Source organism: Dermochelys coriacea, chromosome 11, assembly GCF_009764565.3.
Source record: "Dermochelys coriacea isolate rDerCor1 chromosome 11, rDerCor1.pri.v4, whole genome shotgun sequence".
NCBI lineage: Eukaryota > Metazoa > Chordata > Testudines > Dermochelyidae > Dermochelys > Dermochelys coriacea.
In genome coordinates, this window is record NC_050078.2 from 10906812 (window position 1) to 12029532 (window position 1122721).

The 1122721-nt window shown below is 42.4% G+C and overlaps 8 protein-coding genes and 3 long non-coding RNA genes across 26 annotated transcripts; 3 read left to right on the forward strand and 8 right to left on the reverse strand.

Moving 5' to 3' along the window:
- The first annotated feature begins 54680 nt into the window (after nucleotides 1–54680).
- PDIA5 (protein disulfide isomerase family A member 5) lies at nucleotides 54681–181576 on the forward strand. Its single transcript, XM_038422140.2, has 17 exons — nucleotides 54681–54830; nucleotides 69653–69779; nucleotides 74792–74879; nucleotides 91406–91489; nucleotides 92291–92336; nucleotides 96508–96600; nucleotides 97968–98028; nucleotides 102832–102899; nucleotides 110091–110182; nucleotides 110290–110361; nucleotides 116124–116260; nucleotides 141217–141287; nucleotides 143317–143480; nucleotides 145572–145702; nucleotides 167434–167504; nucleotides 175733–175867; nucleotides 180612–181576. The coding sequence occupies exons 1-17, from the start codon at nucleotides 54711–54713 to the stop codon at nucleotides 180690–180692; spliced, it is 1641 nt and encodes a 546-aa protein (XP_038278068.1). The 5' UTR covers nucleotides 54681–54710; the 3' UTR covers nucleotides 180693–181576.
- Nucleotides 181577–186081: 4505 nt separating this feature from the next.
- On the reverse strand, nucleotides 186082–197332 carry LOC122458055. The gene is made up of 2 exons (XR_006277875.1): nucleotides 197105–197332; nucleotides 186082–192049 (listed from the first exon to the last, which is right to left on the reverse strand). It is a non-coding gene; the product is annotated as an uncharacterized LOC122458055 (long non-coding RNA).
- Nucleotides 197333–197359: 27 nt separating this feature from the next.
- SEC22A (SEC22 homolog A, vesicle trafficking protein) lies at nucleotides 197360–239691 on the forward strand. 5 transcript variants are annotated; one of them, XR_005295539.2, is made up of 8 exons: nucleotides 197856–197989; nucleotides 200548–200751; nucleotides 214416–214579; nucleotides 215912–216106; nucleotides 221563–221681; nucleotides 228530–228595; nucleotides 237666–237802; nucleotides 238768–238903. XR_005295539.2 is itself a non-coding variant. In XM_043504944.1 (7 exons), exons 1-7 carry the CDS (start codon nucleotides 197552–197554, stop codon nucleotides 238966–238968), a joined length of 1035 nt encoding a protein of 344 aa, XP_043360879.1. In that variant the 5' UTR covers nucleotides 197360–197551; the 3' UTR covers nucleotides 238969–239691. The 5 variants fall into 5 exon arrangements, 4 of the variants coding, with proteins under 4 accessions (XP_043360879.1, XP_038277206.1, XP_043360877.1 ...); XM_043504944.1 differs by lacking the exons at nucleotides 197856–197989; nucleotides 237666–237802 and adding an exon at nucleotides 197360–197637 and having other exon boundaries at nucleotides 238768–239691; XM_038421278.2 differs by lacking the exons at nucleotides 197856–197989; nucleotides 237666–237802 and adding an exon at nucleotides 197360–197523 and having other exon boundaries at nucleotides 238768–239691.
- ADCY5 (adenylate cyclase 5) lies at nucleotides 239063–597969 on the reverse strand. The gene is made up of 22 exons (XM_043504850.1): nucleotides 595331–597969; nucleotides 389130–389279; nucleotides 380092–380213; nucleotides 332728–332839; nucleotides 332441–332568; nucleotides 328420–328578; nucleotides 327245–327386; nucleotides 317176–317316; nucleotides 295675–295697; nucleotides 287828–287972; nucleotides 285647–285744; nucleotides 281857–281944; nucleotides 273132–273248; nucleotides 271446–271610; nucleotides 270393–270468; nucleotides 265503–265677; nucleotides 256836–256862; nucleotides 255860–255992; nucleotides 252486–252749; nucleotides 251891–252095; nucleotides 250991–251115; nucleotides 239063–248165 (listed from the first exon to the last, which is right to left on the reverse strand). The coding sequence occupies exons 1-22, from the start codon at nucleotides 596309–596311 to the stop codon at nucleotides 248037–248039; spliced, it is 3705 nt and encodes a 1234-aa protein (XP_043360785.1). The 5' UTR covers nucleotides 596312–597969; the 3' UTR covers nucleotides 239063–248036.
- On the reverse strand, nucleotides 391975–399146 carry LOC122458054. The gene is made up of 2 exons (XR_006277874.1): nucleotides 398972–399146; nucleotides 391975–392035 (listed from the first exon to the last, which is right to left on the reverse strand). It is a non-coding gene; the product is annotated as an uncharacterized LOC122458054 (long non-coding RNA).
- A 25463-nt stretch (nucleotides 597970–623432) lies between the features above and the next one.
- On the reverse strand, nucleotides 623433–665957 carry HACD2 (3-hydroxyacyl-CoA dehydratase 2). The gene is made up of 7 exons (XM_038422037.2): nucleotides 665793–665957; nucleotides 657454–657571; nucleotides 656965–656983; nucleotides 638368–638456; nucleotides 631655–631776; nucleotides 629447–629625; nucleotides 623433–626677 (listed from the first exon to the last, which is right to left on the reverse strand). The coding sequence occupies exons 1-7, from the start codon at nucleotides 665924–665926 to the stop codon at nucleotides 626595–626597; spliced, it is 744 nt and encodes a 247-aa protein (XP_038277965.1). The 5' UTR covers nucleotides 665927–665957; the 3' UTR covers nucleotides 623433–626594.
- Nucleotides 665958–670522: 4565 nt separating this feature from the next.
- Nucleotides 670523–1004865, reverse strand: MYLK (myosin light chain kinase). 7 transcript variants are annotated; one of them, XM_038421966.2, is made up of 32 exons: nucleotides 1004171–1004865; nucleotides 905919–906091; nucleotides 865659–865866; nucleotides 858979–859027; nucleotides 850278–850443; nucleotides 845343–845508; nucleotides 835253–835289; nucleotides 831966–832543; nucleotides 829635–829838; nucleotides 828266–828400; nucleotides 811836–811988; nucleotides 784229–784366; nucleotides 778656–778853; nucleotides 776925–777171; nucleotides 763939–764019; nucleotides 762720–763579; nucleotides 750982–751098; nucleotides 750141–750227; nucleotides 737568–737618; nucleotides 736349–736476; nucleotides 732204–732357; nucleotides 714701–715003; nucleotides 710374–710406; nucleotides 710182–710275; nucleotides 708586–708789; nucleotides 702420–702637; nucleotides 696507–696630; nucleotides 677503–677655; nucleotides 676164–676287; nucleotides 674761–674890; nucleotides 673629–673760; nucleotides 670523–671918 (listed from the first exon to the last, which is right to left on the reverse strand). In XM_038421966.2, exons 2-32 carry the CDS (start codon nucleotides 906081–906083, stop codon nucleotides 671671–671673), a joined length of 5685 nt encoding a protein of 1894 aa, XP_038277894.1. In that variant the 5' UTR covers nucleotides 906084–906091; nucleotides 1004171–1004865; the 3' UTR covers nucleotides 670523–671670. The 7 variants fall into 7 exon arrangements, with proteins under 7 accessions (XP_038277894.1, XP_038277897.1, XP_043360881.1 ...); XM_038421969.2 differs by lacking the exon at nucleotides 1004171–1004865 and adding an exon at nucleotides 917203–917278; XM_043504946.1 differs by lacking the exon at nucleotides 778656–778853 and having other exon boundaries at nucleotides 1004171–1004718.
- An 8303-nt stretch (nucleotides 1004866–1013168) lies between these two features.
- On the reverse strand, nucleotides 1013169–1035815 carry LOC122458056. Its single transcript, XR_006277876.1, has 3 exons — nucleotides 1035678–1035815; nucleotides 1014008–1014017; nucleotides 1013169–1013179 (listed from the first exon to the last, which is right to left on the reverse strand). It is a non-coding gene; the product is annotated as an uncharacterized LOC122458056 (long non-coding RNA).
- LOC119863617 (tetraspanin-7-like) lies at nucleotides 1027293–1043189 on the forward strand. Of its 3 annotated transcripts, XM_043504951.1 has the most exons (8): nucleotides 1027293–1027429; nucleotides 1029784–1029972; nucleotides 1036112–1036177; nucleotides 1036955–1037029; nucleotides 1039244–1039339; nucleotides 1040369–1040515; nucleotides 1042312–1042395; nucleotides 1042989–1043189. In XM_043504951.1, the coding sequence occupies exons 1-8, from the start codon at nucleotides 1027355–1027357 to the stop codon at nucleotides 1043052–1043054; spliced, it is 798 nt and encodes a 265-aa protein (XP_043360886.1). In that variant the 5' UTR covers nucleotides 1027293–1027354; the 3' UTR covers nucleotides 1043055–1043189. The 3 variants fall into 3 exon arrangements, with proteins under 3 accessions (XP_043360886.1, XP_043360887.1, XP_038278244.1); XM_043504952.1 differs by lacking the exon at nucleotides 1040369–1040515; XM_038422316.2 differs by lacking the exon at nucleotides 1036112–1036177.
- Nucleotides 1043190–1053519: 10330 nt separating this feature from the next.
- Nucleotides 1053520–1072950, reverse strand: CCDC14 (coiled-coil domain containing 14). Of its 4 annotated transcripts, XM_043504955.1 has the most exons (14): nucleotides 1072712–1072845; nucleotides 1068022–1068077; nucleotides 1067427–1067502; nucleotides 1067045–1067117; nucleotides 1066813–1066953; nucleotides 1066254–1066499; nucleotides 1066035–1066129; nucleotides 1064049–1064631; nucleotides 1061396–1061537; nucleotides 1058212–1058291; nucleotides 1056765–1056983; nucleotides 1056546–1056678; nucleotides 1054687–1054819; nucleotides 1053520–1054281 (listed from the first exon to the last, which is right to left on the reverse strand). In XM_043504955.1, exons 1-14 carry the CDS (start codon nucleotides 1072742–1072744, stop codon nucleotides 1053835–1053837), a joined length of 2457 nt encoding a protein of 818 aa, XP_043360890.1. In that variant the 5' UTR covers nucleotides 1072745–1072845; the 3' UTR covers nucleotides 1053520–1053834. The 4 variants fall into 4 exon arrangements, with proteins under 4 accessions (XP_043360890.1, XP_043360888.1, XP_038278509.1 ...); XM_043504953.1 differs by having other exon boundaries at nucleotides 1053520–1054819; nucleotides 1064049–1064535; nucleotides 1072712–1072950; XM_038422581.1 differs by having other exon boundaries at nucleotides 1053520–1054819; nucleotides 1072712–1072917.
- Nucleotides 1072951–1082068: 9118 nt separating this feature from the next.
- LOC119863646 (ropporin-1) lies at nucleotides 1082069–1097766 on the reverse strand. The gene is made up of 5 exons (XM_038422362.2): nucleotides 1097651–1097766; nucleotides 1095255–1095372; nucleotides 1093935–1094096; nucleotides 1083273–1083448; nucleotides 1082069–1082244 (listed from the first exon to the last, which is right to left on the reverse strand). The coding sequence occupies exons 1-5, from the start codon at nucleotides 1097764–1097766 to the stop codon at nucleotides 1082178–1082180; spliced, it is 639 nt and encodes a 212-aa protein (XP_038278290.1). The 3' UTR covers nucleotides 1082069–1082177.
- Nucleotides 1097767–1122721: the final 24955 nt, after the last annotated feature.

Here is a 1122721-nt window from a genome sequence, read left to right on the forward strand (position 1 = left end):
AAGTCCTCCTTTTCTCTCTTCTGAGTGTCGTTTCCACGACCGGAGCTAGCGAACGAGTTCAGTTTGGAGGGAAACCTGAACCCCCACCCCCTCCCGGGCAGTAAGGGACTAATCTGTCAGGTCATCTTTGGACCAACGTTTTGGGCTCTAGAGCCGTACATCAGCTTTTAAAGTTCCTACAAAATCTAAGACCAATGGAAACGTCTCCCGGGAACGTCCCATTGAAATTGCTTAACAAACATATTTCCTTGCACTGATTGCAACCCCCACACTGCAGCTTGGTGAAGCATTAGGAGGTTATTTGCTTTTTGGCAACGCCCACCGCACCATGGATTTATTTGCTTTGTAAAGCAACAAGAAGGTAGGATTTCTACCCCAGACAGCTTGCAGAGTAGCAGACAGAGGGGAAGGGAAAGTGGTTATGGTGGTGTTTCCAGGGCGAACCCCATGCTCCAGATGTCTCTAAACATCCAACTCTCAGAAGTTGGGATTGGACATGGGATGGATCACTTGATAATTGCCCTGTTCTGTTCATTCCCTCTGAAGTATCTGTGAATACACCAACTTCATCAGATGCATCGTGAGCTGTAGCTCACGAAAGCTTATGCTCAAATAAATTTGTTAGTCTCTAAGGTGCCACAAGTACTTCTTTTCTTTTTGCGAATACAGACTAACACGGCTGCTACTCTGAAATGAGGTGAATGTGAACCAGAGGGATTTATCTCCAAGTACCTCCAATCTAGCCATAGTCAGCCAGTTGGTTTCCTTGTAAGGTGCCATGGTCCAAGAGAATCTTTAGCATGGTTTTGAATGCAAAGAGGATAGTGGCCAGAAAGTGAAATGAAATTGACTGGCTTGTTTTCTAGAAACAAGATGGGGTAGGTAATATATTTTATTGAACCAACCTCTGTTGGTGAGAGAGACAAGCTTACATACATCTCTTTTTCAGGTTCGCTTTGTTTTCATTATTCTAAATTGATAGAAATACAAAGTTAAAAAACCACTGGTGAAAGGCAAATTAGATTTTTACAGTTCTTTCACTTTTAATTCTCTGAGGTGTTGTTAGTAATACAGATGAGGACATCTGTTTTATTTTTTAAATATATGATTTAATCTGATGGTATTCATTTAATAGCTACTGCATCTTACATAGATTTAATAGTGATCTCTCAAGTACTGTTTTAGGGCAACATTGGGCTATCTAGAAGCAGCTGGTAGTGGCAGGGTGTGCACATCATCAGTGGAGATACAAAACACAGTACCACCAAAATTCTGTGGGCAGCAGGCATGGTAAGCATCCTGCAAGGCTAGCCAGTGCAGCGGAGTGGTTAGGGCTGTGTTCCCCTCCATTCCCTCTCACTGAGGCCAATTATTGGGATTGTGTCAAAGCCCTGCACACAGCTGCAAGGGGGTGAGGGTTGGGACAGGCTCCTTGAACCCTGCTCCTCCCCCCTGCAGGGCACAGATAATCTAGCCCTTAATAAGGGTAGACTCCAGCTTCCATTGAAGGCATTGGAAAATTACCCAGGCTGCAGTGCAACCCAACCCTTACTGAACAGAAGCTGATCTGAAAGTGCTATTGCTTGTGATCACACTCTAAACAATATCATGGTGCACATTTTCCCAGCATGCTCAGTGTTAGAGTTTACCTTAAGACAATACAGCGGTGGTTTTCCCCTCAGTCCTTATCTGCAGAGTTTACAATAAGCTTACACTGCAATTACATTCACTGGGGAAGTAAGGGGAAGGGGATTTACCATTCCTCATTTCAGTGTAATTTAGGTGTTAGCACAGACAGGCATTATTAATACAGCATGGCACATTTTGTTAGAGCAGAGGTTTGTCCTTGTCCAAAATTCCATGCCCTTATGGTTACCTATCTAGTTAACACCCTCCATCCTAGAAGTGGTTGCACCTCCTTAGTGCTATATGTATATTGTCACTCCAGGATCCGTTGCCCTGAAAATCGGTACCTATGGCCCTAAATAAAAATGTAAAATTATTAACAGATTGATATTTACATTAGTAATATCTATTTCTTAAGATGTTTAGCTGAAGCTGTATAAAGACAGTACGATAAATAAGTAACTATAGTAAAAAGAAATACATCAAGAGGTTTTAGTGACATTACAAATTACAAGATGAGAGCCTCAGTTACTTATTTCCAGAATCCCAAAATGGAATTTTCTTTAGTGGCAGTATTTCAATATATATATGAAACTGTTTCTATGCAATAGACTAATCAGTCATACTGATATTGTCAGTATGTTATAGCTATATAAACAGTGTGATTGTAGGATGTCTCGTCAGTGCTAATCTGACTATACAGCATGTTGGTGGTGGGTGTTTTCAAAAATCATATCTCAGGAAAACAGCAGTACAGATCCACTGATGTAGTCATCATACAGTAAATAATAATCTGCCTATTCTTTGCCTGCGCTAATTTCTCTGTCCTTCTGTAATCCTGTTATTATTTAACTGTCATTGCATTCTTTGACTCTGAAAAGCATTTTTCAGTACAGTTTATATACAAAAAAATCTTTATATAAAGCTATAGGTATAGTATTTTCAATCTGACTTCCTTTCAAAAACTGAGATTGGTTTCTGAGGAGACTGGTACTTTTAAAACCATTTGGATTGTTTTCTGATTGCAAATCTATTGCAATGCCACAATGGGCTCCACACAAAGTTATACAAAGGGACTAGTCTTGATCTAGTCCTAGTGTAGAATATATTGTTCCAACTGCCCCATAAACCTCTCCTTCCTTCCCTGTTCATCCAGCCTGGTCCACTTTTAGGATCTGATTTGAAGCCAATGGCAGAATTCCAATTGACTTCAGTGGGCCTTGGATCAGGCCTTGGAACAGCAATGCCATGTATGTGAAACTGCTGCAATGGAATCAGTAGTTCTCTCTCTTGGTCGGTGTAGGCATGTGATCAAGCAGAGTCAGGAATTTGGAAGTGAGCAGTCCTCTCCATTTTTCCTGTCCTGCATTTGTTTTTCCCCTCAACTTCTCTTTACAAGTGTAGATTTATTTGGCATCATTGCATAGTTTTTAGCATGTTCCCTTGGTTGTCAGGTGACTTGTAATTGTCTTGTGTTTCTCCATGTCCTTAATATCTCACTGCATGTACTTTTGTTCCATTTCATTATATTACGTTTTAAATAACTGATGTGCACCAACTTGGGCACAGAGAGATTATATCTCCAGCTCTGTAGGCATCTGATAGTACATTAGCGGTTTTCCTTTTAAAATTTAATTTGGAAGGGATGGGTTAGCTGTCTAACCCTCAGGGCTCAAATGCTGACACTCCTTGCAACTGAAAATCTAAATCCCAGAAGAGTCAACTAAAACTTTCTTTCCTGTGAGGTATGAAATTTAAGTACTGAGCAGTCTCCTGTGTGTGGATGTTTATCATAAACCCTTGTAAACCAGGGTCCTCTCTGGTCTCTTTGAACATTAAAGATCCCATGGCACATTTTTAAGGGTGGAGTTCTCCCCTGATGTCCTTGAGCAAAATTTATGCTCTGCTACTGTTGTGCTACCTTTCACCCAAAAGGTGGTGGCAATTCAGTGGAACTGTGCATATATAAGTTATAGTGAGCTTTGGGACTAAAAGTATTATATAAAATAAAGCATTGTAATATTTCCATGGCTACCTAGAATTTCATGGTTGTCACTTTGCTGCAGATTGTGGACTCTTGAAAGATCATGGTGATGGCAGCAGGGATGAAACATAAAGCTTCCATCCCTAATGCAGAGGACCCTATCTCTTGAGTTAAGAGAATCTCCATTAGCTGTTAGCATTATAGGGCCAATGACACATGGTTGTTCAATTCAGAGCAACGTAAGTGAATAGTCAGGCTATTACAATATTATTTTTCACTTGACATGATGTACAATCAGTTTTCTGACCTCAGAATCCTAGCTCCTATTCCAGACATTATACAGACTGTATCCGGGCTTCTTTTCTGTGATTTTACAAGAAAGAGCTCTCACTGGCCAGACTTTGAACTGTTACTATTTATACTGACCATGGGCCTCTTCTCCCAAAGAATCTCCCTGCAGGACTCATTTGTTATGGGGACTGGTGTCTGGGATGAAGACCTTTCTTCTGTGTTTTCTCTTCATCTTCCAGCACCACATTCCTTTTCTCCTTATTCCTCCCTTCTCTGGATTTCTTCTTCTGGACTTCACCATACATTGTACACTATCTGAAATGTTCTGTACTGCGTGCAGATGTTTGACAGCTAAACTAAGGACAGATATTGCAAAAAGGATTCTATCTGGCAGTTGCATATTCCTGCCTTGCATCTCCCCCCAGAAAAGCATTCAATGTGATTTTCACCACTAGGTGGTGCTGATGCATCCTGATGCTCTCTTGAGTATGGTACAGAGGAGGAACAGATTGCCCTGGAGAATTCAGGCTCCTGGGGATGAGTCCATCACACAAGCAAGGTGAGGCTAGAGGAACATATGTTTAGTCACAGTGTGTAGTACATAAAATCTGAGCCCTGTATATAGTAGTTGAGTTGCATATTCTGTCTGAGGGCCCGCACTGCAAGCCAGCAGCCGGGCCTCAGATATCTCTATAATTTATGTCCCTTTGAGGGTGGTCAATGGTTGGGATAGAGATGCAAGCCAGGCAGACTAGGGCAAAAAATCTTATTGCTTAGGACGAGAGAAAGTGCTGCCTGACACACAGGGCTGGGGAGGCAGGTTCATCGCCATCAGCTATAGCCTAGCTGAACTGTCTGTCAGTGGGGACAGTGCCACGAAGTGACCAAAGGGAACTGAGCTTCCTCAGGCAAGAGAAGGAGGGCGAGCTAGCAGATATCAGGCACACAAACAGAGTCTTGGGAGAAAACGGGAGTGGAATCAGAAATGCAGTGCAGAGCCAGCCTGAGCCTCCTTAGAGCATGTGGCCTGTTAGTGCTCTGATCAGAGATCTACGCTGAGTGGGTAGGGAAGAAGTTGCATTTAGGTTTTTCAGTGACTGTCAGGTAGTTCAAAGGCAGGAACCATTGCAAGAAATGCAGCTACAATGTCACTTTCCAGCCAAGCCAGAGTAGGCTGTGTAATGTCTGTTGGAACAAAGAGAATTGGTCTGTTTGTAAGTGAACTGGCTGGCCAGAGCTGCTCCAACACTTCAGTGCATTCAGCTTAGTCACGCTAACTGGGACTTCAGAGGCAAAGGCAAATCCACAGAAAAGTCTTGCCATTGGCCTTAGCATCTGGATACCAGATTCGCATGCGGGTGGCTGCTCTTGGTGGTTTCAAAGCTTTGACTACGTGTATTAGCCTAGTGATTTTTAAAAAAAAAAATTGTCACTCTGCCATAATGGGCTGGACCACTTCATACATATTGAGAGAAGAGGAAAAGGAGCGTGGTTGCATTTAAAATTACTCTTAATACCATCAAATCCACATCAGTGCATGCACATGTTTCACCGGCAGGCCACCTGCCTTTCAGGATCAACTTCTCTTACCCTTCTCATGGTCCTCTAGTGCTGCAATGGAAGAATGCGGGTTTGCCACAGTGAATGTAATCAAAACAAACCCACACCTGTGTAGCAAAGCAGTAAGACTGAATGGCCCAACTGGCCTGCTGTCTACATCTCTGCTCTTTTAAAAGGTGAACTGGGACCAAAATGTATTTCTGAATGCATTTGCAGTGAGTACTCAGCAGCACGCCATGCTAGTGGAGGATGAGCGCTTGCCTGAATGATCAGGTCTCGATTTCATGTCACATAGCCATTATCTATAATATTTAGGTATAGGGATTTTTGATTAAATTTGAAATAAGTTATCATATACTCTGTTGCGGCTTACAATCTCAGACTGGTGGCAATGTAACTTATACTAAACAGAAGACAAAGCTAAAGATATGATCCCAACTGAGAGTCAGGCAGGTACATTGAAAGTAAGAGAATAAAAATTAAAAGCCCTGGGGACAGTAGTACAAACTGAGCCAGCAGAATGCAGAGAGGCCTTTAGACAATTACAACAGCAACTGTATTTCATTTACTGGGAAGATGAAGTGAAAGCTTGAAAACTGGAAAAACTGTTTTCTTGTCATACAACCAAATTAAGTTTAGATGCCCATGAACAAGTAATCTGCAATTTTTCCATCCTGAAGCCAGGTACTGTTAATTATCAATGTTCATGTGTCTATTGGTGTGACAAGGCAAAAATTTGGGATTGGTCCTGCTTTGAGCAGGGGGTTGGACTAGATGATCTCCTGAGGTCCCTTCCAACCCTGATATTCTATGATTCTAAGGCAGGCAGGTGTCAACATTGCTAATACAAGCAAGACCTTGGGACTTCTGAGTGTCTCTGGCTGAGAGATGGGGGGAAAGGATCATGGGTCTGTCTCCATAAACAGAGAAGCCTAAAGGATTTGTGGACTAGAAATTGATTTGACCATGTATCATGTGTGACCTGAGACATATGCCATTGTGTGGCAAGTATCTGCTTTACTGCAGCTCTCAACACACAGTAGACAATCATTTGCTGCCAGGTAAAAAGGAACAGTGAAAAATTAAGTTATAGCAACACCACAGTAAACTAAATGGTTCAATCCCACATTAGGAACCTGTTTTTCAGCTCTAGCTCTGAGCCCAAGAGATCAGATAAATTGGAAACAGTTTCTGCTTTGAGACTGAAAAAATAAAACCAGACTCTGAACTCATTTATTGTACCAAGGATAACTTTATCACAGGGACTGAAAAATTCATTGTGGGACCCTCTCCAGGGTTAGTCTGGGGGCCCTGTGTCTCATTTGCTACCGAATTTAAGCTTTCAATGAAAGGCACTGTAGTTGGGTGGATAAGATCATAGCAATAAACTCAATACAAAAAAGTCAGAATAGAACAGAGCAGTGGTTCTCAACCAGGGGTCTGGGACATCCCTGGAAGGGCCGTGAGTAGGTTTCAGGGGGTCTGTCAAGCATGACTGGCATTAGACTTGCTAGGGCCCAGGGCAAAAATAATAGAATAACAGGGTTGGAAGGGACCTCAGGAGGTCATCTAGTCCAACCCCCTGCTCACAGCAGGACCAATCCCCAATTTTTGCCCCAGATCCTTAAATGGCCCCCTCAACGATTGAACTCACAACCCCGGGTTTAGCAGGCCAATGCTCAAACTGCTGAGCTATCCCTCCCTACCTGCCCAGAAAGCCAAAGCCCTGTTACATGAGACTGCAGCCCCGGGCACCTAAGCCCCACCTCTGAGGTTGAAGTTGAAGCCTGAGCAATGTAGCTATGTGGTACTCTCCAGGGCAGTGTTTCTCAAACTTTTTTTTTCCACAGACCACTTGATAATTGCTCAGGGTCTTGGCAGACCCTTTAATGATCTTTCCAAATATTGTTTGTACTATTAGCTAACTATTGTAAAGCGCTTTGGATAAAAGCGCTATGTTAAAAAAAACCCTTAATAATTAACTTTTTTTGTTCTACAAATAGAAGCACACAACTCATATTAAATATCAGTAGTCTTACCTTTCTAATGCAGTGGATGTGCCCTCTCTCCCCCACTGCAGCAGCCCTTGAGCTGGGGCTGGGAAGAAGGGGGATCTCTCCCCCTTTCCCCTGTTGCAGCAGCCCCCAAACTGGGGGTCCCTCCCTCTCTTCCCTGTCATGGCAGCTCCCAAGCTGGGGCTGGGAAGGAGAGGGGGAATTTTCCTCTCTCCTCTGTTGCAGCAGTCCCCAAGCTGGGGCTGAGAAGTGGGGGGGTCTCTCCCCAGCAGCCACAGTCCTGGAGCTGGGGAAAGTCACCTCTTTCTCTGGCCGCTGCAGCCCTGCACATCCCAAATTCCCCCACCCCCTCTTCTCACCCCACTACCCCCTATTCCCCCCCAAGGCCACCACCTCACCTTACACGTGTGATTTCTCCAGGGTCCAGGCACCTAATTAGTGAAGCCACCACCTGCAGGGCTCCACTAATTAGGTGAATGGCCCTTCATTCTCTTGGGTACAGCTGCTCAGGCACACACCTTGGAGGGAACTATCAGTTTGAGACCCTATGGCATATGGCTGTAGGCAACTGCTCTCCTTGCTAGTCCCTAGCACTGACCCTGACTTTTATATGCAGAAAAGCAGTTGTTGGGGCACAGCTGTGCCACGGAGTTTTTATAGCATATTGGAGGGGGACTCAGAGGTAAAAGATTGAGAACCCCTGGACTAGAGGGTTCTACCTCACCAGAGCTCAAGGGTCTGCTCCCTGCTCAGCCACTCATTTAACTGACTTTGGATACATCAACTAGGACCAGATTTTTTCAAAGAGCGCAGCATGCAGTAGGTCCCCTGGTGACACTTGTAGCAAGCAGGATCAAGGTAGTAGCTCTTTAAAACAGCTGGCTCACAAACTATTTAAAGGTTTCAGAGTAGCAGCCGTGTTAGTCTGTATTCGCAAAAAGAAAAGGAGTACCCGTGGCACCTTAGAGACTAACAAATTTATTAGAGCATAAGCTTTCGTGAGCTACAGCTCACTTCATCGGATGCATTCGATGTAATGCATTTGATTGTAATGCATCCGATGAAGTGAGCTGTAGCTCACGAAAGCTTATGCTCTAATAAATTTGTTAGTCTCTAAGGTGCCATGGAAACTATTTAAAGGGATACTACCCTATTCCTACACACTGCAACACTTGCAGCACCCAGTGAGCTGTGCTCTTCAGAAAATCTGCCCCCAAATGTGGATGCGGTGCTCTTTGAAAGGCTGACTGTAGCGGGGTGGTCAGGGCCCTGAAGGGGTTAAAGCAGCCCTAGAGAGGGCTGCAGCTGGGGAAAAGGGGTTAAAAGCAGCCAAGCTAGGCTGATTGGGGAAGTGGCCACAGGTGTGGCCAGCTTAATTAGGGCCCAGCTGGCCCTTATAAGAGGGTTGGGGGCCAGGAGCTGGAGGAGTCTCATTCTAGCCCTGGAGGGGGAAGGGCTAGCTGCCTGAGAATGGGCAAGGCAAGGCAAGGCAAGGCAAACCAAACCCAACCCAACCCAACCCAACCCCCAAGCTGCAGGCCTTGGTAAAGGCCCAGAAAGGTACTAGGGCTGCAGAGGGATAGCCTGGGAATAGACAGAGGCAGCTGGTCCTACCTTTTTACCTGTGATGAGTAGCCATTATAGACTACAGTCTGCCCCAGTGAGTGGGGGGGCTAGATGATGACTGGCAGTAGCCCCTGAGGCAAGGTGGGGATAGAGGGGAGGGGGGACCCAGAAACTGTGGGGGTACTACAGAGGGCAGAAACATGAGGTATGGGGCACCAGGGTCCAGGAGGGACATGGGGGCCAGCAGCAGGCGAGACACCAGCTTACAGAGGGTACTATGGGCTAGAAGAGCTAATTCTCAGGATGACTAGCAGGAGCTGCCGTACTGGTGAGTCATCGCCTCGCTACACTGACTCTTAGCCGTTCACCTCTGCCTCCTTTACACTATCTGTAATATACTGACACAGAGTAGCCTGGTTAATGAAATGCAAAGAACAACCAAAGTCCTTCCAGGGAAGAAGTGGAAATAGAAAGTAGGACTTCCTGGCTTCTAGCTCCGTGCACGTTCCCTTGGGATATTCTGGTGGTGAATGTGGTGGAAGGAAGAGGCTCTTCTTACCAGATTCTAGTTCTTCCACAATATTTGAAAATCATGGCCTGTTTGCAGCTATTTTGAGGACTAAAGAGTCAAGAGCACTTGGCTAACACAGCCATATAGAGGGTGTTCTTCCATAGCTGCACACTCTTTTCATGAGCTTGAGAAAAATACCTTCTGGGCTTGCTCAGTATGTGATATTCAAATACTTACAAGTCAGTCAAATCAAAGGCAATTAACTTTCAAATTTCACCCAGTTTGGCTGCAGCGTTGTTCAAATTAAAAGGTCATGAGAATTTTTTTTTAAGGGGAAAAATTGTTGTTTTCTGCCCCGCTCTCTTCTTGCTTAAAAAAAAAAACAACTATTTATTCAAAGTTTGGGGGGGGGGGAAGTCACATCTGGGCTGAGATCACACACAGAAAATTTATTCCACCAAATTTATACATTTCAGAAAGTTACGAGTGATTGAAAACGGGTTTAGAATAAATCTAGACTACAGTGGCTGTGACCAAATGCCCACGATCCTGAGAAATGGAGCTGAGGCAGGGATTGAAATCCAAACTTATCCCTGACCTTTGGGAAAGTTCAGACCCAAACTCGTGTCCAAATCAGAACTTAACAGCTCAGACCTGTCACAATGATAGGCTTGAAATGGAATCCTGAACCCCATAACCCTACTCTCCTACCCTGACTGTGGGAAAGTTAGAATCCAGACCCAAACTTTGTGGCTCAGTCCCTTCTCAAAGGGTAAGATACTCTATTCTGCAACATATCAATATACCTGAAGGACCCCAGCCATGCTGGGCTAGAACCTTTGTTGCAGTGGGTTGGCAGGGAGATACCTATGGGGCTCTCCACGGGCACCCTTCTGCACTCTCCTTTTTGTTTTTGTTTTTTTGGGGGGGGGCACACTTTTTAGTGGTCTGTGCCCTGCCCCTCCACACTCCTATTCCCCAGAAAGCTATGTTGTCCTGGGGGCAGGGCCTAAAGGGAACAGTTCCACCAAGAGTTTTCAGAGAAGGAAAAAAAATGAAGAGAGGCCAGGAGTGTAGGGATCCATGGGAGTCTTGCCATTGACTTTAAGCCTGGGAGCTGGATCAAGCCCTTAGGTCTCCAACAGAGGAAGGGGGAAAGCTGCTCTTGGACTTACAATCCTGTGGCAATTGGCCATCTTCAGGATTGTATCATACTTTATTCATCTATTAAGCAATGAGCTAGTAAGAGGTCCACTTAAGAGTTTACTGGTGGGTACAGTACAAACTTGAGATTGTTCCCATTTTTCCATTTGTATGATGCTGTGTGATAAGTTGGCTTGGCAGCAATATCACTCATTCACAATTCCTGCCTTTCCCTCTAACTAGGTAAGAGGGAATTAGTGCTACTGTGGAGAAGAATGGTAAGCAATAAGGCCTATGTGATGCAGCTTTGTTTTAATCCAGGTCTCTCAGCCCACTCTGAAATCAGTGCCCTGAACGCATGGATGGGAGCATGGAGAGAGACCTGTAATGAGCAATGGTCACCTGAAACACTGTTAGAAGATGTTGATCCTGCTGAGAGTGGGTTTCCTGGGTTCTATTGACTCATGGAGATAGGTGGCTCATACACCCACATGGGGGTTAAAGGGAGGTGGGAGTAGCTTAACACAAGAACCAGGGATCACCCAATGATGTTAATAGGCAGAGGTCTCAAGTGAAACAAAAGGAAATACTTCACCTAACACACAGTCAACCTGTGGAACTTGCCCCAAGGGAAATGTTGAAGGCCAAAAATATGACCGGGTTCAAAAAAGAATTAGGTAAGTTCAAGGAGGATAGGTCCATCAATGGCTCTTAGCCAAGATAGTCAAGGATACTATCCCATGCTCCAGGTGCCCCTAAACCTTCAACTGCCAGAAGCTGGAACTCGACAATGGGATGGATTACTCAAAATTGCCCTGTTCTGTTCCTTCCCTCTGAAGCATTTGGCACTGGTCTTTCTCAGAAGACAGGATACTGAGCTAGATGGATCATTGGTCTGATCCAGTATGGCCATGCTATGTGCTCTGAGGAGAGAGGATCTAGAGTGTGGGGTGAGTTGTCCTAAGAGGCGCAAAGACTGAGCTGAACTTTTTGTTTCTTTTTTGTTGTTAAAACTATACCCCAGAAAGAGGAGGAGTTTGGACTCCCTACACTCTGTGTACTGTGTTTGTAGAGCAAGTTGGAAGAGGTGGCTGCTCACAATACGTCAGCAAAAGTTTTGACACCACAGACCATGATATTGCCTTAAAGCTGAGAACACATGTATAGAAACGCACTGTTCAGCATCCTAATGGAGTGTGTCTGCTTCCCTTCACAGGCACAGCCAGAGATGCCAAGGAAGAAAGATGATTGCAGCAAAGAGTGTGTTGGTGCAGAAGGAGAGAGGTGTCAAACTTGCAAACCTCTTCTGCCTAGCATCACGTCCTTTTTGTCCATTGCTGCATGTTGTGATGTGCAGGCTGAATGGCCACTAAAGTTCCACCCATGAAGCACAGCATCAAAGAGAACCAACAGTTTTCTAGTGGTTTTTGAAGGTATAGTATAGCACAGTGTTGCTGCGTAAGATGAAAGACTGTTCTGTTCATACACTGCCTCGGAATGTCTAAAATCAAATCCTGTGCTTGCATTTCAGGAGTCATGAACAGGGAACATTTTGAACCAAGTATAATCAAGATTGCTGTGGCATTAAATGCATACACAGATTGGGCATTGTTTCATCACAGGTTAGGTATTATTGAACAGTAGTATTAGACTCTTGTAAGCTGCCTACTCAGATTTTACTCAGTGGAGTCTAAATATACTGAATATTTAATTTAAATCTCGTAGCCCAAAGCATTCAGCATCCATTCAGGCAACAATCCAATATACCCGGTTTATCTCTTGGGAATTTAAGCTCCAGCTGAGTAAGCAAATATCTCATCCCAGTACTCTGACATTAACCATCCAATCCAAGTAGGGCCCAGTCCTGTAATATACTGAACACTCTCAAAAAGAAAAGGAGTGCTTGTGGCACCTTAGAGACTAACAAGCTGAACACTCTCGGCCTTCCATAGAAGTGGGTCAAAGGTGCTTAACGCTTCACGGGAGCTCTTGCTGCATTACAGAATCAGACTGTTCGTTACAGCAGCGATTTCAGCTCTGTTTGTATGTTGCAAGTCACTAGGTATCCAGCCTGACCAATTATTTGATTTCTCATGAGTGCCTCCACGGTTGAATCCTTCTTCCTATTTTTCTCATACAAAAGTTGTCTATAAAAAATACTTTTAGTAGGCTAGTTTTCCATTTATATTCATGTTGTGATGGGAGAGTGAAATGTACAATGTTTGGGGTTTTTTTTCTGTCAATCCTGTTCACATTTGGTGGAAAATGGAGTCTGATTCAAACAGGAACAGAACAGAAGAAAGTTGAAGGCAAATAGTGTTTTTCATCAAATAGTGAATTTAACTACTGAATGTTATGCAAATATCACCTATTTATGTTTCAATCATTTCTTTGTACTGCAGTCAGTAGGACAAATCTTATTCCCCTATCAACATGAACAGGGCAACTGATAAGCAGGAGCTACTCAGGTGAGTAAGGTTTTTCAAGTATGCTAACTAATTTGTATTAAAATGCTTATTCTTATAAAGCAAGTATTAAATAGGTTTTATTGTACAAGCTTAGTTTCTTTTTCTAGAGATATTCACATATAGCATAGATGCAACAATGTAGGTTTTCTGAAAGTAGAAGTGATTAACTATGAACACACCTCCTAGAACTAGAGTTGAAAGACATGTTGGCGGGGGTGGGGGTGGACAAACACAATTGCCTTGAGGTATTAACCATGTAGATTATATAGTGGCAAAAGGGTAGGATTATTTTTGTATGTGTGCTCAATTTTTTTGAATGTACGGGGGCAGGGGGAGAAAGTGTAGGAACTTAAACCCTGATTCAGGACAGCTCTCAAGCACGTGAGCAGTCAGAGCTCTGTTCTTCAAAGTATACAAGTACATGCTCGAACTTTGAGCACAGACTTGAAGTTCGAGTGAAGCCAATGGAACTTAACTTTAAGCAGGTTTGTTTAAGTGCTGGGCCTTATTTACAGTAAAAGATCCCCATTCTACAATCTAGGAGCTGTCATCAGGTTTATTAATACTTTATGCATTGCTCAAGTTTTGCTGCTTCTCACTCCATCTCCATCAGGAATCATGAGCAAAACAATTTTTTGGGTTTCATCCACTGAAGGAAGTAAGAATTTCCTTAAATAGGCCCAACCTGAGAGCCTCTTAAGACCTCCTGAGTTTAGCCACTGTCTTCAGGGAGAGCAGGATTGGTCCCCAAGCACATTTTATCTATCTCGGGTAAGCAAACCTCAGAAACTGAGCTGTAACAGCAGCAAACACTTCAGTGTCATTTACCCTGACACAGGCTGTACCCCTTTCTTCTTGTTAAATACAGATGGTTTTTCACTGTGCTAACAAACACACACACAGGTCTGCCTTGGTTTCAGGAGCGGGTGTCCCATTGCTATAAACCAACAGCAGGGTGTGGCTGTGATCAACACGGTAGCACACTTTTTGACCTCTTTGCAGCATTGCCATGCGCACACCTAGGGCCATGCCTTTTTAAAAAATAAATAAATGACCCGAGCCACAATGTTCAGACTGGCATCCATTTCCCCAAAGTTTGAGGGTGTTTGGACTCAGACCTGAACTCCACAGCTCACCTTTACCTTCTGGCATGCTTGGATCCAGGTGTTTGCTTTGAGTCTACCTCTAATCCTTAGTGCTACAGCAGTATACAGCCAGACAAGAGCTACGTCTTGCACGGGCATGCAGGTGGTTAGCACAAATATCCCAGGTGGACAACTTTGCTGAATCAGCTACCACAGTGGGTCTCAAGCTGTAATCTGCTAAGCTGCTTCTGTCACAACAATGAAGCATCTGTCAGTCTTCAAACTGTGACTCTTGCTGCTAGTTGGAGCTCAGTTAAAGATTCTCTTCAGGTTTCCAGATGCTGTTTTGGTTTGCTTGACCAGCTAAACTCAAGCCATCCCTGCTTCATAGCCTGTGCAGCTGTTTTTCTGTGTGGGGTGTCTTTGATGTAAATTCAGCTGTTGATCAAACTTTCAGACAGTGACAGGATAGCAAATACACAGGAAGACAGAACCAAAATGCAGAGTGCCCTGGAGAGATTAGGGGAAATCTGAAGATGACCAAATGAGATTCAATCCTAATGAAAACTTGAAGCCCCATTTCTTCTTTTTAAACAGTATCGATGCAAAAGAGTGGGATGTAACCAATGAGGTGCACACATTGTATTAAAGTGAGTTTAATTTCATATCCCTACTTAGCACTAGCCTAATTTTCTCCTTTTTTTTTCCTGGTAACTACAGTTGCCATTGGAAAAATAGGAGCTCAGGGTTGGGAGGACAAATAGGGTACACGAAAGGAGAGCTTAAGATGAACTGTCAGTAGGAGAATGTTTGCAATGTTTCAATCCATTGTTAGCTATGCTTGCTGTGGAAGCAATGCTGTTCTAATTATGTAAATTCCCCCTGTAGTTTCAGCTGGAGGTAGTGTTCGTCACATCCTGGCCCCAACTATTCTGTAGTGCGCATCATTAAGCAGCGGCTGCATTTCAGTGGTAGGCTAAAAGATCCCAATATGTAAAAATATTTAGGAGTTAAATAAGTAAGTCATTTTTATTTCATTAAAATGTATGCAATTGCTGCCTGTATGGCAAAGGCACATTACATTCAGTGCATGAACTTGTCTCCCCTGAATCATCCTGAATAATGGAAACCCCCCATAGTCCAGTAGTAGGTCATTAGCTGATGTTTGGATACCTTTGATACACTAAAGGTTTTGCATTTGCAAACTTTATCAATGATGTAAGGCCAACTTGAGTTGTTTACCTTCCAAGTTCATGCAGTACTGTTCTTGTGTGGAGTCTACCTTAATCATCTGAGTTGACATGGGGCTTCTGCTAGCTTTGCTGATATACCAGTACACTCCAGAGGTGATATTTCACATGTACAAATAGAAAATGGAGAATAACTGGCTCAGCAGCAATACTGCAGAAAAGAATCTGGGGGTTACAGTGGATCACAAATTGATTACAAGTCAGTGTGATGCTGTTGTGAAAAAGGCAAATATCATTTTGGGATCCGTTTTGGGTGCCACACTTTATGAAAGATGTGAACAAACTAGAGAGAGGCCATAGAAGAACAACAAAAAACAGATTTAGTAAACATGACCCATGATGAAAGGTTGAAAGAACTGGGCATGTTTAGGTTAGAAAAAGAAGGCTGAGGTGGGACTTGATAACAGTCTTCAAATATATAAAAGGTTGTCATGAAGAGGATGATCAATTGTTATCCATGTCCACCAATGGAAGGACAAATAGTAAGGTTAGTTTACAGCCAGGAAATAGAGGTTAGAAAGCTTTTTCCTAGTATCTAACTATAAGAATAGTTAAGAATTGGAATAGGTTATCAGAGGTTTTAAGAACTGTTTTAGACAAACACCTTCCAGGTATGTTCTAGGTATCCTTGGTTCTGGCTCAGCAGAAGGGAATGGACTAGATGATCTTGTTGAGGGTCTTTCCAGCCCAATGATTCTATGCCATTGGAACTGTTGTCAGACTCCCCAAGGACTGGCTCCTAAGTGCACGTTACAGCCTAAACAATGTCATTTCCATCCATCGTGTTGTGTAGTGCATGCACAAGAAGTCCGAAAGGGTAAGAACCAGATGAGAGAGAGAGAGAAACCTGCATGGAAACAATAACATTTTTGCCAGTCATCCCTATTTCCATGTAGCCTCAGTAACTGGAAATCATTAAGGTTAGATTTGCTTTCATTGGTCACTAATTAAGCTTGCTTAGCTCTTTAAACAGGTTTAAGTCACCTGACATTAGTATGTAGCCTTCCTTTGCATGGCAGGGTTCAGCCTACGACATAGGAAAGGTCAGATCTGATCAAGTCAGCAGTCAATCTACTCCAGTATTCCATCTCCAGCCGTGGTCAACACTGAATGCTTCAGTGAGCTTATGCTCAAATAAATTTGTTAGTCTCTAAGGTGCCGCAAGTACTTTTTCTTTTTGCGAATACAGACTAACACAGCTGCTACTTTGAAACCTATCAGAGAAAAGTGTAACAACTTGCAGAGCAGAGGTGGACTAGTCTGCGTGCCACCTCCCCACCCCCTCCCCTTAGATGGGTTTAAACCCTGAAGCACAAGGATAATATCCCTTCCACAATTTTTACCACTAATTATGTATAGCATTTTATCAATTTTAAACTAACCCTCACACCACCCCAGCAAGGTAGGTCACAATTCTCAATTTACAGGTGGGGAAACTGAGGCAACTTCCCAAAGGTCACACATTAAGTCTGTGGCAGAGCTAAGTTTAAAACTCAGGACCTTCTGGTCCCCAGATGTGTGCTCATTCCTGCTTTGAGCCCTTTGTTCATCCAGCAATGGCCAGAGCTCTTTCTCTCTCTTCCAGGTGTCATCTGCTGGTAGTAGCAAAGGCTAGGCTCAGATGTCTAGGGGTTCCTATTAAATGTCTAACAAATACCACAGGCTGCAGCCTCCACCCAGATGAACTCAACACCTTCCTGGGTGCCCTTCATAGGCAATCCTTCTCCACTCGCAAGCACTGCCTGTGTATGAAACAAGGAGACCTCACTAAGGTAAAAGGGGACACAGAACTGACTTGGGGAAAACACAATAATAAACCTATATATGAACCTCCCCTCATGTTGTCCTTGTCAGAAGTCCTTTAGCTCAGTTTCCCACCCAACAGTGTGAACATCCTATAAGGCAATGTCTCTAATAGTCACTTTCTTCTCTGCTATATGTTACCTACAGTTGGTTGTGGGTGGTTAGCTAAATCCCAGAGTTCAGGTTGGTCTGTCTTGAGTCCAGCCTCTAAGGGAAGAGCTGCATGACCCAGAGCTGAGGGGCCACCTACCTAACCCAGCTGTGGTGATTTCAGCTTTACTGTTGCAGGATAGGGGGCCCTCGTTCAGCTCTGTTGCTGGCTCTGCAGCAAAAGCCATCTGGAACTGCATTTATTTCCTCTTGTCCATTAAACCTCAGCAGACCTCATTTTCCCACCTATGCCTCAATTTCTTTTTCCCTTGGGTATCATTAATTCCATAACTCGCTTATTGACATTGTCTGCTGGCTTGTACAAAAGACACTAATATAAGAATCCCATCTTTGCACTATCACTGGGGCTAGCAGTCCTTCAGTAAGGCTACTTATATAAGTGAGGATTTGCAGAATCAGTTCCTAAATCTCTATTGTTTTGGGGAAAAAAACCTGTGCTAATAGAGGGACCAGGTATTTGTTACTGCAGAAGTTACCAGGTGGTGCTGACATACACAGGCCTACAAGTTATTTTTCTTAGCACGCAAATGGTGTACAGGGTCCAGAGAAATATTGTATCACTGTTAGGTTTGCGATATAGCTTCTCTTGGGGAGAGCTGCTGCAAAAAGCAACTGACTTTGCTTTCAGCCTTAATATCTGTAGCTAGAGATCATTCTTCAGGCAAAGTCACTTCCTGGAAACCGGGCACCTGTACTTGGGCTGAGAATTCTGAAAGAGGGGATTTGCCTCTATGCCATTTGGCCACCTTTACTTACTCTATCTACACCAGTCCTTGAACAAAACAAATTACACACTGAGAAAATACCCAGACTCCATGTCACTGATTTCTCCCCTAATGGGAAACTGAGCCACACAGTTCAAACACCTACCACCACTTGGCAGGGGGTAACACAATCATTATTTGTATTACAGTAGGGCCTGCAGACCTTAACTGAAGGTCTGTTGTTCTGGGTACTGGGTGGGTAACCCACGTTAACCCTGATCTACCCTCTAGTGGCTGATCATATATGAGCTTACTACTTTCTCTAAAGCAGTAACTGTGTCTTAGCTCAAGCAGTGGAGGCTTACACTTTTAGATCCAAACAGCCCAGGTTCAGTCCCAAATGCTGATGCAATGCCTACCCTAAAGAGTTACAATCTAAGCAGACAAGTGGGGGAGAAATAAAGTGTCACTTTACTCGGGGGGAACTGAGGCAGAGAGAGGGGGGGAGTGATTTGCACAAGGAAGTCTTCAGCAGAACCAGAAATTGAGCCCAGATTTTCTGCATCCCCCTCTAGCATTTTAACTAGAAGATTACCCTCTCCCTGGGATGCCTAGAATCCACTAAGATGTGGCTTCTCCCATCTTATCTCTTGTATTTCCTCATTTTATTGTAACTATTTTTGAATCCGATAGTACTGTTAAGATATTAAAAAAGTGAGCCAAATGCAGCCCAGTGTAATGGGTTTACATTAGGCATGAATTTGGGCCAATATGTTTGGATATATTCATTCAGTTTAGTGTTGTCCTAGGTGTGTGTTTTAAAAAAAAATATTTGTTTCTTGCTCTTTTCCACTTGCTCATGGGAAATTTTTTGTTTTGGTTGTGTTTTTTTTTTTCCCCTCATGAAAATTACTGAAGAATTAGTTGACAAATGAGGTGCTTGGTATTATACTAAGCTCTGGCTCTCTCCAGTTCTTTGTGCCTCAGAGAAAGTAGTAAAACAAAAAAAATACTAATGGGGAAAGAATATAATAAACTACCTTGGAATGAAGAGCATTTCAAAATTATGCAGCCTCTCTCCCTTTCATTATGCCCTTGGTTTGCTTTAATTCATATAGTATTGTTATTAGGTTTGTTGGGGTTATTCTGAGAAGAATGACAAAACAAAGTAGTGAAATGTGGCTGTATTCATCAGCCAGAATTAAATTCAGAAAATTTAGTAACAGAGTGTAACAGAGCAATGAGTAACAGATTGTTACAATCTCAGGAGCCAGCTACTAGAGGGAGATATACTCAAATAGTCAGTATACTACAATTATGCTGTATATCAGAATCTTTCGGTAATGTGTAGAATAGATGTATGTAGATCATCCAAAAAAAATCAAGAAACAGCTCAAGAATCTCTTATGATGGAAAATAAACCCAGTGGAAGCTGGAGACATCTCAAAGCAGAGAGGCCGGGTCCCTTTTCTCAGGTTGCTTTCCTTTGTGTAACTGTGGATTGTGTAGACTGCCAAAATTCAAAATATTTCTGAAATGCTGCTGCAGTGGTGTCTAAATGCAATTGTAGTTCAGGTGTCCCATGCTCCTATTTTCCTTGATAGGCCGGGATCTGTGGTTGGATTACATTACCTACAATACACCATGGTTTCCCCTTCAGTGAGCAGAGAGGATGCATCATGGGAAATGTCTAGCTAGCCCTACCCATCCAGAAGAAAGGGGGATATAAGGCCCTTGAACTATACCTCCCTTGAGGCATTACAGCAACATTTCAGAACATTTCAGTTTTCAGGCAAAAAAATCAAAATCTTTCCAGGCATTCAGGTTTTGAACAAAAAAATTAAAGTTTTCTGCAGAAAGACACACTTTCATGGAAGAGTTTGTTTAGTTGAAAACTTTCTATTCCAAAACAACTTTTACAAGTGATAAATAGAGCAGGCACGATCTGGCATTCATGCTTCCTCTAATTCTAACACCTGGATTGCTACCTTGAGATGTACCTGCAAATGTAATGGAGGATGATACAGTCTGGCAGGCAAAGCTCCTTTAAGAAAAGGAGTACTTGTGGCACCTTAGAGACTAACAAATTTATTAGAGCATAAGCTTTCGTGAGCTACAGCTCACTTCATCAGATGCATTTGGTGGAAAAAACAGAGGAGAGATACAGTCTGGCAGGCAAAGCTCCTTTAAGAAAAGGAGTACTTGTGGCACCTTAGAGACTAACAAATTTATTAGAGCATAAGCTTTCGTGAGCTACAGCTCACTTCATCAGATGCATTTGGTGGAAAAAACAGAGGAGAGATTTTCCTCTGTTTTTTCCACCAAATGCATCTGATGAAGTGAGCTGTAGCTCACGAAAGCTTATGCTCTAATAAATTTGTTAGTCTCTAAGGTGCCACAAGTACTCCTTTTCTTTTTGCGAATACAGACTAACACGGCTGCTACTCTGAAAGCTCCTTTAGTGATTCATTGGAAAAGTCTCCTTCATAGAAAGAGAAAGTGAAACATACTTTCTTCAGGCAAGTCCTGAGAAGAAGAAGAAAAAATCCATTCTGGAAGCCCAGACAAGTATCATGTGGTATGGAAAATAGCCTTGCGCATCTGACTGTTACGTCCATACAAGTCTCTGTTCAAGCAGGCACTCTGTCAAAACCTGAATAAAGGTGGACTTTTTGAGGGGCTGTTGATTTTGCTGAATGCTAAGGAACAACAGTATCTTATCTGCCAAACGGAAAACTCAAACATGGAGAATAAAGTAATTATGATGAATCAAGTGTGACACATTGCATTCCATATTCCTCATGAAAATATGCTTATATGAATGACATAACAAATATCATTGGAAAGGTTATAATTTACTGAATGCAATTATCCAATTTGTATGCCTGTATCATTTCTGTATCTGAAGGTAGGAATATTGACTATGTATATGTATTTCAACTATGCTACTCTGGATGATGCCCACTGCTAACACTTCAAATACAACAATGGAAAAACCAGACAGGGCAGATGGCCCATCAGCAAGAACAATAGACTGTGGAAAGCTTGGCCTTCCTGTGGATGCTTTATATTGCCCCTGACTCATGGACGCTGTGATCCTACAGAGTCAGGTGGTCTTGTCACCTGATACTAAAACATTACCTGGGACTTCTTGTATCTTTCCATGGGAAGGGAAGAGGGGGAGGGGTCAAGTTTGGGAAACAAAGGATTCCCGCCTTATGTAAACCCTATTTAAGGGTGGGGAGGAGGGCAAACAGGACTCCTCCTCTCCATGGCTTGTCTGCCCAAGAAGACAGACTGCAAAAGGGAAGGCAAGGGGGAAGTCCAGATGGAGATAGGGGTCTAGTCTGAAAAGGAATATAACTGGAACTCTGAACCACAGAAGCTTTCCAAACTGCCTGCAACAATACCTAGGGTGAGAAATACTGTTTGTAACCAGTTTCTTTAGTGAAATTAGCTTAGTTTGCGTGTTTGAGCTCATTTGTTTAGTAATCTGCTTTGTTCTGTTTGTTATCCCTTATGTCACTTAAAATCTGTCTTTTATAGTTGTTAAAATTTGTTTTGTTTATTATCAAACCCAGTTTCTAATGGGGCAGGAGGGCGGGTAAGAAGTAGGCACACCTCTCTCCACATTGAGGAAGGGGGGGCAAATTTCCTAATATATCTTTGGGTCTGCACTCCAAGGGAGGTAGACATCTGAGTGCTGGAACAAGTCCCTTAAGCTGGCTCTTCACAGAGCTAATCTGCAGCTGGATGTGACCCTGCCTGTATGTGTTAGAGGAGATTTTAAGAGCTTAGTTCAGCAAGACAGGTTAAAGGGGTGCATGCTGGCAGAATAGGTAAACTCAGTGGTATCTCAGCACATCAGGTGGCTTCCCCCAGGGTCCAACCTGTCACAAAGTGTTTGGAAATAGAAATGTAGGACTGACAAGAGTGGTGGTGGGCCTGTTGTTAGGGTATTAGCCTTGGACTTGGGAGATTGACTAGATTCAAGTTCCTGCTCTGCCATAGACTTCCTGTGAGATCTTACCTGTGGGCACATCACTTAGCCTCTCTGTGCCTCAGTTCCCTATCTGTAATATGGGGATAATAGCCCTGCCCACCATATAACCGATTGTGAGGTACTTAGTTTAGTAATGGGGGCCATATATGTACAATAGATTATGCAATGCCATTGACTTCAATGGGATCAGAGTTAGGCAAATATGGAGTGCTTTTGAAAATTCCACTCCAAATGTGGATCTAGTGATGCACATTAGAAACATGAATGTCTAGTTAAACAGTGGGGGAAATTCATAAATGTGAAATTTGGCACTTAAAATCAGACGACAAATATTATTGACTGCATCTTCTTTATGCAGATCTAGAGCTAGGCAAATACTTCTCTTGCTGACATTTTCATTTTTTGGTCAAATGCTTACAACCATCTCTTGTACAAACTTCCAGTTTTGCTGGGCATAATCACATCTAGTTCTTCTTTAGCACACACTTTCTTCAAAATATTACACAAATATGAAGGAGACACTAACATTCCTCCCTCTCGGGGTCAGGGAGCCCCTTTCCAGCAGCACTGGGAAGCTGGCATACCTCCCAGAAGTTTGTTGGGTGGTCTGACCTGTGACCGTGCGAGTCAGCCAAATAGCAGTTCGGGTCTCCAATGGGAGGGCTCAGCACATCCCCAGTCTGCTTTAGGCCCAGCCTCCTAGCCAGGGTGGACAACACTAGTCTATGGCCCCAGCCCTCTGGGTGTTGGCTAAACACTTCAACAGTCTATGGCCCTCAGCCTCCTTGCTGGAGTGAATAATGCTGTTCTAGGGCTCCAGCCCTCTGGCCTAAAGGTTAGTGCACACCCAGCCCTGGGAGTGATGGGTAATCCCACCACAGGGTCAGCAGAGAAATGTGAGATTGCTGCCATGCATCTCAGGGGCACAACTGGACCAAAGTCTTGTTTCCCCAGGCTACTTTCTGCCAGTTCCTGCTGGCACTGCTCTATTGCCAGTAGAACCTGGCTCTGTCTCTCAATCAAGGGGCAGAGGATCCCAGGATGCAGTCAGGGGACAGGGAGCAGGGGGGTTAGATAGGCGTGGGAGTCCCGGGGGGCCTGTCAGGGGGCGGGCGTGTGGATAGGGGTCTGGGCAATCGGGGCGGAGGGGTTGGGCAGCAGGTCCCAGGAGGGGGCAGTCAGGGACAAGGAGCAGGGGAGTTGGATCAGTCGAGGGTTTGGGAGGGGCAGTCAGGGGGCGGGAAGTGGGCGGGGACAGATAGGAGGCAGGCTGTTTGGGGAGGCACAGCCTTCTTTACCCAGTCCTCGATACAGTTTCACAACCCCGATGTGGCCTCATGCCAAAAAGTTTGTCCACCCCTTCCTAGGCCCTCCTTGTTCCTCCCCTGGTACAGCAACCCACACGGCTGTCTCCCTGGGTATCACCCCTTTTCCAGGCTCCTCACAGAGATATCCACTCCTTCCACTGACTGCCTTCTCTTCCCTGGCTCTGTAGTTCTGCCTGACCCTTCCACAGCTGGAGTCACTAATTGAAAGTGTGTTCAGATCAGGATCAGCTAGCTGGAGGTTAACTGCGAGGTTACAGACAAAGCAGAGCCTGACTCTCCTTAAAGGGCCAGCCAACTAGTGATAGTGTAAAAACAAGCTTTTTATAAAATCTAAAACCAATAGAAATGTTTCTAGACTGTAAGCTCTTAAAGACAGAGACCATTTCTTTGTTCTGTGTTTGTACAGCACCTAGCACAATGGGAGTCTGGTCCAGCTGTGACTCCTAGGTGCTACTGCAGTACAACTAATTAACAGTATTCATCTCCATTAAGTTGCATCCCACAGCCATTCAAAAATTCAGTCCAGTGGAGACAGCAGTCTCATCCTTCGCTTCAAAAAGAACAGGTCCAAATGATTTGAGCTACAGGAGAATCTGTGTTAGCAAAAAGCATTACAGAGCATATGACACACAGTTGCACATTTTTGATTCTGTCCAGTAGAGGGCAGTGGTGCATATATACATGAATCAGTTCAATACACAATGAAGTGGAAATACCAAATATTATTTCATTGTATCATGTTAGCACCTAGGAGTCATAGTTATGGAGCAGGACCCCATTATGCTAGGTGCTGTACAAGCAGAGAACAAAAAGATGGTCCCTCCCCCAAAGAGCTTACAATATAAGTAAGAGCTTACAATCTTTCTGTTACTGAGAAGAAATGGTTTCTCTCTGGACATTTACTAGTGTAACCTAAATGAATATTTGGTATTTCTATATTTGAACTAATTAAATTAATCTAGGGTTGTGAACATTCCCCATCACAGAATCTCATATTTTTTGCATGAGGTTGTTTTCCCTTTCAGCGGCCTGGACATAGTACCATGGTATAGCTCGTGAGCAGTGTTGTGCTTCACATCCACAGCATTTTTCACTGTCAGCTTCTATTTCGTAGGTCACATTGGCTGCACGTGCTTGCATTTTTAGCACAACCATTTGCTGCCTTTCATACCCAAGTGCCTTCAGCAGATGCTCAGTTTTCCTGTTTTTCTACCTGACAGAATGAAGGAAAAAAATAATAACAAAAAACCCTATAGTTGTTTGGTTCAGCTGTGTTTCTTCTCTGCTGCATGTGGGGAAATGAACTCATTGAAATGATCCTGTCAGCAACAGCTAAAACTCGTTCTATTGCTCTTTACTAGTTCAGCTGGCCTATACCTTATAAGTGTTTCAGTGTTGTTCCCATCTTATATTTCATAGACTGCACTGTCTGCACATAGCTAGTTTCAGGGGATGTTTTATCAGACTATCCCTCTTCCTATATATATAGCCTTGGTTCTGTATTGCTGCCAAGAAGCATGTAGTTTAAAACATTAAGCAAACCTAGATCCAGATTTATGTCACCAGGATAACTTCAACTCTATGGTTGTCTCCTTAATAACATCAACTTATGAGATGAAATCATCTAATAAAATGAAACTGGCTTTGTGGGAAATGATGTCTCATGAGTAGGGCCCTAACAAATTCATGGTCCATTTTGGTCAATTTCACAGACATAGAATTTTAAAAATAATAAATTTCATGATTTCAGCTATTTAAATCTGAAATTTCACGGTGTTGTAATTGTAGGGGTCCTGACCCAAAAAGGAGTTGCAGTAGAGTCATAAGGTTATTGGGGGGAGGGGGTTGCGGTACTGCTACCCTTATTTCTATGCTGATACTGGTGGCAGCGCTGCCTTCAGAGCTGGGCAACTGGAGAGCAGCAGTAGCCGCTGGCTGGGAGCCCAGCTCTGAAGGCAGCGCCACCACCAGTGGCAGCGTGGAAGTAAGGATGGCCTGATATGGTATGGTATTGCCCCCCTTACTTCTGCGCTGCTGCCTGCAGAGCTGGGCCCTCAGTTCACAGCCGTCAATCTCTGGCACCCCAGCTCTGCAGGCAGCAGAGCAGAAGTAAAGGTGGCAAGATCGTGACCCCCCCTAAAATAATCTTGTGACTCTTCCCCCACCCCACCCCCCGCAACTCCCTTTTGGGTCAGGACTCCCAATTTAAGAAATGCTGGTCTCCCCTGTGAAATCTGTATAGTATAGGGTAAAAGCACACAAAGTCCAGATTTCACGGTCCGTGATGCATTTTTCACAGCCATGAATTTGGTAGGGCCCATGAGTCCTGATCCAAAGCCCATTGAAATCAACAGGGGACTTTCCACTGACTTGAGATCAGTCCCATAGTAACTGTAACTTTTTCTGAGCTATTCTGGAGTCACTATGTAAGATTTTGGGATAATAATACCTAGCTATTACATAGTGCTTTTCATCAGTAGATCTCAACGCTCTTTATAAAGGAGGCCAGTATCATTATCCCCATCCTAATGGGGAAACTGAGGCACAGAGACTTGCTCAAAGTCACTCAGCAGGCCAGTGGTGGAGAACCCAGGTCTCCTGAATCCTAGTCCAATGCTCTATTCTCTACACCACACATTCATTAAAGCCACTGTTATGTGGTTTGTAGATGTAACGAAAAGTCACTGCTAGGCCCTTGCACCCATAGCTTTCTGAGATCACAGCTACTCAGGGATAGCACAATCCTGGAGTCCCTCTATAGGCAAGACTTTTGTTGGCACTCAAGGAGGGCAGGATTGGGCCAAAAATGTCTGGAGAAGGAAACTTCATGTGTCGTCTATAGATGTAGAGCTGGTGGAACATGTGTGAATTTTTTTTATTAAAAAATGTGTTCCTATTTTTCAGCTAGCTTTCCATCGTTGTTTATTATTTCTGAATAGACAAGCTAGTCTATGGCCAATAAAGATTAATTCATCATCTGGAATTTTCTAGTCCTTAAATGAAGGAAATTTTTACATAAGTCTTGCCCCGATGCATCAGATCACCTCACATTCTAGTTCTGTATCTGCCTATTTCCAACACTATTGTACAGATGTCTTATGTATACACATATGACACACAAATGCTACATTAAAACAATAGAGTTAAGGTTGCCCCCTTGTGCACAAGCATTAGGATTCAATCTTTAATTACATAATCACATACTATTTTCCTGCCTCATTCAACACACAGGATGAATGGTGCTCATTTAATATTTTGTTTTGTCCTTGTTATTCAATGCGTGGCCCCCCAGGCCATTTTTACTGCACACTATTCAAATCCTGCTCTGAATACAGAATTATTCATTTCCTCAAAGGCTTTTCAGTGGTGCTCATCACTGTAGTATCTGAGTGAGTCACAAACATTCATTAATTTATCGTCACTACAGCCCTGTTTGGTGAGTGGATGATATTATCCCTGTTTTGCAGATGGAGAGCTGAGACCCAGCGAGATTAAGTTAAAACATTTCCACTAATTTGGGTGCCTAATTTGAGCTAGCACATGGGGCTGCCCACTCTGTGTGTCCCCTCTTGTATGCTCCAGGAGTGGAGGGCAGCCTTGTCTCCTGCTTCTCTTGTATTCCTTTGAGAAGGTCCTGCAGGAGCATGCACCCACCCCTCAACCCTGGCTCCGCAAAACTAGTCATCAGGCCCCTGCCCCGCAAGCCTCTCCGTCTGCTCCCAAAATGCCATCTGAAATGGCTGCACAACATCCACCTTCAAACCGTGCCCAGAAAACATCTGTATGTGCTTGTGCTTCAAATCATCCACTTCCTCATTCTCATGTGATGCCTTGACACCAAGTGGCAGAACCTGCTGCCACCTGAGGAGGACCAGGAACCCCAGTGGGCCAGCCTGTTCTCCCCTCTGATTCAACAGCCCACTGGAGATATTAGTTGTCTGGTCCTCCATAGAGCTGTGAGCACAAGTGTGCACCTGGAACAGTTCATGAACTCCCCTGATACCTAGGCCTTTTGTGGCAAGAAGGAGACCCTGGCTCACATCTACTTAGGGTGCATCAGGTTGTAGCCCCTCTTCCAGCTCCTCCAGAACATCCTGCTGAGTTTCTGGCTGCACTGTCCCCTACATCTCCTAATTTATGCACTCCCCATCTGTAGCTCCACAAAGTCACAGGACCTCCTCATCAACCTCCTCCGGGCACTGGCCAAGATGGGCAGCCACCAATTTCCAATCCCTTGTTCAGTCATGTCTCCAGACAGAGTTCCGCTGAGAAGTGTCTACTGACTCCTTGAACGCCTTTGAGGTGCAGTGGGCTCTGTCTGGGATTTTCTGTTTGGTGTCCCCTTTCGGTTACTTGATTTTCAACCTTTGACCTCACTTCCGTTCCTGTTTTCTCCTTTGTTGTTCCCCATAATCAACTGGAGTCTGGACTTGGTGGTTCCTCCCCTTACTTGAGTGGGAGGGCCTTTATTTTGGGCAGGCCTAGACCCACCTGTCCAGTATTTCAAATAGTACAATCCTCCAACTTCTGCAATAAAATTGGCAGGGATCCTACAGACAGCAATCTTTTTCACTATGCAACTTTGATGAATTCCCAAGAGCAGGTCGAATTTGTGTGCTGAATGAGGTAGGGGTCCCGTGGAAAAAATAGCATGTGATCATGTAATTAAAAACTTTATTCTCATGCATACACATGAAGTGGCCAAATTAAGGTTGCAAAGGCAAAGATCTCCCCTTCTCTAGCAACTTCCATCTACATATATCCAATGAGCTCATCCCCATACTATGTAGAAGACAAATACAAAGGGAATGAGAAACTTCATTGCTGAGTGAATAAAGAATCATGTCCTTTGACCCGCTCTAAGCTATACCGTGATTCTAAGAGATTAATCTTGGTGGTTGATTTCCAGGGGGAAAGACCCATGTTGCAACCTCTGCAAACATCTGTTAGAGCTTTTGGAAAGGGCCGCGGGTAGAATTCCCACAGTGATGAAGGGGGTGGAAAGGAGTTCCTGCTGAAATGATTGTCTTAACCCCTGGCTGGGATTTCATTGTGTTATTAATGATGTGTTAGGGCAACTAAAGCCTGGGATTGGCATTTTTTCAATTATTTAAATTCAAATAAATAAAAGTATTAAAGGAAGGTCTGCAAAACTAGCCCGTCTTGCACCGACCTCCAATGGTGGCAAGATTCAAACACTCCAATGGCAGCGGGGTCCACAATGGAAGGCTCTCTTGAGATCTCAGAGTGCTTTGTAAAAACTAGCTAATGAAGCCTCAATAAGATGAGGAAGTTATCTCATATTACAGAAGGGGAAACCGAGGCAAGATCAGCTAAGTGACTTGTCAAAGGTCATGGTGAATCTGTGGCAGAACTTTGATCTCCTGACTCCTCATTCCATTCCTGAACCTTTAAGCTCATCCCGTGTTTATGAAAACCCCAAAGCCACAATGACTCACATATCTATCATTGTTCAGCTAGGGCTCAAATCTGCAAGATGCCAAGCACTCCTGTGATTGCTGAGTTCCCTCAGCACCCATAGACTTCAGCAGGAGCTCTGGGTTTTCCGTAACATGCAGAAGTGAGCTCTTAGGTTTTGTGTACACTTCACTAAAAAAAAACCCGGCACTGAGACTCAGAGCCAGGTCAGCTGACACAGGCTTGTGGGGCTCTAAAATTGTAGTGTAGATGTTTGGCCTTGGGCTGGAGCCGGGGCTGTGATACTCTTCCCGCTCCTAGAGTCTCAGAGCCCGGACTTGAGCCCAAGCCTGAACATCTGCATTGCAATTTTAGAGCCCTGCAACCCAAGCCCTGCAAACCCAAGTCAGCTGACCTGGGCCAGCCACCACTGTGCTGCAATTCTTTTATCGAAGTGTAGATGTACCCATCGAGGCCAGTTGGAGCCAGAGGAACCACCAGCTTTGAAACAGTAAGAAATAAGCTTCTCCTGAGTCAGCTTGTGCCCAATCCCCAATGCAGCCTGCCTGCACAGGCTCTAGCTGGATTGCTCACTCCCTTGTGTTCTTTTTCTTCATAAATGCATCAAGTGCTTCCACATCCACTCCCTCCTGCCTCCCTTCCACTTATTGCTATGTCCCGTCCCACTCCGATTTCTTCTTTCTTTCTCCTGCATGGATTCCCTGTTGGCTTCCCATTCCTCTCCCTTCTTCTTCTACCCTCTACTGACTTCTCTCCCACACATTTAGGGCCTGATCCAAAGCTCACTGAAATCAATGGGAGTCTTTAGACTTCAGTGAGCTTTGGAGCTTGCCCTTATTCCCTTGCTCTTTTTGCAGTCTCCTGTCCCTATACATGCTCCTTCACAGCAGTCCCAGCAGTGGTAAAAGATGTTTTTTTGCAATGTGTGTGTGAATTCTCAGGACCCTGTAAATTCCTTACTGAGATACTAAATTACTATGCTGGCAGTGGAACTGCAGAAAGCCAGCAGACCTGATCATAATTTTTTTAAGGCAGCTCTGCCATGCTTTTTATATGGCTGTGAGTAATGATCCCTGCAAGAAAAGGTCCTTTAAAAGGAAAATCCCTCTTCCATTAAAGTATTCTTATTGCATTCTATAACCAATGATTGCAGTCATGTGTTTAATTGTGGCTTCTGATAGTAAGTCTGGAAAGTCTGTATTTTAATCATACAAATGAATGTAAAGAAAACTGAAAAATAGGGAAAAAATTAATCATACAAGAATAATTCTTGACTGAGTCCTAGGGAAAAACAAATGATCTAATATATATTGTATAGTTATGTAGAGAGATACATTCTATCTATGCACAAATGCAGAGAAAGAGAGGGAGAAGTACTGTGTATGCATCTATAATATGTATTGCTTGGCGTAGATATACATGAAAAAATTATCTGAGTGGAACTATATTGAGCTCAATATGCCAAAAGATTAAATTAGTTTGCATTTTTAGAGGCTCAGATAACATTTCCATTTGTGATCATTTTGTACACAGGGGAACCGATCCTCAGCCAGTTTAAATCCCACAGCTCCACTGAGGACTGAAGTCAGTAGAAAGATGTCAATTTACACCAGCTCTGTGTTTTATACACTACAGGTGTGAATAACTTTACTCACATGAATAGCCTCATTGACTCTAATGCCACCATTCATGTGCATAAAGCTAACTTATGTGGGTGTAATGGGGTACACTCACTATTGGAGGCACCTCCTTGTGGCTAGGCCTAGAGAGCTTTCATTGGGTCTGGTGCCCCTTTCTGTCAGTTGCTTGCACCATGCCCCCGCCCCTCTCTCTGGGACTCAGGGTGCTCCCTCTTCTTGACTCAGCCCTCTGGCCAGGTCACTATTCAGTCCTCCCCTTCCATTGTGCCAAAGTCGCTCTGGAGAATCTATCCATCTATAGTACCAAGCAGTCTTCCAGTCCAAGTCCAGGTCTAGTACCACTTTCCCAGTGGCTGGTAGGGAACCTGGGCCTGTCCACTACTTTGGGTTCCAGCCCAGGAACTCTATGCCTAGCAACCATGATCTATTGAATCCCAAGCCTGGTTGCTGTTTCCCCGATTTCCTTCCTACTTCACTTCTCTTTCTCCTGGCCCACCTCTGGATTTACCAGCCCAAGCTTCCTCTGCTTTCAGTGGCTACTGCCCCCCTCTCAACTTCTTGCCAGACTCGGTAGACCGGGACAGGATCTCAAGGTTTACTCTCCTCTGTAGAACTCCTCCTTGTCCTTTGCTAACTCCCTTCCTCTCAGGCGAGTGACTGCACCCACCTCCTGCTCTCAACTTCCTGCCTTTATACAAGCCCAACCTGCTCCTGCCTAGCTGGGCTTCATCTTCAGTTAGGCTTTATCCAGCCCTGCTTCTCCTCCCAGTGCAGCCTGAAATAACAGGCTCTGACTTATATTTCCTGGTGGGTGCCCCACCCCTGCTCTGCCTCAAAGCCCCACCCCAACTTTGCCTCTTCCCGCCTCTGTGCCTCCCCCAGGGCCCCCCTGCCTACCCACCACTCTCCCGGCTCCCTGAGTGCCTCCCCGGTAGCCACCAAACAGCTGGTTGGTGGAGGAGCTGAACAGCTGTCCCTGATGGGTGCAGAGCACCCCTTTTTTTTTCTGTGGGTGCTTGAGCCCTAGAGCACCCACGGAGTCAGTGCCTATGCCTGCAAGGTTCATTGGCCCTTGCTTAGGCCTTGTCTCTGGTGGACACCTCGTCGTAATGCCTCATTTCAGGATTGGTCTTTATGCATGGACCCGTGTTTAAACAAAACGCTCTGCCAGCAAATAGAGGGCAGTGTTATTTTAACTATCTATGGATATATCTACACTACATCTATGAGTGAGCCTCCCAGCCCAGGTCCACAGACTCATGCTAGCACTCTAAAAATAGCTGTGTGTAGACTGTGCTTCAACATTGTGGCTTGGGCTGGGGTTCTCAAGCTCACCACCCCACTCGATTCAGAGCTCGAGCTCCATCCTGAGCTGCAATGTCGACACAGCCATTTTTAGAGCGCTAGTGCAAGCCCTGCTAGCACAAGGCTGTGGACCCAGCCTGGGAAGGTTGCACCCAACTGCAATATAGACATGTCCTATATAGCCCCCATCACCATTATAACTGAGTTCCTTCACAGTCAGGATTTTAAAGGATTTTATCTTCCCTCCCACCCTGTGAAGAAGCAAACTGCTGTCCCCATTTTACAGATGGGGAACTGAGGCACTACATAGATTAAGTCTTGCCTAAGGTCATTGTTGCAGGAGCTCTGTGGCTGAGACAGAAATTGAATGCAGGGCTCCTGAATCCCATTTCAGTGCCTACCCGTTAGATCAACAGACAAAGGGGAAATGAGATAATATCTTTTATTGGACCAACTTCTGTTGGTGAAAGAGACAAGCTTTCAGGCTTACACAGAGCTCTTAAATCAGCTCTCCACCCATCCTTGGTGATGCATTAAAAGTAAAACTACCTTAAAACATTTTTAATGTTTCTGCAAATCACTAGAAAACAGACTTGACTGTTAATAAATATAAATGCTTATGAAACATCCAATAGTAAGTGCCTCAGTCTCTGCACTTACTTCAGTGGGTGTTTTAATCTTGTTTAAGCAATTTTCTCAACAGGTGACTGAAAGACATAAATTATCTACAACTTGACAGCATACTTGACGTCCCATACTAGCTCAAACTATAGATGGTGTTTATATTACATATGAACATATTATACCTGCCTTTGGAGACTTAAGGAAAGAGACTATAATATTACTAACAGTAGGGCCACTTTAATGTTAAGGGGAGCTCAGACCCGAGACTTAAAAGAAAACAATAAAAACTAATGGAAAATTTTTGAGAATAAATATTTGGAAAAAATCTGTACTAAACGTTTAAACTGACCCCTGAGATTCCTACTGTTATACCCCCACACACACATACAAAGACTGTTCTACCTATAGTCTAAAATTACTTTGATTTTAGACTGAGGGAAACAGTAACAACAAAGTACTGAAGTAAAGTTTTTGTGGAAAAAAAACACTGTGTGGTTCTCCCTTGTGCTGCACAAAAGGTCTGCTGTCCTTAAAGTCCTTAGAAATTTAAAGGTGTAGTACACAGGAAAAAAAAGCATTAGAGGTGTATAGGTGCACATAGCAAGCCTACAGATAGATCAAGTTCTCCCTTGCTTTGCCTTTGTTCCACTCCCATTGACTTCAGTGAGTAAATCAGGTGTATCAGGCCTATGACCTGATCTATTTTCCAGGTTTAAAAATAGTTTTAAAAAATGTGGAAACTGATAAAATAGGAATGTTTGCTCTCAAATGCAATTCTTTAGATCCTGCCTGCACCTTCAAACAACTTCTATTAGTGTGATTACAATCTCCTGCAGAATTTGTTAGCAGGATGCTCATAATAATAAATCTGTCTGCAGCTCCCAATGTTGGGTGCTGGGGACCTAGCAGGAGCAAAAAACTGACTTCAGTCACTCCCTTCAAACAGATCTCGGAGACTAGCTCTGTATAGCTGTTCCTCTTCCTCCAAAGGTGCTTGCACATAGAGTCCTGCAGGGGTCATTCCTGTCTCCTCTTCTTTTCCATCATGTACAGGATACCTCTTGGAAAGGTCAGGAGGAGCAAAGGGCTACACAATACAGTCAATATGTGGACAAAAACCAGCTCTTCTATATATCTCCTTCCAGCAGATGCAATCAGTGCTGCCACACAGATGCCACAGTGCCTGTGAAACAGAAGCCCATGGACAAAAAACAGCTCGTCAAGCTGAATCCAAGTAAGAAAGAAAGGTGATGTTGGTAGTAAGATGGAAAATTTTGAGAATTTAGGTAAGACAGTGATCTAACCCTTCAGTAAGGACATCTGCCCTCATTTTATCCAGGCAATGCAAAGCCTTGGGGTACAAGCACCGTCATCACTGCTCCTGGATTCACTGATAAGTGGCAAAAAAACCACTTTCTTCCACCCTTGGCTTGCTAACAGGTGGCATCTATTCCTAGCCACGTTGATGTCATCTCTAGACTACTAGAGGGGGACTCCTTTTACCTGGGCTGAAAGTGAAGGCCACAATAAACTTGTGCAGGTTAAAAAGACAAAAACTAAAGTGCTCAAGTAAAGTGGTTAAACCTAGGAATGGTGGAGTGGACAGTCCTTTACACTCATATGCAATGTCATGCTAATTGTATATTTAGCACTTGTATTTGTGGTGATAGGTCCATTACAAATGCTTGAGATAGATAGATAGATAGATAGATAGATAGATAGATAGATGGTGGCGAGTGATATGAGCAGAGACCTTGGAGACAAGATCTAATTCCCACTCTGATCCTCTCACTTTATGGCCTAGGGCAAATCATTTAACCTTTTTGCCTCCTTATTCTGACCTGTGATCTGGAAACAATAATTCTTTCTTCCTCAGAGAAGTGAATTAGTTAATGTATATAAAGTGTTTTGAAAAGCCTTTTACAAGTGCTATGTCTTGATATTCTGGACAGGCAAACAGCATGATGCTACATAGCAATTTGCCACCAAATCAGAAATGGCCAATAATGCCAAACAGACATAGCATGGAGCCTGTAATACTAGATAGGAGTGCACCAAGATCCAACAGTGATGAGCTCATTAGAAACCCATAGCTAGACTGATTATATAGATACCGCTATGAAATTCTGTCCTGGAGAGAGACGATGTGTGATTTTGACTTCAGACAGATACCCAGTGTAATTGTCCTGTAAGTAATGACAATGTCAGTAGTCAAGGCCTGCAGCTAGCCAATCTGGGAGTAGGGCCTGCAGCAGACCCAGTCTCCAGGCCACCTAAGAAGCACAGCTGACCTGTAGTAGGCTGCCCAAACGGCTACATTGCCTGATTGATTGGAAGAGTCAGCAGACCAGCTCGTAAGCCCAGCAGCAGCAGTTCAGTGGCTGCTCACAGTCTTTGCCCTTGGCTGCAGTAGCTCTTGTGCATGTTTTTTCCCAGCCTTTCTCCTGCTTTGTTCCAGCATTGGACCCTGCCCTCCCCCTGCCTTGCCTGACTCCAGGTAACCCAGTTCTGAGCCTGGGCCCCAACTCCTGATTCTGGCTGTGACCCTTGGCTCTGGCCTCTGACTCCGGTTCTGACCCTGGGCTCTGACTCCTGGCTACCTATGCATGTTCCAGCCTAATGCCTGCTGCAACCACTAGGTACAACCACCCACGTCCTGGTCACCGACAGCTTGAGCAGCCCAGAACACAAACAATAAGGACATTAGAGCTGACACAGCAAGCATGAATCCTACAAAACCCAGTCTCTCTCTGATGGAGATAGTGGGCACCCTATAGACCTTACAGGCCCAGGTTTCCCCCTTCAGGCACAGAATGCAGCCCTGCAAACTCCAACTGCACCATCTTCATCTCCAACCCCCAGTCCCCACAAGCCAAAGCTTCCACTGCCTGACAAATGCGATGGGTTCCTAAATCAGTTTTGGCTCCTATTTCTGCTATGCCTACAGTCGTACCCCACTGACCAAGCTTGAGTAGGACTGATTATCAGCCTGCTTCCCGGGGAGGCCCCCTGGCTTGGGTGTCTCTGCTCTGGGGAAAATCAAACCCACTTCTGGGACAATTTGAAGACTTAATTTGAGCTATGGCAGTGATCTTCAATGACCCAAGTCGTGAGCATATGGCCAAAGCCACACTTCAGGTGTTGTGGCAGGGACGCTAACCTGTTGCTGAATATGCAGGGAAGTTCTGATCCTTGGTAGTAGACACTGAGTGGAACAAGGCCACCCAGTATTAACAATTCCAGTTTGGCCTAAACGATGATATTAAAGATGAACTGGCAAGGGTGAAATCCCCATATGGCCTGGATGCCATAGTTGACCTGTGCATCAAGATTGATGACTGCCTGACTGAACACCTCCTGGAAAATGCCTTCTGCTACCACAGGTTACCGACAGGCATTGTATTGGACCGGGGTCCCTAGTTCATCTCCTGATTCTGATGGGAATTTCTCAGACTCCTTGGCATCGAGTCCCTCACCTGATTGCCTGTCACCCATATACTTATGAGCACACAGAGAGGGTCAATCAAATCTGGGAGCAGTATCTTCATGGTTTTTTGAGCTACCACCAGGATGACCAGCTTGCCGTGCTGTGCTATGCCGAACTTGCATTTAGTAATTCAATCCATGTCTTGACCCAACAGAGCCCATTCTTTGCAAACTATGGCTTTCACCCCCACTTCCATCCAGACTTGCCCATGAGCTCCTCAGGACCAGCCAGCATGGATTTAGACTCCTACCCACACCAGATGCACTCTTGTGGTCCACCCAAAAAATGTATAAAGCACCATGCAGACCAAGACCATCAGGCTGCCCCCAATCTGGCTGTAGGGGACAAGGTGTTTCTTTCTGCCCAGAACCTTAGATCAAGCCACCCATCCATGAAACTATACTATCTGTCATGGTTTGGGTCGAGGGCAGCCAGATCTAGTGGTCACATCCAGAGTCCACATTCATGAGACAGGAATAGAGTGTCATCTGGGTCAGGATAACAGGGAATCAGAAGCAGGAGACAAACTTGAGATCTGAACCATGAGTTGGGAACCAGAGTCATGCTGGGTCAGGATACCAGGTATATAGCTGCCTTCCTTCCTGTCAGGGAGAAAATCTGTTTCTCTCCCTTTGGTGGGTCACAGACTTTAAAGTACAATATTAGTGAGTATCCATAATTCCTTAGTGTTAATACATACATTTCCCAAAGATATTAATCCCCAGTATGTCACCAATTTGCATATGATACCCATTTTAGATGCAGATTATGACAGTAAATTGGAGTATACTGGGCTGGTCAAGTCAGTTGAAACTCACCACTACATACCAGGGAGTCCCTTGCCATCTGGCACTGGGGTGCTCTTAGGGTTACATCTTCGCTCTGGATATCTGATTCTGGTGCTAACCCTGGGCTCTGACTCCTGGCTACAGATGCCTGCTCCAACCAAAAAACCTGACTGCCCATGTCCCAGTCATTGACAGACCATTCTTCTCATGCAGGTTAAAAAGAAAAACACAGTACAGATTATCCAACTGAGAAAGAAAAGCTGCAGGAACCACATGAATGTTCTCTGTGATATTTCACTGTGCGTGTATGAGAATTACAGTCATCAAGAAATTGCCAAACTGGATTTTTTGTATAATCTTTCTGAATTGCTGTTTGGAATAACACATCTTGTACAAAGCTTTTCTTTTTCGTTCTTTTTTTCCCCACTATCCCTGTGAGTCTTTCTTCTTTTCTTTTCACTGTGATTTTTTTTTAAAAGTACCACGATCACAAAAGCAATGGCACACACAATGGCTACCCCCTTCTGCACCAATGGCAGCATATCCTGCACGGTGCTGACCCACCTCAGCAAACTGTCATATTAAGTTTACTTTTGCATTGCCTAAAATATTATTGGTGACAATGATATAAAGCATTAGGAGATGTTACGATTTTCGACATAAAAGAGTCAAAGGAGAAAGTTGCACTGTCATAAAGAGCTTGGGAACCCAAGTGAGAATGGAAGACTGGATGGGTCAGGTCAATTGTGTACCTACCTCTTTCAGCTCTCGGTTATCAGTCTGAAAGTGAACTAGCTTGTCAGTGAGTGGAAGCTGCTACTAGCTGATGGCTGTTCAGTGACTTACTTGGTTGGGGGCGGGGGCAGGCTGACTCCCTTTCCTAAAGTGCAGTTGCCAGTTCACCGTATACACCACCACTGGAACCATTGCCTTCCTCCTTGCTGGCAGTCTCAGAAGAGTGGCCAAGAATTGCATGGGCAAGGATGCAAGTGGACATGGAAATGAAAAGCATCTGCCATGAGTGTGATTGGGGTACAGGAATGTTTGTACCAGCCCCTTTCACTCTGAAGTGAAAACTTGTCTTCCTTCTCTTTGACTTTTGTAGGTCTCTTCCCAGCCATGTTTTCGTCCCCAACCCAACCTTTTCTGCCTGAAAAAATTGTCTACTGGCCAACTAGCTTCCTCCCACAGCTCTTGTTCTAGGGATGGGTTCCCAGAATTCAGGGAATTTCCAGCCAGGTTGCTTGTTCATGCAATGGAAATCCTCTTGGCAATCCCATCACATATGGCTCTTTCAAAGGTTGCCTATCTACCTTGTGCCGAAAGTCACTTCTGGTGATCCCTGGATTCCCCAAATAAGGAGTTGTGGGGACATTAGTGGAACAGCATGGGGTAGTTCTCACTGCTGTTACATTGTCCTGTGTGTCAGCAGGGTCTGAATGAACTCTCCCCTGACAGCTAGTTGGGGATTGGGAAAGACTTCAGGAGCAAACTGTATTTACATGAACACACCTATTTTGCGTAGGTATCTAGCAGACAGGAGCTGTGAGCTCCAAGTAATCAGCTTTGGTTGGTGTTGGCTTACAAATCACTTTTGAATGCAGGGATAGTGAAATGTTGTTATCAATGTTGTTATTTTAATTGTATGAATAAAGGGGGGCAGAACTGTGCTTAACCTGTCCCTCAGCTGAAAGGACCTCATTAGGCCAGGGGCTTGAATGCCAGACCCCTGTTAAAGTAAGAGGGGTGGGGATAGATGTCTCAGCCAAGAGGTGGGGACGCTCCCTGAGGGTCCCTGTCTGGTTTAACCTATTCTTGCTCAAAGTTCAAAGATAGAGCTCAATAGGCTTCATTAGGAGCCTTTTTGTTATTTTAAATGCTCAATCAGACCTGAAATCACTTGTGGTGGGATCATGTTTCTGCCCAGCCTGCTAAGAGCTAAAAATCACTAAGAGGTGACAAACACTGAGAAACTGATCTGGAGAGATCACAGCGGAGAGGCAGGTGGCAGCAGAAGGTGACAGCAGAAGGACGGCCGGCGGGAGTCACAAGCAGCTGGCGAGGCGGCCAGCCAGCACAAGTGCTCAGATGGCGGAGCAAGCTAGCTGCCTTCTTTCCTGGGTTGGAGGTGAATTCACACAGATGCATCTCTGAATCCTGGGTCCTCAGTGACCAAGGACAACCACTGTGAGTGGGGTATGGTGAGGGAGCAGAGAGGGGCACAAAAAAAGAAGTTCTGGTTCACTCTGGGGTGGGTGTCCTGCTCACAGTTTTATGATTATGAATTCTGCTTCTGGCATTTTTCCCTAATTAATGTTGGGTGACTTCCCTCCTTTCATTAGAAGTTTCTTTTCTACACTCAGACTCTGTGCTTGCGAGTGGGGAAGTATTGCCTCTCAGAGGCTCTCAGGGTGATGTGTAATTTTCCCAGGTTATTGTGTGGGGGCTCAAGCCAGTTCTGTGTTGTATTGTTGAAAAGGAACCCCTAGATATTGAACCCGGTCCTGGGTGCTGCTGGCTCCACCTGGCAGAAGGGTTACATGTGGATAAATACAAGGCTTCAGTCTCCATTTGCAACCACGTAGCACAGCAATGAGAGTTATGGACCTACTAAACTAAATACCATAACTCCTTACTTAAAGCCGTCCTGGTTAATGTTGTTTCATTGTTACATTGCTGATCAATTAGAGAACATGCTCGTTTAACGTTGCGCAATGCTCCCTTATAACATTGTTTGGCAGCCGCCTGCTTTGTCCACTGCTTGCAGAAAAAGCAGCCCATTGGAGCTAGCTGGTCGGGGCTTGGAACCAGGGTGGACCGGTGGCAGCCCCCCATCGGCTCCCCTAAGTTCCCTGTGTGGCAACCACCCAGCAGGTTATCAATTGCCGGCAGTTCAGCTGTCCCTCCTCACACTGCCATGTGCTGCTCCTGCCCTCTGCCTTGGAACTGCTCCTGGGAGCCTCCTGCTTGCTGTGCGCAGAGGGGGAGGGGTCTAATGTCAGGGTGTCCCCCTCACCCCCTGCTCTTGCCCCCGCTCCTTTACCCCATCTCCACAGAGCAGGGGTGGGGACATGACTGGGCTCAGGATGGGAGGGAGCTTTCTTGCAGCAGCTGCTGTCTTAACTTAACTTAAAAAGGCAGTGTACTTACAGTGGGGTCAGCGTACTTAAAGGGGCAATGCACGTCTCTCTCTCACACACACGGTATGTGTTTCTGTCTCTCTCTGACATGCAGTCTCCCCTCCCTCCATTCATGCTGCCTTGTAGAGTGTGAGGCTACATTAACAACAATGTGTTAACCCTTGAGGGCTCAGCCAGTGCTAGTTCATCATTTAGCAGTTAAGGCATTCCCTGGGAAATATCCCACCCTCTTCCACGTTCTGACTCCACTACCTCAACCAAGCTTCACATTCGTCATTGCAGTGTACAGTATTAAACTGTTTGTTTAAAACTTATACTGTGTGTGTGTGTGTGTGTGTGTGTATCTATCTAGTCTTTTGTTTGGCAAAAAAAATTTCCCTGGAACCTACCTCCCCATTGCGGGGACAGCAGAGCAGCTCACAGCAGGAGTTTGCCTGGGACTGGTAAGTATCCGAGTGTGTGTGTTTGCTTGCTGAGGAAGTATCCGAGCGTGTGTTTGCTGGGAGGGAGCCTGAGTGAGTGTCTGATTGGCTGCTAGCCTGCAGGGGGCGGGCATTAGGGTGTCTGTGTGTTTGCGTCAGGGAAGCCTGGCTGTTTAAAAATAGCCGGAGCCTCGCGAACCAGCGGAGCGGCAGCGAACCAGCGGAGCAGCGGGGATAGCAGAGCCGCTCACAGCAGGAGTTTGCCTGGGAGTTCGCCTGGAGCGAGCCCAGTGAGGCTTACATCTTGCCAACGTCTCTGAGGAAGCTCCGTAGTAGGTAGGTGATATGGAAGGGGGGAATTCAGCTGTTGTGACCTGCACTGGATGTGCCATGTTTGTCTTTCTTCCACAGGACAGAAGCGACTTTGTCTGTACAAAGTGCAAGCTGGTCTCCATATTGGAAGAGAAGATTGAAGGTCTGGAGCAACAGGTAACGACCCTGCGTTGTATACGAGAGACTGAGGATTTTCTGGACCAAACTCAGGATAGCCTTCTAGGGGCACAAAGCTCTAAAGATGTAGAGCAGGTTGCACAGAGGAAACAAGAGGCCAGTGAAGAAGCTTGGCAACATGTGACCTCCAGAAGAGGTAAGCGGAATGTCCGGGTTCCAGTAACACAGACACAGGTAACTAACCGCTTTCATGTTCTCTCCACAGGTACCAATGCGGAGAGTGGACCAGATGATATGTCTGGGGGGAGAAAGCGGAAGGAGACTCCGCTGGTTGGGAGGCATGAGATGCGATGTCCTGAGGTTGGGGGTTCCACGACCACCACTCCCAAGAGGAGAAGGCGGGTGGTGGTGGTCGGGGACTCTCTCCTCCGGGGGACTGAGTCATCTATCTGCCGCCCTGACCGGGAAAACCGAGAAGTCTGCTGCTTGCCAGGGGCTAAGATTCGTGATGTGACGGAGAGACTGCCGAGACTCATCAAGCCCTCGGATCGCTACCCCTTCCTGCTTCTCCACGTGGGCACCAATGATACTGCCAAGAATGACCTTGAGCGGATCACTGCGGACTATGTGGCTCTGGGAAGAAGGATAAAGGAGTTGGAGGCGCAAGTGGTGTTCTCGTCCATCCTCCCCGTGGAAGGAAAAGGCCTGGGTAGGGACCGTCGAATCGTGGAGGTCAACGAATGGCTACGCAGGTGGTGTCGGAGAGAAGGCTTTGGATTCTTTGACCATGGGATGGTGTTCCATGAAGGAGGAGTGCTGGGCAGAGACGGGCTCCATCTTACGAAGAGAGGGAAGAACATCTTTGCCAGCAGGCTGGCTAACCTAGTGAGGAGGGCTTTAAACTAGGTTCACCGGGGGAAGGAGACCAAAGCCCTGAGGTAAGTGGGAAAGCGGGATACCGGGAGGAAGCACAGGCAGGAAGGTCTGTGAGGGGAGGGCTCCTGCCTCATACTGGGAATGAGGGGCGATCAACAGGTTATCTCAAGTGCTTATATACAAATGCACAAAGCCTTGGAAACAAGCAGGGAGAACTGGAGGTCCTGGTGATGTCAAGGAATTATGACGTGATTGGAATAACAGAGACTTGGTGGGATAACTCACATGACTGGAGTACAGTCATGGATGGTTATAAACTGTTCAGGAAGGACAGGCAGGGCAGAAAAGGTGGGGGAGTAGCACTGTATGTAAGGGAGCAGTATGACTGCTCAGAGCTCCGGTACGAAACTGTGGAAAAACCTGAGTGTCTCTGGATTAAGTTTAGAAGTGTGTGCAACAAGAGTGATGTCATGGTGGGAGTCTGCTATAGACCACCGGACCAGGGGGATGAGGTGGATGAGGCTTTCTTCCGGCAACTCACGGAAGCTACTAGATCGCATGCCCTGATTCTCATGGGTGACTTTAATTTTCCTGATATCTGCTGGGAGAGCAATACAGCGGTGCATAGACAATCCAGGAAGTTTTTGGAAAGCGTAGGGGACAATTTCCTGGTGCAAGTGCTAGGGGAGCCAACTAGGGGGAGCGCTTTTCTTGACCTGCTGCTCACAAACCGGGTAGAATTAGTGGGGGAAGCAAAAGTGGATGGGAATCTGGGAGGCAGTGACCATGAGTTGGTTGAGTTCAGGATCCTGACGCAGGGAAGAAAGGTAAGCAGCAGGATACGGACCCTGGACTTCAGGAAAGCAGACTTTGACTCCCTCAGGGAACAGATGGCCAGGATCCCCTGGGGGACTAACATGAAAGGGAAGGGAGTCCAGGAGAGCTGGCTGTATTTCAAGGAATCCCTGTTGAGGTTACAGGGACAAACCATCCCGATGAGTCGAAAGAATAGTAAATATGGCAGGCGACCAGCTTGGCTTAATGGTGAAATCCTAGCGGATCTTAAACATAAAAAAGAAGCTTACAAGAAGTGGAAGCTTGGACATATGACCAGGGAAGAGTATAAAAATATTGCTCGGGCATGTAGGAAAGATATCAGGAGGGCCAAATCGCACCTGGAGCTGCAGCTAGCAAGAGATGTCAAGAGTAACAAGAAGGGTTTCTTCAGGTATGTTGGCAACAAGAAGAAAGCCAAGGAAAGTGTGGGCCCCTTACTGAATGAGGGAGGCAAGCTAGTGACAGAGGATGTGGAAAAAGCTAATGTACTCAATGCTTTTTTTGCCTCTGTTTTCACTAACAAGGTCAGCTCCCAGACTGCTGTGCTGGGCAACACAAAATGGGGAAGAGATGGCCAGCCCTCTGTAGAGATAGAGGTGGTTAGGGACTATTTAGAAAAGCTGGACGTGCACAAGTCCATGGGGCCGGACGAATTGCATCCGAGAGTGCTGAAGGAATTGGCGGCTGTGATTGCAGAGCCCTTAGCCATTATCTTTGAAAACTCGTGGCGAACGGGGGAAGTCCCGGATGACTGGAAAAAGGCTAATGTAGTGCCCATCTTTAAAAAAGGGAAGAAGGAGGATCCTGGGAACTACAGGCCGGTCAGCCTCACCTCAGTCCCTGGAAAAATCATGGAGCAGGTCCTCAAAGAATCAATCCTGAAGCACTTAGAGGAGAGGAAAGTGATCAGGAACAGTCAGCATGGATTCACCAAGGGAAGGTCATGCCTGACTAATCTAATCGCCTTTTATGATGAGATTACTGGTTCTGTGGATGAAGGGAAAGCAGTGGATGTATTGTTTCTTGACTTTAGCAAAGCTTTTGACACGGTCTCCCACAGCATTCTTGTCAGCAAGTTAAGGAAGTATGGGCTGGATGAATGCACTATAAGGTGGGTAGAAAGCTGGCTAGATTGTCGGGCTCAACGGGTAGTGATCAATGGCTCCATGTCTAGTTGGCAGCCGGTGTCAAGTGGAGTGCCCCAGGGGTCGGTCCTGGGGCCCGTTTTGTTCAATATCTTCATAAATGATCTGGAGGATGGTGTGGATTGCACTCTCAGCAAATTTGCGGATGATACTAAACTGGGAGGAGTGGTAGATACGCTGGAGGGGAGGGATAGGATACAGAAGGACCTAGACAAACTGGAGGATTGGGCCAAAAGAAATCTAATGAGGTCAATAAGGATAAATGCAGGGTCCTGCACTTAGGATGGAAGAATCCAATGCACCGCTACAGACTAGGGACCGAATGGCTCGGCAGCAGTTCTGCGGAAAAGGACCTAGGGGTGACAGTGGACGAGAAGCTGGATATGAGTCAGCAGTGTGCCCTTGTTGCCAAGAAGGCCAATGGCATTTTGGGTTGTATAAGTAGGGGCATAGCGAGCAGATCGAGGGACGTGATCGTTCCCCTCTATTCGACACTGGTGAGGCCTCATCTGGAGTACTGTGTCCAGTTTTGGGCCCCACACTACAGGAAGGATGTGGATAAATTGGAAAGAGTACAACGAAGGGCAACGAAAATGATTAGGGGTCTAGAGCACATGACTTATGAGGAGAGGCTGAGGGAGCTGGGATTGTTTAGTCTGGAGAAGAGAAGAATGAGGGGGGATTTGATAGCTGCTTTCAACTACCTGAAAGGGGGTTTCAAAGAGGATGGCTCTAGACTGTTCTCAATGGTAGCAGATGACAGAACGAGGAGTAATGGTCTCAAGTTGCAATGGGGGAGGTTTAGATTGGATATTAGGAAAAACTTTTTCACTAAGAGGGTGGTGAAACACTGGAATGCGTTACCTAGGGAGGTGGTAGAATCTCCTTCCTTAGAGGTTTTTAAGGTCAGGCTTGACAAAGCCCTAGCTGGGATGATTTAACTGGGACTTGGTCCTGCTTTGAGCAGGGGGTTGGACTAGATGACCTTCTGGGGTCCCTTCCAACCCTGATATTCTATGATTCTATGATTCTATGATTACATTAACTCTTAGGGGAAAATTGGCTTCACTTAGCATCGTTTTGCTTAAAGTATCATTTTTTAGGAACATAACTACAACGTTAAGTGAGGAGTTACTGTACCTAGATAAGCAGAAAGATGGTGGGCAGAAAGACAGATGTGGGCTGCACCAATCACCAGCCGAAAGGAATCCAAAAGGGACCAATGGTTAGGGAAAGTGGTGCCAGTTCAGTTGACTCAGGTACAAAGAAATCATTAGAATTTCTTTGTAACCTTTGATTTAGCTGTAATGGGTCTGTTAAACTGATGTACTGTGCAATAGGCTTCCTGAATCAAACAACTTTTTGAATGATGTGCAAAACAGGTCCTGAGCATTTATAACATAAAAGATTCCAAGCACTTCTCATAAGAGTTGGTGCCAAATTTCCTTTGCTATTTCAACCAGATAATACATTTCTTCCCTTTCTCCTAACACCAGTGTTCCATTTCTAATAATGCAACAGGGGAATACTGGAACCCTGCATGTCAGTGACCCAGCTGCTTTATTTACACACATACACCAGTCTTGGAACAGAGACCGTCACTGACAGAATGCATGCAATCTCCTATTCCACAAGTTTCAATCCACACACCAACGTCCAGTTCCCTAGGAAGCTATCCTGTCCTAAGAACTTCTCCAAATATAAAAAATAAGATTGAGAGCAAACTGCTATCTGCCACACTTCTCACGTAAGACCACTACAGCTTTTCTTCAAAGACTTAAAGTTTGTTTGCATGCTAAGAAAAAGAATTTGTAAGACTATATATAACTGTGCTGCCTATTGGCTCCTCCCATAACAATATTCTTCTTCGCTTTCTGCCTCATGCGCGTGGGAATATTGCTGTGCACTGCTAAATGTCTTCCACATTCTGTTATGGAAGGTGGCAGCATTTCAGTGGTGGGTCAATGAACTACAGATAATCACGTGCGGAAGAAGTTATTAGCTAAGAAAAACCCATGGATAACAGATGAAAGTGTGGATGAAAGAAGAAAAATAAAAGCACAAAGATCAACAACAGAAAAAGAGGAATACCGAAGGCTAAATAAAATGATAAGGAATAAATGCAGATTTACAAAGTTTGAATGCGACATGCAAAAAAGTTAAACAGTTGGATAAAGAGAACAAAGTGAGATGTGTCACAAGATATGAGACTTTAATTACAGAAGAAAGTTGATCAATATGACCCTTAAGAACAAAAATGGACAATATTTGACAGATCCTAAAAACAAGAATGAGAGATTTTGAGATTATACCCAGGAACTATATGGTGATGATAAGCCTGAAAAATCTAAAGTAGAGATGAGTCAGGTAACTCCACTGTCACAAACTCATGTGCTGTGCCTCAGTTTCTCCTTCTAGCTATATAAATAACTCCCATATCTGGTTTTGCCTCCAAGGTTCTCTTACCAAAGACAGACTTTATTTATTAGTAACCAATAAGCTAACATGAAGAGATAGTCCAAAGCTTCAGTTTCAGGTACTCAAGTCGTCATCTACTTGCTTCTTGTCTTCAGTAAGATGCCAGAAGCCATTCTTGTCTCAAACTCACCCAGGGTCTCAGATTCACAGGAACCAGGGAACCAGGCTCAAACTGTAGGCCTCTCCCCTCTAGGGACAGACACCAGCCTTCTTCCTGGACTTACTGACAGGAGTCTCCCAATGTCTTCCTCAGGCAGGGGCTTGAGAGGTTTCTTGGGGATCTTACTGTTGACCCTACCCCTCCTTCAGCGCTTGTTCCTCCTCCTGCAGCATCTGCCAGCCTTACCTGAAGAGAGCTCCCTTTCCCTAGGGCAACTTTTACTATTTTACTATTCTTTTACTATTCTAGCAGCCTCCTAACTCAGGGGTTCCAATTCTAATTAGCTAAAGGACCACCACCTGGATCATCTGATTGCTCCCAGGTACAGCCCCCCCAGGCCATCACGGGCCAGGTAGGTCTTATTTCTCCTGCAGGATCATTGGGACTATCGCACCCACCAATAATGGATGAGGAAATCATGGCCGTAATAGAATCATAGAATCATAGAATATCAGGGTTGGAAGGGACCCCAGAAGGTCATCTAGTCCAACCCCCTGCTCAAAGCAGGACCAAGTCCCAGTTAAATCATCCCAGCCAGGGCTTTGTCAAGCCTGACCTTAAAAACCTCTAAGGAAGGAGATTCTACCACCTCCCTAGGTAACGCATTCCAGTGTTTCACCACCCTCTTAGTGAAAAAGTTTTTCCTAATATCCAATCTAAACCTCCCCCATTGCAACTTGAGACCATTACTCCTCGTTCTGTCATCTGCTACCATTGAGAACAGTCTAGAGCCATCCTCTTTGAAACCCCCTTTCAGGTAGTTGAAAGCAGCTATCAAATCCCCCCTCATTCTTCTCTTCTGCAGACTAAACAATCCCAGCTCCCTCAGCCTCTCCTCATAAATCATGTGCTCTAGACCCCTAATCATTTTCGTTGCCCTTCGTTGTACTCTTTCCAATTTATCCACATCCTTCCTGTAGTGTGGGGCCCAAAACTGGACACAGTACTCCAGATGAGGCCTCACCAGTGTCGAATAGAGGGGAACGATCACGTCCCTCGATCTGCTCGCTATGCCCCTACTTATACATCCCAAAATGCCATTGGCCTTCTTGGCAACAAGGGCACACTGCTGACTCATATCCAGCTTCTCGTCCACTGTCACCCCTAGGTCCTTTTCCGCAGAACTGCTGCCGAGCCATTCGGTCCCTAGTCTGTAGCGGTGCATTGGATTCTTCCATCCTAAGTGCAGGACCCTGCACTTATCCTTATTGAACCTCATTAGATTTCTTTTGGCCCAATCCTCCAATTTGTCTAGGTCCTTCTGTATCCTATCCCTCCCCTCCAGCGTATCTACCACTCCTCCCAGTTTAGTATCATCCGCAAATTTGCTGAGAGTGCAATCCACACCATCCTCCAGATCATTTATGAAGATATTGAACAAAACGGGCCCCAGGACCGACCCCTGGGGCACTCCACTTGACACCGGCTGCCAACTAGACATGGAGCCATTGATCACTACCCGTTGAGCCCGACAATCTAGCCAGCTTTCTACCCACCTTATAGTGCATTCATCCAGCCCATACTTCCTTAACTTGCTGACAAGAATGCTGTGGGAGACCGTGTCAAAAGCTTTGCTAAAGTCAAGAAACAATACATCCACTGCTTTCCCTTCATCCACAGAACCAGTAATCTCATCATAAAAGGCGATTAGATTAGTCAGGCATGACCTTCCCTTGGTGAATCCATGCTGACTGTTCCTGATCACTTTCCTCTCCTCTAAGTGCTTCAGGATTGATTCTTTGAGGACCTGCTCCATGATTTTTCCAGGGACTGAGGTGAGGCTGACCGGCCTGTAGTTCCCAGGATCCTCCTTCTTCCCTTTTTTAAAGATGGGCACTACATTAGCCTTTTTCCAGTCATCCGGGACTTCCCCCGTTCGCCACGAGTTTTCAAAGATAATGGCCAAGGGCTCTGCAATCACAGACGCCAATTCCTTCAGCACTCTCGGATGCAATTCGTCCGGCCCCATGGACTTGTGCACGTCCAGCTTTTCTAAATAGTCCCTAACCACCTCTATCTCTACAGAGGGCTGGCCATCTCTTCCCCATTTTGTGTTGCCCAGCACAGCAGTCTGGGAGCTGACCTTGTTAGTGAAAACAGAGGCAAAAAAAGCATTGAGTACATTAGCTTTTTCCACATCCTCTGTCACTAGCTTGCCTCCCTCATTCAGTAAGGGGCCCACACTTTCCTTGGCTTTCTTCTTGTTGCCAACATACCTGAAGAAACCCTTCTTGTTACTCTTGACATCTCTTGCTAGCTGCAGCTCCAGGTGCGATTTGGCCCTCCTGATATCTTTCCTACATGCCCGAGCAATATTTTTATACTCTTCCCTGGTCATATGTCCAACCTTCCACTTCTTGTAAGCTTCTTGTAATAAGAAGACTTTTGAATGGAAAAGCACTAGGTTGTGATGGAATACCGGCTGAATTGTTAAAAAGCATATGAGATGAAGACCTGAAAGCCCTGTCAGAGATAATGAAGAATATGTTTGAGACAGAATTACCAGAAGATTTTACAACCTCACTGTGTATTCAAATCCCCTGAAAGAACAATGTGATGGACTGTAAATACTACGGAACAACCAGCGTAGAATTGCATGCCTTTAAAATATTTTTGTGAGTTGTTCAAGACCGATAAGGAAATAAGTGAACAACTTTACAGCTTCACTTGTGGAAAGGGCATGATAAATGCCATTATGAAATTGAAGCTCATATTAGAAAGATCCATTGAAATGGGGAAAACAGTATATTTGCATTTCATTGGTTTTCAAAAAGCATTTGACAGATCTACTACTACAGATTGCTCAATATATTAAGAGCTGTAGGGACTGATGGATATGAACTCTGAGTATTAAAACAATTATACTGGAATCAGAGGATGACTATAATGGGAGATGAAAATGACAAGCTAGTAAAAATCAAGAGAAGAGTGATATGAGGTTGCATAATGTCACCAACTTTATTCAACATTTATAGTGAATGTTTGATCAGTTGAAGAAACAGAGAAAAGGTATTAAAATGTATGAAAAATGGGTGAATAATGTTCACTATACAGGTGACACAGTGCTGTTGGCTGATTCAGAAGAAGGTCTGATGAAGTTAGTGGAGATTCTAGATGAACAGGCAAAGAATATGGGCTAGAGTTGAATGTGGACGAGACAAAAACTATGGTGGTTGGCAGGGAGCCTGGGTAAAGGTGCAAGATTTCAGTGAATGACTCAGCCATACAGCAAGTAACAAATTATTGCTGCTTAGGAAGCATTACAGAGGATGGAAGTTCAGATCCTGAAGTCGGCCCTAGAATAGCAAAAGTGAAAGAGATGTTCTGGAAGAATAAACATCTGATGGGAAGGGACATACATCTGAAAACTAAATTCTAATTCTTAAAAACTTACATTTTGTCTGTGTTAAATTATGGCTGTGAAACATGAACATTCAAACAATAAATAATAAAGAAACTACAATTCTTCATATGATGCTGTTAAAGAAGAATTCTGAAAATATCATGGATGGACCGTGTAACCAATGAAAAATATTGCAGATTATTGAAACTCAGCAAACACTTGTTAGAAATCTTAGAAAAAGAGAGATTCGATTTGCAGAGCACATTAGGTTCAACGGGTGATGCATATTTATGGGCACTGGAAGGGAACATAGATGGAAAAAGAACACAAGACAGAAAAAGATCTTGGATGGACTATGTGATATCCTGGGTGGATCAAAAGGACTATTCAACCACAAAGAGATTATCAGAGGACCGTAAAGAAAGGGCTACCATAGTTGCAAACCTCTAGTAACAGAGGCGCCACATAAAAGAAGTAAATGAACTCTTTATATAGTTTGCATGTATCAACTTATTACACCTTTGCAAGCTTTTATGATAAAGCCATAACATAAATGTAAATCCTAACTATGCTAATATCTTAACCTCTTTTGCAAGAAGTGGAATTTGCTAGCTTTGCAAAAGGAGAACACTAGATTGTAAATTCATTATTATTAAAATAATAATAATAAATATAATAATAATTAATAATTAATAATGCTCTTAAAGCACTGTACAAAGGAAAGTGTCATTATCCCCCCTTTTACAGATGGAGAAACAGCACAGAAAAGTGAAGTGACTTGCCTAAGGTCACCCAGCAGGGACTGGGTGGTTAGGGCAAGGACGGTCTTTGAGCTATGTCTGTGTACATGTGACTGTATCTGAATGTTACAGCAATATAAATAATTATCGTAATAATAGCTTTCTCTACATATGTTTCTACTTTACATTATTAGCTCCCTAGCAGTGGGAAGAGTTGATTTCAGTGGCTTTGATCACCACTTGAAGTGATCAGTCAGCTGTATGGATCTACAAATTACTTCCCAGAATTTGTCTCCAATTAGTGATGATGGGTTTTCCTCTCACATCGGTTGTAAGCATCAGACTGTGAGTGATGTCTTTGATTTCCTTTGATACTTCCAAGGGAAGTAAAAATGTCACGCCTTCCCACTTGGCTGTAGGTAAAGAACTGTGCTGTTTGTGGAGGCTAATGAGAGTCAATTATAACCTGTGTGACCTCTTTGGACATTAAGATTCCTAGCAGGGCTCACTGTCCTTGTTTGCTAGATAGAGAGCTGGCTCTCTGTTTATGCCTGAGCTGGAAAATGCTCAGGAGATTTTTCTAATCTGGATGAAGTGGTCATTCAGCCTTAAAGATCAAAATGAAGGTTTCACAAACTGATACTAGCATTTATTTATTAGCAGTTTTAGATTGTCACCAACACATGAGGACATTCAGAGATGGCTGTAGGATTTTGGGGGCACCTAGTGAGATTATTCTTTGGGGTTGAGGGTCCCATTTTCTAACTCACTACCTCCTCAATCTTCAACCCACCTTTTCTATCTCCTCTTGCCTTTACTTATTCTCCCCTGCTCTTTGTTGTAAAACTAGGCAGCGCTAGCAAAGACTTCCCACGGTGAAGAATAGAGTAGGGGTGAGAGCTGAGAACCAGGGTAGAGCCACCAAGAATATGGTGGTGGTGCGAGTGAGGCAGATTGCATGGATTAAGATAAACATTGTGGGGAATGGATTGAGGTACAAGAGGCAACGTTCCAGATAACATCTGAGAGCTGTAAATAGGGACATTTGAAAAGAAAAACAAAGATACACTATTTGACACCATTGAAATACACTGGACAAGAGTAGCCCTTTATTATTATTATAAATGAGACAGACTGAGCATGGGAGAAAGTATTATTATTCCCATTTTACAGATGGGGAACTGAGGCACAGAGAAGTTAAATATTTTGCCTAAACTCACACATGACTCTGGGTAGAGCCAGAAACTGAACCCAGATGTGCTAAGTCACAGGCTTCTAAGTCACAGGTGTAGAGATTTAATAACAAAACATCCTTCTTTTTGTATAGGTGCCAAATGGAAAAAGGATCAACATAGTTACTGAAAACTGGGGCTTGTCCCTCCTAAAAGAGGGCCAGTTAGCATGGGAAGGGGTCACATAAGAGTTCTGGATATGCATTGCTGAGTGGATCCCCCTCACACTGCACTGTCCACGGGAAGGAATTGACATGTGGCACAGCTCCAAATGTCTGCAGCTCCCCAGTACCCTCCTACCTGAGAGAAGGCTGGGGAGGCGCAGACATTTGGAGATGTGCATGTCTCAACTCCTTTCCCTGGGCAGTGTAGTCTGAGGAGGCTCCACACAGTCTTTGGTGGGCAGTAATACCAGCCTCAAGATCAAAAATCATGCCTTGGACCCCCGGCCCCTGGAAGAGATCAGAAATAATTACATTGGCCCCAAAAGGATGAGATTTTTATAAAAAGATTATCTTGTGTTTTTTTGGCTGTCTTTTGAACTTCTTCTACCCATCTCCAATGTGAGTAGCAATTAGAGAGCTCACTCTCCCAAAGGTATTGGGTAAGGTGATTTTGGTCTCTCATCCCTGCATCTGCCCGTTCTCTGACCAGCAATTAATCCTGTCCCCCACTCCTCTCATCAGTTCTGTCCCTAGTCATTCCTCCCATTAGTTCAGCCCCCCATCAGCCCAGCCCCTTCAGTTCAGACCCCACCGCCACACCCTCCAAATCAGTTCAGCATCACCTCTGCTCCTCCTAGGTTAGAATTAGATAAGTTCATGGAGGATAAGTCCATCAGTGGTGGCTATTAGCCAAGATGATCAGGGATGCAACCCCATGCTGTGGGTGTCCCTAGCCTGTGATTGCCAGAAGCTGGGAATGGATGGATCACTCAATGATTGCCTTTTCTGTTAACTCCCTCTGAAACATCTTGCATTGGCCACTATCGGAAGACAGGATACTGGGCTAGATGGACAATTGGTTTGACCCAGTATGGCCGTTCTTATGTTCATATCCTTCGTTCCAGGCCTAGGATGGCTGCAGCGGGGTCCCCTCTCCAGGCTGGGGGGTGCAGCTTGAGGGGCTTTTTGGCTTTCTCTGCCCCTTCCAGGTTGGGTGCTGGGGAGAAGCAGAAGCACCATCCTGTCTGTGTTTCTCACAGGAGGAGAGAGAGTGAAGCTGCACCGGGTTGCTGGGTTCTTTGATCCCTAAAACGGTGAGCGGAAGGGAGAGACTCTGCCAGCTTCCAGCAGGGCTGAACTTTGTGAGGGGGCTGGAGCCTCTTGTATCATCGCCGGACGAGCTCCAAAACCGTCCAAAGTTCCACCACTGTGAACAGGTCGCGCACATTGGCAGCACCTCCCCTATTCTCCCCCTTATCCCATGTCTAACCCTGTTCCCTGATCTCCCTACCAAGGCAGGGGGACAACTGCACAGAGCCGAGGTGGGGTAGGATAACTCCACTGTAACGCAACATCCTGGGATGGGCAGGCAGTTGCAGGGATTGAACCCAGGACTTCTAGATCTAAAACCATGAGCGTCTACTGTGTTTGCTAAGAGATCTTGTCCTGCAGGCTAAGGCTGTAGCAGATTCATCATCCTTTGTATGTGGCACTGCTGAGGGGGACAAAGCACTACATGGTGTGGGAGCGGGCTACGTCATCACCCGTGGCCAAACAGGAAGGGGAACCCCCTGTGCACCAGCCTAGGGGAGTCGGGGGGGATGATCTGGCCGATTCCAACGCTGCCAGTCCTCACGATTTCGTAGAACTGCAGGTCAAGGCCAGAGCCAGTCTGGTGATGTCCAAGCAGCTTCAGCTGTTCTGCTCTGCCTGGGGCAAAACTCTCTGATAACTGCTTTCCTCACCGCCCCATCTCCTGGGGAAGAGCTGCCCATCAGAGCGGCTACAGGAAGCAGGTAGAGCTCTGCCACCCCCACCACCCTTCCCTTGCCCTGTCAGGAATGAACACCATTGTCACAGGAGAGGAGGAGGGAGCAGAAAGAGCCCCCCATGCTGAGCTGCTCCCCCATCCCCTGCTATGAGCAATGGGTCAGTCTGCTGCCTGCTCCCCTCTCACCACCTGGCTTGGGAAGGGGGGCGGTGAAGAACTTGTGGAGCTGCAGGATGGGGGGAGGGGAGGCTGGGGCACAAGCAGATGTAGGGGCTGGGGGGGCAGAATTGATTTGTGGCAGAATCACTCGCTGGGCAAGCGTGGAGCTGGTTGGGGGGGGCAACATGAAATTAATTAATCAGCATGTTGGGGAGAAGCTGGAAGCCCTGTGCCATCAGGCAGCCAGCCCCCGAGAGCTCCTGCAATGGAGGCGTAAATCACTGTCCTCCGTCCAGCACTGCATCCGATGAAGTGAGCTGTAGCTCACGAAAGCTTATGCTCTAATAAATTTGTTAGTCTCTAAGGTGCCACCAGTACTCCTTTTCTTTTTGTCTCCCTCTTTGTCTCACACACATGTGGGCAGGGGCGGATTCAAAAATCAAACCAGACCAGAAACCACAATATGATCTACCGTCTGGGCTAACCTCTTGCAGCAGGCCAGGCGGGGCCGGGGGTGTCTGATTCATGATTTTTGATCATTTGGGGTTTGGCCCTACAACTGCATGGTCCCACCTCTGAGCAGAGCCCCTCAGCTGATGGGCTCAGACCCGCCCGGGGATATCCCAGGACTTGCAACGTGCCTGATCTCCCACATGAGCAGCCTGTGTGCTTGGCTGGGTGGGGTGTGAGGGTCCTGAACTGACCCGTCCGGGGGGAGGGCGGGCACCCCTGCTGCCGTGGGTCTGGGGGAACAGGACAGCCCAGCACCCCTCTGGCTGTGCACGGGCTTTCTGAAGACCGAGCACCCAGGCACGAAGGGTCAAGTAATTGCAGGGGGGGCGGGGGAGGGGGAACGGGGGGGAGGGGTGTTTGCCGCTGCTGCCGCCCCTCCTCTCTCCCCTTTCGCCTTCCCACGCGCCGCGCAGCCCGGGCCAGGGCAAGACTACAACCCCCAGCATGCCTCTCGCCCCTCTTCCCCGCGCCTCCACTCCCCGATCCCCCATGCAGTGCGCATGCTTAGCCAGACGTGGCAGGCGGCGCCGCCGGCAGGCGCGCGGGGGGCGCTGGCTGGGCACCGCGCGCTCGGCAGGGACAATGCTGCTGCTGCTGCTCGGGCTCCTGGTGAGTACCGGGGGGCGGGCGGGCAGCGGTGGGCACGTGCCGGGGGGGAGCCGGCCTGGGGCGGGGGTGCAGTGCGGGGCCCGGGCGTGTGCCGCGCTCGCTGTCAAGTTGCCTGGGCAGTTCTGGCAGCCGCTGCTGAAGTTGAACTTCTCCGGGAGCCTGCAGGCGAGTCCCGAGCTGCTCCTTCCTGGGGCTGGGCTTGCAGCCACCCGCTGCCAAGGTGCGGGCGCTGGCGTTCCGAGCCGACTGCAAAAAAACACACACCTGCCTGGAGCCTTTCCCCCGCCCCCGATGGACCCTTTTAGATGAACCCTACGTGCATGTTGTGTGTAGACGCGTCTGTGTGAGGGTTATATAACACGCCAGGGTGGCACTCTGACATGCATCCTGTGTGGTGTTGCAATATGTGAGGGCGTCCAGCTGCAAGTGCAGAAAGTGTTGCTGGGGGCGGGGGTATTTCAGACCTGCTGCAAAAGGGGCAGAGCTGGGTTAAGCTTTGAGCGACATGTGCATGTGTATATCTTGCTGCAGGTTTGACATACCCCAGCGTTTTCCCCATCAGCAACACTTTCTGCACTTGCGGAGGATATGCTAAAATATTGCAGCATCACATTGGATGCATCTGAGGCTGGCACCGTGGAATAGTATATAATCATTATAGAACAGACTATACAAATATATTTATATTTAATGATCCTTTCAGGTTTCCGATGCAAGTGAGCTGTAGCTCACGAAAGCTTATGCTCTAATAAATTAGTTAGTCTCTAAGGTGCCACAAGTACTCCTTTTCTTTTTGCGAATACAGACTAACACGGCTGCTACTCTGAAACCTTCAGGTTTTAAAGGTGTGTAGTCTTAAGTCTCGAAATGTTTTATAAAATAAGGCCATAATGCTGCAGCGACATCCAACACTCAGGGAAAACGTGCTATTAGATGGAGGAGGCATTGGCATTTCAAACCTGCTGCAAAATGGGTTTACTTTGTGCTAAGTAAATGCATTTTTAAAGAAATATCCTTTAGATTCTGTAGGTGTGTTTGTATATGTCATATAAATATAAAATAACTAGAGAATGTGTAAATATTGCAACACTGTAAGGCATTCCATATAGAAAAAATTCCCCTTGAGGAGACTGCTGACCCTGAGGCAAATAGCTTTGACATTTTGTGTCACACATGGCTTTACTCTGGGGTACTTGGCCCCTTTTGACTTTGCCAGTTGCTGATATGAACTTTTAATTGTTTCTCTGTTCTTCCTTTTGGGGCTTTATTTTCAAAACAGGATGATTTTCTTTCTTTGTTTTGTTTCCTTTCACCTAATGTTTTTAGAAGGTGGGGCGAGTACATTTCCATTCTGCCAATGAAATAATTGATACATATTTCTTTAGTAATAGCAGCTCTCATTTTATAATGGTGAAGGGAATATTTCTGTGATCAATATTACATATTAGATTCCTTTCTTTTTTTCAGTTGATCAGTTCACATAGTAACTAATTAGAAACAAAAGTTCCTGCATGATGAAGTGTGTATTCTGTTGAAATTCCTTTTAAGGAGATCTGATTTGGTGGCATAGAAATTTTATGATTTAAAAGAGGTAATCAAAAATGAACATTACCACTGAAAATGGATTTATTAAAGATGTGTCTATATAGTTACTTTCTATAGCTTTTTCCATGATGTTTGTATGAGTGTGCTCAGATTACAGATATCCGAAACAATGTGGAAATCTTAAATTTTAACTGGGCACTGGGAGAAAAATTGTATGACAGCACATCCAGGAATATCTAGGCACATTACATTTAAATTATACGAAAGAGAATAGCAAAATAATGCTGTTTCATACCTTAGACTCGTAGGCCTGCAAAAAGATGCTTTTAAAACTGATTCTTTGAAAGTTTAGTATTAATATGTAAAAAGATTGGTTAACATGAATACTTTCATTCACTACTTTGTTAACTGTTTTGGTGGAAATATATTTCTTTCCCTTCTCTTTACAAAAGAGTTAATAATTAATGATAAACTGTGTTTGTTTTCTCATTCACACGCAATCCAAAATACACGGCAGAAATACAACTATATGAAGCAAGTGGCAGAATTGCTAGAATTTTTATGACATGGGGATTGCCCCCATTGCATTGGAAATTAAAACGTAAGGTTGGGGTTGCCGTTCTAGGACAGAACTATTGGCCCATCTAGACTAATCTCTTGCCTCTGACAGTGGCCTAGAAAGCCGTTGGTTCAAAGGATGATGGAAAAGAACTACACATTCTGCACAGCTGGTTGCATGTACCTGAAGCACAGAGGTCACTAGTATTTGTAGCTGTGTAAGCGTCTAATTGAAGTGAAGCTGAACTGTGGAGCCAAAATCTTCCTAAAATTTGAAGATGTCTTGATTCAAAGTTTTGTACCAGGCTTCTCTTTAGTGTGTGAAGTTTGTCTCAATAAGAACAGTGGCAGTGAAAGTCCCAGGTTGATTATACAATTTTGACTGAGATTATGCCAGTGGAGTTACACCAGTGATGAGTTTGATCCTAGGTCTTTAAAAAATAGATACAAGAATTTTTATTTATTTCCCCTTTTTTCTCATCTTATCAGACTGGAGATCATTATACCATTCCCTTTCTATATGTAGATCTCTGCCATAATTCCTCTTCTCTTTTCCAGACAAAATAATCTTATATCTTTTAAATCTCTCTTTGTATAGAACTTTCTGACTCTCAAATTCTTGTTGCCTTTCTCTGCATCTTTTTTTATTACAGTCATGTCCTTTTTGAGATCAGATGAGCAAAAGTGAATGTGGTATTCTAAGTGAAATTACATGGTGCCATTATAATTCTTCCACATTATTCTCACTCTCCTTCTTAATTTACCCCCAACACTTTGAGTAGATGTCTTAATTGAGCTGTTGATTGTACTGATGCTTTACCCATCAGTGGGTACAATTTAAATTTTCTTCTAATTTTCGTTACCTTGAATTTGAAGGTGTTCTCTTGAAATTTTACTTCAAAATTAAAAAAATAAATAAATAAATAGGCTAAGTCTGTGATTAACTTTATGCACTCACTGATATACCATAAAGTTAAACATATGCATGAGACTTTGTAGGGTCAGGGTCTTAGTCTTGATTTTATTGAAGGTAGTGTTAACTAGTAGTTAGAGCAGAAGATAAGGAATCAGGAGATCATTTCCAGCCCTGACTTGCTCTGTTACCTTGAACTGTAATGAAGGTCCTGATTTTCGTAAGTAACCTCAATTTTTAGGTGTGGACTACTGAGATTTTTCCAGAATTGCTGAACATCTGCAGCTCTCTTTGATGTCAGCTGGCATTGTGGGGTGCTCGGCATTTCTAAAATTCTGTGTTGGATGCCCCAAATTAGAGGCTACTTTTGAAAATCTAGATTTTAACCTCTTTCTGGCTCAGGTTCCCCATCTGTAAAATGGAGATGGTTTACGTACCTTTGTAAAGCACTTTATGGTCCTCTAAAGAAAAGCACTAAAAAGCAAATGATTATTCTTAATACAATGAATTCTATCAGGAAAGTTACTGTAATAATCTGTGTTATTTTTAAAGTCTTCCTTACGGATATCCAAGTAATATGATGATCAAGTTGTGTGCAACCGCATAGTGCTGTGGTATATATACCTTTATAAGATGCTTCCCTTTTCAGTATATCAAGTGGTTGATTAAACCTTGTACTTCAGGGCAAAAACTGATGATTGTAGGAGTCGGGAAGGCATCTTCCTTCAATGCACAATATTGCACAACTGATAAGGTGGAAAGTGCACCTTCTTGTGGTGCATAAGGTATACCATTGCCAGAGGCAGGATAATTACTACGTCTATAGCATTCCACATCTCTGGAGTGCTTTGCAAACATTGGCTAACCCTCATAACATCCTTTGGAGGTAGGTGACTGAATACTGTTGACACCATTTTACTGTTAGGGAAACTGAGCTCAGACAGGTTTCAGAGTAGCAGCCGTGTTAGTCTGTATTCGCAAAAAGAAAAGGAGTACCCGTGGCACCTTAGAGACTAACAAATTTATTAGAGCATAAGCTTTCGTGAGCTACAGCTCAATGCATCCGATGAAGTGAGCTGTAGCTCACGAAAGCTTATGCTCTAATAAATTTGTTAGTCTCTAAGGTGCCACGGGTACTCCTTTTCTTTTTGAGCTCAGACAGTTTCACTTTCCTGAAGACATTCTACACATAGGTGACAGGGTCAGGATTAGAATTCAGGAGCTCCTGGTTTCCAGACCATTTCTGAGTCTATTAGAGTAGACTACAGTTTCTGAGTTGGTGTGGCAAGTACTTGTGTGTGTCAGAGGGGCATTGCAGACTGCCAAGTGCTCCACTTCAGACCCCCTCATAAATACAGATATATGTATGTGCCCATTTTGTCCTTGCCTCACCTCAGAATGTTAATTTAAAAAAGCTACCCCTGGGTAAAATCTCAGATACCCCTCCAGAACCTCGACTCCTGAATTGTTTTGGTTCACAGGCGTACGCTTGATGATACTGATATAGAGTGAGATCCTGTTTCCATTGAAGTCAATGGGAAAACTCCCACAGACTTCAGTGAGGCCCAGTTTTCACCTGTAGCGTCAAAAGTGAGTGCTCAGCTTTACAAAGTCCTGTCCAGAGGAGCTTATGGTTTATATATATGACCTATAGATGATGGATGGGAAGAAGTAAAAGCAAGTGATTTGAGTTGGGGTAATTAGCAAATGTCTTGTGATTGGAGGATTAGACTGGGACTTGAGAGACCCTTTCTGTTCCTGGCACGGCTGCTGGCCAGTTGTCACCTTGAGCAACTTCTTTTACTTCTCTGTGACTCAGTTTCTCCATCTGTAAAATGGGGCGTAATGATATTGAGTTCCTTTTATCGAGTGGTTTGAGGGCTATGGATGAAAAACTCAGTATATGAGTTATTCTCAGTTGCAAGATTTTTTGTTTCTTTTTTGCTTATGCTTTTTGGGGATAGGGCTAGGCTTGTAAGGACACTGGCAGTCAGCTACAGTATTATGACACAACAGGCCACTGAAACTAGTATGGAGCTGTAACTTTCAATGTCTTGGTAGCTAATGGGAACAGAACTGGTAGTGTGAATGGAGGGACAGTGTGATATGTGCACCTGCAGAACAAAAATGACAGAGCTAATCTCAATTTTGGCAGCTTTAATGCAGTGTGCTATCTTTGATCGCGTTGATATGACTTTAATACGTGCTCTGGATAGGTAAGAGATTTCTTTTATTTAAAGATGCAACATAGTGTAATTATGCCCCCATGATCTATGTATTTCTGAGTTCTCATCATGTCTCTGACACTGCCTCCCTCTGGCCATAGTCAAATCACTTAACCTCTATGTGAATGTTACTCCCGCTGTTAAATTAAGATAAACACTCCTGCCATGTTGATAAGGAGTATATGAGGATTGAGCAGGTAATGTTTTGTCTAATGCTTTGACAATGTAAAGCATTATGTAAGTGCTAAGTATTATTAGAGTTCATCCCCCGAAGTGGAGTGCGATTTCTTTCTTTGGTGATCTCACATATTGGATAAATGATACTGTATCTCTTTACACTTCCTCAAAACTGCTGTCTAGCAAGGGATAATATGTCACACAGTCTTTTTCTCAAGTCCTTAATTTTAAAAATTCATTCATAAATTGATATCTGAGACAAATATTAAACAAAAATGTCAATAAAATGTTGCACCAATGCTGGACTTGATGAGAAATTGAACTTTACACTCATAACAAGGAGAAAATTCTTTGTCAGCCTCAGTAATTGTCCGTATTACAGTCATTTGTTAATTAGTAAATAGTTGTGCAGGTTTTTCTGCACTAAGCATTTTAAAATCAGTGATATGCAGTATAATTAATGGGTATAACACAGAGCTTGAAACAACTGTTAGGACAAACTATATATTATGCCTGTAGTTTAAGTACTGTGCAGAACAATAGGCTCTAGTCAAATTTTCACATCACCATGGTATTTTTCACTATCCTCTTGACTTAGAATGGTGAATTCTGCAAATCCCATGTTACCTTTAATGTAGTTTGTAGTGTTCCCTATTTTAAGGGTATGTCTACACTGCAGTTTGAGGTGTGACTGCAGCATAGGTAGGCATACCTAATCTAGCAGTGAAAATACAGCGGCCTGGGCTAGCAGCGCAATAGGTACTGGGCTAGCACTGCAATAGGTACTCGGGTTCCCTGACAGCCTTGTACGGTCTACCCTAAAACCTGTGCTGCTGTATCTTCAGTGCTATTTTTAGCTGAGGTAGCATGGGAATGGTAACCCGTGCTGCAGTCACACCTCTGATTGCAGTGTAGACATACCCTAACTTTAGAGTAAAACATAAATACCATAAATACATAAATAATAAACGATGTTATCCCTGTGTTACCTCTTCTGTTCAATGAAGGAAGAAGTGACGTTTGTCCTTTCTGTTACTATGCATCATAACTGAAAATGCATCAGTGCTTTTTGGCTGTGCGTTGTTCCTTAAAAGGTTAGAGGTAAGGATTAATTATTCTCTTTATAATTTGGATCAGTAATGTGCCATGGCTTGTACTTTTCAAGAAAAATGAACATAAACAAGCAGAAAAGTCAGATGGGATTTGCAATCCTAACTCCACATTAGTTGAGACTTCTTTCTTATTTTATATAAATTGTCAGTACCACAGTGATTAAGAAAAGGCCATGTTACTGGCCCGACGGGTACCATAGATGCTGTTTATATTTTTATTTTGTACATTAATAAACTGGATATTTACTTATGACCACTAAAATCTGAGGCCAAAATGTTTTCCTTTCTTTGTTGCAAATATGAAGAACTCAGCAGTTTTCTTGAAGCATTCAGAATACAGAGTTCTAAATACCTTCGTGTAACAGAGGGGAACCCCATTCTTTATGATCTGATTTGATTAAAATGTTTCTTCAGCTATTTTAGATATTAATCATAAACAAAAATGGGGGACTGCCCGACTTATCACTTTCTGTCTTGCAAGATGTTTGTTACAAATGGCTCAGTGATCAAGGTAGCACCATCCTGAATGTAGATAGTAGTAACGAAAAAGTGTGTGTGTGTGTGGGTGGAAAGAAAGCAATTATTGCACAAGGTCAAAAGCAGTTTACATGATGAGCTAGGAAGATAAAAAGCCTATTAACAATTGTTTTTTCTCTTAAACAAAGGGGTCTACATTTTCCAGTGTGACTACTTAATATGGGTGACGCAAGTTTTGACGTGCCCAACATGAGACAATCTAAAGGGACCTAATGTTTGGATAGTGCTGCCTGTCTGCTATCTGAAAATCAGCTCTCTTTGAGGTGTTTCTCATTGGACACCTAAAATCACTAGTTTCAGAGTAGCAACCGTGTTAGTCTGTATTGTTAGTCTCTAAGGTGCCACAAGTACTCCTTTTCTTTTTGCTAAAATCACTGGTCACTTTTGAAAATGTAGGTCTACATAAGTTGTTGGGACATCAAACAGATTTAAAAGAAAAAGACCAGGAAAATTTAATGTTAGATGTTTTTGTGAATTCTTAATATATAGCTTTTGGTGATTATTATAAAAAAATGTATAATAGTATAGTATACGTTACAGTAGCTTACTCCATGCTGTGGTTTCTGTTAAATCCTGTTGTAAAAGATGTCTGTGATTCATGATTATACTGCCTTCATACATGTACCTGGCACAGCTTATTCTGAGTCTGCCAGCAATTGCATTTAAGAAAAATAAAATTAAAAACGTGTATGAGAGGGAAACAGTAGTTATGAGCGAATATTTCAATTTGTCTAGACAGAGGGGGGAAATCCTTTTCAGTGTTGGCAGTATGAGACTATTTAAAAGTTGTGGAACATCCAAGAGAGCTAACTTTTAAAGAAAGTTGCAAATACAGCATGAAGCACTGCCTTGGGATTTGCTATAGGCGTTGGTATGAAAAGGATGGACAAAGCCAGTCTGGCTATAAGGATTACCTCGTCTTTCCCATGTCACCTTGGCAAGTGAAAGACCTCTTCTGGGTTGTCCTGCCTGGGATTTGTGTTGCTCCTCTTGTAAAGAAATCAGATAACTTATTTAAAGTCTATAATCTCCATAGCTGTGGTGGAATTTCAAGGCAGACTTGATATCCTTCTAAACGCTGATTAGGAGAATTGTGTAAAATGGATTTCTAGTCAGGCAAAGCCTATTTCATACACACAGGATGACTTAATATTCTTATTTACAGTGACTGACTGCTGCTGTGCCAAAATGAGGACACTTGAGAGGGTGACTGTGCTAAGATGGGGAGTCCCTTTCAAAGATGAGTTGCAGGAGAATTGGTGTTGTCACCAGTTGAGTTAGGGGAGTCTGGAGAAGTCATTACATACAGGAAAAAGAAAAGGAGTACTTCTGGCACCTTAGAGACTAACAAATTTATTTGAGCATAAGCTTTCGTGAGCTACAGCATCCAATGAAGTGACCTGTAGCTCACGAAAGCTTATTCTCAAATAAATTTGTTAGTCTCTAAGGTGCCAGAAGTACTCCTTTTCTTTTTGTGAATATAGACTAAATGGCTGCTACTCTGAAATCTACATACAGGAAGACCATGATTTCATGGCAGGACGCTAGGGCCTCCTAGTACTTGTATTTGAACCAAAATTGCTTTCATGGTCTCAAAAAATACATATTGCCATGGGTGAGACTTTCAAAGGAAGGTATATGCAATAGCACACATCTGTTTTATGCATGCAAATACCCATTGTGCACGTAAAAATCAGATATTTGTACACACAGTTGGCCAGTTAGGTGCCGTTTTGGCTATGTGCCTGTGCAAATATCTAAGTCACACAGATATGTTTGGTTATGAATAAGGCTGCGAGTTTGTCACAGAGGTCACGGAAGTCACGGATTTCATGACTTTCCGGGACCTCTGTGATATCTGCACAGGCTGGCTCAGGGACTGCGTGAGGGCCAGCTGCACCGGCCTCTGCTGGGACAGTCTCGGGCCACTGCGCGCACCCCCCCCTCCCAGCAGCATCAAGAGTTTGGGTGGCGGAGGGGGGCTCAGGGCTGGAGGTTGGGGCACGGGAGGAGGTGAGGGCTCTGGGCAGCGCTTACCTTGGGGCAGCTCCCTAGAAGCAGTCACATCCCTCAGCTCGTAGGCAGAGGTATGGCCAGGCAGCTCTGCATGCTGCGGTTCCTGGCCAATGGGAGCTGCAGAGCTGGTGTTTGGGGTGGAGGCAGTGGGCAGAGCTGCCTGGCCACGCCTCCGCCTAGGAGCTGCGGGTGGGTGATGTCACCACTTCCCTGGAGGTGCAGAGCCAGGTAGGGAGTCTGCCAGCCCCACCAACTGCCCCCCCACTCTAGCACTGGCAGGAGTCCCAGGCTGCCCGCCGCTCCCCGTACCCCCCCAGCACAAGCGTGGGTCCCAGGCAGTGTGCGCCCTTCCCTCCCTCCCTCCCAAGATTTAGTCAGGAATATATAGAATAAGTCATGGACTGTCGTGGGCTGTGAGTTTTTGTTTATTGCCCATGACCTGTTCATGACTTTTACTAAAAGTACCTGTGACTAAAACCAAGTCTTAGTTATAAATACATAAGTTAAATGCGTGCAAATGCATGCCTAGACTTTCACACGCCTAATACTGGAAGTCAGAGCCTACGTTATTACAAATTTAGGAGAGTTTTCTCCTAACAATGGTAACTCTTTGACAGTGTTCATTTAACTTTGATGCATCATATGAAGCAAGGCTGAGTTCCACTGTTGGGTAGTAAATGTGCCTCATTCATTTGCATTGTTCGGCACAAAAGTTGACTTCCAAGTTTGAAGATCACTTTGTGTTCAGTGTAATTGTGTGAAATGCCCTGATGCTGTTGTGGGGTTAGTTGTATAAGTTAAACCACATACTCAGTCATAGTGGTACATTTTTTTCAGTCATACTCAATATGGATAACTGGGTTTAAATATGAAAAAAGCATTCTGAGAATTGTTTAAATAGTATTATCTTTTGTTGTTGCAAAACCAGCTTAGTAGCCTTGTACGAGCTTGAATACACTCTTACCTCTCTTTAAATTGCTGATGACTTTGGAGATAACATGATTTAAGGAATAACAATGTTCTTCAAAAGTTCATTTGTCCTAAAGGTGACTTACAGACAATTTCTTACATATCTGCCCCTGGGGCCAGTGACAGTGGATTTTTAGGAGTTCCTGAAAACCCAATTGTCACTTGAGCAACAACTCTTATTATAGTGGGGCACTAGGTTGAGACAAACTTACTGTTTAACAGCTGATTCTTCTAAAGCCCTGTAAGCCAAGTGGAAAGACTTAAATATATATCTTGATGTGGTGGTCAGGTAGAGAGTAAAACACTGCAGCTGAATCTCATAATCTTGTAACTTCCTGTATTCAAATACGAACATGTATCTTAACACTCTCAACTTGTTCAGAGTACTGTAAGCAATTACAGGACTTTTTACACGATCTAGCTCAGATACTATTATGATGAGGGCAGTGTAAGAATCTAGGTAGAATGCCAGTATTTATAGAAATAAAATCCAGATCCTGGAGACAGGGCGTGGGTTAAACAGAGTGGAAATAATATCTGCCACCTCAGGGCGCTTCCCCACTTAGAATCCTAAAGGCAGGTGATCCTGAGACATCTTCATGTCGTAGTGCCTTTCCTTGAAGGCCTCCACCAAATTTTCCTGCTGCTGATGTGCACAATGCCACAGCTGTTGTCTGCATTATCATAGAACCTAAGAGCCCAACTCTTTTTTGCTAAGCCCTGTACAGCACAGAACAAAAAGATAATCCCTGGCCAGAGAGCTTGTGATCTTAGAAATTTGATGGCTTGACCCCACTTTTTCCTGATATCTTTAGAGAGAAGGCGCTTTTTAAACAGTGAGCATGTCACTTTAATATTCCCTGTACTCTCAAGGATTCAAGAAGTCCATTCCCACATGAAGCTGCCAGTCTTGCTGAGCTTTTCATGAATAGTTTTGAATTTTTAGGTTTCTTTGATCAAATGGAAGGTTGGCTTCATTTGATTTCTTATTTATAGCTGTCCATGCACATGCATAGTGCTTCCTGAGACAAATAAAGTCAGACTTCCTGCTTGTGGGAGTCTGTCACCTTTCCTGGCCCCTTCTTTTTAGTATGAGCTCATCCCCTTCTGTGCCCTGGATTTGAACAATGACTAAGGCATTTAATACAGTGCTGGCTGGCTTTTAACCCCTTCTACAAAGACTTGGACAAAAAGTCTGATGTAAGTCTATCCGTGAATCCCATCTCGCATCCAGATAAGGTAGCAGTGGATTTGCAAGTCAGCCTTCTCTGCACTCGACTTCTTCGCTGTGGATTTTCAAATGAACTTCAGGGAGATAGGTGACCAGTTCTTCTTGCACCAGTTTCAGTGGGAGATGGGCACTTAACTCCCTAAAGCTCTCTTGACAGTCACCACAGTTTCTTAATTGCCTGCTGGTGCATCTCCAGACCAGCTGCTAGTGTTTTAACTCTTGTGTTGACTGAACCATGCCTAGAGCAGAGCTAGTTGAGCTGATGGTTGAAACCCAGGCCAGTGCCAGCGGCACCGTGTCTGCATTAGTACTACTATTGTTGCCGCTCGGTTGATGGTAAGGTGAAGGATCTTAAGGGCCTTGTCTACACTAGACATTTTTCTTATGTCTGAGGATGGTCTTAATTCATTAATTTAAACTGGAGAGATTCAGAGAACACAAACCTGATGAATTCTTATCAATTTGCAAATGCCATGTCCCTAAAACTCTTACCACAAGGTGATGAGCTTGTAGACACCAGCTGTAACCTACCAATATTGATGCACAGCCTTAGATGTGCAATTGCTATTTTCATGTATAACTCAGTACTTTCAGCCTGAACCTTGGTTTCTTGTGGCCGCAACAGGCTGCAACATTTATCTTAATTCTGAGAAGATGACAGTGATTTATTTGGTGGGGGCGATCAGTGTACTTGGCATGCTGCAGTACCTGGCACCTGCCCCAGTGGATTTATAATCTCAAATGGACAGGCACTTGGGTATCACAATGATTGTTGTGGTAGAATGACGAATGAATAACACATATTGATAGTGCAGAGCAAATTGTGCTAAGTAGCAATGGATATGTGCAATGCAAGGGGCTTCCCCTTTAAGGAGACTGCAATTACATCAGCACAACAAATTCTGTGTTGGTGACAACACGTACACGGCTGTCGTTAAAGTCATTGTTTCCTGAATCAGTTTTTTCAACGGGTGTATAACTCTGCCATAAAAATTCACTGAAATTGGTTGCACGGCTTCTCCATCTGGAAAAGACATAAGTTTGCCTCCAAACTATCAGTAAATCTATACAAGTGCTTTTAAATAAAGTTTACCAGTTTAAGATGCAGCCTGGTGTTTGTGACATTTTGGAAATGACTGAGTTTTAAACTCAGATTTTCTCAGGCAATGATTCCATCGTGTAGTCTTATTGATTTTTGGTTTTCTAGAGAAAAAGTGCATAGTTTCAGCCTCTTTCTTGCATGCTAGACACATTTGGCAATCCCTAACTTAAGCAGATTTTTGAAAAACCTCTTACTAGTTCTGGTATAAAGTTGTGAGAACTTCAATCATCCCTCCCCCCCCCCCCTTTTTTTAAAGAAAAATAATTATATGGATTGTGTAAACAGACCCTTTTCAGTCCATGTGTTAAATTCATCCCATTCATTGACTTTCGTGGAATTGCATGAAGCTGAATTTCAGTATGTGTAACCCCATTAACACCGGGCTGCTCTGTACCCCTCTAGTAGCTAAACATGTATTTGTTTAGCTCAAGCAGTATACTTGTATCAACACCATTGACTGCAGGGATTGAACTGTGGACCGCTAGATCTAAAAGCAAGAGCCTCTACTGCTTGAGCTAAAGGAGCAAGCCTGTTTTATTTTGGAAGTGGTAGTGGACTTTTAAATTTCTATATGTCATCTAACCACTAGATTGAGATGAAAAATTACACTGTGTTTGGAGGTTACGTGTGGAGTGGGGTAATTTGTTCTTTTATAGGTATACATGCCCTTTTACAACTATAGAGTAAGTGTCAGTATAGCTTTCTGTAACTTTAGGGTCCCAAACAATGTATTACAGGATTTCATTCCCAGGACTACAGCAATTTCTATCTAACCTGTCAATTGCAAAGGTTCCTGAAAATATTCTGTGCACTCAGGAATTTTAAATATCTTTTCTTTGGAAATGTCTGTTGCCACATAACATTGCTTTTATGGATTTTGGATTTTGTTTTTCGGCCATGATGACAAGCTGCTTGCTTGTAAATAATTTTGCATCTTGTTGCAAATTTAGTGCCTGGAGCAGAGAGCTCTGACTTTGGTTGGCTTAGTGCCTTGTTTTTGAACACAGGTCTTTAGCAGACAGGATGCAAAAAGAACTGGCTCTTCCTTTTTCATATGCTCTCTGGCCGCAGGTTTTACAGCTCTCTTGGAACGAGACACTTAACTATTAGTACTGTGATTGGGAAAATGCTGAACCTCTCATTTTTTTCTTAGGAAATAAACAAAAGCTTTTAGCTAAGCAATTGAGTATTAAGGTTTTCCTGTAAGGTGAAAGTAAACTAGAGAATTTTTCTAGCGAGGCTTCCTGTAATCTTTTGATTAGTATGAATTCATTAGAGTGCAAAAGTGAGGCAAAATGGTCCAATAGATCGGATGATTTATTACTGGAGGCTACAGTAATGCAAACTAGTAGTGGAAACCCCAACTGAGGCTATGGCCCTGTTGTGCTAGCCTCTTTACGTACATAGGCTAAGAGGCTAATAAGACAAACGGTGTGACAAAAATATTATCCCCATTGTATTGATGGGGGAACTGAGGATATGTCTACACTGCAATTAAAAACCTGCGGCTGGCTCATGCCAACTGACTCAGGCTTGAAGGGCTTGAGCTAAGGGTCTGCTTAATTGTAATGTAGACTTTCAGGGTCTGGCTGCAGCCCAAGCTCTGGGACCCTCCCACCTCGCAGGTTCCATCCTCAGCCTGAGCAGCTATGCCATTATTGAGCAGCCCCTTAGCCCAAGCCCCATGAGCCCGAGTCATGGGCCAGCCATGGGTTTTTAATTGCACTGTAGACATACCTGGAGAGGCAGTGAGTTGAAGTGGCTGGCCCAGGGTCACAGAGGCTGTGTGTGAGCAAATCTCCAGAGTCTCAGTTCAAGAGGCTCTCTAAGATACGGGCCTGGGAGTTGGGAGATGTGGGGTGAAATCTTGGCCCCCATGAAGTCAGTGAGACTTTTGCCATTGATTATTTTAGGGGCATGATTTCACTCTTAGATTCTACTCTTGGCTCTATCACTGACTCTGTCACCTTGGGCAAGTCCCTTAACCTCACTTCCCAATATTTGTCCCCTTTGCAAAGCATTTTGGGATCTACCTGCAAGAATGCTTTATAAGTGCTCTATTATTTATTATTACATTGGGTAAATAAAATAAAAATGAGCTTACTTGAGGAACAGATTTTAATGGGCATGCTTTCATACCTCCTAAATAACTGTCTTGGTGGTGGTGGGAAATATTTATCCAATACTTGCCAGTTAGGAATTTCTATGTGGAAATGCTTAACATTGCATCGTTCCAGTTTTGATTGAATGGGTTGGTTTTTTTTTGTTTTGTTTATCAAATTGTTGTGCAACTTTGCTTAAAGCACTAAGTTATCTGAGGTTGGAACAGTTTGAAATGCCAAAAAAGTGGTTGGTTTTTGGAAGTGCCCTTTTGCATTTGTTTTTTCATGAAAGCAGGGAAGTTGTCACTTATATTTCTAAATTCCTACATCCATAGGCAGTCCTGCCAGCCTGTCTATTTTCGGTGAAGGTGTCTCCACTCATAGAAAAAATTAGTGACCACAAGGATTTCAAGAAGCTCCTCAGGACACGGAATAACGTATTAGTGCTCTATTCCAAATCTGGTGAGTTCTCCTTTTGCTTTTGACTGTTCTTTGTACCTGATGAACTAATTTGTGAGCCCCATGGCACTTATTTAGGTGCCTAAATACAGACTCCCATGTTTAGCCCCCATTTTTTAAAATGTTGGCCAGTGTCGTGGTCTTTTCCTGTACAGTGATGAGCAAGCTCTTGGTGCTCAATATGTAATAGCAGTAATGCACAGTTGTAAGTTAGTAGTTAGAGCAAAGGCCTGGGAATTGGGAATCAGGACTCCTAGGTTCTGTTCCCAGCTCTGTTGCTTACTCCCTCTGTGACCGTGGATAAGACACTTCATTTCTCTATGGCTTTGTTTACCAATTGGCAAAAATGGTCACTATAATATCTATCAGTAAGGCTATGTTTTAGTCACGGGTATTTTTAGTAAAAGTCATGGAAGGGTCATGGGCAGTAAACAAAAATTCATGGCCTGTGACCTGTCCATGACTTGTACTACACACCCGACTGAAACTTGGGTGCTCTGGGGCAGGGGGCGGCCCAGGGGCAGCACAGGTGCTCTGGGGGTGGGTGGCGGCGTGCGGCCTGGGACCCCCGCTGCTGCTGGGGGAAGGGGCGGGGAGACTGACAGGCTGGCAGGCTCCCTACCCAGCTCCGCACAGCTCCTGGAAGTGGCTGGCATGTTCCTGCGGCCCCCTACCTAGGCAGACTCGGAGGCGCAGCCAGGGGGACTCCGCAAGCTGCTCCCACCGTGAGCACCTGCTCCGCAGCACCCATTGGCCGGGAACTGCAGCCAGTAGGAGCAGTGAAGGAGGTGCCTGCAAGTGGAGGCAGTGCAGAGAACCATCTGGCCACGCCTAGGAGTCGGGGAAGGTAAGCGCCTCCCAGAGGCCTCACCCTCTCCTGCACCCCACACCCAACCCCCTGCCTCAGCCCTGAGCCCACTTCCGCTCCCAAACTCCTGCTGGTGTGGGAGGGGTTCGGTGTCCCGAGACTGGCCCAGCAGTGGTTGGTGTGGCTGGTCTGGGGGCTGCCTGAGCTGCTCAGGTGGCCCCTAGGCTGCTGCAGAAGTCACAGAGGTTCCAGAAAGTTACAGAATCCGTGGCTCTTGTGACAGACTCACAGCCTTATCTATCAGACACAGGTATTTCTAATGTGCCTGTCGCCATAATATGTAAGTACCAACCTCAGGGTGATGCACTGTAAGGCAGAATGAAGGAATGAATGTTTAGTATACCAAAATCCAGCCATTTGTACCACTAACACCTTTGGATTTTCTATGGTTGCCTCTTGTCTTAATTACCATAATAGTGGGCCTCTTGTGTTGCTCCCCCATCTCCTTCATCTCATACTATGTCACTTGTCCCTATAAGATCTTTTCATTGTCTTCTACCAATCTTATTCAGACTCTCCATCCTCCCCTTTTAAGGCTGTTCAATCTTATGTACCTCTTTAATCTTATTTCCTCTTGCTCCTTACCCTTCTGCTTTACTTCCTTTTCCTGTTTGTGCCTTTGCATCTTCTTTTGTGCTGCTCCCCAACCTTGGAACAGTCTTCCACTTCTTGGTATGTACCTGCTCGGTCTCTCCCATGCCTCTTAGTTAAAACCAGCGTCTTCCATGAATTCACCTCTGCTGATCTTCTCACCAGAGATGTCGCCTCTGAATCCATAACTGAAATCTTGTCCTGTGTCTTTCTGCATCAGACATTGATTGCAAGTTCTTTCGGACAGCAGTACTGTCTGGCTCTGTGTATCATAAAGTACTGGGTATATTTATGGTGCCAGGTAAAAGAGACAGTGCTTTGAGATCCTTGGGGAAATGCAAAATGCTCTTATTGTCATGGATTTGATATTCATTTAGCCAGCACATATGAGAACTGCTGATTAACTGTGAAGTGAGATTAAAACAGTCTCTTTAATGCTGCTGCTTCTCCCCCTTCAGTCCCTGCAAGTACAGTAAGGAAAAGGAAGCAGCCAGGAAATGTTATTTTTTAATATTAATATCTTTTGAATGGTGCTTAGTGAGATGGACCCAAATTCTGTTCTCTGTTACACTGGTGTAAATCATCTAACCCCATTGACTTCAGTGGAGTTACTCCAAATTTACACTCCTGCAACTGAAAGCAGAATTTGGACCCTTAATATGGTGTTCCGATGTTCTTCCCCAAAAGAACTATTGTTGATAGAATTCTCCAGTTGGCTAAAGTCCAGATGCTTGGGGGAATTAACTTTATTTCTGAGGGGTGGTGGGGTGGGGGGTTATGCTGAAATTGGCACATGCGCAACATGTGACTTAAATGCTGTTAAAATATTTATATGTTTGGTATAATGGGAAAGTGCTCAGATTTGGCCAAAAATTTCTTAGGAACAGATTCAAAGTGAAAATCATAAATTGGGTTTCTAACCTTTTTCCATTTGAAAAGAAATTTGTTAAAAAGTGAGCCAACTGTATTGTTCAGCTTTTTAAAAGGCTTCCCCCCACTCCCCACCCAAGGCTTAACATTGTTAGTGGTGGTAGCTTTCATTTTTAGTAGTACAATCGCAGCACTTCAGCACAGACACTTGTCAAATAAATGTTGCCCTATGGGCACACTTCAAAAGTCATGTTCTCGCTCTCTTTTTTTTAAATTTAATTGGCTAGATTTAACAATGTAAAGCATTGCACTGAGAGTTGTCTGGGGGATTAACATTTCCTAGAGTGGTGATCCTTATACGCAATTAAAAAATCTCTCGCTTAGCTGCTGTCCTGTAAAAAGTCATTGGGCATGATTCTAATTCCAGATATGCACCACGTATCTGTGTTGAGGTTCTGGCCAACTGCCGGTCACGTTCCTGGTGAGAAGGGTTAAAATATCATGTGGTGTTCAAGCAAGTGCTACCTAATATTCCTGGTACGTGCAGAAAATTAATTGATCATGAGGGATGCACCCACCTGCGGTATATGCTTATTCCATGCTAACAGATGACTTCCCCAACCATTGTTGCAGTCGGTGCATGGAACCTCCTCCATGTTCTCTTCCAGTATTTCCCAGTTTGAAATGCTTTCTGGGCACTGGATTTGGTGATTAAGTATATTTAGGCTTGAAAGGATTAGGTTTTTATCGGTAAATGTCTTGTTAAGATTGATTTCACCGTATAAACAAATAAAAAAATATTTCCATCAATAATCATTGAAATTTACAGGTAGGCAGTGGAAGAAAAATGCTGCTTGAGAACTTATTAAAATTTGATTAAAAGATATTTTCTTTTGACACGTAATGTTGACCCCTCTCCCATAATTTCATGGTCTGTCTTTTGCTGTGCTTCCCTCACCCCCTTCACAGGGGAATGCAGCATGAAAGCTCTCCTCTCCTTCCTCCTGGTAGGGTGACCAGATAGCAAGTAAAGCCATAAAAAGTTGAAAAAATGCTTTAAAATAAACATTGGTATTATCCCTTGAAATTATATTAAAAAAAAATCTAATTTGGCCAAGCCTAGGCATATTGTGTTCTGTACTGTTTGGAGCAAATGCCAGTCGCCTGGGGGTCAGTGTTTGGGGACTAGGATAGTTTCCTTAGTACTAATTCCAGTGGGAGGAGTCCCTGACAGCATAGCTTCATTGAGCCCATGCTGCAGAGACATGGAGCAATGCTGGGGACCATGGAGCTGGTATACAGAGAAGGTGATCCCTGTTACTTAGATTCCCAGATAACAGGTACTTCGTAAATGTCCTACATAGAACAAGAATGCTTTTTAAAAATTCAGCTGATAAGCAGAAGAGGAATGTTCTTTGCAGCCCATGCCTCCTTGTTAACCCAGCCAGCATCCCCATATGTACACTGAAGAAGAGAGAAAGAACCCTCTTATGAAAACCCTTGGGGCAGAAGTGCTGCTGTTTAAAACTACCCTCTGGGAACTCTCAGGCCTTGGTTTCTCTAGGAAACATGTTGGCTTGTTTTTTTAGATCAAAGTAGCTAACCCCCTTTGAAATGACCTTCAACTCTTAGTTTAGGCAAAGTTCAAGGCCTTAGTAATTGAGTTAGCTGGTAACAGATGGCCCTAGTGAAGAGTCAAAGGTGGAACCTTACCACTATCGGCAGAGCTTCCAGTCTTGCTAGTTGATTGGTGTAGGCGAGTGAGTCTGTTCATGGGGATTAGCTTGTGGGGTCAGGCCCTAAACTGGTGGGATGTGGTAGGCTTGTTGGTAGCTGAGGAGCCAGTAATGGGAGCTCATGTGGTTTTGATGGTTCCATTAAAATTATGTTTTACAGTGGAGCAGCTGATTTCTTTTAATACCAAAGAAGTTTTTGGAGTCTAGAACAGTTTTTCTTGTAGTGAGTTTAAGAAGTCAGATATTGGGTTGAAAATAAAAATGCTTCTTAGGCTTCCCCTCAAATTTTTTTCTGATTATAGTTAATAACATTTTGCACTTATAATAGTGCTTTGGGGGTATTTTGGAATGAAAGTGCTTTATAAAATCTAAACATATTTTTTGCAATGCTGTGCCATATCTATCTTTGGAACTTCAAATGCAGCCACTTCTAGGGTTAAAATAATAAGGCCCCTTTTACCATAGTATTTGAGCATCTCTTTAATGTATTAACCCTCCCAACATCCCTGTGAGTTAGCAAAGTGCTATTATTCCCATTTTACAGATGGGGAGTGGAGCGGCTAAGTGACTTGCCAAAGGTCACATAGGAAGTGTCTAGTGGAGCAAGGAATCGAACCTCTGTCTCCAAGATCTTTTGCTAACGCTCTAACCACTAGATTATCTTTCCAAGGCAAACCACTGAGTGCACAACTGTAGGGAGAAGGAGGTGGAAGGAAGAAAGAAAGTGGGCCAAGATACTGAAGTCTGTGGTAGAATGCATGACATACCCCCAGAAATGTAGGCAGGGATGCATGCTGTAGGTATAAATGTTCCTTTCAAATTACACAAGCTTTACTGATTCCTCTTACAAATGAGACTCTAGGAAAAATGTTCTCTCTGTGCTTTGAGCAAAAGATTGCAATTGCTGTATCTACTGATTGGATTAACACTGTTGTTACTGTTATTTTCAGCTGCCACTGCTGAAAGTCCACTCAGGTTACTCTCCGACGTGGCCCAAGCGGTGAAAGGACGAGGTACTATAGCCTGGATAGATTGTGGGTATGTGATGCACTGTTTTCTTTTCCCCCTTCCTCTCCAGCCTTATTTTGGTACTGCTGATTTACCTTTTCAGTGGCTGTAAATCGATCACCTCCTATAATGGAAAGCACTTTGTCATGAAGGGTAACCCTGTAATTGGAGTGGGCATACCTTTTACACACCTCCCTGGTCTTCCTTTGGGATGTCTTGTGATAGTTTCTTCCCCACAGGTCTTGTCACTTCCTCTCTGCCAGCATGTTCTTTTGTCATGAGCTGGGGACCCTGGAGCATGGTCTCTTACTGTGTCTCCCCCACCCCCTTCGGAGGGGAATGCAGCATGAAAGCTCTCCTCTCCTCCCTCCTTGGTAGGGTGACCAGATAGCAAGTATGAAAAATTGGGACTGGGTTTGGGAGTAATAGGTGCCTACATAAGAAAAAGCCCCAAATATCAGGCCTGTCCCTATAAAATCAGGACGTCTGGTCACCCTACTCCTTGGCTCCTCATGGAAGAGATTGCAACACAGAAGACTCTGTGAGATGGAAGAGAGATTGGAGTGTACTCTTAGACAGCGCACCCTCATCCACTGTGCTCCAGGGCTGGGAACCTGAAGCTTAGGCTGTTCTCTGCTGGAGGAGAGCAGCGGGCTCGGGGGATGTTAAATGTGCAGCAGTGAACAGGGGGACCTGCCTATGGTTGAAACAGAACTTCACAGTGGGTGCAGCACACCCCTGTGCAGAGGGACAGCCCCAAACCTATGCAACATTTGTATTGTATATTGAGGGTAACATAGCTGTGGTAGAACATGCAAACCTTGCATGATTTGTATAACTGCTTGGTTTGGAAGGGACCTGCTGTTACAGCATTTCACAAGAAGACTTATTTTAGAAACTTGCTCTCTCGTTTGTCATTTCATGGCAGTTCTCAATGCAACATTGGGGAAACTTGTTTTTTTGTAAGTAGTCACTTATTTGAGGGGGAAGGAACAGGTGTTCAATTTGCTTTGCTTCTAAGATCTGAAAACCTCTACTGTGGTTCTGGTCATGATGCTGACAATAGCACAGTACAGGTGGTTTTAGTTTTCTTATCCTGGTGTGTCTCTCTGTCTCTGCATCTTGAAAGCTATGCTTTTCTGCCTGCTGTTGACAGTGTCCACTTCCTGTACTTATAAGGGAACAGATTGCTAGCTCCCTTTCTAGAGGCTGATATGCAATTATATAAGTAGATGCACCAGTTTTAGCTCATCTATACACTCAAAGGGATTTTTCTGAAATTTTTCTAAAATTGCATTTTTGAGTCCGGGCCCTTCCTCTTTGGTTAACCAATAACTTTCATTGTGGGTCATTGTTTTCTCACAAAAGTTAATTCATCATTATTTTGCTATTCTGCCACCTCTAAACAAATCTTAACTAACAAGGGTCATGTTATGCCTTTCTTCTACTTTCTCGTTCTGTTGGGCTGGTTCAAGTGAATGTTGTGTCCTCCTTCCTGGAGATGGAGACGGTGGTTGAGATCGTTAGCTGGCATAAATTGGGGTAGCTCCATTGACATCAGTGGAACTGTATCAGTTTCCAACCTCTGACGCTCTAACTCAGCAAATGGATTGTGAAGAAGAAAATGTAGTGGGGAAATGTGGCATGTCTCTGAAGTCCCCTCTTCTGCCAAAAAGTGTTGATGACAACTAAAACTTCACAGGAACTGCGGTCTAGTGAATAGGACACTGGACTAGAAGTCAGGCCTGGGTTCTTTTCTCAGATCTGCTGCTGACCTGCTGTGAGACTTCGGGCAAGTGTCTTCACCTCTCTGTGACTTTGTTTCCCTTCTCACCCTTTCTCTTCCTTTTCTGATTTAGATTGTCACTGTGGGTCAGGAACTGTTGCTTACTGTGTATGTGGATACAGCTCCTAGCCCAATGTGCTCCCATTTTGGTTGGAGTCTCTAGGTGCTATTGTAATACACATAATAATCATAAGCTTCTATGTAAATTTTAGCATGACATCAGGGAGAAATATTCAGACCAATCCTGGTCCCATTTGACGTTAATGGGAGTATTGCTATTGAGTTCAGTGGGATCAGAATCTGGCCCTTAATTTCCCTGTGTTGGGATGGAGGAACTCAACGTTTTGATCTTTGTATTACAACAGATTCTATTAACCTTAATTCCAATATCTTCCTCCCTCTGCTTTCCTTCTAAAAGGGTGTCACTTAAAACAAGCTTTCTTTATGAGTTACTCACAAGGAATATACTTTAAAGTCTCTTCCACTTAATACTTTAATTTACTTTATAATGTGTGTACATTACAGTGCCTTTCATCTGGTCAGAGCACAGTTCTGTACAAATATAATGAGTTAATCCACATCACCAATGTGAGGGGGGCAAGTATTGTCCCCAGATAAGTGAAATGATTTGCTGAAAGTTGTACCATAAATCACTGGCAGAGCTGGGAATAGATCTCCTGGCTTCAAGATTGCTCCTTTAAACCCAGATAATGCTGTTAGAACAGTAATTGAGTTCACTAACAATGGAGACCATGTTGCAAACATGGCGCTGATTGTAATCCGTCAGAGGGTCAAGCAACATTAGTGTTCAGAGATTTCGGTTTGGGAAGAGACCTAAAAACTTGGATGCATTCCCCATACATAATCAGAATTTTCAGAGGTCTCTTTCCCTGCCCCCTTACTCACAATGAGATATCTTAACAGAGATAGATGAACCAGCTGAGTGATGGATACAGAGAGAGGGAAAGCCAGAATGGTAGCCAGAGAATTCTGTTCCAGAGCCAAATTGGTTTGGTTTTGAGTCAAGTTTTGCTTGGTGGCTGATTGTTTTAAAGCCATGGAGAGCCCTGAAATCAATATATTTGTAGAGGATGGGGTATTATTTTTTTTGCTCTCGAAAGATTTTTCCAACCCATTGTCTCTTCCTTTCTGCAAGAGGCTGCAAACTACCGCTGGCTCCCCTCATTCCAGCCAGAAAGTGTGAAAGGTGTCTGTAGTACATTCTGTCGCTGATCACAAAGGCCTGTTTTCAGGAGTGCCGAACAGCTGAGCTCTACCAGAGCTGCTCAAGATACTCTCCCATTGCAAATTTTCTGTAATGCTTATTTGTGGTCTCGGCACTGAAACAACAAATGCACAGATGTAGGGATATTTACAGTGCAGGCTCAATTTGTTTTACAAATATTGATGAGAAATGGTTTCTTTGGCAGCAGTATTCTCCGCTCCCTTAAGCAGAGAATTTTGGCTTTAGTCTCCATGCCCTGCTGTAGTGAGCTCCCTTTGCTTTCAGATATGTGCGTTGGCAAGGCTGGCATTCATGCAGAGTTGTAGTTGCTGCCTTCGGCTCAGCTCCCCTGTGGCGACGAAAGCGCTACCTCTTCTATTGGCCCTGTTCACTGCTATCTCAAGGCACAGTGGTTTTGCTCCTTTTTGCGGGAGAAAGCAAGAGTATATTGCGTCTCCAATAAAGCTTGTTGTTGTTGATCTGTTGTTGTGTACTAGCTGAGTTCTCTCTGCCGTGTGAAATACGGAGGAAGATGCAGGCCTTGCCACCGGAAATTTTCTGTCTAAAGAGCCTACTTACATGTAAACCAGCTTCCCCACTCGTCGTTTTCCATGGGTCAAGCAAGAGGTTAGGTTTGCGCTCTCCGATGCTGATGGAAATAGAGCAGTCTCTGGAAGGCCAGGAAGACTTGGTTGTGCATAGACTCTAGGGGAAGAGTTGGTCGCTTGCCCAGTTAGTTAGCATGGAGAAAAGCTATTACAAGGATAACCGAGCGCCTTCAGAATAGATGTGACTGGCTTCCCTGTGATGCTTTGGACACAGTTCTGCAACGTGCTGAGCACCTTCCTCTCCCAGGCCTCTGGGATTATTCATGTGCATCAGTCCCTTGCTAGAGCAGGGCCCTATTGTAGATGGGCTCTGGGGCCTCTTAGCACTTCGCAGCATAAGGCCTTTACTCAAGAGCTAGATTTGAAGTGATTCATATTGGCTTAAGCCCTGGCAGAAAGGGGCTGACCCCTACTAAGGGGGTGCTGGTGGAATTTGTCAAAATGTCAAAGTGAGGACTCTTGGTTCCTATCTGAGGTACTGTAGGTGGCTCTGTACATAATGAAACATGAAGCAGTTCAATTATGAATAAAACACCTGCAAACGATGTGACAAAAATACTTACATTTTATTTCAGCCTTTCCGTGTTTTAATTAGGAAGCCCTCACTGAGGTGTTTGATGTGGAATGAATTGCAGCATGTGAGATGTCAGAAAGTTGAATTAATAATGTCTGGTGAGATGCTGTCTTACACGTGACATCTACTTTTTGCTGCTGTCTCTTTAAACAGAAAGCGCCCGTTATGTTTCAAGATCTAGTGCATCAGTTCTGGATTAGGAACTAAAAGCTAACTATATGAGGGTTCAGTAAACCGTCATATAGTATGTGGACGGGGACAGCTGCTGGCAAGATAAGGTTTCTTATGAACTACTCTGGTTTGGGCTGTAGCGCTCAAAGTGAGGCACTCTAAATACAAACTAAGACTCAGGAAGTGTAGTCTAATAGCTAGAGCAAGAAACTAGGAGTCAGGACTTCTGAGTTCTATTCCCAGCTCTGCCACTGCCTCTGTTTATAATTTTGGGCAATTAACTTAAGTCTCCAAGTCTCGGTTTACCAGACAAATGGATAGGTTAACACCTAACTCCCATGGATGTCGTAAGGCTTAAATAGTTATCAAGTGTTTGGAGATTTTTGAATGGAAAAAGTACAAAGTTAAAATAAGTATTACTTCTTACTGTACATTTAATGTGTCCAGATGCTAATGTGGTGGGCATACAAATCATCAAAAAGGGCTTGATATTTCGGTAAGAGTCTAGTTCAGCTTTCACAAAAGCAGGCATGGATCTGGCTGCAAGTTTGCAGGGGAACTGAAATGGGGAATAGAAAGCTTAACTTGTTTGAAAAGAGAGAATTATTTTTGATTCTTATTGTGACCGTAAAATAGGATATGTGGTTAAAATAGGGTGATTTAAGAGCTGTTTGTGGTGCAGCATGAGGTTCCCCGCTGTGCATCTGATTGGCTTACTCTACCTAGTGGCCCTGGCACTGCAGATCTTCCATGTGCACAGCTCCCATTGTGCTTCCTGGAGCTCCATGTACTGAGAGGATGCAGGATTGGGGCCACGAAGTGGTGATATGTATAAAGGGTAAATCAAAAGAGCTGTGTCAAGTGTAATAGGATAGTTCTTTGGGCCCTTTGTAGCAAATGTTAGCATGGCTTTGCAGTGACTAGTATAAACTGTGAAATGATGTAAACTTATTTCTGTGTTGGAGTGTGATGGTAGAATCCCAGTGTTGTTATACTGCTTGGATTGAAGTTCCATCACTTGTTACTCAGATAGCTTTGGCCTAAACAAAGGAAAACCCAACCCCAGCTTGCAAAGCACTGAGATCTGGGTTTGGATGTTACCAATAATTCTCAGATTAGTTTGCAATAGATGGGGCAGAACTACAGTGCATCTGTGTGGAGAGGGAAGGGATGGGTGGAATGTGGCAAATGGGTGGTAGAGCAAATCAGTTAGAATTGAGTGGGGGCGGGGGATTAAGGAAGGGAAATAGGTTATTTGGAAGATGTGGTCAGGAAGGCGTGGCAAAGGGTCTCTAGAGAACCTTTACACTCTAAAATGATATTCACAACACAGATGCCTCTTTCTGCCCCAAATTCCTACCCACAAGAAAAGAGGGAACAAATAAAATCTTTAAAAAAGGAAAAATGAAAGAGCCAAGCTCCCTAACCCAACCAGTGCTGTGACTTTGAAAACGGACATGTGCCAAGAACTCTATAAAGTCCACCATGAACTTTGCTATCCCTGTTGATTGTACATGAAAGCTGCTCTGATGCTACCATGTTGGGTGGCAATATGAGACTCTAAGATAGATGGAGAGATAGAAGTGGGAATTGTGTAAGAATGTTTGCAGGTCCCCTTTTAGTACGCTAGTACAGTGGCTAAATGCTGGCATTCTGCCGAACAGTCCTTGGAGGACACTTAAGAGTAGCCTGGGGTATTTTGGACTTGTGGCTCTCCTTCCCTAATTGTATAACTGGGAATTTGAATTTGGTATCCCCATCTGATTTAGCTTCTTCTGGAATCCCAAGAATTTGTCTGCTGCTCTGTGATAACATTTTTGGTTTAGTATCATTTTCCCAATTATGGAAATTGGTTTTAAAAACCCAAACAAGTGCATATTGCTTTGGCTCTGAGTAATTCATCCTTCATCAAACACACACGGTGCTTTTTAACGTAGGTCCCAAACAGAAACAAAGCTGTTTGTGTGGGTCCCATCTGCTGTCACAGCACATGTACCCAGATTTATCACATCCAGACTGTTCGTTCGTTAGGGAAATGCCATCTGGCCTAAGAAGCTTTGCTCTTGGGTTGGTCTTAATCCCACCTTCCTGCTTCCATGTCATATACCTCAGTCCTGCCTACCTCCTGCAGAAATGGGTGTTGGTGGCTGATGAATGCCTTTGTAAGATGTTGCTCTCCTTCCCTTCCGATATCTTATTGTATTTGTTAGCTGTTGGGTGAAATAGTTCTCTCTGACTTTCCCATTTCCTAATGTTTTGAATACAGAACGTTTTTATAGGGTCTGTAGTAAATTAATTAGTTTAATTACTGCGGATGGAAGAGAGGGACTTCTAAGAGTCTAAAATCCATCTCAGTTTTTGTGACTGAAGATGGAAATAAGAGCTGGTCAAAAATGGGATGCAAATTTATTTTATCTATTTATTGCATTTTGTCCCCCCCCCCATTTATTTATTTTGGGGGTGGGGACTGAAATTTTGATAAACTTTGGTGAAATTGTGAATTTCAGAACTTTTCCTAGAGCTGGTGAAGAGAGAGAAGAGGAAAGAAAGGAATGCAGTGCTGTTGGATTTATACAGTGTCTGCTTAAGTGTAGCCACGTCTGGGGTGAAAGATAGTAACTGTGCAGTAGAAGATAGCAAGTAAACATTACAGGACAGGTAGGAGAGGAAGTGAAGAATACAAATATCTGTTTGAAGTTCTTGAGGGGATTTAGGGCAGGTCTACACTTGAAAAACACAGTTTTGCCAGCATAACCGTGTGTACATTAGAGGGTTTTGCCAGAATAGCTGTCAGCCAGGGAGCTTACCTCATTGCATCACTGCCTGTAGAGCTATGTTTGTGATGTAGACCTGGCCTGATGTGATGTAATCACACATGTTAGAATTTGGCCAGGCACTGATGAGACACGTCTGACCATTGTGCTAAGTGCCATAGGATTCTACTAGCTCCAAGGAGTCAGGGCTTCAGTTTTAAATACTGACCGGGAGATGGTCTCTCTGACATCACACTGCCTCCTCAATTAGGTCAGCGACTCAGGGAGAAGAGTGGCACCTGCTTGGGTTAGCAACTTGCGTTAAAGTATGTAGGGGAGCTGCTAACCAAGTTAAAAATCAAGTTGGCTTGATTTCCCTGATATTTTAACTTGAGTTAGCTAACAAGATTTAAGAACACTGGTTTTATTCACAGAGTAGACACCCTGTATTGCCTCTGCTCCTTAAATCTTTTAGTCTTTAAGGTGCCACCGGACTTATCGCTGTTTTTCTTCTCCCTACAGCACCCATTGTAGACATTTCTCATTCATGGGAAATAGCTCCACTGTAAGAATATAAGCTATTTTATAATTATACTATTCCTTTAGATTGGGCAAAGGAGCAAACTTGTCATCAGTGGATTTCAGCCTGGTGAGTAGGCTCAGCCTTTGGGCTACTAGATGTAAAACTCTTCAAGCCCTGGTGTATTACGTTAGTTCAGAAGAATTATGGCAGCATCTAACTAAAGACTACTGGAATGCATGCACATAAGAGGCAGCGCTCAGATCGTGCATTCAACCTTCCCATTTGTTTTCTGATTATCTGAATTGCCGATTAACTGCGGAATGTTAACGTTAATGTTAATGTTAGCTAAAATTGAATAAACACTGCCTCCGTTTTCTTGCATTTAGTGCTTAATAATCCACTTTAAACATTCTCTAGGTAACTCTCCCAGTTCATCAAATACATATGCAAAGACGCAACCAAAGAATAATGCATTATATAACCGCTTCTGTGTATATGTGGATGATATTTCCTAGAGGTATTTTAATACATATTTAATTCTAATGTGAATTCAAACATATACTTATCACCTTCTGTTGATTACACATTGTTACCATAATTTGGAATCTCCTAGACCAAGATCCAACAGTTTAGATGGAGTCTAGTAGAATTTACAATGAGAGGGGTGCTTTTTTAAAAAAAAAAGAAGTGACGCTTGCTTGCTTTCTGCAGAGCCTTTGATTGCTTTTTTTAATCTCTCCATTTTATTTTGATGTTGTGTTTGTGTGTTGCTGCCCCACCTTATTCATTCGGAACTCCAAGGAAAATACCATTCATTATAACATTGTGGCTTTCTACAGAGCTGGAAGATCATGGTGTATAATGGTTCTTTACCCGCTCTTGATTGTTGGTGTCTGAAGACACCTGCATTAGCTTTATCTTGGGGTGCTTGTTTTTTTGGTTAAAGATATTTTGCTGTTATAATCTCCCGAGCTTCAGTTTTGGAAAACGTTCTCTCCCCCTCCCCCCCATTTTGTTTGTATAGGTTCTTTGGCTTTCTAATTGACTAGAGGGTAGACAGAATCATTTTATTGGAACACTGGTGGTGCTGGTTTTCTACAGCATATAAATTGCTGCCTCACTCATTCGCATCATGTTTCAGGGGAATGTTCAGAATAGAGAACTATGATGCATTGTGGGTCTCTGATGGAGGAGTTTTGCTGTCTTTTGGGCAAGCCCCAAAATCCACAGGAGACCCTGGATTCTTGTTGATCTGCTAATCCCATTTCTGATTTTTACTTTCTGTGAAGCAGTTTTTCCTTTGTGGTTCAAACCTCCCCATCCCCAAAATCAAATCAAACCCTTTAACCATTGTACAGCCCCTTGCTTGATTTCTGTCTGTTACAAGCAAACCTGTTGTTCTCACTTCTCTTGTAAATTAATTTCCATGAAAAATGCAACATCATACTATGGCAAATGTTATTTATAATAAAGGAACGAGTCCTTTTATTTTAAGCTTCCTGTGTTTAAAATTTTATCTTTGTCCTGCTGTCTGGGTCTTTGCTTGTTCTGTTCCACATAGGTTCTTATACTGCTCTTGTTGTCACAGTGTCTGAGTGCCTGTCTGAGTTGAGAGCGATGCATGTGCTTTGTGTCTAAGTGGCTGTAAGCCATTATCATCCAGTGGCTGCTTAGCACAGCTGTTTGGAGAAGAAGAGCTCTTGCAACCAGGTTGACAGCTTCTGAGAAGTGATTTTACTCCCAACCCCCGCCCCATATCAGATCTGTCTCAGGAGAGTGATATAGAAGGGCTTGGGATCATTACAGAATATGAGGATCCATATAAATGTCAGGTTTCAGAGTAGCAGCCGTGTTAGTCTGTATTCGCAAAAAGAAAAGGAGTACTTGTGGCACCTTAGAGACTAACAAATTTATTAGAGCATAAGCTTTCGTGAGCTACAGCTCACTTCATCAGATGCATTTGGTGGAAAAAACAGAGGAGAGATTTATATACACACACACAGAGAACATGAAACAATGGGTTTATCATACACACTGTAAGGAGAGTGATCACTTAAGATAAGCCACCACCAGCAGCAGGGGGGGGAAAGGAGGAAAACCTTTCATGGTGACAAGCAAGGTAGGCTAATTCCAGCAGTTAACAAGAATATCAGAGGAACAGTGGGGGGTGGGGTGGGAGGGAGAAATACCATGGGGAAATAGTTTTACTTTGTGTAATGACTCATCCATTCCCAGTCTCTATTCAAGCCTAAGTTAATTGTATCCAGTTTGCAAATTAATTCCAATTCAGCAGTCTCTCGTTGGAGTCTGTTTTTGAAGCTTTTTTGTTGAAGTATAGCCACTCTTAGGTCTGTGATCGAGTGACCAGAGAGATTGAAGTGTTCTCCAACTGGTTTTTGAATGTTATAATTCTTGACGTCTGATTTGTGTCCATTCATTCTTTTACGTAGAGACTGTCCAGTATAAATGTGATACACTGTAAGCAGCACTAGTCATGGCAGCTGCTACCTCAGACTAAGAAGTATTAATAATGATACACACACAGACCCCTCCCTACATCTGGGGTGAGATTGGAGGGAGGGGGTTGGTATGTCTTTTCTTTGATTGGCACAGTACACATGCTGCTGTATTATAAATGCATTGTGTGGTTCTTGCTCTAGTGTAGGGAAGGTGATTGTAAGGCGTATGGTCAGAAATCACATGCTGCCTAAAACACATGGCTTATCAGTTGCATTTAAAGTTTCTAAATGTCATAGTCACAAATATGACGTTGACTGGCAATGGCTTTTCATTTCAGAGGATGCATCTAAGAGTTGCTATTGCAAGTATGTATGTTTTTGTTGAAATGGATTGTGAACGTCTCTGGCAATGCTTTCAATTGCTACTTTGTTGGATCACAAGTGCGAGTAGATGTCTGGCTGGAGGTGCTAGCAGGATCTGAACTCCATGCATCTCTGGATGTGCGTTGGCTTGTTGCCATAAAAGAAGAAAAGAGCATGTATCTCTGAGAGCTTTGCGAAGGCTGTGCACTGAGGTTGGGAACCCAGAGAAGCGACACCAGCAGGCTTTGGGAGATTACCCAGAGCACAGCTTGGGCACCCCAACTTCAGAGAATGCTGGCTGCCAGCGAAGCTATTGGGCAGGACAAATCCAAGGGATGTTCCAAAACTCCACTTAACCTGGAGTTATAACTGGATTTGAAGCATGCATGTTTTTCCTGGCACGTCGTGGGGAAGTAGAAGCACTTAAAGAGCAGAGGCAAAAAGTGATCAGAAACACTGATGGCAGAAAGACAGTCCCGAATGATGATTTTCTTTCAGCATCTGAAGTGTATCTGAGAGGCATTGTGATCCAGTGAATTAGATGCTGGACTGGGTGTTAGAGACACTGGTTCTGTGTCCAGCTCTGGCATTGACCTGCTGTGTAAGCTTGGACAAGACACTCCACCACTGTGTGTCTCTGATTCTCCCTGCCACTCAGTCTCTGTCTTGTCTGTTGAGATTGTAAACTCTTCAGGGGCGGGGTTGTCGATCACTCTCTCTCTGTGTGCGTGCGTGCGTACGTACGTACGTACGTATGTACGTACGTAAGTATACACACGTACAAGGCCTAAGTCTTGGCTGGGGCCTGTAGGTGCTGCTATCGTATCAATAACCAGAACTGGCAAACAAAATGTAACAGGAAGGAGTCACTGAGCCAGATGTCAGATTGTGAGATATGGGTGCATGGTTCAGCTGGGCATACATGGATATGCATATCTGGGAGCAAGCCAATGTTAATATAGGCGGAGTTATTGACCTTATTATTTAAAACAGTGCTTCCCAGATGTCTTTGTTAGCCACTTCTCTTATGCCTGGGACCACGTCGGCTGCAGCTACAGACTTATCTTGACCACAGAGCCCAGTGTTGACCCCAGAGCAAGCTACAACCAGGCGCTGATGCTATGTGAAGATGATATGGCTCAGCCTGGCCACACAGTAGCATTGTTTTATTGTGGGCTATAGAAATGAACTTGTTCTTCACATAGAGTTTTGTCATATTCTAAAAGAGGGTTTGAAAAACTTCCCAGGCCCTTGCTAGCCAGAAAGTGTCACTTTCTGGCCAGAAGCTGATGCAGGCATAGGGCTCCTTTGACTTTCTTGGTGAGAAGTCAAGGGTCAGCATTGTCTGAGGAGGGAAATCTCTAGAGGATTCTGGAAGTTGCTGTTCCTGAATTGAGCGAGAGGGGACATTGGCCAGCACATCAAGTCTTGTCCTGCGGATTTCAGAATTTGCCAGAGGGATCTTTGACTTGCACCTGATGGGATGGTGATCAATAGCGCCACCACCAGGCACTATATTCAAGTCAGTATCCAACTCAGCCTTGATTTCATAGGTGTCTAAAAACCCTGCATGGGCTCGCTGCAGCCAAACTCCTGGACCTTGTCTTTCTGCTCCCTATTATCTAGCAGTGGCCTCTCCTCTTTTCTTCCATGCAGCCTGGCCAAAGTTGATGCAAGAGCCTTTTCCTTGCAACTCCTGGCATTGGGAACACCCTTCTGTATTTCCTCTACCTCATTGACTTGCCATCCCTCTGAAAGTTGAGTTGAAAACATATCTCTTTCCTGCTCTTAGCCCACGGATCTTCACACCACCTCACCCAGGCAAAATGCCCTCACGCTGCCCCTAGAATCCCACAGCAGCACATCTCCCTCAGGGGTTTCCACGGATTCCTCATCTGCACCTGGGCCAACTCCATCGCCTTCGTCGGGGTGGGGTGGGCAATACAAAGCAGGTTTCCATGCAAGCTAATGTTGGCAGGGGCAGCATTGTCAAATGCCAGGAAGCTCGGTGGATATTCCCAAGGTGGCTTTCCATGAGCCCTGTCCCTCCCGCAAATTATAGATCACTTAATGGCTTCTGTGGAGCCAGAGTGGTGGGAGGTGGTGAGATGGTACCACTTTGGTTCAGCTTCCCTTTCTCTGTTGATATTTTCAGCAAGTTTCCTGTTGTGCCCACTCCTTTGGGAGGGGGATATTCTGGCCGCTGGTTTGGGCTAAACGCAGGGGAGAAAGCTGGATCATTTGTGGAACACACTGTAAATAAAGCTGTGGCCTCTTCCTTGTCAGCGGTGGCGTGGCACTGAGCTACTGGGGTTAACATTTGTGCAGAAGTGGGTGGCATGAGGAAGTAGAGCAGTATTCATGTGGGCAGAGTTCATGACCTCATTACTTAAGCTGACATTTCTGAGGTGTCTCTAGTAACCACTTTTCCTGAGCCTGGATCCTTATCTCTTACGTCTTATAAGTTCGGCAGTCAGTTTGGGAGTTTGTGTGTGTGTGTGTGTGTGTGTGATTTCTTTTTTTTTTTTTTCTTTTTTTTTTTTTTAAACAAGCCCTGTACCGAACTTCCTTTCCACTTCAAACAGTATAATTAAATCGCAAGAGCTGGAGACCTAATTATTCTTTCCCATGTGAGAGGTGAAGCGCTTGTCATTAGAGAGAGGCTGTTGGCTGAAATCCAAAGGAGGTAAATCTCCTCAGAGCAGAGGCTGAAGCTCTGTTGGTATTTACTGTTAAGAATAATGGCCTGAATGTATCTGAGAAGGTTACTATCAACAGACGACTTGCGGATTATTTTGTTTTATGGCTTGCGTGGAGATAAGCAGAAGGAGCAAAGATAAAAATAACTAGATTCAGCATTCCCTTCTCAGTGACTTGTTTGGTTTTTTTTGCCCCTTCCAAAGAAACATTAATGAAGCCTCTGCGTGGTGCATTAGACATGCTGAAATCTTGGCCTGGGAACCTGTGAAGCTATGACTATGCAGTGATGCATGAAAAAATTACGGATGGAGATCTAAGCCTCATCTGTGCTGGGGATTTGCTGTGATCCAGCCATGGGTGTAGCTTGTTCAATGCAAACCCTAGTGTAGATAGGTGAAACTTTTGTGGCCTGGTGTACTTGTGCTGGAAACCAGGGTAAGAAGCACCAGTGCAAATCATAGCTTTCCTTGTCTATACTAGTGTGTTTGCACCTGTGCATCTATACAGGTGGCTGGAATTGGGGCAAATCCCCAATGTGGGCAAGGCTTTAGAGGCTGGTTTTTGACCAGGTACCATCTGTTGTTTGTATTCCCATTGTTTAATAGATGCCTAAGTTAGTGGGGAGTTAGTTGGAATTGCATTGGGTTATGTTCATTACAAGTATTCGTAGGGCACCCATTTTAATACCTAGCCATCCCGTCCATCGGAGAACAATATTGTGTAGCACTTCTTCTCTGTAAATCTAAAGAACTTTTCAAAGGTAAGTCTTGCTATCCCTATTTTACAAATAGCTCTCAAAGCCTCATTTTTCCTAAGTGACTTCCCCACAGTGAATCAGTGGCAGAGGTGGAAATGGAATCTATCTCATGACTCCCATTCCAGTGTCCTGTTCAACAGACCAAGATAAACATTCCCAGCAACAGAAAGCAAATATACAGCAACACTATCTGCAGATCCAAAGGTCTGTCTAGACGACAGCTTGTGGCCCTACTGTAACTTGTGCTATATAGAGTTGCCAGCACCTTTGTACATGCTAAACTAGACACTCCACAAAATTTGTTCTAAGATGAAGCGGAGATGTAGGGTAAACCACAGTTGTATGTGTCCTGGAACTAACGTTTGCGGAGTGTCGAGAGTAGCATGTACAAAGGCATTAGCTAGCTTGTGTTAACTGGCAACCAGTTACTCCAGTTACAACAGCAGCACAAGCTCTAGTCCAGATGGACCCTCTATGTCTCAGCTATAATGTTCTGGTGAGAGTGAGTTTTGGATGCTAGGGCTCTGAGAATGCCTTGTCATTGGCTCTCCTGAGCCTGGCCTATGGGTCAGTTCACTGGAGCATCTTGGATGAGTGGAGGTGGCATGATAGGCCTGAGAGGGTGGGGAGATCTCAGGTAGCTCGGCTTATGGCTATTTAAGGCTTTGTGGATGGTAAACAATATGTTGAATTTCATTCAGTTGATGTGCAGAGAGTGGAGCACAGGGTCCGATGCTGTCACTAGCTCACTTTGCTCATGAGATAGGCAGCCCTGTTTGGTACTGGCTGCAGCCTTAGAGTGCTGTCCTATTGTAGTTCTACGGAGAGTGGATCACAATAGTCCAGCCTGGAGGTAACAAAGATGTTGCTGACCATAGTGAGAGCTGTATTGGAGAAGCAAGCATGTGATCTCTTGGTACCTGAAGGTGAAGAATAGGGAAATCTGTTACTGGCCGTGATCTGTGAATCCAGGAACGGATGTGAGTTTAGTAAGCCCCCAAGACTACAAGCTATTTTGATACTGAAAAATTGAGGGAATAGTTACAGGCATTGCTGTTTCTTCCGAATGCTAATTTGGATCCACAGAATAACACTCTGATGTAGTTTTTCTACGTGTCAGTACTGTTTTCTTTAACGTGATCTGTAAAGCGTGTTCAGAAAACCTCTGCACACAGAGTTTGCTCTTATCTGCAACACAGCGTTAATTTATTGTTCGTTATTGCAGACAGACCGTTATCCTGACAGTCTCAGTCACAAACACCAGCAGAAGCACTGCGTTTATTGGGGCTCCTGACAGCCATTGGGGGGTGTGTATGCTGGAACAAAACACCCACACCTGGCCCTTGTCAGCTGACTTGGGCTTGCAGGACTTGGGCTGCAGGGCTATAAAATTGCAGCGGAGATGAGCCCGAGCCCAGGCTCTGACCCTTCCACTTGCAGGGTCCCAGAGCCTGGGTTTCAGTTCAAGCCCAGACATCAACATTGCGGAGCCCCCTGAGTCTGAGTCAGCTGACATGGGCAAGCAACGGGTGTTCTATTGCAGTATAGACATACCCAATGTGTCTAGGCTTTCATAAGTGGCTCTAATTAGTGTAACTTTCAGCAACATTGATGGGTGCTCAGCGTTTTCATTTTCTAAATTGATTTATCAGTGCAAAAAGTACCTGCTGCCGGCTGCTGAGGAACAGGTTTTAAAGCCTTTTAATCTCGGTCTTTGTCTATGCAAAGAATAGCATTGCTGACGCGAATCCTCCTTTTCCCATGCCACTCTGACCATTTTTGGCCTCTCTGCAAAGTTCCTTCACTGGCTTCCTCTTGCCTTTCACATTCACGTCAACCTTTAAGGTTCCATGCAACTCCACTCTGACCTTTGTGCGGAATTCAGGACAGCACTTAAGTATGTGCTTCAACGGGACTTGAGCACATGCTGAACTACTGTCCTGAACAGGGATGCTTTCCTGAATTACAGGTTTCAGAGAAGCAGCCGTGTTACTCTGTATTCGCAAAAAGCAAAGGAGTACTTGTGACCTGGTTAGTCTCTAAGGTGCCACAAGTACTCCTTTTCTTTTTCCTGAATTAGCATATACATCTGTATAATTTCTTCCCCTCTTGCCCCTTTGCCTCAGCCTCTATCCTTTTCCCACTCTTGTCTTCGCTGCCTGCCCCTTTTACCTGGAATTCCCTTCTACCCAGATACAAAAAGTTGATTTTAATTCAAATCCCTTCCTGCAACACTGTTTGCTCACCAATCCTGTCAACAAAGCTGTGGACACATTCTTTGTGGACTCTCTCTCTTAGTCACCTGCACTGAACCCCTGCCTACACACTAAAACATGTAGCAGCTAAACTCAGTTCTAAGAGAGAGGAATCTGGGCAGAAACTGCGATTACTGGTCCCCATTTTATCACCCATGTACAAACTGTCAGAATCAGGATTGGCTGCAGCAAGGTTCCCGTATGCTTGTAAACTTTGATAGAAACCACTGTTGTTCGAGATTTAAGTGAGTGAGGTTCCTAAACTACCAGTAATCACAACAAAGCTGACGAGAAACCAGAGCTATGCATTGTATTTTAAATGTTGGATGCATTTTGATTTTGTGTTTTAACCATACATTTTCCTGTCTCTGTATTTTTGCAGTGATGCAGAAAGCCGAAAAGTATGCAAGAAGATGAAAGCCGATCCTAATTCAAAGGAGAAAGGGGTGGAATTATTGCATTATAAGTGAGTATGGGGTTGAGATGAGATTTGCTGTTACTAATTGTTCAGGCTACTGTGTAACATCCACATGATGTAACCTGTGATTATTAGTTCTGTAGCCTGTAATACTGCACGTTAGTACAGGGGCTTATTAGCTTGCCACTGTGCACTTGGACATTTAAAGCAGCCCAGGCCCCTACTCAACTAAGCATCTCAGCATGTGCCTACATCCCATTAAAGGTGAATTTACTAAGGTATTGAATTTAATGGAATGTAATCACATGCTTACATGCTTTGCTGAATCAGGCCCTATATGAATAGAGGTATGAATCTGAGGGAGGCTGTGTGGCCTAGTAAATAGAGCACTGGACTGGGACCTGGAAGACCTATTTCTGGCTCTGCCACTGGCCTGCTGGGTGGCCTTGGGCAAGACACTTCCCGCCTCAGTTGCCCCATCTCAAATAATGCATACATCCTTTGCTAAGCACTTTGAGATCTTTTGATGAAAAATGCTGCGTATTATTACGCATAATAAGAGTGGCAATATTGCAAATGTAAGAAGTGCTGAGCATCTGCGTCTCCGAAGATCATACCTCTAGTAAATGTTCTCATTAAGGCTTCGCAGAAGAAATTATTCACTAAAGAGCTGTTTGCTTTAAGCTTCCCCCCTTCCTTTTTTTAATTGCTTTGCTGTACATTTCACACAGTTCTGTGATTTGAGTAGAATAATTTTATTCTGGATAATGAGATGCCAGGATAAACAGCTGTATGATTTCTAGCAACATTCCTGAAAGTTAACACTGTTCCCCACTCCTCATTCAACAGGGATGGTGCATTTCACATTGAATATAACCGAGCTGTCACACTGAAGGTAAATTTAAATATTTGATTTTTTTTTTTTGGCACTGGAAAGTGGGGGGGATGGGGAGACATATGTGGATTAAAAACAAATGTTGGCTTTTGCAGTATTGTGTAGAAGGTGGCAGGGAGAGGGTAAATTTCACAAACAGCTGTTACCAAAAAAAAAAAAAAAACAAAAAAAAAACCCTTTAGATTATTCTGTCTCTATGCGTCTGTCAGCTACATATCCACAAAAGTTGGATATGATTACCAAGATAGAACCAATGTTAAATTGTAATGTAGTTTACCTGCAGGCTGGTAACAAATATGTTGTTTTGCCTTGAGATCCTGTCGATGGCAGTGTGTAACTAATAGTGTTAGCTGGACAGCATTTTGGGAAATACTTTCTCTGTTGTTCTAACCGCCGAGATATGAGCTTTAAAGGGAGATGAAATGGCCTTTTCTCTGATCTGATTATGGCAGCCTATATTCATATGGATCTGCCCTGAGCACAGTAGGAACAAAATGACCTCCTTTCTCCTCCTGGAGATTTCACACAGACCAACAGGAAGCAAAATTCTAGGGAGACAATGAAAGAAGGAAAAAAGACTGTCAAAAATTCAAATAAATGTGTGAATTTTGATGCAGTAGATTAAAAGCTCTGTAGGTCAGGCAGACATTGCAAAGCTTGCCCCAAAGAAGCCCTGGCAGGGAACCTGCATTGTAACTGGCAACGTGTCTTCTGATCCTAGTGCTGGGCCCTCCACAGCCCTGCCACTGCACCAGATCCAGCCCTGCAGTAACACCACCTGTGCAGCTTTGCTGCAGCTCCTCCATCCAGCCCTGCAGCACCTCCTGCTTTCCCAGCAGGTTTAGCCTTCTGAACGGGGATTCTCCTGAGCACTTCGTAGACGAATGCCCAGACTAACACCATGGCATTCGCTTTTCCCTTTTGCCTCAGGCCAGGTTTTGAACTGGAGATGAACAAACCTGCAGAGCTCGATGCATGTGGGTTACATGAACTTTCACTGTGGGATCTGTGCATGCTGGCTGACTTTCAACCCACTCCTGCATGTTCCCCGTAAAGCCAGTATTTCCAAGGGGACTTACGTTTTCTATCTTTGAGATGGGCAGAGGGTTGAATCTATGGTTTTCCGGGAGCACTCGGTGTCTATTATCCTGTCTTCAGTCCTTGTTGGGTAAGGGCACTTGTCTTCCCACCCTGTTCAATAAGGGTCTTGGTGGAGGCCAGGAAGCATCCCATATCCCCTACAAATGGTGCCGCAGCAAGGGAGAAATGCTCCTGCAGTGCTGGCTGATGTGCAATGGTAAAGCGCAAGGCATGCACATACCCCCAAAGGGATTAGTGTGCTGTTACTAGGGAGCGGAGCAGGTACATTCTTAAACATTATGGTCTGTTACTTATTCGCTCAGCTTCTGCTGGGAGCTTTCCCCATTCCCGCTGCCCTATTAGGCATATCTTTCTTGGGCCTCCCCTGACCTTATTGACTGGATTACATGGCCCTACCATCCACCCTATCCACTGCCTACTGAAGATGAGTAAGCAACTCCTTGATGACCCAAGGAACGGGGTATCTGGCCCTAGTGCAGATGAAAAGGGGTTATCCAGGTACCATCCTGCCTCCATGTTCAAAGACCATACTCCTTATTATCAGTTTAGTGTCTTTAAAGTTAGCTTGCCAAATGCATCAGTTCAGCATCAGTCAATTATTCAACATGACTTTCATAAACTTTCTCACTAGCTTTGCTACTCAGAGCAAGGGCTTTTCTCCCTTAAAGCTCATCTTCTCTTCCTATTTCATCTTGCATAGGCTGTGATAGATCTCCCTCAATTGCATTTCGGCCATGCATCTCCAAGTACTTTACAAACACTAACCACTAAGTGGTGCAATACCCCAGCTAGATAGGTTATTGTATCCATTTTACAGATGGGCACACTAAAACACAAAGAGGTTAAGGGATTTATTCCACATCACACGGCAACTCAGTGGCAACAGAAACCAGGTTTTATTTTTTTTTTATTCCAAGTCATCTACTTTAATTGATCGACCATGCTGTCTAACTTGTAGTCTTCGATAGTGTAAGGCCAGGATGCCATAAATGCAGGATTGGAATTTAAACCTCCACTGCAAGATCTAACTGAAAGGGAATTTTCTCCTGTTCTGTAAAGGATAAAACTTGTTAAAACATAAATCTCTTCAATAATAGCAAAGAGAATACACAGAAGTGCTAGTCCAGTAAATTAGTCCCGGTATTATCTCTGAATCAAGTTTGCTCTTGCAAGTCCGTGTTTAAAACTGATTTATGTGTCAAATCTAAAGGATAATAAGCTTCTTATTAGAATCCTGATGCATTATAGTTTACTTTCCATAATATGGCCATTTAACAACCAGCTCATATGGGGCTCACCGCTGTGCTGGGGAGCCTGGTTCCATCGTGTTGGAACATGGTTTGATCTTGCAATATAGAGTGGACAAAACTAGGTTCCTGAACTGTGCTACATCTGTGTTAAGTTCAAAACTTTGGTGTGGTTTGAGAAAACAGTTAAAGCACAACTTGGTCCTGTCCGTGCTACGAGATCAAAATATGTTTTTAATCACAGTGTTTTGCTACGGACTCCCTGACACAGTGGGTGGACCTTGTCCAGATCTCCAACCCTAACCTGGGAGTGCAGGAACCCTTGTAGTTGCTTTTTACGTTCTTGGGATTAAAAGGGTTTTTTTTAAAATGCGCAGGAAATACGGAAGCTCCACCAAGCAGAGGAATGAGTGGAAGGCAATATGCTGCGTACCCCTGCCAGAAAATATGACACAGCATCTTTTTTTGGCTGCGAGAGAGAGGCTGGATGAATTAAATCCCTTTAATCCTTCATCCTCTAATGGAATCTGTTTCTACATAGCTGAACTTGGCACATGGGAATTCCTGAAATCAAGTTTGATAGCAGTTAAAAGGTTGAACTCCCTACCTCTTCCCCAATTTATAATTGAGATCTAGACACAGCTCTGGCAACTCCGAGAGAACAGAATCTAATGCATCATTCTTAACTGCAGAAGATCTCTCTCTGCCTTCCTCCCTCTCTTTCACGAGCCCTACCTCCCCCTGCATGCTATAGAGCCCTCTTCCAGCATTGGTCAGGGAGGTTATTGCCCGTAGCTTCAGTTACAATGACATTATAAGATGGTTTGGCCTGTCTAGATGGGACCCATCTCTGCTACCACTGTGGTAATGTGTGTTGCTTCCCCCAAAAGTGCCTGAGTAAGTAAAGTCTCCTAACTCAGCTCCCTAGGTGTATTAGAAGGTCTGTTTGCTGACTTGAGTAACTAAAAGACACAGATACTGCTTTTCCCTCCTCTGAGCCTTTCAGAGCTAACTGGGATGTAGTTGGAATCTTTCTTCTTGCCTATCACAAATAGATAGTTGTGCTGAGTTCCAGTCGGTTACACTGTTGCAGCCCCACTGAAGGCAAAGGGGTTGTAAGAATGTCACTAAGGCCTTATCTAGACCGGAATAAAAGGTGGGGTGTTGGCATATGTCGGCTAACATGTCTGAAAAGTCTAAAGTAGACAAATCTTCAGCACCACCTAAGCTGGTTGAGCTCAAATCTAGACTTTAATTTGACCAGCTGAGTATATGCTAACTATGTGTGTCTGTGAGTACACTAGACTTCTCAAGTGTGAGCTGCTTGAATGGAATAAGAATCTGTCTCAAAGGCAGGGAGGAATCTTAGCCCACCAAGCCACGGACCAGCTGAGGAGCTGCTTTACAGAATCTAGTTCCACTGAAGTAGTCTACTGCGGTCTGGAGGATCCTTGCAGCAATGTGTCCTCTAACCTGATCATGCCCATCTCTTGACCTGTTTTTGCCCTGGCACCATCAGCCATATGGAGAGAACAAGCCCTGCTGACCTGGGATATTCATGTCATGCAGGGAGTCCATGCCTTTGAACTGCCCCTCAACTCCAGCACCTTTCACGCTTGTTCAGATAAACAGCATCAGTTCCACTACTCAGGGTCCCTCCGCTGCATTAAAGAGTATGGCTTTAGGGCAGAATGGCAAAAACTGTTGCTGAAAGGGAAGACGAAAAGTCAGCTGAGTGGAAAGGTGGCATTTGGGACGGTATCCCTTCTGTTCTGCTAGCAATTATGTTTAAAAGCCCCTTGTTGTCTTTCCATTCATCGCAGTCAGTGGTGGCCTTTCTAAAGGATCCAGAAGGAGCTCCATTGTGGGAAGAGGATCCCGAAGCCAAAGATGTTGTGCATGTTGACAGTGAAAAGGTACTTCAACCAGATACATGAAGTGTGTCTGTATTTTTAACGTAATGTCAGTAAGAAGTGTGTGTGTGAGAGAGAGAGAACAGTTTACAAAAGTGAGCAAGCACCATTATCCCCCTTTTCAGAAGAAGAAACTGCGGAACAGATTAAGTGACTCTTTCAAGTTCACATCTCACATTAACTACAGAGCTCAATCTCCTGACTCCTTTTTCTGCTGCAGCATGCTGCCTTACTTTTAGTGAATTGTAAAACCATTGGGGGTATTGCAATAATACAACTGAGACTGGGGCCTCATTGTGGTAGGAGCAGTACACCCAGTAAGTGACCATTCCCTGCCATGAGGAGTTTACGTCTAAATAAAGATGAGAGACACAGGCTGGGAGAAAGTAATGCTATTTTCATTTTATAGGCTGACAATAAAGCACAATGAGATTCAGTGATTTTCCCGAGATCTTGCAGGGAGTCTATGGCAGGAAGCAGGAAATGAAACCACATCTCCACAGTGCTTGCCCAGTGCTGTAACCACAAGACCAGCCTTCCTCTCAGTTCAAGTGGGAAGGCTGTGAATATGTAAAATTTTATTTCTCGTTTTGAAAAGCCAGGGACGTTGCAGTGGTAACTGTGCTGTCTCCAGTAATGATCAGTTTGGTGTTTTGGTATGCTTTTCCAGTCTATTGATTTTAAAATTTTAATTGATTAAGCTTTAGATGGTGTTTCATAAAGAGCCTTTTCCATTTCTAGCTTTCATTTTTGATATAAGGAACAGTTATTTTGACATTCAGTTTTTGTAAGAAGATTAATTTTTAATGTTCAATTTTTGTTCTCCATTACAAACTCTCCCAGGGGTCACATTCAATTTAGAAACTTCATCTGGTTTTCCCACCATACCGGCACTAAAAAATCTATTCTCATGGCCTCTCATGGCCCTGCCTAGGCTTTCATGGTGTGGAAGCTAAAGTAATTTTTTTTTTATCGAGTCCAGCTCCTTAATGAGAAATCAGAGTAGTTTTTCTTTGAGAGGATCTGGCTGGAAAACGGGTCTATTATTCTATAGCTTCCAAAAGCCTCTAGTGAGAGTCGGCAGATAGGGTGTAGAAATTACACTATCACTGAAAATTTCTTGTAAGGTATTTAGTGAATGAGTCCCGTTGTAATTTGTATTAACTCTTTCTAAGCCCGAATTGAGTGCAAGATTGAGATTCAAGTTTTGGCTTTTTACAAGATTTTTTCCCCCTTAAATAACAAAGCAAACCAGGAGAAGTCTTTAATACATTATTTGCCTTTTAAAGTTGAACACAAATAAAAGTGACTGTGGCCTGATACATGCGTCTATTTCATTGATAACTGTTTTTGTTTGGTTTATACTTTAGGAATTCAGAAGGCTTCTAAAGAAAGAAGAAAGACCTCTTCTGATGATGTTCTATGCCCCATGTACGTGATCTGGTATTTCCTGTCAACCTTTCACTGCTGTGGCTGATCAGCCATCATCCCTAGCCAGAAGTGTTCTCCTCTGTGTGGTGGTTTTCCCACCACTTTCTTCATTTATTCCACTTTAGTGGCTAATATTCATCTTGCACTGTACATCCCTTAGTATTTGTCTTCTGGTTTCTTTCTGGTCTCTTTCCCCCTGGCATCCACTCTATCACTCTCCTGGCCAATCAGTCTTTTTTTTAATTTGTTTCCCTTTTCTTTCCACAAGTCATGCCTCTTTCCACTGCCTGCTGGTATTGGTCTCAGTCACTACACTTTCACATCACTTTCTTACTATTTGTCCTGTCTGGTTTTCTCGTGCTCTATTCCTGTTTGGCATGCTGAGTGTGTATGACTTAATAATGCACATACTTTTGTGTGTGCCTAGCACTCTGCCCTGTACAGTACTGTGGATGCATGTGAATACTGTTCATGTTTTTATTTACTTTCTGCAGTGTTCTTCTCCGTAGCCCATGAAAAGCTGGTCTCATGAGAACAGTGAATCCCCAAAGGAGACTGGGGCTCTGGCTGCAGCTTCATATGTCCTTCCTTGTGTCAGGCAGAGGGGACCGAATACTGCTCAGGAGAGCTGCATACATGATATATAACATGGGCTGCTGAGTAATTGAACCCAAGTTGCCAGGGTCCCTCAAAGTGTTTGGGGAAGAGTGTATCAGGTGGAGTTGTAACAAGTCACAAATGACAGCGGTGCGATACCTTGACATTGTGTTGCAGTGAGGTTATGTTTGCGTTGTATCAACGCTCAGTGACTGAGTCATGCTGCGAACATCACTGTGTGTGAATGTTGCACTGCTACTAATTGGTGGCTCCTTGCAATTCCATTCAGCAACCTAGAGGCTTTCAGCTCTTTAACACTCAGCATTTAGAGCAATTACCCACTTGCAAGGCAGGCGAGCTATGAAAGGGAGCGATCACGTGATCCAAGATAGAAAAGCACTGCTGCATTAGCCTTGGTAGTGGAACTGGTGATGAGTTAGGTGTCACTTGCAATTGGGTGGTCATTGCTTTGTTGTGTAAAACTGAGCATCCCAAGGCAGCATTGTCTGTGTTTTCCTAATGAGTGGCCCAAAGTGGTTTCCTCATCCCGGGCATGTAATTCTACGTTTAGCCCCATCTGAGCTTTGCTAGGGACTGCCTAGGATTTGGTCTGATAGCTCAGTCAGAGTGAATTTCCCTTACCACTGCAGCTTACCCTCGGCCCTTTCATTTAAACTTTACATGCGTGGAGAGATCCTCCGGTTCATCTCTGCATGGCCTTGCCGTGTTCTGAGTTGCAGCATATACTGTAACTCCCAGCAACTGCCTCTTGTCTTGCGTCCGCGTGAGATGATATGCCTTCCCTAAGTCTGTAACTCATTCCTTTAGAAAGATTCCTGAGTCCCAGAACACTTTCACAGTTTACCTCCTTCATTAATAATTGTTTTCCACAACCAAGTCCCTTTCTTGAAATGTGCATTATCTGACCCTTAATTCTCCTTGAACTGTTTCCCGAGACACTGCTGATTCCAGTCTTGCTTCTTTGGAACACCTGCTAGTTTTTGCTATTGTAATGCTTTTGCTGCTCTCTAAACTTCTACAAAGAAGCTTACTTTTTTTTTTTACCCGCCTTTGATTTCATAATCTTTTATTCCCTCGTCTTTTATTTAACATTAACCTTCTTAGTTGGTTCTCTTCCCACTCTTCTACCTCCCTTCCACTGTGCCACCTACTCAAGAAAGACCAAACTCATCCAGCAGTCACATTAAAATACTGGTTATCAGAACGTACAGATACTGATTGCTGCCATGTGGTGTGGATGGAACCTTTTGTAGCTAAGTCTTGTTACTGGAAAAGGGGAATCTGGATCAGTCTCTTACACGCATCTCAGTGTTTCACAGTGTTATTACCCAATGCTGGAAGAAAACTTCACCTTTGATAAGAATGGGGTCCCAAATCCGTCCATCTGGGATGGTACCTGACTGAGATCTGCAGTGCTTCTAAACTTTCTTGGAAGCAAGTTGTACTGCAGAGATATCAAAGACTGTGAAATCATCCATTTTTGCTACATTGTGGCAGACTCTCAGGCAATAGACAGCTTCAGTATGTGCTAGTGAGTGGGAAAATGAAGGTATCTGCAAACTGCTAAATAAAGTAATTTAAAAATCTAAGAATACAGTGATGCACACTAAAAGCTATTTAAGGAGGGTGGGGGTGTGAGGAAAGGCTCATTTTCCTTAAAAGAAATCAGCTACCACATGAGAGCATTGATGGTTGTTTCAGGCCTGTGCAACTAAGCCAAATCTAAACAACTAGCAGGTGGACTAATTGGAGACCAAATTATTTGTGGTATAACTCCAGTTCACTGCAAGATTATTGCAGGAAGTGGACCTGACTTTTGCAACAAATGAAGGATATTTATAGTACTGGGCTTCCAAAATAGAAGGGTTAGTGAGCACTGCAAAAATTGAAGTGCATCTGATTAAAAATTCATTCAAAGGCATAAAGACAAAATGCAGGAATAAGCAAATGACAGAGACCAAATTTGGTCAGGGGAGGAACAACACAACTGAGATGTCCGCATACTAGAGGTGCGGGATCATGTGCGCTGCAAAAGCGTGGTGTTCTCAACACAAGTTGCAAAAGAAGTACAGAAGCAAAAACATGACTATACAGCTAGAGGATATATCTCATGATGACGACGACAAAAATAATTTCTTGATTGGGTCTCTTGACTGAACATGATTGCATCACTTTGTAAATTTAGTGTTTGTTAGAAAAAGATCAGTGACTGTTCAATGTTAAAATAAACCCTATCCTGTTTCAAATACCTGACACAATATGAGCCCTTGTGACAAAGCTACACTGAGAAGTCTGTATAAGGACAGATACTAGTTGATGGAGTTTGAAATAGGGTAACGGAGTCCACTGCTGAAAGATGATAGATGCAATACAGCATGGAGTTGAAGGTGAGGATCTCAAAGCAGCAGTCATAGATGGTGTGTTTTGTGAAGTTTGGAGCTGAAGGGAGTTAGGCAGGTGGGATTTTTGAAGGTGGTAGGAGACCAGTGCATGGTTGGATTTTAGGAAAGAATCTAGAAGAGAGTGAAAGGTTAAGATGGGGATGATGGAGGTTACTAGCCAGGACAGTCTGAGGCCCAGAGGGCTGCTGGAAGGAGTTGGAAGCATAGAGCAAGAGACGTCAGCGTTGGTGATAGGACAATGAAAACAGCTTGTGGGAGGAAGTGACTGACAGAGGATGCTATTTGCTGGCTGTTCAGCAGACTGCATGACAGTGGTTGATGCCATTTCAAACCTCAGTGAAATGGATGGTGTGCCATGCGCATTATAAAATATTGGCACTGATTAGCCCCCTTGTACCAATCTCGGCCAAGGTCAGTTTCACGCCATGGGTGGAAGAGCCATGGAAACTTAAATCCTTTTTCCTTCTCTCCTAGAGGATGTTCCCCCTGGTTGGGGTTGAGGCACACTGATGTGGGGAAGTCTGAATTGCTGTTGCCAAAATCTCCCCAGAAACATTAGCAGATTTTTTTTGGGGTGATCTCATACAGTGTACAGGGCAACTGCCTATTCCTTTTCTCTTTTTCGCTGCTGGTTGGAAGACAAATGCTGACTACTGTCGCATTGCAGTCTCAGGAGTCATTCAGATAAAAGTCCCTTTCCTCTGACTCAGAAGAACTTAGTCACGTCTTCTCCCCCATCTCAGTTTACTTGGCAATGGAAAAACCTGCTGGTTACAAGGTGATTTATTGCTAATCTATTTAAACCTCCTAAAGCATCATCTACACACAGCTTTTTAGCACATGCCAGTCCCACGTCTTCTCTCTCCCTTTTTTGCTAGCTAATCTGCCTTGTCTGGCATCTGGAGGATCTTCTTTGAACTATTACCTTTCCTAAGTAATCAAATGAGCACTAGTGGTTTTTTAATGTCCACTTAGTATGTTAAGGAAGGGTGCGTCCATTAAATTTTTAAGACTTGTTACACTGGATTGAATCAGCGGTACCCTCATTTTTCCATATTAAGGGCCAGATTCTGATTGCTCTTGCACTGGAGTGCAAGTCTGGGAAGACATACATGACCTTGAACTTGGATCTAGACAAGTGACTTTTAAAATGTAGGGTGAGGTCCAGATACATATTGGACCCAGCTCAGTGGGAATATTGAGTGTCTAGGGAATACAGGATCAGGTCTTCTAATTGTAAACCTGTGTGTATGTGGTTTCAGTTAAAGGGGCACTGAGAACTTGGTTTAGGTCCAGAATTTAGAATTAATTTTTTCTTTAAGTGAGGAGAAGAGGGAAGAAAAAAGGTTTTAATAAATGAAGAGAGATGTTTTGGTGAAATTTTGGGGAGAGATATCAATGATAACTGTTTTCCAATTTTAAAAATTTTTATGAATTATCATGACCCCAAACACAACACCACTGTGCTACTGCTCCTGGAATCAGAATGTGAAACTGAGTATGAAATTGACTGATCTGGATGAGTGAAATACAAAGCCAAACCCAAATGGCAAAAAAGTAATTTTCTTAGAGATGTTAAATAATCTCAGGGGTTTAGTAAAGTAGGTAAGGAATAAAAAGTTATTTTATTTTTTATCTCTGTTCTTTAGAATGTTTTGAGATCTGAAGCTGTTTTTCAGAAAACATTTCATCTTTCACTGTTTTGATGTGCTAGATTTAATGTATGAAATAGTGTCATTACTGATATATGATTTGCCTTGTCTCCCCCCCCCCCCTTCACCAGGGTGTGGTGTTTGTAAGAGAATGATGCCATCTTACCAGCAGGCAGCCACAGAACTGAAGGGCACATATGTAAGTGAGAGGATGACAAGATGTATAAATGTCAAAAACAAAAAAACCTTAAGTTTATCATCTGAGTATTTGACTATATACATATTAACTGAAGCAGGAAATTTTAACTGATTTCAAGTTGGAGGAGAAATATTTTAAGCAACTCTTAAAAAAACCAAAAAAAAAACCCAAAAAAAACCCCAAACAAACCCAAACCCAACTCCAAATCCTTTCACAATGTTTGGCCTTGATTCTTGTACTGTGGAACACGAGATTTGACTCATTTACCTCCTATACAAACGTGACTCTTGCCAGAACAGGTTTCGGTGTAGCAGCCATGTTAGTCTGTATCCGCAAAAAGAAAAGGAGTACTTGTGCACCTTAGAGACTAACAAATTTATTTGAGCATAAGTGAGCTATAGCTCACAAAAGCTTATCCTCAAATAAATTTTTTAGTCTCTGAGGTGCCACAAGTACTCCTTTTCTTCTTGCCAGAACAGGCTATTGTGTTGATCCCACATACACTTACTTAAAGCTAAGTGTGTGGGTATGTGTGTAATCCTGTTGATTTCAATGGGGCTGCTCATGTAAGTAAAGTTTAAGGAAGAGTTTGCGGGATTAGGGTCTAATAGTCTTTATAGTCTAGTGTCCTGTCTATGAGGGTACATCTGCATTGGAATGGGAGGTGGAATTGCACCACGTGTGGACGTACCTGAGCAAGCTTTGATCGAGCTAGCTCATTAAAGTAGCAGTGAAGCCATGGCAACGTGGGTGGTGACCAAGTATGTACCCAAGGTCATGGGTGGAATTGCATTTGGGCAGCTAGTCGGTGCTATTTTTAGTGAGGTAGCTAGATTAAAGCTAGTGTGGGTATGTCCATCTGAGCTGCAGTCACATCTCTTGTTGCAGTGTGGACATATTCTGAGAAATACCAAAGCTGGATGCTTCAGAGAGACATTTAAATTCTTATAATACACCTAGTTTTATAGCAGGGAATCATACTCTGGTGGGAGGGCGAATTCCTCCTGACTGCAGCTGGTGATGAATCTCTGTGTCATGAAGGATGAGGATTGATTGATCTTGTAATTTTATCTTAACTTTTATAACTGCAGATAATGTTCGTATTCATAGCAATGTCAATCATATTTAGAACTTCATTAAAGTACTGGCATTGGTAATATCCTGCAACAGTGAGTTCCATAGGTGAGTTATATGTTACATCAATAAAATTTAGCATTGATCATAAAATCATAGAAATGTAGGGCCGGAACGGATGTTGAGAGGTTAAGTCCAGCCCCGTGCACCTGAGGGAGGACCAAATAAACGCAGAACTTTTCTGACACGTGTTTGTCCAACCTGTTCTTAAAAACTTCCAATGATGGGAATTCAACAACCTCCCTTGGAAGCCAATTCCAGAACTTAACTACTTTTATACTTAGAAAGCTTTAATCTAACCTAAATCTCCCTTGCTGCAAATTAAGCCCATTATGTCTTGTCCTTCCTTCAGTGAATATGGAGAACAATGGATTTTCATCCTGTCTATAACAACTTTAACGCATTTGAAGACTGTTATCAGTCCCTCTTTTCTCAAGACAAAACATGCCCAGTTTTTTTTAACTTTTACTCATAGGTTAGGTTTTCTAAACCTTTTATTATTTTTTGTTGCTGTCTTCTGGACTTTCTTCAATTTATCCACATCTTTCCTAAAGTGTGGTGCCCAGAACTGGACAGAGTTCTCTAGCTGAGGCCTTACCGGTGCTGAGAGGAGCAGGACAATTCCTCCATGTCTTACATATGACACTCCTGTTAATATCATTTTGGGGTGTATTAGCCTTTTTCACAACTGCATCAGATTCAATTTGTGATTCACTCTAACCCCCAGATCTTTTTCAGCAGTACTACCACCTATCCCGTTATTCTCCATTTTGTAATTGTGCATTTGATTTTTGCCTTCCTGAGTGTAGTACTTTGTGCTTGTCTATATTGAATTTCATCTTGTTGATTTCAGACCAAGTCTCTAATTTGTCACAGTCATTTTGAATTATGATTTTGTCTCCAAGTGCTTGCAACCCCTCTCAGCTTGGTGTCATCTACAGATTATATAAGCATACTCACCTCTCCATTATTCAAGTCATTAATAAAAATATAAAATAGTATTGAACTGAGTACTGGCCCCCACAGAACCCTGATAGATACACCCTCCCAGTCTGATAACAAACCATTGATAAGTATTCCCTGAGTACAGTCTTTCAACCAGTTGTGCACCTATCTTGTAGTAATTTTGTTTAGACCACATTTCTCTAGTTTGTTTGAGAATGTCATGTGGGACTGTGTCAAAAGCCTCACTAAAATCAATATATATCACACCGACTGCTTTCCCCCTACTTGATATCCTCAAATAATGGGGAATGCTTGGGTCAAGATTTTATATACATATAGCAAAGAAATTCAGAGAGGGTCTGGGTTCGTGGGAGGCAAAGGAAAATGACTGATGGAAATTTGTGTTAGAGCAGAGTTTAAGCAGAGTTTGGGTTCCTCCTAAGAGTGTTTCATCATTCAGGTTATGCATCCGGTGAAGTGAGCTGTAGCTCACGAAAGCTTATGCTCTAATAAATTTGTTAGTCTTTAAGGTGCCACAAGTACTCCTTTTCTTTTTGCGAATACAGACTAACACGGCTGCTACTCTGAAACCTATCATTCAGGTTGTCACAGATGGCAGGCTATGTCACAGATGGCAGGCTATGCCCCAGAGAGGCTGCATGTGGTAGAGCAGAGAGGTTGAAGCCTTGAGTTTCATTGGTAGGGCCGTTCCAGTCAGTATATCTTGTGAGCATTAAAAATCCTCACACTTGCATGCTCCCCAACTTAGTTGTTCTGAAACTCTGTAGACGCATGTGTTAAATGCTTGTTTGCTTAGGGCTACCTTCACTGAGGTTTGCTTGCATTTCTTAAGGGCAGAGTACTACCCTTGAAGATATTTTTATAAGAATTCTGGTATGGCTGAACAATATTAAAATTCCACCTGTCCTACTGTGTGAGTTCCATTGAATTAACAGTAGGTTCCTCTGGCAAGACAGGTGAATTGTATATCTGAAGTCCTGAAGCAATACAGGAATGAGTTACATAAGGATCCACATGTGTAATCAGTGCTGGAGGGCTCCTTGACTTATGATCATTTCCTTCTACTCTTTAGAACAATCTTTCAGGAGTACCATCTGAATAACCCAGTGAGACTGAATGCTAGGGTCCCAGCACTACAATGAGCTCCATGCAAGCAGACACCTGGGCTGGGTGGAAAGGTGCTGATGTCAGTGGGACTTCATGTTGGCACAGGGGGCCTCTCTGCACAGTCAGCTAAGAATTAAGTCTTGATCTGGCAACTCACTGTAGATCGGTGGTCACCAACCGGTCGATCACGATCGACTGGTTGATCCTAGAGGATCTCCCAGTCGACTGTGATCTCTGGTGGTGTAGTATGGTTGCTGCTAAGGCAGACTCCCTGCCTACCATGGCCCCATGCCACTCCTGGAAGTGGCCAGCGCAGTGACAGGGTTCTCTCTCCACGCTCTGCTCCTGCCTGCAGGCTCTGCCCCTGCAGTTCCCATTGGCTGGGAGAGCTGCGGGGATGGCTCTTACAGAGAGGGGCAGCATGCGGAGCCACGTGGCGCCTGCCCTGCCCCCGGGCCGGGGTAGGCAGGGATCCTGCCTTAGCCTTGCTGTGCACGCTGCCTACCGGGACTTGCCGGAGGTAAGTGCTGCCTAGTGGGAGGCCACACCCCCAACTCTCATCCCTGAGCCACCTCCCAGAGCCAGCACCCCCTAGCCCCTCCTGCACTCCGAACCCGCTCCTGCACCCCAAGCTCCACCCTGATCCCCCCTCCCAGAGCCATCACCCTGTACCCCTCCTGTACCCCAACACTCTGCCCCAGCCCATAGCCCCCTCTTGCACCTTAACTCCCTCCCAGAGCCTGCACCCCAGCCCCCTGCCCCAGGCTCAGCCCTGAGCCCCCTCCCACACTGCGAACCCCTCGACACCGGCCCAGAGCCTGCACCCCCTCCCACACCCCAGCCCCCTGTCCCAGCCTGGGGAAAGTGAGTGAGAGAGTGGGGGAGAGCGAGCGACAGAGAGAGGGCGGGATGGAGTGAATGGGGCAGGGCCTCGGGGAAGGGGCGGGGTAGATCCTGGGTTGCTGTTAGATTCAAAAAGTGATCTTGGGTTTAAAGAGGTTGGAGACCACTGCTGTAGAAGATGCTGTTTCCACACAGAAGCTCAGTCCTTTGGTCTAAATTCAAACCCAGTTTTCCATGGATTAACGTTCCTCTATTATCTAACTTTTTCCATATATATTTCGCCATTTCTAAAATTAAGTGGACTTTTAATTATACTGCACATGTCCCAGTTTTTCCATTGTGTACTTTAAAGCAATAATGGCCTCTGGGTGAGGCGTTTCCTGGCAGTTTGTGACTGGCTTGGATAAGGTGAGTGTTTGGCCTTTTAACCCAACCAGGCATTAACTGCCAGGAAATGCCAGGCTTTGAGGCCATTATTGCTAGGAGAAAGCATGAAAATATAAAATAAAATAACTGCCTATTTAATAAGTTGTAAAAATGAAAAGGTGAACTGTACATGACATTGGTTACTGTATTCTGCTTTTGAATCTGGTCTTTTTGCTGTCAGTGTTATGGCCAAGAGGAAAACTAGATGACATTTTCACTGTTAAAGTAGGTTCATAATTCACATTAAATTGCACAACGGTGCAAAAGGAAAAAGACCAGCTCACAATTTGAATGGGGTATCTTTGTCCTGCAATCAGAGTGAATTCCAGTTAATAACTGTGAATTCCTGTAACTGTCACCCTCTGGCCCCAATTCGGCAAAGCATCCCTGGTCAGCAAAGCACTTAAGCACATGTTTAAGTTCCCATTAATATCAGGTACTTGCTTAAGAAGGCACCTAATAAATTTGTCAGTCGCTAAGGTGCCACAAGTACTCCTTTTCATTTTGCGGATACGGACTAACACGGCTGCTACTCTGAAACCTTTCTTGGAGGTTATTGTGTTTAGTGCATGTTGTGTTTTACTGTATTGCATGGGATCAGCAAAATCCAGGAATGTTTTAAAATACCAAGGATTACACATTGCATGGAAGTTTTGATCTCATCTTTCTCTTGGAATTCTTAAAGCATATATCATGGCAAATGTGGGGTCACTTCATACTTCCATTAATGTCCATGAGACATAAACTGTTTGCTTAGAGCAATCATGTGTTCGTGAAAACCAAGGGCCAGATCCTCAGCTTGTGTAAATTATTGTATCTTAATTGAAGTCAGTGGAACAACAACAGTTAACACTAGCTGGCCCCAGGAACGTCTTTGTGGAGTCTTGGAGTTTTCTGAGCTCATGTAGCTTACTGTTTAAGTGAGAGCTTTGGCAGCTTGACCCTCAGAAGAAATGTAATTAATCGGCCTGATTCTCCACTCCTTTGGCCTGTATAGTCATTTATACCATGCAAAGTTACCATTGTGATTTGGTAGCTTGTTGCACTTACTCTGCATGTGTGTAAATGACAACATGAGATACAAGGCATGGAGAATCAGGTCCAGTACCTGTAGGGATCAAGTAAAAGCAGTCATTGGTGGTTCAAAGAAAATGTATAAAAGTAAAATGAACAGAAGGCTGATGTAAGGCCTGCTCCTTTAATCTGCCTCTTCGAGTTTGCTGGAGTAGGTTTGGAGGAAAAGAGACAAAAATGTCTCCTTTTGTAACTCTCCAGTACGTTCTGAGTAAAGGCTGACTGATCTTCATGTGAGGATTTTGTACTGAAGATTTATTTCCAGCTGGCTCTGAACACATTTAGTCCATGCAGTTTGCTGCAGTCAGGAAACTGGTATTACATTCTGATGTGGTATTTCAGCTGGAAAGAGAAAATCCTGTTTTCAGAGGGGTTTGGATTAAGCCCCTGGTGCTAAAATGATTTAAATCATCAATGCCATTAAAATGGAGTTAATCTTGGAATTGTATCTCCAAGTTGTGAGGTGACCTCTGTGTAAATCCCATACCCACGGAATAGCTAGTCCCATCCACTACTCTCCTGTGTTTTGAAAGTACTTGAGGGGTAGTATGTCCTGTTGATTAGGGCACAGAATTGTGAGCCAGGAACTCCTGAGTCCTAGTGTCCATTTTTTGTCACTGACTCACTGGTGTCTCTGTGCCTCAGTTTCCCCATCTGTAGAATGGGTATCATGCTCACCTGCCTCACGGGGCATTGTGAGGCTGACTTAACATTTATGAAGCATGTAAGCACTGTGTGTTTCTAGATGTCATGGATACTTGGTATCAAAAGGCAGGCTACCCCCTTGCCAGGCATTGGTTATAATGGATGTATATTTACTCCAGCCTCAGCACAGGGGGCTGGACTAGATGACCTCTTGTGGTCCCTCCCAGCCCTACGTTTCTGTGATTCAAAGTGAGGATGGATGAGGGTGACTTTGTTTGTTTAAAAAGATTCATGCAGCTCAGAGTCCCACCTATTTCTGGAAGCCTTTGAGGAAGAACTCCTTTCCTGTTGCATAAAATGAAAGCGAGCTTTATTTTTAAATTGCAGCAGTGTTGATTTATACGGCCCCCCCTCCCCCCCCGTGCCTTTTTAAACGGCAAAGCCACTGCTCGGGCAATTGGGTTTTCTGGCCTTTTAGGTGAGACTTTAAACTGGCTGCCCAAGTGGAAGCCAAAGACGTGGGGCTAGAACTGCTTGTATCCTGGCTAATGTCTGCCTGCTTCCTGAGCTGTAGTACGTGAGAAACAGAATAAACCTGTTCATCCTGCCCCTTGAAATGTAAATATACGGAAATGGCATCAGTAATTCTATAGAACAAGTCACCTTTGGGTACTTCTATTAGATGGTGCATATAAATATGAGTAATTGTAGCAGAAAACAAGGAAAAGCAATAAGCTAACTGGAATGTTTCTTTACAAGCTGTATGTAGTAGGCCAGGCTCTGATCTCTCTTCCATCAAAGCAAAACCAGAGTAATTCCACTGACTTCAGTGATGTCTCTGTGGCTTTGCAGTAAAATGAGCGCAATCAAAATCTATCCAGGACTGTTAGTCTGGGCAGTTTGTTTCTTGTTTTGAATTTGCAGTACTGTCCTGTATTATTGAGAGTAGCAGGAGGGCAAAGAAACAAATGGTTCTGTTCTGATCTGATCTTGCAGGTACTTGCAGGAATGAACGTCCACTCCACTGAATTTGAAAAGATAAAGGAAGAATACAATGTCCGAGGATACCCTACCATCTGCTACTTTGAGTCAGTCCTTTTTACTACTACTTTAGAAATCATATGTTAAACCATAATTTCATGTTCCTCCTTATCTTCCAGCACAGGGACTAAATCACATTTTGTTGCATTAATAGGAAAGGAAAGTTCCTGTTCCATTATGAGAACTATGGGGCTACTGCAAAGGATATAGCAGAGTGGCTGCAAAAGTAAGGCATTGAACTTTATGTACTGTACAAAACAATCCAGTCCCCTTCCTCCCTCTCACGCTTCCTCCTCTCCAAAGACCGAATAAAACCACACCACTGATGTTGACTGAACTATTACAGGTTAACTCTGATTCATGTTTGTTTTCAGCATGAATGCCTTGTATTTTACAGTTGCAGTGTGTTGCTAGTATAAGGCTGTCTGTGACCTGTCTGCTGCAGACAAAAAGGTGTGCTGATCTTTGGGTTTCAATTCCACTTGAAAATGTGAACCTAAATTTTCAAGTATTTTGGATGTTTCCATTTTTAGTGACCAACTTGAGATACCTTTTTAAGGGCTTTTCAGAAGCTGGGTGCCTCAGCACTTTTGAAAATGACGGGCCCCTTTAAAGTGTCTCCTGTTGGTCATCAAAAGTCAAGGCACCCCAAATCACTAGTCACTTTTGAAAAATGAGGCCATGATCCCTATGATGGATATTGGGTTTTCTGCCTTGCTAATGGCAGTGCTTATATTATGCTAAAGATTTTTTGGCTTGTTGGAGCTTTGTGGGAAGCATAGTTGAGTCACTATAAATTTTTTAAACACACGTTTTGGCTAGATCTTCAGCTAGTGTATATTGGCGTAGCTTCAGTGATGTCCGTGGAGCTCCTGGACATGGCACAGATACTGTGGTGATGAGGAAGACACAAGAACCTACATAGAATAGACCAGAACACCAGTTTACAGTAACTGAGGACGTAGCCCATGGATTTTATCAAAATTTGAGACAGTCAGCACTTTTCCCTTTGCCTTCCCTCATCCAGTATGTTCTCCAGCACCGTATTCTCCAAATCTTGGTCGATTCCTAAGTAGAAAATCTGCGCCTCCCTCTTTGTTCGCTCCCCTTCATCTCTTTACTACATTTGAGGTGTGGGGGCCTTGGAGCATTCACAGCAGTAGACCATTTGGCCTGGACTTGCTGATACTTCACCATGCCGGTACCCCAGAACGGAGCCTTGGCAGCATGCCCATTCACATCAATGGGAAATCTGCATTCGGAGCGTAGGATGCTGAGGTTGGCTTGATCCCTACCATGTGAATCAAAGAGAAATTTGGCTTTGGTCTCTAAGCCTCTTTCAGTCCAAGAAGTCAGCAACATTGAATGAGTAAGACAGTAGCTCCCTTAGAGCAAGGATATGTGACTTCATCACCTGTATCTTTTATGCCTTTCCGGCCTGGAAGGAGGTGGGTTATTACCTGGCTACCACATGTGAAACCTTAGATGTTTGGTCCTTTTTCAGTCTGCCCACATTACATCCAGATAATCCCTGTAATGTGCAGTGCTTTTATATCAGTGCCGTGACAGCTCGTGAACACTGCTACTGGAAGCAAAGCAGAACAGCTGCAAGCTCTTTCCAGTGATGATCTCCATTAACAAGCCACTGTGGGCTTTGGCTAAAGACAGCTGTTTGTCTTCACTTAATTTTCACTACATGCTTAATAGTTTCTCAAAAGACAATGTGTGCAGAAGCTTTCTTGCCCCTCTTTTGTAATCAATATAATTTTTAAGAAATCACATGTAGAGATTAAGAACACTTGGATTTTGCCAGTAATTGATATTGCAATTAAAATTGTATGTAGTGTGAGCCTATCACATGCTCAACATGTTATTACACAGAGCGATCTGCAGTACAAGTCGCCAAATGCTGTGGCCAGGACCTAAAAGTTTAATTAAACAGCTTCAAGACATACGTATTTTAAATATACAGCACATATGTAATTGAAAACTCTCAGCAAATAACTCACCTCAGGTTGATCATGCTCTTTGCAATATCTGTTTCTTAGGCTATGTCTGTAAGTGGAGAGAGAGAGAGGAAGGTGGCTTCCTTTATGAAACAGAAATGGGGTGAAGCAATCGGTGAACATGCGTACCCTATACATGTGCCAACACCAGCTCTTGGTTCTAATATCCTAGCTCCAGATGTTGGGAATGCTCAGACCTGAGTCCAAATTTCCCTGCTTTGGTTGCCTCGAGCATGAGTGAGGGTATGTGTGTGGGTGTGGGTATGTGTATAACTTCTGAAATAAGTTGGTTTGAGGTTAAAGAAAGCCACTGCAACAGAATCTCTCACTTTAGGGAGCTACTTTGGTACAGACCATTCTGTATTCTGACAATGCAGAACAGCCGGGATGTGTCCTTACCAGAATGTCAATTGTGGCTGGTGGTTGGTCAAGCATCAAGTATGCCAAGAATCCGGTGAAGACTTGTGAGCCATAGAAAATGTCAATAAAATTGTGAAATATAAATATATCCTCCAAGGGGTTGTCTTCCCCCTGCCCCATTTGTCAAAAAGCTTGCTTTCAGTATTTGGCCATTCAGTCAGCCTGTCCTAAATGTTGGGTGGGAAACAGTAATTTGATTTTTTGGGGGAGCGGGGGGGGGGAGGAGGAGAAGTATTGAGTCAGCCAGGGTAGTTGTTTTCCCTCAGGATAGGATTTAATAGTTTGGAGGATTCCAGCATCTTTCCTACTGCTTACTCCAGACTTCAGTTTCTTACTCTGGAGGCTTCTACCTCATCAATTTGCAGATATTTGACCTCTCTTATCTTTCTAATAGACACCCAGAGAGAGTGGACTGCTATCTCATTGAGCCTTAAGACATTTTTATGAGGATGTAGAGGAACAACAGTCATATAGCCTCCCCCTGCATGCTGCGTGGTTAATACATTGGATGCTATCCTGTACATCTAGTGCTGTAGCACTTCTCCCGCAGCCTTTCCTATCCTGATGATACAGTGCATCTGTCTTATCATTTATATAATGCCATTAATCTTCAGTGATGTCGCCCACTCATGCTCCCCTCCCTAGAAACTACCACCAGGCCCAACTTCTCGCAACTGATTACTGAATCCATCTCTTTCTCTTTCTTTCTTTCTCTCTCTCTCTAACCTTCGGTTCCTAAGCTCCCCTTTTTTCAGCTGCATCGGTCCAGATGCAAACTATCTTAGTAGGTTCTTAGCTCCTCTCATTGGCTTCTTTTTATCTCCTGTTGGGCCCCACTTAGACACTCCATTGCCGAGTTACAGTACTCCCCTCGTCCCTAGTTCTTCATTTAAATAGTCCTTGATAACTCTTCCAAACTTCTGTCATCCACTGTTTTTAGCCACTAGGTTTGCCTTGTCCCTTAACATGCCCCAGGTGCTTAGATGGGATTTCAGCCAAGCACTGAGGTGTTTTCTGTGCTGCTATCTAGCCTTACTAACTTGCACACAGGATTTTAAGTGAGCCAGCTATGTGGAACTCCTTCTCCCTAAATTACTAATTAGGTCCTAAAATAGATTATATGGGCCTCCAACACTGCTTTCCTTACGTTCATTATTTGCTTAGGTTGCTGTTACTAATGATTTTTATTATTGCAGCATCTAAAACCCCCAATCATGGACTTGGACCCCATTGTGCTAGGCACTGTACAAACACAGAACACCAAGACGGTCTTTGTCCCAGAGAGCTGACAATCTAAGCTAGTGCCTTCATTAATTAAACTGCCAGATCCTCTCGCAGACCAGGTAAAATTCTGCCCGCTAATGGGGAACAAAAACTCCCTATCAAAATTCTAAAACTACCATGTGATTCTCTTTATAAAAAAAATAAAATAAAAAAAAAATAAAATAATATCCCTCTTTAAACCCTACTTCTGCCAGGACCCTACAAATCTCTCCCATTTAGCACTGTTTAGGCAAGTGGTTTTTTTTTTGATAAACCCTTTGTTTTACAGTTACCTGAAGCTCCTCACCCACCGCCCCTCCTTTTGTCTGTTTTGTCCTCCTGTTGGGCTCTCTCTACAAATTACATTGTGAACTCTCTGGGCAGGCATTGTCATCTTCATTTGTCTGTACAGTGCCACGCGCAATTGGGCCCTGATTCTTGATTTGAGGTTCTTAGATGCTATTAGGATCTAAAAAAAGGACATGGTGCATCCCAATTTACTATGTAATATTTGGTATTCTTGGGTCATACCTCTCCGCATATATAGTCAAAATCCACTACCTCTGTCTGTATCTCCTTTTTACTGTTACTAAACCATCTTTTTGTCTAGAAATGACAGCAAGACAAGATAAATGAGTTATATCCTCCACTTCCCATTGCATGTGCCAGGCAGCTGAAACAGTAATGCATTTTAATCAAAAATAGCAATCTGCTTCCATCAGAGATGAGCCAGATCTGAACTTTGCTAAAGTTTTTAAGGATGTTTTTGGTTCCATGTTTTTAATTCAGCTGGTTATAACATCAATAAAGTCTGGATCCAAATGTTCCTGTGTTTGTCTACCATATTATCAGCAGCGTTTTAATAAATGTCAAATTAGTACCGCTCTTTGCATCTTCCAACTTCTGTCACTTTTCCTTCTTCCTGTTACTCCATCATCTGCTGTCTCTTTACTGCCCATGCTTCTGCAGCATTGTGGAGTGCACCACTGTTCTATGCAGCTGGGCTTTCAGTCTCAGTGGCATACGCAAGTCAGACATAACACCTGAGATGTTATTTCACGCTCTTGAAGCATTCCCCAGGCTGGACTGCATCTCGCGTTCAAACTCTGTCTTCCGTAATCCAGCCACCAAAGCACACGACCTGATGAGTCTGGTTAAGTTGTACTCCTTTAATCTCTTTATCTAGTTTTCCAGTGGCGTACTTACTGACACACATACCCTCCGTCTTAATGATGCTGGTTTTCATCTCATGACTGCTTAGCTGGTCACACTGCTGGTTTACTATTTCCTCCAGGTCTTCTTTTGAGTATGCCCATATTGCTGTCTCATTTGCATATAGCAGCTTCTAACCTTTTTCCATTGGGATCTTCCTGCTGACGTAGTCACCAGTATGATAAACTGCCATCTGCCACCTTCTATCTCATTTGTCTACGTTTATGGAGGGGAAGAAGGATAATCTCCAGGGTGAAGCATTGGACTGGAACTCATGAAATGTGGGTTCAGTTCCCAGTTCTGTCATAGGCTTTGTGTGTGTCCCTGAGCAGTCACATAACCTCTTTGACTCCGGTTCAGCAGAGTTCGTAGGCATGTGCCTAATTCTAAGCAAATGAGCATCCCAGTGAAGTCTGTGGGACTTGTCATGTCACGTATTTGAGGTTAATATATGTTGGAGTCCCTTGCTGAATCAGAGCATAAATGCCCAGTTGTAAGATGCGCAAGTATTATCTCACAGAGGTGTTGAGTATAAATCCAAAGTATTTGAGAGCTACTCAGATGGGGGCCATAGATCACTAGAGACAGAGTCTTGGCACAAAGTCCTGAGACCGCCCCCATCACGTTACCTCTGCATAGGAGTGCTAAATCCAGCAACGTGCATTCTGAGGCTATTTGTTAGACTGGCTGTTTTGCATTTGCTGCTTTCCTTTCATCTGCAATGGGGCTAATGCTGGGAGAACAGGTAGCATTCTGGTGAGCTGGCTAAAAAAGTAGTTTAAAAAAGTGCATTTTATATTCTAATGAAATAACAAGGCATTTCTGTTTATCTCCCTGCTCTACCCCTTCTATTTCTACCGTCTTTACGAGCTTCTGCTCATGATGGATTTTTCTCCCCCCCCCCATCTAGTTTTCAGTGCTTATCAGTTCAGAGTGGAACCAATTACAGAACTCCATTTGGTGGGATTAGTATGTCATGCGTTGGTGTTTGCACAATCAGATTAGTTTCCTGCAATCTGGTTGGCTGAAATGATTGCTATTTAACACAGCAGAGCTTCCTCTCAGCTGTGTATGCTTTGTTTTATAGTCCCCAGCCGCCTCAGCCACAGGCCCTGGAGAGTCCCTGGGCAGATGAGGAGAATGCTGTTTATCATCTGACAGATGAAGACTTTGACAAGTTTATAAAGGAGCATTCGTCTGTACTAGTGATGTTCCACGCACCATGTGAGTTTGCACTTTCCATTCTGTAGTCTGATTCAAATTCCTCTTTATAAATAAGAAGAGGGTTATTTCCATCTCAGTCTCTCTCTCACACACAATCTGAATGTCAAGATGCAGATTTTTTTTTAAATGATCCTCCTAAAAGAAAATTTGGCTTGAAATGTTCATGAGTTCAGAACACAGGTGAGGAGCTGGAGATGGCTTTTATTTTATTTTTTTTACTGCAGTTGAAAAACTTAATGTGTTGAATGTTATGGACACTCATTATTTTACAAAGTGATCGCCTCATATTCAGCTCATTCCATGCCTTGTCCCACTTCCACTGCAGGGGATCTAGTGGATTGAGCATGTAACTGAGAGCCAGGTATTCCTGAGTCCTAATCCCATTGCCTCTAACTTTTCACTCTGCAGCCTTGAGCAAGTCACTGGCGCCTATCTGCTTCAGTTCCCCCAGTCTACCAGAATAAAGACAACAGAAGTTGTGTACTTCCCAGGGGTGTGGTGACAGCTGGTTAGTTTGTGTTGATAAAGGGCTTTGAAAACCTAAAGTGCTGTAGCATTGTTGGTATTTTAATGTTAATTATTTTTCTTAAAATAAATTGAGGTGGGTTGGATTACTTGAATTTTCATCTTGAGCAGGGCAAATGCAGGATCTTGCCTCAGATTGTTGCCTTTGTGCTCCTTTTATGGACTCGTCCAAGCAGAATGCTCTAAAGTGACCATGAGAGAGTATTTGGAGCACATTTTAAGTTGACTGCTGAGATTGGTGGTGCTTGATTGGCACATCTCAGGTTGTCTCGGAGGCTGTGAGCATGATGTTCCAAGCTGTGTGTTATCTGCACGTTGAACTACTGAGAGGCACTCTATTTTAGTAGATCACTTGGTGCACATTTGAAGACCAACCAGATACTTCTGCTAGTGGAGAATGTGGTAGCCTGCTTACTTAGTGGCATTCTGCGTCCATTGCATTTAACACTACTGTTATGCAGATTGCCCTGGCTGCCAATTTGTTTATGGGTGCAATTCAGGATCATTATTTTAATCCATATAGCCCAGTATGGCATAGCTGCTGTCTCTTCGTATGCACCTTCCTGGCAATTGCAGTCAGCTGGGATGTTCACTCTAATGTACCTAGATTTGAATACCACGGGGGCTCTGCAGGCAGCATGTTCTCAATTAGCAGTCTTTGGCTGTAAAGTCAAAATCTTAGCCCCCTTGGGGGGTTCTTGGCTCCAGGGTTGAAATCCTGGTACTAGCACTTAAATCCTGGCTCTGTTCAAATCAATGGGAGTTTTGCTGTTGACTTCAGTGGAGCCGGGATTTCACCCTAGAACGTTCTTTTCCAGCCAAATCCAAGTGGCAAGGCCTGTCTCTTTAAGGAGGCCATGTGGGTAACATTGTCAAAAGAACCTGGGCCCAATTGTGCAATCACTCTACTCCCTTTAGTCCCTACCAGTATTTGTCCCACCTGGCCTAATGTGGAGTAAAAAGCATGTTTACTCTTAGAATAAGTCCTTTTAAACAGAGCTTTTTTTATTTGGGGCATAGAAGACGTGGTGTGACTTGTTTACATCCAGAAAATTCCTACCAAAGATAGGTGTGTATACATGCAGAATTCAGCCTACAAAGATATAAAAGATTCTCACTCTCAAAAATCCTCTCCAGGCATCAGCAGCAGAGGGTGGGCATGCAAACTAATTAACAACAGACAGCTATCCTAAACATTATCTCCATGATTAAAAGGTCTTCTCCAGGCACTTCTTAAATTTGCTAATGGAGTCACCTTACGAATATTAGAAGATAAATTACTCTAGCAGAACATGCAGTAAAGGCAAAGGACATCTCATCATTATTTGTTTTAACCTTGGGAAATTTAGAAGAAGTGAATGTGTCTTCATTTAAAATATATGCACATTGGTCTCAGAAGAGAGAAGATAAAAAATCGAAAGGACAGGAATTCTGGATATACTCTGTGCAAGTTCTTTTGATAGAGGCAGAATTATGGACGTGATGCTTTAACTATAGTTTCATAGATGGCCAAAGTACTAATAGACTTAGTATTAAAAGACCACAGGAAAACAGAAGTATTTTTTTTAACGTTCTATTGAGCCAAACTCCATCATGGTATAATTCTGTAGTTCCATGGCATTTTGCCAGGGATATATTTGGCCAATTGTATCTCCTTAGCTACTAATGATAGAATCTGGTCCCCAGGGACTAATATCTTTAATCATGATGATTTGCACCTTATTTCACAAGTAACCCCATTGAAGTAATTTGGACCATGGTGGAGTAAAGCACTACTCAGCCAGAGTAAAGGTATCAGAACAGAGCCTTCTGTGGCAAGTGCATCCCCATATTACTAGTGCAGTCCAGTGAGAGCAGGTGCATATATTGACCACCACTTGCAATGTAGCTCACACTCCCAGTTAATCAACCTGTGTCTAGTCTGGGGATAAAAACTTAGATTTGCTTTGAAACTTGATGCATAAGTGGGCAGGGAGGTGCACTGCTTCAAGTCACTAAGGGCTTGTCTTCACTTGCAGCTGCACCGCTGTAGCACTTAGTGAAGCTGCTATGCCTTGGCATAGGTACTCCACCTCCCTGAGAGCTGTGTTGGCGGGAGAAGCCCTCCTTTTGACATAACGCTGTCTGCAGCGAGGGTTAGGTCGGTAACTACGTCACTCAGGGATGTGGATTTTCTGCACCCCCGAGCAATGTAATTATACCAACATAAGTTTGTTGTGTAAGCCAGGACTAAGGTTAGGTTTTCATTTTTCGAGTTAGTTTAGGCACAGTGGAGGGTTTTTAACCTAAAACAAATTGCATTGTAAAGCTCTCAAGAGGATGTTCAGCTAATCTGAAAATTTGGATGAGGGGAACCGTAAATAATAAAGTGCACTTTTATGGTGTGTGAATCTGAAGGCCACCTCTTAACCATCCAGGCAGGGCGTGTATCATTGCATTCAAATGTTTTGATTCATTTCTGTAACTATTAACTAACATGCCTTCAGCTTTGCCATGATCCTGGATTACTGTGATATACTTTTACCTTAATCTCTATATAAATCTTTGTATTGGTGTGACGGGGTCCTGGGGTGCAACCTGGACTGTGGGATCACTGAGCCCTCTGTCCAGCCAGGCTGGGGTATCCTTCTCTCACTGTGATGCTGTTGCCAAGCTACAAACCTCTGACAGGTGCTGCACTTACACAGATATTCACAAGGAGGGGGACATGAATGATCTTTCCACCATTCATGAACCAACAAAAGAGAGGCTCCAGCTAATTCCCCCCAGCTCCCAGCCTTGCACCCCAGTACTTGTGCCGTCTTGCACTGGTCAGGAGCCTGACGATTGTAAGTTCATTACCCAGTCCGCCCCTGCCTCGATGTGGAGAGGACACACACTCGCCTTTGTAAACTGAGCTGAGATTTCCCAAGCACCCCAACCAAAATACACTGCTTTAAGTAAAATATAAAACAGATTTATTAACTACTGAAAGATAGATTTTAAATGACTGTAAGTAGGAAGCGCAAAGATCAAAGTTGGTTACTTTAAGAAATAAAAAATAAATTCACAGTCTGAATTCTACAAACTAAACAGGATTTGAATAAAGGAGTGTCTCACCTTGATAGATGATACAAACAGGTCACATATCTTCAATACACAGGCTGAGACTCTTTTCCAGCCTGGGACCACCCTCCCCCAGTTCAGTCTTTTGTCCTCCAGATGTGTTTCCAGGTGTTGAGTTATGGGGGGAGAGAGACTGAGTGATTATGTCACTTCCCTTCTTTTATAGTTTCTTCCAGCTTGCTTGAACCATCTTTTGCTGTGACGTGAGGGTCTGCCCCCATTGTTCAAGCAGTCTCCATTGTCTATGTGCTCTCCTTGAAAAGCCTTCTAGGTTTGCTGTTGGGAGAGAAGATTCCCTTTAATGGGCCATCAGCACGTCTGGCTACTCCATTGTTTTACCTGAAAGGTTGGTTGTGGGTGTTCCCAACCTCACAACATATTTCAGTAACATGTACAGCAATGCTTTATAGCCTCACATACAACGATAGCACATACAATCCAACAGAATATTAATGTTCAACAGAGTCAGACTTTTAAAATGATACCTCATAAGTCGTATTTAGTACCAAACATCTCATAATTATATGACGGTGGGGAATATGCAGGTTCTAGGGTGCTGCTTTGAGGTATAGAGTGGCACAGTTGGAATCTATTATCTCGAAAGAAATAGATATTTGTTTGTGAGTGGAGAGTTCCTTGTGGACTAAATCTGGCTGCACTTTGATTCTTCCATCTCAACGTTGCACTGAAAGAGTGAAAACCTGCTTCATTTTAACAGACTTGCATCTTTTCTTGTATTATTTCTCTTTGTTGTTCTGGCGGTTCCATGTTCCAGTGCTGAACATACAGAAATATGCTATCTCAGAAGCCTTCCTCCTCACAGAAGGGGGTGTTTCACTCATGGTTCGTTAGCATGGGCCCGTACAGCTTTGCTTTGGAGCTGAATGGTTTCAGCCAGAGCTATTACTTTCACCTCCACACCATAATGTAGAGGCAACTGTGCAATTTATAATAGAGGTGGTCTGAAAAGCCCCAGAGTCAAGAATTTCAAGAATAGGAGCCTAAATTTAGGCTCCTGAATCCATATTTAGGAACCTACGAAAGGGGGCGGCCTTTCTGAAGCATCCAGCTGTTCCTGTTGACTGCAGAGCTGTGTGCTGAGTGCTTCTGAAAAATCTGTCCGGTTCATTTTGGTTCCTAACATGAAAATCTAGCCCATTAGGTCTAGACTGCTGGTAATATGTTACACTCCTAAATCCTTGGGCACTTAAGTCAAGGCCCAGTGTGCTCCTGAATCCTTTAGGCACTTTTGATCATTTTGCCCTGCATCTCTCTTGTGGCAAATAATTTGGTGAGGCATATGTGAAACAATCCCTTTAAAAAAAAAAAAAAAAAAAAAAAAAAAAAGAGTGGGGTGGGGCAGAAATAATCACCAAACTAATAGAACTGGGGATCTCTTGGACAATATTTCTCAAAGGATAATATAAGCTCCACACATTTTTTCCTACACTTAATTATTCCCCCCACTGTATTTCTCTCCAAAGCAGGAGCTCTATTAAGTCTCATACAATATAAGTCTGAGTCTCTGATAAGTCAATGGAAATGCTGCTAAAGGGCATTTAATGTCTCGGATTGAAATTAAAATCCGTTCAGGAATGGATTTTAAAAGCGCCTGTATCTCATGCATAGGAGATACTGTTCATTACGTTTTCTTAACCCAGATGACATTTAAAATAATGCCACCATTCCCTTTACATCATGTAGAAATGACCTCTTGACCACTCGTCTCCTGGGGTGTATTAAGTGGTACAGATTCAGCAGCAAGTCCCAGTTGCTAGGGCAGTGAAAGTTGTTACTCTCTGATGGTGATTTGGTGGCCTGGGCAGGGACTAGGCAGGGATTCCCTTCCCACACCATGTCAGCTCTGATGAAGTCAGAACTGGTGGAAGTGAGAGGAGAATTGGACCAACTGTTTTTAGGATTAAACAATGAAAAAAATATTATTACAACCACCTCCTCTAAGTCTCAAAGCCTAAACTCACGTTAAGCCCACTTCCAAGCAGATCACTCCTCTCTCCAGGGCTGACTCAGGCATACGATTAACCTGTTGCAGAGGACCTGGTGATTGCAAAATTACTGTTGCTGCTGTTTCTCTACCTTAGGAGCCATATTCTTCTTCCCATTCTGGTGAGCAGGACAGATATGGAGTACTCTTCATATCTCCTGGATGTCAATATCTGCAAAGATGCAGCTGGTGATGCACATCATCTCAGCTGAATCATAAACAGAAGGTCTGGTGAGAACGAATGTAGAGCTGGTAGAAATGTTTCCAGTTTTGGAACTTCATTGAGATTTTATTGAAATTCCCTTTCCCCCTCTTTAGAAACACTTTTCTGGTGTGCTATTCCCTTTATTCCTCCCCCAATCAGCTCTATAAATCACATGATTGAAATTTTTTCAAGTAGGTGATTTAGGCACACAGTTCTCTTCACTTGTCATGGGAGCTGTGTGGCAAAATCCCCCAGTTGGCTCTGAAAAATCTCAGCCCATATTTTTCTTTTTAATCAGTGAAGCCCAAAATGTTTTGAGACAGGCTGTGAACATGCACTCCGAATGCTGAGCAATTAATCCAATGTGAGCAAAGGGCTCAGAATTCTAAACACAGAGGAGTCTAGTGCTCTCCTGCTGACTTCAGTGGAGTTGCTTCTGATTCTTACTGCGAGTGAAGAACTGGGACAATAGATTTCACTTCTTACTTTCAAAAACAAAAACTCAACTCCCCAAACAGAGTTTAGAACTGTAAATGAAATAATAAATTTTCCTTCCGGTTCCCAGGGGTACATGCTCTGGAGACTCCTTACAAAAGAGCTGCCATGGTAGTTAGCTCTAATTGGTACCTCTCTGGCAGTTCCCACAGAGGAGCCAAGGGTTGAAGAGGCTGGAGACTGGATTTACCGTGTAGCCTTAAAAGCAGTCCTTACAGGACAGGTTGAAGCTCATCAGCAGTGCAGTGTGGGCAGGCCTTTGAAAGTACAAACTCATCCCATTAATTTTTTTTTTATGGTTCTCTGTGATTTGATCCGGACGAGCAGCAGGCCAGCGGTTTTGTTCTAAATTAGTGCAGTTTGGTGCACAGGTGAGGGAGCAAACAGATTTTTGTTTTAGATATTTTGTTAATTTCTGTATGAAGAGCAGGTAAAAAGGACCCTTCTTGAGGGATGACATGTCTGTGCACTTGAGAATTTACTTTGAAAATCCTTCAAGGAGCATTCCCATGTTGGTCTCATGCGGTGGCTAAGTACAGAACTTCCATGTGGCAGTTGTCACCAGCATTAAATTCACTAATAAGGGCAAAACAGAGAGCAGTGGGAGACCTTTCCAAACTGTATACATAACCCGTGGTGGGAGAGTGTGATCTTTTGTCCCCCTCTAGTGGCTGGCCTGCATAAGCAGTTGGAGTCCATTGCTACTTCCAGCTAGGAGGACTAGTCCATTAGCTCCGATAGTAAAGATTCATTCTTTTTAGTTGTGAAGGTCATGAGTTCAAGTGTCCCTGTTGGTCCAAATAGGATCAGTTAAATAAAGTGATGCCTGATGTGGCGTTCAAACACAGAGACTTCAGATACTTTGGCCATCAGGGAGGTCAGTTACAGAGGCATATTTTCTGCAGTGTAGGATGGGGAGGTTTTTTTTACCTGGAGTTTATTTGTATTACCTGTTTTCAGTCATTCATAGCTTTCAGAAAATTTAAACTCTGAGGCTGATGTTTTCCAGGCTTGGTTTCTGCCTGAAGATGAGTGTATGGGTTGGGGATAGATAAGCTCATTAAGTGAGCTAAGAAGGGGCAAAGGTTCATTTTCTCCATTATATAAATAATATTTCCATCGCTTGATATGGCAGGAACTTGAAGCTGAAATTTGGCAGGGAAATCTCCCTCATTCAGGGAAAGTCCCTTTTGAGTTTCCTGGTGAAATTCAGTCTTTGAACATTGGATTTTACACACGATTAATACATTTTACCAAATATAATGTTGTTTAACTTCAATCACATAAGAGAGAGAAACGAAGATGTATTGTCCCTGGTACTTTAGCCACAGAGTAAAATAAATTACTGGAGTAAAATAATTGTTTGTAGTGAATGAGGCAGGCATTCACAAGAGCCTTGCCTTGTTGTCTGCATATCTTGTAAGAGGGCATCACCCCATGTCCACTAGATAAGGGTACATCTGAGCCCACTGACTGAAAAGGTGTGTGGAATGATGCACACTTTAGAAAGTATTCACTGAGGGATTGAGCCACCTCCCATTGAAGTCAATGGAAAGGCTCCCATTGCCTTCATTGAGAATTGGATGAAGCCTTGAACAAGGTAAGGTTTCTCTGGACCATCACCTTATTTACTGTGCATCTCCTGCCTTGTACTATGTGAATCCTGGGGGCAACGGGGGGTGGGGGTAGAAACGGGGCAGATCTCACAAGGCTTTGGAAACGGGATGGGACTTTCTATGTATTTCAAAAGGGAAAAAAGGAAGAAGAAAAAGAGAACTTCCATCCATAAAACTTGTTTAAATAACATCATAAGAACAGTCATAGTGGGTAAGACCGATGGTCCACCTAGCCCAGGTTTCAGTCTTTCATGAGTGGCTGATGCCAGATGCTTCAGAGGGAATGAATAGAACAGGGCAATTTATCTAGTGATCCATCCCCTGTCATCCAGTCCCAGCTTCTAGCAGTTTAGAGGTTTAGGATGCCCAGACCATGGGATTGCGTTTCTAAGCATCTTGGCTAATAGCCATTGAGGGATCTTTTCTCCCTGAGCTTATTTAATTATTTTTTTAACTCAGTTATACTTTTTGCCTTCACAACACCCTCTGGCAACAAGTTCCACAGGTTGACTGTGTTGTGTGAAGAAGTACCTCCTTCTGTTTGTTTTAAACCTGCAGCCTATTAATCTCATTGGGTCACCCCTGGTTCTTGTGTCATCTGAAAGGGTAAATAACACTTCCCTATTCACTTTCTCCACACCAGTCATGATTTTATAGACCTCTATTATATCCCCCCTTAGTCGTCTCTTTTCCAAGATGAACAGTTCCATCTTTTTAATCTCTCCTCATATGGCAGCTGTTCCATCCCCCTCATCATTTGTGTTGCCCTTCTCTGTACTTTTTCCAGTTCTAATTTATCTTTTTTTTTTTTTTGAGCTGGGGCGACTGGAACTGCATGTAATACTCAAGGTGTGGGCATACTATGGATTTATATAGTGACATTATGATATTTTCTGTCTTATCTATCCCTTGTCTAATGGTTCCTAACACTGTTCGCTTTTTTGATGGCTGCTGCACGTTGAGCAGATGTTGTCAGAGAACTATCCACAGTGACTCGAAGCTCTCTTCCTTGAGTGATAACAACTAAGTTAGACCCCATCATTTTATATGTATAGTTGGGATTATATTTTCCAGTGTGCATTACTTTGCATTTATCAACATAGAATTTCATCTGCTGTTTTCTTGCCCAGTTACCCAGTTTTGTGAGAGCTTTTTATAACTCTTCAGCTTTGGACTTAACTATCTTGAGTAATTCTGAATCATCTGCAAACTTTGTGACCTCACTGTTTACTCTGTTTTCCAGCTCATTTATGAATATGTTGAACAGCATTTGGGAGACCCTTCTCTTTATCTCTGTCCATGTGAAAACTGACCATTTATTCCTATTCTTTGTTTCCTATCTTTTAATCATTTGCTGATCCCTGAGAGGACCTTCCCTTTTATTCCACGATTGCCTTGCTTGCTTAAGAACCTTTGGTGTGGAACCTTGACAAAGGCTCTCTGAAAGTCCCAGTCAATATATAGTGCATTTGATCACCCTTATCCACATGTCTGTTAACCCCCTCAAAGAACTCCAATAGATTAGTGAGGCATAATTTTCCCTTTACAAAAGTCATGTTGACTCCTCTAAATTGCAAAGTGAAACACTCCTCAGTCTGGAAATGACAAAATTACTTAGTTTGAATCATAATGCAAATGCACAAGGACATTAAGAAACTACGGTGGGGAGTGCTGGTATAAGAAACTGATTGGTAGATGAAAGGGAAGCGAACATCTTAATTTTGCCATTTCTTGACTTTTGAGTGCCTAACTACATAATAACCTTAATGTCCTTTTCAAGCATTGCTTTTTATGGAATATATATTAAAACGTTCCCTCTGGCAAATAATTCAGTATGTCAGCTTTCATCTCCATTTTTTTCATGTGAATTCTAAACCCCTGAGAAAGGTGCTACTGTACAGCAGAAGTTCATAGACTCTCTTCAACTACAGCGTAAATGGTTCAGCTACAGTCTTGGGCCCTTATCCTACTCTCAGTGAAGCCAATTGAGGTTTTGCCACTGATTTCAGTAGGATCAGGATAGGCCCCCTTAGAAAATACAAACAGTACACGAACAAAATGTTTCAAAGGGTGTTTAATTAGAAATATGAAGTGCTTGATATTGCAGAGTTTTTAAAACTAACAACAAAAGAAATCCAAGGGAGCAGAATACACAGTCGACAATTCACTATCATATCTATCAAACTAATTACAGCACCAACTTTTAGGACAGCAGTTATTCACATGCATTAGAACAGGCGTCCCTGAAAATGCAGTAATACCATTAACCTGTAAAATGAAAATCCTGCTATTGATTTTTTTGAGCTCTTGAAAAATGTAGGTGGGATTGTGGTGATAAAAAAATCAATGTGAGTTTATAGCGATAGATCATGTAAATAAGAGTCAGAACGTTGTAAAAAGAAAAGGAGTACTTGTGGCACCTTAGAGACTAACAAATTTATTAGAGCATAAGCTTTCGTGAGCTACAGCTCACCTCATCAGATGCATTTGGTGGAAAAAACAGAGGAGAGATTTATATATACACACACACACAGAGAACATGAAACAATGGGTTTATCATACACACTGGAAGGAGAGTGATCACTTAAGATAAGCCATCACCAGCAGCAGGGGGGGGAAAGGAGGAAAACCTTTCATGGTGACAAGCAAGGTAGGCTAATTCCAGCAGTTAACAAGAATATCAGAGGAACAGTGGGGGGTGGGGTGGGAGGGAGAAATACCATGGGGAAATAGTTTTACTTTGTGTAATGACTCATCCATTCCCAGTCTCTATTCAAGCCTAAATTAATTGTATCCAGTTTGCAAATTAATTCCAATTCAGCAGTCTCTCGTTGGAGTCTGTTTTTGAAGCTTTTTTGTTGAAGTATAGCCACTCTTAGGTCTGTGATCGAGTGACCAGAGAGATTGAAGTGTTCTCCAACTGGTTTTTGAATGTTATAATTCTTGACGTCTGATTTGTGTCCATTCATTCTTTTACGTAGAGACTGTCCAGTTTGGCCAATGTACATGGCAGAGGGGCATTGCTGGCACATGATGGCATATATCACATTGGTAGATGCGCAGGTGAAGGAGCCTCTGATAGTGTGGCTGATGTGATTAGGCCCTATGATGGTGTCCCCTGAATAGATATGTGGACAGAGTTGGCAACGGGCTTTGTTGCAAGGATAGGTTCCTGGGTTAGTGGTTCTGTTGTGTGGTGTGTGGTTGCTGGTGAGTATTGGCTTCAGATTGGGGGGATGTCTGTAAGCAAGGACTGGTCTGTCTCCCAAGATCTGTGAGAGTGACGGGTCGTCCTTCAGGATAGGTTGTAGATCCTTGATGATGCGTTGGAGAGGTTTTAGTTGGGGGCTGAAGGTGATGGCTAGTGGCGTTCTGTTGTTTTCTTTGTTGGGCCTGTCCTGTAGTAGGTAACTTCTGGGTACTCTTCTGGCTCTGTCAATCTGTTTCTTCACTTCAGCAGGTGGGTATTGTAGTTGTAGGAATGCATGATAGAGATCTTGTAGGTGTTTGTCTCTGTCTGAGGGGTTGGAGCAAATGCGGTTATATCGTAGCGCTTGGCTGTAGACAATGGATCGAGTGGTATGATCTGGATGAAAGCTAGAGGCATGTAGGTAGGAATAGCGGTCAGTAGGTTTCCGATATAGGGTGGTGTTTATGTGACCATCGCTTATTAGCACCGTAGTGTCCAGGAAGTGGATCTCTTGCGTGGACTGGTCCAGGCTGAGGTTGATGGTGGGATGGAAATTGTTGAAATCATGGTGGAATTCCTCAAGAGCTTCTTTTCCATGGGTCCAGATGATGAAGATGTCATCAATGTAGCGCAAGTAGAGTAGGGGCATTAGGGGACGAGAGCTGAGGAAGTGTTGTTCTAAGTCAGCCATAAAAATGTTGGCATACTGTGGGGCCATGCGGGTACCCATCGCAGTGCCGCTGATTTGAAGGTATACATTGTCCCCAAATGTGAAATAGTTATGCGTGAGGACAAAGTCACAAAGTTCAGCCACCAGGTTAGCCGTGACAATATCGGGGATACTGTTCCTGACGGCTTGTAGTCCATCTTTGTGTGGAATGTTGGTGTAGAGGGCTTCTACATCCATAGTGGCTAGGATGGTGTTTTTAGGAAGATCACCAATGAACTGTAGTTTCCTCAGGAAGTCAGTGGTGTCTCGAAGATAGCTGGGAGTGCTGGTAACGAAGGGCCTGAGGAGGGAGTCTACATAGCCAGACAATCCTGCTGTCAGGGTGCCAATGCCTGAGATGATGGGGCGTCCAGGATTTCCAGGTTTATGGATCTTGGGTAGCAGATAGAATACCCCAGGTCGGGACTCCAGGGGTGTGTCTGTGCGGATTTGTTCTTGTGCTTTTTCAGGGAGTTTCTTGAGGAAATGCTGTAGTTTCTTTTGGTAACTCTCAGTGGGATCAGAGGGTAATGGCTTGTAGAAAGTGATGTTGGAGAGCTGCCTAGTAGCCTCTTGTTCATACTCCGACCTATTCATGATGACGACAGCACCTCCTTTGTCAGCCTTTTTGATTATGATGTCAGAGTTGTTTCTGAGGCTCTGGATGGCACTGTGTTCTGCATGGCTGAGGTTATGGGGTAAGCGATGCTGCTTTTCCACAATTTCAGCTCGTGCACGTCGGCGGAAGCAGTCTATGTAGAAATCCAGGCTGCTGTTTCGACCTTCAGGAGGAGTCCACCCAGAATCCTTCTTTTTGTAGTGTTGGCAGGAAGGTCTCTGTGGGTTAATATGTTGGTCAGAGGTGTGTTGGAAATATTCCTTGAGTCTGAGACGTCGAAAATAGGATTCTAGGTCACCACAGAACTGTATCATGTTCGTGGGGGTGGAGGGGCAAAAGGAGAGGCCCCGAGATAGGACAGATTCTTCTGCTGGGCTAAGAGTATAGTTAGATAGATTAACAATATTGCTGGGTGGGTTACGGGAACCATTGTTGTGGCCCCTTGTGACATATAGTAGTTTAGATAGCTTAGTGTCCTTTTTCTTTTGTAGAGAAGCAAAGTGTGTTTTGTAAATGGCTTGTCTAGTTTTTGTAAAGTCCAGCCACGAGGAAGTTTGTGCACCAAGTTGTGCAGTAAAACTTGGGTGGCTAATTAAAAGGACCAGGGCATCAAAGACAGTCCATGGTCTCTCTTCTGTACATAACCTTTATCAGTTGTATAACAGTAAGGGATTTATCTGTTGAGTGCTCCCAGGGCACACTGATGTGACTAGAGGAAGGTTTGTCCACTGTTAGGGATAGTCTGGGACTTAGACCCAGGTTTAATTTTCTAGCTCTGCCACAATCTTTCTCTATGTCCTTGGACAAGTCCCTCAACCTATCTGTGCCTTGTTTTCTCTTCTCTAAAATGAGGATAAGAGTACTTTCCTTACCTCCCGGGGATCACAAGGATAAATACAGTCCAAAAGATTGCAAGGTGCTTAGATACTACAAAGGCACCAGAAAATCACCCCAGCTCCCAGCCTTGCACCCGAGAAATATACTATCTTATAGGTCGAGATCCCCTTGGACAGTACAAGCTCATTAATAAGTTCGCCACTTCTACAAAGAAAAGTGGACATAAATGAGCTTTCGTAATCTGAGCTGAGATTCCCCAACCACTTCAACCAAAAACACGCTGTTTTAGGTAAAATTATAAAACAGATTTGTTAACTACAGAGAGAGATTTTAAGTGATTATAAGTAGCAGACATGGAGATCAAAATTGGTTACCTAAGAAATAAAAATAGAAACGCAGTCTAAATTCTGACTTTAACAAACTAAGTAAGATTTGAATTAAGGAGTCTGTCACCCTAACAGACATTACAGGCAGCTCACAGTTCATCTGGAAGGTCCCTTCCAGCCTGGGACCAATCTCCCTAGTTCAAAGTCTGTCTTCCAGGTGTTGAGATTGTGGGAGAGGAGGAGAGGACAGGTCAAGTGATGATGTCATTGTCTCTCTTTTCTATACTCTTCCAGCTGCTAGAAAGCTTGCTGTGATGTGGATTGCATACATGCTTTCTCTGAGGAGAAGCCTCTGTGATCGTGGATTCTTCTTGATGGGCTATTAACACCTGTCTGGCTAGTGATAACTGCTCCTTTGTTTCAGAGTAGCAGTCGTGTTAGTCTGTATTCGCAAAAAGAAAAGGAGTACTTGTGGCACCTTAGAGACTAACAAATTTATTTGAGCATAAGCTTTCGTGAGCTACAGCTCACTTCATCCGATAGCTCACGAAAGCTTATGCTCAAATAAATTTGTTAGTCTTTAAGGTGCCACCAGTACTCCTTTTCTTTTTGCTCCTTTGTTGCTACTGAAAGGCCAGCTGGGGGTGTCTCCCAGTCTCCCAACATATTTCAGTAATACATATAGCAGTACCTCATAACTTCACATACAATTATAGTACATACATTCCAACAGGATATTAAGGTTGAACAGATCAAGACTTTTAAAACGATACCTCACAAGGCATGTGTTTTACAAAACCTATCATAATCATTGGTGAATAAGGGGGTTCCAGAGTGCTAATTTGAGGTACAGAGTGTCACAACCACCTTAAAGGGTTCAGAACTATTTCATTTTTCTTGGCCTTGCTGCTGGGATAGACAATGAGGGTGCGTTTATGATGATGGGTTTGGTGGTGGTGGTTGTAGTGTTGTTTTTTGGTGATGTTGAAACTTCTCTCTAACAGCCTTTGGTCATTGCAGGCCTGGGAGACTTCTTCTGGGAAAGAATCGTGGTCTGTAGCCTTATTTTGCTTGCTTCTAATGACTAATTAACCTATTAAATCATTTCTTACCGTTAAAGCAGCCATTTGTTTATTTCATTTTGAACGAATTCCCTCCCTTGCCCAGAATATAGAACCAATTAGCTTGATATAAGGTGCATAATTTCTAGTCCATAAGCTCCCCTATAGTATCTGTGCCACATGATAGCTAAGAATCTCTCATTGCTTGATGCTAGAGCCACTCTCTGTTTTTTCTGGGCCTTGCATCATTTCCTCTAGACTGAATTTAAGAACAATCTCTGGTTAGATTAGACAAACCTTCTAATCAGTGGGGGGGGGAGGGCGGGGAGGTTGACTTTTTTTGTTTGTTTGTTTGTTTAAGTTCATTTTCCTAAATACTGTGTGGTTTTGCTCAATTTTCTGTTGTCCTCTGCAAATAGGGAACTTGGCCTGCCAACCTTGTAAAGTAATCAGGGAACTGACCATCAAAATGGTACCTTCTTCCTCCATATATCTGCTCCCTGGGTGTTTGAGACATGTATTTACTAGTTTTGCTGACAAAAACCCTGTTAGCACCGAGAGGATCTACAGCTGTAGAGGAATGATCTGGATTCTCTTTGACCTGCCATCCTGCCTACCATCTTTCTGCTGTAATCCTCCCAGAGATTCTGATCAAAGGGGGATGGACCAGGTCAGTAGTTGGATGGGGCCACCTCCAAGGGATGACTTGGTGATGGTGTTACTCTTTCTTCTGACTTAGTAATGAACCAGTACCTCAATATGATGTTGGGGAGAGTGTGTGGGTAAGGTGATGGTTTCTGGAAGAGATATCTGACTGTTCACTTTTGGTTAGTAAGTATCCCACAGCACTTTTTCTAATAGTGTGTGTGTGTGTGTGTGTGTACACAGGTGGAGTTCCCACCCTGCTCTGAATTTAAACAGAAAATACACAGTCCGCATAAAGTTCAAACTTGCCCCCTTCCTGGAGTTTGCCTTTGTTGGTAACAACACAAATCCAACATCAACATCACTCTAATTTCTCTCCAAGCTTGGCTTCTCTTAGAGTTTTCCCTTTAGGACCTCTGTGTCGCACACCCTAGTTCCCTCAGCCTCTGAGAGAGGATCCAGTCCCACTTACAGGGGTCAAACTGCTGACATCAGGATAATTCTGAGGAATGCCACATTTTTATACAAGGTCCAGAACCTGTTGTCCTGCTACAGGATGTTAACCCTGATGTCCTGAGCAAACTGCATCTTGGATTATGATGTTCTGCTCCCTTAAACTCCCCTTAAAATTTCAGCGAGTTACATTACTTTTTGCTATCTGGCCTGAACTCTGTTTCGGTAGTGTTATGTTGTAGCTAAATCCTAAATGAAGAATCTGTCCTGGTGCTGGTGGTATAACAGTCAGGAAGAATACAACTTAACCTCCCCCCCGAGACAAGTTTTGTGTTTGCAGGGCTGGCAGTTGGGGGGAAAATCATTTTATGACTTATGAACAAAGTGCATCTCGGAGAGAGGGAAGTTTGTGGTACCAACCTCTATCAACACTTCTCACAGATTGGGAATCTGTTTAATTTCCCTGGGGCACACCATGTGACCTCAAAAAATTGAGACTAGGGATGTAAAGGATCTGGCATAGCAAGATCAATGTCTGGAAGCTACAGTAAGATGCATTCAGAATAGAAATAAGACACAATTTTTTTAAACAATGAGGGTAATTGACCATTGGAACAACTTGCTGAGGGATGTGGTAGATTTCCATTGCTTGAAGTCTTTTTAAATCAAGATTAGTTTGATAAGATAGGCTGTAGGTAAACCAGAAGCTTTGAGTTTGTTGCAGGAGTCACTTGGTGAAAGTACATGACCTGAGTTCTGTGGGAGGTAAGGCTAGATGATGATCATGCGCCGTTCTGGCTTAAATTCTATGAATGTGATCTGCAGAAGGAGCTCTGACTAAGCCTTCTGTTCCCCAGTACCACCTCTGTGTTGAGCTGTCCTGACCAATGGGGTGGAATTTGTTACCTCCTTCTGCACCTGCCCCTCCCACTTGGGAGTTTTCCTTTGCAAGGATCTACCCTGGGTGAATTTAGCTCTGATGCTGTAACTGTGAAAATGGGTGAATACACAAAGGATTTCTGACAGAAGCATTGAATAAAACTCTCTAGTTTTATCTGATTTCTTCCACAGAAGACAGTGATCACCTGAGCCCATTTTTTTAAATGTAAGTCAATTTAGCAAAACTTTTGGATTAACTTTCTAAAAACAATCATGAATCTTTCTGCTATCTGCAAGATTTTTGTGCCTTTAGGCACACCATAATGCTCGTAAGAGGAAAGGAAATCCAATTCTTGACCTTCAGTTCAACTATATTTCCCCTCCTTCTGCGGCGATGATAATGATATATCAAGTTTAGGGTATTAAAGCCAAAGCAGCAGTGGTTGCCACAGTCAGAGTCGCATACCAGTTCAATCCCATGTTTTCAGTTGCTGAGAACTTAATAGAGCGCTATGCCTTGATCGACCCTCTAGATCTGATGCGGCAAATGGCAATGCAATTCTTTCCTCTCTTTTGGACTTGATTCTGCAGCTCCTTCCTCCTTATGTGGATACTGCTCAGGAGTCACTTGAAGTGGAGCATTCACAGGAACACTACTTGAAGAAGGAGGGGTTACTCACCCTGTGCAGTAACTGTAGTTCTCAGAGCTGTGTCGCGATGGGTGCTCCACTATTCACCCTCCTTCCCCTCTGCTTCAGAGTATTCTTCTGAGACTTGGTGATGGAGAAGGAACTGGGGATGGTTTGGCCACATGGCCTGATAAAGCCTGGATCTGATAGACAGGATATGGGGCATATGTGCACATGAAGTGGAGCACCCATAGGGACACACATCTCTAGAACTACACTCATTGCACAGGGCGAGTAACCTCTCTTTTCCCATTAGGCTAACAGAAATATTTGTAGTATGCAGCCATAGGGGAATGCAGAAATGGCACGTTCTAATGAATATTGATAAATGCTAATGTTGTCTGAATAGCTTGTCAATAGAAGGAATTTTATAATGATTCTTTAGAATCTTTATTCACAATTTAATTGGTGTCTAGGGTTCTGCAAATTGGCAATTGCTTGTTCTCAATCAACTGGAGGTTGGTGGTGATCTTTATCTCTTGCTTGTCGTGTACCTGCCTTCTCTTGACAACCTCAGACAATGCTGTGTGGAAATGAGAGGCTGTGATCAAAATAGTGATATTTATATAGCCTTAACTTGAGAGAAACTAACCATAACTAAATGCCATGGAGAAGCAATGATATTTGTATTCTGGGGGCAGCAGTAAGACTGCCTATGCAGTAGCTTGGTTGTTGGATAATTGGTTTGCTGCATGTCTTCTATAGGCAGAACTGTGAGTTTTCAGGGGTAGAAATGTATATGTTTTTAGCAGTGGTTTTGAAAACAATTTGCTGCAATAGACTGTCTGTAGTTTTGTGTCTTTTTAATGGTACCAGGTGTCACGTATAATAAATAATAGTGCAGTTTATTTGGGGGAGGGAAGGAATTCTTTTTAGTTAAAGATCTACACTGCCATGTAAAAGGTCTATTCAGTTTCCATTCCTGATCTCTTGCGCTCTAGACCACAGGGTTGGGTTTACTGTGTAGGAGGGCATGTATGTATGGAAGAGGGAGGAGAGTGCAGTACTGGGCATTGGTGAATTTGAGTTAAGACCTGCAGCATTGGAACAGACTAATTATCCATCTGATTCAGTATCCTGTAAAGCTTAGCATGTTCCCTGCTGGGCTTTTGGTCTTTTATTTTAATCTATTATTAGCTGAAGGCTAAAATTCAGGTACCTCCGATCTTTACATGTAGAAAGCATTTTACTCCACTTGGAGATGTGTTTGATAATTGCAGCAGTTGTTGTAGAATATGAACGTTGCCATCTCTGTAGTGCATCCATGATTAATTTTTATTTTAAAGGCGAGATTGTTCTATCAGATAACGCACAGCTAATAACGGTGACTTAGATTTTTCATTACAGGTCAGTTCAGCCAGGTAGCAGAATAGATAGTTTCATTGCATAGAATTGTATCCATGCCTCGGTCCATGCTGCATGACTCCAGTTTTACGGTGGTGAGCTACATTGGTATGAAGATGCAGTAACACAGTGGTGAATCAGAGCCAGTCTGTCCCTTAGCCTCATGGGGCCAAATCCTCAGGTGGCGTGAATTGGCTATTCCTGGGGGAATTCTGCACCAAAAAATTACAAATTCTGTGTACAATATTTTAAAACTCTGCAAAATTCTGCTTATTTTTATTTGTCAAAATAACACAATGTAGTCACACCAGTTTCAATTTTTTGGTAATTTATGGCAAAATATTTGTCAGCAAGTATTTCTGTAACAATACAGACAACAAAAAAAATACAGGAAATGTTTTTTGACAAATAGATTCCTTACTAGGCAAATTAATACAGAACTTGGAGTAATAATTCATTTAAACTACAGTACAGAAACGTATTTCCTGCACCCCTCAGAAGCACTGCAAAGGGGGAGTCCAGGGTAATGGAAGAGATGAGAGTGAGAAGTAATTGCTGGGAAGGAGCCTGGGGGCTCAGTCTGGAGGGTTGGTGTGTGTGTGTGTGTGTGTGTGTGTGTGTGTGTGTAAGTAAATATGGAACCTTTTTTGGGGGGGGCTGGAGGGAGAATTGCGGAGCCTCCCCCATGCAAACCCTGGCTGATCCCTAGTCTCTCCCACTCAATAAGGGACATCTGCCCCGTCCCCATGTGTCCCTGCACCCCCACTGAGGCACCCCCTGTCCCCATGTATTTCTTTATCCCCATTCAGCTGCGCCATGTGTCCCTGTACCCTCCCCGTCCCCCTAGTGTCCCTACACTCCCACTCAGCCACCCCAACCCCCCATCCCCATGTGTTCCAGCAGCTCAACGCAGCCTCCCCTTGTTCCCATGTGTCTTTGTCCTCCTCTTCCCCCATTGTCTCTAGATCCCCATTCATCCACCCATTCTCCCTCATCCCCATGCATCTCTGCACCCCCACTCAGCCACCCCTGCCTCCTTGTAGCTCTGCACCCCTGCTCCATTCTGTACCCCTCAATAGCCCTTCTGAACCCTAGTCTGTGTGACCCTGCCAGGCAGCCCTTTTAACCCTCTCTGTCTCCCCCTCCATATCCCAGGCCTCTTCACCTGGCCCCGCAGGCTAGGCACTGTGATAAACTCAGCCTCTGCTCTCCCTATCAGTTGCTGAGTGCTATGAGTGGTGAGCCAGCTGCCTCTGGTCTGGCACCACAGCAGCCCCTGGTGGGAAAAAGGCGTAACTGCAGAGCCTTTCTGTCAGAATGTATTTTCTGCGGGGAAAAAAAAATCTGCAGGACACATGAATTCTGCACTTGTGCAATGGCATAAAATTCCCCCAAGAGTAATTGGCATGGCTGGTTTGGTTTCATTAGAGGCACATGGATTTACACAGGAGGAAGATCTGGCCCCTGAGGCTTTAAGGCAGGGGTTCTCAAATTTCATTGCACAGTGACCCTCCCTTCTGACAATAAAGTTTCTATATAACCCCTGGGGTGGGGGGTTTCGGATCCTGAGCCCTGTCCCCCTGGGTGGGGTGAAAGGGATTCGCAGCACAAACCCTGCTGCCCTGGGTGGTGGTGGAACTCGGGATTCAGTTTCAGCCCTGGGTCCCAGCAAGTCTAATGATTAAAATGGGGTCGCAACCCACATTGGGGTCCTGACCCACCATTTGAGAACCGCTGCTCTAAGGTGCTTTTATTCTATTTTGAAGAGAGCTCACAGAGCACCGTCCTCTGTTGCTATCACAAGAAGACTGAAACGTTGATAACAGCGTCTTCAAAGGTGGACCTCACAGCTGCCGCCAATTTAGGCATATGTCTGCAAAATTCTTCAGTGTGCTGTCTGTGATAAAAGCTCCGTCCTATACCTACAAGCCTGCTTGTTTGTTCTGTTTGCAACTGTGGTTTCCTGGACTGGAGCAGAACCTAGGTAGTATGGAAATGTTCAGTTGCTCACTGATGATGTAAGTTTCTTAGTAATCCATCCCTTTGTCGATATACTTCTACCTCTTCCAAATTAGTATCATCCCACCGTTTTGTATCTGAAAGTGCTTTCAACTGCGAGCAATTGGAATGTGCCAAGTTACAGTCTTATCTGCCCGACAGTGGGGTTTTGGGTTCCTGATTGTTGCAGTTTTTATGCCCAATCCCTATGCTTTCTCTGCCCTGGAATGATACAGAGGACATTGAACAACATGATTCTGGCTGTTGTCATTGAGCCTTCTGATTCCTGATTAACAGGAACTGCATTGGAGGAAGAAGTTGTTTATTCCCTTGGTTACTTAGGTCGGTTGAGAACATAAATTATAAATAAGGAAACTGGAACTCTGTTCATGCAGGTTGTCAAGGTTCCTTCCCCACTCTGAACTCTAGGGTACAGATGTGGGGACCTGCATGAAAACCTCCTAAGCTTACTTTTACCAGCTTAGGTTAAAACTTCCCCAAGGTACAAACTATTTTACCCTTTTCCCTTGGACTTCCACTGTCACCATCAAACGTTCGACTGGGTTTACTGGGAAAACGTTGTTTGGGAACGTATTCCCCCCAAAATCCTCACCAAAACCTTGCACCCCCCTGCCTGGGAAAGGCTTGATAAAAATCCTCACCAATTTGCATAGGTGACCACAGATCCAAACCCTTGGATCTTAAGAACAATGAAAAAAGCATTCAATTTCTTACAAGAAGAATTTTAATATAAGAAAAGGTAAAAAGAATCACCTTTGTAAAATCAGGATGGAAAATACCTTACAGGGTAATTAGATTCAAAACATAGAGAATCCCTCTAGGCAAAACCTTAAGTTACAAGAAAGACACAAAGACAAGAATATTCATTCTATTCAGCACAGTCTAATTTCTCAGCCATTTAAAGAAATCATAATCTAACGCATATCTAGCTAGATTACTTACTAAGTTCTAAGACTCCGTTCCTGTTCTGTCCCCGGCAAAAGCATCACACAGACAGACCCAGACCCTTTGTTTTTCCCTCCCTCCAGCTTTGAAAGTATCTTGTCTTCTCATTGGTCATTGTGGTCAGGTGCCAGCGAGGTTATCCTAGCTTCTTAACCCTTTACAGGTGAAAGGATTTTTCCTCTGGCCAGGAGGGATTTTAAAGGTGTTTACCCTTCCCTTTATATTTATGATGCAGGTATTTTAAAACCATTTGCAAGGACTTGTTTTAAACAGTATGTATAGTACTTGATTTTTTTGTAGCTTGTTTTTAAAGTTTAGATCCCTCTCTCTTTTCAGTATGGAATATTAATAATTTACACTTGTTTAATGTATCACATTTCACTGCAGTGGCTCAAAGCATTTCACCTCTCTTAAGCCCTGCAGACTAGGTAAGATGTCCATGTAATAGGTGGAGGAAGCTCTGAGGCGCAGAAATGTCAAGTCATTTGCCGAAGATGATTCTGCAAATCTACAGAGCCCAGGTCTGGTTTTCCTGCTGTGGGGTGAGCATCACTAATTTTCACTTCCTCAGGAGTTCCTCTTTTCCTGTGATGAGTCTAAGGGTACGTCTACACTGCAAAAAATAAATCCTGTGGCAGCGTGTCTCAGTGCCTGGGTCAACTGACTCAGGCTCACAGGGCTCGTGCGATGGGGCTATAAAACAGCAGTGTAGACATTCCTGCTCAGGCTGGAGACAGGGTTCCGAGCACCTACCGCCGTTGCTGAGTGTGAGAGCCAGGGTCCAGCCCAAGCAGGAATGTTGACGGCTATTTTTAGTGCCATAGTGCGAGCCTGAGTCAATTGACACAGGCACTGAGACTGTCTGCCATGGTGTGTGTGTGTGTGTGTGTGTGTGTGTGTGTGTGTGTGTTTTGCAGTGTAGACATACCCTAAGGCTCCCAGTTATCCTTATTCTCACTTATCTACAGTCCTACTCTCTCCCGTGTCTCAAATATTCCCAATAGCCTCAGCCAGGGGAGATGCCGACGGAGTTTTTGCACCAGGTATCAAGACATCCTTACACTTGATTGTGACCCCTCTTCCTCTTCTGGGACTGGATAGGTCACTTTCCTTGTGTTGTCTTTTGCTTTTAATGACACCTCATGTCAATATACACTTAATACAAAAGTGCATCTCAGCTGTGATTCAAAGTGCTCTTTATTTACACAGGGGAATAACACAAAATGAATGAAGTTCCCTACTCAGAAAAGGTTAAATGAATCAATTCAAATCTATGTCAGTGGGAACTGTCAGTCCCTCCCAGAAAGCTGGGTGACTGCAGAATTTCTGCAGTGGCAAATAAATCATCGCACAAGCTTTTTGCATACTCTTAAAAACGGGATGAGCGGTGACTGCGGTGCTAAGACAGTAACTCTTTAGGCTATTCCAGCTTCTTTCTGAATAGAATTTCACCTCTTAGTGGATCACATCTGGTTCCAAGCTCAAGGCTTCTGCTCTTCTGACTGCAAAAGCTTTTGTAGCTCCCAAGGCAAGGAGTTTCAGTAGCAAGACCAATCTGATTCTGCCATTTTAATGGCTTTAAAACTTTGTTTTACTCACATTGAAAGTGTCTCCTGGTATCAACTATAGCAGTTGGGGCTGTACCTAATTGTTTCATAGATGTTACGCCATAATGTTGTGATTTAGGTCCTGTCTGTGATGGGCTTTGAACCTAATGTAACCACAGTTCCATCTGTAATGGGTGCAAACACGGGTATCTGGCCAGGTTTTAACAACATGTTCAAGCTTAGGTCCATGACTGCTCTGGTTTTGACTCTTTCCTCCAGAATCCCTCCACTGGGCTTCAGCTGGCCCTGCTTCGTCTCAGTGCACTCTTTGACAATGGTTTAAAAATAGCCCCGGTGCTGCCTACACAGCCTAGAAAACCACTTTTGCTGGAGCCGTAATGAAATGGACATCAAGCCCTGTTCTCAAATATGGTATTCAAAGCCCAGTAAAGACAGGGCCTTTGAGTGCCTATTACAGCAACAAGCAAAGGAGGAGAACAAATGACTGACAGCAACCTAGGGGGGAAATAAAGCACCTGTAGGGATTTGATCCCCACCAGGTATCTAAATGCAATACATCCCTTTTGCAGCACAGTACATTAACCGCCTTCAGGGTTTCTGCCAGTTTAAAGCTGTAAACCAGTTCTAGTGCTTTCAAGCTCTCGCCCCTTGACAAATGGTGGGCCAACCCTATTCTGCTTTTCCCCCGGCCAGAGGGAACCTACTCTGTGTTTGCCTGTTCTGGGGGGAATGGAAAGAGTTATGGGAGTGCAATGAAGTGGGCCATTCTGAAGGGTTGTATATAGGACTCCAACTACAGATGCCCAGGGCTGAGCTTTCTTGTCCTGGCTGGGCGCTCAACCTGCATGGAGGCTGTGGAAGGGCTTGTACTGTTAAAAAGCAGCTTTAAACAAATTGCTTAGGTGAAAATGAGTTTGTCTGAACACCCGAACATAACGCGCCTTTGTCCTATGTTATGATAACGATTCTTCAGGTGAGACTTTTCATCTATCGATCTGGATGGCTCTGAGTTCTGTGTTTATACAGCACGTAGCAGAACGGGGTCCTGGGTCCATGAGTAGGGCTCCTAGGAGCTACAGTAATAAAATAATAAATAATAACTTCACACAGGAAGTACCTTTTATCTCCATTTTACAGGCCTTGCCTTCATTAAGAATATATGTGTTGGTGTAATTACATGGAAGTGATTATACTGGGGAAGCCAGCCTACATTAGGAGTTTGCACCAGCTTAAAGTGGGACTTGTATCACTGCAGTGTAATCCAGATTAAATTGCTAATTTAAAATGCACCAGCATAAGACCGATTTTACCGATGAAGTTACCCTGGTACATCATTTCTCTAAGTAAGAATTTGAAAATTGAGGCAAGAGAGGTTGAGTGACTTGACCAAGGCTACACTGCATGTCAGTGGCTTGACAGATACTGTGTGTTCTGTACTTCTGATTCATTTCCAGAATCCTGCAGAATGTATCCATTGCATTTGTTTAAACAATCTAAATTCTAGTGACCATTTTGGAAATGATCCTAAATATTGCTGAAGCTTTACAAATGAAACACGTTCTGAATTTGAGTAAGTCTCCACTACATGGTTCTGGACATTGATAGTGGCTGGATGGGGCAATGACTAACCGTGGAGTGATTCTTTGTTTTTAGTGAAACTCTAAATCCAACTGTTAACATCATTGCGTAATGTAGAGTTTAATTTGGGTTTTCTCTGGCAGGGTGCGGGCACTGTAAGAAAATGAAGCCAGAGTATGAGACAGCCGCAGAGATGCTGCACGGAGCCAGTGATGTAAACTAATTTCCTTTATTTTCCCCTTTTCAAATAATCCATGATAAATACCAGAAGTAATATAAATGACTTTTCCATCCCTCTCTGCCACAATTTTAGCTGTTCTCATCCTCCCACAGGGCCCTCCATGATGTGCTTCCAAAGTACAGTCTCATCGGTAATGCATGAGCCTTGCCAAAGCGTTAGCAAGAACATTCTGTCTTGAGTGAAAACAAAATTGCCAAGTGATTATATATTCTGCGGTAGGGCCTTATTTATACACAATATGATCAAACCCAAATATAATGTGGAAATGTTTATTTTCCAATTAATTAAAGGCCTCATGCTAAATGCAAATTAAGAAGACGTGAGGTTTCGTTTATGGTGTAGATGTAAAAATTTAACAGGCTTGTTTCTCCTCTTGCATACATTGATTTTACACTGGTGTCATTCCACTGTACATCAGTGTAAATAAGAGGAGAATCTCGGACCCAGTGATGATGATGATCACGGTTGTTGATTCAGCACAGTCATGGCATAGGCCGTACAGGAATGAAAGAGATGGTCATTGCAGTTCAGCCACTCAATGCCTCGGAGACAACAGTCTTGTCTCAAAGCACAGTTGGTCCTTCTTCAGTAATCTCCCTTCCATGAAGCCCATCAAGCCCTTCCAAATAAAGGAGAGTCAGTTAAGGGGGAATCTGAATGAAGAGTGGTTATTTGGCACAAGAATGTATTGGAGTTGCAGTGGAAGACCTGAGGGGAGAAGGCATGAAGATTAGAATGGGAGGAGGATGTGAAAGGGGCATTTAGGAGGTTTTATGCAGAGGGGGGAGGAGGTAGGAGGCAGTGGGGGAATAGATGTAGGATAGGATGATGCAGACACTTAAAAGTGAGATGGGGGCTTGAAGTTGATGCAGAATGTGAAAAGAAGCCAGAGGAGGGCTTCAGAGAGTGTAGTGACATGGTTAGAGTGGTTAATTTACCAGCAGCATTCGGTATCGATTGGAAGGGTGCAGGAGGAAGTATGGGAGGCCATATAGAAGAGGCAGGATTGCAGAACTGGAAGCAAGCACTGACCAAGGAATGGACAGCGAGTTAGTGGGAGGACTGGAGACAACAGGGTAGGTTTGTAGCGATGTCGTAAGGGAAAAAACAACTGCCTGCGGGTTAGGAGGAAAAGGGAGGGGAGCATCTTGGCACCATAATGACAGGTTGGGGAGGGGAGTAGGAAATTGGAATTTTCAGCAACAGCGGACAGGAGATTTCGGTGGGAGGGGTTTGGATCAGGAACTCAGTTTGCTCCATGCTGCTTCTCAGTTGGTGGGAGGGCATCCAAGATGAGATGTGGGACTGGGCAAAAGGCAGGTGGGGTGGAGAGAGGGTTCTGAGGGTGGGTAATTGAAGGGTAGAGAGTATATCAAGGTCACCCATATTTAATAATTTTATGTGGTAAAGGGAAAATCCTGCTCCCCCATGTGGCCATGCTTAGCAATAGAACCAAGACAGTCCCACTGTGCTGGATGTGGGGATGAGTTGTGCAAGTGGGCTGCGCTGGCACAGGGCAGAGCCAGGTTGCACAGGCTGGGATGAGGCAGGACCAGAGGATCTGCTGATGCATGTGTCCTCTGGTCGTCGTCCTCAGCTCTCCTGTGGCCAGGGCATATGAGGGCTGTGGATGGCCTCTAAAGCAATTGGACTGAAGTAGCTTTGTCTGAATGGCTTCACAGCCACTCAGCCTGGAAGGGAGAATTCCTCCCATTTGTCCCCCCACCGCTGACCACAATACATCTGGTAAGTGTTCAGCTAGGCACCTGAAGCTGGGTGTGTGCATTAGGCTGAACTGCAAGGTCTTATGTTACTTTGACTGTATGACCTGGTAAAATATATCCATCTCTTCACAGTGATATGTAGAGCCAGCTGTGTTTTTCAGTATACATGTAGTTTGCATTTGGAGTCTAAACCCATATGGGTGCCTCTGAATCTGTACCATCTCCTGGCTAAGAGTGAGTGTGATGCCATGGTTTGCAGTTAGCTTTCTCTGTTTCAGAGTCCTGGTGTCCTTGCAGCTGTTGATGCTACTGTCAACAAAGCTGTGGCGGAAAGATTTCACATCTCAGGGTTCCCTACACTGAAGTACTTTCAGGATGGAGAGGAGAAGTACACTCTGCCGCAACTCAGAACTAAGAAGAAGATCATTGACTGGCTGCAAAAGTAAGTTGTATGAGTTGGAGATTTCATCCAGATTTCTGGCTATTAGCCGCTGAAGATTGCTTTTGTGAAAAAGTAAATCTTAAACTGAGATTAATCTCCTACTTAAATCCCTTTCAAATAAAAAACAAATTGAAAGTACTGAAAGCCACACAAAGAGGTGTTCATTATATTTTTTTAATATACAAAATCCTTTGTTTGCTATGGGTTTTTTTTAATACGTGTCTCAGTAATTCTTTCCCAAAATTAAATATATTTAAAATATCTCCTAAGCCTCTCTCGGGGGGGAAGGGGGGGCTAACAGTGGCTCAAACAAATAAGATCAAATTTGCTGAACCCTCTTTCTGTTAGCCAGTAGTTTTCCTTGTTTAGCAGCCAAATTGTTGTATCTGTACTTTTTTCTTTCTGAAGTAATTTCTGACCATCAAAAATGGCATCTTTCTTACGAGTTGCAGTAAAACATACAGATGTAGGTTGAATGCATGTTGAGAAGAATGTAGCTCCAAGAGGGAAGAATTGTTGATGTAATTGTCTCTAATCATTGTTTTGGAAGAAAAATATAAAGAATATATTTTTTGACATACAGAGTTTCTTTTCTCAGAAACTTTGTGTTTACTCTGTTGGCTATATTGTGCCACAGAAAGAGATTTCATCTGTATTTTGTGATTATTTGCTGAAGTTGTGCTTTCACCATCTAATTGTGAAATGAGGCATCCAATCTTGACTTTTGAACGGAAGAGTTTGGTTAATAATACTTGGCATTTTTATTGTGTTGGGCATGCAAATCTCTCTAAATGTCTTGCATCAAATGATTAATTTGGTTTCACAAGACTGTTATGTGGAAAGTAAGTTTTACACTGGGATGCACTGGGGGGTAGCAAGATTGTGATTTGACCAAGTTCACATACACAGTCTGTGACCGTGAGGGAATACAGACTCCCTCTTCCTGCTGTAATCACTGGACGCTCTCCAAACCACTGCCAGATACAGTATCCAGTGGCCAGAGGTTGAGCTGGGATATATTGTCATAGCTCCTTTGAAGTCTGTAGAACTATGACAGTTTACATCAGCTGAGGATCTGGCCCTCAGGTATCCTGATTTCTTTGTTAGCATGCTACTGGGCGACTCAGTAGTGATGGAAATATGGTTGGTGTCTAGCGAATGACCTTGAATGGAATTAAAATGTAGAGTTTTCATTTGTTTTATACATCTGACTGTATTTAAAACAGTGCCATTCAAAATGACAGGAAAGTGTGGAAACTGTAATTTAATACTGCGGTGACAAATGAAGGTCTTGATAATATGCCTTCACGCTGATGATTTTATATAAGTAATCACTTATTTAAGATACAGCAGGAATGAGTCTTGAGACATTTCCATGAGGTGGTAAATAGCAAGAGCTTTCTAGGGGTACTCTCCAGGTACAGGATTGCCGTTAGCTGGACACTATATGCAGTCACAGTTGATGTATGAAATTCTCTTTATTCAAATATTGCAGTTCATTTACTCCCTACCCTCCGAAATGGGTTTGTGTTGATTATTGTATCCTGATTTCATTTTTAGAATTTTGTATTTCCCAGTCGTCTTGAAAGACTTGACAACAAGTTTACATTATGGTGATATACAGTACATTGTTTGCTTTAGCGGGTGTGGTTGATGTATGTCAATTGCCTTTTGATTCCACCTGCTGTATCCTAATGTTCTATATGCACGCCTATAAACACAGCCGTACTGGTGTGACTAGAGCAAATCAGGAAACCTTTATTTCAGCCTGACCTTTGTTTCAGAACTATAAATTCCCACAGTCATTTTGAATGGTTCTGGAGCAAAAGTCCACTCTGTGACATCTTTGCTGAAATAAAGGTTTTCCTATATTGAACCAGTCATGTTCAGAATCACATTTTTACTGATTTCTGAAAATTAACTCTTGTTTTTCCTGGCAATGGAAATGCTAAGTGCATTTTTCTACAGCACAAATAGCCATAAGGATCCTCTACCACCATTTCCTCAAAGCAATAGATGACTGAGCCATAAGGCCTCTTTGCATGCTTCTAAAAAGATCTAAGAGATCCATTGTTTTTTCTTCTCCTCTAGCCCACAAGCACCACCTCCACCTGAACCAGCTTGGGAAGAAAAGCTAACGAGTGTTATCCACCTAGATGGAGAAGACTTCAGGGAGTCTTTAAAGAAGAAGAAGCATGCCCTTGTCATGTTCTATGCCCCATGTGAGTATTTGTGTCTCTGTTTATCATATAGCTTTTGTGTCCCTTGTAGCTTCTGAAATCCTGTGCTTTGTATATACTTTTGTAAACAGTTGTTAATTTAGATATAGACCTGAAACAAACCTCCAGGTCTGAACATCCTAAGTTTGTAGTTCATATCTCATTCTGACTTAGTTGCTTGAGACCCTCCCTAATATATGCTATGAATCTGTAGGGGGGGCAGGATGGGAGAAACAGCCTACAGCTTTAATCCAGAGACTGACTGACTACTACAAGGGATCGCAAAGGAGGCAGATGAACAAACAAAGTGCATTTATTTTCCTCTGCTTCATTTTATGGCCTGCATAACAAAATGTGATTCCTTATATTATAGTGATGGATACGTTAGTATGCTCCTTAGTATGTTACTCCAGTTTATTTGCCATGGTACCTCCAGGGAAATCAATGGAGTAATGCAGGGGTGAATCAATCCCTTGGTAGTCCAAATCTAAATTCTGATGGAACCAATTCAGGAGTAATCTAAGCCCTCATTTTAATCCCTGCCTGGAACGAGAGTCCAACTTTAACAACTTCATCACCAGATTATCTCATTTACATATAAATGAGCTCCAATCAGCTCCCTTTAGAAGTCAAAGGGAGTCTTTCCATTGAGATTTGCATCAGGCCCTTTGTAAATCAGATGTGCAGGGTAGGGAGAGAAGCCAGTTTTTCTCACTATTTGAAATGACTCTTTTTCAAATATGTTCAGTGCTAGAAATGTTTCCAGCCAGCACTGGTGCTTGGCCTTCTTTCTGATTTGCATTGTGTTACTTAAATCAACAGTCATCCCTTCCATTGTCAGTATTAGTCCAGAGGTGGCTGGACGCCATTCAGCTTTTAGTCTTGGGCAGGTGTTTTGGTTTGTGTTGGGGGGAGTCCGTTATTTAATATCTATGGCCTGATTTGTTTTAAAAGGGCCCTGACCATGCTCCCACCAAATTTTGTATGCAAAATTCTGTACCATAAGATGACTGTCTCTGCAATTAATTGATAGCATTTATATATGTAATTATCTCAATCAGATTTGTTCCCACACAACTGGAGGCTGTTTTTGAGAAATCAGGCAGGAAAAAAGCTCCTTATTTTGCTTTGCTGTAAGAAAATTAAACATAAATGCATTCTGGGCTCCCATGAAGCCCTGCTGGATGTGGGACGCAGAGAGAAGGGAATTCCTGGGAGGTTGTAAAAGAAAGGAGAAAGAGATTGAATCCTTTTTCAACTCTAATTCCCACTGCCCATTGACTAAAAATTGCCCTTGTGCCAAGAATTACTGATACATGGATCCCTATTGATTAAGAATGAAATTTTATTTTAAAAGCAAATACATGTAATAGTAAAAGTAAGGGATATGCCATTGTTCTCTCCAGCTAGTTCATTTTACCCTAGCTTCCCAGTGTGAACAACATCCATGGAGGGAAGAGATCTTTTTCTTCCCCCAGGCCACACTCTGTGTGTGAGATTTGCTTATCTTTAGGTCATTTTAACAAAATTTAAATAAAAACTATTTAAAAGCATGCATTTAAAATATTTTATTCTTCATAAGTCACTAAGGGGTTGGTTTAGAGACTCATTAATATGCAACTCCAGTGGTCAAAAGCATGTGGTATTTACTGATCCTCTTACTCGTGTTGGATAGTACCTTACACCATATGTAGTCCCACTGAAGTCAACAGGGCTAAGTATGAAATAAGGTACTAATCTCATTGTGAGTAAGGGTATCGCAATCCGGCCCTACGTGCATTAATGGGTTGGCTAAACTCAGTGCTGTTTGGTGCGGCTGGATTACTCTTTAGATGTAGTTTTACAACACACCTTTGGGTGTCTATCTGTATGTGAGTCTATCTGCGTAGAGGATAGATTGGTGTTTGTTAAATATCCTCACGGGGCTTTTTATGACTTACAGTCAAGAGGGACTGAATTTCCATTACAGTTTCCCATGTTCAGGGTGTACAGTATTTCAGCAGATTTGTTTTTGCTTAATGTGTGTCTGTGTGCATGTGGTGGGGGGAGGGTACACACACACATGCAGCAAGTCTGCTTTTAGTCAGGCCTGGTAGGAAAGAACTGATGAATATTTTAAATCTGTGGTTGCAGCAAGATAATTATTAAGGAAACAGAACAGTACAAATCATCTTATACGGAGTTCGCTGCTTTTCTGCACTGACAATGTGCCTTCTGCTAAATTTGATAGATTATCTTTTGTTTACCATTTCCTCAGTCATGGGACTTCTCTGTGCTTATGCTTGCTAATTAATGTTAACGTGCTTATTTTAGTGCAGAAAGAGCACTGCTAAAATTGCCAGGCCTCGTTAGAGCAAATAATTTTCTTTCTCCATTCAGCACCGCATCCTAGGTCAGTGCAGTTCTGCAGTGTGTTACTGTATTCAGTGAGTGCCCTATGAAGGAGCTTGTCTTTTTTTAAAATTTTTTTTTGTAAGAATTGTGAACCTCTTACATGATTTAGGTTTTAGATCTAAAACAGTAGGTTGAATGTTCTGACCTTTCTAAAGCCTTCAGTACGACAAATAAACCTTTAGGCAAAGGCCACAGTCATTTCCTACCTTTTATCCTTTTCAAAATAATTGCTTGCATTTATATAGCATCTTATAACCCAAAGCACTTAATGTATCTAAGAATCCCTTCACCCCACAGAAATACAGCCACTTGTGGGGTTGGAATGTGGCTGTGTTTGAACAGCACAGTGCAGCCCTTCACAGTAGTTTAAAACAGGAGCTAAGGCATACTGAACCAAACCCAATCTACAGTGGGAATTTAGGTGGGCAGCACATAACTTTCCCCATCAAGAATTTGGCCAGGACATAGAGGCTAACACCTTTGTGCTTGCAAAAAGTACCATAGGATCTTCAGTGACTTTGAATATGTACCAAAGCCCCTTGAAGTCAAGAGAGAGACTCCCATTGACCTCAGTGGACTTTGAATCACGCTGCCTTGAGTGGTAAAGGCCTTGGTTTTACGTTTCATCCAAAAGATGGCACGTCTAGCAGTGTAATGAGTCCTAATTTATATTGGGCTATTAGTCAGTGCTGACTCCGTGGAAGAGCAGCACCCACTATATAAACAATGCTACTTGTTGAAGCTAGGTTTTCACTGGTCTTCATCTTGGTACTAAGCAGATCCAACCCAGAGCAGTATGGTTCTGTATGCTGACAAATGGGATTATGGCTGCAGACCTTTTCAGCAGCCAGTTGGCTGTACCAAAATTTGTTAGAATTAACATACCCCTACTGTTGCACAGTAAACTCTGCACAATAAAAATCAGCTGTTGATTAGCTGTCAGAGCCACAAAGGGCAAACAAATTGCAATAGAGTATCATCTCAGTTTGGAATGTTTCACTGGGTAACTCCCAGCGAATCAGACAAGAATGCATTATAAGGTTTATTACTGATGGTAGTGTTCTGGTATTTTCTTCTAGTTAGGATTTCTATTAAGGGTTTTCTTCAAGTACGAAAGAGTTTCCAAAAGGAAAGATAAACCCAACCCACATTTATTTTCTTTCCAACTGAAATATTGTTGTTTAAGAAACAAAAAGTAGCATGGAAACACATTTCTTTGTGGATTATCATGGAGGTCAAAATCTACCTCCAAAAAGACTTTTATACGAAGGAATCAACCAGATTGGGAATGGGGTTGGATTGTGATGGAATTGACTTAGTTCTTTGGGATTTTTCTTTATTGGTCAGTTTTAGTGCAAGGGTTTGGTTTTTCCCAGGCCAATTTGATTTCTCTTCTTAAAAAGAACCAGGACAAACACTTTAACAAATATGTCCTATCAGCTGAAACAAGAAGTAATAATAAGAAAAAAGGTTCACTGTTTTCTTTAGTGGCTTGTAAGGATGGTCGTTGCCAACACTATTAACTTTACAAGTGGCTTCAATTTGTAGGGCTCAACAGGGTTCACAGAATGGACATTTTTAATAGATATTTCACTGCTGAGAGCTGATTTTCAGTTTGCTTTACTAATCAGCGGAGAAACTTCAATTTAACTTGAAATGATTGTCTGCTGGTGAGGTTGATTCCTTAGTATTATTGCAGTGTAACCCACAGAGGTTATGCAAAGATGACCCAGAATAAAAACATTGTTAGGGACCACACACTTCTATGAAAGGGATTTATATAGAACTAATCGGAACTCGGCAGCCTCTATACGTATAGTTAGGACGTTAATCTCTTCTTTGGCTTTTGCTCATCTCCTAAAGTTTCCCCAAACTTGCATTGTTCTTTTTTGTGGTACGGGTGAGTTAGAATGTGAAATCTATCTCTGAAGAATTTTTTGGGTGGGGTTTGAATCTTGGTTAAAACAAAATGGGTCTTAATATTGTTGTAGGTTGGGGTTGGGAGGCATGGCATTAGGTCCTTCTCCTGGCGGAGGTAGAAACACTCTTTTCAGGCCGCAGGGTCCTTATTAAGATATACCCTGACTGAGAGGCATTGTCACTAGCTAGGCCAGGAACACCTCAGTCTGCTTATGCATAGTGGTAAGAAATCAGATGGGAACACGGCTTTGTATAGATTAGATCAGTTATTTCCTGTATTTCTGTATCCATCTCATTGATATTGTGTGGGACACTGAAGTCTGCAACAGGCACACGTTAATTTTCCCCCACAGACTTTGCTGGAAACAAAGATCAGCCTCCTGCCTTATTACCTGCACCAATTATACCCCTTCTCCCCCTCCCCCCCCAAGTCCCCAACCCCCCAAATGGAAATGTCCCAGTTTCGTCTCATCTGTACAGTCATGAATACACAGAATGACACAAGCGAGCAGGAAGTTGGTGCACAGAAGTGGAACACATTTGGGCTTCTCCAGAGGCACAAACAGGCCAGAAAGTTGCCGTAATAAGATAACTGAGGATCTCCCTTCCCCAGTTTCATTGCAGAGTAATCCTTAGCTGAATGGAGCTGGCTACACCAGATCTCTGCTATCCCTTCTTTGTCCCTCTCATGTAGGGGTGTAGTCGAGTCTGCCATGCTCTGGCGATCCCTGTCTGGTGTAACAGTCAACCAGCATAGCTTAGAGCAAGGACCAATGGAGAACTAGCCCCAGAATCGGGGTGTCATAGAATTGTTTCTTTTGTGGCATCCCCACCTCAGCTAGCTCATCACTGTAGATGTGGAGAGAGTTGATCCCCATGTGAGGGAACCACAGTGAAAAATTGTCTGAAATATTCAACTGTTGGGTGAGCTAGAACCAAACATGCATAACAAGGCAACAGTTGTGTGATAAGTTCTGTATCCCATAAGCACGTAGGAAATGCTGTTCTGGATCAGATTATCTACTCCAGTATCCTTTCTCTGACAGTGGCCAGCACCAACTTTCAGAGTAGGCATTTATGACGTCATAAATCTCTGTGGGAGACATTTCCTAACTTCCCAATAGTTAGAGGTTGGTTTATGCTGTAACTGAGACTGCTTATCTTTTGTGCAAAGGACTGGTATTTAGTTCCTCACAGACTATCCCTGCAGAGTAACTACATAAGTGGGTATATATACATAAGCCAAAATCCTTCAGAAGTCTTCATGACATAGGTATCAATTTTACACGCGCGCGCGCACACACACACACACACACACATATATATATATATATATATATATATATATATATATATATATACACACATACACAGACATTACTGGCTGCACACAGCAAAGAATCCCTTTAATGGCAAAAGCATCTCCAGTATGGTTTTACTGGCTGTTGACTGAAAGGAGAGGAGAATATCCAGGACTTAGATGTGAGCCCTCAGATAATGATGCATTAAATCTAGTAGGTTTATGCCTTCCAGAGTTGATGATTTATGTGATCTCTGCCTGTACCCAATTTCTCTCTGTATATTAGTGGGGAACTTGCTATTTACTCTCATGTCAGTCAAGTATCTGCTTATTGGTGTAAATAGTGTGGATGACAGTGCTGTCCAGAGAATCCATTAACGGTCTGTTTTTGTTAATGGGTGAATCTGTACAGTCTTCCGTGATCAAGCTGGCACAGACACTGTTACGTTCTTGGTGTCCGAGGATGATAATTAGTGCGGCGAAAACTGCTCTTAAAATCGTTTATCCATTACTCTTATTTCAGAAGTTATGAGTTAGTTTAATGGACTGAACACAGCCGAGGAAGGAATGTAAGGAAGAAGCTGGGAATACAGCTATGGCGCTAAACCTGAAGATAAATTAGTCAGGTTCACACTCATAAAGCCCTCTTGTTCTCTGAAACAGAATTCCTGCTTTAAATCTTTAATAACCTTAAAATGTTAATGTGATTTATTTATTGGTGATTTATTTATTTATTATATAATAGCTATGCTAGACGATTTAGCAGTCGTACCACGTCTGCCAGTTGCTGCAGAATATTCCTTCTCCCACCCCCAAAAGTACTACCATTACCCTGCGATATAAAGATGTGAATAGGGAAGGTTTCAGATTGCTAATGTACTACCATCCTTCTAAAGTCTCTTGACTTTGTGGGGTCAAGCTCATACTAGGTACTGCTGTAATTTCTGTTTTCGGATGATACCATAATATTACAATGGGCCTGATTTTGAGCCAGACGGTAATTTAGGAGGTATAACTTTGATGCTGCAGTTAACTGTCCCTCTATCTTTTCATCTGCAACTAGCTGCAGGCATAGGTTTAGGACTTTACCTTTTGACTGCCCAACTGTGCCTACAAGTCAAGTGATTGCATGGCAAGATCCTGTTTGCTCATGCAGTTAAATGCAGCCACAGAAGTGTGTTTGGAGTTAATTGTGCCTCCCAAATCAGAGGCCAGGTTGAGGCCCGTGTTTAAAGTACAGCTTCATGAAGCTGTGGACCCCAAAGGCTTTGTCAGATGCCAGTGGGAACTGACAAAAAATGCAGGGAAAATCCAGGTGTTCTGTGAGTTAAGCACTAGCTTTGGTCGGAGTGTCTTTTATTTCAACTCTTTTCTGTTCTAAACTAGTTCAGACATGCTCACTGTACATCTTTCCATTTTGCAGGATTACATGTGCCAAGGGTCAGAACTACTCTGGTGGTGGTGATAGTCCGCTCTTAATAAAATCACATCCTTGTCCCCTGCTGTAGGGGGAGATCCAACCGAGAAGTCCTCCGCTGCTAACCTCTTCCTCTTTCCTTGCCTCCCCCGATGCCCAAATTCCAGGGAACCTACATCTGGCTTGTGATATTTTTTTCAAAGCTCCACACGTTTCTGTTAAAGGCAGCAATTTCAAAGGATTTGGTTTTATACAGCACCTTTGCACTCTAGGTATCTCAAGCATTTGACAAAGTAACGAGATAAATACAGTACGTAGACAGTAAATGCGTAGGCAGAGCTGTAGCCATAGTTACCTAGGTGCCCTTTCAACACGCGATACGCATGCTTTTTGAACAAGTGCACTTCAAGGGTTAATGATATTCCATAGCCAGAGGTAGATTCTTTGCCAGTTTCATACCTGACAGAATTCTAACTAGCTAGGACTTCAGAAACCGACAGGTGAGGATTCCGAGAGTGCGCAATGACCATTGCAGTGCATGTTGTTCTGCCAAATGACAGCAAGCTAGGAGCTGCACTTCTACGATGAAGACTGATAATCTAGGGTGGGGAATCCAAAGGTACCTCTGGAAGTTAGGTACACAGCTGCCATTGACTGTCAGTAGTAATTGGATGCCTTAGATGTTCTTGAAAATGCCCCCCATTCGACTGGTGAAAGAGGGCTCTCTTGAAGTACTAGTAAGAATAAGAATTAATGCTTAACACTCACATAGCTCTTCCTAGACTATGCAAGAGACTAATTAATCCTACTTGCATCCCCAGAGAGTAGGGTGTAAGTTTCTCCATTGTACAGATTGGGTAGTTGAGGCAGAGAAGTAGACTTGTCTGAAGGCACACAATGAGTTGATGGCAGAGCTGGGATTATAGCACAGGAATCTCAGTTTTAGCCCACTGCCTATTCATAGATATTGTTAGGGGGCTTATTCCTTCACCCACTTACTTCCTTAGTCCTTTTCGTATGAACAGAGAGCAACAATACCTGAAGTCCATAGGTGCAAACAATTTCATAGAATCATAGAATATCAGGGTTGGAAGGGACCCCAGAAGGTCATCTAGTCCAACCCCCTGCTCAAAGCAGGACCAAGTCCCAGTTAAATCATCCTAGCCAGGGCTTTGTCAAGCCTGACCATAAAAACCTCTAAGGAAGGAGATTCTACCACCTCCCTAGGTAACGCATTCCAGTGTTTCACCACCCTCTTAGTGAAAAAGTTTTTCCTAATATCCAATCTAAACCTCCCCCATTGCAACTTGAGACCATTACTCCTCGTTCTGTCATCTGCTACCATTGAGAACAGTCTAGAGCCATCCTCTTTGAAACCCCCTTTCAGGTAGTTGAAAGCAGCTATCAAATCCCCCCTCATTCTTCTCTTCTGCAGACTAAACAATCCCAGCTCCCTCAGCCTCTCCTCATAAGTCATGTGCTCTAGACCCCTAATCATTTTGTTGCCCTTCGCTGTACTCTTTCCAATTTATCCACATCCTTCTTGTAGTGTGGGGCCCAAAACTGGACACAGTACTCCAGATGAGGCCTCACCAGTGTCGAATAGAGGGGAACGATCACGTCCCTCGATCTGCTCGCTATGCCCCTACTTATACATCCCAAAATGCCATTGGCCTTCTTGGCAACAAGGGCACACTGCTGACTCATATCCAGCTTCTCGTCCACTGTCACCCCTAGGTCCTTTTCCGCAGAACTGCTGCCGAGCCATTCGGTCCCTAGTCTGTAGCGGTGCATTGGATTCTTCCATCCTAAGTGCAGGACCCTGCACTTATCCTTATTGAACCTCATTAGATTTCTTTTGGCCCAATCTTCCAATTTGTCTAGGTCCTTCTGTATCCTATCCCTCCCCTCCAGCGTATCTACCACTCCTCCCAGTTTAGTATCATCCGCAAATTTGCTGAGAGTGCAATCCACACCATCCTCCAGATCATTTATGAAGATATTGAACAAAACGGGCCCCAGGACCGACCCCTGGGGCACTCCACTTGACACCGGCTGCCAACTAGACATGGAGCCATTGATCACTACCCGTTGAGCCCGACAATCTAGCCAGCTTTCTACCCACCTTATAGTGCATTCATCCAGCCCATACTTCCTTAACTTGCTGACAAGAATGCTGTGGGAGACCGTGTCAAAAGCTTTGCTAAAGTCAAGAAACAATACATCCACTGCTTTCCCTTCATCCACAGAACCAGTAATCTCATCATAAAAGGCGATTAGATTAGTCAGGCATGACCTTCCCTTGGTGAATCCATGCTGACTGTTCCTGATCACTTTCCTCTCCTCTAAGTGCTTCAGGATTGATTCTTTGAGGACCTGCTCCATGATTTTTCCAGGGACTGAGGTGAGGCTGACCGGCCTGTAGTTCCCAGGATCCTCCTTCTTCCCTTTTTTAAAGATGGGCACTACATTAGCCTTTTTCCAGTCATCCGGGACTTCCCCCGTTCGCCACGAGTTTTCAAAGATAATGGCCAAGGGCTCTGCAATCACAGCCGCCAATTCCCTCAGCACTCTCGGATGCAATTCGTCCGGCCCCATGGACTTGTGCACGTCCAGCTTTTCTAAATAGTCCCTAACCACCTCTATCTCTACAGAGGGCTGGCCATCTCTTCCCCATTTTGTGATGCCCAGCACAGCAGTCTGGGAGCTGACCTTGTTAGTGAAAACAGAGGCAAAAAAAGCATTGAGTACATTAGCTTTTTCCACATCCTCTGTCACTAGCTTGCCTCCCTCATTCAGTAAGGGGCCCACACTTTCTTGGCTTTCTTCTTGTTGCCAACATACCTGAAGAAACCCTTCTTGCTACTCTTGACATCTCTTGCTAGCTGCAGCTCCAGGTGCGATTTGGCCCTCCTGATATCTTTCCTACATGCCCGAGCAATATTTTTATACTCTTCCCTGGTCATATGTCCAACCTTCCACTTCTTGTAAGCTTCTTTTTTGATGTTTATTGGGGTGAACTTCCAGCAAGCATGATTCCAGTTTCCTTCCTTAGTGTCCCCCTTCCCAGCTCTGACACCACAGAGCCTTACCTGTGTCCCTGTTCCCATTCCTGCCCTTAGCTAAACGTGATTCCAATTTCCACGCCCCCATTTCCTGCTTTAGCAAAACGTGATTCCAATTTCCCCCCCCCCCATACACACACTTCCTGATTAACTGCGGACTATATAGTAAAACTTGAGTTCTGCTTCGCGATACCTTAACCAATCATTTTACTGAAATTTAACTAACCAATTCTAACATATTGTAACATGATTATTTAACTAATTATATCCCCACCACCTTAATTAGTTTACACCCAGCAAAATTAATTATACAGCAAACAGAAACAATCACAGAACCAGACAGAGATTATACAGACAAACAATAGAGAAATGGGGACTACAGTGATAGAACAACAAAGAAATTAGGATTTCACATCCCAGCTATTGATAAGTGAGATCTTGCCAGACAGGATGTTATCAAACTAAGTTTCCTTTTACATCTTCTAGGCACTTCCCTTTCTCTGGAGGCGACAGGCATTATCAGGAAGGACTGTATCCTAACAGTCCAATAGCACCTTATTTCAATATGGCTAGTTTGGAACGTGAAGATCTGACCATTTGCTTCCCAGCTTATGGCTGCCTCTGCTGCTTAGCCAAAAGCCTTAGCCTAAGAACAGGGCCTCAGACTGTCACAATGAGAGAAGGACCTTACACCGGCAGACAGTGATTTTGATTCTTTCTTTTATACCTCTAGAACTACCCAAGTGATAAGAATACACCTAAATTCTTAAGTATAGGGCTTTACAGACAGGCCTGAATATCTATATCCTAACAGATATTAAGGTCAGAAGGGACCATTATGATCATCTAGTCTGACCTCCTGCACAATGCAGGCCACAGAATCTCACCCACCCAGTCCTGCGATAAACCTCTCACCTATGTCTGAGCTATCGAAGTCCTAAAATCATGGTTTAAAGACTTCAAGGTGCAAAGAATCCTCTAGCAAGTGACCTGTGCCCCATGCTACAGAGGAAGGCGAAAAACCCCCAGGGCCTCTGCCAATCTGCCCTGAAGGAAAATTCCTTCCCGACCCCAAATATGGCGATCAGCTGAACCCTGAGCATGTGGGCAAGATTCACCAGCCAGATACCCAGGAAAGAATTCTCTTTAGTAACTCAGATCCCATCCCATCTAACATCCCAGCACAGGCCATTGAGCCTATTTACCACGAATATTTAAAGATCAATTAATTGCCAGAATCATGTTATCCCATCATACCATCTCCTCCGTAAACTTATCGAGTTTAATCTTGAAGCCAGATAGGTCTTTTGCCCCCACTGCTTCCCTTGGAAGGCTATTCCAGAACTTCACTCCTCTGATGGTTAGAAACCTTCATCTAATTTCAAGTCTAAACTTCCCGATGGCCAGTTTATATCCATTTGTTCTTGTGTCCACATTGGTACTGAGCTTAAATAATTCCTCTCCCTCTCTGGTATTTATCCCTCTGATACGTTTATAGAGAGCAATCATATCTCCCCATAACCTTCTTTTTGTAAGGCTAAACAAGCCAAGCTCCTTGGCCTATTCTTACAGACAATACTGTGGAATAGTGTCTAACCCACACTCCCACATGCTTCATGCACAATTACAGATGACTTTCTTTCACCTGTTCCTTTAAATCACCTACTAAAATGGAAGGAAAATTTCTTTTTTGCTCTTTTTAAAGTTTTGATAAAATAAGACTTCAAATATCTTAGCAAACACCAGCACATTGTGAAATTATTAATAGGTTGCTTGTCAGTGTTGAGAGCCATGAGGCAAGGCCTAATTGACCTGACACTTAAATGAAACCCCACAAACTTCTCAAATCAAAGGACAAATCCCTTCCTTTCAGATATTAATGATCATTCCTTCAAGCCACAAGTTATGCTGTGTCAGGTCGTATTATGAAAAAAGATTTGGTCCCAGATATGGTATTAAAAGGCTCTCCAGTTCTTTACCGGTGGAACAAAAACAAATTAACCTTTCAATAATATCTCCAAATGGCTTTCTTGAATTTGTCTGTGGTTTCAATAACTTGTGTGGCTGCATGAATTATATTAGTATAAGCACTAGCTGTTTTTTCAGCTCTTATGTCTGCAATTATAGTACGTGGTCTAACTTTCTTTGATTGGCCAAGGAATAGCCTTCTTTTAATTCTAGTGAATTGCTTCAGTTCTCAAAATGGAAACAGCCTTTTTTATCTTCTGCATTCTGCCAGCTCCACTGTCGGCTTTGATGGATTCTAATATGTGTCTTTCACTTGCTTGGAAGTGTGATTGTTTTAAAACCAATAATGGAAGGCAATGTCTCTTTGTCTTATTTAGAGGATGGTTATTTAGACCAGCAGACAGGGAGTCAGGACTTCTGGGTTTCAATCTCATCTGTGCAACTAGGCTTGATTCTGCAAAGTGCTGGGTGCTCTCAGCTCACACTGACTTCAGTCAGAGTTGAGTGCACTCAGCACCTCAGATGTGCTCCGTACCTAATAGAACCAACAGAACCACGAGGAAGTTATGTAACCTCTTTTTGACATAGTTTAATGTTTAATCATATGAAAGGGATAGTAATGCCTATCTCTCTGTGGCAATTTGAAGCTTAATTAAGTGAATGTTGGTTACAGCTGTTGAGATCCTGGGATGCAAGCTGCTAAAGGATTGAAGTTTTTTTTTCTATTGTGCAGAGACAAAAGCTCAGGCAGTGTAAATGCCATTATGTCCTAAGCCAGGTGTGACAGTGCTGGTTTAAGTTTACGTAATAAATTTTATCCTGAAGTGGGTTACAACCTTAAACGTTAATTTTGTGTGTGTAATCGGTCTGGTAAAATAGTGGATGTATAACAAATACATATCATAAATATATTACTTGATTACCCACCATACTCCTTACTCGTGTGTGAATATATGCGTGTATCTATATATAAATTTATGTATAATGATCCAGACAGAGATCTGTAATGGTATAATAAGGTAAAATTGTCAGAAGTGCTAACCACCTGGTCTAGACACTGATTTTGTACTGATATAACTATTTTGATTTGGGATGTGACCAAAATAATTGTACTGGTGCAATTCCTACTGTGGGTGCAGTATAGCTCATTCCCCTTCTCATATGGGAACTCTGATATGGGTGAAAGTGTGTCCGCACTAGGGGAGTTATGTTGTCTAACTATATCAGTAGAGTTAAAACCGCACAGCTTTTGTATGTAGGCAAGGCCTAAAGTGACTTAGTAGCATTTTCGAAAGAGACTTAGGTATTTGGAAGTCGTAAGTCTTTTTTGAAAATGGGACTTAGGAGCCTGTCAATGGGATTTTGGCTCTTAAGTGCCTAAATCCCTTCTGAAAATGAGATTTAGGCTCTTTAATCAGTGAATTACCATTTTCCTTGTAATTTTAAAATCTGTCTTTTAATGAGGGCATAGCCTGCTTTTATACCAAACCCAGTTTTTCAGCGATCACTGTCCCCCCAACCTATATAAAGAGCTGTGTATTGCACAGACCTAAATCCGTTCGTTACATCACCCCTTAGAGATGCCAAGACAAGATACTCTAAAATGTAGTCATTTATACTGTGGATAAATTCAGTCTGCATTAACGAAACCAGGCCAGAAAAGCAAAATTTCCTCACCTCTGCTCCCACAAAACCCCAGTCTCTACAGTGCCTAAGTGCCTTAAACACTTTTGAAAATTAGAGTTCGGCTACTGAATCAGTGAGACATTGCAAGGCTGAGCACAGCAGTATCTTAATACTTGTTAAAATTTGAGCCTCAGGCATTTTTGAAAATGTAACGCATATATAGTATAAGCTCAGTATTGTGAATGCTCTTTGTCGGTCACTGTCTATTGCACACACTGTTCTTTAGACACATGGATAATAACTATCTGGTCCTGATAATTTTCTACATTCGAATTTCTAGACTTTCTCCTTCAAGGCTTTGATGTCTGTTAAGGAGACAGACAATGTTCTTGTTTAAAAAAAAAAAAATCCTTAAAATGAGACTATCCCTATCATAAAGTAAAGATGGAGGCAAGAAATTCATTTCACTTCTTCACTGCTTGAACATCCTATCCCATCTCCCTTTGGTAGTGTGGAAGGCCTACAGTTGCACATGCTGTCTTCTGTTTGTGATGTAGCAGAATGATTACTTACAATCATTTGGTTGATTTTTTTTTTATCCATTTGTTCTTAATATGTGCTTTGTATTTTTCTCCAAGTCACAGTTTACCTGGCACCGCTTTTTATTTTGCTTTTATTTTCTTCAATCTGTTCACTGTTACGGCAAAATTTTCACTTGCAAAAGGGCATTTGTCAGCCTTAGTAAACTCACATACATCCAGGGTGCAGTCCAGACCAGTGAGGGGTTTTGTCACCCCTGCCCTGTAACTTTGGGTGCCTCACAATGCTTTGTTGCTGTAGCTCCGACCTGAGCCTCTCACAAACAGCATGCAGGTTGTATCCTGGGTGTCTCTGTATAGCCACAGCCTTGATCCAGCAACTCTGACCCCAGCAGCCTGTCAGCAACATCAGCCACTCTGTCTTTCACCAGCCTTGGTTACCACTTGCAGGGTGACACATGCCCAGTCCTGGATTTTCCCCAAAAATGTGTGTTCCAGCCCTCTCCTGGACAGTCCAGAAATATTAGGTCTGTTTGTTTTTGCCCCCCTTCCTTGCCAAAGAATGACTACTTGAAAGATGATGGCCTATCAGCTTTCATGACACCTGGCTAGAGGCATCAGCTTGTCCTTTGCCTCTGAAAAACTGATTTTCACACTCCCCAGACTTGTCTGGCAAACACACCTCAGCCATGATTTCAGCTTATGATCATAACTTTACTTATAATGTTGGTACATAAACCTCACCATAATATTACTGACCTGCAAGTCATTAGTTTTCAAATGATACCTCACCAGACATATTTTGTACAGAGATTATTACAACAGTGTGTAGGGTGGAAATACAGGGGTGCATTCGGTCACGCATCCCCACGTAACATTTAGCTTCGCCTATTTTTTATTTTTTTTTTGCTCTTAGGTATATAAACCATCTGTGCCTTTAACATGATGCTCTTAAACAGCCCCAGCCCAGCTCAGTAGTTCCTAAGTTTGTCCTTCAGCCTGCTGTTAACCATTTTCCTTGTAATTTTAAAATCTGTCTTTTAATGAGGGCATAGCCTGCTTTTATACCAAACCCAGTTTTTCAGCGATCACTGTCCCCCCAACCTATATAAAGAGCTGTGTATTGCACAGACCTAAATCCGTTCATTACATCACCCCTTAGAGATGCCAAGACAAGATACTCTAACATATAGTCATTTATACTGTGGATAAATTCAGTCTGCATTAAAGAAACCAGGCCAGAAAAGCAAAATTTCCTCACCTCTGCTCCCACAAAACCCCAGTCTCTCCCCAAATGCCTGTCCAAATAGATGAGCTTTGCCATGTGCCCCAAAAGTCAACAAATTCAAGCTATTTCAGCATGCAGGTGGTGGAGTCAATTCCAAAGTTGATGGACCCTCCTCAAGAACCTCCTCTGGATAGTTGCAGTTCACTATGTTACTTGTTATATTGGCAGATCTGGCAACTTCTTGTGTCCTGTGGCTGTGCCCACTCTGGAATGCTCTGTGGCAGTAGTTGTCAGTCTGTGGACCTCTAGTAACTAGTGGGGCCCTTCCAGGTGGTTTACAGATCTGCTTCCATCAGAGAGTTAAAAAACATATGATTCAAACGGGCAATGCTGCTATGCTAGGAGGTTTCAATGGTTCTAACATGGCAGCCCACAGCCACCATTTTGGCGAGCACACCAGGGATTAAACCGGGGATCTTCAGAACTAAAAGCATGAGCTGCTGTAGCTTGAGCTAAAGAGCGCAAGCTTCCTGGCTGGGGCTGTAACACACTTGAATCCTCTGCAGATCAGATGTAGATGGGGATGTATATCATATGTCATTGTACTTTAAACAGGGCTCTCTTTTGTTCCTGCCAGAGAGTTCAAAGCTTTTTTGGGGTTTCTGCATAGGGAATGAATTTTGGTCAAGGTTTTTAAAAGCAATTCAAGGATTTTGTTTGCCTCCATTTTAGGATGCCAACTTTGGGAACCCTTTACAAAGGGCTTGATTTCCACAGGTCAGGATGCTTGGCATGTTCTGAAAACTGGGTCCCTTTAAGGTATATCAAGCTGGGCACCCAAAATTACAAATCTCTTCTGAAAATCTTGTCTGAACTGTGTTTAAAGCTGTCCTTCGATAAACTCAACCACCATGTAAATTCAGCCAGGATCAAATTTGCCAGCAACACTAAAAGTGGAGAGAGAACCTTTGGGAAACCAAAATCAAACGGCAGTAATCTTGAAAGATTAGAACAGTAGTAGGAAACTAGGGGAGATTCAGTAAAATTTCCTGGTGGGGGAAATTAATGCAATTGTATTAATAAATACATCTGTGCTCTTTAAGTGAGTTTATTTTCATGTTGTGACCCTCATACATTCCAAGGGTGTAACCAAAACTTTGCTGCCGTGAGGATGTAGGATTGGGATTAAGCAGCTGGGAGAGATGAGCCGTGACAGAATCTATTTTGAGAAATGTTACATGCTAGGAACAGAATCAACAAGAGCCTCTATTTCATTCTTTTATGTGTAATGTTACCCAAGTACTTTTGGTGACTTATTCTATCTGTGCCAACGAACTGGTAATACCCCTTTCATTTTTCTTAAATGATTCATTTATATCTTTAACTTAAATTATCTAAACCTCCTCTTCATAGAATGTGAGGTCTTTTCTATCTCTTACTACTTTGTTAGGTTATCTAGTCCATCATCATCCCAGGACACCTATCCCATCTAGCCAGGAATCCTATTGAACAATAAGTGTAGAGTGGTCACAACTCCCGACATCTGTTTGTGATGCTCCTGGGGGTCACCACCCCCAGTTGAGAATCATTGATCTAGTTTATCCCCTGGTGACCTCTGCAGTTAATTCCCTGCAATACATTTTGGAGTGATTTGTCCATTCAGATTTTAAATGCCGTAAGCTGTAAGTCATCTAAGGGAATCATTCCAGCTTGCCCATTTCTGGGTTTTAGCCTTATTGTTGGTATTTACTTCTGCCAGTGTGGGGTATTCCTATTTCAAAATGAAACACTGCTGTTTTGACCATGTTGAGCTTGCCATGGGAAACTGAACTCTTCTTAACAAATGCCTTCGTCTTAGCACTTCATTGCAACCAAAGCTGCCTACAGAGGTTGTCGTGCAGCCTTAAAGGGCACCTCAGCCTCTGCTGATTTTCCCCAAACTCTTTAGTGTAAATAACCCTCCTCTGTCATTTTAAAGCCTGTTATTTTCAAGCAAACTGAATAAGGTGGAACCCATCTCCCCTGGTATAGGTCTTCCGTTTCAAAAATGTTCCTGCCATGCCGCCATCCCCATCCAGCTTGATACTACAACTGAGATTTTCAAAGATACTGTAGGTGTTTTGAATCCCATTTCCCATTGCAATTAAAATCTATCTTTTCAAGATTGCTGCCCTATAAATACTTAAGAAAGATGTATAGAACCTTTCCACTCTTGACATCTCATCGACACCTTAAGTTGCCTCAAGTTTAATCTCTTTCCATTCCAGCCCATCTGGAAGATCTCTTCTGAGCAGCCTGTGTACTTTCATATCTTAATCCACAGTAATTGTACATTTGTTCTTTTTACATTCAAGTAAATGTTCACGACAGCGTGAACGCTTAAAATAAAAGTGTGATGGGAAGTGTGAAAAAGGAGTGGTGGGAATGAGTTTTCCTTCTGTCAAAAGAAAGATGTCATCCTCTGCTTTTTTGTGGGTGCGCGCCTTAAATAGAATGACTGAATTGGGTGATTTCCAGTTTTCTGCAGTTGGCAATCCTTTTAAGTTGTAACAGATGAAGCTCTGCTGTTCCGTCTGAGGCGCTCCTTCCCACATCTTTTTCAATGACTTCTTGAAACTCCCTTGAGCATTCAGAACAGAATTTGGCATGGAATTCACATCTGTTCCATGGGTAGATGGCCAAAGTTAACAGAATGCCCATTGAACAGTGATGCCAAAAGCCATATGTTGGTGTTTTTAGGGTTGTGACCAGAATAAGTTAAATAAAACACACTGGGTCAAATTCAGAAGTGAAATGCAAGATACGCACCAGTAAGCCATGGTGGGGGAGGGGTTGTGTTTAGACATAGGAAGGGAGGAGTGTTGAAGTGAAAGCAACTACCAAGAGTGTGTAAGATTTGGTAGGATAAAACTGGGAGGCTTACACTCCTTTACCATTTGTGGGGGAGTGATAGCTCAGTGGTTTGAGCATTGGCTTGCTAAACCCAGGGTTGTGAGTTCAATCCTTGAGGGGGCCATTTAGGGATTTGGGCCAAAAATTGGGGATTGGTCCTGCTTTGAGCAGGGGGTTGGACTAGATGATCTCCTGAGGTCCCTTCCAACCCTGATATTCTATGATTCTACGATTTTGGATTATGTGTGGTTTAGCTATCTCCTCTATGTTGCCTATAAACTCCAAATACATTAGTCATAGCATTTGGAAAATACAGGCAATGATCCAAATGATCTAATGGTCCCTTGTGCCATTAAAATATATGAATCTTTGCTCACAGCTGTCTTGATGCCCTCTGTTGGATATTACTTTGCAGTATATGTCATGATGACGTGCTAGGACGGTAAGGCCATTGAGCAACTGTTGACATGCCTGACAGTTTTATTAATCCCCTGTTATCAGTTAAACTGCTCTTTGGTATTCCGAGCTGCCATCTGTTGACCACTGTAAAATATCAGGTTGCATTTTTAATGTGAAGTGGACTTTTCTGTGTCTAAAGGGACAATCATGGTTTATTGGCTTTCAATTGGATTTACTTGAAAAGAATGACTTGTTCTAAATGCTAACTATCAAAGCTATGTGTCAGCACGTAAGTGGGGGCTTGTAGCGGGGAGCTTTAAAAATTCCCTCATCGGGCAGAGAGAGGGTACAACCTACCTGAGGGATGCTGTCTGGAACACATTTGCTTGTTGGGGGGGGGAAACTTTAAATCAAGTTGCGTTTTTGGTTTTGGGGTGTCTTATTTTCAATCTGAAAGGTCACTTAATAAAAACCGTGTTGAAGAATCAAACTCAAGTCCTTCAAAACAACCCCAGAACCTTCCAAAGCACTTCTTAGGGTAAGTTATTGGGGGACCCTTGTCTTCTAGAGTGACTGAGTGGAGCAATGCTGTCAAAGTGTAAACTACTATTTAAATAATTTTCGGGGAGGGGGTTCTTTCATTGTGAGTGTGATTTCTTGTCTTTTTACTTCTGAAATGTCTTTAAGCGTTTCCCCACCACTGATTGTCTTATGTGTATTGCACTAGCACTACAACTAGTGCTAGGTGCATTAGCAACATAGTGAAAGGTGCTGTACAAAAACATACTGGGAGACCGTCCCTGCCCTGAAGAGCTTACAACCTCGATAAACAGGACAGACAAATGGTGGGAGTGGAAACAAGGGCACAGAGAGGTGATGTGACTTATCCAAGGTCACCCATCAGATGGGTTACAGACCTAGGAACAGAACCGAGCAGTCTGGAGTCCCAGTCTGTTTGGCCCGAGGGGACAGGGCACTAGCCGGTTCAGCCTGACCAACACCAAAGCACTTAACAAAATAATCTTCAGACTATACTGTGCATGCACAGGGATCTCCTTACTGAGCGCCGAAGTGCAGCTGTCTTTGGGATGAAATGTAGCAACACTACAAAGTAGTTGAGGACAGTAAGGGCGGGATTTTCAGAAATGCCTGGGTGAGTTATGAGTACGAGTCCCATTGACTTTCTTTGGAACTTTTTTCTACCACTTCACTGGCTTTCAGTGGGACTTGTGCTCCTGAGTCACTTTGTGCTCTTGAAAATTCTTCCCTGCAGGAAGAAGACTGTGTACAATTCAAACTGAAGTTGGCAGGATGGCCAACAGTGTAATCAATTTGCCAAGATGTCAGGGTTAACCATCTTCACTTGTGAAAAAGACCATGAAATCTTTGATACCAGAACCTTGGTTTTACATCTCATCTAAAAGACGGCAGTCCCAGTAACAAAGTATCTTTTAACATCATGCTAGGGCATCTGTTCAATACTGACTAAGAAGGGAATAGTGCCACCTATTTACAAATATTTTACAGTGATAAATTACAGTAAGAATAATGTGAGCTGTACTGTGAACATGCAATTGCCTGCATGCTGCTCTTTATCATTTGAAGGCAACGGCAGGAATACTTTGATTATCCGTTGATAGCTTTTTACTTCTATATTAGATCAGTGCACGGCTCATGGAAGTTAACCAGTTTCCTTTGTGTCTAATCAAAGAGAAGGGCTCTGACAACTTCCTTGTGCGCAATCTCCATAAGTTAGGAAGAATAGTTCACTGCAGATATTTATTTAATGCATCCGATGAAGTGAGCTGTAGCTCACGAAAGCTTATGCTCTAATAAATTTGTTAGTCTCTAAGGTGCCACAAGTACTCCTTTTCTTTTTGCAGATATTTAGTTACTTTTGGTCACATAGATTTATCTAATTTAGGCCAAGTATTTGAGAGTACCTCAGGTTCGTCACAGACTATATATGGAGCTGCTGAATTGAGACTGTTAAAATCTGAAGCTGCTGTCTAATGAAAAGGGCAGATCTTCCTTCCCCGGTTTGCTTTTTTGTAAAATATGAATGAAATTTTTGTCCATGTAAGTGAGGAACTAACTAGCCTCTAGTTTGACACTGCTATAATACCGGCATTAATAGGCCAATCTTCCCCACAAAGTTTTGCCAGTACACTGCATAGCCTTTCTGTGTGTAGGTTTTTTTCCTTCAGTCCTATCCCACTCTTGAGCAGAGGCTGCCCATCCTTTCAAATTGCCTGGTGTTTGCTGTGTGAGCAAATGGGAGGAAACTATGGAAAAACAAGAATTTGTAACCTTAACACAAATTGGAGGTCTGTCCTTCAGATGTGAAGAGCTGGTGTACTGACGTACTTCGCCACCCCCAGGGTGTGGCTCTAGAACTTTCAAAGTGTGGGCTTGATGTTTAATACTTAGATTGTCTAATTGACACCTCCCTTCCAATTTTCAAGCATACAGACCACCTTTCCTCCTATTCACAACTGCCTCCACCTCTAGTCCTCCCATTCTCAGTCACATAACATCCCTGTGGCAACTATGCTAATTACATCTGTGAAAACAGAATAATATGAAAATCTTTAATTTGTTTATAGATGTCTTTTAATGCTATTTAAAGCAACTGGAAATAAGGAGGAGACCCTTGCCCTATGGTTCCAATTCAGGAAGGCGCTTAAGCTTCAGTCCATCCCTGAACAACATTTAAGCACATGCTTATTGGGACTTAAGCAGATATTTAAGTTCTCTCCTAAACTTGGATACTTTTCTGAACTAGATGCCATGTGCCCAGCAATCACTCCCCATACCACCAAGTTCCTGGGCTCAGAGTTTGAGAACCTCTCGTCTATAATGGTTTTTTTTTTTCTTTTAAATGCTGATTCTTAATTTACCTACAGGCTTGTCTTTCAGTTGCCTTAATGTCCTGTTCTGCCATGAATTTGACATATTTTTTTCCTTTTCTTCCCATGCTGCACAGGGTGTCCACACTGTAAAAATTCCATCCCGCATTTCACAACGGCTGCAGAACTCTTTAAAGAAGATCGAAAGGTAACCCATATTTTAATAGTTTCTGAGGTGTTTAAAGTGTCTCAGCCACCTTTTCACTTAACAAGCTTGATCCAGTTCATTTAATGCTAAGGCTTGTGCAGAAGAATGCTGTTGAACAAGTTAGTTATAAAATATGTGTGCATCTTAGAGGTCTTTTGCCAAACTGAGTTGAACTTTTAACCTTCTTTCTGATTTTTCTTTATTTTTTCCCTTTTAACTCTTCTTCGGTGAAATCTTCCCTATTAAGTCATGTTGTAACTCTCTGAATTTTTACAGATGAGAAATAAAGATTATTTTAAACATTTTCTTGTCCACCCTTCCTTACAGTCTTGTTATAATTAGTGGGGTGGACATAGGAAGAAGTGTATGTGTCTGAGGTCTGGGCTAGCCTAAATATTAGTTTGACCCGACTACATAGTTCAGAGCAGTGAAAAATTTTGCTCCCTGTTTGACAGGTCAATCTAACCCCTGGTGTAGACGCAGTTGGGTCAACAGAAGAATTCTTCCATCAACCCAAATGCCACCAAAGAGGTGGATTAATTATACCGACAGAAACACTCTTTCCTTCAGTGTCAGGAGCATCTATGCTGTGGCTCTTCAGCGGCATAGGTGCAGCGCTGGAGCTGTGCACTGTAGCGGCTGTAGTGTAGACATATCCTGACTCTGGGCAGAAACGCGGAGGGGATTATCAAAAGAGCCGAAGTGATTTACAAGAAAACCCAATTGATGTCTCTTGGGAGCACAAGTCCCAGGCTGTTGAAAACTTCATCCTTAATCCATAAACTGGGAAATTGCAATTTGTGTCAGATCTATCAAACCTTTAGCAACATGGGTAGTCCTTGCTCACACAAATACAGTGGCCTCATTGGCTCATATAAGCAAAGGCTTTTACTGTTGGTCCCTATCATTTCTCCTTTGTTAGTACAACTTCAGTCTTCTCTCTTGTCTCTATGATCTGTAATGTGTTTCAGGATATGGTTTATATGAAAGATGCTATTTAAAAAACCCCTTTTTTGGTTTGTTTTTAGTTCCCTTTACTTCTTCCCAGTCTTTGCAACCCAGCACCTTCTTCCCATTAATGTGGAAATGGCTTGGGGGATTTACCAGGAAATTAAGGGATAGCTTTGAAACCTCTTGCCATTTAGACTTTACAGATATTGGAGAGATCTCAATCAACTGTGAAAAGAAAAGGAGTACTTGTGGCACCTTAGAGACTAACAAATTTATTAGAGCATAAGCTTTTTGCGAATACAGACTAACACGGCTGCTACTCTGAAACCAATCAACTGTGTGTGCACATGCTGGGAAAGTGGAGGAGTTTCTATGGAGGGCATTTAGTCAATCTATGAACAACGTGATGAACTTTTAGGGAGGCAAATCGCTCTCTTGTCTTGCTTATGGATGGAATTAGAATGGTGGTGTTATGCCCTTGGGTTCAGGTGGCATGTAGCAGCATTTAGTGGCACACCGCTCTCAATTCTCTTGCTGCTGGAACTTTTTGCAACGTGATGCCTTGTGGTTACTGGTTTGTTTCCAAGAATTCTAAAAATGTGTCATTTTTCTCACCACCTTCTGCTAGCTCTGAGACAGGCCTTTCTTTCCTAAGCTCCCGGCAATTTTATTCTATCTAGGAATTAAGTGAATGTACAAAACAATGTGAGAGTTACTTATCCGGATGTATTAATAAACATCTGATCACAATTTAGCATGTATCATGGTTGTGCTGAATGCAAACATCTGAAGGTTTTGATTCACAACTGCAGGTGGCTGTGAAAGGACTCAAAGCCCTGGAGACAATGATTGATGGCTGCAACTCTTTATTTCAGCTGAGGGCATTTAAGGCTGAAGTGCAGAGGTATAAAATGTAATGAGGTGGAACAAAAGATCCAGTAGAGAATATTGAGGTTTGTACAGTTTCCAAAAGGTAGGCACGCAGCAAAAACAGCTTCATTCCTCTTGTTGATTCATGAAAGTGCTAAGGATTGATCATCTTGGGGAACCCTCTTCAGTCATGCACAACCCATAGGCTACCAAGATGTTTCTTGCTGCCTGTTGGTGCCCTTATAGAAAAGACATAGGGCCTTGATCCGGCAAAGGACTTAAGCGTGTGTCTGTCCCCACTAACTTCAATGAGACAGCTCCTGTGTTTAAAGTTACACACATCCTCAAATGCTTTGTTGAACTGTGACCCTATGGAATTAAATAGGGATTAAGCCAAAAGTGTTCAGTAGACATTACTCCAAAAATAAGGAGCAAAGGTATTAATCTTAAAAATGTACAGAATGTAATAGAAAATAATTAAGCTGTCTCTATTTTTTAAACTGTTGTCCTATAGGATTCTGTAGCAGGAAGAGGTTCAATGCTAACAGATAGTTCAAATGTTATCATTTTCTATTAAATTCTCATGGACTTTTCAATAAGGGTGGCCCCTTGGCTTCTGGAAAATTTTAACTTTTTAAATTAAAGGAATGAAAGATTCCAGGCCTTATGGTCGCAAAAAATATCCAAAAAGGTCAACTGACAGAGCTCTCCCAAGTTTGTAGAGAGACAGAAAACAGACTGCTCGGAGGTATGACTGGTATCTCTGTTATCAAAATAGGCCATTAATTTTGAAGACCCATAACAGGCCAGATTTTTTCCAAAGAGAACTCAATCTGTTGGTGTGCACTTTTCAATCACATAATACTTGTGCACTAATGACAGAATTTGCACATGCAGTCACATGCACAGAAATGAAGGTCACTATTTCAAAATTTGGCCCCAAATATCAACTTTTCATTGGTTGTCTCATTGCAGATTACTTCAGCAGAAATATCCAGCTGATGTGCTGGTCCAGTGTGTCTATGCATTACAGAGGATACATCTGGAAATATCTGGCTCTGGCATACCACCCACGGCCCCTGCACCTCCACTTTCTTTAGTATCTCTGGAGTACTGGTAAGAGCAGGCCACTGAGGAGAGAAGTCTAGAAATGCTGAGCACATCTTGACTACAGAATTCAGGGTAACTTCTAGAAGGGTTCTTATGCAACCAACTGTGCTAGGCCCAATGAGACATCCCCCATTGCAAGGCCTTCACTCCTTCATTCTCTGCCAGTTGCAAGTCACTTTTTGCTTTTTAACAGCTGACAAAATATTACTTTCAGGTACTTTAAAAATATTAAACCTGGGTCCTGGGACCTTCTTTTCAGCTGCCTGGGGAGCTATGGCCTTGACTTGCCAGGAGAGAACCCTAGGCCTTAACTTGTATCTGCAGCTCTCTTCATGGATGCTTTCAGCAGAGACCGTTCATACCTTCTGGCTCACCCATAGATTTATAGATACTAAGGTCAGAAGGGACCATTCTGATCATCTAGTCCGACCTCCTGCACAGCGCAGGCCACAGAATGTCACCCACCCACTCCTACGAAAAACCTCACCTATGTTTGAGCTATTGAAGTCCTCAAATTGTGGTTTAAAGACTTCAAGGAGCAGAGAAGCCTCCCTCAAGTGACCCGTGCCCCATGCTACAGAGGAAGGCGAAAAACCTCCAGAGCCTCTCCAATCTGCCCTGGAGGAAAATTCCTTCCTGACCCCAAATATGGCGATCAGCTAAACCCCGAGCATATGGGCAAGATTCACCAGCCAGATACTACAGAAAATTCTTTCCTGGGTAACTCAGATCCTATCCATCTAATATCCCATCTCAGGGGATTAGGCCTATTTACCCTGAATATTTAAAGATCAATTAATTACCAAAATCACATTATCCCATCATACCATCTCCTCCATAAACTTATCGAGTAGAATCTTAAAGCCAGATAGATCTTTTGCCTCCACTGCTTCCCTTGGAAGGCTATTCCAAAACTTCACTCCTCTGATGGTTAGAAACCTTCGTCTAATTTCAAGTCTAAACTTCCTGGTGGCCAGTTTATACCCATTTCTTCTTGTGTCCACATTGGTGCTGAGCTTAAATAATTCCTCTCCCTCTCCTGTATTTATCCCTCTGATATATTTATAGAGAGCAATCATATCTCCCCTCAAACTTCTTTTAGTTAGGCTAAACAAGCCAAGCTCCTTAAGTCTCCTTTCATAAGACAAGTTTTCCATTCCTCGGATCATCCTAGTAGCCCTTCTCTGTACCTGCTCCAGCTTGAATTCATCCTTTTTAAACATGGGAGACCAGAACTGCACACAGTATTCTAGGTGAGGTCTCACCAGTGCCTTGTATAAGTGCAGTGCCTTCCCCTGATGCTGAAGAGCTGCAAGTGTGACAGTTGTCCCTTTGCTGAACAGATGGAGGAGCATGAAGATTTGTTCAATCAGTACTCTAGAGACTCCTAGGGACTCCAGTGCAACCTTTAGAAGTCCACAGGCTCATTTTCACCTGAGCCCCAAAAAGCTGAGTCCAAAGTTCAGCTAGAATGAATTGAGTTATGGTGCTCTGATCTGAACTTTGTGGAGGAAATCTGTTGATTTTTTTTCCATGCCCCCAAAGTACGAAATATCCAGAATTCTGCAAAAGGTGCTGTTATTTGGGCAAGCCTCTTTGGAATTATTTGTATTTTTGAACATACTTGTACTCTTATGCATCTATATAAAGCAGAACACAAGTCATGTAACAGTGGGTTTGTATGGTTGTCATTGCGGGCAAAATCTGAAGAAATTGGGATTGCACAGCTGTCACTGAAGGAAGATCTGTGGTCTGCAGAACCTCTAGAAATCAGTGAGACTTAATGAATCACAATATGGAATTCCACCATGCTATTTTTGGCAGTTACTTTTTTTAGGTTGAACGACACTTTCAGATCCTAATCCAAGAAAATTCTGTGTGATGAAATTGGGACACAAATGCACTAAGGAAACAAACTAATACTTTGGAGGTTCAAGCATGTCTTGAATTTAAAAAAAAAAAAGAAAAAAAAAGACTCATGGTAATGTTGGTGCTGTACATCATGGTAACTAAAGATTTTTCTTCTCTTGCAAACTGATTCTCGTGGAGAATAGTGAGTGAAATTGTGGCTAACCTCAATGGGGTGTATTGTATTTTGGAGTTACATAAATAAAACCTTGTACAGTAAACATAGGGAAGAATGGGTCCATGACTAATTCAGACGTGCTATCAAAACCTTGGTCACTTGGCAACAACAGTTTTTTTTTTTTTTATAATCAGATTTGTCATCTGTCGTTGACTACTCTGTAAAGCAGATGCTTAGTACCATTCTTCACACTGAAATTTTATCCCTAATTTATTTTTTTAAATAAGTCTGTCCCATATCATTCCTTCCTCAAATCAATATTCAGTTATTCACTTCCATTTTCATAACAAAAGTCGATATTAGCTCCTGCAGAGATTTATTTCCTTGAATCAATAAACCTGTGCGTGGCGTTACATATTTTAACAGGAGAGCAACTGCTACCAAAGGAAGATATTTTACATCATCCTACAATGACTGTTGAAATGCAAAAGGTTGAAAAACAGAAGGGGAACAATTTCCTGAAAGGAAAGGAGATTCCGTTGTCTCTTTCCCACACACCCATTTAACACATGCACGTTTTTTTAAAATTGTAACATCAATCTAGAATAGAAAATTGTTTCGCAGTTCTGTTGGGAAATGGTTCCCCTGAAGAAAACAATGACACTAAGTATAGTAATATACTAGGGCTTGTCTATGCAGTGAAGTAATGCGCTCTATCAGGTTGTGATTTCTAAAGTGCACTAACATGTTGCACAGCAGATGTCCCTGTGCCTGAGTCCCCGCCCCCGCCTCCCCCCCAGCCACATCTGGGGACATCACAAGGAGTAATAGCTCCCATCTCTCCATAAAGGGGGGGGGAAGAGATGGAGCACCACCACCACCCTTTGATGCAGCATATGGCCTCACCAGCACATTTCCCTCCACTGCACCCCCTTGCCTCTGAATCACAGCTTTCTCCTGCTGCCAGCTAATATAGCAAGTAGAGGCAGTCTGTGCTGCAATGCTGAGGGTTTAGGATTCAAACTCAGTTTGATGCACAATAGAGAGATTGTTACAGTTGCACCTAATAGAACTTGTTTTTGCCTTTTTTTCTTTAAAAAAAAAATCCAAAACAATTAGGAAATTACATATGAAACTTAATTAAAAGAACATTAAGGCTGCAAACTCAAGAACTCCAGAGATAAGAAATACCAGGTCTACGCTTGCCCATGCAACTTTAATTCTGCCCTCTTGCATGTACATTATGATATAGTCTTTAATTACATGGTCAGAGACAACATTTTTCCACAGGACTCCTGCCTCATTTTATTGCACAGAATGGTTGCACAAAGAGGCAGTAATAAGCTTGCACAACTGTAAATCTGGCTTTTCTTTTCAACTACTTGATATGCAACCTAAATAATGCTCTTTTAATATGTATGCCTTTTAATGTATAAATACCTGACAGAAAATAAATGAAGAGTTCTTGCTGCAGATTATTCTTAACATTTGTCTTTAGCAGCCCTGATTCATTGCGAGTTCTGTCTGTTGTTCAAAAACTACCAAAATTTATTTGTGATTTTTATTATTTTATTTAAATAGTCTTCAGGAATCCTTGATCTTTAAGGCCACTTAAATGGTTTTCTTGTTTTAACACATGAATAAAGAAGTGATATTCTGCATTGAGGTAGCAATTTTCATCTGAGAATACAATAGAGTTTGATCTTTCTAAGCCATTGTTTTATGAGGATCTCAAATCCAGAACAACAATAAAACCCAAGATAGATTTTCCAGTTTCTTTAATTGCTGCCCAGATGTTGAGATCAGTTGATGTAGTTTTGTCTGCCTCACCATACAAATAAAAGACATAGTGCATAGTAAGTGATCTTTAATTATGGGAGTACAGGGCATCAGAAGCACTGACATCATGTAAATAAAAGGTATTTTGCTCAGATTGCTTGGAGTAAGCCAGTGGAATGGAAAGTTAAAGTTAAAAGGCACCTGGTATTAAATTAGCTTTGAAATACTGTAGCCAGTAGTCACAATAATCTCTTCTCTAATTGGTTGGCTTTTATGTAGCATAGATTTAACACTGTGTAACCCTCCCAGTCTCCAGCAAATGTATAATGGAATTGTGAAGGTAAGCGTGTGTAAATTGCAATAGAACTTCAGAATAACTTCTGCAGGTGGCGCTATGTATATGTAATAACAGTGGCCAGTGTAAGTAAAGTCCATTTTCCAAAAGAGCTGCAGCTGAACATTTTAAAAAAAGGCCTGATCCTGAGATGCATCCACAATTCCCACTGCAGCCAGTGGGAAGTGCTGGTTCTCAGTACCTCTCAGAATCAGGTTCCCAGTGATGCACGCAGGGTGGTAAAGTAGCCGTGAGCCCTGTTTAGTCTGGGACTACATACTCTGGCTCCTAAGTTGCCTGCTCACAGAGAGAGCTCGTAAAGAGGGACGAAGCCAGTCTATGGTAGATCAGCAGAGAGTTGCCATTCTGGGCTCTCTTTATGGCTATTACTGTTATTTGTAATGTTTAGGGACCTTACTCGAGATCAGAACTCCATGGTGCTAGGCACTGTATGTATTCATAACACTCCTTGCCCCAAACAGCTTGCAGTCCAAGCTACAGGACAGACAAAGGGTGGCAGAGGAGTAAAGCAACTTACCTGAAGGCACACAGAAGATGAGTAATGGAGCCAGGATTAAATCCTAGGTCATCTGACTCTGGTGTCCTACACACTACACCCACATCTCACTTAACCTGGGAACTGGGTGAGGGTTGTTACAGGTGCTTTGCGCATACATGATTAATGCCCTTTACATTTGTATGAATTAATTAATAAACATTGCACCATCTTTCTATATAAACTTTTCTCTGACTAATCTAAAGAGGGAAGAAGACGTTGCAGCCAGCCAGATACACTAGTATATTTAGGGATAACAAAGATGGTTTTCTTACCCTATTAGCACTTGCAGCCTAGTAGCCCTAATTAAGGAAGTTTAAGAGCTACAGTTCTAGCCAGCACAATGAATTGCTGCACCCCTAGAGAACAGAGTTCACGTCTTACTAAGGGTTGTGCAAGCCAACTTTCTCCCCATCGCTGGAGATTATAAAAGCATTGCATATTTTGGTACAAGTGGTGGTTCCTATTCCAGACATTCACAGGCTGCGGCAGCAGAGGGTGTGCACCTCTTCAATTTCTCATCCACTAAAAGGTGCCGCTCTTGGAAGCAGCAGACGGTTACGGTTTTTCATCTCTTATGTGCTATTCCTTTTGTATTTCAGATAGCATATGCTGCAGTGCACTGTGCCAAAGAACAGAACCATGATCTGTGTAAACAGGAAGGTGTGGATGGTTACCCCACCTTTAACTATTACAACTATGGGAAGTTTGTAGAAAAATATAACGGAGAGAGAGGGGTAAGTATAAGAACAGGTTGCAATTTCAAAAAAATAACCGCAATGGGGAGAGGAATGACTTGTCTCTTTCCATTTTTGTTGTCAATGAGCAGGATGGAGTAAACTTTCAGGGTATTGCAAAAGGCTTTAACTTTTCTGCTCCCCTCAGTAATTCACTTGGCTGAATCACTGTGTACCACACCCATACGCATTTGTGAACTGGAACTTGTTTGGTCTATTTGGGGAAATTTGGAGTGAATTTGATGATGTCTTTCTGTTTAATAAAAAGTCTGTGGGTGGATGTAGTTCTAATGAAAATGGGGAATGAATTGTATTAAGTAGAATCAGTCCTAGAGTTGGCAGGTGATGTGAAAATTGCTCCACTCAGCTCTACTAGTGCATCTGAATCCGGACTTGCCAACCCCCAAATGTTTTAAGTCTACGAGTCTGCCAAATCATGACTGATCGTTGGTTTTGTGATGTGGACAAAACTGTCCTTAGAGTAGAAGGGGACCAAATCACTTGTTTTCATTAAATCGAATTCTAACCTGAGCTTCAGGAGTGAATGGTTGGTTCCTAGCTCATGGCTGCTTCCACTTTCCCATGGAGTTACATACAGTTGATCATACAGCCTGACAGCTAGGTGCAGATATGGTACAACACTTTTCTGGGGTTATAAAATGAGTAGAAGTGACAGAGCAATCTAGTGGCTGTTTGGTTTGTATCTTTTAAGTCATAATAACCTATGGAGAGATCATTTCTTGGAAATGACTGCATAGAGAAAATAAAGGACTAAGGAGAAAACGTAGGTGTCCTCAACCCAGCCAATGATTATTGGCAGGGAAGTGCCTGGCCCTGGAAGTGTTGCTGTTATAAACCTTGAAAATATAGAGAAATAGAGCCTCTGTACTCTTGAGGAGGATGAATGTCTCAGGGAAGGAGAACGTCAAACTGGAGCAGAGGGAAACGATCCCATAGTTGGGACCTTTCTTCCAGATGTCATGGTATCCTCTCGCACGAAGGATACCTATCCGGCAGAGGGAACTCCAGTTATTAGGAAGAGACAGGTAATAGTAATGGAGGACGATCATTAGAAACACAAATAACCAGGAGAACCATATGGTGACTTGCCTGCTGGGTGCGAAGGTTGCAGATCTCTCGAGAAATCTATACAGACTTATGTGTAGTGCTAGGGACGAGCTGGTGGTTATGGTACATGTAGGTACCAAGACCATAGGGAAAGATAGGTGAGAGATCCTGGAGGCCAAATTTAGGCTGCTAGGTAAGGGATTGAAGTCCAGGATCTCCATGGCAGCATTTAATTTCCGAAAAGGGAACGACACAAAAATGAGGAATTTAGTTAAACAGAAATTAAAAGGTACAGTGCCAAAAGTGAACTCCCTGCAAGTTGCATGGAAATTTTTTTAAAGAAACCATAATAGAGACTCAATTTTAATGTATACCCCAAATTAAAAAAATATAGTAAGAGAACCAAAAAAGTGCCACCATGGCTAAACAACAAAGTAAAAGAAGCTGTTTGATGCAAAAAGACATCCTTTAAAAATTGGAACTTAAATTGTATTGAGGAAAATAGAAAGGAGCATAAACTCTGGCAAGTGAAGTGTAAAAATATAATTAGAAAGGCCAAATTTTTTTTTTGAAAAACAGCTAGCCAAAGACTCAAAAAGTAACAGCAATTTTTTAAAAAGTAAAAAAAAAATTTTCTGTCCCTGCTGTCATCAGAAGCAGGAAGCTTGCTAAACAACCACTGGGGCCACTTGACGCTCAAGATACTAAAGGAGCATTCAAGGAAGATAAGGCCATTGTGGAGAAATCAAATGAATTCTTTGCATCGGTCTTCACGGCTGAGAATGTGAGGGAGATTCCCAAACATGAGCCATTGTTTTTAGGTGACAAATCTGAAGAACAGTCCCAGACTGAGGTGTCATTAGAGGTGGATTTGGAACAAATTGATAAACAGTAATAAGTCACTAGGACCAAATGGTATTCCCCCAAGAGTTCTGAAGGAACTCAAATGTAAAACTGCAGAACTACTAATGGTGGTATGTAACCTATCATTTAAATCAGCTTTGGTACCAGATGACTGAAGGATAGCTAATGTGATGTCAGTTTTTAAAAAAGGCTCCAGAGGCGATCTGGCAATTACAGGCCAGTAAGCCTAACTTCAGTATCAGCCAAATTGGTTGAAACTGTAGTAAAAAACAGTATTATTAGACACGTAGATGAACATGATTTGTTGGGGGAAGAGTCAACATGGTTTTTGTAAGGAGAAATCATGCCTCATCAATCTAGTAGAATTCTTTAAGGGGGTCAAGAAGGATGTGGACAAGAGTGGTCCAGTGAATATAGTGTACTTAGAGTTTCAGAAAGCCTTTGACAGGGTCCCTCAACAAAGGCTCTTAAGCAAAATAAACTGTCATGGGATAAGAGAGACGGTCATCTTCTGGATCAGTAATTGATTAAAAGATAGGAAACAAAGGGTAGGAATAAATGGTCTGTTTTCAGAATGGAGAGAAGTAAATAGTGGTGGTCCCCAGGGGTCTGTACTAGGCCCAGTCTTATTCAACATATTCATAAATGATCTGGAAAAAGGGGTAAACAGTGAGGTGGCAAAATTTGCAGATGATACAAAACTACTCAAGATAAGTCCCAAACAAACTGCGAAGAGATAGAAAAGGATCTCACAAAACTGGAGGACTGGGCAACAAAATGGCAGATAGGACTTTTCAGCTTGGAAAATAGATAACTAAGGAGAGATATGATAGAGGTCTATAAAATCATGACTGGTGTGGAGAAAGTAAATAAGCAAGTGGTATTTACTCCTTCTCATAACACAAGAACTAGGGAGTCACCAAATGAAATTAACAGATTTAAAACAAACAAAAGGAAGTATTTCTTCCCACAATGCACAGTCAACCTATGGAACTCTTTGCCAGAGGATGTTGTGAAAGCCAAGACTATAACAGGGCTCAAAAAACAACTAAATAAATTCAAGGGGGATAGGTCCATCAATGGCTATTAGCCAGGATGGGCAGGGATGCAAAAACATGCTCTGAAGTGTCCCTAGCCTCTGTTTGTCAGAAGCTGGGAATGGACGACGGGATGGATCACTTGACAATTACCTGTTCTGTTAATTTCCTCTGAAGCACCTGGCATTGGCCACTGTCGGAAGACAGGATACTAGGCTGGATGGACCATTGCTCTGACCCTGTGTGGCTGTTCTTATGAGATTTATGAAGGAAAGGATTCCAGCTCTAGAATCACCTGACTTAAGGGAGACATTGTCCAATTATTGGAAAATGTTCTAGCTAGCGTGTTTGTGTACAACTGACTATTGAATAGAATTAGAATTACTCTATAGTGTCTCTCTACTTTGAACAAGTACTGGAGATTCTCCTTTAGTTTGATGGCATGGCCATCTGCTTTTGGAGCTGGAGAATGTGATTTCTGTCCCTGCTGTCATTATGAAGTCCTGAATGGACATAGCATGCAGCAAAATGACAACCATGAAGTGCATAGAGTTACAGGTTTGTTGCAATATGATAGCAAAGGATGTTGTTACTAAAGCAGTAAAACACTTCAAAAATTACCATGATCCTGGATTTCTTTTCTGTGTCAAAGGTTGAAGAATCTTGGCCGATAGCCTCTTATCTTGCAAAGGAGTTCTAGCATTTAGAGGAAGGCACTGGGAGTCAGGAAGCTGTATTCTGTTCCTGACTCTGCCAAAGAAACCTTTTACTTGTAAATTAATTCCCTGGGTTGCACAAAGAACCACCTTTTGTTAATCAAGGCCCCAGTCTTGTAACTGATTCTGCGCGAGCAGGTCCCTTACATTCACGTGGCACTTCATGTCCATGTGTAGTCAGTTGTTATCTAAGGTCTAAGAGAGAGCCCTTGAGACAACCAAGGCTGAGCAATATCATGGAATAAATAATTGTGACAAATCTCTGTGCTCCTGGGTGGCAATCACATTTCTACTAGCTGGTTTTGAAGTGGTGCATACAGCATATTAACATGGCACTAATGTACGTTTCAGAGTTTATTAATGTAAAAGCATTGACAAAATTTGTGAGAATTCCCTGCCCTGTCTCCTCCGTTACATTGTTGCCTTCCGTATTCTTTCTCCCCTCCCCACTGCCAGTTTTTCATGAGAGACTTGATGAGTCTAAAGTAGGGGTGGCTAACCTGAGCCTGAGAAGGAGCCAGAATTTACCAATGGACATTGCCTAAGAGCCACAGTAATACATCAGCAGCCCCCCATCAGCTCCCACTGCTCCCGGTGCCTCCCACCCACCGGCAGCCCCACTGATCAGCGCCTCCCCCGCCCGATCAGCTGTTTCATGGCATGCAGGAGGCTTTGGGGGGAGGAATGAGGGCATGTGGCAGAGCCAGGGGTTGAGCAGTGAGCACCCCCGGGCATATTGGAAAGTTGGCGCCTGTAGTTCCAGCCCCGGAGTTGGTGCCTGTACAAGGAGCCGCATGTTAACTTCTGAAGAGCCGCATGTGACTCAGGAGCCACAGGTTGGCCACCCCTGGAAAGCCTCTGTGGATATTTCCTTTTCCACTTCATTGGTGGAGTCCTGCACCAGCACATTGTTGTGATCAGACAGTACAGAAGCAATGACTCTGTTCTCTAGTCTACATTCCACGTACATACCCATTCCTTGGTGTTGGGAGTCTTGAAACATTGTTTTGGTGTCTTATTTTAAAAATTTGACCAATATTTTTCTTTCTTTAAATACAGGAGTCTGGATTTGTCAGTTTCATGCGAACCCTTAGAGAAAGAGACCATGAAAGGGTAGGGAAGAAGAAGGATGAACTGTAATTTCTGCCTCAAAAGATGTTTTCCACTGCACTGTGAATGGTCCCAGGTCCATTGTTACTGCACCTGAGATTTCACATATTCTGAAGAAAGAGACTTAAAAAAAATAAAAAATAACAGCCATGGCCATTTTGTACAATTTTGAAATAAAATGAAACTACTTGATTTTTAAAGGAAAACAGATTGTTGCCATATTCTGTTTAAAAACTAGCATTTTCTCATGATGTGAGAATATGCCCATCAACACTCCTATGCAATATTTTTGTAATCTGTAGTGTGTCTTCAGGTGAAGATGTTTGATACGGTGATTCTGCATTTTTTTTGAAGGGTATTACAATTCATGTAATAACTTTTTTTTTTTTTTTTAAATCGGTGGAGGAAAATGGGACTTTTGAGAAACATAAAAATCAGTTCAAATGCAGTTTTGCATGTTCTTCAGAGATGTTTGGGGGAACAATTTTAAGGTGCTCAGGGATAAATAGGGAAATTGAGTTAATGAAGACACTTAGCATTGACCATTCCAGATCTAACTGATTGATTTGATTTTTAATCCGCTGTACCGGAATTGTTTACATATCTTTATAGAATGTACTGAGTCATTTTAAACAAAGTTGTCAAAAATCAGCACAGCATAGATTAAGTTCAGAATCGGTCTCATTTTTCAGCATTTATGTCATCAAATGCCCCTGTAAATATGGGAGCAAAATGTAGGCTGTTTGTCTTTTTATGTTTAGGCCATATGAAATGCATATTGAAAAGCAGTATATTTGATTGTATGTCTGACAGATGTGTAATATTTTTGATATGCAGAAATTACATACAACATGATTTGTGTACATTCCAAATGCTTGTCCAGTATGTTTATTAAATAAAAATTTAAAAATGGAGTTACAGCATTAAAACTATTTCTTTAGCAGTCATGTTAAAGACTGTAAATCACTGTAAACACAGCATTACTACAGCGAGCACTTTAAAAATGTGTGATTGTGGTGTTCATGCTACAAAGTTAGATTCATGTGGAGGTGCTTGTTATGTCTTCATAGAATTGGTTTTTTAAAATTCATTTTGACCTAAAAATAAATCAATAAAAAAATCAAATTTTTTTTAATCATGGATCAGCCTTGTTTTGCAGCTCTTTCAGGCAATGTGCTATGTAACTAGCACCCGTAAGAGCTGGTGACAAGAAAGCAAAAGCCACTGCAGGTTTCATGAACAAGGGTTATTTCCTGTCTGATGAGTAAGGGGCAAGCCCATCGTTTAGCTCTTATAGATTCTCTGTTTTTTTAGTGTATCCTCTGTGGCACTAAGTCTCACATTTCACACTCTCTGGTGACATTGAGCTGCAGGTTGACATAGCATCCTAATTAAATGGAGAACCATCACTTGGACCTGAACCACTTTCTCTATTGCTATTAGAAGTTTGCAGATATATTAATATATATCTTATAAATATATACACAAAATTTATCTCTTTTGCCTGTCTCACCCCACCAGTGATGTATAGGGGGCAACTTCTCACTACACTGGTGGAGAGGTTAAGGGATTTCTCACACTCTTGTCTGTTTTGGGTGCATGTCTCCTCCTCTTCCTCCTCTCTCTTGCCAAATTAATGGGACTGCGTTTGCCACTCATTAAGCTGCTGAAGCTATTACTGAGTAATCAGTAATAAGAGGTGGTAGGCTGATTTGTCTTGTGTAGTGGCCAGCTTGTTAGCCATGCCATAAATCTAAGCAATGATGAAGCCATGCCAACTATTTCCTCTTATTAGGCACCTCCTGAATCTTCCCACCACGAACAAAATTAGCTGTCAAGCAAGTACATGGATATTCTGCATGACCTAATAATTTATTACAACCTTCTATTTACTCTCCCACTAGTCGTTTTTTTTTTTTTTTGGCATAGCCATTGTTTTGCATTATATCCCATGCTCATTGGTAGCAATGGATCAGATCCTTTAAGGGCCTATTCAGCTTTAAGTGTGAGGGGGAAAAAAAAAACATACGTTCTTTAGATTCCAAGAAGGAAGATCTTTGCTTCTGGCTGAGTATGAAGCAACTAATACAATCAGTCCAAAACTGTAGACATGTTACTATAATTTTCCTGATCTCTAAGTGGTTGGCACTGAGAAAAGGAAATACAACATCCATGAAATCCTAAGCTGTGGGATATGTCTATATTTGCATTAATAGCAGAGAATTGTAGACTTTTTTAAAAATAAGATCACACCGGGCCAATGGTGGCATCACTTCTTGGGACTGCTGTGATTTATAGGCTTTAGTAAATGTTTAGAATAGGACAATTACACACTGTGCTTTAGACCAGTAATTCTTTACAGCTGGTTACACCATAATAAAATTAAGGCGCTTAGTTTTTCTTTTGGTGTTTTGTCACGTTGCTTCTTGGACTTGGAGGGGCTTTTTTTCCTTAGTTAATTGTGTGTTAATGTACAAATACAAAATACTTGAAAATAATTTACGTACTGTTAGAAGGTCATTACTCAGCTGGTTTATAGTCAGGATGTCTTTGAAAGAGATGATTTTGAACAAGATGAACAATTAAATCTAATTGTTAACAAAAGCATTGGCTACTATGAACCAGAGTATATCAAGCTTGCTTCCTAGCCTATTTAATTAGGTAACATTTGGGCCTGATTCTATCTCCATTATATTGGTGTAAATACAGAATAAATTTATTGAAGTCAATGAAGTTAATCTGAATTTACACTAGGGCAAATAAAATCATATTCTGACCTGTTGAAGCTACACTGACTATTCAACTTCCTTTTTCTAAAATCACACTTAAAATTATCTCATCTTTTTTGTTTGTTTAACAAACGCTTACTTTACAGACAAAAGATTTGAGTCACTTTCTTTAAATGGAAGTCCAGTTTCACATATTTATCATACCCAGCCATTTGCAGAAGGTATGGATAGTCAAGTATGAATTTGTACTGTTAAAGATGAGTAACAATCTCTTGTCAAATCAACAATAAATTAATTACTTGTCATTAATGGTTTGCAGAGAGTCAGAGAGACTGCTGTTCTTGTGAACCATGATCCTGATCCTGCAGCCCTTGTCGGTATGATCCAAAGGCCCTTCAAGTCATCCATGGGAGTAGTTCCTTTGAGATTAGCGATGTGAGTAAAGAATTCATAGATTCCAAGGCCACAAGGAACCATTGTGATCATCTAGTCTTACCTGTATAACAGAGGCCAGAGAACTTCCCCAGACTAATTTCTAGAACGTGCCATTCCATTTTTTTGGTTCACAAGTTTCGCTCTGCATTTTATCTTTGCATTTTCTCATTAATTCTTCCATTTCAGTCTCTCATTTTAGAGCTACTAGCTGAAGTTCTTCCTGTGTTCTGATAGCTCAGGAGGGCTGGGGGAGAGCCCAGCTGATCTATTTTCCTTGATTAGAAAAGGCTACTGGACATGTAGTGCACCTGGCCAGACTACCAAGCTTCCTAGTGACGCCTTCAGCCACGATGCTGTTATGAAGCAGAGTCCTTTAAGACTTTTCTTTTCCTTGAATATAGGTGAAGGGCTTGTCTATATTACCTGCTGCATCAGCGGGCAGCAATCCATCCAGCGGGGGTCGATTTATTGCATCTAGTCTAAATGTGATAAATTGACCGAGTGCTCTCCTTTCGACTCTGGTACTCCACCGGAGCGAGAGGCACAGGCAGAGTTGACGGTGGAGCGTCACACATAGACTCACCACAGTGAAGATACCGCGGTGAGTAGATTTAAGTACGTCGACTTCAGCTACATTATTCACATAGCTGAAGTTGTGTAATTTAGATTGATTTTCCCCCTCCAGTGTAGACCAGGCCAAAGTCTCTTTAGGAAAAAATCAAACTTTGTGCATAGAGAAGCCAAGCCCAGTGTGTTAGAGGTAATATAGTTCAATATGAGCAACCAGTTAGTGGAGGTAGCTGTATCTATTCAGGCATATCTTTTCAGGCATATCTTTTCATTTTGTGAGGTATGTGGAACCCAAGAGGACAATCAAGAGAAAAGGTGTATGTGTTTGGTAAACTATACACAAAATTCATGTGCCATTGTGCAAAGGGCCAGCCAAAGACTATGTACCACTTGATTCCTCAAAATAGGCCTTGTACTGGCCCTACAGAGCCTTAGATTTCTTTGCTACAGGATAAAGCCCTATGTAACCGTATAGGTAGGGCCTTTCATTTTTGGTTTTGATTTTTTTAATTTTTCCCAGGAATTTATTGGTGTTTATTACTACCACAACAACAACGGGTGAAAATCAGTGGAGAAAACTATTAATACTTTTTATGGGTAAATATCTGGGTTTATTTTGGTGGATGGAAGGATGGGGAAAACGTATTCAGTAGATTAATTCTTTGATGAATGGACTTCAGTGTGGCTTGCTGCAGAACTACAAACACAATGCCACCTCTGAATTTAAGAAAAAAACATCTCCAATCCCTAAATCAAATGATTCATTTGAATAAACAGTTTACTGTTGTAGACTTAGAACTATTAGCCTATAAGTATTTACATTTAATAGTTGGGCCACACCATTTGCAACGCATACACTCAACTTCATCCTTTTCTCCTGTTTTTGTTTTTTCCCCATTTTAGTGTGTCACATCTTTAAACCATTATCTGCTAACATTTTGAAACAGGTACATGGTGGGTGTGAGATTAATCAGTACATTCAGACATGCACGCACTTCACAGTTTGAATGCGTGCCTGTTTGTTTATTGTGTATATCTTCTAGACTAATACATAGCCTACTTGCATATACACACAGACTAATGTATTATCATAATACATATTTTATGCAATATATTGTATTTTCCTAATAAAACAAGTCATTTTTTACATATTTGAATGATTCAACAGTAGAGTGAAAATTGGAAAAAAACTAATACTTATTGTAAAACCCTAGGATTTTTTTAGTAAAAATTGGTTTAAACTGAAAACAAGGGGACTTATGTACAGGTTAGTAAGGGAGGCTCATTTACTGGCCCAAGAACCTGTATTGGGAAACTGGGCTGCTTTTTTCAAAGGAATTTAAGGGATTCTTGTCCCCAGATTCCACTGAATTTGGTGAATTTCAGTGGAATTTAGGATAATTCCTGTATGTTGCTTTAAAAATCCAAGCCTTAATCTCTGTCTAGGGGCTAACTGCTCTATCATTAAGAATAAAAAGTGACTGGGGGAGAGAGGAAGTTTGTGTGTTTAAATATTTAATCCAAGAATTATAGAGACATATCTCTGAATAGGCAAGTCCTGCATGGATGGTAAAATTTAAGATAAAACCGAAGTACATTTCTGAGATATTCTATGAAATCATTTCATGGATGATTTAATGAGTTTCGAGGTTTATAGCTTTTCGAAAGAAACAGCACTCAGCAACTCAGGAATTTACAAAATTGATTTTATTTTATTTTTTAAACAGACTATCTGCATCGATCTTAGTATTCTTGGTAGCAGTGAATCAATAGAAAAGCAATGTAAAAGATAAAACACCATGTGTACAGATTTACTAGAGTAATTCAAGATCCCTGCCAACATGCATTTTACAGCTGAGAAACATTTGACAGAGTAATCTTGCATTCAAAATAATCCAAGAAGCAGGGATTACTTATTTATGCGTACACTCCATTTAATTTAATGGTGAGTAGTCCCATAAATCTGTAATTAAGGACTACACCCCTGAGGAAGGGTTTCAGGATGAAATCCTGAAAGCAGCAGGAAAGAAATTTAGTCTTTACCACCAGGTGATCTTTTAGTCAAATATCTGTTTTCTTTGCCATTTGATTCCCTACATTAATGTTACCTTCCCTTAGTTTTTCCAGCAGTAGAGCTGCAAACCAGTGGGTCCAAAATAAATTTTCCCTTTTATCTGTGAGCTTTAAAATTTCTGGATGTATAGGTAGGAGTACTAAGGCTAAATTAAAGGGACGGGGGAGTTTGCAGCAAAGATCTTGTGGGTGGTGCGAAGGGGATTTATATTGAAAACATGGTTGAGGTCACTACTCTTTGGACTTCAGGGGAAACTTTACTCAACCCCTTCCTTTAGTAGGAGTGTATCAGTTAGTTAATGGTACTAATTTTTCTGCTTACCTTTCACAGCTAGGCTTAAAGTTGAGAGGGAAAAACAAGAGCTGATCCTTTTCTATTTGTTGCCCTTGACTTCTTGCATACAAAACTGCCCAGTGTCCAAGGACTTAGGACATATTAAGCCTCAGAGCCATGATAAAGAGGCACACAGGGGTAAGGCTCCACCAGTACTGGACTCCACACCAGCAATGCCACTACCTGTGATACCATCCATGTCGAGGAACCGAGAATCACTGGTACCATCAAAGAGCACTCGATGGGAGTTTCATTCACTGGCAGTCCTGCCATGACCTGTAAGGATCTGCCAATTAAGCCTTCCCACGCTGCTTGTCCCACCAGAGTTAGGCAAGCAGAAAGGTACACCACTCTAGAGAACATCTGTGTTCTCCCAGATCCACAGAGCCCCAGTCCAGATCCCCTCAATCCTCACCAGGGTTTTTGGTGGTTTTTTGAGTGTCAGGAGACAATGGGCTATGAGAAGAGAAGTCCATCCTGCATACTGTCTACTAGCTGTTCCTTCAACAGGAACGACTGCACTGCCTATTGAGCCCAATCTGACTTTTTTGTCATTGGGAAAATCAGATGTGCTGGAAGAACCATCATTGCTTTCACCAAGGGCGATGAGTTGAGACAAGAGATCAAGAGCTTTCTGAAACCAGCCACATCCAACTGGGATTACCCCTTTGGCTCCAGCAGTACCAATGCCTTGGGGACCTCCACAACTCTCTTCAACCCCTCAAGCTAGCCTTTGGGGCTTATGAGACCTGTACATGTGACACTCAGTCTGTGGTGTCTAATACTGAGTCATATCACCCCTCACAAAGCAACTAGAACTTTCTCCTGAGCTCAGAGAAGAGGAAGAATAAGAGCTAGTTCTGCTGCTTACTGATGAAGGTAACTTCCTCATCTCCTGACCCAGCTTCACTGTCTTCTCTGGACAACCACAGCAATTCCAGGAGCTGCTATGGAGGGTGGAAGAAGAGCTCCAAATCTCTTTAGAGGAGATCCAGGACACAATATAGAAACTCCTGGACATCCTGAAACACACAGGATCCAGCCAGCCAGCCCTCCAGTTAACAAAGCCATACAGGAAACAGCAAGGACAGTATCGTATACACCAGCAACATACATTACTATCCCTCTGTAGAATTCCATAGCACCTATCACTGTAGTAGTGAAACACTTCAGACAGTTGTTACTCCCTTTAAGAAACATCATGGTTCTTTGAAAAGTTTAGAAGTTTTTATTATTCTTACTAGTCTGGAACCACTACTAACATGTTCTCCATACTGGCCTTGCAAATACTGTAGTTAGTCAGATTTTACAGATATTACTTTACCTCCTAGTTCACAGTACTTAATCTGATCAAGTACTCGTCAAAGGAAAACAGTTCCCTTATGAACAAAATCTTTAGAAAGTGGCCTTTTGCCCCACTTAAATGACTACATATATACTGGGCATTCAATAGAGAGAGCCTGCTTCATAAACATGTGCAATTCTCTGTGATCTGATTAGTTCTTTCAGCTTATTTGGCAGCAAATGTATAAAGCCACCACAATCCACATGCTAAATAAGTTAACACAGTTAACAGAGAGAAGCAAGAAATGGTGCAAAACATTTACAGGCTTTGCTTGTAAAGAGAAGCAGGGGTTTTATCTAGGGCACTAGATTTAGCTACTGTAGCAGACTGGATTTACCCAGTGCACTAGTCTCACTCAACTATTTAAATACCTCTCAACTATTTAAATACATAATTCTTCTCAAGCTGATGTCCCTGCCCAGCGTATTTAATTTTTGTGTCTCGGGACGAAAATGGATTCCAAAGTGTAGTTCCAGTGGCCATAAACCAGTGACAGGCATAACAGAATGCAGTCTCCATTTGCACAGCACATAAAACTAAATTAAAGTTATGAAAGTGTATTAACAATACACTCACCCCCATTTTTATTGCTGTTAAACTGACAGTATCTAAACTACCCTTGGAATAGGAAGTACTGTGTGGAGGGTGCTGGGTCTGGGGATCAGCTTTCCTCCAGTCTAGCTCCCGCTTCTGTTGCTCACTTATCCCATGGTCCCTCTTGCTCTCCAGGGCTCACGGTGCTCTCTCTTTGTGATTCAGCCCTTTGGCCATGTCAATATATAGTTTTCCCCTTCCAGGGTATCATCTTGCTGGACTGGTACACCATCCCAGGCCATCCTCCTTGACAATTCCCAGTCTGTACCACTTCCCCAATGGCTGGTAGGGGAACCCAGGCCTGCCCGCTACTTCAGGTTCCAGCCCAGGGACCCTATCATCTAGCCAAGGTCTTCAGAGTCTCCTCCTTGCTGCTCTTTCCCTGGGCTCTTCCTACTCTGCTTTCCACAAGCTTTCTTCCCCACAACTCCTCTGGTAAACCCTTCTGTCAGGGACAGGATCCCAGGGCTTTCCCTCCCTGGGTTTCCTCCTAGCCACCTCTCTGTGCTCAGAGTGGCTGCCCACTATCTCCCTCCAACCCTAGCTAACTCCCCTTCTCTCTTGAGAGTGACTGCAGAGCTCCTACCTGCAGCCCCCAACTGTTGTCACCTTGTTGGTTTTATACGAGCTCCTGCCTGCTCCTGCCCAGGTAGGCTTCATCTTCAATTAGGACGTGTCTTCATGTACTGCACTGCTGCAGCATTTTAGTGAAAACACAACTACACGAAAGGGGGAGAGTCTCCTAACGGTATAGTTAATTCACCTCTCTGAGAGCTATGTCAACAGAAGCCCTCCTGTCAACATAGCACTGTTTACAGGGTGGATTAGGTCAATATAACTACATCATTTGGGGTGTGGATTTTTCACACCTTCAAGCAATGTTAGTTATACTGATATAGGTCTGTAGTGTAGACCTGGCCTAGGCTGTAGCAGGTCCTGACTCTCCTACAGGTGCACCCTATAAGGTTAATTGTCCATTAACCATGTGGGGTGGACTCCCCATCAAAGAGGGTTTTTGATTTTTTTTTTCCCACCTACTGAGGAGCTCTAAGGTGACTATCTACTTCAACAAGAGAAGCATTATAGTGTGAAATCATTAATTAGGCTGCGATTCTGTCATGGAGTTCATGGAATGTCTGCAGCTGCAGCGGCTGATGCAGCTGGCCCCAAGGAGCACCCCAGTGACGGCGGTCCCGGGGCAGCTGCAGCAATGGACCTGGGGAGCATCCGAGCATCGGTCCTGGGGACCCATGACTAAATCCTAGCCTTAATCATTAACGTGCAATGATGGACAGGAAAAAGTATGTAAAAATGGCATTTTCTTACTCAGCAGACCAGTTCCCTGGCTTTATTCAGTCACATCTTCTGACATCATAAGTAACTGCTCCAGTCAGTTACACTGATGCAGAATTTGGCCCTGAGTCTGCAGTTGTTTTAGCCATGTTCTACTACTTTTGACACCTGGTAGCCCTGAACAGCCAACAAGAGTCCAAGGTCCTAATTCAGCAAAGCACTTAAATACATGCTGCAATCCCACTGACTTCAGTGACACTTCAGTCTGTGCTTAAGTGCTTTCCTAAATAGGGATGGAATTCATCACATTCTTAAGTAGCTTGCTAAATCAAGACCTGAAAGCCAGATTTGGATCCCATTTTGGTTTTTGAGAACTGTTAACCATGTTCCAATATAGGGTCAACTCTGCCCTCGGTAGAGCTGGCTGAACATTTGTTGGTGGAACAGGCTGGTGGGTTGCCTAGGAATCCTGGATCCTCAGAGGCCAGGCTGCCTGCCTGGCGGGTGGGTGGGCTGACTGATCTACCTGGGAAGTTGGGCAGCTGGCTCCCCACCCGGCTGGCTCCCTGAGCTACCCAGGGGATGGGGGACTGGGCAAGTGGTTCCATTGTACCAGTAACCTTTAAAAACTTTAAGCATGCATTTCTCTCAGGTGTAAAGTATGGCATTCTTAAATATAGCAAGGTATCCAATGTGCATATTGCTGCTACAGTCTGTTCAGCATTACCTGCTAATCAAAAGTAGATTTGATGTAAAATAAGTAATCAATAATAAATAAAATATGAATGTTATTCAAAAGACACAGTATTCTTACTCTGTCTTGGTGAGTTACTGTTATACAGAGCTACATTTCCATCCCATTCAATTATAATCTTATTTGATCTTACAGAAACTAGTAATGCTTTCCAGCCCCACTCAGGCTACTTTCCATCTTTCTGAATTAAATTACGGATATAACATCATAACTCTACTTATGCAAAGTTTGTTGTGGGTATTATATTCAAAGGCAAATTTCTTTAGGGACCCAGAGTTCTCTGAATATAAATGAAGTGTTTATAGTACAATCTTATTAATAAATAATGCTTTTATTTATTGTAATGGTTTAAATGGTGTCTACTGAAATTTTTGGCCTTGTGATGTGATCAGCTTGGAATGATTTTCCCTCTCTGAAAATATTTGAATACAAACAAAGTCTGGTGATGTGTTCACTTACAGTAATATAGGGAACTAAAGGGATTATGCCTACTAGGAGTACATTAATGTGGCTTTTCGGTTCATTTTTTCCCCACTGAACAGGGAATAAACTAGGTAGACTAAAAGCCCTGAATTGAGACCTTTATTATTGGAATGGCTTGTTACATGATCATCAAAAATAGATGATCTTGTTTTATTTGTACAAATCCAGGATTGATGACGCTGAAAATAAAAATACACTTATAACTTGTCAATCTCATTGGCGCATGTTACTTTGCAGACTGACTGAGATGCACTATGAAGATTACTTTTTAGAGACACTAAATATTTTGTGTGAAAGAGAGCATGCAGATGTAAGTGTTGCCATAAATTGTTGTAGCAATAGCATTTATTACTGGTGAGGTTGTTTATGTGATATTACTGGGTTTCTTCATATTTGTAAAATCCCAGAGAATGAAACACTGTTGCTCTAAGGAACAACCCCTTCTTCCTCCAGAATGGACTCTTGAGAAAATTTCACCAGAGAAACAAAGGAAAAAATTTGAGCAAAGAAATAAATTATGTTTCACGGATGTTCTTTATCACCCTGACCACACTCCCACCTCAACAGTGCTAGCAACAACAGCATTTAAACCAGGGAAGCAGTGACTGTATTGCTAACTCTCACAATTTTGTTAGTCACAATATTTGGTGTTTTTCTTAAAAGTCCCAGATGCTAGGCTCACCTTCTTACCTGAGAATGTCAGCTTTCATTTAAAATAGTAAGGTTCTTGATCTCATGGTTGTGGACAAAAGCTTGAAAGTGTGACCGCTCCATGCTCTAACAAAAACACAAACACCTAATTAGTGTTGTGATTTTTAAGCCACTGTCATGATTTTGGGGGATCTGATTCATGTTTTGTAAATATTTGGGGTGAAATGATGGCCCTAACTTCCATAATAGAATGGAATAATGGCCAAAATGCCCATTGACTTCAACAAAGCCAGGATTTTACCCTTGGGGTGCAACACTGCCCCAGTCCTGGCCCCCACTTCACACTTTCTCCCAAGGCCCCACCCCACTTCTTCCCACATCCACCCCTTACCTCCCCTGCGTATACCCTGCCCTTGCTCCTTCCCCACTCCTCCCAGGGCCTCCAGCATGCCATGGAACAGGTAATCGTGGCAGGTGAGAGGCACTGGGAGGGAGGGGTAGGTGCTGATTGGTGGGGCTGCTGACAGGTGGGAGGCGCTGGGGAGAGGGAGAGGAACTGCTTAGCACCCAGCATTTTTTCCCCCCGTGGGTACTCTAGCCCTGGAGCACCCAGAGAGTTAGCACCTATGATATGGCACAGTCATGTGTGTGTTTACAGGACTAGTTCCTATTGCTGCTTGCATGCTTTCTCTAGCCCAGTGGCTTTTCTGAGATCTCTGTTATAAAACAGTACTATAGATGACTTGGTGGTATTGCATATTTCTCAGAGGAGGGGGAAAATGTGTCCACATTGTATAGGCAAACCTTGTTCAAAGTTTGTGCTTGCTTCGTTTCAACCACACAGTAGACACAACCCTAGTATTCTTTCAGTAGCTTCTCGCACAAGTCAACTGGTGACCCCCTGCAATTATTACTCCTGAGGGCATTCTGCACCAAAAAATTAAAAATTCTGCAAATTTTATTTGTCAAATAAATGTGGACATTCCAACACAGCACAGGCCACTGGCTGCCCAGAGGTGGGAGATCACTCTCCCCCTGGGACACAGACTCAGCTGTGAAGCTGCACCCAACCCTGACACAGAGCAAGGACCAGGCCTGCCCCAGAAACACCCCAAGGCCCTGCCGCTCAGTTTGGGCAGGCAGGCAGACTCAGCAAGGCAGGATCCAAGTGTAGAGGGGCTTAGTGTGCAGGATCCAGGTGTGGGTTGAGGGGGGGTGAGGCTCAGCCCAAGGGTCTGGATGCATGGGGGTTGAGCAGCTAGGGGAGCAGCTCCCTGTATAGGAATCCCTCCCCCAGCAGCTGAGGAGCAATTAGTGCAGGAAGCGGGGGCAGGGGGAGTTTGCAGGGCTTCCTGCAGCTAGGGGAGAAATCTGGAGGTGGGTGTGACCTGGCACTGGATGCCATGCAGGGGAAGAGGAAGTCCTGTCCTCCCCAGCTCAGCTGTGACTAGTGGCTGAGCCTGACCCAGGGTAGGAGCCACCAGCTGGGTCTTCCCCAGTTCTGCCTCCTGCCCCACAGTGATTTACCTCTCTGCTAGCTGCTTGGGCACCCTAAACATACTGTTTGGGAGGGTTGCATGACCGCTCTTGGGGCTTCCCCATCAGAATGTCATTTTTCTGCAAAGAAATCTACAGGAGACACAAATTCTGCGCATGCACAGTGGCACAAAATTCACCCAGGAGTAAATTATGCAGGATTTTTCAGAACAGTGCCACACTTTATTATTTAAGGGTTTTAAATGACATCCTAAAATCAACCAATTCCATTTAATCTATGTTCAGTACCCCTGCTTACAATTCAACTCACCCATCTAAGTTTCAAAGTTATCCAGAAAACTTTAGGTTCCCCTTAACTCTTTCTTTTCCAGAGAATCTACTCCTCCTTTATACATGCAGTTTATGCTTTACATTTCTCCTCTTGATCTGCTGAGCCCTAAGGCCCAGAACCTCAAAAGTATCTAGGTGCCTAACTCCCCTAGGATTTATGCACCTAAATATCTTTAAGGATCTGGGCCTAAATTCTTGCCTCCCTGTTGCAGCTCCTACTGATTTATTCAGTAAACAGTGTCCATTTTACAGGGTTGTAGCCTGGTTTGCCTGAGGGGAGTAGACAGGATCAGGAAGACTATTTTGTAAAGGAAGAAAAAGACATTTTAAATGTCATTGGTTTGTCAGCCTTTAAAGTTCCTGACAGAAGAGTGTGCCAGAAGCTCTGGGGCTGTAATCTCATTCTAACACTGACTCTTTCTGTGGCCCTGTGCAATTAACTTCTCTTGGAGCCAGTTTCACCATTTGTAAATGTTTCCCTAGAACACTGTAAGGATTAGCTAATCTATGTGTCTAGAGAATCTTAAGGATACAGCTCAAGCTCCCAAAATCAGGGAATGGCAAAATTAAGGTTGCACATGCACCCTAAACTCTACTTATTGTACAGTCTTTAATTACATAATCACTATCAGTTCTCAATAATACAATATAGCCTATTATAGTTGTGTTTTTTGTGTAGTGTCTTGCGGTATGACCACTACTCTGTGTATGGACAAAGGGACCATAAATTTATATCAATATTAACATTATAGTGAATATTAGTCCTACCCAAAGTCCACAGTCAGGATTGAAGCTCCACTGTGCTAAGTAGTACAAGTACATATGTAGACATGGTTTCTTTTCCAATGGGCTTACAAGTCTAATTTGGAAGAGTACACAGTAAAGAGTAATTGTGACAATTTAGAGATCTTATGGAGCTTACTTCAATTTGTGATCATTTTTCTGCTCCCCATGCACAGTATGACTACAAGGCTCAAGTGTTGTGCAAGGCCTTGTGCAGTTCCTCCACACTTAAATAGATTTCACCGTGAGCATTGAGAATATTGTTTAGAGAAGTGGTTCTTAACCAGGAATACACATACTCCTGGGGGTACAAAGAGGTCATCTACATCAACTCACCTAGATACTTACCTAATTTTATAACAGGCTCCATAAAAAGCACCAGTGAAGTCAGTACAAACTAAAATTTCATATGTCTTGTTCATATTGCTCTAGATACTATATACAGTGAAATTAAGTACAATGTTTATATTCCAATTGATTTATTTTATTATAGGGTAAATATGAGAAAGTAAGCAATTTTTCAGTAATAGTGTGCTGTGACACTTTTGTATTTTTATATTGGATTTTGTAAGCAAGTAGTTTTAAAGTGAGGTGAAACTTGGGTACACAAGACAAATCAGACTCCTGACAAGGGTACAGTAGTCTGGAAAGGTTGAGAGCCATTGGTTTAGAGGACATCCTTTCCTATAGTTTCCAAAGTCTTGCCTTTTGTTCACCTCTTCATACACTCCGATAAGCAAGACCACGTCATTAAACAGTGCACGAGACTTTGCCTGGTTCTACTCCCTTCACTAGTCCCTCTGTTCATTTAGTATTGGTTTCCTCTTCACCAATCTCACCATTGCTTGAACTAAACCTGACTCTGCTGGCATTTGTGCCAGCTGATCGGTCTTCTCTCCATTTCTCTGCCTCATCTACTTTCCAACCCACCTCATGCCGACTCTGTGCATTCTCTAGGGCCGGAGCGCCCATGGAAAAAAATCAGCGGGTACTTAGCACCCACCAGCAGCCAAGCTCCTCTCCCACCCCCTCACTCATGCAGCATGCAGGAGGCACTGAGAGGGAGGGGTAGGAGCAGGGATGGGGTGTGCTTGGGGGAGGGGTGGGAAGAGGCAGGGCAAGGTGGAGCAGGAGGCAGGCTAAAGGGTGGGTCTTGGGGAAGGGGTAGAGTGGAGGTGGGAATTGGGCCTGAGCACCCCCAGGGAAAATTAGAAGCCGGCGCCTGTGTCCAGATGTCCTGATTTTATAAGGACAGTCCCGATAGTCAGGGTTTTTTCTTATACAGGAAACTATTATTCCCCCTCCCCTGTCCTGATTTTTCACACTTGCTATCTGGTCACCCTATCTGAAAACAAATTTTTCTCCCTTACCAGCACCTTTTAACTAATAACAGGTAGAAGGAGAAATTAACTGTATTTAAAGAAATGGAACCAGCCTCCAGTATAAATTAACCATTTACACCTGCTGACCATAGATTCAAGCGGTCACTTTGTCACTGGAGCTCTCCAGTCACCTGCCCACAGTGAGGCATGTGTGTGTGAGACAGAGAGAGACACTGAGGTGTTCAGTTGTTGCACTGGCTCTATGGCATCTGGAGAATTCCCAGGTACTCATTTAAAATGTATTCCCAGCTGTTATGTGCTGCTGGAGTAGGGCTAGAGTCACAGGAATACAAAGAAGAGGAGGACTTGTGGCACCTTAGAGACTAACAAATTTATTTGAGCATAAGCTTTCGTGAGCTACAGCTCGCTTCATTGGATGCATTCAGTGGAAAATCATCCGATGAAGCGAGCTGTAGCTCACGAAAGCTAATGCTCAAATAAATTTGTTAGTCTCTAAGGTGCCACAAGTCCTCCTTTTCTTTTTGCGAATACAGACTAACACGGCTGCTACTCTGAAACTAGGAATACAAAGGTGGCTTGAAGACACTTCCCCTGCCTTGTTCCTACATTGAGTGCAACTCAGCTGGACCAGAAAATCTGGCACATGGTGTATTTCATATCATTTGAATCCTACAATTCGTTGCAAGGTTAAATACAATTATATAGCTAAATAGTAACAGAGATGGAGGGAGAAATTAAAAAGTGGCAGCAAGGGAGAACAGAAATGAGATGAGAATACATGAAATAAACTAGTACCGCATGGAAGGAAACACGGACAAGTGGAAGAGTATTATAAGGAGAAAATCCTCTTGTCACATTACAGAAAAGTTAAACAAACATGACTCTTGTCAGGGACTAGTAATGGGACGTGGAGGCTTTTCACATCAAGCCCGGTTGCTTTCGCTGAGTTACCAGACGACTGTTTGGTGGGCTGTGTGAATAGTGTTGGACCCGCTCTCAGTCCAGTCCCTGGTGCCAGCTGCCGCTGGGGCTGAGTTGGTGTTTCTGCCAAGTCCACCAGCACTCCCAAGGATTATTACTTATTAGTTATATCACATGAAAACTTCACCAGGCACTTTATACACAGTGAAGGGGGGGGGGGCTGTCCACAAGCACCTCAGGGAGCGTTAGGGACCCAAGTCCCATTGAAAGCCAACAACTACTTGGGGTCCCTACTTCAGGGCCTCACCGTTTACAGGCCTTTGTGGCAACGTTTCCAATACCCGTAACTTCCTTAGCATCCCAAATCGCTGACGACGTGGACCACCTCCCCACCAGAGCAATGGCGGCCCAGAAGCCACGTCCCCACCGCCGCAGAGCAATGGTGGGCCCAACCCCTTCTGAGCAACCGCCGCTCGACCCCGCCGCCGAGCACCGGCCAGCGGAGCTCGCAGAGTCGCGTGACGTCCCCTCGCCCTGCCAGTCATTGCTGCGGGGGCACGTAGATGGTCCCCACAATGCTTTGCGGCAGGCGGACGTGGGCCCGCTGCCGATGCCGCGGCTCCGGTGAGGCAGGGAGTTCGAAACGGTCTCCTACGCCTCGCGGAGCAGTTGCCTAGCAACCGACCCAGGCCCGGCTGACCCCCCGGCCGTGCGGAGGCCGCTCAGGTGGGAACTGGGGCCGGGATGGGATGGGATGGGGCGGGGCGCCCCTCCCCCCGTGGGCCTCGGGTGCAGGTGCGGGGCAGGAATAGGGGCAGCGATGGGCTTCCCCGGCTGCAGGTAGGGGGGCAGCATAGGGATGCGTCTCCTCCTCCCCGGGGACCTGGGCACAAGTTGGGGGCACGGATAGGGATAGCGATGGGGGTGTGTGTGTGTGTGTGTGTGTGTGTGTGTGGGAGGGGGGGGGCTATTGCAATGGAGGAATTATTCCACCTGCCACTTCCCTTTCAGAGATGGGGAGGCATAAACGTGCCTACGACCTCTTCCCCGTAGCGTAAGGTGGCGATAGGTGCCTTGGCCCCTCCAGGCCCTGGGCGCGAGTACGAATGCTGCTCTGCAAAACAGCTGTGACCTCTGTTTCCTCCCACTCCTCCTTCCATGGACCAAGTGCCATGTTATGGGTGCAACACAGGTGTGTGTGTTGGATAGTTGCTGTAGCCAAAAGTTTTTTTTTTTTAATGTGCAGCTAGTGAGAAGGAGGCAGTCGTCCCCCCCCCCCCCGTGATGTGAGGTATCCATCACACCTCAAGATCAGGTTATTGTACTGCACTCTACATGGAGTTACACAGTGCTATTACTTGGAAATGGAAACTAGTGCTGAACTTGGTAGCCTGCTTAATAAGCGTAATTTTATAACTGAAGCTCATTACAGCAGAGTTCCAGGAACTTCATTGGCTGTTAATAGACTTCTGCGTGGATACCCAGGTTTTGGTGCTAACCTTCAAAGCATAAGTGGTCTGAGCCCTTGTAACCTAGGAGATTGTTCTGTCCCCATTTTTTAGGGTGACCAGATGTCCCGATTTTATAGGGATAGTCTTGGTTTTTGGGTATTTTTCTTATATAGGCTCCTATTGCCCCCACTCTCTTGGTCTGCCAGAAGCTAGATAATTGTTAACCACCTGGGAATGCTGCAAAGCCCATATCTTTTTATCTGGTGTATAAGGAGAGGCATATGGGCCGAGGGTTAGAGTGTAAGTTTACTTTATTTTCCTGATTGTATTTGATGGAATGAGCAGCCCTTTATTTGTTGTATCGTTGTGTAGTGTATTTTAATTTATAAAATAGGCATCCAATGTAAAGCTTTTATACAGTTAAGAAAATAAACTAATACATAGAAAATTGTGAAATAGTTAAGGCTGATACATGACATGACACAAACCTAGAAAAAGCAAGAAAATGAGATGTTAAACCACCTTACAGTACATAACAACAGGCATACACCTTACTATTCCCACAAGTACTGTACACCTTAACTCTGCCCTCTCAATCAGCCCTTCAGCAGGCAGCATTCTACCAAATTATCCTCTTACAAGTACTGTAGTGCAGTCTCTTTATCATGAAAGTGCAACTTACAAATGTAGGGGTTTTTTTTTACGTAACTGCACTCAAAAACAAAACAATGTAAAACTTTAGTGCCTACAAGTCCACTCGGTCCTACTTCTTGTGCAGCCAATCACTAAGAGAAACAAGTTTGTTTATATTTACAGGAGATAATGCTGCCCCCTTCTTAATTACAGTGTCACCTAAAAGTGAGAACAGGCGTTCGCATGGCACTGTTGTAGCTGACGTCACAAGATATTTACATGCCAGATGCACTAAAGATTCATGTGCCTCTTCATGCTTCGGTCATCATTCCAGAGGACATGCTTCCATGCTGATGATGCTCATTTAAAAAAAAAATGTGTTACTTAAATTTGTGACTGAACTCCTTGAGGGAGAATTGTATGTCTCCTGCTCTGTTTAACCCATATTCTGCCCTATATTTCATGTTATAGCAGTCTCGGATGATGACCCAGCACATGTTATTTGTTTTAAGAATACTTTCACTGCAAATTTGATAAAAAGCAAAGAAGACACCCATGTGAAATTTCTAAAGAGAGCTACAGCACTCAACCCAAGGTTTAAGAATCTGAAGTGCCTTCAAAAATCCTAGAGGGACGAGGTGTGGAGCATGCTTTCAGAAGTCGAAAAAGAGCAACACTCTGATGCAGAAACCACATACCATGAACCTGAAAAAAGAAAATCAACCTTCTGCTGGTGGCATCTGACTTAGATAATGAAATTAAACATGCGTCGGTCCGCACTGCTTTGGATTGTTATGGAGCAAAACCTGTCATCATCATGTCTCCTGGAATGGTAGTTGAAGCATGAAGGGACATATGAATCATTAGCGCATCTGGCATATAAATATCTTCTCAAGCAACAGTGCCATGAGAATGTCTGTTCTCGCTTTCAGGTGACACTGTAAACAAGAAGTGGGAAGCATGTTTCCTATGTTACTTTGGTTATGTTATGTCGGTCTCCATTCAGCAAGATACTTAAACGTGTGCCTAACTTAAAGCATATGCATAGTCCCACTGAATTCAATAGAACTATTCACATGTTTATAATTAGGCACTTCTTTAAATTTTTCCTTGGTCATGGCCTTATTCTCTCTGCATCTCAGTTTCCCATCTGTAAAATGGGAATAATAAAACTCCTTTGTCTGTCTTGCCTATGTAGACTTTAATCTCTTCGGGCAAGATCTTTTCTTGATTAGTGAGACAAAGATTGTGATATGTATAGCGCCTAGCAGTATGATCTTGATCTCAGTTGGTGCTTCTAGGCACTACTGTAAAACAAATAATAAATAAAAAAAAATAGCAGGGCCTCAATCTGAGTGCTGTGGTAATACGAATAATACATATTAATAAGAGAAGTAAAAAATCTGATTCTGTGACCCGTTTGTGAGTTGGAGAGACTGGTAGGGACTACTCAACAGGACTTCTTGTGTGAGCTTAGGTTCAAGACTAAGCCCTTTGTGACTTCCCATGTATTAAGGCTGAACCAGGAATACAACCCATCAGCCTTGATTGAGAGTTACCTCATCTAGTCACCAGATAGTAATGGTTCTGGCTGCATATTCAATTTTTGTTTATTTGTTTTAATTTTGTCTGATCTGCATTTCTGAATGTATTTGTTTTGTTTTAGGTTTTCATTAACTCTGTTGGCAATGTCTATGATCTTATCTGCCTCAGTGGTCCGTGTTAGAGATGGGCTCCCACTATCTGCCTCTACAGATTATGAGCAAAGCATGGGAATGCAGCAGTGTAGAAAATATTTTAAAACACTCTCAAAGAAGCTTGCTCAGCTTCCTGATAGATGTATGCTGAAAGCTGGCCAGTATAATATAAGGTAAGAGTTTCTTTTTTTCCCTTGTAATATTCCTGAGGTAATGAATTAAATTAAGAATAACTATCAACAGTTATTTTTGTATTTGAAAATTGAAAGTTAAGACACATTGGACTTTAAAGACATTTATATTCTGGCGGAAATCCTAGTTTGAAGTAACCTGGATTGTAATAAATATTTAAATTATTGACCTACTAGAGTCTTGCAAGATTAAGCATTTTTAAGATTTATTCCATTATCCTATTGGTTTTAAGGTAGTTTGTAGATTAAAAGCCCCAGGAGCTCAAGAGACTTGTGAGTAGTCCTTGGATATTCTTTGTTATGGTAGTTCAAGGAAATTGTTTTTTTGTTTTTTGTTTTGTCTGATCTGAATTATCAAAATATAAAATGAATGTAAAATTACTACCTTTTCAAATCATAAGTCTGTATATAAAAGTGTGTTATAGAATTGGGGCCAGATTTTCACAGGTATGTACATGGCTAACTCATTGAAATCAGTAAGAGTCAGTTGTCTAGATACTTCTAAAAATCTGGGCCGTAGAGCCTAACCTGCATGCCTTGTTCACCTAACATTACTATTGACTTCAGTGGGAGCATTGCATATGTAAGGAATGCAGGATTTCCACCCTTACCTTAATTTGTAACACCAATAGCAAATGTTACTTTTGGTAGGACTCATGTTTTCCTACATCTGTAAAGCATCTGGCTCGGTAGAGCCTCTGTCCTGATTGGAGTATGCTAGCTGTCTCCATAATATAAACAATAATAATAATATGCAATATATAAACGGGGGAAATATTCCATGATTAAATGTGCACTATCAAGATAAACATCTTATCATTAACAGCCTAGTTTATTAATTAACAGTTATTTAATAAACACCAAAATCTAATTTAGTTTTAATCTTTTATGTACTTTACTCAGCTTGGACAGTGAAACTAAAGTTTCCCTTATGGGTCTCCGGAATTAATACATTGCTATTACATTTCTTTCCAGTACTTTGGGTATCTCTTTACATCACCTGAAACCTCTATCTTTTCCATCCCTCTCCATTTTTTTTAGGTTGTACTCATATTTTAAAGTCTTGAAAATATTTTTACAAAGTTTTATAAAAGCATTTTCCTATGTATATCTGTGCTTTGCTATAATGCCCATCAGTGTAATTTTGGAGCTTCTCATGAACATTAATGAACATATGCAGGATGTATCAATGAGATAGAGGAAGTAAATTGTCCCAATTTATGGAGATGGGGAATTGCAGCACAGTAAGGGAAAGTGACTGAAGTCTGTGGCAGAGCTTTGAGTAGAATCCAGGTGTCCTGAAGCCCATTCAGCATTTTCACAATGGTGCCATTCATTCTCTTAAAACTTTTTTGGTTTGATTTTTACCAGGCTTAAAATTTGGATCTAAAGTATTTGACAGTGTCCGCATTTTGGTGCTATGTAGTTAATATAACTATGCAGAATGTGTTCTTTTCCTCCATTGTAGTTTTGAAACAGGAAACTTCTTGGATTATCCTGAAATAGTTATCGGACTATAATGTTCACTTTTCAAATAATACTAGAAATGCATTTTGTTTCTGGGTTTTTTTTGTTTTGTTTTGTTTTGTTTTTTTAGGTATCACTCACCAGAAAGGTGTTTCTGTGGGAATAGAGTTAGGGCAGGTCTACAATACACAGTTCATTATGTCAATGTGTACACTACAGCCTTCCTCCTACCAATGTAAAGTGCCCTACTGTACTGATATAATAACTCCACCTCCACAAGACGTGTGAGGCTTATATCAGTGTAGTTAGAATGACACTGCGTCCCTTACATTGGCTGTCTTATCAGTTTCATGGCATGAGCTGTGAAATTAACAAGAAAGCCCCCCACTTCCCTGGAGAGCTGGGTGGGTGGACCCTGCTCCTGGCCAGGAGCCAAGCCAGAGTCCGGGGCGGCTTTGGACCCTCTTCCTTGCTGGGAGCTTCACAGTCTAGTCAGTTTCACAGCTCCCTGTGAATGGAGAATGGGTAGGGCAGAAGCCCAGGGGCTGGGGGTGGGCCAGCCCGCCGGGAGCTTGTGGGGCAGCCAGGCTTCTGGCAGGGAGCTGCCAGCAGAGTTGAGAGCCCCACACTGCCCCTCTTAAGTCAGTGTTAGTGCTTATATTTATAATGGTGAGAGTAATTAACCACTGGAACAATTTACCAGGGGTCATGGGAGATTGTCCATTATTGGAAGTTTTAAAATCAAGATTGGATGTTTTTCTGAAAGGTCTGCTCTGGAAATTATTTTTGGGAGTTCTATGGCCTGTGTTGGTGCTTACAGTGGACGCACACCACTGACCCAAGCAGGGTAGTGTGGACACCCACCACAGCAGCAATTGCTGTGGTGGCTGCAAGTTGACCTGCACCTCTCAGGATCAGGCCATAGACTGCCTGAACTTTTCCAGTTTCAATTTCTCTGATTCTTTGATTCAGCGTGGTTGGCAGGCTCAGCTCAAGAAAGGCTCTTACAAAAGCAGGTCAGAAATGCAGTGGCAGCTCTGCATGAAGAATCTTGTGCAACGCTTACCTTTGCTAATTCTGGCTCTAGCCAGTGTTGCCTGTGTCTCACTTTCTTGAGCATGAAATAAACCAAAATTAAAAGGTCATGGATTCAATGTGTCTTTCCCCCCCAACCATTCAGCATACTGGATTAAAAAAAAAAAACCATTAGTGTTAGGAATGTTTTAGGTGGCTGCTTAATGATAGCTATTGTATTCTAATAACTTCTGTGGCTCACTGATGTAACAATTTAACGTTATAACTATCACAACATATGAATAAAGGCTGCAGGGTTAGCATCTCGGTTTATTTTAAAAACAAGCCTCCTAATTATCCTCTTCCCTCCTCCCCCAAATTTGTGCTTTTAACCTTTTATGTTTTGCCACTCATAGCTATGCTTCAGACAACACAGAATAGTTTTCACAAAATAAATATGCACAGTGGCTGACATTTTTATCTCTGTGAATTAAGATAAATGCAAGCAATGAATCCTAAGCTATAGTTGTTAAGGTAGAGCAAATATCAATTCTGTGTGCGTAAATGCAAATGAAAAGGCAGTATTTCCTCTCAGAAGTTAATGATCGTTGCTTTAACTAATTATGCACTGTGGCTTTGACTTTATTAATAAATCTTGATACATCTATAATTTCTTTGACAACTGATAAACTAAAAAAACTTTAAAGAACTGGACATCAAGTATAGTCAAAGATTTTATATTTTTACCAATATAGACTCTATGTGGTTTTAAAAAAAAAATCTTGATATATAATGATTAGGTTGATTATTTTAAGCTGTATATGACAGATACTTCAACTAATTTTGAAACTTCTGTTTCATGAACCAATAATCGAATAAAACAATTTAACGTCTAAATGAAACAGGTGTAGGTATATACCAAATGTTTAATTGGAAGGGGGGAGATTTTCCAGTCTCTGGTCATCTTCATCTCCATCTCTGGATACTGATGAAACATCCTTTCTATGAAGAGTTTAATACCCTTGCTTATAAAAAAAATAATTCTGATGAGCAGTTTCTTGCCTTTGGAATGCAACAGATGGCATGTTCTGCATTTATTCTAAATGTGCCATTCCCAGGGGAGGATACCCATGTGTTTTCCCCCTCCCAAGGATTTTATCCTAATCTCCCTCTCTTCCATACATTAGTCAGTTGCAACACACTATACACTTTTATATGTAGAACATAGCTTCTCATTCATTAATACAATGCTGTTTAAAAGAAAAATAATATCTAAAAAGATATGTCTACACTCTGAAATTAGGTCGATATTATAGAAGTCGATTTTTAGAAATCTATTTTATACAGTCAATTGCGTATGTCCACACTAAGCGCATTAAGTTGACGGAGTGCATCCTCACTACTGTGGCTAGCATCGACTTACGGAGCGGTGCACTATGGGTAGCTTTCCTGCAGTCTCTGCTGCCCATTGGAATTCTGTGTTAAGCGCCCAATGCCTGATGGGGCAAAAACATTATTGTGGGTGGTTTTGGGTACATGTTGTTGTCAGTCGCCCCTCCCTCTGTGAAAGGAACGGCAGGCAATCGTTTCACGCCTTTTTTCCGTGCGGATGCCATACTGCTTTCAGCAGACGGTGCAGTAGGACTGCTAACCATCGTCATCCACTGCTTCCGCTGCAACTCCACTCTGCCGCTATTGTCTAAATAGCGAGTTTCTCCATGTTCTCTGTCATGGGCTCCTGGGTATGGGTGTTCTTCCTCGGGAAATGTGTGCAGTGCTAACCGTCATCCTCCACCGCTTGCGCTGCAACTCTGCTCTCCTATTCTCATGAATCCACCTCGCAGGTCCTCTTGTCGTTCTCTATAAATATCTGTTATCGTGGCATCCTTTGTCAGCCACTGCTTCCACTGCAACTCTGCTCTCCTGCAGACACCATACCACAACAAGCATGGAGCCCACTGAGATCACCACGGCAGTTATGAGCATTGTAAACACCTCGCACGTTATCCTGCAGTATGTGCAGAACCAGAACCCACACAAGCAGGCGAGGAGGCGATGGCAGCGCAGTGACGAGTGACATGGACACAGGCTTCTCTTAAAGGATGGGTCCCGGCAATTTGGACATTCTGGTGGCAATGGGGCAGGCTCATGCCGTGGAACGCCTTTTCTGGGCCCGTGAAACAAGCACAGACTGGTGGGACTGCATGGTGTTGCAGATCTGGGATGATTCCCAGTGGCTGCAAAACTTTCGCATGTGTAAGGGCACTTTCATGGAATTTTGTGACTTGCTTTCCCCAGCCCTGAAGCGCAAGAATACCAAGATGAGAGCAACCCTCACAGTTCACAAGCGAGTGGTGATAACCCTCTGGAAGCTTGCAATGGCAGACAGCTACCGGTCAGTTGGGAATCAATTTGGAGTGGGCAAATCTACTGTGAGGGATGCTGTGATCCATGTAGCCAACACAATCACGGAGCTGCTGCTATCCAGGGTAGTGACTCTGGGGATTGTGCAGGTCATAGTGGATGGCTTTTCTGCAATGGGATTCCCTAACTGTGGTGGGGTGACAAATGGAACGCATATCCCTATCTTGGGACTGGACCACCTTGGCAGCCAGTATGTAAACCGTAAGGGGTGCTTTTCACTGGTGCTGCAAGCACTGGTGGATCACAAGAGATATTTCACCGACATCAACATGGTATGGCAGGGAAAGGCACATGGCGCTCACATCTTCAGGAACTCTGGTCTGTTTGAACAGCTGCAGGAAGGTATTTACTTCCCAGACCAGAAAATACCTGTTCGGGATGTTGAAATGCCTATAGTTATCCTTGGGGATCCAGCCTACCCCTTAAAGCCATGGCTCATGAAGCCATACACAGGCAGCCTGGAGAGTAGTCAGGAGCTGTTCAGCTACAGGCTGAGCAAGGGCAGAATGGTGGTAGAATGTGCATTTGGACATTTAAAAGCACGCTGGCGCAGTTTACTGACTCTGTTAGACCTCAGCGAAAACAATATTCCCATTGTTATTGCTGCTTGCTGTGTGCTCCACAATCTCTGTGAAAGTAAGGCGGAGACGTTTATGGCGGGGTGGGAGGTTGAGGCAAATCGCCTGGCTGCTGATTATGCGCAGCCAGACACCAGGGTGATTAGAAGAGCACAGCAGGGCGTACTGCGTATCGGAGAAGCTTTGAAAACCAGTTTTATGACTGGCCAGGCTACGGTGTGACAGTTCTGTATGTTTCTCCTCAATGAAAACCAGCCCCCTTGGTTCACTCTACTTCCCTGTAAGCCAACTGCCCTCCCCCCTTCGATCACTGCTTGCAGAGGCAATAAAGTCAATGTTTCAAAATCATGCATTCTTTATTAATTTATCACACAAATAGCGGGATAACTGCCAAGGTAGCCCGGGATGGGTGGGGGAGGAGGGAAGCACTGGGTGGGGTAGTGGATGAGTGGAGGAGAGAAGGACAAGGCTCCACTGCACTTCAAAACTTATTGAATGCCAGTCTTCTGTTGCTTGGGCAGTCCTCTGGGGTGGAGTGGTTGGGTACCCGGCGGGGGTTCCCCCCCCCCCCCCCCCGGCATTCTTGGGCGTCTGGGTGAGGAGGCTAGTGGAACTTGGGTGGGCGGTTACATGCGTTGCAGCAGCAGTCTGTGCTCCTGTTGCCTTTCCTGCAGCTCCACCAGACACCAGAGCATATCAGTTTGATCCCCCAGTAGCTTCAGCATTGCATCCTGCCTCTTGCTCCTGTAACCTCTCATCTTGCTCGTCCCTCCTGTCCTCGCGTTCATTTTCTGTTTTCCTGGACTCTGTCATTGTTTGCCTCCACACATTCTGCTGAGCTCTTTCAGTGCGGGAGGACTGCATGAGCTCAGAGAACATTTCATCGCAAGCGTGTTTTTTTGCCGCCTTATCTGCACTAGCTTCTGGGACGGAGATGATGGGGGAGCGTTGAAACATTCGCAGCTGCAGGAAGAAAAAAGGGAGAGGAGTAGTTTAAAAAGACACATTTTAGAGAACAATGGGTAGACTCTTTCACAATGAACCAAGCTGTTAACATTGCATAGCACATGTGCTTTCGATACAAGGTCGCATTTTGCCTCTTATATTGAGGGCCTGCTGGTTTGGTGTGAGAGATCATACGTAGGGCCGGGCAACAGAATTCAGCTTGCAGACAGCCATGGTAAGCCATAGTCTTTTGGCTGCTTCTTCATAACATGTGGGGATGGTTTCAAGCAGCAGCGCCCTCCTTTCCCATACTAAGCACCTGTTGGGTTGGCCATTTAAAAGGAGCAGCTGTGGTTTTCGGGTTAATATCAGCACAAACCCAACTAACTCCCCCCACCCCCCCAATTCTCTGGGATGATTGCTTCACCCCTCCTCCCACCGCGTGACTAGTATCAGTGAAGATCACTGCCAGCCAAACGTGAACAGCTCAGTGTGAACGGCCCCCCCCGCCACCGCATGGCTAAAAGCAGGGATGATTTATTTTCAGCCACAGGCAAATAGCCCAGCAGGAATGGCCACCTCTGAATGTCTCCTTAATAATGTCCGTGGAGGATTTCTGCTCCATCCCCAGACACATTAACAGACTCTTTCAGTAGCTGTACTGGCTGCGAATGCATCCCAAGTCTTCAGGGCAAATTAATCATTAAACACGCTTGCTTTTAAAGTATGTATTATATTTACAAAGGTACACTCACCAGAGGTGCCTTGTCTGGCTTCATGGTCTGGGAGCCTGCCTTGGGAGGGTATTGGCTCCAGGGTGATAAAAAGTTCCTGGTTGTCAGGGAGAATGGTTTCTCCGCTTGCCTGTTGTGTGCTGCTCTCCTCCTCCTCATCATCATCTTCCTCATCCCTATTGCGTGAGACCTCCCCCCCTCCCCCCCCCCGCAGGTGTCCATGGACAGGGTGGGGTAGTGGTAGGGGCACCTCCTAGAACTGCATGCAACTCATCATAGAAGCATAGAATCATAGAATCATAGAATCATAGAATATCAGGGTTGGAAGGGACCCCAGAAGGTCATCTAGTCCAACCCCCTGCTCAAAGCAGGACCAAGTCCCAGTTAAATCATCCCAGCTAGGGCTTTGTCAAGCCTGACCTTAAAAACCTCTAAGGAAGGAGATTCTACCACCTCCCTAGGTAACGCATTCCAGTGTTTCACCACCCTCTTAGTGAAAAAGTTTTTCCTAATATCCAATCTAAACCTCCCCCATTGCAACTTGAGACCATTACTCCTCGTTCTGTCATCTGCTACCATTGAGAACAGTCTAGAGCCATCCTCTTTGAAACCCCCTTTCAGGTAGTTGAAAGCAGCTATCAAATCCCCCCTCATTCTTCTCTTCTGCAGACTAAACAATCCCAGCTCCCTCAGCCTCTCCTCATAAGTCATGTGCTCTAGACCCCTAATCATTTTTGTTGCCCTTCTTTGTACTCTTTCCAATTTATCCACATCCTTCCTGTAGTGTGGGGCCCAAAACTGGACACAGTACTCCAGATGAGGCCTCACCAGTGTCGAATAGAGGGGAACGATCACGTCCCTCGATCTGCTCGCTATGCCCCTACTTATACAACCCAAAATGCCATTGGCCTTCTTGGCAACAAGGGCACACTGCTGACTCATATCCAGCTTCTCGTCCACTGTCACCCCTAGGTCCTTTTCCGCAGAACTGCTGCCGAGCCATTCGGTCCCTAGTCTGTAGCGGTGCATTGGATTCTTCCATCCTAAGTGCAGGACCCTGCATTTATCCTTATTGAACCTCATTAGATTTCTTTTGGCCCAATCCTCCAATTTGTCTAGGTCCTTCTGTATCCTATCCCTCCCCTCCAGCGTATCTACCACTCCTCCCAGTTTAGTATCATCCGCAAATTTGCTGAGAGTGCAATCCACACCATCCTCCAGGTCATTTATGAAGATATTGAACAAAACGGGCCCCAGGACCGACCCCTGGGGCACTCCACTTGACACCGGCTGCCAACTAGACATGGAGCCATTGATCACTACCCGTTGAGCCCGACAATCTAGCCAGCTTTCTACCCACCTTATAGTGCATTCATCCAGCCCATACTTCCTTAACTTGCTGACAAGAATGCTGTGGGAGACCGTGTCAAAAGCTTTGCTAAAGTCAAGAAACAATACATCCACTGCTTTCCCTTCATCCACAGAACCAGTAATCTCATCATAAAAGGCGATTAGATTAGTCAGGCATGACCTTCCCTTGGTGAATCCATGCTGACTGTTCCTGATCACTTTCCTCTCCTCTAAGTGCTTCAGGATTGATTCTTTGAGGACCTGCTCCATGATTTTTCCAGGGACTGAGGTGAGGCTGACCGGCCTGTAGTTCCCAGGATCCTCCTTCTTCCCTTTTTTAAAGATGGGCACTACATTAGCCTTTTTCCAGTCATCCGGGACTTCCCCCGTTCGCCACGAGTTTTCAAAGATAATGGCCAAGGGCTCTGCAATCACAGCCGCCAATTCCTTCAGCACTCTCGGATGCAATTCGTCCGGCCCCATGGACTTGTGCACGTCCAGCTTTTCTAAATAGTCCCTAACCACCTCTATCTCTACAGAGGGCTGGCCATCTCTTCCCCATTTTGTGTTGCCCAGCACAGCAGTCTGGGAGCTGACCTTGTTAGTGAAAACAGAGGCAAAAAAAGCATTGAGTACATTAGCTTTTTCCACATCCTCTGTCACTAGCTTGCCTCCCTCATTCAGTAAGGGGCCCACACCTTCCTTGGCTTTCTTCTTGTTGCCAACATACCTGAAGAAACCCTTCTTGTTACTCTTGACATCTCTTGCTAGCTGCAGCTCCAGGTGCGATTTGGCCCTCCTGATATCTTTCCTACATGCCCGAGCAATATTTTTATACTCTTCCCTGGTCATATGTCCAACCTTCCACTTCTTGTAAGCTTCTTTTTTATGTTTAAGATCCGCTAAGATTTCACCATTAAGCCAAGCTGGTCGCCTGCCATATTTACTATTCTTTCGACTCATCGGGATGGTTTGTCCCTGTAACCTCAACAGGGATTCCTTGAAATACAGCCAGCTCTCCTGGACTCCCTTCCCTTTCATGTTAGTCCCCCAGGGGATCCTGGCCATCTGTTCCCTGAGGGAGTCAAAGTCTGCTTTCCTGAAGTCCAGGGTCCGTATCCTGCTGCTTACCTTTCTTCCCTGCGTCAGGATCCTGAACTCAACCAACTCATGGTCACTGCCTCCCAGATTCCCATCCACTTTTGCTTCCCCCACTAATTCTACCCGGTTTGTGAGCAGCAGGTCAAGAAAGCGCTCCCCCTAGTTGGCTCCCCTAGCACTTGCACCAGGAAATTGTCCCCTACGCTTTCCAAAAACTTCCTGGATTGTCTATGCACCGCTGTATTGCTCTCCCAGCAGATATCAGGAAAATTAAAGTCACCCATGAGAATCAGGGCATGCGATCTAGTAGCTTCCGTGAGTTGCCGGAAGAAAGCCTCATCCACCTCATCCCCCTGGTCCGGTGGTCTATAGCAGACTCCCACCATGACATCACTCTTGTTGCACACACTTCTAAACTTAATCCAGAGACACTCAGGTTTTTCCACAGTTTCGTACCGGAGCTCTGAGCAGTCATACTGCTCCCTTACATACAGTGCTACTCCCCCACCTTTTCTGCCCTGCCTGTCCTTCCTGAACAGTTTATAACCATCCATGACTGTACTCCAGTCATGTGAGTTATCCCACCAAGTCTCCGTTATTCCAATCACGTCATAATTCCTTGACATCACCAGGACCTCCAGTTCTCCCTGCTTGTTTCCAAGGCTTTGTGCATTTGTATATAAGCACTTGAGATAACCTGTTGATCGCCCCTCATTCCCAGTATGAGGCAGGAGCCCTCCCCTCACAGACATTCTGCCTGTGCTTCCTCCCGGTATCCGCTTTCCCACTTACCTCAGGGCTTTGGTCTCCTTCCCCCGGTGAACCTAGTTTAAAGCCCTCCTCACTAGGTTAGCCAGCCTGCTGGCAAAGATGTTCTTCCCTCTCTTCGTAAGATGGAGCCCGTCTCTGCCCAGCACTCCTCCTTCATGGAACACCATCCCATGGTCAAAGAATCCAAAGCCTTCTCTCCGACACCACCTGCGTAGCCATTCGTTGACCTCCACGATTCGACGGTCCCTACCCAGGCCTTTTCCTTCCACGGGGAGGATGGACGAGAACACCACTTGCGCCTCCAACTCCTTTATCCTTCTTCCCAGAGCCACATAGTCCGCAGTGATCCGCTCAAGGTCATTCTTGGCAGTATCATTGGTGCCCACGTGGAGAAGCAGGAAGGGGTAGCGATCCGAGGGCTTGATGAGTCTCGGCAGTCTCTCCGTCACATCACGAATCTTAGCCCCTGGCAAGCAGCAGACTTCTCGGTTTTCCCGGTCAGGGCGGCAGATAGATGACTCAGTCCCCCGGAGGAGAGAGTCCCCGACCACCACCACCCGCCTTCTCCTCTTGGGAGTGGTGGTCGTGGAACCTCCAACCTCAGGACATCGCATCTCATGCCTCCCAACCAGCGGAGTCTCCTTCTGCTTTCTCCCCCCAGACATATCATCTGGTCCACTCTCCGCATTGGTACCTGTGGAGAGAACATGAAAGCGGTTAGTTACCTGTGTCTGTGTTCCTGGAACCCGGACATTCCGCTTACCTCTTCTGGAGGTCACATGTTGCCAAGCTTCTTCACTGGCCTCTTGGCTCCTCTGTGCAACCTGCTCTATATCTTTAGAGATTTGTGCCCCTAGAAGGCTATCCTGAGTTTGGTCCAGAAAATCCTCAGTCTCTCGTATACAACGCAGGGTCGTTACCTGTTGCTCCAGAACTTCAATCTTCTCTTCCAATATGGAGACCAGCTTGCACTTTGTACAGACAAAGTCGCTTCTGTCCTGTGGAAGAAAGACAAACATGGCACATCCAGTGCAGGTCACAACAGCTGAATTCCCCCCTTCCATATCACCTACCTACTACGGAGCTTCCTCAGAGACGTTGGCAAGATGTAAGCCTCACTGGGCTCGCTCCAGGCGAACTCCCAGGCAAACTCCTGCTGTGAGCTGCTCTGCTGTCCCCGCTGCTCAGCTGGTTCGCGAGGCTCCGGCTATTTTTAAACAGCCAGGCTTCCCTGACGCAAACACACAGACACCCTAATGCCCGCCCCCTGCAGGCTAGCAGCCAATCAGACACTCACTCAGGCTCCCTCCAGCAAACACACGCTCGGATACTTCCTCAGCAAGCAAACACACACACTCGGATACTTACCAGTCCCAGGCAAACTCCTGCTGTGAGCTGCTCTGCTGTCCCCGCTGCTCCGCTGGTTCGCTGCCGCTCAGCTGGTTCGCGAGGCTCCGGCTATTTTTAAACAGCCAGGCTTCCCTGACGCAAACACACAGACACCCTAATGCCCGCCCCCTGCAGGCTAGCAGCCAATCAGACACTCACTCAGGCTCCCTCCCAGCAAACACACGCTCGGATACTTCCTCAGCAAGCAAACACACACACTCGGATACTTACCAGTCCCAGGCAAACTCCTGCTGTGAGCTGCTCTGCTGTCCCCGCTGCTCCGCTGGTTCGCTGCCGCTCAGCTGGTTCGCGAGGCTCCGGCTATTTTTAAACAGCCAGGCTTCCCTGACGCAAACACACAGACACCCTAATGCCCGCCCCTGCAGGCTAGCAGCCAATCAGACACTCACTCAGGCTCCCTCCCAGCAAACACACGCTCGGATACTTCCTCAGCAAGCAAACACACACACTCGGATACTTACCAGTCCCAGGCAAACTCCTGCTGTGAGCTGCTCTGCTGTCCCCGCTGCTCCGCTGGTTCGCTGCCGCTCAGCTGGTTCGCGAGGCTCCGGCTATTTTTAAACAGCCAGGCTTCCCTGACGCAAACACACAGACACCCTAATGCCCGCCCCCTGCAGGCTAGCAGCCAATCAGACACTCACTCAGGGCTCCCTCCCAGCAAACACACGCTCGGATACTTCCTCAGCAAGCAAACACACACACTCGGATACTTACCAGTCCCAGGCAAACTCCTGCTGTGAGCTGCTCTGCTGTCCCCGCTGCTCCGCTGGTTCGCTGCCGCTCAGCTGGTTCGCGAGGCTAGGCTAGTTTTAAACAGCCAGGCTTCCCTGACGCACACACACAGACACCTAATGCCCGCCCCCTGCAGGCTAGCAGCCAATCAGCCACTCACTCAGGCTCCCTCCCAGCAAACACACGCTCGGATACTTCCTCAGCAAGCAAACACACACACTCGGATACTTACCAGTCCCAGGCAAACTCCTGCTGTGAGCTGCTCTGCTGTCCCCGCTGCTCCGCTGGTTCGCTGCCGCTCAGCATGTCTGCGGCTCTGACCGGAGTGGCCATTTGCCTTTTTGGTTTTTTGGTAGGCTTGCCTGAGCTCCTTAATTTTCACGTGGCACTGCTGTGGGTCCCTGTTATATTATCGCCTCTGTCCATCGCGCCCTTGGAGATTTTTTCAAATATATTGGCATTTCGTCTTTTGCAACAGAGTTCTGATAGCACAGATTCGTCTCCCCAAACAGCGATCAGATCCCGTACCTCCCGTTTGGTCCATGCTAGAGCTCTTTTGCGAATCTGGGACTGCCTGGTCACCTGTGCTGATGAGCTCTGCATGGTCACCTCTACTGATGAGCTCGCCACGCTGGCCAAACAGGGAATGAAATTCAAAAGTTACCAGTGCTTTTCCTGTGTACCTGGCTAGTGCATCTGAGTTGAAAGTGCTGTCCAGAGCAGTCACAATGGAGCACTCTGGGATAGCTCCCGGAGACCAATACCGTTGAATTGCGTCCACACGACCCCAAATTCAACCCGGCGATGTTGATTTCAGTGCTAATCCCCTCATCGGGGAGAAGTACAGAAATCGATTTTAAGAGCCCTTTAAGTTGACAAAAAATGGCTTCATCGTGTGGACAGGTGCAGGGTTAAATCGATCTAACACTGCTAAATTCGACCTAAACTCGTAGTGCAATTTTCCCTAAAACAATCTCTTGCTTTTTCAATATATATTAATGTCTTCATTACCTCATAGAAGTTTTTTGCTTCTCTGTTTATTGCATATGGAACCAGTTTTGCAAAGATGTAAGTTAATAGACTTAATTTTGAAATTTTAAAACCATTTTTTAAATTATAGTTTTATTAGCTCTCTGGGAGTGAGCTACATGATGCTGTGCACTGAAAATTACCCCAGTGTTCTGGCTTTCTGTTTCCTGGATGAGCTTCAGAAAGAGTTCATCACCACATACAATATGATGAGGACAAATACTGCCATCCGGCCATACTGTTTCATAGAGTTTGGTAAGGATCTGACTGTTTATTACAATAACTCTTTCAAACCTAACTCAAATCCAACTAACTATTTTAAAGAACATACAACTTAAAACATACAAATCACAAATATTCAGCCAAGATTATGTTTAGTTAGCTTTAGGGTGATTTAGGGCCTAATCCAGTTCCCATTAAAGTCAATAGAAAGATTTCCATTGTCTTCGGTGGACGTTGAATCAGTCTTTTAGAGCCTGATCCAAAGTCCATTGGGAATCTTTCCATTAACTTCAATAAGTTTTAGATCAGGTTCTGGGTGAACAAATGTGGATGAGTTTAACTTCTGCCAGTTAGTAATTTGTTGAGATGTTTGACATTATTCCCGTATCAAAATACTGAACCTTTGAAGACATTGAACTTTGTAAGCCATTTCCAAACAAAAAAATCCCAGTTGTATGTTTGATCTTCACTGCGTAATAATTATTTGTTCTATGCAAAGAAAGAAAGTGAAGATTTTGATTTGCTTTGATACAGCTATGCATTGAATTTTCTGTGATTCGAGCTTCAAATACCTACTACATGTGGCGTTACTTGTAGCATCTCTTGTGATTTCTGCTGGTATCTTCAGTGGCTTAAAAATTATACCTTCATCTGGAGGTAAAAGAAACTAGTTTTATGTATTCTAACAAAATACATTTTAGACAGAGTAAAAGGAATACCAGGTGTAGAAAAATGTGGTACCTACTAAATTCATTCAGTTTTCTAGTGCAGCTGGTCAAGTCTGTTTTTTAAAGGTGTCCTTTAGAATAACCACTGTTTGCTTTCTTCCCTTTCTCCAGCCTTCCATGTTTTTTCCTAGCTGTTAGTTTAGAGAGTAATTTTGTTATATTGGTGTGTTTACTGCTGGGGTGAGAAGATATAATGAAAGTATTCAGCCCTAATATTTTGCAATTTAAGTCACATTTTAGAATTAAAGTCCATTTATATCTGAAAAAATAAATTACTTTATTTTTATAAGAATATTTACTGAATTGAGAGAGAAGCTAAAACTAGTGAAATAAGTCCATTATATTAGCAGTGCTTTCAAGTATCATGCCGTGACAAGTCATTAGTTTATTTACAGTTGTTAGGTAATTAGATTTCTAGAGCTTAATTTTTTATACTGCAGAATTAATTAGTCCGTGATATATTAGTCATAAAACAGAAATAGTATTAGAATGTTCCAAGATAAATGTAAGAATTTCAAATAATAAATTTAAATTTGTGTATTTGAGAAATATATGGCCCATAAAGTTTCACAGTCTGGAATGATTTAATTAACAATGTCTATAGAGATATATATATATATTTTTTAATTTTACACAGATAATTTTATTCAAAGGACCAAGCAGAGATATAATAACCCACGGTCTCTGTCGACAAAGATAAATCTTGCTGACATGCAGACAGAAATCAAGCTGAGACCACCTTATCAAATTCCATGTCCTGAACTTGGTTCAACTAATGGATTTGCACACTTAACTGCTGGAGAGTTTAAGGGTACTGATAAGATATCTACTGGTGAGTTTGATACCTTAATTACTGTCATCCTTATGTGAACCAGATACAGAGCCATATGTTTACTTTGCTTTTTTTTTTTTTTTTTTAAACAAAATGAAATATGGAAAATAATGGCAAACATGGTACTTTGTTAGTTGCTAGTCCTATATAAAGAACATTGCCATGACATAGGATGTGTGTCATTGTTTAGCAGCTGTGCTTCAGTTAATTACTCTTTCCCTGCAGCTTTCATAGAGGGCAATTACTGATAGACTGGTTTCTAAATGAAAATATACAAGTGAAGGTAGACATTTAAATATACTTTTTTTTTTTTATAAGACTCATAAATCAGTTAGTGATTTCTTTATAATGGGATCTGAAGGCATCATGAAAGCATTGTATTGCTGTGGGCATGTCATGACTACTGGACTCAGCGGGGAAGAACATCACATAGGGCGGTCCTTAACATTCACATTCAAAGTAATTATCCTACTACAATTCAGTACTCTTTAAAAAATGTTTGTAGCTAGTACATCGCATCAGTAATAACATATCTTCATTTATTTTTGTCACAGGTTCAGAGTAGCAGCCGTGTTAGTCTGTATTCGCAAAAAGAAAGGAGCACCGGTGGCACCTTAGAGACTAACAAATTATTAGAGCATAAGCTTTCGTGAGCTACAGCTCACTTCATCGGATGCATTTGGTGGAAAAAACAGAGGAGAGATTTATATATACACACACAGAGAACATGAAACAATGGGTTATCATACACACTGTAAGGAGAGTGATCACTTAAGATAAGCCATCACCAGCAGCAGGGGGGGGGAAAGGAGGGAAAACCTTTCATGGTGACAAGCAAGGTAGGCTAATTCCAGCAGTTAACAAGAATATCAGAGGAACAGTGGGGGGTGGGGTGGGAGGGAGAAATACCATGGGGAAATAGTTTTACTTTGTGTAAGGACTCATCCATTCCCAGTCTCTATTCAAGCCTAAGTTAATTGTATCCAGTTTGCAAATTAATTCCAATTCAGCAGTCTCTCGTTGGAGTCTGTTTTTGAAGCTTTTTTGTTGAAGTATGGCCAATCTTAGGTCTGTGATCGATGTGACCAGAGAGATTGAAGTGTTCTCCAACTGGTTTTTTAATGTTATAATTCTGACGTCTGATTTATGTCCATTCATTCTTTTACGTAGAGACTGTCCAGTTTGGCCAATGTACATGGCAGAGGGGCATTGCTGGCACATGATGGCATATATCACATTGGTAGATGCGCAGGTGAAGGAGCCTCTGCTAGTGTGGCTGATGTGATTAGGCCCTATGATGGTATCCCCTGAATAGATATGTGGACAGAGTTGGCAACGGGCTTTGTTGCAAGGATAGGTTCCTGGGTTAGTGGTTCTGTTGTGTGGTGTGTGGTTTGCTGGTGAGTATTGCTTCAGATTGGGGGGCTGTCTGTAAGCAAGGACTGGTCTGTCTCCCAAGATCTGTGAGAGTGATGGCTCGTCCTTCAGGATAGGTTGTAGATCCTTGATGATGCGTTGGAGAGGTTTTAGTTGGGGGCTGAAGGTGATGGCTAGTGGCGTTTCTGTTGTTTTCTTTGTTGGGCCTGTCCTGTAGGAGGTGACTTCTGGGTACTCTCTGGCTCTGTCAATCTGTTTCTTCACTTCAGCAGGGGGTATTGTAGTTGTAGGAATGCATGATAGAGATCTTGTAGGTGTTTGTCTCTGTCTGAGGGGTTGGAGCAAATGCGGTTATATCGTAGCGCTTGGCTGTAGACAATGGATCGAGTGGTATGATCTGGATGAAAGCTAGAGGCATGTAGGTAGGAATAGCGGTCAGTAGGTTTCCGATATAGGGTGGTGTTTATGTGACCATCGCTTATTAGCACCGTAGTGTCCAGGAAGTGGATCTCTTGTGTGGACTGGTCCAGGCTGAGGTTGATGGTGGGATGGAAATTGTTGAAATCATGGTGGAATTCCTCAAGAGCTTCTTTTCCATGGGTCCAGATGATAATAGCTTAAATTCAAATGCAGTAAGGCACCTTTCGTTTTCTTTTCCATTCTTCCTTTCTTTTTTCTTTATCATGTTATCACAAGTTAAGGATTTTTTTAAACTTTAAATCAGAAGTCAGAGTTCCCTTGCTGGTTTTTGCTTGACCTGATTGTTTTAGAAGTATTGCTTCCTGTCATTTCTCAATTTTCTTGTGAGAATTCCATGAAATTAATTTTCATTTAATTAGTTTGTCTTTACTCTCTATTTTACAAAACTTTCTCTTCTCTTCTTCCTTTCTGGAATCTGCCTGGCTGTAGACTCTCTTCCTCTCGAGGCCCATACATCCAAGAAGATCTCACACTGTTTTTTTTTTCTCCCAATATTTAAGTTTTAGCTGCCTTTTACTCCTGACCATTGGATACTACAGTGTTTGGAGTGTAATTATTCCTTTAATACAAGTCTTTTACCTTAGAGCAGTTATAGAATTTCCCAGGACATCTGCTTGCTCAAGTATAAGCCTTCAACAGCTCCCAGAATGGGACTTTCTCAAAAAATCTTTGCTGTCTGTCTGATATCTATACAGCAGGCCAGACTTCCCTGTTTCTCTTCTGTTCCAAGGATAACTTTTCCAAATGTGAAAACAGCAAAGATCCAGACTAACACAGCTACCCCTCTGATACTTTTCCAAATGTGATCTTTCTTGCTCAATGTCCCATAATTCTATTGCTTTCCCATTCAGATATGAGTTTTGCAGTGTGTGAGTTACATGTCTTAAACACTTCAGTTAGTATGTGGTGCTACGTAGACACACAGGCCACTTTCTGTTTTGTTACACGAGTGTAACTTGAGAGCAGAATTTGACCCATTAACTTTAGCTGTAATGGTAAAGCATGTGGCATTATTAGCACAGATACAGCTGTTGGGCATTTTGGTGATGTCGAACAATATTTAGAGTCTAGGCCTAGTAAAATGTGGTGTCAATGATTTGAAAATTGGGAATCCTTTCTTTAGAGAACGAGTATTCTGTGTCATGAATAAATTAAAGCTATTTTTTAATGTTGGGGGTATGCATCATGCAAATTCCTGATAGTATTTTGCTTAAAAGTTAATCTCAGATTTGATCATGCTTTAGAAATGTGGCGATAACGTACTGTTTTATGCATTTGTCTGGTTAGGGCAGATTTTAAATACTTTTTAAAGCTTTTTTTTTTTTTTTTTTTTTAAATTTAAGTTCCTAAAGTTAAGGTGTCTTCTATGTCATTAGCTTTCCTACTTTTAAAATAAGGAATTCCAGTAGAACTGGTACAGTCTCTCAAATCAGTGGAACTAAAAGAGGTACTTGCTGTATAAATTAATAAAAATACTACATTGAGGTTTACATATAGTAAGGTAAACAGCAATAAAAAATACTACACATCTAGCAGAAGGCCGGGCTACAGTTCTCGGAGCTACCTTAAGCCACTAAAAAGTTGAGTGCTTGATATTTCAATTACAGTATTATATTCATTTTTTTTAAATGGCAGGTAGGGAGGGAGGGAGGGCAGAAGAAATGTGAATAAATTTTAAAGCCATTCCTTACAGGGAATGTACAAGTTCTGACATCAGAATTTGTACATTTTTTTGATCTGGGGGGGGAGGGGGGCTATACTAAAAACTTATTAGTTTAGTGATTATGTGCTGTCTCTTCTTAAGAGTTTGTAAACTCCACAGGCTGAGGGACCTACTGACTCTAGTACAGCTTGTCTTTTACTCTGCTGTTTTTAACTGACCTTCTAAATTCTGTTGTTATGCGTTTATTTGCTCTCTGGTGCTTAGCTCTTTTGACAATAGAATGTGTAATCCCATGAGCCTTGAGGAGCTTAATAGCTTTAGCAATGGTGTAGAGTGTCCTTAGAGTGCCTGAATATTGTTTTAAAGAGAAAATATAGAAATGTTCTAACACTCATGCACCAAATTGCTGATTTTTGCTGATAAAACTTGACTTTTTTAGAATAAGATGTCTCTCATTTTGGTGTTATCCAAATGTAAAATTCCTGATTGGAATATATGGGGAAAATGTGGGTGTGGCTTTCCCCCCTCTACTCATAAAACTCAACAACAGCTGAACTAATTTTACCCAACAGTTTAAATAAATGCAACTTTGGCTGAGACTAAAATTTCAGCCAAAAAAAAAAAAGTTTGAAAAAAGTTAAGTAACTGAAGAAGGTAGAATGGAAATTGGCATCCAACCTTTACTTTAGTAGTTGCCACATCTAAATGTGTCTTGTGGTTAGAATAAAAATAAGTTATCAAAGTTGAGCATCAAGGTATTTTTTTGTTTAAAACAAAAACGTATCTTAAGTCTTATACAAATTAGTTATAACAAAACATATATGTTGAGCATAATAAAGTTAGGACACAATGACAATCAAACAGTCTTATGTGCATATCAGGAGAAATAGCTTTTGTCATATTTTTTGTGGTTTCTGTAACTTTTTGAACTGTTTGGAGAGCTTTTATCTGAAGCTGTTAAGTGCAAACAAGCAGGATTGACACCCCTCTCTATATTAATGTTACAGTTCATTAACTTCATTGTTTGCACCTTTACACTTCACTGATTTAAACAAAATGATTTAAATATGTGAACCTCTTGTGTCCCTCTCCCCTCCCCCATGTTGCCTAGACTGTTACGGATTTTATGTTGGGTTTCTCTCCCCCTCCCCCCCGTATTTGGCTTCCTGTTATTGTTGTGGAAAGCAGCCAATAATGATTAATACACATCTACTGTGTATTTGCAGTCATTTGTGTAACTGTGTCCCTGATAATCACAAATGTGTGTGTGTAGAAAAATGTATATTTTCAAATCCCTTTCTGTATTTGTTTTTAATATAATCAGTAAGAGACTTTCTGAATCACGACTGGAAAGTATGTATCGTATTGTAGTACAAATACTAGCTGTAGTTCCAGAATTTTTCTTTATTTGTATCTCTGGTAGCATTTACAGCTGGGTGTACTTTGCTGTAGTGCAGGGTAACAGGCTTTGCCTCACAGCATTCGTTCAGCAAACAAGTTAATTAGTCCTGATAGCCCTTACTAATGTGTTAGTGTCAAAGAAGAGTTAAGGTTGTGAAAGGAGCTCTCAAGTATGCGACTTATTAGCTGGTTGCTAATTTTGGACAAATTTTACCAGCAAGTACATTATTGGGTATTGATTTACTGGCATGTTTGAGCAGTCTTCAGCCGTGCTGAATAAACTGGATATCTCAAGTTAAATTTCTGCTTTAACAGAGACATTAAGGAACATCAATTCTATATTTTAGGTGAAGTAAATATATTTATCAAATCTTTTACTCTTTTTAGAATTTTACGTATACGCATTAAGGTTTATCAACTTTAATTATGTGTTTTTGAGCAGGAAGAAATCACTGAAAAATAAGATTTATATTTTTCTAAACTTTAAGGAAAATGCTATGATTTATTTTATACCATTTTTTCCTGTGCCTTGCAGCTCCTCATCAACGACTGGAAGCCGTTACTCTGCCAGGGATTGTTTCATTTATACTGAGCCTGTTATGTGGGGCCTTGAATTTAATTAGAGGGTTTCATGCCATAGAAAGTCTTCTGCAGGTACTGTACCATGTTTACAACTCTATAGTGGGGAAGAACTGAAATCAAAGTGCTGCGTTTGTGCAAAATATCAATCAAAATTAGCTCATATAAATTGTTTACAGTATGAAGCAAGTCCTTCTACCTTAATTCACATGAACGTTCCTATTGATTTCAAACCCAATATGTATGTTATTACTCCTGAAGGAAGTACATACACAGAATTCATGTCTGGTGCAGAATTTTTTTTTATTTCCTGCAGAAAATATATTCTGCCCAAGAAGATCTGCAGTTCTGCCTTTTGTCCACCAGAGGCCACTGTGGCACCAGAACAGCCGGCTGACTAGTAGTAACAGCTAGCAGCCAGCCGCGTTCATTACAGGAGCCTGCCTGTGGAGCCAGGTTAGATGAGAGAGGGGGGCACACAGGGCTGCTGGGGGAGTTGGAGATTAGGGTTCAAAAGGGCTAGTGGGGGGACAGCCTGGGGCATGGGCTGAGGAGCTAGTGGGGTGACAGCATTGAGCCAAGGGCTGAATGGGAGGGGGCTCCAGGGCCACATGGGGATGGGGCAGGGTTTCCAGGGTCACATGGAGACAGGGAAGATGTGTCTGACTGAATGGGAGAGGCTTGAGGTCAGCCAGGGTCCTCATGAGAGAGGCTCCCCAACTCCCTAACAATCTTCCACCTCACCCACAAGAAAGAAAGAAAAGAAACTGTTCCATACTTCTCCCTCCCCCACCTAACAACCCTCCAGGTTCACTCCCAGGCTCCTTCCCGCTCCCTCAGCTCCTCTGTTATCCCTGACTTCCCCCCCCCCCCCCGCACTGCTTCTGAGGGGTCCGGAAAATACATTTCTGTATTGTAGTTTAAATGAATTACTCAACATTCTGTATTAACATATCTCGTAAGGAATGTATTTGTCAAAAAACACTTCCTGAATCTTTTTTTTTGTCTGTATTGTTAGACATACTTGCTGATAGGTATTTTGAAATAAATTTACCAAAATAATTGAAACTGGAATGATTATATTGTGTTGTTTTAACACACAAAATATGCAGAATTTTGCAGAATTTGGTTTTTGGCGCAAAATTCCCCCAGGACTAATATTCTATATCCATTATTGTGTGTACAGGAAGAGATATTCAAAGGCGCCTGCTGAAGTTTGAAAATCAATGGAAGATGGGCAGCTAACTCCCTTAGATACTTTTGCAAATCCCACCAGTACAGGGCATAGACTTCTATTTTCTAAACCCGTGCCATAAAGATAAACTTTGAAAAGCCACTTTTTCACAGGAGTCTGTTATGCATAATGCTTGAGCAAAATGATATGCCTTCAAAATTTGGACAGTCTATAGCCTATTGTCAGCAAAGAACCATGGAGCATGGGTCTTTGAAGGATTTTTGTAACCAGGACCTTTGTTCCTTTGAGAATAAAATGAAAAATTATATACTTGGTTATAGGAGGTTCTGTCCCTTGATTGACTTCCTTTAAAATATATTTGCATTCAATATTGTGACCCAGGACCTTGCAATGAATAAGAGGTTTTTCTTTGTACACCATTGGTACATTATAAGATACATTGATATTATATACTGAATTAAGGATACTGTGCTGTTAGAAAGGCACATTTTCTGATGGTGTAAATTGTCATAACTCCATTGAAGTCAGTGAAGCGCTGACAATAGACAGCTGCTGAGTATCTGCCCCAGTTAAAAACATTAAACTGAGGGCCTCTCCACAGTGTCCTAGTGGAAGATGAAGATCCTGTGGTGACTTTCAAAAGGAGTAGGGGGAATCTTACTATTTTGGTTAATATTTATTGTCTCAGTAAAGTAAATTCAGGTGTATAAGATTATGTGCACTATTTCTTCATAATCACAGCATTATCAGTGTTGGTTTAATCACTTTTTAAGGGCACTGGTTACCTAAAATGTGAAAGATGCTATATGCATTCTAATAGTGTTCTGTATACATACTTGTATATTAATTTAAACATTAACAATTGAGGCCCAGGGCATTTCCTGAAGATTAATGAATGGCTGGGAGGAGTTGATGAAAATGCCCCATGCCAAGGTCGTTGTTGCTATTACAAACTGAAAATGAGAATAAAGCCAAGGTATATGTATTTTTTTTTAATGCATTATGCAGTTTCATGTGGGATTTCTAGAGAATTAATGTCCTGTTCCTTCACAAATCATATTTCTTATATATTATGTACATATAAATAATATTTCCTGAATGCTTTAGCACCATGCCATTAGGTTTATAAATATAAATTACAGTACAGAGTTGCACAGATAGCAGACAAAATTTCACCTCTTTAATTGTATAATATCTGTATTACTTTGTTTCTAAAAAGAAAAGGAGTACTTGTGGCACCATAGAGACTAACAAATTTATTAGAGCATAAGCTTTCGTGAGCTACAGCTCACTTCATCGGATGCATTTGGTGGAAAAAACAGAGGAGAGATTTACATACACACACACACTCACACACACACACACACACAGAGAACATGAAACAATGGGTTTATCATACACACTGTAAGGAGAGTGATCACTTAAGATAAGCCATCACCAGCAGCAGGGGGGGAAAGGAGGAAAACCTTTCATGGTGACAAGCAAAGTAGGCTAATTCCAGCAGTTAACAAGAATATCAGAGGAACAGTGGGGGGTGGGGTGGGAGGGAGAAATACCATGGGGAAATAAGAAAAGGAGTACTTGTGGCACCTTAGAGACTAACAAATTTATTAGAGCATAAGCTTTCGTGAGCTACAGCTCACTTCATCGGATGCATGAAGTGAGCTGTAGCTCACGAAAGCTTATGCTCTAATAAATTTGTTAGTCTCTAAGGTGCCACAAGTACTCCTTTTCTTTTTGCGAATACAGACTAACACGGCTGCTACTCTGAAACATGGGGAAATAGTTTTACTTTGTGTAATGACTCATCCATTCCCAGTCTCTATTCAAGCCTAAGTTAATTGTATCCAGTTTGCAAATTAATTCCAATTCAGCAGTCTCTCGTTGTAGTCTGTTTTTGAAGCTTTTTTGTTGAAGGATAGCCACTCTTAGGTCTGTGATCGAGTGACCAGAGAGATTGAAGTGTTCTCCAACTGGTTTTTTAATGTTATAATTCTTGACGTCTGATTTGTGTCCGTTCATTCTTTTATGTAGACTGTCCAGTTTGGCCAATGTACATGGCAGAGGGGCATTGCTGGCACATGATGGCATATATCACATTGGTAGATGCGCAGGTGAAGGAGCCTCTGATAGTGTGGCTGATGTGATTAGGCCCTATAATGGTATCCCCTGAATAGATATGTGGACAGAGTTGGCAACGGGCTTTGTTGCAAGGATAGGTTCCTGGGTTAGTGGTTCTGTTGTGTGGTGTGTGGTTGCTGGTGAGTATTTGCTTCAGATTGGGGGGCTGTCTGTAAGCAAGGACTGGTCTGTCTCCCAAGATCTGTGAGAGTGATGGCTTGTCCTTCAGGATAGGTTGTAGATCCTTGATGATGCGTTGGAGAGGTTTTAGTTGGGGGCTGAAGGTGATGGCTAGTGACGTTCTGTTGTTTTCTTTGTTGGGCCTGTCCTGTAGGAGGTGACTTCTGGGATCTCTTCTGGCTCTGTCAATCTGTTTCTTCACTTCAGCAGGTGGGTATTGTAGTTGTAGGAATGCATGATAGAGATCTTGTAGGTGTTTGTCTCTGTCTGAGGGGTTGGAGCAAATGCGGTTATATTGTAGCGCTTGGCTGTAGACAATGGATCGAGTGGTATGATCTGGATGAAAGCTAGAGGCATGTAGGTAGGAATAGCGGTCAGTAGGTTTCCAATATAGGGTGGTGTTTATGTGACAATCGCTTATTAGCACCGTAGTGTCCAGGAAGTGGATCTCTTGTGTGGACTGGTCCAGGCTGAGGTTGATGGTGGGATGGAAATTGTTGAAATCATGGTGGAATTCCTCAAGAGCTTCTTTTCCATGGGTCCAGATGATGAAGATGTCATCAATGTAGCGCAAGTAGAGTAGAGGCATTCGGGGACGAGAGCTGAGGAAGCATTGTTCTAAGTCAGCCATAAAAATGTTGGCATACTGTGGGGCCATGCGGGTACCCATCGCAGTGCCGCTGATTTGAAGGTATACATTGTCACCAAATGTGAAATAGTTATGGGTCAGGACAAAGTCAAAAAGTTCAGCCACCAGGTTAGCCGTGACAGTATCGGGGATACTGTTCCTGACGGCTTGTAGTCCATCTTTGTGTGGAATGTTGGTGCATCACCTTCAGCCCCCAACTAAAACCTCTCCAACGCATCATCAAGGATCTACAACCTATCCTGCAGGACGACCCATCACTCTCACAGATCTTGGGAGACAGACCAGTCCTTGCTTACAGACAGCCCCCCAATCTGAAGCAAATACTCACCAGCAACTACACACCACACAACAGAACCACTAACCCAGGAACCTATCCTTGCAACGAAGCCCGTTGCCAACTCTGTCCACATATCTATTCAGGGGATACCATCATAGGGCCTAATCACATCAGCCACACTATCAGAGGCTCCTTCACTTGCGCATCTACCAATGTGATATATGCCATTATGTGCCAGCAATGCCCCTCTGCCATGTACATTGGCCAAACTGGACAGTCTACATAAAAGAATGAATGGACACAAATCAGACGTCAAGAATTATAACATTAAAAAACCAGTTGGAGAACACTTCAATCTCTCTGGTCACTCGATCACAGACCTAAGAGTGGCTATCCTTCAACAAAAAAGCTTCAAAAACAGACTCCAACGAGAGACTGCTGAATTGGAATTAATTTGCAAACTGGATACAATTAATTTAGGCTTGAATAGAGACTGGGAATGGATGAGTCATTACACAAAGTAAAACTATTTCCCCATGGTATTTCTCCCTCCCACCCTACCCCCCACTGTTCCTCTGGTATTCTTAGGTTTCAGAGTAGCAGCCGTGTTAGTCTGTATTCGCAAAAAGAAAAGGAGTACTTGTGGCACCTTAGAGACTAACAAATTTATTAGAGCATAAGCTTTCGTGAGCTACAGCTCACATCCTTTTCTTTCTGATATTCTTGTTAACTGCTGGAATTAGCCTACCTTGCTTGTCACCATGAAAGGTTTTCCTCCTTTCCCCCCCCTGCTGCTGGTGATGGCTTATCTTAAGTGATCACTCTCCTTCCAGTGTGTATGATAAACCCATTGTTTCATGTTCTCTATGTGTGTGTGTGTGTGTGTGTGTGTGTGTGTGTGTATATAAATCTCTCCTCTGTTTTTTTCCACCAAATGCATCCGATGCAGTGAGCTGTAGCTCACGAAAGCTTATGCTCTAATAAATTTGTTAGTCTCTAAGGTGCCACAAGTACTCCTTTTCTTTTTGCGAATACAGACTAACACGGCTGCTACTCTGAAATCTGTTTCTAAAGGAACACAGCTGCAGAAGGGTATTCCAGTGTAGAATTAACCTATATAACCAATAATGTGGTGGCCAATTCACTTTCTTTAGATGGTGCATAGTGACTTACAGATGGAATATAGTGTTTAGTATTTAATTTCTGGCATTTTGGATCCACCCAAAATAAGTGAAATGAAGAGGAATTTAAAATTAACATGGAATAAATCCATAAAGGTCAAGGCAGAAGCCATCCGAACACAATGTTAAGTGGAAGTTTAACTCCAGAAAAAAAATCTTTCATTACAAAGGTTCCTTCTGAATTTAGAATACTTTCCTTTTTAATCAATAATTCTTTGAGAGGTTACAAAATTACTTTGTAACCTGTAGTTATACTGTACTGAATTCTGTTGTGACTGTGTGGTGAAAGTTTTTGAAGTTCTGTTCCTGGACATAAATTTTGTGTGCAGAAGTACAGATTTTTTTTTATAGCCGAAGCTACAGATGAGAACTTCAGGCTAAACATGTTCGCGAAGCTACAGATGAGAACTTCAGGCTAAACATGTTCGCAAGAGAGAGGGGCTGTAGTTCCAAATGGACCAGCTTCCTTTAGAAATGGAATTCCACTTGATGGAAAAAGAGATTGCATGAGTGCCCTTGTTCGTATGGGAAAGTTTCTGATTGTGGCAGATGTTTGTTTGAAAAGCATGAAAATGCAGTCTAGAGTAATCACTGACAGTGTAAATTTATTCTGCTCAGCTTTATGGAAAATATTAAAACCTGTTTGAATATATTAGAAGAAATAAGTCTGTTTAAGGAAAAGCAGCTTTAAGTGAGAAGATCTTTAATTTTAAGTTCATTTATTTTATTGTTCTACTTAAAGGAAATTCAATTTACTATCCATATAACTGTTTATGAATAATCTTTGTCTATTAAATAGTCATGCTTTTGTTTGTTTTCTCTTCCATTAATGTATGTTTGCCTGCATTGTTTTCTACATAGAATTTTAGCACACCCTAGTGGACAGTTTGTATTTTTCAGTTTACACAGTTTCCATTTTGTGGTGATGTTATATTAAGATAGTTGTACAAATTGTTACTTCTTCTAGTTCCCAACATTTAGACTGGGATTTTCAAACTAGTCTAGGGAACTAGGTGCCCAAAGCTGCGGATGAGCCTCCCTTAGGCTCTTTTGACAATCCCAGCATTAGGTGTCTGCTGTGCTGAATAGAAATAGTAATCAAGAATAATTTTAGGGTATTTTGGACCCTTCTAACTTCATTCTGTGGATTTGACCTTCCCAAAGAGAGAGAAATAAGTGATGCCTTCTAATTTCTCCAGTTTAATTTTGGTACAGGAGGTCATTCTAAATGTGTATGTTGGATTATTTTTAATTAGGGCTAGAAGTTATTTGTGTACACCATGCATATCTTGTGTATTTACTTTTGCTTTCTTTTCACAGAACGAGGGTGAAGATTTCAGTTATGTCATTGCATTTTTCCTTGGAACAGCAGCGTGCTTGTATCAGGTAAATTCTTCCTGCTGCATATTGCAGTAGTCTTTAGAAACATTATTTAATCATGTACAAATGTTATCAAGTTTTGTTAAATATTGTGTATATTTGAATGGATAGACTTTAACAGTAACCGTTACTCTTACTTTGGTGGTGATGAGAGATCACAGCATAGACTCATGCCTATATCCTTGATTCTGGGCTATTGTTTTCTGGGATTGTCTTTTCCCAGTCAGTTTATCAAGAGATAGGGATGTGTTTGTCTCCTTCCGGAGGCTGATATTAGGATTGCTATAGGATTCAGCATCATAGAATCATAAAAGTTAAAGATGAAACTGACATTTTAGGTTCCTTTTTTCCATCTTCCTGGACAAATACAGTTTTTGTTCCTACAGTGTTGTTCCCAGGTTAGCTTGTAAATGTCACAAGGGATAGGGAATCCTTCACTTCTCCAAAATGACTACTATACAGCCTAATACATCTCACCATCTGGAAGTTTTCTCTTTTACGCGGCCTTCCTTTTCCTCTCCTGAGTGTTATCTCACTATTCCTAGTTATACAGTCTTTCTGTCCCACTAAGTAATTCTTCTCCTTTTTTTGGTATTTGTGCTTTTAATATATTGTTACATTTTTAGCAAATTTCTCTTCTCTCTCAGTTGTTGCTTAGCTAAACTATACATAATTAGCTCTCTGTCTTTCCATATAAGTCAATTGTCACAGTCTCTTCATAATCATTATGGCTGTTTGCTGAATTCCCACTAATTTTTGCTTATCTTTCTGGTATGATGAGCCCAAAACTAAGTGCACTATTTCAAGTGTGGTCATTTTTGGGATTATCACCTCCATGCTTCATAACATAATGTGTGTTCAGTCAGAAATCTCACTCCCTCTTTTGCTGCTATATCACATTGCATACTTGTACGTAATTGCTGTCAACTACAGTCCCTTCCATAGGTGTCTTTCAGCAGTACTGAAGTCCATTGTCTTGCATTTTTCCAGTTTACATCTTTTGTATCTTCTAATAATATTTCTAACCCCACTAGGTCCAATTGCATTGTTGTCTGTTCTCAGTGACTGTATTTCCTCCCAGATTAGCAACCAGTCTGAAGTTCATAACATATTGACCTCCTCCTCTCCAAGATTATTAGTAAAAATGTTAAATAAGATCACGGCTAATGCTACACAGAAGAACTCCCTAACTTGATACATTATCATGTATCTTTACCCTTTCTTTGCAGTCCTCCAGCCACTTTGCACTTGTATAATAATGCTCTTGTTCTACTATGTGATGATCTTCACTCAGAAATTTAATCTCACTAGATTCTTGGGATTTTTTCCCTACAGTGTGATTCCCCAGTCCATACAACGTATCTGTCTTTCATGTATTGCTGTTTATTAATTTACAAGAAAATGGTTACAGTCAAGTTGTACAGGCCAAAAATTGGACCTAAATGGAATAGGAATTTAGTGCTAAACGTTGAACTAATAGTGAGGTATTTACAGTACCCCACTGATATTTGTCTTCCACTACATTTCAGGAATATCCATTATGTCAAGGTCCTTTTCCATTGCCTGATATTCTAATTTACCTAATTTGGCTCTTTAAGAGTCATGTATCGATATAATACCTTGACATTTATAGTTTCTATTTTTGGCCATGTACCTATTATTCTTGCTCTGGCACCAGTCTAACTGGCCCAGCACTTACCTCTGTGATCTCAAACTGTCCCTTGTCTAGTTCAGCTGTAGTTTCTGTCCTTTCTTTTACAGGACACAATTAACCTTTGTACAGTAACTCCTTGCTTAACATTATAGTTATGTTCCTGAAAAATGCTACTTTAAGCAAATCCAATTTCCCATAAGAATTAATGTAAAGGGGTGGGGGTTAGGTTCCAGGGAAATTTTTTTCGCTAGACAAAGATATATATACACACACACACACACACACACACACACTCAGAATGCGTCCGATGAAGTGAGCTGTAGCTCACGAAAGCTTATGCTCTAATAAATTTGTTAGTCTCTAAGGTGCCACAAGTACTCCTTTTCTTTTTGCGAATACAGACTAACACTGCTGCTACTCTGAAACACTCATAGAGTATATGTTTTAAACAAACAATTTAATACTGTACACAGCAGTGATGATTGTGCAACTTGGTGGAGGTGGTGAAGTCAGAGGATCGAAGACGGTGCGATATTTCCCAGGGAATGCCTTACTGCTAAATGATGAACTAGCACTTGTCTGAGCCTCTCAAGGGTTAACGCGTTGTTGTTAATGTAGCCTCACACTCTACAATGTGTGCACAAATAGAGGGAGGGGAGACGGCATGGCAGAGAGAGACACATTGTGTGTGAGAGACGAACATTGCCCCTTTAAGTGTGCTGACCCCACTCTAAGTACACTGCCTTTTTAAATAGATAAGCAAATTGAGACAGCAGCTGCTGCCAGCAAGCTCCCTCTGTCCTGAGCCCTGTTGTGCCCCCCCACCCAGCTCTGTGGAGATGGGGTAAAGGAGTGAGGGTGGGAGGGGGACACCCTGACATTAACATCCCTCTTATCCCCCTCTCAGTCCCCTGCACAGCAAACAGGAGACTCACGGGAGCAGCTCCAAGGCAGAGGGCAGGAGCAGCACACGGCAGTGGGGGGAGGAACAGCTGAACTGCCTGGCAATTGATAGCCTGCTGGGTGGCTGCTGCACAGGGAACTTAGGGGAGCTGATAAGGGGCTGCCGGCCCACCCTGGTTCCAAGCCCCCACCAGCTAGCTCCAATGGGCTGCTCTTCCTGCGAGCAGTGGACAAAGCAGGCAGCTGCCTAACAACGTTATAAAGGAGCATTGCACAACTTTAAACAAGCATGTTCTCTAATTGATCAGCAACGTAACAACAAAACGTTAACTGGGACGACGTTAAGTGAGGAGTTACTGTATTAGGCCTGGTCTACGCTGGGGGGCGGTGGGCGAGCTAAGTCGGTCTAAGTTACACAACTTCAGCTATGAAAATAGCATAGCTGAAGTTAACATACTTAGAGCTTCTTACCGTGGTGTCTTCACTGCTGTAGGGTTGACCGCTGATACTCCCCTGTTGACTCCGCCTATGCCTCTCGCTCCGGTGGAGTACCGGAGTCGATGGGAGAGCGCTCAGTGGTCGATTTATCACATCTTCACTAGATGTGATAAATCTACCCCCGCTGGATCGATTGCTCCGGAGGTAAGTGTAGACATGCCCTTAGTGACATCTCTCTAGCAGATGTCTTTTTACAACTTGAGTGCTCTTCAGCACTTGATGATTTTTCATAAATGCCTACCTTAAATAATCTCCCCACAAACCTTGTTATTTTTCTGTGCCAGCAGTCGGTTCCATTTTAAATAAGGTGGAGCCGATCCCTTTTGTATACAGTGCCCTTCCCACACACAAATTTCCCAATACCTTACAAATTGAACCCCCTCTTCTTTACACCATCTTTTCATCTATGTATTGCAACAGTGGAGTCCTGCCCCCAGCAAACTTGCTGACCTTCTGCATGATGGAACTGGAAATGTTACAGAGAATGTGACCCCAGAAGCTCTGGATGTATAAACCTTTTCCTAGTATTCTAAATTTGATTTCCAAGACTTCTCTCCTATATCTGTCTGTGTCATTATTACCAAAGTGCAGTTAGCCCTCTCTGCTCCCCAAATCAAGTGTCAAACGTTTAAGATTTCTAAGTCTAGATCTTGCATGAAAGTGCATTGCGTTGCTGTTCAGCCACAGGACTGGCCTAATGTTTTATATTTTGTTCAGTTAATACTTAGAAAAAAATGCAGTTTATTAATTTATAGGAAAATGGTTACAGTCAAGTTGTACAGGACAAAAATTGGACCTAAAGGGAATAGAAATTTAGTCCAACATGTTAAACTAATCACTGTGCTGCCAGAAAGCTTATACTTTATTAACTATTGCTTAGCAAAGAATAAACGCAGTGTGGCTCTGTGTCTGTGTCCAATCTCTGGGTTTGAAATGCAGCTGCTCCCGCTAGATCTAGAATTCTAGTTATGTAATCCTAACTACCAAGAGTCCAAGCAGAATTCAGCCATGCAAAACAAAGTTCTTCAGAGCCTTATAATAGATGTCAGCAATATATCGGTATCATTGACTGGCAAACCAATACTCAAAATAATAAAATACAGGATGTATCCAACTTAAAAACAAAATGTAGTAGCTATGAGTAGTTTTTAGGTAGATGAAGGAAAAAAACAAGGCCCTAAAACAACTTCAGAATCAGCTATTACAGCCTTAGTATGAAGGGTCCCTCCCTGGCAATCCTTACCATACGTTCTCTAAAATCTCCTACTCCTCAAGCAGGTGTGATCAACATTTCTGTTTGTTCTTTAAATGCAAATCTAATAATGTAAAACTCACGTAGATAGTGTGGTCAAGAAGTATCCCTGACCTATTTGCAGTTGCTGTTTTGGATTTGTTCCATTTTGCTATATTAATTCTGATTTTTAGGCACATTTGACATTGTATATGTCTATCCTCAGATATGCATTTCTAAGAAAAAACTTCTATTTTTCATTTTCCTGAATCCAGTTTGCTCATGAATCCAAGATTCAGCTCTGATTTCCCAGCTCCAGCCAGACTAAAAATCTTTAGTTTGTCTCTCAGTGCTGCAACTTTGAAAGAGTAGCACTGTAATATTCAGAAAGAAAAGTAACTGAGGGGTTAGGGAATCAATAATACAGCCAAGAAAACCAAAAGCTTCTATCCCAATAACGGAAAATTAAATCTAGTGTCTGAAATCTTATCTGGTCTGCTTTGCATTATTCTGGCTCGCTCCACAATCTTGTAGCCTTCTTTGAAGTCTCAGTTTTCCCTAACTACAAGTCTCAAGAACTGACCTCAAGCCATTTCTTAATAGGTCTGGTTTCAGAATAGCAGCCGTGTTAGTCTGTATTCGCAAAAAGAAAAGGAGTACTTGTGGCACCTTAGAGACTAACTAACAAATTTTTTCTTTGAGAGTGTGTGGCACAAGCTGTCAGCATAGTCTCTCTCTAAGGTGCCACAAGTACTCCTTTTCTTTTTGCTTAATAGGTATAAATGCTTTTTCTCTGAAGTAACATAGGGAAGCCGCCAACACAAAAGCATATTCTGTAATTGCCATGCAAAACAGTTCCCTTAAAACAAACCAACACAAGATTTTCATTACATTGCTTGTTACAGTGACATGTTAAAATAACAGTGCCTTGGCCTTTTGACTGCTGTTGTTTTGTAAGTGGCAAATTTCTCCCCATCTCAAAGTAGGAAAGGGATTGCTGAAAAATTCAGCTCTGCACATACAGTATGGTAACGAAACTTGAGTAAAAGCCTCCAAGTTTTTGGAGCCTTGATCAAAAAGCCCACTTACATTATTAAATACAGTTACTACATTTGTCATCCTATTTTTAAATCCTTTGTTTTCATTGATCATTTGAGAGAAGCACATCCTGATGGCTTATTCTGTTCTTTGAAGCTGTCACACTCAGCTCTTCAGATTTTATCACAATGACGAGGTGATTTTATGAAATGAGCTAGATTCTAATCACTGATTTACTGGTATATGTTAATTGCCCTTTAAATATAACTTTTAGAACCCTCCCCAAAAATAGTCGTTAGGTGCTGTATTCGAAGATACTCCACATGTTCAGAGGAAGCCAAGCTGTTCTCTTGACCCTACTTTTACTCTGGAGTATTTTTGTTCTGTTTCATAGGGAGGATACACAGATGTCTTAATAAAGGGGCCCAGACACTATGGTGATGGGCAATAAAAAGTATCTAAGATAGAGCAACAAGTTAGTAAAATGTCCAACAGAATAAAAAATAACCCAGTAAATTGTATTATCCAGAAGCAGTCACACAATTCCTGACTTTCCTTGGAGAAACTTAAAAAATAAACACTACCACTATCTGTCGGTATCGTAATGCTAATAACAATTAAAACAGTGAATAGTGCTAAGTTATTGTGATGGTGAGTACTGTAGAAATCCCAAAGGTAGGGGACATCGCAAATGGAAATGGAGAAAAGAGAAGTTTGTGCAGAAGCTGAGTGTATTACAGAGAATAGAGTGAATGAAAATAGTACCTATAGGAATGTACCTTTTTAAGAAAGAACTAAACTCGGTAAAATTAGCCAAAAGGTAGGTATTGTACAAATAGGCTTTTTACAAAACATCCTCTTGCACGTGTTTGCAACCAAATTTCTCTTAGTACAGGAGAACTGAAAGTGAAAACAATAGAAGACAGTTGACAGTTTTTCAGAGAGACATTATTAAGGGCACAAGAGGAAACTATCCCACTGCATAGGAAAAATAGGAAGTATGGTAAGAGACCACCCTGGCTTAACCAGGAGATTTTCAATGATCTAACAATCAAAAAAGAGTCCTACAAAAAGTGGAAACTAGGTCAAATTACAAAGGATGAATATAAACAAATACTGCAAGTATGTAGGGACAAAATTAGAAAGACCCAGGCTCAAAACAAGATCAAACTAGCCAGAGACATAAAGGATAACAAGAAAACATTCTACAAATACATTAGAAGCAAAAGGAAGACCAAGGACAGGGTAGGCCCGTTACTCAATGAGGGGGAAAAAATAATAGAAAATGTGGAAATGGCAGAGGTGCTTAATGACTTCTTTGTTTCGGTTTTCACCAAGAAGGTTGGTGGTGATTGGACGTCTAACATCGTGAATGCCAGTGAAAATGAGGTAGGATCAGAAGAGGCTAAAATAGGGAAAGAACAAGTTAAAAATTACTTGGATAAATTAGATGTCTTCAAGTCACCCGGTCCTGATGAAATGCTTCCTAGAATACTCAAGGAGCTGACTAAGGAGATATCTGAGCCATAAGCGATTATCTTTGAGAAGTCATGGAAGACTGGAGAGATTCCAGAAGACTGGAAAAGGGCAAATATAGTGCCAAACTATAAAAAGGGAAATAAGGACAACCCAGGAAATTACAGACCAGTCAGCTTAACTTCTGTACCCGGAAAGATAATGGAATAAATAATTAAGCAATCAATTTGCAAACATCTAGAAGATAATAAGGTGATAAGTAATAGCATGGATTTGTCAAAAACAAATAGTCTCAAACCAACCTGATAGCTTTCTTTGACAGGGTAACAAGCCTTATGGGTGGGGGGAAGCAGTAGCTATGGTATATCTTGATTTTAGTAAAGCTTTTGATATTGTCTCACATGACCTTCTCATAAACAAACTAGGAAAATGCAAGAAAAATGATTAAGTCTAGAAAACATGACCTATGAGGGAAGATTGAAAAAAATTAGGTTTAGTCTGAAAAAGAGAAGACTGTGAGGGGACATAAGTTTTCAAGTATGTAAAAGATTGTTACAAGGAGGAGGAAGAAAAATTGTTTTTTTTTTTTTAACCTCTGAGGATAGGACAAGAAGCAATGGGCTTAAATTGTAGCAAGGGAGATTTAGGTTGGACATTAGGAAAAACTTCCTGTCAGGGTGGTTAAGCACTGGAATAAATTGCCTAGGGAGGTTGTGGAATCTCCATCTTTGGAGACTTTTAAGGTTGGACAAACACTTGTCAGGAATGGTCTAGATAATTAGTCCTGCTATGAGTGTAGGTGACTGGACTAGATGACCTCTCGAGGTCCCTTCCGGTTCTGTGATTCTAGGAAAATGAGTAGAAATAAAAGTATGCGGTACAGTTGTAGTCATGTCGGTCCCAGGATATTAGAGAGACAAGCCGGGTGAGGTAATATCTTTTATTGGACCAACTTCTATTGGTGAGAGAGACAAGACCAGAGGAGGGGGTTCAGGAAATATTTATTTCAGGATGAGGGTCCCCATAGAGTATGAGTTGTAGTTGTTTGATACCTCCGTGTGGGTTCCAGTGTTGGATGGTGACAACTATGGGTGTGTAGTTGGAGGAGGTTTATTTCTATTCTTCTAACAACCCCCTAACCTCTCCAAGCTCATTATCAAAAACAAGCTCCCCACAGACCAGGACACCATCTCAAAGCAGCACCAGGCTCTTCCAGAACATCACATGCAAAATCTGCAGACATATCTCCACTGCTACAATGATCATCACCCCCACAACACACCTTTCAAGATCAAGGGGTTCTACGCATGCCTATCACAACATGTGGTGTACCTCATCCAGTGCACTTAAATGCCCCCATAACAATTGTGTGAGTGAAATCAATCACTACACTCTCGAATAAACTCATAGAAGAAGATGATAAAAGACAAAAACACCATATCACCTGTGGGTGAACACTTTTCACAAAGTGATCATTCTGCATCTGACTTACTAGGTGTCATCCTCAAAGAAAACCTGCGCAACACTTTCAAAAGTGGGAGCTTAAATTCATAACTTTGCTAGACACTAAAATCATGATCGTAATAAAGACACTGGATTTATGGCTTATTTCAACAATCTGTAACCCACTAACTCCCCTTTTTGTCCTGTGACTACAGGGGTGTTCATGGGCCAATTCACCTTGAATGGTTAGAATATGTGCTAACTACTTATGCTAAACTATCTATTCGATCTTGTATTTAGCTGTGACACTCTGAGTTCCCTTCCCAGAGCTGAGGAAGAGCTCTGTATAGCTCGAAAGCTTGACTCTCTCACAAACTGAAGTTGGTCCAATAAAATATATTACCTCACCCACCTTATCGATCTAGAAATAAAGGTGCATCTGACAAGTCTTTATTGTACCACATGAGAGAAATGCAAAAAGTAAAGTAGCATAAAGATTTTTTTAAAACAATTCTTTTTAAAGAAAAGCCACTTAGATCAGCATCAACCCTGACCACTGAATGCATGGCTTGATATTGATCTAGAGTCCTCAATCAAATGAGTTTGGTGGTATGAACTCAATGCATTTTTATAATAGCCTGAATCTTAATAACTTCTTGATTTTCACCAGAGCTGTCCCTTTTTGGGGAGAAGTCTCTCTTGTGCTGTTCCTTTAGCAGGATCCTTTGGTATTTTCTGCTTTTGCTTGCTTGCTTTCTTTCACTCTTCAAAACTCTTTCCCCCCCCCCCCCCAACATGATTCCCTACTTTGAAGTGACTTTGTTTTATTTTAGCACAGCTGCATGCTGTCTGTGTTCTGTGGATCCTTGATGTGCCATGGCATCTCTGCCCTGCTGCTTTAAATAGCAGCCATGCAGAAGATTCAAGGGAGCATCAAAGATCAGAAGGCATTGGCCAACATGCAGCTGAGGTGAGAACAAAGCAGTCTCTTTGGAGGAGGAATGGACACAGATGGAGAAAAAGAAGAGGAGTAGATGTGGGAGCTAAAGTCAGGCAATGGAGCAGTGAGTTGTGGAAGTGGGAGAGGAGGAAGGCATTTGTGAAAAATGATGTAATTTTAGCAGACCTGAGATTCCCAGATGTAATGGAATAAAGGATTTGGACTTTGAAGAATGTTTTGTGAAGAAGAGAAACTTTGGATGAATTGAGGTTGTCCTCTGAAGACTCCTCTCTGTGGCATGTTCTCCCTCTACTCTTTTTCCCTCCTCCTACTGACTTACATTTGGGAATCCAGAATGTAAATATGCATTGAATCCCCACAGTAATCCTACCACCGCTTAAGGACTGGGGTGTGTACAAAGGGAAACTGCATGTGCTGGGTAAAGTAGCGCATGGGGGCTATGTACAGCTCCGTGATTTTCCTGCTCTCATCCCATTGCAAGTTAAGCAGCCTGAGATCTGTTCTAACTTGTGCCACCCGGGGATAGCTGGGGTGTCCCCCACTCCCTATGCTGGTGACTACAAGGAGTGAGACCAAGGAGCCAGTATAACAGCTTTACACCTATATTGACTCCCCAATGCTGATGGATTCCATCCAGCCAGGGACTTAAGGAGGCTTCGGTTTCTTGTGCATTGCCTAAGTGGCATAGACAAGCCAAAACATTTGTTTCCATTGCCCCTTTTGTTATTGATGAGCAAATATGAGGAAGAAATCTTCCTTGAAAAGAGAATAATGGAAGCAAAATTTAACTTCTTCTGATGCTGAGCACTGTTCACTCCTGAATGCCCACTTAATTTAGTACCACATTTACCTACTCAATTAAAAAAAACAGTTCTACATGGTTCATTTCTGTATCTACTTGGTAGTTCAGTGTGATTTGTTAGCAGAAGTAATTTTCAATGCACTAATCAGACTTTGTGTTTTCTTCTTTGCAGTGTTATTTATTTTTATATTGCACAAGCTGGCGGAATGTCAAATCTTTCCTGACTTTTGGTTTAATTTGCCTGTGTAACATGTATCTGTATGAACTGCGCAATCTCTGGCAGCTCTTCTTCCACGTGACAGTGGGAGCATTTTCAGCATTACAAATACGACTAAGACAACCACAAGGGAAGTCCCCTGATTACAATGTCTGACCCAAGTCTGGGATGTCCCAAGGCAGTCTTGGTCCACCCATGGTTCCCTCTCAGGAATGAAAAGCTTTTCTCCAAAAGAAGAAGTTGTGTGGTGTGTTTTTTTTTTTTTTTTTTTTTTAAGATCAACACAAGATGCCTGTGGATGTTTGTGACTTGAGAATTTAGACTTATCCTCATTGAAGACTGAAGACACAAAGAATACAGGATTAGTAGAGGAAAGTGGGTCCTTTTCCATGCAGAGAATTGTCCCTTGAGGACAAATAAAAGTTTGGAGAACTTGACTGATAGCAGGAAAAAGCCTTCTTCAGAAGTATGATATTGGCAAAGTTGTATGTGTGTGTATATAGGGCATATTCCGCATATCAAGTGAGCGTTCCAATTCCAAAATCAGTTTTGCCTTTGTGAGGCAGTAGTATAGGCTGAATACAAAGATGCTATTGCATATTAGCAGACTAGATTGGAATGAGTGAGTTACTAAATGTGAGAATATTGGATTGCACATTAAATTTAATGGGATGTGTGTATGTGTTTTCTTAATTAAAGCCTAACCTGGAAACCATCTGTTTATGGGGATTAGCTCCTTGGTCCCAGTGGCCTTCCATCTAGTCCTGAGTTAACTATAAATCTTGGTAAATATTTTTCTCTGTATAATTTGCTTTTAATGATCTTTTGAAAGTGGCCTTTATGGACAAGTTTTATTTAAGTAAATAACCTAAAATTCTGTCTCTTGGCCCATGATTCTTGCTCTCCTCCTCTATTTGAACACTAGAATTTTGAAAAGAAGTTGACAGGTGGGTAAACAGACATTGATTTGCAATCTGTTTGAGCTATTGCTTTTCTCTCTCCATCCATTTTATGAGATGAATTAATAGCTGAAACTTAATTTAGCATATAGGCAACTGGTGGTGAGTTTATTTCCAACAAATATATACTGAGTTCAGTTTAAAAAAAATCCTTTTTGGATCCAGGGATTTTGTTGGTTCTGGCAGCTTTACATTTTACTGAATTGGAGTCGAACCTCATTAATTTGTATTAGTGGCTGGGACATCTTTGTAGAGTCCCAGAGTTTGTGAATTAATTAGCAGATGAACAATCAAGGCCATTACATTGCATTCTATTTATTTTCACAATCATATTTTGTGTTAATTATGTCCAGTGCTTTATAGTACACTAGAAAATATATTTTAATATAGTTTGCTCAAGTTTTAATAGCAGGAAGGCTTCCACATTGTTTGTGAGCATTACTAGGCTTGGGGATTAGTGAGGTTCTGCTTACTATGAAATGTTACTCCATCAGATTTCTGTAGGCAGTCCCCACCTAAAATGTTCTCTTCAGTAATTTATTGGCAATCAAGCTGATAGCAGAGAAGAAATATCTAGACTGGGAACAACTATTATTTTTTTTAAAGGAAGTGACCTTACTCAAGGGGAACCAGGTGCCCAAGACCAAGATTATTTACAGAGAATGGAATCAGTCCTAAATGAACAGCAGTGGTATGTATTTTTTGATGCACTCTTTATTATAATGTCTCTTTCCAAGACCTATGTAATTAAGAGGCTGAAAATATCTTGGTGCATGTGGGATCTAAGATAATTGTTGCAGGGGAGTGCTTTGCCTTTGAACCTTTTTATTTTTTTTCATTCATCCAGCAAATAGAATGGGGATGCATTTGTCTGGTCTTGTATGTTCCCATTGTGACAATTTTGTTGATATTTTGGGGCAGTGTGGGAAAGAAAGGAAGGAGGATTTGAAATTTTAAACACAGTAAAAGGCATATGTGCAGGAATACAAGGATTTCAATAATGTTAGTTAAACCCGTAGTTTTAAACAGCTGAGACTACCCACTGCCAAACACATGTTCCATTAGATTGCAGTGCAACCTTTTGAAATCAGGACACCTGAGACACACAAATAAATCTTTCACTATTTTAAACTTGGGGTTTGAAATATGGATATTGTGTGTTTAGTACAAACTAAAGCTTTCATCTTTTCAACACACTCTCTTGAGCCAAAAATTCTGGGGGTTTTTTTGGTTTTGGGGGTTTTTTGTTTAAAAAAAAATGTGCAAAAATCACTCAGGAACTTTAATTTGTTATGCTGATATACTGAGGACCCAATCCGACTTCTAGAGAAGTCAGTAGAAAACCTCCCATTGACTTGATTGAGTGCAAGTCCCCCTTAAGCCTAGTTCTGATGAATTTAATGGTGCTTAGGTCTTGAGTGAATTTCACCCAGAGGAAATTGGAGTTGCTTCTTGTTGGGGAAAAAAGAGGCCATGAAGAAGTAATTGTACAGGTTACTTATGGAAGCAGCCCGCTGCAAGTGAATGGGAATACTAGCATGTGTATTGAATACTTACATGAACACAGGTTGCAGGATTGGGCTTGGTATTTGTAACTTCTGCAGTTAATGAATAAACTGTTTGCAAGATAGTGCTTTTAGCTCATCAGGAAACTAAACAATTAGCATTATAAATCTGCTCTGTTGGAAGGTCTAAAATAGTTCTTCTACCACTATTCAGTTCACCTCAGTTGTAGTACTAAAAATGCTATTAGGAAGTACCTCTTTGTTCCAGTCTTGTGTCCTTATGCAGATGTAGGCTTTTTCTGCCCTGTCAGTGGCTGCTGATGTATCAGTCTGAGAAATCTTGCAAGTGTCTGTTTTTCCTTTTAATCTTCTTCCCTTACCCCTACTTTTCAAAGGATGCGCTCCCTTGCTGTAACATCTAGAGCCATTACTACATTACTATTACTAGTGGCAGAAACAAACTGCTGATTTAACAGATATAATGAGCAAATAGAACTGTCAGACAGATTTAACTATGCTTATTGAAAAATCAGAATTTACAGTGAAGAGATAATATCTACTCTCCAGCTGTGACAGTTCCTCACAGATTCATTACTAAACATGTAAGCTAGTAATACATATTCGAAGATGTCCAGAACTGGTTTTGTGCACAAACTTCATGTGAGTAGTTAGACTATTTGAACTTTTTCTGTGCACAGGTTTGGAAAATGCACCCTGTTATGGGGTAAAATCCTGAGCCACTGAAGTCAATGGCAAAATTTCCCTTGACTTAGTGGGGCCAGGTGCCCATAGGACCTCATCCAATACTCACTGAAGTCAACAAGAGACATTCCATTGACATCACTAGATGTTGGATCAGGTTCATGAGGACAGATTCTGTACTGGTTACAGTCCAAGTCTGATTCGAATTGGAGTTGTGCAAGGAAAAGGGCCTAATTCTGATAGGTTGTGGGTGCATTCAGTGGGATATCAGTGGAAGCTGAGGCCACTCAGTGTCCTATTAGAGGTTAAGCTCTGAAGCAGACTGGATCCAGCATATGTAAAAAGAATGAAAATAAACAAAACCTGAGTCCATTCAAATTTGATTAATTAGGAATGTTCAAATGCCTCACTAGAGCTTTTTAAAACACATGCAGTGTTTTTTTTATTGTTTCCCTGTGTGTTTTCTGACTTAAAAGTTCTGACCCCTTTCATGGTACTGTGTGGTCTTTTTCCGTTGATTTTTTTTTTAAATACCTGATAGAAATGTGAAACTTTTAAGAATCTCTCCTATAGACGGTTAGATTTTTTTGTTTTTGTTCTTTTCTTTTTCTCTCCAGCAACCAGCCTTTTCTCAGGCACTGAACAATAACCAGCCCTCTCTGTTTTGTGCTTTTTCTAGCAATCTTTAGTGGGTTAACTACCCAAATGTGCATAAAATGTAGAATAATATCAAGTCTCTAGGAAAATACAGTTTTTGGTTTTTTGTTTTGGTTTTTTTTTGTGGAAGTTTGAGTATGTAGTTGGTAATGTATCAGGTTCAATCCAATCACTTTTTTGTCCTAAAGAACTCATTTTCTCTGCATCAAATGCCTGAGTAGAGAGAGACTTTAAAACAAGTGTTCTGTCAGTTTTTTTTTTTTAAATGGTGAGGTTATTCATCACCCATTGCCGTATCTTTAATAATCAGTAGTTTCGTTAGCAAAGAAGAAATGACATCTGTTTAGGCTTCTCACCTCTCCCCCCTTTGCCCCCCGAATTGCTTTTTTGAATCCCTGATTATCTATTAAGTAGATATGAATTAACATTTACAAACACTAAACATATGCTCTTTTGGCTTGGCACTTGGCAAGACTGTAACAGCAGGAAAGCTACATGTTTGTGTATCAGCCACCCATTGTAAAAATGCATGTGTGAATGCTAGTAGTATTAGTGGTTTTGCATAATTGAATGCATTGCAGAGACATTATCCCCCTTTTTTTTTTTTAAGTGATAGTGGAAGAAAGCCCCAGTAGTACTCTGATCCTGCAATTAGATCCATAAGGGCACATGAATCTGCTTCTAGAATCCCCAGTAATTTCAATATGGGTTTGCTTGTGTGGATCCATCTGCATAACTAGGACAAAAAAAATCTGTAAACTTTGCCATCTTTAAGTGATTTTACAGGGGTTTTACATATGAAATTGTATTCATCACGTACGCAGCTCCGTTGACCCCATTGTTAAGTGTAAGAGAGATTGGATAATATGTTGAGAGGATATAATTATTCATGATGGGACAAAATTAAGACAAGGAAAATGTAGGCTCAAGATCCTGAAAATCTTCCTGACAATGAGATGGATTAGGCTAGAGAATAACCTTCCAGGAGAAGTGATGGAAGCTGTTTCTTGGCATACAAACATTAGGCTGGACAAAAAACACTGGTACATAGACAAAAGGGAAGAGTCATGCATGGGCAGGAAGATTATCTTGGAATTTGGGATCTAATTGGACTTTTTTTCTGAGAATTAATGTTCAGAAAGCACTTTCAAGATGAAACCTGCTAACTTAGCAGGGAATGAAGTCATCACAACCGAGCTATAAGTTGTTCACATTACAAAAAAAACTCACTCTTGTCTAACGAGTTAGCTAGAAAAAAGTGACATGGGTTTTTTTTGGTTTCCTTCAGCTGCTTTTGGTCACTTTAGGTGAGAGAAATTCTAGTATCAGGTAAGTATTGGATACATCATGCCCTGTCCTTAGGAAATTGTACTATCTCTGATTTTTATGATGCTATGTTTGGTTTTGGTTGTTTAAAGAAAAGTGTTAAGATAGTGGCTTGCCTGAAGTGTAAAATAGTTTGTTTCCAGCAGATGGCAATATTTGTATACCTCTGAGATTAAAAAAGGGAAATTCAGATTCTGGGGAGATGTAGCGAGTACAGTACTGATTGTAGGTTTCTAGTCTAACATATTTCCCCCTCCCCCTGGGGCTACAAATAGTACAAGATTCAAGATATCTTTACTCTGGCAGGGAAATAGGAGGAATCCTATAACCAAAAGGAAATAGAGGTTATTTTTATTAATTTTTTTAAATTGTCCTTGTTTTCACTTGTAAAGAGAAAACTCAGTTAAAAAAAATATCATTATCAATGATAGGTTAATCAATCTAAATCCATGCTCCTTTTTCAATACCAGGGCCTGACCGTTTAGTGCTTGAAAAATTATACCTCTAAATCAGCTTATTTAATATTTTGAGATATATTATGAATTCCAGGGTTGCTGTACCTAAGTCCTAGAGGCCCTGACACCAAGCTGAAATCACCAGGTTCCTCCATACCATGCACAGGGAGAGAGAGGGCATGACTATACTAGAGCATTTGCAGCAGAGCAGCTGTGCCACTGTAAGTGCTCTTAACTGCTGGGAGAGAGCTCTCCAGTCAGCTTAACTACTGCCATTGGGGCTGGAGCCACTTTCCTAGTGACATAGCGCTGTCCACACTGGCTCAGGGGGGTGAGTTACACCAACACCAGTGGTGGTTTAGATGTTGCCTCAAGTTCAAGGCCTTGCTCCAATAAATACTTAAAGTGAAAAAGCTCATTAGCTGTGGGGCAGCATCAGCACTTGTGTTGCTCGGCCCATGCCTACTAGCAGCAATATAGATGTGGACAGTGTTAGGACAGCAGTAGTTTTGTGGATGGCAGTGGTGCCTAAATGTTGGATATAAACACCTACGTGCTTAAATCTCTTTGCAAATCTAGCTATTAGGTGTTATTTTGAAGAGAACTAGTTCCCCTTCCAGTTGTCCTGGGGAGTTAGTGTGGTAACAGAATGTGGCACTTCAACCTTGCTCTCAGAGCTAGGAGGTATAGCTTGACCCCCTATACAGAAGTGCCTCATCCTTCTAATGCCTAGGCATGTTAACAGATCTGTTCCTTAAAATTGTGTTGTACATCACACAAGCTAACTTTGAAAGTAGAAGCAAATAAATCATGTGCAGTAAAGCTATAGCATTGTAGGTAGGGTTGCTATTTCGAAGTAAGATGATTTACTAGCATCTATTTAAATCTGCCAGCTATAATTAGGCTTTCTGATATTGGCTCCAATTTACCTTAGGCAGTTCCTCAATACATAGTACACATGTAGTGGGGTGTTCATAGTACAAATAAGAAGATCTGTGCTTAAATAGTCTCACAGTAGATAACCTGGATTGGGCAAATTGGTCACAAAACTTCATTCAAATAGCGTTCTAGGTTTTCTATACAGAACACACCAGTTACATTACATTTAAATATGGAACATCTAAAATTTGTGCATAATTATCATCTGATGCACAAATACGTCTTTTCACGAGCCAGCTACATCTTAAATAAAATGTAGAACAAAGCCATGTTACCAGTGAAACAGTGTTTAATATAGTTAAATTACTTAAATAGATTTCAATTTCCATGGGAAATCATAATGGTATCAATTTTATAGGAGCTAAAATAGTGTGTGTACCCCTTGAAATGATCATGACACACTGTCAACAATCACAGTCAGAGATACTGGGGGACTCAAAATATCATTGACAACACAGCTGCGCAAGGTGGAGCAGCAGACTGATCAAAAGTTAAGAATACAGACTTTAGTAAAGTAGAAAGCAAACCTAAATATGAATGTACATCATGAAGATAATGAAACTCACTGAGTGGTAGAAAGGGATAGAAGGAGGAAGGGAAGGGAGTGGTCATTGTGCCATGTAACAAAAGCATTTTGCAAATCAGAAAATGCAAAGCAGCAAAAGTATAGTACAAGGCAGACTTGGCAGTTTTACAGAAGTCAATATACTATACTTTTCAAGGATGTGGCCTATTAAAGGGGAAGAGGAAGGATAACAGGGATGTCATTTAAGCTCAAGTTTAAATGGCTGGATGCTAAGCAACATAGTAAATTAATTAGGACAGGCCCATGCATTTTAACTTACTCTTGTTGTAAAAAATAAAGTGAAACACTTATTTTATAAATCACCACTATAGTGCAATCATTAAGTTGTTAATACAGTAATTTTTGCCCTGAGAAGAGTCGAAAAGAACTTTACTGAATGTCAAAATATGAGTCATTTTAGTGATAGCCAAATTCAGTATCAAAACTCTCCCCTCATAGAATATAAAAAATAGGGCTTTAAAATGCTTTTTAAAAAATAAAATAGCAAGGGTTTATTTTTTACAAGTTAAAAAAGGTACATAAATCATAGCGAATTATTCATATACCGCCCCTATTCCCCCCCCGTAGTAAGAGGATATGTTCAACATGATATCTGTGTCACTCTAAAGATCTCCTGAATCCACATACAAATTATCCATCTGTCTTTTTTTTAAAAAGATAGAATCATCTAACTCTTAAAATAGCTGTGAATCATTAATTTAATTAAATGTTTGCAACAAGATAGTCAACCTGGCAATGCAGTACATAGTTCTTTGTAAAGGCAAATGGCACTTTTGGACACTTTTTTGTATTATCAGGATTCTATTAATAGCTGCTGTGAAAAAAATAATTTTAAAGGAATTGTTAAACTGATCTTATTTTTGTTCCAGTGTAACAGAATTTTTGCTACCTTCAGATGAAGATTTGCTTAGTGCTCTTCCCTGTTATGCTTGTCTGATATTTTCAACAGCTCAGTTATTTATCATGCATTCTAATTCCATTCACTGCGCTCTGTCACCCCCAACTGCATCTTGAATCCTGAAATGAACAGTTGTTTGTAATGATTTCTGGAGGGTTTTCTGAATTTTCACTTAAAAATGCATCTGACTCAGCCTGCAACCTCATCAAGAGTTGTTTGATTGTTTACCCTTAATCTGAAAACTGCCAAGTCTGTATCCAGAGAATAATACACAGAATGTCACATAGTTCTGCAGGTTATATATACACAACCCACCACACGCTGGTGTGGACAGACTTTTTTTCTAATATATATAATTTACAAAATATAGAATTTGGTATATCTGTTAGATCTCCATGTTTTCAATATTACAAAATAAAAAATACAAAAACAAGAAAGTTGAGGGGGGTTCCCCCTAAAGTGTCTCTTGTTTTCATCTAGTCTTTCACATGTAAACTGATATATATACCAAAGAAGAGCACAGAAGACTTTCATTTAATAAATATGTTTGCAGAGCCATGTTTCCTCATCTTGATCTTAGATGTACCAGTCCTATTCAGAAGAGTAGTCTGTTAGCCATGTAAGGGAAAGGGGACAGTTTTATATGGCAAGGTGTCTTGTTCAACCTTAAAAACATTACCGATGCTGTTCTGAAAGGCCTTTTGTGTAGAATAGTGGGTGTCACTTTTAATTTTGAAAGTCTATCCAAACAGCTAATAAAAGAATAGGGGTACACTTGAAAGAGCTGACCGTATGGAACAGAAACAGTATAGGAGTGCAAATCCTTTCCAAAATAATGCTTTGTAGTGAATCGTACATTCCTTCAACCAAGTAAAATGTTGTGTAGCTTCAATAAATATTTAAATATCTTATGTCCTATGCAGCAGCATCATTTTCAAAGCTCCAATTCATTTCTTTTATCTGGGAATTCCATAGAGGTGCATCTTTGGTCGATTTAGCACTCCACTAGTAATTAATCCACAGTGTTTTCTTTCTTCTGCAGTGCATGGCACGTGACTAAAGTTTGTTTGCTTGTCAGAACCATGCTCTAAAGTCGTTGCATGAAAAAATGCAACTGCGCTGTATTTTTGGGTCCATAGCTAAACAGCAATTCTTCTCCATGCAAATACCATTTTTAAAGTTGTGCCATGGTTGCTGCTAACTGAGCGGTGGCCCTTCGTTTAGGAAGTAGGTGGTCATTTCTCCTTTACCCTTTACCTTAACAACCCCTCGACATTCCAGCTGATAGCTGTTGGCTGCTAAAACCTGGTACATGTCTGTGGTCACCTGCAGAGAAAGAATAGATTAGAAGTGATAGCAGAACCGATAAACTTTCTCTACACCATCTCTCTTCAGCCACGTAATCCGCACATGCAATTAATTTTGGGTGTAATATGTTGTTTTGTTAAAATTCTCTTATTTGTATCAACCAGTTTATAGGAAGGTGGCCAGCACAAGTTATGTAGCTACTACAAGCTGCAAACAATGAGTTTCAAGGTAATATTGGACACATGAGCTGCTCTCCAGCTGAGGGTCATGATTCTAGAAGCTGGGAAGGAAATATTGTTAGCAGTTCCATTTCATGGATCCACTATTCTGCTGAAGTTGATTTGCTAGAGGGGGATGCCAGGCTACAAGGGATCACAATATGAAAAAGGTAAGTCAGAGTTATAAGCTTGCCTCTAGAACCCAGGTAAAGTGCTAGGTCATGATCCCAGAGGGAGGAAAGGAAATATCCCATTTCATGTCTCCAGTATCTGCTTACATTAAGGAGGTGGGGTACAGATCACAATAGGAAAAAGGTTAGTCATAGTTAAGGTTAAGATTCTGTCACAGGTATTTTTAGTAAAAGTTATGGACAGCTTGCAGGCAATAAACAAAAATGTTTAGGCTTGCAGCTGCTCCACCCCCTCAGCCCAATAAACAAAAATGTTTAGGCTTGCAGCTGCTCCAGCCCCCCCCCGCTGCTCCTGTAGGAGGTGCTGACCATTGCTGCTCCAGCCCCTGGGGGATGGACCCAACCCCAACTGTTGCTCTGACAGGCCAGTGTTTGGTGGCACCAGGGCTGACTGCTGGTTAGCTGTTCTGGCAGCCTCCATCCTGGCTGCTGCTCCAGTGGACCCAGACCAACTGCTGCCAGTTGTTTTGGGGGCCACTGCTTCAGGGCTGGCTACTGCTCTGGCAACCCTGGGGCTGGCCGCTGGCCACCTGTTCTGGCAGCTGCTGCTGCTCCAGCAGCCCTGTCCCAGAAGAAGTAACGGAATCCGTGACCTCTGTGACAGATTCGTATCCTTAGTCATAGTACTAAGCTACGCATCTAGAACCCAGATGCAATGCTTGGCAATGTTCCTGTGAAAGTAGGGTGCTGTTAGGGAAGTAGGTTGGAAGTTCATTTAAATTGTGGCCCCTATGAGGTAAACCCTTAAATAGGTTAAATGGATAATACACGACTCCTGTCATTTCTCAGGAAGCTGCAAACAATCTAACTGGAAACACACTATGTGATCAAATTGGGTGAAAGACCACAAGGATTGTTCAGGCACTATCCCATTTCATTCTTCAGCTTAAGGCAGCTGCCATTCAAATATAACCATTTATTACACAGAAGAACATTTTCAAGGGGGTAGGGGCCAAATTTTCAAATATGTTTAGTTGCCTAAAGAAGCAGTTTAGGCATCAAACTCATTGGGAGTTAGACCTCTAGCCTGCTTAGGCTCTTTGTTGAAAACCCACCTAGACACCTAACTACTTCTGAAAAGCTAGCCCCAAATCCTTTCAGTTTAGGGCCTAGCACCTGACATTTGTACACAGAAAAGCTGATCCAGTTATCCTCTTGCAACATTCCATTGATTTTCCATTGCCTGATAGATCCTGAAATCTAACTGCCCTCATTGTGTTAACTATCAGTGTGGGCAAAGTGACTGATGATTTCCTGACCTCTCCTTTGAGTATTGTGTTTGTATATATGTCATACCCATCTATTTATCAGCTCACAATGCAGCTCATTAAAATATGGTCACTGCAGATTGACCTACTGCAGACTCTGTTCAGTGCAGAATTGTTCCTTACAACATTTTCTCATGCTCTGTTCTCTGGGTTTAAATATTTCCACGTCTACCTTCATAGGGCTGAAAAGTCACTAGTCTAATCTGTTTTACTAGAGAGAAAACTGCTCACAGATATTCTTAGGTAGAAAAGTTTTAATAAATAGTGATTCAGTTAACTCTCAGTTTAGCTGAAAAAAAGCACAAAATCCTCACTTGGGTTTGGCATCATTTACTCTTATTGATGATTTTTATACCTCTGCAGTATGGTACTGAGGAATGATGATACACAACAGTGTTTAAGAGAAAACAGGACTGTATGTGTTGTATGAATTGCTGGAAAGGTCACTCTTTGAACACTGAACAACGAGCTTGATTAGAATAAGAAATATTACATTAAAACTACTACTCTCTAGCTCTGATTCTCTAGGGAAATGTCCCCACCCTCATGCCTATCTTAAATCCTTCTACAGTTTTGAAGAAAAAGTGTGTGTGTGTGTGTACACACACTCTCACAGAATACAGGGCATCATTGTGACAGAGAAAATTAAAGACATAGTTTGTGGAAAATGCTGCTTACAACAGATAACAGTAGCCATAGAAACAAATTTGTGGGGCAAGTAAACCAAAATAGCTGTAAGATTCTCCTTGCTTTTTTTTAGCAGTGAGGTTGTGTGGCAACAGAACCATAGCCATATACTACTCCAACGGACGTTTTATGTGTTATCTAGTTGCACAGGGCTCAACAATAAATTCAATGGGGTGTAAGTCAGGGCAGAATTTGCCCTCTAGTATTACTTTGCCCTGTGCTTTAATAATAATCTTCACAACATTCCCTACAACATACTAACCCCCAACTGAAAGATAGGGAAATGAATGAATTGTCCCAAGACCACATGAGTCAGGATCAGAACTCAGGATTCCAGGCTCCCAATACTGTGCTCAGGCCCCTAGTTCACATCTCTCAACCTACTTTCTAAAAGTTTGGCATAAAGTGATGAAATGAGATGGTTAGATTGAAAATCCCATAAAAGATAAATTTTGTGTTTTATGTTAAATAAAACTTACCTGAATTCTGTCAGGAACACCTGTACTGTCCATTCGACTGGCTACATTGACTGTGTTTCCCCAGATGTCATATTGAGGTTTGCGTGCTCCTATTACCCCGGCTACCACAGGACCAGTATTTAACCCTAGAAACAGAAAAGAAACCCCAGTGCTTCAGGTCCATTGTCTATACGCCATCACCCAGGAGTCATGTGAGCAGGCTGTTCATCAGGCACATATATGAATGGCCCAAGGCTAGGCATTTCCCTTTCTAAATCCAGAAATAATCCATAAAACCTTTCAGCTGTGCAATATGTTGTTTTTTAAAGCTGTGGGCAGATTGGGAGAAGTATATGCCCCAGGGAAGAACGGGGTCTTCTATGTGATAATACAGAGTCCTGATGATTTCCCTATCCTAAATATCACCTTAGGGGGTTGTCACATTCCTTTCCTTCTCATGTCTTCTGCTGTTTTTAAAAGGAAATTTAATGTGCAGGTCAGGTGATAGAATGACAGGCCTTGAGATTGAAGTCTATGTCCACATAGCAGGTGTACTGGGGCAGTAACAATGAAAGATTCCCAGTCCTGCCCAGATGCCAGCATGCCTCAACCTTTACACAGTACAAGCCTCTGTGACTGTTCAATCTTTGGCCTTGCTGCTGCCAACATCACTTCCCTACTAGTGCCAATCCTAGTGGTGGTTTTCATAATGTGAACACTTGTCCTCAAAGAACTGGACAGACACACCAAAGAAAAGCACCATAACTTGTTCTCTGTCCCAACAGGTCGGATTCACTGGAACCAGCGAACTTGTAGCTTTTAAATATAAATTAAACTGCACTTTTAACTCTAGATGAAGTGGCCAGGTTGGAATGAACATCAATAAAAATTAATTCTGTAACCTCAATCCAAATACGTTACCTATTTTCATCTGGAAGTTGTTGAACGAATGCTCATTAATGTACTTCATTTGGTCCATTAACCTCATGGCAAAGTCAGCCAGAGCTTTGATGTGTGTTTTTCCCACCTTGTCATAAGTAGAGTCATTGAGGCCTGAAGCAGCCATGTACGTACTGCCAATGGTTTTGATTTTCTCCAGCTGCCGGAATTGGTCCTCGCTTATTATCTGTTTCAAAGAAAGAGAGCAAAGTTACTGAATAAGACTTGATGCACACTAATACATGCTGTTCAACTCATCCTTACAGCAACACAGTATGGCATAGCATACCCACTATGAAAAATCGTATCAAGCGTGTCTGTGACTCTGTGGTCAGAGTCCATGGATCTCCAGCCAGGTAACAATACGTAATACACAAAGGAAGGGTAATTATTTGGTGCTGCAGAAGAGGGTAAGGAAAAGAAAGTGACCTAAAACAGGTTAAAGAGTGAGAATGTGTGTGATGAGGACTAGACTGGTCCCATTGCTGGTTGATTTCCTTCTCAGGAGGGAAGCGTTGAACTGATTCTGTTTGCTCTGGCAGTAGAACTCTAGCAAGATTAAAGATCTCTCACTCACTTCATCAAAGTCTGCAATAATTTCGTTGAGGAGCCTCAGACATTCCACCCCTTCGTTGTTTGCCTCTAACTCCACGTAGAACTCTGAGAAGTTGCTGATGGAGGCAAACATGACAGCCACGCACTCACAGGACTGGTAATACAGCTCATCGTTTCGCCGCTCTTGTGCCAGGAAATGGGCTGCCACGTCCTTTGGCAAGATGTTGTGGAGGAGGCGTCTATTGTATGCCTGTAGCTCCTCCATTTCCTCTTTCTCTTCAGTGGCCTAGTTGAGAAAAGAGAAAGAGAATCTATGGCCATTCTAGTTACTACCTGGGAGGAGAGAGAACTGAAAGTGAGCTCACAGAACCAGAGAGCAGAATATTAATGCACGTCAGAAACATGGTTATACTTGGTGTAAACATTTGCCCTGTTTTTGAGCCTGCTTAGCTCCCACGAGGAGATCATTTCAATAGGGCTGGGGTAGAATCAGCACCTCACAGGATTGTAGCCTTTGTCCCAGGAAACTCAGTTTGCATGACGTTTGCCAATACATATGGATGCTCATGAAATGTAATTACAATTGAGCTTACACAAAATCAAGCTAGTCTTTAGCTCTCTCAGCGAACCTGTTCAGCGTTACTATATTACGAGAGAGATCTTCACCATAGGAGTGCAATCCCCAGCCCACTCTGCGCTGGCCTGCCAGGGTCTGGAATAGATGACCTTCAGGTCAGTCTGCAAAGTCTATCTCCTTTCCCAGGTATTTTCAGAAGGGGAGGAGGAGGAGTATGTTTGAGTGTATGGGAGGTTGGGTTGGAAGGGGTTGAGGAGGGGTGTTAGTTTCTGAACATTGGCCCAGCGTGCATGGATTTTAGGAATATTATTTAGATGAAATGGAAGCTATTGGATAGATGTACTTTCATAGGACGAGGAGGACACAATAAAATAAGAGTATAAGCCAGGGGGTCTCAAACTCAAATGACCATGGAGGCCACATGAGGACTAGTACATTAGCCCGAGGGCCGCACCGACCACTACACCCCGCTGTCCTGGCCCCGCTCCCACTCCACCCCTTCTGTGAGGCCCTGCCCCTCCCAGGGGGTGCAGGAGGAGTGCAGGGTGTGGCAGGACTCAGGGCAGGGGGTTGGGGTGCAGAAGGGGTGTGGGGTGCGGCAGGAGGCTCAGGGCAGGGGGTTAGGGGGCTTAGGGCAGGCGGTCGGGGTGCCGGAGGGGTGTGGGATACGGGGGCTCAGGGTGCAGGAGGTGTGCGAGGTACGGCAGGAGGCTCAGGGCAGGCAGCTGTGGTGCAGGAGGGGTCCGGGGTGCGGCAGGAGGCTCAGATGCAGGAGGGGTCCAGCAGAGGGTTCGGGGGCGGGGGAGGGCTGGCTCTCTGCTTGCCTGCCCTGCCCCTGTGCTGCTCCAGGAAGCAGCCAGGACCTGGGAGGAGGGGGGGTGGGGCAGGAGTCTGTGTGTTGCCCCGGCCGCTCCTCCAGGTACCTCCCCTGAAGCTCCCATTGGCCGGAAATGGGGAACCACAGCCAATGGGAGCTTCGGGGGAGGTACCTGGAGGAGAGGCCAGGGCAACACACAACAGACCCCTGCCCCCCCCCCCAGGTCCTGGTCGCTTCCTGGAGCGGCGCAGGGGCAGGGCGGGAGGGAGCCTGCCCTGCCCCGGTGCGCCCAGGGATGGAGCCACTCTAGGTAAATGCTAGGGGGGCGGGGGTGCTGCGGGGAGCTGGCGGGCCGCAGAAAATAGCCCTGCAGGCCGCATGTGGCCCGCGGGCCACGTGTTTGAGACCCCTGGTATAAGCTCACTATATGACTCAGACTTCACGGATAATCCTTCTGAGTGCTCCTTGTAAAGCTAATTAGTACCAGCTTTGCAGTCAGTGAACTCCACTGATTTCACTTGAGATGCTCCTGTGAGAATGGTATCAGACCGGCATATATTGTGCCTCTTCCATCACTACCATCCGGTAATCGCTTTCTTCCTTCCCCACCCCCCTGAAAAACCACAAAACAAAAAGAAGGAAGGAAATCTGTACAGGCAGTAAGTGTGAACCGTGTGGCTAATACACAATAACCACTGAACTGCCCTCCTCACAGCAACACCAAACAGCTGTCCCAGGTCGTGTGTGCTTTCACTCCTCTGGAAACCAGGACTTCAATGATGGCTTCCTGACACTGTGAACCTGATTTATACGAATAAGGCCACTTCTGGAATGTGATATTTCCAGGTCTGACACGAAAAACAGGAACATGGAATCTACAAGGGCCAATCAGGTCTGCTTTCCTGCATGGAAAATGCTTAGATCCATCTGGAGAAGCAACACTATCGAAGGACTGAGCACACGATGAGAACTCTGAATACTAAACTTGGCTCTGTTCTGAATCGTGGAGCAGCCATGGGCACGTCCCCTCATCTCTCTTTTGTTTCCTCATTTGTAAACTTGAGGTAACAATATTTACCTACATGCCAAGGGAGCACTAATTAGTTAATGCTTGTACAGAAGTTTGAAGCTGTATGTGGCATTATGTAAATATTCTATTATTATTAGTGTGATATCTTGCTATGTGAATATTAATCTGTTTAGTCTGGTAGCAGGAGTCCACTAGCAGCCAGAATTTGACCGAAAAAGGGAAAAAACTATAAAACATCTAGCCAGCTCCAGTGCTTTATGTGAGAGCGAAGTTGAAAACTCCACTGTGAGTCCTTCAAACATTCATTCATCTTGTGCCCTGATGGATTTACCTTGGTTATTATCCTGACTGGCTCAGCTGTGTTATTAGGGACTGTAAAATTGTCCAGCCTTTTTAAAAAATTAAGCCACAAAACATTCATAGGATCTAAATATGTTAATATACCCAAACTCCAACAACCATATCTCTGAAAGCTGCAAACTAATGCCTATCCAACTTGGTTTCTGCTTAGATTTCAGAGGTGGTTTCTATGTTTGTTTACATAGAGATCAAGGGCCAAAAGAAGCAGAGATAACTTTTGAAAGCTGTACAGACTTTTTCTGCTGCCTGCCTCTAATTTCAGAATTCAGCAGCATGGTTAAAGAAAACAAATGGTGCCTTGCTATGTGACCTTTGGCAAGTGGTCTAACCTGCCTACGCCTCAGTTTAGTCAGCTGTAAAATGGAGATAACGCTTACCCCAATAAATTAAGCATCATAGCATCCCTGTAGATAAGGCACATCAAGTGCTTTAAGACCCTTGAATGAAAGATGCTACAGAAGTGAAGAGCATTATTGGTCTGTTGGATTGTAGGCAATGTCCAGCTCTAATTCATGGGCATTTGAGCACACTGTCCATTACTGTAGGGGAATAGTTTTGCATTATGAAACACAACTTCAGTGCATTATGCAAACACATATAGCACCCACCCACCTGCAGTTTCCAAAGGAAGTCGAGCCTTGCTGTGGATTCCACCTGCTGGGCATGCAGATATAATGCCAGGACAAAAACAGTTATGATGATAGGGGTCACGATCTTCAGTGCCACTCTCGACACTTTCTGGGAGCTAGAGTCAAGGAGAAGACAGAAGCCTGTGAATATTCTCAGTCCTCTGCTCCTGACCAGGAAGAACATAGCTATAACTGTAAGCTCCATCTCTCTCTTGAAGGCACGACTGTGCAACCAAATGTTTGTTTTGCAAGAGCAGTGGAGGGAATTTTCCTGACTCGCCATTTGAACAATACTTGTGATCGCTTGCAACCTTTGCAGTTGATAATTGGTTTCAAATATGACATCTGAAACTGGGGATTAGATTAAATTTCTTAAAGGGACATTGTCAATATAAAAGCCATTTCTAAAAAGCCACTAACATAACACTATACTTGGTAAAACTGAAATAACTTTAAAAATCTTGTTTACTTAGCACCATTTATGCTTTTTTTCCTTCCCCATTAAGCTTGGACAGTGAAACTAGACTGCTCAGTTCCAAGGTGTGTGTGGTTAATAGCTAGTCAATCTCTCTCTTTCATTTACAATTATTCAAAAGTTACACTTTATGGAAATTTTAAAATATCTCCCCTCCCCCCCCAAAATCCCCTTTTGAATTTAAAATTATGAAAACATTTATTAAAGTAAAACCTTCAATCTTTTTTAAAAAACAAAATCTACAATCTGGACCTGTAGCTAGCTGGCATCATCCCTTTCAGAATACACTCCAAGAACAAGCATACATGCCTGGTCAATATTCAGCTCCTTTGAAGTATCTATACTTTATTGTGCTAGCTCATAGAAGCAATGACAAGAACTAGCAGAAGCCTTGCTATCTGTGACTCAAACATGCTGCTACTATATTTTTGTGAACATTTTAAAAGGCAATTTTGGGCATGAAATGTGAAAAAAAGAAACTTACCATGTTGATGTTGCATTAGAGAACTCACTGGAAAAAAATCAGACATATTTAAGGTGAATATTTTGGTTTGATCTCTTCAGGAGTAACATAAAAGTCTTTTTGACATCACTGAGGACTTTACAGTCCTGCAGTTTAACACTGGGTGGCGCTACAATCCTTTTAAACAGTCTTTCATTACTGGCCAGTAGTTACATTGAAAGGTGCAGAATGATACTATTATATTCATTTCTCTTGAAGTGAGAGTGTGAATTAAACATACATTACGTGTAAAGATTAGTGGGAAAATTAATTTTCAGAAGACCAACCAGGATTTAAAATCCAATGGAAGGCACTTGGCAAAAGCCTGTGCATGTTTCAGAACATTTCTGAACTACCGGATCCATCTTCCCAATTCATGAATTCTTTAATATTAAAAAGGAGCTTATGATAATAATAATGGTAATTAACTTAATGATTGTCATTATTGCAAATTTCAGTGTATTGTAACAGGAATCACCAATTTGCGCTGTAGCGACAATGTGGTGGCATGATCTAGTTGGGCTTGGTCTTGCACTCACTGAAGTTGGAGGCAACCTTCTGTTGACATCACTGGTTCAGGAATAAGCACACTGTTGTTAACTGCATAATTGTATAGTTGTTACCCTCGTTCCCTCCCTCAGTCCTCCTTCTATTTGTCATACACATTCATTGCATTTTCAAATAGATTCTGAATACTTCAGGCAGGAATGCCTGTGATTGCTATACATGACATGCGGTATGGTATGATATCTCTAGATCCCCTAAAAGCTCATTAGCACTGCCCACCCCATCCTGCAAGGCATTCAGTTACCAACGATGAACCGTGTTATAACATTAGTGAAAGCACCCTCGCAGCACCATACAGATGAATATTAGCAGGAGAAGGGACTTCTATTAAGTAAGCCAGTGGTTCTCAACCTGTGGCCCGCAGGCCGCTTGCGGCCCAATCAGCAGACAGCTGTGGCCCATGTGACATCCTCGGGCCCACATACAGGTAGTACATATACTGTGTGGATGTAGCCCACATAACAGAGAGAGAGCTGCATATGCGTCCCACATTGGTTGAGAAACACCTGAAGTAAACTTTAAGGGTCACTTTAGATACCAGTTTGCATTACTAGTACTGTGCTGGGTATGCTGCAAGAGACATTCATTTAACAGAGTTGTTGGAGAGGGCGGGGGGTATGCTCCTCTTACAAAGAAGGGGTGGCAAGGCACTTTTTTGTGAGTAGTTGCCTCGCAAGTTCCTGTCTGAGTGTTTGTTTCACGTTGCTGGGGCTAGGCTGTAGTATGAATTGAGTGTTCAGTGTCTAGCACCCTATATAAGTGTCTTTTCTTTTTTAACTATTTACACAGAAATAAATCAATGATTATTATTATGGTGCCACTGGTGTGCATTGTGCTTTACAGGCAAATTAGAGGACATAACCTTACCTTGAGACCTTACAATATCCCTGAATACTTTGTACTAAACTATTCTGCAATTTTTGTTATACTGAGACTAAAGCTATGTCTACACTTAAACCACTACAGCAGCGCTTCAGTGTAGACACTTGCTACAACAACAGATGTTCTCCCATCACTGTAGTTAATCCACCTCCCTGAGAGGCAGTAGCTATATTGGCAGAAGAAATCTTCCCACCAGGGATTAGATCGGCAAATATATCGCTCAGGGGCTGTGGATTTTTCACACCCTCAAGTGACATCGCTGGTTCTACCTAACTTTTAAGTGTAGATGTGAACTAAGACGACTATTTGACTTATCGCTGTAGAATTAGAGATAGAATCCACCAAAACCCAAGAAGGATAGTGAAAAAACATTTGGTTCCTTAATCTTATTTCTTACAGAAGATTTTCTGCTGTATTGAGACCAGGGTTCCCTCTCATTTTGATTTATAAATACATCTTTATCTTGCACATTATTCATATCAGACTTCTTAGCCACTTACTCTGCTACACCAGCAATACACAGGGTCCAGGCTGTATGTCTCAGCATACACAATTCAGGAGCTTTGGAGATTGCTATGCCTGATCTAAACTGTAGGCACTAACCTTGGCTGTAAATCATTGGGATAGGGGAAACGGTGATTTATAATAAAGCCCTGGTGAACAAAAAAGCCTGCTGCCACAAATGATTTCTTTCTATTAATAGGTTGAGGGAGACTCATGTTTTGTGGCAGGAATATTTTACAGCGTTTGCACCGGTTGGAACAGCAGAAAAATGTACTATTCAACCAGGTTAGTGTATTTCCCATCTGAGGGCAGTGGATATATATGGGGGTAACTTCTCCCCTGTGGCGAGGATCTACCTGACACAGGATAGTCGTGGTGAGAGACGGAAGAGGCCATCAGGATGCTCGTTGTGTGACTCCCAGATCCTGCAATACCTGCCCCGGGTATAAGTGAAAGTAGCTCTTCAGCTGCTCTAATTCACATCACAGGCATAAGGTGACTGAGAACCTCATACTAATAGAGGATTGACATAGCAAAGTAGGACGAGTTAAGTGGGGTGTGTGGGGGAGATGACCACATGGGGAGACTTCCTTACCTGAGCTTAGTGAGCTGTAGCTCACGAAAGCTTATGCTCTAATAAATTTGTTAGTCTCTAAGGTGCCACAAGTACTCCTTTTCTTTTTACCTGAGCTTGAGACTTCAGGAATGTCCTTAGATAAAAGATTCAGCAAGGAGGCATGTATTATATGGGTGCAATATATACACATTAGTGCTTGGTCTGCCTGATGGCTGGGGTTCTCAGGAACACTGGCATTCAATAAGTATTGAAAGATTCGGCCAAGCTCGCTCAGTCATTCCTGTTAGTTTGTAACAATGTGGAACAGAGGCCCATTGGTGCCTGCTGGCCCAGGGCTCACTGATCTGTGTCAGCAACTCCTAATAGGCCTGACAAACTCACTATACCTAACACACTGCTTTTGCAGTAAATTATTCCCACGTAGTGTCTTGTTAGGTATCAAATGAAAGGTGGTGTCAATGTGATATGTATGTACTGATGATATTTAAAAAGTTATGTATAGAAAATTTATCCTGAGCGACTGTATCAAAGGTATGAGTCACCAGCAGGGACAGGTTCTCTCTCAGCACAGGGGTGTTTGTACAGCTAGCTAATTTACATGTAAATAAAGCCTTGTATTGTTTCACAACAGGCTTCTCTTCACTGATTAGAACTGAATGCTAATAATGAACAGAGACATGTGAAGTCAGCATGAAGGCAACAGGCACCAGAGAAAAAACAGGCTTTGTCTCCACTTAAACCACTCCACTAGCACATCAGTGTAGAGAGGCTTCTCCCATCGCTATAGTTAATCAATCTCCCCAAGAGGCAAGTAGCTAGGTTGACAGAAGAATCTGTCTGTCAACATGATGCTGTCTACACTGGAGGTTTGGTTGGCATCATAGCTTTATCTCTCAGGGGTGTCTCAGCCCTGAGAGATATAGCTATGCCTATATAAGTTTTCAGTGTAGACCTGCCCCAAGAGGGTTTTACTGATAGTGGGGGCAAAATCACTAACTCTGGGGGAAAATAAGAGGAAGGGATAAGGATACGTCTTGGTCCATCATGGAGGGCACACAAAGGACAGGGCTTTTGGACCCATGAACAGTGGATCCAACCATGTGGGTTGATGATGCTGGGAGAAAGGTTTAGGTGATTTTAAACAAGGATTTTAGCCTGTTAAAGTTAAGTTTAGACACCAAGAAGTGTTACTTTTATTTCATATGTAACCATTCCTGTTTCCATTAACCTTACCCAGTATCTCTTAAATCTTAATCTCTGATGATAAATTATGATTGTTTCACTATATCTCCATGCTGTGGTGTTATAAAGGACCTGATCCTAAGCTGGGGACCTGGTCAGTGAAGCTGTGTATATACTGTTCCCTTGGGAATAGTTACTGTGAGTGTCCAGTGACATGGGCTGGACACCACCAGGAGACACTTCAGAAGAGCAGCTCAGGGACTGAAGTACACCAAGTGTTAACCTGCAAGCAAAGGTAAGCTGGCAGAGCCCTGAGGAGACTCTTCAAGTGGCTAAGAGAGTGTGTGTGTGTCAGGGAGCTGACACCCAGTTTAGCATCAGCAAGTCTCTCTCTGGCTGAGGAAGGGGGATAATCAGGTGACTCACAATCCTAGACACAAAAAGAAACCATCACAAACAAGTCTGGGAAAACTGGGGGAGTTCCAGAGGAATGGAAAAAAGCGAATGTTGTGCCATTATTTAAAACAAGTAAATGGGACGACCTGGGCAACTAGACTGGTTAGTCTGACATCAGTCTCAAGCAAAATCATGGAAAGGCTAATATGGGATGCAACTGGTAAAGAATTAAAAAATGGTAGTTTAATTAAAGGCAGTCAACATGGTTTGATGGAACATAGGCCATGTCAAACAAACTTGATGCTGTTTTTTGATGCGATTACAAAGTTTGGGTTGTAAAGGTGATTTTTGACATAACATTCTGAGAAAAGAGTAAGCACTATACCAAATCAATGTAGTCCATATTAGATGGATTAAAAACTGGTTAACTGACTGATCACAAAAAGTAACTGTAAATGGGAAATCATTATCCACAGGAATATGTCATAGGACTGGAAGAGACCTTCTCGGTCACTGAGTCCAGTCCCCTGCTTGTGCAGAAAACACCATCAAGTAATCCTGTTAATTAACTTATCAAGCTCCATCTTAAAATTAGTTCGGTTGTTTGCCTCCACTACTCCTACTGGAAGAAGCAGGGGGTGTTTCTAGTGGACTTTCAGAGGGACTGTTTTTGGCCTCATGCTATTCAATATTTTTAACAATGATCTGCAGAAAACATTAAGTCATTGCACGTGAAGTATGCAGATAACACAAAAATTGTTGGAGTGGTAATTAATCATGGGAACAAGTAGGTAATACAGACCAAGCAGGATCGTTTGATAGATGCGCTTCTTTGGGCAACATGTGTAGGAGCAGCCCTAGGCATTTTGCTAACCAAACAATTTCAGCCCCCTGCCCCCCAAAAAGCGGCAGAGAAAACAAAAAAATGGCCAGCCAACCAGTGGAGGAGAGGGAAAAAAAAGTCATAGCCCCGAAAGTTGGTGCCCAGGACAACCGCCCTCCTCAGCCAGCCCTAGAACCAGCTCTGAACATGCATTTTAAACACAGCAAAATGTGAGATTGTACATCTAAAAACAAAGAACATCGTTCACACTTACAAGATGGGGGACTGAATCCTGGTATGCAGTGACTCTGAGAAGGACTGAGGGGTTACGCCATATAATCAGCTGAACATGAGCTTCCAGTGCAATGCTGTAGCTAGTCAGCAAATGCAATCCTTGCATGAATAAACAGAGGAATATCAAGTGGGAGTACGGAAGTGGTTTTACCTTCGCGTACAGCATTAGTGAGACCATTACTGGAATACTGCATCCAATTCTGGTGTCCATACTTCAAAAAATATGTTGATAAATGGAAAGGGTCTGCAAAGAGCTACAAGTACAGTTCAAAATCTTATAATGAAAGGCTGAAGAAGCTTAATCTAGTTTATCCAAGAGGAGGTTAAAAGATAACTTGATCATGTCTACAAGTACCTACATGGGGAAGAGATTTCTGATAGTAGATGGATCTTTAGTCTAGCACAGAGGTGGGCAAACTACGGCGTGCAGGCCACATCCGGTCCATGGGACTGTCCTGCCTGGCAGGGCTGGCTCCGGCCAGGCAGCATGGTAAGGGGGTGGGGAGTGGGGGGGTTGGATGGGGTGGAGGTTTTGGGGGGCAGTTGGATAGACGTGGGAGTCCCGGGGGGCTGTCAGGGGGTGGGGGTGTAGATAGGGATTGGGACAGTCAGGGGACAGGGAGCAGGGGGTGGGGTCCCAGGGGTGGTTAGGGGGCAGGGGGAGGTTGGATGTGGCAGAGGTTCTGGGGGTGTGTGTCAGGAGATGGGAAACGGGGTGGTTGGATGGGGGTGGGGACCCAGGGGAAGGTTAGGGGCAGGGGTCCCAGGAGGGGCAGTCAGGGGACAAGAAGCAGGGGGGGTTGGATGGGTCAGGGTTCTGAGGGGGGCATTCAGGGCTGGAAGTGGCGGATGCCAGGCTGTTTGGGGAGGCACAGCCTTCCCTACCTGGCCCTCCATATAGTTTGGAAACCCCGATGTGGCCCTCAAGCCAAAAAGTTTGCCCACCCCTGGTTTAGTAGAAAAAGGCATAGCAAGATCCAATGGGTGGAAGCTGAAGCTAGCCAATCCAGAATAAACCTAAAATGAAAATTTCAAAATTGAGGCTAATCAATAAATCAGTAAATCAATCTTGGTGCAACTTACCTAGGAACATGATGTACACTCCATCTCAAGACTGGATGTTCTTCTAAAAGATATGCTTATAGCTCAAGCAGAAGCTATGGGCTTGATGCAGAAATTACTGGGTGAAGTTTTCTGTCCTATGTTATGCAGGAGGTCAGACTGGATTATCGTAATGATGCCTTTTGGCCTTAAAAGCTATGAGTCTATGAAGTTAATTTTATCTCCTGCATGGCAGATGAGTCTTACGTAACACTAGCTTTGCTCTTCTAGTTATACTTCAAGTGTCACGATATTGGTGTGTCATTGTAGTCACGTCTAGTGATTCCCAGTGCATTGCTATCAGTCTTCAGTTGCTTGCATGGTGGGATGGTTTGTACCCAGAAGTACAAAGTGACATCTGTATAGCTCCTAATGAGTGAATGTATTCGAAAGCCCGCAGAATAGACAGTAATTATATAACTATACCAGGAGTCCAATTAAAGTATCATGAGACTGTGTTTTTTATGTCAGCTGGACATGGTGGTACATCTCTAGATTGTGTGTTGTACACTGAATACCCATCTCTCATAAGACACAAATGGATTGCTATGCTTTGGGGTGTTAGCTGCTAATGGAGCTTTTAATGGAAACAAAAATCATTTAATGAGAATACAGCAGCACAGAAATTTCTTTCTGGGAAAAACTGCTGATTTCCTCCACTTTATTACTGACATTTTGATTGCGGAGTGATGTAAATTACGCTTTTAAGTGCTGTAATCTTGCAGAACACTAGGTTTACCAAGAACGTGATGCCTTTTGGGGGTATAAAATGCTTTTTTTCTCCGAATTATGTTTCTATGTTATTTCTTCAAACAGGCAAAGCTATTTAGGGATAAATTTTCTCCTAAAAGAAGGAAATAAAACCCCCAAAAGAGATTAATTGCATCAAAACTACTGACAATGAACATGGCAAAGAAGCGATACTAGTGCCACTTGGCTTCCTACACAATTTTGTTTGCTTATGCTAACAAACTATTTGCAATGATTCCATTGTAAATTAAAGGAGAACCTATAAAATCATAAATTATTATTGGACACATAATAATACTAATAAAAGTGGTTTTGAGTGTTATGAAAATTGAGCATGCCCAGCTCGAAAGAACCAATGGACACCAGAAAGGACATGAAACCATCCATGTGGAGTAGTTGTCTCCATCTCAAATGAGGTGAAATTAGGACAGATGAATATGTAAGAAAACAACGGAATATGTGGTGGGCAACTCAGGAGGAGAGAAGAGAGAGAGAGTGTGTGTGTGTGTGTGTGTGTGCGCGCGCGCGCGCATGCGCACCCCCCAACATCTTGAGGAAGATTCCATGATCAGTGGAAGGAGGTTTGTTCAGCAGCATTAGTGCAAGCTTCCCTCACACTGTGCTTCAAAACCCTGACCTGAAGGGACCAATGCACCTCTATAGATAAAAGGATAGCTTTCATTCCCACTTAGTCCTTGACCTATTTGCAGAGATTGAGAATTAATGTCACTGTTGGCTTTTGAGATGTGGACATTAGGAACAGGGCGGAGATCACCAGGCAGACATCAGATAGCAATTTTGAGTCACTACTAACCTGGGCTGGATTTGAAGCAACAACCCAGAAGTGAAACCCAGCACCCCAGTATTTCATTACCAAGGGCTTGCCTAGAGGAATAGTTAGTGCATGGTAGGCTGGATTGTAAATCTACCTTGTATTAGCCTGCCAAGCACTAATGGTTCACGTGTACCCTTCTGCCCCACACTAGAAGTTCCGTAGTGACCTACTCTCATTTCAAAGCTGGGTATCTCTAAGACCACTGAAACTCCTAGTGTGCAGTACCAAAGTTCATATGGACAGTTAGTACACAGCACAGTAATGCGAGGTAGCTTTACAGCCCAGCCTGCAGTGCGCTAACTGTTCATCTGATGAGCCCCAACGCTCTGAGCCATTCAGACTCTGTTGGTATTTTTATTTTGAAGAAGCCATTTCTGTCTTGACAGTGTTGAAGAGTCTTAGCTAGCAATCAGAACAGCTAACAACCTCCATGTCTAAGAAAAAAAAAATCCCCACTCATTCCAATACGTTTTGCCCGTAATATTGGGGATCGTTACAGAAAACCTGACAACCAGGCTTAATCTTCAGGAGAAGATTTCTAAGGTGTACGAGGCTGTGAGATGGCATGGAGAATAGGAACAATGATGGAGCCTTAATTTGTGTGACTTACACCTCCAGTACTGCAGTTCCACAGTTTATGCACTGTAGACGCAGAACCCGGTCTTCCTAGTGCTATGGAGGAATCATGGGAGTCAATATGATGGAGGAAGAAAGTTTTTTGAAAGTGAAATCACTTACACAGTGTTGGCTGCAGCTAGAAGATCTGCATTGTCAAAGAGGTTCACCCCTGGCACCTCCACAATGAGAACGTATATGAATTCGATGATCAACATAGGATCAGTTTTCCCGATGCAGCTGATCTGAAGGAACACAGAGCAGGCCAGGAGACTCAGTAAGACACTGTAGGTAAATACTGTGTAAAGAGAAAAAGAAAACAGGAGAGCAGAGAGAAAAAAACTCAGTAGGACAAAGCAAACCAAATCTAAGAGATACAACAGACCATATAGAGGGAGTAGTAACCCTACCCTGAGCTAAATGAACACTTAGATGAAAGTCACGGTGTGTGTGTCCGTCCAGGAGGTAGCAGGAAAGCACCATCACATTAATATTACAGTAAAATGCCTAATGTCTAAGGTCAGATTCTGCCTTCGTTATACCCTGTGCAACATCATGGAACCTTAGTGGAGTTGGAGCAATAGCACATCCATCCATCCTTTTCCAAGCTCAAACATGCCAAGCAGAGTGGAGGGGATGGAATCAGCATGGCTCAGCTTCAGGGCTGCAGTAGCTTCCTCGGCCGCAAAGTGGATCCACCAGCCCTGCTCCCACTCCACCCCATCCACGACTTCCAGATAGATGCGGAGTATCCTCAGTTCCATTATATCTAATTCTGCTCCCCGTTCTCTACACAGACCTCACTTTAGCTATGTCTGCGAGTTGTAGAGTACCCAAACAATTGCATACCTCGCTAACATGTAGTGTAGAGGTGAGGCACGGCTTAGGGGAACAGGGTAGAGGGCCCTATATGATGCTGGCAGAACCAGGTGCCAGCTCTTGCAAAGGCTTAGGCCTCAGCCAAGCACTGACAAATCATTGCTGGGAACCAGTACTGTTTCACCTATGGCAGTATATTTAAGATGGGTATTGGACTTATAACAATGTGTTTAGTCTTTATGAATGTTTGTAAGTTGCTGCAGCATTAATTTCACTTATAATTTCTTTATCACCTGTTATAAGGATTATTTAAGTTTTTGCTTTTGTAACTGTAAAAAAATGTTTGCTCTAACTGTGAACTCAGTCAGAAGGGATGTCTGCTGCCCATCGAAAAGGCCTATCAAAACTAAACAGGCCATTGTGGGACATCACAATAAAGACGTTGTTAAATTGCCCCTGGACACCTATGAAGAAACTACTTGCAAAAGGGCTCATCCCATCAGCTTGAATTCTGGAAAAGAAATAAAATATCTAACCGAAAATTTTCATCTTTTTTGCTGTTTGGACTCTCACAGGGTTGATCCATAGGCGCCGACTCCGTGGGTGCTCTGGGGCGGAGCACCCACAGGGAAAATTGGTGGGTGCTCTGCACCCACTGGGAGCAAGCTCCCCTCTCTGGCCCCCTGACTCACTTCACCTCATCTCTGCCTCCTCCCCGCTTCTCCCCTTAGCTCCCAGCGCTTGCTGCCGTGAAACAGCTGTTTCGTGGCGTAACAAGCCCCGGGAGGGAGTGGGGGAGGAACGTGGCATGCTCAGGGGAGGAGGTGGGGAAGAGGTGGGGCTGGGGGGGATTAGGAAGGAGGACCAATAGGGGCAAGAGGGGGGCAGAGGTGGGGCGGGGACTTTGGGGAGGGGATTGGAATGGGGACGGGATAGGAGGGGACAGGGCAGGGATGGAAGTCAGGGTGGGCCCAGGGGCAGAGGGGGGTTGAGCAGCCACTGATGCTAGCAGAAGTTGGTGTCTATGACTGGAGCTCTGACATAGAAGCAGAGATCCAAGGATGAAACTGGATTAGCCCTAAAAGACATTACATTCTTACAGATTTCTACAACTCTGTCACCTTTTGGAACCATAGACTGTAATCAGTTTGTATTTATGTGCTTGCTTTAACCTTGTAATAAGTCTAATTTTTCTTAGTAATAATTCTACATAGTTTACTATAGGACTGGCTACAAATGTGTTTTTGGTGTGAGATCTAAGGTGCAGACTTATCTGGGGTAAGGACTGGTCCTTTGGGACTGAGAGTAATCTCAATATTGTTGTGATCTTGGCCAAAGTCACAAGTATCACTAAAATCAGCTTTCCTGGGTGGCAAAAGAAACTGGAATGCCCAAGGGGACTGTCTGTGACTCCCTGGTAGTGTGTGAGGAGTTTACACTTGCTACTAGGTTGGTGAAATCTAATTATAGAACATACAATCAGCTTGGAGTCTCTCCCCTGCTTCTTGACAGTCTGTTCTGAGGTCAGCACTCATGGTTGGGAGCCACTCCAGACAGCATGACCCCCAAACACATCTCAGTGCTATGCATGGGGGCGGGTAGAGCTCCCCTTTGGGGAGGCTAGACCCCTGGCCTTCACCCCCTTCCACCACACTGCCTGCTCCTGGGCCAGAGCCATGAGATTCCTGCCCCCACCCATGGCCAAAGCAACAAGCCCCCCGACCCAGAGGAGCCCCGAGCACCCCACCCCGTCGCCGGAGGAGCCCCAGGTGGCCGAAGCCCTGAGCCCCCCTCCACCTGCCTGGAGGAGCCTAACCCTGCCACACCCCCATTAGGCTGGAGGAGCCCAGGCCAGCCACAGCTATACCTCCTCTTCCCTCCCCAGACCCCAACCCCACCCATGAAAAGCCACAGCATCTCTTCCCAAAGAAGAACCTGAGTTTTTGATATACCCCGCGCAGGTTCCCGGGCAGCTGAGGACACGGTATCTGCTATTCAGCTTCCTGGGTTCATCAGTAATCTCTCTGGAGTCCAGGGAGATTACTGATGAACCCAGGAAAGCTGAATCGCACATACTGCCCCCTCAGCCACCCTAGTACCTGTATGGGGCATAATAAGGCAAAAAGATCCCCTGCCAAACTGGCAAGCTGGTGGCCAGCAGCGTCAGTGCCAGGAGAAACAGAACCTCCCCTGGTCTATTATACGCACCGCCCATGACGCTACGGTATTTACCCTGCACAGCCCTCTACATGCTCAAGCAATGCCTTCAACATCTGCATTGCTATTTTTAGCAGCACAGTGTCCCATTTTTCAGAGTAGCAGTCGTGTTAATCTGTATTCGCAAAAAGAAAAGGAGTACTTGTGGCACGTTAGAGACTAACAAATATATCTGAGCATAAGCTTTTGTGAGCTACAGCCCACTGCCTCTCTGCTGCTGGAGCCTTTCACCAATTCAGCAAAAGGCTCCACCAGCAGGGAAAGATTCCTCCGGTGCCAGTAGGGAGCTGCCAGAGCCTTCCCCCCACAGCTCCCTTTCCACTGCAGCCTTTCACTGCCATGTGTAGCTACATACTGCAGTTACAAGTATGGACATAGCCTGCTTTCACTCTGGCTCGTAGTGCCGGTACTCTCCATGCCACCATAAATTTAGACAAGGCATAACGAAGATTATAAAATGTTGCAAATTACAGTAATGAGTGTGGTATAACCCCTCTTCCCATAGTTTAGACCAGGGGTTGGCAACCTTTCAGAAGTGGTGTGCCAAGTCTTCATTTATTCACTTTAATTTAAGGTTTTGCGTGCCAGTAATACATTTTAACGTTTTTTAGAAGATCTCTCTCTATAAGTCTATATATTATATAACTATACTATTGTCGTATGTAAAGTAAACAAGGTTTTCAAAATGTTTAAGAAGCTTCATTTAAAATTAAATTAAAATGCTGATCTTACACTGCCGGCCAGCTCAGCCCGCTGCCAGCCTGGGGTTCCGTTCACCTAGGCCAGCAGCAGGCTGAGTGGGGCCGGTGGCCAGGACCCCAGACTGGCAGTGGGCTGAGCAGCTCAGCCCGGTGCCACTCAGCCCACTGCCAGTCTGGGATCCCAACCCTGCCCACACAGAGTGGGTACCTACCTTCTCCCTGGTTCTAGCCCATTCTCTTCCTCTCTCTCTGCACTGAGCTGAGGGTGGGAGTGAACTGAGGACAGGGCTGGGGGTGAAGGAGCAGGCTGGGGGTTGGGGTGTAGGGTCTGGCCAGGAGCTAGAATGAGGGAGGAGGCTCAGGGTTGGGGCAGGAGGTTTGGGTGTGGAGTGCTTACCTGGGCAGCTCCCATTTGGTGCGAGAGGTACAGGTAGGAATGGGGGTGGTGGTGGTGCAGAAGCTCCTGTTTGGTGCTAAGGGTGGGGGTGAGAATGTGGGAGGTGCAAGAGTCAGGGCATGGAATGTGGGGGGGCTGGGTATGTGTGAGGGGTGCAGGAGTCAGGGCAGGGCGCTGGGTGTGTGTGAGGAGGGTGCAGGAGTCAGGGCAGAGGGCTGGGGCATGTGAGGAGGGTGCAGGAGTCAGGGCATGAGGGGCTGGGTATGTGTGTGGGGTGCTGGAGTTATGGGGGGTTATGGGGTTATGGAGTCATGGGGGGGTGCAGGGGTCAGGGCAGGGGGCTGGGTGTGTGTGTGGGGGTGCAGAAGTCAGGGCAGAGGGCTGGGAGCGTGTATGAGGGGGTGCAGGGGTCAGGGCAGAGGGCTGGGGGTGTGGTTCAAGATCGTAGGGGTGGTCTCAGGACCCTTCCCAGAGCGGCTCATGGCAGGGGGCTGGAGGGGATATGCCCTGATTCCACCCCTCTTCCCCAAGGCCCCGTCCCCACCTCTTCTCCACCTCCTCCCTGGAGTAGCGAGCGCGTTGCGGCTCCGCTTCTCCCCCTCCCTCACAAGGGCCATCAGCTGATTGGGGGGAGGGAGGGAGAGGAGGAGGGGCAGGAACCCAGCACACTGGGGGAAGAGGTGGGGGGAGGGGGTCCTTGCCTGCCCTGCAGCAGCAGCGGGCAGGACCAAGCTTCTTCACCCTGCCCCCGTGGGGGGGGGGGGAGGTGGAGAAGAGCGGGCCGGTGCGGGCAGGGTTTTTAATGGCACACTGCTGCCTGCTGACCCCTGGATTAGACAATGGCAAAATTCCCATTGACTTTAATGACATCAGAATTACTCTCCAACTGCTCCAATAGGAGGTAAGGGCACTCAGCACATCTGGGGCACCCTGTAACACCTTGAACAACTGGGCCCTAAAGGATCAGCCAGAAACCTGAAAAGGTTCCCATAAAGCCCCAAGATCCAGACATCACAGCCGCCTGCACCACAGGCTTTTCCTCTTCAGTTCCTACTGGATTTTTTTTTTAATGGCTGTGACCTAAATGCTCATAGAAGTATCTTGAACAACTGCCCAAAAGGAAGAAATTTAGGGCACAGTAAAGTACAATGTCATGAAAAAGATTTATATCTTTTGCTGTAACAAAATAAAAATCAATAGTTCAAAGCTGCTTGTTTCAGTGCTACAAATCCTGACTACTGGACCATTATAACTTTCTGCTTCCAGTCACAGCCCATACTGGATGCTCCAGAGAAACGCAGAATGTACCCAGGCCAAAGTTTTCAAACTAGGTGGCTTCAGGTAGGCTCTTAAATGCATATTTAGGCACCTACATTAATTTTCAGAGGCGATGAGTACCCAAAAGTTCTACTGAAGTCACTGGCAGCCACTGAAGCAAGTCAATAAACTATGTCATGAATGCATGTGATCATGTCTCTCTCTCGTGGCTGAATCCAGTGACTACAAAAGCCTACTACTACTTACTCAAAGCTAAAGGAGTTTTCCTGCAACTTGAGCAGTGAAGGTCTCCGGTTCATCTCTTCCAACAACAACGTGCGTATGTAATAGCTGTGGTTTGGTACACCAAGCACCTGCAGGTCCCATTGACTTCAACAAGTGCTGCGAGCGCACAACACCTCTGAAAATCAGACCACCTATTTAGATGCCTTAAAATGGATTTAGGTGCCAAACTTGAAACACCCACGTTTGAGAATGTTGACCCTTATCAAGTCTGTAATGAAGGCTGCAAAGGGAAATTTGTGTCATGGCTCCTGTAGTGAACAGTTTTCACCCTGTATCATGAGATTTAATTACTTTTATGCAAGCATGAGTAAATACAGAACTGAGCCCCTTTTGAAATCCAGCTCTGCAATCAATTCTTTCAAGCAATACCTCTGGGAAGTTGCAATTGGGCAGGGAACTGCCACAGAATCCCTGCCAGGTGCCCAGGCTGTATTTGAAAGATGAGTTGCTGATAAGGCATATGTCCACCTGGTCGGGAGTGATGTTATACTCTGTAGCCACACAGCTGACAAGATCCACAGTGCTGCACATGAACTGGAGAAAATAAAGATTGTGACAAAAACAAAAGGCACGGGTAAGAAGAAACACCAACAACCAATCCACTTTAAAAATTCTCTTGAAAACGACAGAATTAAACATCGGGTGACACAAGTTATATATTCAGTGCCCCAGTTTCCACAATAAGTTCGCTTATCTATGCAAATCACTGGTATATTTATACTTGGTAGCAACTAATGTATTGACAAAGGGGATATGCTGATAATTTCTCATAGCTAGCAATCTATCACTAAGACTACTGCAGCAGGGGGCCTTCTGCAGCAAAGGCTATTGGACCAAGAAAAAACACACTGTTGCAGACTTGCTACAAAATGCTGAGAAACCAGCAGAATACTGGTACTACAGAGTGCTGAGTACTACTTCATGACCAGTATGATTAAGCAACGAGTTTGCATCAGCCTTGGTTAATGTTGTTATGAAATGGTTAGCAATGACAATGGCCAGACACTCCAGGCTGTTGAGTAGAATGTCCATGAATAAGGGTCCAATTCTGAAAGGTGCTGAGCACCTTTAATCCACACCTGCTTCTTTATTAGGGCCCAATCCTACGAGGTGCTTAGCGTCTTGTAACACTGTAACCATAATAATACTTTGCACTTCCCTAGTGCCTTCTACCCAAGAACTAAAAGTGCTCTACAAACAATGTTTATCTCCATCTTACAGATGGGGAAACAGAGGCAGAGAGCGACTACCAGCCTGATTTAAGAGGTGCTGAGGACCTGCTATTTTCATTGAAATCAATGAGATCTGTGGTAGACCAGCACTTTTAAAAGTTAAGCCATAATTGACATACAGGAAGACTATAGCAGTGCCAGCAGTAGAGGCCAAATCCAACACGCTGCCAACTGCTTTAATCACAGGATCATCCTTTTTCTCTTAAAAATCCCCCAGATTTATGTAGCATACAGAATATTTAGTTTCATGTTTAATATAAATTTAGCTAACAAGTTAAAAATTAAAAATAGTAGGCTATCAAGAACATTCAATCTTTCTCTTTGTATCTGAAATTAGCAGCAGTGTCTGGATGCAAAGAAATCCAAATGTTTCACTTAAAATGCAGCCTTTCCAATCTCTGTGAAGTGATTACACCCAGTGTGAAATTCAACGTTGTGCAGAGGCCAGCACAAAGCCTGGGCAGCACGTAAGTCCCACTCAAAATAGAGCTCTTTTGGGATCTGAGTGACACATAGGTCTTGGCCTGGCCCTTTGTATAGTGGTAAACTTCGCTCCTGGTTTATATAGCCACCAAGAGAAAATAGAACAGTCAAAAAATGGATGTTCAACAAAAGCAAAACCAGAGTCAGCAATGCAGACTGTTAGGAAGGCATTTAGATGACTCCCATTTCACTTTTGGGGTGGAAAGGCTGCCCTCAGAAATAGCAACAGCAACATTTGATATTAATTCACATGATTGCAATGAGTATGCATGTGGTATGCATGCCTGAAAAGATCAATAATAAAACTACACAGTAAAGAAATGGATTAAAAACCATGTACCATGTTGACAAATGCTGACAGAAAAACCAGTATAATGGCGAAGACCCCAACTAAGGTACTATTGGTCCTGGATTGAACAATCTTCCTTGCGAGAGTCTGAAGTGGAGCTGGGAAAAGCTGGACATGAAATAAAGAGTAAATAAAATACATAAGACGTGGATATTTATAAACGCAATGTTAAGAGCAACCTACATCTCTACATATAAACGGCAGTGCTTGTGCTGGATGGGGTCAAAGAAGAGTGACAAGAACTTGTCTTCTTGCATGTGTGTTTTGGGAGGTGGAGGCAGACAATAAAGAGACGGTAGTGCAGTCTGACAGACTTGTCAAATCTAGCTGTTTCTTCCCAATGAAAACGATGTCTTCTGCGCCAAGATGACATGGTATGCAAAACTGTATATCCCGTCATGGTGGATGGAAAGTTAACCACAAATCATCTTTCACTGGCAGGATCTAGAGATCATGGATTTAAAAAAAAGACGGCTACAAAATCTCTTGTGTATTCATCAGTGCCATTGGAGGCATACCTCTCTTTCATTCAGGGAAATTAAGCTGCATCATTTTAAGGATACATTGCTAATAGTTTGCAACCGCATTATATTATCTAGTCTATCCTCCCTGACAGGCACTTGGTTATCAAACTCTCTTGTCGTGATTACGCTACTGGGCATTCTCTTCCATCTAGATTAACCTTCTCCATAAGCACTCTCCGACTAACAGGGCATCTTTAGAACACTTGGCTCCCAGATGTCTCACTTTATTCAGGGTGGAAATACAGTGAATGGTGGGTTTCAGAGTAGCAGCCATGTTAGTCTGTATTCGCAAAAAGAAAAGGAGTACTTGTGGCACCTTAGAGACTAACACATTTATTTGAGCATGAGCTTTCGTGAGCTACATCCGATGAAGTGAGCTGTAGCTCATGAAAGCTCATGCTCAAATAAATGTGTTACTCTCTAAGGTGCCACAAGTACTCCTTTTCTTTTAGTGAATGGTGATAATCCCTAGGAATCCAAGCATATGCTACCCCAGTCACCCATCTTATTGAAAAGCAAAATTGCAACAGGTCTTCTTTCCAGCATGAAGCATTATCTCAGCTATGGCAAGTTCCACTGCAGATAGGATGATTGGGTGGGTTTTTTTTAAACTTTCCCTTCTTTTATATCTCCCCTTTGCTGATCCCATTCCCACCTCCATTTCTCTGCTCTATCACGGCACAGAGCATATAGCTCCAGAGGAGCGAAGAGGCTCCTCTAGAACTAGACATTAGCCAATGTCTGAGAGCTATTCACATTCCCCACAGCCTGTGAGCATGACCTCTATGATGCTCCCCAGCATCGTCACTCAAGGGAAAGAAGGGCTAACACAAGACCGCTGCTGCTGCTCCAGAATCCAGATCTCCTCTCTCTGTTACTGCACTGTTGTACCAGCAAAGCCACTAGACTAGAGGGTATTTTTAGAGACACTAGAAGCAAGCAGCACAATGACACCGCACTGCAATTTATCTATGACTAATGCTTCTATTAAAAGTCCTGCTTTTCCCTTTTACCCTTCATTCTTACATTTTCAGAGGTACAACATTTTGCCAGTGTACTGCTTCCCACACAGCAATCCTACAACATAATTATTAGCTGGTGACTATTACAAAGGGAGAGAGAATCTGCAATGCTGCTAACCATTTTAAAATGCTGACTTCACCAGCTTCTGTCACAAAACTGTTTCTCTGTCTCCTGGGGGGGACAGGGTATGTGTCTGTGAGAGGAGGGGACTTGGACTGGGAGGGCTTGGCATTCCAACACATTCACACCGAATGACTAAATTCCAGAAAAGGTTACAAATTATTCAGATTCTTGCAATGTTCTCAGAGTTAATTTTTGTAAAGTATTCTTTTTGGAAATAAAAACTGTTAATATAGCAATTCTTGGCACCTAGAGATGAGCCAGCATCAAAAGATGTCCTGTCCGCACCATCCAGCTCCTCCTACAAGAAACTCAGGGCTTGTCTACACTTGAAACATTACAGTGACACAATAGCAGTCCTGCAGCTGCACTGCTGTAGCACTTCAGTGTAGACGCTACCTATGCCAATGGGAGAGGTTCTCCCATTGGATTAGGTAATCCACCCTCCCCAAGAGGCAGTAGCTAGGTCAAGAAAATAATTATTCCGTGACCTAGTGCTGTCTAGACAGGAGATTAAGTCCAAACAGCTCCGTGTCTCAGGGATGTGGGACTTTTCATACTCCTAAGAGATGCAGCTATGCCCAGGTAAATTCCCAGTGTAGACCAGCCCTTAGGCAAGCAGGAAGGTGAGCCCACATGCCTAAGTCTAAAGAGGTATTGCAACAGAGGTCTGTATTTTCAACAGTCAATGGAATTTTGGCTCCTAAATGCCTTTTGAAAATGAGATTTAGGCTCCTAAATCAGTTAGGTGTTGCAATACCTAAACATCTTTAAAAATCTGGGCTTTTGTATTCAGCTCTAGACATCTCTGGTTCAATCGCTGGTGTGCTGGCATGTAATTTTGGAGTTGATTTCTTTAAAAAAAAAATAAATCGAGACCCCCAAGAGTTGACTTTTGATTCTTAATTGTATGTATAGCTTTTATTTTGAACTGGATGGGAACATCACCACTTTAATAGGTATCTTAATAATTAGCAGCCAGAAGACTTATAAGTAAGCAACAGTCCAATGTTTCAAGTCTTTAGCTTGAAAGCTTTGCTACCACCACAATTAGGACCTCTGTTCTGAAATTTCAGTTCATTTGTAAGATTTGACAATTTTGTTAAATTAACTTTAAATTAAAACATTCAGATCTTGAACCAACAGTCAGTCAATCATCCATTACAAGCTCTCTGAAATGGCTTCTTGCCCCACATGGTTTTCAGAAGTGTGGTTCCTGGATAATGTGGCATGCAAAACCTCATTGCAGAGGACTATATCATTTTTTGATCTGATGATGCAATACCAACTGATATCAATGGGAGCTGTATATGCAGATCAAGCACACAAAATGGCCCTTAAACTCTGGTGGTCATGATAACACTGAGAAAATTGTCACTAAATGTAATTTATGGCATCACTTTACTCTCACACTCTCTTTAGAAACACCTCTAATGCACATCTAAGACCCACAGACCTGACTCTCCTCTCACACCACTTATACACTGGGGTAATTCCACTGACTTCAGAGAAGCTATTCCTGATTTACACCACTATTCAGTAAAAGAAGAAGCAGACACCATGAATTCTACTTTAGCAGCTAGACTTCTAATGAGGGTGCTTTTTTTTTTGATTAAACAGAGTTTCAATATTCAGCTACAATCAGCAGATTTGAGTTTCTAAAAAGTTAAATTGGAAAAAAGCAGCCACATCTGCAAAATACATTTCTGTGAAAAGAGAAGGAAAATCATGAAGGAAGAAACAAGGGAATTAAGAGCGGCAGAGTGGATTTCCCATTTTCTCTATTGCAGGAGCTGCTATGCAATAGTGCCATAGCAACTAATTTTTTTAACAAGTAGAACAAAATAATAATTAGCACTTCAAAGTGCTGTACAAATGCTAAATAAATAATCCTTACAACACCTCTTTAAAGGACTCCAGATAAGCATTATTCTCACTTGAAAGACAGGGAAACTGAGATAATGCGAGGAGTTATCCCAAGAATGAATATGGCTTGCAAAGGTGAAGGGCAGGGCCATCCCTATAGACTGTGGTGCCCTACGCAGCCCCCCTGTGGAGCAGCATGCAGCTGCATAGGGCACCAAGAAATTTGGGGCAATTAGGTGCCCCAAATTTCCTGGTGCCCTACGCAGCTGCGTAGTTTGGGTATGGGTAGGGACAGTGCTGGTGAAGGGACTAGCTCAGATCCGTTCAGGAAACAGTGGCAGAGCCTGGATTAGAACTCAATAGTTCTTCCTAATCTCCAGTCTTGTTCTCAGGGCACAAGACTATAATGCCTACAGTCCACCCTATATCAGACTGACCTCTAACCAATCCTGAGAAAATGAGCAAGATATTTTGGTAACAACAGTCAAACAAACTTAACTCCGTTAACAAACATGCTTCCTGGTACAAATATTGGTTCTCATTACTCTGTAAATTGGGGAACAGATTGTGTCAACAAACAAGTTCATCCTAGAAAAAATGGAACAGAAAAACAATGAGAGAAACCACCCAATGGATACATGATATTGTAATGCCATAGCAATCTAGCACCTCTGCGGCAATTATGCTTTACAAACAATAATGAATTTAGTTCCTAACACACTCCATAAAATAGGTAATTACTATCCCCATTTTACAGATGAAGAAACTGAGGCACAGAGAGGTTGCAACGTGGTTGAGATCTGTGACAGAACTGGGAATACAACCTAGATCTCCTAACATCTCATCCTGTGCTCTAGCCACTGGAAAATGTTTCCTTTGCAAAGCCTCTATAGAGCAGCAGTCTAGTAACAGTCACTCATGTGCTATTAAAAGTAGCAAAACAAACACGTAAGCATAGTTCAGGGCTGTAAATCCATTTGTTTGGTTGATTATTTAGTGTTTTATCAGTCTATAAAACCAATGTACAGTTTTCAATTCACTAAGTGTTTCCAAAAGGAAAGATCACAAAATTGAAAATATGCTTTTAAATTTTCTGGCCATTTTGGGAGGGGGAAGCCAAGAAATTGTTATGTGAAAGTTAGTATATAAGTTGTGATTTCCAGATCTAATTAACTCAGGAAGATGTAGTTTGCACTCTGTCTCACATTCATGTCCGGCAATGTCCAAGAAGTTGAACTCCACAGAGCGGTGAGTGCAGTACAATATATGGGTTTTCAGAAGAAATGTTAACTTGTTAAACCAGTAGCAAAACAGATGTCAGTCAGCAGTGTATTTAAGAAGAGATAGTGTTTCCCATGACCTTGCAGAAACTAGATTTTAATGGGAAGGCACCATCGGACTTTAGTTGCCAAGCCTTTTCAGAATATCAAAGCCAGGAGCCAGAAGAGTTCTCTGTTTATTGCAGCTGAAGGAATTTGGAAACCTACGTTGGCTAGACTGGCAATTCCAGGATCAACTCCCATGGAGAATTTTATAGTGGGAGATAATGATGACAGCAAAAAATAAAACAAAATCAAGTTGTCCTGAAAGTGCCTGCTAGCAATCGTCAATGCCAGATATAGAGAGACCAAAAAAAGGGAAAGGAAATCTCAAATGGAAACTGTAAGAAGATAAACAGGGGAAAAAGGGGACCATTTACCATCTAATAGTAGCACAAATAGACATAAATTATGCTTGGGTTCCATCAGTTTGATATTCCAAGCAGGAATGCCACAAATGCTGGTTTTCCCACACTTCCTGTACGGAACTGATGGCACATAACACACATGCCCTCCCATTCTGAGTCCAGGCACAGAAAAAAACATTAGTCCTGCTATCAAAATGAACCTGACCCAGCAGAGAAGCCCTAAAGTGAGCTAGGAAGCTTTATATCTTAACACAAAACCCCCAGACTACATCTATCTGTCCAATTAGCTATATAGCCCTCAACACAACAGCAGCTGACTGCCTTTTCCTCACATACTTTAACAACAAGCTGGTATTATAGCAAAAACCAAACAAATATTTAGGGGTGAAAAAAGAGAAGATGGTTAATTCGTTGGTGTCTGTACAATGCTTTGAAAATGCAAAGTGCCATATATGTGCTAAGCAGCAGTATTTTTATTAAAGAACAGGACAGACATGAAAGATAGTTTCTTAACTGCATTGTGGCTTGCTAACGAATCCCTCCACCAATCCGCTCTCAGCACTAATGTCCTCTATAATAATCTGCAGTGATGCACTGGGGTTCGACCACCTGGTGTTCGATTGTTTTACTCGTCTTTCTTAGGGACAGAGTAATTCATTAGTATGGATAATCTTGCTGTAAAACAGATACAGTGCTCCCGTAATCACCACTACACTGACTGGATTCTTGAGTCACTATCAGATTGTATGTACTGTACCCTTCTCAAGAACCAGAGACTTGGAGTGGAGGATGGAGGTTGCTCTGGTTGGTATTTACGTGGCACTGTCACAGGCAAGTCCTTGACAACACCACAGCAACTCCCGCTTCTCTTCAATATTCCCACCATTGGTTTCACCACCACTTCTCTCAGGATAACAAAAGCTCCAGCACATTTCTCCAGCTAGTGGTCAGAGGATACCCAGTAGAATCCTCTTTTGGGATGGACAAACTAGTCAAGTAATAAAAACTGACCTGAACATTCACCCCTTAATCTTTCAGTAACTGACCGCTAGAAGCTGCTGACATCAAAAGTCCACCTCTGCTATGTGACGTCTTTTCATTGCAGACATTGATAAGACCATATTTACAACAGGGGTGTAGGCTGCCAGCAGCCAGCCCAGGACCCATTAGTTATGTTTATAATCTGGTGTACTAATTGGGGAGGCTTTTGTGCATCTGAGCACTAAATGGTGACAAAATAAAAAATTCACTGGTGCTGAGAAGCCATATGCTTGGGTTTCTCTTTAATAAAGCCAGCCACCAGGAACTGTTCAGTAGATCGTTCACAGGGCAACCTATCATGTCATATCCTCTAGTGGCCCCCTCAGAATCCAGAAAAGGAAGGAAGAAGTGGGAAAAACAGCATCCAGACCCACTCATTCTCTGTGAGTTCTGTGGGGTAGGATACACCTCACTCTGTTTTGCAGAGTACGGTGCACATCTGTAATGTTATAAACAACCACTTCTTAGAAATATCAGGCAGTTCACAGTAACTTCCTCATTTCTGCCCTCATTGGCATGTCTTTTTGTGTTTGGCCACCTGCATTCCCAGGGGGCGTGGGAGGTTTTGTAGCTCAGGCTCATCTGAGGGAGGGACATCTTAAAAACAGCAGCTGCAGCCATCATTAGACAGATTTCCTAAATGGGAACTTGGGAGGTCAAGGCACGGAAAACAAAACAGAACAGCCTTCCAGGGTCATGGAGACACAGAGAAATCCTTTGTGTATTATAAACTCATTCTTCATTCAGGTCACTCATAAAAAAAAATCTTTGACATCCAAAAAGCTAATGCAGTTGTCAGTATATGAAAATAATATAAGCCCATACAGGCCAACAGGAGGAAAATATCCATGTCTGTCCAAGTCTGCCTTGTTTAGTGTCATCCAGACTCAAATGCCACAAGCCTGGGCTCAGCAGAGCTGATGCTGCAACAACATTTGTCTTATGACACGAGTCCAGAAAGAGCTGTGCACTGCAGCACCCAACCCCTCCAGCACAGACTCTAGCTGGCTCGTGTTGTGATTGAGCGTTGCTGCCTGGTGCCGTTATATCACAGTGTCGATCTACATTGGGTTCACTGTGGCTGTAACAAGACGCTTTCTGGATTGGCCCACACTATATCATTAATAACAAAAGCATTGCATACCTAGTAATGACAGTCAGAGATAGGCAGTGCAGGCTATGGGATTAAAATGGAGACATATAAAGTTTAACAAGGCATCTGGACACCATCTCCTGGGTCAGAGGGATCTGTGTGCCTGTTAAGATTGTTCTCTTGAGCTTGTAAATGGCATCACCCACTGAGAAAGGATGACTGGCCCCAAATAGCATAAACCAGGTTGGTCAAAGAGAACAGCCCTTTTCTGAGGAAGTTTCCCTCCAAAGGGAACCTTTGGGAACTTGTCAGAGAGCTACCCTAAGTTATGAGTTTTAACATAGCTTAGGGCTTTTGGAGTTTCACTGGGAATATTTCATAGCCCATATTAAAGGACAAGCCTAAGTCTAACTTTTAACAATAAAATCTGCCACGAGTGCCTTCCTTAGACCGGTACCACCAATAGCATCCAGAAGTAAAAAGCTGCAGATATCAGGTAGTGGACTGTGTCAGGCAGATTGTTTCTTTTCTAGAAAAAAAAGTGCTATTGAGCTATTTCATTTTAGCCTGTTAGGAGCAGAGTTGGGTCTGAGCCATGATATGTGGTTCCCTGAAGTCTGGATCTGAACTTTCAGAGGCTTTCAAAATGGGAGAATCCACAAAACATCAGACACAACAGACCGTCAGACCAAATACTCTAGCACCAACACACTGCCTTCCCAAAAGCACAGAAGAGAGTTTTACTATGGAAGGCTAAGCATACTTAACACTTGTTTTACTACCATCCTTCTTTGCTTATCAACCACCAGGTACAAAAAAGAGATCACTGGCTGATTACTGCTCATGCTCATCTGAGACAGGCTGAGAAAACTCTAAATGTTCATGCTTTTATTTCCCTTCAAGGCATATTTCCTTAATGTTACCCTTCTTCTGATTATCTGCCTACCAAACCAAGCATGTGCCACAGGTGACAATATACAGCCGGCTCTGCAGGAAGTTTAAGGAGAGGAAGCACAGGGTCAATGTTCTTGTTTCCACATTGGGAACTCTGTTCTTTTAAAGTCAAAATGAGAGTGCCTGCAGGGGACTTCATAGATATGCAGATCCACAAGGGAAGCGGCTGATTACTTCTGACTGTGGAAAACTATGCCAATCCTAGCACAACATGATCTCAGCTCATTCTCTTATCTAAGTTTTCTTCTATAACCCTTATCATGGTAGTATGTAAGTGCATCTACCTATGGGGAATGGTGGGGGAAGGACAGCTAATGAAATACAAGGATGTTATATATTAGCTTAAGAAACAGACTGGCTATGCTAACAGGTCAGCAAAGGACAGTATAGAGAAGTCTCATTACTCACCTTTACGCAGGAGTAAATGACCGAAACAAACACCACTGTGGTCAGGATCAAGAAACTGGTCAGGTAAAAACCCAACATAAATGTAGAGCTGAAACCAGAAAGGGATTTTTAAAGATTTACACCATACAGAACAGTTACCACTCTGCTTTTAGCCTTAGTACATCTGTACAAACTATGACATGTGGTGTGGGCTTTCTCTCCGACTAGGATGGCAGTAGGAGGTAGGCAGTGCTTTGAATAATGAGATTCCCTGTTCCCTTTAAATTGCTCGGGTGACAGCAGAGAAACTGAGAAATGTTTCATGTGCTAGAAGAGATGAGAAAATAATTTGTTACAGTGGGCCACCCCCAGCTGGCAATGGATACCAGATGCCCTGGAAGAGAAACTTGCTGCGCTTTAGAATTGAGGCCTCTGCAGCCAAGTGCACATGAAATATATTGGGGAGACATATTTCATGTCACACTTATGAGTCCATCCCCATCCTTTCATTTGCATCCTCTGTGAAGGACTCAGGAACCTTGTATTGGCTAAGAATGAAAATACAGAGAAATAGCCCACATCCAACAAGGTCATGAAGATGCCCAAACCTAGACTGGTTTCTCATGTAGAGAATCTCTGCCCTACCACTTTTGCGGTCTTCTAAGCTCAGGAACAAAGATGGCTAAGAGGGCACCAGAGCACTCATGAATAAAGCAGCAGTGCTGGGAGTCTGCTTTGTGCCCCATCTCCTTACACTCTTCCTTTCAGTGAAAACAGGATTTCCAAGCCAGCTTTGTGGTATACATTTTTGTTTTGATCGTGCAATTATTCAATAACATTTTGAAAGTTTCTGGTCTCAGTACAAAAGAGACAGGTCCCCTCCCATTCCAACACTTTAAATAATCAATGAGATTATCTTGCACAGCGACATTAAGACCAAACACATCAAAGCCAGCTGGTTTCCATGTTCTGCCATGACAGAGGTAACTGTCTTTGCTAATTCATTCAAAAGGCATTCATTAAGGCAATTCCGCTTTATTATCACAAATGATCATATCTATTTTGTCTAAAGTTTCAGATTCTGCTGATATTTCATGAAAGCATTTGACTGCGACACACATACACATGGCTGCATCTGCTTGTTAATTGCTGTCATCATAAAGACAACAATCATGCAATTAAGAATATTAGAAAAACGAATAAAAATGTGATGGAAATATACATCTGGTCCAAAGATGAATCATGAAACTGTGTTTACTCTAGAAACCAAATTGGCCTATAGACATGCCGAGTTATCCACAGGATGGTGGAGAATGTAACAATTCCCATGCAATAGGGGCATTAGCCTATTCTTATCACTACTTGCCTGCAAAATATATATATATATATATATATATGCGCAACTAGTAAGAGTTTGTGTTTTGGGTTCTAATTTTGGGATGAATTTAATGGTTGTGAAAGCAAGGTGATTGATGGTGCTGGCAAATGAGTCCTCTTCTACATAGCTCAGCCAATGCACTTGACCACTGACCTCCAACTCCTCTGCTATTCTAGGCCTTTCCTAAGAAGATATTATCCATTTATACTATATTTCTACTATGTGGACAAATGACCATTACAAAGTGGTACAGCACCTTAGAACCACCAAATTCAGGTTCACTTGTAACCCAACTCAGATACGAGTTTGGGTCTCAGGAGATGGTATGTTATTATGGTAACCCACACCACTTCCAGTCAGTCTTGCCAGTTAGCTAGGATTAATATATATGGAAAAATAATGCTTATGTATTGATCTATGGCAGTTATATGTTCTCCATTACTGTAGTATCTGAGCACCTTACAATCGGTAATATATTTGTTCTTACAACACTCCTGTGAGATGGGGAAGTGGTGTTATACTCATTTTGCAGACAGGAAACTGAAGCACAGAGTAAAATTTTCAAAAGCACCCTAATCCCATTTTAAAAGACTTGGGCATCTAGCATCCTAAATCTCATTGACTTTCCTACACGTGGGTTTTCGTATTAGAAAAAGCGTGCATGCAAATTTGGGCATGCACGTAAATGCATTTTGGGATCTGAAATGTCAAGGCCAGTAGGTTTTGCCGTACAGCTTAGACTAATTTCCTATAAGGTCCAGTATCCTGCCTGTGGATTCTTCTGAGGAAAGCTAAAAGTGCTCAAGATTATGTGAGTCTCTAAAACACCTGGAAATAAAATTTCAAAACATCAAATATTTCTGCCCATAAGAGAAGACTGGCAGGCAAACAGCATATGCCACATCATAATGAAGCTGCTCCGATTTCCTTAAATAATACAGAACAAAGAGAGCCAGCCAACAGGACGGCCAAGGACCCAGACATTTTTTGTCAACCCTTTTTTAAAGTGTTAAATTAGCTCTAATTAAATAGTCCGGTAGCTGCTTAGTGACCTTGACGGGCAAACCAAACCCTTTTAAAAGGGCTTCTCTCACAAAGGTATGAATTCAAGGCAGCAGTGTCAAGTCAGCTGATCTAAAGTGTTAACTTTTGCAGAACCTGGGCAAACATGAAAATAACAGCTTTAGTGATTATTAAGCATGTATAAAGTGCAGGGATTGACCTAAATTCAGCTTTCAGCCTCTGATTTCCTTATATGGATCTGTCTCTTTATACACTGTATTTTTGCTGCTGCTATTCTGCTTTGTTGATTCTATCATTCCTCGAGCAGTGGCAATCATCCTTTTGCCTGGGGGGAGGAGAAAGAGTGACCTCAAACATCATATTGTTTCTGTGGCCCACCGATATATGAACAACCCCTGGTCTCTCTTCTGTAAAGGATGGTGAAGTGAGTGAAAGGGAAAGCAGTTGTAAGGACATTTATCTTGTGTCTTTTTAAAATGAATTTTTGCTGTCTTAGATTGGAAGAATATAAATTGGAGCATTTCTGACTCTTCAATTATATTATTCTTGAGATTAAAAGTGACCGATTCTATAATTATTTTAGGAGCACTTCCTATTTTTAGGTGCACAATTCATGAGAAAGCATTGCTACTGAGCCGGTTATGGTCTCCGAAAAACACGAACACACTTAGTTCCTCATTTTTCAATAACAGACATGAAAATTCTGAAGCATTGTCTTTTTTGAGAAGATCGTCTGGGCTAGTACCATCAGGCACTAATCAGAGCACAGGGCCATCCATACACTGTACCAGTCCAGAAGGCATTGTATCTCTGACACACCTAAGAAGCACAATTCCTACCTCTCTTGTCTGGCTTGGAGTGGGTGAATAAATGACTGCAGCCCTTGAAACGATGCAGGTTAATTCCCCCTTTGTGCCTTGACAGCTCTGCTCATTTTCTGCCGTCCCCACTCATTTGTTCATAGAGCAGGGCTGAGCTTTGCAATAGTATTCAGACCCAAGATCCACATAGACTGAACAAGAGGATTGTGGTGGATTGCTTATTCCCCTGTCCTCCTCTGCTCAGCTGCATTCAACATAGGCACACTCTATCCCTGTATTACAAAGACTTTACTGCCTCAGTAGACAACCCTTTCTATTCTAGTGATCTTATTTTGTGGGGGATTATAAATATACTAAATCAAACTTCTCAAATGAGAGGTAAATATTAAAAAAACATCATGCTGGCAAAATGAAAATCCTTGCATGCCAAGCATAATATACCATAGCTAGAAATGAATGCACACAATAAGCATTGTACACTACTTAGGCATGCATTATTTCAAGACTTTTGCTTCCTTTTGATGCACTGAAGCCTCAAGGACAGGGAAAAAATGCCAGAAAGCAGAAAAAGTGATAGAGAGCTACTCACTGGGGCACGATTGTGATTTGGACAAAGCAGATGAAGAGGAAGACGAGGGAGGCACAAGCCACATAGGCTCCAAATCTGTCGTCCACTTGCTTGGAGTACTGAGAGGAGGTAAACAGGCTTTTATAAGCATAGGTAATACCACCCTCTACGCCCAACCAAACCCCTCATTTAGCAGCCAGCACCCTCTTGGTTCCCCAAGAAGCACCACTTGCAGAACTACCACTTAGAGAAGTGTGAAAATTGCCCCTTACTTTAGGCTATATTTTGGAGCCCCCTCCCCCCAAAAAGACCTCAGAGCTGTGGAAAGGTCCTGTGCAACTGGGAAGAAGAATTATATTTTGTCTCTTTCATATCTGTCAAAAAATATAAATAAGGACCAGAGGGCACAGCTGTGCGATGTTGACTCATTCCATCCAGGGCTCCCTCCAGTGGGGATAAATAGTTAAACATGGACAAGGCTTTTTAAGGCTCCTAAACTAAGTTTATTTGCTATTATATCCAGACTGCTCTCTGCTAAATACACATCTTCTTTGGGACCACTCACAAGGAGAATCTCTTGTTTAAACTAAAATCTCCAGGGCATTACTTTGAGTGTAACCTCTTTGGAATACACTTTTTGCTATGTGCCTGTACAAGGTCTAGTACAATGGACACCTGATCCCTGTTTGGGGTCTCTAAGCACTGCTGCAATACAAATAATAATAGTGACAGCTGCGAACTGTAGTACAATTGGAGCAGGCCAATGGATGTTGCAGAACAATTCGCCTGCCCTCCAGTGATCTGGGGACCTATCAAAGGCCAAGGTAGAATTGATGAGTGCAACAATATGATAGGAAGGGCTCTTCCCCCTTCACATTTTCTATGGAACAGAATCCAGTGCAATTTTTTGTTCATGAATTAAAAGGTAACGTCATCAACAAGTCACTGCTTTTCGCCAGAAATAAAAGATTATTGTGAAAACACCAATTTCTTGTTTCCCTCTTTCAAGCCTAGTGAGAAAACACGGTATCTGCCAGTGTTAAAAAATATTTGCACATTTTTAGTTGGTTCTAATGAAAATGTGAGGTTGCCACAGGTTCTCATGAATTCACAACATTCGCATTAGTGATCAGCGTCAGTCACAGGTGAGCTGTGTGCAATTCCTAAACGTGTCATCTGTACTACTGGAACTGCAATTCTTAGTCCAAACAAACTCAATCCCTAAACTGTGAAAGAAGGAGGCCCTTGAGATATCTGAACCATTCAGTTTTCTTAAAATTATAAAATTAAATGGGGAAAATAACATGCTTACACTTCTGATCAACCCTAATGTGATCCATTCAGAATTGAAAAAATACTGCAATTACTGCAAAGTCCTCTTACTCTTTAACTAGATTAATCACTGTATTCTCTTTTTGCAGAACAAACATAATTACTAAACATAGTGACAGAATAGCAGACTCAAACTTAACCTTTTATTAAAATTTTATTAAAATACTTAACATTTATAGATGTGGCTTTTCCTGTTAAAAATATAGCTCACCTTTTATTGTTATTATTAAGGGTTATCCTAAAATGTGTGTGTGTGTGTGTGTAAAATAACTTATTTACTTATATGGTACACACCATTGTAGTATGTGAGTGCCTCCAAACTTATTATGAATTTATTCTCATATCCCTGTGAAGCAGTATTCTCTCCATTTTACAGGCAGTTGAGGGGTAGAGAGATTAAATGGTTTGCCCCAGATCACACAGGATATCTGGCAGATCCAGATTTCCTAAATCCAGTTCCTTAGCCTCAAGATCACCCTTCCTCTCCTAAATTGGTAGAAGAGAGCAGTGCAGTTTAGAAAGAGTATAATTTTGAGTGCCACCCACGACACATCCTCCAAGGATCAGTAATGGGCACAAGAACATCTTGATTTCACTCTGAAGTTCACCATTGCGATCAGTGAGAGAGAAATGGCTCAGCATGCATTCCTACCCAATGCTGCATTTCTATCTAATGTTTCCTTCTACACATACCTGCTTTTAGAGGACACAGTGTAAGTTAAGGTCTCCCTAAAGGAGCTGAAGTGATAAATGGAGGGGGGGGGGGAAGTAACTCCAAACTGTAGGAAGAAGATCTTAAGCTTAAATTGGACAAACAAAACTAACAATAGACTTTCTTCACTTGAGAGAGTGGTTATTGGGGAATCTTACCTTCTTCTCTAAGTCAGGCTCCCTGAATGTTAAAAGAAACTTGCGAACGTGCTCAGAGCGTAACCGATCAATACTTCTGGCATCGATTGCACGGCCCAGAAACTCATCCACCTCATCCTCCGGGTTCATGCTTTCTTGGGTGTTCCTGAGGATGTCACAGAAATGGAAGAGAATGGGAACTTTACAGTGCACTCAGCTTGAACTTTTTTCGGCAAAGAGGCCCAAAGGAGTTCATCGGTTCACCGTAGAGCCATCTGGATGTTAATCACCTCTCATTTATTACAAACTTTAGCTGGATAATCTCCAGGTGAAATGTTATCAGCTATCCAATACATTGCCAGTCCTCATCCATCTGTCCTCACCCAATTAAGGTATTTAATATAGCTGTCTTTCCCTATCATCAAGCTGTTTGCTTCTCTTGAATGTGTCCTTTTATCCTACATCAACCTCTAAAATCACATGGATTTCCCCTCCATTATTATTGTGCTGTTTTTTCCCTACATTTCATTCCTGCTATGTATGTTATTGCCGGAGTTGGTCAAAAAACATGGGGGGGGGAAAAATCACAAAAATTGTCAAAATCTCCCACGCGCTGCCCCAGCTTGAAATTTCAGAACTTGAAAAATTCTCCAGCTTTGATTATCTACAGTGTTGTCAGGACCAGTTAAAGGTGTTGGGCATGACTCTCCACCGTGTCATTCCTGTGTAGTTATTTACAGCTGGGCAAACTATAAATTGATACCAAATCAGAACTTTCCATTTGTGACACTTCTTGGGGCAGCCAAGGCTGTGAGTCGCCTCGTCACCACCTGCCTCCAACATGACAGTTTTTCTTGTGCCAGGTGGGTGTTAGGTCCCCAACATAACCAGCCTGTCAGCCACTCAAGCATGCTTCTTTGGGCTATCAGCTGACTCTTTGCTTTGCAAGTTGACTATAGATGCACCCTAAGTCATTTCAAAGTGTTCCCCTATGGTATCCGGCTGCAGTCACTGGATACCCACAGAAATCCCAGATCCTCTGTTCCCAAAAGAACAGTGTACCACAGTTTATCTGTTTCACCTTAGACAACTGCACCTGTATTACGCCCAGCACTTGAGTACAATTATAAAACAAAAGAAAAAAGTACTTAAGAAAGAATAGAAATTCCAATAAAAAACAGAGTGAGAGATGGGAACAAATGGTTACCTATAAAATAACATCATAACATGTATTCTAAAGTCTAAACTTAACTAACTATACCATTGCAAACAAGATATCCTCCTGTCTTAAGGAGTTCATCTGACCCAAAGTTCTCTCCAGCATTTTCAACCAAGCCTGGTTGAGATCCCTTTTTCATGAAGCAAACTGGCTCTTGGTTTGCTTCCTAGGTGAAGGACACTAGAGGGTCTCTTTGCACCTCCAAATATACCAGAACAGACTTTTGATGGTCACCTCAAGATAGGGTCCCTCCCCAGCTGTTTACCCTTTCTGTTAACTTTCTTCTCAAGTCTCTGCCAGCTCTTCGCTATCATTTGCCTTAGAATGCTAACAGACTCCTATTGTAGGATATACAATACACAATAGACTCCCTGGAGATAAGTGTCTCCCATCCCATCTGGAGAAGTCTATCTCAAGACATGCTATCGCTGAATGACCTGCTTGTAACTACCGAAATGACAATTTATATACACATAATTCCTCACATATTCTCCGTACATGCATCTCACAATGGTCATGATGACCAGTGTGACACAGGCTTTTATTAGAGACCTTACATGACATTCTTTTGGGGAACCCAGGGGGATCTCTGTACCCCTATAAACTTCAGGGACCTCTCCCAGCCCTAGCAGCTCTGGCATCCCGAGGTTCTTGGGTCAAAGCATTTTCTTATTCAGATGATATTATTGTATACCTTTGAGATAAGAGAAAAGATGGCACAAGGTGGCAAAGCAATGTGGAGTCAGATCCTACTTTCCAAACATACAGACCAAAGTTTTCAAATGATGAGTGATGTTCAGTCCCACAGGTGTTTTCATACCACAGGGTTTCTGATGCCCACATAGAGCCACTTTATAGGAATGTAATTTTCAAATAGTGATGAAAACCAATAATCTGAAAAGCAGGCTCCTTTAAGATGTCTCAAGTTGAGCACCCAAAAAGTAAGGCACTAATCATTTTTGAAAAACCTCAGTCAGAATTTTTATAGCTTGCCATTGTCTCTTTAATGGTCTGGCTTAAACTGACAAGAGGCAGAAATTAAAAGCTAAAGCTGAAATGTTATTCTGCTCAGTTTCCACGATGCCCAAGTAAATATAACTTGTATTAGGACAGACCCTAATGTAATGCCTGATTCCAATTGCAATTCTAATTAATTCCAGGGCAACATACAGCCCATGTTAGGCGAAATCAGCCATTGTTCAGGCACTCCTAAAAATGAAACCTAAAGCACAACAGGGCAGGATGAAAGATGGTATTTATTGCCAGCTGAGTTTTCTGGGTTTTGTCAGTGCTATATAACACTGGCTAATGCAGGTGTATAGCATGAATTGTAACAAACCCGTGGCCAAAAGATCTTTGTAGGTGAGAGTAAGATGCTCACAAAAGCCACTCAGAACTTCATGGCAGCTGCCAAAACATAATCAGGACTTCTGTTTCAAAAGCCAATGCCCCTCAACACTGGAATTAAAGGAGACGTTTCACTAGCTTTAGCATGATTGGACCTGATTTTCAGAAGAGCTCAATACCCACAACTTCAATTTAAGTCAACAGGATCTGTACATATCTGACAAATAATAATAATAATCAGGCTCCACTGTCTTATGACACACCATTGATCATTGAAATTCCTACCAAAAGAAGACAGTGATACAGATATACAGAAGATAAGTCATTACAATACATCCTCAGCATTCATATGGGAGGCAGTCTGACAAATGCAAATGGTCTTTGTCTCAGTTCCTTAATGTTGTTATAGCAAGGGTTTGCATTTCAACAAGGGTTAGGGAAAGGAGAAGGACTGTTTTTATTTTTGGACACCACAGTTATTTAATCCATCAGCTAGTATATATTCCACTTCTGAAATGCAATTTAATTTCCCCTTGGAAAAAAGGAAATTCAATTTACTTCTAGATGTTTGTTTTAAAGAAACCACATCTGCTTAAGTACATGAAGAGCCATTTTTTATTTTTGCTCAGTTGTCATAATCCTGTTCTCTAGCCCCATAAAAATAGCAAGGAAATTACTAGTCCTATTTACAGAACGCATTCAAAATTCCTGCTAGTTATTTCTAGATTTGGACAATTTAAATTTAGCCATTTTTATATCACATGAGAATTGCAATCATTTTCTCCAAGAATCCAAGGTTAAAACTCATTGCCATCTCAGTGAGCCTCAGCTATATTCAAAGTTCCAGTCTAACAGCACAGCCTGGGAGGAAACAGGAAGGAGAAGAAACTTTGGGTAGTTTTTGACTGTGGCTGGCTGGCTCAGGCTTAGTAATGGTCTATGGGTCATTTCACCTCTAAGTCGCTGGTTTGAATCTGGCCAAAGACTCAAAGTGTTATCCCATCGCAGTTTGGTAGCCTTGAGTTGATTGCCTAAGAGCAGTTCCTTTTTGGACATTAGGTCACATCACCTTTATCAGCACACTTCTTGCCACAGATGCCAAGGAATGAGAAGACTCACCCCTGGAGGTAGTCCCTATAAGCAGAGTAGAGTTACACTGCTCAAGCAATGAAGGGTGTAGAAATGTAGAAATTTTTACTGATACTGTTGTATGGCTATGGGGAAGGAGAGCACGTTAGGATCCCTTGCTGTTAGACACACTTCAGAATTATTCTTCTGGCTTTCGGAAGCATTTAAGCTGCATCAAAATGCTTAAAATTGAGGAGGCACACCCAGCTGGTACTCTGAAAGACCTGCTAGGGCAGTTGTGGGCAACCTGCGGGCGCCCATCAGGGTATTCCACTGGTGGGCCTCGAGACAGTTTGTTTACATTGGCATGGCTGCCCACAGCTCTCAGTGGCCATGGTTCACTGTTCCCAGCCAATGGGAGCTGCGGAAAGCAGCGGCCAGCACATCCTTGCAGCCTGCGCCGCTTCCTGGAGCTCCCATTGGCCAGGAATGGCAAACCGCGGCCACTGGGAGCTGTGAGCAGCTGTGCCTGTGGTCAGTCAGTGTAAACAAACTGTCTCACAGTCCACCAGCGGATTACACTGATGGGCCGCAGGTTGTCCACAACTGTGCTAGGGTTTTAAACCCCCTCTCCCCCGCAACTTTTATTCCTATTGAGCAACACCTCCTCCTAGAAACTCCACTGGGGGCAGGGTCATTACTCCAAAGGACATGAAACAACCTATTTACGCTCTGTCACAGGAAAGATCAGCAGAAATTCTGACTCTCATGAAGCTTCCTGAGCCACTTGTCATTTTACCATGTCACTTCCAGGGGAGGTGCCAATTTGACCCTAAAACCAGATATTTTACAAACAGCAGTGGCAACCGATTCAATTCAGCTCCCACATAGCTTGATTCATTCATTCAAAGACGTACAGCCCAATAAAAATTCCTTTGTTCTTTTAATCGCACCTCTACAATAAAAGTTATTTCATAAATAAAAATATCTTGGTAATAAAGATGCTGTATTAGTAAACACAACCGGCAATGAATCCATGGTTGTTTCCCCCCACCCTCCTTCTCAGTGCTGGCCTCTTCCTCTACTTCCATTGCAAACACATTTAGTGAGCAACAGGTTAATGCCAGTAGTGAGATCAAACAATGCAATTATTAGGATTTAATTATTAATAGCATTTTTGTTGTTCAAAATTTAGAGGTAAAACCTCAGAGTTAATATGATATTGAAGAATCTTTTTTTAAAAAACAGCAAATTTTAAGACAGACGACTAACTGGAATAAATGACAAGAAAAAATTCTGTTGAGAGCCAACTTCATCGTCAAAAAAAGAGGCAAGCAATTAAAGATTTAAGGCATAAACTGGTATATGATCCTGAGTGAACTGGAAAATTTAGAGCAAGTATCATTCATTTTAATGAGCTGCCAGAGATTAATTTAACCAAAGAAGATCATCTTTCTTGGAAATTTATTATCAACATCTTGTTACCATATCCTTCTCGTAATGGCTCAGCATCGTTAGAGAAAACATCCTTTATATGTAAATTTTCTTCTGGGTATGTTTCGAAAACAAACAAACAAAAAGATAAGGAATGTTGAGGGGAAGGAGCAAAGTAAGCATTTTAGTCACAGAGGTTTGTTAGAAACACAGGGACTAAATAACTTGACAGAATTTGGCTTTTATTCACAGGCCAACATTTTCAGAAGCTGCCAGTGATTTTGGTTGTCTCAATTTGAGAGATCTTAAAGAGGCCCAATTTTCAGAGGCACTAAGCACCCACAACTCCCATTGGCTTTACTGAAAAACTGCGGGTGTTCAGCATCTCTGAAAATCAAGCAAGATGTTTCTAAGTTCGACTACCAAAAACTGAGGCACTTAATATCATTGGCCAGTTCTGAAGATTTTGGTCACAACCCTTTGTACTGGAGGGAGTGGCCCAAAACTCTGGAATGCTGTTCCCTTCAACATATGCCAAAATTCATTGATGACATCCTTCTCTGCAGGCTTAAGGCCTCCCTGTTTCAATATGAATTTTCATGGAGTGGGCTTGACTTTATGTATTCATTGAAAAGCATGAGCCAGTGGGTTTAGCACAGAACTGGGAGCCAAGAACTTCAGAGTTCAAATGGCTCTGACAACATCTCCCGGTGGCAAGTTGCAACCTCTCTGCCCCAACTTCTCCTCCTGTAAAATGGGGATAACTATTCTTACTTACCCTGTTACGTGATAGGGCTGCTATGAGGGTTGGATAATGTTTGTAAAGTGACTTATAACTATAAGGTAGGGACCTGCCTGTTGTGGATAACAGAATAATCCATTTGTTTGGTGTCACATTAGGATAGCTTTCATTATCCATAAATCTGATAGATGGTGCAACTGACTTCTCAGTATATGAACCTTCATTTACAAGTATCTCAATATAGCTCCTGTTCTGTTATTTCTCTCTCATTTGCTTCGTTTAGGAAATGAGCCCAGTGTAAGTGTACACAATTTAACTCTTATTTCCTGGCCCAGCTGTTCTTCTACATTACTACCCACTACAGGTAATTTCATTGGCACTAGCAGTAGAATGAATCTAAATGCATTTTACATCTCTCTTACCTGGCTGGGTTTCTTCTATCTGAGCTTCCACTTCCCCTAAATGAATGATCTGCCAACTAAAGGTCTGAGCATTGATATTGTCTTTGCTGGATGGACAAGCTGACATGGGAGCTTCTGTAAGTGCAGCAATTGTGTAACACTAAGACAGTGAGAGTTCCCCCTCAACTCTCTTGTCTCAGGGGTTCCTCTGTGTTAGGGGGCTTATTCCTTCACCCGCTTACTTCCCTGGTTCTTCTCAAATGAACAGAGAGCAACAATACCCGAAGTCCAAAGGTGCAAACAACTAGATGTTTATTGGGGTGAACTTCCAGCAAGCAATTATTCCAATTTCCTTCCTTAGTGTCCCCTTTCCCAGCTCTGACACCACAGAACCTGGCCTGTGTCCCTGTTCCCATTCCCCCCACTCTTTACTTCCTGATTGACTGCAGACTATATAGTAAAACTTGAGTTCTGCTTCGCTATACCTTAACCAATTATTTTACTGAAATTTAACTAACCAGTCCTAACATATTGTAACATGATTATCTAACCAATTATATTCCACCACCTTAATTGGTTTACACGCAACAAAATTAATTATACAGCAGACAGAAACAATCACAGAACCAGACAGAAATTATACAGACAAACAATAGGGAAATGGGGACTACAGTGATAGAATAACAAAGAAATGAGGATTTCACATCCCAGCTATTGATAAGTGAGTTCTTGCCAGACAGGATGCTATCAAACTAAGTTTCCTTTTACATCTTCTAGGCACTTCCCTTTCTCTGGAGGTGACAGGCATTATCAGGAAGGATTGTATCCTAACGGCCCAATAGAACCTTATTTCAATGAGACTGGGTTGGAATGTTAGGATCTGACCATTCGCTTCCCAGTTTATGGCTGCCTCTGCTGCTTAGCCAAACCCTTAGCCTAAGAACAGAGCCTCAGACTGTCACAGTGAGAAAAGGCCCTATAAACAGGCAGTGATTTTGATTCTTTCTTTTATACCTCTATACCTAGCTAAATGATACAAATACACCTAAATTCTTAAAGTATAGGCCTTTGAAGACAGACCTGAATATCTATATCCTAACACTCTATTTCACTACTGGAGCTAGGAGGATCTCTTACTGTCCTCTCCCACTTTATAATCCCCACTCCCACCTGTCCTGAGCTGATAGACTGAACCCATTCCCATTGAAGCTCATCCTTACTGTTCCTTAATTGGTAAAGCAAAATAAATAAATAATAATAGCAGCAGTGGCTACTGCTCAAGTTCTTTTGCACAAGAAGCGCCCTGGGTAAGAGGATGCCATGTGTGCCAGCATTGTTTATAATTTTCTAGGACAGGTTCTGCAACTGGCACTTAGACTCCTTCTCATCATTCTCCACAGATTTGCTTAAAACAGAAGGTAACTGGAAATGGACTAGCCCTCACACCCGTGGAGGTGGTGCCTTTAGATTAGCTGCCCCTACAGGAAATGTCACTGCCACTCTCCAGGCTGTGACCTCATCCGTGAATAAAAAATATGGGGACGCCCATCTCCATGGTTAGAAATTGGGCCTCTGTCTCAAAAGCTAATTTCAAATTAGGGGAAAAAACCCAACAAGAATGCAGAAACACAAAACATTTATGACAAAATTTGCTTACTTGTCCTTGGGATCCTCAAAACCCTGAAAGAAAGAAAATGAAAACATAACAGTTAGGAAACAGAATTACCTTGGATACAATAAAGAATTCTGATGGATGGCATTTCATACAGGAGCTTTCACAGGGCTCATTTGTTATATGTTGATGGAGATACTTGCCAAGCCAATACAATATTCTCTGTCTCTATGTCATTCATCAGATAGATTGGGCAGAACACAATTTTATATAAATACATGTCTTAAAATAAACATATGAAAGTTAAAGGTAAGGGAATGACTTCTGCTCCTTCTGTTGACCTTTGTCATGCATTTGCTGTACCTATAAGAAAAGGTTACTGATACAAGTGATAGGTTTCAGAGTAGCAGCCATGTTAGTCTGTATTCGCAAAAAGAAAAGGAGTACTTGTGGCACCTTAGAGACTAACAAATTTATTTGAGCATAAGCTTTCATGAGCTGAAGTGAGCTGTAGCTCATGAAAGCTTATGCTCAAATAAATTTGTTAGTCTCTAAGGTGCCACAAGTACTCCTTTTCTTGATACAAGTGATGCAATATACACTTGAGTCAAAATTCAGACTGACAGGTGGGTGCAATTCCATTGTAGTTAATGCACTGCTAGCCTGCACGATGTATTAATTTGGCTGATGTGATCTGCCTCCAATCACAGGAAGGGCTTATATAGTTAGACATCCATTTCTTCTTCAATGCTTATTATCATGAGTCTTTGCTCTCCCATGTCTACTTTTGAAGTCTATTCATTTTCTTAAAGTCATTTCTCTTATTAGGGTGGGATTTTCAAAAGTGCTCAGAGCTGGTCTAACACAGTGGAACTTAAATGGGAGTAGAATTTGGCCACCGTTTTTGAAATTCCCATTCTTGGAACTTTATCATGCCAAGTATTTTGCATAAACATAGACTTTTTAGCCATCAAAAACAGTGGATAAGACATTAATGGACTATTTATTGGGGATCCATTTAGTTAAGCATTACTAACAAAATCTGTTCTTTTTTCAAGCCCTTGCATGCTCCCCCTTAACACTAAAATGCATCTCTATGAATGGGAAGGGGGAAATTTCTTGTATTTTGACAAGTGATTTAAAATACACTTCAGAGTCATTCAGGTTTATTGAATAAGCTATCTACACGTTTAAAGGTCCGATAAGTCCTGAGAGTTGTTTGAAGGGTCTCAAGAAAAAAATATGCATTTATCTGCAATCTGAAATTTTTATTAACATACCTGATAGAGCAGAATAGCTTCATAAAATAGGTTTCATATGGACTGGACTAAAATCTGCCTTCAGATACCCAGGTACAAGTCTCACTGAAATCAACAGAAGTTGTGCCTATGTACATGAGGGCAGAATTTGTACACTGTGTTAAAACTCTAGCAAATGTAGTGATGACAGATGTAGGATTCCATGGGGTTTTTGTGCATCTCAGTGACTCCAGCTCAAATGTGTTTAGTTTACAAGTGAAATGATGGTATGCTATACTCCTGGGAGAATTCTGCTCTACTGCACGCGTGCATAATTAATGAGCCCCCCATATTTTTATATTTTTGCACAGAAAAAGCTTCTGCTGAAATGCTGCTGCAGCTCTGACTTTTGCCCACCAAGTGGTGCTGTGGTGCAAGAACAGTAGCAGCTCTCTGCCAGTGAGGGAAGAGAGAGGGCAGCCTTCTTCGCAGCGGGCCAGATCAGGAGACATGGCTTATGGGGAGACAGACAATGTGGGGTACTGGGGGGGTCAGATAGGGGCTCATAAGGGCTAGTGGGGGAGGACAGACTGAGGCAGGGGCTGAATGGGAGTGGAGGCACAGGGCCACAGGGGGGAAGGAGTTGCAGGGCCACATGATGATGGGGGAGGGGGTGCAGAGTTACATGAGGACAGGGAAGTGGGGCACAAGGACACATGGGAACAGGAGAGTGATTGGGTGGGGAGCACAGAGACTCATAGGGACAGGGGGAGGGGGTGCAGGGACATATAGGGATAGGGGAGTGGCTGGGTGGGGCACAGAGATACATGGGGACAGAGGGAGAGGGTGCAGGGACACATGGGGACAGGAGAGTGGCTGGGTGGAGGCACAGGGATGGGGGAAGGGGTGCAGGGACACATAGGGACAGGGGGAGGGGTTGCAGGGACACAGGGACAGGAGAGTGTCTGGATGAGAGTACAGAGACACATAGGGACAGGAGAGGGGGATGCAGGGCCACATGGGATGGGGAGAGTGGGTGTCTGAGTGGGGATAGAGGGACACATGTGGACAGGGGGTGCAAGGACACATAGGGGTGCAAGAACATGGGGACAGGACCAGATGTGCCTGACTGAATGGGAGAGGCTGGGGTCAGCCAGGGTCTGGATGGGGGAAGCTCCCTAATAATCCCTCCCTGTCTCCCCCTAAAAAATCTGTTCTTCCATACTTTTCCCATCCATACCCAACAACCCTCCAAGTTCACACCCAGGCTCCTTCCCAGCAATTTACTTCCCTCTCCCTCAGCTCCTCCATTATCCCTGACTCCCCCAAGCCTTTGCACTGCTTCTGAGGGGGTGCGGGAAATACAGTTCTGTATTATAGTTTAAATGAATTATTACTCAGAGTTCTGTATTAATATGCCTAGTAAGAAATCTCGCTGTCAAAAAACATTTCCTGAATCTTTTTTGTCATCTATATTGTTACAGATATACTTGCTGACAGGCATTTTGAAATAAATGACCAAAAGTAATTGAAACTGGCGTGATGATATTGTGTTATTTTGACAAATAAAATACGCAGAATTTTGCAGAATTTTAAAATATTGTGAGCAGAATTTTTAATTTTTTGTTGCAGAATTCTCCCAGGAGTAATGCTAGCATTGCAATCTTAGCCTGGGTTCTGAGATTTAATGTGGATCCTTTCCATACACAGCCTGCTGGCCAAATCCTGTCCACAACTGCCCTTATTCAATGACACTGGAGACAATGGCATTGAAGAGTTGTAAGTGAGGGCAAAATCTGGTCCTGCAACTGGAAATAAGTTATCAATCTGGTGATGATGTGAGAGGCAGAACAGAATCCTGCACATTTTCCCTAAGCTGTGTAGGCTTTGCAGGACAAACAAGAGAAAACATATTTTTGTCACTGAAATCAACAGATCTGTTTGTCTGAATACACAGAGCAGGTACATTGAACAAAAAAGTGCCATTTTTAAAGTCGCTTTTCAGACTAAACCCACACTTTAAAATTGAAACTGCAACTCAAACACTGCCATTCAGGCATGCAGAAAGAGGAACTCTCCTGTCATAAATATAAAGGGAAGGGTAAACACCTTTAAAATCCCTCCTGGTCAGAGGAAAAGCCTTTTCACCCGTAAAGGGTTAAGAAGCTAGGTTAACCTCGCTGGCACCTGACCAAAATGACCAATGAGGAGACAAGATACTTTCAAAGCTGGAAAGGGGGAGAAACAAAGGGTTTGGGTCTGTCTGTGTGATGCTTTTGACGGGGACAGAACAGGAATGGAGTCTTAGAACTTAGTAAGTAATTTAGCTAGATATGTGTTAGATTATGATTTCTTTAAATGGCTGAGAAAATAAGCTGTGCTGAATGGAATGGATATTCCTGTCTTTGTGTCTTTTTGTAACTTAAGGTTTTGCCTAGAGGGATTCTCTATGTTTTGAATCTAATTATCCTGTAAGGTATTTACTATCCTGATTTTACAGAGGTGATTCTTTTTCCTTTTTCTTCTATTAAAATTTTTCTTCTAAGAAACTGAATGCTTTTTTCATTGTTCTTAAGATCCAAGGGTTTGGCTCTGTAGTCACCTATGCAAATTGGTGAGGATTTTTATCAAATCTTCCCCATGAAGGGGGGTGCAAGGTTTTGGTGAGGATTTTGGGGGCAAAGACATTTCCAAATGACTCTTTCCCAATAATAATCCCGGGTTAGACGTTTGGTGGTGACAGCGAAAGTCCAAGGGCAAAAGGTAAAATAGTTTGTACCTTGGGGAAGTTTTAACCTAAGCTTAGGAGGTTTTCATGCAGGTCCCCACATCTGTACCCTAGAGTTCAGAGTGGGGAAGGAACCTTGACACTTTCTGTCCCAGTCTCTTCATTACTAACTACTAGCAGACTAATGCGGAATGGGAAGGAAGCATGTTTTAGCACGCCCAACAAACTTACTTAGCATGTCCAAGAACATTTTGCATGTCCAGGTAACTAAGCCAACGAATACTACAAGTGCTTTTGGTTTAAGGTTAAAGAGGGACTGAAATATCACTCAGACATTTGTTTCACTTAAATTGCTTTACAGCTGTCAAAAGAGTTGATTTTTTTTCACCTGTATACAATTTTACAAGATGGTGCCAGAAATAAAAGCCCACTGATTAACCATGTTGACAAAGTGCTCATATTTGTCTGGTAACACAGCTAGTTGCACTGACAAAAGAAATCATCTGAACTTGAATAGCTATCACCCAACAAATGGGGCAGGGGTGAACCTTAATGTAAAAAAACACAGACAGTGCTGGCTTGTTAAACATAAAGTCCACATTTTCAGACATGGATTCCTGGGAGTTAGGGAACTAAACCCATACACAGGAGCCCAAATTAGTGGCCTGATTTTCAATGGCAGCGGAATATCCACTGTTCCTACTGACTCTACATGTTGACACTACATACTGATACTGAACACCTAAATTTCAGGCACCCAAGTTTGAAAATGTAGACCAACTGGGTCAATTTTCAAAAGGACACAGCAGTGATTCTCATAAAAACAGGTGAACACTTTATAATGGGCAAACTTTCACAGGTCAACAGAAATCTGACAATCATGCCTAACTGCCGATTTGAGTGTGCAATTACCTGGTTTGCACAAGCGAACTTTGATTTTTTTTCTGGCAAGCCCATTTAAAACATTAAAAAATAATATTGGGTTAATTTAGATTCTTGTTTAAACACTAAAACTTGCTTGAAACACTGGAAATGATTATACGAGACTTCTATGCTAGTAGTTCAACTTACGCTAGATTCTCAAAATGAAAGACTCAAAAATGTATACATCAGGTATAGCAAAAATATATTACTCAGTTTTTCTTTTGTGACTTTTCTCATCTAATGAGGTTAAATATTTAAGAGTGACTTGAATTTTAATTGAAAGGAAGCAGCTTAAAATTATATTTAGTGAGAACCTCTTTAGCTAAGTAAATTAAATTATTCACTTCAAATACTCCCATTTTGAATGAATGATGGCTTCTTCATACAGCAAAGCTTATACAATGGAATTATTATGCAAGAGAACCTGCAAGCTGATTTTTTTTCAATGCAACTTCTAAAAGGCTAAGATATTATTAAAGGAAATACTCCTTATTTGCACAGAAGCACTTCACTGGGATACTGAAAACATTGCTCAAGGATTCAATTGAGACAATCTTAGGGTACTTCCCCATAACATTTCCTCAAGTAGACCCTCTCTAAGCAATTGGCAGAAGAGCATAATCAGTGTTTGGAATTTTCCACATATTTTAGGGCTCTATTCTGCTCTTAATGAGCATGTGCATTTTCTGCATGATGCCTGTTAGTGGAAATGACATGTCTTTTGGTGCTATTATATATAGAGGCAGAATATATGTTTATTAAAAGATACATGGCCAGGTCCTCGATTAGTGTAAGCGAGGGTAGCTCCATTGACTTGGATGACAGTGAATGGAGCAATGCTAACTTGCACCAGCTCAGGAAGTGGTCCTTATTTTGCATCTAAGACCTTTGGTAATTCGACATCTAATTATCATTAAAAACACAAGTCACTCGTGAAAATTCTAAGTACAGGGAAGTACAACCAATCCTCACTGTGTATCTAATTCAGCAAAGTGCTGGGAAACTATCTGAAGGCTGCTGATCTCCCTCAACTTGACTTTAATACAACTGCTGCCCGGCACTTTGCAATATTGGGTTTTATAAGCCCAAAATCCAGACCTTGGTGCTAACCAATAAATGCAATAGACTAATTGATTGAAGGCTCCTCAGAGTGGGAATTGTCATATATTTAAACATTGATCACACCATTGGCATTCAGTAGGTAATATTTATTCATAAGCTTTTCCGCATGGTTACTGGCATAGTGTCAGGTCATCTCAGGAATATATGTAATAATATTCGTAATCCTTTACACCGCAGTATTGCTCAAAGGCGTTGTTCAGGAACCGGGTCCACTGTGCTAGGAGCCATAGGAAACACAAGTAGACACAGTCCCTGCTCTGGAGGGCTTATGATGCACTGAACATGACCAATAACAAGGATACCATATATTAAATCACCTGGGTGTGGAGCCCAGTTATTGCACAACTTGATGGTTCCAAATTATCTGAAAGTTAAAAATAATAATTGGTTTTCCCCAACTGCCACGTGAACTAACTGTCATTGTTTAGCTGATTTTCATAGGCATCACTGCGGAACACCATGGTCTTAATAAATAATAATAATAAAGTTCAGGGAGAAAAAAAAAGTCTTGTGCTTTTTTCTGAAAATCATCAAACTCAAACTCTGACAGACAGACCACCGGAAGTAACAAGTTCCTTAAACCACTGGTTTTCAAATTTTTTTTCTGGTGACCCAGTTGAAGAAAATTGTTGATGCCCATGACCCAACATAGCTGGGGATAGGGTGCTCAGGCTGGACAGAGGGGTGGGGTGCAGGGGTGAGGGCTGAAGGGTGGGGCCAGGAATGAGGGGTTAAGGGTTTGGGGGGGCTCAGGGCTGGGGCAGGAGATTGGGGCGCGGGCTTACCTCCAGCAGCTTCCAGTCAGTGGCGCAGTCGGAGTGCAGAGGCAGGCTTCCTGCCTGTCCTGGCACTGCCGACAGTGCTGTGCCCCTGAAGCAGCCAGCAGCAGGTCCAGCTTCTAGGCAGAGGCATGCAAGCAGCTCAGCGTCGCTCTTGCCCACAGGCAATGATGCCCCCAGCTCCCATTGGCTGGGAACTGGCCAATTGGAGTGCAGAGCCAGTGCTCGGGGCAGGGGCAGCATGCAGAGCCCTGTGGTCCCCCTGCCTATGACCTGGACCTGCTGCTGGCCACTTCCGGGGTGCCGCATTGTGTCAGAACAGGTAGGGACTACTAGTTTTACTGGCTGGCTGCCAGGGTCCCTGGCTGCTGAGCAAGGTGACCCAGTGCCTTTCATTCCATGACCCAGTACTCGGTGGCGACCCAAACTTTGAAAACCACTGCCTTAAACGACAGTGCTCAGTTGAGAAGCTTAATATATAGGACTTCCGAGTGCTCAATACCCTGTGAAAAATCCGGCCTTGTCTTATCTACATACATTGTTTTAGGTCCTCTCCTCAAGTGTCCTTCAGCTTGGTAACTCAATTTGCTCTCTGCTTGGTGAGGTTTAAGGATCCTCTATGTAGATGTGTACACCTTTTCATTCCAGGTGCAATTCGGTGAGTGGCCTTGTAATATTTAAAGTTCTACATGATCAGGACCCCAAATATTGGAGACAATCTCTCCCCTTAATCCTCACATGGCACTGGAGGCCTCTTGAGGCACTCTTGCTGCTGGAACCTGGAAACCAGCTTTGTAGGTTTGCCAGAGGGTCTCCCAGTTCAGCAGCCACAATTCACACCCAGAAGGAAATTGTGGGTGCTCAGCACCTCTAAAAATCAAGCCGTCAGACAAAAACAGCATGTCAGTGGTATGACAAAGTAGTAAAATTGAATTGATGATGTGGTTTCAAATGGATCATTGCCTCCCTTGTCAGCATTGCTCAAGCTGCCATGGAAGGATCCGGCTACGCAAGTCATCTCAGGCCTGCTGTTCTGTGGTTTACTGAATAGTTATGTCAGTGATGCCCCTGGTCTTCATCAGAGCAGCACCACTCGGCTTATAAAGTACTAGCCACACTACAAAATGGAATTGATGGTAGCCTATCCATGATGCCACCCAGACCAATCTGGTGGCTGCTGGAAGGGTGACACAGTAATGGTCACTACAAAAATCAGCAAGATAGAGTTCAAAGGAGGTGAAGGACAGATCTAAAATAAAGACAATGAAATGGATCTGGTTTAGGGTATAAATCCTCTAGCCCTGTCTAAAAATGAATCGGAAACACACTAAGGCTTTTATTACAATGTATTCACTAAAGAAGGAATGGTTTCAGAGTAGCAGCCGTGTTAGTCTGTATTCGCAAAAAGAAAAGGAGTACTTGTGGCACCTTAGAGACTAACAAATTTATTAGAGCATAAGCTTTCGTGAGCTACAGCTCACTGCATCCGATGAAGTGAGCTGTAGCTCACAAAAGCTTATGCTCTAATAAATTTGTTAGTCTCTAAGGTGCCACAAGTACTCCTTTTCTTTTTTTAAAGAAGGAATGTTTCAGTGTCTTATCTAATCTTCTGTTAAGTCTCATTTTAAATGTCCCCAGTGCTGGAGCTTCCATCAGTTTCCATAGGGGACTACACTATTCCATGATCCAATTGCAATAATAAAGTAATGAAATCTGATAACTGCAGTATGACTAAAATAATCCAACATATACAAATTCAGGAATATTAATCCACACCTCGCAGCACAAAGCCAAAACAATAGTTATTAACAAGGAATGGACGAGATGATTTAACAGGTCTTCTATCTGTTTGATCCAATACATTTTAAAACCTACTTTTATGTTGAATGAGTCACAAGTAATTATTTTTTATTACAGTGCTTGGGGGGAATGGGAGAGAAAAAGACTGACCGTTGTATTGCTGTCTCTGTTCCAAAATTTTATTATCTGGATTTATATGAGTGCCTATTGCTCTAACAGTTCAAGTCATTCTAATCTCCTTGCTTGCTTTCTGAACTGACTGAGTTTATTTGAACTTGCCAATTGATACAGATTATTTAAAGAAAGTGATAAAACATTTGTCAAATATATGACAAGCAGATCACTATTTCTGTTTCAAGTCAAGAGCCTTTTGAAATAATAACACCAACTTTGAGAACACTTGTTACAATAACTAAACTATTGTAAATGTAAGAAGGAAGGTGAATAATCTTACATCTGCCTTTTATCTTTTCATTCAGCTCCAAAGATGTGACAGCCTCTGGGCACAGTCTACCTCCTACTGTCCATATGGTTGGAAAGCACCACCATAACAATTGGCAGCTTCACTGGCAGCCCCAGTAAAGATTTTAAGGAATGAGTCAGTATGAAGAACAAACTATTTTCTCATGCCCAAAAGTGTGCACACTCAGAGCAAGGTTGAGGCATATTTGCAAGGTAGTGTAGGAAGCTTCCACTGCTCCTGCCCTGTGCTGTACCCATTTCATGACTAGAGGGGTTTAGTTCCAATGGCACCAACTGGCACTTTTTACAGGCAGTAAAAAGTGACAAGTTGTTCCTTAAACATCATTTAGTACCAGGTGTCTAGCTTCTGGCTTGTGACTTAGATCTGGCCAACATGGTGGATATATCTGTCCCAGCAACAGGTTCATATTCTGCAGAATGAAAGTTTTCGCTGAATCTCCTGCCCCCAGAACATTTCTTGCCATTATGGTTATTAAGATAACCTTCCAAATGTAGCACTGTCTAAGCCAGAAGCAACACCTATGAGGAGTGTGAGCCTCACACACTTACCAGTTTTCATGAATTTTTAATCTTGATGATGACAATTCAGGGGCCATATTTTCACATGGAACAGATCAGAATGATGGGCCTACACTGTGCACACAACTACTACAACTGGGCTTGCAAATTTGGTAAATGAACTTCCAAATGGCCAAGAAACAAAGACGGAAATATCAGTAAACCTAGGAAGTGCTCTATATCATTTCTTCCCATTCTTAATCCCCTCCCGGCACGTGATGATGACTGAAACAACAACTTTATTTTCTATTTTCAAAATGGAGTTAAAATTAAAGTGCCCAATCTTAGATATGTTGAGCCTGAAATCAAAGCAACTGAGCAACAATCAACATCTCTCATTGACTTCAACTGCAGCATCCCTGAAATGATTTTGTTGAAGGTTCAGCATCCAAGAACTGTGACATTCAAAAAGAGCCCCCTTTGGAAAGTTTTGGCATTCATTGTTAACTAAGTGCCACAATTCTACCCCAATCTTTGTGCAAAGCTCCCAGTGATATCGGAGGGAGTTCTGCTGTGCATTAATGGTAGGTAATGTATGGCCTTATTTTTGAATGCTTGGACCATAAACAATAATTAAACCTTTCATTCAGTCCACATTCTAGACTGCATTTGACACCTTTGATTTAATGTCTGAAGTGACTTTTTGATTTATAGAATAGGTTAAGCTTTTGATACATTATTTACATTAATTAGGTAAAGCATTTGGGGAAATAGTTTGTTCCAAAGATGCCGTTCAAAACAAAATGGTCTAGAATGTTTCTATATTGTTAGAGTGATTCCAAGGTTTTCAAGTAAAAATAAGAATGTAATAAATGTAAAGTCCCTCTGACTCAAACTTATTACCATACAGATACACACACTCCAGATATCAGTTGTAGAGCTTCGGGTTCTATATGCTAATTATATGTAAAACAGTAAGTGCAGACTTTTAACTTTATTTTAAAGAACTTAATACAGGATGATTGCCAGTCTTGAGCCACCAGAATAAAGTTTGACTTTCATTGTATTTAGCCTATATGAGATATTAAACATTTTTATGGTGGTTCCATGAAGTTCTATGCACTCTCCAGACACTGAAGAAGAAGAATATGGATCATAGATATTAAGCAAAGTTCTCTACACAGGTACAGCAACCCCACTGAAATCAAGGGAGTTGTTCTGGAGTCACTGGGAAGAGTTTTCTTACTGAATTTGAGCTACCTACAGATCTGGCTGTAAGAACAAAACAAACTAGATGTGAGATTTCCTGTGAGCTCATACACCATAGTGCTGAGCATGGTATAAAAACCTATAAAGATGAGAATAGAATAGAATTTTCTCACTTCTGCAGTCAAACAAATTACAAACCAATTCTGAGCATCTAAAAATGATGGGAAAAAATAGTGGGTATGTCTACTCTCAGCTGCCCCATTCCACACTGTAGCCAATGATTATCAAATGATTGCTTGAAAAGAGGATAATGATGAACTTGTTCAGGTCTAATAAGAACTGATGGGAGTCAGCCCCCATTTGTCTCACTCACAGGAGTAAATCCTCTTGCCTTCAGTGAGATTGCACGGGGGTAAATGAGAGGAATATTTGCCCCATTATGTTTTTTTCATCAAATCATAGTTAATAGAACAGAAATACTTGTGGGAGTAAAGTTAGGAGAGTTTGCTCCGTTGAGACTTTTTCCAACCTTGATTTCCTGAATAATGGGAGTCATTGTGAGGCAGTGTGGAGGCAAGGGATGGTGTAAATAGGCTGCCTTAGTTGCACAATATGGAGACAGTTCTTTGAGTTAACGCAGTGCATGGTACTAAGCGTCTTCTTTTTTTTTTACAGCTGAATGAGCAGGCAGTTATGCGAGTGCTCTTTTATTGGGATGTAAAATCCAATAAAATATTTGGTACTACATTCCGCTCTTGGGTGTCCATAGAGCTCCAAATGAAACCACATGGAGTCTCAAATGTGTTTATCTAGGCCTTTAATTGTTACATCAATAGTACCCAAAATATTTTTTTCAAATTTGCTCTTATAACTTTTACACATTTATTGTCAGGTTATTTTTTAAACTGTATTTGACTGTGTTTCAATTTTATGTTGTAATTAGCTCAGCAATTGTATCGTGGAGGCTTTGGGGAAACATCACCAGGTGATCCTGGCAGAAAGCGTAAAAGTCAGATATCTAAGGGTATGTCTACACTGCAGCCCTAAGGTCGATCTACATTAGCAGCCACCACTATGTCCAAACCACCCTCCTTCTGTCGGCACTGCGTGTCCTTCCCTAGAAACACTTCTACTGATTCAAGAAGGCCATGGCCCTCAGCTCCATGCAGCTACACGCTGTGAGCCCAGCTGCTCCCTATGCTCTCGGCTCCCTGCTGCGCACGGGGCTCAGCCACCCGTGCTTCTTGCCTCCCCACTAGTCTACCCGAACCATCCATGCCTATCAATTCCTCTTGTAACAATGTTATCCTTCCACTTGCATCCAGATGTAACACTGCGTGCTGGGGCATGTGATCTCTGTGGGCTGCACTTTCTTATTAAAGATATGGCTGGCTGAAATTGGCTGCATTTTATAGCAATTTGAACTTGGCTCCCAGGAACTCATCAAGGAGCCAGTGTGAAGCTCAGACGGGCAGTCCTGAAAGAGAGCATAAGATTCCTTTTCTCGAAGATGTACCACACTTAGCTCTGCTACAGATTGTGTTTGTGACCTTGGCCAGGAGATTTAGTTTTTACATTCCCATTTTACAGATGGGGGAACTGAGACACAAAGATATTCCCTGACCTCCTGGGAGTGTGAGAGACTACAATCCATTCATACACCTAACACACTCCAAGATCCTAGTCTGGAAGGTGTTACAGAAAAGCAAAGTATTGTTACTATTGAGCAAGTGAAAACATCCTCAAGACACCTATGTTATAAATCCCCTTAAATTAAAAATAAAACCTGAGTGTGTAACAGTGAGGAGCAGGAACTCTGTTCCTTTGTGTATATCACACACCATGCAAACAAAATTGTGTTTCCATGGGGGAATAAATACTTGTTTATCCTGGGTCCACTACCCTTGCTTTAGAAAGAAAAAAATATCCTAAGAGTAATAAAAATAGAAACCAGCTGACAGCAGATTCTTTCACAGAGTTACTCTGGATCTTTTCCAGTTCTGTGCAGTCACAATGCCGATCTTGTCCAGGTCTCTTCCACTCAGTTTGCTTTGGCTAATTAACATGAGTGAAATGACTCTAATTGCTCTACACTGTTTATGCTGGAACAGGCATCACAAGCAACAAACACAGGCCTATCAAGGGAACAGTGCCCCAGTAAGGTTTACAGTAGAGTCTGCCAACTGACAGCAGTTTCTCACACAGGGCAGATTATTTTCTCCATTACTTTTTTTGGAGCAGGCAGGTATTTCTCATGGTGTCTATTTCCCATCCTCCTCGGCCTTTAAATGCCAGAGGGATATATTGCCGAGGCTGGCAAAGAGCAAAAAAAGACGGTATCGTGGAAATTCTGTGAGGAGCTGAGGCAATTTGCATTGAGAGGGGAATGAAGCAGAGTCCTGGGGATCTGGCCCCCACAGGGAGGGGTCACATGTATGACAGTGAGCCAGAAACAAAGGGGCCTTGGAAGTGGTGCAGTGTGCCCTGATTGGTGCTAGCTGGCCACCTCCTGGATGGGCTCTGTTGCTCTACTTGGCAGGAAGATCAAGAATGGAGGAGTGGAAGGAAGAAGATCATAGAATCATAGAATATCAGGGTTGGTAATCTAGTCCAACCCCCTGCTCAAAGCAGGACCAACCCCAACTAAATCATCCCAGCCAGGGCTTTGTCAAGCTGGGCCTTAAAACCCTCTAAGGATGGAGATTCCACCACTTCCCTAGGTAACCCATTCCAGTGCTTCACCACCCTCCTAGTGAAATAGTTTTCCTAATATCCAACCTAAACCTCCACCACTGCAACTTGAGACCATTGCTCCTTGTTCTATCATCTGCCACCACTGAGAACAGCTGAGCTCCATCCTCTTTGGAACCCCCCTTCAGGTAACTGATGGCTGCTATCAAATTCCCCCTCATTCTTCTGCAGACTAAATAAGCCCAGTTCCCTCAGCCTCTCCTTGTAAACCATGTTCCCCAGCCCCTGAATCATTTTTATTGCCCTCAGCTGGATTCTCTCCAATTTGTTCAGATCCTTTCTGTAGCGGGGGGTCCAAAGCTGAATGCAATATTCAGGATGTGACCTCACCAGTGCCAAATAGAGGGGAATAATCACTTCCCTCGATCTGCCGGCAATGCTCCTACTAATGCAGCCAAATATGCCATTAGACTTCTTGGCAACAAGCACACACTGTTGACTCATATCCAGCTTCTTGTCCACTGTAATCCCCAGGTCCTTTTCTGCAGAATTGCTGCTTAGCCAGTCGCTCCCCAGCCTGTAGCGGTGCATGGGATTCTTCTATCCTAAGTGCAGGACTCTGCACTTGTCTTTGCTGAACCTCATCAGATTTCTTTTAGCCCAATGCTCCAATTAGTTTAGAACACTCTGGACCCTATCCCTACCCTCCAGCATATCTACCTCTTTCCCCAGTTTAGTGTAATCTGCGAATGTGCTGAGTGTGCAATCCAGCCCATCATTCAGATCATTAAACTGGATGAACAAAACTGGCCCCAGGATAGACCCCTTGGGCACTCTGCTTGATCCCGGCTGCCAACTAGACATTGAGCCGGGGATCACTACCCGTTGAGCCCGACGATCTAGCCAGCTTTCTATCCACCTTATAGTCCATTCATCCAATCCATACTTTTTTAACTTGCTGGCAAGAATACTGTGGGAGACGGTATCAATAGCTTTGCTAAAGTCAAGATAAATCATGTTCACTGCTTTCCCCATATCCACAGAGTCAGTTATCTCATCCTAGAAGGCAATCAGCTTGGTCAGGGATGACTTGCCCTTGGTGAATCCATGTTGACTGTTCCTGATCACCTTCCTCTCCTCCAAGTGCTTCAAAATGGTTTCCTTGAGGACCTGCTCCATGATTTTTCCAGGGACTGAGGTGAGGCTGACTGGTCGATAGTTCCCCGCATCCTCCTTCTTCCCTTTTTTAAAGATGGGCATCTTTGCCTTTTTCCAATTGCCCTCCCCCGATCACCACCAGTTGTCAAAGATAATGGTCAATGGCTCTACAATCATATCAGCCAAGTCCCTCATCACCCTTGGATTCATTAGATCCGGCCCTATGGACTTGTGCATGTCCAGCTTTTCTAAATAGTCCTTAACCTGTTCTTTCACCACTGAGGGCTGCTCACCTCCTCCCCATACTGTGCTGCCAGTGCAGCAGTCTGGGAGCAGATCCTGTCTGTAAAGACTGAGGCAAAAAAAAGCATCGAGTACTTCAGCTTTTTCCACATCATCAGTCACTAGGTTGCCTCCCCCATTCAGTAAGGGTCCACACTTTTCCTGACCTTCTTGTTGCTAACATACCTGTAGAAACCCTTCGTGTTACCCTTCACATCCCTTGCTAGCTGCAACTCCAATTGTGCTCTGGCCTTCCTGCTTACACCCCTGCATGCTCGAGCAATATTTTTACACTCCTTCCTAATCATCTGTCCAAGTTTCCACTTCTTGTAAACTTCCTTTTTTGTGTTTAATCTCACTGAAGATTTCTCTGTTAAGCCAAGCTGGTCACCTGCCATATTTGTTATTCTTTCTGCACATTGGGATGGTTGGTTTCTGCGCTCTCAATAAAGGTTCTTTAAAATACAGCCAGCTCTCCTGGACTCCTTTCCCTCTCATATTAGCCTCCCAGGGCATCCTGCCCATCAGTTCTCTGAGGGAGTCAAAGACTGCTTTTCTAAAGTCCAGGGTCCATATTCTGCTGCTCTCCTTTCTTCCTTTTTTCAGGATCCTGAACTCGACAATCTCATAGTCACTGTTGCCCAGGTTGCCATCCAAGATAATCAATCTTCCTAACACTCCAGGAAAGGCTACGAAGAAGAGCTTCAGAGGCTGTCAGAGAAGGCTGAGTGAGCCAGCAAGGGTGTAATTTCACTGCATTCAGACCCCATTTAACTTTACTCCACCCTGAATCTTCACTAGAAGATTGGGACCAGGCAGGTGGTTCAGGAAAAAAAAAAGATATCCTGGCCCATGTGAACACTCCTTGTTTGAAAATAATGAACCTAACCCAAATGTGTCAACTTGATGTTCTGCGTTGTTGGTATCACAGTGTGATTCTAGCCCAACTTAGTTCACCCTCTGGAAACCCATCCCCAGCACAAAGAGAAGGTGAGGACTGGCTACTTCCCAGAGCACCCAGTGCTCTCCCCCTACCAATGCTCCATTGCTGATAAGAAGTGCTCTACTGGGCTGGTGTCTCACTGCAAGGATGGCTGCATTGCATCATGACACAAGCGTCATGTTACAATGAAGTGACAAGATAAAGCTTACAAAGTTATAGAAAAAAGGGTATGGGCACTGTGACCACTAATCCATCTCACCCAGTACCACTAATATATTTCAAACCTCAGAACCCCCACATACAGGATTTAAAAAAATAATCAGATTGCCATTAGAACATTTCTCTCTGTCCTCCTGAATGTGGAAGTTTGTTTCCAAAATGTCTTTGATGAGGAAATGCAATTCAGAAGTGTGTAGTTTCTCTTGTGTGTGACAATGGGAAGGCCAAAAGAAATGCTTTAAAGACATCCTTAAGACAAACGTTAAGAGATGTGGAATTGATACCGCGCACTAGGACACAGTAGCCCAGGACAGGGCTAACTGGACAAGACTTGTCAGAGTAAGGACGACCGCTTTTGAGAAAAATCGCCTTGCCCTGGTCACATAAAAATACCAGAAAAGAAAGGACTGACAAGTGTCATGTAGCAATCATGGCCCAACACTGCCTTCCAACATTACCTGCAATGTTTGCCAACGAGTTTGCAGCTCAAGGATTGGACTCCTCAGTCACCAAAGGACCCATCAAAATAAAAACCTGTGGAAGAGATCATCCCTGACCTGAGGGATCGCTAATGAAAACCTTTATACCACACCATCATATAGCTCTTCCACCTAGAGAAAAATATTTGTATTTCTCTCTCTCTCTCACTCGCACACACACGGACACACCCCACCACAATGTACTTCAATTGCAATGTCAATGTATTTAAAAATGCTATCCATCCGTTTATTTTGGTAACTGCATTTGTATATTTACAAAACACATTGCATTCTTAGAGCTGTGCATCCTGAAGAGAAAGTAGGTGTGGCTACTACTTTAGTCTCACTTCCTGTCTCCAGTGTTTTTCTTTGTTTTTCTTTCTAATCCAGATTTATGGGCCCATATATCTGAACGTGAATATTACATACAATCTTAGAGGGCTGGGAATGGGAAAAAATGCACAGTGAGTGGTATGGAGGGAAGGGTACATTTTCAGGAGTTTGGGATGACATTGTTACTTATGAAGCTCAAAGCCATGACCATCTTCCCACATAGGTGCTGATAAAACCTTTGTCCACCTACACATATTTTTGTGCATTCATATTTTATGTCTATAGACATATAGTTTACAGACATAGTGTGTATGTATGCACACAACACAGAGTATGTATCTAATACAATAGCTGCAACATGTATTTTATACCACACATATCCACTGCACTGCCCATGTGGCAGGGTAGAAATCAAAAGCTAACTATTACAAAGCTGCATAAGGAGAATTTATCTTAAGGGAGAAAAAATCCCACCTACGATTGAAACGGCAAACCACCGGCCTAGTGGACATTAAAATGATCTTTTCCATGGAGAATGCAGGTATTATTTTTGGCTACAGCATCACAAACAAAAGGAAATTGTTGCATAAAAGTGATAGTGGGGTCTCAAAACCTGAAAATAAGTAAAAAAACAAAACTGAGCCAGTTTCAAATTGGTTTTCAGGAGTGAATCTGACACAAAGAGTTGTAGACAATGTCAGCCTCTCAAATTAAAGTCTCCCATCAGTGTAACCAAGAAGTATTAACTGCTACTAAAAGGAATGGAGGTTGATCTACCAGGAAAGAATTTCTGAGCTGAAGACTCTTTCTAAAGGTAAAAGTCATTGCAAGTTAAGGTACAAGATATGTAAAGGAATGAGAAAGTGACACTGTCTTCTCTTGTTCCAGAACTCTCTCCCACTCCCAAGCAATTGGTAGCAATTTTTTAAATCTTATCTTGATATGTCAATAAATAATTATGTTTTTCCAACTGAACAATGAGCTAGACATGGCAAGCTGTAATGAACAGCATGAAGCATAATACCATTTGGCATGCTCACTCCTCATTTCTGAATAGGATGATGCAACAACCCTTTTCAAGCCAATTCAAAAGAAACTTCTACTTATAATTACATGCTATCTTGATTAGGATTTCCTAATAACATCATGCCTATTGAGTCCAAACTACTGAAAAGATAACATAGATTCATCCACTAACAAAATGTACTGCCAGACAGATATTATGTTATGGCTATTTCATGGAACTACATTTAAAGCGCTTGGGAAGGGAAAAAAAGCCTGCATTTATTAAACAAGATCACATGACTGTGGAGATACAAGTGGATTAGGCTTAATTATTGTGGAGGTAAAAGATATTATAGGCAGGCTGGTAGCACCACCTATTATTAAGGTTATCTGACACTTCCCATTATATTACCCTGTTTTCAGTTGCTTATAATTTCACCAAACTAATTGTTTGGGCTGAAATTTTACATGCAGGGGTCTGCATTTGGCTGAATTTTTAGGAAAATTTTGTTATGCCTTTGTTAAAAATTTCTGGTAACAACTTCAAGTCCTAGCGTCTGCATGCTTTGGAACAGGGACTTGAAATTTGGTTGGTGAGTGGCCTTTGTGTCCTCTTATGGACTTTCCCTGTAACGGCTGTTCCCAGCTGCTATAAGCCAGGCCACCTGCATGATGGAATTTCCTAATTTCTGAGCGCTTAATGTTGCAACTTTAATAATGTTCTTTTAACATATCATTGATATTACACACCAAAAAGCTAAGTAAGGCTGCAAATCATTCACGGAGTTCATGGAAGTCATGGCTTCCGAGACTTTCTGTGGCCTCCGTGAATTTTGCAGCGCTGGTATGGCTGACTCCAGGACCAGCCCAGCCGCTGGGAAAGCCCAGGGGCCAGCCACACTGGCTGCTGCTCTGGCAGCCCCAGGCAGTTGGTCCCCTGGTGCCGCCCTGGAGCAGCGGTCTGGGACCAGCAGCAGTGGCGGCGGGGCCCTGGGCCGTCCCTGGGCCGGACTAGGGGCGGTGGCAGTGGGGCCACAGGCTGCCCCTCAACCAAAGCAGCAGTGGTGATGGAGCCACAGGCTGCCTCCTGCCCAGAGCAGCAGCAGGGCCACGGGCTGTCCCCAGCCCGGACCAGTGTCGTCATGGGCTGCCCCCCCACCCAGAGTGGCGGGGGGCACGGGCCGCCCCCTTCCAGTGGCAGGGCGCTGTGGACTTTTCCCCCGCCCAAGGGCAGGTTGTCCGGGGCCACCTCCAGCTGCAGCAGGGCCCACGGCTGCCCCCACCCCAGCAGAAGCGTCAGCCCGCACTGCTCCCTCCCCAGCAGCAGTCTTCAGGAGCGCCCCGCTCTCAGCAGGTAAGATTTAGTCACAGGTATTTTTAGTAAAAGTCATGGACAGAGCACAGGGGCTATGATTTTTTGTTTATTGCCCGTGACCTGTCCATGATTTTTACTAAAAATACCCGTGACTAAAACATAGCCTTAATGATAAACCGTTTGCAGAAAAATGCAGAGACTCTCAATCCTACCTAATTATGCTTAGCAGAAACAAAAAAATAATTCTCCTATTACCCAGTAAGCACTGCAATTTCAAAAATATATGGGGGCATATGTGACATGCCACATAATTATGTGTGCAAAATAATGAACTGTATCTAGTTTGTAATTTCCAAGTGGCTGTGGTATCGAGAGCACACTTATAAAGTTTGCAGACGATACCAAGCTGGGAGAGGTTGCAAGTGTTTTAGAGGATAGGATTAAAATTCAAAATGATTTGGACAAACTGGAGAAATGGTCTGAAGTAAATAGGATGAAATTCAATAAGAACAAATGCAAAGTACTCCCAGAAGGAATGATCAGTTGCACAGATACAAAATGGTAAATGACTGCCTAGAAAGGAGTATTGCAGAAAGGAATCTGGGGGTTATAGTGGATCACAAGCTAAATATGTGTCAACAATGCAACACTCTTGGAAAAAATAAAAAGGTGAACATCAGTCTGGGTTGTATCAGCAGGAATGTTGTAAGCAAGACACAAGAAGTAATCTTCCACTCTATTCTGTGGTGATAAGGCCTCACCTGGAATACGGTGTCCTGTTCTGGGCACAACATTTCAGAAAATATGTGGACAAATTGGAGAAAGTCCAGAAGAGAGCAACAAAAATGATTAAAGGTCAAGAAAACATGACCTATGAGGAAAGACTGAAAAACATTGGGTTTGTTTAGTCGGGAGAAGAGAAGACTGAGAGGGGACATGATAGCAGTTTTCTATCTGGTTGCGACAGATGGAGGGTGAAAAATTGTTCTCCTTAACTTCTGAGGATAGGACAAGAAGCAATGGGCTTAAATTGCAGTAAGGGAGGTTTAGGTTGGACATTAGGAAAAACTTCCTAAATGTCAGAGTGGTTAAGCACTGGAACAAATTGCCTAGGGAGGTTGTGGAATCTCAGTCATTGGAGATTTTTAAGAACAGGCTAGACAAACACCTGTCAGGAATGGTTTAGTTATTACTTAGTCCTGCCTTGAGTGCAGGGGACTGGACTAGATGACCTCTCAAGGTTCCTTCCAGTCCTACACTTATGGATTCTACAATCTCATTGACATATCCATTTGTAACTGGAGACACATTTTTAATTTTGCCCTGAATTAACTTGATATGTAGATTAAAGGAAATTCATTTATTTTAAAAGTTTTGATTAATCAATCATTAATAAGTTAATGTTTGTAAAAAAATCGACTATGCAAATTACTACAAAGTGCTAAGTGTTATTATTATGAATTGCCTATTAAAATAAAGTGTTTTCTTTTCCTTCATCTTTCTTGCAGGGAATACAGGGAAATAAAGACTCACCATCTCCAACGTTGCCTAAAATGAACCAGAGAGCAGCACTGCCCTGTCAAGAAGTTGTATTGGCAACTGGCTGGATATCAAATTCAATTTTCCCAAAGGAAGGCTAGGAACTAGAGACTATTGCCATAGGTAAACTATTCCATATGCTTTACAGTGTATTCTTGAGTGCTTTGTGTAGTGCAATCTTAAATAATTCAAGTGATGGAGCTGCCACTTTTCCTTTAGAGAGATGCAAGTCATGAAAGAGATTTCTTTTAGTAGGGAGCCTGAAGACCAATGAGTATAAATGATGACATTACTTACAGTAGGTGTACATAAAAAACCCAAAGCAATGAAAATAACCTTTAGCAGATACTAGAGTGTGCAATGGATTTGTAGGGCTGGGAGAAATCAATCTCGTTTACATATGGAAAACGTGGTGTCTACACATATTTAGTAGAAAACTTGCTCTTCTCACTCAATGTTGGGTGAGTGTTCACAACATGGTGAAGAGTTAAATAAAAGCAGTCTTTTTTTGCCATTCAACCTCCCATCTCAGCATTAGACACCTTCAAATAACGTAGGGCCCAATCCCACAAAACACTTGTGTCCGGGAGTACCTGTTACTGCTGTGAATTGTCCTTCTGAAGTCAAGGTAATAGTCACTGTGTCCAATAGTAAGTGTGTGCAGGATTGGCCCCTTAGACTGTAAATTCCTTGAGGCAGGGACTGTGCCCTATTTTTCTGCAATGTGCCATACACAGCCCATGGTGTTCTATAAATAATAAACAATAATAATAAATATTCCATAAAGCAAAACATCTTTACCATTCTCTTCATCTCCTTGGAGACCTGGTGAGCACCCAGATGGTTGTAAAAGGGGCGATCCACACCCCAGTGTGGAGGGTTATGGCCGATGGAATTGGTGCGCTGTCTGTTCATCTTGGCTATTGTCGCTTTCTCATCTTTCTAAAATAAAAACATGAGAGAATTGCAAGACGTATTTTGAAACATTTTACATGGCAATCACTCCCCAGATGCCTTTGCTTCTGATCATTTATCCCCCTGCATTAACCTATTAATCATGCACTTCAACAGAAGTGAGGAGCATTCATCTGATTTTTTCTTTATTGCTTTATTTCCTGTCCTTCCAAGAGTCACAGACAAGTAGAATGGGATAGTTTTTCAAAGTACTCAAAATTTGGTGCCCACCATTCTACTGGCAAACGATAACCCCTTCCTCTCTGACCACAAACAGCTCCGATGAGTGCAAACGGGGTGGCTTTTTTTGCCTTGAGACTGAACAATTAAATTCAGAAACAAAACTGTAGTTCCGAGGGGAGAGACTGTGTTAAGATTCCTTGGAAAACACGAATCAACGTGCCTGCAATTTACAGGACAAAGGCAGAGGGCTGATCCGTGTAAAGGACTAGTAGCCAAGTTTCAATTCTGGCACTGACCCTGGCCTCCTATACAATGGGGATGCCTCCCAAAGGAGGGGTGAACCGGTGAAGAATACTTAACGTTTGCTGGGTAGCGTATTTGGTAAGTGCTAAGAAGAAAATAATGGTACTGCACAAGGTGCAAAAGTTGTTTTCTCTTCTTCAACTCTAACTACACATTTTGTCTTTGACTGAAATGCTCCCAAGGTTCAGGGGTGTTTGGTGGTAAGAGATAGCTATGAAATTTGGACCTGACTCAAGACTGCTAGATCTGGCTGAGCACAAGTACCAGAACAGACGCACGTTGCATATCTTGGATTTCAAAGCGAGAAATTGCTGAGGCAGCAAAACAATTTTAGAAAAGAAAAAGCCACAGTTTTTTCAAAATGATTGAGCCTGGTTCAGCTCAAGTCTTGGATGAAGATACAGGTTAGTCCATATATTCCCCATATGGATTCTCTTGTCCCAAGCCATAAATGTGGTTTCTAAGGCATTCACCACATATCTGGCACATTCTCACAGAATTACTGGTGCTATTTCCATGGTAACCAGAGAGTTAACTATCACATTTTATATTGTCATGCTTTTTTGAATTAAAAAAAATCTTTGTAAATTTAGTGCTGGGGGAAGGTGATAGATTGACAACCATGGAGACGGTAGTCTTCATCACTCCCAGGAAAGGTGCAGTCACTCTGACAGTGCCCTCCAATAGACTGCAGGCTTTTCATGCCGAGACCAGTTGCAGTAGTGTTTGAGTGAATAGTTCAGTCTTTATACCCCTTTGACTTTGCTGGGAGTGCCAACAAAGGTACTGACTGGGGCACAGGGTTCATAATTGATATCTTAATAGCCACTGGATAGTAACAACCTGGGGTTGCTACTGCCCCAAGGCTGCATTTGAATTGCTGCAAGGGTTCTATCTATCTCATTACCGACTCCCAGGTCTCTGAGAGCACTGCTAGTGTATTGCCACAGTGGGGTGGGGGCAACCACAAGGAACTTTCAGCTCCATGGCAAAACTTATTAGAAGAAGCCACACGTTATCACAAACTGCTGAAGCCACAGAAAGACGGGTGTGGGGAAACAAACCTCATGACTGTCACTTTTGTCTCTCACCTGCATCAAACCTGCATCATTTAATCTATAAGAGCTGGAACTGTGAACATTTTGTGCCAGATGAACTTCACATTAGCAACCATTATGGAAACTCTAGCTAATCTCCAAGAGAGCTGTGTTTTAAATGTTTCTAAAAATACACAAGTATGAAATGACTCTATTATCTTTTAAAAAGCCACAGAACTTTTACTTTTCTAACCTGTACGGTCATTTGTGGTTCTCTAGCTGCAACCCCTTGTATAGTTATAGGTCTGTATATATCTTCTGATGTCAGAAAAACACTGGCAGAAAGAACAGATTAGGTATCTACAACCAAATATTTACTGCTCTGAATAATAAAAATGACACTGTCTGTATTTTATTACAGTTTAGCGAGAGGCTTTCAACCAGTAGCAATCAAAAAAAAAGCTAGCCAGTAAATCTGGTCTGGAGACCTATAAAAGCAAACCTATCTGGTTACATTATAAATGCCTTTATGTCAACAGATGATAAAAGATACATGCGACAAGTTTTCCCCAATGGTGAAGCACAGTCCAGTATGATGTTAGTCTTAGTAAATGCAGATATAATCTTAAGCAAAGACTTAATTCCAGAAATCCAAGCAGATAAACTGAAAGGTCTCAGCCAATTAGTAAACTGTATTTGCTTTTGACTAGGGCCAATTGACTGTCATATACTAAATTTACATTATGTCAATTGTGTGATTAATTTGAAGGGAATAAAAGACCTCAGTAGGTACATGTGTATTGACAGTTTTGGGTTGGGGCAAGGCCAGGACAAACTGTGGTAAACACGCACACTATTGAGGTCATTTACAACCATGAGATCACAGGCCATATAAATTATCCAAAGCTGTGTGAAGAACTCTTGCATTTTTCCCCCCCTCAAAATAGGTGAGATTTTGAACCATGTATTCTGTAACTTTTGCCATAGATAAAACCCAGAGTAGGGTAGTGTTTTTCAGTCAAAGCCTCTGGTAGCAAAATTTTGCTTGCACAAATAAAACACAATACTAAAACTTCTTACTCAAATGGACTTCCTCTTACTTGCAACACTTATTTAATGGAACCTTCTTAACTTGATTTTTTTTAAATTTATTTTTTTTAAAAAAATCAGATTTCTGATTGAACACTCTTTAAAAGTATGTTGTGATTTAAATTTTAAAATAAAAGATGAAGTCCCAGATTGTTAAAGGTATTTAGACATAGCTGCATTCAGTGTCACAGTGCCTAACAGATTTAGAGACCTAAATCTAATTTTTAAAAAGAATTTAGGCACTTAGGAGTCTAAATCCCATCAACTGGCTATGGAATTTAGACTCCCAAGTGCCTCAATCCCTTTTGAAAAATGATATTTTATGCTCCTAAATTAGTTAGGCATCATGATGCTGAATGCAACAACCCAAAATAGCTTTAAAAATCTCGGCCTAAGCGATTTTCTACTGGTGGGGGGGGGGGGGGTGAGGGAAGGCATCCTGACCTGAAAAATTTTGGCCAGCCCTGTTGCTGGAAACAAGTGCTAAGGATCTTACCTTGAACCAGTCTAGTTTGTTAAGTTTTAGCTACTAGAAAGCATTTTATCTTGCCTCTCTTGTAGCCATTTCTGACTTTAATATCTGATACTTGTACTCGCTCTTTGTTGTTAAATAAACTTGTTTTATTTTTTAATCCAGTATTGTGTTTAAACTGAGCTGCTTGGTAACTGAAATAACAGGCTGTTGGTTATTGGCTATTGACCCCGTACAGGGGCAACAAACCTATATCTGAACTGTCCAGGAGAGGGCTGGGCAGCACAGAACACATGTTTGGGGGGAAATTCAAGACTGAGGTTGTGTTGAGATCAGCCTGCAAGTAGTAACCAAGGCTGCTGGAAGCCAGAGTGTGGCTGGTGTGTTGCTGACAGGCTGCTTGGGTCAGAGCTGCTGGATCAGGACTGCAGCTATGCAGACACTCAGGGTGTGACCTATATGCTGTTTGGCTGTTTGTGAGCAGCCCAGGTTGGGAACTACAGTAGCAAAGCATTTTGAGGGACTATAAGGTGCAGGGCAGGTGGTGACACAACCCCACACTGGTCTGGACTGCACCCCAGAATGACACCGACTATACACAAAGTGTCATCAAATGCATGAGAAAACTGGGAAAAGATTGAGAAAAATCTTTTTTCTCAAAAAAAAAACCCTGTTGATAATGAAAAAAAAACCTGTTGATAATGTCTTTCAATTCTGTTAATCTTTATGTGCTATCTGTTACAATGGGAGCTGCAATATTCTCAGACAGCAATGAGCTTTTCAATTTTAACATGGATAAATTCCAGAAGCTGCTGTGGGAACTTTCAAATATGAGCTTGCAGAGACCGTAAATCTTATCCCCAGAGGTTTTATTGAATTCTCATCACCATTTCCCACACACTGAGCTACAGTAACACATGTCAAAACCACAGAAATAGTTGAGATTTTCTTAGACCAATCAATTGCATCAAACACCTTTACTCTATGGCTGCATCTACAGTAGGATTTTTTGAGATCTGTGGTTATCAGTGGGGCAGCTCCAGCAGTCAAAGCTGTAGCATAGATATTCCTAACTTAGCTATAGGATAGCACCTTATATTATCTTGCTGTTATACTGACATGTGAACTGTATTTCTGACAATAATACATGACCAATTCCATCACAGCAGTGAACCTACGTAAATGGAAGCCTGCTCAGTTACAATGAAACTCATTAAATCTAAGATGTTGTAGTAGAGTCACATCCACAACATATAAATGATAATTTTGTTTGTTCAGCTGGATGGAGCTCTAGGTCATTATTTAGAGAAGAATGAAAGCTGTTTTCCTAGGAACCATGGCCAGAACTCACTGAGCCATTTCAGGCTTACGGAGCCACTATCACCATTTCTTTCTGAAAATGGTGCACCTACTAGTATTACAGGGAACATCCACATTTCTGAATAACTGAAAGAGAAGTGAGAAAAATATGTGTGTCCCTTTTTTGTTTAGGGTTTGTTGACTTTGTACATTCGGCAGCACTTTGTGGACGCTCAGCATTCTCACTCTCTAGTTGATGGTCATGTTCAGTTCCTGCCTTACTTTCTTAGCATAGTGTTTCCCAACCTTCTGAAAGCTAATGCCCCGCCATTCAGGAAAATGAAACTACCTGAAACCCCACCATGTGGTGTTAGAGCCCTACTCAATGTAATGTATACATCTTCAACTTTCTCCCAGGTAGTCCTTTGCACCTCCCATCCGACTTTGAGAAATGCTTGCATAGATCTTTGTTATAGCAGAGCAGCAACTCTGCTATAGTTAAGGTTGAAATACTATATATCCTTGCCTTTCTTACATGCTTTGATGAGCTATGAAATAGTTAGCAACTTGCTGTTTAAAGCATCACCATTGGCATCTGAGTTCACACCCCATTAAAATAAATGGGAAAGGTCACACTTAGAATCTACTGTTTCAGGTTGTCTGCAAACTCAGGCAGACATCTGCGCTTTTGTTACATTCGCTTTATGTTTTGAATGGTTTCTTCACAACCCTAGGAGCTAGGGGTTTTTGTGTTGGTTGGTTTGTTGGTTGACTTGTTTTGTTTCCAAATGAAAGTGGAGACTCTGGAGAACAATATAGAAGTCTTTTTGTGTCCCCTTAGCTATTTCTTCACTTCCCCCGGGTTGAGGAAAATAGCAATAGCATAACACCATCACTCCTGTTCTTAACTGAGGCATGGGAGGGCAGGCTTTCCCACAAGTTCTGCAAGGAAGCGGTTACCAGTAACAGCATCAGCAAAGCTGCTAGTGAAACTGAAGAGGCACTAGGCAGGTATATGCAGGGAGAGGAAAGAGATGGGGTTGGGTCTGAACCAGTTTGGTTTTGAAACTCTTGGGTGTGCCTGTTCCCTTCGCTAGTAAAATATTTTTATAAGCATCAAGGGGAAAGCAGAAAAATCCCAAAGTATATTTTCAATTCTGTGGATGTTATTTAAAGACTGCTCTATCAGAAACTAGAATTTTTTTTAACAAGTCAATGTCAAAAAATTCAAGTTGGTAGCATCCTTTTAATAAACTATTTTCAAAGGAGGACTTAGTCTAATATATACACAAGTCACTGGAACACAAAAATATTACATTCCTCTGATTTAATCAATGCAACAGAAAACTATGTAGATGCAAATAATTCATTTAATGGCTGAGAATGCAAACAGACAAAACAGCAGGAAATTCAAAGCTATGATTCATCATAGCAACAGTAAGTGGAATTTGGTATCACAGTGTATGCTGTTAATTTTATGCCTTAACTATACTCCTGATAATTCTGAGTTACAGCGTCAGTGGGAGTTATGGGCCAGGTATTCAGACAATTGAGGTGTGCCCACATAAACTGGGAAATTGCTCATCCAAATGACTAATTGCATGGATTTGAAAATGCAGTCATGTTCACTCTATGTAAATTAGGTGCACAAATGTGCACCTTAATTATCAGAAATTCTGGCCTCACTACTGTGAATTCCCTTACTTTATTTTGCATCAACAATAAAGTTGTATTTACCCAGGTTTTTTTGGCATAATAATTGCATATGTGATTGACTGCATATGCAAACAAACATGCTAGGCCAAATTAATCACTGGGGTAAGGAGTGCCTCTCCACTGAAGCCAGGCAAACCTGTTCTCCCCCGACTGATTTTATTGGAACATGCAAAAGTGAGTTCTGTTTAAATTCAAGATTTTCAAAAAACTGAGACTAAGCATGCAAAATATCAGCTCCAAAGGTCATAGTTTCAAAAAGTTAGAAGCTGCTTAAAATGAAAATAGCTATCTCAGTGATAACTGCAACTAAAATAGCTTTCTAGAAAAATAAATAAGACTTGCAAAGCCTGATGTAGATGTAACTGATCTTGCTTGGGCTGATATCAGAGTTGGAACATGGGACCTTCAATGCTAAAAGCATGAGCTTCTACCACTTAAGCTAAAGGACTGATGTCATTAGATGGAAACAGCAGCAGACTCAAAAAAGAAAAGGAGTACTTGTGGCACCTTAGAGACTAACAAATTTATTTGAGCATAAGCTTTCGTGAGCTACAGCTCACTTCATCGATGAAGCTTATGCTCAAATAAATTTGTTAGTCTCTAAGGTGCCACAAGTACTCCTTTTCTTTTTTGCGAATACAGACTAACACGGCTGCTACTCTGAAACCTGTTAGTAGCAGACTCAGTAACCTCTTATGTCAACCAGCTACTAGAGATGGACAAAGATCCAACACTATCCTGGTGTGGGTTACATGGACAGTGCAATCAACAGAGATCCTGGGCTGTAAGGCGCTGAATGCCACCAGCTCCACTTGAACTGGGTTTTGAAGGGGTTCACCACCTTGCAGAAATCAGGCCCCAAGTGACCGAACTGTCCAATGAAGTGTTGTTCACCAAAAACAACCCTTCTTGGCAGAAAGGCCCAGGATTTAAACAGACCTACTCTCTCACCCCTGGAAGGAGCCTAAAGATCAGAGATGAGGTACATTGTGTGGAGCAGTAGAGGGTGAGGGAAGTTTGCCCTGCCACTACTTCTGCTGTTCCTGGTTTAGGTGGAAAAACAGGATTTACATCTTTAGCCAATATGAAATACATTGCTATCCTGGGCCACAATGCGATACATACTCAGCTTTGTTAAGAGAACTCCATATACAGTGTGTGACTAACAGGAACCCAGACACGACGCACAGGAACCCATTACTAAGTTAGATGAACATTTTATGGAGGTTATTGGAACGGACTCCAATAAAAACCTCACTAAATAAATCATACACAAGAAAGTAGCTAAAAATAGAGGGAATGGAAGCAAAGGTAAAACACTGGTACCTTGTCCATCTTTACTTCTGCAAAATATTAAGAAGGGTGGGGTGGGAAAAGGGAAAATGCTTTTCACTTCTGATAGCTTTTTATTCTATTAAAATAAGTATTTAAATTTGGGCAGAGAGCTGTAAAAGATTCCAGCTCAGGGCTTCAATTACAAACAAGTGAACTGAAAGAGTGAGGAAGCTGGAATTGTGAGGCCTAGAACTCAGGACACCCCTCTTCTCTTGGACTCTGACACTAGTCTTTGTGACCTTTGGGTAAGTCACTTCTTCATGCCCAGTTTAAGTATAGTAACTTCCTAAGCCACATGGATATTGCAAGTCTTAATATTAAGTGCTCTGGGACCCTGAGATGCAGAGTACTATTAGCAGTGGCATTACTTTAGAGCCAAGAAGTCTCAACTAAGACCAGGGCCCCACTGTGCAATGTTCTATACCAACACATAGTAAGAGTGCTTAGGGTCCAATAGACAAGACAGGAAAAGGGTGGAAGAAATGAAGTATCAAACCCACGGGAGACTGAGGCAGAGAGTCACACAGGAAGTCACCTGGAGAACCGGTAACTGAATCCAGAACTCAAGTCCCACTCCACCACAAGACAGTCTTTGCCGAATAACAAGACAAACGCGGAGAGTGCTTTGGATTACATCTTTTGACAATTCTATTGCAGTCTCCGCTGCAGCCACCGTGAGGCAGCAGAGCGTTGTAACATACTTTGAAGTACCAACATTCCACTTGTCCCAACAAAGATCTACAGATCTTCAGAGGAACATACCAGATACTTAGTGTGTTCTCCTGATGTAACAAATCAATACACCTTTCCTCCCCTGGACATGGGCCCTCACCAAAAGTGTGTTTTGCGGCAGTGAAGAGGGTAAAGTGTAAATATCTCAAGTGGCTTGAGCTGCCCACTGACAGGCCATGGTGTGTGGGACATAATGATCTTGCCCTGCAAACTCTAATAATCTTCTGAAGATTGACCACAATTAATGAAGTTTCTCTCTTGGGTAGATAGATACCAAAACATTAGCTTATCTCCTCAGAAGATGAGAATCGATTTTCTTCCTGTTTTTGCATTAAGAAGATTTGAGGCTTGCTTCCCTTCCTAAGAGAATGTAACTGCAAGTGATGATCTCAAGCTAATTTTGTATAGGCATAGTGGTAATTGATCATGTTATTGAAGCATGTCGCCAGCAATGCATTTAACCTCATAATGCCCATGTTTATCAACATTCCCATTTTACAGAAGGAGAAACTGAAACTTCAAGCACAAATAGGTCAAGTGATTTCTTCAAGGTAAGACAGCAAGACTAAGGCAGATCTGGGAACAGAACTCCGATGTCCTGACTAATAGTCTGTGCTTTAACACAAGACAGTCTCTCCTCTGTGAGCTAGAATAGATGTTCCAAAGTTTGAGGTTGTTCTGAAATAGCAGTTTGCTGGGTTCCATTATGGACCTGGAGACAGCTGCAAAATAAACATTCAGATCCAGTTCATAATTTTTCAGATGCTCAGGGGGTTTCAAATCTACAGTAGAGTTTTGATTAGTCTCAGATTCAGGGTAACTAAAAAACTGGATTTTGATCCAGGCCCATCGCTACAAGCTGGTAAGAACTTTGGATAGCATACATAGCGTCCACTGGTGCTTGGAGCTTGACGAATGAAATACTGGGTGAAATATCATGGTCTATGTTATGCAGCAGGTGAAATTAGACGATCAAGGTAGTCCTTTCTGGCCTAAAAATCGGTCATAATCTGGACACACGCTAGTTATAGAGACTAGTTGCAACACAGCCCACTTTTTGTTGGAAGAGAGACACAGCAGAACCAGTGACTGTAGCCTACGGCATTGGTCCAGCTCAAGTCAATAGTGACTGAACGCTGTTACCTTGTGCTGCTTGTTCAAGTGATCTATGGGAAATGAATTGGTACTCTCAGTCCCATTCCACAAGGACAGGCATCCACCATCCAAGCAGGCCCTAACTGATTACCTGGCTGGCAGAACCATACTGAGGAATGATGTACCATGGAGTAGCACTGTCACTAATTCAAGGTGCCCCGCTAGCTCATGTCTGAGGCATGCCAGTGGGCAGGCGGGGAAAGCTTCCACGGCTGCAGCCAAAGCCGTACCTGGCCTGGGGTATGATGGAGAACTTTGCTTTTCTAAGGCTAATAATTTGCCAGCTTCCACCAACATAAAACTCAGTTACAAAATAATCTTCCATGTGATAAAAAAAAGGTTAGATTCTGTTGTACAGATGAACTGTGCTTGGGGCAGGAACGGGGTGAGAAGAAGTGCAAAGGTGGCCATATTGTAACCAATTGGCCATATCCTGCCTTCCCCCAGACACACACCTGTGTTGAGGGCCAGGAGGGAAGGCATGGAGGGAATCCTCTACTAGCCAGGAAAGCCTGGCTTTCAGGCTGCTGTGAGGTGTTAGGAGTGGCCACCAGCCAAAAACACCTAAAACATACATTAGTCTGTTTGCTCTTACCCGTTTTTGACTGCAGCGTACAATCAGGAAGGTCTCTATACTGTGCTCCTTGAGGTAAGCATTGCGTTCTCCTCCAAAACCCAGTTCCACCTCGTAGTCTCCATTCAGATAATTCAAGGTTGCTTTGGTAATGTGGATTCGCCTTAAATGAGACAAAAGGCAAATCGTGGAGTTCATTAGGCAGCTCTAATAATCACGTATCTAGTAAGCCAATTCCTGCCAGTGACAGATTCTGTGCACTAGAACAAATAGTTCATTTCAGGGTCCAATGCTGCTGCCGCTGACATCCCCTGGGACTTTTGTCTTGCCTTTCAAAGGGAGTAAATCAGGCCCATTGATATTTTTCCATAGAATTAGGTTAAAACACATTATCCAAGTTTTACATGCATTAATAAGCGTCCCGGTGGATGTAAGGCAGCCATTCATTCATTCAATTTGCTTGCTCTAACACACAGTAGACATGCTTGCTCAGTAACCAAAACACATTACGCACACATGACCAAGACATGGGTCTACAAAGTCATATGCCATGTATACTCAGCTGCATCTGGCTTGCTATACCACATTAATCACTGTAGCACCCAGGTGCCTTATAGAGGTATACAATCAAGTAGATGATCTATGTTTTCTACTCTTCCCTCCTAGTGGAGAGGATATGTAGAAATATATGCAGAATAATAATCTCATGGGGAAGCTATGTCAGGGAGTTGGTCTTCCATTGGTCCTTAAGGTAGTGAAATGTACGTTTATTTGGATCTCTTATGGAAGGGTGTTCCAAAGCAGGAACAACATTTCCTTCTGATGACCAGGTGATATCTTCAGCAAACATTTATTAGCATATGGTTACACCTCTCTCTAACCACGACCCACTGTGATAGGGATCACACAGAGAATTAATCCCAGGTGTCACTTCATCAATTTCACTGGAATGATTAAGAGGATGAATTCCATTCTTTGCATATCAGGCATGTCCACCCTGGGTCACTGCAGACCTATTGTGGACAGAAGTGTAGGGCTGAGAGGAAATAAACTATCCAGTGAGTGGCCAAATTAAAAATTCTGTACCACACTCATGCTATGACAGACAAACAAACTAAACAAAACCCTCCTGCAAGTCAAAAGCAAAACTGTCACATGGATTGACTCATAACAGCTTTGGTGAAGCAACAACTTACCCTGCTTTACCTCCAGCTTCCATGTGATTGGCTAGCGTGACATCATTTGACCACACATCAAACTGCCACTTCCTGAGGCCCAAGACTCCGCAGTGAACTCTCCCACTGTGGATCCCAACCCTCATGTTCACGTTGACTCCTGTCACCTCCCGGACCAATCTGAAAAGAGATGCAGAAAGAGAAGGATGTCTCTGGGAAGTATGAGCCTGTATCCAGTGACATAACTTGGTTCCCAGAGCGCAAAATACACAATTCCCTAGAAATTATTCAAATACACACACAAAGGGCTGCTCATTCATAGTACTTTAGCTACAGAAATCAGACAGGCTGTACTGCACTTTGATAAGCCAGGCAAAGTACTAATTAGATAGGGGTGTCCTTGGAATAAGTCCTTGTCCTCTCAACTTGGTCGCAAGTTCAGAGCTCATGGAAAAATTCTCTGGGAGGGTGAAAGCACTAAGTCTTGGTCTTTGATTTCCATACCAAAACTGGACATAACCTCCCAGCTCTCTGAACCTCATTAAAAGTAATAGCATGTTGCAAAGAGAAAAAGGAAATGATTTTGAGCTTGTAATTTGTCTGTATGGCACCAGGCATCAAGTGGATGAAACCTGACCTGTGTGTGAAATACCCACTGCAGTTGGAAACCTTGAACTGAGCTTTAAGCTGCAGCCACCGCAAACCACAGAACCACTTCTTCTGCACTCACTCCAAGTGGGCAGCTACAAACACTCAGATTCTGATTTTAATGACCTCTTGGATCCTCTGTTTGCTCCCAAAATGATCACTGTCATACTTGGTGCATTTTTCCTTTTTAGGGCAAAAGTTTACTTGAAGAGCTCTTCACATGGAAATTTTATTTGGGAGTTCAGGGGGAGGGGGGACCTACGAAGGGTCTGATGGCCTCATCAAGGCCAAATGTGGCTTATAGTTGCTGATGGATCACATCATTACCAGAATGCCCATGTTTCACAGAGAAACTCACCTGACAGTTCCCTTAATTGTCTATGGGGTTCAGAGGGGGGCAGGGCACAGAGAACAATCTTAGAAGTTGATTCTATGGGCCAGATCCTGTATTTTCAGTAAACGCAGGGTCTTGTTGTACACAAGGCAAATCCTACTCACTGCGATCGTCCTGACCATTGCTCTGTTCTGTTCCTGCAAAGACAACCTAATCTCGGGGAGGAGCCAGCATTGAAAGGGAGATGTTAATTCTCCAAGAAGCTAGTGCATTCTGCCCTAATCACCTGATACAGGGCTTCACAGCCTCAGATCTGGCAACATAAGAGTAGCAGTTGTATACACTAGTCAATAAAATAAATTGCCCCAAATTCAGTTTCATTTGTTTATTCTTTTCTTTTCTTTAAGAAGGTTTCCAACTGCAGTTCATAAAAGTAGTATTTTCAACTCAAAAGCCTGATCAGGATTGAGACCTCATTGTTCTAAGAGCTATACAAACATAGAGGTAGATATGGTCCCTTTCCCAAAGACTTCACTATCTAACACTTGACATGTTTCTAATGGCAAAAGCCTGATACTTTGACTTACCAAGGTGTTATCATTGAACCTTGTCTCATTGCTCCCAAATGAACTGATAAAACAGGCTGTTTATTTTTTCTTCGTTTTCTTAAAGATATATACATAAATAGAAACCCATCTTTCCACTTACTCATCGCGGTACTTACATGTCCTCTGTGCACCGCACTATCTAGTTTTGAGAATATTTATTTGTAACCAATTATGCCTATGTTAATTGATCTGCTCAGAGCTGGAACTACTCAATATAGGTCCAATTCTGTGATGTGGTGAGTGTCCACAATTCCCTCTGAGTCCATTGGGAGCCAACATGTGTTCAGTCCTTTGCAGGATCAGCTCCTATAGCATTAAAAGATCTAAAACAGAAATGTAAAGGCTCTGCAGTTCTCATCTCCTTCAGTTCAGTAAATTGGATTGAATTTCCACTTTATCTTGATCAAGTCTCAAGGTACGTATTTACTGTGCTGGGTACAGTACATCCCTATTATTGGGATTTTTTCAAGGACATAAACAAACACCCACACATTTGTCTTATTTTTTAGATCACAAGTATGTGGTTTGAGAAGCAGCATTTCCATGTAAGAGACTTCTTTCTAAGACTAGTATGCAACAATTATTCCTCATCTCATAAACAATGCATACCTGGACTATTATATATATAACTGTACTTCACTTATTTTTACATGCTGCTTCCTTGCACTTTTCACCTTTGAGATATGTATAAAAGGAGTTGTGAATAACCTGCTTTCAATGGCTATAGTAAAGAATCCCATGGAATTGATGTGGAGTACAAAGAAGTGGCAGGTTAGGCAGCATCTTATTAAATGCTAAAAGGAATAATTTCCAACAACTTGTACTACCAAGAAAACACTAGGTCTATTTCATTTAACAGCAAAGGTCTTGCTTTCTACCGTGAGTGGCTTGAAAGAATCTATAGCCCTTGACAGATTGCTTTGTAAACCCACCGCTCAGCTGAGTAACACTTAGGGTATATCTACACTGCAGTTAAACACCTGCAGCTGGCCCACGTCAGCTGGGCTGTGGGACTACAAAACTGCAGTGTAGATGGCTGGGGCTGGAGCCTGGATTCTGGGACCCAGAGGCGGATGTCCATAGTGAAGGTTTATAACCCTGTCTGAGCCCCATGAGCCTGAGTCAGCTGACACGGGCCAACTACAGGTGTTTAGTTGTAGGGTAGACATACCCTATGAAGCCTGAAGAGTCTAGGCTTCTTTATTGAACTGCAACCCATCTTGCCTTGAAAAAAATACCCTGGGCTGCTAGTACCCTAGGGTTTACAAATAACTCCTCCTCTACCTTTAAAGCTTGCCTCCCACTTTGTATGGGATAAAAGGCATTTAACAATCTTATTCTTTGCTAAATCGGGAATAAGTGATTTTCTGTTCTCACTCCCCCTGCCTCCCCCAACCTCCACCTACTCTAAGGAACACAGGGAAAATGTTTCAGATTTATTAACAGTTACAAAGATCTCTTGAACATTGTAAAACAGACTTTATCATTGCTGGGCCTTGCCCCATGTGTAGTTACTTTTGCCTGTGCACAGGGACGGCAAAGCAGGTGTTGAACGCTACTGTTCTGACTCGTTGGCTTTATACACTCGCTCGGTGCAGTGTAAACAACTGAAAAGAGACAAGGCAATGAAGCATCAGGCTGCTTATCTGTGAATAAACAGCCAAACCCAACTGTTTGCTGCTAAGTAATTAGTCTGAAAGAAGCTGTCCACCCACCAATAAACAAATCCGCTGGTCTTGTGCCTGTCTTCTGGAAGCTGGCTTGGCACAGGGTGGATGAAAGGGTGATCTGTGGCAGTTGTGAGGAGGATACGATCCTCTTTCCCCATCCCAAGTACACACTCTGCAGCTGCTACAGCACCCTCAGGCTGGCAGTGGAGTCCATGGTTGTGGCACCAGCAGCATCCTTCAGTGCCCTGATCCTAACCGCCCTCTAAGTTGGTGTGGTTGGAGCCCGTCTGGTGCACAGGCCTATATCATATCGTCCTCATGTAGCATCACCAGCACCCTGCCCTAGCCTTTCCTCCCCCTGCATGTTACATCTGTAGCCTTTTGGGCCGTTTTCAAATCAGGTCCGTAGGCACCATTTTCCCCTTTAAGGAGCAAAGGGGCAAGCTACTGCAGGATGACCAGGGGTCTACAAAGGTTACAGACAGATTTCCATTAGAAACCCTCTTTTCACATGCCTCTACCTTGCTGAAAAATACTCTTTTGGGACTGACACCTTTCATGCCTAGGATGACCTACACTAGTTGCAGGGAGGGGAAGCATTTTAGATGCCCCAGATTGTTCTAGTGGAATCAGGCTTCCGTCTTTCTACTGTCAGGCCCATTTGTGTGCCAGTGCTGGTCCCAAATGTACCCTCTCTCTGCTGGCCTCTCACTCAAGGAGCTAGTTACCTCATGCATTAAGAGATGGAATAAATTTCTCTCCCTGGGGAATCTGGTACTTACGAGATAGCCTCTATCATGTCCATTCCCATTTCAACACAGCAGTGTGCATGGTCAGCTCTTGCTTCTGGTAATCCAGACACGCAGTAATAGCAATCACCCAAGATCTTTATACGTAAACAGTGATTTTCCTACAAAGAAAAAAGAAAGAGAGGGAGAAGTATGAAACTTCATTTCATGTTTGTAATAACTTGCCTTTTAGGGCAGTGAATGTTAGAAATCTAGTGAACCGGTACAGTATGTCAATCGTGTAACAGGAACCAAAATCAGAATTATAATAGAAAACTTACAGCTGCAAGCTTATCAAATCTGGCAAAGAGCTCATTCAGCGTCATGACCAGCTCCTGAGCTGTACACTGGGAGGCCAGGCTGGTGAACCCCTCTATGTCTGCAAAGAGGATGCTATGGAAAAAAAAAAGAAAGAAAGAAAGATACAGACACAAGTGCCATTAAATTATTGTATTGTTGCCTAAATTCTAATCAGTCAGTTAAACTTCTCAAGAACACACAGGCTGGGAGTCATGCAAGTATCTTCATTAATGGCTGATATTGATCCTTTTCCTCAACTGTCCAACAGAGCGCACTCTTGGTAATTTCCCTCCTTGTCCCATTTCTGCAGGCTCCACTGCAGAAAAGCCACACTCTGCTTTTCTGCAGGAAAGCCATACTCCTTTGTCCACTTTCTTACTCCCCATAAGAAATTGAGGTTTTTCCTGTAATGTCTAAATCTAATCTCCTTGTCCCACCTCTCACACAGCTGTAATGGTATGGTTTTCTTGTGTACAGCCCAGATCCATTATTACTGCAATAATAATAACAGTACTCTGCTCATACATTGTAGCCAGGGACCTTACAGTGTTTAACAGATGCTAAGTGCCACAACACTCCCTGTGAGGCAGGAGATATACTAATTGTATAGACGGGTAAAGCAAGGCACAACAAGGTTGAGTAAAATGCTTAAAGTTGCACAGTGAAGAACAGGACCCAAAAGTCCTGATTACCAGTCCCCTGTTCTAACCCACTAGAACACACTGCTCCAGAACCATGGAATGCTTCTCTGTTCTTTATGCACCAGCGAGGGAAGTCTGCAGTTTTCTTATAGCCCAGCCTTCTTAGCTTACTTTTTTCACTTCTAGCTTTTTGGTCTGATTTCTGAAAAAACTTACATAAATAATATTTCACTTTTACATAGCATCTTCCATTCTGAATGGTCCCAAAAACACTATACAAAACTTTTCACATACAGTACCCCGATACACTGTCACCACTGAGGATGGAGGATAGCAACCTGATAGTGCAGAGTGCTGCTGCAAAACAAGAAGGGAGGGGAGGACATTCTTGCCAAAAACACTGGGGCAAACCACTTCTGTTACAAGAAGTGTCACAGGATCTTTAGCATCCGTATAGAGCAAATAAGACTAAGCCTGTTAAGATTTCATCCGAAAGACCCTAAATTGCACCACACGAACAGATACGAAACTAAATTATTCTGCCTTGGAAAAAAAATGAGTTATCCCTCCAGGATTAGATCCAGTTGCGTCTCAATATTACAGACATGCTGTTTAGGCCGTTGAGGTGCCTCACAAAGCAGAGTGAGATGCCACATTACAACCATCTCATTATTTCCTACAGGAGATCTCTCATTTGTTACTCCCCAAAAGCTGCTGCTCTAGCCAAACTGCAGCGGGCGTATTTTCAGGGATATCTTCCCATAACATTCTAGGACATGAAGTAGTGCAAAAGTGGCAAAAAAAATGTCATAAGTATTTTGAAAATGCTGAAGCACATTTTGGTTGAGGCACATCTTCACCCTGTTTTCTCATTTCCCTTCCATATTTCAACTCTAATATCTGACCACACTGCATGAAATAATTTTGATCAGGCAGATGCTGAAGTTCAAACACAATAGGGAAGAGAGAAAACAGGGTGCCAAACATGCCTGAATCAAAATGTGGTTTGGGATTTTAAAAAAGTGATAAGGAAACATTTAATAAATCAAGCTTTCATATCATTTGCAAACAAGTTAAAACAAAGGAATACAATTAAAATAAACCAAAAATTAAAAATCTATTGAGATGCATGTATAGTTTCCTAAGCAACCACAGATCTCCCTTGAAGACCTTGTACATTTTAATCTTGCGTTTATTTTTGGACCATGGGCATTTATTATTAGAACTGGCTCATTATAAAAATTGGAAAATGTCTGATTCTTATGCTGGCAAAAAAACTAATCTTTCTGTGGGCTGAAGAGCTACATGAAAACTACTTTCATATTGTTATTTACTTTTTTCAAGACAGGAATACTCTGTTAGGCACCAATACAAGACACAAAAGCATTTAAATGGCCCTGTGTTCAATATAATTCTCAAGCCTATTTTCCCTTGACTGGGATAGGAGGAAAACTGGTAAAATTTCACTAGGGAGCAAATGATGAAGTCCTTATCTTGCTCAGATCCCATTGTGTGGGCCTATGCACGTTACATAAATAACATTACACCTACAACACAGCTAGTGCTACTGCTCACTGTTCTCTTCTAGGTTTCATAGTAGCAACCGTGTTAGTCTGTATTTGCAAAAAGAAAAGGAGTACTTGTGGCACCTTAGAGACTAACAAATTTATTAGAGCATAAGCTTTCGTGAGCTACAGCTCACTTCATCGGATGAAGTGAGCTGTAGCTCACAAAAGCTTATGCTCTAATAAATTTGTTAGTCTCTAAGGTGCCACAAGTACTCCTTTTCTTTTTGTTCTCTTCTAGGCATTCCTGGAGATACTATGCATAACGCCTCACATAGCATCACCACTTGGGCAGTATAGTGGCTGTCTCTCAGAGAGATTACTCTAATGATTCTGAAATTAGGGTCAGCGCTAATGCTAATATGCACACAATAATAACTAATGGTCCCCCTGGCCATCATGTCAGGTAGGTAATGGACACTCCACAAGAGCTAATCCTGGTAATCTTTTCACTGAAAATGGAGTAATTTTCAGAGGGCTTCATAGCTGATTTGCACACAAATTTATCTTTTCCAATTGAAACTAAATGCCTACAAGATCAACATTGCCTTCAACACGCAACCTTTGCTAGATGAGCAAAAATTGCTTTTTGTTTGAACTCTGATGAATTAAAGATGCCATTTTGTGAGCTTGGTCCTCATCCTGAAGTTACAGGGAGAGAGCAGCTATGGCCCCTATTTTAGGATTCTACGTCTGGCCCTCTGGCTGAATTCTGGACAGCTGTGCTATAGTGTAACACTAGATTAAACCCTTCAAGGGACATAACGCTAGAACCTCACAGTTACAAACACCAGAGTTATGAAGTGACCAGTCAACCAAACACCTCATTTGGAACCAGAAGTAGGCAAACAGACAGCAGCAGAGACCCCAGTACAGTTCTGTGTTAAATGTAAACTACGAAGAAAAGGGAAAGTTTAAAAAAAAATTGACAAGGTAAGGAAACTGTTTTTCTTCTTGTTTCATTTAAATTAAGATAGGTAAAAGCAGCATTTTTCTTCTGCATGTTCTGGTTGGTAAAGTCAAGCACTCAAAAGTTAGGAAATACTAGCCTTAAGATTGCCTGTGCAACATCAGTTTGGCCCTGTTGTGCATATGCATTATGATACTGTGTTTAATTAGATGTTCACATACTATTTTTTCCATAGGACCCCAGCTCACTCAATGAATGAGTAGTTATTCAATATTTCTTTTTATCCTCCGACATGTGGCCCAGGACTTACTGATTGCACATCATTCAAACTGTGCACTGAATACAAAATTATGAATTTCTTCCTTGTGCTGTCGCAGTAGTGTACAATGGGTTAACGAACATTCATTAATTTAACTTCACAACACTTTGAGATTAGATGTTATTATCCCCCTTTGTACAGAGGGGGAACTGCGGCACAGAGAGATTAAAGACAAAACTGCTAAAAGTGTTTACTAATTGAGGGGTCCCAACTTGAGACACCTAGGCTCTGATTTTCCAAGTATTTAGCATTTCTATAGCACATTATATGTTGAAAGCACAGATCCAATCAAATTCAACTGTACTCATGAGCGCTCAGCACCTCTTCTGGGTTGGGCAGAGGTGTCTCAAGATGGACACACAGAAAACAAGGAACACGCAGTTAATGACCACCTGTGTAAAGCTGGGTTTATGTGACTTGCCCAGCATCACATAGGAACTCTGTGGCAGAGGCAGGAATAGAATCCAGCTCTCCAGGGCAGCATTCAACTTAACCATGAAATCATCCTTTCCATTCCTCCCACCCCCTGCCTCATTCACTGGACACCTTCCAACTTCTGCATCAAATAAAGCAGCTTTCTACTGCCAACAACCTCCTCCATTCTAAACCAGTCGTGCTTACACCTTTTCAGTCGTGCCCCCTCTTACCAGTAACGGAATCTGTCTGCGCCTTCTCCCTCCATTACTGTGCAGTCAAGGCTTCCTCAGCAGTGTAGCTTGGGCTGAAGGCAGAGCTGGGGGTGGAACTAGGGATGGGGGAGGCGCTCCAGCTCAGAGGGAATGAGGGCAGAGCCCATCTGGGAGCGGAATGGAGATATTGCTGGGGATGGAGCTGGTCTGGGGGCAGAGAGGGAGTGACGGCAGGGCTAGGCCTGGACTTGGGGCTGAACAGGGTTGGGGGAGGAGCAAAGCTGGGGCATAGTTGGTCTGGGAGCCGAGCTGGAAGTACAGCACTCACCTCCCCCCACCCCAAACATCCCTCTGCATCCCCTTACTGGGACGCGCCCCACAATTTGGGGACCTTTGCTCTAGACCCCTGATTTATCCCCAGACCACCACCTTTCCAGTGCACTGAATGAAGCACGATCCTGTGAAAAAATAGTAAGTGATCACATAATTAAAGACTGCATGATAATGCAAACACACAAGGGGGATGAACTGAAGCTGAATGGGCAGCCTTCGTTCTGGCATTAAAGTTTTGTGTGCTTGACTTTGAAACTGCAACATTCTTTGAACCGTTTTTTGGGGTGTAATAGATTTATAGGTCACAATTTAGGACTATTATTATTATCTAGTCTGCCCTCCCACTCCTACACAACACAGACCACACATCATCATCCCACAGGCAGAGTCAGAATGAAATCTACCAGAAATTCCCCCCAAATGGTTGATCAGATTTGTGGGACATAGAATTGAAAGAGGAATTACTGTAATTATGCCAAGTTATTGTGAGGGAAAAAAGGAGCCTTCGTATCTTAATTCCACTCCACTCGCCCACTTCCCACCCTTTCTTTGTCTGGTGCCATTTACTTAGTGCTGCTTTATTTCAGGCTGCCCTTAGAAAATAAAGGTGTTTTGTTCAAGGAGGATGGCAGGGGCATCTCTATTAGAAAGCAAAAGTCAAGCCAATTATTTTGCAGGATTCATCCAATGAGGCATATTCGTACAGGTGAAAGTGGACTATGCTTACACATCAATGAGTGCAAGACACTGCAGTCATGCCCCTTCACAGATCAAGAGTGAACCAGCATTGAAATTTTGGGACGAATAGAGATGTTGACAATAAAGGCTAAACAAAATGAGGGTTTTAGCTATAAATCTCAAGGGATGAAGAGTTTATTGGTTTAAAAATGCCATTGATGCCATTAGTGAAGGCTGAGTAGTGGAAGGAGAATGGTAGTAATTGACCACAATTAATTTATGGCCTGAATTTCATAGATGATCAGCTGCCACAGATCCTGCTGACTTCACTGGGAGCGGAGACTGTTAGCATATATGGAAGGCAATTGCTGTACAAAAATATAATCTAAACAGGTAATTAAAATGCAGAAATGGCTTTAATGTTCTGAAGGTAGTTTCTGCATCATCACGGATCTCATGCTAATCTCATAGTGGGGTCTACATTGACCAGGCTTGAGTTTTCCCCTTACTATTACGTAACTATAAGAGATGGTAAATTGCTTATTTCTGGGGGAATACAGGGGAGAAGAGAAGTTATTGCATTTTTATATGGCTAAAGCCCTTTGTTCTTAAGTTGGTCTTAACTTGATGATCCACAAGGTGCACTACCCAGTGTTTTATTACTTAAAATTCATTGCCTTTTTTCCAGAGTATATTTTCATTTATCCTATAACATAACACAATACAACTTCAGCTCCTACTCCCATTGAAATCAGTGCTAAAACTCCCAGTAATGTCATGGGCTGCAAGATCTGGCTGGTAATTTATATCTTATATACTGACGCCATCCTGAGATGCTTTCAGGGTTAAATCACAGAGCAACAGCAGGAGTACAACTAAACAGAGAGAGAGAATGATTAAGAGACACAGGCAAGAGAGAAGACACATTTTGAGCTCAGATTTCAACACAAAGAGCGAGTCAATGAGTCAGAAGACATAGGACAGCTCTTCCAGATGGCAGGCATCATAGAGGAGAAGGCTCTTGAACCAAGAGCCTGAGACATGAGGCAGAGAATCCATCTGGAAACCAAAGCAATGAAGAGAGGAATAGAAAGAGGTGAGGTCAATGGGGGACGGGCAGGAGCAACTCTATTCAAGTTTTTTTTTAAAAACCCAAACAAACACCTACCTGTCCTCCCACAGCAAGTTTTTAAATTGGAGCCTTATACGAATGAGAAGCTAGCGGAGTTATCGGAGGATGGGTTTAATGTGGCCACGCTTCTTTTTACATGCAAGAATATTTGAAATGCTAAAGTAAATCACCAGTATTACTAACACAAGGAAAAATGATCATGTTCTATTTCAAAACATTTGTATCCCAGCCATAACACAGATCTTGCAAGGGAAGAAACACAAACCCTATCACCATCAGAGTGGCAACATAAGCCATGAATATAAACAGCATGTGTTACTGGAAACTGAGCATCAACGTGCACTGTACAGCAAACTCAACAAAACCCTAGACACATTGAGATTTAATGAGTTATAAAACACAGTAAAGCGCATCCAACTGCATGAAAATTAAAACCATGGTATTTGATTGTAACAAATGATTAAGTAATGAGAAAAGGGAAAGCTAATTTGGCATAATAAAATTATCATTGTTCACAATAAACAATAATTTAATTAATTTGGGCAAATGATTAGAGGTAAATAAGTGAGAGTAAGTAGTAGTCTGTAGCAAACAATATGCCCAACATCAATGTTTTTACTAGGCTAATTGGTAAGGATAGTCACTCGGAGCATTCCTGTTAGTTTTATGACACTGCCAGTGTGCTGTTTGTTTATTATTTATTAAAGTCAGCTTATCTTTTTAAACAGGTTAGGTCATTTTGTATTAGTTACTTTTACTACTGGAAATCATCTAGCATTTTAAATTTGGCTCCATCAACTACTCTGACACATTAACTGGCACTGCTACGATTTGGGATACATATTTCAGGGCAACTACACTACATGTAATGATCGTGCTATCTATTCTAGGATCATAAGAACATAAGAATGGCCATCCTGGGTCAGACCAATGGTTCATCTAGCCCAGTATCCTGTCTTCCAACAGTGGCCAATGCCAGGTGCTTCAGAGGGAATGAACAGAACAGGTAATCATCAAGTGATCCGTCCCCTGTTGCCCATTCCCAGCTTCTGGCAAACAGAGGCTAGGGACACTTCACAGAATGGTTTCAGAGTAGCAGCCATGTTAGTCTGTATTCGCAAAAAGAAAGGAAGTACTTGTGGCACCTTAGAGACTAACAAATTTATTAGAGCATAAGCTTTCGTGAGCTACAGCTCACTTCATCGGATGCATTTCCGATGAAGTGAGCTGTAGCTCACGAAAGCTTATGCTCTAATAAATTTGTTAGTCTCTAAGGTGCCACAAGTACTCCCTTTCTTTTCACAGAATGGGTTAGCATCCCTGCTCATCTTAGATAATAGCCATTGATGGATCTATCTTTCATGAACTTATCTAGTTCTTTTTTGAACCCCGTTATAGTCTTGGCCTTCACAACATCCTCTGGCAAAGAGTTCCATAGGTTGACTGTGCATTGTGTGAAGAATTACTTTCTTTTGTTTGTTTTAAACCTGCTGCCTATTAATTTCATTTGGTGACCCCTAGTTCTTGTGTTTGAGAAGGAGTAAATACCACTTTCTTATTTACTTTCTCCACACCAGTCATGATTTTATAGACCTCAATCATATCTCCCCTTAGTCGTCTCTTTTCAAGCTGAAAAGTCCCAGTCTTATTAATCTCGCCTCATATGGAAGCTGTTCCATACCCCTCATCATTTTTGTTGATCAGTCTTTCTTCCCTTCAGCCATTTGGAGGATGAGCATGCCCATGAAAGGGTGTGTCTGAAAACTAGTGCATGAAGAAACTAGAGAAATGTGGTCTAGATGAAATTACCATAAGATGAATGCACAACCGAGTTGAAAGACTGTACTTAAAGAGTCGTTATCAATGGTCTGCTGTCAAACTGGGAGGCCACATCTAGTGGGGTCTTACAGGGGTCTATCTTACGTCTGGTAGGACCATACTAGTCAACATTTTCATTAATGACTTGAATAATGGAGTAGAGAGTATGCTTATAAAATTTGCGGATGATACCAGGCTGGGAGGGGTTGCAAGCACTTTAGAGGACAGTATTCAAAATGACCGTGATAAACAAGAGACTCAGTCTGAAATCAATAAGATGAAATTCAATACAGACAATGCAAAGTATTACAATGAAGAAGGAAAAATCGAATGCACATCTACAAAATGGGGAATAACTGGCTAGACAGTAGTACTGCAGCAAAGGATCTGGGAGTTATAGTGGATCACAAATTGAACATGATCCAACAATGTGATGCTGTAATGAAAAAGACAAATATAAATCTGGGATGTATTAACAGGAGCATTGTAAGAAAAATATAAGAAGTAATTGCTCCACTCGGCACTGGTGAGTTCTCCAGTATCATGCCGGATTTAACTAAATTGATTCTTCACTGGAAACAGGTGATAATAAATAACCTCCCCGGAAGGAAGGCTATTTTAGGAAGGCAAAACAAATAAAATGAGATATGCAGTGGCTATAAGCCAGACCACAAAAGGAGTTTGTTGTATCTGTCTTTGTGACATGCAAAGGAAATTCAGTGGTTTATGCACAATATAAGTACCACTTTATTAATCCATCACCACAAAACAAATCAGATGTCTCTGCCTGATGATCATAAATATGAATCTCAATGACTGTTTCTAAATGAGGTTTCAATGTATTAAAGAGAAGAAGCTTTTGAACCATGTTGTGTGTCTCATAAGGGGTCGGTTCTTCAGGACTGCTGGGAACATGGAAACATTCACAACTGTTCAGGACAGAAAGTGAAAGATGTCTCCATTCATACTGAAAGGGAATTTAGGAAGGCAGAGTTTAATTACCCAAATTGGAATATGACCCAGCATTAAATCCCTGCTCTTGCAATACATGTCATGGGATCCATAAGGCCCACAAATGGGCAGATCCTGAGACTTATCTCATTCAAAATAGGTCACCATCAGAACAGTACGTCTGCCAAAATGTGGGAATGCTGGTTCTCTACAGATTTCAAAGGGAAAGTACCATCTACTGGATCTGCAGTTGCTGATCATTTTAACATCAGTAAGATATCTCTGGGAAGTAAGAGGAAAAGGATCTTGAACCAACGACTGATCCAAATTCATCCCTCAAGTCAGGGGAAGCTCGATACTTTACACTGAAACTTTCATTGTTGTATGCAGTATTGTTGTAGCCATGTTTCTTTAGTGTGTCTCACTTTAAATATGTTTTCTTCAATTATGGGGTTCTAAAGAGTGAATATGTTTTTGGGGTTAAGAGAGAGACAGAGGGATTCTTTTGTCATCTAAAAATGTTAGTGGTACCAGAAGCCAGTAGGGAAAAGAATAAGATAACTCACAATCAGAATGGTTTCTTGACTCTAGTGTTACTACAAGAGGGGTCCTTGTGGGGAAGTGAGGAAAGCAATAAGAGCCATGAGAATGTAAAAGGGAAATTAACCAAAGCTTTAAACTAGGGCTGTCAAGCGATTACAAAAAATTAATAGCAATTAATCACACTGTTAAACAATAATAGAATACCATTTATTTAAATACTTGGGGATGTTTTCTACATTTTCAAATGTATTGATTTCAATTACAACACAGAATACGAAGTGTACAGTGCTCACTTTCTATATATTTTTACTACAAATATTTGCACTGTAAAAAAGAAATAGTATTTTTCAATTTATCTAATCCAAGTACTGTAGTGCAATCTCTTTATCATGAAAGATGAACTTACAAATGTAGAATTATGTACAAAAAATAACTGCATTCGAAAATAAAACAATGTGAAATCTACAAGTCCACAAGTCCTAATTTGCAGGAGATAATGCTGCCCACTTCTTGTTTACAATGTCACCTGAAAGTGAGAACAAGTGTTTGCATGGCACTGTTATAGCCAACGTTGCAAGGTATTTACATGCCAGATATTCTAAACATTCGTATGCCCCTTCATGCTTCAACCACCATTCCAGAGGACATGTGTCCATGCTGATGATGGGTTCTGCTCAATAACAATCCAAAGCAGAGTGGACCGACACATGTTCTTTTCATTATCTGAGTCAGATGCCACCAGCAGAACGTTGATTTTCTTTTTTGGTGGTTCGGTTTCTGTAGTTTCCGCATCAGAGTGTTGCTCTTTTAAGTTTTCTAAAAGCATGCTTCACACCTCGTCCTTCTCAGATTTTGGACGGCACTTTAGATTCTTAAACCTTAGGTCAAATGCTGTAGATATTTTTAGAAATCTCGCATTGGTACCTTCTTTGCGTTTTGTCAAATCTGCAGTGAAAGTGTTCTTAAAACAAACAGGTGTTAAGTCATCGTCCGAGACGGCTATAACATGAAATATATGGCAGAATGCGGGTAAAACAGAACAGGAGACATAGAATTCTCCCCCAAGGCGTTCAGTCACAAATGTAATCAACACATTATTTTTTAACAAGCATCATCAGCATGGAAGCATGTCCTCTGGAATGGTGGCCGAAGCATGAAGGGGCATACGAATGTTTAGAATATCTGGCACGTAAATACGTTGCAATGTTGGCTACAGAAGTGCCACGCGAACGCCTGTTCTCACTTTCAGGTTACATTGTAAATAAGAAGCAGGCAGCAGTATCTCCTGTAAATATAAACAAACTTGTTAGCGATTGGCTGAACGAGAAGTAGGACTGAGTGGACTTGTAGGCTCTAAACAGAGGTGAAAGTAAGCCGATACGGTCTGGTATGGGATACTTGCAAGAGCCGGTATGCCGTGCCAGACCGGACCAGCTTCCCCAGGCTGGCGATTTAAAGGGCCCGGGGCTCCCTGCAGCAGTTGGAGCCCCAGACCCTTTCAATTGCCTCCAGAGCCCCACTCAGGACTCCAGCGTACTGGTAAGTCCTTTAAGTTACTTTCACTCCTGGCTCCAAAGTTTTACATTGTTTTGTTTCTGAGTGCAGTTATGTAACAAAAAATATCTACATTTGTAAGTTACACTTTCATGATAAAGAGACTGCACCTGTATGAGGTGAATTGAAAAATACTATTTCTTTTGTTTATCATTTTTAAAGTGCAAATATTTGTAATAAAAATAATAACATAAAGTGAGCGCTGTACACTTTGTATTCTGTGTTGTAATGAAAATCAACATCTTTGAAAATGTAGAAAAACATCCAAAATATTTAATAAATTTCAATTGGTATTCTATTGTTTAACCCTGGGGTTAATCGTGATCAATTTTTCTGAGTTAATTGCGTGAGTTAACTGTGATTAATCGACAGCCCTACTTTAAACATAATATGGAATATTTATCTTTCAGACACACTCTGCATTCACTGTGACTGTTAAGCAAGAATCACAGAGCAGGCAACGAAGGAAGAATAAACTTCAGTCGACTAGTGTACAGAAAGCAAACTGTTCATGTTTGTGCCTTGAATCACTGGTATCAGAAGTTAGAGAGGAAGAGATCCATTCAGTCTCATCTAGTCCAGTGCAGGAGGCTCCTTACAGTATATTTTTCAGAGCTTTGTCTAGCACAGCTTTAAATCCATAAGCTCTCGACATTTGCTGTTTGAATCACATTTGGCAAGTTTATCCTAGCATCAAAGATATTTAGCCAAGCAAGGCTGCTTTTCCATTCTCTATCCAAGAGCAGCAATATGTACAGAATGATCACTTTCAACCTAACAACCTTATTTGGGGTATTGCTTCCTTGCTTCCTCTTCTCCACTCCCCTTTCATCTTCTACAGTTTTCTTGGAAATTAATTAATTTGCAAGCTGTTTGGACCAGGAATTATGTCCCTGCTCACTATGGAAAGCATTGGGATTGTCTATAGCATTACATTACAGTGTTATACAGCACTAATTCCTTGCAAAAACAGGGAAGGCATAGGGAAGGTGACTAGCGCTGCAAAGTGGACGAGCTTGTGCAAAGACATGAAGAGAACCTCACAGAGAATTGAAAGTATGGATCAGAGGGACAAGTGAAGTTTCACATGGGTAATTTTCAGACCAGTTTAGGAACATATTAAATTGATGACACAAAGAAGAAATATGAGGTAAAACATCAATTTTTTGCTGGGGGGATTGAATTAGCATGGAAAAGACATTCTAATTAGAAGAGGAAAGCAACCAACTATAGATCGAGTTGCACAAAGATGGGACAGATAATAGGGCCTATGGAATTTAATCATTGAATCATAGAACCGTAGGGATAGCAGGGACCACAAGGGCCATCTAATCTAACTCTCTGCCAAGATGCAGGATTTGTTGTGTCTAAACCATCCAAGACAGATGGCTATCCAGCCTGTTTTTGAAAACCTCCCATGAAGAAGCTTCCATGGCTTCCCTAGGCAATCTGTTCCATTGTCCTACTGGTCTTACAGTCAGGAAGCTTTTCCTGAGATTTAATCTAAAACTGCTATGCTGTAGTTTGAACCCATTACTTATTGTCCTGCCCTCTGCAGCATGAGAGAACAATTTTTCTCCATCTTTTTTTATGGCAGCCTTTCAAGCATTTGAAGACTGCTATCATGTCCACCTGTAATCTTCTCTTTTCCAAACTAAACATACCAGTTCCTTCAGCCTTTGCTTATATGGCTTGCATTCCACCCCTTTGATCATCTCTGTTGCACACTTTTGGATTCTTTCCAGTTTCTCTACATCGTTTCTATACAGCAGTGACCAAAATTGGACACAGTACTCCAGCTGAGGTCTAACCAGCACTGAGTAGAGTGGCACTATCACCTACCACAACTTGTATGCTATGCCTCTGTTAATGCACCCAAAATTACATTTGCCCTTTTTTTTTGCATCACATTATTGATGCATGTTGAAGTTGTGATCCCCACAACTCCCAGATCCTTCCCAGAAGTGCTTCTGCCAAGCTAATTATCCCACATTCTATATTTGTTCATTTGTGTTTTCTTCCGTAAGTGTAACACATTAAATTTGCTTTGTTGAATTTCATTTTGTTGTCTATGCCCCAGTTCTCCAATTTATCAAGATGCCTTTGAACTTTACCTCTATCCTCCAAAGTGTTTGCAAGCCCCCATAGCTTTGTGTCATCTGCAAATTTGATCATTATGCTCTCTACTCCTACATTCACATCATTAATAACAATGTTAAATAACACCAGACCCAGAACAGATCCCTGTGGAACTAAACTTAAGAACTGTGGAACTAAACTTGATACCTCCTTCCATCACTCCATTAACAGTTACTCTTTGTTTGTGGTTGTTTAACCAATTATGTATCCACTTAATGTACCAACATTTAAAGGCAACAAGTCTTGGGACAACATTATGAGAAAGAAACAGATCTGGTCATTGGCAACGAGGCTTTATTGACAAATTCCATCAACTATGGTGTTTAACACTCTTAACACAACAGTAGACAGCTGGACGCCAGTATAAGCAGACTATAAGCATTAGAATAGAAATTGGGTTTATATAGTGCCTTTCATACTCCAGTTTCTCATGGTACTTTCTAAAGCAAAGGTACTTACTACTAATAGAGCAACTACAGAAGTACACAAAACATCTATCACACTTTCTAGTGTAGCGTACATAGTCTGGGCATTAGGACTTATTTTATTGAGCAGAGGTGGGAAACTGTCCAGATCAATGGGATTGTATGGGAGTTTCTGCGCATGTGTGTACAGCCACAGTCACAGAAAACACTACTGAGATTTTAACCTCTCATGGAACAGCTTCTAGAGATGGGCAGACTTCATTTAACATTTGCCATCAATGACAGATTATAGAATTATTTCATTACAAGACAGAATCAAACTGCCTAATTTTCATTCCAATGTCAAACTGGTTTCCTTTTCCACACCTGCAGTTTGATAGGCACAAATTTTATGCACAGTCGGTGCTACTTAAAAACCTTACCCCTTGACTGCATCGGTGTACTAAGAAGTTCAAATTCTAAAGCAAGTTTGAGGTACTTTCTAATTGCAGATGTAAAATTTCACCTTTTAAGGCAGGTTTTAACAATGCAGCCCATTAAATGTAGGGATGAGAAAGACCTATTAGGTCACCTTGTTCCCTAAAAAACGTTTGCCAGTGTTTTGTCCATTCTAGTTGTAAATATCACAAGGACTGGGGTTTCCACCGTTGGCCTCAAGAGACTATTCCACAGCCTAACATATCTCAAGGTCAGGAAGATTTTACAGATAAGCATCCTCTTTTACCATAGTTTTAACTTTTTTCTCATGTTAAATAATTCCTCTCCTAGCTATTTACACCCTGAAAATATTTGCTGATTTATCTACTGTCTGCTATCAAATTCTGCTCTATTATACTGATGTTGATCTGGTGTAGTTCCATCACCATTCCAGTTATTCCAGGTTTACATCATCACTGTATGTGCTTCCATTACACATACACTACCCAAGTGACTATTATTCCTGCTTCTAAATAATTACATGCCTGTTGAATCAAGCCCACTATATAAACAGAGCAGTAACGGGAGCAGGGATTTATACTGTGAATGCTCATATTTGAGGCACTAAAACTAAGCAACACAATTTCAACCCAACAGAGGATTCAGTACTGGAGTTGAGTGAATAGGTTAAGATAAAACAACTTCCCTATTTGATTCTTTGCCGAAAACTTGATCCCAGATTTTCAGTTTTAAAGATTTTTTAGAAAGTTTAGTTAACTTTCTTTGTTATACACTTTTACATTTATTTCTGCATTCCAATATGGACTAGAATGGAAAGTTCTGAGATATGGAAAGAAATGTGTTCTCATGGCATTTCCAGCTCAACCAGAAGAAGAAGAATCAAATCCCACAAATAAGGCTGTTTTTCCACCAGATTTCCGGTTAAAGAACAGGTAGCTTAGATAAGCATGGCAGCTGCAACACTGAGAAGTAAAAGTGTCTAGCTCAGGGGTGGGAAAACTTTTTGGCCAGAGGACCACATCAGGATGCAAAACTGTATGGAGGCCTAGGTAGGGAAGGCTGTGCCTCCCCAAACAGCCTGGCCCCCCGCCCCCTCCCACTTCTCACCCCCTGACTGCTCCCCTCAGAACCCCCGACCCATCCAACTCCCACCTCCTGCATCTTGTCCCCTGACCGTCCCCGCCCCGCAGGATCCCACCCCCTATCCTTCACACCCTGCTCCCTGTCCGCCCCCCAGGCCCTTATCCACACCCCCCACCCCCCTGACAGGCCCCCCAGGACCCCACCCCCTATCCAACCCCCCCCCCCCGTTCCCTATCCCCTGACTGCCTCCCAGGACCTCCTGCCCCTTATCCAACCCCCCTGCTCCCCACCCCCTTACCATGCAGCTCAGAGCAGCAGGAGCTCGCAGCCCTGCCACCCAGCCGGAGCCAGCCAGGTTGCCGGTGTGGCTGCAGGGGGAGGATCTGGCCCCTGTTTAGCTTTTGAAATATCACTGGATCATCAATTTGGCTTTAGAGCAGTAGAATTAAAGAGGACAGCTCCAAAACCATGCAGAGCTTGAAATAAAATTTTAGATTACATTATGACTCTCATATAGTAGGTATGGGACATATAAAAAGATAAAGATGAATTTTCCTTGGTTTGCTCAGAACATATATGTACATCTTGGAGGAGGCGGCATAGAAAAAGGCAACAAATAAACACCATGTTAACATTGGGAAAACGCATGATTGTGTCAAATAAATAATAGGTGAACTTCACCCTTGTGCCAACACAAGGCTTATGTGCCATGGAAGACCCTCTGAAAGGAGGTCCTTAAGGGGATCTTAAGTGAGCAAAGGCTTTGTGCTGGCCCTTAGCGCTAGGGTGAAATTCACTCCATGTGAATATTTTGAATTTTTCCTGAGTCAATGAAACCTTGTGTTAAGCATCCTGTAAAATTGTGGTCCTGAGTTGCTGAAAGCTTTAAGTTTTGTTTTTGCACCTGCCCATTTTCTCCAAAGTCTCCATTTCCATCAAGCCTCCTCAAGATGTTTTGGATGCAGATCTTGGAGTATGACCAAAAATCCTAGGTGGCCGAACTACCCAAAACTTAAAGGATGGAGCTTCCATTCTGCAATTGTTCTGAATAAGCTACACTAAAAATGTATCTTCAGTTGTACATTAATCTAGTAAACCCAGAACCTGTTGCACATTCTCTCTCCACCTAATGGTTTGTTTAGGGAAAAGATGCCTATTTGTCAGGGAGTGATTTAAGCAATTTCATATTGGAGAACTATCCATTTTCTACCTCTATGGGTATGGGTTTTTGAAAATGTAAGAGGTAGTAATTATAATGATTATATTTCATTGCATCCAAAACAGCAAGATTAAATATCAAGGCTTCAACAGAGTAATTGACAGCCATGAATATATACTGAGATTTGACTCTAGATGTGATATTAATGGTAGCAATTTATAATAAAGTGTAAACAGACAAAAATATTACAGGGAAACATGAGTAATGCGAATGCAATTGGGGACATCATAGCAATTTGGATAAACAGGGATTCAGATAAGACATGGAGTTTTAATGTAAATGAAGCCTATTTGTCAACATGATCTCATTTTGAGGAAGAAGACTGTTAGAATAATAATAAAGCAACAATATTAGATGCTTAGATATTGCAGTGAAGGGAGCAGTGTAAATGTTAAGAAATGTTAGCTAGGATAGGTAACGAAGATGTCACTAGACTCAGATAGCCTCCATTTTTGAAGACATAGCATTAAACTAACCTCTGTCAAAACAGAAAAGAAGGAATTTTGTAGGCAGCCTTACACCTGTTCCACTTACAGGACTGCATAATCTACAATCTTCTAGGAGTTCTGCATGGCCCAGCTATCATGTCCTCACTGATTTGACATTCGTGTCCTCATCCAACTTCCAAGCTGATCAACCTCAACAGAGATTGATATCCCTAACAGTCCTTGAGGTTTGGAAAGTTGTACTTCAGATCCACTTCTTGGCTTCCTAGAGCAGGAAACAGACCACTGGTAATACAAATAATTAATAGTAATAAATAAAGTGGAAAAGACATTTGACCACAGCCTGAGGGCAGGAATCTCGGGTGGGTTGGGTGAGTCAGATGGGGAAATAGAAAAGGAGTACTTGTGGCACCTTAGAGACTAACAAATTTATTAGAGCATAAGCTTTCGAGAGCTACAGCTCACTTCATCAGATGTGTCCATCATGGATCTGATCATAGGTTGTGAGGGACTGTAATGATCCCTGTGCATGCTACACATACTGGGCTTCACACAACTGACAGTGGATCATACTGTAGGCAATGGGGAATAGTGCACTGTAGGTAGTCACAAAATCAAAATGGCCTGGGCACTGAAATGGTGCTGACTAACCGTAAGCCTATAGATCATCACAACTCAAGCATGAAGAAATCAGAAACTGCAACTCAATGTAAAAGTGACCACAGATGTAGAGCTGCAGCGAAAGCACTGTCATTTCACATCTATAGCGTGAATATGCAAACATCAGTCTAACAAATGAATCTTCTACCTACCATGTTTGCTAAGAACCACTCTTCTGGGAAACAATGTGTGCTGCATTAAGGGAGTAAAGCTGGAAGCTAAAGTGGCTTCTTTCATTAATGATTCTAAAAGAAAAAGAGGCTATCTTGAAAAGGGTATAGCTCACTGTGACAGGTTTCAATTGGTCCAATGAGCTGCTGGGGGACAGTGGGGAACTATTGTCTCACTGGCAGGCCTCGGTCACACCTTTCTGTCCCTAGGGAATCAGCGGAGGGAGGTGCACCGGCCAGAGTCAGTGGCGCGTCCTTCAGGCTGGGGAGGGCCGGCAAGGGTCTGTAGCGCACCCCTCAGGCAGGGGAGGCACCGACAAGAGTCTGTAGCGTGCCCCTCAGGCAGGGGGGGCGCCGACAAGAGTCAGTGGCGTTGTCAGGATTCTGCTACCCGAGACAGGTTGGCCAGGGTAGGGGAACGCAGGCCCCCCCAACTCCACTGTGTTCTAGCCCAGGGCCCTGACAGTGGCGGGAGGAGAAGGTCCCACCACTCGGTCAACGGGGAGCCATAAGCAAATAGACCAAATAGACCCACCGCACTGTGCAGTTCTGCCCTTGGGCTACTTCCTACCCGGTCTCTCGAGCAGGTCCCTCTGGCCCCTCCAGCTCGTCAGGGTATTCAGCTGCTGGCAGCTCCAGCTCTCCCGCTGTGTCAGGCTCACGCTGGCCTGAGTTACTGCCTGGCTCCTCCAATTTCTCCGGGTACTCGGCAGCTGGCAGTCCTGGTAGCCCCAGTCCTTCCTCCAGGTCAGGTTTCTCCTGGTTCAGGCCCTTCCCTGGCTCGGCAGCAGGGTCTGAAGGGAACAGCCAGCAGCCTGTGTCTGTGTCCTTCCCTGATGCTGCCCTGAGTGGGCTAAAAGCCCCCCCTTTGTTCTTCCTGTTCCACCCCTCCCCTTCCAAGGGTTGGAGTAAGCTTGGTCTGGCCCTGCCCACTCAGGCGGAGAGAGTGGCTCTTTACGCTCTGGTTTGGAGGGAAGCCACCCTGGCTCCCTACACTCATCCATTAAGGCACCATCCTGCTTCCAATGAAGTCAATAGTAAGATTTGTGTGGATTTCAATGGGAGAAGAATTGGGCTTAAAGACTTTAGAAGGAGAAAAAAAGAGGAGGATCCACTGTGGGAGTAAAACAGAATCCTTTGGATGATGCAATCTTCACTGGTATCCTTCAGTGGTTTGCAAGAATCTGGGGTGAAATCTTGTCTCTACTAAAGTCAAAGGCAAATTCCCACTGACCTTATTGGTGCCAGTATTTCACCGCCCACTGTTACTAAAAAGTTACAAACCCGGCATCTAGTATCATACCTTGTTTAATCAATATAATATTTAAAACTAATATATATCCATACTTCCCTTTGTAATTCTGTAACTGTTAAAGACTTCTGAATTACCAAACTAAACATAAAAAAATTCTGGATGCTCACTGGCAAGCATAAAAATAGCTCCCCTTCATCTGAAGGCAGATTTGGATAAGTCACTGGATGAATAATACTTCTGGGTAAAATCCATCTTGCAATAATAAACATATTCCACACATCATTCCTCCCTCCCTAACTATCTGACACTTGGAATTCAAGGAGTGAATGCTTTACATAAATTAAGTTAGTTACTTATGGAAGTACTAAAGTGATGTTAAATGCTCTTACACTGTGTATTCTATCTTGCGCTGTTCAGATAGTACAGAGAGGTACCAGAAAATGTCTTCACACATCTTCCATTTCTACTAGGTAGGGCAGGGGCAACGGTAGCCAGCAAATCTGGGTTCTATTCCCATCTGCCTCACTGTTTGACCACAGGCCTATTGCCAAAACTGTCTGTGCCTCAGTTTCCTCACCTGTAAAAAAATGGGCTAATAATGCTTACCTAGCTTCTTTCCAAGTGTGCCGAGATCCTCAGATAAAAGGCACTATGTAATAACTAAGATTACTAGACATTATAACGTGCAATAATTTGGCACTGAATGAGTGAAAAAACATACAGCATATACCAAGCAGGTGTGCAGCTGGAAAAACAACAAACAGGACAAGTGTACAGTATGATGGGGAGGAGGCCTGCTTTAATTGTACCTCTTCCTGCTAGCTGCTTTTCCTGCTATCTAAGGCACTTATTTCCCGCCCCCGCCCCGCCCAACACAGACCTAAATTACCACAGTATCTGAACACCACACAATCTTTAACATCATCCTTTTGAGGTAGGTAAGTATTATTTTGCCCTATTTTATACCCGGAGCACTGAGGCACAGAGAGACTAAGGGTAGGGCTACACTGCAATCAGAGGTGTGACTGCAGCACGTGTAGACACCCCTGAGCTAGCACTGACCGAAGTAGCTCAGACAACAATAGCAGTGAAGCTGCGGCAGCTTGGGCTCACTGGCCGAGTACCTATCCTGGGTCCCGTGCGAGCGTGTACAGCCTGTGGTGCTGTGGCTTCACTGCTATCGCTATTGGAGCTAGCTAGATCAAAGCCAGCTCGGGTGCGCTACAGACGCTGCAGGTATACCTCTGACTGCAGAGTAGACATACCCAAAGTCACGTGGCCAACGGTGAAAATGTGGGGAATCTGTCTGTACGATTTTTGAGTTCTGTGTGAGATTACAAACTCCCTGTGTGTGTATTTTTACCAAGCTGCATACCCCATTTCGAATGTGGGGCTAGTTGTCATTTCTGTGGTGCTGTTGCTTCTGTGAACTGAAATGCCAAGGCAGAGCAGCAGAGGCCTTACAACAGAGTCTCCTTAAACTTTTACAATCATCCATCTAAATGACAAAGTTGGCTGCTGTCCAGGGCAAATTGGCTTTTCAGGTCTGAACTCAGGGGGGATGTCGCCTTGGGAATGAAGTCACCTGACAGGGAACTGTGAACCTTCTCAGCCTCCTTGAGTGATATCAGTTGACAAAGGGTGAGAGGTTATTTAAAAGGGCAGGAGCTGAGCTGCTCAGCAGTCCATTTTTCTCCAGCTCAAGAGGAGAGAGAACAACATGTAGGAGGAGCCTGGTGAGGTAGGGGAGTCTGCACCTACCTGGACACAGGTGGTTCCCCCAAGGACTCCCCAGGGAAGAGTGAGTTAGTAGAGGGCATTGCTTTTAGGATGTTTATTGTTTTCTAAATGATGTGCACTCTCTTATGCTTCATCTGGAAAGGAAAAGAGCCAATTCTTTAGAATCCTGGGCAAAGGGTTGGTATGTGCTATATATTTCACAACTATCACATGCATCCTGAGAGAGCTGAACTGTAACCCAGAAGGTTCACACCTTAGGTGGTACTTTGTGGGAGAGAGTCTTTAAGATGCAGAGGAGTCAGAAGGGCCAGCATTTAGGCCAGAGTTCTAGACAGCTGGACAGCATATTTCAACTCTCAGGAGGAGGGGCTCGACAAATGGGCTGTGTCTCAAGGGGATACCTAGGGACCCCAAGTCTGGGGCAGTGGCTGGACTCTGTTGAGGCTCCAGAGGCTTAAAACATGCAGGGACACAGCAGTCTAGTGAGTGGGGGGAGCCAACTGGGACCTGACACAAAGGAAGTCTCTGATGGTGCAGGGAAATGAACGTGGGTGTCCTGACGTTAGGGCGAGTATCCTAACCTCTGGATTATCCCTCCTCACCATGCTACATCCTCCTGTCTCCTCAATTTGCCAGTTATTCTTATTTTGCATATCTACACTACATTATTTTACTACTTACCATGCATTTTCCTACCTGTGTAACTTACACCACCATAAAACTTCAGCTGAGTTTTTCCAAGAGAACGGAGATAGCATCCAAACTTTTCATGGGGAAAATGTAAATCTAGTGAGAGAAAAGATTTGATTCTGCCAACTGATGAGGAAATAGCTGCTTTAGTTCTGCCAGCTCCAGAACGTAACTTCATCTGCAAATGATTCAGGTAATCGAATAGACAGCAGAGGTCAAGATGGAAAAAGCCCGAGGAAGCTTCTGCAACACTGGCCAGGCAGATAGGATTTGGGGAGTGGAGTAGAGCACAGGGGGATGACAGGAAAGCAGTGACACTCCTGTAGCACAGCAAGGTAGTTGTGGACCAGCAAGGAGTGCACTGGGGGAAACGTTGAGAAGAGGAACACCTGTAACACTTCTGAACTGTGGAGAAGCGCAAAGGGCTAAGGCTAGGGAGCAGAGATGAGAATTGCAGGGTAGGTCTGACCATCACGCATGCAAACACTTACCTATTTTATTCTCACAATTTTCACATCAGTTGTTTCTAATTCTATCGAAACGTACATAGGATTTCTAATTTAATTTTAGGAGAAGCAATGCAACTCTGCTACTGCTGGACAAATAGATCTGCAAATAAACAATGGAGCCGCAGCGGCCAGAACTTTGCTCTTGCTATAGCATCGTCCACCAAGGAATTTCAAGCAGTGCATTCTATGAATTCATGCAATAAAACATAAAGAACAGGCTTACTCTGGAGAGTCTTGAGAGACTTTAATATACCAAACATCGGATTTTTTATATAGCTATTAGTTTGCAATTTGATAATGCGTTCTCTAAAGAGTCACTGGATCTTTCCCAGAGCAGAGAAAGCTACCTGAAACAAGACAGTGCTTGGAAAATCTTTCCTAGAGCAGAGAAAGCTACCTGAAACAAAACAGTGCTTGGAAAAACTATACGATGTCTCAGACCATAGATACAAGAGGACAGAGTTATTGGTTCAGGACTATCTGCATATAAAGCACCAATTACTGGAGTACTTTTTTTAATCAATATAGTTATACTGGTACAATCCCTAGGATGGATGCAGTTATACCAGTATAAAAGTGGTATATAGTGGTGTGGCTTACTCCACGTCCTGAACGGGAATCACTATGCTGGTATAGAGCAGTAAATCTAATATAACTGCATCCACTCTAGGGGGCGTATCTCTCTAAGCTCCCTTTAAGCTTTGTGGCCGTGCAGCAGGCTATCAAGGGCCGCGAAGGCACGCAGCCACAGGGAACTGGAGAGGAGAGAGATTGGGGGTTGGCAGGGAGCAAGTTGGGGCATGCAGGGCGGTGGCGGGGAGAGGCACCTAACCACAGCCCGAGCCCCTGAGCTGCCATTGCTGGGGAGAGTCGCATCTCCCCCAGACCCAGCCCTGGAGCTGCCACAGCCAGGGAGAGGTGCTCTCCCACAGCCCCAGGCTGCTGCGGCGAGAGAGGGCTGGGGTGCGTCCTCTCGCCCTGCTGAAGCCCCAGGGGAGCCTATACCCCCTAATCCCCGGCCCCACCCCAGAGCCTACACCCCCAGAGAGAGCCCTCACACCCCCGCACTCCAAACCCAACCCTCTGCCCTAGCCCGAGCCCCCTCCCACACTCCGAACCCTTGGGCCCCACCCCTATCATACATCACCTCCATATTGATGCACATATCAAAATTCATTCTGCACATGGATGTAAAAAATTAGAGGGACCACTGGTATCACTGTAACTATACCAGTATAGGTTTCAGAGTAGCAGCCCTGTTAGTCTGTATTCGCAAAAAGAAGAGGAGTACTTGTGGCACCTTAGAGACTAACAAATTTATTAGAGCATAAGCTTTCGTGAGCTACAGCTCACTTCATCGGATGCATTCATGAATGCATCCGATGAAGTGAGCTGTAGCTCACGAAAGCTTATGCTCTAATAAATTTGTTAGTCTCTAAGGTGCCACATGAATGCATCCGATGAAGTGAGCTGTAGCTCACGAAAGCTTATGCTCTAATAAATTTGTTAGTCTCTAAGGTGCCACAAGTACTCCTTTTAATTATACCAGTATAGTTAAAGTGGTACAACTTTTTAGTGTAAACGAGACCCAAGGCTGTCAATCCAGCACCTTTTAAAAATTTGTTTTTAAGAGCCCCAATAAACATCTATTGGGAAGAATGAAGGAAAAAAGGCAAGACAGTGTAACACTATTCTGAAATATACTGGTATCCTCTCTAAACAAAATGAAACTTGAAAAACACATGCTAAGCCAAACAGCAGCTGTGGTATTTGATGTTTGCACTGCAGTTTTCTCTATCAAGAAGTGATTCTCTGTTCTGAAGCACCATAACACTCTAGAAGCCCAGGAATGTTTAGCACAGCTAGTCCGTTTCTTCTCCGGCACAATGAATTAACTTTCAGAGCAGCTAATTTCTTAAAGCGAGTGGAAAAATAAAAACCAACACAGGCTCACTTGTGGGTGGGCTCAGTGCTAAACAGCAGATGATTCCTACTGAATAACTGCCCTAGTTTTTACAAACAATGCAGTGAACAAAATAGAAACCCATTTACAAGGATGCTAATAACCTTATTTATAGCATCACAGCTACAACACAACAAACTGCAACTGCAGCCTAACTTGAAAGCCATTCACTGTAGAAGAGTTTTCCCAGTCCATACACCACAGAAAAAAATACTGCTTAAGGCAGCCAACAAGACCTTTAAAATGGAACATATGGTACCAGCCAAAAGGAACAGTGTTCAAGATATTCCTGAGGCACATATACCCCTCTCAGAGCCCTTCCCTGGTAGTTACATGAACTGTAGTTACTCAAGTGAGGCTCAGTAATGTTACCACATCCCATTTATCAAGTCACACTGTATTTTCTGGACCTCATGATAACATCCCATAAACATATTTGACTGATGATTCATTTCTAGAGAAGGAGACAGGGATCACTCTAACCCAAGCCAGAAGGTGTCATAAGAAGAGATACATTTGATATTATAGATAAGGAATGTCTTTAACACATTGGTGCTGCCTGGTGCAGGACTCTTGCCAAATTATAACTGGCAGGCACGTAGAGCTGCCAGCTAAGACAGTTTGGGCCTTGTATACCCTTAGGGAAGACACCCAGACACACACACTTTTATGTTCTGTGTTTTTATGGGCTTCTTTGCTTCTTTGCAACTTAACCTCAGTTTCAGCCATCAGTGTAGCTGTGCTGGTAACAAGTTTCTACTATAGGCAGACTAGAAAAACTGCAGTTTGCCCTAATGCAGCTTACCTCAGTTTCAAGCGAAGGTAACTTCCAATGATTCAAATCAGGGCTTTCCTTGTCTGCAATATATGTAGCCACACCAGCGGCTGAAATTGAAGTTCATTCCCAATACAGACAAGGATGATAATTGTAAAAAAGAGCTAATCCTCAATTCAAAGTGTGAGAACATCTCTCCCTTGTTACTAAACATAATTACTTTGCAATGTACTTATCAGAGGCAGCAAGGTCTAGTGGTTAGAACACGTGAGGGGGAGCAGGAACTTCTGAGTTCTAATCCGTCTCTCCTGAGTTCTAATCTTCTTCTCCTACTGAGTCACAAATTAACATTAGACAAATCACCATCACATCCTCTGTCTCTCCCTTTCCCCATCCACAAAATGGAGATAATTCTTACTACCTTTCAGGGGGTTAATATTAGCATAGTGGTTTTGAAAGTGTAAAATGCTAAAACACATGCAAAGAAATATTTTTCTGTTCTCTAAATGAAAGTATCCTAACAAAATGACATAGGATTTTTATTCAATTATCTGTAATAATATAAATTCAGTATTTGACACAGGTTAATTGAAAAACTAAAAAGCTATGAGATATGATCCATGAACAACCAATGTCAAATGCCCTTTAGGTTTTTACTAGGAGCTCTCTCAGGGCTTACTATTAGTAGAAATAGTTTTCCTAGGTCTTTCGGGAGAATAATCCAAAAGCACGTGAAGGAAGAATTAAATAAACCACATAATAGCTTTAATTTTATTTATATATTTAAGCAAAGCACAGTGATCTAATAAACACTAATGAAAGTGCTAGTCAGTCATAAGCACTGAATCTTATCTTTTCCAACTGATCATATGGAGACCAAAGACTAAAAGTAAGACTATAGTCACATGAATCCCAGAGTTTTTAATTACAATAGAATCTAGATCTAAGCATTTTTCCTGACTCATCACAGCATCCAGGTTATCATCTAAAGGTGGCATTTTGACTACATTACTCAGGAAGAAGATCTTTTTGTACTTCCACAGCTTTTGTTATTCCAGTTTTCAAGCACTAACTGAATAACATTTTGAAGACTAACCAAATGAAAGAGAGATTCCAATGGTTCTAATTTGATGTGACTACAGCATAAGAAAGATGCCAAGCATAACAAATAAAGCACGTGAGGCCTTTATTTAATGAGAAATATTTTGCGATGAAAATTAGTAGCAAATGCGCATTACACTAACTCTGTAGGCTACTATTAGGATAGCATCAATGCAATATCTGAGCACTTGGCAACAATTATATTCACATGAGTAGCTTAACACACCAGACCAGAGGTAAGCAGGATTAGTGACTACAAATTTCACTTTTTAAATAGTGTAGTCAAGGGTTGGGGAGGGATGAGGCATGTGTGCACTGGAATGGAACATGAATGTGAGCAAATGCATGGGAATGCTATGTCTAAGGGATGATTCTTATATTTTGTCCTGAAGATGGTCAGATTCATAACCATCCTCACTTCTGAAAGCAAGTTCCACAGTCATGGGCCAGTGCTGAAAAAAATCAGTCTCCTGCTATCACTTCTACTCCCCTTACACTATCTGTTGAGTTTTTCATCATCTTTGAGGACTGCAGCCACCTCGGGAAGCTATGTTGCTCAAAGAGGGGAAGATGATGTGATATTCAATGAGTAGGCAGCTCAGTCATCTGAGCACTGGAGTGATGTGCTCCAATTTATATTTGTCAGCAGGCAGACATTTTCGTTCTGCTCCAGCTGCAGTTTCTTTAGTGACTGCGGACTCCCTCCTGAGTAATATGAGCAGAGATAGCTGAGCTGGAGCTGATGAACGTATGGATTGCAATGATCACTCCAGGTTTGTGGAGTATGGCAGGTTGGAAAGTCTTCTAGCCATCTGAAGGTGGGTTCTTGTTGCTATTATTTAGATATCTATTTTCAGAGAGAAATCCAGAATTATTCCTAAAATGTACTCCATTTTGACAATGAGTGGGCAAATACTCTTTTTCTGAGGATGATGGTCTAATCCTTAAAAGTGCTAACCACTAGCACCACTGTGTTTCCTAGGTCCCTCTTTGTCTCCACTTAGTTGTCAGTTACTCTAGTGTAATGACTGTTGCTTATTATTTCTTTAATCTTTTAGAGCATATTATTCAGGGTTTGCCTATGCAGTCAGCATACAGCAAGCTAGGATGGAAATCTACAGTGCTCTAGTCCACGGCACAATAACTGGCCATGTAGACCCTGCTACCATGCACTAAAAGTTCCATCGTGTGCTTTGTGTATTGCAGCAGTATGCAAAAGTGCAATTCAGAACTTTTAGCGTGTGGTGGCAAAGTCCATGTGGCAACATAGTGCACAGCAGGCTACAGAGCTGTAGATTTACACTCTAGCTTGCTATGCATTACGAGTCCGTGTGGACAAGCTGTTAGCTCTCATTCTACTGTACCTCAAAAAACATCCTTCCAAAGAACACAAACTGACAAATAACATTTTTGGAGATCACACAACTGCAGTTCCAGACCTTGCATGCCTGCAAGAAATTCATAAATATTTTTCATTGATTTAGTTGCAGTTACAATATGACATACAGTACTGTAGCTTAAAAAAAATAGACCACCCACCCAGCATTTCCATTCCATAAAACAAACACCAGTTCATGGCATTTCATCTGTAAACCAAGATTCCTCATGCTGAGGCAGTATTTGCCAGTTACTATTTTATATAAGTAAGGGTTCTCCTCAAGAAAAAGAAAAAACTGTATACTCAAAAGGCCTCTATGCTTCTCCACCAAAAAAAAAAAAAAGTCTCCAAACCTAAAAGATTGGGATTTACTGTAGCTCTGAACAGAATCCCAAATCAAAGCAGCAGAATAGTTATATTTTTATGGATGGCTATGTGGTTTCTGCTGAGTTCAATTTGATCTACAGCTACAAGTTATCAAATTGCTTACTGCAGAAGCCAAAGCTCCATTTTCTTCACTTCAAAAATTGATCCCAATTAATGCACTCTTGGGAATCATCAGTCACTGCAGAAATGAGAATATATATGTGGAAACTGCTAATCAGTCCTGCTTTGCCACCTAATAATTGACTCTTAAAAGATCCTGACATGGTTCACCTTCTCTCTGTTCCCCAACCCCAACCCAGGCTGATGATCAATGTATCTGCTCCTCACTTTCCATGTAGTGTTTTGCAGTTTTCCCTCTCTTCCTTACCCCCATCCCATTACAACACTCCCCCTTCAGCTCTTTGAAAACACCATCTCTCGTCTTCTTCACGCTCCTAAAGATATTTTACAAAGGGTCTCCCCAATGTACCTCTGCACTCAGAACTCATGGGTCTGGCAGGCTTTGGAGATAACAAATTAAGTTATTGTCAGAATATCACTGGGGTTGTCCTAGTAGTAACATCTAATTAGCAACACGTTCCATATAATGAAAATTACATAGTGCCAACATATTACCAAGCTTGACACAGAACTCTGCTGTCAAAGTTAAAAAAAACAAAACAAGTGAGTTGTCAGAGTGGATCAACAGATGATTGCTACTGAATCAAAGGAGCCAAATGGGCATCAGGAATGGGTGTGGGAATGAAATAAAGCCTTGGTCATCCAACTCTCTTTTAGGTTGGAGCGCTCATCAACAAGCAGAGGCTAAGACAGAATTTTTATGGACAAAGTGATACTGATTACGTTTATGTGACCGAGCATGCTGCATAACCAGTTAGCGCACAAGCCTTTTACCTCCAATGGCATAACCCTGAGAGGTGCCGAAAAACTGCAACTGACCTTAATGGAATCAGGCCTTAAGAAACCAGGGTTCAAGTCCTAACTTAGGCCAAGTGTACACTACCCGCTGGATGGCAGGTCGTGATCGATCTATCGGGGATCGATTTATCACGTCTAGTGTAGACACGATAAATCGATCCCCGATCGCTCTGCGGTCGACTCCAGAACTCCACCAGGGCGAGAAGCAGAAGCGGAGTCGACGGGGGAGCAGCGGCCGTCGATCCCACTCCACGAGGACGCGAAGTGATTCTAAGTTGATCTAAGATAAGTTGACTTCAGATACGCTATTCTCGTAGCTGAAGTTGCGTATCTTAGATTGATCCTCCCCCCCCCCCGCCCCAGTGTAGACCAGGCCTTAGTGTGGGGCTTGGTTCAGACCCTTAGTTCAAAAGTGTAAAGGAGTTCATTTGTGAACATTACTGATAGAAAAGCAGTACTTGTGGCACCTAGAGACTAACAAATTTATTAGAGCATAAGCTTTCGTGAGCTACAGAAGTGAGCTGTAGCTCACGAAAGCTTATGCTCTAATAAATTTGTTAGTCTCTAAGGTGCCACAAGTACTGCTTTTCTTTTTGCGAATACAGACTAACACGGCTGCTACTCTGAAACCTGTCATTACTGATAAAGTTATATAGTGCTTTCTGAAAGCCTTAGAGAGTTTTTCTGAATTGACAATTACATACATTATGTATCAGCCAAGGCTAAGAATTGGTACAACCCTGAAGGATCAAAAGGGATCTTAAGAAACAAGAAACATGCCATCCCTCTTTTTCCAGAACACAAGCAGACCGATGAGGGCTAACACAGTCCCTCTTCCAAGGGTTCTTAAAGCAAAATATAGGCACCTGTCCCATTGGGTTCTCAGAACAAGATTTATTTTATGAAGTCTTATTCCTGTCATTTAAATCTATGCATTTTTCCAGTGCTGATTTAATTAAATGCAAATACACAAATAGAAAATGATATGCTATGTAACAGTTGTAGAAGAACAACTTCACAAGACAGAATCACAGGCAGATACCCTAGAAATGATACATCTCTTTCTTCCCCTCTGTGCCACTCTGAAACCTGTCTTTATTCACAGTCTCTCTGTTAAAGTGCTTTTTCCCCATTGCTCAACCTCATCTCCCTAATCCATCCTATTTTTTTTGCCCACTCTTTGCCTCCGCTCAGTCACTTTCTTGCAGTCTCTTTTAAGATGAACATACAGCCAGGAACAAACTTTCACAACAATAATTAATGAAGGGTTAAAAATTAAGGCACCGGCAATTTATTTATTGTGTTTTGTTTTTTCAACAAAATGATTTTGTGAAGTTCAATGTACTGTTGGATGAAAAACTTCCATGTCAAATATTTATTCATTGTAATGTAAGGAGAGGTGAAAAAAGGGGTACAAAGAATATTTAATAAAAATAATAAAAATACATCCAAGGCATGATATAAACTTCTTCCTCTTAAAATCATCTGCTCTGCATTTTGCTCAACTAGATAGTACTGTCTTTGATTAACTTTCAATGGATCTTTTGAGGTATAACTTTAGCTACTGGAGAGCTCAGTTTTAGTCCCTAGCAGTAGAGTTTAAACATATTAGGACACATTTTACGTGCCTCATTCAATCCTTATTCTGGCATTATGCCATGGAGAATAATGGGAAGCAGAAAGGGAATCTCCCTAGTTGGTTAATTAGCACCCTTTGAGATTTACCTGGATCTATTTTTAGGGTGATCAGAAAATGAGACCTGCATGATTTTGCAAATTAATTTATTCACAAGTCTGAAGAAGAAATTGACTCTAAATAACCTTGGTGAGCTAAAATACTCCTCTGTAAACTTCTATGAGAATCTTTTCATTATTCTCTCTAATTCTCTATCCACAGTATTTCATCATTAAAACATCTAGCACTCTCTTATCCATCACCCTGGGAACTTCACAGATGCCTGTGTAAATCTGGAATAGCAGGGTGTGAATTATACATCACAAGTGCATCCTATTTGTGAATGGACTGCAGGGGGGCTGCAGATCTGCAGTTGCCTGGTATTCTGTACTTTTTGGTTGTTGTCTTCATTACCACACAAATGTTTAAGTAGTGCACTCCAAGAGGGTGCGTTACAGCTGATTATTTTGCTACTTTGTTCTTTAGAGTATAGACTAGTCTTTTGTCCCCTTTGAAGACCTTAGAAGTTGCCAGCAGTAGTCAAGATCACAGCAAAAGATACAGTTCTAATACACACACACACACACACACACACACATCTCTGTAGCCTCTCAGATGAAAACTGTAAGCAAGTTATGATGTGTTTGGTCTTTTATTATTATATTAAGGTGAGTAGCTATGTTTGTATATATGTGTCAGCTGCTCTTGGTGCAGTCTCTCTAGGGGTCCCAGCTTTCTCCTAACAGGTCCCCTTCAATTCGTCTACAATTATACCAGTCTATAACCTCTTAACTTCAATCGAGTCTATGAACCCTTAAGTTCCCAGGCTTGCCATCTCCTTTTGTTCCCCTGTCAGTTTCTCAGACCTAATCTGGAGTGGGGCTGTTGGCCCTCTGCTGTTCCAGGGCTTCCTGACTTCCTTTCCCTTGCTGTTCTCCCGGGCCTCCCTGTATAGCTGGGATTGTTTCTTATTGGTTACGGCTGTAGGGACATGTGTCCATGACAGGCAGTTCTGGCCGCTGCATGGGGTGTGATCAGTCTGACTGGCAGTAAGCAGGGAAGATGCTCCTCACCCATCTGTCTGTGCTCAGTGTGGGGTTTGTAAACCCCATTACAGCAGGTATGTAGAGAAGAATTTGATGAACTGCTATAAAATTGCAGACTAAATACTATTTTGAAGTGTCGTCTTTGATCCTATGTTTCCCATCTTACTGCATAACTTTTAAGCCAATTTTAGATCAGCTACTATGAGTTCTGTAAATACACAGGCAGATTTTAGATTTAATATCTTTTCCCAGAAGACTCTTGTTTGCTCCATCACATGCCTCAGAGAAATCATGAGTGGACAGGATGACTCAGTGTTACTCTGAAATCAGACAGTTAGGAGAAAGCTAGAGTTTTTCAATAATTGGTGCAAATCGAACTTGTGTTGGTAGTTGCTAAAGAGTTACTGCTATCTGAAAGATTCTCAGGGTTTATGGAAAATTATTTAAGACGAAATTCACCTCACTCGGATAAAGGCAGAGTATTCAGGCTTGAATTCCCTGCAGATGAAGTGCAGAACAGTTCAGAAAGTGAAACCCACACTCCTCACTCCAGGATGATTGTGTGGGGCTGCTATGCATCTCTCTCACCGCTGCTGTTTCAAGTCTACGGACTGCAACAGCAGGCACAGCCCCTCTACAACAGGTGTGTACTGTCACTGGATCCACATAGACCTGAATATGCAGCCTCTCCCTGGCCTATTCACAAGGTAGCCTTCCAGTTCAGCATAGCCCCCCCCCCTCGCCCCACAGGCGTGCACAACTACCACAAAGAACCCAAGAGGTCTACCTTGAAGAACCAGATGTATTGGCACTAGTTTTGAGGAGGCAAAATGATCTCTCGCAACAAGAACATAGCAATCCCATGCTTCTCCCTCTGGGGAGATGCAAACAACATGATAAATATGTAATCCTGTTGCTTAATGCCCTATTGGAAGGCGCTCAGATACTACAATGATGAGCACGGTATAAAAACCTACATTGACTAGATGAGAATCCCCTAAAAGAAAGGCTGCAGAATACTAATACCGTTTTTATCCTTTCAGCACTCCGCCATCTCATCTGGTATGGAGAAAACCAGAAAGGAAACCAAAGTTGTGCACTGGTCTGTGACTGATATGGAGAGTATCGCACGGAATCCAGACATGTTTAACACCTGCTGCTGGGCCTGCTCCTGACTGACGTAAGACTCCCAAATTTTCAACTATAAACCATCATCTTTACACAAGCTGACAGAGTTGGGAGACTGAAGGAATAGGAGGGTCTGTGCAGCAGAAATTCAAACACTTACTGGCACAGCCTCACCCCAGTGATGATGCTTTCCATGGAAATAGTAGCTACATTAATATTGGCTGAGATGATGGGTTATTTTTGGAATCACCGAAAATATCCAGGGAGTGACTATTACACATTCACTCTATGGTATTTTTATTTATTGAAGATGGTAAAATTAAACCCACTTCTACTTAGCTTCAACTGCCTTAAGAAGAAAATACGGAAATAAAAATCCAGATGACCTGTTTACTAACAACAGCCAGATGACAAACCTATCTATAGATAGAATGCCCCAGTTTGAACCGGACATAATAGAATATGCCCCATTATAAACTCATTCAGTTTCAAAAGAAGGGTGTTGTAATTTAGCAACCCAGAAAATCAAGAGCTAAACCTACATATGCCACCAAGAAAACACCCTTAATTAGCAAGCCGAGTTGACAGACTATTGCATTAACATCAATGTAACCGTTTAAAGTTATACTATGGGAACCTATCCACTAGCTGCAATTAGAACCAACCTGTGTGACATAGTGTTTGGACTGATATCGCCTTTAAAAGAAGAAGCATTTAGGCTTGAGGGGAAAAAACAGATACCTAGAAAATTTTAATTGTACTTTGAGACTAGAAGAATATCTGAGATCTGTAGCAATTTTAGTTGAAGATTATTATCCAAAAGTAATAATTTGCAATTATGTAGTGCCTTACATTTTAGGATCTCAAAGAACTGTACAAACAATTAGTTAAGGACCACACTTTACCTGTGAAGTGAGTGATTATTATATCCATTTTACAGAGGAGTCATACAAAGGGTAAATCAGCGGCAAAACTGCTATTAGAAGCCATGAACCCTGATTCTCAGTCGAACTATACTGATTTTCTCTAATTGAAAACATGTTTAATGATAATTAAAGTGTTTTTTTAAGTTTTGATGCTAGAACATAATTGAATTGGAAAGGTAGTTAAACATGTTTCTGATTTACAGTGCCTACAGAGAGCGCAATCCATTGTTTTATTTCTACAAACAGTATACTCCAAGTTGTCAAGCTATTTTAAACAATTTACAACATCAGGTTAATCTTGTTCAGTATACAATTCACAAGAATTACATAAAGAGGAAATTGTCACTTTCACCATGCCTGGATACCATCTCTAAAATAAATTTTGTTAAACAGTTCATCAGAAGAATTTAAGTGACACTGCCAACCTTTATTCTTTTACAGAGTACATCTGAACTCTGTTCTCTAGTACTGAGATTACTATATTTGGCTAAACCTAGATATCATTAAGCCATTATCATGACAATGGGTTACTATAAATAGCAAAGGCAACACTGCATGTTTAAATTTCCACCTGGAAAATATCAGCTTAGCATCATAATCCATGCATATTTTAGTGCTTTTAGGTCAGCTATAATCTCATTCAAGATAAAACAAACTGATTTAATTGCCCAATTCACCTTGTTGTTTACGCCCCCCAAAAAAGTGACTGGTATGGTCTTGGGAACTCCTTTCCTGATTATATTTGACAATGGCTTTATATTTAACACACAGACGTGGGAAAGGTCAAGTCATTCTATAAGGTTTTGTATTTGTCAAAGATAATTCTCGTACAATAACTCAGGGAGGAAGAATGTTAGTCTCGCTATAAAAGCTCATAAAACCTGCTCATTTACATTGCAGTAGAATATATTAACCCAAAATATCTTTTCATCTTGACTACCACCATCACTCCAAATATACTTTAACAGAGGAGAGTCTGGAAAAGTAACTTGCTGCCAAAATTGACAGGAAATCATATTTTCATTGTGGATAAATTAATCTCTGAACTTTACTTTCCATAACAATGAACAGAAGACTATGAACTCATTCCCAGGAAGTCCTGAATAAGGTTCTGAACAGACTTTCTTTTATCCACTTAGGTTAGAGGAACCACTTTACTTCTTCCTATATATTGCACACATATGTATGCCCTAAGAAATATATTTTATTTATATATTGTATCAAACAGGATAATGTGAGTACCACTACACTGTAATGCATTGAATCTACATTGCTCAGCTGTGTTTCTAGGCAACAGCTAAAGAAGATTTATCTTGTACATACTTTTAACACAATGCATGTGTAATCCACACACCTTCTGGGTGTGGTGTTCTGTCTCATCTAGTGGCACAGAAACCATTTAGAGAAAGAGATAGCTAAAATGAGTCTGCTCTACAGCCTTAGCTAACAGCCAGCTGGTTTTTAGCTCATGCCATAGAGGCTCATGCACGAAACTCCAAAGGTCCCAGGTTCGATCCCCGCGCCCACGACCGGGGTCTGTTGGCGTTACAAGTTGGGGCTCATCTGGGATTTCAACTGGGAAGTCTATGAAGCTCGGGACATGCTTCCTCACCTAGGGGAAATATGTAACTCACACACCTTCTGGGTGTGGTGTTCTGTCCCATCTAATGGCACTGAGACCACTTAAAGAGAAACATAAAATGAGTCTGCTAACCGCCACTTGGCTTTTAGCTCGTGCTGTAATGGCTCATGCACTAAGCTCCAGAGGTCCCCAGTTCCATCCTGCCCGATGACCGGGGCCTGTCGGTGTTACACATGCATAGGGAAATTATCTAAAATACTTGGAAAAAATCATGGGAAAATTAGTCTCATCTCTTCATTTCTAGGAAAATTATTCTCAGACACTTGGAAGGACAATAATGGTCCACTTGTGAAAGTTGTATTCCTTACAGGGTCATGGTACTATTATATGACAGGTTAGTTTCTGGAAAGGTGGACAAACTGAATATTTTTGTGAAAAAGCCACACCCATCTGGAGTGGAGGAGATATTAAGATTAGCAGAAGAAACATGACTACAAATAACTAAAAACATCAACAGTCAATAACACTTAGAAAGGGATGTGATAGGTTTCCATGTTGAGCATCATTGCAAAATAGATAGAGTAACTTCCCACAACAGTTTACAAGACAGTGTTTTCCATTAGAAGACAATTTTTCTACTAAGTAAAATTAAAGATGGGTCCTCAACAAAATCCCAGATCCAGTCATCTTTAGAGAATTTGAAGACTACCTGGATCTGAATTCAGCAAACGGCTCCTCTCTCTCTCTGTAACAGGACGAAACAAAAGCTTGGCTTCCAAATATCCTCAAACTTTAGGTGATCATAAGCCAAATTTTGCATCCTGAGCCCATCCTTCATGAAAATTCATAAACAACTTGTATATATATTTTATATTTCTGAAACCTAAAGTTGCTTGCAGGATTTCTAGGTATGGTAACACACTATTGCACTTGCAGTTCCCTTTTAATTCTGTTCACTCTACCTTGTAAATATCAATTAAAAAATTATATGCTTCAAGCACATACCAAAAATGCGTGAGGCAGCAGCCAGGCAGACAACTGACACAGAATGCGCTGCAAAACTGTGAAGGATTAGGAGAATTTCTGGGTAAGGATACCAGGTAAAAGTCTTCTTTTCTACAGGTTCTTCACAAGGTGCATATGGAGCAGACAGGACCTGGAAGCTCATAAGAGCTTCATCCAAGAGACCTAAACACACAGACTTCAGGGAGCTCAATGTACCTGCTTCAGAAGGTCAAAAGGCTGAGCTAAATCTGCTCAGATCAAACCTGTGGTTGCAGTCAGCTGCATTATTTCCACAATGATTATCAGATCACTTTGCCTTCCCTATCTATGAAGCATTAGTAGAATGACTGTTCTCAGAGGCTGGATATTACAGGAATAATCCTGAAATCATCTTTGAATCAATAAATGCAAATGTAAACCAAAACACAGTAGACAACAAGATCAGCCTCTTTTAGCTAATGTGAGAGATCACTAGAAGAGTTTTGTTATGAGAATGATTTACAAAATTCAAGTGAAAACAATAAATAAATAAATAAATAAACAGATTTTTGCCACTTCTATTAACTAGGAAGGAAATGTTTCTGTTCATTAATCATCAACAGGAAGTCACATTCAATGGGCAGGCACAGACCCCTGCTCTGATTTAACATGTTTCTGAATTGCCTTGACACAATGACCTTTCTCTAATATAGAACTTAGATCTTTTTACTTTTTATAATACTGAAAAACAAACAAGACTGGTTGGATTTTTCCAACCTCAAACAAAAAGCTTTTCTTGACTGTTGCACAGATTAAAGGGAAAAGCATGCCTGCTAATTTTCAGTTACATTCCTTTATTTATTTGATTTGCATACTGCACCCATCAACAAGGTTCTAGGTACACATATAGGCTTTAAAAAGGTCCCACAGTAAAGAATAATTCCCAGCAGAGAAGGTTTTACTGAGCCCACTCAAAGCAATGGACTTCATGCCTGACTCCTAGAGTAAAAGGAGTCATTTGTTCCAAATCACATCTCCTTTTCCCGTACTCTTACTTATTTATTCATTTCTCTGAAGTAGAGGTAGAGGAGACGTACTAATTCTAAAGTCATTTGCCCTTTGCCTTCAATAAGGCCATGTCTAGGCTAGGAAAATAGACTGAGTTTGAAAAGGAATTACATAGCACATTTTAGGCCCCAATTCAGCAAAATACTTGAGTACATACTTAACTTCAAATGTATACTGAAGTCTCATTGACTTCAACTGGCACTGTTTACGCTAGTGTTCAAAACAGGGGTCTCAAACTCAATTTACCTTAGGGCCAGTGCCAGTCCTCAAATCCTCCCAGCGGGCCAATAATGTCACTGAAGATGGTGTTTAGAAAAGAAAACATTTATATTGTATTTTTTATTTCGAATTTCTTAGAAATAATAAAACTGTCATACAACTTTATACAATTATTTGCCTGCCAGAGAGTTTTTAGTGTTTGCCAGACACCTGGCAACGCTTCAGTTCTGTCAGTTTGTTGATGTTTGGCCTCAGTGACTGAGCGGTTGAAACCTTCGGGATTGCATCAAGGTGGGCATCAGATAGTTGTGTTCGGTATTTTGACTTGTTTATATTCATTGTGGAAAAAAGTGATGCCGCCTCCCTGGCTGACTCTGCTCGGCAACTAATGATGCTGCCTCCCTGGCTGACCCTGCCCAGGAACTAATGATGGTATGTCTGTCCGTCTCCTCCAGCCAATGGGAGCTGCAGGGGGTGGCGCCTGCAGCAGACATTGCCGGCAGTGTGTCTGCATGAGTCTCTTCTCCGCAGGCCGCAATGCGGAGGTTCTTGGGCTACAGATGGCCCGCGGGCTGGGACCTTGAGACTCCTGGTTTAAAACATATTAATTAAGGCATCAATTCAGCAAAGCACTTAAGCATGTGCTTTTAACACTCAATCTCTCTTTTTTTCTTTTAAAGTGTTAGCTAGTTGAGGAAATATCTAGGCCCCCTTCTTGCTTCGACCACAACCAGCTAACATGTTTTTAAGAGGAATGAAGCCCAATATAATCTAGTGTCTGAAGAGGTGTTAGTTAAAACATGCTAGCTAGCATGCTTAAAACAAAACCTATTTTTCCTGCCTAGACATGGCCTAACATATAGACTCCTTCACCTTTATTCATATTGATTAACAAAAGTAAATGTGGCAGAATGTACTCCAAAATTCTTAAGGGATTTGATTTGGGCACTTGATACTTATTTTGTACCTTTACATTTTCTAGTTACTATCTTTTAAGCGCTGATCGTGCTTAGGCTGGAGTCAAAGCCCACTGAAGTGACTGATGGTCTTTCCATTGATTTGGATAAGGTCCTTAATATTCTACTGAACATGGAGGAGGCAAGGTCCATGACCAGAAGAGTTTACCATTTAAGATGTTTGATCCTACAAGGTGCCGAGTGCCTTCAACTCAGTACCTTTCAGGAATTTACTCTGTGGACTCAACGAGAGGGGCAAAGTGAAGGATATCTTTGGAATGTGCCTGTTATATTTTTACATATGTATATCTATTTAAAGGATCAAGCTGTTAGGATATTTGACTATTTATCAACTTGTCTATATTTGTCCATTTCTATACTTCAATATGCTTCCTAGAGTCTAAGGCCAGGAAGACCACTGTGATTATCATCTAGCCTTAACTCCTGCACAACACAGACCACAGAACTTCCCGGAAATAATTCCTGTTTGAACTAGAGCAGCTGTTTTAGGGTATGTCTACACTACGAAATTAGGTTGAATTTATAGAAGTCAGTTTTGTAGAAAGCATTTTTACACAGTCGAGTGTGTGTGTCCCCACACAAATGCTCTAAGTGCATGTAGTCAGCGGACTGTGTCCACAGTACCGAGGCAACAGTCGACTTCCGGAGCTTTGCACTGTGGGTAGCTATCCCACAGTTCCTGCAGTCTCCACCGCCCATTTGAATTCTGGGTAGAAATCCCAGTGCCTGATGGGGCTAAAACATTGTCGCGGGTGGTTCTGGGTACATATCATCAGGCCCCCGTTCCCTCCCTCTCTCCCTCCTTGAAAGCAAGGGCAGACAATCGTTTTGCGCCTTTTTTTCTTGAGTTACCTGTGCAGACGCCATACCACGGCAAGCATGGAGCCCGCTCAGCTAACCGTCACCGTATGTCTCCTGGGTGCTGGCGGACGTGGTACTGCATTGCTACACAGCAGCAGTTTATTGCCTTTTGGCAGCAGACAGTGCAGTATGACTGGTACCCGTCGTCGACGTAGTTCTGGGTGCTCTTTTAACCGGGCACCTGGGCAAACATGGGAGTGACTCAGCCCGGTCATTTCCATTGTTTCGTCTCATGGCGATTGAGTCCTACTGGCAGTGCACTGTCTTTTAATCTGCAGCCAGCAGGAGATGATGGCCAGCAGTCATACTGCACCGTCTTCTGCCGAGCACCCCGGAGGTGACAATGGCTAGCGGTTGTACTGCACAGTCTGCTGCCAGCAAGATGTATAAAGATAGATGAAGTGGCTCAAAACAAGAAATAGACCAGTTTTGTTTTGTATTCATTTTCTCCTCCCTCCCTCCCTCTGTGAAATCAATGGCCTGCTAAACCCAGTTTTGAGTTCTATCCTTGAGGTTTTGAGTTCTATCCTTGAGGCGGCCATTCAGTTTCTCGCAAAGCCACTCCCTTTGTTGATTTTAATTCCCTGTAAGCCAACTCTGTAAGCCATGTTGTCAGTCGCCCCTCCCTCCATCAGGGCGACAGCAGACAGTCGTTTCGCGCCTTTTTTCTGTGCAGACGCCACACCATGGCAAGCATGGAGCCCGCTCAGATCACTTTGGCAATTAGGAGCACATTAAACACCACACGCATTATCCAGCAGTATATGCAGCACCAGAACCTGGCAATGCGAAACCAGGCGAGTAGGCGACATCAGCGCGGTGACGAGAGAGATGAGGACATGGACACAGACTTCTCTCAAAGCACGTGCCCTGGCAATGTGGGCATCATGGTGCTAATGGGGCAGGTTCATGCGGTGGAACGCCGATTCTGGGCTCGGGAAACAAGCACAGACTGGTGGGACTGCATAGTGTTGCAGGTCTGGGACGATTCCCAGTGGCTGCAAAACTTTCGCATGCGTAAGGGCACTTTCATGGAACTTTGTGACTTGCTTTCCCCTGCCCCGAGGCTCAAGAATACCAAGATGAGAGCAGCCCTCACAGTTGAGAAGCGAGTGGCAATAGCCCTGTGGAAGCTTGCAATGCCAGACAGCTACCGGTCAGTCGGTAATCAATTTGGAGTGGGCAAATCTACTGAGGGGGCTGCTGTGATGCAAGTAGCCAACACAATCAAAGATCTGCTGATATCAAGGGTAGTGACCCTGGGAAATGTGCAGGTCATAGTAGATGTCCTTGCTGCAATGGGATTCCCTAACTGTGGTGGGGCAATAGACGGAACCCATATCCCTATCTTGGCACTGGAGCACCAAGCCAGCGAGTACATAAACCACAAGAGGTACTTTTCAATAGTGCTACAAGCACTGGTGGATCACAAGGGACGTTTCACCAACATCAACGTGGGATGGCCAGGAAAGGTACATGACGCCCGTATCTTCAGGAACTCTGGTCTGTTTCAAAAGCTGCAGGAAGGGACTTTCTTCCCAGACCAGAAAATAATCGTTGGGGATGTAGAAATGCCTATAGTTATCCTTGGGGACCCAGCCTACCCCTTAATGCCATGGCTCATGAAGCCATACATAGGCAGCCTGGAGAATAGTCAGGAGCTGTTCAACTACAGGCTGAGCAAGTGCAGAATGGTGGTAGAATGTGCATTTGGATGTTTAAAAGCAAGCTGGCGCAGTTTACTGACTCAGTTAGACCTCAGCGAAACCAATATTCCCACTGTTATTACTGCTTGCTGTGCGCTCCATAATATCTGTGAGTAAGGGGGAGACGTTTATGGTGGGGTGGGAGGTTGAGGCAAATCGCCTGGCTGCTGGTTACGCACAGTCAGACACCAAGGCAGTTAGAAGAGCACAGGAAGGTTCAGTGCACATTAGAGAAGCTTTGAAAACCAGTTTGAAAACTGTAAGCTAACCACCATCCCCACCTCCCTTCGATCACCGCTTGCAGAGGCAATAAAGTCATTGTTGCTTCAAATTCATGCATTCTTTATTAATTCATCACACAAACAGGGGGATAATTACCAAGGTAGCCCAGGAGGGGTGGTGGAGCAGAGAAGGACAAGGCCACACAGCACTGTAAAAGTTTAAAACTTATTGAATGCCAGCCTTCTGTTACTTGGGCAATCCTCTGGGGTGGAGTGGCTGAGTGGCCAGAGGCCCCCCCACTGCATTCTTGGGCATCTGGGTGAGGAGGCTATGGAACTAGGGGAGGAGGGCGGTTGGTTACACAGGGGCTGTAGCGGCGGTCTGTGCTCCTGCTGCCTTTCCTGCAGCTCAACCATACGCTGGAGCATATTAGTTTGATCCTCCAGCAGCCTCAGCATTGAATCCTGCCTCCTCTCATCACGCTGCCGCCACCTTTCTGCTTCAGCCCTCTCTTCAGCCCGCCACTTACTCTCTTTAGCCCGCCACCTCTCCTCCCGGTCATTTTGTGCTTTCCTGCACTCTGACATTGTCTGCCTCCATGCATTCATCTGTGCTCTGTCAGTGTGGGAGGACAGCATGAGCTCAGAGAACATTTCATAGCGAGTGCATTTTTTTCACCTTCTAATCTTCGCTAGCCTCTGGGAAGGAGAAGATCCTGTGATCCTTGAAACACATGCAGCTGGTGGAGAAAAAAAAAAGGGACAGTGGTATTTGAAAAGACATATTTTATAGAACAATAGGTACACTCTTTCACGGTAAATCTTGCTGTTAACATTACATACATAGCACATGTGCTTTTGTTACAAGGTTGTATTTTGCCTCCCCCCACCGCGTGGCTAACAGCGGGGAACATTTCTGTTCAGCCATAGGCAAACAGCCCAGCAGGAACGGGCACCTCTGAATGTCCCCTTAAGAAAAGCACCCTATTTCAACCAGGTGACCATGAATGATATCACTCTCCTGAGGATAACACAGAGAGATAAAGAATGGATGTGGTTTGAACGCCAGCAAACATACACTGCAATGCTTTGTTCTACAATGATTCCCGAGTATGTGCTACTGGCCTGGAGTGGTAAAGTGTTCTACCATGGTGGATGGAATAAGGCTGCCCTCCCCAGAAACCTTTTGCAAAGGCTTTGGGAGTATATCCAGGAGAGCCACGAATGCCACGGCAAATTAATCATTAAACATGATGGCTTTTAAACCTTGTATAGTGTTTTAAAAGGTACACTCACCAGAGGTCCCTTCTCCTCCTGGTGGGTCTGGGAGGCAGCATTGGGTGGGTTTCGGGGGTACTGGCTCCAGGTCCAGGGTGAGAAACAGTTCCTGGCTGTCGGGAAAACCGGTTTCTCCGCTTGTTTGCTGTGAACTATCTACAGCCTCCTCATCATCGTCTTCCTCGTCCCCAAAACCTGCTTCCGTGTTGCCTCCATCTCCATTGAAGGAGTCAAACAACACGGCTCGGGTACTGGTGGCTGAACCCCTTAAAATGGCATGCAGCTCATCATAGAAGCAGCATGTTTGGGGCTCTGACCCGGAGCAGCCGTTGGCCTCTCTGATTTTCTGGTAGGCTTGCCTCAGCTCCTCAAGTTTCACGCGGCACTGCTTCGGGTCCCTGTTATCGCCTCTGTCCTTCATGCCCTGGGAGATTTTCACAAATGTTTTGGCATTTCGAAAACTGGAACGTAGTTCTGATAGCACGGATTCTTCTCCCCATACAGCGATCAGATCCCATACCTCCCGTTCGGTCCATGCTGGAGCTCTTTTGCAATTTTGGACTCCATCATGGTCACCTCTGCTGATGAGCTCTGCATGGTCACCTGCAGCTTACCACACTGGCCAAACAGGAAATTGAAATTCAAAAGTTCACGGGCCTTTTCCTGTCTACCTGGTCAGTGCATCTGAGTTGAGAGTGCTGTCCAGAGCGGTCACAATGGAGCACTCTGGGATAGCTCCCGGAGGCCAATACCCTCTAATTGCATCCACAGTATCCCAAATTCGACCCAGCAAAACCGATTTCAGCACTAATCCCCTTGTCAGGGGTGGAGTAAGGAAATCGATTTTAAGAGCCCTTTAAGTCGAAAAAAAGGGCTTCGTCATGTGGACGGGTGCAGGGTTACATCGATTTAACGCTGCTAAATTCGACCTCAACGCCTAGTGTAGACCACCGCTTAGAAAAAAACATCCCATCTTGATGCTAAACTTGCCAGTACTGGAGAATCCACTACAACTCTTGATAAATTGTTCCAGGGGTTAATTCCCCTCACTGTTAAACATTTGCAACCTTATTTCCAGTCTGAATTTGTGTAGCTTCAACTTCCAGCCATTGAATCTTGTTTTACCTTTATCTTCTGTCAAAGTGAAGAGCCCATTATCAAACAAGGTTCCCCATGGAGATACTTATAGACTTACCCCTTAACCATCTCTTCATCACTTAAATAAATTGAGCTCCTTAAGTCTATCACTACAAACTATGTTTTACAGGCCTTTAATCTTTCTCCTGGTTCTTCTCTGAATTCTCTCCAATTTGTCAACATCTTTCTTGGACACGGTATTTCAGCAGCAGTTGCACCAGTGCCAGCTAGAGAGGTAAAATAAACTCTCCACTCCTCAAGATTCTTTTGTTTATGCATCCAAGGATCGCCACAATGTCGCACAGAGAGCTCATCATGTTCAGCTGATTATCCACCAGGGCCCCCATATCTTTTTCAGACTCACTGTTTCCCAGGATAGAGTCTCCAATTCTGTAAATATGGCCTATACTCTTCATTCTAAGATGTTTACATTTGTATTTGGCCTTGTTAAAATACATATTGTTTGCTTGTGTCCAGCTTACCAAGAAATCCAGACGACTGTGTCAGTGACCTGTCCTCTTCATTATTCACTACTCCCCCAATCTTTGTGTTCTCTGCAGACTTTATCTGTGATGATTTTGTGTTTTCATATGCCTTGGACTGTGGGTTTTTTTAGGATTGTAATGTTCTTTGGTATGCATGTTTCACCTTTAATGTTACTCAGCAACCTTGGTTAAAAACATAATAAAAGGTTTTGTCTGTTTATACCAATGGTTTCTTCACTGGATTTTGTCATCTCTGTTACTATTTCTCTCCCGCTATTGGTCATCAACTTGAGGTCACATTTGACTATCAATTGTTCTCTTTCAGCTCAAACTCCCCCTTTAAAATTGTTGATTCATGTATATAACCTGGCATCTTAAACAACTTTTAGATTCTCGTTTATTGGTTTGTGACTCTGATCTTGCAAGTCTTACTTTAAATTCTTTATCTGTCAATGCTGCATCAAAACCCAATGTGTATCAGCTACAAATTATTCAGATTATCCTACAGTGCCTCCATGGATTTCTGTAATATTCCATTTAGTCTAACCCTTATCTTGCGGGCATTCGAGACAGGAGGACAGAACATTGAAGCAGCATGACATTCAGCATGATCAAATAAGTGTCTCTGAGCCTTGGGAACTAAACATGTCCCGCTGTCTCAAATGCCCGCAAGATAAGGGTTAAATGGAATATTACAGAAATCCATGGAGGCACTGTAGGATAATCTGAATAATTTGTAGCTGATACACATTGGGTTTTGATGCGGCATTGACAGAGAATTTAAAGTAAGACTTGCAAGATCAAATACCACAATACCCTATCTGAACTGAGGGGGGCTCATTTTGCATGGGGGAAGAATTGCCTTGAGACCCTTCTTCATAATACATAGACCAAAGAGGGAAGAAAACAATCAGGAAAAAAATGGAACAATCTTCTAAACCCCTCTAATAGCAGCTGCAATAACTTCTGTAATTACTTCTTGTACAAGTTTCAAATCACTAAGAGCAAACTGTATATTAAGTCAGCTATTTTCTGTTTCTAGCTTTGTTAACTTGTTGCTTGAGTGACCCTCAAGAAACTCTAATAAGGTTCCTGCATTTCATATCAAAGACATTGATACATGGATTGAGGGTGACCTCTGCTTTGGATCCAATTCCTGGTTGGATGTTAAGGTGGTGCATATCTCTTATAGCACCTCTTACTCAAGGATTAGCAAATATCTCCTTTGAATCTGTTATTGTCTCATCTCATTTGAAATAAGCTATTACACCTCCTCAGCTGAAGAAGTCATCATATTAAGTATGACTTATCTGAAAAATTCTAATCAGATTTTAGAGTTGAAGAGAGAACTATTATTATTAAAGATGATTTTATTTGCATGTCCTCTATTCCAAATCCAGGAATTGCAACATCACATAAAGCTGGTTCAATACTACCCAATATGATGATATGTGGTTGTCCTGTATTGCTTCCTCTAGTACAGGAGTTCTCAAACTGGGGGTTGGGACCCCTTAGAGGGTCGCAAGGTTATTACAGGGAGGGTCGTGAGTTGTCAGCTTCCACCCAAACCCTGCTTTGCCTCCAGCATTTATAATGGTATTAAATATATAAAAAAAGTGTTTTTAATTTATAAGGGGGAGTCGCACTCAGAGGCTTGCTATGTGAAAGGGGTCAACAGTACAAAAGTTTGAGAACCACTGCTCTAGTACAACTAGTCACATGCTATTCAAATATCAAGCCAACTTTTAGGTACGGAGAAGAAATCATTTTTCTTCAAGAGAAATTGTGACCACCATCCGATCACGCTGAAGTTACAAACTTTTCCCAAACAAATTGAATAGGAAAAAATGAAACCTGTCATAAAGAATGCAGTAGCTCATGATGTTACAAGTACTGTTTTGATGTAATATACTGCCTCTGATTTAAAATCACTAAACCAGTTACCATAAAAATCTGCATTAATTTCAAAGCTGTATAATTTACTTTTACATCATTAAAGGTTATAGCTGATTAAATTTTTGTCTTACATCCTACCCATGCACGGATATCAGAGTTACCAGACCATTTGATATGTCCAGGTTACAATCAAAAACAGAGGCCTGATCTAAGCCCATTACATTCAATGGAAAGTCTCCCACTGATTTCATTGGGCTTTCCACATGAATATTCCATAACACTGCCATTTGTTGCCATTTTCTAGTCACCTGTTATGCTTTTTTACAGCTACAGACACATCAGATTGCCGTTGCTTTCAACTGCTTTGACAAGTCTGAATAGATTAAATGTGTTTTACTGCCTCGAATCAAAGAATGGGACTACAAGTTCTTTGGGGCAGGGACTGCCTCTGTGTTCTGTATTTGTACCGAACCTAGCACAACGACTAGGGGCTGCCAGGTGCCATGTTAACACAAATAATAATAAATTACTAATCACAGAAGGATAGTACATAAAGTAGAGACACAGTAAACCTATTTAATTGTATTTGTTGGTTACCAAATATCAGGTTATAAATTGTGTTGGATACCAAACACAAATCAGGGTAGTAAAGCACGTCACACAAGTTGTTGAGAAAAACTGTCTCATTTGAGTAACAGATATAATCTACCCTGTGGGGCACTGATGAGAGGGAAGGAAAAGCTTTCTTCCCTAAAGAAAAGGAGTACTTGTGGCACCCACGGCTGCTACTCTGAAACCTTTCTTCCCTAGTTTATCTAGTGCCATGGCTGGAGGAGAGCTACCAAACCACTTCAGAGTCTGGCTCAATGAAGGCCAAAATAACCCCACAAAGGTTTACTACTGCAGCAGAGATAAGTCACATCAAAATTACATTATTCATCAACATCCTGTGGGCATCAGATTTTGCTCCTTTAATGTCAAGATAAATTAATATTTCTTCTCGTCCCCTCTCTGTTCTCCCAAACACATGAATTGATGCCAACCAGTCCTCTCTCGCTAGCCCAGCTGCCCCTGTATCTCCCAATGCTCACAAAAAGCCCAAACACATGATGTGATGAAGAACCCCTTGAAATCAATGGGAGTGACGGTGCTTAGAAACTTGCAAGACTGGGCTCAGCAATACAAACATTGTATTTGATTGTGCACTGCTTGCCATAGATTCAGTGTCTGTTTCTTGTGGGATTTTCTGTAAAGGGCCAGACCAGAGAGCTGTGGAACACTGGTGCACTGTCTGTTACCGGAGTAGCTGCTAGGAGTTGGTTCTCACTGATTACAAAGCTCATTGTTTAGTGATAAATATTCAAGTCATTTTAAGAGCAGTTTGATTCTGCAGTTCTTTTTTCACCCAGGTGTTGCAAGTAAGAAAGGAGTGCAAGTTGAGGTAACTAGGATGGTTTACTCGATAATTAAACAAGCAACCAAACAACATGGGACTCCCCAGCACCTTTCTAAAAAGTGGGATCCCAGGAAAAGTTCTTGGAAGAGGGATATCGTAGAAACTACTTCCTGAAAGGAAGATGTTGCAGATACAGAGGATACTGCCATCTCATCCCACACACAAACTCACTGTTTGTTGGCGCTGCTTTTTAATTCAATTTTCTAGCTGTTGTTTATTTTGGATTGTGTGTCCCTGCCACCTGCTACTTTAATTCTCTGTAACTAAAATGTGGGGCTCAGTAAGCCCCCCCACTTTCCTTGCCAGCTGGGATTCAGTCAGCAGTTCTTACCTGACATTGTCGTGCTTCTGGATGTAGATCTTATGAAACATCATATCCTCCTGTTTGGCATTAATGTCGGCTTTCATCTCCATGGCAACGTGACGAGGAAGTACAGAGAGCAGGAGCCGCTCCTGTTGAGTCAGACAGATGAACCAATTAAAACACCTGCTTCCCAGTTAACAAACACACGTTGTTTCTTATCTGAGAGAAACGAAGCCATCAGTTCAGTGACTGATGAGCAAAAGCAAGAGGAATGGTCTCCATAAATGCAGCAACCGGTTCTGCCATCAAGGCACCGGGGGTCCTGTCCCATTCAGAAAAATAAGAACACAATATCAAAGGAAAATAAATTAGCCTTTATGACAGATCTACTGTATCTGCTATCCACAGCTGCAGATTCTTCCAGATGAAGGAGCCATATGGAGGCAGCTGCCTCAGTGCCTGAGTCTGTATCGTACACAAGTTTGCATTCCAGTAGGGGGCTCCAAAGCAGCAGGACTTCATTATATAGACCAGCAGTCACTGCAAAGTACTGAGGGGCTCTTTAAAGACCAGTATTACTAGCTGAACGCATTCACAGGTAGCAAGAGTGACAAAGCCTGATGTAAAATGTAGACTTGGAAGTCTCGTTATATAAGCCATGCATCATTACAGGGTTCTCCCTTGGGCATAAGGCTACAGGACTGATTTCCCAATTTCCCTGAAATCCATTTAAGAGTCCCATTTTACTTCACTAACCTGTACAGGCAGAGCATAATCTAACTCTCAAAGGCAGCGTTCCTCACTACAAGCAATATGGGGTCTCCGTGGCAGGGAAGGGTTGCACCAATACAACTGGCAGGAGAATTTGGCCTAACTGTACAATACACACTCCTGAGGGCATTCTGCTCCAAAAAATTAAAAATTCTGCCCCCCCCATTAAAAATTCTGTAAAATTGTATTTGTCACATAAATGTGGAGGCTCTAGCAGGGCACTGGGGAGCACAGGCCACTGGCTGCACAAAAGGTGGGAGATCACTGTGCAGCTCCCCCGCTCTGGGACGTAGACTCAGCAGTGAGGCTGCACCCAACCCTGATGCAGCTCAAGGACTGGGCTGCCCCAGAAGCACCCCAGTGCCTTGTCCCTCCGTGCCAGGTGCACCAGGTGTGGGCAGGCAGGATCCAAGTGTGTAGGCGCTTAGTGTGGGGGGATCCAGATGTGGGTTGAGAGGGTTCTGTGTGGGGCAATCTGGGTGCGGGTGGTTCAGTGGGGGATCCAGGTATGTGGGGGGGGGATCTGGATGCTCAGGGGCTTGTTGGAGCTTCTGGGTGCAATGGTAATGGGACTCTTCAGTGGGGTCCAGGTGAAGGTGGTTGGGGCTCAGTGTGGGGGGGGGGATAGAGCTCAGCAGGGGTTCTGGGTGAGGGGGGCTCAGTGGGGGGTCCAGATGGTGGGGGCTCAGTGGGGTGAAGATCCAGGTGCAGGTGACTCGTCAGGGTAGTTTTACAGTAGCACCTAAAAACCACAATTAGGATCAGGGCCCAATTGCATAAGGCACAGTAAACATGCTTACATACAGTGACATTACCTCCATTACCTACCTTCCATCACCTACAATCCACATCTCTCTACCCTCATCCTGAGCAACTAAGGTGCATCCTTGTTTATTGGTAATATTTGTGTGTTTTAAAGATTAACTTGGGCTCAGTGTAGCTTTCATAAAATTACTTTGTATGGTGTTCACTATCTAGTTTTGTACCTTAAGAAAGTGAGTTATTGTGTCACATTACAACTAATGGGAATGGGACAACTTTTCCTAAATATCAGAGAAAAGCCTCTGTGACTTGGCCATCTATGTAGCTTGTAATCGGCCTAAATCTGGTAGTAATTTTTATGCAGAAGTTGCAGAATGTCATGTGTATGCATGGCAGTGTTTTGTGTGTGTTGTTGGAGTTAGACCAGATACAATACAGTTTTGCCTAAATCCTTTATTTGCCTTTTCTTTTCTCATTTCCCCTCAAAATTCTTTTAGTTTAAGTATTTTTTCTACGAGAAAAAGGCAGATTAAAATATGGACATCTATTTTATTGGTCCAACTCAAATGTATTCTAATCAGTAGGCAAGAGGCAACATGTTCTGGCAACAGTGTAGAATCACAAAGATTTATACACTGTACCCATCCTTACCATCTCTTTTTCCTGCATGACAATTGCGGCTACATAGCATGGAGGAAAGCAACTCTCCCCTTCACCAACCACACAATCATAATCTAGTCTAAATGAAGGTCCATAACCTTATTCAACAGCTCATTAATCTCTAACAACACAGAACTCCACGGATCAATCTGCAATCATGACTCAGAGGGGTCAATGCTCTTGTACTAATTGCTCACATCACCATTAAAAACCCCTCTTTTCAATAGTTCATTCCATTATACAATTCTGGTTTTTAATTCATATTTATGTCCTACTGTTGCCTATTTACTTGTGTCCAAGTACAGCATAACAAACTCTGCGAGAACTGTAAGAGAGCAAACTTGTTGATAATATATGCAATGCACTCACTAGAGAAATATTTACAATCCATAGTGTTGCACTGTATTTACTTGTCCTTTAATGTACATTGTCAGGGCTTGATTCCCATTTCCAATCCCTTCATGTGTACTAACAATATGGAACAAAATGCATGAGGGATCACTATCAGGCACAGCTCAAAACAGGCACAGCTGAGACAAGGTACTGTGGTCCTTGAAAATACATGATAAAAGAGGTCTGCATCATCTGTGCCCGGGTGCTTGAATATCAAAATAAGGAACTTTCGTTATTTGCACATCAGTTATACTTGCGCTTCTGACACTAATGTATGTCATGAGCACAAAAGCACAATATATTTCATATATTTCATGGAATTGCCGAGGCATATTGTTGAACACACTGTTGCCTCTCAGATAATAATTGTAATGGACACCCTCAGATGTGCAGAAGCTGCTAAATCCTACATGGAATATTACACATCTGTCAGATAACTCAGAGAACCAAATAAAAACTCCTTAATAGAGCTGGGCAAACTTTTTTGGCAAAAACTTTTTTTTTTGGCTAAAAAATGCAGTTTCTAGTTGATCGATACATTTTGTGAATTGGTGTTGAATTCGCCCAATTCTTTCACTTAACAAAAATTGGAAAAAATTGAAGTTTTTTGTTCCAATATTTTCAAAACTTTTTTGATTTGAAACTACTTTTCATTTGTAAATTTTCTTCAATTTTATTTAAAAATGTAACTCCCACCCCCAAATCCCTGAGTAACAAAATTAAATCAATTCACTCAACCCCATCCAAAAATTTTCAACTTTTTGGTTCATCAGAAAGTTGCATTTTTTCTTATTATTTCCACATCAGTCAGCAAATTAAAAAAAACAGGTATTTGTAAAGCTCTAGTCCTTAACCCAGGGACATCTTATGGGCTTGTGACGCTCTCCGTAGGTCCATAAGGGCAGAAGGATGATCATGAGGGGGGATTTGATAGCTGCTTTCAACTACCTGAAAGGGGGTTTCAAAGAGGATGGCTCTAGACTGTTCTCAATGGTAGCAGATGACAGAACGAGGAGTAATGGTCTCAAGTTGCAATGGGGGAGGTTTAGATTGGATATTAGGAAAAACTTTTTCACTAAGAGGGTGGTGAAACACTGGAATGCGTTACCTAGGGAGGTGGTAGAATCTCCTTCCTTAGAGGTTTTTAAGGTCAGGCTTGACAAAGCCCTGGCTAGGATGATTTAACTGGGACTTGGTCCTGCTTTGAGCAGGGGGTTGGACTAGATGACCTTCTGGGGTCCCTTCCAACCCTGATATTCTATGATTCTATGATTCTATGTGCTTATAGCACCACTATGGTGATCAGAAGCCCAATGCTAGGTTACTGGCACTGCCACAGACTTCCTAGACAACTTTCAGAATGTTCCATAATCTGTCTACTTTCCCCATCTGTGAAAGGAGAATAACAATATTTTCCTACATCACAAGGATTTTGTCAGGCTCAATCGATTGATGCTTTTGAAGTATTTTGAGATCCTCAGATGGAAAGCGCAAAGCATCATCATCAACCAATGAACAGGTTACACGTACCCAGATATAGTTTGCCATCTCATACAAATACATGGAGTAGAAATAGCCTTCATTTAATAACTAATCTGAGCACAGTTCAATACAATTTACTGATACCAGTTAGACATCTTCATTTTATGTAACTGGTTAAGAACATACACAATAAAACATCACACAGCTAGTATCTAGCTTTAAATTTCACGGAGATCTCTAATGAAACACTGCACCCTAACTGTAATATCATTCAGCATGTATTGGCCAGGTGAATAGTATTGCCTTGCTATAATTATGTTGGCAGTAGTCAAACAGGAGGAGAGCAATAAGTACAAATTATATACATTTCCTTGATTTTTATACGAAGATATACTAGATAAAGATACAGAACTACAGATAGATCTCTCTCGCTCTCCAGCTAGCCATGTATAACTAGCTAACATATTAACATAACACATAGCTATATTACTAGCTAGTACTGTTAATTAGTAGTATGTTGCACTTCCCCATGATGACCTCAACGCACTTACAAACAGTAATTAATTAAACCTGTGAACCTGCTTATGAAATAGGTATTCATAAAATAATTATACCTGTTTGACAGATAGGGCGAGTGACTTGTTCATGGTCAAAAAATTAGTAATACTGGGAGTTGAAGCCTGTAAGCCTGACTTCAAGTCCTTTCCTCTAATCCTTAGAAAATACACACTTGTTGGAGGTTGTTTAGCGTGTGCAATTTCAGCTAAGAATTCTTTATTCCATTCCAGTAATGCTAATCAAACATACTACTCCTCGTTAGGTTGTAGTGGATAATGAAATCACTAGAAGGTGGGTGAGGTAATCACTTTTATTGGACCAACTTCAGCTATTGAGAGAGACAAGTATTCCCTTTACACATAGCTCTCTCCCATATAGCATTTGGTAGTACTGTCAGATTCCCCAGATACGGTTAGATAATCTTACAGCAGCAGTTGGCCTGGATGGATATTTTTTACCTATGCCTAGTCTGGAGACTGATTGATGTCTTGTCACCTGAAGACAAGATTATCGCAATGCATTTTACACGGGATACACCTTAAACAAATCGGGAAATCAGTAACAGTTCAGGATGAAGTAGCAAACTTATTGAACAAGAGATCTTGCTGTGAGACCATAACACCAGCATTCTAGGACCTGCACTGGCTGCTGGGGGCTTTCTGGGTGGAGCTTAAGCTGTTGTTTTTGACCTATAAACCTCTAAACTCATGAAATGGGGTTTCTGTTTTTGATCTATAAACTGGACTCCCTCTCCCCCATGCATCATAACTACAGTCTGGGGAGACATTCCCCTCGGTTTAAAAGGGAGGGATCTGCTAGCAGGGTGGTCTCCATGAGGGCCTCTTGACTTTGCAAAGCCTCATCTGAAGTAGCCCAAACTTCAGGACATGCTGCAAAGCCCATCTGTTTGCCAGGGTTTTGTGGAAGGGAGAGACTTATTGACATCTGGCATTTGAAGGTAAAACATTTTCCTAGTTTGGGGATTTGGGGGAAGGAAGGTTGCTGGTTTTATCTTACTGTATTTTTGTGACTGTATTTTTAGTTTGCGTAAAAGTCACTTAGTTCTGGTTGCCAACCTTCTACTTGCACAAAACCGAACACCCTTGCCCCTCCCCCTGCCCCGCCCCTTCTCTGAGACCCCTCCCCTGCTCACTCCATCCCCCCTCCCTCTGTCGCTCGTTCTCTCCACCCTCACTCACTCATTTCCACCAGGCTGGGGCAGGGGGTTGGGGTGCGGGGGGCTGAGGGCTCCAGCTGGGCGTGCAGGCTCTGGGGTGGGGCCAGAAATGAGGAGTTCAGGGTGCAGGAGGGTGCTCCGGACTGAGGAAGCGGGTTGGGATGCAGGACGGGGTGGGGGCTCCAGCTGGGGGTGTGGACTCTGGGGTGGGGCGAGGGATGAGAGATTTGGGGTGTAGGAGGGGGCTCCGGGCTGGGGGGTGGAGCCAAGAGGTTCGAAGTATGGGAAAGTGCTCCGGGCTTAGGCAGGGGATTGGGGTATGGGAGGGGGTATGGGCTCTGGGCTGGAGATGTGGGTTCCAGGTGGGGCCAGAAATGAGGGGGTCAGGGTGCAGGAGGTGACTCCGGTTTGAGGCAGTGGTTTGGGGTGTGGGGGGTGAGGGCTCTGGCTGGGGGTGCAAACTCTGGAGTGGGGCTGGGGATGAGAGTTTGGAGTGTAGGAGGGTGCTCCAGGCGAACGAGGGGTTCGGAGGGCGGGAGGGGGATCAGGGCTGCGGCAGGGGGTTGGAGTGAGGATTCCGGCTGGGGGTGCAGGCTCGGGAGTGGGGCTGGGAATGAGGGGCTTGGGGTGCAGGACAGGGCTCCAGCCTGGAGCGGGGGTTGGGATATGGGGGGTGAGGGCTCCCACTGGGGGTACAGGCTCTGGGGTAGGGTTGGGGATGAAGCATTTGAGGTGCAGGAGGGTGCTCCGGGCTGGGGCCGACAGGTTTGAAGGGTGGGAGGGGGATCAGGGCTGGGGCTGTGGTCCAGGAGGGGGTCAGGGGTGCAGGCTCCAGGCAGCGCTTACCTCAGGCAGCTCCTGGAAGCAGCAGCATGTCCCCCCTCCAGCTCCTACATAGAGGTACGGCCAGGCAGCTCTGCGCACTGCCATCCTAGGCACCACCCCTGCAGCTCACATTGGCCATGATTCCTGGCCAATGGGAGCTGCAGAGCCAGCACTTGGGGTGGGGACAGCATGTGGAGCCCCCTGGCTGCCTCTACGCATAAGAACTGAAAGGGAGACATGCCGCTGCTTCCAGGAGCTGCACAGAGCCATGGCAGGCAGGGACCTATCTTAGCCCTGCTGCGCCACCTACCAGATTTTTAGTGACCTGGTCAGCAGTGCTGACCGGAGTTGACTGGAGCTGCCAGGGTCCCTTTTCAACTGGGCATTCTGGTCGAAAACCAGACAACTTGCAACCCTACACTTAAAGAGCATCTATTTCATGCACTATGTACCAGATATCCAAATAAATAAAATAAGCTTAGGTATACATACATTCTTCATTTCATGGTGCCCATGTTGGCCCAAAGTAGCCCAGAATAACACTGTCCATGGCCAGATCTACAGATGCAGGTGTGTGAAAGCAGAGTAGTATAGTGAAAGTTGTGTTGCCTTTATGATTCACAGAAATGCACAGCCATTTCAACTGATCATCCCCCTCCTATCCGAACTCGCAATCAAAACTGTAAGGTACTTCTCAAGCGAAGCCACAGGAACCCCATTTCATGAATTATTTAAAACTGGACGGGAAAATTTACTGCAGGACATGGTCCCACATTATCAAGGGAATGGACAAGCTGACCTAAAAAGTCTTTTCATCTCTAATTATTATGATGTAAGAGACTCATTGCAGCAATACCAAAGAATGAATTAGCAAATAGATATGCCCACAGCCCTTGAGAACAAGACTGTGTGCTGATAGCAATTAGGCCTTTTTCTAACAAACAAAAGTACACAGGACACTAACTGAGGACATTAAATATGGTTAAAAACTAAAATGGAAGTCAGCGGAAGCCTGTAGTGTTGTGTTCAAAGCCACACACACACACAATGTGAAGTGAGGGCGCTTTAGAGACAGATAGAAGAATGCCTTTGGAGGCACTGGGGCAGCACCCTCTATAGGGAACTACTTAATTTCTGCCACAATTGGCCTCCCGCTACTAATGTGTGCAGAAGAGCAGAACAACAGCCCTACAACTACCAAATGCTATTTGCTGTGCTGACAAATCATCGTGCTGTACATTTATGATGGGGTGAAGTATACGCCCTGTACAGAGGGCCAGCACAAGGCCCATATGCCACTCATGCTCAAGATAGGCTTAGATGGGACTGAAATGATGCATAAAAACCGTACAAACCCTCTGCTTAGGGTGAATTTCATCCAGGGTGCAGGTGAACGAGTCCCTGATGGCATGGCTGATGTGATTAGGTCCTATGATGGTGTCACTTGAATAGATACATGGACAGAGTTGGCATTGGGTTTTGTTGCAAGGATAGGTTCCTGGGTTAGTGTTTTTGTTGTGCGGTTGCTGGTGAGTAATTGCTTCAGGTAGGGGGGCTGTCTGTGAGGACTGGTCTGTCTCCTAAGATCTGTGAGCGTGAGGGAGCATCTTTCAGGATAGGTTGTAGATCTTTGATGATGCGCTGGAGAGGTTTTACATCAGCCACACCATCAGGGGCTCGTTCACCCGCACATCTACCAATGTAATATATGCCATCTTGTGCCAGCAATGCCCCTCTGCCATATACATTGGCCAAACTGGACATTCTCTATGCAAAAGAATAAATGGACACAAATCTGACATCAGGAATCATAACATTCAAAAACCAGTAGGAGAACACTTCAACCTCTCTGGTCAATCAGTAACAGACTAAAAGGTGGCAATTTTGCAACAGAAAAGCTTCAAAAACAGACTCCAATGAGAAACTGCTGAACTGGAATTAATTTGCAAACTAGTTACCATTAACTTGGGCTTGAATAGAGACTGAGAGTGGCTGGGTCATTAGACAAATTGAATCTATTCCCCATGTTAAGTATCCTCACGCCTTCTTGTCAACTGTCTGAAATGGGCCATCTTGATTATCACTACAAAAGTTTTTTTTTCTCCTGCTGATAATAGTTCATCCTAATTAACTAGCCTCTTAGAGTTGGTATGGCAACTTCCACCTTTTCATGTTCTCTGTATGTATATATATCTTCTTACTATATGTTCCATTCTGATGAAGTGGGCTGTAGCCCACGAAAGCTTATGCTCAAATAAAATTGTTAGTCTCTAAAGTGCCACAAGTACTCCTGTTCTTTTTGTGGATACAGACTAACACGGCTGCTACTCTGAAACTTTTCACACAGGGTCATTCAGTACCTGGCCCTAAATTAACAGTTTTCAGACTAATTCCAAATCAGCCATTACATTCTCAAATTTCTTGTCACTCTCCTTACCTGTTGCTGGTTCTCCCTCTGAGAATGTAGCCTGGCCTGAATGCACTCCCTGGTCTCTTGGAATGCTTGTCTTTGAGACACCTCAGCTGGGTAATGGGTACACACTCCTACAATGTTTGTGCAGGAGAAGATGAGAACATTGGAGACCAGCTGCAACAAAAAAGAGAAACATGATTACAATTTGGAAACGTACCATCAACAACAGACAGAATACTTAAAAGCTCAGCATGTTATATGAATCATTCCACAATCCAACACCATTGAGCCTAGTATTCTTCATTTCAGTGCATTTTACTTTGCCGTTCTTTGAAGTATAAACTTTTACACATGCCCTCAGAAGCATATTTCTTCACATTAATGTAAATGCTTTTCTCTAATTCTGTTAGCAATCAAGTGTCTTAAAATTACTGTGTCAGAGACTTATAAAGAGGTTTTAATGTGACTATGTTTGGCTAGCTCAGAATTATGTAGAAGAATCTGAAGGAAGATTTTAATTATTACTGTTTTAAAACACCTGAAAATACTTTGAAAATTAATATTTGAAAGGCATGAAAATACTTTGAAAGATACTTTAGCTTTCATATTCTAGATAGTGTTTACTTATTACAAGGAAATAACTAGATTTCAATCGACTTCAAAAACTGGGAATTTTTTTTTTATCACCCAGTCTCAGCTCTTTACAATGAGTTGAATTATAATGATTTTCAGATCACATCTTTATGTGGTCAATAATATGTTATATACATATGTGAATGTGCAAATAGGTAGGAAGAGCTATATTGCTCTGTTGCTTCCACAGTGACTATATTTCCCAATAAAATAATTACATCTCTCTCACTGGTAATTAGAACTGACTAGAAAACAAAATAACTAAACATTTAAAAAAATTGGAGTTGAATTTTTTTTTAAGAGAAATTTTCAAATCAGTTCTACCAGTAACATCCAAACAAGCATTCTTCCCGTTCTTGTTGTACCATCAGCCAGTACCATCAGCCACTTGTGAGCTAGCCAGGATATACTGTATCTTCCTATAGAGACAGACTTGTGCGAATACAGCTCCTATTTCTAGGGGAACAGAATATCAGACTTGTAACAGTCTCATAGATATAAATCTTGGAAGTACTTTTTTCTGAATGGCTTTCTGTAATGCAACAACAATTCAAATGTAATCCCCCCACCCCATCCCCTGTAGATACAGAGCCAGATTCTCACAGGCAACATGCACAGGTGTAAATCAAACCCAGAAGGCAGCAGTGGGAGCTCAGAACTCAGGCTGACTACTCAAGTAGTGGCAAAAGATGCTGCTATCGTGCTAGAGTAGACAGTATTACGGGATTGCATGTGAATGCACACACAAATCCGTGTCTCAGGAACAGTCTCTACTCACAACTTCCATCAGGATTATTCTGACACTAGGGATAAATCCATGCGCTGGAGACAGCAGACAATTGCTGTATAATGACTCTGCCCCCATTATGAGGAACTGGGAACAGAATCCTGGTCCTTCAGCTCCAAAAACCTATCACAGCTTCGGCTAAGGGGGAACTCTTTGGAGTGGTAGGTACTTTATCCTCCTTGCGGACCAGTCATTACATGAGAACATCATCCACTTACACACACAAAGCGAGTATATTCCATACCTAGTGCATGGGCTGCTTGCAGTCAGAATTAGGGCACATATTAATGCTAGTTTTGCAGTGCATGAGCACATTTTTAGGGAGTGGTTACACCACTTTCCTTGCATTCAGGATTTGTTTCACAGCAAAGAACAAAAATCTAAAGATCTTTAATTTCCCCCCAGCTATTGCTAAAACAGTTCTGTAACTAATGAGGACAAGAATGATATTACATCAACATAGTAAAAAAATACAAATCACTAAGACTTAGTTCTTCCAGGTCTTTGGAGGGCCAGTAAAAAATAGTTGTGTGTCTTTAATATCTTATAACATTGGAAAATCTAGCATGTAAGCAAATCAAGAAGATCTAATTTGAGCAAAAGTAAAGGTAACAAAATTTTGTGGAAAAATGTGTTTTATTAGAGTCCTAATTCTAGAAGGATATTTGAAAGAAATACTTGTTTATAGACACTGAGGAAAACATTGGCTTTTTTAGAATTATTTCGCCCCCAGAAAACATAAGAACATTGATGCTCATCATCATAGAAAAGGAAATTCAATAAGGAAATGGAAGTAAGGCCTTCTCTAGGAATTACAGAGAGTTCTGCATGTTGCTTCATAAATGGGTTGATTGTGATGGACAGCCTGTGAATCCAGTATGGTTATTACAAACAAACTCAATGAATTAACACTACATAGCATTGTTTGCATCATCTGATTAAACTGACTCCAGAATTCTCTGTATTGAAACTACTTAGTTATACATTAAGCAGAACATTTATCAGTATGCATAAAATATAGTCCAAAGCACACATACACACCATATTTTACATAAATATATAATACATGACTGGTCCACTTTACAATATTGCATTGTAATTTTAAAATACAAATAAGTTCGGACTTAATTATGTTTGTAGTTGCCACAGCGCAAATGTAAAATAAATCTTCTGAGGACAATGGACTTGCTCTCAATTTAAACATGTGTAAGTGAGAATAGACTCAGAACTTGTCTATACAGAGGCACTGTTAGGTTAATCAACCTAGTTAGCATATGTGACTCCATTTTGGGTTTCCTCTCGGCCATTAACTAGAAGCGAGCACAACACGTACCAAGGAAGGATCCTTCAAGGTGGACAGTAGGACAGTTTCAAGATAAGGGAAACAAGGAGACAGGAACCAGCCGACATGCCTGAAATAGTTGCCACTTCAGTTTTTTTGCATGGGGAAGGTGGCTGCAGGGGATTGGTAATAGATAAGGAGAAGGCCTGTTTATTGGTTTAGGCCCCCCTCCCCCCCAAGGCACATAGGCAGGATGTTTTGCCAACAGTAATAATTTTTGTGTAACCTGTAATCGGGGTCCCGTTCTGATTAACAGAGCTGGTACCATGCTCGAGCGTAATAAACCTACAAACTCTGAGATACTCTGCAGTTTGTCTTTATTTGGTTGGCCTCAGCCTAGAAACGAACTGTACGTGTCCTAACTGGAATAATTGTAACAGTTTTGGCGACCCACGAAGGGACTCTAGGCTCGCCCTTGTAAGCGAAGCTGCACTCCTTCCCTCGGACAACTCCAGCCGGCACTGGGCGAGTTCACCTTCGAGAACTCTGAGGAACGGGAGTGTGGGCCGTCGCTTAGGCGATAAAGTGGCACATTAGGGTTTCTTTTGGTTAGCCTAGAATGGGATCTGGGAAGACTGTGAGCAGGGGAACCCCTTGGCTGAGGATTCTCGAGAATTGGAAAAATATTTCTGGCACCCATGGGTTAGATAAAAGGAGAGCTGTAATTTTGTGTAAAGTTGAGTGGCCAGCACTGACTATTCAGACGCCCTTTGGATGGCCACCTGACGGAACTTTTGGACAGGATGAATTAACCTGCCTTAGACAACAGCTGGAGGACAAGCATCCAGCTCAAATGGATTATTGGTATGTATGGGATAATTGGCATACGCCCGAGATAAGGGGCACCTCTCGACTTTGGGCTCTGGTACCAGATCTAAGGTTTGCATGCCGCTTGCAGGTTCCGCTCCACCCTATGCTGCTTCCCTCCTCCGTCTCTTCCCCCCTACTCCTCCTCCTGTTGCCCCTCTATACCCATCTCTAACCCTACCCTCTGTTGCGCTTCAAGCACCCCGATACAACAGCCCATTGCAACGGGCACTGACCATGTCCTATGGTCACGGTCCACCGCCCTTTTGGCCCTGGGGACCTTGGTAACCTGGCAGTCACAGATGCCGAGGTTGCTGCGACGATCAGGAAAGAGTCCTACAGACTATCCATTCAGTCTTTACGGCATTCAAGCCTAACTGGGCAGACGCCCAGGCTATTTTGCAAACCCTATTTACCCCTGACAAGCGGTATTTCTATTCTAGACGCTAATCGGCGTTGGGTGGGGGATGCTGAGAATCGCACCCCTTGGCCCAAAGCCGATCCAGGTTGGAATCCTAATGACCTCAATGGCCGGGCCCGCCTCTCAGCTGCCCAGGAAAGGCTCCTGGAGAGCATCCATAGGGCAGGTAGTAAGACGGCAAATGGTCAAAATTACAGTGTACCAGCAAGACCTAAACGAGCATCCATCTGCATTTTTTTTGGCCCGCTTGTTTAAGCAGGTTAGAATGTATGTGGGAGGGGTGGAGCCAGAAGCCGAAGTTAGCCGCACGATGATGGTCTCTTATTTTGTCGATCAAGTGGCGCCGGACATAAAGAAGTATTTAACTAAACATGTTCCCGATTGGCCAGGGAAACCCCTAAGCGAAGTAGTTCGCCTGGCCACTTTTGTGTTTAATGGTAGCGACTAGGAGAAAGCTAAGGAAAAATGTAAGCAAAAGAAGGAGGAAGTAAGTATGTTGGCAGCCGCATTACAGGTTCCCTTGGGGAATCAGCGCTGGCAGAGACACGGGAATACAAGGGGACGCAGACGCGGGACAGGATGGGGAGGATGCTGGGATGGGATAAGGAACGGGAACTGTAACTATTGTAAGCAACCAGGGCACTGGAAGAGGGAATGCCCCCTGCTTCCATGAGGGGCTCCTTGGCAGGATCAGTTGGAGACCGGTTCTTCCTTTCCCCCTAACGCTCCCCAGGACTTCGCTAATCCCCAGCGACTAGAGGCGGAGATTTTGGGAGCCATGGGAGAGTTGGAATGGGATCTTGGATTGCAGTCGGAAATTTACTTGAAAATGGGGGAACGGTTTTGTGCCCTTTTGGTGGATACCGGAGCCTTTCCACTTTAACTTTTGTTCTGGGCTCTCTTTCTAATACCAGGTCTGGGTGCAGGGTATTGAGGGCAACTCGTGCCTGGCTCCCTATCCTGCCCCGTCCCTGTGGAGCTGGGTTCTTTAAAGTTGTCACATAGATTTGTTTCATGCCAGAAGGCCCCGCTAACCTTCTGGGTGGGACGTGTTTAGCAAGCTGGGAGCCCACATATATTGTGCCCCTGAGGGGCTCTTTGCATGTCCGTCCTGGACTCGGCGGTTGCTTCTTTTATGGCCTCGGTTACCCGATTCCCGATCTCCCCACAGAATTGTCCAGCGTTCCACCCAATTTGTGGAGCGTGAGTTCCACCGAGTGGGCCTCCTAAATCAGCCACTCCAGTCAGTCTGCAGGTGAGGAATGGGCCGCCTTCCTCCGTAAAACAATATCCCTTGCCGAAGGAGGCGGAAGAAGGTATTTCCCTTCTTATCTCTAGCTACTTAACTCAGGAGGTCTTGGTTCCGTGCAGCTCTCCTTGTAATACTCTATCATTCCTGTGAAAAAGCCAAAGCTGGGCTCCGGATGGGTGCCCAGTTTATCGGTTCGTTCAAGATCTGCGGTGCAATAATAGTTATATTATAACTCCTCACCCAGAGGTCCCTGATCCAAGTACTATTCTGACACTGATTCCCCAGTCGGCTACTTGTTTCACGGTTGTAGACTTGTGTGCTGCATTTTTCAGTATTCCTTTGCACGCTGACTCCAATATCTGTTTGCGTTCACTTGGGGGGGGGTCAGCAGCTAACCTGGACGCGCCTCCCCCAAGGGTTCTCAGGCTCCCCCACTATTTTTCCTGAATTCTAGCCAATGATTTGAAATACATTGTTTTTGCCTAGCTCCTCTGTTCTAGTCCAATATGTGGATGATTTGTTGATTGCTAGCTCTGATTTTAATGCATGTTTAGCTGATTCTGTTACTCTGCTTACTACATTAGCTAATTAAGGGCCACTGTGCATCTCCATCCAAGCTGCAGCTGTGCCGAACCAGGTGATCTATTTAGGTTTTGTGATTCGGCCTGGAGAGCGCTTACTCTTTCCTGATAGGATGCAGGCAATCCAGGATTACCCACGCCCGATTACAAAAAAGCAGTTGTGGGCTTTCCTGGGGGCTGCGGGGTTCTGCCGACCCTGGAGAGTGGCCTTCGGGGAATTGGTGAAACTGTCAGTCCAGGCCACCACAACTTCTAAACCCGATCCTGTTCTCTGGACCCCGGAGATGGAAGCCGCTTTCGCGTCCACAAAGAAAGCCCTGATCTCTGCACCCGCCTTGGGACTCCTGGATTACGGTAAACCATTTTTTCTCTTCAGTCATGAGCAACGGGGAGTGGCCAGCGGTGTCCCATTGCAGTACCTAGGGGATCGCCCACGCCCCATAGTTTACTATTCCGTACAATTAGACCCTGTCATTCGGGGATCAGTCTCCTGTGTGCGGTCCATTGCCACTGCAGCCCTTATGGTGGAACAGTCACGCCTATGTTCTGGGGCATCCTTTGACTGTTTTGGGTCCCCCACGAGGTTGAGGTTCTCTTAAAACAGCATACAACGCAGGTGCTGTCTCCGCAGCCGGCACATAAATACGAGCTGATTCTGCTGGCCGCTGACAACATCACCCTTCACCGCTGCCAATGTCCTCAACCCGCTACACTGACACTCCTTCCGGAGAATGGCACACCTCACCATGTATGCATGGAGGTCGTCGCTGAGAGCGGTAAGCCTCGACCAGATTTACGAACCACTCCCTCTGAAAAACCTGGACCTGTCCCTTTTTACCGATGGCCTCCTCCTTCTATTGGAGGGCATCCGGCTATTCCATCACTACTCAGACAACCGTTGTAGAAGCAGCCCCCCTTCCACCTTTCTTTAGTGCTCAGGCGCGGAATTGCACACTCTTAGTAGGGCTTGCTTATTGTCTGTTGGGAAATTTGTTACCGTTTATACAGACTCTAGATATGCCTTCGGGGTTTGCATGCTACAGGCCAGCTCTGGAAACAGCGAGGGTTTCTAACCTCCTCAGGCACTAAGATTGCAAAACGGCCCTTTAATCTTTGCACTTTGGGTGCCATTCAAGGTCCAATGGAACTGGCTGTTGTCCACAGTTATGCTCACCAGCAGTCTGAGAATCCTGTCTCTCAAGTTAATGCCGTGGCTGATGCGGCTGCAAGACTGCTGCCCTTCAGCCCGTTCCCGGCGTCAGCAACTATTCTTCTGGATATGTCCTTCCCGCGACGGACTGGACACACTTGTATGCTGATGTGCCACCTGACGAGCTCCAGGACTGGAAACGCGGGGAAGGCTCTGAAGGCCGTTGATAAGGGAACAAAGCGAATCGGGAACAAACCTATTCTCCCCCGTCGCTATCTGCTCTCAGCTGCCCACTATTTCATTCTTTGGGTCATGCTGGCATTCAGGCCACTGCAGCTGCTATTCTTAAATGTTGGGCGGTGCCTCATGTCTATCTGGCCCTGAAGTGAGCTCTTGGCTCCTGCTCTACTTGCCTGGCCTTCTCTGCTCGGTCTTGGCTCGATGCCAACACTGGAGGGGGGGGAGACCTTGGGCTAACTTCCCATTTCAGTGATTACAGATGGACTATGCAGAAATGCCTAAAAGCTCGGGGTTTCGCCACCTCCTTATAATAGTGGATCAACTTTCTGGATGGCCCGAAGCAGTACCAACCAGAAAAACAGATGCCAGATCTGTGGTAAAATTTCTACTGAAAAACATTGTGCCCAGATTTGGAGTCCCTGAAGTCATCGACTCAGACCAAGGATCACACTTCACTGCAAAGATTTTAGAGGAGCTGTACCGGTGCCTGGGGATTGCGCGACAACTCCACACCCCTTACCACCCCAGTCGGCAGGGCAGGTGGAGCGCATGAATTGAACCCTGAAGACGATGGTAGCAAAGTTTTGCAAAGAGACTGGACTGAAGTGGCCAGAGGTTTTGCCCATAGTCCTGTGGCATGTAAGGCGGGCCCCACACATGCCCCTGGGCTTGTCCCCATTCGAGGTATTGTTTGGGAGGCCGGCTTTGGTTCCAGGAACCTATGTTCCCGCTCACACTAGCCTTTTGGATGGAGATGAGACCTTGGCCAGATATGTAGCCAGATTACAGACAGAGCTCAGTCTGAGGCTCAGTTGTTTCAAACCGCGCCATTAGGTTTACAGGTTCATCCCTTCAAACCAGGGGATTGGGTGGTGGTAAAAAATTCCCCCGTACAGACCCCTTGGAACCCCGATGGGAGGGGCCATACCAGGTTCTGTTATGTACTTATTCTGCTTTAGAAGTTGCAGGTAGAAATTCCTGGATCCATCACAGCTACGCTAAGTTGGTGCAGGAACCCCCGCCTGGGCCCGACGAGCTGTCCGACGAGCCACCCCGCGAATGAACACAACTGGCAGTCCCTGGCTGAACTCCCCAACTATTGGGATCTCGAGATTACATCAGGACTTCTTGTTTTCTTGTTACTTGGACTTATTTTTGTTGTCCTGTTTTTTGTGTGGTTCACAGGAGGATGCAAATACTGGTATGGGTGGCCTGTGGAATCCCCTCTCTATTCTCGAGTTCGGTACACGGATGGGAAGGCAACAGCTTCCTGGATTTAACCCATGCTATATCACAGGGGGTTAATCGAACTCAGTGTTGGGTCTGTATTCATACCCCCACATACATAAGTCAGGGAATCCCGTTGGAAGGGGTGCCTATCCCTCTCAACTGAACCCTCCAGGCTGGATTACGGACAGACACTCCATTTAACTGGAATGTTACAATCCAAACTTTGTCTGTTGATATGGTGGCCCAGGGTAGTTATGCTTTATGTGTGTCACGACATAAGAATTTCAAAAATACAGTTTTTGTGGGTAACTTTGTAGGGTGCAATGATACCACCCACATTAGCTCTGGTGCGGCAAGTCCCCCCAAGTATTCCAGGGCGCCGTGGCCTGTCCCTGAGGGATCAGGCTGGTTCTGGTTGTGCAACCACATGGCTTATAAATCCTCCCAGCAGGTTGGTGTGGTACATGCACCTTAGGAGCCATAAGACCCGCTGCTGCAGTACACCAGACCCTGGCCCAGGGGGGAATTCGGAATCTGGTATGGAGGAACCGACAAAATGTCCCATTAAACCCTCTCTCTGAATGGCCTACAGGCTTTCACTCCTTTGTTCGTTGGTTTTTGCCCTGGGTGGGGGTGAGTGAATTGGAAAAGGATATAGTTAATATTTCTGCAGCCTTAGAATTAATGGCAAATGCCACTGCAGACGCCTTGTCTACCCTTCAAATTGAGGTGACTCTGTTATCTCAGACCACACTGCAGAACGGCTTAGCCTTGGACTATCTCCTTGCAAACAAGGGGGGACTTGTGTTCTTGTTAACTCAAGCTGTTGTGTCTTTGTGAATCAACACCACAGGGTGGAAACCGATATCCACACCCTTATGCAGCAGGCCACCTCGCTTCACCATGTCACCCTTGATGACACCAGTACTGGATTCCATGAGGCCTAGAGCTGGCTCACCTCCTCGCTGCCAGACTTGGGGGCTTGGGGAAGGCGTATTTTGTACCTCATTCTTATGTCTGTTTCTGTTTTTGTATTATTCTTTGTATGCCTACAATGGTGTAGTATGTGCTACCGGCAAATTTCAATCTTGCATCGAGGTTATTCTGCCCCATATAGTTTACTGATGTACATAAGAAAAGGAGGGACTGTTAGGGGAAATCAACCTAGTTAGCATATGTGACTCCATTTTGGGTTTCCTCTCGGCCATTAACTAGAAGCGAGCACATCATGTACCAAGGAAGGATCCTTCAAGGTGGACAGCGGGACAGTTTCAAGATAAGGGAAACAAAGGAGACAGGAACCAGCCAGACATGCCTGAAATAGTTGCCACTTCAGCTTTTTTTGCATGGGGAAGGTGGCTGCAGGGGATAGGTAATAGATAAGGAGAAGGCCTGTTTATGGTTTAGCCCCCCCCCCCCCCACCGAGGCACACAGGCAGGATGTTTTGCCAACAGTATATAATCTTTGTGTAACCTGTAATCGGGGTCCTGTTCTGCTTAACAGAGCGGTACCACGCTTGAGCATAATAAACCTACAAACTCTGAGATACTCTGCAGTTTGTCTTTATTTGGTTGCCTCAGCCTAGAAACGAACTGTACATGTCCTAACTGGAACAATTTGTAACAGGCACCCAGGAAAGTTAAGACAAATCAACTAAAGCTGTAAAGTTAACGCACTGTTAAAGGACATTAAATCTCTGTGTGGATGCTCTCATTCAAAAGTGAGGTGACCTTAGTTTGCTGTAGCTTAATCCTTCAAAGGGATAAATAGATGCATTTTAACAATCCTGAGAGTCCTCATGTAGACAAGCCTCCTCTAGGCAGGTTAGACATTGCGCAGTGAATACATTGGGGTCCACTCATTGGACAGTGGGAAGACCTCACTCCTGCAATGAGTTCTACTGCAGGCACATCTCTGTGCCAACACAAAGCCCCACTGAAGTCAGAGGGGGTCCACAGATGCAGATATCATTGTAGCACTGGTGCCTCATTCATGGCACACCATCCAGGTGTGCATGGAGACAGATGATATCCAATAGGTTCAACAAACATTATCAGATCAACATTATCAAAGTATATATGGTACTGAAAGTAGTAATATGATTTTCAGAGATCCCATAAACTTCATTTCAGACAAACCCACAGGACTATTTATGAAAGAGGCTCAGAAAAATTACACTCCACAAGACTAAGATAAGTTACACTGCAATGAACATTCACCAGCAATGGATGTAAGCCGGTATTTACTCTCCCAAATGAAAACTGTTTTAAACTGTAATATTACATGGCTTGAACAAAAAGAGAAATCTACAATATAATGTTGAGACTATCAAGCCTCTGCAAAGATTTAAAGCTCAGCTCTTGCTACTCAAAGCAACATTCAGCATTTTGCTTTGGAAATATTTCTCTTGGGCCTCACAGTTCATCTGATGTTCCTAAAATAATGTTGGGGATGGTTTGTGGGAGGACAAGGGGATGGTGTGTGGGGAAGAATACTTTATTTGGTATTTGATTAAACTCACTTTGTTCACAGGTGTTTTAAAAATAAATTAAGGCAAAATTAAAGATTTTCTGTCTCAATAATTTTTCCATAGCCCTCTGTCTACTTAATGCAAACAAATTTATATCCTGTTTACCAAATGGTACTACTGTACTTGCTTATCAGGTTCCTTGCGGTTTTGCTATGGTAACGAGCTACAGTCCCAGGAGGAAGGAGATGATGTAGATATTAAAACTGGTTCCCTCAGCTCCATGGCCCGAAAACAGAAAACATAATATTGGCAGCTATTTCAGGCAATTTATACTTGTAAAAATGTTCTTAAGAGGCAATGGGAAAATGTAGGTTTCTATTTTGAGGTTGGATTCTCTCTCCCCTGCCCACTAAAACATTCAACCATGAGGTCTACCCATAGCCCTCTGATTTTGGTGAAGGCTGTTGCACTTATTTATTAGTTGTATCTATCAAAGATACCTATTTGGCCCGCATTACCAGAGTGCTTGGATGCCTGATAATTAATGTATTTATTCTCACATTACCACTGTAAGGTAGAGAAGTGCTACCATTTCCATTTTACTCAGGTACGGAGAGATCCAGGGTCAGATTTTAAAAGTATTTCAACACTTAAAAGATACAGACAGGCACCTAGAAGGATTTTCAACAGTGTCTAGGCACCTACCTCCCATCAAAATTGATTCATTTTTCACTGCTTGGAAAATAAAAATACACTATGCAGTTTCTAGTCACTTTCACTTAGATTCTCATACACTAGCAAAATGCTGTAGTGTTTGTATTGAAAATAATGCAGAAAATTTTGCTTGAAATATTGTTTCCTTGGAGATTTAAGAAAAATCTTTCTGTTTTGTTTATTTTAGATGTTCTGAAACCTTGTTAACACAAAATAAAAATTGGGAGAGAAATTTAAAACAATGCCATCTCTTTAAAAATCAGAGAAATGTAGGGCTGGAAGAGATTGCAGGAGGTCATCTAGTCCAACCTCTGGCACTGAGGCAGAACCAAGTATACCTACCTACACCATCCCTGACAGGTGTTTGTCCAACCTATTCTTAAAAATCTCCATGGGGATGGGGATTCCACAACCTCCTTTCTTGGAAGCCTATTCCAGTACTTAATTATCCTTATATCTATCTAACCTAAATCTCCCAATCTTGCAGATTAAGCCAATTATTTCCTGTCCTATCTTCATTGGACACAGAAAACAATTGACTGCCAGCCTCAGGTCCCCCTTGAGTCTTCTTTTCTCAGGACTAAACATGCCCAGTTTTTTTAACCTTTCCTCATAGGTCAGGTTTTCTACAATCTCTTATCATTTTTGTTGCTCTCCTCTGAACTCTCTCCAATTTGTGTACATCTTTCTTAAAATGTGGTGCCTAAAGCTGGACATACTACTCCATCTGAAGTCTCCCCAGTGCCAAGGAGAGTGGGACAATTACAAGCTGTGACATATGACATTCCTATTAATATACCCCACAATAATATTCACCTTTTTCACAACTGCTTCACATTGTTGGCTCATGTTGAATGTGTAATCCACTACAACCTCTGATCTTTTTCTGCAGGACTACAGTCTAGTCAGTTATTCCCCATTTTACATTTGTGCATTTGATTTTTCTTTCCTACGTGCAGTATTTTGCACTTTATTGAATTTCATTTAACAGATTTCAGTTCAATTCTCCAATTTATCAAGGTCATTTTGAATTCTAATCTGTTCTCTGAAGTGTTTGCAACCCCTTCCAGGTTGGTTTCATCCGCAGATTTTATAAGCATAAGCATATAAGCACTCCAAGCCATTAATTAAAATATTGACTAGTACCAGACACAGGACAGGCCCCTGCAGGACCCCATTAGATACGCCATTCCAGTTTGACAGTAAAGTATAGATAAAATGTCACAAAATGGATGGCTCAGGTGCGACATGTAAGATCAAGTAGTAATCTGTTGTTTCAGTGATTCAGGGAAAAGCCTAGTGAAACCATCACAAACAAAATAAAATATCAGTGTGAATAAATATGCTGTTTTTAACCTTCTGCATTTGTATCTTATTATTCAAACACCAGGATGCTAGTTAATATATGATAAAGAGATGGCACTATGTTTAAGAGTCACTGTCAGGATAATTTATGTTAATTCCTCACCTGTCTTACTGCTAACAATGAAGGTTGTTAAAGTGAAAAGATTAATTTTTTAAAAAGCTTTTATTTACTTTCGACCCACTGTCAAAGGCTCACCTGAGCCCAGCACCCCCCATAGTGGGTTCACAAGTTTACAAAAAACAAATTAATGGTGAACTCAAAATAGCTAACTGGGTGTTAAAGTCCATAATATAAACAACAGTCTTTCACAGAGGTCCAAGGCATATACTGTCAAGGTCAGGCCCTGACCGGAACAGGTTATTTGGATTAGGGCAAATCCTTCCTTCCCTGTCCTGGCTTCACCCAGAACTGGCCCTTAGTAGAAGCACCCAGTCTTTTTTAATCTGGCCTGTTGGGCCCTGATTGGTCTCTGCGTGCTCCCGGCACTTCTAGGTGCTGGAGGACCAACTCTTGCTGGTTCTGCCTGCAGCCAGTTGTGGGAGGCTAATTCTAGAGAATACCTAGAAATCTGAACTCACTGTGCTCCCCCTTCCAGCAGGGCATCTTTTCAGGGCAGGGTGCGCCAAGGCACGAGAGCCGCTGGCAGGGGGCAGCAAATCCCTGGTATACTCCATCATACCCATTCTTTACTTTTTCTTGTCATTCTGCTTCAAAAGTACAATTAGATTGGTCAATTACCTTCTTACCTTTTAAAAAAAAATTTCATTGAAATCAAAACAAAAGTCATTAAAATATGTATTATTCAGATGATATTTGATTTTGTAAAACCCTATTTAAAAATTCTAAATTTTGGGCTTATGCTGACTAGGAGTTATTCATCACTGGCACAATTTGAAACCAGAAGAAAGCAAGCACATCACGTAGGCAAATCTAAAAAGCCATGCAAAGCACAATGTACTGCCAATAGAGAATTACACATCCTTTCCTTTTTGGAGTTCAGCACAGCTCTAGCTATGCTTCCCAGCTCTCATAATACTCTTATTCACTGGGAATCCATTGTCAAATGAATTATCATTATAACAGCATGGCTAAAAGGAGACACAAGTGAGTTTCTAGAATGCATCTTATGGGGCCTATATGGTGAGTCAACAAGATCTAATTATTTTACTAAATGTGCACACATTATGAGTAGCCGGGGCCAGATTTAGGGGCAGGTAACCCAGGTGACCCACTAGGGGGCTGGACTTGGGGTGCTGTTTTTGTTGTTAGCAACAAAAGGGAAAATAGAATGTTTGAAGTAAAATGTTTCAGGTATTCCATGGAGATGTGGTTCCCAGCCAATGGGAACTGCGGAACTGACACTCAAGGAAGGGGCAGCATGCGGAGCCCCCATGACTGTCCCTGTGCTAGGAGCCAGAAGGACATGCTGGCCGCTTCCTGGGAGCTGCACAGAGCAGGGTAAAGAACCTGCCAGCCCCGACTTTTAACAGCCCAGTCAATGGTGCTGACCAGAGCTGCCAGGGTCCCTTTTTGACCGGGTGAAAAGAGAAACAATTTTTTTTATTTGCTTGTATATGACATGAATAAAGACAGATTTACAGATCCTAGCGTGTAAATTTATCGTCTTATATGACAGGGATAAATCATGCATGCAATTCATGCATCAAAGTCGTGAAATGGGCCACAAATGCAATAAAAAATAAGGTATTCAAAAGTTTAAAAATGAGGGGGAGGGAGAGCACCAAAGACATCCTCGCTAGGGGCGCCATTTGGTCTAGGGGCATAGCTTTACTCATGAAAGTTCCCCTCTTTTTCTAATATTTTTAAAAGAAAAACTATATAAACTTCTTAATGTCTATCTAGAATACAATCAAGGCACAATGTATGACCAGCAACAGATGCCCTGTTTATCCAGCTATTTCTATAATTTGGCTATATCTAAGTACTGATAGTTAGATATACTCCAAATGCTTGGCTGTGAAGAATCAAAAGTACAAATATTATGTGAAGCAACTTTTTTAAAAGGTCTTCATTAGAAATTAAATTGAAGACTGGCTATAGCTTTTAAAACATTCTATTAAGCAGCAATTAACTCTGGGCTGCCTCTTTATAGACTACCTAATAAAGAGCTGGAACAGTTACATAACCAGAGGTGCCACCATGATTAAAAAAAAAAGAAACCATTAGCAACTAGCTGCAAGATCAATTTCTGTATTTTTTCTGCACATGAAATGTTGTTTTTAGTCCCAGAGAGCAACTATCCAGTACAGCCATAGTTTAGCACAGTGTCAATATGGTCAAAACCTGTAGATTGGATTAGGATGGCAATGATACAGTTATAGTCATGTTTCAGAGTAGCAGCCGTATAGTCATATGATCCTCTTTTGGCCATTTGGATGGTGTTTGGGCAGTGAAAGACATAATAAAAATAAATATTACTGCAAAACAGAATGCACTGAAGAAAATAATGAGGGTTTTGTTTTTGTTTTAAAAAGGCAACCTCTACTTTTATTTTTAAATGAGCCAGTTGCATCGTTGTGTATTGAAAGCCTGAAATAGCAAAAAAGGAGAATCCAGCACAAAAGAGTTTCTGAACCAATTTTTTGAACACGCTTCTGGAGTAGCAGTCAGCTGGGTCCCTTTCTGCTCTGCTGCCTTGGTGCACCACACTGGGACAACTCAGCTTTCACAGAACCCCACCAGAGCACAGAAACAGACTACAACCATGCTCTTGCAAGACTTATCATAGAATATCAGGGTTGGAAGGGACCTCAGGAGGTCATCTAGTCCAACCCCCTGCTCAAAGTAGGACCAATCCCCAACTAAATCATCCCAGCCAGGGCTTTGTCAAGCCAGGCCTTAAAAATCTCTAAGGAAGGAGATTCCATCACCTCCCTAGGTAACCCATTCCAGTGCTTCACCACCTTCCTAATGAAAATTTTTTTCCTAATATCCAACCTAAACCTCCCCCACTGCAACTTGAGACCATTACTCCTTCTTCTGTCATCTGCTACCACTGAGAACAGTCTAGATCCATCTTCTCTGGAACCCCCCTTCAGGTAGTTGAAAGCAGCTATCAAATCCTCCCTCATTCTTCTCTTCTGCAGACTAAATAATCCCAGTTCCCTCAGCCCTCCTCATACATCATGTGCTCCAACCCCCTAATCATTTTTGTTGCCCTCTGCTGGACTCTTTCCAATTTTTCCTTTCCAATCCTTCTGGTAGTGTGGGGCCCAAAACTGGACACAGTACTCCAGATGAGGCCTCACCAATGCCAAATAGAGGGGAATGATCACGTCCCTTGATCTGCTGGCAATGCTGCTACTTATACAGCCTAAAATGCTGTTAGCCTTCTTGGCAACAAGGACACACTGTTGACTCATATCCAGCTTCTCGTCCACTGTAACCTCTAGGTCCTTTTCTGCAGAAAGTTACTTAGACTTATGCATATGTCTAACTTAATAAACATGAATAGTCCCATTGAACTGATATGTGTAAAGTTAACCCACCTTTCCAGGATCAAGGTAAAGTACCAGGTTTTACCTGATGATGCTGTTATACAATTTACCAAAACAAAACAAAAAAAAACAAAAAAATCATGGCATGAAAACAAAATGTTTTCTTATGAGAAATACTGTTATGTTGTGTTGTTCATTCTATGATGCACTTTCTCTTCAGGGAAGCTGTTGCAAACAGCAAGTTGTTCGCGCTCTGCTTTAATCTCTCTCACTAGTCTCTATTCTTAGGGCAGGTTTCAGAGTAGCAGCCGCGTTAGTCTGTATTCGCAAAAAGAAAAGGAGTACTTGTGGCACCTTAGAGACTAACAAATTTATTTGAGCATAAGCTTTTGTGAGCTACAGCTCACTTCATTGAATGCATTTGGCATCCGATGAAGTGAGCTGTAGCTCATGAAAGCTTATGCTCAAATAAATTTGTTAGTCTCTAAGGTGCCACAAGTACTCCTTTTCTTTATTCTTATGGCAGTTTCTTCCTGAGAACCAGGTGGTGGTTTTTGAGGTCAGAGTTCCAAAAGAGGTGCTTTCCTGCATGCTGTTTGTGATAACCTCTGTTCAAGACCTGGCATATACAGTGTAAATAAAACACGTTAATATTAAGAAAATACCAACACTCCCTGTCACTGATTTCTCCTCTGATGGGAAACTGAGCAGCAAGGCCCTGATATAGATTTCTATTTCAGGAGAAGGATGACAATATATTCTATCCCCCCAGTGATGATAATTTAGCAAAAATGCACCACGAAATGCATCCTTCTTTACATATGATAATACAAGCAATTCTGCAGTTAAAAATAGTTGCTGCTGAAGTAAGAGATAGACATACTATGAAATAATTACAAATTTGTCTCAAAGCAATAATTTACTCTGGAGACTGGGATGTTTACAAATAATTGCTTCAGATGATATCACCAAAATCTTTGCACAAACAGCTTTCTAATATTTAGTATTCCACACAAACCTCATGTTCCGTAGATTTTCATTGGTTTACTGCTTATTGCAATTATGAACCCTGTGTATACTCTTTTTCTCTCCAAGAGACAGATGTTCTTCTCCCACTGATATTTTCACTGACTCATACACAGTAGAGAAACATGAAATATCTGAGTCATGATCCGCTTCCCTAAGAAATAAATGGTGGGCATCTTTTTGAAAAGAATAAGAGATTACATACACAGATGCAGCTTCAGTAAACTTTTAGCTTAAAAGCAATTTTTCCTACATTTTATTGGTCACAAGTTTTCCTTTCCCAGTTATCTTTTTATTAAGTTTTCTTCTGGGATTTGAATTGGACCATATTTTCTCTAGCCACAGAGTAATTAAGGGGCAGTGAGGGAGAGGGGGAGTACTGTCCTGACAAAATGTTTGTTAATTACCAAGCAGAAAAGGTATTTCTATAGCTACATTTTCCTGCTTTTTTATGTTTTCAGCTCAGGCAATTCTGTACAGCAAAAGAATCTATTAGGGAAGGGGATGCTACTTTTGGAAAGAGTAAAAAAACTGGCAAGTGAGGATTACTGGGTCCCATCATCTGCTCTACCACTGAACCTCTACAGAAGCCACGTTTTGTGCAGCTTCATGCACAATATCTCTCAGCTGCCACCGAGTCAATGCAGGGTCCAACACTGATCAGTCAGACAAGCGGAGGAAACCAAGAGGCAGCTAGAGGTGAGCCATGTGGCAACCATACAGGAAAGGGATAGCTGTGAGGAAAGAAAGCCTGAGGTAGAGGCTATTGGGGCGATCCTGGTGTGGCTGTGGCATTTGGGAGTGAGACCTGGGAGCAATTTGGAGAAGGGCTTGCGGGGAGGAGGCTCATTCAAGGTGGAGTGGGAGAGCTTCCCCCATTCTGTCCCTGTCTCCCCAGTTCAACCCCAGCCCCACGGTTCAAACTGTTTCCTCCATCAGCCCTTGCTTCCAACTTGTCTCACACATGCCTCACTGGACTCCCACCTCCTGTGCCAGCCAGACACCGAGCCAGCCAGCACCTTTGCCTGGCTCCAAGGCAGTGGGGAGAGCAGAGCATAGTTGGAGTCTAAACCTGTCTGCCTTCAAGTGCAGTACCAGGCAGGGAAGAGTCAGCACAGGGGAAAGCATGTGTGGAGTGAGCAGAGAGACACAGGCATAGGAGACATGCCCATTTCATGGCATTTAGCAGGTTTGACTGTGTGAGACCTTGGGCAGATCAGTGACTCTGGGCCTAGCGGGAGCTGAGCTACCTCCATTCTCACTGAAACGTGCTGATCTCCTGTTATACAGAGGAGCAGATGAGTCCAAGAGTGGAGTTACCAAACCATGTTCTTTCTACCTTACAAAACTTTTCGGGTAAGTCTCTAAATATCAGGCTGGCCTTATCTTCGTAGGGGAAAGGGCTGATGGTGGGGAGAGATGACATTCCTGTTTCTCTGTATCCGAAACAGCAATAGGGTAAAATGACACAGCTGCCGTGCATGTGTAAGCATTCCTAAATACATCATATTCAATTCAAGCTCCGTGTTTCAGACAAAACTCACCCTGCTGGACAGTTACCCATACTCAAACCCAGCAGAAGATGCAGGGAGTAAAACCATTTGAATGATAATTTAATCAAAGCTGGGCTAAGGCAGCTTTACATCTCCCAAAGTTCTCCCAGCTCTACGGTCAGACGCTTGTCAACTATATCAAACTATTTGGGGAGCGCGGGGGGGAGGGGATTGCCCAAAAACTAGTTTGAAGTTGGGAATCTTCCCCCTGTTCCCCACCACTTCTAAGTTGTGCTGGGGTTGGGGCAGCAAAGGAGGGTGCATGCTTGGATTTCCCCTCAGCTCCTAGTATAATTCTGCCACCAAAAGGAGGGTTGGGGCAGTTTTCCCGACTCTGATGTCATCCCCTCCATCTTTGAATACTGCTGACTGTTGTAAAACTAGGCAAATACCTAGATGAGTTGATGTACCCCTTTGAAGACCTCTGTGTATCCGTGGTTGAGAACCACTGGGGTGGTGGATATTTTCAAATAACGTCTTGGTGAGGAGACCTTCCCAGACTGCACTATAAGCAATTGACTCCTCCCCACCCTCACATCAATCTACTGAAGTTGAAACATGTACTATATTGGAAACATACTCTATACCTTTCAGAACAGAGCACCTAAACATTTCCAGCAAATCGCTTAATAGAAGTTTGTTTGCCGAGTTGTGTGACTTCTCTCACTGGTTATGAGAAAGCACTTTTGTTTTAAAAGAAAAAATAAATTTTAATTTTGTTCCACGGTCCTTCACTATTCCTGTCTGCCAACAAACATAGTCATGGCCCATACGGTTTATCACATGCTACAGGGAATATTTATGGGAGCCCTAGTTAAAATATTGGCAGCGCATCACTGCTTATTTCCCTTTCACTTAAACCCAGGCTTCACCACCAGGTAATTGTTAAAATTGTTATAGGAAAGTATTATTTATTTGGAAGGGAAGAAAATTCTTCAAAAGCTCAAAAGGCACAAGTGAATGCCCCAAATATGGTTTTGAGTTTTGCAACACACTTCTTCCCCTCTCCCACAAGTATTAAAACATGGGTGGGAATTATAAAGCTGGGGAACGGTTTGGCAGAAAGGGAGATTCAGGATTTTTAAGTTAAGACCACTGTTCCTTTGTCTTTTGTTGCCTTTTTAGTTAAGGCAAGGGCACCTAGAGCATACAGATAGATTTATAGAAATGCTAAAAAGGATGCCTAATAAGTACAATCATACAAAGACCTACATTAAAAGAAAATTATTTAGGTTGAAAAAGTCAAGCACTTAAAAAGTGAGGAAAAGCCAGATTTATGATTGTTCAGAGAACCTTAATTCTGTTCCCCTTTCCATCCTCTCTGAGCATTCAATGAGAGAAGTTCCTATGGGAAAAAAATTATGTGATTAATTAAATACTGTATTGTAATGCATATGTGCAAGGAAGCCAAATTAAGACTGCACAGACAACTGTAAATGTGGCATTTCCTAACTTTTCAGTGTTTGTCTCTGCAAACTAAATAATATTCTTTTAATGCAGTTTTTGTATGTAATTTCCCACAATTCTTTAATTTTTAAAGAAAAAAGTAAAAAAAAATTCTATTATGTGCAACTAACAGCCTGGACCATTATGCATGATCTTCAGCACTTCAAGAGAAAAAATAAGAACGGTCATACTGGGTCAGACCAGAAGGTCCATCTAGCCCAGTATCGTGTCTTCCAACAGTGGCCAATGCCAGGTGCCCTAGAGGGAATGAACAGAACAGCTAATGATCAAGTGATCCATCCCCTGTTGCCCATTCCCAGCTTCTGGCAAACAGAGGCTAGGGACACTATCCCTGCCCATCGTGGCTAATAGCCCTTGATGGATCCTCCATGAGGCGACTGTTACTGCTTGAGGTACAGGACTATCTACTATAGGTGACAGCAGAAGGATGCAACTCAAATGGGGGATAAGCTGCTGGTGCCATGTGCTGCATTCAGAGGGGGCTGATCGAGGAGGAGTTCCGCTCAACTCTCCCCACCCTGCATCAGGAGTTGAGGAAGCTCCAGCCCCAGGAGTTACCCCTACCTACCCAGCTCTCATCCACCTCCCTCAACCGTTACAGCTACTCTCACACCTCTCAGGTGCCCCAGGGCAGTGTTCTGTTTTGGCTTCAGTAGTAGCCTATGCCAAACTCTTTAGACCACCCAGCATCAGTGAGTTTGGCAGAATGCCAAAATTCTGTTATGGAAGGGAAATAGTGACTGGAAGGGAAATAGTGACCGAGCTGTCCCCCGAGCTGCCTGGAGGAGCACCAAGTCATCCCCCAACCTGCCCGGAGGAGTCCCAAGCCAGCTGCAGCCACTCCGCGCCTCCCCTCCCCAGACCCCAAGCCATCCGTGGAAAAGCGTCTTTCAAACACTAGTCTCCTCCTCTGGAAGAAGCTTTTGATATGCCCCATGCAGGTTCCAGGGTGGCTGAGGAGGTGGTATTTGCTACTCAGCTTCCTGGGTTCATCAGTCATCTCTCTGGAATCCATTTATTGATATGATAAACCAGTTTTGACAGGAGGTTCAAGGAAAATATTTTCTTCATTTCAGTTTATTCAACTAATTCAGTTCAATGAATAGTTAAATCAGAGTTAAGAAACTAATTGGAAGTTGAAAAAGCAGGAAAGGTTGTTTTACTCTTCCAATCTATGAATAAAAACTAGATATTAGAAAGGATGATATCTACAAGTTCTAAAATCTTGAAGCACATGGTGACCAGAAAAATACAGTTCAGTTCACTAACTACAGATAATACTACCTTTGTTTAATAAATCAGTTAGTTTTAAACACCAAACATGTTTGGATGAGGAAAAAAAGTAGTTTATTTAATTAAAAACCATTCAAATGCTGTTTTTGTGCATGTTGAACTGAATTTGAATTTCCATCTAAATAGACCTTGACAAATGGACAAATAGACAAATCACCATTAAAAAACTAATCGTCCAGTAAATAAGAAATTCATCATTCGCCATTTTCTAACATACTAAAAATGTAAAAATATAGAATCTGAATAAATGTAAGTTAAGCTATATAATTGCTTAAGGAGATGTGTAGAGATATAGCATATCCTCCTGGATAGCAAAAAGAAGCACCAAATTTAGTGTACAAGTTATATTTAGTTGAAAATCAACATGTTTTAATGGTTATCAGCTTACGAGAATCAAACTTTCTTTAGGAAAATAAATAAAAAGTACAAACTCAAAACATGATTAAAACTGATTATTTAAATCAAGTTTTCCTTTTTGCTGATTTAAATCATAGTTGAAATCAGTGATTTGGTATTGCTTTGATTTAAATCAATCCACTCTAGCTCTAAACAATCTTTAGGTCCCACTCTTTAAGACCTGGGGCTACGAATTTCTTCAGGCAGCATAAACTGACAATTAAATTGAATGAGCAAAAATGAGAAACAACGTGGTCATAGAAGTAATATTGTCAAGATCTGCATTTAGGCCTATTTTGTTTACTATCAAATTCCCATGTTGAAGATATTTGAGGAATTGCCAAGAGAAAATAAAACAAACAAAAATATTTTTACTGAAGATTTAAATTTCAACAGCCTTTGCCACCCCAAAACTCTATGAAACGAAGAAAGACAAGAAACTCAGGATCTGCTGAGAACTGGGTGGGCTCTGGGAGACTAACTGATTCCACATTTTTGTAATCCATGGAAAATTTGGAGTCCAGAGATGAAAGCGTGTTTTTCCCTTGTCCAAAAGGATATTGATCAGGGATTATGCAGCAGACACAGGGTTTTCTGAGGTGAATTTAACATTGTCATAATATCATACTGCACTATCCTGAAGTCACCATAGCACTGGACTTTAAAACACTGAACTACAAATGTTTAAGTAACAAAACACTGAACTACAAATGTTTAGTAACAACCTAAATTCACCAAAGGAAAACCACAAGCTGAAAGAGAAAAAATAGGGCATGTTTACTTGAAAGACTATAATCAATCCATTGAAATTGGAACCCACACCATTTTGAAGACTATGATTCATGCCACTTCAAAACTAAACAAGTTTATTCAAAATACTTCACAAAAATTAATGAGGTAAACAATTACTTAATAAAAAGGAGCAAATGGCTGTTAGAAGTGTTGCTGTGTTACAGCATAAAATCTGTTTATTAAAAATCTATGTAGGAGGATAGTCTACATAGCTTGGAAATAAAGAAGAACCATATGAAGGAAACAGGAGAAAGCTAATAAGCTAATAAGGGAGACCATATCATTCATGGTATAAAATCATACAATGCATGATCCTTTGCAGGATTAGGTCTTGAAAACACAGGGACTTGTTTTCTTCTTTGCTACACTAGTGTAAATCAATAATATGTACATTGATCTAAAGCCAATAAGGAGCTATAAAGAAGCATTTGATAGGATGAAAACACTGGGTCATATTATCCACACACTTTGGTTTAACACTATATGTTTATGGAGTTAAAACTTGTGTGAGTGGAGATTTAGTCTCAGAGATTTCATCTCTTCAAATGCTTCTTCATAGCTCTTTAAGGGATACGGGTCTTTGGGACATAGGCATCAAATAAGGCATAATCTTAAATTACAGGATGGGTGGCCACCTTAACCAGGCTATAATGGTGATAACTATCACACTGCTGTATATAAGGCCCAAAGTGCTTCATAAGAGATCTCTAAATTAGGCCCAATGTCGCAGACAAATATGCACATACACCTTCCAAAGACTTCAGTCAGATTTGCACAGGTGTATTTAAGGGCAGAATGAGGTCTAATGAGTGTGTTCTATTGCATATAATTTAAATTAACGTAAGCAATTAATGCAAAACAAATTAACTAGTTAAAAAAATAGTTGTGATTAATCACAGTTTTAATCGCACTGTTAGACAATAATAGAATACTGTACCAAATTACATTTATTATAAATATGTTAGTTGTTTTCTACATTTTCAAATATATTGATTTCAATTACCATACAGAATACAAAGTGTACCGTTCTCACTTTATACTACTTTTTATTACAAATACTTGCACTGTAAAAAAGATAAACAAAATAAAGAGTATTTTTTTCAATTCACCTTATACAAGTACTGTAGTGCAATCTCTTGACTGTGAAAGTGTAATTTATAAACGTAGAATTATTTTTTCCACATAATTGCACTCAAAACCAAAACAATGTAAAACTTTATAGCCAAAAATCCACCCTGTCCTATTTCTTGTTCAGCCAATCACTAAAACAAAGAAGTCTATTTACATTTATGGGAGATAATGCTGTCAGCTTCTTATTTACAATGTCACCTAAAAGTGAGAACAAGTATTTGCATGGCACTGTTGTAGCCGGTGTTGCAAGCTATTTACGTGCCAGACATACTAAACATTGTATGTCCCTTCGTACTCTGACTTGTAGATTTTTTCATCTTTTTACAGTGTAAATATTTGTAATAAAAAATATAAAGTGAGCACTGTACACTTTGTATTCTGTGTTATAACTGAAATACATTTGAAAATGTAGAAAAAGTAAAAAAATATTTATAATAAGCGTAAATTGGTATTCTTTTATTGTTTAACAGTGCAGTTGTAGTGAATCACAACTTTTTTTTAATCTTTCAATTAATAGTAATTTTTAAAATTGTTTGACAGCCCTAAAAAGATAGATCTTCTGATATATATTAGATTGGGTGGTGAAAGCTTCACCACTTTGGAAATCTAAAGCTAGATTTTAAAAAATGCTAGGGAAAATGTGTGATATAGAACAAGCCTGTAAGAGCAGGGGCTGGATTGATTATCTAATGCAGAAGTGGGCAAACTACAGCCCGCGGGACTGTCCTGCCTGGCCCTTGATCTCCCAGCCGGGGAGGCTCGCCATCAGCCCCTCTCCTGCTGTTCCCCCTCCCCCACAGCAATGCCGCCGCACGGGTGGAACAGCTGGCTCCGGCCAGGCTGTGTGGCTTCCAGTCCTGCCGCTCTAAGCAGCATGATAAGGGGGTGGGAAGTAGGGGGGGTTGGATAAGGGGCAGGAGTCCCAGGGGGCAGTCAGGGGACAGGGAGCAGGGGACGGTTGGATGGGGCGGAAGTTTGGGGGGGGTTGGTCAGGGGATGGGGAATGGGTGGGGGGGGGGTTGGATAGGCGTGGGAGTTCTGGGGGGCCTGTCAGGGTACAGGGGTGTGGATAGGGGTCAGGGCAGTCAGGGGACAGGGAGCAGGGAGGGTTGGATAGGGGGTAAGGTCCCCGGAGGGTGGTTAGGGACCAGGGTTCCTGGGACAGGGCAGACAGGAGACAAGGAGCAGGAGGGGTTGGATAGAGGGTGGGGTCCCGGGGGAGTGGTTAGGGGTGGGCGGTCTTGGAACGGGCGGTCAGGGGACAAGGAGTAGAGGGGATTGGACGGTTCGGGGGTTCTCAGGGGGGCAATCAGGGGTCAGGAAGTGAGAGGGGGTGAATAGGGGGCAGGGGACCAGGCTGTTTGGGGAGGCACAGCCTTCCCTACCTGGCCCTCCATATAGTTTAGCAACCCCGATGTGGTCCTCAGGCCAAAAAGTTTGCTCACCCCTGATCTAATGGATCCTTTCCATCTCTAACTTCTATGATCTAATGAAAATCCCCAGGGTTCTGTCTTTATTCTTTAAAGAGCAGCCACAGAACCATAAAATTGTAGGACTGGAAGGGACCTCAAGAGGCCATCTAATCCAGTCCCCTGCACTCAAGGCAGGACGAGGAGGTTACTCACCCTGTGCAGTAACTGATGTTTTTCGAGATGAATGGCCCTGTGAGTGCTCCACTTCAGGTCAAGGTGCGTTCCAGCGCCTTCTATCGGAGATTTCTACAGCAGTACCCCTACGGGCTGTGCACAAGCTTTGCCAGCCTCTCAAGCTGTCGGTGTTCTAATAGCACGTGCACAGCCCAGGCTCCTCAGTTCCTTCTCTACAATGGAGTGTGTTACAAATTCCGAAGTAGAGGGGAGGAGGGCGGGTAGTGGAGCACCCACAGAGACACTCAACTCGAAGAACGTCAGTTACTGCACAGGGTAAGTAACCTCCTCGCTCCACTTCAGATGACAGAAAAGCAGTATCCCTTAGGATGGTTGGGACTTCGGATGAGGCAAGAAGGCTGTTGACAAGATAGCTCAACCCAATCTGGTGTCAGACGCTGAAGTGTGGATGAGAGCATAGTAATGAGAGAAGATAAGGTTCGATGCCCAGGTAGCTGCCTTGCATATGTCAGACAGTGGGACATTATGGAGAAAGGCCGTGGAGGTGGAGACAGCTCTGGCAGAGTGTGTTCTAATTGACATAGGAGGGTGTATTTGCCTGAGTTGGTAACAAAGGCATATGCGGTCAGGAATCCATTTGAAAAGTCTCTTTATAGAGATAGCATTTCCTTTTGAGCGCTGAGTAGTAGAGACAAAAAGTCTGGTGATTTTCCTAAACAGTTTTGTTCTATCCAGGTAAAAGGATAATGCTCTGCAAATATGAAGAGTGTACATTGTCGATTCAAAGGGGTTAGTGTGAGGTTTTGGGAAAATGTTGGAAAATGTATAGGTTCATTGAGGTGAAAGGAAGAGTGCATCTTAGGTAAGAACCGTGGATGTGTGCAGAGTGTGACCTTATCGTGGAAGAACGTGGTATATGGAGGGTCTGCCATAAGCGCCCCCGTTTCTCCTACTAGTCTGGCATACGTGATTGCTATGAGGAAGGCAGTCTTCATGAATAGGTGGAGAAGGGAGCAGGTAGCCATCGGTTCAAAGGGTGTATCCATCAGGGTTTTGAGGACTAGGTGTAAATCCCAAGATGCAGCAGGCGGTTTCACATCTGGGTATAACGTCTGGATGCCCTTCAGAAATCTTTTGGTGACTGGATGGGCAAAGACCATTACATTGTCAACCTTATGGTGGAAGGTGGTGATTGTCGCGAGATGGATCTTGAGTGAGCTCGTAGAGAGGCCAGATGTTTTAAGGTGTAACAGGTAATCTAGCATCAGTGGGAGTGAAGCAGAAACTGGAGAGGTCTGTTTGCCAGCACACCAAGATGTGAACAGTTTCCATTTATGCAGGTAGTTAGTGCGCGTGTTGTGTGTTTTGCTGTGTAGCAAGACAGTGTGTACTTGGTCCAAACATGTTAACTCTGCATTAGAGAACCATGGGTCAGCCAGGCCCTCAGGTGGAGACGTTGTACGTTGGGGTGAAATAGTTGTCCTCTGCATTGTGATAGGAGGTTGCTGAGTAGTGGAAGGGGAATGGGTGGCTTGCTTGACATGCACAGGAGAAAGGGGTACCATAGTTGTCTGGGCCAAGCTAAGGCTATGAGAATGATGTTGGCTCTGTCTGTTCATATCTTCTGAATTAAATCTGCAATAGAGGCGTTGGTGGGAACGTGTACATGAGTGTCTTGGTCCAAGGGAGCATAAAGGCATCCCCCTGTGAGTGCTTCCCCAGGCCAGCTCAGGAGCAGAACGTCGGGCATTTTTTGTTTGTTGCTGTGGCGAATAGATCCAGTTGGGGATAATCCCAGGTCTGGAAAATGTTGGAAAGAATGGTGTTGTTGAGTTCCCACTTGTGCTGTAAGGGGAATGATCGGCTGAGGTCAGACTGCGGTGGTATTCTGAGAACCTGGCAGGTATGAGGCAGAGATATGGATGTTGTGTTGTAGGCACCAGTTCCAAAGTTTTACTGCCTCTGTGCAAAGGGAGTGTGATTGGGCTCCCCCCGTCTGTTGACATGAAACATGCATGCGATGTTGTCGGTCATGATTTGAATTCAGCGGTTTTGGATGATGGGAAGGAAATGGAGGCAGGCATTGCGTACGGCCCAGAGCCCTAGCAAATTTATGTGAAGTCTGGTTTCTGAAGTGGCCCAGAGACCCTGAGCAGTGAGGTGGCCAATGTGTGCTCCCCATGCTGTGAGGGATGCATCTGTGGTGATGGTAATTGAAGGGGGATCTTGTCAGAAGGGAATCCTGGTGCAGAGGTTGATGGGAGAGGTCCACCAGAGGAGTGAGTCCTTGACTTTCTGGAGCATAGTTAGTAAACCAGATAAGCACAGGCTAAACAGGTTGTATACTGTGGCTAGCCAACCCTGAAGGCATCGCGTGTACAGGCGAGCATTTGCGACCCCAAATTGCAAGTGACCATATGTCCTAAGAACTGTAGGGAGTCTTGGACTGTAGTCTGTGGGCTGGCACGTATCTGGGTAATAAGGATGCCCATTGTGTGGAATCTGTCCTGGAGGAGAGATGCAAGACCGGTGGTGGAATCAAGATGGGCGCCAGTGAAGTCGATTTGTTGGGTAGGTTGTAAGGTAGATTTGTTTTTGTTTATTTGCAGGCCCCAGGTGCGGAAGCAGTGAAGGGTTGCAAGAGTTGCGTGGTTCGCTTCTAACTGAGTGGGAGACTTGAGGAGACAATCGTCCAGGTAAGGAAATATGAGGATTCCCTTTTTCCTGAGATGGGCTATTACAACTGCTAGCACCTTGGAGAAGACATGTGGTGCGGTGGAAAGGCCAAAAGGGAGGACCCTGTACTGGTAGCGTTGCGCTCCCACAGCCCACCTGAGGAAACGTCGATGGGCAGGGTGGATAGAGACATGGAAATATGCGTCTTGGAGGTTGAGGGTTGAAAACCAATCTCCTTCCTCCAGCATTGGAATTATCATTGGGAGAGTAACCATCCAGAATTTCTGTTTCTTGATGAACTTGTTCAAACGTCGAAGATTGAGGATAGGGCGCCAACCACCACTTTTCTTTTCCATCAAGAAGTAGTGGAAGTAAAACCCTTTCCCTCTGTGTTGAGGGGGTACCTCCTCTATTGCTCCAAGATGTACGAGATGTTGTACCTCCTGACAGAGCAATTGTTCGTGAGAGGGTTCCCTGAAGAGGGATGGGGTGGGAGAGGGGGTGGGAGGTAAGGAGAGGAAGGGGATGGCATAACTCAGTCTGATAATTTCCAGGACACATCTGTCCATAGTGATGGTTTACCAGTTGGCCAGGAATGGACACAAATGGTGTCCAAAAAAATGGTTGGCTGGAGTTGGCACTGGAAAGGGTGCAAGGTTTTCTATACCCTCGACCAAGACTTCAAATTTGTGTATTTGGGTTAGGAGGGTGGGTCGCCATTGTTTGCAGAGGGTGACATCATTGGTTCCTGGGCCTATGTCATTGTTGTTGTGTATCATATTGTCTGAAAGGTGGATGTTGCGCAAAGGTATGGTATTGCGGTTGTTGGTATGGCTGATATCTATATTGTCTCTTCTTTAAGGCAGGTATTTGGATGCCTAAGGATCAGAGAGTGGCACGGGAATCCTTCATGGAGTGAAGAACCTCATTGGTTGTAGTGGTGAAGAACTTGTGTCCATCGAAAGGGAGATCTTCGACCATATTCTGTATCTTCTTCGGAAAGGAGGAAGAAGCAAGCCATGAGGACCGCCGCATGATAATGGCTGTGGATCTGGCCGCTGAGTCCGCAGCATCGAAGGCAGCTTGAAGAGCTGTGTGGGAGATCAACTGGCCCTTGGACACCATTGCTTTAAATTGTTGTCGTTTATCCTCCGACACATCATCAATAAATTGCATTACCTTAGCATAATTTTTGTGGTCAGATTTTGCTAAGAGCGCCGCATAGTTCGCTACTCTAAATTGCAAAGTGGAAGAAGAATACACTTTGCGGCCAAAGGAGTCCAGTCTCTTGTTATCTTTGTCTGATGGAGTGGAGCAGAAGTGTTGGTATTTGTTTTTCTGATTGGCCGCGTCAACCACTAGCAAATTAGGTGAGGGGTGCGTAAATAGAAACTCAGAACCCTTAGATGGAACAAAATATTTTCGGTCCAATCTTTTGCTAGTGGGTGTTATTGTAGCTGGGGTCTGCCAAATAGTTTTAGCAGGTTCCATAATGGCCCCATTAATTGGTAGGGCTGTTTTGGAGGAGGTCGTAGCTTGCAGGATATCGGTAAGCTCATGGTGTGTTTCAGGTACCTCCTCCAGGGTAATCTTGAGCTCTTCTGCTACTCTGTGAAACAACTCTTGAAAGTGAGTGAGTTCATCAGTAGTGGGAGGTGGTGGGGGTACCATGGTGTCTTGTGGTGTTATGGCTATAGAAGAGGTGTGTGGGGCAGTGTCCTCTGTAGGGGTGGTGGCCACCTCAGGTCTTATCTGGGTTTCAGTATAAGCAGGCAGTGGGGAGGGTCTGACAGCTTTCCTCCAGGCAGCCCGCGGAAGACCTGAGTGTGGTGCGGTGTAGATTCATGGACCCCAGTGTGGCCACTGCCCCGAGGGGGGGGGACATAGGTGGTCCCATCCAGGGATTGACATATCAGTGTGGATTGCCTTGAGGATATGGAGATCATGCTGAAATGCATCTCCCAGTTGTAGGTAACTAACTCTGGGGAGAGTATTGAGAGGAAAACATCTGGTCATCAGATTCCTCTTCCTCCCACACTTCACTGGAGGGGCTTGAAGTGGTAGGGGAGTACTAAGGTAGGGTGCTAACGGACCCAGTGATAGGCTGGTGCTGAGAAGAGGAGCGTCAGGAGCATGGGACACTCTTAAATCCTCTGGCTGTAAAAGCTGCGGTGGAGTTGAGTGACCAGGAATCAGTGCCAGTGTAGCTGGTGGAGGAAGAGTCTGCTTGTGCACTGAAGAGTGAGGGGGCGCTAGCTGGCTCCGTGGAGTAGGAGCCCCTGAGGTAGGCACTGCAAGGGAGGCAGAAGACTTCAGGAGGCTCGGTACTGAAAGTGGCGGCTGTAAAAGTGGCACCACAAGATCAAAGGACGGTGCCGCAGCCATAGCAGTGTCATAGCACTGTGCCATAGCAGCTCTCGGCACCATACTAGCAAAGGTGGCCATAGCAGATCTGAAAGAGGTGGGCAACTGGAAGCCCTGAGCCTCGGCACCATGTAGTGGGGCAGCTGACTCATGGTTGGTGCCCGAGGTGCCTGCCTTGTGGAAGGTGCTGAGCCGCGGAGCCAGAGTCAGCGGAGACCGGAGAGCTAGTTTTAACTTTTTCCCAGAGGAATGACTCCTTAGGGGAGAGGAAGGTGGCCATTTTTTTGCTTTTCCTTTGCCTCTGGAGGGCGTCACAGAGGTTTGCTGGCCAGGGTCAGAGGCAGGTCTGAGGGAGTTTTCCAGGAGCAGCATTTTAAGCCTGAGCTCCCTGTCCTTGAGGGTACGCACTTTCAATTTGTTACAGTGGACGCATTTTTGGGGTACATGAGACTCCCCCAAACAGTGTATGCACTGTGAATGCCCATCCGAGATGGGGATGGCATCCTTACAGGAGGCGCATCTCTTGAAGCATGGGAGCAAGGCATGTCCAAAACCACGGAAATAAAAGTAACAGCTAATGTAGCTTATCTAAGTAGTAATTCTAATGACTGAAACTATCTAACTAAACTGAGAAACAAACTAACTAGTCTCAAAGAGCACTGCTGAACTCCGTCTCTAGCCGGGGATGGTAGAGAAGGAACTGAGGAGCCCGGGCTGTACACGCGCTATTAGAATACTGACGGTTCGAGAGGCAGGCACAGTATGTGCACAGCCCATAGGAGTACTGATGTAGAAATCTCTGATTGAAGGTGTTGGGATGCACCTTGACCTGAAGTGGAGCACCCACAGGGACATCTCTCAAAGAAGAATAAGTATTATCTAGACCATCCCTGAAAGGTGTTTGTCTAACCTGCTCTTAAAAATCTCCAGTGATGAACCTCCCTAGGCAATTTTTCCTAATGTCTAACCTAAAGAGCTGTTCCTGCAATTTAAGTCCATTGTTACTTGTCCTATCCTCAGAGGTTAAAGAGAACAATATTTCTCCCTCCTCATTGTAACAATCTTTGAAGTACTTGAAAACTGTTTTCTCAGTCTTCTCTTCTCCAGACTAAACAAACCCAATTTTTTCAATATTTCCTCATAGGTCACGTTTTCCACACCTTTAATCATTTTTGTTGCTCTTCTCTGGACTTTCTCCAGTTTGTCCACATCTTTTTTGAAATGAGGCATCCAGATCTGGACACAGTACTCCAGTTGAGGCCTAATCAGCGCAGAGCAGAGTGGAAGAATTGCTTCTCGCGTCTTGCTTACAACACTCCTGCTAATACATCCCAGAATGATGTTCATTTTTTTTGCAACAGTGTTTACCGGTTGACTCATATTTAGCTTGTGATCCACTATGACGCCCAGATCCCTTTTTACAGTGCTCCTTCCTAGGCAGTCATTTCCCATTTTGCATGTGTGCAACCGATTGCTCCTTGCTAAGTGGAGTACTTTGCATTTGTCCTTATTGAATTTCATCCTATCTACTTCAGGCCATTTCTGCACTTTGTCCAGATGATTTTGAATTTTAATCCGATCCTCCAAAGCACATGCAAACTCTTGGTATCATCCGCAAACTTTATATGTGTATTCTCTATGTCATTATCTAAATCACTGGTGAAGATATTGATCAGAACCAGACCCAGAACTGATCTCTGTGGAACCCCACTTGATATTCCCTGTCACTTTGACTGTGAACCACTTGATAACTATTCTCTGGGAACAGATTTCCAACCAATTTTGTACTCACCTTATAGTAGCTCCATCTAGGTTGTATTTCCCTAGTTTGTTTATGAAACAGTCATGCAAGAATATCAAAAACCTTACTAAAGTCAAGATATACCACATCTACCACTTCCCCCCCCTATTGACAAGGCCTGATACCCTGTCATATAAAAAGCTATTAGATTGGTCTGACATGATTTGTTCCTGACAAATGCATGCTGGCTGTTACTTTTCACCTTATTATCTTGTAGGTGTTTGCAAACTGATTGCTTGACTATTTGCTCCATTATTTTTCTGGATACTGCAGCTAAGCTGACTGGTCTGTAATTCCCTTGGTTGTCTTTATTTCCCTTTTTATAGATGAGCACTATATTTTTCCTTTCCCAGTCTTGTGGAGTCTCTCCCATCTTCCATGACTTTACAAAGATAATCGTTAATGGCTCAGATACTTCCTCAGTCAGCTCCTTGACTATTCTAGGATGTACTTCATCAGACCATGCCAACTTGAAGACATCTAACCTAAGTAATTTTTAACTTGTTCTTTCCCTATTTTAGCCTCTGATCTCATCTTATTTTCATTGGCATTTGCTATGTTAGATGTTCAATTACTCCTAACATTTTTTGGAGAAAACAGAAACAAAAAAGTCATTCACTTCTGCCATTTCCACATTTTCTGTTATTGTTTTTCTTCTCTCATTGAGTAATGGGCTTACTCTGTCCTTGATCTTCCTCTTGGTTCTAATGTACTTGTAGGATGTTTTCTTGTTACCATTTATGTCTCTCATTTTGTACCTTGACCGTTCTGATTTTGCCCCTACATACTTGTGTTATGTTTATATTCACTTGTTTATATTCATCCTTTGTAATTTGACCTAGTTTCCACTTTTTGTAGGACTCCTTTTTTGAATTTCAGATTATTGAAGACCTCCTGGTTAAGCCAGGTTGGTCTCTTGCCTTACTTCCTGGTTTTTTTGTTTGTTTGTTTTTTTTTTTATACAGTGGGATAGTTTGCTCTTGTGCCCTTAACACTGTCTGTTTGAAAAACTGCCAACTTTCTTGAACGGGTTTTTCCCCTTAAACCTCCTTCCCATGAGATTTTACCTTCTAACTCCCTGATTTTGCTAGTCTGCCTTCTTGAAATCCATTATCTTTATCGTGCTATTTTCCCTCCTACCATTCCTCAAGATCATGAACTCACCATTTTGTGATCACTTTCACCAAGTTGCCTTCCACTTTCAAATTCTCAACCAGTTCCTCCCTATTTGTCAAAATCAAATCTAGAACAGCCTCTCCCCTACTACCTTGCTCCACCTTCTGAAATAAAAAATGGTCTCCAATACATTCCAAGAACTTGTTGGATAATCTGTGCCCTGCCATGTTATTTTCCCAACAGACCTCTGGGTAGCTGAAGTCCCCTATCACCACCAAGTCCTGTGCTTTGGATGATTTTTTTAAATTGTTTATTAAAAGCCTCATCCACCTCTTCTCCCTGGTTAGGTGGTTTGTAGTAAATCCCTACCATGGCACCACCATTGTTTTTTATCCCTTTTAGCCTTACCCAGAGGCTTTCAACAAACCTGTCTCCTCTTTCCATCTCAACCTCAGTCCAAGTGTATTTTACTTTTAATTTTATCCTCCCATCTTCATTTTAACATCAAAACACCATAACTATGCAAACAGCCACCTAGTCAGAATGGCTGTCCTGGAAGCCATGGAAATATCACAGAGTTCTTAAGAGGTTTAAACAAAACATAAAATATCAAGTGTCTTGTCTGCCTGTGACTAAAAAAAAATCCCTTTTAAGGAATCTTACTTCAGAAAACCCTCTCTCAGTGAAGCTGACAAATCTTGCCATTTCATAATGTTGATGCCAAAACACTGTACAATATGTTGTACTGTATTACTATAGATGGCCCAGGTAGTGTTGCCTATAGTTAAGTTTGCCAAACACTTTCCATTGTAAGACTCTTATTGTTGCTTATTGTTTTGCTAACTAACTGTTTAGCCAAGAAGTTCTAGCATCTATGGGCTTTAGAGTAGGGATTTGAAATTGGCAGCAGGGTTCCCCTGGTATCAAGGATGTGCCTTTTGATGTCCCCATGAAATCCATCCAAATTTGACCAAGATAGAAGCCTCTGGAAAAAATCTCAGTTTGAACTTGCTCAGTAGAAACTTGTTAGAATTTGGCAGCTAAATTCTCCAACGATTCCATCAGCACTGGTCATGGTCCACCCCTTTAGAGCTTATGTGTGTGACTGGACTGTGCATGTGCCATTTTCACAAAACAACTGAGCATGATACATCCTGGGAGTACAAGGGATGATCAGGACTTTCTCCCCACAGTTGCTCCTCCTAGCTGCCAGGGGTACCGGAACTGAGAGCTGGGATACTGTCTTTCCTGTTCTCTCAATGCTCCCGCTGCTGATGCCCAGGCAGTGTGGAGGAGAAAGGAGGAAGCAACCTGATTCAAATGCAGAGGGGCAAGAATTGGGGCAGCAGCTTATGTCGAGGAGAGGAACAAGAGGGGAGAGGAGCAGAGAGAAATGGGGAATGGAGGCTGGAACTGGGATAGACAAGAGTAGGAGCTTGGGATATAGAAATAGGAACAGCTGGGGACAGGGGCAGAGGGGTCTTTAATCACTAGGACACACTTCCCCTATAGAACCTGGAATTAAACCCATTATTCCTGAGTCTCAACATTCCTTTGCTGTCTAGCAAATAGATGTGAAACTCATTACGAGTATGTCTCCATCCCTCTCTAGTGGCAGGTCTGCATAGAAAATAACAGTTTTATATGCTCCCAGTTTCTCCACCAGTGCAAGTAGAAGAACTTAATATGTGATCTGTAATTAAAGATTATCAAAATGCATAGGCTTAGGAGGGCTAAATGAAGGTTGCACAGGCTACCTTAATTCTGAACAACTTTTTGCCAGCTCCCCGCACATTTTTATTAGAGCAGATAATACATACTAGGCAAGGTCAGCCATTTCCTAACTTGAGTTTATTGCTTTGCAACCTCGATGTTCTTTTAACAGAGTTTGTATCTCAGGACTGTGGGGGTTGCTATGGGGTTGGCCAGGCAGGGGCTCCTAATTGTCATGTTGTCAACATCACCCCTTGTCCAACCAGCTGGACAGCAAGCAGTGGTGGCAGCTTGAGCTGGAGCTAAATCCATAGTGAGCCAGGCCCCAATCCCTGCCCTGCGCCAGGTATTGATAAGACCCCTCCCCCAAACTCTCCTACTCCCTGGGATAGGACTGGCCTACCACCTCCCTAACCCCCTCTGCAATCAGACCGGCTTGCTACCTTGCCCCACAAGGAGCCACAGCCTCAGTGGGAAGGTAGAAGAGGAGAATTCTGATACAACTTTCCACCACCCCCACATTAATTTTTCTGAAATGACACACCCTGCTTATGACACTATATAAATGAATGAGAAGACCCTCAGACCCAGCTGTTTCCATCTCTATTTTTGAACACTCTCTCAGATCCTCTTAACCAGTAACTAGGCTGATACTCAGCACCAAATTTTAATGACCAAATTTCAGTCATTAAGAGATCAAATGACCGTCTTCACAAGATCCCCACTGTCCTGGCCAAAATCTGAAGGAGGGGGGCCTAGAAGAGCAGGATAATACCATGATGGTCACCTGGCTGAGTTTGTTTAAAATATCCCCTCAGAAAGGTGGTGTCAAGCAGCATTAACTCTTGCTAGGATATCCACTGGGCTATCCACAGGCTGAGCAAGGGGTGGAGAGCAGCTGGTTCCCTGCACCACCACAAAAACCCCACACTTCCAGGATGTGAAGGAGGTCAGCATGAAAGCAGCACTCCCATCTTCCACCAACAGTGGAGGTGCTCCAGCTTTGTATTTCAGTACGATCCGTGGTTATTATCCACTTGGTTTCTGTAACCTGCTTTCCAGAAAGCAACGAATTGTAATGAAAAAGAGCCAAATTCAGAATCAAGAGGCTTCGAATGGTTAGTTACATTTCCAAATTATTACCCATTTGTGGATTACTCAAGCTATTTAGAGTTGCTGATTAACTTTACTACTTGTTTATTTCCTCAAAACGTGCCTCTCCATGGCTCTTGAAGCTGGTTTTAAAATGTAGAAACCAAAGAACAAGACTCCAGAAGATGCTCGCTCATCCTCCTAAGTCAACTTTAGCTCACACAATAGGAAAGATGTACCCTATCATAAAATAAGAGCTGGTCTGTGTAGGCCACTCTATATTCATCAAGTGGCCCCTCTCCAAAATACCACAAATTAACCCAGTCAGTTTAACTTCAGCACCTGGAAAGATAATGGAGCAAATAATTAAGCAATAAATTTGCAAACACCTAGAAGATAATAAGATGATAAGAAACAATCAGCATGGATTTGTCAAGAGCAAATCGAGTCAAACCAACCTAATAGCTTTTTGGGATGGTCTAGATAATACTTAGTCCTGCCTCTTGAGGTCCTTTCCAGTTCTATGATTCTAATAAAGTCTATCTTTGTAACATGTCCTAAAAGTCAACACATTGCAGGCTCTGATGAACCAAAGGGTAAAGGGAAGTGAGTGCAAGATTGGAAGAGCATGTCAGAAAAAGCCCTGCTTCTCTGGGTGACTTTTCCATCTATTAATCCAAAGGTCTGTTAGTTCAAGTGTCCTTATGGCCATATCACATTAAGAGAGACAGCTTCTCAGAAAACCACACCCTAAACAATTTAGGGCTTTACAGATCCAAAACAAACACCACCAATTCTACCTCAAAGCTACCACAACTGGAAGCCAGTGTAGCTCATGGGGCAATAATGTAACTCACTTGATATATGAAGCAGCACTTTATAACCTGGCAGCTGCATCCTGCACCAAACTTTCACTGGGAGCACATTACAGCAATTCCAAACTCAAGGGAACAAAGGTGTGCATAGTTTAAATGAATTCTGCACCACAAAGAAAAAGCCACACTCTTCTTGTTGAACACAGGTGGGAAAAAAGAGCTCATGCACAGCTACTACTTGAGCGTCCAGAAACCCCCAAACCGGAAATCTTATTTATAAACAGCAGGTGCATTCCCTTTATCAAAGGGGATGGTTAAATCTCTTCCATTTCTTCTGCATGTTAGCAGTATTATGTCTTAGCAGTATTAGATCAGTCTTATCAGGGTTGAGTCTCAGCCAGTTAGCCCTCATTCAAGCCTCAATCTCAAATCAGACACTATGTATAAGAGTAGCAAATAATCAGACCTACAGACAGGTGTTATCAGCATACTAAAGGCGCCAGAACCCACATCTCCTTACTAATCTTTTGATAGCCTAATATTTATTAGTTGTATAGGAATGCTCAAAAAGGCACCAAGCCATGCTCTCTAGTGCCCCTGGAAGCAGCTTGAAAATACATCCTAAGTGTGATAGTGCAATTTAAAAGCCAGTAAGCCAGGTAACTTGAACTCAGATTCCCCCTCAAACAATTCCTCACATTCAAATGTTGGCACAAATTGAAGAGGGAGAAATAAAGAGTTGAAAAGGACAGAAACCTATCCCCATTATGAGAAAGTCTTGATGAAGTGAGCTGTAGCTCATGGAAGCTTATGCTCTAATAAATTGGTTAGTCTCTAAGGTGCCACAAGTACTCCTTTTCTTTTTGCGAATACAGACTAAAACGGCTGCTACTCTGAAACCTTAGGTGCAGAAGAACAATTACCCAATTCTACCTGTCAGACTTAAAGAATCAACATGCACAGTTGATGTTCCTCCAACACCAAGAGGAGATTCTTTGAGCAACACAACTAATACAGCCTCTGGACCATATGAATAGAGCCCTGCATGGGTACAAAAATTTGGATCCGCGTCCATAGTAATTAACTTGTATCTGATCTGCGATCTGTACTCCATCTTTATATGTACCGCATCCACACCTGCACCAGCACCCTATCTCACTGTGCCTCTTAGGAGGAGCATCTGTGTGCATGCGTACTCTATAAGAAAGCTATATGGCTTCATAAATATGCACATTATTGTTATTATTTTAAACTTCCATCTTATTATAAACAGGCATCAGAACAAATAGCCTTTTACATAAGAAATAATAAAATAAACATGTCAAGTAATAATGCTTAAAATCACAAACTGAACTATAAAATAAAGTAAGCTGCCTATTTAGCTTGTGATTTATACCAGCCCTGAATTGCAGGACTTTGTTTTAGATATCTTCCTCGGGAGAGCTGATTTTCTTTGAAATATTACTGTGCAAAAACATTAAATCATCCACAGTTTCTGACTTCAGTGAAGAACGATGCTCATTAATCGTGTCACCAGAGACCGAGAAGGCTCTCTTGGAGGGTGCACTGGATGCAGGGATGGAATGAACAAACCATGCAACTCAACTGAGAAGGGGAAAGTTGTGCTTGTCTTGTCTCCACCACTCCAGCAGTTGCACATCTTCATTCTTTGTCAGCTTCAGGGTGATATTCTTTGACACTTCATCATCATCATTTCCACAATCACTATCAGAATCCTCAAACTCTGCATGTGACCATTTTGTCTCCTTTGGTGGTGGTGTCTGTGTAGCTGACGAAAGAAGCATAAGATTCATTGCAGGAATATTTCTCTACTGCAATGAGACAAGCTTTTTGATCTCTTGATAAACTTCCTGTCTCTCCTCTTCAGTGAAAACTTTTATCCCCTTCATTCACGAGTGCAAGAAAACTGCTACTCTGTGCATTGGCTTGATTTTAAACTTTTTGATGAGACCTTGCAAGGCTTTAGATTTGAGTTGACTTAGACTTAATCAGTGGTAAGATGGAGATTCTTTTTCAGCCTTTCATACCAAATGGGTGCCAAGTGGAGACTGGGTTATGATGACTGCTTTTGTGCATTGGACGCTTCCTTGAAGGGCTGCAGGAACTCTATGAAGATGCTCAAGGTGTTGTGGTCAATGCTATCAATAGCTGAGTATCCCCCTTTTCTGTCAAAATTTTATATATTCTGTCCCACTGCTCCTCAATTGTCTGAAACATGAGTAGTTTGCTGTTCCATCATGTTTCTACATCTCCTTTCAGACACTTTTGCAATCTGCTTTGAAGACCAGATCTTCTGAAGTAAGTAATGAAATTTCGGCTTACGTGGATCAGTTTGGTTACTGCTTCCACTTTCTGTTTTCCCGGTTTGGTAGTGTGCTCAGGAATGGTATTTATAATGTGTGCTGAGCAGTTTATTTGCCTATAGGACTTGAGGGCTGCAACCTCATTCACCCCCCGTCCATGATGAAAACCATCTGGTTGGTAATGCTGTGTATATCAAAGCTTCTGAATGCTTGAAAAACAGCCGAGCGAATATTCTCTGCAGTTTTTGGTTTCCCACTGTCAAACTGAGTCACACAAAGCAGCCGCCGTACCATTTCAAAATGTTGTGACTTTGTAATGAACAGTTACTTCCAAAAAAGGCAACCTTTCTGTAATCATCTGTCCACAGATCGAGGGTAACCCCTCCACCCATTGTACCAAGAACTTTCTCAATTTTGTGGAGATTTGTTTTCTTTTTTCTTTTGCCACAAGCGCAGCACACTGGGTTAAAGTTGTGGAATGTAGTATTAGTGCATGTGTAGCCATCTGACCATATTTGGCATCCATCTGACCATATCTGGCACATGGATGCAGGTATCCGTGGATTTGCAGGGCTCTCCTGAAATCAGACTGGGTTGGAAAAACCTGAGGACTCCAGATATTGCCAGAGCTCCCCTGTTACAACCTTCTTTTGCAAAACAGGGAGATTCAGATTGCTCACATCAAAACACACATTTCTTTGAAGTAGAATCCTTGTAATTGTTTGCTGAAAGAGAATGCGCTCCTCCCTCCCAAAGGGATGCAGGGACAAGTTTCCACTGACAGCAAACCAGAACTTCCCTGCCAGTCTTCACCACCCAAGAACTGCATGTTTTCAGCTTACAAGTTACATCCCAAATTTTCTCCAACTGTTGAAGAGAGAGGGCCAAATTTTGCTGTTGGCTATATCCATGCAACCCCAATGAACCCAACAGGATTGGCAAGAATGTAACTAAGTAGAATTTGGTTCCCATTATTACTATATTTATTTGTAGTGTGGTAAATGCCCTGAGGTCCTAGTCGGTTTCAGAGTCCCATTGTGCTAGGCACTGTAGAAACATGAAGTAGGAGTGTCCTTGACTTGAAGCGCTCATAGCTGTTACATCACTACAGCCAGCTCTCACAAGATTCACCACAAAAATCGTGCTCTTGTACTCTCTCTCTCACACACACACACACACACTTTAATCTCATCAAGTAAAGCAGAGTTATCAGAGGATTTTGTGGTCAATCTTATGAGACTTCCCACAATCTTTCAAGTACGGTTTGCACACAGAATGGAGTTTGGCTAAATCAGTGGAGCCATCTCTACTAACTCCTGTGAAAACTATCATGGGTTCTTTAATGGCCATCAGGTTATGACTCTGGGATTCTCTCTCATCTTGCTTCTCCTCTGTATATGCAGCAAACAGGCAAAACTACAACAAGAAACTCAAGATAGAAACTGTAAATCTAATGGAGTTTTCATATTTCCAAAACCTTCCAATCCCTCTCTAATCTGAGCTGTTAAACAATCATCATTTATTGGAATCAGTATTACTTAAAATGTTTATTAAATTGGGGGCTTGGGAGGGAAGGGAGCAAGTTTTGAAAACTCAGAATTGCGGGCAGAGGGGCTGTTAGGCAACTATTAAGCAATCATTTCACTCCCACTTTTCCCTGGAATCTGTGCAGTTCTGTATGCTTGAATATAGTGCTTCAGGCCACTTGCCAAATCATGATGTTCTAGAATAGGTGTGAGATATGAAAAGAATGGAGCTGCAGGCGAAACACTCTACATACCATTCATCCATGCTTCTGGTTCTCCAGGGAGAGCTGCCACTTTCCAGAACCTCCCCATCCCAGACCCTCTGGCTCAAGTCTTGACTGAGATAATTCAGAGGCACACAAGTGCAATCAGAGGATGGGAAACATACTTTATGCACACCCTCAAATAAGAAAATATTTTTATGATTACTGGGAAAAAAACTGAGCCAAGATTTTAAAAACTAGGAGCCTAAAGCCTTATTTAAGCACCTAGATAAGAGGACTGTTTTTCAAATTGCTGCATACCCAGCAGCTCTCACTGAAGAAGTTATTGGACTTAGGTGCCTACAATTAGGCACCCATTTTTCAAAGTCTCAGCCCTGCTCCATTTGGGTCCTCTGACCTAGTAATTATATACAATGATAATTTCTATTCAGAAGTACATGAACTGTTAATTTTATTTCCCACTGAAACCTACCAAAAATAAATGAACTACAGGATTCCAAGAAACAGCTTGTTCACAAGGGAAATACTGATATTTAAAAACAACCCCTACCCCCACTCTTCTAGCGATTGAAAATAGGTTTCAGAATCTTTTTCATCTTCAAGTCACTAGTTCAAATCCAGAAACTGCTTCAGCACTGGCCAAAAACTGTTGCCATCTGATGGCTATTTGGTGGTTATGTGAAGTGAATCAGAGGCTTTGATCTAATTCCTAGTAGTTACTTATCTATGCTTATGTGGCCTCCATCATCATGCTATTCTAGGACCAGTCCACATAAAAAAAAAATCACCATTAAAATTGACACTCTATGGTAGTTTCAGTTGAGTGGCCAATGACTGAATAAGTAGCCGTCAGTACCTGTGTAATTAAGTATTTGTATTGTTGTCATAGAGGCTGTAGTCATAAACCTACTGTGTTAGGCGCTATACAAACACAGAACAAACAGAAGGTCCCAATAGGTCTGTGGCAGAAACATGCAGCAGACTGGGATCCATCTATTCCAGTATCTGGTCTCCAACAGCAACCAGTACCAGATGCTTCAGAGGAAGGTACAAGAAACCTGCAATAGGCATTTGTGTGATAAGCTACCCACACAGAAAGTTCCTTCATTAGTCAGAGGTTGGCTTTAGACCTGAAACATGAAGTTTTATATCTCTTCGATTGCCTGATATGTATCTTTAGTGTGGATAAAGACAAGGCATCAGTCTTCAGTGTTGTCAATCTGACACCTTCCACCAATGCTAATGTGTCTTAAAAGATTAAAAAAAATCTTTATACTATAAATTTACTTACGATTTTACCTTATAGAAAGGATAAAGTTAATTTTATATCATCAAAAGCAGCACTAACAAGCGTCATGTGATTTCCTACTTGATCATTAACCTGTCAAATTCAACATAATAAATCTTTCACCAGTTTAAGGAAACACAAAAGACTTGTCACTGAGAGAATTTTAAGAACATGACAATCATGGTAAATTGTATAAATTAAAAAAGAGAGAGAAAGAGAGAGAGAGAGAGAGAGAGAGAGAGAAAAGAAAAACTGTTTTCCACAACAGTAATTGGCTATTTGCTCCCTCTTCTTGTACTAAAGGCAGTTGCTTCTGCCAGAAACTTTTTTTTAATTGATTTGCTGCAACTTTCTTTAGCTTAGATTCCTGCAACTGATCTATTCATACCCAAAGTGGTCCTGTGAGCACAGAGACCACACTAAACCCTTTCAGGAACCAGGAAGTGAATCAGGTATACAACAAGCTTATGGTATGCCTTACGCTCCTTCCTTGGCTACAGCATGACCATGACTGGAGAGGCATTCAACTGGGTACACACAAATGTTAAGGAGGTGGGTTTCCAATCTTCTTAAGCCAATTATGGAAGAAAACAAGACCTTAAAGACAAGTAAGGCAGAAGCATCAAATTCTAGGATCTTGGGGCATTATTATCTGGTGGTTTCTCAATGAAGGCACCAATGCATGCCAGGTCATGAAGTAGATTTCACAAGGGCTGGGAGGATGGAAAGGCTGTTCATACCCTTGGTACAAGAACTTAGATCACTGACTATAAAAAAGTCTAGGTTATTTAATTAAGGCCCTTAGAAGGTAATACAGTTGTAATGAATTTTTATCCCATGGGGCTCTTCAGGTCTCTGAGATGTCCCAAAGTGAGTGACACAGTCTGAGATCCTTGGTCTTAATAGCCAAGACATTGCCCTCCCTGAAGGAAATTTCTGTTTTAAATTTTTTTCTCAACTAGTTCTTAATGCTACCAGCAGGCAATGGGTAATTAGAACAGAGAAGCACACCTAATTGGCTACTGGCTCCAGCAGCAATTGGTTCTTCAAAACAAGCTGGAGTGGAAGATCAGTGATCAGATGGAAGATTTCATTGCAGCCTATTGGAATATCCATCAGGGATGCCACAATGGTCTGGGCATTGTCTAATGGGATTGATGGGGCTTTCCTGCCAGCTAGCTGCATCCACGGTCCAACACTCTCTGCTGCCATTGGCCTCAGCATGCTAACCCTTCCATCCAACATGTCCCCAAGTTTGGGGTCCTATAATGATAGCAGGATTTAAAGTATTTAGCCACTTTAAAGCTGCCTGAGAAAATGGGGGTCACACCAGTCCATCTTCCACAAGAGGAAGATCTTCCCTTGAACTCGTTTTTTAAGGGGGACCCAAAGGGCTTGCTCACATGACCAAACTGGGCTTCTTTCCCTCATCTTCAAAATGGTTATCCAGGGAAGGGAGGGCTCCCAGCTCTGAACTGTGTATGCTTCATTCTCTGAAGCCACATCTTTGTACAGCAAACACTTTAGCTAGTAAAATGAGCAGACAAGACTCCTGGTGGCCTTGTTTGATACCAGTGGATGAGTCTGCCCTTTTCCAAGCGCTCGGTTTACTCCTCTTAGCTCATAGCGCTTGCTCGGTTTATTTGTAGCAATGCGCTAATGTTATCTGACAACTACTATTAAACTGTCACAAGCATGTATATGCAATAAGACAGCTGCTGCAGGGATTCCACTGCAGGCCACTATCTTCCCAGCCACAGAAAAAGGTCGGGGGGGAGATGGTGAAAGTTTTACAAATGGAAACATTCTGCTGCTGCCAACAAGAGTTCTCCCTCTCCAGAGGTTGAAGTTTGTCAGCGAGAGAAAAAGATTAAAGAGGCGACACACGCAAAGGGAATCTCCAGCATTCACACAGAATGAGTTTTGCAGGTTTCTTCTCATATGCCCAAGCGATCAAAAATTAAAGTCAGTGAAAGCCAAGACAGGAATCTCATCCTGCTCTAAGGTTCACGGGGTGAGGAGCCATGTCAGCTGATGAAGATGCTTTACTGTGTAGGTGGGTGGAACAGGCTGACAAAACAAGCAAACAACAGGAGAGAGCTCTTTTGTAGGCTCATCTCCTGAAAATGACACACATGCATGTTGAGGTAGCTCACACACCCAAATGATGAGGCATTAGTCTCTCATTTTATGCTTATGAAAGGTAGAATCTTTTCAAAACTGAAAGCAGAATTTTACAATGCATCCACTTGGGTAAAGTGGCATTTGTCTTGGAGGCAGCAACAGCTGCTACACTTGGAATACAGTGGTCAGTTCCGGGTAGCATCTCTGGGCTAAACAGGGCTACACTATAAATATTTGAAAGTTGTAAACAGTAAAATGCCGAAGAAAGCCCAGATAAAGATGTGGTAGAGTTTAAGGGGGTAAAAGGGTGCAAGTCTAGGTTTGTGTACCATACATTTTGAGGAATGTGGAAGAAGGGATAAGTTGCAACAACACTGGCTCCATGTAGACTCATCTCTGAATTTGGCTTGAATATTTTAGTGGTATACATGGTGGGATGAAATTAAAAATCAGGAAATTGGAGTTGAATATCAGAATATTTGTCCCAACAACAAGCTGTTCCAGCCTGTGGAACAATCTCCCAAGTGAAGTGTTGGGAGCTCCACCATTTGGGGCTTTTAAAAAACTAGACTGGATAATAACTAGCAAGTTTACTGTAGGGAATAATCCTGTATTGGCCGGGAGATAGACTGGATGAGCTAACAGGCCTTTGCTATCTCTGGAATCTATGATCATATGAGCAAATGACACTGTAGGGGGGAAAACAGTGGAACACGCGAACATTTTATGTGGTAAGCTCAAAGGTGTGGGGGTTATCAGAGAAGCCATATCAATGGAATTTGAAATCTTGAGGACTATTAACTGGTAAAGATTTGAATAATGGTTCAAAAATGTGATATGCTAAATCCATTTTTTTCTTTAAACTAAGAAGTCAGTTTTGACAATCTACCATACCACCCAGTATTTTCAATACAAAGCATTCTCAGAACACCACTCTAAATCTCATTCCCTGAAGCTGCAGCAATCTAGGTAATTCTGTGGAACCAAACACTGTAGTATTCTTCCCCATGTCTCCCCTGATCATTTATGGATTTATCCTCACAATACACTTGTGAGAGAGTGTGTGGGGGGGTGGTTTTAGAATGGGCGGGCTGGAGAATTCACAGTAGAGACAGGTCTGGAAAAGGAGTCTCAGACTGCTTTCTGCTTTACTCTGATTAGGTTAAAAGAAAGAAAGAAACCAAAGACAAAAGGCCAACAGTAACTTACATCCTCTGCACTATGGAATTCATCTTTGGGAGGGGTTCCAAAAGCCAGCAACAGCAGGGGTTAGAAATCAACTATCTCAATGTCCTTGGAAATCTCAGCTACTTAAGACATCATGTCGTAATTTGAGGAGTGACAGTTTTCATCAATAAAAAGTAACTTTTTGGTCATTAGGATTTATTTTAATTACTTCTAGTATGAGAATGAATCTTTCATGGTCAACGCAATGTAGGAAGTTCATGAATCCTATAAAGCCATCTTTCAAGGCGAATCTGTATAACAGTAAAGCAAGCTTGTTTTCAATGGCCTAATGAATATGGCTTAGAATGCTTACTTCTATAGTCACATATGTTTAATGCATCAATTAAAATTTATCATATAGTTCTATGGATTTTTCAAGGGACACCAACAGTATAATCATGAAAGACAGAATTAGTTAGCTTGGAGGTTCTTTAGGTAGGTTACTGCACCAGAGTAATGCTCTGGAGATATTTGTCACAATAATAAAATTGTCTTTTTTCCTTTAGTTATTTCAAAAATCCTTTCACCACAAAGACTTTAAAAACTGCTTTGCACTGACAACCTTTCTATTTGACTTTAAACACTAGGGTATAAAGAATTAACATATCTCCAAGCTGCTAGATTCAGCTCAACAAACTGAATATCCTGAGTTATGGTTAGATATCGATTTAGTTTCCTAGTTATAAAAATATAATATTGTTAGCTAATTATCAAGGAGCCCGCATAATAGGAAGTGGTGTATAGAGTTGGGAATCTCTGACTCCTGAATTTTATTTCTGGCTCTGCCACTAGCTCTCTCTGAGACCTGGGCTCAAGCCACTTAAGCTTGTTCCTAAGAGGGCCATATTCTATCTTTAATTATGATCCATATGACAGAATATAATTAAGAATGACAATATCTAGCTCTTACATACTGCTTTTTATCAGCATTTTACAAAGGAGATATCTTATCCCCATTTTACAGATGGGAAAACTGAGGCACAGAGAGGCAACGTGACTTACCCAAGGTCACCCAGTGGTAGAGCCAACAATAGAACCCAAATCTCCTGAGCACCAGTCCAATGCTCAATCCACGACACCCTGCTTCCCAAATCGCGCCCCCCCCCCTCGGGAAAGGTCTCAAACATTTGTCCATACCAGGAGGTTCAGATACTACACTTGCAGATCTCCCATGATACATACCTCCCATTAAATCCAAGAGTGAGGTCAGAGTAGGTCCTTTAGACACAAAGGACCTGATTCCACCACATTTACTCCCACTGAATAATATCTGAGCTAGCAATTAGTCCCACTGGAGTGGCCGTGAAATAAGATACTAAACCCACAGGAGTAAGGGTGGCAAAATTGGGCACTAAACTTTTAGGTATTACAATTGCTATTCATTATGTGCCTTATTGTTGCATTCAGCACCACTCAGATGCTGCTAGGGAAAAGGTAACTGGGCTGGAATTCGGTAGCTATTGTACTTCTGTCTTTTGCCCTTCCAGGATAAATATGCCAAAAAACAAACAAACAAAAATAGTATGGGCAAAAGTGAGCTAGGTGCCTAATTCTTACTGACTTTCAATGGGAGTTAAATACCTAAACTGTTCAGGCATTTTTGAAAATCTTAGTAAGCACCTATCTGCATCTTTGGGCACCTACATTCTTTGTAAATCTGGGCCTATATCTTTATCTGATTCACGGTACTTTATCTGGAATGAATTAACAAGGGAGTTCTCTATGATCAGCAGGCCAGTGTTAACATGTTTCACTCCAAACCATAGAGTCAGCTGTAAGCTAGTGTTCCTGTCTGAGTTTAAAGAGATGTTAATCAGGTAAACTGGGGGGTGGGGGGGGAAGGGAGAGAGAATAAGCACAGAATATGGTAGGAAGGTTCATGTCATGAGCAAGAGAGTCAAGTGCTGAACTTTGCAGAGAAACAAAGAGCGAGTTGATGATGTGTGTGGCAGTCTGTTACTTTTCAAGCCTTTGAAGTATCCATGTGTTGGCTTGCAACCCCCCTAAAGAGAGAAAATTGCATTTAAAACAAAAGTCAAACACAACATGCTTTAATTTATAGCCATAAAAAAACTCAGCTGCGCTGAAGCATATTTCTTCAAAAAGAAACAACACGACATTCTCTCCTTTAGAGCTGCTCCAGCCCCAGTTAGTTCAAAGGCTTCACAAAAGTCACCATTGCAGTGGCTGGAGGAAAAGCTGATACAAAGCACTGGCTTCAGCACACATGGAGTCTTCAAGAGTCTTGATTTGTTTTTTTAAATTAACTTTAAAAGCAAATTAATTTTTTTAATACAAGAAAAAACCCACGTCATCCAGTTTTCAAGATGGCTACCTGATAGGGTGACCAGATGTCCCAATTTTACAGGGACCGTCCCGATTTTTGGGTCTTTTTCTTATATAGGCTCCTATTAGCCCCCACCCAATGTCCCAATTTTTCACATTTGCTGTCTGGTCACCCAACTGCCTAAACACTTTCATAAACCCCACACAGGCCTGGCAAACAGTGAGCCCAGAAAGTCCACTTTTGCATTTGGCAAAGCAGGATTTTACATACATAATGTAGAATTAGTTTCAGATAATGGGACCCAGCATGTTTCAAATTGCCTTTTGTTTTAACCTAGCCTCAGGAATGACAAATATTCAGCCTTAAGAATCTGGCATCAGTTATGCATCCAGTTATGACTATCACAAACCGTCCATGCACTCTGGTTACATAGGATTCTACCCACCCACCATCATTTTACATAGGTCTAAAATCAATCCCAGCAGGGTTTGAACACTTAGCTTCGGTACTATGGCACAGACCTATGCAAACTGAATAACTCCATTAGCTGGCAGCAGCAGCAGACTGTTATCCTCTAGCAGATTAACTACTAAAGGGGGATGAGATACATTAGTGCTGCCTATTCTTTACCTGTTCTGGCTGATAAACACAGGGCTTCAGACTCTGGGTTTGTCAATCCTGCACCTTTCCTAAGTATTACATTTGTATAACCACACTTAAAAATTATATTTAAAAAAGTTACAAAAAGTGATCTCTATGTACCATTAAGTTACATAAGAAAATCAATGAAGGCTCCTTGCTTATGCTGATTATGTTCTGGCATGGAATCCACATAGAACAAAGCATTCCTGAACTTTTAGCTTATTGTGGGGCTCCCAAGAAGCACAAATATAAGTGCAGCATTTCAGGCCTTCCCCTATATGCTTAGAAACAGTGCAGCCACGCTGAGTCTCATTTAGCCAGTACTGAGCCAGTGGTGAGCAGGAACAGTACACGGCAGGATTCCTTGATATAAGGAAAGGGATGAGGGAGAGGGAAGTAGAGAAAAAGAAAATCAAAATGGTTGAATTAAACCATTCCCAAGTAGTCCCTTTGTGGGATTTACACCCTGAACTACTATTTATTAATTTTAAATGAGATTCGTAAAAAGAAATTGTGAGAGAATTTAACTGTGTATGTAAAAGTGCCATGTAAAAAAAAAAAACAGAGAAATGCTTGCAAAAGTACAGGCAGGTGCCATCTGTCACAGTTCAGAGTAACTGCACCTGTATTTCGCCTCCATCATTCAGCAAGGGCACCAACTCTAGGCTCCTGGCTCCTCAGCTGTCACCTCTCTTGGGCAGAGACACATGACTCAATAATATAGCTCATCCTTAAAAGAAACACTATCTGGGTACTTACACAAGCCCCCATTACTGTAGTATCTGATAACCTCATAGTCTTCGATGTATTTATACTCACAACATCCCTGTGAGGTAGGGAAGTGCTATTATCCCCATTTCACAGATGGGGAATTGAGGCATAAAAAGGATAGAAGTTAACACAAACTGTTCACACTTAGTTCGCACAGGTTGAGTGAAAGCAGCCGCACTGCAAAAATAACACTTTGAGCTGCACACAGCAGTTCTGCAAGCACCTGATGAGCTGTGCTAACTCAGGCTGTAGCCTATCGCCCTTTAACTATACCCAGCCAGGTATAGTTAAAAGTACTACCACACCTGATTCAGGGTTTTGTATCTGGGAGGATGGATGGGTCTAATTGGCACAACACTCAAGTTAACTCCATAGTGAAAACAAGCCACAAGTAACTTGCCAAAAGTCATACAAGAAGTCTGTGGCGGAGCAGGGAACTGAATCTTGGCCTCTTGAGACCCAAGCCAATGGACCAGTTTCATTTTAGGTTAAATGCTAAGAGTGCTTGGTTAAATCATGTATTTCTGAAAAGCAAATTTAATTAGCCTTATTAGTTATACCTTCAATTATTAAGAATTTTTAAAATCTGAATTTACTTTTCACCAGCTATCCATGTGCGTTGCTCTGTGGTGTTCTGAATTTTATACTCCTGGAGGAATTCTGCACCACTGTGCATGGGCAGAATTCATGTCCCCCACAGATTTTTTTTCTCCACAGAAAATACATTCTGCTGGAGAGGCAGTGCAGTTGTGCCTTTCACCCAGCAGGGGCTGCTGTGGCACCAGAACAGAGGGCAACTGGCTCAGCCAGCCCTAGCAGTCAGAAGCCGATAGGAAGGAGGAGAGGCTGCATTCTTCACAGGGCTCTGCCCATGGGGCCAGGTGAGGAGGCACAGGATATGGAGGAGACAAACAGAGAGGGGCACACAGGGCTGCTGGGAGGGGGCACATAGACTGGGAGTCAGATGGGCTAGTGGGGGGTTGGAACAGACTGGTGCAGGGCCTGAATGAGAGTGGGAGTGCAGGGCCTTAGGGGACAGGGGCAGGGGCATGGCTAAGTCGGGTTGCAGGGCCACATGGGTATGGGGAAAGGAGTGCAGGGCAACATGGGGAGAAAGGTTGCTGAGTGGGGGTGCACATGGGGACAGGGGTAGATGTGCCTCACTGAATGGGAGAGGCTAGGAATCAGCCAGGGTCTGCATGGGGGAAGCTCCCCAACTCTGTAACTATCCCTTTGCCAAAAAAACCCGCAAACTGTTCCATACTTCTCCCACCCACACCCAGCAACCCTCCAGGTTCACTCTTGGGCTCCTTCCCAGCAATTACTTCCCCCTCCCTCAGCTCCTCCATTACCCCCGATGGTCCCAGGCCTTTGCATTGCTTCTGATGGGTGCAGGAAATAGGTTCTGTACTGTAGTTTAAATGAATTATTACTCAAAGTTCCATATTAATATGCCTAGTCAGGAATCCATTTGTCAAAAAACATTTCCTGAATCTTTTTTCTTGTCCATATTGTTACAGACATACTTGCTGACAAGTATTTTGAAATAAATGAATTATATTGTGTTATTTTGACAAATAAAATATGCAGATTTTTGCAGAATTTTAAAATATTGTGCACAGACTTTTAAATTTTTTGGTGCAGAATTCCCCCAGGAGTAATTTTACTCCGCTTGGACAATGAACACACACTAATCACTTTCACTTCTGTTTGTAGGCAGCTTCATTTTCTGTTCTCCGGCACTAGAACAACATTGCAATGTTTGGGTTGCAAGCACGGCAGGGAAAGTTTACATCCAAGCCAGTAAAAGTGGTTCTCATTTACTCTAACTAAAAACAAAAAAGAAATAATTATGGAAACACTTCTAATCCTGAGATTAATAGTTTATGCAAACCCTGAATTTGGGTCTTAAATCAACCTGACAACATCCCTTGTAACATGCAGGTCCCTCTGCACGGTCCTTTAACTTCCAGTCCCCCACTCCTGCTACTCCTGTTCATCAGCTGGTTTTTCATATATCATAAGTGAGCACAGCCCGTTTCGGGGTGGCCCTTCTAAGGAGTTGCCTTGACTGAATGTTCCAGAGTGGATACAGTTTTCTCCCTGACTATCTCATAAGATATCCGATAGGTGTTTCTGGGCCTGCCAGACCTGTGGTGACACATTCAGCTAAAAATCTGGACACAATTCAGGAAATAAACTCACTTAGAAACCTTCAAAGAGCATACACCTTCTCAGTCACTATCCCCTAACTCAGTGTTTTTCAAACCGTGGGTCACTACCCAGTACTGGGTCACAGCATGTAAAAGCACTGGGTGGCCTTGCTCTGGTCAACACTGCCACCTGGGACGTTAAAAGTCCCGTTGGCAGTGCTGCCCAGCTAAGGCAGGCTAGTGCCTACCTGTTCTGACACTGCGCTGCGCCCTGGAAGTGGCCAACGTAGGTCTGGCTTCTAGGCAGGGGGGCCACGCAACTCCGCATGCTGCCCCCACTCCAAGCATCAGCGCTGCAATTCCATTGGCTGGGAACTGGAGAGGGGAGGTGCCTGCGGGTGTGAGTCGCACAAAGCCGCTTGCACACCTCTACCTAGGAGCCAGACCTGCTGCTAGCCACTTCTGGGGTGCCGTGCGGTCTGCGGTGCCAGGACAGGCGGGAGGCCTGCCTCTGCACCCCGGCTGTGCCACGGACCAGGAGACACCCGAGATAAAGCCACATCCCAACCCTGTGCCCCAATCCCCTGCGCTGAGCCCTGCCCCCAAACCTGGAACCCCTTCCTGCACCCTAACCTCCTCATTCACGGCCCTACCCCAGAGTCTGCACCCCCAGCCCAGACCCCCTCCAACACCCCTGCCTCAGCCCTAAGCCCCCCTCAAACCTAGAGCCCCTCATCCCCAGCCCAGAGACTGAACTCCCAGCCCAGGCTAGACCAATTTTCCCCCAAAGCTCCTTTTTAAGGTTGTATCTAATGCCATATTTTCCCTCTCTTTTTTAAGGTCACTTTTAAAAAACCCTCAAAAAACAGCTGAGACATTTTCCCTCAAATTTTCCAAAATAAGGAATGAAGCTCTGCTCTGATTTGAGACCATGCATAAGGGTTTCCTGGCCACAAAGATCTTTAAAAAGAAGTCAAGAACAGAGGAACCAAACTTGCTGGTAGTGAGTAGATTACTTATGTACATCTATGGCTCTCATCACTGTGGCATCTGAGCACTTCCCAAGGATTAATGGTTTGGATTTATTCTCACCACCTCCATGAAATAAAGATGTACCATCCAGAGTCAGAGAGGTTAAGTGGCTTGCCCACGATCACATAGGTAGTCTGTAGCAGAGCTGGAAACTGAATTCAGATTCCCATGTCCCCATCCAGTGCCTTAACCACAAGACCATCCTTGACGATTTGTGTCATGATAGCTCAGCCACAATTAACCAGAGCAACTGACTCTCCTCAGAGCTGTACTTAGGTGCTGGAACTAGGAGTGCTGGGGGTTCTACTCCCCACCCGGCTAGAAGTGGTTTCCACCATATACAGGGTTTACTGTTTGGTTCAATGGCTCTCAGCACCCCCACTATACAAATTGTTCCAGCACCCTTAGAGCTGTACCCCGCATCCTAGTCCAGACTCTCCTTGTGTTCACTATGTCACTGCTTCTCTCATACCATCACTGGAGGCCTCTCCCTCTTTTTGTGACTAGGCTTCTCAACAGGTAGTTAAGAATCAGGTCCAGAGTCTGCACACCCCTGAATTTTGTGGGAAAAATGGATCTGAATCTCAACTTTGAAACCCTTTTCCCTTAAACATTTTTGAGGACAATCTCACATTGATAAGCAGTCCCAGATTGTGAATAAATAGCAGACTTGAGAATTCCCACTGATCAAAGGAGTTAGTTTGGTTTTACTTGTACTAGAGAAACCTGCATCTGAAGGACTGGGGGCAGGAGGGGATGGAAGAAAGACTTTATAACTATTTACAGCATTAATTCCTTGTAGATAGTACTTTTCAACACTAGTCAATACACAACCTACAGTGCAATTCTCCTCCGAATGACTGAAAATGGAATAGTGGGATTCCATGCTTATTGTGTCCACTAAAGTGTGGGCTTGAAAACAGACTGCTGCAGATTGTATGACAATGCTGCACGCTAGCCCTGAACTGAGGTAGAAAGAGAAGTTTTAATATTTTGAAATGTTGTTGCAGCTGTGTCAGTCCCAGGATATTAAATAGGCAAGGTGGGTGAGGTAATATCTTTTATTGGTCCAACTTCTATTGGTGAAAGACAGAGGCTCTGAAGCTTACATTGACTTGAAGAAGAGCTCTGAGTAGCTCCAAAGAGTTGTCCCTTTCACCAACAGACGTTGGTCTAATAAAAAGTATCATCTCTCCCACCCTGTTTCTCTAAATTTTACTGTGTCAATTTATCAGTCAGAATGAAGATGACTATTGGCAGCTGCTCACTTTTTCCAGCTAAACCTGGTACACTAGTATTTCTGTAAAGTGTGTGGTCGCTTTTAAAGGCTCTAGTGAGCAAGAACTCCAGCCCTTCTGCCAGTTAGGCACTCAGATACTGTGGGGACGGGCACAGCGAAAGATAGATAACTATGTGCAGGCCGGCTATCGGCCAAAGCAAGAAGGGTGCATATGCTACAGTTTGGTGCTGCGTGTGGGTACATAAAAGATACAAAACAATAGAGACAAGTATGAGTTTGTAAGACATTGAAGCCATGTCCACAGTAACCTATCACAGAGCTAAATAAAGAGGAAGCTATGGATTTCAGTCACTCCCCCCAGAAGGTATTAGTCACAGCTACTGTGTCCCTATAATGGATCAAGCACACTTGAATTCCATGCAGTAGTGAACAAGGTGATCATCTCCCATTAGCAGAATCCTGCAAGAAATAAAACTGGCTGACAAATACTACACCAGCCCTACAACATTCCTACAAAAACCTATTAGTCTGATGAAGTGATTTACCTTGCTGTTACTAGAAGCCAGACCTATCGGTTTACAAGAGTTCTCTGCCCACTCCAACTCACATTAAAAGGGGTTCACCATCTCAGTCCCTTTGGGTCTTCTGAAAATCCCACCCTATGTGCAAAAAACCTGTCTTGCCCCCCATCCATGTCACTGAACAGTCTTTCCTTCACCACTTTGAAGCTGTCCTCATAGCTCCTCCTCTGATCCTTTCCCTGACTCAGGAAGACAGCCCCATATCTGTATAACTGTATATCTGTATATCTGTTCGCCCTTGGAAAGTTACCTTCACGGCAAGAAGGGATAGGAACTTGTGGCTTGTTGTGGAAACGAAAGGGCGGATTGTGCAGAAGTTGATAGCACATATTTGAAAAAGTTTCCTACTCACCCTGGATGACTTGATTTTGCCCTCTCCTGTTGAGATTCTGCTTTGCATTATCTGATTTATGTCTATTTACTACATGCCTTTTTGCCTTATCTAAGACCCTTTTCTCTTCCTGCTTTGTCCTTTACTGAGATAAGGTAATCAGAACTGAAGTCAGCACTTCTGGGGAGAAAGAAAAGGAGTACTTGTGGCACCTTAGAGACTAACAAGTTTATTTGAGCATAAGCTTTCGTGAGCTACAGCTCACTTCATCGGATATATTTGGTGGAAAAGTACAGTGGGGAGATTTATATACACACACAAAGAGAACATGGAACAATGGGTTTTATCATACACACTGTAAGGAGAGTGATCACTTAAGATGAGCTATTACCAGCAGGAAGGGGGCGGGAAGGAGGAAAACCTTTTATGGTGATAATCAAGGTGGGCCATTTCCAGCAGTTAACAAGAACGTCTGAGGAATAGTGGGGGGTGGGGTGGGGGGAGAAATAACATGGGGAAATAGTTTTACTTTGTGTAATGACCCATCCACTCCCAGTCTCTATTCAAGCCTAAGTTAATTGTATCCAGTTTGCAAATTAATTCCAATTCAGCAGTCTCTCGTTGGAGTCTGTTTTTGAAGTTTTTTTGTTGAAGAATAGCCACTCTCAGGTCTGTAATCGAGTGACCGGAGAGATTGAAGTGTTCTCCAACTGGTTTTTGAATGTTATAATTCTTGACGTCTGATTTGTGTCCATTTATTCTTTTACGTAGAGACTGTCCAGTTTGACCAATGTACATGGCAGAGGGGCATTGCTGGCACATGATGGCACATATCACATTGGTAGATGCGCAGGTGAACGAGTCTCTGATAGTGTGGCTGATGTGATTAGGCTCTATGATGGTGTCCCCTGAATAGATATGTGGACAGAATTGGCAACGGGCTTTGTTGCAAGGATAGGTTCCTGGGTTAGTGGTTCTGTTGTGTGGTGTGTGGTTGCTGGTGAGTATTTGCTTCAGATTGGGGGGCTGTCTGTAAGCAAGGACTGGCCTGTCTCCCAAGATCTGTGAGAGTGATGGGTTGTCCTTCAGGATAGGTTGTAGATCCTTGATGATGGAGGGGATCCTTCTGGGAGGGGCACACTTCACTGACTAAAGGCATTATAATATTTTCAGTGTTATTCACCAGTTTATTCTCTGTATGCCCTAATGGTTTCTTTTTCCTGTATCCTGCTGGCCCATGTAGTGTAGTTCTCATGCTGTGTGAGCCAGAACCTCACTGATAATGGGAGGAGGAAGTAGCAGCCTTCTGGGAAGCCTATAGAATGGCACTGATAGTTCCTGGGTCCTGGGGATTCATAACTAAAGAGAAGATGTTGTTTCATTCATACAGGTATAGACAATGCTTCCTACAGTGATGCCATGGGCCAAGCAGAGGAAATGTGTGAGCCACTATCCTGCTGCACCCCACTGCACCAAACCTGGGCTTGAAACGCTGCAGTCAGCACTGGTTAGCCCACCTCTAGTGCTCCATATAGTCAGCAACCTAAGTAGAGATGCCTCTTCTATAAATGGATTTGCTGGAGCCACAGGATTCTTGTGCCCATTCCTCCTAGTGGGTCTTCAAGGAAGACCATAACTGAGTTCACAATGAAGGATTTCCTCTACAAGTAGCATGGTAGAAATGCCTAGATGGATAAAAGTCATTAGTACTGTGTTTGTATCACATGCAGGCAGATTGCATTGAATCTGGATGCTGCAATTTCACACAATCTTTTTTATAATGGCAGTGAATCTGTATAGTGCAATTTTTTGTTTTGTTCATTCCCTACTAAGAAATAGCAAAAATGGGTTCACATTAACAAAACCCCTGATCAAATCACAAGATAAGGAATTCTTTGTCAGCATCCTCAGAATTAAATATTTATTGAATACATTTGTAAACCTTCCAGGGACCTAGCCAAAATAAGAGCATGTTGGGTAAACTTTCCATAAGCTCTAATTAAGCATAAAATCTCATGCCTGAAACCACCCGTCCCCTGCTGAAAGATCACAGAAACCTGGCCCCAGAGAGCACTCATCTGAAAAACACTGGACTGGTGGGCTCAACAGGCAGCCATCACAGCATCCTCTTCTCCTGGCAAGAATTGTTCCTCTCACTACAAACTAAGAACTCAAACAAATGTTGTTTACATTAGTGCTTGATTAAGGCAGGGGAGTCAACTACATAGTAAAATTTTACTCTAAACCTGATGCAGCTCATGATTGCCAGCATACCGAAGTGAGCTGCTCACTTTCATTATGATCTTCCAGCTTCCCTTTCTCATAGCAACTCCTTGCAATCAAACACCATTAACTGACCCTGGAAATGGATTAAACTGCTGTTACTTTTGCATACAATATTCTATAGTGACTCACTTTCACCCTATGGACCTCTGGGCAAAATAAAACAGATTATTTTAATCAAATTTATACAAAGAATATATTGTACCAACACTTCAAAATATCGTCAACACCTAGTCCGCATAAATCCATCACTAAAAACCACAAATGGATAACCAATGAAGCATTCGAATTTAAGTGGGTGAGGGAAAGAGGCAAATATTTAATCAGCGGAGACACAATCTCATCAACAGAAAGAGATAGGGGATAACAAGAGGAGGGTAAGGATGAGATAGGCCTGAGTTGTGTCAAATTAAAATGCAATAACTTCAAAGCAAGTGGCAATGCACAAGGAATGAATACTCCAAATCTGGTCCTCCCATGATGGAAGATATCAAAAGCTAAAAGCAGAGTCATAACTAGGCATTTTGATGCCTAGAGAGAGCAAGCATATTTACGACCCCTACCAGAGGCAATGTGTGTGTGTGTGTGTGGGAAGCACATAGGGTCACGTGACCCCCAGATTTGTTGATTGCACCCTACCCAACCCAAACAGGCTGGGTGGCCTGCTGAGGTGAATCAAAGGGTGGAGGTGGCGCACCTTCCCTGAGCCCCGCCATGCGGGGCTGGTCCCAGCGAGCTTCACCATGCAGGGCTGGCCCCATAGGCAGTTTGACCTCTGTATTTGGGGGACATAGGACTTAATAAAAGTGTTTGTGGATAGAGAATTGGAAGTTAGATGTACAAGTATGTGTATCTGGTGAAGTGGCTGCATGTTCACCCAATCACAGAACAGAGACAATAAGTTATGATTTGTCTGACCATTCATTATTAAAATAACATCTTGATTTTTGAATATTGGACAATCCAGAATGCAAACAGTGTAATGAGGTATTTGTTGAATACATTTGAGGAAATTATGATTTGCCTGTCTATATCCCATAAACAGAAAAACATGGCTCTACTTGCTCAATAAGTTATTCACTCAACTCTATTTAAAATCAGAAGTTAGAAGTGGACTAGACACAGTTACCATATTTATCTTCTACCAAACCAGGAGGCATGACGTTGGTCCAGTGCATTCTTGTGCACTTTATCTAGTCCCATTTCATGAGGGGTGGGGCTCTTATCATTGCCTTTTGGACACTATTCAGCAGTATAATAGGCCTCTCCATTCACCCCAAATTTTCCTTTGCTCAGTTTCATCCCATAACTCTTACTTGTAGTCCACTAGCATTACCCTCAACCAGCCAATTTCAAATTTGATCCACTGACCTTTTCCTGGTAGCCCTCAGAACGAAGCATTTGAGGAAGCACATATTGGGTGGGAGTAGGGGGGTGAGATTGAGAATTTAGGAGAGAAGGGGATCTATCTTGTATGAAGTTGTCCACCCAACGAAAGAGCTGGAAAACTACTGCTGTAAATAACAACTTGGGAGGGACAAACCTCAGGTAGTTCAAAAGTTCAGCTCAGCTATTAATTCAAACCTCTTTGTTCTGTAGAATCATACCAGAAATTTCATAACAAAATTTGTGGTGCTTCCTGCCTGGTCAGAAATACAGCAAGAACAGTCTGTCTCCAACTATTATTTTGTCATTTCTGGTTCTGCTTCCAGCTACAGCCCTGGAACTCAGAGGAAAACAAAAACAGAAAATAAATAGAGAGAAATAAACAGAAACATTTTCTAACATCAAAAAAGTTCTATAGCGGTAGAGCTGGGCAAATAATTTTTTGTTTGGTGCCCAAAACTAAAACATTTCATTTCAGGTCCAATGAAAGGAAACATTTTATTTCAGTTTTAGGTGTTTTTTACCTTTTGTTTTGTTAAACCTAGTTAAATTTCTAAACAGAACATCATTTTAGAAACAAAAGACAGGGAGCCCTTAGAGGATGAGGGAGGCGATTTTGTGGGCCACCAGCAGGAACCAGAGCAAGGTCTGTTCTCCCAGCACCTGATTTTGCCCATGTAGTCCCCCAAGGTGTATGGCCACAGATTATTGGCCAGGGGCTTCCCCTCCAGCTTCTGAGCGATGGTCTCCCTACTCAGGGCAGCTGCATTGCTCCCAGGGTTGGCATTTGCCCCTGGGCATACTGGGACAGGGCTTTCCCTCTTGCTCCTGGTTTGGGCTGCAGCAGCTGCTCCCCAGTGAGCCCCCCATGTCCTGCACAAAAGTTCCCAGGGAGGCTCCGGCTGCCCAGCCCTTGTAGGGAAGTTTCACCTGCCTTTGGACACCGCCTCCTCTGTCCCCCAGAAGTTTGCCGAGCTGCACTCCAAGCAGCGCTTGGGGATGCAGGGGAGCAGGAGTGCCCAGCTGGGGGAGAGAACCCCCTGAAACCGAGCTGCCCTCCCCTTCCGCCATGCACTGAGGGGACTCGGCTGTGGTGGACACATCCTGTGCACCTCTCTGCTGAGAGAGGAGCGACTCTGGAAGGCTCTGGAGCACCGGGGCCGGCCTACAGTTTTGCAGGGAGGGGCAATATCCCCTGTCCCCACCGAGCCCCACCGTGAAGGGCTGACCTGACAGACCCCCCCTGCACCCCATTTTTCTGCCTCTGTGGTTTTGTGCCCTGGGGGCCTTTGCACCCTGGGCTGCTGCCTCGCTCGCCCAGCCCTGGCTACGAGGGAAAAAGCACAGAGGCAGAAGAAGAAAGCACAGTGCCACAATGCCCTTGAGCTGGGCAACAGAAGAGGCAAAGGCTACCTAATTGACTGGGAAAAAAGCTAAGATCATAAGCTTCTACCATGGAATCTGCTGCCATGCATGAATGGAAATTTAAAACGGATGGCCAAGCATTAATACAACACGACCTATGCTCCAACATGAATGGGAACCTTGAATTGTCATTTTAAACCATGGCGTTCTTGATTAAATGTGCATGCTAGAGTATCGACAGCAGGAAAGAATCTTTAACTGCTTTACAAACAGATAAGTCAATCAACGACTTCACCTGTGGCCTTGTCCACACTGGCAGTGGTGTGTAGGTACAGGCACCACATGTGTAGCAGCAAGCCACCATGAAAAGCAGATTGTGTCCTCACTGCAGCTTGCAGCTACACGTGGGGGTGAAAGGCTCTGGTAGGGAAGAGGCAGCTGGGAAAGGTTCCAGAACCTCCCCATCAGAGCCTTTCCCCACTGATGGAGCCTTTTCTGTGGTGGGGAAAGGCTCCATCAGTGGGGAGGCAGTGGGGAGAGGCACAGTTTTGGCGTTTAGAGAGCCATGTAGGGTACATGCTCTAGGATTCTGGTGTGTTTTTACTCACCCTAAGTAGCGCCTCACCATCTACATTGCTATTTATACCCATGTTGGGGTGTGGGCAGGGTACGTACTATACACGCTGCTGTAAGGAACATACGGTGTTTACATACCCTGAGTTTCCTGTTCCCTGGAGAATCAGCTTTTCCAAACATGGCTGGTGAAAAGTGATATGCTGGGTTCAATTTTAGCTAATATTCTCTTCAAAGGCCAAATCCTGAGGCCCTTATGCAAATTCTATCCATTCCATCTTAATGCAAACTCAGCCAGACTTCAATGAGAGAGTCCGCCTGAATAAAAACTGAGTAACATCTGCATAAGGATCTGAGGATTCAGCTCCAGCAGAGATCAAATATTCGACACAATGCCCATTTCAGTTTTACCTAACGCCATGCTTCCGTAATTAAACAGACTTCATTTCCATCAGCAGGACCAGTTTCATCTGGGGTCAATGGGAGTTGCAGACAGTCTACATCTCTTAAAAATCATACCCTAGGCATCTCAATATGGGCACTCAAAGACTGGAAGAACCACAATTTTGAAAATGTAAGCGTAACTGGGCAGCTACCTCCTATGTGCTGCCTCATGGTCAGAGGTCATTTCGTGGCTTTCTGCTTCTGTTTCCCTTTGAGAACCGCACACTGGTTTCCCTCTGGGTTACCTGCCTGCGGCTGGTTTAATAACAGAACAGCTCAAAACAGTCCTCAGGGTCCCATAGTAAAATCCACTGCCACAAGAAGAAGTTCATACTAGCTCTGGTGTCTTCCATCACCACCAGAACCCCTCTGCTGTATCAGTCTGTTTTTGCAGCCAGTCATCTCAGCTCATCCTCCTGTATATGTAGTTCAACCTCTGACTCTGGCCCAAATTGAGTCAGCATTTCCCTCAGAAGACTCTTTCTTCACTGGAGCCTGGCATCCAAACTCCCCTGATGTCAGGGTCTTTCCTGCAGGAGTCTTTCTCCCTGCAGTTTTCTGAGCCTTCCCCCTCCAACTTCCTGGTGCTCTTTACAGGGAAATCACCTGATCTCTCTTACGTGTGGCTCCTTCAATAATCAGGGTTTGCGATTCCCAGGCCCTCCAGTGGCAAGCCACTCTGTTATAATAAGCTTTTATCTCTGTCTGTGGTTCAGTTTATCCAGCTGTACAATGGGAATGATGCAACCTGTTTGTAAAGCTCTTTGAGGCCTATGAAAGAAAGATGCTGTAGTCTGAATTTTGGCGTATACATCTTTTATATTTTAATTCACCCAATTATCAGTTCCAGACAATTTCCTTAACAAAACATCCTTATCACAGAAGATCCAGGATATCTCAGAGACCTGGTTAGGATGACAAGATTAAACACAGCTAGCTACCTGTACTTTGTTTACCTGTGCTCTCTTCATCTTTAGTGTAAGTTCGGGGGGGGGGGGAAGGCACCATCTTTTTGGGATGTGTGCATACAGCACTGAGCACAATAGGTTCCTGGTTGATGATTAGAGCTCAAGGCGCTACTGCAATGCAAGTACTAAAAAAAATTAAATAAATAGGAAGAAGGGAACGAACTAGTAATTATCTCAATTTTCCCCACCACCATCACCACCCTACTTAGCTTGTGGCTGCTAATATTGCTTCACAGCCTCCGGCACTTCTGTCCATTCTTTGCTGTTATTTATTTACCTAGATAGATCCTCTAAAGAGCTCTGCCTTTTCATTACCAAATTATTTTAATTGGTTTCTGATCTTGTTCCCAGTTTCTTTCTTTTCTGAAATTGTTAGGGGCTTCAGCACTCACACTGATGTAAACACAGATTCTGTGGACAAAAGAATTTACAGCTACTCTGGAATCACTGAAAACCTGACAAGTTGTCACTCCTGCTTGCTTTAAAGATTACATGTAGGATTTGGGTTACTTCTTTGGATCTTTTATTCTATTCTGTATAGGTTCACATGCCACACTCATCATCATAGTGTTCACACACCTTCCAGTAATGAATTAAGCAATGTCCGTCACATATTTTTCTTATCCTCCCACCAGGGGAAGAAGCATGTGCAGTGGAGTGCCTTGGTTTGATTGGGTTTTTTTAATTATACAAGTCACTACATATTTATATTAGAGAAGGCAGGTTAAATAGACACACCTTGCCCTTTGCATGGAAAATGGAGAGATTTGTGATGGTCCTTAGTTCCTGAGGGAGTTAATTCCTGAGTCTGTGACAGGCCCCTGAGAAAGTTCAAACAACGAGGAGTACTTGTGGCACCTTATAGACAAACACATTTATTTGGGCATAAGCTTTTGTGGGCTAAAACCCACTTCATCAGATGCCTGGAGTGGAAAATACAGTAGTAAGATATGTATAGCGGTACATAAATTCAGTCTCCTTCACAGATGAGCTTATCGTAGACAGTTCTACTGTGACAGAGGAGCATAATTGTCAGCCATGGTCTTCATCTCAGAGCTTCAGTCAGTTTTTTAGGTATGCTGGGCCCAGGCCACAGAATGCTTTGAAGATAAGGACTGAGACCTTCTTGAACTTGATTTGAAATTCTATGGAAAGCCAGTGTAGAGAACAGAGGATAGGTCTGGTGTTCTCATAGCACCCTGAGGACATGCTGCAGCACATTGCATTTCCCTGTTTCTGATGTTTCCTTCCTTTATTTGTACCTTTTTTTGCTTGCTCTTGAATTTAAATTTCAAATCAAATAACTGTCATGGTCAGTTGTTGCTGCTCAGCTATTACTGTCTACTAAGATCTCTTTTCTTTTCTCAGGTCCCTGCATCTCACTTGTTTCCTGCTTTACTCCCCCACCTACCCTCTTAACAGCTCAGAATACAAGGACTCTCCTCTCTGGTCAAGGAGGGGTGGATTGGATTCTCTGCATTGCCCATCAAGGCAGTTTCTGGGTCACCTCCCTAACACAACAGCTTGAACAGCAAGACATGAGAGCTCAATCCTGCATCCAGTGAAGTCAATGGGAATTTCATTAATAACTTCAATAGATGTAAAAAGAAAAGAAGTACTTGTGGCACCTTAGAGACTAACAAATTTATTAGAGCATAAGCTTTCGTGAGCTACAGCTCACTTCATCAGATGCATTTGGTGGAAAAAACAGAGGAGAGATTTATATACACACACACAGAACATGAAACAATGGGTTTATCATACACACTGTAAGGAGAGTGATCACTTAAGATAAGCCATCACCAACAGCAGGGGGGGGAAGGAGGAAAACCTTTCATGGTGACAAGCAGGTAGGCTAATTCCAGCAGTTAACAAGAATATCAGAGGAACAGTGGGGGGTGGGGTGGGAGGGAGAAATACCATGGGGAAATAGTTTTACTTTGTGTAATGACTCATCCATTCCCAGTCTCTATTCAAGCCTAAGTTAATTGTATCCAGTTTGCAAATTAATTCCAATTCAGCAGTCTCTCGTTGGAGTCTGTTTTTGAAGCTTTTTTGTTGAAGGATAGCCACTCTTAGGTCTGTGATCGAGTGACCAGAGAGATTGAAGTGTTCTCCAACTGGTTTTTGAATGTTATAATTCTTGACGTCTGATTTGTGTCCATTCATTCTTTTACGTAGAGACTGTCCAGTTTGGCCAATGTACATGGCAGAGGGGCATTGCTGGCACATGATGGCATATATCACATTGGTAGATGCGCAGGTGAACGAGCCTCTGATAGTGTGGCTGATGTGATTAGGCCCTATGATGGTATCCCCTGAATAGATATGTGGACAGAGTTGGCAACGGGCTTTGTTGCAAGGATAGGTTCCTGGGTTAGTGGTTCTGTTGTGTGGTGTGTGGTTGCTGGTGAGTATTTGCTTCAGATTGGGGGGCTGTCTGTAAGCAAGGACTGGTCTGTCTCCCAAGATCTGAGAGAGCGATGGCTCGTCCTTCAGGATAGGTTGTAGATCCTTGATGATGTGTTGGAGGGGTTTTAGTTGGGGGCTGAAGGTGATGGCTAGTGGCGTTCTGTTGTTTTCTTTGTTGGGCCTGTCCTGTAGTAGATGACTTCTGGGTACTCTTCTGGCTCTGTCAATCTGTTTCTTCACTTCAGCAGGTGGGTACTGTAGTTGTAGGAATGCATGATAGAGATCTTGTAGGTGTTTGTCTCTGTCTGAGGGGTTGGAGCAAATGCGGTTATATCGTAGCGCTTGGCTGTAGACAATGGATCGAGTGGTATGATCTGGATGAAAGCTAGAGGCATGTAGGTAGGAATAGCGGTCAGTAGGTTTCCGATATAGGGTGGTGTTTATGTGACCATCGCTTATTAGCACCGTAGTGTCCAGGAAGTGGATCTCTTGTGTGGACTGGTCCAGGCTGAGGTTGATGGTGGGATGGAAATTGTTGAAATCATGGTGGAATTCCTCAAGAGCTTCTTTTCCATGGGTCCAGATGATGAAGATGTCATCAATGTAGCGCAAGTAGAGTAGGGGCATTAGGGAACGAGAGCTGAGGAAGCGTTGTTCTAAGTCAGCCATAAAAATGTTGGCATACTGTGGGGCCATGCGGGTACCCATCGCAGTGCCGCTGATTTGAAGGTATACATTGTCACCAAATGTGAAATAGTTATGGGTCAGGACAAAGTCACAAAGTTCTGCCACCAGGTTAGCCGTGACAGTATCGGGGATACTGTTCCTGACGGCTTGTAGTCCATCTTTGTGTGGAATGTTGGTGTAGAGGGCTTCTACATCCATAGTGGCTAGGATGGTGTTTTTAGGAAGATCACCAATGGACTGTAGTTTCCTCAGGAAATCGGTGGTGTCTCGAAGATAGCTGGGAGTGCTGGTAACGAAGGGCCTGAGGAGGGAGTCTACATAGCCAGACAATCCTGCTGTCAGGGTGCCAATGCCTGAGATGATGGGGCGTCCAGGATTTCCAGGTTTATGGATCTTGGGTAGCAGATAGAATACCCCAGGTCCTGGCTCCAGGGGTGTGTCTGTGCGGATTGACAGAGCCAGAAGAGTACCCAGAAGTCACCTACTACAGGACAGGCCCAACAAAGAAAACAACAGAACGCCACTAGCCATCACCTTCAGCCCCCAACTAAAACCCCTCCAACGCATCATCAAGGATCTACAACCTATCCTGAAAGACGAGCCATCGCTCTCTCAGATCTTGGGAGACAGACCAGTCCTTGCTTACAGACAGCCCCCCAATCTGAAGCAAATACTCACCAGCAACCACACACCACACAACAGAACCACTAACCCAGGAACCTATCCTTGCAACAAAGCCCGTTGCCAACTCTGTCCACATATCTATTCAGGGGATACCATCATAGGGCCTAATCACATCAGCCACACTATCAGAGGCTCGTTCACCTGCGCATCTACCAATGTGATATATGCCATCATGTGCCAGCAATGCCCCTCTGCCATGTACATTGGCCAAAATGGACAGTCTCTACGTAAAAGAATAAATGGACACAAATCAGACGTCAAGAATTATAACATTCAAAAACCAGTTGGAGAACACTTCAATCTCTCTGGTCACTCGATCACAGACTGATCGAGTATAAGAGTGGCTATACTTCAACAAAAAAGCTTCAAAACCAGACTCCAATGAGAGACTGCTGAATTGGAATTAATTTGCAAACTGGATACAATTAACTTAGGCTTGAATAGAGACTGGGAATGGATGAGTCATTACACAAAGTAAAACTATTTCCCCATGGTATTTCTCCCTCCCACCCCACCCCCCACTGTTCCTCTGATATTCTTGTTAACTGCTGGAATTAGCCTACCTGCTTGTCACCATGAAAGAAAAGGAGTACTTGTGGCACCTTAGAGACTAACAAATTTATTAGAGCATAAGCTTTCGTGAGCTACAGCTCACTTCATCGGATGCATTTGGTGGAAAAAACAGAGGAGAGATTTATATACACACACACAGAGAACATGAAACAATGGGTTTATCATACACACTGTAAGGAGAGTGATCACTTAAGATAAGCCATCACCCACAGCAGGGGGGGGAAAGGAGGAAAACCTTCCATGGTGACAAGCAGGTAGGCTAATTCCAGCAGTTAACAAGAATATCAGAGGAACAGTGGGGGGTGGGGTGGAGGGGAGAAATACCATGGGGAAATAGTTTTACTTTGTGTAATGACTCATCCATTCCCAGTCTCTATTCAAGCCTAAGTTAAATGTATCCAGTTTGCAAATTAATTCCAATTCAGCAGTCTCTCGTTGGAGTCTGTTTTTGAAACTTTTTTGTTGAAGTATAGCCACTCTTAGGTCTGTGATCGAGTGACCAGAGAGATTGAAGTGTTCTCCAACTGGTTTTTGAATGTTATAATTCTTGACGTCTGATTTGTGTCCATTCATTCTTTTACGTAGAGACTGTCCAGTTTGGCCAATGTACATGGCAGAGGGGCATTGCTGGCACATGATGGCATATATCACATTGGTAGATGCGCAGGTGAACGAGCCTCTGATAGTGTGGCTGATGTGATTAGGCCCTATGATGGTATCCCCTGAATAGATATGTGGACAGAGTTGGCAACGGGCTTTGTTGCAAGGATAGGTTCCTGGGTTAGTGGTTCTGTTGTGTGGTGTGTGGTTGCTGGTGAGTATTTGCTTCAGATTGGGGGGCTGTCTGTAAGCAAGGACTGGTCTATCTCCCAAGATCTGAGAGAGCGATGGCTCGTCCTTCAGGATAGGTTGTAGATCCTTGATGATGCGTTGGAGAGGTTTTAGTTGGGGGCTGAAGGTGATGGCTAGTGGCGTTCTGTTGTTTTCTTTGTTGGGCCTGTCCTGTAGTAGGTGACTTCTGGGTACTCTTCTGGCTCTGTCAATCTGTTTCTTCACTTTAGCAGGTGGGTATTGTAGTTGTAGGAATGCATGATAGAGATCTTGTAGGTGTTTGTCTCTGTCTGAGGGGTTGGAGCAAATGCGGTTATATCGTAGCGCTTGGCTGTAGACAATGGATCGAGTGGTATGATCTGGATGAAAGCTAGAGGCATGTAGGTAGGAATAGCGGTCAGTAGGTTTCCGATATAGGGTGGTGTTTATGTGACCATCGCTTATTAGCACCGTAGTGTCCAGGAAGTGGATCTCTTGTGTGGACTGGTCCAGGCTGAGGTTGATGGTGGGATGGAAATTGTTGAAATCATGGTGGAATTCCTCAAGGGCTTCTTTTCCATGGGTCCAGATGATGAAGATGTCATCAATGTAGCGCAAGTAGAGTAGGGGCATTAGGGAACGAGAGCTGAGGAAGCGTTGTTCTAAGTCAGCCATAAAAATGTTGGCATACTGTGGGGCCATGCGGGTACCCATCGCAGTGCCGCTGATTTGAAGGTATACATTGTCACCAAATGTGAAATAGTTATGGGTCAGGACAAAGTCACAAAGTTCTGCCACCAGGTTAGCCGTGACAGTATCGGGGATACTGTTCCTGACGGCTTGTAGTCCATCTTTGTGTGGAATGTTGGTGTAGAGGGCTTCTACATCCATAGTGGCTAGGATGGTGTTTTTAGGAAGATCACCAATGGACTGTAGTTTCCTCAGGAAATCGGTGGTGTCTCGAAGATAGCTGGGAGTGCTGGTAACGAAGGGCCTGAGGAGGGAGTCTACATAGCCAGACAATCCTGCTGTCAGGGTGCCAATGCCTGAGATGATGGGGCGTCCAGGATTTCCAGGTTTATGGATCTTGGGTAGCAGATAGAATACCCCAGGTCGGGGCTCCAGGGGTGTGTCTGTGCGGATTTGTTCTTGTGCTTTTTCAGGGAGTTTCTTGAGCAAATGCTGTAGTTTCTTTTGGTAACTCTCAGTGGGATCAGAGGGTAATGGCTTGTAGAAAGTGGTGTTGGAGAGCTGCCTAGTAGCCTCTTGTTCATACTCCGACCTATTCATGATGACGACAGCACCTCCTTTGTCAGCCTTTTTGATTATGATGTCAGAGTTGTTTCTGAGGCTGTGGATGGCACTGTGTTCTGCATGGCTGAGGTTATGGGGTAAGCGATGCTGCTTTTCCACAATTTCAGCTCGTGCACGTCGGCGGAAGCAGTCTATGTAGAAATCCAGGCTGCTGTTTCGACCTTCAGGAGGAGTCCACCCAGAATCCTTCTTTTTGTAGTGTTGGCAGGAAGGTCTCTGTGGGTTAATATGTTGGTCAGAGGTGTGTTGGAAATATTCCTTGAGTCTGAGACGTCGAAAATAGGATTCTAGGTCACCACAGAACTGTATCATGTTCGTGGGGGTGGAGGGGCAAAAGGAGAGGCCCCGAGATAGGACAGATTCTTCCGCTGGGCTAAGAGTATAGTTGGATAGATTAACAATATTGCTGGGTGGGTTACGGGAACCATTGTTGTGGCCCCTTGTGGCATATAGTAGTTTAGATAGCTTAGTGTCCTTTTTCTTTTGTAGAGAATCAAAGTGTGTTTTGTAAATGGCTTGTCTAGTTTTTGTAAAGTCCAGCCACGAGGAAGTTTGTGTGGAAGGTTGGTTCTTTATGAGAGTATCCAGTTTTGAGAGCTCATTCTTAATCTTTCCCTGTTTGCTGTAGAGGATGTTAATCAGGTGGTTCCGCAGTTTCCTTGAGAGTGTGTGGCACAAGCTGTCAGCATAGTCTGTGTGGTATGTAGATTGTAATGGATTTTTTACCTTCAGTCCTTTCGGTATGATGTCCATCTGTTTGCATTTGGAGAGGAAGATGATGTCTGTCTGTATCTGTGCGAGTTTTTTCATGAAGTTGACAGATTTCCACTCTATACGGCTAAATTCAGTGCCTTGCATAATGACAGGTTTCAGAGTAGCAGCCGTGTTAGTCTGTATTCGCAAAAAGAAAAGGAGTACTTGTGGCACCTTAGAGACTAACAAATTTATTAGAGCATAAGCTTTCGTGAGCTACAGCTCACTTCATCGGATGCATTTGGTGGAAAAAACAGAGGAGAGATTTATATACACACACACAGAGAACATGAAACAATGGGTTTATCATACACACTGTAAGGAGAGTGATCACTTAAGATAAGCCATCACCCACAGCAGGGGGGGGAAAAGGAGGAAAACCTTCCATGGTGACAAGCAGGTAGACTAATTCCAGCAGTTAACAAGAATATCAGAGGAACAGTGGGGGGTGGGGTGGAGGGGAGAAATACCATGGGGAAATAGTTTTACTTTGTGTAATGACTCATCCATTCCCAGTCTCTATTCAAGCCTAAGTTAATTGTATCCAGTTTGCAAATTAATTCCAATTCAGCAGTCTCTCGTTGGAGTCTGTTTTTGAAGCTTTTTTGTTGAAGTATAGCCACTCTTAGGTCTGTGATCTAGTGACCAGAGAGATTGAAGTGTTCTCCAACTGGTTTTTGAATGTTATAATTCTTGACGTCTGATTTGTGTCCATTCATTCTTTTACGTAGAGACTGTCCAGTTTGGCCAATGTACATGGCAGAGGGGCATTGCTGGCACATGATGGCATATATCACATTGGTAGATGCGCAGGTGAACGAGCCTCTGATAGTGTGGCTGATGTGATTAGGCCCTATGATGGTATCCCCTGAATAGATATGTGGACAGAGTTGGCAACGGGCTTTGTTGCAAGGATAGGTTCCTGGGTTAGTGGTTCTGTTGTGTGGTGTGTGGTTGCTGGTGAGTATTTGCTTCAGATTGGGGGGCTGTCTGTAAGCAAGGACTGGTCTATCTCCCAAGATCTGAGAGAGCGATGGCTCGTCCTTCAGGATAGGTTGTAGATCCTTGATGATGATCCCTGCTGAAGTGAAGAAACAGATTGACAGAGCCAGAAGAGTACCCAGAAGTCACCTACTACAGGACAGGCCCAACAAAGAAAACAACAGAACGCCACTAGCCATCACCTTCAGCCCCCAACTAAAACCTCTCCAACGCATCATCAAGGATCTACAAACTATCCTGAAGGACGAGCCATCGCTCTCTCAGATCTTGGGAGATAGACCAGTCCTTGCTTACAGACAGCCCCCCAATCTGAAGCAAATACTCACCAGCAACCACACACCACACAACAGAACCACTAACCCAGGAACCTATCCTTGCAACAAAGCCCGTTGCCAACTCTGTCCACATATCTATTCAGGGGATACCATCATAGGGCCTAATCACATCAGCCACACTATCAGAGGCTCGTTCACCTGCGCATCTACCAATGTGATATATGCCATCATGTGCCAGCAATGCCCCTCTGCCATGTACATTGGCCAAACTGGACAGTCTCTACGTAAAAGAATGAATGGACACAAATCAGACGTCAAGAATTATAACATTCAAAAACCAGTTGGAGAACACTTCAATCTCTCTGGTCACTCGATCACAGACCTAAGAGTGGCTATCCTTCAACAAAAAAGCTTCAAAAACAGACTCCAACGAGAGACTGCTGAATTGGAATTAATTTGCAAACTGGATACAATTAACTTAGGCTTGAATAGAGACTGGGAATGGATGAGTCATTACACAAAGTAAAACTATTTCCCCATGGTATTTCTCCCCTCCACCCCACCCCCCACTGTTCCTCTGATATTCTTGTAACTGCTGGAATTAGCCTACCTGCTTGTCACCATGGAAGGTTTTCCTCCTTTCCCCCCCCTGCTGTGGGTGATGGCTTATCTTAAGTGATCACTCTCCTTACAGTATGTATGATAAACCCATTGTTTCATGTTCTCTGTGTGTGTGTATATAAATCTCTCCTCTGTTTTTTCCACCAAATGCATCCGATGAAGTGAGCTGTAGCTCACGAAAGCTTATGCTCTAATAAATTTGTTAGTCTCTAAGGTGCCACAAGTACTCCTTTTCTTTTTGCGAATACAGACTAACACGGCTGCTACTCTGAAACCTGTCACCATGAAAGGTTTTCCTCCTTCCCCCCCCTGCTGTTGGTGATGGCTTATCTTAAGTGATCACTCTCCTTACAGTGTGTATGATAAACCCATTGTTTCATGTTCTCTGTGTGTGTGTATATAAATCTCTCCTCTGTTTTTTCCACCAAATGCATCCGATGAAGTGAGCTGTAGCTCACGAAAGCTTATGCTCTAATAAATTTGTTAGTCTCTAAGGTGCCACAAGTACTTCTTTTCTTTTTGCGAATACAGACTAACACGGCTGCTACTCTGAAACCTTCAATAGATGTAGAATCCCTTTCAAATGCAGGCATCTATTTCATAGCTTCCATGTTGCAGTTACCATTAACCACAGGACCACTTAGCCAACTCCATTTCTAATTTAACAGGTGCTCTAGTAATGTTGTTCCTAAAGTCCAAAATTTGACTCCAACATTCTCCTGCAGCCTTTATTGGATTCCCAAGTCTCTATGACTGTGGTCCAACTGAAATGCAGAGTTGGTAGCTTAAACATCAATGGAAATCAACTGGATTTCATGCTATGTTCCGATTTAAAGTTCCCACGGTGCTAAAATTAAAAAGCCTTTTAGTACACATTAGCTTATGAATTGTTACACTGACTCAGATCAACAGTCCAGTTTTCAGACTGAAGTACTAAGGTTCATCTAACCTGTGGCTATTCTAATCATTAATGTAAGCTCCAACCCTTTATCATTTTCATTGATCCCCTTCTTTTATTGGTATATCTTTTTGGAGAGAAGGTAAGCAGAACTGAACAGAGTATTCCAGAGTTAGGGGGTACATTCAATTTATCACAATATTTTTCAGTATTATTTGCTATCCTATTCTTTGTAACTGTGATATTTTAAATGCTTTTTTGGTCCATCACTGCACACGGAGCAGGGATTTTAACTGAGCTGCTGACAAGGATGCCCAGGTGGTTCTCTCACCCTTGCCTTCCCCCTTCCCAACTCCATAGTAGTTTTAATGAATTTAAAACCTGGCAATAAGTATGAAGAGTTCTCATTACTCCGTCCTATGCCTACTATCTTGCATATGTCAAAAATAAATTTAATCTGCCATTGTGCTGCCCGTTCACCTAGCTTAGTAATGTCCCTCGGAAGTTCCTCAGTCTTCTCTAGTCTCAGTTAACCTACAAAATCTCCTGTCATTTCTGACTATTAGCATATTAAACATTGGCCATAATTAGGGCTGTCAAGCAATTAAAAAAATTTATCACGATTAATCACGCTGTTAAACAATAATAGAATACTATTTATATAAATATTTTGGATGTTTTCCACATTTTCAAATGTATTGATTTCACTGACAACACAGAATACAAAGTGTATAGAGTTCACTTTATATTTATTTTTATTATAAATATTTGCACTGTAAAAATAGTTTTTCAATTAAATTAATACAAATACTGTAGCACAATCTCTTTATCATGAAAGTTGAACTTACAAATGTAGAATTATATATACAAATAACCGCATTCAAAAATAAAACAATGCAAGAACTTTAGAGCCTACAAGTCCACTCAGTCCTACTTCTTGTTCAGCCAATCACTCAAACAAGTTTGTTTACATTTGCAGGAGATAATGCTGCCTGCTTCTTGTTTACAATGTCATCTGAAAGTGAGAATAGGTGTTCACATGGCACTATTGTAGCCGGCATTGCAAGATATTTACGTGCCGATGTGCTAAAGATTCATATGTCCCTTCATGCTTCAAACACCATTCAGGAGGACATGTGTCCATGCTGTTGATGAGTTCTGCTTGATAACCATCCAAAGCAGTGCAGACCATGCATGTTCATTTTCATCATCTGAGTCAAATGCCACCAGCAGATTTTCTTTTTTGGTGGCTCAGGTTCTGTAGCTTCCGCATCGGAGTGTTGCTCTTTTAAGACTTCTGAAAGCATGCTCCACACCCCATCCCAATCAGATTTTGGAAGGCACTTCAGATTCTTAAATCTTGGGTCGAGTGCTGTAGCTATCTTTAGAAATCTCACATTGGTACCTTCTTTGCGTTTTGTCAAATCTGCAGTGAAAGTGTTCTTAAAATGAACAACATGTGCTGGGTCATCATCCAAGACTGCTATAACATGAAATATATGGTAGAATGTGGGTAAAACACAGAGCAGGAGACATATAATTTTCCCCCAAGGAGTTCAGTCACAAATTTAATTAATGCATTTTTTTAATGAGCGTAATCAGCATGAAAGCATGTCCTCTGGAATGGTGGCTAAAGCATGAAGGGGCATACAAATGTTTAGCATATCTGGCACATAAATACCTTGCAATGTCAGCTATAAAAGTGTCATGCAAATGTCTGTTCTCACTTTCAGGTGACATTGTAAATAAGAAACAGGCAGCATTATCTCCTGTAAATGTAAACAAACTTGTTTCTCTTAATGATTGACTGAACAAGAAGTAGGACTGAATGGACTTGTAGGCTCTAAAGTTTTACATTGTTTTTTTTTGAGTGCAGTTATGTAACAAAAAAAATCTACATTTGTAAGTTGTGCTTTCGTGATAAAGAGATTGCACTACAGTATTTGTATGAAGTGAATTAAAAATACTTTCTCTTTTATCTTTTTTATAGAGCAATAAAATAAAAATTAATACAAATATATAAAGTACTGTACACTTTGTAGTCTGTGTTGTAATTGAAATCAATATATTTGAAAATGTAGAAAAACATCCAACATGTTAATACATTTCAATTGGTATTCTATTGTTTAACAGTGCGATTAAAACTGCAATTAATCACAATTAATTTTTTTTAGTTAACTGCATGAGTTAACTACGATTAATCGACAGCCCTAGCCATAATATGACATTTTTGAGCACCCACCTCTTAACCTTTTTGCAATATAAAAAAGTAACAATTTATTCCTAAATCTTGGGGGAGGGGGAATTGTCTCTTGGCAGCAAGGCCATCAGATCAATCATCTATTACTAATTATAATAAGAACAGGGCAGAGAGCCAGACCTCAGACTCTCAGTGATTTTCTGAACCCTAAAACATCAGTTTAACATTCTCACAGAATGGTTCTTTGCATATAATTATTCAACGAACAGATTAACATTATAGGCAGATGCATAGCATTTTTATGCAAGGATCTCCAAATGCTTTACAAACATTGGCTCCAGCAAGGCAGAGGAGCATGATGTGCAAGTCACATATTGAAGTCACCTTTATGCCCCATCAATATCGGGAGCTGTTCGGATGCCAGCAACTTCAAATGGCTGTTCCAGCAGCTGCATATTGCCGGACAGAATGGCCCCATACCATGCCAAAGCCCCTTGCACCAGCTGTTGGGAGGTAGATGTTACAGCAGCTGCTATGGTGGCTCTATGTTCAGTGGCTGTCTAGGCCAGGTTTTGGCAAGTGGCTAAAGTACAGGGTAGGATTTCTCATGTCACAAAAGACATCCCTATTGTGTTAATACTGTATTAATTTTTACAGATCCTAAACTGATGTGCTGTGGGCAGTTAAGGGACATACTTAAAGGCACACACAACAGTTGCGTAGTTGGAAATAGAAAAGGAGTACTTGTGGCACCTTAGAGACTAACAAATTGATTAGAGCATAAGCTTTCGTGAGCTACAGCTCACTTCATCGGATGCATCTGATGAAGTGAGCTGTAGCTCACCAAAGCTTATGCTCCAATAAATTTGTTAGTCTCTAAGGTGCCACAAGTACTCCTTTTCTTTTTGCAAATACAGACTAACACGGCTGCTACTCTGAAACCTGTAGTTGGAAATATAATTCAGCAGTACTGACTCTGTTCTCCACTGTGAACAACTGGACTGATTCATTCCAAATGTAGGTTTCAGAGTAGCAGCCGTGTTAGTCTGTATTCGCAAAAAGAAAAGGAGTACTTGTGGCACCTTAGAGACTAACAAATTTATTAGAGCATAAGCTTTCGTGAGCTACAGCTCACTTCATCGGATGCATTTGGTGGAAAAAACAGAGGAGAGATTTATATACACACACACAGAGAACATGAAACAATGGGTTTATCATACACACTGTAAGGAGAGTGATCACTTAAGATAAGCCATCACCAACAGCAGGGGGGGAAAGGAGGAAAACCTTTCATGGTGACAAGCAGGTAGGCTAATTCCAGCAGTTAACAAGAATATCAGAGGAACAGTGGGGGGTGGGGTGGGAGGGAGAAATACCATGGGGAAATAGTTTTACTTTGTGTAATGACTCATCCATTCCCAGTCTCTATTCAAGCCTAAGTTAATTGTATCCAGTTTGCAAATTAATTCCAATTCAGCAGTCTCTCGTTGGAGTCTGTTTTTGAAGCTTTTTTGTTGAAGTATAGCCACTCTTAGGTCTGTGATCGAGTGACCAGAGAGATTGAAGTGTTCTCCAACTGGTTTTTGAATGTTATAATTCTTGACGTCTGATTTATGTCCATTCATTCTTTTACATAGAGACTGTCCAATTTGGCCAATGTACATGGCAGAGGGGCATTGCTGGCACATGATGGCATATATCACATTGGTAGATGCGCAGGTGAACGAGCCTCTGATAGTGTGGCTGATGTGATTAGGCCCTATGATGGTATCCCCTGAATAGATATGTGGACAGAGTTGGCAACGGGCTTTGTTGCAAGGATAGGTTCCTGGGTTAGTGGTTCTGTTGTGTGGTGTGTGGTTGCTGGTGAGTATTTGCTTCAGATTGGGGGGCTGTCTGTAAGCAAGGACTGGTCTGTCTCCCAAGATCTGAGAGAGCGATGGCTCATCCTTCAGGATAGGTTGTAGATCCTTGATGATGCGTTGGAGGGGTTTTAGTTGGGGGCTGAAGGTGATGGCTAGTGGCGTTCTGTTGTTTTCTTTGTTGGGCCTGTCCTGTAGTAGGTGACTTCTGGGTACTCTTCTGGCTCTGTCAATCTGTTTCTTCACTTCAGCAGGTGGGTACTGTAGTTGTAGGAATGCATGATAGAGATCTTGTAGGTGTTTGTCTCTGTCTGAGGGGTTGGAGCAAATGCGGTTATATCGTAGCGCTTGGCTGTAGACAATGGATCGAGTGGTATGATCTGGAAGAAAGCTAGAGGCATGTAGGTAGGAATAGCGGTCAGTAGGTTTCCGATATAGGGTGGTGTTTATGTGACCATCGCTTATTAGCACCGTTGTGTCCAGGAAGTGGATCTCTTGTGTGGACTGGTCCAGGCTGAGGTTGATGGTGGGATGGAAATTGTTGAAATCATGGTGGAATTCCTCAAGAGCTTCTTTTCCATGGGTCCAGATGATGAAGATGTCATCAATGTAGCGCAAGTAGAGTAGGGGCATTAGGGAACGAGAGCTGAGGAAGCGTTGTTCTAAGTCAGCCATAAAAATGTTGGCATACTGTGGGGCCATGCGGGTACCCATCGCAGTGCCGCTGATTTGAAGGTATACATTGTCACCAAATGTGAAATAGTTATGGGTCAGGACAAAGTCACAAAGTTCTGCCACCAGGTTAGCCGTGACAGTATCGGGGATACTGTTCCTGACGGCTTGTAGTCCATCTTTGTGTGGAATGTTGGTGTAGAGGGCTTCTACATCCATAGTGGCTAGGATGGTGTTTTTAGGAAGATCACCAATGGACTGTAGTTTCCTCAGGAAATCGGTGGTGTCTCGAAGATAGCTGGGAGTGCTGGTAACGAAGGGCCTGAGGAGGGAGTCTACCTAGCCAGACAATCCTGCTGTCAGGGTGCCAATGCCTGAGATGATGGGGCGTCCAGGATTTCCAGGTTTATGGATCTTGGGTAGCAGATAGAATACCCCAGGTCCTGGCTCCAGGGGTGTGTCTGTGCGGATTTGTTCTTGTGCTTTTTCAGGGAGTTTCTTGAGCAAATGCTGTAGTTTCTTTTGGTAACTCTCAGTGGGATCAGAGGGTAATGGCTTGTAGAAAGTGGTGTTGGAGAGCTGCCTAGTAGCCTCTTGTTCATACTCTGACCTATTCATGATGACGACAGCACCTCCTTTGTCAGCCTTTTTGATTATGATGTCAGAGTTGTTTCTGAGGCTGTGGATGGCACTGTGTTCTGCATGGCTGAGGTTATGGGGTAAGCGATAACCACTAACCCAGGAACCTATCCTTGCAACAAAGCCCGTTGCCAACTCTGTCCACATATCTATTCAGGGGATACCATCATAGGGCCTAATCACATCAGCCACACTATCAGAGGCTCGTTCACCTGCGCATCTACCAATGTGATATATGCCATCATGTGCCAGCAATGCCCCTCTGCCATGTACATTGGCCAAACTGGACAGTCTCTACGTAAAAGAATGAATGGACACAAATCAGACGTCAAGAATTATAACATTCAAAAACCAGTTGGAGAACACTTCAATCTCTCTGGTCACTCGATCACAGACCTAAGAGTGGCTATACTTCAACAAAAAAGCTTCAAAAACAGACTCCAACGAGAGACTGCTGAATTGGAATTAATTTGCAAACTGGATACAATTAACTTAGGCTTGAATAGAGACTGGGAATGGATGAGTCATTACACAAAGTAAAACTATTTCCCCATGGTATTTCTCCCTCCCACCCCACCCCCCACTGTTCCTCTGATATTCTTGTTAACTGCTGGAATTAGCCTACCTGCTTGTCACCATGAAAGGTTTTCCTCCTTTCCCCCCCCCGCTGTTGGTGATGGCTTATCTTAAGTGATCACTCTCCTTACAGTGTGTATGATAAACCCATTGTTTCATGTTCTCTGTGTGTGTGTATATAAATCTCTCCTCTGTTTTTTCCACCAAATGCATCTGATGAAGTGAGCTGTAGCTCACGAAAGCTTATGCTCTAATAAATTTGTTAGTCTCTAAGGTGCCACAAGTACTCCTTTTCTTATTCCAAATGTAATGAATGGATCCTACATTTTATTATTGTCTCAAGAGGGAGGATATTGGAAGTTTAGGCTTTTTTCTTTCCACTTTCCTTATTCCCCATTGTGAACTGGTTATTACTTTCAACGCATCAGGAAAGAATGGTGGCTACTCAGTTACCTTCTGTTCAGTTCTGTGGCCCACACAACCTCCTTGGATGGTAATGGCAAGCAATGTGAATGACTCCCTAACACTTGGCCACAGACCTACGGCAATTAAAGCAGTGTTTGTTACTCCTTTGAGTAAAAGATTTGTTTTACCACTAAGCTAAATTTCTTGTCCTCTTTAAAATTTATACATTTCAGTTGGCTTTTGTCAATGAATCTCCAGTTTAACTCAAAACCTTATTCATTTGAGAGCTTTGCTCAACAATGTGGACTGCAGGGTTTTTGACTGCTTTGACTTTCCTTCTCAAATGGTAGTGGCAAAGCATTATTGCTATGCTGATGACACTCAGACTCTGCCATTCTTTGCCCCAGTCTTTGTCAAAATAATGCCCACATTGTTACCATGACAGATGTTCAGAAATAGACTGGATTGACTGGTTTTAAAAGTCGTTTCCTTACAGAATTACGGTGGGATAGGTTACCTCTGCAGTAACCAACCAGAACTTCTTGATCAACCCTTTCTTCTGAACACGTATAGCTTGTTACTACAGCATTATGTCATTTAAAAGACTATAAATCATAAATCCTGCATCTTCTTAGTTTGAGGTGGAGATGGCAATAAAATAATCTTTCAGCTGTGACCAAAATATTTAACGCCTTTTTTCCTTAACTACCTGGATAGTATTCCGCACAGATTATAATTTGTGCAGAATATTGCAATTGAGCAGTTTTAAAAAGCTTGGATTAGTTCTTAGTTCAGTTTCAAATTCCTCTGTCAATATACAATACAATCTGCCCTATTTCAGCAGTATCCATGTACCCTGCATTTCAAGTCACATCCTGAGGACAAGTGAAGCAAGTCTTTTTTTGGTGGCTTCTAGTTTACAATATAAGAGCTATCTGCTTACTGATTTGAACTTTAAATAAATCTTTAGTTAGGAAAATAATAGTGTAGGGATGCGATTATATGATAATTTCTTACAAAGATGCACAGTCTGATTTCTTACACAGAGGCAGCATAAAGAAACACCTTGTGGAAAATCTGAAATATGTTCTATTTAGAGAAAAAAATCTTGGATCACATTTTCTATTATGTCTCCTTTGGTGGTTGGTGAGTATGGGCAGGCGCCAGGTGGCGGATGGTTATGTGTTGCCTCTGGTGCCCACCATCAGCCCTTTTGCTTCCCCTCTTGCTGTTCTCTCTGTGCTTCTTTGCCCCCACGCCTCAACCCTGCAGCTCGTCCATATTCTCCCCTGGTGGGGCACATCCCACTCCCAACGCTGTGCGGAGAACCAGCCCCTGGACAAAGCACTAAGCTCACCAGTAGCCAGGCCAGCAGGCTCCTTCCTTCTCCCACTGCCTCTGGCTGGGCCAGCGCCCCAGGACAGCCCAAGACCCTCCAGCCCAGGGCACTGGCCAGTAGGAGCCGAGCCCTGCATGTGCCAAAGCCCCACACAGCGCTGGCACAGGGAAGCTTCTCCGCCCCTCAGCTAAGCTCCTGAGTGGTGGTGGGGGGAGGGAGGATTTCCATCTGTTCATGCCCCGAACCTGTAGGCTCCACAAGAGCCCCCGGGGCAGGGGCTTAGCACCCTCTTCACCCACCACCCCAGCCCTGGGTCCTGCCCCCAAGGAGAGCAGGGCTGCTTCGTCCCCTAGGCACCCTCCTCTCCTGAGCCACCACTCTGGTCGGTTCACTGAAGCCCCTGCAGTCAGGTTCCCTTGGCCCTGGTGCACAATGCATCCTTAGGGCTTAAACCCTTCTGCCCACGCTGTAGCCGGGGGACAGGAGGCAGCTGGTTTATGTCCGCAGCCAGGAGCAGCCTGGAGATATTAGCTGCCTTTTGACAGTGTGTGGGCAAGAAGGGACAAGCTTCTTCCAGCCACACAGGAGCGGAGGGGTGTGGATGAGATGAGCTCTGTAAAGAATCAGGCCAAATCATCCCTCCCCACCCCCTCCTCTCCTGTGGCTGGAAGCAGCTTCTGTCCCTTACTTCCCGCACATTGTCGAAATGCTGCTGCTGGCCACATTCTGGTGTGAACCCTGGCAGAAATCTCGGGAGGGGGTCATGTGACCCTTTGTGACACCCCCCCCCCACAACTCATTGCCTCAAGAAGACGAGGTGCCAGGTACCAGGAGAGGCAGGTATGTCCCGGGGGGGCAGCCAGGCATGGAGGGTGGAGAGTGCCAGTCAGAGAGGTTTGGGTTGGTCGGCCACCCCACCTCTGTGAGAGGGGTGTGTGTGTGTGTGTGTATAGATGGGATAGGGGTGTGTGTGTCACCTCTCCGCGTGTGAACCCTAAAGCCTTAAAGATAAGAAGGTAAATAAAAATAATCCAACTATGCAGTATTTCTTTTTGACGGGGCCTCAGTCAACTATATGTTATTTTGAACATGTGTATGATCGATTGTTGTTGAACTCACTTGAATACAAGTAATTTTACCAGGTGTCCGGTATTCAGCATAGAGAAATATGGTCACCCTAATTAGAAGTTATTAACTTCTCTAAAACAATCCACAGAGTTATCGTCAACGTCTTGGGCTCCAAAACCAGAATAAAAAAAAAAGAGGACTATAGCTGACATTTTTGTTTCCTTGGTCTGTTATAAAAATAATTTACTTAAGGCATTTGAGTTGTTCTGAACACATGGCTGAAGAAATTTAATTAACTATGCTTTTCTGAAGGCTGGATCCTATGAGCATCGGATGAACTGGATTATATAACTTCTAAGATTAGATGAAGGGGATGAAATGATTGCCCACATAAAAGTTATTCCAGCTAATGATGCCCTGCTGCTCAATAAAAGCAAGTGGTTAATCATATTTGTATGCAATAACCCCCCTCTTCCCGTCTCCTTCGATGATGGAATGTTTTATGACAGATCTTCCAACAACTTGTACATTTAAAAAAAATGATGATTGCTTAATTAGGAGGACCTCTCTGGGCATGAGTGTGTCAAGTGTCCAAAGATGATCACAGGGAACGAGAACCAAGTTACCTTTGAAGAACAGCTTCAAAAGAATGGAGTCCCTTGATCTTTGCAAGTGTAGCAGCCGTGGGATGTTTTTTCAGAGGACCACTCTTCAGAACATGGTCATGAAGTCAAGCTTCAATGACCTTCACCTTTCCTGAGTGAAGAGGAGGTTACTCACCCTATGCAGTAACTGACGTTCTTCGAGATGAGTGTCCCTGTGGGTGCTCCACTCCAGGTGTTGGTGCATCCCTGTGCCTTCGCTCGGAGATTTTTACAGCAGTACTCGTACCAGTCACGCATGCGCAAAGCCTGCCCCCCCGCTCTGAATGTACCTTAATAGTATGCATGCGCGACCGGTCTCCTCGGTTCCTTCTCTACAATGGAGGCTACCCCAACTCCAAAGTAGAGGGGAGGAGGGTGGGTAGTGGAGCACCCACAGGGACACTCATCTCAAAGAAGTCAGTTACTGCACAGGGTGAGTAACCTCCTCTTCTTCAAGGGAGATGTCCCTGTGGGTGCTCCACTCCAGGTGACTTAAAAGCAGTATATCTCAAGGAGGTAGGGACTTTGGATTTGGTAGGAATGCAGTAGATAATACAGCTCTGCCTAATCGTGTATCAGAGAGAGGGCCTTGAGTACGGGCATAATGCTTAACAAATGTGAGTTCAGAAGTCCAAGTGGCCGCTTTACAGATGTCAGCCAGAGAAACTTTGTGCAGAAATGCCACGGAGGTAGTCACAGATCTAGTGGAGTGAGTTCTGATGCCAGCTGGAGGCGTAACTTTCTTTCTTTGATAGCATAGTCAGATACAGTCAGAAATCCAGTTTGAAAGTCTCTGGGTAGAAATCGGTGTCCCAATTTCTTTCTTGGAGAGCTCCGCAATGGAGACAAAGGGTCTAAAAGAGTTTCTAAAGGGCTTGGTTCTATCCAAATAGAAGGACAAAGTCCTGCATACATCTAACGTATGCATTGTGGATTCAGAAGAGTTTGCATGTGGTTTAGGAAAGAAGGTTGGTAGGTGTATTGCCTCATTGATGTGGAATGATGAATGCACCTTTGGAAGAAATATGGGGTGTAGTTGGAGGGTAACCTTGTCCTTAAAAAATAGTGTGTACGGTGGGTCCACCATGAGAGCTGCTATTTCTCCTGCACGTCTGGCAGAGGTGATTGCCACTAAGAATGCTGTTTTCATAGAGAGGTGTAAGAGGGAGCAAGTGGCTAGGGGCTCGAATGGTTGTTGAGTTAAGCAGGATAATACTAAGTGAAGGTTCCACGGAGGAGTAGGAGGTTTAACGTTCAGGTATAGGGATTGGAGCCCTTTGAGAAAACGTTTGGTGATTGGATGAGCAAAAACAGAGGTATCATCGATCTTGTCATGAAAAGTTGTAATAGCAGCTAAATGGACCTTGATGGAGCTGAAAGAAAGGCAAGACTGCTTAAGGTCTAATAGGTAGTCAAGTATGGGTGGAAGAGGTGCAGAAGTAGGAGGCAGTTGTTTAGTTGAGCACCATTGTGTGAATAGCTTCCACTTTCTGAGATAGGTGATGCAAGTAGATTGTTTTCTGCTATGTAGGAGCACTCTTTGAACCTGCTCAGTGCATGCTAGTTCATTTTGGGAGAATCATGTAGGAACCAAGCTTTGAGATGAAGCATGGACAGGTTGGGGTGAAGAAATCGGCCATGTTGCTGCGATAGGAGGTTCAGAGTGAGGGGCAACGAAATCGGTGGGCGAATTGACATTCTGGTGAGGAACGGAAACCACAGTTTTCTGGGCCACAAAGGGGCAATCAGAATGCCACTGGCATGATCTGTTCGTATCTTTCTCAGAACTCTGTGGAGAACTGGTATTCGGGAAAAGCACACAGTAAGTGTTGAGCCCATAAGACCATGAATGCATCTCCTAGGGAATGTTTGCCCAATCCCACGTTGGAGCAAAATTTGGGACATTTCTTGTTCTTCGCAGTTGCGAAGAGGTCCAGGTTTGGATAGCCCCAAACGCGGAATATATTGTGTATGATCGTGTTGTTTATCTCCCATTCGTGATCCCAGGGAAAACATCTACTTAGTTCATCCACGGTGGTATTCAGGGCCCCGGGAACATAGGCAGCTGATATCTGGATGTTGTTTGTGAGGCACCAATTCCACAGCTTCATAGCTTCTGTGCAAAGCGAGTGAGATCAACCCCCTCCCTGCCTGTTGACATAGAACATGCATGCAATGTTGTCTGTCATTATCCAAATATGTTGGTTTTGAATAAATGGGAGGAAGTGACGGCAAGCATTGTGTATGGCTCACAGTTCTAGGACATTTATGTGTAGGGAGGCTTTGGTGGAAGACCATAGCCCCTGGGCTGTGTGGTGGGACATGTGCACTCCCCATTCCATGAAGGATGCATCGGTAGTCATTATGATTGATGGGAAGTCCTGGAGAAAAGGGACTTCTGAGCAGAGGTTTAAGGGAACTGTCCACCATTGGAGGGAGTCTTTGACTCTGAAGGGTATGGACAGAGGCTTGTTTAGAGCGTGTACGTTTGGTCTGTAAACTGTGGCCAACCAAGCTTGGAAGCACCTCATGTATAGGCATGCATTTTTGACCACAAAAGTATACGAGGCCATGTGGCCTAGTAGTTCCAGGCAGTCTCGTGCAGTGACCTGGGGACTGTTGCAAAGTTTTGTAACCAGGAGTTTTATGGTGTTGAAACGATCGAGCGGGAGAGACACTATTACCATTCGGGACTCGAGGTGCACTCCTATGAACTCCAGTTTTTGGGTAGGAGATAACGTGCATTTGTTTTTGTTTATTTGTAGGCCAAGGGAAAGGAAGCAAGCGATGGTAAGCTGCGTGGATCGAAGAGCTTCATCGAGTGTTGAGACTTTGAGAAGACAATCATCGAGGTAAGGAAATATTGTAACTCCCTGTTTCCTGAGGTGGGCAGTAACCACGGCTAGGAGTTTGAAGAAAACTCGGGGGGCAGTAGATAGGCCGAATGGCAACATTCTGTATTGAAAATGTGTCGAACCGAGGGTAAAATGAAGAAAACATCTGTGGGCTGGGTGAATAGTCACATGAAAATAAGCGTCCTATAAGTCGAGGGCTGAAAACCCTGCTCCAGCGCTGGGATTATGGTGGTGAGGGTAACCATTTTGAACTTTTGCTTTTTGATAAATTTGTTTAGCTGCCTGAGGTTGAGGATCGGTTGTCATCCCCCAGTTTTCTTTTATGTTAAGAAGTAATGGGAGTAGAAACCTTTCCCTCTGTGTTGTTCAGGCACGATTTCCACTGTCCCCAACTGAAGGAGATGATGTACTTCTTGGAGGAGCAGTTGCTCATGAGAGGAGTCCCTGTAGAGGGATGGGGAGGGTGGGTGGGTAGGAGGCGGGGAGAGGAAAGGGATAGAATAGCCAACTGTGACGACCTCTAAAGCCCACTTGTCGGTGGTAATATTGTGCCATTGATGGGAGAAGGGCGTAGGCGATGACCAAAAATAGGGGCAGGCGGGTAAGCGCTGAAGTGGTAATATTGTTTTTTATACCCTCTACCAAGGCTTCAGATTTGCTTGTTGGTTGGAAGGGGTTGAGATGCTGCTGTGGAGTTGAGACGGTGGCGCTAGTATCTGGATCTCTGGCGTTGCTATTGTTGCTGTTGCTCATGAGATCTATGGAATTGCTGGATGTACGTGGGGTAGAGTGGTCGCTGGTAAGGCTGGTATCTATATTTTCGTCTTCTGGTCAAAGGGGTTTGAATTCCTAGAGACTGGAGAGTTGCCCTGGAGTCCTTCATGGAGTGGAGTACGTAATTTGTGGTGGAGGCGAATAGTTTGTCACCATCGAAGGGGAGATCCTCAATGGTACTTTGGAACTCCCGGGGAAATGAAGATGACGAGAGCCAGGATCCTCGGCGCATCACGATTGCTGTGGCAGTGGACCGTGCCGCAGTACTGGCCACATCAAGGGCAGCTTGAAGAGCAGTGCGGGAGATGATTTGTCCCTCGGAAACTATGGCTGTAATTTGTTGTTTCTTATCTTCTGGAATGTGATCAATAAAGTCCATGAATTTGTGGTCATACTTTGCTAGAACGGCTGAATAATTAGCAATGCGAAACTGCAACGTGGAAGAAGCGTACCTTACGTCCGAGCAGATCTAATCGCCTACTGTCCTTGTTGGAAGGGTGGAGCGGGGAAATTGGTGTTTGTTCTTTTGGTTAACCGCGTCTACTACCAGCGAGTTTGGCGCTGGGTGAGTAAAAAGGAATTCTGAGCCCTTGAAAGGAATAAAGTACTTTTGGTCCGCTTTCTTACAGGTAGGCAGATTTGCAGCTGGGGTTTGCCAAATGGCCTTGGCAGGTTCTAAAAGGGCTGCATTAATAGGTAATGCAATTGTAGAAGAAGAAGAGGGCTGCAGGCTGTCAGTTAGCTTATGCTGCTGTTCAGGAGTTTCCTCCAGATTAATTCGTAGCTCATTGGCAACTCTTTTAAACAGGTCTTGACATTTTGAGAAGTCATCCGAAGATGTCGCAGGAGGAGGAAGCAATGCTTCGTCAGGCGGAACAACTGGTTCTACCAGGTAGAGGCAGGCCATGATTGCTCTTGTGGTTGTGACAGGATTGCCTGTTGTCTGGAGTCAGTGGCAGGGTCATCAGCTGGTGGTACCAACCAGGTCTCATGCCTGGCTGCATTGGTATAACAAGTGTGGTCCTGAGTAAAAGGAGCCCATGGAGCCCAATATTGCCACTGCGGTGGGAAGGGCATGGGTGGTGCCATCCAGGGGTTCATGCACCATTGGGCAGGACCCTTGAAGTAGGATGAGGAAGCTTTCCTATAACTTCTCTTGACTGGGGTCTGTGGACAGGAGATCTGATAAGATGAAAATTCTCCCTGCAGCCCAGATTCCTCATCACTGAAGGAAAGCTGTGCCGACCTTACCTGAGGGTCCGGAGAGAAGTAGGTGTTAAGTAGGGGTGACTGCAAGATAGGTGACACTAGGAGGTCCCTTGAGTGTGTGAATTGTGGTGCCCCAGTGCCTCTGTGAGGGGAGGGCTGAGCGAGAGGAATTTGTTGCGAAGAGGGATTCCTCTGCACCGGTGTCCCGAGCAGTCTGTCACTGCCAGCTAGCTCAAAGGCTGACAGTGCCGGAAGAGTGAAAGGAGCCTGTGGAGGGGTCAGGAAGGCTAGCATGCAACAGCACCGCTTCCATTGCAGTGCCGAACGGTGCCATGTGAGAGGCAGGCAACTGAAAGCCTGAAGCCTCGGCATCGGAGGTTAGTGTGATCGCTGCAGCACAGGAGGGTTTCACGTGGTGCTGGCGGAGCCCAGCGCATCAAAGGAACTCAGCGGGGGGAGCGCGGGTTGGGAAGCAGTCCCCAGAGAAGGCTTGTCCCTGCGAATACCCTTTGCAGGTGAGAGAGACTGATTTTTTTTTTGGCACCTTAGAGACTAACAAATTTATTTGAGCACAAGCTTTTGGGGGCTACAGCCCACTTCATCAGATGCTGTAGCCCACAAAAGCTTGTGCTCAAATAAATTTGTTAGTCTCTAAGGTACCACAAATACTCCTGTTGTTTTTGCAGGTACAGACTAACACGGCTGCTACTCTGAAACCTGATATTTTTTTGAAATTTTCTTTAGTCTCTTTGAAGCAGGGGGGCTGGGGTGTACAGCAGAGTCAGAGACCAGGTCTGAGGCTGGTCCAAGAGATTTTTGCAGCAGGAGCAGTTTTAGCCACAGCTCCCTGTCTTTGCATGTCCTGAATTTCAACTTGCTTCAGTGGACACATTTTTGGGGAATGTAGGACTCCCCCAAACATTTAATACATTTAGAATGGCCATCTGAAAGAGGGATGGCAACATTACAGTTACAGCAGCGCTTAAAACCTGGAGAGCCAGGCATGTCGGAAGCGGCTGCGCTGACAGGAACAAAACAGTTTTTTTGGTTTTGGGGGGTTTTTTTTGTTGTTTTCTTTTTAAAAGAGAAGAGAAAGGAAAAAGGGTATCTAACTATTACTGGTAAGCTAAACTAAGTGGGAAAACAAGTTGAACAAGGGACAGAAGAAATTCTCTAACAAGTCAGCTGAGCTCTGTCTCAGGCCGGGGACAGTAGAGAAGGAACTGAGGAGACTGGTCGCGCATGCGCACTATTAAGGTACACTCAGAGAGGGGTGGGGGGTGGCAGGCTCTGCACGTGCGTGACTGGTACGAGTACTGCTGTAAAAATGTCCAAGTGAAGGCGCAGGGACACACCAACACCTGGAATGGAGCACCCACAGGGACATCTCTTGAAGAAGAAGAAGAAGAATATCTTTGAAACTACTCCCCTTAAAATTAGTTTTCTTCTTAACTGATCCTGCCTTAGCAAAATCCTTTCTTGAAGGGGACATGGGAGTGGAAAACTTGGGAGCTGAGGAGGGGAAGGAACTGCTCTACTGCAAAAAAACTTGTTTAGAATAGCAAGCATTTGTTTAAACTTAATACTTGCTGAACCTCACTCTAAAAAAACCCTCCCTTTTTTCAGCAATTCTGCTTCAGTAGGATGCACTTTTGCCAGGACAAATTTTAAAGAGAGAGAAGAAAATCAATGGATAAACATAATTTATTATCCCTGCAGGGCTGGCCTTACCATGAGGCGAACTGAGGCGACCGTCTCAGGTGCCAGACTGTGGGGTGGGGCGCACCACTAAGAACCAGAGTTTCAAACTTTTGGCCTAAGCAAGGGGGTATGGGGGTGTCATTTGAGCTCCCCACCTCAGGTGCCAAAATGTTATGGGCCGGCCCTGTATCCCTGGTTGAACAGCAGTGAGATCAATTGATTAGGAGCTGGACTGTGACTCAAGCCAATGGGATTCTTGTTCCAGCTCCATCAGAGACTTACCTTGGGCAAGTCATTTAAACCAAAATTTTTGAAAATGGCTGTTAGCATTTGGCATCACAACTTGAGACACATCAGACCTGAGCTTCAGAGGTGCTGGGCACCTACACCTCCAGCTGAAATCACTAGGGGAACTGGGTGCATAACATGCCAGAAAATCAGAATCCAGGTTTTCAGGATGGGCACTGAAAACTAGGGGCCATTTTTTAAAGAGTGGCCATCAACTTCTGTGTTTTTCAGGTTCCCCATCATTAAAAAGGAACTACTTATCTCACAAGAGTGTGATTATTAATACTTATAAAGAACTCAGATCTAGTAAAATACAATACAAATGCTAAATATCATCACCAGTATATTTACTTGCTTGCGTGTGTTCAAACTCTCTGTTTCATCGTTTCCACTCTATTTGTTCCATCATCAGCATTTTATTCATGTGCTGAAGACTATTCAGTCTGGTGTAAGCTTAATATTCAAACGGACAGAGACTCTTCATGAGAGACAAAGGGACAAATCTGTGACTTGCAAAGGTAGGTGCAACATTAAATTTAGTGAACTTATTTCAATGGCTACAGGCAGGTATGACAACTAAAATAAAATCAGTAATTAACAGTTTCTTAAAAGAGTTACAGAAAAAAGAGCGTAATGTTAGAAATAGTATTTAATTATATACAATTTAAAAGATGTTTATCTCAGCATATGAAAGATGAGGCTTTAACTGTAACCATGCTAACACTAACAGTATATTTTAAAAGGTACTGAAGCACTGGTCACTCAGTTTCTCATATACAAGCTGCTACAAAATAGCATATTTTTGGCTTATTTGCTTTACTTGAGCTATGCCACCATCATGCAACAGAATTTAGATTGCCAAATTAATTATTTTTAGAGATTTTTATTTTCAATTAAAAAAGGGATATATAAATCAGTTTGTGTAACCATGACACACACCCATGTATGCAATGTGGGCAAAACTCCTATTGTATTCAATGAAAGCAACATTTGGACCTTGAGTATTTATAAAACATGCTTTTTAAAAAAAATCCTGGCAGAGTGATCACATGTGCGGGGGGGGGGGGGGGGGGGGGGGGGGAAGCCATCCTGATGTGATTCTTCAGGAGATGCTGGCAGAGACGGTGTGTTCTTGTTATTCTCTTAATTACACTATACAAGAGGAATTTCATTCTCTCTGTTTTATTAGTGACTATTTGCTTTTACTATCTGGTGTTACTACAGAAGTCAATTACACAAATATAACAGATGCCAAACAATAATATATAAAAAAATAAAATTACTACATCGGGTTAAGTGTTTGGGTTGCTCTTTATGCTCTGCTTTCACACTCTATCCTGAAGAGTGCTCTCCTTTCTCCACCCATGTAGGGCTGCCAACTATCTAATCGCACAAAACCAAACACCCTTGCCCTGCCCCTTATCCAAGGCCCTGCCCCCACTCACTCCAATCCCCCCTCCCTCTGTTGCTTGCTCTCCCCCACCCTCACTTGTTTATTTTCACCGGGCTGTGGCAGGGGCTTGGGGTGCAGGAGGGGGTGAGGGCTCTGGCTGGGGTTGCAGGCTCCAGGATGGGGCCAGAAATGAGGGGTTCAGGAGGAGGCTCTGGACTGGAGCAGGGAGTTGGGGTGTGGGCTCTGGTGTGGGGCCAGGGATGAGGAGTTTGGGGTATATGAGGGGGCTGGGGCCAAGGGGTTTGGAGTGCAGAAGGGGGCTCAGGGCTGGGGCAGAGGACTTGGGCATGGGAAGCAGTTTGGGGTGAGGGCTCTGGGGTGGGGCCAGGGATGAGGGGTTTGGGTTGCAGGATGGGGCTCTGGGCTGGGGCTGAGGGGTTTGGAGTGCAGGAAGGACCTCAGAGTTGGGACAGAGGATTGAGGTGCATGAGGGGGTGCAGGGTGCTGGCTCCAGGAGGGAGCTTGAGTGCAGGAGGGGGCTCAGGGCTGGATCAGGGGGTTGGGGTGTGGGAAGTGGCAACATGTCCCTTGGCTCCTGGGCACAGACAGCAGCTCTGCATGCTGCCTCTGCCCACAGGCACTGCCCCTGCAGCTCCCATTGGCCAGTGTGAGCACGGGGAGCCCCCCGGCAGCCCCTGTGCCAAGAAGCTGAGGGACATGTCGCCGATTCCAGGGAGCCATGCAGAGCCAGATATGGAGCCTGCCAGCCCTGCGCCAACTGGACTTTTAACGGCCCGGTCAGCAGTCACTGGAATTAGGGCAAGGAATCAGGAACCAGGCACGAGGAAGCATGATCTTGGTTTCTGAGTTCTGGTCAGCAGCAGGCCTAGCGACCAGTTGGTCAGACAAGTGGTGGGACAGGAACAGTCCATCACCAAATTTTTCTGCTTCGCTGCAAAATAATTAATAGCCATCATAACATTCTTTAGCCTATTTAAAAGTCATGATGCATTGCACCAAACTGTTAGAATGGCAGATGTTTTACATTCAAGAGCTATAGAACATCACCTGCTAAGAGCAGAAGAAATGTATTTTTCTTTCTTCTCCATTCAACAACTCAGTCCTCAATTAAATCAAGAAAACTGAACATATAAATGAACCTGAGTTTAAAATCAGTGGCAGAGTTAAAGCAATCGAGTGGTGATTCTTCAAAAATGACCTGAGTTCTAATCTCTAAAGAGAGACTAATTAAAGAAAACACATCAAACTCAATTGTGCTGTAAAGGAAGCAGTAGGTATTTAAATGTCCGTGCCATACAATACTTCACATTCCAGATGACTTGGTCTACATTAATTTGCAATTACAGACTGGGTAAGACATATTAAAGATATCCAGGCCATCAACTTAAAAACAATTGCATGCTTGCCACTCAGTAACTTATGTCAGCATGGAGCACACAATCACAATCTAAACAAACTTTTTCCATAAACTTCCAATTGACTTATACCGTGTAATACAATTTAACTACCTAAAGGTTTTATTTTTACACCACTAACACAAGCATTTCCTCTGAATTGTTACCATATAGGCATCAGAACAAGATGGAACAGGTGTTTCTGTTTCAACCCTATTGCCTGTTTTTAATCAAGCAAATGTTGCTGACTGCATTGAAATTACTGCCTCTTGGAACCACAGTACTAGCACCCTTTATTCGTGCAAGTATTCTATGCATTTAAAAGGGAGTTTCCCTTCATAAGGAGTCCAAGAGTGGACCAATAGATAAGTGCAGTCTAAGCCTGAAATCCCTAGTTCTAAACTCTACTCTGATATTTGCTTTCTCTCTGCCTTGGAGCAAATAATTTTCATCTCTCTGCCTCAGCTTCTTCTCCTTATAAATGATCATAGAATCATAGAATATCAGGGTTGGAAGGGACCCCAGAAGGTCATCTAGTCCAACCCCCTGCTCAAAGCAGGACCAAGTCCCAGTTAAATCATCCTAGCCAGGGCTTTGTCAAGCCTGACCTTAAAAACCTCTAAGGAAGGAGATTCTACCACCTCCCTAGGTAACGCATTCCAGTGTTTCACCACCCTCTTAGTGAAAAAGTTTTTCCTAATATCCAATCTAAACCTCCCCCATTGCAACTTGAGACCATTACTCCTCGTTCTGTCATCTGCTACCATTGAGAACAGTCTAGAGCCATCCTCTTTGAAACCCCCTTTCAGGTAGTTGAAAGCAGCTATCAAATCCCCCCTCATTCTTCTCTTCTGCAGACTAAACAATCCCAGCTCCCTCAGCCTCTCCTCATAAGTCATGTGCTCTAGACCCCTAATCATTTTTGTTGCCCTTCGCTGTACTCTTTCCAATTTATCCACATCCTTCTTGTAGTGTGGGGCCCAAAACTGGACACAGTACTCCAGATGAGGCCTCACCAGTGTCGAATAGAGGGGAACGATCACGTCCCTCGATCTGCTCGCTATGCCCCTACTTATACATCCCAAAATGCCATTGGCCTTCTTGGCAACAAGGGCACACTGCTGACTCATATCCAGCTTCTCGTCCACTGTCACCCCTAGGTCCTTTTCCGCAGAACTGCTGCCGAGCCATTCGGTCCCTAGTCTGTAGCGGTGCATTGGATTCTTCCATCCTAAGTGCAGGACCCTGCACTTATCCTGATTGAACCTCATTAGATTTCTTTTGGCCCAATCTTCCAATTTGTCTAGGTCCTTCTGTATCCTATCCCTCCCCTCCAGCGTATCTACCACTCCTCCCAGTTTAGTATCATCCGCAAATTTGCTGAGAGTGCAATCCACACCATCCTCCAGATCATTTATGAAGATATTGAACAAAACGGGCCCCAGGACCGACCCCTGGGGCACTCCACTTGACACCGGCTGCCAACTAGACATGGAGCCATTGATCACTACCCGTTGAGCCCGACAATCTAGCCAGCTTTCTACCCACCTTATAGTGCATTCATCCAGCCCATACTTCCTTAACTTGCTGACAAGAATGCTGTGGGAGACCGTGTCAAAAGCTTTGCTAAAGTCAAGAAACAATACATCCACTGCTTTCCCTTCATCCACAGAACCAGTAATCTCATCATAAAAGGCGATTAGATTAGTCAGGCATGACCTTCCCTTGGTGAATCCATGCTGACTGTTCCTGATCACTTTCCTCTCCTCTAAGTGCTTCAGGATTGATTCTTTGAGGACCTGCTCCATGATTTTTCCAGGGACTGAGGTGAGGCTGACCGGCCTGTAGTTCCCAGGATCCTCCTTCTTCCCTTTTTTAAAGATGGGCACTACATTAGCCTTTTTCCAGTCATCCGGGACTTCCCCCGTTCGCCACGAGTTTTCAAAGATAATGGTCAAGGGCTCTGCAATCACAGCCGCCAATTCCCTCAGCACTCTCGGATGCAATTCGTCCGGCCCCATGGACTTGTGCACGTCCAGCTTTTCTAAATAGTCCCTAACCACCTCTATCTCTACAGAGGGCTGGCCATCTCTTCCCCATTTTGTGATGCCCAGCACAGCAGTCTGGGAGCTGACTTTGTTAGTGAAAACAGAGGCAAAAAAAGCATGCTAACTCACCGACCTCACAAAGGTGAGGTGAAGACTAAATTGATATTAATTAGTTCATATATATCAAGCACTCACTCCTTAGCCCACTTGAGTGTGCAATATTACTATTAAAATAGCAACACAAGGTGTTATCACTACAGTAATAAAAACATCTTACAGAAGAGGAACACTTTTCAGGCCAATGCCTTTGCAAACATCATAAATACAAGAACCACTTCATCTAGCTCTGAAATGCAGCAGCTGGGTACTACACCTAGGTACTAGTTAGAATTAGAAATGGCATTAGAAATGGCTTTGACAGATTGACAGAGTACAGCAGTACACAAGAGCTATGCAGAGGAAATGAAGAATATCATATCCAACAAACTACAGTGGAAATTTAGGCAGATAGAATGTAATGAACTACATTGGTATTTGACAACGGCATTGGGTCCAACATCCCCTACTAGGTCATTTTATGAATAAAAATATATCCTCTGTTCCACACACACTAGAACTCCCATCTCTCAACCTGCACTTTTTCCTCAGAGGACTGTATATGGAATAGATTAGTCTTTCATTTAAATGGATTTCAACAGAATCCCTTTTCGCTTTGAGGATTTTAAAAAGTTACTTGGACAAAAAACACTAGAACACAACTGGCCTTTCAAAAGTGATTTATCTCCCCCTATTATAGACAAACTTTCAAACAGAAAAATGCCAGATGAAAAATTGTGTGCATGTTAATATTTGTACAGAATATTCAACAATGTCTTCATCTGTAAAAAATGTCTGCTAATATTTCCATGTATGGATCATGGCTTTTTTTGTTGAGGTTAATACTATTGTAATGATAAATGGGAAAAGAAGAGAGAGGAGAATAGCACCACAAATGTATTTCAAGTCAATAGTGCTCTGTTTATTGGCAAAGCCTTGAAGAGTTCCCACCTTCCCTGCAGTTCATACCGTCCAGGAGGGCCTGTCTCCTGGTGATCTGTCTTCTTCCTGAGGCGAATTGAATGGGATTCATTTTAGAGCCCGCACTGACCTGACCCTCACTCTGAGTTGCACCAAATAGGGACAGAATATAATGACATGAGCTGCAGCAACCAATTATGTGAAGCACGTGTCTCCGTAAAGAATTAAGAGAGATACACTTTGGTGCCCTTCCTGGCCTCATGTTGCCCTCACAACATGCTCTGCCTTTCTGGCCCAAGATTGATAAATTGAACCCACGTCTTCCATATAGAAACACAGCACACATCCCACAAGACGACCAGATTATTCCCATCTCTCAAAGTCACTTAGGTCAAAGTATATTTATTACTAACTCAGACTGTTCAGCGTAGCAGGAACTACCATAAGCAGCAGATGTCCAGCAACAACTTTATTTTCCTACAAACAAACAAACAAACAAACAAACAAATAAACAAGTGTGTTGAATTCTTAAGCAATATCTAAAGGATACCAAACTTTACCCATAGACCCAGCAGGGAACTAAAACAAAGCATGCTGCTGCGAGATGTTGGACTTCCTTATAGGGGCAAAAAATGTCTAAAGCAGTCAAATGAAGTCAATTTTATGTCCTGAAGAAGAGGAGGGGAAAAAAGTCAATATATTTAAATTGCTTATTTTAGCAAACCATGTAAATAAAAAACTGTGGTTATATAAGTTTATTTTTGATCAAAGAAAAGCTTCTCTGTGTTTGTTGAAGTAAAAACATTCTGAAATTATGGCTTTGTTTGAATGGTTACATTACATTAACTCATTCCAATTACTAGTTTCCCAAAGCAGAAATATTAGCTACACAAAAGGTGGGGAATTAAAAGACATGAGAAGCAAATTATTTCCTTTGTTTTACAGCAATGTGCCAAGATCCTATTTTTCTCTAGATGCTTTGAAGGTGCCATACACATACTTCCCATAGAAGGAATTACTTCTGCAAAGTTTGGTGAAATTAAAAAAAAAAAAGAGGGGGGCGGCCTGACCTATCAGCCTGACCCCGAGGGGTACCTGCAAAGACTCTGAAAGTTTAAGTGGTGTGTACTCAGCAATACTCAGAATTAGGGTTTCTATTATATAGGACACCACTGAAAGATCATTATCTCTGCCATGTAGGCGAGCAGCAAGTGGGGAATTTTCAAGCACTACCACAAGGGTAAATCCCTGCTCTTACAAAAACTGCCATGGGGTTATTAATGCCCAAATAAAACCTTATCACATCCAAAAGACTCCCATGTTGTAAACTGAATTCCATGCAGTTTATCTGCAGTCCCTCTGGAGGAGAAAAGACCTATTTAGTCCAGCTGGCATTCTGTGGTTCAGAGGAGTCTGTGTTTTAAATGTGATGCCTGGACTTCCAAGTCATGCCCAGTTTCAGACATTTGATGAACAAAAAGCCATATTAACTCTGAGCTATCAGACAGAGCCATAAAAGACTGCTTGTATTATACTTGAAGGGTTAACACAGGGGACTTGGAAGAGCACGTGAGAGGCCAGGTTCCCACTTCTGGCACTGAGCTTGGACAAGCCACTCAACCGTTCTATGTCTCCATGTTTCCATCCATAACAGGGGGATAATGGGGAGAGGATTTGGGAAGTTCTTGGAGAACTTCAGCTAAAAGAACCACCAAGTATTTTTGTCAATCCTAGTCTCTAAATAATTCTTTGTTGATAAAGGTGACTATACATATACATGTGTGTGTGTATATATCAGGGTGGATAAAAATCAATGACTTAAAAATTTTTTTTGACAAAATGCTTTTTGAGGGGAAAAACCTATCTAAAGATAGTTTTAATTAAGATACATTATAGCTCAAAATATCTCATCATGGAATAGGGATTATAAATTCTAATTCTATAGTATGAGAAAATATATTCATGTAATCATAGAATATCAGGGTTGGAAGGGACCTCAGGAGGTCATCTAGTCCAACCCCCTGCTCAAAGAAAAGTTTTGTAAACGAGTTCCAATAGTTCATGGATTAGGAACCCAATTTTATGGGGTTCCACAGGCTACTGAATAGATTATTTAGGTTAATCTTTCTATCTATCCAATGGGACTCGGTGCTCAGTCTAGAAGATACCATCAGAGATGCTTAGTTTTGCAGTTCTCAAACCATGGATTTGTGTCTCCAGAGGTAACATGCTTGTTAAGAGCAAAAATGCTTTTAAGTAAATAAATAAATTAAGTAATTATATAGAGAGGTGAGAAATAACAGACTTCAAATCTATTGTCCCTCTGCAAATTTGTGAACACAGAATCAATCCCTTACCTCTCTCTAAAAGTGCAAAGTTTCAAAAAGTTCAATGAATAGAAGATTGTTGGGGGCGGAATAAATCTGGACAAGAAGAAGAAGTCTGGAGATAAATGTGAGAAGTAAGGGACATATGCTTGTTTTTTGTTAAAATATTACATGTTTGCTGTCGAAGAAAAAAATCCAGAATACTTAACATTCTTTGTTTTAGTTAAATAAAACAATTTAAATGTCTGTCTAGTGATAAAAAAGAAAAGGAGTACTTGTGGCACCTTAGAGACTAACAAATTTATTTGAGCATAAGCTTTCGTGAGCTACAGCTCACTTCATCGAATGTATTCGGTGGAAAATACAGTGGGGAGATTTATATACACACACAGAGAACATGAAACAATGGGTTTTATCATACACACTGTAAGGAGAGTGATCACTTACGATGAGCTATTACCAGCAGGAAGGAGGTGGGGGAAGGAGGAAAACCTTTTGTGGTGATAATCAAGGTGGGCCATTTCCAGCAGTTAATAAGAACGTCTGAGGAACAGTGGGGAGTGGGTTGGGGGAGAAATAACATGGGGAAATAGTTTTACTTTATGTAATGACTCATCCACTCCCAGTCTCTATTCAAGCCTAAGTTAATTGTATCCAGTTTCCAAATTAATTCCAATTCAGCAGTCTCTCGTTGGAGTCTGTTTTTGAAGCTTTTTTGTTGAAGGATAGCCACTCTCAGGTCTGTAATCGTGTGACCGGAGAGACTGAAGTGTTCTCTGACTGGTTTTTGAATGTTATAATTCTTGACGTCTGATTTGTGTCCATTTATTCTTTTACGTAGAGACTGTCCAGTTTGACCAATGTACATGGCAGAGGGGCATTGCTGGCACATGATGGCATATATCACATTGGTAGATGCGCAGGTGAAGGAGCCTCTGATAGTGTGGCTGATGTGATTAGGCCCTATGATGGTGTCCCCTGAATAGATATGTGGACACAGTTGGCAACGGGCTTTGTGGCAAGGATAGGTTCCTGGGTTAGTGGTTCTGTTGTGTGGTGTGTGGTTGCTGGTGAGTATTTGCTTCAGGTTGGGGGGCTGTCTGTAAGCAAGGACTGGCCTGGCTCCCAAGATCTGTGAGAGCGATGGCTCGTCCTTCAGGATAGGTTGTAGATCCTTGATGATGCGTTGGAGAGGTTTTAGTTGGGGGCTGAAGGTGATGGCTAGTGGCGTTCTGTTGTTTTCTTTGTTGGGCATGTCCTGTAGTAGGTGACTTCTGGGTACTCTTCTGGCTCTGTCAATCTGTTTCTTCACTTTAGCAGGTGGGTATTGTAGTTGTAGGAATGCATGATAGAGATCTTGTAGGTGTTTGTCTCTGTCTGAGGGGTTGGAGCAAATGCGGTTATATCATAGAGCTTGGCTGTAGACAATGGATCGTGTGGTGTGATCTGGATGAAAGCTAGAGGCATGTAGGTAGGAATAGTGGTCAGTAGGTTTCCGATATAGGGTGGTGTTTATGTGACCATCGCTTATTAGCACCGTAGTATCCAGGAAGTGGATTTCTTGTGTGACCTGGTCCAGGCTGAGGTTGATGGTGGGATGGAAATTGTTGACATCATGGTGGAATTCCTCAAGGGCTTCTTTTCCATGGGTCCAGATGATGAAGATGTCATCAATGGAGCACAAGTAGAGTAGGGGTATTAGGGGACGAGAGCTGAGGAAGCGTTGTTCTAAGTCAGCCATAAAACGTTGGCATACTGTGGGGCCATTGCAGTGCCGCTGATTTGAAGGTATACATTGTCCCCAAATGTGAAATAGTTATGGGTGAGGACAAAGTCACAAAGTTCAACAATTTCCATCCCACCATCTAGTGATGGTCTCCTCCTAATACAGCTTGGTAAGAAAGTCCTCCAAATATTAATGATTAACCTGTGAATTGGCGATAGTTCACCTCCCAGTGACTATAAATATCTGCTTCAATTACCTTTGGTAAATGAAAACCAAACAATCATTCATTTTCTGATATAGTTGTAAAACTAATCTGAAAAGTTTTCAAAATAAATCACGGTTTAAAAATGTGTAGTGTGTACCTTCTAAAAATGAAAACCTACATCTATCTCTGAGTTGTGAAGAATATGTATTAAGGTTATAACAACCAACAAGAATGTAGAAAACCATGATTAAATCGAGTCTTCCTGACTAGTGATTTAAATCATGATTTAAATCAATTTGATTTAAATCAAATCCACCCTGATATATATATGTATAAAACTTATTTCAGTATAATACACACACAAACACCCCCCCCAAGGAATTTCTTTAAACAGAGTCAGATACATCAACTAAAATGAATGATATATTCATAAAACAGCTTAATATTACTATTTATCTGTTTATATTTGTGCATTGCACAGATACCAGACATTTTTTCTAATGAACTAGGTATGGTAGGTGCTTTATAACCCTCTATTGGATGAGGCCCCAATCCTAACTGTGCTAGCGCTGTGCAAATACGAAGTATTGTCACCACTTGCTCATAGAGGCCTGTGCTTTTGCAGCATGAAAAAATGGAGGTCTATTCCTGCTAATATCCAGGCAAATTCTACCAGCATTACTTATGTCCTAGGACTACTCGTGAATTAAGGCACTAGTCAGTGTAAGGGTTGAAGAATTTGACCCAAACCCATGCAGCATAATCAATGTCACACAGTGACCACAGATTAGCTTTGTTATTTTTAACCACAGTTAGATGGATTCTTTCTAGATCTAATATGAAGCACTTAACTCTCTTGGAATGTGTAGTGTGAAAATTTTATTTATGCTAAGGAGCTCCACATGAAAGGGAAAGTGAAATATGCTAGATGCAGCAAATCATCTATTTTATAGTAATTCACTTGACAAGTTTCACTATTCAGAGATGTTGAATTTCATTAAGAACACCACGTACCGATCTAATCTAATCACATACTTTTTTAAAAAAAGTAGATTTATAGTATTTGGGGCATGACCAATGTCACACAGAGAGAGCTCCCCTCTGGAAATCAAAATGGTAAAGAAAAAATAACGCTTTGCTTTTTACTTACACTCAGTCAAGCCACTCAGTTCTCAAAATCTAATGTCCCATAGATTATTTAATAGAAAATAAATAGATGGAGGACCTGGCAGTTCAAGTTATTGATTTTATAATTGCTTAGAACTAATAATGCAATTTATTTGTGTTTAACTAGAAATTGCTAATTTAAAAAAACCCACTATTTGGTTTCCTCAAACAGAATGCAGAGGGTGTAAACAAACTTCTGATTTCTATTTAATTCTGGAACAGAAGAGAAGATATTTTCCATCAAAAGTACAAATATAAGAACTGAAATCGTCATGCTGGACAGGATTGTTGAAGGAAAACGGTAGACCCTCTTAATTAGGGTGGTCTTGTATCATATCACTGAAACAGGCGTGATCAATAAGGGCAGAGTAAAATTGATTGCTGCAGCTCATATCATTATGCGAAGCAAATGTCTCCATAGAGATTAAGCACGTCTTTAATATTTGAAAGTGCTAACATCTGCCCTGTTGCAACTGTGCACTCTCTAAAGTAAGGGTTGTTGTTGTGGGTTTTTGTTGTTGTTGTTTTTTTTAAATCGACCAGATTACTTCAGAGTAATTCTTACAGATCTCCCCCACCCCCAACTACCAAACTCCATATTAATAGAAATTATCTTTATGGCTCTTATCTAATTGACCCTCTGCAGTGGCACTGGATGTCACATCCTCCCCTAGCAACAGCTGCTAGACAGAACAAGCTCTCTGTCTGCCATGCATATTTCTGATTAGCAATTATCAGGGAGTTCCAGCAAGGAAGAGGCTGGAAAAGAAGGGGAAATAAGGTGGTGGGGGAAAACCAAGGAGGAGAGCTGCAGCACAGAAATGGTGGAGGGAAGCAGAAACTGGCTGCCAAGAGACAAGAAGAGCCCTCAGGCAAGGTAGTCGGTGGGAAGGATGCTTGCCCCCTTATCACACCTCCCCTCTTTGTGCTGATCCTGTTGTGTTGGCTTCTTGCATGCGCATGCATTACTGGGATCAAGCCCTGCTTTTAGGCATGATCGAACAGGAACAATGGGAGATGTTAAAGTGAGGGGGGAACAACCTTTTTAATCTCATGATTATTTTTTAAGCCAGTCTCATTATTGGGGGGGGGGGGGGCTTACTGATAATTTTGCACAAGCCTATTTATAAAAGTGGGATCTAATTTTCTGTTACCTTTCCCCACCCATAGTGCTTTACATCCATGCAAAGTGAGCACACAGTGGGCATAAGAGGCTGCCCTATCAAAAGGGTCACATTCTGCCATGATGTAAATGACTGAAACCATGTCTACTCTAGGAGCACGTTACCAGTATAGCACTATTAATAAACCACACCAGCAAAGCACTCCTTGAGTAGTCGTAGTTATGCCGGCAAAGCCATGCTTTTACTGATGAGGCTTATTCCATCCTCCCTGAGTGAAACAAACTGGTCAAAGCACATTTTCGCCAGTATAAATTAAGTCTACTTTTGCTGGCACACTTCCTCATACCTGATCCAAGGAGCTGTGCCAGTACAGGCCCATAGCATAGACCCGGTCTAACAAAGGATGCCAGATAGTAGAGTATCAGGCCCACCTTTTCTTTTGTGAATTAAAATCACTTCCAGGAAGCAACATAACAGGATGGGATTAGAACAGGGCCTGGCCAACGTTCCTCTTTAAGCAGGGCATCTTGTCAAGATGAAAAATGTTGCAAGGGCTAACATTATTCTAAACAGAAAAGGAGTACTTGTGGCACCTTAGAGACTAATAAATTTATTTGAGCACAAGCATATTCTAAACCACGTAACTGAATTTTATGCTAGAAAGCTCTGAATTTTGGGGCTGCTCTATATTTAAGGCCCAGTTCCTGCTAAAAGCAAGTGCTGACGTCTTTGCAGGATCCAGGCCTTAGAGGCATAAAATGTTTCCCCACCTTTGTTTAACTGATTGTTTTCATTTTAACTACACCTGCACCATCTGTCACAGTTGCCTAAACAGTAGTATGTGTGCAGTATGTGCCATTCTCCCTTTAAAGCTATTTACATACTGTCTGCACAAAACGCTCAGGAAGATGGATGAAAAGAAAGTGTGACCATTCTGAGGCACCTGTAGGAAAAGTTAAAAAAAGAGAGAGAACCATTTGGAATTAATATGATTGTGCTGTTTGGTAAGGTATTAAAACACTCCCATTGGGTGCTCACAAGTATGTTTATGTAACAATTTTTTTGATACTATCCTAAGTAAAAGTTATTGCAAAGTGCTGGTCATTGTGGAGGTGGGCAAAATGTTTTCAAAGAAGCTAGCCAGGCCTTGTTCCAATCTGCTCCTGTCCCCCAGTTCCCTCCTCCCCCACCTCCCCGCAACCTACAGGTTTCTGGTTTTGTTACAAACTAGGAAGAGTTCATTAAAGTTGGTGGCCTTTCAAAGAAGGCCTTTGCACTTTGCTTTGAAAGAACTTGGGCTGACTTCTTGTTCTGATGCCAAAACAACAGTAATATCTAGTTCTTACTACTTTTCATTCGTAGATCCCAAAGCAGTGTACAGAAGAGGAAAGTATCACCTTCCATGTTTTACAGATGGGGAAACAGAGGTACAAAGGGGTCAATTCCCCAGGGCCTCGGATGATTTAAAAGGCCTGTGCGGGGTGGTACCGGCGACGGCAAAGGCAGCCGGGTGGGCATGTGGAAGCCCAGGCTGTGCCGGAAGAGTGCACTCGCAGTGCAGCAGGAAGCTTGCTGGGCACCAGTAGCACAGCCAGCAGCAGCTCGCTGGGCACCAGCCAGCACAGACATAGCACCTCCCAAATGTCAGGTGGACCTTTCTAGGGGGCCTATTGACTGTTCTGCCTTGGGGCCCGGAATTGCTGTCAGTGGGCCTGCGTATCGCCCAAGAGATACAGGGTGACAATACCCTGCAGCACTCTGAGTGGCCAAGTGCCCCTACTTAACCACAGGGGTTGGCCAGAAAGTTGTCTGGGCACCCACATAGACTTTGCCTTGCTGCAATGCCAGAATTTGCCTCATGTCCTGATCTCCAGTCTGTGACTCCAGCCTGATTGGGACCCTGATTCCTGCCTGTCAATTCTAGCCTGGTACTGCCTCTGATCTCCAGTCTCCGACCCCGGTCTGACTCTGACCTTGATCCTTGTTTAGAGGACCTAGTCTTACAATTTTTCCAACTCCTGCCCCGTGACTCCGGTCCCTGGTGAACAGACCTCAGCCCAGCTGTGATCACTAGACCAGACTGCCTGTGCCCCAGTCCCTTACAAGGTTTATGTAGGAGAGGTGTCAAAGTTCAAACAGAAGTGCTTTAAATCACAATCACATACATCCTTTCCCACAACCCAAGCGATGAAAAAGTGTGAAAGTAACTCAACTAAAACAGCAGCATTTCAAGAAACATGCTACTTGTTGCCTGAACGTTACTTAGGTGCCACAGCCATTAACTTGCCTGCAAAGTTTTGCGCCTGCTGTGAGGTGTCTAAACATTTAAGCTCCCTTGAAAGAGTGCTTCAACATGTCAAATGCATGCTGATGTGGAAAGGCTTTGAAATGAGAGTAAGATGCAGGCAGAGCTTAGATGACAAAAAGCGGTTCCTAATTAAGTAAGAAACAGACAGCATGGAGACATGAAAAGGACAACTGCCACCATGTATCAGAGAAACATGGCTTTCTGTGATACTGAAGAGGGCGTTTCCCACACCCACATCATGCAGTTCTTTGAGCTAAGGGCAATGTATGTCAAAGTTTTAACTTTGCGGCTCAGTACTTTCAGTGAAAGGAGATAAAGGATGCATAGGCCAGCCCTGCCACAGAATGCAGTGCGTTTCCAAAAGGTACAAGCCAACACATTTGAGATACCACTTAGAATCGAGTGTAAATTAACATGTTCACTAACAGTTACTAAACATGCCCCATTTTCTTAGACAGGTTTCCAGAACAATTGACTATCCCTCCTGAACGCATTTATCCAGGAAGGGGTGAGTTTTGAATACAAAAAAGGAGGAAATAATCCAGGATCCCATATTAGAGGCAACTCTTTTACATGATAACATTCATCATAAAGTGGGCAATGGGATGGGACATGCCCCCATCCCACTGATAAAAGGGCTAACTAGCATTCTTGCACTCAAGCAGCACAATTAGGTGCACCTGCAAAACACCCTCCACCTGGAGAAAGGGAGCTTAAACAGGTGAAACTCGCCACAGAGAGAGACATTTATCTAGGAGGAGAGGCTGCTAGAGACTGCTAGTGCCTCCAGTAGCAAGGGGAGCCCAGCCTCAGTCAGTGGCTAGCCTTTCCTTTCCCCTCCCCCCAACCTGTTTCAGGGCAGACTGACACTATAAGTCTGGTATGGGCGAGGGGCCCTGGAGGGCTGCTCTCAGCCAGCAACCTGTGGCAGGATCTGGGGAGCATAGCCGGGGACCTGAAGTAAATACACTCAGAAAGGACCTCTGGTGTGAGCTGAACACCCAGTGGGGACAGAGTGACTGCCCTGGAGTGGAGGAAGTAAATAAGGAAGTGTTATTTACTCTCTCATAACACAAGAACTAGGGGCCACCAAATGAAATTAATAGGCATGTTTAAAACAAACAATAGGAAGTATTTCTTCACACAACGCACAGGATACTGGGCTAGATGGACCTTTGGTCTGTCCCAGTGTGGCCGCTCTTATGAGTGGGGGCTCCCTTAGGGCACTCGGGGACAAGAGACTCAAAAGACAATGCTTGGGCTGAGCGTCAGCCAACTACAGGCCTGTTCAAAAGAGTTCTGAAGCGTCACCAAACTGTCCTCCCATCACCAAAGCTCTTTGCATGGCCAGAGTTGGTTGTTTATTCCTCCAGTTCCTGTTCAAAAGCTGAAGCCTCCACAATATTTCAGCAGAAAACTGAGATGACAATGCAGAGCTACAAAAACATAAGAACGGTAATACTGGGTCAGACCAAAAGTCCATCTAGCCCAGTATCCTGTCATCCGACAATATCCAATGCCAGGTGCCCCAGAGGGAATGAACAGAACAGATAATTATCAAGTGATCCATTCCCTGTCGCTCATTCCCAGCTTCTGGCTAACTGAGGCTAGGGACACCATCCCTGCCCATCCTGGCTAATAGCCATTGATGGACCTATCCTCCATTAACTTATCTAGTTCTTTTTTTAACCCTGTTATAGTCTTGGCCTTCACAACTTCCACTGGCAAAGAGTTCCACAGGCTGACTGTGCATTGTGTGAAGAAATACTTCCTTTTGTTTGTTTTAAACCTGCTGCCTATTAATTTCATTTGGTGACTCCCAGTTCTTGTGTAATGAGGAGTTGAGCATGCAACTTCACTATTGGCATTTCCTGATCTGTGACACAAACCATGCAATTTTAGTTCTAAAATTTGGGGTTTTATACTAAAGTAACCCCATTTACTTCCATAGAGTTACTCTTAATTTAAAAACTGTTGAGAAAGGTGAAATCAGGCCCTTAGCATTGTTTTTTGATGAGATGTAAGGGGTGTAGCTATGAGACTATGGCTCAGGAGTTGGGAAGGTTTAAAACTTGAATTTAAAGGAAGGTTATTCAAGGGAAGCCTATTCAAGGGAAGGCTATTCTTGAGAATTCAAGGGAAGGTTATTCTTGAGATGCCAACTTCCCCATGCAGTTTGATAGCAGAACATTCCCAGAGGCGATCAAGGGTACAATGAGCCAAGACAAGCTATTTGGACCATACTGTGGTGTCTATTAAGTGATCAGTAAACTTCACGACAGCACTCTTGTTGACGAGTTGACTCTGAAGCTAGTTTAAGTATCTTCTGAAATAAAGAGAACTTCTGTATAGATATGTAAGTGTCTCTTTTTGGACTTGTTTAGATTAGGGTAACTGGTGGGGTGTTTTTGTGGTGGTGTTTATTTTATTTTTTTGAAACAGCACTAAAGTGCTACATTAAACAAACACCTTTAATGCGCACCAGCAGGGTCTTCCTGGACCAATTAATATGCCAGATGTTAGCGCGCTTTAGAAATCACACTCCCATAGTTTGCATTACCCACTTTATAGATAAGCCCCCAGAAATGACAGTAATTGGCTATGTTACCTAGTGGTGTCCCTGAGAAAGAGACTGAAATGAACACACTTAAGAACTGGTCAGTTGGTCAAGAGATCCTTAGTGCAAAAAAAAAAAAAAAAGAGGCTTAACTCTGAAAATTGCTATACTTGTTTTTAAATCAATTTGCTAATCTAGAAGAGTAACTTTTCAGATGAAAGAGTCTGGTAAATTTAATGATACAATGTCTGTTCTGATCTCTCCCCTCTCTTTAAATACATAGCTACCAGATGGCATGGTGCATATAAAATAAGAAATGTTCAGCACGTTTAGCTTGCATGTATTTACAAATCGTTTACTGTGGTATACTTGTTTTTTGTGTCACTTTCCCTTTGTTCCCATATTCCTACTGTGAAACACAATGAACTGAAAAAAAAGAAAAGAAATTGAATTAGAGGTGGACTAGAGATCTATATCTTGTTTTCCATGATTTAGCTGTGTCCCTTCACGTCATCTTGGTTTTTATTATGCTGCTCTATAGTTTTTTATGAATGCAACAAATGCTTGTGTATTTCCACTACCTTCAGCTGCTTTACTTATTCCTTTAGTTGCATTGAAATAAATTCTTTGAAAAGAAAAAGAAAAAAAACAAACCCCCTCCACATTTCAAGTTGGAACACTGTGTCCCAACAATGAACACAGACAAAACCTGGCCTTCCTTTAGACAGCAATCAAGTAAAGGGCCTGAATAAAGGAAAAAATAAAATACAAGTGTATGCCTTATAGGACAGGACTCACATGACAGCATAATACCCCAAGGAGATAATGTTTCCCCTTTTAGCAGATGTTACAGGAGCAGACAAACAGAAAGGACACAACTAAATTCCAGCAATGCTCAGCAGAAATGATCAGCAAATTACCTAAATTATTGTGCTACCTTCAGCTCATTGCCATTGGGCAGCAAGGTAGCTAGGTAACCAAGGCACCTCATGCACTTACTAGCATTTTTATCTTGTTAAAATAAAGGAAGAGATGATTAGAGATTGGTTTGCATTGTTGTGTTCACTCCAACAGTTACACAACATGTTTCCCATTTTGAGGGCACAATGTAATTTAAACTGATTTGAGAGAGAGTTGGGTGAGGAAACAGGGCAGTGGCCACTGTTGCCAACCTCTGCAATTCACTGATTGGGCTTTTTTTTAAAGGTCTCTGTGACAAAAACAAACAACAAATCTTGAATTGGCAACAGGCTACAAATAAAACTTTCTTGTGGAAAAATTTGGGCAATTTAACTTCAAGCCCCACTGCTCCCCAGTCTTTGTCTCTTTGCAACCACCTGATGGCCTTTCAAATGAGCAGCCACTGAGGTGCTTTCACAGCAGGACCAAACCTGCCTTCCTTGGCGAGCAGAAGTCCCACGGTGAACGCACCAGTGGGAACAGAGCTGCAGGGGCATGGCAAAGTGGGTTTTCCTATCGGCCATGGGATGTATCCAATCAGACAGAGAGGCAGCCAATGCGGGAGGAGGGGGTTAAAAACCTGGAAGTGGTCCACAGTACTCGGCGCAGTGGGCTATTGGACTGCTTTGCCAACTTCTTTTTGAAATGGCAAAAGGTGGGCTTTTGAAGCCAACTGTTTTTCAGCAGCCCATTTTGGGGCTGCTTTTTGCATGTGATTGGTGAAAACTCAGGCATGTCCTCTGGCTATTTCAGGGTCTGAGGCAGACCACAATAGGACAGCAGGCTGGAAAAGAAGTGGAAGTTCCTAGCAAGGATGGGGCTGGATCAATGAAGACGTATCTTTCCAGGCGTCGCAACTAGGCCCTGACTACCCAGCTGCGTAGCCAGGTGGAGGGAACAGGGGAACGCGATCCAAAAAAACGGCATCACCCGCTGCGGCACTTTTAACTGACCCAGTGGCACTCCGGCGGCCGCCCTCACTCGCTTTTGGGTGTGAGGTCCCGCCGCCAAGGTAGTCAGACTACTCCTGCCTCCCCCCCTCCGAGGACAGAAATCCACTTCTCATCACAACATCCACCTCTTACTCAGAGGCCCCAATTCAGCACAGCACTCAGCACTTGCCTGGCGTGAGCACACATGGAGTCCCCTATGACCTCAATGCAATGACTCCAATGCTTAAGTACCGTGTGAAATCAGGGCCCCTAGACCCAAGAGTCGAGTCTGTAAAATAAAACAATGACAAGTCCTCACACACCGAGAAGGGCTGGCTGAAGTTTTTCAAATGTCAAGGGGGTGAAAGTTTGTCTACATCTCAAAACTGATTAAAAAAAAAAAGAACCACATTCTCTAGTAACCAGAATCAGGACGTTGGAGACAGGATGAACAGGTGCAGGGGTTAGTGGAACTATCAGACACGCCACTCCATTTCCCCCAAACAAATATTTTTACCTCCCCCTGCATTTTTTTTTAAACAGATCCATTTAAGTAGCATCCCAGCGGCTGCAGTTCCTGTGTTAGTGCAGAGATTTTCAAACTGTGGATGAGCCCCCTAGGGGGTCTGGAGGAACACTTTGGGGGGACGAACCGTGACACCTGGTGGCCCATGCCAGCCCCCATTGGGGGGAGGACAGATGGAGTGAGCACCACCTCCACCCCCTGACTCACCTCAGTGGGCCCCCCAGACTTTAGGTCAGTGTCAACATCCACCATGGCCGTGCTGATTTCCACTCTCGGCAGCCTCTGTGCTAAGCACTGGCTCCGCACCCTGAAAAACCTGAGAGGGGAGAGGATAAGGGCAGGTATGGCCCTGCCCTAGTGGTGCAGCCAGGCTGCAGGGAGAAGCAGCCGGCTGCTGAGGAAGCCTCGGCTGTGCTATTGGTAACTATCTGTACAGGTGTAGGTATTAATTAAAGTTGTGTCAAGGTCTCTGTTAGGGTTTAGAAGTAGCCCATCAGCATACTTTTGCATGTGTCCTATTTTTGTCGTGGGGGGGGGGATATGCATAACCAAAAATTGTAACTCAAAGTGGGGGCTCAGCTCAAAAAGTTTAAAAACGCTGTTTTAGTATCACGTTCACTGGGTCTCTGCAGTCACATGTCTGGTCCCAGATTAGGGATTCCAACCTTATCACCAGCTGGTTGTGTCTTGTACTCTTTACCAACAAAAACAATATATAGAAACCACAGGGGACAGATGATTGGGCCTCAAGACTACCACTGTTTACTAAACACCATACAACAAGCCAAGCCTAGCTACATACATACTGTTTGCTCTGACTGGTTTCTGGTGGCTTCTAAAACAGAACATGCTACGGTGCCAGTAGCGGGCTCACAAACTGTTTAAAGGGATATCATCTTATTCCTATACACAACAGTTTATGTTTAAAAAAAACAAAACAAAACAAAAACAAAACAAAAAAACAAAAACTTATGGAGCGTTGTAAATCCAAACAATAAAATAGCATTTTACTAGCACACAGAAATGAGGAAGGAAAGCAGACTTATTCTGGTTCACAAAAGTTTCCCCCTTGCCTCCCATTATTTCCTAATTAGCCGTAGTGAGGACAACAACAATTTAATGTCACTTCATTAACTATTTCACTGGGATTCACGTCAACAGAAACATTGAGATATGTGAGATTGCGCATTGACTAACATACCACTGCAGTCTCTCTCTCACATCCCCACCGTTCCCTGTTATATGGCTACCGTGTCTGTTTTCTTTAATTGTACCCAACATGGTAACACATCTGAGAAGAGTCAACTCCCCTCTCCATTCTTATTACAAGATTCCAAAACAGCGCACAGTAACATAATGCAAACATTGACCCAAACTGCATCAGGTTAATTGTCATCCTTTAATCTGAGGCAGATTCCTCCACAGCAGATGGACTTTCTTGGGTCAGATTTCTATTCCCTATTCTCGTTCCCTTCCTGTACAACTGGATATTTTTCCTCTCAGCTCTGACACTAGCCAGACATCCCCAATGCTCTCCTCATCTTAAGGGAAGCAGGTTGGGTCTGAGCCAGATAAGCCAAGATATGAATAATGTGCAGTGCCGCCATGTGCATTAAAAAGCTTCTTTAATCTCGCTGTCTCAGACGTAGCATTTCTCTACTTCTATTTACTTTGAGTTTGGAGGAGGTACATGACTTTGTGAGCACGGCATGGGAATTAAATATAGTCCCAGCAATCAGAGAAAGAACATTGTTGACAACAACCAAATCATTTCTTTCATATTTTACTTTGTTTTAAAGAATGTATAACTTACTCTTGAGTTTTAGATCTGGAGCCTTTTGATTTTGCAGGGCAAAGAAAGATGAAATCGCTGCCTGGAGAATGCAGACAGTGTAAGGTGTTTGTAGGGAGCAATCTTTCCTGCTGATTGGTATCAAAACAAGTGTAGGGCAAAAGGGAAGTAGGGTTATGATTAGGCTGGAGGGATCCATCTTTGCATGACATTGAGAGCAGTGGCCTGGAATATTTGCAGTTACTAAAGAATTGCCACAGCACTCTTTACACAAGTCAGAAGTGTTAGACCTAGGGCAGCTTAGCAAAATTCCAGATTGCTTCAAGAAAAGGAGTAGCTTGTGGCACCTTAGAGACTAACAAATTTATTAGAGCATAAGCTTCGGTGAACTACAGCTAGTTGTATTCTGCCTACCTATACCTCCACAGTTTCTATTAAATATGAAAATCCTCACTACCTGTCCTAAACTGTTGCATAATATTCAGCCATGCTATTAGAAATGCCCCACATTCCACTGCAGAGGTGGGTGAAGTAATTCAATGTTTTTTAAACAGACCTGTTCAAGTGTAAATTTTTCTTTTTCTTTTTTTGGCAATTGATCTGAACACACTTCTACATTTCCATTATTTGTTTTTTAATGGCATGTTGAGCATCTGTCAGGCGGAAATACAAACTGGCTGTGGTCTTATCTCACAGATCAATACATGCACATTTGATATATTTAATAGTTTTCATGCTTTGTTCAAGTTTTCAGGTGATCCAAAACCTTACAGCAATAAAGCATATGTTGCAGGCATTTCACATTTCCTCCGTCAGCTTTACAGTTCAACTATTTGAGGAGGGAGGAAGTTTAAAAAAACCCCCCTCCATTGTGTCTTTTTTTCCAATGAATAGATCAATAAAACTATATCCCTCAAGGGATTAGTCGGCCAATACACTATGAAAAACTCTTGGTACAGTAAACTGTGTTGGTTCTCATGTGTAACTAAGATGGAACATGCCCCTCCTTTCTTCCCTTTACAATCCAATCCGGAATGAAGGATTCCCATTTTTCCCAATGTAACCTTTAAAAAAATACAACAAAACATTCAGTGCTTCTAATTTATCTGGAGAATGACTGGGGGTAGGTAAAAGGGAAGGCTGTCTGCCCAGATACTTCCTTTGCTGCATTGCCTAAATGACTTTTTCCCTATTCTGTATTGTGGCAAAATTAAAAGCACATATAGAGTTAGTCAGGCATTTATCAATTAACTTTTGTCCCTGAGCAAGTCTCTGCTGAATAAAAGTCACCTCACATCATGGGTTGTAGTCAGGGTTAGCAATGGCAGCCTTTAGCCGTATAGGGTTAGCAATGGCAGCCTTTCAGTTCCCTCCTCCCCAAGCTTCAACTCTCAAGTCCAAAAAATTTACAGGCATTGAGATTTTTTTAAAAAAAATCCCCAGGGTAAACGCAGAAGGACAATAAACACAGAGCTGCAAAAAGCACAGAAGTGTATTTGTTTCCCTGGAAAACAAGATGTTCCACCAAAAATATGTGCATTGCCATGGAAGAAAAACTAGCTTTCTTGTTGCATATATGAGCTCATCAGATTGGAGACAAGGTTGACAGTATGCTGCGGTTATTTATCACACACGTGTTAAGGAGCACCTCTTAATAAAAGTGATAATCATTAGCACAACACAAAGTCACCAGACCATGAAAGTTAATATTTGCTCAACACCAGGTATCTAATGACCATAAATAATTCCTCAGGAGGCTTGAGTTTGCCTCTTGCCTTCCACTAGAAAGGTGATGGATTTTTTTAAACTCTATTTAAATAAAGAAAATTTATTTAGTAGTTTTCCAGGATTCACCATTAACATTTCCCATCATCATTACAATACTCTACTATACATTACAAGTCAGACGAAGTGTCTTTAAAGTAAACCTGAGATTTCAAACATTTTAACTGCAAATCACAGTGAAAAGATTTTCAACTTTCCATTCAAGGTTTTAATTGATAAGGATCCTGGGAAAGGGAAAAAAGAATGACAAGAGCTAGATTTCAGAGTAGCAGCTGTTAGTCTGTATTCGCAAAAACAAAAGGAGTACTTGTGGCACTTGGACACTAACAAATTTATTTGAGCATAAGCTTTCGTGAGCTACAGCTCACTTCATCCGATGAAGTGAGTTGTAGCTCACGAAAGCTTATGCTCAAATAAATTTGTTAGTCTCCAAGGTGCCAAAAGGACACTAACAAATTATTTGAGCATAAGCTTTCGTGAGCTACAGCTCACTTCATCCGATGAAGTGAGTTGTAGCTCACGAAAGCTTATGCTCAAATAAATTTGTTAGTCTCCAAGGTGCCAAAAGTACTCCTTTTGTTTTAAGAGCTAGATTGAGGAGGCCAGGGAAAGAAATGAAACTAAGTCAAAATCCCTAGCTTGCTTCATACTCCTAACAAATTAATTCCTTCCACCCCACTCCTTTTTGTGGTTTGGCTGTGCTGGGGGCATGCACTATAGGCGCCACTCACGCCTTATCTACCTTAGATACTCATATGGCCCTCATTACTGTAGTGTCTGAGTACCTCACAATACCTGTGTGAGGTAGGGCAGTGCTATTACCTATATTATACAACTAGGGAACAGAGGCAGAGAGAGATTAAATGACTTGGCCAAGGTCACACGGAAGTCTGTGGCAGAGCAGGGAATTGAACCCAGGGCCAGGCAGCAATCCTGCAGAACCTGTGCTTCCTCTCATTGTCTACAATGGTGATACAGGGAGACTAGTCAGGGGAGTATTCGGGAACATGGGAATTCATGTCTTACTCTCCCTTCTGCTCCTCTGTGGCTGTGTACATCAACACCACAAACTGACTCTGAGCAGAAAAACGAGCAAATTTCTTCAGATAAATTATTCATTCAGCTCTATCGATTATACAGGAGAAAAGCTATAGTGTACAGTACAATATCCAGAGGCAATGGAAAAATGCGACAATTGCTTAAAGGTGTCAGGGAATTGACTCATTTGCCTTAAAGAGCGAGGTGCTCATTTATAAATCACATCTAACCTCTGCTCTATAAGAGGGAATGATCAGAAAAGTATAAATTACAATTATTGAAAGAAATAGTATAGCTATACTCTGCAATTCTGTAGTGACTTTCCTCCTGAGAGTCTCTAAATGCTTTAAAAGTCAGTGGGATACATTCATTGCTTAAGAAAGAAAGAAAGAAAAGAAAGAAAGAAGAAAGAAAGAAAGAAAGAAAGAAAGAAAAGAAAGAAAGAAAGAAAAGAAAGAAAAAAGAAAGAAAGAAAAGAAAAGAAGAAAGAAAGAAAAAGAAAGAAAGAAAGAGAGATTGTGTCCCTGAAGAACACTTTACAAGACATTGAAATAATGAAATTACTGGCCAGAGCTGCATCTGTCTCCAAAAGGAAAACAAATGTATCTGCTTAAACGTACAGCACATCTTTGCTCACAAGATGTATTACACATCTCAGAGAGGAGAAACCATTATATAAGAGAAATGAAGGCCCAAGTCTCCTTCATTTATAATGGTATAGCTCATTCCTTCATAGATTCCAAGGCCAGAAGGGATCATTGTGTCATCCAGCCTGCCGTTTTGTATAACGCAGGCCGCAGAATTGCCCTAAAATAATTCCTAGAGCAAATCTTTTAGAAAAACATCCCATCTTAATTTAAAAATTGTCAAAGATGGAGAATCCACTAAGACCTTGTGTAAATTGTTCAAATGGTTAACTATGATTGTTGTTATACCTTATTTTAAGGTCTGAATTTGTCTAGCTTCAACTTCCAGCCACTGGCTCGTGTTATGCCTTTCTCTGCCAGATTGAAGAGCCCATTATTAAATATTTGATGCCAATGTACGCACTTACAGACTGCAATCAAGTCACCCCTTAATCGTCTCTTTGTTAAGCTGTATAAACTGAGCTCCTTGAGTCTACCACTATAAGTAAGGCTGTGTGTTTGTCATGGAGGCCACAGAAGTAACGGATTCTGTGACTTTCGGTGACCTCCGTGACTTCTGCAGCAGCCAGTGAGGCTGGCTCTGGGGCTGCCCGTACAGATCAGGCAGGCCCTGGGCCAGCGGCACCAGATGTTACTGGGGCAGGGGTGGGAGGGGCTCAGGGCTGGGGCAGGGGGTTCAGGTGCTGGGTGGTGCTTACCTTGGGGGATGGGGCAAGGGCTACCCAGAAGCTGCCAGCATGTCCCTTCAGCTCCTAGGCGGATGGGCCAGGGGGCTCTGTGTGCTGCCTTGCCACAGGCGCCATCCCTGTAGCTCCCATTGGCTGTGGTTCCCAGCCAATGGGCGCTGTGGAGCCGGAGCTCATGGCAGGGGCCATGTGCCAAGCCCCCTGGCCTTCCCTCCCACTACAAGCTGCAGGGACACATGGAGGAGGGCAGGGAGCCTGCCAGCCCTATCAACCCTCCCCCTCCCAGCACCAGCGGGGATCCCAGGCCATGTGCTATCACCCAGCCCCACTCCCCACACCAGTGGGGGTTTTGGGCCACGCGCCGCCGCCCAGGGCTCTCGGGACCCCCCCCCCGCGGCCTGGACCACCCCGCCCCAGAGCACCTGTTATAAATATAAAGGGAAGGGTAAACACCTTTAAAATCACTCCTGGACAGAGGAAAAACCCTTTAACCTGTAAAGGGTTAAGACGCTAGGATAAAATCGCTGGCACCTGACCAAAATGACCAATGAGGAGACAAGATACTTTCAAAGCTGGAGGGGGGGAAGAAACAAAGGTTCTCTCTGTCTGTGTGATGCTTTTGCCGGGAACAGAGGAGGAACGGAGTCTTAGAACTTAGTAAGTAATCTAGCTAGATGTGCGTTAGATTCTGTTTTGTTTAAATGGCTGATAAAATAGCTGTGCTGAATGGAATGTATATTCCTGTTTCTGTGTCTTTTTGTAAGTTAAGGTTTTGCCTGGAGGGATTCTCTATGTTTGAATCTGATTACCCTCTAAGGTATTTACCATCCTGACTTTACAGAGGTGATTCTTTTACTTTTCTTCTATTAAAATTCTTCTTTTAAGAATCTGATTGTTTTTTCATTGTTCTTAAAATCCAAGGGTTTGAGTCTGTGTTCACCTATGCAAATTGGTGAGGATTTTTATCAACCCTTCCCCAGGAAAGGGGGTGTAGGGTTTGGGGAGGATTTTGAGAGGAAAGATGTTCCAAGTGGGTTCTTTCCCGGTTATATATCTGTTAGACGCTTGGTAGTGGCAGCAATAAAGTACAAGGGCAAAAGGTAAAATAGTTTGTACCTTGGGGAAGTTTTAACCTAAGCTGGTAAAAATAAGCTTAGGGGGTTTTCATGCAGGTCCCCACATCTGTACCCTAGAGTTCAGAGTGGGGAAGAAACCTTGACAGCACCCCAGCCCAAGTTTTAGTTAGGGGTATAGTACAAGTCATGGACAAGTCACAGGCCCTGAATTTTTCTTTACTGCCAGGGACCTGTCTATGACTTTTACTAAAAATATCCATGACTAAAACATAGCCTTAACTATAAGACATGTTTTCTAATCCTTTAATTTTACTTGTGGCTCTTCTATGGATTTTTACTGATCTGAATTGGCATAAGTGGGGAGAATCATCACCGAAGATCAATTTAAAAAAAAAACATATTGAACCACTATAACAATGCAGTTAATATTTTCATTGTTCTATGGTTACACAACAATATCCTGTAAAATAAGTATGTAAATTGGTAGCAAATATTTGTGATATTACATTATATTAGAGAAATAGTACGTAATCTCATAATTTGAGGTTGTGTCACAATACATCTGAACAAGGGAGCAGAGTTAAGGTTGCATAGTCATCTTCAGTTCTTGCATTTCCTGCCTTTTGAATGCTTCACTTTTGCAGCCTTCCTGTTATTTTAATATAGTTTGGTTTATTTGGTTTGTTCAGGGACAATCATCATCAACATGCGATTTGCTCCTATTCTGCATTTTCCTTCCTATCCTGCATTTTCAAAGACACCCAGGAAAGCTTAGATTCAGGTGGATGGACAGCTTTTAAAAGACAGTATTTCATACTAAATTTTACAGGTTGCAAGAGTTTGATTTTTAAGACATTCTCTTTGACAAATTATTTTCTACCATCCATGAGATAGATTTCATATAGCCTTGTTCAGAACTACTCCACAAATTCTTCCCCCAAAACTCCTTTGCTGTCTCTTACAAATGTATGAATTTCTTAGGGCATTTCTTTTGAAATTTGCCCAAGGTTATGAGCCATGTTAAGTTTAATGAAAATCTGTGCAAGGCACTTATATAACGTAGAAGGGAAGGGATACAGCCTATACTACCTCAAGCTTTGTGTCAAATCTAACAGTTTAACTTACAATTGACTGAAGTACTGCAGAAAGCAGTGGTACTCGTGTAAATAGTCTACCAGCATGGTGACAGGGGGCACTTTGCAAATGGAGGCTTTACCTTTCAGATATTCATTAAAAGTCTCATGGAAATTTTTACAAATATAGAGGTGATAGAAAGCCTAACTGCTGATCAAAATCACATTCCAGGTATTTATTTTCTGCTGACATAAAATTCCTCCCCTGCAGCTTCATTGAATACAGCATTCATCTTCACTTTCTGTCCTAAATTACTGTGTAGTGGACAGCAGTGCTACATTATTAAATGGTCACTGAGTTCCACCCCAGAAGAGATCACATTTCAGTGGTGAGAGAAGTGATTGTTATATACATAATCAGTAAAGAGCCTACAGAAATCCCTTGGGGTGAAAGGGGTAATAGGAAACGAGTGTAGGATGTTTGATATGTATGTAGACTGCAAAATGAGGAAGTTAACTATTGAGTTGACATTACTTCTCCCATTGTTAGACTTAATTTGAGGACTCTCAAACACTAAGCTGATGGGAGTCCTATGGATAGGTAAGTGTTTTCTGGCTACTGTCATGCCCCTGCAGTCACCTTTCCCTAGTCTCACAGAGCTTCCCTGAAACTCAGCTTAAGATACCCAGTATCTAATCCTGCACAACCAGGTGCATTCCTTTGAAGTGCTCATGTTCCAAGTGCTGCTACACATCACACACTACAATGGCAGCATTTGCAGAATAGTAGATTTAGCGTTAGCATAAGAAATACCCTAAAATCTGCTAGTGCTCGATCTTTAGGAGTCAATTATCAAGTCTGTAACTATCCAGCTACTTGGAACAATCGTTCCATTTTTAGAACTTTTAAAGGACTATTAACCACATTTAAATTACTGACATGGCAAAGCAGCAAGAACTGCTCCACTCATGAAAATATTAAAGAGAGAATGCTGAATTAAAAAGAAAAAATAATGCTATACAATTTCCAGCTCTAATAAAATAGATTAAAATGGAAGTGCTGATACTGTTAGGGCGGTTCCTACAATGTCTGAACACACATAAAGAACAAAAATCTGATTACTAAAGCAACCCAGTGCACGTACAGCATTCTGCGATCCGCACAATGCAGTCGTGATCCCAAGAGTCACTACCCCTCCTGCCTTGGCTGTATTGATCAGAAAGCAGCTATTTTCATTTCCAACATAATTAATCTCTTCCCTCCCCCACCCCTGCACCCCCAAAAGTTGTTGCAACATCACACTGTACAAAAAATGCACCTTCTGCTTCCTCTCAGACTCTGGGTATCATCACCATGGCAACATATTTTCCTGCAGTACTATAATCTCCAACTTGGAAAAATGATTTCAAGATGCTGTATTTCAATCACTTCTGCTTAAAAAAAAACCCCAAGCAGCAATAAATATTCTGCTTCCACTAGTCCAGGTGTATGTGGCCAACTGGCAGATTTTTTTACTTCTTTAACGCTATAGGGAGTTTTTAAGAATTGTAACATGCAGATAAAATTGGATTAAGTAGGATGGATGGTCCTGTGGTTTAGGGCACTAACCTGGGACTCTGGATACCTGGTTTCAATTTGCTTCTCTGTCATGGACTTCCTGTGAGACCTTGGTCAAGTCTCGCTCTGCCAGAGTGTGTGAAATGGGAGTAAGGGCACATCCCCACCTCACAGATGGTTTGTGAGGATAAATATACTGAACATTGTGATTCAGTTGGGTGGGGGCCATGGAAATACAATGAAGAGAGGGGTATTAGGAGGAAACATTTGAGTGTGAAAAAATTAAATTCCCACATGAAGGTTCCAGGGCAAGATGCCTACAGGACTAGGAGCCAGGATGGTCTGGATTCTATTCCCAGCTCTGCCACTGATTTACTGTGTGACTTTGGACAAGCTACCTACAGTTTGATTTTCAGAGGTGCCAAGCACTGGCAGCTCCCATTGGCTCCAGCTGGAGTTGTGGATACTCACCACAAATTAGACCTGAGTGTCTGAGTTTCCCCATCAGTAAAACAATGGGAACCTACCTCACAGGGGTTGGGAAACTGAATTCATTAATGTAACGCGTTGGAGATTCTCAAATAGAAAGCACTGACCCTAAGAAGGAGGGTGGGGCACCATTTTCTGCCATTGTTCCTCTGTTCTCTCAACTTGCCCCTTTAACTTTGATAAGACTTTCCCCATCTCCTCTCCTTTCTCTCCTATTTACTCTTTGCCATCCCCCTTCCCTCTCTAACCTGTGCATCACTTCCCCCTCTCTCGATCACCTTTTAACTGGAGCTGATCTGGAGTCTCAGCAGCACCTTTATCCCACCACTGGAAGCTGCTTTCAGTCCTCCATTCAGAGTTGGAAGCTGCTTGTGCCTGCAGCCCGATTCACAGACTTCCATCCATTGCTGGAAGGCGTCTGGACACGCACCCCTCCGCGCCCCGTCCTCCACATTATCCCCACATCAGCACACAACCTACTCATTTTTCTCCGACTTTCTGGCCTCATCGGCCACTGGGAACCATGACCCAGATACTTGGCAGAGGACAGAGCGTGTTGGGCCACTGCACTGAACCAGCGGAGGCAAGAGGCTCTCACTTGATGCTCCCTGGCCCTTCTGCCATTGCTAGAGGATGCAGCTGAGTAGGAGACTGAGCTGACAGCCACATGGAAATGAGGGAGAAACTGAAGGAAAAAGGTTGAGGCCAGATGGTTAAAAATAAACAATCACAGTTCCTCCAGTGGAACCTTGAAGTTAATAACCCCAGCCCTGGAATCAGAGCACTATTAACCAATGCACTTCAATCTCTCTCAAAGGAGCCTGGGAATTCATGAGGTTATATATTCCTCCTGCCCAGCTGATCTTGCAGTGAAAACTATGGATGAACCCTTTTGTTGATGCACCACAAAAGTGGGATATTTTACACATCTGCAAAGCACCACATACAAAAAAGGAAAAATGGGAATAACTCGCACATGAGCATCAGTCACAGCAGCCGGAATTAACACAGTACTGAAGTCATAGAATCATGGAATCATAGAATCATAGAATATCAGGGTTGGAAGGGACCCCAGAAGGTCATCTAGTCCAACCCCCTGCTCAAAGCAGGACCAAGTCCCAGTTAAATCATCCTAGCCAGGGCTTTGTCAAGCCTGACCTTAAAAACCTCTAAGGAAGGAGATTCTACCACCTCCCTAGGTAACGCATTCCAGTGTTTCACCACCCTCTTAGTGAAAAAGTTTTTCCTAATATCCAATCAACCTCCCCCATTGCAACTTGAGACCATTACTCCTCGTTCTGTCATCTGCTACCATTGAGAACAGTCTAGAGCCATCCTTTTTGAAACCCCCTTTCAGGTAGTTGAAAGCAGCTATCAAATCCCCCCTCATTCTTCTCTTCTGCAGACTAAACAATCCCAGCTCCCTCAGCCTCTCCTCATAAGTCATGTGCTCTAGACCCCTAATCATTTTGTTGCCCTTCGCTGTACTCTTTCCAATTTATCCACATCCTTCTTGTAGTGTGGGGCCCAAAACTGGACACAGTACTCCAGATGAGGCCTCACCAGTGTCGAATAGAGGGGAACGATCACGTCCCTCGATCTGCTCGCTATGCCCCTACTTATACATCCCAAAATGCCATTGGCCTTCTTGGCAACAAGGGCACACTGCTGACTCATATCCAGCTTCTCGTCCACTGTCACCCCTAGGTCCTTTTCCGCAGAACTGCTGCCGAGCCATTCGGTCCCTAGTCTGTAGCGGTGCATTGGATTCTTCCATCCTAAGTGCAGGACCCTGCACTTATCCTTATTGAACCTCATTAGATTTCTTTTGGCCCAATCCTCCAATTTGTCTAGGTCCTTCTGTATCCTATCCCTCCCCTCCAGCGTATCTACCACTCCTCCCAGTTTAGTATCATCCGCAAATTTGCTGAGAGTGCAATCCACACCATCCTCCAGATCATTTATGAAGATTGAACAAAACGGGCCCTAGGACCGACCCCTGGGGCACTTTTTTTGCCTCTGTTTTCACTAACAAGGTCAGCTCCCAGACTGCTGTGCTGGGCATCACAAAATGGGGAAGAGATGGCCAGCCCTCTGTAGAGATAGAGGTGGTTAGGGACTATTTAGAAAAGCTGGACGTGCACAAGTCCATGGGGCCGGACGAATTGCATCCGAGAGTGCTGAAGGAATTGGCGGCTGTGATTGCAGAGCCCTTGGCCATTATCTTTGAAAACTCGTGGCGAACGGGGGAAGTCCCGGATGACTGGAAAAAGGCTAATGTAGTGCCCATCTTTAAAAAAGGGAAGAAGGAGGATCCTGGGAACTACAGGCCAGTCAGCCTCACCTCAGTCCCTGGAAAAATCATGGAGCAGGTCCTCAAAGAATCAATCCTGAAGCACTTAGAGGAGAGGAAAGTGATCAGGAACAGTCAGCATGGATTCACCAAGGGAAGGTCATGCCTGACTAATCTAATCGCCTTTTATGATGAGATTACTGGTTCTGTGGATGAAGGGAAAGCAGTGGATGTATTGTTTCTTGACTTTAGCAAAGCTTTTGACACGGTCTCCCACAGCATTCTTGTCAGCAAGTTAAGGAAGTATGGGCCGGATGAATGCACTATAAGGTGGGTAGAAAGCTGGCTAGATTGTCGGGCTCAACGGGTAGTGATCAATGGCTCCATGTCTAGTTGGCAGCCGGTGTCAAGTGGAGTGCCCCAGGGGTCGGTGCCAAGTCAACTCAATCCTCAAACAAATACATTCCGCCTCAGACCTGGAAACAAACCTGCCTCTCCAGCAGCCTGAAACTGGCTTTTTGTCTGTGACACTGTCTGTCTAATTTGCTCAGGACAGTGTTTCATACAGTTGACTAAATGATAATGAAAAAATATGGCTTAAATTCCTCAAGTTTAATTAAAATGATCTTTAGGGAGCCTGAATCATTGCTAGTTGTGGGAAAGCTGCTAGAATTGCCTAATTACAATTAAGTACATGGGCAGATTAAACACAAAAAAAGACCAATTCTGGGGAATCCATAAAGAAAATGATTACTCAGTATCACTAATTATAGTGATTTAAACTACATGAGCCATCCCCTCAGACCTGCAGATGTGCAAATAATTAGAAAAGAAACAGCTTGGTCCTAGACAAAAAGCATACAAGTATGCTGGCTCCAGGAAGGTGTTTTATTGATATACTGACTTCAGTATGTAACACTGAGCCTATATGGGCCCTTTTATCTCAGAGCCTCAAAACACTTTATACCAATATAAATTAAGCCTGCGAGATAGCTGATGCCCATTTTACGGGCACAGAGCAACTAGATGGCTCTCTCAAAAAGTCACACAGGAGTCCTCCAATCACCTGCTAGAACCACTAGATTGATCTCTAACTGACTGAGTGTAGATAGGCAGGAATAGGACAGTTCCCATGTTTGGTTGAGGCATCTGATTGAGATTTGAAGTATCTGTTACTCCTGATAGGAGCACTGCTGGGAACCACATAGGTTTTCCTCCAGTTCTCCCCAAGTATGATCCTGCACTGGCTTCCTGTTGAATGGAGTGTACACAGTGAAGTCTTAGGAGTAGTATCTGAAGCTTTAAAAATCAGTGGGTCCCCAGATCTGCAGACCACAGGGGTCAGTGCAGAACAGCGATGATCCAGAGAGCAATGGCTGGTTACATGGCGCTGGCTCTCCTCCTAATTTCCAGCTGCCAAGTACCACTGAGAGGCTGAAAATACATTCAATACTTTCCTTGTGTTAATTTTCTACATAAGCAATTGCCACAGGGACCCAAGATGATTGCAGAGGGAGGAAAGATAGCTCATGTGATTGTGCGTGGAAGGGGAACTGGTCCTCAAGACACTCTCTCCATTAACATAGATTCATAGATACTAAGGTCAGAAGGGACCATTCTGATCATCTAGTCCGACCTCCTGCACAGCGCAGGCCACAGAATCTCACCCACCCACTCCTACGAAAAACCTCACCTATGTCTGAGCTATTGAAGTCCTCAAATGTGGCCTACATGTGAGGGGATGGGGGTGGAAATTAAGTTCCCAGTCATACAAGGCAGTGAGATATTTTGGCCAGCTGTAGAGGCAGCATGGGCCAATGGGCAGCCCTCTCTACTGGATTCTGTTCTCCCCTCTGCCACTCACTTGCCTTTTGACCTCAGGCAAGTCTCTTCATCTCTCTGCCTCTGTAAAACTGAGGAAATGATGCCTCTCTTTCTAGCACTTCCTTGGTTCACTTTTTAGTTTGGAAGATCCAATACCCAGGATTATGAGAGATGGAATATGAGTAGTAGGGAACAGAGGCAGTTCCTCACTGCCCAGCTCCATAACATCACGCCTATGTGCATATGGAATACAGTTAAATGCCTATCTGCAGATGACTAATAGCTACCGTGTAGGTGTCTCATATGGAAATTTACCTTCAGCTGCAAACCCTGGTGAAAAAAAATCTGACATCACCCATTGTACAGCCAGAAATGTTTCAGAATCCCCTAGGTCAGATATATTTTGAAGGTGCAAAGCCTTGCCAATGCCACCTGGACTGTGGGACTGCTGAGCCCTCCAAAACCCACCAGCCGGGTATTCCTCACACTGTGATGCTGATGTCAAGCTACAAGTCTCTGACAGGCACTGCACTTACACAGACCTCTACAGGCAGAGACACACCCAACTAAGTTTTTCTGGACCAAACTCAGGATAGCCTTCTAGGGGCACAAAGCTCTAAAGATATAGAGCAGGTTGCACAGAGGAGCCAAGAGGCCAGTGAAGAAGCTTGGCAACATGTGACCTCCAGAAGAGGTAAGCGGAATGTCCGGGTTCCAGTAACACAGACACAGGTAACTAACCGCTTTCATGTTCTCTCCACAGGTACCAATGCGGAGAGTGGACCAGATGATATGTCTGGGGGGAGAAAGCAGAAGGAGACTCCGCTGGTTGGGAGGCATGAGATGCGATGTCCTGAGGTTGGGGGTTCCACGACCACCACTCCCAAGAGGAGAAGGCGGGGGTGGTGGTCGGGGACTCTCTCCTCCGGGGGACTGAGTCATCTATCTGCCGCCCTGACCGGGAAAACCGAGAAGTCTGCTGCTTGCCAGGGGCTAAGATTCGTGATGTGACGGAGAGACTGCCGAGACTCATCAAGCCCTCGGATCGCTACCCCTTCCTGCTTCTCCACGTGGGCACCAATGATACTGCCAAGAATGACCTTGAGCGGATCACTGCGGACTACGTGGCTCTGGGAAGAAGGATATAAGGAGTTGGAGGCGCAAGTGGTGTTCTCGTCCATCCTCCCCGTGGAAGGAAAAGGCCTGGGTAGGGACCGTCGAATCGTGGAGGTCAACGAATGGCTACGCAGGTGGTGTCGGAGAGAAGGCTTTGGATTCTTTGACCATGGGATGGTGTTCCATGAAGGAGGAGTGCTGGGCAGAGACGGGCTCCATCTTACGAAGAGAGGGAAGAACATCTTTGCCAGCAGGCTGGCTAACCTAGTGAGGAGGGCTTTAAACTAGGTTCACCGGGGGAAGGAGACCAAAGCCCTGAGGTAAGTGGGAAAGCGGGATACCGGGAGGAAGCACAGGCAGGAATGTCTGTGAGGGGAGGGCTCCTGCCTCATACTGGGAATGAGGGGCGATCAACAGGTTATCTCAAGTGCTTATATACAAATGCACAAAGCCTTGGAAACAAGCAGGGAGAACTGGAGGTCCTGGTGATGTCAAGGAATTATGACGTGATTGGAATAACAGAGACTTGGTGGGATAACTCACATGACTGGAGTACAGTCATGGATGGTTATAAACTGTTCAGGAAGGACAGGCAGGGCAGAAAAGGTGGGGGAGTAGCACTGTATGTAAGGGAGCAGTATGACTGCTCAGAGCTCCGGTACGAAACTGTGGAAAAACCTGAGTGTCTCTGGATTAAGTTTAGAAGTGTGTGCAACAAGAGTGATGTCATGGTGGGAGTCTGCTATAGACCACCGGACCAGGGGGATGAGGTGGATGAGGCGGCTTTCTCACGGAAGCTACTAGATCGCATGCCCTGATTCTCATGGGTGACTTTAATTTTCCTGATATCTGCTGGGAGAGCAATACAGCGGTGCATAGACAATCCAGGAAGTTTTTGGAAAGCGTAGGGGACAATTTCCTGGTGCAAGTGCTAGGGGAGCCAACTAGGGGGAGCGCTTTTCTTGACCTGCTGCTCACAAACCGGGTAGAATTAGTGGGGGAAGCAAAAGTGGATGGGAATCTGGGAGGCAGTGACCATGAGTTGGTTGAGTTCAGGATCCTGACGCAGGGAAGAAAGGTAAGCAGCAGGATACGGACCCTGGACTTCAGGAAAGCAGACTTTGACTCCCTCAGGGAACAGATGGCCAGGATCCCCTGGGGGACTAACATGAAAGGGAAGGGAGTCCAGGAGAGCTGGCTGTATTTCAAGGAATCCCTGTTGAGGTTACAGGGACAAACCATCCCGATGAGTCGAAAGAATAGTAAATATGGCAGGCGACCAGCTTGGCTTAATGGTGAAATCCTAGCGGATCTTAAACATAAAAAAGAAGCTTACAAGAAGTGGAAGGTTGGACATATGACCAGGGAAGAGTATAAAAATATTGCTCGGGCATGTAGGAAAGATATCAGGAGGGCCAAATCGCACCTGGAGCTGCAGCTAGCAAGAGATGTCAAGAGTAACAAGAAGGGTTTCTTCAGGTATGTTGGCAACAAGAAGAAAGCCAAGGAAAGTGTGGGCCCCTTACTGAATGAGGGAGGCAAGCTAGTGACAGAGGATGTGGAAAAAGCTAATGTACTCAATGCTTTTTTTGCCTCTGTTTTCACTAACAAGGTCAGCTCCCAGACTGCTGTGCTGGGCATCACAAAATGGGGAAGAGATGGCCAGCCCTCTGTAGAGATAGAGGTGGTTAGGGACTATTTAGAAAAGCTGGACGTGCACAAGTCCATGGGGCCGGACGAATTGCATCCGAGAGTGCTGAGGGAATTGGCGGCTGTGATTGCAGAGCCCTTGGCCATTATCTTTGAAAACTCGTGGCGAACGGGGGAAGTCCCGGATGACTGGAAAAAGGCTAATGTAGTGCCCATCTTTAAAAAAGGGAAGAAGGAGGATCCTGGGAACTACAGGCCGGTCAGCCTCACCTCAGTCCCTGGAAAAATCATGGAGCAGGTCCTCAAAGAATCAATCCTGAAGCACTTAGAGGAGAGGAAAGTGATCAGGAACAGTCAGCATGGATTCACCAAGGGAAGGTCATGCCTGACTAATCTAATCGCCTTTTATGATGAGATTACTGGTTCTGTGGATGAAGGGAAAGCAGTGGATGTATTGTTTCTTGACTTTAGCAAAGCTTTTGACACGGTCTCCCACAGCATTCTTGTCAGCAAGTTAAGGAAGTATGGGCTGGATGAATGCACTATAAGGTGGGTAGAAAGCTGGCTAGATTGTCGGGCTCAACGGGTAGTGATCAATGGCTCCATGTCTAGTTGGCAGCCGGTGTCAAGTGGAGTGCCCCAGGGGTCGGTCCTGGGGCCCGTTTTGTTCAATATCTTCATAAATGATCTGGAGGATGGTGTGGATTGCACTCTCAGCAAATTTGCGGATGATACTAAACTGGGAGGAGTGGTAGATACGCTGGAGGGGAGGGATAGGATACAGAAGGACCTAGACAAATTGGAAGATTGGGCCAAAAGAAATCTAATGAGGTTCAATAAGGATAAGTGCAGGGTCCTGCACTTAGGATGGAAGAATCCAATGCACCGCTACAGACTAGGGACCGAATGGCTTGGCAGCAGTTCTGCGGAAAAGGACCTAGGGGTGACAGTGGACGAGAAGCTGGATATGAGTCAGCAGTGTGCCCTTGTTGCCAAGAAGGCCAATGGCATTTTGGGATGTATAAGTAGGGGCATAGCGAGCAGATCGAGGGACGTGATCGTTCCCCTCTATTCGACACTGGTGAGGCCTCATCTGGAGTACTGTGTCCAGTTTTGGGCCCCACACTACAAGAAGGATGTGGATAAATTGGAAAGAGTACAGCGAAGGGCAACAAAAATGATTAGGGGTCTAGAGCACATGACTTATGAGGAGAGGCTGAGGGAGCTGGGATTGTTTAGTCTGCAGAAGAGAAGAATGAGGGGGGATTTGATAGCTGCTTTCAACTACCTGAAAGGGGGTTTCAAAAAGGATGGCTCTAGACTGTTCTCAATGGTAGCAGATGACAGAACAAGGAGTAATGGTCTCAAGTTGCATTGGGGGAGGTTTAGATTGGATATTAGGAAAAACTTTTTCACTAAGAGGGTGGTGAAACACTGGAATGCGTTACCTAGGGAGGTGGTAGAATCTCCTTCCTTAGAGGTTTTTAAGGTCAGGCTTGACAAAGCCCTGGCTAGGATGATTTAACTGGGACTTGGTCCTGCTTTGAGCAGGGGGTTGGACTAGATGACCTTCTGGGGTCCCTTCCAACCCTGATATTCTATGATTCTATGATTCTAAGTTACATGATGGTCTCCCAGCCACTCATTAACCAACAATAGAGAGGCTCCACCCAATTCCCCCACCTCCCTGGTCTTACACCTCAGAACTGTACAGTCTTCCATTGGTCAGAAGTCTGACCAGTGTAAGGTCATTACCTAGTCTGCCACTTCTTCATAGGAAAGTGGACATGCACCAGCCTTTGTACCCTGAGCGGAGATTCACCAAGCACTTTAGACAAACTCACTGGTAAGGATAAAACATTAAAATAAGTTTATTAATTACAGGAAGGATAGATTTTAAGTGATTATATGTTGTAGGCATAAAAGTCAGAGATAGTTACCTTAAGAAAGTAAAAAGTAAACACTCATTCTAAATCCGAAAATTTTAGTCTAAGTAAGAGATAATCAAAACAGCTTTTCTCACCCAGACAGATGGTACAAACAGGTTACAATTCCTCAGTACACATGGGACTACCTTCCAGCCTGGGACCAAACTTCCCCAGTTCAAAGTCTTTGTCTTTCATTCCTCCGGGTGTTGAGATGGGAAGAGTGGGGGAAAAGTGATGATGTCACGGTCTCTCTTTTTATATCTTGTTCCCGCAGTGAGAAAGAACCTTGGTGTGACGTGGGGGTCAGATAGTCCCCATTGGTCAAACAGTCTACATTGTGTACATTCCTTTCCTGAGAAACCTCTGGGATAGTGGATTGTGTGTTGATGAGCCATTAACGACCACTCCTTTTGTTGTAACTGAAAGGCTGGTTGTGGGTGTTCTCAACCTCACAACATATTTCAGTAACACATATAGTAATACTTCATAACTCTACATACAACAATAGCACATACAATCCAACAGGATATTATTTTAAAAAAGTCTTAATCTGTTGAACAGTGATACCTCACGAGGCATATTTTGTACAAAACATATCAGAATCATAGGATAGTGGTGAATATGGAGGTGCTGCTTTGAGGTATAGAGTGTCACAGACGCCATCAGGCATCTTGCCCATATGGCCACATCATTGAACCCCGCCTGCAGCAGCTGCCCACTGCCCCTGGCATCAGTCCCTGCAAAACTTGCGTCAGCAATCTTTCTCTGGTTATCTGACACCCATGTCCTGCAGACTCAAATTTTCTTCATCTGACCATCCTGACAATATCAGGGATCACTCCGATGAAACTGTAAATGTTGGTGATTAACTCCTGGTTACTTGTGTGTGAGGTGTAGCTAAAATGCACAGCAATTGCCTATGGCCCATTTCAGTCGGAAGGCAGAAACCCTCTTAATGTCCTGTTTCTTCAGGGTCCATGTCTTGTGTGCATGTAGCAAGACGCTGAAGACCAGAGGTGGCAGCAGTTTCATTTTACACTTCATGGTTATAACTTTGCTTCTCCAAATGTGGTTGAATGTCGCTAGAGCAGCAGTTGAGAGTTCAAGTCTATGTCAGATCCCTAAGTGATGTTTAGTATCCCTTGCAGTCTTATTACCCAGGTATTTCAAGTGCTCAACACACTCCAATGCCTTCTCAGATTTGGGTAGAAACATCTTCGCCTTTTCAACAGACTTAAACATCTCCATTTTCTTTGTCTTTTTATGTCACATCTTTAGATCTAACTTCTCTGCTTTCATTGCTACTCTTGCTAGCAATTTTTGCACCTCTTCTCATGATGATCCAAATAGGTCAATATCAGCAAAGCACAGATGACTAGTCTTTTGTTCATCGACAGGTCAACCCTCCTGTAGGTTTCCATCAGTGGCTCCTCTGAGGATTTCTTCAAGATAACAGTTGAAAAGCGTTGGTGATAGCATGCAGCTCTGTCTCACACCTATCCTCAGGTCAAACCAACTACTCTGCTCACACCCCCAAGCCACCGTGCTTCCACTGAGATTTTTTTTGCAGCCTTATGAAATTCTGACCAACCCTGACCAACCACAGGATTGCACAAAGAGATTTTGGCCATATGCTGTCAAATGCCCTAGCAAAATCCAGAAACATGTGGACCATCTCCCATCATTCTCCAGCTCTTTTTCACATAGCACAAGCGAATTTAATATCTGTTCCACTGTACCTCTTTTGAGCCTAAACTCGCATTGCCAATGGGGGCAAAAGAACTATCTGGCTTTAAGATTAAACTCGATAAGTTTATGGAGGAGATGGTATGATGGGATAATATGATTTTGGCAATTAATTGATCCTTAAATATTCATGGTAAATAGGCCCAATGGCCTATGATGGGATGTTAGATGGGGTGGGATCTGAGTTACTACAGAGAATTCTTTCTTGGGTATCTGGCTGGTGAATCTTGTCCATATGCTCAGGGTTCAGCTGATCGCCATATTTGGGATCAGGAAGGAATTTTCCTCCAGGGCAGATTGGAAGAGGCCCTGGAGGTTTTTCGCCTTCCTCCGTAGCATGGGGCACGGGTCACTTGCTGGAGGATTCTCTGCTCCTTGAAGTCTTTAAACCATGATTTGAGGACTTCAATAGCTCAGACATAGGCGAGAGGTTTTTCTCAGGAGTGGGTGGGTGAGATTCTGTGGCCGGCATTGTGCAGGAGGTCAGACTAGATGATCATAATGGTCCCTTCTGGCCTTAATATCTATGAATCTATGAATATCTGCGCTCAGATTGCCTACGTTTAAATTATATCATTACTTGGATAAGAAGTAGGCTCATAACAGGCTGCCCTTAAATTTTTTATCTGAGTAGCTGTTAGGCCCATGGCTTATAATCTTTCTTCCAGAACAATTATAGTTCTAATTCTGATCTATCACCAGTTTTATACCAGGCCAAATTCTACTGACTTCTCTCAATGTACAGTGTGAGCCCAGTATCAGGTCTCAAGTGTCCAAGTCACTGCTGGGAGATGAGGCATAACACCAGCAGACAGAAGCAGTGGCAGCATTGCTCAGTGAAGGTGAACGAGGAGAGCCAACCAGTTTGTGGTAGCCACAATGCTTGCAAATATGTAGTAGAAGGTAGCTGTGAGAACAAGGGGTAAAGGGGCGGGGGGAGGGGCCAGGCATGGTATGGTAGGTGAATCAGCTTAAAGTCACTTGGAGATTCTTCTCTTCCTTTCTATTCATTCTTGGGTGTGTGTCCCCCTTTCCAACCCTATGTTACCTTCTTTTACAACCAGCCCGGCAAGCTGCTGTTGCCCAATTCAGGTACAAGCACCACCCCCCTTCATCTCAACTAAATCCTCCGGGAGGAGACACCAACCACAAGCTTCAGCTGTCATTTGTACCAGTCATTTGTAATCAATAGTTAAACTGAGTAGTGTTGTACTTCTAGGATCTTCTACTGCTGCTTGTTCTGCAGAGAGGTTTTAACTAACAAAAGCCATTCCCAGTCTGTGCTGTCGTCTTCCATGCTGATATTCCTTTGATTGTGCACGAAGAGAGGTATGATTACTCCAGCTTCTATTAGAAACACAAGGACATGGTTTTGATGGATAATTTATTTGCCTGGAAAGCTCAGCTCAGTTCCAGGAAGTTGGTTCATATTGAGATCCCGTTGCTGGTTTTTTATTTTAATTCTAACATTCCAACTGTGTTGACTGAGGCAGAGAGATCAAGGACCTATGCTTTTTAAATGGTTTATAAGCATAGAAAATGTGTGTGCAACTGTGCCCCCAATTTGTGTGCATCATTACCACAAGTCAGGTAATTTGGAGTGCAAGTGAGTCTGAATTGTGTCTGCAGTTGTAGTAACTTCACACACAAATTAGGCATGTAAATCTCATATATTTTGCTCTCACAAATGCACACTTAAAAACTTTACCCAAAGTTCTGCTCAAATGGGATTAGGACTCAATAATTCTGCTTCCCCAGTCCTCTGGTTTAATCACTAGATGATAAAACGTATGTATCTTAAAGCCCTACTTGAATCGTGGGATAATCTTCAAATAATTGCAGCTAAGTTGCAGACAAAACATGAAATCATAGGACAAGTAATAATGAGACCTTTATTAATAATGGTCATTTGGAAGAGCCAGAGTAGACCTATCAGTTAGCAAAAATTTGCTGGAACAATATAAACAATCAAGTATTATGTTATGCCTGCTAATTTTTCTTGATAACCAGACATTCTGCTGCAACTATATTGCTTTCAATTAAAAAAAAAAAAGTGACCGGTAAAACAGAAGACTAAACTCTTAACATAACTACTGTAAATATCGAGTCCGTTACTTTAGCCTTTACATTTACAGGCATGAAGCGTTAGTGCAGTACTAATTTCATACCTCAAAATGCACTGCAAATTATGGACTGTGCAAAGTAAGCTAATTAAAATCAAAATTGCGGTGGAAAGCCTAATATTGTGGGATTTGCAATTTCCACAATGAAGTAGGGCCTTATGTGTTTCTGTATCTTTCAATTTGTTACTACTAGATTTATATTGGAGGGCTAATCGCTATTTATTCACTGTGAAGTGAAGATTACTTAGTTTTGCACAAAACTAGTAATATTCCTATTTCTGGATTTTGAAGTTTCCTAAAACGATTTTAAAAGTTTCTTTCAGGACTCCCGTCCCACCACCAAAACGGCTCATGAAATAATCACCTTTTAAATATATTACTTAGCATTAAAGAGATTTGAGTTGTGCTTAAACTACTCTTACGAACATGCTATGACCCCCAAATTTGTAACTGATGTGTACCCTCACAAATGTATACCTGTGTAGGGATGGAAAATTCCCGGGTTGCATCCACACAAGCTGGACATGAAGATTTGGGAAAAATCAAGCTGGGAAGCAATATGAGAATGCAATTACTACACATGAGATTCCCTCTCACTTCCTCCACTCAGTATTTGATATTTAAACTTGTTCTTTTTAAACCTGTGCTTCTCAGGTTTTTACATTGTGTTCTCCTCTGAGGAACAGGAAACCACACACAGCAACACCAAAAAATGAAAACAAACAAACAAAAAATCCAACCCAAATCTGTAGTTAGACCTCCTCACATTAAAATATTTTCAAACAAACAGTCTTCTTAGTGTATGCGCAATGTGCCTCAGGTGGCATGTGACCAGGATTCATCACCAAATTTGATCAGCTGTTTAGATCTTTAGCTTTCCGGGCCCTGGCTTGGTATTGAAGGAAGTGTGAGGAAGAGTCTATCTCCTATAGACAAAAAAATTTACAATAGCCTTCCAAAGATGTGCCTGTGTCATTTTCCACCTTTAGCCAAGTCATCTACCTAGAGGAAACAAACTCTTCTGATTCCACAAGGCCCTGTTGTGAAAAGTCAACAAGGAAAAGCTTATGTGAACTTCCTGTTTTTCCTGGGCTTGCTTTACGCTCCCTAGGAAGATGATGGTTTAAGAAAAATTATTTGAGGTGCCCTGGCAATCTCTAATATAATAAACATCTTTTGCTAGCCCCTTTGATATTCCTATGCTTTGTGCACAACACTATGTTCACTCAAGTGCTGCCCTCCGTGGGGTGCAAAGACAGCATGGTTTAGTAGATAGGGCACTGTGATGGGAATCAGGAGACTGCCGTTCTCTTCCCAGCACTGCCAATGGCCAGCTGTGTCCACCTTAGACAAGTCACTTCATGTTTCAATTCCTCTATTTTCCTCCTGCCCTTTGCCTCTCTTCTCTATTTCAATGATAAGCTCTTCACAGAAGGAGCTGGATCTTGCTACGTGTGCATTGAGTGCCTAGAGCAAAGGGCTTCCTATTTTTAGTTAAGGGCCTCTAGATGCTACTGCAATAGAATAAATAATAAAGCTGCAGCCACATGGACAGACAACCAGGCTTGTAGCAGTTGCAGACTTTCAACACAAAAAACCAAAACCCAAAACAACAACAAAAATCCTGTCTCAGAGAGCAGGGCAAATCCCTGATCCTTATAAAAAGCACATGGGATTTCTAAAGTTTATCTTAAATACACAGAACCAGTGTTTAAGGTTTCATCCAAACGACCAGCGCACACCACAAGGACTACACAGCACTCACTTCATCTGCTAAAAGGAGAACTGAGCCAACATTGCTGGGATTTGAAGCTACAATTCAAGGAAATCTAATATTACTAAGCTAATGCTTAGGCCAATAAGCTGCCCCCCTCTCCCTGTCCCACTCCAATAATGAACGGATAGTGTACTTAATCAAAGGGTAGTCCCTAATAAAGTACTTAATACAATGCTGAAGAGTGATATTACATGCTGGTTATTCCCATAACTGCAGTTTTGTTTATTTCTATGAAAATGAGTTGGTCTCTGAAGTCCAGGTAACTGCCAGAAATGAGAACTGTTTTAAATACTATATTTTATTTAATAGGCCAATTATTCAAATGTAGCATTCTATTTATAAGATGACTAGAAATTATGTGGTTTATGAAAGTTCACATTCACACTAGCAAACGTCAACGATATAAACCTTGGGTTGACGACTCTGCAGCCTAGTGTAGTGGTTAGTAAAGTCAACTGCTTGCATTCGTTATTTGTTTTAACAATCAGTATATGGAGATTATTACATACACCTTACTCGGAACACAGGGATTGGATTTCTTACCTAGAAAAATTATAAAACACTTTTAAAAGTGCCCTGGTTTAACAATTAAGCAACACACAGAAGTAGTGACAACTCTTCCTGAACACCTGGGTGTAGGTGTGTGTAACAGAAAAGCAAATTCTCTTTTTCATCTTTCACCAGCACAAATTCTCATTAAAAATCTGACAGCGCTTAGAATATGAAGGCTTCTGTAGCCAAGTGACTCTCTACTGCTCAACCCTGCTACTTCAGGAATCGATTAGATGATCATAGGGGTCCTTCTGGGGGGGGGGCATCTCAAAAGGTATGGAAGAATCTTGGGGTTCATTAACAGCCTTCAGGGCAATCTCCAAATTACTATGTTCATAATACTGTCCCTTATGAGGGAGTGTCTCTAAATTATAATCTTCTACAAACATCTCTCTACAGGGAAAAATCCAGTCTCTATGGCCACTGGGTCTTTGACCCCTTCGCTAGGCATCAGAGGGTTTTGCTATCTATGACAACAGAATCTGAGCATCTCCCATGTCAAAACTTGGCAGTTGTGTATTTCCTAGCGAACTTAATGAAATCTCTGGCTCTTTACCCTTTGTAGGTTATAGAACACTGTTTGCAGAGAATAGCAACCAGGGGGTCAGTTATAGATTGAGAGCTGGGTGCTCCGGTCCAGCTCCTAGTGGACCTGAACCATGACACCTCTACCTGCAATTAGATGCTTCTGACTTTCCATTCCCACGAAACCTGTGTCAGATTTGAACTAGTTTTTATTGTGGGTTATAGAGCTCAGCATTCACACTGTTCCTTTAGCCACAATATGACAGCTTTATGCTCCTTGTTCATGCTCAGCCTACATAAAAGCCCTGTTCAGCTACATATTTACAGCAGCTTCAATCATAGTCTAGAGCACTGAAACCACTCACCCTCTAATTCAACTGTGAGCTACACCTTTATTGTAGCTGTTAGGATTGCAGTTGTTGAACTTGCACTATTTCAGATCCTTGGGGGGGGGGGGGAGAAGTGTTAAATGGAGCCACATGTTAAGCAGTGTTGCGTTTGCCCATAAGTATGGTCTTTAGGCAGCTATCTCTCTCTACTGCAAGCGAAAGGGCCTAAGGCAGCATTTTGAGCAGTTCATTGTGGCTGGCTTACTTAGAAAGGCGGCTTCCACTCCACTCTGCTTAACTTCGCTCAGTATCCTGTGTCAAGCTTTCTGGAATGGCACACACCTTTGTTAGCCAACCTCAGGGCAGACTGTTATAAACCAGGGCACAAACCCCAAACTAGCTGTGAGTTCTCTAATTAGATTTCACCAACTCAGTATCAAGCACTGTAACAGCCTTACCATGGAGTCACAGATAGTCCCCTTGGGCACTCAGGTCTATCTTACTATCCAGGCAAGCCTGCCTTTGTGATAGACTGCCCCTTACAAAAAAAATCACAATCATATTCAGGTTACTCCCAGTCCCAAAGGAGCAGTCACTTACCCCCGGTCAATTGCACCTCAGATCGCACACCAAAGACAACTATAGCCAATCCTTTAATTAGGGTGACCATATTTCCCTATGCTGAATATGGGATACCTGGTAAAATTACTCATATTCAAGTGAGTTCTATGGCAATCAATCAGAACTATGCACTACAAATGTTCAAATTAACATCAAGTTGACTGAGCCCGTGTTAAAAAGAAATACTGCGTAGTTGGATTCTTTTTATTTACCTTCTTATTTTTAAGGCTTTGGGGTTCAGACAGGGAGGGATGACACAAACACACCGCATGTAATGGCTGATGGGTGGGCACAGGAGCAGGACCCACCAGTACTGATGCGGGGGGGAGGGGAGGGAAGAGACGAAATACGGGACAATTTGCCTGTTTTAAAGAAAAAGTCAGGACACCTGTAGGAGGCTTTAAATACAGGATTGTCCCTTTAAAAACAGGACATCTGGTCATCCTACCTTTAATAAACTAACTAAAGATTTATAACTAAGAAAGGGAACCAAGAAAGTTATTTACAAGGTTAAAGCAGGTAAACATATACCACAAATGAGTTACAGTCTTAGGTTTCAAAGAGTAATAGTTTGTAATAGCAACTTCTATATGACCTTTAGGACTAACCCAAGCTAAGCAGCTTGAGATCACTAGCTGTAGAAATACAGCCGTCTCCAATTCCAAGCAGCATAGTGATACAGTTCCTTCTGATCAGGGATTTTTATTTTCTGTGCCCAGAGTTCAAACTGTGTTGGGACAAGGGTTTGTGCTCCTCCCCTCTTCGTGGGTGTGGAGGGAGCAATCAACGAAGTCTTTGGCCCACTGACGTTCTACAATGGTTCATCTGGTGATTATGGACCTTCTTTAGTTGGGCAGGAGATGACACTTCTTGTGGTAAACTAGTATTTCACACTTGGTAATGCTTCTCTCTTGACAGTGGGAGTTTCCAATTTCATAGCAAACACTTTTATAGTTACAAAGCAACCACCTTAAATATTACCTTAGAACATAGGATACAGATATTATAAGTGATATTAATGCATGTAGCAACTCACGAGCAAGTCCAAACACTAAACCCATTCTCAACTTAACATCTGTTCTAACAATGCTAAACACACAGGTGAGCCCAAATGGTTTCCAGCTATTCGTTTGTCAGTGTTCAGGGAGCCTGGGGGCCTTGGCATGAGCTGGCACCTAATCTACCAGCATCACAACTTTCATATCTCATATTCAGAAAAATGCCCTGCCTCTAGTACTCTGCATGATCCTTGGCAGTGTAGATACATGCAAGATGCCAAGAAAAATATACAGGTGGTTGCAGAGCCAAAGACAGGCAGTTGTCAAACATCCACAAGGGACTCTTTATTTAGCTACATCCATACCACGTAATGTTCACAGTCGCATAGGTAAAGTTATACAAAGATAACATTCAAAGTATTGCACATTGCAGTATGAAATGTCATTGCATTAAAGCTTGTTATGATTCTCTCCCATCATATTACAGAATGCTTCAGACATACTTAAAAAGCAAAGTACTATGAGTGCAAACACTAAAGGATGGCCAGTTATTAGGCCCCTCATGCCATGGACTGCTGTAGCATCAATCTGTTTAGTTTTCATAACTAGTTTTCCGACTTTCACCAGAATCTCAATAAACATTTACACACCATCCTTAGAATCAAATCTTCTTCTCCAAAATGACAGCTTAGAACGTCTCTCACATTTGACATTGTCATAGAACAAATCTGCAACACTGTTTGTTTTTCCTTTTTTTTTTTGTCTCTGCTTATGGTCGGAGGTAGTAATTTTAGTTTGTATCCCTGAAACAGAGCTAGATTAGGATCCTATAATGCTTATGGTCTTTTATAATGTTTTCATTTTGGAAACATTAATATAATAATAATAAAATAATAAAAATTTTGGAAAGAAAAAGATAAGTCACATTCAATCCCCCATAAGTGAAGAAAAATGTACAAGCCGATCACAAGATTACAGGTTTCAAAGTGGTAGCCTGTATCAGCAAAAAGAACTAGGAGTACTTGTGGCACCTTAGAGACTAACAAATTTCTTTGAGCATAAGCTTTCGTGGGCTAAAACCCACTTCATTGGATGCATGCAGTGGAAAATACAGTAGGAAGATCATTATACACAACATGAAAAAATGAGTGTTGCCATACCCACTATAACGAGAGTGATCAGTTAAGGTGAGCTATTAGCAGCAGGAGAAAAACAAACAAAACAAAACCTTTTGTAGTGATAATCAGGATGGCCCATTTTCAACAGTTGACAAGAAGGTGTGAGTAACAGTAGGGGGGAAAAATAATCATAGGGAAATAGTTTCACTTTGTGTAATGACCCATCCACTCCCAGTCCTTATTTATGCCTAATTTAATGGTGTCCAGTTTGCAAATTAATTCCAATTCAGCAGTTTCTTGTTGGAGTCTGTTTTTGAAGTTTTTTGCTGTAGTATTTCCACTTTTAGGTCTGTAATCGAGTGACCAGGGAGATTGAAGTGTTCTCCAACTGGTTTTTGAATGTTATAATCCTTGACATCTGATTTGTGTCCATTTATTCTTTTATGTAGAGACTGTCCGGTCTAGCCAATGTACACGGCAGAGGGGCATTGCTGGCACATGATGGCATATATCACATTGGTAGACGTTCAGGTGAATGAGCCTCTGATAGCGTGGCTGATGTGATTAGGTCCTATGATGGTGTCCACTGCATGCATCTGATGAAGTGGGTTTTAGCCCACGAACCCCTATGCTCAAATAAATTTGTTAATCTCTAAGGTGCTACAAGTACTCCTTGTTCTTTTATCTCAAGATTAGTTAAGGGTCTAAACACAGGCCTATAACCAGTCTCCTCACAAGCTTTCTTTGGGAGGGAAGCCTTTTTTGAACCACCTAGAATTCCCAAGCCACTGTTTAATTATGGAGCTCTATAAAGCACATACTATAGCTATATCAAAGATGGACTAAAACCACTGGCAGCAGACACAAAACGATTGTTTTAACACACACACAAAAATGAAATAGTCTTTTCATGAGGTTAAATCCTAAAATATGATGTGATCTTTATTCAGGTCTTGAACACCTGGCATGCAGAATAACGTACACCAACAGCATTTTCAGGAAATGCTATTGGATCTTTTGTTCATGTACATTTTCCCCCCCTTTACGTTAGTTGGGTAATGATTTCTTTCCAGCATAAATTGTATATGTTAACATTGAAAGGAACTCCCTGTCTAAATTTACAAGATTGATTGCATTTGGTGGTTCTGAGCAGAGCTGCTTTTTTCTGGGCTGTTTTCCAGTCTAACAAATTTATTTGATCATAAGCTTTCGTGAGCTACAGCTCACTTCATCGATGCATCCGATGAAGCGAGCTGTAGCTCACGAAAACTTATGCTCAAATAAATTTGTTAGTTTCTAAGGTGCCACAAGTCCTCCTTTTCTTTTGCAGATACAGACTAACATGGCTGCTACTCTGAAACCTGTTTTCAGTCTGTAACTGAATAAATCTGTAAGATGTCAAGCGTCTGCTTAAAAAGAAATGGTATAATGTGCACCCTTCTCCTTATGAATTAGTTGTGGCAATCGTGATAAGATTCATAATGTAAAATATATGTATATATATCAGGTAAAAACTGTGGTAGATTCTCACATGCACTTTAAAACTAAGTTAATTGAATGGTTAAAATAAGTTTTTAAAAATGTATATTATATTGTGTTATTTGAGAAATAATGTCACACTACAATTAAAGGCTATCACAATGCATATGTAGCATGGGACAGAGTTACGCTTGCATGTCCAAATGTAATTCCGGTTAGATTTGGCAAAATTAGATTTTTTTTTAATAATTTCAACAGATAATATGATGTTATTTCAAAGTTGTTTTTTTTTTAAGATGATAAATGTAGCTTTTACAGTGATGGAAAATTGTGGAGAAAAGGTGAAAGTCATACAATAATTATTTAATGGCAGTAGACGCTGAGATTCAAAGAGTTAAAGCTTTATGAATGCTGCATAATTATGTGCAACTCCAGCTCTGCTAACAAGCCAGCTGTTTTAGCAGAGCTGTAAATACATGCCTCATGCAGCATTCATTACAACACATTTTATATACACTAAGGTGGGACTCTACTAAGTTTTTAAGCAGCATGTTTCTTACTTTGCCTATCTTTAAATTAGATGATCATTGCTGGAAATATTTTTTATTCGGTTAGTATGTGTACAGTGAAATAGAAATTTACTGACGTTTGCTGACAAATATCTAATCCTTCCAAGCCTAAATATGATGTTTACTTTTGAGTCACAAAACATGCAGTGAATGTTAAAGGACTTTTCAACTTCACCACATGTCTCATTTAGCAACACATACATGTAGTATGACCTTACCAAGTGAGTGATAACATGGTTAAAAAAAAAAAAAAAGGGGGGGCTTAGAAAAATCTCTAGCCTCCTAGGGATTTGTTTGCTCATCTCCCGGTGAAACCAGTGGGAATTAGACATCAAAATCCTTGATATGACTGAACTTTCAGCCATGCAGTGCATGTACTAAGGGTGATTTTGAAGGGATCATGAATCTGAGCCCAATCAAAACTAAATTTTCACCAGAACATTCAAGAGCTACAGCTACAATACAAGCTAAGAGTGTGAGTTCCTATCTCACGTACGCACAAATAGTAGAGTAGCCGCTGGGTACAAACTTGCCTGAACCCCATGGGTATGCACTGACGTACATGCATGCTGCCCACGTAACACACCAATTACAATACTGAGAGCTCACAACTTTTCAGATAGAAATACCAAGCAAAAAGTTTCAAGCAACAGGTCCATACTCGGGTGTCCAAGACTAGCAGCTATAGGCTCAGCCATCCAGGCAGCCAAGGACCAGAGCCCTTTTCGTAAGAGTGGGCTCCACACATTAACCAAGACTGGGGAGGATGTAAAGCTTTTCCATGTTACAGGGCCAGAGTACTGGCCTTGTCAGACCTTCTCTAGAAGAAAAATGTGGCCCAGTGGATTGGGCACTGGACTGAGAATCAGGAGACCTGGGTTCTAATCTTAGCTCTGGTCACTGACTGCTGTGAACTTGGACAAGTCACACTGTCTCTGCAGTGCCACTGTTTCCCCCTTTTTGTCTCTCAGCTATTTGGGTTGTCAGCCCTTCAGAGTAAGGGTGCTCTCTCTATGCATTTGTACAGTATCCAGGAAACCAGGCCTGCATTGGAGTTGGGGCACCACACTCCCACCACTGTTGTGGAGCTTTCCAGTAGCAGAGCTGCAGTGACAGCTTCTGCCTTTCAGCTCTGCTACAGCTCACTTCATTGGATGCACCCGATGACGTGAGCTGTAGCTCACGAAAGCTTATGCTCAAATAAATTTGTTAGTCTAAGGTGCCACAAGTCCTCCTTTTCTTTTTTCCAAGTTCTCAGACACTTCTGTGTTTTTTTTAACTAATTTAAAGGTGTGAAGTTACAGTGTTGTACCAAATACACAGGTATATCTTAATTCCAAACTTGCTTACCTCCAGTGTTCTCTCCCCAGCAATTTTCTAATTGTGTTTTCAATTCATCAATGATTACATGTAACATTAACTCTGTAGGGGGTTTTTTGCTCTGAAAATATCCTAATGTAATAAAATATATTTTATAATATTTATATTCAATTGAAAGTATGAAAATTCAGGAGTTTTCAAGTTGAATCTGTACTCTCTAGACGAAAAGTCTATTGAAAAATCAACCACTGATATACATAACATTCCTTTGTTCAGCAAAGGCATTCAAATTGTTTGGGCTTTTTTTTGGAATCCCATGTCTTTGGCTCTCTAAACATGCTCCAGAAGCAGTTTATAAACAAGACTAACTTTTCTCTAGACCATTACAGCCAAATTCCTTAGAAATTAAAACCGATTTCTCTTCCAAAGATTTGAAAGGACCCGATAAGCAACAACAAATACTGTAGATCTTTTAGCTTCAAAAGTAACAAATGCTACTGAAGAGAGAGTGCGCTCTGACACTACTCTAATGATGATGACAAAGAGATAAAAGGGTTTGGGTAACCGTTTGAAAGCCCCTTTGGAAAAAAATTGATTAAGTTTGACTTTAGTGGTTTAATGCAAGGACAGAAATGGAAGCATTTATTTGAAGTGGTAAAGATTAAAAGAGATCCATAAGGGTGTGTTAGCTGCATGACTCCTACGGACTTTAGTGTTCAGCAGGGTGGCTAATTTTCACCGTTGTTTTTACTGAGATGAACCCTTCAACAGAGACAATATTCCTAATATTTGTGCATATGAATTTGTCCTGCTCAAGAGCATGTAAAACTCATCTGATGACACAGTGATAGAAATCTACAAAATAGATGGGTAACCTATAAACCATGTAGAAACAGCAGTTAGACTGGGGGGGAAAAAATCAAGATTTATTTTACAATATAAAAATTCAGACAAAAAATTGAGAGTTAATATTATAAATAACCATCTATTAAGAATGTGCCACAGTTTATTTATTTGTATTACCCAGCTGGAGCACAACTTATTTATGTCAGGATATCTACAACAGAGGCATTGTGCATCATGACACAAAAGTAGGATGGTGTTGCAGTATCTCAACACGTGGAGATTTGCGTCAAGGTATCAGAGATAAAGGAAGGACTCAGCTGTAGTGCAATACATGGAGGGTTTGCAGCTTACGTGGAAGCCCTGTTTATTTCCACAGGTGACAAATCTATTTTAAGTGGGAGTTGTGATGCTAAATCACTCCCTGCTTTATTTGAAGCTTTAAGGAAAGGTGTTCACTATTCAGACTTTGTGTAGCAAGCATCTTTTCAAGTCATCAGGGTTTAACTATCCAAAAAGGTATTGAAAGCTCTTTATTCTCTGTTCTGCATTTATTCTTCTGCTTCACTGAATTCAACACAATACAAAATATACACAATGAAAATTCCTCAGATACCAGTATTCAGACATTAAAATCTAACCTACCCCATGTCACTCACCATATTATCACTTGTCCATATTCATTAGATCTTGTGCTCATCTTTGACACCTTTGTCTGTTGTGTCCAAAGCCAAGCCATATCCAACTCCTGTTGCTTCTTCCTCAACACCTCTAAGGATAGGTCTACACTACGCGCCGGATCGGCGGGCAGCTATCGATCCAGCGGGGGACGATTTATCATGTCTAGACTACACACGATAAATCGACCCCCGAGCGCTCACCCGTTGACTCCTGTACTCCACTGCCATAAGAGGCGTAGGCAGAGTTGATGGAGAGCGGCAGCAGTTGACTCACAGTAGTGAAGACATCGCGGTGAGTAGGTCTAAGTATGTCGACTTCAGCTACGTTATTCACGTAGCTGAAGTTGCATAACTTAGATCGACCCCCCCCACCCTAGTGTAGACCAGGGCTAAGATCCAGCATTTCTTTATACCCCTACAGCTAAAGCTCTCATCCAGGCCTACATCTTCTGTCCTGATTACGGTCATCTCCTTTCTAGACAGCTGGACTCTTAGATCCCCTCTCAGCAGTCTATCCAAAGCACAGCCATTAAGATCATCTCCTTTGCCCGATATCCAGACCACCCCCACCCTTCTCTGGATCCTTTTTCTGGTATCCCCTTCTCCGCAGCATCCAGTTTTAGCTTCACATCATCATCTTCCAAGCCCTGCACACCTATGCCCTTCCAACTTATTCCATATTCTTGTTTACTCATCCTCACCCACGGACGCCAGCTTGTCTACCTGTTCGCCAGCTGCTCACACAAATGGCTCCACATGTGAGCAATTTTGTTGAAGAAGTACTAGAATTCAACACCTGGTATTATTTGAAAGAAATTAATCCAGCTACATTAATATTTCCCGACAGATATTGTTTTGACATGAGGTAGTGTGATGGTATCCTGGTTAGAACAGCGGTCTATGAGAAACAAAACCACAATTCTAATCCTTCCCCTGCCACTGTTTGAGTTTGGAGAAACCATGAAACTCTGCCCCTCAGTTTCCCCCTGTGTTAAAGAGGGAGCATTGCACCCACCTTTTCCCATCACTTTCATGTTCTCAGATAAAAGGTGCTATTTTAAGGGCAAAACATTATTGTTTGAGTCTTACAGCTTTATTCCCTGCTCACTTGTAAGTCCATCTTCCATGAGCATTTCTGGGGCTTACTGTCTGGTTAAAACAAAGAAACCCCAACATGTTACACCAATGAATATTTTTCCCATGCACACTTACAGATTTCCTTATACCTCCATCTTAAGCCGATAAAGAAACAATCTTCAGGGTGGTTGCAGTAGCTCACTGATTCTAAGCAGACTTGGTATTTATTTATTTTTGACAAACCATCACTCCTGTTTAGGATTGTCCAGCAGTTTCTGTATCAAGGAAACATCTGTACACCAAGGCCAAACTTTTTCTGGCTGAATTTCTTTGTTAACTTTCAGCTAGTTAAAGTTAACCCTTCCATTGCCAACTACCATCAATTTAAAAATAAAAATAAAATTACAAAAAACTATTTTACACAGAGGTGGACTGCTAGTTCCTACCACTTTATACTCATCATCAGATATTATACAGCTACTGATGCAAATAGCTGTTCAACTCACATCATCCACTGTACTGTAAAATCTTAATGCACTGTATTGCTCTCTCTCCTGAAATGAGCATAGCAATCTATTAATTATGCACCACACAAAACTTTCCATTAGAAACACTTCTGCAAAAATTAAATTAAGAGATTTATTCACTATGACACAAGATAAGCTAAGAACAGAATAAAAAGTGTCTCATTATATACAAGATATTAAGTAATACGTTTATGCAGACTCTCCAAGGCCTGTTTTTCAGAGGTGCTAAGCACCAACAACTGAAGTCAATTTATTTATTTGTGTTGCGGTGGTGCCCAAAGGTCTAGGCCAGGTCAAGGTCCATTGTGCTAGGTGCTATACATATATAGTAAGTGACAAGTGCCTAACCCAAGGAGTTTCAGTTTAATAGACAAAATGTAACAGATGGACAAGAGAGCCATGTTGGTATAGAGAAGTAACATAATTAACAGGATATCTCAGTACAGGCTAGCAGTTAGAGTCAGCCAAAGTTTGCCAGATGTCAAGATTTTGATGAAATTCTTTTGACGTTTCATCTGCAGAGAGCTAATCTGGTTTATGCTCTGATTTAGCAGCTCTCTTCCTTTCTGATCTGCACCCATTGCTGTCATTCCTGCAATACCATTGCAGCATAAACTTGCACCAGGTAAAGAAAAAGGAATGTGGAGAAGTAGAGGGGGGAGAATTACATGCACCTTCTGGAGAGCCTGTCCTAATTAAAGCTTACACCACACAACAGGAAAATCCAAAAGCCTTGCTCTACGCTTCACCAGCCAAACAAGTTAAGATGCTTTCCGCAGCATTGCAGGATTTGGCTCTGCATTTCCAGCAAACAGACAGACACATCACCTAGGCTATACAAATGGATACTTTTAGTGTAGATTACACAAAATGGGCCAAACTCATCCCCGGTATAACTCCACTGATGTCAATGGAGATACACCAGACAAAGATTTGACCCAATATACTGATGACTACTTAAAAATATCTTACTTTGCTGTGATTAAAGGCATTTGCACAACACAGCTACAGAAATTACAAAAATCTCAGATTTTAAAAAATTTCTCTTTCATTACTGGATTTATGATTTTGTAGGCAAAGTTCATCTCAAGAAAATTTAAAAAGTGACAAATGTCATCCTCATTATGAAATTTCCCTGGAAACTCTTCATATGCAGCTCTGTAGAATATGCTAAAATGGGCTCGCTCATAAGAGACTGCACTTTGTCAAAGAAAATTGGGTATGCTTGTATTACAACCTGCAATGCACTTAAAATAAACAATGTCTTGCATTTTCCTTCAAGTGTATTTATTATGTTTTTCTTTAGAAGATGGCCCTAGTACACAATACAGAACCCATGTGAAATGCAGATTAGAGATGACCAGCGAGTGCCCTGGGTCTTGCCTATATGGGGAAATTTACTGGTATTGCTATAAGTGTAATTATACTGGTATAAGACAAAACTGGCATTGTCTGTGTGCAATGAATACTTGATCTCAGAGATCAGTCCACAACAAAACTGGTACCTTGTTGGCAGGCTTGGCAGAGGCACCAAGGACTGAATGGGTATGGAAATCTCTAACCCTGTAACCCCTAGAGCCAGTCTCTCCAGATCAAGGTTGCAGTACATTGGTATTGCAGTATAGGGAAGGTTTCCCTGCTCCTCCCCATATGGTCTCTGCTCTGTGCATACCCGGGAGTTCAGTTACCAGGGTGATCAGTTCAACACCTCACACAAGCATTAAAAAAAATATAGAGAGAGTCATTAAAATAAATTGCAACACAGATGCCAAGTGCAGAGAAAGCTTTGTGTAGCTGAAACACTAACAATTGTGCAATGTTGCTGAAATTATACTGGTTATGAATATGAATATTAATTTTTTAAATGACTGAATTTAAGGAGTACCTCTTGGGGTGCAGAGGGGGTGGCGGAAAGGGATGCTTTCCTGGCTATTTTTGAACTGCTTCTTTACAGCACTGAGAAACTGCAGTTTTCAGAGGAACAGCCACTATTTTTTAAATCAGGGGTGTTACACACACTTATTAGTTTGTTCCAATATCTATCCACCAAACACAAAATTCAGGTTGGGAGGTACTGCAGTTGTACTGCTTACTATAAAACAAGATCTGAGTTTACAATTTACTTAAAATAATAAAAAGTTAACTCTTATGAGCAATTATTCATAATTACTTAAAATAATAAAAGTTAACTCTTCCATTGCCAAGGGATACAATTATCATAATTCTATTAAGGAGACCTACTATGTGCCACCAACACAAGAATATTTTAAAACCTACAGTACAGATGGCTTTAGTAACTACATTGATTTAACAAAACACTTGATGGGTTTTTTAAAATTGGTATTGTCAATAATATGCATTTTTTAAAAAGTCACATTTTTAGCAATCCAATGTGCAACTGTCTGCTGAATTTTGTTAAAAGGTTTGAAAAAATCCCAGATAAAGAAAAAAATAAGTTTTCCCTGGAGCAGCACCAAGCTTATGGAACTCTCTTCCAGTCAAATAAGATGACCACTACCCTCACTGCATGCAAATACTGAGATTTGGCCTAATTCGGCTCCATTAGCTTAAACGGTTAAGACTCCCACTGACTTCCATAGGAGCAGAGTTAAGCCAAAGTGGTGCATTTTGAAAAAAGTTCACCCCTCAGTGCAAAATCACACACTACAATTGTTATTTCCTACCAATAATTCCTACCAATTATTATTAATTATTGGCATGACGTACAACCTAGAGCTCCAACCAAGTTTGGAGTCCCACCATGCTAGATGCTGCACTGTCACAAAGTGAGAGCCAGCCCCGAAGAACTAACCATCTAAACAGACAAAGTGGGAAGGGGTTTAAGAGGTGAAGATCACACAGTGGCAGAATTAGGACATGAAGCCAGATCCCGAGTCCCTGTCTAGTGCTCTAACCCACTAACCGATGCTGCCTCTCAATACACACTTAGAACACCAACAATCACTTCAAGTGTGTTCCTGCCCACCAGGACTACAGTTCTGGTTTACTTTTCATGGAAGGAGTTCCGGTACCACAGTGAGAACCTAGACAGATAGTTATAGTATATTAATGGCTGTGCATGACAACCATGTTTTGGACTCTTGTAAGTCCTCGGCCCCCTGTGCAGGGCAATTTGCTAAATATATTTCCAGAGCTAAACAGACAGATGATGGAGCACCCAATAGGAATTTAAACCAAAGAAAGTCAGACAACTCCTTTGGAGGAAGAAGGAAAGATTTGCCTCATGAAAGGAGGACAGCAACAAACAGGTCTGTAGGGACAGAGGTTTTATTTTCAAAGCCTTAAGAAAGTTCATTTATGCCCCCTTTGAAATCTCTATCAGGTACAATACTGTAGTCAAAGATCCACTGAATTTATATCTATAAGACTTTGTTCATTCACTTATGATTAGGCCCCCCTGGTTCCTTGCCCTGTTATTTCTATTCATTGTTATGGTTTTTTCTCCCCAAGACAATCCATCCAAAAACAAGTGCAGTTGTAGAGTCTATAGCTTTGAGTTCTTCTTAAGTACACATTTGTTTTCTGGTTTTTCTGAGGCCATTCTTGCACCTCAAGGAATCCTTTTGAAAAGAAGATAGGAAATAGCTTTCAAGATGGCTTCTCCAGGTGACCGCTATAAAGCCAGTGAGCTATAAGCCAGATTAAACCCTGTTCCCTGACTAATCATAGTAAATAGAGATGAAGGAGACCAATGCAGGATTGCTCCATATAGTGTATTCTTCATAGCTCTCTCTCCAGACCAGAGCAGTTTTACTTTGATGGAACATAATCAAGGCCATATCCAGCAGAAAGTCTAACCTTCTGTTTCCCACTTCATCCCCAAGCCTATAGCCCATTGCACTTAAGCGAATGATGCAAACAATTTGCACTACTCCTTGTATCTTGAACCAAGTGATGAAACAAAATCCAACCGATCTCAGTACAGATGTTTTATGAAAAAAAGCTGTATTCCTTCTCCACCTCCCCCCCAGTTTGATCATTGGATACTCTCCCTTCTTTATAACTTGCTCTACCCCACCTAGAAGACAGCCCTGAAAGATTTACCTGCCACTATTTAGACATCCAATGAAACATGTACCTACTCAGGCAAGATGGCTCCCCACCAGCCATGAGGGCACACACCCACTTAAGAGCAAAATGAGCATATGCTCATGCTGTAAATATATAATCAATAGAAGAAAATACTATTGATGTCAATGACCTATGATCAGTCAGCCAGCTACTGGTTTCTCAGCTGTATATTTGGTGAGCCAGCCACCTTTACAGCAGCTTCAGGTTCAATTAAGTGGTCCCCACCCCACCCCCCCTACCCCCCCCCAGCATCCAAATGTTGTCTAGTCCCCTAAGAGACATGATCACCATGACTGACAGCCAAGAAACCTGGAACCTCTATTGCATAGAAATAAGTACTACATGCCTATCACATTCCAGGGTGCAGTCCAAGACCAGTGAGCGGGTTGTGTCACACCACCTGTCTTGTAACCTGGGGTGCCTCACCAAGCTACCAAGCTGCTCACAAACAGCATGCAGATCAAACCCGAGAGTCTGTGTACAGCTGTTCTGATCCAGCAACCCTGACCCCAGCAGCCTGTCAGCACATACCAGCCACACTTTCCAACAACCTTGGTTACTACTCGCAGGTTGACCCCAACACACTCCCAGTCCTGAATTTCCCAAAACATGTGTTCGCATTGTCCAGCCCTCTCCTGGACAGTTCATATAATATAAATCCGTTGCCCTGTAAAGGGCCAACAGCCTGTTTACTTTAATTGGAGTTACTAAACAGCTCAGTTTAAACACAGCACTGGATAGTTTAGATTAAAATAGGGCTGTCAAGCAATTAAAAAGATTAACTTGCACTGTTAATAGAAAATTATTTACAATACTTTTGAATGTTTTCTTCCATTTTCAAATATATTGATTTCAATTACTACACAGAATACAAGTATACAGTGCTCATTTATATTATTTTTGATTACAAATATTTGCACTGTAAAAAAAACAGTATTTTTCAATTCACCTAATACAAGTGCTGTAGGCAATCTCTTCATCATGAAAGTTGAACTTACAAATTTGTAGAATTATGTACAAAAAATAATTGCATTCCAAAATAAAACAATGTAAAACTTTAGAGCCTATAGTCCACTCAGTCCTGCTTCTTGTTCCACCCAATCGCTGAGCGAACAAGTTTGTTTACACTTGCAGGGGATAATGCTGCCGCTTCTTGTTTACAATGTCACCTGAAGTATGCCTGTTTATGCTTCAAGCACCATTCCAAAGGACATGTATCCATGCTGATGATGGGTTCTGCTCGATAATGATCCAAAGCAGTGTGTCCTGACATGTTCATTTTCATCATCTGAGTCAGATGCCACCGGCAGAAGGTGATTTTTTTTTTTTTTTTTTGTGGTGGTGGTTCGGGTTCTGTAGTTTCCGCATCAGAGTATTTCTCTTTAAGACTTCTGACACGCATGCTCCACACCTCATCCCTCTCAATTTTGGAAGGCACTTCAGATTCTTAACTCTTGGGGTCGAGTGCTGTAGCTATCGTTAGAAACGTCATATTGGTACCTTTACATTTTGTCAAATCTGCAGTGAAAGTGGTTCTTAAATGAACAACATATGCTGGGTCATCATCTGAGACTGCTATAACGTGAAATATATGGCAAAAATGAGGAAAAAAACAGAGCAGGAGACAGACAGAATCCCCAGGAGTTCACTCACAAATTTAACTGACACATTATTTTTGTAAGGAGCATCATCAGCATGGAAGCATGTCGTCTGGAATGGTGGCCGAAGCACGAAGGGACATACGAATGTTTAGCCGTATCTGGCACATAAATACCTGCTTTCAGGAGACATTGTAAATAAAAAGTGGGCAGCATTATCTCCCTTAAATGTAAACAAATTGTTTGTCTTAGCTATTGGCTGAACAAGAAGTAGGACTGAGTAGACTCGTAGGCCCTAAAGTTTTGCATTGTTTTGTTTTTGAGAGCATGCTATGTAACAAAAAAAAAATCTAGTTTATAAATCGCACTTTCACGATAAAGAGATTGCACTACAGTATTTGTAGAGGTGAACTGAAAAATACTATTCCTTTTTAAAATCATTTTACAATGCAAATATTTGTACAAAAAATATAAAGTGAGCACTGTACACTTTGTATTCTGTGTTGTAATTAAAATCATTATATTTGAAAATGTAGAAAACATCCAAATTATTTAACGAATTTTAATTGGTATAATAGTGCGATTAAACTACAATTATTTTTTTAAATTGTGATGAATATTTGAGTTAATCTCATGAGTTATCTGCGATTAATCGACAGCCCTAATTAAAAACAAAGCAAGTTTATTTAACCACAAAGAGAGATTTTAAATGAGTATAAGGTATTAAAATCAGAAATGGTTACAAGAGGACAAAGATAAAAGCTTTCTAGTAGCCAAACCTTAAACTAGATTTGGTTCAAGGTAAAATCCTTATGCCATGTTCCCAGACACATTGCTAACCACATTTTCATGTCGGGATCCCTCCCAAAGTCAAACGCTGGTTCCTTTATCTTCTTAGGTGACAGAAAGATAGATAATCTAGGGCAGGGGTCTCAAAATCAAATGACCCACGAGGGCCTAATGAGGACAGTGCATTGGCCAGAGGGCCACATCACTGACACACACCCCTTGGTTGCCCCCAGCCCCGCCCCCACTCAACCCCTTCAATGAGGTCCTGCCCTGCCTCTTCCCACCCCTTCCCTGAAAGTCTCCACCCCAACTCTGCCCTCTCCCTGCCCCGAGGGGGTGCAGGAGATGTGCAGGATACGGCAAGGAGTTGGGACGGGGGTGCAAGAGGGGTGAGGGGTGCGGCAGGGGTCAGGGTGCAGCAGGGGACTCAGGGAAGGAGTGCAGGGGGTGTGCAGGGTGGCGCAGGGGGCTCAGGGCAGAGAGTTGGGGTGTGGGGGCAGGAGGGATGAGGGGGTGCAGCAGGGGGTCACAGTGCAGGGTATGGCATGAGCTCCGGGCAGGGGTGCAGGAGGGGTGCGTCAGGGGGCAGGCAGGGAGTTAGGGTGCGGGGTGCAGGAGGAGTCGGGGTGCGGCTCGGCATGGTGCCACTTACCTAGAGTGGCATCCGGGGGTGGCAGCGGCACACATCAGGGACAGGGCAGGCTCGCTGCTGACTGCCCATGCCCCGCACCACTCTGCTCCGTTCCGAAAGTGGCGGAACCACGTCCCGGGGGGGCGGGAAATGGGGTGCCACAGGACTCCGTGTGATGCTCTTGACGCTCCTCCAGGTACCTCCCCCAAAGCTTCCGTTGGCCTGCGGTTCCCCGTTCCCGGTCAATGGGAGCTGTGGGGGGGCGGTGCCTGGACAGCGAGAGCACTGCACAGAGCACTCTCCCCCCCCCCCCCAGGCCAAGGCATGATTCAGCTGCTTCAGGTAGTGGCAGTGGGCTCACGGCGCCACAGGTAGGCAGAAGGGGCCGGGGGGGGGAAAGGGGGCCCAGGAACGTGGCAGGCCATACGAAAGAACCCTGTGGGCACGTGTTCTGAGACCCCGATCTAGGGTGTTTTTGCCCCTCACTTTTTGAGTCCAGTCACCCTTTGAAATAACATTTTTCCTGAGGGTTTTCCCCTAGATAAAAGTTCCTTCCAGCTGTGAGGGATGAAGACATGCATCTCATAGTGAAAGGACAATCCACGTGTTGTTGCTAAAATGCCACAATTGGCAACGAAAGGGGACAGAAACAGATCAAAGAACAGTCACTAGACCCAGAGATTGACAATTAACTCTGATGATACCCTGGCTGGGGGGTGTCAGCTTGTCCCTTGTCTTTCAGAAATCGATTTACCCCCTCTTGCTGTCCCAAGGACCCTGTTTACTACTCATATGTAACTTGAGGTAAATACCACATTCTTTCTTATGATAGACCTGTTTAAACAAATCATGCCTAGTCAGGGCTATGGGGTTGAAAATGTGCCATCAATCATCATCGTCATCATACAGGGGCAATGGAGAAGTGAATAATGAAGTGGTATTACTCTTCACATAACGCAAGAATGAGGAGTCCCCAATGAATGAATAGGAGCAGATTTAAACATACAAAGGAAGTATTTTTTCCACACCATACACAGTCAACCTATGAAACTCATTGCCAGGGATGTTGTGAAGGTCAAAACTAATGGGGTTCAAAAGAATTAGATAAGTTAAGGAGGATTAGGCCCATCAATGGTTGTTAGCCAAGATAGTCAGTGATGAAACCCATGCTCTGGGTTGTCCCTAATATCAGATTGCCCAGAAGCTGGGAGTGGATAACAGGGGATGGATCAGTTGATGATTACCTGTTCTGTTCATTCCCTCTGAAGTCCTGGCATTGGTCACTGTCGGAAGACAGGATACTGGGCTACATGAACCATTGGTCTGACCCTCTATGGCCGTTCTTAGGTGCTTATGTTCATAACTTTACATATAATTTTCTACATAAAATTTCACCAGGATATTGTTGCCAGTGAGTGAGTGATCATTTGAAAACTAACCAAGGCATATTTGGTACAAAGATTATTACAATAGTGTGTAGGGTGTGAATACAGAGGCGTTTTCCATCACAATGCAGCCAAAGGAGTGAGACAAACATCAGTTCTTAAAGCAGGCTCTGACAAAACTGAACTTGGCCAAAGTGAGAAAGCCCTGGGACATACAGAGTACAGAATTAGCAGCAGCACGGATTAGATGTTGTGCTAGGTCTTTTTCCATAACTAACTTGGAGTTATGGAATTTTGCAGCCCCGCTCCTGTTATTGTATTGTTGTCCATGCAACTCCACAGAGCAGTTTGGAGAATGGTTTGCTAATAAAGGAACAGACAAATCATCCATGTCATTGGCTTAAATCCAGCCCTAGTCAGCAGTGAGGGAAAGTTAGTGCTATCGCATGACTGGTGGCCTGTGTGAAGTGCGTAGGTGGAGCTCAGTACAGTTCCGAGTAAACTCACATCCACTTCACAAAACTATCATCAGAGTTTCATGACTGGCTACCTTAACTATTTCAGTTGGAAGGATGACATATTAATTGGATCACTGAGATTCAAGAGATTGTGTCCTAGAGGCACCATCTCACACCACCAGCCTGGGAGACCTGGCACTGTTTCACAGTGTTGTACCCCGCTCTATGGAAAAAAGTCTATAGATCAAAATCCAGGAATGCCATTCCAGCACTTTTCACCAACACTTAGACCACACACAAAAAAAAATCAGATAAGACTACTTCCAAAAAGCCCTCGTAGATTAGATTAAGAACCATCTTCACCAAACTCTTCATACGCTTTCAAAGAGGAAACCAATATGAATTAAATGCTTGTCAGAGAGCAATACAGCAGAAAGCATTAGAGATTACTTCTCATCATGGGCACACTGCAGAAAGTTAAAGCTATGGAAGCAAATGACCTTTTAACTTAGAAGACCTGAGACTGAGTAAGGTACATTTTTAGTGGCAATACATGTGGAATAAATGTAATTTCCAGTTCACCAAAATAGGGGTGTCTTTTGCCCCCCTACTACCACCACCATTAAAAAAACCCCCAAACATATGTTCCCAGTATACTAGTTATCTCGCAAACTTTTCAGCAAAGGGTCAGAAAGATACCTGCAACTTTCTAAATGAGTGGGCAAATATTCCCAAAACATGGGGGCAGTTCTGTTTTATGGTTTGTGAGCAAATGTAAGAATGACACACGAAAGCGCATCAAAGTATTTAAGATGTTGGTGGTTTTCACAAGCATACTTTTGACCTTTTCAGTTTCCAGTTATTTCTTTCAGTGACTGAAGGAGATTCCGTTTTATGGCACTCATAATTTAGAGGACCTTGATAAATGTACACAATATTTTTCAGCATTGTTGCCAAACAACTTGGGTTCAAATCATAAATCACATCATAATTGTCCTCTGGCTGATAAGCAAAATCACCAGCAACACATGCTTTATAGCTCTAAAACACTTGATTTAAATCGTAGCGTCACCGAGGGAAAAACGTGCAACAGTACAATTGCAAAGCACCAGTGAAGCATTGCATGAACAGTACTACTAATTGTAATTTTATTGCTGTGCTTCAAGTCATGATTTGAGAAAGCTTTGCCAGATAGCAACTGTAGGCTACAGCACACTCTTGTCAGAGAAAAATGGAGCTGGGAAGAGCAAATTTATTACTCACCTGGACACAGATTCTATTCCTCTCCTATGATCTAATATTGTTTCAGCTGCCTGGACTTTGGAAAGGCAAATACTTTATTAAACTGACTCAAAGGCAGTCTAGTGTCACTGAAGCTTCCACAAGCACCATGTTGGGGTCTAATCATGCAGATGTTTACTTTAGAGCTCATGGCTTTATTACTGCAAATGGTGGGTCAAGAAAATGCAGCAATGTGATGCTCTCCTCTAGCATTTCTCCACTATTTTAGGCTGGTGACCCCTTATTCATGGTCACATTTTCAGGATTCCCTTCCATTTACTATAAAAGACGTTTTTTAAAAAATGTATATTTGATAATGATAACCCCAGAAACATTTGCACGTGCGTTTCAGAAAGTTGGCGGAATACTTGACTCTGAAGGGCAAGGACGTTCAGGGATTGAGGGAGGGAGATTTTTCTTTGCTTTCTGTTGTAATAAAATTCTCAATGCCTCACAACCCCCGATTGCCTTCTGTGCCTGCCTCCCACCTCCAGAGTTTGCAACTCACCAGCTGAGAAACACAGTTTTGCTCAGACACATTTTCCCTTCTGCTTTAATTGTCTGCAGCTTACCATTTCCTGTAATGACCAAGAGACTGGCTGAAATAGTGGAACAAAATATAGTGTATCTAAGGGCCAGATTGGGTCCCCCAGTGCAGAGAGAGGCCAACAAGGCAGCAGGAGAGAGAGGAGAGAGGAATCAGGTTGCCTGACTAACCTGATTGCCTTCTATGATGAGATAACTGGCGCTGTGTATATGGGGAAAACGGTGAACATGATATATCTTGACTTTAGCAAGGCTTTTGATATGGTCTCCCAGTATTTTTGCCAGCAAGTTAAAAAAGCATGGACTAGATGAATGGACTATAGGATAGAAAGCTGGCTAGATCATCGGGTTCAATGGGTAGTGATCAATGGCTCAATGTCTAATTGGCAGCCTGTATCAAGCGGAGTGCCCCAGGGGGTCTGTCCTGGCCGGTTTTGTTCAACATCTTCGTTAATGATCTAGATCAGTGCTACTCAAAGCGGTGGTCCGCGGACTGGTGCCAGTCTGCGAGCCATCGGCTGCTGGTCTGCGCGCACATTGGGGGAAAAAAAAATGTTGGTCCCCCTCATCAGATAGTTTGAGAAGCACTGATCTAGATGATGTGATGGATTGCACCCTCAGCAAGTTCGCAGATGACACTAAGCTGTGGGGAGAGGTAGATACACTGTAGGGTAGGGATAGGGTCCAGAATTACCTAGACAAATTGGAGGATTGGACCAAAAGAAATCTCATGAGGTTGAACAAGGACAAGTGCTGAGTCCTGCATTTAGGACGGAAGAATCCTATGCACCACTACAGGCTAGGACCAACTGGCTAAGTGGTAGCTCTGCAGAAAAGGACCTGGGGATTACAGTGGATGAGAAGCTGGATATGAGTCAACAGTGTTCCCTTCTTGCCAGAAGACTAATGGCATATTGGGCTGCATTAGTAGAAGCACTGCCAGTAGATCAAGGGACGTGATTACTCCCCTCTATTTAGCACTGGTGAGGCCACATCTCGAGTACTGTGTCCAGTTTTGGGCCCCTCACTACAGAAAGGATGTGGACAAATTGGAGAGAATCCAGCAGAGGGCAACAAAAATGATTAGGGGCTGGGACACATGATTTATGAGGAGAAACTTAGGGAACTGGGCTTATTTAATCTGCAGAAGAGAAGAGTGAGGGGGGATTTGATAATAGCCTTAACTACCTGAAGGGGGATTCCAAAGAGGCTGGAGCTGGCTGTTCTTAGTGGTGGTAGATGGTAGAACAAGGAGCAATGATCTCAAGTTGCAGTGGGAGAAGTTTAGGTTGGATATTAGGAAAAACCTATTTCACTAGGAGGGTGGTGAAGCACTGGAATGGGTTACCTAGGGAGTTGGTGGAATCTCCATCCTTAGAGGTTTTTAAGGCCTGGCTTGACAAAGCTCTGGCTGGGATGATTTAGTTGGGGTTGGTCCTGCTTTGAGCAGGGGGTTGGACTAGATGACCTCCTGAGGTCTCTTCCAACCCTGATATTCTATGAAAGGGGGTGTAAGGGGTCCCCTCCCACCTTCTTGTGCCAGAATCCCTCCAGGGAGTGTTAGTCATTGTTCCCCTCCCAGTGCCTCAGGGTGCTCTAGGTGCCAGATGGGTGCAGGATGACAATGGAACCATGATTACTGGAGTGCAGTGGGCATGCTGTTTGGTGCCACTTGCCACGGATTCTGTAAGCTAGAATTCCTCCGAAGCTATCTAAGGTGCTGTATGGCCTCTCAACATGCTGAGTGAAGATCCTTGCCCTCTGTCTTGCTTTGCTACGAGGGGCATTGTGCACAAGTGGAACTCATGATGTTTAAAGCTGACCTACCCTCTCCAAAGCAGAGAGGGTGTTGAAAAACTTGTCTGAAAAGGCTTCCCTTTGCTTTCATTTGCTTTAATGAAGCAGAACAAATGTGGCCATAAAAGGGGGCTTAGCAGCAGGACTCTAAGGATAATGCAAGCGAGGAAGAGGTTCAGTGTTTTCTGTGCACTGTATTTGCCAGTTAGGAAGACATTTAGTTCAGTCCATAAATCCAGAGCGGAGAGTTTTTAAAGTGAAAGGCAGGCTGTTTTAATACCACCCCTTTCATTTTTCTTCTTCTTCCCAAACACTACAAACTCTTCACACTGACCAATGCTTTCCAAACAGAAGACATGCACAGCGTAAAGATTCAGGAGCCATACAGAAGCTCTGCTAGAATTCACAACTTAGAGTGCCATGTTCTCTTTCCCTCAACTAGCTCCTCCCTGTTGTTCAGGTGGCACAGGGAGACTGATTCTGGCTATAGCTGGGCCAGGAGTATTCACTGATACTTTGTCTACAGAAAAAAGGAAGAAGACTTGGGCTAACTTCGCTGCTGTGAGCAATAGCCCGACATGTTCCCAGGTCGCTATGACATCCCATCTTTTTAAGTAAGGCATAGTACTTAGTACTATCCCATTAACAAATAACTAACATTGTTCTTCCTTCCGAAACCCAAATCACCACATGGATTAACCAGGCAGTATATTTGTAAAGCATTCTCCAATATTTATAACCAAGGAGAGTATCCAGTGGTGGGAATGAAGGGATATTTGGGTTAAAAGAATCAGGTGCACTAATAATTTATGCTTTTTTAAGCTTAAAAGCTTTCAGCCAGATCCTCTAAACCACCTGTATATTCCCGCGATGCTGGGGCCATCCTAAAGGCTGCTCTTACCCGGACTGGCTGGAATGGCTCCCGGGATCTGTTCCACAGGCTTGAGTCACTGGAGCACAATGCACACCAGCCCTGCTTTTATATTGTGTCTCCACCCCCAAACTGTGGTCCACTTTGGATGGGAGGAGCAGCGGCCCCTGCAAAGACTTCAAACCTATGAACTCACTTTGCACACAAAACATGTGAGCAGGAGACTTCTCTCCCTTCCCAGAGAAGCAGGGTGGCAGCCAGGCACAAGGGAGGGGATCCATTAGTATTTACCCCAGTAGCCAGGTGTTTCTACTTAGATAAGTGGATAAGCCAGACCTGCAGCACTCTTCCCCTCTTACCACACAATGCCCTTTGCTGGGTATTGCTGTCAGATCTCCCCAAAGCAGTGGATCCTTGCATTAACACCCCATGGAGATGCAAGTGGCAGTTCAGTTTCAGGCTCTCTGCAGACTCTGGCAATCATCACTGCATCAGTTACACTTGGGTCACATTTATAAGCTTTTCTTCACAATCACAAGACTAGAAACTTTAATTTTTTCTTCAATGAAACTTAGACAGGAAATCACATGACTCCAGGAGCTGAGGCCCTAGGCATCAGTCTCTAGTATCTATTCTTTAACCCATCTGGGCCCTACCGCATGCCTCAGGGGTATTGTCAGATGCTTTGCACTGACAGAGTGATGCAAAGAAGCTGAATCTGGGTCCAGGCATCTGGCTTATTTTTAAGACTTTAGATGCTCAGTTTGGGAGGGTTTTTTAAAATTTTGTTTTTAAGGTTGGGAAATAAGGGGTTATGTAAACATTTAATTTCTGAAAAGAGCAAAATAAAGTTAAAATTCATTTCTAATTTCAACCTTTTGACATGCGTTAGCATTTGCAGCCACAGCACCTGTTCCATCATGCTGCTCCATACAGTCTACACTGTATTTTAAGACAACCCTGTCCTACAGGTGCTTTAGCATGTGAATAATTTTACTCCCATAGGCCCCGTTCATGGCCATAGGGGTTTGCCTAAGCAGAGATCATTGATAACTCGGTGGCCATTGCCCCCTTGGTCAGTAAAGCAGACATTATGAAATGCTGTCATATGTACAAACAGATATGAAGTTTTTTAGAGGTGAAAAAAATTGTTGGTTCAACATCTTCCCCTCCCTTCTTGTTAAGCCAGGAATGTTTAGTGCCATGAATCCAACTGGAGAGGACTAAAGAGTAAACTTGACAGAGATTTCTGAGATCTAGACGCACATCTAAAACATATTTTTCTACATATAACAAAATTGAATCTTACATGGTACAAATATCTGGGGATTCCTGGCTTTCTAATGGCATTAAGTTCCCATTTCCAGCCTCAAAGTCATCAAACTAGCTTAATTTTGACAAAAAAAGATCACGCAGCACTTTGCTGATAGGCCGTTTTAGCCATCACCACCAATGAAAAGTGTCTGCTGAAGTCAATCAGAGATTTACAAGTTAGAAGCAGTTTTGGTGGAGATGGATTAAATGGGCAATCCAAGTGAAGTCAGCAACAGGTGCATGCTAAACACAAATAGGCAAATGCTCCCTAATTTATCACAAGAATCCCACAACCAGAAAGTATATTGTATTACACATATGTATGTACTATGCATGATGCATGTATGTATGGAGATATATGTCCATAAATTATATATACCACAAAACACAGTTGTACTTTACGTTAAGGCAAGGAGAGCTTATATTTAACAGTTACGTTATTCCTTCATTCACACTTTATATCCACATAACAAGAGCCTGCTATAAACCGCAGCCTGCTATTGTCTGATCTGTGCTCTGCAGTCCACAGCCCCACCTTCCAAAGTGGAGAAGGGCCTTTGGTCTCTGCAGCAACAACCTGCATCTTTTCAAAACAAGGACAGCTGCTCCAGAAAGTGATCCCATGAAAATGACCGCCACTCCATACACTATGAATGAAGGGGAGCTTCAGGAGAAAGCTTCCAAACAGCAAAGTCTTGTAGAACGAGGTTTTAAAAACTTGCTCAGAGTTGGCTTAACAAAGTGCTTTTGAAAATTCCAAAAGTTATTCTGCAAGAATCTCCCATGGAAAGAAATGGAAGTGCCAGTGTTTACAGGCATTCAAAAGGAGACTGGAAGAAGCACTAGGAAATCTATAAGGCAAGGAACGTTACATTTATCTTTGGGACAGTCTTGGACTGGATCTACCTAGTGAGAGGCAGCATGGTTTGGAGAAAAGAGCACAGGCCAGACTTCTAATCCAAGCTCTGATCTGGACTTGCTCTGGGTGCTTCACCTCTCTGTGCCGCAATTTCTCCACCTGTAAAACATGAGTTTATACTATACCAGTACATTACAAGGATTTGTGGGGACTGTACTGTACTGTTCTCTGTACTGTCCCATTCATGCATGTCCCCAACCTTGACATTTGTCACCTTTCTTCTAGATCTCATAAGCAGATCCACAGGTGTTGCCAAAAAAACTCTACACACTCCAGTTTTAATGTACATTGGTACACTGGGAAATTAATCCCAATTAAATTGCCCAGGAGGCTAAACTCAGTTGAGCCACAATATAAATATAATTTTTAAAAGGCAGCTGTGATTATATCAATACAGGTGCAACAGTGAAGCAACATATATTTGTCTTGCAGTTTTCATTGACTCAGAACTCTGGATCCTGACATCTCCTTGTTACAAGGGAGCAATTTCAGACACATTATTTTTCTGCAAGGATTTGACTCATTCTTCTAAGGTTTCATTTAAAATCAATTGTCTACTGTATTACTTCCATCATACAAAAGGCAGCACTGGCTCTTATTCCCACACAGCAGCTTTTAAAAAGCTGCAATATAGTTTGGGGGGGGTAAGTTCACACCTTAAAAACAAAAAAGACCCCAAAACCATACACAAGATGTTCAGCTGATCAGGCTACTCAGCTAAGCTAAACATTCTAATGACTTGCCTTTTGTTTCACACAGTAATACAGCTAGTCACTGGGAGTCCCTAGGTTGTACAACTCAACAGCTAATAACACTGTTTGACTGTCACTACTGAGGGCGTGGAAGTTCTTTAAAATCAATTAGAAAAAAAGCCACCCACACTTTTCTACATTTAGTTACAATCAGGGGGTAAATGACTACCTACCAGTTTATGGGGAAAGAAAATTCAACACTGTTCCTATAGCTTGCATAAGGATTTTCTTTTCTCTGCCGAACTAAGGTGGTAGGATTGTAGGTGGATCAACACAAAATGAATTCATGTACCATTAAGATATCAGTACTGCGTTGACTCTCTAATTGACATGCCCATCAAGAGTTTGACTAGAAAGATGTACAGATGATTCAAACCACTGAGCAAATCAGATCTTTTTACTATACTGCATGAGAAACTATTAAATAAGCATCCCTTTGTCATAATGAGAAATGTAGTCTCAGTCAATTCTGTCCATCTATAATCAGCTGAGATATAGACAGGAGATACCCGCCATAACCTCGGGTGGGAAGATTCATTACAGAACTTGCAAAGAGTAAGTGACTCAATACTGGAAACTCAGATCTTCCCCAGGACAACTGATTTTCTAAGTAGTTTCTGTCCTAAGAACCACAGCTTCAGTAACATTTTTTTTGTATGACAATCTGAGGAATCAGAAGATGGTTTTAATCTAGATGTCCAGATGTGCGCTTCAATGAACACTCAACAGTGTTCCAAAATTCTCCTGGATTGATTACCTTGACTGACTCTATTGGTGCATCTTATACCAGAGTACTGTGACCAGTTCTGGCATCCACACTTTCAAAAAGTACATTGAAAAATTGGAGGTGTTGCAGAGGATACTAGAATGATCTGTGGTCTGGAAAATACACCTCACAATAAAACACTTAAGGAGATCAATCCATGTAGTTTATCTAAGAGGCAGTTACTTCATCATCATCATCTATAGTTACACAGTTGAAGAGATATCTGATACTAGAGAGCTCTTTAATCTAGCTGACAAAGGCATTACAAAGTCCAAAAAAAATCAAACTGGAAACAAGACACATATTTTTAAGAGTGAGGGCAATTACCCACTATAATAGCTTGCCAAGGGATATGATAAATTCATCATCACTTGGAGTCTGTTTAAAATCAAGCATGTATGTCTTTCCAGAAGATACAAAACAAGTGACTGGGTTTGATGCAGGAATTACTGGGTGAAGTTATAGGACCTGTGTTAAGTGGGAAGTCAAACCAGGCCATCATATCAGTCCTTTGGGCCTTAAAAGTCTATGACTGAATTTAGGTTCTATATAGAAAAATGATTATTATTTATTTTCTGACACAAACGGGTGGGATTTTTATATTGTGAAGAATATAGTCTTACCTACCCCACAGGAATGTAATGTTTTAACCATGCATCATATTTGGAGCTTAAACTATGTGCGCGCGCGCGCACACATGCACACGGTCTGAACAGCCATGAAGCAGAGTGCATTGATTCTGCACCATTCATCTCCTCACTGAATTTAAAGTGGATGGGGCTACATCCCTACCCCCTCAGTCGTTTTCAACAACTGCCATTTATACACAAGAATAACAATAATCTAGGTCAGGAGTATTGGTTTCTCCCACAATACTCACAAAGATGACCTGTGGCAGCCACTTTTAGTTCAAGTGGTAGAAGTCTATGCTTTGGGTGTGGAAGGTTCCAGCCTCTTTCCCTACCAATGCCATGTGGTCAGAGTAACCTCTAAAAATTTCACTGGGAATCACTATAGCCTGATTGTAACTGGTTTTTCTACGAACAGTAAAACAAACATTTCCAGAGGCTTTTAAAAAGCATTTAAAAATTATACAATTTTCCCCTCTTATTCTGCAGAATTCCTATAGTTGATTTATTTTAAAGGAGACACATGGCAACTAAGTCAACCCAGCTTTACAGGTGAAGATAAAATAAGTAGCATCAACAAAAAAAAGACAACCCCATTCAACTTTAATTGCTGTATAAAATTGCCTACCTTTGACATCTATGGCATAAGGGAAAGGGTGGTGTGGGACATACCGCTTTTTTGGCACTCATTTGGATGTGCTATATTAAAAGCTACTTTGCTACTGGCAAGTAATACAGTTCTCAAACTCATGCCAATGAAAGCTGTGTATTCCACTGGTCATTAGTTTGTTTCACATATTTTATTATCTACTGGATACCCCTCCTCACTCCTCCAATGAGAATTGCCAGAGCTGGCAGAGGGCCAACAACAGTGGCAGAAAAAGTTTAATAGAAAGAGTGCTCCTGAAGCTACAACATGAAGTGAAGCTGGTCAATCAAAAGCCAATAATAATTATTTTAGACTAACATTTTATGTAAACAAAGTTACAGCGGTTAGAAGGGGTGATGGTGGAAATCTTAATTGGTTAGACAGGAATACAGCTCAGACATGAGACTTCTAAAAGGTCCATTAATTAAAAACCCTGAAGAAAATATCTAGTTCAGTCAGACAATTGGAGCATTTGAGTGTCAACAACAAAAATGAGTTGTGCTCAAATATTATGGAATTATAGGTCAATCCTCTTTATTAACCTATGCATCATTTTCTACCTAATATCACTGAGTTGAATGAATGGCAGCTGAAAAGCGATGCTAAAGCCAGAAGAAACAGGACAGGGTATGAAGTAGCATAGGATGGCGCTTATGGAAAAGCTGGCTCGCAGCTGGCAAAGCACAGTGCAGAATGTGCAGGGCTCCCAAAGTAGGTCTATTGAACGTGCAATATTGTTATGTACAGTAATGCTGGTCACCAACATAATGGTGAAGAGCAGAGCTGGCAGGCAGAATGGGCCAGCGGATAAAGTACTGAGTCTTGCAGCTGCACTGAGCCGAGTTGTGAGAGTATCTGGGATGGGGATAAGCAAGTGCCCTGGTCAAGATTTAGTTGCACTGGTGAGGCATGGAGGGAAGCTCAGTCAACACTATTAGCACCATGTCCCTGAGCATTATAATAATGTTTTAAGTTACCCCCTTCCCCACAAAATTGATCATAAGATCCATGCTGAAGTAGAAATTATTATTTTAACAGAGTACAAATTTAAGAGCAAAGGAGTTATAGATGATCATGACTTTCATAAGTGATTGATAAGTTTCACACACAGCGTGTATTTCAGTGGAATGATGCACGTCATCAGGAAATAGGAGCTGCATGCAGTCTGACAAAGGAAGCTCTTGTCATTTGCATTAGGGTAACCAGCTGCAACAGAGCACAGGGGACATGGGCAGAAGAGAATGACTGTAGTAGTATATTGTCCTCACTCGCTGTGTCCGCCCCATCAGAGCAACTGAATGCATATTGTGATGCAAATTGTATTTACTGAACTTAATTCATCAGTCTCAACTGACAGAGGTTAGTTTCTGAGCCCATTATCTCTTGACATGTATTGAGCTGCCATTTAGAATGTGGATGAAGGACAGACAGACTGAAAGTGCGGTCGAGGGCTCATTACAAAAGGTTTATTAATAATTATAGTGTCAATAGTTCTCTGAATTTGTGCAGAAAGGAATCTTACTCTACTAGCAACAGAAGTGTGGCCATTTTGGGGGAGAGCATTTGAGCCCTAAAAAAGTATTCAGTTCATGATAGGGCAAGAAAACATCAAGCCTGCTTAAACTTGGAGTTGGAAAAAAAAACAAAACACCTTTATATTTTGCCTGGAAAGAACTGGTCTTATGTTAGTTGAGACAATAACACAGGCGAGACAACAAGGTGGCTTGGTAGCCATCTTGTCAGGAACAACTGTTTATAAAAGGTGTAGTTACCATTGTGCCTCCATTTCAACTACAAGTGCACCACATACCTCCTTCTACCAGTCACACTCGTACATTGGGGTCAGTCATGATTTGATGAGAGCAGTTACATTCACAGCATACACACACAGATAAGTTAGATAAACACCAATACTCATGCTGGCAGGTTGCAACGTAACACTACTTTATTTCTCAGAGTTCAGAACAGTAACACACAAGAACCCAAAACCAGAGGGAGAGATAACAGGCTGCTCCTTTCACAGAGGCACAACTCACCCCCACCTTATTATAGGCTCTCTGTCCTACTTACCCACGGAGCCCCCTAGCCTGCAAACAGGACCAGAAAAAACACCCTGAAATTGAAAGAGACAGAGCTTACAATTTTAACATAGTTTTCTGTGCCCTAGAAGAGTGACCTGCCATGACTGCAACCAACAAAGTAAAGATGCCCATATCTCCACTTCCTTTTAGGGACAAGAAAAATTCCCTACTATGCCTCCCATGGACATTGAAATGGGGTCTTTGGTCTACAGGTCTTTGACAATGAAGTGCGCTAAGTAAGGTCAGATCCAAGGGCACATGCCTCCCCCCAACCACTATCATAATGAAAGATTATGCTCTCCCTAAAAGAGCATCTTTCTCATGCTGGAAACTCAGAGCTGCTGTCTCTACTTCAGTCCTTTCTTGTGCTCTCCCTTCCTAACATGATGATGGATATTAGTAAACAAAGCCCAAATCATGTACGTTTTAATTAACACCTCAAAAAAAGGTGACCTACGCTAGTTCAAGCCAGTGATCTGACCTTATTTCAGAGCTGGCACTTTTGTCTTATCTGCTTACATACTTTTGGAGTGAACAACCTCAGTTTTATAAGCCCAAAACCTTGGCAAAGCTCTACTTAGGGTCAACACTACCCCAGGGCCTATTTGCTAACAGACCTTGAGCGTTTCCCTCTTTGAGTAAAGCTGTAGGGTTCTAGCTCTAACAGAAATGTTTCCCAATGACTTTGGTTTCCCTCTTGGAAGCAGACTGCCTAATTCTGCATATGGGATGGGGAGTAAGAATGCACAGAGCATTCTTCTACTATTAGCTAGCTGAATCCTCAGAAGGGAACATCTGTGCATCCAAACTGGTGGTTCACCCACCTGCTGCCCCAGACAGCTTAACCCCCAGGGTGTGCATCTGAGACCTAGCAATATTCCCCTCCCCTCCATCTCAGGGGATTAAAATTCCAACTAGGGCAACAGCACTAGCTAAAGGAGACTCTTCCAAGAGGATTTACACAGAGCTCAGAGGGAAATGAATCTACACAGAGCCACTAACAATCTTCTCAGCCCTAAAACATCCAGGGCCTGGTTCTCATTTACACAAATGCTGTATGAACAACCCACTTTGAGGCTCCTTTAGGCTGACAGGATTAGCTCAAAGAAGCCTTAGTGTAGATGGGAACAGGCCCCAGGAGAAGAGGGACATTTATTCACCTGCTAAGTACTGTGGGCCGATTGTAACACTTCCCCAGCGAGAGCCACAGGAAGTCGAACATGGGTCCATGAAATACATTACTCAAGTGTGAGAGATTTGGGTGCCATTGGGTGAGCTAGTCACTCTGGAATACCTCAGGAACCCAAAGTGCCACTTAAAACTCCCCTCCACTGATTGAGGCCCCTGATGAAAATGCTGTCTGCACTCCCCTTGCAATTTGGGGTAATAAAGTCGCATAGGGTTTGGTTTGGTTTGTTTTTTAAGTGAAGCAGTAAGAAAAATGTGTTAAGGTGAAGAAATGCTCTAGAACAACTTGTGTGATTAGAACATAATGAAACTGTACCCAGATTCTACTAATGCAGCAAGGTTTCATTTCAGAGATCAGAATAAGGGGAGGCAGCGGGCACTGGTGGTTACAGCACAGAACTGAAGACTGAATCATGGCCTCTATTTACAGCTCTCCCACTGCCTGTCGGCATGAATAATTCTGAGGGCCAAGCAATATCATTAAAATGCAATGTCAGCAGGAGTTATCCACTTCTGCTCCTTTAATGCACTGCCAAGATTTCCTTCCTGTGGATTAGCAGGAGCGAATACAGGTTTGCATTTCTGGCTGACTTCAGAAAGGAGCATCATTTTTTCTTGCCTTTGTAAACACAGTTCAAATTTTACAATATAAATCTTCTGGGTTAATGCACATGTTGGACAATGCATAAACCTAAGCAGGGTATATTTAAACAGGATGTCACGTTCCATTTCTCATAGACATCTGGTTTTGTTCAAACAAGAACAAAAAAAAGACACCCCAAATTTAAGAAGTACTGGGACTAGGAAAAGGCCATCTGGCCAATTGTTTCTGCCCTTGTTTTGATTAATTTTAATCCCACTTTCCTGTTTTCCTATTCACCATATCCCGCAATCCTAATCTCTTTGAGATATAAACACAGGCTTGTCTTGAACTCATTTGTACTTTTTAATTCAGTCACCATCCTTGGGTAACTTCTGCCACATATTTGTTATCTGGTGTCGAAGTGCCCCATTTTCTAATTTTTGAATTGCAGTCCACGGCTTTTAGAATCATGTGAAAAACTGAACTTCGTTATTGCTCTCAGTCCTAGTGACATGAATTGTTAGCCACAGGAACTGGACTGAACCCACCAAACTCACCTCATGGAACAGCCTTTTTCTATCTTTGTATTTATACCCCATTCACCACCCATTGATCACCCTAAAATTTGCATTAAGTCAACCAAAAAAAAAAAAATTTACAAACCACTGATGCTGGTTCCCTCCTCCCGTTCTCCATGGGTAGAGTTCCCCCCTTCCCTTTTATTTTTTCCTTCTCCCGGCAAAGTCTACAGGGGCTGACATATAGGCAGAGTTCAACTGAAAGAGCACCTTAAAATGGCAAACGTGCGGTACAGAAATGTAACTCACACTCAGGATGGCACTCTGTCCCCATCTAGTGTTGGCTGGACCTCTTATATAGGCTTGGAGGAATCTGATATATAGATATATTTATTATATATATATAAAAATTGACAGATAACCTTTTTCCAATTTTTATAAATTAAAATTTTCACAGTTGTGGGAAATTAGTTTATAACTGTTAAAATACAAACAGTCAACATCACAGGTCAGAATATACAAAGTAAATATACTTACATCAACCATAACAAGTTCTCAAACACCATTTTTCTTACTTTGCCCATCAGTAAATTTCGATTATCAACCACGGAAATGTTTTTTTGTCGGTTTGTGTGCATACGGTATAACTGACATTTACTGACATTTAACGATACAAATCTAATCCTTCCAAACCTACTTATACAGAGGTTGATTTGAGCTTGCTACAGATTTTGGCCGAGTCTTTTAGCTCAGGCTGAGGCTCATGGTTTTAGAGCCAGAGGCTGCAGGTACAAATCCTGCTGCTGACAACCAACCCAGGGGCATCGCATTACAAATGGTGACCTGGAAGGGGATTTGAGCTGGATGAGTCAAGGCTCATAAGGGGTTTTTTTTATTAACATTGTAAACTTGTTAATGCTGCCTAAGATCTCAGCAGGCTAATGCAATGTTAAACATCACCGATGACTTAGTGTAGATGAAGACAGACATGTTTAAAAATTTAACTGGTCACAGTTAATACTAAGGGCATGTCTTCACACACAGCACCAGCGCTGGGAGACTTAAAAAAAAAAACCCACCTCCATGAGGGGTGTGGTTCCCAGTGCTGGGGCACTGTCTACACTGGCGCTTTACAGCGTGAAACTTGCAGCGCTCAGGGGTGTGTTTTTTCACACCCCTGAGCAAGAAAGTTGCAGCGCTGTAAAGTGGCAGTGTAGACAAGGCCTAAGAGACGTAGCTCTAAGGTTTAACCACAGCCAGTAAAAAAACATTTCATCAACATGACTGTCTCTGTGTGACGTGGTCAGTGGTGGTCCATCTGTTAACTTGTTTAACACACCTCATCTTCTAGGCGTAGACAAAGCCTTAGAATAGGTCACCCACTTTCCAACTGTGCATAGGAGAAAGGAGAACAGTTATGGTAGAATGCTATGGCATTCTACTTTGAAGGCTCAGAGGAATATCTTAAGCCAGCAATGGTTGGTTCTCAAGTTTTCATGGTGCAGACAAAATTTTAAACACAGAGGTTATCTTGTGGGCTACCTGCTTCCCATCAGCCATCCATTCATATCTTCGCAGCACCTAACAGAATGCTTTACCTGGAAAATTATTAAGAAAGTACGTGTTGTGTTCTTTAAGCTTCTTTTTAGCTGATCCAATGGTTGGGAATAAAGAAGGACAGCTATCATCATGTGACCAGCCAGGTCTCCATGGACACCGCTTTGAGAACTTCTCTTCTTATATTTTTATAACAGAAATGTATTCTGCTTCTAAACCCAGTGAATTTTTACCCCTACATTCAAGAGGACTTAGAGACAGGTGATTAAAAATCACCAAGAATTATGATTACTGTTGAAGTATTCTTCATTCCATGCAACAGATACAAGAGTTAATGCCTGCTAGTAACTAAGTAGTGCAGGATCAGCACCTTGGATCAAGTTTGCATATCATGTTTCCTACTTAGTAAAATTAAGAAAGACACTGTCAGGTGAAAATAATGTAGTAAAACAATTAAAGTAGTCATTTACTTTTATGCTGTTTATCTAGGATCCTCACTCAACTTGAGCTAAGAAAAATTTAACTGTCAGGATTCTGCTGAAACACACACACTTTCATTCTCTGGTTCTCATAAACTAGCACAATGTTATGGTTGCAAATGATGCAAGGGGAACTAACCTTTTATAGAAATTACATTAAGCCATTTATATGCACTTTTATACTTTGTTAGACTTAAGATTCTCAAGAATGTCCCTTTAAGAGGAACCTACAAATTCAGAGTTAATTCTTTCTAGCATCCTTTCAAACTCACATTGACAAGAACTGCAGGGGCAGTTAGAACAAAATTCACAGATACTTTCCTCAATTGGCTTTTTTAAACCATTCTCCAATCAATCAAGTAATCAATGTATGCCAAAACTTTATTTTGGAAACATTGAGAATTTCCAATTTTATCATGTAGAAGGTGGAGAAATACACAGAATTCTGCTGGGTTCTCTTGTCCCTATTGAAGTTGTGGCCTTAGGGATTAAACTGTCAAGAAGGGTGAATAGTACAGACAGTTAATGCTAATTATTTCAGACAATCCATGGGATGATGCTCAGATCAGTTTAATTAAGGCGTGTCATGCACCCAGTTGTATAGTAAAAGAAAACTCCACCCTTTAGCACAGCCCAATGGTCTGGAAGCTCAAAAAGCCAAAGATGAAGTACAAATGAACATGACTGCACTTGTATCTTATTGGGGGATGATGCCCCAATCCTGTTCTGAATGACAGGTTGAGCACCATGCAGCAAATTTACACTCGTGTAACAGGATGAAGGACACCGCAGAAGAGCAGTGAGCATAATGAAAAGTGCATGATTCCAGGCCCGACGTTTATTCCCCCATAGGAAACATGCCACTGAGAATAAAGCAACAGGCAGGTATCTGAAACCCATCTTACCTCCCTGGGATGAAACCATGGCCCCACTTAAGTCAATGGGACTTTCACCACTAACTTCAGTAAGGCCAAGATCTCATCTCTGGTCCCTAATGGACATCGGTCACAGGAACTCCTTGTTCTTACAGGAAAAGAGGCCCAGGAAGGAGCTAGCTGGCTCAAGATTGGCTCTCTCAACTCCTTAGAAATTGGCATCATGGAGCTGCCAATGGACAGCCCCCAGCCTGAGGAACAGGTAGCCAGCTGTGAGGGAGGGAGGAAGGGAGGGAGTGGGCAAAGTAGCAAACCCAGCACACATCAGACAAGAGACACAAAAAGGAAAGAGCAACACCAACAGAAAATAGAATTTAAAAAAGTAAGCCACTAAAGGAAAATAAACTAAATGGAGTCAAAAAATAAAGGGGAAAAGACAGAATTGGAAATGCAGCAATTGTGCCAGGGTATAATAGGGTATAATTCTATTCCATTCTTATGTAAAAGCTGTCTCTACTTGGCAACTCATCTCTGCTACAGTTTCAGTCACAAGACAGGCTTCCTTGTTTATCATATTGTGCAGAGCGTATACATACATGCGCGCGCGCACACACACACGCACGCACACCCCTGCAAGCAGTGATCTGGGCGACCAGTTTGGGGGGAAAAAATTGAGTGCTGCAAGGGTTATGCTGTACGAAAGCAGGATGAAATAGCCTCTGCTCCAAGTCTCACAGTGGACTTCCCCAGAGACAGCATCACCAATGGTTGTCATCACACCAAGCTCAGAAATGCCTAGTACATGGTGTCTCACCAGGGGGATGACAGACAAATTTCAGACAGCTGCAAATCACCCTTTTTTAATGGCTAAATGGCACGGAGGAGAAATCATGAAACTTTCTGATGTAACACGGGGTCACAGTACAGAAGGGATTCAGAGCTACTGGCATACAGTAACACCTTGTCTGCATGCATGAGTTATACTGTTTTAACTATGCTGGTGTAATTCAAGTTGTACAATCTCCCTAGCGTGGATGCAGCTATACTAGCAGAGCTTATTCCTGTGCAGGAAGGGGAAAAAGCTCTCCCAGGATAAGGCAGCTTTATACAAATATCACTGCATCCACACTAGGAGCTGCATTGGTGTAACTATATTAGTCAAAATAAACAAATAAAATGACATCCCTAACCGAAATAACTATACCGGTACAAAAACTATGCTTGGATCAGACCTCATATGCCTCACTGATGAAGAGAGCATTAATAGGTCATGTGTCTCTTGCTATTTTAATTGTTCAGACTGCAGGCTTGTGCAAGATGGCTGTAGTTTTCTGAACACCGCTGTTTAAAATGGATATATACATTCTGCTCCATATTTTATATCTACAAACAAGTAGAGAATACTTTCCAAACAAACCAGAACGAGTTATTTCTGGAAAATTCACACCTACCCATGCAGTAAGGAAATTTCAGCATGGTAACTAACATTTTATGTACTACTCCAAGAGAGGAATTTATAAACTGTCCTCCAAACAAGGAGAGTCCTGTGTGTTCACACTTGAAATTGTCAACTAGAGGAGTAATTCCAAGAGTCATTTTCATGCCAAAAGAGAGAAAGTGTTACGCTTTATATTTACAGTCGTCCTTGGCCCATCAACTACACATTAAGCCTGGTAAGATCACCAAACAGGTTTCTTCTATACTTAGAGTGATGCTGTAAAAAGAAATTTACTGAAGAAGAGGATCTCGTACAAAAAGAGGGTGTTTGAGTGTTGGGCGGAGGGAGGGGGGAATATTTTAACCTCAGAAAGAAAATACAGAGAGGAGTCCTATTTTGAAATGGTGGGGGGGAGGGGGAAAACCCTCAAGAAATGTGGAAAGAAATGTGGAGACTTATTAAAAAAAAAAAAAAAACAAACAAACAAACCAAACCACGACATGTTCTTTTTATCTATGGTATTTATATGGTCCCCATTACCACAGTCTCCCAGCACCTCCCAATCTTGAGTGTATTTATCCTGCTCTCCTACCCCCAGTGAGGGAGGGAAGAGCTATTATCCCCATTACAGTCCAGACCCATGGGGAACTGGAATTACAGAAAAGAACTTTCCCAAGGTCACACAAGAATTCTGTAGCATATCAGGGACTTGAACTGAAGTCTCCCAATTCCTAGGCAACGGCCCCACTGAACCATCCCTTCCCCAAGACCTGAATGCCTAATAGCCCCCTAAGTCCATGTCTACTGCAATACAGGGTTTGTTTGTGTCAAAAGTTTCCTAGCTGTTGCTAGTACTGTTGCTAAGCAGCGGCATGGCCCCCTTCTGGCTCCTGTGTGTAGGGGCAGCCAGGGGGCTCTGCTCTGCACGCTGCCCCTGCCCCTGCCCCAAGCGCCACCCCCGCAGCTCCCACTGGCCAGGAATCGAATCTGGTAGGGTCCTACTTATTAGACAATTGATGTCCATTTATTTTATGTATTTAAACGGGAGCTGAACTTCACAGAGGAATCTGCAGTATTCAGTTGAGTTCTGTATTTCTATCTACACTCCCATTACAGAGCTCCTTTGGGAAAGTCTATGAACACATACTATTGGTGGGGGGGGGGGAGTGGGAGATGTCCAGGGAACCAAAGTTAGCTCCCAGCAGGAGAAATTCTGCTCCATGGGTCAGATCCAATTTCCTGTGAAGTCAACAGAAAGACTCCCAAATGGGAGCTGGATCAGGATCTAAAGTACCCTAATGTAAGCCTGGAGTAACTCCAATAAGGTTTTGTTTTTTGTTTTTTTTTTAAAAAAAAAGGTCACTCCAGATATGCATGGGAGTAGCAGAGCAGAGTCCGTCCCACTGTGTGGGTGCCTAACCCTTACCTCATAGTGCTTTTCATAAAGCTCACAATTTCATGTAGCAGAAGCATCTCCAACTCAGCTTACAGACACCCCTACTCCACGCGCGCACACACACACACACACCCCTACCTGGTTTTACACACCTCGGAAGGCCATTCCTGGAGCACAGTCCCTTTACCTGACAATCCAGAAATTGCAGTGAGGCAACAGTTTGCATTTGTGACCAGAATCTATTTCCAATTCGGTCACTTCCTTTTGTGGCACATATATATATTTTATATATGGGTGGAATTAAGAGACCATGACCACTTCTATTTTTTTCCCTTTGTAAAAAAAGTGTTCAAAATTAAGTCTTTGGATACAGGAAGCTTTAATAGAACAACCTCAGTTAGTAATTGAGTAACTGAGTCTCATCCTATAGCTCGGCAGTGGGCAAGTTCAACTAGGTTCTTCCCTTCTCATGCATGATTGACAGGAGTAAGAGGAATCGCCAGCCAAATTATGTCCTTGGTTACATCTGGGCAATCCAGCTGTCTGGTGATTGTGCCCTCGGTTACACCAATACATCTAAACATCAATGGTAATGCACATGTGTATCTGAGTGGATTCTTTGCTGTGGTGATTTTCAATAGATTGAATTAAAAAGAAAAACATATTTAGCAGTTCTATAGCATTTTCCATCAGAGGACCTCCAAATGATTCTCAATTAATTTAGCCACAACACATTTCTGTAAAAGAAATCAGTGTCGTTTCCAGTTTACATATGTGGTAACTGAAGCACAGAGGACAAATTAATGAGTCAATGTCACAGCCACAACTACAAGCTGATCCCCCATTTCCCAATGTCAAGCTCCAGGAAGCAAAGCTACAGAAACGAATTTCTGTAGATTCCCCCAAGACAAGTAATTCACAGCCAATGGCTCCCAGAACCATGGACTTTTTCGGCGAGAGAGAATTTTTAGGAAATTCACATACATTAAGAATTGGTTATCAATACACACTGCATTTTATTGGAAAGAATGTTGTTTGGATAAAAGAGATATGGGCCGGGATATGCAATGTAGACATTGTGCAGCATGCTCGTTCTGAATGGGGACTCTGATTTATTTTATGATGTGGGAAACAAGATTAATTAGAGAAGGAAACATTTCTAAACCAAGAGCCAAAAAGTCTTTTGTGGAGGAAAAGGAGCAAAGTCACACAGTCAGCAAGTCTGACACAAAGAGGACAAGCAGCGAAGGATTATGAGAACAGAGTCACTTTTTCTCAGTACTTAAATTTTCTTTAGTCCAAGTCTAAATATTTTTAGACTATTTCATTGTTAACATTTAAACACTGTTCCATTTGACCCAAAATAATGTTCTCCAGACATATTCTTGCTTTACATGATTTCCAAAAACTAAAGTCAATGAAAGGTTAAAATAAAAAGTTATAATTGCAGCTTTTGGGTACAGGTTTAAAGGCTCTTGTTGACTGCTCAAAGGTATTATTTCATTATCATAATGCAACTGATATAACAGTTACAAATAGAAGGTAAGTGTTTTGAGTCAGATTGATCTCGTGTAACCTCATTATTTTACATCATCCAAAAAGTGTCTGGCTGCCTCAAGTATGCAACACTGGCCTCTCAGCAGGTTTAATCAAGCCCTATTTCTTACAACTTGCAGTATTGCCTATTGCTTGTGGGACAAGCATCACAACATAGCGCTATTGAAGAGGCTGTGTTAAGAAGGGGAGGATCGGACTTCAGTGGTTACAGGGGATGGAGAGGGCAAGTGATGGCAATGTTCTTTGCAGTGAAACAGTGGATGGAGAGAGGAGGAGCGGGGGAGGAACAAGGCAGAGTTGGAGATAAGGCTGCAGATATCAAGTTTGTGAGACAAAGATAGTGTCACGGAAGGGTGTGGCAGAAGACATGATGGGGCAGAAGGGAATGTGCAGGACAAAGGGAAGCATTGTTGGAGGCTAGCAGGCGGTGACAGAGATTGAAAATAATTTGGAAGGTAGAGGAGGAGATAGAGCTAGTGGGAGCAGGAACTGGGACTGGGGAGGAGGGATGAGGCTAGAGTGGGGGCAGCATAGTTCAGATAGCAAAGCTATTCAGATAGTGGCAGAACAGAGACTTAGTGACATTGTAGCAGAAGCAGTCAGGCCAAGATACTGGCAAAAAAAAAAAATGAATCAGATTAAATTAGCAAATGGTGGCAACTCTGTCAGGAAAACAAGAGAAGCATCTGAAAACTCAAGCAGTGGAGTTGGTCACAGGTGAAAACAGGCTGCACCCCTGGGGGTCTTGCCAAGGATTGCGAAGGCCACTTCCCTGTTGTGATGCCCCTGGCTTGGCTGGCTGGAATGGCTGGACCCAGCCCTTTAAACAGCAGGGCACTCAGAAGATGATGTGCTGGTCTATAGCATGGGTTACTCTAGGGATTAATGGGTTCTTAGTCCCCATTCTGATCTGAAGACCATGTCTTTGCAAGGCATTGGATGCTGAAACCGAACTAGGTTTTTCTCCTTTGTTCACATGTGAAGTCTATGGTTAGGAGAGAATCAAATGTGAGTTTCTGATAATGGAGGGGGAGCGGAGTGCCACTGCAGGAATCCCCACAGGGCGTCATTCGTCACAATCAGGGTTCGAGGCAGAGGAGACTCAGCAAGCACAAACATGCCCGTTCTTTTCTAATTATGCTTCTTTGCTAAGAGGCAAGGAGTTTGCCAGCTTGATCCTCGTGCCTGACAAACTGCAGATCTTGCAGTTGCAGTTTCTGACTCTGACCTGAGAGAAGTTCTTTTTCCCCTCCCTCCTGAGGCCAGATCCTCATCAGTGCTTCTATGTCGTGGAAAGAGTCACCTTATAAAAGGACTGGAAAGAGAATACCTTCAATTACACCCATGTAAATCCAGAGTGACTCCACTGAGTCAGTTGCAGTACTGCCAATTTAGATCAGTATAGCTGAGATCTATCTGCCCTCCCTCTCCCAGAGGATTTAAATTCTTATGGAGGGAATTTTTTCTACACACTTGTACTCTGGGCCTAATCCAAAGCCCTTTGAAGCCAATGGGAACCTTTCCACTGAGTTCAATAGGCATTAGATCAGGTCCTATACAGGTGCTTAACTATTAGCTATTACTAAAGAGGAACCATTTATCTTACTGCAATAAAGATAACATTGTTATATTTTCCTAGTCCCAGACTAATATCATGGTGAGCTGACAATGGACATAAGGTAGGAGTCTTCTTGTATAAAGGTATAGCCTTTGGAGAACTTGTATTCAGTACTTACTCTTGTATTTTGAAATGATCAAGGAAGTGAGAACAGTGGTCAGTCACTTCCCAGCTTATCCAACGTCACAGGCGCCAAGAAATCTTTTTTAAAAATGTTCCTGAAGTCCAGTTTATCTCCCATCCGAGCCAGTTCAACCATTCTGCTGAGTGTTAAAGGGAATTTTTAGGGTAGAGGTGCAAAGGAATCGCCACATCAAGGGTTAAAAAGCACAGCACGCTTTGCCAACTGAAAAGTTGGCTCAGCTAGCAAGCCGCTCATGCAGTTAACTCACACAATCAACACCCCATCGTCTCAACACAGCTTTTGTGGCATAATAGGCATATCTGGTCCAATTGGGAGAAGAGAACAGACACTTTGAACTTCATATTGAAGAGGGAGAGCCTTATTTAAGAACATTTATAAAGTGCACCAAGTTTACAGGACACTTCGGTCTTGCAAAGAGGGTGCAGAAGTTCTTATTATACGTGTTCCCTAACTTGGGCACCTGGTCATTCTATCCAGAAGAACCCAATTCCCATTTACACTCCGTCCCCTTTGCACTGTGTCAACAATTTAAGAATCTTAGTACATTGGGAATAGTTAAAGCACAGCAGCCATGGTTTCTAAACACCTGCAGTTCCCAGTCAAACCACTGGTTTAAATGCCTACCTTTAGGCAGGCAAATCCAAAAGATGATTGCCAAAATTTTCAGAAGATCCAAAGCAGTTAACAGACTGGAGTTAAACATTTGGATTTTAGGAATTTTATGGAGATAGTGACTGCTTTAAAAGTACCCAGGTCTGTACTTGCTTCCTAAACTTCTCTAAAGATATATTCTGCAGGAACTGTACTTACTGTTAAACGCAGATAAGTTTGGATAACTTCGCTCATCCGTGTCCACTTTTCTCTGTCCACTCATCTGTGGAGTCCAAATCTTCCTGACCCTAACAAGCTGTGACAGAACTCTAATATGGGAAGAGAGTCTCACCAAATTAAGCAGGGGAAGAGTGCATCATGGTGTCTCCAAAATGCAATCCCATGTACTTTCTAGAACGGTCTCCAGGATACATCATGAAGTGATTGCAGGCTTCTTAGGACTAAAACAGGTTTAATTCAACTCATAGCCAGGTGAACAGAAGCTTCACTGAGAACTCATTCATTAGATGAGCGATGGTTCAGTTGTTAAAGAACTCATAGGACATAGTCTCTCAGGTGCTACAAGTTCTCCTAACAAATTTATCTGAGCATAAGATTTCGTGAGCTACCGCTCACTTCATCGGATGTATCCGATGAAGTGAGCGGTAGCTCATGAAAGCTTATGCTCAAATAAATTTGTTAGTCTCCAAGGTGCCACAAGTTCTCCTTTTCTTTTTGCAAATACAGACTAACACGGCTGCTACTCTGAAACCTGTCATAGGACATAGATTCAATTCCCTGCTCTAGTACAAGCTGTGTGTGAGATTTAGTCTCTCTGTGCCTCAGTTCCCCATCTAAAGTGGAGATGGACGTATTTCCCTACCTTGCAGGGATATTTATCCCCACAGCACATTAAAACAAAATTGTGCTCAGATACTAGGGTAATGGAGGCCAAAGAAGTACCCAATATACATGCTTGAACCTCTCTTCTTATATTGCATAAACCAGGAGTTAATATCAGGTTATTTCTACAACTTGATAATAAAAATCAGAAGGGCAAAATCCTAAAACCAGAGCTAAGGAAACCACCCCATGTGTTGATGAAAGCACCCTTAGCAGTTCCACTCTTGTGGAACTTTGGGGCCCTTGAGTGCTGAGCACTGTGCTCTGGTTATGCAAATTCGAATGCCTTTCAGACAATTTATCTCAGTGGGAAACTGAAGATGGCAGAGTTTGATACCTTTACCTCATTAACATTCCTAACCTGGTCCTTGATAGATCATGCAATAGCAGAGGCCTCATCATCAGGTACTACTGCTGTCCATGCAACGTTAAGAGGCAATGGAAAAAAAATGCTAATAGGAAAATCTGCACATAGTGAGTCCTGTCCTGCACTAATGCTGGGGGGCTTTTGCCCCAGAGTGAAGATGAGGCAGAAAAACACATTAAAAAAAGCTAAATTTGCAAGAAGTGATGCAAAGCTCCACAGACTAAGTTAACTTTAGGTGTCAAGTGGCTTTTGGCAACTTGCCCAGATTCCTTGGACAGCTGCCTGCCAAATCCTTGGAGGCTATTTTTATCTTTATTTATTTAATTTATCAGTGGGCTGGATTGCAGACAACCTAAAAAAATGCAGACAAATATTATTTAACATAAAACCTGTTAATAGAAGAACAAACAGGTTATGTAAAATGAGAACATCCAGTCCTGTCCCTCTACAGAGAATAACTCCTGCAGAAGCTGTTAGCAAGAGAGCTGGCTGGCTGGCATAAGTCTTTGCCAGTTCTCCGACACTATACCTCCATGAATTACATAGTGATTGTTGATGTGATAAGAATGCACTCCAGAATCCATGGCTTATGATTTCTGAGGCAGGTAACCGACTGACAGCACTAGAAACTAATACTATGCAAGTGGTCGGCCCATCCTACTAAACTGGACAGGCCACTTCTAAGCCTGAATCTGTAGTCCAGTCTCCATCAAGATTCAATCTTTGATTCCTTTCTGCCAAGACTGCAACAAGGATGTTACATTGGTGGTGCTGTCTTGTTTTTGTGTTTGTTTGTGCACCAGGGCTCTGGTCACTAATCCTTTCAGAGACGCTGCTTAACAGCCAGAGGGCTTGATGCCGATAGACCTTGAAGACTGCACCTGCAGTGGATGCTAGTTCGGAGTTGTGGGCATTCAATACCTCTCAGGAGAAGACCTAGACTGAGATAGTAACTACTTTCGGCCGCTACCAACCTGTGTTGGATTCAAGCTAGTGAGAGGTCTGTATCCCAGACCCATGCCACACCGTCTTCTATTTGGAAAGCACAAAAACCAATCAAAGTCAGAAACAAAACCCGCAGTTCAGAATTACATTTCCAGATAGACTGAGATTAAATATAATGATTTGTATCTTAAGAAGGAACCATGTATCTTAATGCCTGGGTATCAAGTCTGGGAACAGGAAAATATTGCAAATAAGAAAAATTTCACTCTAGGATAAGCGATTCCTTTTTAAATAGAAATACTTCACACTAAAATAATGCTTTCCGCCCACAGACCACAAAAGCAAGCAAGTGTTGTTATTCCTATTGAACACAAGGCAGCTGAAGCATAGGGAGGGCAAGTGACTTGTCCAGGGTCACACAGCACAATACTGTATCGTCAGTTCTTTTGACCTTGCTTTTCCAGTGCTTACCTTTCCCCATTGTATGCATTAGTCAACATGCTGATAGATGATAAACATTCTGAGGGCTATAAATCACAACTACCAATCTGCTCACATTTTCAAGCTCAGCAATGCCAACACTGTCCTTTAAATTCACATCACCCAGGGTTTAACTGAATCAAAAGGAGGTGCCTATACCTGGCATATCAACATTCTGATGCAGGGACTTAACATAGTAACATCCTGATAGCATACATCCTGGGAGTCTAATGTAGCATATGCTTGATTGTACCATACAGAAATTAAAAGATTTATTTTCTGTACAGCTGGGCAGCAATTCTTTGTCTCAGTATATGCAATGATAGTTCACTCAGTGTGCATAACTCCGCAGGTCCTCTCTATGTGAAGCTTCCACTTACTCCAGTGGAAATTCCAGGCACAAAGAAATTTTTGGGATCAGGACCAGAGCAGGCTAAGACAACATTACAGGAGCCAAAATGGCTTGGATCATCCATACAGCACTAACTGTTATCTCCCCACATTTCCTGCAAGACATAGAACTGCCATTCAGTCCTGGCAAATTAAGCATTCTGGATGCCTCTGTTGTCATGGTTCAATCAAATGTGCTAAAACCACCATGCTAACACCACACGCTTATTAAACGCAGCACAGATTATAGAAAAGAATCCAAGCAAACAAACACCTTAATTGTGACTTAAGCCTACAACCTATCAAGTATTTTCAATTACGGCATCTTCACGCCTTGAATCTGGAAGTGCTTTGCTAGCAAAGACATTTCAATACAATGCACATACGTTTTAGAATACAAGTACTGGGGCAGAAAAAAAGGCGATGAGACTCCTAATGAATCAGTTTTGCTGAAAGTTTCCTTCATGACATTTTGCTGGCTGAGTCATTGTACAGTACATGCTTTTGTCAGTAGGCCTTATTTGGGGTTTATTCACCTGAACTGCAGTTCTCTTTGGCTGAGGTCTTTTCTTATGCACACCTTCTCCCAATGCGCTTTTGTAATGTCTTTTGTAATTAGCAGGCCAATGAATGTAGAGCTACTATTTTATTCTCTTTGCAATTTCAAATTTATTTGAGCATAAGCTTTCGTGAGCTACAGCTCACTTCATCAGATGCATTCGGTGGAAAATACAGTGGGGAGATTTATATATATATATATATATATACACACACACACACAGAGAACATGAAACAATGGGTTTTATCATACACACTAAGGAGAGTGATCACTTACGAAGAGCCATCACGGGGGGGGGGGGGGAGGAGAAGGAGGAAAACCTTTCATGGTGACAAGCAAGGTGGGCCATTTCCAGCAGTTAACAAGAACGTCTGAGGAACTGGGGTGGGGGCCATTTAACTGCTGGAAATGGCCCACCTTGCTTGTCACCATGAAAGGTTTTTTTCCTCCCCCCCCACGCTGGTGATGGCTCATCTTAAGTGATCACTCTCCTTACAGTGTGTAAGATAAAACCCATTGTTTCATGTTTTGTGTGTGTATATAAATATCTCCCCACTGTATTTTCCACCGAATGCATTCGATGAAGTGAGCTGTAGCTCACGAAAGCTTATGCTCAAATAAATTTGTTAGTCTCTAAGGTGCCACAAGTACTTCTTTTCTTTTTGCGAATACAGACTAACACTGCTGCTACTCTGAAACTTTGCAATTTCAGTGGCTGAGAAATAATCCAAGATCTACTTTTTAAAAGAGCAGTTTCCATTTCTATGGTAATCTTAGCAAAGCAGTTACCTGTACATTTGAAGCCTGTCTTTACAGCAGCAGTAATACTCCTTAGCACTTATACAGTGCTTTAGGTCTTCAAAGCACATTGACAAATATTAACTTGCAGTCCTTGCAACACTCTTGTGAAGTTGTTGCTATAAATACATATTAGCCTCAAACAAATGGGGAAGTTGAGAATCATAAGTTAAATGGATTTGCCCAAGGAATCAGTGTCAGAACACGCATTAGAACTCAGACATGTGCCCCAGCCCTGTGTTCTGACCATACTTACCTTCTATAAAAAAAAACTCTTAAAATGTTCATTACACCCTCCCTCTTCACTCTCGCATGGGTCACGTCAGAGACTAGCTGCTAGTCCTATCTGAGTGGTAATACTACTAAGCATAAAACAGTTTAAAGATGCACTTTGAGTCAACACATTTTCGTATAACATTACAGGCCTGACATGACACTCAGCACCCCAGAAAGGAACAACAATCAGGCCCTATGAACAACTTCACCCCAATGGACCCACTTCTGCTCAGTTACAAGGATGTAAAGCAGGAAAAACTCTGCTGAGCTCCAAAGGAATCAGAATCTGGTCCTTTACGTTTGCTCCCACATGCTACTGTGCAAGTTCCCTGGAAGGAGGATTTGGGTATTGACCAGCTCCATCCTCCTGGAGATGAATTATGACAAGATTTTTCGCAATGCCCAACCTTATGTCCTCCAAGGAGAAGCAACAGTGCACCCTAGCTAGCTGTGTGATGCTGAATCATTTGATGTTTTGCACTAATGTGCAGCGTGGGTGCAACTGAAGTGAGATCTCTTTGTTGCATCCACGGCTTTCTCCATTTCTAACATCTCTCTTCATTTGAGTAGGCAGGCACCACTCTTCCAAAGCTTATGATCTGCAAAGTTACTTTGCAGAATTCCACAGACTTGGAGCCCAGAAAGGAGGAGGTGGTGATATGGAGGCAGAATGTAGCAGCATTTGCCAGCAGTTTGAATAGATGGATGCTGACTCTATAGCAATGCAGTATGCTAGTTGCTGGGAAAGTCAATTCCCTTTACACAGCAGAAGTTCCTTTAAAAACAGAAAAGCCACAGAACAATGTGGGAGGTAGCCCTGTCACCCCCCCCCATACTCTCATGGTTTTTTCCCTACCTCACTGATCCCAGTACTTAGATGTTCACTATGATGAAAGGACAGACAGAGGATTGGAAGAGTACATGTACAGGAGCAGAATTCTGAGGTGCTTTTCAACACCATTACATTCTATGTGGTGCTATGAGAAGTATTTCACAAAGCTCCTAAATCAGTCCAAGTTCCCTAAAATTTTGCTGCATGGCCACCATATAATGCTTCACAAATTCATCTGAACTACATATTCTTTATCATGTTTTTAAGACACAGGACAGAATTAAAGAAGTGGTTGATCTGGGCCATTGAGATAGGCCATTGGGTTGGATGAGGTCTTTCCAATTAAGTCTCTTCTTCCCACACCCATCCCTCCATCATCTGGAATTGTCCCTCAAGTCGACTACAAACACTTTTATCCCTTCATTTTCACTGGTTTTTACCTCCTACAGAAGTTTATAGAGTTTAATCAAAGGGTTTGTGAAAGTCCAATTTAGTTATATAAATACTGTAAGTCAGTATGATATATGTAACAGTCAGTGTAGTATGCAAGGTTAGTCAGACAAAGTCTCAAATTTTTTTTTACCAATTATTGACAACAGAAGTGCAAGTACACTCAGAGGTTTGACCCCACAAAGTCACTATATGGATTATAATATTGCCTAGAGGCCCCAACCAAGATCAAGGCCCTATACAAACTCATAAAAAAGAGGACAGTCCCAGCCCCAAAGGGCTTACAATTTAATAATACCCCCACAGTGCGCTCCAAGTAACATCTACAGCTATTTAGTACATACAAAAACCCACTAATAGCATGTTCAGAGTGCAAAGCCAAGCACGCCAAAAACAGAAAACCTAATCCTGCCCCTTGTGTGGATGAATCATCATGTGGTTTGTATTCAGAAAAGAAGAGGAATTGGATGAAGCAAACCAGATGACACCACTGATGCATTGTGGCCAATATCTAATGCTCCAAAATTAAGATGAACAACCCTTTGTTGCCAATCTCCCTTGATTATCAGACTGGGAACGTGTCTTGCATGTACATCTCCTAGCATATCCTGGGTGCTTCTGCAATACAAAAATATCTGAACTATTTATACACTATCTTCCCATCTCCCATCCTCAAGGGGAGGCTATTTAAAAGGAACACTATTCTTCAAATACCACCTCATTGCTTGGTATGTTTTCTGCTTAGGCCAAGACTACATTAGTCTGGAAAACTTAGTTCTGGGGAAAGCTGTTTTAACAGCATTTTTCTAGCAAGAATTCTAACTCAGTTTTTCTGGCCAGCACAGATGGGGTTAACTATAGGCAGCTATAGCATGGTTTAATGAAAGAATTTAAAGTAGGGTATAACTTATAGCCCTGGGTACAATAGTCAGAGAAACACACGAGCAAGAACCAGTTTAAACCCAGTTCTGGGAAGAGGTGCCAACACAGTTTCCTTGGCCACAGAAGACAATGCCTTATTGTGTTTTCTAGAATGTGGTTTTGTTTGGGGCCCTCTTTGGAAATTACATGATGACATTACACGATGAGTCTCAACATAGATGCATGATCTCCTCCTCTATAATTTTTCCAACCAGAATTTTGTATTGCACTCCCTATAATGTCTTAAATGACGATCTGCCCCGTGTGACTTTGTGCAGGAGCTCTATAATCAACAGTAGATAGTGTAAAATTACAGAGTTGTGAATTACAAAGACATATTGAGGGAGTCTGGGTGACACAGATGAGGTTTATGCACACTCCAAAGGCAGCTATAACAAGGGACTTCAGTGTTTTATTTTCAGAGGGGGTAACTGAATTATGCTGCCAAACAACTCCCCTTTATTTTTCTCTTCAAAATTTTTAAAATAAGAACTGTTGGCACCATACGGTAGCATAAATACTCAAGATTCAAGGTTTTACCCCGATCTCTTTAGGAACATTACATTTACTTATTTCCAAGACTAGATATTTGAAACACTATTCCTTAAAAGGAATAATTCAGGAAACACAGTGTAAGGAAAAGTAGGAAAAAAATTAATTCTTAAATCTAACATAGCAACTACAGACTAACATGTACAAGAAATTCAGAGAGATTAAAAGACAGCATTTGACCTATGTACAAAAACAGAAGGAATAGACACTTGTATATTCAGGCAGATACTAAAAATAACTTTTCATTAAAACAAAAAGAACCTGATGAACTCTTTGCTGTGATCTGAGTGACTATATAATCTCAATGAAACATAGTTTATCCAAAAAATGAAAAAGGAGGACTTGTGGCATCTTAGAGGCTAACAAATTTATTTGAGCATAAGCTTTTGTGAGCTACAGCTCACGGCTGCTACTCTGAAAATAGTTCATCCAGGAGACAGCCTCCGTGTGTACCATCTTTGCTTTGGGGAATATCATTTCCTTCAGAGCCCTCTGGTCCTTCCGGAAGCAGGAAAATAAGGCCTAAATATTGGACTCGTCCAACTTTTTCTTTTTTGCTACCATCACCTCTGATGCCTAGAATTACTAGGGCAATGCCTTATACATGTTGTTTATGTACTGTGGGATCACCCGGAGGCCCAAATCCAGATTGGGACCACCTTGTGTGAGCTCTCCACTACCAGAACACAACAGAATCACAAAAAACCTACACCCATGAATACTTCAGTCCCTAGTGGAATTAATACACTCTGAATTTCCCAGCCCCTCTATTCTCCTTATCCCATAAGGCTTTTTCTACTATTCTACCCCATAGCTCTTTCCTCACTTGTCCAATTTTCAAATCAAACTGCTAGTCTGTCAATAGCCCAGGCCTATCTCATCTATTTTAAAATCATCTGGCACAGTTAAAATGCTGACTTGATCTTTTACATACTTCAGATTAGACTTTCTAAATAAGCAAGCATGGTCACAGATGAATGCTACATATCTAAGAGGCTTTATGGCTGTGGTATATAAACTACTGAGCTAGATAATCATAGGGCAACTTCCCACCTGCATTCTCCTCTGCCAGTTTCAATACTGCTCATCAGAAGCCACTTATAACGGTGTTTAAAAAGGTTTAGTTAGAAACAAAGATCAAGCAGGAAGGGGAGAGAAGAAGGGGACAGTCTCAGGACTGCCGAGTTTTGTCCTCAACTTCATCAAAGACTCATGGTGAGCAAGTCACTTATGGCATGATTTTCCAGAAATTGCTCACTCCCAGTGAAGCTGGCAGAGCAGAGGGAGGGGGCAGGATGCCATAGTAAGTCAACCAAATTGACAGGTTTCAGAGTAGCAGCCGTGTTAGTCTGTATTCGCAAAAAGAAAAGGAGTACTTGTGGCACCTTAGAGACTAACAAATTATTTGAGCATAAGCTTTCGTGAGCTACAGCTGTAGCATCCGATGAAGTGAGCTGTAGCTCACGAAAGCTTATGCTCTAATAAATTTGTTAGTCTCTAAGGTGCCACAAGTACAGGAGAGAAGGATACTCTAATCCCATTGTTCAAACAAAACTGTAAAGGCAATACCAGCCAGATCATCTGGCTTTCTTGTTTGGTCTCTCACTTCAGTACATTCACCTCCTCCCGCCACACCCACACCTCTTATTAATTTAAGTAAGTTGCCCAAGAGTGATTTGCTTGCAGGCAGGTTTGAGACAGTTTTTAACCTGACAGACATTCAAAAGATGTAATGGAAGTTTCCATGTTACCTCTTCTTTCCTGCTCGGTCACTTTCGGGAACACAGGGAAAGAAATGCCTTTTATTAGCTACCGTAATTAATTTTTCAGTTGTGAGCATCTTATGCAACCACTTCCCTGCATATTAGTGAAGGATGATATTTGATCACTAACAACGAAAGAGGCCTTGCAGTCATTCCAGTTCTGGCTGCACTGTGCATGTTAGGTAGCCAGAAAAACCATAGCCAGTAACAGGAGCACAGGGTTGCGTGGGCTTCTTGGATTCAGTCTCTTGTGAGAGGGGGTAACACAATAATCAAAGGGACAAGAAGGGACAGTCTGTCTGTGACCAGCCCCAGCACATATATAGGCCATACTCCCAGCCTCCTCCCCCAAAGTTATTCTGCTTGTTTGGTGGTGTGGTGGCTCTAGGCCCGTTCCAAGCACCAGCTGTAATGCAGTCTAGGGGACCATCAAGACTTTGGAAAGAAAGAGACTTCCCTGTCCAATGAAACTGGTCAGGCTATGGATTGCAAATTTTCAATGATTATATAAATTATGTTTTGCATGAGCAGTTGGTTCAATTGGTCAGGGAAAACTATCTTCCATGGTTGGAGCTGCTCCAGCCGGAGCTTGGGTTGGACAGTCGACTAGGGCTGGACTGGGGCCAGCCCAGGGCTCCTCTGGCAGTGAGGGGGTGGTGGCTTGGGGTTCTGTCCAGTCCAGGGCTTCTCCAGCCACAGGAGGGAAGTTCAAAGCTCCTGCTGGTGGGGGCAGGGCCTCATACAGAAGGGGTGGGGCTGTGGGGCTAGCCTCCCCAAAGTGGGGGGTCCACCCGCCACCCAGGATGTTTTGGTCGATAAACTGTTGGCCCAAAGATCTTTGTCAGTATCCCGTGGACAGAACAGACAGGTTGGGGAATGAGAATAGAGGCTCTGTGACAATGCCGCCCTCACAGACAGGACACTATAGGGTAGATAATACAATATAGCTGCCTCTCAGCAAAGCAGGGAATTAAGCATAATCAGCCACTCTTGTTTTATGCCAGCAGTGCTTTCTTCACACAGGAAAGCCTTGAGTGGAGATGAGGGACCCTGGCAGGCAGTTAGAGGATGGGGGTATTTTTTGTAGTCCCAGGCAAGAGGCATTTAGAGTCAGAGTTCTCTCTAGTAGCATATAAATCAGACCAGGAAATGAAGGATGTGAAATGAGATACACAGATAGGATTCCTAATACATACAGATTGAGGCAGAGGGGCACGCAGCCTGGGGGAAAGCAGATTGGTGCTGAGGAGCACATGGTTCAGACACATCCCTTAGGGGAGGATTTATTAAAGGGGATATTCTATATCCTAGTAAAGAGGAGACGGTAAAAGTTGATAAAGTACTGCTAGGAACTGAACAGAAAGAGTCAAATGAAAAAGAATCCCATGTAGCTACATCACATGAAGGCAGAGGAGAAAATAAGCCGGTCTGGTCCGGTCCGGTAAGAGCCAGTATGCCGTGCCGGACCAGACCGGCTTCCCCAGCGGTGATTTAAAGGGCCCAATGCTCCTGCCACTGTGGGGAGCCCCGGGCCCTTTAAATCACCTCCAGAGCTCCGGCAGCAGGGCTTGGGCAGCGCTTTAAAGGCCTGGGGCTCCCTGCAGCGGCAGGACCCCTGGGCCCTTTAAAGCCCCACCGGAGCCTGGCTGCTGGAGCTGGGCTCAGGCAGGGATTTAAAGGGCCCGGGGCTCTGGCTGCTGTGGGGAGCCCTGGACCCTTTAAAGCGCCACCGGAGCTCTGGCAGCAGGGCGAGGGCTCCCCGCAGTGGCCGGAGCACTGGGCCCTTTAAATCCCCACCTGAGACCACTTGCCAGAGCCCTGGGGCTCTGGCAGCCAGACTCCAGCAGAGATTTAAAATGCCCAGAGCTCTGCAGCGGCCGGAGCCCCGGGCCCTTTAATTCACCCCTGAGCCCCAGGGCTCCCAGCTGCCTCTGCAGCAGGGTGATTTAAAGAGCCCTGGGGCCTTTAAATCGCCTCTTCCTGTTGAGGCCACGCCCCCACTCAGGACTCAGGCGTACCGGTAAATCCTTTAAGGAAGACAATTAAATATTGACAAATTGTATATGTGCTTGTATACAATAGCTAGAAGTCTAAATATGAAGATGGGTGAACTTGAGGGCCTGGTATTATTGAGGATATTGATATAACAGGCATCACAGAACTTGGTGGAACGATAAGTAATGGGACATGGGAATACCAGGATACAAAAGATATAAGAATGACAGTAGTTCACATTGCAGGGGGAGTGGAATTATATGTGAAAGAAAGCAGACTCAAGTATAGTAAAAGTCTTAAATGAATCAAACATTACTCTAGAATCTCTGTGGATAGAAATACCATGCTTGAGTAAGAGTATAGCAGTAGGATTATACTACCGACCACCTCACCAGGGTAGTGATGGTGATTGTGAAATGCTCAGGGCGATTAGAGAGACTACAAAAAACAGCAAACCCAATAATAATGGGGGATTTCAGCTATCCCCACATTGACTGGGAACATATCACCTCAGGACAGGATGCAGAGATAAAACTTCTAGACACCATTAATGACCGTTTCTAGGAACAGCTAGTCCTGGAACCCACAAGGGGAGAGGGAATTCTTGATATAGTCCTGAGTGGTGCACGGCATCTGGTCCAAGACATGAATACAGCTGAACCTCTCTGTAATAGCAACCATAATGTAATTAAATTTAACATCCTTGTTAGGAGGGAAAATGTCAAAGAAACCCTCCACAGTAGCATTTAACTTCAAAAAGGGGAATACACAAAAACGAGGAGGCTAGTTAAACAGATATTACAGGGAACAGTTATAAAAAAAAAAAAGAGTGAAATGCCTGCAAGCTGCATGGAAATTTTTTTTAAAACACCATACTACAGACTCAAATTATGGGACAGACAGACACACCCCAAATCAAAAAACAAAACCAAAAAATAGTAAGGAGGACCAAAAAAATGCCACCATGGTTAACAGAATAAAAGATCCAGTTAGAGGGAAAAAAAAAAGACATCTTTTAAAAACTGGAAGTCAAATCCTACTGAGGACAATAGAAAGGAGCATAAACGCTGGCAAGTCAAGTATAATTAGGCAGGCCATAAAGAATTTGAAGGGCAACTAGCAAAAGACAAAATCTAACAGCAATATTTTAAAGTATATCAGAAGCAGGAAGCCTGCCAAACAACCAGTGGGGCCCCTGGATGATCAACGTGCTAAATGAAGATGAGGCCTTGCAGAGAAGCTAAATGAATTCTTTGCATCAGTCTTCACTGCAGAGGATGAGAGATTCCCACACTTGAGTCTTTCTTTTTAGGTGACAAATCTGAGGAACTGTCTCAGGTCAAGGTGTCAATAGAGGGGGATTTGGAACAAATTGATAAATTAAACATCAATAAATCACCAAGTTCAGATGATATTCACCCAAAAGTTCTGAAGGAACTCAGACATAAAGTTGCAGAATATTAACTGTGGTACATAACCTATTGATTAAAATCAACCTTTATACCAGATGACTGGTAGATAGCGAATGCAACGATCCTGGCAAATCACAGGCTGGTAAATCTAACTTCAGTATCAGGCAAATTGGCTGAAACTATAGTAAAGAACAGAATTATCAGCCATTTATGAACACAATATGCTGGTGAAGAGTCGACACAGCTTTTGCAAAGGGAAACCACACCTCACCAAACTATTAGAATTCTTTGGGGGGGTGGGGGGTCCAACAAACACGTGGACAATAATGATCCAGTGGACATAACACTTTTGGACTTTCAGAAAGACTTTGATATGGTCCCTCGCCAAAGGCTCTTAAGCAAGTATGTAGCGATGGGATAAGAGGGAAGGTCCTCTACTGGATCACTAACTGGTTGAATGACAGAAAACAAAGGGTAGGAATAAATGGTCGGTTTTCATAATAGAGTGGACATAAATAGCAGGGTCCTCCAATGCTCTGTACTGGGGTCAGTGCTGTTCAACATATTCATAAATGATCTGGAAAAAAGGGGTAAACAGTGAGGTGACAAATTTTGCAGATGACACAAAACTATTCAAGATAGTGAAATCCAAAGCTGATTGTGAAGAGTTACAAAGAGCTCTTACAAAACTGGGTAATAAAATGGCAGATGAAATTCAGTATTGATAAATGCAAAGTAATAGATTCATAGATACTAAGGTCAGAAGGGACCATTCTGATCATCCAGTCCAACCTCCTGCACAGCGCAGGCCACAGAATCTCACCCACCCACTCCTACGAAAAACCTCACCTATGTCTGAGCTATGGAAGTCCTCAAATCATGGTTTAAAGACTTCAAGGAGCAGAGAAGCTTCCCTCAAGTCACCCATGCCCCATGCTACAGAGGAAGGCGAAAAACCTCCAGGGCCTCTCCAATCTGCCCTAGAGGAAAATTCCTTCCCGACCCCAAATATGGCAATCAGCTAAACCCTGAGTATATGAGCAAGATTCACCAGCCAGATACTACAGAAAATTCTTTCCTGGGTAACTCGGATCCCATCCATCTAATATCCCATCTCAGGGGATTAGGCCTATTTACCCTGAATATTTAAAGATCAATTACTTATCAAAATCACATTATCCCATCATATCATCTCCTCCATAAACTTATCGAGTAGAATCTTAAAACCAGATAGATCTTTTGCCCCCACTGCTTCCCTTGGAAGGCTATTCCAAAACTTCACTCCTCTGATGGTTAGAAACCTTCGTCTAATTTCAAGTCTAAACTTCCTGGTGGCCAATTTATACCCATTTATTCTTGTGTCCACATTGGTGCTGAGCTGAAATAATTCCTCTCCCTCTCCTGTATTTATCCCTCTGATATATTTATAGAGAGCAATCATATCTCCCCTCAACGTTCTTTTAGTTAGGCTAAACAAGCCAAGCTCCTTAAGTCTCCTTTCATAAGACAAGTTTTCCATTCCTCGGATCATCCTAGTAGCCCTTCTCTGTACCTGCTCCAGTCTGAATTCATCCTTTTTAAACACGGGAGACCAGAACTGCACAAGGTATTCTAGGTGAGGTCTCACCAGTGCCTTGTATAATGGTACTAAAACCTCCTTATCCCTACTGGAAATGCCTCTACTGATGCATCCCAAAACCACATTAACTTTTTTCACAGCCATATCACATTGGCAGCTCATAGTCATCCTATGATCAACCAATACTCCAAGGTCCTTCTCCTCTTCCGTTACTTCTAATTGATGCGTCCCCAACTTATAACTAAAATTCTTGTTATTAATCCCTACATGCATAACCTTACACTTCTCACTATTAAATTTCATCCTATTACTATTACTCCAGTTTACAAGGTCATCCAGATCCTCCTGTATAATATCCCAATCCTTCTCTGAATTGGCAATACCTCCCAGCTTTGTATCATCTGCAAACTTTATTAGCACACTCCCACGTTTTGTATGGAGGTCAGTAATAAAAAGATTAAATAAGATTGGTTCCAAAAGCGATCCCTGAGGAACTCCACTGGTAACCTCCCTCCAACCTGACAGTTCGCCTTTCAGTAGGACCCGTTGCAGTCTCCCCTTTAACCAATTCCTTATTCACCTTTTGATGTTCATATTGATCCCCATCTTCTCCAATTTAACTAATAATTCCCCATGTGGCACGGTATCAAATGCCCTACTGAAATCTAGGTAATTAGATCCACTGTATTTCCTTTATCTAAAAAAAATCTGTTACTTTTTCAAAAAAGGAGATTAGGTTGGTTTCGCACGATCTACCTTTTGTAAAACCATGTTGTATTTTGTCCCATTTACCATTGACTTCAATGTCCTTAACTAATTTTGCCTTCAACATTTTTTCCAGGACCTTCCATACTACAGATGTCAAACTGGCCTGTAGTTACCCGGATCACTTTTTTTCCCTTTCTTAAAAATAGGAATTATATTAGCAATTCTCCAATCATTCGGTACAACTCCTGAGTTTACAGATTGATTAAAAATTCTTGCTAATGGGCTTGCAATTTCAGGTGCCAATTCCTTTAATATTCTCGGATGAAGATTATCTGGGCCCCCTGATTTAGTCCCATTAAGCTGTTTCAGTTTCGCTTCTACCTCAGATATGGTAATATCTGCCTCCATATCCTCATTCCCATTTGTCATGCTACCATTATCCCTAAGATCCTCTTTAGCCTTATTAAAGACTGAGGAAAAGTGTTTGTTTAGATATTGGGCCATGCCTAGATTATCTTTAACCTCCACTCCAACCTCAGTGTTTAGCAGCCCCACTTCTATAGCCATATAAATAAGAAGAAAACTAAGAAAGAAGAACCTTTTACTACTGGTTTTAATTCCCTTTGCAAGGTCCAACTCTACTCGACTTTTAGCCTGTCTCACTTTATCCCTACATGTTCTGACCTCAACTAGGTAGCTTTCCTTGCTGATCCCTCCCATCTTCCACTCCCTGTATGCTTTCTGCTTCTTCTTAATCACCTCTCTAAGATGCTTGCTCATCCAGCTTGGTCTACAACTCCTTCCTATGAATTTTTTCCCCTTTCTTGGGATACAGGCTTCTGATAGCTTCTGCAGCTTTGATTTAAAGTAATCCCAGGCCTCCTCTACCTTTAGATCCATAAGTTCTTCAGTCCAATCCACTTCCCTAACTAATTTCCTTAATTTTTGAAAGTCAGCCCTTTTGAAATCAAAAATTCTAGCTGCAGATTTATTTTTGTTAATCCTTCCATTTAGTTTGAACTGAATTAGCTCATGATCACTTGAGCCAAGATTGTCCTCTACAACCATTTCTTCTATGAGGTCCTCGCTACTTACCAAAATTAAATCTAAAATGGCATCCCCTCTAGTCGGTTCAGCAACTACTTGATGAAGGAATCCATCAGCTATCGCATCTAGGAAAATCTGAGCCCTATTATTAGCAGCACTGGTCCTCCAGTCTATATCTGGAAAGTTAAAGTCTCCCATGATCACGCAGTTTCCGTTAGTATTTACTTGATTAAAAACATTAAAAAGGGCTCTATCCATATCCAAATTAGATCCCGGAGGTCTATAGCACACCCCAAGCACCATCGTAGGAGAGGCTTTACTAGTTATCTTCCCTAATGTAATTTTTGCCCAGACGGACTCTGTCTTATCCATTGCATCGCTTCTTATTTCTTTACATTCTACCTCATCATTGATATACAATGCTACTCCACCACCTTTACCTTTGTTTCTGTCTTTCCTAAACAGCACATACCCTTCAATACCTGTAGTCCAGTCATGACTACTATTCCACCATGTTTCTGTTATCCCTATAATATCTGGTTTCACTTCCTGCACCACTAGCTCTAGTTCCTCCATTTTGTTACCTAAGCTCCTCGCATTGGTGAACAAACATCTTAATTTTTGCTGTTTGGCCTCGCTCACATTTTGTACCCTATTAGGCACAGTCATTCTACAGCCAGTATAACCTATTAGACTAGTATCCACACCGCCCTCACTCCTTATATACATTCTCCTACCCACGGTGGTATCCTTTCTTACTTCATCTTCTTCCCTCTCAATGCTAAAATCTGGCGTGGAGATTACCTGGACATCTCCCAACCATCTCCCCCCAATGCATATTGGAAAATATAATTCCAACTATACAGACAAAATGATGGAGTCTAAATTAGCTGTTAACATTAAAGAAAAATACTGGAGTCACTGGATATTTCCCTGAAAACATCTGCTCAGTGTTAGGAACCATTAGAAAAAGGATAGATAAGACACAAAATGTCATAATGCCACTATATAAATCCATGGTATGCCCAAACCTTGAATACTGCATGGAGTTCTCAGAAAAAGATATATTAGAAATGGAAAAAGTATAGAGAAGGGCAAAAAAAAATGATTAGGAGTACGGAACAGCTTTCATCTGAGGAGAAATGAAAAAGATGGCCTGTTCAGCTTAGAAAAGAGATGACTAAGGGGGGGCGGGGGACATGATCGAGGTTTATAATATCATGAACTGTGTGGAGAAAGTGAATAAGGAAGTATTATTTACCCTTTCACATAAACACAAGAACCAGGGGTCACTCAATGAAATTAACAGGGCAGCACGTTTAAAAATAAAAACAAAAGGAAGTACTTTTTCAAAGAATGTCAATCTCTGGAACGTGTTGCCAGGGGATGTTGTGAACTGGGTTCAAAAAAGAATTGGATAAATTCATGGAGGATAGGTCCATCAATGACTATTAGACAAGATGGTCAGGGACACAAACCCATGCCCTGGGATGTCCCTAAATCTCTGACTGCCAAAACCTGGGACTGGACAAGAGGGTATAGGTCAGTTGATAAATTGCCCTGTTCGGCTCACTCCCTCTGAAGTATCTGGCACCAACATCTTTTGGAAAACAGGGTACTGGGCTAGATGGATCACTGATCTGATCCAGTACAGCCACTTATGTTCTTAAGAAATTAGAATTCAGAAGCCGTTTAATTTGGCCTAACACCACATCCTTAACTAAAGCCATCTGCAGAAGATGCTTTCTTTATTTGTGCCTCCTTGTTAGATCTGAGCCCCCAAAAATCACATTCCTACCAGAGGGCAGAGTCTCAACACTTTCAGTACTTGTAGAATGCTGAGCTGCTTTAATGATCTTCAGCATTAGGCTCAGCAGCCAGCTGTGCTGGAAACCAGTGTATAGTCTACTCTTGCTTTTCCCAGCACATAGGAGAACTCATGAGAAGGCCCATTGATCTTGGGAAAAATAAAGGATATTTTGAAACTAAACTGGCTGCCCATTACTGCATCAGTATGTAAACCACCCGTAATAAATGGGAGGGGTAGAAGGAGGAAGCTTATACAAATAAGGGGGTTGCCAACTTTCTAATCGCACAAAACCGAACACCCTTGCCCTGCCCCTTCTCTGGGTCCCCGCGCTGTTCACTCCATCCCCCTTCCCTCCGTCACTTGCTGTCCCGTACCCTCACTCACTCGCTCATTTTCAGCATCCCTTTTCTACCAGGTGTTCTGGTTGAAAACGGGACCCCTGGCAACCTTTATTTCAAATAAAGGAAGTCTACCATAGAAGGCTTTTACTCTTAAAGAGATCAGTTGAATGCAAAAAGAGGTCACCTGGCACACTGATATTTAACAATTTAGAGTCACAAGTTAGTATTCTAATACAATATGTTGTAGGAAATAGGGCTCAAGAGATTGGCAGTAGTTTCCATTCCAGCCCAGAGCAATAGAGACTGAAAGCTGGTAGTTGCTGAGGATACTTCCATGGCCCATGTGGAATGAGTTCCATGATCTCCTAGCAAACAAGTGACTATGTCAGAAAGACAGCAACAACTGGCATCCTTATTAGCAGTTGCATTAAAGGGGTCAAGGATAGACAGGACAAGCAAGCAGTTCTCTTGCCTCTTGGAAAGGGCTGAAGCACGTTGGTAGGGCAGCATAGCCAAAGGTTGCACTGAAGAGAAAGGCTGGATCTGTTCTGATAGAAGTTTGCCACATATGTGCAGTGTGGCCAAATTAATGTTACTAAAAAGTCCCAACTTGTGCAGGTGTAATTGTGTCTTACCTCAGCTATGTCATACTAATGCTGCAACAGTTTTTTTTTAAATTGTTTCTGAGGTTTTTAAATTATCTACTGGTGCCTTTAAGTGGTACAAAAATGTTTAGAGAGATCTTGATATGATTTACAAAAGTAGTACACGCTGAATTGCATCATTAATACAAACATACTTCAAAGGAACATGCATTTCATTTCGGAACAGCTAGGGCGTTGCAAAGCATATCCAATAAATCAGCAGGGGAGTGGACTGAGCATGCTTATCCAAGCCAGGTTGAGAGGGACCAGGAATTAGATGGAGAACCCACGTCCAATGGTGGAGATGAGTTTGGGTTTAACAATACTATTTGTATTGCAATAGCTCCTAGAGGCTCCAATCGGGTGCTATGCAAATGTAAGGAACAGTTTTGTGACACTGGGGACTAGCCCTGATGAGCTTAGATGTAATAAGTGAACCATGAGACCTGTTTCCCCTAGGCATCTTCTCCCTATTTGGGGAGGGCCAGTAGATGGAGAAATCTACTTCCCAGCTATCAATTTCAAAATGTCCCCAGGTTCTGGAAAACTTGGCACATCCTAGGCCAAAAAGCACATAAAAAAGGGAAGTTTTAGTTGCATGTGTGATTTAGTGACTTCCACAAACTTTAGTGCAGTTGTACCGGCTTACTCTAGGACTGAACTTGGCCCAGCATTTAACCATTAGTCAGGATGCATTATGTCCTATGTACAATGTGACCCAGATCAGATGTTAATTGGAATCTTAACATCTGCATTTTTCTGGCTTGTTTGCAGTCTTGCAAGTTTCAATCACAGTTGTAAAGTTTCTTGCATGCAGCAACGTGGAACCCTGCATAGCAGCTCTATCAAAGAATCCAGAATCACAAGTGAAGAATATCACACTCAGTTGAAGTCAGACTACTTAGGGATGCAAAAATGAAATTATCCAACATGAAATCTGGACAACATATCAAAGCCTTATACTTGGGGAAATTCCCAGAAGAATCTTTAATGACCACAAGCTGTCAGGACCTCTGTTTTACATTTCACCTACAAGCTTCAAAGTGTTTCCAACCCCCTGCATCACAAAGCACTATCATCCTTACTTATTAAAGAAGAAAAAAGACATTGGGTCAGTTCAGAGAATTTTTGATTCATTTTTAAATTGACAAATACTTCACGAGTCAACATTTAGTATTCCAGGGGAAGGAAAAGGAAGAAATATAGTTATTGCCACATAGGAATCATTCAATAGCCTGTGTTATGCAGAAGGTCAGACTAGATGATCATAACGATCCCTTCTGGCCTTCAAAAATAATAAATAAAGATCTACAAGTCTTTTCAAGTGGTAAGTGTATTTTCAGACACTCACTTCTGAAAGTGAACTTGCGCATGAGCACAAGGCCAACAACCGAACCAGGGGACATTACTGAGTATTCATGAGACTGCAACTCCCACTGGAGAGCCATAATTCACATACTAGCATCGTTTCAAACAGTAGCAGCTTTGAAGGTTCCTGTTACCTTCTGACGTGTGGGAGGCAAAGATTCTGCTGCAGTGTCTCCAACCACACTGCACAGTTTCCTTCTTCACTGATAACATAAGGACATTTCTCCTTCTTCTTCTCAAAAAATATTACTGTGGACTACCTTAAAAAAAATCACATCATATGGAAACAATTTTCATTAATGTATTTGTGGGTTCTCTGCATAAATCCCCCATTTATTAAAATTGAGACTAGAAATCAGTGCCATGGGTACCATCTATCAAATAGAAAAAGATGCATCACTCACACACAGATGCAATGTCCTCTGTACCCTAGCTGGCAATCTTGCTGTTTTTAGAAATACCGATTTGACTAGTCTTCCGCTGCATGGCTTACTCCATAAATTAGCCATGTCTGCAAGCTGACATGCTAAAGGAGTACTGCTTGCAGCAATGGTCTTCTGCCCGTCACAAGCGTGGGACAAAGAAGGGAGGGGGAGCCACAGTGTTTGGGAAAGCGGCACACTGCAGAGGCATGGCTTGCATTATCTTCTCTGTGACAAAGCTTTGCTTCCTGCAATACTGAAAAGTCTTTCGACCACAGAACCAGGCTGCACCTGGTAACTGAACTGTCTATAGACTGCTTCAGAGGAAGCATAGCAAACTTTCTTTTTTAGAGAAGAGTTTAACAATTTCCTGAAGTCAGTTCTCTAGCAGATCTATTTCTAACACCTGAAAAGAACCATTTCTTCATTTACATTTCTCCCCTTTATGGCTACCCCTCCTCTGCACCTCCTCTTATTTACTCTCCACAATGCAAACATTTCCCCTAGCATCGTAATATGTGACAGGTTTATATAGCAGCTTTAACCCCAAAGAGGATCTTAAAACACTTTACAGCATCACTTAAATGGAGCCTCCACAGAGGTGAAGGGTGATAGCTACCTAACCAATGCACAGCATGCTGAACAGCAGTATGGGGAGGGAGGGGCATTTTGACTAAGGATGCCAAGACAAACCCATACAGGCTGTTTTACAGGAGCTTTAAATGTCTGTGAAGAGCAGACAGAACCTCTAAATTTTGCTAGTTTCCTCTGAAAAACCTCACCACCCAATGAACTGCAGAGAATTCTGTTTATCTAGAATAGAAAGGCAAGTGGTTACATAAGTAGATGGGACTCAGATCTGTGGTGCTAGGGAGTTATTTCCCTTCAGATGCTTACATCACCAAGCTGTGCCACAGGAGAGGCTACGCACATACAAAACTATTCTGCTGCATGCAAGATTTCATACATGATCCATACACAAATTGGATTCCTTTTCTTTGCATCTAGGGAGGTGGGCAGAATACATCCTAATCATATTAGCAACTTCTCGTGCATGTGGAAAAGAGCATAGTGGCAACACCTTCCAGGAAGAGTAAAGCATAAAGTGCAACCTGGCATTATAAACCAACTTTTTATAAAGAAAATCAAAATGAAAGCCTTAGTGAATGTCAGAAGATGCACCAATGAGAAACACTGCTAATGGCCTGTCAGAGATACAAATGCTGGCAACAAGCTCCTAAGCGGCTGAGCCTATTGCCCTTCATGCAGAAAGCTTATCTTTGCATTGCAAGATTGAAGATTCCAGGAGATAGCCCAGGAGATAATGAGGCCATTCAAGTGTTTATTCAGAGAAATTCTAAATGCTTCAAATATAGGAACCGAAAGCTGAAGTTAGAGGCTGAGTTCCCAATGACATTTAAAATGGGAAATTCCTATTAGTCCATTTTGGTCCACCTCCTCAAGGGTCAATGCAGGACTATCCCTGCACCCATTTCCATACTACTTCAAGCCTATTAAATTACACAATTCCTATTGGTGCTAGCATGACAACTGGTGAGGCTTCAAGTTCACATGAAGCCCCCAAAACTTCCCAGATGCGGCCCAGCTATGGATGCTGAAAGCATCCCGACTTCTCATTTTGCCTGGTACAAGGGACCAGTAATCATTACACGGTACGATCTCATAAAGTGCAAGAAACTCACACCATGTTCATTGGAAAGCTGGAAACCAGCTATAGTAGGTGTTCTCTTGCTTTGAGGATTCAGGAGATGTCAAACTTTAAAGGAAGGATTTTTTTTTTTAAATCCACATCTAGATTATCCTCTTTCATGTTTGCTGGATTATGCTTGTAAAAGAGCATCTTGTCCTATCACATAGCTAGTCCTCCTCTGAGACTTCCTGCTTGGTTCTGCTTAACTGAGAACCAAGACTGCTCTGCCAGCATACAGTCCTCTTACCTATCCTACCTATCTCCTGTCCTGATGCCAGAGGTTAAGATTAGGCAGAGAGTTACCTTCCATTCTACAAGTGCTAGTATAGCCCTAAAAAAAAAAAAAGTCACAACAACAACTAAAAAAACTTCACAAGCTTGGTGGCTCTAGACCATAAACGACCTCTAACTTTGCTTGTGCCTCAGCCAAGTACCAGTTTCCCTCTGGAAAAAGTTTTCACCGGCCTGCTAAAAGATCTCACCATTAAGAAACCTGAACTAATTATTCTTACTCATAGCTATTCTGCCACTCCCCACATCTCCCTTAGTCAGCACCTGCCAGGATCTCAGTGCAAATTGGGCTTTGGTGGGGCGAGGGGGTTTATTGTGCAAAGGCTGAAGTGAACACCAATGAGTAAGTAGTGAGAGGGAGGAAAGAGGCTCCACTGGATGGAAAGGAGCAAAGATTGTTAAGGCTATGTATTAAAAAAAACAAACAAACAAACAAACAAAACAAAAAACAGAAATCGGAGATAAGAGAAAGGAAAGGAACTAGAAATCAGAGTGTCCCTAAAACAAGCCCCCTGGCCACAAGTGAGTCAGTTTCACTATCATTGCTTTTCAGGAAAGCAAGATAGAAGATTTTAAATATTTGCATTTTACACACACACACACACACACACACACCCCCTTTCCTTCATCACCCCACTATTCCCCTCCAGCCATGAAGAGATATACATCAGGTGTTGGACAATCAGGAAGGTGAGGAGAGATTCTGCTGCACTAATTTCACCTGCAGTATATTTTTTGCACATATTGTCTATACAGGATGATATATGCATTTTATTGAAGGATTCATACAAGAAAATAAAGCTTGCCTTAGGCTCACAAGAAGAGTTATACTTAGAAATCTTTTTTTAAAACCCCACCCATACCACATCAAAAGTTGATCCGTTTTCTCAAACATACTCAGCAGTACATCATAGAAGGGAAACAAAAAAAAAAAAAAACACAGGAACTAGAGAATGTGGTTTCTCAGAAGCCACTGAACAGCTCCAGGGCAGGGCCACTTTACCACATTAACAAACCCAATGCAAACCGGGTCACAACGGTTAAATTTGACAATAGGCTCAGCCTACGTTTAACTAAATGCTAGAGATTTTTAGTTGCAGGATGAGTAATTATAACAAGAGATCAAGAAGATTCTGTTGCACTGGTCACAACAGCAAGAAAAATATTCCACAAGCGCTCCAGTTAAGAAAGAAAAAAAAAAAGACAGACAGACAGGCAGGCAAGTAACGAAAGCTAATAGAAAGAGTTTCAATCACTCAGGGTAGGGAGGAATCAAAGGATGCTTTGGTGGACAAATAAAGGGTTTCAAGCGAAATCCAACCCTAATCCATTTGAAGAATGGCCCGATGCCCAAAGCTCACACTCCAGTTGAGACAACTCCCAGACTTCTGCCCCAAACCTTGGCAGCACTGTCAAGCCACAGTTTGCTCTGTGTGTGTGTGCATGCTTTGAAAACACTATACCTGCTCGAGACTCAAGGAAAGCAAACATTCTCTTTGAAGTCTGTGGAAATCTTACACCGTCAATTAATGAGAGCCTTGTAAATGTGGTTACAGTATAAAATATTACACCATTCTGGAAGGCAGCAGCTAGAGATCATTTCATTGTAGTTAAAGGCTTCTAAAGCTCAAGGCCATGTCACTCAGAGGCCCTATTCTGGGCAGCCTAGAGTCCACATCTGACATTAGTTTAAGGGCTTTGTTTCCCTTTCGCTACTTATTTATCACCAAGGCTATCACCCTCCACTGAAATCCAGTCAAACAGACACAACAAGCCCAAGATGCTTAAAGGTCAGTCAACTGTGCCTTGTATGATTCAAGAACACTCAAAGCTATCTTTTCCCCTCTGTGCAAAGCATGAAACAATCCGTCAACGTGTGGCTGAAACATCTTCATCTAGACAGAGAACAACAACAAAACTTGCATGTCCTGCCATTTCCAAAGTGTCATAAAAGTGACTAGAGTGATGATTCGTTCACTAGAATTATTGTACCTGGCACAGCAGTGTACCTAAGTCATCTCCATCAAGGTAGGTTTGATATTCAGTTCATCTACTCTCAGTCCACCATAAGACTCTGCAATCATTACTGAAGGCATGAGAGAACTAAGTGCAAGTGGGTCAATCTACTGGGTTGTTGAACATGCCATAGAGTCCTGCAGATCACGAGTGGAGGGGAATTAAGAGTATATTCTCCAGCACTGAAGCACACTGTCCGCACTCAAACGTTATATCACCTGTTATGTTTGCAGTCATCAGGACCAATGAAATAACAATAAATCTCCATCTCTAACAAGCTTCCTATCTGGCAGAAAAGAAAAAAGGATGCTAGGGAAAGAATCATTCATAAGTAGACCTTTAAAAACCTCAAGCCATATTCCCACCACAATAAATACAGAACAATGTTCTTTTTAAGGACAGCAGATACTTAAAATGTTGTACAACTGGGGCTAATTTCTACCCTCAGTTGCACCCACTGAAGTCGGTGAGACTGCATGGGTATAACGGAGTTTTGCTTTTGCGTACTTCAGTTTTCTAAACCAAGGACCCCCAATCCTGCATTTCTTACTTACTTCAGATGAACTATTCCTGGGGTAAATTCTGCCACCATTACTCACATTATATTGTATGTTATAGGAGATCCTCTATTGAAGTTAATGGGGCTACTGAGAGCAAGCTATTATTCAACATAACTACAGGCGGTGGAATCTGGCCCCAATGTGCATGAGTGTGTCCCATATTAGTGTTATTTAGATTTGCCTCCAACCCTACTTCCAATAAGTAACAGAGAAAGCACAAAAATCAGCAAGCTTGTAGAGGTCACACATGGGGCTTTACATTTCAGGTAGCAAGTCTATCCCTGCTTACGAACAAAAGACAATCCCAAATTCCTATTTGAAAACAAACAACAAAAATATCACATCAACTCTGCAGTGGCACATTTCTGATAATCTGTCAGTCTCAAAAAAATCAGTCATGACCTAGATATCTTGTGTGCTATTGCAAGCTAGACGTAGTACAGAGATAGTAATTTCTCCTGGTGTGGACTGTGCTACTGCTACTAACTGAACATTGATTAGATCACATTCAATAAGAAGCATCTTGATGAGATACTAAAGAGCTATTCGTAACATAAGCTGATGTTCTAATCGGAGCAAGAGCTGCTCCAACTTTGCTAAAAATAACAGCCTACTTTAGGAAAACAGAAAAGTATGTATACCTACACCCACACAGAAATGTGAGAATGGAATATTACATTCTTGTGAGGGTCCAACATTCAGCTGAAGAGCAAAAATGTATCATTAATACAAATCTATAGAGAGAAAGGTCAACACATTCCCAGTTCTCTGAAGTCAGGCATAGGGATCATTAGAGCAGTATTGTTATAACAGAGGTGTTTGTGATCGGGCTGAACAGCTAGGAGTCTAGCTGTGGGAGGCTTGGATCAGAGAGTGCTATAAAAGAGAGCCAAATGATGGTGCAACTTTTTGTGAACAGTGCTATTAGAACTCTTTTGAGAAAGGTTAACAATAAATGTTGCTTTAAAAGAGCACTGTAATTTCAGTTCCACTTTCCGCAAGGTTATTTATGCAAGACAACTTTCCTAGTCATCTATTATTCTGATACATTGTAACTGGACGACCTCACATGCCCTGAAATATTTAATGAACTACAAGCGCCTTTCCTCAACTATGTTATTGAGCCAGGCATCTTAGAAATAAATGTGACGGTACAGGTTTGGGCAGTAAAACAAAGCCTAAACCTAAATTAACGGTTAGTTAATGCCTGTTATGTTGCATCCCTATCCCCAACTCTTGGTTCTCTTTTTCCAAAGGCCAATAAAGTCTACTGAAAGACTGCCCGTTGGCATAAATTGGATTTTCAACACCTGATCCTGTAGACGCAGGCTTGATCTTAACTTTATACACTCAAATAGCCCCACTAAGGTCAAGGGGGCGACTTGCATACATGAAGTTATATATATATAAGTTGTTTTCAATGTTACAGCTTTACATGGTAAACAATGTGGTCTTCCTATGTGTCTATGCAGTACTTGCACATTTGAGGGTCTACTGTAATATAGATAAACCAAAATATCAGTTTTACCACGTATGTAAAATAATTAAGTGAGAATAGCAGGTTTCTTTTCAAATGAGAAAGTATTAGACTATCTTGTTACCATAAAAGTCTTTATATGTTAATTCTGGAGTTAATTTATTCATAGTTCGGAAGTGTATCACTGCCTCATGGAAATTTCAGCACTAGACAAGATATACAGTATGTACACTGAATCACATTTATAAGTCAAATGTTCTCAAAATAACTCAAGGATAAAATGGGAAAATAAAGGTTTTTGTTTTAAACAAGTTTAAAAATGTGTAAATTTTAACTAGTTGCAGGTGTACAAGTAATTAAGATTTGTAGTTTGACTGAAGTATTATGCATGGAATATATTTTGCTTCCACAGAGCACTTTGTATGTGAAATATGCTCTCGTATACTAGTTTGTTTCTTTTTACTTAGTGCAGTCCTGAACTGGGACTAGTCAGTCATGATAAACATTCACATTTCCTTTCTTCCCTCACTCCCAGTCAAGAAGAGTTGACCAGGTGATAAAGGCGGCCAAAATTTCTACAAGTGACCTCTACTTAAGTTTTGGGTGCCTGATCTAATCTACAGAGGTGCAGAGTACCTGCAGCTCTTGTTGACCACAGTTAGAACTGCCCAGCACTCAACGCACCCAAAAATCAGGTGCAAGGCACCTCAGGTTGGAGGACCTAATTCAGTGGCTGCTTTCAAAAGTTTTAGATTCCCAGAAAATGTTTAAGAGCAGCACAGCTCTAAAAAGTAGGAATCACAATAGCCATGATTCTCAGTACATCCTGCACTGAACACAGGAAAAGCATGAAGGGGGAGAGTGTGTGCAAAGGGTTCAGACACTTTCGTGCTCCCTATATTCCAAGGACATTAAAGGGCAGGGGCAAGCTTAGCTTCCAGTATCACAACAGTCACAGGGCTGTTCTAATTTACACCCTACTTTCCATGGGACACAGACCCTAGCAGGAGGGCAGCGTGCTGTGGCCATGTCCAATCCTGCCCTCTCCTTCCCATTCCCCTATCCCAGAAGGTGAGAACAGAGTTAGTCAGGATTCCGTTTATTATGATAATCTGCAATTTTTGCACCAGTACCTGTTTTGTCCAGCTTTGATACAATCAGGAGAAAATAAGGACAAATAACCAAACCCACAAACCAAAGAGGAAGGGAAGAAAGTAGCTGTAATATCACGGTCAAAGTATCACAAAGGGAGAGAGATGAAAGTTCTAAATAGTCTTTGAATAAGAAACATGGCTGAAGGACCAGTTGGTGTGATGGCCATGAGTTCAATTACTAACCAATTCAACAGTCACATCATGACCAATAATAGTGGACTAAAAAGGGTGGAAAAGCCATTTGATTTTTCTGGCTTTCCTCCACCTCTGCCCATCTTGGCTTTAAGAAAAAGAGAAATAGAGAAGGAGGGCTTATATGCCTCAGTGGGGCAGAGTTTAACAAAAATGAGATTTCCATGGCAATATGCAACAGCCTCTGTCAGAAAGGCCTGGTAATAGTTGAGAGGCAATATACTTTCAGATAAGATTTTAATATATGTAAACAAATACACAGCAAGCCAGATCCTCAGCTCGTAGAACAGAGAATAGCTTCACTGACTTCAATAGAACTAGGACAATTTACACCAGCTCAGGATCTGGCCCAATATCTGGATTAAACAAAACAAACCCCACAAGAAGATCACACAGAGAACTAATTTTTGAAAGTAGTTTAACTACTGCAGAACCTCACATTAGAATAATTGGGAGATCAATTGTTGATGCAGAAATTTGTGAATTACCAAAGAGTACCAGGGCAGGTTCTAGGGTGGGCAAGAAGGGTGCCAACTTCCTGAAGGTGCTGTACTACTTGGTTTTTGGTTTTTTTTCCCCCCTCTGCTGATTGGCCAGCAGGTTTGAGGCGGGGAGAGGGGAACATGACAAAAATCAAAATGGCTAGAGTCACTCCTGAAGAGTAGAGCTATTGCAGTACATTATTATTTTTGACAAGCGCAGTTTTATTTGGGATAATTCTTCACATTTTACCAATAAGTAAGTGTGCTGCAATAGAAAGAAGGCAGGCAGTCTAGTGGTTACAGAAAGTGGCTGGGAGCCTGAACTATCATCCCAGCTCTTCCAAACGCTGTAACCTTCACCTCTGTGACTCAGTTTCCTCACTGTTAGTTATGAGATTTAATGCATTCAACAGCAATTTGAAAATGCAACACTGTAAGTATTATTAATAATTTATTTTGTAAGGTTTCAGAGGAAATCTCACTACAGCACTTTGATGTTAAGCCTTTGCAGGATGAGGGCCTAAAAACTTTCAATGAGACTACTCATGGTGCATAATTTGAAGCATGTCTGATTTACATGGGAATACTCACAGTTTGTAAAATTAAGTGTGTGCACAAGTCCTTGCAGGATTAGGGCCCTAACAAGGAATATTTGAGTGTGTTAGTGAACCTTACCTATGGAAAAAAACAAAAAACAAACTACCAATTAGTAGTTGTCATGCTTGTAGATTAGAGTAATAATTAGGGAAGTCCTGCTCTAAATACATAAATATACACTATGTACAGTTTAAACTTCTTACCTAGTTTCTATTTTATGGACAAAATGCATTTTGTGTGATATTTTGGATTTGTACAGAGCACCACTAGCACATCCCATTAGGTTTTCCTTGACTAAATTCAGGCCCCAGAAGAAGTCTCTCTCTAGAAAACTCATGATAAGGTGGATACTGGAAGATGTCAAAAGTAATAATTCTTGGTCAGCCTCAACAAAGTGCAGCATAATATATAGTGCTGGAAAAGAGAAGACTATAAGCAACCAATACCTGATTTTTATTTAATTATCAATTCTTAGTTAATATACACATCCCTGCTCAAAACCCCTATTATAAGAGGGATTGCAATGCACTGCAGAATGAAAATGATTTTCAGAACTTTTTAGTGATAAACAATGATAGTTTTCAATTGTCAATGTGTCTGTTAAACTTAAGAACCCTCCCCCCCCCATATCGTTTGTTCCGCTTGGAAAGGAAAAGAGGATCCTTGTATTACTGTTGTCTAAACAGATATGGTAATTTAAAAACACTGCACACTGACACATTCTATGAGTCTTATTGTTTCAGTTAGCTGACTCACTAGTAGTTAACATTCTACCACAGCTACAGATAAGAGTTTAAAATGCAAGGTTGTTTTAAAAACAAACACACACAGTTATTGCTGGCAACATATGGAATCTATTTTTACCCCTTACCCTCTAGGTATTTGCTGTACATTTCAGAGAGCAAACCCCTCTCTTTAGGTCATTGACTTACATGAATTAAGGAACACGCATCCCTGAAACCAGGTTGTACATTTTGTTGATATTTTACAGAATTACAGGCAAGCACAATTCTCTCCCCATAAGACCACCAAGATTTTTCCCACACCATTTTTAGTCACACAGCACCAAGCACAGGTACCATTCCACAGATGGTCTGTTGACATTAAATAAAACAGAAAGGCTCTTTCCACAGGGCTAGTCAAGATCATTCTGTGCTAAAACGCCACTTACTTCAATCTAGTAAATCAGATTTAAAAAGTTAAAAGAGGAAGAAAAAGGTTAAAACAGTTATTGAAAAGCAACAGGGAGGAGAGCATGATTAGACTAGTCAGCATCCAGGGCAAACCCCACCTAGTATCACACAAACCAGTGTCCAGAACCAGCTACCAAACAGATCCACAAAACTCAACTGAAGCCCAGACTCCTTTTGACATCTAAAGCCACCAGACCTTAGAGCCAGAGCTTGCCTCACCTGCTTTAACAGGAACTTGTCCTCTGCACTGGTTTTCAGGGAGATGGCCAGGTGGATTGCTGACAGGACCACCCCGCTGATGACTGCAGCCCTCATCCTGACTGGCAGCAGCGTGTAGATGCTGTAGATGAAGAAGACAGTCCACCAGATGCCCTCGGAGGCGCTCCTGGGCCAGACCAGCAGCACCCCCACCACCTGCACGGCCACGATGGCCAGGATGACCGAGTAGCACACCAGCCACATGTGGTCCTGGTGGAAGTCGTTTCGGTTGCACAGCACGCACAACACCACCACCAGCAGGATGGCCAGCGAGAGCACCACCACATAGGACACCTTGTAGTGACCATACACGGCGTGGAAGATCAGCATGACCAGGCACACCAACACCAGCACGGCCATCAGCATGGTGAGGCTGCTCTGGTTGAGCCGGAAGAAGTAGCGCTGGTAGAGGCGCTCCAGCTTCTCCGACCGGAACTTCTTGGACCTGAAGATCTGCAACAGGCTGCCGCAGCAGCTGCCCCTGGAGAAGGCCACCTGGGAGTCCCTTTCCTCCTCCTCCAGCTCCTCAAGCTTGGCCTTGATCCGCTTCTCCTCCAGGCCCAGCTCCACGGACCGGGGCCGCACCTCACCCAGCTCCCCAAAGTGCCGAGGGCTGGTTGTAAAAGTGGGATTCCCTCTGCGCTGGTGGCGGCGACTATCTTCGCCATGCTCCTGCCAGGCCGATTTGGATCTAAAACTCAACATCCTGCAAATGCTCTCCCCGTGGTTCCTGTTGGGCTGAGGCTCGTAGTCTTCCTCACTCCTCCACCTGCTCGCCATGCAAGAAGGCTTCTTGCTCGATGATCTGTTTGGGGCAGGTGGGTAGGAATAGCCATTGGCCCTGGACTCTGCTTCCCCCCAGGCCGATCGATGCTGCTCGGCGCCTCCCCGAGGTGCAGGGGCTCCAAAGCCCGGGGGGCTCACACTGTTGGGCCGGGACATGCCCTGCAGCAAAGAGTGTTGGAAAAGGGGACAAGCCACAAAGAAAAAAAAGTCCACTCACAGCCAGGAGGGACCTGAACTTCCAAGCATCTTTCTCCAAGCGTCAGGGGAACAATGCAAGGGGAGCGAAAACTGCAGATCCTTCCCTCTTTGGCAAAGTCCTGGCTCACACAAAAGTCTCAGGCTGTCAGCGATACAAGATTCCCGATAGTTGTCAGGAGAGCACAGCCAATTTGGTGAACAATCACCCTCTCCTCTACAACCTGGGGTCTCCTGGAGCCTGCTACAAGTGCCTCATAAATAGCTGGAATTCCAGCAGCAGCTTCCTAAAGGGTTCTCCCCATCTGTCATTTCCTCTCCCAAGTCTCTAGGGAACTGGTCATTCCTTTAAATAATTATACAGAGTTTTCATACAAAGGGGGCTGGGGAAGGAGAGAGGAAAAATCACCTGAACTCCCACCACAAACCAGAATCACAGCCCCAGATTACTCAGTTTTATTAGCATTGTAAAACTGCAAATCCTCTCTTGGACCAAAACAATTATCCCGGCACAAGAAGCAAAGGCTCCCACTCCAAGGTACCTTACAAGAAGCGTGCTGAAGAGCCAGCATATTTCTGCACTGGCAGCTGCGTGAAAGGCAGAAGAGCATCAGTGATAACTCCCTCCTGGGGTTAGCGCCTGGACAAACCACGATTTGTTGATCATCTGAAAGGATTCAGAACCAAACTACAAAGGGCAGAGGGACGGCGGTGCTGGGACTAGTCTTTGGCGGTTAGTCGCATAGAAAAAGAAATCGTCCTAGAGATTGTCAAAATCCCTCCTCGCCCCAGCGCAGAGCGCTGCAGCAGATGGGGAGCTTGGGTTTTTTTTTTTGTTTTTTGGGTTTTTTTTTTTTTAGGTTCTCAGTACAATAATAGTCTGGATAGTGGATGCATCCTTTACAAAGGGGACATACGCTGAGCTTTCCCTTTTAGCAGACTCAGCATTAGTGTCCGGGGGGAGAACCAAATCAATCGACTCCTTAAGAGAGACAGAGCCATCCGCTAGCTCACAGGGCTATTTCCCAGCCAGCAGAACGCTTGGGGGTAGGTTTTATCCAGCGGCTCCCGCTGCGGGACGATGCGCTATCTCCGCAGCAGACACACCAAATGAGCCAGAAGAACTAGCGATGGTCTTGTCTTCCAGGGGCAATGCAGCCTTCTCTGCAAAGCAGGATCGAAGGGGACCTGGCAATTCATTCACACATCCTCCTCCGTCTGCTGCTGACCTGGCTTTTGCTTCGGATCAATGCAGTCAGCCTAAGGTGCAGGTCCTCACCCTTCCACGGCAAAAAAAAAAAAAAATAAAATAAATAAATAAATAAATAAATAAATAAAAACGATTTAAAAAAAAAAAAAAACCAGCAGCAGAGTGGTTTCTTTTTCTCTGCAATGCAAAAATCTAGCTCGTTGCTGAGCTGCCCAGTTGCTCTTTCTCGGAGAGGAGGCTGGCACTTTACAGGAGACGCTGCTCGGAAGCGCTGGCTTCCCCGGGCACCGCCAGCTGCATCTCTCCCCTGCTCCGCGCTCACCCGCGCCGCAGCGAGAGACATGCCATCCGCACCTTTCAAACTCGTCTTTGTACTCCCCCATTCAACCAAACTTCAGCCCGGCCTGCCTCCGCCCGTAGCGCCGGCGGATTGGTGCTGTCGCAGCGGCTGCCTGCTCCGATTGGACGGGCTCCGCTACCTGACCAGCGGCGTTGGCTTCTCTGCCAATCGATGGCCCCGTTTGGCTGTGGGGGCGGAGACCGCGGCCGCCGCTGGAATCTGCGATGTAAATTCTTTAACTCCTTCGCCCCTTCCCAGCGACCCCAAGCGTCTCTGCGCGCGCTAAGGGCCGGCTCCGCTGGCGCGCTTCACACGGCTGCGGCTGCTGCCTAGGGCGGGCGCGGGGGGGGGGGTGTTTTGTGCGCGCGCGCTTGCTGCCTGCCTGCTCCCCACGTGGCTGGGACAGGACTGTGGCACTAGGTGTGTGTGTGGGGGGGGGGGTGTTAGTTGGTTTGTGGTTTGCGTGGGAGAGCTGGTTTCGTGTGTGCGCTTGCTGGGCGGTTGGCTGGCTGCCTACTCCCCACGTGGCTGGGACAGGATGGCGGCACTAGGCAGGGGGGGTGTGGGTTGGTTTGGGTGTTAAGGGGGGGGTGGTTTTGATCACTGGGGGCGGGAGGAGTTGCAGAACTGCTGCAGCGCAGCAGCCTGATTTGCCTGGTCTGCAACTCCTCCCGCCTTTTTTTTTTTTTTTTTCTTCAGAGTAGCAGCCGTGTTAGTCTGTATTCGCAAAAAGAAAAGGAGGACTGGTGGCACCTTAGAGACTAACAAATTTATTAGAGCATAAGCTTTCGTGAGCTACAGCTCACTTCATCGGATGCATTTGGTGGAAAAAACCGAGTTTTTTCATGAAGTTGACAGATGCATCCGATGAAGTGAGCTGTAGCTCACGAAAGCTTATGCTCCAATAAATGTGTTAGTCTCTAAGGTGCCACAAGTACTCCTTTTCTTTTTGCTTTTTTTTTTGGCGCCCCCTCCCAGCGATCCGTGGTTCACATCATTCCCGCCCCTACCGGCACTTAACTCCGGGCCTGTCTCGGTCGGGGAGCGTTTTCAGTACCCCAACGGAAAGTACCCGCAGCTCCGGTTGGCTTGTGCCACTTTTTTTTCCTTTTCTTAAAAACGGCCATACTGGGTCAGACCAAAGGTCCATCTAGCCCTGTGTCCTGTCTCCTGACAGTGGCCAATGCCAGGCGCCCGAGAGGGAAAGAACAGAACAGGAAATCGCCCAGTGATCCATCCCATTGCCCATTAAGTAAAAGCTCAGCTATGGTCAATCAGTCTTGGTGCATCTCTGAAGGTGGGGTGCACCAGCCGGGGAGAGCTGTCGGCACTGTGGTATGGCTGTGAGGGGCATAGGCTGTGGGGGTTTGTTTGGGGGAGGCGGTTGTGGGGTGGCAAAGCTGGGGTGGGGGCAGCAGCATGGCTTCAGGAGGGTTGGGGAGTGGCACAGTTGTTGTTCAGTCACTGGTGGCTGAAGCAAGCATAGCTGTCTTGGGGCCTGTCAGGGGAGAGGGAACTGGGGGGTGGCCATGGCATAAGCCTCCTGCTGTGTGCGGGCGCAGCGGGCTGTTGCCTGCTCCGTGCTCAGGAAGGCATAGGCGTAGGGTGACAACAGGGGCCGTGGTGGGCCCCTGTGGTCGGCAACTTTACTCTGCTGGCCATGGCAAGTCTCCAGCACTGACCTCACCCCACCCCCATTCCCCTGACTTTAGATAGCTCCCTCCCTCATGAGGCTGCCACCCCCTGGCACTGGGTTCCCCCCTCTGCTCCGGTCCGGGGCTCTGGTGGGTGGGTGTCTCTGCTTTGACCCTCCTCCCCCTTGCAAGGGCAGCATCACAGTGTGGGGAGCAGCATACATTTCTCCTCCTTCTCCCATAAAGAGTAAGACTATAATGGGGGAGCCAGCTTTCCCTTTTTCCGACCCCTGCAGAGGGCTGGTGTTGGTATGGTGCATCCACTCTAAAGGAATTTCCAGGCTTCTTGTCTCTGATATGCAGAGGGCTCCCAGAGCAAGCTAGTCTTGCTGCTCCTTGAAAGGGCACAGATACAGCCCTCTGATCAAGAATAGGCACACAAGCAGTAATTTTTCAAAAACACACAAATATGTATTTAAAAAAAGAATATAGAGATAAAATAAATGAAAATAAGTTACTTAAAAATAGTCTATAACGGGGTGGGCAAACGTTTTGGCCTGAGGGCCACATCGGGTAATAGAAATTGTATGGTGGGCCATGAATGCTCACAAAGTTGGGGCGTGAGAGGGGGTGAGGGCTCTGGTTGGGGGTTCATTGAGGAATCGGCTGGTGCAGGTTCCGGCTGGGAGTGTGGGCTCTGGGGCGGGGTGGGGGGGATGAGAGGTTTGGGGTGAAGGAGGGTGCTCCATGCTGGGATTGAGGGGTTTGGAGAGTGGGAGGGGATCAGGGCTGGGATGGAGGTTGGGGCATGGAGAGAGTCTCGAGGTGCAGGCTCCGAGCGGCACTTACCTCAAGCGGCTCCTGGAAGCAGTGGCATGTCCCTTCTCCAGCTCCTACTCATGGAGCGGGGCCGAGCCGCATGGTGCGGCCCCCAACATGGCTCCTCAGTGGGAACTCGCGGGCCAGCTTAAAACAGCTTGCGGGCTGGATCCAGGCCATTGTTTGCCCACCCCTGCTCTATAGCATATAACAATTACAGTTAAAAGCTGCAAATGAATGACAGACATTTGTTTAATACTCTAACATAATATAACCATATTATATGATAACTAACCATATATTATGCATTTAATACTTTGGCATACATCAATACTCAGACTTTCTATAATATATCTAACAATTCACTTAACAACACTATAACATTTAATAAGCGATCAGGCAATCATTAGATGGGTAGGGGGAAGATCTCACTCAGACCACAGGCACCCAGCTTTACTGACTGACAAAACCCATACATTCTGTGAATAAAAGGGTTTTAAAAAAATAAATTAGACTTACACCTCTTCCAGTTAAATATCCCTCTGATTCGTCTGTGGTCCTTCTGTTCTGTCAAAATATTAGGGAGCGCGGTCTGCTGCTGCCGCCAGTTGTCATTAGCTGCCACTGGCTGTCACTGACGTAAACGTTGTCCTCTGGTGGCACATACTTTTCGGAAGCCTGCTTGGGGCCACCTTGGAATTCTGTGGTTGCTGCTGCTCAGGTAGCTGCTTCTTTGCCAGGTTCTATTGCTGCTGTTGCTTTCCGGGTAGCTTCTTCCTAAGAGTCTTCCAGCTTCTGCTCTTCTTCAAGGTCCTGATTCCACTACTACTACTACAGCCTGTTGGTTGTCGCCCTTATATACTGGTTGCTCACCCAGGCTCAGCTCATTATCATTTATTCGTTGGCTCAGCCAATCAGCTGTCAGATATTAGCATATGTTAATTAGGGTTAGCCCACCGTCTTGGGTTCTAGGACATTCTAGATGGTCCTAGGACATTCTTCCCTACTGGAAGTCCCATGTATTTCTATGGGCTTCTATGTATTCCTCTGAGGTTTTGCCGAGTCATTCTCCACCGGAAGACTGTGAGTAACCTCACAGGAAGAGGTTACTCACCTTCTGCAGTAACTGAGGTTCTTCGAGATGGTCGTCCCTGTGGGTGCTCCACTTTAGGTGTGTATGCGCCCCTGCGCTTCTAGTCGGAGATTTGCAGTAGCAGTGCCCTGGTTGCTGCACACACGCGGCACCCACCTCGTGCTGTTCCGAGCGGCTACCCAGCACATGCAGCCAACCGCCCCCCAGTTCCTTCTCTGCCTCGGAGGATCGAAGAGAAACTCCGAAGCTGGGGGGCCGGTGTAGTTGGGCACCCCCAGGAACAACCGTCTCGAAGAACATCAGTTACTGCACAAGGTGAGTAACCTTCTCTTCTTCAAGGAGTGTCCCTGTGGGTGTTCCACTTTAGGTGACGGTAGACTAGTGCCCCTCTTTGGAGGGGAAAGGCTTTGGAGTGACTGAATGTACGGTGTAAGAGTAGCAGCCGTGTTCATCCGTATTCGCAAAAAGCAAAGGAGTACTTGTGGCACCTTAGAGACTAACAAATCCACTTTAATCTGCTCCTGAGAAACGTTTTCCTGACCAATGAGTTCTTTCTGCTCTCTGTCTAATGTCTCAGAAATGAATCTGGAATTAGATGAAGAGCAGAAAGAACTCATTGGTCAGGAAAATGTTTCTCAGGAGCAGATTAAAGTGGATGGTCAGGTGGAAGCCCTAATTGAGGAAGGAAAGGGTAGATTTTTGATTGTTGGCTAGTACAGCTTGTAAAAGTGAACCTGAAAAGGGTAACTGATTTGCTGGAAGTAGCTGAGTGTAGTGAGAAGAACAGCAGTTTATCTGTGGGGAGGGGCAACGTGCCTGGTAATGAGCCTAGGCAGCCTTGTGAGCTGATGGCTTTGTCTAGTCAGCAGTGTGGGAAGGCAAGGATAGTGGAAGATGAGTGTCCCTGTACCTTACCTGTTACTGTGTGAAGTGTGACAGTGAAGGAAATGTGCCTGTGTCTGTCAGGGGTATTGACTTGCCTATGGAGGGAGCTACCCCAGTCTCCAAACAGATGTCTGTGTACAGCCCTGTGTGCTGGGACAAGGGAAATGAGATCCCAAGCTGTGTGTCTGGTAAAGGAGAAAGTGTCTGGCTCTTCTTCTGTCTGCTCCACAGACAAAGGAGCCTTTCAGCCTGTGATGGTTGAGAATAGTGCAGTTGTCTCAGAGTTGGTTCTGGATTCAACTAAAGCCCAGGAAGGGAATAGTCCTAAGTTTGTGTCTGCTCGGGAGAATGGCACTGTAACTAGGTTGCATCCATTTAGTGTCCTAGCAAAATCCCAGAGACCAGACAATTCTGGTGCTTGTATTTTGCCTGTTGCTAGTGTGTTGTTGGGAAAGGGTCTAGCAACTCTGTCTAATCAGGATGATATCCTAGCCAGGGCACAAGGAGAGCATAAAGGTGATTTGATTGTGTTACCTACTGATGGTGTGGAAACTTGTAAAAAGAAGGAAAAGATTCCTGAACTTGTGTGTGGCAAAGGGAAGGAGAATGCTTCTAGCCTTTTATCTAGGAAGTCTATAAGTTTGCCTGAAAGGGGCTTGTGTAGGAATCCGCCTGATGGCCAGAGGTGATTCTGGATGTAAGTGAGACCCAGAAAGAGTCTGTTGTTGCTAAACGAAAATGTTCCTTTAGAGCAAGCCCTAAGTGAAAAGGGTAAGGGCAGAATTTCTGTGAAGGGTGAATTGTTGCTTAGAAATTATAACATTCAAAAACCAGTCGGAGAACAATTCAATCTCTCCGGTCACTCGATTACAGACCTGAGAGTGGCTATCCTTCAACAAAAAAACTTCAAAAACAGACTCCAATGAGAGACTGCTGAATTGGAATTAATTTGAAAACTGGATATAATTAACTTAGGCTTGAATAGAGACTCGGAGTGGATAGGTCATTACATAAAGTAAAACTATTTCCCCATGTTATTTCTCACCCCACCCCACCCCCCACTGTTCCTCAGACATTCTTGTTAACTGCTGGAAATGGCCCACCTTGATTATCACCACAAAAGGTTTTTCTCCTCCTCCCCCCCCTTCCTGCTGGTAATAGCTCATCGTAAGTGATCACTCTCCTTGCAGTGTGTATGATAAAACCCATTGTTTCATGTTCTCTGTGTGTGTATATATAAATCTCCCCACTGTATTTTCCACCGAATGCATCCTATGAAGTGAGCTGTAGCTTACGAAAGCTTATGCTCAAATAAATTTGTTAGTCTCTAAGGTGACACAAGTACTCCTTTTCTTTTTTTCCCCAAGGGAAAGGAATCCTCATGGTAGTCTTTGCAAGCAGTTTACTGCAACTGAAGGGTGTGAAAGTGATTTAATCAAGAAAAAGGAAAAGGAGTACATGTGGCACCTTAGAGACTAACAAATTTATCTGAGCATTAATCAAGAAAGTTTCAGTTCCTAACAGCCAGAAATTTTCTGCTGTGAATGGATCCACTGACTTTTCTGTTGAAAGATTCAGTGTGGATAGCTTTGAGAAGGTCTCAGATGGAGTGAAAGCTGTTAAGAAAGTTGAACAGTCCTATAACCAGGTGGCTGTGTTTGGCCAGCTTGTTGGGGAGACAAGGTTGTTGAGGGAGGAATGTCTCCATGCTGATTCTGTAAGTGAACAGTCTGTGCCTCAGGTTCAGAGGGAAGACTGGGTAGCTGAGTCTGGAGAGCAGAACAGGTGTGTAATTAATCTCTTGAGAATGCAGGGAATGGCAGGTATACTCTCCTCTCTAGACACTTTGGATATGACCTGTAGTCTCTCAGTGAACTTAACATCTGATTCCATGTGGAAGCAGATGTTGGTAAGGGAAGGACAACAGAACTTTGAGTCTAGCTTGTTAGTGAAAATGGATAGTATCTATTTACGACAGAGTCCAGCCTTGGAATTGGTAGCAGTTAAGGATCTGAAAACTGGTGAACTGGCTCCTGTCTGTGGTAATGCAAATTACTTGGCTGGCAGGGAGAAGAAGGACATGCTAATAGCTAAAAGAAAAGGAGTACTTGTGGCACCTTAGAGACTAACAAATTTATTAGAGCATAAGCTTTCGTGAGCTACAGCTCACTTCATCGGCTGCTACTCTGAAACCCATGCTAATAGCTGTTAGCACAGAGTTACCCAATCAGCCAGTGAATTCTCTTAAGCAAGAGAAATCAGGTTTTGATCCTTCAGGACAAGAAGGAAAGAGAAACCTTAATTTTGCAAAGGGAAGCCACAGGCTAACCCTAAAAGGCACAGACCCCAATGGTATTGAGCCAGAGTTGTGGCATGACAAATATATAATTGTACATGGACACTTAAAATGAATTTGTTGCTATTGCTAATGGTGATTTTTGTAACTAATATGTTGCTATTACCAAGAACTGTAAAAATTTACAATGTGCCTAATCTTTTGGAAAAAAAACCCTTGAACATGTTAAAAGTAATACATGAGAATATACTTTATGTTAAAAGGACTTGTTATATTGATGTTTCACAGTTGATGCCTGTAAACAGGCTTGGAGCTTTTCACAGGGGAAAAGACATTCCAGACCTGATGTGCTATATGAAAAGGGAAACTGAGGCACAGTACCATATTGCTTTCACGGCTAAATGCCAAGATTTCTATATTATGGACAACATTAATATCTACATTGATTTGATGTTAATTGGGTTCCAAACATTTGCCAGAGCTTGTACAGATAAAATAGCTGTTTTCTTTAGCTCTTGGCAAGATCACATGAGGCATACAGGAAATATGCTGCAAGAGCAGATCCAATCCACTACTGTTCGAAGACAAGGCAAAGTTTGTACCTTGGGGAAGTTTTTAACCTAAGCTGGTAAGAATAAGCTTAGAAGGTCCTTCATGCGGGTCCCCACATCTGTACCCTAGAGTTCAGAGTGGGGAAGGAACCCTGACATGGTGGTAGCAGTGTGTCAGGGTTCCTTCCCCACTCTGAACTCTAGGGTACAGATGTGGGGACCCGCATGAAAGATCCCTTAAGCTTATTCTTACCAGCTTAGGTTAAAAACTTCCCCAGGGTACAAACTTTGCCTTGTCCTTGAACAGTATTCTGCCACCACCAAGCGTTTTAAACAAAGAACAGGGAAAGAGACCACTTGGAGACATCTTCCCCCTTCCTCCCAGCCCTATGCACCCCCTTTCCTGGGGAGGTTTGAGAATAATATCCTAACCAATTTGTTACAAAATCATCAAAGATCCAAACCCCTGGATCCTGGAACAATGGAAAAATCAGTCAAGTTCTTAAAAGAAGGATTTTATTTTAAAACAAAACAAAAAAAACAGGTAAAAATAATCTCTAAAATCAGGATGGAAAATACTTTACAGGGTATCTGGATTCAAACACAGAGGATAAATAAATTTGTTAGTCTCTAAGGTGCCACAAGTACTCCTTTTCTTTTTGTGACTGTACGGTGGATAGCACCCATCGTCCAAAGTGAGCATCGGTAGCTGAATGTTGCTCTAAGGCATAACGTTTGGTAAATATGTGGGCTGCTTTACAAATGTCAATGATAGTTATATCTTTTGAGAAAAGGCTATATATGTGGATATAGCTCTGGTACAGTGCGTGCGAAGTCTGGAAGGAGGTTCCAGATCATGTTTTTGGTAGGATAATCTGATAGTCGGAGATCCATTTCATGAGTCGCTGTTTGGAAATGGTTTGGCCTTGGGAATATTCTGTTGTGGATACAAATAATTGGGATGATTTTCTGAATGTCTTTGTTCTTTCTGTATAGAACGTAAGCGTTCTACGAACATCCAGCGTCTGAAGGGATGCTTCTCTGCTGTTGGTGTGTGGCTTTGGAAAGAAATACAGGTAAGTAGATGGGTTGGTTGAGATGGAAGGAGGCAACCTTGGGTATAAATTTTGGATGTGGACATAAGATTACCTTGTCTGTGAGGAATATGGTATAGGGTGCGTTTACCATTAGGGCACCCAGCTCTCTCACCCTCCTTGCCAACTTGATCGCCACTAGGAGGGCAACCTTCATGGATAAGTGTAACAGTGAGCAGATCGCTAGTGGCTCAAAGTGTTTGCTCATGAAAGTATGGAAAACAAGGGTGAGGTCCCACATAGGGGTTGGGTCTCAGTGTGGGGTAAGTATTCTGTATGCCTTTGAAAAAGTGTTTAGAGGGTGGGTGAAGACAGTGACTCCATCTACCGTAAGTGCTGGTGGGGAGGGGTCATGTGCTCAGGATCAGAAGCAGGTTGAAGGGATTTCTCCAGCATCATAAGTTTTAATTGGAGATCCCTGGCTTTTCTAGTCCTCGTTATCAGCTTTTTGCAGTGGTGGCACTTTTGTGCAAGGTGTGTCTCTCCCAGACAACAGACAAACTGCAAGGGACCATCTGAGACTGTTATTGACAGTCTACAGGTCAGACAGTGTTTAAAACCTGGAGAACCAGGCATGTCAGAGACACTGTTCACAAAACAAGGAATGGGAATAGTCCTTTCCAAGTGCCTCTGGGCTGTGAGGCGGATGGCTGCCTCAGGAGGAAAAAAGAGGTGTTTTTCGTTTTTGTTTCAACAGAGGGAAAAAAACTAAGGAAGAAGTAAATAAAGAAGGATAAAACTATGAGGGCTGAACTAAAGGAATGATAAGGTTCTGAGGGCACTGCTGCTGTTCCAGCCGAAGCCAACGGGTGGTAGAGAATTACCTTACAAACACAAATAAAAGCTTGCAGAAAAACTTCGGAAAGGGTTTAACATTCAGAAAAATTATAATTTGCTTAATTGGACAGTGAAAGAGTGGTGATAGTATCAGAGCACTTTGGAATGCATAATACAGTAATTAATTTTAAAATGTAAGCTTTAATTAAATAGGAATTAATAGTAGTTTAAATTAAAGAATCCAATAATGGTGGATGTAGGGATGATAGGGTGACACAGATATTCTATTTCCCCTAATGCAATAGGAAATTCCATTCCCTGTGATTTAATAATTCCATCCTTCAAGGAGTGTCCCCGTGGTGCTCCACTTTAGGTGTTTGTGCAACCCAGCGCTTCTACTTAGAGATTTGCAGTAGCAGTGTCCCGGTTAACCGCGCACATGCGGCAGCCATCTTGTGCCGCTCTGAGCGGCTACCCAGCATGCGCAGCCAACTGTCCCCCAGTTCCTTCTCTAAATCATGATTTAAATCAAATTCACACTGTTGTGTGTGTGTGTGTGTGTGTGTATATATCTTATTTCAGTATAATAGATATACTGAATATATATACTGAATATATATATATATATATATATACACATACACACACACATTCACACCAAGGACATTTATTTAAACAGAGTCAGATGCATCAACTAAAATGAATGATATATTCATTACAGCTTAATATTATTATTTATCTGTTTTTGTTAATGTTTGTGCATTGCACAGATACTGGACATTTATTCTAATGAACTAGGCAGTGTAGGTGCTTTATAACCCTCTACTGGATGAGGCCCCAGTCCTAACTCTGCTCATGGGGGCCTATGCTTTTGCAGCATGAAAAAATGGAGGTCTATTCCTGCTATTATCCAGGCAAATTCTACCACCAACTTATGTCCTACCTTGGAGATGGTAGCATTTTGAAGACTGGTAAATTGAATATTTACTCTATGGTACTACTGATGGCTCCAATCAGGGATCAGAGCTTCATTGTGAGAGGCACTGTACAAACACATAACACAGACAGTCCCAAGCCCAAAGAGCTTACAATTTAGGTATCAGACCAGAGAGAACAGGTGGATACACCTGTGACAGGTTAGACCCCCCCCCCTTCAGGATGCCACCGGATGTGCTGAGGTTCCACTGAGCCCACCTGTTCTACGACCCTGAATTTCCTCAGCCTGTCCTTGCTGTGCCAGGCCCTCAAGCCTTCTCCAGCACACACCCAGGTAAGGCCACACCCAGCTGCAGACACAGACTGAAATCAGCTGTGTGTGGGAGGATTCAGCTCAGGAATTTACCCAGCACTCACATGCACACCTCCTTTGGGGTGTAAACCCAAAATTCTATTGTCTTGCTGTATAGAGAGATCTGTACAGGGTAAGCTCATAAAAGTCACCGCCTCCCTCAATGTGGAGGGAGATGTGCACAGCTCTTTGTCCCCCTTCCCCCAGTTATGAATTGCACAAACTGGGTTTTGAAATAATCAAGAAATAAGTTTATTAACTACAAAAGGTAAATTTTAAGTGATTCTACAGGATAGCAAACAGAACAAAGCAGATTACCAAGCAAATAAAACAAAACATGCAACCTAAGTTTAATTTCCTAAAGAAGCAGGTTACAAAAAGTAATTCCTCACCCTCATGTTGTTTTAGGTAGGTTGCAAAGCTTCTTCAGCTTAGAGTTCCAGTTATTTCTCTTCACAGGCTAGATCCTTGTCTCAGGCAAGAGCTGAGTCCATGCTTTCCCCAGCTTAGTTCCTTTGTCTCTTCAGGTGCTTTCAGCAGTCTTCCTTCTTGGGCAGGGAGGCAATGGAGAAGAGCCCTGATTGACTCACTTTCCAGCCTTAAGTAGGATTTACATAAGGCAGGAATCCTTTGTTTCCAGTGGAAAAATACCAGCAGTGTCCAAGGTGGTACTCCATACCAGGTGACAACATCACATAACCCTGCAGTGTCAAAGCAACATCCCAGGAAGCTTCTCAGGAAGGTGGGAGATTAGTATCTTCAAAGTTCTATTGTCTTCTTAAATGACTCATTCAGGCTGATTGCCTACTGTCTGATGGGCATTCCCCCAAGTATATACAGTTGTAATTGTTACATAGTCAGTATTCCTAGCTTCAGATACAGAAATGATACATGTATACAAATTAGATAATCACATTCAGCAAATCATAACCTTTCTAATGATACCTTACATGACCCATCTTGCATAAAATATATTAGTTATGCCATATTCTTATCACAACATTTCTATGAAGAATATGGGGTATAGCATCACAAAACCAAAAGAAGACACAAGGAAATAATACTGATCAGCATGTAAAACAGTTATCAGAGCCTTTACCTACTTCATCAAACACTATATACCAGCCTTCAGTCTACCAGATCAGAGACTTTTTAGAAAACAGCCATATATTCTTTGTTTAGCACATTACTTCATTGTTGCTTTTGGAATTAGAATGTGTTTTGGGGCCACCATCAGGCTGTGAAGAACATGCATGAGTCGCATAAAATCTTATATAGTAGGATTTTTTTTTAAAATATACTCCTAAAACATATCTTCTGTGCTGATATCTACAATTGATTGATTCTCAACTGAAGTGCCATTCGTGTTCCCCAGCCCTCTGCTCCAGTGCTGGGGTCAGTGCAGACTCCATCAGGAATGCCCTGAGACGGATGTGTCTCTCCTTTTTTTATTCTGGGTTTGAATGATTTACAGATGTGACACTTGTTGCTTGTGTGTCTTTCTCCTAGACCTGTTAAACAGCTAACATGTGGGTCGCTGCTGGACATGGGTGCTTACAACGATCGCATGGTTTAAAGCCTGGGGATCGGGATATGCCCTGTCCCTAGGCTGAGTCCCATCCGGGACCAACTAACTACAACTAATACTAAGGGTAAATACTAAACTATATACAAATATTTTAGAAAGAAACATTCGTGAGACACACTGAACTAAGCAAAAGCTAGCCGAAGCAGCAGAAGTTCCAGCACAGTCACTGGCAGCAAGAAGGAACTGAGGGTGTGGGGGAGCCAGCGACGCCCCTTATACTGCGCCATGAGGGCACCAGAGCCAGTCCCCTGCGGATACTGCTAAGGGAAAAACTTCTGGCACCAGTGCATGTGGCAAGCACACACCCCTAATATCAGGATGGATTTGATTTAAATCATGATTTAAATCACTAGTCAGGAAGGGCTCTATTTAATCATGGTTTTCTACATAAAAGTGCATTCTTGTTGGTGGTTATAACTTTAATACATATTCTTCACAACTCAGAGATAGATGTAGGTTTCATTTTTAGAAGATACACACTATACATTTTTTAACTGATTTATTTTGAAAACTTTTCAGATTAGTTTTACAACTATATCAGAAAATGAATGACTGGTTATTTCATTTACCAAAGGTAATTGAAGCAGATATTTATGAAGTCATTGGGAGGTGAACTATCTCCAGTTCAACAGGTTAATCATCAATGTTTGGAGGATTTTCTTGCCATGCTGTATTAGGAGGAGAACATCACCAGACAGACATTTATTTAACTAAAACAACAATAGTTAAGTATTCTGGATTTTTTTCTTCAACAGCAAACATATAATATTTTAACAAAACAAGCATATGTCCCTTGCTTCTCACATTTATCTACAGACTTCTTCTCCTTGTCCAGATCTATTCCGCCCCCAACAAACTTCTATTCATTGAACTTTTTGAAACTTTGCACTTTTAGAGAGAGGTAAGGGATTGACTCTGTGTACGCAATTTTGCAGAGGGATAATAGAGTTTAGGTCTGTAATTTCCAGAGGTGAAAGTAAGCCGGTACGCCCCAGTACGGTGTACCGGCAAGAGCCGGTGTACTGTACTGGGGCATACCGGCTTCCCCAGGGGGGCAGTTTAAAGGGCCTGGGGCTCCCAGCTGCTGGAGCCCTGGGGTAGCAGCTGCGGGGCTCTGGGGACTATTTAAAGGGCCTGGGGCTCCCCTGCTTCTACTGTCCGGGCCCTTTAAATAGCCGCCGGAGCCCTTCTGCTGCTACCTCTTTAAATAGCGGCTGGAGCCCCACCACTTCCCCAAGGCTCTGGTGGCTAATTAAAGGATCGGGACAGTAGAAGTAGGGGAGCCCTGGGCCCTTTAAATAGCCCCTGGGCTGCTGCTACCCGAGGAGGGGAGGAGGAGAAGGAGAGGGTGCACTTACCTTACAGGGTGGGCTGGGGCTGGCTCTGACCCTGACCCTCAGCCCCGCCCCTTCCGGGGGCCAGAGCTGGCCCTGGTGTACTGGTAAGTCACTGGACTTTTTCACCTCTCTCTCTATATGTGTGTGTGTGTGTGTGTGTGTGTGTATAATTAAAGCCATTTTTGCTGTTAACAAGCATGTTACCTCTGTAGACACAAATCCACAGTCTGAGAACTGCAAAACTAAGCATCTCTGATGGTATCTTCTAGACTGAGCACTGAGTCCAATTGGGTAAATAAAAAGATTAACCTATATTAAGATATAGCAGCCCATGGAACCCCACAAAATTGGGTCCGTAATCCATGAACTTTTGGAACTCATTTACAAAACTTTTCTTAAACATTACATGAATATATTGTCTCATACTATAGAATTAAAATTTATAGTCCCTATTCCATGATGAGATATCTTTGAGCTACAATGTATCTTAATTAAAACTATCTTTAGATAGGTTTTTTCCTTAAAAAGCATTTTAACAAATACAATTTAAATAAAAAATTGATTTTTTTTTTAAACATTGATTTTTATCCACCCTGCCTAATATGGACTGGACATGAGCAAGCACTCAAAGAAGAAAAACCTTTACATTTCAACTTGTGGAAGTGGTATTTGAAATAATTTGATCCTACTAAGTAGCCAATCTTCAGGTAAATTATTCATAAGCATTAATTTGCACGGGAACTAATATAATGTAGCTCTTATTCCTGCAAAAGGGCCAGATACTAGTGTCACACTAGACTTCAAATTTTCTAAACTGAAAGCACAATCCTACCCTGGTACAGGTAATTCATAAACTCTATAATTCAAGACTGCAAGTCACAACCTTGCAGAAACAATGAAAAAGGCAAGCAATTATTTATTTGTGTTACAATAGTGCCCAGCAGCCTGAGTCACAATAGAGAGCCTATTATGGTAGGCAGTATAAACACAGTAAGAAAAGGCCCCAAAAGGATTACACTTATGTTTTATTTTCACATGCAGGTCCCATAAACCTGACCACCTGTTCAAATTCATGAACTGGCAGGTAAATAGCTCCAGAAGTAAAACTCCCCTGTTCAGTTTTGAATTTCCACTTTTTTCAACACAACTCCATGGACTATGAAAGGAGAAACCCAGGCTGATGGAATGCAAACATAAGTCTTGTCCAGTTCTTGTCTGGACAAGATGGGGGCTTTGGGATAGAGCCATGATTACATGGGTAGCAGGGGGCCATTAGTCACTTGAGAAAAAATATACCTAAGTGACTTAAGATCCTAAAGTCCATTGGTTTTAGGTGAGTTAAGCTCCTAAATCACGTGTGCTTTTGAAAATGTTACATCTTGTCTCTAGGGTTGCCAACCCTTGGGGCTTGGCCTGGAGTCTCCAGAAATTAAACAGTAATCTTTAATTAAAGACTGTCATGTGATGAAATCTCCAGGAATACAGCCAAACAAAATTGGCAACTCTACTTGTCTCTATCATAGACCAGATGGAACAGAGGCAGAAACAGGGAAGGAAAAATACATAACTTACATTTTAGTTCCAGGAAGTTCACAAGGCCTAAATTTTCAAAAGTGATTTGATTTCAGGTACCCAACTTGCCTGAGACAACTTAAAGGTACCTGATTCTCAGAAATGGCTGAGCATCAAACACTTTGAAAACCAGGCCCTTTGAAGGTGATTCAAGTTGGGCACCCGAAAATCTACGCACCTGAAACCACTGATCGTTTTTGAAAATTTGTTTCAGTAATAAAAAAAAACAAAAACCCAAGCTAAATTCACACATGGACTTAAAACTGAAAATAGCCAAATGTACAATATATCACAACCACGCACTATTAGAAGAGCTATTCAAGGAAGAAAGCTAACAACAGAGCCATTTGGATTTCTTTCCTTTTTAAACTCTCACAGGTAGGCCTAACTTGTCACTAGGATGAAGGGAAGAGAGACCTAAGCCATTTAGTCCATTCCCCTGCCAGTAAAGGATTATTCCGTACAGTATGTTTTACCACCACTTCCACTGGGAAATTATCCCATAGACTTAATATATGAAGCATCAGTGTGGGAGCCAAGAACCACTGAGTTCTAGTCCCCCCATCAGTTACTGACTAGCTATGTAACTTTTACTCAGACATATTATGCTCTGTCTCTATTTCCTGATTTGTAAACTACCTGCCTAACTCTCTGAGATCTCAGAATGTGTCTATAATTATGACAATATAATGCATAAATACAAAATGTTATTAATTCTTACCTAGATAACATGCTATCCCCACACCTTAGCCAGTCTTGCAGAATTCTACTCATCTGCTTGCTCATATAACAAAATGTGATTACTTTTTGAATTATTACAAAAGTAAATGTTGAAAAGTGGATTTTGTGCCTCTGCTGGTAAACATCCATGATAGTTTTGCCAGGCTACCTTAGTCATCATTTAGCCAAGCTCCAGATAGTGTCAGTTCTTAATATTTTTCTCCTAAATCAGTCCTTTCAGACTTTCTTTTTCCTTTGATCTACAAAGAAAATTTAAATTTCAGGTGCTTAAGTGTCAAGAAATGCACAATATCTTGTAGCTGTAGAGAAGTGGACATGCAGCAGATCCACGGTTTGCCAACATGGATGTCTTTACCTGAAGAAATATCTTGGCCAGAGAAGACGCTCCCTGTTTAGCTCACAGCTGCTCTGAAGGAACTGCTTGTATAATAACTGAGCTAAATGAAGATCACAGCGGGTTCTTATAGGGGAAAACACCCCCCAGTTTACAGATAGACATTCACTACATATCCAGATGCAGTAAATATTACCTGTAAATATTACAATATATTGAACTGAAAAATGTTGCAATAAGTGCAAGTGGGCACTTTAAAGATGGAGGTTTGCTCATTGCATTACTTACTTGGAATGGGAAACATGACATAGTAAACGTCACCAGTGCAAGTAGCAAATATTCTGTTTTTAATGGCTCCATTTGTTGTATGAGGTTTACACAAATACTGTTCCTGACCTCTGAAATGTCCATGCCATCTGTATCAATGAAGGTCTCCAAAAACAATTCGCATTTCCCTCATCAAGATGTCACTTACATGGCACAAAATAATGCTTGGAACCACAAAGCAATTATAGAATCTGAGCTGAAACTCCATTCAGGCTGTTTTTATATATTCTCTTAGCCTTTTCTCATGTGATGATTCAGGAGGAAAAAAACAAGGGAGAAAGTGGCACTGTGAAAGTATAGCCATGTCTTCTTTCCAACAGCCTGACTCATAATTGACTTTTATTTTGTAGGCTAAACCAGCTCACAAGGAAAGTGAGCTGCACCGATCCTAGAAAGACTTAAAACTTGCTTATTGAGCTAAATGTACTTATAATGCTTTCTTTCATGTTATGAACTCCACTGTCTCTAAGAATTGAGAGAAGATGAATAAGGATTTGCACTTGCATGGCACATAAGGGCAGCCTTAAAACAATCAAGTGGGCAGAGGTATGTGCATAAATGCAATGGAAAACATTGCAGCCTGGCATTAACATAAATGCAAACACATCAAGTGATTATTTGGTTTGCTTTTACTTAATGCTGGCACCTTGGCTGCAAGGATCTTAGGCCTGGTCTACACTATGAGTTTGTCAGATTTAGCAGCATTAAATCTGAATTAACCCTGCACCCGTCCACACAACAAAGCCATTTTTTTTTTTACATAAAGGGCTCTTAAAACTGATTTCTATACTCCTCCCCAACGAGGGAATTAGTGCTGAAATCAACATTGCCATTTCGAATTAGGGTTAGAGTGGACGCAATTTGAAGGTACTGGCTTCTGGAAGCTATCCCACAGTGCACCATTGTGACCGCTTTGGACAGCACTCTGAATTCAGATGCACTGGCCAGGTGCACAGGAAAAGCCCCGGGAACTTTTGAATCTCATTTTCTGTTTGGCCAGGTGAGCGTATCAGCACAGGTGACCATGCAATCCCAGAATCGAAAAAGAGCTCCAGCATGGACCGAACGGGAGGTACTGGATCTGATTGCTGTATGGGGAGAGGAATCCGGCTATCAGAACTATGTTCCAAAAGACGAAATGCCAAAACATTTCAAAAAATCTCAGAGGCCATGAGCGACATAGGCTACATCAGGGACTCAACACAGTGCCGCGTGAAACTTAAGGAGCTCAGACAAGCGTACCAGAAAACCAAAGAATCAAACGGACACTCCGGGACAGAGCCCCAGACATTCCGCTTCTACGCTGAGCTGCGTGCAATTCTAGGGGGGGCCGCCACCACTACCCCACCCTTGTCTGTGGACTCCAAGGATGGGATATTCTCTGCCACGGCTGAGGATTTTGCAGATGGGGAAGATGAGAAGGAGGAGGATGAGCTTTGGGAGAGCACACAGCACACCATTCTCCCTGACAACCAGGATCTTTTTATCACCCTGACTGAAATACCCTCCCAACCCAACGAAGCCAGGGAAGGGACCTCTGTAAGTGTACCTTTTTAAATATAATACATGTTATAAAAGCAAGCGTTTTTTAATGATTAAGTAGCCCTGAGGACTTGGGATGCATTCGTAGCCAGTACTGCTACTGAAAAAGTCTGTTAACGTGTCTGGGGACGGAGCAGAAATCCTCCAGGGACATTTCCATGAAGCTCTCCTGGAGGTACTCTAAAAGCCTTTGCAGAAGGTTTCTGGGGAGAGCAGCCTTATTCCGTCCTCCATGATAGGACACTTTACCACACCATGCTAGTAGCAAGTAATCTGGTATCATTGCATGACAAAGCCTGGCAGCGTATGGTCCCGGTGTTTGCTGGCATTCAAGCAACATCTGTTCTTTATCTCTCTGTGTTGTCCTCAGGAGAGTGATAGCGTTCATGGTAACCTGGTTGAAATAGGGGAATTTGATTAAGGGAACATTCAGAGGTGCCCGTTCCTACTGGGCTCTTTGCCTGTGGCTGAAAAGAAATTCTCCCCGCAGTTAGCCACGCGGTGGGGGGGGGGCCATTGGCGCTGAGCAGTTCGCGTTTGGTTAGCAGGGATCTTCCTTGATGCCAGCCAGGCACTAGGGGGAGTGGAAAAGCGATCATCCCAGAGAATTGGATGGGGGGAGGGGGTTTGGTTTCTGCTGCTGCACGTTAACAGGAAAATTGCAGCAGTAAATGGCCAACTCAACGGGCTTTGCTTGGTATGGGAAAGGAGGGGGCTGCTGTTATGAAGGTTGCAGAAGCCAAAAGACGATGGCTTACCATGGCCGCCTGCAAGCCGAATTCTGTTGCCCGGCCCTGCGTGTGTGATCTCTAACACCAAAGCCGCAGGCACTCAATATAAGATGCAAAATGCGACTGTATGCCAAAGTCACGTGCTATGTAATGTGAATAGTGTTGTTCACCGTGAAAGAGTATAGCCATTGTTTTGTAAAATGTATCTTTTAAAATACTTCACTCCCTTTTTTTCCTCCAGCAGCTGCAAATGTTTCAAGCCTCCATCGTCCATCCCAGAGGCTATCTCAGATAAAGCGGTGAAAAAAAACGCACATGCAATGAAATATTCTCTGAGCTCGTGCAGTCGTCCGGCACTGACAGCTGTGTGGAGGGACACAAGAGCAGAGTACAGGATGGTGGCCGATGAACGTGAGGAGAGGTGGCGGCAGGAAGATCAGAGGAGGCATGAGGAAACGCTGGGGCTATTGCTGGATCAAACGGACATGCTCCGGCATCTGGTGGAGGTTCATGAACGGCAGCAGGATCACAGACTGCCGCTGCAGCCTCTCCTTAACCGCCCTCCCTCTTCCCCATGTTCCATAGCCTCCTCACCCAGACACCCAAGAACGCAGGGTGGGAGGCTCCGGGCACCCAGCCACTCCACCCCAGTGGACAGCCCAAGCAACACAAGACTGGCATTCAACAAGTTTTACAGTGGCCTTCTCCTTCCCTCCTACCCTCCTCCCACACCCCACCTGGGCTATCTTGTGAATTATCTCCCTATTTTTATAATCAATTAATAAAGAATACATGTGTTTTTTTAAACGATAGTGACTTTATTTCCTTTGCAAGCAAGCTGTAATCGAAGGCGGGAGGGCGGGTTTTCATCAAGGAGAAACAAACAGAAGCGTCACAGTACCCTGGCCAGTCATGAAACTGGTTTTCAAAGCTTCTCTGATGCGCACCGCTTCCTGCTGTGCTCTTCTAACTGCCCTGGTGTCTGGCTGTGCATATTCAGCGGCCAGGCGATTTGCATCAGCCTCCCACCCCGCCATAAACGTTTCCTCCTTACTCTCACAGAGATTGTGGAGCACACAACAAACAGCAATAACAATGGGAATATTAGTTTCGCTGAGGTCTGAGCAAGTCAGTAAACTGCGCCAGCGACCCTTTAAACATCCAAATACACACTCTACCACCATTTTGCACTTGCTCAGCCTGTAGTTGAACAGCTCCTGCCTACTGTCCAGGCTGCCTGTGTACGGCTTCATAAGCCATGGCATTAAGGGGTAAGCTGGGTCCCCAAGGCTAACTATAGGCATTTCAACATCCCTAACAGCTATTTTCTAGTCTGGGAAGTAAATCCCTTCCTGCAGCCCTTTAAACAGACCAGAGTTCCTGAAGACACGAGCATCATGAACATTTCCTGGCCATCCCATGTTGAGGCTGGTGAAATGTCCCTTGTGATCCACCAGTGCTTGCAGCACCATTGAAAAGTACCCCTTGTGGTTTATGTACTGGCTGCCCTGGTGGTCTGGTCCCAAGAGAGGGATATGCGTTCCATCTATAGCCCCACCACAGGGAATCCCCATTGCAGCAAAGCCATGTAGTATGACCTGCACATTCCCCAGAGTCACTACCTTTGATCGCAGCAGCTCAATGATTGCATTGGCTACTTGCATCATAGCAACCCCCACAGTAGATTTTCCCACTCCAAATTGATTAACGACTGACCGGTAGCTGTCTGGTTTTGCAAGCTTCCACAGGGCTATTGCCCTCACAGTTCACAAGTGAGTGGCTGCTCTTATCTTGGTATTCTTGAGCTTCAGGGCAGGGGAAAGCAAGTCACAAAGTTCCATGAAAGTGCCCTTATGCATGCAAAAGTTTCGGAGCCACTGGGAATCATCCCAGACCTGCAACACTATGCAGTCCCACCACTCTGTGCTTGTTCCCTGGGCCCAGAATCGGCAGTCCACGGCACGAGCCTGTCCCATTAACACCATGATCTCCAAATTGCAGGGGAATGTGGTTTTAGAGAAAAGTGTGTTCATCACCGTGCTGCTGTCACCTCCTCACCTGGTTTTTCAGGTGCTGGCTCTGCATACACTGCACGATAATGCGCGAGGAATGGTGACTGCTGTGGTGAACTAATGGGCTCCATGCTTGCTGTGCTATGGCATCTGCTCCTGCTTGGGCAATCCAGGGAAAAGGGCGCAAAATGATTGTTTGCCGTTGCTCTGGTGGCGGAAGGGGCGATTGACAACAGGGCTTAAAGGGAATTAAATTCAACAAAGGGGGTGGCTTTGCGAGAATCAGAATGGCTCCCTCAAAGGTAGAACTCACACCTGGGTTTAGCAGGCCATTGATTTCATGGAGGGAGGGAGGAGAAAATGAAAACAAAACAAATCTGGTCTATTTCTTGTTTTGCTCCACTTCATCTATCTTTATACATCTTGCTGGCAGCAGACTGTGCAGTACGACCGCTAGCCGTCGTCATCTCCTGGGTGCTCGGGAGAAGACTGTGCAGTATGACTGCTGGCCATCATCTTCTGCACTGCCGGTAGGACTGACTCGTCGTGAGACGAAACAACCTGGCTGCATCACTCCCATGTTTGCCCAGGCGCCCCTGATCTCATCAAGATTGATTAAAAAAGCACCCTAGACTACATCGACAACGGCTACCAGTCATCCTGCACTGGGTGTGCTGCTAAAAGGCAATAAACTGCTGCTGTGTAGCAATGCAGTACCACGTCTGCCAGCTTCCAGGAGACATACGGTGACGGTTAGCTGAGCGGGCTCCATGCTCGCTGTGGCACGGTGTCTGCATAGGTAACTCAAGAAAAAAAAAGCACAAAACGATTATCTGCCCTTGATTTCATGGAGGGAGGGAGGGCCCTGACTATATATACCCAGAACCACCCGCGACAATATTTTAGCCCCATCAGGCACTGGGATTTCTACCCAGAATTCAAATGGGCAGCGGAGACTGCGGGAACTGGGATAGCTACCCACAGTGCAACACTCTAGAAATCGACGGTTGCCTCGGTACTGTGGACACACTCCACCGACTACATGCACTTTGTGTGGGGACACGCACACAATTGACTGTATAAAAAAGCTTTCTACAAAACCGACTTCTATAAATTCAACCTAATTTCGTAGTATAGACAAGGCCTTAGTGCTTTAGAAAGACTAACCTTACATCACCTCTGTAGCAGATAGGCACTCATGTAACAGGTAGGTATACAGAGGTAGAGACTTGGGGACAATATTTTCCAAGTTAGACACCTAAATAATCAGCCTGATTTTCAGAAGTGCTGAGCACCAGCAGCTCCCATTGGCTTTCACTGGAATTTAGGGTATTCAGTATACCTCAAGATTAGACCCCTAATTAGTTGTCTTCTCCCACACAATATCTGTGACACTGATAGAAATATACTCACACTGTGCCAGACAACTATTGTGTAAGAGGGCATTTCCTCATTTTGATAATCAGCAATAGTGGAATGAAAAAAAAAAAGTACAGCCAGCCAGGATTTTTATTAAAAAGTTATTTTAAATTTTCACAAGTACTATATAGTATCATACTGTGAGATCAGCTAGAGTGAAATGAAGTATGTACTGTGATTATTCATTTTAGTAATATTTTAGGGTTCCAAAAGCTATTTAATTATGCAAGCATGTTTCAATTTTGTTTTTTAAAATCAGATACTAGAGATATGTAGTAGATTTATTTTAATATAAGTGGTATGTGGTTATAAAAGAGTGAGAGAAAATAAGTAGTACATTGTAATAATAAATTATTAGAATCATGCAAGCAATTCTTAAAAACAATACTAATAAGAAAGGCTGTTACCTCAACTGGATCTGATGCTAACTGTATTCCTGACTTTAACTGTTTTGATACCAAATAAGTGCTTTTACATAGTATTTGTCCTGCTAAAACTGATGAACATTAACACCTTTTCTGTATTATAAAGAATATCAAAAAGGTTAATGTGTTTAAAAATGTGTAGTTTGTGGAGGATAAAACTGGTTCCAATTGCTTCCTTTATTTAAGGGAAGAGATACTGAAACATGAAAGAATTTGAGCACAGCTTAATTTCTAGAAAAAAGCTATACCCAGAAGTTTTATTTGTGTTATCATAGCAAAAGAAAAAACATTTTAGTATCTAAGTTGTTTGCAGCATAACTAAAATAATTGCTGTACAAGCTGGTTGGGGTAACCCTATTAATACTTGAAGTTTTGCTAGGTCAGTCCCACCACCCTCAATTCCTGCATGCCCTCTGACAGCTGAAACATTCATCTCATATTTGTATTGGCATTTTGTCATTTGACACAGATTGTAAGCTCCCAACACCAGGGACCTTTGTCTTTCTCCATTGTATGTAGTGCTGTGTACACTTGCAGAACTTTACAACAATGAAAAGCAACTGAAAAACATACACAAAGTGATTTCTTAGAACAATCTTATGCTAAATGGATATCATCTTGCTGATTATGGGCCTATTCCTGCACTCCCAAAATGAAGCATTCTTGGGCATTTTAAATCCACAAGAAATGCAGGATTAGCTTTTAAGTGGATATTATCAACACAGAACTGAATGTAAAGGGACACAGTTTAAAAATTCAATTTCTTCAATTCTGCAAGGTAACTTTCAACTGCCTTAACCATAAGATCATCTTATCATAATGCATTCACACAAGAGGGCTGAATTAAGGTTGTAAAGGCAAACTTAATGCTGCCATTTCCTATTTTTCAGATGGTTGATTTTGCAATCTTCATCTTTTAATGTATTTTTATACTTAGTGATTTTAGTGCTTATGAAAGGTGCCCGACTCAGTCTATCCTCACAACAGGTAGCAGCTGTACAATCTTATCCATAACCATCATAGCTAGGTGCTTTCAACTGAAGTGGTGAGACCATCACACAGGGACAGGTGCAGTTCAGCATCTATATGAGGAAACCCCTGCAGAGACTTTCAATAAATGAGCCCCAGTAGTACCATGCGGCAGGGATTGCTTGTAAACAAGGAACTGGACTAAGAGAGCACACACATTTAATGTCATAGTGGCAGAGTTTAAGGCCACCAAGTCATCTATTCTGACTTTCTGTACATCACAGGCCACTAAACACCCTTACTCTTTCCTCTCCCCCATCCCCAAGGCAACAACCAGAATTAGACACAGTATTACAGCCCTCAGGAGACTTGTTGCATAGGCAGAGAACAGCAGGCACTGAGGTGCACTAGTGCCCAAAGCGTCTGCAATGGCAGGGAAATGATTAAATGAGACCTCCCCAGATGATGATATACAACAGAGCCTGAACTATTGTGTCATTTTGGAATTGTCTTGGCTTGGAAATGGTGACCTACAAGTGGAAGGCTTTATACATATTTTAACTGAGGGTTTTAAAGAAATGAAGACAAGGTTACTTAAATTATAAACCAATGGAATGTTGAGAGAGAAGTTCTATTTTCCAGTTGGTGAGTATACTGTGAAGAGAATACCACAGCTCTGACAGCATGCACTCCAAGTTAATTTTTCAATATATAAGAAGGTAAATATTTTGTTTTCAATGGCTCTTTAGTAGCCATCAAATTCTTAGAGTAAGGCATTATGTGGAAATTAGTGACTAACTAAATGAGTCTGAAGTTATCCATCCAATCCTTACCTGCCAGGGATACCATTCCTGCCAGTAATTATTGCTTAATTATGACCTAGCCTTGAAAAACTGTCACAAACTTTGCCAGCACAGGCAGAAAATCTACTTATTCCCACTACTATCGTACTGAGGAAAGATCTTCCTCATTTGTCCCCCCCCCCCCAAAAAAATAAAATTCTATTTAGGTGAGTAGAATTTCAGAGCTATTGGAAGCTGTATGGAATATTCAGGTAGTCAGATGGCTAAAATCATCTCTAAGGTAAAGAGAACCGGCCCTCCAGAAATGCCCTCTCCATACTAAATTCAAGGGAATTGTGTAGAAATCAACACCTTTTCATTTCATACCTACTCCAGCACAGAGCTTTTCCTGAGCTTCAGGCCATCAACTGCCATGACCTGTCACTTAAATATTTTTTAAATAATTCCCCTGTAAACAGGGTGCTCATACTTAAAAGCTTTTAGATTTTACCCTAGGTAACTAGTATTGCCTCCATATTTTCTGTATTTGGTAAAAGAAATATGAAGGGGAACACTGAAAATATTGACCATGATAAAATATTGAGCATTAGTTATGCAAATGCAAAGCTGGGAAGAGTTCAGCCTAACCACTGTACATCAATAGCAAAGTTAGAAAAGGAAGTTTTTAATTACATACTAGTTGTGCTAAGTCACAACTGTCATGCATGGGGCATGTTTTGGAATCCTAAGCAAAACACAGGGCTAGAACAGAATAACTCACTTTCCAACTGCTACTCAGGTCCTGTTCAAGGCTTACAACATATTAGCTAGATTCCATTAATTTTCATAGCCATTTAAAAACATTAAGACAATATCCAGAAAGCTGCCTTGGTAGCAAACACTTTGCAGTATATTTAGTAAGTGAACTCCCAAATACCCTTGCATTTGTTAAAACATTCCATTGTATTTAGAATAATCATAATTACTTGTGCTAAAAGAATAATTGTACTTATCTGTGATAGTACAGATTGCAATGGAAAAGCAAAAAATCTCTTATTCTATTCAAGGACCTGTACATGTTCTCAACACACTGTGATGGACATTTGCAAAAACTGAAAAATAAAATGTTAATTACTACATTTTAAGTTTAGACCATCTTCTGAGTGCAAAAAGTTAATCGAAAAATTTTCCTACAAACTGTAAGAAAAAATATATTGTGTACAGTACACAGCAATAACTATTAAGGATTAACCAACTGCTATTAGATACTCAAATATATTTATGCTTTTTTCCTTACATACTACCAACACTTCATATTTCAACCATAATTTTATTATTTGGATTACAGCAATTAGTAACACTGGTCAGTAGTTCAAATCCAGGCAAAGAGCACAGAATCCATTTATTACACAATGCAACACCACAAACTAATATTTAGTGAACAAACTGTTTCACTACATTAACATCTGGTACAAATATTTTCCAAACATGCATAAAAAAATCTAAGCTTAGTATTTCAGAGCTCCATGTAATATCTGGTTCCTACATATACAAAAAAATACATTTAACTTATAATTATCTTAGTAAATCAAAGACTTATAAAATTACAATTTTATTCTTCACAACATACAAAAAATACAAAAAACTGTATATAACGTACAGTTTTCATCCAAATTTAATTATATCAATATGAACCAACATATACCTGATTTGATGTATATTCATGAATATTTGTATCTTGAAAGATTACTTTAAAACGACTTTGCAGATTGGTCCACACAAATGCCAATCTCCACTGGTAAATAAAAAAAATCTTCGATAGAAACATCACATTGTGAAAAATTACAATTTATCTGCACCTTCAGTTTGCATTTTACTGTAAATTATACTATCAAAATTTCTACAACTCCAGGTGTACACTGTCAACTAGGAAGGACCATGGTGTTTCTTCCATGTACAGTAATGACAAACTTGGATAAAGAAGCACGGTAGGACACAAGTTAGTAACCTGTCTAAAAACTATTATGCACATCATGAAAACCATCAACGCAGAAGCATATCTCTGCCGTAGCAGTTTGATGATACCAGTGGAACGGAGAAAGTATGTGAGTCAAGTAAACAATTTATGAAAAAGAACTCTCTAGATTATACCAAATAAAGTACCTGTGAAACCCTCCACTATTAGGTTCACATAAATGAATTAAATTTCAGTGACAGATACTCACTTCACAGAATGTATGTTCATTCTCATTTTATAAAAAGAAAATTAATATTATGAACAAAGAAACCAGTTATTAAAAAGATATCTTGGGGCCTGATTCTGCAGTCCTTATTCAGGATGAACTTCTACCAAATAAAATAGGAGCTTAGTCTGAGTAAGTACTGCAGGAATGCATTTTACATGTTGAAAACGTGGAGTACTGAATTCTTTATTTTTATAATTTATTTTTCACATCTGCAAATGCTAGCTCCATTTTTAAAAAAAAACATAGGAGTTCATTTACATGTGTGGTAAATTATCTTTATATATGGTATTGTGTTAATGGTAGAGAAGTGATAAAATCCCAAAATATAAAAACTTATCTAACTAAATAGGTAATTATACAGAGCCTTCTCCCCATTCTCAAAAATTTGTGGCAATCTCTCTGCTTCTTAGCAAACCCAGAGCCATCTAATTAAAACTATTGTACAAGCCTCCTTCCCATCAATATAGCTAACGTATCCCATTTCATATATCATTCACATAGGCCAAAATGTTTAGACATGGGAGTCTAAAGTTAGACTCCTAACTCCATATTTAGTCACCTAAATCAAAGTGGCTTGGTTTTCAAAGAAATTGAGCATCCAGAATTCCCAATGATTTCAATGGGAACTCTGAGCGTTCAGAACTTGTGAAACTCAGGCCACTGTGATGTACGTGTCTATGTATGTATTTGGGTGCCTCCCTTTGAAAACACAGGCTATAATTAACCTGGATAGCCAATCTGAAGGGGGTAGGAAGAGAGATTTATTGGTCAATAAAGATGTACATTTACATTATTTTGTACAGTAAATCAAAGACACTGCTATATTTCTCTAAAACAGATCAGTACTATTATCTCTAGGTTTTCTCCCCTCCCCAGTGTTGCCATGGTATCATTTCTGCTGCATTATAAGATTTAGCTATTTACATATCAAAAGCTCTTTACTATTTTGAGCACCGATAAAATTCAGCTGTACTTTTTCAGCGGAGCAAGAAACAGTATTGCCAACAAAAATAAAAAGTAGTAATGAAAAGACTTAGATTTTTTCTTCAGAAAAACCTAAAATAAATGTAACTATAAATCTGTTCATGGAAATACTGCCCCTCTATGAATGACTACATTTAAAAAAAAAAAGAAATGTTCACCTTACTAGCATCATTAAAATTAGATTTAACAGTATCACTGAAATTGTTGTCTATTCATCTTTAAGTTCAAGCAGCCAAACACAATTTGGAAAAAGGCTCTGTATAGAACATATTTAGACTGTGATTGTGTACATTTATTCTTGAAGTTGAAAGTCAGAAAGGTATTTGAATCTTCTCTGTTTACAAACAAAAGAGGTTAAATGAGCTAGTGGACAACAGTTAGAAGTTATGGGGATAATCTAAAGCCATAAAGGTATGAAAACACTGAGCAACCGAGTGACATGTCTTGGTGTCACTCTGTACAGGTCCATGACTGATGACATTGCTTTACCCAATTATTTCAGAAAAGTTAAAATACACTTTTCCCCCTATGTATTTCAAAAAAGTGATCTGAGGCTGCTATACTCAAGGCAGTTTTAATATTTCAGAGCAATATTACAGCTCTGTAGGAACAATACTGGAACAGAGCTTGAGGTAATAAACAGTTAAATCTTTAGATAACATATGCTGGTAGGACACCATACTTTTTAAATTCCTAGAGAATCACATTTCCCTTCAGTTTCAACAATTGCTTCCCTGCTCTCCCTCCCACTTGCCTTTCAAGTTAGGAAATTCTCTTGCTAGATTTAAGCAATCTGCCTGGTTACTGGAGTCCCAGCCAAAATCTTAGAGCATTCCAGAGAATATAGTTTGCCTCTACAGCAATACATACAATTTCTGGCATGCAGTCAAGCGCTTTTAAAAAGCAATCACAATAATAATATAATGCCAATTCAAACACTGCACTTAGTGTGTTCAACTTTATCACTCATTTTGTAACTTTCAGGTGTCAAGTGATAAATTGAAGTCTTGTTAGCATAAAAATTAAAGAAAGATTAAAGGCTAAAAAGTCAAAGCCACATAAATTTCTCATAGCAATGCATGCTGAAAATGATATTCTAGTGTTTTACATGGTGAAATTTCAAGAAAATCATCACATTAGTTATTCTTTCTACTTTTTTTAAACTTCTGGTTTATTTTATACAAGTGTGCTGGGTTACTGAAAGTCTGCAGCATTTTGGTGTGTGAAAAGTTCTGAAAAGAGCTGGAATTATTCAGATTTCTTGTGTTCTTCAGTATGGGAAAGTACCTTTCTCCTCTGGTGTAACATATGGAAATACAACTGAGGAAAGACTGAAAAGAGAATAGACTTATGTAAATAAAAGTATGAAATCAGGTTTGTGTTTGAACATGATACACTTAGTCATACATTCAAGGTCAACCCCGCCCTCTTTGAAAACAACAAATTGCTTTTCCACATTCTCATCAAAAATCATAGAGAAAAATAGAGAGGCAGTGGATGATACACACTATTGTCCCTACAGACTTCAAGTACCATGCATCAGTTTTTGCCAGTATGATTTTTTTTATTTCAAAGACAAACTACTACACTCTTTCTGCATGCCTCAATGTAGATCTTCACTCCAAGGTATGCATGAACAGTCAAGATTACACAGCAGAACACTGGCATCAGAGTGAGTTTGCCAGACTATATATCTAACTAGGAGCTGAACACACACATAAGATGAAAAGGTCCCTGAACTGCACACATAGAATAGGAAGAAAAGGCTGGGGGGGGGGAGGGGAGGAGGAGGAGGAGAGAAATAGATCTCAGAAAGACAATGAATTAGGTACAGTTTCTTTGATCCTGAAGGAGGGTCAGAGAGTGGAGTAAGACTGTATTTATACAATAAGTTATAGTATTTGCAGAACGGGGGAACAAAATGTGAGATTGAAATCACGCACATATGATATGAACAGGTAAACAAGCCTGAATACTAGTTCTAAACATGAGCTCAAGATCAGTTCATCCTAGTGAATCATAGGAGCCCGTTAAGGTTAGCGTCAGCCTAGATTATGTCAATTGTGTATTCCAAGAGCTTGTTATGCAAAACAGATCAGCCCATGGCTATTTAAATTGTGCACTAAAAAAAGGTTTCAAAGTGGTTGTTTATAAATCAGCACTCTCTGCTCCGACTTCTTTTACTTTGTTTCTCACAATCCTCTCCCCCGTCCTCCTTTAGTTTGTCTCCCACCTTACTGAATTCCAGATTATACTGCACTCCAGGGAAACTAGTGTTGATGGATACATTACTTAGTAAGAAACACATTGTTGCATAATTATTCCAATGAAACTTGAACAAATGCAGGAAGTCTGTCATGCATAGGATCCATTATGAGCAATCAAGATTTTCATGAGAGAATTATTTTGGTCCAAAGCTAATTTGACAGGACCTCCATTTCAAAACTAAAGGTTTTCATGAAGTGGAGTTGTAATTATAAGGAAAATTAATTGTATTACTTTCAATGAGGAAGTTTTCAAAATTTTTCTGTCATTGTAACCCCAGTATTTCCGAAGTTTTCAGTGGGAGTTTAGGGTCAGGAAAACATAGGTCCTATGTTTATTTTCTTCAGTCTTAGACAGACTTCCATAAAGTGTGGGGCTTTTGTGGAGGGACAGCAGATTTGTGAAGTTGGTCAGAAAGAATGAACTGAATAGACTGATTTGACAACTGAATCTTAATTCTCATGTGCTACCAAAATAACAAAGGCTACAAGTTTATGCAAGAAGACACCTAGTACAAGTTGAACAATAGCAGACATATGTCATGAATGTTTTGATGCTTATCTACCAGGGTGATCAGAAAAACTATTCACATGGTTGGATTATTAGTTCAAAAATTCTATACATATCTGAATACACTGATGAATCTACACTGAAAACAGAACATATTATTGGAAGGGGCAAGGTGCTGCCCCAAAACTGAGCTATTTTAAGGGTGAGATCTAGATAAATTGTTTTGAAGGCTCAGTTTCCAACACCCCGCTTGGTTCCACCAACTACAATCCAACTATTCCAGTGGATGGATGGAAGTGAAAAAGTGAGACTTTCCTTCTTTTTATGTAAATAAATCCAAAGTTACGCTGCCTCTTTGGAGCTATGCCAAATATATTATTCTCGGACACAAATGAATGAAATGCAGTTTTTATAGCAGATGGAAAAGTTTATGACTTGTGTGACATCAAGATTCATAAGAAGCCTTACTTAGAAGATTATAAGCGCTGATTGTAGAATTCAACACTGCTCAAGTTTAAATCTTACTTAGGATACGATGCATCATTCTGCATAGACTAGAAGGCTACATAGATAATAAAAAATTCAGAGAAAAAACAGCTGTAGAAATAGCTAAATAGAAACCAATAGCATTATTATTACATTCTTTTGAATTTTAGACTCGTAATGTATAATTGTATTGGTTACAGGTCTTTTACTTTAAAACACCACATATCAAAGAAAAATAAGACCTACATTATATCTTTCTAAATTATGATTCAGACTGCCTCTCCCCCTCAAGATAAGATAGCTAAAGAAGCATCCCTGATGAGTACAAAAACAGTATTCCCCACAAAAACTATTTTTGTTTGAGCAAAAGTGCACTGCTCTGCAGTTTTTGTGAGGATAGCAAATCTGCCACTCATCTACTTAACTACTGGAAAAGTCATGAAGAGATAACCAAAAAATAAATAAATAAAATTGTTTTTTTTTTATAACTATAGACTAAATGTTGAGAACAAGAAAGTCCCATAAATGAAAGAGAGCAGCAGAGAGAAAAATCATCTAAAAAGTCAATATTTGCCAAAAGATACAACAATTATTTTATATTTCAAGTATAGATTAAAAAAAAAACTAGTTTCTCCATTACCACTATGTGGTAAACATTGGTAAATGCTGACTGCTGTAGTTCTAATTTTTGTCTGATCTCTTTTCTTTAAGAAACTTTCAGAAAAGTATGTTGCTACCTATAAAGCTAGCTAGCTATGCATACAGTTTCATCACTCCGTTTTTCAGTTAGTTTTGCATATACTGTTTTCACATAAACCCTAACACAATGGTGTACTTACTTGGAATATAAGAGATCATAACCAGGATCAGGAATGTATAGTAATCAAAGGAAAAATTGTATTTGTTAGGTAAACTAATGGAATACAAGCCAGCCTGTCTGACGAAGGGCAAAGCAGCATATATTGTGAGTAATTCGCCTGAGACTCCCATTGGATACAGTACTATGAACAGTGTGTACCTAGAACAAAACATTTAGGGAAAGGCATAAACAAAAATCAGTCCAAAACTCTTATAAGTGAAATTATTTGTTAAATTATGTTATGGTTACTCCACTTTTCAATCACCACAAACAAATTTAATATTTGCCTTGTTATTTCAGTACTAATTGGTATCTGATTAGAGCAAAGTAAGGTGATGTTGCTATTGCCAAGGTAAAATCTTCAGACCAATGATCAAATTTGACTGAATGCAGCAGTGCCTTTGATAAGCTGCAAATTATATTTGAGTATAACCCTGTAAAACTGTAATTCACATTTCTGAACCACCTGCTATTGATAGTTAACTTGCTTAAGAGTCCATATCTGCTTGAAATCTTGTCTATAAAAGAGTTAAAAGTAATTTCAGGTACAACACCTGTCCCTGAGCCACGGCCAGTTGGAGGATTTTCCATCACATCTGCCTTTTACAAAGACATTTTGCCTTATTGCTATATAAAATATCTTTACAAACAAAGGAAATTGTCTAAAACTGGGAAACAGTGAAACTGACAAAACACAGAGTGCTATAAATTATTTCTTCCCTCTCTTTCAGTTACAGTTATCTTATAGCAGGGGGTAACGTATAACAATAGTAAATAAACATTTTCAGACAGAAGTGTGATTTTTAAATTGTCATATTTCAGAGTAGCAGCCGGGTTAGTCTGTATCTGCAAAAAGAAAAGAAGTACTTGTGGCACCTTAGAGACTACCAAATTTATTTGAGCATAAGCTTTCGTGAGCTACAGCTCACTTCATCGGATGAATGCAGTGGAAAATACAATGGGGAGATTTTATATACACAGAGAACATGAAACAATGGGTGTTACCATACACGCTGTAACGAGAGTGATCAGGTAAGGTGAGCTATTACCAGCAGGAGAGGAAAAAAAAAAGTTTCTTCTCTCTCCTGCTGGTAATAGCTCACCTTACCTGATCACACTCGTTACAGAGTGTATGGTAACACCCATTGTTTCATGTTCTCTGTGTATATAAAATCTCCCCATTGTATTTTCCATTACATGCATCCTATAAAGTGAGCTGTAGCTCACGAAAGCTTATGCTCAAATAAATTTGGTAGTCTCTAAGGTGCCACAAGTACTCCTTTTCTTTTAAATTGTCATGTTCCTTTAAAATAGAGATACTTGTAGCATAGATAACATTGGAGCCTGTTGTAAGATAAAGAAATTTGACACATTTATTATATCACTGATGTTCAGCTACCAAAATTAGTTTATTAAAGGATAACAGAGAAACTTGTAACAGGCTGACTGAGATTTCTTTATGTTCTTTCCTCACTACTGTGTGAAAGACCCATATAAAAAGAAAATTACTTTAAAACTATATAATTTGGAAGGAGGACTCAGAAGCAAGCATAGTACCTGAAAAATTATTTTTTACTGCTAGATTTTGAGTTGACAGTGTTCTTAAATTTCCATGCTCCCCCATTTAGCTAGAATCTTAACATTGGTATTCATATTCACTATGCACTGCTGAGTGACCAAAAAAGTCCACATTTGATTGTCACTGCAAAGTAATCAGTCTGATCTATTGGCTTACAACCCTCTTATTGTTTTTCTGAACTAGTGTAGAAAATTAGTACATTAATTCACTATAGACCACTGATTATGGAAAAAGCAAATATAATATCTGACACTTGTATCACTGGTCACCAAAAAAAAAAAATCAAACTAAGTGTATAACAAGAATTTTTATTTCTTTCATAATCACTTTGGATATGAAGTCTCCAATTGGGAGAAATTAAAGATCATTAATGTCAACTTCTATTTAACAGATTTTAGGCACACAAATTGCCTGAGAGGAGCAACAGCTGGACATGGAGACATATCCACTTGTGGCTATGAGATGGTTACTGTCAGCTAATAATCAAAAATGTGTACGACAATTATTTTCAATGCTTATTAGACTAATTTTCTGTGTGGTTATATAACTGACTTTCCTGTCAAGTCAGTAAAATATCCACAAAGGTCAACCTTCCTTTATGCATCTTACCTGGCCCATTTGATGAGGTAAGGAAGGTGGTTTAATAGGCTAAACGTATAAAAGGAGTAACGGATAATTTCAGTGATCGTCCAGGCAACAACAAATAAGAGGACACTATCTTCATTCTGTACCTATTAAAGAGAGGAAGAACATATACAGAACAACAACTTCAGAAATTATAAATTGTTAACTGCTCACATGACAAGAAATAGTTCTCAAAATAGTCTACCCTTGCACCTTGTTTTATTGCTTTTATTTAAGAAAGTGAGTTCCAAAGATCACTTGAAGATCAACATGGTGCTTTAGTAATAGTTTTCCTTGTTAATTCTAAATACTCTCCCAATAGTGAAAAATTCTGAAGAAAAATGGAAAATATAATTTAAAAGTATAGAAACCTGCCTCTTATCACTATGAGCTACACTGATGGTCCGACCATCCTATGCAACACGTTAGGCCTAAATGATGTGCAAAAGCCCCATGGAATAATTTTGCGCTGCCTGAATGCCTGGGCTTGTACCCATCCCTTATCACCTCCCCGACGTCGGGGGAGGGTCTATTAGGTTCAGTTAGGAGAGGGCGGATGGTCCATTGACTGGGCAAATCACTTAGTCTCTCCGTGCCACAGTTCCCCATCTATACAATGGGGACAATAATACTTCCCTACCTCACATGTGTGTTGTGAAGATAAATACATAAAAAATGGTGAGGTGCTCAGATACTATGGTGATGGTAGCCTTATAAACAGATTTACACTGCCCTAAATATTTAGTTTACAGCATGATGCACGTAGTGTAATAAAAAGCATTAACTGCATCACTGAAGTTGTCAGGCGGGAAATTGGAGGTTGATAGTTTCATCTGAGAAAATAGAGCTTTTGGCACCCAGGAAGGCATGGGATTCTATTTTAGTTTTGTGCATTAATGAGGAAGCTGAAACTTTTCACACTACAAAAAAAGATTTATCTCCTTTTCCCTCCCGCCTCCAACCTTTGTGTGTTTGCATGTGTGGGGGAGAGGATTCATTAGCTACTTCAGTAAACTTGACAACTATCTGCCTCACTGCACCTTGTCCCAATTTCTGCTACTACATCCAGTGTAATTTCTGCTAAAATTAGGAGCAGTGAAATTGTTAACATTGATATTTAAAGCATCATTAGGTTTAACTGTAAATATATTGAAATACACAAGAATGGGCCATTTTGCTCTTCTAAGACATACTGTTTCAGAAAGACATCACTGCATCAGTTTCATTCAATTCACATTTTGAAATGTATTTTCACAACAATAAGTTTTGTTTTTTTTAAAAGAAAACTTAGATTTGGAAGCACAAATTCAAAAAGGGACAGCAATAATGGGGCAGCTTATGTGGCCACAAAACTGCATTACAAATGGGAGCAAGCTCTAATATATAGCTTATTTCAGCAAACATTTTTATGTACAGTTTTCTTCCAGGAGAAAAATATCATGAATTTTCTCTGCTATTAGTGAGCCCAATTTCACTTGACTGTAGAACAACAAAAGCAAAACAGCTCACCAACTGGTACGTGCATATTTTCCTTTTTTCTCCAACTCTTAAAAGAGGAAAAGGAAGTCAGTAGGTGTGGGTGGTACACACACAATTCACCCTGGGTAAACTACATGCACACACATAAAAAGAGGAACAAGAAAATATATGGGCATAGGGGAAAGGTTTGCTCGTAAATAGGGCTAATATGTTCGCTTGTCAAAAGCTCATGGGACAACACATAAAAGAAGATGCTATTTTATTACACTCAGACTGCAAACACAGATGGCATTACATAAGAAAAAACAGCAAACCTAGAAAACATTTTTGCTATTATTCATGATCATGTTGCTTGTAATAGTATTTCTGACTACTCCTATTTTCAGGGACAGGCAGTTTCAAAGCATTCCATAGCTGCCCCTTCTGGTCAAATCAGGAGCAGCATTTGATGAGTTCAAGTCTGCCTATTTATTTCATGTTGGGAAAAGGATGTACCCTGATGAAAGTTAAGATTCACATGCTGTTCTGATCTCTGTCCCTTGAATCAAGGAGGAGTGAATTACTGTGGATGTGGGACATAAATTATCACGTGAGGAGCATAAAATGGTGGGAGTATGGGGGAAGGGTGCCAAGAAACTGGTACCAGGAGTGGGTGATTAAAAATACTGACATAAGTGGGGGAAAAGAACCTAGATAGCTCTGATCTAATTCTATGGTATAACTTTTCTGTTGCCATTGATTTCTGAAGTCATAGTCCTCTCATTCCCAGTCTACACCAAGAACAGCTGTATAGGGAAACATGAAACACTGCTCTACCAATCATTGCTAAGGCCATTTTACCAACCAATGTGGATGATGTCTTAGAACTGTGTTCAAACAGAGTCCACACCTGTTGGTCAAAGAACGCTAAAAGCCAGTTAAGCAGGAGGCATACCTGAACCATTTTAAAACTGTTCTCAACCAACAATCTTTTCTTTGCAGCAAAGCCACAGATTGAGTATTCATTTTCTTCATCGTTTTTGGCTAAGATAGTTCTTTATATCACCACAAAGAATTAGGTACCAGTTAATTACTGACAGATATACTGGAAATCTATTTATCATGGCTAGAACTCCTCGTTCTGCGTTTTTGGACACTTTAACTGAATTAGACATTTGAATTTGTCCAAGAGGCACATTACCAAACCCCAAGTGCCTGATTTACTAAACAATATCTCAAGAGTCTTATTCGATTAGACACAGCTACGGTTAATTCTACAAAAGTATCACCCCTCTCCTTTCCTTAAAAGGAAATAATCCAGGGGAGCACAAAAAAGGGACAGCAAGACTTTACAAACCCAGCAGCCTCTTGCCATCCTCAAAAGTAATTTGCACTCATTAATACTCCTCTTTTTAATTTTAATTTTTAAAATACCCGTTTCTTCCTATAGGCATTGGAATGCAGTCCTAGATATTTGTTCAAAGTATATTACATACTCTTAATATGACTGATGATTTAACAAGCTTCTTAACTAAGCTGTTCAGACCACAGATATAAATTGTTGTTGAAAGCTATTTCAAATTGATTTATTATCAATAAAGGTCTTGGATTTATTTTAGCTTACCCGCACAATTACAAGTAGGAGACAATCTTTATGTTAGTCAAAACAAAAAACAAAACAACAACAACAAAAAAGACTATGCTGGGATGTAAAGTTAACATTCAGAATCCAAGAAATATGACAAAATAAGGTCATTTATCCAACCTTAATTGTTTTCCCTCATGCATACGCATGAAAGATGTCCTAAGGTTGGGGGCGAAGAAGAAAAAGGGAGTTCTTCATGCTTTTTGATTTTTATGATGTGTAAAAAGGTGTTCTCATACTCAAAATGGCTGAATTGTTTTGCTCAAAGTTTAAAAACCAAGAATAATCTTTGGGCAGAAAGCCTTTCTGGAAAATTTCAGCCCACAATGTGAATATTTTGGGAAGTGATAGAGGATTGAAAATGGGTTAGAAAAGAAACATTATACAAATGTTAATTATAAGGGTAATTTCCAATCCTGTTTTATTATCTTTACAAAGAAAATGTGAGGTTCCAAATAGATATACAGGGCCTGATACATGAGTTGCTCCAGTTTTATGTCAGTGCAAGTATTATTACATCAATGTAAATAATGGTCTACAGGCCTACAGTGTTTTGTCATTGAGAGTTTTGATCTTTTTAGTGTGGGCTTCTTCTTATTTTATCAGCCCTGATAAAAGCTCTTGCAGTCCCAATAATCATATAATAAATAGGATATAAACCTATTCATTTGGCAGTCTTTCTTTTCAAGTAATTTTTAGTATACTTGATTGCTGGTGAAAGATGTCAAGTTCACAGACTCAAAACCTGACATCTTCCACTTACCCACCCAAGATACTATAAAACACAGACAGAGATTGCAAGGATCCAATAGAATTCTATTCTGTTTTGGAAAGACCACCTCTAAAAATAAAATATATATTGGTCTTCATGTCATCAATTCCTGACGAGATCGCTAATAAGGGTGCCAATACTCATAGGAACACCTTTCCATTGGAACTGGAGAAAAATCATCAAGTTGCATTTCATATGGGCAACCAACAAACAATCACATGATAGCATGGTTCTACTGCTCTACATAGATTCAAATATATGACATAACAGGAAGGCTCCCCATTCTTAATCTTACACTTTTTTTTGACCAGTGTTTTGCTTTAACCACTCTTTCCCTTTTTTCTTTGGAACCATAATACTGGCACACACCAAACAACACAGAGGCCAAGCAGACTCAACTCAGGATGTAATGAAACTTCACAAATAACTGTTGGAGAGCAGATATTGCACCACATGCTGGACTTTCTCTATAAAGCTAACAACTGCCAGTCCTATCTGACCCAAAGAAAATAGGCTCATCTCTCCCCTCCCCGCCATATATCATCATACAAAGCTTAACAGAAGCCTATCATGCAGCTATAAGTTAATATATTTATAAACATGATAGCACCAATCCAACAAAATCATGAGAAGCACAAACGTGTTAACAACAAGATTCATGCTTCAGATCATATCAGAATAAGTTTCTAGATGGTCAATGTACAGAGGAAGAATGTAGTACTGATGTTTCTTTTGAAGAATCTGTCATATCTGCAAGCACTCTGGAAAGCAGGATATTAAATGCTTCTAACTCAAGAAGTTAAACAGCAAAATTGAAATTTATTTAAAAAACCTCATCATGCGTATACATATTATGTCTTACAAAATCCATTTAGGTGCGTAAATTTAATCCTGGACTTCATCAAGGAGATCACTTGTGCAGACAGCCCTTTAGAAAAAGCAGAACACTCATAAAAAGAAAAGGAGTACTTGTGGCACCTTAGAGATTAATGTATTTGAGCATAAGCTTTCGTGAGCTACAGCTCACTTCATCGGATGAATGAACACTCATGACACTGTAAATACCAGACATTACAGAACCAGGTCTACCTGGGATCTAGTGTCCATAGATCATCTCCTCACCTGACCTGCTACAACTTTCTTTTAGTCACTGACTCAGGGTAGTTTAACTACAATGCCTGAAGCTAGCATCCCATATGAATCTTCACTATCCTCACTCTACCTTTGGAGATATTAAAAAAGTAGCCTAGGCAATCTAATCCTTAATATTTTAGTGCCAAGATAATGAAGAAATTCTCCAATGTGGATAATTTCTATACAATTATTCTTGTTTACAAGGCACCATGCATCCCAATGGCACTACAGAACTAACAATAATATTTTCACTTGTGGTGTGTAGACATATCTTAAGATACATCTAAATATAAACATTAATTCTTTGCTCCTAATTAAAGTCTCAGAATCCCATTTTGCTTGTTTGAAATCTGGCAGCCATCTCCAGTGCTATTTTTTTGCTAGAATCAACAGGGACTGGAACATTACTATTCTTGCATCCTGCAGATACATCTGTCAGAGGAAGAGTAGATGTTTTCACATAGGTGTGTTGGATTTTATGAAGAAAAATGTTTAAATATTATTTTGCTTATCAAATGAACTAGTGGAAAGGATTATTAGAAAACCTGCAAAATCGTGGTTCCAATAAAATATGTGCTAATCACTATCTTGATCACCTTGCTTGTATATCATATTCTTTTCCTCCACTTGTTTTGTACATACTTTCGGGACCTACTGTAATATACACTAATTATGATAAAGGGAATATTCTCTTAAATGTAACAAATTATCTGAAAAATATTCTATCCTCAGTAAAAAGAAGAGAATATTAGAAATATTGTTCAGGAAAACATTGCAAGCTTAATGCAAAGACACCTACAATTCTTAATCCTATTTCAACTCAAAACAAAAGTTAATTTTACTATTACCTTTAATGAAAGCAGGATCAGACACGCAGTAGAAAGGGATATGATATAGTAGCAAGATTCAGGTAACAATGGTTTGGCATTGCCCAGTTCAAAACGATATACTGAAAAAGTGGGATCTTAGGTTTAGGACAATAAGTTTAGTAAATGGAAATTACAAATTTTAAGAGGGAATCGCAATTGAAGACACAGTGACAATCCCTCACTGGCTCTTCTAGAATCATTACCTATTTACAGGAATTTTCCAGAAGAAACTACCGTCGGATAACTAGAAAACTTAATATTACACCCCTTCTAGCCCCCATCAAACTCCAGACCAGTGGTGTAATGGTAATTTTGGAAGTGAAAGAGCTTAGATTCAACTATTAAAAAAACCTAAAGTCCAAGATGGTGGTCATGGCTATGGGCCAGAATTGGGATGCTTATGACCAATGAGATCCAATAGTATTTGGAACAGAAGCAAGTTATTTCATTTTGATCATCACCTCTATTTAGAGGGCCACCACAAGTAAAGTGAAATACCAGAAATTAAGCCTTTCCCATCGTTTCATTTGCCTAAATATTCTGAATACAAGTGGAATTATTGTGTCAAAAATGTAAGACTCCCTTAAACTAAGCGTGGGAAGACAGAGAAGTGATCAAAGAAAATACCAATGTGTAACATGTAAATACCATGTAAGCTGTAGTCAAATATATTTTTTGTGATGTATAGACCTCTCATATAAACCATTCAGATGTGGGGAGGCAGAGAACAACATACTTAAAATTAAAGAAAAGTGACTGATGCTTCTTTGTAGCACCTTCTCATTACCCTTTCATTCTCTTTCCTGTAGCTTAAACTTACCTCCTTTACACTGTGTGTTACAGCCCATGTCAGAAAGACCCTTGACATCACTTGGAAAGCAGTCAGGACAACAGAAGAGGGAACAATGCCTGAAAGATATTTTAGGACTGATAAATACACTCAGTTTTACTATTTTGGAGAAAGAGACAGATTTACTAAAGCACAATGTTATTTAGCAAAACTCCAATAAAGCTGAACTTTTAGAACACAGGAGCATGAACTTTAATTTAGAGTGCAAAATTTTCAGGGCAGGGACTGTATTCATGATGTGTTTGTACTAATGGGATCCCTTGATTGGGACTTTAGACGTTATCCTAATACAAATAAGAAATAATCTGTCTTGCTGCAAAGAGTATGGCACAGACCTTAATACCCAAGGAACAAACTGGGTGAGCAAGGCTATGTGTACACTGCACTTTTGTCGGTAAAACTTTTGTCAGTCAGGGGTGTGGAAAAAAAACAACAACATACCCTTGATCAACAAAAGTTTTTACTGATGAAAAGCGCTGGTATGGACAGCACTTTGTCAGTAGGAGATGTGCTACTGCCGCTCTTTGGGGATGGTTTTATTTTGCCAGCAGGAGAGCTCATTGGCCACTTTTGGAAGACAGGATACTAGATTAGATTGATGATTGGTCTGACCCAGTATGCCTTTTCTTATGTTAACTGAACACAAATTACTGCAAACATCTAGCACCAGAAGTACTTTGAAGATGAATAAAGCCTGGGGAGGAACTAGAAAAGAAGCGAGAGGCAAGCATGTGGAAGGATTCAGAAGGAACTGACACACACACAAAAAGGAATTTCACAAGAATTAGATTTTTCATCAGACATGCAGGAGAGAGCGTCTCCTGTTAACATAGTGCTGTCCACACAAGCACTTATGCAGGCGAAACTTATATCACTTAGGGGTGTGTTTTTTCCTCACCCGAGTGACATACGTTTTGCCGACGTAAGTGGTAGTATAGAGACATTGCCTATGAAGCCTCCTGACAGACACAACTTTACCCTCTATTCTAACGTATCCATTCCAGGATGCCTATCACCAGAGTTACCAAATACCTTACAAACAAACCTTACATACTTTCTGTAGGCTTAGCTTAATTAACATACCACAGGTTCCTTGCATTCCTCCAATCCACCCCCACCAGTTCCCTTTGTGCCACCTTCTCCTTCCCCTCTATTTCAAGGACTCGCTATACCCCCTCACCTCTCCTTCATCCAAGGGGCTGTGTACCCCCCATCCCACTTCTGCCACATGCAAGTGGCTCTGTTTATGTTCACATTTCCCCCCTTCCCCCATTTCAGGGTCTCCCCATTCACCCTCTTTATCTCTTCAATCCACCATTATTATTTTTTTCTGTCTGGGAGATAAATCACTCAGGGTTAATATTTATTGGGAGGATGGGCAGAAATGACATATTAAAAGATGTTATGTTGGAAGGTGTTAATGAGTGACATCAACTTTTTCCATATATAATATCCAGTGTTGTTGGAGCGGTGTTGGTCCCAGGATATCTTTTATTGGACCAACTTCTGTAGGTGAGAGTGATAAGCTTTTGAGCTTACTCAGAGCTCTTCTTCAGCTCACCTCCCACCCTGCAGGTTCCTAGAGCCAGCTCCTGCCCAAGCCCGAAGACTATACCTCAATTAAACAGGCCCTTAGCCTGAGCCCCGCAAGCCCAAGTCAGCTAGCACAGGTAAGCAGTGGGTTTTTAATTGCAGTGTAGACATAACCTAAAAGGTTTCCAGATGTCAAAGGGAAAAAGACAGCCAAGGATATAGTTGAAGCTATTAGTGGAAACACTGCTTGTGAAAGCAGAACTATGCCATTGTGTTGACTGAAAAATATTGGTACATTACGCTAACAGTGTCTTAAACAGAGAGCTGAAAAATTTTATTGTGGACTAATAAGTTTATGGGACTTGTGGAGTAACGTGAACTAAAGAGACTGAAAGCTCAAACACATTAGAATGTTCAAAATTAATACAGATTCACCAAGGAAAACCACCGCACAATTTGCAAATTTAAAAAAAAAAAAAAAAAAAACCCAAAACAACTTATTGGTAATGAATGAAATCATTGAAATCCTGACACTGCTGAAAGAGTGAATTAAAAGTTGAAAAAGAACAACGCAATGATTTCTGAAGGCACACAGGATAAGACAGTTCTTACCATACACAAGTCAAATATTTGCAAGTAATTCAGTATATAACTTGGCATTTGAGCATTCTGCTAGTAGCAACCACTCTGCTGAAAATCTCATAAGATGCGATCATGGGATGTACTTTCCACTGTGTGAACTTTCAGAATCCATATGATGGTCTCAGCTGGATTTATTAAATGATGAACTGAAATTAATTGCAACAAAACAGACAAGCCCACAACTGATTCTTTAAGAGTGATGTAAAGTGCACCAACAAAACCCTGCTGAAGACAGCTAAGAACGTAGCAAGGGAATTTGATCTGACCAACATGAATAGTTGCTAAACACACACACAAAACTCGGGGACTGAAGGGAAAGCAGTGCGCGGCTCAGTGGAATTGGAAGTCAGTTTACAATAATCAACTTCAGAGCATGGCTGACCTCTAAGGAAGGCAAGCTCCATAAGACAGAAGAATCTCGGGGAGAAAGGCAAGCGTGACATCTGACCACTCAAGTCTAAAGTTTTTCCAAGGAAGTGTTCCATGTAATCCCCAGATTGCCATAAACTATTAAACTGAATTTTTGACTCAAATTCAATAAATACTATTTGACAACATATAGTTCTGTGAAAGGAGTTCCAGGGCAAAATGCAATACGAGTCCAGAAAGTACAATTAGATGCTATCTGCAAAAAGGCTGCAGTGGATGTAGAGTACTGGGAGGTGTCCCCAAGCACAATGAAGAGAAACTGTGATAAATCAGGACATGCTGGAGACCATCCAAGAGACATTTTGAGAAGAACTGTGAATACTGCTATCAGCAGCCATTTATAGATCGGTCTGGTTTGAGAAGCCTGTGGGAACAAGCATAAATAGTATAGAGCTGATGTTTTGTATTAGACACCTAAACAAAACGGTTTAACTTATAAATCAACACTTATTGCTTTGAGATTATATAAAGACCAGCCTTTGTAAGAGATTGCAGAAAAGAGGAGTGAAAGAATTATAAATCCTTATGAATACTTCTGAAAGAAAATCCTGTTTCACTTTAAATTTTCCTACTAACAACGATCATTTTTAAAATGAGTGCAGATTATTTTGGAGAGCGCGCAATTGAACATTTGATCACCTTGGGGTAACAGCAGAAAAGTTATGTTAATCTGGGAGAGTTATTAATGTTACTAGTTTATAACTGCAATCATCTTTCCTGAAATGATCAGCATTGGTTAAATATAATCCAGTGATTTATGATAATAAACTGTTAAATCCCAGTTTGGGATAGATAATTATGTACAAAGTGTAATAAGCCTGTGAAAAATACTTCCCATTTGCTTTACGGAAGAATGACACTTGAAAATAATTCTGTTGAATAATAATTACATGTTTAAAAGAACTGAACACTAACATACAGTTAAGAAATAATGTATTCATGGTAACAGGTATTAGAAATTGTAATTTTTACTAAAATAAAGAAAAGCTTGTTTTCTGAAGAAGGATATTCCTCAACTCAGGACAGAAAGTCAGAGAAAGTCAGCTATCTTGATCAAGTGGCTGGTGATAATCCAAACATTATTAGCCTTCTGATAAAAAAGTTACTAGAAATTAGTTAAGTGCATGGACTTTGCCTTCATGTGCATGTGTCCAATATCTAATATAGTGCAGGGTCTTATCAGAATACAAATAATTTATTCTATAAAATTACCAGATACTCAAATTAGGGACCTGTTTTATAACCTGTAAGCAACTACTGTACTTATACTAAATTAAGCTAAAAGTAGCATTTGCAATTGTTTCATTCAGGAAGAGTTTGTACAGTTACCACTATTATTTAATAAAAAACGTTGTCAAACCCTCACTGGAACAGAAAAATTCAGATTGCTTAAGTGTACCAGCCCTTTTAAAGCAATCTAGATGTTTCTTCTAATGAAGTCTTTTTTGTCCAAAGTAGAAACTGTATTATTCCTGCAAATGGGTAGGGAGAGATCTTTCTTTTAAAGACATTTTCTTCTATCATTCCACTAATTTGAAAAAAAAAAATCTAGCTTTTCACTTCGTGAAGATGCTATGCATGGTTTACTAATTGCCCATTATAGAAACAGTTTTTTTGGAGCAACAATTATTCAGAAAGCCAAAAACTATTGCATTAAACAGTATTAGACTGCCCTCTGCTGCTAGATATCAATGTTTTAATTCAACTTTTCAATAGTAATATTTGGTTATCCTAAAATATATTTTAAAACCAGAAAATTAACAGAGACTTGATGCTAGCATCAGGAAATACTTTAAATTTGGGGGGAAGCTTAGATGGTGTCTGGGACCTATCTGTTTTCAGATTTGTAGTTTTGTGGACTTGGAATCATAAGGACATTTTATTGGTCGACCCTGTCTTTGAATGCTTGTTGAATAAGAACCAAACAGTTGTATTTCAAATTACAAGAGGAACTTTCTGAATGCAGAATTTTCCGCTTCTTTATGAAGTCATTTAGTTTTAAAAATAAACATCTGGATTTGGCTGAGCAGCGTAGGTGGGCTTCTTCACACTATGGCCTTGATTCTGCAAAGATTTACAGACATATTAACTACACACACTGTGAGCAGTTCCATGGAAATAGTCATAGGGCATGAAGTTAAGCAGGTGCTTTAGTACAGTATTTGCAGGATCAGTGCCTATATGAGTAACACATAAAAATGCTGAAGTAGCAACATTTCAGCACAAAGATTAATCAATTGCAGAAATGCCCTTCTTGTCATCATGTGAGGTGGGGGTTGTAGATCCATGCACTTCCGGACACACTGAAGCATTCTACTAGCACTTATGCATTGAAATCCAGACTACTGATATGAAGTTTACAGTTTCTATTAGGCAAGCTATTGTTAGTGTATAGAACAGAAAATATGCTAGGGCCTGAACTTGCAACCCTTACTCACCCAACTAGTCCCACTGAAAAAAGCAAGATTATTATTGGTAAGATCTGGAATAAATAGTGACTTGCCCAATTCTAAAATACATCTCCACATTCCATGACCAAAAAAACTAAGTTAATGAAGAGTTAAGGTTGCTTGGTGGTGTCGTCCCCTTGCAGAACAGTGTGTTGAGCAAAACTCAAACTTCTGAAAACTAGGAAATACAAAGTTAACACTCCCCTCTTTCAGTTATGCCCTAGTATGTCCCACTAACACACATACCTTTACTTTGCCAACCACACAGTTGTTGAAATTTATAAGCTCTTCATCTCCTTTTACAACCCACTTACTCTCACCCACAGGATTCCACTTAACACTATTAAAGGACAAAAGGGGGGGAAGGAAGGTTGCTCACATAGAATCATAGAATCATAGAATATCAGGGTTGGAAGGGACCCCAGAAGGTCATCTAGTCCAACCCCCTGCTCAAAGCAGGACCAAGTCCCAGTTAAATCATCCTAGCCAGGGCTTTGTCAAGCCTGACCTTAAAAACCTCTAAGGAAGGAGATTCTACCACCTCCCTAGGTAACGCATTCCAGTGTTTCACCACCCTCTTAGTGAAAAAGTTTTTCCTAATATCCAATCTAAACCTCCCCCATTGCAACTTGAGACCATTACTCCTCGTTCTGTCATCTGCTACCATTGAGAACAGTCTAGAGCCATCCTCTTTGAAACCCCCTTTCAGGTAGTTGAAAGCAGCTATCAAATCCCCCCTCATTCTTCTCTTCTGCAGACTAAACAATCCCAGCTCCCTCAGCCTCTCCTCATAAGTCATGTGCTCTAGACCCCTAATCATTTTTGTTGCCCTTCGCTGTACTCTTTCCAATTTATCCACATCCTTCTTGTAGTGTGGGGCCCAAAACTGGACACAGTACTCCAGATGAGGCCTCACCAGTGTCGAATAGAGGGGAACGATCACGTCCCTCGATCTGCTCGCTATGCCCCTACTTATACATCCCAAAATGCCATTGGCCTTCTTGGCAACAAGGGCACACTGCTGACTCATATCCAGCTTCTCGTCCACTGTCACCCCTAGGTCCTTTTCCGCAGAACTGCTGCCGAGCCATTCGGTCCCTAGTCTGTAGCGGTGCATTGGATTCTTCCATCCTAAGTGCAGGACCCTGCACTTATCCTTATTGAACCTCATTAGATTTCTTTTGGCCCAATCTTCCAATTTGTCTAGGTCCTTCTGTATCCTATCCCTCCCCTCCAGCGTATCTACCACTCCTCCCAGTTTAGTATCATCCGCAAATTTGCTGAGAGTGCAATCCACACCATCCTCCAGATCATTTATGAAGATATTGAACAAAACGGGCCCCAGGACCGACCCCTGGGGCACTCCACTTGACACCGGCTGCCAACTAGACATGGAGCCATTGATCACTACCCGTTGAGCCCGACAATCTAGCCAGCTTTCTACCCACCTTATAGTGCATTCATCCAGCCCATACTTCCTTAACTTGCTGACAAGAATGCTGTGGGAGACATCACCTTCCATCTGCTCCTCTGAAGCTTGCAGTAAACAACGGGAATTATTTGGATACACTCCAAGTGCAGGGGGTGTGTTAGGTATGCCTACACTAAGTGGGGGAGGCAGCAGTTGGACCCACGTGGTAAAGGCGTGTTTGTGATACATGGGTGGACTACCTTGAGGTGACAGAGCTATGATTACATGAGGAAATCTGTTTTGCATCCTCCAGTGCGTTAGCACAGATAAGAGCTCCACGTATACATTCAGGATACAACATGCATGGGGGGGACGGAGGGGTATTAGAAAAACGTATTGTCAGTAGTGAGCTGGCAATATAACAGTCTAAGCAATTATCTGCATGCACTAAAGGTAAAGTGAGTGGGATCAGTGTCAGGTGTAGCTGTACTGAATTATGAAGCCAATATTTAGCTCTGAGATGTTTGTGAGATCTGTAGATTACTTTGAGGTGTGTGACAGAGCTGAGACTGTGATATGAGGAGATCTCTATTTTGCATCCTCTGATGCATGTGATGAAAGAGAATAGGTGCATTTGTCTCTTCAGGATGCAGTAGGCATCATTTCCATGCAGACGGTGTAGGTTACATCAGTAGCAGGGCATAGGACTTTTATTACAAAGGCTATTGTCAGCAGTGAAATGGAGCATAACCAGTTTTTAATGCTTTAATGATAGTTAAGTGTATTCTGTGAGTAATAGTATGCCCATATTTGAGCTAGGAAGTGTGATTCCCAGCTCACTCAGATGTGTCCGTGCTAGCTCTCCTTGAGCTACCTGTATGAGTACAAACCCACCTGGACCCTTTAAGTACATCCTTGGAGACTATCAAAAGCCACCATTCATACTATCCTGGCTACACTATTAATTTTTTTTTTCACCTCCCAGCTCAAATGTAGACATACCCTCAGGGAAAGGAAGTTGTAAAAGACTAGAGTGGTTCTTAAATTGTACATGTGTGGTATTCTTTCTGGGGAGTTGGTTAGGTGCGTCAGTCTATACCAGAATCTGGACCCTCCTGAATCTTATAGTGTCAAGGGCCAGTGTATGTGCATATTAAAGTATGTTGTGATAACTGGCTGGTTGCAGAGCAGCACTGTTTCCCAGCGCATCCACAAGTGGTGGATTATGGAACAACCACCTAGAGTGAATGTTAGCTGCGAAATAAGCAGAGGTAGCTCTGACAAATAAGCAGTCGTGGACCAAGAAATGGCACCACCAGAATGTGGTGGAGACAGCAGATGGCAATGCTGTCACATTTGAAAAGCCACATATGCCCTCCAATGGTGCTGTGACATGGCGAGTTCAGGCCGTTATTATGATAAACCTGTTTGGCCCTCAATCTTTTGGGAGTAAGACCTTTAATGGCAGATCAGGCAGAGGTCGACACTAATATCCTCAATGGCTGTAAAGGTGAATATAGGCTATGCAGCAGTATCTCCAGTTGTCTTGGTCTCATTGCTATTGGATTAAGATTTTGTCAAGAATCTGTGGGGAAACTGGTGTGCAATGTTTCCTTCACATTAAAAGGATCCATGCACAGACATCTTTCATGGTACCACCTCCTACCAGCACATACCTCAAAGTCCTTCAGCCATTGCTAATGGCAATGCAAGCAGGATTGTGATGTCTGGGAGCTCCTAGTCATAAACTTGCATGGAAGCTGCAGTTACAAAATGGTTGTTAAGAACTCAGATGAGGCAGGAGTGCATTTCTGGCAACTATAACTGAGCAGTCCTTTTTAGGATTTGCTCTGCTCACCCCACATGGGGAAGGGACTAGAAAAGGTGCCCCAAACATATCTTGCCTCATACCTCCAGTCTGGATTACCACATCCAGATGAATAATCTTGTAGTGGCTGAAATCAGAAAAATCATTTAATCTAATTTGGAACTTGGAACGTCAGGACTCTCATGGACCAACCTAATACTGATTGTCCAGAGCATCTTATCACAATTGTGGACCAAGAAATTAGTCAATATGGACATCAATATCGCTACCCTGAGCAAGACCCAATGAGCAGGAGAGGGGGTACTTAAGGAACAAGGAGGTGAATGTATCTTCTTTTGGAAAGGAAAATCTGAAGCAGAATGTCGAACTCACAGAGCTGGATTTGGCATCAAAACTGAACTTGTCAACCAACTTAACAAGCTCTCTACTGGAATCAACGAACACTTTATAACTCTTTGACTGAAATTTGCAGCGAACCAATAGGCTACTGCTATTAGTGTGTATGCCCCAGCACTTGATGCCAATGATGACGCCAAAGAAGAATTCTACACCAGCCTTGATCAAATCTTTTTTGGTGTACCAGTGACAGACTGGTTCATCCTTCTTGGCAACTTTAATGCTAGTCAGATGGGACTTGGCAAGGAAGGTGTAGGAAAGATCACTTCAAACGGCATCCTCCTCCTTACCAAATGTGCAGAACATGAATTTATTATCACTAACACCTTGTTCTGCCAGCGAAACCAATGCAAGACATCGTCCCAACATCCACACTCCAAGCACTGGCATTTGATTGCCTATGTCATTGTCCAGGCCCAGGACTGCAAAGACATCTGCATTACTCAAGCCATGACTGGAAGCGACGACTGTTGGACTGATCACTACCTCATCTCCTCGATCATGGCCAGCAGACTGGCCCCTAAACGACAGCGGAAATGATGCAGACAGAAAAGCAGCATAAAGGCACTCAAAGATCCAAGAAAGTGTAACCTCTTCTGCCAATGCCTCAGCGAAAAACTGACAAATCTAAAAGAAAGACAACCGGAATGTGTCAGCAGTACCTGGGTTGCCCCCAAATCCAGCATCCTCAGTGCCTGCAAAGACACACTAGAGTTCTCTGGCAGGAAACAACAGGACTGATTTGATGAAAATGATCAGGAAATACAAGACTCAACCGATCACAAACACAATGACTTTTGTGTCTGGCAGAACATCAACTCTGTGCAAAAGAAGCCAGCTCACCAACAAGCAAAGGCACAGGACTGAAAAAGAATTTGAGACATAAAGAACAGATGATGGCTGAATAAACTGAATGAGTTTAACTTCTCACTGAAACCCATGATATGTTTGCTGCCTTAATGTCATTACAACTATTTATGGTCTATGAATTTTGATGCCAAACCCCCCGAGATCGAAGGATGGATGGGAGTTGATCAAAGAAACTGAAGCCATCAATGCACAATGGAAGGAACGCTTCGAAGATTTCCTCAATAGCGACTCTGCAGTTGATGACAGTGTCTTCATCTTCATCCCACAATACCTGATCAGAGGTGAACTCGGAATACCTCCAATCCTGGAAGAAGTGTGCAGAGCTATTAAGCAGATGAAGAACAACCAGGCATCTGGAGTTGATGGAATCACTGCAGAAATTTACAAGTAGGGAGGAAAGGAACTCATCTTACAGCTACACACTTTTGTTCTCAAAATATGGAACCATGAGAAAATCCCAGATGAACTTAGAGATGCTATGATAGTGACGATTTTCAAGAAAGGAGATAAATCTGACTGTGGAAATGATAGACAAATTTCTCTGGTAGCAACTGTAGGAAAGGTCCTCACAAGACTTCTCCTGAACCATCTTCTTCCTCTTGCCAAAGACATTCTTTCTGAATCTCAGTGAGAGTTAACATCTAGAGGCATTATTGCCCATGATCTTCACTGCTCGCCAGCTCCAGGAAAAACGTAGAGAACACCACCAACCACTATACTTGGTGTTCATCAACCAGACAAAGGCCTTTGACTCCACTAATAGGGAAGCATTGTGGAAAATCCTTCTGAAATATGGATGTTCACCAAAATTTGTCACCACTCGTCATCTCCTTCACAATGACATGCAAGCAGTAATCCTCTGTAATGGACCTACTATGGCTCCTTTAGGGGTAAGACAGGCATCAAACAGGGCTGTCTCACTGCCCTGACACTGTTCCCCATCTTCCTTGCTGCAGTGCTCTATATTTGATCACTGATAAGATCCTGGTTGGAGTGCAGATAATCTACAGAAAGGATGGCAAACTGGTTCAACCTTGGCCGCTTCCTATCCAGAATCAAAACATTGCTGACTTCAGTCATTGAGTTTCAGTATACTAATGACGCCGTAGTGTGCGTTCACCCAGAAACGGATCTTCAGGCAATTATGAACATCTTTGCTGAAGCATAACACTTAACACCCCGAAAACAAAGGTCCTCCATCAGCAAGCTCCTGGAGCACAACTCCCAGCCCCAGCAATATAGATCTACGATAACTTTTTAGTGAATATTGTGCACTTCCCATATCTTGGAGGCCAGGCCACCTCTCATAGACAGCTGACATTGATGAAGAAATCCAGTAGTGGATCAAATGTGCAAGTCAAGCTATGGTCATCTGAGAAAGAGGATGTTTGAAGATTGCAACATCAGAACCAAAACTAAACTCATGGTCTATAAAGCTGTTGTGATCCCACCCTACTGTGTGAGACTGAAACGTGGACAACATACAGGAGACATCTTAAGGTGCTGAAGAAGTATCATCAATGCTGTATGCATAAGATTCTCTGAATCATATGGGACAATAGAAACAAATATCAACATCCTCTCGCAAGCGATTATTATGAATATGGAGACGATGATTATTTATCTTCAATTTCGCTGGGTATGCCACATTGTCTGGATGCCCGATTCCAGACTGCCAAAACAAAAATCTTCTACTCTCAATTTCGGCCTAGGCAAACGCACTAGAGAAGGGCAGAAAAAAAATGCTACAGCGCCATCTTCAAGGCTAATATGAGAAAATGCAACATTGACATCAACTCATGGCCCTGGTATAACTAAGGCTAAGTTTTTGTCATGGGTATTTTTATTTAAAATCACGGAGAGGGAGTGGGAAATAAACAAGAAAATCATGGAAATGTACACATAGTAATGCAGTTTTCACTACAGAACTTTTAAATTGCCTATTTAAACCTTATATAATGTTAACTACTGACCAGATTAACTGTTAGAGTGTAAAATGGTCATTTTTTAACAGAGCTTTCCATGATTCTGAAATAGCATGTTGTACATTGACAGCTTGTCATCTTTGATTTTGTCATCTCACAAGCTCTCTCTCACAGTCCATACGGTTATCAGGCACCGATAAACACCTCAGAGCTATTATGGCCAGACTTGGAAAGAAATCTTTTAAGTTGCACCAAAATTCCAGAATATCAAGACACTTCATTTCAGAAACTGCACTGCTGTAGCTACAAAACTTGGCTTTTGCCATCTCATTGTCTTCAAACATGGGAATAGACCCAAATACATTTAGTGATGCAAGGTCAAGAACTTTGGCCTGATTGGGATCAAACACTCGGCAGGCTTTAAGAAAACTGGCAGCGGGTTGGCAAAACCGTTCAGAACCAGTCATGTAGGCTTCCATTTTATCACTGTTGTCGCAAAGGGCTCTCTTAGCTAACAGGTGGTCAGTCATGCCACTAAAGGACTTTGCCCAGCTGGCAAGATCGGCCAAATCATTGACCACCTTATATGATCTGATTTCTGGTTTTTCATAAGCTGTGAGAATTTCCATTATTCTTGGTGCAAACGCTTCAATTGCTGCAATATCTGCTTTTATTTCCATTGATTTATTTAACATGATCACATCTGCAACAGATGAACTACAGCTTCATTCATACTCCTCCTCAAAAAAAATCCACATAATCCTGCAGGTGGCTGGTATGAAAATGGACAGCTTCAAACCAGCTGTTCCACACTGTGATTACTGGGGTAGGTGGAATTGCAGGCATTTTCCCTTTTTCCTGCAATGATTGACAGAACCATGCTTTGCGGAAGGGCAGGTAGTGAATGCACGTTTTACAGCAATGACAAGTTCATTTACTTTTCCAAATGTTTTTCTCCAGATATCGCCCACTAAGTTGAGAAGATGTGCAGTGCATGTTACATGCACTGCATTCAGAAAAGCTCTTTGAGGCTTTGTTCCCAAGTTTTGTTCATATATGCAGCATTGTCAGTGACAAAAGCAGTGACTTTATCAAAAGGAATTCCATATTTCTGAACTGTTTCCACCACTGCATGACTCACCATTTTAAAGTTAACAGTCTCCAAACATACACACTCTATTAGCAAAGACTTCAATTCCACACTACCTTACCCATGTCAACTTGATGTCTGTAAAAGACAAACAAGGCACTTCCAGGATATTTAATATGTACTGCCCTTCAGCATCAGTTATTTCATCTGCTATGAAACTAATTCCAAAACCTTGATTCAGCAGTTCTTTCAGGTCACTGACATGTCTTTCAAATTTTTTTTGGCAAGTATTCTCTTCGATTCTACCTATCCAAAGTAGGTATAACACCAATGTTTTTCAGGGAGCTTTCCAGATAGCTTTTCATTGCAGGGTTGTCTAAGACATGTAGTGCAATGTTAGTGGTACAGAAAGCTTTTGAGAGTCAGTAAACTTCTGTCCTACGATGCAGCTGTTCTTTGGTCTTTACAGTAAATAGCTCATTCACTGTTCTTTGTAGTTTGGCTTTGTTGCTCAAGCCTGCTTCAAACACTTGTGCCTTACGTTTATGCAAAGCACTTTCTGTATGTTTGTCACAGCTTCCTTTTCATGTGTAATCTACAGGAATATTACATGCTGTACAAAACATCAACCCGCCACTTTCATGAAATGTTCCCTTTAGGTATTGACTACTTCTCTGCTTAGCAGTGGTTTTTGCCACTTTGCTCTCCAGTGTACTTGGCGACACCATTTTTTTCTCTCAGCCAGCTAAACCTTATGCACATGCTCCTCACACTTCAATAAGATTTTTTGTAATTAAACAGTGGCTAAGCAACAACCAGGGCCTAGAGTGGCCTGGGCCCAACTCTCTCTCCTGCTGCCAGGGGCTGAAGTGGAAGCCCAGCAGCCAGGGACTGACTGCCCAAGCCCCACTTACCAGTGCTAACAGCCCCCTGAAGGCCTGACTGTCTTAGCCCTGCTGGCAGGGGGCTGACAATTGGCTGGGGCTGAATGCCTGAGCTCCTGCTGTGGGGGGCTGATTTCTCTCAGCGACAGATTTCTCTCAGAGTCCCAGGAACTGCTGCTGGGGCTCTTGCCTGTGAGCTGTCTACCAGCCTGTTGCCGGGCAGGCTCCTGCAGGGGGTACTGTCCACAGGCTGGTTGCTGGGTGGGCTTCTGAAGGGTGGGAATGGGGAGACCGCTGTCCACAGCCAGTTGCTGGGCAGGCTCCTGTGGGGGAGAGAGGGAAGAGTACTCCTGCCCAAGGAACGCTGCTCCAGTGGCTGCTGTGGGGCCCTCTCCCGACCAGCTGATCAGTGGGGAGGATCCTGCAGCAGCACTGTCAGCCAGCTGCTTTTAGGACCCTGGGGACCCTTGCTCGGGGGACTGCTGCACCCCCAGCCTGACAGCTGCTCCAGCCCTGCCATGGTGGAAAAAGTCATGGAATTCGTGACTTCCATGACCTCCGTGACAAATATGTAGCCTTATGTATAACCCTGGACCAACAACAATGGAGGAGCTCCTTGAGGCAGAGAACTCAGCACTTCGAGAATCAAATGCGACTACATATAACGGAAAAATGGAAGTGACAGAAAAAGCGGGCTATAGACCAAACCCAATCAGGTTCAGCCACCCTGCTGGGAAACATGTCTACAATGTGACAGAGTCTGCAGCTCCAGAATAGGCCTTACCAGCCATTAGTGGACCCACAGATAATTTGAAATGGACAATCCATGAAAGACAATCATCCTCGACTTTGAGGGATTCCCATTTATAATTGGGCATACAAATTTACCCAAACTGTAAACTCAACTGTTGAAAAATGGGTAAAGGGTTCATGAATTGTCGCAATGATCTATCATATAAACTGTTTAAGAAAAGACGTGAGGAGACAAATACTGAATTAATTTAAACAAAAAGGGTTAACTCATACCACTCAAGGACTATTTTAAGATTATGACTAGTAAACAAGAGGAGTAAAACACTGGAAATCAAGAAACCAAAATTGGGATGCCAGAAATTAGGCCTAATTGGTGGATGGACTATTTTGCTCATCATTCCCTTGGGGGGGGAGTATTCTTAAATAGAGACTTTGGGGGAGAAGACGGGGAGAACTTAACTGCAGCTGCAGCAGAATAATTGTTGCCATGACACCAGACCTAGAAACTCCAGTGGGGATGCCTGACCATCATCTGAGCGAGGACTCCAACCTGATGCATGCGAGATCCTGCACTGACTTTCCTTCCCTTGTGTGTTTCTCTCTAGACCCCCAGATTTTTCTTCTGTCCTGTCTCTCTCTCTGCTTTCTACTGGCACCAGCAATGATGAGGTGACATGACCATTTCAGATCTGCCCAGACTGAGAAAGACCAGTGAAGGAGAGGGACCCGACCAGACCAACCAGATGGATGTCCCTGATCAGGAAGATGATCCAGCATCTAGAACAACAGTTGTCATGGCCAATATGCCAGCTCGAAAGCATCCATATGTGACTGACCAGCCACCCTGTAGCCTGAGAACATAAAAAAAGCCATATTCCCCCATCTTTACTATCCTATCTTTTCTCTTTCTTATGTATGTTTATTTTATCTAAGGCATGAATGCGACGATTATTCTGAATTCAGAATTGAATAGAACTAACCCTTTCTACTCCACCAAGAAGGGCTGTTTGACTGAATAAGAGGGTTTAAACGATCTTACTCACTGTCTCCAGAAAGGCCTTTGATAGGTTTTGATTAAATTTGTTTTGCTTAAATAATCAATTTCAATTCTAATACTCTTTACTTCATTTTTATTTTTTTTTCGTGTGTGTGTTTCAATCAATACATTTCTAATCTTTGGTCTCAGTTGTATAGTGTGTTTGCCATGGTGTTAAGCAGGCTGAGGTCTCTGTATATCAAACCCCAGATCATTTAACTCTGTAATGTTGGACAGTGAATAGATTATGCCCATTTAATTAATATAACAGCAATTGCTTGAAGAGGGTAGAGGAAAGATTGTGTAAGTAACCTTTTTTTTTTCCTTTTTGTCCTTTAATAGTGTTTGATAGAATCCTGTGGTTGAGAATGAATGGGTTGTAAAAGGAAGTGAGGAGCTTGTACATTTCAGCAATTGTGGGGATAGAATAGTAAAGATGGGTGTGTTAATGGGGTGTCCTAGAGCACTGCTGAAGGAGAGCAGTTAAGGTTGCATGGGCAACTTTAACTCTGCAGTTCCTGCTTTTCAGAAGTTTGAGTTTTGCTCACCTCAGCATTCTGCAAGGCAAAGACATACCACCAAACAACCTTACCTCTACATTAATGCAGCTTTTTGTCAATGAATTTCCTAGCTTTTTTAAATAGGAAAATATATGTTGGTGTTAGGAATGAGTAGTCAGTTAGACAGTTGTACATATGTCCTGCAACTAGCATAGTGAGCCAGCCTCTTTGCCCCCAACACGCACCCACACACATCCCAACTGTGCCCTCCAGCTTTGCTTCGGCACACCTCGCAAGCCACACCCATGATCCATTCATCGAGTTCCATCCTGCAACCTGGCTCCTTCCCACTACCGTACCCAAGCTTCCACACCACAAACAGGGAACACGTCCTACGGAATCTTCACTCCTCGGTATATAAAGGTTTCTATTGCCACAAGCTTCCCCCACTCCAAACACACATAACGAGACTCCATGTAGTGCCTGGAGCACAGGACAACTACATTACAACAGTACAGTATTCCTGGTCATGTTTCACAATGGTTGATGGGCCAAGTTTGTGGCAGGGCCGGTGACAGAAGATACAGGCAGGGTTTCTGTTCCAAAATACTGATAGTTTTATGATTGAGAGAAAGATTCTCTGACCCCTGTCCAATAGATGTACTCCATTTCTGAGAAACACTTAGGCCTCAGAGCTTGTAATGTTTATGCCATACAGTACACTTTTCTGGTCAGCAGTGAACTCTCCACTTTCTCCCAATCAATGTTCAAACATTTATTAATAGGTTTCATGCAGTTTTGAGGGATGCACTGGCAGAGCTGGAGGCTACAGGTGGGCTGGACTGCAGATGGCTGGGTTCCACTGGCAGAACTAGGGAGTGAAGGGGGTCAGGGTTCACTAGCATAGATGGGGCGCAGGGGATTGGGGTGCACTGGCAGAACAGAGGAGTGTAGGCAGGCTGGGATACAGGGGGATTGTGGTGCACTGGCAGAGCTGGGAGTGCAGAGAGTGGGGTGTACTGTCAGAGATGTGGGATACAAGAGGGTTGGGGTCTAGGAAGGTTGGGATGCACTGGTAGAGCAGGGACTGCCATGCTTCCTTCACCTGAATCCCCAAACTTTCTCACATCTTCTACCATCCATCCCCATTACCCTACTCCTCTTGCTCACATGTCTAATTTTTCCCCCCAAATACTTGATTATAGTCCCGCCAAAATGAAATGCCACCCATTACTCACAAAGCGCAGCAGTCTCCTTTTGTCTTAGGCTGGGTATACCCTAGGAATTTACATTGGTGTAACTACATCTCTCATGGGGGTGAAAAATCCACACCTCTGAGAGATGCAGCTATTCTGACCTAACCCCCGGCATAGACAACGCTAGGCCAATGGAAGAATTCTTCCACTGATCTAGCTACCATCTCTCAGGGAGATGAAGCGTATTAAGTGTAGATATACCCTTGGATGGAGGCTTGGGAATAATTTATCCCTAGATATGTTAATTGAAATTTTGTTTATATCCACTAAGAGGCCTGTGATTCATTAAGTCATTAGTACCTCTTACTTTAACAGTACAAAGCAGCAGAAGGAACCAGGCTTTGGACCACTAACGTTACCCCACGCTCCCACATGGCATATCAAATTTCAAAACAATCTGAGGAATTGTTAGGATTTTGCAACACTTACAAGAGTTGAATTTAAAGCATATAAAATGGCAGGAATGAAAACACTCTAGCAGTTTTTTTGTATGGTGCATGCATAGTGTAAAAAACATGTAGATTTTCCTAAATACTGTTATTAATTTGGGTCCCCCAAAGATTTAGTAGGTGCCATATACTACCTTGGGTAAAACTTGGCAGATTGACACAATTTTGACCCACATCACATCAATAGTTTGAGCTCTAGCTCTGGACAAAAAAAGCCCACCTAGAAGCTTTTTTAAATAGGGCTATGCGGGGGGGAGGTTATCTCTTTGGAACCCCTTGATCAACTTACTCCAGATTTGGCTCTCTAACCCTATGTAGCACTCTCCTGAGATGTCCAAATTTCAAAGAAATCCAACTAAGCATGTCAGTTTTAAAGGACTTTGAAAGCTCCACCTTTTAAACAGATGCATTGATGCAACCTTTCCCTGTAGTGACACTCCTGCGCCACTATAATCACAGAACGTTGGGTCAAATAAGATCTAAAATACATGGAGTTTTATATTCTATTGGAATTTACCTCCCAGTTTGAAGATAACCAATTGCAGCTAAATATCAGAAAACTCAAAAAAACCCTGTAGATAAATTCTAAAAAGATAGTGTGTCTTCACTCTGTTTTGGATCACATACTAGAAGTCAGGGATTGCAATTATGCTCACAGTCATCTGATATTTTGCTTCCTAGATGAAGGAGGGTTTTTTGGGAAAGGAAGAATGACACAAAGAATCATAAAGATGGATAAATTAAGGCAATGACTGCAGAGTTCTGTACTGCATTGATAAAGCACTTCAAGATTCACTGTCAATGAAAGGCTATATAAGTGTTCATTAAGTTATTTTATCTCTCTTTGTAATTATTTACCTTCAGTTTGGCTAAATTTTAAAATTGTGATTTCTCTAGAGTTCTTTGCCAACTAGAATTAACATTTACCAAATAATATTTTAGTTGGAGACAACTGAAATTAATACTACTACATTCAGAAGCCAGGGAAGTTTGCAAAAATGAAACTGGGAATTTACTACATAATATTAGTAACAAACTGAATGATGATTGGTTAAAAAAAAAATTAAAACAGCATTTTTTCATGAGAAAAACAGAAAAATCAATTCCAAGCTTACCAAATGCACAATGTAGAATCTAAAACAAAAAGAAAATTCAAATCAATAACAAAGATACTTCATGTTTAATCATTTTTAAAACAGTTAGCTTTATCAGAACAGTATCCACTAACACTACTATAATTGGGAGTCTTTCAAAGTTCCCTCTACTTGCTGCATAGTGACTGTTTCAAGTGTTAACATCTAGTTTTCCAGAAAAATACTGGCCATAAAATTTCAGCTTTGACGCTATCTTTGTAGAGTAGAGCAAGTTCCATTACTTTATTGTCAACCCATCTGTAAAATGGGGATAAAAACCTATCTCACAGAGGCATGAGACTTATTTCATTAATATTTGTAAAATGCACTGAAAATAAACCGTGCTAATTATTAAGAGATGATCATTCAAAATGAAGTGATGTTTAACAATGGCTTGTCACTTTGTCTCACCTAACATTCATGTAGTTGTCAGCAACATTAAAAAACAAAACAAAAACAATCTATACCTACCTCAAGCAGAGCTCCAGTTTGGAAGAATTTCAAGGGCTTTTCTATTGAGTAGTAAAGACTATGGTAGCTACCCTTAGTCAGATATGCTCGAACTAGACCAACTGCTATAACAAGCCATCTGGAAAAAGAGAAGAAAAGACTGAAGATAAGGGGATATTAAATTGAGCACATATCCTGAGAATGAGCAAAGCTAAAGTTATCCTCTGACCTAGAAAAACAGTTTCTCATCCTTATCAGCTAGGTTTCAGTTAACAATCATACAGCAATCCTGCACAATGTCAGTAGTTGGCCAACATCCTGAAATCCTGCAAAGACTTCAAATTTCTTACTATATGTTCCATTCTGTGTGTCCGATGAAGTGGGCTGTAGCCCACGAAAGCTTATGCTCTAATAAATTTGTTAGTCTCTAAGGTGCCACAAGTACTCCTGTACTTTTTGCGGATACAGACTAACATGGCGGCTACTCTGAAACCTGTCAAAGTTTGAATGTATACAAACCATCACTTTTAAGAGTTAAGTCTTATGCACTTTTTTTTTTTTTTAATAGTACTGAGCATATAAAAATATCCTTAACACCATGGTAAAAACAAAAATTATCCCTTAATAACCCTTAATTATAATTTAGTTAATGAGGGGTGTTCATGCCATTAAAATTAATGTTGTCTTCAAGTTTACATAATAGACCCCTTTGGCGGATTTAATTACTTGGTAGTTATGAAGCAGTCAAACAATAAATATTTACTGATGTTCAGAGATCTTACAATACTACAGCTTTATGAAGCCTGCCATATAAATAGGAAATTAAATTTTAAAAGACATTCATTTTAGGGTTCAGAGTAGCAGCCATGTTAGTCTGTATTCGCAAAAAGAAAAGGAGTACTTGTGGCACCTTAGAGACTAACAAATTTATTTAAGCATAAGCTTTCGTGAGCACAGCTCACTTCATCGGATTCAATGTAATCCTCCCCATTCATCATAAGCCTCCCCATTCAATGTACATAACAGCATGTCAGTCTTTATTTTTAATTTCTTAGTTTTATTTGAAACTGCTACAGGTAAAGAAGTTCCTCTAAGTAAGCTGAACCTGGTGAGTAAAGTCCTCAGGACAGAAAAAGAACCTGCATAATGTTCAATTAAAAAACAAATGGCAGATGAAAGATGCACATAGTACAATATTACCACATATTATCTCTCTCAATAATATGAACAAAGTAATAAAATATTTTTAATACCCCAAGAAAGACTATTATGGTATCCTATAAATAAATCCATAGTTAAGGTTGCAACCAGTGCTGCATCATAAACCCTAATTTTAATTCACCTATAACTTGTTAGGAAAATTGCCAAGTTTACTCTAAAGACAAAGGAGAACTTTTCTGCAAGATCTGAAAATGGTTAAATTGTTTGTTACAAGTCATTAACTTTCCCTGATTTGAAATTTTGATCAGCGTGAAATGTCTCATTGGGTCCCTTGGACAGAAATCCAATAAGCCTGCAGAGATCCTACGCTCTGCAGGATAGCGAGGGACATAGATACTGAGGAACTCAAGTTTCAGGGCAGTATGAACTCAGCAGAAAGCAAGGCTCCTGGGGAGTTCAGTTCTGTAGCGCTGAGAAATGTATGAAAAGCCCTGACATTTGTGTATCCCCATGCTGGCCCAACAGCTTTATAAACTACAACATTGACAAAAACACAGTGAATTTTAATGCAAGATTGATTTTTGCAGGATGTGAAGAAGAAAGTGCCGTTATAGGCCTGGTCAACACTAAAAAGTTAGGGTCACACCCCTACATTGCTCAGGGATGTGAAAAATCCACACTCCTGAGCGACGTAGCTAAACTAACCTAATCTCCAGTAAAAAGAAAAGGAGTACTTGTGGCACCTTAGAGACTAACAAATTTGTTAGTCTCTAAGGTGCCACAAGTACTCCTTTTCTTTTTGCGAATACAGACTAACACGGCTGCTACTATGAAACTAATCTCCAGTGTAGACAGCACTAGGTTGACAGAAAAATTCTTCCATCAATCTACTGTCTCTCAAAGAGATTGATTACCTATGCCAGTGGAAGAACCTCTCCTGTCGGTGTAGGTATAGTGTCTACACTGAAGCGCCTCAGCTGTGCTATTGTGGTGTTTCAAGTGTAGACAAGCCTTTAGTTGATAGACTGAGGCTAAGTGTGCAGATAAGCACAGAGCTGATATAGTTTTTTGAGTATGTAATATGATTTTACACATGGAAAGGTACTGAAGACATTGCATGAACTGTGAGAGTATTTCTTTATTTTTCTACTATCCTTGTTTATTTGCAAAGTATTAAAGGCTTAAGAGGTTTTTTGTCCTTAAATGTTATGTTATTGTGTACATACATCATTCCAACTTCAATGGTAAACATCAACTTTTTTTTTTTTTTACACTTTATTTTTAATGTTATAATACACAGGTTTTTCAATATCCAAATAAAAGAACCTTGAGGCCCAAAAATGTGTACAGAGTAGCATTTATTGGTGCAATTTAAAAAGCTATTTTATTTCCATCTCCACTATTTTTAGAAAATGGGAACAATGCCTTAATAAACTAAGCATTTACTATATAGAAAGAGTTAGGTAATTTAGCTATTCAAAAGATTGCCATTTGAAATATGCCAATATGTTACTGTAATTCCAATAAGATTATCCTCTGCAACACACAAGGATTCCCTTTGAAACTAAAAGAAAAGGAGTACTTGTGGCACCTTAGAGACTAACAAATTTATTAGAGCATAAGCTTTCGTGCATCCGATGAAGTGAGCTGTAGCTCACGAAAGCTTATGCTCTAATAAATTTGTTAGTCTCTAAGGTGCCACAAGTACTCCTTTTCTTTTTGCGAATACAGACTAACACGGCTGCTACTCTGAAACCTTTGAAACTAATAATTGTCAAAGTTGATATGGTCTTGTTTATAACTGTGAATGCCTGTTTCTCTCTCATAGCCTTCAGGTTTGTTGGGAAATTGAGCTAAAGCTTCAGGTTACGCGTGGTGGCACAACAACAGATTCCCCTACAGCAGACTCAGATTCCACCCATATCAAGCAACTGGTAGAGTACATGGGGTTCCAAAGTTGCTCCATCCCTTTTCCTGCCTTTTGCTCTCCCCTTTGTTGGATGGATGATTTTAGAAACACTGTGAGGTACAATGATTTCAATGATATAGTCATTTATAATTAAAAGAGACTATTTTAAAATGTGTTGAAATTAATAATCTGCCCAGAATTAAAGCTTCTCTTTTTAAGCACTTAATATTTCTGTCCTCAACTTCCTTTCATCCCACACAGATCATATGCTGTGCCCAAGCTTCTCAATTGATTGCTCCCTTTATCTTCCTTTCCCATTCAAAGATAGATGCTATCCTTTGTATATATGCAAAAGCTTCAAAAATGATTGTATTCCAAGTTCTCTGTTTAGCCACTGAACTGGTACAGTATAGGTAGCAACCTTGTAAGCTTCCCCATTATGCCTCAATGCTGACTTGAAGGGCCTCTCACCTTAAGGACTGGGAGAAGTTAAGGATTCATGTCAACCCAATACTCTGCCTCCCATTGGGCACTCATGTGTTAACTAATGCAACGATGGGTTTTGTTGATCTGGACATCCATTCACCAGGAAACGGATTGAGACCACCAAACCATTTAACATATAGCACAAAAACAGTGAAAGATGGCTGCAACCATTGAGCTGTTCTGGATTCCAACCAGACAGCTGAACGGATCTGTGCCCTGTTTTTGGCTCCTCCCATTCATTTCTAATTCTAGATATCTAATTTTTAAAGCATTTCTGAGGCCTCATGGTGAGCTCTTTTATTTAGAAATGGTTCTATATAATTTTCTGTGGCCTTTTCCTTCACATGGGGCTTATTTAGTGTGGGAGGGAGGCACGAATAGGGACTTCAGCATGTAAACAGGATCTTTATTCTTTTAAGAGTTCATCTACTCCTGCTGTTTATTCTTGACCTAAACTCAAATAGAAGATACCGCTGGGGGAGGGAGCTAGAGGGTTCCCAGCAGCTGCAGTTCCTGGCATGCCCTGAAGGAAGGAGGCCGTGAGCAGGAAACTCCATACAAGCCCTGGACCCAGCATCAGGCTCTCTCTCCTACTGGATCTCTGGGAAGGCAGGGGGTATGAGTGGCTGGGCTAGAGCAGGCCCCGTAGCTGGGCTCTGTGGGTGGAGGGGGTGTGAGTGTCTAGGCTTGGGGGGAGGGGGGGAAGGCACAGCTGGGCTCAGGGAGGGTGTGGATGTCCAGGCTGGGGGGGGCACCCCATGGTTGGGCTCTGAGGGGAGGGGGTGTGAGTGTCTAGCCCCCTGGCTGGGCTCTGGTGGGGCGGGGGCAGAGAAACAGGAACTGGGTTGTCATAGGGCAGAGGTCCCCAAACTGTGGGGCATGCTGAGGAATATTCGGGGGGGTGGAAGGGGTGGCTGAGGCCTGAGCCAGCCTCCACGGGGGGCCCCGGCTACTGGCCCCATGCCCAAGTCCCCAGCTGAGGCTCCACTCTTGGCCATGGTCCCAGCCTCGTCCCCCTTAGCCCTGTTCACATCCCCCCCCCGCTCGTCCCATAGCCATGACCCTGCTCCCAGTCCCGAGGGTGTAGACAGGAATAAGGGCGGGGGGAGATAAGATAAAAAGTTTGGGGACCATTGTCATAGGGATTTCTTTAACTCTTTACTCTTGGGGGAATTTTTGTATGTGTCAGTATTTTTAAAGACATAGTTGCTGACAGGTATTTTGAAATAAATTACCAAAATAACTGAAACTGCATGATTATATTGTTATTTTAACAAATAAAATATACAGAATTTTAAAATATTGTGGGCACACTTTTTAATTTTTTTGGTGCAGAATTCCCCCAGGAATAGAAGAGCAATCATGGCACTTTACCAAACAAAAAAGTGTCAGTCTCTCTCATAAAGAGCTTAAAATGAAAGTTCCTCCATTATCCCTCATATGCCCACAAAACTGTAGCCACATTAAAAAAAATCCTTACTGGCGTTCTTTAGAACAACTCAACAGCCACTTTTAGGAAAAACTTTTTTATATTGTAATATTCAGTTACAAAACAAAATTAAAACATAAACCCCACAAAACAGAGAAAAATCTGTTAGTCTGTCTGCCAAAAGAGACCATCAGGTCATATTTGGACTGAAATTAGGTATATAAAAATTATTTAGAAAACCTCAACCTACAGAAATGTTTCTGCAATTCCTTCCTCCCCACACCCCAAAATTTTTTGGGAATCCAATAATGCAGCATTGTGTTGATGTAGGAGAACGTGCAAACAAAATTAGACACTGACTAATAAATAAGCCTAAAACGGATTAATCTATGTTCACTGTCTAAGTCAGGGGTGGGGAACCCACAGCCCGGATCCGGTCCATTGATTAATTTCATCTGGCCCACTGCAGGGGGAAACCCTGAGCCTCTGCGCCCCCGAGCAGGTTAGTAGCCTACGATTTTTTTTTTCTGTGGGTCAACGGCCCATGACACAAAAAAGGTTCCCCATCCCTGGAGTCTAAGTTCGGAGAAATACAAAACAAACATGAAAATCAAGTTTTGATCAACACTCATTCTGTTCTAAAAAAAGATGTTACTAACAGATAAGGTAACTTAAAAAATATTTAAGTCTCATCCCTTTTTTATATATATATATATATATATATATATATATATATATATATATATATATATATATATATATATATATATATATATATATACACACACACACATACAGTCTGAAACTAACTCCATTAAAAAAATTAAAACTGTCTACCTTGGGTACTTATATAGTATTGAGCACCTCACAATCTTTATGGCAGTCATCCACACAACACCCTTCTGTGAGGTAGGCAAGAACTATTATCCTCATTTTTCAGATGGGGAACTGAGGAACAGAGACTTGCCCAAAGTCTCACAGGAATTCTATCTGGGGACTTGGTTTTAATTCCAAATTCTAAGATAGTGCCCTAACCACTGGGCTATGCTTCTTCATTCCACTGCCACAAGCTTCCCCAAAGCAAAAACAGCCCTCCTGAAATTTTGCATGCCACACCTCATAGTGCGCAGTTTTCTGGAAAGTTAGGCCAAAAAAAAAAAAAAAAAAAAAAATCAGAAAAGGAGGTTATAACGAGTGATAAAGAATTATATGGCAGCAGGGAACCGTCTGATCCTTTAGCTATTTGCTTCCAGATATTCTCCCACTTGTGTGTTTGTTTTTTAAGGCTTAGAAAGTAATTATTGCATTTTAATAAAGTTTGTGTGTATGTGAATGTAACAACTTTGCATTTCTACAAAATTCATCAGAGGATCTCAAAGCACTTTACAAACAAATGAATTAAAGTTCACAGCAGCCCCATGATTAAAGCAAGTGTTTTTGCATCCATAAAATGGGGAGTAACAAGCTTAGCTAAATTAACTAAAGTCATATAGGAACATCACAGCAAAATGGAAAGAAAACCAGAACTCCTGACTTCCAGCTGTGTGTTTTATTTACTGCTCATATAATAACACATTTATGAAACAAACAGTTTAATTATACCAGAAAGGGAGACAGAGATTTTTCTGTCCATTAGGTAATCAGAGTTTATATCATAAATGTGCATACATTATACATTTCACAATAGATTTATTCTCATGCATAGCTTTGCATGCCTGATGTGGGTTGGACCCTCTTGTAGTACAGGGATGCCTAAGGGAAAGTAAAATCATCCAGCAAGTTGAAATCCACCAGCTTCACCATCAGTGATGTGTGCTGACATGAGACTATTTCAATAAAGATTTAAAAATAAGCATTGCACTCTGTGCCCTGCTGTAACACGTAACAAGATAAGTTTTATCACAAAAGGGAGGGACTTGAAACCTCATGAGCACTAATCATAAAGGAGGGCATCTTCCTCCAAAAGAGCAAGATCTCTTAGATTTGTTTGCCACCACACAGACCAAGTCTCAGTTATCTGGAAGATCCCTCATTTAGGGTTCATTTTAAGGCTCCCTCCCAAAGTCCTTCCTCCTTGCAAAGGAAGGTTTTCACTCCATGTATGTTTCAGCAAGACCCTAAAATCTCTTTTTTAAAAAAGTCTCACTCAAATTGGCCCATTATGACAGTCCCCAGTCATCACTTATTTATTATTTTGGAGACTCCAAGGTCAGACGGGACCATTGTGATGATCTAGTCCAGTGGTTCGGGTCACAACCCAGTACTGAGTTGCGGAATGAAGGGCACTGTGTTGCCTTGCTCAGCACCCAGGGACCCTTGCGGCCGGCCAGTAAAAACTAGTAGTAAAACTAGCGATCCCTTGCTGGAAGCAGCCAGCAGCAGGTCCAGATTGCAGGCACAGGGGCCACAGGGCTCCATGTGTTGTCCCCACCCCAAGCACCTTCTCCACACTAGGGCACGGCGTGGTCCGCGGAGCCAGGACAGGAGCGAAGCCCGCCTCTGCACCCCGTCTGCACCACTGACCGGGAGCCACCAGAGGTAAGCCGGCGCCCCAATTCCCTGCCCCAGCCCTGAGCCCCCAAACTTGGAGCCCCTTCCTGCACTCCAGCCCCCTCATCGCGGGCCCCACTCCAAAGCCTGCATCCCCAACCCACCCCCTCCCATACCCTGCCTTGAGCCCCCCCCAAACCCAGAGCTCCCTCTTGCACCCTAAGCCCCTCATCCCCAGCCCAGGGCCCTGCCCCACTCCCGCGCCCCAACCCACTTTGCCCCAGCCCAACCCACACCCCAAGCCCCTCTGCCCCAGCTCCGTTGGGTCACGGGCATCAACAATTTTCTTCAACTGGGCCCCAGAAAAAAGCGCGAAAGCCACTGATCTAGTCTGACCTCCTGTATAACACAGGCCACCGAGCGCCGCCGCCCCCTCGCCAAATAATTCCTAGGGCAGGTCTTTTAGGAGACCTTCCAATCTCTTGACTTCAAAAATGGCCAGCGATGAAGCATCCCCCCCCCCCCCAAACCTCCTGTCAGGGCGGATTTGGCTGAACCCGGAACAGCTTCTCCCCGGGACAGGAGGGCGGTTTCCAGAGGGGGGGCTCTGGGCTGAGGAAGGCGGACACTTGCTCTCGGCTCTGAAACCCGCCCCTCAGGAGAGCTTCGGCGGGACCCGCGGTGGGGAGCGAGCGAGCGAGGGCCCGGCGGGCGACGGCGGGTGCCCCGGGGCCAGGCTAGGCAGGAGGAGGCCGGCTCCGGGGGCTGCCACCGGGCTCACGGGGGGGGAGGTTGGCGTCCCCGGCGGGGGCTGCAGGGTCCGCCCCGGCTAGAGCGGGACCCTGCGGATCGAGTAGGCGGGAGCCGCGCCTCGCCCCGTCTTACCCCGCCGTCATCACCACATTGTAAATGACCAGATAGGTCGTGGCCAGGGCGCCCGGGCCCTTCCTCCGCCGGGGCTGCTGGCTCCCGTAGCCGTTATCCGCCCGGCCAGCGCCGCCGCTCCCAGACGCCGCCATGTTTGTGGCCCTGCCCTGAGCCCCTCCCCCTCTCCGCCCGGCGGGGCGGGCCCCTGCCGGCCCTGCGCGCGGAGGCGCCCGCCGCCGAGCTCGGGCCAAGGCCGAGCCGCCGCCGCCCGTTCCCGCCCAGCGGCGGCCTGGTGTCAGATGAGAGACCTGCGTGCCCGGGGATGGCGCCTGTGGCGGGGGGGGGGGAAGCTCCTCGTGATGAGAGCGGCCCCCACCGTCGCCCCCCTGACTCATAGGAACCTGCGTTCCCGAGCATTTAAAAACCATGACCCCCCCCCCATTTAGTGCTTGCGGGTTCTCTGTATTTTCTTTCTAGAGTTAGCCCTGGTAAGTTTCATGCTTTAAAGCAAAAAGAAAAGGAGGACTTGTGGCACCTTAGAGACTAACACATTTATTAGAGCATAAGCTTTCGTGAGCTACAGCTCACTTTTTCCACCAAATGCATCCGATGAAGTGAGCCGTAGCTCACGAAAGCTTATGCTCTAATAAATGTGTTAGTCTCTAAGGTGCCGCAAGTCCTCCTTTTCTTTTTGCGAATACAGACTAACACGGCTGCTACTCTGAAACCTGTGGTTTAAAGCTTTTCTCTGCAACCCCACGGGCTGGACACGTCACTCTTGTTAAAGGAAAGTTGAGCGTTGGATGTAGGCACATGGCTCCATGAGTTGGGGCTTTAAGAAAAAACAGCAGATGTTACCAGATTCGGCAAGAGTTGGAAACCGTGAGGCTTTGTCTTTACAGAGTAGTCGGCTGAGAAGCCCCAAGTGCATTGCACAGGTGGAGAAAGACGGTGTTAGCTTTGTACCTGAGAAGATAGATGATGAAATCTTGGTCCTGTTCGAGTCAATTGCCAATGTCCTGATTTGAATGGGGCCAGAGAGGCTAAGTGACTCACATCCCTTGCAACTTGCAGTTGTAGAGTGCTGGGAGTTAAACCAGCCTTCGGGGACCGCAGCAGGGTGTTTACACTCTCAGCTGGAAGCACGCTGGCCTGGCCCCGTTACCAGCACTTGCAAGGCCACAAAGAGCAGTGCATTGTGATAGCTATCCCAGCATGGAAATGGCTGCAAGGGGTGCTTTTCAAATGCGGGGAGGGGTGGAGTGTGACAGGGAGTGTGTTGTGTGTATGTGGCAGGAGAGAGAGTGGGTTTTTGCGGGGCTGAGAGCGTGTCAGCATGCTGTCTTGTAAGTTCAGACAGCAGCAGACCTCCTCCTGCTCCCTTCCTCTTTCTCACTCACTCAAAGCACACAGCATTCCTCAGTAATGGTTCCTTTGTCCCAGAGCAGATAAGCAGACAGCTGTCAGAAATAAAGCTTTGAAAGGGCGCATCTGCATTCCTACAGCGAGTTCAAAACAATGACAAGAGTGGCCACTTGATTTAAGGGGATTATGGGATGTTTCCGGAGGTCAATCAGAGCGCAGTAATGCAACACCTCATTCACACTGGCGCCGCATCACTCCAGCTGGGCCACAGCAAGTGTTATGCTTCTCGTGGAGTTGGAGTACCAGGAGCGCTCCAGCTGGGGAGTCCAGGCGCTCTAAGTGCCTTGCCAGTGTGGTCGGGTCAGGACTTAGGGCGCCTGAGGATGCTTTAATGTGCTCTAACTCGCCAAGTGTAGCCAAGCCCTTAAAGTCAAGGGCAGAGTTGGGACTAGATTCTAGGTTGCCTGACTCCCAGGCCTCTAACCACTAATGGCTTAGCCTGATCTATGGGCAGAACCCACATTTAACGTCAGCTGGGTTCGGAGCAGGTGCCATGTGGAACTCCTTGAGAGACCAGTAGAGGACTGAAATGTGGATTATGGAATAAAATGCACAGTGAGTTACTCTTTTATTTTAAAAAAAAGTATAATCCCCTCATTCAATAGAATGATATATGACTTTTTAATGCAATTTTTAAAAATAAAAGGTAAAATCTCTCTTCTTGATCTCACTCCACAACTTTCAGTGGCTCGTTAGACCCTAGTATAACTATTTGTTTTATATTATTTTTTAATTTACAAATGAAGCAATGAACGGAGAAAATTAAATCCTTTCTTTTACTGAAATTATAAATATTCTATGGAATTACTTCAGTCTCCCACTGTAGTTCTCACTTTATCTTCTATGCTACAGGGCTTTATAGTGTGGCTGCTTTATGAGAAAATTAGTGTCTACAGTATAGATACATGCACACACACATGACATTGTCTCATAATACAGCATGAGCAAAGTCTGCTTTCACATAAACAAATACAACTCCCACTGAATTCAGTGCGCTGTGTGCATATATCTAAAGTCAATTTGGCTCAAGGACCTTAAAAAAGACTTACAAAAACATCAGTTTTTAAGGCAATAATAGTTATAGCATGGATTCCTTAACTAAATACATAAAGACATTTCAGTGAGGTCTAGGAATAAGGCTCTGTTGGGTCATTAATGGTGTAGGCCAGTGGTTTTCAACCTGAATTCCGTGGATCCATGCAGGTCCACAGATTATGTCTAAGGAGTCTATGAAATGTTGTTGTTGCCATAGAACAGTGATTTTCAACTGTGGTCCACCAAGCCCAGGGTGCCCACAGACTACGTCTAAGACTTCCAAAGGGGTCTGCACCTCCCTTTCAAATTTTTTAGGGATCTGCAAATGAAAAAAGGGTTGAAAACCCTGGTGTAGGCAAATGTCTTTCAAAATGCTTTCTTTTTTGTCCCTATGGTTTCAGAGGGTGAAATTCACTAAAGACTGGAGAACTGTACCATTTAAGCCCTGTGATATCTTCTTTCTGGGCAAGCAGGGGTGGCCATACAGTGGAGTCTTTGCATGGAAGTAGCAGAAGGCAGTGGCCACTATTCCAGCCTGCAGGATTTTTTTGTGCTTTAAGTGAGGAGAGTTGAATTTGAGGCAGAGAAAATAGAAGCAGGTGTAAAGTGAGCGAGTCTGTACAAGGAACCATGCCTTGAGAGCATGAGGCATCAGCTGTACTGTTGGAGGTGGATGCATCAGCAGAAGCCTCATCTAAAACTCCAATCCTGCAAATGTTTATCTTGAAGTAAATGAGTAGTCTCTGATTCAATGAATAAAATTAAGCACATGCATAAGTCTGTTTAGGCCCTGATTCTTCAAATCACCAGTGCTTCTCAAATGTTAAAGTATTGCTTAAGATATGCATTTCTATAAAAACAGTTGGAATATTTCTCGAACACATTGAGTTTTATCTTGGGCATGTTCTGCCTGGTGCCTGGACTGTTATCATACATTAGAGAATTGTATACATTCTTTCATGAAAAGGCACCACAAGTGGTAAATAAGCTTGCAGGAGCATAACTTTTTTATATATCTAGACTAGGGTGACCAGATGTCCCGATATTAGAGGCTTTGTCTTATATGCGCAACCCCCTCCCTCGCCCAAAAAAAGTGTCCCGATTTTTCATACTTGCTATCTGGTCACCCTAATCTACACATACACTTGTCTGAACTTTGGGACAGATTCTCTCCTCCTGTTCAGCCATTTTGAGCTGTTGAAGTAGCACAAAGTGCTAAAAGTTGGCCCTAACTGGCCAATTGAGAAGTTCCTCCAGCCCATGCTCTGCAAATTCTCTAATTTATGGTCCCATAGTGATTATAGCCCAGTGGTGTAAATTAGTGCAGCTCCTAGTAGCTCTAATTTATGTCCATAGGCCTGAACAGGTAGCAGATGCACCATAAGAATCAGAGGCATAATCCCTGCCACTCTTTCTTTCCCCCATTCCTGTGCTAAGTAGATCTCCGTATAGGAGAGAATCCGGAGAGATCCTGTTTGTCTTCCTCAGCCGGGGTGAATAAACTGGAGTCTGCAATTGATTATACAAACAGCATGCTTTGTGGTATTATTTATTTAGAAATCGTGAGTAACTTCAGTTGTAGTGTTCTCATTTCTCCCAATTCTGATGGTTTAACAAAATGGGGAAACATTTGCATATTTTATTAAGTTACAAAAGACACTCCATTGTTACTAAACACATTTAAAACATGTGAGGAAAACTCTGTATGCTCTAAATCAGATTAAAAAAAACCTTTCTTTATAAGGAGTAGTGGCAATATTGTGTTTAGTATAACAAGAGTTCTTTACCCATTTAAAAAGAAAAGACATGCTGGTGCTGGCAAATTGAACCTAGCAACAAAGAGCTAAGCAGTTATTTAAAAAACCATTGTGTGATCCACATTAGTTGAGCTTGATTTTACTTTAAAGACATGTAGAAGAGCAAGTAATATAAAACACAAAACTAGGTAATATCAAACATCCTAAAGTTGATATCATATACATCTGCATAAAAGTACACTTGATACTTTAATTTGTGGAACTAAATTAAGGTTTTTTTTTAAAGGTACGCCTTGAAATTTAAAATTTTTGTACTCTACAAACAAAAAGTGGAATAAAGGAAAAAACATACATTTGGAATGATGTACAGATACTGGAAATGTATTCTCACTGGATTATGCATATCATCGGATGGCCTCTGATATTACCCTTGAACAAAAATAATTAACAAGTGCCAATAGTGTGAGAGGAAAGGAAAGTTACTCAGTCTGAGTGCATCAATCACTTTTGAGAAGAAAGACATTTTCTGGATGTTTTTGTTTTTTGCAAAAAAGTTTTGAAGACATAAGCCTTCCTGACAGGCTCAAGATGAAAACTAGACTGTCACGCACATTCTTTGGTAATTGCTTGGTATAAAGAAGATTGTAATCCAAACTACTTTTTTTTTTTGGCTACTCCAAAAATCTGTGGCAATTTCCAGCTAATCATCAGTTGAGATCTGTTTTGTAATGGCCAGATAAAGTACAAGTACATTTTTAACTAAACTAGGTTTCCACACACAGATAAAAGTTAATGGATGTACAATAATAACCTATAGTTCCCAGCAACACTTATATGAACCATGAATCTTTATTAAAATGATAAGCACAACTGCTAGGTTTCTGGTTCTTTATATTTTCAGTTTGTTTCTGAAGCAGACATCTGTACCTGTACCAGGGTAACAGACACCTCAAGAAAAAGTAGATAAGTTAGAATCACTTGGTTAAAGGTGAGGAAAGAAATATCAGCTCATACAAACTCATGGAGGTCTAGGATTAGTGGAATTAGTAATACACTAATAGCAAATTGGAAGAGATAAGTGTGTGTAAAGGTCAGACAGTGAAACTATTTTAAAGAGAAGGAAAGACTGAGATTGTTTCATTTTATTACAACGTGCAAATTGCAATGCTGGTTATAGTGTAATCTTCCCTCATAGTTAACTTATGTGAAGAATGACTTTACTATGGGAGGGTTCAATTGTATTAAGACCAAAAGAATCTTTGTGTGTGTTTGATAAAAGATTTCTGGGCATAGAGATAAATGTAGATCTCAGGGAGCCACCTCAGCTATAGTATTGGTTGATGAGAGTGACAGTGCAAATGAATGAGCTCAATAAATAGGATATTTATAAATTCAGATTATAATTGTAGGTTAGTATGATACTTTCACATTAAATAGGCTGGGCAACAACCGACTTACTTAAACTAAATCCAATCACCATAGCAACTTAAAGCGCCCGCTGTTTCCACTTAATGCCCATGAATAAAACAAACAGGTATCAACTGATAATGCTGAAAAAACAACACCTTCCCTCTAATGATGTATCATACTAGGTGTTTTTAATAACTTGGTTTTCTGAGTTTTAGAGATACAGTCTTTACAATGTGATTTTTCAAATATCTTTTCCTTTGAGTCTTGTTTCATTCTTCTTCTTCCTCTTCCTCCTCTTCTTCTTCTTTTCCCATTGTTTCCACAAGGAGTTCTGCGGTACAAGTTGCTTCTCCAAGGCTATTAACAGCTTTGCAGGTGTATTTGGCATCATCGTCCCCACAAACTTCAGAAATAGTCAAAGAACAGTTCCCATCCTCATCATAATCTATCTGGAAGTGACGAGACTCTTTAATAGATTGGTCATCTTTGTACCAGATTACCTCAGGGTCAGGGTAACCTGTGACAGTGGGAAAGAACAGCAGCTGCGATAAGCCAAGACACTAAATGCTATTAACCTGTAAATGTTTTAGGCCCCAATCCCACATAGATTTATGCATATGCATATATTTAAGCACAAGAGTAGTTCTGCTGAACTCTAATGAACATAAATTAAAAGTAACAACTATTTTTTAATATCTACATTGTCTGCTGCCACTTCCCTACAAAAAACAAAAATTTGAAATTAACAGTGGAAGCATTCACTAATCTGACTTGTCACTGTTTTCTAATGAAAGAAGAAAGCTTTTCACAGCAGCTCAGTCATCAACTAGTAGGGGTCCCTAATGAGAGACTTGAGGCTCCCTATTAGGACATGAAGCATTCACAGTGCTTGCAGTTTTAACAATCCCGAACACGGAGATTTAAATACCAGAGGTATGAGATTGTGTGCTGTGCCTCTAAGTTAGGGCAGCCTTCTCATGCTGCCTTATGGGCAGCAAAGCTGCTCAGAATCTCTGAAGTGCTAAGTGCTGTGGCCCCACATGTCCTCAGCATGTCCAACCTGTGCTTAGCATGCCCCTGTGCCAGGGCTTTTGAGGGGGTCTTTGAAAGGCAGTATTGCAATACTCATGGCCAGGGGAATTCTCCATACATCAGATCCAGAACTTCTGGAACCCTTTTACACTGCTCAGGCCCTTTTATCCAGCACAAAGGGATCACAGTGGGGTTGAAGATCTCACCCCAGTAATAGAACCTAGGCCAATCTGAGATTAATCAGATTGACTAAATGGGGGTCTGGAAAAAGAAATCATGTTGGTACAAATCTCTATAGGGGACAGAAGGAAAGAAATCGGAAGCATATATCTGCCCTCATGTGTCTTTTTTGACCCCACTTTCCACACTATTCTCACCCCTGTTCTGCAGGGCACTTCCCTCTCCAGCTTGAGGAGAGCTCTCTACTCCTTTCCTGGGGAGAGGGAACTCTTCATTTGCTTCTTCCCTATCTCTTCTCTTGTCTCTCTGAGAAAGAGACCAGCACTTTGGTGGGGAAGAAGAAGATAGAGAAGAACTCTCCTCTCCTGTTACACATCTAAGGCCCCCATCACCCCCACCTGATTATCCATCCCAATGTGAGTGTCTGAGTCTGTTGAAAGCAAACAGTTCCAGCACAACTGTACTGCATGAGCAGCTCCCTATTGTAAACTGGAGAGCACAGGCTCTCAGACTATTCTCTGGCCTGCTGCATCAGCAAAGTGCTGAGTAAAGACCCAATAATGGCTCCCTGTTTAAACAAATCAGTAAAGGGCAGGAGCCCTTTAAGTGGCAGGAACCCAGTACTGATCCACTGTGAGTTTGGAGCCCTACCACAGGACACTAATCTATTCCATCCATCCATTGCCCCCTTCATTGCAGTATCTGAGCACTTACCAACATTAATTAATTTACCCTTACAATCCCTCTGAGAGGTAGGGATCTTAACCATGGAGAAAGATTAAGTGACTTGCCCATGGGAGCTCTGTAGAAGCTGGTTTCTTTTTCATGGCAAGCATGGGAGATCATCAAGTGGCTCAAAATATATGCTATTATTGCAACATGTCCCATGCTGTAAGTGTGCACATAATGGCAAAGCTGAAGGGAACTAAAGCAAAAAAGCATGATGGAGCAATACAGAGAAATGACGGGGGAGGAGAGAAAGCAAAATGATGACACAGACATTAATTTAAAGTACCTTCAATTTTGCAGTCAAATCTAGCAGCACTTCCTTCCACAACTTCTATGTCCAGGATTGTATTAGTAAAATATGGCTTTACATGGGGTTTTTCCTCTGCCACTGCTTCAAGGAAAGCCCTGGCAGCATCATCTAGAGGAAGTAAAGGAGGCTTAGTTATTTTGAAATTCCCTAGGAATGAGGTTGGGGTTTTTTAAATAACCAAACAATTGCAGAAAGCAACTTTTTTTTCATTACGCTTAATGCTATAAAACTAATGGAATAGTGAGACTATGTCACTCTTTTGTGCTAGTCTTTAACAGCCAGACAAAGATTCAGACTATCAAAGAGAATGAGTTATGTACACATAGCAAAATGCAACATAATGTAATTTAGTTATTTTCCTTATATTTGTCTATGACCATTAGGCTAGGCATTTCCTGGCAATTAGGCTGACTTAGAAACCCAAAGTTCATATGTAAGCACCCAAAAAAATGGCCTGATTTTCTGAGGGGTTGCAAACCTGCCATCCCCATTAACTTACATGGCAGCTGCTGCATGCTGCATCCCTGAAAATCAGGTCATTTATTAAATACAGATTTGGGTGCCTATCTTTAGGCACATGTATTTGAAAATTTTGGCCCTTGTCTGAGAAGCCCTGGCAGCACTGTGCACGGAGATACATAAAATACTGCCCGCACTCCACTCCTAGACAGAGCTAGTGCTGTTATTTGTATGAGAACTAAATATACCCCTTGCAAAATATTATATAGTGCACACACACACACACACACACACACATTATGTATATAAAAAACACTCTCCAAAGCTGATTTAAGTAGAGCTGACAAATTTGCCTTTATTATTTGGCATTACAGCAAGCAATTTCTGCCTCCGAGAATGTGCTGTGAACCATTCTGAGCAATAGATTAATCCTGATGGGTGCACTTGCATACACACACACACACGCGCGCACGCGCGCTTAATGATGCAACCTTGCTAGTCTCCAATAGTCTTTAGGATTTTGTTTGGTTTTATATGACAGATGCAGTTTAAAAGGTTTTCTATCATTAAACTCTTTTTTCAGACTTGGTAGAGGACATTGTATAGATAAAATTGTTACTACCTTTTACAATTCAGTGCAGTTCCTTACCATCCAGGTCTACTTTATCTGTATTTATAGGACTGGTAGGTGAGCTTGTAGATGCCTTCCTTCCACTCAGACCAGAAATCATTGCCATGGAGGATAGTCTCCCTATGGCTCGGACAGCATGACCTGTTTTCTGAAACATAACACAGAGGCTTCTCATGAGTTTAACCTCATGGGTACACATCTTTTCTGTAGCAGGAGGATTGTGGACAAATGACTTAGGGCCTGATCCAAAGCCTGTGGGGGTCAATGAACAGACTCTTTATTAAGTCATTCTATTGTTCTAGATTAGAGAGATAGGCCTGAGCTGCCAAGTTCAGGTGCAGATATAAACTTTCACAAAGGATTCAGACACAAGGTTCATCGCTGTTCTTAACAGAGGATGAAATGAATCCCTTTGCAGTGGGTCAGCACAAAGCCTATGAACCAGAGAATGCCTCATATTAAAACCTACATAGGGCTTAGATAGCAGATAGGCCTTGTGCTGGCCCACTCTACGGGGCTGAACTTCACCCACAATGCGTAACCAGGTAGTGTGAAATGAATGAGTAAGTGCCATCTGCATGTTAGAAGAATTTAACTTGGCAAGCCTCTGAAATGACATGATATTAGCTAATGCAAATGCTAAAAAATGTTGATATGATAGACTCTATAGCATAGACACTAAGTGTAATCTCCTTTGTAAGGTTTGTATAGGCACCCGTCAAAATTTATAAATAGGGATGTATATGGTGTAGAAGGTATATGATGAACATATATTGCTCAGTATTTTGTAAACTGGTCAAAAGATTTGATCCATGCCACCGGATCTGCTACTCCATCCATGAGAACAGCCCAGATGGAGCTCCTACAGTGGCTCCAGCATTAAGGAAACAGAAGATGCGGGGACAAAATGTTTAAATAAAAATTAATTAAGCCATCTGATGGGGGATTCATGAATGTCTGAGAAGAACAGTAAAAGATCTCGGTGCCCAGAGAGGATGGGAGTCTCTGGATTAGGAAAACAAATCCCCCTAAAAGTGTCTTTCTGGTCAGCTCCATTAGGGGCCCGATTATCCCTGGCCCTATTGTGAGTGTGGAGAGCGGTGCAGGTTCCATGTATAAGAAGCTTCCTCCTCCAAGGACCCTCATACGCAGGGACAGGTAAAATCCCTACTTAGAATCAAAACCTTGTAGTAGCCTTGTGATAGCACTTGTGACATTTATGCACCCACACCTCTGCTACTGCCCAGGCATTACATTAGCAATAAAAAACACAGCTGCTCTATTGCAGCTGTGCATTGGCTGCAACTGGATTTTCATTAGCAGCAGAAGCCCTCTGTAATGATACATCTCAGAATTACAGAAGCTAGAAATGGAAGAGACCTATTAGGGCATCTAGCCCACTTCATTGCCCTCTTTATTACCTGCCATTTTCTTCTGGCCATATATTTCTTCATCCTATCTTTGGAAAGTTTTTTGGCTTCCATGTTTTTGGTGTCTTTTTGCAGCCAAGGATGCTGAAGACATTGAGTACAATCTAAGCGGCTCCTGTTTTTATGTAAAGAGACTAAGTCAGTGTTACCAATACACAGGATAGAACCTGTTTGCTTATATGTTATTGTTTCCCCTTTTCTTTTTTAAGCAGTAGATCTCTGCATACTTTATTAAACTAGCCTTAATGGTACAGCCCCTTACTAGCTGTGGTTACTTACTATCTGTTACGCTCACTGTCTATGCCCAGTTAAACGGATTTTGAAGGCTTTTTGTGGGGAAGGCTACACATTGTAAAAATATTAATAAAATATTGTCAAAAAAGAGCCATACATTATAGCCACAGCAAATTATCTTTGCTACAATGCCTACAAAACCCTGCTTGCTGATCATGGCTTAGCAGGTGATGAACAGTGACTGTTCCTCTTCCTTTTTTTTTACTCTCTTTACTCTTACTAACTTTCCTATTCCTGCCATGCCTCACCTTAATTATCCCACCCATTAAATAAAATTTAACAAACACATATGTCTAACAAAGCTGTGACAGTTCACCTCTGTATTCACTTGCTTATAAGTTATAAGTATATAACACTTTGTTTTGTATCATTTAGATTGTAAGCCCTCCAAGACAGGAACTGTCTCTTCCCTAGGTATGTTCAGTGTTCACAACAATGGGGCTTTAATCTTGACTGAAGTCTTTGGGCACTACTATAATATAAATGTTTGCTACTATTAATAAAAAGGGTGGTGGACCATGGCTTTTGTGAAACTGAACTTTATGAGAGTCATAAGAAATGTATTGTCATGTCAAAGCCATCCACTCAGGGGCATCAGATTTAAAAACAGGCTTGAGAAAATTAAAACAAAATCCTATTGCAATCCACTCAGATCAAGAAGCAGCATTTCATGCTGGGATCTTTAACTCCCATGTACTACATCACTATATTAATGAGGATGACCACTCAAACCACATAGTACAACTCCATGGGATGTATTTGGCATATGAATCCATCCCTGAGGGAAAGGAAGTGAAAAGAATGAGCAGACACTAAAGTGCTCCATTCCAGTATGTGCAGTGTCAAGTGAATGATGGCTGTGGTGACCAACAAAAAGACACAGAAGTGCCAGAGCATTCAGAGCTCCTTATTCATTGCTCCCCAAGGTGTCTGAGTATCTCTTTTTTTTTTTTTTTTAAACAGAGCATGGGAGCAAGAGGTGTACAAATTCAGTTAAATATGGAAGTGCAAAATATGTCAAATTCAACAGCTTTACTTCATATCCTTCTTTAGCAGATTGCTGATAAAGTCCTTGGCATCATCAGAGATTTCATCAAAAGCTTCATCATCAAAGTCCCAGGTTGCTGAGGTAACATTGGCTAAAGTTTCATTATCATTGTCTCCCATGAAAGGAGAAAGTCCACTGACCCTGGGGATAAAAAACAACAACAATCCACAAAACAGTGTCAGTCTTTAAGTGAGCACAGATAACAGTCCACATACTTGTGACAGCTCTTTGCTCTCTGAAAATCTGTATTAGTAGAAGTCACATGTCAACTTAAAATAATATACTTGAAAGTTGATATCCAGGCAAAATAAATGGGAAGAGGACTATAATTTAAATTCCCAAAGCTAAAAGATTGATTCTCCTCTTTCTTATACCTCCCCTATTTTTGGGAGGTGGGGAGAGACAACAGCAGTTAGGTAAAGATGAAGTGGAGAGTTAGAGATACTATAATAATTTGCTACATAGAAAGATCAGTTCTCCTCAGATAATGACCATGCAAAGATACTGTAATTCAGCAGATTTGCTTCTTGTGTATAGTCAAAGTCATATTTGCTAACTTTAGTGACAGAAATAAGATTTTAGTGCTTTTCATTCCTCATGCTCGGGAAAGGCCAACATAGCTAGAAGCAAGAGCTGGATCCTGTCCCTTCTCATGCATTAACAAAATTCTTTTCTAAACATTGATTACAGGCCAGTTATAACGGTGCAACCTCACTCTAGGCAATGGAGTTGCACAAATGTATCTGCAGACATAATTTGGTTTTCAGGTCTGTTACTGATGACGGTGCATGAGAAGGAAATAACATAGCTAGTTTCTGATATGTGAGGTTGAGTTTGCAGGGCTGGCAATTAGAAGAAATATCTTTGTACTGAGCAAATTTGATCTGTTGTAACTGAGGGAGAGACGCACACAAACATGGGACCTCCACCTCATCATGCCATTTTTACAGAATATCTTTTCAGAGTAGAGCAGCACATTAAGTGACACTATAACCTAATAGCTATGTAAGTGATGACAACTCAATATTCAGGTTTCAGAGTAGCAGCCGTGTTAGTCTGTATTCGCAAAAAGAAAAGGAGTACTTGTGGCACCTTAGAGACTAACAAATTTATTTGATCATAAGCTTTCATGAGCTACAGTTCACTTCATTGGATGCATTCAGTGGAAAATACAGTGGGGAGATTTATATACATAGAGAACATGAAACAATGGGTGTTATTATTGCATCTAGAAATCAGCTGTGGAAAGATCAAAGAAGGCCTATAATGATTCATTCCTATAATCATATAGCAACATCAAGAACAGAAATGGGCCCAAGCTGCAAAGTTCTGATACTGATCTGAACTCTTCCAAAGCTCAGGAACATTCATATCCATGGATTCAGTTGGGCCTTTTTTAGAAATAAGCCACAGAGGTCAGATATGGATCGGGCTCCAGTCTTTTCCAGAGTTTGGGGTTGTTCAAATCCTAGTTTTGGCTCATTACTAATAAGAGGAAGCACTGGGATTCAGACATTTTTCCAAAACCTCTGTTTTGCACATGGTAAACTAAAGGGGCAGCTCTGTTAATCCAGCCAGTATGGGGAAGCAAGGAACTGTTTAGAACAGGGGTGGGCAAACTTTTTGGCCTGAGGGCCGCATGGGGTTTCGGAAATTGTATGGAGGGCCGGTTAGGGGAGGGGGTTGTGGCCTGGCCCCCACCTCCCATCTCCCCCCCCCAGACTCCTGCCCCATCCAACCCTCCGTTCCCTGACGGACCTCGGAACCCCTGCCCCTGACTTCCCCCTGCTGCCCCATCCAACCCCCCTCTCCTTCCTGACAGCCCCCCCGGGACCACTGCCCCCATTCAACCCCTTGTTCACACCCCCGCCCTCTGACCAGCACCCCAAACTCCCCTGCCCTCTATCCAACCCTGCCTGCTCCATGCTCCCTTACCACACTGCCTGGAGCACCCGTGACTGGCGGCGCTGGAGCTGGGCCACGCTACCGCTGCTACCACACAGCACAGAGCACCAGGTCATGCCAGGCTCTGAAGCTGCGCTGCCCCAGGAGCTCACAGCCCTCCGCATTGTGCCCGACAGTGAGGTGAGGCTGCGGGGGAAGGGGGACAGCAGGGGAGGGGCTGGGGACTAGCCTCCCGGGGCAGGAGCAGGAGGGTCCCGTGGGCTGGATGTGGCCCGCGGGCCATAATTTGCCCACCTCTGGTCTAGAATGTTGGTTTTCAAATTGTGGGGCAGACGTGATTATCAAGGAGATGCAAGGACCTGGCTAGTTGTTAATTTTTTCTTGTTTCTTCATGGTATCCAGTGTATGCTGGTCCAATTCCCTGGGGAGCTCAACCCTGTCCCTTGTGCCCTAAGGCAGGGTGGGTGGGAGGAGGTTGGTCCCAGAATCCCTGCTCTCTCCCCCCACCCCCATCCCAGTTATCATTACCCAGCATGCTCAGCACTGAGCCACCATCCTATTGCTGGACAGCTGTCATGGGAACTGCACAGCCTTGCAAGAACCCCCTCCTCTTCTATCACTCTCACTCCCCCCGTGACTGCCCTGGGAATTAACATGGCATGGGCCTGGCCCCACAGCAAAGGCCTCACACAACTGTGTGCACGCACACGCCTGGAGGGGGTGGAACCAATGAACAGAAGTTGCCGTTCCACGTAGCTGGGATTCAAATGGGATGCGCGTGAGCCTCCTCCCACCCCGGCTGCTCATGTGGGAATTTTCTCTTTTCCTCTGGGGTCCAAACTGGGCACCATCTGAGTACCCCTTGTGCCAAAGGGGCACATATGGGCTAATGAATCTCCAAGGAAAGGTGCAGCAAAAAACGTTTGGGAACTTCTGGTCTAGAATAATCCCTAGAAAGACAGGGTACAGCAGTATAGGTCAGTGCATCGCCAGCTGCCTAACTGTGCCCAATGGAGTCTCTTCATTCTGGGAACCAAGTAAACATATACCATCATTACCACCATGACTTAGTGCTTACCCTGATGACTGACATTCACAAAAATGAAAGCAGACAAGGCTGTTATTATTGCTAAGAGGATATAAATACTTTTGTCATAATTCACTGAATGCCTTGGTGTCCCTTCAAGTGTCGGGAAGTGGGCATGAACCTTAGAGCTCCTATGCCGCTGTCAGAGTGTAGTAACTTTTGGTTACTACCAGCGAGGGCTAGATTCCAAACTAGCAAACGAGGGATGAAGTTTCTGTCCCACTAATGTGTCAAAGTTGCTCAGACTCCCATGACATTTGCTTTGTTACCCTTCACTAGGTATGATTTATCATGGTATGGAAATTTTTTTTTTAAAGCACACAATTCAACTAAAAACATTCTTAAGAATGTAGGCAGTGTTGGTATAGCTGTGTCAGTCCCCGGGTATTAGAGAGACCAGGTGAGTGAAGTAATATCTTTTATTGGACCAACTTCTGTTGGTGAGAGAGCTGAGCTTTCGAAAGCTTGTCTCTCTCACCAACAGAAGTTGGTCCAAATAAAGATATTACCTCACCCTCCTTGTCATACTTAAGAATGTTATTTCAAGATAGGTTGTCTTCCATTTAGTTTAAATAGTTGCTAACTAACTGCTGTTTAAAACAATTACCACTAGAGGGCAACTCTGTCCAGGCTATTATTTTTCAGTATGCTTGGACTCAATGTCATTAAGAAAAGGAGGACTTGTGGTCCCTTAGAGACTAACAAATTTATTTGAGCATAAGCTTTTGTGAGCTACAGCTCAGTTCATCAGATGCATGCAGTGGAAAATACAGTGGGGAGATTTATATACACAGAAAACATGAAACAATGGGTGTTACCATACACACTGTAACAAGAGCGATCACGTAAGGTAAACTATTACCAGCAGGGGAGCGGGGGGACGGGAGGGGAAACCTTTTGTAGTGATAATCAAGGTAGGCCATTTCCAGCAGTTAACAAGAACGTCTGAGGAACATGGGGGGAGGGGGAATAGTTTTACTTTGTGTAATGACCCATCCACTCCCAGTCTCTATTCAAGCCTAAATTAATTGTATCCAGTTTGCAAATTAATTCCCATTCAGCAGTCTCTCGTTGGAGTCTATTTTTGAAGTTTTTTTTGTTGAAGTATTGCCACTTTTAGGTCTGTAATCGAGTGGCCAAAGAAATTGAAGTGTTCTCCAACTGGTTTTTGAATGTTATAATTCTTGACGTCTGATTTGTGTCCATTTATTCTTTTACGTAGAGACTGTCCAGTTTGGCCAATGTACATGGCAGAGGGGCATTGCTGGCACATGATGGCATATATCACATTGGTAGATGTGCAGGCTGCACCATCTGGGTACCCCTTGTGTCAAAGGGGCACATATGGGATAATGATAATGGGATAATGTGCAGGCTGCACATCTACCAATGTGCCATCATATGCCAATATCTGATGTACCCCACCTAAAATTCTGACCTAGAGAGAATCATAGTACTATACAGACTCAACTCTGTAAGGTGCTCTCAGGCCCAGATCCCAGAAAGCACCTAAGTACATGCATAATTTTAAGCAATGGGACTATTTTTGTTCTTAAAATTAAACATGCGCTCAAGTGCTTTATTGACTCAGGGCCGCAATGCTCCACATCTATGGGTGAAACAGCCACCTTTGTTGGCTCTTTCTGACAATTTCAACCTCCTTTTTATGAGGTCAGACTCCAACAATATCACTGCTCTTGAACAAAACAAAATTAGGTGGAACTCACTGGGTTTTAAAAACAATCTGGATTAAAATATGTGAAGTCATCTCTAAATATATTGTTAACAGAAAGCACTTGAAGAATGAAAGATCAGGCCCAGTGGAACTGTGCTGAAAGACCCACTACCCTTCGAGAATTGCTTCGGTCCATACATTCTGAAGATACTAGACTTTCACAGAATTATTAACGGCCCCCACTAAAAAAGTTGTGCTACTCCCCTTTGTCACTAACAATTCCATCCAAAATTTGGTACAAAGCCTGGTCCCAAGGGTTGTGAGGTCAAAAGTAAACAGGAAAATATCCACTCTTTGTAGCTCCATTCCCTTACACAAAGGTACCACTAAATATTTTACTGCCCCTGGAAGTTGCCTGTAACAGAGTCAAGTATCTCATATAGACATTTGGAAAACTAGCTAGGTGCAGTATGTGAGGTGGAGGCATGAACCCCAGAGGGGAAGAAGTAAATCAAAATGCGCAGATGTATTTGCTCCTTATTTGAGAAATGTTTTATTCTCTTAATTTACACCATGTAAGGTACACTCAGATGCTACACTGAAGGGCATCTTTATAAGTATGAACAATATTATAAGTCACATGAATGAATGTGTAATAAGACCTATGAAAACTGCAAGATTAATGTGTGAAAAAGTGACAATGTAAAATGACATCTTACTTCACAATATCTATTCTGTCTTTTACACGTATCTGTTTACTAGCTAAGACAAGTTTTCACTCCTCGTAGCACTGCAGTCAGTATGGCCGCTGGTAGAGTGAAATGGATTCTATTCTGCCTTCATGCTTCATCAGCAAATATCATTAGATAAGTTACTGATGCAGAATCTCTGGCCCTGTTTAAGCAAAGTACTCAAGGATGTGCTTAAGTCCATTCCTGCTCAACAAAGCATTTCAGCATGTGCCTAAGTCTCATCAAAGTCACTGTTATTAAGAGGCCATGTAAGAGGCAGAAAGAACTCATCTTGTTTCAGGAGGAGTCTGTGATTCCAAATCTGGAGCCACACTATCATTATTACAGAGTCTCTTTTCTGACTATAACTGCACCATAAGTGAAACTAGATCCCAACCAGCACTTTATTCAGCAGATCAATACAATTGCTGCAGGTGTCATAATTTCACACAAATTAAATGTTCCTGAATGATTTAGTCTTGAAAAAAATACTTGTGTGGTCATTGCAGGGGGAATCCCACTCTCCATCAATACTTGATTGCAAATGTGACCTTTGTACAATCTCCACAAATAATAGCACACAGATTATTTCAGGGTGTGACAGACACAGGCATGCCCATTTCAGTGAGATTAGGACTTTTTGCTATCATGCAAAAGACTCGATTTTTCATGCCTGGTTTATCAGTTCCAATACTAGTAGGGGTTGGGAGAGCTGTAGAGGTAATGCCTTTTGGGGATATAGCAACTTCATTGTTCTGCAGCAACTTCTCAGGCCTAACTAAGGGTGATGGTGGGAGAAGCGGTATCATTGTCCTGCAGAGTGCTTGGAGGCTCAGGGTCATACCAATGGAAGTCGGGAGAGAAAAAAGTAAGTTTTTAGAAAAAATGGAGTGGGTGACATACAGGAATGTTTGGTAAGCTCTAAAATGCATTCATTTGAATTGATTTATTATGCATTTACTGTACTTAGTAAATTACATGTAGCAGCCCACTGTACATTAAGCAACCAAAACTCTCTCCTCTATTCTGTGCTTTCCAAACACTATTTCAAAATACTGTTGTTTAAAACTCAATCAAGTTTTCCTAGTGCTGGACCTTCCATGCTGTTGAGAATTTACAAGGTCATAATAACTGTTCCTTTACTCCCGAGTTAAAGTGAGAGTCAGTTGATTTGCCTTGGGAATACTTGTAAGGAAGGCCGTATCTTTGTATATATTCAGAAAACAAAACAAAGAAAAATGGGCAGCTAATGGATGAAGTACCCACGAGCTCTTATCTTTAACACAGAACTTCTTGACTTGGGGACTCAGTTGTTCCTTTCTTAATAGCCATTTAAAGTAATAAATGCCTAGCAATTGGTTTGATGGATTATGGAAACAATTTCCTTTTAGGAATGCTGAAGCTAAGTGATAAAACTGAGCTGCGTGTGCCCAGGAAAATTAATTTTGTGTTTAAGCTATGATCTTACTATTAGACAAATATCAGGCTGTTTACTGAAAACATTTTTCCAGCTACTTAACAAGGGATCTTTCTGGCATCCTAAGTACAATTTGTTTAAAAAGTCTTTCGCAATTTCCATTTTTAAATAAAGGACTGAGATATTTTACTCTCTTGACAATGCTCCGTGTTTATGTACCTGTTCTTGGAAGATCCTGAGTGCCTATATTTATAGACGTTCAGACCAGAAGGAACCATGAGATCATCTAGCCTGAGCTCCTGCACAACACATGCCATAGAATTTCATCCAGTAATTCCAGCAGTAAGACCGTGACTAATCAAAGAAAATTGAGCATGCTCAACACCTCACACAATCTCTCACTGAGCATTGCCTCCCACGCTCAGCATGTCCCATGATTGGATTTCAAGGATGCTGAGTTCCACTTTACAACCCTTTCAACATATTGACAATGACAAATGAGCAAAACTGACTAACTGTTAGAATGACTCAAACTCACTGGTTCTAGTAGCCCTACCAGGTAGTTAAAGTAAGTATACTTAGGTGAACATGATCATAACTAAGGCTGCGAGTTTGTCACGGAGGTCATGGAAGTCATGGATTCCATGACTTTCCATGACCTCTGTGATTTCTGCAGTGGCTGGTGCGCCTGGTGCAGGGGCAGCTCAGGCAGCCCCTGCGCCAGTCACACCGGCTACTGCTGGGGCAGTCTTGGGCCACCGCACCCTCCCCACCCCCGGCAACAGCAGCAGAGTTTGGGTGTGGGAGGGGACAGGGCGTTGGAGCACAGGATGGGGTGAGGCAGGCTCTGGGCGGCACTTACCTGGGGGGCTCCCCGGAAGTGGTGACATCCCCCTCGCTCAACTCCTAGGCAGAGGCATGGTCAGACAACTCTGTGCGCTGCCTCCGCCTGCAGGCAGCACTGCAGTTCCCAGCCAATAGGAGCTGCGAAGCCAGCGCTCTGGGTGGAGACAGCTTGCAGAGCTGCCTGGCCATGCCTCTGCCTAGGAGCTGAACAAGGGGGATGTCGCCACTTCCAGGGAACCCCCCAGGTAAGCGCTGCCCAAAGCCCACCTCACCCTGTCCTGTGCTTCAACCCCCTGCCCCCTGACACCAAACTCTACTGCTGCAAGGGCGGGGGAAGGCGTGGAGCCAGGTAGGGAGCCTGCCAGCCCCGCCAACTCCCCCCAGCACCTGCAGGAGACCCGGGCTATGCACTGCCGCCAATCTCCCCAGCACCCATGAAGGGGTCCCGGGCCACATGCCACCATCCTCCCCTAGCACCCATGGCACCCCCGGGCAGCCCCCACAAGTTTTAGTCAGGGATATATCATAAAAGTCATGGATAAGTCACGGGCCAGGAATTTTTCTTTACTGCCCGTGACCTATCCGTGACTTTTACTAAAAATACATGTGGCTAAAACATAGCCTTAATCATAACATCACAGGAGATCAGATGGTAATTTAGCTCTTGTAGCTACAATATGAAATCAGTTGATGCTTTCAGTCCATTTCCTAGTGAACATACCCTTACATTACAAAACCACCTCCATCACAGTTGGCACTAACTGTGTCCAGTGTTGGAAATCTCAAGAGAGACAATAAGAATGGAATAGACCATGGAGACCTGGGGTTGGTTTCTTCAGAACAGGTTAAAGGCACAAGTGTCAGGCAAGTGAGAAAACCCAACTAATTCTCCTTCATTTTGAAAAACAGAATCGCAACACTTGAGGATCCTTTACTGGTTCCATCTAAAGAACATGCAGTGCTTTCAGCTTCAGAATTAGCTATGCTTAAGTCTTTACTGTTGACCTGGGCCAGATTTAAACCAGTGACCTAAATGTATCCAGTTACCAGTCCCTGAATCATTCCATACCAGTTCAAAAAGAGAACAATGGAGCAAGATCTTTCTACCAACCCAAGTGCCCTACAAGAAGGCAATGGAAGCAATGATCAATCATGAATTGATAAAGGATGGAATCTGAGAGCCTAGTCTCATGAGATTATGAAGGTCAGGTGAGCACATGTACAGTATTCTGTCAACTGCAGGACGATCCTGAAAAAAGGCTTAATGGTGAAATTCCATATGAAGTACTGGAAATCCAAACCAATCTATACCACAGTGGAAAGTTATGATTTCAGAGAGATCAGGTACTTTTAAAGGATATAGCACAAATGGGACTAATAAAGCGAGTTGAATTACTGGAAGTAAGTGGAGAAGTGAATCAGCAACAGTAAAGCCATGCCTGATTTATCCAGATTTCTGGGCACCAGAAAGACAAGCGGTATTCCATCTTGTAATAATGTGTATACACAACTGACTTAACCTGAATTTTTGTATTGAAATAAAAATAGAATTTAAAGAGAGTTTTATGTTACTGAATGTTAACAATATAACTGTCCAAAAGGGTTCATCAGAAAAGAGCCAAGAATAATAAAAATAAACAAAAATTCTGTAGTGCCTGCAAAACTAAATGGCATATAGACAGCTGGAAAGAATTCATCAGGGTTATGCTCCAATTAGACAAAAGTTATTATAAATAAAGTAAAGAGAAACCCTGAAAATAGACATAAATGGAGACGATTCACACAACCCATAGTATTTGTTGCATGTTATTTCAAAGTCAATACATCAACTAAAGATGATGGGACAAGATAGTGAAGTAGAACAGGACAGTAAGTGAGATCAAACAAAAAGAAAAGGAGTACTTGTGGCACCTTAGAGACTAACAAATTTATTTGAGCATAAGCTTTCATGAGCTACAGTTCACTTCATCGGATGCATTTGGTGGAAAATACAGTGGGGAGATTGATATACACAGAGAACATGAAACAATGGGTGTTACCATACACACTGTAACAAGAGTGATCAGGTAACGTGAACTATTACCAGTAGGAGAGCGGGGTGGGGGGTGGGGGAGAACATTTTGTAGTGATAATCAAGGTGGGCCATTTCCAGCAGAGGGATATCACGGTGGTTTGAGCATTGGCCTGCTAAACCCAGGGTTGTGAGTTCAATCCCTGAAGGGGCCATTTAGGGATCTGGGGCAAAAATTGGGGATTGGTCCTGCTTTGAGCAGGGGGTTGGACTAGATGACCTCCTGAGGTCCCTTCCAACCCTGATATTCTGTGATTCCTGAGTAATAACGTGTGAGGAACAGTGGGAGGAGGGGGGGAATAAACACGGGAAAATCGTTTTACTTTGTGTAATGACCCATCCACTTCTAGTCTTTATTCAAGCCTAAGTTAATTGTATCCAGTTTGCAAATTAATTCCAATTCAGCAGTCTCTCATTGGAGTCTGTTTTTGAAGTTTTTTTGTTGAAGAATTGCCACTTTTAGGTCTGCAATCGAGTGACCAAAGAGATTGATGTGAAAAACCAGTCAGAGAACACTTCAATCTCTTTGGTCACTCAATTACAGCCTAAAAGTCGCATTTCTTCAACAAAAAAACTTTAAAAACAGACTCCAACAAGAGACTGCTGAATTGGAATTAATTTGCAAACTGGATACAATTAATTTAGGCTTGAATAAAGACTGGGAGCGGATGGGTCATTACACAAAGTAAAACTATTTCCCCATGTTTATTCCCCACCACACACTACTGTTCCTCACACATTCTTGTCAACTGCTGGAAATGGCCCACCTTGATTATCACTACAAAAGGTTCCCTCCCTCCCCTCGCTCTCCTGCTGGTAATAGCTCACCTTACCTGATCACTCTTGTTATAGTATGTATGGTAACACCCATTGTTTCATGTTTTCTGTGTATATAAAATCTCCCCACTGTATTTTCCACTGCATGCATCCAATGAAGTGAGCTGTAGCTCACAAAAGCTTATGCTCATATAAATTTGTTGGTCTCTAAGGTGCCACAAGTACTCCTTTTCTTTTTGCAGATACAGACTAACATGGCTGCTACTCTGAAACCTGAGATCAAACAGGAAGACAAACAATAAGATATAGATACAATGGAGGAAATGTAAAGAACAAAAAACAATTATGCAGTGAATGTAGTGAATGATTTATTTGGGATGATTAAGAAGGACTGAACATGAATAGCATGGAAAAATAAAAACTAACTGGAGGCCTGTGCTATATAAGTGCCAACCATAATCAGTGTTACATGGCAGCTGTTCTCACCAAGGAAGGAGAGAAATTGTGTTAGGGGGTATTAATACAGAATATGCAACAAGAATGGTAGGAAATTAAGGGAAAATATAGGTGATGAATGTCCAGAAAAACTTCCCAACAGCAAGATCTATCAGACAATAGAATAATTGTATTAATTTATTTCTATTGTAATACTACCTAAGAGCTTCAGTCATGGAAGAGGCCCTCCTTGTGCTAGGCGCTGTACAAATATAGAAGAAAGAGACAGTCTCTGCCCCCAAAGAGTTTACAATCTAAACGTAAGACAAGAAACAGATAGGCAGAAGAATACAAGGAAGCAATGAGATAGTATTGGTCAACATGAAAGGCAGTGGCTTCAGCACCCCAGCAGCCAAGTAAATGGTAGAAACCCCTTTGCTCAAGACATTTAAAAGTGAAGTCGATATCACACTGGAAATCAGACTGTGACAGAGCATCCTTGGTGTTGGTGCTGGATTGGAGGGAAGAAATAAGGAGTTCTCCCTCTTTGTGTGCAACATGAAAAAAAGCTGGGCTGGTCAGAGTCCTTGTGTTCTGGAGAGCACAAGAACTGCTTCATCCATATCGTCAAGGCCACAGATTGGCCCAAAAGGCATGGGGAGGAAGCAGAACTGTGGTATTATTGCCCACATCTCTGCACGTGCTCCTGGAATTAAGTATGCTGTGGGGAAGCTGGGTGCACCATTCCCAATAACAGTGCAGCTTCTGCACTTCAGCTGACACACTCAGAAACTACAAGAGGGATTGTGCCAAAGGCTTTTGAGGTAGTGAGGCTCTACATTGCAACCTTGAGGCTGTATATCACCAATTAATTCTACTGCAGAGAAAAGTCCTGCACTGGCAGAGAGAGAGATTAACTGATTATTATTACATACTCTTGGCTGAGTTCCAACTGCACCCAGCTCTATACAAGACATCAAGGAAGACACAGTCTCTTCCTTAAGGAGTTTATAATCCAAACAGATAACATTGGGCACAATAGCAAAACCACAGTGGGAAACTGTGCCCCTTGTCTTTCTTTTGGTTGGGGGTGTTTTGTAATGGGGTATGACAGTACATTGCTGACATGTTTAGCATTAATGGGCCTTGAAGACGAATTGGTCTTGAAGGAAGTGAAGAGAAGGTGGGAGTCTGGCACACTGGAATGGGCACAGGAATTCCAGATGAGGACCCAGTGGGTCCTTTCCCACTCTAACTTTTCTGATTTTATACTTCCAACATGGTGAAAATACATCTGTCACTGGCTGCTGCATCAAACTGCTTGTGACTCTAGTTATGTATTAGTGAGGCAAAGATCTTCACTGTGTCAGTGGAGCATCAAGACAATTTTTTCCCTAAAGTTTTAAGGAGTTTAGGGCAGACGCGTGTGATAAATCCTATGAAATATTTCAGGAAATTAATCAAGTTGCCAGATCATCTGAAGCAAACAGAGCTTTATTCTGTATGGAGAACAAAAACCCATGAAACAATAGATTAATCTACACAACTGAACTTCCAAAGAGAGGCAAAATTCTAAAAACATGTCTCTGGGATGTAGCAAACATGAGAATGGTTTGCATGGGAACCTATATGAAGAGTGTGGAGAAACCAAAACCAAAAAACCCCCCACCACACCCTAAAATGAAGAACAAACAGTTATGAAGGAACGTATGTCATATCTGACTAACATATGCAGTGTTATTGTAGCCATGTTGGTCCCAAGATATTAGGGAGACAAGAAGGGTGAAGTAATATCTTTTACTGGACCAACTTCTGCTGCTGAGAGAGACAAGCTTTCGAGCTTACACAGAGCTCTTCTTCAAGTCTGGGAAACTGACTTCTGGCACGTCTACACTAGCAAGCTTCCAGGGGCACAATTGTACCGATGCAACTGTGCCGCTGCAAGACCGCTTGTGTAGCCATTCTATGCCGATGGGAGAGAGCTCACCTGTCATCATAAAACCACCTCCACAAGCAGCAGTAGCTATGTCGGAGGGAGAAGCTCCTTTGCCAACATACCACTATGCACACAACCACTTATGCTGGTGAAACTTATGTCACTTGGGTGTGCTTTTTCAATACAAGGTGGAACAGATAGTTTAGCCTAAATAGTTAATACATATTTCCAGGGACCATTCAAGGTGAAGTGGCCTGAAAACATCCCTCCAGTCACAGAGAGGAAAGGAAGGGACAGGTGGGGTGGGTGTGGAGAAGCAGCTGAGGTGGGGTCGTTAGTGGGTACAGATTGTTGTAATAAATCATAAATCCAGTCTCTCTTTTCAGTCCATGATTTTTAGTGTCTAGCAAAGTTATGAATTTAAGCTCCCAGGCTTCTCTTTTGAAAGGGCTGTGCAGCTTTCCTTTGAGGATGAGGACTGATAGGTCAGATACAGAGTGATCACTTTGTGAAAAGTGTTCATCCACAGATGATGTCGTGTTTTTGTCTTTTATCATCTTCCTCTGTGAGTTCATTTGAGAGTGTAGTGATTATCTGGTTTCACCCACATAGTTGTTATTGGGGCATTTAGTGCACTGGATGAGGTACACCATATGTTGAGATAGGCATGTATAGGACCCATGGCTCTTGAAAGGTGGGTTGTGGGCAGGGTTGGATTATTACACAAGTGGAGACATGTCTGCAGGTTTTGTATCTGTTGTTCTGGCAGGCTCTGGTGCTGCTTTGAGTTGGTGTGTCTGGTCTGTGGGGAACTTGCTTCTGCTGATGAACTTGGAGAGGTTGGGGGTTGTTTGAAGGCCAGAAGAGAGAGTTCAGGAAAGATTTCTTTCAAGATGGACGTCCCCATCGAGTGTGAATTGTAGTTGTTTGATGATACCCTGTATGGGTTCCAGTGTGGTGTGGTAGGTGACAACTAGGGAGGTGAGGGTGGAGGGGGTTTTATTTCTGTATTGAAACAAGTTCTCTTGGGGTATCTGGGTGGCCCATTCCATGATGCGATCTGCTTCTCTGGAGTATCCTTGTTTGGTGAAGGCGATATTGAGTGTTTTCATGTGTATATCCTAGACTTTTCCTCGGAACATATTTTGTGGTATCTGAGCGTGTAGCGGTCTATAACAGATTTCTTGGTGTGTTTGGGGTGGTTACTGGATATATGAAGGTAGTGAGCAATGGATTTCAAATATATAGTTGCCTGTAGGGTTCCATTTTTGAATCTGATCATGATGTCCAAAAAGTTGATGCTGAAGTGGGCATGTTCCAGAGAGAGTTTAATAAGTTTATTACAACAATTTGTAACTCATTAACAACCCACCCCCCACCCACCAACTGCTGTGCGTATGCCCCCTGCCCATTTCCTTTCCTTCTTTTGACTGGAGAGGTGTTAATGGGCTACTTCACTATGAATAAAGAAAAGGAGTACTTGTGGCACCTTAGAGACTAACAAATTTATTCGTGAGCTACCGCTCACTTCATCAGATGCATTCGGTGGAAAATACAGTGGGGAGATTTATATACACACACACAGAGAGAACATGAAACAATGGGTTTTATCATACACACTGTAAGGAGAGTGATCACTTAAGATGAGCTATTACCAGCAGGGGTGGGGGGGAAAGGAGGAAAACCTTTTATGGTGATAATCAAGGTGGGCCGTTTCCAGCAGTTAACAAGAACGTCTGAGGAACATGGGGGGTGGGGTGGGGAGGAGAAATAACATGGGGAAATAGTTTTACTTTGTGTAATGACCCATCCACTCCCAGTCTCTATTCAAGCCTAAGTTAATTGAATCCAGTTTGCAAATTAATTCCCATTCAGCAGTCTCTCGTTGGAGTCTGGTTTTGAAGTTTTTTTGTTGAAGGATAGCCACTCAGGTCTGTAATCGAGTGATCAGAGAGACTGAAGTGTTCTCCGACTGGTTTTTGAATGTTATAATTCTTGACGTCTGATTTGTGTCCATTTTATTCTTTTACGTAGAGACTGTCCAGTTTGACCAATGTACATGGCAGAGGGGCATTGCTGGCACATGATGGCATATATCACATTGTTGGATGCGCAGGTGAACGAGACTCTGATAGTGTGGCTGATGTGATTAGGCCCTATGATGGTGTCCCCTGAATAGATATGTGGACACAGTTGGCAATAGGCTTTGTTGCAAGGATAGGTTCCTGGGTTAGTGGTTCTGTTGTGTGGTGTGTGGTTGCTGGTGAGTATTTGCTTCAGGTTGGGGGGCTGTCTGTAAGCAAGGACTGGCCTGTCTCCCAAGATCTGTGAGAGTGATGGGTCGTCCTTCAGGATAGGTTATAGATCCTTGATGATGCGTTGGAGAGGTTTTAGTTGGGGGCTGAAGGTGATGGCTAGTGGCGTTCTGTTGTTTTCTTTGTTGGGCCTGTCCTGTAGTAGGTGACTTCTGGGTACTCTTCTGGCTCTGTCAATCTGTTTCTTCACTTCAGCAGGTGGGTATTGTAGTTGTAAGAATGCATGATAGAGATCTTGTAGGTGTTTGTCTCTGTCTGAGGGGTTGGAGCAAATGCGGTTATATCGTAGAACTTGGCTGTAGACAATGGATCGAGTGGTATGATCTGGATGAAAGCTAGAGGCATGTAGGTAGGAATAGCGGTCAGTAGGTTTCCAATATAGGGTGGTGTTTATGTGACCATCGCTTATTAGCACCATTGGGTCCAGGAAGTGGATCTCTTGTGTGGACTGGTCCAGGCTGAGGTTGATGGTGAGATGGAAATTGTTGAAATCATGGTGGAATTCCTCAAGGGCTTCTTTTCCCTGGGTCCAAATGTGAAATAGTTATGGGTGAAGCTGACAAAGGAGGTGCTGTCGTTATCATGAATAGGTCGGAATATGAAGAAGAGGCTACTAGGCAGCTCTCCAACACGACTTTCTATAAGCCATTACCTTCTGATCCCACTGAGGGTTACCAAAAGAAACTACACCATTTGCTCAAGAAACTCCCTGAAAAAGCACAAGAACAAATCCGCACAGACACACCCCTGTAACCCCGACCTGGGGTATTCTATCTGCTACCCAAGATCCATAAACCTGGAAATCCTGGATGCCCCATCATCTCAGGCACTGGCACCCTGACAGCAGGATTGTCTGGCTATGTAGACTCCCTCCTCAGGCCCTACGCTACCAGCACTCCCAGCTATCTTCGAGACACCACTGACTTCCTGAGAAAACTACAATCCATCAGTGATCTTCCTAAAAACACCATCCTAGCCACTATGGATGTAAAAGCCCCCTACACCAACATTCCACACAAAGATGGACTACAAGCTGTCAGGAACAGTATCCCCAATAATGTCACAGCTAACCTGGTGGCTGAACTTTGTGACTTTGTCCTCACCCATAACTATTTCACATTTGGGGACAATGTATACCTTCAAATCAGCGGCACTGCGATGGGTACCCGCATGGCCCCACAGTATGCCAACAATTTTATGGCTGACTTAGAACAACGCTTCCTCAGCTCTCGTCCCCTAATCCCTACTCTACTTGCGCTACATTGATGACATCTTCATCATCTGGACCCATGGAAAAGAAGCCCTTGAGGAATTCCACCATGATTTCAACAATTTCCATCCCACCATCAACCTCAGCCTGGACCAGGCCACACAAGAGATCCACTTCCTGGACACTACGGTGCTAATAAGCGATGGTCACATAAACACCACCCTATAACGGAAACCTACTGACCGCTATTCCTACCTACATGCCTCTAGCTTTCATCCAGATCATACCACACGATCCATTGTCTACAGCCAAGCTCTACGATATAACCGCATTTGCTCCAACCCCTCAGACAGAGACAAACACCTACAAGATCTCTATCATGCATTCTTACAACTACAATACCCACCTGCTGAAGTGAAGAAACAGATTGACAGAGCCAGAAAAGTACCCAGAAGTCACCTACTACAGGACAGGTCCAACAAAGAAAATAACAGAACGCCACTAGCCATCACCTTCAGCCCCCAAGTAAAACCTCTCCTCTCCTCTTTGGGTCAATACACAAAGTAAAACTATTTCCCCATGTTATTTCTCTCGCCCCACCCCACCCCCCACTGTTCCTCAGACGTTCTTGTTATCTGCTGGAAACGGCCCACCTTGATTATCACCATAAAAGGTTTTCCTCCTTCCCCCCCTTCCTGCTGGTAATAGCTCATCTTAAGTGATCACTCTCCTTACAGTGTGTATGATAAAAACCCATTGTTTCACGTTCTCTGTGTGTGTGTATATAAATCTCCCCACTGTATTTTCCACCGAATGCATCCGATGAAGTGAGCTGTAGCTCACGAAAGCTTATGCTCAAATAAATTTGTTAGTCTCTAAGGTGCCACAAGTACTCCTTTTCTTTTTTGCTAATACAGACTAACACAGCTGCTACTCTGAAACTGTTCACTGTGAATGACACTTTGAAATGTGTTAACTACCTATGCTTCACCATGTGTTTAGCAGTGATACTCTGAGTTAGTTTCCCAGACCTGAAGAAGAGCTCTGTGTAAGCTGGAAAGCTTTTCTCTCTGGTCCAATAAAAGACATTGCCTCACACACCTTGCCCTCGAATATCTGATCAAGGCATTCTTCTTTTTTATTTTAAAGTCTAATAATATCATTTTCTTAAAAGGCAGATAAGATTTGAGAAAAAAAATTAAAGGACCCTGTGAGCATGTGCCTTTCACATAGTACTCTAAAGCAAAGTCTACACAATGTGCAGAATCATACACTTCCTGCACTTTGGCGTTAACAAAAAATTAACAATAAGATAAAGTTCTGCTCAAACCTTCTTCCGCAGACATGGCTGCCCCTCTGGTTCCTGGTTTAGGACTGCTCAGCCACCACCCTAGATCCATTCCCACTAGACAACCACTCCTACCTCCCTTGTAACTAGATGGGATAATGGGTCACCTGTCTCAGTGAGTGGGCAGATCAGGAAGAACCCACTAAACCCTCTCCCTGCTACTAAAGTGGAAAGTTTCAAGAATTCAGAGCAATCCTGTTACAGAATCATAAATAAATGGACTTAAATTAGAGTGCGATATTGTGATGAGAAAGAAGCTGTTCCCAACTGAATTATTATATTGATATGTTATATATCACATTTGAACATGTCAAATGATCTGGAGTCAGATCATTTTTATTGCTCTTCACATGCAAGAATGAAAACCCTGTTCACCTATGTATTCTTCTAGAAATATCCGCTGGAAGATCGTGAGTGTATATAATCCATCTACATCTAATCTACATAAAAAGACCATCTAAGCAGCAACTGTAACCAATCTCACATTTGCATTAGGTTAATACAAACTGTTTATAAAAATTAATTAGTTTATCCAGTGGTAGATGTAAAATAGTGCATTAAAAATCTTTTAAAAACTAGAACAGCATCACTGGGATTTGTTAGTTCATCGTAAAGATTTTCAAAGAATATAGTCAGGATTGGAGAAACTCAAAATGTAACTGGTTATTTTTATTTGTGTACATTTGCTAAATACATATAATTCAACCATATTCTTTTTCTACCATAAATGTTTCATTGCTCTGATTTCTAAAATAAGTAACGTCAATTGCGGCAACCCAGGGATTCACAAGCAACCCTTCAATAACAAGTAAAGGTACATGCAAGGAAACAGATTTAGATTTCAAGACACAAAGGTAATCCTTTTAAGCAGCAGGGAAGGATAAATATTTAAGGACCATAAGAAAGAAATTTTGACAATGTCTTTTTAAGTGAGCATGGACTGCTGCTGACTTATGTTAACATTCTTTCAACAAGCTGTATTTTTCTGAAACCCCACAATGAAAAGTGAAATTGTAGATGGCTAAACTCATGAAGGCTCTAATCCTGAAATATATCACTGGGGTTCTTCAGAAAACACATGTCTGACTGGGGCCATGTTAGTGTTCATTGATCATCCTGTAGTTCATGATTACAAAATATAAGAGGTCAAATCCTGAACAATACATCTCTGCAGTCCCTGGGAGTTGAGCATGCTCAGACGCTCCCAGGATTTGGCCCAAGACTAGCAAGAGTACTCACAAGATGTAGCAGATAACTCCTATACTCCACATATCTGTGGCATATCCAATAGGTTCATAGTTTATAACTTCTGGAGCCACAAACTCAGGTGTCCCAAAGAGAACTTTCAGAGAACCTGCACTTTCTGTGAAGAAAAAAAGAGGGAAACATTAATGGTTGTATATTTTTTGAAAGTACAATTAACAGTTTGCACTCACATTTATGGGTTAGTTATTAAACTTCCTCACCAAAAAGGTAAATTATTGACTGAACTGCTACAAGCTTGGCCAGCTCATGTCTTCCTGTGCTCATGAATGAATAACAAATAATAATTCTTCTGTGCTAAGCATCACAAATGCACTCAGCACTGCATAAGACACACAATAAAGAGTTCCTCCCCTGAAGAATTTGCATTCTAAATAAGACATACACAGGGTTACCAGCACACACTGGGAAGATATGAGATGGGCCCAGCTTGTGATATTTGGATTCAGATCTGACTTTCCCAAAAAGTTTGTGGGTAGCTGGGCCCATCTCTGCTTAGATAGTTCCAGAAGAGCATTTCCAGCAAAGAATACAGATGCTAGATTAGAACTGGAGGACTTTTCATTGCCCTTATCAAAGCCTTGGCAACTTGCACTGCAAAGCAAAGTAAAACAGTAATAAATGTAGAACAAAAAAAATTGTTGGCATCCAAAAATATTTCATTAAGTGAAAACAGTAGAGAAAATCAGTGCCTTGCCACTGGTGCTTGTTTAAATTTGAAAGATGCCCAGGTAGAGAATGAGAAAGAGAGGGGGAAAAAAGCACTACACATGACAGATGTTAGGTCGCTTAATGCCCTACTGGAAGGTGCTCAGATACTGCAGCGATGAGCATGGAATAAAACCTATACAGAATAGAAGCAAACATGTGCCATATTGCCAGCAAAAGCAACAACTGCGCCACTATTTGTACTACACATATGTCCAGTTTCAGATAACATTTCTAGAGAAGGGTGTGAAACACCATGCAAGCCATTTAGTATGGAATTATCAGGAAATCCAAATGTGCCCATTTTAGCCCATATCCATTCCAAACAGCTGGAGAAGGAAGAAGAGGAAAGAAGCAAGAGTGCAAGTGGGGAAGCAACCAACAAGAAGGAAGTGGGCAGGGAACAAGGATGTCCAGGAATTGAAAAAGGAAATGATCAAGTGCAAGTGGGCTCAAAGGACCAAGAAATTATGTTTACTGGCTATACTGGAGCAAATGGATTTAGTTTGGGAAACCAGCTCTTGCCAAGACTCCAAGATAACCTGGGCAATCAGTGCTTGGTGCAAATGAGGTCTGCTGTCCTACTATAGTTATTATTATTTATTAATTGTATGACAGTAACTCCTAGGTTGGGACCCCATAATGCTAGGTACTGTACAAATACAGAAGGAGAGACTGTCCCTGCCTCAAGAGATTACAATCTCAATAGAAAGACAGACAAGGGATTGGAGGGGAAAAAGATGTAATAGACTCCAGTCCATTAATGTTAAAATAATCATGGTTACAAAGCATTGCACCCTTATAACAATTAAAACAAAAACTTAAAAAATTATCAGCAGGTTAATCATTTACTACAACTGGATTTACTTGACCATCAGAACAAAGCGCTAATACAGAATATATTTATTCGCCAGAACCAGCTAGTAGATACAATTAACCACATTTTACTATCATTCCTGCATGATCATCAGTTCATATGGTTAAGAAATTACAATTAATTTGACCTTCTACAGTTCCTTCCATCCAAAGATCTCAAAGCACTTTACAAACTCTAATCATGCAACCGTTCAACACCCTTTAAGTATTAGTATCTGCATTTTATAGATCAGGAACCCAAAGCACAGAGAAGTTAAGTCATTTACCCAAGGATCACACAGTAAGCCTGTGACAGAATCAATTTTGTGCTAATCACTAACCATCCTTTTCTCCAAGTATGCACTGGGCACTATCATAGTGAATTCACTCACATTCCCCTGATCTTGTCATTTTACACACTACAAAATCCTTTCTTCCTCTTCTCATAAAGGGTGATAGCAAGTTAATTCAGGAAACCTTGCAGTCAACAGAGACCTCCAGGGCTATCCAGTGCCAAAGATGTCAGTTTCTAGCGACTGAAAAACCATATGCATTTTGCACAAAGGGCCAATTTTTTTTACAAGCTTGGTACATAGGAAGAACCCTGGCTTTGGCTACCATTTAAGTGAGATCTAATGCTGAAGAGTTAGTTGGAAACTGGTCTTTTTTTCTGCATTGTGCATAACTAATTGATTTTCAAAAAACAATGTCTTAGCGCACACACACACACACCCTATGAACCCACAAAGTTTATCTTAAACAAATTTTGTATATGAGCTTCTAAGAACACCAAAAAAGGTTAGGAAAATATCCCACTACGTCTTTGGTATTTCCTGACAATAGAATAAGAGAACTAATTATCTGCATAAAATGACTGTGGAAGGATTACTGTTTTAACTAATTTAAGTTAGCTCAAAGTACTGAAAGTTAAGATGCACTACATTTTTACTGGTTAAAAACAATTAAAAATAAAGTTATAATATTATATTGCAAATTGATGCAGTCTCCATTTCCATTCTCTTTATGAGGGCTTTTGATTGAGTAAAGTCTGCCGGATTAGAATAATAGATTGCAGTTCTAACAAGGATCCTAACCCCCCTTCGATTAAAGTCAGTGGGTGTTCCAACATAATCATAAATAGGTGCATTAGAATGCTCACAATCTGTCGAAGTAGGCAATTGCAAAGAAGAAGGAACTAAACAAAACCATGTAACAAAACAACCTTGAATGTCTTAGAGCTGTTGCTAATAAAAATTGTTTTCCTTTTACTGGAAGAAGTCTGAGCTGAATGTTGGGAAAGTCGTACTGATCAGTAAAGCACTATTTTCCTTCATGTTGTCTGTTTAGTATGGTAGTCTCTCTTTGTGGGAACTGCTACATATGCCACATCTTGAACTTGGATAATTTGGACAGAATTGCTCACAGTTCAGCCATGGATTAACACCAGAGGTGAGTTTGGTTCACAGATGAGAAAAAAGGCAAATGCTCATAATGCCATTTTGCAAGCAAGAGCAATGCACACATTAATCTACCTTTTATGAAATCAAGATAAATTCTGGTGTCCATGGCTACCATCCTTCTATGATTGAGAAAAATGTAGCATAATTGCAAATGTGGTATATGTGACATGATTGCAGCAATTCACATTTTTGCATCACACTGTGAAAAATACACAGTGAATGTAATATGCTTTCCAAAAATCCAAAAACTATTTACATGAACACCACATTGAGAAGAGCGAATCCAGTCTCTCTTTTGGTAATCTCGGGTTAAACTAATTGTGATCTGAAAGTGAGGTGCTACTTTGAAAAGTTACTGTAAAAATGCCATTCTGGAGTTCCATGTTTATTGTTTCTCAATGATCAAATCTGCTGACTTCACAAGTAAATGGGTTTCCTAGCTGCTAGTTGGAATCTGACAGTCAGGTTGGAGTCTCTCTCACATCACCAACAAAGACTTCACTATTGGAACTTAATAACATTTCTGCTGATGATTCTTGAACCAGAACAAAACCCAGCTCACCATCCCAGAACTTTGTTTACTCTATAGTGCTAACAGGAGAGTAACTGCCAGTCAATTTTTATTTCAGTGAGTAAAGTAAGCAGATTAGTACCTTTTTATTCAAACACTTTCACATAGTCTCTTTTCAGAGCATAGCTGCACCTTAAACCTCGAAGGCAGACTTGTTCATTCCTAATTAGATTAATACATTCTTTTTGTTAAGAATTCTTATTATGTTTGCACTACTCTGTGACTTAAGACAGAAAGGAAAGGGAAGGATGGATACAGAGATATACTATTAAAGGCAGAATACAATAATTCCAAACATTACTTGCACACTAATCACTTGTTTTGTTTTTTTGTAAAGGAATCGTGTAATTTTATTTAAAAGGGGGAGCACACAACTATGGGCCCCATTGTGAACCCATTACTTACACTGGTGAGCAGTAATTCCCATAAATTGCCTCCAAGGAAGTCAACTGGATTAGTTACATGGATAACTGCTCCCCAAACCTGAGAAGCAAGTTCACTATCTGCCCGTATCTAGTTTAATACATGGAATGTTTTTTCTTCTGATGCAAAGTATAAGATAAAAATAGAAACTCACTGTATAAAAAGAATACTTGGTGTTCAGTTAGCAGAGCTATTTGCTGTATGGCTTCCCAGCATATATGAGGCTCGTTAATGGAACTAGCAATGAGGCCACTGAAGAGCATGAAGGCAAGTAGCCATCCAAATGATTCCACTTTGGAATGACACCATACATGGGAACTTTCAGTCCAAAAAGAATTTTGAGGAAGTTATGAATAGTTCAAAAAAGGGGATTGTGATAGAAGTGCCTCTTCAACATAGGGTTGCCAGGTGTTCGGTTTTCAATTGGAACACCTGGTCGAAAAGGGACCCTGGCGGCTCAGGTCAGCACCACTGACCGGGCCATTAAACGTCTGGTCAGCAGCGCAGTGGGGCTAAGGCAGGCTCCCTGCCTGCCCAGGCTCCACGCAGCGCCCAGAAGTGGCTGGTATGTCCGTGCGGCCCTTAGGCATAGGGGCAATCATGGATGTTCCACGTGCTGCCCCCTCCATGTGCGCTGGCTCTACAGTTCCCATTGGCTGGGAGCCATGGCCAACAGGAGCTGCAGGGGTTGTGCCTGCAGGTGCGGGCAGTACACAGAGCCCCCTCTTTCCTCTGCCTAGGAGCCAGAGATGCCATCTGCTTCTGGGAGCCGTCTGAGGTAAGCACTGCCTGGCTGGAGCCTACACCCCAAACCCCCACATACACCCCAACCCCCAGCCCTGAGCCCCCTTCCACACCCCAACCCTCTACCCCAGCCCAAAGCCCCCTCCCACATTCCAAACCCCTCAGCTCCATTCCCCAGCCTGGGGCCCCCTCTTGCACCCCAAATCCCTCATCCCCAGCCCTATCCCAGAGGCCCCACCCCCAGCTGGAGCCCTTTCCTCCTCCCCCGAACCCCAATGCCCTGCCCCGAGCCCCTTCCTGCACCCCAATCCTCTCATCCCCAGCCCTACCCCAGAGCCTGCACCCTCAGCTGGAATCCTCACCCCTCCCACACCCCAAGCCCCTGCCACAGCCTGGTGAAAATGAGTGAGGGTGGGAGAGAGCAAGCGAGGGAGGGAGGGGGGATGGAGTGAGTGGGATCAGGGCCTTGGAGAAAGGGTGGGGCAGGGGCAGGGCGGGGGTGGTGTAAGAACGTTTGGTTTTCTGCAATCAGGAAGTTGGCAACCATACTTCAACTGTTTAGCATGTACAACAATACACAGAGTTTAGGACATGAAGTGAAGAATGCTTTAACCAACACAAAGTGAAGTTGAAATGTAAGTAAAATGTAATTACCCAAGCTAGAAATTTCCCAGAACAAGTCCTATTCTTAAAGATCTCATGACACTTTTTTTTAAATGAATACAAATGATCAGGACCTTGATTTTATGTTTTATTTCAAGTATAAGGAACAAGGGTTTCAAAATTATTTTGGGTAAATGTGGTGATTTCTCTCTACAACTGTTCTGCCTTTTGTGTATTTCACCTTTTGATCTACAACGGCACTACCATCTATAGAGACGGACTGCCATTTTGTATTCAGGCCAGTGCAGACTGTCTCAGAGAACAGACATAACTATGTGCTCTCTTATAGATGTCTTACTTTTGTTCTTTCTTGTTTTTAATATGTTACTCTAAAATAAGAAGATTAAAATTGAAAGTATCCATTTGTTCTTTATGTGTAAAAGAGCATAAAAATAAATACGATAAAACTGTTCCTACTGCACACAATTTGTCATTTGAACATAACAAAGTTAATAGATTTATTACCTAATCTTCTTGCAAGTCCAAAGTCAATGAGTTTGATTCTTGCCCCAGTCTTGTTGACACACATAATGTTTTCTGGCTTCAAGTCCAAATGGACAATGCCCTGCTTATGGATGTACTGAACTCCTTCCGATATCTGCCTCATGTATTTAATACACTCTCTCTCTGTCAGTTCAAAGTCCTCATCGATGATTCGTTCAAAGAGTTCTCCTCCAGAAACACTGAAACAAAAAAACAAAAAAAGGGGTGGGTGAGGGAGATTATTGGATTATTTAAAAATATATTTCTTTATTGGTAAACTGGACACTTCCTTTATACAAACAGAGATAGTTCACATTGCTAGCAGTTCCTAAAGGGTTTTGAAGGTATTTCAAGGCACAGCTTTTGTGTGGTAATGAAAATTTTCATAGACACCACTTTTTAGCTATCATTGTGCCATGATATAGATCACTGGATCTCAACCTTTTCCATACTGAGACCCCATTTTCATTACCAGTCCCAGCCCATGTAGACAGGATCTAGCTTGGACACCCCCTGCCCCCCCTTGCACTTAGCAATAACAGAAGGACGAGGTGGTTGTGACACTCTGACATCTGCATGTGATCCCCTTGGGGGCAACAACCCCAGACTCTGAACCCATGTATATGGAGCCTGATCCACTGACTTGAATGGAAGCAGGATCAGATTTGGAATGTGCATTGTTTTTCCTCATAATATCAAAGAAGCCTAGATAAATAATTCAAAATTGAAAGAAAACCAAACATGTGGTGGAGAGGAAACTGGATATTACAACAAGATGGGACGGTCCAGGGAAAGGGAGAAGAAGCTTCTGGCTGGATTCTGAGGAAGGGTGTGTGTCTGTGTGTGTAATAAAACAAAATATTAGTTGTTTTTGATACTTAGTAAATTACTCAACTTGTTCTTCAACTAATGTCCAAAGATGGGACATACTTTGTATTTATGCTGTGGGTGACACATGAATAAGGGAGGGAATGGTGAAAAAGCACCCCTGCACTTATAAATCTCTTCTAAATGAAATATGGCACACTCTTTATATGGCTTAATATTTGACAACATTTACGCTCACTGCCAAATGTAATTGCACATTTCAGTTACAGAAGGAAAACATAATTGAAAAGCAGCCTTTCAATGTTTATAAATTGTCAGATATATGGTAAGAAATTCTATGTCCCTCATGTATTAAATGGAAATAGAAACATCTGGAGTTCTGTACTCCTTTTGTTGCTTTAACTATAAGGTTTCAGAAAATATATAATTAGAGTAGCTACTGCAATTTTCTACTAAAAAGTATTGGAGAATTAAACATGGAAACAATAAGGACAGCATATGCTTGACAAACTCAAATAATTACATAGATTACTATGTAAGGCTAAAACAATGGCTAGAGTTTCAGATAAATATATCTGAAATTGAAGTTTCTTGGTTCTAATAGTTTATGAGTTCAATATGTTAGCAACCAGTGCAGAGATGTTTATGAAAGCATCTGTTCTCAGAAAGTATGTGCTTTGAGCACTTTACAGTTCCAAAATAAATATAATCCTTGTACTTTACAAGAAATGCAGAGGAGAACGCAGGCAGCTTCTTGTCAGAGACAACCATGTTATTTGAGTTAAAAGAGGATTCCCAGCAAAGGACCTTATAAATTAAAAAGAAAGGACAAAAACCTTCAAGTGAAATATACTTCAGTGACTGCTTAAAACAGACCTAATGACTAATCTGAACAATTCTTTTTTTGTACTATAAATGCCATTCTTCTTGGCTCTGCCTTTGCAGAGTCTATGCCATTATCTCTAGTATATCCTTTTAGCCATGTTACATGTCGATGTACGTACATGCTGTTCTCGCCCCTCATGCCTCTGGTTATTCTGATAACGTCATTAAGATAAACTGTGCTTGCATTTCCTAGATTCTTGGTGTTTCATTTATTTCCTGCAGTTTATATTATATTAGAAAAGCAGAGTTGTTTCTTTTTCTGGCTGTGTTTTTAAAGGTTCTTTGAGGTGGTGGATTGATCAAGTGTAACCATGCACCATGGTACCATGCACTGGCAGAGGGAATATGTTTTTTCTTGATGCAGTTAGAACAATATTATAATCATCTAAGGGCTGATCAAGTCAGTGGGAGTCTTTCCATTGATTTCAAAAGGCTTTGGTTCAGGCTTTCAAGAAGAATATTCTTCTGGATGCATCTCACAGCAATTGCAGTCTTTAGCCACCTGTTATTTTAAGATTGTGCCCATAGAGATACTATGGTCATTTAAAGAACCTATTTTGTACTTTCCTTGTGTGAAATCTTATGTTCACTACATTTTGACATATACCCAAGCCAAATGCATAGGCTTGCTGATTTGTGACAAATTCATTCATACCAAATGAATGGGGATTCATTTGCACTTTAATAATCTCAGGTTTATTACAGTCTATGCAAACATAAATTTGCTTTATGGAGCAAGTGAAAGAATCTGAAGGCACTTACTCCTCAACTTTCAAAGCAATTCATAGGGCACTGGAATGTCTACAGAGACAGGATTACTTCTATATTGGAAATCAAATTGCCTGAGATTTGCTTGTCACTGGATCTCCAAGCCAGGTAACAAACTGTTGACCAATTGGAGGGTTTTCAGAGAAGAGCAACCAAAATGATTTAAGGAGCTGGAGGAATTGATTTATGAGAACTAATCAAAAGAACCTAATAGCTACATCTTGGCTAAGGAAAGCAATGGTAACTTTGGAGGTTTAAACCACCCAAATTATTTGCATAGGGTATACACCAAGGAGAGATAGGAATTATTCAGCATGGTACAAAGGGAAATAACCAAACACTTTGGGATGAAATTAAAAGGAAAAATTTAGGCTGAATATCAGGAAAAACAAATCCTCCTGGTAGTGAGGATAAGATAATAGACAAAGCTTCTAATGGAAATCTTTGGAGACATGTAAAACAAGAGGGTACAAAGCACTAGATATTTTATTATAGGGAACAATCCTGCACTGAAATTTTGGGGGATCGACTCAAGACCTAATATATAAAATCTCTTCAAACACAAGACACACACACACACACACGGTAAGTTCTTCCAGTCTGGTTGGTTTCAAGTGGCTGGATTCTGGCTGTATGGCAAGTGGGTCAGATTGTTACTATTATTTCTAAATTCAATGTAAATAGCTTTCAGTCTTCAATCATATTCATATAGAAACAAATTATCTTCTTGGATGTACAATATCAATGGGAATGGCATACATACATTACAAAAACAGAATTTGGCCCTACACATGATCAGTTTTTTTTCTTAGAAGAGCTCATGTCACAGGGTGATCCCTTGAAATGAAACAGGTCCAGCGCCTCTGTGGTAGAACAGGTGTTCCCAGTTTGCCCAATTAAGAGGTCATGGCAGCACCTGGGGCTATGAAGAGCCCGGTTTTCAGTAAGCAAGGGGAATCAGGGGTAGCAGGGAGTCCCCTGGGAGAGGCAGCAGTAGGAACCTGCTGGGGAAAAAGGGTCTCCAGGGAGAAAGTGCTGGGAGGTGGTACTCAGCAAAACGGGCAAGGAAGAATCCTGCAGGATGCTCTGATGAAGGAGTGATAGAGAAGCAAAGTGGAAAATCCCCTGGGAGCAGTAGCCCAGGATAGGCTGAGGAAAATTGCCTGGAATGAGACTCTGGGTCTAGCAATGGACCTTTGTGTGCTTATAGGTCATCTCCCGTCAAGCCATTGCAATTAAGGTTCCAAAAGTGCTCAATATGCAGCACCTCCTATGGAGAACAATGGGAGCTGCTAAATGCTGAGCACTATTGAAAATCTGGCCACTTCATTGGAGTGGACCAATGGGAGATGAGCCCTTTTGAAAATCTGGCTACATTTTTATACCCCAATGAGAACAATGGGAACTGCTTGGCTGTTGAGATCTTCTAAAACTCTGAAGTGCTAAAGAAACTAGCTTAAAACCTAAAATCATGCCTAAACACAGACTACAATAACTAAACTCTGTGGTATTTAAATGCATCTTATCTCTTAAAATAGTGGGTGGTTTGGTGGAGGAGAAAATTAATGGTGTGTAGAGACACAGGCTATCCAGAACATTTATACATTTGCCTCTGTTTTCCATGAGGCCTGCCAGTTCCCAATTCCAAACTAAGTCGAACTTTTTCTCCTCCAACCATCACTAACTTGCTCAAGTTTTAAATCCAAAAATAAATGCACCATCTTATATTTAAGCAACAATGTTGCATAACAAGGATTCAATCTCTGAAATATGCTTGTGCAAACAATAGCTTTCACACAGTCTGAACATATTAACTAAGACAAGTAGAGGTACAGTCTCTTTGCTTAAAGCAATCTGTATTTTGCTAGAAAGATCAAGCCAGCAATAAAATTTCCTTCCTTTCCCTTTTTACGCACCACACTGAGAAGCAGCTGTGCTAGACCACAGCAATTGACCTATCCTTTTGGGAAAAACATCAACAGAGATCAAGAGTTGATTTTCTTTCCTGCTGCTGCTGCTACAAATATGGTGTTCACATTAAACAGGTGCACCGATAAATTATGCAACTGTCATTTTGGTCATGCATGCTCCCATTGCTTGTGGAGTCTGAACATTCCATTCCAAGCTGTATTGTATTATACAGATTCCAGTCTTGAAAGAAGTTCCAGCACAGGGACACCTTCTGAACCCTGTCTTCTGCAAAAGTGAAAGAATATGTACTTTGATCTACATACTAACTATGGTGGCTGATGGCAAGATAGATTAAATAGCTATCACATAGTTATAACACCATCATGTTGCTCTGTACTGTGATTCTTATGTTGCTTGTCTACCACTTTGATGGTGTGGTGTGGGCTGGGAGCACAAAGTGAACAGTGTATATAGGCCTGGTGAGGGTGGGAAGATGGGGCACCATTGCTTTGTTCAACAACCAGGAATCAGCATAGATGGTCTTTGAATGTGGTCCTGATTAGCTGTCGGTGGCGTGAAGGATGGTAGCTTTGATGCAGGGACTTGAGAGTCATGTGGTGGAAGTAAGGAAAACTAAACAGGCATCATCAGTCCCTTCTTTAATTGCTAAGTCTGGGCCATGAGTTAGGAAGACCCTGCGTGGTGATATTAGAGGCAGCTCAGGTTGTTTTGAGCCAGTCTGGGTGCTAGACAGCCAGGGAGAACTATACGATCTTGTCTGCATTCATTAAACTCACTTTAGAATTGTGTCTCTGTTTATCATCTGTCTAGATTTTTCTATAGGTACTACTGTGATGGTTGCGACAAGTTAAATAACCAAGTTTTGTATCTTCTCTGCCAAGGGGACCCACAAGGCTCTCTTAAGGGTGCAGACAGAGGACCTCACCTTCGACAAAAAATAAATTTTCCTTCTAACAATGGTTGAATACTGTAGTTCATTTTTTTGCTCCTCTAACAGACATGACTATAAATGTGCTGAGTAGAATTTTTCATAAAAGTTCAACTATTCTGTTAGAGTTTGGATTTGGTGTTTGCATTCTGAATCACATCTTTCTTGTCTGTAATTTATTGATTCATTCATTCATTCTGGACAGCCATTCCATCATCCATGAAAAATGACTGACCAGTATTTAAATAAAGAATTGGTAGTATTTTATCTAATGCATGTTTAGAGATTGCCAAACCAAATAAATAGTAACAATCTCATCCCCAATCCTTTTCTCATTTCTAGAACCAATCTGGACCTGAAGATTCTGAAATACTTGCTTAAATTTTTCTCTTCAATTGTTATTTTTGATTTTCACATTCCTCTATGTTTCCACATTCCATCTGGAAGCAAAGAGAAGAAATACCAGAAAAGTACCCTTCCTTCAATATTACCAACTGAACTAGATACAGAATGCAACAGAAATCTCATGCCTGTGCTCACAAAATTTTTAGCCAGATTGTGTTGAAATCAATGGAGATACATTAGGAATAATTTGGCCAAAGATGCTTAAACATCTTCGATAAACACTTAGACAAAATTTGGATAAATTATGTGACCAGAACAAAAAATCTGGCCTTTTTTAAGAGTCACTCATCACTAGATAATATTTTATACAAAAAGTTATTTTTAATTATCTGTCAGGTATCAGGAAATCTTCACATGCTGGGCACCAATAAACTAAAATGTGCTCTTAAGGGTTATACTCACATTTCCAAGACCATGACGATGTTAGCTTTTTCTTCAAAGGCATCTACACACTGGACAAGTTTTGGATGATGTAGACAGTTCATGATGCCGATTTCCTGCCTTATATTTTCTTTATCCTTAGCTGAATATGCTTTGAAAAATTTTCCTGCCCAAACTTTTCCAGTTTTCTTCTCAACAAGTTTAAAGACTTGTCCAAATTTCCCCCTGAAAATATATAACTATTTCCATGAAATGGTTTTAATATTTTATGGCCTAATAAGACTAAAAACAAAACTTAACTAAAAACTTTTTCAGAGTGGTTAACTCAAATCTTGCACTGAAAACACATGATCACACCATTAGTCCAAGTGCTGTTCAAGCCTGAACTGGGCATACTAATTTGCAAAATCATCTTGACGAATATTACATTCAAAAGGCGAGATCTTCACATAGTGTATATGGCTGTGGCTCTGTTAAAGTCAAGGGAGCTATGCTGATCTGAAAGAGCTGAGGATCTGCCCAGAAGGCTCAATTCTGACCTTAGCTAGACTGGTGTGTATCACCAGTCACAATAAAAAAAATAAGCACCTGTGCCTGTACACACTGATACTACAAGCTAAACACCTATACACACTCACGTATCTAAAATCCTATGGCAGTCCAATGCTCCCTAATTAGAGAGAGTCTTCACCCTCTGATGCACATTACTCCCATTAGCATCCATTACAGTTACACATACATGTATAGAAAGAATGGACTTCTAGGGCAGCAGGCCGGAGGTTGTGCTCTCTCCCTGTCCAAAGTGGGAGTTGGCCCAGGTCCTGCATCGCCTAGCTCATCCCCTATGAATGTTCCTCCATGCCCCCCCAGTGGGGCATGTCTCATAGTTTGAAAACCTCTGTTCTACGGGCTCTAGCATTATTACTTCAGGCTACAATTGCTAATGTGAGCTTACTTACAATTCCAACTTAACCATAACCCTTACAAGTGGAAAACACAAAAAGAAACAGCTAGTTTTGTTACAGAGAAGAATATACTGAGGTATAATCTTACGACCTTGATTGCCAACAGCAAAACAAGTCCCTCAAAGTGTGCCCTGTCATACAATTTGGACACCCACAAGCCTGCGTACTGACACATACAGCCAACTTAATCATTGACCTTTAATGAGCAATACTATTAATGCTTTTGCTTTGGGGATTATGACCATTGTCAACAGAGAATCTACCCTACCACCAGGGAGTAGGGTTTAATCTCATTAGCACTAATGGATATAATGGAGCTGTATGTGCACAGTGGGTTTCTGCCTTCCAATAGATTTCAGAGCAGAGAATATAAAATGAATCATCTAGCATTTATGTGCTTCATTCTCCTTACCAGAAGCACATGTGATGCCTATTTTAAAGTGTCAATTAATGGGAATGAAGAGCTTTTATGGTGATAAGACCAGACCCCTTTAGAATCTATTTTTTTACTGCACATAAGCAGCTCAGCTTGAAGGCTAAGAAGGTAATGTCCCATATCATACACGTTTAAGAATGCATCCTCCTAGCTCTTTATAGCCTTAGGAACACAGCATTCCAAGGGCTGAAACAAGAAACCTAATGGTCTACTTACGATCCCAATCTTTCTTCAATATTGTAGAACTCCGCAACTTTTTGTTCTGTATTTATAGTAACTGTCCGATAGTCGACCTCTGTTTCTTTCTCTTCTATAAGTGAGGATTAAGAACTGTTATTAAAAAAATCATACTACATGTATTAAAGATGTAGAGATTCATTTGCTCTGATGTAATTATGAACTTCTTACCATCATCGGATAGCTCAGCTTCATCTTTAGGTTCTATAAAAAAGTCGGGGAAGGGGGGGAGAGAGAAGAAAGATAAATTGAGATGATTAACTCCTATCTGCATAGGATGTATATGCTTAGAGAAGGCTATCTTAGTCCTCAAATTAAGATCTTTTGGGTAAACAGTTAATGTAATGGTTAGGGACCAAAAGGGAGCCGGCTAACAGGGTTTGCATACTAAATATACAGTAAAAATCTGTTCCATCTCAATGTACTAAATTTAAATCTGGTAGCAGAAGCCAGGCACTTCTGTTGTCATCAGTGCAGAATATCCTTTGAAGAGAAAGCAGCTGGTTTATATGTCTACTAGGCACATAAAATGTAAGGAATCAGATCACTGGATTATTTAATAGGCTGCCATCAGAATGCTTCAGAGGAAGGGAAAAATAAAACAATTAAAATTATTAAGCCCATGAAGCTCCTAACTGTACAATGCCTGTGTATAGGGAAAATACATTTCTTACTCTCACATCCAAATCTGAAAGTGTAAAAAACAAAGCAAAAACCTCTGAGAAAGGCTGTTCTTTGAAGCTGTCCTGCCAATTTTGCAAACCTAGAGCTTTGGATAGTTCAGATAAGCACCCACATTTATTGGTGCTTATCTGAAATGAATTGCCTAGTCATATAGGCCCAACTGTTTCAACAAAACCTTAATTCCAAATGTGCAACTGTTTGCAGGCACAAATCCTTACAAATCCAGTAACGCAGCTGAAGTCAGCTGAAGTTTCTCACGTAGGGGAATCCTCCAGTGGTGATAAGTCAGCACAACTGGCCCTGTGTCATTCTCTATTTTGCAGTGAGGGTGATCAAGGAAAAGGGGGTGGAGCCATAAAGCTGAGGTGCGTCAGCAATCTGTGACAGCCATAATGGCCGTTGGGGTTGGAGGGCGGGTGATATAGTCAGCAAAATTTAGAGCTGCTCTAAGTTACTGCTTGAAATTGTTCTTCAGGACTATACTGGTTCTCAGTGGCCTGAGAATCAGTGAGTTGCAATGTTTCACAACTACCAAGGCAGCTCTCCATCCAAACAGCTGGACCTGATTATCTGACTCTGAGTTTGTGCATTCCTAACCATGTAACCTCTTTGTGCCAATGGATTTACACTATTTATACAGAGCCGCAATATATTCTAGGTTCTTTACAATTAAAGCTAGACTCACTGCATGGTAATAAAATAGTAGGGATGGGCGAAGGAAGGAGGGCAAGGTGCACAGTAATAAGATTATACAGTTATGTTACATAGACATCCTTATGTGACAATAAAGATGAATTTGACCCCCTCAACACCCAATAGATGGTGATGAGTCTGCAAACTGGTAGCCAGACAAGTTGAGTGGACTTAGCCAATCAACAGAAACCCCATCACCCCCTCTCCCTGCTGTGTTTGTGATATTTACATACCTGCAGCAAAGACAGACTGGTCTGCACTCTGCCACTGTAGCAGGGAAGCAAGAAGGGAAGATTGCCCTCCCCCACGCTGTGGGAGCTGTGCTCAGATTTTCTGCTATGGAAATCACAATTACATTGAGCACTTCACATTTTCCTCCCCTTTTAAGGGCTGCATGAAGGAGCAGATCCCGTCCTCTTTGCCAATAACTGTGTCTGCCAAATGTCCCATGGCTAGACTTGCTGTGTACGCAACATGCACATCACTGCATCAAAGACTTGGACTGGGAGCCTTGTGGTCCACGGGAGGAAGTCCTAAATTAGTAAAAAGGTACATCTCTCCCAGGGTTGAACTCAGTGAAGCTAAGCTAATGTCTTCCTCAGCTGGAAACCAGTGTTACCAACTGAACATCAAAGCTGGCCATGCATTCTTTGCTTCTTTATGACTTATTACATTACTTTAGCAATGTTGAATCTGAACTGATGGTGAATATATGGTAACCTGCTCATTTCACTCTCATAATAATAATACTTTGCACTGCTAAAGCACTTTCCATTGGAGGATCTCCAAGTGCTTCACCAACACCATGGGACCTCAACATCTCTGAGGCAGGCATTATGCCTCTTTTTAGGCAAACTGAGGCTAATGCTGTGTCTTCACACCCAAAAAGCTGTGTTTTTACAGTGAGATTATTAATGTGCATTAGCCATCTCACTCTAAAATACTAGTGGAGACAAGACTCTGAAGTTTTTAATGGAATACATCCAGGCAAGATCAACTAGGTGGATGGTATAGTATTTGCCACACACTAGTTACAATGCAGTAAAAACTATCAGTATCTTGTCTCCTCTAGTATTTTACAGTGAGATAACTAATGAATGTTAATTATCTCATGTAAACCTCCGACACACATCTTTTTGGGCAATGAAGGCATAGCCTTAGTTACTTGGCCAGAAATTTACAGTGGTGAGAACTTAAAAAGTCCTGATTTTCAGGTGTGTTGAACACCCGCATTTCCCACTGACTTCCATTGGAATTGTTTGGGTTCAGTATTACTGAAAATTAGGTCTTAAGTAACTTATCCAAGTCAGTTGTAGCGTCACAAACCCTGGAGTCCTGGCTTCCAGTTTCCTGCTGAAATCACTAAACTACACTGTCTCCCTGATACAAGGAGTTACCTTTGTACAGTGGGTTCTTTACTCAACCCATCTTATTGTTATCATTTGTTATTTGTATTGCAGTACTTCCTAGGTGCTTCAGCCCCATGGTGCTAGGGATTGTAAAGACATAACAAAATCTTCTCTCTTCAATTAAAAAAAATATGTTGTTTCCACCCATCACAATCAGTGATAGCTTTTGGAAATGAAAAGCAAAGGAACAGTCTGACAGTTTCCAAACCTAAGTGTGTTCTTCCAGCAACCAAAGAGAGGAGGCATTCCAACACAGGGAATTTTTGTTATCAACAGCCAGCACTGTCCAGCTTTTACACAAATTTATGGTCACTCTTACTGCTTTCTTCCCTTGGAGAGAAAATTGATCCTTGATTTATATCAACCTTTCAGATTTTCTTTTAAATAATGAGAGAAAGTAAATACATGAATATAGCACCAATTTAGCTGCTCAAGCAAGAGAACAAATTACTTCTGCATGGAAATATTTGACAAAAAGCTGTGGAAGGGCTTACAGTGCTGCACCACTGTGCTGTTATTTTGACCCCATCTGTCACAAAAAGATAATATTACAAACTCTCTATGACTTTATTTGAACCAGGTAAGAACACAAAGCACTGCATATATAATGTACTTCAAAACAGGAAGAGAGAGGTGAAACACATAATCCAACCCCAGAAGACAGGCAGTAGGAAATATGGAAAAATAACTTGTTCTCCTTTATTTTCCAATTCTGGACTTTTCAGAGCCCAGCAAGTACCTAAAAGAGGTCCTCCATATTCTACACTATGTGTGTGTGTGGGTGTGTGTGTGTGTGTGCATACAATGCTTGTTTCTGAGTTTTTCTGTTCTTTGAACATATGGCTCTTGTTCAGTGTAAGTTTCAGGATGCTTAAGTTCTTCTCTTTGAAACTTCTCCGCTGATAAAGGGTCAAGGGAAAAAAGTTGAATGGTGGTAGAAAATATCCCCAAGAGCACATAAAACAGAAGTAAAATATTCTGGAATGGTAACTGGCTCAAAAATTCTTTAAAAAAATTGGCTACTCATATAAGGTGCCAGTTTGATAGCACAGGCTGGAGACTGAAGTCTTCTGGCTGCTAATCAGGCACCTCATGGGCAACTGTGGCACAAAATCTCCCACGCTGACTCACTAACATGCTTTGGATCTGAAGTCTCTAGGTATGAGAGGTTAATTTAGCTTCCCTGCCCTTAGCTTCTCCACTGAGGCTCCCAACAAATGTACCAGCTGGTGTCAATTGTGGTGATGTTTTTGGTGATGTTTCCATTACCAAGTAGACAGAGGCCACCGATTCACTTTCCAAAAGTCACTAACCAGCATTCTCAAATAGAATTAAATCTGAACCTATAACTCTTGGGTGAAACATTCCATACCTCACTTCAAGTATCCTGAGCTACAGAAACTTGTTAACAAATATAGATAAACATACATAAACAAATGCAGTTGACACACAATTCATTGCATTCATAAAACAGACAGAAAAATATTGGACCAGATTTTCCAAGTTAGGAAGACACAAAAATTGATCTATTCAGATATCAAATAGAAGCATAAAAATGCCTCATATCTAGCATTAGCAGTCATATATTTCAGGCATTGACACTCATAAATCACCAATATGCAAATGCACATTGGCAATTGGCTGTACCTACCTTGAAAAATCCTCGGCCATTATCTAATAGAGTTTAATCATTTTTCTCAGTAAGGACTAACCTTCTTGTTTCTCTCCTACTTTTACCAGTTCTGATTCTTGGCTGGGTTCACTTATGCCATACACATTAGCAGCTCGCACCCGGAATTTGTACTCCCTGTCAGCCAGCAGGGACTTGACATTGTAAGAAGTGCTACGGCAAGTAGTGAGATCTGTCCATTTGTTGTCCACTGAGTTCCAGGTTTCCACAGTGTAGGACTGCACAGCGCTTCCGCCATCGTAAGAAGAGCCATACCAAGAGAGAGTGAGGGAAGAACTTTGTATGTCCGAGGCACAGGGTTTTCCGGCTGGGGGATCAGGTTTATCTGCAAATGGGGACACACATGCAAAAATACATTAGATCAAACAAATTAATTCTGCTACCTACTCCCTCATTAATTGTTATTTCCCCACCTGATCCACAGAGCCCACTCATCCTCAATTTTGACGTCTTTTGTTTTGTATTGTTACAGCTAGTTAGATCTATGCTATACATTTGATAGATTGTTTATTAAAATTAGTGTTGGTAACTCTCACAATTTTATTGACAGTCCCAAAATGTTTTGTGCTTCCTTAAAGCTCCTGCTCCTGGAGTCATGCTACTAAAGAAGCAAGTTTATATGGTTGCAGAGAAAAAACTTGAAAACGTGCATACCTAAAAGGCTCAAAAACCAGAAGGCAAGTAAAAAGAATTATGATTTTATCTCAGAGTGGCATTGTGAGGAGTTTTACAGATAGGGAACTGGGCACAGAGGGAATAATTAACCTGCCCAGGGTCACATAAGAAGTCTGTAACATAGGAGGGAATTGAACTAGGGTCTCTTGAGTTCTAATCTAGCACCCTAATCACAAGACCATCCTTCCTGCCTATATTTGTAGGCTAAGCTACAAAGAAGCAATGAGGCTTGATTCAACATACACTGAACTCAACAGAAAGACTCCCATTCATTTCAATGGACATTGAATCAGGCCTATGAGTAGCATCCCCCACCACTAACAAAAAATTGGAAAGTTTCAACAACAGAGATTTTTTTTTTCAACATGCAGTGTTTAAATATCCTATTCTGATTTTTTAAAAAACTTCCCTGAAAAAATTCTACCATGGGTTGGGATATGATGTGTGAAAACAGGCTTATATAATGGGCTTTTTAAGCTTCAACCCTAAGCATGGAGCAACTGTTCTCAATTAGGGGCTCACTCCTTCAGCTCTTAGTTGCATAAATAAAGCCTGCATGATGGCTTTGGAGGACAGGATTAAAATTCAAAATGATTTGGACAAACTGGAGAAATGGTCTGAAGTAAATAGGATGAAATTCAGTAAGGATAAATGCAAAGTACTTCACTTAGGAAGGAACAATTAGTTGCACACATACAAAATGGGAAATGACTGCCTAGGAAGGAGTATTGTGGAAAGGAATCTGGGGTTCATAGTGGATCACAAGCTAAACATGAGTCAACAGTGTAACACTGTTGCAAAAAAAGGAAACATCATTCTGGGACATATTAGAAGGAGCATTATAAGCAAGACATGAGAAATAATTCTTCCGCTCTACTTCATGCTGATTAGGCCTCAACTGGAGTATTGTGTCCAGTTCTGGGTGCCACATTTCAGGAAAGATGTGGATGAATTGGAGAAAGTCCAGAGAAGAAGAACAAAAATGATGAAAGGTCTAGAAAACATGACCTATGAGGGAAGATTGAAAAAAACTATGTTTTCTTAGTCTGGAGAAGCGAGGGGACATGATAGCAGTTTTCAAGTAAATAAAAGGTTGTTACAAGGAGGAGGAAGAAAAATTGTTCTTGTTAACCTCTGAGGATAGGATAAGAAGCAATGGGCTTAAATTGCAGCAAAGGTGATTTAGGTTGGTTATTAGAATAACTTTGTAACTGTCAGGGTGGTTAAGCACTGGAATAAATTGCCTAGGGAGGTTATGGAATCTCCATAATTGGAGATTTTTAAGAGCGGGTTAGACAAACACCTGTCAAGGATGGTCTAGATAATACTTAGTCCTGTCACAAGTGCAGGGGACTGGACTAGATGACCTCCCTTCCAGTCCTACGATTCTATGTGCCATTTGGGTGCTGCTCTGGTTAATGACACAAAGAAGCCTCTCATTTTTCCTGTCTCTTTCAAAATTAAATGTAATGGTTAACTCAGAAGTTAAGTAGATAAATGCTTTTCTGAGACAGAGAGATGCTGACACTTTTGTTTTAAAATTACTTATTAAAAAGAATTATGATAAATTCTTCAGAAAACCTGAAAGAATGCAGAATATCTTGTGCTGGAGTAATCCTCTCAGGACTGCTCTTAAAAGTAAAATCGACAAGATAATGATGATGATGATCTGGATGAACTAATGGCTAAAGGTTGATTGGTAACATCAGGAAAAGAGAATAAGTGCTGTGAGAGGTGAAAGGGAATAGGTGGAAAAAGACATTCTGTGGCGATGCAGATGTCTATGTAAGATATACATTGGTACAACAGGTGAGTATGCGTAATGTGCTGTATAAACACATAGTAAGACACTGTCCCCACCCTGTAGATCTTATAATCTAAATAGACAAGACAGACAAAGCGGGGGATCATCATTCCTATTTTAGAGGTGGCAAACGTAGGCACAGAGTCACTTGTCTAAGTTCATACAAGAAGTCAGTGGCAGAGAGAAAAATTGACCCTCTATCTACTGAGTCCTAAGCCAGTGCCTTAACTACAAGGCCATAGTTTCTCTCATTCAGCATCAGGGTACAAGATGATGCAAGGTAAAACACACTCTTTCCCCCCATTTCTTCCTTTCGATTCCCAATTTTACAGCTCCCAACCCAAGCTCAAGGCTCTCACGCAACTGTTACATAACCACGACAACATTTTTTTTTTTAAAGATATCACAGAACTATGCCTAAGTCAACCACGGCAATACTGGACCAAAGGGAGAATCACAAATACTTTACCTTGCTTGTTTCTGTGGCTTTCTTTCTCTCTGTAAACTGCCACCACCATTCTGCTCCCCTCAGAGTATAAATTACATCAATGTACACCCACTTACCTGTGGGTAAATTACACAGTTTACAGTAACTTGACAGGTAATGGAGACCACCATTTACATGCAGCATTGTTGTAGCTGTGTCGGTCCCAAGATATTAGAGAGACAAGGTGGGTAAGAGAGAGAAGAAGAGCTCTCTGTAAGCTTGAAAACTTGTCCCTCTCATCACATAGGAATGGGGGCAGAGAGGAACGACTTTGGCTATTTTTGTCTCTAGCTCAAAAAGAAAGAAGAAACCAGTGTTGCCAGATCTCACGATTTTGTCATGAGTCTCATGATAATTACTGTTTTCCTTAAAGCCCCCGCTCCTAGAGTCAAGTGGATATATGATGATTTCAGCCTTCATTCTTAAAGAAAAAAATAACTTTCTAGCCCTTGTGGCTGTGGAGAAAGCTTCAAAATGTGATCCCAGGGTACCCTAAAGGCTCAAAAAGTGGACGATAAATAAAAAGAACACCAAATCTATTGTTTTTACATAATCTCATGATTTTAGAGCCAGTCTTGTGATTTTTGGTGAGCCTTACTCATGACTTTTGAACACTTGGGGTTGGCAATACTGAGCAACCCAGCATGTAGGGGTCTGCATCAGGCAGGGACACTGCTGTTCCTGAGCCTATATGGCCTCAAGAACTCCCAAGGGAAGGGGTTAGGCTGGTCAAGGGCAAAGCTGACCAAGGGGGAAGAAGGCTCCATTTTGCAGCTCACATATCATACACTGAAGGACGACGACTCTGGACAATCCAAGGGGCTCTGACCCCAGCCCAAAGAATGCCCTGGAGTGACAAGGAAACTAAGGCAGGGACATGGATTTAGTGTTTTCTGATGAGAAGTACACTCCTATGCTTTATATGATTAAATAAAAGAGCAATAATGTGCTAATCTCTGGGAACAGTGTCTGACTGTGAGCTTCATAAATATTGCATGCCTCCAGGGAAAGTGAAACCTTCATAGTGGAGTTCTGGGAGAGGAAGTGTTTAAGTATGGGGGAATCTGAAGGCTTAGCACTGTGCCCAGGGGGGCCAGGCAGCCGGACAGTGGGTTTCAGCTCTCAGAAGGAGGTGCGAGACAGAAGTTCTGCACCCAGAGAGTGTGCTTAGGGACCCCAAGATTTAGGCACTGGCTGGATTCCATTCAGGTTCTGGAAGCGTAAAACACCTGTGTATCCAGGGACTCAGAGGCTTTGATTCCCCTCACATCAGTCTTGTGGGTGGCTGGAAAGAGGCACCCAGCCAGATCTGTGACATCTCATAGTGTTGCAGAGGGATGACAGTGTAAAGGAAAAATGGATAGTTTGATGAAATTATATTTGTTCTGTATTAGTGCTAAATATTCAGTTCTTTTATTGAAATGGACAATTTTCTCTTCGTTGAATACTCATTACTTTTGTGCTTTGACTGGTTTAACTTATAAAGCACCTTTTACTTTTTTGATTTTTATAATTTTGAGTTCACCAATAAAAAAAGAGTTTTCCTCAAAATGGAATGTAAAGGGTTATAACTTTTAATGGGGATAAAGAATTTTCTCTGTGGTGATGCACTCACCACAAGAGTCTCTAGCAAGAAGATAAAGAGACTTCATAATTTAGGTTATCTGTACTCATTTCTTGGCAACACTTAAAACACCATTCCACTAGGAGTCGTCATTATACAGCAGACCTCTAATTATCAGAACCAAAAATATCAGAAACCAGATGCAATTTTGCCCTTAACCTCCAGAATGGCTTATTGCCCTTCTTCATTGTTAAAGATTCAGGGCCTGATCCTCTGGTAGCATAAAGGGGCCTTAAAGAGGGCATAAATTCAATTTACATCCACTTTTAGACCTCTTTATACTGCTAGACTGGTGTAAAACTGCCTTCATGTAAACAAGGATTTGCAGTGGGACTCTTTACAGGTCCAATCTGCCATTTCAAGGTACTTTTTCCAAGGCACTGATGGTATTATTATAATTTATTATTTCTATTATGGTAATGCCTATAGTTATCAACAGAGATCAGGACCCCTTTGGGCTAGGCACTGCACAAACATACAGTAATGGCCAAGCCCTACTCAGAAGAGTTTACTATCTAAATAAATAAGACAGACAAAGGGAGTGAGAAAGGAACAATTATCATCCCCAATTTACAGATGGGGAACCAAAGCAGAGAGAGACAAAGTGACTTGTCCAGCTTCAGACAGAAAGACCGAGGCAGAGTTGAGACTTGAATCCAGACCTCCTGAGTCCCAGTCCAGTGGCTTAACTACAAGACCATCCTTCTTCTCCATCTTATTAGCACTACTGGACAACCACTTCATAGCAATGGATAGATAACAGATCTCAATGCTCCTATCACTCACCATATCAGCAACATTATACAATACAGCACAAGGTATGACATCAATAGAGTACCTGGGTCCAATCACAAAACTCAAAGAGTGGTGTTACCCAACTGCTTCTTTTCACTACAAATCATTGTGTCTGGCAATACCACAGAGATCTACCCTCTCTCCTCCTCAAAATCCACCTGAGATTTTGTGGAAAGGTGCTGAGACAGCAGGGACTCTGCTGCCAGCAAATGCTAGTGACTCCCTGCTGTATTTCTCATAAACACCTTCATCATAAAGATGTTCCAGTGCCTACAAGAGACCAGCACCTGGATAAAGAACAGCTGGTTCAAACCAAAGTGAGATAAGCAAAGGGAAATCACTTTGAAGAACTTCTGCCCTTTCAGAGGCATTTACCATGGTTCGTCAAAGTTGTGTGAAGCCATGGGGTTATGTTGGACACAAGACTAAGTGTGGACAAAAAGTGACAAAAATGCTTTCTTCCACCTTTAGCTTGCTATGAGACTTTGCCCCCTTCTGCAAGGGGAGGAACTGGCCACGGTGATCCACCTCTAGATTGTGATACTATAATTCAGTATCTTGCACCGTAGTTGGAAACAACATAGAGGCTCTAGTTCTGTGGAACGTGGCAGCCTGCCTCTTCAATGGGATGGACTGCCAGGAGTACATCACTACTGCACTCTGCACTGGCTCTCAAGTCGAGGCTCTGGAGATGATCTCCAAAAACATCAATGGGTCAGGACACAGCTACATTAGTGACCTCTCCAACCAAGACTTGAACAGACAGCTGCAATCCTCTTGGATTGCGTAGCTCACAAAACTCAGGACAAAACGTGCAAGAGCCAGAGATAAGACAAACATTCCTTGTCAAAAGGGCTTGGCTATGAAGCAAATTAGTAGACAAATTTAGACTAATCCTAAATCTGATTGCCTTGAGAATGCTCCATCCCTCTGATAATTGTTCCCACCAGGAGAAAACCCAAATAAAAACAAAACGATGCACAAAGAATTTCCTTGAACCCATAAATAGAGAGGGAGCACAATACCACCCAATGTCCACTATAGGACATGCACTGCAGATCTAATTCCCCTGTGCTACATAAAACAGATGGTCTAATCTAATCTAAGCATTTTTGGGGTATTGTCACATGACATTATCTGGATAGCTCTGCTAATATTCAGCGATTCATTTTACCATACCTACAAAAATTACTCTCTACTACAGACTGCATGACATACTTTAGCCCTGACTATGCAGAGAATTTGCAGATGCTCCCTGCATTTGTCTTTTTTGTTTCTCATCAGTTTATTCCACAGGGATTTAGAAGATTATCCTGTATTCATCTGTCTGCATGGAAGGCTAAAGCACTTTGCTAAAACACATTCCCTTCAGGAATACGCAAATCTCCCCTAGCATGATTACCAGCTTCCAGAGGAAGAACCTAGTATTTTGGAATGGGGGGGGGGGAAGGTTAAGCATACTTCTTATATTGCCCTCCAATTTCAGTGTTTAATACACCAATAATGTCCCTGGGGCAGCCTAACTTCAAACCAATACTTCATTTTTATGTGATGTTCAAGCCTTTGCATACACAAACATGCAGAATGTAAGATTTCTCTTGTTGAGGACCTCAAACAGATTCCCATTGTACCATAATTTACTATTTCCTTTTCCCTTCACAACTGTGATCTGGAAACAGAATTAGAACTAAGTGAAAAGGGTACCCAGAAATTTGCTGCTGTTTGTGTTTACTTACATATGAATGTACTTCCAAGAAAACAGACTGGTTCAAAATGGATCTCCCCTGAGTAGCTGCCCCCAACATACTTAAGCTTTACTACAATAGTTTACACAAATAAAGGTGAATGTGTTTCTCTCCCCAAGGCCAGTTAACATGCATTTGCAGAAACTGATAGACATACGATCCTGAACTCAAATGAAACAGCTAAAAGATACAATATGCACATGATTTCTCTTTGGTTTTCCATTGAAGTTTATTGTGCTAGCTGTCTGTGCATTGGTTTAGAGGTCCAGGCACTAACAGATAATGTCACTAGACCTGTCCAAAACGTTTACAACAACACCTGAACACACATGAAACTCGCACAGTTTTGAGAATTGTTCCAACTTTGAAAATCAGGCAAGATACATCAAAAGATTCATGACCCTGGGCCATTTTTGGAGCAAATGCATCACATCACTTTCACTGTTATCCTTGTGGGGGTGAAATGTCACTAGACCTGCCAGAAAACAAGAATTCCATTTTTTAAAAAAGTTCAAGGTTTCAACATTTATTTTCATTCTGCACTAGAATGAAAACTAGACCTTTCAAAATTTTTTGGAAACAAACAACCCAACAAAAACCCCTGAAAGCCCCATGCCAGAATACTCAACAGCCTAGTGGTTTGGGCACTCACCTGGAACGAGGGAGACCCCAGATTCAAGTCCCTAATTTGGAGGAGGAACTGCAACCTGGCCCCCATTCCCCACATCCCAGGTGAGTGAGGTGGTCTACAGAGTCTATCTTTCCTGTTGGAGCTGTTCCACTTTGTAAAACCAAGTGAATATTAATGGAACCACAGAGAGAGACTCTATATTCCAGGGATAAGAGCACTCACTCTGCCTGATTCAGAGCAAGGACATAAACCTGGGTCTCCCACATTCCATATGAGTACCCTAACCACCAGGCTACTGGTTATCCTAGGATTGTAGTCTCATTATGCCCGGATCTGAGAATCCGCCCCAACAAAAATGTCCTCAAAACCAAAATTTTTTTGCAAAAAGTTTCAGGTTTGACAAATCTTCATTTTCTGACATATCAACAATAAGTTGAACATTTCCTGACCAGCTGATTCCATCACCACTCTGTACAGCTAGTTATTGGGAAGGTAGATTTCAGGTAACATTTTTAAAGCACCTAAGTGACTTTTGAGCCCACATCACATTTTCTGAAGTCACTTAGGCACTTTGGCTCCTAAGTCCCATTGATGTTCAATTTGACTTAGTTTCTTAAGTGCCTACATCACTGTTGAAAATTTGACCCTTAATCTACAAGAGTTGAATGATCAATACAGGTACTGTCAACAAAAACCAACTTGATCTAACTCTATAGCTGGAGCTGGCATCCATAGTCTAAAACAGCCTATAGTAGGTAGAGCTATGGATCCCAGGCCAGCTCTACCACAGAGGCAAAACAGGTGGTCTCCTAGGGCAGAAAAATGTGTGATATGCATTTTCCAGTGTGCTTAGAAAAGTATACATCTCCCGGTAGTTGGTGCTGGGCTCTAAGGGTATGTCTACACAGCAGCTGGCAGTGAGGCTTACAGCCCAGGTCGGCAGACCTGTATTAGTGGAGCTTGCGCTAGCATGCTAAAAATAGCTGTGTAGATGTTGCTTTGATGTTCAGGTTCAGGATGGAGTTAGGGCTCTGAAGCCTAGGGAGGGAGGTGGGTTTCAGAGCCTGAGCCACATTTGCTATTTTTAGCACACTAACGCAAGCCCCAGTAACACAGCTCTGTCGACCTGGGCTGCAGGACGCTCTCCCAGCAGTATGTAGATCAACCCTAACAGTTTTCAAAACTGCTCTCCATTGGAATTGTTTTCCAATCTTCCCTGTCCTTAATTTCAAGAAACTAGGGCCATCCAATCTTTATTAACTATATCATGCAAACAACTCCCCAAACAAGAGTTTGCTGTATAAAAATAATTATGTGCTGGATTGTCACCTCCCTTCATTGACACTGCTTAGCCCTGCTCAGATTGTGACTCCAGCTAACAGGAAAGAGAGAAGCTAGTCACTACATACTCCACACTTAGTAGCAAGTGGGTCGATAGGAAGGGGATGGAGAGGAATAGAAAGAGCACTGGCTCCTTCCCGCACCACTCCAATCACCAGCCAAAGGTAATGGTTTGGGCACACAAAGGGGAGTAACCCGATCCATGAAAGGGGGAGTGGTAACTTATTCCTTCTTCAGAGCAACATGGGACCAGGGGAGGAAGTGTGTCATTTTGAGTCCCAATCTGTTCTCTGCTCCTGCAGCAATGTAGCTACATACCACCCCTTTCTCAGAGTAGATTGTAAGGTTACAATCTGGCCCTACATGACCTATAACAACCTCTGCTAGGACAATACCAAACTACATTTAACTTAGATTTCCTTCCCTCCCAAACTGGATTCAGCAGCACCTCTTCCTCTGACAAATTCTCAGACTTTTTAGTAGAGAGGTTTTGAAACACATTGTGGAATAATCTTTAATTAACCCATTAAATTATTTCACTTGCTGTGCAGAGAAGAACATAGCGTGAAACCAGTTGGTCTTTAAACCACTGTCATTTATAAGTCTAACTTAAAGTTATGTTCTAACTTTTCAGTGAAATCTTATGTGAGCTGTTTAACTTGTAATTCTTCCCGATGAGGAAACAGACTTTCTAGCCTTCTCGTCAGGCCAAGCCCAGTCTCAACCCCTTATAGGTGGTATAAGTACAGCCGATTCAGGACACACCCACAAAAAAATTCTATGCTATCTCAATCTAATGGTTTCCCAATGTGGCTCAAATTTACAGAGTCCACATTAAACAAATGCCATTCCAGGAAACCAAAAAAGGCAACATATTCTTTTTTAACTTCTGGAGCAGATAATGGAAGTTGTTCTGCTACTTGATCCAAAGATCACACTGAGCCAAAACAAGTAGATATGTCTCATTGTGCTATAGGGCTATAGGGAGTTCTTAAGCAGCAATCCTGTTCCAATGCAGAACCCCTTAAATCAGAGATTATTATACTCACAGACCTTGAAAGAAAAGGATATTGTTCTTCTTCAAACTAAGACAGCATTGAAACAACTTTGTGAGGTGGTTTTCTTTATCTGATCTCAAAATTGGTTTGGTTTCTTTCTAAATCCAGTTATCATATTACCGTACAATACTATTATTAGCTATTACAATAATTGTCTGCCAGATAATGAGCAGACAGAAAGAAACAATTTAATTCCACTCCACAGGCTGTTTAGCCAGAGAAGGTATTTAATATACTGCTAAAGCCAGTTGGACAATATCCATGCCGACAGCACTGGCAAAGCCTTCTTTTGAAATTCATCAGTGGGAGAAAATCGAAACCATAAAAGGTCATAACTGAACTCTATGTTACTGTTGACAGGACTTTGGGGTCATGGCAAATCTCTCTGCTTTCCTTGGAAAACTGTGCCCTGGAACTTATTTTCCAAGGGAGAGAAATGCTATAATTTTAAGGTATTGTCCCTTACGGATGTTAATTTACCCCAGATTTAGCATAATATTAGACTGGAAAAAAACAAACAAACCTCTTTTCATAAAAAAACCAGTACAAGAGAAGCTGAAGTGCTCTACAGTGAACACAACTTTTCCTCTCATAAAACATCTTCCCCAAATGCCAAATTGCAAATCCTGCCTTTAGCTATGTGCACAACTGCCAAAAGTTTAGATGGAGCTCCATACCCAGAGTTGAGGGCACAATTTGAAATTTGCCTTCCAGCTTTTTAAAAATCTTCAAGAGATTTGCTCCAGCTGCTCCTAAATCTTGTCCCTCACCACTCTCCCGGTTCAAACCACTGGCAACCTCTCTGCCTCATACATGATAATTAAATTAAGTTGCATTGTTAAATAATTGTACTTTCTTCTGAGGATCTCAAAGCACAAGGCTACACAACACCCTACTGAGGAAGATAGATAGATCATCCCTCCTTTACAGATCAGGCAACTCAGACACAAAGAGGTAAAATGCCCTTGCCCAAGGACACACTGGAAGTCTGTGGCAGAAGTAGGAGAATTCAGATAGACCCACTCCCAGACACGTCTTTTAACCACAAGAACATTTCCTTCTCCTATAAACCTTACAGAACCAATATACATATGATGGGAAATAAATTCTCAAGAGCCTTTTTTCAAGTCTTATGTTCCAGAGGCGGCAATCAAGTACTGGCTGAATGATAGTTCAGGTGACCTAATAAGTTTGGTTTCCCTCTAATTTCTATGATCCTTCTGCAAAAATCTTTGGTGTTGATGTGGCTACTGAGGTTTGTCACAAAATTTTAGAGATGAAGCATTTGTAATCTCCCCATAGTGTATGTTGTGGTGCTGAAAACTTTACGAGGGCAGTATAAAGCATCCCTTCTTGGCCCATTGGCCAACTTGCCCTCTTCACTGGATATAGAAGTCCCTCCAGAGGCAGCCCAGAGGAATAACAAGGACAAGCAATTGGAGGCAAGGAAAATGATTGAATTCTAATTCTGACTCTGATACAACCTTCCTCTGCAGTCTGGGACATGTCACTTAAATTCTCAACTTCAGCTCCCTTTACCTTAAAAGGGGGATAATCACTTGCCTCACAGGAACACTGTAAACACCGATTACTTGCTTGTGAAGAGAAGATGAAACACATCGTAGAAAAATTCGGTATTAACACTCTGGAGTTATACTATTTTCCTTGGATTTGTCATTAGTTGCTTCCCCCCAAACTTTCTTCAATATCACAAAAGTTGGTGTTCGCTTTTCCAAAAGGGGAATGTGATGTTTCTGACACAAAAATGGAAAGTTTCCTACTGAGCCAGAGTTCTTAAGCAATCCTAGAGGAAGTACCATTGTTAACTTGTCATTTCCTGATAATGGTATTTGAGACCAAGGTACTCAGGCCAGTGTGTCATGTGTGGAATGGGTTTAAATTATGGAGTTGGGCTCAAAGCCTATGCCCTTTCAAGTCAGAGAGTCCTGCCACTGAATTCACTGGTCTTGGATCAGGGCCACGATGCATGTTTCATCCAGAAGCTAACATGTATTTTGTAATCTTTGCTTAGAAGATCTGCTGCTAACTCAGAACTCCAAGACATGGAAATACCAATTTTCTTGGAGAAAAAAACACTGCCATCCCCACACAAGTACAGAATAATTACATCAAGTGGAGAAGCAGATGATACTTAGTGCAATAATGTATTATGCAAGATTATGAACTGCTACTTAATGCAGCACACTGTTACACACAGGTATTTGGTGCACCATTGTTCAACACTGTGCAAGTAAAGCACATGCAGAGCTACTTAGTAGAATAGTGAAATTAAAACTGCATACCACTTCTTTGCAGAACTGTCAATGTATAATACTACTGCCCCAAATTCCTGTGCATTGGTATTTCTAGAGTGCAAGTGACCACTGCATTTACTCTTTATATGACCTCACCACACCAAGTACCCCACACTACTGTGAATATGAAGTATAACTCCATTGGCATCATTGGAGTTACTCATGTAAACCCCATGTTATGACTGATCAGAATCAACTCACAAGTATGTGTGTTCTCAATTTTATACAATAACAATCTGCACGAATTCCATGGAGCCTAAGGCATTAAGCAAAGAGTGAATTAACTTAAACTCCCCTTTAAAATAGGAACCTGAGGCAAAGAGAAGTTAAGTGACTTGCCCAACGTTACCCAATGTCAGCAACAAGTACTCCTTTTCTTTTTTGCGAATACAGACTAATACGGCTGCTACTCTGAAACCTGCGATGGGGATAGTTGTCAGAGCCATGGTAGTCGGGCCTAGTGGTCAGAACCAGGGGTCGGAGCAAAGTCAGAGCAAGAGCAGGGTCGGAACAAACTAAAGTTTGGGGAGTCCATTGCCACTATCAGGCAGGAGAGAGTTGCAAGCCAACTGAACTGCTGTTCTTCCTGTGAGGCTTATATACCTGCCATGAGACTAGTTCCTGGCCGGGAGGCTTGCACGGGAGTGACTCATCACCTTACAACCAGGAAGCTTGTGGCACAACTAGGAACAGAGCCCAGATCTCCTGTTCTTTAATTACAGGATCATTCTTTCCTCTCTTGATTGCAATAATCAATTTCAAACTTGTACAAACTTGTTGGGTAACATTTTCAAAAGCACCTAAGTGGCTTTGAAGCCTAAGTCCCATTTTTAAGTCAGTTAGGCACTTAGGAGCCAACATCTTATGAATTTAGGCTCCTAAATCACTTAGGTGATTTTGAAAATTTCATCTATATTAACCCATGTACTTACCCATAAATATCTCTATAAAGCACACATAGGCTTTTTATTTAAAAAAAAAAAGCACTGCTGAGAGGGATGAATGTTACTGGCCACCTACTGTAGTCACCTGTTACGGCGTTAAGGACTACACATTAGCCCGCACTAATTCAGGTTTAGATTATACTCATCCCACCACCAACCCTTTTAAGGAAACTTTGGCAACAGGAGGCTACTATAATTTGACATACACAGTTGATTGTAAATCACAAGCTGTGTCCCAGAACATACAGTTATGGATTTGGTACCAGAACTACACTACATCAAAGCCTTTCTTAAGTGACCATTCTAGAGACAAACAAATTGGTCACTTAATGGAAGTGGTCTTCTAAAACAGGTGAGGCAGAAGGTATTGTGGATAGTTTTCGGCAATCTCTTAAGACAAGAGGTTGCTTTATTAGGGTGGCTTCCTTCCTGTACCAGTCTCATAGTATTACTACTACTTGTAGGGCACCAAAGTTACCCAGGGAATCAGTGTCAAGCTCAAACTCCTCCTGACTCCAACCCTGTGCACTAATCACCCAGCACAAGCAGTCTCCCTAATTTGCTTGGATTCTTGTGTGTTTTTTCAGATTGGAGTTGCGTTTAATGAAAGTTTAGTTCACGGATCTTCATTAAGATCACAAGGGGGCGAAAAAAAAACCCCTTAGAATAATTCAAAACTGGGACTCTTTCCAGAGCTGCTTTTTCCATTGCCAAGAATGAAGCAAACAGTCTTTGACTCCTCAAACTTCTTAAATGTCAGAACCCCTACTCGGTTCAGTTATACTCACAGCTGAAGTCTGAGTCTGACATTTTCAGCAGTGCAGGATAAGAGTTTAGGAGCCAGATTCATCTAAGAGGGAATGGGGAGATTTAAATTTTTTTTTATCCAGATGTTAATGAAAAAATGCCATTGCTATTTATAAAAACATGTGCCGCTCGTATATCCAGCTACAGACTGTGGGCTAAGATACAGGTTTGAGTCCCCGGAGTCATGGGCTGAATCACAGAAGAATCATCTCTGCTTTGAATCTTGGCAGAGTCAACTCAGTACTTTGTCTTTCTGTAGCAGATAAGCCAATGTTGCAGGTTACTGTGCACAGGGCTTTTCAATGAGAGGGCTTAAAAACAAGGTCCTGGCTATCCTTAATGATCCCATGGCACTTCTGGAGTGGTGACCTAGACCAAAATGTCCCCTTTCCCACTGGGATGTAGTGTGCTATGCACAGTTTTCGGTTGCTGCCTTTCTATCTTAGAGGTGTCAAGTATCAGAGGGGTAGCCGTGTTAGTCTGTATCACTAAAAAAGGAGGAGTCTGGTGGCACCTTAAAGACTAACTAATATCTTAGAGTTGGCTGTACTTCAGAGGTGCTGCCTGTATGCAGTTTGTGAAGTGCTTTTTAGATCCTTTGGAGTGATAGACTGTACATATGAATGTCATGTCATCTTTACCGTGCACATGGATGCTCATAAATTTAGAACAATATTACAGTAATATTTCCTTATTTCTTTCATTCTGAATTTTATTGTGTCATTTGTTTTTTAAAATTCAAACAGAGACAAGCCTGCCAGCTACCTCTTTATAGGAATCTGGCTGTAGGTCAGTCCTGGCCCACTCCTGCAGGAGAACACACATTTCAGATCACATCTAAATTCTCTAAACACATTCAAAACCCAAACAAGTACCTTGGTCAACCAGCTATGTTTTGAGCAAAGAACATACAGGTCAGGTCATAGGTCAACATAGGTCAGTCCTGGCCCACTCCTGCAGGAGAACACACATTTCAGATCACATCTAAATTCTCTAAACACATTCAAAACCCAAACAAGTACCTTGGTCAACCAGCTATGTTTTGAGCAAAGAACATACAAGGTGATGTGATTTTTAATCTGTAATCCGATAGGGAAGCAGCTCACACAAAGATCACAGAGCCTCATTATAAATAGCTAAGACAAACAAAACTGATATCTGGCACTAGCCAGATTTATAGCCACTTTATAAATCCTCATTAAGGGGGGCAAGATTCTGCCCTGCACACTGGAGACGGTGCAGAAAATGGATGTTCTGGGACTGGAGCCCCAAGGAATAATTCTGGCTGACTCAGCTAGAATTCCTCCAGGGTTCTCCCAGAGTGTGCACAGCTGGAGCCACTGTTTCAGTCTGTATTCCTGGAGAGACTGCAGTGTCTTGCCATGTTGCCTGGTGTAGGATAGACAGGGAGAGAAGTCAGGGTCTCTCCACTCTGTTTTAGACAGCAGGTGCCCATAAAAGTGCTAGCAAGGGGCAGCAACTACACTCAACAAGAGGATCCTTCCCCTTGTGCCCAAGCAGAAGAAACTCCTTGTGCCCATCCCTACCTATAGTGTGAATACCCCCATGCAGGACTGGCAGGAATCTGGCCCCCCAAAACTACAGCTAGCAAGCCATTTTCTTCAAGCCAGTAGCAATCCTGATGGCAACACATTTCTGACATCCATCATGTCCACTACAGTTCTTAATTCAGCTAGAAGTCTAGTTGAAGCAGTTGGAGAATTTGCAAAAGTAATTTTATCTGGGTGTCATCAGCCAGAAAGCATGGCAAACTCAAGCACATTGTAAGAATTCTTCATGCAGCTCTCCCGAAGCATCTCTGGGAGCCCCACTAACCCCACAGCACATTTCCTGCCAATGGTATCACGAAGGAAGAGGCTGGTATGTAGCTTAATAAGGTTTTAGAGTTCAACGTTTTTGGTGACTACTGATTTTCAAACCATCATATTCCTCAGAATATAAAATTGCTACTTACATAATAACTACATGAAGTTCACAGAGTAACAGGAAACTGAATATGACACATTGCTCGACTTTATTAAATAATCGCACTTGTCTGTCCAATTGGCTTTTAAATGTAATCAGCATTCTGGTTTAGACAACAGAAATAACCATGTACTTAAATGGTCAAGAGGCCTGTATACACAATACATACAGCAACATAAAACTGCAGAGTGTTCACTCTTCACAGGATACTATACTTGAACATAAGGTATGATTCTACTAACTAAAATTACACCTTACTCACTAGATCCCTGGAATGAAATCCTGGCACTACTGAAAATCAATGGGTATTTTGTCATTCACTTCAGTGGTGCCAGGATTTCAGCCCTGGCCTCATACCTGCATTTCTTTAGAGACAATATTAGTTGCCTACTACTTGTTACTCCTTTTAGGACTACAATTATGGGAGAATGACTAGGATTCTATTCTGGTTAATGTCATCAACAGACAGGCTAAGTAAATTCCAACTGCATGGACAATTCTGGCCTCAGACACACCTGAGTAACCACATTACAGACAATGGGTAACTGAGGGTAGAATTTAGGCAGCAGAAGTTTCCTTACAAGCGATATTGCACAAAGTGGAAAGAACCAGACTGGCAGTTTAGAAGAAACGTCTTCTTTTACTATAAACTGACCAATTTTGCTCTGGAGCTCTTGAGAGGTAATAAGTCTGAAGCCACACAATGCCATTTGACAGTCATTATTCAGAGCAGAAACAAGCTTTTAAAACATCTTACATATGATTCTCTCTCAACTTTTCATACACCTTTACAGAAAACTTGTGCAGCCCATGCATAAACATGTATGCATTTAAAAAGACTGTCTTTATAAATCAATAGCAATATAAAGTAACTATACACCAAGACAGTTTCCAAGTTGTAATCATCAACAAACTGTTTCAACCCTTCAAAAACTGGCCTTTCCAAAACTAATAGCCTAGTGAGCATCTGCAAAGGGTTAATGGGAGAGGGAGGACTGGACTTCTGTCTTCACATAAACAAGGAACAAATATAAGAAGGATTATTTTGCGCTCCCCCATCTCTCATTACAATAGTCTTCAAATAAAATTGAAATATAATGTGTCATCAAAATAACAGGCAGATCACCAGTTGGTGTAAATTAGAATATGCTGAATTTTACCAGTTTAGGATCTGGCCTAGCAATTTAATTTGGATTTGTTTGCTTTTGCATTCTCTTTAATGTACTGTGCTGTTTTTATCTGATTTTTTGTACAGCATCCACAGCACCGGGTAGGTGTTTTATAATATAATTAAATATTTTTTCTGCACTTACCGACAACTGTGAGGTTGACTTGTGCTTGTCTGATGCCCAGTTTGTTTTCTACCATTAAAGTGTAACATCCACAATGTTCCTGCTTCGTTGAAGATATAGTTAGCTTACTACTGTTTTCAGCATTCTCGATTTTGATGTGTTCATTTTCTTGAATCTGCCAAATTAAACAGAAGAATTGTTAAAGAGCTTTCAAAAGAGAGGTTCCCAACCTCTCAGTCAGGTAGGAGCCCACAACTACAGCATTAGGAGAGCAATGTAGATAATTCCATTACTGCAATGAGTAAGAATAGCTGGCAAAGAGTGAAACTGACCAAAAAAGTCAAGAGATGCAGGCCAGTAGTTCAGTGATCCTAATCTTGCAAAGTATTCCATGAGGGCAGATCCTTATACCTACAGACAGTCCCTTTGAATTAGTGAGATTGCTTGGGTGTTAGGGTCCACCAGCTAAAATCCATTTGCAGGATCAGGGAATTGTAGTTGAAAAGTTGTGTCTAACTGGCAAAAGACCAAATTCTAGTTAAACTGACATCAATAGGAATTTTACCACTGACTTCACTAAAACCAAGATTTGGCCCCAAGAACACTGGTTCATTTGCCATTCACTTCTCGAGGCTGAGCTTCAAATTCTGACCCAGATCATCCATGACAGTATCTGATTCTAGTCTCCATGTGTCCACATCAGAGTTGCCACACAAATTATCATAATAGTTTCCTAGACTGGAACAGCAGATGGTATTGTTGGTTGGAATCTAACAGCGCTGGCAGAACTGTGTAGGAAAGTTTACAAAGCACAAGCCTGGCTTTAGTATGGCAGTCTGACTTTCCTAGAACTCTCTAAAATTTAAAAAAGAACAGAAAAATGCCATAGAAAGTATTTGTTGCCCTTTCAACTTCCATTTTGATTCTTCTGACACATTCACCTTTGAATTCTTAAAGTTCCCAAACTGAATAGAATAAATAAATCATTTTAATTCAATTGGAATAGACAGAGATTTTAAGATGGTTTCAGAGGAAACCAAAAGTCAAAATCACAGCTGAACTCCACAAACATGTTAAGTGTCGAACTTGTAAATATAACTCAACTCAACCAAGAAAAGAACCTCAGCATAAATGTCAAAAAGATTTCAGCTTTGATTTGTATTAACTTGAGACAATAAAGAGAATTTAAAATACCTGATGCTACATTGTAACTGTAAAAGTAGTACACTGTGTTCTTATTGCGATGCAGACAGCATAATGTCAGTACCCTTCCTCCTCCCACCATTTCCAGCCAGATAAGAGATTTTTCAATTTATTCTCTGCGTTTCATTAAAAATGAAGGCTATTTAGTTTAGCTTCTCTTGTCAGACATGTTTACAGAACAAGAAATCATGAGGGTCAGAGCAGATCTCTCCCCTTAGTTTAGATATAAAGCACGCTTTGGCATCAGCCCATGGAAGTTAACCTGATAACTGCTTCTGCAATACTAGCAATAGGAGTAAGTATTTTGGGAGTAAGTAGTAACACGGTTTAAATTCCATTCAAGGTGTTTTTCTTCCATCAAGCTAGTTACTGCTTCTTAGAGAGGTCGATTCACTACAATGATGGAAAAAACCCTTCTGGCATAGCTGTTACTGTGCTGCTATAGCACTTGTAGCATAGGCATAGCTTGGTATTACAGCTACTCCCAGTGAAGTCAGTGGAAGCAGAGATAGCCAGTGCTGTGCATTCATGAAAATCCCACCCCAGAGGCTCCATTCACTGGAGTTCAGCTATGCACACACAAGACACTGAACTGTAATTTGCTGAGGTTCCAGTGGGACTGTAGGTAGGTAGCATGAAAAAGGCCAATGGCATTTTGGGATGTATAAGTAGGGGCATAGCGAGCAGATCGAGGGACGTGATCGTTCCCCTCTATTCGACACTGGTGAGGCCTCATCTGGAGTACTGTGTCCAGTTTTGGGCCCCACACTACAGGAAGGATGTGGATAAATTGGAAAGAGTACAACGAAGGGCAACGAAAATGATTAGGGGTCTAGAGCACATGACTTATGAGGAGAGGCTGAGGGAGCTGGGATTGTTTAGTCTGCAGAAGAGAAGAATGAGGGGGGATTTGATAGCTGCTTTCAACTACCTGAAAGGGGGTTTCAAAGAGGATGGCTCTAGACTGTTCTCAATGGTAGCAGATGACAGAACGAGGAGTAATGGTCTCAAGTTGCAATGGGGGAGGTTTAGATTGGATATTAGGAAAAACTTTTTCACTAAGAGGGTGGTGAAACACTGGAATGCGTTACCTAGGGAGGTGGTAGAATCTCCTTCCTTGGAGGTTTTTAAGGTCAGGCTTGACAAAGCCCTGGCTGGGATGATTTAACTGGGACTTGGTCCTGCTTTGAGCAGGGGGTTGGACTAGATGACCTTCTGGGGTCCCTTCCAACCCTGATATTCTATGATTCTATGATTCTATGATTCTCAAATTTTATTCGACTGCTTCAGTCCCTATGAGAACACAATATGCTACCAAGAAAATGGTCATATGGACAGTTTTTCCCCACCAGTTCTAGTCACTGTGCTACATGCCAGGGTCACTCAGCTAGAAAAGGACCTTAGGCCAATCATTGCTGAGTTAAAGGAGAATTAGAGAGACAAGGTGGATGAGGTAATATCTCTTTTTGGACCAACTTCTGTTTGTGAGAGACAAGCTTTCGAGCTTCCACAGAGCTCTTCTTCAGATCTGGGAAATGTACTCGTGTCACAGCTAAATAAAAGGTGGTACAGATTGTTTAGCATAAGTAATTAATGCATATTTCAAGGGATCATCCAAGGTGAAGTGGTCAGTTAACATCTTTGCAGTCCTAAGGAGGAAAGGAGAAAAAACAGGCTGAGGGAGGATTCAGTGAGTTTTAGATTGTTGAAAGAAGCCATAAATCTAGCGTCTCTGTTCAGGCCCTGATTTTTAGGGTCTGGGAAAGCTAGCTCCTAGGCTTGTCTTTTGAAGATGTAGTGCAGGATTCTTTGAGGACACTGAATCTCTTTGAGGCTACTGCAATAAAAATAATATTGATAAAAATGGTCTGCTTGTTCCTAAATCAGTCCTTACGTTGCAGAAATGAAAAGAAGTTTAGAAATGTTTAGTTTGGAAAAGAAAAGCCTCAGAGGAGATAACACAAAGGCATATAAAATAATGAATGGTAGAGAGAAAATTATTTGGATGCTACCAGACACCCTTTCTATAATATAAGAAGAGGGTACTTCAGAATAAAATGCAACTGGCTTAAAATGTTTAAAAAGGTAGAACTTGCAATAGATACTTGCCATTAATATAGAGCCCCGAATTCCCCTGATAAAAATGTTCATCAATCATCTTGACAAACTCAGGTCTAGATTCTAAGCTTCCTTGTGGCAGGGACTGTTTTTATCTGTGTACTGTAGAGCGCTGAGCAACTTCATAATCAAATAAATAGTAGCCGTTCCAGCAGATATTTATCTTTGCTCCATGCCAATGAGATACTCCAGCTTCTGCTTGCTGGAGATCATACTGAGCTGCTGAGTTTAAAGTGTCTGAACTTGTTCACTGAAGCTCTTATTCAGGAAATTTTCCCTCTTCAGGAACAGTGCTTAAGTATAGGTTTCAGAGTAGCAGCCGTGTTAGTCTGTATTCGCAAAAAGAAAAGGAGTACTTGTGGCACCTTAGAGACTAACAAATTTATTAGAGCATAAGCTTTCGTGAGCTACAGCTCACTTCATCGGATGCATTTGGTGGAATGAAGTGAGCTGTAGCTCACGAAAGCTTATGCTCTAATAAATTTGTTAGTGCTTAAGTATGTGCTTAAGTCCCAGTGAGGTTAATTAATTAAAGGGGAAAAAATTATACAACAATAGATTGTGGGAACATTCATATCCACAACAAACATGCTTCGTGTGGAGATATTTTTGTTGTAAGATGCTCTTTACTCAAGAGTATTTTTCAATGGCATTTGGTTCCATCTGCAAAGCTGAAAACCTGAAGCATCAATGAAGAAAGGGAGATTTCTTGTATCAAGGGCAGGAGAGAAATGTGTCACACAGAAAACTCCTTTCAGATGATGTATCCTTTTAGTTAGACATTGTTTCAGGCATTTCTCAAATTAATCATCATTCATTGTTAAAACACATCAAAGACAATTTACCTGCTTTCGGAATTTCATCCAGGTGCAAGTTAAGGGTGGTGTTCCTACTACTTTGCAAAACAGTTCCACTGATTCACCAGCACGGACTTTTCTGTCTTCGGGGAACTGAATGATCTGAGGGGGAAGAACTGAGAAAAAACCCATCTCTTTAGAGAATTATATTTTCTATATTCCTGAACAGTTGAATGAGTACATATTTGGGGTCAGGAAGGAATTTCCCCTCCTCCCCCCCAGGTCAGATTGGCAGAGACCCTGGGGTTTTTTTTTTGCTTTCCTCTGGAGCATGGGGCACAGGTCACTTGCTGGTTTGAACGACAGTAAATGGTGGATTCTCTGTAATGAAGTCTTTACATCGTAAGTTGAGGACTTCAGTAACTCAGCCAGAGGTTATGGGTCTATTGTAGGAGTGGGTAGGCGAGGTTCTGTTGGTTGCAATGCACAAGAGGTCAGATTAGATGATCACAATGGTCCCTTCTGGCCTTAAAGTCTGTGAGCTAAAGGAGCAACTGGCAGCAATAGTACATTGTTATCCCCTTGTAGATCAGTAGAAGGAGATAAGACACACACTTTGCCAGTGGGTGTCACAGTTAGTTTCTGACAGCAGAGGAATGTAGAAATTTGGGACTCCTTGGTTCAATTCCAGATTTTGGACGGGAAGGGGCTTTAGTGGTTACGGACCTTTCTGGCACTGTACTCCCATCTCCTGTCAATCTTTTCCCCTCTGCTCCTATCCTCTGACTCCCATCCTCCACCCCCAGGCCTCACTTCTTGACTTTTGAATTCAATTGCTTCCTCTTTCACCTCCTCACTGCCTGGGCACCAGTCAGCACTGCGCTCAGAGCACAGGAGAGATGGTCCTTCCTGCTCTGAGTTCTGGTTCCCAGCAGCCCCTGGCTGACCGGTTTTGGATGAAAATTCAGCCTGGACCATGGCAAACATCAGCTTCAATGGTTAACGTTTGCCCAAGTTATAAACAACAGAACACAGGGTCCTTTAACAGAAACTGTTGAGCAACCTTAAGTTTAGGTGGAGCTACTAGAGCTGGGGAACAAGGTGCTTTTGAAATTCTCCCCCTAGAACATCACACCTACCATTTAATCAGATGAAAACATGTAGCGGGCAAACAATTGTTTCAAGGTAGGAGTGACCAAGTGATTTTCTTGGAAATCCTATTGCATTAGTGCCTATGCTTACAATGCAACAAAATGCAGCCGTTTACCTGCTTTTGGGGGGGTCTTTGGAGCTGGTTTCTTTTTCACTGTTGCTTCACCTAGTAAAAAATAAATAAAAAAATTAAATAGTTCATTAGCAGGTTAGTTTTGGGAGGTACAAGTTTAATTATACAAATAGTCACATTCCTGGCAGTATTGTTGTTGAGCTCACTCCAGCACAAAAATCTATGTTATACTTGTATTGCTTCTTGAAAGCACTTTCAAGGAGTCTGACCTGATCCTTAGAATACACACATTTAAGGCTGGGATTTTCAAAGGTGCCTAAGGCAGTTTGGCATCCCTGTTCCTATGAGATTTGTGCTCATCTGCGTTTGAGTACCCACCATATTTGGTTTTGGCCCAGACAAATGGCTGAGATCCACCACATGCTGGATATCACCACATATTTTCAATATGCAAATTGCTGAATAGGTTAGAGAAAACCCCAACTAAAATTAGGTAATTGATTTTCTATTTCTTATTTGCTCCGCACGTGCTTATATAGAAATGATATATACAGGAACTGAACACTGGTATTTTTCATTGCTTTTGTGAATGGGGACAGCTTTTGCCATTTTCCAAGATGCCGAGAATCACACCATTGTTAAAAATATGAACTGGCATTTTAAACCTAGCTGCCTACATGTAGGTTCCTAAATCCATGTGTATGCAAGACAGGGGCTGCAGCTCTCATTGACTTCAGTAGAAATTGGGGTTTCTCCACATTTTCAAACATTAACCACATCTGTTTAGGAGCTTAAGTACACATACAGCAGCCGAACCTATGTTTGAAACCTTTGGCCCATTATTTATGAAAAATGTGATGGGAGATCAAATTGTAAAAACACACTCTCTCTCTCTCTCTCTCATTTAAATCTCCCCTTTAAACAGATACTGAACATTCTGTACCTGCAAGTATTGCTCTCAGTCTCTATAAAAAGCCTTTTTCTTGAAGCTGTGGAACATTTAATTAGAACTGCAGTAGTTTTATTGTTCTAAGTTCTGAAAACAGTAATGCATATAGCAAACAAAATACAGTTTTTACAGCGTTTGCTCGTGTTACTAATGTAACTCATTGCTCACTCTGTATTACATATCCATTCTATACCTGGTCCATGCAGGATACGAGTCTGCTACAGCTGCTAAATACAGGGCTGTGATGGGCTGGATCACAGAAACCCCCTGGGAGTTACCCCTGATGTGCCAAGACTATTTCTGCTCCTGCTTTCCCGCCCTGTCAGCTTAGGACTTCAGCGCCCTGCCTGGTTTGAGCCAGACCCGCTAGCCTGCTGCAAACCCAAACCCAGGTCTGAATCACATCCCAGAAACTGAAAGTTTAACTGAGAGCAGCTTAAAGAAATGTGCCTATCTTTAACACTTAGATGCCCAACTTCCAATGGGTCCAAACTCTAAATAAATCCGTTTTACCCCGTATAAATCTTTTATTGGGTAAACTCATAAATTGTTCGCCCTCTAACACTGATAGAGAGGTATGCACAGCTCCTCCAGGTATTAATACATACGCTGGGTTAATTAATAAGTAAAAAGTGATTTTATTAAATACAGAAAGTCGGATTTAAGAAGTTCCAAGTAGTAACAGACAGAACAAAGTGAATTACCAAGCAAAATAAAATAACACAAGAAAATCTAAGCCTAATACAGTAATAAAACTGAATACAGATAAAAACCTCACCAGTTCCAGTAAGCTTTCTTTTACAGACTAGTCTCCTTTTAGTCTGGGTCCAGCAATCACTCACACCCCCTGTCGTTACTGTCCTTTGTTTCAGTTTCTTTCAGGTATCTTTGTGGGTGGAGAGACTCTCTCTTTAGCCAGCTGAAGACAAAATGGAGGGGTCTCCCAGGAGTTTAAATAGACTTCCTCTTGTGGGTGGAGACGCCCTCCTCTCTCCTATGCAAAGTCCAGCTACAAAATGGATATTTGGAGTCACCTGGGCAAGTCACATGTCCATGCATGACTGAGTTCCTTACCAGCCAAGCCACATTCCTGGGAGAGCCTAGATGTGGACTGGCGTCTCCAAGTTCATTGTTGGCTTAAGGGCTTCTTGATTGGGCACTTACTGAGAATAGTCTTTTCTCAGGAAGCTGACCAACTGCTTCACTAAAACCTACTCCAAATCAAAACAAGTATGCAGCCAATATTCATAACTTCAAACACAAAAATGATAAAAATAGCATTAATAGATTCAGTAGATTACAACCTTTACAGAGATATGTTACATGGCATATGTAGCATAAAACACATTCTAGTTATGTCATATATACATTCATAAGTATATTTCCATAAAGCCTTATGGGGGGGGGGGACCACCATCACACAGGGCTTGGTTTTTTACTCAAATGGTGGAAACTCAGTTTCTAGCTATGGTGTTCCCCAGTTCAACCCCTAGTATTAGCAGAGATAGCAGCTCTCACTTATCACTTTAGATTGTTTCAGTAGAAAGAATTTTATAATTTAGTTTTCAACATCAATGCTTTTTCTCTTCATTTTTTTTGAATATCTTGCAAAGTTTGACAATGAAACTGGTCAATATCACTTTCCGTTTATAAAAAAGTTTAACTTCCCCCTCAAAAATATTACGTTTAATTTTCACATGCACTCCATGTATTGGTTTTGGTTGAGACCAGAAGTACTGTGATACACAGAAAGTCTATTCTCATAATACTTACAGCTGAGTCATAAAACAGGAAGTATTGTATATCCCCTAAGAAACCCTGTTCCTTAGAGACTTATTTAGCTGGTTATTGGTTCACTTTGGTATCTACCTTTGGGGTGCTTACCCTAACGTAACTGAACCACCAGAGCATTTCATATTCACCCATCTCACTACATACTCCACCAGGACCCACTCCTGTTTAACTGTAGTCATGTACAGTGTTGTTGTAGCTGTGTCGGTCCCAGAACATTAGAGAGACAAGGCTGAGGGGGTGAGGTAACATCTTACACAGAGCTCGTCTTCAGGTCACCTGTCTCTCTCACCAACAGAACTTGGTCCAATAAAAGATATTACCTCACCCCCTTGTCTCGTTAAGTTTAGACCGATACTTTTAGAAATACAACTCCTTAAAGGAGACTATCACTTTTGGGGTCATCAGCCTAGTTACTTCTGGGTCTTGTACAGCACCAGTACTCTAAGGATGGTCATTTTCCTACATCAGGTAAATACCCTCCAACCCACACCTTTCCTCAAATCTGTATGAGTAAAACAAAAAGAGTGAGATTCTACATGTAACTGCTCAACTATGTTTGCCATTGGCCTGATTCTGCAATGCCTACCCATGTTGAATAACCACTGTTCCCATGAGCAGTCCCACTATCAATAGCACATACTTACGTGAGTAGATGCTAGTCATTAATGGTTGTGGAATCTTGCCTTCTATTGGTATTGTAAACCCCAAAGTGGTGTTTGATTCTGCCCTCATTGAAGTTAATGCAAGTTTTACAAATGACTTCTAGAGTGGATTGTGTCCTTTGTTATTTGTTTAGCTCAACTCCATTACTGTATAGTGCCATGTACATTTATTGAACTATACTGGCTTATACTAGGTATGTATTATTCTTTTTGCTGCACTGCACATCAGATTCTCCCTGTCCCCTAAGAATATTCCAAATTGAGAGTGAAATTAATATTGACTGTCCTCCAAGAACAATAAAGGCTTTAAGTGCTAGTTAAAGCTGTGAAAGTGATCTCATTGACTACACATTGTAGTAAGTCTTACATGAATGACATTAAGGGACATCGGTGAACATGAATGAGCACAATTTGCCAAATACTTTCCTGGATTCAAGGTTCAGTGGCAAACTTTTAGAAACTCCAGTGCAGGAAAAGTAATATGAAAGGCATGATACATTCAAATAGTCACAACATAAACTATATACATGCCGCTATATCCCAGCTAATAGGCAAGGCAATGAGTGGAGTCATTTCTATCTCTGAATTCTCTTGTTTTTGTAAGATTCAGTCTGAGTACATCTCACCAGATTTTTTTTCCTGGTTACGTACGTTTCAGTCTCTCGCTTTCCACATGCATGTACTTTCAAGGAGATATATACGAGTGTATCTATCACCTCCTTCTGCCTACTACCTACCAGCCACTCAGTTCATAAAACAAGAGTGCCACATCACTCCACATTATTCATTCATTCACAAATTAACCCAGTGATAGTTACTTCATCAATGGAAATGCCCAGCGTCTATGTGTATATGCGTGCGTGCGTGCGTGCGTGCGTGAGAGAAGATGTACAATGAACCACCATCTGCGAAATTTACACTGCAAGTGAAACTAATACACAGCGTTTACCCCTGTGAGAATTAAGGGCCATGCTCAGGCAGTTTAAAAGGCTCTTGCATCAATGAGGATTTCCGTACCAGCTGAGCAGAGAACATAAACCTATCACTTCACTCAGCTGGAATTGCTGCTTTTAGAATAACACACAGATGCTGAAAAAATCCTGAGCATTACTTATACTTAACAGTAGATGTGCAGACTGCCACTGCACTTCATCAAAAGAACCGCAGACTGGGTAGGGATAGCGAGAAGATCTGACTGATAATCCTGATCTTATTTTACAGCCACAAATAGCCCTGGGCAGGAAGAAAAAGCTGGGGCAATTTGGGAGGAGTGCACGCATATATTACAGAGCTTATATCTGTTCTCACTAACAGAATTTATTTCATTGTTCTTGGACCTCACCCTGAAAACTCCAGCTCCCACTGTATGTCTCCAGCAAAGGGCATAACCAAATTTCTCTCATTAGCTGCTGGAGATAGTTACAAAAAAAGAAAGCTAATAACATTAACCAAGTTGACAAGGTCAAAATGATTGTTTTCATTAAAATATTTGAGATTCTTGGAAAATGGTAGTTATTTGGTTCAAGGATGCTTCAGCTGTTTAGAAAAGACAATACGTCTCTCTTCTGATATTTACATTGAAAGGGGCTAAGCTGAACACCAGCTTACAGAGACAAAAGGACACAATATTCTCTCCCTAAATGAATCAGCCTCCCAGAAATGACATAATGTAAACAGCGCCAGGCTGGTATTTACATAACTTTATAGATAGATTTGCCTGTTAGGGAGTTTGTTTGAGACAGCCGGAGGATATACATTGAAAGGGAAAGATTCCTCTGTGGGATGATATCTGTGGAACATTTGGTTGGGCTGTTTCCCTGGCCGCAATGTTAAATTCATGGGAGCAGAGATGCTCGGAACCCTTTCTTTCTTTGTTGTTTCCCTTTTTTGGAATTCTACTAAAAATAGTCAGAGTCCCCTCTCCCGGAAACTGCTCTCTGCACAGCCTGAGCCTTCATAAAGTATCAAAGGAAAAGCGAATGTAACTACAGCATGGACACTTGGTTGTCCATGTGAAGCCTGTCCTTCACATTGACCCCCATTCAAGAAAACATCCTTATTTAGGACAGCACTTCCAGTACGTGTTGAACTCCCACTGATTTAATGGGCCTTGAGTACATGCCTAAAGTTAAGCACATGCTTAAGAGCTGCCCTGAATAGGGATGGACTTCAGCACATGCGGAAGAGTACAGTTAGTACCCTTGCCATGTGTCTGTATCATGATCTTATGCATCCAAACAGCAGAGTAAGGCAGTGTAAGGCACATCTCCCCACACAGCTGCGCAGGACATAATCCAGTCGTGGCTCAGGGTGAGGAAGGAGCAGGGGCTATCCACACCATGAGCAAACAGGTGTGGTGAGATGTCAGCATGGATCCTTGCACCTCCCCCCTTTATGATTCCTTAAAGGCACAATGCCTTTCCCAGGGCTCCTCTTGGAGCAGCACAGGGTAGCCCTAAATATGCAAGTCTTCACCTCCCCTTGGCCAGCACAGGGATTAATATCTGGGGATTGTGCTCTCTCTTAAATAAAGGAAATGAGCAAAAGGTAACTTGGGTAGGAAACTTCTCTAGCCATTAGGGGTAAAAGGCTCTTTTGGTCAGTCCATATTCCCCTTCAAGATATCCTGGGAATCTGCTATGCTACAGGTTTCAGAGTAGCAGCCGTGTTAGTCTGTATTCGCAAAAAGAAAAGGAGTACTTGTGGCACCTTAGAGACTAACAAATTTATTTGAGCATAAGCTTTCATGAGCTACAGCTCACTTCAGTGAATGCATCCGATGAAGTAAGCTGTAGCTCACGAAAACTTATGCTCAAATAAATTTGTTAGTCTCTAAAGTGCCACAAGTCCTCCTTTTCTTTTTGCTCTGCTACAGTTTCAATCTACAGTGGATACATAAATTGCATTTAGCACTGATAGATGCTAAAGAAACTGCATATCAAGTGAAAAAATGTTACTCAGTAGGACATTGGAATTGCCCATAGCAGCCTTGAGACCAGACCCAACAGTGCTAGGGCACTATACAACATATAGTAGGAAATAGTCCCTGTCTTCAAGAACATACAATCCTGGGAACTGAACATACATCTTCTAAGTCCCAGTCCCATTACTAGCCAAAAAAATCCTTGTTCCTTCCTTGGGCCAGATTTTTCCTGGTGTAATTCCACTGACCTTTTATATTAAAAATACCATCTATGGTCCCTATTATACATTAGCAATTATGCATAACAGTAAAGAACACAAGACAAAGCACAAGAAATGAAAGCACTGGCAGAGACACTCTGTACCAAATTAAGCAAAGTTATGAGGATGAAAACTGCTATAATCAACTAGAGAAAGTGGCATGGAACACCTGGTATCTAATAGCTGGCCTTCTGCCCCTTCACCGATCAGCAACAAATACATTCAAATGGAAACATTACAACACTTATCTCTTAAAATACAAAAGGTTGAACAGCCTTCTCTATCTCCTACATCAAACATGCAAGAACATCACATTTTAAAATACAAAAATATACAGAGATATCAAATAAGAGACAAAACTCAAAAAGCAAGCATTATGACCACCATCTTGGCTGACACACCAGGAACCTCCCGACCTAACAAAATAAGCAGCTAATAGTTTAAGCTAAAGACCCAAGCCTCTCTAGGTTGGGCTATAAGAAATTTATATCCTCTGTGGTCTGGTGACAGATAGATGCCTATAACACCCAGTCACCACTGAACCCAGTGGAGTATAATATTAGACTATAAATGTGGTGTCCTCTGGTACTGTAATTTATTGCTGACCCATGACACATAGATATAAGAACATACATAAATAGCTGGAAAGGAAAGTACAGCAGCGACAAGAGAACCTGCCCAACAGTCCAGAAACAGTAGTGAAGGGTTGAAATATAAACAGTTCCAGGTTCACAATTTCTCAAGCAGCTATTTTCTCACAATCTTTGGAGACAAATGCTTATTAACTTAGTAATCAAAGAGTTAAATTTGGTGACAAACAGAAACTAGACAGAATAACTCATTTGCCATCCAGGCCAGAGATTTGTGGGGTAACATATTTTTCATTCTGCAGAGTCTATAATAGCTTTTATTTTCTCATTAAAAATGACCAGCTGATTCAATGGAAAATCCCATATTTAGCTTCTAAAACATTTAAAGACAGATCCATCATTATTTTTTTCACCAGCCTGCCTTAAGAAATCTGGGGAAATTCACATAGACTTTCCCAGAGAAGAGAGAAGACACATTGACACACTCCAAACCTCCTTTACTCAGAAGATTAAATATAGTAGGAGACATTATTTTCTTATAACAGCCATGGTAGATGAGAAGACTGGTTCAAAAGAGCTGTGATAGGACACAGGCTGTTTCTACAACACATTAAACCAAGGCTAGTAAGTATATAGAAACCTAGCATGAAATAGAAATATAGGCTCCTCAGATCTGACCCTACACCACAGAAATCAATGGGAATTTTAACACTGATTTCAGTGGGAGCAAGGTTGAGAAGTCAGGCTCTTGTAGTTTTCATGTTCCTCACATACCATGAGGTTGTGAGCACTTACAACCCTCATCACCTTCAATTACGTAAGACCTGGAGCTAAGATGCCATGGCCAAGCTGCAGAATTAGGTGCCTAAAGCCAAATTCTTGAGTGGATATTTAGACTCCTAAGTATATGGGCTTGATTTTCAAAAATGCAGAGCATTCAGCTGCTCCGAGGGATTTCAGTGAGAGTGGCTGGGTGTTCAGCACTTAAGGCGTCTAAGAATGGATTTAGGAGCCCAGCTTTATGCTCCTGTTTTTGAAAACCTAGTCTGTCTTACGTTTCTGTTACATACTAGAGTTCTCATATGCTTACTAGATTATTTCACTGGAAATTTACAGTGTGTAGCATCTCTCTGGTTCAGTCCTATGTTGCAAAAAACATATTTCTCATTTTTCTCCATGTAAGACAATTAATAGAAGTCACTCCTCTTCTGGCAACATGCAGTTATGTAGGATGAACTGTAAGCAAAGCCCATGGAAAATACTGTTCTTTGCCAATGTTCACTCAGTTAGAAAATGTCACTATGGCATAAACTGTAAAGTAAGCTGGCAAGAATTCAAGTAGCATACCTGGCATAAGTTAGATGGTGGTGAACTAGGCACCAAGGAGGAATAATTTACACAATAGGTGACTATTTCTCTATGGCTTTATATATACATGAACTGGATTCTCTATTGTAAATAAAGGCACCAATTAAAGATTCAACAAGCTGAGTCTTTTATGCACTTTTATTTCAGCTAGTTTACGTTTGACTAATTCTCATTTTCACAAAACCCAGGTGTGCCCAATTGAAACTTTTGCTCCAAATGCCCTGAGTTCTGGGGAAGCTCAGATCCAGATCCGAATGCTACAGCTCAAGAGTCCTCTTCATTGTGTATATTAAGGAAACAGATTTCAGCTGCACTTGGGAATAAATCCAGTCCCACTTCTATGGGGAAAGAGGCTTCCTGACCAATGAACTGGTTATTCCAACGTACAAGATACGGTGCTGAATGCTTTGCAGTTCCTGCCCAGAATACAGCCCTGCTTTTGGGAACACTCTACATTGCAGCATGCAATGGGTGGGGCACGAACATCCTGGGAAAGGGGTGGAGCAAGGGAAGCAGCTTGGAGTTGTTTGATTGGACCCTTAAAATGCTCCCCACTCCCTTGGGGAGTGAGAACAATCATCATTGCAACAGAATCGTCCTCTTCTCCATCCTTTGCTGTATCTGCACAGTGCCTGGGGCCAGTTACTTGGACAGGGCATGGAATTTGCTCTTTAGGGTAAAAATTCTGCATCCATTTCTGATGCACAGTTCTCTGCTAACACATTTTGCATTCCCTAAACACACAGATCTCCCACTGCTGTTAGGAGGAAATCACTGCCTATTGGAACAAAACAAAATACCGGGTTTGATATTTTTCCTGCATAATTTTGTCCTAACCTAGGGGTATCTGATTTCCCAGATGCAGTTAGTTTCTTCATCCTCACAAGAAGAAGAAAGAATCATTGACTGTAACTGGGCAAATTTTATGTAGAAGTAAAAGAACTTGAAAGAGTGACACAGCAAATGGATGTGGAAGCACTTCATTTCATAAAGGAGAAATATGCATTAGTGGCCATGGTTTGTACTTACACTATAGTAATAACTCACAAAAGTTGTCATTCCACCTTGACAAGGAATAGATAACAGTGTATAAACTGAAGTGTTTTATGATTTGATTATATACCTCCCAAACCAGACACGTCAAGTCTGGCTCTTTAATGTGACGTTTACCTAAAATGGCTCCTACACACTTGGATTCTCAGACAAAGTTTTTTTTATTGAAGAGCGACTAACAGAACTATGTGCTAATCACTTGGTCATCGACTGCTGATTTTTCCACAGTAATTAAAATGCTCTGAATCCTCCCTGCTCTGGAGATAAATATGTAACATGATAAAGAACCCCTGACACATTTATATTTATGACATAGTCTTCCAATCATGCCTCTGCTCAGCATTCCATCCATGCACCAGTGATGCTGAGAAATCAGATCTGCTAAGATAAGGCCGGAGCCTTCCAGAGGATTTGTTCTGGATAGTGTCGTGATGACATTTTATTAACAACTTTCAGCAAAAGAAAGCATAATATTTGTTTGACGTGAAATCAAACAGATTTCATGTAGTAGCAGGTATAAAGATTTATTTCAGCAGGATACCTAACACTTTTAAATACTGTAGCTCCTGTTCCTGAGCCCGGTCCTTTCCAAATAAATAAATAAATAAAATCAATACACAAGATATTTTCTCTGACACAGTACAATGCATTTTTCACTGAGCAGAGGGAGAAGTTGCACCTGATTAATCTCTGTGTTAAATCATCCCTTCAACATGTATTGTTTAAGTGGGAGTTGTAATACGTGCAGTTGAGATGGGAGAATCCAATACAACCTAATGGAATTTACTTCATCTGCTGACAAGAGTTAGGCACCATTCCTTAATATTTAGCTTAAAGCAGCGCAGTGAAATATGCCTACAGAATATAGCAGGCATTTATTTCAAGACACTCACAAGTGTGTCATTCTTCTCTTACATCTCAGTTTCGAAGGCGTTGAATTCTAGAAGACCATTTCAGAGTGAATCAGTGCCCGGATCACTGCATTATTCGTTGTCACCTGCATTCAGTTTGTTCCCACTCAACTTAATATAGACATTCACATAAAATTGGATCAACTAGTACATTTCCCTTTGAAATTAAGGTGTTTTTTTTAAATTAGTTTTCAGTAAACTTGCAAATAAACCCATTGTCAAACAATGAAAACAACACAGAGTTAATCCAAAAATACAGCTGCAGGCGTGGTACAGATAGTCTAGGACTGAGGAGGTGACATGGCCCAGAAGAGGTCAGAACACAACTTAACCCCTATTTAGACTGGGACCTCTTACTTTATTGGCATTCTTGAGGGACACTCACAGTTGTAATAGTGATCCTTTAACAAGGTGTGTGTGTATTCACACACACACACACACACACACGTACACACACCATTAAGTCCATTGTCTTTCAGATGGCAATGATTCTTACTAGTACATTATCTGAGCAGGATTTCAGCTTATGTCTGAGATGGTAAATGCTACTGAATTGGCTTTGTATATTAAGTATGTCACCACAGAGGAACATAAACAGGAATGTCAGGAAGATGAGTACACACCCCTTGTGAGACTGAAGGCTGAGATGTTCAAAGCTGCCAAAGGGATCTGAACTTCCAATTCCTTGTAAATTTATTTTCTACTGAAGGTAAAGTACAAGCTGATTGTCCCTCTTAACACATATTATTCCCTTTAAGGTCAGATACTCAGCTGGTATAAATCAGTGTAGTTCCACAGAAGGCAATAGAGCTATGTGAACTTGCACCCAGATCAGAATTGAATACTAAGGGAAAGATCCTCAAGTTGTTGTGTTTGAGTAGGTACAGTGTAATGTGCAAGTAACCTTCAAAGAAGAACATGTGTATTTGTAGGCAGGGAGCAGCATTTACAGTACATTTTTAGGATTCATGCACAGTGTGTATCATGATAACACATTTTGCAGTAAACATAGCCTTGCTAAAAGAAAAGGAGTCCTCCTTTTCTTTTTGCGGATACAGACTAACATGGCTGCTACTCTAAAACAGCCTTGTTATGCATCAACAATCCAAAAGGTGCTGTTCATTACTATACTTACAGTGCAGAATCAAATTGTATTGGGCAAGTCGACAATAAGCTGTAAATACTCCGTTTACCAGAAAAGCAGACTATTTTTTTAAACAGATGATTATATTATTTTGTGGCTCCATTAGAAACATGTTACACAAGGAAACATCTTAAAAAAGAGGACACAATTTTTCCATTTAAAAAGAATCTTCTCTCTACAGCTTCTTTAAGAGCTAACGTATTAAATGATTTAGGTTCATTTCAGGGAGATACCTCTACGTTAGGAAATCATATGTTCTGCTGCTCTTCCTTTTAAATGCTGCAGTGCCACTTGGAATAAAATACTGTATATTACCACACTAGCTTTAATGTTTAATTCAAAAATCACTTTTCTCCTTAACCTTGCTGATATATGCAGAGGTGCAAGTGTGTTGTTACTGCAAAGAAATGTAGTGCATCTTACTGACATACACTAGGAATTTTTCCAGGTTATGGCTAGTGACAACAGTCATTTCAATTAATACTCCAACAAACCGAACCTTATTAGCTTGAAACAAAAAGTGCACAAACCCCATAATCCAATTCAAGTGGAGAAAAATAGAGCAGTCTATGGTACAGATGACATTTTATTCAGGTTACAGGGCCACCTGCAGTACCCTCTCTTCTCCATACAGGAAATATAGTGTGTCTTGAATCTGCAATGACAGTAAACCACTTGAGAATTTCCAAGTTCCTTTTAGAAAGCCACCAGAAAGGAACCTCTGTGGTAAGTTTACTGCATTATGATGAGAACTGAGTGGGATGTGTCAAAAAGTGTTGCCTCTCCCTTCCGTTCTCCCTAAGGCACAAACTCTCGATTCGCATGACCTGCATGGAAGGGTTAAAGAAACAACACAAGCTGTCTGTCTTCATTACTGTGCCTATACACAGGAAGTACCACTGAAGCTCAAGCACTCATGATTCCAGTGAAAAGGAAGTTGTTAAATCACTACACCACTTACTCTCTGTTGCGAATACAGGGGGAAGCAAGCTCTTTGACTTTTTGGTCTTCTTCTCAGCAGACTTTGGGGTCTTTGTAGGTGGGGGATCTGAAATTAAAAACAAAAGTAATAATAAAATATTCATCTTATTTAAGAACAGAGGGGGAGGGGAAGACATTCCCCTCATTCGTCATAAATTTGTTTTTGGTCTTCCTGCAAAGCTGGAGAAAACTGTTGGTTTGCACATTGTTTACACAGGATTTACTGCTCACAGATGCTGGGGAATGCCAAGTCCAAAGACAAGAGGGACAAACAAGGAAGGAGAGCTCTCTGCTGTTCAGAAGCAGCGGCACTCGATAAAGCTCATACAGTTAACTGCGCTGATTAAAGGGGACACTACCAAGGACTACCACTTCCTTAACCAATGAAAAGAAGGGGGGTTGTGCCTGAGCTGCTCTCTGCACAGCTCAGGACAGAAGGGCATAAAAGAGGCTTTTAACCAAAGAAACTCAGATGGCCTATAAATGGACTGACAGAATGCAGAGAGCTTAGAGAGGCAAATCCTCATAGGCCCAGCAACACTCTATACTAACCGTTCTAAAACCATTTTAGAAACCCAGTGGGCAGCAGGAGCAAAGAGGGATTAGACCCCAAAGCATCCCCATTGCTCAGCTCCCTGCTGGTTCTCTGCTTGGGCTGTCTGTTGTGGGGATTAAGTTATGATTTTCACAGAAAGAATGCAGGGAGGAAGCAGGCAGCTATTTTTTTGCAGTTTAGTGAGGGATGAGGTTGGGAAAGAGCACATAGGGAAAGGAGGAGGAAGTTTTACTGAAGGAGTTTCCCTATCAGGGAAAGGACTTACCATCCACCAACACTTTGCAAGCACATTCAGCTCTCCCAGATGCATTCTCAGCTATGCATTGGTACTGGCCCACATCTTCAGGCAAGGCCTTGTCAACGGTGAGTGAGCACAGTGACCCTAACACAAAGGAAAGAGAAGTCAGAGGGACATTGCATTTTGCAAATTCTGAAAGCTCAGCGTTGCTAGCAGAGATGGAGCAGAGTGGCTGAACTGTACTGGCAATACTGAGTTCCGTAGGAGATCACAGTTCCTTAAATGTTGTTGGTATCTCTACGCTGGAAGATATGCTTCATTAAACTAAGAGGCAAATTTTCAAATACACTGTAGTGATGAACATATATATATGTTCTTTATATATGAAGGCTGAAATAAGTAAATTACTCTCGATTCTCAAAAGAGGACTGAAGCACCTAAAATGGATTTTCGGTAGAGATGCATGTGAGAGCCAGATACAAATCTATGTTAGTAGTAATAATTATTTGTATTACAGCAGCACGTAAAAGCCCCACCTGAGACTGGGGCCAGATTGTGCTAGGTGTTGTACAACCACATAACAAAGAAATGGTCCTTGCCCCAAAGAGCTTACAGTCTAAGACAGGACCTCTGCAAATTGATCAGATGCTGGCTTTTGGTTTGGTCTCATCTCAGTTCCCAAGGGTGAAAATGGGTAACCTAAAATAGGTGCCTAAGCTTGAAAATGATACTGCAAAAGTCACTTTAATTTTGTTGGCATGGCTCAAAGAACAAGTGTAATGGTAGCTCTCAAAAAATAAAAAGCCCAATACATCAGCACTATCAAAGGTATCACTGTAGCAAATGCAAGACTTGGTTTCAATTGGGTCACAGGGACAGAATGCAGGATCCCACCTCAATTCTATTGTGGCCATGGAATTCTAACCCAAGGGAAACAAATTTCCTGTTTAAAACATGCTATTTTCTGTGAACCAAGAGTCTGTTTCCAACAGGTAGAGGCTGTACCAATGACTTACTCAGTCCAACTCTGGGCACATCCTCCCTTTCCCCACAGTTTATATGCTGCTTTGATGCTTTTTGAGTGACTTAGCCCCCTTAAAGCAAAATCCAAACACAAGCAAGCAACTTTCTCAGGTGAAAGAGAGGACTTGATTCTTTGCTTCCTCTCTCTTTGGATAATGCAGTCTGGGCCCCTAAACACACCTTGGTAGAAATTCTGGGCCTCCAGCCCAACAGTGCTTGATTGTCCAAGCCTCTTTTATCCTCTATTTATCACTCCTGGAGTCTCATGTCCTACTTCCTCTTAGGCCTCTCCAGCTCTCTTGGACCCTCTGACTACTGTACCATTCCCCAGCACCTCCTACTGGTCAGTCTCTCTTTCTCTGGTTTAAGTACTGACTGCCTCTCTTCTCCCAGCAGGCCTGCCTCTTGGTCACACCCATCCTTATCACACGACTCTCATGATCTGAGAAGTAAACCAATTACAGGTGAAACTGAGCCCAAACTCCCTTAAAAGTGGTCAGCTCACCATGACAGGAGTATCAGAGAAGATTACAGACTCCCCCCAGGGATACACAAAGATTTGGCTTCAGCTCTGATAAAACAACTGAACTCTTCATATAGAGAAAATCCCCCTTCTTAAAAGGGTATTTCATGATGTGAAGCAAAATGAAATGTAATGAGACTTCTCAACGCAATTGCTTTGTGAGACAAGCATGAGTAGGACAGAATGAATTTTTTTTTGGACTCTCAGCTAGATTGGGGAAATGGACTAAAATGCTATCTTCCCCCACCCCCCAGGAACAAAATGAAAATTATTTCTGCTTAGAGAGGCTGACCCTCTTAGTCACATAGTATATAGGCTCTGCCAGTCACAGGAAAAGAAATGAGTGTCTTCCCCCATATGACTTATCTCAAGAATCAGGTTTGCACTCAAAATGCAGCACAAATGGAGGAGAAGCATTAAAAAAATGCTCTTACAGGCTGCTTGCAATGACATACAATGTTCAAGGTAGTCTTTTCTAGTTCATAGACAGAGTCTGAGTGTATATTAAGACTAATTCCAAATAATTTATAGAATTCTACAACTTGCATCAAAAAGATAACATATTAGCACACAAAAACACCACAGGTAAAGGATGGGAGGAGAAAGAGATGCACAAAGAGGTGAAGTGACTTGCCCAAGATCACATAAGTCTGTAGCAGAGCTGGGAACAGAATCCAAATCTTTTGACTCCCAGTCCAGTGCCCCATTCACGAGACCTCATTGCCTCTTTAATAAACTAAGTTACCTACTGTATACTGCAAATACTGTCCTGGAAAGTATTTTCTCATTTAGTGTCTAGGTCTTGGTCTGCCCTTTCTTTCCTTATAGAACTTAACATTGAATATTTATATGTCCTTAACTACAAAAACAAAAAAATCTGATTGGGTTCTACAGGGACAAAAACACAAACAATAAAACCCAAAACTTTCCAAAAGGCCTGTGATCCATGATCGAGGGCTATATTCAATTCCCTGGTCAGGAGGCCAAATGTCTTTCAATGAAGTATTTGGTATTTCCTCTGCAAAAGCCCTTCTTGACCTCCTGCAGAGATTATTTTCTCATAGTTCTGAGAAAGCTCAGCTGGGTGATTCCAGCTGGGTATTTTGAATCTTGGCATCTCACAAATCCCTGCTGAGGGAACAACTTCACAATGAATTTTGTCCTGCTCAGATCTGTTCACAGTAATCAGCCAATTGATGACACACCCTAAAGCTCACACATCAGCACTACTGAGAACACTGTCACTGAGGATAGTGCACATGCAAGAGAGCTCATACAAATGCTGTGGATGACACATTTTCAGGGACTATAACTGGGACCTCTGTAGTCGTGCTGTGGCACGGTAAGGAAGATGTAAGCAGACAGTTTACAGGTGGTTCAATTTTAAACACAAAACCCCTTTCCAGGGTTTTGGGCCTATTTCAGGATTTTGTGGTTTAACCAGAGTAGTGCAAACTTAGCAAAATACCTCCAGCTGCTGCATTGCTTCCATGAAGCTCTACAGTCAGCAAGCTCCAGAACACAAAACAAGTATACAAACCAACAAACAACACCGCTTGTATCAAATTCCTTGTCCTGACTTCTAGTCAGCGAAAGCCCTGACTCCTTATCTCCCATGAGAGTAATCTCAGATCAGATGATGAAGTTTTTACTAATCCACTAGAAACTAAGGAGGATGTTAAATATCATCCACTAGGGATAAACATTTTAAAATCAGCATGCCCAGATACAGGGCTGTCCCTAGCTATTTTGGGGCCCTATGCAGCCCCCCCGTGGGTATGTGGGGGGGCCCAGGCCTCCACGGGGCCTGGTCCAAGGCCTCTGGGGGGGACGGGACTGGCTTGGGGGACAGGGTGGAAACCACTCCCCAGCACTCACTGGCGGCATGGCTGGGGCTGGGTCCCTGCACTTCCCGCTGCCAGTGAGTGCAGGCCTGGCCCTACTGCACTTCTCAGGGACGGGAAGAGGTGAGGCTGGGGCGGAGCAGGGGTGGGAAGAGGCGGGGTGGGGGCAGAGCAAGGGGCGGGGGCTTTGGGGAAGGGGTGGAGTGCTGGCAGGGCTGAGGCAGAACAGGGGTGGGAAGAGGCGAGGCAGGGGTGGGGCATGGGCCGGGGCCATGGGGAAGAGGCGAGGCAGGGGCTAGAGCAGCACGCAGCAGCACAGGGCACTAGGAAATTTGGTGCCCCAAGTTTCCTGGTGCCTTACACAGCTGTGTACTTTGTGTATGGGTAAGGACAGCCCTACCCAGATAACTTGCACCCAAAATCCTAGAAGAGTTGGCTGAGGAGATCGATGGAATGAGTATGTTAATTTTTAATAAATACTGGAATAGTGGGGAAATTCCAGAAGACTAGAAGAGTGCTAATACTGTGATAATATTAAAAAAGTACAAGTGGGATGACCTGGGTAAAACTCTGGGCAGGTTAGCCTAACATCAATACCAGGCACAATAATGGAAAAACTGATAGGGGATTCAATTGATAAAGAACTGATAAAGGACAGGAATATAATTAACACCAGTCAACACGGTTGTATGAAAACTTGTTCTGATCAAACAAACCTAATTTCATTCTCTGAAGAGACTATAAGCATGGTTGATAAAAGTATTTGTGTAGATGTAATACACTTACACTTTTGTAAGGTGTTTAACTCAGTACCACATAAGATTCTGATTAAAAAGCTCTCTCTATAAAAATCAATAAACCACATATTAAATGAATTAAGAACTGCTGGCTGACAGATCTCAAGTAATTGTTAATGAGGAATCATCATCGAATGGGGGTGTTTTTAGTTGGGTTCTGCAGGGGTTTGTACAAGGCCCGACACTATTCAACAGTTTCTGGAAGTAAATATAACATAACTGCTGATAAATTTGGAGCCTATGACTAAGGTCATTTTATTTTGTTGGAGGAATTGGAACCACAATATGCTGGGGGTGGAAATCATACATAAAGGACCATTTGGGATGCTTTAGCAGAGATGTGCCATGGTCTTTTGAGATTCCGCAGCTGCTTTTCTTCTGACCTTTCCTAGAGTGTTCAGATTTATGGAGTTGTTTTTTTCTCCTGAATACAGGTGTATGTAGCTTGAGTGTCCTAGTTCATGATGATGTGTTTCCAGTCAGTTACTGGAGGTTACACATTTTGCAGCCTAACATGTCACATATATCAAAGGAACTGTGGTGTTTGGAATAATACATATAGGGGATCAGATGCAATTATTTGCTAGGCACAAGAAAATGCACCTGAAGGGAAGTAAAATCTGTGATGTACAGGTGTGGACTTATCCTATCAACATTTTTCATTTGTTTTTGACAAAGGAAGGATTTTATCCAAAAAGTCCTGGCAGGTACTGGTTTAGCAGCAGACATGCATGATTGACAGGAGGACTTAAAAGCAATGTTAAGTCACAAGGAAGTTGTTAAAGGCATCATTACTAACAAGATCAACAATTGTTCATGCTGTCTCGGCAACAGGGATGGGAAAAGAACACTAGCAGTGAAGGAGCTATGTTCTGGACAAAGCAATGGGAATTCAGGTGCACAACCTCATATTTGCTTGGTGAATGCCAAGCTGCATTGTTGTCACCTGATGTAGGCCCAGGTAAAAACAATGATCCTTCAGGCCCAGGCTGTGTATAGGGTCTGTGACGCTGGCAGACCAAGTGCCAGCTCTTGCCAAGGCTTTAGGCCTCAGCTGAGCAATGACAAATTCATTGCTGGAAATCTGTCTGTTTCACCTTTTGTTAGGTAGGTCTGGTTAAGACGGGTATTGGAATTATAACAGTGTGTGTAGATGTTACACAATGCTTATAAATTGCTACATGTATTAATCTCACTTGCAATATCTTTATCATATGCTATAAGGAAATGCTTTCTTGGAAACTGTGAACTCAGTCAGGAGGGACTGTCTTCTAACCATCAAGAAGGCTGGGCAAAACTAAATGCGCCATTGTGGGATATCACAATTCAGAGACGTTGTTAATTGCCCCTGCACACCCATGAAGAGACTACATGTAAAAGTGATCATCACATCAGCTTGAATTCTGGAAGAAGGAAATAAAAAAAGATGACAAAAAAATCTCTCTCTCTCTCTTTGGCTGTTTGGATTCTCACAGGGCTGAAGCTATGAAACAGAAGCAGAGATCTCCGGAGTCAATCTGGATTAGCCCTAAAAGACATTCATTCAGTGGTGCAGACAGATTGCTACAGTTCTGTCACCTTTTGGACCTATAGACTGAAATTCATTTTTGTAATATATGTTGCCTACTTTAATCTGTAAATAACTCATTTCTTTTTCCTAGTTAATAAATTCTCAATCTTTAGTGTGAGATCTGAGGTGCAAGTGGTACTGGGGTAAGTGACTGGTCTCTTGGGACTGGAAGCAACTTGAATCTTTTGTGATCTTTGATGTATAGCAATCAACTATCACTAAGTCCAGCTTAAAGAAAAGGAGTACCCGTGGCACCTTAGAGACTAATAAATTTGTTAGTCTCTAAGGTGCCACGGGTACTCCTTTTCTTTTTGCGAATACAGACTAACACGGCTGCTACTCTGAAATAAGTCCAGCTTGTCTCGGAGGCAAGATAGACTGGAATGCCCAAGGGGACTGTCAGTAACTCCACGATGAGACTGATATAGTGCTTCAGGAGTTCACATTTGTTATTGGGTTGGTGAAATCTAGTTATAGACTATTCCATCAGTTGGGGTCTCTGCGCTGCTTTTTGACAGTCTGCCCTGAGGTTGGCATTCACAGTTGTGAACCACTCCAGGGAGCGTTACTGGGTCATTAGCGTGAACTAAAAAACAAATGTCTCTTATCTACACAGATGTACTTATGTCTAACCCAAGTAACATTTTCCACCTCCTGGGTATCTTTTCTATCAGTTATTTATTTATTTTAAGTAATGATAGACAAAGAAAGGTGCCCATCCCAAGTGCTAAAACAACTGAACCTTTGACAGGCATTTAAAAGCACAAACTGTAATTATGACAAGAAAACCAGCAATGACCTCCACCATATGCAAATAGCAGCCAATCAAATCCATTAGTAAAAGAAAAACTGGAGATCCTATCTCACCGTCCCATAAAAATTATACTTCAAGCATCAAATGAACCCATCCCTAAAAAACTAAACCTTGCAGCTTCCTCTTTGGGAAAGCATTCCTTTAACAGCATGGAGACAGGCAGTTAGCATGAAGGTGCCTAAATTGAATAAGAAAAATAAAATCAGTGATGATGTTAACAGTTTTGATGCTGGGATGGCAGATAGAAGGAAGAGCCAGTGTTCTTAGATACAGTATGTTGTGATTGTGAGATAGTGTCCAATATCTTGCTGTCCAGGCTCTTGATTTTTATAGCTAACATGGACTTTAACCTAGAGAAATATTTTGGAAGCCTTATTTAATAGTTAGACTGTGACAAAGTCATGGGCCAAGTACAGAGATCAAGGGCCTGACAGGCTTTCCTTGAGCTGAGTGTTATCTCTTGTTTGCTGGAGATGTTAGAATGAGAAATGGGATTTGGAGCTCATGTTCTGGTTTGTAACCCTCTAAGGTCTAGGGAAGTTTGGATCTGGATTCAGAGCTTCACAGCTTGGGCCCATCTTCCTGCCTGCTGGTGAGATGACTTGGTTTAAGGAGGGTTTATGGGGTTAGCCTCTTCAAAGAGGAGGGAGACATTTCAGTAGAAAGTTGTTTAGCAGAGGAAAGGGCTGATTACAAATAGGGGACAAACATGGCAGGGGAAGTTCTTTCCAAAGGATTGTTACACTCAGATGGAAGAGTTCAAATCACTGGTACAACCTAGATGTCAGAAGAGAGAGAAAGAGAGAGAGTGTGAGTGAGTGAGTGTAAGAGCCACACTTTTTAACCTGCAATTCCTAAACCAGTAAATCACTGGCATATGGCAGGTGGCCATGTTACTTTACTTTCCATGTGCTTACCCCAATGGTAAATTTGGCCACCTGGAGGTCACATAACTTAAGTGATGCTGCAGCCTCTTTGGCTTTCCAGAAATGTTGGAGTGTTTTAATTTGGTTTCAAAAGAGCAAAAATGTGGCATTGTGCCAGGTTCATGTGTCACTGATGCTGCATGCTTTATGAGCAATCAGCCCACATCAACGAGAACAGGTGTATGCTATGCAAAAGGACAGGTAAAGGTCTCTCTCCTTCTGGAAGTAGGTTATTCCAATGCAGCCTTAGATCCTGATTCATTAACTAGGTGTATGCCATTTCTGTGAGCTTCACAATGAAGCTACAGTAACGGTGGGATACATTTTATGGTATTCTTTCTTAGAGATCTCCTTTACTACCCCTGCCGGCCATCAACTAAAATGTCACCATAAATCTAAGGGTATACATTCCGAAGAAAGGAAGAAATATTGGACAGTAGGCTCAATCCTGCTTCCACTAAGATTTTTACTGTTGAATACAATGAGAGTCAGATGATACACTAGCACTCAAAAATAGCTTTGCAGGAACTAAGCCCATTAACGTGAGCTAGGTCCCTTTGCTATTAATTCCTCTCCTCCCCATTCTTTTAGCTGAGGATGGCTGAACAGGATTATCTGCAGAGCCCATTAAATGCTGCTCGTAGATTGGCGGAAGGGCTTGCTGCAGGAGGACAAGGTGCCAGGAGGGAACAGGCTGCTTGTGCAGCACTCCCACTGCCAAAGATTGGACCTGGGTCTTCAGCATGGTAATGCACAGTTCTAACCTGCAAACAGCCGAGTCTGTTGCTGTTTTATGCATATAAACTGGAGATGGAAAAGACCTATTGGGTCACCTAGATTAACCCCTTCTCAGTGCAGGGCTGTTCCCTATTGTTATTTATATTCTGGCAACTTATAGAAGCCCAAACTGAGATCAAGGCCTCACTATACAGAGTAAGAGAGGGTCCCTGCCCTGAAGAGTTTACAGTCTAATTAGGCAAGACAGACAAAGGGTTGGAGGGGAAATAAAGGCACAGAGAGATGACATGATGCATCCAAGGCCACGCAGCAGGTCAGTAAACAGAACCACGTCTCTGGACTACCAACCCAGTTCCCTGTCCACTGACCCACACTGCCTTTGTACACTTACTACTGTTACATCCAATCTGGATTTAAAATGTGGTGGGGTCCCCCACTTCCTCTGGGAGATTATCTCATAGGACAACAGAGCTCACTCTCCGGAATTCTTTCCTGATATTCAACCTAAATTTGACCTTTCTTACTATCCACCTTGCAGCTGCTAGTTATATGTCCTTTTAGCATGCTAATTATTTCCTCTCCAGTCTTGGTGTTTACATCCTTCAAATATTTACAAACCCTTATTAGTGAAAAAAGAAAATAAATCACCAAAATAATTGGCACTTGCTTTGAATGATCATGAAACTCTAGTTATTTAATTCACAGCAGGCATGGACGCATCTCACTGCAGAAGAGGCTATTTTGCAATGTTTAAAATCTCTCCAACTCTGCCCTAGTGTTTATATGTTCAGATCCAAGCTTTTAACTTTCCGAACGCTAAGATAGTAAAAGCAGGGTCTCATTCCCCCCTGCCTCTCCCCAACCAACCAATCCACATTCCCACCCCCCACGCCTCCCAGCTCCAAAGCCAGCTGATATTGATTCAAAATTTACCAGTGGGTAGCTTCCAAAAGCCAAACAAGTTAAAGATAATACCAATGAGCTAATAGTATCACTACTACTAGAACATAAAGGCTGTGGCCCTGATATTTAGAGGTATTTAGATATTGCTCCACTCAGCACTGCAATGTCTAACTGACTTAGGAACCTAAGCCCCTTTCAGTGGAATTTAGACTCCTAAGTGCCCAATTCACTTTGGAAAATGATTCTTAGCACTTGTCTACACTGCTCCACAGTTCAGATAATGGAGGTGTGAATAGCAGCATGCACCTAAGTGATGTGTTGTCACTCTACTAACAGTGCTGCGAATGCAAACTAAAAGGTTCACTGTTCACGTTAACATAGCATTCTTCAAACAGGACTACATTAAATTGAACTAGGAACCTTTTAGTACACGCCCGCAGCATCCACATAGGGCGTTACTGAGCAGCACCTGGGCGTGTATTGCTGATCACATCCTCGTAGTCCAAACTGTTTGGTAGTGTAGACATAGCTTTAGTCATAGGCTCCATAACTGCTGATAAATTTGTGGCACTGCTGAGCAGACCAATGCCTAAATATCTAAAAAATCTGGGCCAGAGCTCCTACTCCTTGCAGTGTGGCCATCTTTAAATGTTGTACTTTTCCTCTCATCATGAGCTTTTCTTTTCAGTCCCGTGGTAAGAACTTGCTCTATTGTGAGGTCATGACAAAATATCAGCCATGTGGTACCACAACTCAATGCTGCTGCACCAGCCCCATTACACTGGGAGACTTTAACAACCCATCAGTCAGGCCATCTGACAGGCCAACATCAGCATCACTCCTCTCCCTGGAAAATCCGGACCACAGGGAGTTCTAGCTAGTTCTGGTTTCTAGCTCAACCACACCACATCACAACCCCCATTTCCTCATAACATTAATATTTCTTAGACTCCACCTCCATCAGGAAAGAAAGCAACTTCATACAGAAAGAGCACTGTGACAGTAAAACTGGGCCCAGGAGGCAGCTGCAATGCAATTCAGGAAAATGACTGTCTGGAAGAGAGATTTGCACTGTCAGGTTGTTTGCTGTAATTCTGCATTGGGTTGTGGTGGGGAGAGATGAACACTAACTGCAGCCAAGGCCAGAGTTGAATCCCTGCCACCTGGGCTTCTTTCTGCATAAACAGGGATTCATCTCAGGATGAGGGTTATTCAAGGTTGGCTTCCCATTCTTTCAACCCCCTCACACATACATACACACACCATCCCTGTTCTGCACTAAGGTGAGAGCCTACAACCAGCCTACACCCACTGACAAGTAGGGTTGATGCTTGTCAATGAAATTATTATACCATTTCAGGTCCATAAAAGAAGTCATGCACTTGGTGCATCTTCCACTCCATCTAGCTACTGACACTGTGCCCATCACTGTGGTATCTGAGCACCAACCTGGTACCTATGTGAAGACAGTGTTACCTCTGCAAAACTTCTAGCTCCCACGAGCTTAAAATAAAGGAGTCCAGAAGTTGCTTTTATGTTCAGATCACTGTGCAGTAACTTGTTACTCTAGGTTGTCCACCTAGGTATGGTATTTTGGTTCTGATTTAGTTTCACTATTGTGAGTTAGCTATACAGTGAAACATAGAAAAGAGAGCAGATACTGTAGAAGGCTGAGTAACTTATTACCACCATCATTTTATTGCCGAGAGTTCTATAGGACCATGTCATTTTCTGCATAACATCTAAAGGTGCCTTATGAAACCAACAAACAAACAATAATGACTTCATTCTGTGTTACTGATATTACATTTTTCTATTTTTGTCCCCTGCAAAATGTGTTGTACTAGAGACAACATCCCATTTCATACTGTAGAAAACCAGTTCAAGACAGTCTGTTTATTCAGTATGCGGAACATAGCAAAGGAATGATTCTGATAATTTGACAATCCTTGTTTAAGGGTTTTTGCCAAATTCTGATCCATTTCCCAGAGCTGTGAAACAGATTAATTTAGAAAGTTTCAAGCTAGTTTTCTGGAATGCTGCAACATTTTGCACGGCATTGGTATCATTTCAAGTGGTATAACATCAATTAAATAAATCTGAGTTAAATGCATTGGGAATTAAATCTCCCAGATCTGATCTTGGAGGCTGCTTTATAATTTGGAGTTGTAGCAACTTTTTACAGTTCAATCCCCCCTTCCTCTCACGAGTCTGAACTCAATTAGAACCAGCCTGAAAAATTAACATACATGAGATTTAAATAAAAATTTACAAAACAGCAATAATGTTATTTGGTTTTTCATGGTTATAAATCCTCAAAGTTCAATAAATAAATACCATGTATGGGGTCCATAAACATGGTTAACAATATAAACAGCATTTAACAAGAATGCAAGATGTTCAATTTTATAAAAATTACATCTGCAAGTTGTTAAAGGGGAATCTACAGGAAACATGTCAAACAATGCTGTTCATTGTGCACGCCACTGAAATAACAAGACTTATGCATCTGGAGTCAGTTACTGGCATAGCACTCAAATAAAGTATTGCATTGCATTTAATAAAGTAAACATTATAATCAAGAGGTGGATGTAACAGTCTGCCATCCAGTTGGTGTTTTTAATTACCTTCTTGAGAGATGACAATGAACTTTGATGATTTGATGGCTTTGCCGTCTAGAGTCCAGGTGACAGCTGCAGGGGGATCAGAGGAAATCCGACATTGTAACACTAATTTTTCACCATCCACTACATGAGTATCCTGGAGCTTCTCTGTAAATGATGGTGCCATTCCTTTGCTGTCGACTTTCTTCTCAATTATTCCACCGTCTACCATTGAGCACCCATGTGCACAGTTTGTGTCATTCTTCTCTTTCTCTTTCACCTCTGGTTTGGCATGCTGAGCTTCAGAGTTGGTCCTGGCATTCTGAGCCACAGAATTGGTGCTGGTGTTCTGAGCTTGGGTATTGGTGCTGCCATTCTCAGCTGATGGCTTCTTCTTCGAGCCAAGCACAGATCTGAAATCTGGGGTGGCTGGTTTAGGGGGTGGTACCTTCTCCGGCAAGGAGACTTTGGGGGTGCCCTTCTTGGCCAGCACCGCGCGGAAGTCCACCTGTTGAGGGCTGTGAACTTTCCTTTCCTCCTCCGACAAGGTCTTGGGCTTGACCTGCCGCTGCAGGTTAGCACGGAAGTCCATTTGCTCAGCTGGGATTTCTTTCAGTTCCTCCTCAGAAAAGCTTTTAGTGTTGACTTTCTTCCCCAAAATGTCACGGAAATCAAGCTGCTCTGCTTCCTGCTGCCGGAGCCTCTCTTCTGTATGCTCCCGGGTTTCCACTCGTCTTTTGAGTACCCCTCGAACGTCTTCCTGCTCCTCCTCAGCTGGTCTGGTGTCACCACCACTCTTTCTGAAGCCACTGATTCTGCCGAAAGTTAGTACACCATGATCACCACCATCTCTTCGTTCTCCAGAGCTGGCTGGTTCCCTACCACTGTGATCAGCAAAAGAAAAAAGAAAGACAGCCAGAAAAGGGGCTGGTTTAAAATGTCAGGAAACAATCTCAGAGCAAGGATGAAATGTGTTTATAGAAGGAAAGTTTGATTAGAGAAGCACACTCCATTAGTTTATTGCATCAGTGATGACTTCAGGAGCCATATATGGGCACAAACAAAAAAAGATTTCTACACTGGCTTGGTACAATATGCTTCAACTGTATGATGAAAACAATTTGTTGGGTCACATTTGGGGATTAGGTTGAAATGAAGCCAGCCTGGGTCTGGAAGGGCAGAGAATTAGCATAGCAAAAATAGACAAAATCCATCCATGCAAGTCCCTGGGAACTGTACTCACTCTCTGTGCATTTCTCCTCCTGAAACTGAACTTTCTCTCAGCATCAGAGACACCTGGCAGCTGCATTCTCCAACTTGGTTCCTGAAAAGTTTAAGGGAAATCAGAAAAGAAGGATATTCCTAACCCCCTCCCCTACCCCCACCTCCACCAGCACAATATGCCTGAGCTAAATATCTTTATGTTCCACTAAAATACATCAAAACCAGGGTGTCCCTCTCCTTTTCGAGCTCAGTATCCTGGTGGATGGCTAAATTGATTAGGTTACTATTTGTTTGGATGAATGGTATCTCCAAAAGCTGTTGCTAATTGGCTGTTACTTGCATTATGGAATGAACAAACACTCCCACCCACCTTCTTAAACCAAAACCAAAGCACACTTAAAGAATGAAACAGCCCCACTCAAACAAGCTAAAGAAAAACAAATACAAAAGCTGGAAAATCTAGGCAGAGGAAGAGGCTATTTTGCAATGTTTAAAATCTCTCCAACTCTGCCCTAGTGTTTATATGTTCAGATCCAAGCTTTTAACTTTCCGAACGCTAAGATAGTAAAAGCAGGGTCTCATTCCCCCTTGCCCCTCCCCAACCAACCAATCCACATGGATTGCTCCAGCCTGTACATGTTTATATTAAAAAACATAAAAGTGTCACCATATATGGTGCTGAGCCTTTATTCTTCCTTTTGCAGAAGAATGCCACAGATGCCTTTTGTAAATGGCTCCCATTAAAGAAGTCATTAGAGTGCTTCCCTTCCCCCACTATGCTTCTCCAGCAGATGTAATATCCTCCTAGCTGCAAAGTGCTCATCTCCACTTAACTTAGGGGACTCCAAGTGCTAAAGTTCACGTCCCTGGCAATAAGAAAAGGAGTACTTGTGGCACCTTAGAGACTAACAAATTTATTAGAGCATAAGCTTTCGTGAGCTACAGCTCACTTCATCGGATGCATTTGGTGGAAAAAAAAATCTCCCCTGTTTTTTCCACCAAATGCATCCGATGAAGTGAGCTGTAGCTCACGAAAGCTTATGCTCTAATAAATTTGTTAGTCTCTAAGGTGCCACAAGTACTTCTTTTCTTTTTGCGAATACAGACTAACACGGCTGCTACTCTGGTCCCTGGCAATAGTACAGTCATCCTGACTGCACCTTGTGTTGGAATTTAAAAAAAAACAACAAAACACAAAATTGATCCCTTTCCAATGATTAAAGACTATGGAGATATTTTATTGGTGGGTGGATTTTTGGTCCTTTCCAGTCTAGGCACAAACTCCCAACTGGACTGGAAACTCCTGGATGGATTTATTTTTAAACAAAGATGATATGTATCTCTGGAAACATTCTCAGGACATGTGCATGTGAACGTAGAGGTTTTTTCCCAGCTCTTCCCTTTTCAAAAGGCTTTTATTTAGTAAGACCACCACAGAACCCCTTTTGGCCCATTATGCACTGAAGTTTTAAATATAGATTTTAAAGTTAAACAGAGTTTGCCTGGCCAATTTTTCAACAGTACTAGAAAACATTTTCCTAGACAGGCCCTGTTTATATGAACACCCTTTAGAACAGAGGTGGGCAAACTACTGACCTGCCTGGCCCTTGAGCTCCCAGCCTGGGAGGCTAGCCCCCGGCCCCTCCCTCGCTGTTCCCCTCCCCTGCAGCCTCAGTGTGCCACCAGTGCTCTGGCCCGCTGCTCTTGCTGGGCAGCAAGGTGGCGTGACTGGCTCCGGCATGGTAAGGAGGCGGGGAGCGGGGGTCCCAGGGGGCAGTCAGGAAGCAGGGGGTGGTTGGATGGAGTGGAGGTTGTGGGGGGTGGGGCAGTCAGGGGACAGGAAGTGGTTGGATAGGCGTGGGAGTCCTGGGGGCCTGTCAGTGGTCAGGGGTGTGGATAGCGGTTGGGACAGTCAGGGGACAGGGAGAAGGGGGGGTTAGATAGGGGGTGGGGTCCCGGGGGGCAGTTGGGGTGGGGGTCCCAGGAGGGGGTAGTCAGGGGACAAGGAACGGGGGGGTTGGATGGGTCAGGGATTCTGAGGGGGGCAGTCAGGGCACGGAAAGTAGGAGGGGGCAGATAGGGGCAGGGGCCAGGCTGTTTGGGGAGGCACAGCCTTCCCTACTCGGCCCTCCATATGGTTTTGCAACCCCGATGTGGTCCTTGGGCCAAAAAGTTTGCCCACCCCTGATTTAGAATATACTATAGTATTCAACACCAATGGTACAAGCCTCTGTGACTTAGCACAGTATGACATAGTGGTTAGAATCAATTCAGAAGATCCAGCATGAGACTATATTTTTATAATGGTTACCATCACCATCATGCAGCTTTTTTGTTACTAATTTGCCTTTGGTTTATTTAAGAAAAGAAAAGAAAACACAGTTTTTAGTAACCAGGCAATGGGGTGCTTACAAATAATTCAACCCCACAACACGGCACTGTCCACTGACAGGAATGACCTTATTTCACAGAGGTCACCCCCAAATGGAATGGCGTTGTAAGCCACCAAGAACAAGCCGGGAGCCACGATACCAAAATCCTCCTTCCAAGAACTCTGCCCATGGCCACAACTCATCATGGGACACTGACTGCAATCCAGACCAGTACCACAGACTCTGACCCCCAGCCCCTCCTGGATGCAAGAGACGAGAGAACACCTGTGGCCCTAGCTAATAGATACTGTGTGAACCTCCCCTGATGAAAGATCTGCCACCCACTCTAAAACATAGTCCAGCCTGGGGGCGGGGGGGTATAAAAGGCTAAGCCTCCCCAAACAGCTGGCCTGCCACCTTTGGAGCGCGGCACCGCTGAAAGGGTGCCTGGGCCATAGCCTGGCCTGCACTCTGCCCCCAATGCCCCACCCGCCCTCTTCACCCCGAGGACCTGCCCTCACTCTGCCTTCTCCAGTCCCTGCTCCCCCACCTTACAGGAGGGGGCGAAGAGGCACATGCAAGCGGTAAGCAGCCTGTCAGCTGGTGGGGGTGACCCTTCGGGAGAGGGGGTGAAGAGGCATGTGCAAGTGGTATGGGGAGGGTATTGGGGAGGGGGTGACGACATGTGATAATGGAGGGGGGAGCCTTGGGGGGTAGGGTTGCCAACTTTCTAATCACATCCCTGAACTGAACACCTCTGCCCCGCCCCCGTTTGCTCCATCCCCCCTCCCGCCATAGCTCGCTCTTCCCCACCCTCACTCACTTTCACTGGGCTGGGACAGGGGGTTGGGGTGCAGAAGGGAGGGGGTGAAGTCTCTGTGGTGGGGCCGGGGATGAGGAGTTTGGAGTGCAGGAGAGGGCTCCAGGCTGGGGCAGGAGGTTGGGGTACAGGGGCTCTGGGCTGGGGGTGCAGGCTCCAGGTGGGGCCAGAAATGAGGGGTTTGGGGTGCAGGAGGCGGCTCTGGGGTGGGACAGGGGTTGGGGTGTGGGTGGGGGGAGTTTGGGGTCCTGGTGGCACTTATGGCAGCTCCCAGGAAGTGACTACCAGGTCCCTGAAGCCCCATGGCACGTGGGCGGACAGGGAGGCTGTGTGTGCTGCCCTTGCGCCTACAGGCACCGCCCCACAGCTCCCATTGATCGCGGTTCCCGGCCAATGGGAGCTGCAGAGCTGGCGCTGGGGGTGGAGGCAATGCACAGAGACTCCCTGGCCACCCATGCACCTAGGAGCTGCAGGATCCTGGCGGACACTTCCAGGACTCGCAGGGAGCCTGCCTTAGCCCCGGGGCCCCTGCTGCGCCACCTACAGACTTTTAACGGCCTGGTCAGTAGTACCAACCGGAGCCGCCAGGGTCCCTTTTCAACTGGGCCTTTTGGTCAAAAACCGGACCCCTGGCAACCCTACTTGGGGGAAGGAGCGGGCAAGGAGAGGGCCTCGGGGGAAGAGGCCGGGTGGGGAGCGTGGGTGGGGCTTCAGGGGGAGGAGGCCAAGCAGAGGCAGGCCTCCAGGTGGGGCCATGGTCCGAGCCTGCCCAACCTCCCCAAATGAAGGAGTCACGAGCCTCCCATGTTCCAATCAATCCTAAAGAAACCACTGATTGATACTAGAGACCTTTTAAACTGCTTCCTAGTGGCCAGTCTTCCTTTGGAAGCAAGCCAATTAAGAAAACAGGAAAACAGCAACAGTCTCCAACCTCACGTGTTAAGCTGCTAGTATGCTGGATTCCTCTCAGCCAGGCTTCAAGCCAGGCATTGTACTGGGACAGCACTTGTTGCACTGGTGGATGAAGCCCTCCTGTTGTTCTCAGTCTAGGGATGCTACTTCTATGCTCATCTTAATGGACCTTTTTGCAACATCTGATACCCAAATAATATTCCTTTCCCACCTCCAAGAAGCTTTCAACATGAATGGAAACACTCTGAAATGTTGCAGGTCCTTTCTTCAGATCAGTGCCAGAGGAACCAGGGAAGTCACTCCCACATGAGATAAATGACCAGGGACCTTACCATTTTCATTACTGAATGCAGAACCCATTCATTACTTCAGCTTAGCTTTCCTTCTACAAGTTCTTCACACATGCAAAATAAACAAAGAAAAAGACCTATAAACTACCCAGCTATTTCTCCTACAGTCTGGGAATGGAGGAAAAAAAAAAAAAAGGAGAGAGATTTCTATTCCAATTTCTATTTTTAAATACTTGGGAAGTGTTTGGATACTATGGTGATAGTGGGCCACATAAGTAGCTAGATAGATAAAACCATCCTGAAGCAGTTTCCTAAATCCTTTTTTATGATCTGTGGGTTCTAGCAAATGCCTGGGATTTGGGACCACTGGCTTCATGCCTTGACTCTGCCACTGCTTCACTGTGTCCTTGTCAAATCGCTTTAACTCTCCGAGTTAAATCCTGGCTCCAGTGAAATGTGTGTGCTTTTTACCACTGATTTCAATGGGGGCAGGATTTTACCTTTGTGCTTTAACTTCACCATCCATAAAATGGGGATAATATGACTTACTCATGTTTGCAAAGTGCTTTGAGATCTTCAGATTAATATGGTGATATAAGTGCAAAGAATTATTATTATTTAGGAGGGACTGGATGGCTCAGAGGATTAGTAAGAGGATACTAAGCATTTTACATACAGGATGCTGGTTTGATTCCAAGCTAGGTTGATAGTGGCATATGTGTGTATTTGGCATTCCTGCAAATTATTTTATATATATAAAAACTCTCCCATGTTGGGATCTTATATGCTAAACAGCAGACAGAGGCAGATTTCAACAGCTGAGTTACCAAAACCCTCCTAATGCTGGAATTATGTATAGGTCCCTAACTATAGCTGAGTTTAATGGTTGCACTATAAAGAACCGTGTTGTAAGTGTTGGACTCTGTAGAATTGCTTTGCAGAACACTATTACACAGAACTGATCTTTAAAATGACAAAGAATTTAAAAAACAAACAAAACCCCAGCTGTGAAGCCCAAAGCGATTTTAAAAATAGCTTCTGTCCTAACTGTAGGATCAGTTTGCTCTGGAACGGCTTTTATGTTCAAAATATCTTAAAAGGCTAATTTCTTGGCAGGATCTATTCAAATATTTTCACTGTACCTCAGGTCTGACACTTCCTGCGTGTCCCCAGAAAGTGGGAAGCAAAGGAGGAGCACAGCTAGCTGAAGTAAGGGGCCATGTTGAAGATTCCTGCTGGGTGGTGGTGTGTGAAACAAGAGCTGCGGAGTGAATTATGCTTTCTAAAAATTAACGGAAAAAGGGCCAACAAGTTGACCTCTAGCTGCAGATCTCGTGCTTTAGGGACCCTTGTTGTGAGGATTCAGAGTAGAGTTTGGCAACTCTTTGCTCAGAGGCAGTTACATGGGAACAACATCCAGATCATGCAAAGTTTTAACCCTAAAAAAACTCACTAACCATACTGGGCCAGATCGTCAGCTTCAAAGGGTCTACACTGATTTACGCAGCCAAGGATTGGGCCAAAAGTATTTTACACCTTTATTAGGGTTTGGCAACTTTGTAATGGAAAAGGGGACAAGAGACAATGTGGAGGGGAGGTCACTGCTTTCTTGCTTAAAAACACAGAGCATGTTGATAGAGCACAGGATTTGCACAGAAACGAGTAACACATTCCCCCAGCCAGACCATTGTTTCTAAAGGATAACTGCCACTGGGTGCAATCTGGGACATCCAATTGCTCTGCAAATTACCTTTACTCAATGAAATTCAAGGTATCCTTGGCTCATGAGGAGGGGGAGCTAACCTTAGGTTTTCTTCACACCCTCAAAAACTCTATATAAAGTAATCAAAACTAATCAAACTTTCAAAGAGGCTGCTAAGGACGAAGAAAGAGCAATTGTTATTGCTCTATTTAAATGTTGGGGAAGGGCTCGACTATTATGGGGATAGGGTGGTGACGTAAGCAGAGCAGAAGATTTGCAGAAGAAGCAAGAGGATGATTGCAAGACTATGCTATTATGGAGACAATGGCTTGGCTTTAGGATTTGGGGACTTCTCCAATTACTCCTGTTGTCCCTGTTTACACCAGGGAAGGTGAGTCAGGAAAGAGAGAGCACTGTAAAGAAGCACAGAGATTTTGGCTAGATGAGATGACGATAAGGTGTATCAAAGCAGGCATCACTGGCAGAGTGCAGTGGGGGGAAAGGTGTTTCCATTTCCCTAATTAAAAAGCACTGCTTACCTTTAATTGGCTAAAACAATTTTTCTTCACTTCCTGGACCAGGATCTGATTTACACTGTTGTATCAGCAACCGGATTCTGCTCCCTTATCTCTCAACTGAGCAGCGTTGCTGGTGCAGCTATACAGGCTGCTGTTTCCATTTCAATGGCTGCAGCTCAGGAGTGGGTGATTTGATCCCTCTATTTATACTAATTTGTGCAACACCATTCCTATGGCCCTTTACAATAACATGTCAGTAAAACATTGCTAAGGTAATGAAAACAAACACAGCTAGCACAAAGAACTGAGTTCTGTTTAGTTTTAAAACAAGGAATAGTATCAGCTTAACCAATGTCCCTTGACATTCAGCATTCCACCCCAAAGGCACAAGGTAAGTAAATAGGCCAGTTAGCATTTATGGAAGGAATAGGGAAGAAGAAAGGGAGCTAAATAATAATCACTGACAGAACACAATAACCAGACTGGGTTGTATGCCTGTGTGAATTAACTGGGACACAATAGAGTGGAAAAATGAAGGTAAGAGGCCTAAAGATTTTTAACATGTTTTTTGAATTTGTGGATAGTCAATGCAAATGGAAAATTGGGGAAGACATGAATAACAGTTGGTAGTGCTTAGAAACCTCAGAGAAAGGCATCTTAGAAACACCTAAGATAGATAGAATATCACACTTGATCAGTCTCTAATTCTTTAAAGGTGTCCCTGTAGAATTCAATGGGAGTTTTGCCATCAGCTTCAGGGGGCAGCATGTCACCGTGCAAGTGCTTTATGGCTTGTGCAAGGTGCTATATAAAATTAATACGAGAAATGGTAAAATACACTTCATTTGAAGAAAAATAGACTATGTTTTAAGATCTTCTGGTACACTATATTACCAGCCTGCTCTATAGTTGGGATTTCTCAGCTATACTATGTGATGGGGTATCTATCCCACACAGGACTGAAAGTGGCCAGCTAGGCTAATTAACTTCACAGGCTGCACCTGGAGGAAGAGCCAGGATGCAAGGAATTGATTGCAAGCAGTTCAGCTGGGCTGTAATAGGTGGGGCCTATAAAGCCAGGAAGCTGGCAACAGACAGGGGCTGTTGCTGGGAGAGAGCAGTCACTCTCTGGAAAGAGGGAGGAGGGTTTGGAGCTAGTACTTGACGGGACGGGACGGGACGGGACGGGACCGGACCCAACCAAGAGTAGTAGGAAGCAGTCCAGGGAATGACTAATGAGGGCTGGGAGAGTAAAGCACAGAACTGCTAGGCTGAGGGTCTCTGAATTGGAACCCAGAATAGAGGATGGGTCCAGATTCCCCTACCAGCCATTGAAGGCACCTGAAGCAATGAATGGGCCTGGGAAAACTGCCTAGGGCTGCTGAAGGAAAGACTTTGATATACCCCTGGTGGGGGGGATGCCAAGTGACCTAGCCTGAGGGCAGAGTCACAAAGAAGACACTTTTCAGAGTAGCAGCCGTGTTAGTCTGTATTCGCAAAAAGAAAAGGAGTACTTGTGGCACCTTAGAGACTAACAAATTTATTAGAGCATAAGCTTTCGTGAGCTACAGCTCACTTCATCCGATGCATCCGATGAAGTGAGCTGTAGCTCATGAAAGCTTATGCTCTAATAAATTTGTTAGTCTCTAAGGTGCAACAAGAAGACACTGCAGCTCCTGGGTTGAGAGAGGAGCAACAGACCTGAGAGACACCACTGACTTCCTGAGGAAACTACAATCCATTGGTGATCTTCCTAAAAACACCATCCTAGCCACTATGGATGTAGAAGCCCTCTACACCAACATTCCACACGAAGATGGACTACAAGCTGTCAGGAACAGTATCCCCGATAATATCACAGCTAACCTGGTGGCTGAACTTTGTGACTTTGTCCTCACCCATAACTATTTCACATTTGGGGACAATGTATACCTTCAAATCAGCGGCACTGCGATGGGTACCCGCATGGCCCCACAGTATGCCAACATTTTTATGGCTGACTTAGAACAACGCTTCCTCAGCTCTCGTCCCCTAATCCCCTACTCTACTTGCGCTACGTTGATGACATCTTCATCATCTGGACCCATGGAAAAGAAGCCCTTGAGGAATTCCACCAGGATTTCAACAATTTCCATCCCACCATCAACCTCAGCCTGGACCAGTCCACACAAGAGATCCACTTCCTGGACACTACGGTGCTAATACGCGATGGTCACATAAACACCACCCTATATCGGAAAGCTACTGACCGCTATTCCTACCTACATGCCTCTAGCTTTCATCCACATCATACCACACGATCCATTGTCTACAGCCAAGCTCTACGATATAACCGCATTTGCTCCAACCCCTCAGACAGAGACAAACACCTACAAGATCTCTATCATGCATTCCTACAACTACAATACCCACCTGCTGAAGTGAAGAAACAGATTGACAGAGCCAGAAGAGTACCCAGAAGTCACCTACTACAGGACAGGCCCAACAAAGAAAATAACAGAACGCCACTAGCCATCACCTTCAGCCCCCAACTAAAACCTCTCCAACGCATCATCAAGGATCTACAATCTATCCTGAAGGACGACCCATCACTCTCACAGATCTTGGGAGACAGGCCAGTCCTTGCTTACAGACAGCCCCCCAACCTGAAGCAAATACTCACCAGCAACCACACACCACACAACAGAACCACTAACCCAGGAACCTATCCTTGCCACAAAGCCCGTTGCCAACTGTGTCCACATATCTATTCAGGGGACACCATCATAGGGCCGAATCACATCAGCCACACTATCACAGGCTCGTTCACCTGCGCATCTACCAATGTGATATATGCCATCAAGTGTCAGCAATGCCCCTTTGCCATGTACATTGGTCAAACTGAACAGTCTCTACATAAAAGAATAAAATGGACACAAATCAGACGTCAAGAATTATAACATTCAAAAACCAGTCAGAGAACACTTCTATCTCTCCAGTCACTCAATTACAGACCTGAGGGTGGCTATCCTTCAACAAAAAAACTTCAAAACCAGACTCCAACAAGAGACTGCTGAATTGGAATTAATTTGCAAACTGGATACAATTAACTTAGGCTTGAATAGAGACTGGGAATGGATGAGTCATTGCACAAAGTAAAACTATTTCCCCATGTTATTTCTCCCCCCATCCCACCCCCCACTGTTCCTCAGATGTTCTTGTTAACTGCTGGAAATGGCCCACCTTGCTTGTCACCATGAAAGGTTTTCCTCCTTTCCCACACCTGCTGCTGGTGATGGCTTATCTTAAGTGATCACTCTCCTTACAGTGTGTAAGATAAAACCCATTGTTTCATGTTCTCTGTGTGTATATATAAATCTCCCCACTGTATTTTCCACCAAATGCATCCAATGAAGTGAGCTGTAGCTCATGAAAGCTTATGCTCAAATAATTTTGTTAGTCTCTAAGGTGCCACAAGTACTCCTTTTCTTTTTGCGAATACAGACTAAAACGGCTGCTACTCTGAGACCTGAGAGAGAGATGGTGTGGTGGTGTGCAACTTGAAGAGCTAATCCCCGGAGTGACCAGGAGGAAGCGCCAGACTACTGGTGAGTGGTGAACCCGATTACATGCTATCATAAAATCCAGTAGCACTGACAGAGTCATCTAGCCTCCCAGAGCCATGCAGTTAAAGAGAAGGAAAATAGACTCAGCTGTCACTGCCCCAGATAATGGTTAGATTGGAAATAAATGTATTTCCATACTCCACAAACAATCGAGTGTGCAGGAGAACGTGGGCTGCTCATGAACTATTCATGTTGGGCCAGATTGTCGGTTGCTGTCAATTAGTGCAGCTCAATGGAAGACAATGGAGCTATGCTGATTTATACCAGCTGAAATTTCTGAGGCTATTATTTATGGTGAGTGGTTGGTTACCTAAAGCACACTGTTTTGTTTCTACTCTCTGAATAGTAACTGAAACTTTTACAAATCAGAACTGTGTAAACAGGGATTTCAAAATTCACCCAGCAATAATTGCAACATATCTTTATTATGGAATAGAACAAACAAAATGAGTGCACTGATCTGTGTGTGATTCCCCAACAATTCTTGTTGTAAAAGGATTAGGGAATAAACTTTAACTTTTATGTAGCCTCTCTGTTATGCTTTCTTCAGTTTACTATTTCATATCTGCATCAAGCCCACCAGAAATCTCCTATGGCACTGGCTTTGTTACAGAATTTTCTGCTCTTAGCTGTACCTTCTATTCTATAGCACGTTTATGGTATGGTAAGCCTTCCATTTTAGGTATGTCCTTGCTGCAGAGTTAGCCTGGGTGATCAGCATCCAAGTTATCCTGGCTTGGGAGTGCCACACTGCAAAGTCACACTTGAGTTACTGTGTCCTCACTAGTACTGTATTCACCCGTGTGTCACTAGGACTTCTGGGGACATGCCCCATGGTTATTTTGTGCTGCAGTGAGCTGAGCCACTCCCAGTGAGTTGTGGGAGAAGCAGTCTTTCCTTCTGGGCACACAGAAGTCATGGACTATCAGCACTTGAATGATTAATCCTGTGTCCTCACTGCAAGGTGGGTTACCAGCCTGAATAAACACAGAATATGGGCTTCTAGCCCACACCCTCAGTCAAACCACCTAGCATGGGTTGAAAGCATCACTTAACCTGAATGAGAAGTTTGTGTGTCTGGAGGGGAGGCAGGGTTAGGCGAGTAAAAGCCCAGGCTAACTCTGCAGTGAAGACGTACCCAAATGAATCAGTGTTGTGACTCCTCTGTTCTCCTTTAAAATTTTAGCGTCCTCATGTATGCTGCACAGTGTGCTCTATAGGGTAGAAAAAAATAACTCGTGCAAGAAAGAATGAATAGAATTGAAGAATTCCTGTCTGACTAGTGGACAGTTTAATCTGGACTAAAAAGGTAGCCTATGGAACAATCGGAGCAAATTGATTTTTTTCCCCGATGTCACAGGCTCAAAGATCCATGGAAGTTAAATAAAACTTAATACAGAAAGTCACAAAATTAGCCAAATAAGGCAATGCATCAAAGTATGGTACCTAACGTAGAATATTGGTCTAAAGTTAGACAATTAAGTTTATGACCATAAAGGGAATGTTTCTAGGTCTGATTGTCACCATCAAAAGGGGGAATAAAGCTACAGCACTTTCTATGTGACACAGAAAGGCAGCAAAGTTGATGCTAGATTTGAGGGGCATAATTTTAAGAACAGATTAAAAGGCAAATCCTAGAGAATTTTTAAAAAGCACCTTCCAGGTTTTTAGGGGATTAACCCAAGCATGGAATATCTTGATCAATAAAGGCAATGTATAATGGTGTTTTAGCCCAAAAGAGGGGTCAGGAAAAGGAGGCTCTCATTCCAAATTAAAATATTTGAAGCAGATGGTCGGGAAATGCATTCTTCTCCCCTCCACCCCCCACAAGGTGAATCAAACATATGAAATGGCCCTTCCCAGAGGGATCATTCCCTTAAAAAGCTGGGGTCATTGGAAAAAAATCCAATGAGATAGCAGGGGAGGACTATGAGCATGGTAAACAAATAGGCTTGGCCATGACTTCCATAATCAGATACATATATTACCTTTTCCATTGCTGCTGGCCAAGCTTGATTTTTTTTTTCAGCATCTATAAAGAAAATTATGCCCCCGCTCTTTCCTCCTCTGCCCCCCTTTGTCTTTCAAATGCACCTCATTTCCTGTTGCAGCTTTAAATGAGTCTTTTGTCCTGTCACATGGACCCAGCTACTCTATTAGTCACAAAATAGTACTTTACATTTCTACAGCACTTCGATTCGGGGATCACAAAGCACATTACCACCATTTATGAACCCCTATAACATCTGTTTTATAAACTGGTAAGGAGTTGCACCAAAAGATGAAGTGACTTCTCAAGGTCACAAAGGGAGTCACAGGGGCAATACCAGGAATAGAACTTGGTCCCCTGCTGTAACTAGTGAGCTAAACTCCACCAGACCTTTCCATAAGATCAGGAACCAGCAGGGGAAGAACTGGTTACACTGAAAGGCCATGGCTGGCCATTGGGTATAACAGGCATGCTGTCCAGGACAGCACCATGTAAGCCAATGGGATGAGTGAATGCAAGGCTGTGAAGTGGGCAGCCTAAAGCTCTATGCCTTCCTAGAGTGGTGGGAGGTTTTTGCCCGCAAGTTGGGGTGGGTCTTACGAAAGGAAGATGTAAATGGGAGGGGTCTCGTTTTGTTCAAGGGACGGAGGAGGGAGGGATGCCCAGCTGCAGTTTGGGAGATGGAAGTGGGAGGAGGCTGAAAATAACTACATCAAAGTGCTCCAAGGGCTGGGGAAACAACAAATCTGCACCTCAAAAAAATTGCTACCATGTATTTCTTTTGTGATGCACGTACCTGAGCTGGATTTCATACTGCCCAGCCTGACGGCGCTGCACATTCCTCATGATCAGCGTGAAGATGTCGTCGTTTTGCAGGATCTCGCACTCTGCTCCCGACATTATTTCCTGCCCATCTTTAAACCAATGAACTGTGGGGAAAGGGTCTCCAGCGATGGCACAGGAAATGAGGACATTCTGTCCAGGAGCCGCTGTCACAGATCGTGGTTTGCTAATGAACCAGGGTTGAATACCGTCCTGAGGTTCTGCAGCACACAAATGGAGGAGCAATGTGGGATTCAGAAAAAATAAGCAAGAGAAATGGCCACACCTAAGTGTGAGCATCCAACTGACTACACTATATGCAAAGTAACCACAGGGTCACAAGGGAATTCTGAACACTTTAGGGTATAATCTTCGAACCTGGTAACACAGCTGGCCTTTAGCCTTGCAAGAAACTCTTAATAATACTAATATTAAGCAGTGATTGATCACATTGTTGGCCAGATTTAGTCCCATGTCACAAAGTTGCCCTAAATGGAAAGCTGAGGATTTCTCTAGTGTAGGGGGACATGCTGGGAACAGGGGTGGAGTCAGTGGAATGTGATTCATGGGGCTGTTACAAGCTAGTGTAACAGATCTGCCATGAGGCTGACCCTGAAGGCTGAATCCCGGGTCAGGCAGAGGGAAAGGCAGACAAAGCCTTCTCTTCATTGCAAACTCAGGTGTGCCAGTCTGCTGTATCCAAGGAGTAAGCCCCATTGCCTCCAAATCATTTAGAAACATTAAATTTAAGATAACTCCTGGGAAGTAGGCATCCCATTTTAGGAAAACTGAGACGCAGGAATTCAGGACAATGTTTGGAACTCTGATTTTTGGGTGTCCAAATTGAGACATCTTGGGCCCAAATTTCAAAAGTACTGAGCACCTCATAATTCTAAATAATGTGAATGGGAGCTATCAATGTTCAGTGCATTTGAAAGACTGGCCCAACCACATCAACTTGGGCCTCCAAAATCAGAGAGGAAAACTGAATGAAGATTTGACTTATCGAGGGCCCCAGTGAAAAAAACAACACTGGAGTGCCTGAAGACTTATGACTGCTTCTTATATACTTAAGTGACTTGACCAAGCTACATCCTTCTATTTTTCTTTAAAAAGAGATGGTGCTTAGTGCACCTAAAGCCCCATGCACTTAGCTTAGGGCAGAGCCCACTCCCTGTACCCCAAACCACATTAAAGATGGGATTTACATCACACAGAAGTTGCCTTCTCAGACTTCGTTTATGAGGTTGTTTTTAAATTGCAGAGTCCAAGTATTCCTCACACATTATTCTTATGGTGCTAATAATAAAAGAAGCCAGCATGCCTGGCTCCTGGGCAGGTTTTCCAAATGCCCAGTGCTTTAATTAGAAAGAAAAACCAGCATTAAATGGTTTACAGTAATTCCATAGCTAAGTAAGCCTCGATAATCAGAATCTGAAGTAGCATTTAGCATAATTCTTGCATTGATCTTAGAAATAGTGTGCAGGGATGAGGTTTTTAAACTGTAATGTGAAGTCCCATAGTAAAAATGGAGAAGTTGCTTCTGCTCAACAGCTCTTAACCCAGACACACAGATTTGAGTGCTCACAGAATCCACCACAACATACTTTACATACGTTATCTACTTTAAATAGACCCTCATCCAGCAGACTGGAATGCTGTCCTCTGTGCTCTTCCTAAATTCAGAGAGCTTCAAGCTTCATACCTTGTACAGTCAAAGTTGCTTGGGTCTGAGTTTCTCCCAAGTCATTCCATGCTTCGCAGGTATATTTGCCTGTGTCCTCAGGGAATACCTCCTGAATGTACAGGCTGTATTCATTGCCTTTCTTTTCAAAGTGAAAGTCTTCTGTCTCTTGGATTTCTTTCCCATTGTGCAGCCAGATAATTTCAGGAGGTGGGTTAGCTGAGCAACACCAAAAAAACAAAAGGCATCAACACAACTGAAAAGAGACGCAACCTCATCAGCTCTTAGGATCTCAGAAAAGGCCCATTTCAGCCATGGCATAAGCAGACACAAATTGCACTGATTACCTAGTGTGTGCTGTACCTTTTTTGTGCTAGGACTTGGATCACTACTCATGAAACACTCTGAAAGACATTTGATATAAACAACTCAGCTTGTTGCATCATCTCCCCTGCCAGAGCTCCTTTTTTATTTACTACCATGTATGGGATCAGCATGGAAACAAAACCGACTTGTAAAGTTGAATCTGCCTCACCCAGATTCAAGCCAGAATCATCTATTAGGGTCACAATGGAAGTGATCAAAGATTGTGATTTCAGGTAGGGAAGAACTGGCAGAAGAAATGGTTACTTACTGTAACTGTGGTTCTTTGAGATGTGATGCAGATGTGTATGCCACTTAGGTGTGTGCGCACCTGGCACACCAGAGCCAGAGAATTGTGCCTAGCAGTAACAGTAGGAGGCAGTGCTTGTGCTGCATGCCCATAGCCCCTCCCCTGGCTATATGAGGCAGTGCTGCCTTGACCCTCTGTCAGTTCCTTCATGCTCAGCGCCCAAAGACTAGGCTCCAATGCAGAGGGGACAGAGGGGGTCATGGAATATACATCCACATCATCTCTAAGAACCACAGTTACAGTAAGTAACTGTTTCCTCCTCTTCAAGTAGATGCAGCTGCTTATCCCACTTGGGTGACGTACAAGCAGTACCCACCCCAAGAGGCAGGGCTTAGATTCTATCTAAACAAGGACTGCCAGACCACCCTACCAATATTTGCATCCACGCTGGATGACACAGTAATGGCATAATGGTTCATAAACGTTCATATGGACAAAGTGGCAGCCCTGCAAATGTCCAATATTGAAACATCACTGAGGAATGCTATTGACGTAGCTTGCACTGTCATAGAACGAGCTCTTACCTGCTGAGGTGGTATAGCCAAAGCTATTTTGTATGCAGCCTTGTTACAGGATGTTATCCACCTAGAGATCATTGTGAAGAGCCACTTGCCCCTTGATATGATCCGCATATGACACAAATGAGGCGAAGCACGAAATGGTTTAGTCCTGCCCAGGTAGGTTAGACATCTGACATCTAATGTTTGGAGACTATGCTCTCCAGGGATGAATGTGGCTTAGGAAAGAACACAAGTAAATACACTCCCTGGCTCAAATGAAACTGAGAAACCACATTAGACCAATTATTTTGGGTGTGGCAGTAAAGTAACTTTTTTTTTAGAGAGTAGGTTGGGATGGAGAGGAAGGGATATGGGAGGCTGAATCATCAGCATAAGAAGGCTGGAGAAACAACACTGTCTCAGTCATGCCAGGGCAATGAGGTTGAATTTGGCCCAATCTGCTTTCAGCTGGAGGATGACCTGTGGAATGATTGGGATCGGGGGGAAAAGTGTACAAGAGAACTGATTCCTAGCTGAGATAGAAGGCATCAGTCAGGGAGCCCAGACTGAGGCCCTCTCAAGAGCAGAACAGACAGCACTGCCTGTTTTCCCTTGTAGCAAACAGGTCGATCACTGGAATGCCCCATGCTCCTAAATGACCTGTGGGATGCTTGTCTTCAGGGACTACCCATGACTCAGGAAAAAATTCCTGCTGAGATGGTCTGCAAGGAGATTCTGGACACCGGGCAAGTGATCAGCTATTGAATGATACTCTCCTCAATGCAGAACTGCCATAACCTGATTGCCTTTTAGCAGAGCACCCTGGAGAGTGCTCCCTTTTGCTCCCCCTTGCCTGTTGACATAATACGTTGTGGTGGTATTGGTACATACATGAGCCATTGAGCCCCTAACACAGTCCAGAAAGGCGTGATATGTATTGTAGATGGCTTGAAGCTCCAGGACATTGATATGTAGTGAGGTCTCCTGCTCTGATCACAGAGAGTGGAGTGGAGAGAAACTGGATGGCATAGCCAAATCTGATAGTGCTCAGGACCCAGCTGTCAGTGGTAATCAAGCCCCAAGCATTGTGATAGCTAGCCAGCCTGTCCTGAACAGAGGCGATGACTTGGACCATTGCTCTGGACAAAAGAGTAAAAATGGGAGCTCAGGGCATCGGAGGGAAGGGGCATTTTGACTGGCCAAACCCCGGACCTGAATACTTTCTCTTCTGAGACTTATGCTCCTTTCTGAGGTAGCACCATTGTCTTGGGGAAGGGACAGACTGCTCAATGGTGTGTTGTAAACAATATTGCTGCTGCTGTTGACCACCATAGTGGCACCTTTGCACTGCGGGAATACACACCCCCCAGAAACGTAACGTAACCCTAGAATCCTTGAAGTGGAGTCTTGTCCATCTTGCCTGAAAAAAGCACTCGGCTGTTGGAAGGGCAAATCCTCCTTAGTCTGTTGCATGTCGGGAGCAATGCACACATTCTCCAGCAAGGACACCCTTCTCATGCCCCTGCTGAGGCCATCACTCTGGTCAAAGTGTCTGACATTCAATGTGGACTGCAATGTCTTAGCCACCAAGCAGCCTTTGGCGACGAACCCCTGAAACTTCTCCTTGGAGGTTTCAGACAACTGATCTGCAAACTTAGACAGCTGTCCAATTCACAAAATCTTATTTGGACAACAGTGCCTGCTGGTTCACAGTTCACATTTGCAGGGAAGAGGAGGTTTAGATCTTTCCACGCCTTGTCCTTAGAAGTGGACTTAAATCTGCCCTGCCGGGTTTTATCATTCATGGCAGTTACAACCAGGAAATTTGGGGCCAGATGGGAGTAAATGCCCTCAAATCCCTGCTTCGCTACAAAATAGCATTTCTTCAAGCCCTTTGCAGTAGGGAGTACCAAAGCTGATGTGCTCAAATGAATCTTTGCAGGCTCCAGGAGCACACAGTTAATAGAGAGAACCACTCTCCCAAGGGCAGGCGGCTGCAGGATCTCCAACTAATGGGTATTCTCCTTCAGTCCCTCCTCTTGAATGCCCAGGGAAGCAGCCATGTGCTGCAAAATTGGTTGGCCTTGAAGACCTCTGGCACTAAAGGAGAGGAAGAGCCAGGCACTGTCGAATCATCTGGAGACAAAAAAAAGAGGCTATTAACTGAAGCAGGCTGGATCCCGTTCTTGGACTGATGAACCTGGACAGGATGACTCTGGAGGCTCTGCAAGGGGAAAGCTGAACTGCTGCAGGTCCAGGCATCAAATCAATAGTCCCTGCCACTGATCTACCTGGTGATCTTACCTTAGGGTAAGCTGAGGGAGTGCGACCTCTTCAACTGAGTGTCCCATGGGTGCAAGGAGTAGCTGACGGTGATGAAGTGGAGGGTGGCAAGTGCTGCCCCAGTAACATTGGTGGCACTGAGCATAGCACAGTAACAAGGAGTTTCCTGGTGCTGAGGAGGTCCCTTGCACCAACCCTGGCACTACCCCACTTCCATAGACTGCAGAAGGGAAAAACTGGGGTGCAGTGCCAACAGACACAAGTTCAGTGGCCCACCCAGCCACCAGGGCTATAAACTAGGTTAGCCCTGGAAAAGTTCTGGACCAAGGCAGAGCTCAGGACAGAAAGGCAGAGGAGGCCCACTGCAGCCTGATATGCCACCAGCCTGGAAACAGCTGCTGCCGACATCACCCTTGTAGGTACCAGACAATGGACACTCCACAGCTGGAACTGGAGTAGACAGTACAGGTCTCTAACCTCCCTACACAGTACCTGGGAGTGGTGAGAGGGACCTGCTCCACCCTGCATGCTGGCAATAACACTGGGTGGGTCCATTCTCTTTCTGGAAGAGAAGAGTCTCCATAAGATCCAGAATGGTCTCAATTGACCTTATGCAAACTCTTCCTTGGTGCACTTGAGGGGGGAATCAGCTCCTCCATCTCTTCAGTGAAGCACTAGATCCAGAGTGCAAAACAGCAGCAGTTTCAGAACCCGAGGGCGACCTTCAATTTGATATAGGCCTTGGTGTTGAAGCAGGCCACGTGGCCTGAAAAGGTCCCTAGCCACCTGAGTCCATTTTGTGGATGATTTACAAATTGAACACCACTCCCTGACATGGGCCTTGCCCAAGTAGAGCAAGCATTGTACATGGGTATCGCTCTTCCCCCACCCCCACAACAATGAGAGTATCACAGGGAAATGCTTAACTAAGGTAATTCACACTAAATCTCAACTAACCCTAAAACTAAGGGTACTAACTATATACAACTAGAAAAATCTCTAAATGATAGAGAGTTTATAAAGTTAAGAACCACACAGAGCTCTGACTCCAGCCATAGGCAGTAAGAAGGAACTGAGGGGGGTTGAGGTGGTGCTGCCTCATATAGCCAGGGGAGGAGTAATGAGCACCAGGCATGAGCACTGCCTCCTAAGGGTACTGCAAGGCAAAATTCTCTGGCTCCAGTGTGCTGGATCCTAAGTGGAATACACAGCTGTATCTACTTGAAGCAGCAGGTGAACACCAAAAGAAACAGATGCTATCTTAAACCAGAGGTCCCCAGTGAGACCACAAAGTACAATGACAACTTTTGTCCAAAAGGCTGTTTCCCAGTCACCTTCTCGAATTATTGTAACAGGCAAAATTATTTCCAGTAGAAGGTTTTCCATGAGATGTTGGTTGCTCCATAGGGAAGATCTTAGCCAAAAGGTGGCAGGGTTGGGGTTTGTTTGTTTTAATAGTTCAACTCTGGGTCAAGTAGATGATACCCTTACTCACACTGAGTAGTACTTTACCCCTTGCACCATCCCATATGGACTAAATAGGACTGCTCAATAGTAAGGTACTACTCAGTGTGAGCAAGGGAATCAAAGAGCCATGGATGTCAATGGAGATGTCTGTGATAGGAGGTAATGTTGAGTATTTTTTAGTACATCTCTTTGGAAATAAAAAATAATAAAGGTGTCAGCTATAAAATGACATTTTAGATCCTCTGATCAAATTAGCTGCCAGAGATTGTGTTACCAAAGTTCATTGTAAGGCTGATCTCTCTTCTACAGCACTAATCTTGCACCAGCTGACAGCAGTTCAATCTTGTCTGATTCACAGCACAGGCTATTATGAGCCCTTCAAGACTTAATTTCAGTTAAACAACAAGGAGTTGATATTATTTTGCTTATTACAATAAAGAGATCCTTCTGCAGATCTGAACACTAACAATAGACAGTGTTCATCCACCTTCAGGTTCAGTCCAGACGACCCTAATTTTTGCTTTGTTAAAATTGGTTCCTTGAAGCATTATATTTAATTACAAAGTCTCTCTCACTAAGACATAAAAGGCAAACACTGCACATTTTAATTATTTGGTAGGTCTAGCATCCAAGGTTTTTCTTTTAAATAATGCTGATACTTTGTTACTTACCCGATACTTCCACAGTCATTATTACTTGGCTTCCATCCATTACCTTGAGGTCAGTCAGGCCTTTAAGGAAGACTGGTGCAAAGGTCTTGTTTGTCTGGACAGATTGTGGGCTTTCCACTTTCTTGCTGCTTTTCTTTTCTGTGGAAATGGAAAAACGGAAAGGTACCTTACTGGGAACTCTCTCAATGCATTTTAGCTGCTCTTCGACTCAAGGTGATTTCAGTTGGGTGGTCTCAGTTCAGTTCTTAGACAGGTATACATGTCACCAAAACCCACCACCAACATGGCTCTCTCTCCTGTTGGCAGCCTCAGAAGAGAGGCCAAAGACTGAGTGTTGACTGAACTGTCCTCCCTCCCCCAATCCACCCAGCTCAGAGTTCATGTATATTGGCAGGATAGCATGGATACATTTAAACTCATTTTCCTTAATACACCTGTCCTTATGCAGAGACTTTGTCTCCACAGCTGACAATCCAGTTCCTTTCATGAGTGCTAAATTCATAGTGGAATATGGAAACCCACCTCACCCCTCTCCTGTATTACACTCAGCAAAATGTGTGATGATGGGAAAGATTCGTTACTGCCCCCTCAGACAATTGGTTTATGCCCTGAAGGATGAGCTATGTTTATCCTTACTTTAGGGTATATAACTATATCCATCTACCTGGAAAATAACATCTCCGACCTGTGGGGACAGTTCTTGTGTAATTGTTACTATGATACCATGGGAAGGAAATGCAAATAAAAGTGGTTCCCTTGAACTCTATGGGAGTAAGTAGGGAAGGGGGAATGCGTTGGGAGCCACTAGGAAATAGGTGGGGGGTATGTGTGGAATGGGGTAAATTGGACTGTCATATTAAGCAGTTGTATATCCAGAGGAAGAATATGGATGTGCCCCTCTCCTATGACTATGAAGGAGCAGGATCAATGGCTTATTGCAAAGGGGGGGCATTTAGGGGTAATGTATATGGGGTACAGGGTATTCTGTTGGGAATGTATGCAATCCTGCAATATAACACTAGGAGGCAAAATCCTTCCAGTATATGATCAAATTATGAACTTCTATACCCTGCCACCTGGACTATGGTGCACCAATGGATCAGTGGACTTAATCGTTGTAAACAATCGAACTGGCACCTACTACCCCATACCGTACCAAGTAGTTGAATTGGTTTGGACAATACCAAATTTCACTGTGGATATTCAATGGACACACAATATGGACAAAAGTACACAAAGATTACAAGAGCAACTTGCTGCAAGCGCCAACAGTTGGACACACTTATAACACACTCTACAGGATGGCACTGACAAAATTTTAACCTTATCAAAGGAGGAGAAGCAGTGTGTTGGAGGTGGCCAGGATGTTGGACCATACTGCAGTGGTCAGGACTCTCGGTATTGCTGTGGATTATCATAGCAGCAGGTGTATTGTTAACTATATGTGTGCTACATTGCATATGGAAACGATCAAGGGGAGCACAACCCCCTAGAGAACAGCCACTAATTATAACCTATAAGTAATGTAGTAAGCCCCTGCCGCCCCCCCAGTGTACTAGACAACCTGGACCCAACCTTCTCAGGCCCACTATACTGGGAAGTCTGGAACACTAATTGGAATAGGTGTAGTATGCCCGTACGAGAAAAGGTGCAGGGCATGGTACTTACTACACAAGGGGCAGTGGGACAGATGGAGCATCAACACCTTCCATCTTGATGCCTGGCCCTATCAGAAAGTGTGTCGCCATATGTCCTATGTTTTTCCAGGGATACCTGGGCAGGAGGATCCCAAAAGGAAAAAAAAAAAAAAAAAAAAGGGTGGAGTGTTAGGATATAGCTATTCAGGCCTGTCTGTAAAGGCCTATACTCCAAGAATATAGGTATATGTTTATCATTTAGCTAGTAATAGAGGTATACAAGAAAGAATCTGTGTAAGGGCCGTCTCTCACTGTGACAGTCTGAGGCCCTGTTCTTAGGCTAAGGCCTTTGGCTAAGCAGCAGAGGCAGCCATAAGCTGGGAAGCGAATGGTCAGATCCTCACATTCCAAACGAATCAATCTGGGGCTGTTAGGAAGGGGATCCGATCTATCACCTCCAGAGAAAGGGAAGAGCCTAGAAGATGTAAAAGGAAATTTAGGTTGATAGTTTTCTGTCTGGTAAGAATTCACTTATCAATAGACACAGCTGGAAAACCCTTATGTCTTTATAGATGTAGTTGTGAAATCCTCACTTCTGTATTGTTTTGTCATTATAGTTCCCACTTTGCTATTGTTTATTGGCATGGTCTCTGTCTGGTTCTGTGATTGTTTCTGTCTGCTGTATAATTAATTTTGCTGGGTGTAAACTAATTAAGGTGGTGGGATATAATTAGTTAGCTAATCATGTTACAATACGTTAGGATTGGTTAGTTAAATTTCAGTAGAATGATTGGTTAAGGTATAGCTAAGAATATTACTATATAAATTAGGGGCAAACAGGAACTAAGTTGGGATTCGAAAATAAGGAAAAAGGAACTTGGATTTAAGCTTGCTGGAAGTTCACTCCAATAAACATCGAATTATTTGCACCTTCAGACTTCGGGTATTGTTGCTCTCTGTTCATGCGAGAAGGACCAGGGAAGTGGGAGAGTGAAGGAATAAGCTCTCTAACAGTGATGATGGGAAAGATTCCTTACTGCCCCCTGAGGCAATTGGTTTATGCCCTGAAGGATGAACTATGTTTATCCTTACTTTAGGGTATATAACTAAACTACAGCTCCTTTAGTTAAAAATTATCCAGGATTGTTGGAGACTCCTCCTACAGTCTGTCTGGAGGGATTCATATGGTGTAAAATCAGCTTATTTGGCTAGATCCTTACAGATGCATCAGATAAGAGTAGGTGCTTCTGCTCAAAAGCTCAGAGGAAGGGCATTTATGGAGCCAATGTACTGGTGGTGGCCAAATATAGCAAGCCATCAAATATCTGTCAGTCACTTGGGAACACTTGCTGTTTGATTTATCTTGTGAGCTTGCTGAGGGTAGAGATTGTGTTGTCTTGTACAGTGACAGGCACATACTCATGGCCCTCCATAAACAAGAACAGCTTCTTTTGCATCTGTTCCCATCCAAGAGATTTTGCCCTAATTCTCCCTAAAGTATTTTTGTCTAAGAGGAGCCTTTTCTAATGAGGTTTTGTCCCAGAGGCTTATGGTACAGGAAGTTTTTCCATAGGGATGGATAGCAAGAGATCGAAGCTTGTTTGGTAAGAAATGGGGGGACTCAAACCTACTGCAGCTGAATGTAATGGTCTTAGCTTTTGAAATGCCTAGTTTTCCACCATGCTTCATTTATCTAGCACCTATTTGCAGTATGAGTGGCATTGTGTAGGTAAAATGGTCATGATTTTGGTTCAGGCCCAACTCCAGTAACAAGCTACTAGGGTTTGTTAGCTCCCCCATATGTCATTCTTTACTCATGGAGAATGTTAGAGAAAGGAAGTGCTGGAAAAGGACTGCTGCATTGTGAAATCCAAGCTAGTTTCCTCTGCTACATTTCTAATGCCTGGCAAACACCACATAGAAAGGAATAAAGATCGGAGGGAGAACAGCCATTAAAAAGGGGGGGGGGGAGAAGGGGAGGAAGAGAGAAATAGGACAGGAAATGGAGAGCAGAGACCAAAAAGGACACTGAGAAATAATGCTTCTAGAATTCCCTTTATCCCAGCATCTCATAAGACTTTACAAATACAGAGAGAAGGACAAAGGCATGCAAAGAGGAGGAACGGGATAGGCAATCTAAAGAAGGAGCAGGAAGAACACACAGGGTGAATACAGCATTGTTACTAACAGTACTCCACTAAGACTGACCAGGACATTTATTAGAACCTTTGACTCCCTTGTTCTGTATAATCTAAACAGGTGAATTTCTGTTTTGTTATCAAGAGACTAGCACTACACAGTATACCCAGAATATGTTATAAACTGGTTTAGTCACTGCAGAAGGAATATGTCAAAAACAAAACTAAAAAAACAATGTCAGCAGCATTAACTCCTCCGAATGTGCACCACAAAAATGTATGTTTTATGTACTGGAGTAAAACCAACTGTTTATACAAAGCTGTATCAAAGTTAAAGGACATCTGCAGTAGTGGTGAAGAGCAAACAAACCCCTACAAATAATTACATCTTAATTATAACAAAAAGAGTGATTACAAGTTTAGGCTCCAGTTTTGCACGTTGTTCCAAGCAGATGAACCCCGCCACACAAATGCAGCGTTGATGACTTCACTTGGGCTGTGTGTGGAAGGAAGGCTCTCCCCATTCATAGCAACTTGCAGGCTCAAGATCTAAATAGCAATCTGCCATCATGACTGGCCAATGCTGACCAATAATACCTGACACTTTAAGGTGAAGTGCAGAGAGCTAAGCATCGCTTAAGTCTCAAACAAGGTGTAGGTTGAATTTAAGCAGTGCTTAGGTTTGTATCAATCTCTACACAGAGGTGAATTTCACCCTTACAGAAAGCATAAAGACAGGTTTCAGAGTAGCAGCCGTGTTAGTCTGTATTCGCAAAAAGAAAGCATAAAGGTATTTAAACAATGTTTAGCTCAATAAAAGAGCTGGAAGGGAAAGCGTAAAAGGGTATAAACTAGCGAGGGAGAAGAATTATTAAGGTGGGACAAGGAGGAAATGGGATGAAATTATGGACATGAAAAATTCGGCTGAATATCATGGGGGGAGGGAGGGAGATTCCTAAAGGTGATCAGTGTCTCTTCAGGAACAGAAAGAAAGACACTGTGTATATTATAACCTCTAGAGAGACAGTCCTATCCTTATAAACATGTTCTGTATCAATACACAGACATTGTTTTAAACTTCTCCTTAAGAATGTATTAAGCCTTTCAGATTTACTTTAAATAGTCCACTACTTAATTTCTCATTATATTTTATGATCCAGTAGTGGAAATGACACTGTTTTCTGATGCTCACGCTTGTTAGACTGCACATATGGCAGGGAAGGCAGCTCTGTAGCAATGGATGTGAGCATTTGAGACCCTGACAGTGCTCGAATAGCTCCTACATGCACCTGTTCTGAGGGAGAATTCCAGGGGAAATGAAAAGTGCAATCAAAGAATCATAGAAATGTAGGACTGGAAGAAACCTCAACAGGCCATCTCGTCCAATCTCTTGCACTGAAGCAAGACTAAGTATTGTCCCACACAGGTGTTTGCCTGTTCTTAAAAACCTCCAATGACTGAGATTCTACAACCTCCCTAGGTAACTTGTTCCAGTGCTTAACTAGCCTTACATTTAGGATTTTTTTTCCCCTACTGGCTAACATAAATATCCCTTGCCGCAATTTAAGCCCATTACTTTTTGTCCTGTCTTCAGTGGATAAGGAGAACAATTTATCACCTTCCTCTTTACGACAACTTCTTAATGTACTGAAGACTTATCATGCGGCTCCCCACACTTACAATTCTCTTCTCCAGACTGAACAAACCAAATGTTTTCAATCATGGCTAAGATAACTAGTATTCCCATTCAAATTATGACACCTAGTAGTCGTATGACCATAGTGCCTAGGGGCTCTAGTCATAAGCAGGACCCAACTGTACTAGGTGTTGTACAAACACTGAACCAAAGAACAGCCTCTGCCCCAGGGCTTACAATCTAATTAGAGTGCAATAAATGAACGGTTGAAGAGACTGACTACAAAGAAACCGGAACATACTTTTTTCAGAAACACACAGCACTAACAAAACAGATTTAACACCCCCCCCCACCAAAGATGTGTCTTACAGGGAACAATCTGATTTTAAGCTATTCCTGTTCAAACACAGTGTGCTGCATGCACTGGTATTTTAAAGCAGATTATCATCATTGCCATTTATTTCTAATCTTGAAATTGGCTTATTTTATAGAGACTTAAATTCTGGATTTTAAACACCATCTGTTTAAAAGGAAACCATGACCACTTATTCCATGTAATGTCCCATCCTCTAAAAAGGACACAAGACACTGGATTTTAATTATGCTTAGGAAAATTGAATGGATATGCTGACAAAGCTGTGACTTCTAATGGACGCTAGACTCTGACAATATGGGTTTTCTCTTGTAGTATCGTCGGCTCTTGGTCTAAAGCCACACTTTCTTATTTTGGGATCCAACTTTACAATGTGATGTGCTAGAGTGGAATGCTTTACTCATGCGGCATGCTTGTGCTGGAGGATTAAATTGCAGGATCTGGGCCTTAATCATTACCCAGCTCTCCTTTTGTAAATCACATATTGCAGTACAAGGTTGACGAGATAATATCTTGCATTGGACCAGCTCTTCTTCAGGTCTCTGTAAGCTTGAAAGCTTGTCTCTCTCTCTCTAACAGAAGTTGGTCCAATACAAGATATTACCTCACTCACCTTGTCTCTATAATATCCTGGGAACAACATGGCTACAACACTGGAAACAATAATGCATTACAGTAACTTAAAACCTGCTGCAGACTGCATTCTAATACTTCATGGACTTGTTAGCAAGGCTGCACAAATATTTTCCTAACTTACTTTGGAAGAAAACCTATTTTCTTCAGTTTCACACACATTATTTCACCTTGCGTAGATTTGCTTCCAAAATGTCTTGTGAGTTTTTATGAAAAAAGATAAAACATTAACAGGGCACTATAATTACAGGCTAAATAAATAACTCATGCCCATTTATGATGAAAGTATATAGGCACTATATGTTTCCACCATGTATTGAAAATATTTAGCTAAGTATTTTGACTGATTTTTTTTTCTCTTGGAAAAAGAGTGACAGTTTGCAACAAGTCTTTGGAGTAATCCTGGGATTTAACAACCCACAAATGCAGACCACGCCCACTCATACCACCACCAGTCACCAACTAACCACACACATGTCATTGGGAATTGAACTAGTGACTTTCCAAACACTTGAATAAGGGGGTGGGGGGACGGGACAAGAGAAACATAATATTCAAGAACAAAGGGTTGACAGCACACCCTATACAACAAGAGGCAGGTCTTGGGGTGGCTTGGGATTTCTCTCTCACAGACCCCTTCCCCCAAGCCCTTTCTGCCATATTAACCCAGGAGTTCAGATGCTTCTTTGAACTGCTTCCTTTTCAGAAATCGGTCTGGAAATCTTATGAAAGCAGTGTCTCACTAAACTTCTGGCAGGAACAACTTCTCCTATGAATTTTTTGGGCATTTCTGGTGCCAGAGGTAGAGAGGCAGTCAAATGGGAAGAGAGTTAATTGAAAAATCTGGAACCTCAACAAAGGTTGGTTCGAGGTTTTGGATGAAGGCCCTAATTTATCCCCATCTCTGCCTGCACTCCTAGCCTTGATGCACCAAATGTGAAATGCAGTAACCTCAACTTCAGCTAGTGTTAAGCATTACAACAAACTACATCCTTTTGACTTCTCTCCTCCATTTTTCTGATTCACTGTTCTGTTGCTTTATCAGCCTTAGATTTAGTTTAAGAATAAAAAGCCAGAAGCTATCACATGAGAAAATTGTCATGATGACAAAAATAACCTATTGAACCGTGGGATGTTTATTTTTTTAAATGAACTTCAACATAGTTGCTGCACTCAGCTCTCCTGCATTATGTCTTTACAATCATCCCAAGTGCTAGCAATCAAGATGGTTAAACAGATGGTTAAATGGTCTGATGAAGAATTAAGGCAAATTTTATAAATCTGTTTTTAAAAAATGTAATCAGTTTAACAGCTGGGATATTTTACTGTAATTTATAAAAATAGGCACCAGTTTAACAGCTGTTTGCTTCATACAGGAGACCAAATAATGCAGGACAGTATAGTCTATGCTATCCCTTGAATTAAGTCTGGATTTTCAAAGAGACTATTGATTATCAATAGGATTTTGGTGGTGAACTCCCTTAGGCTCCATTGAAATTCCCAGTCTAAAAGTACTGATCTTCTTCCTGTGCACAGAGCTTAACAATTCTTGCTGATGTCTTAAAACCAGTTTTGATCTGAAGCTCATTGAATTCAATAGAAAGACTCCCTATGATTTCAGTGGGCTTTGGATCAACCCTTTATGAACTGTGGTGGATAAAAATCATGCAATTCCTGCATTTATCCCTTCCTTCTGGTTTTAAAATTTAAGATCCTTGGGAAACAGAGTAATAGGATGCAGAGCCCAGAGAGAAAACAAATAGATTCCATAATTATCAGTCCAAAGAGCACAGTCCTTGGCCTGGAAGACTAGAAACAGAAAGGGAGGCATTTGAAGGCTACATTATACACCCACATGTATCTTATACCAAGCAGGAGTAATATAGGATTTTCCCACAGTGTTTCCTCTCCCATAATGATTCATTTTTGATTAGAAAAAGCCACTTTAACAGGCATCCAATTCTTTATTTATTAAAAGAACAGCCATCGAGTGCATTAAATCCAGAGAGATTAGAGACAAAGTTCAAATGCTTCTGATTTCCTACTAGACAGACAGGGTCCTAGCATTTTTGGAAAAGGACAGGAAACAGATGCATGGCCTTTTATGCACAGGTATACAATTTCTATTCTGTCCTCATTTGCTTGCAGGCATAAATAATCAACACTATGCAATTCACCTCTCTATAGCTGCTGCGCCAATTCTTTACTGCCTATAAAAACACCTACTCCGATGAATAATACTTTACAATTCTATCACCACTTTTGATTCCAGATTGCAATAGTGCTTTATATTAATTGAACCTCCACATCTCTGTACATTGTAAATTATTATTACTAGACTTTTAAAAATCTAGGCCAAAACACACTTGGACTTCGGGAAAGTCTAGATCTGTATCAGAACTCTACGGTTTGAGTGCATCTTCAATTAGTAGATCCATATTACAGAAGGGTAAATTGAGGAACCCACATTTATTGTTTGTTATTATTAAATATTTGCAAATAGTGCCATTGGTGAACATAATACTTGCAAGAGAAAATTAATGAGAAATTCATGCTGCACTATAGGGTGGGTAAACCTACTACATGCCAGTTGTGTAATTTTATATATATATATATATATATATATATATATATATATATATATATATTCAGACATTTGTCTGAAAACCATGCAACAAACAAATCTCTTCTAATATGAAAAATATACATGAGAGAAGAATAACAAACATCACTAATCAGACCATGGCCTTTTGATTCCTATGTCTGGCACTAAAGTTACATTGAGACACATGGGAGGATCTGGATCCAATCTTTTTCAAAGCTTGAATGTGATCAGAGATGGCACCTTGGTTCCACCTTGTCTCTACCTACAATAGGTAACTGCTAAATGTTATCTCCTAAAAACCTACCAAATGAAGTTTGGCTTCATTCACAGCAATCCTTAGAAATGTACATTGCAATAGTTCGCAGTATTTGTAGCATTAAGGTTTGGAATATTGACTTCTGTGTCAATCCCTGTTGTTCCTGCCTAGGAAAGTCATCTTCTAGCATATCAAGTCTTTAAGCATGGCTCTACTCTAAAAAAGGGACTATATATAAATGACTTGTATGTGGTTCTTCTCTCATGTTATAATTAGTCACTGGGCCGATTTCAGGGCCAAAAAAAGTTTTGTTTTTTTTCTTTTACTCTTGTGAGGCCTGCAGAACCAACACAGCTAATAGGGAGTTCATCTGGGGATGCTAGTGGTAATCCCAAATGAATTTTGAGCACAAATTGGAGTAGTTAGACTTGCGCCCATGTTCTATTTTGGTGGGCAGAAACTGTGCCTATCAGAAAGAGAGGCGGAGTCCTGGTCCCTTGAAAATACACTCCAAAATTCCAGAATTTTAAGGTAAGCTGCCATCTCCCCTCAGCCAGTCTGTAGGATTTCTAAGCCACACAAAGTTGAGAAAAATGGGTAAAATCTTATTTGGGAGTTTTGCCATTGATATCAATGGGGCCAGGAATTTTTAGTGGGTCTAATCAATCATCATGCTTCAGAGGACAAACAGATCACTGAACGAGGTCAGGAAGGAATTCCCTCTTTCATATGCTTTTGCATAATTAGCATAAAGCCCTCCACTGCAACTTTAAGTAGCTGCTCTTGGCCACTGTAGGGAACAGAGTGCCAATTAAATGGGCTACTGGTCTGTTTGGCTATGGCAATTTTAATATTCTTGGTGTTCAGTGGCGACAAACATTCCTTCTATTCTCAATACTCTACGTGGGTATAAAAGTACACCCACACACAGGGCCACTTCCCTGTGAAGAGCAGAGAGCTATCAACCCTCACTGAAATCACTGCAACTTCAGGATGCTCAGTTTGTCGCAGGATCAGGCGTGAAGCCAGTTACAGTCAAGGGTATGCAAAGAATGAAGTGTTTGCTGCCTTGTACTCAGAATGCTGCAAACCTACTGTTTAGTCTTATAAAAAGACTTAATTATACCAGAGGAATCTGTTTGCCAGAGTCAATGGTAAAGCAGACAAATAATGCCTACCCTGATCCCGGGGTAGGGACTCTTTGAGCAGCGTTTACCATTTATGGTGTTTAAATATTGTTTTGGCTCAGAGGCTAATAAATCAACTGAGCTGAAGAGAAGACTTAACTCCAGAAATCACTCCTTGTGAGCAAACTCAGACAACGAAGCTGCAGTTTCCACTAATGTCTCTCCAACACAGATTCACACACATGTACAGTTAAAGTTCTGTAGCAGCCTCCCCAGCCATCAACTGGAATTACACACTTACACAGGAAGGTGGAACTCCTTTCTATTTCCAATGTAAATATCACCAACTGTTAGCAGATCGCAGATTAACAGAGCTGTCAACTCAATAAAAAAAGAGGGCTGATTACATAGAAAATTGGTATGGGTTGACATTCATCTAATTTGTCCCTCATTCTTCCTAAAAGGCATTTTTCTGTCTTAGACCTAAATTCATGTGATCAACACATTCTCTGCAAGTTTTGCACAACTTGCAAATTTGGTTAAAACCACCACAAGAAATAATCAAATCTCTATGTGCCTAGGGTACTTCATGCCAATTTTGCTTTTAAAAAAGCCCATGTTTTGTCTCCTATGTAGCACGTACATGCAATGTCAGTTAAAGATCTAGTGAAATGACAAAAACAATGAGGAGTCCTTGTGGCACCTTAGACTTAACAAATTTATTTGGGCATAAGCTTTCGTGGGCTAGAATCCACTTCATCAGATGCATGATGAAGTGGATTCTAGCCCATGAAAGCTTATGCCCAAATAAATTTGTTAGTCTTTAAGGTGCTACAAGGACTCCTCGTTGTTTTTGCTCATACAGACTAACACGGCTACCACTCTGAAACCAGTGACATGACAGTTTCCTTTAGACACCCAACTCCCATCACTTACGCCTGCATTTAATGGAGTGCCAGATTTAAATATCAGATCTTTGGGGCAGGTTACCACCTATGCCACCTCTGTTTAAGATACAGCATTTACAGCGGTGTAACTGATGGCAGAATTTGGCTATTAAAAAAGTGTTTAGTCTTGATGTGTGGAGATTCAGGCACACTTCTCCCATTAGTGACAATGGGAGCTATACGTATGGACAGAACAGAACGGACCTGTTTGCTGTAGTAAAACTAAAATACGTCACCTCAATCTGTGATATTTACTGTCACAGAATATCAAGACAAGAGTAACTTTTAAAAATAACTTAAAAGAGAGTGTTTGGAGTTAAACAGGGACAAAATTACATGAGCTAATAACCCTCAGGAAAAAAATTCTCCAGGTATATTATAGAAGTTTTACTTTTTAATCCATAACAACTAGGTTAGCCACCATCAGAGATGTGACACCAGACTAAATAGATTGTTGGCTTATTTGGCGTTTGTTCTGTAAAGATGATGCAGAATTAGAGTGACCTTGCTTATAGTCAATTGGTTCTTAATTTGAAAACTGAATAGGACTTAGAACACACCGAGATCCAGGGTTATCCATGCAAAGAGTGAGTAACACGCCACATGTTCTACGATGTTCAATGCAACTGCAAGTTAGAGGAATGCCTGATTAGCTTGAAGCTACACTGAAATACTTCCCATGAAATACAACTGTACAAGCTGTCTAGGCTTTATTCCCTAGCTCTACCACTTTCACCCACAGTAAGTCACTTAACCTCTCTCTGCCTTACATTCCTCCAACTGTAAAATGGATAAATACTGCCCTCAGAGAAGTATTAGGCTTAATGTTTATAAAACAATAAGATCCTCAAAGAATGGTAATAAATAGGTGTTAAAATATTGAAATTACTGAATGCATGGAAAAAACCATACTTGCCCAATTGGACCACATTAGCCAGTACGTGTCTTATAAATATTTTTGGAGATGCTGTAGTGTTTCTTCCACCCTATGGGCAAAATTTGTCCATGGTGTGGAGAGCAGCATAAGATGCTTAGCACTACTTAAGCCAAGCATAGGGACTGTGCTGAGTTGGTGTTCTGCTACCAGAATAATTTCACACGGTTGGCTGCCTTAATTGTTTCCTACACTCAGCTCTGGGGCTGGCTCAGGGCTGACTATGGGAGGGCTGCAGATCCATGCTTACACCAATCCAGTGGCCTCAGAACTTTGCACACGGGTGGCAGAAAGGGGTTTGTCCATTACTCCTGCCTAACCTCAATGCACACCACCTGCACAGAGTCCATCATTCAGGTTTTGGGTGAGGTGAATTTCATCCTGCAGCAACTAGTTAAGGATACAGGTTTCTACTAATAGTAGGTTTGTGCCTTTGTTTTCAGAGGAATATCCAAATGACCTAGTACAATCCTGTTGTTCTATTTCAATTCACAAAGTGCCCCTTGGTTCAATCTCTGATCAGATTTGGTATGGAGTTATCTATCTAGTGCATATATGGTGCTGTTCACCTGCAGATCTCAAAGCACTTTACAAAGGAGGTCATTGTCATTATCCTAATTTTGCAGCTGGTGAAACTGAGGCACAGATAGGTGATGCGACTTGCCCAAATTGAGCGGAAAACTGGCTGTGTGACAGGTCTGCAGGGTTAAATGGAGTCACAAAATTTTCAGTCATGTACCAGTACCAACTTTTCTATACATAAAAATGTCACAAGTTTTACTCAGATATCTCGCAGTGCAGCAGGGCTAAAAATGGGGTTTGCATTTGGCTACTGGAAAATGAGAAATTCGTAGCACCTCAGTAAAACTCACTTCCAGCCCTGGAAATTCCTGAAATAACTGACTTTGAATCACATCATTTGTAGGTATAGAAGAACTGTTTGAGCTCACTTTTAAAGATTTATATAGCTCCCTCTGAGATCTGTGCAGCTGGTCTGATGGTAATTCAGACACCTAGCATCACAAGTGGAGGATGGGGGATACAAACCTTTCTATACACCCACAAAATCTAGTGTTTCTGTAACACTTCTGGCATATATAGAATGATAGTGTGGTACAGAAGGCTGAGATGACCTCCCTAATATACAGTTGGCAGTGTCACCATAAGTAACTTGATCATTCCCAACTCCTCCTGATGAAGACCTTGGTTCAGCAAGCTACAGAATCACATTCATAAGGGCTTTCCTGATTAAGAATTGACTGAAGCACATACTTAGGTGCTTTGCCGAATGGGACCACAGACTTTACACCACAGCATTGTGTGGTCCCTTAACTATACATTCTCGCTGAGCAGGCAGGAGAGCTCTGCCTATCATCTTTGGCCTGATCTGACCCCACTCCAATGGAACATGGGATTCTAGGTCTTGACTGGATAGTGGAGACCATCTCTAGGGCCCAAACAGTTGGTGCTTTGTTGTTCTAGGAATTCAGATAGCAGTTTTCCAGAGCTTCTAAAACATTTGTAAAATAGCAGCATTGTGGACATGAACTTTCAGAGAATTAGTCAGTCAGTAATGCAGTATTTCAGCTCTGAACCTCAAAAGTGACCTTAACAAAATCCAAAAGATTTCTCTACTGGCTGTGCACTGCTGAGGGGTCCCTTCAAAGCACCCCCCCATTACTGCTCTCTGCTCCATATTTACCCCCACAATCTGTCTGATGAATGCATCATTTTGAGCCTTTTCCCTTTAGCTAGTTGACTCAAAGACAAAAAAGTCTTGGTCAAGAGAAGCATCCACACATGGCCCTCCATCTCTTCAGTTCCCCTAAACTCAAATCGCACATTCACCTCCTCTGTCCATAAACTTGATGCAACCATTGATCCTGAACTTTCCTTTCTTCTCACCCTGGCAACTTTGCTCATGCCCACCACTGGTCTAGTGCCATTTCTGCAGATATTCTCACTTACACTTTCGTATACTGTCCTATGACACTCACTCTCTCTCTGGACTCCCCAGGCCTCCATTCTTTAGATATCAGTATGTACAGAAAGCTCCTCATAGATACAAAGCAGTATATGCACATTACCCTAGCCTCAAAACTATCCATTTGTCTCTCAGTTCACCTCAGGGAGGGTTTAATACTGCCCTCCTTGTATATGTGGCAACTAGGGCTGTCAAGCGATTAAAAACATTGTGATTAATCGTGTAATTAATCACACTGTTAACAGAATAACATTGAAATATTTTTGGATGTTTTCTACATTTTTCAATATATTGATTTCAATTACAACACAGAATACAAAGTGTACAGTGCTCACTTTATATTTTTAATTAATATTTGCACTGTAAAAAAATAGTATTTTTCAATTCATCCAATAGAAGTACTGTCATGCAATCTCTTTATCATGAAAGTTGAACTTACAAATGTAAAATTATGTAAAAAAAAACTGCATTCAAAAACAAAACAATGTAAAACTTTAGAGCCAACAAGTCAACTCAGTCCTACTTGTTCAGACAAACAAGTTTGTTTACTTTTGCAGATAATAATGCTGCCCTCTTCTTGTTTACAATGTCACCTGAAAGTAAGAACAAGCGTTCACATGGCACTGTTGTAACCAGTGTTGCAAGATATTTACGTGCCAGATGCGCTAAAGATTCATGTGTCCCTTCATGCTTCAACCACCTTTCCAAAGGACATACATGCATGCTGATAATGGGTTCTGCTAGATAACAATCCAAAGCCGTGCGGACTGACACATGTTCATTTTCATCATCTGAGTCAGATGCTACCTGCAGAAGGTTGATTTTCTTTTTTGGTGGTTCGGGTTCTGTTGTTTCCGCATCAGAGTGTTGCTCTTAGAGGACTTTTGAAAGCATGCTCCACACCTCGTCCCTATCAGATTTTGGAAGGCACTTCAGAGTCATAAAACTTGGTTTGAGTGCTGTAGCTATCTTTAGAAATCTCACATTGGTATCTGTGACATTACACTCCATATTCTTTACGAAAATATGTTTGATATGGATATAACATAACTGAGATGTACTTTATGCAAGATGGCTCCTGTAACGTATCAATGGAAAGGTTATGATTTACTGAATGCGATTATCCAATTTGGATGCATGTATCATTTCTGTAGTTAGGAATATGGACTGTGTAACAGTTACAACTGGGTGTGTATTGGGAAGATACCCACCAGACAACAGGCCATCAGATTTGATGGGCCATGAGAAAGGAACAACAAGACTGTGAAAATACTACTCTCTCTCCCTCCTGGGAGGCATCCTGGGATGTAACTGTGACACTACTAAGTCAGGTGGTCTCGTTACCTGATACTAAGAATTATCTTGGACCTCTTGTAACTTTCCACTAAAAGGGAAGGGGGTGGTCAAGTTTGAGAAACAGAGGATTCCTGCCTTATTTAAATCTTATTTAAGGGTGGGGAGGAAGGCAAAGAGCACTCTCCTCTTTTGCCTGCCCAAGAAAAACAGACTGCTGAAAGTATCTGAAGGGACAAAGAAACCAACCTGATGGAAAAGGCACGGGTCCAGTCTGTAAAAAAAAAAAACAAAAACAAAAAAACACACTACAGAAACTCTGCATCCTGTCTAAATTCAACATTTAGGGTGAGAAATTACTATTTGTGACCAATTTCTTTAGTGAAACAAGCTTAGGTGGTGTGTTTGGTTTTATTTGCTTCGTTCTATTTGCTATCTCTTTAACCACTTAAAATTCACCTTTTGTAGTTGTTAAACTTATTTCTTGTTTATAATATAACCCCATTTGTACAATTTATAATGGGAGGGTGGGGGAGGGGAGAGGGACGACAAGAGGCTGTGCATACCTTCCTCCACATTGAGGGAGGAGGTGGATTTAATAATATACTTTTGGGTCTGCACTCCAAGGGAGGTGGACACCTGAGTGCTGGGGCAAGCCCCTTAAGATGACTCTTCCCAGAGCTGATCTCAGTGTCTGTGTCATTCTGCAGAAGGCTGGAATATTAGCACTAAGACATTGCTAAAATACATGGATGACTACATTAGTTCTGATCATTATAGGCAACAAAAATATGTTTTTTCACAGCTAGTCCTGTAGCCTCATGTAGCCAAGGAGGCTTCCTAGATTAATAGCTCAGTATAACTTTTTAATGTTTAACATGACTGATCTGTATATTCTTAAAAATCTTCTATTGCCTCTACCAGTTACACCACATTAGACAATAATGCTTTCAGATAGAGCTACAGCTCTGCATATCTGTAACCAATGTCAACATTATACAAGTAGAACATTATACTTCATGTACCTTAGGCAGAAATATATATTTCTGTGACACAAATATGCAGGATTTCACTTAGGCTTCAAAGAGGCTGATTGTGGAATAATCAGTGATAACCTCGTTTAAAGATTATTGTCCAAGAGAGTCACTCTAAGATGTGAAAAGAAACAACCTACTAAGTAAATGCAAACAGAGGGAAAAGTCTCCTACCTGAAAGCTTGTCATCCACTAAACTATGTATTGTGGCCCCACTCACACTGGACTTAACAGTGGCAGGAACAAAACCAAGTTGTTTTTCAGAAAGCATGTCCCCTCACTGCTGTGATAAAATGGTTACAGCAGAGACTGATCGGCTTTCAGGTGACTCTAATCTGCTTGTCCACTGATCAATGAATGCCTACACTAATCAGATTATGAAGGCTACAGGCTACCCAACACAAACACTACTCTAGAGAGACTGTATAAATAAATATCTACGTGAATAGGCTATAGAGGGTAGCATTAAGTGGGGGTGAGAAGAACAGAATTGAAGCGGGAAAATGAACTATTGGCAAGAGATAGAAATGAGGTTGAGAGCATTAATAAGAGCTGCAGCCCTCGCTGTACAGCATTTGGTGAGCCAGAGAAGCAATTTTAGGAAGCAGACTCTCTACACTGAAAGCAGAATGCAGACAATGAGTGTCTGCAAAATGAACTTTTATGGTGGCAGACCAGGAAGATGGTGCCAAAAGAAAGTCTTAGACTTGCATCTATGTTGCCACCATCCTCATGACTAGATATTGCCAATGCTGAGGCCAAGCTGGTGGCAATGGAAAGTCCAGGGGAAGAGAGAGACCCAAATTATGAAAACAGAGTACACTGCCAGTCAGGTGCTCTGGTTCTCATGTATTGCTGGACTTAACTGCAAGGTGGAAGGAAATTTCCCTAGACATCAAAGCAAGTTGTTTTATCCTTACAGTAACAAAATCATTTCCTATTAATAAACAGAGATCCAGAATCTTCCCAGATTTCAAGTAGTCTACCAGTTAGACCAATCTACACTGAAAAGAAAAGAGGTTCCTCTGGCTTTTGTTAGCAGATAGCTACAGTGCTTCAAAGGGCTTTATGACGTTAGTGTATTTGAAACACATACCAGTGGGACCCTGGTGCTAGTCATAGTGTAGGGAATTGAGTGCAGGCTACGTGTCAGCAGATTTGGACCACTGACTTGCTATAAGCCTTGTCCCATTCACAATCTCTCTGTGCCTTGGTTTCCTGTCCATAAAATGGGGATAATAAAGTTTACTCCCTATCTGAAAGCAACTGGAGACCTATAGAGGAAAAATGATAGAAGTACTGTTATACATGATTTACAAATAACTACCTTATATTTCAACTTCAGCATCAAAAATCAGTCTCTCTGGATATAAATACTGTAACTTAATCTCAGGTGATCTGAATGCACAATGTGTTGTAAATATGCACTACCCATTAAGGAAATGAGCTTTTTAAAAGTTGGATGCACAATTATATATGAAAATGCTTGTGTATCTAATTTTCATGCACAGTCTCCGCAGCTCAATATGTAAATTGGGTAACTATTGCCATTTAACTGTGTAATTGGCTAGTTTACACACATAATCACAGTAATTTACACAAGCAAACTAGTCATGCAGTTGCATGCAGATTTTGCTCACTTTTACAAAATATCAACCCCCAGATATATACAATATAAACCAGGGGTGGGAAACCTACAGCCTGCGGGCCGGATTCGGCCTGCTGCTTCATTTCATCTGGTTGGTGGCAAGTCTCCACATTGCTGGCTGGAAGCCCTGAGCCTCGGCACTCCTCCCCTGGGTACTGCGGGGCTGAAGCTGTGAGTGCTGGCTCGCCTCACTGAGGAGAGGAAGCTAGAGTTGCCAGGCCGTTAAAAGTCCAATCAGCTCTGCACAGTTCCCAGAAGCAACCGGCATGTTCCTGCGGCCCCCAGAAACAGAGGCACTCAGGGAAACTTCAAGCCACCCCAGCACTGGCTCCACAGTTCCCATTGGCTGGGAACGATGGAGCCTCCGGGCGTGGGAAGCGCACACCATGCAGAGCCGCCTGGTTGCACCTCTCCCTAGGGGCCGGACATGCCGGCTGCTTCCGGGAGCAGCGCAGAGCCAGGGTAGGCAGGGAACCTGCCTTAGCCCCAGTGCACCACTAACCGGGAGCTGCCTGAGGTAAGTGCTGCCCAGCTGGAGACTGCACCCCAAAAACCCCTGCCCCAGGTGGGAACCCACTCCTACATCCAAACTTGTGTGTGGCCCATAACTGATTTTTTCTGTGGGTCAATGGCCCCTGATAGAAAAAAGGTTCCTCGCCCCGATATAAACCTTGATAATCCAAATGTAGTGGGGGAAGCACTGAAGTTTGAATAATCAAGGAATTTCCAATAAATGCAGAGGGAAATGACTTGGTTCCAGATAACTGGAAGGCTTGACTAACCTGATTTATACTGTTTCAGCACACATCTGGTTTTCCTCATATAATAATCATTAGCACAGCACTCTATGCAGTGCATTCCAATGGAGGAGGTCAAAGCTAGAAAAGGTTCTTATGTTGAAAAGATTTGCCAGACTTGTTTTTAAAAATGTGCTGCACATTTCTTGGAAATCAACCCCTTATCACATTTCAGCTATATAATACTGAAGTCAAAGGCAGTTAGACTCAGTGTGAAGAGTCCTGAAAACCTTTCTCAATCAGAATTACTGCTTAATCTGGATTCTACTCCTGGCTCTACAATAGACTCCCCCGGGCAAGTCACTTAACCTTCCTTTAACTCAGTTTCACCCATCTGTCAGGTGGGGATAATATTTTCCTGCCTTACACGGATTGGATGATCGGAGGATTAATTACTTACTGTTTGTAAAGTGTTTTGAAATTGTTATAGGGATGGTGCAATGGAAGTGCAGAGCGTGGGCCCAATCCAACAAGGTGCTAAGAGCCTTCATTAGAATGAGTAAGAGTGTAGTGTGCTCAGCTCCTCGCAGCACTGGGCCCTATATCATATTAATAAGGCAAATCCCAGTTACAAAATAATCTGAAACTGATGATGGGGAAGAAAGGCTTTACCACAACGTCCCAAAATGGTCATTACAGGCCTGATCCAAAGCTCATTGAAGTTAATGGAAAGTCTCACTTTGACTTCAATAGGCTTTGGATCAGGCCTTTTTTAACCATAAGGGGATTTGAGATCTTAGTTTCCTGCGTTAATGCCACAATAGGAAATTACCTTTGACAGAAACAAAGTAATAGGTCTAACAAGAGACAGACTAAGGGACAGCAGCAGGGGTCTGAAAGGACAAAGTCTAGGCTATTTTTATACCCTGTTTATCTTACGGGATGTGTAATATTCTTTCAGTTTTAAATTTGATCTGCAATCTAACCGCACTTATAAGGCAGCCTTTCCTTTTATAAATTATTTGCCACTCACTTTACATGCTGCCTGCATGGGGCCTTTCTGAAAGTTATTTGAAAGCCTTTGCTTTAATTCAATAATTGTTTTCTTTGAAAAATAAAACAGAAAAGAGCTTTTTAGATTTTTGGGCAAAACCAAGTTGAACTTTTAAGACACTTCACTCCAGGTAAACTTCCCCAAATGACCACAGCACACGTTATTGCTCCTTCAACATATGTTTATGTCTGTAACAGGGTCGGCACCCACCTCTCGTGAGCACCCCCTTGTCGAGTGTATCCACGGTCTTTAAATCAGTCTAGTCCTACTATGGGGCCATATCCCCAGGGCTTCCTCCCTGGAGACACTATCTTCCTGTGGTTCTCCCTGGGCTCAGTCCCTACTCAGTCCCCGCAGCCAGCCAGGTGCTCTCACTCCCCTGGTCACTGCCCACACCGAGTTGTCTTCCAGGCAGCCAGGCCTGCAGTCCTTTCTTCTTCAGCAGCAACTGCCTTCTGGGCTGTTCTGCAGCTCCTTTTATATGGCCCTCCTGGGCCCTGATTGGCTGCTTCCCTTGCAGCTACTTTAACCTGGTTGGATAACCTCCCCACTGATCCTCAGGCCTCCAGCAGGGAGCCTTTGGGCCTAGTCCACCCCATCACAGTGTCATTTTGGTAACTCAGCCAAAATGGTGATGCAGTATAAAATTTAGTTCCGCATAGATTCAGAAATTTGGCCAAGGACCAGGGAAACAGGTTACAGAAAGCAGAACTCTGTACACTAGTGTCAGATCAGTACTGATATACAATGGGTATCTTCATTTCCTCTCCAGCTTGATTTGAACTGAATACAAATTGTTCAAAGCCAACAATCATTTCAGGTTCAAAGGGAGCTTATCAAATTGCTCTTTTCTTTTCTATTACTATTCACCGGAATGAGGGAGACAGCAGGTCTAATGGTTAGAGCAAGGGCCGGTGAATCGATGTACCCCTGCACCCGTCCACATGACGAAGCCCTTTTTTTCGACTTAAAGGGCTCTTAAAATCGATTTCCTTACTCCACTCCTGACAAGGGGATTAGTGCTGAAATCGGTTTTGCTGGGTCAAATTTGGGGTACTGTGGATGCAATTAGATGGTATTGGCCTCTGGGAGCTATCCCAGAGTGCTCCATTGTGATTGCTCTGGACAGCACTCTCAATTCAGATGCACTGACCAGGTAGACAGGAAAAGGCCCACGAACTTTTGAATTTCAATTTCCTATTTGGCCAGTGTGGCAAGCTGTAGGTGACCATGCAGAGCTCATCAGCAGAGGTGACCATGATGGAGTCCCAGAATCACAAAAGAACTCCAGCATGGACTGAATGGGAGGTATGGGATCTGATTGCTGTATGGGGAGAAGAATTCGTGCTATCAGAACTACGTTCCAGTTTTCAAAATGCCAAAACATTTGTGAAAATCTCCCAGGGCATGAAGGACAGAGGCCATAACAGGGACCCGAAGCAGTGCCGCATGAAACTTAAGGAGCTGAGGCAAGCCTACCAGAATACTAGAGAGGCCAACTTCCGCTCCGGGTCAGAGCCCCAAACATGCCGCTTCTATGATGAGCTGCATGCCATTTTAGGGGGTTTAGCCATCACTACCCAAGCCGTATTGTTTGACTCCTTCAGTGGAGATGGAGGCAACATGGAAGCAGGTTTTGGGGACGAGGAAGACGATGATGAGGAGGCTGTAGATAGCTGACAGCAAACAAGCGGAGAAACCAGTTTTCCCGACACCCAGGAACTGTTTCTCATCCTGGACCTGGAGCCAGTACCCCCCAAACCCACCCAAGGCTGCCTCCCGGACCCACCAGGTGGAGAAGGGACCTCTGGTGAGTGTACCTTTTAAAATACTATACAAGGTTTAAAAGCCAGCATATTTAATGATTAATTTGCCCTGGCATTCGTGGCTCTCCTGGATATACTCCCAAAGCCTTTGCAAAAGATTTCTGGGGAGGGCAGCCTTATTCCATCCACCATGGTAGGACACTTTACCACTCTAGGCCAGTAGCATGTACTCGGGAATCATTGTAGAACAAAGCATTGCAGTGTATGTTTGCTGGTGTTGAAACAACATCCGTTCTTTATCTCTCTGTATTATCCTCAGGAGAGTGATATCATTCATGGTCACCCGGTTGAAATAGGGTGCTTTTCTTAAGGGGACATTCAGAGGTGCCCATTCCTGCTGGCCTGTTTGCCTATGGCTGAACAGAAATGTTCCCCACTGTTAGCCACGCAGTGCGGGGAGGCAAAATGCGACCTTGGAACGAAAGCACACGTGCTATGTATGTAATGTTAACAGCAAGGTTTACCGTGAAAGAGTGTACCCATTGTTCTATAAAATGTGTCTTTTCAAATACCACTGTCCCTTTTTTTTTCCTCCATCAGCTGCATGTGTTTCAAGGATCACAAGATCTTCTCCTTCCCAGAGGCTAGCGAAGATTAGAAGGCGAGAAAAACGCACTTGCAATGAAATGTTCTCTGAGCTCATGCTGTCCTCCCACACTGACAGAGCACAGATGAATGCATGGAGGCAGACAATGTCAGAGTGCAGGAAAGCACAAAATGACCGGGAGGAGAGGTGGCATGCTGAGGAGAGTAAGTGGCGGGCTGAAGAGAGGGCTGAAGCTGAAAGGTGGTGGCAGCGTGATGAGAGGAGGCTGGATTCAATGCTGAGGCTGCTGGAGGATCAAACTAATATGCTCCAGCGTATGGTTAAGCTGCAGGAAAGGCAGCAGGAGCACAGACCACCGCTACAGCCCCTGTGTAACCAACCACCCTCCTCCCCAAATTCCATAGCCTCCTCACCCAGACGCCCAAGAATGCGGTGGAGGGGGCCTCTGGCTACCCAGCCACTCCAACCCAGAGGATTGCCCAAGTAACAGAAGGCTGGCATTCAATAAGTTTTAAACTTTTATAGTGCTGTGTGGCCTTGTCCTCCCTCCGCCACCACCCCTCCTGGGCTACCTTGGTAATTATCCCCCTATTTTCTGATGAGTTAATAAAGAATGCATGAATGTGAAGCAACAATGACTTTACTGCCTCTGCAAGTGGTGATCAAAAGGAGGTGGGGAGGGTGGTTAGCTTACAGGGAAGTAGAGTGAACCAAGGGGCGGGGGGTTTCATCAAGGAGAAACAAAACAGAACTTTCACACCGTAGCCTGGCCAGTCATGAAACTGGTTTTCAAAGCTTCTCTGATGCGCACCGCACCCTCCTGTGCTCTTCTAACCATCCTGGTGTCTGGCTGTGCGTAACCAGCAGCCAGACGATTTGCCTCAACCTCCCACCCCGCCATAAACGTCTCCCCCTTACTCTCACAGATATTGTGGAGTGCACAGCAAGCAGTAATAACAATGGGAATATTGGTTTCGCTGAGGTCTAACCGAGTCAATAAACTGCGCCAGCGTGCTTTTAAATGTCCAAATGCACATTCTACCACCATTCTGCACTTGCTGAGCCTGTAGTTGAACAGCTCCTGACTACTCTCCAGGCTGCCTATGTATGGCTTCATGAGCCATGGCATTAAGGGGTAGGCTGGGTCCCCAAGGATAACTATAGGCATTTCAACATCCCCAACAGTTATTTTCAGGTCTGGGAAGAAAGTCCCTTCCTGCAGCTTTTGAAACAGACCAGAGTTCCTGAAGATGTGAGCGTCATGTACCTTTCCCGGCCATCCCACGTTGATGTTGGTGAAACGTCCCTTGTGATCCACCAGTGCTTGCAGCACTATTAAAAAGTACCCCTTGCGGTTTATGTACTCACTGGCTTGGTGCTCCGGTGCCAAGATAGGGATATGGGTTCCGTCTATGGCCCCACCACAGTTAGGGAATCCCATTCCAGCAAAGCCATTCACTATGACCTGCACATTTCCCAGAGTCAATACCCTTGATATCAGCAGATCTTTGATTGCGTTGGCTACTTGCATCACAGCAGCCCCCACAGTAGATTTGCCCACTCCAAATTGATTCCCGACTGACCGGTAGCTGTCTGGCGTTGCAAACTTCCACAGGGCTATTGCCACTTGCTTCTCAACTGTGAGGGCTGCTCTCATCTTGGTATTATTGCACCTCAGGACAGGGGAAAGCAAGTCACAAAGTTCCATGAAAGTGCCCTTACGCATGCGAAAGTGTCGCAGCCACTGGGAATCGTCCCAGACCTGCAACACTATGTCGCCCCATCAGTCTGTGCTTCTTTCCCGGGCCCAGAATCGGCGTTCCACCGCATAAGCCTGCTCCATTAGCACCATGATGCCCACATTGCCAGGGCACGTGCTTTGAGAGAAGTCTGTGTCCATGGCCTCATCACTCTCGTAACCGCACTGACGTCGCTTATTCGCCCGGTTTCGCTTTGCTAGGTTCTGGTGCTGCAAATACTGCTGGATAATACGTGTGGTGTTTAATGTGCTCCTAATTGCCAAAGTGATCTGAACGGGCTCCATGCTTGCCGTGGTATGGCGTCTGCACAGAAAAAAGGTGCGGAACGATTGTCTGCTGTTGCCCTGATGGAGGGAGGAGCAACTGATGACATGGCTTACAGAGTTGGCTTACAGGGAATTAAAATCAACAAAGGGGTCGGCTTTGCGAGAAACTGAATGGCCACCTCAAGGATAGAACTCAAAACCTCAAGGATAGAACTCAAAACTGGGTTTAGCAGGCCATTGATTTCACAGAGGGAGGGAGGGAGGAGAAAATGAATACAAAACAAAACTGGTCTATTTCTTGTTTTGAGCCACTTCATCTATCTTTATACATCTTGCTGGCAGCAGACTATGCAGTATGACCGCTAGCCATCCTCACCTCTGGGGTGCTCGGCAGAAGATGGTGCAGTATGACTGCTGGCCATCATCTTCTGCTGGCTGCAGATTAAAAGACAGTGCACTGCCAGTAGGACTCAATCGCCATGAGACGAAACAAGGGAAATGACGTGGCTGAGTCACTCCCATGTTTGCCCAGGCGCCCGGTTAAAAGAGCACCCAGGACTACGTCGACGACGGCTACCAGTCATACTGCACTGTCTGCTGCCAAAAGGCAATAAACTGCTGCTGTGTAGCAATGCAGTACCAGGTCCACCAGCACCCTGGAGACATACGGTGACGGTTAGCTGAGCCGGCTCCATGCTTGCCGTGGTATGGCGTCTGCACAGGTAACTCAAGAAAAAAAGGCGCAAAACGATTGTCTGCCCTTGCTTTCAAGGAGGGAGGGAACGGGGGCCTGACGATATGTACCCAGAATCACCCGTGACAATGTTTTAGCCCCAATGTTTAGCACTGGGATTTCTACCCGGAATTCAAATGGGTGGTGGAGATTGCGGGAACTGTGGGATAGCTACCCACAGTGCAAAGCTCCAGAAGTCGACGGTTGCCTCGGTACTGTGGACACAGTCCGCCAACTATATGCACTTAGAGCATTTGTGTGGGGACACACATAAAAACGCTTTCTACAAAACCGACTTCTATAAATTCGACCTAATTTCGTAGTGTAGACATACCCAAAGTGGGGAGAGATGGGTCACACACTAGGTATTATCCCAAAATGCAGTGTCTTGTCTGGAGAGGATTTATTACTTTCCACTTTTCCAGTATGTACATTAATTTTCTGCTGTAATCTGCCCATTGCAAACCAAGTATTTAGGGTAGCCACACCCGCAACACCGAGTGCTTTAGAGAACACAAACGCCATCTCGTATTTGCTAGGGAGTCTTATAAAAATATATGAAAAGATAAGTGATTTTGAAATCAGAGTTTAAAATCTGGGACTATTTTTGGAATGAAAATCCATGTTGATCTGAATCACAGAGAAAGCAAATGTAATCCAAATGGCAGCAGGGATGTCATGAGTTTTAGGGTGTGACCTAAATCTGTTAAAATGTTAAATGATTTTACAGTAACTCCCACAAACATCTAACTCTGCTCCTGTTCCCCCCCGCCCCGAGATGCTGTACATCCCATAAACCAGGCAGAGATGGAAAGTGTGTGGGGGGGAAAAAGCCTCACAGCGGCAGATGCAGGTCAATGACAAAGCCTAAATGCAAGCTCCAAAATCTACAGGAGGCAGCGTGATTCCTGCATTGGCTCTTATGTATGTTTTTATAGGGTTACTGTTCTGCAGTCTCTACAGTTTTTCTGATCCCGGAGATTAATGTGCATTTTCCCATTAACAATGCACCAGAAGATTTTGCATTCGAATGATGAGAGTAAATGAGCTAACGCTGAAGTGAGCCTGTGCTTGTTATTCAGCACAGAATAGGATTTCCCCTCTTGCCAGCCACTGTCTTCATACACTACGATTTTTGAACCCCACTCAAGGCAACCGTCTCCCTCAATATATACACAATGAATGGAACCCACATGGTCCAAATCAACCCTTTGCCTTTGTGAATCAATGATCAGAGCTTCATATCATGAAATCTGGATGCCTGCCATGTGGGACTTGGGGGGAGGTTCTTGGGAAAACACACCACAATGTAGTGAGACATTCTCGTGGGCATCATGGAGGTAAACAGAGGAGAGTTTATTGAGAGGTGGGCACCCACTCCTTGCTCTCTTTCTCTGACATGCAGTAGATTCAACTCCGAGTGAGAGGGAAGGCTGGTTCAAGTTCTTGTGCAGTGGATTGTGGGGGAAACTCCCTGCAAGGTCCCCAGTAGGAGGGCAAGAGGTCAAGATGGGACAGGCCTGATGGGGGAAGTTCTATACAGTGCACATCCATTCAGCCATGCAGTCATCCATGGCACCAGATCAGCTGGCTGGGGATTCCTTCAGTTTGCCAGTCTCCACAGTGTTACAAGCATTGATCTCTGCAAATCGAGCACTCCCAGTTTCCAGGGACAGTAGATTACCCTATTCACTCATCATAACTGTCCTCTCCCACTCCTTTCACCTCACCCAAACTCCCTTGAGTTGGGGAGCCACTGCTCCCAGGTAGCCAGAAATTCCCATCTGAGAGCAATTTAAAGTTAATGTTTCCATCTGGGAGTCAAGTGTGCAGCCAAACTCCCAGCCCCGCTGGCTCAAGATGTGAGGGGTTGTACTGTGGCATCATACTTGCTACTGCAATTTTGGCCCCAGGCAACGAGGTTCTCAAAACACTGCACTTTAGGGGAATGACGTGGCAGTATTTATGAACACTACTATGCTATCCTCTGTTCCATACCTTTCCCTGCCTGATAGTTAATACTGCACTCATCTTGCTTCCATCACAGACACTACTGTCCTGTAGTTATATGTCCCCTCCAAGCCAGGCATTCACAAAACCTTAGCAGCACTATTCCTTGCACCACAGCTGCTTGTTACATAAAATTGCTCTGAGTGAGGTCATAGCATTTCTACTCATGTCTACTCCCTGCATATTATTTTATGCTTCAGAATCTTAATGCCTTAACAAGATCAGCCACATAGCTTTGATGCAGCTGTACACACCTTTGTAAAGGGAAGAAGACAGTCAGCACACTAAAGCTTTATATATCCTATGGGATGCACACATGGACACGTCAGCATGGAAGCCAAGAGAGAAGAAAAAGAATCAAGGCAAATCCTTGCAGGTCGGGGAGCATTTCTACTGCAATAGCTGAGTATTTATCTTTGAAACATTCACCTTTGACGGTGACTTGAGCACTGCAGGATGCCCGTCCTGTGCTGTTTTCTGCCAGACAGGTATAAACACCATCATCTTCTGGTAAGGCATCTTGTACAGTCAACTTTGCAACCCCATCTTCGAAGATGGAATGGGCATACTGAATTGGTTCATCTGCAGACATGAAGAAAGAGAACATTTCTTAACACATCACATTCAGCCCGCCATAAATTCCATAAACACTGCTCAGTTTTAATGCACATTATAATTGTAATTGCTGTAGACATGTTACAGACGAGAGCCAAATTCTGCTCTCTGATGCCCATGTGCTGCTCTCTCCTGATTACAAAAGAAACATTCCACATGGATCCAAAGACAGAATGTGGCCTTTGCTGCAGTATCATTATAGCTATGTGTGGCAGTCCTTACCCAGACAACTCTCCCACTGACTTCCTGCTGTCCTTAAGAAAATGCTGAAGGATTTGGCCCTGTATCTTTGAATAGATTCATAGTCAGGTTGGTAAGTAACAGTCAACTATTGTTTGTCCAAACAACTGTGTATACTTTCTACCAGTCTGAAATTAGATGGTGGAATTGCCATTTGAACGCAGATTGTAAACTCTTTGGGGCAGACCTCATCTGATTGTTCTGTGTTTGTACAGCACCTAGCACAATGGGGTCCTGGTCCATGAATGGGACTCCTAGGTGCTACACCACAAATAATAAAAGAATAATGTACTGAGCACTTTAGTACTAGCAAGATGTCAATAAATGGAAGGCATTCCAAGATGGCAAAAATGAAGAAGACTGGAGGGACTGACTTAGGAAGAAAAAGTAAGGAACTACATCTAAGTATGAATGGTTTGGTTGCTGACAACTACAACCTGATCTATATTAGAAACCTTGACCGTTCCTGAATGTGATTTTCACCAAGTGGTTCCCCTAAGGAGGTCCTGAAAATGGTTTAAGTGCTAGTATGGATCAGATAATACTGCTTTAATATTGTTTCATAAAGTTCCACCAAGTTTCAGTCAGACTTTCTGAAACATTACTGAAATCTCAGGTTTCAGAGTAGCAGCCGTGTTAGTCTGTATTGGCAAAAAGAAAAGGAGTACTTGTGGCACCTTAGAGACTAACAAATTTATTAGAGCATCCGATGAAGTGAGCTGTAGCTCACGAAAGTTTATGCTCTAATAAATTTGTTAGTCTCTAAGGTGCCACAAGTACTCCTTTTCTTATTACTGAAATCTGTTTTCCCTGGTCTTAATTAGTTTCCAATATTGATTCATCAATGATACAGTTTCCTAGTTTAAATAAGGTTTAAGACTGCCCGATAGCTGTGTATAAACACACCAAGTTGAGGAAGGATTTAGGGTCGTCCTTGGGGGTATCTAAGAGAAAATGAGGTGGAACTGAGCAAAAGAAATAGTAGGCTGAACTGGACAAACAATTTAATCAGTTGGGGGGGGGGGGGGAATCTCCAAGGGAAAAGACAGAAATATCATTGTCTGAGCCATTTAAAGTTAGTTGGGACAAAGCATGGGAGTTTATAGACACCAACCATGAACTGGATGATCTAGTAGGTTTTTACCATCTCTGTTGGTGTTCTCAGTCTTAGAAAGACGACAATTTGCTTTCATACTCCATTTGCGCCTGAAGCTTGAAGTCTTGCTGTGTAATACTTACAGTGTTATACAATACCAAGGTGGATGATCTCAATATACTATTTGTCCACTAAATCACCACCTTGTAAAATGAGTAACTTTCTATCCCTTGAAAAGTTTGGGGTCAGCATTTAAACTACTTTTTTGGGAGTCAGCAATACATTTGCAGGATTAAACCTCCTAAACCACTTCATAAAACATTCACTTCCCAAATTATGCATGTTTTTATTGCTATTTCCTTTATCTTCTCTTCTATGCTTTACATACTGCGGTGGCTCCAATCCCACAGTTGCAATAATCCAGTTAAGTCCAAATAATTATTTGCAGGACTGAGGCCCAAGATACCAAGCTGACTGGGGGCAGAGAGCATCTTCCTAGGCTGTGTCTGTGCATCACCTACCAGAATGGGGATCCTGGTTAAGACTCTTGGCACTACAGTAATAAAAAAAAGAACTCCAGTATCAGAGGGGTGCATGCTTAAATGCATTCAGTATGCAATCTGGTTTACCAAGAACAAGATGGCATTTTTTCAGGCATGAATAAGCAAAAGAGCGATGCAAATGTTCTCTGTGAAAAAACGGTGTCATTTCTTTTGCCATATTAACGAATCAAAATTTGTTGGCACTTCAATTTTTCTCTTTGGATATTAAGAAAACTTTGACTTACTTTGTTTGCAGAACTACTTGCCATTTCATGAAACCACGGACACAGAACCAAAAAAATCAAAACAAAAAACAAAACAAAATACCACATCTGCCCAGTGGAACAACCAACAGTCAGAGTCTACCTTATGCCCCTTTGTCTAGATTTACACCTAATAAAAACAATTTTCCCAGTAGGGAAATGTTCTCTTTTCCAAGGGCATAACATTCAAATCTCCACGACAGTTTGGCAGCAAAAACAATAATAAAAAATACTTTACTGATGGCAATTTATATCAGAAGAAAGGAAATTCTCCTCCTATTTATTAAAAGCTGTCCTAAAATAAAACACAATTTGGGGGATTATTTTGCTAAAAGGTTAAGGTAATATTCATTCTTTTTTAAACCCATCAAAATGAGATTCAGCCTGGGAAAATTAGTAAACAATCTGAAAAGCATATTCAGCAAGAAGGAGATGTTGGGAACAATGAGATGTTAGCCATACCACTGCATGTTAGATAGAAGCTAGCAATGAAATATGGGAAAGAAGATTTCAGAGTAGCAGCCGTGTTAGTCTGTATTCGCAAAAAGAAAAGCAGTACTTGTGGCACCTTAGAGAACAAATTTATTAGAGCATAAGCTTTCGTGAGCTACAGCTCACTTCATCGGATACATTTGGTGGAAAAAACAGAGGAGAGATTGATATACACACACAGAGAACATGAAACAATGGGTTTATCATACACACTGTAAGGAGAGTGATCACTTAAGATAAGCCATCACCAGCAGCGGGGGGGGGGGGGAAGGAGGAAAACCTTTCATGGTGACAAGCAAGGTAGGCTAATTCCAGCAGTTAACAAGAATATCAGAGGAACAGTGGGGGGTGGGGTGGGGGGGGAGAAATAACATGGGGAAATAGAGAAGCAGTACTTGTGGCACCTTAGAGAGACTAACAAATTTATTAGAGCATAAGCTTTCATGAGCTACAGCTCACTTCATCGGATGCATGAATGAAGTGAGCTGTAGCTCACGAAAGCTTATGCTCTAATAAATTTGTTAGTCTCTAAGGTGCCACAAGTACTGCTTTTCTTTTTGCGAATACAGACTAACACGGCTGCTACTCTGAAACATGGGGAAATAGTTTTACTTTGTGTAATGACTCATCCATTCCCAGTCTCTATTCAAGCCTAAGTTAATTGTATCCAGTTTGCAAATTAATTCCAATTCAGCAGTCTCTCGTTGGAGTCTGTTTTTGAAGCTTTTTTGTTGAAGGATAGCCACTCTTAGGTCTGTAATCGAGTGACCAGAGAGATTGAAATGTTCTCCAACTGGTTTTTGAATGTTATAATTCTTGACGTCTGATTTGTGTCCATTCATTCTTTTACGTAGAGACTGTCCAGTTTGGCCAATGTACATGGCAGAGGGGCATTGCTGGCACATGATGGCATATATCACATTGGTGGATGCGCAGGTGAAGGAGCCTCTGATAGTGTGGCTGATGTGATTAGGCCCTATGATGGTATCCCCTGAATAGATATGTGGACAGAGTTGGCAAGGGGCTTTGTTGCAAGGATAGGTTCCTGGGTTAGTGGTTCTGTTGTGTGGTGTGTGGTTGCTGGTGAGTATTTGCTTCAGATGGGGGACTGTCTGTAAGCAAGGACTGGCCTGTCTCCCAAGATCTGTGAGAGTGATGGGTCGTCCTTCAGGATGGGCTGTAGATCCTTGATGATGCGTTGGAGAGGTTTTAGTTGGGGGCTGAAGGTGATGGCTAGTGGCGTTCTGTTATTTTCTTTGTTGCGCCTGTCCTGTAGGAGGTGACTTCCGGGTACTCTTCTGGCTCTGTCAATCTGTTTCTTCACTTCAGCAGGTGGGTATTGTAGTTGTAGGAATGCATGATAGAGATCTTGTAGGTGTTTGTCTCTGTCTGAGGGGTTGGAGCAAATGCGGTTATATCGTAGCGCTTGGCTGTAGACAATGGATCGAGTGGTATGATCTGGATGAAAGCTAGAGGCATGTAGGTAGGAATAGCGGTCAGTAGGTTTCCGATATAGGGTGGTGTTTATGTGACCATCGCTTATTAGCACCGTAGTGTCCAGGAAGTGGATCTCTTGTGTGGACTGGTCCAGGCTGAGGTTGATGGTGGGATGGAAATTGTTGAAATCCTGGTGGAATTCCTCAAGGGCTTCTTTTCCATGGTTCCAGATGATGAAGATGTCATCAATGTAGCGCAAGTAGAGTAGGGGCATTAGGGGACGAGAGCTGAGGAAGCGTTGTTCTAAGTCAGCCATAAAAATGTTGGCATACTGTGGGGCCATGCGAGTACCCATCGCAGTGCCGCTGATTTGAAGGTATACATTGTCCCCAAATGTGAAATAGTTATGGGTGAGGACAAAGTCACAAAGTTCAGCCACCAGGTTAGCCGTGACAGTATCGGGGATACTGTTCCTGACGGCTTGTAGTCCATCTTTGTGTGGAATGTTGGTGTAGAGAGCTTCTACATCCATAGTGGCTAGGATGGTGTTTTTAGGAAGATCACCAATGGACTGTAGTTTCCTCAGGAAGTCAGTGGTGTCTCGAAGATAGCTGGGAGTGCTGGTAGCGTAGGGCCTGAGGAGGGAGTCTACATAGCCAGACAATCCTGCTGTCAGGGTGCCAATGCCTGAGATGATGGGGCATCCAGGATTATGGATCTTGGGTAGCAGATAGAATACCCCAGGTCGGGGTTCTAGGGGTGTGTCTGTGCGGATTTGTTCTTGTGCTTTTTCAGGGAGTTTCTTGAGCAAATGCTGTAGTTTCTTTTGGTAACTCTCAGTGGGATCAGAGGGTAATGGCTTGTAGAAAGTTGTGTTAGAGAACCGCCTAGTAGCCTCTTGTTCATACTCCAACCTATTCATGATGACGACAGCACCTCCTTTGTCAGCCTTTTTGATTATGATGTCAGAGTTGTTTCTGAGGCTGTGGATGGCACTGTGTTCTGCATGGCTGAGGTTATGGGGTAAGCGATGCTGCTTTTCCACAATTTCAGCTCGTGCACGTCGGCGGAAGCACTCTATGTAGAAATCCAGGCTGCTGTTTCGACCTTCAGGAGGAGTCCACCCAGAATCCTTCTTTTTGTAGTGTTGGCAGGAAGGTCTCTGTGGGTTAATATGTTGGTCAGAGGTGTGTGGGAAATATTCCTTGCGTCTGAGATGTTGAAAATAGGATTCTAGGTCACCACAGAACTGTATCATGTTTGTGGGGGTGGAGGGGCAAAAGGAGAGGCCCCGAGATAGGACAGATTATTCTGCTGGGCTAAGAGTATAGATGGATAGATTAACAATATTGCTGGGTGAGTTACGGGAACCATTGTTGTGGCCCCTTGTGGCATGTAGTAGTTTAGATAGCTTAGTGTCCTTTTTCTTTTGTAGAGAAGCAAAGTGTGTGTTGTAAATGGCTTGTCTAGTTTTTGTAAAGTCCAGCCACAAGGAAGTTTGTGTGGAAGGTTGGTTTTTCCTAAAAACACCATCCTAGCCACTATGGATGTAGAAGCCCTCTACACCAACATTCCACACAAAGATGGACTACAAGCCGTCAGGAACAGTATCCCCGATACTGTCACGGCTAACCTGGTGGCTGAACTTTGTGACTTTGTCCTCACACATAACTATTTCACATTTGGGGACAATGTATACCTTCAAATCAGCGGCACTGCGATGGGTACCCGCATGGCCCCACAGTATGCCATCATTTTTATGGCTGACTTAGAACAACGCTTCCTCAGCTCTCGTCCCCTAATGCCCCTACTCTACTTGCGCTACATTGATGACATCTTCATCATCTGGACCCATGGAAAAGAAGCCCTTGAGGAATTCCACCAGGATTTCAACAATTTCCATCCCACCATCAACCTCAGCCTGGACCAGTCCACACAAGAGATCCACTTCCTGGACACTACGGTGCTAATAAGCGATGGTCACATAAACACCACCCTATATCGGAAACCTACTGACCGCTATTTCTACCTACATGCCTCTAGCTTTCATCCAGATTATACCACTCGATCCATTGTCTACAGCCAAGCTCTACGATATAACCGCATTTGCTCCAACCCCTCAGACAGAGACAAACACCTACAAGATCTCTATCATGCATTCCTACAACTACAATACCCACCTGCTGAAGTGAAGAAACAGATTGACAGAGCCAGAAGAGTACCCAGAAGTCACCTCCTACAGGACAGGCCCAACAAAGAAAACAACAGAACGCCACTAGCCATCACCTTCAGCCCCCAACTAAAACCTCTCCAACGCATCATCAAGGATCTACAACCTATCCTGAAGGACGACCCGTCACTCTCACAGATCTTGGGAGACAGGCCAGTCCTTGCTTACAGACAGTCCCCCAACCTGAAGCAAATACTCACCAGCAACCACACACCACACAACAGAACCACTAACCCAGGACCCTATCCTTGCCACAAAGCCCGTTGCCAACTCTGTCCACATATCTATTCAGGGGACACCATCATAGGGCCTAATCACATCAGCCACACTGTCAGAGGCTCGTTCACCTGCGCATCTACCAATGTGATATATGCCATCATGTGCCAGCAATGCCCCTCTGCCATGTACATTGGCCAAACTGGACAGTCTCTACGTAAAAGAATGAATGGACACAAATCAGACGTCAAGAATTATAACATTCAAAAACCAGTTGGAGAACACTTCAATCTCTCTGGTCACTCGATTACAGACCTAAGAGTGGCTATCCTTCAACAAAAAAGCTTCAAAAACAGACTCCAACGAGAGACTGCTGAATTGGAATTAATTTGCAAACTGGATACAATTAACTTAGGCTTGAATAGAGACTGGGAATGGATGAGTCATTACACAAAGTAAAACTATTTCCCCATGTTATTTCTCCCCCCCACCCCACCCCCCACTGTTCCTCTGATATTCTTGTTAACTGCTGGAATTAGCCTACCTTGCTTGTCACCATGAAAGGTTTTCCTCCTTTCCCCCCCCCCCGCTGCTGGTGATGGCTTATCTTAAGTGATCACTCTCCTTACAGTGTGTATGATAAACCCATAGTTTCATGTTCTCTGTGTGTGTATATAAATCTCTCCTCTGTTTTTTCCACCAAATGCATCCGATGAAGTGAGCTGTAGCTCACGAAAGCTTATGCTCTAATAAATTTGTTAGTCTCTAAGGTGCCACAAGTACTGCTTTTCTTTATGGGAAGGAAGAGAGGCTAAAGCAGTAATACCAGACCTCAGTGATTCATGAGCCAAATTAGCAATCAACATTACCCAAAATAGCCACAGTAGTGTGAATTCAATGTTTCATTTACTATTGATATATAGCAAATTAATTTATAAATAGTATATGAAACAATGAATTCAAAATACAGTGGCTTTTTTGGGTAACGATCGCTAACCACTGAGGTCTGAGTATCACTGGTTTATATATATTTTACTCTCACAGCAAAATGACTCACCAAATATAATTATTTTTTCAACTACAATTGGATAACAACACAGTAAAAGCATTTGATTGGTTAATAACTTTGATTGATTAATAATTAAATCACAGTATTTTATAATATGTGATGCAAAGAGCCGCAGGAGACCCATTAAAGAGCCACTTGCAGCCTGTGAGCCTCAGTCTGAGTCTGAGTATCACGGGGCTAAAGCAAATTCTGAGCTACATACACAAGTATGACACAGAGCTGTTCCAGTGAGATCGCTCCTAGAACACTGTGGTATAGTTCCATGTACCTCAATTCTGGGAAGTTGATATTAAATTGATGGGAATTTGGAGAACAGCAATTAAAATCATTAATGGGCAGGATGGTACTTACTTATAAGAGATTAACAGATTTGCGTAAAGCACTTGGTTATGAGCTCTCGAAGTAACCATCTATAAGGAGATGGAGAACATAAACAGCAAAGAGAATGAGAAGTGGCTCAGGTGGCCAAAGGGAGCATTACTAAGAATAACAGGATTAAAACTAAGGACAGGACAATTTTAGGGTGAAAAGCAGGAAAACTTTGTTAAATTTAGGAAGAGAAAGTGTCTCCAAAGGGAATTAGCAGAAACTTCAGATCATTCAGAACTAGATTGGATAAAATACCAGAAAATGTACTGTAGACAACAATGCTTCATGGGAGCAGCATGAGATGGAAAAGGATACTGAGAAGATATTCAGCTGCACCTATTTGTGCAAAATGAATATGGGCCTTCTCCGTACAGGCACTGAGAGGTAGTTACAGATGGGATAGGTTATAGCATTTATTCATCTACCGGGCTAGCTGATCTTTAGTGGAAGTCTCCTTGTGCTGTGGCTTGGAGAAAATATTAAGCTTCACATAATTTCAACTGACAAAAAGGCATGGCATGCTGGATGGTCACTGAAATATATGCATGTGGCACTGCAGCATAAACCACTTAGGATATGTATACACTACAATTAGACACCCACAGCTGGCCCATGCCTGCTGACTCAGGCTTGAGCTAAGGGGCTGTTTAATTGTGGTATAGATGCTCGGGCTGCTCCTCAAGCTCAGGTCCCTCCCTGGGTCCCAGAGCTTGGGCTCCAGTCCAAGCCTGACCGGCTACACCAGGGGTTCTCAACCTTTTTTCTTTCTGAGGCCCCCCAACATGCTATAAAAACTCCATGGCCTGCCTGTGCCACCACAACTAGTTTTCTGCATATAAAAGCCAGGACCGGAATTAGGGGATAGCAAGCAGGGCAATTGCCTGAGGCCCCGTACGGTAGGACTTCAGCTTTCTGCCCTGGATCCCACCAAGACTAATACTGGCCCTGCTTGGCGGACCCCCTGAAACCTGATCACGGCCCCCCAAGAGTCCCCAGACCCCTGGTTGAGAACCACTTGTCTACACTGCAATTAAACAATCCTTTAGCCCGAGCCTGAGCCAGCTGGCACAGGGCAGCCATGGGTTTTTAATTGCAGTGTAGACATACCTTTAGAGTAATTTAGCTCTAAGGTGCTGTTGTTGTCAGCAGCTCCCCAATGACCATGTGAAGTCTGTAAGTTGATTGACTGGATACAGAAAACAAAGGTTGTACTGTTCACTGCCGCTCTATTTAGGTTTGATAAGCATGAGAGTGAGATATTGCTGCATATGGAACTCTCTCTTTCTCTATGCTTATATTTTTCCTTTGTACAACCATGTGCTCAAGGTTTCTAATGGTTTCTCTCTACACAGAGAGGTTGTTAGCTTTCTCTTTCCACTATTTACCACACTTACTAAAGACCAGTCATTATGGCTGTTCCTTTTTGGATTATTTGATTCCGGTGTTCCTCTACTTTCTTATTCCAATCAGACTGGGAAAATATCATTGCTAGCTGAAATCCTTCCTATCCTTTTCTCAAAATTTTCATTTTCTATAGGTCTTTACAGACCAGAAGATCCTATCCGATCCTGATGAGAAATAATGCGAGACCTGAAAAAAGTGTGAAACCCATACAGTAAGATTCACCTTGAGTGTACTGTATGGTCTCTCATAATTTACAACAGAGGCGGATTAAGTTTTCCCGGGGCCTTGGGCCAGAGCAAGTGAGGGGCCCCTCTTCACCCCTTCTGCCTGCGGTCCCACCCCCATTCTATGCTCTGCAGGCAGAAAGAAGCTTTACATTCCAAATACCCAAAACAGTGCATTCCAATGCATCTTTTTCAGAATAAATGGTCTGTCTGCCTAATTGCCTAGTATATTGTACATATACCATTTTGCCATAGCATTATTATGGTCTACCTGGAGAAATATTTCAGGACCAGATAATCAAATAAAGGAGAAAGTTGGGTATGGATAGCATTCTGGCAAGGTGAAATGTGTGTCTAATTGGCAGAGAGAAAGGCACTTCACATTAAAATGGATATCACAATAGCCAGTTGGATCCTTCAGTAAAATGTCAGCCCAGAGGGAGTACATGGAAAAGCTAAAAAAAATGCCAACTTTAAAATACTGTTTATAACACATTCAAATGCATTTCCAAATGATGTATAAACAGCTACGTATCACAATCAAAATTGAGAGAGAAGAGAATTAAAATAGACCAGTATGTCCTGGGAGTCTGGAATGAAAGTAGCAAGTTTGTGTCTTTTGGATAATATAGGACTTCCTTAATTTTACTTTAAAATATTAGAGTTTCTTACACTTCTATTACCCAAAATCATCACTGTCAATTGGTATAGGATGGGAATTGAGGTGTTGGTTTTAACCTATAAAACCCTAAACGTTTTAGGATCCATCTACCAGAGAGAGAGTCTCCCTGCCCACGCGATACCTTGATCCTGCAAAGATTTACACACATGCTTAAAGTAAATCATACACACAAATCTTTACAGTATCAGAACCAGCCTTGCCTTTCCACATTTCACTGTAACATTTGGTTTGCCAGTGTCCAAATTAGTTAGCCTTCTAGACAACCTGCAAACCCATTTTTTCCACTCCCCAGGCAGACACTCCCAGTTTACTCTTGAGGGTTGTGGGAGTGTAATGTCATAAGAATCTTCCTGTACTATGCATTATTAGTATTAGGACCAATACCTGAGTACATTCCAAATGCGATATACATACTTTAGTATTTTACAAGATATTCACGTTAAAATACAGTATGTGCCCATCCCCTGTACCAACAACAGCTTTTTAATATGCATCTCCCCACCAATACTGTCATGGTTCCATAAACTACAGTCAGGTGGCTATGATGGTTTGTATATCAAGAAGTCATGCATCAATTGCAAGTATTCTATTACAGGATAATTCTGCAACAAAAGATGTCTTTTAAAAAATGCCTCATTGTCAACTGGTACCACAATGTAGTTAGCATGCATGTAGTTAGAGTGTGGAAACAAGCATCTCTGAAGCCACATGGTCTAGTACAGGGGTCGGCAACCTTTCAGAAGTGGTGTGCCGAGTCTTTGTTTATTCACTTTAATTTAAGGGTTCATGTGCCAATAATACATTTTAATGGTTTTTTTAGAAGGTCTCTCGCCCTACGAGTCTATATATTATATAACTAAACTATTGTTGTATTGTAAAATAAACAAGGTTTTCAAAATGTTTAAAGAAAAGGAGTACTTGCGGCACCTTAGAGACTAACAAATTTATTTGAGCATAAGCTTTCGTGAGCTACAGCTCACTTCATCAGATGCTATATACAGCCAGAACTCCAGACCGGCAGTGGGCTGAGCGGCTCAGCCCACTGCCACTCAGGGGTTCCATCCGCCGGCTCCTGCCAGCCAGGATCCCAGTTGCTGGACCCGCTCAGCCCGCTGCCGGTCTGGGGTCCCGGCCCTGCCCACATATAGTGGGTACCTACCTTCTCCCTGGTTCTGGCCATTCTCTTCCTCTCTCTCTGCACTGAGCTGAGGGTGGGAATGCACTGAGCATAGGGATGGGGGTTGGGATGTAGGGTCTGGCCAGGAGCTAGAATGAAGGAGGGGGCGCTCAGGGTTGGGGTAGGAGGTTTGGGTGTGGAGTGCTTACCTGGGCAGCTCTCATTTGGTGGGAGGGGTGCAGGTGGGAATGTGTGTGTGGTGGGGGAAGGTGCAGGAGCTCCCATTTGGTGCTCAGGGTGGGGGTGGGGATGTGGGGGGTGCATGGGGTGTGGGAGGGCTGGGGGTATGTGGGGGGGTGCAGGTGTCAGGGCATGGGGAGCCTGGGTATGTGTGGGGGTGCCAGAGTCAGGGCTGAGATCGTAGAGGGGGGAGGGGTGAAGGAGTCAAGCAGAGGGCTGGGTGTGTGTGAGGTGGGTACAGGGCTCAGGGCAGAGGTCTGGGTGTGTGTGAGCGGGGTTGGTGGTGCTCATGGCAGGGCACTGGAGGGGATATGCCCCGCTTCTTCTCTGTCTCCACCGGGAGCAGCAAGCACGCTGACCCCACTCCTCCCCCACCGCCTCCCTCCCTCGCAGGGGCCATCAGCTGATCAGCCGGCAGGGAGGGAGAGGAGGAGGAAGGGCAGGAACCCAGCATACTGCAGGAAGAGGCAGGGGAGCCAGCAGGACCAAGCTTCTTCCCCCTGCCCCCGCGGGAGGGGGTGGAGAGGGGAGAAGAGCGGGCTGGGCCGGGCCGGGCCGGATTTTTAATGGCATGCTGCTGCCTGCCGGGACCCCTGCCATTAAAAATGGACTCGCCTGCCGGGACCCCTGCCATTAAAAATGGGCTCGCCTGCCGTCTTTGGCACGTGTGCCATAGGTTGCCGACCCCTGGTCTAGCAGATGAGGTGCAGGACTCGGAGCTTGGCAACCTGAGTTCTATTCCTAGCTCTGCAACCGACCTGCTGTGTAACCTTGTGAAAGTCACATCTCTCTGTGCCTCTGTTTCCCTTCCTGCCTTTGTCTATTTAGACTGTAAGCTCTTTTAGGCAGCGACGGCCGCTCACTAGGTGGTTCTACAGGGCCTAGTGCACTGGGGGAACTGATGTAATACAAATTAATAATGGTTTACACACAATCCTGGAACACAGGATTACTTGCCACTGTACTGTAACAATACCTGTAGATAAAACAACCCAAAGCAGCTCAACAGCCAAAAGCCATCATGAAGACGAATACATGATTCTTGGTTGCAAAATATATAGGATAAAGTGCAGTTGTATAAAGGTTCTCTGTGAAGTTTTACCCAAGTGCCAAGATACAAGTGATGGCTCATAACTGGAGGTCAAAAGTCATGTGGTCAAGGTGGTTAGGAACAAGCCTGAATGATAAGCAGTGGTGCAGCGGTGGTGGTGAAGGAGAGAGAGGAAATAGTAGCTCCCCATGTTAACATTTCTGCCCCTAGGTCTGTTGTTCAACTGCCAGTGCTGATGGTATAAATGTGAATTCCAAAAAGATTCATGTTTTTAAACCAGGCTGCTTTGGTACAATACAGCACCCTCTGTCAGCAACTGTAAAAGGCAATTATCCAGGTATGTGAAGGCCACAGAGACAAGCAGGAGGAAGGTCAATCCAAATCTAACATACTGGAGAATGGCAAGAAGACAGTACAAATATATTGAAAGTCTAGGATTTTCTATAACAATCTTGCATTTATTTATCTCTAGACTGTGTGTTTTTCAGCAATGCCTTTGACAATGGTTACAGAAAGAGGAGTTTCTTCATGTATTCGGAGAGGCTTTATGTTGCACATATCACCCCTGAAGCACTGTGTCTAGGGTCATTCTGACAGGACAATGCCCATTTTCCTGCATTTGGAAATGAAGAGTCTCTCTATGAAGAGACAGAAAGGTGCTATAGGAAGGCAGGGACAGGGAGTTAGCCACATGCAGTTATATGTAACCATGCCATTCCATGATTGGGGGAATTTTTCAGGAGCAGGAGGAACCTTGGACTGGGAAGGAGACATGGCTGACGCTGGATAATTGTGAGAGTGCTCCTTCTATGCAGAACTTCCACCCCAGGCAGCCTTCCACCAGACAGGCAAGTTATTTTCAGTGGGAGAGGTCAGAACTTCTCTCACATGTGTTTATCATTGTGGATAAAACTGGGGCTTTTCCATTACAGTCATGGAGCACTGCTGAGTTACTGAGAAAGGGATCAGGCCAGGCTGTGGGAACATACCAATCTCAAGGTCACATTTCACTCTCCCTGCCACCTTTCTGAGTTCTTCCATTCAAACTGAATGACTTGAAAAGTGTGCCAGGTAATCAAGGATTATGTGCAAACAACTCATTGTAAAGCAGCCCTGAGAGAAGCAACTTGATAACAAAGCATGCTATTTTCCCCCCTTTAAAACTTATGGCCTGTGAGAACTTGAAACATCAACTCATGTCTTGTGAATACCAGATCAGATCATAAGGGCTAAACTGAATAATTTAGGCTAGCATTCAACGGAGATGGCGTGAACCAAAAACTCCCGAATCTAAACTCTTCTGACCCTGGAATTTCGAGGAAGTTTGGATTCTAAGGAGAAGACACGTTTCAGAGTAGCAGCCATGTTAGTCTGTATTCGCAAAAAGAAAAGGAGTACTTGTGGCACCTTAGAGACTAACCAATTTATTTGAGCATAAGCTTTCGTGAGCTACAGCTCCTTTTCTTTTTAAGGAGAAGACTGAACCGTGGGCCCATCTCTAATTGTAAAAGGATCTGTTAGGGCATTTAAGAGCTACATGTGGGGTTTTAGAGTAGCAGCCGTGTTAGTCTGTATTTGCAAAAAGAAAAGGAGTACTTGTGGCACCTTAGAGACTAACAAATTTATTTGAGCATAAGCTTTCGATCCGATGAAGTGAGCTGTAGCTCACGAAAGCTTATGCTCAAATAAACATGTGGGGTTTTGTTTGTGGATTGTTCATTTGTTTAAACAAATCTGGGTTTGAGAGTAACCGGATATGAACAGAAATATTTTAATGAAATGAAAACAAAATAGGTGTAAACAGTTTTGGACATAACATTCCCCTCCTTTGTAATATTAGAAATCCGAAGAGCACCTTGCTACTACAGAAGGAACCAGAAAAACAGAAAATGGAACTGCCAGTCGGGTTTCACTGTCCCAGCTGAGATAAGGGCACAAAAGACACCGCTTGGGTGGTGAGAAGGTAGGAGTTTAAAAATTAAAAAACGTTTAATGATACAAAGTACTATCAGGGAATAAACAGTATCAAAAAATCCACAAGTTTTATGTTAACAGCATTTCAAGTATTCTTTTTCATCAGCAAAGCGTATATGGTGTGTGAGATACAGCAGGGGTTAAGTCCCTCAACCCTCAAAGCAAGGTTCGGATACAAAATGAATTTAGGTTAATCTTGTATGCAGTGTTGTTGTAGTGTTGAGACATTGTGGGTGAGGTAATATTTTTCATTGGACCAACTGCCAATAAAACACCTCTCAGGGATGGTTTAGATCAGTGGCTTTCAACCTTTCCAGACTACTGTACCTCTTTCAGGAGTCTGATTTGTCTTGCGTACCCCAAGTTTCATCTTACTTAAAAATTACTTGCTTACAAAATCAGACATAAAAATACAAAAATGTTATAGCATAATATTACTGAAAAATTGCTTACTTTCCAATTTTTAACCATATAATTATAAAATAAATCAATTGGAATATAAATATTGTACTACATTTCAGTATATACTATATAGAGCAGTATAAACAAATCATTGTCTGTATAAAATTTTAGTTTGTACTGAATTTGCTAGTGCTTTTTATGTAGCCTGTTCTAAAACTAGGCAAATATCTAGGTGAGTTGATGTACTTCCTGGGAGATCTCTGCCTACCCCCAGGAGTATGCATACCTCTGGTTGAGAATCACTAATCTAGATCAGTGGTTCTCAGCCTGTTTACTATTGTGGGCTGCATATGCCACTCTCTATGTGTTATGTGGGCCACATCCACACAATATATATACTACATGTATGTCCCTGAAGATGTCATGAGGGCCACAGCTTTGTGCTCATTTGGCTACAAGTGGCCCGCGGGTTAGGAACCACTAGTCTAGACAATACTTAGTCCTTCCATGAGTGCAGGGACTGGACTAGATGACCTCTTGAGATCCCTTCCAATCCTACAATTCTGTGAGAGAGACAAGCTTTTGAGCTTACACAGAAGTTAGCCCAATAAACACCTTAAGGGTAATCTTGTCAGCTTTAGTCCTCCAGTCTCAAAGAGCTTGATGGGCCAAGTGGCTTAGTGGCACAGAACTTACTGTACTTTCTATGATTTGGGCATGCAAAAGCTAAAATGTACTGTGAACTTGACCTAGACATTTGAGCCAAAGGTGGAGGCACGGATCAAGCATGGGGGTAATGATGCCAGATTCATCCTTTCACAAGCACCCCCATTGCCATTTTGGTACATATAAGTAACTTTAGTGGATCAGACTAAAAACTTATTCTCTGAAGCCTCTGTTGTGCTGCTACTAAGACCAAACTTAAAAAAACATTATGACGCAACCTTGTCACAAGAGCCCCCTGCTGGATGCACATCACAACTGCAATAAAGAACAAAATTGCTTAATGAAAACATTCCCAATGGCACATTTAATATACCCAGACTCATTATTTAGCACATACCCCATTATGGGAAACTAACAAATTCTGGGTAGTACATATAGCTTGGTTATCTACAGTTCTATAATGTGCCCATCCCCATGGTATCTGAGCATCTGGATGCATGTGTTTCTGCAGCCAGAGGAAGTTCTCTTACCGTTGAGGAGCCAGGTGATCTGAGGCACAGGTGTACCTTCCACAGAACACTGCAGCACAAAATCTTGACCTTCACTCACTGTACATCCTTTCAAGACACTGGAAAACTTCGGAGCAATCTCTTCAACTTTAGACCCTTTAAGTCAAAGTGAAAGTGGATCTGTTAATACAGGGCTGACAAATCAACTACTCCTCTGGGAGTTTTACTCTGTAGATTAAGAGAATATACTGGAATGACAATGCAAAATCATTTTCAGATACATGTGCAAGATCACAGCTGTAAAGAAAAGAATCTTTTGGAAGTAAAAACAATTTTGACTCATGGACTAATAAAAAGATGGGGCTCCCTGCATAATCTTCAAAGATTTTTCTTGCCTTTCATGCTTTGCATTAGGCTCTGGTTTTTCAAGCGAAACCCCACACCCAGCCATGTGCATCAGGCCACCATGAGGAACTGAAACCCATTAACAGAAAGTGAAGATGTGCAAAGAACAGGACGATCAGGTTTTTCACAATTCTCCCCATTAGGCAATGAAACAGAGGAGGAATTAAAGATTTTGCCAACATGCTGGAAATAGGATTCTGACAAGGCAGAAAATGTGCTGTGGAGGAACCTGAGGTGGTCAGGTTTAAAAGCCAACAATTTCCAGTGCTGGCCGAGAAATGTTGCATCAACGTGACTGGAGCTTTGTAACAAAACCTCAAATCATATAAAAGAATCGGCTTGGAAAAAAAACATAACTTAGGCCAGTGTTTGCTAAGATTCTCCAGAATCTTGCAAGCAAACCTGATATTTAAGGGTTTCAAGATTAAAAATGGTGGCAGATAAAACTCTCAGGTTTTGTTCCATGTAATTTTTACTCCACACCTCTCCTTATTACCTATTGTACCACACAAGAGCTTTAAGAGAATCAGTTAGCATTTGGAAAGCATTTCAGAAACGCAAAGCACTACATAAAAGTGTTAAGCAACTTCCAATAGAATCCCGTGCAGAAGGTGCACATCTCTTTGGGCAGGGTCTCTGCCCTCTTCTTCATTCATATTCCATTATTTTATTACACACAGCCATAGCAGCTCCAACCAAGATCAGGACCCACCACATGTCAGGCACCCTACCAACACAGTGAGGAACAGCCACTGCCCTGAAGAACTTACAAGAGAGAAGACAAAGGGTGAAGTGGTGAGGAAGGGAGACAGAGATATAAAGGGACTTGCACAAGATCAGGTTGGTGGTAGAGCAGAGCTGGGAATTAAAAAGTCTATGTATGAATTAATTTTAATAGGAATTTTGCAGCCAAATCTCTTAGGCAGCTTTGAAAATCCCATCCTTAGTTATTAAAGTGCACATTGGCTCATCCTAACTTACTTACTTTTTACACTTAACACCCAGCTGGTGGAAGTTCGACCTCTGGGGTTGAAGGCTGTACAGCTATAGGACCCACCGTCTCCCAAGTGGGTTTTCATTAAGCACAAGCAATGAATTCCATCCTCTTCGTATTTTTGGATGCCATCTCTTCCTTTTACAGGGGCTCCCTCTTTGAACCATTCCACATCTGGTTTTGGTTTCCCTGAAACTAGATGATGCAAAGTTGGAGCATGGGGGTGAGGGCCATTAAAGATATTTCCTCATTATGATAAACCTTCACTTTGCCTATTATATTTTTTACCAGCACAATAGATATTGTAAAATATTTTGATATACTGCTTATCTTTCCCCACACATCCCTTAAAGAGACATTGACAACTTGAAAAAAGTCACACGTACATCTGTCTGAAAATTGTTCCTCTCGTGTTGTTACAAGTCACACCTAAGATTGCTGTAATCCAGCTAGATGGGGGGTAGGAGGTAGGGAGGAAGAAACATGTTACATCGTCTTCCCCTACCCTCAAGTTTGTTTGCTTTCTGCATTTGGCAGCACTTTGTGAATCGTCAGTTTCTACTGTAAAATTGGTTACAGTAGTTGCTCAGTTTCTGCTCTTTGGCTAGGTCTTTCACATGGCAACGGGGAACAGAACAGTCAAAAATTAGAAAAAATGCCATTCCTTCAATTGCGTGTTTGCAAGGCTGGATACTTAATTTGACTCAGCTCAGCAAAGGATGAGGAATGTGAGAGAATGGTGGTTACAAGAGTGAAAGATCATGAGCTGTGCTTAATGTCATAGACACATCTTGTAGGTTCCTCTCTGGTTTTTGGGGGATGCAAACAGGAGGAGCAGAAACAATGGGAGAAAATAAATTGGAAGAGCATCTACTGCGTGTACAACTGAGAAGTACAGGGAGAATAGATTGACCGAGGCAGAGGACATATCAGGAAGGGAGAAGCACTGACACTGGACAAAGTCACTTGACTCTTAAGGCCTGATTGGAAGCACCCTGAAGTCAACAGAAAGACACCTATTTACTTCAGTAGGCAATGAATGAGGGAGGCCCTTAGGCCCAGATCCCCAATGTTATTTAAGCTCCTAACTTCTATAGAAGTCAGTGGAAGTTAGGAGCCTAAATGCATTTGAGGATCTGGGCCTTAGTGCCTCTGTAAAATAGAGAGAACATTTCCCTCCCTCAGAGGAATAGTGCAAGGCTTCGCTAGTTCATGCTTGTCTAAAGTCCTTTGAGACAGCGATAAAGACGTGCTTAGCATTAATATACTATGAAAATAAACAATTCAGGGAGCCCTTTGGAATACCTTCTCTACACCCTGACTCACTGGGAGGGTAATATAAAATATATTTTTTCTAGAGTGAGGAAGACATATCAGAAAGGAAATTAACAACTAGATTTTTGCCTGCCTAAAATGTAACGCCATCTCTCTCTTTTTTTAGGGAGCTATTTGATGTGCAAACGTTACATTAAAATACCAGAAAAATGCTTCAAAATTATTTTCTACTAAACTGCAATAAAAATGGAAATTCCTCATATTTTCCTCAAAGAAGGGATTAAAAGATTGCCCATGATGTGCAGCCAAAAAGCCTTCCATGGCCTCTTTCTCCTCTGAGAGGTTAAAATCTGATCCATTTTTGAAGAAGAGGAAACACTCAGCCAGGGCCTTTTAATTATGACCTTCTGTAGTTAAATCATTAGAAACACTTGACTAAATACCACTTGTCTAGACTGAGCAGTGAGGCTGAGCCCTAAGTAGGGGGTGATGTGCAAGTGCAGAGAGAAAGCAGTGTGACTCCATTACAATTCCCTCTCTACTCCATCCCTTTCTCCAGGGGATGGTAACTTACTACAGCACTGAAAAAGGTACAGCTTACTTATCCTCTTGTACCAATTCAGCATCACAGATCAGCATGCTGGAAAAGGGGACAGAGGCAAGAAACTGCTGGTGGGGCAGGATAAGGAGGGAGTGAGCGCTGTGCACGCAGCCCACGGTCAGCCATTCTGCACCTGAGCCTTGATGCAGGGAACCCTAGAACAGCCATGCAGGAGAGAGGCCTCAGGCTCCTACTCCCTCTTATTCCCCTGAACAGCCATATTAAGGTCTGGCCCTGTAGAGAAATCACAGAGACAGAACACCACAATGGTGTGCAGTGGAATAACGGTTTTGCTCGTGCAAGGGTGGAGTGCCACAGATGAGCTGTTTTCAGAATGGTTTAGGAAGGAGGAGAAACCTGCACTGAAGAGTGAAATATTTCCACCTTATGCTATCTACAGCAACAGAGCCCTAAGCACTGGGTTATTTGAGCTTTCATCCCTTTACCTTTGCTTTTGAATTTGACCTCCTGGCCTTCTAATACTTCCTGGCTTTGTGGACGGCTCTCAAACTGCGGAGGGACTCCCTGAGGCCCCCTCTTCTCCTCTGTTGTGCTCTTTCTTGTTCCAACTCTGTTTTCTGCTTCCCTACTCCTTGGACCAGCTTGTCTGATGAGAGAAGCAGTTTGTCGAGTTGTTGTCAGGGGCTGTGTGGCCCCTTTCCTGTCCTCATCCTGTCCAGTAGAAGTGGCCATGGATTCTGCCTTTGGTTCTAGTTGCACTTTAATGGCTTGCAGCGTTATGGTGCTGGAAGTTTTCTGTAGGCCTCGAGATCCCCTTGCTTCTCCTTTAGGTTCCTGAGCGGGTTCTGTGTTGGTTTCTCTGAGCTGTCGTTGTCTATTGTCCTTGGCTTCTTTGGAGGAGATAGAAGAGGCCTCTTTCTTTACTGCTGTCCTCTCTTTGGTTTCAACTGTGAGGTCAGTGCTGCTGGATTTCAGTTCCTTAGTAATCCCATTGCTAGTTGCCAGTTTGAATTCTGAATTTTCAATAGCTCTGGTTGCACTGGAAGTTGATTTTGTTGGAGTGCTGAAAAGAAATTATTTATTTAGAGATATAATCAATGGCTTGTAATAATTAATACTTATACAGTGCTTCTAGCTTAAGAGAACTTTGCAAATGTTCCTAGTTTATAAGGCCAGAAGAGATCATTGTAATCATTTAGTCTGACCTCCTCTATAGCATACAGGGCCACAGGACATCCCTGAATTAATTCCTGTTCATTAGTTAACCCCCACAAAACCCCTGTGAGATAGAGGTTAATAATATTTACCTATCTGTTAAAGGGGAATAAGCGGCTTGTGCCACAGAGTGACTCAATGTCAGAACGTGGATTCCAAAACAGGAGTTGCTGGATCCCATTCCTCTGCTCAGGCCCTCTCTTACATGACATGGGTCAGATTCCGTTCTCACATACACTGTCTTAGACTTACAGTTCACCCCATTTAAATGTATGGAGTGACAGTGATGTAAAATCAGTGGAAGTGTGAACGGATTCAGGCTACATATATAAATGACTCAAAACACTGTATAAGTTAAACTTGCTATAGATAATTCCAGCTGACTATTTTCACTGTATTATTATGCTTATTAAAGATACGGTAAAATTCTCAAAAATGCCTAAATGATTTGGGAACCTAATTTCTATTAACTTTCAACGGGACTTAGGCTCTTAAGTCCCCAAGTCTCTTGAAAATAGGACTAAGGCTTGCAAGTCACTTAGGCACTTTTGAAAATTTTACCCATAGTGCCTAGGGGCCTCAAGAAGGTTAGACTGGATAAATAACTATGTATCAGGCTTGCACTTGCGATTGTACATTGTTATGGTTTATAGAACATACCAGTTCTATTCATAGGATACAAAGGAGGAGGAGCTCTACTTCTTGAGACCTGAGGACACCGCAAGCTCTGGTGAGTAGCTCAACTTTACTGTTAAAAAGCTTATTACCAGGAGAAGCCTAGGTCTTAGCAGTGTGGCAGGGTGAAATTTTGAAAAGCACTTAGTTTTGGCCTAGTTCTGCTTCCAGCAGAGCTGAGCACTTTTAAAAATTCCACTCCAGATGTGTTGGGACAGACAAATCCAACATCATGAAAGGTCTAAAATTCAGAGCTAGTGGGTATGCTCAGTAAACTAATATGAACCTCGATGACTCCATGAAGTGATCTTGTACATCCTGGTTAGCACTGGTTAAAACTTTTCATGAATACATTTTTTCCTATTAAAAATGCTCTTTCTTCTAAATGAAAATGTTTCTTTCAGTTTTCAACTTTAAAAAATTTCAGAAAAAAATTGAAAGAGAACATTTTTCATTTCTTATATCTTTTTTCACAGAAAATATTTATTATTCTGACCAGATCTAATCCTGGAATTTCTACGTGCAGTTTCATGCTGCAATTAGAAGCACAGTATGTACTTGTATATGGCAGGAGCACAGTATTCCATATTCATTGTTTGCACTAGTTACCTGGAAGATGTGTATAAATCCTCTAGACTGCTTTGAAAATCTCAATAATCATTTCTAAAATTCTAACCTTCCTTTACACTTCAGCAGACATAATAATTTAAACATAAAGCTAGTCCTGCAGAAGTATAAAATTGTTCCGTTCTCAAAATTTGTTTTCCAGAAGGACTAAAACCTTCAGAGGTTTTCTAAATGTATGAAAATAGAAATAATAACCACTAAACCCATTTCTTACTCATCTACTTTCAGTTTTTAATTAAGATTCATGTAGCACCATGCTTTTAAGAAAGATCTGCTCCATATTGACATGATGTATGCAAGTGTTCTGAGCATGAATTAGGGGAGTGTTCAAAGCAAGCAACCTATTGTTTCATACAGTTCACATGTTGATACTGTAGCCATTCCACATTTGGAGCTCCTCTTTGAAGACAATGTACATAGTGTGGAAGACCTTTGTCTCGCCAGACCTAGCACTTCCCTCTCTGTCCGAGTCCTGCCTGGGGTAAATCAGCCTCACTCTGAGCAGTGTTTGTCTTCCCCCACACTGTGCTCCTCTGGCCATATTTTCAGGGTAGGAGTTGGGATCGGCCTCAGGGGCGAGCCTCCACCAAACATAAAGGAAACAGTCTCACAAAACACAAAAACAAAGGGGGATACCTTTCCCTGCCCCCTTGCTGGGGCAGGGTGTTGTTCTGTTTGCTCCGGGGTGTCAGTCCTTCCCCTAGCAGACACTCAGGTTTGGTTGTTTCCCCTATGGGAAGGAGCACAGCCTCTCACCCTGGTGAAACTTATTTCCCTGTGGCCACTCGCCTGGCAGCTGGGGGGAGCGGGGGTTAAAAGGTCCCAGGCAGTCCCTTAATTGGATGCAGGTGTCCCTAATTGACCTGAGGTAACCACTTCTCAGCTTGGAGAAAAAGGGCCTTTAACATTCTAGGGCTAACATATTGGCCCTCTGCCATACTCCTGCAGCGGCCCGACCTGACTTTGTCACACCAGAAACATCAGAATTTTCTCTTATGGATCAGATCAGTGGTCTGTCTCGGACAGAATGCTGCCACCAACAGCAACCAATATTAACTGCTTCACAGGAGTTACAAGGAATCCATTATGAGATAATCTGTCCCCGAGTAAAGTTTCCTTCTATCCCTCAAACTTACGCCATGAAGAAGGTAGTTTGTTTTTCTTTCATTGAAGTTTCATGTTGCAATTTCAAGACCACAGTATATTGCATTTCAAAAGACTGGAAAAGGGAAAATGTATTGAATGAAAAACATACCATAATGTGTGAACATACAGGTCTGTCTTATCTGAACCTGAAATAAAAATAAAGTAAACATATTATACTAAATACAAACCTTGAAAATGTCAAAATAAAGCTTTAGGCAAAGTTTATATTTTGGAGAGTCAATTTTTTTTTATGGGAGCCAAATTAAAGCTTGCCACCAGTGGAAAGTTGACATGGATCTAAATCATACCCACTTTTTGCTGAGTCACCGGACCTCAACAGATTCATTGACAGATCTTGACTCCCAACCACAAGTGCTGACTGCTCAACTGAAATGGCAAGAAGTCTTGGCTCAGTTTAAGATATTCCTGGATCTAGCAACTGCAAGGCCTACTGAAAACTAAAGGGCTTTGCCAGACTGAAACGTTCTGGGTTAGAAAAGGCAGGCATGCAGGATATTCCAGCTGGAGACAGCTCATTAATTCTTAATGAAACTTCAGAGAGGATGTGGACCTAGGCAGGCTACACATCCTCTGTATTTGATCTAAAAAGTGTAATTACAAAGATGCTGAATCAGGTGTTCTGGTTGTAAACTGTGTCCAGCCACAAATTCCTGATTAAGCATGAGCTGGCTGGTAGAGATCAACACATTCAACACAAACAATGGCGTAAAAATAAAACCAACATATTGAATCTTTCACTTTTGGAAGAAATGTTCTGGCGTGGAAGCTCACACAGGGCTTACAATGAACCCAGGGATTCAAATTGCTCAGAGATTTAGTTTTCTTATTCTAAAACATCCCAATTATTCTAGGTCATTTAGTGCCAGTTACATCTGTCCCTGCATGGGTATGCCAAGAGGGAAAGATCCTTCTCCCACACTTATGCACAAAGCAGTGGTAGCCATAAATGGGCTGCCAACACTGCAGAGCGCAAAGATAGGGTGCCAGTTAGTGCTGTCTACAGCACTCTAAGTCTACAAGCACAGGAAAGCACTGTTTACAGTACATGGTGACCAGATTTTTAAAGTGAACAACAGGACAGCAGTTCAGGGAAGGAAGGCAGCATAAGGAACAGTTTTGGACCCCAATACAAGAAAGCACTTTAAGCACATGTTTAGAGATGCTAAAGTCCCGTTGAGTTTTATGCACATGTTTAAAGTGTTGCCCTGAATAATGCTATTTTCTTGAACTCGGGCCTTGGTAAGGTACAGGGAAGTTTGCAGAGATAGGCTTCCGAACTTGTGCTAGGAAGGGCAGTGGGTTCACTGGGAGGCGAAACAGGGCAGGTCTTCAGTATGTCACTGATCAAGGAGGTGCGGGGAGTGTCCCTTGAGCATATGAACTCAATCTGCTTGTTGTCAATATCAATATCTGAGGCAGCTCATCCAGGTGACAAGTCTGCAGGGAGTTACAAAAATCAGGACAAAACAACTGTGTGTGTAGAGTTAATGTGGACATAGAGACAGACTTTGGGGGAGGGGGCAGAGAACATCTCCAGACATCAGGGACATGTTCTCACCCTGAAAGGGAGCTGCCTCTGAATCTGACAATTCATTTGGCTGTGGACCACCTCCTACTGGACAGCTTTATCTCCCAGACAAAGATTGTCTCCTCACTTTTGAAAAGCAGGAGCACAGTATCCCTCATATGATCAAGATTCAGGAACTTTTACTGTCACTCCATACAAACCTCCAGCAGGACTGAGCACCCTAGTGTAGACTTGCAAGTTATACAAAAATAAAATAAATAGGAATTACTAGAAGGTTGTACTTATGTTACACCTGGCATTTACTGCTGGAAGCTTACATTGCTGTTCATTGCCTACTAAGGGCAGCTTTTGATACCTTTACTCCTGTTGAACAGCACTTCACTCCACAAGTATTCTCAATGAATGAAAAGCTATCACTGGTGGAGCACGGTGCTATTCAGCCTAGGTAAAGGTGTTGAAATCTGGCCTGGGCCTTTCAGTCCATGTACACTCACTTCATCATGCTCAATGAATGTTTGGTCTCTTATTGTTTGTGTATTTTGCAACACTGAAATCAAGAAGTTAAGATGAGGAGGAATGCCTAGGAGACAGGGACTCGCCCATGAAACTTCCTGCCACTGGAGAGCCGTCTGAGCCCAAGACTCTTCTCTTTCTGCAGTTTTCCTCCGGACAACAGAGTCTTTGAATAGCCCCAGCAGTGCACTTCAGGAAGTAAGCTGCCTAGAAATGGTTCTTTGTCAGTAAGTGTGTTCAAGTTGAGGGTATGGAGGATGGAGAACTTTTTTCTTTAGGAAACATTTTGAGGGCTGGGTTGGCAGGTGCAAAGAGCCTGGGCAATACCTTTTCAGCAAGCTACAACAGATTTAGAGCCAGTTACTCAAAAGTGACAAGTGATTTTGAGTAACCAACCTGAGACACCTTGAAGTGACCTGTCTTTGAGAGGGGTGGTGCTCAGCACATGCAGAAATATCAGGCCCTTTCAGGTGTCTGAAGCTGGAAACCCAAAATCACTATACAAATAATACCTGGCTCTCATATAGGACTTTTAATCCATAGCTTTCAAAGCACTTTACAAAGGTGATAAATGTCCATTTTACAGATGGGGAAACTGAGGCACAGAGTGGCAAATTAAACTCAGCCTTAGTAGCTGACTCAGAGGAACGAAGCCCATGTAGGAAGGGCCTAGAGTGTCGTTTCTGAGGAAATATTTTGAAAATGAAGGTAGCTTGGTGAATACCAAAGGCATAAATCAATGCCCCTAACAGACACCTCTCCAAAGCACTGTGTGTGTTACCACACAGAAATCCATACTGCATTTTATGCATGTGTTTTGCACAAGTTACAGTTATACTCACAACATAAAACAAAGATTCTACTGCATTTCTCTTACACCTTGGAGGACTCTACAGAATTAGCTCTCTGAATGCATTGATGAGGTTGCTAGATCATGAGTTGTGGCTACTCCAATTAGCTTAGAGAGTGACTAAAATGCTACAGAATAGTCTAAGAGATTCACAGATTCCAAAGGACCATTGTGATCATCTATTCTGACGTGCTACATAATACAGGCTATAAAACTTCCCAAAAAATGATTTCTAGAGGAGATCTTTTAGAAAAACATCCAATCTTGATTTTTTGTCAGTGATGGAGAATCCACCACTCCCTTGGTAAAGAGTTCCAATGGTTAAATTACTCCCACTGTTAAAAAAATATGCATCTTATTTCCAGTCTGAATTTGTGTAGCTTTAACTTCCAGCCACGGGATCATGTTATACCTTTCTCTGCTAGACTGAAGAGCCCATTATTAAATATTTGTTGCCCATGTGAGTACTTACAGATTGTAACCAAATCACCCCTTAACTTTCTCTTTGTTAAGCTAAATCAGGGGTCGGCAACCTATGGCATGCATGCCAAACACAGCACGTGAGCCAATTTTTAATGGCACGCTGCTGTCTGCCAGACCCAGACAGACAGCAGCGTGCCACTAAAAATCCTGCCCGGCCTGGCCTGCTCTTTTCCATCCCCCACCCACTGCTCTCTCCTTGCAGGGCAGGCAAGCTTCTCCCTCCCCCCACCTCCTCCCCCAGTGTGCTGGGTTCCTGCCCCTCCTTCTCTCCCTTCCTGCGGCCGATCAGCTGACGGCCCTTACTACAGATGGGGAGAGGGAAAAGTGGAGCTGCAGCGTGCACCTGGAACCTTGGGGAAGGTGGTGGAAACAGGGCATATCCCCTCCAGCCCCCTACTGTGAGCCGCTCAGGGCAGGGAGCTGGGAGAACCCCCATGACCCCAGCCCACCTCCCCCCCGTCCTCTGCCTTGACCTCTGCATCCCCACACACACACCCTAGCCCTCTGCCCTGACCCCTGCACCCCCCTCACACACACCCAGCACTCTGCCCTCACCCCTGCCCCGTGCCCTGACCCCTGCACCCCCCCAACAACCCCAGCCCTGACTCCAGCTCCCCCACACATACCCAGCCCCCCGCCCTGACTCCTGCAGCCCCCACACATACCCAGCCCCCCCACACCCCATGTTCTGACTCTTGCAACCCCCACATGCCCACCCCCAACCTGAGCACCAAACAGGAGCTCCTGCATACCTCCCTCCCATATTCCCACCTGCACCCCTCGCACCAAATGGGAGCTGCCCAGGTAAGTGCTCCACACCCAAACTTCCTGCCCCAACCGTGAGCCCCCTCTCTCATTCTAGCTCCTGGCCAGACCCTGCACCTCAGCCCCCAGCCTGCTCCTTCTCCCCCAGCCCTGTTCTCAGCACACTCCCACCCTCCTCTCAGTGCAGAGAGAGGAAGAGAATGGCTAGAACCGGGTAGAAGGTAGGTACCTACTCTGTGTGGACAGGGCCGGGACTCAAGAGTGGCAGCAGGCTGAGCGGGGCCAGCAGCCAGGACCCTGGCTGGCAGGAGCCGGCACCTGACGGAACCCGAGACCAACAGCGGGCTGAGCTGCTCAGTCCACTGCCAGTCTGGGGTCCCGGCCACCGGCCCCCCTTAGCCCACTGCCCGTCCAGGGTTCTGGCTGCCTGTCCCTTGCCAGCCAGAGTCCCGGCTGCAGGCCCCAGTCAGCCCCTGCTGGCCTAGGTGAACGGAACCCCAGGCTGGCAACGGGCTGAGCGGGCCAGCGGCGTAAGATCAGCATTTTAATTTAATTTTAAATGAAGCTTCTTAAACATTTTGAAAACCTTGTTTACATACAACAATAGTTTAGTTATATAATATATAGACTTATAGAGAGAGACCTTCTAAAAAATGTTAAAATGTATTATTGGCATGCAAAACCTTAAATTAAAGTGAATAAATGAAGACTCGGCATACCACTTCTAAAAGGTTGCCGACCCCTGAGCTAAATATAAAAGAAAAGGAGTACTTGTGGCACCTTAGAGACTAACAAATTTATTAGAGCATAAGCTTTCGTGAGCTACAGCTCACTTCATCGGATGCATTTGGTGGAAAAAACAGAGGAGAGATTTATATACACACACACAGAGAACATGAAACAATGGGTTTATCATACACACTGTAAGGAGAGTGATCACTTAAGATAAGCCATCACCCACAGCAGGGGGGGGAAAGGAGGAAAACCTTCCATGGTGACAAGCAGGTAGGCTAATTCCAGCAGTTAACAAGAATATCAGTGGAACAGTGGGGGGTGGGGTGGGGGGGAGAAATACCATGGGGAAATAGTTTTACTTTGTGTAATGACTCATCCATTCCCAGTCTCTATTCAAGCCTAAGTTAATTGTATCCAGTTTGCAAATTAATTCCAATTCAGCAGTCTCTCGTTGGAGTCTGTTTTTGAAGCTTTTTTGTTGAAGTATAGCCACTCTTAGGTCTGTGATCGAGTGACCAGAGAGATTGAAGTGTTCTCCAACTGGTTTTTGAATGTTATAATTCTTGACGTCTGATTTGTGTCCATTCATTCTTTTACGTAGAGACTGTCCAGTTTGGCCAATGTACATGGCAGAGGGGCATTGCTGGCACATGATGGCATATATCACATTGGTAGATGCGCAGGTGAACGAGCCTCTGATAGTGTGGCTGATGTGATTAGGCCCTATGATGGTATCCCCTGAATAGATATGTGGCATTGGCACCCTGACAGCAGGATTGTCTGGCTATGTAGACTCCCTCCTCAGGCCCTTCGTTACCAGCACTCCCAGCTATCTTCGAGACACCACCGATTTCCTGAGGAAACTACAGTCCATTGGTGATCTTCCTAAAAACACCATCCTAGCCACTATGGATGTAGAAGCCCTCTACACCAACATTCCACACAAAGATGGACTACAAGCCGTCAGGAACAGTATCCCCGATACTGTCACGGCTAACCTGGTGGCAGAACTTTGTGACTTTGTCCTGACCCATAACTATTTCACATTTGGTGACAATGTATACCTTCAAATCAGCGGCACTGCGATGGGTACCCGCATGGCCCCACAGTATGCCAACATTTTTATGGCTGACTTAGAACAACGCTTCCTCAGCTCTCGTCCCCTAATGCCCCTACTCTACTTGCGCTACATTGATGACATCTTCATCATCTGGACCCATGGAAAAGAAGCTCTTGAGGAATTCCACCATGATTTCAACAATTTCCATCCCACCATCAACCTCAGCCTGGACCAGTCCACACAAGAGATCCACTTCCTGGACACTACGGTGCTAATAAGCGATGGTCACATAAACACCACCCTATATCGGAAACCTACTGACCGCTATTCCTACCTACATGCCTCTAGCTTTCATCCAGATCATACCACTCGATCCATTGTCTACAGCCAAGCGCTACGATATAACCGCATTTGCTCCAACCCCTCAGACAGAGACAAACACCTACAAGATCTCTATCATGCATTCCTACAACTACAATACCCACCTGCTGAAGTGAAGAAACAGATTGACAGAGCCAGAAGAGTACTCAGAAGTCACCTACTACAGGACAGGCCCAACAAAGAAAACAACAGAACGCCACTAGCCATCACCTTCAGCCCCCAACTAAAACCTCTCCAACGCATCATCAAGGATCTACAACCTATCCTGAAGGACGAGCCATCGCTCTCTCAGATCTTGGGAGATAGACCAGTCCTTGCTTACAGACAGCCCCCCAATCTGAAGCAAATACTCACCAGCAACCACACACCACACAACAGAACCACTAACCCAGGAACCTATCCTTGCAACAAAGCCCGTTGCCAACTCTGTCCACATATCTATTCAGGGGATACCATCATAGGGCCTAATCACATCAGCCACACTATCAGAGGCTCGTTCACCTGCGCATCTACCAATGTGATATATGCCATCATGTGCCAGCAATGCCCCTCTGCCATGTACATTGGCCAAACTGGACAGTCTCTATGTAAAAGAATGAATGGACACAAATCAGACGTCAAGAATTATAACATTCAAAAACCAGTTGGAGAACACTTCAATCTCTCTGGTCACTCGATCACAGACCTAAGAGTGGCTATACTTCAACAAAAAAGCTTCAAAAACAGACTCCAACGAGAGACTGCTGAATTGGAATTAATTTGCAAACTGGATACAATTAACTTAGGCTTGAATAGAGACGGTGAATGGATGAGTCATTACATAAAGTAAAACTATTTCCCCATGGTATTTCTCCCCCCCACCCCACTCCCCACTGTTCCTCTGATATTCTTGTTAACTGCTGCAATTAGCCTACCTGCTTGTCACCATGGAAGGTTTTCCTCCTTTCCCCCCCCTGCTGTGGGTGATGGCTTATCTTAAGTGATGAAGTGAGCTGTAGCTCACGAAAGCTTATGCTCTAATAAATTTGTTAGTCTCTAAGGTGCCACAAGTACTCCTTTTCTTTTTGAGAATACAGACTAACACGGCTGCTACTCTGAAACCTCTCCTTACAGTGTGTATGATAAACCCATTGTTTCATGTTCTCTGTGTGTGTGTATATAAATCTCTCCTCTGTTTTTTCCACCAAATGCATCCGATGAAGTGAGCTGTAGCTCACGAAAGCTTATGCTCTAATAAATTTGTTAGTCTCTAAGGTGCCACAAGTACTCCTTTTCTTTTTGCGAATACAGACTAACACGGCTGCTACTCTGAAACCTGAGCTAAATATAGTGATAGATTGAGCTCTTTGAGTCTAAGGCATGTTTTCTAATCCTGTAATTGTTCTTGTGTCTCTTCTCTGAGCCCTCTCTCATTTCTCAACTTCCTTCTTGAGCCGTGGACACCAGAACTGGACAGTATTCCAAAGAAGTGTTTTTATTCAATTTTCCAAGTTAATTGTAGCGTACTTCATTCTCAGGAGGCTCAGATTAGGATTCCGACAAAAGTGCACAACCCCTTGTTCTGGGAGATCCAGATTCAGATGTTGGGCAGGTAATAATTGGAAGCATCAGAGAGGCAATATTCAGCCTCCAAAAGGCAATGTTTTCCATCCTCTGTGCATCAGCAGCAGGTTTCAAGTTGAGCTACTGTGTTATAGGCCAGCTGTGTGACTGGGACTGCAGCACAAAGGAATTTAATGGCTGAGGTGAAGGAAGAGGTGAGCAAATACTGAATGAACCATGCTCAAGGTGAGCCATACATTTGAATCCTTGTCTCGGGAAAGAGATGAGAGATGTGGTGCAACCAGGGCACTCCACAAAGAGTGAACAAAAGACTCTAAAGGTACATAGGACAAAAATAACCCATCAAAACCTTGCAATTAGTCTGGCCATAAAAAGTTACCAAATTTTTTCACTGAAAATGTAAGCTGAATCCCAGTTGAAAGATAATCAGATAAAGATCCAGAAAAAGCTTAACTAACCTCAGCTGGCTGAAGACAAAAGAGCGCTACATGACCCTATCAATTAAGAGAACATTCTTTCCACCCTCCACCTGACTGTGGAAACTTGGAAGAATAAAGCTCTTGGAACAATATTATCTATACAAGAATTCTACATAGCTTTGCTTAAAAATAATGCAATAATTTCAATTGTATGACTGCCTGATAATGCTTTACAGCACTTCCTACTATCTGATTTAATTGATATTTAAAGAATTAGATATGGGAGGTTAGAATGGTAAAGGCAGATGATAAGATAAATACACTACTATGTAAGCTCCTTTTTACTAAATGCCTAGGGCCCATAGTCCTCTCCTGTTTTGAATGTACTGATCCAGGAAAGAATGTGCCCCTTAATTAGGGTTGCAGTTAGCATTTGAAATTTGTTCACAATGTGGCTGAACTGTTGGTTCCCAGCCCGCATCATGTCCCAAGACAGATGTGTACGTTATACACAGTAGGACCATTAACCTGGCGGGAGCAGTCAGAGATTCAGTCACATGTTTAATAAAAGGCTCAATGAACAAAAACCTGACTGAGTAATACACTGGCAAATGGGCTCTCTCTAGTGGCTGACCACAGCAGTTACACAGATTGATAGTTGCTCACAGCACTCCTTTTAGGTTAAGTAGTACGTGCTTGAGTTCAATTCCTGTTGTCATCTGTACACATATAATCCTGTTGCTTCTCAGAATGGCTCCCCAGATGGGACACAGAATCCTGTGGTCCTCAAATGATTGCAACAAGCTAGTGGAATAGGGGCATATGCAATGTATTGGCTTTGTGCACATAGCTGGCCCCCGTAGCTGCAACAGCCTACGTCTTCCTTAGAGATAAGGAACTTCTACTGTAGCTCCAGGCTTATGCTTTTGGTGTTGATGTATACCAGACTGTCGCTATAGCCCGGGGTTCGGGATCCATGCGTGGTTCCGCGTTAATGCGGGGAACGCATTGCCATGGATCCCAATTTAAATTTGGGATCCATCACCACGACCGCGCTATACACGAATCCACGCTATAGTGACACAGGCTATAGCGAGGGTCTGGTGTACAAACATGAAGAGCATCAACCCAGAAAATTAACTATATATGTCATGACATATGTAGCACACACACGTGCCTTTACATGGTTACACAAATCTATTTTTTTCCTTTTAATTACAGTCAAAAGAGGATAGGGCTGGGAATTAGGAACACTTGAATTTTAAATTCAAGTTTTTATCTCTTCTTGTGCTGGTTTGGGCAAGCTACTTAACTTCCCCAGGTCTCTGTTTGCTCCTCCCCACGCATCTATAAATACGGATATAATAATAATGCTTTACTACTCAAAGGGGAATTGTGAAGATTAATATTCATACAGTGCACTGAAAGAATAAAGTACTATGACAATGCTAAATACAATTACTTAACTATCTTAGTAAAAGGATTTGCCCCTCCCCCACAAATGAGGCACTCTCTAATGGTATGATTACTGTATTTAATTACATATGTAGAATTTCCACTTGCTGACATTAAAAAATATCAAGCTCCAAAGTGACAAAAGTAAAGTGAAATGCTAGGTCCTATGGGAAGTGATAAGAGAACATTTTGACAGTTGTTGCCATTGGACAGTGTTTTTAGTTGTAGCAATGTGCTGCAGGTTTTGATACATCAAAATGTCATTCCACACAAAGAGGGGAGAAGGGGGCATGGGAGGGGAGAGAAAGAGAGAGAGATCTTAGGGGGGGAAATCAACACCTGTATTCAGACCTTGCTGAAAGCAATGATTAAAGAATGCTTTGTAATGCACTTGTGTTATTCCCAATTAATCTCTTTTTGTTGTACCTTGAACCATGAGTTCTGCAGACACGGATGCCTTCCCAGCGCTATTCATCACGGTACAAGTATAAGTTCCAGCATCAGCCAGACGAACATTTTGGATTTCCAAGAACTGGATGCCTGCTTTCTCAAACATGTTGAAACGATCTTTTTGCTGCAACTGAATATCACCCTGTAAGGATCACAAAACAACCCCATCAGAGACACAGTCATGGAAATAAGCAGCTTGTGGTAAAAGACCAGTCCGTTGTCCCATGTTGTTCTTTCCACTTATCTCTCAGCCAAATACCTTCTGTGGCTAGTGCCCAGCCAGTATAAACAAACATTTGGGGCTCAAAGCTTTATAATTCAAATCTGCAGGAGACTGTTTCTCCTGGATTTTGCCACCCTTTATTTCCATTCTATTCTGAATTTTAATCATTCACATTAGTATCCTTAGAAAATAAAATTTGCTTTTACTGTATAGGCAACTGACACAGTAATACATTTTATTTCCTTTCCTGAGAGATTGACATCACATTTTAGAATTAGAGTTACAGACAGAGACTTTGAGGCCAATTCTCCATTATGCTATGGCCCCTTTATGCTGCTCTGATAAAGAAATACCCCCCATCTAAAAGAGATTCCTGAGAGGCACAGAGCTGCCAGAGAGACCCAGTGCAGACCCTCTCTGGCATAGAGGGCATCTCAGGGATAGAACGTAGGGAGCAAAAGGTCTTGGGCTACTGCAGTACAGCTATTCTCCGCTTTCCTTAGCCCATTGGAGTCCATGGGAAGCAGAGTGCAAGTTAGAGCAATCCCTTGCAGGGCCTAGAATACAGAGTGCGCAAAGGTGGATAAAAGCCATATTTGGCACCCACCCTTTCCATTCCTGTGCCAACAATTGAGCCTCTTACGTTTGTAAATAATATTAAGGTTGGGGCACAAATAAATGCAAGACCTATCACAATTGTAAGTTCTGGTTGACACTTCGCCCTCAAAAATAGTCGTGGCCAAAGTTGCCAGACCAAAGACACTATCTTAACAGTTGTTCCTAATACTTAATCTATTTTATCTAAACTTAATATCTTTATTTTAATTTATCCAAGGGAAGGTTAAAATGTGACTTGATCATGGTCTGGAAGTACCTACAATGGGAAGAAAATTTCTGATAATGAAGGATTCTTTGATCTAGCAGACAAAGAGATAATCTCCAATGGCTGAAGCTGTAGCTAGATAAATTCAGACTAGAAATAAAGCTAAAAGAGAGGATAATTAAACACTGAAGCAACTTACCATGAAATGTGGTGGACTCTCCATCAATTGGAATCTTTAAAACAACATTAGATGACTTCCTAAAAGATAGGCTCTTGTTCAATCACAAGCCATGGGCTTGACATAGGAATTAATAAGTGAAATTCTATGGTCTGTGTTACACAGGAGATCACTCTTGATGAGCATAATAGTCCCTTTTGGCATTATATTCTATGAATCCAAGACTAAGCAAGCGATTGTAAGCATGTGCTTCTTTAGTCACCAATAAAAAGATATCCTTTGCTAACAGATACCACAAATTTTCCTATTCTAAATACAGATGGAAATTGTACTTTCCCCGGCAGCATTGTATGGTACTTTTTGGTAGATGTTGAGTTTTTAACACCTCTGATGACTCAATAACTTCCTAGTGTCTGAATATTATAAAATCATAGCTGAAAGAAAATTCAGTTAAACCAACTGACACCATTGTCCTGGGGAGCCAACATGAACTACTGATCTTTGTGAATTAGCAGGTAAACAAAGTAAAAGGAAAGAATAAGGCATCCCCAAATGGATCTGATTCATTCATTCTGAAAATTGCGGTTTTATATAAGTGTATGTTAGTTTTACGATGTCTCAGTATAACACTCTGCTGTTAGATCTTTGCTAAGAAAGGGGAAGAAACTGCCACTTGGCAGAACAAGTTATAAAACATGGATTAATGACATGCAGATTAGCTAAAACTCCTTGGGACTGGGACTTTCTTTTATTATGTATTTGCATGGCAGAGTGGAGCCCTGAGCACTGGTTGATGCCCCATGGCATTTCTGTACTACAAATAATAATAATGATTTATGATAGTGGCCAGCAACTGGAAACGTGTTCTTTCACTTATGAAACATTCCCACCCCTCACCCCTTTAAACATTCCCCCTCCTCTGCTGAGACATGGGATTGTTCAATTTTTGGCAGAGAACCTGTATGAGCAGAAGAAATAAAAAACAGTGAGAAAATGCCCTACATTTCCTACCATCTGGTCTATAGTCCTTGCTGTGATGCAGAAGGCAGGGGAAGAAAGGAAGACAAAAGAATTAATGGTCAATACTATAATTTTGAAGAGCAAAAATGTCTTCAATTTTTCAAAACATAAATTGTTCAGCGGGGATGGACAAACCAATATAATAATTAAATATCACTCAAAAGCTCCACCATTACTGAGACAAATATGGTTGTAAACCAGGGAAATTTTCCAGATAACAAAAGTCACTATAACATTGTGCTTTTTCACTGTTCTAATAATCCTAACATTACCTTAAAAATCAGAAATTTTAGTGTTATTTATTTAGAAGCTAAACCACCAGACCTGAACATTTCCCACCTTTGATCCGAAGTTTGCAGCTGAGGCCCGTCTTTATTTTAGAAATCAAACTCTTTTGTGATGTGGCTGGTTCAGTAGAGTTTATACTGATGTGGATGAACTGTTCTTTTTCAAACTTGGATTTTTTTTACATATGTATACATTTTACATACAAAATTCTGGCAAATAAAAATACACCTGACTGTTACTGCATTTAGACTGCTTATTTCCATTTCCCCCTGTAGGATCTTTTTACGTATCACTAAATACATACTTCTTACGGACAACGAAAGACAAAAAAGACAAAGGATAGCCTTGTGGGAAGGCACGGACAGGGACTCAAGAAAGTGGTTTTCAGTTTCCAGCTCTGGCACAGACTCCCTTGGTGACCCTAGTCAAGTTATTAAATCTCTCTGGGCCTCAGCTCCCCATCTGTAAAAGAGAGACGATAATATGTCTTTTTTCTCACCCTTTGTCTGTTTTTCCTATTCAGATTGTAAGCCCTTTGGGGCAGGGACTGTTTCTTACCAGGGGCTTGTACAATGGGACCCTGATTTTGGCTGGCACTACCACAATACAAATAATAAATATCATTAACAAGAGTAATGAGACAGATACCAGTGTCAGTTGCACTTCGGAATGACTCTACTAGTTTCAGTGGAGTTTCTGGGTTGCAAGTGAGGCGAAGATTTGCCCCCTCAGTGCTGTACACAGGTTTCCTGACACGTAGTATAGTTTATACTATCACAGTCACTGGTGCTTACTTACTGTAACTGAAGTTTCTTCAATATGTATTTTCCCTATCTGTATTCTATATGTGGGTGCACATGCCCACCATGCGCCTGAGAACAAAAATTCTTCAAATCAGCGTCCATGGACCTGCAGGTAAGTGAGTCGACTGATTGATATAGAACTCAAACAATCTTGAGGCGAAATTTGGGGTGTAAATTAAGGGAGACCTTCTCTTTCTGAAATACTGTATAAAGAGTCTGCCATCCTGGCTCCTACCTCATTGACCCTTCTGGCCAAAGTGATGGCCACTAAGAACATCACCTTCATGGACAGGTGGGTCATGGCATGCGTTGCCATAGGTTCGAAGGGTGGACCTGAGAGTGTTGACAGGACAAGGTTAAGGTCCCATTGAGGCATAGATTTAATGACCAATGGGAAGGTACTGATCAAGCCCTTCATAAATTGCACAGTAGCCAGGTATGTAAACATAGAACATCCCTCCACGGGAGGGAGGAAGGCACTAATTGCTGCTAGGTGTACCCACAGAAAACTAAGGGCCAGACTTGAAGTCTTTAGGAGAGAAACTAGTCTAGGATAAACCAGAATGCCCACCTACGAAGGGAATGTTGGTGATGTTGTGCCGAGACTGAAAAGTGCCACCGTTTAGCCTGGTAGCAGGCTCTAGTAGAATCCTTTCTAGTTTGGGTAAGTATTTCCTGAGCAGGAGTGCAGTATAAGTATCCTATTTCAGATGCCAATCCACACACCAGGCCTGAGGTGGAGTGAACCTGGGTTGGGGTGCTTGATTTTCCGTGGGTTAATAGATCCTGAAATGGGCAGCTTCTGATAAATGGCATGCGGTCATCGTCTTGAAGCCCAGGAGAGCTCCCCTTACACTCATGAGGAGCCCTGGAGGAGGACTCTTTGGGTTTCTGTGGTAAAGGCTCCATTCCAAGGCTTGTACCCTGGGGGGCTCTGCTGGTTGGTTAAGCCTCCTCCATCAGGAACTTTTTTAGTCAGTGCTCTCGGACCTCTCTAGTTCTGGGTGGGAAGGATCAATAGCTACTGCACTTTGCAGAGATGTGCACCTCACCCAGGCAGAACAGGCACCTTTAATGCTTGTCACCGATAGAGAAGGAGCAAGGGCAGGAGATGCAATTTTTGAATCCCAAGACTCTGGGTGTCGTCTTGGGACCGGGGAAGATTTCTGGAGAATGGAGGCGGGGGAGAGAAACTATCCTATATTAACTGTATATTAACTATAACTACCAAGTTAAGATATACAAACGATTTACAGCAAATCTCCATTACAGGTTATGCATGGAGTGAAGGAGGACATGATTCTGACTCAGGCCATCCAGTGGTAAGAAGGACCCGGAAAGGTATTGACCCACTCTGCCTCTTATACCCTCAGTCGGGACCATGAGGGACACTATTGCACATAATCAATGGACACTGCTTTGAAGAATTTCTGGACTCAGGTGTACGGCATGCATGCACACTCACGTGTGGAAACACATAGCAGGACCCACACTTGAAGAACCAACAGACCAATTATCCTCCTATAATAGAAGCTTTGAGGCAGAACAAGGACATTAGCCCCTCAGGAAACCATACCTTAAACCAAGTTATTTGAGGCTGTGGTCGTCCTGTTATTTTACAGGAGAATTTGCCTGTCTGGCCTTCACGCACGATGACTCTGTTGGGTTTTGTAGCAAACTTTGGTGGACTTTCTCCCCAGATGCTTGGCCTGTTCTCCACTGATGGAACAGAAAATCTGCCCCTGGAAAAGCAATGAACACCTTAGTTTAGCAGAGGTATTGTAACCTTTTCTTGTGGTTAGGCACACTTCACAAAGCATATTAGAACAGTGGTCTGCCAACTGTGAAATAGCGTAAGTGGTAACCAACACTGAGTTACAAACGTACCAGCATAAGACAACAATTTTTGGCCAGTGAGACAAAATGTTCAGAAATCAGAAGCAATCTAGCAACGTGTGGCCAATGTAAGGAACAAAATACTGACTTGTGATAAGGAGACACCCATCACAGTGTTGGAGACCACTACTCTCAATTTCTCATGCTACAGGACACTGTTCTTCTATGTGCCCTCATCCAACAAACACACAACAAGCACTATCACACCTTTTTTGACAATTCTGGTTGCTTATAACCAGAGCTGGGCAAACTAGTCACAATTAACAAAATATACATTTAAATCAGTCCTTTTTTCCAATCTGTGAATTGTCTGCCAACAGCTATAGATTTACCCATATTTGTTAGCTGTTCAGAATTATTCTCCAATTATTTCACTCATCAGTGAGTGTGATAATCACTTGTGATTATGAATGACATTCACTTTTCACCACTTTTCTCACGTGTGTACCTAAAATTTACTATTTTAGTAAACATTTATGCCAGGAAATTCATTCACCAGAATGTTTACAAAGTGAACATGAAAATGGCACAAACAAAACAAAACAAATAAGTTTAGAAGTTCTAATTAATGATAATGAATAACTTTTAGCAGGATTGGCCCAGCTTTGCTTATAAAGATGACATAGCTGTGGAACAAAGTGCTTTGCTAAGAAAGTGACACTTCAACACTGAGTGAGAACAGTCAGTCACAGTCACATAACCTTGAAATACAAAACAGTATTGTAAGCAAGACAAAATAAGTGCAATTTATGCCTGTTAATGTCAAAAGGAGCTATCTGAATGCAGCCACGGTATAATCAAGCCACACAATAGCAAAAGATAGTAGATGGTGATTATTTTTAGCCTGGAATTTCTGGCAAACCAAACCACTTTTGGGGCATTGATTTTCCATACAGTATCTTACCCACATGCAAACGAGATGTGTCAATACCTCCCTTTTTCTATAAGGTATCAGAACACTAATACAGACCTCACAGCCTCAGTTCAAGGAGCTGCCAAGATATGATGGTGGCCATATGGGCTACTTGAGAATTCTGAGTAAGACAAGACCATGATGGAGAGGATTTAAACAGAGAAAAGGAATATTGAAAATTTTTGGGCAAGCGTGGTGCTTTACCTAAAGAGGAAGGTTAGTGCTTTGTGAAGAGGGTCACTCATAGTTCAGTCCCAAAATTTAGAGGGCATGCACGTATGCACGCGCATGTGTGTTATGTGTACAAACTGATACATCAAAAGAGAATATTAATTACCACTAGATTACTAGATATATATACACTCTTCCTAGATTTTACAAAACCAAATACAAATAGCTATGTTTTTAATATTTTCTTTTTTTAAATAACTCAAGTATTTTGGATTTAAATCTTTCCATAACTGCAAATTCTAAAAGCTCTAAACAAGAGTAAAACACAGGAGCAAAGAAAACAGGAGGATGAATCTTTTAATAACTCTATTAAAATCCACTGGATTAGGTGAGCTCTTTAGAAAGACAGAGCTAAATGGCAATATGACTATCCTTCCTTAGTAGGACTATTTAGCACATGCATATTCCCCTAGCGTGTTTGCAATACAAATAACAGCACAAAAGAACCTAAAAAATGGTTACCTACCTTTTTGTAACTGTTCTTCGAGATGTGTTGCTCATATCCATTCCATTCTAGGTGGGCACATGCCCAAGTGCGTGGTCATGGGAAATTTTTGCCTTAGCAGTATCTGTAGTGCCAACTGTGGCAACTCCTTGAGTGCTGTGCTCATGAGTCAGTATATCAGGCACTGCCAGCTCTACGCCCTCTGAGTTCCTTCTTGCAAATCCAACAGAGGGGCAGGAGGGCAGGTAATCGAATGAACATGAGCAACTCATCTCGAAGAACAACAGTTATGAAAGGGTAGGTAACCATTTTTTCTTTTTCGAGTGCTTGCTCATGTCAATTCCATTCCAGGTGAGTCACAAGCAATGTCCATGGAGGTGGACTCAGAGTTCACAGACTTGCAATTTGCTGCACTGCTCTGCCAAAGCCAGCGTCATCTCGAGCTTGCTGGGTAAGCATATAATGTGACGATAATGTGTGGATAGACGACCAGGCAGCAGCCCTACAGATCTCTTGGATTGGCACCTGTGCCAGGAAGGCCACTGATGATGCTTGTGCCCTAGCCTAGTGTACCATCACGACTGCCGGTGGAAGCACCTTCGCCAGCTCATAGCAGTATCGGATGCAGGCCATGATCCAGGACAAAATCCTCTGAGCAGACACTGGGGGACCTTTCATTCTGTCTGCCACCGCAATGAACAGCTGCACTGACTTACAGAACAGCTTCGTTCTATGTAAAAGGCCAGCGTCCTTCTGACGTCCAGGGTGTGTAGCTTCACTCTTGATCTGATGCATGAGGCTCTGGAAAGAAGATGGGTAAGTATATGTCCTGGCCAGTATCAAACTGGGAAACGACCTTGGTCAGAAATGCTGGGTGCGGTCGCAACTGAACTGTATCCTTGTAGAAGACCGTATAGTGTGGTTCTGAAGTAAGCACCCTGATCTCAGACACCCTGTGGGCCAACATTATCATGACCAGGAATGAAACCTTCCAGGAGAGGAGCAGGAAGCCAGAGGCTCAAAGGGAGGCCCCATAAGCCTCGACAACACAAGATTCAGGTCCCAGGGAGGGAAGGGATCCCGGATGTGCAGGTAGAGACACTCCAGACCTTTCAAAATGTACCATCATATTGTGAGCAAAGATCAACTTGCCTTGGAATGGAGGATGGAAAGCTGAGATAGCAGCTAGTTGACAGGGACAAACCTTGGGAGTTCGAGGTGCAGCAGATAATCCAGGATCTCCTGCAGTGGGGCCTGCTTGGCCTGGATATGCCATTCCCAGGCTCAGCACCTGAACCTTTTCCATTTGGCCAGGAAAGTCGCACTGATTGAGTGTTTCCTGCTACGCAGCAAGACCTACTGAACACGGTCCGAGCATGCCCGTTTGTCCACGCTTAGCCATACAGTAGCCAAGCCATCAAATGCAAAAGACTGCTGTGGTTCTGGGACAGCAGATCCAGTCAGAGAGGCAGCTGCAGCGAAGCAGCTACTGAAAGGCTCAGCAACGTGCCGAACCAGTGCTGGTGAGGTCACGCGGGGGCTATTAGGATAATTCTTGCCTTGTCTTGCTTGATCTTCACAAGGACCCTGTGAAACAGTGGCACTGGCGGGAAGGCATACATCAGAGCCCCCAACCACAGAATGAGAAAGGTGTCTGATAGGGAGCCCCTGTCCATCCCCCAGATCAAATAGAACATGTGACATTTTCTGTTCTGCCTGGACGCAAACAGGTCCACCTGGGGAGCCCCCACCTCTGGAAGATTATGCTGACCACTCCGGATGGAGCGACCACTTGTGGCAAGACGAGAAAGTCTTGCTGAGGTGATCCGCCAGGACATTCCTGGTTCCAGGCAGGTATGCAGCAATCAGATGAATGGCACGCCGCACACAAAAATCTCAAAGGCTGAGAGCTTCTTGGTAAAAGGCCGAAGAGCTGACACTGCCCTGCCTGTTGATGTAATACATCACAGTGGCATTGTCCGTCAGGATCTGCACCACCTTGCCCTTCAGGTGGGGCAAGAAAGCCTGGCAGGCCAGGCAAACCACTCTGAGTTCCCTGATGTTGATGTGGAGGGCCAGATCATCCCACAACCAGCAGCCATGGATGCTTAGCTCACCCAGATGAGCTCCCCAGCCCAGGTCCAAAGCATTGGAGACCAGGGTCGCAAAGGGAACTCCCTCCAACACCGACCTGGGGTCCAACCACCAATCCAGGGATGACCTGTTGTGATCCGGCACACTGACTACCCAGTCTAGGTCGTGCCTGTTGCGGATATAGACTGACGCCAGCCACACTTGCAGAGGCTGGAGATGGAGCCGAGCATGGCTGACCACGTACGTTCACACCGCCATGTGGCCCAACAACTGCAGGCAGGTGTGAGCCGTGGTGAGCGGGTGATTCTTTACATGGGAGATCAGGTCCGACATGACCTTAAAACACGCTTCTGGAAGGAAGGCTCTGGCTCGTGCGGAGTCCAGAACCACCCCAGTGAACTTTACTAACTGGACAAGCGTTAAGGTAGATTTTTTCTCGTTTAACAACAGACCCAGATTGCCGCAGGTAGAACACACCAGATCTAGGCTCCTCTGCATTTGCTCCTGAGACCTGCCCTTGATGAGCCAGTCGTCAAGATATGGGAAGACCTGGATCCGTCGATGTCTCAGGTAAGCAGCCACTGGTGCCATACATTTTGTGAACACCCTCGGGGCCGATGAGAGACCAAAGTGCAGTGCCATGAATGAAAATGGCGTCCGCCCACTATGAAACAGAGGAAATCTCTGTGACCTTGGAATACGGAAATATGGAAATAAGCGTCCTTCAAGTTGAGGGTGGTATAACAGTCCCCTGGATCCAGGGAGAAGATGGAGGCCAGGGAGACCATATGAAACGTCAACTTTCTGAGAGACTTGTTGAGGTGACACACGTCCAGAATGAGTCTAAGGCCCGTTTTTGTTTTTGGGGTTAGGAAGTAGCGGGAATAGAACCCTTTTCCCTTCATATCCCAAGGGACCTCTGCCACCACCCTCAGGTGCAGAAGGTTCTCGACCTCTTGGATGAGGAGTTGCTTGTGAGAAGGGTCCCTGAACAGGGATGGGGAAGAGGAGGGAGGGTTGGCCGAAAATTGCAGGGTATAGCCCCAAGATACTATGTCCCATACCCAGCAGTCTGATGTGACCTGTGACCAGGCCAAATGGTAGGCACGAAGATGGTAGAGGAAAGAACAACGTGGATCCGGGGAATTAACTGGGGCGTTGCTCTTGATCACACCTTAAAAATGAGCACTTCTGGCCCTCTGGATGCTTCACTGGGCCGGGCCACGCAGGCGAGTGGGAGGAAGAAGGGTGGCGACGACTAAACCTCATGTCTCTATCCCTTCTCCTCGCAGACCCTTGGCAGCGGGGGCAGTTGGAGCTGCTTCCGTGCAGACTGCAGCATATGCATGCCCAGCGAGCGAAGGGTGGCCTGAGTGTCCTTCAACCTATGCAACCTTGCATCAGTCTGCTCCAAAAAGAGTCCATTCCCTTTGAATGGGAGGTCCTGCATAGAGATCTGCATCTTTTGGAACAGGGTGGCGGTCTGAAGCCAGGAGCTGCGCCTCATGACCACCGCTGATGCGACCACCTTAGCTGCCAAATCCGCCATGTCCCACACCATCTGGGGAGAGCATCTAGCTGCCGTGATGCCCTCCTCCACCAGGGTGCTGAATTCCTAGGCTAAACTCTGAGGGAGGGACTTGTTTAATTTACAGAGGGAGTCCGATAAGTTAAAACTGTACCCGCCCAAGAGGGCCTGATGGTTCGCCACCCAGAATTGCGGTCTGGCTCCTTGAATAAATTTTTCTCCCCAAAAGGTCCAGTTTTTTGGCCTCTTTATTTTTGGGAGTTGAACTGGTGTGTCCCTGCTTGTCCTTTTCATTGGCTGCAGAGACAACCAGTGAGCCCAGAGGTGGGTGGGTATAAAGGTACTTGAACCCTTTGGCTGGGACAAAGTACTTCTTTTCGGCCTTTTTGGAGGTGGGAGAGATGGACGATGGGGTTTGCCAGAGGGCCTTGGCAATTTTCAGGACCTCATCATGCACTGGTAGTGCAACAAATGCCAGGATAGAGGCTGAGAAGACATCCAACAAGGTGTCCACCTGCTTGGCCATCTCCTTCACCTCTAGGCCCAAGTTCTTGGCCACCCATCGAAGCAGGACCTGGTGTTCTTTAAAATCGTCTCGGGGGCTGGCCATCAAGGGCCCTGCAACCACCTCATCCGGGGATGAGGTTGACAACTGTACCGCTAGGGGAGGCTCTGGGGCTTCATCCCTCATGAGGAAGGAGTTTTTTGGGGTGGATGCTGTCTCCTTTATCCCGACCTCTGAGCGTGTCTCATCCACCGAACCCGGTGCCACTGGTGCAAGGAAAGGCGCTCCGACTAGCCACCATGGGTGGTAAGAAGGAACTGAGAGGACATAGGGCCAGCAGCGCCTGATATACCGAGACATGAGTGTGGCACTCAAGGGGGTGCCGCAGACGGCCCTACAGATACCACTAAGGCAAAAATCTCCGATGACCGTGCAAATGGGTTTGTGCACACCTAGAATGGAATTGACATGAGCAAGCACTTGACGAACTAGTCACTTTCACTTGCTTGACTAGTCTATTTTCATCGCTGTAATCTGAGCGAAATCCAAAAAGTAAATAAATAGGATTCATAGCGAAAAGGAAAATTAAAATACTCAGTACTAATAAGCTGGGTTCTGATCACTAACATTGGCAGGGGAAATTACTTTTGTTTGAACTTATGGGGGTCCCATTTTCCCACTCAATCACAGTGGTGTGAATCAAGAATAAGTCAATTAAAGTCAATCAATTTATAAAAGTGTAAAACCCCAGGTAATTGCAAGAAGAATCAGGCTCAGGATTTTGAACCTCAAAACAACCATTTAATTATAAATGTTTGGTAAAGAGCACAGCCCATGAAGTGGAGAGGTTATTCTTTGTGCCAGCCTGAGCCCTGAAGTTATGTCTGGATATATTAGTTCATTATTGCTAGTGGTAGCAGTAATATGGGGCAAATCTTGTTCCAACACACAGTTGTACCGGGGCAGGGGGAGGAGAGAATCACCTTAAATATGGAAGAACACTCTTTTATAGTAGATTTCCCTTCTAAAATCTCAGTTTTTATCAATATCTGCCATGGCTTTAAGGGTAAATAGGCAGGTAATGCAGGTAGGAGTTTAGAATGCTAATGGGAAGGGATGGCAGGGTGGGGTGGCATTGCATTAAGGACACCAGCAGTGACAATAGGGTTGCCAAGCATCCCTGCACTCTGAACCCTCGCTTGCACCACAACCTCCTGTCCCAGCCCAGAGTCCCCTCCTGCACCCCAAACTCCTCATCCTCGGCCCTACTCCAAGCCTGAACCCCCAGCTGGAGTCCTCACTTCCCCCACACCCCAGCACCCTTTCCCAGACTGGAGCCCTCTCACACACCCTGCACCCCTCATTTATGGCCCCAGCTGGAGCCCACATCCCATCCCAGAGCCCACATCACATCCCATCCCAGAGCCTATACCCCCCCCGTACCCCTACCCATTGCCCCAGCCCAGAGCCATCTTCTGCACCCCAAATGCCTCATCCCCGGCCCCACCCCAGAGCCTGCACCCCCAGCAGGAGCCCTCACTCCCCTCCCGTACCCCAATCCCCTGCCCAAGCCCAGTGAAAGTGAGTGCGGGTGGGGGAGAGCGAGCGACAGAGGGAGGGGGGATGGAGCGAGTGGGGTCGGGGCCTTGGAGAAGGGGCAGAGCAGGGGTGTTCGGTTTTGTGCGATTACAAAGTTGGCAACCCTATTTAAAAGCACGCACACCTAATCCTCAAACTATCAAAACCAATTCGTATGTCGTAAGGAGAAGCTCTGTCACCAAAATCCTTCCATCGCCTCCTTGAGAAAAGTGCTCATCAACCAGGTTCTTTGGTTGTGGCCATGGATAATATTACAGAACCACCATTTGGCCCATTAAACTACTTAATCTCAATAATCCCAACTCAAGACAGTTTCATGAGTGCCAACTGCAAAAGGGCTAATGAGATGTATCTTTCCAGCCCTCCTAAAATAAATGGGAAAGAGTTCACATCCATGGTGAACCCAGAGTAAGCTGTCCTTGTCTACACATCGGTTCCTATGAGTGTATTCTCCCGACTGGCATGGGACAGGATTAGCTGAAGCAGGTTACTGCCATCCCTTCTCAACAGACAAACATCAATCGTCTGCATATATTATTCTCCTGGATTTACAGACAGAACAGCTCTCACTGCAGCACATTGATTTGGACTTATTCTGGTTACTTGTTTACATGCATTACGTGGGGACTCATCGCCACAGAATCTGAGCATTTCACAATCATTAATGAGGTCAGCCTTCCAGCACCTTTGGGAATTAGACTAGTAATGTTGCCCCCATTTTACAAATAGGAAAACTATGGCACTACAGTGTTTTCCACAAGGCCACACAGGAATAGAACGCAGCTCTCCGTCTTGCGCTTTAACAAGACAACCCCCTCCTACATTATTCAAGCCTCTGATGCTAGAAGAGAATGCTGCCAAGGTCACTATATGCTTTTTTAATCTGGTCAGGCTTTATTAGGGGCTAAGCAGAAATCAAACTCATTTTCATTGGCCCTCAAAATAAAACTGAGCAGTAATGTTAGACAGCAAAGTCACTTGAGGAAAAAAAATTCTCCAGTCTCTCCACAATCTTCACCACCAGACCTTGTGTTTTAAAGATCTCCATGGAGCCTAGAATTCTTACCCAAGGGTTTTGGCACTGGACAGCAGGCTGTATTTCTTCAAGGAGTTTCCTGTGAGTTATAGAAAGACAACAAATTAGATGACTTACCATGGTTATTAGGTACTACAGATACCAAAATCTGTGTAAGTACTGTATTTCTTTTTTCTGCTTTCAAACAAGGATCATGAAAATTAGAGGTGGAAGATACGTATTTTATGGGTAAAATAACTTGTACAGTACAAGTTATTTTACCCATAATCTAACCAATGCAGGAGTATGCCCTTCAGTATAGGACTGTGTTTGGTTCAGATCTGTGTTAAATACTTAACTATTAACTAGATTTGGGTTCCAGACAGAACTCCAATATAACCATCTCTGAATTTTAGGAATTTACAAATCCACTATCCACACTTTGTGACTCAGGCCACAAAGACCCCTGTCTACTTATAACTAATATTGACTAATGATTAGAGAACATGACTTTCACCCACACTGTATTCCAGTGGAGAAGGCATAAAACTACATGTCCAACATTCAAAAACCTGGATTCTGTTCTCAGCTCTGACACTGGCTTACTGTGTATTTTTGGGAAAATTACTTAAGAAGCCAATTTTCAAAATTTAGGATTTAACAGCTAAATTCTTGGCTCAGTTTCCCCATCCATAAAATAGGGATAATTTCTTATTCACCTTTGCAAAACCATTTGAGACTACCGGATGAAACACTATTATAAAGTCCAAGTATTATTAATAATCATTTTTCAGAGTGGCAGGATTAGAGAGACATGAACAGGCTATTCTTTTATTCATGTGTTTGTCCATGTCATCTTTTCTTTTTGGTGTGCTTCTTTTCAAGGTAATATAACCCACCCTTCAGTACTGACAAAATATGCACTGTGCACAAAATGCACTGAGTACTTAGCACCATCTGCTGGACAGACTAACAAAATAAACATTACTAGCTTTTTAACACACAAAAATTGTAAGTGAAACAGGGCAGATCAAGGATGACAGTGAGAAATAAACAACTATGACAGCTGTCAACAATGAAAGCTTCTTGAGATTTATAAGTATCTGCCATAGATCTCATTTAAAACGAGTATACCAGGTGGAGTGGTACCAGTCAAAACCTCTGGGCAGAAAAGCTACATAGTGATTTAGTAATGTTTCTTTCAGACAACAACCAGTCCCATATACTTATCTGGAAAGAAATAGCTCTGTATTTTACATCAGTGGCGCATGGAGGATTATTAGAACAGAAACTTCTGTAGTTCCTAAACACTAATGAGCTTAATTCTTGGGTGCTTTACTGCAATGAATTTAAAACAATAACGAATTCAGGACGGAACAGCCAATGTTAGAAAACTGATTTCAAACTCTGCCCCTGTGCAACCTGTTGATTCCAACAAGTTTGCACTCTGAGGATTTCCATAAGAGGTCTTTGACCATGAATAGACAAACATTTTTTTTTTCTCTTCAGGATAGGATGAAGTTGGGTAAAATGTGCCCTGGGAATTCAACAGGAAGCCAACAATCTGAAGGTCTTTGCTATTCACCAAAACCTTGAAATGAGGCACATCGGCCAGCTTGCAAAGAGAGAGTAGCACTGATGTCAATTTCTAAACTTTTCTCTGGCTCTGCGTTACTGGGAGTTTTAAATTTAACAGTGTAAGGCTTTGACTACACTGCCAATGGAAGGACAAAACTTTTGTTGTTCACAGGTGCTTTAAAAAGCCCTCCCCCCTCTGAAAGACAAAAGTTTTGCCATGGCAAGTGGCAGTGTTAATGGCTCGTTGTCAACAGGAGAGCACCTCTGCCAATAATGCAAACCCCGCCCACAGGGGGTGGAAGTATTTTGTTGGCAAAAGTGCCGACAAACAGAGTTCACACTGCCTGACTTCTAGAGACAAGTGTAGAGCCTTAGTTTATCTAATATGCAGATGTGCCTTTCCAAATTCACATTTTGATCTTAGCTGCTTCCCATGTGACACAGACATCAAACTGAACCATATATTGAGCATAGCAGGTAGATCCTCAAGAAATGCAGCCTTTCACTTGTGATGCTACTGTATTATAAAAGCACCAGTAACTGGTGCTATCACTGTAGCAGACAGTCAGTTGCTATTTCCCTCAGAAATCTGTGGTTTCCATGGCTATGGGCCTAATCCTGAGAGGTGGCTTCCATGGAAGTTAAAGATGCCTTAGCAGCCCTCAAGATCAGGCCCTTTGTTACCCAGACATTTTAAGGCATATGAAGCTAAAATGACACCTACCTGTCCAAAGACCCTTGTTTTTGCCCCTCAAAGAAATTAAATTATGAAAGCACTTCAGGAAAGGCAGTGTGGTCTAGTGTTTAGGGCACTGGATGGGGACTCAGGAGACATGGCTTCTGTTCCCGGCAGTGCCTCTGATGTCTGACCTTGGGATAGGTCACTTCACTTTTATGTGCCTTTTTCTCCAGCCACCCTTTGTCTGTCTTGTCCATTTATATTGTAAACTCCTTTGGGCGGGAATGGTCTCTCAGTATGTGTTTGTACAGCGCCTAGCACAATGGGGCCCCACTACTGATTGGCACCTTTAGGCACTACTGTTATACAAATAAATAATAATACAGAGAGATGTCAGCAGAGTTTTTGTGATTTTATGTATTCCCCGCCCTGCCAAGCTGAACTAAAAACAAGTGAACAGCTTTACAAGCTCAAATTTTTTTCAGCAGAACATGGCTATATTCACTGATGGTTTCTGCAGGTAACTGCATTGACTCCATGGAATTGCACCACCTTACATCCATGATAAATTTGGTCCTTAGACATTACAGTGGAGTGTTAGCGGGCTTATTCCTTCACCCACTCACTTCCCTGGTCCTTCTCGAATGAACAGAGAGCAACAATACCCGAAGTCCAAAGGTGCAAACAATTCGATGTTTACTGGGTTGAACTTCCAGCAAGCATGATTCCAGTTTCCTTCCTTAGTGTCCCCCTTCCCAGCTCTGACACCACAGAGCATTACCTATGTCCATGTTCCCTTTCCCAACTTAGCAAAAATGTCCAATTCCCCACCCCATTCCCTGTTCCCATTTCCCTCCTTAGCAAAACATGATTCCAATTCCCCACCCCCACCCCACCCGCACACTTCCTGATTGACTGCAGACTATATAGTAAAACTTGAGTTCTGCTTAGCTATACCTTAACCAATCATTTTACTGAAATTTAACTAACCAATCCTAACATATTGTAACATGATTATTTAACCAATTATATCCCACCACCTTAATTAGATTACACCCAGCAAAATTAATTATACAGCAGACAGAAACAATCACAGAACCAGACAGAGACCATGCAAACAAACAATAGCGAAGTGGGAACTATAATGACAAAACAATACAGAAGTGAGGATTTCACAACTACATCTATAAAGACATAAGGGTTTCCCAGATGTGTCTATTGATAAGTGAGTTCTTACTGAACAGAAAACTGTGAATCTAAACTTCCTTTTACATCCTCTAGGCTCTTCCTTTTCTCTGGAGGTGATAGATCAGATCACCTTTCTAACAGCCCCAGATTGCCTTATTTCAATGTGACTAGTTTGGAATGTAAGGATGTGACAGCTTGCTTCCCAGCTTATAGAGAAGCAGCCCTGTTAGTTTGTATTGGCAAAAAGAAAAGGAGTACTTGTGGCACCTTAGAGACTAACAAATTTATACCTTCAAATCAGCGGCACTGCGAAGGGTACCCACATGGCCCCACAGTATGCCAACATTTTCATGGCTGACTTAGAACAACGCTTCCTCAGCTCTAGTCCCCTAATGCCCCTACTCTACTTGCGCTACATTGATGACATCTTCATCATCTGGACCCATGGAAAAGAAACTCTTGAGGAATTCCACCATGATTTCAACAATTTCCATCCCACCATCAACCTCAGCCTGGACCAGTCCACACAAGAGATCCACTTCCTGGACACTACGGTGCTAATAAGCGATGGTCACATAAACACCACCCTATATCGGAAACCTACTGACCACTATTCCTACCTACATGCCTCTAGCTTTCATCCACATCATACCACACGATCCACTGTCTATAGCCAAGCTCTACGATACAACCGCATTTGCTCCAACCCCTCAGACAGAGGCAAACACCTACAAGATCTCTATCAAGCATTCTTACAACTATAATACTCACCTGCTGAAATGAAGAAACAGATTGACAGAGCCAGAAGAGTACCCAGAAGTCACCTACTACAGGACAGGCGCAACAAAGAAAATAACAGAACGCCACTAGCCATCACCTTCAGCCCCCAACTAAAACCTCTCCAACGCATCATCAAGGATCTACAACCTATCCTGAAGGACGACCCGTCACTCTCACAGATCTTGGGAGACAGGCCAGTCCTTGCTTACAGACAGCCCCCCAACCTGAAGCAAATACTCACCAGCAACCACACACCACACAACAGAACCACTAATCCAGGAACCTATCCTTGCAACAAAGTCCGTTGCCAACTGTGTCCAAATATCTATTCAGGGGACACCATCATAGGGCCTAATCACATCAGCCACACTATCACAGGCTCGTTCACCTGCGCATCTACCAATGTGATATATGCCATCATGTGCCAGCAATGCCCCTCTGCCATGTACATTGGTCAAACTGGACAGTCTCTACGTAAAAGAATAAATGGACACAAATCAGACGTCAAGAATTATAACATTCAAAAACCAGTCGGAGAACACTTCAATCTCTCCGGTCACTCAATCACAGACCTGAGATTGGCTATCCTTCAACAAAAAAGCTTCAAAAACAGACTCCAGCGAGAGACTGCTGAATTGGAATTAATTTGCAAACTGGATACAATTAACTTAGTCGTGAATAGAGACTGGGAGTGGATGAGTCATTACACAAAGTAAAACTATTTCCCCATGTTATTTCTCCTCCCCACCCCATCCCGCACTGTTCCTCAGACGTTCTTGTTAACTGCTGGAAATGGCCCACCTTGCTTGTCACCATGAAAGGTTTTCCTCTTCCCCCGCCTCCTGCTGATGATGGCTCATTTTAAGTGATTCCTCTCCTTACAGTGTGTATGATAAAACCCATTGTTTCATGTTCTCTGTGTGTGTGTGTATATAAATCTCTCCACTGTATTTTCCACCGAATGCATCCGATGAAGTGAGCTGTGGCTCACGAAAGCTTATGCTCAAATAAATTTGTTAGTCTCTAAGGTGCCACAAGTCCTCCTTTTCTTTTTGCGAATGCAGACTAACACGGCTGCTACTCTGAAACCCATTGTTTCATGTTCTCTGTGTATATAAATCATCTCCCCACAATATTTTCCACTGAATGCATCCGATGAAGTGAGCTGTAGCTCACGAAAGCTTATGCTCAAATAAATTTCTTAGTCTCTAAGGTGCCACAAGTCCTCCTGTTCTTTTTTCCCAACTTATGGCTGCCTCTGCTGCTTAGCCAAAGCCTTTAGCCTAAGAACAGGGCCTCAGTCTGTCACAGTAAGAGAAGGCCCTTACACCAGCAGACAGTGATTTTGATTCTTTCTTTTATACCTCTAGAACTAGCTAAGTGATAAGAATACACCTAAATTCTTAGAGTCTAGGCCTTTACAGACAGGCCTGAATATCTATATCCTAACATGGAGCATTGCTGCTTTTTTATTAAGTAACCAACTGGACAGGTATTATAGTCCATTGTGCTCTCCCAAGGCCAGCAGGTGTTTGATATGCTGCAGAGTGAGAATGTGCAGCCACAGGGAAAAAAGAGGTAAGTAAACACTTCACTTTGCCCAACATCAACCACTCTGGTTAATGAGCTAACACCAATGGCAGCCACCACAGAAAAGATTTCTGTGGTAGATTTCCCTAAAGGGACATTCTGCTATCAAACCCCTGCCCATGGAATTACGACGTTCATGAGGTCTTGCTTATAATTTAATTGGTATCAATTCAACATCTTTACAATGACAAGAGGAAATGTATGGATCTGATTCAACTCCCACTGAAGTCACTGGGAGGCTTTCCAGTGAATCCAATGGACACTTGGATTTTAATACTTATCACTAACTTATTTCGTACAGGACACTGATTAAGTGAGTTTTTTCTTGCTCTGGATTTCCATTTAAAAAAAAAAATCTAGAAAAATTTAAAATACAAGGTGCCATCTGTGATAAGTACATGTCAAATTGTCTTGTACATACAATCTCATTAAATGCTACCGTACATCACTGTAATAAAGCCATGCAATGGAATTCAAAGATTCCATTGTTTTAAATTAAAACCTCCCCTTACATTTTCAAAATGTCATACCAGGTTTTAGCAGCAAGACTCCTATTAATTGCACTGGTATTCTTGTGGCTCATTTCCCATTCTGTACTTATACAGCCCCCAAGGTACATGGAAACACTTCTGAAGATTTGGGGCTATGTGACTTGCTCCTAGCTTCAGAAAGGATGCGTGCCTGGTGTGATTAGAACTAAAACGCTCATGGCCCCTAATCCTGTGTTCAGACCACTCTTCTCAATGAGAACGGCTAATAACGAGTGCTCCTTCTGCATCAGTGATCAACATTGTGTATACAGGTTGGATCTTCACCTGTCAGTTTGATAATCTCATCTATCTTGCCCACTTTAGAGGGTGTGTTTTATCATACCCATGATTATATTTAAGGAACAGCATAGAAATAGTCCTCTTACCTTCCACAGTTAGCTCCACAGTCACCTGGCGAACTCCACCATCATTTGCAGCCTCACAAGTGTATTTTCCACCATCTTCCTCTTGCACATTTTTGATCACTAAGCTGAAAATCCCTCGAATGCTGCAGTCCACTACGTAATACTCTCCTTCTGTAATGGGAAGTCCATTTCTGTACCATGTGATCTGAGGTTCTGGATAGCCCCTGACCTAGAAAGATGGGTTGGGAAGAGGAGGGGAAGAAGAAAAACATAAGTGATTTTATCAGTAAGAAATGCAGGATATTGAGCAATACTGTGGAAAGTTCTTGAAGCAGTAACTGTTAAACACATAAAAAACTTTGCAAGCCAAATGGCAGAACCTAATGAAACAGAGAAACTACTGGACAAATCAAAATGTTAAACCTCGGCAATGAAAGTTTTTCATTAGAATGATTTGCCTGCAGCAACATATTAAACTCACCAGTTAGGAATTCTGAGGCCTAGGTTCCAAGTATATAGAAATTCAAAGGCAGAGCAACGACTGTACATTTAAGTATGCAAGGCCTTTAGGCCAAATTTTTCTAATGTGGTTGCCTGGAGTTCAGCTGCTACTGGAAATGGTATTTATGCACCCATATGAAAGGGACTTGATTTTCAAACATGCTGAGCACCTATAGCTCCCATTGACATCAGCGGAAGCTATGGGTACTCAACCCCTCTGTCAACTAACCCACTTTTTTTTAGGTGCCTAAAAAGAGAAATTAAGGATCCACATTTGAAAACAAGCCTTAACTGCCACTCAGATGCTTTGGTGGTGGGCACAGCACAGGACCTTGAAAGATTAGATACTTCTCCCCCAAACTATATTACATGGATTCAGTCTATTGGTGACCGAGCACAGACATGCATATTTGACTACAAAATGACAGTAACCATAAGTTCATTGCAGAAGAAAACCACATCAATTTATTGCAAAGAAAGGAGAGGATGTGGGTAGCTCATCATCTGCTGCAGATATCACTGATAGCTTCACATTTTGAGCCAGATCTTCAGCTAGCATAAATTGTCATAGCATCATCTACTTCAAGTAAACCATTTACATCAGCTGAGGTTGTGGCCTTTTCACTCACAGAAGCGGGGGGGGGGGGGAAATCACAGACATGCCTGATTTCCTCACAAAATTAACTGTTCAGGTAAAGGTTCTTCCCATACTTCATGAGAAGAGTCACCACTTTGGGGATGCCTTGGTATGTGTTAAAGTCACACTAATACAGCCAGCAAAGTAACTCGGCTCCAACATTTTCATCCTCCTTCCCTAATCCCCAACTGATAATTTAGCTCCCATTTCCTTGATCAAACATATTGCCTTTGCCTTAAACTCTTAAAATAACAGAATGGATCAAGAAGAAATGCCTCATGCTGGCCTCCATCTCCTACTAAAAAGGAGGAATGCTACAATCTGCTCTATTTTATGGAAGTTGTGCTTCCTAGCAAGTTGCCAATTTAGCTACCCAGCAAAATTTAGATGCTCTCTCTTTAGTTGCATATAATTTAGTTTATCCAGATTCCTCCAACGTTTCCTTCATGCCTTGATTCAGCTGTCTGTTTCCTTTTCCCATACCACTCACTCTCCTAGTTACAATTTTCAGCAGCACCACCCATACTCATTCCTTTGTTCTCCTCTTTCAAAACCAGCCCTTTCATTTTTAATCCAATCCCACTTCATACCAGCTGGGTTTCTCTTCTACTGGAGCCTAACATTCCGATCTGCAAGACTTTTTTAGAACCACTTTAGAGCACTTACAGTAGTCAGAAGTCCTTCCCTCTTCCATTAACTCCACAGGTCCTAGTTACTTTTGTTAGCGACATGGTAATCCACACTCCGTCGCATTAATTACCCAATATACCATACGTCATTACAGGACATTATATGTTTCCCACTGTAGACAACATAATGAATGTGCTGGAGGAGCTTTCTATTTCCAGTCTAAACATCTAAAGCTTTTCCCAAGCCCATCTTTACTTAAACAACATCAAGGTCCTGTGGTGAAAGTGTAACCCACATACTTCCTGGGTCTGGTGTTCTGTCCCATCCAGTGGCACTGAGACCACTTAGAGAGAGATTAATGAATCTGCTCTACAGCCTTAGCTAAGAGCCATGTGGCTTTTAGCTCATGCATTTAGCTCCAGAGGTCCCAGGTTCGCTCCCGCCTGTTGCCAGAGTCTGTGGATATTACAAAAGCTCTTTGGAATTCTTCAGCAATGGGAGACACTATTATACATAAAAAGAGCCACAGAATCTCTTAACTTCATGTATTTATCCTCACAAACCCCTTTCAGGTAGGGAAGTGCTATTTTCCCCATTTATGGATTTGGAACTGAGGCACAGAGAAGCTAGATGATGTGCCCTGAGACACACAGATGTTTCTGGTGGAACCGGAATTGAACCCACGTCTCTCACAGCCCAGGCTAATACTATAAGCACTGGACCATCCATTCTCTCTACACGTTATGTGGCCATGCATTTCATGGAGCACAAGGTCCAACAACACAGAGACTCTGCATCCACTATACCCATTTATCTTTCATGGTTAAAAAGATCACCAGAGGATCCTCAAGCTACAGGAACGTTGTTTAAAAATAAACAAAAACACACAGAAACAAATCTCTACCATAATTTAAAAACCTAAATAGAAAAGCTCATCAAGAGATGTTCATGTAGCAGAAGAGAAACATCTTCTACACCACTGGTCCCCAAACTGTGGGGCACTCCCCCCTATGGGGGTGCAGAGGAGCCCGGGCTAGCCACCAGGGGGGCAAGGAGGGAGCACAACCGAGCCCCACTCTGCCCCAAACTCCTCCCCAGCTCCAGCTGCAGCTTTGGCTCCCGGCCAGAACCACGGCCACAGCCTTGCTCCCAGCCACGGCCGCTCCGCTCCCAGCTCCAGTCATGGCCCCCTGCTGCAGCTCCCAACTATGGCTCCCAGGGAGGCGAGGACAGATTCCATTATGGAATGGAAGGGGGGCTGCGACATAAAAAGTTTGGGGACCACTGTTCTACCCAATGTTTGACACCTAAAACATCTGGATTCTGTAACTATGGCACTAGGACTAGTGAAAAAATTTCTGTCAAAACTGTTTTTCAATGAAAAAACTGGATTTTCTACAAAACACTTTTCTTAAGAGGTATCTGCTTTCATTGAAAGACCAAATGCACAAGAACTGAACAGTTCTCAGCCAAAACCAAAGGTTTGTCTGAAAAAAATTGATAACACTTAGATTTGGAAATGCCACCAAAGTGGCTCATGGTTATTGTATTTCAGGTGACTTATGCTCCCACTCTCCTCCATGGGCTGGACTTCCTACTTGGATTATATCTCCCATGATGCATCCCAACATCTCTGAGATGAGGCAGTGGTGCATCAGGGAGATTAAGTCAAACCAGGGAGCCTTGTTTATGACAGGGTAATGGGAGAATGTGGCACCCAAACTATAACTACCATGGCATTTCCAAATCTAAAAATTTTTTTGGTTTTGGCCAAAATATTTGGTTTTCGATTTTTCCCCCCAACAATTTTAAATGTTCGGGGGGGGGGTGAAAGAACTTTTCCATCTCATTTGCAGGAATTGGCAGTTGAGAGCTTGGCTACACTAGAGATTTTTGCACCAATGAAGCTATACTCTAGCATAGATGATTCTGCATTGGTGTAAAAGTGGCTTGAGCCATTGCAATATATGCCTGTCAGAACCTTTGAACACTAGTGCAATGTATCTGCTCCAAGGGTTTGTACCAGGCTGCTACACCTGTGTAAAAATCCCAGTGTAGACAGGCCCTAAATTCTCCACTGACTATGAAATTAAAGTGAATGCCCTTTCCCCCAATTTTTAATACATAATAAGATGTGGAATTTAGGAAGACCCTCTTCAAAATGTGTTATGACTGACTTAAGTCTTTAGTCTTCATTGCACCCCTGGGAAGAAGGACTGATCTCCCCTGCGTGGATTAAGAAACTGAGCCATAGAGGGGATGAGGGACATGACCAAAGGTAATTAGGGACAAAGTGTTTATTAGAATTGAGTTTCGGTTCCCAGTCCTGTGTTAGGCCATACACGGTAGGAGATATTAGGTTTCAGGAATTTTAGATGAAACAGGATTTAAAATTATTGTTTTATACACACACATTTAGGACCAAGAAGACCATCGTAAATATTCAGAAAAGTAACTGTTTGAGTGGTATGCAGAAAGGAGGTTCTTTAGTAGCTATTTCATTATTTAGCCAGAATGGGCCAGATTCTAAGCTGGTATAAAACAGCACAGCTCTACTGAAGTTACTCAAGCTATGTCAATTTACACCTGCTGAGAATCCAGTCCATAAATGTAATTCATCTGCCTCACCTCACCCAAGACATATGTCCAACACACACACACACACACACACACACACACACACACACACACACACACTTGCAGAATGTATAGAATCGTAGATGGTAAAGATATAGGAAAAATATCACTCCATTTTTCTATCAGTGCAAAATTGTTCCCTACATTATTTCTTCTAGATTATTGTCCAGTTCAGCTTCAAATGGCCCATGCAATAGGCTTCCATCACTTCTTTTGGGGGCAACAATTACACAATGTAACAGATCTCTAACTGGAAGAATTTTCCTGAGATTTAGGCTATGTCTACATTTATTAGCTTATAGCGGCACAGATGTCAGAGCACTCATGTAGCCATGTTATGCCAAAGGGAGAGAGCTCTCCTGTCGACATAATAAAACCAGCTCAACGAGCATGGCTGTGCAAATGAGCGCTTATGCCGGCAAAACTTACGTTGCTCAGGGTGTGTGTTTCTTTTACACCCCTGAGCAACAAAAGTTTTGCCAACATAAGTGCTAGTGTAGGCATGGCCTTAGTCTACATTTTTGACTTTTTTTATCATAGTATTCCCAACTCTAACTTGGGCCACGTAGATCATTCCTACCCAACGCTTCAGTTATGGATAGGCAGCTACAGATACCTCTTCAGTATCATTTGGCTGAGTTATACACAAATATTTTTTCAATTTCTTCCATGTATGTTTACTTTATACATTATATCTGCATGTTTTTAGACATATGTATGTCTAAGAAGTTGAGAAAATTCCATACCAAAAATTAAAATACAGATTGATCAAAATGCGATTTCCCTTTGATGGGTTAATTCATTCCTCTCACTAGCTCTATTTTTTTGTTCTTTAATATAAGGTTTGAAAATGAAATGAAGAGAGAGGAAATGTTTGCAGCACTGCTCTACTGAAAGGATTTATTTCAGGTTTGGGTTTGGAATGTGTTTCAAACTGAGCCAGACCCACTCTGAAAGACATAGCCTTGCCATAAAAGTGTCAGGGATCCTTAAATGAATCACTGGTTACTGGGTTTTATGCTGATGGACCAATTCCAGAACTGCAGCAGGTTTTATATTCTTCTCCTAACCTTTCCAGAGCTCAGTAAAAACATCTGCCTTGAATAATGCATCCACACCAAGGAGGAATCTATCTGCTTATCTAATGCCCTGCAGCATAGGGCTAACACCTTTATTTACTGCCTTGTCCTTTCTTTGTATGAATATCTCCAATTCTGATGAGTCCCTGACCTTTCACTCCAGCCTCTCCAACAAACATTAAAAAATGCTGACGACAACAAAAATTAGTGAAGATCTTTTGTATGGTACTGTACAGGTTTAGAGTTTTGGGCTGTGCACGTCAACTGCTGAATCTTCCTGAAAAGTCTTGTTAATATAAACATACATGTCAAAGCACCAAGATGAAGATCTGAGAAAGAACTCTATGCCCATGAAACTGTCACAGTTCTGTGTCTAGCTCTGTGGGTGCATAGCCCCTAGGAAAAACAAAACACCACTGAAACTATGCATTCAAGGGACAGGGTCACATAAAATGGCTGCAACCAGGATTCTTGTATGCATCCTGTGATGCTCTGTACCTCGGGGGAACACTCTACCCCCCCCCCCCCAACGTTCATCTTCGTAAAATGATTGTGTGGAACCCATGCAAAGTTTGTCACATTGGGGGTCTTCAGAAGGCTCATGATGCACTGAGCATGGTTGTATAGTGATGTTATAGTAATTATTACAGTAATGTTATTGTAAGGTTATAATTTCATGTATATAGTTATGAAAAAGTATTCTCATGGCTTAAAGCAAGCCCAGACAAAAACTCTCCAAGAACAGAGAGGCAGTTCACACCTCATCAGGGCAGGTATGGGACAAACCCAGCCCAGCCTCACAGGAACAAAGGACGCTGGCCCAGGCAGCAACAAAATAATCTGTTAGACTCTCGAGGGAGTCACCCCTCTTCCTTTGGTCAGTTTGGAACCGTGATGAGGTAATGCTCAACTGACTCTGAAGGAGGGGTGGCAAAGTCAAGGGGGAAGAAAGGACATGATAAAAGGGAGAGACATTTGCCATGCTCTCTCTTTCTCTCTTCCACCTACATCTACAGACACCACACCAAGCGATTGAAGCGCTGATCAAAGGGGAGAGCCTGGCTGAAGAGCAACCAGCCAGCCTGTGGTGAGAAGCATCTACATTTGTAAGGCCATTGCAAGTGTTAAGATCAGCTTAGAATGCATTTTGCTTTTATTTCATTTGACCAAATCTGACTTGTTATGCTTTGACTTATAATCACTTAAAATTTATCTTTGTCGTTAATTAATCTGTTTGTTTATTCTACCTGAAGCAGTGCGTTTGGTTTGGAGCGTGTCTGAGACTCCCCTTGGGATAAGAAGCCTGGTACATATCAATTTCTTTGTTAAATTGATTAATTCATATGAGTTTGCAGCGTCCAGCTGGCATAACTGGACACTCCAAGATGGAGGTTCCTAGGGTTGTGTCTGGGATCGGAGATATTGGCTAGTGTCTTGGATTGTGAAGACCAAACAAAATACAGAATACACACCAAAAAAAAACCACATCAAAATTCACATTCAGGCACATGCTGGACTCTCACCACATGTAACAGCTGCAATAAACCAAGCAGGCCAACCCCACCCCCCAAAACTGGCCTTAAAGAACTGACCCCTGCACAGGAATGTACAGTACTAGCCATTGAAAATTACTTCTGTCCTGCAGAGGATTTCATACAATGCAGCATGAATTCCATTGAATGACACTGAGCTCCTGTAAAAAGACAATCCTTTCCCTGCAGAACTGGAGGAATTTTAAAGGTCCAAGGTTGAAGCAATATATGGTGTTAAGTCGTTCTGTGGTAAATGCACACCACTTTTGTTCCTCACCATTTCTTTTTGCGCATCTAAAGTAGGCGTCAAGCCCATAGTGTATAAACTTCTCAGCTAAAGGAAGAGTCTGGATCGCTCAACCTACGTAAAATAAGAGATGCTTTGTGATTTATCTTTGCAATACTAAGAGGCATAAAAATATTATGTACCCTACTCAGCTCTTCATACTTCATGTTCTATCTAAACTACAGTAGAACCTCAGAGTTATGAACACCAGAGTTACAAACTGACCTGTCAACCACACACCTCATTTGGAACCAGAAGTAAACAGTCGGGCAGCAGCAGAGACAAAAACTTCAAAAACAGACTCCAACGTGAAACTGAAGAACTGGAATTAATTTGCAAACTGGGCACCATCAAATTAGGCCTGAATAAAGACTGGGAATGGTTGGGTCATTACAAAACCTAAAACTAATTTTCCCCTACTGTTACTCACACCTTCTTGTCAACTGTTTGAAATGGGCCACTCTCATTACCACTACAAACATTATTTTTCCTCCCTTGGTATCCTACTGTTAATTGAATTGTCTCGTTAGACTGACCTCACACTTGGTAAGGCAACTTCCATTTATTCATGTATTTATACCTGCTCCTGTATTTTCCTCTCCGTGCATCTGATGAAGTGGGTTCTAGCCCACGAAAGCTATGTCCAAATAAATTTGTTAGTCTCTAAGGTGCCACAAGGACTCCTCGTTGTTTCTGCTGATACAAACTAACATGGCTACCGCTCTGAATTAAATCCTTTGATGCCTCCAGGTTTGTTGCTCCTGCTGTTAAATGCTATTCCCTCTCACTCCAGGTTCTCCATGTGGGAAATCTTTATTTTAGAAGCCAAAGGGGTTAAATGGAATAAATATGGACACACTTCAAAGAGAAAGCTCTCACCTCGGCAGGGACGAAGAATACATGAAGTGAAACAGGGATACAGAGCAAAGGTTTTCAACATGCCCTGATGCTTTTAGGCATATGCTCACCTAGACATTACACAATCCCCTAGAGTTACCACTGCTGTTGCCCGGAATCAGCACCTCATATTCTCTAGTGTACACAGTGACTTTTTAGCCATTTTTAAAAAAGACTGAAGCTTGATATTACAGCTGGCTCATCTATTATTAGTAGACAGTAGCAGTTGCAGCTATACCCTTGACTGACTTTCAGTTTGGAGCAATACAATAGCCTGATCACTGGTACTGAATTCATAAGAGAACCACGATAAACAGCTGCAGTGTACTACTACTGGGGGCAAGCTTAACACCTTGAACATACATAGCAGATGGCTTATTTCTTGCCACAATCCATGTTTTATCATTATTCTTCTCCTTCCTTCAGAGCACTTGCTATCCTATTCAAGATCCCATCACATCTAATTTCTTGTCCTTTACTCCTACAAGAAAGATGTCTCCGCAGAAGACTTGGCTAAGGAAAAGATCCAAGAGCAACTGACCAGCCAGCTCTGCTGAGAACCCCTGTAAGCTTTTTGATCTTTCACAACAAGGCTGGTAGGTTTCTAGATTGTTTGACTATATGCCTGTATAGCTGTTAACAGAGTGTCACACAGTGAGCAAGCCCTGTGAGAAAGGGTCATGTTCCAGCTTCTGTCCTCAGTGTAGTTTCCACTGAGAACCAAGGAGTTCTGGGAGTTGTGGTTCCCAAAAGGGCTGTGGGAGTTAGAGCCTACAGCAAGGGACGCTGGATAAGGGGGCAAGGACATAAATAAGCTACCTTCCCTCACAAGGAAGAGGAATCAGCTGCTGCTGCTGGGTTTCTCCAGTAAGGAGGTGGCCAAGATCTAAAAAGGATGTATGGAGGTTCACCCAGGAGGAGATCTAAGAGGCAGGCATCACGGAGTCAGGAATCCCAGTGTGGGGTGATTTGTTCACATGATAGAGGACTGCTTGGGATACCTGCCTCCAAGGATAAACAGCTGATTTACTTTGTTTTCTTGGATTCTTAAGTTACCACAAAAGGGGTGGGGTTGAGACAGAGGAATTACTAAAATGAACAACAGGATAATATTAGTACATTCCCTAAAATGTATTCAATAAATATGTAATCCATTGCAACCACACCCTCCCAAAGAAAAGTATGAATGTAATTAAATAGCACAGAAGAACATAAGAATGGCCATACTGGGTCAGACCAAAGGTCCATCCAGCCCAGTATCCTATCAGCCAACAGTGGCCAATGCCAGGTGCCCCAGAGGGATTGAACTAACACGTAATGATCAAGTGATCTCTCTGCTGCTATCCATCGCCACCCTTTGACAAACAGCACTGTAAAGCCTGCACATTTAATTCTATTCAATAGCAGAGTTATAGCATAAGAAAGCTAGGCAAGGCAAGTTGTAGCTCAATTAGGTAGAAACCACATGTAAAGTGATGGGCACTGTACAGATTCTAGATATAACTAAATAGATTCTTTATTACAGTACCTCAAAGTAATCTGGGCAGACAGAAGGCAGTATCTGTCCATTTGCACTTCCTATCAATTCTGACCACTGCTTTATGTCAGCTTCCAGGCCACCTGTCCAAACCGATGGCAGATCTTTTTCTTTTATCCAAACGTCATGTTAATTTTACCAGTTTTGCAATCTTTGGCAGTAAACAAAAGTAACACCAGATGATTTGTCTCACACAGGACATTATTTAATGCATTATGACACTGCACAAAAGCAAAGCAACACTTCAGAAATCGAAAGCAGCTTGTTCAAACCAGCTGCTTTTATACTGTCTATGCCCTCTAAATCTAGGTTCTGCCCTTAAAACAGCAGGCATGCTGGTTGAATCCATGCACATCAGTTTCCTCAGATGAGAGCAAGTCTCAAAGAACAAACCCAGGATGTCCATCCTATTAGTTCTCTCCCTGCTTGCCTACTTCCCATTTTGAAATTAATGCTGGAGAGGGGATTTAGTATTTGGAAGAAACACAGCATTCCTCATTACAAACTGGCACAGAGAACTCATGGAGTTCATTTCAGGTAAAAGATTAAATTGACAGGGTCTGATATCCTAAATCATACAAACTAATGATTCTAATAACCCAGAACTCAAGACCGTTCTCTTGGCCTTTATCATTACATTGCTTGAAAACCTACAATGCTGTTGTAAAGATGCATCAAACCTTCATATGCCATGACACTGACTGTAATAAAGACACCTGATAGACATATTATTCACTGATAGAGTGAATGAGGTACTATGTTAGGTATTTATAATTAAGGCTACGATTTAGTCACAAAGGTCACAATCACGGATTCCAGAGTAGCAGCCGTGTTAGTCTGTATTCGCAAAAAGAAAAGGAGTACTTGTGGCACCTTAGACACTAACACATTTATTTGAGCATAAGCTTTCGTGAGCTGTTAGTTCTAAATTAAAACTAAATTTGTTAGTCTCTAAGGTGCCACAAGTACTCCTTTTCTAATCACGGATTCCGTGACTTTACCAGACCTCCATGACTTCTTCAGCTTCAGTGGCCTGCAGCTGAAGCCAGGGTTGGAGCTGTGGCTGGACCTGGGGGAACCACGAGGGGAACTTCAGCTGGGGCCCTGCGCCCCTTCCCTGTTGCTTGTGGCAGGTGCCGCAGCCAGGGCCATGCACCCCTGCCCCTGGGGCCGTGCACTTCTGCCCCGCGGCAGGGGCTGCAGCCGGTGCTGTACACCTCTGCCACAAGGCTTGTACGGTTATTTTTAGTAAAAGTCACAGACAGGTCACAGGCAACAAACAAAAATTCACAGAGCCCGTGACCTGTCTGTGACTTTTACTAAAATAACTGTGACAAAATCTTAGCCTTATTTATTATGCACTTCTCACTGCAGTATCTATATGTGACAGATATGTCAATTCCTGCAATATCTTTGGAAGATTTTATTGTATTAAAATGTATGTATCATTGTGGGCCAGGGATTGTATGTAACTCCATGGGGAAGGGTGACCACAGCTCTCCAGGAGCTACAAACAGTAAAGAGTGATTAGGCAAATTCACATAGGTTGTAACACCCCCAAAGAGATACCACCACCTGGAAAGGCATAAACTGGCTCAAACTGCATTCTCTAGAGACCCACAAACAAGAAAGGACCTTTAGATAAAAAGCCTGAGTTTAAACTGTCTCAGAGTCTTCTTTTTGATCCAGCAAAGTGATAGAACCTTCTGATCAAGGGGAAAGGAGGGGGCAGTTTATTCCAGGAAGGTTTGGAAGGATTTTGGCCTATGGAAGCTGCATAAGACTTTGGGTGATCTCTGGTAAGCTTTGACCATGTGTATAGGAATGTCTATTGTTTTAATATGTTTTCTCTGTAATGCTTGCACCTCAAGAATAAGTGTGCTTGCATAGAAAGAACTGTGTGGCAATTATGCTGCTTACAGCCTTTGAGGAGAAAGCAACTGAAGATACTGGCCTGTCTAGGCAGGCTGGCTTGCTGAGAATAAAACCATATAGGCAGGGCACCGTGTACCTGAAAAAAGCTCACTCAGGAGGGAGAGGAATGCAGGTCACTGCCAAAGACAAGTGATGGCTGAGGAGCTAGGAGCCCAGAGTGGGTGCCTTTGCTGGACCGTGGAGCGGAAATACAGGTGCAGTTGCCCTGGACTGTCACACTAGCTACCAGCAATCACAGTTAGAGAGGAAATCATTCTTGTCTGAGGATGGAGCAGTTTCAGCACTTCTCACTCACACTATTACTATGAGATATTGAGGGAATAAATAATAACCAAGAGTAGAGAAGATCTCAGTTGCCATTCAGGGAAGGCCTTTGCAGAGGCATGCATTGTATTTTGTTCTGAGCTATATGATACATGGATTCATATGGAAATCAAAAAGTGGAGCGCCCCTTTACACCAGCTCCTCACAGGTTTCAGAGTAGCAGCCGTGTTAGTCTGTATTCGCAAAAAGAAAAGGAGTACTTGTGGCACCTTAGAGACTAACAGATTTATTACAGCATAAGCTTTCGTGAGAAATCTCACGAAAGCTTATGCTCTAATAAATCTGTTAGTCTCTAAGGTGCCACAAGTACTCCTTACCAGCTCCTGAGAGATTCATGTCGGATTCTATCAATTGCATTAGTGATATGTATCATGGTATTCTTGGTGGGTTGTGCAAAAAAAGGAGGTGATCCCGTAGGCAGCTAGGCCCTAGTCATTGGATACTTCCACGATGAAGACTAAAACTGTGATGTACATCTGGTACTGGACAGCAGATTTAGTGCAGGATACTGAGTACTAGCATGTTCCTGACAGGAAAAAAAGTCACTGAGTATTGGACTACTGAAACGTGTGTGACCTTCCACTATGAGCCCTAGGTAGAAAGCATTGCAAAGCTCTAATCTAGAGGTAACAAGGTCAATACCCTGGAGAGGATCCAGGGAAGGAGTCCAATTTTCTTGCTAGGTGGGAGAATGTGGTTCTGGCCACTGCTGCTATTTGCAAGACTGGTTGTACAGATCAGTCAAGTAGGGCTTATACTGTGGTCCACTTTGACAAACGAAGAGCAGATGTTCTTGATAGAGGGGTGGACATGATAAATTGTTATGGGTCCTTCTGAAACTTTAATGCTAAAAGCAAAAGTCAAGAATAATTGATCCAGTTTTTTAAAAATTTCCTTCTGGATTTGGAACCTGACAAGTCAAAAGTAAATCTGAAAAAAGTTAAGATGTTTGGTATCTTAGCTATGACCTTGCCATCAGAGCAATGCTGTATTTTTTTCAAATAAGAGGAACTATACCCCTTCTAAGAAATGGTCAAGAACCCATTGTAGCCTAGTTTAAAGCTATCATTTAATGCAAAAGCTAGGATCAAATGTAGCTCTCTTGAAAGCATTAGCTATAGTGCATATGTTTCAAGGAGAGTGTCTTGGTCTTTGTGTAAACCTAGGTTTCCATTGAAGTGCCAAATTCTGGTATTTTACATCTGGTGATGTTTAGATTTTATGTTCCAAATGCATGGAGTCCTCATAAATCAGTTCTCTGGGCATTACCTGTATTGAAATGCTACTCTGTGAAGACATACATCTTCACAATTGGAGAATGCAATTATCTGGTTCTCCTCTCAAGTGATTTGAAGCAGTGAGAGAAAAAACAACACATATCTTCAATCACATCTTCTCAAAAACAAAAAACAAACAAAATATACCTTTGTGGATAAAGCATCTGTGAGGCATCTCTGAACTCTACAACCCACTTTCATTCCTGGCTGTCAGCATATGGCATGTCATGGCATTCATTTAAAAAACAACAATCAGTCCACAAAACTCTGTCAAATTCCTTTCACAGGTTTAACAAACTTCACACCAAATGTATTGTGCCTGGATTCCACTTGGTGGCAATGAAGAAAAAACCTCTAACAAACTCACCTCCTCAATATCACTTGATAACTACCAACAGAGAAGGGAAAATGTCATAAATTCTCTTTAAACTTTTAAGGCTATATGCATTTTGATCATTTCCCTCACCACAACAGCAGATGGGAAACAGTCTCATGAAGATGCAACTCATAAAATTCAACACAAGAGTAGCAAGAGCCAGAAGGAATGAGAGTCTGCATTAGACTTGGCACTAAGCTCCTATTTCCTCATTACTAATGCACAATCTTAAAACCTTTCCTGAAGTGTAAATACTGATGTGCCATTTGGTGATTACCTCTTTTTAGCCCCAGTGTAGAAACATACAGCCTGACTTCCAGAGATGAAGAGATATCTGCAGCTCCCACTGGCTTCAATGAAATGGTGGATGCTCAGTACTTCTGGCCCCTTGTTATTACCATGTCAATCAGGGGCACTACAGGAGAACAATATACTTTGGTAAAAGGTGGGGTCTGAATAAAACGACACATGACAAACCTGAATGCACAAGTCTGAACCCTAGGTCTACTTCCCTCCCAGTGAAATCAAACAGAGGATTAATATTCATGATTCTGGTTAGATGGGGAAAAATAGGAAATAGGTGGCTCTCCCCTACATATTCATGTATGTGTGGAGTGGATCATTCTCTCAACTTCCACTCTCACGGTTGTAGTGTGCATCAAAGATTTCCATAGCCCTCTGGTAAAGAGCCCTAATATTCTAGAGCAGTCATTTTCAACCTGGGAGTCTGCAGACTATGTCTAAGATTTTCAAAGGTGTCCACACCCCCATTTGAAATTTTTTAGGGTTCCACAAATGAAAAAAGGTTGAAAGTCACTGTTCTAGAGGGGAGAAATGACAACCACATGGAAGAATGACTTCATCATGCTACTGTCTTTATTCCATCTTTAACACCAGTACAGATGATCTAGAACAGTGGATTTCAACCAAGGGTACGTGTACCCCTGAGGTACTTAGAGGTCTTCCAGGGGGTACATCAATTCATCTAGATATTTGCCTAGTTTTACAACAAGCTACATAAAAAGTCAGTACAGACAATGACTTGTTAATACTGCTCTATATACTATACACAGAAATATAAGTATAGTATTTAAATTCCAATTGATTTATTTTTATTGTATAGTAAAAGTGAGAAACTATTCAATTTTTCAGTAATAGTGTGCTGTGACACTTTTATTTTTAGGTTTGATTTTGTAAGCAAGTAATTTTTAAATGAGATGAAACTTGGGGGTACGCAAGACAAATCAGACTCCTACAAGGGGTACAGTAGTCTGGAAAGATTGAGAGCCACTGATCTAGAATTCTCACTCTAAAAGAAGGACCCCCCAAAAAAAGAGAGAGTTTATCTTATAGGAAATTCTTTCCCAGTGCTAAGAATTCTTCATGTCCTGCTTCATTACCTCTGCAGTGCTCCATTTGGAGGTGCTATAGAGGCTGGAGTCACACTTTGGATTCAATGATCTGATAAAGAAATGCTGGCATTACGGTACATGTGTAATTTACAGAATGTATAGGAGACCTACATCTAGCAAATGAAGCATGAGACTGGGAACCAGCAACTCCCAAGTTCTCATCACTTAGCTAATATGTAACATACACAATGGCAAAATACTCTATCTTGAAGTGTACACATTGCTGGGGCCATGACTAAAGAGCACAAGTTAGGGAATGGGAAATTGGGAGCCCAAAGCAGCAATAGGATGGAGAACTCTTGGGAACTATTGAGTCTCTTTGTAAGGGTGACATCTGTGCACTCTAAACTGGTACACAAAGTTCTTGCAGTTTCCTTGCTCCGGGCTGGAGCAGGGACAGGGACCCAGGTGCTTCACAGATCACTAGTCTGTCATTTTCTCCAAAGTCCTGATAGGCAATAGGTCTTAGGTCCCTTGTGTCAGCAGTAGGGACAAGTGCTTGTAGAAGATAAGTTGGGACCTGTGGCTGAATCTACACTGTCCCCACATGAGTCTTCTAACTCCATGCCCCGAAGAGCTTACAAATTTGTATTGTACCAAGATGGAAAAACAGACAAGTAGATATTGACGAGAAGTAACAGTAAAAACAGTGACATTTGTAGCCTCAGTGATCGAAGTAGTCACAACAATAAAGCATTGCTGTAGGTTGCAGAGTTTCAAAAATACTATAAGGACAAATGGTAAAAGTGCCAACTCATCCAGCATTTATGGTATTTCCAACAGGGAAGCATTTATGATTTATCTGCTAAAGACATGGTCTGTTAACAGTAAAACAGACAACAGCTGTGGATCATTTTGTCTCAATTCTACATTTTTTCCACAATTTTTTAATGGAAAATCGAGTAGAGTTTCCCCAGAGGTGCTTAATGTATTGACCTTGGTATTTAGTCACCAGAGTATAAGCTATTTGAATAAGGCAACACTTTCCCAGGTACCATAATATCACTGGGTCCACATACCCTGAATAATTTCCAATGGCCCAAAGTGGAGTTCCAGAGCTAAACTGATTGTGGATGTTGCTTTGAGGTATAAGAGTGCATTAAGGCTCTGATTTAGGAAAGCAGCTTTATTCAGCGAAGCACTTAAGCACGACTTCAATGGGGCTTAAGCACAGGCCTGTATGCTCTCCTGAACCATGGCCTACATTTTTATTGCAGCTTTTGGATGTCAAAATAGACCATATAATCTCCAGGGAACACTAAAGTATCTTCAGTGTTCACTGCTGGTGCAGAAGATGACACTATAAAGGTACACTCCAACAGTGATAACCTTTCTAGTACACTGGACATATGCATGCTTCCAGACACACACTTGGTATTTCTCTAACACTGCTCAGTTAATGGATCTTTTACCAGCACTGGTGCTTTGCTACAACAGCGCATGTTGTTTTCACACAGACAGAATCAGGTGCTGCAGTCCCGAGGTGGTGGATGGCAAGAATGCTTTCTGATGGAAAGCATTAATAAATCATTCCACTGGAAGCAACATCTGTCCTTCTACTTTCCCAGCATATTAGCTAGCTGACCTCTATCAATAAGTATGTGAGGAGAGTTTTATATAAGCCACCCAAATAGCTCACTTGGATGATTTTATTTTAATTTTTCCTGTTTTAGCATTAAGGGGTCCTGGACTTTATTTGTCTGTGAAATATTGTGAACAGGCTGAATCCCTATTCTGTCCTCAGACCGACCTTTGGTCAATATCCAAACTCACCCCCTTCCTGAAGTCTGGCTTTGTTGATAACTCAAAAGCAATTACACACTACAAAGCTCAGCCAAAGCTTTCTCCCAGACTTTTGGCTGTCTCCCTCTGCTGTCTTAACTCCCTCTCCCTAGACAGGTTTCAGAGTAGCAGCCGTGTTAGTCTGTATTCGCAAAAAGAAAAGGAGTACTTGTGGCACCTTAGAGACTAACACATTTATTAGAGCATAAGCTTTCGTGAGCTACAGCTCACTTTGTTAGTCTCTAAGGTGCCACAAGTACTCCTTTTCTTTTTTCTCCCTAGACAGGGGCTCTCGCCTCACTTATATGCCCTGTGCAGTTAATAAGCTACACCTGCCACGAGACAGCAGAACCCTGCAGAGAGCTGCAGAAGTTCTAATGCCTGCAGCCAAGGTGGTTTGACAGAAGAGCCTACCCCCCCATCACGAGCACTAACAATGTGTGTGGCACTGTCAGAGACAGTCCCTGCTCCAGAATGGTTAGTGTCTTCTGGAGTATAAAACACATCTGATCTCAGGTGCACTTCACCAAGGTGGGTAAGTATTAGTTCCATTTTATAGGTGGGTGAACAGAGATCTTCAGTGACCTTCCAGGTTCACACTAAAGGTCAGTGACAGAGCTGGGAACAGAACTTAGATTCCCATTCTCGGCATACTCAGCTCTAATCACTGAACTGTATTTCTTCCTAACCAACAGATTTTACATTGCAATATTCTATGGTATAGCGGAATTGCACAGTGCAGTACATGAGACAGGTACTCTCCCTCTCCTTGTCTACTGATGGAAACCATTCAGTACCACATCTATCTGCATTGCATCAAGTTGCTGGTCCTGTCTACACTGATATATAGGCTCTGCACTTTAGTATTCACAGAAGTATCAATGTGCATGGAGCTGTACAACAGATAAGTACTGCCTAACAAATAACAGGTCCCTGCCCCAGAGCCCTTGCAGTAAAACTAAAGTGGGCTCAGAACAGGCAAACAAAAAACCCAACACAGAATGGTCTGAACACATTAGAGTCAAACCAATGAGATACAACACTGGAGGATGTGATTAGTTTTAGTACTTGAACACAGATTCAGGGAATATGTGAGTATTTAGAAAAACAGACCTAAAAAGTTCTCAGCGTAAGTATTGCTGCTTCAGAACAAAACCCTGTAGGACTCACTGAAGCCAAACTCCCATTGACGTCAATGAAAGATTTTCCAGAGTCTGAAGTCTTTAAAAACCATGTAGATTGATTTGAGGTAGCTTACCTCCCATGGACCACCTGGTAGTGTTAAGGCCTTTTAAACACATTGGATTTCATTAGGTGCTGGACATTTTTGAATAGTTTAAACATCATAGGTGTGCGCGCTGTTATGTCTCATTTAGGATTATATAATAAGAACATAAATGAGTTAAAAGGGAAACACTAGTGTCTGCTGAATGGATAGATATATCCATGTAGCCTCTATTAATTGCTTCACATACCCCATTTAACTTCTAAAATGATGCCAACTGATACTGTGCCATTTCAAGTATTGATTTCAGACAGCAGAAACCTGTGCCCCAGGAAGAGAGTTTTCTGAAAAGCAAGGACAGACTTTCACTGTGTTGTGAAAGCCATCAGAAAAACAGAAACAGCTCATTCATTTCCAGTTCTACAGGAGTGGTGGATTTACTGCATTTTCCATTGCTTTTTTCCATAAATTTTTTGCAGACAGCCCCAGAAGAAAGGCCAAGACGTGAGAGTAAGACACTTAATACAAGAAAAATGAAATTTTGGGAAGATGGGATTTCCTTCCTTATCTAAAAAACAACGAAGCAGATTTTGTCATGGGCCTTCATTAAATAAGAACTGAGGAAGCTGAACAGACTCATTGTATTTGAGTCACTTTCTGCCCCATTTACACTCCTTGCAAGCCCACTGGACTACACAGAGTGCAATTAAGAGCAAGATTGGCCTTTCATCTATAGCAAAAGGAGAAACGGATGTACCCTATCTTTTGGGGGGGAGAGTTTTAGATATTTAAACTGAATGATCACGAAAACAGACCACAGATCTCAGAAAGCTTCTACAAGAACAAATCCGCACAGACACACCCCTGGAGCCCCGACCTGGGGTATTCTATCTGCTACCCAAGATCCATAAACCTGGAAATCCTGGACGCCCCGTCATCTCAGGCATTGGCACCCTGACAGCAGGATTGTCTGGCTATGTAGACTCCCTCCTCAGGCCCTTCGTTAACAGCACTCCCAGCTATCTTCGAGACACCACCGATTTCCTGAGGAAACTACAGTCCATTGGTGATCTTCCTAAAAACACCATCCTAGCCACTATGGATGTAGAAGCCCTCTACACCAACATTCCACACAAAGATGGACTACAAGCCGTCAGGAACAGTATCCCCGATACTGTCACGGCTAACCTGGTGGCTGAACTTTGTGACTTTGTCCTCACCCATAACTATTTCACATTTGGTGACAATGTATACCTTCAAATCAGCAGCACTGCGATGGGTACCCGCATGGCCCCACAGTATGCCAACATTTTTATGGCTGACTTAGAACAACGCTTCCTCAGCTCTCGTCCCCTAATGCCCCTACTCTACTTGCGCTACATTGATGACATCTTCATCATCTGGACCCATGGAAAAGAAGCTCTTGAGGAATTCCACCATGATTTCAACCATTTCCATCCCACCATCAACCTCAGCCTGGACCAGGCCACACAAGAGATCCACTTCCTGGACACTACGGTGCTAATAAGCGACGGTCACATAAACACCACCCTATATCGGAAACCTACTGACCGCTATTCCTACCTACATGCCTCTAGCTTTCATCCAGATCATACCACTCGATCTATTGTCTACAGCCAGGCGCTACGATATAACCGCATTTGCTCCAACCCCTCAGACAGAGACAAACACCTACAAGATCTCTATCATGCATTCCTACAACTACAATACCCACCTGCTGAAGTGAAGAAACAGATTGACAGAGCCAGAAGAGTACCCAGAAGTCACCTACTACAGGACAGGCCCAACAAAGAAAACAACAGAACGCCACTAGCCATCACCTTCAGCCCCCAACTAAAACCTCTCCAACGCATCATCAAGGATCTACAACCTATCCTGAAGGACGAGCCATCACTCTCACAGATCTTGGGAGACAGGCCAGTCCTTGCTTACAGACAGCCCCCCAATCTGAAGCAAATACTCACCAGCAACCACACACCACACAACAGAACCACTAACCCAGGAACCTATCCTTGCAACAAAGCCCGTTGCCAACTCTGTCCACATATCTATTCAGGGGATACCATCATAGGGCCTAATCACATCAGCCACACTATCAGAGGCTCCTTCACCTGCGCATCTACCAATGTGATATATGCCATCATGTGCCAGCAATGCCCCTCTGCCATGTACATTGGCCAAACTGGACAGTCTCTACGTAAAAGAATGAATGGACACAAATCAGACGTCAAGAATTATAACATTCAAAAACCAGTTGGAGAACACTTCAATCTCTCTGGTCACTCGATCACAGACCTAAGAGTGGCTATACTTCAACAAAAAAGCTTCAAAAACAGACTCCAACGAGAGACTGCTGAATTGGAATTAATTTGCAAACTGGATACAATTAACTTAGGCTTGAATAGAGACTGGGAATGGATGAGTCATTACACAAAGTAAAACTATTTCCCCATGGTATTTCTCCCTCCCACCCCACCCCCCACTGTTCCTCTGATATTCTTGTTAACTGCTGGAATTAGCCTACCTTGCTTGTCACCATGAAAGGTTTTCCTCCTTCCCCCCCCCACCCCGCTGCTGGTGATGGCTTATCTTAAGTGATCACTCTCCTTACAGTGTGTATGATAAACCCATTGTTTCATGTTCTCTGTGTGTGTGTGTGTGTGTGTATATAAATCTCTCCTCTGTTTTTTCCACCAAATGCATCCGATGAAGTGAGCTGTAGCTCACGAAAGCTTATGCTCTAATAAATTTGTTAGTCTCTAAGGTGCCATAAGTACTCCTTTTCTCTTTGCGAATACAGACTAACACGGCTGCTACTCTGAAACTTCTGAGCCATTGTTTGAGACTGAGAAATAAGCTGCTCAAAATGTGCTGATGCTATATAAAAGCAATGCTAAAATGACAAGGATTATGTGAAGAAAGCAATGATCACTTCATAATAAGAATGTTTGTTTTCTAACAGGAGTAATCTTTTTTTAAGAGTGCTCTCTCCCTACCCCTCCCACAAAGAAAAAGACAATCAGTAATTGTAATATATGCAGAGCATAATCATTTTTCTATTGTATATTATTTGAGACAGATTTAAAAGATTATGCAATTTTTTGTCAATATGAAGATTTCATCCAAATGGAATGTGGGTTAGCTACAAGTCTCAAATTACTAGAGGCCCAATCCTACTTTGGGAGTACTGCCATTTACTTCAATGGGAGCAGGTTCAACCCGTTTATGTTTCACAGCTTCTTGATGCTGAAATAAAAAGGCCATTGCCTTGGATTAACAGTTTAATGATGTTCACAGATTCTTCTTCTATCCAGCAGAAGGTGCCAATACAGATGTTACCCATGCCACCCAGCTCTGTTTGTAACATACACGGCAATGAAGATGTATTTTATGAATTTACACTTTCTGTATCTTGTTCCCCATTACTATTTTCATCTGTATGACCTTGATCTTGAGAGATGCTAAATTCCCACAGCTCCAATTTTCTGTAGTGTGCATCTACTGTAGAGAGCTACGTACACCACACATCAACCTCATTGTGCACTGCAAACAAAGAGCCAACAGCTGACACACCCCAGAAGCAGTTACTAGCATTATGGATAACATTTCTGGTGGGCCTTCCTCTAGCTGGAAAACAGTCACTAAACACATGAGTTAGGCAGTTTTGGTAAAGCAATGCTTTTTTTTTTAATCAGCATCAAGAACCTGTAAGACGTCTATGGTAACCTGGGAACTGAGTTATTGCCTTAATACAGTAACTAATGGGTCCCTTTTGGATTATTGATTGTGACATACAACAGAAATTAGGAGAATAAAGACACCATAATAGAGGCTCAACTTAAATGTACTGTAGTGCAAGCATCACCAGATTTGATCAGCCATGAGAGAGAGTATAGGAATGCATTAATTATGATTTCATGTAATTACCATTCTCTGACAGAAGTGAGTGGGAACAACCAAAATCTTCAGTGACCTGTTAGAGTAACTATTCTAAAAACTAAAAATCTGCAAAACCATAACCATCCAAATATGTAACTAATACATGTACTGCTCATGCTAGTATTTCTTAATCCTTCTGACCCAAGAAACTTGCCTCCTTACACTTTATTAATAGGCTTCCTCTGCCAGTCTCTAGAGCAGTGACTGATTTGACCAGACCATCTCCTAGTCTCTGCAAAAGCTTGAGTCATGCAGCACCTCTCTGAATTAGATCTAGTTCTGTGCCCACTTCACAGATGGGTAAACTTGTTGCTTTTCTGTCTTGGTGTCACAACAGGAACCAACTCTCACACTTGGGTTAAGTAAGAATACCTGAATTCATGAAGCAGCCCAGGAGATATGCCTGATGGCAAAATAATGTCTTTCCTAGTTAGTTTAATGTGGCTTCTCCTGCTGTCGTGTGTATCTGCATTTAAATGAACAGAGTTACAGTGTCTCTTGCAAAATGTGGCCAAATTCCAACAGCAACTGTATTCTGTCTAAATTTCCACTGCACTTGCACTTGGATGCAACAGCCTTCACAAAGAACCATGTAAAATAGCACTTTCAAAAGTGCCCAGAATTAACTTCAATGGGAGAAGAATTAGGACAGCACGGACAGTTGCTGAAAATGTCATCTGTAGTGTTTTAACAGCACACAGCTTCCTTGTTTTAGGGATGGCTCCGTGTCAGTACAGTAGATTAAGTGATTACAGGGCCAAATCTTAAGGCCTTGATTCAAGCAAACTCCCATCATCTTCAGAATAGCTTACCTTCTGATCTGTTCAGGATCCTTTGAGGGTGAAAGTTGCCATGAAACCATAAATATAAGACTGGAAGGGACCTTGAGAAGTCATCTGGTCCACCTACCTTTCCCTCCCCTGTGTTCTTTCCCCTCCTCCCCCAGGCAGGACCAAGCATACCTAGACCATCCCTGACAGATGTTTGCCTAACCTGTTTTGAAAAACCTCCTATGATGGGGATTCCACAACCTCCCTTGGCAGCATATTCCAGAGCTTAACTACCTGTACAGTTAGAAAGGTTTTTTCCCTAATATCTAAGGTAAATTTCTCTTAGTAATTCCATGCTCTAATAAGAATATAACAGTAGGGATCGATTATCGACCACCTGACCAGGACAGTGATAGTGATGATGAAATGCTAAGGGGGATTAGAGAGGCTATCAAAATAAAGAACACCATAATAGTGGGGGATTTCAATTATTCCCATATTGATTGGGTACATGTCACCTCCGGACAGAATACAGAGACAAAATTTCACGATATTTTAAATGACTACTTCTTGGAGCAGCTGGTTCAGGAACCCACAAGAGGAGAGACAACTCTTGATTTAATCCTGAGTGGAGCACAGGATCTGGTCCAAAAGGTAACTATAACAGGACTGCTTGGAAATAATGACCATAATATAACAACATTTAATATTCCTGTGGTGGGAGGAACACCTGAACAGCCCAACACTGTGGCATTTAATTTCAGAAAGGGAAACTATGCAAAAATGAGGAGGTTAGTTAAACAGAAATTAAAAGGTACAGTGACTAGAGTGAAATCCCTGCAAGCTGCATGGACACTTTTCAAAGACCCCACAACAGAGGCTCAACTTAAATGTATACCCCAAATTAAAAAACACAGTAAGAGAACTAAAAAAGAGCCACTGTGGCTTAACAACCATGTAAAAGAAGCAGTGAGAGATAAAAAGGCATCTTTTAAAAAGTGGAAGTCAAATCATAGTGAGATAAATAGAAAGGAACATACTGCCAAATTAAGTGTAAAAATGTAGTAAGAAAAGCCAAAAAGGAGTTTGAAGAACAGCTAGCCAAAAACTCAAAAGGTAAATGTTTTTTAAGTACATCAGAAGCAGGAAGCCTGCTAAGCAACCAGTGGGGCCCCTGGACGATCGTGATACAAAAACAACACTTAAAGATGATAAAATCATTGCAGAGAAACTAAATGAATTCTTTGCTTCAGTCTTCATAGCTGAGGATGTTAGGGAGATTCCCTAACCTGAGCCGTCTTTTGTAGGTGACAAATCTGAAGAATTGTCACAGATTGAAATGTCACTAGAGGAGGTTTTGGAATTAATTGAGAAACTTAAGAGTAACAAGTCACCGGGATCAGATGGCATTTGTGTAGCTCACGAAAGCTTATGCTTTAATAAATTTGTTAGTCTCTAAGGTGCCACAAGTACTCCTGTTCTTTTTGCGGATACAGACTAACACGGCTGCTACTCTGAAACCTGTATTTTGTAAATTTGTTGATTAAAAAAAAGGAATTAAATTTAAAAACCTATTTTGATACATCATTAGAATGTGAGGATTTGAATGAACTAGACTTAAGGAATCCCAAATGTTAAGGGACCCACAACGTTTACTCTGCAATATGGCATTCACTGTATACATTATGTGCATCTACAAGAGAATAAATGGTTCTGAGAGATCCTTAGCAGCTGAGTTTCCTCTCTTTTATTCATACAGTTCTCAATCTGACTAGTGCATTAATATACATTTAAGACTCACAGCAGCTGGGACTGTGTGCAATACAAGTTCAAAGCAATACAACAGTGCCAGACAACAACTGTTTAAAAGAAAAAGGAGTCAAAGAATTAATTGAAATACTATAATATAAACTGATGCAGCTTGATTTTCTAGTTGAACAGTTGAGAATAAATATTTATAGATATATAGAGTTCAAGGCAAATCTTATAGGCTTGCAACCTCTCTCTAATGCTTTCTTTCAAAAATCAAGATTTCTGTGATCTTGAGCAACAGACACACACACTCGTACATTAGCTCAAAATAACTATATTGTTTTGAGTTGTGGAGAAAAGTACTCACTCAGCATGTGTTTTCAATAAAGCCCCACTTACACTGAGGTCACCTGCATACCAATTGAGATATTTGAGCAAACCCAACAAAAGGTTTTCCAACAAACCTATAATTATGTAATAATCTCCCAACTTGTGTCATGGACATATCTTTGAGTTCTTTTGTCCATTACCAGGTCCAGCAGGCAAAGGGAACAAGAATAGCTTTTACAGTAAGATATTAAGGGCCTCACTCACATTGAAGAGTTGATTTCAGGGATATTCTCCTCTGCTTGGAAGGGTCACCCCTTTCAAACAACAGAGTAGCAGCAATCTATTTAATTGAGTGGAATGATGGGTTTATAGTTAAGATAGTGGATTGGGAGTCAGAAGATAAATCAGTTCCCAGCTCAGCCACACGCTTCCTATGTGACCTTTGGCAAGATATTTAATCTTTCTGTACTTCAGTTCCTCATCTGTCAAATGGGGGTAATGAGAATACCCTTCTCCCTCCCTTAGCCTGTCCTGTCTGCAAGATCACTGGAGCAATAATTGCCTCTTACAATGTGTGCGTACAGTTCCTCGCAAAATGGGACCCAAACGCAATTGGGCACTTTAAATCTACCATAAAATAAATAAATATTAAAAGACATTCACCACAGTTCTTTGATCTCTACTTTTAAGATCTTTCTTCTTCTAGTTTGCTCTATTTGAATGTATACACACTTCTTGAGCAATTTATATTTGCCTTCTTGTATAAACTATGAAGATATTCTTTTGTGATTAAACAACAGAATTCTACAAAGACAAGAACATGGCTTCACTATATTGAACCCTTATATAGTAAGTCTCAACAAAAGTTCAGTTTTCCCTGATCTAAAGAAAGTTTGATCTCTGGATATGTTCTAGAAATACAATTTAATTAGGGAGCTTCTGTCTGAGGAACAGGGAAATACGATGTAAATGAGTCAGAAATGAATGAAGTATTCAAATGCTATGATGATGGCAAGGTATAGAAGCTTAGACGGACAGGTTATTCCTTTGTTGTCATGCCTACAAAAACTTGGTAACAGTTAGGCTGCTAGCATACAAAGACCACTGCCCATCAGGCTGACCAATATTGTGTCATTGTTTTCTTATACTCCCCTGTCTGTAGGTCTGTAACCCCTGTTATCTCTTGGCTTATACTTAGATTGTAAGCTCCGTGGGGCAGGAACCATCTTTTAAATTCTTTGTTTATATAGCACATTGCACAATACGGTCTTGGTCATGGACTAGTGCTCCTAGGGCAAGACAAAAAAAAAAAAGAGAGAGAGAGAGAATGAGAATGAACAGAGTTTACTTTGAAAGTTAATAAAACGCTAGCAAACGGAGGACAGCATGAGCTTGCAGATAGGACACTGGATGAATTCAGATCTGAGTTTTATTCCTGGTTCATCCACTGACCTGTTGTGTGATCTTGAGAAAGCCACCATTCCTCTCTGTGCCTATTTCCCCTTCCACTCTTTGTCTGTCTTGCCTATTTAGATTGCAAACCAGGAAGGGACTCTCTAAATATATTTACAACCATGCGCAGCACAATGGGGCTCTTATCTCAGTTAAGGCCCCTAGATATGAATTAATACAAATAATAAATAATTGCACCAAATTATATGTTTGCCTGTGTGTTACCGACCAGAAAGATTGCTGCTATCTTGTGACTGAGGTTTTCAGTCAAATTTAAGACCCTACTGCAAACCTAGGGGAAAATTACCTTTTTAGTGACAGGGATTTGCTTGATCCAACCATAACAGCAAAGGACTGGATGAAAGGACTCCTGCATCTGTTCCACTCTTTATCATGGAGTAGCTACGCAACTTTGAGTAAGGTTATCTAATATCCAGGCCTCAATTTCCCTATTTTAATTAGGCTCAATGTTTGTAAACTACTCTGATTTTCAGATGAAAGATATTATGTGTATATTAATTTTTAGCATATGGCATGACCTTTAACTAGTATTCCAATAGTTCAGCTCCAACTATTCCTCAATCTGAATTGCCATGAAATGGAAAGTGTTACAAAAAGGCACACAGAATTTTTAAAATCCTCAAACAGAAGCAAAGAAACCAAAGGAAATACTGGTAGAAGGATACTAGTGCATCCTCATCTTACCTCCTTACGTCTGGGTCTCACAGAAGTCTGCACAGTGATAGAGACACGCAAACCTGGCATTAGATGGAGTTCACACTAGATTAAGGTTTCCTCATTCCTCTTGGAAATCAAAGTATTTCCAAAAGACAAGGATTGTTTGATTCTGTCTGGCTGCAGGTTCACAGCAGTGCACTGACTTACAGAGAATGAGGCTATCTTCCCCATGGGAAAGACTAGAAACCCATGAATTTTTAAAATGGACCATTTCTAGGCACTGTCTCTCTCTCTCTCTCATGCAGATGGTGAATTTTCCTATTTTCACTTTAAAAAAGAAAAATTTAAAAACCTAGATCTTAAGAATCCCCCCCACCCCAGAACAAGTCCATACCATCTCCTCAGTGTCCTCACAACAGTACTTCTCCAGATGTAGGAAGAAAGGCACAGTACTTAGAGTATTAGTCTGAGACTTGGGAGCCATAGGTTTGATTTCTTGTTCTGCAACAGGCTTCCTCTCCGAGCCTGGGTAAGTCACTTAGCATCTCTGAAGCCTCAGTTCCCCTTTCTGTAAAATGGGTATAATATTTCCCTACAGGTGTTGTGAGGATAAATACATTAAAGACAACGAGGTACTCAGATACTACAGTAACGAGGGATGTAGGTACTATAGACAGACACACCTCCATCAAGACTCCACTGGCTTCAGGTCTCTTTTCATGGCAGTACATTCACAGCCAGTCTAGGGTCAAAGTACCAGAAAAAAAGTGATCCTTTGCATATGCTGGAAATAGATCTGGATAGATTCACATTATTCAGAGCTCCTAAATTATCCATTTGATACACCTTCACAAGCCAAGAAGTGTATAAAGTCTTACTAATTTTCATGTTTTAATCAAACTCCACTCTTAAATCAAACGGTCATGAAGCAGCTTTCCCAAGTAAATAGAAGCAGGCATCTCCTGGAGTATCCATTGTGCTACAGGAAGCCTAGGTATATAGCATAGCAGGCCTCCATATGCAATGGCTGCTCCAGTGAAATACAGCTGTAGACTCATTTGTCTCACCAGAGACTACATAGCTCTTAATGACAGCAGCCAGAAAATGGTTCAGGTGTCTGGCACATCTGGTGTATTTTTCTTCCCTTAAATAAACAAACAGGCTTTCATTTCTCTTTCCCTCTCTGAAATGGTCCCATTCTTCGTTTTTTGCGACACTATAAACACCGCTTTCACAATGCAAATTCCAAGCAGCATAGCTCTTCTCCACAAGCCTCTCCATGGAAATAGAGGATAGTTGAGCTTTCACTGTTTTCCATCCCAAGGTTCCTCCCAGTCTATGTGGGGAGCAGGGTCTTCTCCATTCAGGTGCCCCATTTATGAAACACACACCTTGAGGAGGGTGTCTATGACACTCTGGCTCAGAGTAAGGGCCTTTCTATTCTGTCTGTTCACCTTTGCCTATTCTTGTCTTCTTTCCCACGAGCTTGTCCCCTTGTACTGCACATATTGCCCAATTGCTTTGCTGCTGGTCCCTCCAGCTATGTGGCCCAATTTGGTTTGTCTTTGTTTCATCACATACAGCCTCTCACATATGTGAGAGAAGTGCTTTAAACTAGTTAAAAGGGAGGCAAAGAAAAGGGTTTCTTTTCCCCGTCTCCCCTGCTGTCCTCTCCTCTCCTTCAGTAACAGTGGTCTGCATCTTACATTGCATGACACTCCTAAATAATAAGCAGAAAGGTAGATTATGAATAGCAAATGCATCCAGCAAAGCTAACAATTATATTGAGTCACACAGGATGCTACACCAGTGTTTTTACTTTATGGCTTCAACACCTTAGCACAGGAATCTGTTCATAGAGGGAAACAGAAAGTACTGAAGCTGAGCTAGTGAACTTTAGCCAGTGGGTCTACTAGCCTCACTCAGAATACATCCAGCAGCAGCAGAACCATCCACCCCAATTATCTAGAAGGCTGCTGCCTCTCACAGAATGAGCATAGTATCAAATATATTTGTGACAGGACAGCACACAAGATTCATAGTGGAAAGGCAACCTGGTTTCCTTTGTTGAAGGGCTGAGTTCTGTATTATTCACATATTTAATGTATACATATTACATACTAAGGTGTCCAGATGTCCAAAGTCAAAAAGTAAGATGCTTGGTTTCTCCTAGCAGCTTTTCAGAATTCATGCTATATCCATGCTCAAACATCGCCAAATAATACGTCAAGAGCAGAAACTGTCAGTTTTGGAGTGTCTCTGGTGCCAAAGTGAGCATGGACTGAACAAAATGATAATGAGTAATGATGTCTTGTGATTATAAACATTCTCCATATATGGTGATCTGCAGAGATTCACAATGCTGCACATTACTGCCTTTATAATGGCTACTTTCTTTTCCTAGCTGGGAAAAGCAGAACCATATTATCAAGAAGTGTGATAATTTGGTCTAATTTAGGAAAGGCAAAATCTCTTATAGCTCTACTTTACAGCAAGCCAAGCTTACTGAAAGACAGATGCATATCCTTCTTCTGGACATGCTATATTGCACAGGACTGAAATTCCATGATGATTGCTGGTCATGTAGATCAGACTGAAACAGAAATAGGGCATTTGAGCATCACAATATTTATGTTTTTGTAATGGTAGAGGAAAGCAAATATAAGGAATCATTAAAAGCTGTGGGCAAATTACTCTATAATGAGGTCAGTTTAGTAATAAAGACAAGGCAAGTTCTTTTGCGAAAAGTTCCTTTTCTCGACAAGCTAGAGAGTGGAAATTGAAATGCTTCAACGCAAGGGACAGGTTTTTTGTAAAAAAAATGTTCCGGTTTCTCATCCAACTCTAGCCACTATGTTCTGGAGCAGTGCAAGCATTAATTAACTGCTTACATTGTTCCAATATTTGGTTTTTCTTCTTTAAGCTTTAATCTTATTTCAACTGTGAACAAAGAGCCAATTGCACATCTCCCCAAAATAAACAATTTCTGGAATTCATAAGTTGCAGTCATACTTCATGTGCTGTTAAGAACATTTCTTCTAAGGGGCAAGCCCAAAGCTACACGATTAGTTTCTCTCTAATGGAATCCATCACAACAAAGACATACACTGGAACAGAGCTTGGAGGGAGGCCATGCGGGAAAGAATGTTACTTTTCAAATTAAATACAGGATTGAAGACTTTAATAAGACCTGGTCAGTATTTTAGAGATTTGTGATCAGCCATTGTGGGACAAGTATAACAATCATATTGAGTGAGCAGTGGTGTCATGACTTCTATATCTACCAATTTCTGCACTTCTTCATTATTCCTTTTATGCATATATCTAGCACACTGATTATTTCTCCTTTGTTTGTTAAGCTTGTTTGGAATTTAATTTCTTTTCAGTTTTTGTATTTTTCCCCATATTCTTGACTTTTCACTAATAATGTTATATGTTGACCCCATTTTGCTAATGTTGTAAAGAGTGAAATATTGCACAATAGATTCATGTTCATTCCATTTTTCCCCACCAAATTGAGACAAGAATCTTTTTTTCATACAAGTCTATAACAGTCAAAATCCAGCAGGAGTTTGAAATATGACCAAATATTGGAACATCAAGAGCCTTACTAAAAACCAGAATCGTAACTAGCAACCTCACATTATCTCCCTTCACACAACAAGATGAATATTTTTGTCATCTTTTCCTTTTTGGACCATTCAAACTATAACCCCATAAATTGCCGTTCTAGTCAAGGGCTGCAGAAATGAGGAGTCATAATTCATAGTGATATGTCAGTCAACAGCAACAGGAAGTACAAAAAGGATTCTTTAACCAGCGTTCCAGGATTAGAAATGATTTTGTGAACTAGGAGTAGATAATGCTGATTAAGTCTCCTTCAATTTTTATTGTCTAGTTTTCCACACGATTTTAATTGTTGAGATGGAAACAGCAGCATCTGAAATAACTGGAAGCACAGTAAAAAATAGGAGTTCAAGACCCAGCAAATGCAGCCATTTTGGCTTGCACTAAAACAATATTGGTTTGGATAGATGCTGCATATCGAGGGTGGCTCAAAGCAGAAGGAGACTCTCTAACTCCTTATTTACATTCTCAAAAAGGCACTAAGGAGGTCCTGAACCTCCATCTTACTACTACTAATCATATTTATTAGGGTATTGCCTAAGGACCAACCAAGAATGGGGCCTGTTATGCTGAGCACTGTATAAGCAGAGCAGGAGACAGTCCATGCCCTGAAGAGTTTACAACCTAAATAGCTAAGACAGGGGGAAGGGGTAGAACACACAAGCAGAGTGAACAATGTGATGGTTGCAAATGTCATGTTTGTTCCACATTGGGTTTTTTTGTTTGTGGGATCATCTACATGGAAAGAAAAGTGAAGAGAGGGGGACAATGAAGGGAAGGAGGGGCGGAGAGGGAGACAGGGTAGGAGAAAAGAGGTTAGGAGAGGCTCTTGGTTGCCTTGCTCACATGGCAGCCTCTGCTCAATCACTCAGGACTCAGTTCTGCTTCCAGAAATGCTGATTCAGCACAAAGGCACAGTTGGGACTTCCAGGGCTGGCCCTAGACCAAATGGCACCCCAGGCGAGGAGCATCTTCAGCGCCCCTCCTCCATCCATTTGGTAAACTTTTGAAGACCTTATTTTTATTGCATTTGTAACCCATTTCACAACTTCAATCCACGATTTGCATGCGTGATTTATCCCTGCCATTTAAGATGATACATTTGTACGCTAGGATCTGTAAATCTGTATTTATTCATGCCATATATAAGCAAATAAAAAATTGTTTCCTCTAAGCTTATAGAAGCTTTTTAATTTTAAGAATAACTGAAATGTACTAACATCAAGAAATTGAATTGTGCACCAACATTGGGTGGTCTAGATTTAAATAGTGCTACAGTAAGTGACAGCCTTAGAATGTTAACCCTAGTCCTTTAGTTCAAAAAGGTCGCTTTTCTTGCCTTTGCCCTTACAAACCGAAGCACAGTGTCAGAGAGATCCAAAGACTGACCAATAGCATTTTCCAGTGATAAAGCAGCAAGCAATGGGGTCATATTGGTGTCTTGCTTGTGCTTCTAGTCCAATGCTGTTGAAGCACTGCAGCTGTGTGCTGAGCACCCACCAGCAACCCCATCAGCTCCCCTCTTTCCCTCGCCCCCAGCACCTCCCATCTGCTGGTGGGCACACTGATCAGTGCTTCCTCCTCCCTCCCCACATCTCCTGCCCACCACAATCAGCTGTTTCACAGTGTGCAAAAGGCTGCTGGGGGAAGGGGAGAGGAGTGGGGGCATGGCACGCTGGGGAGAGGGGGCGGAATGGGGCAGGATGAGGTGGGGTGGGGGCTGAGGCTTGGGAGAAGGGGTGGGGTGGGTCAGGAAGAAGTGGAGCAGGGGCGGGGCCTTGGGGGAAGGGGTGGAGCACACCCCAGCACATTGGAAAGTCAGCACCTGTGTATTGTTGCATAGATAGGAGTTTGACAGATATCTCTGGCATCCCATTAAATGTGTCTTTTATTAGTTGCTACTTACACTCTTCAAGTGTTAAAACACAAGTACACTTTCACAATTACACAGTAAAACAAGGTTCACAATACTGCAGCTGGGCTCTCACTTCACTTCATTCTTGTATCTCACTGACTGACTGGCAATGTTCCACCCCTTATATACCCGTAAGGGACTGGCTGACAACAACGTTCTAGGAGGTTAAAGGAAAATGTAATTCTCAGAAAGTCTGGAAGGTTCCACAAGAGTCTACAAAGGTCCAGAACATTCTAGGACAGGGGTGGCCAACCTGTGGCTCCGGAGCCACATGCGGCTCTTCAGAAGTTAGCATGCGGCTCCTTGTATAGGCACCAACTCCGGGGTTGGAGCTACAGGTGCAACTTTCCAGTGTGCCGGGGGTGCTCACTGCTCAATCCCTGGCCCTGCCCCCACTCCACCCCTTCCCACCCCCTCCCCTGAGCCTGCCATGCCCTCACTCCTTCCCCCTCCCCTCAGAGCCTCTTGCATGCCACGAAACAGCTGATCGGGAGGTGCGAGGAGGGAGAGAGAGGCGCTGATCGGTGGGGCCGCTGGTGGATGGGAGGCACTGGGAGCGGTAAACTAATGCGGGGCTGCTGACATATTACTGTGGCTCTTTGGCAATGTACATTGGTAAATTCTGGCTCCTTCTCAGGCTCAGGTTGGCCACCCCTGTTCTAGGAGGTTAGTGAAAGATGAATCCACATGCAGAATAACTGAAACATTTTACTTCAAACATTCTATTTTCCCTTTTGTCACCACCAACAAAAACAGTATCCCAAGCCCATCACTCCACAAGCCCGGCAACCCAGGTAGTTGCCTGGGTCACCTGCCTCTAAATCTCACCCTAGGGACTGCAGCAGAGGTTGGATAGAGAGAGGTCCTAAAAAACATATTACCAATATAGGTTGGATTTAACATTAATCTGGCAACTGGCTTGGATTAAAATAAACCACCAAACCCCATCAGGGCAATGCTTTATCCAAGGGGGAAAAAAATCCTTTCTGACCCCCAATGCAATCAGTTCGTGCACTGTAGCACATTTGGCTATACCACCCATGCAGAGCTATTATTGAGTATTATTGAGGATCATAAAAATCAATGATTGTTGATATTACCTTTTAAAAAAATATAGGTACAGCCAAAGCATTGCTCAGTTAACTGTCCACAGCAGTGAAATGCAGAGTTTAATATTACCCTGAATACAGGGGTGTTTCTTTTTTCTTGGTTGTAAACTGACAGTTCTTCAGTTTCATTGAGAAATGAATTGCTTTGTTTCATATTATAGGACACTCACTGAAATTTCTTTCAGTAAAGAAGGAGAAATATTCATCATACATTTTGGGTGTACTACATCTGTTATTCAAATTGAGCAAAATTATGAGTGGGCAGTTAGCTTTGTAAATCATATAATTATCAACTGAGTGTGTCTGTTGTGGGCTACCCTGGTTTAAAAAAAAACAAAACACCTGCAGTTCTCTATCCTAATGGTTCAAAACCCTGCAGCTTAAAATAGGGAGGGAAGGATCATGAGAATGTGGTTTAGTGGTTAGAGACGAGTCAAGATTCTATTCTTGGCTCTGCCATTACGTTGGTGTATGAGCTTTGTCAAGTAACTTAACTGCTCTGTGCCTTAGAATATGCCTTCACTTTGATTTAACTAAGGTGACGGGAACCCGGGATTTAACCTAGTTGGTGCATGAGTAGCCATTCAACAAAGCCCTGCTCAAGTTACTGTGTCTCATTGGTGCTGCGCTCCCGCATCTGTGTTATTAGGACTTCTGGGGGCCATACCCCATGGTTCTTTTTGATGCTCTGTGGTTCTTTCCCAGTGAACTGTAAGAGAACTTGTCTGTCCTTCAGGCTGTCAGTGGGAATTGTGAGAAGGCATTAGTGGTCTATGGGCCCTTGAGTGATTTTGCCTATGTCCTCACTGCAAAGAGGTTGGGTTACCAGCCCAAGTGAAAGCAGCACCTGAGATTTAGCCTATACCCCAGGACAGGCCAGCTACGCAGGGTGGAAAACACCATTAAACTCAGGTGAAGACATACTTACTCTTCCAATTAGAGCTGGGTGGAGAAAGGCAATTCCATTTCTCAGAGGATTTGGATATTTCAAAATTGGTTGTGTTCCAATTATTCATAATGAAAAAAACCCTGAAATTATCCTCAAAAAGGAATGGAGCTCCCCAACACTGGGACAGTCTGCCTGGTAAACTGCCCTGGAACTGTAGAGCCCAGGAAAGTCCTATATTTCCCAGCAGCCCCTCATGTGGACTGCCAAGGAGCAAGTCAGGTGAGCTGGCAGGAATTCAGGCATGGGTTCCAAAGGGTTCTCTCTGAAATGGTTCAACTTTGACAAATTGTCAAATTCCGAAGAAAAATGTTTAATCAGAATTTTTCTGAGCCGCTCTAATACTGATACACACTTAGTGATCTCATGGGAGTGTAGCATGAGTTAATTCATTAATATTTCTCTAGAGTTGAATTCTGTTGCTGGAAGACGCTAGGGATATATTACACTATTACTATAATGTTACACTATAGTTTTTTGAATCATTACAATAGAATATCTCAGGGTTTTTTTCCCCCAATATAAAGGAATGTTCTCAACTAGGAATAAGGCAAAAGATCATTTACTTTTGGGTGATGTGACAACATTGCTAGACTACTAAAATGTTTAGTTTTCAGAGTAGCAGCCGTGTTAGTCTGTATTCACAAAAAGAAAAGGAGTACTTGTGGCACCTTAGAGACTAACAAATTTGTTAGTTTCTAACGTGCCACAAGTACTCCTTTTCTTTTTGTAAAATGCTTAGCTCTCAGTTTCATAATGAAAATAGTCCACACAGCTGCATAAAGTGAAATGTAGGGTCATTTTCTTCAGGTCAAGTACTGGAAGGGTTTGCTGTGTTCTGAAAGCACTGGTATAGTTTCCTGCTTGGACCCTGAATTTACCAGATTTTAATCAGCAACACCTAGATACCACTGATTGGCAGTTTATAGATGCTTATTTCAATTTTAAGGCCAGAAGGGACTACTACGGTAACCTTGTCAAATCTCCTGCTTAACACAGGCCACAGCAATCCACCTAGTAATTTCTACAGTGAAGAGAATTATTCATCACTACTATGCAAATGAACATTATCAAACCCAATAACACTTAACTGAACTACAGCATATCTTTTAGAAATAATTGTGATCTCAATTTAACAATGTGAAATGGTAATGGATTTCCTACTTCCCTTGGTAAACTGTTCCAATGATTAACAGACTAAATATGCTGATAGATAAAAATCAGATCCTTGCAACATTTTGGCCTAGTCCTTTTTAAAAATAACTAGGCCAAAACTCTATGTTTGTATTATATAGCCCGGAGAAAAGCTCTATAGATAAGTACTATTCACATGCTACCTAATGCATGCATTTCCCATGTGGAAAACTGAGATGAATAGTCAGATACATGTGAATTTTCCACAGTTTTCACAAAAATTCTGAGGGAAAATACCCAAACAAACAAACAAATCCAACTTCCTTTCAAGGACAACATTTGTTCCTTTCCAACTTCATGTTTCCTAGATTTATGAGCTACTTTCTTTTTTCAACTTTTGCACTTTCATTTTTAACTTTCATTTTGTGCAACTTACTTTACATACTGTCACAGCTGAAAACATGTGGAAAAGAAAAACAATGGGTTTGACTCTTGGGATCTCTCATAAGTTCTCTTAATGAGTATATAAGATAATCATAATATGAAATTAATATCCTGTCTTGGAGTCTCAAAAATGTATGTTCTTTTCTGATAAGATAAATTCCATTGCAGAAGAACTCTTTAAAGAAAATCTCCTGTCTAGCCATTTTTAATTTTTTTTAAATGTATGTCTAGTTTAATATTTATATTGTGTGATGAAGCACATTATCACTAATCATTCATCATAACATCTATAGCCTATTTTTCCTAGTGTAGAAAAACTGAAGTATGTTCCATTGTTTAACTGTCTAGTAGAAAATTCTGTCCTTCTGAGCCCCTGAAATGTCAGAGTAACAGAAAGAGCACGAACTAACTAAAGATGTACACATATGGTATGACGTATGCAGATTGTGATATCAAAGACTAGGGCTATTAAGCGGCAGTCTAACAGCACTGCACACAGCTGCAGTGCTCCAACAGCATTGTACTAGAACCATAAGCAAGACACCAATATGACCCCATTGGTTTATAAACAATAATAAAATTGAATCAAATGTAAAGGGCACTGACCACATTAGGTTATAAACAATGGATCAGGCAGACAGGAACATGTTGACTTAAAGCAATGATTTAATTGTCTAAAAATTAAATGGAGCCCAGCTTCTTTACACAAGTTAATAACGAGAACACGTGCTCCATTATTTCCCAATCCTGATTATTACATATAGATCAAAACAAGTATGTAATTTCATATCTCAGTCTCTGGCTAATTTAGAAATTGGAAATTTAGAACTGATGCACAATGATAATTTCCAGTAGTTGTACAACTACAGCTATACTACAAACTACCTCCCAGCTGTGTGAACTGGAAGTGACATAATAAGGTTCCCCAAAGCAAAGAGTAGCAGTGAGCAGAAGCCATGGAACCAGTGGATTTTTCCATGCACGGTGCATAGTTTAACTGTCATGGATTGTGATTGCAAGTATTTAAACTTAATCTGCCACACAGCAGGATCCAATATAATTAATTGATCATGAATTTTAACATGAACTACACTAGTAGCTCGATGAATGAAAGCTGTGGTCTTAATAATCCTGAATTATAAAAGCACTTCCTCATCTCCAAATGGCTAATTGTCCATACAACACATGTGGACTAGGCACTATCATTCCCATTTTATAAACGAGGAAATGGAAGCACAAAAATTTTAAGGAACTTGCCCAAGGTCATACACCTAATCAGTGGCAGAGCTGGAATTGAAATTTAAGAGCTGTCCCTTTGCTGAATAATTTTGAGAGTACCCTGACAGTAAGCCAGATCACTGTGGTGGGAGATGGCAGAGTCCTTTTAGATTATCAAGGTCCAGTTCCCTTGAGGAGTAGGTTATAGTCCAGTGGCAGGCAATCTGCGGCCCATCAGGGTAATCTGATTGCGGGCCACGACACATTTTGCCGACGTTGACCGTCCGCAGGGACCATCCGCACAGCTCCCAGTGCTGCAGTTCACCGTTCCCCGGTCAACAGGAGCTGCAGGAAGCGGCAGCCAGCACTTCCCTGCAGCCCACCATTTCCTGCAGCTCCCATTGGCAGGGAACGGCGAACCGCAGGCACTGGGAGCTGCAGGGGGCTGTGCCTGCAGATGATCAACGTCTGCAAAATGTCTCGTGGCCCGCAATCAGATTACCCTGATGGGCCGCATGTGGCCTGCAGGCCACAGGTTGCCCACCACTGTCCCTCATTAAGAATGTGAGTCCTATTGTTTTGATTGGAATGTTTTATTCAGGATATAAGAAAAAAAATCTTTATATTTGATCCAGTTAGCATTTAATCCTGAAATGCAGTGGTGCATTATGGGTAGTAATGAGATCCTTTTGGTCTAAAATACAGAAATATCAGCTTTTTTATTAAATAAATGAGGACCACAGCCTGCAAATAAAAACAGCCACTGATCTCCAATGTATGTATCATTGCAGTCAAACAGAATTAACTGTAACCATCCATACTTGCAGGGGAAAATTAACACAAATTGCCAATTGCAAAATGAAGATTTAAAATACAAAAGGCAATAATATTTGCCAAATATTGTGCTCCATTTCTGATTTTAGTGTATTAAGAACATAAGAACGGCCATACTGGGTCAGACCAAAGGTCCATCCAGCCCAGTATCCTGTCTTCCAACAGTGGCCAATGCCAGGTGCCCCAGAGGGAGTGAACCAAACAGGTAATGATCTAGTGATCTCTCTCCTGCCATCCATCTCCACCCTCTCACAAACATAGGCTAGGGACACCATTCCTTACCCATCCTGGCTAATAGCCATTAATGGACTTAACCTCCATGAATTTATCCAGTTTCCTTTTAAACCCTGTTATAGTCCTAGCCTTCACAACCTCCTCAGGCAAGGAGTTCCACAGGTTCTCTGTGCGCTGAGTGAAGAAGAACTTCCTTTTATTTGTTTTAAACCTGCTACCCATTAATTTCATTTGGTGGCCCCTAGTTCTTATGTTATGGGAACAAGTAAGTAATTTTTCCTTATTCACTTTCTCCATACCACTCATGATTTTATATACCTCTATCATTACATATTGTTATTAGTTTTTATTACAGTCATGCGTAAAGGCTTGGGACCCCATTGTGCTTGATGCTGTGCAAACTCAGAGTAAAGAAACAGTCCTTGCTTCACAGAGTTTGCCTCTGAAACAAGATGTCAGAACAATAGGCAGGAAAAGGGGTGGGAATACAAGGGAAGCAATAATAAGAACACGCATTTGAATAAGTCAATGCCTCACAGTCCGGGGGTGGGGAGTCAAATGGATTTTTGTTAATTTTGAATTAAGATATAAACTAGGGCTAATTGAAGGGGAAAAAAAGGTTTTGATGAAACAAAAATCCAAAAACTAATTTTTGGTTTTCAGTTTTGCAGCAAAAAGTCAACATTTTCCAAAAACAATCTTTTGTTTTTGTCAAAAAGTTGTCTTCAGGAAAGAAATCTTTTTCCATCCAGCTCTCATTTAAACAACAAATAAGATAAACATCAGACAGCCCCTACTACCCCCCTACTTAAAGGTTAATTTTTTAATAGCAATGAATTTTCTAAAACCTTCCAACTACCATTTTTGTTAACAGTAGGTTGATCGCTCCTGCTTCTCTGCTATACTCTGCTCCTTGTGCTGATAGATATGTCCCACCACTTCAAAGATTAGGAGTCTAGTGAATTTCACTATACAGTTGTCAGCACACAACTAGAGGACGACAAAAACTGGAAGGGTAGAAGAGGGGAGAGAAAAGGGTGACAGCTCCAGAAATGAGATTTGGAGTGATGGAAAAGAAAAGGAGATATCTGGGATGAGAGAGAGAGAAAAAAAGATTATTTGTGACAGAGAGAAGATAATACAGATTCAAGTACAGACAATACAGAAAGTCTCAAGGAAAATGGTTTTTTGTACAAATCTCAGAGGCTTTTTCCCCCTCTTTTATCTCTCCAGATTTCTGTCCTTTTGGGATAACCAAATTTACATATTAATTGGGCTTTACTTTGAAACTATTGCTTTGCTTTCAGATGAATACATAGTTATGGCAGGTGACAATGTTACACACAGGTTTTCAAGTTCTTTTTCTTAGAGTATGAGCAGCTTTTGACTCTTGGGAAGACTTGCTGTGTTAGTTTTGAGTTAAAAGTAAGGTTTTGTGAAGAAGCACTTTTGGGAGAGAAGGAACTGTGCCAGCAATGGAGGAGCCCGTTTTCTGCTTTAGGCTCTCATTAGAGACAATTATGAAGGCAGAGATGAGTGATTCATGCTGGGCTAAGACTCCTGAAAGATGGGATTGCCTAAAGTTTAAACTTAGTACACAGTAAGATAGCAACGTTTTCTCCTCCACTGGCATGGTAAGATCTATAATACCAGCTATCACTCGCCAAGGGGTGACTTCGTGTAAGAATGAGGGTCAACAAGATATTTAACCAGACTCTTACGTTTTTCAACCCAACGGGAACCTTCAGTGAAATGACAGGAGAGAGCAGGGAAACAAAAAGCCACTCTACCATCCCACAATGATTTCTTACCTTCCCCTCAAATCTGGCCGTGCCTCCCAGCAGCACCCGGATATTCCTAGGAGGAAGCGTGAATGCTGGTGCTTCTGTTGGGACAGAGGGGCTGAGAGGTGAGTGCTCCAACGTCACAGAGGTTTTGGAAATACGAGTTGATGACACCAGTTTCACGTCTCCCATGGTTAGAGCTTTCAAAAAGAAAGAGAAACAAGAAGTAAAATGTTGACTTGTTACTGTTATTTATATAACAGTAGCAGCTAGAGGCTGCTAAGATCAGGGATTGGTTGTGCCATATGTACACATAGTATGTACAAGACAATCTCAGACCCAAAGAGCCTTCAGTCTAAAGTAATATGTATTATTCCCATCTTACAGATGGGGAACTGAGGCCCTAAGAGTTTAACTCCAACAAGAGACTGCTGAATTGGAATTAATTTGCAAACTGGATACAATTAACTTAGGCTTGAATAGAGACTGGGAGTGGATGGGTCATTACACAAAATAAAACTATTTCCCCATGTTTATTCCCCCCCTCCCACTGTTCCTCAGACGTTCTTGTCAACAGCTGGAAATGGCCCACCTTGATTATGATTACAAAAGGTTCCCCACCCCCACTCTCCTGCAGATAATAGCTCACCTTAAGCGATCACTCTGGTTACAGTGTGTATGGTAATACCCATTGTTTCATGTTATCTGTGCATACAAATCTCCCCACTGTATTTTTCACTGAATGCATCCGATGAAGTGAGTTGTAGCTCACAAAAGCTTATGCTCAAATAAATTTGTTAGTCTCTAAGGTGCCACAAGTACTCCTTTTCTTTTTGCGAATACAGACTAACAGGGCTGCTACTCTGAAACAGTAAATCAGTGAGAGTCTTGAACTTCCAGCAAATCTCCCAAGTCCCAGTCCAGTGCTTTAACTACAAGCACAGCCTTCTCAGCTGTGCTATAATTGTAAAGGTGCACTTAAAGTTGTTTTTAACAATATGACTCTTTGGTTTTACTGGTGTAGAATACACTGACAATCAATAGGCTGTAAAAGCAGAGTCAATGTTGAACAAATACATGTGACATAAAGAGAGTTCTATTTCCAATGGATTTAAGTAATAAATGTGAATACTGAAAGTCTAACTTTTCATACCATGCTTTCAAGATCTTAAGAAATATCTGCAAATCTCCTTCCAAAGAAACACACTGCAGATACACAGGGGATACTTATTTTGCCAGCATTCCAAACCCTCAATTTCCAAAAAGAAAAGTAAAGTAAAGGCTTTCTACATGCACGAGGAAAAGCAAGGAGATCAAAGCTAGAGACAGGTTTCAGAGTAGCAGCTGTGTTAGTCTGTATTCGCAAAAAGAAAAGGAGTACTTGTGGCACCTTAGAGACTAACAAATTTATTTGAGCATAAGCTTTCGTGAGCTACAGCTCACTTCATCGGATGACTCCGATGGCATCCGATGAAGTGAGCTGTAGCTCACGAAAGCTTATGCTCAAATACATTTGTTAGTCTCTAAGGTGCCACAAGTACTCCTTTTCTTTTTGCAAAGCTAGAGAGGTAACTACACCAGATTGCAATTGAAATGGCATTTTTAGAAGTCCCATTATGGATAGCTGTCCCATGAGAGACAGCTCACTGTGGAATGTCTATGCACATCACACTGACGATGTGAGAAGAGATCAGAAATATTCCCTACTCAAATGGAACAATTATCATTATTTGTATTACAGCAGCACCTAGATGTTCCAACAAATATCTGGGCCTCATTATACTGAACACTGTACACACCCACAGGAAAACACAGTCCCTGCCCCAAAACACTTATGATATAAATAGACAAGATGGACAAAGAACGGAACGGGGGAAATGACTAGGGTCACACTGCAGATCAGTGGCAGAGTCATGAATAGAACTCAGGTCTCGTAAGTCCCAGTTCAGTGCCCCATCTATTAACCCATGCTACCTCAGTTTCTGATATCATTTCTAACAGATATAAATACATAACTAGGCATAAAGGTTTAACATAAATAGGCAGGAACTGGCAAACTTAGAGCTGCATTGTTCCTGACCCTTCCACAGATGCAGAAGGCATGCCATCTCAAAAGGTGCTAGGGGGAAAAAAAAAACAGGGATTGCCCACAACCCTAGAGGAAGTGGGGAAGCGCCAAAGTTACAGCTCCATTTCTCCAATGTCAGGCATGCTATGGGGAGCAGTCTGCACCCTCTCACGTTGCATGCTCCCCCAACACATTTGGGAGCCTTCCAACGTTCCCCATGGGAAGATGCAGCACAAGCACCATGTTCAATTGCATGTTTAAATGGCCAAGAGTTATAGGGGCATCAGTGTGAAAGCTAGTCCATTTAAAACAAAAGTGTCATTGCAAGTTCTGCATCTACCTCTGCTAATTTTTGCAGTTTTAGAATCACATTTTCCTCTTTTATTTAACTTTTTCAGTGCCCTGCTGCTCTCTAACAGATCCGTAATACATGGAAAACTGACTACACTATATAGGGGAGACTGACACGGACACCATACAACATGTTATTCAATGCACAACTAAGCCAGCTGGGAAAAAAAAATATATTTCTTTCTAGACTCTTTCAGCTACCCCACCTTAAGAGTTACTCACAACGATAATAGGTAAAAATCATCCAGACAGGAGAGAGATTTGGATGATGACGGTCTCCACTTAATATGGTTTTCCTTTCTAGTGCTATACTGTACTATAAACAGTTTTCCGATAGCATGTTTTAAGATGGGGGTGGGAAAGAGGAAGCATCTACAGTATCATTTGCTAAGACTATTTGCAACCCAGTGTACACTCTCTAGGGAAAATGTGTTGAGACTCATTACCATTAGCAAGAACTGAATTTAAATCTGGCTCTAATATTAATACAGATGGGGGTCTCTAGCCATAGTTGTTTTCTCCCTACTTCCCAAACATATCCATAAAGCTCCTACTCCTTGTCCACCCGCATCCACAGATAATCCTAGACAGCTTCCTAGCATTTCAAAGCAAGGTGGGATTGACATTCATTGGGTCATGCCCTGAAACTAGTGGTGGGCGGGTGGGGGGGTGGTTATTACATGGCGGGGGTTGCTATCAGCCTCCACCCCAAACCCCGCTTTGCCTCCCACATTTATAATGGTGTTAAACAAATAAATTTTTATTTATAAGGAGGGTTGCACTCAGAGGCTTACTATGTGAAAGGGGTTACTAGTACAAAAGTTTGAGAACCACTGGTGTAGGGGGAGGGGGATGATGCTAGGGACAATCAGGATTCCAAAACTTTACAACTATTTGCTGGAAAAAGCTTCTAGAAATTTTTGTTAAGTAAATATATGCTGCAAATGCAAAATCCTAAAACAAGCCTGACAGGTTTGTTCCCTATAATGATTAATGGGGAAGCTGGGTCATTGACCAGTACCTACGTGTTGGTCAATCAACTGTCCCAGGAATTTACAAGAAATAACGTGGAGAAAATTATCTCTGCAACCTCAATTTTTAAAGATGAAATTATCAATACAAAGTGAATCATTAATTTCATGCCATATTATAGTTAAGAGTTGATATTACATGACTGTTGATTAGACAGAGCAAGGAATAAATAAGCACTGTGCATTATTTTTAACAAAACCAAACCAAAACAAAAAGAATAGGAACTCCCCCCACTCCTCACCCATGTTCACAAAAAAAAATTAACTGGCCCTTGAAGTAGATTCTCCCAGAATTCAAGGGGACTTCATATTTGTTTTGGACATATGCTAAGAATGAAGCAATCCCTCAAAATCCCCAACCTCCTTCTAAATAAAGGAATTAAGAATGGCACGTTTAAAAGCACTTAAGTGATTTGGAACACAACTTTCACTGTCTTTCAATGGGTTTTATGCTCCTAAATCATTTAAGTTTTTCTGAAAATCCCATCCTAGAGAACTCTATTTTATAGAGCACAGTTGGCATACAAGGTGCTCTACAGAAGGACAAGGTCCCTGCCCTAGAGAACTAATCATCTAAATTTGTCAAAAACAGACTAAGAGATGTGTATGATTGATACCTGCATTGTTAATTCCAGAGTTTTTATACACAGGCAGAGATGGGGGAGGCATGTAGGAGCACGGCCCCAAACTGTATTCAAGGCCTGGTGTGGGCAGCAGGATGTTCATGCTGGCCCCAGAGCGCCCTTTCTACACTGGGGCTGCAGCTGCCACGGTCACTTTGTCAGGGGAGGGGACGGGGACACAGTTTGCAGAGAAAAGGGGATGGAAGAAGGCAGCCGAGGGAGCTTTTATCGCAGTGCTCCAGAACCTGCCAGAGTCATTCTCTCACACACACACACACACACACACACACACACACACACACACACACACACACACACCAGTGATGCGCGCTGGATCTGCCAGCCACAGCCCAGTCCCCTCAGTGCATGGTGGGAGGAGAGGGCAGCTGGGACTCCATGGGCTCCCTCCCCCAGCTGAGTGCTCCTGCTCTCCCCCATCTCCAAGCACCACTTGGAGCACAGCCAGGCAAATTCCTTGGCGAATGAGGGGGCTCCAAAGGTGCATGAAACTTCCCCAGGCATGTGACCATCGGGGAAGTACAATGACCACTGTGGCCACATGAAGAAGATGCTCCCCACAAAATAACTGCCTCTCTGATTGGGGAAAGGAGGCATTAATAATGGGCCACCCTCAGTCTGGGTGCAAGTGCCTCCCTGCCCACGGTGTTGTTTCACTGGTTTTCTCCTTTTGTGAATTCTGGGTAGAGTTTCATCTAAATTTATATACATGTAGCAAACCAAAGTGAGGCTTTTTTTTTTCAGTAGCAGTTTGATCACCTCTGTGAACATTATGTTTCTTCTTGTATTAAATACTGCATTTCCTGGGCTCTGAAGTTTGGGAGGAACCAATGTGAAATGAAAGAAAGACAAATGTATAAGTGAAGCATGCACACAACCAGCTAAAGCATAGCTGGAGTTTGGGGGGGGAAAAAAAAAGAATCATATCAAAGTGACATTCCAGCAAGAGTTGCATGTAAAAGGCACTGATCAAACATTGCCTTTTCTGTTAAGTGCTTCCAGTCTTACATAGCATAGCACACCACACCACACAGCATCATGTTTTTATACAAATATGTACTCAACAATCATGGGTCACAAAAGGAGCAATCACTGTTGAGTCAGAGTTGAACATCGTAGTTCAACTTACTCCTGGTATTTCATGATATATGTGCGTGAGAAGCACCTCAGATTTTATTCTGTGTCCCATGATTATTTATATTTGTATTACAGTAGCACGGAGAGGCTCACTGAGATTGGAGCCCCAGTCTGTGGGGCTCTGTGCAAAGCCTCACCAAATCAAAGTCCTTGCTCCAAAGGACTAACAATAAATGAACAAGATAGATAAAGTACATATTATTACACCCACCTCAGAGATGTGGAATTGAGGGAGAATGATTGACACATCCAAGGTCACCCAGGAAGCTTGGGGTAGAGCTGGGAATTGAGCCCAGCTTTACTGCATCCCAGTCCATAGCATCAGCAACAAGCCTATTTTTGCCTCATGGGAAAGGCCCGCTAGGTATGCACAAAGGACAATCTTCTCACTGAGGCAAGATGGGTGAGGTAATATCTTTTATTGGATCAGCTTCTGTTGGTGAAAGACAAGCTTTTGAGCTACACAGAGCTTGTCTTCTTCATGTCTGGGGAAGGTACTTTTCCCAGACCTAAAGAAGAGCTCTGTGTAAACTCACAAGCTTGTCTCAAAACTGTTGAACTATCCTGTTTTGACATTTTCCAAATGAAAAGTTTTTTTGGTTCAAAATGATTTCTGTCTCTAAATGAAAGTTTTAGTAAAAAAATGTAAGAAAAAAAAGATGAAAAAAGGTTGAAATCTAAAGAAAGATTTTTGAAAAGATCAAAATGAAGCATTTCAATTGAACCAATCAGAATTTTTTTTTTTTCAGATTTTTGGTTTACTTTTTTGGGGGGGGGGGGAGGAGGACTGATTTGGGATAGGAAAATTGTTTCCCACCCAGCTCTAAGGCTCAGTGCTGTTGAAAATCCTACCCTTATTATTATATATAATATCTTATCAAAACAAACATTCATTTAAATATTCAATAATAGCCTAAACGTTTGGGAGCCTTCACAAGCCCACAACACACTTGGGCCATTAGGTGTCTGGCCCAGCTCCTCACACTGTTTCTATAGCACTGGAAATTACTGTTTGTCCGAATATCAAGCGAATGTGTAGAGACCTGTCTATTTCTATATTAAGACAATGCTTCTATATCTCTAAAACTAGGCGTCTTGACTCATAGTTACATGAAAGTGCTCAGTTCTGTTTAGTGGTATCTGGTAAACATGTCAAATAATTAAATTAAAACAAAAAATAAAGGGTGATTAAATAAGAAACATAAACCATATTTGTGATTTCAAGTACATTGTAATTTAAGTACCACTAATAATCGGTAAATTCAAAAGTCAGAGCTATACTTATTAAGACCTCTACTCCCCCAAATACAGAAGTTAAACTCTGCCTAGGTTTATATAGTCTATTCAGACTTATTTGTTGGAGTGCAAGCTAAATTAAAAGGATTATAAAGTGAAATATGAAAGCAAGGGTAAGTGGCTAGTGGTGGAAGAACAGACAGAAGAAATGAGTCTTGAGAGAGATTGGAATGAGGCAGCACATGCAATCACACTATTGAGGGTAAAAATTGAAAAGGCCGTAAGTCCTCGTGCTTACAAGCTACAATGCTTCAGAACTTAGCAGCTGTGGTTAGGAAGAAATATCCCTCAATCTACCAGCTAGGTTTGGTGCCTGCGTATGTTAGATGAAGGGAGTTAAACCAAAATCTCCCTCGGTTTTGGCAATTATAAAATACCAGACAGCATAGATGATTGATATGTTCTGGTGTGGCTGTGCTTATGTTCGTATATTCATATGTGAAGATACTATAAAAGAAAAGCATGCAACTTCTAACACTGCAAAATGTCAGACTTACATATAAAGAGGAATAAAAATATTTCAGCTTTAATCATGGCATAAGATTAACTACACTACAACTTCAGCCATCATTTATACCAGAATAAATCCTGGAGTAAATCCTGACATTGCAATGCACTTATTCAGAATATGCACTAATTCAAATGAGAGCAAAATATGGATCTATACCTTCAATATAAGCAATTCTTTAAAACACAGCTTCTTAACAGTTCTTAGGGATGGGGGAATCCTTAATAGATCAAGTAGGAAATGTGAAGGTGTAAGATCTGGTTATATATCCTGCAGGTTTTGACCATTATTATTCCACACTAATAAGATGAGCCACAACTGGTATCTAATGAGTGGGAGTTTAGCTTTTACATAGGATGACCAGACAGGAAGTGTGAAAAATCAGGACAGGGGGTGGGGGGTAATAGGCGCCTGTATAAGACACAGCCCACACAGCGCAGAGTTCAACCTGTGGAACTCCTTGCCTGAGGAGGTTGTGAAGGCTAGGACTATAACAGAGTTTAAAAGAGAACTGGATAAATTCATGGAGGTTAAGTCCATTAATGGCTATTAGCCAGGATGGGTAAGGAATGGTGTCCCTAGCCTCTGTTTGTGAGAGGGTGGAGATGGATGGCAGGAGAGAGATCACTAAATCATTACCTGTTAAGTTCACTCCCTCTGGGGCACCTGGCATTGGCCACTGTCGGTAGATAGGATACTGGGCTGGATGGACCTTTGGTCTGACCCAGCATTGCTGTTCTTATGTAGCCCCAAATATCGGGACTATATAAAGTATAAAATCAGAACATCTGGTCACCCTACTATTACATGAAACTGGATGATTTTCCAAGTTGTGAGTAAACAACTAAATTGAGTCTGCAGTGCTGCAAAGAAAAAACTCAAAGGCTTGTCCAAGAAAACAGATTATACTTTAGGGCCAGATTCTACCACCCTTACTCAGAGAGGAAGTCCTTACTCCATGAATAGTCAATGGGACTATAATTGGACTATGGTTGTGCTCATCCTGAGTAAATTAGCAGGATAGGGTATTCAACCCATAACACACTGAAGAGCAAGTTTTAGTCCTGCTATCTTTTGGTGAAATGGGTTTCTTGCAGAAAACTGGTTCTTTAACATTAGCTTTTCCTTCCTGAGAAGGATACAAAAACAGACCATATACTAAGTTTTCAGTAGAGAACCTGTGGACTTTTTGGAAGGGTCTATTGTTTGGACAAAGATTAAGATCTATTATTAGAATGTCTTCTACATCAAAGGAGTTGGGGACAGAAAAAACCTAATAGGCCATATTCATCCCTAGTGTAACTCGACTGAAGACAGTGGAGTTATACCTGCATAAATCTGGCCCATGAGGTCGAGTCTATTCCCTCGTCACGCCAGTATTCATAATATTGTATTCTCCACTGCTCTGCCCTGTCTAAAATGACAGTTCTGCTGAGCAGGTTTGCAAAAGCAGACTTTTTGTTGTAACCTAAGGGTCCAATCTTGCAAGGTGCTGAGTTCTATGTCAGGCCTTAAGTGCAAGACAAGATGGTCTACAGAAAAAAGAAAAGAAAGAGAAAGCAGTCATCACTAGCATAATTTTAAAGTCATACATCTTGTCTGAATAGCAAAAGAGAATGGGTTTTATTAAATTTGCTTCACATTAATGAAATACATACAGATCCAAATTCTACTCTGCCCTACCTGTGGAATTCCAGAGCAACACCCAGGATTACAATGGAATCTCACTAGATTTACTCAATTATAAATGAATGGAGAATCTGGTTTATATCAGGCAACAGAATTGTTAGAATTACTGTATTCTACAAAGTGTAAAGAAAATAATTTATGATTGTAAAGAAAAACACTACCAGCTTGTGCCATCCATATCTAGAGTGCTTTGTGAGCATCATCATACAATATTCAGTTAGGTGCTAGTTTTGTATTTGTTATTCCTCATTTCATTTTCTTGACTGGCCCAAATTCTGTTTTGTGTTGTTTATCCACCTTTTCCTTCTCATCATCCTCTTTCCTAGTATTTTTTTTTAATCTCTTTTTTCTCCAGATGATCTTCCCTTCTCAACATACACCCATCTCCCATTGATTCCAACTCCCTGGAGTGCTTCTGAAAGATCAAGCCTAAAATCCACCTGTACCCAACAGTGAAACACAAGTAATTAGCAAAATTGATCAACCAATTAGGCCACTAATCAGCTAGAAAAATCTATTGAGCATCAACACACGCCAATAACACACAAAGGCCATTTTTATAACACTAGTGTGCTAGTTGGACAGTACGAGCAAAGCCCCAGTACTGAAGATATTACAGTCTATTTGCCTACACAGCTATATACAAGGGCAAAATCTGACCCTAAATATCAACCTCACAATGCGCAAAAAGCGTGCATAATCAAAAATTATATCAGAAATAAACAATGTTTTAAAAAATGGATCCAATTCCTCTCTAACACACACCAGTATATATCCAAAGTAGAGCTGGATAAATAACTGATTTTTCGGTTCATTAGTAGTTCTAAAAAAAATGGGGAAAAAATGGTTCAGGTCAAACCGAAAATGAATTTTTTGGGGAATTCTCTGCTAACAGAAAGTTGAAAAAAAATCATTTTGGGGGAAATGAAACTGAGGTGGTGGTTATACCCTGGCACCCTGAGATGTGGGAGACCTAGGTTCAAATCCCCTCTCCGGAGCAAGGATTTCAACTTGGGTTTCCCCCTTCCCATACAAATGCCCTAATCACTAGGCTATATAATATTCTGGGTAGAGCCTCTCTCAATATCCCCTTTTGAAACTGTTCCACTCTGTGTAAATAAATATTCATTGGAGCAGGACTTGAACTTGTGTCTCCTATATTCCAGGTGAGTGGCCTAATCAACAGCAACACACAGCCCCCTCCCCCCTTCTCCCGACCCTCCAATGATTACTCATGTATTTTATAGTATTCAAATATTTTGAGTAGCCCCTGGGACTACTTTATGTGAACAAAATGCTTCAGAAGCAATTGTTTCCACATGAGCATAACATACTGCTGTGTGCAAAACATAAGGTGAAATGAATGAAAACCACTCCGTACATAGATGATCCTCAGATAAAAGTCTCTGAAGGAAACTGATCAGAATCCATAAGGGTATCTTACCATTGATTTCAATGGCCTTTGGATCAGGCCCTAGGAGGGTTTTTAAGATATTAATAAAAACAGAACAAAAACACATAAGAACCATTCTTACCCTCACCGTTGCAGATTTAGTGCATCTTGGTGCAGTGGCCAGATAAAATCAACAGGTTAATGCTAAATACCAGGGTGAACCAGTGAATAAAGTAAAAGCTATTTTCTGCTTTAGCACACATCTGGTTTAAAAATAAAAAGTGGATTGAAGTTTTCTAAATGCAGTGTTTAAAGGGGCTAAGACTGTGTTCCCCAAAGACTATGAACTTGTAAATTAGCACAAGCAATTTTAGAGCAACATAAGCCTCTAATCACTCACATTTAGAGGTTTGACTTTAGTGAGCTTTGCATTTTAAAGCCTTTTCTAGTGGCCAATTATGAAATCTTTTTGCCTAGCAAATACTCAATGATGAAGTTCCCCAAAAAATAATTTCACACTGTAGGTGTTCTTGGAATTGCTCTGAAAATAGCATTTTCACGATGCTTTTACACAATTGCAATCAGAGACCAAATCAGCTTGCCCAGTATTAGTTAGAATTTGGCAAGCAGAAGAATTCTGAACAAATGCAATCGAGATCCTTGCATGCTATGATGATATGATTTTATTTATCCTTTTACTTAGGCAATTTTCTAGAATCGCAGATTATTCCCAACTTTTTTTTCTTAAAAGTATGGCAAGCTTGCTGCTAAATAGGATTCCAGGGATTCTAGATGGATTGTGACCATTTCATTTCACTTGGCTTTCACAGCTAGATTACAGTCTTTAAAACAAAATCTGCTGGAACTAAAAGTTGCATATGTACTATATAATACAAAAATAAACCAGCATAGAAACTTTGGTGTGTAGTGTAATAATGCAGCTAGACAGCATTTCTATTCTAGATTTTTTATTCTTAATCCTTTCTAAAAAGCACACAAATCCTTACAAATTCTCACAGTGTGCACTGTAATCTCTTTAATACCAAGGCGGACGAATGTTTTTCAAGCATTTTCTGCTGGGAACAAATCTCTGTCACTCAATATTCTGCTTAGAAAAATAAACCAAGAAAAGCAAATGCTAAGAAACCCAGCCAGTAGTCTCTCTCTTCTACATATTTTATATAAGTAAATACTTACCAACAGCTTCCTACATAGCCATTTAATTACACTAATTTCCTTTTCCCAAGTCCGTCCTCTGAGTCAGAAGTGAAATGAGAGAAGGAGAGTGTGCATATGAGAGAGAAAGAGAGAGGAAATCAGAGCCTGCAAATTAACTTCACTCACTGATGTTGCAACTCCACACTTTGGCACCACATTTTACTGGGTCCAGCCATTCTGTTATTTTAACCCAGGTGCCCTCAGAAACCTTTGAACCACCACTGCTGAAATCTGCATAGAATTTTTATTGAGTCCCTTCAGGAGTGGAGTGAGAAGATTAGTCCAGTGGTTAGAACATTTGCTTATGACCTAGTTCAATTCCTTGCTTTACAAACGACTGCCTATGTGTCACCTTAGGTTAGCCTCTTTCTATGCCTCTGTTCCCCAACTGTAAAATGCATGTGATACTTTCCTACCACACAGGAGTGTTGCAAGGATAACTACATTAAAGACTGTAAGGCGCTCAGATGCTCCGGGTGCGGAGGGGCATGTAAGTACCATACACTGAGTGAAAGGTACACAGATGGCCAGAAGTTCACAATTAGCTACTTCTCACTTTAAAAAAAAAACCCATGAAGGTATTTTGTAAAAAAAAAAAGTGCATCTGTCTTTCAAAATACATCCTCTAAATTCATTCTTTACCTTCACTGAATTCAGTGGAGTGCCACTAGGGTTAAATTTGGCCCACTGTGTTTAATAATTCCGTATTTTGGAGTGCCTTTCCAACTGCAAGGGCTGGCTATACAGGCTGTATGGATGTTTTACTCAACAAAACCAATTTTAGCACATCATCTTCTTTCAGATCCTAGCTTTATCCTGAAGGCTAAGATGCATGGACAACTTCTCTGCACACACAATTCTACAAGTGTACACACAAAACCTACAACACTGCACAAGCCAGTACTTACACCCATATGGCTTGTGATGGTCTAGTCCTACACAACCTCCAAAGGCGTAAGGGGGGCATAAGTGACTCCCTTACTCAGGCTGCAAGTAGCCAAACAAGGGGAAGTTGGAGCCATACAGTCACTACCTTCTCCTCATGAGGAGGTTGGTGGAGGAGGTAGGAACCAAGGCTTCGCCCTGTTCATGCCTCCAATACCCTGGAAGAGTACCAGTGCCAGCACACTGGGAGATGCGTGCTGTTTTGGGTGCAGGTCCAGTACTGTTTCCTTCCGTCCTGGAGCAACAGGGAGCCTGGAAGGCAGACTAGGAGCCTGAGTTAGATTTACTTTTTATAGCAGCACAACTACACACGGCTGCTTGCAGAGAACAGATTGTAAAGTGGCAATTTCGCCCATGATGAGCTGTTTGCACACAAAAAATACCCAACTGTGCAGGTAAGTGTAGATATTTGACAGGTATAATTTAGGAACCAAATTTGAGAACTGACTCTTTTTCCTTACCCATGTCTTGCTATGTGATAGTCACTTCTGGATTTATTTTATAATATATATAATGATTTTCATGAAGGCAAAGTCAGGAAGAAAAAGCCCTATCCAACAATCCAGACTTCGGAGGATCAGATTTCCAAGATGTCTTCAACCTGACCTCCAAGGATCCAATCATTTTCCCAGTGAAGTTCTATAGCACTGTAATTCACTCCAGGGGTGAACAAAATGAGATGCCAAATTTGAATGCCCAAGCCTTTGATACAAAGATTTTGTAAGCTTAATTTTTTGGCAACTTTTTTTTGTGTGTGTGAAACCCTGGATGTGGTCCCACAAACTGTACTTGCCTATCTGCCCAAACAAATGTGCAAAACCAGTTTGGGTCCCCCTCACACAAATAAGTGTGCAGAAACTCAATGCAGATTACAAGATGGGTGCCAAATGCTTTACTAAAAGGACCATGTTTTCCCAGAATTAAGTCCTTTCCTAGAATCCAGTGAACCGTCACCTTGGATTCTACAGTCAAGAAGCATCCCATGGCCCTTCATGTCAGTGGGAACTCTGCTTGTGTATAGGAGAGAGAGCAGAGTGACGCTATAAACTGCTTTGGTTTCTCATTTTAAGAGAATACCACTGTGGCCTCTAAGTGTAACTGAAAGGCAACAATGTTCTACTAAGTGCCATCATTCCACTGAAATGCTGCCACTTCAAGGAGATATCTATAGAGCAGCACAGAAGTTTTGTGTCAAATACCAGGCACATTAGGTGGCAGTTATTAAGAACCTTTTGAGGCTGAAAGATTGCTCCCTTCCTCCTCTGGAGAGCTAAACATCCAACCTTTCCTCTCCCAAATCCCTTCTTAGCACACCTCTTACATGCAGCGTCCCTCTGCTAATCAAATGTGTGTTTGATTCCGGCTCTGTGACATACTTCCTATGTAACCTTTGGCAAGTCACTTCGACTCTGTGATCATCTATAAAACGGGGATAAGTCTATTTACCTACTTCCCAGGCATGTTGTGAGACTTCATTTCATTATTTTTTTTGTTAAGTGTTCCAAATCCAGGGTTGACTGCTACAGAAATTTCTCTAAATAAATACAACCAAGCTCTACAAGGCAGAGCACACTTCATAAATTAACAACATTTAACTCTTAGGTAGAGCTGCTTACCCACAGACCTGAAAGATTTCTACAAAAGTAGATAAGCATCATTATCCTCACTGTATGGGCTTGGGAACGAAGGCACAGAGACATGAAGCGTGTTCCCCATCTTCACACAACAGGTGAGTGGCAGCACTGAAAATCTAACCCTCTATTCAATACAACTTGTATCTATCTCATTTGAATTAATACTTTAAACACAAATTGCTATCTAGATACATTAACAACTCTCTGTTCTGCCACCATATGGCTGCGTGAGGAATTTTATTGACAATGTGCAGCAGCAGAAGTCAAGATGATGCAAACTAATAAGTACACAGGCTTTATAATATAGATACTAAGACAAAGAAAGTCATTCCCTGCGGACAGATCCTTCCATTTGTCCCTCTCAACATTAAAACATCTATTGAGGATGTGTATTTTTCATAGGTATTTTCAATTTCAACCACTGCCTGCAACCTCCCCCAATTTGTTAACAATGCTACTTTTTTAGGACACTCTTAGGCCTCACTTCTACAAAGATTTATGCAATGTTTAACTTTACATGAGGTGAGTAGCCCTGGTGACTTCATTGGGACTACTCATAGCTTGAAATTTAGGCATGGGCATAAGACTCTACAGGATTGAGGCTTTAATTATTTATTGCTATATTAACTACACAAGGTTTCAGTGGAAGGGAAAGACATACAAAATAAACACACATAGAGGGAGATATGTATATATATTATTTAATTGCTATATACAACCATTCTACAAAATATAACTATTTTAATCAGTGTAAAAATTAAATTTGAAAAAAATGCAAGTTTAAAGGTCTGTGTCTTAAAAAAAAGGTTGAAATTGTATTTTAAAAGAATGCAGCAACCTCTGAAGTTTCAGAACATCCTTGAATGTTTAATCTGAAACATCAGATTAGGAAGCAGTAAATCCATCTTCTTTGCAGCTGTTATTTTAGAAGAAAAATGAGCAAGTGAATGTGAAGTGCACTGGGCAAGTTCTATGGGGTGTCTGTACCTAAGAGCTATTTTATAGCAGCAAATTGAAGCCAGAGGGAAACCCAGCTGGCAAACAGAATACAAGGCGGGGCTTTTCTTTAAGATTCCAACATGCTTTCCTGTAGGACTGTGGTGGGATTCAAACTGGATCACAAGCATGTGTTATGGTTCAAGTTCATTAACAATATATATATAAAAAAGAAGAGGCGGCTTCTTTTGAAAGGTTTTCAATGTACTAAATGACAGGACACCCCTATTGACACATTATAGAATTCCCTTCATAGGTTTGTATAATTTCCGGAGCTCAATTCAAACATCTCAATCTGTGGAAATCTTTGGAATTACAACCTGGATCTGGGTCTCAATTTCACCACTGGGAGCTAACTATCGTCAGCCGAACTTCAGGCCCAAACCTCGAATAAATTTCTCTCTCGGTCCTTATATAGGGACTGAAGGATTCTTGTAACACACAAAGCCAGCATTTCTTCGGGTGACTGGTGTGTTCTCCCATTCTTCAGACTTTTCATTTTCACCAATAATCCTTTGCACTTAATATGCACTTTACATCTGAAGGCTTCATATGCTTTACAAACACAAATAGGACATTTGGATGCAGGAGGCTGCTTGCAGTTGAATTTCTTAAGGAAACATGCACGAGCCACAAAAATCAGATATAGGGCCAAACTTCCACAAAATCTACGTGATTACCTGACTCTGGGGTTTGGTCCAAGTCCATCTCTAATATATAGAGTAGTACAACACACTCTGCTAACTAATCACTGCAACTAAGGAAACTATTTCCCAGTGCTGTCCAGATGGTCAGATAGTACAATGATGAACATGACATAAAAAGAAAAGGAGTACTTGTGGCACCTTAGAGACTAACAAATTTATTAGAGCATAAGCTTTCGTGAGCTACAGCTCACTTCATCGGATGCATTACACGAAAGCTTATGCTCTAATAAATTTGTTAGTCTCTAAGGTGCCACAAGTACTCTTTTTCTTTTTGCGAATACAGACTAACACGGCTGCTACTCTGGAACATGACATAGAAACCCTGGAGGACAAAATTGATAGATTAGATTATACACAGGATGTTCCAAGTCAATTTTGCACAGCTATTGAGTGAATCCAGAATGTTTGCTTTTCTCATCTCCTGTCCATATGCCCTAAGCCAGTTCACAACAGATCAAATCTATAGTTAGAAATCTCAGGTGCACGTGGGAGTCAGGAACCTTGTTGAAACATTTGGAGGCCCATGGCACAGGATTCTACTGTGGCTTCCGCTGCCAAGAGCCCCACTTACAGCCTTGTAATGTATGTAGGGCTAGGATAAGTCAATACAAGCAGATAATAGCATGATACAAGTATTCCATGCACAAACTCAGATTTGCAGCCAAGGTCCTGGCTTCAAGCCTTAGAGCTCACCTAACCTAAGCCCCATAAACTGCTTTAATAATAGCAGTACTTAGCATTTAAATAGCACCTTCCAACTGAGTATCTTAAAGCCTTATACACACATTAATGGACTATGACTCACAGCACCTCTGTGAGAGAAAGGATAGTTGAGTGTTTAGGGGGCTGGACCTGGGTTCAATTCCCTGCTCCATTACAGAGTTCCTAGGTGACACTGGGTGACACACTTTGTCTCTCTGTGCCTCAGTTCCCCAAATGGGGAACCTTCCTACTCATCAGGGTTATTGAAAAAGTGACTGTGAGGTGCTCAGACACTTTAGTAATGGGCACCAGAAGTACCCAAGATACACTGAAGTAGGCATAGGCAGTGAATAAGCCACTTGACAGATGTGGAAATTGAAGTGCAAAGCTGCTAAGTGACTTGCCTAAGGATCAACATCAGATCTTAGATTATAAGAAGCTGTTTTCCTGACATATAATTCTGTACTTTAACCACCCAACATGTTGGAAAAGGTTACTAAAATCTTGATTTAAAAAACAAAAACAAAAAAGCAACACATCTGACTGATTATCCATGGCTGCTGTACCTGTGTGAAGTTATTCTTAATCCCAAACTGAACCTTTAGAAATCTCTAAAGAGGAATCTGTCCCCACAGAGAAACTCAACATGGGATTCTTGCATAGTCCATGGATTTGACTGAAGTTTGTCTTGAGTGGCTGAGCAGAACAGAAGAGTAAAAGAACACTCCTCACAATGCAAATAGATTAGCACTGCACTTCCTCTCTCTTTCACCCTCAGAAGGGGGTCAGGGAGGAGAAAGACCTGCTTTCTTTCACAGTGATGCAGCATATGTCAGGGTTCAAACAGTAACATTTCCTGCTAGTTATAGGTAAGGCTACATTTTAGTCACAGGTATTTTTATAAAAAAGTCATGGACAGGTCACGGGCAGTAAACAAAAATTCACGGCCTGTGACCTGTCCATGACTTTTACTATATACCCCCGACTAAAACTTGCGGGGTGCGGCAGCCCTGGGGGAGCAAGGGGTGCTGGGGATGGGGAGTGCGGCCCAGGGGGCGCCGTGTGTGCTTGGTAGTAGTGGGAGGGAGCGCCACAGGTGCTGGGGAGAGGAGTTGTGTCCCAGGGAGCCTGTGATAAGCTGTTCTGATTCTATCCATAGAGGGACACAGTACATACGTCCTAGCTTCTTTGTTATAATAGTGTTATACAACTTCAGAAAGTGTTCTTTAGGCATATAATCACCACACTACCTCTCTAAGGTAGTTAAGTCAGCAGGGCTTGGAAAAAATCCACTCACCCACACATCGCAAATAAGAGCTTTCCCTCGTCAACTTCCATCACTTTCTGGAGAAACAAGCTCTCATTATGGAGTAGTGGTAGCCACTCCATAGTTAATATTGAAACCAGCATGCCATTATTAGCCCAGTTTTCAATACGCTCACATCTCCCAAAATACAAGCGTAAATCCCCTCAAAAGAAAATATTACTTTGCCCATCCAAACCTAACATCACCTCCTAATAAAAACAGGAGATGTACGTGAAAAGCTCAAAATAAGAAGTTATAAGGAGACTACTATTGGAAATGGACCCCTTGAAAAAGAAATGGGATTTTAGTTTCTTCTGGTAAATTTTTTAGTTTGATCTTTACCTTTTATTTCCATAAATATATGTGCTCTCTTTCAAATTGCAGGGTACATAACGGCAAGTGTATTTTTCCACCCTGACAAGTAGATTTAATCCTATAGCAAGTAGGTGTGGAACAATTTTTCCAAGCCCCACATATTTTCCCCATTTCACATCTGTGAAAGATAGCTATAGAGAGGTTAATGACTTGCCCAAAGTTGCCCAGCAAGACAGAATATTGGAACTTAGGAGTTCCTGGCCCCAGTTCCATGCCTAACTCTCTAGGCTATGCTGCCTCTCTATAGCACTTTGATAGTCATTTTGCAATGCTGATAAGAAATATATTCTATGCTTCCTTTAGAATTGTTCTTGGTTTACCTTTTGATCTAAGCAATCTATAAAATTTAAAAATGCAAACATTACACCTCTTCTGCATCGCCTTAACAACAAACTGAATATTAAGCTTAAAAGGGAACTTTTGATAAGAAACCGCCTGAGGATTTTTGTACTGTTGGAAACAAATATGATGGAAGTTGTGATTGTCTTTAATGACCTGCTTCAGTTAACAAGCTGTGCCAGCAAGGCATCCAGTTGATAAGGCAGGAAAACTGCCAACAGCCATGGAGTCTGATGCAGATCAGACTCCCATGTTACTCAGCTTCCTTTGCTAAATCATTTTTAGGAGGGTTGCCTTTCCTGAGTTTATATTCCACAATTCCCCTTATGATATACTGCAAGAAGGAATGGAGAGAAAGAATCGGAGGAAGAATGTGCCTAGCAGTATCCTTATCTGATCCACAAATCTTTTACTGTAACAAAACCTAGGTTACCAGATTTTACGCTGTGTATGGCAGAAAAGATTAGCACAAACTAACTAAGATTAGCACTAGCTAACATCCTCAGAAGGTCATTGATCTTTCAGCCCTCAGAACAGCACAAGTTGTCCCAGCCAGAAGCCCCAGTACAAGCATTGCTGATCCAGGATATAGCTTTGAGGCAGAGGGTTAAAATGCTAGAACAGAGACTTGCACCCTAAACAAAATGAAGCCTAATCCAGATGTTTCCAGTAAAGCCATAAATTAGATTGAGGATAGCAGACCGCATTGTGGCTCAGAGATACCATTATCATAAGGCCTCTTGCAAATTCAGACTACTAATGTGCCAAGATGCATTTTATCAAGGAAAAGACAGGATATGTTACTAAACCTCCTCCTTTTGTTCTGGTGAACTCATGGATTTAGATATGTGAGAGTGATAAAGGAGGCAGGGATACATTCTGGAATGCTGAATTTATGCTGTTTGCAGCTTCTTATCTGGACAGCTAAACAGATTTTGTCTTCAAACTCTGGATACAGATTAACTTTAGTTTCCATGTTTCACAAACTACAAACCAACAGTATCTTTTCTTGGTTCTGCTGCAAGTGGTCGATTCCTATTGCCCACTTCCAAACTGCTAGGAGTATAATGCTTCATAAAAGGTGGGTCAAGGAAACATTTTCTTTGGTTACAATCGGCCTGGGATTTGTACCTGCTTCAAGTTTTGGTTTCAAAGACAGACAAGAGACTCAAAGGGAAACAGAGTCAAGTCTGCCAAGTTCCTTCCAGTTTTGGGAAAAAAGCCACAAGTTTTACACAGTTCATATTCAACCCACAAAGGGGCTCTAGTCTGTAAATGAGACCAAATCATTGGAAAGGCCCCCACTGTCTTCTATGCGAGATGGACTGGGCCCTGAGTAACTGTCACCAGCTTTGGGGTCATGCTGTGAATATTTAAAACAAAAGGAATTACGCTCTTGATTTAAGGAGAGAGTCACTGGTACTTTGTCCAGAGCTGTGTTGTATAAGGCCGAATTTGGCACTGACTTACATTCTATGCAATCTCATTATCTGTCCACACACGAGTAAGCCCATAAGCTCTTGCTGCCAGTATATTTTTCCTGGGCACAACAATTGTGCACGTGTGCAAACCAAATATGCATTCCTACTCCAGGGCAAACAGTGATCATTTATTCTTTGTCAAACCCTGATAGCATGCCGGGAGCTATAAAATATATAGAAACAGTCCCTGCCTGAAGAGTTTACAAGCTAGATCTACAATGTCTTGTATCCCGGCAGGTGTTTATGTAACTCTTCATCAGAGCTTTTAACAGTCACAGAATTTAAAACAAAAACAAAAAAAACCCAAAACAGCAAATAAGTAATCTGCAGAACTCATTGCCACAAAACACCATTGAGGCCAAGCAATTAGTAGGATTCAGAGAGACATGATAAGAACTTTCATAGCTATTTTAGCTAAGAAACATTTATTAAGGATATAAACTCTCATGCTCTAGGGCATAAATCAACCATTGTTAGGAGGGCAAACTGGCCTCTGGTTGATTGTCTCAACCCTGTCCATAACCCTGCAGGTGTCTCAGGCAGCCGGGCACTTCCCTTGTGATCTATTTTTTTCTTCCTGAGACTAGGCAAAGTGTAAGGAGCTCCCTTCAAACCTGAAGGCTTCAGAAGAGCCCCCCCGAAGAGCCACATAGCTCCAAAACCACAAAACAACCTGAATAGCACCAATTTAAACGAAATTTTCAAACCATTAAACATGAGCTTGTGACTATGTACCTGTTCTTATCTGGAGAAGATAAATCACTTCTTTCCTCTTCCTGCCTGGATTTACCTTCTCTTTAGGGATCAGACAAAGCCAAGTCATCTGACTGCTTACAATACAATGTATTAAACTTAGAATATAGACTCCCACAGACAAAGCACACCAGGTCTAGGTCAGGAGGAAGAGTATTATGCTAAAGAGAACACAGACTTAATTATGGAAAGGCAACAGCCATCTTAAAGTAGACTATTCATCATATGAAAAGCCCCACAAAATGCCAATATAGAACACACAAGGCATTAACAATGTCAGTGCTTTGTCATAATGAGGGAAATTGGAGGAATTTCTTCTAATCCTGTTTAGACCCAAGCTCACAAAGCATCCATTTCCACAAACAACTCAACACAGGTTTCACTTCAGGCTGGAAGAAAGAGGTGGGACTGACACGTACACAAACAAATCTGTGCCTTTAATACATTTGTTATTTCACATCCTGGTACAGTCAAATATTTTACTGCATTAAAAAGTTGATTTACATAACTTAACATTTTTCAGAGTAGCAGCTGTGTTAGTCTGTATTCGCAAAAAAGGAAAGGAGTACTTGTGGCACCTTAGAGACTAACAAATTTATTTGAGCATAAGCTTTCGTGAGCTGAAGTGAGCTGTAGCTCACGAAAGCTTATGCTCAAATAAATTTGTTAGTCTCTAAGGTGCCACAAGTACTCTTTTTCTTTATAAACTTAACATTGTGTTTGTAAACTAGTGGTTTGCGGCAACTCACACATGATTTATCAGACTTACTCAGCAACATTCTACATATGTGCATATAATGCATGGTTTTGAAATCTACTTCCAACTCTGCTTCCCTTCGAACTTCCATGTGGCCGGGATGAGGAGGAAGGTGGTTGGATTGGACTCCCCAGGTCCAAGCCTGCCCTTACTGATGTACTGCAACTCTGGGAGGGACCTATTTTCCTGTTCCAGGTTTGGATGATGCTGAAATCTCTCATGAGATTTGAGCCTGTGATGGTGAAAATTTGAGAGAGAAATTGGTTATAAGATTCCAAGCGCCACCAAATCTAAACCTGAACTTTAGCTTTGATTCAGCCTAAACCCCAGAGACTGAGCCCCTAGATAAAGTCAAATCCAGATCCAAATTCTTCCTCCTCAGAACATCTCTAGTCTATTCATTTTGGTGCACCCATGTGTCACAGGGTAACACTGTCCCTTTAAGAGAGAAGAAGCCAGTGCATTGCAACTCATCAGCTCACTCTAACTGGGCTTAAAAGAGGGCATCTAGATGTGCCCTTAAGAACATAAGAACAGCCACACTGGGTCAGACCAAAGGTCCATCTAGCCCAGTATCCTGTCTTCCGACAGTGACCAATGCCAGGTACCCCAGAGGGAATGAACAGGCCAAGGCCCTTGAGGGGACAGAGGCCTGATGAGTCAGAGCTGCCGGAGAGAGAGAACCGAAGAATCATAGAAGTGTAGGATTGGAAGGGACCTTGAGGGATCATCTAGTTCAGTTCCCTGCACTCAAGGCAGGATTAAGTAATAAATAGATACTAGACCATTCCTGACAGGTGTTTGTCTAACCTGCTCTTAAAAATCTCCAATGATGGAGATTCCACAACCTCCCTAGGCAATTTGTTCCAGTGCTTAATCACCCTGACAGCTATGATGTTTTCCTAATGTCCAATTTAACCAGCCTTGCTGCAATTTAAGCCCATTACTTCTTGTCCTATCCTCAGAGGTTAAAAGAGAACAAATTTTTCTCCCTCCTCCTTGTAACAACCTTTTATGTACTTGAAAACTGTTATGTCCCCCCCCCCCTCAGTCTTCTCTTCTCCAGATTAAAGAGCCAATGTTTTCAATTAGGATTGAACTTCCTTATTGAATTTCATCCTATTTACTTCAGACTATTTCTTCAGTTTGTCCAGTTCAATCCCCACAGATCACGTTTTCCAGATCTTTCATAATTTTTGTTGCTGTTCTCCAGATTTTCTCCAATTTGTCCACATCTTTCCTGAAATGTGGCACCCAAAACTGGACACAATATTCCAGCTGAGGCTTTATCAGCTCCGAGCAGTGCGGAAGAAATTACTTCTTGAGTCTTGCTTACAACACTCCTGATAATACATCCCAGAATTAGGTTTGCTTTTTTTGCAACGTTACACTGCTGACTCATATTTAGCTTATGATCCACTATAACCCTCAGATACCTTTCTGCAGTACTCCTTCCTAAGCCGTCATTTCCCTTTTGGTACGCGCACGATTGTTCCTTCCTAAATGGAGTACTTTGCATTTGCAATCCTTATTGAATTTCATCCTATTTACTTCAGACTATTTATTCAATTTGTCCAGTTTAATCCTAATCTCCAAAGCACTTGCAATCCCTCTGATCTTGGTATCATCCCTTCCAGCTTGACTGCAAGATGCCCTTCCAGCTTGACTGTGAATCACTGATAAATACTCTCTGGGAATGGACTTCCAAACAGTTATGCATCCACCTTGTAGTAGCTCCATCTAGGTTATATTTCCCTTGTTTGTTTATGAGAAGGTCATGCAAGACAGTATCAAAAACTTTACTAAAGTCAAGATATATCACATCTACCACTTCCCCCCTATCCACAAGACTTGCTATCTTGTCAAAGAAAGTGATTAGGTTGGTTTGACAAGCTGACTGGTCTGCAATTTCCTGGGTTGTCCTTATTCCCCTCTTTATAGATGGGTATTATATTTGCCCTCTTTTGGTCCTCTGGAATCTCTCCCATCTTCCATAAGTTTTTGAAGATAATCACTAATGACTCAGATATCTCCTCAGTCAGCTCCTTGAGTATTCTAGCATGTATTTCATCAGGCCCTAATGAACTGAAGACATCTAACTTGTCTAAGTAGGTGAGAAGGGCAGGTGAGAGCTGCCTGAGGAGTAAAGCAGAGATCCAGGGAGAAGCGGCAGCAGATGAGAGAGCTGATACAGACAGCCATTGGGAAGAGCAAAAAATTGACGGTGAGTAATGGCCAGAGTTGGGGAAGACATTCTGAATTCCAGGAAAACTCATGCAGAGACATTTAGGGAGAAGGGAGAAGACTTACCCTGGTTAACAGAAGCTGAACCTGAAACACGAGGGTTGATGTTGTAGGTTGGATCCCAGGAGCAGGGGTAGGAGTCAGAGGCAGGGAGGCCTGGCTGAGTGGAACACTGTGGTGGAGTTATGCCATAGGAGACCTGACTTGGGGCTATAAGAGAAGACTCATGGGAGAGAAGTGGGTCTTGGAACTCTCAGGTAGGAGGCGTGGAGAGTGGGGCCCTGGAACAGGGGTTAAAGGAACGGGGACAGAATAGTTAATGACTCTTGGGTTGATGACCTGGGAATGGCAACCTCTGAAAGAGTTTGAAGAGCTGCCGTGTTGTAATCTTATTTTACTTGGGGGATTTGAGATAAACTGGTTTTTACAACAAGGAATCTCTGGACTGTGGCACTTTATATTAATAAAATGGTTTGAATTTGCCACTAAGACAATATTCCTTTGTATAGGTGAATTCCAAAGGAAAACTGAGGCAGGAACATAGGTCATGCAGACTCCTGCCATGGGAAGGTGTCCAGGTGGGTCTAACTGATGACACTATCATTCTGGCAACCAAGCACATCAGACATACCCTATAATCAGTATAAAATAGATGAGATAGTCCTTAAGCTATACCAGTGGCTTGGTTAGAAAAAGACCTGCATCAGACCCGCCCAGCATAACAACCTGTAACGCTGCTGGATGGCCAAAATGAACAGAGTTCTAGCGTTGGGGACCTTCTGCCTCTAGTCCTCAAAAGAGGGACTGTCAAAGTTTCCCGAGTTCAACCCAACCATCACTTGATACTTCTTTATCTTTCCCATCAGCATCTCCCAATCCTGCTACAGTTTCAAGTAATCACCAGACAGAGAGAACCTATGGTGAGAAGAGGATAAAGAAGTGTGGTAAGAGGGTGTGGCACCATTGTGGGGCAGGAAGGAAATGTGAGAAGGAAGAGAAACAGCAGAGGATGAATGTGGACAACAGGAGGGTACAGAAAAGCAATAAGAAATTTTAGTCACATAGGGACAACAAAAGTGGGGGGGGCAGACAGGAGGAGACAGTTGGGGACAGGACAATGGGGCACAGGGTCAAGACAGTCAAGGGGCAACTAGTTTTCAAATATGCTGGGCATCTAGGTTCCTCTGGTGAGTCTCATGGACCTTTTAAAATTATTGGATTTTACGTTATTTTCTTTGATTCTCTCATCTAAGAATAAATAACCAAGGTTTAACCGGCATTCACAGAAACTCCTTCAGCAGCTGGTGGCCTGGTGATCTCCACTCAGTGCCAGGCACAGTGGAGAAACTGTCTGATTCTTTTTGGTTTAATTGTTTATACAACATTTTTTAATTTTTCCCCAGCAAAGTGACTCACCATCTGTCTGTTGGTCAAACTGCCAGCATGGATCAGCTTCCCTTTACACATGATCCAGACAAACCATTCTGGATGCCAATATTGAAAGTGGGCAGGTCAGAAAGAAGCCAATTGCCCATTTGTTTGCACAGATGTGAATAAAATGTACAACATTTGAAGAAAATTAAAACTGCGATTGTTGGCATCTGGGATTATAAAACATCTGGGAGAGATTTTCACAGCCACATATCTGAGTTAGGTGCCAAAATCCTATTGATTTTCAGTGGCAATGAGGCACCTTACAATGCTTTGTAGCTTTGAAAATCTACACCTGAAAACTGCTCCTACTTCCCCCACCTCCTACTTGACTCCCCAACACACTGCCTGGTGCTTCCAACAATCTCCTAGAAAGGGTTTCACCTTGAAGGACAATTATGTTAATTATGAAAGTCTCTTTAAAATTAGCTTTTGTCAGTCAACTGCTTAAATTTCCTAGTGGAGCAACCTACTACTCTGTTTCTTTGTGCTAGAATTTAGCATTATCCTATCAAATTTATTCCAGTAACCAGTTTGGGATGAGGATCGAACACTAATTAACTTCAATATTAGCAAACTGCTCCTGCAGCTGGACTTTATGCTACTGTTGGATATACGAGATGAATTGCTCACTATTGGCTCAATCCAACTCCTGAAGTCAGTGTAAAAACTCCCATTGCCTTCAATGAAGATTAATTGGGATCTATATCCCACTTATGCTCTTTGTTTATAAGCACTTCCCAGTATAATTCTATGCCCTAAACATTATGATTCCCCAGCCAATGGATTGTCAGTCTCTATAAAGGTGTCTGGAATCAGATAGCATCTCAATTAAAGCCTTACAGCTGTCACTTAAAACTCTGCATAGTATTTCCAAACCAGATCCCATACAGGGACACCTGTCAACTTAAAATCAAGTCAGTTTTCCAAACAATGAGGTAAAAGTTTCAGGTCCTACACCTGCTTCTGAATGCCCGATTAAAAAAAAAAAAGTGTTGTAAAATAGAAAAATTATCTAAGCGTTTTTCTCTCTGTGGCTGCAGGAAAGATCCTCACAAACATCAATGTAGCTAAAATAGTTTAAAAATCAATCTAGCTACACTGGGGTAAACTCCTCTGCAGACTCATGGCGCATTAAAAGTGTTCTTATACTGCATTAGGCTAAACAGATAAAAGTGGTCTGTAAATCAGTTTATGTGTTACAAATATAAGGGATTTGCACTGATATAACCGGACTGATGTTCCTCTCCTCTTTTTCAGGGTGCCAAATCTCAAAAAGGCAAGATACAGGGAACAAGTATCTATTCGTACCATACAAGACTTTCAAAAGTGGCTAATGATTTTGGGGGCCCAACTTCAGACACTTTAGAGAAGCCTGGTTTTCAGAGAGTGGATGCTCAGCACACTCTGAAATTCAAACCCTTCTAAAATGTCTCAAAAGTTGGACACCCAAGAATGGAGACATCCAAAATTCATATTGAAAGTCTTGGCCACTATCCCTAACTGAATAATTGCATGAAGCCCAATCCTAAAAGAACACTATGAGCAGAAGGCCCTTAATTAATCTGAAAACGTCAAAAGGAAATGCAGAAATGTTAAGCTATTATCAATAACATTGTACTGATTTGCTTAGAAAACTTCCAACAACACCTTAAGCTTTGGAAAGTCCATAAAATGCATATCTATCTATTTTTCCCCTCTCCAAAAAGAGTTTGATCTCCGGTCCCAGGAACAACCTGAAAAATCTCACAGTAGCCCCCAAAAATTGTCATAGCAAATTTCAAACTGGAATGAGAAATCTGGAAAACATGAACATCTGACTTCAGACAAAATTGCCACTCAGCCAATCTGGGACTCACACCAGGAAGAGAAAAGAAAAAAGAAAAGTAAGAAACTGGTTTCATTCCCCAATAGAGCTGCAAAAAATGTAGAGGCAGCATTTGGGAAAGACGACTTGACTCAGGTTTGTAAAAGAAGAGCTCATTCCTTTGTGGGTAGATTTCTGGAAGACCAACATTTGCTTCAGGTTATAATAAAAGGCACACAGCAGATTAACCAATATCCAGAATCAATAAGGAAGAAATAAAATGAATACACTGAAGAGGTTTCCACAAAAATGTACTCTAGTTTTGCTGAGGAAATTCCTAGGATATTTCTGCCTCATGTGGTTAACATCCAATCTGATGACCTTGGAATGCTTAGGTCCGAGTTTTAGAAGGAGCCTCCAAGTTTACATGTGCAAATAATTGTTGGAAGAATTTGTGGGCACAAATACTTCTTAGAAGAAACTGAATGTCTAAATACACTATTATGCCCACAAATCAGTTGTCTAATTTGGATCAAATGGAGCCTGGATGAGATGCCTTTCAAAATCAAGTGCTTTCTCTCCAGACTTCAGGCATGAAGGGAGAAAGCAAAGGAGAAGGAGGGTAACAAAGATAATTACTTTATGGTTCTAAATCAGTACTGAAATACGACAAATATCAGCAAATGCTTCTCTCTCTCAGGGATTCCCTATTAGCCCTCTATCTACCTCTGAAAGCCAGGACACTAAGGGTATGTCTACACTACTCACCAGATCGGCGGGCAGCAATCGATCCAGGGGGGGTCAATTTATCGTGTCTAGTCTAGAAGCAATAAATCGACCCCTGAGCGCTCTCCCATCAACTCCTGTACTCCACTGCCACAAGAGGTACAGGTGGAGTCGACGGGGGAGCGGCAGCAGTCGACTCACCACGGTAAGTCAATCTAAGTACGTCGACTTCAGCTACGTTATTCATGTAGGTGAAGTTACGTAATTTAGATCGATCCCCACCCCCTCCTCTCACCAGTGTAGACCAGGCCTAAGTCCTTATCTCTATTGTGCATTGATGCAGCTCCCCTGGTAGAAATGGTGGAGACTGTAGTGCTGACAAAGCTCAGGTGTTTTCACCACCATGTCTCCCAGTTCTGCTCAGCCCAGGATAAGGCAACATGATGGTAAAAGCACACAGGGTCCTGTTTTCAGTCAGTCTGTCATGGAGTCTCCAGCATGCCATGTTGTCAGCCCTTGTCTGACACTGCCCCTGGTAGCACACCAGCTGCCCCTGGCTCATACAAGCATGTTGGGGCTTCAGCAGCTAAGGCTTCTATGGGCCCCAATGTGCACTTCAACTGCCTTCAACACAGGGCCACAGACACTCTGCTTGGTGACCACTTTTGCAAACTGTCTTCCTAAACTACCACAGAATCTTTCCCTGTTGCCAACTTAATCCCCTCCTCAGCCAGGGGAAAAGAGCAGCATGCTGCCCTCTGCTGACCCATTGCTGCTCAGCAGATTCATCACAACACTCCTTATCTCTGGTGGAGCTGCACCAACTATGGCTCCCACTTTTCCTAGAGTACAAAAGGCCTTATCTGAGGCCAGATCTACATACATGAGTATAACTACATCTCTCAGGGATGTGAAAAATCCACACCCCTGAGTGACAGTTATACCAACCTAACCCTTGGTGTAGACAGCGCTATGTCAACGGGAGAGCTTTTCCCATCAACATCGCTACTGCCTATTGCAGAGGTGGATTAATTATGCTGATGGGAGAAGCTCTCCTAGTGGCATCATAGTGTCTTCACTAAAGCACTAGAGTGGTACATCTACACCGGTTCAGTTGTGCCACTGTTGTTCTTTAGTGAAGACCTGCCCTGAGTGCCTAATCTTGGGTACAAAGTTTGAAACTTTGGATCCAAATGAGTCTGTGGCAGAGCTGAGAATAGAAATCAAAACTCCCAAGTCCTAATGTTGTGTTTTAGCCCTGTGAAATGCCATATTTCCACATGCTTTTGATATTAGCCTGAGCTTTGAGATCATGCACGGGAGGAGCTATCAAAGCATGAACTATTATTCCTATTGTTGTGGGTGGAAACAAATCAAAATCAATCATCTCAGGCATATGGGGAGGCAATTCTGTGAACTCAGAAAACAAAATGAGACTTTGTGGGTGTGAATCCCCACTGTGAACGGATAGCACCAAGTTGTGCACAGATCTAATGCCCACCCACATAAAGGACCAAAGCATGCATGTATTCAAAGGCAGTTTGCCAAGAAAACATTCAACTTTTCATCATTTTTTGTAATGCCAAACTTGAATAGGCTGAACTGTAAAACCATAGAGACGTTCCGCATTCCCAGCTTTACGCTATCCTTTTGCTCTCACCCTTTCTCTGACCCTAGCGTTAATTCCATTACGAGTTTCAGCGGCGCTTACCTGCTGCTTTTTGGGTTATTTAGCCATTTTTGTGCTCTCCACCATTTGCATCACTGCTGAGCACTCTCCAGCATTCTGTGGAGGCCAATGGAGCTTTGCAACATTTGTGGTGCATCACACAGCATTTGACGTGGCTTTTGCAAGATGTACCTTGCATGTTGGGTAGCAGAACAGTGATTTATTTTGTACCTGGCACATTTGATGGGCAGCCTTTAAATCATGAACAAACAGCTATCTGTCAGGGGTGAGTTTACAATGCTTCAGGTTTAGTTTTCGGTTTTCTTTCAATAAAAAGGTGAGACACAGGAGCCAGGCCAACTGCAGGCAAATGACACTTTTACAACCCTCATGTTGCATAGATTAATAAGGGGTTGGCCAAAAGGCGATGAGTCAAATCCTCAGCTCCACTGAAGTCAATGGGGCTACTCTGATTTACACTACCAGATCCTCAGCTAGCATGTCTGTTTTGGCAGCTCAGTACAAAGCCATTAATCATGAACCATTGTTCCACATTTCTGTGAAGTATTTGAATCAGTGACCTAGCCCTATTTATTCCATATCTTATCAGGCAGAAAACCCAGAATCCAGAAATCTGCTCAGACCAGTACAGGAGAATGGACAATTTCTGCCTCTAAGGCATCAGTCATATTGTGAATTGCCAAGTTATCTGAAACCAGAGATAGCGTTGTGACGGAGGTTTCTCTCTAGATTAAATGCCATGGGCCCTGCTTCCAAACAGAGCAACATTGCTAAGCATTTTTTTCATTGCATTAGTAGATCACTCCTAAACGGAGCAATCTAGACAAATTCCATATATGGTCGAGTAATTACAACTGGAAACACAATCAGGACTTCTGGGTTTTATTTCTGATTCAAGTCACTTACCCTCTCTGTGCATCAGTATTCCCATGTGAAAAACAGGGACAATAGCACTTATTCATCTCAGACGGAATTCATTTAATGTATTCATTAATTTTTCATTAAGCCATCAGATCAAATAGGTTCCATATAATTAGTATCAGGGGCCTGAATCTGCAACTTTTAATCACATTCATAAGTGATGTAAGTCACTACTTATATGACCAGTGCCATTAGTCATAAATGGAACTTCTGACATGAGCATGAGCAACAGATTTGCTTATGCTCAAATAAATTTGTTAGTCTCTAAGGTGCCACAAATACTCCTTTTCAGATTTGCTATACTATCTTCAGCCCAGAGGTAAGCAGCTGCTTTGACATTCAGGAAAACAACAGAGCTGCGCTAGAATGGGACTGTAGAACTAAGGTGCATCTTACAAACATATTTACTGCTGCTTTCTGCTTTTACTCCTGGGGAAATTCTGCACCACTGCATACACACAGAATTCATGTCCCCTACAGATTTCTTTGCTTCCACATAGAAAAATGACTCTCTCACAGGGAAGCAGCAAGAGCAGTCATGCACCCCTCCCCAGCAGCATGGGCATGTCGGTTAGGGCACCCAGAGCAGCCCATGGAGAGATAAATCAGTGTGGGGATACCCCATCCTGTGGCTCCTTTGCTTGGCTTCACTTCTAGTCTCGGCTGGGTTGAGAGTGGGACTTCCTCCTCCCCTGCAAGCAGCGGCCAGACCAAGCCCAGAAACCTCCCCTAGCTGCAGGAAGCACCACACACACACCCCTCGCTTCCTGCTCCCCTATCTGCCCAACCTCAGTGCATCTGGAACCCCCCCGGCACCCTACCGAGCCTCACCCATTGCATCCAGAGCTCCCACGGTTCCCAGCCCCCCTGCCAAGCCTCACCTTCCTGCATCCACAGCCCTCCCACAAAACCCCCCGCACCCAAATCCCCACCTCACTAAGCCTCACCCTCTGCATCTGGAATTCCCCTGCACCTGAACCCTCATCCTTGCACCCAGACCACTCCCTGCTGAGCCCCCCACACTCAAATCACCACCCCAATGAGCCCCACTGCCCCGGACCACCCTACAAGCCCCTCACACCTGAGGCCCCAAACAGCTCCACCTGGACCCCCAGCCCACAAGCCCCACTCTGCCATACCCAGACCCCCCCCACCCCCGTTGAGCCCCAACCACCTTCACCTGGACTCCCTGCAGAGTCCTATTGCCCCTGTACCCGGAACCCCTGGGCACCCAGATTCCCCCCTTCACACGGACCCCACATTGAGCCGTCCATACCCAGATTGCCCCACCCCACACCTGGATCCCCCCCAATCTAAGCTCGTCCACACTTGGATCCTGCTGAGCTGAGTCTGCTGCCCACACCTGGTGTGCCTGTTGCGAAGGGCAGGCCTGGCCCTTGTTCTGTGTCAGAATCAGGTGCAGCCTCACCTCCAAGCCCCTGTCCCGGAGTGGGGAAGGGGGCTGCAGGGTGATCTCCCACCTCTGAGCAGCCAGTGGCCTGTGCACCCTACTGCCATGCAAGAGCTTCCACATTTATTTATTGACAAATAAAATTTGCAGAATTTTGCGGGAAAATTAACATTTGAAGACTATCAGTTCAAGTCCCTGATGGGACAGCAGCAGCGAAGATAAAACACACTAGGACATATTACGTCACTCAATTTAAGAACTGGCTTTTTAGGTCAATGGACAACCTTAGCTTTTCCCAGGACCATTACCTAATTTTTTGATTAAAATAATCCCAGACTGTTCACTTCAAGGAGATGGTTCATCCCAGTAGAGGAGCAGCAATCAGGGAATGACACTATTTTAGATCTACCACAGCTATTCAAGGAGAAGGATCATCACACAAAACGGAGAGAAAATCTAAAAATATTAAACTCTATAAGCTTTAGATATCACAATTAGAAACTCTTATATCAAAATCGGAACCAATGAGAAAATTATCCAATTTAAAGGGTTCATTATAAATCCAAAATTTGGGCCAGTTTTGCTGAGGTTAGCAAACATTTCCAAGAATTTCAGTTACTGTTCCCATCCCAAACCACAGCAAGTTTTGCTTCCATTTTTGGCTTTTGTCTGAACTTGAAACCCAAGATGAGTGCAAACCCACATCAAGGCGAAGTGGGATAAGACAAATCCATGCAGATCCTGTGGAAAGTGAAAATGTTGAGAGTCTCGCTCCTCTAGTCACAACAGTTACTTCTGATCTTAACAATTATTGTCCCAATTCAGCAAGTGATTTCTCTGCTCCTGAGCCACACAAAGCCACAGAAAATCGATCTAATCTTATGCTATTTTCGTAACATATGTTAGCTGGAGAACAGCAGCACAGAATCTTAGAAGCTTGTAAAATGAATTAAGCAGACAAATGCACTGTATTTGTTTTCAGTTCAACAGGAGGCTCCTATATTGAATACATATGAGGGAAAAGAGACACTAAATTGAAAGAGCCTGCAAGGCCTTGCGTGATATTAATTCCACTTGCATTCAACCATGTGGATCTAATGATCAAAAGGATTTAGAAGCAAGAAAGGAAAATAGCTTAGTCACATTCATTTGGTAATGGAAGTATCAATACTCAGCAATATTACAGTGCCCTGGAGGGTAACAAATGTCAGGAGATCAGCCTTGCTATTTTATCATCTTGCATCCAAAGAAAAAGGGAGCTCAAAGTCACTTGACCTTTTTGTGCCTCAGTTTCTCCCTCTCTCCACTCCCCCTCCCAATTCTAAATGAGGGATAATGGTACTTTTCCCACATCCCAGGGATGTTGTAAGACTTAGTTATTGTTTGTAAAGTATCATGGGTGACTGCAAAGCCAGCCCTCTTGGTTGGGCTGGCTCTGCGGGGCTAACAGGAGTAAAAAGCAGTCCAATTTTATTTTAATCATTTAAGACAACAGATAGGACTCTGAGCAGACAGGAAGCAGATCTGTTGAGGAAGAAAGTAATAGCCCTTTTTACCTACTCACTTTTCAAAGCAGAGCTGCAGTTCAGTGTTACCAGCAGCATAATCAGCACACAAGTTTTGCAATCTCCAGATGTAAAATGGAATAATCAGTTGAATTTGTATTTTAATATCTGGGAAGATTTAGAGAGACATGTTACCCAGCAGCTTCATTCACTGCCTCATGCAAAGGTCTTTGGCTTCCAGGCTTGGTGATAAAATAATCTTGTCATGTTAAACTGGGACAGAAACCTTAGTGCTGAATCATTTTTATTATATGGTGCTGCAGCAAACTGAGGAAGAGATGTATACAAAGCTGTATCATACTTGAACGGATTCCTCACAGTTCCAAAAGACATTCCAAACAATGCTTCCTGTCATGCAAGGAGTAGGCATGGAAAAGACATTAGACACCCTGTGCTCATCAGGTTCCAGCTTCCCTATATGACACATAAGCAACAGTCAGATGATAGCTGCTTTGTGAACATCTTCTGGAGTTTTTAATTTTTAAAAGGCTCTATTTAGTTTCTCATTAAATATTAACTTACTTGTTTATTATGCCTTTATATTCGCAGAGAGCTTTACAGACCGTAGGCCAGTTGCTGTTACATTTATGTAAATCTGGAGTAACCCCAGGGATGCCAATGGAGCTGTTCCAGATTTACTACATTGTAAATGAGATAAATAATTGACTGGGTACATGAGTACGTGTTTTATATTACAGTGATTTCTGAATCGTGAAGACAAACATGACAACACTGTATAGCCACACTGCACTAGAGCTTAGAACAGGAAGTGAAAAGCACAGTCTAAGTAGAGAGCCATCCTTCTGGATACATCTGGCACATGTTTTTCTGTGCCCAGGAAGCCAGCCTATACATGAAAGAGAATGAAGAGGGGAAAGAAAATGGGGATGGGAGGATTTTTGTTGTTTGAATGGCCTCTGGAGAGCAGTGGAATCATTTGTTTTCAACTGCTGTGACTGTTTCCAGTTTGGTCTATTCCATTTTGGCTGACTTAGAACAACGCTTCCTCAGCTCTCGTCCCCTAATGCTCCTACTCTACTTGCGCTACATTAATGACATCTTCATCATCTGGACCCATGGAAAAGAAACTCTTGAGGAATTCCACCATGATTTCAACAATTTCCATCCCACCATCAACCTCAGCCTGGACCAGGCCACACAAGAGATCCACTTCCTGGACACTACGGTGCTAATAAGCGACGATCACATAAACACCACCCTATATCGGAAACCTACTGACCGCTATTCCTACCTACATGCCTCTAGCTTTCATCCAGATCATACCACTCGATCCATTGTCTACAGCCAAGCGCTACGATATAACCGCATTTGCTCCAACCCCTCAGACAGAGACAAACACCTACAAGATCTCTATCATGCATTCCTACAACTACAATACCCACCTGCTGAAGTGAAGAAACAGATTGACAGAGCCAGAAGAGTACCCAGAAGTCACCTCCTACAGGACAGGCCCAACAAAGAAAACAACAGAACGCCACTAGCCATCACCTTCAGCCCCCAACTAAAACCTCTCCAACGCATAATCAAGGATCTACAACCTATCCTGAAGGACAACCCATCACTCTCACAGATCTTGGGAGACAGGCCAGTCCTTGCTTACAGACAGCCCCCCCAACCTGAAGCAAATACTCACCAGCAACCACACACCACACAACAGAACCACTAACCCAGGAACCTATCCTTGCAACAAAGCCCGTTGCCAACTCTGTCCACATATCTATTCAGGGGATACCATCATAGGGCCTAATCACATCAGCCACACTATCAGAGGCTCCTTCACCTGCGCATCCACCAATGTGATATATGCCATCATGTGCCAGCAATGCCCCTCTGCCATGTACATTGGCCAAACTGGACAGTCTCTACGTAAAAGAATGAATGGACACAAATCAGACGTCAAGAATTATAACATTCAAAAACCAGTTGGAGAACACTTCAATCTCTCTGGTCACTCGATTACAGACCTAAGAGTGGCTATCCTTCAACAAAAAAGCTTCAAAAACAGACTCCAACGAGAGACTGCTGAATTGGAATTAATTTGCAAACTGGATACAATTAACTTAGGCTTGAATAGAGACTGGGAATGGATGAGTCATTACACAAAGTAAAACTATTTCCCCATGTTATTTCTCCCCCCCACCTCACCCCCCACTGTTCCTCTGATATTCTTGTTAACTGCTGGAATTAGCCTACCTTGCTTGTCACCATGAAAGGTTTTCCTCCTTCCCCCTCACCCCACCCCCCGGCTGCTGGTGATGGCTTATCTTAAGTGATCACTCTCCTTACAGTGTGTATGATAAACCCATTGTTTCATGTTCTCTGTGTGTGTATATCAATCTCTCCTCTGTTTTTTCCACAATATGCATCCGATGAAGTGAGCTGTAGCTCACGAAAGCTTATGCTCAAATAAATTTGTTAGTCTATAAGGTGCCACAAGTACTCCTTTTCCATTCTATATAGGTTCTTATACCTCCCTTACCACGATAGTATTTGAGCACCTTCCCAGCAGTGCATTAAACATCATGACTAACTTCTGTCATGTGTGGTTCATTCTCTTTCTCACCTTCAACACAGGAGGAGAATTGTGTGTGCAGGGAAGTGTTTTCTTTTGGTAAGGTTTGGATTTCTTTTTTGTTTTTAAATGAACAAAACTGTTCTGTGTTTATGTTAGAGAAGACAGTTCAAAGAAATGATCCTTGCTCTCGGAGCAGAAGGTGAAGAGGTTTGTGATGGTCCGTAGCTCCAGTGAGAGTTTGTTCCAAAATCTCAGAGGGGCCCCAAGAAAGTTCTGTGTCCTGTACAAGTGAACGTTAGCCTTATGGCAGAAAGTTCCATTGTACCCGGGGAGTAGAGTTGTTTGCCACGGTCCTCATCCCAGAGTTACAGAAGAACTTTTAATATGCTGGGCCCAGTCCCAATGAGCACATTCAAGTCAAAGACTCAGCCCTTGAACGTTACTCAATATTCTATGAGGAGTTTGTGTAGAGAGTGGATAACACTGTGTAGAGAGTGGTTTGATGTATGTGTGGTAGCCTGTGTTGCTGAGGAGATGTGATGCAGAGATCTGTACTAATTGCAATTATCTAAGTGCTGTTGGCTCTATACCCAGCTATAACACATTTCTGTAATACAGACAAGAGGTGACAAAGGCATGTATAACTTAGGCCAGATCACTGTCTCCTTGGTCAAGTAGTTCCATCAGGAGAATGGGAATTAGGTCTCTATGTTTCTATCACCATCTTCATCACTGATGCACCTTTACCCAGGTTTCACTTGGAGTTACTGCTTTTGTTCCAGATCCTGCAAACTCTTATGCATGGCAGTAAGCCTACTGAAATTAAAATTTGTATAGAAATAGTTTTAGCCAAATTCAATGGGACTATGCTTATGCATGACTTTAAGCATGCAGTTATGTGTTTACAGTATCGGGGCTTTATTATTTGTGTTCTTATTTAATTGTAGGTCTGCTAAGCGATGGTACATGAAGAGTATTGTAATTATGTCTGTTTTTAAAATTTGCATAGAAAGAGCTTTAATTTTGTTGGGTGCCTAGAGTTTGATACAGGTTGTATAAAAATCAAAACTAATGTCATAGTGGAGTAACTCCTTATTTAGCATCTGTATGGTTCAGTCTGTCCTTGTGTAAAGCAGGGATAATATTCCTACTTATCGATCAAGGACATGGGGCCTGATCCAAAGTCCATTGGAGAAACTCTCATTGATTTCAATGGGCTTCAAATCAGGCCCTTTGGCAGGCTTCATCAGTTAAAGCTTGCTTAGATTCTCAGGTGGAAGGCATTTACACACAGAAGTGGAAAATATTATTATTACAGTTACCAGAGATTGTAGGAAAATATTCTCTGAAAAAATAATAATAAAAAAAAGCTTTGTGAACCATCCCTCTTTTCGTCACGCATTTCAACCATCTCTAGTAATAAATTTTCTGGTGCCTTTCTGCATTTTTAAAACAGCTTTAAATCTTGCTTTAGGAAAGGTTCTGTGGTGTCTTCCAGAGGCTAGTAGAGGATTTTTGTGGGCTCTTTTCTATTGCCTTTTTTACACTGGGTATTTTAACAAATTTTCTCTTAAATTTGGAGTGTCTGTCTTTTAACCCTTTTGGTGCTGGACCTCCTGTACCTTGCGCATGAAGATAGAGACCAAGTGATCCTCAAACCAGTTCTTGAGCTGATAGCTTGTATGTTGTTAATAAGAGCTAGATATTATTACTCCTGCAAGATCAAGATGGTCAGTGGCTGGATGCACTTTGCAAGGTACATTTAATAGCAGTTAAGCAATTTCTTTACTTGGAGCTCAGGTGAGCGACACAGAAAAGCCACATGTTTTCACTGATTTTCTAGTGTCCTCTTTTTCTTCTAAAAAAATCATTCAATCTCTGAAACCAACTGTTACTCCCCCCATCCCTCTATAAACTGAGAGATGGGCAAACTTTTTTAAAAAAAGATTAAAAATCAATGTTCAATTTTGAAGTGATTTTTAATAATCCCACTGAAGTCAATGGGAGCAGTGGGTATTGTGCACTTGCAAAACCCCACAGACTACATAGGAGCAAAACTGTGGGGCCCACCCGCAGGTTTGAAAATTCTGTCCCTGCACCAACAAGTTTACAGTCCACAGCTCTGATGCTGAAAACACTTAGGCACCTGCTGAGCTTTTCAATTAAATGACTTCTGTGTACTCAAAATTAAGCATGTGTGTTTGCAAGACCGGGTCCTAAACAGACACCAAACAGATGAAGACTATGGAAAGGGGATACAGAGCACAGACTGGGCCCTTCAGGCTAAAACATGTAAAGTGCTAAGCATCTGGGGGCACTTGACATTTGGCAGGATTAGCCCTTAGTGAGATTTTTGCATCTAGTTGTACAGCTCAGAAAATAAATGTTTTAATAGAAACATTGATAGATCCTGAATTACAGAGGCATGAAAAGCAACAAGTCCAGAAACATTAAAACCAAAATTAAGGCATAGGAATGGAGGCCTGATAAAACCTTAGCAGATGTACAAAGAAGCATCTGCTTGAAGTTACACAATTCATCCACAGAGTGAAAATGTTTTTGCGCTTGTTTTAAAAGAAAGAAAGACAGACCTACTCTGGATTCAGCATTAGAAGCCAAAAAAATTCCCAAGTGTCTCAAGTAGAAATACATCTGTTAACTTAAAGATTTGCTTGCATATTGTTTGGGTTTACTTTTCTCTCTCCCTATACCCCAAGTCATCTTAAAAATATGTTCTGTATAGAGGCCAGTATCCTAGCAACAGACAAGAGCATAATTTTGGCCACATGTTTGCCAGTACACTGAGGTTTCCGGATTAAAAAATTTAACTGACCAGGAAGTTCTTGCTCTTTTTAAAAGTATTTCATAGGCAAAACTTATTAATATACAATAAAATATATATCTTACAGTAAGGACTCTGGAGCAGCCTGGCTCAATTTTTAAAACCCAAATTACTAAGTCTATAGAAGGCTGAGTAAGAGATTTAAAATGTAAGGTAGATTACAGCTGCAAACTCCTAGCAGGGCAGACAATTTTCCTGTTAATACGTCTCCTCAGGATTCTCTTTTCCTTAGTGTAATTTTTCATTTTTACCACATTTAAAGGTGAAAACCAGCACACCATTATAGATTCCACTCAAAGTAAAGCATGATGCTACATGGTATTTTTACCACATCATGTACATTTGGTAAATGGGACACAGAAGCAGCATCAGTCTTGCAGCTAGAAGAAATGGCTTAACTATAGCCTAGAAAAGAATGTATGCCGTGCATTCAACTCAGACAGACATAAAAGTCAGAAGGTTTAAATTAATTGTTATAGTTTATTTCCTAGAGGTCAACAGAACAAGCACCACATTTGAATGTCTGTTCTGAAGCTTTAAACTAGCTGAATCAAAAATTACTCCCTTTAAGGGTGTGACTCACAGGATCAAACTAGCCTTCTAGATCCAACGGATTCCATTTAGATGTCTAAGAGCCTGGTTATTCTTGCATATCAGCTGTTTGACAGCAGAGAACTGAGGGTGAAAGGGTCCATCCACAACAAAGGGAGGTAAGATCTAAAGAATCTTGTATCCCCAAAGAGATTTAAGTGAATCTACAGCTTGTGAAAGATACAGGCTTAACAGCCATGGAAACTGATGTCTTCCATCTACCACATGACAGAGAATCACAGGACTGGAAGGGACATTGAAAGGTTATCTAGTCCAGTCCCCTGCACTCAAGGCAAGACAAATTAATAACTAGACCATTCCAGACATGTGGTTGTCTAACCTGCTCTTAAAAAATCTCCTATGACGGAGATTACACAACTTCCCTAGGCAATTTATTTCAGTGCATAACCACCCGGACAATTAAGAGGCTTTTCCTCATGTCCAACATAAACCATCCTTGCTGCAAGGTAAGCCCATTGCTTCTTGTTCTATCCTCCGAGATTAAGAACAACAATTATTCTGCCTCCTCCTTGTAACAAACTTTTATGTACTTGTAAACTGTTGTCATGTCCCCCCTCAGTCTTCTCTTCTCCAGACTAAACAAACCCAGTTTTTTCAATCTTCCCTCATAGGTCATGTTTTCTAGATCTTTCATCATTTTTGTTGCTCTTCTCTGGACTTTCTCCAGTTTGTCCACATCTTTCCTGAAATGTGGTGCCCAGAACTGGACACAAGACTCCAGCTGAGGCCTAATCAGTGCAGAGTAGAGCGGAAGGCTTACTCTCATGTTTGCTTACAACACTCCTGCGAATGCAGCCCAGAATGATAGTTGCCTTTTTTGCAATGGTGTTACGCTGCTGACTCATATTTAGCTTGTGATCCACTATGACCCCCAAATCCCTTTCCGCAGTACTCCTTCCTAGGCAGTCTTTTTCCATTTTGTATGTGTGCAATTGATTGTACTAAGTGGAGTACTTTGCATTTGTCCTTATTGAATTTCATCCTATTAACTTCAGACCATTTCATCCAGATCATTTTGAATTTTAATCCTATCCTCCAAAGCATTTGCAACCCCTCCCAGCTTGGTATCATCTTCAAACTTTATAACTTTATGCCATTATCTAAATCAGCGATAAAGATGTTGAACAAAACTAGACCCAGAACTGATCCCTGCGGGGCCCTACTCAATGTGCCCTCCCAGCTTGAATGTGAACCTCTGATAACTACTCTCTGGGAACGGTTTTCCAACCAGTTATGCACCCACCTTAGTTGCTCCATCTAATTGTATTTCCCTAGTTTGTTTATGAGAAGGTCATGCAAGACAGTATCAAAAGCCTTACTAAAGTCAAGATATCTACCACTTCTCCTCCATCCACAAGGCTTGTTACCTTGTCATGTTCAGCACCAGTAGGTAAGCAAAAGCCTACTTGCCAGAAGGTGTTCACTGTGACCTGAATAGACCACACAGGCAAAAGATGAGGTGATAAAGTTGTTCAGTCACCATATTCAGTGTCTCTGGCCTTGCCCTGGGTGACAACTGTGGTGCTTTTCTGGGATGTCCACTGAACAGCTTCACATATGTCACAGGAAGCTACCAGATGACGACTTGTGGTCTCTACTGATCTAAGATGGATTTGAACCACCACTGCAGATGTGTAGGGTGAAAATCCTGGTCCCACTGGAGTCAGTGGTATAACTCCCATTGATTTCAACAGGGCAAGGACTTAAACCAAGGACTCTGTATCCTATTGCCAGTTTCCCAGTCCTTCATTTTTTTAAGTGCCATATTTCTATTCTGAGCATGACTATGCAAACGAGATAATACTCCAAAAGAACTAACTCCTTATTAGATACAGAGGGAGCTACCCACATTTGTGTGGTCAGTGTACCAGAAGGCAGAAAAAGGCATGGCCAAAGTTTTCAAATCTGGGTTCCTGAAGTTAGGCTTCTAAATCACAATTAAGGCACCCAAATATAAATGTCCTGCTATTTCACTGATGCTGAATACCTTCATCTCCCACTGATGCCAACTGGAGTCGTAAGTGCTCAGCACTTCAAGATCAGGGTCTTAATACATTGCAAATCTAGCATGTGATACATGGAATCAGACTCCTGAACAACTACAACTACAAACACAAATAGACTTCCTTCACCGACTGGATTCCAGCTTTGTCTTACTTGTTTACCCGCAACCACCCACGGTTGAGAACTCTATACAGCACAGAGATATCTAGCAGCTGAATAATATATTACATGTAAGCACATCATTGCAACATGCAGGGCAGTCTACTAAAATTAGAACTTCAGTGAAAGTTAGGAGATTTCCTGGCCTTGGAATATTAGGATACCTGCAGCATTGTGAAGTGTTTAATGTACTGGAGAGAATCTCCTTTATACCAGTTGGTATAGGGCTCTTATCCTGTGGGAGAGCCACTAGAGGCAACAGCTATATTCACACTAAGGCAGTACAAAGGGAACAAAACAAAATTGCCTACTGTGACCAAGGGCCCCCTTGTGCCAATTGGCAGAGGGCACAGGGTTTTACAGGAATCCCATATTGGATGTTTGCATAATAATTCACTAAAGGGTGGCATGTGAGGTCTCTACCGAGAGACAGTAGCCCCGGCCATCATAATCAGTATAAAATGTATGAACGGCTAATATTTAAGGGAATTGTGTCTCTACTGAAAATCATGATCTTAAGGCAGGTAATCAAGAGGTGATGTCTCAGACAGGTTCCTTTCAGGCAGGAACAACAGACACTTATTTCCCTGTTTGGTCATGGTGTTTTCGGTATCTCACAATGTAGGCCTATTTGCATACTGAGCCTGATGCGGATTAAGAGATAGGAAAATCTGTTTAAAAAAAGCATCATACAAATAACCAGCAGCGGAAGCGTTCTGTTTATGAATAAGGAGAATGGATTGTTCTGATATATCTAGGATTGCAAACAGACACCCAAGATCTTTTACTGAAGAGGTAAGCTGACAGAGGAAGATCACAGCCAAGCCTGGTTGTAAAATGCTGGAAGGACTTTGGATGAACATTACTCTATAAAACATGAAAGTTTCTAATTAAGCATGTCTAGGTTCTAGAAGATGTGTTATGATTTCATTTTATATGTAGCCGTTTGTTTCCAACACTTCTACTTGCTATCACTTGAATCTATACATTGTTAAATAAACTTTTACTTGTTTTCACTACAAACATATCTACATGCTGTGTCTCAAGTGGAGCAGTGAACTGAGGTGAAACTGTTAAGCTTCGGTGTAACTGCTTCTCTGGAAGTAGCGAATCTATGAACACTGTGAGAGTCCAGGGCACCAGGGGCTGAACTCTCCAGGGTGATGCTCAGAGGGCTCGAGCGTACCCTACCGCTAACCTGCGGAGAGAGAGAGAGAGCGCAAGACCTGCACAGGCAGTGCTTGTGTTGCCTGTGGCGAGTGGAGTCAGGGAGCTGACTCATGGCAGACACTGACAAGGCTTCCTCACGCTAAGGGCAGTGGTAGTGAGGTGCCTCAAAACCTGGAGTACCCTTAACAAGTATCACACCTCCCCAGTAGACTTCACAGTGACCACTTCCATTCAGTTTTGCTGTGCGCTATTGAAATTGTTCATGGGTTATACAAGAGCGTTTGGTACTTCACCTTGCTGCTCACTCTTGTCAGATCTCTTGGAGCTATACCTTGTGGGAATGGGGGTTGAATTTGTTTTTCCCCCCTTTTATAAAAGTAAATGTAATATTCATAAAAAAGTGGCAAACTGATAACTCTGGAGCCTCAGCTTCTGTATCGATCCCCAGAGCAGCAGCAGTCCAAGTTTTACAGTACTGTCCACACCAGTGTGCCTCCACTATAACATGGGGACTCGAAGGTAGAGAGACTAGTTCAGTCTCAGGAGCCAGTCATTTCTTAGTCTCACTGCCAGCAATGGTGACTAATATGGTGCTGATGTTGGCACCTGTCCAAACCGTTTTACTTTAAGCCACCAAACAGCCATTACAAACTTAAAAGTGGATTGGTTCTGTGTTTTTGCAGTTCAGTGATTCAGAGCTAACATTATCACTTTAAAAGACCTGGGTTCAGTTTCCAGCTCTGTCACTGACTTCCAGCAACTGTGGGCAAGTCTCTCTGTGTCTCAGTTCCCAACCTGTAAAATGGGGATAACAGATCCTCTCTTACCCTGCATCTTGTTTGGTTAGGCTATAAACTCTTTGGGCTGGAAAATGTTTGTTACTATGCGTATGTACAGCTCCTAGAACACTAAGGCTTCATTGATCTTGGTTGCAGCCACTAGTCACTATTATAATGCAAATAATAAGTAATAATAAATACATGCAAGTCCCACTGGCCTCCTAAATCAGAGGAGCAGAGAAATCCCAGCGTGATGGCTGCTATCAGGTATTGAACCAGGGATCTCCAGAGATTAAAGCACGAGTTGCTACAGTTTCAGCTGAAGAGCCAGGGTATCTAAGAGGAGCTATAAAAAACTCATATCCTCTGAGGACCGGGTAGAAGGGGAGGGGAAGAGCTGTACATAGGCCAGTGGATTACACCATCACACCAAGTAGTGCAACCACCATTCTGGATACTCTCAGTCCAATGACACTATTTTATTTCGCACCAAAATGGATATTGTCCCTGGGTAACACAAACTGGATTGTTCAATGCCAAACAAGACAACTTTAGTTTCCGAAGGAGGGAGGGAGAGGACTTGGCCCTCAGAAAGAGAAGTGAGCCCGAAGTGGCAGTTGGGATTTTGCAACTCCCAAAAGACTGGAAGCCTCCTGTATTTCATCATGTAAGGCCGTGGCATTTTTAAAGGAATAGTTCTGCAATGGGACCATTACAGGTCAGGATTGAAATGCAACAGCACAGCCAAAGAGAAAAGATTAAAGAGGACCTGCCCGTCTGTGCGCGTGGTCAACTGCTGTCAGTCCCCTGACTTTTCACTATCTTTAAAGCACACACCAAAAAATAAAACTTTTAGTTTTGGATACTGCAAAAATACACTAAATTCTTTGGAATTATCCTTTGATTCAAATCTTTACAGAGTTTCTACTCCTGTGAATCTTTACTGCTCCAGCTACATCCATGTTCCTTCCTTGTGCCCACAATGACATCATTTGATAATGGAGAAAATGGAAATTCACTGCAAGTTTTAATCCACAGCCTTTCTAGGGGCAAAGTGATCCAAACCAACTGTGTCAAATTAACTAAACTGTAACAACAGAGCTACTGCCTTATGGGCTTTATACAGACTTTATTTAGAGGTCCACTGGGGACAGAGGTCCAATGCTGGAAAATGCAATTATTGAAAGGCCTTTGTTTAGAACAGGGCTGTGTCAGATTAAACTTGTTTCTTTTCCATGAGACACAAGATGTTAAGGTAATTTAAAGGCTGATATGTCTATAATCTGAAGGGGAGTTTTTAGTTCAAAATTCTTGCTTTTGTGCTCAAAACAATTTGCTCTCTCCTTTTATGGTCTGTATGGTATAATCCTATTTATTTTAAAGTCTTGGGGGATACCTGAAACAGACATTCAGGAGAGTTAGTTGGAAGGATTACAAAAGATAGTTCATCAGCTTTTACTGGGGGCTATGGTTCATTTAGCATGGTCCCTTAAAGGTAGCTAACATTCTCTTTGCTGCACTGTGGGGATATGTGACCCACAGCAGAGAGCTGGGATAGTCCGGTCACAGGAGACATACCCAAGCTTCAGTTAATCAGAGCTAGGCTATGCCAGGCAAAAATACAGACATCCCCCACTAAATAGATAAACCTGAACCATTTTCCTTAGTGGTTTTCAATAAACAATGTAAAGTTATTTCCCTCCATCCCCATCTCACCAAAGGAATGTTTAGTTTCCCTTGCTTTATGAGCACTGTGCAATAATGTTTATATTTTCAACAATCACGTCTGTGCTTGGGAGAACCTTTTCTCCCTTTCTGTTGTTCGTAAGTTCCAATATATCTGGCTCATGTGGTACACTGCAGCATGCGTAAGTAGCTCACACTATAGATTAAGGCCAAGTCCCAACCATCCTTTTCTACTTGCTTATAACTTTCTCAGATGCTTTAGGCTGAGATTTTTACTTGCAAAGTCTCAGTATGTGCCTGATTCTGTATACCCTGGTTTTACATGCCTGGTTCGGCAACCCTTGAGAGAGTTTAGAGTGCGTCCCTCCACCATGGGCATGTGCAGAGGTGAGACAGAGCCACAGCTGCACTTACTCTGCTGATTCTGTGGTGGTTAGTACTCTCTGCTTCTTGCATGCCCATGCAGGGGACAGACACAGTGTGCCCTATATGAATGTAAGCCGTTTGTGTCAGAGGCTGAATATTCTCCGTATGATGTTAAGCACACAATTGCTAAGCCAGAAAAATAAATGGGACTTAGATAACTGGTTCATCTCTGAAAAATAATGGTCATGTTTCCCCAATTTTTTGGTTACCATGGGGGTCAAATTAAGTCCTAAGATTGTTCTAGTGTAGTGCTTTAAGTATGGCCATCTATCTCTGTTAAACTGACTCATCCCAAACATTGAGAATTACTATCTACATTGCTGGTTTCAGAGTAGCAACCATGTTAGTTTGTATTCGCAAAAAAGAAAAAGGAGTACTTGTGGCACCTTAGAGACTAACAAATTTATTTGAGCATAAGCTTTCATGAGCTACAGCTCACTTCATGCATCTGATGAAGTGAGCTGTAGCTCACGAAAGCTTATGCTCAAATAAATTTGTTAGTCTCTAAGGTGCCACAAGTACTCCTTTTTCTTTTTTTATCTATATTGCTGAAGCTCCTACCATGTGCTTTCCAAACACAGAAGAAGCCACAGTGCCAGTTCTAAAGCACTTACACCCTAAAAAAGGGAAAGATCAAAGGTGGAGGAAAAGGGATAAAATGCAAGTGACCAGGATGATAAGCATGTGTTCCTGCAGCTAGCTGTGAAACAATGCCATATGTGTATAGTTTAACTCGTGACCATATAAATAGGGAGCCGTAGAATGCATTAATTATAGACACTCAGTACCTCCTATGAAAGCAGTCCCCTATCTATCAGAATGATAGAGGATTGCCTCCTAATGTTAGCAATAGTCAGTCTCTGTGGAGGAAACATTCAGGTTCCCAATGCATCTGTCTCAAGACCACACAGAATATAGCAGCATTTTCCAGCCTTTTATCTCTTCTGGAAACAACAGAGTGTTGGGGTTCTCCTCTCCCCCACACTGACGCACACAGATGGTGGTTCTGGACTTGTTTTGGTGGGACTTCCCACAGTATCACGATGCATCCCCACCAGAATACAGAGGTGGGTGAAAGAATTCTCTCCTATTTCTGGAGAGCTGGGAAGGCTCTACTATAAAATGGATCTCTAAGGCACTCTTCTGTGGTGAATTGAACGAAAGAAGAGATGACACCACCCAGGGCTCCTTTTAAAGGGAGATATTCTGGACCTGTGACAGGGCAAGCAATCCACCTTATTCCTTAACCTCACTTAAGACTCTGAAAACACTCTACTGAGAAAAGATCTGAGGACTGGCTATTGAAGGACTCCACTGACAAATTTCTTGACTATTCTTCTCAAAAATGTAAGGGCTTGTGAATTCTGTACCAAAATTCAGCGTCCCAAATGCTAAACAGACAAGGAAGAATCTAAACACTTAGCCAGTCTCTTCCAGAGAAAGGGATATTGGTGGTAGCAATGATTAACATGTTTGACATGCAGCACTAAACTGTCTTGCTAAGCAAAGTCATGTCCAAAGCAGAGAATTACATTCCATTCTATACATCAGATGCTGTCCACCAGTGAAAATCCCATAAGGTACAGGAAAAAAAAAGCTATATGAAAACTGAAGTGCAGAGATTGGGCTGAATACAGAAGATGATTTCATGAAGCATTCACCACCTCATCTTCAAGAACTTCCTTGTCCATTCTAAGTGACTGACAGGGACAGCTTCCTTCTTCTGTCCACATTAGATGTAGTCTCCAATAAAACTATTTTGCTGAAGTTTTTATTAAATGTGCCATGGAGTTACTAAGTTATTCAGTTTATATGGGTCTGAGAGCGATAGTGAGGCCATTTCCAACCTGAATAAACAGTAAAAAACAAAGCTCAGTTTCACCAAGAATGATTTATGTCTTGGAATAAAACAGTCTGATGAAATACCATTATTTGAAAAAAAGCTGTTTGCATGGAAAAGCAATGACACGGGCCAATTTTTTGCCTGATGGCTGAAATACTGCCCTATTACTCACTTGAAATCTCTGCTTAGCAAACCTGGTTGTTTTTCAGTACTCTCTCTCTCAAAAATCGGTAACAATATTGTTTTTAGCTACTGTGTATAATCAACTTTTTAAATAATGTAATTATGTATTAGGGACATCAATATTTCAATCCGTATAATATTTTACTTGCATTGTGTTGTCTACATATTGCAAGAAGCTTCTAACAATGTGACCTAAAGAGAGAGTTTCAAAATAATGTCTAAGAGAGTTGTTCTCTTAGTACAATGTACCCAATGTTTTCAATGTCTATCAATGGTTATCCCATAAAGTAGGTTTCTTTCCTGAGTTTTATAAGCTATTTTTTGTTTTAAAGTTTGGGTGCAAGTGGAGAAGTGTGAGATTTTAAAATCCATCCAGTCTTTATATGACATTTGTGGGAAAAGATAGATCGCTCTGTGGTTGACACAGTTAATAATAATGAAACCCTGCACTTATAACTTTCCATCTTCAGCTCTTTATAAATGAGAATTACAACTAGAGATGACAGAAAAGGCACAGAAGTTAAGGTTGAAATTTTCATAAACTGATTTACATGCGCATGCGCGCACACACACAATCCCCAGGTATATCTGAGTGCAAACCCCAGACTTGCATGTGTGCTGGCCAGACATACAGACTTTTGCAGACTCACTTGTAAAATTTTGTGCCAAGGTAACTTGCTCAAGGGCACAGAGATGGAGTTAGAACTCAGGAGATCCTGTGTCAATCCTGTGCTAAGCCATAGGCCTGATCTCTTCATTTATACCAGTTTAGCCCCACTTCATCTCCACTGACTTCAGTATAATTACTCCTGATTTACATCAATACAAGCGAAAGGAGATTCTAGCCATCATCTGGGCTATAGCACCTAACTATGTGACCTGAGGGAAGACAGCCTAGTGATTTAACATAGAAGTTTAGTTGTAAATCAATAGGATAACAATAATTAAATTAATCCTCAACATTGTTCACCAGGCTCATTCAATTCATGGCCTCTCTGAAGAGGCTCTCTCCTGACACTGCGCTTGTGATGATGCTTTTTATCACAGACCCCTGTCCTCTTCAAATAGGTCTAAATCATTATCTTATTTCATATGGATTTTCAGATTATACAGATTTCCTCATACCAAATAGATTTCAGAGTGGTAGCCGTGTTAGTCTGTATCAGCAAAAAAAAAAAAAAAAAAAAAAAAAAAAAAACCCAAAAAACTAGGAGTACTTGTGGCACCTTAGAGACTAACAATTTTATTTGGGCATAAGCTTTCGTGGGCTAAAACCCAGCACAAGTTCTCCTCTGGTTTTTTGCTCATATAAAATAAACCATAAATTGAAGGCTTGAACTAATTTCAAACGAATGACCAAGAAGTTTAATAGATCATAAGGGCAGAAGGGACTACTGTGGTCATCTAGAATGACCTCCTGCATAACATAGGCCAAAAAGCCACACCCAATAATTTCTCCATTAAGCCTATGATTTCTGGTGAGGCAATAGGATATCTTTTAGAAAGACATTCACTCATGATTTTTCTGCTAAATTAAAGATATTGGAAATCTCTTCCCCATTCAGGTACTTGTAGACCCTGATCAAGTAACCTTTTCACCTTCTTTTTGAAAAAAAGAGTTCTATTGAGCTCCTTTAGTCTTTCACTATAAGGCATGTTTTCCAGACCCTTTTTAAGCATCTTTACAGCTCTTTTCTGAACTTCTTCCAAGCTTTTGGCTCCCTTTTTGAAGTGTGGGCACCAGAACTGGACACAGATTTCTAGTAATGGTCTCACCAATGCCTCATACAAAAGGTAATACCACCTTCCGACTCCTACTGATATTCCCCTGCTTATACATCCGAGGATTATGTTAGCTCTCGTAGCTTGAACATCACACAGGGACCACAGGTTCACTTGGTTATCTACTATTACCTGTAAGTCCTTTTCAGCATCACTTCTTTCCAGGACATAGTTTTCCCATATTATAAATGTGACTACATTCTGTGTTCCTAGATATACGACCTTGAGAGCATGCTGTTCAAATGAGCCCTCCTCAGCACTTGGCTTGCCTGTGTAACTGACATGTCCCCATTATTTATCACTCTAATTTTTGGCGTCCTCTGCAAATTTTACCAGCAATGATTTTGTATTTTCTTCTAGGGACTTAATCAAGACAATGAATCTATGAAATCCTTAGAGCTGGCCAGTTCCCTGGAACCAGAATTTGGCGTATTATAGTCAAGTGCCTTTTATAAAAAACAGTAATATGAGACTTCCAGTGGAATCCTGATTCAGCAGATCCTATATTTTTATATTGGCTTTGTAGCAGGGCTGATCTGATGCACACTGGTATGAATTAAAAATCAATAAATGATTTCAATCCAACCTTGGTTTTAACCCCATTGCCCTCTTGGAAATTTCTGTTAGCTGAATCTTTACTGACTCAGTCACAAATGGGATAGAGTCATCCTCATTTCACTCTATAATGTCAATGGAGTTACACTAGGGATGAATTTGGCCCATTTACTCTGTTAATAACAGTAGTGAAAACCTAGCTGATTGAAAGATTAGGTTTTTGTTGTTTTTTTCCCCCTGGATGTCACTATTTTCCCATTCCAGGAATATGAAAGCTCCAGTGAATGATTTAGGGATTTTCCACTGATATAATTTCATACAGTCTTCCATAGCATTATAGTAATAATGCAGTCAGATAGGTAGCAAATATCACAAAATGGAAATGAAAAAGATCAAGAGTTTTGCTAATAGCTATTTTTTGCACAAAAACCTCATAAATGGGAACTTTTGTCTTGGTTGTTGGAGGTGAATTTGCAAACTGGATGAAAAGCAGCTCGGTATCTCATTACAGCCTTTCCCATAACTAGGTGAAATTTTTGGAAAATAATCCCTTCTCTGTTTAGAAACAATTATGCTTTTGCTTTACAGAGTGTCTGGTTTTCTCTCCCCTCGTTGTTTAATATAGAAGATGTTGGCATAAAAAGGATCTTTGTTTCTTAACAGTTCACCTGCTACTGCTTATTTTCCACATGACATCTGTTTGTGACATCAGACATTTCCGGGCTTGGTAATTAAAGCTGCCATATAAATGCATATAATCACATGTCCCTAAGTTAATTTGGTGCAGTACATTTTAAAGTTAGTTAATTTAATTCAGATTAATTTAAATTTCTAGCAGAGCATTGGAAACTCTATTGGTACAATATGAACAGCAATACTGACAGCTTCCCTCCAACCTTTCTGGATGAGATCACCAAAGAGAGAGTGATCGGATTGCAGATGAGGAATAAGCAGTGGAGGCAGACAGAATTCCCAAGAAATAAAAATCCTGCTTTCACACAAGATCTCTCAGTATTGAAGAATGAAGGGAATGAAGAACAAAAGCTATTGCACGTTATATAGTGCAGCAGGAGAACTGCTTCTAAACAGTCAATGCTTATCATGGGGGCAAGAGCAGCTCTCTAAGGCATTTCATGTAATTGGGATCTAATTTCTGCATAATGTGAAATATGTTAGGACAATCAAGAAATCTACAGAAGACATCAATATTTTGTCTGTTTAATGAATGTCATTTGCCTGTGTGAGGAACGGAAGATTGATTTCCACCTCTATAGTGATACAGCTGGCTTTCTGGAATGCAGCATGGCCTAGTAGATAGAGCACTGAATTAGGGGTCAAACAACACAACTTCTATTCCCAGCTTAACCACTAACTTCCTTCATGACCTTGGAAAAGTCACTTCCACTCTATGTGCCTCTTTTTTCCCTTCCCCACTTTGGTCTCTTTCGACTGTAAGATCCACAGTGAGAGACAGTTCCTACACTATGTGTTTGAACAATATCTAGTACAATGAGGTCCCAATCTCAGATGGGGCCTATAGGAACAAAAACAATACCACCACTGACACCAAATCCTCTTTCATTTTCAGGTTCTTATAACAAGTTAGGGTTCCACAACTCATCAAAGGCCATCCAGAGATGACTAAATAATTGAGCATCCCCCTCCAGATTACAAATCATATAGGAAATAAAAGCTTAAATCACCAAATAGTATGAAGAATCTTAGTCCTGCTGTAGGTCCAAATCCTTGGCTATTCACTAAGCCTGGACTGGTTTCCCTTGAAGTCACACCCCCACAATGAGCACAATTCATTACAATAGTACCATATGTGCTCAGACAAAATTATCTCCAGTCAGATTGGGCTCTTTAGACACAGCAAGATCAAACAGTTCACAAAATCCTTTGATGGAAATTTAATTTTTTAAAAATATGCACAAGGTAATTGAGAACACATTTAGGATATTTCAGACTATACACAGTAGATCTCCGACGGAGTTAAACAAATAGCATTAAATCTTTTTCTTCCTTCTGAAAAAAAGTGCTCCCAGGCACAATGCACTTATGGGTTTTCTGTACCAGACCTGGGGACCCAGTGCTTGCAGCAGAAGAGCTTGCTTTAAAAGATAAATGTGACTGCAGAAGAGAGAAGTATTTAGGAACCTGCTGTAGACATCTCATTTTTCACTCAACGCCACTTTTGTAGCACTCGAACATGCATTCTGGTGTTGCCCATTTTTGATCTGAGCAGCCAGTCAAAGTTTCGGGGCCCTAGGGATGTTCCAGTTGGAAGTAGAAATTGATGGTCTTTGATGCAGTTTTGTTTACTTACAAAGAGTGTATAAAAGCCTGTGTCTTTGAACACAGAAGGAATCAAATAGCAGGAAAGAGCTTCTTTTGCTCATAGCACCAAGAGCACCCTTTTCAGCCTGTACTCCTGACACAAAAAACTTCTCCCCAGGCATCTTCCAGGCTCTGCCTGCTGCTCTTAGCTGCTCCTTTTGGCTCGCTCTCTCTCTCTCTCTCTCTCTCTCTGCCAGTTTTTCTGTGACTTCTGCCTCTCCCCCCCCCACCCCTTCCCTAAACAATATTCAGAAAAAAAAACAGTTGCTGGGTGGTTTCACACTCTTCTTTTGTCATAGGTGGGATTTTTTACCTCAACCCATAACAAGGTTCCATCCAGCTCATAACACTAGATTAAGCACAAGCCTGTGTCTATCCTGGCTTCTTTACAAAGCTTCAGTAGAGGGCCAAAATAAGTGCCTCTATGCTCACAACTTACATTCTGGGTTTCAGCTTGATGCACTTAGAAAAGACAGATATTTTATCCAGAAATTATGAACTCGGAATGGAAAAATCCAACCCTAACTGGCTCCCTTGATGTTATGATTAAGGTTGTCACCCGTCCAGGTTTTACCCAGATATCCAGTTTTTGGCTTTTGTTTCTGGGTGTCACTTAGGGTTGCCAGGTGCCTGATTTTCGGGGACCTGGCAACTCTAAATGGCACCTGAACCAAAAGTACGGTTACCACAGGGTGGGTGGAGGCACCAGCCCCCACTCAACCAGGGCCACCTCCTACCTGCAGGCAGGCTCCTTGAGACAATCTAGAGGGTGATGGTGGGGGGGGGGGGGAAAGAGGAGCAAGCAATGGGGGTGGGGCCTTGGGAGGAAGAGGTGGAGAAGGGGTGGAGCCTTGGGGGAAAGAGACATTAGCAGGGAGAAAGGGCTCAGGGGTCCAGTTACCAGCAATTAGAAAGGTGGCAACCCTAGTTATGCTTTCCTTCCTTTTCTGATATTGGGAAGTGACTGAGAGCAAGGGGCATGTACCTTACAAGTACAACCCTGTTGATGGACTTCCAGTACAATGGTCCCGCTATTACATTAAAGGAAAATTCTATTTCGCTGTGTAACTGACACCTCAACCTCATGCTATGTGAATCTGGCTGTGTCCGTCTGCACAAGGACAGCCCAAGGCTTTAGCATACTTTGGTAGGGCACAGAATAAGGTTGTGACTATACTACAAAGTAGACCCTTGCTTTAACTGTCAGACACAAAGCAAATAACGGTTCAATCAGATCTCCCGACAGGTTGTAATTTTTATATAGATAGGCACTACACTCCCCCACTGTAGTGGTGGTGGGTAAATGTCATTTATAGACACGTACCTGTGATGCTTCATTTTGTATCCAGCACTCTTTATGATAGTATGCTGATAAGTGCATTACAAATGCTGATGGACTAGCCAGTATTTTTGTTGTAAGCGGCTCAGATGATCATCAAGGATGTCTAATAACAGTGGCTAAAATTTCATGTGAACCTCATCTGAATCTTCATTGAATGATGCATACATACCCAGTGCACAGTGAGAAGTTTCTTACCTGGGGCATACAACTACAATTGCTACCAAGTCATTCAAAATTATGTCTACAATACCTTCTCTGTCATGCTGTTCAGTGTCTGGAACAATGTATTTCAAAGGAAACGTAAGATTGAAAAAATTAACTGTTAGAAACCGAGTCAGCGAACAGCGGGGAACATTTCTGTTCAGCCACAGGCAAACAGCCCAGCAAGAACAGGCACCTCTGAATGTCCCCTTAAGAAAAGCACCCTATTTCAACCAGGTGACCATGAATGATATCACTCTCCTGAGGATAACACAGAGAGATAAAGAACAGATGTTGTTTGAATGCCAGCAAACATACGCTGCAATGCTTTGTTCTGCAATAATTCCTGACTACATGCTACTGGCCTGGTGTGGTAAAGTGTCCAACCACGGTGGACGGAATAAGGCTGCCCTCCCCAGAAACCTTTTGCAAAGGCTTTGGGAGTACATCCAGGAGAGCTTTATGGAAATGTCCCTGGAGGATTTCCGCTCCATGCCCAGACACGTTAACAGACTTTTCCAATAGCTGTACTGGCCGCGAATGCCTGGGCAAATTAAACAGTAAACACGCTTGCTTTTAAGGCATGTATATTATTTATAAAGGTACACTCACCAGAAGTCCCTTCTCCGCCTGGCGGGTCCAGGAGGCAGCCGTGGGTGGGTTCGGCGGGTATTGGCTCCAGGTCCAGGGTGAGAAACAATTCCTGGCTGTTGGGAAAACCCGTTTCTCCGCTTGCTTGCTGTGAGCTATCATCTTCCTCGTTCCCCAAACCTGCTTCTGTGTTGCCTCCTTCTCCATTGAAGGAGTCAAAGCACAGGGTTGGGGTAGTGGTAGCTGAACCTCCTAAAACGGCATGCAGCTCATCATAGAAGTGGCATGTTTGGGGCTCTGACCTGGAGTGGCCGTTTGCCTCTCTGGTAGGCTTGCCTCAGCTCCTTAAGTTTCATGCGGCACTGCTTCGGGTCCCTGTTATGGGCTCTGTCCTTCATGCCCTGGGAGATTTTCACAAATGTTTTGGCATTTCGAAAACTGGAACGTAGTTCTGATTGCACGGATTCCTCTCCTCATACAGTGATCAGATCCCGTACCTCCCGTTCGGTCCATGCTGGAGCTCTTTTGCAATTCTGGGACTCCATCATGGTCACCTCTGCTGATAAGCTCTGCATGGTCACCTGCAGCTTGCCACGCTTGCCAAACAGGGAATGAAATTCAAAAGTTCGTGGGCCTTTTCCTGTCTACCTGGCCAGTGCATCCGAGTTGAGAGTGCTGTCCAGAGCAGTCACAATGGAGCACTCTGAGATAGCTCCCGGAGGCCAATACCATCTAATTGCGTCCACAGTACCCCAAATTCGACCCGGCAAGGCTGATATCAGCGCTAATCCCCTTGTTGGGGGTGGAGTAAAGAAATCAATTTTAAGAGTCCTTTAAGTCGAAAAAAAGGGCTTCGTCGTGTGGACGGGTGCAGGGTTAAATCAATTTAACACTGCTAAATTCGACCTCAACCCCTAGTGTAGACCAGGGCTTAAAGTATAAAAGCTTCTTGCATTTTGTCTAAACTACTATTTAAATTTAATGCAAGATCAGGATCTAGTATGTGACTCATGCTTACACTGTGTGGTGCTCCGTCCTTTTGTGGTTGGACCACCTAGAGGTCAATGAGTCAGCTACAGCCTTTAAGCTAAAAGGGTGGGTCCTTTAACTCAAGCAGTAGAAGCTCATGTTTTCACATCGAGTAGTACCAGGTTTGATCCCATTGCCAACTAGTGTTGCAAGTGCGAATCATAAGACTGGCAGGGATGGCTCATGGCAGGACTAATTATTATCTAGACCATCCCTGACAGGTGTTTGTCTAACCCGCTCTTAAAAAACTCCACAACCTCCCTAGGTAATTTATTCCAGTGCTTAACCATCCAGACAGTTAGGAAGTTTTTCCTAATGCTCAACCTAAACCTCCCTGGCTGCAATTTAAGCCCATTGTTTCTTCTCCTATCCTCAGAGGATAAGAACAACAATTCTTCTCCCTCCTCCTTGTAACAACCTTTTATGTACTTGAAAACTGTTACCATGTCCCCTCTCAGTCTGCTCTTCTCCAGACTAAACAAACCCAGTTTTTTTTTTTTTTTTCAATCTTCCCTCATAGGTCATGTTTTCTAGACCTTTCATCATTTTTGTTGCTCTTCTCTGTACTTTCTCCAATTAGTCCACATCTTTCCTGAAATGTGGCTCTCAGAACTGAACACAATACTGCAGTTGAGGCCTAATCCGCGCAGAAGAATTACTTCTCGTGTCTTGTTTACAACACTCCTACTAATACATCCCAAAATGATGTTTGCTTTTTTTTTTTTGCAAAGGTGTAACACTGTTGACTCATATTTAGCTTGCGGTCTGCTATGACTCCCGACCCCTTTCTGCAGTACTCCTTCCTAGGCAGTCATTTCCCATTTTGTATGTGTGCAACTAATTGTTCCTTCCTAAGTGAAGTACTTTGCACTTATCCTTATTGAATTTCATCCTATTAACTTCAGACCATTTCATCCAGATCATTTTGAATTTTAATCTTATCCTCCAAAGCACTTGCAACCCCTCCCAGCTTGATATTGTCCACAAACTTTATAAATATACTATCTATGCCATTATCTAAATCATTCATGAAGATATTGAACAGAACTGGACCCAAAACTGATCCCGTGGAACCCCACTCATTACGTCCTTCCAGCATGACTGTGAACCACTGATAACTACTCTCTGGGAATGCTTTTCCCACCAGTTTTGCACCCACCTTATAGTAGCTCCATCTAGGTTGCATTTCCCTAGTTTGTTTATGAGAAGGTCATGCGAGACAGTATCAAAAGCTTTACTAAAGGCAAGTATTCACTAAAGTCAAGTACAAATAGCTTAAGGGCCAGCTTTTTTAAACCACGGATCCCTTTTTGAACCCCCAGCTTTTGTAGGTACTTTGTGTGACTCATGTTTAATTCAGTGGTTGGGAACCTGCACACATAAGAGGTAGACCAATATCTAAGGGAAATTAATGCACACTCAAAACTGAATGCACAAACTAAGAGACTAGACCAGGGATGGACAAACTATGGGCTGGGGGCCACATCTGGTCCTTCAGACGTTTTAATCTGGCTCCTGCTGGGGAGTGGGGTCCGCAGCTTGCCCCGCTCCAGCGCTCCAGCTGGGGGCTTACCCCGCTCCGCCTGTGCTGTGGCTCTGCGCGGCTCCCGGAAGCAGTGGCATATCCCCCCTCTGGCTCCTATGCATAGGGTCAGCCAAGGGGCTCCGCAGCTGCCATTGGCCGGGAGCCATGGTGAATGGGAGCTGCAGGGGCGGTGCCTGCAGATGGGGCGGCACGTCGAGCCACCTTGCTGCGCCTCCGTGAAGGAGCCAGAGGAGGGACATGCCTCTGCTTCCGGGAGCTGCTTGAGGTAAGTGTCACCTCGAGCCTGCACTTCTGACCCCCCCTGCACCTCAACCCCCTGCCCCGATCGCCCTCCAAACCCATTGGTCCCAGCCCGGAGAACCCTCCTGCACCCTCAACCCCTCATCCCCAGCCCCACCCGAGAGTCTGTACTCCCAACTGGAGCCCTCGGCCCCCTCCGCACCCTGCCCCAACCCAGAGCCCCCTCATTTCTGGTCCCACCCAGAGCCCAGACCCGCAGCCGGAACCCTCAGCCCCTCCTGCACCCCAACCCCCAATTTCAAGAGCATGCATGGCCCGCCATACAATTTCCATACCCAGATGGGGCCCTCAGGCCAAAAGGTTTGCCCACACTCCTGGACTAGACTGAGGCACTGAGATACCATGGCAATGGTTATGGCTTAAGAGGTTGATTAGAATAGAGGTCTTAATCTATTTTGGTTGGGTAGGAACTTTGAGGGGAAAATTTTAGAAAGCTAACAATGTCTTGTTCCCTATTTGTTTTTGTATTTCTAACTAACAGTACACCCTGATACTTCTATCTCTAAGCCTACTGTTCCCTTTGAGTATAAGCAAGGATTGAACCTCTCTCTCTCAATCCTAAATATGGGGCAGTTATGATTTGCCTTTCCTTAGAGCCAATGTATCTCTTTGCTCATTGCCAAACCACTGGCCTGTGAAAGGGGAGCCCTGAAGTGCTTCTCCTACTTCTGACCTCTTACTAAGAAGAGATACATACCCAATACCTGAAGACAGGCTACTTAAGATGCTATAGACAATAGGTATCCCATTTCTAAGGAAGGGATGGCGTTCTCTCATTGTGTCTTCCTCCACCCATGAGTTATGAACAAGAGAACCAAGACACAAATGTTAAGTGAAACAATGGCACTTATCCACCCACCTCTGTTTCCCTTTTTGGCCTTTACATTGGACACAAGCCTTTTCATCATGTGCACTGGTAAAAAACACCCTACAATACATAGGACACAGCTCATGTCTTATTTTTTTTTAACAGAATTCAACACAGTTGAAGCTAAGAAATTCTTATTCTCTGATTTCAATAGAAGCAGTGCAGAAAAGCACTGCACTAATGGTCTGAACAGGAGGCTGAGAACTTGCTACCCAGAGATTCCATAACAGAGTTCAGAGTAGCAGCCGTGTTAGTCTGTATTCGCAAAAAGAAAAGGAGTACTTGTGGCACCTTAGAGACTAACAAATTTATTAGAGCATAAGCTTTCGTGAGCTACAGCTCACTTCATCGGATGCATTACCGATGAATGCATCTGATGAAGTGAGCTGTAGCTCACGAAAGCTTATGCTCTAATAAATTTGTTAGTCTCTAAGGTGCCACAAGTACTCCTTTTCTTTTTGCGTAACAGAGTTGGGTATTTTGTTTTTGGTGATCACACAGCCACTCTAAAGATGCACCAAACTGCCCTAAATCAGTGACACCACTTTCCTTGGGTCCCTGGGAGAACAGCTTCTCCTACCATAGAAAGGAAATAATAAGAAAGTAAATAAAATGTACTTTCTCTAATGGGTGCATTAGAAGATATGTAGGGATTTCTTCAATAAAAAACCTGCTTGTTAGAAAGGGGTGTTGCAAATACTGGTCTGTTCAGATAAAGCCATCTCATATCAGAGGAAGCTTTAAAAAAAAAAAAAAAAAAAAAAAAAGACCTGGAGCATTATGAGGAAGCTACCACTCATTATGTATAGATGCATGTGAACTTGAATGAATGCTATCTACCTGTTGCAAGGCAAAACTGAATCGGCTCTAATGCTCAGCATCATTTTCCCTGGGTGAATTGAAACCACAAGAAAATACAATCTCTGCCTCTTACAGAAAGCTAAAGATAGAACAGTGCAAATCCCACAGAAGCACTGACTTGTTAAACAGTTTCTGTTGGCTCTATTCTAAAGCTGTAAAGACTCTGAAGTGGAGTTGTAAACTCATTTGATTTCAAACAAAGGGCTAATGTAATCCACTTTCAGAACCCGTACAATGCTGGCAGTAACTGCATAGTTCATGGTAATAAGGAATTACTTATTAGAGTTTAAACCAACCCATTTCAGTGGTTTCCAATCTCTTGGGAAGTTGGATATGAGTGGTCTTGGCTGAATTTAGTGCCAGGAAAACAAAGCTGACCTTTGGGTCTGCCCTTCGGGGAAGATACTATGGCTTCTAGAACAATAGAATTAATAATCTCTGAAACGTATAGGGCACTTTCCAGAGCGTTTTATGAGTATTACAGTTTACATACATGAATCATTACACCCACCACTGAAATGCAGCCACTTCTGGGATAAGGTACACAACAAATCATCAAAACTGTTTAGAGCAGGTGTGATACCACATCCAGCCACAGAATCCCGTAGCTACTTAATTTAGAGCTCGGTTTCCCCAATGTAGAAACTGCAATACCCTTACACAAAGGGCCATACAATCACCAGTGCATGCACGTCTGTGTTCCATCATGGCTCGGAGGAAAGAGTTGGTTCAGGTGCATTGGTTCAGGTGCCAGACGACAACCAAGGACATGACACACACGTTGCAGGAGGTCTTGGGTGGAAGGGAAGGATCCAGTGGTGGGGGAAAGTCTGGGAACAATGAAATGGAACTTGTGAGGGGAATTAGGAGGCAAGAAAGAGATTGGGACATACAGGGGACAAATAGGACATAGAGCAGAGCTTAGATTTAAAACCATCCACAAGTCTACCATTTAGGTCAGTCTCTTCCCTTTTGAATCCACAACAGATGTATAAGTCGGGGCAATGACCTATGTCAAATCAGAATGGAGTTTGAATGTAGCATACTTCAAAACACAGCTCTACACAGCTGCAAAGCTATGCTGTATAGATGGTGTGACAGATATTGCAAGCACATGCAATATCTTTGGGGACCATCTTGTATTCAGTTTATGAATGGTTTACGTATCACTGTGAGCCAGGAATTGTATGCATCTCAAAAGGGAGAGGAGAGTTACCACAATTCCTACAGGAACCAAAAATAGTGCGTGGGGGGGCATAATTAAGGTGAATTAAAAAAAATATCCAGAGAGGTACCATGCCCTGGGGAGACTCATTTATACTGGTTCAAACTGGGTTTTTCAGAGACCAAACAGAAAGACAAAGAAAGAGCTTTTGGTATCAAAAGTGAGGTTAAACTAATAAAGGGCCTTCTTTTGATTCAGAAAATTGGGAGGGGGCCCAATGTTGGTGGAAGACTTGGGCTTACTAGGGAATAAGATTGATGGGTGTCCTGCCCTTTAGTAAGCTCTTGTTTTGTGTATAGAATGTTTATTGTTTATGTTGTTTTCTCTGTAATGCTTTTACCCTAAGAATAAATGTATTTTGCTCTGTGAAGACTTGTTTGTAACTGGGGATTACTGTTGTAGCTCCTGGAGAAAAGTTAGCCACAGATGCTGGACCCCAATCAGACCTGCTGGGGAAGTCACAGTGCAATGCAGAGAGACTGAAAGCCTAAAACCCCAGACTGGAGGGAGGGAGACATGTGTCTCTGCTTGAAAGAAGTGATGACTGAGATCTGAACGTTAAGTGGGTGCCCTCCAGTAGGAATGGAGTGGGGAGGTGCCAAATGTGTAGTTAACCATGAAACAGTGACAAATAGATGCCAACTGCATTACCTTTCCAGGGTTCCTTAACGTAAGGTTGCCAACTTTCTAATCAAACAAAACTGAACATCCTAGTCCCGCCCCTTCCCTGAGGCCCTGCCCACTGCTCACTACATTCCCTTTCCCTTGGTGGCTCGCTCTCCCCCACCCTCACTCACTTTCACTGGGCTGGAGCAGGGAGTTGTGGTGCAGGAGGGAGTGAGGGCTCCAGCTGGGGGTGCAGGCTCTGTGGTGGGCTTGAGGATAAGGGGTTTGGGGTGCAGGAGGGGGCTCCAGGCTGGGAGATGGGGCTGAGAGATTCGGAGTGCGGGAGGAGGCTGCGGGTTGAGGCAGGGGGTTGGGATGCAGGCTCTGGCTGGATCTGGGAATAAGGGGTTTGGGGTCCAGGAGGGGGATCAGGGCTGGGGCTTGGAGTTTGGGTGTGGCTTTACCTCAGGTGGCTCCCATTCAGTGGCACAGCAGGGAGCTAAGGCAGGAAGCCTGCCTGTCCTGGCAGCGCGCTGCGCCCCAGAAGCTGCCAGCAGGTCCAGCTCCTAGGCCGGGGGGGGGGGGGGAGGGACCTCCAGGGCTCAGTGCAGTGCCAGGACAGATAGGGACTAGCCTGCCTTACACCTGCAGCACCACCAACTAGACTTTTAATAGCCCGGTTGGCGGTGCTGACCAGAGCCACCGGGGTCCCTTTTTGACCGGGCGTTCCAGTCGAAAACTGGACACCTGTCAACCCTACCTTAACATGTTTCATAACTGAGGGTGTGCACAGGGGCTTGTGGACCAGGATGAAAGGCAAGCAAGAGCCTGCAAAGAAATGAAAGGGAAACATCCCCACCTCCCACTTGCAGAAAAATTTTAGGTGTAAAGTGTTCAGATGCTGTAGCAATGGGTGGCCATATAAAACCTTAAGATAAATAAAACTAATAACACTTAGAGAGAAAGACTCGGAACTAGAACGGGATTCATGGGCCCAATCCAAAGCCCACCAAGGTCAATGGAAATCTTTCCATTCACTTAAATGGGCTTAGGATCAGGCACAGCATGAGCTGGCTTTGTACCTCCTAAGGCCTTTTGGTTAACATCAGTAACAGTATCAGATTAATATCTGATATGGACTGTCAAAGGGACTATATATCTTAGCTTTGCAAAGGGATGACTCGCTCTAATAGGACTTTGCCATCATTAACTTCAAACAGGCTTATTATCTTGTGTTTTTTGCAGTCTCCCAGAGCCTTGCTCTTACTTATGCACAGTTTGTTTTCGCTCTAATCGAATAACTATTTTTGTGGGCATAGTTTAATCTTTCCAGATTGTGTGTTTTGAACTGCTTTACTACAGTGCTGTTGGACTTAATTCCATACTAAAACACTTTCTAACTAAACAGCCATTTCCTCTGAATTGGAACACGAAAGTCCTTTAACGATATAGCAATTTGGAATTATTAAAAACAACCTGCAATTTAGGATTGGGACTTATTTGATATATATGAGAGAGAGAGAGAGAGAGAGAGAGAGAGCGAGCATTAGATTCTTAGTACAATTCAGCCTTTTGAGTTGGTAATTTAGCAGCTGGAGCGCTTCGTTGAAACATGAAGCTCTACAAGCAATTTCTTCAGTGCTCTATAATTTAGAGGAACACAAAAAAAATTTTTTTTTTTTTTAAAAGGAAAAAGTCACTCCAAACTCCTCCTGAACATGAGTGCAAAGCAGCATCACTCTGTCCCATCAACTTGATTTAACTTCTTTTGGTGATAAATAAAATTAAGATGAACACTCTGCTACTCTTTCTCATGTGGAAAGTAAATGTATCTCTTCCTCATACAGGCTTCTTAGAGTACCAATGCCAAGTCTGGTACAAAGACAAAACTTTAAGAATACACAAGAATACCTTAGACACAGCATCCAAATGTTCGGAAAGCATGAAATGGACTACTAGAGAAATGCATGACTGACCCCAATGGAAACATTTTATGAAAAAAATAAATAAGTAAATAAAAATCTATGCATCCTTTTTCTCTGTGATCACTGCATGTTGTCCCTCATTAACTGTTGCTTGGGGCCTTGAGCCATCCAGCCTCTATGTAAATATGTCACTAGCAAACATGTGGGATGGAATTGTGCCTTCAAGGCAGTGTTTTCCCACACTTTTGAAAACTGACTCCCCCACTTCAAGAAAATGAAGCCTGCTCCTTCAGTGGCACCTAGGGTTTCCAGGTGTCCAGTTTTCAACTGGAACACCCAGCTGAGAAGGGACCCTGGTGGCTCCAGTCAGCACCGCTGACCTGGCCATTAAAAGTCCAGTTAGCAGTGCAGCAGGGCTAAGGCAGACTCCCTGCCGGGCTCCATGTCGCCCAGGAGTTGACAAATGGTATGAATGGAGTTTGCTTGGACTAAAAGAATTGCTGATGAGGGGCTTTCACAACTTCTAATGAAGTTACAGAATTGTCACAGCAGCAAACCAATATCCTAAGCTGAGAGGAATACTGTATCCATATTAGACACTTGGAAGTTTAATTTGATTGTATATGCTTGATGGAACAAGATGGCCACCCATTTGAAGCATTTTCCCCCTCTCCCCCCCCCCCGAGAGCACTTGATAATTTGGCAATTTGATACTTGTCTTGGGACAGCACTGCCACTCCAGCATCATTAGCACAACCAGCCCACTAGGATTTACCATCACCCACCTGGGTCTTTTCCAGATCCTGGAAAGGGAAACCCATGTTCATATGTGTCCAGAGCGACCTCTAAAGCTCCTAACATGTCAATTCCATCCTCACTTATTCCCCTTCTCTCTGCTCACCATTTGATAAGACTTTTGCTTAGCCAAGGACAAGAGACCTAACCTTGCCGCTCTTTGCCATAATGAGTTTGGGATGTTAAAAATCCTACTCTCCCACACAATAACAAAGTAAGAGCAACCTAGCCAAATATTTTCCAGAGCCAGGGAGGTTAGGCCAGGGTCCAGAGGCCAGAGTTACTTGGGTCATAGGCAGTGTACTGTGCCTGAAGTCATCAAGCAACTGAACTGCAACTCAGAGGGGAAAACTGCCTTTCCTGATCTTTGGCTGTTCTTTTGTCTCTCCACATCTTTGAGCAAGGTTAGCCTGGCCTACACTAGAAAGTAGTCTTGTTTTGTCAGACTTCAAAAACAACATAACTCAAGAGTTACTCACTCAAGTCAATTCTCCCCAAAAAGGAACATCTGGGGCCATTTAAGAAACTTACACAAAAGACTATACAAAATAGAATGGAGAGAGAAAAGGGAGTTTGTTACAATGAAGACTTGTTTGGTTGGGTTTTTTTTTTTAAGTTGTAAAATATTTAATTTTTTTTTTTAATGTGTGTTCAATAAATGTTAAAAACAGTCTAATAAAACAAAATCAACTCCCTGGAAACAGAACCCACCCCCAAATCAAGTCACTGATGATGTTGTAGCAGTAAGGAAAGTAATAAATAGGATAATTTATTATTATACAATACCTTACCTGAGATGTGGCCTCCATTACCCTGGTTTCTGAGCACCTCACAATCTTTATTATTCTCACTCTCACAACAGCTTTATGAATTAGGGAAGTGCTACTGTACCCACAGACTGAGTGACTTGCCCAAGGTCATGCAAGAAGTCTGTGGCAGATCAGGGAATTGAGCCTGGGTCTCCCAAGACTCAAGCCAACATCTGAACTGCTGGACCATCCTTCTTTTCAATTAGCATATTTTACGGCCCTCTTCCTCATCCTCATAATAGCCTTCAAATATCTGAAGGATTGATATAAATTGGGTTCATATATGGTAATTTGTGGTAACTAAGAAAGGGCAAGAATTAGGTTGAAAATCATGTGGAATAGTCTCTCTGGGAAAGGGTGGAGGAAAAAACAACAACAACAAAAAAAACACACCTCTGGTCATCTGGAACTTTTAAGCCTGGATCAGATCAAGTGCAGAAAAGTGTCCTTCAGAGAATAGTTTTGCATTTACAGGAAAATGGACCAGATGGGTCCATTTCATCTCTAGCTTTCAGAAGTCTATTAAGCCTCAGAACTTCACTGGTAGGTTACACTATTTCCCCATGTTATTTCTCTCCCCCACCCCACCCCACTCCCCATTGTTCCTCAGATATTCTTGTTAACTGCTGGAATTAGCCTACCTTGCTTGTCACCATGAAACGTTTTCCTCCCCCCCCCCCGCTGCTGGTGATGGCTTATCTTAAGTGATCACTCTCCTTACAGTGTGTATGATAAACCCATTGTTTCATGTTCTCTGTGTGTGTATATCAATCTCCCCTCTGTTTTTTCCACCAAATGCATCCGATGAAGTGAGCTGTAGCTCACGAAAGCTTATGCTCTAATAAATTTGTTAGTCTCTAAGGTGCCACAAGTACTCCTTTTCTTTTTGCGAATACAGACCAACATGGCTGCTACTCTGAAAACTGGTAGGTTAGGATACTGTATAGGGATCACTTTCTCCCAACACACAGATTGAGCTTTGGAAGATAGCAGGTGCTGAAAAGCACACCACCTCACTCCAGAAAGCGAAAGAATACCGTATCCCAGCCTGAGTAGCTTTAATAGGCAAAACGCAGTGACCTAAAGGGGAATTTTTACCTAACCACAAAGATCAGCATCATCACTTCCCTTAGAAAGGGACCCCTGAGTTCTACCTAGGCTTTGCAAGATGACAACTCCAATCCCACTTCTAGCCAAGCCTCCATTTAATGCGAAGTTCTGTGATTAAAGTTTCTTTATTATGGATTATATTTATCATCCTTGACAATGGGTGTTTTGCCATTTACTCTGATGGATCGGGATGGGGTCCTGTGAGAAAAATATACTGCATTTCTGAAGAAAGACAGCCTATGATGAATATAAGCCCAAAGAAACACTGCATGCTTGCTTCGTCTACACAGAACTCATGCATATTACTTTTTCAAGGGCACAACAGTGGGGACATAAATCAATACAGTCAAATTCTTTTTTTTCCTCCTTAAAAGTTAACAAAACAAGATGAAAACCAGCTGCCTTCCAATTCGCCTCTGTTTTAAATAAAATTATTCCCACATTTATCAGTATTTCATCTGTTATTTTTTGGCATCAACATTTTCCACACCACTTAAAAGCAGGAAAAAAAACCACCACCACCCCCTCAGAAATCTTTGTGTCAGATTTCTCAGTAGGACTGTTTCCTTCACAAAATTATTCACTGTATTTAATGACTATGAAAAAGAACAACATCACGCTATGAAGGAAGGTCATGTTCTTATTTCAAACAACTGTAGTGAGTGATGCCAATGCACGTTCTTTTGGAAGGGAAAGGAGGAGTGTAGAAAACTCTTTATTTTCTAGTTCTTCAGTGCTAACCCTGAAAAATAATATTGACCAATGTCATCCCATTTTTAAAGACTAATGATCATACAGTAGGTCTTCAGAAGAGTTAAGATAAGCTAATATCCATCAGTCCATGACAGCATCCAGGATCTTGGTATTCAACACTGCAATCAGAAGAACTGGTTGGCTCAGAGGCCTGATAACAGGACACAAAGTCAGCAGATCAAATCCTGCCAGGATGGGTAATAACTGAAAATTATTACCCTCTGAAGGCTTATTGATGGTTTATGGCAAAGAAGCATGTTCCATTCCAGGGGAAAATCCCAATTTCACAATTAACTTCCTTGCCATCAATTTTGGGATAGAAATTTTTACTGTGGAGGTTAAAACATTTTAAAAGTCATCAAGTAATAGATCTGGATGGTCTCGTGATTTAGGCACTACACTTGGACCTATCCCAGACTTCTTATATGATCCTGGGCAAGTCACTTAACCACTCTATCAAATCAAGACAAAAGTTTCCTTTTCCAACCCTTTGTCTGTTTTGAGCATACTCTTTTAGGTGCAGGTACTCTCTCTCTCTCTCTCTCTCTCTCACTGTGTGTTTGTATTGTGCCTAGCACAATGGGGCGGCCAACTCCACATAGCAGGAATTCACCAGACAAACCATGAAAAGTCGCTAGATGTAGCTGTTTAAGCACTAAAATGTCATTGAACAAAATTTCCAGAGATTCAACAGAGAATTATATATACACACACATACACACACCCCCCCGCCCAGGCAAGTATAGTCACAAAATTATTCATGAGCAGCTCATTCCATGCTCTTCTTACTACATTCAGTTGCACACCAGAAGAAACTACAACAGTACATGATCATCATCAAGAGGGCTCTTTCTGCTCATTGGGAAGGGCACTCTGTACCTGGCAGCCCAGGTTGGTTGGGGTTGGTTAATTCAGCTGAGCCTTGCCAGCCTGGATTTGAGCCAACAGGTTAGTGAAAGGGAGAGCTCAGAACCAGGGGGAAGAGGGCATTCACCTGACCTGAGCTCGGTGCTGCATGGGGCCAACGAAGTAAATATAACAGAAGTCCACTAGCCGGACCCCTCCCCCCGCTTCCAGGGTTTCATTTCTGAAAACAGCTGGACAGCTAACCCCAGGTCAAGCCAGGGGAAGGAGTAAAGGGGAACTGAAATCAAGCTAGCTCCACCTTTGATCCTGTAATAAGGGTTTCATCCCTGGAGGCATGGTGCTCCCCCCCTCCACCCCATTGGGGCACATGGCCCTGTCTCATCCCATCCCACCCCACCTTCCATCCGCATAGCTCTCCTCGTTGGCTAACCTGCCTCCCCTGCCCAGCCCGCTTCATTAGCCATCTTTCCCTGCATCACAGGGTGCACTACCTACTATAGAACGGCAAGAAAACACATTTGGGTAAAAACAAACCCTTGCAAATATGCTGCTCTCTCCAAAGTGTGCCTGGCTTTTGCAAAGTATTTAATCAGCCTCCACAAAACTTCTTTTCCTCACCTGCAGATGATAGTGATCTCAGCCCAGGAAGCCCTGGAATGAGATTTCTTCCGAGGATATGCTCAGTTGAGACATAATGACATTGGTGTGCAACAGAATGTAGTAAGAAGAACATGGAATGGATTTTATTAACACTATTGAGCTGCTTGTGAATGAATATGTGACTGTACATATTGGTGACGTCTTTCTCTGAACGTCACTGTAATTGGCAGTAATGCATCCGATGAAGTGAGCTGTAGCTCACGAAAGCTTATGCTCTAATAAATTTGTTAGTCTCTAAGGTGCCACAAGTACTCCTTTTCTTTTTGCGAATACAGACTAACACGGCTGCTACTCTGAAACCTGTAATTGGCAGTGAAAGTCTCTAGATTTGTCACTGGTCACTTTGACACATTTTCTCGATAGGGAAACAAAAAAAAAGCAGTAAATCTAGTGACAAAGTAGCTAAATTAGCTAAGACTAAGGGGTGTGTAGGTGCTTGTGTAACGGATAAGGCTACACTTTAGTCACAGGTATTTTTAGTAAAAAGTAATTGACAGGTCCCGGGCAGTAAACAAAAATTCATGGCCTGTGACCTCTCTATGACTTGTATATATACACACACACACACACACACACCCCAACTAAATCTTGGAGATGGAGGTGGCCCGGAGGTGCCACGGGTGCTCGGGGGGGACCAGGACCCCTGCTGGTACGCGGGGGGGGGGCAACAGCAGCGCGCAGCCCAAGACCCTTGTTGGTGCTGGGCAGAGGGGTTGCCCTCCCCAGATCCACGCCTCTGTGGAAGCGGCGACATCCGTCAGCTCCTAGGTGGAGGTGTGGCCATACAGCTTTGCATGCTGCTTCCTCCCTGAGCGCTGGCTCCGCAGCTCCCATTGGCCAGGAACTGTGGCCAATGGGGAGCTGCAGGGCGGTGCCTGCAGGTAGAGGCAGCACACAGAGCCCCCTGGCTGCGCCTCCCCCTAGGAGCTGAGGGATGTTGCCACTACCAGGGAGCCCCCACCATGAGGTAAGCACCGCCTGGAGTCCTCACCCCCTTCCACGCCCCAACCCTTAGCGCCCCCCACCAAAACTTCTGCTGCTAGTGGTGGTGCGGGGGTGGCCCAAGACTGCCCCAGCAGCGGCCGGTGCAGCTCAAGCTGCTCAGGCTGCTCTCAGGCCAGCCGCACAGGCCACTGCAGAAGTCATGGAGGTCATGGAAAGTCACAGAATCCATTACTTCCATGACCAATTGGCAGCCTTAATAACAGAAGTCCATCTGGCTTCGATGGGATTTGGGCACTAAATTCCATAGACAGTCATCCTGGATATTTAAAGTTAGGCTCCCTCAGAGTCCCAGCCTGGATAGCCTTCCTAGAAGATATGCTCTAGTTCAAAGGCTCTCAGCCTTTCCAGACTACTGTACCCCTTTCAGGAGTCTGATTTGTCTTGTGTAATTCACCTCACTTAAAAACTACTTGCTTACAAAAATCAGACATAAAAATACAAAAGTGTCACAGCACACTATTACTGATAAATTGCATATTTTCTCATTTTTACCATATAATTATAAAGTAAACCAATTTGAATATAAATATTGTATTTAACATTTCAGTGTATACCATATCAAGAAGTATAAACAAGTCATTGTCTGTATGAAATTTTAGTTTGGACTGGGTTTTTATGTAGCCTGTTGTAAAACTAGTCAGATATCTAGACAAGTTGATGTACGTGTATCTCTGGTTGAGAACTATGTCTAGTTCAACTATAAACTGTTGGGCTAGAGAGTGTGAAATTATATGTTCGTGATATGCAGGAATCAGGCTAAATCATAAATCCTTTCTGACCCTACAAATGTGTGACAAAGTGATGATGGGGTAGTCAGTCATTTTATATGATGTTTTCTGATAACTTCTCACATACCTTTGCGGGAACGGAATCCAACAGAAGTCAGTGATGCTCCACCCAGGTGACAAGTAGAGCTGTCCTGAATCCCTCCCATCTCCTTGAAGGATTAAAAACACTGTTGTTTTTGTGGAAGTTTTTCACAAAAAATGTTCAGGTGTTTTGACTGAAATATTTCACGGCCAAAAAAAAAAAAAAACCTCCACCCGAAGTTTGACAGAAAGCAGACTCTTTCCACCAAAAATCCCATTTAGTCAAAAATCCAATATTCCATCAAAAAAGTTTCAGCCAGCCCTGGTGACAAGACCTACTTGTATGTCTCAGGGCCTAAGACAGAAGAAGCAGCGCATCAGTTTGATGGCTGCTGTCATAAGCCTAGATGTTCTATAGTACTACAAGGTGACATGTTGTTGTGACAGGAAGTAGCAATGGCATGACGAATAAATATATCTTTAAAAGGAGTCCATGTCCCTAAGCAAGATCCTTGCCAGCCACCCAGCATGTGTGTTTTTAGAGAAAGGGAGAAGGAGCTTGATAGGTACAGTCCTCTGCTGCTCCCCATTCCTGCTCCTATAAATGCCATAAAAATGTAGACTTGACTGCGATGGAGAATCTGCACTGATGAAACACCACACAGAAACGCAGGTCCTCTTCTACTAAATGCATTTCCCTGCATTATATGAGATATTTAGGGTAGCTTAGAAGAATGATTTTGCATAAATTCTCCCACAGATTTATCTGATTTACCCCTTAAGCGTGGGTGAGGTACCTAGTGGCAATGAGACCACTCCATCTCCTGTCAGAGGGGAGTGGATTCAGCTGGCAGGTCATCCTTTAAAGGAGGAGTTGATAGGGGACTCCTGACTGTGACACCTCAATGTGAAGGCAGGAGTGGGGCAAAGGACCCAAGTTCTACTTGCTGAGTCACCTAGAGAAAGTTATTTTGAGGAGTAAAGTACCCATTTTTTAATTCTTCAAAGTTTCACAACAAACAAGTCATTTTTCTTTCACAGGTTTCAAAAAGAACATTTTTCATCCATTTGAATTTTTTTAAAAAAATTTTACATTGAAAATTTGTGGTTTCATTTTGAGAGGGGAAGGGATTACGCTTATCAGTTCCCCATCTTTTACCAATAAAGAGTGCTGGGAAGGAAGTCCTAATTTTCTCTTTTGAAAAATTAAGGATTTTTGCAAAAAAAAAAATTTGATTTAAAACAAATTTCAGCCAGCACTATTGGCATCAGCATTATAAAGGTCAGATGAACAGGTTGTCATGAACAGACACAAAATCTTTCTTGCACAGCTGTTTTTAAAGACATGTATGTCGTAAAACAGTTTTAACAGAAATAAAGGTGAGATATTTAGACCTGTTCCTTTAAAAGTGTACTCATACCAAGACACTGCACATCTAAATATATCCCTTATGTCTTCCTTCTGCTCTGAAACACCTTTAAGGAGTATTTCTTCTCTGACAACAGCTGGTCTGTGAATGTACTACATTTTAATTGTTTGGTAACATGCAGCAGGGAGAGTTTAGGGGTAAAGTAGCACCCCACTGAAGTTAAACAGCGAAACTTCCTTTAACTTCAATAAGCCTAGAATTTCACCATGGGTATTTTTAGCGCACTAGCCCCTGTCCTGCAGGAGGAGAGCTTCAATGATCTAATTAAGATTTTCCACTTTGAACTATTTTTGATCCTAGATCACAAAGGGATAGCACTCGAATTCATATCAGGTGTAACACCAATGACTTCCGGCTGCCCTGATAATTTGGAAAGAAAGTACATGAAAACACAAGTTAAGCAGCAAAATAGCCAACTATCAACAAACTCAGGCCTGTATTATAGTGGGGAGTTTCTAAGCCTGACAAATTCCATGTACGTCTGAATGTTACCCCAGACTTTTTAAGCACTGCAGTTTAAGTCAGTCCTTTAAAGAGGAGGTGGACAGTGTTTTCACACATGCCCCATCCCCCATGACTAAACTGAACTCCCTTGTTAGGTTGCTCATTCACCCTGTTATTAAAAAAAAAAATGTGCAAGTGTATCCAAAACCAGCTATATAGTCTTTTTAATAATTTTTTAAATCATATATTTTAGACAGACAGATATGACTGGTATGCTTTTCATCTCAAAATATGCAGGAAGTAAGTTATAACTTATGGTTTTATGATTATTTTCAGAGCTTACTTTGTGATGGAAAGGAAATCTGCAGTAGTGCAGTTTTTGACAAGAAAAATACCCCAATGTTTGTAACTTGAAACAGCTATGGGCTAAGGGCCTGCTCCCAGGGAAATCAATGGGAGAGCATCAGGACCTTTATATGAAGAAAAGGAAGCTACTGTTGGATTTTCCATCAGATATGCTGTGTTTTGGGTTTGAGGGCCAGGTGGAGTGGAAAGGTAAAAAGTTACAATTACACCCAGGCTACTTTACAATAAATTTTCCCCTGCATCTGATGAAAGGATGCAACTAGTGAGGAATATTGATAAGAAGCAAAATAAGGACCCCTTCTTGAATCATACTCCCAAGTTTTCATATGAGAGAGAGAGAGACAGACACTGACTCTCACTTTGTGAGAGGGGAAAAGTGTAGCCATTCAAGCCAACTGTTTGTCTACCTCACAACCTCCCCCCCATCTAGAGGGGAAAACCATCACACAAAACAATGCCTGGTATTCCCCACTAGAAAATTGGCATCGCTTATAGAATTCAACAGAGATGGTATTCTTGTTCTTTTAAGCCTCTGTTTGAACAATGTCACTATGGAAACAGATCTGTGATGCCCTGCACCTTATCAGCTCTTCTCTATTTAAATTCTCCCCTTGAATTTTCAACAAAGCCATTCACTGAACCTCAACTAATCTAAGATTCTGTTGGGGTTAGTCTTTTTTAAACTCCCCACCCCACTCTTCAAAAGATTCTCTCCCCGACTACCAATGCCTGACACAAACAAGCCTGTTTGTTTCACCTCTTCAGTTCTTAGCTAGCGATCTTTAAGACAGTAAGTATAAAACACTCGCACTGTTTTTAATGCAGATTCCAGTCATTCAGCAGCTTGCCTTTTTGTTTTTCCCTCAATTGCTAAAAATTCATCTTCCCATATCTGTATTACATGCTTATACCTCTCTCAGAGGATTCCTAGGTTAGAGATATAGAGGGTTGCATAGGCTTCTTTGTAACCCAGTTTGCTATCAACTCCAGATGCACACAAAATTATGTAGTTGCAGATTTCTACCAGAGTTCCCCATCATTTTTCTTCCTTAGGGATTTGTTTATAAGTGGAAGAGGGCAACTCTACCCTGCAATGTCCTGGTATTCTACAACTGATTGCACCCAAATGTGATAAACAGAGTTAATGGATACAATAGTTCTGCACGTGCACTAGATACAATTTCAAAATTAACCCATCAGAGGAGATCAGCAAGGGTTGGCGATGGACCCCATGGCACTTACTACTAGATGATAAACCATGGGCTGTAATCACACTCCATGTCTAAATGGAGATGAGCCAAACTGTATTATTGAGCTATCTAAGGGTTTTATATGGCTGCCCAGTGCTACAGAATCAGAGCACATTCCATGTAAATAGCAAAGTGCCTAGCTGATTTCATGGAGCCTCTGGCACTTTTCCAGGGTAGCTTTCATTAACTTACTTTTGAGATTGATTTTTTTTCAGAGTTGGGGCGTGGGGTGGGGTGCTGTTGGATTTGATGTGTTCTAAGGTATGTCATGTTGAGACTATTACAAAACACAAGAAGGATGGTGTAAAACACCACAGGGACAATAATGATTAGCTGACCAAATGCTCCTTCTCCACCTCAGACATTAGAACATCCATATCAGTTTCACTTTGGCTTGGAGCACAGCAATGCTGTGGGGTGGGAAAGAGAAATAGGAATAAAAAGAGAAATATCTGCCCTTTTTGAATGTTAAATTATTTCTGAGCTTCAGTTAAGCTGAGAGTGTGAAAGAACTCAAGATGTAGCCCTCAAAAGGAAAGGTGTTTTCACACAGATTCAGTTTGTTTTTCTACAATGAAACAGGACAGACTTTTTAAACAGGTATCATGCAAACTACTTTCTTTTCCTGATCCTGTTTAAATAGAAGTTCCTGTTTATTTGGGGGGGGGGGGAGGTTGCACTTATATAGGGCCTTTCAAATGCTGTTGCAAGCTTTAACATTTAAACCATCACATTCTCAGAGGCAGGTAAATATCTTATGCCCATTTTACATATTATACTGGTTTAATAAGGAACAGAGGAGTTAGGGGACTTGTCTGAAGTTCTGTAACAAGACAGTGATGGATGCAAGACTAGAAGTGTGTCTAGACTGCCAGTCACCCTGGCCTAACCACTAAGAGCCTCAACCTACAAACAGTCATGCACCAGTAGCCCTATTGGGTTCAAAGGGGTTACTCACACACAGAGATGATTGTGCTCCTATTGCAGTCAACTGCAGAACTCCTATTGAGCTCTATGGTGGAGGATGATGATACATAAGTTGTTTGCAGTGTGGTTGTAGCCATGATGATCCCAGGGTATGAGAGACACAAGGTGGGTGAGGTAATATCTTTTACTGGACCAACTTCTGTTGGTGAAAGAGACAAGCTTTCGAGCTACTTAGAAGCTCACAAGCTTATCTCTTCCACCAACGGACACAGGTCCAATAAAATGTACTACCTCACCCACCTTGTCTCACTAAAAATAAGCACATGCTCAAGAGTCTGCAGAATTGGGAGCTCCTAACATAGCACTTATTTGGGGTGAAGTATCATACAAACAGACTAGCTCTGACCGAACATACAGGGAAAAATGTTCAAAAGTAGTTAAGCTACTGAGGAGCCCAAGTCTCACTGACTTTCAGTGAGATTTTGGCACTTCTGGAAAAAAAAATCTTCACAAAAGAGTTCAAGAACCAAAGAACAAACAACATACCTCCTTCCCAGTTTCTTCTTTGGCACAATAAGGGGGGAATTTAGAGTTTCTAGGTGCTATGAAAGCAGAACCAACTGCAGACAATTTCTTTTACCCCCAATTTCTCAAATGAAGGTTCATCATCCATCACTACCGGTCATCTCCATAAACTACTGCTTTGCACAACAGGTTTCTCAACAGTGAGAGAATGAACACCACACTTGTTTCCAAGGATTCAAGCAGTGCTGCATAATTACAGCTACCCAGGGCCAGCTAGTAGAGTTCCTCTTTGGTTTCTTGCCACAGCTCCGTGTGCGAGAGCATGAACATGAGGAGAATTGTCAGGTGTACAAAGGCCTAATGCCAGCTCAGCTTATCCCTTACTGTGTACAGGTGTCTCATGGGCAGATCTATATGAATGGCTGCTTGGGAGAATGTCTTTGGGAAGGCCAGGTTCTACACCTATGGGTATAGGATTAGGTGGAAGCCCAATTTGGGGAGCTTCCTCTTTATGCTTTATCTATTAGCAAAATTTTAATTTCTTGTTACAAACATCCCTCAAGAAAGAGATCTTGCGAACTGCAGCCTTGTTTATTTCACATCCCTTATTAAGATAATTACATGCAAAGAAACTACTCTGAACAACAAAAGATCTGGGTTAAGCCATCAAGACACTGGAGATTCATTCATCCAACTGAAAACAGATATTTCTGAGGCTCCATTTTGCCCTCAAATTGAGCTGTGCAGTTTCCTCTAAAATTAAAGGTTGTGCTTACATTTCTGAGGGCGGATCTGGGCCCTCTGCCTTTATCCTCATACCACTGAACTTTCTCCCTTTCCCCTTTCTTGCCCACAACTGTAAGAATTAAGTATGGAATGTTAGCTTTAACTTGGATTTCCTGGGTTTAGGTGGATCAAGCCAAAATTCCTTTGTTTTTTCCCCTCCAACAGCTATAGCATTAAGTATGTAATATTCAACACCATCCTTTCTCCTCCTATGGAGGATATTAGCCTCTGACACTACCACAGGATTTTCCCACAGGTCAGGGTGACCGGCTTCATCTAATGATCCAAGCTAGCTCTGCAGTGTAGATATTCATACTCCCTTGTACTCTATAAACTGCTGTGGGTCCTCAAAACACATTTAAATGAGCAAGATGGATTTGGATAAATTTCCCCTCAAGAGCCTTCTCACTAAAGGGTTCTAGTGTGCCTTTTCCTAGGGATTAGAGGCTCGAAAGTTGCCATTAGTTACTGCAATCAAACAATGGGCCAGACGTACTTCTGATGCAACTCTACCAAAGTCAATATAGAGTTGCACCAGGAGTGAAGTTGTTTTATAACCCTGGGAAGAGGATTGATTTGTTCCTTTTCTTGTGACAAATGTTGCTCCTCATTTTGAAAGCATTTCCTCTGGCAAAGAATGCTGCAGAGACAATGGCAATAGTACACACAGGCATGGAGGCGGCATGTCCTGAGAGAGATGGAAGCCTGCAGTTCTTGGGCTAGAAGGGAATAGAAGCATTGACAATATGGTCTCCATGGAGCGAGGGTTTTCAGAGTGAGAGCTGAGCTGGCTCAGGAAGTAGAGGAATATAGTGCCAGGCCCTTGGACAGAGGTGAGGTATTGCAATAGAAACCACATTTCCTGTAAGAAATCCCAACCTCAGACAACATTATTATTGAGTTCTCTCTAAAAATTACACAAATTTATAGTACTAGCTGGCCAAGAACCACCGCAGCCTCAAAGCTTCCTCATAGCAAAACCTGCCATCAAAGATTCAAGTTGTGACCAAAGCATTTCTTTCTATAACCATCCTTCATCTCCCTTGCCGCCACTAAAAGCACTCTGCATCAAGAATTAGACAGCACCGTCTTGTGCCTTTTTTAAAAATATGAAGACAATCTTTCAAAGTATGGCATCTCTGAACTGACAGAGGACCCCTTTCCCACACCCTCCTCCTCCAAAGCCCCTAGTCTCCATTGCTTTGTAATATAGTGATTAATGCCAGACTAGACATCAACATTCGACAGAAGCAGAGGAAGCAGCTTTAGGAAGAGAAACAGTTCATTTAGAGGCCAACACCTGTTAGCAGTTCCCTAGAAGGCAGCGGATATTACATACTCCCTCTTCAAGGGCCTGTCACCACTGTCCCTTTAGGGATTTAATTAGATCAACCTATTAAAGGAAATGTAACAAGACTCTGTCCCACCACATCCCCTTGAGACAGTGAGGCATTGCAGCAGCTTTGCCTCAGTTTTCCCTTGGTCTTCTGTGACTCTCCCCAGCTGCCAATGCCTTCTGGGATGCTTCAGTGATGTAGACCTCTGGCTAAGGGCTGGTCTACACTTGAAAGGCTGCAGCAGGGCCGCTGTAGGGCTTCAGTGAAGATGTTACTGATGCCAACAGAGGGCTTGTCCCATTGGTGTAGGTACTGCACCTCCCCAAGAGGCGGAAGCTATGTTGACAGGAGAAGCCCTCCCATCAACAGAGCACAGTTTACACTGGGAGTTAGGTTGATATAACTGTCGCTCAGGAATGTGGATTTTCTACACCCCTGAATGGTGTAATTATCCCTACATAAGTGGTTAGTGTAGACCAAGCCTAAGCCTTAGTTAGCCACCAGCCCTTCCAGGGTACCAATGTCCACAAGCCTTACACTGAGGCCTGTCAATATTTCCCCTCCCCTGTATTAGGGCACACCACATTCCTTATTCTCTTGATGTCAGGGGTCCTCTCCAGCTGTCTCACTAGGGTCTGTAAAGAATCCCCTTTGCCTCCCTCTTAGTTCCATGAGTCCACAATAGCCCCGGGCACACCCTGGCACTCTCACTGGCCTCCGGCCCTATGCGGACTTGGGCTCCTTCCCCAGAGACCTAGCAGTCGCACCTGTTTTCCCTCAGGTCTTTCAGTGGAGACTCCCTGCTTTTGCATGGGTCTCTTCCTCAGGCAACCCTCTACAAAAGGCTCTTAGTCCTTAAAAAGGAGCAGTTGGTCCATACTCCTCCCCAATTACAGCCCTACTGCTGGGCTTTCTTCTTTTTAAGACAGGGTCCAAACGTCTCAAGGAGTGACTAACTGGATGGGGCTGGCCTGCCCCACCCCAGACCTCCTAGGCCTTAAAGGGGCAGGCTACCCTGTCACAGGGAGGTCACCACTTCTACTGGTGTCATGTTGGGTCTTTAAGTCAGTGCCACATTATCCAGTGGTGAGAAAATGCAGCAAGGAAGGATGAAGGAGGACAATAGAAGAGGAGTTGTTTAGTGTTGTAGCCATGGTGGTCTCAAGATATTAAACAGAGAAGGTGGGTGAGGTAACATATTTTATTGGACCAACTTCTGTTGGTAAGAGAGAAACTTTCTAGCTTACACAGAACTCTTCTTCAGCTTGTCTCTTTCACCAACAAAAATTGGTCCAATAAAAGATATTAACCATCTTGTCTCTCAAAGAGAAGAGCTGCTTCCAGTTCCTATGTCCCCAAGCATGCCCACTGTCCCCATTTCAGACACAACAGAGGAGCAGCAACATTGCCCAGGCCAGGGAGTGGGAGATAAGACAGAGCTCCCCGTTTTTGTAATAGGAAGAAGCACAGGGCTCTCCACAGGTTGTTTCCCTGCCATCTCACCACACCGTTCTGTGGGTTAGATGGAACAGATTACATACGTGACCACTCATGCAAGCTATACACTGCTGTCACTAGGGAACAATTCCTGGACAGTGTTGTCCAATGGATAGGGCACCAGACTTGGTGTCACAGATTCATAGCATTTAAGGCAAGAAGGGACCTTTAGATCATCTAGTTTGACCTCCTTTATATCACAAACCATTACACTTCACCCAATAATCCCTCTATTGACCCCAATCACTTGAGTTTGATTAAAACATAACCCCACAAAAGGCTAGGAGAATAAAAATGTATTCCCCCAAGGATCTCTCATCAGAGTTGTTGCCAGAGGTGCCAACTGAATTAAATGCCCTGAATGATGGTTCTGTGAAGTACTGTATTAACCACATGGAATGTTCTGAGATTACCACATGCATTTCACGTGCTTAGGGTGGGTTGAACCTGGGAAGACACAGACCCATGCCTGCCGAAAGATGAGCAAGTATTATACTTTGGTTTTAAAGAAAAAAAAAAGTGTCCATTAACAATACAGAACTTGTGTTGTTTTACCATATTCCACTCTATAATGTAAAGCTACATAACCGAGTGTACTACAAGGCTACTGTTTTTCTGAAAGGGTGACTCTCTGACTGGTACTGATTTGCTGAAACAGGCTCCATATAAATCTGCCCCCCTCACGACAAAGACTGTCTCATTGCCAATCTGCCTGCCAGGAAGCCAGCTGGAAACAATATCACCACAATTTGTAAGTATAAGTATAACCCAACACATTAACCAGATTGTCATTAGAGGTCAATGATTGCAAGCATCTTTACAGACTGGAAGGGGCTGAAATGTGGAAAGAACATACAATCAAGATCAACCCCATAAGCCTACTTTATTTTTTAACGACACAGAAAACATCCAGCATCAACATTTTTCTTCCAGCATTTGGGTTGAATTCACCATTTCAGAGAATCACCTAGTGTAACCAGCAGTACAGTCCATTTGACAATAAGATCATAACAAACCTATTTACTGCATCCCCTCAGCAAATGTAACTGCTATCACACAAGAGTCCGGGGGGGGGGGGGAAGGATGAGGGAGGGGAAGAACTTTGGCTTGACTCTTGAGAGATTCATTTAATCCCTCCAAAGGATATTGAAAATTTGGAGAGGGTGCAAAGAAGTGCCACAAAAATTATTAGAGAAATATTTAAGATGGTTTACGAAGTCAGTCCGTGTAGCTTATCAAGAAGATTGAGAGGTGATTTGATTAGTGTATAAGCACCTTCACAGGAAGAAAATACCAGGTACTAAAGGGTTCTTCCATCTAAAAGAGGAGTCAGGACAAGAATCAATGGCTGGCAGTTAAGTCCACACAAATTTAAAACAGAAATAAGGCGCTTTTTTTTTTTTAAAGTAATTGAGGGTTTGTACCAAACTACCCAGGGAAGTGGTGGATTTCTCGGTATCTTGATGTCTTCAAATCAAGACAGGATGTCTTCTTTCTGGAAGATATTTGTTAATCAAATACTGGTTATTGGAATGAATACAGGGCTGACTTGGGGCTTGTCTATATCACTACTAAAGTTGTGCTGGTTAAACTAAAGATGTTTTAGATGTTTTAGTTAATTAAACCTGTTCATGCCCCTGTGTGGACAGTCTTAAATTTCTTTAAAAATTACTCATATTGAATTAGCTGACTTCAGTAAGGAATCAACTTAAACTACAGTGATATAAGCCTGCCTGATATGCAAGTTAAGTCTGTCCACTCAGGGGTTGTATACTGTTTCAACTACATCAGTGTTATTTTGTGTTTAGACATGGTCTAACTAACTATGATGTCCTCCCCCACCCCCACGCCATTTTCTCCCCTACATCCTAGAATTCCTGGACAACGAAAAGCACTACAGAAATAAGATCTAACTATAGTTTCCTTCAGAGAAAACCCAATCCCAGCACATTTCTTTGCCTGCCTCCCTCCTTCCCTTGTCCCCAAGGCTATGTTATTATATTCTTTGCTGCTCTCCCAGAAAGGTAGCCATTCTAGCACACGTTATATTTGCATGTTAAATAGTAACACAGGGCTTTGCTACAGTATTACCATAGCAACCTCCAGGACACACAGCACATTCATACCTAACTGAACTGAAAAACAGAAGCCAGCAGAAAGCAAAAGTGACTTGCAAAGGCATCCCGTGGTTAGTGGAATAGAATCGGAATGGCAACATATTAACATTAGACACTGACCTTGGCTTACTTGTTACAACAAACAATGCAATACTGAAATTCATAAGGGATCGTCAGCAGGAATTCGTATTTCATACTAAAAAGGTAACGTCTCCACACAGAACAAACTAAATTTATAGCAAAATGAAACAAAAGACATTCTGCAGTCAAGCAATAATTGAGATTGTCCACTAGATCATAGTGCCTCCAATAGCAGAGCATGGGACTGCCCCTAAGGACATCTGGGTTCTATTCCTTGCTCTCCCACTGACCTGCTCGGTGATCACAGGCAAGTCACTTCGCCCTTGCCTCAGTTTCCACATCTGTAAATTAGTAAGGATACTGACTTTCATTGAAAAGCACTTTCAAGTCTAAACTTATATAGCACTTTTCATCAATATAGACACAAGGTGGGTGAAGTAATATCTTTTTATTGGACCAACTTCTGTTGGAGAGACACAAATTGGTCCAATAAATGATATTACCTCACTCACCTCGTGTCTCAAGTATCTTGGGCCCAACATAGCTACACAGCATACAACAATGGAATATAGAAAAAGTTATCAGATTTATTACACTGCGATGCTAAAAATATTCCAGTGGAAACTCAACAAAATGATTCAGATTAAAAACAAAAAAAAAACCCACCTCTCTCCATTTAGACTAAAGATAATTAGTACATCATAAAGAGCATAAACAACCAAAACAATAGATTAGGCAACCGAAGTCTGACCAACTGGGCTGTATATATTTACTATATCCTTTTGCTGTACATCCATACTGACATATGGAAAGTAGACAAAAGCCCTTTACAGTCTGATCACTTTACAGGCACTTCCTCACTCAAGCAGTCCTGTAGAAGCCAATGAGCACAGTAAGTTTTCCAGGATTAGACTATTGGTCTTTATTCAGGAGAATGGAAGCTCTGCATCCTGCCCCAGCCCTGCAACTAACGGCTATGTAACCTGGGTATATTGTTTACCTCTCTATGCCTTTAGTTTCCTCATCCACATGATTACAGAGACACCTAGAGAACCTAATCTTTCCCTCAGAGCACCTCTGGAAGATCACCCACATGATAGGAAAGCTCAGGATGCCTCCCCTGACCCATTCCTGGAACATGTGGAGAGGTCTCAGCAAGTTCCTGGATCTGCACATGTGAAGGTGATGGACTAGGAGAAGGAGGAGTGCTGAAATAAGGCAAGGAGGATTCACCTCTTACTGCTGCTTATTATACGAACACGATCGTTCCGCTTTCACACTGTCCTTCCCTCCATCCCCATTTGCTTGTTGTTTCCACCAGTTGCCCCATCTCATACACTAAGACGGTCAGATGTGGGATAGCGACCATGTGCATACAGTACTCAGCACAATGGGGTCCTGATCCCTGACTGGGGCCTCTTGGAGCTACTGCAACATAAAGAGACAAGTGCCACAAAATCCTATGAGTAACCCGCACAAGAGGTTGCGCCGTTCCTGTAAGAAGCCCTTCCACTTTAAGCTCACTAAATCCTGCCGTAAAGGGACAGCCTCCTCTGAGGGATTCTTCAGCAATCTAAGGAGACCCAGAGCTAGTTGAAAGACACAGGATCTATGGTAAATCCCCAAGAACAGCAAGGATCTTGAGGGGTGGTTCACAGCAGTGGGTGTGAGGCCCCAGCGCTCCTGCAGAGCAGATGGGTTAAACCCCCCCTCACTGATGGAAAAAAAGAGTTCAGAAGAAATTCTATGTTGTTTCCCCCTCAAGAGTTTCTAATGCAGGAGGGGAATGATTTCCAGCCCCTGCTCCCAAGTTCTCCAACATACTTCAACTGAAAGTTTATTTTAAAGATCTAGTCTCTCACAATTAATGTATTTCAATCAGCTTGGATGATGAAACCAGTTTGGACGATTTCACTTTCATTTTTGCAGTGTACAGCTCCACTTTATTACTAAGCTGTTCAGGCAGTAAAGTATTCTGATGACTCTCAGAAGTCTGTCCCCCAGAGGTCTAACTGAAGGAATCTGTGAAGGTCTAATTACACAGAGAGAACATGTCCAACTGTGACAACCCCATAGTCCCCCAATGGATTGGCAGCAGGGTTTGAAACCTAGACATTCAGCAATACAGCACAGATCTTTATAGCTTGAGCTAATGAAGGATAGTCCAGTGGGGCTAGGGAACTTGGGTTTTTCCCCACAGGTTTCTGTGTGACTTTTGACAAGTCACTTAGAGACAGATTTACATAGAAATTTAGAAATCTAAAGATGCAGATTACTGTGATTTTGAAAATCACAGTAGACACCAGGTGAGTTAGGCACCTAACCGCTACTGAAGTCACTACCTCACAGGGATGGTGTGAGATACATTAAAGATGTTGAGACACTCACCACTGTAAGTACGAAAGAGAGAAGATATCCAATAAAAGAGGGCTTTTAAATCTAACAAAGGCAAAATAAAATCCAATGGAATCTGAAATCAGCAAAGTTCAAAACAGGAAATAAGCTGCAATTAAAAATTAAAAGAGTAATCAGACATTCTAAGAGCTTACCAAGAGTTGCGATAGATTCTCCATCGCTTGGAGTCTTTAAATCAAAAGACTGGATTTCTTTCCAATAGTTGTGGCTGAATTAGATCACAAGGAGTTAGGGTCGATACTAGAGTGACCGAGTGAGATTCTATAACCCATGTTTTTCAGGAGGAGATCAGACAACGTGATCATAATAGCTCCTTCTGGCCTTAAAAGGCAAAGTGCAGTTCCCTTGGGGTTGAAATACATTTATTGATGGGAGGATGGGGGAGGTATAATCTACACAATATTTTCCATGGCAACTAAACTCACCCCTCACCAGAAATTTGCTGTTTGAAAAAAAAATGCAGGGACTTTTTGTCTGCTGGGCTGCACTCTCATGTCCCAAGAATACTTTTCATTCAATATTGTTTTTATCCTTAGGAAAACAGGATATTTCTACCCAATTCAGCACCGAAAGATATTGATCAATCAAGCATTAGCCCTCCCCTATGAAAAAATATAGCAAGAATTTTTCACTGTGTAGCCTGGTGTTTGCTATTATCTTACATCCCGATTTCTGTAACCCTAATTCTCATTCCCACTTTAGGTCGCTTGCTCCTACTGAGGGAGTGCTATCTAATGGTTATGTCAGGGTTCCTTCTCCACCCTGAACTCTAGGGTACAGTTGTGGGGACCCGCATGAGAGACCCCCTAAGCTTATTCTTACCAGCTTAGGTTAAAAACTTCCAAGGTACAAACTTCGCCTTGGCCTTGAACAGTATGCTGCCACCACCACCAAACATTTTAAACAAAGAACAGGGAAAGAGACCACTTGGAGACGTCTTCCCCCAAAATATCCCCCCAAGCCCTACACCCCTTTTCCTGGGGAAGGCTTGATAATAATCCTCACCAATTTGTACAGGTGAACACAGACCCAAACCCTTGGATCTTAAGAACAATGAAAAATCAATCAGGTTCTTAAAAGAAGAATTTTAATTAAAGAAAAGGTAAAAGAATCACCTCTGTAAAATCAGGATGGAAAATACTTTACAGGGTATTCAGATTCAAAACAGAGGATCCCCCTCTGGGCAAAACCTTAAAGTTACAGAAAAAAGAAATAAACCTCCCTCTTAACACAGGGAAAATTCACATAAAACAAAAGATAAACTAATCCGCCTTGCCTGGCTTACCTATACTGGTTGCAATATTGGAGACTTGGATTAGGATGGGTTGGAGAAGATGGATTTCTGTCTGGTCTCTCTCAGTCCCAAGAGAGAAAAACCACGGAAACAAAGAGCACAAACAAATGCCTTCCCCCCCACCAAGATTTGAAAGTATCTTGTTCCCTTATTGGTCCTTTGGGTCAGGGGCCAGCCAGGTTAGCTGAGCTTCTTAACCCTTTACAGGTAACAGGAGGTTGCCTCTGGCCAGGAGGGATTTTATAGCACTGGAAACAGAAAGGTGGTTACCCTTCCCTTTATATTTACGACAGGTTAGCAAGCAGTAGGCCTGGGAAAAAGAATTTCCTGGTTCCAAGTTATGTCACTGACTCACCTTTACCTCTCTCTACCTCAGTTTCTCCATCAGCAATTCCTTACTTGCATGCTAGGATTGACTCGGACAGGCGATATCACCAGCCTTGCTGAAATACTATTATTAATTATGTTTATTACCATAGTGCCTAAGGACCAATTGAAAATGGTGCCCCATTGTTCTAGGCACTGTACAAATATAGATTACCCGACAGTCCTGGGGCAAAAGAGTTTGCAACTCAATAGACAAGGCGAAACGGATATGCACAATACCTTTAAGTTTCTGGTATTCCAATGTGGTAAATATGGTTTTTCCAGCACCACAAAATGGATGATTACTACTAGAGCAAGTCTTCTCCATTCCCCTCAACAACTTATTTAAGATGCTGAGCTCCAGAATCACGAAGAGTTCATGAACATGAAAAGCTGCCAAAAGCATTAGAGAAAGTTTACGAACACTGATCTGAACCCCGCTAATATCAGTTCTAAGACATCAAAATAGTCTGGAAAACAAGACTAGGAACAGAAAGTGATCAGGGAGCAGAGCAATACCAGCCAAGGAATGTTTCCAGCAAAGTTTACAAAATGCAAGGCTAATAAAAAACTAGTAGCAACTGGTAATTTTACACTATTGGAGAAGATAGGTTACTTGGTTAGTGCACGGTTGTTGGTTAACACTAACTGTAATTGGCAAAGCAACATAATCCGTTTAAACTTATTTCATTTAGATCACTTGGACCACAATTCATTTTGAATGTCTTCATCCAACATAAATTCATCTTCCCTATGTGTCTGTCTCTGACAAATACTTCTATATGGCTTCTGCTTAACACTGGTTTCCCGTTTGATATAAGCATATTTCTTTATGGAGGAAGGACGGTCTTGTGGTTACTGCACAGAAACGTTTATCAGGAACACCAGGGTTCTCTATTTGTAGCTGTGTCCAGAGACTTCTTGTGTAACCATAGGGAAACCACCTTCTGGCTGTTTCCACTTCCGTAAAATTGGAATAATGAAGCTCACCTGCTTCTTAGAATGTTATAGCACTAATTAATTAATTTGTAAAAAGCCTTAAGAGGTCCTGCAATGGTCCTGCATTTTTGCAAATGCAAAAATATGTATTATATACTGTGTGTGTGAGTATATATCAGTAATTCTGATAGTATCATATATTTTTACTGCATGGCAGTCAGTCATTGATTAGTTCTGTAATACTGTGTGGGAGCCAATGATTCATATGGTTAAGAACAATCTCTGTGTAATGCCATTCAAGGAAACTCATAATCTTGCACATGGGGGGGGGGAAAGAGTATGGCATTACACAGAGATTGTTCTTAACCATATGAATCAACGACTCCCACACAGTATTACAGTACTAATCAATGACTGACTGCCATGCAGGAAAAAAAAAAAAAAAAGTATGATACTATCAGAAATACTCCTTTGATCTTTACCTGCTTTCCTGTGGAAAGGACAGTCCACTCGTCATATTAGCAAAACAAGCAATTTTCCTATGCAGCAGCAATCCAGACTACTACTAAATATAGACTAAAAAAAAAAAAATCAAACAAACACTGAAAGATATTGCTGATCTAGATTGCAGTACCAGGTGAACCAGACTGCAGTACCAGATGCTAGAGGTCACAATCTATTTCTCTGTAAGGCTCAATATTGCATGAACTCTTCATGATGCCAAGCTTTTACCAAAATCCTTCAAGGTTTCACAGAGAGACCCCCTGCCAACCAATCTAAAGTTTGCCACATGATTTACCACAGGAGTATGCAAATTAATGTTCTTCTACAGACAGAGTAATTTCCCACTCTAGCCACTGTCTCAGAGAGAGAGTCTAATGATAACTGTGCACAGCCACCCATTTTCAAAAACATGTGTTGGGGTTCCCCCCGCCCCACACACACACACACACACACACACACACACACACACACACACAGCCTCTGCATTCAATTTTTGTTTAACTCATTTTATTATAGACTAAGAAAATGGGCAAGTTTATGGAAGGCCAACGTGGGGGGGGGCACAAAGAAAGGAAATACAACCACTTAGCCTAAACTAAATTATAGTTATTTGGAGAGAGAAAAAACCACTGAATGGTTCCATATTGGTGGAAGAGCTTCAATTCTTTTTTTTTTTTTAAATGAATAAACTACAGACATCAATAAAGACATCCAGAAATCCCATCATTATAGGAAAACAGGATTTTTCAGTCCACTCAATCATCTCGAACCACTTCAGTCTGGTCAAACGTAGCTGAAACTCTTAGAGGAGAGCAAGTTACATACCTCATCAGCAAAGCTGTATTTCCGGTCTTGTGGGATAAAACAGAACCTGGCAGGAAAAGATAGCATATAAAAGCTCCATTTATAAGGAGTTCCTCTTTAAGACTCTGAAATCTTTGTCCTGGCTTGTGTTTAGCTTTACAGTAACTTAACTTCTGGAGCCCTGGAAGGAAGTTTGTTATTTTTGCCTCTTGGTTTGTTGTAAAAAACTCTCTGTATCATAGATGGAGCAAAAAACAACTAGAAGTGTTAGACAAAGATCCCTAATCCATCAGCTATTAAAATCTGTATCTCCCCAAACTTTATACACATTAGTGTTTCCCATGCAATAAAACTAACCAACACGCAAAAAGCATTGAAAAGCTACATCATTAGTTTTGTTTGTCACACAACAGTTTATGACAAGAACGGGTATGTCCTTGACATTTACTAGCTTTATGAGAAAAAAAAAATACATATGCTATATTAGTTCTGTTTCCTCCAACAGCATCAATGACTACACCTCCATTGTTATGCTAAATAACTTCCCATTAGGAGCACTATAGCATGATTATGTATAGGAACCTTGAGAATTCTCATTTCAGGAAGTGGTTGATATGAGAGAGAGGTAAAGCCTGAAAATTGCACTCTCTTTGCTCTCTCTCTTTTTATGTTGAACGTTTAACATTCCCAGCCTTTTCTACTTTCCAATTCTTTGTGTTCTAGATTCTTTAGATGGTTAGCTGAATTAAGTAGCCTGTGGATACTGGGAAACATTATGGTCCAACAGATAGGGTACAGGTCTGGGTGTCAGGAGATCTTCCAGCTCTGCAGTTACTAATCTGCTGTGTGATCTTGGACAAGCCATTTTACTTCTGTACGACTTAGTTTCCACATCTATAAAAGGGGAATACGTGACACTAATCCTCCTTTGTAAAGTGCTTTAAGAAGAAAAGCTCAGTATCAGTGGCGCTCAGCCTTCCCAGACTACTGTACCCCTTTCAGGAGTCCGATTTGTCTTGTGTACCCCCAAGTTTCACCTCACACTTAAAAACTACTTGCTTACAAAATACAAGTGTCACAGCACACTATTATTGAAAAATTGGTTACATTCTCATTTTTATCATATAATTATAAAATAAACCAATGGGAATATAAATATTGTATTTACATTTCAGTGTATAGTATATAGAGCAGTATAAATAAGTCATTGTCTGTATAAAATCTTAGTTTGGACTGAATTTGCTAGTGCTTTTTATGTAGCCTGTTGTAAAACTGGGAAATATCTAGAGGAGTTGATGCACCCCCCTGGAAGACCTCTGCGTACCCCCAGGGGTACGCATATCCCTGGTTGAGGACCACTGCACTATACAATTTAAGAGTTTGGTAACAGTATTACTTTAAAACAGAGCCGTTGGCCTCCCTTAAATCCAGCCAGGTGTCACTATATAATGCCTGCATCTGTAATTTTTCTCCATGCATCCGAAGAACTGATTTTTTACCCATGAAAGCTTATGCCCAAATAAATCTGTTAGTCTTTAAGGTGCCACCGGACTCCTTGTTGTTTTTGTGGATACAGACCAACACGGCTACCCCCCGATACCAGGTACAACAAGATATTCATCATATTTCACTGATCATTATGACAATGAGCAATAACAGTGATGTAACAGATTGAATTTAGAGGTGATCAAGGACCATTGTACATAGACCTCCTCAATAGTAATATTTGCTGGGTCAGTTTCTGTGCGATGTGCTTAGTTCATTCTAGACTAACCTAATCCTGAAGCCTACCTTCGGCTTTGCCTAAGGTACTACTCGGGCAAATCTCCCAATGAGAGTTTTGCCTAAGCAGGTCATAGGACTGAAGCAAAATTGAGTGAGAACTTCTGAATTTGGCCCAACATCAAGACAGACGATACCAAAAAAGACACCATCCTGCTCATTCTTTTCAACTGTCCCCCATTATGATGGACTCCCTTCATCCCACACAAACCTGGTATTGGCCCATCTTTATTAATGTAAATCATACAAGAAACAGCGAATCATGATACAGACAACTTGCCAAGAGCCTGAGGGACAGAATTAACTGGCATGGCTCTCAACCAGGGTCTAGATTACACAGTTAAGGCACAGCCGTGAGTAGGGTTCCTTGTGGATTTTAACCACCTTTCTTCTTCCTTACACAGATTATGTTATTCCAGAATGAACGACAATCGGGATAGATGGGGAGGGCTTATTTTAATTGCCCCCCCTTTTTTTTTTAAATAGTATAACAAGTAACTGAAAACCAGCAGTCAATGAGCATTCTGAATCCTGTGGCACATCAACTATATCACCAAATATGGCATAGTAATTCTGAAAGCACCGTTGGCCCTCAGAACCAGCCAAACCCCAGTTGTGATAAAAAAATAAATAGCTGAAACAGGCAGATCTTTCTTTTACAATTTCATCTTTAAAGCAGTATTGAGTGTCAGTGAATGCAATGAGTAATACTAAATGAGCAGTATGGTAATAATAATTAAATAACGGCATTGACTTATTTTGTTTAGGAGAATCCATCCTCAACATACATGATTCTGAAGACTATCCACCTACAAGATCACCATCATTTTCTATAGTTTCAAAGGTTTCAGAGTAGCAGCAGTGTTAGTCTGTATCTGCAAAAAGAAAAGGAGTACTTGTTAGTCTCTAAGGTGCCACAAGTTATTTGCGCCAGGGATAGTGTTTCAGTCACATCATATACTGTGGCTATGTGACCATACTTTACCTGTAGCAAAAAGAAAAAAAAAATCTCCATCATCCAGAAACAACCATCGATAAGAACCGGCAGATTACAAAAATAGGTAATTGATGAAAAAAACTGCCCAGTTTGTTTATGCAACAAATTCTTCTTTCTGTATGATTGAGAACCCACACTTCGTTAACATGGTTCAGTCATTAAGACCAGGATACAGTCCACCCAACAGAGCAGATGTTGCAGGCAAATTGTTGGATAAAGTGTATGAAAGAGAAATCTAGCAGGGTGCAAAAAGTCTAGAGGGTAAAGCTGTTAACCTGAGTCTTGATGGGTGGAGCAATGTCCACAATGATCCTGTTGTATGTGCTTGTGTGACAACAGAAGAAGGGAATGCCTTCCTTAGAGAAACAACTGATACATCAGGAAATGTACACACAGCAGAATACTTAAAAAGAAGTAGCAGTAAAAGCTATAACAAACTGAAAAAAATTTATAAAAAATTTATGTATAGTACGCAGCTTGATCACAGACAATGCTGCAAATGTATCCAAAAATGAGAAGAAATTATTTTGAAGAGAATGAAGAGAGAGTCCCAAGGTAATAACATACAGCTGCAGTGCTCATTTGATGCACCTCCTAGCCAAAGGCTTCAGTGTTCAGAAATAAAGGCTAATGTTGTTGAAATTGCAAAATACTTCTGTAACAACCACTTTGCAGCAGCTGCTCTGAAAAAAGTGGGAGGAACCAAGCTAAGACTCTCACAAGACATGCAATGAAACTCAGTAGTGGACTATTTTGAGCACTATATCAAGAACTGGCCTAATCTGATGACAGTTTGTGAACAAAATCATGAAAGAAAAAAAAAGAAAAAGAGATGGCACTGTCACAGCCAAAGTTCTCAACATTGGGCCTAAGAGAAATGTTGAACACATGCTAAGTACCCTGAAGCCTATTTCTGTAGCCTTGAACAAAATGCAGGGGAATAGCCATTTTATTGCTGATGGTGTTGAACTGAGCGAGATCTTATAAAGAGAAATATGCAATGACAGATTTAAATTACAAGCATTAAAAAAAAACAAATGGGATAAGCACTTTCTCAGTACTCGGTACCAGGGTCAAACCTTAACTGATGAAGAAGAGGAATTGGCTATGACATGGACATCCAGCAATCATCCCTCCATAATGCCAACTGTAATAAACTTCAGAACTAAGGGTGAACCATTCAAGAAATATATGTTTGCTGATGATGTTTTAAGAAAGTCACACCAGTGAACTGGTGGATGTCACTTAAGCACTTGGATTCAGACACTGTTGAAGTGATAATCTCACTTTTAAACAGCAGTAGCTTCTTCGGCCGGTGTCAAAAGAATATTTTTTCCCTTTGGACTAATTCATTCCAAATTGAAAAATTGTTTGGGACCTGAAAAAGCAGGAAAGCTTGTTTTTCCTTTTCCAGATTATGAACAAACAGCAAAATGAAGGTGAAGATGACTGAGTTAGCTGCAGAAGCCAAAATTTTAAGTTTCTCATGTTGACCTGACTGACATAGTTGATTTAATTTTTGTTGTTTTATTTTAACTATTTTAGTTAAAAACAATTTTAACAAAAACACACCTGATTTTTAAAAACCTGAATGTTTAACTAAAAATATTATATGTTTGCTGTTGAAGAAAAAAATTTAGAATATTTAATGTTCTTTTAGTTAAATAAAACAATTTAAATGTCTGTCTGGTGATGGTCTCCTCCTAATACAGCATAGCAAGAAAATCCTCCAAATATTAATGATTAACTTGTTGAATTGGAGATAGTTCACCTTCCAGTGACTTCATAAATATTTGATTCAATTACCTTTGGTAAATGAAATAGCCATATCATTTTCTGATATAGCTGTAAAACTAATCTGAAAAGTTTTCAAAATAAATCAATTTAAAAATGTACGGGATGTACCTTCTAAAAATGAAACCTACATCTATCTCTGAGTTGTGAAGAATATGCATTAAGGTTATAACAACCAACAAGAATGCACTTTTATGTAGAAATCCATGATCAAATTGAGTCTTCCTGACTAGTGATTTAAATCAATCTGATTTAAATCACTAGTCAGGAAGACTCAATTTGATCATGGATTTCTACATAAAAATGCATTCTTGTTGGTTATTATAACCTTAATGCAAATTCTTCACAACTCAGAGATAGATGTAGGTTTCATTTTAAATCAAATCAGATCCTGGAAGGGGGAGGGGAGGGAGATTGCAGCCTCCAGCCTATATTTCCTGAACTATTAAAGCATAACCAAATACAACCATGTGAGGAGTCTGATCCTCTGCGTGTTTATTCTGAAGAATTCCCATGGAAGCCAGTGACAGCTGGCTTTTAAGGCCAAAGTTCCCCCAGTTTAGGTGTCTAAGCAAATGCATCTTAATCCACATTTAGGCACCTGTGATTTTCAGAGGTGCCGAGTGCTCCCAATTCCCATTTAAGTCAGCATCTCAGAAACTTAAGCAACTGCTACATAGGTGTCTAAATACAGATGCGGATGCCAATCTGGAGGCATTTGAGTTTCAGAATTATGGTCCAAATGTCCATTTCTTTTTCTTGATTCTATTCACAATGAAGCACTGACCAGACACCTTTCAAGATGTTTATGCCTAAAACATTGATCCCTCAGATGGAAGATTCTCCGATTCAGATGTAAATAATGCACAAAGCCGCTTTAATTAAATAAGCAGTCTGAGGGAGAAGCTTCTGTAGACCCTCTTAAAACCTTAAATCCTGCGAGCTGGATGAACAAAAGGTAGATTAGGCTCACATTTTAAATTCCAGTAAACCTGAAAAGACTCAGTTAATAAATCACTGAGAGAAAGTTTCTCACAGAATCTCCCCCTCTACAGAAGTGCAAGCTAAATTTATTCCAGAATTTAATTTTCAGGGTTGCAGCTGTGTCTCCCATTGACTTCTAATCTCTGAGAATCAGGCCCTCAATTGTTAATTAAGGGCTTGATTCTACTCTCACTTACATCAATGCAACGCCATCACTGTGAGAGAAAAAAAAAAAAAACACACAGCAGTCCCTGAGAATTTCCAGAGGCAGAAACAGTTGATAAATAATTATGAACACATAAAATTTAGCCAAGATTTCCACTAATTTAAATGGGCGTTTGCTTGCATCAGAACTGCTGGATTTAGCTCATTAAAAAAAAACAAATGTCTCACTTAGTACCTTACGCCTGTTTTATGAACAAAGGGCTTGGCTACACTTGCGAGTTAGAGCGCATTAAAGCTGCCCCGGGTGCCCTAACTCACGACGCGTCCACACTGGCAAGGCACATAGAGTGCCCGGACTCCACGGCTAGAGCACTCCTGGTAATCCACTTCAGCGAGTGGAATAACGCTTGATGCGTCTCTGCTGGAGCACCGCAGCGCCAGTGTGGATGCCCTGGTCTGTTAATGCACTTTGATCGGCCTCCAGAAGTGTACCACAATGCCTGTTCTGGCCATCACTTTGAACTCTACTGCCCTGCCCTCAGGTGACCAACCGTCAGATCTGCCCTTTAAATTCTCTCGGAATTTTGAAAATCCCCTTCCTGTTTGCTCAGCCAGGCATGGAGTGCTCTCAGTGAATCTTGCCAGGTGACCAGGCCTCCACGTGCCAGGTTATCCCCAGTATGGAGCAATGGCGAGGTGCTGGACCCCACACAGTCCCATGAAAGTGGCTTTTCTCATCCGAAAGTTCTGCAGCCACTGCTCGTCATCCCAGACTTGCAGGTCGACGTGATCCCACCACTCAGTGCTTGTTTCCCTGAGCCCAAAAGCGGCATTCCACAGTGTTGAGCATGTTCATGAATGACACAAGCAGTCTCGTGTCGTATGCGTTACTCGCGTCGATATCATCGTCCGAGTCCTCACTGTCAGTTTGGATCTGAAAGAGTAACTCGACTGCCACACGTGACGTGCTGGCGAGAGTCGTCAGCATATTCCTCAGCAGTTCAGGCTCCATTCCTGCAGATCGAAAGGGAAGACAGAGCGCGCAGTACAAAAAAAGTTGAAAGATGGCGCCAAATGTGGACAGTAGCACAGGGATTCCTGAGATGTGAACCGATGCATCATGGGATTTTGGGACAGGACCCAGAATGCCCCACACCTCCCGCCCCCTTCCCACAAGGCACAGAGCCAGAATGGGAAGAGGGGCTCTGTCGGATAGCTGCCCATAATGCACCGCTCCCAATGCTGCTGCAAATGTGGCCACGCCAGTACACTTGCAGCTGTCAGTGTGGACACACTGCAGTGCTTTCCCAAGGCTGGTTTAAGTCACAGCGCTCTACATCTGCAAGTGTAGCCATACCTAAAAATTATCAATCAGAAATTAATGTTCAGCAACTCATTAATCAGCCAAGTAACATCTTTATTCTCATCTTTGATATGGGTTCACAGTTAGTATTTTATTCTATTTGTGGAGGCATTTATGTGCAGATATTATTATAGACAGACTCTGTACTGTAGTTAACAGTCCCATCCATGATTGCAGAGTCCAGGCCAGGATTTAAGAAGACCCCATAGTGCGACCAAAGGCTGCACACTACAGGATGTGTTTAATTTGTCTGGGAGCTAGGGTATCAAAAGGACCTGAGGCCAGTTTACACTAAAAATTAAGTCAACCCAGCTATGTTGCTCAGCAATGTGAACATTTCACACCCCTAAGCAATGTAGTTAAGCCAACCTACCCCCCCAGTATAAACAGCCGTAGGTTGATGGAAGAATTATTCTGTTAACCTAATTACTACCTCTTCGAGGTGGATTAACTACAGTGATGCGAGAACTCTTCTGCCGCTGTAGTAAGAGGCTACCCTGAAGCACTACAGTGGTGCAGAGTTTAAGTGTAGGCATAGCCTAAATTCAGTGGCCTTGGCCTATACATTCACTACAGATTACTCCCTGTCTCTTTTCTGCTATGAGACATGCCATGTTGTTGTAGCCATGTTGGTCCCAGGATATTAACAAGACAAGGTGAGTGAGGTAATATCTTTTATTGGACCAACTTTTGTTGGTGAAAGAGACGACCTTTCAAGCTTACACAGGTCTTCTTCAGATCCACTGTGTAAGCTCAAAAGCTCACCTCTCTCACCATCAGAAGTTGGTCCAATAAAAGGTATTACCTCACTCACCTTGTCTCTGTTCTCTAGTGTGAGACACCCTAAGGCTCAAACCAAATCCCTGAATCTGAACAACAGCTAACAGCTCTTTGTGGAGCAGAGAGGGGCTCAGAATACAAATGTTGGCCCCAATCTCTCTAATGAGCTGAGCCCAAAACTCTGCATATACCCATCTATAGATATTTATTGTATAGCCTGCATCATCATAGCTCCAAGTGCTTGTTGATCCCATCACTCCCAGCTTGAGTGCTTTGGAACTCTCTCCAAATACTCAACCCTATTTGCATCAGCAATTAGTTTTAGGAGAGGTCTGAAAGTAGTTTGTAACTGTTGATGTATAATCTCTCTAGCACTGCACATTTAGCCTGCATGTCTTGGTTAGGGCTCTTGGTTGGCCTTAAGAGTAGAATTTCTGTCCAAAGGAAATCCGATAGCTCTTGGTAAGAAAAACAAAACACCACCACCACCACTACCCAAACCTCCTTCCAAAACAGGGCCAGAACCAATAAAGAGTCATGCGGTAATTTCTGAACTCTATCCTAAGCAAATGGTACACAGTCACATGTTAAGGAACGTTTTCACCTTCAGCATTACACAGGCTAGTCGGAGGAATCTCACAAGACCATCCCCTGCATTTTCTCTTGCGTCATATAGTGGGGCCAAGTACACTTAGGGGGAGACGCATCAAATGCTTGTAACAGTAGAGTATCAAGTTCCAAACTTCCTTGGTAGCAGACCCTTCGAGATTTCCCTAAAAGACCCATAAAGATTAGGGTGAGGACATTAACCGGAGTGAGCCTCTCACATTTACATAATATCCTAGCTGTGATGTGCCTTAATCCATGTTCTAGTTGCACTGAAAGCAGTAAGCACTATTACAGTAAACCACACTAGCACAGTGTGCATCATATCCCCTTGTAGCAAACAGCTTACTACTGGTACTAGCTAATGGAGTTACTCCTATAGATCAAGTGATAGAGGGTTGAGCTATGGGGATGAAGGTTCATACTCCACTGAGGCAAGAGTTCATTATGGAAAGGTTATACGGAGTATTCTACAATAAAACTTAAATGTAGATAATAACTAATGCTCTAAAAGTTCTCCCTGTATAGAGATAAGGAGGAAACAGTAAGCATAATATTGGGGTGGATCAAGCTGAATATTACATAAAAATGCCAGGTGACAGAGAATTATTAATAAATATACTATAGCTTAAGAGAAAGATATCCTCCCAATTCACAAGACACTCCTAGACTCCACCAGTTATTTGTAAGTTTCCCAGCTGTGGGAGGGGGAAGATCTCAAGCCTGCAAACCAAAGTATCTTTAGCAAATACAGTAATAATCCAACCAGTGAGGAAAACCAGAGGAGGAAATGTATCTGAAGGCTGGGAATTTATTGAACATTTAGGTGCAAAGTCTGCCCCTATCTCCAGGGCCAGAGGGATCCCAAATGATGGACCAGCATGATTCCACCACCAAGGGGCAGAGGGTAAATTTTGGGGGAAAACCACTGCAGAAGGAATATACCTCCTTGCAGATCACTTAGCCCAGCTCAGCAGGGGCTCCTTGCTCAGAAGAATTTAGGGACAGGGTAAAGGGGAACCCAATTCAGCATTTATCCTCCCACCATTTCCCCTGTAGAGGGCATATTCTAGGCTCTGGAGCAACTTTGCCACCACTCTTCAGCCTTGGAAGGAGTATTTCTCCTTATGCATCTCCCTGCATCCAGCCAGAATACTTGGTCTGGGAACCCAATTTGCACTTTACAGACAAGGAACAGATAGTTTAGAGGGAGAATATATCTACCTTTGCATCAGGGATCTCCAGACTCTGGTAGTCAATTTCATGCCATTCCATCCCCATTTCCATCCAGGAAGTGATGCCAAGCTAATGGCCAGATGTGCACAGACAGGAGGTGGGAGGATTAAGTGGAAAAGAATTTCCAAATGTGCTACTCTATGGCATGAAGTTAGAGTGCTGAGAAGTAATTTCACCCCTCAGCAAGCTAATAATTTTAAGCATCCCACTCCCTCCCACCACTATTTATGCATTATATCTGAAGGAAGTCAACAGAATTTAACCCCAGTTGAGGCACTCAGGGCTTTATGCAACACAATAAAAAAAAATTACATTAACAGTCCACAATATTACAATAAACAAATTTCTTAAAAATTCAAAGTATACATTGGAAGAAACATTTCTATGTATCTGAATGCACACACTTCTTTATATTTTAAAGACCCAAAAGATGTTTGGGTGAAAGTAGTTGCAGTGGTAATTACAACCCAACCCACTGAAATCTGCTCTAGACAAGTCTTTGCCGCTAGCAAACAGAAGACATTTGTTTTTTTTTTTTTAATTAATCATTGATCAGAGGATATGCTGTACTACCCGTTTTTCAAAATAATGAATTCCTGGTAATCTGGGCTTAGTCGTGCAGTCCTTTTTCATGCAAAACTTCACGGGAAGCCCTAAAGCTTCTGATAAGAAAAACAAAATGAAACCAAAAAACCCTCCTCAAAAAATATAGGGCCAGAACCAATAAAGAGCCAGGTGTTAGTTTCTGAGATCTATCCTGAGCAAATGATACACAACTCCTATGAGAGTTTTGCAAGAGAAAGGACTTCAGAGATCACACCATTGCTGGAGAGGTCTTAATAATTTTGTAGGAAACCAAGACTTCCATCTTCCAAATGCTTAAGTACATGCTTCTCTACTTATGCAAGAAGTCCCTGTTGACTTCAGCAGGACTACTCAAGTGTCCAGTTCTTGTGCATCAGTGTGTCCGCATCAGGGCCTGCTGGAGCATGAACTGTATTTTTCTAACACTCCCACTTAGTACTAGGGTACATCCCGCCACAGATCCCAGATGGGGTAAGTCACCCTTGCTCCATTGACTTCAATGCATTTTTTATTTCAACAGAGCTAAGGTGTGTTACACCGGATGAGGATTTGCCCCTGTGGCTGTCTTCCTCCCTCCCCCACACTTGGCACAAGAGCCTTCTTCCCTGCAGCTCCTGCCATCGGGAACACCTTTCTTCCTCAGCATCTCCAGCCTCAGCCGAACACATCTCTTCATTGCCCCCGCGTGAGTGCGCCACTCAAACGACACAATGGCAGACTGAGAAAGAAATCAGCTCTGGGCAGCCTTTTGAAATACACTCAGTAGGAAAGACGCTATTCACAAAATCCGACTGTGGCTCTAGGAGGTGTATGTGCTACTTTGTATGAAGAATGATGAAATAAAAATCAATAGCATTGCAGCGTGTGTTAGCCAAGCAGCAGCTCCGACCTTCGCTCAGGAGATTAGTTGCAAAGTTCAGGTCCGCAAAAACCCAAGCGCTGCAAAACAGCGTCAGGCTCTGCAAGATCGCGTCCTGCTGTCTCTCCCCCTCGCTGTCACCTCGCGACCGGCTCCCAAAGGGCCCCTCGCACAGGAGGGGAGGGCTGAAAGAAGGAAAGTTTTCACCCCCCCCCCCGGCTCTAACCCCAGCCAGGCCATTTCACACAGGCTGGTTTCGAGCCCGCTCCCACTAACCCTTTATAAATCCCTGCGCAAACTGGCTTGCATGGGCAGGGAAATCAAGCCATGCAGCGCCACGCATTCACCTGCGAGAGCTTTCAACGGAGCTCCGCGCTCACAGCGAGCCCGCGGCGGACCTCAGGCAGGGCTTGCGGGCGGCTGAAAGCACAGCCCGGTTAGCCAGAGAGCGGGGCTCCGCCGGGTGCGCCGACCCTGCTGCTGACGCGGGCCCTGTTTGCCGAAGTCGTTTCCAGTACGGCCGAGTCTGCCGGCAGAGGAGCATTACCCCCGGCGGCATTGCTCAGACACAACCTGCTGCCTGGCCCGCCGCCCGCGCCAGGCAATTTACAATGTCTCTCCACAGCCAGCGATGGGAACGGGGGGCTCCCAAAGGAGCAGCGGCGAGAGCCGAGGGAATGAATGAGCAAAGAGGGAGCTACTCACTGCGATCTGCCGTGGCTGCTCTAGGAAACCTCCCGGGGGACAGAGGGCGAGAGACCCGGAGGAAACTTTAGCCAGCTCCCTTCCTCCTCCTGCAGAGTTCCTCAATTGCACCATCCAAGTGGGGGGGGGGGGGGTTAAGCTCCCCTGCCCCTCACAACAGCAAGAAACGTGGGGCCAGTTAATGCCTTAGCGTTAGCAGGAGCCTTATTAGGAAATGTGTGCATGGATCTGGGCTAGGGAAGGCGGGTTTCGTGCATGCGCTAGGAAAGTTTCAGAGACAGGCTGCTGCCTGCACTTTTGACAACAAACGTTGGTGACCTGCGGGGAGGAGGGGAGCTGTGTGTGTGCTGTGGAGACGAATGCAGCTGCCTGACCTGAGACCGCTCGGTGCCCAGAGCGCCCACCTCCTCCGCAGCTCAGAGATCCCTACAGCAGGCAGCCCGCCGCGCTGTCCCGGAGATCAAAGGAGCAGGCAGTCAGGAATCAGGCAGTACGCAGAAAAGAGACTGACTGGAGAGATCCCAGGGAAAGGAATCTTACTCCCAAGAGCAGATAGCACACAGAGATCAAAGGAGAACAGGTCTACAGAGATAAGTCGCTAGATTGATTCATGGGGAAGGTCTCATTCCCGCTGTCTTGCCCCTTGTGAGTGTAAAACCACTATCAAATCAAGCTCCCTCCCTCACACCTGTGACAGTGTTACACCCTCTTGGCACAGGTGTGATAACACAAGGTACAAAGCAGTGGGAAAAACTTGGAAAGGCTGCTTCTCCAATTCCGTTGTTTATGAGAGAGAAGGTTTAAGATTATAGACGCTCAGTGTTTTGGTTTTAATAAACCATTTACAGTTCAAAGTCAGTTACATTAAGTTTTAAACTGATATTAGTGTAGGCACAATATAAATCCTGTTCAGAAAAGTATATGCAATCCTTGTTTTAAAACCTTTTGATTTTGGATTTGGGTGTCATGGGGTCATAGCCCACTGCAGGATCAGGGCCTCTGTCTAATATTACTTGCATATTACCAAATAAGACTTCAAAACATATTAAGTTTATCCCTTAAATAAATGCAAGAATGCTCATTGTTTCTTATTGGCAATTTTAATGACTTAAGGGTCTGATCCTGCAAACATGTATGTAGTGGACAGGAACACACAAGTGTCAGCTTTGGGATAAATCCTCCTCTTGTGTGCAGGTATGGCTCCCATCAAATGCAAGCCCCTTGAAATGTGACTCTTAGTTGTGGTTTATTTCTTTGTTTGTTAAAGGGGAGGGGTGGAAGGATTGCTTCCCCTGGATATTTTGAAGTGTACAGAACATAATTTAGGCTATAAATCTCATTTTCTCCCTGGTGTTCCTTAAATGCCTCCACACTTAAACATGGTTGCACCCAAAAAACAAACAAACAAACAAACAAGTCTAACATAAAAACAAGCACCAATTCTGTGCATTACTTTCAAGTGATGTCAACAGCATAATATTCATTGAGACTTGCATATTCTTCATTCTAATCCTGGGATTAATTTTGTGCACGAAAACTAACAATGAGCATCCTTTAAAAGGGGGCAGCATTGGATACCACTTTTGCTGGTATGTCATCTATCTCACTGAGCATTAGCTGCTGGTAGATAAGAAGAGGAGGTTACACTACTAGTCTAAGAAACCTCTCTTTTGGTGCTGTGTCTAAACTGTAGGGCTAAGAAGACCCCTTCTTCAGCTAGTTTGAATCCTCATCATGTAGAAACAAAAGCAGACATATACAGAGCCCAACTTCCATAATCTGCATGGCCACTGGTACACAATGGCTGTTTAACTGGAAAGGCATTCACATGATGGCAGTGAGAGGGAATGGCACCCCTCCCATTATGCACACATACAAGTGCTTGGCATAAGAGGGGGAACTTTCATGCACCCACTCACGCACACAAAGCTGGTCTTAGTTTTTTTCCATGCCCCAACTAACCAGCATCTATGTAATGAGAGCACCTTTGGGGGATGGAACTCTCATCTGTCCAGCAGTTTTGACCAAGTGTACGAAGCCAGTGCCACTCTATCCCCACTCATGCTTCTCTGAATCTTGAATTTCACTTTCCTTTGCTCAGGGAACACAGCTACAGATGCTATTTTCTCCAAAGGCACAGGAAGGAAATGAAAATTTTCCCTACCATTGCTCAGCTTTGGGGGAGACAAACAGATGGTACTGTCCAAAGCTCCACCCACTTGAGACACCAAAATGAGATGGTACCTTCCAAAGCTCCACCCGCTTGGGACCGAGAAATGGGATGCCAAAACAAGGTCACTCTCACAACAGATTGTGCAGATGTTCAAAAATGATCATAAAAGCTCTACTAAGCCCCTTGGGCTTGGCTTAGCTTCACTGGGTTTTGGATACAGCCAGGGGCAGGGATGGATTAGGGCATAGACACAAAACATATGTCTTGCACCTCAGCTCTCACAGTCCTGCAATTATATCATAATCTCACTTTTGATTTAAAAGATGATTCTAGCCTTCACAACCACAAAGAAGACATGACCTGAGTGTCACCAAGGAAGTGATGTTTGCCTTCAGCAAAGGGAGGAGCTCTGGCACTAAATCCACTTAGCCCCACAAACCAGCACTACAGCAGGTCAGGCCCCTGCTGGGCTCTAGTGCATTGGCTCCCCCTTAGTGGAGCTCAGATGATCTATTCTGTCCCTCGGGGCTTTTGGCTCCACGGGTCAAACTGGGAGGGGAAAAACTAAAGGTATCACCCTGCTCTTCTTTCCATTGGCCTTTGGAGCAGGCTAATGGCAGAAGGGAGTGAATGCAGCACCTTGCTAAACTTGGCACAGGCACCATGTGCTCCCATGTTCCAATTGCATTGCCTCCCAGAGCCCCTGCAGGAGCTATGCATCTCCCAGGGTGGGCCTGTGCTTTAAAGAGACCCCAGAAGCCACAGGATGAACTGAAAGTAAATATTTCTGCTCCTTTGGCATTGATACTAAATGAGATCATGCTTTTGACAATGAGTTTTCAAATATACTTAATGGATGGTGCCGGGTAGAGTAATTCTCTACTGCTGTTAACTGGCTACTTCAGTTTTTTAATTGTAAACATCTTTCAAGCAGCTGCTCCAGGGACACATTTAGGAAACAGCAGCTGGATGGATTTAAAACTTGTCAGAGTATCTTGACCTAACATTTATATTTCTGCAATGTGCAAGCCATGGATTGTAACCAACAAAGCCCTCAGAGAGCTTACACAGCTTCTGTAGGGCAATGCTCAGGAAACAAATGAAGGATGAAGTTACTTTCCTAAACACTTGCAGTGGGTAAGTGATTGAGGTTGAACTGTAAAGGCTGCAGTTCAGATGATTATCAGGTAATTAGGAGCAGAGCTGCATCAAAGGAATCACAGTCAGTGTAGCACTGGACACGGGGAGGGAGGATATTCTTCAATTATAAGTTGGGGGTGCTTCTGTAGAAATTTTTAGGCTCCCTTGTTGGGACAAGCTTCAGGGGGTGCCACAACCCATCTATTCAGGGCCAGCAGCATTTAATACTCTTTTCTTTTCACTCAGACTTCTTCTCCAGAAAGTAACTGAGAATATGATCAGTATTTGGTCTGACTCATAATTAGAGCTGGGAAGCTACAGAACAACCCACAAGGTAGACAAACATGTCTACAAAGCCCAACAACATAGAGACCTGGGCTCCTCTGAATGTTCAGGACTTGAAAAAAATGCATTTGACCATTCACTAGTGCCAAGTGTCTCTCTCTCTCTCTCTCTCTCCCTGGTGAATGTGAGGGCCTAAGCCATCTATTTCTGCAGAATGTAAACACTTGTTTAAAAATACAAAACAATTTCTAGCCTTTGTGATTGTGGAGATAGTTTTCCAAATATGAACCGATGTAGCATCGTCTTCCTGAGTCTGCTCTACTGACTCATTTGCTGCTCTTAGGTTTCCCAAGCAGAAACAGAGAAAGCTGCAAAATTGTCAAGAATCATATCAGTTTCTCACTGCTGCTGTTGTGGCACACTGGAGATTTATACTGGGGGAAGAGGACCCAAGAAATGGAGGCAGGAGTAGCAATAGTATAGTAGAGACTCCCCTGCTTACAGCAGCCAGGAGGTTTGGGAATGGATAGAAGAGACAGGAAGCTTCATCAAACTTACACTCTAATGCAACAGTGACCTCAGCAGTTTTAAGGCAGAATAACTTTCTAAATGCACAGAATGTGGGACACACAAAAGCATATGAGGGTATAGTTGGGGTTTTACATTAGAGTGCAAGTTTTATGAAACTGAGGAATTGGGCTGTACCCCTCTAAATAGTTTGTGAGTCCTCCAAGGATGCTTACTGTGTTCTGTGTTTTGGAAGCCAACCACAGAAGCAATATGTATATTCAGGAGAACTTCAGAGTTATGAACACCTTGGGAATGGATGTTGTTTGTAACTCTGAACAAAAAGTTATGGTTGTTCTTTCAAAAGTTTACAACTGAACATTGACTTAATACAAAAGAAGAATGCTGCTTTCCCTTTATTTTTTCAGTAGTTTACATTTAACACAGTACTATACCTTATTTGCTTTGTGTGTGTGTGTCTCTGCTTCTGCCTGATTGTGTACTTCTGGTTCCAAATGAGGAGTGTGATTGACTGATCATTTTGTAACTCTGGTGTTCATAACTCTGTTCTGCTGCAGCTAGTCTTCTCATGTTTCAGTAGATTTAGTAAAGTTGATAACCTGGAGCCAGCTGCGCCCATTTGTTTTCTTCTTCTTATTGTTGTGTAAAGAACAAAAGCCACAACAGGTATGTATTTTTGGGGGGTATCCACTGGATATGGAAGTAGAAGCCTTGAGGCATGTTGAAGTGTGTTATTTACAGTACGGTAGGCAATATGAAGGGGGAAAGGAATGCACAAGTCTTTTCCCTGAACTTTGTCTTTCCATGCTGTTCAGGTTTTGGGTGGATGAGGTGTGTCCTGATGTAATCTTATCTGTCATTAAATGTAGTATTTGGTTGCTAATATAGAAGCAAATGCACTCAAACATATGCGGACACATAAAGTGGGCAGTATTGGGATTTCTACCTGGTGCTCTCTGTGTAACTTGTCTGTTGCCTCCATGCTTCACATCAACCTTTGACTATATATATCTACACTTACCATACATGTTCTGGCACCACTGGGGCTTTAGGTACTACATAAGTGTAGATATAATTGTTAATAATAATTAGGAGATAAGCAAACACGTTCTTTATGCTGCCAAATTACAGAAGAGAAGGAGGAATAATCAATATATCATCTTTGTAGAAAAAAAGAATAGGTGGAGCTTATAAAACCATATAGTGTTATCAGTGAAAAAACAGCAGGTCAAAAATCCAACTCCAGAGAATAAACCAATCCTGTTCTGCTAATCTTAGCAGAGAATATTGTCAGCAAATTCCACCTCAGCTAAGAAGTTCTATGAACTCTAATCCCTTGTGATGTGTTACTCACATTTTTCTGTGTTTAAAGTAAAAATGAAATTGAACAGACTAACTAGCTAGGACTGTGTTTAAAACATAGCTGGGCTTCTGTGAAAGAAACATGTTTTACACACTTTTAAAACCACGCTCTGTTCCTCTTTTCAATGAATTCCTTTTCTTCCTCTGAATAAAAGATTCTTCAGTTAGTCTTGTTCTTTTATAGTTGTGGATAGGTTCCAGCCTAACTGTACTGTTGGCCTGAGTTCTGTTTTTCTCCAAAGCCAGACCCCTATAATTTTCAGTGGCATCCACATTTTTTCCTTCTTTTTAAAAATGCACTAGGGAGGTCAAGTGGGTTGTATGAGCTGTAGCATTGTTCCAAACATTCACACTTAGCACCAAAAAAGGGAACATTTAATAAACAGATCACAACTAGGAATGTGTTGGAATGTTGATCTTTTGACGATCATAAGAACTTTCAGTCATGAGGTCTAGTTAAATATCCCAAGTATTATGTTGAAAACCCTTCCAGTGACTATTATTTTCCCATTATCTGGGCATACATTTTTAAGTCAGCTCACAGGGCTTCTGAAGCAAAAAGATCTTTTGTGATGCTAAAAAGATACTATATTAAAACCTACCTTAGTTGTAGAGTGCCTAGCACAATGCGGTCCTGGTCTAGGACTAAGTACTACAGTAATACAAATAATAAACAATAATGATGGCAAATGGGCATCTCAAATTCTAATCTAAAGGCATTTCACTCTGTTGGCATTAGAAAGCAGTACTTTCTTTATAGATAGGTTGGTGTAATTGGCAGTGGAATGACTCTGCAGTGGTACTCAAATGTATTTGTTTATTATGGAACTCTTTAATCTCACAGAAAGTCTTTTATCGAAGTAGCCTGATGTGGGAATTTGGACAATGAACTGTGGACATTCCTGAATTTGCATGTAATGGGTTGAAATAAAAATAGACAATATATTAGACTGGTTTCCAGAAGAACCAATATATTTTATAATTTTCCAAGATTAAAATGATATTCCGAAGTTTAATTAAGAAAAAACTAACTAGCTATAGTGAATAACCAAAATAACTAATTATTTTGGTTAGTGCTAGTGTTCCAGTAGCACTAAAATCAGAGCTCCATTGTACCAGATGCTGTAAAAACACATAGTAAGACACAGTCCCTGCTCTAATGAGTAGATCATCTAAATAGACAAGACCATTGTTTTAGAACTGGGAAACTGAGACACAGAGAATAAATGACTTGCCTACAGGCAGGTGGCAGAGGTGGTAACTGACCCCACATCTCCTGAATCCCATGGCAATGCCTTACCCACAAGACCACTCACATTTCATATCCTGTTAGATCAGTTGAAACAGCCTTTCATTACTGCTCTATCAACATACTAGGAATTACACGAGACCATGAAAGTCTTATAAGTTTGCTTCAAATCTAATTAGCCCCAACACATTGTTTAACAGAGCATGCAGCACATCAGCAATTATTGATAATACACACAACAAGAGTTCAAACCTGTGTAGCAGTTGGGAATTTTATGCCATATCCTGAATGAAAATAAGTTTGTTGCATGATCAGGATCTTGGCTCCTTTTCCTTCAACAAATTGCTTAAGCATATCCTAGTTCTCCTATGCCCAACAGAGGAAGCTACATTTGTTTTAATGCAACTTATTTAACTGCTTAAGGACCAGCTTGTGATCCCCTACTCACACAGGACCAGTCACAGATACCCAGACTCATGTTGTGAATAGTACCAGACACCACTATCAATCCCATTGAACTCATCAGGATCACACATGGGGGGGAAAGGAGCTGATCATTCTGAGTAAGGAGGTTAGGATCTGGCTCAGAAAGAGTCCCATTGACGTCAGTGCATCTGTTTGTGTGAATGTCTGATCACCAATGTGAGTAAGAGGTTCATATAGGTCCTACACATTGTCTAATCTGTTGAGCAATTCATTCAGGGGATAACTAGAGGAAGGATTTGGAAGCTAAATAAGGCAAGTTCCTGTCAAATACTTGTCCTAGTTCACTAGCCATGATTAAGAAAAAGATAAACAATTAAACTGTACTTGCAAACCGTATCACACATTTGCCCCAACTCATTTGATGATAGAGAACACCATTTAGTTATAGATTTTCACCTTTTAGTTATAGGTTGTGCCTAGCACAACAGTGTCTCACAGTGCTACCACAATGCAAATAATAACCAGTAACCCAAAGTCCAGTCACTTACTTGGCAAAACACATCATTGCAAAACTCTTTTTTTTTTTATTTCATACTCTAGCATTTTTTGATTCAGTCAAGTCATAACCTATTGGAATTGAAGAACTACAAAGTCTCTTACAACAAAGCTTTTGGCATCCAATTTGCTCATGGGAAGGCTTCAAATAATTCTTAAGAGCTAAGGTGGATGGACGATGATGTAAGTGATGGTTCAGTTGCTCACACTGAGGAATAAAAAACAAGAAACATAAATGAAACTGCTAAACAAGCACATTTGCCTGAATTCTTTGTTTTTCAGGACAACACAGAAGTGAAAGAGGTGGTATTCTGCTCTGTTGAACATGCATTTTATTTAGTCCAATGGGCAGTCACATCAGCAACATATTAGGAGCCCAAGGACCATATGTTGTTTGCAAGAAACTGAGATGTCTGATGCCCTGATATTTAATACAAAGACATCTTCTGCTGCATGCTGGGGCTTCTATTCCTCATAGGTCTTACTGCAGGACACCCTGTAACACACAAGGTAAGGTAGGTAATATCTTTTGTTGGACCAACTTCTGTTGGTGAAAGAAACAAACTTTCAAGTTTACACAGAGCTCTTCTTCAGCTCTGCGTAAGAGATTGGCATAAGCTCTCAACACAAGGTTTAATATCCCTTCCAAAAATATTACTGTTAATTAGGATAACTCTGGATATTCTTGACATCCATGTAAATATCCAGTCCCTTTTTTAATCTTCCTAAATACTTTGCCTCAACAACTTCCACTAGCAATGAGTTCCACAGTTTACATCATTTACACAGCCTGCAGGACATCATTTGGCCTTCTGTCAATTGGTGGGAATAAAAAGAGTAAATATAAAAATAAATGTCTGTGTCTGGAAGAAGTTTTGTTTCTGACAAAACAATTTGATTTGTCTAACTCACTGAGGAAGGTTTAAGGATAGGCAGCCCCTAAGTGGTCTGAACACAGGACTGGGAGCCATAAAAACCTGAGTTCTAATACTGCCTTTGCCAAAGTGTGGCCTTGGTCAAATCACTTCACTTGTCAGTTCCATCTTTGTAAAAATGAAAATAACACTGTCACCCCTTTGCTGAAAAGCAGCAGATAGGAGGGCTTTACAGACTGGTTTCCCACTGGAGGAGAAATCAGTGATGTGGAATCCATATTTTTCTTAGTGAAATTGTTTTATTTATACTACACATGCACCAGTCCTTGAACAGAGGTGGCCATAAACAGCTTGCAGACGATCTACTCTTTCAGAAACCTCAGCCCAAACAGAAATGTTTTGTTCCCAGGAAGCAACTCTGCCCCAAGAATAGTCTAATTGGAAAGATTAAAGCAAGGAGCAAACTCTCTTGCTGTTTGTGAGAGCTCTCCCAAAAAGAAACTTTACATACCTAAAGCAATATAGCATTTCTTCAAAGACTGTATACTGCTTGATACTAAAACTATGTGAAAACACTGCCACCTGATGACTCCCGCCATATCAATACTTGTCTGCCTCCCATGTGACCTGCAAAGCACTTGGAAGATTAAAAGTGCTATCTATATACGTGAATATGAATTTTTATTATATGTAGAAAATTAATTATACTGTGAATAAAACAGGTCACTGCATAGATGGTTTCCTATAAAGCTGTAGCACCAGCTGGCTGAGGGAAAGGAGCAATCATTTCCCACCAACAGAAACTGTAGTGCTGAAAATCATGATATGTCTTTATCAATTATTATTATAGTTTTAGTGGTTGCAGGGGAGACAACTGCCATATTTAATGTTACACATGGGAAATGTCTTTCTCTGAGATAATGAGCTATTCTGTGCGACTGCCAGCCTGGTACAGCAGCCATCAGTGAATGCACAGCTGAATTCTAGCTCACAAACCAGAGATCTGCTTCCCTAGCCTGACCAGCAGGCCTCGCTCCCTCATCCCACCAGTGCCCCAACTGCAAGGATAAAGGAAAAGAAAGGACAAGAAGTGGTTGATTTTGCCAAATTATCAACTCTGAACTACATACAAAATGACTTCAGAGTGACCCTGAACTTTGGGGGAGGAGACTGAGTGTGAAAACAACTAATACCCCAGAGAAGCACATGGCACCAATAAAGAAAGGCAGCTAATTTAAACCTACCCTGCACTGCCTGGGGCCTTCCCATCCTTCATCTTGCCCAGGTAATATACTGCATCTACCTGTGTCCTCTCACTTTATGTACCAATTGCTGCTGTAATCTAATGTCACTTTGAATTAACGTCTCAGGACTAGATTCTCAGCTCTGCTACACCTTAACCATCCATGCGTCAGGGAATCTCTGGGTGTCATGGGGAGGCATGTCATCGTATAAGAGACATCCCTGAAAGCCAGGGGCATCCTGGCAATTTTGTGTCTTACAGTTCCTGGTTACCAGAATGATATATAGTAGTGAGTTTAATTTACACAGTTATGTAAAGTGCTGTGCTTCCAAACAACTTTTATGCATCTTTGAGACTGCTCTGAGTTGTGCCACCAGCTGAAGCATTTTTGTAACAGGAGCTAATTCAGCACCCTGTACTCAAATCCTGACCAATATAGGTTAATTGGGACCTAACTGGAAGATCAATTAACTGAGTGGAGCTACAGCTGGGCAGCTAATTTGAGGGGGAGGTGGAAAGCAACCGCAGCAGATGGGAGCATATAAATTAAGAGGAAGGCAATCCTGAGGGGGAGAGACAGTTGGCTGGACTGACTGCTTTCCCCAGAAGCAAATGGAGTAGCTAGCCTAAGGACTGTAAATATATGCAAATAATGTACTGGTTGGAACAAAAGAAAAACGTGATGGTGGTGAAGGAGACCTGAAGTGGTGTGGTCTGCGATTAAGGGCTGAAAGACAGGGGATAGTTATCCAGCCAACCTCAGCACTGGGTGAATACAGAGGTGGTATAAAGCCTGTCCTGCTATCCTTAGTCCTGCACTGAGTTCAGATTGGCTGGACCACAGAATCTGGATCTCAATGTTTAGGTTAAACACACAAAAATATTCATTACAAAATATTATTATTAATTATAATTTGTCAATATTTAAATATGTACTCAGTGCTGTACAAGAGAAACAATATGGACAGTCTCTGCCTCAAAGAGTTTACAATCTAGGCAAGAAAGGATACTATGGTCCAACTTTACTTGCTTATTTGAAACTTCTACAAGAAAGGAATACGCTATTATATATATATAAATAAAATTGAAAGGGGGGTCTGGCTCTCTCAGAGGACGGGTAACAGGGCCTGGAGTTTTACACTTTTATGTCATTGGACTTAATCCAGCCAAGGACAGTAGTGACCATAAATCAGTATCACCTAAAAGTTTGTTGGATTATGAGAAATGAGTTAGTAGGAACAAGCATCCACTACAATCAGCACCTTCTTGACAAATCTGTTGTAAGTTGTAGCAAAGAGGCCAAATTCTGAATGCTCCAGGAGGGCTGAGGCCCTCAAAGGTATTTCAGGTGCCTAACTCCCATTGATTTCATTGAGCTATCTTCTCGGTGATCCTTCCTGGTCATGTTTGAGGCTCATTTATTAGATGGTAAGGAAATAACCTGCACTGAGACATTCAGCAGTAGAACATTAGAGAATAGCCAAGAGCTGATAAGCAGACAGATTGGATGCAGAGGGATCAGAAAACACATAGAGGGTGATGTAGAAAGATGGGTCATCAGCAGAGAACAGTTGCCGACTACTGAAGTTGACAATAAAAGTACCCAAAGGAGGAGCCGGGTAAGGATGTAGCCTTGCAGCATTTCACAGGGGAAGGTATGAGGGAAAAAAAACTCCACCAGAAATAAAAAAAGGATCAGTTAGAGGGGATGGTTATTGCTTTATACATGTATGTAACAGTCTAGATGTGCACTGAGACAACTGTAATAAACTGAATGAGATGAGTTAATCCATGCTTTTTCACAAGAGCACTAAAGCTAATATACACTGGCACTAGCCACAGTAATTACTCTATGCAGGTGCATATATTGCTATGCTTGCAGCCAGCTTTGATGCAGCTCCAACACAAGCTGTTAGCAGAGGAAGGAAGGCAGCTATGGGTAGATATTTTGGACCTGGCATTCATCAGGACGTTTGGTATAGATCTCCTCTAGAGAAGCTGGAATTCAACTCTGGTAAAAGTGTTCACTTTGTAAATTTGTTCCCTGAAAATGCTCCTGATACTGAAAACTGCTGCTAATACTTTATCATTCACCTTGAAGATTAACAAGAAATACTAGAAATTTGTATTAAGAATAAAAGTGAGGCTCTGGGGTTTATTTGTCTTTTGATGAATATACATCACTACAGTTAACATTAACACAAGTTAGGTACCTGTACCCACCAAGTAGAGGATAACTAGATCTCTCTGATTTAATCTGGCAAAGGCATTCAAGTTGACTCTTTCCACCAAAAGGGACTGATGTACCATAGCAACACAGCTGACAACATCTGGAAATTGTTACCAAGGGCAATTTTCTGAACAGGCTTAGAGTATCTGGGCTATCATGGTCACCAGTTCTCAGAGGGTTGCATTCACATTTAAGAGTAAGGGAGCTAAATACAAATATCTTATTAGCAGATCCCAGAAACTTAATACCATATTTAAGCTCTTCTCAAAGAGATGAAAATAGGTACTAAATCTTACCTTCTCTGCTCCACAGATTGTGTGATGACTCTGTGTCAGTATGGGATATTTCATTGCAATGTTGCAAAACACTCCACCAAGATAACAAAAATACATACAGGACCCAAGTCAAAAGACATCCAAAGGTTTGGAATTCAGATAAACATCCTACTATGTGATTGTTTATCTGAATTTATGGAAGAACCAATGAGATCTCATGGCCTTCCCATACACAAACACCCACTTTTGCTCAGTGAGACTTGGCTCCTTTTCCTGCTTCTTGGAAGGGAGATTGGTATGCCTTGCATCAGATTGCTGTCTTTGAACACATATATCAGTTCAAACATTGCAGCTATCCTGCCCCAGAAACGTCTGAAAAACTGGTATTGCCCATAAAATCAGTCTATACATTTTGCTGCCAGAGTTTCATTTCAAAGTGGAGCTGTTTAACACTTTTATCAGTTGGAAATATTGTTTGTATCCTATATGACAACTTAATTAACAGTAAAAAATATGACCATCATAGAGATGTGGACATTAGAAGTAACCTAGTCAAATCAGCAAGCTTGAAAGCAAGAAGTAAGGATGGTCCTGTGGTTATGGCACCAGACTGGCACTCAGGAAATACAGATTAAAATCTCAACTCATCCATAGCCTATCCATGTGACTTTGAGCAAGTCACTTAAACTCTCTATGCTTCATTTCCCTGTCTGTAAAATGCGGATGATAATAATACTTCCATACATATACTTTTTGTCTTGTTTATTTAGATTGTAAGCTCTTCAGGGTAGGGACAGTCTTTTCCTATATGTTTGTACAGCATTTAGTAGAGTGGGTCTAAGGGCATAATTGCAATATGAATAATTATAATCAAAGACTGTGTTTTTATGAAGTGATCAATTAGTAGAATAAAATGATTCACCAACAAAGAGCCTGATCAAACTTCCAATGAAGTAAATGGGAGTCAGTTCAGTCTCTCAATGAATTGCAACAAACTTCTGAAACTCCCCAAACGTTATTCCAGGGCCACAGCTTTCTGCTGAAAACATATCAATGCATGTTGCCCAATGGCTAGAGAATGTCCAAATGAGTTATTTCATTCATGGAATTATGATGTTTAATAAATTAACATTGTTAAGGCAAATTTAACACTGGACTGAAAACAGTGATTAATCATCAAAGTTTAAAAACACATGCTAGACATAAAGTTTGCCTGTTCTCATTAAATTTTGAAAACTGGTGAAGTATTAATGGCTTTACTGTTATTAACATACCTTGAGGCTTTAAACTTTTCCACAGCTGTTGGAAAGCCCTTCTTTTCAACACATATAATCTGTCACTCCAGGAACCAGCTTTATCCAGCAGCTCATTTGGCTTCAGTAAAGCTGAATGACAAAAAAATACCATATTCCATGCAATTAACATGGTTTGCTTTTAATATTAACATGTCTGAGAGTTCCTAGTTTAGAGAGGAGACAAATAAGACAGGACATAATAAAGAGATGAATGGTTTAGAAATGGCAAATCACTCTGTTGTATTTATCCTGTCTCCTAATGTAGGAATAAGGTGATTTCAGATGAAATAGGGCGACTGCAAGGCAACATATTTAGAATGGAAGTAAAAAATACACAGCACACAATTAAACTGTGGAACTCACTGCCACAATAAATTATGGAGGCCAAAAGGTTAGTGGGACTCAAACAAGGATTAACCATTTATATGGGTAATAAGAACATCCTCAGCTACATTAGATAGCATAAAAATGTATATATGATATAAACTCTCATTGTTCAGGACTAGTCCCTAACTGGAATGGAACATTGTCATGAGGACTGAAAATTGGGTAATGGACAACAAACAAAGAATAACAAGATTGGGGCAAGGCCTGTAGTGGAGTACTGCAGAATTCATAACTCTAGTGTTATTTAAAATGTCCATTAATGATCTGGAAGGGAAGTAAACAGCTAGTTAATTAAAGTCTAAAATGATACTAAATTGGAAAGAGTTGCAAAAAAATAGGGATGACTGAAATGTAATGCAAAGTGATGGGTAGAAAGTAACAAAATAAGATTAATCTAGAAAAATGTAAGCTAATATTGTGGCACTGGCAGACCAGGTGCCAGCTTATGCCAAGGTCCCCAGGCCTCAATGAACACTGACAAAAAGCATTGCTGGAAACCAGTTGGGCTCACCTGTGTGTTAGCACTGTTAAAATAGATATTACGTTTATAAGAATGCGTTTACCACAAAAGTTATCATCTTCTTCCCAACAAAAGAAGGCCCATAGACACCAGAGGAACCATTGTGGAACATCAGTGGACCAAAGACTTTGTTGATTGCTCCCCCCATACCCAGGAAGAGGGGACATGCATCCTTGTTCCATCACAGTTTGGACTCTGAGTGAAGGGAATAAAAATCCCTGACCAGAAGGAACTGTATCACTATGCTGCTTGGAATTTGGAGAGTGCAGTATTTCTAAGCAAGGTGTCGCCAAGCTGCTTAGCTTAGGTTAGCCCTAAATGACATATAAAGCTTGCCTATTATAGCAGCATCTATTCATAGATTCATAGATACTAAGGTCAGAAGGGACCATTCTGATCATCTAGTCCGACCTCCTGTACAACGCAGGCCACAGAATCTCACCCACCCACTCCTACGAAAAACCTCACCTATGTCTGAGCAATTGAAGTCCTCAAATTGTGGTTTAAAGACTTCAAGGAGCAGAGAAGCCTCCCTCAAGTGACCCATGCCCCATGCTACAGAGGAAGGCGAAAAACCTCCAGGGCCTCTCCAATCTGCCCTGGAGGAAAATTCCTTCCCGACCCCAAATATGGCAATCAGCTAAACCCTGAGCATATGGGCAAGATTCACCAGCCAGATACTACAGAAAATTCTTTCCTGGGTAACTCAGATCCCATCCATCTAATATCCCATCTCAGGGGATTAGGCCTATTTACCCTGAATATTTAAAGATCAATTAATTACCAAAATCACATTATCCCATCATACCATCTCCTCCATAAACTTATCAAGTAGAATCTTAAAGCCAGATAGATCTTTTGCCCCCACTGCTTCCCTTGGAAGGCTATTCCAAAACTTCACTCCTCTGATGGTTAGAAACCATTCCCTTTTTGAAACCTACGATAGTAGCTCATTTGTGGGTGTATGTTTGCCTGCTTTAACCTTGTAAATAACTCTCATTTCTTTTTCTTAGTTATTACATCTTTAGTTAGTTTATTACAGGATTGGCTACAAGCATTGTCTTTGGTAAGAGATCTAAAATACAATTAACCTGGCATAAGTGATTGGTCCTTTGGGACTGGGAGTAATCTGAATATTGTGATTTTTGGTGTAAGGGACCATCTGCCACAAGGGCAAGCTTGCCTGGATGGCAAGACAGACTGGAGTGCCAAAGGCAGTTATAGTGCTTGAGGAGTTCATACTTGAAGGTTTTCCTCCTTTCCCCCCCCTGCTGCTGGTGATGGCTTATCTTAAGTGATCACTCTCCTTACAGTGTGTATGATAAACCCATTGTTTCATGTTCTCTGTGTGTGTATATCAATCTCTCCTCTGTCTTTTCCACCAAATGCATCCGATGAAGTGAGCTGTAGCTCACGAAAGCTTATGCTCTAATAAATTTGTTAGTCTCTAAGATGCCACAAGTACTCCTTTTCTTTTTGCGAATACATACTAACACAGCTGCTACTCTAAAACCTGTCATCATGCAAGGCACTGAATTTAGCCGTATAGAGTGGAAATCTGTCAACTTAATGGAAAAACTCATACAGATACAGACAGACATCATCTTCCTCTCCAAATGCAAACAGATGGACATCATACCAAAAGGACTGAAGGTAAAAAATCCATTACAATCTACATATCACAGAGACTATGCTGACAGCTTGTGCCACACACTCTCAAAGAAACTGCGGAACCACCTGATCAACATCCTCTACAGCAAACAGGGAAAGATTAAGAATGAGCTCTCAAAACTGGATACTCTCATAAAGAACCAACCTTCCACACAAACTTCCTCGTGGCTGGACTTTACAAAAACTAGACAAGCCATTTACAACACACACTTTGCTTCTCTACAAAAGAAAAAGGTCACTAAGCTATCTAAACTACTACATGCCACAAGGGGCCACAACAGTGGTTCCCGTAACCCACCCAGCAATATTGTTAATCTATCCAACTATACTCTTAGCCCAGCAGAAGAATCTTTCCCATCTCGGGGCCTCTCCTTTTGCCCCTCCACCCCCACGAACGTGATACAGTTCTGTGGTGACTGAGAATCCTATTTTTGAAATCTCCAACTCAAGGAATATTTCCAACACACCTCTGACCAACATATTAACCCACAGAGACCTTCCTACCAACACTACAAAAAGAAGGATTCTGGGTGGACTCCTCCTGAAGGTCGAAACAGCAGCCTGGACTTCTACGTAGAGTGCTTCCACCAACGTGCACGAGCTGAAATTGTGGAAAAGCAGCATCGCTTGCCCCATAACCTCAGCCATGCAGAACACAGTGCCATCCACAGCCTCAGAAACAACTCTGACGTCATAATCAAAAAGGCTGACAAAGGAGGTGCTGTCGTCATCATGAATAGGTCGGAGTATGAACAAGAGGCTACTAGGCAGCTCTCCAACACCACTTTCTACAAGCCATTACCCTCTGATCCCACTGAGAGGTACCAAAAGAAACTACAGCATTTGCTCAAGAAAGTCCCTGAAAAAAGCACAAGAACAAATCTACACAGACACACCCCTAGAACCCGAACCTGGGGTATTCTATCTGCTACCCAAGATCGATAAACCTGGAAATCCTGGACGCCCCATCATCTCAGGCATTGGCACCCTGACAGCAGGATTGTCTGGCTATGTAGACTCCCTCCTCAGGCCCTACGTGATACCAGATACCAGCACTCCCAGCTATCTTCGAGACACCACTGACTTCCTGAGGAAACTACAGTCCATTGGTGATCTTCCTAAAAACACCATCCTAGCCACTATGGATGTAGAAGCCCTCTACACCAACATTCCACACAAAGATGGGCTACAAGCCATCAGGAACAGTATTCCCGATAATGTCACGGCTAACCTGGTGGCTGAACTTTGTGACTTTGTCCTCACCCATAACTATTTCACATTTGGGGACAATGTATACCTTCAAATCAGCGGCACTGCGATGGGTACCCGCATGGCCCCACAGTATGCCAACATTTTTATGGCTGACTTAGAACAACGCTTCCTCAGCTCTCGTCCCCTAATCCCCTACTCTACTTGCGCTACATTGATGACATCTTCATCATCTGGACCCATGGAAAAGAAGCCCTTGAGGAATTCCACCAGGATTTCAACAATTTCCATCCCACCATCAACCTCAGCCTGGACCAGGCCACAGAAGAGATCCACTTCCTGGACACTACGGTGCTAATACGCGATGGTCACATAAATACCACCCTATATCGGAAACCTACTGACCGCTATTCCTACCTACATGCCTCTAGCTTTCATCCACATCATACCACACGATCCATTGTCTACAGCCAAGCTCTACGATATAACCGCATTTGCTCCAACCCCTCAGACAGAGACAAACACCTACAAGATCTCTATCATGCATTCCTACTACTACAATACCCACCTGCTGAAGTGAAGAAACAGATTGACAGAGCCAGAAGAGTACCCAGAAGTCACCTACTACAGGACAGGCCCAACAAAGAAAATAACAGAACGCCACTAGCCATCACCTTCAGGCCCCAACTAAAACCTCTCCAACGCATCATCAAGGATCTACAACCTATCCTGAAGGACGACCCATCACTCTCACAGATCTTGGGAGACAGGCCAGTCCTTGCTTACAGACAGCCCCCCAATCTGAAGCAAATACTCACCAGCAACCATACACCACACAACAGAACCACCAACCCAGGAACCTATCCTTGCAACAAAGCCCGTTGCCAACTCTGTCCACATATCTATTCAGGGGACACCATCATAGGGCCTAATCACATCAGCCACACTATCAGAGGCTTGTTCACCTGCGCATCTACCAATGTGATATATGCCATCATGTGCCAGCAATGCCCCTCTGCCATGTACATTGGTCAAACTGGACAGTCTCTACGTAAAAGAATGAATGGACACAAATCAGATGTCAAGAATTATAACATTCAAAAACCAGTTGGAGAACACTTTAATCTCTCTGGTCACTCAATTACAGACCTAAGAGTGGCTATCCTTCAACAAAAAAGCTTCAAAAACAGACTCCAACGAGAGACTGCTGAATTGGAATTAATTTGCAAACTGGATACAATTAACTTAGGCTTGAATAGAGACTGGGAATGGATGAGTCATTACACAAAGTAAAACTATTTCCCCATGTTATTTCTCCCCCCCCACCTCACCCCACCCCCCACTGTTCCTCAGATATTCTTGTTAACTGCTGGAAATAGCCTACCTTGCTTGTCACCATGAAAGGTTTTCCTCCTCCCCCTCCCCCGCTGCTGGTGATGGCTTATCTTAAGTGATCACTCTCCTTACAGTGTGTATGATAAACCCATTGTTTCATGTTCTCTGTGTGTGTATATCAATCTCCCCTCTGTTTTTTCCACCAAATGCATCTGACGAGGTGAGCTGTAGCTCACGAAAGCTTATGCTCTAATAAATTTGTTAGTCTCTAAGGTGCCACAAGTACTCCTTTTCTTTTTGGTGAAATCTAATTATAGAACACACAGTGAGGTTGGTATTTGTGCCCTGTAACAGTCTGCCCTGAGGTTGGCACCTATGTTCATGAGCCACTCCAGACAGCCTGATAAATACATGTAGAGAAAAATAACCTGAAATATAAATATTCAGTAGGAAGAAGAAACTTGAGAAGTAATGAGGGTAAAGCAGACCTAACAGTGATGGTGGACAGCATAATGGACTATGACTTTGCAATGTGATATCTTAACAAAAAAAATGTCAGTGTAATTTTTGGGCTGTCTACATAGAAGCATGACATCACAAAACAGAGAAGTAATAGTCTGTCTATGGCTAGAGGGTGGCTACATCTGGAATACTGTGTTCAGTTCTGGGCACCTCATTAACAATAAAGATACTGACACTTTGGAGGCAGATCAGAGAAAATGCTCAACAAAAATGCTCCAAGGGGGTAACAGAACTGACATAGGAGGAAAGATTAAAAGAGCTATTTGTGCAATAGCTTTGCTAAACTGTGACTAATGGCACAGTCTAACCATCATTAATAAGTATAATTTAACACTTTAAATAATACTTACTAGGTGCAGGAGGGAGGAAGAGGAATTTTCAGTAGTGCTCAGGATTGGTCTAGCTGCTCTCATTGACATTGATAGAAATTTTACTGTTGATTTCAATGGGAATGTAGTTAAGCCAATGAGGAGTGGTTTTGAAAATCCTGCCCTTCGTGTATAGACCTCAAAGAATTTTATAGAAGTGTGTAAAAGCATCATTATCCCCATTTTACAGAGAAGGCACCTAAGACAATGAAAGAAGCTATATGATTGAACCATGATCCTGTAAAGACATATGCAAGTGCTTAGCTTTATGAATGTGAGTAGTGCTATCAGTGGGACTATCTTTGGGAGACTATTTATAGTTCAAATGCATCTCCCTGTCAGGAAGATTTTCCTAATATTCAGCCCAGTTTTTTCCCATTTCCTTCTAATTATAGCACCTGTATTTATTACCACCATTAGAATAAGAAAAGAAGTACTTGTGTCACCTTAGAGACTAAGGTGCCACAAGTACTTCTTTTCTTTTTGCGAATACAGACTAACACGGCTGCTACTCTGAAACCACCATTAGAATGGTGGTAATACAGGGTAAAAGTTTTAAAAGTGCCTAAGTTCCATTTTCAAAAGTGATTTGGAGTCAGATTTTTAAAGGTATTTAGGTGCATAAAGATGCAGACAGGCACATAGTTGATTTCAGTGGAGGCAGCTAGGCAATTCTGAAAATTCGACTAGGTCCCTATCTATATCTTAGGGTTTCTATGCCCTGTTCCAGAAAGGTGCTTAGGCACTTAAGTCTCAGGTTTGGTGCCTAAGTCCCAGGTTTAAGCTCCACTGGGATCCACAAAACTGCTGCTGAACCCTGGAGGTGCCTACATTTACTCGGCAAATTAGTTTCTAGAGTAAAAGTTCCCTACACATCTATGTTTCTGCCTCTGAGCATGCATGCTGCTGCTTCCTTCCAGGCATCTGGATGCAGTGACAGGGGAGGGCCACCTCCTGAGTGCCCCCTCATGGCCAAAGGTCACTTTGTAGTACCCTGCCTCTGTTTCCCCAATTTCAGGGCCCTTTAGCAGACTCCACACACTTTTTCTGTGGTCAAAATACCCCCTTTGGGGTCTGAGTTTATTCACAGAAAATAAACAAAAGTCCCAAATTAAAGTCCAACAAACAGACATTTCTCTTCCTACTCCCTGGCTGTTTTGCCTGGAGACCTCTGCAATCTTTCTGCTGCTTTGGGGTCTCTCCTGGGCCTCCCTGTCTGGAGAATTTAGCAGGCCCTTCTGTTTGTCCCCCTGCTTATTCAGGGTCTCTCCCAAGACTCCCTGCTTGGAGAACTTTTGCACTGTTTTCCCTGTTGGTTCAGGGGCTCTCCTGCTTTAGCAGGCCACTCCCAGCCATTCCTTGCTGAAGTTTAAGGGGAGATCTACATAGCAAAGAGAAACAAAGGTCTGGAACCTGCCAGTTGACTCGGGATCATGGGGCCCAGGCTGCAGGGCTGTTTCATTGATGTGTAGGCTTTTGGGCTTAGGCTGGAGTCTGAGTTCTGGGACCCTCCCACATCACAGGGATCTAGAGTCCAGGGTCCAGCCTGAACCTGGAAGCCTACACAACAATGAATCAGCCCCGCAGCCTGAGCCTGCAAGCTTGAGTGTCTAGTTGCTGTGTAGACATACCCTTTGTCCCAAGTCCAAGGACCCTGCTGGAGCCTGCTCACTCCTAGCAGTCTCTGTTCTCCCTGACTATTTAAGTACTTATCCACAGGGGAACAGTCATTGGGCCAGAGAGAGAGAAGAGTGGAGTGAGAATGCTTCTGTAGTTCAGTGATTGGGACACCCATCTAGGAGGTAGGAGACCCAGTCCCCCAGTGCTAACCACTCTTTCCTTATTTACTCTACAATGGAACAGTTTCAACAGGAGAGACTGAAAGTAGTCCCTATCAGAATATCCTTTAGTTCAGTGCTTAGCTCACATTTCTGAGAGATAGGAGACTCCTTGTTCAAATCCCTGCCTTCTTTGATAGTGAAGGGGGAGGGGGAATTAAACCTGGGTCTCCCACATCCCAGGTGAGTGCTCTAACTACTGGATAAAAATTATAAGGTGGGCTCCTCCATGAGACATTTTGTGTAGAGTGAGGTCACTCTAGGTCACTTAGGTAGCCCATTCCTCTAAGTGGATTTGCAAGCAGAGACAGGTGCCTTCCTGAAGTCTAGACTTAGCCACTTACCTCCGTGGGAGGGGTGGACCTTAGCACACACCCCTCTGGTTGGCATCCTATTGGCTAGCTGAAGTGGCTTCCTGCCTCACATGCTAGCTTTTGATGGATCACAGTCTAAGGCAGGGATCAGCAACCCTTTGGCATCTGGCCCACCAGGGTAAGCCTCCTGGCGAGCTGGGCCAGTTTGTTTACCTGCTGCATCCACAGATTCAACTGATTGTGGCTCCCACTGGCTGCTGTTCACCGCTCCAGGCCAATGGGGGCTGTGGGAAGTGGCATGGCCCTGGAGCGCCTGCCACTGTTGTAGAGAGACAGAAACAAATTGAAATACTTCCCATTGCACCTTTAAAATGAAAATGTCTGATTGCTGGGAACCCATTTTTCTTTTTGTATATAGCTCAGGGGCAGACAAACTTTTTGGCCTGAGGGCCACATCGGATTTCGGAAATTGTATGGAGGGCTGGTGAGGGGAGGTTGTGCCAGGCTGTAACCCTGCCCCCTATCTGCCCCCCCTTGTTTCTTACCCCCTGATTCCCGCCCCGGGACTCCTGCCCCATCCAACCCCCCTGTTCCCTGATGGCCCCCCCAGGACCCCTGCCCCATCCTCCACACACACACACCCGCTCCCTGTCCCCTGATTGCCCCCCACCACCACATCCACCCCCCCTTCCTGACTGCCCCCCAGGACTCCTGTCCCCATTCAACCCTCTGACTGCCCCGACCCCATTCACATCCCCACCCTTGACCACCACCCCAAACTCCTCTGCCCAACTCCCCCCCCCGCTCCCTGACCCCTTACTGTGCAGCACAGAGCACTGGTGGCTGGCAGCACTACAGCCACGCTGCCCCGAGCATTGAGCCGGTGTAATGTAGTAAATTGCTCTCCATAATTGCTACCAGTACCACATTCCTACGGGGAGCAGCCTGGAGTGCTGAGGCTGTGGGGGAGGGGGAAAAGTAAGGGAGGGGCCAGGGATGAACCTCTGGGGACAGACACTCAGAGGCTGGTCAGGAGGGTCCCATGGGCTGGATGTGGCCCACGGGCCATAGTTTGCCCACCTCTGATGTAGCTAGTACATAAGGGCAAATTCTGATACCCTTTCTCCCCATATGTAGTATCTTATTCCTTGAGTATTCCCATTGGAACCAATGGGGGTATTGACAGAGTAAGGTACTACTCAACAGGAGCATAAGCATGTCAGAATGTGGTCCTTAACAATTACACCTGTGGATCTTTAATCTAATTGAAATTTGCCAATAAGAACAGAATTAGATTAAATTGCTGACAAGGGTGGCAATTACAAACCCATATCAGAAATATTATTTCTGTCTCTAGTGATGTTTCTAGTGGTTAGCTGGCAAAATGAGGAAAATAGATTCTAGCAATAAGCTAATATTAATTAAAATTTGCTTATATTTTATTGATTTGTTTTATTGGGTAAGATTTTTTTTACTATCTTTTGACTTATCTTTTGTTTAATACTGTTTGGATCTTGATTAACTTTTTAAAAAACTTCTTGTCATCTGAAAAGTTATGTTTATCACACTAATGAATTCAATGAAAAATATAACTGTTTATGTATGCCTTTTAGATTTATAATAATATATAACTCCTAGATGAATGTTAAGATGTATCCTATGACTAGAGATTAATTTTGAAATGTGTAATAGGAAACACTAATCAAGTCTTAATGTTTCTTCAAATCCTATGTAGTCATTTGTTGTTGGGTTTTTGTTTGTTGTGTGGGTTTTGTTTTGTGGTGGTGGTTTTTTTGTTCTCCTAACAGTTTTTATTATTATATTGGGTACATATGAGTGCTATGTCATGTAACTATGGGTTTTAGGGGTATGTGTTTGTATATATGTCTCAATTTCTCTTTGTGTGTGTGTGTGTGTGTGTGTGTATATGTATGTGTGTGTGTGTGTGTGTGTGTATATATATATATATATATATATATATATATATATATATATATATATATGATACAAAGTACTATATTTTATAATAGTAATGCTACAGCATTAGAGTGATTCACTGTAACAAGGATTTATTTATTTTAATCTTTTAACTAGTGTCTGTTATAAGATATGTTGTTGGTGATGTGCTGGGTGGTTGTTTGGGTGTGGTGTTTGTTTTTGTTTTTTTTTTTTTAAATTTTTCAGTTAATTGCTTGTCTAGGATACTACTAGTTTTTATCCTCCAGTAGTTTGTTGGTAAATGAGCGGCTTCCACTAGTTGTATCAACTCTGAACCTGATTTAAAAAGGATTCCAGGCTACTAGGAAGGCACTTTTTTCCTTTACGGGGCCTGGTGGAAAATGAAGCTGATCTATTTTAAACTGCATATTAAAGCTTGACCTGCTTATTTCCCAAGAGTTGAGTTTGACCCAGCAAACAGTATTTGAAAGTCTTGTTTTGATTTGTGTAATTAACTAGTTATGAATGTCAAAAACTGATCTCTCTACAGAGAAAGCAGTTAATCACACGTAAACTTTAAACAGCAACATTCTGGAGGAGGTTTTCCAACAAGTGTAAAGAAAGAGGCTATGTTACCATAGCCTTACATATAAACCTACTTTTATTTTTTTAATAATCTTTGTTAGTTACAAGTCTGGTTTCATGCTGAGAAAGGAGGACCTAATCAGCTATTGTATGTGTCTCAAGTGTAGATATTCTTAAAAGTCTTAAAAAGAAAAGGAGTACTTGTGGCACCTTGGAGACTAACAAATTTGAGCATAAGCTTTAGTGAGCTACAGCTCGCTTCATCGGATGCTCACATAAGCTCACGCTCAAATAAATTTGTTAGTCTCTAAGGTGCCACAAGTACTCCTTTTCTTTTTGCAAATACAGACTAACATGGCTGCTACTCTGAAACCTGTTTAAAAGTCTTCTTTCTTTCTCCTCTTAGATTGTAAGGGACTCCCTCCCAGATGTGTTTAAAGGTGGTTCTTTCTTGGTTGGAGGGATCCTTGTTATACAATAGGAGGCATTTCCCTATCCCTTTCCTAACCTACACTCCTTCCCACCTTTAACTAAAATGGGGAAGATGGGAGTTGCTCACTACTTTTAGAACAACTGATGTCAAAAGTCCAACTCTTGTTGCAGCTCGCTTTGTCAGTGACCACTGCTGACTCCACCAATTTTGCTTAGAGGAGTCTCTCAACAAGTCTTGTTCTGTCCATTCCCATATGCTTCAGAGAGGCAATGGAATGTCTTCACTGCAAAGTTAACTTGAGTGTTGCCCCAATGCAAGCCCATCCCCACACAAGAATCCTTGTGTGATGATGGTGGCTTAAATTGAATTAGCTGGCCCCAGAAGCAGTGCAGGCTACAGCTGGAGTTAGCCCAACTCATCAGCTGCTAATACAACCACAGTGCAGCTCAGGTGTTTTGCAGTCTGGCTGCTTTCACTCAAGCTCGGGTAGTCAAGAGGCATTTACTCTACATTGAAGGTGTAGACAGACATAGCCAGAAGCAGACTTGGATGTCCTGCCTTCCCCCCCCCCCACACCCATCCCTCCAAAATCCATGAAAGGCGCAACTTACTATTATGGTACACTTGGAAATGGGCCTCATTGTAGAGCTGGAAACTAATGTGACTATTGCCTTGAACAGATAGCATGATGTTCCATTGTGCTCAACATGAGATACCAACAAGTAAAATCTCTTCAAAGAGGATTCTTGTATTGTGGTCTCTTCAGTGGGCTGACTGCTATTGGGAGCTATGTCTTGATAAAGGATCTTTGATCATTCAGATTGTTCCTATCTGCTCTCTCCCCCTACTCCTTCCAGGTTTCTGGGGTTATGCTCCTGTGCATAGGAGTCTCTGTCCAGATGAAACTCTATGATGCTTTCGTGGTGGTGAATGAAACCTCGTCTGGTGTCCCTGTGATTATCACCATTGTTGGTGGTGTGATCATCTCTGTCTCAGCCTTTGGTGCAATTGCCATACTGAAGTCCAATCATATGATGATCAAAGTGGTAAACCATCTCTAGTTTGATGTCTTGTCTGTGGGCTCTAGAATGTAAATTTCAGAGGTTAAAGAAATCTTCCTTAAGCAATAGGATGGAAGCAGTGGCTATATGTTGAGGGTGCCTTGCTGAACCCCACATACTCACTTCTGCACTGTCCACACCTGCCTTCTAACACTGATGCATCTGATGTTGGTTTACAAATCTCTGAAGGTTAAGGTGGTACTATGGGGTGAAGTAAAACAAGCTTTTATCTCAAATGTAACATGTTTGGGAACTGACTTGCCAGTGCTTATGAATGTGAAAGGGCTAATTATTGGAGAACAAACATGTATCTCACTCATTCCAGTTGCAGGGCTACCCAGATTCTGAATTTTATATATAAAACTAACACTCCAGTCTCTCAGCTGAGTACAGTTACTTTAGTGGGATGGGATAATGGCAAAAAGTTAGCTTCTAAAGGGCTGCAGCCAAACCTTTCAAACGTAAACACTTTTCTGGCACTAAATGAATAACTTGATTCTTTTCAAAATTGCTCAGCATGTGCATCTCCTATTGACTTCAGTGGGATTTGTGTCTACCTGGCATTTAACTCCCAAATCCATATTTAGGCAAAGCTTCAGCATACTTGGGTTAATCGCCTTATGTGGGGAAGCTTTTTTTTTTTTTCTCATGCACAGTGTTGATTCAGATACTGCAGCCATCTTTTTGCAGCACAACTTTCCATTGAAACCAGTATATAATTTTGATGTTCAAAAACAATAGAACAATATACGCAGTGGTCTGTACAGATGTTGATGTTGCCCATTGATTTCAAGGGCTATTTTAGAGTTAAAAAATCCTGTTGTCCATAACAAATATGCAAAGTACTAAGTTACCTCTTTCCTCTCCTTGCTCACTCTCCACGTACTGGGTTTACCATCCTACAGTTCCTTTCCTGCCTATTATAGAGTGTCTCTTCCCACTAATGCCACTAGGAGTTGAGCACATTTCTTAGAAGACAGGACCTGCTCAAATTAATAGAAGCAGCAGACTATAGTTGTAGCCAAATCAGCTTCTGAAATAAATCTTCTAGTTTTGGAAAGAACAAGCCAAATATCAGCTATTGAACTTATAGCTGGTACATGTAATAGTAGTTACATGAAAACTTTTTTGTATCTTAAATTTTTCTTGAACAGTGTGTCTTAAGTACTAAGCACTGTAAACACTGGATGACCTGGCCAGCATATATAGGTCCTGACTCTAGGAGGAGAGATGCAGAGTTTTTGTGGGTTTGGGCCCTAAATACTCAAACTTCAGTTAAGCTGAAGGAAATCACTTTTTGTTTTTTAAATGATCATTCTCTGGAAAATGTGGCTTGGAAATATGGGTCCCTGGACTCTATAGTAGATAATGGCATCTAGATGCTGGTGGCTAGTTTGTTAGCAAACTACTATGTTCTCAATATTTGACCACTCCAATGGGTAACCAAAGTAGCATCTTACTCCAATAAGAATTAAATTGGCTGACTGCAAAGGAGACTTTGGAATTAAGCAGGAAACAGAACCCCTCCTAATGGGAATATTTGTAAGGCAGGAAGGAAAGGGAGAGGTTGTAACATTCATATGCATAAAGCCACAAGAATCAAACCTAGGCTCATATAATTCTTCCAAAAAATACCTGGGACAGGAACTCACAAGGGGAGAGGCAACTCTTCATTTAGTCCTGAGTGGAGCACAGGATCTGGTCCAAAAGGTAACTATAATAGGACTGCTTGAAAATAGTGACCATAATATAATAACATTTAATATTCCTGTGATGGGAAGAACACCTCAACAACCCAACACTGGCATTTAATTTCAGAAAGGGGAACTATGCAAAAATGAGGAGGTTAATTAAACAGAAATTAAAAGGTACAGTGACTAGAGTGAAATCCCTGCAAGCTGCATGGACACTTTTCAAAGACCCCATAATAGAGGCTCAACTTAAATATATACCCCAAATTAAAAAACACAGTAAAAGAACTAAAAAAGAGCCACTGTGGCTTAACAACCATGTAAAAGAAGCAGTGAGAGATAAAAAGGCATCTTTTAAAAAGTGGAAGTCAAATCGTAGTGAGGTAAATAGAAAGGAACATAAACACTGTCAAATTAAGTGTAAAAATGTAATAAGAAAAGCCAAAAAGGAGTTTGAAGAACAGCTAGCCAAAAACTCAAAAGGTAACAACAAAATGTTTAAGTACATCAGAAGCAGGAAGCCTGCTAAACTACCAGTGGGGCCCCTGGATGATCGAGATGCAAAAAGAGCACTTAAAGATGATAAAGTCATTGCAGAGAAACTAAATGAATTCTTTGCTTCAGTCTTCACAGCTGAGGATGTTAGGGAGATTCCCAAACCTGAGCCGTCTTTTGTAGATGACAAATCTGAAGAATTGTCACAGATTGAAGTGTCACTAGAGGAGGTTTTGGAATTAATTGAGAAACTTCACAGTAACAAGTCACTGGGATCAGATGGCATTCACCCAAGAGTTCTGAAAGAACTCAAATGTGAAATTGTGGAACTGTTAACTATGGCTTGTAACCTGTCCTTTAAATCGGCCAATGACTGGAAGATGGCTAATGTGATGCCAATATTTAAAAAGGGTTCTAGAGGCGATCCTGGCAAGTACAGACTGGCAAGTCTAACGTCAGTACTGGGCAAATTATTTGAAACAATAGTAAAGAATAAAATTATCAGACATATCAAAGAACATAAATTGTTGGGCAAAAGTCAACATGGTTTCTGTAAAGGGTGATCATGTCTTACTAATCTATTAGAGTTCTTTGAAGGGGTCAACAAACATGTGGACAAGGGGGATCCAGTGGCCATAGTGTACTTAGATTTCCAGAAAGCTTTTGACAAGGTCCCTCATCAAAGGCTCTTAAGTAAATTAAGTTGTCATGGGATAAGAGGGAAGATCTTTTCATGGATTGAGAACTGGTTAAAAGACAGGGAACAAAGGGTAGGAATAAATTGTTAAATTTTCAGAATGGAGAGGGGTAACTAGGGGTGTTCCCCAAAGGTCAGTCCTAGGACCAATCCTATTCAACTTATTCATAAATGATCTGGAGAAAGGGGTAAACAGAGAGGTGGCAAAGTTTGCAAATGATACTAAACCGCTCAAGATAGTTAAGACCAAAGAAGACTGTGAAGAACTTAAAGATCTCACAAAACTAAGTGATTGGGCAACAAAATGGCAAATGAAATTTAATGTAAAGTAATGCACACTGGAAAAAATAACCCCAACTATACATACAATATGATTGGGGATAATTTAGCTACAACTAATCAGGAAAAAGATCCTGGAGTGATTGTGGATAGTTCTCTGAAGACATCCAAGCAGTGTGCAGTGGCAGTCAAAAAAGCAAACGGGATGTTAGGAATCATTAAAAATGGAATAGAGAATAAAATGGAGAATATCTTATTGTCCTTATATAAATCCATGGTACGCCCACATCTTGAATACTGTGTACGGATGTGGTCCTCTCATATCAAAAAAATATACTGGCATTAGAAAAGGTTCAGAAAAGGGCAACTAAAATGATTAGGGGATTGGAACGGGTCCCATATGAGGAGAGATTAAAGAGGCTAGGACTTTTCAGCTTGGAAAAGAGGAGACTAAGGTGGGATATGATAGATGTATATAAAATCATGAGTGGTGTGGAGAAAGTGAATAAGGAAAAGTTATTTACTTGTTCCCATAATGTAAGAACTAGGGGCCACCAAATGAAATTAATGGGCAGCAAGTTTAAAACAAATAAAAGGAAGTTCTTCTTTACACAGCGCAGAGTTCAACCTGTGGAACTCCTTGCCTGAGGAGGTTGTGAAGGCTAGGACTATAACAGGTTTAAAAGAGAACTGGATAAATTCATGGAGGTTAAGTCCATTAATGGCTATTAGCCAGGATGGGTAAGGAATAATGTCTCTAGCCTCTGTTTGTCAACGGGTGGAGGCGGATGGCAGGAGAGAGATCACTTGATTATTACCTGTTAGGTTCACTCCCTCTGGGGCACCTGGCATTGGCCACTGTCGGAAGACCGGATACTGGGCTGGATGGACCTTTAGTCTGACCCAGTATGGCCATTCTTATGTTCTCTTGCCACAGATTATGCCTATCACTACTTGTCCTACTACTTCAGTGGACATGGAGAACAATTGAACAAAGTCCTTTTGGTTAAGTCTTCAAATACGTTAAGGGCTGTTAGAAGATCCATGTACAGTCTCTCTTTTTTTTCCTCAAGACAAAACATGCCCAGTTTTATTTAACCTTTCCTCATAGGTCAGGTTTTCAAAACCTTTTATCATTTTTGTTGCTCTCCTCTGGACTCCCCAATTTATTCACATCTTTCTTAAAGCATGGTGCCCAAAACTGGACACAGTACTCCAGTTGAGGCCTTACCGGTACCAAGTAGAGCAGAACAATAACTTCCAATGTCTTACTTATGACACTCCTGTTAATACAGCCCAGAATATTAGCCTTTTTTGCAATTGCATATCACTTGTTCACTTGTATTCATTCAGTACATGATCCACTATACCTCCCAGATCCTTTTCTGCAGTACTCTTGCCTAGCTAGTTATTCCCCATTTTGTAGTTGATGGTGATGGTTTTTCTCCTTCCTAGGTGTTGTACTTTGCACTTGACTATATATTGCTTCTCCAAACTGTCACAGTCACTTTAAATTCTAATCCTGTCCTCCAAAGTGCTTTCCCCTGCCTCCGCAAGATCTGCAAATCTTCAGCATACTTTCCATTCCATTATCAGTCATTAATGAAAATATTAAACAGTACTGGACCCAGGATAGGACTCCACTTGATCTGTCCTTCTAGTCTGACAGACAACCATCGCTAACTACTGAGAATGGCTTTTCAACCAGTTGTTTACTCATCTTATAGTCATTTCATTTGGACCATATTTCCTGAGTTTTCTTATGAGTGTCATGTGGGACTGTGTCAGAAGCTTTATTAAAATCCAAATAAATCCCATCTACAGCTTTCCCCTATCCATTAGGCCAGTAACCCTGTCAAAGAAGGAAATTAGGCCAGTTTGGCATGATTTGTTCTTGAAAAATCCCTGTTGGCTTTTCCTCTACAATTCTACTATCTCTAGGTCAGGGGTGGTCAAACTTTTTGGGCCAAGGGTCACATCTAGATGGGGAAATTGTATGCAGGGCCAGGGCAGGAGTTGGAGTGTGGGAGGGAGTGTGGGATGTGGGGGGGTACAATGTGCAGGAATGGGCTCAGGGCAACGGATTGGGGCAGAGAATGGGTGCAGGATGTATGAGGGGGCTCAAGGCAGGGGGTTGGGGTGCAGGAGGGGGCTCAGGGCAGGGAGTTGGGGTGCAGGAGGGGTGTGGGGTGCAGCAGGGGGCTCAGGGAAGGGGGTTGGGGTGCAGGGTGCAGTGGGGGCTCAGGGCAAGCAGTTAGGGTGCATGGGGGTTGGGGAGCTCAGGGCAGGGGGTTGGGGAGCTCAGGGTGCATCAGGGGGCTCTGGGCAGGGAATTGGGGTGCAGGCAGGGGCCTTAGGGCAGGGAGTTGGGGGCGGGGGAGGGGTTCGGGCTCTGGCCCGGCACCGCTTACCAAAAGCTGTTCCAGGGTGGCAGAGGCGCACACCGTGGCCAGGACAGGCTCCCGGCATGCTTGCCCTGGCCCCACGCCACGCCACTCTGGGAAGGGACCAGAACCACATCCCTGCACAGCCCCTGGGGACAGGAGGCACAGGGCTCCACATGCTGCCCTTGCTACGCCTCCAGGTACCTGCCCCGAAGCTCCCACTGCTGCAGTTCCCCATTCCCGGCCATGGGAGCTGCGGGGGGTGGTACCTGGAGGCAAGGGTAAAGCATGAAGCCCTCTGTTTCCCCCCTCCCCCGCCCCCACCCAAGGCCCCAGGGACGTTGTGCTGGCCGCTTCTGAGAGCAGTGCGGGGCCTGCAGCACACGGGGGGCAATCCTGCAGGCTGGTTCCAAAGCCCTGAGGGGCCGGATTCGGCCTGCGGGCCATAGTTTGCCCACCCCTGCTCTAGGTGCTCACAAATTTTTCTGTTTAATAACTAGTTCCAGTATCTTTCCAGGTATGGAAGTTAGGCTGACTAGTCTATAATTCCCAAATCCTCTCTGTTCCTCTTTTTAAAGATAGGTACTATGTTTCCCCTTCTCCAATCCTCTGAGACCTCCCCCGTCCTCCATACACTGTCAAAGGTAAATCGCTAATGGTTCTGAGATTGCTTTAGCTAGTTCCTTAAGTATCCTTGGCTGAATGTCATCAAGCCCTGCCAATTTGAGTACATCTATCCTACCTAAGCATTCTTTGAGCTATTTTCTTCATATTGGACTTGGTCCTTCTCCCCATGTTGTTAATGTTAATCGTGTTAAGCATCTGGTCACAATATACAGTTTTTTGTTTGTGTTGTGTTTTTTTGTTTTTCTTTTTTTAGTGAAGACTGAACACACAAAATGCAGTCCTTTAAGGCCATCTAGTAACTTAAAATATTGTCTGTCATATGCCACAAAACTTAATTGCAGTTGAGACAGAAATCTGACTGTAGACAATTACACAATCCCCAGGATATTTGCTGAGTTGCACTAACTATAGCAGCTCTTAACAATTATGGGCTGACACAATCTTTCTGGATGTGTTCAAACACCCTCAACCTGGCTGTTCTTGACTGACTGACTGACTTGCATCTTATTTTTTGTCATAATCTATTACTTCTAGAAGTAACTTGGATGGATGCACAGTTTGCTGGCCCCTTTGGCTTACATTTCCTATGACAGAACTTCCAATTTTATATACATTTAAAATTGAACTATGGGACGATGCAAGGAAAAATAAAACCAAAGTAAAGGTGCCAGTGCCTCTTGATATAGTATATGTAACACTGACTAGTGATATGTTTGGTTTGATTAATCTAAAACAAGAGTGCACTAACTGTGCATTGTGAGAAGATGAATGCTACCTGAAATTACTGTTGTTAGTTCACAGGCATGCTGCTGATTATCTTCTTGATTGAAATCATAGTTGGCATCTCTGCCTATGCTTACAGAGGGAAGGTAGGTGTGTGGAAACTTAATGTGTAATGCTAATAAATACCATGCTTTCTTAATGTGAGAGGTTTCAAGTACAGGGTCCTTTCCAGGAACCCTAGTTGGCATCACAGATTTCTTTGCTTAAAGTGTATTTATGGTTAAGAAGTTCTTCTATAAAAAGCCACACTAATTGCTCAACAAAACTCTAAAACTAACTTGCTGAGTTGATAGGTTTCAGAGTAGCAGCCGTGTTAGTCTGTATTCGCAAAAAGAAAAGGAGTACTTGTGGCACCTTAGAGACTAACAAATTTATTAGAGCATAAGCTTTCGTGAGCTACAGCTCACTTCATCGGATGCATTTGCATCCGATGAAGTGAGCTGTAGCTCACGAAAGCTTATGCTCTAATAAATTTGTTAGTCTCTAAGGTGCCACAAGTACTCCTTTTCTTTTTGCTGAGTTGAGTGACTCTACTTGTTAGCACTGAATTGTTCTCCATACAGCAACATTACTATAGTTTAATCCCAAACGTAGAATATGTATTACTAGAGATCCTTGAAATCACAGCTACACTTCAGGATTCTAGGTTGAATTTTATTGGGACAGATGGACTGTCACATGAGCAAATTTGCTCAGGTGGTGATGGAGCAACAACCTATGGAACCACAAGTCTCTTTTATAGTATAACCACAAGCTGAATTATCTACCTGAAAGCTTTGCATATGAGATTGAAGTTTCTGAACCAGTAGCCACCATTGCTACCAGAGAAGTATTAGCATAATAACTTGCAGGTTACAGTTCCACAGGTTTCTCTGACAAAGCTTCATAGTTAAAATTGGTCTGAAAACCTAGTTGGGTTGAGTGGGAGCATGCTAGACTACCAGTGATTGGTGTTAGCGTAGGTTGCAGATGGGAGAGGGGAGATGGGTAGACCTAGAACTTCAAGCCTTGGCCCACTAAGAGCTATAAAACAGTGTGGAGAAAAACCTCTCTAAAGGGGAGGTCAAAGAGAGCACTAGTACTCGAGGTAACCAAACACCAAGCACGCAGCTGGCTCTTCACCAGGTGGGGAAATGAGCAAATACAAAAGTGTTGAAATAGAAGTATACAAAGCAATACTTTTATATTGGCAGAATTCTAATTCTTCCCTAAGAAGTCAGCTAGGTTTTCCTTATGGTTGGAAGTGAGGGTGATCTTAAAATCTGATCTCCAGTATTAACTAGAATTGGTATTCCCTAGAGTTATAAGGATAACCTGAAACTAATGGTAAAGATGTTTAGATCGCATCTTCTGCCAAGAAAAAATATTTTACGCTTAGTTGAACATCATAATTGTAAGTCCAAAATCACCACTGCTATTTCTAAATGCAAAATAGAATATGGGAGGCGGCGGTATGGAGAAAAAAAATATATTTTGGCTGTATTACTGGAGCAGTCAAGTAGCTAGAACTCATTACGGGCTTGAGCAAAACCAGAAGCCTTAAAAAGAACAATGCTCCCATGTCTAAATCTGGCTGGAAATGTTTTCAAACAGCATTAAGCCACATAATGTTAATTGTAAGACTGATGGCTACTTCTCTTCCAGCAGCTTAAGAATTGTCCTTCCAGTTAGGGAAATGACAATGCTCAATAGCATCTCTGAACCAGAGCTTAGAGGTGCTCAATGAACCAACTGCTGAGAATGGGGTGCAAAGAGACTCATCCACAGCAGGCCTCACTGCTAGCAGAAATTGAATCAGTACTACATAATAGACCATTATATGCATTTTGGACTGTGCCATGACTAATGTCTTGTGTTCAGCAATAACAAGCATTTGGGGGAGGGGTGTGTGTGTGTGTATAATACACACACACACACACAAAATGGAGAAATTTATGGAACAAGTTCTTTTTTTTGACTTGGGACTTGCACTTAAATATGGCTAACAGTGCAGAGACAAGGATGTCTGGCTAATAGTTCAATTTAATGTCTGATCTTGAAATTTGCATGTGAAAGGTTCCAAATGCAAATATTGTGTTTTGATACAAGGTCTCTCAGTGAGTTTTCAAAGATCACTTATTCTTTAATACCCCTTCTAGTTAATGTTGCCATTTTTGTGGTGAAAACACATTGCCAGAAATAGCACCCTATGTGGGTCCAGTACTTCCATGATTCTCTGGAGGACAATGCAGTGTGCAGGAACTTATCCACAGTTATATCTCTTCTGTACGCATATATAACTAAGTCTACTTTACTTACAGCTGCATGACAACCTACTGAGAAGCTTCCTGAAGACTCTTGACAAATATAACAGAGAATCCCAAGTAACCAAAGGAGTAGATCACCTACAGGAGAATGTAAGTGATCTCTCCTATGCTACAATGAATAGAGGAATTCACTATAACTCTGTATTGTATGCCTTTTGAGGGCACATAAAAATGGAGGCTGTCACTTCTGTGGGCTTTCCATCTTCCTCTTAACCTAAAGCCCCCAAATTTGTTCTGCTTACCCCCCTTCATAAGAGACCTACATCTTGCTTTGGTTAGTCTGTTAATGAAATTTAAGTATAGAATCTGCTCCTGCTCAAACTATGAAGTGATCCTACTTGTTTCGTTCAGCTTCTTGGGGCTGGTACAACTGCATTAGACATGTAACCAAGTTGTAATAAAAGAATGAGATGGGAGAGTTCTTCTCCCACAGGAGATCACCAAGCAAGATGACTTGACTAACTGAAATCCTATTTAAAAAGAATGCTCTTCATATCTAGAACATGTCTAATTTTGGGTAAATAAGAATAGACTTAACCTTGCTTCCTTCAGAAAGGTTAGAAAACAAGTCTAAGCTTGAGATTTAACAAACTAAACTGAACTAATGTGTGTTCAAACCAAAAGCATAAGAAATCTAACATCTTTGCCTCACATTGGCAAGAATCTGAACTCTCTCTCTCTGAATGATGATCAATTATAACTGCAATAACCTAAGGAGTTCTCTAAATGAAGATCTAGTCAAAAGAAACATGCTATCATTTGTTAGATTGTTTTGCAATGAATAATTCAACCAGGCATAAAAAAGGCATTCCACAAAGCTTAAAAACTCAAAGGGAAGGCAAGTAATGGTTTCTGACAAACTCTTTGAACAAGTCTCACTTAACAACTTGACCAGGTCTATCTGTGTTAGAACTGGGAAGTAGGTCACTTACATGGACCAGCTGGAAGGAAACTTGTCATCCCAGTACTGTCTGCCGCTACTGTAATAATCTGAACAGCTTTGGAAGTCTTCCTAAGAACTCTGCCTTGGGCTCAGGGTGCTACAAAAATCACTGTAGCAGAAATCTTTTTTGCTTAAAATTCCACTATTTCACTTACTTAAACTGTTGTTCATTCCAGTTCCAGTGCTGTGGTGCTCAAAACTACACTGACTGGTTCAATACTACATTTGGATCTCTCAATTCAGCTGTTCCAAATAGCTGCTGCAAGATAACGAAAAGTTGTGGAACGAATCTAAGCAACGATACTGCTAACATTAACCAACAGGTATCTTTTACTCCTAAGCTCTAGCAACCAATTCTCTTACTAGGTAGCATGTGATGCCAACTTGTCAGTGCTCCTGTTGCCTTCATTGGGGAGACTTTAAATTACTAAAACTATGGCCTACAGCCTCTGTCTATAATGCAGCTGGCTGTTTCAGAAGAACAGGTAAGCATTCCTTTAGAACAAACCTGTCTAAGGCATCTGTATACTCTCATTACTGTAGTACCTCTCAACTATATTAAGATTATCTTCTATTCACTTCTCTGAAGTAGGAAATTACCATTACCCTCTCCCCCTCCAAATCTGTAAAAGGGGGAGAGAGACAGCAGCACAGAGAAAGTGACTTGCCCAAGACCACACAGGAAATCTGTGGCAGGGGCCAGGGAACTGAACCCAGACCTCCCAAGTCCCAAGCTAGCACCCTAAGCACAGAACAGGCCTTCCCCCTTCTTTAAAGAGAGAGGTCCAGACGTATATATCTGTGGCTGAATGTGCAGGAGGTGAACTTGTCTAAAAAGGCGACAAGGTAACGCTTGTTCTCTTGGTACCAATATAATGATAAAAGTAGAATAAAAATAACACTTAGGATTTCTGTTCCTGTTCGGTTCAGACAATTGCTCAAGTAACCTTATTAGAGGTTGTGGGATCCATGTTAACAGTGAAATAACTGATGCTCATTTGCCCCCCTCATCCAGACTTTTATAGGGGAGGTGTAGTATCTTGCTTCACAACTAAACTGATATCAGAATTTCTAAATCTAGCCAATGGCTCCTCCATAAAATATTTTATGGAAACCAAAGAAATTCTTTACTCCAAATATATCCCTCACTTTTCAGCACTAGCCTATATTAGAAGGCTGAAATATGCATGGAGGAAGCAAGCATGATGTGATTTGAAGCAGCTAATGGAGAACAATCAGTAAAATCACTTGTGTGCTGAGTGGGCTTGGAAACTTTGCTGGATTGCAATGGCATTTGGTTCTGCCTGCTGTAATGCTTGAAAAAACTGGTGAACTACCTATAATTAAAGCTATCCTTAACTGAGTCTGTTGGATCTTTTCTAATTTGTCATCACCTTGTCTTCTCCACTATCTCTGACTAAGGAGCTATAAAAACTGCATGGTGGAAGGAAATGCATAATTATGGAAAAACTATTTTCAATAGGGGGAACCAGTCTCTCAAAATCCCCGTCCCTCTTCCTATGCCTGAAGTTCTTTTGCTACCCCATTGTTTGTACTTTGGAATTTGCCCTGTGCTTAGAGTCCAAACATCTAGCATGTCTGTTCATGCTACTACTGTTTCTGTTTTTTGCTAATACAAACATGGGCTTTTGACAGTAGGACCTTAAGCACCACAGAGGTCACCCTCTGACTTTTTTTCTCCCCATTCCACCCCCTAGCTTTCTCTGTCTGTTTCTTTCCTAACTGTGCAATAATTCGCACTTTAAACGTTGTTCCTTGAACAGTAGTAAATTCTCAGCCAGAATTTGTATATTTGTATATAGAATTTGTATATTTGAAATTGCAGCCTTATTAATTACTGTTAATTTTTTTGTCTCTTGCAAGCCATCTTTTCTTTGATAAATATCTTTAAAAAAAGGTGATCAGCTACAGTTGCAACAAAGTTTGGATTATCTCTTTTATGGATGGTACAATTGAGCTGCTGTACCCATTGTAATAGATCTTTCTAAAAGGGGTACCATATTTATATGCCGTTCACTTTCTACTCTTATGGGTACTGGATTCCAATGTACATGCCAGATGCAGTAATTAGCAAACATTCTTTCCCCCCTCCCCCCAGGGATGCATTCAAAAGCTGAAGAAGTGGGCTGAAGAACGTATTGCTCTTATTGGAGGGGTTTGCATAAGTGTTGGATTTGCACAGGTAAACATTGTGTAGTGCCTGTCTTGTGTTCAAGCTGCAGGTGGTGGTCCTCAGGCAAACAAAACATGGGAAGAAGTACAAGGCTCAATATCTGAAATACTGAGGCGGAATAAACTAAACAGATTTAAATTAGCACACAAGTTACTGGATAATAAATGATTTAACCCTGTGAAAGAAGCAAGTCTCTTTTAAACTTAGTGCACTACACCCTTGCTTTGTGATGACTGACTGATATATGGACTAAGAAAGCACTGGTCATATTTTGACTAACGTGTGAAGGGCAGCAGTGCACTAGACACCTTTGATTTAGTTGGTGTTGGTCCTGCTTTGAGCAGGGGGTTGGACTAGATGACCTCCTGAGGTCTCTTCCAACCCTAATCTTCTATGATTCTGTTAAATCTACACAAATGTTCTAAGCATCAGTGCTGTGGCAAACAAGCTCTAGTAGTATTAGTGGATCCCTTCTGCAGTAAAATGGTGTTTTCCTAACAATGGATCCATTAAAACGTATGGGTAAATTGTTTAAAAACTACTTATAAACACTAGCAAGGTTAAGCTTAATTTCTTATCTCTACCTTTTTCTTCCCCCTCAGTTACTTGGGATCTTATTTAGCTACATGCTACTGAGACTACTTAATGAAGATTACGTGAACTTGTGAGCCTTCAGAATGATCGTGCAACTTAATATATGAATTTTATGAGTTTCCTTACTTGTGTCTTTTTGATCCGACTATGCTTAAAAGGCTATGTTGCATAAATTAAAATTGAACAATTAAAAGAATTACCTGTCTTCATGAGATGCAATGGATATCTGTTACAGTGCTCGCTTTCATGGTAGGAGGTGGTAGGTATCAACTGTAGAAGTTCAAGGTTCAATTGCCTTTACAAAATTAGAATGAAAGGGTGAAAAAATAACTGTCTTGTTCAGGAAAACTTGTTGGGATTATAGCACATACTGGTAAAAAAAAAAACATGAATAGCTGAGGGCTATTTCAATTTCTTTTACTTAAGTTATATTAGCTGTCCAAAACAGACTGTGAGGAAAGACTACTTTTTTATTGTTGATTTAGTTGTAAGAGGCCTGTGCACACTTTTGTGTGTGCACACACAAAAACCAAACCAAAATCTTTCCCTGAGGATTGCTGCAGTGATAGTCTTGCCATATACTACTGCATGTGAAGGAGGAGATTAAATGTAACTGCATATGATTTGTCTAATAGTACTACATCACATAGTCAACTCTCCTCCTCTGTATATAACAATGAACAGTGGTGCCCTCAAAGTGAGGGGGAGACACTTGGACAGCTCAGCTGTCGTAGCTTCTCTCTGCAATCCACAGCTACCATTGTCTCCCTTCAGAAATGCTACACCTGCCTTGGAAAAATTTATTGAATTAGAATATCAAATTGATTTGTCTGCCTTCTATGGACAAAATAAGTATTAACATAGTTTGATTGTTTACTTACAGTATCCTAGGACGATCTAGAAACCCCCACCCAGTGAATCGCAGCATGTTTTATCACCTGTTTGCAAAGTGGTAACAGGACATTTTGGGGGGAAATTCACTTTCCAACCTCACATTTTACAAAAATGTATTGAGCCATTCAACCTTTATAAAACCTGGCATATTGGAGGTTCCTGACTTCTGGTATGAGCATGTATATGTACTCTAGTAAGTCATAGAATATCAGGGTTGGAAGGGACCTCAGGAGGTCCTCTAGTCCAACCCCCTGCCCAATCCCCAATTTTTGCCCCAGATCCCTAAATGGCACCCTCAAGGATTGAACTCACAACCCTGGGTTTAGCAGGCCAATGCTCAAACCACTGAGCTATCCCTCTTCCCTCCCCCACCAAGTCAGTAGGAGGAAAGTCCTAAATTTTGTTTTATATCTTCAACAGTTCCCAAACTTCCAATGCCATTTTGCTTATGAATTGCACAGTTAAATTGCTTATAAATAGAATTTCTTGTGCTTCATCTTCTATCATCAGCCTGACTTTGTTCATACTCAGATTTCAATGTCTTGAAGGAATAAGAAGGCCAGGCCAAGTCTTAAAAGCATTCCTAATCACTGAAGTCACTATTTAGTCTAACTTCATTTTTCTTAAGTAGGAATGCCAATTGGCATTCCCTACAGTCACTTTCTGCCATCTCATGCCTTAATTACCAATCTGTAGCAATAACTTAAATAATCCCATTTTTATAAAACTGCTATGTAGCATAACTTAACAAATGTCCCAATTGTGGAATGTGCCTTTTCATAATCTTATAGAATCTCTTCAAAGTTGAAACTGGTGTGAATTTTGACTGTTAACCTCACTTTTGACTATTTTTCCCCTAATATAGGGACCATGTCAAACTATCACTCACTTGTCTAAATCATACCTAGAAAAGTAGTAGTTTTGGAGGGCATTATCTGTAGTCAGGTGAGAGCAGCAATTAACAGCATACATAATAGGTCTGAGAAAACTAGAAAGTTTTTTTTTCAAAGCTTTGAAAAGACAGAGTAATGCCAAGAGCCCCTACTGGAGATCAGGATCTAATCAGACTAGGTCTTCTACAATGTCTGACACTTTGTGTTGTGAAGAGCTTACTTAAATAGTCAAGATGGGAAAGGGAGATGTTTTTAATTTCCTGAATTCCGATTTCCTGAGGAAACTACAGTCCATTGGTGATCTTCCTAAAAACACCATCCTAGCCACTATGGATGTAGAAGCCCTTTACACCAACATTCCACACAAAGATGGACTACGAGCCGTCAGGAACAGTATCCCCGATACTGTCACGGCTAACCTGGTGGCAGAACTTTGTGACTTTGTCCTGACCCATAACTATTTCACATTTGGTGACAATGTATACCTTCAAATCAGCGGCACTGCGATGGGTACCCGCATGGCCCCACAGTATGCCAACATTTTTATGGCTGACTTAGAACAACGCTTCCTCAGCTCTCATCCCCTAATGCCCCTACTCTACTTGCGCTACATTGATGACATCTTCATCATCTGGACCCATGGAAAAGAAGCTCTTGAGGAATTCCACCATGATTTCAACAATTTCCATCCCACCATCAACCTCAGCCTGGACCAGTCCACACAAGAGATCCACTTCCTGGACACTACGGTGCTAATAAGCGATGGTCACATAAACACCACCCTATATCGGAAACCTACTGACCGCTATTCCTACCTACATGCCTCTAGCTTTCATCCAGATCATACCACTCGATCCATTGTCTACAGCCAAGCGCTACGATATAACCGCATTTGCTCCAACCCCTCAGACAGAGACAAACACCTACAAGATCTCTATCATGCATTCCTACAACTACAATACCCACCTGCTGAAGTGAAGAAACAGATTGACAGAGCCAGAAGAGTACCCAGAAGTCACCTACTACAGGACAGGCCCAACAAAGAAAACAACAGAACGCCACTAGCCATCACCTTCAGCCCCCAACTAAAACCTCTCTAACGCATCATCAAGGATCTACAACCTATCCTGAAGGACGAGCCATCGCTCTCTCAGATCTTGGGAGATAGACCAGTCCTTGCTTACAGACAGCCCCCCAATCTGAAGCAAATACTCACCAGCAACCACACACCACACAACAGAACCACTAACCCAGGAACCTATCCTTGCAACAAAGCCCGTTGCCAACTCTGTCCACATATCTATTCAGGGGATACCATCATAGGGCCTAATCACATCAGCCACACTATCAGAGGCTCGTTCACCTGCGCATCTACCAATGTGATATATGCCATCATGTGCCAGCAATGCCCCTCTGCCATGTACATTGGCCAAACTGGACAGTCTCTCCGTAAAAGAATGAATGGACACAAATCAGACGTCAAGAATTATAACATTCAAAAACCAGTTGGAGAACACTTCAATCTCTCTGGTCACTCGATCACAGACCTAAGAGTGGCTATACTTCAACAAAAAAGCTTCAAAAACAGACTCCAACGAGAGACTGCTGAATTGGAATTAATTTGCAAACTGGATACAATTAACTTAGGCTTGAATAGAGACTGGGAATGGATGAGTCATTACACAAAGTAAAACTATTTCCCCATGGTATTTCTCCCTCCCAGCCCCCCCCCCCACTGTTCCTCTGATATTCTTGTTAACTGCTGGAATTAGCCTACCTGCTTGTCACCATGGAAGGTTTTCCTCCTTTCCCCCCCTGCTGTGGGTGATGGCTTATCTTAAGTGATCACTCTCCTTACAGTGTGTATGATAAACCCATTGTTTCATGTTCTCTGTGTGTGTGTATATAAATCTCTCCTCTGTTTTTTCCACCAAATGCATCCGATGAAGTGAGCTGTAGCTCACGAAAGCTTATGCTCAAATAAATTTGTTAGTCTCTAAGGTGCCACAAGTACTCCTTTTCTTTTTGCGAATACAGACTAACACGGCTGCTACTCTGAAACCTGTTTTTAATTGTGGCACTGATGCAATATTTGCAAACTTTCCCATATGGCTGCATTCTGTAGACCAAATGTAGAATATCTGACTTCTTAAAGCAAGGAGCTCAAATAAATAATTCCTATGACATTTCTTAACATAAGCAGGAGCTAGTGGTAAGGAATCAAACATGGCCTCCTTGTGCAATGTGGAATGCAGGTGGTAGAAAGCGATGAACTATTTCTTAAAAGGATCTTAATCTACCTTGCAAAAGGCCCTCCAGTGCTAATTCAGTTGCTTCACCCATCATTCTACGTTCTGGAGGAGGGAAGAAAGCAAAATACCTATAAACTACTTTGTTTATATAATTTCTGCATAGAAATCATGTGGCTGTGCAAGCTTATTGAAAAGGGATATAACCTTCTGTAATCATGATTAGAAAGCCCCAGAACACTATTCCATTACCTATGCAGGCAGCTAAGCTGTACAGAAGACTTTTCCATTCAGTCTCTGCAGCAGCCCACAGTGTACTTACATGGTCCATTTGTTTGCAATGAATTTTTTTTTGGATGAATTTTTAATGCATCACAGTTTGGTGCCTTTGAGCACAAGAACCAAATTGATCAATAATGTGCTCATCCTTTATGTAAACTTTAATTTTCACTAGGGCTGGCAAGTGATTAAAAAAATTGTGATTAAATTGCACTGTAAAACAATAGAATGATTTAAATTTTTTTATTTCTACGTTTTAGAATAGACTTCAATTAAAACAAATATAAAGTGAGCACTGTACACTTGATTTTTTTATTACAAATATTTGTGCTGTAATAAACAGTATTTTCAGTTCACGTCATAAGTACTGTAATGCAATCTCTTTATCCTGAAAGTTGAACTTAAAGGTAGAATTATTTACAAAAAAATAACTGTACTCAAAAAAAAAAAATGTAAAACGTCAGTCTACGAGTCCACTCAGTCCTCCTCCTTGTTCAGCCTGTCATTCAGACAAAGAAGTTTTACTTTTGCAGGAGATAATGCTGCCTGCTTCTTGTTTACAATGTCACCTGAAAGTGAGAATAGGTGTTTGCGTGGCAAGATATTTATGTGCCAGATGCATTAAAGATTCATATGTCCCTTCATGTTTCAGCCACCTGTCAAAAGAGAGGTTTCAGAGTAGCAGCCGTGTTAGTCTGTATTCGCAAAAAGAAAAGGAGTACTTGTGGCACCTTAGAGACTAACAAATTTATTAGAGCATAAGCTTTCGTGAGCTACAGCTCACTTCATCGGATGCATTTGGTGGAAAAAACAGAGGAGAGATTTATATATACACACACACACACACACAGAGAACATGAAACAATGGGTTTATCATACACACTGTAAGGAGAGTGATCACTTAAGATAAGCCATCACCAACAGCAGGGGGGGGAAGGAGGAAAACCTTTCATGGTGACAAGCAAGGTAGGCTAATTCCAGCAGTTAACAAGAATATCAGAGGAACAGTGGGGGGTGGGGTGGGAGGGAGAAATACCATGGGGAAATAGTTTTACTTTGTGAGCAATTTCCCCATGGTATTTCTCCCTCCCACCCCCCCCCCCACTGTTCCTCTGATATTCTTGTTAACTGCTGGAATTAGCTTACCTGCTTGTCACCATGAAAGGTTTTCCTCCTTCCCCCCCCTGCTGTTGGTGATGGCTTATCTTAAGTGATCACTCTCCTTACAGTGAAAGAAAAGGAGTACTTGTGGCACCTTAGAGACTAACAAATTTATTAGAGCATAAGCTTTCGTGAGCTACAGCTCACTTCATCGGATGCATTCTCCTTACAGTGTGTATGATAAACCCATTGTTTCATGTTCTCTGTGTGTGTGTATATCAATCTCTCCTCTGTTTTTTCCACCAAATGCATCCGATGAAGTGACCTGTAGCTCACGAAAGCTTATGCTCTAATAAATTTGTTAATCTCTAAGGTGCCACAAGTACTCCTTTTCTTTTTGTCAAAAGAGAGAAAGGAGAGCAGCAGAATACGCATCTTGGACTTCAGAAAAGCAGACTTTGCCTCCCTCAGGGAACTAATGGACAGGATCCCCTGGGAGGGTAATATGATGGGGAAAGGAGTCCAGGAGAGCTGGCTGTGTTTTAAAGAAGCCTTATTGAGGGCACAGGAACAAACCATCCCGCTGTGTAGAAAGAATAGCAAAAATAGCAAGTGACCAGCTTGGCTTAACGGAGAAATCTTCGGTGAGCTTAAATACAAAAAGGAAGCTTAAAAAAATGGAAACTTGGACAGATGAGTAGGGAGGAGTATAAAAATGTTGCTCAAGCATGCAGGGGTGTAATCAGGAAGGCCAAAGAACAATTGGGAATTGCAGGTAGCAAGGGATGTGAAGGGTAAATGAAGGGGTTTTACAGAAATGTTAACAACTAAAAGGTCAGGGAAAGTATGGGACCCTTACTGAATGGGGGAGGCAACCTCCTGACCAATTTGGAAAAAGATGAAGTACTCAATGCTTTTTTTGCCTCGGTCTTCACAGACAAGGTCAGCTCCTAGACTGCTGCACTGGGCAGCACAGTATGGGGAGGAGGTGAGCAGCCTTCAGTGGTGAAAGAACAGGTTAAGGACTATTTAGAAAAGCTGGACATGCACAAGTCCATGGGGCAAATCTAATGCATCCGAGGGTGCTGAGGGAGTTGGCTGATGTGATTGCAGAGCCATTGGCCATTATCTTTGAAAACTGGTGGTGATCAGGGGAGGTCCCGGATGATTGGAAAAAAGGTAAATATAGCGTCCATCTTTAAAAAAAGGCAAGAAGGAGAATGCAGGGAACTACAGCCAGGTCAGCCTCACCTCAGTCCCTGGAAAAATCATGGAGTAGGATGGTCCTTAAGGAATCCATTTTGAAGCACTTGGAGACAAAGGTGATCAGGAACAGTCAACATAGATTCACCAAGGGCAAGTCATGCCTGACCAACCTGATTGCCTTGTATGATAACTAGCTCTATGGATATGGGGAAAGCAGTGGACCTGATATACCTTGACTTTAGCAAAGCTTTGGATACAGTCTCCCACAGTATTCTTGCCAGCAAGTTAAAAAAGTATGGACTGGATGAATGGACTATAAGGTGGATAGAAATCTGGCTAGATCGTCAGGCTGAATGGGTAGTGATCAATGGCTCGATGTCTAGTTGGCAGCCAGTATCAAGCGGAGTGCCCCAGGGGTCTGTCCTGGGGCTGGTTTTGTTCCAGATCTTCATTAATGATCCGGATGATGAGATGGACTGCACCCTCAGCAAGTTCACAGATGACACTAAGCTGGGGGGAAGAGGTAGATGTGCTGGAGGGTAGGGATAGGGTCCAGAGTGACCTAGACAAATTGGAGGATTGGGCAAAAGAAATCTGATGAAGTTTAACAAGGACAAGTGCAGAATCCTGCACTTAGGATGGAAGCATGGACTGCTACAAGCTGGGGACCGACTGGCTAAGCTGCAGTTCTGCAGAAAAGGACCTGGGAATTACAGTGGACGAGAAGCTGGATATGAGGTAACAGTGTGCCCTTGTTGCCAAGAAGGTTAACAGCACAATGGGCTACATTAATAGGAGCATTGCTAGCAGATAGAGGGAAGTGATTATTCGGCACCAGTGAGGCTACATCTGGAGTATAGTGTCCAGTTTTGGGCCCCTCACTACACAAAGGATGTAGACAAAGTGGAAAGAGTCCACCAGAAAGCAGCAAAAATGATTAGCGAGTTGGGGCATATGACTTATGAGGAGAGGCTGAGGGAACTGGGCTTGTTTCTTCTGCAGAAGAGAAGAGTGAGGGAGGATTTGATAGTGTTCATCTACCTGAAGGGGGGGTTCCAAAGAGGATGGAGCTAGGCTGTTCTCAGTGCTGGCAGATGATAGAACAAGGAGCAATAGTCTCAAGTTGCAGTGGGGGAGGGCAAGGTTGGATATTAGGAAAAACTATTTCACGAGGAGGGTGGTGAAACACTGGAATGGGTCACCGAGGGACGTGGTGGAATCTCTATCCTTAGAGGTTTTTAAGGCCTGGCTGGAATGATTTAGTTGGGGTTGGTCCTGCTTTGAGCAGAGGCTTGGACTAAATGACCTCATGAGGTCTCTTCCACCCCTAATCTTCTATGATAAAGAGATTGTACTACGGTACTTGTATGAGATTAATTGAAAAATATTTATCATTTTTACAGTGCAAATATTTATAATAAAAATAAAGTGAGCACTGTACACTTTGTTGTAATTTAAATCAGTATTTTTGAAAATGTAGAAAAATATTTAATTTCAATTGGTATTCTATTAACAGTGCAATTAAAACTGATTAAGCACAATTACTTTTGAGTTGTGTGAATTAACTGTGATTAATCGACAGCCCTAATTTTCAAGTTATGTAATGTCAAAGGGACAGTCAGAGATTAGTGAGCCCTCACCCTAATCCTATCACCATTATCTGTTTTTCACCATGTGCAATCTAAAGATGAGGGTTAGAATTATCCCTCCATTTTATGTAGGCAGAGAGCACACCATTCCCCATCTCTGAGCGAGGCAGAAGTCCTAGATTTAAGTTCAGATGTAAAACATGCTGTATACCACCTATGAACTTACACGGTTCTTCACTGCCTTCTTTACACCTTAGTCAATGCCACAGTCCAAACTGCTGTAAAGAAACTATCAAATCTGTGTCCAATTACTTATGCTATGCTACTCAAACAATATGTGTTCAGACAGAAAGAGCTTGATTTTTCTACTATTTTCCCACAGTGTAGACACACAACCCCCCTGACAGTTTTCAGGGGTGAATGCAGACTGCTGTCTTCCACTCAATGTGTGAAGCTGTCGTCAAACCTGTTAGTCAACACGATTCGTTATTCTAAACTTCAATATTGATATGTCTTATACACCTCACATGCCACCACAGGATCTCCCTCTCCATAATGATGACTAAAAGTGTCTTCAGAAAGTCCTACTAGAAATATTTAAGGAGACACTTGGAAAACTAAAACTGATACAACCAAACAATGGTGGTTGATGTCGCCTACTAAGAGGCTTTTAGCCAACAAACTTACTGCACCACTGACTTATTTTTGAGAAGTCAAGCTATAGGGAGGTAGTAGGAAAATAGTTATTGCATTTGGTTTTCTCCAGTTCTCAAAAAAGAAAGTGATCCTGGCCATTCATGGCAGCCCTACTGTACATTAACCAGTAATATTTTTTATATTATAGTAACAGTAATAAACATGCTGATTAAGTCACTGCTTTAGCTATTTGTGGAACTAAGCAAGTCGTATCTGATTTTGGTTTCTGGTCTCCAGGGGAAAGTATTCTTTCAGCAAAATATACAGTTGCACCATTTGCAACTTTCAGCAGGTTGTGATATAGATGCGTCTATTTCTTAATGGTTAGGGAAAAGGAAGGAGGCAGTATTTGCACCACTAGAGCTTATTACTACTGAACAAGGATATTGTTTTAGTACTCCTTTTAAGACAGTTCTTGCTGCACTAACTGTAGACTGAGGCATTGTTATTTGATGCCAGGAGCACATCAATTTTCAGCTCAACTTTCTCCCACCCTACCTCTAAACTCTACAACCCTGCTTTTAGCAACGAACTACTGTAGAAACCAAGCAGTTGCAATGAATGAGTCGCAATTACTTGTATTTATTCTTATAAACTTTTACCATCTTGCTATAAATTTTAATGCTTGATCAATTACTTTATCTTAAGTGAGGAACTGATTGTCCCCTCATCTGAACTGCCCACATAGCTTACAGAGTTATTGTTTTTCCTTTGCTATGTTAGTGTTGATGTTAATTGCTGGTGAAACTTGATACTATAATCCGTTCAAAGAATACCCCAGCCTCTCTTTGATAGGTTTTGCCTACTATTATTGATCAGCCAATATTCCACATCAGAGAATAGCCTCAATAGTCGACGAGCAACTTCATGCTTGTCAGCCACAGTAATTAAGCTGCAATTTATCGTATCAGTAGTCAAGGGATAACATTGTTTATGCTAATATAAAACATGTAGATTTTGGGGTTTTTTGGTAGAAATCCTTGTATTAACTCATTTGGTTCCATACATACCCAAAACACGTCTTGTACTTCTGTAAACCACAAATGTAACCAAACAAACTAAGCAGTACAGGAACAATATGTTCTAGACATCATGAAGGCTGAAAGTTTACTGCTAGTCTAAAAACTTGTTCTAAGTGACATGGATTAATTTTAAAATGTTCCTTGTAGTCATGCTGTTAAAATGATATGATGACTTCTGCAAAACCAAGGGGCAGGTATTCAGCAAGCATCTGCAGTTATCTAATGAAGATTCTGGAACAAATTCTGCTCCGAGTTATCTAGCATTTATGCTGCTACAACAGAGTAGAATTTGGTCTATGTTTAGCCACAAAAATCTACTGTATGAAGAGAATGGCATAAAGTACATTCTGTGCTGATCAAAGTTATGCTTTATATTGAGATGGGATGTTCTTCCTACTAACTTTCCACTTGACGGGATTTGGTCACTAGCATGTAACATTGAATATACTATTCATTTTTAAAAATAAAGTTCACGTTGTGACTATTTCTCACAAAAGCCAGGGAGGTCACTTTCTGACTCATGTCATCTTAATGACTTAATGAGATACTAGAAAGTTTTTATCTGAATATAAACTACTTACTATTTTGAAAAGTATATTGAAATCAAACGAATGTTTCATCCACCATTTAATAGAAAAAGGTTTCATTACCTACAGTATAAAACTTAATTTTAATGTCTGCATTTAGGAATTTTAAATAAACTCTTCCCTTGCACTAATTATGATAGTTTTCACAAGGGAAATAGCACCTTAATTCATTAACTAAGAAAATAAATTCCAGTCATAATTTAACTGCTAGGAACCAGCCATTTTATACAAAAACACAATACAAATATTGACATTCCAAAAACTATACATCATATTAAATTACTAAAAAAAAACCCCTAACAATTATCTGAACAAAATACAGTCTTTAGTTTCCTCATTCACTGTTTCATAATGCCAGTCTGCAAAGTCCTTTGTAATCTAGCTATGTTGGCATCCAAGGCTGCTAGCCCATTTTTAAAGTCCTCTTCATCTCGTGAAGTAAATGTTGAGAAGGAAGACATGCTCCATTCAGATTTTCCTGACATGCAGTCAAAAGTACAGAAACTAGAGTTAGACATTTCAGTGCCTTTTTTCTGAAAATTCTCCTTTTGATGTGGCATGCAAGTGTAAAGGTATTTATCAGACGGAGGTCTAGCTGATTTGTCTGTAAAATCTTTAGCAGTTCCAATTATTTCTTTTGGCCTTACTAGGAGCTTGTCTCCTTCCAGCTCAGTTGTCTTCCCTGAGGTTTCAGATGTATTTTCTATTGTCTTTCTCAAGTCATAGCCACCATTGATTTTATCAAAAATCTTTTTATCATCCAACATCCCAAATCCATTCTGCTTCTGAGAATCAGAGAGCCCACAGTTATAGTTCAAATTCTTGGAAGCCACACGGACCTGGTGTTGTGCACACATTTTTCTTTTGGATATCGATGGCTGTTTTTTAGAGACACTACTAGTCAAAGGAATATAAATGGTCTCATCCAGTGTGTGTTCTTCCTCTATTAAAGTCCTAGAATCACTAATTGTTTCTGTATCTTGCTTTGACAGGGTAGGAAGAATTCTTTGAGCTGTTATTTCCTCTGCTAAGAGTGTACTTTTTTTATGAGATCCTTCAGCAACAAACTTTTCACAGGCTAGACCTGGCATTTCCAATTCTCCAGTTTTATTTGAAAATTGAAGTTCTGTATTTGTCAAAATTTGATCACTTTCTAATTTTTTGAGGTAACTCATTATGGAAGTACTCACAGGGAATGGGTTGGGTTTCAGCTGTTTCTCATAGTCTTCCAGAAGAGATTTTGTAAGACCCTTTTCAGGTCTGTGTCTAACATGGTCTACAGTGAGGTCAGAGAGAAGCTTGGCCATGCTGCTCTGCAAGGTTCTGTTAAGAACAATTCATTAGGTCATCCACTATGTATAATGACTTTTCATAAACCATATTTATAATTTAATATTTAGATATATTTATCAATTTAAGATTGCAATGATCATTTTAAAAACCTAATTCACATTCCACAAGACAGCACAAAAAAAACAATACAAGTTTTAAACTACTCAAGCTCTATTGAGTGTCATTCTTCAATTCAGTGAAATGTACCTTTGAAATTAATAATGAAAAGAACAGCAAGCAGTGAGGTTCTCTCTCACCTATGTGCCCTTACGAAGAGAAGATTAAACGACTTTAAGACAAGAGAACTTTAACATTTATAAAGTAATTGGAGGATACAGTATAACTGATTTTGGTCTACATAATTCTTAGTCCTGCCATAAGTGCAGAGGATTGGACTAAATGACCTCTTGAGGTCCCTTCGAGTCCTATGATTGTATGATTTTCAAAGTCTGTGTTAAGATATGGAGGTCTGCTTTTGAAAGCAATTTGGAAAAAAATGCTTCCTTTAAATTGTATACAATGCTTAAGTAAATATTTAAATACAGAAATAGACAGGGCAATCACAGTTACTCATTTTCTGCTTTCTATGCCAAGACAAATGAAGACTCAGCTCATTACATGTACATATAGCTATCACCATCTGGTGGTCAGCAGTTAGTATAGTTACAGGAAAATTTGTAAGGTGTGTATATATATACTGTAAGGAAAATACTGTACGCTATCATGGGGGCTGGTAAAATTTGAATTTTGGATAACACAACTGAATAGTAAAACTTCTAGTGCACATCAGTAAAATATACATAATCCAAACAAGTCATGTAACTAGAGAGATCTATTATCAGAACCACACAATATAGGTGTACAAAGGATTGTGAAGCTCCAAACCTTGCCACCATGAACTCATTAAAAAAAACATAAAATAACTTCACAAATATATGTGATTAAGGCAGCTTCACTCAGGATCTAAGGCTCCCAAAAATGAAGGAAATCTAGTCATAAATTTCATTTTAAGTGTGTCTTTAACTGAGAGAGAGATCGCTTCTTCCCACAGGAAAACTAATTGTGAGCCCACAAGAGAGAGTATCTGCAAGGTTCTTCTCAGGAAGATTTATTCCTGGTCTTTTCACAAAGAAAAGGGAGACTGCCTCCCCTTCAAACAGGCTGAAGAACTAGTTCCCAAACACTGCAGGTCCTAGGGAAGGATCACCTGGGTAGCCAGGGCTAGAGACACAAACAAGGTCATTGCCTTCTCCCATGAATACAGCATGTGGCATTTGACCTACCTGACACGATAGATAGTTATTTCTAACTTATGCAATAGTTAGAAAAGGGAAGCCAAAACTTCTGCTTTTATGCTAAATTATTAGTTTTATTGTTCCATCATCTGACACAACCCATCCCACATGTTTATCTTGTCTAGCTGTTTACTTTCTGACCCCTTTAGTGTAAGCTGTCTGGAGGAGGGACGGTCGTCTTTGTTATCTGATTGTACAGCATCAGTATAGCCCTGCTCCCTGATTGGGGTTTCTAGGCTCTAGAAAGAGTAAATAAAATTGCAAGACTCACAGACAGGCTATAAGATCTTTAGGACTAGACCTTAACACAAAGTTAACATAAAGACAATGTAGGGAGAGACTGCAGTATTATTTTAACATTGTTTCAATAATTCAAAATAAGGAAGAAATGTCAAGAAGAAAAACTATGTGACCAATATTACCGAGTCAATTCACGCAGTCTGTTCACTTCTGCATCACGTTGACGTAATGTTATGCCCAAGATTTGATTTTCTTTTTCCGAGGCTTCCAACTTAAACTGGAAACTCTTCATGTTTGCCAGTGCCTCATCCACTTCTAAAATGCCAAGTACAATTTTATTTAGTCTTTTTTTAAATGTAAAAACACCAAGTGAAAAAATCAAGTCAGTTCAAAACACGCACCAATTTTCAGCTTTGTAGCTTCAATGTCATACTGCTGTTTGTTTTCAAGCAGTTCTTTATCTTTCTCCTGGATAACATTTGCAAACTGTTTATTTTCTTCTTTCTGGTTTTCTATTATTTTAAGCAGTTCTTCATTTTTATTGTGCAGTGATTCAAGGCCCTTTAAAGATTCCTTGAGTTGACTCTGGAATGTCATATTCAGGGATTGTAGCGAAACTACTATAGGAAGAGAAACATAAGTTTTTTTAAATGTTTCATTTCTATGCCCAAAAGAAATGTAATTTGTAACTATTAAAGCCAAAATCATCATTCAAATTCTTAGAAATTAAGAAAAACAGATTACAATAACTATTATGTTAAAGTCAGAAGTTGTGTGTGAATATAAGCATAAATCAAAACTGTAGAGAAAGAATTCTCTTCCGCTACCAGTGGATATTTTACATGTTTTTAAGTGGTGTATTTGGAAAGATTTTTATTAGTGCTAAATCTTTAAATCCTATTATCCTGTACTGGAATGACAAGATATAAAGAACATTGTAACTAATATATTTGCACTTACCACCAAGATAACGAAACCCTATTTTCATCAAAATAAAAAAATGTTGTCTCATATCCTATGACAAAACTACCTACAATAAAATATTTAAGGATTATTTTTCTCTTTAAAAAGTGACCACAAGACTTGGTATTGCTTACAGTGATATCTAAGGCCCTGATCCTGCAGTGACATGAGCATGAATACATCCATACAGAGCCGGAGAGATTTCAATACACTTGCACACAGCTCACTACAAGACTAGGGCCTAAAACTTCAAGCCTGTGCGGATAATAGTCCCCATTATCACAGTGATAGAATGTGGAGTGCAGTTTTCTATATTTAAAACATGCAATTAAATTAGTTATTTAATTCTGTACTTGTACTTTGAGTACAGTACTGAACTTGCACATATAATTTTGCCAAGTGGTATTGCCTTCCCTTCTTTCCCCACAGCTTAGTAAAATATATTTAGATGGGTGTCATGGTAACGTTACCCACTGTCATATTAATTCACAGCAGATAAGCTGTAATTGTCATGTAATGATGTGCTGTGGGTTTTTTGCCCAGTTCTCCCAAAGGAAGATAGAGGAAAACTGCCCTTCTACTTTAAAGTCAGACTCTAATATCAGATGCCTTATGCATCGAGTTATGTAGTTCAAAAACTCTGTTATAATGTGACCTTTGTTTGCAGTTAAAAGTAGGAACCTTTGCAAGATACAAGGAGGTTTGCTTTATACCCATCAGTTGTCTGGTATCTCATCCTTACTATAGTAAGGATACGGTCCCAGATCCTACACTGGAGCTGCACAGGAGGATCCCACTGTCTGCGTGGTGCTCTACTGGGTTCAATGGAGCTAAAATCTTTATCCCCATTTCCCACACCATCACTTGCAATATACCAGTACTTGCATTCAAAGTTGCAAGCCAGGCTGGATTCCTTTTCAGCTCTCTCTCGCTCCCGGAGTTGCTGGTTCAATATTCTTAATCTCCTAAATGTGAACGATAAAGCATAAATGGAGAAAGTCCAAATACAGAGTAAGTTCAAAAGGTTGAATATCGAAATTGGTTTGTATATGAAAGTTTGCTAATTTAATTAGAATAGAACCCTAACAAAAATGTTTTTAAATTTTGGAAGTTAAAAAAAAGTTTTAATAATCTATTTTGTCAAAGTTTGCATTTCCACCTTTGTTTAGCTGAATGAGCTGTTTTCAAAAATCATGGTAACTTTGCTCCATTTTAGCTCAGAGGAAAGGGGTGTCTACTTTTGCATTAAGCATGTATCCTGAAAAGAGATTCTTTCTGCATTTGAGAACAGACTGTCTAAAGACATATGCATGCTAACTACTTGGGACCTGCAGTTTAAAAGTTAGAGTACCCACTGGTACTTCTAGGAAAAAGGTCAGTCCTGAGAAAAGATGGCAATAGATTTCAAATGGAAAAATACACACAGAAAATAATATTCCCTCCTAGTTCTCAACATGCTTTTCTGCATACTTTGGGAAAGCATTATCTAGACCCTTGTTATGCTATTAAGGTTAGAAATCAGTTAATAAGATAAACTACAGGAGGGGTTTGGGGTGCGGGCTCCAGTCCGGCGCTGCTTACCTCGAGTGGCTCCGGGGTGGCAGCGGCATGCAGCAGGGCTAAAGCAGGCTCCTTGCCTGCCCTGGCCCTGCGCCATTCCTGCAAGTGGCCAGCATGTCCAGCAGCGGCTCCTGCGGGTGGGGTGGGGCAGGCAGCTCCAGCACGCACTGCCCTCACCTGCGGGTACCATCCCTGAAGCTCTGCGGTTCCCCATTCCCTGCCAATGGGAGCTGCGGGGTGTGGTGCCTGCAGGCAAGAGCAGCGCATGTAGCACACTGCTCCTCCTTCCCTCAGGGGCCGCAGGGAGCCTGCCTTAGCCCCGTTACGCCACAGGGCTGGCAATCCCACGGGCCAGACAAAGCTCGGATGGACCGGATCCAGCCCACGGGCCATAGTTTGCCCTCCCTGCACTAATGTCTAGGAACAAGCAGCAATTGTTCAACAAAGAGGATATTTAAAAGTTATATTCCTCCTGGATTCTCCAGAGACAGGCTAAATTTGTCTATATGTGAAAGCATAGTGACTGTAAAACACGTAGCAGAACTTTTATAGTTAGACTTGGCAAAACTCAGTTTTTATTTTTTTCTAATCTTGATAGTTAATATCAATTTTATTTTTAATGCATTTTTACTGGAAATTAAGGAGGATTAAGGGTGGGGTTAGGGCAGCACTGACAGTAGGGCTGCAGAGGACTCCCTGCACAGCTGAGCAGTCCAAGACAACTGGGTGCAAGGTCCCTGGGAGACTGCACTCCTAGTTCAGCAGAGCAGATCCCTGACCAAGACTACCGGAAATAAGACAAGCCCTGGTCACAGGGGGGAGGCCACACTGCTGCTGAATGGCTCTATCCCCAGCCTGGAGACATTCAGCAGCAGGGAGGCCTTCCCTGCAGCTTCTCGCAGCCCTGGCCAGAGGTCTCTACTCTGCCTCGTCAGGACTGCAGCCTTCCCTGCACCTTATACCTGCAGGGATTGGGCAGCAGTGGCCCGATGGCTGTGAAGAGAACCCTCTGCAACCCCACTGTCAGACCTCTGACACTGCCAGCTGGTGAGTGGGTCGATGACAGCAGAGATGCAGACACCTGATCTCTGGCAGGCAGAAGGTGTGGGGAAGGCTTGTAGTCCTGGCTGGGCAGAACGGAGACCCCCTGGCCAGGGCCACAAGGAGGAAGATGAGCCCTGGATGCCAGGAAGGCCACCTCACCACTGAATGGTTCCTGCCGAGGGAAAAAGCCATTCAGCAGCAGGTGGTCTCTCCCGCAGCCAGGTGCTCATCCTCTTCCTGTTCCTTGCAGTCCTGGCTGGAGGTCTCTGTTCTCAGTCTTCCTTGCACCTGCAGGAATTGGATGTCACCTGCTCTGCAGCAGCACAGATATCACTGTGCAGTTCTGCTGTCATGGAGTGAGGGAGTGTGGCCATGACAGCAGGGCTACAGAGGGTTCTCTGACCTGTTACAGGGCTGGTGACATCCAATCTCTGCAGGTGCAAAATGGAGTTGGGGGGGAGGGGGAGCGGTGGGGGAACCTCCTCAACTGTTACTGATCAATTGTTGTGTGTGTCAATTTCAGCATGTCAGCTGAAATCAATGTTTACTGACACATCAATTAAAACTGAATGCTGCCAAACTTATTTGTAGTCTGCTGCTCCTAGACAGATGCACGCTCATATTTCCAAAGGACTTCTCACACAATTGATATTTCCAGGTCCAAATTTCCATCCCTTCTACTGGAGCATTAAGCACAATAATTTCAAAGGTAACACTTAGAACATCTGTCCTGTTTATATTAAAGATTGTGAAGTCTGTTGCCTGCAGTCAAAATGCTTTATTTGAGTTCTAACTTGAAATGTCAACTTTTCATTCAATTTTGCAATTGTATTGCACTTCTCAGCTGAAAACTGCACAGCACTTTATAAACAGTGGATTAAACTTTACAGTACTTCTCTAAGCTAATATTTTATTTTACAAATAGCTGAAACTGCTGTTTCAAATAGTCCTACATTAACACACACTAGGGAACTTCTATTGCATGCCATCAGGTTCCACAGGAGCCAGTTAGTGCATGCCATCCAGTGCGAATTAGCATTTATACCTCTCTGGGGCAGACTAATGCACTCAATACAGTTAGGGTAAGTGATTTACCTAAAGTCACAGAGCAAGTCCATGGCAGAGATAGACCAGTTCTGCATTTCAACAAGAAACCATCATTCAGTTAGGAAAACTGATGGAAGTAGTAAAACATTCCTATTCATCGGTAGCAAAAAGCTTGTTCAAATATCCAAGCACTAAATAGGAATACCTTAAAGATTTTTTTCAGAACCAATATAGCATACAAAGCATAGTATAAACAAAACCCCTGCATGTGAACACAATATAGACAACAGAAAACAAGAATGTGATCTAAGAATAATACATTGTAACTATACTACAATATGCAATTTATAACAATGAAGTTAGCTAACACCATACATATTTTTGAAAAAGGTTGCTCACTTGTTGAATGTTTACTGACCTACGCAATTGGGCATTTTCACTTCTAAGAGGTTGTACAGCAAGTGCTATTTCAGCTTGTACATTGGTACTTCCAACTACTGCTGGCAGTAATGAAACACAGTCTTCTACCTCATGTATTAGCCTCAATATTTCAGAATCATCTAGAAGAAAAAAAATTAAACACAAAACAGCTGTATATATATATAATTAAGCAATTTATGAGATGGCTGAACATGAATTCTATTACCTTTTAAGATGTGTAGAGCTTTTAATGTTTAAATTACCCCTCTTTATTTGCACTTCTTAAATTACTATTTGGCTGTGAAGTATAGTCTAGATCAGTGGTTCTCAACCAGGTGTACATGTACCCTTGGGGGTACACAGAGGTCTTTCAGGGGGTACATCAACTCATCTAAATATTTGCCTACTTTTACAACAGGCTACATAAAAAGCACTAGTGAAGTCAGTACAAACTGCCAGGTTTCAGAGTAGCAGCCCTGTTAGTCTGTATTCGCAAAAAGAAAAGGAGTACTTGTGGCACCTTAGAGACTAACAAATTTATTTGAGCATAAGCTTTCGTGAGCTACAGTTCACTTCATCGGATGCATTTGGTGGAAAATACAGTGGGGAGATTTATATACACACACAGAGAACATGAAACAATGGGTTTTATCATACACACTGTAAGGAGAGTGATCACTTAAGATGGGCCATCACCAGCAGCAGGGGGGGGAAAAACGGAGGAAAACCTTTCATGGTGACAAGCAAGGTGGGCCATTTCCAGCAGTTAACAAGAACATCTGAGGAACAGTGGGGGGTGGGGTGGGGGGGAGAAATAACATGGGGAAATAGTTTTACTTTGTGTAATGACTCATCCATTCCCAGTCTCTATTCAAGCCTAAATTAATTGTATCCAGTTTGCAAATTAATTCCAATTCAGCAGTCTCTCGTTGGAGTCTGTTTTTGAAGCTTTTTTGTTGACGGATAGCCACTCAGGTCTGTAATCGAGTGACCAGAGAGATTGAAGTGTTCTCCAACTGGTTTTTGAATGTTATAATTCTTGACGTCTGATTTGTGTCCATTCATTCTTTTACGTAGAGACTGTCCAGTTTGACCAATGTACATGGCAGAGGGGCATTGCTGGCACATGATGGCATATATCACATTGGTAGATGCGCAGGTGAACGAGCCTCTGATAGTGTGGCTGATGTGATTAGGCCCTATGATGGTGTCCCCTGAATAGATATGTGGACAGAGTTGGCAACGGGCTTTGTTGCAAGGATAGGTTCCTGGGTTGGTGGTTCTGTTGTGTGGTGTATGGTTGCTGGTGAGTATTTGCTTCAGATTGGGGGGCTGTCTGTAAGCAAGGACTGGCCTGTCTCCCAAGGTCTGTGAGAGTGATGGGTCGTCCTTCAGGATAGGTTGTAGATCCTTGATGATGCGTTGGAGAGGTTTTAGTTGGGGGCTGAAGGTGATGGCTAGTGGCGTTCTGTTATTTTCTTTGTTGGGCCCGTCACTCGATTACAGACCTGAGAGTGGCTATCCTTCAACAAAAAAACTTCAAAAACAGACTCCAATGAGAGACTGCTGAATTGGAATTAATTTGCAAACTGGATACAATTAATTTAGGCTTAAATAGAGACTGGGAATGGATGAGTCATTACACAAAGTAAAACTATTTCCCCATGTTATTTCTCCCCCCCAGCCCACCCCCCACTGTTCCTCAGATGTTCTTGTTAACTGCTGGAAATGGCCTACTTTGCTTGTCACCATGAAAGGTTTTCCTCCTTCCCCCCCTGCTGCTGGTGATGGCTCATCTTAAGTGATCACTCTCCTTACAGTGTGTATGATAAAACCCATTGTTTCATGTTCTCTGTGTGTGTATATAAATCTCCCCACTGTATTTTCCACCAAATGCATCCGATGAAGTGAGCTGTAGCTCACGAAAGCTTATGCTCAAATAAATTTGTTAGTCTCTAAGGTGCCACAAGTACTCCTTTTCTCAGTACAAACTAAAATTTCATATAGAAAAGGACTTGTTTATATTTCTCTTTATACTATACACTGAAATGTAAGTACAGTATTTATATCCCGATTGATTTATTTTATAATTAGATGGTAAAAATGAGAAAGTAAGCAATTTTTCCATAATAGTGCAGTGACACTTTTTTGTATTTTTAGGTCCGATTTCGTAAGCAAGTAGTTTTTAAGTGTGAGGTGTAACTTGGGGATATGCAAGACAAATCAGACTCCTGAAAGGGGTATAGTAATATGGAGAGATTGAGAGCCATTGGTCTAGATCCCTGTTAAATCACAGCCACCATCCTTCCAACTGATCTCTGAAGGGAAATCTTTTAGAACCTTTCCACACCACTCCCCGATCACCTCTTCTGGGAAGTAGAAGAGCAGAGCTTTCCCAGAGACTGTACGCAGAATGAAAACACTACTTTTACTAATTGCTATAACAATTTTAATTCTCAGACACACATTGAAACACTCACTTTATCTTCCTTCAGATTAAAAAGAAAACTATTCCACTTTGTAATTTTGTAACATCTGAATTACAATAATTCATCACACAATGGTATATTATGGATTTCTAAGAATATCCATACATGTAGCATAGCACCTGTGTGATATATATACTACTGTGCTGATAAAAACATTTTTACCTTGGTCTGCCAGTGCCTTGAGCTCTCCCAAAAGGTATTTTACCGTTTTAACTTTTTGGGCTGTTTTTTCTGGGCTTGCTTTTTTAGGCTTTAAAACTTTTTTGTCAAAACTTGTCTGACAGCTTGTCTCCCTCACTGGTGCTATGTCAACTGCATTCAAGTCCTCTTCTTCACTGGTAGTACCCTCACTATGTTCCTCAGCGGTTTCCTCTTCTTTGGTATCTGAGACCTTGGACTGTGCTGGATCAAACTTCTGGTACTTCTGACCAACTCTGTCACTCTCTGCTTCATGTGGTTCTAAGAGAGCCAGATGAGCTTGTATACATCCTATCAAGTTTGCCTTCTTTACCCGTTGCTCATGATTTCCTTGGTTTGAAATCACCTCTCTACCATAAGATGCGGGAAGAAATGTAGATGCTGTGGAATTATTTGGCACAGCTACTGGTGCACAGAGTGACATCTGAGGATCAGTGGTAACAGACTGTGCCTGTGAAGAAATAGAAGCAGCAACAGAAACTCCAGGGAAAAACATAGTTCCTCCTGCTTGTGGTGCACACTGGTTGTAACTGTCAGCAGGAACACCCTAAACAGAGAATATACATATTAAACAAATTATTATTATTTGTATTTTCATGGCACCTAAATGTAGTAGTGAAGTTTCTTTCAATATTTGGAAGCCAATCTTATTTTATGTGGAGTTGCTCACTGTTTGTCACTTAAAAAACAGTTAAAATAGTACTCATATTCATTCAGGCTGCAGTGTATGACCTTTCACTGTGTTCAGGAGTACTTAAAAGGCAAGTTAGGATTACCAGTAAGACTAGTTGGTCTGATCTTAAATGTTACCTGTAATTCAGCAATAGAGCTAAATTGATGTTTTAATCTTTTTATATTGGGGAGGGACAAAAGGATTCTGTTTTCTTGGGGTGGGAATTCATTTTCAGTGTGCTTGTAAGAATCTTCCTGATACATTTCCTTATTTTCCCTATCTTTATAACTAGTATTCATTGCTGGTACCCACAGACACAGAGGAAAATAAACACATTGTGTTCAAATCAATATTTTTCTGTATTTTGGCATTTTGACTAATATACTATAAATGTATGTGCTGAATGCTACAAACAACGTAAGAAGGCAGTCAGCACATTTCTAACAATTACTTAATTTTACATAGTGATTTTTTCGATCTGTGAAGCACAGACTTCCCCCAGTCTAAAACTTCTAGCAAATGAGATGATATCCCATAAGAGTGCTGATTGAAGATCATGCCATCTATGGAACAGCGGTGGCACCTGCAATCTGACTATAGGGGCAATGTAAACCCTCTTCCAACACTTCCCAAAACTGGAGGAGGGGGTTTGCTTTGTTGTTTTTTAATGTTGTACCCTGAAATAGATAAGGATATTAAAATGCAAAGCTTTAAACACACAAACCATATTTGAGAACAATAGGTTTTACACTACTTTCCACTGATCACGTTAGCATTTCTGGTCACTGTGGTTTTTAATAGGTTAAAATATTCAAGGTTAGGTTAATGACACAATCATCAGTGCAGTGAGATTGGGATGTTACACTGATCAGTAACTATCAATCCTCCTTAGGAAGGGGTGGGAAATGGATACTTCACAGAATTCAACATAAAAAAAACATAAGCATAACAAACAGAAGTGAACAGTCCCCACTGGCATGTCACTTACCTCATTTTTGGAGTCTACTGCAGGCACAATATAAGTAGCAATGCTTGCTAACAATATATTTGTGAATCACCTTTACATCACATAATATATTATAAGCACCACCGTATCTATACTTTCATCACAGATTTTATGAGACATAAAATGCACTGAGTTTCTTTTTTCTTGGGAAAATTTCCTATTAAGGCCAAGAAAGTGTATAGATTTCAGTAGAAATGAAAGCCACAGAATAAGACAAGGATGACAACACTAACTTAAATGTTTATTTATAGTTTAAATCATGTGTACTTACAGACTGAATGAGTAAAGGATTAGCTGAATGCTGCGGGGACAGACTTGGTGTGGAAGTAGGTAAACGATAATTAAATGCTGTAACACTTTGATATCCTGAAACAAATACACAAAAACTAACATTGTTAAATTTAAAGATTTTTTTCTTGCCAAAAAAAAAAAAAAACAAAAAAACAACCCCCAAAATAGTGTGTGTCTATACGATAACATTCACACTAACCAGGATCTGAAACAGGGTAAGCAGGTACAGTGGGAATTCCATTACAGCTCGGTGGAACTTGGCCAGTTATCAGAGACATTTGGGTTTGCACATGCTCACACAGTTTTTGATGCATCACAGGAGAGTGTTGATTAAAAGGCACATGAATTGGTTGAATAGGCTGATTTTGTACTGAGCTGGAAAGTTCTCCCTCTTTGTCAACAGCAGGTGTATTACAAGAGGCTGCTTTCCTATTTGACACCGGCACTAGAGAAAATAAAGTTGAAGTTTGTGTAGTGCTAAAGGAAAACTAACATAAATGTTTACATGAAAATTCTTGACATTAAGAATCAAGTGCTATGAACCCATTTGGATTGATTAATTTGATTAAAATTGACAGAAACAGTAAGTTTATTTTATTAAACCAGAGCTTAAAACCAAAATAAGCTGCACAATATTATAACCACATTAATTAATTCTGCAGATGAGGTAACAATGAACATGTATTTATTGAGGAAATAAAACAGTTATGGATGAAAACATTGTTTAAGTAAAGGCCAAACCAAGGACAAGTGCTTACCAATTTCTTTATGAATATGGGCAGCAAGAACATTTCTCTTCAGTCCTTTCTTTTTTGAACTATTTCCTTTGGCTAGTATAGGCCTGGTAGTAGCCTTAACAGAAGTTACTTTCCCTGGTTTTCGATTTACTGTCTCCATTCCTAATGTTATTTGAAACAAAAGCCATTCAACAAAATAAATAAGAGACCTACAGGAACTAAAATTTAATTTGAAATTTCAATAAGGTACAACCTGTGGCCTCATTTTGCAAAATATCCTGCAGTAAAGCTGCACAGCGATCAAGCCCATTATGTATAGTTACAACCTGAAGAAAGAATGTTGCAGTCAGAATACAGGCACTGATTTACTGTAAAACAAAACCAGTAAGGGCAATGAAATAAAATCAAGAAGTTCCTATTTGAAAAGTGTTGTTACAGGTTTGAGTCACAGTTATTTCTGGACTGGGTTTGAGTCACATATTTATTTACATGCTATCAATGAAAATTTTTTACTGATTTGTTAAATTTATATTTGAGAGATTGTACTGTGTTTCTATCTAAAGAATTTAATGTTTCAGTAATTTTAGTTAATTTCTGATTTGCATGTATAAGAGAGTCAATTCATCTCAAATTACCTGATCCTCAGAGTCGCTGGAATAGAGAGAGTAGGCAGAGTCCACATCAGAATTGCATGCTTTTCTTAAGCCAATCCTGAAAAAGACATTCCCTGTTTACTTCCTCTTATAAATATACAACAAAAAACTACATACACAATGTGCTGCACTTTACAAAAGAGCCAAATGCTGTAATGAGATAAGCAAGTAACTGCGGCAGACATTACCAGCATATGTTAGGGTAGGACTGGCCCTTACTCAGAAAGCTTACATGTAACTAGTCCTCATATTCATTCAGTAATCTAGGGGGTAAATTTAATTAATATTTCATACATTCAAAATGGAAGTCTAAGGCATGTTGTTTGCTAAAGGGGTTAATCTTCCCTCTAGTCATTGTACAGTCCAAAGTCCCACTAACTTCAATGGAAGTTTTGCCTGTCCAAGGACAGCAGGATCTGCCTCTTGCAGCATCTTTCAGTTGGAACTTAATATTTAATAAATGCAAAGAGTTGTTGACATTTAATAAACACAAAGAGTTGCTGGCTTTTGATTTGTATGGGCTGTTTTGAATGCTTACAGGTACACTACTAGACAGTATTAATGATTAAATTCTTACTGTTTTTTTCCACTTGCTAACTTAGCTGCTCCTGTTAGCCTTCCAGAAGACAGTACCTGTTGAATTATTACACAAATATACACCAATAAATATTATTTTCATTTCAATTAATTATTTTTACAATATAACAGAAGTATACCAAATACCATTGGATTGCTAAATCTGAGACAATAAGTAAAGTCTAAAAAGGCTAATTTACATTTTTTAAGGAATGAGGGGGAACACAGCAAACACCACTGAGGGTATGTGTACATTACGAAATTAAGTCGATTTTATAGAAGTCGATTTTTAGAAACCAATTTTATACAGTCGATTGTGTATGTCCACACTAAGTGCACTAAGTCAGTGGAGAGCATCCTCACTATCGTGGCTAGCATTGACTTACAGAGCAGTGCACTGTGGGTAGCTATCCCAGAGTTCCCATAGTCTCCGCTGCCCATTGGAATTCTGGGTTAAGCTCCCAATACCAGATGGGGCAAAAACATTGTTGCGGGTGATTTTGGGTACATGTTGTCAGGCCCAAATCCCTCCCTCCGTGAAAGCAATGGCAGACAATCATTTTGTGCCTTTTTTCCTGGGTTACCCGTGTAGACGCCATACCCCGGCAAACATGGAGCCCGCTTAGCTCACCATCACCGTACATCTCCTGGGTGCTGCTGGCAGACGTGGTACTGCATTGCTATAAAGCACAACTCTTTGCCTTCGCGGCAGATGTTGCCGTAGGACTGATAGCTGTCCTACATCTCCTGGGTGCTCCTGGCAGACCTCAGTGAGGTCGATCAGGGGCGCCTGGACAGACATGACTATTCTCCTCTTAGAGCACCGAATGGGAGCCAGAGACTCCAGGACATTCTCTTCTTTAAGTTTCATCTCATGGAGATTCAGTCCTGCCTGGAATATCATGCGAACTGGAGACTTCGACCTCAGGCTGCTCTCCCAACCGGCAGCACCACGCGGTCGCACCTACCCCAGCCTACCCCTTGCTCCCATGGCTCATGAAGCCTGGACAGTAGTAAGGAGCAGTTTAACTATAGGCTGAGCAAGTGCAGAATGGTGGTAGAATGTGCCTTTGGACGTTTAAAAGCTCGCTGGTGCTGTTTGCTGACTAGGTCAGACCTCAGTGCAACCAACATTCCCATTATTGTTGCTGCTTGCTGTGTGCTCCATAATATCTGTGAGAGTAAGGGGGGGGAAGACATTTATGGTGAGGTGGGAGGTTGAGGCAAATCGTCTGGTGTCCGATTTTGAGCAGCCAGACACCAGGGTGATTAGAAGAGCACAGCAAGGCGTGCTGCGCATCAGAGAGGCTTTGAAAACCAGTTTCATGACTGGCCAGGCTTCGGTGTGACAGTTGTGTGTGTTTCTCCTTGATGCAAACCCTCCCCCTTTGTTGATTTTAATTCCCTGTGAGCCAATCCCCCTCCCCTTCGAAATAAAGTAACTATTGTTTTGAAACCATGCATTCTTTCTTTATTAATTAAAAAAAATAAGATAACTGACAAGATAGCCTGGGTGGGGTGGGGGACGAGGGAAGGACAAGGCCACATTGCTTATTGTAGCCACACTAAAAATCAAACTGTTTGAATGACAGCCTTCTGTTGCTTGGGTCATCCTCTGGAGTGGAGTGGCTGGGTGCCTGGAGCCTCTCCCTCCGTGTTCTTGGGCGTCTGGGTGAGGAGGCTATGGAACATGGGGAGGAGGGTAGGCGGTTATACAGTGGATGCAGCGGGGGTCTGTGCTCTTGTTAGCTTTCCTGGAGCTCCAACAGACGCTTCATCATGTCCGTTTGCTCCCCCATTAGCCTCAGCATTGTGTCCTGCCTCCGCTCTTCGCACTCACTTAATTCTTTCCTGGCCTCTGCCACTGAATGCCTCCATGCATTAAACTGTGTCCTACCAGTGTGGGAGGACTGCATGAGCTCGGAAAACATATCATCGCGAGTGCGTTTTTTTCGCCTTCTAATCTGCAATAGCCTCAGGGACGGGGATGACAGGGGGAGCGTAGAAACATTCTACGCTCTACAATTCTGGGGGGAATGCATGGTCACCTGTGCTGCTGAGTTTGCCATGCTGACCAAACAGGAAATGAAATTCAAAAGTTCCCGGGGCTTTTCCTGTGTACCTGACTAGTGCATTGGAGTTCAAAGTGCTGTCCCGAGTGGTCACAATGGAGCACTCTGGGATAGCTCCTGGAGGCCAATTCCATCGATTTGTGTCTGCACTATCCCAAATTTGACCCAGTAAGGTCGATTTTTAGCGCTACTCCCCTCATCGGGGAGGAGTACAGAAGTTGATTTTAAGAGCCCTTTAGGTTGACGGAGCGGGGTTGGTTGTGTGGACGCAGTCATTTTTAAATCGACCTAACATGGCTAAATTCGACCTAACCCTATAGTGTAGACCAGACCTGAGCCTCAATCCTGCAATTTACAATGCACAGGTAGACTCCTGAATGCATGAAGCTTCACTGACTTCATGCCACTCTGTGCAGATGCAGCAGTCCACCCATATATAAACTACAGGGTCAGTGTTTACGTGTAGACACATATCAGTTTGTTTTGTGGACAGAAATTATTTCAGTACAACCCTTCCACTTTCCTCTCGCACCATTGTCACTGTCTATAGCCTACAGCCTTATCTTATTTTGATATGTCAAATTTCACAAGTTTAGCTAAATCAGGCCAAGTTCATTCCTTAATGGGAGACATCAATAAAAAACCCAGAGTGGTACATAAAGTAGTGCTGGTAATTCCCCAAAACATTTCTCTGCAAGTCAGTACTGAACAATACCTTAGATTGGTGCTAGTGGATATTGTAAAATTGAGGGCCTGACTACTTGAATTTATTAAAAATCCCATATACTTTTCATAAGAGTTCAGACCCAGACCAATAACAGGCTTAAGGTGTGATATAACATGGCTGTGAAGAGCTTTATAATATATTGCAAAGGAGAAAGTATTCCCTGCTTTCCAACTGAATGCACAGTACTAGTTTTTACTAATAAGCTGCTGCCATAGCTCAAATATTTGCAGCTGAAATATTTAATAGTAGAAGACCACTTCAAGCAAGGGCCTAATGGTGTGTGTGTGTGTGTGGTACTCATGTAAATAATCTCACTGACCTCAATGAGGGTACTGGCATAAAGATTGCAGGATCAGGCCCATAACAAATATGCATTACGCACACAAGGGATGAAGCCCATCCCAAAATTCACAACACTACCCTTGATCTTCATAGATCTGCCTCACCTCCCAAATATGTCTCAAGTTTCACATAGCAATGTGATGTCATGACAACATGTCTTCGTGTTAGGATACAAAAATCCAACATCACTGGGCAAATTAGTGAACACGGGAATGTTGTTCACACAGTTTTGTCCCCTTAAGACTGACACAAATAGGCAGATAGCAACCCTGGGCTCTCAAACTTGGGAGAATCTAAATGATTGAGAGCCCAAATAAGTTGGACGGAGACTTAAGATGTCCTGTTGTAACACTTTGTAATATCCCAGATCACAAGGCAGGGAAATGTACTTTGGGAATCAACCCCCAACAAGAGGTGAAGCTAAACAGCTGTTGGCAGTCACCTGTGCAGGAACTGAATACAACAGGTAATAGGGTAGGGGTAGGGGGAAGTGACATCAGCCCCACCAACCAGGGGAGCTCCAAAGAGTCACCTAAGCCCTATTCCTGGAGAGGCTCAGTCACCCATGCACTCACAAGCAGGGAGTCCTGCATCCCTCATCTAGGCTCCCAGTAACACCTGCCTTTAGTAACCCGTAGAGAAGAGTTCCCCTGACTTATGAGTCCAGTCACCTGCAACCCCTGCAGAAGAGAGCCCCTGAACTGTGAGATGTCACCTGCCAATCCCCCCATCCCCTACTAGTGTCCCCAGTCACCTGCCAACTCCCCCAGAGGAGAGCTCCTGCAACCTATGATCCCAGTCTCCTCCCAAACCCTCCCACCCTGAGTGTACCCCAGAGGAGAGCCTTCCTGACCTGTTAGCCCAGTCACCTCCCAACCCATCCCCTGCCACATCCCTAGTGTCCCCCAAAGCACCTGCCATGACCCGTGGGGCCACACAGCTACCAACCCTCCTCACACATCCCTAATGTCCCCCAGAGGACAGCCCTCAACCGGAGAGTCCAGTCACCTCCCGACCCCTCCCCCACATCTCTAGTGACCCCCAAAGGAGAGTCCCCCTCTGACCTGTGAGGCCAGTTACCTCCTAACCCCCAGAGTGACCCCCAGCGAAAGCCCCCGTAAGCTCAGTCACCTCCGTGAGTGTCCCCCAGAGGAGAGTCCTCTCAACCCATGAGCCCAGTCACCTCCCAAACCCCCCACAGCCGTAGTGACCCCCAGAGGAGAGTCCCCCTGACCCGTGAGCCCAGTCACCTCCCAACCCTCCACCCCAGTAACTCCCAGAGGAAAGTCCCCACCCCCTGACCTGGGAGCCCACCCAGTCCCCTCCAAGCCCCCAGGAACCCCGAAAACGAGACGCCCTCCACTCCCTGCCCCAGACGCCCAGTGCCCTCAACCCGCAGAGAAAGAGACCCCTAAACCGCCGCCGAAGGCGCCCAGTCCCCCCATAACAGTCCTTCCCCTCAGGATCCCAGAGCGAGAACACACCGCGCCCAGCCCCCAACCTCCGCGGGAGACTCAACCCCATCCCCCAACGACCCCCACGGCTGGTACCTTGTGATGCCGGAGCGTGCCCTGCCTCGCCATCGCTCCGTCCGTTCCCGGCCGGGGGGAGGAGCTACCCGCTCAGAGCAGAAACGCGCGGCCAATCCGAGCTCGACTTGCCTGACAGGGCCAACGGCTGCCGCGGCAAGGGAGGAGCCGTCGTCCTCTCAGCCCCGCCTCTTCCGGCTCCTTCCCTCCATGCCCGGCGCCGGCGGCAGCCGGAGCGGGCTGCGGAATAGGGCGGAGTCAGGAGACCAGGGCCGGGATTGGTGGAGGCCACGGCCCAGCGAACCAATAGTAGAAGAGAAGCCGGGCTAAGCGGCCGAGTCAGAGAGCAGCTCGCTCTCTCACTCAGTCGGCGGGACCGTCACCAGGTCTCTCAGTCCCTGTTGTACAGGGGCAGGGACTCGGTCTGGTCCTCAGAGTCAGAGCTGCCTCACCACATAATGCTAAACCGCTCCGGGTCCCCTCAGGACACTGGGCCCCTCAGCCCCACGCCCCCAGCTCCTCCTGGAGTGTCCCACCCCTGCGCAGCTTTCCCGCCTAGTAAATTGCAGCAGAAGCGACAGGCTGTTGCTTTCACAACGAGGACGTTGTCACTTTCTCTTGAACAGGCCCCCCTGTTGAACTGATACTTCTTTGCATTCACAGTAAAGTGTAACCAATGTTGGGGGGAAAAAGTCATTCAAGATTTGTGACCAACTGTTAGAACATAATGACAGGTTTCAGAGTAGCAGCCGTGTTAGTCTGTATTCGCAAAAAGAAAAGGAGGACTGGTGGCACCTTAGAGACTAACACATTTATTTGAGCATAAGCTTTCGTGAGCGACAGCTCACTTCATCGAAATGCATCCGATGAAGTGAGCTGTAGCTCACGAAAGCTTATGCTCAAATAAATTTGTTAGTCTCTAAGGTGCCACAAGTCCTCCTTTTCTTTTTGTTAGAACATAACATACTTTGGGTCAGACCAAAGGTCCATCTAGCCCTGTATCCTGTGTTCGGACAGTGGCCAATGTTAGGTGCCCCAGAGGGAATGAACAGAACAGGCAATCATCAAGTGATCAGTTCTTTGTCGCTCATTCCCAGCTTCTGGCAAATAGCAGTTGTTTTACCTTGTGGTGCAGGGGACACATCAGAGCATGATGAGCTATCAATTTTTCTCAACTGGTGGATTGCAAGCTGTTGCGGGGTGTTGCAAAAGGCAATTGCACAGATGTGAGCCATTGCAAATTTTTAGGCCTGTCAAACAAAAAAAATTGTGAGATTAAAAAAATCACAATTGCATTTTTAATCACACTGTTAAACAATAAAATACCATTTTAAATTTATTATAATTATTATGGATGTTTTCCTACATTTTAAAATATATTGGTTTCAATTACAACACAGAAATACAAAGTGTAGAGTGCTCACTTTATATTATTATTTTTCATTACAAATATTTGCACTGTAAAAAGTGCAATTTACTAGTCAAAGTATGAAGGGGCATATGAGCGTTTAGCTTATCTGGCACATAAATACCTTGCAACACTGGCTATAACAGTGCCATGCATATACCTTTTCTCATTTTCAGGTGATGTAAATAAGAAGCAGGCAGCATTATCTCCTGCAAATGTAAACAAACTTGTTTGTCTTAGCGATTGGCTGAACAAGAATTAGGCTTGAGTGGACTTGTAGGCTCTAAAGTTTTATAAATTGCACTTTCAGGATAGGTTTCAGAGGTGCAGCCGTGTTAGTCTGTATTCGCAAAAAGAAAAGGAGTACTTGTGGCACCTTAGAGACTAACAAATTTATTAGAGCATAAGCTTTCGGGAGCTACAGCTCAGTGAGCTGTAGCTCACGAAAGCTTACACTTTCAGGATAGAGATTGCACTACAGTACTTGTATGAGATGAATTGAAAAATACTATTTCTTTTGTTTATCTTCTTTACAGTACAAATATTTGTAAAATAAATAATAATATAAAGTTATCACTGTATACTTTGTATTCTGCATTGTAATTGAAATCAATATATTTGAAAATGTAGAAAAATAGCCAAATATTTATAATAAATTTAAATTGGTATTCTATTATTGTTTAACAGTGCAATTAAAACTGTGATTAATCACGGTTAATTTTTTAAATCAAGTTAATTTGTGTTGTTAATTGCTTGAGTTAACTGCAATTAATTGAAAGCCTTACAAATTTTATTACAATCTAAAGCAAAGAAAAATCTCACTTCCCCATTGGTCATACACCTTACATTTCAAAGTCAAGTATGCTCTGTCAACCTACACAGACACATACAAACAAATAAATTATATAGAGTTACCATTATTATCCTTGATACTTTTTTTATTCTTACTTTTATAGTAAATGTAAGGTAGAGAGTTGTGATATTTTGTTTACTTTGAATAAAGGGTTGCCAACCTGAAAAGGTTGAGAAACACAGAACTATATAATTAATATCTATTGAGATGCAGGATGTTACCCAATGTGTATGCATTTTCATGAGAGATGGAAGGACTGTACAATAAATATAAAATCTGATGTCATCAGTTATTTATTGCCACTGAACAGATGATTTACTCAGTCAATACCATAAACTGAAGGCCATAGGCTCCTTATGTAGACAACAAGTGCCACCTAGTGGAATAGAGGTTACAGTGAAATTGCAATCAAATATTTTTACAAAAATTGAAAGATCAGTAGATACATTTAAAACAGTAGCTGGGAATGGAAAATGGAAGAGAGGGTCATTGACCTAGTAGGAGATCCTAGATGCAGGTAAGGGTGGATCCTTTTAGGGAATGGCATTGATGGCCTTGTAAGGTAGGCCTGGCACTGATGGTTCTACAATTGATATGCTGCCCCACTCAGGAAAATGAAATTAGAGTAAGACAAATACATATTCATGCCATTCCTATGGTCCATTCACAACTGTTAATGGGACAGTGTAACAGTTGCTTCTACCAGACAAAACAGCTGTGCAGTTCTGGGACTGTGAAACAAATTCTCTCAGGAACTAAGGTCCGTCACGAACCTCACCACCTTCTTCTCCAAGTGAAAGATGCATTTATTTGACCTTGACTTTTCTAATACAAATACATAGTAACATGTATATTTAAAAAAAACACTCTAAACTCTATCAAAAAAAGACACTTCATTGCATATGCTTCTTACCGTGGGGAGAAGATGAGAGAACAAACAACCCGTGACAGATGTGTAGTCACATTGCTTAATTCACTACTGGAAGGCACATGGCTACTATGGTGATAAATGTGGTGTATAGAAAAAAATAGAAAGTTAGCTTCACAGCAGCATCCGGACTTCAGCGAAGTAAGAGTACTTAAGGAACTAGATGAAGCAATCTCAGAACCATTAGCAATTATCTTTGAGAATTCATGGGGATGGGTGAGGTCTCAGAGGAGTGGAGAAGGGGAAACATAATACTTCCCTTAAAAAAGGGGAACAAAGAGGATCCAGGAAATTATAGACCAGTCAGTCTAACTTCAATATCTGAAAAGACACTAGAAGAAATTATTAAACAATCAATTTGTAAGCACAGAGAGGATAATAGAGTTATAAGGAATAATCAGCATGCATTTGTCAAGAACAAATCATGCCAAACCAACCAAATTTCCTTCCTGGACAGAGTTACTGGCCTAGTGGTTGGGGGGAAACAGGAGATGTGTTATGCCTTGATTTTAGTAAGGTTTTTGACACAGTCCTATGCAACAGTCTCATAAGCAAACTGGGGAAATGTGGTCTACATGAAATTACTATAAGGTGAGTACACAACTGACTGAAAGATCTTACTCAAAGAGTAGTTATTAATGGTTTACTGTCAAACTGGGAGGGTGTATCTAGTAAGATCCCCCAGAGGTCAGTCCTAGCTCCAATACTAGTCAGTATTTTAATTAATAACTTGTATAATGGAGTGGAGAGTATGCTTATAAAATTTGCAGATGACACCAAGCTGGGAGTGGTTGCAAGCACTGGAGGACAGAATTTGAATTCAAAATGACCTTGACAAATTGGAGAATTGCTTTCAAATCAACAAGATGCAATTCATTAAAGATAAGTACAAAGTACTTCACATAGGAAGGAAAAATCAAGTGCACAATTACAAAATGGGGAATAACTGGCGAGATGATAGTACTTCTTAAAAGGATTTGTGGATTATAGTGGATCGCAAATTGAATATGAGAGAGAGACAAGGTGGGTGAGGTAATATCTTGTATTGGACCAACTTCTATTGGTAAGAAAGACAAGCTTTCAAGCTTACACAAAGCTCTTCTTCAGGTCTGGGAAATGTACTCAGAGTGTCACAGAAAAATACAAGGTGGAACAGATTGTTTACTTTAAGTACTTAACACATATTTCAAGGGACCATTCATGAGCCTGTTAACATCTTGCCAGTCATAGGTGCTAAAGGGAAAAAAAGCTGGGTCAAACGACAAGATGAGAATGTTCACAGAAGATGATGGGCAATTATCAAACTAATGTCAAGTACCTTATGGTGCAACTATTTTCTCTGAGGTGCTTTTAGTCACCAAACTACTACTCGACATGAGGGTTAGCGTCCACCAAAAAGAAAAGGAGTACTTGTGGCACCTTAGAGACTAACAAATTTATTAGAGCATAAGCTTTCGTGAGCTACAGCTCACTTCATCGGATGCATTTGGTGGAAAAAACAGAGGAGAGATTGATATACACACACACAGAGAACATGAAACAATGGGTTTATCATACACACTGTAAGGAGAGTGATCACTTAAGATAAGCCATCACCAACAGCAGGGGGGGGAAAGGAGGAAAACCTTCCATGGTGACAAGCAGGTAGGCTAATTCCAGCAGTTAACAAGAATATCAGAGGAACAGTGGGGGGTGGGGTGGGGGGGAGAAATACCCTGGGGAAATAGTTTTACTTTGTGTAATGACTCATCCATTCCCAGTCTCTATTCAAGCCTAAGTTAATTGTATCCAGTTTGCAAATTAATTCCAATTCAGCAGTCTCTCGTTGGAGTCTGTTTTTGAAGCTTTTTTGTTGAAGGATAGCCACTCTTAGGTCTGTGATCGAGTGACCAGAGAGATTGAAGTGTTCTCCAACTGGTTTTTGAATGTTATAATTCTTGACGTCTGATTTGTGTCCATTCATTCTTTTACGTAGAGACTGTCCAGTTTGGCCAATGTACATGGCAGAGGGGCATTGCTGGCACATGATGGCATATATCACATTGGTAGATGCGCAGGTGAAGGAGCCTCTGATAGTGTGGCTGATGTGATTAGGCCCTATGATGGTATCCCCTGAATAGATATGTGGACAGAGTTGGCAACGGGCTTTGTTGCAAGGATAGGTTCCTGGGTTAGTGATTCTGTTGTGTGGTGTGTGGTTGCTGGTGAGTATTTGCTTCAGATTGGGGGGCTGTCTGTAAGCAAGGACTGGTCTATCTCCCAAGATCTGAGAGAGCGATGGCTCGTCCTTCAGGATAGGTTGTAGATCCTTGATGATGCGTTGGAGAGGTTTTAGTTGGGGGCTGAAGGTGATGGCTAGTGGCGTTCTGTTGTTTTCTTTGTTGGGCCTGTCCTGTAGTAGGTGACTTCTGGGTACTCTTCTGGCTCTGTCAATCTGTTTCTTCACTTCAGCAGGTGGGTATTGTAGTTGTAGGAATGCATGATAGAGATCTTGTAGGTGTTTGTCTCTGTCTGAAGGGTTGGAGCAAATGGATGTAGAAGCCTCTACACCAACATTCCACACAAAGATGGACTACAAGCCGTCAGGAACAGTATCCCCGATACTGTCACGGCGGTGGCTGAACTTTGTGACTTTGTCCTCACCCATAACTATTTCACATTTGGTGACAATGTATACCTTCAAATCAGCGGCACTGCGATGGGTACCCGCATGGCCCCACAGTATGCCAACATTTTTATGGCTGACTTAGAACAACGCTTCCTCAGCTCTCGTCCCCTAATGCCCCTACTCTACTTGCGCTACATTGATGACATCTTCATCATCTGGACCCATGGAAAAGAAGCTCTTGAGGAATTCCACCATGATTTCAACAATTTCCATCCCACCATCAACCTCAGCCTGGACCAGTCCACACAAGAGATCCACTTCCTGGACACTACGGTGCTAATAAGCGATGGTCACATAAACCACACCCTATATCGGAAACCTACTGACCGCTATTCCTACCTACATGCCTCTAGCTTTCATCCAGATCATACCACTCGATCCATTGTCTACAGCCAAGCGCTACGATATAACCGCATTTGCTCCAACCCCTCAGACAGAGACAAACACCTACAAGATCTCTATCATGCATTCCTACAACTACAATACCCACCTGCTGAAGTGAAGAAACAGATTGACAGAGCCAGAAGAGTACCCAGAAGTCACCTACTACAGGACAGGCCCAACAAAGAAAACAACAGAACACCACTAGCCATCACCTTCAGCCCCCAACTAAAACCTCTCCAACGCATCATCAAGGATCTACAACCTATCCTGAAGGACGAGCCATCGCTCTCTCAGATCTTGGGAGATAGACCAGTCCTTGCTTACAGACAGCCCCCCAATCTGAAGCAAATACTCACCAGCAACCACACACCACACAACAGAACCACTAACCCAGGAACCTATCCTTGCAACAAAGCCCGTTGCCAACTCTGTCCACATATCTATTCAGGGGATACCATCATAGGGCCTAATCACATCAGCCACACTATCAGAGGCTCCTTCACCTGCGCATCTACCAATGTGATATATGCCATCATGTGCCAGCAATGCCCCTCTGCCATGTACATTGGCCAAACTGGACAGTCTCTACGTAAAAGAATGAATGGACACAAATCAGACGTCAAGAATTATAACATTCAAAAACCAGTTGGAGAACACTTCAATCTCTCTGGTCACTCGATCACAGACCTAAGAGTGGCTATCCTTCAACAAAAAAGCTTCAAAAACAGACTCCAACGAGAGACTGCTGAATTGGAATTAATTTGCAAACTGGATACAATTAACTTAGGCTTGAATAGAGACTGGGAATGGATGAGTCATTACACAAAGTAAAACTATTTCCCCATGGTATTTCTCCCCCCCACCCTACCCCCACTGTTCCTCTGATATTCTTGTTAACTGCTGGAATTAGCCTACCTGCTTGTCACCATGGAAGGTTTTCCTCCTTTCCCCCCCCTGCTGTTGGTGATGGTTTATGTTAAGTGATCACTCTCCTTACAGTGTGTATGATAAACCCATTGTTTCATGTTCTCTGTGTGTGTGTATATAAATCTCTCCTCTGTTTTTTCCACCAAATGCATCCGATGAAGTGAGCTGTAGCTCACGAAAGCTTATGCTCTAATAAATTTGTTAGTCTCTAAGGTGCCACAAGTACTCCTTTTCTTTTTGCGAATACAGACTAACACGGCTGCTACTCCGTCCACCAAACTGATCATTGATGGCCAGGAATGCACAGGCTTGAATAATTAAAGAAAGAACTAATCTAAATTATTTAAAAACAAACAACAGCTTCCTCTTCCCCCCTTCATTTGGAATGATTTTCAGAGATGTATTCTACAATGCATATTAGCAGAAGAGACATATGCAACCAGATTTCTTTTTAAAATTGAAAGTGAGTGAGGAGAATAGAAAGAGGTGATGTGACTAGAGGTTACAGTATTGTCAACCACAAGTGATCAAAAATCATGAAACAGACCCCTAAAATCATGGGATTTTATAAATAATCAAGTAATATATTGTTACCTCCCACATTCATAACTGATAACAAATGTTTGCTTATATTTGGTCCAGTCTATGCTGGATGTTCTAACTCATCTCCAGAAAGAAGATCAAGTCAACTATGCCCTTGATGAGCCTCAATTGTAATTTCTTGTTCCCCCAAAGCTGGCAGAAACGGAGTACTATAAAGCCAATATAATCACGCCTGGGGGGAAAAAAGTGCCCCTCTCTTACTCAACAGTGTCCTCTATGACCAAATAAGGGATAATATTGAAAGACTTATGAGAAGGCCCAGTCCTGTCCTCTTTGGCCAGAGGATTTAGGCTAGAGCATGAGGCCTTAAAGGCGGGTAGTACTAAAAGAAAAATATATGTATATTTCCAGTTTAAATTAAAATACTGTATATTGAATCTCCTAGCCAAGATAGTATGTGGGTAGCTGACCATTCTTTAGTGATAAAATTAACACAAATAGAACACTCAAGCAGTCAAATCAACTTTAAAGACTTTTAAATAAGCTGCACTTCAGTATCTAAGCTGTTTTCTGAATATACAATAGATTTGTTCTGTAAGTCAATTTGGGTACAGAAGGTCAATAACAGTTTAGGCCCAGCTCCTATGGCAAAACTTCAATTAATTTAAGGAGCAGGATCAGAAAACATAGAGACAGATTCTGTGGTCATTTTGCACAAATGGGCTAGGACAGAAGAAGCCTTTCTCATTCCCTTTTCATGGCCTCGCATAAAAGGCAGACAAAATTACTGTCCCTCCTATATGGGGAGCTCAAGGATTGGTCTCTGTAGTCCGCCAGGAGTATACAATACCCTAAAGATGATGAGTAGTTATGGCGAAGAGGCCGAGCTTGTCACTGTTCTCCACTTTGCCCCAGCCCACAGAGTGGGGCCAATCTCATACGATGGATTAAGTTGTATCCACAAAGGGTGTAATAGTGGGTGTGTTTGTAATAGTGCAGGAAAGACAGAATGTTGCCTGGTGCTTGCACTGTGGTGGTACTGCTTCACCTCTTTCAGGAGTAATCTAGCTCTTTTCCAGGAGCACTGACATGCTCCCTGTCAGGAGAACAGATATTAGATAAGATACTGCTATAACACCATATCCCTGTCACAGGATAATTTTCCATAAGGTTGTCATTGGCTTTACTTGGCAGCAGAAAATCATTAGTTTCCAATCACTGGTTGGAAAACTGGAATTTTTTCCTGCAAGAAATTTTGAATGAAAATCTTTCAATTTTTGGTCAAAAACATTTCAGTTTTCCCATGGGAAGTTTTGAATTAATTTGATTAAGATGTTATGTATGGTTTTTTTAAAACCGAAAACTGAAACCAAATGGCATTTTAAATGGAAACAAAATGAACATTTTTTCATATGAAAACATCAATTCAAAATGAGAATTTTTTTTTAGGAATTTTCTGCAAAATGTTTTTGTTGTAATTGACATATTCTGATGAAAAAGTTGTTTCAACAAAACTGTGTTTTTCAAAGGAAAAACTTTCAGCACAATAAATAAATAAATAAAATACAAAATTGACCAGCTCTAATCATTAACCTGTGACAATGTTCCATTCCACTGACATTCTCTTAATCCACACTCACACATTTGTGATTGACTTCTTGGCCAAATTGTTTATTGATAGAAACAAGAAAAAAGACAGTGAAAAGCCTAATAGTAACCGTTATTTTGAAGCACGTTTCTTCATTTTCCTATCAAAGTACTTGATAAGCTGTGCCACTATTCCAGTCGGACCCGTGGATTCTGGGTAAAATCATTCACCTTGATTAGGCCATCAGGTCCAATGCTGCATAAAAAATGGAATATATATTAAATTCATTGAGATCTGGATTTTCATTATATATGTAAGAGAAAACATAATATTAATTATGTTCACCCAATCTCTGCTCCCTGAGCTGTAGTCAAACTTCTCTTGTCTCCAAACTGTGCTCTTTGGCTCTCCTCATACTCCAGTTGAAGTCAATGAAAACATTTGCATTGACTTTAGTGGGAGTTGGATTGAATCCTTTGTCTCTTTCATCCATCCCAGATCATGACTTTTCCCATGGCATCCTATACACTTGGAACAAGATGCTTCCCTTTTTCAAAATACACCCAACAATCCATGAAGCATTTTCTATAATGTTATATTGTTATACCATTTACTATAATGACCATTCGTCATTCTGGGCATATTTGTTTTATTCTATTGAGCTATATTGCACTGTTGTAACTTTAGGGGCAAAGCTTCACCTGTTATAAATTGTCAAAGCTTCTTTGAAATCAGTGGAGCTACGCCAGCTTTTCTAGCTCAGGATGTGCCTCTTAGAGTGTAAGCTATCTGGGACAGGGACTTGTTACTTGTTTGGTTCTATATAAATAATAAATGGTAACAATTCTTAGGACTCTGCCACTTGAACTCTGTGCTTTTCTTTGGACTGAAAGAATTTGGTGCCAGGACAACATCTTTCTTTGTCTCCTTTGAAGCATTTAGCACACCTTCTGGTGCTATACAATAAATAATAATGATTCCTCCTCTTTCCTGTCTCTTCACTCCCCCATTATTATTGGTCTTTATTGCTCCCTCATAATTACCTTTCACTCCCTCATTTTAACAATTCTTTCCCTATGACTGCTACTATTTTCACTTCTTCCTTTCACTTCACTTCTTTCTCTCTCTCTCTCTCTCTCTCTACCTTCTGCCTCTCTTTTCTACTGTCTCCCTTCCTCGTTTGTTTCTCCATCCTTCCTGCAGTTTAATAACTACAGCATAAATACATGCCTCTGATGAAGGAAGCTTTAACTGTGGTTAACAGTTGACAGAGATTTACTTACACCTCCTGTTCAATGTAATTCAGCATTCGGCTGACATGGGATGCTGAAATCTCCCCGTCCACTTCAGCAATGTATGTGTAGAGAAACTGGAAAGTGCTAAAAGGAATACGTGGAGGTCCACTGTCATAATCGCTGGATAAAACCTCACATATAATCTTCAGTGTTTTTGCAATAGTCTATTGGAAAAATAAAATAAAATAAAATAAGTGAGCCTCACTTTTGGCACTATCAATGAAGAGACTAGAGGCCTACTTTTCTTGGTATGGAGAGAAACACTGTCATATAGACACCAAAAATCTGTCTGAAAAGCCATAAATAAAGGATTGAATGATAAATGACAACGTAATGAATAAATGGAGAGGTCTGCTGGGATCTCCAGGAGCGGGATTAAGGCTTTATTTTATTTAACATCTTTATTAATGGTCTGGAAGATGAGATAAGTACTTGGAGATTGTTTGATGGATAGTACTATTATAAATGTAACATTATTCATATTATAAATAGTACATTTATTTTGCAGGTGACACTGAGGGCTAGATTTTGTCTTTAGGCCCAGCTTTGTGTGAGGGCTGATTATTGAACGGTTGCATTTCAGGAATAGCTCTAAGAGACATTGAACCTTTGAGGTTCATCTCCCTCTCTTTTTTCTCGTTACTCTGGCTGGGCAGCACTTTACTTTTGGCCAAAACCAGCAGCAAATTTTGAAACTCTGTGCTGGTTGGTGCATTAGGGAATGGAGTTAAGGCTTTGCCAATTATTAGCCCCTCCATCCAAACCTGCCTTAGGTAAATGGGCATAGATTATGCACCTGTGCACTTCAATTTAAGGTCTGGTTAACCAGTTAAGGGGGTATAAGAGGTTTTCAAACTCCATCTTATTCTCCTGTGTAGGAGCATTTATTATGCAAGTCAAAGTCTAGTGCAAAAGTGGGAGGTATTCCAAACAAGATCTAATTCTATAATCTGGACTCAAGCAAAATTCCCATTAAAGTCAACTAATATAAAGGGACCTGAAAAGTTATCAGTATGGGAGGGAAATACTAAAATAAAATTCATCCTGGAAAAATGCAAACTAAAGTATTTTGTGGGGTGGGAACTCAGCTATTCAATGGGAAGGACAAATCTAGAGCACAGTAATGACAAAGTGGTGATGATGATCAGCAGTATGATGGCACAAAACACTCCACTGTGAATGTGGTTTTCATATGTAGAGAATTCATGTCACAGACTACAGGAATAACAATCCTACTGTGCAGTTTATCATTCAGGTGGGATTGCACCTGCAACACTATACTTCTCAATACCAGAAAGAGGTTGGCAAATTGGAGGGAATTCAGAGAATAGCAACAAAAATTATGTAAGGGCTGTAGGAATTAATTCATAAGAAAAGACTCAAAGAAGAAATTATGTAAAAGTTGGGTATGTTATGAGTAATGAAATATATTACTATAATTATTTGTTGTGGTGTCCTTTGAGATCTCAACCCCATTGGGCGGTATGATGGGGTGGACTAGGCCCTGCCACACCCCACTCCAGAAAAGGGCAGTAAAGTGGTCCTCCAAGCTGCAAGATCGGCTGTGTGGGAAGCAGCCAATCAGGGCCCAACAGACTAGTATAAAAAGAGCTGCAGGGCCAGAGTGGGGGAGTTCCTTGCTAGAGCTGGATGGTGGGTGGATGGCTGAGGGATCTGCAGTACCTTGGATGAGGTAATGCTGCCAGAAGCTGGGGAGAGTGAGAAGGATCCCTGAGTGGGTTGTGGGGACTCCATCAGGACAAGGCCCTGAGGTAAGGGTGAAGATGGCACAGGGCTGCAGGGAAGTGGCCCAAGCAATTAGAATAGTAGTGGGACTTAGATAAAGAGACACAGTGGACAGCTGCCATCTACAGGGTCCCTGGGTTGGCACCTGGAATAGTGGATGGGCCTTGGTCCCTCCCATCCCCATTAACCATTGGGGGAAGTGGCCTGGACACTGAGGCATCCCAGGGCAGGTAAATAAACTGCAACAGCCCAACTGGAAAGTTGTGGACGGAAAGTATGGTGACCAGATAGCAAGTGTGAAAAATCGGGATGGGGTGGGGGGTAATAGGAGCTTGTATAAGAAAAAGCCCCAAATATTGGAACTGTCCCTTTAAATCAGGACATCTGGTCACCCTAATGGAAAGGCCCTAAGAGAGTGAAGAGTTTATCACCAGGGAGGGAGCCCTAGGGCACTACCCTATCCTGGAGCAGGGACAACTGGTGGGAGACATTACAGAGGGCACTGAGAGAGACCTCTGTTGGGCTTGTACCCCAGAAGGGGTTTTGCTTTGCTTTTATTACACCGACTATGTGTGACTTGGCCAGAGGGCTGAGTCTCCGAAGACCCACCACAAAGAGAGAGAGAGAGAGTGCAGGCACATGCATTTGGCCAGAGGGCACTTGCGAGAGGTGAGTGCGACCCCATTACAGGCAGGTAGTATATAAATTATAACAAAAGGATGGTCCCTGTTGCAAAAAGTTTACAATATAAGATGACAGATGACAGACTGGTACAGTACAAACAAATAAAAACTGTCTACAAGATCTGAAATGTGTAAACAACAAGAAGAAGTAAGAGTTGCTTAGGATGGTATACTCTGGGGAGCTGGAACTTCACCTTTTTATGAGTGCTGTCATCAGCTAAGGTGAAACAAAGTTCTTTTGCTTAGGAAAGTACAGGAAACAAATGAACAAAAGGAAGGAACTAGGAACAATAGAAGCAGAGCTGCAAGCCACCAAATCACACTAGAAAACAGGATGACTAGCTCTATAAGCAATTATCTATAAGACAGGAAAAAAGCTGCATAATCATGAAGGACTTCAATCTGAGTGACACATGCTGGAGGTCTCATGCCACCAGTACTAAAACATCCTTGGAATTTATAAAAATTATAGATGACCATTTCCTAACTCAAATATTGTTGCATCCAACATGGGGCAATATATATTAGACCACCTCTTGACAGATAAAGAGGAATTGATCACAGACATAAAAATCAGAGGATGCATAGGTGTAAGCGATCATGACTTGGCTATATTTGTTATGTGTAAGCACAATAAATTCCAAACCAGTAATATATGTACTTGGTGTTTTTACAAGGACCAGTTTCACAAAACTGAAAACAATTAAGAGACAAATCAGTGGGGAGAAAACTTGAAACTGTTCAAGAAGGTTTTACTAGATGTACAAAAAGGCACAACTGAGGAGGAAGATTATGGTGGTTAAAAAACTGCCTGGTTTAGAGAGGAAGTGACAACAGCTATAAAAAATAAAAATATATAACAAATGAGAAAGAGGTGACTAATAGCAGTGAATATAAACTGGAAGCTAGGAGTTGAAGTAAATTGATAAGGTAAGCAAAAGGCAAAATCTGTGGACAGCAAAGTTATGGACAAGAAGGAATTTAAGTATATTAGGAAGAAAAGGAATCCTAAAAACTGTACCAGTCCATTATTACATGGGAATAGTAGAATTGTCAATAACAATGCAGAAAAGGCAGAAATGTTTAATAAATATTTCTGTTCTGTGTTTGGAGAGAAAAAAATAATGTAGTCATATCATATGACTATTAAATAGTTTCCATTCCAACAGTAACTAAGGAGGATGTTAATAGCAACTATTAAAGTGAGATTTTTTTTAAAAAAAACTCCTGGATGCAAGTTAGCTGGGCCTGCTGATTTAAAATTGTCTAAGGAGCTCATTGGACCATTACTGTGGATTTTCAATAAGTCTTGGAATAGTGGGAAAGTTCCAGAGCACTGGAAGAAAGCTAATGTTGTGCTAATAGTTAAACAGGCAAATGGGATGATCCAGTTAATTATAGGCCTGTCAGTCTGATATTGATCTCTGGCAAAATAATGGAATGGCTGATATAGGACTCAATTTACACAGAGTTAAAGAATACGATGGCGTTACAGAAAATAGACCTGTCAGACTAATCTATTTTTTTTTGTTTTGAGAGTATGAGCTTGGTTGATAAAGGTAAGAGTATTGATGTGATATACTTAAACTTCTGTTAGGTTCTTGACTTGGTACTGCATGACATTTTGATTAAGAAACTAGAAGAATACAAAATCAACAAAGGTACGCATTAAATGGATTAAAAACTATCTAAGTGATAGGTTTCAAAATGTAATTGTAAACAGGGAATCCTCATTAAGCCAGTGTGTTTCTCCAGGAGTCCTACAGAGATTAGTTCTTGACGCTACGCTATTAGCAGTTTTATCAATAACTTGGAAGAAAACAAAATAATTACTGATAAAGATGACATAAGAATTGGGGAGTAGTAAATAATGAAGAGGACAGTTCATTGACACAGGGTTATCTGGATCACTTGGTAAACTGGGTGCCAGCAAACAATGTGTTTCAACGTGACCAAATGTTTACAGGATGGGGGATAGTATCGTGGGAAGCAGTAACTCTGAAAAAGATTTGGGGGTCAGGGTGGACATTTAGCTGAACATTAGTTCCAAGAGTGATACTGTGACTAAAAGGGCAAATTATTCTTTGATGTATAAATAGGGATAAGGAGATTGCCTTACTTCTGTGTTTGGCCCTGGTGTCCACACTTCAAGAAGGATGATGAAAAATTGGAAAGGGGTCAGAGAAGACCCATGAGAATGATTAAAGGATTGGAAAACATGTCTTTCAGAAAAAGATTCAAGGAGATCAATCTATTTAGCTTAACAAAGAGAAGGTTGAGGGTTGACTTGATCACAGCCTATGAGTACCTACATGGAGAACAGAAATCTGATAATAGAGGACTCTTCAATTTAGCAGACAAAGGTATAGCAGGAGGCAGTAAATGGTTACAGTCATTATCCTATAAAGAAATATCAGTTAAAGCCTTTTGTTGAATATGGAAACATACAAATGGTTGATCCTGATATCCTAACATGCAATTAGAGGTTTTTTCCCCCCAGAATGTGGCCTAATTCTGATCTCATTAAAATCAATAAAATCACACCTTTAGCTCCCACTGATGCTAACAGGAGTGTTCACTAGGACTTATATGAACAAGTTAGGGATAATTCATCTTAACGAATTATCTAAATTGTAGAACACTGCATCATTAAGGGCCACAATGTTTTGAACTTTATGAGCTGCTGACAGCTTTAACAGTATAGATATTTTTTTTCCAGTTAGCGGTTTAATGGCTGGAAGTTGAAGCTAGATAAATTCAGAGTAAAAATAAGGTGCAAATTTAACAGTGAGGGAAACTAACCATTAGAATAATTTACTGAGGATTGTGGTGAATTCTCTCTTACAATAGATATAAGATCACACCGTTCATACAGCGTAAAGCATGCCTGGTTGGTTGATACTGTTTTTACAGTGACTGCCTTGCACATTGGGGGTCCCCACCCTGCATTCTGTGTGCACCTAAACTTCTGATGAAGAGAGGTTCAATTGTATAATGGATGATGGACTTAATTTGGTGCACCAATGTTTTCCATTGTGTGCCACTGACCATAACCTTCTAGAAAAAAGAAAAGGAGTACTTGTGGCACCTTAGAGACTAACACATTTATTAGAGCATAAGCTTTCGTGAGCTACAGCTCACTTCATTGGATGCATTTGGTGGAAAAAACAGAGGAGAGATTGATATACACACACAGAGAACATGAAACAATGGGTTTATCATACACACTGTAAGGAGAGTGATCACTTAAGATAAGCCATCACCAGCAGCCGGGGGGTGGGGTGAGGGGGAAGGAGGAAAACCTTTCATGGTGACAAGCAAGGTAGGCTAATTCCAGCAGTTAACAAGAATATCAGAGGAACAGTGGGGGGTGGGGTGGGGGGGAGAAATACCATGGGGAAATAGTTTTACTTTGTGTAATGACTCATCAATTCCCAGTCTCTATTCAAGCCTAAGTTAATTGTATCCAGTTTGCAAATTAATTCCAATTCAGCAGTCTCTCGTTGGAGTCTGTTTTTGAAGCTTTTTTGTTGAAGGATAGCCACTCTTAGGTCTGTGATCGAGTGACCAGAGAGATTGAAGTGTTCTCCAACTGGTTTTTGAATGTTATAATTCTTGACGTCTGATTTGTGTCCATTCATTCTTTTACGTAGAGACTGTCCAGTTTGGCCAATGTACATGGCAGAGGGGCATTGCTGGCACATGATGGCATATATCACATTGGTAGATGCGCAGGTGAAGGAGCCTCTGATAGTGTGGCTGATGTGATTAGGCCCTATGATGGTATCCCCTGAATAGATATGTGGACAGAGTTGGCAACGGGCTTTGTTGCAAGGATAGGTTCCTGGGTTAGTGGTTCTGTTGTGTGGTGTGTGGTTGCTGGTGAGTATTTGCTTCAGATTGGGGGGCTGTCTGTAAGCAAAGACTGGCCTGTCTCCCAAGATCTGTGAGAGTGATGGGTCGTCCTTCAGGATAGGTTGTAGATCCTTGATGATGCGTTGGAGAGGTTTTAGTTGGGGGCTGAAGGTGATGGCTAGTGGCGTTCTGTTATTTTCATTGTTGGGCCTGTCCTGTAGTAGGTGACTTCTGGGTACTCTTCTGGCTCTGTCAATCTGTTTCTTCACTTCAGCAGGTGGGTATTGTAGTTGTAGGAATGCATGATAGAGATCTTGTAGGTGTTTGTCTCTGTCTGAGGGGTTGGAGCAAATGCGGTTAGGGTTTCCACGAAATGCATCCGATGAAGTGAGCTGTAGCTCACGAAAGCTTATGCTCTAATAAATTTGTTAGTCTCTAAGGTGCCACAAGTACTCCTTTTCTTTTTGCGAATACAGACTAACACGGCTGCTACTCTGTAACCTTCTAGAGTTCATCATTTGTAAAAACTCACCTTTAATGTAAAGGTCTGATATATAAAACTATATTTCAAGCCCTCCTGGCCAGGAATCTTGACTTTTAAGAAGTATTTCTGAAAAGCACCGAACTCATTTTTGAATGCTGTAAAAATACTAACCTTAATCATGAAGGGATGTGAAACATCCTTCAGATCACAAGAGCTCTGGTGAAGCTGGGATGGTTGTGAACCTTAAATGTTTAGGGCCCTGATATATCATTGTAACAGGATGGCTTGCCCATGGTCTGGGGCTAAGTTAGCCTGATCACAAGATAAGCCCCTCCTGTGAGGAATCTGGTGATTCTAATATAAAGGGCAACAGGAAACTGCAGGGAGGGGTGTGGCCAGTGGTGAAAGTAACTCCGGACACTTACTGGTACTGGGCCTTGGTCAGGGCTGGGGCCTCAGGCAGAAGGGGCGGGGCTGAGGGTCAGCATCCGCCCTTCCAGGCCACCTGGCACTCCAGTAGCAATTTAAAGGGGCTGGGGCTCCGGACGCCACTGCTGCGGTAGTGGCAGCGGTGTCCGGAGCCCCGGGCCCTTTAAAATCGCCAGCCCTGGGGCAGCTGCTCCCTTTGCAGGGACATTAAAGTGCTGCTGGGTCCTTTGCCATGGCAGGACTTTAACTTTGCTGCACCTTTGTGTCGGCCCTGCCAGGAGGCACAGCAATGTTAAAGCACTGCCACAGTGAACGACCATCCTTAGAGCGCTGCCGCTGCAGCGCTTTAACATCCCTGCCCCTTTTGCCTCCCCTGTTGGCGGCTCAGCTGGTACTGGGGGAGGGAAGGGGCAGCGACATTAAAGTGCTGCTGCAGCCGCGCTTTAATGTGGGCTGCATACGGGCCGGTGTGGGTTCTTCCTGGTATGCCGTACCGGCCAGTACCAGCTCACTTTCACCCCTGGGTGTGGCTAAGAGAGAGAGTAGCTGAGATTGCTAGAGCCAGGAGGACTGGCAGTAAATTTAGAAAAGAGGAATTTATGTGGAGAAGGTAGAAAGAGCAGCTATGAAGAACATGTTTGGTTCCTGTAGAGCACTAACCAGATAAAGCCTGTGAGTGGGAGTTTAAGAAGGGAAGTCGAGCTGAGACATGTTATTTTTGGACTTCTGAGTTCTGTATTTTACAAACTCTAGTGCCAACTTGAGGAGAACTGTAGGAGAGTGAATTAAAGGGTTTGACCTTAGACGGTTACTGGAGACTGAATTCTTACACGGTCCAAATGAAGGGAAAATAGAGGTGGAACGGCCAAAGAGGCAACCCTAGTCATGAGTGGGTGCTCAGGAGGTAGTAAATGGTTACAGTCATTATCCTATAAAGGAATATCAGTTAAAGCCTTTTGTTGAATATGGAAGCATACAAATGGTTGATCCTGATATCCTAACATGCAATTAGAGGTTTTTTCCCCCCAGAGTGTGGCCTAATTCTGATCTCATTAACGTCAATAAATCTCACCTTTAGTTCCCACTGATGCTAACAGGAGTGTTCACTAGGACTATATGAACAGGTTAGGGATAATTAATCTTAAAGAATTATCTAATTTATAGAACACTGCATCATTAAGGGCCACAATGTTTTGGAGTTTATGAGCTGCTGACAGCTTTAACAGTATAGATAATTTTTTTTCCAGTTAGCGGTTTAATATTATACATTGCACAGAAGGTTGCAAGACTCTTGAATCCCACAAGATGGAGCCAACTTATTGTATAATGACCAGCCCTACGCTTATTCTAAGACTGACAAAGGGTACCTCATTATTTCTTTGAAATAAACTAATGCACATGTATTTTGTTTAACTGGATTCATGGAAGCGTCACTGGCACCTCATGGAAAACTTTTTACTTATTCTGCTGATGTGAATGTTTCTCACTAGTAGGGGCATTAGCATGAAAACAGGAGCTTTATTGTCTGGGACTTCATTGACTCCAACTGTTTGTTGCTCACCTGAAGTCAAAATTTTCTGTGACATCAAAATTATCTGCACAAAACCTAAGTCTAATGTCACAATTATAATATTATGAATTTAATTGAGGAATACACTGAAGGAAGAGATGAATGCCTAAGCACAAATATCCCATTTCAATAAAAAGGTCCCTAATGAAACAGAAGAGAAGTGAAATACAGAAAATAGGATTTCAAAATAGAACGATCTCTAAATGGAATGATTTTTAAGATTTGCTATGACGCAAAAATTGCTAGTGATACTGACTGATCATATTAAACACAATCACCGCTGATGTAAAACTTGTAAATGTTTTAGTTAACTCATTTTAACCACTGTTATATTTATTGTTTCAGGAGCAGATTGATACATTTTAAAGCCATGAGGGACCATTATGATCATCTAGTCTGACCTGCTAACTATAAGCCATAGAAGATCATTCTAGAACTTCTGCTTCAAGTCCATAACTTCTGTCTGAGCTATAGCATATCTTTTAGAAACATATCTAATCTTGACTTAAAGATTGCAAGTGATGGAGAATCCACCAGATGCCTAAGTATTTTGTTCCAATGGCTAACCACCCTCACTTTTTTTTTTAAAGTTTGCCTTAGAGAATACATTCACCTCCTCTGCAATAGATCAGATAGGGTTTGAACATGCAGCCACTTGCCCACAGAGCACAACATGTTCTGTTGCTCCATTAAGCCATTCCAGGTATGTTCAGAATATAAATATATGTTAATAAAAATGTACATTTATTAATGTCTGTTTCAAATTATAAGAATCTAAAAGGACACCTATCCTAGGTCCTAAGAGCCCCTGACATTTTCGTAAAATGCCATCATAACAAATCCAGCAAGAAACCCCACCATATATCAAACACAAGTATCTAAACTATTACAGCAAAGACATTAAAGAAACCCCATGATATCAACCTGCATGAATCAACCCTTAACCCAAAGCCTCATTAAAATTTTGAGTTTTGTAGCATACACTGAAGGCCAACAGAATGTGGCTATTTCAGACCCAGCAGGAAAATGAATTCCAAAGTCAAGGGGCCCTCATGGGGAACACTTCCTAACACTTCTAAACCAAGAGGGTTACAGATAGGAAAAATGTGAATGTAGAACATAGGATGTGGTACCAAGTTCCCTCCAACACTTCTAGAATCGCAGTCAGTGCCAACAGGTGAAATTTATGTGCAGTGGCAAGATGTTGTTCTGCGTTCATGGAAGCAGAGAATTTGCTCCAAATGTGCATAATTTTTCTCTTAAAAGAACTATATATTTCCTCACACTGGGAGGAATTTAGACTCTCAGTGCAAAAAGCCAGAATAAACCAAGCTATCCATCACCCAAAGCAAATCTATTGACTGAAATATTGTGGATGCTATGGTGGAGACAACCTCTTTTTGCCTCCCTTGTAGTTATGGCATATGTATCTAGAAAAATCTTTATGATACAATCAGATAAAGTCTATAACTCTGCCACTGTCACTCCTAGCTGTCTTCCCCTATTGTTGCAAATCATCTGTAAAATAATGTGAATTGTTATAATGAAGTTGGGAAAGAGGATCCAGGTACCACTATATCAGTGGTAGAGAAAATCCCGTTATAAAAGCCTAATATGACATTGATCAGTTGGAGGAGCAATACTCTTGCAGAGCCTTCTATAAATGCTCTGGTTGCTTGACCTCTGAGGGCAGATGGTCAAAATAACTCCCTCATCCCAAAAGGAAAGGTGTGTGCTGAACTCAAAGCCAGGAGGTGTTTTTGATCCATGACCTGGGTAAAATATCCAATTGCTCAACCTCCAATCTCAACCCGAAACACTAAATCAAGATCAGCTATGTAAAGAATATAGAAACGTGAATGAAAAAGTGTAGATAAACTTACAACTCCAAGAGAGCTACATGCCAGGGCTAAAAACTTAAGCCATTCAATTTCTTCGGTAAAACGACCAACATTCATAACACTCTCAAATAACTCTGTTGGGAGATTCAGCACCTTCCACATGTGGGCCAGTTCATCTACATGGATTATCAGTCTGCCACTCACCTGGAAATAAATATATAATAATATGCATCACAGGTAAAGAAATAACTTTCCCTTTCATTTCCAGTTTTGCTATTCTTTAAACTGAAATCTCAGCCCAAACATCCCCACCCTTATTAACTATGAAATCTGGAGAGTCATTGAGGGGCTTGAACATTTTCTCCAAGAAGTACAGAACAGAAGAGATCTGAAGAACAGAATGGGCTCCTAACAAAGTCCTTGCACTATGCTTGGCATGAGGTAAATTAGTCTTTTGGGTCAGTGGTAAGTACCACCAGGGTACTATGTCAAAATAAAGACTATGTTGATGTCAGAGTATTTGACACAATGGGCACTCTGAGGGTGCTGAAATTCAGCTTCAGGCCTTGCCATACTGAATCTACACTAACAGAACAGGATGCCCAGCTGGGGCACTTTACTTAGATTTGTTCTAGACTTTTGCTTTTGAAATGGTCTGGGCTGACTTTGAATTGGATTTATGGAAAGAGCTGATGATGCCAGAGAGCCTTCAGGAGCAACTGGATGTCACACACATTTTGCAGGCAGGGTTAAGAAAGCTCTTTGTAGATTTGATCCATATAGAAAATAGAAATGAAGACTGAGGACAGTGATGATTCCAGGCTGTAAATTTTGATATAATTAACAGTGTGAGTTAAGGAAACAAATTGTTTCTGCTACATCTGGCAGGACTTCAATTTTATGACCATATAGCCTGAGTGCGTAACCTTTACTGTTGCTGAATACTTATGCAAATAATTCCATTGAGTACAGTGGCATTACTTGTGTGAGTAAGTGTTCACTGCATTGAAAAAGGTTGCCCAATCAGTACCAAAGGGAGTACAATTCAAGGAACATTCTATTTTATACTATTGCATCTAGCCAAGGAGTCACATTTTTAAAAGTCTTATTTCTCAGTTCTTCATTGGTAGAAACCTGTGATTTTTTTTTCAAAGATACCAGCTAATATATTAGTATTCTCCATACACATTTTACTTGTATTAATTGAATAGAGTATTTGCAGACATAACATTGAAAGCATATACATTTTCTCAGACTGAAAATGTAGTATCTGTAATATTATTAAAGAAGCAAAATAGCATATGGATGTAAATGTTCTGTCTCTATATATTTGCCCCAGAAAGTAAATTAGATGTTTCTTACTCGTTGGTGTAAGACCTTTAAGAGCTCTGGAGTGAGTTCTGCCCAGTTTGACAAAGGTACCCTTTCTGATCGCTCTCTTACTGGAGGTAAATCACCACGGGCCACAGCACTAAAGTAACTAGACAGAGAAAGACAGATAGATGCTTGCTTTCTAAATGCTTTTAACAGAAGCAGATATTAAACATAATGGTTCATATGATTTATGCTTACTAAATAGAAGACAATTGAATTTCAACTATCTGATGCAGTGGCTTCTGTTTAAGCAGCACTGCTTTTAATCAGGAAAGTACTGTGTTATCAAACAACTTTCCTTTCATTCCTTCATATAAGTGGTATTTTTAGGGCCTGAATCATCTCCCGTTGTAGTCAGTGGGAGTACTTCCATTGAATTCAATGGTCTTTATATTCAGCCCATAGTGTTTCTTTGGACATCTAATTTTTGGCCCTGATTCAGGAAAGCATTAAAGCACAAGTATAATTCCACCCCTATTCAGGAAAGTATGTTAGCATATACTTAAGAGCACTTCATGAATAAGAGTGCTTTCCTGAATCATGGTCGTTAAATGAAAATCATCTTTTAAAGAAACCATACATTTTCTCACAAATTTTAGGACAAGTCTGTGATATTATCAAATAGAAGCAAATATGTTACAATAAAATAGAACTTTCCTCCTAATAAAATATTAATGGTCATACAGTATACATCTTTTTCTCTTTAATAATGAACAGCACTACATTCAAAATGCTTTATTGTTGTGCCAAAGGAAACTAGTATTCTGGAAACAATACAGACTAGCTTTAGCTATAACACAGTGGTGCCCAACCTTATTATACAGGAGGGCCACATAAGCCTAAGCACAACCTACATATATTAAGATTTAAAGTCAGCAGTATTGATTTATATTTTAAGTTCAGCTTGTTTTGTATGTATTTAGATAGACAATACTGTTCACAGAAACAACCTATTTACACACTTGTGTAAACTAAAATAATGCAAACATAACGACAAAATGTATATGAATTGGCCATTAGTATATTGTGTTGAAGTAGGCCATGGGCCTTCTGAGCGCTCTGCTGGACCATGTACAGCCCATGGGCAGTAGGCTAGGCACTCCTGCTATAACACATTAAACTTATACTGAGCGAGGTGAAAGACAATAGGACTATTATTTAAAAAGTAAATAAATAAAATCTTATGGTTCAGTCTATTTATCAACTGTAATTAGCTACTTTTTTTACTTAGATAAAGTTAACACTTTAACCTATCATCCACATATGCCAGTATCAGCTGAGGGAGTTGACATTTCAGGATAGGCATGTTCATTAGACAAATTACATGTCAAATTGATTTAAACACTTGTGCCACTCCATGCACTGAATTACCCTGGGAAAAACTCCTTGTGCAGTAATTCAGTCCCCACAGCATTTAAACTTGAAAAAGGAAAATAAAATTTAACACATAGTTTGGGATTGCTGCAGTGCTGAACATTGTTTAAAAACAAAACAATGAAACCAAAAAAACCCCACCTTGTAATCTATTAGATTTACTAACAATTTATCCTTTCTGTTGTTCTCGGGGCACTTCAAATCAGGCTACCCACAAATTTAGTGGTCACTGGAGAGTTGTTCCACGCTAAAGAAAAGGGAGGATGGATTGCAAAGATATGAGGCCATATCCTGACATGATGTAAATCAGTATAGATACATCAATTTTAAATTGAGCTATGCTGATTTAAACCAGATTAGCATAGAATCCATTTTTAAAAAATGAACTAGCACAATAGATGTGTGCACTTGTGATATACACCTTACTTTCACTGCCCCTGGATGGTGAAGAGTTTTGAGTGTTATAGACCAGTGTTTCTAAAATGTCCATAATTTATTAAAGTGCTGAATTTATCTGGGGACTCACTCTTCAGAGGAATTTCATTTTAAACAGTCTCAATTCCAGGGGGCAACTGTACATCTGGGAACATACAGTGATCACCAGCATCTCAACCTTTGACTATATTAAATTAATAATGTGCCTGCTGTAGAGACATTTAAAATACCAGATCTCCAGCCGTAGTGGGGACAAAGAAAAGGTAAGTGTGGGTCTCTCACAAATATTAACTTTGGAGCACAATACAAGCCAAATCTGGAGAGGAAATGAACACCTGCAATTCACATTGACTTCACAGTGTTGCCAGATGCTCAGTAGATCTCAAAAGCTATTGTGCAGCAGCGATCAGATTTTCAACTGGTGTAAATCAATGTAGCTCCAATGGATACATCCACTGAAGTTGACTTCAGTGGGTAGATTCAGTGAAGTGATAACTTTTCCATGGTGGCAGGCAAATTTTTTATAATGGGGGTTTGATTTTTTTTAAGTGTTTGTTAGGAAAAAATGAACATACTCAGATGCCCATTGGAGAAGATCTGGAGGCTGGGTTCGAATAGCAGCTTTTGTAAACTGTTTCAGCAGTTCTGGCAGTTCTGGAGGGATGCATATTTGCTTATCTGTATATGGCATAATTACTGCACCTATGGGGAAAAATAACAGTTTTGTAACATACTCTGTCTATGCTGAAAATGTGTTTAAAAATAAGTAATAAAATCTTGTTAGAAAAGCAATCAATACTTTTGGAAAGATCTGTCTTAATTTGTGAACTATTTTGGTGGCTCAGTTGCTGGCTATATGTCTGTTGACTCTGTAAACAGTTTCAGAACAAATAAGGCACTATACTACACATGTTATAAAACCAAATCAAAAAGACACAGATTTCTATAAGTGAAAAGATCACTATTAACTTTTATTTTCTGACAATTTCTGTCCATTTTACAATATCTTGCTAATTATGATTTATAGTCATATCTAATGTAATGTACTGTGTTATGTACAGTAAATATTCTAGGTACTACAGACTATGTATGACAGGAATTTGTAGATTTGGATCAGACTGAGGATTGAACTACAAGGGTTGCCATTAAAAAGCTAACATTTACTGCATCATGGCATCTGATAAACTTCAGTATTCTCCTGTACTAAAAATAGGAAATAAAGGCCTAATCCAAAACCCAATGAAGTCCATGGGAAGACTCCCCATCTCATCAGTGCGTGTTCAATCAGGCTCCAGCTATGCTATGTTTAACAGAAAAAATGCAAGTGTCAATCTCAAAGGTCGAATGGTATGAACAATTAGAAATTAGAGATAGGATTTTCCAAAGAATGAGAGGAAGTTAGGTGCTCATCACCCATTGAATATTTGTGGGATTTGGGAATCTCACTCCATTAGGTTCTTTTGACAATCCCAGCCTAGAAATTTAGAATATAATTTTAGAAAAGGAGCTCAGAAGAGTTGGAGGAAATCAAGGACCAGGAGACCAGAAGGGAATAGCCAGCATGGGTAACTTAATTAACTATTATTACTAAGGTAGTGTCTAGCACTAGGAAGAGTAGGAGAAGTAGCAAAGGCTGAGGATCAAAAAGAATGGAGAGAAAGTGACTTGGATAACCTAGATCATATTGCATGACTGGAAAAAGTTTCAGAGGAGTGGGCAGAGCTGTGCTTTTTATTATGAGAGCATATCAGGATGAGCATTGGAGGGATTCTATTTTTTACATGACCTGTTTGAAAGAATGGCAGTCTCTGTGCAATATGTTCCACTTGTGCCAGATTGCAGCCTTGGATATTTACATTCTAAACCTTGTTTAGTTTAAGGAGAGAGCTTATGAAACGTCAGAGGCATGAAAGAAGCAAGAAAAAGGAGGAAGGGAAAGGAGAGGGAGGTGTAAGCATGGAGCACATTATTTTAGAATTGTGGCTGAGCCCACCATAGTTGAGCCTCACTTTTTTATAAGGAAACCACATTACCTGGATAAAAAAATTCAGTTACGCAGCAGTAGCCCTGGAACCTCCCGCCTCTGAGTGTAAGGGGTGGGAGCCCTGACTCTCCACTTGCATATGCACTTATATTACTGGTTTTCTTTGATAGGCTGCCATGAAGATAAATGTAGTGCCTCCTTGTCATTCAGTGAGAGGCAGTGTTGCACTTTGTCCAGACACAACTCATTTTCCTTGACACCCAGGGCTCTGCCTGAAAAAAGAGATCCTCTTCCAAGCTTTGCCCACAAACCTATGACTATCCACTTAGATGCCAAAATGAGTCCTCACCTTTCTTTCTTGTCTGCTTTTATCAGTAGTGGAATAGTTAACAATATTGACTTTTCAGTTGTCATCATTGTGATTCAGAGTTAACACCTCATTGGTATGAATTCACATGTCTCTGAGGTATTGTTTCAGGCTGATTGCAGTCTTGATTTTCCCTCTAAGGACACTGCAAGATTATCTTCATAACCAGAAGGGTTAGAGACACTGGGCCTGATTCATTACTGCTTTACTCCAGGTTTATGCTGGTGTAAAGGTATGTCTGCACTTGAAACACTACAAAAACGCAGCTGCAGCGCTTCAGTGTAGATGCTACCTATGGCATAAGTAATCCACCTCTCCGAGAGGAGGTAACTAAGTGGATTGAAGAATTCTTCCATCGATCTAGCACTGTCAACACAGGGGGATTAGGTCAGTATAACTACGTTTGTCAGGAGTGTGGGTTTTTCTTGTCACTGAGAGACATAACTATGCTGCTATAAGGTCCCAGTGTAGACTAGCCCTAGTGCAGAAGTGAACTAGGCTCTTACTTTTTTATATCTTAGATTCTGACAGTGGGGTAGAGGAGAGACAGGGTCTCACTGAACCTTTTAACTCATGGTATATATTATAATTTTGGAAGGTTTAACTCCAATCATCCTTGCTAACAAATGTACCCAGGATGTGGGCTGGAAAGCACCTTTACTGCTGTTCTATGTCTGGTATATTCCCTCTGCTTTGCCAACATTTCTGAAAAAATACAAAACTTGCTTGGAACAGCTCTGCCAAACAGTGGAGAAATTCCCTGAAATTTTCAACAAATTTCCAGTATCCCTTGCCTGTGAAATCTGGGAGCATCATTTAATTGTCATGTCTTCCATTTCCCATGAAGTATGCAAAAAAGGGGGCAGCCTAATAGGGACAGTTTCTCAGATGGTACAAATAGGCATAATTCCATTTATCTTCAGTGAAGCGATGCTGATTTATACTAGCTGAGAAACTGGCTCTGTGTTCCTAATTTAATTAGTGGGAGCTCTGCCTGAGTTAGGACTGCAAGGTCAGGCCTTAACAAAGTTCAAGTGTATTCAATCACTTTGGGCCTGACCCAAAACCAACTGAAATCACTGAAAGTCTTTCCATTGACTTCAATAGGCTTTCGATAAGGCTCTTTTAGAATAACAACATAGAACACATACAACGGCATATGGCAGCTCCAGTGAAACTATACAAAGGGACTTTAAATGACTGGAAATAGGCAAGACCCAGACACATCACTCTCTAGCACTGAAACTATACCAGGAGATACTGCAAGTAGAAACATAGAGGTAAAATGCTGCCCTAATCCTAAATTATTCAGGTGAAGAAGTAAAGAGCATCGAACCACAAGTCTGGTCACCTACAATTTTCCTATCATCTGAGGAGACAATTATCAATTTAATAAATTCTCTGCAATAGGGATAAACACTCTTTTTTTCTACAGCAGAGTTCCTCCCAACCTGGGTCCTATATGCTGGGGAATAGCACCATATTTTTATTTACTAGCCTTCACACCATCATTTCCACACACGTCCCCTTTCCTCCATCTATCTCCTCTATAATAATTCTTGAGTAAAAAATTCATGCAATTTTTTCCCCAATCCCACTTGTGGAGCAGGCATTTAAAGAATTCAGTGGCTTGCTTCCTTAAAATCTTGGGCAAGGAAAATCCTGCTCTGGAGCTTTCACACCTCTACCACCAAAAATACCTCTCTCCAAATCAGTGGCTTAAATCCTGCCCAACTCAGTTGTGAGAGAGCTTTTAGCATCTGAAGGCTGTTTGGTGTCCTATATGAAATGAATTTGGTGATCTCAATTCTCTTTCTAGTGGATACATGTCCAAATTACCCTAATTGGTACCATTTATAACCCACTCAGCAGAAAAGACAGGGAATATGTAGGCCTGGAAACTGAATTTTTTTTATCATAGGTCTCTTCAGGCTAGGGTTGAGGCACATTGTTGGGGCTGAATGGAGAAGAATGAACTCTTATATCCATAATAACATAAGAATGGCCATACTGGGTCAGACCAATGGTCCATCAAGACCAGCATTCTATCTTCCGACATTGATTGGTGCCAGATGCTTCAGAGGGAATGAACAGAACAGAGCAATTATCAAGTGATCCATCTCCTGTTGTCCCATCCCAGCCCCTTGACAGTGAGATGTTTGGGACACTTGGAGCATGGGGGTTGCATCCCTGACCATCTTGGCTCATAGCCATTGATGGACCTATCCTCAATTAACTTACCTAATTCTTTTTTGAACCCAGTTATACTTTTGGCCTTCATAACATCCCCTGGCAACAAGTTCCACATATTGACTATGTGTTGTGTGAAGAAGTACTTCCATTTGATAGTTTTAAACTTGCTGCCTATTAATTTCATTGGGTGATCCCTGATTCTTGTGTTATGTTAAGGGGTAAATAACACTTTCTTATTAACTTCCTCCATACCATTAATGATTTTATAGACTTCTATCATATCCCCCCTTAGTCGTCTCTTTTCCAAGCTGAACAGTCCCAGTCTTTTTTATCTCTCCTTATGTAGAAGCTGTCACATACACTTAATCATATTTGTTGCCCTTCTCTGTATCTTTTCCAATTCTAATATATCTTTTTTGAGATGGGGCATCCAGAACTACATGCAATATTCAGGTATGGTTGTACCATGGCTGTATATAGTGGATTATGATATTTTCTGACTTCTTATCTATCTCTTTCCTAATGGTTCCTAATATTCTGTTAGCCTTTTTGACTGCTGCTGCACATTGAATGGATGTTTTCAGAGAGATAACCACAATAACTCCAAGATCTCTTTCTTGAGTGGTAATGGCTAATTGAGACCCAATCATTTTGTCTGTAAAGTTGGGATTATATTTTCCAGTGTGCATTACTTTGCATTTACCAGTATTGAATTTCATCTGCTATGTTGTCCTTTTGGACAAGGTCCTTTGCTGGACCTTTTTTCTATGCATATATGGGATAGTCTCTACGGATGTCAATCTGGGCCTTTGCTTGACTTTCCTGTGTGGTACCCTTGTTTTGAACCTTTGACTTTCCACTTCTTTTCCTGTTTTGTTGTCCCATGCAATCAGTGGTCTTCTGGGCTCTGTGACCCCCTACCTCAACTGAGAAGGCAGGTCTTTTGTCCTAGGTGGACTTAGGCCTATTCTTCCAGGATTCAAATAGGCTGGTTCTCTGGTTGGTGTCCCCTTCTAGATCCTTCATTTTGAGCCTGTGCCCTATACTCTCATTCCTGTTTAATATTTGTGGTCCCCTATGTTTTTTTGATTCCTAGCTCTGGGGTTCCTCCTCCATTTGAGAAAGTGGGCATTTTGTTCTGGTGGTGAAATCCACTCATCGATTTCAAATAGGCTGGTTCTCTGCTCAGTGTCACCCTCGGCACCCATCATTTTGAACCTGTGACTTACACGCCCGTCCCTGTTTTTCATTTTTTGTCCACTATAATTCTGGGTTCTATGGCCCCTCCCTCATTTGAAGGGGCATTGTTTTGATTTCTTCCTCCCACCATCCTTGCACTGAAATGGGCTGGCTTCTTTCACCAGCGCTAGCGTCATCTGAATGTACATTACTAGGTATATTAGGCTCAAAATTTAGGGTTTTTTATTTTTCTAAAAGTTTCACAAATCCTAAAATATAATTGTCTTCACATTTTTTGAATATAAGTCAAAGTAGTTTTTGTTTGTTTTAAACATACATTTTCTTCAGTGTTGGAACCTCAACATTACATCACTAAGCCCCTGCATGAGAACCAGAGAACTAAACTGAAACTGACTATAAAAAAATCTTGAAAATAACAAGTCTATTTTTGTTATTCAAGCTGAGTGAAAGCAAAAGATAATTGAAGAGCATCATTGATCAAAGTTAGTTAAAACAATTCCTTCAGTTGTAATAAACTACAATGTGATTGGTAACAGAAGAATGGGAACTTTAAAAGTGTTCCCTCAAAAAACATTAAAACATAACCACTTGTGGTATCCCTATACTCCTATAATTTGGTATCCACTACACAGTATGTCAGTCTGATCTGGGGAGCAAGAAAGAAGGCCAACAAAATGACTTCAGCTTGTCAAAGATCGGGGAGCCAAGCTGGAAAAGTCAGAAGCTAAAAAGGTCTCTTAAAGAAAGTCCTCCGCTTTCATGGCAGTAATGTTAATCCCACAGCTCATGCCCAATCTTTCCATGATAATACCCCACCAAGTCATTTGGCACCTTCAGCCTTACTCTTTGACAATTGCCCATCATTATCTGACAACTTTTCCCTGACTCTCTGGCAGCTTTACTCCCTTTGGTAGCTCAAAGAAAAGGAGTACTTGTGGCACCTTAGAGACTAACAAATTTATTTACTATTTATAAATTTAATAAATTTATTTATTTATTTATTCATCGTGAGCTGTAGCTCACGAAAGCTTATGCTCAAATAAATTTGTTAGTCTCTAAGGTGCCACAAGTACTCCTTTTCTTTTTGTGAATACAGACTAACACGGCTGCTACTCTGAAACCTTTGGTAGCTCACTCACCCCGGCTCTTTGACAATTAGCCACTTTCCTTTGACAAATTTTCTCCAAAACTGTTCAGGGTTAAGTCCCTATACCTTGACAATTGCCCTTTACACCTTGACAATAAGCTCTCAGCTCTTAACTGTTGCTCCACCCTGGGATAGCCGCCCCCACCCCTGTCATTCCCAACACTCGACAATTTTCTTCTCATTCCTGTTCCTTGACAGCTTCCTCACAATTGCCTCCATCTTTTGATTGCTCCAACTCAGCTACTCTGTACCCCATCATTGTCCTCTCACCCTCATGACAATTGCCTTCACCCCAACTATACCCTTCATTCCCCATTTTTCACCATTACCGGAGGCTGAGGAATCTCAGCCTCTCTGTGGAGCTCCACCAGTCCCTGGTTTGAGGACAGTCAGACCTGGCTCTATGTGCAACTCAGGGAAGCTGACATCCAAGAGGGGGGCTGCAGTGACTCAGGACTGGGCCTTTTGTTTCCCTGAATCCCTGAGTGTCCTAGCAACCAATGCCCACCTCACAAAGGCTCTGACTCTGTCAGCTGCACTTGCTGCCAAGAGAAGGTGGAGGGCTTGAAATGGTCATAGGGTTTGCAGTGGGGAGTTACTTACAATAGATCTGGAATTCACCAGATAAGGAGATGCATGAAACCTTGGAGGATGGGAACCTTGAAATTTCCATCTATTTTCTTGGATAGGTAATGAAAAGTGGACTTAAATCTCTTTGGTTTTTTGAGGGTCTGTGACTTGGAATCTGTGCAGGGTAGTCAGGAGGCAGACAGGTATGAGAAGAAGAGGAAGAGGTCAAATTCCTGAGGGAAGGTGCTGCCTGGGGAAAAGGTATCTGGCAGGGGCAGATGCTGGGCTACAGCAAGAGATGACCAAACTTAGCAACTGGTGTGTGTATGGGGAAGGGACAGGTGCAATGTGGGCAATATGCCAGGAGTCCTGCAACTGAATGGTGTAAAACCGGGCCTTATCCAGGGAGGTGTGGTCCATGGGAATGATGACTCCCAGTACAGCTTAGGGAGGTATAAAGGATCCCAGAACAGCCTGTGGGCATGATGGCTCCCAGCAGTCCAGTATGTGGGGATGAGTAAGGCCCCAACTCCTGAAGTCACATAAAATCAGAATCTGAGCTTTCATTTTTTATTTTTTATTAAATTATTTTTTTAACATTCATGGATGCAAAGAAAAGGTTGAAAACATGATTCAAGGGCGAATGATGCCCATCTGTAACTGCAGACAATCTAAAACAATAGCTCTAAGAGGTATGAACTTGTCCATTCATTATAACTGAAACCTATTGTCACTCCAAGGAAGAGCAGTGTCATAGATGAAGTCCACATGTGGGTGGTGTCTGGGTCTCAGATTGCCTTAATTTGGCTCTGATGCTATGCCCCATTTTTAGCTCAAAAGTTAACAAGCAAGAATGCTATAAGTACTTCCCATGTCGGACTGCATATCTCCTTTGAAAATCGTTTTGGATGCTTCCTCCAAATGAAAAAAACCTTTTAAAGTATGAAAAGTGAGTGTGAAATAGCATGAGCTGTACTATCTGAAATATAGGTCTAAACTGATCCATTCCCCAAAAGAGTGTGAACAAAAGTGCTGCTGACAGTAATGGCTCTGTATTGTTATGGGAAGGGGAGTAGTTTGGTAATGCGTGTATACAGAAATTGTGTCTAATGCCAAGAAGATGAAATAATTTTTTTCTTGTTAAGCATTGAGATGATGTTGGAATGTTATCTTTTCAGTAACCATCCTTTATATTCAACAGGGGTCTGTGCCATAATTTCAGGTGATCAGAAAGCTGCTTTCTTGCATCTTCCAGTGAAGTTTGTCGAGAAGAATTCCCTGGATCACTGCCAAAGGAAGCTGTCAATGCTTCTTATTATGCCTTTTATACTACAGAGGAAACATGAATGTTTATTTTATTAATAAAAATGAAGTTTCTCTCTCCTCCTAACCTACTTCCTCTCACTGCCACTGTGTTAAACCCCAATGCTATTTCCTTGAGCTAGAAAGAAATATGCTGCATATAAGACTTAAATGACATAACTGCAACCCTCCTCTCCCAAATAGATTCTCCTGTTTCACAAATATGAGGAAACTAAATTATGCCAATATCACATCAAGCCAGAATATTCTATGGATTTGTGTTAAACTAGCTGAATAACTGAAGAGGGATTTCTTGATGGGTTTTGCATTCTCAAATACAGGATATTGCAAATTACTAAGTAGTTCAAGTGGCAACTGGGATTCATGTGTACCAGTGATATTTGTTGCTCACTGATTCACATCAGCTCTTTGGAATAATATGATTTTCTTTTTTTCCAGTGGAAAAATACATAGTTCATGATCCTGCTGTCAATGTGGAAACTGGTCCTTGAATCTGATTAGAGTAATTTGCCTTAATTATTAAGGGCCAGATTGTACTGTCTCATGGGGAAACCTACGGGAATAGCCTGGAAGAAAGGTAAATTCTGCAGATTTGCAAATCACTGAATTTCTTCTAGATTGCCCTTTCCCCTCCTGCCTTTTGCAGGAGTCCAGCCTCCAAATCTTGTAGATCTAGTGGGAGGTACAGGAGACTCCTGGCTGTCCATGAGGGAGACTCTGACCTTCTTCAGACTCCTCACAACATGGTTCAAATGGAGGAGCCTGTGTGGCTCTGAATAAAAAGAAATACAGACTGGGCTATTTTATCTTTTGTGTGTACTTCCCATGGGACATGGGAAATGATTTACAGTTCCTTTGCCATCCTCTTCTTGCTCCTTCTCCCATCTCAGGACCCGTTGAGAGCTCCCTGCAATGCAGGAATGGTGCCACTCCTGCTGCATGCAGAGGTGATTATTGCTATCTGAGCTTGTCTTAGCTGATTCAGAAACACATTGTGTGCCACAGTAAAGCAGGATTTCATAAGAGAACTTGCAAGTTTCATTCTGTCTGTGCTAGGTTTGTGTTTTTTCCTCTTTTAAAACATCTCATTATGCAATATCTGCGTCCGCAGAAAAATGATAATAATTACCAGTATTGGGCAAACACTCATGGGAGGCTAATAACATTTATATTACTGCTGAGAGGATACAAATGCAATTGAATGTGGGCACAGGTTAATTTTCTCAGAAATGCAGAGACAAAGCCTAGACATTTATGGCGAATAAAACTGAATTGAAGATGTTTGTTGGTAAAGCAAGAGACACTTATCCCTTGACAGCATTCTATTACTCTGGTTTTATTTCTGTTTGATCAAATAATTTATGTGGCTTTATTCATCTTGTTTAATTCTCTTTATTCCTATTGTTTAATTCTCTGTGATAATTGCTCACTGTACAGTATAGTCTATAACCTTACTGAATCATTGCATGTTTGATTGGCTTATAGAGTAGCACGAAAGCTTGATATTGCACAGCACAGATGTTGAATATTGTAAATATAAACATAAGGTAAAAAGTGATGAGCAGGGCAGGGACTGCTTGTCTGTCAATGAGAGTTCAGCTATATGGCCATCATACTAATTGTAGCAGGAACAAGTGGGTTATTATTAACCTCTTTTTTTACCCTATGCACTTGTGAACAAAGAAGTAAGCACCAGAGGGCTCACCGCTCAGTGAGTACTCCACCTAGTGGAGCAAGTAGTAGTACCTGATAAGGGATGCCCAGTTGGGCAAGTTTTTTCTCCTAACTGCCTCCTTTCTTGAACATGAAGATCTGTCCCCCAGTTAGTTTCCCTTCTCCTCCAGGTGAAAAGATAGACCCCAATACTGGCTTCTCCATTCCTAACCAAAGTCCAGGAAAAGAGCTTGTCTAGTGCCTACACCTGTAAAGCTCCTACTTTTCTTCCCCTCAGCCCCTGGCACAGGGGCATGTTGGGGGAGAGCCAAGGGAATGACTGGGAACATACTCTGGCTATCCCTAGCTGACAAATGAAGAGCAGACTGACTCTTTTTCACAAGCAGGGGAGGAAGGAGTTGCTAGGCCCTTTCTGCTCCTTCCCCCACCCAAAATCTTCTCTTGGCTTCTGAGAGTAGAGGGGAGAGCTCCACCTGCTCCCTGTAGGAGTCCTAATCATCTGGGGAAGGCAACCAGTCAGAGGGGGTCCCCCTTCATTCCCCTGCAGAGTGAAATTTCATGAGAGATGCAGCTTTCGCATCGTTGCAAGACTGGCTCCTGTGGAGGCCAAAATCGTGAGTATTTGCCACTCTGTTCTACACTTAGAAAAAGGTCTTTTGGTTGGGAGGCAAAGGACACATGGCAGAGGTCCCCAAACTGTGGGGTGCACCCCCACAGGGGGGCGTGGAGGAATGTTCGGGGAGAGGGTGTGGCTGGGGCCTGGGCTAGCCCTCATGGAGGGCAGGAAGGGAGCATCACCCAGCTCTGCTTCTGGCCCCACGTCCAGGGTCCCAGCTGCCAGCCTGGTGCCAGGGGCCCCGGCCTTGTCCTTGGCCTAGGATCTGCTCCCAGCCGCACCCCTATCTGCAGCTGTGGCCCCAGTCTTGCCCCCTTATCTGTGTGTGTCCCCCATTCCTGGAACCGCAGCCCCACTCCTGGAGCCGGCTCCTGTGGGGAGCATGGACAGGAGTAAGCGGTGGGGGGGACGTGAGATAAAAAGTTTGGGGACCACTGATATATGGGGACAGGGGCTATTACACTCCAGAATAGCCCCCATTAGTCCTCAGGCACTAGCCTGAAGTTTGGGGGTCACAATGTAGTACCACAGTTGGAGAGTACAGAGGACACAGGGGACTTGGTAAGGCAGTCAAGAGCCACTACTATGGGCCAGGCTGGCATAAGTCTGTCAAGAGGTGAAGCAAGTCCTGTTCTGCGGGTGACCCTTATGAAATGATTGGCACGCTTGGAAGAACCACAGTGGTAGGACCACAATAGGTGGGGTGTGATGTGCAGGCCCAAGTTGTGCTCTGAGTGTCACAGGCAGCCCTGTGGTCAGGGATCCCCCCGTGAGCAAAACGTGATGTGAGGAGGATGGGGCTATGGGACGAATCCACGGAGCAGCGATAGGGCAGCAGAGGGTTTTTCCCTCTGTCTGTGGTGGGGTTAGGTCGCCAGTAGGGGAAGGTTCTGTGGCAGTTAGGAGGGCGGTTGGGAGGGGTGGGTCACTGAGCAGGATGTCTGGAGCCCTGAGAGGAATGTGGTGTTCAAGGCAGCTGGGGGTGCATATTGGGGGACCCCTCCCCATGTTGTGGCCCATAGCCACTGAAGCCCCAACAGCGCTTGCCTGAGCCGTGGTGCAGCTGGTGTGGGACCACGGACTATGCAGGACAAGAGCCGGTTCCCCAGCACGACAGAGACTCCATGACAGACTGACAATTACAACAGGTAGGCCACTACTGCCCTGCATAGCCCCACCCACTGTGTACAGGCACAAATACTAGCTACGGGTCCAATTGGGAACCTGGAGCCGTTCCTGATACATTTATTCCCTGGCCCCGCTCCACCGCCCTCTGCCAAGTCCTCTCACACAATTTGATTATTATTGTTATTTATCATTTGTATTGTGGTAGCACCTGGGAGCCCCAGACATGGACCAGGACCCCATGATGCTAGGTGTTGTACAAACACAGAGCAAAAGATGGTCCCTGCCCCAGAGAGATTAGAATCTATGACAATGCAATGTCACTTCATTCCATGCTGTCAAACCCATTTGGGGGCTTAAGTGCAACTCTAATCATATTAATAATGGCATTAATGTATAACCAACAAAACTATGAACTGAAGCTTCTAGTTTTTAATATGTTTTAATTGTTGCTGAGGGGTAACCTCACTGAGACCAATGCCTTGACTTCAGACCTGCCAGCTGGAGGTTCTAAGCCAGGCAGCTCACAGAGGCCTTTGCCTAGAAACCAGCTCAGCAAGCTAGAATTGTGGAGCTAGCAACCTCTCAGAGGCTGGGCCTTGACGCAGCCCAGCAGGCAAAAGCTGATGAGGTACTAACTTCAGAGAGGCCTGAGTATTGACATCAGCCCAGCAAATTGGAGGTGCTGTTCTGTTGACCTCAGAGAGGCCTTTCCTTGACAATAAACCCCAAAAGCAACAGCTGGTGAGCCAGTTACCTCCCAGAAGTTTTTGCATAAGCCTATCAAGCGAGAAGTCATAAGCCAATAATCTCATAAAGCTTTGGGCCTTTGCTTCTGATCAATAAGTGAGGGATACTGACCCAGAGACCTCACAGAAATATGTGCCTTGAGATCAGCTCAGCACATTAAAGGGGCTAAACCAGTAACTTTAAAGAGGCTTTTGTCTTCATGTTGTCCCAGCAAGTTGAAGAGGCTAAGCAGGGGTTAAATTAAGGGTGGGTGTGTCGGAGCAAATCTCCCTCTCCTTTGCTACCAGCATAGGGAGAGTTCCACTCCTCTCCTTTCCTGGGCTTGGTGGATGTAGCTCTGCCATAATCCCCCTTTCCTGCCTCTTAACCAGCTGGTGAAAGCAGGACTCATTGGGATGGAAATTCTGGAGTGGGAGCAGCAGGAGGATCTCATCTCTGGTTAGGGAATTTATGGGGTGCTAAACCATCTCACCAGTAGGTGCAGTAGCATCAGCACCTGATGGTTTGCTGGGAGTCCTCCACCTGCCTATTTTCTTACGCACCCCAAGTAGAAACAAAATGGTATTGTAAGTTCACTTGCCTCTCCTTGTACGTGGAAGGTTGTTGGGAGCATACATAAAACCTCCACGGTGATTTGCACAGTTCCACACATTATGTGTTTACAGAAACACACACTTTTGTTGGACTGGCTCTGAGCACGTCTGGGGACATGGAGATTTTTCAGATATATTTGTTCCCTTCTCTGTTGTCTTCCCTGTGCCAGGTCCATTTTTACAATGTGTTGATTCACCATGTAATATCAATCCTCTTGGCAACAGATGAGCATCAGAATTTTGATCTACTTTAATCACTCTTTTCAGAGTAGCAGCCGTGTTAGTCTGTATTCACAAAAAGAAAAGGAGTACTTGTGGCACCTTAGAGACTAACAAATTTATTTGAGCATAAGCTTTCGTGAGCATAAGCTCACGAAAGCTTATGCTCTAATAAATTTGTTAGTCTCTAAGGTGCCACAAGTACTCCTTTTCTTTAATCACTCTGTCATTAAAGAAAATAGACTAGAAGGCAAAGAGCTACAAAGAGCAGTATGATATAAACTCATACACAGATACTCTAAGACAATGATTCACAACCTTTCCAGACTACCATACCTCTTTCAGGAGTCTGATTTGTCTTGCAGACCCCAAGATTCACCTCACTTAAAAACTACTTGTTTACAAAATCATTCATAAAAATACAAAAGTGTCACAGCACACTATTTCCGAAAAATTGCTTACTTTCTCATTTTTACCATATAGTTATAAAATAAATTGATTGGAATATATTGTACTTTCATTTCAGTGTGACATTTCAGCCTGTTTTTCATTGTGAGCCTTGTCTGAAACCCAAGCCCTGCTGCCAGGAGGTGAAAATGTAACTTAGCTTCCCGGGACCCCCTGTGGCGTGGGGCCCTGGGCAGTTACCCTACTTGCTACCCCCTAACACAAGCCCTGCACTTGCAATCCCCCTAAACCTGTCCTGCAACTTCCCTGGGGTCACAACACCGAGGCTGAAAAACACTGATCTAGATGAGTTGAGTACCCCTTGGAAGACCTCTGCCTACCCCCAGGGGTACACTTACCCCTGGTTGAGAACCACTGCTCTAAGATACACACACGCACACACTTGCTTCATTTGATCTAAAATGATCATGACACACGCTAATTAGAAATATTCACACTGCAGAAGAATCTAAAGTATGATAGCTTTTGCTTTTAATTCCTTAAATTCTTTACTCTATTCCCAAAAAGTGCTGTGTCACTATGTTCTGGAGAAAAAACTATTTTAGCAAAACTAAACTATTATGCTGGAAATAGAAAGTAAGATTACAGATTGCACTTTTGGCTTCTGGGCTTTTCTCAGGCAGTGGGGGAAAAATCAACATTTTTAGTTGAAGAGAAGAGTAACTGGGGAGCCAGTGTACAAAGATTAGAAAAGATGAAAGCAATAGAGAATGGAAGGGAGGAAATGAATGAGTGAAAAGTGGGTGGATGAGGTATGAAAGGGTCAGGTGGCTTACTAGGAAGGCAAGGGATCAAAGGGTATGAAGCCAAGTACTAGAAGAAAGGATGATAATTTTCCACAGCTGGGGAGAGTACTGAAATAGAGAGGTAATAATGGTGCACAGTTGGAAGGAGAGACTGAAAGGAACTGAATCAAAAAAATGAGAATGAAATAGAACTAGTGGGAGAAATAGCAGACAAGGGCAAAATAAAGAGACACAGCTAAATGGGAGAGTCCTTTGTCATTTAGACCACGGAACTGTGAGCAGTGAAAGTATAAAAATAGTAATAGCTTTGGCTTCAGCTGGTCTTTGGTAGGTGTTTGAAAACCCTTTGGGATGGCACTAAGAGAAATGTATCTTTCCTCACTACTATGTACAGTGAAGGACTCCAAATAAAATCTTTAAAGCAATTTGCACAGCAAATTACTGTGTGTTTTTTGAATATTGGTGTTTGAGGCATCTTTTCCCTCCCACAGTAACTGTAGTATCTGACTACTGCATTTCCTGCAAAGCATCAAGTTATAAAACAAGAACTACATGAGAAATTCCAGGTAACATGGTAAGAGTCTGAAGGGGTTGAAGGAAATGTCTATTGAGCAGGACTGACCTTATAATTTTAGGGTCCCGTATGATCAGAAATAGGGTGAGAGGGGAATCAGAATGAATTCCCTCTGCTTCAGGCCTTCTATTTTATGTACCTGTATCAGTTGCTGGGGCATCCTGATTTACAAGTTTGTTGACCGTGTGAGTACTAACCCTTTGACTCATACAGTTGAATCCATAGATTGGCTAGTATAATTTTCCTTGATATAGGTTTGGTGGTGTTGTATGTGAAATTGAAATATCAGCATTCTCCAGGGCATGAAAATAATGTTTTCTAAACAGGGCTTTTTCTTTCATTTACACCAGTTTTATATTGGTATGGCTCCTCTGACTTCTGTCAAGTTATTCCTGAATTACACCACTGTGAGAGAACAATCAGGCCCATGGTGTTAACTCGGAATTTTCCCCTGGAGATATCAACAGACTGTCAAGGTTTACTTTGCTTATTCTAGATCCAGTCTGAACCTAGTGCATTAAAGAACTTAATAGATCTTTCCCCTCTCTAATTTTGGTGATTAAAGTAAGGAAAAGAACAAATCCACAAAGCTTTGGCAGGGACATAGAAGGTTCCCTGGAGAAAAAAAGAGAGTGCCAAGTGAGAAAGCTTATTGTTTTAGAGAACAGGCTTTGTTCACTAAATCATAATTACTGTTGAGGGTCAGCCTGTTTTCAGTGAACTGAATAACAGTTTTAAAAGATGTGGCTTTGCTGCTATTAACATGAATGACAGCAGACCTCCTTTTCTTTTTTAAAAAAAATCTTTCTCCGCTGGGGCAAAAGGAATTGTTGGAATTAGCTTAATGTCCAAAATATTGTACTTTTGATGGAATAAATTAACTGGAACTGAGCCTGTAGAAAGAGCCCCTATGCTATAGAAATGTCAATGCTATTGTTTCATTTTCTATAGAATCCTCTAGCATCCCCATAGGATTCTTTTGTCAGAGTGTGTCACCTCAGTTTTGAACTTGACCCAGCGCAATAAAATGTGAGCAGTTTTGTCTCATGTGTTGCTTGATACATTTAAAACAAAACTGGATGAAACACTGAAACTCTGTAGAGAACAATTCTGCATGGGGGGGTGTAATGGGCAGAGTCTTTGTTCTGCTAAGGTCCTTTACACCATTCTGGTAGCATAATGGGGCCTTAATTTAGGAGGAACTAGGGTATATTCCTGTATAAGGGACCTACCTCTCTGGTGTAGAACTGCTGGAGCAGTCCATTGCCTGTCCACTCTCAGTCCCTACCGTAGGAGTGACAGGTGGGCTGGGAACTTACAGTGGGAAGGAGAGGGTGAGCCAGAAGTATGAGAGGTTGTGGGTGGAATATATTGCCCTCCTGCTTCCTATGGCACAAAGCAGAGCATAAGTTGGCGCAACTCTGAGGGTCATCTAACTAATGGGTAGAACCACCATTGTACCCCACATCCCTCTCCCTCTCTTCTTGTGTTTAACACAGGAACGTACTAACTGGGAATGGAGGTCTGGTCAGTCTTTTCCACCTTTATTTTCTCTCTCTTTGCTTGGAATGAATGACTGCTATTAATTTAGTTAGTGGGTAAACATCTAAAATACTCATGGATAATTTGAAAAATGAATCCTTGCTTTAAAAAGAACTACCAAGTTAACTTAAATGTATCAGGTTTAGGAGCATTTCATAAACCAAAATGTTGCCCAATCTTTCATTTAGAGCAAGAACACTCTTCTGTTTTATCTTCCAAACATTACCGCTTTATCATTTTGCCTTGATCTGACATTGACACTCTTCCTTTTGTTTTTTACCTCCTCCCTCAATCACATCTTTCGTTCCTTCACTAAAATGCAAAACCTGAGTATGTGTGAGTATGGCGGGGGAGGGGGGTGAGGGGAGGGAGTAGGTGTAATTGTATGTGCTCATTAATCCCTCTGATTCTAATTATACCCAGGGCAAGATAACTGTAGTTTGAACTCTGGGCTGGTTTTACAGGTCTCATTGAATTTTAAAATATGTTTCTGACAAATGGTTTTAATTAGATTCAAGTGATGGTGCTGCTATTGTGAATAACCTAATCTTCACAAGCTATTTGTCCATGAAGGTTAAAAAAAAAAAAGAAACAAATGCACTGAAACTTTAGAAGAGCTCTTTTTCCACAGAAAAGGAGCCTTAAAAGCAGAGACTGATACATTTTAAATGCACAACCATGCTGTATTCTGTTCTGAATCATCATAATGTCAGATTCAGAAGAGCACAGAAAGGATCCTGAGTTCTTTTGCTAAACTCAGAACCTTAGGAGCAGAGTTTATATTCAGATATTTTAAACTAATGCAGATTTATGAGACTTTAAAGACAATGGGCCAGATGCTTCCTTGTGCAGCAGGGCATGGTGTGAACAAGATGATTGGAAGTGCCTGACGTATGCCTGCCTGCATATGGGAAAAATACCTATATGCTGAGATAACAATTTTGAATCCCTAAAGGCAGTAGTACATAGGGTTATCCAAAGTCTGCTGAAGTCAAAAGGGGTCTTTCCATTGGCTTAATAGGCACTGGATCAAGCCCAAGAGCTACAATCAATTGGTGCAAGACTCTAACAGAGAAATGGACAAAGGCATAGTAGAAGGAATCAGTTGAAGAGATTTGCCCTTTGTGATACTAATTATTTTCTGCTAGGTTTAATGGGTAAGGGTCACATTACATCCTCCTGTGAAGACACATCTGGGAGGGGGCCAAAAATGCAATTATCTCTGTGAACTTCCTTTCTCAAACTTCCCTACCAAGCAGGAGAGATTTGGGGTGATTTTGCAGGACGAGAGGCTTCCTTCTTGGGGGGTCCATGGAAAAGGGCATCGTCAGCTTCATGATGCTAGATTTGCCTGCAAGAACATTGACTGGCTTCAATGGCATTCATTCCTGTGGCAACATGGCTTCTGTTTATTGCCTGGGTCTCCCTTGCTGCTGCTGCTTAAAGGACCCCAAAGGAATTAATGCAGTTTTGTATTATCTTCTTGATGGATTTTATGCGAAAATCCAGCAGATATATTCTTATTCAACATTAGTATGATGCTATAGAGGGTGGATGAGAAGACACTTTTTTATTATAAGTTCCTCTCTACAAGGGGTTTGAGCTTTCTGAAAAAAAACAAACAAACCCCTCTTGGTGATGAAACTTCTCATTCATGTTCTCTGCAGAAGGGCAAATTATTTTTAGACCGTATGGATAAAATTAAGTTCAGCCTTTTGGGGATTTGTCAAGATGCCAAAGATTGTTTCCAGACATTTGGCACACCCTTTTTATTTTGAACTTTATAACTCAAAAATAGTTTGGATGTAAAGGTCAAACATGGCAGGTGGATAATCACCAGTGATGAATGCAAAAAGAAAAGGAGTACTTGTGGCATCTTAGAGACTAACAAATTTATTTGAGCATAAGCTTTCGTGAGCTACAGCTCACTTCATCAGATGCATCCGATGAAGTGAGCTGTAGCTCACGAAAGCTTATGCTCAAATAAATTTGTTAGTCTCTAAGATGCCACAAGTACTCCTTTTCTTTTTGCAAATACAGACTAACATGGCTGCTACTCTGAAACCAGGGATGAATGCATGCTCTGCATTTGTATTTGATAAAAACAATTAGTTGAGAAAGAAAGCAGCTATGATAAGTGAAGAAAGTATATTGCTCAGTATGCTATTTTCCACGTAAGAAGAGTTGAGAGAGCTCAGCAGCTTCTAGCACTTTACAGGATTGAAGCTAGACAGGTTGCAGATGTATCTGGTAGATACATAGCTTCATCTTCAGAGTCTTCTCTGCACTCAGCCTGTTGCACTGTAAAAGGGTGCAAGGGCACAGTTTGGATACTGACAATCGGGGTTAACTGCTACCCAGTTTCCCCTTCTTCTTGGCACAAGTCTCAGGCCAGGGGAAGCTAATGAGGCCAGGCTGGACACTGCAAGCCAATCAGATTCTCCAGCAGGATAAGCGTAGTTGCTGGAAAGACAGGAGGGGATAGGGTGGACTTTCTGCCTGTTCACTACAGGCTTGAGAGGTTATTGTGGCTCTGAATTCTGGAAATGCCCTCTGAATCTCTGTGTGGAATAAAAGCCTTTTGAAAGGACACAGGCCACCAGAAAGATGTTGGGATTTTAGTTTGATGTTTTTTATTTTTATTTTTCTGTCCCATCTGGTAAAATGCCCTGCTTGCTTACACTCCCCTTCATCTGTCTCATTCTCTGAGTGCCCCAACATTAGTGATTATATAAGGGAGGAGTTCAGCAGATCACTTCCCACTGGACACCAGGTGCCTCCAATTTCAGTGATTACAAGCAGTACTGAGATCACTATCAGGCAGGCCCAGTCACTTTTTAAAAGAGGATGGAGGCCCATTTAACATTCACCTAAGACCATGGGTTGTATTTAAACTTACAGCTGGCTTGAATTTTCTTTTTAAAATCCAGTTTCAGTGGATCCTGTTTCCACAGCATTGCTGTGGAATGCATCCTTTTTCTTATATCCTTTGACAACCTGTGACTTTTTATTACAGGCTGAGTTAAAGGTTTATTGACTCTGATTATAGCATTTGTAATAAATAATGAATATTTACACTAGAGGGAGCAACAGCACCATAGCTATCCTATTTCTGTTTAGCCACCAATTAGCAGCACTCTCACAGCCTTATATAAGTATGTAAAAAAGAATAATAATTAAATAATTTGGTCCTTTATGCAGTAAAGTTCCCCTAATGATTCACATTAACTATTAAAACAGAGCTTTATTTTATAAGAAGCTGAAAATACAGCTCAGGGAGTTGTGCGTGAAGATACTGCTGGATAAGCTGTACAGAAGACTTAGGTTTTTTACATGGCATTCCTTCTTTCGGCTGCTACCTTAGAATTCCTGCTGGTGTCTTTATTTTTGTTTAAAATCATGATCTTTTGCACCTTGCTTTCAATGACCTCAAAATGCTTTAAAACATAATAAATTAGGTGTCACAATACCCATTTAACAAAACCATTTTCATATTGGTATAGAAATTATGATGTTACAACTTCTTCATGATGTACTTCTGGGGGAATTCTGCACCAAAAAAATAAAATTTCTGCACCAAAAAAAAAATCAGTCCACAATATTTTAAAATTCTGCAAAATTCTGCATATTTTTTTGTCAAAATAACCCAATATAATCACACCAGTTTAAATTATTTTGGTAATTTATTTCAAAATTCCTGTCAGCAAGTATGTCTGTAACAATACAGACAAGAAAAAAGATTCAGGAAATGTTTTTTGACAAATAGATTTCTTACTAGGCATGTTAATTCAGAACTGTGAGTAATAATTCATTTAAATGACAGTACAGAACGATATTTCCTGCACCCCTCAGAAGCAGTGCAAAGGCTTGAGGAGTCAGGGGTAATGGAGGAATTGAGGAAGAGGGAAGTAATTGCTGAGAAGGAGCCTCGGTATAAACTTGAAGGGTTATTGGGTATTGGTGGGGAAAGTATGGAACAGGGTTTTTGGGGGGGGGGTTGGGGAGGGATTGTTAGGAGCTTCCCCATGCAGACCGTGGCTGACTCCTAGCTTCTCCCATTCAGTCAGGCACATCAACCCCTGTCCTTATGTCTCTGTTCCCCTACTCAGCCATCCTCCTTCCTCCCTGTAGCTCTGCACCCCCCAACCCCCTCTGCCCATGTGGCCCTGCACCTCCCTTCCTCCTGTGGCCCTATACCTCCATTCCCATTCAGCCCCTGCCCCAGTCTGTCCTCGCCCACTAGCCCTTATGAGCCCCTGTCTGTGACCCTGCCCCAGCAGTCCCACACTATCTGTCTCTCCATATCTCCTGTCTCCTGACCTGGCCTGACAGGTGCTGTGAAGAAGGCAGGCTCTTTCTCTTTCCTATCCTGACTGGGTCTTGCCAGGAGTGGCTGCTCTGTTCTAGCATCACAGTACTCTCTGGTGGGCAAAAGGCAGAACTGCAGAAGTTATTTTCTGCTGGGAGCTGCTGCTCTGTTCTAGTGCCACAATGCCCTCTGGTGGGCAAAAGGCAGAACTGCAGCAACTTTTCAGCAGAAGCTATTTTCTGCAAAAAAATAATTAAAAATATGCACAGCACATGAAATATGCGCACGTGCAGTGGTGCAGAATTCCTCCCAGGATTAATGATGCCTTCATGACAGAGTCAAGTAGGAGTAGATGAGTTGGCCTGTGGATCAGGCACTTTTTGTTTAACTGCAAGTATATTTGCAGTTGGGACACAAGGTCAGAAAAATTATGATAATAATGTTGGATAGGTAAGTGGATGTATCCATATTCAGTGAGACCTGCCTTAATGCCATTTGTAACAGGCAGCCTCTTTTCCAGATTGATTTTATCTGACCAGTAGTTAAAGGCCACCACTATTACTAGACAATCCATTTTCATATGTCCTTTGTGTGATCTCTTAAGAGAGGTTTCACTGCAATTGATTGGTTTCAGAGTAGCAGCCATGTTAGTCTGTATTCGCAAAAAGAAAAGGAGTACTTGTGGCACCTTAGAGACTAACAAATGTATTTGAGCATAAGCTTTCGTGAGCTACAGCTCACTTCATCGGATGCATTTGGTGGAAAATACAGTGGAGAGATTTATATACACACAGAGAACATGAAACAATGGGTTTTATCATACACACTGTAAGGAGAGTGTTCCTCAGATGTTCTTGTTAACTGCTGGAAATGGCCTACCTTGCTTGTCACCATGAAAGGTTTTCCTCCTCCCCCCCCCCCGCTGCTGGTGATGGCTCATCTTAAGTGATCACTCTCCTTACAGTGTGTATGATAAAACCCATTGTCTCATGTTCTCTGTGTGTGTATATAAATCTCCCCACTGTATTTTCCACCAAATGCATCCGATGAAGTGAGCTGTAGCTCACGAAAGCTTATGCTCAAATAAATTTGTTAGTCTCTAAGGTGCCACAAGTACTCCTTTTCTTACTGCAATTGATTGTGTTCCTCTAAATAAAAATGCCTCTTTGAAGGAAAGAGAATGAATTTGGTACTGGCTTATAAGCCAGTCAGACTGACTAAAGTTATCAAAAAGAGGCAGCACTGGTTGATGCAAGGCCTCAGTACAGGTATAATTGAAAGTGGAATTTTGCTCAAATGCTGGTCTGTTTAATACTCTATTGTAATCCCCTTAACTTTGGTGGGGTTACAGAAAGGATAAATCCCCTCGATGAGTCAGGGTCCCCAGTTAGACTACATTTCCCATTGTGTACCATGATAGAAGGGAAACTGTTGTGTGTCATGGAAGATGTAGTCCAGATTGGTAGCCTCGTCCTCTTAGAGGAGAGGTCATGCGGTACCTGGAATACAGCTTCCAAGAGGCACTGCATCAGAGCAGGCAGGCAGATTAATGTTGACCCTGCCTGAAATGAAATATTTTTGTTTATATTTTCCTGACTGAAAATTGAAATATTGAGGCAAAATTGAAAAATTTCCAAGGAAAATTTTGATTTTTGTGGAAACTGCATTTTCTGTTTAAAAAAACATTTAAATGGAAAATTCCTGACCAGGTGTACTATTTAGATTGTAAACTCTTCTGGGCAGGGACTGTCTAACTGTGTTTGTACAGTGAGGCCCCAATCTTTGCTGGAGCTTCTAGTTGCCACTGCAATATAAATAATAATAATAGAAATGGGTGTGCAAGGAGTATAGGATTAGATCCTTGTTCTGAAAGTCATTGAGAGTGAATAAATATTGACCTCTGGAATGCAATCTTTTGGGACTCACTTTTTAAATTATAACAGCACCATAAGTTCCCTTTGGAAGGTGATTTTTTAAAACTATGCATCAAATGATCACCTTGCAGTTCAGTGTGGAATTGTCAAAATATAATCATATATTGTGAATGGCTCACTTAAAAAAAAGAATCACAAAGGAATAAATTGTTCTCATTCATAACATGATTTAAATGGAATTTCGTTGACATTGTTTTATTTAATTTGGACTTCATGTCATCTTTGTAGACTCACACTGGTATCACTTTCATTTTCTTTTTAATTTCATTCGAAGGTTGCGCTATAAAGATCTGCAGCTACATTCTTTCATTTCTCTTTGACAACCTAATATTGCCTCCATTCGCTTGCATTGACATTGCTCCTTTCTAGTATCATAACATTACCTTGACAGAACCAGACAGACATTGTTTTGCCTCTATTATGGTATTATAATTACATCATAAAACCTTGAAGCAATTAGTATTATGATATGAGGATAAAATGTTATGGAAAGTATCTACGATACATGCTTAGTAGTAAGTTCTCTAGCTTAACTGTCATGATTGCTTTTGAGTTTATTTTCAGGTCTCCAAAAGACTCTAGACCATGTTAAACCCTTTTACATTAACACACTTTTTTGGGTACAGTTTAGAAAAAAATGCATTTTTGTACCAAGTCAGAATGAATTTTTTGTTGCTATGTAACTGAAAAAGATTTGACCTATTGAAGAAGCTTGACATATTAAAGCTATTTTATAATTTAAAAGACAACAATGTTTAGTCAAATTCTAATTAAGTTTATGCATTTCTTAAACCCCTTTAAGCTTTCACAGCACTTGTATGAGGCAGGTAAGAATTGTTATAGCCATATTATAGAAACAAAGTGAGGCACAGAACAGTGAAGTCAAGTATCGGGGGTAGCCTTGTTAGTCTGTATCCACAAAAAGAACAACTCCTTGTTGTTTTTAAAATAGTAAAGTGACTTCCTCATAACTATATTGCAAATCTGTAGCAGAGCCATTAAAAGAACTCAGGATTCCTGATGCTGTTTCTTGCTCTGACAAATTAGTGTTGTCTGGACTAGGATTTAAAGTGCAGTGTTGTTAGAATGTGATAGCTAACATGTTTGAAAAATCTAGTGTAGACAAGACACAGCATTTAACACGTGTAATGATATTAACTCAACTGGCTTAGCTCATGGTATAGCCTACCCCTTTTTGCCTACATAAGACTATTAAAACATGTTAGCTAACATGTTCTAACACTGCCCCTCTAAATCATACTTTAGCAAAAGCCATAGAGATACCACTAACTTTCTGTGGAAAGAGCAGAGATGACAAGACTGACTTCAAGGGAAATGAGATGTGTTTTGGGGAGTTCAGGGGAGGCTCATTCAATCCGACATAGTTAAGGTAGTATTTAAAAACTTACAAAATATAAGGATTCAACTTCAAGCATATCAGGACAGAAGGCCCCTCCCCTCACAAAAATATCCAAACACTTTCACCATGTTCCTGTTCAGCAAATTCATCACAGCTAAATCTATGCCCTCTTCCTTGTAGCAATTAGACTGCACAGAAAAGCTGAACCAGATGAAACTGAACTATAATTTTTTTCTCTTTAAATACTGAATGTAATTCATTAAGATAATAAAGAACTTAATCATAACATAATGTCTTAATGAGAAAATGAAACTTTTATAGCATCTAAAGAAAATAGTCTCAGAGATTACACTAATAAACCAGAAATCACAAATACAAAGTACCAAACCCTGCAGTGGCTTACTCAGTTGAAATGTGCATAAAAGTGAATGGAAGTTTTGCCTTAGTTAAAGACTGCAGGATGAATTAAATGAATAAGGAATTTTCTGCTGTAAGTCTTCATCCAGGTCAACTGGGATCTTTCCATTGCCTTCAAAGAGAGTTGGATTGGGGCTTTAAGAATTAAAAAAGAATGGCCTCAGAAACCATTGCACAAAGAACAACATCCATCTGCTAGGTTCAGAAATCCTAAATAGATGAAATAACCTATTAAAAACTCTTCCACAGAGAGATTCTGGAATTTATTTCTATTAACTGAAAGCACACATAGAATGCTCGCTCCGCTCCTGACCTCAGTCCCTGGAAGTTTCCCTGTCCACAATGATATTGACTTGTGTAAACTGTAGTGAGAGGCAGAACATTCTATGTCAAGACAAAATGCCCCAGAAACAATCACTTAGCTGGGATTCTCAGAGGGTCTTAAGAGAATTAGGTGTCCAACTCCCATTGAATTTCAATGGGGGTTTGGTGCCTAACTTCACTAGATGTGTGAAAATCTCAGCCTCTGTCTGGT

What these genes read in the sequence shown, in the direction of transcription:
- PDIA5 (XM_038422140.2), top strand. Translation starts at nt 54,711, where the DNA reads ATGCAGTGCGCATGCTTAGCCAGACGTGGCAGGCGGCGCCGCCGGCAG. An exon ending in CAGAACTGAAGGGCACATAT is followed by an intron (nt 102,900 to 110,090) that starts GTAAGTGAGAGG and finishes CTGATCTTGCAG; the next exon opens with GTACTTGCAGGAATGAACGT. An exon ending in TCTTTAAAGAAGATCGAAAG is followed by an intron (nt 167,505 to 175,732) that starts GTAACCCATATT and finishes TTTGTATTTCAG; the next exon opens with ATAGCATATGCTGCAGTGCA.
- ADCY5 (XM_043504850.1), bottom strand. Translation starts at nt 596,311, where the DNA reads ATGTCCCGGCCCAACAGTGTGAGCCCCCCGGGCTTTGGAGCCCCTGCA. An exon ending in CAGAAGCACGACAATGTCAG is followed by an intron (nt 332,840 to 380,091) that starts GTAAGAACTGCT and finishes TTTTTTCCATAG; the next exon opens with CATCCTCTTTGCAGACATAG. An exon ending in TACGCTGCAGTCAAAAACGG is followed by an intron (nt 317,317 to 327,244) that starts GTAAGAGCAAAC and finishes TTTTTATTTTAG; the next exon opens with AAAGATGAGAAAGCGACAAT.
- LOC119863617 (XM_043504951.1), top strand. Translation starts at nt 1,027,355, where the DNA reads ATGAGGAAAATAGATTCTAGCAATAAGCTAATATTAATTAAAATTTGC. An exon ending in CCTATGCTTACAGAGGGAAG is followed by an intron (nt 1,037,030 to 1,039,243) that starts GTAGGTGTGTGG and finishes CTTTACTTACAG; the next exon opens with CTGCATGACAACCTACTGAG. An exon ending in TAAGTGTTGGATTTGCACAG is followed by an intron (nt 1,042,396 to 1,042,988) that starts GTAAACATTGTG and finishes CTTCCCCCTCAG; the next exon opens with TTACTTGGGATCTTATTTAG.
- CCDC14 (XM_038422581.1), bottom strand. Translation starts at nt 1,072,744, where the DNA reads ATGGCGAGGCAGGGCACGCTCCGGCATCACAAG. An exon ending in TTACCCTGTTTCAGATCCTG is followed by an intron (nt 1,066,130 to 1,066,253) that starts GTTAGTGTGAAT and finishes TATTTGTTTCAG; the next exon opens with GATATCAAAGTGTTACAGCA. An exon ending in GAAAATGCCCAATTGCGTAG is followed by an intron (nt 1,058,292 to 1,061,395) that starts GTCAGTAAACAT and finishes GTTCACATTTAG; the next exon opens with GAGATTAAGAATATTGAACC.
- SEC22A (XM_043504944.1), top strand. Translation starts at nt 197,552, where the DNA reads ATGGGGCGGGGCGCCCCTCCCCCCGTGGGCCTCGGGTGCAGGTGCGGG. An exon ending in TACTGATAAGATATCTACTG is followed by an intron (nt 216,107 to 221,562) that starts GTGAGTTTGATA and finishes TGTGCCTTGCAG; the next exon opens with CTCCTCATCAACGACTGGAA. An exon ending in CCATAGAAAGTCTTCTGCAG is followed by an intron (nt 221,682 to 228,529) that starts GTACTGTACCAT and finishes TTCTTTTCACAG; the next exon opens with AACGAGGGTGAAGATTTCAG.
- HACD2 (XM_038422037.2), bottom strand. Translation starts at nt 665,926, where the DNA reads ATGGCGGCGTCTGGGAGCGGCGGCGCTGGCCGGGCGGATAACGGCTAC. An exon ending in TACCTCATCAAATGGGCCAG is followed by an intron (nt 629,626 to 631,654) that starts GTAAGATGCATA and finishes GTTTTGTTCTAG; the next exon opens with GTACACACTGTTCATAGTAC. An exon ending in TATGATCTCTTATATTCCAA is followed by an intron (nt 626,678 to 629,446) that starts GTAAGTACACCA and finishes TTCTCTTTTCAG; the next exon opens with TCTTTCCTCAGTTGTATTTC.
- MYLK (XM_038421966.2), bottom strand. Translation starts at nt 906,083, where the DNA reads ATGGGAGACGTGAAACTGGTGTCATCAACTCGTATTTCCAAAACCTCT. An exon ending in GGAGGAGAAATGCACAGAGA is followed by an intron (nt 763,580 to 763,938) that starts GTGAGTACAGTT and finishes TGCTGATCACAG; the next exon opens with TGGTAGGGAACCAGCCAGCT. An exon ending in TGGACTTGCAAGAAGATTAG is followed by an intron (nt 696,631 to 702,419) that starts GTAATAAATCTA and finishes TTTTCTTCACAG; the next exon opens with AAAGTGCAGGTTCTCTGAAA.
- LOC119863646 (XM_038422362.2), bottom strand. Translation starts at nt 1,097,766, where the DNA reads ATGCCATATACAGATAAGCAAATATGCATCCCTCCAGAACTGCCAGAA. An exon ending in CTTCTCCAATGGGCATCTGA is followed by an intron (nt 1,095,373 to 1,097,650) that starts GTATGTTCATTT and finishes TTCTCTGTCTAG; the next exon opens with TTACTTTAGTGCTGTGGCCC. An exon ending in AATTACATTGAACAGGAGGT is followed by an intron (nt 1,082,245 to 1,083,272) that starts GTAAGTAAATCT and finishes TTTTTTATGCAG; the next exon opens with CATTGGACCTGATGGCCTAA.